Here is a 1,137,360-nt window from a genome sequence, read left to right on the forward strand (position 1 = left end):
CAGGCGTTAATGAAAATAATTACTTATTTTTTTGCTGCACCATTTTCTAACTTTGTTTCTTTGCTCTCTCACTCTTTTCAGCAAGAATAGTTAAGTTGGACAGCATTCAGTTTGTTGCTCGTACCAAGCCATTGCAGCTCATATCAGCCATTCTCTAGCGCAGCGAATGCCTCAATATGTGTAGGCCCAGTGTTGATGTCATTTTCTTTGTAGTCATCCGTATCATTTTCAGAAGCACCAGTTTCTTTTACATTCAAAATTTTGTTTTCATTTAAAACAGGAAATCCAGTAGCATCAAAATCATTTTCCATTCATGCCCTTACATCACCTTCATCGCAATCTTCAAACACAAGGATTAACTGAAACACGTTGATCATCTCATTCGGTATTTGTCCCTCATCTCCTTCACAGTTCAATTCTGCTCATCTCCTATGGTTTCTTCTGTCCACAGAAGAAACCACACAGAATTTAAATTCCCATGCATCTTAGGTGTTAACATGTAGTTAACATGTAGCAGCTGTCCTTGAGACTTTTTTTATTTGTAAAAGCTACAATGCTTTGTTCTAAAAGTTAACGATGCAAGACTTGTTTTTTGTAATTCTCTCCAACTTCTTGATGACTCCCGGTCCATCGGTTGGAAGAGTGTGGTAACATTTGATAGAAGATACATGACTTTGAATCCGCTGTCTAGGACAAGCAAGACCTTACCCATTTTGCCTTCTCATTCATGATACTTCTTGACATTATAAATAAAATGGTTGATAAACCATATCAGATTACAAAGTGTGTTGAATAACAGATTACAAAGTGTTAAGTTAGTACTTATGTATATTAATTAAGCTATGTATGTAAGCGTAAATTTATTTTTATTTTAATGACCTGTGGATAATATTCTTCCAATTTTCATGTATCACTTAATTTTGTTAATTGGCAAGGAATTAAAAGTGTAAGTTTGTTATTTATATCTTCATTTTTATGGCCTGTGGAAACATTCCTCCAATTTTTGCTTATTAGAATTACCGTTTAATAGAATCAAAATTCAATTCGCAAATGTGATCACAATAACCAGCACTTACTGTAATCATTTTATGCCATAACCATAAAAAAAAATAAATAAATAAAATAAATGCTCAGTCGGATTATTGACGTTCAGATTTTCAACGCTCAACTGTACTTAGTGGGGCTGTAGCTCAATTTATATTTTAGAGTAAGTGCGGATGTGAAACATGCTGAAAGTAAGAAAGTAATTGGGTTAGATTTACTCTCAATTTAGTATTCATAGTATAACAATATTAATAATAATAAAAAAAAAAGTAATGGTAAAGTTCTGGGGAAACTATATTAGACCAGTAAGTAAATTAAAAAAAAATAATTTTGAGTCGTTCAAAAACGACTAAATTTTCTCAACATACGCTATAGATATTTTATATTTTTGTATTAACATCTGGCTATTTCTCCTATTTCTGGACTTGGCCCGAAATTTACGAATACGAGTAAAAACATTTAATCGACCTCTTGAAGTTTATCATCCCTGTAGATTCTATTAGTGACCTATGGGGGTCCTGGTTTAGAAAAAGGACAACATTTTAAGACATTCTTGAGATTAAAATCGAGACCACGTATATTTGTGAAATGCATAAGGAAGTTTATGTGAGGTTTAGGTCTTTTTGCAGATATTATTATAGAGTTTAGATCTTATTACAAAGTACTGTTAGCTTTAGATAGTCTATGCATGCATTGTTATGCAAGAAAGTGGTGTTGTAAAGATACATAAATGTAGAAAGAAAAGAAACTTAAAATTTTATGGGAGAAGAGTAATAAACATTAGACAGCTATAATTAAACTGAATGGCTAAGTTCAGAGAATATAAAACTATATGTTTTTTTTTAAAGCATTCTATAGAGTTCTAATTTTGGTAATCATTTGGTAAGGAGATAACTATATTTACTTTTCACTTCTATTAATCACAGAAAAAGAACAAAAATTCAATTTAAGAAAACAAAAATCTTAAGGTTTCAGACTTATTCAGCTTATGCTGAATAAGTCTTGTATTGAATATGCAAATTTGGTGTAAATACCAAATTTGCATATATGAATGACTAATTGCTGAGATATAATCCAGAATTCTGCAGTCATTTCAAAATCAACAAAATCAAAATTCTATAATTTAGCATAGGGAACAAGCAAAGCCAAGAGTACAAAATTATGTCAGGCACACATTTGAATACAACATATGTTAGAATGCAGTAATTCTCTCTCTTTCTCAGCTTGTCTAGACACATTTGGCAAAGCATGGAAGTTATTCAAGCAAAGCATGGAAGTTATTTGAAATTTGGTATCGCACACAGATGGCTAAGCATAAATCTGGGTCTACCTTCATTAATTCTCATCACATGTCACAAGAATTGTGGATGAATCTGACTAGTGAAAATAATCCTACAGTGTACAACTATTTCTGCATAATAAGATACATAAATGTAGAAAAAGGACAACATTTTAAGGACAACATTATACAAATCCCAATAATTTCTTAAGTTACATATAAATATTTCTGAATAACGAGCTGTGGAAAATAATCAGATTTCACTTGCAAGGCAAGACAGCAAGCAATAAAAATATTGCTATAAAATATTAAAGTTAGGAGTCATTTTCAATATAATAAGCACAGTTATATTTAGAATGGGAACAACTTTATCATCCATATTATAAGTGAAATGTTATAGCTGAAAATAAAATTTGGTTAGTTTTTTCCTCAATTTTTTAACATGGATACATAATTACCAAAAGACAACAGCAGGTGTTTTTATATAAATAAATTTCATTTTGCACACTCCCCTCCATACTTTAGTTTTATTATTTTGCCATTACACTTAAATTTTAAGTGCATTTTTAAATTTGAAATATCAAATGAACAATTATTGTATTTTTTAAAAAATAATGCTGTACTTTAAAATAAAATACAGCATGATACACTTATATACTTAAAACATAAAATTTAAAAATTGCCATTTCTTACAATTCCACACTTCCAAATGAGCCACGTTTACAAGGAATCCAATTTACAGCATACTACATAAATAGAAAATACTGAACAAATAAGCCACATAATCTATAATAATGTCTAATAGCATATTCCTGGAAAATCATAGTTAGGTGAAAATCAGCATCTCAAAAATAATTTTCCATCGAAAATAGCGTAATATTTGGGTTACATTCTGGATCAGATTGCGGGACTCCGAAGAATGCGCTATTTTGGGCTATAAATAATACAAGTGAATTTTTTACAGCACTGCAAGTTATAATAATATACAAACTTTCCTCACTTGGCATCATGCCTTTAGCAGTTTTTTCCATTCTAATTGTTATTTTATATCTGAAAAGGATGTCACATGCTATTATTTACAAAAATTCTTAACTGAATTCATTGGAACTGACAAATACTCAATTGGTTCTCCTCTCCCATTATTACACTTGGCTACAGTTGTTTATAAAAATTTTATCACCTAATTGAGGGAATATACAGCAGAAAAGACAACTTGTGGCCAACACTACTCTCAACACAGCAGCTGTTTTCCATCTGTGAGGCAAGTTTTCTTCTGCCAGAGTCTATAGTAAAATTTGTGTTTTGCCATAAACTGCTTTTTTTTTTTTTTTTTTAATGTTCATGTCATGTCCAAAACATGCAGTATAGCCAGGAGCAGTACACTGAGGTTGCACTGTACTTTTTCTTTATTTTCACCCTTTATTCTTAGATCATGCATGGCACTAAATCAACATAAAACCATATACAAACCTTTAACTATGCACAGAAGCAGAACTTTGAAGTATTCCTGAAAAATAAAAAAATAATAGTTTAAGATTGTTCAGCAAAGATATGAAGTATACATAACTATGTACAATTGTCCAAGGCAGTCAAACCTATAATAATAATAATGCTGCTTTAATGGCCAGAACATTAAAAAATATAATTTTTAATTTTTTACATTTAAAATAAAAATATAATTTCTATCATCATCAGCCATTTTCAATCCACTGCAGGATGAAGGCCTCTCCAGTAACTTTCCAGTTTCTTCTGTTTGGTGCAATGGCCATCCATTTACTACCCACAAACTCATGAATTTCATCTGTCCATCTCCGTTGCTGTCTTCCAGGTTTTCTTCTAGCTCCTCCATTCTGTTATTCTCTTAGTCCATCTGTCATCATGTCTTTGAGCTGTGTGTCCTGCCCAAGATCCAAGACAATTTCTATACTTACTATCAACTGAGAATAAGAGGAGATGAATTTTGTATATTATCATCAGTCTAAGAGATGGGTAAGGAAAGGCTATAAGGAAGTGATTCTATTCAGCAAGTTAACAAACAAGAGCTTCAAACATGTGCATCATGGAAGGACTAGCCCATGCATTGGGGATGCTTTGTTCCCTTGATAGTAACAAGAGTTGGGCTTATACTCACTTCATCATTATCCACGAGTTTGTTGACTTAAAATTATTACTTTTGTTTTTTAATTAAATGGCATCACCACCAGACACTGAATGTTACTGGTCTCTCATAGAATGATCTCGTAGATGGCTAGGTGGCCTCAATTAAGTGCTATGAGCCAACACAGCCCAGTAATAAGAATGTAATGTTCCCATAATTTTTGTTACATTTTAATTGGAATGTTTTCCATTCCTCACGCTGCTTGCTTCTAGTTTAGCTAGACACACTATTTACCACTGAACATGAAGTTGCTGAGGACACCCACCATCTGATGAAGATGAGAAAATACTGAAATATTCAATGGTGATGTCACAGAGAATCTTAAAGAATATGATATTTGCCTCTTTTAGTGATGCAATTTGATTAAAAAACAAAATTAGTAATTTTAGGTCATTATCATGGATAACAGCATTGTTTCAAAAGTAAGCACAAGTCTTGCTGCTGCTGCTGCTGTCACTGGAGGAAACAAAGAATTCCCACACAGTAAGCGAGAAAAACAGAATACAAAGAAGTATACTATTATAAATAAATCTTTATTCTGATTCAATTAAATACAGCATAATGGCATATTATGGCAACAAACACCCGAGGCTAACATCTTTCATAAATACAGCAGTGGTTCCCAACCTTTTTGTGCCCATGGGCACATTTGTGTGTGTGTGTGTGTGTGTGTGTGTGTGTGTGTGTGTGTGTGTGTGTGTGTGTGTGTGTGTGTGTGTGTGTGTGTGTGTGTGAGAGAGAGAGAGAGAGAGATATGGGTACCAACCATACAATCTGAGATAATAAACCACAATGTGCAAAATAAAATGGCAATATTAATTACGAAGTGTGCAGACGAAGCATTTTGAGCTCATGGGAATGGATATGTTTTTTTGTAGAAGAATCAGAGAAATTTACCTCGATATGATAAGTAGAACATTTCTGTATGCTACTCTCCAGAAAATAAAACGTTTTAATTTCTGGTGCGTAGCATACAGAAGCATTCTATCATACTGAGGTAAATTTCTCTTATTATTCTACAAATATTGAAATCACGTAGCACATATTGAGTATTATACATAGCTCTGGTTTATACTATCAAATGAGATGTGTTTTTTATAAATTTTTACTGTTTTGTTTGATTAATTAACATATTAAATTGTTTAACAAAGAATCACATTTGTTAGGTTATTTTTAAATTTAACTAGAGGTTTTGTATTAACTTATGACTTATTATTCATAAAGCTTTTGTATCGGTGTTTTGGTACAAATATAGTAGCACGTAAATAGTAGTGTAATGGAACTGTAGTTTTAATTGTGAAAAATTAATAGCTTTCTGGCATATTTTTTTGCTTTTAGCAAAGAAATATTACTTTTGGTAGGGATATAACTAATTTAAAACTCTGCAAACATAACAGTATAGCGTAATACATATCAATGCATTTAAAAATCTGTGAGCTTAGTGTAGTAAAGGTAAACTGCAGCCATTATCAACCCACTGCAGGATGGAAGCCTCCTCAACAATTCATGCTGAGGGAAATGGATATAATCTGCCACACTGGTCCAGTGCAGGTTGGCAGATCGATCATATTTAGCAGTCAGGGGCTTGAACCCCAGTCTACTCAAGGAGCATGTGCTACTGCCTGCTCCTGACCAATCAGCTACGGAGGCCCTATCACTTAGTAGTATTGTCAATAAATCAATTAAATTGTATTTAAATGAAAATCATACCTGACTAGAACACAAAGGAACAGGCAAAGTAGTAGTGAGATTGTTGAGGCTTGGGAGAACCAAAGGAGCGATTCTCCTACAAATCATGGCCTAATGAAATTAGGCCATGATTTGTAGGACAATGTGCAACTTGTGCAATGGTTGAGGACTTCTTGGAATAGGATATGATACAGCCAAGGGGGATGTTTTTGTATATTTGGCACAACAAGTGAGATGAAATTACGTGTAAACTCAATGTTCTGATAGGCATTTATGAGAGCTTGAAGGTGCATGTCCCTCGAAGGAATTTAAATGGGAGCCTCATGAAACTCTCAGCTTCCCAAATTAATGCCAACCAGAACTCACACTTGTGCATCAGGCAACCCACAATGCAGAATGAGCTGGTCCCACAGGAATTAGTTATGGTTGGTGACTGTATTGTCAGGGAGATAGAAAATATATTGTGCAAAAAGAATAGGTGGAATAGGAGCAGAGGTATTTCTGCCAGGGCAAAAAGGTTAATGGCATTGTACAGCAGATATCAACTTATAAGATGATGTCTTGTAATACTGCTGTACATTTTTTATACACATCAAAAATGTACAGCAGTATCACAAAACTTAATGTCATAGTACATGTTGCCATTAATGACATTAAGAGTAAGAGATGTGCAGAATTACTTAACAAGTATAAGCCAATGCTGAAAAAAAGTCGCAAGTCATGGTTAAATTTGAAAGTGTCTGCAATTCTGCCCAGACACGATAGGAGGGAGTATATGACAAGAGCCTTGTACATACCAACTAAGAAATATTGTTCAAGGTTTAGGCCTAAATGGTTGTCAGATGAACTAATGAGACATGTGGCAGAGAAGAAAAATGCATGGGATACATACAAATTAATGGGTGACATGGAAGCCTATGATAGATATAAGTTGGTCTGTAACCAAGTCACAAAGGAGATTAGGCAGGCAAAGGCAGACTATGAAAAATCCTTGGCAAAGGATGCAAAGAAAAACAGAAGAGTTCTTTACATACTTGAACTCGAAAAGGAAAGGGATGAATCAGATTGGTCCACTGGATATTGATGGTTCAACAGTTGAGGATCCTGCTCAGGTGGCTAACAATCTAAACGAGTATTTTGCATCTACATTCACGCATGAGGAGTTATTCAGGAAGGAGAATGATGTAGGTAAAGTAAACATTGGCAGTGAGCTGGATGATTTTGTAATAACTGAGAGGAAAGTGGAGGAGAGATTGTTGAGGATAAACATAAAAAAGGCACCTGGGGTGGATGGGATCTATCCAGTTATATTAAAGGAGGCAGCAAAGGAAGTATGCAAACCCCTAGCCATAATTATGAGAGCTTCTTTGGACTCAGGGGAGGTACCCATAGACTGGAGATGTGCAAATGTAACCCCAATTCACAAAGGAGGATCAAAGGCTGACACAAGTAATTATAGACCTGTTAGTTTAACTTCTGTTCCAGGTAAATTAATGGAGGCACTGGTTAAAGAAGCACTGCAGGATCATCTAGACAAGAATTCAGTTATAGCTCAGACGCAGCATGGTTTTGTTAAGGGCAGGTCTTGCCTGACCAATTTGATTGGATACTATGATGTAGTCACAAAAGAACTGGATGCAGGGAATAACTTTGATATTATATATTTGGATCTTAGAAAGGCTTTTGATACTGTTGCACATGGAAGACTGCTGCACAAATTGGAGCAGTGTGGCATTGGAGGCAAATTGCTGCTATGGATAAGGGGATGGTTGAGTGGCAGAAGACAGAGAGTGGTAATCAGTGGACACTGCTCAACGTGGACTAATGTTATTAGTGGAGTTCCTCAAGGTTCAGTGTTGGGTCCGTTATTGTTTTCGGTGTTTATGAATGATATTGATGATGGGATATCAAGTTTAATGTCCAAGTTTGCAGATGATACAAAGGTTGGCAGGGTCGTTAAGGACAATACTGACGCTATGCTGCTGCAACAGGATCTGGAAAGGTTGAACAGATGGGCTGAGAGGTGGCAAATGAGGTTTAACATCGACAAATGTAAAGTGCTGCATATGGGAAACAGTAACCCCAGAGCAACGTATCAACTCTGCGGTACTACACTGACAGTGGTGGAGAATGAAAAGGACCTGGGGGTAATTGTGCAGGCAGATATGAAGTTCTCTGAGCAGTGCAGATGAGCTGCAAGAGTAGCTCATGGTGTCTTGTCAATGATATACAGGAATTTTTCTAGCAGGGATAAGGAGGTGATTATTCCCTTGTATAAGGCAATGGTAAGGCCACATCTTGAGTACTGTATACAGGTCTGGAGGCCTCATTTCAAGAAGGATGTAGAGCTGCTGGAACGGGTACAGAGAAGGGCAACAAGATTAGTAAATGGAACAAAGGGTTGCTCTTACGAAGAAAGGCTTAAGTTTTGCAAATTACAGAGTTTGGAGACTAGGCACCGGCGAGGTGATCTGATAGAGGTGTATAAGGCTTTGAATGGTTTGAGCATGCTCAATGCCAATGGGATTCTTCATCTTTCTCAGAATAATCACCTCAGAGGGCATAAATTCAAATTGAGGAAGGACGGATGTCGGATAGATGTGCGGAAATTTGCCTTTGGCCAGCGGGTGGTTGGTTGGTGGAACCGACTTCCATCACTTGTTGTTGAAGTTGATAGCCTAAACAAATTTAAAGCTCAACTGGACAGGTATTTCGAACGAACGGAGGGGTGAAATGGGAGTGGGTTTTTTTTTTTTTTTTTTTTTGGCTGATGCTGAATAAGCTTGCTTTCTTGCATCATATGCCTCTGCTAATGCTAATGCTAATGCTAAATGAATTTGGCTATGGAGATTTTGTGCAAGGGTCATGGGACAGAATTTTTCTCAGCATAATTTGTGCTTGTTAACAGGAGAGACTACTTCTTGAGGGATGGGATACACTTAAACATAAAAGATGCAAAACTATTTGCTGACGCTATTGACACAGTGTTAGGTAGGCTGGACAAATGTGAGTGGTTTGGTTGATGCTATGTAAGGTTTTTTGCTTTCTAGCTTCTTTTTGCCATTACTAATACTAAATGTAAGGATGGCATCCATCTGAATAAACCTTGTTTATTCAGATGTACTTGTCCCTTGAATATTTTTGCCAATATTGTGAATTTGGCATTCACTTCACACCATTGGCTTTCTGCCTTGCATTCTTTAATCTTTTAAATCAGTCAACAATACTTACTCTAGATTCTAGTTATTTTTATAAAGAAGGGCAAATAGGAAAATATTAAGGTTATCACAGGGCAGAGAGTGGTATGAGAAAACTTTTCTAGTCTGAAAATTGTTAGTATCCTTGAATTACTGAAACTATCCAAACTCATTAAAAGTAGTATAGGATGTGTCAAATAATTTAAAACATTTAAGGAAATATAAGTATTTATGGTTTTTACCATAAAAAAATTTATTTTGTTTTTTTCCTGAGTAGTTTCTTAACAGATTACTCGAGTGTTATTTTATTGTATGGTATTACATACAGAGGTTATAGAGACATACAGTGCCATAGTTAGCTATAACCAAAATGGTGAATATACATGAGAAAACAGTCTTTTGTGGCTTGTATAAATTCACCAATTTTGGTTTGTTGAAAATTGCAGGATGATTGGGGGGGGGGGGGGGGTATTAAAAGAACCTCGCTATGAAACAAAGACATTAAAGAAGTTGTGATATGAAGTGCCTAGAGGATCACCCATTCACTTGAGTGCATACTTGGAAAGGTTGTTCATAAGACAATCTTAACCACACAGTTCATAAGAAAAAGTTCAAGAGTGTGTGTAGTAGTTGTGGCATGTGATGCAAGAAAGCAAGTGTATGAGCTTATGCAGCATCAGCAAAAAAAAAAAAAAAAATTTTACAAAACAATTCCCTCTAAATGTTTGTCCAGTTCCTCCTTAAATTTATTTAACCTATCAACTTCAACAACGACAGATGGAAGTTTGTTCCAGCAATTAACCACCCGCCGGCTAAAGGAAAATTTCCGCACATCTATTCCACATCTGTCTTTCCTGAATTTGAATTTATGGCCCCTTAGGTTCGTAATCTGAACAAGTGGAAGAATCCCATCAGAATTCAGTGTGCAACCCATTCAAGGCCTTATACACCTCAACCAATCACCTCGCAGGTGGCTAGTCCCTTCACCAATCTTGTTGCCCTTCTCTGTACACTTTCAAGCAAATCTACATCCTTCCTAAAATGAGGCCTGCAGACCTGTATGCAGTACTTAAGGTGTGGCCTGACCATTGCCTTATACGGAGAGACAATCACCTCCTTTTCCCTGCTAGCAAAATTCCTGTATATCACTGACAAAACCCCATGACCTGCCCTGGCAGCTTATCTGCATTACTCAGAAAACTTAAATCTGACTTCACAATTACTCCTAGGTCTTTTTCATTTTCTACCACCTTAGGTGTAGTACCACACAGTTGGTACGTTTCTCTAGGGTTACTTCTACCCATATGCAGTACTTCGCATTTGTCAATGTTAAACTTCATTTGCCACTCCTCAGCCCATCTGTCCAAATTTTCTAGATCCTGTTGCAGTAGCACACTGCCATTACTGTCATTAACAACCCTACCAACCTTTGTATCATCTGCAAACTTCAACACTAAGCCTGATATACCTTAATCAATATCACTGATAAATATACAAAACAACAGTGGACCGAACATCCAAACCTGTGGGAGTCCACTAATAACATTAGCCCATGAAGAGCAGCACCCATTATTTACCACCCTCTGTCTTCTCCCACTTAACCATCCTTTTATCTATTGTAGCAACTTACCCTTAATACCATTCGGCTCCAATTTGTACAGTCTTCCATGCACAACAGTGTCAAAAGCTTTCCTGAATTCCAAGTATATGATATCAAAATTATTTTTTGCATTCAGTTCCTTTGTAACCACATCATAATACCCAATCAAATTTGTCAGACAAGACTTTCCCTTAACAAACCCATGCTGTGTCCGAATTATTGCTGCAGTCTTGTCTAGATGATCATGCAATGCATCTTTAACCAGTGACTCCATAATTTTACCTGGAACAGAAGTTAAACTAACCGGTCTGTAATTACTCGTGTCACCCTTCGATCTCCCTTTGTGAATTGGGGATAGATTTGCACATCGCTAGTCTGTGAGGCGATGTGCAAATCAGGCGACCTCCCCTGAATCCAAGGATGCTCTTTATTATGGCTAAGGGTTTGCTTACTTCCTTTGCCGCCTCGCCTCCTTTAATATAACTGGATAGATCCCGTCCACCCCAGGTGCCTTTCTTATGTTTAACTTCAACAATTTCTCCTCCACTTTGTTCTTAGTTATTGCAAAATCATTAAGCACCCTGCTACAATTTGATAACCTTCTGGCATTTTCAAACTTTAATAACTCCTCATGTGTGAATGTAGATGCAAAATACTCATTCAGTTTGTTTGCTTTTTCTCAGTAGGATCAACAGCTGAACCATCGATATCAAGCGAACCAATCAGATTCATCTCCTTCCTTTTAGAGTTTATATAAGTAAAGAAATACTTGCTGTTTTTCTTAGCATCCTTTGCTAAAGATTTCTCGTAATCTGCCTTTGCCTGACTAACCTCTTTTGTGACTTGATTACAGACTAGCTTATATCTGCCATAGGCTTCTGTGTCGCCTGATAATTTATATGCATCCCATGCATTTTTATTCTCTGCCACGATTCTCATTAGTTCATTTGACAGCCATTTAGGCCTGAACCTTGAACAATATTTCTTAATAGGTATGAAACTTTTAGTAACTTCCATGATTAATTCCTTGAATTAATCGTGTTATCAACAGCAAATTCCCACTTAGAATTTGCTGTTGGTAACATCATCAGTTGATCCCATTGTACAGAATTTAAAAACTGTCTGAGAGCACTGTAGTCACCTTTATGGAAGCAAAAACCCTTTCCTTTACCCCTGATGGTAATTATACCTTTAAGTAAATCCCACATCAGTACACCGTGATCACTACCACCTAGTGGTTCCTTTATCTGTAAATTCTTAATACACAAATGATCACTGCTGATTACCAGACCAAGAGTATTACCCTCTCTGATTGCCTCTTGAACATGCTGCTGCAGAAAACAATCATCCAATAAATCCACAAAAGTCTTATGCGAGTGACCAACCCACAAGTTCCAGTCAGTATCTGGGAAGTTAAAATCGCCCGTTATAAGACATTCTGATTTACTAGCCCACTTTATTTCTCTGTACAATTGTTCATTGTACTCATTTGAGTCATTAGGCCTATAACACACTCCTACTCTTATTTTTGCTTTTGCAGTGCTTATGTCACCAGACTGACTCAACAGTGCACTGTCCATCTATATCAACTGAATGCACTTCTTTTGATTTTATGTTTTTCTTAATTAACAGCATAACATCTCCTCCCTTCTTATCCTGTCTATCCTTTCTGTACACATTGTACTCCCCAAATTCACATTCTGCATTCCTAATATCTGTGTGACACCATGTTTCTGCTATCCCAACAATATCCGCCTTTGATGTCTTGACCAACACTTAAAATTCATCAAATTTATTTACTATACTTCTAGCATTGGTATACATCCACCTATTCTTATTCTTAGTTACCCTAACACATCCCATATAACCACCTGTTTCACGATGACTGCCATCAGTCCCTGAAACCCCCAGCACCCCTCACTCCAGGCTGCTGCTTATTCTAATAGAAGCAGTGCAAGAATCACCTTCACCTCTGCTTGCGGCTACTTTTAACCTTTCAGTCTGTGAATCCCCCCCCCCCAAGCTAGCAGTTTTCCGATTCACCTAACACTGCCTCTATAGCATCAGCAAATATTCTTGCACCCTTTCTATTTAAGTGTATCCCATCCCTGTAGAAGCAGTCTCTCCTGTTAACAAGCACAAACCAGGCTGAAAAAAATTCTACCCCCGAGCCTTGCACATGCCCTCCAGGGCCGAACTGATTGACAAGGCTCTCATCGTGTACTCTCTCCTATCGTGTCTGGGCAGAATTGCAGACACTTTCAAATTCAACCCTAACTCAGGGTGTGTGTGTGTGTGTGTGTGTGTGTGTGTGTGTGTGCGCGCGTGTGTGTGTGTGTGTGTGTGTGTGTCAACACACTTGATCTTTTTCTTATGAACTGTGTGGTTAGGATTGTCTGGTATCCTAGTAGGCAAATGAAAAATCTGAGCAACATTATTAGTAATTGCAAAAGCCTTAGCATCTCAACCAGCTGGACCTATGAACATTAGTCACCAAGGAAAATTATCTCACAGTTAGGAAAGTTGGACTGGAAAAAGTCAAGTTTCAAAGAAAGGAAGTCAGAGAGTTCCAAATGATTAGTGGAGCTGAGAGAATGATAGAAGCAATGGATAAATTTAACAGAATAGGGTACAGAGATTTTAAGCCAGAGGAAATTCCAAATTACTGTCTCTGACAGGGAATATAAGAGTGAACACATGCATAAGTACCACTTTTGAAGTGAAAGAATCATATAGCAAATATTTGAGACAACTGAGATGAGTAGTGGTTGAATCAACCAATAATTGCGATTCTGTCAGAAAAAGTATAGGGTACTTGGCAGTCTAAATGGAAATGGACATCATTTAGATTGGAACTGAGACTACATACATTTGTGAAATGAACAAGGAAGTTTAGATCTTTTTGCAAATAAGTTTTTTTATTAGCCTGACTTCATGATGTATTCAGCAGTGAGAAAAAAGTGGGGAGGATATGCTGTATGATATAATGAAATTTTTGATATGGCATATGCATAGCAAGAATTTATCAGCTCCTTGACATATGACATAACTTTATATAAAATCATCTTATAAAATAGTGTAGAAAATAAACTTCAAATTCAAAGGAATGCAAATTTCTAGGTTAGAAAGCTGTTTATTTTGATTCTTCTGATTTAAGGGATAATAACTTATTCCTTAAACCAGAACTATTCATAGGGAACCATTGTTAAGATTTTGGCAGCTAGTCACTGGTACTTGGACTCTCTCCAATCACTATCTGGCACAGTAGAGGCAGCAAGATTATATACTACCTGATCTGGATGCCTCCTAGAGATTTTTCAATAGGTTCAGTTCAATGAATGAATGAAGAGACTGAATGCCCATCCTCATTTTTTGACAAATATGAGCTATGTAGTGGTAGAAGTCATGGAAAAGAAACAGTCTGGTACTATGAGACATGCTCTGAAAAACCTATAGAGGCTGGCCTCGATTAACGCGATTAATTCATGCCGCGACGCATCGCGCAAAACGGAAACGCGTTAATCAAATATAATAATCAATGGGAAAAATTATAATTGGTCCTTGACCTTCTGGAATGTCCATAAATAATTTTAAAAATACCTTTTAAATAACTTTTTAACTGTATATAATGTAAAAGATAATGAAAATAATTATGGAATTAAATGTTTATTGCATAAAACCTAACGAAACTGTTAGGTGTTTCTTTTGGTGTGGGTGCGCCTTGAAAAAATTACTGAGACATTAAAGGTGCCGTGAACCGAGAAAATTTGGGAACCTCTGACATAAAATACACAATGAAGAAATGACCGTTGCGGAAATATTTGAACACTGTTGACTTTCTCTTTTCATCAATCAATTTCCGATAGCCGACAACAATCTTCTCTGGGCCCTGGCGAAATAAATATCGCAGAGAACATCAAACCTTTTGTTTGAGGTTCTATGCAATACGAAAGATTTCAGGTAATTCTTTTACCGTTATCTCCTTCGCAGTAACATTTTCATCTGGCTCATTTAAAAATTTGAATTTGCATTTAAAAATTTGAATTTTTAAATGCAAGTCTGCATTGACTTTATTAGCAGGAGACAAACACGTCTTCTTCCGATGGTTGATGGAACACACCGAGGCGGGCAGCAGGCAAACGTTTGTTTATTGACCGTATGACTCGTGGTAAGCTTAACGTGCAATTCAAATCTTTTTCAACTATCGCATAAAAAAAAAAAAAAAAAAATCGCGTTAACTGGAAATTTGCATCGTGTAAAGTGAAAAGTGGTATCATTTTTCAAATAGCGTTAACTGAATATCGCGTTAATCGAACTCGCGTTATGCGAGGCCTAGCTGTATTGCAGGATTCTAAAAGTTTCAGAACTAGGATTTTCAGTTTCGAGAATACCTCACATTAAAATCATAAAAATATTTCAATAATTAAAATGTCTAAAGAGTTTTTAAGATGTTTTACCATGAGTACATAATAAGATAAAGGGGGGAAAAATCCCTGATTCGCTTAAGGTAGTTCAAATTTCTGGTTACAAGGTGGATGACATTAAGCGCACCAAAAATTGTGTGGCAAATTAGCAGTGCATCAGGAAAGGAGTTGAGGCACCCTTTCTTCCTCCAGAATGGAGTTTTAAAGAATTTCTTTTATGACTATACATCATCAATTAAAAAATAATTAATGATGGGGGGGGGAGGGAAGGACTAATATCTTTTTGATTAAAATTTCATTTTCTTGATTATTTTCACCAGTGCACCTTCTCAAATGATTTTTAGGCACTTTTGCAAGAAATACCTTTATCCAATAATTTTCTTCATAAGTATAATTTGAACATGCATCACATTTTACAATTTTCCAGCCTTTATTTCTAGGAAATATATCACATATCTATTATGTTTATTAATAGATAATATGGAGTATACCTGTTCCCCCATGCTAGTATTCTGCAGAGTACATTGAAATATACATTCCTCTGTATATAAGAGAAATTAACATCAAGATTCACAAACTCAGCTTTGCCAAGTTTCTTGTATTTATTGCCCCATTTTCATAACATGTGACTACGTTCAAATAAACTGCTAACAGTTTGTTACTAATCTGTGAATATAGTTTATGAAAGTGACAAATAAAAATGAGATACAAAAACATTTCTAAGAAATAAACAAAAATGAGTTTTGAATTTGTCACTGAACTTTTAATTCCGGATGCACAGTCAGCACCAAGCATAGTCAGATCTGACCCCAGCCTCGTTCTAATTTTACAACTGACAAACTGTCATGTATATAACACTAATATAGACACATAGCAACATTTTGAAAATTTAGAAACAACAAACGAAAAAAAAAAAGATAATAATAATAATAAATACATAACAAGCAGTAATCTTCAACTGATGCCAAATTGGCTTATTTTGCATTTATTTATTGCAGATATCAATAGGGCGGGGAAGACCTTTGTTGTCGACATGAATATTCATAATAAAATTCCTTGATATTACCTGACACAGAGGGTGGAGGGTTATCTTCTTTCTCTACTATTTCAGATTCTACAGCCATCTGTTTCCCCTGAAATTAGAAAACAATTATGAATTTAAAACAGCATGATATGGGGAAACAAACTAGAAACAGGAAGCAAATCACTGTTTAATAAGACTATGTTTTAGGGTGTGCAACCTTTTCCTACTCATGACCTATCTATATGCATAGGGAACAATATTAAAAATATTGTCAGTCCTCGTATAGCACGATAGTTGTATTCCTAGAAACCCTCGTGAAATGCAAAATCGTGCAATATAAACAACAAGCCCTATGGGAAAAATGGGGTTAGGTGCCGACCACCCAAGATTGAACACACATTTGTAACCAAAACATTACCAAACACAATAAATAATCGTAATAAAATACGTAAGTATTTTATTATGACTATCACGTAATAAAATATTGCTAATGCTTTTGCTTCTATCGTAAGCAAACTTGTTTTTTGTTTGATTTTCTATCCAAACAGATGACAGCCTTTCCATCTCTTCCAATTCTTTGTGTCTTAATCTAATGGATTTTAATTACACTTTGAGTTGTTCCTGCTATGAAAGTTGTTTTTATTTTCTCTGCATTCTTTGTAATTCTCGGCGTTGCCTCATTTAGGTCTGTAGCACGTGCAATATCACATGGTCTTTCATTTCGCTCAAAACGTTTTGCAATTTCATATTTTTTCTCTATCGATAGAGGTGGACTGACCATAAGCCTTACCAGGGAAACCCCGGTGGGCCGGAGGCCGGTGTGATTTTGGCCATAAACGCTAGTATGAGGCCACTACAAAATTTCCCGGGTAAGAATTTTTGACCCAGTCTGCCTCTGTTTATCGATATTGCTTTTCTTTTCTCTCTGAATCTGCAGTGTCTTCACCAGGACGGTTCCTTTTCACACCTTTTAAGTATTTTACTCATTTTTTAGGGAGTAAAGCACAATTACAAAACAAGGAGGCACGCTTGATACACATAAACAAAGCTGTGCGCGTGTAGCAACTGAATAAGCAACACCGTAAAGGCAGAGATACACTATTAACACCTCACATTTTACTAAAGCACATTTCTAGGGGTTACTACCATAAAACAATAAAAACAATTTCTGCTAGTGGAATCTGTTATAAACTGGTAAACTCAATATAATTGCATTTGCGATTATACCGATAGCTGGAATTGTGTTGGTTTTTACGTTATTATGGTGAAATGTGTTTCCCCTTCACTGACATAAAACACAAATACATTTTCAGAATCTTCTCTTCGTTCCTAGCGTGTTGCGTTCAGTTGGGGTGATTCCGCATTCGACTGCCATTTCTTGTAAACACAAAGGCAAATCGTGCATAAGCAAATTCGGTTCGTGTTATATAAGATATGGTTCTCCTATTTATAAATCGTGTAGTTTTTTTTTTTTTTTTTTGTAGTTATTGGCGCATCGGCTTCTGTGGCCATAGTGCACCTCCCAAGGTTTTTTGCAGTACTTTGATCCAAGCCTGAGGCGGGATTTGAACCCGCAACCTTTGGGTTGCCAGGCAGGCGCTTTACCCACCTGGCTAGCCTGGTCGGCAAATTCGTGTAGTGTAAACATGTGTTATACAAGGACTGACTGTATGTCGTCTATAGGTTTTGAATGGTATTTATTATATTTATACAAGGATGGTACATTATAATGAATAGAAAAACTATCACACTTTACTGTCCACGCATTTAACCAAGAATGTCATGTCCATACAACAGACTAACAAATACAATAACAGACATCAAAAAGTGGAGGATGAGGTCAGAAGGCATGTTTCAACTACAATTTATTTATTGTATCATATTGTGTGTCAGTGTACAAACTACAATGGCATCAAAAGGGTGTGTCACCAATTAAGGAATTTTGGAAATAAGAACCAAATATAATGCCTCATTGAGTAAAAAGACTGCACAGGTATTCAACTGCAGTAATCGGAAACCAGAATGGAGAAAACACATGATTTATCAGGCTTCGATTTATCCGGCTCCTCCTAAACTTGCACTTACCATGGGTGCAAGATAACTGCTTTTCAGAAACAAGTTACATTTCTGAAGAGCAGTTATCTCTCAAGAGAATAAAAGGCTAAACAGAACAGTAGTTGTTCAGGAGTACAGATTTTGAGAACAAGTGGAAAAAATCCACTTGTTCTCAAAAACTGTTCAAACTTGTTCTCATCAGGATCTGGGGCTTTTTTTGCATCAAGATAGTTCAAAATCCTTCTGACATCCTTTTGACCACAGGAAGCATTGAATGGAGTCCACTGGGAATTGCAGAAGGTGGTTTACCAAGATCATCAATACAAGAGTTTGAAGAAAAGTAGGATGCTAGCAGATCAGTTTTATCTTTTGATGAAGTGGTAATAGACCATATTGGTTTGGACAGAGGCGGAAACAGAAATGGGAAAAAGTTGGTTGCAGCCAATAGCTTTGGCAAAAGACCAGAATGCTTGGCTACCATTTGGACAAGAAGCAAGTTTTTCTACTCTTAGCCTGTTACGAATCTAGTTTGGACTGATTAATAACTACTTTACAGTTCTTGGGAGCTTTGGTGTAGGCAGAAAATGAAGGAGATTTAGATACAAGTCAACTGCAATATGCAACATTTTAATCTTGAACAACCTTAGCATATTTATTGGAAAACCAAGGTTTAGATAAAGGACGAGATTTTAAGGCAGAGTGTGGAATAAAGGATGTCTTCCCTATAAGAATAATTTAACAGACACGATCTGTTGACATCACAAGATTTAAAACAGTAATCCTACTAAGGAAAAAAAATGGAGCAGATCATCCCATTTTGCATCTACAATGTAAAACAACATGAGGTTGAGAATGCCCACAAGAGAAAGGCTTGGTTTGGTTTGGTTTGGGTTTTATTGGCGCATCAGCAACTGAGGCTATAATGCGCCAAATACCGGTCATATTATAAAAAGTTAAAACATTCAGTGACCTAAGTAGTTAGGCCACCATGTCCAGATATATAATAACAGGTATATAAAAAATAAACCAATAAAGAGATAACAATAACAATAACATAAATTTTAAATACAATTAAAAACTTTTATTGATTTAAAATAGTTAAAAACAGCAGACACGTTGTCATTGTCGGATAAAATCTGACAGAGTGTATAAGGTTCAGTCAGATGATTAAAAGCGGTAAAACGGGTGCTGCTAAAATCTGGACAGTCAATTAAAAGGTGTCTAATCGTTAAAATTGTGCCACAGGACACACACATAGGAGGGTCATCAGCCCTCAGCAGAAACGAATGAGTTAAATGACTGTGTCCTATGCGGGTCCGGGCAAGAACAACTTCCTCCTTACGATTCCTGCACAGACTAGACTGCCACGGTTCAATTACAGGCTTTATATGATATAATTTATTCGCAGTCTGTCTATTCCACGAATCCTGCCTTTGGGAGTGTATCTTCTCGTGTATTATTTGCCTGTAGTCTGTATAGGGGACTAACAGGCAGCAGTTATTATTGGGAATTGCTGATTTGGCTGCGGGGTCAGCCAAATCATTTCCCGTAATCCCAATGTGGCTGGGAATCCAGCAGAAGCGGATATCATATTCACGTCCACAGAGGAAGTGAATCTTCTGCTGAATACTAGACAGAACTGGATGAGGATTATATCTCACAGATATTAAAGCCTATAACATGCTAAGAGAGTCGGAATATAAAATGAACCGTTGGTATTGGCATTTACTAATGTGATCCAAGGCTAACTCAATTGTGTGCAGCTCTGCAGTAAATATGCTACATTCAGAGGGAATCTGCTCCGATGTAGTGCTGTCTGTAAAGACAGCAGCAGATCCCACATATGATTCTGACTTCGAACCGTCTGTGTAAACTGGCGTGAAGTCAGAATGTTCAGCTCGGTGTGCTGAATAAAGCTGCAGGTACACAGATGATGGAGTGTCCGACTTTCCCCAATTCCGAAGGGACAAATCACATTTCGGGACATGAGCATGCCAGGATGGAAGGGGTTGCTTAGGTGTTTGGGCAACCTTGTCTACCTTGATATTAAGTTCTATGAGTAGATCTTGGAGACGAATACCAAAAGGACGATTGGCAGTCTTACGGGTATTGTACAAATTTTCCCATCGTGGCTCAAAAACGGATAGCCACGTAGGGTGGTCTGGCAGGGATTTCAGTTTTAAAGCGTACTTTAGAGACAACTGCTTACGTCGAAGCGATAATGGTGGTTCGTTTGCTTTGACGTATAAACTCCGGACAGGAGATGTGCGATATGCTCCAGTAGCGATACGGAGGGCCTGATGATGGACAGGGTCCAGCCATCGAAGGACACTGTCTCTGGCTGAGGAATATACATGGGACCCATAATCTAATTTGGATCGCACAAGTGCACGGTAAAGCCGTAGAAGGGTGCATCGGTCTGCTCCCCAAGATGTAGAGGAGAGCGAGCAGAGAATATTAAGCCCTCGTGTGCACTTTGTGCGGAGTTGACGGATGTGATCCAAAAAAGTCAGTTTTTTATCGAATATGAGTCCCAAGAATTTTGTGTCCGCTGCTACTAGAATAGCATCTTGTCCGAGCCTTAATTCAGGTTCAGGATGAAGATTACGCTTACGACAAAAATGTACGCAAACGGTCTTCTCCGGCGAGAACCTGAAGCCATTAGCAAGTGCCCAGGAATTAAGGCGATCAATGGCTTTCTGCAGTTGTCTTTCAAAAACCCTCATGTTGCATGACTGACAAAATATGCTGAAGTCATCAACATAGAGGGCACTGTTTACAGTTGGAGGAAGTTGCTCTGTGATGGAATTTATTTTGATGGCGAAAAGCGTGACACTTAAAACTGATCCTTGTGGAACTCCCTCCTCTTGGCTAAAGGAACGAGAGAGTGAGGATCCCACACGAACTTGGAAAGATCGATTGGCTAAAAAGTTTCTAATAAAAATGGGGAGATGGCCTCTAAGACCAAGGCTATGCAAATCTTTTAAAATGCCAAATTTCCAAGTTGTGTCATAGGCTTTTTCCATGTCAAAGAACACTGACACCAAGTGTTCGCGTTTTAGGAAAGCATCCCGGATGGATGTTTCCAGTCTAATTAAATGATCAAGAGTTGATCTTTTTTTTCGGAAGCCGCACTGGATGTTGGAGAGAAGGTCATTTGATTCTAAATACCATATTAAACGAAAATTAATCATTCTCTCCAGAATTTTGCACATACAGCTAGTCAGAGCAATACGGTAATTAGTAGTGACTTTTGGATCCTTTCCTGGCTTAGCAAAGGCGAGAACGATTGCCTTGCGCCAGGAATCCGGAAACTGCCCTTCAAGAAAGATTCTGTTATATAGAAGGAGCAGATAATCCATAGATTTTGGTGAAAGATGCTTAATCATTTCATAATGGATGCCATCTGGTCCAACAGCACTTGCATTGGAAAGAGTGAGGGCTCTTTCCAGTTCCTCAATAGTGAATGTCCCGTTGTAGGGATAGAGGCCCTTGGACTTAAAACTAAGGGCCTGCTTTTCAATTTTATGTTTCAGGACCAGGAACTCTGGGGAATACGAAGATATTGCAGAGATGTTGGAGAAAGTTTCCCCAAGAGAATTGGCTATTGCAGTTGGATCTGCAATAGCGCATCCATTATAATCTAGGATTGAAAAAGGGTGGGATGTATATTTTCCCTTCATTTTCCAGATTTTATCCCAGACTACCTTAGAATTGGTAGCCTGGTTAATAGTTGTTGTAAAACGGATCCATGATTCCTTTTGACTCTGACGGCGAATGTAGCGTGCTTTGGCTCGAGCACGCTTGAAGGCTATTAGATTAACAATGGTAGGATATCAGCGGAATATCCCCCACGCTTTGTTTTGAGCCTTTTTTGCTGCTGTGCATTGTGAATTCCACCAAGGTTTGAGAAATGGTGGAAACCGGGCAGATGTTTTTGGAACAGCGTTCGCAGCTGCTTGGACAATAATTTCTGTGATATGTACTTTACCGCATCATTGATCGGCTCCTGACTGACGGTGCTGAGATCAAAATTTGCCTGATGTTGGAAGGCAGACCAGTCAGCCTGATCAATCTTCCACCGTGGTAACCTGAAGGGAAGACATGGGCTCCCACTGTGTAACAAGGTTATCACAGGGAAGTGATCACTTCCGTATGGATTCTCCTCCACTTCCCAAGTGAGTGAAGGGAGTAGAGAAGGGGAGCAGATAGAAAGATCAATGGCAGAAAAGGTACGGGTAGGCATGTGGAAGAAGGTGTTTTTTCCAATATTTAGAAGGGAAAGGTCATTGTCATTGAGCATACGCTCTATGACTCGTCCCCTTCCATTAATGTTAACACTACCCCACAGGGTGTTATGTCCATTAAAATCCCCGAGAAGTAAGAAAGGGGGAGGCAACTGCGTTACAAGATCAAGGTCTTCCTGGGAGATATCAGTCCCAGGTGGCAAATAAATAGAGCAGACGGTTAATAAAAATCCCACTGTAAGGCGAATTGCAACAGCCTCTATGCTGGTTGTAATTAGCAAGGGCTGAACTGGGGTCTGATTACCCACAAGGATAGCCACTCCTCCATGAGCAGGACCATCCGCAATTCTATCCTTACGAAAGATTGTGATGTTATGCATGGTGAGATCATCATTTGCCTTAAGATAAGTCTCCTGCAAGCAAAAGCAAACTGGCTTGTGCTTTTGCAGGAGGGCCTTGATGTCATCAGTATTTCGCCGGAATCCACGACAATTCCATTGTAGGAATTTAGCCATTATTTTGCCTTGGTGGGTCCATCAGGTGGCTTCCGAGGTGCTGAGGGCTTACTTTTATCAGTCTTGGCTTTATCTTTTTTGGGGAAGAATGGACGCTGTTCCGTGTCCATTTCTTCCTCCGCAAAGAGTTCCAAGACTGATTCATCCTGTATCTCCTTGTTCTCTACATCCATTGTTTCTGTTTTTACTGGAGGCTCTTTACCACTTGGTTTTGGTAGTGGTGGAGCACTAGGAGGTACGGATATAGGAGTGGCAACTGACTGTGTTTTTTTGGTGGGCTTTTGTGAACTCAATAAATAGCATGCAATCGGGGTGAATGACTCTCTTGGTGGTATAGTCATCTCAGTTTGTGTCCCAATAGTGCACTTTGCAGAAACCTTCTGGGCATATGCCCGCTATTTATTGGTTAGATACGTTTTCTGGCCTCTGGGTAGGAGATATTCAGCTCTGTTTTCAGTTTTTGTATTTCTTTTTCATCCTTCCACCGCTGGCATGCTCTAGAGTAGGCGGGGTGCTCTCCTTGGCAGTTGACACAGGTCGGTTTTGGAGCTGAACATTCCTTGCTCTCGTGGTCTTTAACACCACATCGAGCACAGGCAGGATTTCCACGACAAGATGTTTGTAAGTGGCCGTATTTTTGGCATCTAAAACACCGCAGTGGGTTTGGGATATAAATCCTCACTGGGCAGTTTAGATAGCCTGCCTTGATGGAACTTGGAGGCCGTGGGGTGTTAAACGTGAGGATAAGAACTCGGGTAGGGACGAGATTCCCATCCTTCCGTATCAATATTCTCTTGACAGCTGTCACTCCTTGGTCTTTTAATTCAGAGCAGATCTCTTCTTCAGAAACGTGAAGAAGGTCCCACTCTGAAATGACACCTCTTGAAGAATTCAAAGTTTTGTGTGGGGTTACGATGATGGGTATTCCCCCTATTGATGTAGCTTTCAGGATTTTTTCCGCCTGTTTAATAGATGTAGTGTCGACCAAAAGGTCGCCAGAACGCAGTCTTTTTACAGTTTTAGGTGAACCTGCCAACCCTTCTAATCCTTTCTGGATAAAGAAGGGTGACATCTTCCCAATGGACTGCTCTCCGGTGGAATGGAGAATGAGGAAAAGCGGTGTCACTGATGGTGATGGTGTATCCTCAGTCCTGGCTCTTTTTGCAGGTGTTATCTGCGTCATGATCTCGATTAGGTAGGGGCCTTGTTGGGGCCCCAGAAGAAAGATTTAAATTACTCATATGAGTAAAGAGAAAGTGTCTGATGCCTAAGTACCTCACCCACCACGGAGCCCCACAAGGGGGCGCCCACTCGTGAACTAGCAGGTACTGCGTACACGAATGGGACGCCGAGTTCGCTTAGAACACCATACCCACGTTACCAATAAATCTTTATCCCGTCCCAGGACCATAGGGAGGGAGACTTATTGGAATGCAGTTGACCCTAGCAGTATAAAACCACCCACCGATTGATCCCAGTCGGGCCGGTCCGGGACCACCCGTCTTGTCGAAGCAGGGGCCAAAGTGGTGTATTAAGGGTGGGCCCCTCAACCACCAGGATCCCTCTTTCTGCATTCCACGGATCGCGGCACACGGCTGCACACGCCGGATTCCAAAGATGTAACCCTGGAACCAAGGTATGGGCGTTAGATCCCAGTGATGCTAATCTGGAAAACCAGCAGCATCACTGGGAGGTCCCCTCACCACGTACAGGTGCCCACGTCGAGGGGCAAGAGAAAGGCTTCACTGGAGAAGAAAAGATCACCAAGTTGTGAACCGAGGTGCCTAGAAGACCACTCACCGTCACTGTGTACTCAGAAGGGTTGTCTAGTCATTAGTTTTGCAAAAGCCTCAGCATCTTGACCAGTAGGGTCCATGTGACTAGAAAATGAAAGCCAGCTGGAGTTGCAAACATTAAAATCACCAAGGAAAATTACCTAACTTTTATGAAAGTTGGACTGGAGGAAGTGAAGTTTCAGAGTTCCACATGATTAGTGTAGGGCAAAATGATAGAGGCAACAGCTGAATTTGATGGAATGTGGTAGAGAGATTTTAAGCCAGAGAAGATCAGAATGGACATATGCAAAAATACCACCAATGAAACGAAAGGAATCATACAGCAAATAATCTGGACAACTGAGATGTGCAGCATTGTATCAACCGATAACTGGGATTCTGACAGAACAAGTACATGAGGTTTGGCAGATTGTGAGTGGAAATGGACATCACTGAGACCACATATATTTGTGAAATAATGAGAAAGTGTTTGGGAGATTTAAATCTTTTTGCAGATAAGCTTCTTCTATTAATTTGACGATTCATGATGTATTCAGCAGTAAGAAAAGCTAGGGTGGACATACTGTATGAAGTAATGAAATTTTTGGATATGGTGTACACATGGTAAGAATATACCCAGCTCCTTGACATAATGTTGCCTAGACAATGCCCCCACATACACACTACTTGGACTCCCCAAGTCACTATCTGGCAGTGTAGAGGCAGCGAGGATTATATAGTAGCTGATCAGAAAGCTTCCTAGAGAGTTACCAATAGATTGGGTCTGGTGCGAACACTGTTTTCGAGCTGTGCCCCCGAAGATTGAATCTTGCCATGATATCCATCATAATCTCAAAATACATCAATCATGCTGCATGATGGAAGAGATGGGAGTGTTGCCAGAGCTTAGCTCTGGACACTAAAAATGGGTTCCACCACCCAACTCAATGCCGGAGCTTACACCTGTGCTACAAGCAACACAGTGGTAATCCCAAAGGCAGAATGCACTGGTCCCACAGGAAGTAGTTATTGTTGGTGATCCAATTATGAGGGAAATGGAGAAAGATATTGTGCAAAAAGGACAGGTGAATAGGATCAATGTATGTTTGGGAACTCAGTGTTCTGATGGGTGTTTCTGAGAGCTTGAAGTACAGGGTGGATACCCTCAAAGGAATTAAAATGGTGGACCCATCAAACTCTCAGCTGCTAAACTCACTCCAAGAGCTTACACCTGTACAAAGGCAACACTGGTAATCTCAAAGGTAGAATGCACTAGTCGCACAGGAGGTAGTTGTGGTTGGTGATTCAATTGTCAGGGAAATGGGGAAAGTTATTGTGCAAAAAGGATAGGTGGAATAGGACCAAGGTATGTGTGCCATGGACAAATGTATATGACGTTGTAGAGCAGTTATTATCTATTACAGGCATGAAAGATGATATTGTTGTACATGTTGGCACTAACAATATTAAGAATAGGAGATATGAGGGATTGTTTAACAAGTAGAGAAGCAACCAGATGGAGTAATACTCTTGATCTGATTATCACAGTGAACTGATGTGGTATTTACTTAAAGATGTAACTACTATCAAGGGTTAAGGGAAGGACTTTTACTTTCGTAAAGGTGACTACAGTGGTCTCAGATAGTTTGTAAATTCTATACAGTGGGACAACTGATGATGTTACCAATAGCAAGTTCTAAATGGGAAGCATTCAAAGAATTAATCTTGGAAGCTACTATGCTTTTCATACCAACTAAGAGATACTGTTCAAGGTTTAGGCTTAAATGGATGTCAGATGAATTAATGAGGCTCATAGCACAGAAGAAAAATGCATGAGATGCATATAAATTATCAGGCAACCAGAAGACTACGGCAGATATAAGCTAGTCTGTAATCAAGTCAGAAAGGAGGTTAGGCAGATTACAAGAAAACTGTGGCAAAGGATGCAAAGAGTTCTTTACTTGTGTAAACTCTAGAAGAAAGGGGTGAATCAGATTGGTCCACTTCACATCGATGGTCCTGTTCAGCTAGCTGACAAACTGAATGAGTATTTTACATCTATATTCACACATGCGGAGATATTCAAGGAGGGGAATGCCAGAAGTTTATCAAACTCTGGCAGGGAGCTAAATGATTTTGTAACAACTGAGAGCAAAGCGGAGGAGAAATTGTTGAAATTAAATATAAGAAAAGCACCTGGGGTGGATGGGATCTATCCAGTTATAATAAAGGAGGCAGAAAGGAAGTAAGTAAACCCTTAGCCATAATTATGAGAGCTTCCTTGGACTCAGGGGAGGTACCTGTGGATAGGAGATATCAAATGTGTCCCCAATTCACAAAGGGGGGGATCTAAAGGTGACATGAGTAAACAGACCAGTTAGTTTAACTTCTGTATCGGGCTAAATAATGGAATCACTGGTTAAAGATGCATTGCAGGATTTATAGTTCAGACAGTATGGATGTGTTAAGGGGAAGTCTTTTCTGACCAATTTGATTAGATAATATGATGTAGTCACAAAGGAACTGGATGCAAAAAATAATTTTGATATCACATACTTGGATTTTAGGAAAACGTTTGATACTGTTGCACATGGAAGACTACTGTACAAATTGGAGCAGTATGGCATTAAGGGCAAATTGCTGCGGATAAAGGGATGGTTCAGTGGGAGAAAACAGAGAGTGGTAATCTATGGACACTGCTCTTCGTGGATTAATCTTATTAGTGGAGCTCCCAGGGGTGCTGGGCCCATTGTTTTCTGTATTTATCAATGATATTAATGAAGGTATGTCAGCCTTAATGTCCAAGTTTCCAGATGATATGAAGGTTGGCAAGGTTGTTAATGACACTAATGAGAGTATGGTACTGCAACAAGATCTATAAAAATTGTGGAGATTGGAGGTGGCAACTGAAGTTTAACATTGAAAAATGTATAAAGTACTGCATACGGATAGAGTAATCCCAGATAACATATCAACTGTGTAGTCCTACACTCAGGGTAGTGGAGAATGAAAAAGACCTGGAGGAAATTGTGCAGTCAGATACATGCAGATTGGAACCTTGTTCCAATAATCAACTACCCGCCTTTAGTCAGTGGGTAGCTGATTATCGGAACAAGCTTCCATCTGTCATTGTGGAGGTGGGTAATTTTAATAAATTCAAGGAAGAACTAGACAAATTATTGGAGTGTATGGACAAGTGATGTGGAAATTTTTTTTTTTTTTACATATACAGTGGTTATCCGGAATAATTTGGAAGGCTGATCTTTCTTTTCTCCTTTTTTTTTTTATTAACGGTAGTACAGTAAGCCCCAGTTATAGTGATCACATTTGCAAACTGAATTTTGATTATAATAAGCGAGACATTGAGTTTACTACCTGTTTTTATATAAGAGATTGTACAAACAAAAAGCCCAATAAACCGAAAACTGCAAATTGTTTTTATTGTTTTATGGTTGTAACCTCTAGAATTCTACGTGAACTTCAGAAATGTGCTTTAGAAAAATATCACAGAGACTACTGGGTTTTCTCGGAAACCATGAATGAATTTCAGATTAGTTTAGCTCCAGATTCGGTAAGAATAATATCAGGCCAAAACTGTGTGATTTATTATTTTTCTCAAATTTTTACGGTAAAATGTGAATGAAAAGAAAAAGCGTAGTTTTAACATTGCAACAAAAAACAGAAATTATTTATAGAATTAGAAATGGTGAAAATTTAGGAAATATCTCCAAAGGGTTTAATGTGGGACTTCAACAATTTATGACATCAAGAAAATTCAAATGCTATAACAGAATTTATGTTGATTATGGATAGTGAAGGAGGATCTAGCAGAAAAAAGACGATGTCAAAACCTGAAAATGCCACTTTAGGGAGTGCACTCATTTTATTTTTTTTGTTTTCTTCAGAGCGAAGTTTAGGTGAACCAGTGTCTGGCTCAATGTTGTGTGAAAAAGAATTGGATTTTAATAGAAAATTAATAGATAATTAAGATTTTAAGGCAAGCACAGGTTGGCTGAAAAACTTTAAAGTGAGACACGGTATACGTGAACTAGATATTCAAGGTGAGAAATTTTCTGCTGATGAATTGGCAGTGGTGTCCTTTGAAAAGTAAGTTTGCTTCAGTTACAGCAAATTATGAGAAAGAAAACATTTATAATGTTGATGAGATGGGCTTATTTTGGAAAGCATTACCAAGAAAAACCCTAGCCAATAAAAGAGAAATTCCTGCAGCAAGTTTTAAGATGAGAAAAGGGAAAGTTACAATTGCTATGTGTGCAGAGGGTATTGGGATGCACAGATTGTCCATACTCATTATCGGTAAGTCAAAAAAACTGAGAGAATTTAAAAATCTTTCTAATTTTCCTGTTTTGTATAAAAATGCCTGAATAGATGTTTCTGTTTTCCGAGATTAGTTTATAATTTTTTTATTTAATTAATTCAATTTAATATATCAATTTAATTTAATTTTAAGGTAAGATTAAATTTAATCTTACCTTATTAAATTTATTTAATTTTACCAGAAACTTTTCCTGGAAAATTATCTGGAAAATTTGTCTATCCAGAAGGTCTGACATCAATTATTCCAGATAACTGACACTCTACTGCATATTATTTATTTTTTGGCTGAAGCTTTATAAGTTTGCTGTCTTGCATCATTTGCCACTACTACCACTAATAATAATAATTCTTTAGTGACAGATTCACAGTGGCTAATAAGAATAATCAGGACACGATTCCTCTTTAACAAATCAAATTGTTTTTATTATTTTATGGTTAGGGCTATAAAAATCCATTCCTGTACAGACAATTCTGTTTTACATTTTTAACTAAAGGCCTCTATAAGAGAGGGCACTCTGGTCGCGGAAGAGAACAGTCGGTGGATTTTTGGTTGCTGTAAAGGGATAAGTATTTAGATAGTTTTACCATATTCTTCGTTAATTAACATACCAAATTGTGTTTTACAAAGATATTATATAGGTTTAGTAGCATTTGTTAGCTTCTTATTTTAAATCTAACTAGTGATTTTTGGAAGTTACGACACCCGGTGGTGGCATCAATATTGTTGAACTAGCGGGCATACTGTACTCAATAAGAAATAGCGCAATGTATATATCTCAAGCTGATAGCATAAGGTATAACGTAAAACTAGATAATGAAATAAGAAGCAGTGTATTAGGAATCTGTTAGCTTAGTATAGTATTATCAATAAAACATATTTATTAATCTTATTCAATTCCATTGTTAATTAAACTGTATTTAAATGGAAATCATGACCCAGACTAGAACTGCAAAGCAAAATCACAGACTAGCGAGTGCTGTGACTCAGGGAGAAATTCTACACCGCATCACAGTCGCCAAAATGTGCGAAATGTTTGCTGAACTTTCTAAAACAGGACATGATATAGCCAAGGAGGATGTCTTTGTGTGTGCTAGATGCCGAGTGTGTCAAGAAATTCGGCGCCAACTCAGCGTTCTGATGGGCATCTATGAGAGGCTTGAGGTGTAGGGTAAATACCCTTGAAGAAATTAATGAGGGACCCATCAAGCTCTCAGCTGCCCAGCTCAATGGCAGAGCCGACTCCTGTGCATCAGGCAACACAGAGGCAATCTCCAAGGCAGAATGCGCTGGTCCCAAAGGAACTAGTTATTGTTGGTGACTGTATTGTCAGGGAGACAGGGAATATATTATGCAAGAAAGATAGGTAGAAGAGGACCAGGGTATGTCTGCCATGGGGAAAAAGTTGATGACATTGTAGAGCAGATACCATCTTTTAAAGGCACAAAAGGTGATACTGTTGTACACATTGGAACTAATGACATTAAGAGATCTGCAGATTTACTCAACAATTACAGGTCAATGTTGAAAAAAAGTCATGAGTTAGGGTTGAATGTGAAAGTGTTTGCATTTCTGCCCAGACACGACAGGAGGGAGTATATGATGAGAGCTTTGTCAATCAATTTGGCCCTGGAAAGAGTGTGCAAGGCTCAAGGGGTAGAATTTTTTCCAGCCTGGTCTGTGCTTGTTGACAGGAGAGACTGCTTTTACAGGGATGAGGTACACTTAAATAGAAAGGGTGCAAGAATATTTGCTGATGCTATCAAGGCAGTGTTAGGTGGGTTGGAAAACTGCTAGCTTAGGGGGGGGGAATACACAGACTAAAATGTTAGCAGTGGCCGCAGGCAGAGGCAAAAGTGATTCTTGCATTGCTTCTATTAGAATGAGCAAAAGCATGGAAAGCAAGGCAATGGGGATTTCCAGAACTGTTGGGAGTCATAATGGAACAAATAGTAACTAAAAGTAGAAACAGGTGCATGTACACCAATGCTAGGAGTATAGTTAATAAATTTGATGAGCTTGAAGTGCTAGTCAAAAACATCAAAGGCAGATATTGTTGGGATATTAAAGACGTGGTGTAACACAGATATAAGCAATGCAGAATTGGAATTTGGGGAGTACAATGTGTATAGAAAGAACAGACAGGAAAGAAAGGGAGGAGAGGGGAATGCTGTTAGTTAAGAAACACAAAATCTAAGGAAGTGCATCCAATTGATCCTATGATGTTCATCACATCCTATGATGTGGTGAACAATGCAATGTTGAGCCTGTTTGGTGTGACAAAGTGGGAAAGGAAAATTGGGAATAGGTGTGTGTTATAGGCCTAATAAATCTAATGAGTATAACGAGCAATTGTGCAGAGAAATAGAGTAGGCCAATAAATCAGTATATAGAGTGAGCCAGTAATGTCTTATAATGGGGGATTTTAACTTTCCAGATATTGACTGGAAATTGTGAGTTGGTCACTCTCACACTAGCAAGACGTTTTTTTTGGATTTAATGGATGACTTTTCTACAGTAGCAAGTTCGAGAGACTACCAGAGGGAGTAATACCCTTGATCAGATTATCAGCAGTGATTAATCATGCATTAAGAATTTGCAGATAAAGGAATCATCAGGTGACAGTGATCACAATGTACTGATATGGGAATTACTTAAAGATATAACTACCATCAAGGCTAAAGGTAAAGGCTTTTGCTTTCATAAAGGTGACTACAGGGGTCTCAGACAGTTTTTAAATTCAGTACAATGGGATCAACTGATGATGTTAACAATGTTAAATTCTAAATGAGAAGTCTTCAGATACTTAATCTTGGAGGCTACTAGGCTTTTCATTCCAACTAAGAAATACTGTTCAAGGTTCAGGTCTAAATGGATGTCAGATGAATTAATGAGGCTCATGGCAGAGAAGAAAAATGTATGGGATGCATATAAATTATCAGGTGAAACAGAAGCCTATAACAGATATAAGCTTGTCTGTAATTAAGTAACAAAGGAGGTTAGGCAGGCGAAGGCAGATTACAAGAAATCTTCTTTGGCAAAGAATGCAAAGAAAAACAGCAAAGAGTTCTTTACTTATGTAAACTCTAGGAGGAAAGGGATGAATCAGATTGGACCACTTAAAGTAGATGGGTTGATGATCATGCTCACATAGCTGATAAACTGAATGAGTATTTTACATCTACATTTACATGTGAGGAGTTATTCAATGAGGGGAATGCCATACATTTATCAAACTCTAACAGGGAACAAAGTGATTTTGTAATAACTGAGAGCACAAAGTGGAGGAGAAATTGTTGAAGTTAAACATAAGAAAGGCACCCGGGGTGGATGAGATCTATCCAGTTATATTAACGGAGGAAGCAAAGGAAGTAAGAAAATACTTAGCCATAATTATGAGACTTTCCTTGGACTCAGAGGAGGTCCCCATGGACTGGAGGTGTGCAAATGTTGACACAAGTAACTATAGACCTGTTAGTTTAACTTGTGTTCTGGAGAAAATAATGGAGTCACTGGTTAAAGAAGCACTGCAGAATCATCCAGACAAGACTGCAGTAATAGTTAAGACACAGCATGGGTTTGTTAAAGGGAGGTCTTGTCTGACCAATTTGATTGGATACTATGATGTGGTCACAAAGAAACTGAATGTCAAAAATAATTTTGATATCATATACTTGGATTTCAGGAAAGCTTTTGATACTGTTGCACATGGAAGACTGCTGTAGAGCAGTCTTCCATGTGCAACAGGCAGATGGAAGAGCAATGTGGCATTAAGGGCAAGTTGCTGCTATGGATAAAGGGATAGTTGAGTGGGAGAAAACAGAGTGGTAATCAATGGACACTGCTCTTTGTGGACTAATGTTATCAGTGGAGTCCCACAGGATTCAGTGTTGGGTCCATCGTTGTTTTCTGTATTTTTCAATGATATTGATGAGGTTATATCAGGCTTAAGGTCTAAGTTTCAGACGATACGAAGGTTGGTAGGGTTGTTAATGACAGTCTACTGCATATGGGTACCAGTAACTCCAGAGTAATGTATCAACTGTGTGGTACTACATTCAGTGTGGTAGAGAATGTAAGGGACCTGGGGGTAATTGTGCAGTCAGATATGAAGTTTTCTGAACAGTGCAGACAGTCTGCAAGAGTAACTCATGGTGTCTTGTCAATTTTTCTAGCAGGGATAAGGAGGTGATTATCCCCTTGTAAAGGGTTTTCCAATAGTAACGCTCGATGTTTGGCAACAGCGCATGACGAAGTCGACACAGGTGGTATCTTTGGTAGCCGTATTCAGTTAGTCTCTGCATTTTATTATGGAGCGTTACACGACTGAGCAACGAGTCGAAATTGTAAAAAATTATTATCAAAACCAATGTTCTATTCGTCAAACGTTTCGTGCACTCCGTGCAGTTTATGGTGTCGACGAACGTCCTTCAGAATCCACAATTCGCCGTTTAATAAACAAATTCGAAGCAACCGGGTCTGTGGCAAATCTGAAAGTGCCTGTACGTCAGCGAAACGCAAGATCCGTTGAAAATATTGCTGCAGTCCGGGAAAGTGTGCGTGAGAATCTGCAACAGTCCATTCCGCGTCGGGCTCAAGAACTTGGCCTGTCTTCGACGACAACTTGGCGAATCCTGCATAAGGACTTAGGGCTTCACCCTTATAAAGTGCAATTAACCCAACAACTAAAGCCCAACGATCATGCGCAGCGGCGTGCATTCGCTGATTGGGCGCTAGAGCAGTTGGAGGTCGATCCTGATTTTGGGCGAAAAATAATGTTTAGTGACGAGGCTCATTTCTGGTTAAGTGGCTTTGTTAACAAGCAAAATTGCCGAATTTGGAGCGACGAAAACCCACGGGAGATTCATGAGGTCCCACTACATTCCGAAAAAGTTACGGTATGGTGTACACTTTGGTCCGGCGGAATAATCGGTCCGTATTTTTTCGAAAACGAAGAAGAAGTGGCACTTACGGTCAACGGTGAGCGATACAGGGCTATGATAAGAGATTTTTTTTGGCCTGCAGTGGATGGAATCGATCTAACAAACATTTGGTTTCAGCAAGACGGTGCTACGTGCCATACGGCACGTGATACAGTAACACTATTGCATGAGAAATTTGAAGGTTCCGTTATATCGCGAAATGGTGACGTTAATTGGCCGCCCAGATCCTGCGACCTAACGCCACTGGATTTTTTTCTCTGGGGCTTTCTAAAATCCAAAGTCTCTGCTAACAAACCACGGACGGTTGCCGCCTTAAAGGCCAACATTAGGCGCGTTATTGCTGAAATTGAGCCACTTTTATGCGATAACGTCATCACCAATTGGGTATCCAGGATTAACCAAACCAGACAAAGCCGCGGCGGACATTTATCTGATATAATTTTTAAAACATAATGTTAACACATACACTTCATAATAAAAATAAAAATAGATCACTATCACTCTCACAATTTGTTTTATTGCGTTACAAAAATCGAGCGTTACTATTGGAAAGCCCTGTATAAGGCAATGGTCAGGCCACACCTTGAGTACTGTATACAGGTCTGGAGGGCTCATTTTAGGAAGGATATAGAGTTACTAGAACGAGTACAGAAAAGTGCAACAAGATTGGAGAGTGGAACAATGGGGTGCTCTTACCCAGTCTTGCAGGCTTAAGTCCTGCAAGTTGCAGCATCTGGAGACTGTGAGGTGATTGAGATGTATAAGGCCTTGAATGGTTTTAACAGCTCAATACTGATGGGATACTTCCGCTTACTCAGATTAAGATCCCGAGGTGGCATGGAGGTGGTAGATGACTTTCATCAACCGGTGAAATACCACCACTTTGCTTATTGGAGGCTTGAAGTGGTGAAACCCATGTTTAGTCTCTAGAGCAAAGTTTCCGGCATCCCCCTCCCCCCATACTTCTCCTTCAACCCATGCACGGTACTAAGTACTATAGGTTTTGATACCTTTCGTGTTTGGGGTTTTCATAAAAAAAAAAAAAAAAAAAAAAGATTCAAATTGAGGAAAGACAGTTGTAGAATAGATGTGCAGAAGTTTGCCTTTAGCCAGTTGATTGCTGGAACAGACTTCCATCTGTTGTTGTTGTGGAAGTTAATAGCTTAAACAAATTTAAGCTGAACTAGACCAACATTTGGAATAACCAGATGGGTGAAATGGGAAGGTTTCTTTTTTTTTTTTTTCGTTTTTTGGCTGATGGTATATATTCTTGCTTTGTTGCATCATATGCCTCTACTAAAGTTAATTCAACAGGCAGTTGTTTTACTCCTTTAAAATATCTAGGTGGTTTATTCTTGCCTATAACTAATGGCTTCATCTTGATTGCAGGCATCTCCGTAGCCAGGTGGGAAGGAGCAGCAGTGCATAGCACACGCTTCTTGATTAGACCGGGGTTCGAGCCCGTCACCACCAAATACGGAGAATGCGGAAAGGTCAGGGAATGACTACCGCATATCCCGGAGCAATATGGCCTTAGTTGCTAATGCTCCTAAAAACCAAACAATAACAAACAACAACAACAACATCATCTTGATTGTTCCCATCATGTTGCATGTTAAAAGAACTGTAATCCTGCCTTTGATCTTCTTTCCTGCAGATGAATTTTTAAATATCGTGGACTGGTCAGGGGTAGCCTTGTAGTACAACTCTGTTTCATCTGTATTAAAAATGTCTTCAGGATTATAAGTGCTTAACATAGTTTGCCAAGAGATTTTAAACCAGTTGTCAGCTGCAGAACCATCAGATTACTGTTTTTCTTCATGAAGTTTTTTGTAAACAATATCATGCCTCTCCTTCCACCTTGTCAGTCATCTGTCCATCACCTAAAGTCTTTGTGTAGTTTTTCAGCAAAATCATTAGCTTTTTGAAGAAGAAGAATGCTACGATTGATTGGTGCATTAAATGAACTGGCCTGTTTGAACCAAACGAACACAGCTTCATTTACTGTTTGGCATTTCCCTTCATGCTTCCTTTTTCTGGTTTCACTAATAAGATTAGTGTTTATTGTGTGACCCGATTTTAATAATTTTGATAAAGATGACTGAGGCACCCCTAATTTTACTACTGCTTCCCCTTGAGACATATTGCTTAAGTTTAATTTGTCGTATATTTCCATAAAAAGTAAATTGCAGCCATTATCAACCCACTGCAGGATGGAAGCCTCCTCAACAATTCATGCTGAGGGAAATGGACCATAATCTGCCACGCTGGTCCAGTGCGGGTTGGCAGATCGACTGTATCTAGCAGTCAGGGGCTTGAACCCTGGTCTACTCAAAGAGCATGTGCTACTGCACTCCCGCTCCTGACCACTCGGCTACGGAGGCCTTTCCATAACTTATTTTTTACAATCAAATTCACTCTGTTTCTGTTCACTGCCTTTTTTTTTTTTTTTTTTTTTTTTTTTTTTAGTAGTACAATTTTATTTTACTACCAAATTTTACACAGCAAAAAAAATAAGTATCATTCAATAACAAAGCACACAGCATGCACAAATTGAAACTAACACAACACGTGCAAGTGAGATGCAGAGTAAAAAGTTTGTTTTTTTATATAATTGAAGATTTCAGTGAAAGGAAAACACATTTCACCATAATAACATAAAAACACAGAATTCCAGCTATTGGTATTATTGCAAATGCAATAAGATTGTGTTTATAACAGATTGTACAAACAAAAAAAGCCAAAAAAAACCAAAAACTGTAAATTGTTTTTATTGTTTTATGGTTATGTCCTCTAGAAATGTGACCTACAGAAATGTGCTTTAGAAAAATATTACAGAAGCATTCAAAATTGAGTCTTATAACTGAAAAAGCGATTCTAATAAACAATGGAAGTGTAGTGCATTTTATTGATTTTAATCAGTTCTTTGAAATTTGATTCTATAAAGTGGCTGATTCTAATAACCAGTGATCGCTATAACTGGCACTTACTGTATATATATTTTAGATCAATTAGTGCCAGTGATACATCTAAAACGTGATCTGTACTCTTACCAACTTACTCAAAAATGGAAACAATTTAAAATACGATATATAGTATCATCAAGCAAAAACAAAATTTTTGAATGCCTATATTTTTTGATATACCTGCTGTTTGACATCAAAAATATGAGTGTTTATTATTCAAGCAAAAACATATGATAAATAATATAATAATATTTATCAAACTAGATAAATCCTTTTTACGCAAAATTATGTTCAGTGGTGTACTCTGTCTTGATGGAGTACACCACTGAAATCACAATTTTTCCTATTTCTGCTATACATCACTAGATGGAAAAAAAAAAACTCTGTTTCACAAGTTAATATACCAAACTTACCAATACATTAACAAACTAAATTCTGCTAGTTGATATCAATTTCTATCAATGGTGGACTGAATGGCAATTCTGCATTCACAGAAGTTGTTTCACGAATTTTAAATGATTTCCCCCCCTTCTCTCTCTTTGCAACTACATTATAATTGTTAAATAGGCATATCACTCTGCTATATAGAATCAAAATATAGAAAAGAAATTAAGATCCTTAGCAATTCACAGAACCTCCATATTGTGAATGTAATTGCAGTTATCCAAATAAGGTGTGATGCATGTTTCATTTCAAGTTAACCAAAATGTGCATGTATGTGGTTTTTTTTTTACCAATCTGGCATTCCAAAAATAAATAGAAATTTAGGTGCTAGACATACTGCTTCTCTTACACCTGCATTTAATCCTTCTGTGTACACACATTACCTTAGACTAATAAATTGAATTATTTCTGAAGACAGAGAGAGAGAATGACAACATTAACATGAAAGGCAAACACTTACTTCTTCAAAAGTTTTGTTGAATTCTTCTACTGCACCTACTGAACTGAATGTGGCACGAAACTGACATCGTTTGGGAGGGTCAATACTCATATCTACAGCAGCCCAAAATGCATTTTTCTTTTCAATACGAAGGCAAGTTTGCACTGCAATTATGTGATCACAAATAATATTTCCTCCATCATCATGCATTTGTATACGGGCACCATAAACACAATCATCATAGAGAATGCGAAGTGTACCCATTCCAAGAGACTTGAATGTATGTAAAAAAAAATAATAATAAAATAAATAAACAAATATATCAACACACACAGTGGTCATAATTAAATTGCATTACTCTGGCTAAAACGAATTTCCCAGAAGTTAAATTTGGAACTGACAGTGAAGAACATGTGGAATATGATAGGGACAAAAAAATTGGTTCTGAAAAGCAACACTAAGGTGCATTCGATGCTGTATGCAGCCACACAGCACAGTTTATCTGATCAAGTTAGAGTACAGTATGAGGAAATTACTGGTTATAAAGATGAAATGAAACTTTCAATGTGACAAATATTTGTAATGCATATGTGCTAGAAGTGTAGAATAGAACAGGCAACTGTTTTCCAATGCATATCATTGGATATGCATCGGGGAATGTTAGCAACATGCTTTGTAATTCTTTCTTTCACATTAACCAGAGATATTACCTTGGTAAATCCTGTTTATGAGCTAGGCCCATAACAAAAATAAGGATTCAGGTTTGGAGAGAAAGATGGCCAAACATTGGAAAAGATGTGGTCAATGTCAAATGTGGCCCAAAGCAACTGTTTTCCAGTTAACCAATATGCAGTGGAGCAATCATACTGCATAAAACAATATCCAAAAATCATATCTCTCTCTCTCTCTCTCTCTCTCTCTCTCTCTCTCTCTCTCTCTCTCTCTCTCTCTCTCTCTCTCTCTCTCTCTCTCTCTCTCTCACACACACACACACACACACACAGAGGAATCATATGGTGTTGGAGATGATCACAGTAAAATTTCATTTGTTACAGTACAATACATTTCAGTACCAAGTGCTCCAACTTCCTCAAATAAAAATGGTCCATTTATGAACCCACAATAAAGACTAACACAGTAGCACTGGAGAGGAACTCCCTCAATAACACTTGGAGGAAAAGTTCCCCCATATAAAATAATTACAAGTATTCATGATGTAACTGAAAAATGGGCATTGTGTTAGGTTTACCGTAACCTTTAAGATGTTCGAAGGCTGTGTCCCCCACTTCTATCACCAAAAATTGCAGAACATGGATCTTGTAAGGAGAGTGTTGTAGTTACCCGTGAAATATATAGCTGTCACCATACTGGCAGATGAGTGTGCATTTCATATGCTACAACTGGCAGTGGCATAAGAAATTTTGTCAACAACTAAATTTCTGTAAAAATTTATAATTTTCTACAATGTAATTTGGGAAAAGGTCTTTTTAAGACTACTAAATGGCAGTACTACCAAAGTAAGTAAAGGTATTACTTTTGTTTTTATAAGTTTTACCATAAAGCATGATTTTTCATCTACTTTTATTGCATTAAATAAATGCATGCAACACCAAGCATACCAAGGTGTCAACTTTTATTGAACTAGGGCATTTTTGTGCCTTTTGTTTCTGGACTAATAGCATGCAAACTGTGGTTTATGGATCTCCCAGGGATTCATAGACAAGTCTGTGGTATCCACAAGAACATGAAATCTCTTCTCGTTATATGCATCACATGCTTACTTGTCACATTAATTCTGAAAGGCAAGGAGATATTTTTAAACTCTCTGGTGTTTTTGGAAGCTAAGATATATGAAATTGTGTATCAAATGGACTGACTAAAAGACAAGTGGATAGATTTTTAATTTTATCTTCCAAATTTCACTTCTGGGATATTCATTGTTTGGTGCTTTATATATATAGAAACACCTAACACTGATTGATATATTCCATTAAAATGGATAAGGAGCATTCAAAAATTTTTCAAGTGAGATATGAGAACAGGGTAGTTAAAAACATGCAAGCATATGAATAATGATATGCTATATTTCTGTACATAATACATAAAAAAAAAAACTAAACTCCCAGTATATTATGAAAAATTTTATTTATTTATTTTCTTTAAAACAGAGTAATGGAAATTTCAAAGAAAGACCTCAGATTCGAGGTCTTTCTTTGAAAGACCTTTAAGAACAAAAAAATAGTCTCATTTTGTTTGACTTGGTTTCCATTTTACTGGTGCAAAAGCACCTAAGGATACAATGTGCCAAGATCACACCATAAAAAAGTAAAAGAGAATTAGGTTTACAGTAACCTTTAAGGGAGGTTATTCCCATCAAATAATGCACAAGTATAAAATAGGGAAAAAAAATTTCACATATAAATTAAAAATAAATGCTATAAATTAGATGTATTTGTATAAATTAAAATTTGTAAAAAATAAAAAAAAAAATTTGACATGTGGAAATTGTCTAATAACATCTGCTAAGTGTATAAGGTCCAGCCAGATGGGTAACGATGGTAAAACATATATTCCATGCAATGATAAAATTAGCACAGTCAGATAAAATATGCCAGATAGTTAAAATGGTGTCACAGTTCTGACAAATATGAGGGTCATCAGCCCGCAGCAATAATGAACACATTAGATGGCCATGTTCTATGAAGAACAATGGAACCATAGAGAGAAAGCTGAGGAGATTCAAACTGCCATAATTTGATTATAGGTATAATCTGATATAACTTATTTTCTACCTGTCTGCAACATGAACTTGCCACTGGGAATGCAATATACAGTAGACTTTGGAAATGACAGCACCTTCGGGGATTCAAGGTGCAATTATTTTGATTTTTCCGTTATCTAGAAAGTTTTATTTTTAATATACTAAATAATAATGAAGCCAAATAAGAAACAGAGAGATTAAGAATGCAATTTTATTAATTGCACATAAAAAACATAAACATGTTGATGATCCAATGTTATATTCTGTCATTAACACACTTCTGCTAACACCATGTTATATTTTCTTTATTATATCAAGTTCGGTCTGCAAGGATAGCACAGTGGTATTGTCACTGTCCTCCCCCACACAACAGGGTGGAAAAGGCCCGGGTTCGAATCCTGTCGATGACACGAGGAACTTTTACAGGCTATTTTCACTCCGTGGCTGAGTTAGTGGGTCTCAACTGTAGATAGCAAGGTCGATTTGCCTGTTTTGCCGGATGTGAAAAACCCCAGGAACTGGGGTTTTTCACATCCGGCAAAACAGGCAAATTGACCAGAGAACACATGCAATTTACAGACATGATACATGTGGGTATATGAAGTCTGTCACTAAGCTTTAATGTTGTTGTTCTTTTCTTCACTGTGGTTTTTCATTTAAAATAAATGAAAAACAGCAGTATATTAGTGATATCAGTACAGAATTCATTTTGAAAATGGCAAACGTAAACAAATAGAGTAATCACGTGACTTGCCATTTTCTTTTTCCAGCACTGCAAGACAGCTGTGCTGTATGTATACATCCAATCTCAGTGTGCTGTTATTTTGAATGTGCCATTATTTCGACAATCTATTGTATTATGTATTAGTTGCTATAATCTGTACAGGGGGAACTAACAGGCTCTGGCAGTTTTGTGGTTGTGCTAATCTGGCAGCAGAATCAGCCATATCATTATCCTCTTATTTTAAATGTGGCTTAGAATCCTGCTTTAGTGGATATCAAATAAACATTTTGAAAGAAAACGTAGCATCTGCTGAACTTGAGACAGAACTGGATGAGAACTATATCTCACAGCTGATAAGGCTGCAATGTGCTTACAGAAGTGGTATAAACCATACACCTTGAATAATTCTAAGTTTAATGTGGTCCAAGACAACTCTATAGCATACAGCTCTACATTGTATATGTTGCATTTGGGGAATCTACTCAGATATGTTACTATCTGGGAAAATGACAGCAGATCCCATAGATGATTCTGACCTTGAGCCATCGATAAATACAGGCAAGCAGGGTATTCAACTCAATGGGCTACATAGAGTTGCAGAAAGAAAGAAACCAGTGCTAGTCTTTCTCCAATTTTTTAATGAAGAATATAAACGAATATATATATATAATGAAGAATATAAACGAAGACATTAACATTACAGTTGACAAAGTCAAGAAATATGAGTGGTATTTCGACACGAATACCAAAGGTATGGTTGGCAGTCTGAGGGATATTACAGAGATTGTCCCAACACAGATCAAAAAAGAATGTTCACTTGGGGGTAGTGGAGGGGGGGTTGCAGAGATTTTAGTTTAAAAATACTGTTGCAGTAAGCACTTTCACCAAAGTGAAAGATGTGACTTGTGAACTCTAGACTGGAGATGTTCTATATGTTCCAATAGCAGTATGCAGATGGCTTGACAGCGAATAGGATCTAACCATAAAAATATGTAGTTTCTAGAGGGTAAACAGAGTATGAGATATATAAACTTGCATTTATAATCTAATTTTGACTAGACAACAGCATAATAAATGAAAAGTAAAGTGCAACAATGTGCACTCCAGTTGAGACAATATGGCGCATAGGAGTTTCAGGCCTCATGGCATTTTGCATACAATTGACAGATATGTTCGAGGAATGTCAACTTCTTATTTAATTAAGCCCCAGGAATTTTGTCTCAGGTGCCACAGGAATAGCATTTTATCTAACCAAGTTGTGATTCAAGGCTCCATTTGCAATAAAAGTGTAAGCAAACGGTCTTCTGAGATGGGAACCTGAAACCATTAGCCACTGCACAAGAGTTAAGGCAGTCAGTGGCTTGCTGCAATTGTCACTTGATGATTTTCATGTTAATATTAATAGTGACAAATGATACAAGAAAGAAAGCCTACAGAGCAGCAGCAAAAAAAAAAAAAAAAAAAAAAAAAAAAAACCACATCAACTGTCCATTCAATTAATAATTTTTTGTCGAATTCTTCCTAAAATTTATTCAAACTACCCACTTCCATAAGAAACCTCAACCAGAGAAGAGTGATTGAGTTGGTAAGGAGAACAAAGGGATACTCTTGCCCAGTGCTTTTAAAAAAAAAAAAAAAAAAAAAAAAATAGGTGCCAGTACTGATTCTTTGCTATCAGGAAAAACTGAAAATTAAAAAGATATGAAAAGTACTCTAAAAAATTATTTCCTGATATTGTTACTTTAATAGTAATGTTTTTAGAATAAGAACAACAAATTAAGTGTATTAATGCACAGTTTATTAAGCATAAATTTATTATTCAAGTATATAACAAAAATAATAAGTAAAAAATTATAAGTAAAAAAGAATAAATAAAAAAATAATTTCATAATAAAGTTTTTATAGAATATTCCAAATTTTTATTATTTTCTCATCTGACAACACTGCCGACTTCTTTTCTTACTGTTTGTGTCTGTTGCTGATGAAGTTTCCGAATCAGCCACAAAGCTACGTATGTATTTTGCTCAATCGAAGCGGGTCAGTGGTGGGCCTACAATTTTAAGAAATAGTAGTGAAGAAATTGTTTCTATCATCAACAAAGTTATGGTTGGGCTGATGATCAGATTCATTTATGAAATCCTCATTGACATTTACTTGATAAAATTTGTATCGTACTCAGAGTGTCCATCAAATGATTTAATTCTTCCGAAACCGTTTTTTCAATTAGGTATTCCTGAAATCCATGAATTGTATCTCTTTCATTCAACCTAATTGACAATTTTCTAACTTCATGTTTAGAAGGTTTAATACTGTCATTGTCCTCATTTTCCTTCTCTCGTCATCAATATTGCCATTGGTCTTTGAATTTTTTTTCTTCTTCTTCTCTCTCTTTTTTTTTTTTTTTTTGAAACTGTACAAATTGTTGGTATCATGCGAATTTATTCAGGTATTGAAACCGTGTAAGCAGAGATAGGAAAAAATTACGGAAAAATGTGGATAACACACTTCCACAAAACAACAGAATGATTATTTATCAGGGTAAAAGAAAATCACTCTCTCCTAATTCTCTTACAGTTGATTCACAGTGGTGTCCAACTTATGGCCTGCACAGAAAGTGAACTAAAACAGCATTTCAAATTTTGATAATTATCAAAAAAATTATCTCATTAAATGTTTTGTTCAGTAAATGTAATTGTGTATGTACTTAATAAAATTTTTGAATATTTTCAATTTTACTTTCACATGTAACAAAATATGGAAAATGTAACACACTAATTTTTCTCGAATCACTCAGTGTGGCTCATGAAAGAAATCTAACTTTGAATATAACCCCTGTACAGAAAAGGTTGGACATCACTGCAGTAGAAGGTTGACCAGAGCCCATTGTCAGCATCGGGAATACCCCTTGATCTGCTCACTATTCACCAGCGTGAGTTCTCTGTATGTGGGCCAGGTGGTCGGATAGATTTTAAAAGTAACACTAAGTTGTAAATTGGTAATCCCATTAGCTCTCTTAATTCATGCAGCAGCACTAATTGCCTAAATTGCCTGAAGCCCAGAAATGCGAACAGTGTGTACTGAGTTAAGTCTATCCTAATCCTTTCGTTATATGAAAATTTTCTAAGCTCAATGGAAACTATTTTAAATGCAACTTCCAAAATATCTTAACAAAGAGACAGTGAAAAATGCAAATTTGGTTAAACAACTTGAAGCTTATTTGAATAGTAGGTAAACACGCAAAAAAAAATTTATGGAATATTACAAATTTCAAATTGTACTGCATCCAAATGTCGCACGTCACTGTTAATAAAGATGCCGGTGGACTGTACCATTGCGTACCTTCACTAAAAAAGCACTGCTCTTACCACAAAAGACTTCAGTTCTGTAAGATCTGATTGATATGTTTAAAGCTCTAAGCACTAGTTTCAACGGCTCCATATCCTACTTAAAATGAGACATCCCACCCATATGCAGTAAATCCACATGAAATTACAGAAGTTAAAGAATAGCAAGGGTACTGTTCAGTTGAAGCAAGTAGTTCTGATATAAAATAGAATAGTACCAAGTACAGCATATGGGTAGCAGTAACATAACAACCCCAGAGTAACATACCAACTGTGCGGTACTACACTCAGGGTAGTGGAGAATGAAAAAGGTGATAACTGTGCAGTCAGATATGAAGTTTTCTGAGCTCATGGGGTCTTTTCAATGATATACAGGAAATTTTGCTAGCAGAGATAAGGGTGTGATTATCCCCATGTATAAGGCAATGGTCAGGCCACACCTTGAGTACTACATACAGGTCTGGAAGCCTCCTTTTAGGAAGGATGTAGAGCTACTAGAACAAGTACAGAGAAGGGCAACAAGACTGGTGAAGGGAACAAATGGATACTCTTACCAAGAAAAGCTTCAGTTTTAAAAACTGTAACATCTGGAGACAAGGCACCTGTGAGGTGATCTGATTAAGGTGTTTAAGGCTTGAATGGTTTGAGTAAGCTCAGTGCTGACAGGATTCTTCCTCTTGCTCAGATTACCCACTTGGAGCATAAATTCAAATTGAGGAAAGACAGTAGCAGAACAGTTGTGTGGAAATTTGCCAGTGGGTGGTTGACTGCTGGAACAAACTTGCATCTGTCATTGTGGAAGTTGATAGCCTAAATAAATTCAAGGAAGAACCGGGCAAACGTTTGGAGCAAATGGATGGGTGATAAGGGATTTTTTTTTTTTTTTTTGGCCAAAACTGTATAAGCTTTGTTTCTTGTATCATATGCTGCTACTATTGCTAAAAGCAAAAAAAAGCTCAACATTTAGAATGGAGAATGTTTACAGAGAGAGAAAGAGATACAATGACTCTATCGAGAGCAATCAAAAATTGTACAGAGAAATAGATAGTGCCAGTAAATTTTAACTTTTAATTTTAACTTTCCAGATATTGACTGGAACTTGTGGATTGGTCACACACATTAGGAAGACTTTTGTGGATCTATTGGATGATTGTTTTCTGCAGAAATATGCTCGAGAGGCAACAAGACAGTGTAATACTCTTGATCCGGTTATCAGCAGTGATTATTCATGATCATTCATTAGGAATTTGCAGATAAAGGAACCACTAGGTGGCAGTGATCACAGTGTACTGATGTGGGATTTACTTAAAGATATAATTACCATCAGGAGTAAAGGGAAGGGTTTTTTCCCTTCCATAAAGGTGACTACAGTGGTCTCAAACAGTTTTCAAATTCTATACAATGGGATAAACTGATGATGCTACCAACAGCATATTCTAAATGTGAAGCATTAAAGGAAGTAATCTTAGAAGGTACTAGGCTTTTCACATACTGATTAAGAAATATTGTTCAATGTTTAAGCCTAAATGGATGTCAGATGAACTAATGAGAGGTATGGCAGAGAAGAAAAATGCATGGGATGCCTATGGCAGACTATACCTGCCATAGGTTTCTGTGGGAGAAATCAATTATTACTGCTCTTATATTATTTCTCTCTGATTAGGGGTTCCACCTCTTGATGAGTATTGCTATCAAGTACATAGGGTGGTTGTTGTTATGTCTGGTGTTACTGTTGGTCATGGAACTCTGACTATCCTAGAGGTGTTCAGGATTGCGGCTTTCTGGAGTTCCTTGTACGTGTTCACTAGGAGACCTATTGCTGCTAGGCTGTTATGTAGAGTCTTTGGCACCATACCTGTGGTTGACATGATAATCAGGATGGTCGTTACTTGTTGCATATGCCACATCTCTTTGATCTCCTGTCTTAGATTCGTCTACTTCCTGATTTTTTCGCCATGGATTTTCTGCAGGTTTCCAGTATTGGGTACCACTATGTCAATCAGTCTGTTGTGTGGGATTGTTCTATTCATTATTATGGTGCAGTCCCAGTACAGCTTGTGGGTTGGGGTCTCTAGTACTGCCTGGGGTTCGTACTTCTAGTATGGTACACTTTCTTCGATCAATTGGTATTTGCTTGCTAGCTTCTGATGTATTATCCTGGCTACTTGGCCGTGTCTATGAGTATACTCAGTCTGAGTGATCACCTTGCATCCTGCGGTGATGTGCTGGATCGTTCTGAGGCCAGGTGGCATTGTTGACATGTGTCATCAAACACTTCAGATCCCTTGGTGATGTTCCAGGTGTGGATTACCTGGTCTTGGATGGCGAGCAGGAATCTTTCAGTCTCGGGGAAGAGCATAACGCTCGTGAGCCATGCATTGGAAGCAATTTTATCTCTGTGATCTTGATGGAGATCACTGTGTCTTCTCTGCCCATCTTTCTAGCTTTGTTTGTGCCTACTGGTAGGGGACTCCTCGCTTAGATTGAGTGTGGATACCGCTTGTCTATCTTCATTATGGCCTGATGGAGTGCTGCTGTGTGCTTCTGGAAGTAATCCTTCAGGTTAACTATTGCTGTCTTCTGTTGCTCAATGAGGTCTATCAGGTCCTTCCTCCTCAGGCTCCTTCGTCGTGGAGAGACTGAAAATTACCCCTTCCGGGCAATTGTCAGTCTCTCCACGGCAAATTTTGGGTGGTGTTGGCAGCTCTTGGTCATCATTGTCCTCATCTTTCTCATGATATCCTCCAGTTTGGTGTTAGTCCAATCTATGACCCAAAAGGAGTATGTTAGCACTGGGACTGCATAGGGGTTTATGGCTTTAACTATGTTTCTTCCATTCAGCTTTGCTTTCAGCAGGCTTCCGAGTCTCTGATGGTATTTTTTGGTCAGGCAGGCCTTAATTTCCTTGTGCTGTAATTGCTGAGCCTACATCATCCCCAAGTATTTGTAGGCCTCTGCCATGGCTTTGATCTCTTTACCAGTCTGCAGCTGGTAGTTTCGGTTGACTAATTTTTCCTAGTGCAATCCGTGGGTCTTGCATTTGTCTAGACCAAATTCCATCCTAATATCATTGCTGAATTCTTTGGTGATCTGGAGTAGTTGCTGCTTCTCGGTTCCCACGTAGAGCTTGATGTCATCCATGTACATCAGGTGGGCGAAAGTGTACAGGTTCTTCCTTCCTCCTTTGAGGTTATATCCATACTTGCTACTGTTGAGCATGGTGGATAGCGGGTTAAGTGCTAGACAGAACCACAATGAGCTCAGGGCATCTAACCTGAAAGATTCCTCTCCCGATGGGGATTGGCCTGGTTGTGATGTTTTCAACCTTAATGGTGGTACTCCATTTCGCCATCATTTCTCCTAGGAAGTTTGTCACTATCAGATTGACATTGTAGATGTCTTAGCCAGCTATGAATTACGGAGTCGAAGCCTTGCAGAAATTGATGTAGGCCATGTACATGTTGTGGCGTTTCTTATAGGCTTGCTCAGAAGCTTTCAAGGATTCAGTAGTCCAACTGAACAGGAGAGCTTTACCACATGCATATGACTGCAGAAAGGAATCACCAGAGGGAGAATGAACTAATTCAAAATGTAGCATTTCTTGTATAGAAAATGTTTTCCCATTTTGCATTAATCCTAAGTAATTACTTTGTGTTCTGCAATACCTGATCTGCTATAACACAACACCAAATCTATTGATTAGCCTTTGATGTTTTAAAGAGAACAGACAATATTACATTGCAACTTGCTTCAAAAGAATATTTAACTGGTGGTGTCTTCCAATTTGAATAATAATATAATAACATATTTTATAACTCAACTAGCATAAAGTAATTCATGTTATGCCAGGTGAGTTAGAAAATATAACTTAGCTAGTGTAAAAATTAAACAGAAAAGTTGATTTTAAAAACCATATAACTTACAGAATACTGATAAATCTTATCATCAAATATAGCTAAAGTAGCTCGCTTTTCAAACATTGACTGCTCTTCATCGTCAGGTGTTTCTTGATCATCAGTATTTTCATTATCTTCACTTGGAACAACACCAGCCTGAGTTATTTCTTCTTCTGTTGTTTGTTCTAATTTACAAATACACTCAGCATTAATTAAAAATAATAAGATACATAACATTTGCAATTTGTGTATTAAAAAATCCAAGATAATCTTTTAAATGCTAGGGATTATGTACAATCACACACACAAACATTCTGATCATACTCCAACACAATGACATAAGTCAGTTGAGTTTATAGCTAATCTTTTTCACAACAATGCAATCATTACCTGGTTATGAAACTAACATGATATTATAGAGTTAACAGAAACACTGTGTCAGCAAGAAATAGAGGAGGATGGGTTTCACTATGGTATTTATAATGTACAGCAGACTCTCGATTTACCAGGATCAGTTTACCAGGCCTCAAGACTCCAAATAATAATAAAAAAAAAAAAAAAAAAAAATCCAACCAGAAATCATAAAATTCAAGTAATAAACAGATGTTTTGCGAGTCGTAAATAAGCGACAAGCAGAGTGTTATAAAGTCGTCATTGGGAGATTATTTTGCAACCCCCACTGTCTTCACACCCAACCCCCGACGCTAAAAAAAAACAAGAGAGAGAGAGAGAACAAATGTTTAGTTTGTTTTAGTGCGTCACTTCGATTGTTGTGTTTCGTCGCACTGCAGAGAGAAAATTTTGTCCCATTGTTTATGTTAGGGATAACGAATTTTTTTTTTTTTTTGTTTAGAAATCATGAAAATTATAGGTGAACACAAATGAGTTGTGCTTTAATTAAACAAAAACTTGAAATTATTCAAGTTTGAAAATGGTGCATCTGTTAAATCTCTAAAGAACCATTATAATGTTGGTGACCAAACCATGCGCGAAATTGTAAAAAATAAAGAGAAGCTATTAGATTTAAAATCGACATAGAAAAAAATAAACGGAAGCATCGTATTGGACATGCGAGTAGTGCACAGTAAGTTTTTATCCATCGCCATATTTTTTAAGTAGGTTGCTGAGTATTTTTGGATATAAAGCCAGGCCTCGCATAACGTGAGTTCGATTAACGTGTGTTTCGGTTACAGCCATTTGAAAAAATTATACCACATTACACGATGCAAATTTCCAGTTAACGCGACTTTTTTTTTTTTATGCGATAGTTGAAAAAGATTTGAATTGCGCGGTAATCTTACTGCGTGTCAGACGGGCAATAAACAAACGTTTGCCTGCTGCCCGCCTCAGTGTGTTCCATCCACAATCGGAAAAAGACGTGTTACTTGTTTGTCTTCCACTAATAAAATCAATGCAGACTTGCATTTAAAAATTCAAATTTTTAAATGAGCCAGATGAAAATGTTACCGCGAAGTAGATAACGGTAAAAGAACTAGATGAAATCTTTCGTATCGCAGAGAACCTCAAACAAAAGGTTTGAGGTTCTCTGCGATATTTATTTTGCCAGGGCCCAGAGAAGATTGTTGTCAGCTATCGGAAATTGACTGATGAAGAGAGAAAGTCAACACTGTTCAAATATTTCCGCAAGAGTCATTTCTTCATTGTGTATTTTATGTCAGAGGTTCCCAAACTTTCTCGGTTCATGGCGCCCTTAGTTTTCAGTAATTTTTTCACGGCGCACCCAGACCAAAAGAAATGCCTAACAGTTCCATTTAGTAGTTAGGTCCAAACAACTTCTTTACAGAAAATTTTCATTTTGACCGTTATTATGATGCCGACTAAGAGAATAAGTGACAACGGTACTAATAAATCTATCAAAGAAAAAGAGGAAAGCGATCGAGTTGGATCAGAAAATTAAAATAAGGATGTTTGAAACTGGTCAAACATGAACAAGTATGACGCAGAATTCAGATTTGTCAGTGTCAACAGTAAACACAATAATAAAGGAGAAAGACAGAATACTCTCGATTTACCAGGACACTTCAAGACTCCAAATTAAAAAAAAAAAAAAAAAAATCATAAAATTCAATTAATAACTAGAATCTGCCGCTAAAAAAAAAAAAGAGAGAGAAGAAACGTTTGGTTTGTTTTAGTGCATCGCATGGATTGTTGTGTTCCGCTGCACCGCAAAAAAACAAATTTGTTTTGTTATTTATGTCAGGGATGCAAAATTTTTTTATAGTAAATATATATATTTTTTTGTTTAGAAATCGTTTATGATTTTTTGTTTAAAAAATCGTTTTGTTTATGAAAATGATGGATAAATGGAAAAGAGTTGCGCTTTCAGTTAAACAGACTTCAAATTATTCAAAAGTTTGAAACGGTGCATCTGTTAAATCTCTAATGAACCATTATAATGTTGGTGACCAAACCATATGCAGCATTGTAAAAAATAAAGGGAAGCTATTAGATTTAAAATCAACATCGCAAAGAATAAAGGAAAGCATTGTATTTGACACACAAGTAGTGCATGGCAAGTTATTTTTTCGTTTTTTATCTATTGCCATATTTTTTATGTAGGTTGCTAAACATTTTTCGGTCAAGTAAGTCCTGGCTTTACGCAACTATGGATTTACATTTTTTTTTTAGGATTGTAAAATTTAAAACAAAACAAAAAAAAAAAAAAAAAAAAAAGTAATCAATAACAACGATCATGGCACGCACAAATTGCACAACGTAAAAACCCACACGATTGAAGCTATAGGTATTACAAATACAATAAGATAGAATAAACACAAATACAATAAGATAGAATAAACACAAATACAATAAGATAGAGTTTAATACCCGTTTATAATTAGATGCACGAACAGAAAAGACCAGTAACCCGGGAAGTGCAAATTGTTTTTGTTTTATGGCAGTGACCTCCAGAAATGTGCTTTAGTAAAATGTGAGCTTGTGCAGGGTGATAATAGTGAGCTTTTGCCTTAACCCTGTGAAGTTCTTTACAGAAAATTTCATTTCGATTATCATGGTGCCGACTTTTTTTTTTTTTTTTTGTTGTTAGTGCATCGGCTTCTGTGGCCATTATGGCCACTAAGAGAATAATTACAGCGGCACTAGTAAATCTACCAAGATAAGGAAAGTGATCAATTTGGATCAGAAAGTTAAACAAATAAGAATGTATGAAAATGGTCAAACATTAACAAGTACTGTGCTGAATTCAAATTTGTCAATGATAATATAGTAGCAATATGTTATTAGTCATTCCCAAGTTACGTAAAACGTGATGAAGTAAGAATACACCTTACGTTATTATTATGTATGTCGACTTCTTCTGTATTTTTGGATTAACCGTGAAATTGATTACCCAGGATTTGTTTTTTACCATCTGTCCCGGAAAATCGAGAGTCTACTGTACAGTCAGTCCTCGTATAGCACGATAGTTGCGTTCCTAGAAACCCTCGTGCAATGCAAAATCATGCAATATAAACAACAAGCCCTATGGGAAAAATGGGGTTAGGTGCAGACCACCCAAGATTGAACACACATTTGTAACCAAAACATTACCAAACACAATAAATAATCGTAATAAAATACTTACGCATTTATTACAATTATTACGTAATAAAATATTGCTAATGCTTTTACTTCTATCATAAGCAAACTTGTTTTTTGTTTGATTTTCTATCCAAACAGATGACAGCCGTTCCATCTCTTCCAATTCTTTGTGTCTTAATCTAATGGATTTTAATTACACTTTGATGAAAGTTGTTTTTATTTTCTCTGCATTCTTTCTAATTCTTGGCGTTGCCTCATTTAGGTCTTTCATTTCGCTCAAAGCGTTTCACAATTTCATATTTTTTCTCTATCGACAGAGGCGGACTGGCCATAAGCCTTACCGGGGAAACCCCGGTGGGCCGGAGGCCGGTGTGATTTTGGCCATAAACCACAGTATGAGGCCACTGTAAATTTTCCCGGGTAAGAATATTTGACCCAGTCCACCTCTGTTTATCGATATTGCTTTTCTTTTTCTCTCTGAATCTGTGTCTCCACCAGGACGCTTCCTTTTCACACCTTTTAAGTATTTTACTCATTTTTAGGGAATAAAGCACAATTACAAAACGAGGAGGCACGCTTGATACACATAAACAAAGCTGCGCGTGTGTAGCAACTGAATAAACAACACCGTAAAGGCTGAGATACACTATTAACACCTCACATTTTACTAAAGCACAGTTCTAGGGGTTACTACCATAAAACAATAAAAACAATTTCCAGTTGCGTTTCTGCTAGTGGAATCTGTTATAAACTGTAGTAAACTCGATCTAATTGCATTTGCGATTATACCGATAGATAGAATTGTGTTGGTTTTTATGTTATTATGGTGAAATGTGTTTCCCCTTCACTGATATAAAACACAAATACATTTTCAGAATCTTCTCTTCATTCCTATCGTGTTGCTTTCGGTTGGAGTGATTCTGCGTTTGACTGCCATTTCTTGTAAACACAAAGGCAAATCGTGCATAAGCGAATTCGGTTCGTGTTATATAAGATATCGTTCCCCTATTTATAAATCGTGTATGATCGAATTCGTGTAATGTAAACACGTGTTATACGAGGACTGACTGTACTTGGATTTCAGGAATGCTTTTGACACTGTTGCACATGGAAGATTAAGGGCAAGTTGGTACAATGGATAAAAGATTGGTTGAGTGGGAGAAGCCAAGTAGTAATCAACAGACACTGCTTTTCATGGACTAATGCTATTAGTGGAGTTCCCCAGGGTTGGTGTTGGGCCCACTGTTGTTTTTCTATATTTATCAGTGATACTGATGAAGGCATAACATGATTAATGTCCAAGATTGCAGATAGTACAAATGTTGGCAGGGTAGCTATTGACAGTACACTACTGCAACAAGATCTAGAAATGTTGAGCAGATGGGCTGAGCGGTAGCAACTGAAGTTTAACATCGACAAATTCTAAGTACTGCATATAGGTAGCAGTAGCCCGAGAGTAACGTACCAACTGTGCAGTACTACACTGAGGGAAGTGGAGAATGAAAAGCACCTGGGGTGATTGTGCAGTCAGATATGAAGTTTTCTGAGCAGTGCACACAGGTGCAAGAGTAGCTCATGGGGTCTTTTCAATGATATACAAGAATTTTGCTAGCAGGAATAAGGAGGTGATTATTCCCTTGTATAAAGCCATGGTGATGCCACAACTTGAGTACTGCATACATGTTTTGAGGCCTCCAAACATGTACTGCATACATGTTTGGAGGCCTCATTTTAGCAAGGATGTAGAGATGCTGGAACAAGTACAGAGAAGAGCAACAAGATTGGTGATTGGAACAAAGGCTTAAGTTCTGCAAATTGCAGTGTCTGGAGACTAGGCACCTGCGAGGTGATCTGATTGAGGTGTATAAAGCCTTTAATGGTTTGAGCACGTTCAGTGCTCATGGGTTTCTTTCTGTTTACGCACCTGAGGGGGCATAACAAATTGAAGAAAGATAGTTGTAGAATAGATGTGTGAAAATTTGCCTTTAGCCACCGGGTTGTTGATTGCTGAACAAAGTTCCACCTGCCGTTGTGGAAGTTGACAGCTTAAATAAATTCAAGGATGAACTAGACAAACTTTCAGAGTGAATGGGTGGGTGAAATGGGAAGGTGGTGTGTTTTTTTTTTTTTTTTTTGCTGATGCTGTATAAACTTGCTTTCTTGCATCATATGCCAATGCTAATATATATTACCTAGTCCTGCAGCACTCAATGTACATTTGAAATGGTTGGAATTAATAACTTTTTATAAATAGAAAATTATGAGTGAGGTACAGCAGTTGAGAAGTCATGTTTTAAAGTTTTTAGTTTGTTCTAAAAATCTTTGAACTGGCTGTGGACACTAATAATTTGAAAAAGAATTGGCTAAAATTTCTGAGACCTTTTATTTTTTGAGATTTTCTGCCTATTACAAATCTGAATTCATTTTCACATTAAACTGCGTTTCACATTCCTAGTGAGCATATATGCAAAGGTGATCCAAGCATTTTTTTTTTTTTTTTTTGCCACTCTGAATTCTGGATCAGGGAGATACATTCAATACAGTGAAACTTCTCCTAACGGACATCTCTCTACAACAGACATTTTCAAATTTCCCAACTCTCCTCTATTGATTTTAACGTGTTTTCAGCTTCTTTCTAGCAGACATTCTCTGTAACGGACACGGACAGGCAATCTGCACTGTTTCGTTTAGATTAGCACTTAATTTACTTTCCCGGTAATGGACAGCGGGCGAACGCATGGCCCTTTTTCTAGGAACGTTTCTTCCACGTATTGCCTCAATTGTGTGTTTATTTTCTATTTCCGATTCTCTGAATTTTATCAAGGTTTACGTCGCAGTTCTAAACCCTTTTTCAAGAATTTTCAGGCACGTGTAAAACTTCTGATGAATTCGATGTGTGCATGGGGGGGGGGGATTTGGTCGGCCTTTTGTCTTTTGAGTTTCAGTTTTCAGTTTTCTTCAGTGTTGTGTGAAGTGCACAATGTCTTCTCGTAAACACTTAACTTTAAAAGATAAAATCGAACTCATTAATGCATATGATCGGCAAAAAATAGTGTTCGCAATCTCACTGCAAAATTCAAAATCGGGAAGATGCAGGTAAGCAACATCCTAAAGAAAAAAAATGAACTGCTCAAACAATTTCGGCAACACGGAAATGATCAGGTTCAAAAATCATTCCCGAAAACTGTTGGACTTCAAATCGACAATGTTACGTATGAGTGGTTTTGTCACGCACGTGCTAAAAAAATTCCCATTAATGGGCCTATTATTAGGGAAAAGGCTTTGGAGGTTGCAAAATCTATGGGAGTAAATGAGTTCAAAGCTTCTGTGGGATGGCTAGACAAGTTCAAAACTCGGCATAAAATTTCTTGGAAAACCGTAAGTGGTGAAGGTGGATCTGTTGATACTGGGGTTGGAACAGAGTGGACCGTCAAATTTACAACTGTGATGAAACAGGGTTGTTTTTTAAAGCTCTTCCTGAAAAAACAATGAGTCTAAAAAACGAAAGTGTCAGGGCGGAAAAATTTCTAAGGAACGTTTGACTGTACTATTGTGTACAAATATGCTGGGAGACTTTGAACAACCTCTTGTTATAGGAAAACCACAAAATCCTCGTTGTTTCAAGGGCATAAATTTGAATCTTTTGAATGTTGACTGGAAGTCTAATAAAAAAGCGCGGATGACACGAGATATCATGAGCGAATGGATAAGTCACTTTAACCAAAACATGATTCGTCAAAACAGAAAATTTATTCTTTTCATGGATAATGCTGCATCTCACCCGCACATTGAATTGTCCAACATTCAAATCGTTTTTCTGCTACCAAACACATCTCCAGAGTGTCAGTCCTTGGATCAAGGGATAATAAAAAATTTTAAACTTCACTACAGAAAGTGTTTTAAGACATCTCACTGCAAACATGAACGATGTAACATGTGCAAGTGACCTTGCAAAGAAACTCAGCATCCTAGATGCAATTCAATGGATTTCCTCTTCAGTAAACGCAATTAGAAAACAAACTGTTGTGAACTGTTTTGTAAAGTCTGGCTTCTCAAACGCAAAAATTGAAGTTGTGAACAGCAATGTGGAGCATCAAGAAGAACAAGAACTTCCAACATCTATTGATAATGTACGATACTTCCGCTACAAGTGACCCTGGCTACAAAGATATAGATTCAAACCTCACTACAGAAGATGGTGCTCTAGATATCAACGACATTATCATCAATATTTTTCAAGAAGTTCCTCATGAGGATGAAGAAATGGAAGGAAGTCATTCTGTTGAAGAACATATTAACGACGAACCACCGATGAAAATAGAAGAGCTCACACAAATCAATCGTTTAAAAATGTTTTTCATGCTGAAGAAGATACTGAAGGACTTTCGATGGTTTCTTCACTCCAAACAAATGTTGAAAACAAAATTATCAGCCGGAAGAAGGTGCAGAAGAAAATAAGTGATTACTGTATGTATTTTTCTTAAGATAAAGTCATAATATGCATAGCACAATTGTATGTATATTACTGTATTTACAAAAATATTGTGCAAAATCTGTATATAATTTAATTTAATTTTACATTAAACGTTTAACGATTTTTCTTTATCTCTTGTGTATGTAATTGTATATTATTTACAAAAATATTGTTCAAAATCTGTATAACAATTTTTCTTTCTCTCTTTTTTTTTTTTTCTCCCTCAGACTTCTTGTTAGCGGACACCTCTCTAACGGGCAAATTTTCGTTCCCCATGGCTGTCCGTTAAAGGGAAGTTTCACTTGTATTTGTTTGTTTGCTGTTGCACCTTCTGTATTCTAACAGCTATAATACACCTGCATTGCCTTACTTCAAACAATTGTTGAACCCCCCCCCAACAGTTATTTGTTGACATAACTGACAGCATCACCTAAATGGTGGGATCTGAATTAACCACTTATCCAGCATGATTAATTGCATAGATTCCAATGCAATTAACATTGGAATCTAATGATTAATTGCATTCAGATCCAATGCAATTAGGTTTATTAAAATTCCATATTATGCTAGTGTACTATGTGTGAAGTAAATGTATGTATTATATAGAATACTATTAGAAAAGGGTCATTATTATGAAGAATCACTCGGCATGGACCATTCTATAACAGTCCATGATATCTCGTGTCTATAATTCTGGGATAAATAGACATAGAACACACTGATAACTGTATTGCCTAAGTAACACCTGTTGATAGACTGATAAATGTGGGACCTAGCATTTAATAAATTCAAGTGTTGGCCATCCAAGAAGATTTCAGTCAAGTTAGCTCTACTGTCCATGAGCTTTCAGTGGAACAGGTGTCTTTCCCGCTGCTAAAATTAATTCTTTATAATTGTTCTTACAGTTGAACCTGCAATCCTAAATTATTTCACACATCCACTTTGTCGTGAACGGAATCAATTCACTTCAAAACGTATAATTTAATTTTCAAATTCAGTATTTTTCTTACCTTAGTAGGTTTTGTACCGCATCCAGAGATTGTTCCTTTGTAATTCTTATCTGCCATTATAAACCTTCGAAAATGTAACTGCATTGCATTAATTATGATACAATGTTCGAGTAAACTGTCCGTTACGGACAATGTCTAACACTGTACCGGGTGATGACTAGACTTCAGATAAATGCATATAACGCATATATTACAAGAAATATACTTGATCATTTATTAAAATGTTGATCTCGGAACTACGTAACAAGTCACCATAGTGCAATTAAATTAGCATGGGAGAAAATTTCACCGAGCATGGGAAACTTTGCTATTTATTTTCAAGCTATTGACTACATCAGATGAAACGTTTTCGTTAAAAATGCCAAAAATTCAATCTGTATGCTGGTAAAAGAGTGTTATAGTGAATCAGCGTAGAGTGAACTGCGTTATAACGAGGGCCTACTGTACTCATAAATGTTAGGATTTAGTACTACAGTCACAAGGTTATATTTTATTTATTTTTAAAATACATATGCTTGACAACACTTTACATCTTATCCAGGAGTATGCTGGGTTAGGTGAGAGTGTTTTTATTTACCTTTGTTATTATTAATTTGATCAGATTGCTTATTTGATATTGACACACTTTACTTTTTGCACATGATCTGTCCTTCTTATAGAATACTGGATGAGACAATTTCATGTGATTTAAAAGGTAAGTTGCACATTATCTTGTTGTTCTGTGACATTATCAGTAACTATCCCATCATTTTATACATTTTCATATTTAGACATAGTTGGCAGAATACATTTAATAACACTTAGTGCCAGTATTTCTGTGATTGTGAAAAATCTTTATCAGAGTTTCTCACAGTGAGAAAGAGACAATATTTTGATAGACAATATTTTCGGTGTACACTTTCCTTGAGAGAGGTCTGAGTTTGCCTAATAACATTGCCTGTGCTGGTAAAAGAGATCCCCTCAGTTTGTGACTTTCTGCATTAGTTATTTTTAGAGGAATATTGAATTCACACACACACACACACACACACACACACACACACACACACACACACACACACACACACACACACACACACACACACACACACACACACACACACACAGAGAGAGAGAGAGAGAGAGAGAGAGAGAGAGAGAGAGAGAGAGAGAGAGAGAGAGAGAGAGAGAGAGAGAGAGAGAGAGAGAGAGAAATATGAGGACTGTGCTGCACATATCTGCTTATATTGCATCTGGTTTTCTATTATATTTTGGTATCTTTTCCTCTACAATCCACATGACATGTTTTCAAGGAAAAGCAGAATATCTGCAACACAGACGGATTGTGTGTGTGTGTGTGTGTGTGTGTGTGTGTGTGTGTGTGTGTGTGTGTGTGTGTGTGTGTGTGTGTGTGTGTGTGTGTGTGTGTGCGCGCAATCTTTTGCCTCAACTCTGGATAGACCTTATCTTCTCTTCAGGTATTCTGCAAATGAACAAAATAGTAACATTTAAAATAGTTGATTAGATTAGGTATATATGGCCATACTTTTCAGTGTAAACAACTTGTCTTCACTGTTAGTAGCATGAATGACAGGCATGTAGGAGGTGGGTGTAAATAGAGTAGAAATGAGAGTCCTACTTTTCTTGTCATAATTTGTTTGGTCAAAATTACTGAGTGACCTTTCAATTCTTCTGATGTAGAAGTTAGAAAATCCCATTCTGTAATCATACTCATGAATGCAGTTAGGGAGTTTGGGGTTACTGACACAGAGTCCTGCAAATTTTGTTACTTTAACTTTTTTTTAAATTTTTTTATTGTTGCTTCTGGGTATTTCAAATAAGAAGATATCCAGCTTTACCTATAGCCTGGTCAGACAAAGGGTGCATTATAAGTCTAGTTAGCAGTAATGGGGTGAGCTAAATCTGATTCCCCCATAAGTAATGGGTGTGCTTTCCTTGTGATATGCCAAAACACTCATAGGATATGTAAACTCATCCTATGTGTATCTCAGCAAGTACTAATACTTCTCGTCTGTTCCAACAAAAGTTTAGGCTCCACAACACTGAGTTCTTGTTTAATTTAACAGATACCTGGAAACTTTAACTGCTTTAAAAACTGATTACATTTAACTGCAGATTAGGGCGAAAAAAAAAAAAAAAAAATATATGGAACCAGTGACCTCTGTTAAAAAGCAGGGAAGCTTGTTTGCAAATGCAGCAGATCTGAAATTTGTAGTTATCACTCTGAAATCACACTTAAAAAAAGGGCACAGAACTCCAATGAAAAGTGAGTTGATTGATCAGCAGAACAAACTGGCACCCTCAGTTTCTGCTAAGTGCTCACTGGACCCAGTGGCTTTTGTTTTTGCATCTGCCTATCAAAATCATCACTTTGTGCAATTTTACTAATTGAAGTTTTGTTTTCACTTTCAGTGATATTTATTATAAATTATCAATACATGCCATGCATTTATTTGAAAGTATAAAATCTCTCTCTAATTCCTAAATGAGGGGTATCTTCGATTTCTAGCACATTTAATTGCCTTTTAATTTTTCTGAGGTTCAGAAAATTCAATGTCCATAGTTTTTCATTCAAATAAATACATAGTTTTACTTTATGTATTTATTGATGGATTTATGAATTTATTTCAAAAAGGGCAAAAAACTGTAGTTCACATAATCAGCATGATTCTATAAACTACAGGAGAAAGGGAGGAGGTTAGAAAGGCACAGACACTGAAAGAGGCTACAAGATGGTAGTATATCTGAATTTTTTTTTTATACCAAACCTAATCAAACACAATATTTTTCGAAATAATTATGCTATAAAACAAATTTCATCAAAAAAAAAAAAAAAAGAAAGAAAAAGAAAAAGGAACTAATAAAAACAAAATGCTTAGAACAATTTTTGCAAATAGTTTGCTAAATTTCAGCACAAATATGACAAGGAAAGAAAAAACGGGTGTTACAATAAAAAGAAGAAAAGTATTCTATTAAGACAGATCTTTTAAATTGCATATTTTTGTAATAACATAATGACAAACTTATACTTACCATTAGAAATAAATTCTCCAGATTCTAGTTCTAATTTACACTCTTCAACTGTTCTTTTGAACTCATCAAGTATGTCTTTGGTCTAAAAAAACAATTGGGAACATTAACAAAAGTTGCTGTGGAGGTTTACTAACTAAGCTAAAGAATAAGTAGGCACACTGTTATACAAAGAATGTAATCTGCAATGTATTCCATTCTTTTAGCATTATAAAGGATGAAAACAGGTTATATAAAACCTAAAATTTTCTAATACATATATTAGTAAAATAATAAGAGGAGTTTACCTCAATATAGTGCGTAGAACACTTCCGTATGATACCCTCCAGAAATTAAAACGGAAAAAACGAAAAAATCGACAACTTACCGGTACATTAGAGTAAAATATAAATAGTTAAATAATCAATTTAACACAATTCAAATCAATTTAAAACAATTAAAAATCAAATTAACGCAATTAAAAGAATCTAACGAAAATATTCAAAACGATTTTTCTTTCCTCCCTTACTAGAATTAAAAGAATCTAACGAATATTTTCGTTAGATTCTTTTAATTGCATTAATTTGATTTTTAATTGTTTTAAATTGATTTGAATTGTGTTAAATTGATTATTTAACTATTTATATTTTACTCTAATGTACCGGTAAGTTGTCGATTTTTTCGTTTTTATTTCTGGAGGGTAATATACAGAAGTGTTGTACGCACTATATTGAGGTAAACTCCTCTTATTATTTTACTAATATTATTATCAACGTAGAACATATTGAGTAGTACAGCTCTGATTCATACTATCTAATACATATATATAAACAATATTTAAATGAAGCACTTGCAAAGAATGCCACCATTGACAACCATCTTTGTTGGATTGTTACAGAAGAGCAAGCACATGGTGTAGGCTCAATGAAGTATTTTCAAAAGAACACATATGTGCACATGTGTGTGTTTAAAACCTTTATTGCCAAAAATAATATTACATATTACAAGGTATAATATTTACATATTACAAGATATAAATTACGCGCCTCCGTAGCCAGGTGGGAAGGAGCAGCAGTGCATAGCACACGCTTCTTGATTAGACCGGGGTTCGAGCCCGTCACCACCAAATACGGAGAATGCGGAAAGATCAGGGAATGACCACCGCATATCCCGGAGCAATATGGCCTTAGTTGCTAATGCTCCTAAAAACCAAAAATAACAAAAATATAAATTACATATTACAAGGTATAATCCACATAATACCACAGCAGATTATATTTACTTGACATAAAAGTTTGTTCTGTTTATAACAAACACATATAAAAACATTGTAAAATGAATAACATTGTTGTGGCAATATATTATTTATTTTACAATAGTAGTAGAAATACTCAAACGATGACAACCACAGGTCAGAAGCAAATATTAACTTAATACCAGCATTGATAAAGATGTTTTTAGATTTTACTAGCTTAAAGAATGATGAATCACAGCAAGGGAAGTCGGTTGTTTGTTTGTTATTTGGTTTTTAGGAGCATTAGCAACTAAGGCCATATTGCTCCGGGATATGCGGTGGTCATCCCCTGGCCTTTCCGCATCCTCCGTATTTGGTGGTGACGGGCTCGAACCCCGGTCTAATCAAGAAGCGTGTGCTACGCACTGCTGCTCCTTCCCACCTGGCTACGGAGGCGCCAAGGGAAGTCGGGCCCTCACCATTGGAACTTTGTCGTGTAGACCGTTAGACAAAATTCTAAACACTAATATAATTGTTTCCAGATGACAATTAAGTGAATTTTCTAGCTCAATAAATACTTAATCAGATTATTTTCAAATTTAAGAGATGAGAAAAGAATCAGCTCAGTATAGGAATCATGTGCTCTCTGGCTGAAAGCAAATTTTTGCATATCTGTCATGTAGCCATCCTTCAGGCAGGCTTTGAAATTGCACCCATTTTCCACTGCAACACACAATGCTAAGTAAATAATGAAAGTTAGAAGGGCTGAGTGAAGTTCAAATAGGTGATGTATAAGTAAATGATAGGATAAAGAACTTATTATTCATAACACAAAAATCATCACATTTTTACACCCCACCGCTTTTGTTTTTCAGTTCTGGTGTAGTCCACACTACACCAGAACTGAAATTTCACTGACAACAAACATCTTTTTCAGCTTCAAATCAGGAGTTTAGCATATAAATGCCTGCTGTTTTTCCAGTGTAATAATTTGACACCTCGTAGATTGATTTCTATAAAATTTTATATTTGGCTTTCTTTTTAGAAAAATCTGTTAAGCAAGCAAGCCTAAATTTCATTAAAATCAAATAGAAATTCAGAAAATTATTATTTTTTTGGCCATTTGTCCACATTAACTCAACTCCCAGTGGATGGATTTTCATAAAATTCTAGATTTGGCTCTGTTAGAATGATTTGCTGAGCCCTCACAAATTTCATTACAATCAGACCAACAGAAATCTGGCACTGCTTACTTACATCTTACTATTGCTCCCCACCCCCCATACATATCACATAGGCTATCAATATGCAGGATATCATTTTTGCTGTGTGCAGAAACAAGTTTCACCAATAACAGACCTTGTTTTTTGTTCTCTCTCTTAAATAAATCATGAATTATTATTATTTGCTAATGCACCTAAAATCTAACATATTGTGTATATTTAAAGTAGGGCCAGAAAATACGCAAAGAATGACTTAGGGTAATCTTATATTTTCGAGCTTACACACACACACACTAAATGAGTAATATGGTAGTTAATCATTAATACCTGACTTTAATATTCTAAATTTATAGACTACTGCTATTGTGGTAGCAATGCATACACTATATCCATAATGTGTTGTATATCGTATTAATATATTGTGAGGAAGGTCATAGTATGATAATCATATTATGATATATACCTAGAAGGAGCTATGGAAAATGCATAACATATATATAAAAGGAAAATAAACATAACTTATTGTTGTATACCCACAATTCGGATAGCTTCATTTGGGGTCAACTACCCAAATTGAAAGTAAAACAGCAATAAGTGCTTCTCTGTTTCTATGATGATCAAATCAATTTTAAGGTTGAATAACCAATAATACAACATATAATATAATTTAGAGGTTTTACAATTTTGAATATTAAACTAAATTCTAATTTTGGATTATATATTAGAAGGTGGCGATCCCACCTTCTAATTGTCACTAGAGGGCCATACTTTACACACAATATCATTTCATTTTTGAACACAATAAAGGCTACACGCGGTTCATCTGCTTGGATACAGTAAATATGCCACATTTTTTAATCTAATTACCCTAATTTCTAAATTAACATCCCACTTTCTCTGACGGTTCAATGATGATCAATGGGCACTATGTAGTATTTTAGAATACCTTCCTCAAAATATAATTTAGTTTATATAATTCAATATAATACTTAATAGAATATAATATATGATATGGGGCTTAGAGGGGAACAGGTATCCTGTGCGTTATCAGACACTCAGTCTAAAACACTGATGGATCCAATATCTCTCTATTACAGAAGATTTAGGAGAAGTCCAGTTGGCCTGCCTTCCTAAAATCCACTAATGCACACCTTCTCGATGGTAAGCCCTGTTACATCACTTAGGTGGCAACAAACGTGTAGAGTGGTTCTCTTCAAGACGCCTGGTCATCGTGAAGAAGAAAAGACCAAACCCTCCAGCACATGACAGCACAACAAAACAAATGGCCCTCAGTCCCCAGCAGCGAGAGGATCAGAGTGTGCTAAGAATCTCTGGGCATGACCAGGCTGCCATGCACAGGAACTGAACTTGGCCTGTTACAACGTAAGATCACTCATAGGTGAAGACAGGATATTAGAGCTGGAAAAGAAATTAGAAAATGTGAATTGGAATATCATCGGTTTGGCTGAAACAACAAGAATAAATGAATCACTTATAAGTTTATCAAGTGGAAATCTGCTGTACACCAATGGAAACAGTGAAAGGAGTGAAGGTGGAGTTGGGTTTCTGGTCCATAAAGATTTTAAAAACAACATTTTGGAATTCAAAAGCACATCAGCAAGAGTGTCAAGACTAATACTCAAGATTTCAAAGAGGTACAAGCTAAAGGTTATAATGATTTATGCACCAACATCGAGCCATGATGATGAAGAGGTTGAAGAAATGTACACCGAAATTGAGTCTTCTAGATGAGCAGAAAACCCACTACACTATTATTATGGGGGACTTCAATGTTAAGGTTGGAAAAAGACAAAACAGCGCAGAAAGGGGAACTATAGGAAATTTTGGAATTGGTGAAAGAAATGAAAGACTTGTGGAATTTGCAGAATCTCAAGGACTGTCAGTAATGAACACTTTTTTCAAGAAAAGGGTGGACAGAAAGTGGAATGGAAGAGTCCAAATGGATTAACAACTAATGAAATCGACTTCATCCTCACTAACAGAAGATATATTGTGAATGATGTTAACCGTCCTAAATAAGGTAAATGTTGAAAGTGATCACAGAATGGTAAGATGTACACTTGATATAGATGTAGGAAAGGAAAGGAAAAAACTGACTTGGGTAAATAATACAAAGGTCTTTGAGATAACAGAAGAGGAGAAAAAGCAGTATGTACTGGAACTTAAGAACAAGTTTGAGCTTCTGCAGACTGCTCAGGACCAAGATATTGACAAGGAATATTACAACTTTCTGAAAGTTGTAAAGCCCAAGAAACCTATAGGGAAAAAGAAATCCAAAGAAGAAAATAGTCAAGAAACACTTGTCATGATGAACTGAAGACGACAAATGAAGAGCAAGATAAACACTGACAGGGAGAAAATTGAGTATACTGAGTTATACAAAGCCATTAGAAAGAGACTCAGAGAGGACATAAGAAGATTTAACACAAGAAAAGTAGAACAAGCATTAAGGGAAAACAAAGGATTTAAATCAGCAGCCATGAGCAGTAATACAGAAAGACAAATGATACTGAAACTGAAGAATAGTGATGGTGTACATATAAGCAGCAGAGAAGGCATAATTCAAATAGCAGAAGACTACTATAGTGAATTATACAAGGAGCAAGGGAATGAAGCCGGCAGTGGGGAAGTTGGATTGCAAAGTAGCAACACATACGACATACACAATATTCTTCCTGATGAGGTAGAACATGCATTGAAGAAAATGAAGAATCAGAAAGCCCTGGTGGAAGATGAAGTTACTGTAGAGTTGTTAAAATTGGGAGGAAGAGACATAACACAAAAACTGGCAAGGCTCTTCACAAAGTGCATTAGAAAAGGTGTGACGCCTAAGCAGTGGAATAACGCAAAAATAGTTTTGCTGCATAAGAAAGGAGATAAATCAGAAATTGGAAATTATAGACCAATTAGCTTGTTATCCCACATCTACAAGTTGTTCACAAGGGTCATTACTAACAGATTAGAAAGAATACTTGATGACAATCAACCGAAAGAGCAAGCTGGCTTTAGGACAGAATTCTCAACTATGGATCACTTCACGTAATATCACAGCTAATGGAGAAAGCAAATGAATATAAAACACCATTATGCCTGGCATTTGTGGATTATGAAAAGGCATTTGACTCCATACAGCATAAGGCAATGTTTCGGGCACTGGAAAGACAAGGCACAGATACCCCACATATTATGATTTTGAAGAAAATATATGAGAGTGCTACCTCCTTTATTAGACTAGACAAAGACAGTAGGAAATTTAAAATCGAGAAAGGAGTTCAACAAGGAGACACAATATCTCCGAAGCTGTTTACTGCTGCCTTGAGGAAGCTTTCAGAAGATTAGAATGGTCGCAGAAAAGAGTCAATGTGAACGGAGAGTACCTAAACCATTTACGATTTGCAGATGACATTGTGGTCATAAGCCACGATCCCAAAGAATTAGAGGAAAATCTTAATCAGTTATGCACAGTTAGTAGGCATTTTGGACTAAAGATGAATATGGCTAAAACAAAAGTAATGATGAACAAGTATGCCACAGAAAGGGAAATAATGATTGAAGGAGCAGTAATTGAAAAGGTGGAGTCATATCTGGGACAAGTTATTAGCTGTAATAATAAGGGCACAAAAGGTGATATAGTTGTACACGTTGGCACTAATGATATTAAGAATAGGAGACCGGCAGAATTACTTAACAAGTACAGGTTGAACAAAAGCCGAGAATTAGGGTTGAAATTAAAAGTGTCTGCAATTCTGCCCAGACACGATAGGAGGGAGTATATGATGAGAGCCTTGTCGATCAATTTGGCGCTGGAAAGATAGTGCAAGGCTCAAGGGGTAGAATTTTTTTCAGCCTGGACTGTACTTGTTAACAGGAGAGATTGCTTCTACAGGGATGGGATACACTTAAATAGAAAGGGTGCAAGAATATTTGCTGATGCTATCGAGGCAGTGTTAGGTGGGTCGGAAAACTGCTAGCTTGGGGGGAGACAAAGACCAATAGATTGACAGTAGCCACTGGCAGAGGTGAAAGAGATTCTTGCATTGCTTCTATCAGAATGAGCAGAAGCCTGAAAAACAAGATGCATGATATTTCAGAGACTGCTGGGAGCCATTGCGGTACAAGTAAACACATGGGTTGTGTTAGGGTAGCTAAGAATAGAAACAGGTGCAGGTATACTTGCGTGTACACCAATGCTAGGAGTTTAGTACATAAATTTGATGAATTTGAGGTATTGCTCAAAACATCAAAGGCAGATATTGTTGGGATATCAGAGACGTGGTGTCACACAGATATAAGGGATGCAGAACTGGAATTTGGGGAGTACAACATCTACAGAAAGGATAGACAGGATAGGAAGGGGGGAGGGGTTATGCTATTAGTTAAGAAACACATAAAAACCAAAGAAGTGAAGCCAGTCGACATCGCTGGACAGTGCAGTGTTGAGTCAGTTTGGTATGACATAAGCATTGGGAGATCAAAATTGAGTAGGAGTGTGCTATAGGCCTAATGACGCTGATGAGTATAATAAGAAACTGTACAAAGAAATAGAGTGGGCCAGTAAATCAGAGAGTCTTATAATGGGAGATTTTAATTTCCCAGATATTGACTGGAATTTGGGGGCTGGTCACTCACACACTAGCAGGGCTTTTGTGGATTTATTGGACGTTTGTTTTCTACATCAGCATGTTCGGGAGGCAACTAGAGGGAGTAATACTCTTGATTTGATTATCAGCAGTGAATCTTCATGCATTAAGAATCTGCAGATAAATGAACCACTAGGTGGCAGTGATCACTGTGTGCTGAAGTGGGATTTACTCAAAGAGGTAACTACCATTAGGGGTAAAGGGAAGGGTTATTGCTTCTGTAAAGGCGACTACGATGGACTGAGACAGTATTTAAATTCTATACAGTGGGACCAACTGATGATGTTACCAACAGCAAATTCAAAATGGGAAGCATTCAAAGAACTTATCTTGGAAGCTACTGGGCGTTACATACCAACTAAGAAATATTGTTCAAGGTTTAGGCCAAAATGGATGTCAGATGAACCAATGAGGCATATGGCAGAGAAGAAAAATGCATGGGATACTTACAAATTAACACATGACACAGAAGCCTATGATAGATACAAGTTGATATGCAACCAAGTTACAAAGGAGGTTAGGCGGATGAAGGCAGATTACGAGAAATCCTTGGCAAGGGATGCAAAGAAAAACAGCAAAGAGTTCTTTACTTATGTAAACTCTAGAAGGAAGGGGATGAATCAGATTGGTCCACTTGATATTGATGGGTCAACTGTTGATGATCCTGCTCAGGTAGCTAACAAACTAAATGAATATTTTGCATCAACATTCACACACGAGGAGTTATTCAGCGAGGGGAATGCCAGAGGTGTATTCAACTCTAGCAGTAAGCTACAGAATCTTGAAATAACTGGGAGTAAAGTGGAGGAGAAACTGTTGAAGATAAACACAAGAAAGGCACCTGGGGTGGATGGGATCTATCCAGTTATATTAAAGGAGGCAGCAAAGGAAGTAAGCAAACCCTTAGCCATAATTATGAGAGCTTCCTTGGACTCAGGGGAGGTACCCATAGACTGGAGATGTGCAAATATGACCTCAATTCACAAAGGAGGATCAAAGGCTGACACAAATAATTATAGACCTGTGAGCTTAACTTCTGTTCCAGGAAAATTAATGGAGGCACTGGTTAAAGAAGCACTGCAGGATCATTTAGACATGACTTCAGTTATAGCTCAGACACAGCATGGTTTTGTTAAGGGGAAGTCTTGCCTGACCAATTTGATTGGATACTATGATGCAGTCACAAAAGAACTAGATGCAGGGAATAGCTTTGATATTATATACTTGGATCTTAGAAAGGCTTTTGATACTGTTGCACATGGAAGACTGCTACACAAATTGGAGCAGTGTGACATTGGAGGAAAATTGCTGCTATGGATAAAGGGGTGGTTGAGGGGGAGAAGACAGAGAGTGGTAATCAATGGACACTGCTCATCGTGGACTAATGTTATTAGTGGAGTCCCTCAGGGCTCAGTGTTGGGTCCATTATTGTTTTCTGTATTTATAAATGATATTGATGATGGTATATCAAGCTTAATGTCCAAGTTTGCAGACGATACAAAGGTTGGCAGGGTTGTCAAGGACACTACTGACACTATGCTGCTGCAACAGGATCTGGAAAGGTTGAGCAGATGGGCTGAGAGGTGGCAAATGAAGTTTAACATTGACAAATGTAAAGTACTACACATGGGAAACAGCAACCCCAGAGCAACGTATCAACTCTGTGGTACTACACTGACAGTGGTAGAGAATGAAAGGGACTTGGGGGTGGTTGTGCAGGCAGATATGGAGTTCTCTGAGCAGTGCAGACGGGCTGCAAGAGTAGCTCATGGAGTATTGTCAATGATATACAGGAATTTTTCCAGCAGGGATAAGGAGGTGATTATTCCCTTGTATAAGGCAATGGTCAGGCCACACCTAGAGTACTGTATACAGGTCTGGAGGCCTCATTTCAAGAAGGATGTAGAGCTGCTGGAACGAGCACAGAGAAGGGCAACAAGATTAGTGAATGGAACAAAGGGTTGCTCTTACGAAGAAAGGCTTAAGTTTTGCAAATTACAGTGTCTGGAGACTAGGCACCAGTGAGGTGATCTGATAGAGGTGTATAAAGCCTTGAATGGTTTGAGCATGCTCAATGCTGATGGGATTCTTCCTCTAGCTCAGAATAATCACCTGCGAGGGCATAAATTCAAATTGAGGAAAGACAGATGTAGGATAGACGTGCGGAAATTTGCCTTTAGCCAGCGTGTGGTTGGTTGGTGGAACAGACTTCCATCCCTTGTAGTAGAAGTTGATAGCCTAAATAAGTTTAAGGCTCAGCTGGACAGGTATTTTGAACGAACAGAGGGGTGAAGTGGAAGTGGGTTTTTTTTTTGGCTGATGCTGCATAAGCTTGCTTTCTTGCATCAAATGCCTCTACTAATGCTAATGCTAATGCTAATTATAAATGGCTGGAAGTCAAGAGAAGAATAAATTTTGGATGGATTGCATTCAGGAAATATAGTCACATACTGAAGAGCAATATCCCAGTTTGTCTGAAACGTAAAATAATGAACCAATGTTTACTCCGACCTTGACTTATGGAAGTGAAACTTGGGGACTCACCAAAACAATGGAAGAGAAGCTGAAAACTACACAGCGAAGAATGGAACAAATTATATTGGGAATCAAACTGTTAGATAAGAAGAGAAACACATGGATTAGGCAGCAAACTCAAGTAAAGGACATTCTTATCAAAACTAAAGAACTAAAATGGTCTTGGGCAGGACACATAGCTCGAAGACATGATGACAGATGGACTAAGAAAATAACAGAATGGTACCCAAGAAGAGCTAGAAGAAAACCTGGAAGACAAAGGTGGAAATGGATAGATGAAATTCATGAGTTTGTGGATAGTAAATGGATGTCCAGTGCTCAAAACAGAAGGAACTGGAAAGTTGCTAGAGAGGCCTTCATCCTGCAGTGGATTGAAAATGGCTGATGATGATGAATATATGATACTTAAATGAAATGTCAATATACCAATTAAAATTAAAATGAAATGCCTATAAACTAAAATTAATTAATTACTGCCCTTAGAACAAATATTGATATGGCTGCTCAAACAGTGTAAGCTATATGTAACATGCTCTTAGGGAAATACCTACTATTTACATATCTATGAACCCTCAGAATGACAACAGAGAGAGAGCCAACAGAACTGAAATATTTATTTAGTATATACAGTCAAACTTGGTTTTAACGAGCACGGAAATAATGAGATCATGGCTGTAATGAGAAAAAGTCATAATGATTTTAATTTATGTGTATTCCCATACAATCGCTCACTGTTATAATGTTCTATATAATCTATATAATCGCTCACTACACGGATATACTGAACAAATTTGGTAACTATGCAAATATTCTTAATTGCTCGGGGTGTCAGAAAAACCTAATTCTTAGAATAGATGAAAATGAAAAGGGCAACTTAGCTTTATGACCACCTACATTGGATTAGTGGCGAGTTTATGACCTTGTCCTCCGGGGATTGGGGGGGCTATACAATAGTGCATAGTATTTCCCTGCTTGTCGCATTACCCTATTTAGAAATTGTCTTGTATTCACTGAACTATAAATTTATTTTGGGACTTCTAAGAATTTTAGAAACAGGACTTCTAAGAACGTTGTATGCATTAACATTAGCAAGAAAGCAAGCTTATATATATCATCACACACACACACACACACTTCTCATTTCACCCATCCACGCCCTCCAAATGTTCTGCCTTGAATATGTTTAAGCTATCAACTTCTACAATGATAGATGGAAGTTTGTTCCAGCAATCAACCACCCGCTAGCTAAAGGCATTTCGGGACTACTAGGAACGTTGTATGCAGATCACTTTATCATTTTATAGTAAAAACAGTTAGAAATGAACTCTTCTTTCAGAAACGTCTCCCAACAAAAGAAAGTCTCTCTCGATTTGCGAAAAAGTCACAATTATTCGTGAGTTAGAATGTGGTGCAAAAAATGTTGAAGTGTGTAAAAAGTTTTCTTTGTCCTCTTCAAGTGTATCGACATTTTGGAAGAATAAAGATGTTTACATATCGGCACTGGAAAAGAACATAACCAAAAAAAAAATAATAATAAATAAATAATAATTTAGACAGTGCAAGGTTGCAAAAGTTGAGGAAGCATTGCTTCAATAGTTCACCACACAAAGAAGAGCTGGATTTTCAATAGACGAGGCAGTCCAATCATGAAGGCTCAAGTGAAAAAATTTGCTAAACAATTTGGACGCGAAGATTTTGTGAGTAACAACAATTGGCTAGGATCGATTTAAAAACCGTCTTTATGCAAAAATTAGTGGAGAATCTTGCAAGACTTGCAAGATTATTGGCCATTATTAGATCTGCAGATCTAATAATGGCAAATGAATGAATTAACCATGTTTGGGCAGAATTCAGAAAAGATTTCAATGAGAAGACAGCAGTTGTGCTACTGCAACAGGATCTAGAAAACTTGGGCAGATGGGCTGTAAAGCGGCAATTGAAGTTTAACATTGACAAATGCAAAGTACTGCATATGAGTAGAAGTAATCCCAGAGGAATGTACCAACTATGTGGTACTACACTTAGGGTGATAGAAAATGAAAAAGATCTGGGAGTGATTGTGCAGTCAGATATGAAGTTTTCTGAGCAATGCAGACAGGCTGCCAGAGCAGGTCATGGGGTATTTTCAATGATATACAGGAATTAGGAGGTGATTATCCCTTTGTATAAGGCAATGGTCACACATGTGCATGCATTGAGTACTGTGTACAGGTCTGGAGGTCTCATTTTAGGAAGGATGTAGAGTTGCTTGAGCGTGTACATAGAAGCACAGTGAATTCTGATGGGATTCTTCTGCTTCCTCAGATTACGAACCTGAGGGGGCATAAATTCAAAATGAGGAAAGACAGTTGTAGAATAGATGTGCGGAAATTTTCCTTTAGCCAGCGGGTGGTTAATTGCTGGAGCAAACTTCCATCTATCGTTGTGGAAATTGATAGCTTAAATAAATTCAAGGAGGAGCTGGACAAACTTTTAGAGGTAATGGTTGTGTGAAATTGTTTTTTTTTTTTTTTTATGGCTGATGCTACATAAGCTGATACGCTTGCTTTCTTGCATCACATGCCTCTATTACTACTACTACAACACTGACAAAACAGGACTTTTTTATAATTGACACCTGACAATAAATTTAGATTCCAAAGGGAAAAATGTGTTGGTGGGAAAAAATCAAAGGCTTGCTTGACGGTGCTCATATGTGCAAATATGACTGGAACTGATAAAAAAAAAAAAAAACTGTTTCTTATCAGAAAATCTTTAAAACCTCGATATTTCAAAACGTAAGGAAACATCCTATGGATTACACTGCAAACAAGAAAGCTTGGAAGACTTTGGATATTTCTCGGCAATACGCAAATGATTGGAATAGGGAGCTATTCAAAACAAAGAAAAATATTTTATTGTTTGCTGATAACTGTCCTGCACATCACCAGATTCAAAATTTGTTTCCACCTCCCAATGCGACATCAATTTTACGACAAATGGACATGGTGTAATCAAGAGTTTGAAAGGATTTTACAAAAGATTTCTAGTTCTACATCTGATCAGTCAAAGAGAACAGAAACTTACAGAGTCTATATTGGATGCTATAAATTTATTGAATGATGTGTGGAACAACGTTACTTCGACAATCACATCTAATTGCTTCAAGAAATCGAAATTAAATTCAAATGAAATTTCAACTGTAGATGAAGAAGATGGAAACGAAGAAACAACTTACCCTTATTGGAATGGTTGCTACGTAACAATGTTTTAATACAGATAACATGTAGGTTTTAATACAAATAACATCGATGAATTTGTATGAGTCAATAACAACTTATTAACTTGGCCTTCCTACAGAGTGACATTGTAGATAATGTGCTCAGCAAAGACGATAACAATGATGGTAAAGATGATGTGATTGTGATGATGATATGATGACAACTGAAAGTGAATCAAAATTAGTGCTGACAATCTCACAAGCTCAAGGTGAAATAAGACACATTAGTCAATTTTTTGAAGGAACTGAGGCAAGTAATGAGACTTAACGTGTTAAGTGTTTTAAGGGGAAACTCAAGAAATATCAAAGTGAAATCTTTAAAACAAACATCAATTTTAAGATTCGTAAATAAAGAAAATTGTGTTTATTATTAAATAGTATTGTTTTTAATTACAGACAAATAAGTTGCATTTAATATTAAGTACAATGTAGTTTATACAAGCATATTAATACAAATAATATGTAGGTATATACTTGAAATTTTGTGAGTCCTCTGATGCTTGTTATTATTATTATTATTATTATTAGCTATATGGTGCAAGAAAGCCTAAGGCTTATGCTGCACCAGCCAAAAAAAATTCCCGAGTTACCCTGAGAGAGAGAGAGAGAGAGAGAGAGAGAGAGAGAGAGAGAGAGAGAGAGAGAGACAAAAGTAGAAAAGAAGAAGGAAATCACCAAGAAAGAGAAGAATGATGATATCCAGCTCAGGACACTGGGTGTGCCAAGCCCATACTCCCCAGATGTGAGCCCCTGGGGATAATAACCAAGTTTGACTGTACTTTTGTTATAATATAACTTGTATTTATATTATTGTTCCATTATTAACTGCAATAATAATAGCTTTGTTAAGATGTTTAGAGATTGGTTTGGTATAAGATTTTTCTGGTGAATTAGCAACAGCAGCTATTATGTGCCACGACAAGGTAAAAATAGATTCTGGTAACTTTAAAAAAGTTAAGAATGCATATATATATAGGGTGTCTCAAAAATATTGGTACAAACATTTAGGGGAGGTAGGTAACATCTAAAGGAATGTGAATCGCATAGGAACCCATAACCGGAAACGTTCGAGCAACAGATGCTCGAAGGTTCCAACCATGAGACGCGATGCATGCGTGACACCGACGCAGCATGGACTGGTGGACACACCTGGAGTTTCTTTGACAGTAGCAGCAGCGCAGATGAGTCTCGCCATGAGATCCATTTCCATCTCCACAGGCGGTTCTCATACACAATAGATTTGAGGGGCCCCCACGGAATGAAATCAAGGCTCGATCAATCAGGTGAGCATGGGGGCCAGGCAACGGGTCCACCACAGCCAATTCATCGATGCCCAAAACGCCTGTTCAAATGGTCACGAACACACCTTCCATAATGGGCAGGCGCCCCATCGTGTTGAAACCAAATGTTGCATCTCACATTTGCTGGAACATCGTCAAGTAACCCTGGTAGAACTTGTTCAAGAAAGATCCGATATTTAGCGAAGTTCATGCGGGATGATAACAGGTATGGGCCGACTAAGCAGTCCTAATTTATTGCAAATAAATTACCCCATTTATTGCAAAGCGATGTTGTGCCACATGGGGGCGCACACTGAGTGGGTTGTCGTGAGCCCACACATGAGCATTGTGCTGACTGAATAAGCCTCATCTGTGAACAAAACATAGGCTGGAAAATTCAAATCTTGAACACTTTCTTGGAGAAACCACTGCGCAAAAGCCACACGTGCAGGATGATCTTGGGGGAGCAATAACTGAACCCTTTGGAGATGAAAGAGGTGTAAGGAATCGTTGTGCCAGACATGCTGTACACTGCAACGAGACACTCCTAAGGCAGAGGCAACGGCACGTGTGCCGTTGCCTCTGCCTTATATATATATATATATGTGCATTCTTAACTTTTTTTTTAAAGTTACCAGAACCTATTAGTGCGTGGTAGTACGATTATTCTGGACAGCATTCAACACACTTTCTTCCATGGCGGGAGTTTGCGTCGAACGTGGTCTGGCCGCACTACTCCTGTTACCTCTAAATGACCCATAATCGCACAAATTTTGATGCACACGTGCAAACAAACGATGGTCTGGTACATGTCTGTCTGGGAAGCATTCTCCATAAATTCATTGAGCAGCTCGTCCATTGCCCTCTGCTAATCCATACACTAGGTGTATGTCTGCCAGCTCAAAGTTCGTATATCGATGCATGCTCTTCGTGCGGCGACTACTGCTTGAATGAGTAAACTAGAAATTTTCCCTCTCGCGAACTGAGGAACAGTGCCATGTACCGACTTACGGTGACGTTTCCGGTTATGGGTTCCTATGCGATTCACATTCCTTTAGATGTTACCTACCTCCCCTAAACGTTTGTACCAATATTTTTGAGACACCCTGTATAAATATATATATATATATATTTATGTATATAAATTAATAAGTTGTAGTAAAAAAGTAAAAATAGCTGATACCTTGCCATTGTCGGATAAAATCTGCCCAAGTGTATACAGTGCAGTCAGATGGTTAAAGGCGGTAAAACTAATATTGCTAAAATCTGGACAGTCGGTTAAGATCTGTCTAACAGATAAAACCGTGTTGCAGGACTCACACATAGGAAGATAATCAGCCCTCAGCAAATACAAATGTGTCAGATGACTGTCTCCTATACGGGGTCAGGGCAAGAACAACTTCCTCCTTACAATTCCTGCGCAGACTAGACTGCCACCAGTTCAATTACAAGCTTTACATCATGCAATTTATTGGTAATCTCTCTATTCCATGAATCCTGCCACTGGGAGTGAATCTTCTGGCGCATTATTTGCCTGTAGTCTGTATAGGGGACTGACAGGCAACAATTATTAGGGGGAATTGTTGATTTGGCTGTGGTGTCAGTCAAATCATTTCCCCTAATCCCAATGTGGCTGGGAATCCAGCAGAAGTGGATATCGTATTCACATTCATGGAGAGAGAGTGGATCTTCTGCTGAACTTAAGAGAGAACTGGGTGAGGATTATATCTCACCAATAATAAAGCCTATAAGACACTCAAAGAACCCGAATATAAAAAGAACCGTTGGTGGTGGTGGCATTACTAATGTGATCCAAAGCTAACTCTATAGCATGCAGCTCTGCAATGAATGTGCTGTGATATGGTGGTGTCTGTAAAGACATGGTGTCTGTATTAAAGATGTCTGTAAAGACATCTTTAATATTATTGATGTTATTACATATTTTTAGCAATCTAAGGTTCTGTGAAATAATGATATTGCTTGTGAATTCTTTTTGAAATATTGGAATTCCAGTTAAAGTTAATTGTTTCAAAATTAAAGTCTTTACATTTGTCATATATTTTAGTATATAATTTATTATTTGCTTCATAAATATCTATATCTAGATATAGTTGAAGCTATAGTACTGTATTTATTGGTACATTCTAATTCTAACTCAGTTTGATAATGCGATGCTGTCTTTCAGAAAGTCGGGTTCATTTAGAACTATAAGATCATCAACATAGTGGTAAAGTACTAAGTTTTTATTTGAATTTCTTTCAAAATAATCTAAATAAAGGTTTACAACTATGCGTGAACTATAGTCCCCACATTGCTGTCCCAATACCATTTATATATGTTAGTACCATTAAAGATGTAACCATTAAATAAACAAATTAATGATGTTATCCCAATAATACTGGTTACAAGGTAATATGTTTTGATACTCTTTATAATAACAGCTAAAGAAAGATTTTAAATTATTATGAGAAATGCTGGTAAATAAATTTTTAAAATCAAATGTGCTTATGTGATCTATAATTTTGGTGTTATCATTTAAATAATATAAGATAGGGGTGTTATTCAGAATACTTCTTGATTCTCCTAAATTTCTTAAAATGATGTTGAGTGGTGATTTATAAAGGGGAACTTGCCGTAGCTGTTTCTACATGATGTTACAAATCTAAAGCCTATAGGGGATTTGTGGAATTTGAGTTTTCAATGTGCATAAAGAAATTTAGTATTAGTGTTACTTAATTTTAACTTTCTGTGCATTGCCAGAAAGTTAAAATGCCAGTAATTTCTTAGTGATAGTGTTAGCATTATTAGTTGCCACAGTTTTGTAGGTTGTGCTATTGAGTTCATTTAATAAAGTGGAGGTATAGAATTTTTTTTCATATAATACTGTAATTGTTGGCAGCTTTATCAATAATTGTTACTATAAACTTAGATTGCAAATCTAATAATTGCTGTTTGATTGTGGACAAATCAAATATCTTGGTAGGTTATATTTTTTTGAGCATGATGCCTATTTGCTTTTACTATAGCTACATATGTAATCAAAATCAACATTTGGAAAGCTTCCAATGGTGTTTTGTATTTGTAGGCCAGCTTTAAACAAAATTGTATTAAGTCAATGCATATTTGTTTTTTAATTAGATTTAAGCTACATCTTGTATATGACCTAAATTTAAATCCATATGACAAGAAATTGCTTAATTCTGAGTAAGGAACAGTTCTTAAAATCACCAGTAATAATGTGCTTGCGGTGGTCATCCACAAATTTTTGATACTCAGGCAGATGACAAAAACATTCGGCTTCAAGATCTATTTAGGAAGTTACAAGACACCTGCTTGTAATTACAAACTGTTAAGTTCTATGGGTTGAATGTATCTAAAACATGTACTGATATATGAGTTAGTAATAGGTAGTGTATTTAAATTGGTTGATTATTTGTTCCATATTGGCGTCAGACAGGTTTTAGTGTCAAACAGCATTAACTTACAGAATCATTTTGTAGTCAATATTTTTGTAATTAACCAAGAAAAAGTCATTTTAAATTTTCTTGGTTTACCAGAAATGTACTTACACTTAAGCTAACTTGTAAACTACCAGAGATATACAGTTCTATGACCTGATATGCATTGTTATTTATATATAAAGTTATCTGAAAAAAAAAAAAAAAAAAGCGATTTTGTAGTTAACATTGTTTGACACTAAACACAAAAATTTTGAAATTTAAAATTGAGACATTCGTTGGTGACTATGGACTTTAAATTTAAAAATATCACTCAATAAATGATTTAAGTGCTGGTTTTTAAAGTTGTAGATAATCATCATTCATCATCAGCCATTATCAATCCACTACAGGATGAAGGCCTCTCCAGCAACTTTCCAGTCAACTTCTGTGTTGTGCAATGGCCATCCATTTACTACCCACAAACTCATGAATCTCATCTGACTATCTCTGTCTAATTATAAGTCTGTCGTTGTCTTCCAGGTTTTCTTCTAGCTCCTCTTGGGTACCATTCTGTTATTCTCTTAGTCCATCTGTCATCATGTCTTTGAGCTATGTGTCCTGCCCAAGACCATTTTAGTTCTTTAGTTTTGATAAGAATGTCCTCTACTTGAGTTTGCTGCCTAATCCACGTGTTTCTCTTCTTATCTAACAGTCTGATTCCCAATATAATTTGTTCCATTCTTCGCTGTGTCGTTCTCAGCTTCTCTTCCATTCTTTTGGTGAGTGCCCAAGTTTCACTTCCGTAAGTCATGGTGGGTAGTATACATTGATTCATTATTTTACGTTTCAGACAAATTGGGATATTGCTCCTCAGTATGTGACTATATTTCCTGAATGCTATCCATCCAAAATTTATTCTTCTCTTGACTTCCAGCCATTTATCATTATTACAGCTGATGACTTATCCCAGATAAGTATATGACTCAAACTTTTCAATTACTGCTCCTTCAATCATTATATCCCTTTCTGTGGCATATTTGTTCATCATTACTTGTGTTTAGTGATATTCATCTTTAGTCCAAAATGCTTACTAACTCTGCATAACCGATTAAGATTTTCCTCGAATTCTTTGGGATCGTGGCTTATGACCACAATGTCATCTGCAAATCGTAAATGGTTTAGGTACTCTCCATTCACATTGATTCCTTTCTGCTACCAGTCTAATCTTCTGAAAGCTTTCTCAAGGGCAGCAGTAAACAACTTTCAAGATATTGTCTCCTTGTCGAACTCCTTTCTCAATTTTAAATTTGCTACTGTCTTTGTCTAGTCTAATAAAGGAGGTAGCGTTTTCATATATTTTCTTCAAAATCATAATATATGGGGTATCTATGCCTTGTCTTTCCAGTGCACGAAACATTGCCTTATGCTGTATGGAGTCAAATGCCTTTTCATAATCCACAAATGCCAGGCATAATGGTGTTTTATATTCATTTGCTTTCACCATTAGCTGTGACATTAAGTGAAGGTGATCCATAGTTGAGAATTCTGTCCTAAAGACAGCTTGCTCTTTCGGTTCATTCTCATCAATAGTATTCTTTCTAATTTGTTAGTAATCACCCTTGTGAACAGCTCGATGTGAGATAACAAACTAATTGGTCTATAATTTCCAATTTCTGATTTATCTCCTTTCTTATGCAGCAAAACTATAGTTGCATTATTCCACTCCTTAGGAATCACACCTTTTCTAATGCATTTTGTGAAGACTCTTGACAGTTTTGTGCCATGTCTTTTCCTCCCAATTTTAACAACTCTAGAGTAACTTCATCTTTCCCCGGGGCTTTCTGATTCTTCATTTACTCCAACACATGTTCTACCTCATCAGGAACGATATCGGGTATGTCGTATTTGTTATTAATTTGCAATCCATCTTCCCCATTGCTGGCATCATTCCCTCGCTCCTTGCATAATTCTCTATTTATAAGTATAAGTTATTCTGCTATTTATAAGTACAACATCGCTATTTTTCAGTTTCAGTATCATTTGTCTTTCTGTATTACTGCTCATGGCTGCTGATTTAAATCCTTTGTTTTCCCTTAATGCTTGTTCTACTTTTCTTGTGTTAAATCTTCTTATGTCCTCTCTGAGTCTCTTTGTAATGGCATTGCATAATTCAGTATACCGAATTTCTCCTCGTCAGTGTTTATCTTGCTCTTCATTTGTTGTCTTCGGTTCATCATGACAAGTGTTTCTTGACTAATTTTTTCTTCTTTGGATTTCTTTTTACCTATAGGTTTTTGGGCTTAAGATTTAACACATCACTTTCAGAAAGTTGTAATATTCCTCATCGGTCTGATCCGTCTGCTGAAGCTCAAACTTGTTCTAAAGTTCCAGTACATACTGCTTTTTCTCCTCTTCTGTTACGTCAAAGACCTTCACATTATTTACTCGAGTCAGTTTATTTCCTTTCTTTTCTTACATCTATATCAAGTGTGCATCTTACCATTCTGTGATCACTTCCAAAATTTACCTTGTTGAGGATGGCAACATTATTCACGATATATCTTCTGTTAGTGAGGATGAAGTCAATTTCATTAGTTGTTAATCCATTTGAGCCTTTCCATGTCCACTTTCTGTTCACCCTTTTCTTGAAAAGTGTTCATTATTGACAATTCTTGAGATTCTGCAAATTCCACAAGTCTTTCACCAATTCCAAAATTTCCTATAGTTCCCCTTTCTGTGCTGTTTTGTCTTTTTCCAACCTTAGCATTGAAGTCCGCCACAATGATAGTGTAGTGGGTTTTCTGCTCATCTAGCAGACTCTCAATTTCGGTGTACATTTCTTCAACCTCTTCATCATCATCATGGCTCGATGTTTGTACATAAATCTTATAACCTTTAGCTTGTACCTCTTAGAAATACTGAGTAGTAGTCTTGACACCCTTGGTGATGTACTTTTGAATACCAAAATGTTGTTTTTTATATCTCTATGGACCAGAAAGCCAACTCCACCTTCGCTCCTTTCACTGTTTCCATTGATATACAGCAGATTTCCACTTGATAAACTTATAAGTGATTCATTTCTTCTTGTTTCAGCCAAACCGATGATATTCCAATTCACATTTTCTAATTCCTTTTCCAGCTCTAATATCCTGTCTTCACAGATGAGTGATCTTAGATAATACTTAATTTTAATAAGGCGCTTACTATTTTTCAAACCAAAAAGGTTGAAAATTTAACACGTGTTAAGTGCCATATTGGCAAAAGGTTTGCTGGTAATTTAGAGTTCAGAACTTCCCATGATGTGTTTTGTTGAAACTAATCAACGGCTAAAGCTTCATTTTGAATTAATTTATAATTAGAGTTTAATTTGACTAAAGTTATTGCTGAATCTATTAAAGGAATGTTGTTTGTTTGTTTGTTTCGGGATTTATTGGGCGCATCGGCAACTATAGGCATAGTGAGCCACTAAAGGAATGTGACTGTAAGATTGTGCATGTTGGCTAAGTTCAGTTATGCAATGGTTTGACTGTACACTATTATTAGGATAGTATGCTCTGGTATTAGCCATTTTGGATGATCTGAATTTAACAGTTGACCTATCTATATAGCACGCATTGCAGTTTTTTGGTATTTGATAAGATAAACTATATTATTTATGTCCTGAATACTGTATTTGTACATTTCCTTGTATCCATTAAAGAATGTTCCTAAACTATTGTATGAGGAAAAAACTAACATAATGTCAGTGCCTGAAAACGTGTTACGGAATTTTCGAACGAACCTGAAAAGATGTTACAGAGTTTTTGAGTGAACTGACTGTGATATGAAAGTGTGACTACTATTTCTTACTGTTGTTCATTTTATTAGTAGTAAGAGGATTATTTACTCTATTTCTTGCTTCTGATATAGTATCTCATATTAACCGTATTGGGTATTTTCTTTTAGTGAAGGTTTTATTAGACATTTTAATTCTGCTTCTACATCTTCCTGCATAACTGTATTTTATGACATTGCAAATTTGGTTGTATACCACTGATTTTTTGTACTGTAAGGATGGTGTGAATAAAAAATTTTCTTGAATGTTTTCTTTCTATATATATATATATATGTCTTAAATTTGTGTTCAGATTTATAAATGTGAGTTTAAGAAAATTAATACGATGGTTTTCTTCCAGTTCTAAAGTGTATTTGAGTCAATTATGTACCGAACTGAATTTTTGTAGATTATCGATGGTGGCCAGAGGCGGATTTAATGGCAGGTGCACCGGGCACGCGCCCTGGGCCCGACTTCTGAAGGGCCCACACAAAACCCCAACAAATTAGTTGAACATATTAGTTCAACATGTATTTTTGTTTTTCCAGTCTCTCTTTTTTTTTTAAGGGGCCCAATATTTTCTTCTGCGCCCGGGGCCTCAACCGACCTTAAACCGCTCCTGATGGTGGCTTTATTGACGATTAATAATAAAGCTAATAAGGGCAACACCACAGTAATTATAGCCAGATTCATGTATATGAAAAAAATTCAAGAAATACTTTCAGTCAGAAATACGTGCAACATTGATAATAAAATTTCAATATCTAGTTTGAAAAATTGACTAGATAATCTACTAAGAAAACTTGGGGCTAACAAAGAAATTGACTTACGTACTCTTCGACATATAGGTGTAAAATTTAACATTATGCCGTATATTTTCGGGACAATCAAGTTACGTTTGTTGTTATTTGGTTTTTAGGAGCATTAGCAACTAAGGCCATATTGCTCTGTGAATATGCAGTGGTCATTCCTAACCTTTCCACATCCTCCGTATTTAGTGATGACAGGCTCGATCCCCGGTCTAATCAAGAAGCGTGTGCTACGCACTGCTGCTCCTTCCCACCTGGCTACGTAGGCGCCTACAATCAAGTTACATAAAATAGGACACCCGTTACACGCAATAATTTCATACAGGAAATCTGCATTTGTTAATTTATCATCGTTTCTAGTCAAAATTATCTCGCCTTTAATGAAGTTTTCAAATTTTTGGGTACATAACACTAATCAGGTCTTCAAATTAATCAATGCCATTAATATATCTAACAATGACATTCTAGCATCTTACGATGTTTCATTAAACACAAACTTCGATGTTGATTAACACTAAGGAAACTGCTAGAATTACTAATAGTCGACCTCACTTCGAAAGTTCTCACTTCCCTCAAATATTAACAGTATTTTAGAGTTAGCTACCATCCTCATTAAAGAACAACATTATTGGTTTGAAAACAATATCTAGAAACAAATTTATGGACTTCCCGTGGGACTAGGTGCATCAGCACTACTCTCAGAAATTTATTTAGCAGCTGTTGAGGACCAATTCCCTAACCTGTTTCCTCCCAACATTAAGCTTTTTAAATGGTATGCCGACGATATATTGTTAATCGCTAATAAAACTGTCACTGATAATCTTCTACAAAAATTAAATTCGGTACATAATGGACTCAAATATACTTTAGAACTGGAAGAAAATTATAGTATTAATTTTCTTAACCTCACCATTTATAAATCCGAACACAAACTTAAGACATGTATATATAGAAAGAAAACACATGCAAGAAAATTCGTACCATCCTTACAGTATACAACAAATCAGTTTTATACAACCAAATTTGCAATGCCATAAGGAAAAAACTAACAAATGTCATTGCCTCAGAAGCAAGAAATGAAATAAATAATCCTCCCACTACTAATAAAATGAACAACAGTAATAAACAGTACACCAAAGTCACACTTCCACATCACAGTCAATTCACTTGACAACTCTGTAACATCTTTTCAGGCACTGACATTTGTTCGATTTTTCCTCATACGATAGATTAGGAACATTCTTTAACAGATACAAAGAAGCGTACAAATACAATATTCAGGACATAAATAATATAGTATAGCTTATCAAATGCTAACAAAACTGCAATGCATGTTATATAGGTAGCACAATTGTTAAATTCAGATCATCCAAATAGGCTAATACCAGAGCATACTATCATAATAATAGTTTACAGTCAAATCATTGCATAACTGAACTGAACTATGCACAATCTTACAATCACACCCTTTTAATAGATTCAGCAATAACTCTAGTGAAATTAAACTGTAATTATAAATTAATTCAAAATGAAGCTTTAGCCATTGATTGGTTTCAGCAAAACACATCATGTGAAGTTCTGAATGCTAAATTACCAGCAAACTTTTTGCCAAAGTGGCACTTGACACGTGTTAAATTTCCAACATGCAAATACAGCAATGCATCCTGGGAGTTGAGATCACTATAAAGTCTGTCATCTTCTTCTCTTACCATAAAACCCACTGATGATGTCGAAAGTCTTATGTCAAGGCACTTGGTTTTTAATACACAATTTGGTTTTTTATAGAAGACAACCTGGAAAAAGTTGCTAGTACAGTAAACTCCCGCTATTCGCGGGGGTTATGTTCCTGAGAAATGTCGCGAATACTGAGTTATTTCTCCCATGGTAATAAAGGGGTTCCGTTCCAAAGTATGTAATATATAAGAAAAACTAGTCTAAAATTTTGTCTATGTATGTATTATATGTACCTTCATAATATGATTATGTACATAGACAGTACATAGTGAAATGCAAGCATATGGCATCGAAATGAAAATAAGAAACAATTTAATATTAAATGTAATATTTATTAGAAATTTCAAACAAATCTTTCAAACCAGCGCCTTTGCTAGTAAAAAAAGTTATTCCACCAGTGCTATCACCAGTTTTGCTAAAGTGTTGATAAAGGAGTTTCGCCCTTTCACGAATGATGAGTGAACTTAATGGAATTTTATTTTGAGTACGGTCTTCTATCCACAGATTTAAAGCTTTTTCCATTTTTTTCTAATTTAACATCACGAGTTACAGAGCAAATTTTTGAAGCAATTACGCGTTTTCACGGACACTACGGCGGATTTTTTCTTCCGATTTTTTGATTGATCGTACCATTGACTCATTGATTTTATAATGTTTTGCCACTGAAGAGACACTTTCACCATTAGAAATTTTGTCTAATAACTCAATTTTATTCGCTAATGTCATCATCTTCTTTCATATTTTCACATTTCTCTTGTTATTTGTAGCCATATTTTTGTACAGGTTAGAAAGAACTTGTCCACAATAAAGGCACTTTCTTCCGTTAACACACTCGAAAAAGTCTGTTTTACAATGCAAAACGGTAGATTTATCACTTTTGTAAGCATATTAATTTATAAATTGATAAATTTATTCAATTTATAAGCATATAAATTAAAAGCAAACGACCAAACCTTCCATGACAAGCGCATAACACATACTGAACAAGGATTAGCGAGAAACATCCACGCTCGCGATTTTGTCACCCCCCCACCCACTGAACACTGTTTTGACCGGGAAAGATAATTTTAGCCACGCCCATGTTTTTTTATGGCGGAAAATATTCATGGCGCTTTAAAATTCACATTTTTTTAAGGTTTCATTTTCTATTAAATCAGCGATCGCGAATACAGATACTGTGAATAGTGGGGGTTTACTGTATATGGATTCCATGAGATTCTGAAAGCACTCGAATGCTGGCTCACACACATTCAAGCATATTCCAGTGGACCTCAGATTTACCAGTTAAAATGTATCAGCTACTGCTGGTACATTTCTACCAGCAGTAGCCGATCCTTTCAGCAAATAACATATTCCACCTCTTCCCAGAGTGCACTTCTTTCTTCCTTAGGGCATGTTTAGTGCACTTCTTTCTTTCTTCTTGGGGCATGTTTTAAATAGATAATTTTAATTCTTTCTCGCTTTCACCTTCTGTGAGGTTTTTTTTTTTTTTTTTTTATTACAGATTTAGAGGTGAGTATTCCAGTGATAAGTTATTGCTAAATAATTTAACAATTCTTCAAAAACTGAATGAACTGTTGAAATAACTATTTTCAATATCATTAGTTTTATTTAATCAAATCCCACTGCGTGTGTGCACACATGCACACTCTCAGCGGCCAGTTTATTAAGTACACTGAACTAATAGCAAGTAGCACCTATGGTAGCTCTCAATACAGCCTCAAGTTGCTAGTACAGTGGTACCTCGACATACGAGTTTAATTCGTTCCGTAACCTTGCTCGTATCTCAAAGCAATTTGACCCATTGAAATTAATTGAAATGCCATTAATCCGTTCCAGCTCCCAAAAAATCACCTCAGTTGTTTTTGTTAAGTGTTTTTGAATAAGAAAAATGTACTGTATTTACAAGAAGAAACATTTATTTATAAATTACAAATACATATTCTATAGAAACATAATAAAAGAAAAGGTGAAGTGTTTATGGAAGCGTATAATTTTCTTCATTGGTCTTCGCTTTTTTTGTCACGCTTTGCTCATTTTCACCTGCAGATCGCTTAAAAAAACTGTCCAAGGAGGTTTGTTTCTTCCTCCCTTTCAGGATATTGCGGAAATGTGTTAGGCAAGTTTCGTTGAACAACTCCGATGCACGACCAGTTGCAACTTTTTCGGGGTGATTTTTATCCACGAACTCTACAACTTTCTCCCACATTCCCAAGATCTCCTTTATATTTCTTGTAGAGATAACCTTCTCCATCTCTGGCTCCTCTTCAAAACTAATTTTTCGTTGAACCACCATATGCTGCTGCGAATGTAGATCGTGTAACTCCTCGGTTGTCAACTCCTGAGTCTGTTCCTCGACAAGTTCGTTCACATCTCTCTCATCCACCTCCAGACCCATGGATTTTCCCAGAGAAACAATCTCCTCTACCACTGACACTTCGGGTTCCAATCCTTCAAAAGCCCTTTCAGCTACAGCCTCAGGCCACAGCTTCTTCCATGCAGATATTAAGGTCCTCGTTGTAACACCCAGCCAGGCCTGATCAATAATTCTTAGGCATATCACGATGTTAAAGTGGTCCTTCCAGAACTCTCGAAGGGTAAGGTTTGTGTTCTCCGTCACTTCAAAGCAGCGCCGAAAAATGTGCTTGGTGTACAACTTCTTAAAATTAGAAATCACCTGCTGATCCATGGGCTGCAGGATAGGAGTGGTGTTGGGTGGTAGGTAGAGAACCTTTATAAACTTGAACTCTTCGAGTAAATCATCTTTGAGATTTGTTGGGTGAGCAGGGGCATTGTCGAGGACGAGAAGGACTTGCACGGGTAGGTTGTTTTCCTGTAGATATTTTTTAACAGAAGGGCCAAACACCAGGTTTATCCACTCCACAAAGAATTTCCTGGTGACCCACGCCTTCGGATTTGCCCTCCACATAACTTGTAGTTTTTCTTTTAAAATCTTATGTGACTTAAAGGCTCTGGGATTTTCCGAATGGTATACTAGCAGAGGCTTGATTTTGCAGTCGCCACTCGCATTGGCGCAAAGTGCTAGAGTTAATCTATCCTTCATGGGTTTGTGACCTGGCATCGTCTTCTCCTCTGCTGTTATGTAAGTCCTATTCGGCATCCTTTTCCAGAAAAGCCCCGTCTCGTCACAGTTGAAGACTTGCTGAGGGATGTATCCTTTGGCTTCTATCAGTTCGGAAAACGTTTTGATGTAAACCTCAGCTGCCTTCACATCCAAACTTGCTGCCTCACCATGCCTGACGACGGAGTGAATGCCAGTCCTTTTCCTAAAGTTGTCAAACCAGCCCCGACTGGCTTTAAACGAGTCTTCCGATTCCTCGTTTGTGGAAGTGTGTGGGATTTGCTTCAGCTGTTTAAGCACAGTACATATCACTGATGTGCTACGCCCGTACATCCTCGCCAAGTCAATTACTCGCACACCTTGCTCATGTTTTTCTATGATTTCACGCTTTAATTCAATAGACATCATCTTCTTCTTCGGACCCATGGTTATAAATAAATATGATAATGTTTTGTAAATGTACAAAAAGCAAAAAACGCGAACCCAACTTATCAAAAATGCTACGAAAATGAGAGAAACAAGCACACAGACTGAGGTCTAGTCTGAGGTGGGAGAAACTGTTAGACGCTGCACACAACCCCAACATGCGCCCCGCATGTTGGGGTCGTGTGCAGCGGTGTAGTGTGCGATTCCTCGTATCTCAAATCTTGCTCTCATCTCAACGCAAAATATCGCTCGCTCAGCGGCTCGTATCTCAAAACACTCGTATATTAGGGCACTCGTATATCGAGGTACCACTGTATATGGATTCCATGAGATTCTGAAAGCACTCAAAAGGAATGCTGGCTCACACATATTCAAACATGTTCCAGTAGACCTCGGATTTACCAGCAGTAGCTGATCCTTTCAGGGAATAGCATATTCCTCCTCTTCCCAGATATGTACAATTAGACAGGATCAAGTGACTAAGCAGTATGATGGCATCACCTACATTCTCCTGGAAACAGTCCTGCATCATCCATGTCTTGTGAAATGGTGCACTCCTCGTAAAAGTAATCATTACCAAAATGATAAATTGCGATCACGAAAGGATGTACCTGGCCAGCAACACTATTCAAGCTGTTTAATCTGGATTGTGACTTCTACATCACCTTGTACTTCCATGAAGTCTTTGTTTATGAGATTTCTTCCATGGTATAATTTTTATGCAAATAAAATAAATTACATATTTATTCAGAATAAATGCTAAAGCAGGGGCGTAAAACATAAGAGTATATGTGGGTTGCACTAGTACGCACACACAACATGCATAACTATGGTATTTTGAAAGAAATATACAAAATATTTTTTTTATGTGCTGACCCTTTGAGGTAAATACATGATCACAGAGTGACAGCAATCAGGAAGATTTATATATAAATTATGAATTTTTATTTATATTTTATATTTTGGGTTTAAAAATTATGAACCTGTAAAAGCTAATAAATTATGAAAAGTTTAGACTCAAGCTAACATATGGGCAGCACAAAAAAAAAAATCTTGAGGATATTCTTATGCTAAAGAGTTAAAGTTAAAAAGAAAAAAAACTATATGATTTCACTTACTTTGAATTTCACAGCAAACAGTTGAGCAGCAGGCTGTTCTTCTGCATAATCTACTGATGACCAACAAACAGAAACATCACTTGATGCCATTGGCTGGAGTGTTGTATCAGAACTAATGTAGTGATTGCATGCTATCTTGTGAACCTGCTCACGTCTTAATAGTAAGCGAAATCGACCTATAAACATTTTTGGGTGAAATTAGCTAATATAAGTTTTAATTTATAATAACAACAGAATGACACAAGTTGAGTCTAACTGTCATTTAATAAATAGGACTTTTAAAACAGAGACTGTTTATTGTTACAATAAGTAACGAAAGATGTGATATTATAATGAGGCTACTCAATCTGAAAAGAAAACCAAATAAATATCGATTACAGCAATGGTCATCCTCATCTGATTTGTGTCATCCTCTACAACAAGCAATAAGCATGAGGGTGTGTTCTTGTGTAACTGTTAAAAGTGAATAGTGATAAGGTAGAAATGATGAAATTACAAGACAGAAAATTTGGATAAGCCAGCATCATAGTAAACACTAATGAAAGAAGGAATTAAAAACATATTTAGATGAAAGTGTAACCTTCACTATGATAGGCAAAAAGGTAGACACTGTCTCCCACTAAGTAGGATACTTATCACAGGGATGTGATCACTTAGATGTGGATTTTCTTCTACCTCTCAAGTAAGTGAAGGGATGAGAGAGAGAGAGAGAGAGAGAGAGAGAGAGAGAGAGAGAGAGAGAGAGAGAGAGAGCAGAAAATAGACAGGTAGATATGTGGAAAAAAAGGTTCTGTTTCCCACATTTTGAGGGGAAAAATCATTGTCAGTGATCATATGCTCTCTGATTATTATTATTTATTATTATTATTATTGGCCATATGGTGCAAGGAAGCCTGAGGCTTATGCTGCACCAGCCAAAACAAAAAAAATTCCCGAGTTACCCTGAGAGAGAGAGAGAGAGAGAGAGAGAGAGAGAGAGAGAGAGAGAGAGAGAGAGAGAGAGAGAGAGAGAGAAAGAAAGAAGTAGAAAGGAATCACCAAGAAAGAGAAAAATGATGATTTATCCAGCTCAGGACCCTGGGTGTGGAGTATAATAAGAAATTATTATGATGAGTATAATAAGAAACTGTACAGGGAAATAGAGTGGGCCAGTAAATCAGAGAGTCTTATAATGGGAGATTTTAATTTCCCAGATATTGACTGGAATTTGCGGACTGGTCATTCACACACTAGCAGGGCTTTTGTGGATTTATTGGATGATTGTTTTCTACATCAGCATGTTCGGGAGGCAACTAGAGGGAGTAATACTCTTGATTTGATTATCAGCAGTGATTCTTCATGCATTAAGAATCTGCAGATAAATGAACCACTAGGTGGCAGTGATCACTGTGTGCTGAAGTGGGATTTACTCAAAGAGGTAACTACCATTAGGGGTAAAGGGAAGGGTTATTGCTTCCGTAAAGGCGACTACGATGGACTGAGACAGTATTTAAATTCTATACAGTGGGACCAACTGATGATGTTACCAACAGCAAATTCAAAATGGGAAGCATTCAAAGAACTTATCTTGGAAGCTACTAGGCTTTACATACCAATTAAGAAATATTGTTCAAGGTTTAGGCCAAAATGGATGTCAGATGAACTAATGAGGCATATGGCAGAGAAGAAAAATGCATGGGATACTTACAAATTAACACATGACACAGAAGCCTATGATAGATACAAGTTGATATGCAACCAAGTTACAAAGGAGGTTAGGCAGGCAAAGGCAGATTACGAGAAATCCTTGGCAAGGGATGCAAAGAAAAACAGCAAAGAGTTCTTTACTTATGTAAACTCTAGAAGGAAGGGGATGAATCACATTGGTCCACTTGATATTGATGGGTCAACTGTTGATGATCCTGCTCAGGTAGCTAACAAACTAAATGAATATTTTGTATCGACATTCACACATGAGGAGTTATTCAGCGAGGGGAATGCCAGAGGTGTATTCAACTCTAGCAGTAAGCTACAGAATCTTGAAATAACTGGGAGTAAAGTGGAGGAGAAACTGTTGAAGATAAACACAAGAAAGGTACCCGGGGTGGATGGGATCTATCCAGTTATATTAAAGGAGGCAGCAAAGGAAGTAAGCAAACCCTTAACCATAATTACGAGAGCTTCCTTGGACTCAGGGGAGGTACCCATAGACTGGAAATGTGCAAATGTGACCCCAATTCACAAAGGAGGATCAAAAGCCGACACAAGTAATTATAGACCTGTGAGCTTAACTTCTGTTCCAGGAAAATTAATGGAGGCACTGGTTAAAGAAGCACTGCAGGATCATTTAGACAAGACTTCAGTTATAGCTCGGACACAGCATGGCTTTGTTAAGGGGAAGTCTTGCCTGACCAATTTGATTGGATACTATGATGCAGTCACAAAAGAACTGGATGCAGGGAATGGCTTTGATATTATATACTTGGATCTTAGAAAGGCTTTTTTTTTTTTTTTTTTTTATGAGAACCCCAAACACGAGAGGTATTATAACCTATAGTACTTAGTACCGTGCTTGGGTTGGAGGTTGAGAAGACGAAAGAAGATATTTGTTGATATTGGACTTGAACTTCTGTAGATTGTAATTTTCAGGAAATACGTATGAAGGAAGGTTGTTCCAGAAAACGGCAGTTGAATGAATAAATGAGGAAGATGAAAAGTTGGTTCTGTGGGTTTGAAGTTGGACAGTAAATGGATGTTGGCTGGTGGCGGCACGTGTTCGGACTGTTTTGAAAGAGAGAGCGGGAATTATAGAAGCCAATTCAGAACAACAGTGCCCATGGAAGTATCTGTAGAAGAGGCATGCAGCAGAAACAGTGCATCTATGAGAAAGCGAGTGGAGAGACTCTGTTAGAGATGAATCATTAATTAACCTAACTGCCCTCTTCTGAATGGAATCAAGAAGCCTGAGAGAGGTTTTGGGGGCACCACCCCAGATGTCGGAACAATATTCCATGGCAGGGCGGATTTGCGATTTATACAGAGTGAGCAGCTGTTTGGGAGAAAAGTAACACTGAGAGCGAAAGAGAAAACCAAGTTTTTTAGATGCAGAGGAAGCAATATTTGTAATGTGCTTGTGCCAAGAGAGATTAGAAGTCAGGGTAATCCCCAAAAGAGATATATCATTTTGCCTAGAAATCGGAGTGTCACTAAAGATAAGCATAGGAGCAGAAGAATCCTTTTTGCGAGATATAAGACAAGATTGAGTTTTAAAAGGGTTGAAATCAACTAAGTTGTCTTTGCCCCACTGGAGAATTACCTGAAGATCGGCATTTAAGGAATTGGCAGCAGATTTTCGAGAACTTGAAGCTGATTGAGCTGGACAAGGTTTCTCAAAATGGAAAGTTGAATGCAATGAGCTATCATCGGCAAAACTATGGATAGGATTTCCAGTCAATGGGAGAAGGTCATGGATATACAAGAGGAAAAGAGTGGGGGAAAGACCTGAACCTTGGGGGACACCGGCATTAGTGGAGAAATTAGAAGACAGAGAGCCATCTACCATCACCCTCAGTGAGCGATCAGAGAGAAAACTGGATAACCAATTACTAAAAATAGTTGGCAAACCATAAGATGGAAGCTTGTTTAGAAGACCTTTATGCCAAACACGATCAAAAGCCTTTGAGATGTCAAGAGCAACTACTTGTGATTCACCGAACCTTTCCATTGAATTAGTCCATAAATGGGTAACATAAGCCAGAATATCACCAGTGGATCGACACTGACGGAATCCATACTGGCGATCGTTAATCAGACGGAAGGTTTCTAGGTAGTTTAAGAGTTGGCAGTTAATTGATTTCTCCATTACTTTAGAAAGAGTAGAAGTAATTGCAATGGGACGATAATTGGATGGGAGGGATTTGTCACCCTTTTTAGGAACTGGCTGGATATGAGCAAATTTCCAAGCAGAAGGAAAAACACCTTTGGAATAAGAAAGTGAAAAAAGGCGGCAAAGAATAGGAGTAAGTTCAGGAGCACAGGTTTTGAGAACAAGTGGAGAAATACCATCAGGACCTGGAGCTTTCTTAGCATCAAGATTCATCAAAATCCTTCTGATATACTTTTGACGGAAGACCACAGGAGGCATTGATTGAATGGAGCGTGTTAGGAATGGTGGGAGGTGTTTTACCAAGATCATTAATACATGAGCTGGAAGAAAAATGGAATGCTAGCAGGTCAGCTTTATCCTTGGCTGAAGTGACAACAGAACCATCTGGTTTGGACAGAGGTGGGAGCAGAGATGGGCAAAACTTGCGGCCAATAGCTTTGGCAAGAGACCAGAATGCTCGGCTACCATTAGGGCAAGAAGCAAGTTTTCTACTCTTAGCCTGTTCAAAATCTAGTTTGGACTGATTAATAACTGCTTTACAATTGCTGCGAGCTTTGGTGTAGGCAGAAAATGACACTGAAGAATTAGAAACAAGCCAATTACGATATGCAACGTTCTTCTCTTGGACAGCCTTAGCACATTTATTGGAAAACCAAGGTTTAGATAAAGGACGAGATTTTAAAGTGGAGTGTGGGTTAAAGGATTCCATTCCTGCAAGAATAATTTCACTGACACGATCTGAGCAAACGTTGACATCAGAAGTTTTGAAACAGTAATCAGACCAAGGAAAAGAACAAAAGAAGTCACGCAGGTCATCCCATTTTGCATTCTTGTAATGCCAAACAATACGAGGTTGGGAATAGCCATGAGATAAAGGTTCCATTGGAGAAGAGACAATCACCAAGTTGTGATCTGAAGTGCCTAAAGGACCTCTCACTTCAACCTTGTACTTAGAAGGGTTGTTTGTGAGAAAAAGATCAAGCGTATTGGCTGTATGATTAGGATTATCCGATATTCTTGTAGGTAAATGAACAATCTGTGCTAGGTCATTAGTAATTGCAAAAGCCTCAGCATCTCGACCTGCTGGGTCGGTGTGACTAGAAAACGGAAGCCAGCTGGAGTTGTGAACGTTAAAATCACCAAGGAAAATTACCTCACTGTTAGGAAAGTTGGACTGGAGAAAGTCAAGTTGCAAAGAGAGGAAGTCAAAGAGCTCCAAGTGATTAGTGGAGTTGGGAGAACAGTAGAGACAACAGATGAATTTTACACAATGAGGTAGAGAGATTTTAAGCCAGAGAAGATCAAAGAGAGGAGATTCCAAATTGCCAAGTCTCTGACAGGGAATATCAGAACGGACATATGCACAAGTACCACCTTTGAGGCGAAAGGAATCATACAGCAAATAATTTGGACATCTGAGATGAGCAGTAGTTCAATCAACTGATAACTGAGATTCAGTCAGAAAAAGTACATGGGGTTTGGAAGACTGCAAGCGGAAATGGACATCGTTGAGATTAGAATTGAGACCACGTATATTTGTGAAATTAATTAGGAAGTCCTTGGGAGGTTTAGATCTTTTCGCAGATAAGCTTGCTCTATTATTTTGACAATTCATGGTGTATTCAATAGTAAGAAAAAGTGGGTGGGACATGCTGTATAGAGTAATGAAATTTTTTGGATATGGCGTACATGTGGTAAGAATATACCCAGATCCTTGACATAGCGTGGCCTCGACAATGCTCCCCGCATACACACTACTCGGACTCCCTCCAGTCACTATCTGGCAGAGTAGAGGTAGCAAGATTATACACTAGCTGATCCGGAAGCTTCCTAGAGAGTTACCAATAGGTTCAGTCCGGTGTACTAACTAGCGGCCGGCCTGTGAACACCGTTTTAGAGCTGTACCCTTGAAATGTAAGGAATGTTGGATCTCGCCACGACATTCATCATAACCTCAAAAATCATCAATCATACTGCATGATGGAAGAGATAGGGAAGGGTTGGCCAGAACTTAGCTCTAGAGACTAAACATGGGTTCCACCACTTCAAGCCTCCAATAAGCAAAGTGGTGGTATTTCACCGGTTGATGAGAGTCATCTACCACCTAGTAAAAGGCTTTTGATACTGTTGCACATGGAAGACTGCTACACAAATTGGAGCAGTGTGACATTGGAGGCAAATTGCTGCTATGGATAAAGGGGTGGTTGAGGGGGAGAAGACAGAGAGTGGTAATCAATGGACACTGCTCATCATGGACTAATGTTATTAGTGGAGTCCCTCAGGGTTCAGTGTTGGGTCCATTATTGTTTTCTGTATTTATAAATGATATTGATGATGGTATATCAAGCTTAATGTCCAAGTTTGCAGATGATACAAAGGTTGGCAGGGTTGTCAAGGACACTACTGACACTATGCTGCTGCAACAGGATCTGGAAAGGTTGAGCAGATGGGCTGAGAGGTGGCAAATGAAGTTTAACATTGACAAATGTAAAGTACTACACATGGGAAACAGCAACCCCAGAGCAACGTATCAACTCTGTGGTACTACACTGACAGTGGTAGAGAATGAAAGGGACTTGGGGGTGGTTGTGCAGGCAGATATGAAGTTCTCTGAGCAGTGCAGACGGGCTGCAAGTGTAGCTCACGGAGTATTGTCAATGATATACAGGAATTTTTCCAGCAGGGATAAGGAGGTGAATATTCCCTTGTATAAGGCAATGGTCAGGCCACACCTAGAGTACTGTATACAGGTCTGGAGGCCTCATTTCAAGAAGGATGTAGAGCTGCTGGAATGAGTACAGAGAAGGGCAAGAAGATTAGTGAATGGAACAAAGGGGTGCTCTTACGAAGAAAGGCTTAAGTTTTGCAAATTACAGTGTCTGGAGACTAGGCACCAGCGAGGTGATCTGATAGAGGTGTATAAAGCCTTGAATGGTTTGAGCATGCTCAATGCTGATGGGATTCTTCCTCTAGCTCAGAATAATCACCTGAGAGGGCATAAATTCAAATTGAGGAAAGACAGATGTAGGATAGACGTGCGGAAATTTGCCTTTAGCCAGCAAGTGGTTGGTTGGTGGAACAGACTTCCATCCCTTGTAGTGGAGGTTGATAGCCTAAATAAGTTTAAGGCTCAGCTGGACAGGTATTTTGAACGAACAGAGGGGTGAAGTGGTTTTTTTTTTTTTTTTTTTTGGCTGATGCTGCATAAGCTCGCTTTCTTTCATCAAATGCCTCTACTAATGCTAATGCTAATTAACACTTTCTCCACAAATAACCTTTTCCACAATTCTGTGGCGCTTCTTAAATTTATCTAGCCACCCAGTGCTCGCATTAAATTCTGTATGTTCAAGGGACCGTGCAAATTTCAGAGCTTGTTGCTTAATTATTAGGCCCGATATTGGGATATTCTTTTCACGTATCATTTGCACCCATTTTAGAACAGCTTTATCAACATCTTTGTAAATACACAACTTAATTCGCTTCTTGTCTGCTCCTCCTTCAATTGCATTTAAAATTGATTCTCGATTTTTTAAAAATCATAGATAAACTGCTTGCAGATATGCCATATTTCTCTGCAACATTTTTTTTTTCTTAAAACCCTGGTCAATATCATAACAATCTTTGCTTTATCATTAATACTTAAACACTTTCTCTTCAACATTGTTTTCGCAATTGTAAAAATTATTTGACTGCAGCTCTTGCCGATACATACACCGCAAACTTCGCTGCGTTGGCTATATAGTGAACTGTTAATACAGGTACCGCCTACTCAATAACGTCGCTTGCCAAGTCAACAGTATCACTCACTTTGAAGAAATATACGACTTTGTGAATTTCTTTTATTCTGCTTTCATTCATATATACACGAAAGAAAATTTATGATTAATGTATGCTGTACGTTACTTTTCAGAAAAAAATAAAATAAAATAAAATACAAGAGCATATAGCATATGATGACGAACGAAATTAAAATAAAAAAAAAAAAAAAAAATCATGAAAACCATCCACTGGGAGTCCAGTTAGATGAGAACGGACATATATAATGATTGACATGAAGGTCACGTGGTACAGTTGAGGTGAGAAGCGAATGTCACTCAGTAGGCGTTACTAAAAACCGACTATGGTAGCATAGCGTTCTATGTATTGCCGCAGCAGCATGCTAAAGGTTAACTGCAGCGAATTTCTTTTTCCAGTGAGCCAACATCAATTTACAAATCTACCCTATTTATTGTAAAGTTTAAGACCACTTTTAAGAAAACCCATTTGGTTTAATAACTGTAACAAAAACGAAACAAAGACCCTCCTATGGGCGTCAATGGCCACAAGTGTTCACTAAAAGGATGATTATTTAATTCAAGATGCTAATGCGAAATTTCGGAGGGAAGGAGGAAGTATATTTGAGCAGCTGTTTAGTAGTAAATGCTTGAAAATCTTCAAAAATGCTTTTACTAATTTAATTTTTTTTAAAATTTGTTTTAGAGAGACTAACACTTCGCTATATGGGGTTAATTTTACATGTAATTTCGTTTCAAGGTGATACGTTTTGCGAAAAAATTTGTAATATAGAGAAATTCATTAAATAGAAGTTTGTAATAGAGAAGTTCCACTGTATATATATATATATATAAACAGGCACAGAACTGTTTAGAGCTGCAATAATCAGACTGTATTGGATATACAGGTGGAACACAGAATATGCACTCCTGTAAAAACTGACTGCAGAAGTAAGGTACTAGATGAGTGTTCAAAGCACTTTACTTAGAATTGCCAATATTTTCTCAGCTATTCCAGGATATATTTCAGCCTAGACTGACCAAGGAACTTGCATGATGCACACGAAACTATATCTGGGTATTGGGAGCTCATTGTCTGCCATCAGATAAAAATCAATTCAATGCTAAAAATCTGGGGAGGGGGGGGAGAATTACAATGGTGTTTGCATTTATGCTACTGGACTGCAGGGGAGTGAAACCAGGGTTTGACTGAATAAATTCCAATTTACACTCCCTTCCCCCCACCCACAGCAGAGCTATACTGCTGAGACAACTACACAAAGCAATGAATCCAAAATGTGCCATTACTAGGGTATGGGAAGGTGGAACAAATGTAACAGAAATGTCCTTGTGGCATTGATAGGGTCACTGGTAGGTCAAAAAGTATGATAAACAGCTACCAACTATTTAAGAAATTGATCAGCCCATGCACCATCTAAAATGCTCCTTTTCCCAGAAAGAGATGGCCAGATGGCAAATTATCAAGCAATTAGTCAGTGTGTAAATTTTGCTTGTTACTGATTCTTCTATTTGGTTACACCCCCGGACTGCCAATCTCGAGTAAATAAGCACATTGTATGAGTCACCTCAGATTGTAAAAAATGAAAATAATAATAATCATATTATGCTAAACTTAAATAATTGTGCATCGTGGCCATCATATTTCTGATAAAATAAGATTCTTTTTAATAGAAAATGGACCGAATCAAGGCAGAGAGGTGGATTTTTGTTATTCTTTATCGGAAAACATATATCATTTTCTATAAGTGGTTTGAAAGGAAAAAAAAAAACTTGCTAATGGTGAATTTGTAGACAGAAATTGGCAGATTTACTCCAAAGAAACAATCTTTGAATTGTTTTTCATGCATTTTATTTGGAACTAATAAAAATACAGGCAAGGTGCCTTTACTAATCAATTCAAAGAAAGGTTTTTCCTCTTGGACACTTATATTGATGTATTCCAAATCACAAAAATTCTTTAGAACACCATGAACACTTTCTAAAATGGAAATCAATGGAAAAAGAGTCTAAAAATTATGGATATATTGATGGTGCTCTACAAAAAGCAATTTTAACAAAGAAAGAAAAATGAAGACAAATTTGAAAAATAATTCTGGATGCAATATTATTTTGTGCAAAAAATAATCTTCCATTAAGAGGTTCAAAATGAAATAATTGAGAATCCGAAAGCTGGAATATTCCTAAATATTACTGAACTTATAAATCACTATAATAGAAAACTAGCAGAACAAATTTCAAATCACTGAAAAGGAACTGTGAATTTATCACATAAAATTCAAGAATAATTTACGTTTAAATGGAAATGAAATTCGAGCCAGTATTATTTTAAAAATTAAAAAAGCTAAGTACTTCTCCTTGTTAATTGATTGCACACCCGATTTATTACAACATGAATAAATGTCCAAAAAAAATTAGATTTGTTCAAATTACTGATGGAAAAATATTAACAGAAGAGAGTTTCACTGATTTTATAGAAAGTAAAGAAAAGACTGCCATTGGACTCGTGACAGAAATTCTTACCAAATTAGAAAAGGATGGACTTGACATTAAAAAAATGTAAGGGGGCAGGGATACGATAATGTGTCTTCATTTGCAAATTATTGCCTGTATGTCATATTTTCCTGCCATTTTTATCATATTTTCCTGCCAAAAAAAAAATGGCAGGAAAATATGACATACAGGCAATAATTTAAAAAAAAAAAAAAAAATTGCATTTGCAATGTTTGTACGACAGGCAGCACAAAATCTTAATTTAGCTGGTGTACATTCAGCATCAATAAAGCCTGGGATGATAAGTTTCTTTGGTGTTGTTCAAAGAATATTTCCTATTTTTTTCTGGTTCCACTAGTTGCTGGGAAATTTTAATGAATACTTTGAAGATTTCACTTAAAGAACATACAGACACAGATGGTCATCCAAAGAACGAGCTACAAAAATCTTTGTTCTTACAAATAGCAAAAGTCTTAATGAAGTTTTAATTAATATTGAAAATATGTCTGCAAATGCAGAAACTATCAGTATTGCTCAAAGTCTGCTTTTACAAATAGACTATCCATTTTTATGCAGATTGGCTATATGGAATAAAATTCTTCATAATACTGACTGTGTAAATAAAGCATTACAAGATAAAAAGCGTTGCACACAACTCTTCCCAATTAATAAGCAGACTGATAAAAAAGAAATACGGGAAAAAGAATTTCAAGATATTTTCAGATATGTTGCTACCTCCGCAGGAAAAAATGGATATACCAGCTGTATTTCCAGATGAAAGGAGAAAGAAAAAAGAATGACACTTTATGAATCTCCGGATGATTCCAATCTATTTGCCGAAAAACAATTTTGTATTGAAATTAAATATGTTCTGGATGTTCTTATGCATCAATACTTAAGCACTAGATTTGAAAAACTAAATTTCTTCAGATTTTCGAATCTGAATTTCTTCAGATTTTGATTTTATATTTGGAACTTCACTCACATTAATTAATAAATCTGACTTGCAGAAAGCTGCTTCCAAAGAAACTGAAAGTTTCAAAAATCATGTTTTGCCAATTCTGCAGGATATAAAATCAGAAACCTTTACAACTTCTCCAATTCATTCATGAGTAAACAGAAATACAGTTGGCCAGTAAATCAGAGTGTCTTATAATGTGGGATTTTAATTTCACAGAAATTGACTGGAATTTGTGGGTTGGCCACTCTTACACTAGCAAGCCTTTTGTGTTGTTGTTGTTGTTGTTGTTTTGGTTTTTAGGAGCATTAGCAACTAAGGCCATATTGCTCCGGGATATGCGGTGGTCATTCCCTGACCTTTCCGCATCCTCCATATTTGGTGGCGACGGGCTCGAACCCCGGTCTAATCAAGAAGCGTGTGCTATGCACTGCTGCTCCTTCCCACCTGGCTACGGAGGCGCCAAGCCTTTTGTGGATTTATTGGATGATGGTTTTCTACAGCAGCATGTTCGGTTGGCAACTAGAGGGAGTAATACTCTTGATCTGATTATCAGTAGTGATTCTTCATGCATTCAGAATCTGCAGATAAAGGAACCACTAGATGGCAGTGATCACAGTGTGCTGAAGTGGGATTTACTCAGAGGAAACTAACATCAAGAGTAAAGGGAAGGGTTTTTGCTTTCGAAAAGGTGACTACGGTGGTCTGAGACAGTATTTAAATTCTACACGATGAGACCAACTGATGATGTTACCAACAGCAAATTCAAAATGGGAAGTATTCAAAGAATTAATCTTGGAAGCTACAAGGCTTTTCATACCAACTAAGAAATATAGTTCAAGGTTTAGGCCTAAATGGATGTATATGAACTAATGAGACTTGTGGCAGAGAAGAAAAATGCATGAGATACATATAAATTAACAGGTGACACGGAAGCCTATGACAGATATAAGCTGATCTGTAACCAAGTCACAAAGGAGGTTAGGCAAGCCAAGGCAGATTATGCAAAATCCTTGCCAAAAGACGCAAACAAAAACAGCAAAGAGATCTTTACTTACGTAAACTCTAGAAGGAAGTGGATGAATCAGATTGGTCCACTTGATATCGATGGTTCAACTGTTGATGATCCTGTTCAGGTAACAAACTAAATAAATATTTTGCATTCACACATGAGGAGTTATTCATGGAGGAGAATGCCAGAGGTCAATTAAACTCTGGAAGTGAGTTAGATGATTTTGTAATAACTGAGAGGAAAGCAGAGGAAAAATTGTTGAAAATAAACATAAGAAAGGCACCTGGGGTGGATGAATCCAGTTATATTAAGGAAGCAACAAAGGAAGTAAGCAAACCCTTAGCCATAGTTATGAAAGATTCCTTGGACTCAGTGGGGTTCCCATAGACTGGAGATGTGCAAATGTGACCCCAATTCACAAAGTAGGATCAATGGGTAACAAGTAATTGGGAGACCTGTTAGTTTAACTTCTGTTCCAGGGAAATTAATGGAGGCACAGGTTAAAGAAGCACTGCAGGATCATCTAGACAAGACTTCAGTTATAGCTCGGACACAGCATGGGTTTGTTAAGGGGAAGTCTTGTCTGACGAATTTGATTGGATACTATGATGTGGTCACAGAGGACCTGGATGCAAAGAATAATTTTGATATCATATATTTGGATCTTAGAAAGGCTTTTGATACTGTTGCACATGGAGAATTACTGCACAAATTGGAGTAGTGTACCATTGGAGGCAAATTGCTGCTATGGATAAAGGGATGGTTGAGTGGGAGAAGATGGAGAGTGGTAATCAATGTGCACTGCTCTTCGTGGACTAATGTTCTCTAATTCCCCAGGGTTCAGTGTTGGGTCTATTGTTGTTTTCTGTATTTATTAATGATATTGATGATGGTATATCAGGCTTAATGTCCAGGTTTGCAGATGATATGAAGGTCGGCAGGATTGTTAATTACACTGACAGTACACTGCTGTCAAACAGCATCTAGAAGTTGAGAAGATGGGCTGAGAGGTGGCAACTGAAGTTTAACATTGACAAATTTAAAGTACTGCATATGGGAAGCAGTAACCCCTGAGTAACGTATCAACTGTGTGAGACTACACTGACAGTGGTAGAGAATGAAAGGACCTGGGGATAATTGTGCAGGCAGATATGAAGTTTCCTGAGTAGTGCAGATGGTCTACAAGAGTAGCTCATGGTGTCTTGTCAATGATATACAGGAATTTTTCTAGCAGGGATAAGGAGGTGATTATCCCCTTGTATAAGGCAATGGTCAGGCCACACCTTGAATACTGTATACAGGTCTGAAGGCCTCATTTTAAGAAGGATGTAGGGCTTCTGGAACGAGTACAGAAGGGCAACAAGATTAGTGAATAGAACAAAGAGTTGCTCTTATGAAGAAAGGCTTAAGTTTTGCAAATTACAGTGTCTGGAGACTAGGCACCAGCAAGGTAGTAGATGACTTTCATGAACCGGTGAAATACCACCACTTTGCTTATTGGAGGCTTGAAGTGGTGAAACCCATGTTTAGTGTCCAGAGCAAAGTTTCCGGCATCCTCCTCTCCCATACTTCTCCTTCAACCCATGCACGGTACTAAGTACCATAGGTTTTGATACGTTTCGTGTTTGGGGTTTTCATATAAAAAAAAGGTGATCTGATTGAGGTGTATAAAGCCTTAAATAGTTTAAGTATGCTCAATGCTGATGGGATTCTTCCTCTTGCTCAGAATAATCATCTGAGAGGACATAAATTCAAATTGAGGGAAGACAGTTGTAGGATAGATGTACGGAAGTTTGCCTTTAGGCAGCGAGTGGCTGAGGGCTGGAACAAACATCCATTCGCTGTAAAAGTTGATGGCTTAAATAGATTCAAGGCAGAACTGGACAAACAATTGGAGCAAGTGGATGGGTGAAATGAGAAGGGGTGTTTTTTTTTTTTTTGGCTGATGCCATATAAGCTTGCTTTCTTGCATCATGTGACTTTACTAATGCTAATGTGTTACAAATTTTTCTTACCCTGCCTGTAACAGTAGCTTCTTGTGAAAGATCCTTCAGTAAACTTAAATTGATTAAAAATTACCTAAGAACAACAACTAGACAAGAACACAGATAGCCAACATATTCATTGAAAATCACGTTGCACAAAACAAATTATTATAAAATTATTGATGATTTTGCTTTGGCAAAAGCGAGAAAAATTCAATTAAAATAATCTTCATTGCATATTTTTAGTTCATGTTATAATGTTAAATGTACTATATTTCACAATATTTTGTTTCTATGATTTTAATCACAGACAACTGTAATTTTTTTAAATTTCTTTGTAGTTATATGTATTTTCTTTTTTCTTTAATATTTTTGTTTTGTTATATTAATTGTATTATTTAAATTATTTTATTACTATATGCAAATCACAGATCATTGCGATAGTAATTTTTATAAATTCATAAAGAGTGATTACCTGCATATAATGGAGGTGTACTTATATTACCTTTGCCCCAGGTGTAGGATTGCCTAGTTTCGGCTCTTTTGGTGAATCTATCCTCAGGAAAATGGGAATTATATTGTGGAACAGAACCAAAATATGCTTTCCAGCAGCAAAAGAAAATGATGTTGGTATTTTGGGGAGAGATATCTTTAAAAAGCAGAAAAGGTGATTTTGATGTACACATTAACAACAATCATATTAACAGTAGATGTGAGAACTTACTTAACAAGTACAGGGCAATATTGGGAAAAAGTCATGAGTTAGGACTGAATTTGAAGATGTCTGCAAATCTTCCCAGACACGATGGGGGGGGGGACACATGTTGAGAGCCTTGTCAATCAATTCGGCCCTGGAAAAAACATGCAAGGCTCACGGGTTAGAATTTTTCTCAGCATGATCTGTGCTTTTTATCAGGAGAGGCTGTTTTTACAGGGATGGAATACACTTAAATAGAAAGGATGTAAGAATTGCTGCAGATGATACTGAGGCAGTGACAGGTGGGTAGAAAAACTGCTAGCTTTTGGGGGGGAGATACACAGAAGAATAGTTTAACTTGAGCCCAACAGAGATGAAAGTAACTCTTGCAGTGCTTCTATTTGAACATGCAGCAGGTGCTGGAAAGCAAGGTGTCAGATATTTCAAGCTCTGCTGTGGGTTATCAGGGAACAAACAAGTAAATATATGGGCTGTGTTAGGGTAACTACGAGTAAGAACAGGTGCATGTATACTTGTATGTACACCAATGCTAGGAGTTTAGTAAATAAATTTAATGAATACATCAAAGGCAGATATTGTTGGGATATTAGAGACGTGGTGTAACACAGATATAAAGAATGCAGAATTGGAATTCGGGGAGTACAATGTGTACAGAAAGGCTAGAGGAAAGGAAGGGAGGAGGGGTTATGCTGTTAGCTAAGAAGCATATTAAATCAAATGCAGTGTGTCCAGTCAACATGGGTGACTGGACACACTACATACACTTTTGAGTCAGTTACGTGTGACATAAGCAGTGGAAAAACAAAAATGAGAGTAGGCATGTGCAATAGGCAGAATAACTGTGATGAGTATATACCAAACAACCATGCAGTGGGGCAGTGCAGTAGACTTTCAATTGTACATCAGGGTATGGGACCAAGCCATGATGGATAATCAAATAGACAGATAATAGAATATGTACATTGAAAACATTATACATACAATAGACCAGGTCTTGTTTATTTTATTACATAATACATAACCCAATGAAATTTAATCAAACTTTAATTATTATTTATTTTTTACTGGGTCATCAAAAAATCATAGTGCAGATATCTACATATGTACCTATTTTTAATATTTTGACTTAATTTTTGTCTAGTAATGCCACAAAAAAAATTTAAAAGAAAACAATATTACATACATACAACATTGTTCTAATGTCATTAAAGAAATTTAAAAGAAAACAATATCATATAATTAAATTTCTTTTCTAAAAAAGTCAGTCAATTTCTTTTGTTTCATTATCCCTCGAGCCTTTTGGGAGGGAGGCAATGTTATGAATTTTACGCAAAAGTAACATTTTCGTAGCATCTGCTTCTTCTTGCATCTCGAACCACTCAATGCACTTTGACAACGTAGTTTCAGCTTCACAGTGGCTAATTATGCTTGTTGTTCCATCAGCAGCAGCAGCAGCAGTTTTTTCGTCTACTTCAGTTTCAGAATCTTCTGAAATTGTCATCACTCTTTGCACAATTTCATTATTGTCTAAAATTTTGCATCCGACGGCCATTTTGTCCATATCCAGCCAATCATTTACTTCCTCAAAATATTTTTAAAACCAGGAACATTCAAACATAATTGCAAAATTTCAGTTTCTTTTGGAATGGTATCTGTATCACTTGAATATATTTCTGGCTACAACTTATTCCAGCTTCTGTGTATTGTTTGAACTGGAACATCATTCCAGGCATCATCAACACTGAAAATTGCATCTTTTATAGTGTAGCTTTTCCAAAACTCTATCACATCTAATTTATTTTCTGCCGAAACAAGTTTTTGAATGAACATTTTGCGATAACGACGTTTTATACTCTCAATCATGCCTTGGTCCATCGGTTGAATGAGAGATGTCGTATTTGCTGGCAGAAAGTGCCATGATATCTTGCCATCATCACTTTTTAAATCACATACATGTATGGTATGAGTAGGCATATTGTCCATCAGTAGCACTGCATATTGTGGTAAACCTTTTGATGCCAAATGTGATCTTACACATGGTACAAATATTTTATGAAATCAATCATGAAATATCTTGGCTCATCCATGCGTTGTTTTTAGAGAAATATTTAACTGGCAAAGCATTTAAATTAATATTTTTAAATGATCAAAGCATTTTTGGTTTTCCTAAAACAACCAAAGGCAATTTATGATTACTGCTGGCATTAGCACATACCATTATAGTGATGTGATCTTTTTGCATCTTATATTTCGGTGCAATATGTTCAGTCACTGAGACCAGTGTCTTTTGAGGTAGTGCCTTCCAATTAGGCCAGTCTCATCAAGTTGTATATTTTGTCTTTAACCAAACTTCGATCAGATATTTCTGTCTGTAGTTTTCCACAATAAACAGAAATTGTTGCACTATCTTCACTTAGCTTCTCACCCTGGATCGACAACTGTTCAGTACCAGGGCGAAACTTAAATTTGTCCAACCATCCAATGCTAGCCTTGAATGAAGGATCTCCGCCTAGTTTTTTATTGATTTCAATGGATTTTTCGATTATTATAGGTCCCCCCCAATGGAATTCCTTGACTACGTTTTTGAACAAACCACTGAAACATTGCAGTATCTAATTGTTCATTTTTAGCACGCTTCACTGTTTTATGACTTCTAACATTACCATCAGTGGTTTCCATCTTCGTTCGCATCACGCTTTAGCATTTACTGTTGTTCTTCCTATTCCATAAAACGATGCTATACTTGTAGCACTTTCACCTTTTCTTAGACAATTATTTCAATTTTTTGTGATAATCCTAACACTACTCTCTTATGTTTCTCTGTCATTTCAGTGGGTTTACTAAATAAAAATTATTAAAACATGAAACAAGGAGTTAAAGTACAATCATACACAGTGAATTGTAAACAAAGACTGAGTGACACATGGCGCCAATATCACAATGCATTGCAGCATATTACAACGGATGGGATTAAGTGACTGTTAACAGAGACTGATGATAAATAGGGCGACGGACAATAAAAGTTCTACAGAAAATCAAAATGTCGTATAATGGGAGATTTTAAGTTTCCAGATGATGACTAGAATTTGAGGGTTGGTCACTCACACAATAGCAAGACTTGCAGATTTATCGGAAGACCATTTTCTACAGGAGCATGTTAAAAGCAAGAAGAGGAAGCAATACTCTTTGTTTTTGTTTTATTGTTATTATTTTGTCATATGTAATTTGTGTTTTATGTGTTTGGTTATCAGCAGCAATTCTTTTACCTGCAACAAAAATCTGCAGGTAAAAGACCCACTAGGTTGCAGTGATCGCAGTGCATTAAGTGGAATTTAATTACAGATATAAAAACTGTCAAGGGTAAAGGGGAAGGCTTTTGATTTTGAAAGGGTGACTTAAGCAGTCTCAGACAATTTTTAAAATCTATGCAGTGGAACGAACTGATGATGATGATACCAACAGTAAATTCTAAATGGGAAGCTAATAGGCTTTTCATACAAACTAAAAATAATTGTTCAAAGCTTAGACCTAAATAGGTGTCAGAAATGATGAGACTTCTGACAGAGAAGAAAAATGCATCGGATAAATATAAATTATCAGGGGATACAGAAGCTTATGACATATATATAAATTGATCTGTAATCAAGTCAAAAGGTTAGGCAAGCTAAGACAGATTATGAAAAGTCTGGCAAAGAAAAGCAGCAAAGACTTCTATGCTTACATTAACAGCAGTCAGAAGGGTTTGTTGTTTGTAGACTTACAGCACAAGGTCATGATGTGCCTAACTATGGAGTTGTTAATTACATAGTTTATCTGTATAGATGTTATTCAAATTTATACTGCATTGTACACTATAGATGTTATTCAAATTTATACTGCATTGTACACTATAGATGTTATTTAAATTTATACTGCATTGTACAGTTTTATCGGTTTGAAGAAACCAAAAATTTTGATCACATGTGACATGTATTGTTTTTGGGGCAATCAATAAGTACATGCTGGACAGTGAGCTGAGTGTTGTACCCTGTGCACCGTGGTGGATTAGTGCCTGCAAGAAGATAAAGATGTGTCAGGTATGTATGGCCTATTTGTAGTTGAGCTAATACAACTTCTTCATGTCTGTTCTCGCGTATACTCGACTTCCAAGGCCTGAGATCTTTCTTTATACGGAGCAGCTTGTTATCAACTTGATTTTGCCAGACGTGTTGCCATTGCTCAAAACTTCGCTTCTTTATAATTAACTTAAAATCGAAGAGTGGATTGATCTACAGGATATGTAGCAAGATCAGCACATTCATTTCCAGCAATTCCAACGTGACCGGGGATCCAACAAAAGAGTACTTGTTTATTCTTATTTAACTTCGTTGTGGTATTCCAAATGTGTATAAGTAAGGGGCTATGATGATTTTTATTCTGCTGTATAGCTTGGATATTTATTTTCTAAATATTTATTGAGAAGGTGAAATTTAATGCTTTGTAGAGAGCATAGAGTTCTGCGGTGTAGCTACTGTATTCAATGGGGAGTTTCTTGGCCATGGTAAGGTTGGGAAATACTGCTACACCAACATGGGTGCCAGTTCTAGATCCGTCCATGTAGATTGGCATGTACTCTGCGTGCTGGGTTTTCAATGTGGCATGGTTGGTTGGTTTAGAGATTTATTAGGTGCAGTGGCATAGTGTGCCATACATATGGTAATAATTTATGTTATTTCCTGTTTGTTTGTGTGGGGGCTTTACAGCACAAGAGCAACATGGCCATAATGCACTTAACTACAATGTGGCATGAATTTGCAGTATGTTCTGTTGGGGTAAGAGTGTTTCCCCAACGATGTGAGTGAAAGGTTGCACAGAAGTATGTGATACATCCAAGGTGGCACTGTACGAGAAGTAGTAGGCTGTATCATGCTAAAGTCAATTTGCCAGTCACTGAGCAGGGAATGCAGGCGTATCCTTGTTAAGAAGGGTAGGCTCTGTAAAGATTCTCCCACTTGGGTGAGAAAATACCATTCAGAGTAGGGTTGTCCAGTTGCCCCCTGACTTTGCTGTGTAGTTTAACAGAAGCATTTGTCTGTGTAGGTGTAAAGAGATTTCAGTTTCTTCAGCATATAAGCTCTGGACTGGCGATGTACAGAATGCCCCTAGTGCAAGATGAAGAGAACTGTGGTGTACGGGATCAAGGCAAAGTAAGGCACTTGATCTAGCATAGCTGTAGACTGCAGAGCCATAGTGCAGACATGATCGTATTAATGCATGGTACAAATGCAGTAGCATGTAATGGTCAGCTCCCCATGTTGTGCCAGATAGTACTCTCAAGATGTTTAGCTTCTTAAGGCAAGTAATCCAGAGCTATTTTATATGTTCGAGGAAGGTAGGTTTTCTTGGTGTGGTTCTTGACCACACCAAGAAAACAGAGACTACGTACCACTGGGATGATTTTATTTTCTACGTGAAATTCTGGGTCTGGATGTAGGTTACACTTCCTACAGAAGTGTATCCTGATAGTCTTTTGAGGCAAGAGGCGAAAACCATTGTTATGGGACCATTTTACAATTTTGTCGATTGCACCTTGCATATTAGGAAAATGGTAGAAGATAATGAAGTCATCGGCATACAGGGTAGTGGACACTGTTTGTGGTAGATCCTTTGTTATGAAGTTCATTATTATGTTAAATAGGGTGGCACTTAGTACTGAACCGTGTGTGACCCCTTCTTTCTGGATAAAATTGGAAGATAACTGGTTGTTGACTAACTTGAAATGAGTGATGATGGAAGAAGTTTCTAATAAACTCTGACAGGTGTCTGCGTAGTCCTAGATTACATAGGTTTCACATTATACCATACCTCCAAGCTGTGTCAAACACTTTTCTATGTCAAAGAGAACCATGACATGGTGTTCTTTTCGTACAAAAGCATCACGGATGTTTTTTCTGCCCTGATGAGTAAATCAAGAGTGGATCTGCCTTCACAGAAACTGCATTGTACTGGGTTAAGAAGATTTTGGACTAGAAACCAGGTTAGGCAGGCATTGATCATTTTTCCCAACCCTCAACAGGTCATCGATAGTGTTGTGGATTTATAGGATCTTTTCCCGGTTTTGGAAATGCCAAAACATAAGCATGATGCCATTTGTCCAGGAAGTCGAACTCAGTGCATCTGGTCCTGAAGCACTGAGTTTGATGGCGGCTAAAGCATGGTGCAATTCTGTCATTGTGAAGGGGGATTGTATGTGGCACTAGATGCTGATTCGAACTTGATGAAATATTTCTCAGCCAGTGCCTTGTGTACCTGAAAATGAGGTGTGCAAGATATAGTGGCTGATATTTTCATGAACGATTCACCCAATGCAAGTGGAGATTGCATTTGCAATCTCCACTGGTATTGTAACATCACAACCATTTACAGTTAGCACGGGAAGGTTGATGTGTGGATGTTTGAGTACATACATCATATTTTGGCCCATATCATTTGCATTTTTGTAGTTCTTGTAATTGTGGAGGCGATATGTCTCCACGCTTCCCTTATGCTACTCTGCCTAACATTTTGCTTTGCCCAAGCCTGTTTAAGCAGATAAGATTTGAAGTTGTTGGAAACTTCCTGAAGATGTTCCATGTTTTGTTCTTTTCTTTTTTAGCCATGCTCCATTTATTATTCCACCAAAATTTTGAGCATGCTGATATTTTGTTGGATTGCTTTGGAATAGCTTGATCTGCTGCCTGTAGCACTTTGTTAGATATATATTCTGTGGCCAAGTTTATGGATGTTTGCTGGACCTGCTTTTCTTCCAGTATTGCTAGTTGTTTGTGTATATCCCATTTCACTTTGAAAAAGTTCCATTTGACAGTTATGTTAGAAAAGTGGGGGATGTTTTTTTATTAATCCGGGATATCACTGGGTAATGGTCACTACCCAATGGATTGCTATGAACAGTCCATCCAAACAGAGGATATATGGATGCTGAGCATAGAGAGACATCAATAGCTGAAGTAGATCCTGTAAGTAGATGCATATAAGTGTGTGCACCATTACTGAGAGTAATCAAATTGTGCTGGTCAAGTAACTTTTCTATAATTTGTCCTCGTTTTTCCATGTTTTGATTTCCCCATAACGGATGATGACTATTGAGGTCCCCTAGGATGAAGTAGGGTTGAGGAAGTTGTACCACTAGTTCTAGGTCAGTGTAGCTAATATTTTGATTAGGGGGCAAGAATAGCAAGATAGTCAAGTCAAAATTAATGTTGACTCGCAGTGCAACTACCTCAATGTTTGTTTCAAATGTGAGTGGTTTGGAGGGTATTTGAGCATTGATTATCAATGCCACACCTCCATTCACCCAATTGTTAAGGTTGCGTACAACACGATCTTGCTGATGAATTATATAGTTCTGGAGAGAAACAGTTATATGTGGGGTTAGGTTGGTTTCCTGAAGGCAGAAAGCGATAGGATCATTCATACTGTGTGAGGAGATCTTGGATGTCATTTAAATTACCGTGATATCCTCTGCAGTTCCACTACAGAAATGTAAGAATTATTTGGGTTTAGTAGAACCCTCAATTTGTTTACGAGGGGCTGAAGGTTTGTTTCACTCAGGTTTCCCTTTCCCCTTCTTTGGAAAGTATGATTTTCCAGTGTCCATATCCTCGTCAGTGAACAGTTCCAGTATGTGCTCATCTTGCTGTGAGCTATCTTCTAAGTCATGCAATCTGTTTGGTTTGCATCAGGATCAGTAGTTACTTTAATGTTTTGCTGGAGAAGGCATCTGGTTGTACAGTAACTGGAGTATTAATAACTTTGTTTGCTAGTCATATAGTTTACTGGTATGGTGGCCAATACTGACCTTGCTCACTGAGATAGCGTATGGTTACCACCATTTGGGCTGTAATTGATATATGTCTTTTGGTTGCTTGAGCATACATTGGTTTATTAATATCTAGGGCTGGTAAAGATTTTTTGGCCTCTTGATAGGTGACACTGTGTTCAATTTTGTATCACTGCATGTGTTTTTCATGTTTCCAAAGGGGACACTCCTTAGAAAATGCCAGATGTGCTTCTCTGCAGTTTGGACAACTAGGTGTTGTAGCTCTGCATTCAATGTTTGTGCATGCAGTGGATCCACATGTGGCACAGGTAGCTGCTCCTCTGCAGACTGTCCGTGAATGCCGAAACTTCTGGCACTTGTAGCAGTGTCATGGGTTTGGAATATATGCTTTAACAAGGCAATTAAGATAACCTGCTTTGATTGCTGTTGGTGGTTTAGGGTTATCGAAAGTGAGTATTATGTTCCAAGTAGGAACTAGTATGCAGTCATTTTTTGTCATTATTCTTCTTACATTGATTACTCCATGATCTTGTAGTTCTCGTTTTTCTCTTCATCTGACAAGTTCATGAGGTCCCTTCGGTGATGACACCTCTTGACGCATTCAGGGAAGTGTGTGGTGAAACAGTAACAGAAGTTCCACCAAAAGATTTTAGTTTTAGTAGTTGCTCAGGCTGTTGAGCAGTGGCAACTTCAACCAGTAAGTCTCTTGATCTTAAGTGACAAACTATCTTGGGGGTACCTATTATGCTTATTAGGCATTTTTGCACTAGAAATGGCAAGAGTTTGCCAATAAGTTGTTCTTTGGTTGAGTGAATGATAAGGAAGGTTGTAGTTCTGATTTTGGCTATGTCAGTCTTTTAACATTTAGCTGCAACAAAATCAGGCTCTGACTGTTTTTGCTCCATAAGGGTCTCATCTATGCACCCAGTGGATGTCTGGGTTTTAGGAACTGATTGCTCCATTTTGCCCTGGAAGAGAGAGCTTTTCCCTCCAGGTTACCAGCCTCGCCATGTAGAGGCAGGAGCAGTGCCACCTCTGTGCCAAGCAGTAGTGGGTTAGTAATAAAACAAAAAATTAAGAGAAGAAAGAAAGAAACAGGGTTACTTTTCCTTCTGATCTAGTAAAGTGCTTTCTTTACTGAATGAATTGAATGTTAATGTAATGCTGAAAATAAGGAAATTATTTTATTTCACCAAGAAAGAGTGCTAATTTACTGGTAAGACACTTGATCACAAAATCGCTTGGCACCTGGGGCCCAGACAAAGGATTGAATCACATTACACCATATGACAGCAAACCTCAGTTATGATTGTTCATAACTGAGGTTTGCTATCAATAACTCAGGTTGACAAACTGAATAGGCATTTTCACACATGAGAAATTCTTTAGAGAAGGGAATGCCAGAAATTTATCAAACTAACAGGAAGTATGACTTTGTGAAAACTGTGAAAAGAAAGAGAAACTTTTGAAGCTAAACATTAAAAAGGTGCCTGGAGTGAAAGGGATCTATCCAATTATATTATTATTATTATTATTATTATTGATATCTGTTTATTGCTCTGCACTAGAGTCACATCCCTGGACAGCTATAAGTTAGGGAGGTGATTTTTACATTCACAGGTTAAGGCAGGGACATATGTCCGGGGTTACATGGAGCCATATGTGTGCTTAACCTGAAAGGAACGGTATTTATAGAATTCTTATTTACATATTTGAAAATTGTGGTATACCACAGCATCCCAAACTAAGCAAAATAATATTTAATCAAAAGTTCTGGATAAAACGTGAAGTATATGTACAAGAAGGTATTTCTCTGGTTGAAGCAGCCCATATTTTCCTTCTGGTGTTGTCCCTGTGAGGGTCATAATGGTAGATTTATGTATGTGTCCATTTACATATGTGTAAATTATAGTAGGCAGCAAACCCTTAGCAACAATTATGAGAACATCCTTGGATCACTGGAGTTCCCTGTGGACTGTAGATGTGGAAATGTATCCCCAATTCACAAAGTGGGAATCAAAAGATGACTTGAGTAATTACAGACCTGTTAGCTTAATGCCTGTCCCAGCAAAATAATGGAGTCCGTGGTTAAAGAATTAATATTTGACCATCTAGACAGGAATACAATTACACTGCAGTCACAGCCTGGATTTATTAAGGGGTGGTCTTGTCTGATGAATATGACTGTATACTATGATGCATTGACCAAGGAACTGGATGCAAAAAAAAAAAAAAAAAAAATTATTTAAATATCATATACTTGGATTTCAGGAAGGTTTTTGATACTGTTTTCACATAAAAGACTTCTGTACAAACTGGAACAATGTAGCATTAAGGAAAAATTACTGCTATGGATAAAGAGATGGCTGAGTGGGAGAGGAGAGGGAATGGTTATCAACGAACACTACTCTTTGTGGAATAATGGCCCAAGGTTCATTTCTGGGCCCACTGTTGTTTTCAATATTTATTAACGATACTGATGTAGGTATATATCAGGCTTAATATCACAGTTTGTAGATGACACAAAGTTTGGAAGGGTGGTTAATGAAGTAATGAGGGTGAGCTACTGCAACAAAATCCAAGAAAATTATGTTGAGGGCAGAGAAATGGCAGTTGAAATTTGCCATTGACAAATACAAGGAACTTCATATGGGTAGTAGTAGTAATCCAAATTAACACGCAAACTGTGTGTTACCATACTCTGGGTAGTAGGAAATGAATAAGACCTGGGGACAAATTTGCAGTCAGTTATGAAGTTCTCAGGGCAGTGCGAAAAAGGGGTGAAGGACAGCTCATTGGGATTTGTTAATGATATACATAAACTATGCCAGCAGCGATAAGGAGGTGATTACTCCTTTGTACAAGGCCATGGTTAGGCTGCACCTTGAGTACCGTATAGGGATCTGGAGGCCTCACTTTAAAAAGTGATGTAGAGCTGCCAGAATGGGTGCAGAGAAGGGCAACTAGATTGGTTAAGGGAACAAAAGCATTCTCTTACAAAGAAAGACTTCAGTTCTGCAAACTGCAGGGAGATCTGTGAGGTGTTTATGGCCTTGAATAGATTGGTTAAGCTAAATGTTGGTATTTTTCCCCTCGCTCAGACTATGCACATCAGTGGACATAAATTGAAATTGAAGAAGGATGGTTAAAGGATAGATGTGTGAAAGTCTGCCTTCAGCCAGCTGATGGTTGATTATTGGTACAAACTTCAATCTTTCCTTGTGGAAGTGGTGGGTTTTAATAAATCAAAGGAAGAACAAGACAAATTCTTGGACAGTATGGATGAGTGAAATGTTTTTTCCCCCCTTTTTCTTTTTTGCTGATACTTTATTGCATCATTGCTAATAATAATATGGGAAATGTCAGCTACTGCTCCATTACTGTTGCTACAGAAATGGTTAAAAATTACACTAACCTTTTGGCCATTTTTCATGCTGCTTTGAACTTAGTTACATGGAGGTTAACAGTAATCTCCATATAGTGCAAAGAAGCCACAGGCTTCTGCTGCACTGGAAAAAAAAAATTCAACTTATATGCTTCCTTCCTCATACAGGTAACTGTCCAGTTGACCTTTGAATTTATTCAAAATGTCAGCCTCAACTACCTGTGCAGGAAACTTGTTCCAACAATCAATGCCTCGCTGGCTAAAAGAAAACAATCTAATCTGAATATCAACCCCTGTAATTTGAATTTATGATCCCTAATTCTGGAATTCTTTATAACAGCAAGAATAAACTTTCATTCATTTTGCTAATCCCTTTCTGAGCTTTATAAACCTCAATCAGATCACCTCTGAGGTGCCTAATTGCCAAGCTCTGTAGCTCACATAATCAAAGTCTTTCTTCATACGGCCATCCTTATGTCGCTCACATCATACGAGTTGCCCATCTTTGAACCCTTTCAAGAAGTTCAATGTCCTTTTTCAGATAAGGTCTCCACAATTGAAAAGAGTTCCAAATATGGTCTTACAATTGCTTTATACAGTGGTATTATGACCCTATCCCTACAGGATAACGTTCAATTAATCATCGATAGGATACCATGGGCTTTCCTGGTTGCAGGTTTACACTGGTCAGAAAACGCCACATCTGCCTGTAATTTAACTCCCAGATCCCTTTCCTCCACCACTGTTTTTAATTCGACCCCACAAAGTGTATAATTTGTTTGTGGGTTGCTATTCCCCTAGTGCATTTAGATTTTAGCATATCTTGCTTTAGTCCACGAAGTCCTGCTCTTCATGGACTAATATTATTAGTGGAGTCCCACAGGGTTCGTATTGTTTTGTATATTTATCAATGATATTGATGAAGGTATATCAGGCTTAGTATCGAATTTTGCAGATGATACGAAGGTTGGCAGGGTTGTTAATGACAGTAATGGCAGTATGCTACTTTTAGCATTAGTAGAGGCACATGATGCAAGCTTATACAGCATCAGCCAAAAAAAAAAAAAAACCATTCCCATTTCACTGATCCATTCATTCCAAATGTTTGTCTAGTTCTGCCTTAAACTTATTTAAGCTATCAACTTCCAGAACAACAGAAAGTTTGTTCCAGCAATCAATTACCTGCTGGTAAAGGCAAACTTCCACTCATCTATTCTACAACTGTCTTTCATCAGTTTGAATCAATGCCCGCTCAGGTTTGTAATCTGAGCAAGAGGAAGAATCCCCTCAGCATTAAGCCTGCTCAATCCATTCAAAGTCTTATACACCTCAATCAGATTGTCTCACAGGTGCCTAGTCTTCAGAAGCTGAAATTTGCAGAACCTGAGCCTTTCTTCGTAAGAACACCCCTTTGTTCCCTTCACCAGTCTTGCTACCCTTCTCTGTACTTGGTCTAGCAACTCTACATCCTTCTTAAAATGAGGGTTCCAGACATGTACGCAGTACTCATGGTGTGGCCTGTCCATTTTTTTTTTTTTCTTTTTTTTTGAAAACCCCAAACACGAAAGGTATCAAAACCTATAGTACTTAGTACCGTGCATGGGTTGAAGGAGAAGTATGGGGGGAAGGGGATGCTGGAAACTTTTTTGCCTTATACAAGGGGATAATCACCTCCTTATCCCTGCTCGCAAAATTCCTGTATATCATTGACAAGACCCCATTGACCTACTCTGGCAGCCTGTCTGCACAGCTCAGAAAACTACTTATCTGACTGCACAATTACCCCAAGGTCTCTTTAATTCTCCACTACCCTGAGTAACACCACATAGTTACACTACACCACCCCATATGCAATACTTGGCATTTATCAATGTTAAACTTCAGTTGCCACTTCTCAGCTCATTCACCCAACTTTTCCAGATCCTGCTGCAGCAGCATACTGTCATTACTGTTATTAACAACCCTGCCAACCATTGTATCATCTTTGACATTAAGCTTGATATACGATCATCAATATCATTGATAAATATACAAAACAACAATGGGCCCAACACTGAACCCTGTGGGGACACCGCTAATAACATTAGTCCACCACTCTGTCTTCTCCAACTCAACCATCCTTTTATCTATTGCAGCAACTTGCCTTTAATGCCATAATGCTACAATTTCTACAGTAGTCTTCCATGTGCAGCAGTATCAAAAGCTTTCCTGAAATCCAAGTATATGATATCAAAATTAATTTTTGCATCCAGTTCCTTTTTGACCACATCAAAATATCCAATCAAATTGGTCAGACAAGACTCTTCCCCTTGACAAACCCATACTGTGTCTGAATTATTGCTGCAGGCTTGTCTAAGTCTTGTTAAATGATTATTACAAAATCATTTAACTCCCTGTTAGAGTTTGATAAATATCTGGCCATCTGCTCCTTGAACTGCAACAGGATCTAGAAAATTTGGGCAGATGGGCTGAGAAGTGGCAACTGAAGTATAACATTGACAAATGCAAAGCACTGCATATGGGTAGAAGTAACCCCAGAGGAACGTACCAATTGTGTGGTATTACACTTAGGGTAGTAGAAAATGAAAAAGACCTGGAAGTAATTGTGCAGTCAGATATGAAGTTTTCTGAGCAATGCAGACAGGCTGCAAGAGCAGGTCATGGGGTTTCGTCAATGATATAGAGGAATTTTGCTAGCAGGGAAAAGGTGATTATTCCTTTTTATAAGGCAATGGTCAGTTCACGCCTTGAGTACTGCGTACAGGTCTGGAGGCCTCATTTTAGGAAGGATGTAGATTTACTTGAGCATGTACAGAGAAGGGCAACAAGATTGGTGAGGGGAATGAAGGGATCCTCTTATCAAGAGAGGCTTAAGTTCTGCAAATTGCAGTGGCTGATGCCGAATTCTGATGGGATTCTTCCACTTGCTCAGATTACGAACCTAAGGGGGCATAAATTCAAATTGAGAAAAGACAGTTGTAGAATAGATGTGTGGAAATTTGCCTTTAGCCAGCAGGTGGTTAATTTCTGGAACAAAGTTCCATCTGTCATTGTGGAAGTTGATAGCTTATATAAATTCAAGGAGAAACTGGACAAACTTTTAGAGGGTATGGTTGTGTGAATTTTATTATTTTATTATTTTTTTGGCTGATGCTACATAACACTGGCTTTCTTGCATCATATGCCACTATTACTATTGCTAGCATTAAAACATTATCCCTTCCTCGATGTCATTTATGAAAATGAGAAAAAAAAGTGGTCCAATAACCGATCCTTGAGGTTTGATTTGATTTTGGGTTTATTGGCGCAAAAACACCGATCCTTGAGGCACCCCACTCCTGGCATTACCTCACTCTGAAGGATATCCATTTATTACATCGTTCTGTGTTCTGCTCTGCAGCCACCTTGCAATCCATCTTAGAATCTTACTAGTAAGCCTAATGTATTCAAGAATATATAGTAACCACTCATGAGGGACAGAGTAAAATGTTTTGCTAAAATCTAAATAAACTATATTGAAACTGATCCCTAAATTCAGCTCATGGGTAACTGTGTAAAAAATAGCCTACTAAGTTAGTTAAGCATGATTTACCCTATGTATAAATATAGTGCAAGCCCATCAGAAATACATAGTTATATCTGAATAAATCAGAATATTAGTAAAACGGCATAGTTTTAAGTTATATCTCATATTGTGAATACCTTCACGAGTTGCCATGATATAGCACAACTTCGAATAAGTAACGCTTCACCTAAGGAGAAGACTGTTACTTATTCTCAGATGGATACCATGACCCAGACGGCACCATTTCAGGGCTATTTGGCCCTTCTTCGGTGGGTGGGTAGGTACCCGAGTGATGCAATGATGGCAAAACAGTTATGAAGTATTACTACACAATATGAGAGATGCCTGATGGTGTATCATGTGTTTAGACTCTGAAGCGTTTAGGACATAAGCGCCATATCATGGCAACTCATTGTGAAGGTATTCACAATATGAGATATAACTTAAAACGATGCCCTTTTACTAATATTCTGATTTATTTAGATACAGTCAGTCCTCGTATAACACATGTTTGCACAATACGAATTCGATCATACATGATTTATAAATAGGGGAACGATATCTTATATAACATGAACCGAATTTGCTTATGCACAATTTGCCTTTGTGTTTACAAGAAATGGCAAGCAAACACAGAATCACTCCAACCGAATGCAACACGATAGGAACGAGGAGAAGATTCTGAAAATGTATTTATGTGTTTTATATCAGTGAAGTGGAAACACATTTCACCATAATAACATAAAATTCCAGCTATTGGTATAATCGCAAATGCAATTAGATCGAGTTTACTACCAGTTTATAACAGATTCCACTAGCAGAAATGCAACTGGAAATTGTTTTTATTGTTTTATGGTAGTAACCCCTAGAAATGTGCTTTAGTAAAATGTGAAGTGTTAATAGTGTATCTCTGCCTTTACGGTATTGTTTATTCAGTTGCTACACGCGCGAGCAGCTTTGTTTATGTGTATGAAGCGTGCCTCCTCGTTTTGTAATTGTGCTTTATTCCCTAAAAATGATTAAATACTTAAAAGGTGTAAAAAGGAAGCGTCCCGGTGAAGACACTGCAGATTCAGAGAGAAAAAGAAAAGAAATTTCGATAAACAGAGGCGGACTGGGTCAAAAATTCTTACCCGGGAAAATTTATAGTGGCCTCATACTATGGTTTATGGCCAAAATCACACTGGCCTCCAGCCCACCGTGGTTTTCCCGGTAAGGCTTATGGCCAGTCCACCTCTTTCGATAGAGAAAAAATATGAAATTGTGAAACGCTTTGAGTGAAATGAAAGACCACGTGATATTGCACTTGCTACAGACCTAACTGAGGCAATGCCGAGAATTACAAAGAATGCAGAGAAAATAAAAATAACTTTCATAGCAGGAACAACTCAAAGTGTAATTAAAATCCATTAGATTAAGACACAAAGAATTGGAAGAGATGGAACAGCTGTCATCTGTTTGGATAGAAAATCAAACAAAAAACAAGTTTGCTTACGATAGAAGCAAAAGCATTAGCAATATTTTATTACGTAATAGTCGTAATAAAATACGTAAGTATTATATTACGATTATTTATTGTGTTTGGTAATATTTTGGTTACAAATGTGTGTTCAATCTTGGGTAGTCGGCACCTAACCCTATTTTTCCCAGAGGGCCTGTTGTTTATATTGCACGATTTTGCATTGCACGAGGGTTTCTAGGAACACAACTATCGTGCTATACGAGGACTGACTGTATAGTATTTCTGATGTGCTTGCACTATATTTATACATAGTCTAGACTCTCCCATAGCTTGAGGCTTATGCCCTAAATGCTTTAGACTCTAAATACATGATACACCATCAGGCATCTCTCATATTGTGGAGTTATACTTCATAACTGTTTTGCCATCGCTGCATCACTCTGGTACCTACCCACCCACCGAAGATGAGCCAAATAGCCCTGAAACGGTGCAATCTGGGTTGTGGTATCCATCTGAGAATAAGTAACATTAGTCTTCTCCTTAGGTGAAGCATTACTTATTCGAAGTAGTGCAATATCATGGCAACTCGTTGTGAAGGTATTCACAATATGAGATATAACTTAAAATGATGGTGTTTTACTAATATTCTGATTTATTCATATACAGCTATGTATTTCTGATGCGCTTGCACTATATTTATACATAGTCTAGACTCTCCCATAGCTTGAGGCTTATGCCCTAAACACTTTAGAGCATGATTTACCCTTAACAAAGTAATCTTGGGTGTCCTTTAGAACGTCATATCTATTTAAATGACCCTGGACTGCACTCTTAACCATTGCCTCTAAGGTTTTTTCTACTACTGAAGTGAAAGTAACTGGTCTGTAGTTACCAACTTCACTCTTAGAGCAGCTTTTATATATTGGCAACAAACTGGCACTTCTCCAATCCAAAGGAATCTCCCCCAAGTCCAAAGATGTCATCACAATTAACTGCAATGACTCAATACACTCCTTGGAGCTCTCCCTCAAAACTACAAGGTATAAGCAATCAACTCTGGGAGCCTTACTTGTCTCTATGCTCAAACGTTTTTGTAATAAACAATCATCTTAATTATAACATCACTATTTTCATATGGCTCAGACTCACACACAGCCTCTCATCAGCATAGTACTTAGTCTTTCGTCAGTAAAGGCCGATGCAAAGTACCTATTCAATTTATCCACAACATCGGTTTTGTTATTTTCCCATATGCAGTGCACAAGGGTCCAATCTGATTATCATTCTTCTTTGTTGTATTCATATACATGAAAAATTCCTTGTCTCCATTCTATGTTCTCACAGCCAATGCTTTCTCATACACAGTCTTACCCTCCCTAACCTATTTGTGGTTCTATTACAGATCAACCTTTAACTGTTATAGACTTCAGTACTTTATCACTGTTCTGTAACTGTCTCATGCTATCTTTTTCTGCTCTATTTGACCAGGCAGCTTCACAATCATCCATTTCGGCATCCTCCTCTTGCAATATTTCCTTAAAAGGATTCAACATCCCTTGCCAATTCACAGATGCCATATAACTGCCAAAAATTTCCTCTTCTGAAAGTAAAACCCATGCATTTGCCTTTCACTGCTGCAATACACCTTTCTTCATCTTCCAAATGAGGATTGCTTGATCACTTCCTGAAAATGGTTCCTGTACTTTAAGCCCTATGATGTCATCTGATTCATTAGTAATGATGGGGTCAAGAATATTCTCAACCCTAGTAATTTTTCTAACATGCTGGTACAAATAATAATCATCTACTTTATCTAAAAGTTTTTTCCCCATGGAGTTTCCCTCCCATTTATTACAATCAATCTGGGACAGATTAAAGTCACCCATAGTAGGACATTCATGCTTGCTTGCTTGCCCATTCCACCTGCATGTAAAGACTCTCGTCATATTCTTCACAATCTTCTGGTCTGTAGATTACTCCCACCCTCATTGTTTGTTTGCTTCTAACTAAATCACACCACACAGATTCTATGCTAGCATATGTAAAGTCAGACTCAGCGAAAGCTCTTTTTACGTTCAGGCTGCTTTTGATAACAAGCATGACCCCTCCGCCCCTTCTACCTTCCCTAAATATATTTTACATAATGTAGTGGAACTCATCATCATCAATTTCCAGGTGGTACCATGTTTCTGTTAGCCCTATATCAGCATTAGTTGTCCTAACCAGGAGTACAAATTCCATTTTATTGACAACACTCCTGCCATTACTGTACACAGAGTTGAGACTAAATAATCTTCTAGAGTTTATAACCAGACAGACACCCCTTGAAATTATTTAGGTTTGCATCCCAAGCTTAATCTTTCTCTTCATTTGAAACATTGCTACACTGAAAACATCTTATCAACATTGGCTGTTGTGGCAACAAAGAAGAAGTCATGAGGTGAGTGCAAGAATTACTTTGACCCATATCATCAGATAAATGGAGATCTAAATTAACCTTCTCCCCCCACCCCCCCAACTAGCAGTTTCCCTGAACCCTTAGGGTATCCTCAGTGATACTGACAAAAATCCTTGCACCACCTTTGTTCAAATGAATACCATCTCTACAAAATAGATTCCTTCTATCTACAAATGCAGGTTCAGCTGATAAAAATCCCCCCCCCCCCTAGAGCTTTGCAGATTCCCTCAAGTCTCGAGTTTATCTACAAGGCTTTCAAGCACATAATACCTCCTATCGTATCTGGGCAGAATTGCAGGTTCTATAATATAGTTGATGGAAATCCACAAATGCGCACGCGCATGCACACACACAGGATGTGGAAGAGAGAGATCATAATAACATTATTTATCTTACGTTTCTCTTTATGTTTTAAAATTTTGAATTCTCCAACGCCCCTTTCTTTCCATTGTTGAGAAATGCTGTCAAATCGAAATAATTTTGCTCTTTGACAAAACACTGGAGTTTCATCTTCTTCACCAGTTTTCACTACGATCAGTTCAGGCAGTGGTACAACAGGTTCAAAATAGATATCTGGTACAGAAACTTCATGGCCATCTTTGCCTTCTGTAATGAAATAATATGGAAAGGAATAAGAATATATAACATGTTAAATAGTTTACGGCTTCATGCATTATATAGCATTTTTTTTTTTTTTTTTTTTTTTACTTATGTAGCTTATACAGCTTTATGCATGATATAACAAAATTTATGTATTTTTTTATGTCTCCATAATATAACTGAAAAAACCCTTAAGTATATATATATATATATATATATATATATAAAAGAATCATTATACCTTACGATATCAGCCCCAGCTGTATACAGAGAAACAATTCCACTTCCTTTCACAGTCATTTCCACTAATGGGTCATGTGTCTGTACTACATGCATGTTTATGAGCCAACATACTGTGTGGGGGGCAAAAAAAAAAAAAAAAACCCTCTGGAATTACAAGGAAAGGCTCTGCTCTGAAAACCTGAGATAAGCTAACTGCAGCCCTGAACTGAAGAGGTCTAAAGAATTCATCCAGTCACAGATGGGATTTCATTCCAACCTCTCCAATCAAGTAGTAGGTAGTAATGTATGGTGCTAAACTACCATAGAAGATGATTAAACCTTAAAAGAAATTATACACGTTTCAAAACTAAGATTATAATAGCTCTCAATGTACGTAGTTAAACTTTTATATAGAAATGTTTAACTACAGAGGATGTAACTATTTTAATACTAAGGGTGCATCTGCTGTGTATGTTATATGCAAATTGAATGACAGCAAAATTGAAAGAAAGAACAAAAGTCATGTCAGTGCACTGATCACTCATATCTCTCAGTGCCTATCAACTGATCTGAAGTTATATATACTTGAGGGAGGCATTTGTGGTCACATATGGGTGTGATAGTCCTGATGCCATGGAAATCACCTGAACAGCTCTTGGATGGCTTCACCTGATGGGATGTGTCTTTCCATTGTAGATGACTCTTTAAATGTGTGGTCTTGGTGCATTATAGCCTTAGTTGCTAATGTGCCAATAAAATCCAAACCAAACCAGAAAAACCAAATCTTTAAATGTGGAAAAAGGTAATCACCAGATGCTGCCAATTTGGAACTAAGGGAGGAAGGGGGCATTTCCAAATGCCAAGTACTAAAGGGGAACATTTTGTGGACGAGCATTATACAGCAACAGAAACACTGATGAAATCTCTACTTCAGCTGTGTAAGAGGCTACCAATCTACCTAAGTTTACCATTGCAATGTCTTTAACATGGTGAAGTGATGGGCATCATTCCTGTTGTGTCCACTAGCTTATCTGACTACTGGACCATGCACAGACACATAAACAGCCATAAGCTCCTAGTAGATTTCCACTGGCAGAGTATGTTTTGCCCACAGAAACTAAATTACTGCTCACAGCTTTATCATATCATACACAATCAGTCCAACTTTGGACATAGGTGGCCAGTGCAATGTTGCGTCAGTTTGATGTGACATAAGAACTGGGAAAACAAAAATAAGAGCAGGAGTGTGTTATAGGCCAAATGACTGTGATGAGTATGCCATATGGATAAAGAGAGTGGGCCAGTAAATTAGAATGCCTTATAATGGAGGATTTTAACTGTCCAGATATTGATGGAAACTTGTAGGTTGATCACTCAAACACTAGCAAGACTTTTTGGGATTTATTTGATGACTTTTTTTTTTTCAGCAGTATGTTAGAGGGGCAACAAGACAGAGCTGTTGTTGTTATTTAGTTTTTTTTAGGAGCATTAGCAACCAAAGTCATATTGCTCCGGGATATGCGGTGGTCATTCCCTGACCTTTCCGTATCCTCCGTATTTGGTGGCGACAGGCTCGAACCCCGGTCTAATCAAGAAGCGTGTGTTACGCACTGCTGCTCCTTCCCACCTGGCTACGGAGACGCCTACAAGACAGAGCTACATTCTTGATCTGATAATCAGCAGCAATTCTTCATACATTAAGAATTACAGATAAAAGAACCACTATGTGACAGTGATCACTGTGTATGATGTGGGATTTACTTAAAAAAGTAACTATCATCAAGGGTAAAGGAGAAAGTTTTTGCTTTTGTAAAGGAGAGTTCTCAGATATTCATTGAATTCTGTACAGTGAGAACATCTAATTCCAACCAAAGACTTCTGTACATATGCAATCAGCAAAAGAAAGGGTATTGATAAGGGATAAATCACATTGGTCCACTTGATATTGATGCTCCTGCTCAGGTAGCTGACAAACTAAACAGGTATATTGCATCGCATATGAGGAATTCTTTAGGGAATCAGAAGTTTATCAAACTCTAATAGAAAGCTAAATGTTTCTGTAACTAGGAGGAACATGTAAGAGAAATTATCGAAGTTAAGAATAAAAAAGGGCACCTGGTGTGGATGGGATCGATTCAAGTATATTAAGGGAGGCAGCAAAGGAAGTAATTAAAACCTTGACTGTTTTTTTTCGGCAGTATGTTAAAGGGGCAATAAGACAGAGCAACATTCTTGATCTGATAATAGCAATAGCCATAATCAGGAGAGCATCTTTGGATTCAAGGATGGTCACTGAGGACTGGAGATGTGCAAATTCATCCAGATTTCACAAAGGGATCAAAGGGTGACAATGGGTAAATACAGACCTGTTAGTTTAACTTCTGTTCTGGGGAAAATAATGTGGTCACTGATTAAAGAAACAATGCAGGATCATCTAGACAAGACTATGTCATCTAGATATAGCATGGGTTTGTTATCAGGGATATCTTTTCTGACCAATTTTATTGGAGCAAAAAATAATTCTGATATCATATACTTGGATTTCAGAAAAGCTTTTGTACTCTTGCATATAAAAGGCTGCTGCACAAATTGGAGCAGCATGGAAATAATGGCAAATTACTGCTATGGATAACGGATGTTTGAGTGGGAAAAGACAGAGTGGTTATCAATGGACACTGCTCTTCCTGGATGAACAGCGTGCATAATGAAAAATACTAAGGTATGACTTGAGATATTCCTGTAGATATTAATAAATAAATCAATTGATCGATGTAAGTATTTGCATTATTATTTTATCATGAAATCACGGACACCTTTTTCGATGACCCTATATATACAGGGTTGTTATTATTAAAGTACCACAGGAGTAATTAAAGTATCCCTGTGCAGAGGGCTCTGGAGCGAGTTCTAAGGCTTGTACTGAAGAGAAATTTGGACAACAGGTACAATAAAGAATGAGCTTGCCATTTACTGGAAAAAAAATATTAGTAAAAAAGTTTGTCACTATATGGCGCTGTGGCAATACAAATCACTTTAATAGCACTACAATTGTTCAATGTGTCCTCCATTTTGGTCAGCAACATTTTCTACAGCAGAATGTAACATGTCAACTGGAATAGCCAGCACATGACGTCTAATGCTGTCCTTCAGATCTGCCAGAGTTTGACATCCTTCCCGATATACCTGGTTCTTCAAAAAACCCCATAACCAGAAGTCACATGGGGCGAGGTCCGGTGATCGGGGTGGTCAAGATGTCTGGAAACAACGGCTGACGACCTGTTCATCTGTAAAGTGTTGCCTTAGCAATCTTTGGACACAACAGTGGATGTGGGGTGGTGCACCATCTTGCATGAATATGGCATCCTGAAGGCACCCACGTTGTTGCAGTGCTGGTATTGTGAAGTTTGACAACATTTCATAATATCACTGTCCAGTGACAGAACAGGTGCTGGGTCCAGTCGGTGTTACCTGTTCAAAAAAATATGGCCCAATCATGAATGTAGCTGTAAATCCACACCACACTGTCACTTTTGGAGAATGCAACGAACCTCTTGGATAACTCTAGGGTTTTCTGTTGCCCAAATGCGACAGTTGTGCGTATTCACTTGTCCATTTAAGCAGAAGTGGACTTCATCTCTCCAAAGGATGTTCCACGGCCAAGTGATATTCACTGTCATTCGCGTCAGAAACTGAAGTGTGTATGTGAAACGAATATCGGCATCACCTTGCTTTAGCTACTGTAGGAAGTGCATCTTGTAAGGATAGTACCACAACACCTGACGCATTACTAGCCTTACAGTGGAATATGGCATGTCCACTTCATGAGAAACAGCTGGCACACTTGCGCTACTACATGGAGATTGACTTGATAAATCCACGACAGCCATAGCCACATCTTCAACACGAGGAGTCCACTCATTTTCGACCTCTACCTGGTTGAACACCAAGATGTCCTGTCGCTTCAAATTACGCAATCATTTTGCAGACAGCACAAACAGCCATAGGTCTACGCCTTATGCACTTCTGACAGTAGCTTCACTAATAGTGTCTTTTCCTGCAATATTGTTGGCATTGCTGCTGTAGTGCAGGCAAACATCTACTGTATTATTTTGAAGAGACTGCTTTGCTTTGCTTTTATACAGTACAGTAGAGCTGAGTAGTGGCACTGTGGCAATAACATAAGTTATTTGCATAATTGTAACTAAGATTATTACGTGGCATGCAGTGACAAATTTTGTAACAAATTTTTTTTCCCAATAAATGGCGAGCACATTCTTTATTGTACCTGTTGTCCAAATTTCTTTTCGGTAAGAGCCTAAGAACTCGCTCCCGAGCCCTCTACATACGGATACTTTAATTTTAACAACCCTGTATATATACTGGTATATTCCATATATCCACTGGAATTCGATTAATAAGCAAAGTATACTCTCTGCATGCGTACATTCACAGAGTATACCTTCTGCTGATTTTACAACTACAGCACTGGTTACCATAGAAGAAGTAAATACATGGGCTGTGTTAGGGTAAGTAAGAGTAAGAAGAGGTGCATATATACAGGCAGTTCCCACTTTACAAGTTTTAGCTTTACGAGTTCCGGGGTCTACTTTCAACCCCCCCCCCAAATATCAAGTATTGACAGAATCGAAAACACGAACATTAATACCAATAAATAAATGCTAAACATTCATAAATACGGCCTTTCAAACCACACGTGTAGCTATATACATTACAACTGTGTTTGTATTTATTTGTTCAGGTAGAGATAAGGAGGGAGTTGGTCCAACTCTTAAAGAATTCCATATTTTAGATGCAATCAAAATAATACAATGAGCCTCGGTCAAAATTACAGAGAAAAACATGAAGGATGTTTGGAATAAATTCTGTCATCAGTTTATTGATAATTTTGAAGGATTTCAAGAACCAGCAGAGATGGAACAAAATGAAACAGAAGGCGTCGTTAATATTGCAACCAATTGCAGCTTGAGGTTTCTACAACTGACGTCACTGATCTGCTTCAGTTCACATATGAAGACATTGAAATGGGAAAATATGAAGAGCTGAGGAAGAAGAAGATTAACAGCTGAAACTTCTGTTTGTTCCTTCACTCTCAAGGATTTTTACGAAGCTTTTCAAAAAACAATTGATATTTGCAAGTCACGAGATTCAAATTTTGAGCACACTAGAAAAGTTGCTACAGATTTTAAAAAATGCTTATGCATGCTATTGTGAAATTTATAAAGAAAAGAGAAGACTGTCATGGAAACAAACGACTCGAACCATTTCCAAAGAAGAAGAAGGACTCCTTGTGCTTCCAACAAACCAACGAGTGCCGAGCCAACAATGAGTGAAGAACCATCTACATTTAGTCAATGATGATGAAGAGAAAACATTCTCTAATATATGACATAAATAATTTCATCATTATTACAATTTGCTTCATTTTAAAGGTTATGTTTTCATTTCTTTGGACAAATAAATCATTGTTTAAGCATAAACTACTGTTTTGCTGACCTTTATTTTACAGTACTATGGTCAAATTGCATTGTTGAGAACCTAACCCCTATTTTTTAACATTACGTCTATGGGAAATAAATTCCCGCTTTAGGAGCGCACTCTAGGAACGAATTCACTTGTAAAGTCGGGAACTACCTGTACTTGCATGTACACCAATACTAGGAGTATAGTAAATAAATTTGATGAATTTGAGGTGCTAGAAAAGACTTCAAATGCACATACTGTTGGGATATCAGGGATGTGGTGACACATAAATATAAGGAATGCACAATTGGAATTTGAGGAGTATAATAAGTACAGAAAAGATAGGCAGGATAGAAATGGAGAAGGGATTATGCTGTTAGTTAAGGAACACAAAATCTAAGGAAGTGCATTCAGTTGACATGGGGGACACTGCAATGATCAGTCAGTTTTGTGTGACATAAACACTGTGAAAAAGAAAATGAGATGGGGTGTGTTATAGGCCTAATGACTGATGAGTACAACAAGTAATTGTAGAGAGAAACAGAGTGGGCCAGTAAATTAGAATGTCATATAATGGGGGATTTTAACTTCCCAGATACTGACTGGAACTTGTGGGTTGGTCACTTGCACACTAGAAAGACTTTTGTTGATTTATTGGAGGACTGTTTTCTACAGCAAAATGTTCGATGGGCAACCAGAGGAAGCAAATACTCTTGATCTGATTATCAGCAGCGATTATTCATGCATTAAGAATTTGCAGATAAAGGAACTACTAGGTGACCAATCACAGTGTACTGATGTGGGATTTACTTAAAGATGTAACTACCATCAAGGGTAAAGGGAAGGGTGTTTGTAAAGGTGACTACAGCGGTCTCAGACAGTTTTTAAATTCTATACAGTGGGATCAACTGATGTTAAAAACAGCAAATTCTAAATGGGAAGCCTTCAAGGAATTAATCTTGGAAGCTATTAGGTTTTTCATACCAACTAAGAAATATTGTTCAAGATTTAGGCCTAAATGGATGTCATATGAACTAATGAGACTTGTGGCAGAGAAAAAAACTGTGGGATACATATAAATTATCAGGTGTAATAACTGAGAGCAAAGTGGATGATAAATTGTTGAAGTTAAACATAACAGTCAGCTAGGGTGGATGGGATCTATCCAGGTATAGTAAAGGAGGCACAGCAAAGGAAGTAAGCAAACCCTTAGCCATGATTATGAGAGCATCCTTCGAATCAGGGCAGTTCCTCACGAAATGGAGATGTGCAAATGTATCCCCAATTCAAAAAGGGGATAAAAAGATGGCACGAGTAATTACAGACCTGTCAATTTAATTTCTGTTACGGGGAAAATAATGGAGTCACTAGTCAGAGGCACTGCAGGATCATCTAGACAAGACTGCATTAATAATTCAGACACAGCATGGGTTTGTTAAGGGGAAGTCTTGTCTAACCAATTTGATTGGATACTATGATGTGGTGACAAAGGAACGGGATGCAAAAAATAATTTTGATATCATATACTTGGATTTTAGGAAAGCATTTGATACTGCTGCACATGGACGACAACTAAAAATTGAAGCAGTAAGGCATTCAGGGCAAGTTGCTGCAATGGATAAAGGGATGGCTGAGTGGGAGAGAAGACAGGACAGAGAGTGGCAATCAATTAACACTGCCATTCATGAACTAATGTTATTATTGGATTCCCCCAGGGTTCTGTGTTGGGCCCATTGTTGTTTTCTGTATTTATCAATAATATTGATGAAGGTATGTCAAGGCTTAATGTCCAAGTTTGCAGACAATTTATAGAGCTGGTAGAGATGTTAATGACAATACACTACTGCAACAGGATATAGAAAACTTGAGCAGATGGGCTGAGTGGTGGCAATTGGAGTTTAACATTGACAAATGCAAAGTACTGCATATGGGTAGCAATAATTCCAGAGTAATATACCAACTGTGTGGTACTACATTCAGGGGAAATGAAAAAAGGCTGGAGGTAATTGTGCAGTCAGATATGAATATTTCTGAGCAGTGCAGAAAGCGGCAAGAGTAGTTCATGGGATCTTGTCAGTGATATACAGGAATTTTGATGGCAGGGATAAGGAGGTGATTATCCCATGTATGAGGCAATGGTCAGGCCACACTTTGAGTATTGCATACAGCTTTGCAGACCTCATTTTAGGAAATGATGTAGAGCTGCTGGAAAGAGCAGATGGGAATGGCAACAAGATTGGCGAGTTGAACAAATAGTTGCTCTTACCAAGAAAGGCTTGAGTTATGCAAATTACAGCATGTGGAGACTAGGCACCTGCGAGGGGATCTGATTGAGATGTATAAGGCTTTGAACGGTTTGAACAAGCTCAATACTGATGGGATTCTTCTTCTTGCTCAGATCATGCACCTGAGGAGGCATAAATTCAAATTGAGGAAAGACAGTTGTAAAATAGATTGTGTGGAAATTTGCCTTTAAGCTGCAGGTGGTTAATTGCTAGAACAAACTTCCATCTATTTTTTTTTTTTTTTTGGCTGATTCTGTTTAAGCTTGCTTTCCTGCATCATATGCCTCTACTAATGCTCTGGCTGGAAACCACCTTCTCAGAACAAGGTTCAAACCCAAATTCTGGGGTTGATACTTTGACGATATCCTGTGTATCTGAAATGGCAGCCTAGAAGACCTACGCAGTTTCTTCAACGAGATAAACTTTTTCACCAGTCCATTCAATTCAAAATGGAAATTGAAAAAAAAATGGGCACCCTTACTTTCCTGGATATTCTACTCCAAAGAAGTCCTAATGGAATACAAACACTAGTGTAAGAAAACCAATCAATACTGGGCCCATTGTTCAGTAGAACTCTTCTCACCCCTGCTTCACAAAAATAGGAGTGTTGAAATTGCATGTACCCCATTCTCTCAAAATATGCAGTGATCACCTCTTCCTTCCAAATGAACCCACGGCTATAACCCAATTAGCCCTGTATAATGATTACCCACTTCACATGATAAAAAAATACCATAGACCAAGCTACTAAAGAGATCAAAGTCTCCAGAAGTAAAATAAAGGAATCTCCAACACATCTGCATTCCATAAGTGCCATGCATCAACCAAAGCTGCCAAAAACAAGGTGTGGCCACTTTCTACAGCACTTCATCATCCTTCAAACAATGACTAAAATTACCCGATGACAATCAATACAACTTGTATACCAGACATGGTGCGGTTGTGACATCACCTACATTGGAGAATCCTACTGGTGGCTTCAATCCAAACTGGATGAACACAAGAATAATGTACAGTATGGCAAGTTCTACAAATTGAATACAGCCTACCATGCCTTCCAATGCAGAAACTTATGGAAATTTCGGATAGAACAGTATTCTCCAGTGATCAAAATTACAAATGAAAATTCTTCAAGGCCTTCTTCATCAGGCTTTTTAGTTCCCTTTCTATCAACAGAAAACAAGGATCAAACTGACATGTACTACTTCAACATTTTCAAAATGAACAACAGAAAATAAAGAGAAGAAACAATTATTGACAATAACTCAACATAACCAGAGTCACGAGAATACCACTGGCTATTTTGACTCCTCTTCTTATGGTAATAAGAAGAGGGGTAAAAACAGCCAGACATTATCAGGACCAACAGGATGTAATGCTCTCCACATAAGATTATCCTGGCCGAACCTCCCGTTTCAGGGCTATAGCCTAGAACCAGAATAGTTGTCTTAAGGCATTTTCCCCCAAGGCGTTCCTTATTCATTGGATAGCACCTTGCACTGTAATCTTCTCGTGTTCATCCAGTCTGGACTGAAGCCACCAGTAGGATTCTCCAATGTAGGTGATGTCACAACCTCACCTTGTGTGGTATACAAGTTGTATTGATTGTCATCGGGTAATTTTAGTCATTGTTTAAAGGATGATGAAGTGCTGTAAAAAGTGGCCATCCCTTGTTTTTGGCAGCTTTGGTTGATGCCTGGGACTTATGGAATGCAGATGTGTTGGAGATTCCTTCATTTTACTTCTGGAGACTGATCTCTTTGGCAGCTTGGTCTGTGGTTATTTTTATCATGTGAAGTGGGTATCATTATACAGAGCTAATTGGGTTATAGTCGTGGGTTCTTTGGAAGGAAGAGGTGATCACTGCATATTTTGGGAGTACATACAATTTCAACACTCTTGATTTTATGCAGCAGGGGTGAGAAGAGTTGTACTGAACAATGGGCCTAGTATTGATTGGTTTTCTTACACTAGTGTTTTTATTTAATTGTGACTTCGTTGCTGAAAATGTGAAACAGAAATGATGCAAATTACCTAATGTGGTCATTAACATTGGTTTGGTAGAGTGAGTAACGGACTTGAGCATAAAGCGTTATATCGTTATTTCAGACCGAAGTGAAACCGATAAATGATGCAAGTTGAATAGAATTCATGTCATTTCGGAAGTAGCTGTCATGAGCATAGAATCTTACATCATTCATAACTTCAGGCTGATTTTAAAATGGTTCTGATTTTCATAAAAGATGTTTTCACATAAAACATCTTATGTGCGTACAGGGAACATATGTGGTTTTTGTAAATAGTATATAAATTACCAAATGGATATAAACCACATAACAGACTTTCCCAACTATATTGGTGAGGGGTTTGTTTTTTCTTCTTCTGAAACTTAGATTTATCTTTGTTTCGGGAGTATGGATGCTGTCCTATGTTATTTTTTCCTCAACAAAGAATAACCTGAGTGAAAATCATTTGTCTCCGTAATGCCAACTTCTCCTTCCCACTTTCATAGTGAGAACCTCCATTATTATATAGCACACATGTTGAAATGACATGCCAAAGATGCTCGTTCGTTATTTGGTTTTTAGGAGCATTAGCAAACTAAGGCCATATTGCTCCGGGATATGCAGTGGTCATTCCCTGACCTTTCCGCATCCTCCATATTTGGTGGTGACGGGCTCGAACACTGGTCTAATCAAGAAGCGTGTGCTACGCACTGCTGCTCCTTCCCACCTGGTTATGGAGGCGCCTCCAAAGATGCTTTGCAATGTACCAAACTGCCACTCGTCACCAGATCATGCACTGTCAATTTCTGGATTGATGGATATTGCAGGTCTTCCACAACGGGGTCATCTTCAGGCCCCTCCCTCCCTTGTTTAAATTCTACTGTCCAGTTCTTAACCATGGAATAGGAAGGGGTATGCTCCACCATATCCTCATGAATTTTCTTTGGTATTAGTCCAGATATCGACTGGGTCAAAAATTCTTACCGGGGAAAACAAACCATGTATCGGAGGTCAGAGTGTAATACTGATAATCACACTGGCCTCTGGCCCACCGCGGTTTCCCCAGTATGTCTTATGGTCAGTCCACCTCTGCATTAGTCACTTTTTAAACAAATATTGGATGACTGAACAGCGACTGATTTTGGGTCAAGTACTACTGGCTTGGGGTTCGCCTACTTATCCTTAATATCTTCATAAATACTTGTTGCTTTTGCTTGAATGGCCATTGGACTTAGGGGCACTTGCTTCTGAATCTGATTTTCCATCCATATCATTAATAGCTTTTCCATCTTCGATATAGCAACTGAACGCTGTTTTGTGATCACTGTTGATCTTAAGTGCATTGATCCTTTGACATGTTCTTTTATATGTGCACTGTCCTTTAAAATAGTATTCACTGTTGAAGCAGCGAGACCTAATTCCCTTGCAACAGATTACAAACTTTGTCCTGCTTCGTACTTCTTATCATTTTCATCTTCATTTCTAAACCAATTCTGTTTCGTTTCCTGGCACTACCACCCTTTCCATTGGTTGTGTAACGTAATAATTAATAAAAATAATAACATAAAATCCCACTCAATTGCAGTTATCAGTATTATCGAAATGCAATAAGATCAACAACACGCTTATAATTAGATTACAACACGCTTATAATTAGATGCACTAAAAAAAAAGCCCAATAAACCAGAAAGTGAAAATTGTTTTTATTGTTTTATGGTCGTGACCTCCAGAAAAATGCTTTAGAATAATATCACAAAGGCGTTCAAAAGTGATTCTTATAACAGGAACATATGATAACGATGAAAGGGTAGCGCAATTTCCATTATAAATATAACCTTTTAAAGAGATATATAGCTTAGTGATATAGCAAAAGTTTCACCTTCCAAGGACTTGGAACGAATTACAAAAAAAAAAAAAGGAAAAAAAAAAAAAAATGTGTTACTAAGTTCAGATTACGATATTTTCATATTAATTCCTACAGATGCAAAATATGTTTCCATATTTTTTTTTTTCAGTTTGCACCGGCCAGCAAACACTTACATAAAGTCGAATTTGCATAATTCGAGTATTACGTAAGTCAGGGAGTTCCTGTAAGTACACTTACATAAAGTCGAATTTGCATAATTCGAGTATTACGTAAGTCGGGGAGTTTCTGTAAGTACACTTGGAAGTGGAATATCATATCAGGGCTACTCAAGCACCATATATGCACAACATCCAATTTTTCTGGTAGGAGTCTAAGGATGCTAACAGCCATTTGCACAAGATGTGAATAAATCCAAAATTCCAAAGCAATTACATTAATGACTGTACAAGGTGTGCTTATCACCAAAAAAGTGTTTTCTTACTTGCTGATTTATTGTTCTTTACTAACAAGTAGAATTCTTATAAATAGCAGCCTGTACCCACGCTGTCTTTGAAAATTACAGGATTTACAATGGTTAGGATACAGGAAACTTTGATTGCATATGGGCTAAAAGAAGTTAGATATGTATATTTTATATATATATTTCTTACAGATTCCATTAGATAAGATTGACATGCGTAGGTGATGACGTAATATTACATCAGCTGTTACTTTCAGCTATATAAGCACTCTCTACAAGAGTTGCAGTCATTCCTTGCTTGTGTCAGGATAGTGAGTTAACTGCAGTTGACCCACAAAGAAAGAGTGCTATTGTTGCTTTACATGAGGAAGGACGTTCTTCTCATCATATTGCTCATAGAATGTCTTGTAATCAGTCGACAGTAAGTAGATTTCTTTCCAAACTCAAGAATACTGGTTCTGCTGATAGGAAAAAAGGAACCGGACACAAATGAGTCTCTATGCCAAAACAGGACTACGTTTTGAAGTGCTTATGCCTTAAAAATCATAAAGCTTCTTCGTCTGAGCTGAAAAGAGAATGAGAAGAACATACAGGAGTGGTAGCAAGTGCAGTAACAGTCTAAAGACGTCTCTTCAAAAATGGATTTGTAGCCCATCATCCTAAGAATAAGCCCCTTCTCACACAAAAAAATGAAAAAGGCCTGATTAATTTGGTGCAAGGAGCATGTCAAATGGACCCCTGAGCAGTGGAAGTCAGTTATTTTCTCAGATGAGAAGAAATTCAACCTGCATGGCTCTGATGGGGGACAAACAATTCGGCATAGACATGGTGAAGAATACCATCCAGGCTATGGTGTCTACAGTGAAATTCCCTACCAGTCAAATGACATAGGAATACATTTCGTATCGCGAAGTAGTTCACTTGCAGTTTATAAAAGGTTCTGCAAATGGCAATAGATACCTGGCTATATTGGAAAGCAAATTGCTGCCAAACCATTACAGACCATTTCAACCTGCCATGTAACTGCATCTTTCAGGATGACTCTGCTCCTTGTCATCGGGCAAAAAGTATAAGTAGGCACTTCTATAGTTACTTTAGCTTCATTTCTGCATTAGAGGTTTGACAGTAATGTGTTTTCATTTGTTACAGGTGGAAGGAGCTGTCCATTGCAACTCGTAGCTGGCCAAGAAACAGCCCAGACCTGAATCCTATAGAGAACTTTGGCATCGTGTGGAATCTGTAGTTGCCAGAAAGAAACCAAAGACCCTCCGTGAACTTCATAATTTGTGTTTGGAACCACAAACTATCAGTTGATTATCTTCAGAAATTGATCTTGTCAATGCCTCGACGGTGTGCTGCTGTCATCAGGGCCAGAGGCAGTCCAACTAAATATTAGTTTGCACCTGGTGAACTTTTCATTTTGTTTTCAATTTAAAATGTTAAACTGAAGCAAATTTAGGGGTTCTGATAACATTTCAGCCATAATTGTCGTGTTTACCAAAACTGTTGTATAAAGGTTGCAAATGCTCATTTTGGAATATTTTGAGAGCACCTGTCAAATATTACTTGCTTAATACAGCAGGCCCCCGTTATAACGCGGTTCGGTTTACGCTGATTCGCCATAATGCAGTTCATATATTATAACCATTATCTGACTATAACGCTGTCACAGATCACTATAACGCTCTTTTACAGATTGCATTTTTGGCATATTTAACGAAATCGTTTCATTTGATGGAGTCGATAGCTTGAAAATGAATAGCAAAACAGCATTAAAATGTTTCCCACGCCGACTTGAGAAATTTTCCCACTCAGTGAAATTTTCTCGCACGCTAATTTAATTGCAGTACAGTGACCTGTTACGCAGTTCCGAGATCAACACCTTAAAAAATGATCAAGTATATTGCTTGTAATATTTGCGTTATATGCATTTATCCAAAGACTAATCATCACTCAGTACAGTATTAGACATAATGCGTGATGGACAGTTTACTTGAAAATTGTATCATAATTAATGCAACTAACGCAGTTACATTTTTGAAGAGTTAATAATGGCCGATAAGAATGAAAAAGCAACAACGTCTGGACGCAGTACGAAGACTATAAACGTAAGAAAAAGACTGAATTTGAAAATTAAATTAGACATTTTGAAGTGAATCGATTCCGGTCAAAGACAAGCGGATGTGTGCCATAATTTAGGACTTGCAAGTTTAACTGTAAGAACAATTATAAAAAAAAATGAATTAATTTTAGCAGTGGGAAAGATAGCTGTTCCACTGCAAGCAACTAGGGCTAGGCCGGCTATTAGGATTGAAATGGAAAGACTAACTAATTTTATTGAAGATAATATCCAATTCAGAATTCAGTTAAGTTAAATATTATAAGAGAGAGAGAGAGAGAGATTAGCCAATATAATGATCTGAAGAAAACTCACCTAAAAAAAAAAAATGTGGAACCATTTAAAACTAGTAAGAGCTGGTTGAATAGATTTAAAATCCAGGGAGAAGCCGCAAGTGCAGATCAAGGAGCCGAAACTTTCAAAAAAAGAACTTGTTAAAATTATTGAAGAGGGGTATTGTGTGTTATACTTCTCAATGAGTTTTTAACATAGATGAAGCAGGACTTTTTTGGAAACGAATGCCTAAAAGAAGTTTCACATTGAAAGAAGAAAAAAAACATGCCAGGTTTCAAAGCGGCGAAGAATCGGTAGACTTTACTGTTGGGTTGTAACGCTGCGGAGAATTTAAAATTAATACCCCTTTTAGTTTATTTGGAAGAGGGCCAAAGTTCAACCCAAAATCGACACATTTTTCATGATTAAATTTATCAATTAAATTAAATCAATTTAGATCAATTAAATTCATGATTTTAATTGGAATTTTAGGTTTAATTTTGATACGTAAGTAGTTACCACATAATTATATACGTATGTAATGCAGAATATTTTATATGTACAAATATTTGAATATTAAATATTTTGACCGACATTTGTGCATCTTTTCACTACCATTTATTATTGATTAGGAAATATCCTATGGCACCAACCGCAACTCACAAATACATATGTTACCTTATGGGAATGCGGAGCTCGGTTAGCGCGGATTCACTTAACGCTCTGTTTTTCCGGAACGAATTATCAGCTTTAAGCGGGGGTTACCTGTATTTCTATTTGTGATGCTAGTCATTAATGTAACATATCATCACGAAAAAGGGTTAGAAATGTGAAATTTCTAGGTGATGCACTTTCTTTGAAATCAGTGTATATATGTGCTGGCTTTTTGAGCTGTCCTTTCATTCACTTTCAAAAAACAGTGCTAAAATATCAGAGGATGTACAAATATCAGAGAGAAAAGGAAACTTAATATATAATAATAAAATAATAATAATAATCAAACAATAATAAAAATTACCCTCTAGAGTTTCTTCTGCTTCAATATCCTTTCTGGACTTGCTTGGAAATAAAGGAACACCAGCACCAGAAAACAAGCATTTGTTATTTTTAGTTGTAGTAAAGGAAACGGAAGAACTTTTAGCTGCTAAATCTGCAAATGATGAAGCATTTGATAATACCACTGATCCAAACACTGGAATTTCTTGTTTATGCACAGCAGAAATTGAGACAGCATCCCCAAAGTTGTCATCATTCTGTTTAGTAATGTCATTTTCTTTTGTTCCTTCTGCACCAGAAATCAGTGATTAGTTATGGAATGTATTAAAATTATAGCTTCAAATACAATTTGAATAAAATCAGGTTATAACCACATGTAAGATGTAAGAATGATCATAATCCTGGGATAGCAATAAATAAATAAAAAAATAGGTTTAAAATATACAGGGTGATTCATAAATATATTACCATTCTTATGGTTACTTTCTTATTTTTATTGTTTCAGATTGTTTTGAGTTCGAATAAAATAAAGGGCTAACAGAGTTATGAAGAGCATTCAGTAAGTTACCTACCTACCTAATAAAACGAGATAGAAGCAAAAATCTTTTTATTTTTCAATATCGCTCTCCTGAACTTCAATACACTTGGTCCATGTTGTTGGGAATGAAGAAATGTCAGAAAAATAAAATTCTTTGTCCTGTCTCTCAAAGAATTCAGAAACAGCAGACTTCAGTTCATTATTATCAGCAAAGTGATGTCAACATGTTTTTCTTGAGGTGCCAAAACAGGAAATAGTCACTGGGGGCCAGATCAACACTGTAAGGTGGATGAGTAAGTTCTGTAAAGTCACAGTCTCTCAAAGCAGCAGCAACAGCATGTGAACTATGCACCAGTGCATTGTCCTGAATAAGCAGCACACCTCTGGAAAGTTTCCCATTCCGTTTTTCCTTTATGACATCCCTTAGGTTGTACAGTAGGGATGCATATGACTCCCCAGTGACTGTCTGCTTGTGTTCCAAGTAGTGAATGTACAAAATCCCCTCAGCATCCTAAAAATTGGTGACCATAATCTTGTCAGCTGAAGGTCATGTCCAAAATATTTTGGATAGGGGAGAACCCTTCTGCTTCCATTGCATTGATTCTTGCTTGGTCTCAGGATCTCAGTGATGAACCCATGTTTCATCACCTGTAACAATTCTGGAGATGAAAATTTCAGGATTCCTTCCACAAAGCTCTAAATTCTCCTCACAACACTGTACTCTGAATTGCTTCCGCCCAGGGGTCAGAAATCTAGGAACCCACCTTGCACTGACCTTACTCATTCACAAATGTTCATGGAGGATTGTTATTACTGGCCCCTCAGATATATCACATTTCCTAGAGATTTGAGACACCTTTAAATTTAGCACAAAGGTTTTTCCACAGCTTGTCACATTTCTGGAGTGGTCACTCCAGACAGGCCTTTCTGGATGTGGATCATCTTTGATAGACTGCCCCACTTGAATTGTTTTGACCATGACTTCAACTAGTAATCTGAAAGTGCACTGTTGCCATACGCAGCCACCATCTTTCATGACTGGCCTTTGGTCCATTTCCTTCTTTGGTGAAAAACTTGATAACTGAACGATGCTCCAATTTCAGCAAATCCGTAATTTGATACAGGTGCCTTCCTTCTTTCTGTTAGAGCAGCACAATCTAAAAACATAGTGGGATCAAAATTAGTATGATTCAAGTTGAGATATGCAGGAACATGATAAATCACAAATCACTGAAATATAACTATGGGAAGATAATTTTAGTAGATAATTTATAGATTAATTTGCATTTGTATTTGATAATTTATTGAATGCCCCTCGTACATAAGAAGGAAAACTAAAAAGTGGCCATATAGACTGAAGTGTATGTATCCTCCACACAAGTGCAGAGGATGTTTATAGCTTACTTTAAGAAGCCACCCTCCAAGCTGGCTTACTATTCAGAGAATCAGTGAAAAAGTTGGCGTTCATTAGCACTGTTGTTGATGAATGCAGTGGTCATCCAAAAGAGGCTATCACTGAACAAAACATTCAAAAAGCCCGAAATACATTGTTAACATTGCCTTTTAAAATACTGCAACGCCTCAGGTCTGGAAACAAGCATAATTCCTCGGCTACAATTCTTCATCATTATCAGAAGTCAAAGTGAATGGTGTAAGATGCTATGAAATCTTCCTTGAATTGCAGAACACCAAGGCTAACATTGTCTATAACACTGCCTTCTCAATGAGACAACATACCACATCTGTTGCCAAATGAACACAATAATGTTCTTTTGGTTCAGAAAACCCTCATTTATGTATATAAATATGAGAGAACCTCATCCAAAGTGAACATCTGGAGTGCTGTTACTTGCCAGAAAGTACCTCATACTGTACCTCAACTTGTTGTAATATGACTCTGATGAATACCTCTCAATACCTTAGCACATGATGCTTTCAACAGAGACAGCACCCCCTCCACATTTTGTCCACACTGTGCATGACTACATGTTCACCACTTTTAGACATCACTGGATTGGTCATACTGCATTTTTGAATTGGTTTTCAAGGAACACCTGGTCAAGGATAGAGTATGTGTAATAAAATGTGTAATGTATAATGTGTGCAGCTGAATTAATCTCGATATTTCAATCATTTGAAGAGGCACTGATGCTAATGATTCACACAGCGAGTGGTACCACTGTTCTTTTAATTTTAACGTTTTCTAAGCAATTATGTAAAAATAAGTATAAATAAAAAAAAAAAAGAATTACAGTTCTTAATATTTTGTATTTATCTTTTTTGTAATAAGTATGTTACCATGCTGATATTACAACATGGTAACATACTTATTCGTAACATAATAACGTACCAAGTATTTTATCATGTTGATATTAAATTATAACATACTTATGTTACCATAGCACAGGAATCATTGCTAGATGTACAAGGAGATTCCCTGTACACTGTTAGATGTACAGGGTGATTCCTGTTCTTAAAAATAATAATTAATAGTGATTAAAATAAATATACAATAATATAATACAATTGTTAAAACATAATTACAATAGTTCTGAAAATTAGAAAACAATTATGAAACGCCGTACAAATCACTATCGTGACAATTACAAGTAAATAGTTGACATGATCTCTGAGGAAGTTGATTAATGATGGAGTGGAAATACAGTGGGCCAGTAAATTAGACAGTCTTATAATGGGGGATTTTAATTTGGCAGATATTGACTGGAATTACTTCAAAGAGGTAAATTCCAGTCAATATCACATACTAGCAAGGCTTTTGTGGATTTATTGGATGATTGTTATCTACATCAGTATGTTCAGGAGGAACTAGAGGGAGTAATACTCTTGATCTGATTATCAGTAGTGATTCTTCATGCATTAAGAATCTGCAGATAAAGGAACCACTAGGTGGCAGTGATCACAGTGTGCTGAAATGAGATTTACTCAAAGAGGTAACTACCATCAGGGGTAAAGGGAAGGGTTTTTGCTTTCGTAAAGGCGACTATGATGGTCTGAGACATTATTTAAATTATATACAGTGGGACGAACTGATGATGTTAACAACAGCAAATTCAAAATGGGAAGCATTCAAAGATTTTATCTTAGAAGCTACTAGGCTTTACGTACCAACTAAGAAATATTGTTCAAGGTTTAGGCCTATATGGATGTCAGATGAACTAATGAGACATATGGCAGGGAAGAAAAATGCATGGGATACATATAAATTAATGGGTGGCATGGAAGCCTATGATAGATATAAGCTGGTCTGTAACCAAGTCACACAGGAGATTAGGCAGGCAAAGGCAGATTAAGAGAAATCCTTGGCAAAGGATGCAAAGAAAAACAACAAAGAGTTCTTTACCTATGTAAACTCTAGAAGGAAAGAGATGAATCAGATTGGTCCACTGTATATAGATGGTTCAATTATTGATGATCCTGCTCACGTGGCTAACAAACTAAATGAGTATTTTGCATCTACAATCACACATGAGGAGTTATTCAGGGAGGGGAATGTCAGAGAAGAGTTAAAGTCTGGCAGTGAGCTAGATGATTTTGTAATAACTGAGAGGAAAGCGGAGGAAAAATTGCTGAAGATCAACATAAAAAAGGCACCCAGGGTGGATGGGATCTATCCAGTTATATTAAAAGAGTAAGCAAACCCTTAACCATAATTATCAGAGCTTCTTTGGACTCAGGGGAGGTACCTAGGACTGGAGATGTGCAAATGTGACCTCAATTCACAAAGCAGGATCAAAGGGTGACACAAGTAATTATAGACCCGTTAGTTTAACTTCTGTCCCAGGAAAATTAATGGAGGCATTGGTTAAAGAAGCACTGCAGGATCATCTAGACAAGACTTCAGTTATAGCTCGGACACAGCATGGTTTTGTTAAGGGAAAGTCTTGCCTGGCCAATTTGATTGGATACTATGACATGGTCAAAAAGGAACTGGATGCAGGGAATAACTTTGACATCATATATTTGGATCTTAGAAAGGCTTTTGATACCTTTGCACATGGAAGATGGCTGAACAAATTGAAGCAGTGTGGCACTGGAGGCAAATTGCTGCTATGGATAAAGGGATGGTCGAGTGGGAGAAGACAGAGTGGTAATCAATGGACACTGCTCATCGTGGACTAATGTTATTAGTGGAGTCCCTCAGGGTTCATTGTTGGGTCCATTGTTGTTTTCTGTATTTATAAATGATACTGATGATGGTATATCAAGCTTAACGTCCAAGTTCAGACGATATACGAAGGTTGGCAGGGTTGTTAATGACACTAATGACAGTATGCTGCAACAGGATCTAGAAAAGTTGAGCAGATTGGCTAAGTGGCAAACGAAGTTTAACACTGACAAATATAAAGTACTACATATGGGAAGAAGTAACCCCAGAGTAACGTATCAACACTGTGGTACTACACTGACAGTGGTAGAGAATGAAAAGGACCTGGGGGTAACTGTGCAGGCAGATATGAAGTTTTCTGAGCAGTGCAGACGGTCTGCAAGTGTAGCTCATGGTGTCTTGTCAATGATATACAGGAATTTTTCTAGCAGGGATAAGGTGATTATCCCCTTGTATAAGGCAATGGTCAGTCCACACCTTGAGTACTGTATACAGGTGTGGAGGCCTCATTTTAAGAAGGATATAGAGCTGTTGGAACGAGTAAAGAGAAGGGCAACAAGATTAGTGAATGGAACAAATGGTTGCTCTTATGAAGAAAGGCTTAAGTTTTGCAAATTACAGAGCCTGGAGACTAGGCATCGGCGAGGTGATCTGATAGAGGTGTATAAGGCTTTGAATGGCTTGAGCATGCTCAATGCCGATGGGATTCTTCATCTTTCTCAGAATAATCACCTCAGAGGGCATAAATTCAAATTGAGGAAGGACGGATGTCGGATAGATGTGCGGAAATTTGCCTTTGGACAGCGGGTGGTTGGTTGGTGGAACCGACTTCCATCACTTGTTGTTGTTGAAGTTGATAGCCTAAACAAATTTAAGGCTCTGCTGGACAGGTATTTCGAACGAACGGAGGGGTGAAATGGAAGTAGTGGTTGTGTTTTTTTTTTTTTTTTTTGGCTGATGCTGAATAAGCTTGCTTTCTTGCATCATATGCCTCTACTAATGCTAATGCTAATACAAGGTGTCCTATGTACAGGATGCTAGGAAAATACCTTATAAAAACAAATTATTTTATTTTAGTGTTACTGAATATGGTAAACCTTGAAGCATTTCACATTTAACCCTCTTTTACATTTCTCACATCTTGTTGTTTTCATGAGTGCACACATTGTGTTTGACTTTCTTGGGGAACAATCCAATGTGCATGCATGTCAAATCAACTTTCATTCAAGTTTTTCATACAATATCGCTCTAAATAAAATCTAACTATAGTTCTACAAAAATCTAACAGGTCCATTGCATCTTTCCTTTGCATATTCTATGTAGCTGCCAGGCGTTATTCACAGCTACATCGATCAAATATGTAACAAGGCTAGAATACCATTTTTTCCCTTGAATACAGTTCTGTATTTTGATATATTCTGGTCCATTCGGTCTACTCCTACCTTTTTTTCTTCAGAGGGCATTCAGATTCCTCATCTTCAACTGAAGAATCATCTAAAGCAGCTTGAGTGTTAAGCATGCTTCCAGGCAAATTATTGATCATTCCTGGACCTTCTTCACCAGAATCTTCATCAGTTATATTGTTGGAGTTTTTTATTACTGGTAATACAGTAATAAAAAACTTTTTCTTTATCCTTCATGGATAGAGAGCAATCTTCAGTTGAATCTAAAATGTCATTTAGTTTTGAGGGAATTTTGGATTTGCTGTAGAATTGTTTAGGGTCTGTTCCACTAAAAAAAAAAAAAATTTATCTATTATAGTTAGGGAGGGATGCTATCTGGTTGTTTTCCATAAAGGTTATTATCATATAAAAAGTAAGTTCTGAATTGCCAATAGAAAACAGGAAATCTTAGGTAAATATAAAGAGATTAAATTCTTAACTGATAGACTGATGAGATTTCTTGAAGACTGAAGATTTCTTACTGATGCTCCCAGAAACCTCAGTGATCATACAAGCAAGAGGCACTACCAGCAGTTAATTTATAGTCAATAGAATGGTGTCAAGTTTTTATCCTGGATCTGAGGTTCGTGTGTAGTGGAAGCCTGCGGTAGCCTATGCTCCCATACTCTGCACACCAACCCTGATGTTCAGAGTATGGAGGCTGAGGTCACCTCAGGCTTCCACTACACAAGGACCCTGGATCCAAGACAAAAATCCATGTGTAAACTGAAAGAATCATACGGTTGCCATCAGACATTTTTCTATGCAAATGCCTTGCGTCCTAAATATAGGACACGGATTTGTAAATGCATATAACTCAAGCACATTTCAGCTGGTAAACTTAAAACTTATACTGGTTAAAATTTAATGCTTTTTGATTAAAATAAACATTAAAAAATGATAATTTGAGAACTGACAAATACAAATACTGAAACACTTACCTGTGTGAATAGAGTATGTGTGAAAACTGAAACTCAAAAATTTAGTTTATTTGAAAAGTGGCAACAAAAAACCCATCACTTAAAAGTCACAAACAACACTGAGTATATTTTCTCCAAAGACTCCTGGAACATGTAGGAATAGCAGTTTTCTATTTTCTATGCAAGCACATTTTCTATGAATATTTTTTCAGGCAGACTATATAAAGGACACCAGGCATAAATGGGTTAAATTCTGCAAATTGCAGCATCTGGAGACTAGGCATCTATGAGGCTGCCTGATTGACGTGTATAAGGTTTTGAATGGTTTGAGCAAGCTCAATGCTGATGGGATTCTTCCTCTTGCTGAGATTATGCACATGAGGGGACAATTTCAAATCGAGGAATGAGTGTTGCAGGATGGATGTGTGGAAGCTTGCCTTTAGTCATCAAGTGGTTCACTGCTGGAACAAACTTCCATCTGTTGTTGTGGAAGTTGATAGCTTGAATACATGCAAGGAAGACCTGGACAAACATTTGGAGCAAATAGATAGCTAAAATGGGATTTTTTTTTTTTTTTTTTTTTTTTTTTTTGGCTGATGCTGTATAAGCTTGCTTTCTTGCATCATATTCCACTACTAATGTTAATGCTATTCTAATCCTCCTCAAGTAGGCACATTTCAATTATTACCACTAAGATAAACAGAGTGGTCATAATTGGAAAAAAAAAAAAAAAAAGTGGTCATTATCTTACTATGATAAACAATAAAATAATTATTGCTGAACTGTGTAGACAGAGTCATATCCCACAAAAAAATTGCACATGAAATTGTAACCAAAAGCTCAGATAATTTTTTGCTATATTTATACATACTATATTGTATTTACCTTTGACTACTGGTATTTCATCACTACAACCTCTGCATCCTGGGCAAGGTGCTTTATCTTCATACAGAAAAAATGTCAAAGGCAACAGTAACCTTCTAGCTCTTTCAGTTTGTTCTTCTGTGGGTTTCTTTTCATAAATTATTTCTATTTCTAAAATAAAACTTGAATATATATATATATATATATATATATATTTTTTTTTTTTTTTTTTAAATAAAAATAAACTGAAATTAGCATCTTCTAAAATATTAGAACATATTAATTTTGTTGCAGTGCTAATTCCGCCTTTTCCTCTAAATCTATAATAAGTATATTAATTTTAATTTCTCATAATTCCCCTACTTAATTATTACCCAAAACTTCGTTTATTAACAATTTTAGAGTTATTAAAACTGAGTATTAAAGCAAATTAGATGTCCTTAAATGCTTAAATTGGAACCTGTTTTATTGGCGACTTAAAATATGGCGAAATTAGCCACAGCAACTATGTATTAAAAAGAAAGCCTATGTAAAACTCTACATAAGCCTGCAGTTGCTGGCCGGCGATGGCTATCTCGGAAGCCACCTACGGGTTAGATTTCTATAAACACAGGAAAGATGCACTTAGCTTGACATGCAGATGATGACGACAGAAAGGGGGGGGGGGAATCAGAGAGAGAGATACAGGCACCCGTGTGAACGGATATCGTAGATTCCTCCCAGCCTCGTAAACTCGGTGAATATGTAAACTACAGACTATTCATTTTCCTAATAAGGAGCTGGTGAAGAGTAGCTACACGTGTTACCAGAATGTTTGGTACATGGCGTAATCGAGGATGATGGTTACTCCTTCGATTATTAAGTGTCCCATAACGTGGAGTCCTCCAATAAGAGAAAGGAAAATGTATAAACAAAAGGGAGAACTAGAGCTATAAAAGCGGGTCCTCGAGACCCAGAGAGAAGTAGAGCGAAGAGGAGGTGACGAGAAGAAGAGACGTGAGAGCAAAGAAGATACTGCAGAGGATAGAAGAGAATAGAGAAGTTCCAGTCACGGAGAACGGAGGGAAGAGCCGCCGCCCAGCCGTATCTTAGACTGGTAAGTTGATGATGAAAAGATGGATTCTTTCTAGCCTCTTATAATCTTGTAACTTGTACCTTTGTTTAAGAATAATAATCCTAAATATCATAATCCTATTATTATCATAATGTTTTGTTGAATTTATATCATTGGAAGAACTAAAATATGTAAGATTTACTTTCTCTTGTATTAAACTTTATTATGTTTTGCACTATAGGAGTTTTCTCGTTCTCTGCCAAAACATCACATTCAACCACTAAAGTAGAAGAGCTAAATGTTAAAGCATGATTACAGGTCAATTGCGGTGTCGAGTAATCAACTGCATGATTACCCAATAATAATAAGCACAACGCGAAGCCCAAACCGCGGGGAGGGGTAGAGAGGGGGTAAATATCTCCATCTCTCTTCATCCCTGAGGGTATACGAAGCTTTTGTCCTAAACAAAACCACTAGACGATAAACAGAACTATATTCCAGATAGGCAAGATGAACATGTTAAGGTAAATTAAGATGGCCAACCAAAAGAAAGGTGTCAAAAAAATGACTTAACTACACTTAGAACAAAAAGTATAAGTCATGCCTAGACTAACTAGTTCTGTAACGACCACACCCTAGTACACACAAGACCTAAGTAAGTAAGTAAGCACAGTGAGTGTGTGTGCAGGGTAACAATTTCATCAATTGGCACTAAAATATTTCTAAGATTATAAAGATATCCAATAATGTGTTTCAGTTCATCTTCTCTTTTCTTAAACATCTTTCTTAAAATTCCTGGTTAGTCTATATAATGTGCTACTCCTGCAGATTGATCGTTTCAAGTAACAGTGATTGACATGCCTAAGGTGTTTATCCTCTTCCCAATCACTGTTTTAAATTCGGATACTCATTTTCTGATTTTAAAACAGTAGTGGTGGGGGGGGGGGGGAATAAACACCCTAACCTAGACTAATCATAGCAGGCTAGCCTTGTCAATCACTGCAACTTCAACAATCAAAATTCCCATCAAATTACTTGTGGTCTATTATTAGTGATTTTGGTAGAGCATCAGTTAACTGGAATAATTAATGTGAGACCTCTTCCGCTTAGCCAAATTTTCTGGATAATCGAATGTAGGGTAAGATTAAATAAATTCTGTTATAATGTATTAAGGTAAAAGAAAAAGACATTAAATATCATTAAAAAAAGGAATTTATTTAAAAAATAATAATAATAACCTATACATAAAAAATTTGCACATTTACATATGTATGAGGGGGTATCAATAAGTTCGTACCATGGCCTAGATAAAACATCAGCAGGAAGATGCAGTTTTTACTATAAGTTTTCTATATATTCAATAACTAGCATGTGAAATTTCATTCCCGTAGGTGATCATACACCAGAGGTGGAGCCCGGAATCTGAGGAAGCATGCTATGGTTGACAAAGTGGAGTGGAGTGTTGAGCATTGATCAAGTTCTTGCATTTGCAGGGCAAGAAAACTCAGGAAAGTGACAAAAAAAATGAAAGCTGTGTATGGGCAGAATTGTCCATCCTATGATATTGTAAAAAAGTTGAAACAGAAGTTCCAGTGCGGTCGTACAAGTCTCTTTGATGAGCCAAGAGAAGGAAGGCCATCAACCCACAGACAGTGAGACTTTTTTTTTTTTTTTATGAAACCCCCAAACACGAAAGGCATCAAAACCTATAGTACTTAGTACCGTGCATGGGTTGAAGGAGAAGTATGGGGGGGGGGGGATGCCGGAAACTTTGCTCTAGAGACTAAACATGGGTTTCACTACTTCAAGTCTCCAATAAGCAAAGTGGTGGTATTTCACCGGTTGATGAAGGTCATCTGTTGCAAAGGTTGAGCAGCTGGTGCTGAATGATAGACACGTAACAATTCAATTCATTGCAAATGCAGTGGGAATTAGTTATGAGTCTGCCCACAGTGTTTTATATGACCACCTGCACATGTCTAAGATCCCCACATGATGGGTTCCAAGACTGCTGATGCCTTTGCACAAGCCATTGTCACCACCACCAACAACTTTGTTGCCCAGTGCAGCTTTAAACTACTGCAGCACCAACCCTATTCTCCTGACCTAGCACTGTCAGACTTCTTCTTGTTTCGAGAAATGAAGAAACTATTGTGTATACGCCACTATGATTCACCTCAGGAAGTCATCAATGAAATGGAATCATAGTTTCAGGCAAAAAGGTGAGGACTTCTATGATCAAGGCGTTAAACAATTGATCCATAGATCAGAGAAATGTTTACTATACATGGAGAGTATATAGAAAAGGATTAAAGTTCCTGCAAAGTTTAACCTTTCTAGGGCTATTATGTCTAAGTAAGGGTACGAACTTTTTGATATCCCCTCGTATGTATATTCGGATATGTATTTCACACTGCAAATTCTATGTAGAAAAAAATTTAAAGTAACTTAAAATAATGTTTAATTGTTTTGTGTGACTTTTTTTTTGATTCTAAATCTCAAGTTCCTTAACAATATCACTTTGATTATATTGCATTCTTAAGATAATTTTACTGTGAAAAAATGATATTTTACTGGAAAAAACAAGAAAAAAATTAATTGCACAGTTTTGGGCTGATATTATTCTTACTGCATCTGGACATAACTGAAATGAAAAGAACAAAATATGCAACAGTTCCCTGTAGCAGACACTTTTTAGAGCACGTGTTTTAGAAGTGCCATCTAGTAAAGAACTATAATGTTTTTGGTGCTGCACTGATTTTTGGTGTGATTAATCAATTAGCATGTGATGGTAGAATAGTGTAACCTACTTTTGTTGTTGGGTTTGGGTGCATGTATGATATTGCATCATTGTACATAATAATTATAGGAGTTAGATAAAAAAATTCAGTACTTTTACGGCTCTCTCCACCCACAAGGAGCCCTACGATGGGATGCCCACTTACAATCTAGAAAGAAGTGCATACGCAAGTCATAAGCGACGCCAGAGTTACTTATGTACTATATACGCCCAACAGGTATTAACCCTATCCCAGGACCAAAGGGAAGAGACCAAGTAGAGTACAGTTGACCCTAGCAAATGAACTTGCCAGCCGATTGAATGGGCTGACACAGGACCTCTCATCTTGGTCGAAGCAGGTATCAAAGTAGTATATTAAACCTGGCTGCCCTCAACCATAAGGCTATACCTTTTACAGCACAGGGCAAACACCAGATGCTAGCAATGGTGATCTAGAACCTATAGCCTGAAGAGTGAAATAGAGAGACAGGGCTCATGGTAGAAGTATCTGCTCATGTTATCTGTCAATCATTCTGCCTATGTCATATGCATTGAGGAGCTGGTGTGGTATCGGATCCCAGTGATAATCTGAAAACTCAACAGTATCACTGGAGGGGGGGAAGCAGCAAAAGATTTTTTTTTTCTGGTGTGTTTGCCATGCAAAACAAGGGAGGGAAAAAAAAAAAGATTTTTGCAAAAAAGAAGTGCTTCCCAAAAAAAGGGGACTTTTTTTTTGGAAAAATCATGAGGTTTTGTCCACACTGAACCACGGTTCCCTCTAAGCTGCGCGCACCGATTTCTATGAAGGTTGCACAGGTGCTTTAACGTCCAGTGCACATAGTCGACATACTAGATGGTGATAGGAGTATTAGTGAAAGGATATATATAGGAAGGGGGATAGCTCATGCCATAAGATTCACTATTGCATGACATGTTCCCACATTTTATTTACAAATACATAGTGCATAATGAAAAGTTGTTGATTTTTATTTATATGAAAAAAAATTATTACATTACGAATATATAAAGGACTGTAGTGGTTGTAGTTTATATTGTATGTTTTTAAGGTGAGTTTATTGTTATAAAAATAATATAAATACCATATAATAGGGAAGGTCAACATTTTTACATTCTGTCCACTCAACCACAAACATACACAGTACGTGTGGAGGTAGAGTGTATAAGAAATGTATTGTGATCGTGAAAATTTGCTAGGTTCAACTGTACTCTACTAAGTCTCCTTCCCTTTGGTCCTGGGATAGGGTTAAAACCTGTTGGGTGTATATAGTACATAAGTAACTTTGGCATCGCTTATGACTTGCGTATGCACTTCTTGCTGGATTGTAAGTGGGCATCCCATCACAGGGCTCCTTGTGGGTGGAGAGAGCCATAAAGGTACTGAATTTTTTTTTATCTTACTCCTATAATTATGCACAATGATTCAAAGCTGAGTGTTTTACATATTAATTTTTACTAATTAATATGTAAAAATATGTGGGCGGTATGTCGGCGGATCTACTGATTCGGATTTTTTTTATGTATAACCAAAAATGTTTAGTATTACTTAATATTTTATTAAAGAAGGTAAAATATAAAAAAATTAAACTTTTTTTTTTAAATTTTATAAACTATTTTAATAATGCATTAAAAATTTGTGATTTTTCCTAATATTTTCTAATAATAACTTCATTTACAAAATACAGAGGATTAATAAAATTCTTTAATTTTAAAATTTTTCAGATAAAAAAAAAAAAAGTCCAAAAGAAAAACTGAAGACGTAAATACTGTAAATAAAAAAAACTTGCAGAACATTTAAAAAGGATTGGCTTTTAAAACAAACTGATGCTGAAATTCCATCATCAAACAAAAAAGCAAAGCCTAAAACTAGGAGATATTTTTCAATGAAGAAAATGGTATCATCTTGTATATTTTTCGTGCAGAAGCAAAAGTTGCATGAGAATTTAGTACAGAAAGAAAATGGGAAGAATGGAAACTAGATTATTTAAAATGGCATCTAAGTCAGAAGATACATATAGACTCAGTTACCAAGTTACATAATCTGAAAAAAGGTGATATTTGAAGTATTTTGACAGAAACTGTAGAAGTATGTAACATAAAAAAGGAAAGAAGTGAACGATTAAAATCAAATTTTGATAAGGTTAAAGTTTTAATTAATGATGTGATATTAGCCATAAAAATTAATGCATCAATGAACTCTGTACAAGACATTCATGAACACATGGAAAAATTTATAGATATACAGTAATACCCCGAAGTTACGCGATAGGTGGGTCCGACGAAAATTGCTTAAGTCGAATTCGCGTAAGTCAGGGTACAACTTTGCATATATATACATATAAATTTTGTTTAATTGGGACCAAGGACTAACAACCAAACACTAGTTTAGAAGAAAAATGTTTAATAAAATTGCAGTTCTTTATACATATTAATACAAAATATGTATTAAAAAAATAAATGAGTTACGTAAAAAAGTTATTTTGATGTCGATGGCTTCATAAAATCTAACAAATTCGTCTGACACAGCGCCTTCTTTTTTTCACGCAGAATTTCTTTGTAGCAAGCTAATAATTTTTTTATTCCTTGCTTTGTAGCTATAACGCGTTCTTCGTTGGAGTCTATGTTTTCTAAAATTTTTAAGCCCTTTTCAATTGAGCTGAGACCTTCTGTCAAGCTTGCAATTGTCATGTGCTTTTCTGGTGGAACTGGGTCTGAGTGTCGGATACTTCAGTGACGTTTTGGTCACACATCTCTATGAGCTCATTCATTGTCAGCTCCTGACTATGTGAATCCAACAGCTCGTTGACATCATCACCATTGACTTCCAAATCTAACTGCCTGGCAAGATTAACAACTTCTTCTATCACATGAGCGACATGATCAGTTTCTGGCGTTGTTTTTGTCTCGTTTTTGAAAAAAAATGGACAAGGTTTCTTCCAGACACCATTCAATGTTTTTTTGTGAATTTCATCCCAAGATTCTTCAATGATTCTTACGGCATCTAAAACATTGAATTGTTTCCAAAAGTCTTTAACAGACATCTCAGCATTTTATCAGAATTCAAGTAGGCCTTGAATGTTTTGATGACTCCCTGGTCCATCGGTTGAAGAAAGCTGGTTGTGTTTGGAGGCAAAAACACAACTTTCACACGTGGGTCGAAATTAATTAGGGTGGCAGGAGGGTGACCGGGTGCATTGTCAATAAGAATGCATCACTTTAAATGGAATCTGTTTAGACTTGCATTAACGTTCGACTTTGGGTATGAAGTGGTGACCAAACCATTCCTCAAAAACGGAAGCTGTCATCCAAGCTTTATGATTTGACTTCCAAATCACTCGTAAGCTAATTTTAGATATATTTTTTAAAACTCTTGGGTTTTCAGAGCGATAGATTAAGAGAGGTTTTAACTTGCAGTCACCAGCTGCATTCCCGCCAACCATCACTGTCAATCGGTCTTTGGAAACCTTAAAGCCTGGAAAGCTTTTTTTCTTCGTGAAAACGATGTAATTTCCGACAAAAGTTGAGCAAGAATTCGAACATACACATATAAATATGACAGTTAGAATGCAAATTCTTGTGTGCAGCTCATGCGGCAGCAAAGTTGAATTTTGTTCATCTTTCGCTCTCAGTCTACGCCGTCGCACCGTATATCGATAGCATATGAAAAACGACCTTGAAGATAGTGGGCGGCAGTGTTGCCAAACAAAAAAATCAAGAACCGCGTAAATCCGAGTTCGCGAAATCAGGGTATTACTGTACCTAAAAACTGGAGAAGCAAAAATTATTCATTTGAATTCATTGAATATATAAATTCTGTTGTCATAAAAAATATCCTGAGCGAAATAAGAGAATCTACTTTCCCACGTTAATTGTAGACGAAAGTACTGATATTTCAGTACAAAAAGTATTAATTTTGTATTTTTAAGTTTGAGTGAAAAATGAAACATATTACAAAACAGTATTTCGAGGTATTTTGAAGCTTACAAACTGTGACAGTATGTCCATTTTAGAAATATTAAAATTTTAGTACGACAAATATAATCATGATATTCAAAAGATGGTAATGTTCACATCAGATGGAGCAAGTGTTATGCATGGAAAGAAAGAATGGAATAGCAGCAATTCTCAAAAAGGAAATATTACATCTATCTGAACAACATTGTGTTGCACCCCGAGAAGATTCAAGATTGGACAACGCATGGAAAAATGTATCTATTATGCAAGATATAGAGACGTTGCTTAGAACTGTGTATACACAATAATGCAGGGCTAGCATAAAAAAAAGGAAAATTAGAAGAACTAGCCCAGGTTACAGAACACGATGTTCTATCTTTTAGACCACTAAATTAAGTCAGACGGTTATCCAGACAAATTCACAATATCATGTGGCATTAATTGCACTCAATGATGTATTAGGAGGGCTTGCATCACTTTGCAAATATCTACAAAAAAGTTGTTTAAACATTATTGATGCACATCGATAGGTTAAAGCTAAAATAAACAAATTAAGAAGCCAATATCTTGGAAAAAATATTTCCTGGAGTGAAAATTTGCAAGTAGTATTATCAAAAATTCAAAGTGATGTTGACACTGCAGCTATAATTCGGTTTATCAAACGGGTATGTAATCAATTAGATAACAGATTTCCTGATGATGAATTAAACAATTGGAAAGTATTTGATATTAATGCTGTCACAAATGAAAGCAATAATTTTGACTTTGGGAAACAATGTGATACGCCTTGCAAAAAAATATTAATGATTTATTACAAATAACAAAAGTGATGTTATTTCTAAAATATCAGAAGAATATTTGGAATTAAAATTTATAATAGCGAAAAAAACTAAAACTGGAACATTTAAAACGTTCAGTGACACTTTAAATTTCATAATTACAAATGTAGAGTTTAGTAACGTATCCATTCTCTATGATATTATGGAAATATTTCAAGCATCAAGTGCAGACCGAGTGAGGATTTAGCACTATGAATTCAATTAAAACACAAAATCGAAATAGAATACATGAAGATCATTTAAGAGAATCAAATTGAGATTATGAGAATCAAATTGCATTTAGCTAATGGTGCAACAATAAATGTACAAAGTCCATATAAAGTATGGACTTCTACAAAGAACAAAAGAGAAAAATTGCAAGAAAAATAAATAACTAACTGTAAAGTGTAAATTTATTGTTAACATTTTTTTAATTATTATGTATGTCCCTACTTATAATTAAAACAATTTGTAAAATATTGCACATATTTAATTTTGTCTGGATTTTTTTTTTTTACTCAGGTTCATTCCTGCACAGCGCAGCTATAAGAAAAATTAGAGAGAACATTGCACTGAACTATAAATTAAATTTAAATGTCAAAATACACATTTTATAGTAAAATGCAGCCACACCACTGTTGATATTCTAATATGGGCAACTGCTTATACAATTCCCAATTTGCCCTGTGAGCATTTCCTTTTGATGTTCTGATGGGAAAGTGATGATTTTCAATTTTCTTTGAAAATATATCTTTACTGGTCACTGTGTACTGCCCACTCAAGTAAAGGTTGCTGAAGTGTATGTAGAGTTAACTGTCGTACGGTACTGTGGGTAATCTAACACAATTATGTGTTCCATCATTTAAGTTATATCCATTCAAAAAAGATTCTCAGCCAGGTCTGTGCTTGTTAACAGGAGAGACTGTTTCTACAGGGATGGGATACACTTAAATAGAAGGGTGCAAGAGTATTTGCTGATGCTATTGAGGCAGAGTTAGGTGGGTTGTAAAACTACTAGCTTGGGGAGATATATGGACTAATAAATTAACAGTAGCCACTGGCAGAGGTGAAAGTGGTTCTTGCATTGCGTCTATTGAAATGCAATTGAGCAGCAGCCTGGAAAGCAGGGCAATGGGGATTTCCAGGACTGCTGGAAGTCATGATGGAACTAGTAAATACATGGGCTGCGTTAGGGTAACTAAGAGTAGAAACAGGTGCATATATACTTGTGTGTACACCAATGCTAGGAGTATAGTTAATAAATTTGAAGAGCTTGAAGTGCTAGTCAAAGGCAGATATTGTTGGGATATCAGAGACGTGGTGTCACACAGACATAAGCAGTGCAGAATTGGAATTTGGGGAGTACAATTTGTTAAGAAACACACAAAATCTAAGGAAGTGCATCCAATTAATGTTGGTGGGCAATGCAATGTTGAGTCTGTTTGGTGTGACATAAGCATTGGGAAAGAAAAAATGAGAGTAGGTGTGTGTTATAGGCCTAATGAATCTAATGAGTATAATGAGCAATTGTGCAGAGAAACAGAGTGTGCCAGTAAATCAGAGTGTCTTATAATGGGGGATTTTAATCTCCTAGAGATTGACTTGAATTTGTGGGTTGGTCACTCACACACTAGCAAGGCTTTTATGGATTTATTGGATGATTGTTTTCTACAGCAGCATGTTCGGGAGGCAACTAGAGGGAGTAATAATCTTTATCTGATTATCAGTAGTGATTCTTCATGCATAGTGTGCTGAAGTGGGATTTACTCAAAGAGGTAACTACCATCAGGGGTAAAGGGAAAGGTTTTGCTTTCGTAAAGGTGACGGTAGTCTGAGACAGTATTTAAATTCTATACGGTGGGAGCAACTGATGATGTTACCAACAGCAAATTCAAAATGGGAAGCATTCAAAGAAATAATCTTCGAAGCTACAAGACTTTCCATTCCAAATAAAAAATATTGTTCAGGATTTAGGCCTAAATGAATGTCAGATGAATTAACGAGGCTCGTGGCAGAGAAGAAAAATGTATGGGGTGCATAAAAATTAACAGGTGACACAGAAGCTTATGATAGATATAAGCTTGTCTGTAACCAAGTCACAACAGAGGTTAGGCAGACAAAGGCAGATTGAGAAATCTTTGGCAGAGGATGCAATGAAAAAACTTCCTTCTAGAGTTTACATATGTAAACTCTAGAAGGAAGGGGATGAATCAGATTGGACGAATTGATATTGATGGTTCAACTATTGATTATCCTGCTCAGGTAGCTAACAAACTAAACGAATATTTTGCATCTACATTCACACATGAGGGAGTTATAACACTACATTATAATTGCCTACATTATAATTATAATGTAGGCAGTACACAGTGAATAAATCCTCATGTGTATTATAATCTTATAATACACGAGGAGTTATTATAATGTATTATAATCTTATAATAACTGAGAGTAAAGTGGAGGAGAAATTGTTGAAGAAAAACATAAGAAAGGTACCGGGGTGGATGGGATCTATCCTTTTATATTAAGGAGGCAACAAAGGAAGTAAGCAAACCCTTAGCCATAGTTATGAGAGATTCCTTGGACTGAGAGGGATTTCTCATAGACTGGAGATGTGCAAATGTGACCCAAATTCACAAAGAAGGATCATCAAAGGGTGACACAAGTAATTATGACACCTGTTAGTTTAACTTCTGTTCCAGGGAAATTAATGAAGGCACTGGTTAAAGCTCAGACACAGCATAGGTTTGTTAAGGGGAGGTCTTGTCTGACCAATTTGAATGGATACTATGATGTAGTCACAAAGGAACTGGATGCAAAGAATAATTTTGATATCATATATTTGGATCTTAGAAAGGCTTTTGATACTGTTGCACATGGAAGACTGCTGCACAAATTAGAGCAGTGTGGCATTGGAGGCAAATTGCTGTTATGGATAAAGGGATGGCTGAGTGGGAGAAAACAGAGTGGTAATCAATGAACACTGCTCTTCGCGGACTAATGTTATTAATGGAGTCCCCAAGGTTTCAGTGTTGGGTCCATTGTTGTTTTCTGTATTCATTAATGATATTGATGATGGTATATCAGGCTTAATGTCCAAGTTTGCAGACAATACAAAGGTCGGCAGGGTTGTTATAATGATACTAATGACAGTACGCTGCTGCAATAGGATCTAGAAAAGTTGAGTAGATGGGCTGAAAGGCGGCAAACAAAGTTTAACACTGACAAATATAAAGGACTACATATGGGAAGCAGTAACCCCAGAGTAACGTATCAACTGTGTGGTACTACACTGACAGAAGTAGAGAGTGAAAATGACCTGGGGGTAATCATGCAGGCAGATATGAAGTTTTCTGAGCAGTGCAGACAGTCTGCAAGAGTAGGTCATGGTGTCTTGTCAATGATATACAGAAATTTTTCTAGCAGGGATAACGAGGTGATTATCCCCTTGTATAAGGCAATTGTCAGGCCACACCTTGAGTACTGTATACAGGTCTCGAGGCTTCATTTTAAGAAGGATGTAGAGCTGTCAGAATGAGTACAGAGAAGGGCAACACGATTAGTGAATGGAACAAAGGATTGCTCTTACGAAGAAAGGCTTAAATTTTGCAAATTACAGTGTTTTCAGACTAGGTACCTGCAAGGTATATAAAGCCTTGAATGGTTTGAGCATGCTTAATGCTGATGGGATTCTTTCTCTTATTCAGAATAATCACCTGAGAGGGCATAAATTCAAATTGAGGAAAGACAGTTGTAGAATAGTTGTGCAGAAGTTTGCTTTTAGTCAGTGGGTGGTTTATTGCTGGAACAAACTTCCATCTGTCGTTGTGTTGATAGCTTAAACAGATTCAAGGCAGAATGAGTGAAATGAGGTGTGTGTGTGTGTGTGTGTGTGTGTGTGTGTGTGTGTGTGTGTGTGTGAGTGTGTGTGTGTGTGTGTGTTTGGCTGATGCTATATAAGCTTGCTTTCTTGCATCATGTGCCCTTGCTAATGAATGTTTTCAATATTTTGTCCTGTTTTGTTCAGGATTTTATTTCCCTACACGGGTGGTGGCAGTTTAAGTTTTCCATAATACACAAAGGGGAAGGTAGCTGATTGGTTGTCTTCTAACTCTGCATATGTTATAATTTGGTTTGGTTGTAGGCAGGGTTGTAGTGGAGGGTATATGCAGGTATACGCTGTATACCCTCTGGATTTTTTAAGGTGAATAGTGTATACCCTCTGGATTTTTAAGGTGAATAGTGTATACCCTCTGGATTTTTTAAGGTGAATAGTGTATACCCTCTTGATTTTTTAAGGTGAATAGTGTATACCCTCTGGATTTTTTAAGGTGAATAGTGTATACCTTCTGATTTTTAGAAGACTGAAATACAGCGTATGTGGGTATACACAATACACCCTCTGGAATTTGATTAATATGCACAGTATTGTGCTTTTCGTAACATTCATAGAGTAAATCTTCTGCTAATTTTTGACTACAGCATTCATTGTAGGTAAATGGAGACTATTCTTAAATGGATGTTTAATGCAATGCTTAGTGCTAGTGCTTCCAGACTGGTTCATAATGGGATTGGATGGGCGAGAATAATGAAATTTACTAAAATTGCTACACCTCCATGTGATATGTCATTTCTGTGATAACTTTAATAATTTTAATGAAAACGTATTCTGTGTTTAAGATGGGAAACAGGAGCATACCAGAACATACTGTACTAAAAGGTCTAGGATATCATCAAAGTCATTTTGCAAATTATCTGTGTTCAAATGCAAAAAACTGTATGGGAGTCAAGTTATTACATGAGGATGGGAAAATAATAATTGCCACATTTCTACTGGTCTGATTTGCAATAGATTATGCTTATTGGTATTAATATTAATAGTGGCAAATGTTGCAAAAAAGCAAGCTTATATATCATCAAGTGCGCGCGCGCGCGCACACACACACACACACACACACACACACACACACACACACACAGTCTGAAGGTAAAACGATATATGGTAATTTAGCTGAAAGCAAATTACCACATATTGTCTTGCAACCATCCTTCCTCAATTTGAATTTATGCTCCCTCATGTATCTGTGCAATAAGCAGGAAAACATGAGCATTAACCTTACGCTATCTGTTCAAAGCCTAAAGCACCTCACTCGGATCTCATCATATGTGCCTTGTCTCCAAATGTTGCTATTTACAGCAATTAAGCCTTTTCAACAGACACATATCCTTCCTAAAATTAGGAGCTGGACCGGTATGCAGAACTCAAGATATGCTGTATCAACTGCCTGATACAAAGAGATAATCACCTCCTTATTCCTGCTAGCAAAATTCTGTATATCATTGACAAAAGACCATGAGCTATTCCTAACTGCCCATCTGCACTGCTCAGAAAACTTCGTCTTGACAGCCCAATTATCCCCAAGGATTTTACATTCTCCACTACCCTGAGTATTCTAAAATTGCTGCTAGCCATATGCAGTACCTTGCATTTGTCAATGTTAACCTTCAGTTGCCACATCTCAGCCCATCTGGCTAATTTATCCAGATCCTGGAGCTGTAGTGTATCATCTGTAAATTTAACATTATGGCTTCATCAATATCATTAATAAATGTACAAAACAATGGGCTAAGCTCTGAATTATGGAATGGAATTCAGCAATAACCATTGTCTGTTTCCTCCCACTTAAGGCATCCCTTTATCCATATTGGAAGCTTACCCCTAATGCCCTACACACACTCCTCCAGCAGTCAGTATAGAAGTATATAGAACAGTATCAAAAGATTTTATGAAATGGAAACATGTGATGTCAAAATTATTTTTTTACATCCAGTTTATTTGTTGTTGCATCAGAGTATCCAATCATATTGGTCAAGATAAGATCGCAGCTTAAAAAATCTATTCTTTCTGCAGTATGACTACATTCAGGTCTAGATGATCCTAGCTTACTTCTTTAATCAGTGACTCCATAATTTTCTCTCAAACAGAAGTCAAGCTAAGAGGTCTGTAATTACTCATCTTACCCTCTGATCTTCCCTTTGCGTATTGGGGATACATTGCACAGATGCTACCATAATTATAGCTAAATTTTGCTCACCTCTTTTTCTGCCTGCCTTAATATAACCAGATAGATCCAATCCACCACAGGTGTCTTTTTTACATTTACTTTCAACAATATCTCTTCGACTTTCTCCTCTGTTATCACAAATAATTTGGCTCCATGTTAGAATTTAATATGCTTCTGGTATCTCCATTCCTAAAAAATTCCTAATGCGTGAATGTAGATGCAAAATATCTATTCAGTTTGTCAGCAGTAAAACAATGTAATTCACCCCATCCTTCTACAATAGCCTGCCTTTATGGAACTTGGAGGCCGTGGGGTGTTGAACGTTAGGATGAGAACTCGGGTAGGGACGAGATTCTTCCGCATTGATATTCTTTTGACAGCAGTCACTCCTTGGTCATTCAATTCACAGCAGATCTTTTCTCCAGAAACACGAAGAAGGTCCCACTCTGATATGACACCACGTGATGGATTAAGGTTTTATGGGGGGGTAACGATGATGGGTAATCCCCTTAACAATGTGGCTTTCAAAAGTTGCTGTGGCATGTTTTTGGCTTGCAGCCTCAACTAAAATGTCTCCAGAACGCAGGCTTTTAACAGATTTTGGAGATCCTGTCAACCTTTCTAATCCTTTCTGGATGAAGAAGGGTGAAATTTTCCCAAGTGCCTGCTCTCTGGTGGAATGGAGAATGAGGAAAAACTGTTACAGATGGTGATCTATCCTCAGTTCTGGGTCTTTCTGAATTGGAATTATCAGTATCTTCCGATTGTTTAAGTAGGGGCCTTGTTGGACCCCAGAAGAAATAAGATTTAAATTACTCATATGAGTAAGATAAAAATTTCCAAATCCCTAAGCACGGAACCCTATGAGGAGATGCCCACTCGTGAACTAGCAGGTACTGCGTACACGAATGGGACACCAAATTCGCTTAGGGGCATCATAGCCACGGTTTCTAATAAGCCTTCATCCCATCCCAGGACCAAAGGGAGGGAAACTTATTGGAACACAGTTGACCATAGCAATAAGAACCACCTGCCGATTGATCCCAGTCAGGCTGATCCGAGACCTCCCATCCTGTCAAAGCAGGAGCCAAAGTGGTGTATTAAGGCTGGGCCCCTCAACTACCAGGATCCCCTTTCCGAGTTTCCATGGGTTGCGGTGCACGGCTGCATACATGCCGGATTCCAATGATGTAACCCTGAAACCAAGGTATGGGCATTAGATGCAAGTGATGCTAATCTGAAAGGCCAGCAGCATCACTGGGAGGTCCCCTCACCACGTATAGGTGCCCAAATCAATTTGGGGAGTACAATTGTGTACAGAAAGGACAAAATATCAAAATGTGTTTATTTTCAAAGCAGTCTCAGCAATTTACCTCATTAGCTGCTGTAGCATCTGTATGAGGCATGTGCCAATATCGGCACCTGGCATCTTCACAGGCATGAGGCACAGAACAAGTTTGTTTACTGTCACCTGCCTCTCACCCCTAGCCGCAGGGAGGAACGCCAGGGTCCACATTGCATTGACGGTACACCCAGGAAGAGGTTCCTCCGGAGAGGTAATCAGTGGACACAGGACTAATGTTATTAGAGGAGTCCCCCCCCCCAGGGTTCTGTGTTAGGCCTATTGATCTTATCTCATTGTTCAATATCAATGATACTGATGATGGAATATCGAGCCTGATTGTAGTCCTCACAATTGTTAAAAGACAGCTTCAAGTGATGTTTTTCTGATCTTTGTTTGAGCGCCACGAACTCAGGGAATAGGATGTTTCTGAAGACACTTTAGTGAATGTCTCCGAGAATATATGTTCAGGTTTGCAGATGATACAAAGGTTGGTAATGTTGTTAATGACAGTAATAGTAGTACATTGCCATAACAGGATCTAGAAAAGTTGCGTAGATGGGCTGAAAAATGGCAATTGAAGTTTAATATTGATAGATGCAAAGTACTGCATATGGGTGGCAGTATCCCCATAGTAACGTACCACGTGGTGCTACACAGTAAGACCTGGGGGTAATTGTGCAATCAGATACAGCCAGACCTTGCATAACGTGAGTTCGATTAACGCATTTTTCAGTTACCACTATTTGAAAAAATTTTGGAATTTGAAAAGAGGTTCTCTGCAATATTTATTTCGCCAGGGCCCAGAGAAGATTGTTGTCGGCTATCGGAAATTGATTGATGAAAAGAGAAAGTCAACACTGTTCAAACGACTCTGTTCAAATATTTTCATAACAAATTGTTTCATCATTGTGTATTTTATGTCAGAGGTTCTCAAACTTTCTCAGTTCACTGCACCCTTAGTGTTTCAGTAATTTTTTTGCGGCGAATCTAGACAAAACGAAATACCTAACTTCCATTTATTAAGTAGTTAGGTCCAAACAACTTAATAAGAAATGCTGACACTGTGAACCACAGAGTAGTAACATACAGAGTAGTATCTTACTTCTCTGTGCTGTGAACTACCTCGAGTTAGTAGTTTGCGTGGTGTCTGACAGATGTCAAGTATTGCTGTGTTTCCCTCGAAAATTTAAAATATTCTGCAGTGCACAGTTTGGGAACCGCTGTTTTATGCAATAAACATTTAATTCCATAATTATTTTCATTATCTTTTACATGGTATACAGTTAAAAAGTTATTTAAAAGGTATTTTTTAAATTCTTTGTGGATATTCCTGAAGGTCAAGGACCAATTATAATTTTTCCTATTATTATATTCGATTAATGCGTTTCCGTTTTGTGCGATGCACTCGGGGGATGAATTAATCGTGTTAATTGAGGTCAGCCTATATTAAGTTTTCAGAGTAGTGTGGCTAGCCTCATGAGCTGCTTTTGCAGCTCATGAAGTCTTGTCATTGATATACAGAAACTTTGCTAGCAGGCATAAGGAGATGATTATCCCTTTTTATAAGGCAATGGTCAGGCCTTGAGTGCTGCATAGAGATCTGGAGACCTCATTTTAGGTAGAGCTACTGGAACTAGTACAGAGAAAGGCAAAGAGATTGGTGAGGTGAACAAAGGAATGTTCTTACTAAGAATGGCTTAAGTCATGAAAATTGCAGCATCTGGAGACTAGGCACCTGCGAGGTGATCTAACTGCAGATGGGATTTTCTCTTTCACACACGAGACAGCACATATTCAAACTGAGGAAGGACAGTTGCAGAATAGAAGTGCAGAAATTTGCCTTCAGCCAGAGAGCAGTTGATTGTTTGAACAAACTTCCATCTATCATTGTGGAAGTCGATAGTTTAAATAAATTCAAGGAAGAACTGGACAAACCATATGAGCGAATTGAGAGGTGAAATGGGACGTGTGTGTGGGGTGTTTTTTTTTGACTGATACCATATAAGCTTGCTTTCTTGCATCATTTGCCACTGCTAATGGTGAATTTATAACAAATAGCAGCAAAAAAAACAATGGGAGGAAGAGAAGGAGACTGTACCTGTCAGCCATTATAATCCAATTCTGGTTTAGAAATTCCAAAATTATCTGGAATTCAGATTAAGCAGTTTATGAAGCTGAATTCAATTTTATATAAATAGATGAGAACAGAACTTTCCAAACCTTTTAAAGATGCCATATTAATTTTGGCAGTACACACCGTATATGCAAAAATAATTTGACATTTCCAATCAGAATTATTCGATACTCCATTTTTCTACCTTAATTTGAAATTGATGACAAATACAACGATAAGTAACTTCCTCTGTTTTAGGCCACTCACTTGTAGACAAGAGTAAAAGATAGGACGTATGGTAATAAGCACTATCTTAAGCAAGGGCATATGCTGTTTACCATATCAGCTTTCAGAGAGAGAGAGAGAGAGACAGAGAGAGAGAGAGAGAGAGAGGGAGAGAGAGAAAAATACATGGACAGAACTCACCAGCCAATGAATGAAGCACAAAGAAATACAATGTTGTAGATTTAACTGAATACAGTAGACCCTCAATTTAACGGACTCCAATATAACAGAGACCGGACAAATAATAATAGAGTAATTCACATATTAATCTCGACCATATATTTTTAGGTTATACAAAACTTCAGTGTTGTTATTAATTAAAAATTAATAATAATTACCTATTTCCATTATTGTTTTGATAATTACCTACTTTTATTTTTATAATAAAATTCAGGAAATTGTTTTTTATTCTTTCTGAAAACATGTTCAAATAGCTGTTTTCCCAGATAACAGATAAGAGCAGGTGGTGACTTGTGAGCTGAACATGATTCAGGACAGTAAACTGCAGGTCTACCGACTCGCTTTGTTTTGGTCACAGACTGCCTCAAGCTATCGTGCAATCAGGTTGTATACAGAGTGTTTCTGTGATTTCTGAATTGTGACTTTATTTATTAAATAATTTTGCAATCCTTACAATTTAAAATGGCATCAAGTGATAGAGGAGTTAAAAGAAAGTGTATGAACTTAAATGAGGCACAGAAATTAGAGCTAAGCGAGAAATTAGAACAAGGTGCCTCAGTAGTAATGTGTTTGTGAAATTTATGGAGTCAAAAAACAAACTGTTTCTGATATCCATAAATCAAAGGCCAAATTGCAACATAATTTTATATTGTACAGTACTGTATATTGTATTAAAGCTTTTTTTTTTTTTTTACATTAAGAACAAAAAAAATCCCCCCCACCCCCAAGGTCTTGTACTGCTTGGCACAACACTATTAGGTAGCTAGTCATAATGTTTTGTCTCATGAGTGTATGTTCACAAAATTCACTCCAGAAAAGGTTAATACAAAGAAAATGCAAATTTTAAAGCCACTAGTAGAAAATAAGAAATTTAAAGGTGCATTTCACATACCATCATCCACAGTTTCAAGACCCTTATATTTCATTTCTAATTTCTTCATGCTAATTCCTGAATTGCAACTTGCCAATTCTTCTTGGCATTCTTCTTCTTGCTCTTCTTTCTCCTCACATCCTCTACATCCTGGACAAGGTGACTTGGTTTCATACAAGAAAAAATTTGAAGGAAGCATTAATTTTTCTGCAAGACTCCTCTTTTCAGGTGCACAACATTTTTCTTCTAAGATGAACACATCATCAGAGCCTACATAAAAGAAATCCAAGATGTTCTGCAATTTACAACAAATATAATACTTTTTATAGCAAATAATATTTAAGAGGCACACTAAAATTTGAAAACACGAAATAATTAATAACCCAGAGGTAAACAAACGAATTTACTTTACAATCTGTCCTGATAAGCTGATTAGAAACACAATATTATTATTGGATGCAGTAAATTAAAAAATAACTAATGGTTAGTAGTTATTTTAACTAATGACAATGACTTCTGAACCATTTGGTAAAGGGGAGTCATTTCCTGAATTTGGGAATGCTAACACAATCAAATGAGACCAAGATAGTGGATGTGTTTTCTCTAACCATCAGATTGTAAGAGATCAATAGGCAGGTCACAGCTTTCTCACTGAGATGTTGCAGCATGAGATGGCAGGTATCATCTGGGCCTGCAGCATTGCTAGAAGAGCTACGTAAGGACTGTCTGATTTCTATTAATGTGATTATTTTGCATAAAGCAAGAGACTATGCATAAGATTCACTAGTGAATGAGTTTTACCTGTAATCTCATGCTTTATGCAACGAAGCCGAATGGTCAGGAGCGAGAGTGCATAGCATGTGTTCCTTGAGTGGATGGGGTTCAAGCCTGTGACTACTAAATACGATAAATATTTGTATTGACGATTTATTGTAAACTCAACTGACCTGGTTGTCATGCTGAAATATAAACAGAAAATTTATTTAATGACCTTAATTTATAATACTGCACACCATCAGGCATCTCTCATATTGTGGAGTGAGACTTCATAATTGGATTGTCCAGACTGCAACACCAGGGTACCCACCCACCAAGGAGAAGCCAACAAGCGCCTTGAAATGGTGCCGTCTGGGTGGCGGTATCTTATGAGAATAAGTAACAGTAGTCTTCTCCATTGGTGAAGCATTACATATTTGAGGTAGTGCAATACTGAGGCAACTCGTAAAGGAATTCACATTATGAGATACAATTAAAATTATGCCAATTTATATTTACAAACTGTTCCAGGCTCTAATCTTCCTTATTTTGAAGGGCACAATCCTTATTCTTCCAGTGATTGCAAAATTGTCTACCTGTTTGTAATTTTGATGTAGACACAGTGATAGCAGCTAATATTTGGTTAGCAAAATGTGCAGCTTCAATAGGAGAGGACCAAATCAGCAGATCATCAAGATAGATGTGTTTTGAATAATTATTCCAGTCTGCCTTATGGAACTTTCAGATGGCTGAGTTTAAAACTGAGGGTTCAACTGAATTTGTATTTAAGAGATAGGTATATTTGGGTCTAACGGCTCCTGGGATTAAGAGATAACAGGGATGTGATCACTGTATCTGAATCACTCAGCACTGATCATTCCATACTTGAATAGATACCTACAGTGGTCATCTACAGGCACCATATTTTAGGACTTGCACATCGGGGTTATACCCAGGGTTACTAACAGTCCCACTATCATGAAGGTGCAAGCAGAGGAATTGGCTGTCCCAGACCAGCCAGGATTCGTCGAAATTAGGTCCACTTGACTTGGGTGTCACACGAATATCAGTTCCATTGGCATTTTAGACTCCCAGATAGCAAGCACAGCTTGGCCCATCTGAGAGAATGTCTGTGACAGAATCAAGAACCTGATTACAATGAACAATGATCATATAATATAATCATTATTATCCTTATATTATTTCTCCCTGATTGGGGGTTCTACCTTGTGACAGGTATTGCTACCAAGTACACAGGGTGGTTGTTATGTCTGGTGTTACTGTTGATCGAGGAACTCTGACTATCCTACATGCGTTCATAATTGCAACTTTCTGGAGTTCCTTGTAGGTGTTTGCTAAGCTGTTATATAGGGTCTTTGTCACCATACCAGTGATTCACACAATGATCGGGATAGTCGTTACTTGCATATGCTACATCTCTTTGATCTTCTGTCATAGGTTTGTGTACTTCCTGATTTTTTTCTCCATGGCTTTCTGTAGGTTGCCAGTGTTGGGTACTGCTATGACAACCAGAGGTCTCCGTAGCCGAGTAGTCATGAGCGGGAGTACAATAGCACACGCTCTTTAAGTAGACCGGATTCAAGCCCCTGACTGCTAAATATGGTCGATCTGCCAACCTGCACTGGACCAGCGTGGCAGATTATGATCCATTTCCCTCAGCACGAATTGTTGAGGAGACTTCCATTCTACAGTGGGTTGATAATGGCAGCAGTTTTATGTCAACCAGATAGGTAGCCTTTTCCTTCTTGTCCACAAGGGTTATGACCAGTCTGTTGTGTGGGATTGTCTTATCCATTATTATGGTATGGTCCCAGTACAGCTTGTGGGTTGAGGGTCTCTAGTACTGCCTGGGGTTCATACTTGTAGCATGGTACACTTTCTTCGATCAATTGGTATTTCCTTGCTAGTTTCTGATGTATTATCCTGGTTACCCTGGTCGTGTCTATGAGTACTCAGTCTGGGTGATCATATTGCATCCCATAGTGATGTGTTGGATCATTTCTGAGGCCAGGTGATCATCGACATGCATCATCAGACACTCTGGGCTCCTTGGTGATGTATTTCCTATAGTTTCTGGTGTTCATTACCTGGTCTTGGATGGCGAGCATGAATTCTTCAGTCTCAGTGAAGAGTGTCCCGCTTGTGAGCCATGCATTGGAAGCAATATTATCCACGTGATTTTGATGGAGATCATTGCAGTGTCTGCCATGGAGTGTCTTCTTTGCCCATCTTTCTAGCTTCGTTTGTGCCTCCTGGTTGGGAGGGTGACCAATCATTTAGGTTGAGTGGGGTATACTCTTGTCTATTTTCCTTACAGCCTGGTGGAGTGCTGCTGTGTGTTTCAGGTTAGCAATTGTTTTCTGTTGCTCAATGAGGTCTATCAGCCCCTTCTTTCCGAGCAATTGTCAGTCTCCCCACGGCTGACTTTAGGTGGTGTTGGTGGCTCTTGGTCATCACTGTCCTTGTCTTTCTCATGATATCCTCCAGCTCGGTGTTAGTCCAATCTACGACCCCGAAGGAGTATGTTAGCACTGGGACTGCATAGGTGTTTATGGCTTTATTGTGTTCCCTCCGTTCAGCTTTTCTTGCAGAAAGCTTCTGAGTGTCTGATGGATTTTTGGTCAGGCAGGCCTTAATTTCCTTGTGCTGTAACTGCTGAGCCTGCATCATCCCTAAGTATTTGTAAGCCTCTCCCTCTGCCATGGCTTCGATCTCTTTACCAGTCTGCAGTTGGTAGTTTTGGCTGACTAACTTTTCCTGGTGCAATCCGTGGGTCTTGCATTTGTCTAGACCAAATTTCATCCTAATATAATTGCTGAATTCTTTGGTGATCTGGAGTAGTTGCTTCTCGTTTCCCATGTAGAGCTTGATGTCATCCATGTATGTCAGGTGGGTGAGGGTGTACAGGTTCTTCCTTCCTTCTTTGAGGTTATATCTATACTTACTGCTGTTGAGCATAGCAGATAGCGGGTTAAGTGCTAGACAGAACCACAGTGGGCTCAGGACATCTACCTGAAAGATTCCTCTCCTGATGGGGATTGGCCTGGTTGTGATGTTCTCAACCTTAATGGTGGTACTCCATTTCACCATAGTTTCTTCTAGGAAGTTTGTCACTATCAGATTGACTTTGTAGATGTTCAGCACCTCTATTGTTTGTTTATTGTTTGTTTGTTTTTTTGGTTTTTAGGAGCATTAGCAACTAAGGCCATATTGCTCCGGGATATGCGGTGGTCATTCCCTGACCTTTCCGCATCCTCCGTATTTGGTGGTGACGGGCTCGAACCCCGGTCTAATCAAGAAGCGTGTGCTACGCACTGCTGCTTCTTCCCACCTGGCTATGTATGCGCCAGCAGCACCTCTATTAGCCAGTTATGAGGCACAGAGTCAAAGGCCTTGCGGTAATTGATGTAGACAATGTACAGTGCTTCTTGTAGGCTGGCTCTATAACCACAGCATATATGGTTAATTGCTCCTTGCATCCTTTGCTCAGTGGATTGCATCCTTTCTGCTGTTTGGCCATTATGTTCTGGCTATCCAAGTGATCTGCTTGGTTATGTAGTTGGGAGGCAGGTAATTGGCCTGTATTTCACAGGTATTTCTTGTATCTTCATCTTTAGGCTTCAGATGTGTGATTACTTGAGTGAGAAGCTTTGGGATTATCTCTGGGTGCCTTATAATTCGGGTGAATCATGATTATTATTATTATATAATATAATATTATTATAATTATATATTATTATATAAAAATCTTATTATTACAGAAACCATGTGTTGTACAGGAATACATTAAACATTTTCCATTGTGCTAAAATGCTGTAAATCAGCCTTCAGTGAATTGTCAATCTGTAAAAAATTGTTAAAAATCATCTGTTACAGAATTTAGCAGAATTCTGTAACAGATGCTTACAGAATACAGCATAAAGACCAGAAGTGGACAGTCAAAGCTGTTGAACTACAAATGACCACAGAGTTATCTACTTTGAGGAAAATAATATTGAAAATATAAATGTCAGCTATGAAATTGAACACTTTTCTTTTAAGACTGTCAAAGTTATACTGATCAACAAGAATTTGAGAAAAGGTAGAATTTGTATAAATAGGCATTGCTGCAATATAATGAAAAAATCAAATACTATAAATTTGAATCATGGAAAGCTTTTAAAAAGGCTGTTGAGGATAATGTTCTGTGGGATCTTGTTTATAAGGTGACTATGGAAAAGTTTAAGTTAGAAAAGGGTTAGAGACCTGTTAGTTCAGGCCAGTTTGATATGATAACTTGAAAAGGAGTTCTGATTTTGAAGGGATTGTCAAAGTGTTATTGGAGGATGAAGTGAATGGGAAAGCCAGCAATGGTTTGAATGGAAAATAGTTATACTTCTGATGAAGCTGAATTTGATTTTACTGTTGCTGAGATAAAAGATGTGGTTGTTCTTATTGACAGAGTTGGGATTTAATGGTGCAAGGGCTATAATGGCCAAACTGCACCTGTTATGTTGGAGTGATCAACATAAGTGAGTATAAAAGTTGATAATTTTTAGGTATGTGAAAATATGTGATCAATCAGCCTCATCTCCAATAATATGATCAGTTGGGGTGGCTCATGGAAGTTATCAGTGATCTGAAAGATGTGAGTCTGGCTGAATGATAATGTACACACTCAAACAGTAAGTAGGGAACTGCAGTGTAAGCAATGTGGTGGGGGGGGTTGCCCTAGCAGTAAGAAGAGGTGCATTAAATGCATATGGCCAATTCGTGCTCTCACCAGCATGATCTCTCCACATCTGTTTAAATAAAAACTTGATCTCCACAGCTGTGGATTCCATTTTATCTCAAGAAGCTTGTTATCTGTCTAGGTATTCCACATTTCAGACCACAAGTCAGTACAGTATATATCTGAGGCACCTCTGTAGCCAGGTTGGCAGGAGCAACTGTGCCTAGCACATGCTTCTTGATTAGACCAGGGTTCAAGCCCATGACCACCAAATACGGAGGATGCGGAAAGGTCAAGGAATGACCACCACATATCCCAGGAGCAAATAACAAACAAACAAGATATATCTGTCTGTTGTATGATTGACTTGTAATTGGTATATGGAATTTGGATGGAATAAAAGCCGGATTGCTTGACCTGCTCACTCATTTCCTGGTATTCAGCAAGACTTGACTGTTAGGGCTATACTAGACAAGCGCTTGAAGCACAAGCATCAGCTGGCAAAGTGAACGCCACCAAAACAGCAAACTACATGTAGCACTACTAATGTCAGATCTTTTCAAACTAGACGGAGCACTCCTAACGTTTCATTGGATATCACCAGCGGCCCACTTTTTCTATTCCCAGTTTCAAGATATCGAATGTTGTTCAAGTTGGATGTATTGCGCATTTCTGTAGTGTTGATTGCGAATAGAAAGAGAAAACAACGATGGTGGCTTCACCAGAAAATTCAAATAGGTTCAAATCAGGCCAGATATATATTATGTTTCAAACACAGAGGTAGTCTCCTGGGAAATTTTTTTATTTTATTTTACAGAATGTCGATACAGAGTTTTGATGAACCTCTAATGTTAACTGGTGAAAAAAAATCACAAAATTTGATAGAGTGATGAGGAAATCAATAAATCAATATCAATGTTTACATCTATATTTTGTGCTGTACCGACCGGCCAACTCCCACTAATTGAAATATTTCTGAAATGTTGTTTTCTTTATTTGTAAAATTATTTTATTTCTACCCGCTATTCTTATTCAGATATTTGTAAGACTTGTCTTACAGAATTACTTTCAGTAACATAAAGGTACTTCCTGTTTGATTTTACTGCACGGGACTTCTCAGCATAAAACACTTATGTTACTGTCTTCTCACCACTTGACGTTATTTCTAGATGGAATATTGACAAGTATTTTCCATCAATTTGAAGCAGAAAATATCCTTCACTACCCACACTGTAACAGATTATTTTCTGTACAATACAGGATGTGGTGTTTGATATTATGAATGCTCATGGGAAGACACCAATTTTCGAAGTTTTTAATGTAGCTATCAATAGAAATATTTTCTTGAAATTTCATTAGAAGATAAATAAATAAATAAATAAATTTTCTGTTTATACTACGGGACGACCAAACAGTCAGAGGAGATAACATGATAGCCAGAATACAAGAAACAGCACCATATTCAGCAGTCACAGGATTGAACCCCGGTCACTCAAGGCACGTGTACTTATGCACCCGCGCGCCTGACCACTAGGCTACGGCGGCCCAAATATACAAACAGAAAATGTGCTGTACCAATATTATTTTGTAAAAACAATTACAGTAAACCCTCGCTATTCGCGGGGGTTACGTTCCTGAGAAATGTCGCGAATACCGAAAACGCGAATACTGAGTTATGGCTCCCATAGTAATAAAGGGGTTCCGTTCCAAAGTATGAAATATATAAAAAAAACTAGTCTAAAATTTTGTCTATGTATGTATTCTATGTACCTTCATAATATGACTGTACATGACAGTACATAGTGAAATGCAAGCATAGAAGCAGCCCCCTAGGCAGAATGCGCTGGTCCCACAGGAACTAGTAGTTGTTGGTGACTCTATTGTCAGGGAAACGGGGAACATGCTTTGTAAAAAGGATAGGTGGAATAAGACCAGGGTATGTCTGCCAGGGGCAAAGGTTGATGAGTTGTAGAGCGGATATCATCTTTTAAGGGCACAAAAGGTGATATAGTTGTACACGTTGGCACTAATGATATTAAGAGTAGGAGACCGGCGGAATTACTTAGCAAGTACAGGTCACTGTTGAAAAAAAGCCGTGAATTAGGGTTGAACTTGAAAGTGTCTGCAATTCTGCCCAGACACGATAGGAGGGAGTATATGATGAGAGCCTTGTCGATCAATTCGGCCCTGGAGGGATTGTGCAAGGCTCAAGGGGTAGAATTTTTTTCAGCCTGGACTGTACTTGTTAACAGGAGAGATTGCTTCTACAGGGATGGGATACACTTAAATAGAAAGGGTGCAAGAATTTTTGCTGATGCTGTCGAGGCAGTGTTAGGTGGGTCGGAAAACTGCTAGTTGGGGGAATACAAGGACTAATAGATTAACAGTAGCCACTGGCAGAGGTGGAAGTGATTCTTGCACTGCTTCTATTCAAATGAGCAGAAGTCTGAAAAACAAGATGCAGGATATTTCAGAGACTGCTGGTAGTCATTGCGTTACAAGTAAACACATGGGTTGTGTTAGGGTAGCTAAGAATAGAAACAGGTGCATGTATACCATGCGTGTACACCAATGCTAGGAGTTTGGTAAATAAATTTGATGAATTTGAGGTATTGCTCAAAACATCAAAGGCAGATATTGTTGGGATATCAGAGACGTGGTGTCACACAGATATAAGTAATGCGGAACTGGAATTTGGGGAATACAATGTGTATAGAAAGGATAGACAGGACAGGAGGGGAGGAGGGGTTATGCTATTAATTAAGAAACACAAAGTCCAAGGAAGTGAAGCCAGTCGACATCGATGGACAGGGCAGTGTCGAGTCAGTTTGGTGTGACATAAGCATAGGGAAATCAAAATTGAGAGTAGGAGTGTGCTATAGGCCTAATGACTCTGATGAGTATAATAATATATTGTACAGGGAAATAGAGTGGGCCAGTAAATCAGAGAGTCTTATAATGGGGGATTTTAATTTCCCAGATATTGACTGGAATTTGTGGGTTGCTCGCTCGCACACTAGCAAGGCTTTTGTGGCTTTATTGGATGATTGTTTTCTACATCAGCATGTTCGTGAGGCAACAAGAGGGAGCAATACTCTTGATCTGATTATCAGTAGTGAATCTTCATGCATTAAGAACCTGCAGATAAATGAACCACTAGGTGGCAGTGATCACAGTGTGTTGAAGTGGGATTTACTCAAGGAGGTAACTACCATCAGAGGTAAAGGGAAGGGTTTTTGTTTTCGTAAAGGCGACTACGATGGTCTGAGACAGTATTTAAATTCTATACAGTGGGACCAACTGATGATGTTACCAACAGCAAACTCAAAATGGGAAGGATTCAAGGAACTAATATTGGAGGCTACCAGGCTTTACATACCAACTAAGAAATATTGTTCAAGGTTTAGGCCTAAATGGTTGTCAGTTGAACTAATGAGACATGTGGCAGAGAAGAAAAATGCATGGGATACATACAAATTAATGGGTGACATGGAAGCCTATGATAGATATAAGTTGGTCTGTAACCAAGTCACAAAGGAGATTAGGCAGGCAAAGGCAGACTACGAAAAATCCTTGGCAAAGGATGCAAAGAAAAACAGAAAAGAGTTCTTTACATACTTGAACTCGAGAAGGAAAGGGATGAATCAGATTGGTCCACTGGATATTGATGGTTCAACAGTTGAGGATCCTGCTCAGGTGGCTAACAATCTAAACGAGTATTTTGCATCTACATTCACGCATGAGGAGTTATTCAGGAAGGAGAATGATGTAGGTAAAGTAAACATTGGCAGTGAGCTGGATGATTTTGTAATAACTGAGAGGAAAGTGGAGGAGAGATTGTTGAGGATAAACATAAAAAAGGCACCTGGGGTGGATGGGATCTATCCAGTTATATTAAAGGAGGCAGCAAAGGAAGTATGCAAACCCCTAGCCATAATTATGAGAGCTTCTTTGGACTCAGGGGAGGTACCCATAGACTGGAGACGTGCAAATGTAACCCCAATTCACAAAGGAGGATCAAAGGCTGACACAAGTAATTATAGACCTGTTAGTTTAACTTCTGTTCCAGGTAAATTAATGGAGGCACTGGTTAAAGAAGCACTGCAGGATCATCTAGACAAGAATTCAGTTATAGCTCAGACGCAGCATGGTTTTGTTAAGGGCAGGTCTTGCCTGACCAATTTGATTGGATACTATGATGTAGTCACAAAAGAACTGGATGCAGGGAATAACTTTGATATTATATACTTGGATCTTAGAAAGGCTTTTGATACTGTTGCACATGGAAGACTGCTGCACAAATTGGAGCAGTGTGGCATTGGAGGCAAATTGCTGCTATGGATAAGGGGATGGTTGAGTGGCAGAAGACAGAGAGTGGTAATCAATGGACACTGCTCAACGTGGACTAATGTTATTAGTGGAGTTCCTCAAGGTTCAGTGTTGGGTCCATTGTTGTTTTCGGGGTTTATGAATGATATTGATGATGGGATATCAAGTTTAATGTCTAAGTTTGCAGATGATACAAAGGTTGGCAGTGTCGTTAAGGACACTACTGACGCTATGCTGCTGCAACAGGATCTGGAAAGGTTGAACAGATGGGCTGAGAGGTGGCAAATGAAGTTTAACATTGACAAATGTAAAGTACTACATATGGGAAACAGTAACCCCAGAGCAATGTATCAACTCTGCGGTACTACACTGACAGTGGTGGAGAATGAAAAGGACCTGGGGGTAATTGTGCAGGCAGATATGAAGTTCTCTGAGCAGTGCAGACGAGCTGCAAGAGTAGCTCATGGTGTCTTGTCAATGATATACAGGAATTTTTCTAGCAGGGATAAGGAGGTGATTATTCCCTTGTATAAGGCAATGGTTAGGCCACATCTTGAATACTGTATACAGGTCTGGAGGCCTCATTTCAAGAAGGATGTAGAGCTGCTGGAACGGGTACAGAGAAGGGCAACAAGATTAGTAAATGGAACAAAGGGTTGCTCTTACGAAGAAAGGCTTAAGTTTTGCAAATTACAGAGTCTGGAGACTAGGCACCGGCGAGGTGATCTGATAGAGGTGTATAAGGCTTTGAATGGTTTGAGCATGCTCAATGCCAATGGGATTCTTCATCTTTCTCAGAATAATCACCTCAGAGGGCATAAATTCAAATTGAGGAAGGGCGGATGTCGGATAGATGTGCGGAAATTTGCCTTTGGCCAGCGGGTGGTTGGTTGGTGGAACCGACTTCCATCACTTGTTGTTGAAGTTGATAGCCTAAACAAATTTAAAGCTCAACTGGGCAGGTATTTCGAACGAACGGAGGGGTGAAATGGGAGAGGTTTTTTTTTTTTTTTTTGGCTGATGCTGAATAAGCTTGCTTTCTTGCATCATATGCCTCTACTAATGCTAATGCTAATATGGCATCGAAATGAAAATAAGAAACAATTTAATATTAAATGTAATATTTATTAGAAATTTCAAACAAATCTTTCAAATCAGCGCCTTTGCTAGCAAAAAAAAAAAACATCCCGCCAGTGCTATCACCAGTTTCGCTAAAGTGTTGATAAAGAAGTTTTGCCTTTTCACGAATGATGAGTGAACTTAACGGAATTTTATTTTGAATTCGGTCTTCTATCCACAGATTTAAAGCTTTTCCATTTTTTTAAATTTAACATCACGAGTTACAGAGCAAATTTTTGAAGCAATTAGCGCGGTTTCACGGACACTATGGCAGATTTTTTCTTCCGATTTCTTGATTGATCGTACTGTTGACTCATTGATTTTATAATGTTTTGCCACTGAGGAGACACTTTCACCTTTAGAAATTTCGAAAAATAACTCAATTTTATTCGCTAGTGTCATCACCTTCTTTGATATTTTCACATTTCTCTTTTTATTCGTAGCCATATTTTTGTAGGGGTTAGAAAGAACTTGACCACAATAAAGTCACTTTCTTCCGTTAACGCACTCAAAAAAGTATGTTTTACACTGCAAAGCGGTAGAGTTATCATTTTTGTAAGCATATCAATTTATAAATTGATAAATTTATTCAATTTATAAACATATAAATTAAAATCAAACAACGAAACCTTCCATGACTAACACATACTGAACAAGGATTAGCGAGAAACATCCACGCTCGCGATTTTTTCACCCCTCTCCCCCCACCCACTGGGCGCTGTTTTGACCGGGAAAGATAATTTTAGCCACGCCCATGTTTTTATGGCGGAAATATTCACGGCGTTTTAAAATTCACATTTTTTTAGGTTTCATTTTATATTAAATCGGCGATCGCGAATACGCGAAACCGCGAATAGAGGGGGTTTACTGTACAATAAAGCAATTTTTTTTTTTTTTTTTTTTTTTTAAATCAAATGCGCATTGCAGTGTTACACCTGTTTTTTCCGTTTCCAGTAGATGAATTTCCTCGATTTTGTGTTAGTTTCTTCAATACATATTGAAGAAAGGAAATATGATCTTTTTGTTTTTCAAAAACAATCCACTGCAATTATTTTGGTCTTGTTTTTTATGCCAAGAAACAGTTGCGTGCATTATTATTTTTTTATTATTATTATTTTTTTTTTTTCCCCTGTATCACACTGGCAATGACTCTGTACTTGCGGCTTACTGCCTGCTTTCACGATACTTTTCAAAAAAGAAAGACACTGAAGTTGTTTGAAACAAAAGGTTCAAAATTAGTTTTGGAAGAAGGAAGACGGCACACGATTCTTTTTTGTTAATGCCGACATTAGTTCTGGATATTCTTCAGGAGTTTTCTGATTACTGTTTTGTTCTTATTTAAGAATAAGAAGGTTCTTTATTAACTTAAATTGTATGCATCCATGATTCCAAGACTAAAAACAAATACACAATGTACAGAAACGTCACTGACAGTATTCGGTTGGAGAAAAGAAAAATATTATAGTTCCCAACTTAAAGGCATCATTATAAGCAAAGGAAAAGTGGACAGTCTTAGACAAGCTACTACCTGGAAGGAAAACGAAATCACAGATGTAGTTGAGAAAGAGCTGCTCATTTCAGATGACAAGGAAAAAGCTGCAGCTTTCTGTAATCACTTTATTTCAAGTGTGAATAACCTTTTGCAAGGTGAATTTGGCTCCAGAAACAACGAAAAGACAATTTTCCAAGCACTCAACGAGGAGTGCATTTTTTTTAAATCACTCTGCTCTCAGATCAAAAGTAAAGGGAGCCCCTGACTCAAATAAAAGTAAAGGGAGCACCTGACTTTCATGAAATATCTCCTGCTCTGCTGGAGAAAGTCCTTAACACAATTCTAACACCACTGAAGTATATTTACAATCTTTCCTTTCAATCTGGTAAATTCCCGTCTCATTTCAAAAAAAGCAGTCATTTCCTATTCCTAAGCGGAAACACTGCAACTCTATCAACAATTTTCATCCAATAGCTCTACTCTCAGTTTTTCCAAATTTTTAAAAATATTCTTCACGGCAGACTCATGGACTTCCTGGAAGTCAATCAGCTTATTCATCAACAAACAAACAAACAAATCTCTTACGAAGAAAGGCTTAAGTTTTGCAAATTACAGTGCGTGGAGACTAGGCACCTGTGAGGTGATCTGATAGAGGCGTATAAAGCTTTGAATGGTTTGAGCAGGCTCAATACTGATGGGATTCTTCCTTTTGCTCAGAATAATCACCTGAGAGGGCATAAATTCAAATTGAGAAAAGACAGATGTAGGATAGACGTGAGGAAATTTGCCTTTAGCCAGCGGGTGGTTGGTTGGTGGAATAGACTTCCATCCCTTGTCGTGGAAGTTGATAACCTAAATAAGTTTAAGGCTCAGCTGGACAGGTATTTCAAACGAACAGAGGGGTGAAGTGGAAGTGGTTATTTTTTATTTATTTTATTTTATTTTTTGGCTGATGCTGCATAAGCTTGCTTTCTTGCATTAAACGTCTCTACTAATGCTAATGCTAACAACAGTACGCTTATCATTCAAAAAGATCCACTGACCTGGCAATTGTTGACGTCTGCTCAAGGATCATGGATTGTCATGAAAAGGGTCACTACACAATAGCACTGTTTCCAGAACTATCTAAAGCTTTTGATTGCATATATCATAAAATCCTACTCAACAAGCTCAACAATCTTGGCTTGAGAGGGAAAATTAGCATTGGCATTAGTAGAGGCATTTGATGCAAGAAAGCAAACTTTTGCAGCATCAGCCAAAAAAAAAAAAAAAAAAAACCCACTTCACCTATCTGTTCGTTCGAAATACCTGTCCAGCTGAGCCTTAAACTTATTTACGCTATCAACTTCCACGACAAGGGATGGAAGTCTGTTTCACCAACCAACCACCCGCTGGCTAAAGGCAAATTTCCACACGTCTATCCTACATCTGTCTTTCCTCAATTTGAATTTATGCCCTCTCAGGTGATTATTCTGAGCAAGAGGAAGAATCCCATCAGCATTGAGCATGCTCAAACCATTCAAGGCTTTATACACCTCTATCAGATCACCTCGCTGGTGCCTAGTCTCCAGACACTGTAATTTGCAAAACTTAAGCCTTTCTTCATAAGAGCACCCCCTTTGTTCCATTCACTAATCTTGTTGCCCTTCTCTGTACTCGTTCCAGCAGCTCTACATCCTTCTTGAAATGAGACCTCCAGACCTGTATACAGAACTCTAGGTGTGGCCTGACCATTGCCTTATATAAGGGAATAATCACCTTATCGCTGCTAGAAAAATTCCTGTATATCATTGACAATACACCATGAGCTACTCTTGCAGCCCATCTGCACTGCTCAGACAACTTCATATCTGCCTGCACAACCACCCCCAGGTCCCTTTCATTCTCTACCACTGTCAGTGTAGTACCACAGAGTTGATACGTTGCTCTGGGGTTGCTGTTTCCCATATGTAGTACTTTACATTTGTCAATGTTAAACTTCATTTGCCACCTCTCAGCCCATCTGCTCAACCTTTCCAGATCCTGTTGCAGCAGCATAGTGTCGGTAGTGTCCTTGACAATCCTGCCAACCTTCGTATTGTCTACAAACTTGGATATTAAGCTTGATATACCATCATCAATATCATTTATAAATACAGAAAACAATAATGGACCCAACACTAAACCCTGAGGGACTCCACTAATAACATTAGTCCACGATGAGCAGTGTCCATTGATTACCACTCTCTGTCTTCTCCCCCTCAACCACCCCTTTATCCATAGCAGCAATTTGCCTCCAATGCCACACTGCTCCAATTTGTGCAGCTGTCTTCCATGTGCACCAGTATCAAAAGCCTTTTTAAGATACAAGTATATAATATCAAAGTTATTCCCTGCATCCAGTTCTTTTGTGACTGCATCATAGTATCCAATCAAATTGGTCAGGCAAGACTTCCCCTTAACAAAACCATGCTGTCTCCGAGCTATAACTGAAGTCTTGTCTAGATGATCCTGCAGTGCTTCTTTAACCAGTGCCTCCATTAATTTTCCTGGAACAGAAGTTAAACTCACAGGTCTATAATTACTTGTGTCAGTCTCTGATCCTCCTTTGTGAATTGGGGTCACATTTGCACATCTCCAGTCTGTGGGTACCTCCCCTGAGTCCAAGGAAGCTCTCATAATTATGACTAAGGGTTTGCTTACTTCCTTTGCTGCCTCCTTTAATATAACTGGATAGATCTCATCCACCCCAGGTGCCTTTCTTGTGTTTATCTTCAACAATTTCTCCTCCACTTTACTCTCAGTTATTACAAGATTCTCTAGCTTACTGCCAGAGTTGAATACACCTCTGGCAATCCCCTCGCTGAGGGGAATGCCAGAGGTGTATTCAAATTAACCTTTTTCTTGTAGACTATCTTTCTTCATCGGCCATTTGTCATCAAAACAAACCAGTCTTTTTCAGACATTTGTTATTTCTCCAGGGGAGTACCTCAAGGCTCACTTCTCGGACCTATCCTATTTGTTCTTTGCATTAATGAATTTTTCTCTCTTCTTCCATCTTACTACATAGTAGTGTGCGTGCCGATGACATTTCCATTCTGATCACAGATAAAGACCCAAACTAGCTTCAACTCAAAGTCTCTGTAATGCATAGTTGACTTCAAAAGAATCAGCTTATACTAAATCCAGAAAAATCCAAATATATGGTGTTTAGGATGCAATAAACCATTAAATATTGATTTATTGATTTTGAAATAAAATACAAAGGAAAAACACTTGAAATGGTGAATGATATCCAGTTTCCAGGAATCTGGCTAGATGATACGCTGAGTTGGGATAAACAAATGATCACCTTATGAAAGCAGACTTCGTCACTAGCAGGAATTCTCACCCGAGCCTCTGCCTGGGTGCCTCCTTCCCTTCTTAGATTAGTATTCCTTTCCTTAATACAGCCTCAACTCACATATGGAATCATCTCATGGAGTACTACCCATCAATGAAACAGTATTAAACAGATGCAAAATTACAATAAATATAAAGTTCAGAAATGAGCTTTCTGATCCTTCTCATCATTACATAGTTCATCTCACAGTTCAGAAACATTTATTTTCGAATGTCAATACAAAACTTTGCCTTAATTTCTTTGATGGAATAGTCTTTTAATGACATGGCAGATGTTTACAAGGGAGGCCTCCTTTCCACCTCACAAATAAACTCCTCTGTGTCAAACATAGTCTTCCCCAAAGCATAATAAACAAACCAATTAAGGCCAACTACCCTGCATGGGGAGAATGTCTCATCAGGCTATGCAAATGCCAAGGTGTTTGCACTTGCAATGCCTTCAAAGACATTGGCAGGCATTCTAAGTGCCTGTCTAGTTTGCATTGCCTTTACCCTCTGCTTCCTGGAAAACTGGGCATTGGAAGACGTCGCCGACAGCATGCTTCAAGCACTCATCTAGTATAACCCTTAGTGTCACTGAGATAAGTAACTGAGTTCTGATTTTTGACAGAAGTGGATGGTAATCTTGCAGTTTATTTTGAAGAGCCATCACTGACCTAATCAGTCTGTATATATTATGACCTGAGATTTCAAAAGGTTATGAAGATTGCATTGACTTCAGCTGTAAAAACACTGCATATGGATATTCAGTGTTTTTAGTTCCAGCTGCTCCCACAGACATGTCAGTTTTTGAGTCATCTGTATATATCTTGAGTACTTCTGCATGTAACTGTTTATAACTTTGGCTTCAGGGAGTATTTCCCCGACTGAGAAAAACAGTTATCACAGGAAGGTATGAAAATTGTTCAAGGTGATTGTATTGTGCCTGAGACTTGAGAGAAATATTTGCAAGATGGATGTTTCATTGTTGTGTTAGTTCTTGTAACCAAATACAGTGGAACTTCTCTATTACGAACTTCTATTTGATGAATTTCTCTATATTACGAATTTTTTCACAAAGCATTGCACCTTGAAACGTAATGTAAAATTAACCCCATATAGCGGAGTGTTAGTCTCTCTACAACGAATTTTTAAAAAAATTAGTAAAAGCATTTTTGAAGATTTTCAAGCATTTACTGCTAAACAGCCACTCAAATATACTGCCTCCTTCCTTCCGAAATTGCGCATTAGCATCTGGAATTAAATAATTATCCTTTTAGTGAACACATGTGGCCATCGATGCAGGTAGGAGGGTCTTTGTTTCAATTTTGTTAGAGTTATTAAACCAAATGGGTTTTCTTAAAAGTGGTCGTAAACTTTACAATAAATAGGGTAGATTTATAAATTGATGTTGGCTCAGGGGAAAACGAAATTCGCTGCGGTAAACCTTTAGCATGCTGCGGCAGCAATACATAGAATGCTACCATAGTTGGTTTATAGTAACGCCTACTGAGTGACATTTGCTTCTCACCTCAACTGTACCACGTGACCTTCCTATCAATCATTATATGATATGTCCGTTCTCATCTAACTGGACTCCCAGTAGATGGTTTTCATGATTTTTTTTTTTTTTTTTTTCTGAAAAGTAACATACAGCATACATTAATCATAAATTCTTTCATGTATATATGAATGAAAGCAGAATAAAAGAAATTCACAAAGTTGTATATTTCTTTAAAGTGATTGATAGGAAAGGTCATGTGATACTGTTGAATTGGCAAGTGGACATCATTGAGTAGGCGATACTAACAATTCACTATATGGCCAGCGCAGCGAAGTTAGCAGTTTATGTATCGGCAAGAGCTGCAGTCCAGTAATTTTTACAATTACGGAAACAATGTCGAAGAGAAAGTGTTCAAATATTAATGATAAAACAAAGATTGTTATGATATTGACCAGGTTTTAAGAAAAAAACATGTTGCAGAGAAATATGGCATACCCGCAAGCAGTTTATCTATGATTTTAAAAAATCGAGAATCAATTTGAAATGCAATTGAAGGAGCAGACAAGAAGCAAATTAAGTTGTGTATATATGAAGATGTTGATAAAGCTGTTCTAAAATGGGTGCAAATGATACGTGAAAAGAATATCCCAATATTGGGCCTAATAATTAAACAACAAGCTCTGAAATTTGCACAGTCCCTTGGACATACAGAATTTAATGCAAGCACTGGGTAGCTAGATAAATTTAAGAAGCACCACAGAATTCTGGAAAAGGTTATTTGTGGAGAAAGCGTAAAGAAGATTGCAACAGTTGGAGGAACAATTTATTACAAATTAATACCTTAAAGAAGAATTTTGGAAGAATATGAGCGTAAGGATGTTTTTAATGCTGACGAAATGGGTTTATTCTTTAAATGTTTACAGAATAGAACACTTGCTTTTAAGGATGATAAATGTTTTGGCGGAAAACAAAGCAAAGAAAGAATCACTGTGCTAGTTGGAGCAAATATGACAGGAAGTGAAAAATTAAGACCGGAATATCAAAAAACCCAAGATGTTTTAGAGGCACAAAATCTTTGGAAGTTGACTACACCTTTAATAAAAAAGCATGGATGACAAGTGATATTTTTGAAGAATGGATATTAAAACTAGACAAGTGCATGAAAAAAGGAAAATTGTGTTGGTAACTGACAACTGGCCGGCACATCCTGCCAGTACTTCTGCCAAACTTAAAAGTGCGAAGTTGTTGTTTTTACCACCAAACAACGTCAAAACTCCAGCCAATGGACCAAGGCATTATTAAAAATTTTAAATTTCATTATCGAAAGAGAATAATAATGAAGATTGTCAATGCATTATCAGAAAATAGAAACTTGGAGGTTACAATTAACCTTAGAGATTGCATCTCTGAACTGGCAGCAGAAGTTTGGACAAACGATGTCACCGAATACACTATTCAAAATTGTTTTTCGAAAGCGGGATTTGCATTGAATACAGAAGCCGAACAACAACTGGACGAACAAGATGAACTGGCCCCTTCACAACTGAAAAACATTTGAACATTATTAGAATCGTCCGGAAACATCGAAAATGAAATAACACTGGATAGTTATGTTTATGTAGATCAAGATCTGACTACAGCAGAACATCCAAATGAAGATTAAATACTGCTGAACAGCATTAGACGTGACCATGATCACGAAGAAATTAACGATGACGCTGATGACGCAACAGAACAACTAGTAGAAAAGGCAACTTGCAAAGAAATGATTAATGCTTTTAAAACGGTTCGTATGGGTCTACAGTTTTGTGAAAATGTTCCTGATACTGTTTTTAATGCTCTGAACAAATGTGAGGTTTTCTTTGAGAATCAGACATTTTTTAATTGTACTGTGCAAACGAAAATTAGATTTTTTTTTAATTTGTGATACTTACCGGAGAAAATTGTGTAAACGTAATTTAAATAAGTATGTTTTTGGAATAAAATACATTAAAAATAAATGTAGATTCGTTTTCATTTTCTAATTATATAACAATTTCTAATAAAAAAGATATTCTCTGTATAACGAAATTTCTCTATAACGAATTTTTTCGCTGGATTTATCGAATTCGTTATAGGGAAGTTCGACTGTATTTACAGGTTTATTTTCATTGGGTTTGTTTCTATATATGTTTACCAACTGAGGATCAAACAGGTGTGTCCATATAGGGTGAGAAGGGAGGCTATGTAATTTGGTTGCATAGTTAAGGAGGAATACTCTTCTCCTAAGATGTAATGTAATAAATTCATTGGCATCTATGTACAAAGTTAGCACAGGGGATGTCCTGTAAGCTCCTGGACTGAACCAAGCCAATGTTGTCTTAAGTGCAGATTCATAAACTAGGGCCCAATATTCTAAATGGTATCTGATTAAGGTTCAATATAGGTATACTACTGTGAAGCAATCTGCACACCATGTCAGAAGAGATAACTTTAAATATATTCCTCTTCATATATTATGATGTGGTTACAAAGGAACTGGATGCAAAAAATAATTTTGATATCATATATTTGGATTTCAGGAAAGCTTTTGACACTGTTGCGCATGGAAGACTATTGTACAAATTGGAGCAGAATGGTATTAAGGGTAAGTTGCTACAATGGATAAAAGGATGGTTATGTGCGAGAAGACAGAGGGTGGTAATCAATGGGTGCTGCCCTTCTTGGACTAATGTTATTAGTGGAGTCCCACAGGGTTCGGTGTTGGGTCCACTGTTGTTTTGTATATTTATCAATGATATTGATGAAGGTATATCAGGCTTAGTGTCGAAGTTTGCAGATGATACAAAGGTTGGCAGGGTTGTTAATGACAGTAATGGCAGTGTGCTACTGCAACAGGATCTAGATAATTTGGGCAGATGGGCTAAGAAGTGGCAAATGAACTTTAACCTTGACAAATGCCAAGTACTGCATATGGGTAGAAGTAACCCCAGAGAAACGTACCAACTGTGTGGTACTACACTTAAGGTGGTAGAAAATGAAAAAGACCTGGGAGTAATTGTGCAGTCAGATATGAAGTTTTCTGAGCAATGCAGACAGGCTGCCAGGGCAGGTCATCGGGTTTTGTCAATGATATATAAGAATTTTGCTAGCATGGAAAAGGAGGTGATTATCCCTCTGTATAAGGCAATGGTCAGGTCAGGCCACGCCTTGAGTACTGCGTACAGGTCTGGAGGCCTCATTTTAGGAAGGATGTAGATTTACTTGAGCGTGTACATAGAAGGGCAACAAGATTGGTGAGGGGAATGAAGGGATCCTCTTATCAAGAGAGGCTTAAGTTCTGCAAATTGCAGTGGCTGGAGACTAGGCACCTGCGCGGTGATCTGATTGAGGTGTATAAGGCCTTGAATGGGTTCAGCACGCTGAATTCTGATGGGATCCTTCCACTTGTTCAGATTACGAACCTAAGGGGGCATAAATTCAAATTAAGAAAGGACAGATGTAGAATAGATGTGCAGAAATTTGCCTTTAGCCAGCAGGTGGTTAATTGCTGGAACAAACTTCCATTTGTCGTTGTGGAAGTTGATAGGTTGAATAAATTTAAGGAGGAACTGGACAGGCATTTGGTGGGAATGGTGTGATTTTTTTTTTTTTTTTTTTTTTTGGCTGATACTGCATTTGCTTTCTTGCATCACATGCCACTACTACTACTACTACTACACTGAGTTCATGTTTGCATTATATGCTTCTGGAAGGCAAGCTTACAGTTAAGTATTAAGCCTAAGGACTGGATATTATTGCTAATTTGTATTAATTGTGTTCCCAGCATTAATTCAGGATCTGGATGAAGCTGACACTTTTTATAAAAGTAGATGGCAGCAGTTCTTGATGTTGAGAGGTGACAGCCATTGTGAGATGCACAGGACTATTTTGTTTACTGGGATTTGAAGTTGTTGTTTAATGGATCGCATATTTTTTGAATGTCAGGATAAGGTCATCATCATATAGATAGGTGTCAACGTTAGTTGGGACTCTGTTATACCATTTATCCTAACTATAAAGAGCATGGCACTAAGAGCTGATCCTCCTGGGAACTCTTCTCCTTCGACAGTTGTCGAAGGAGAAGAGTTCAGGAGAAATCTCTGTATGATTAGTGGCAATTGTTCCCATAGTCCCATGGCATACAGGAGAATGCCATAATGTCAGGTAGTATAAAGGGATTTTCAATGTCCAAGCAGACCATGACTAGATGTTCATTTTGCATAAAAGTATTCTAAATGTTGGATTCTGCCTTGATCAGAAAGACTAGCACTGACCAATTTTTTCGGAAGCCCTACTGGTTCTTGTTCATCACGAACGAGATTCTAGATGATACCACACTATATTCAATTGTGAATAATTTTTTCTACTGTTTTAACAAGGCAACTCCTACAAGATATTGGGCGATAGCTTTGTGGGTCTAACTAATCCTTTCCTGGCTTAGGAAAGGCTAAGCCTATTGAGTGGTGCCAAGAACAAGAATAGTAGCCTTCTGAAAAAATCCAGTTAAAATACATCAGTAAAGAGTTCGCAGCTTTCCTGTCAAAGTGCTGAAGCATGAGATATATCCCATTAGGTCCTGGTGCACTGTTTGCTGATCTACTTAGGGAGCTCTCTATTGCAAAAGCTCAGTTGTACAGAAGAAGCACCATTTGTATTGGAGTTCACTATATTTTGTTCTGCGTTGGCTTTTCTTATTTAGAGGCTGGCTACTATTCTACCAGGATATCTGCAATTTCCACTAAAGAGGAAAGTTTCTGCCATTACATCTTAGAATAGGTGTATTGGAAGGAATTTACCATTCAGTGTTGATTTTATTCCAGATATTTTCTGCTTTCAGTGTCTATAATAGTGGAAGCAAATTGGATCCACTACAATTTTTTCACTTTATGCACATAAGATGCCTTAGGTTTAAGCTTCTTGAAATCAATCAGGTTGTCAGTAGGTACTTGTGGAACAGATTCTATGCTTTGTTCTGCTCTTTTTTTAGCATCACAACATGCATCATTCCACTAGCTGCTATACCACTTTTGGGTATAGCAGAGGTTGCAGCTGTTATTATCTGTGTTATAATATGGTCAGTAACATCATCAAGATGTTGGCTATTGATAGCTTGGTCATCAAAGGAAATAGCAGTGGCGAACATGTTCCAATTTGCCTTGGAGAATTTATATTTTATGTGACTATCTGTGTACAAGATTCTATTTGTTTGAAATTTGCAAATAATTGGTTAATGGTCACTGTTCAGTGGGCTATCTAAAACTACTCACTGAATGATTGGGAACAGTTTTGGGGAATATATTGTAAGATCTATAGCAGTAGATGCTGCTAGAGATCTATAGCAGCAGAAGATGCTCCTTTGCAAAGGTGGATATGAGTGTCAGCACCAGTGTTTAATAATGTGAGATCCACCTTGTCAAGGATTGATACAGTGAGTTTTCCGCTTGCATCCACCTGTGTAGATCCCCACATAGGATGGTGTCCAGTGAAATCCCACAGTAAGCAGAAAGGAGATGGAAGCTGCAAGAAACGATTGTCCAGCTCTTTCAAAGTGAATTGTTGGTTTGGGGAAAAGATACATATAGAGACTAAGGTTAACACAAAACTCAAAACATGTACCACTAGAGCCTCTAATGTGGGCTTCAGTGAGATCCGTTTGGTAGGAGCCCTGTTGTCAACAAGAATGGCTACACCTCCTCTAGTTGAGTTGGTAATGTTTCTGTCTTGTTGATAGATAGTATAGTTTTTAATTGCTGGTGCCACCTGTAGGGTTAGATTGGTTTTTTGCAGGCAGATGTTTACTGGACTGTGTTGTTTGAGTAGATCATAGATATCAAGAATGTTTCTGCATAGACCTCTACAGTTCCACTGTATAATGTTCTGCATTATTTAGTTTTAGAGATTATATACGGTTCTGTTTGGTTTTTTTTTCTATCCAGCCTGTCTGCATTGATTTAGTTTCACTCTTTTTTTTTTTTTTTTTTTTTGGAAAGGTAGAGCATCCAATGTCCATATCTTCAGCATGTAGATCTCAGATCGGCTCATCCTGTAGGGTACCAACATCAAAATCCATATTTGCTGAGCATGGTTAGCCAGTCTTGATTGAGGCAGAGATGTTCAGCCGATCGGGCTAGCCAGGTGGGTAAAGTGCCTGCCTGGCAACCCAAAGGTAGCGGGTTTGATTCCCGCCTCGGGCTTGGATCAAAGTACTGCAAAAACCTTGGGAGGTGCACTATGGCCACAGAAGCCGATGCGCCAACAACTACCAAACCAAAAAAAAAAAAAAAAAAAAAAGAGATGTTCAGTTTTACAGTTTCTGGCAGAGTATTAGCAGTTGGTGGGACTGTCAGAAGAGTTTGTTCCAGAAAATGGAACAAACTGTTATGCATAAGACATACAGTCAGTTCTGCTATAATGCAAATTTTCACAATGTGAATTTGCTCCATCACAACTGATATATTAGGGAACAATGCGAGTATAATGCGATTTTCGTATTGGCTCATGCGTGATTTCGTCTGTGAGTAACACCAGGTGAACACAAAACCTGGCAGCAAGCTGAACGTAGCGACCTGCACAGCAATACATACAAGTTTTTACGAAGCTTAAAAAATGTCAAACGTCAAATGTGTGAGAGATATATTTCCCATTTACTGTAGATGTATTCACAGAGTATCTTGCTACTCTGTAGCTGTATTTGTTGCCCACACACTGTTCTCATTTGCTGTATTCACAAGATAACATGTAATATTGTAGGCTGACCTATGTTTTCAGGAGTTCACATTTTTCTGTTCGAACAGAAATTTCTTGAGGCATGATAGCCTGAGCAGAGGAGCACATTTCTGAGGGGCACTACCATAAAACAATAAAAACAATTTGTAGTTCCTGATTTATTGGGCTTTCCAGTTAGTGCAATCTATTATAAATGAGTAGTAAACTCAATCTTATTGCATTTGCAATAATACCGCTAGTTGGAATTGTGGGTTTTTATGTTATTATGGTGAAATGTGTTTCTCCTTCCATGAAATCTTCAATCATATATAAAACATAAATAAATTTTCAGAATCTTCTCTTCATTCCTATTTTTTAAGCTTCGTAAACTTGTCTCACTTGTGCAATTTGTGCATCCTGTGTTCATTGTTATTGATTACTTAACTTTTTTAGTTTTAAATTTTACAATCCAAAAAAAAAAGAAAATGTCAGTGAACAGAAATATTAATCAAGCAGCAAATTCATATTTTGTCAAGGTAAAGTGCTATATTTTACTGTAATATGTATTTAGTTATTAGAAATTTAAGATGTTTATACCTGTTAGCAATTTTATTGGGTTTCTAACTTTTTTTTTAGTTTTACTTACCAGACTGAACACTTACCAGATTAAATGTAAATGTCATTCAAAACTAATGTAACTGCCAACATGACAAGGTAATGTAGTATGAATAACAATATACCAAACATGTTAGCAAAAACACTTTGTGCATCAGGAATAGGCATACTACAAAATAAATCGTTTGCCAACTGATAAAGCAGAAATAATAAAATATACTCGTAAAATAATAACCAAATATTAACTGTAAATAATATACTCATACAAAATAACAGCAAGCAGTGTATTTTAATAAAATTGTTTTCTGTTTTGACCTTTGTTATAGAATAAATTTGGTAGCAAACCAAATATTCTCTCAGTTCAAACTTGAATATTCAGCAGTCAAAGTACTAACAGTTATAATATTATAACTAATAAATAACAATTATGGGTAAGCTTTTTTCTTTTTTTACCTTGAGTTGAATTACTTTTTCTGACATTCTCAATTATCAGTTGCCTGAACCACTGCTCATCTCATCTGCCCAAACTATTCACTCTACGATGCTTTCCACTTCATAGGTGGTATTTGTGCATACGTCCACTCTGGTATTTGTTGTCAAAACCTCCTTGATTTTAAAGCTTCTTTAGCTCAAATTCTCTCTTCTTCTATCTGTCAAATTCATCTGTTACCTGTATTGTTCTAACAACTCTACTAATCACAAAACTTTTTGACTGCCTTTCTTCGACAAAATTTCACTTTCTCCTGTCTAAATTTTTCCTAAAAGTAGAATGTAATTTTCCTTGGCAATTTTAATTTTCCCAAAGATGACTCGCAGATGACTTCAATTTTTTTTTCTCCGAGAACCAAAGGGCTCAAGATGCTGATTTTATACATGCTAATGACTTCACATAGCTTGTTTTCCTACAAGAACAACAGATGCCCCTAACAACACAACCAACACCTTTGATCTCTTCCTCACCAGCATCTCGGAAATGTACATGGTCATCTAGGTATTTCACAGATAACTTGGTAATGGTCTCTTCTCCAAAGGAACCTCTCTCTCCTATAATCATTCTCAGCCACATGTTGTGTAGAATTATGTAAATGTGAAATGGGATGATCTGCATGACTTCTATTCCTCTTTTTATTTGTTCGATTACTGTTTTAAATCTGTTGATCTAAATGGTTACTCAAATCAGGTCACTGAAATTACTTTTGCAAGGGTGAACAAATGTTCTAAGACTGTTTCAAGAATAGAGCAGATCTAACTGGCTTGTATCCAAATCTCCAGCTTCATTTTCTGGATGCACTAAGGTTCACAACAATTGTTAAACAAATACTAATCAGTCCAAATTCGATTTTGACCAGGCTAAAAGAGGAAACTCACTTCTTGTCCAAATAGTTTCTTTTCTTTTTTTTTTTTTTAATGTAAACCCCAAACACAAGAGGTATAGAAAATATAGTACTTAGTACCGTGCTTCGGTTGGAGGTTGAGAAGATGAAAGAAGATATTTGTTGATACTGGACTTGAACTTCTGTAGACTGTAATTATCAGGAAATACGCATGAAGGAAGGTTATTCTGGAAAATGGCAGTTGAATGAATAAACAAGGAAGATGAAAAGTTGGTTCTGTGAGTTTGAAGTTGGACAGTAAATGGATGTTGGCTGGTGGCGGCACGTGTTCAAACTGTTTTGAAAGAGAGAGCAGGAATTATAGAAGCCAATTCAGAAGAACAGTGCCCATGGAAGTATCTGTAGAAGAGGCATGCAGCAGAAACAGTACGTCTATGAGAGAGCGAGTGGAGAGACTCTGTTAGAGATGAATCATTAATTAACCTAACTGCCCTCTTCTGAATGGAATCAAGAAGCCTGAGAGAGGTTTTGGGGACACCATCACAGATGTGGGAACAATATTCCATGGCAGGGCGGATTTGCGATTTTTACAGATTGAGCAGCTGTTTGGAAGAAAAGTAACACAGAGAGCGTAAGAGAAAAACCAAGATTTTTACATGCAGAGGAGACAATATTTGTAATGTGCTTGTGCCAAGAGAGATTAGAAGTCAGGGTAATCCCCAAAAGAGATAAATCATTTTGCCTAGAAATCGGAGTGTCACTAAAGATAAGCATAGGAGCAGAAGAATCCTTTTTTGCAAAATATCAGACAAGACTGAGTTTTAGAGGTTGAAATCAACTAAGTTGTCTTTGCCCCACTGGATAATTACATGAAGATTGGCATTTAAGGAATTGGTAGCAGATTTTCGAGAAGTTGAAGCTGATTGGACAGGGCAAGGTTTCTCAAAATGGAAAGTGGAATGCAATGTGCTATCATCAGCAAAACTATGGATAGGATTTCCAGTCAATGGAAGTCATTAATATACAAGAGGAAAAGATTGGGGAAAAAACTGTACGTTGGGGGACACCGGCATTGGTGGCGAAGTTAGAAGACAGAGAGCCATCTACCATCACCCTCAGTGAGCGATCAGAGAGAAAAACTGGATAACCAATTACTAAAAACAGTTCGCAAACCATAAGATGGAAGCTCGTTTAGAAGACCTTTATGCCAAACATGATAGAAAGCCATAGAGATGTCAAGAGCAACTACTTGTGTTTCACCAAACCGTTCCATTGAATTACTCCATAAATGGGTAACATAAGCCAGAACACCACCAGTGGATCAACACTGACGGAATCCATACTGGCGATCATTGATCAGACGGAAGGATTCTAGGTAGTTTAAGAGTTGGCGGTCAATTTATTTCTCCATTACTTTAGAAAGAGTAGAAGTAATTGCAATGGGACGATAATTGGATGGGAGGGATTTGTCACCCTTTTTAGGAACTGGCTGGATATGGGCAAATTTCCAAGCAGAAGGAAAAACACCTTAGGAATAAGAAAGTGAAAAAAGGCGACAGAGAATAGGAGTAAGTTCAGGAGCACAGGTTTTGAGAACAAGTGGAGAAATACCATCGGGACCTGGAGCTTTCTTAGCATCAAGATTCATCAAAATCCTTCTGACATCCTTTCGACGGATGACCACAGGAGGCATTGAATGGGGCATGTTGGGAATGGTGGGAGGTGTTTTCCCAAGATCATTAATATATGAAATGGAAGAAAAATGGGATGCTAGCAGGTCAGCTTTATCCTTGGCTGAAGTGGCAACAGAACCATCTGGTCTGGACAGAGGTGGGAGCAAAGATGGGCAAAAGTTGAGGCCAATAGCTTTGGCAAGGGACCAGAATGCTCGGCTACCACTGGGGCAAGAAGCAAGTTTCTACTCTTAGCCTGTTCAAACTCTAGTTTGAACTGATTAATAACTGCTTTATAATTGTTGTGAGCTTTGGTGTAGGCAGAAAATGAAACTGAAGAATTAGAAACAAGCCAATTACGATATGCAACATTCTTCTCTTGAACAGCCTTAGAACATTTATTGGAAAACCAAGGTTTAGATAAAGGATGAGATTTTAAAGTGGAGTGTGGGATAAAGGATTCCATTCCTGCAAGAATAATTTCACTGACATGATCTGAGCAAACGTTGACATCAGAAGTTTTGAAACAGTAATCTGACCAAGGAAAAGAACAAAAGAAATCTCGCAAGGTCATCCCATTTTGCATTCTTGTAATGCCAAACAAAACAAGGTTGGGAATAACCATGAGATAACGGCTCCATTGGAGAAAAGAGAATCACCAAGTTGTGATCTAAAGTGCCTAAAGGACCTCTCACTTCAACAGTGTACTTAGAAGGGTTGTTTGTGAGAAAAAGATCAAGCATGTTGGCTGTATGATTAGGGTTGTCCGGTATTCTTGTAGGTATATGAACAATCTGTTCAAGGTCATTAGTAATTGCAAAAGCCTCAGCATCTCGACCAGCTGGGTCAGCGTGACCAGAAAACAGAAGCCAGCTGGAGTTGTGAACATTAAAATCACCAAGGAAAATTACTTCACTGTTAGGAAAGTTGGACTGAAGAAAGTCAAGTTGCAAAGAGAGGAAGTCAAAAAGCTTCAAGTGATTAGTGGAGTTGGGAGAACGGTAGAGACAACAGATGAATTTGACACAATGAGGTAGAGAGATTTTAAGCCAGAGAAGATCAAAGAGAGTAGATTCCAAATTGCCAAGTCTCTGACAGGGAATATCAGAATAGACATATGCACAAGTACCACCTTTGAGATGAAAGGAATCATACAGCGAATAATTTGGGCATCTGAGATAAACAGTAGTTGAATCAACTGATAACTGAGATTCTGTCAGAAAAAGCACATGGGGTTTGGCAGACTGCAAGTGGAAATGGACATCGTTAAGATTAGAATGGAGACCATGTATATTTGTGAAATGAATTAAGAAGTGCTTGAATTCTGCAAGAATTCTGCTGTCTGGTCAAAGCTACTGGCGGAAACCTTTGTCTACTGCTGCTTCCACCTCTGTTACAACTTTAATCTCCAGCTAAAGACAAAGTTCAATTACAGCATCCTAATTTTTTTCTAACTCTTGTATTGAGAACTTTGGTCAACTATCTTGCCATACCCAATATATTCCACACAATACCCCACCCTCTCACATCTGGAGTGTGTTCCAAAAACCTCTGTCTTTTTAAGGCCATTCAACAGAAGGTGGTCATGTTAATTAATAAACCAGTTTCTACAAGGTCTCTGCACTTTTTGTCTCAAGGATGTTTAATTTTTGCTATGTGCCCTCTAGAAATAATTCTGTAGACACTGCTCTTCTGAATTAACATCTAAGTCACAGTATCTTCTGTCTTCTCAGCATTCAAACCCAGTCAAGGTATTAAGTACTTACTACAGATTCTAATATCTCTCTTGTTTAGGGTTTTCGAGAGAGAGAGAGAGAGAGAGAGAGAGAGATGAAAGATGCTCTGCAGAAAGTCTCAACTGCATCAACATTTAAAGATGAACACAAGAACTTTTCTAGAAAGGTATTGTAAAACCCAGCAGGAGCCACAAATCTTATACTACTTCAAAAGATTGGTGAATAAAACTTTGGAGAATGCACATGAAATGCAAATAAATTAAAGATTTTTTTGGAGTAGTATAGTAATCATCCCTAATTCTTCAGTGAAAGTTTTTCTGCACCAAAGGAAGCATTTCTAGTAGTAGTACAATATATACATGTATGCTCCCAAAAGTCTCTGGTCAGCAAAAGTACAAGACCTCTCTTATTATAAGCTGCCATTACAGAATAACCGCACGCTGGAATAATTTTGAACATTTGAACAAAATGAGATTTCAGATGAGTTTTATATCTCATTATGGAACAGTCCTGTCTTTATATCAGAGAAAGAAATTCCTATTCTATAAGGATGGTTCTATACTTTTGCTTCATGACAGATCTTAGAGAGGTAACAAAGTTATTTAACTCAGCAACAGCCTTCTGAACAATGCAAATGATATGCTGATGTGCAGGGTATAATTCTATTAATCCTGACATCATTTATTTAGACTTCATAAAAGCTTTCAATACTGTTCAACACGAATGATTTCTGTATAGAGCGAAGACTTGTGGCATTACGGGCAAATTGCTACTACAGATGGTTCGGTAACAGAAGACAGGGTGCTTATAAATGGGTACCACTCTTAATGAAATACCACAGGTCTCTGAAACAAACATAGAAAACAATATCTTTAAACAAATTCACATACACATGCACACACAATATGGGTGGTGGGAAAATAGGTATATCAAGGGTGGGAAAGTTGGGCAACAATCAATTTTGTTCCAGTGTTGGTGTTTTTTTTTAATAAGACAAATAAGTCAAAGTAACAAATTCATAGGGATATCATATAATTTAAGTGTTAAGACTTTTTTTAAAGACTACAGATCACACATACTATCATATGAAGTTTAAGGAGCAAAAGAGTATCAAAGAAAATAGCAAACAAAAAAAAAAAAAAAACTCACTCTGAATTTCAGAAATGCCCAAATATGCAGAATCCACTTCAGAAACAGTATTATTGCTAAACAAACATGGAGTATTGGGTGAGGCATTTCCAGAGCTTGAGGATGATGGTGACATTTCAGGACTGATTTTAATCAAAGAAACTGCTACTGCAGAAGTCTTTGGTATAACAGCAGGCTGTGATGCTACACTTATATCTGATGTAGAAACAGAACTTTCATGTTTATCTGATGTCAATATTTTTTGAGCATCATCTATAGCCTTTTTAAATTCTGAAGCACTCTCTGCAGTTTTAAATCTTACTGCCAACTGTTCAAGCTGAGGATGATTTTCTGCATAATTCGTACAGGCCCACATCCATGATTTTTCACCTTTAGGCAGAAACTGAATGCCTGGTGTTAAATAATGGTTTAAGCACACTTTCAAAACCTTTAAAATAAAATAAAATAAAATAAATAAATAAATAAATAAACAAAACACACACACACACACACAAACATATATATATATATATAGATTAAACAGAAAATTTTATTAAAGATATGGGGGGAAGTCTCTGAAATGTTTTGTTTACCATATATTTTAAAATATATGAAAAAAAAACCAAACATATGCATTTAACCCAATATTTAGAATAATTTATTAAATATAAGTAAAAATTTAAAATTTTCCACGTCAAATTCAGCTTATTGAAATGTTATGAAAAGATACAAATGACTCACACTGACTCCAGTTTCTAGAGCAAAATGATCTGCCAACATTTCTAAGCTAACATTTATAATTCTGCTGCTGAGTCAGGAAGAAGTAACTACACAACTTTTATAAATGTATTCTAATGAAGCTATTAATCACATTCAAAAATTTAAATTTAAACTATAATATCATGTAAATAAAGTAATGCTAAAAATAAGATTCCATCAGGGTGGGAGAAAAAAAAAACTGGTTAACTCATTAAGTGTTCAAGTATAACGTTCAGTTAATACACAGATAGTATTAACAACAGTAATATGACCAAAGGAAGCAAAGTTTATTGTATCTGCACCACTACCACAAAAAAATAAAATTAAAATACCTGCTTCACTCTAATAACTTGTAACTCACCTTAAATTTTCAAGCAATCCACTTAAACAACAATGGGTGGAAATTTATTTCAATAAAGTCTGGCTGAATGAATATTACTACACCCCTTAAACCACATACCTCTTCTGTTGAATTTAATTGGTGTTCATCTTTTGTGCTCCATGTCATGTGAGGATTTACATTATCATTTTTTTCCATATTTAATGTGACTTCATTACTTCTGTAGCAGGCCTTTCTGTTGATGTAAGTTGATCCTTCTCTATCTAAATGTAAATCTCTTCTAGTTAATTTTCTTCCATTATTCTTCTGTACTGCTGGCAGACTTTCATAATTTATGTGCTCATACAGGTATTTGCTCATCATAAGGTATGGTAATTAAGTTCCTGGACTGGTACTGTTGCAGTCATATTTGAGGAGTTTTAAAATAAATACAAGTACTATTACATATTAAATACAAGTTTAAAATAAATACAAGTACACATGGTGGTACAGAAGCTGTCCAGTAAGCTGGCATGTTGAAAGTAACAACGAGTTTTGTCAAGTGTCAAGGAGCAGTGCATATCTTGCCACGTGTACTCCAAATCCAAAACTTCATTCTTTCATACAGCATGTCCTTGTCACTTTTTCTTACTTCTGAACACTCTATGAATTGTAATCCTAATAGAACAAACTTATCTGCAAAGAGTGAAACCTCTCAAACACTTCCTCATGCATTTCACAAATATAAGTCGTCTCAGTTCTAATCTCAATGATGTCAATTTCCACTTACAGTGCCAAGTCCATGTACTTTTTCTGACAGAATCCCAGTTATCGGTTGATTCAACCACAGCTCACCCGAGTGTTCCAAATTATTTGCTGTATGATTCCTTTCACTTCAAAAGTGGTACTTGTGCATATGTCCATTCTGATATTCCCTATCAGAGACTTAGGAATTTGGAATCTCCTCTTTTTGATCTTCTATTTCTGAATCTCCTCTTTTTGATCTTCTACTCCACCAATCACTTGGAACTCTTTGACTTCCTCTCTTTGAAACTTGACTTTCTCCAGTCCAACTTTGCTAACAGTGAGGAAATTTTCCTTGGTGATTATAATGTTCACAACTCCAGCTGGCTTCCATTTTCTAGCCACACAGATCCACCTGGGCGAGATGCTGAGGCTTTTGCAATGACCTTGCAAAGATTGTTTATTTACCTCCAGAATTCCATATAATCCTTACCAAGAAGCCATCACACTTCCATCTTTTTCTCCGAAACAACCCTTCTGAGTACATGATCAAAGTGAGTGGTGCTCTAGGCACCTCAGATCACAACTTGGTGATGGTGTCATCTCCAATGGACCCGTTCTCTTGTGGCCATTATTAACATTGTGTTGTTTGGCATTACATGAATGCAAAATGGAATGATCTCCGTGATTTCTTTTCTTCTTTTCCTTGGTCGGATTACGGTTTCAAATCTTCTGATGTCAACATTTGCTCAGATCGTGTCAATGAAATTATTCTTGTAGGGATGGAATGATTTATCCCACACTCTACTTTAAAATCTCATCCTCTATATAAACTTTGGTTTTCCAATAAATGTGGTTCACAAGAGAAGAATGCTGCATATTGTAATTTGCAGTTTCCGAATCTCCAAGTTAATTTTTTTTTTTATGAAAACCCCAAACACGGGAGATATTAGAACCTATAGTACTTAGTACCGTTCTTGGGTATTAGTTGACATTAGACTTGAACTTCTGTAGACTGCAATTTTCAGGAAATATGTATGAATGAAGGTACCAGAAAACGGAAGTTGAATGAATAAAATGAGGAAGATGAAAAGTTGGTTCTGTAAGTTTCAAGTTGGGCAGTAAATGGATGTTGGCTGGTGGCAGCACGTGTTCAGAAGAACAGCGCCCACAGAAGTATCTGTAGAAAAAGAATACAGCAGAAACAGTACGTCTATGAGACAGCGAGTGGAGAGACTCTGTTAGAGATGAGTCATTAATTAACGTAACTGCCCTCTTCTGAATGGAATCTAGAAATCTGAGAGAGGTTTTGGGTGTACCTCCTCAGATGGTAGGACGAATTTGCAATCTGTATATAGTGAACAGCTCTTTGGAAGAAAAGTAACGCTGAGAACGAAAGAGAAAACCAAGTTTTTTAGATTCAGAGGAAGCAGTATTTGTAATTTGCTTGTGCCAAGAGATTTTAGAAGTCAGGGTAATCTCTAAAAGAGATATATCATCTTGCCTGAAAATCAGGGTATCACCAAAGATAAGCATAGGAGCAGAAGAATCCTTTTTGCGAGTTGAAAAACAGAATAGAAGTAATGGAAGAAGTTTTCTTAGAATAAAATGTGGTAAATAAAACAAAACTGAATTTATTACAAATCTTAATTTTTCATCTGCATTTCTTCTGAAACTAATGTCTTTTTATAATGTTTCTTCACCCAACTTTTAAAATGCAAAATATCTCCTGCTTTCACTCACTGAACAACATATTCTTCAGGCTTACTGCTTTTCATAACTAGTTCTGAAATTTCATAAAGGTTGTATAATCAGTTGTGTTTCCTTAATATTTTTTTATTGTTCCAAAATCCTTAAAGTATCTATGGTAAAAAGCTGCATCCACTAATGGGGAAAAAAAATGTTGAATCTTCTCAAAACAACTCTATAAGTGCAAGTAGATACAGTGAAAGTGCTTGATTTTTGTTTTGACCCAAACAGTTGTCTGAAAAAAGGTGAAGTTCAGTAAATATTGAGGGCATTCGTGTCATGGAATTCCTGTGTAATTAACATGTGCTTTACTTCGGTTTTAGCCTGCTTCGTTTTATTTCTCTTGTATTCATCAGAATATCTTCTTTTTCTCTTTCGAATGTCTATAACACTACTAGAATCAATTTAAATCATACTAAATTTAAGTAACTATAAATGAAAATAAACAGTTTTTTATTGGATGACTAGAAAACATTCAAACAGCAACAAAATTTAATTTAATGTCTAAAAAATGTACAGGTTAAGGAGAACAAGATGACTACCACGCATGCACTGTCTTGAATGCCAACAAGACATGGCATTCAAGACTTGGCTGAATGGCAACAAGACTTGGTTGTTTAAAAAGGCATCAGTCACTAACTCAACCTTTTAACAAAAACAAAGAATTTTAATACTTGATTTCTCATAGAAAATAGCTTTGATTGATGCTCTTTTAACTCCAATTGATAAAGCTACTTCATATTTAAAAAAACTAAATAAAATCAGAAGTGGCCTGAAAAATGATTGATGCCCTTTTAACAAACAGTGATTCATTTGTCATCTTTCAAGGGCATAAAAGGTGATATCATTGTACGCATTGCACTAATGATAATAAGACTAGGAGATCTGAACATTTAATTAACAAGTACAGAGCAATATTGAGAAAAATTTGCAAGATACGACTGAAATTGAAACTGTCTACAAGATGAGAGCCTTGTCAATCAATTCAGCTTCAGAGAGACTGTGCAAGGTTACTCCAGTAGAATTTTTCTGAGCATGGTCCTGAGCTTGTTAACAGAACTGTTTCTACAGGGATGGGAAATATTTAAATATAAGGTGGGTAAGAATACTTGTCAATGGTATTGGGGCATTGTTAGAGAGACTGGAAAACAGCTAGCTTGCATGGGGAATACACAGACAAATAGATTAACAGAAGCTGCAGGCAGAGGTGAAAGTGATTCTTGCACAGCTTCTACAGAAACAGTGCAAGAATTGCAGCAGTATGGAAAGTGAGGAGTCACGGATTTTAAGACCTGATTGGGGTCCGCATGAAACAAGCATACATGGACTGTGCTAGGGTTATTAAGTTGTATATACTTATATGTATACTAATAATAGAAGCACAGTAACTGACAAATTTGAAGAACTGGTCAAATCATCAATCGCAGGCAAATTGGGGATATAATACGCAAGGTGTCACTCAGATATAAGTAGTGAAGAGACCCAAAGTAGTTTGTACTACAACTTTTCCATGGGGGGGGTGTAGATAAAGTTGACAAGCATTTGGCAAACTATCCCCTGCCCAGGAAATGGATTAAAAAAATACTAAAAAATACTACAGGAAGGTTTTCTTTCACCTAAGTATTAAAACAGCAAGAATTTTCATTGTACACAAAACAGCAGGACCAACAAATTGGCATAAAGGTTATGCACAAGAGACCTTGATAAACAAAAAAAAAAAAAAAAAAAAACCTCCTCAGAGCAGAGTAATGAAGAATACAGTTATCAGCTAACACATTCAGATCTGATTGTGTTAGCTGATAACTGTATATTCAAAATATAATTAACCCAGAAGCAGGAGCACAGGATGTTTTGGCAGATCTTTGACAGAGAGACATTTAACTTGAACAACCCTTTCATGGATTATCCCGAGATATCTCATTTTTAGTTTTAAAAGATATTTGGAACTACACAAGATATCTCGGGATAAAAGCGAACAACAATAATATCTCCAAATTTAGGACTGAAATGTATTTTCTCGAGCATTTATCTGGCTAATTTTGCATTAGCCAGATAAATCCCAAGATTTCTTAGAGTTAACTCCGAGATTTCTCAGGATTTTCTTACACCTGGCAGCAGACGACTGGCTTTCATTTTACTTATATTGTACAGTAATGTCAGAATGTAGTTGGTCCACGATTATTGCTTGTGGTGGGAGGTTACTTCTTGTGTGTTCCACTTGATTTTTTCAATTTATTTATATAATGAGTAGTGAAGAAGAGATTAGTGATGATTCATATTATGAATTGGAAACTTTTGGTGAATCCGATTCTGATGAATCTGTTTCAGGTTTTGATTCAGATGAAGAAAATGGTGATTTCAGTGTTTTAGATGCTAGACAGTAGTTCAAAATTGACTACACTAAAGACCTCCCCCCTCTAAGATTTTCATTTGCTGCACAGCCAGGTTTGTGCACTGAGAGCAATACAGATGAAATGACTCCCACAGACTTTTTTGCTTTATTTTTTGATGAACTAATCAATCTAGTGTGCTCTGAGACTAATATATTTGCAGAACAAAGTGGCACTCGTGATTCTAGTTGGACTCCAGCGATGCATGCTGAATTGAGAGTATTTTTTGATCTGTAAATGCTGCAAGGTATTGTGAAAAGGCCTGAAGAATATATGCACAGGTCAAAAAAGCCATTACTTCAGACACTAGTATACGATAGCTTTTGGGCATTACAAAAAGATAAAACAATACCTTCATTTCTCAGATATTGTGTCACATGATGCAAATACGCACCCAAATCCAAAACTAAACAAGATTTATGATGTCTATTGTTTCTTAGAAAATAAATTTAGAAGTCTCTATGTTCCTAAAAGAAACATAATAGATAAAAGGTTAATGCTGTACAAAGGAAGACTCGGTTGGGTGCAGTACATACCACTGATGCGCTCAAGGTTTGGCATAAAGTATTATATGCTATGTGAATCCGAAAGTGGCTATGTTTGGACTTTCATAATATATGTAGGAAAAGGTACAGAAATGGATCCAGATTTCGTTGGTCTTGCAATGTCTACGCAACTGGTTTTGACTCTCACAAAGCCTCTGTTTGGAAAAGGATATTGCCTCACAGTTGACAATTATTATACCAGTCCCCAATTAGCTGATATTCTCATCACAAAGAAAACTGATGTTTATGGTACAGTGAGACTTAACAGAGAGGAAATGCCCGAAATGCTGAAGGAGGAAAAGCTGAAAAGGCAAGAGGTCGCTGCTTTTCAAGAGGGAAAGTCATGGCTTTATGTTGGAAAGATAAAAAAAGATGTAGTGTTGTTATCTACGATCCATAACCCTTCTCAGGAAGAAATAGAAACTCAAACAGGAATAGTGAAGAGACCCAAAGTAGTTTGTGACTACAACTTTTCCATGGGTGGTGTAGATAAAGTTGACCAGCATTTGGCAAACTATCCCCTGCCCATGAAATGGATTAAAAAATACTACAGGAAGGTTTTCTTTCACCTAATGGACTTAGCTGTGTGAAATTCATTTCTACTGTATAAAGCCATAATTTCAAATGGCCAAAAAGTGGCTATCTGAAATTATTGCTTTACTCTTGAATTTCAGATTGAACCTGATTGATGAACTTATCAAGAAATATCACCCATGAATTCCACCAGTTAGAAAGGGAAGACCATCCTCAACATCCCGCCCAACTCTTAATTCTCCAGGCCATTACCCCCATTGATATTCCACCAACTGAGAAGAACTTTCCAACCAGAACTTATCAGGTATGCTTCAAAAAGCGGAACAGAGATGGCAAGAAAATTTGAAAGGATACACATATATGTATGAAATGTGAAATTGGCCTTTGCATCACTATTACTGTTTGTTTTTCATGAAATGCTTTTTTTTTTTTTTATGGAATGGCTTTTTTTATGGAATTCAATTTGTCTTTCAGGGAATAAAGTAAGTTTGCATTTTTTTGTGTTTTGCGTTTCCGTTCTTTTGGCTCACGCGCTAATTTATTAAAAAAATCTGTATAATTTGCACACTTTTGGCATACACAAGATAACTCGGGATAGCCCAAATGGGTTAATTACTCCCATGTATTTTCTAATAAAATATTTATAAAAAAAATATATATATATATACAATGAGTATTCGTATGATGCATACTTTTAATCTGTAAAATAAAAAAAGTCGATCCGTTATGGCACATTTTCAGGAAAAAAAATGTTCAAGGAAGGTGTTAAAGGATATCCTATAATATCCTAAATTAAAAAATAAAGTAAATAAGTAATTAAATAACAAAAAGATTAAAACAAATAAAGTTAAATAAGAAAATATAAAATCCTGTGAAAATAATAAAGACTATCAAGCAGCAACAAGTGAAGAATGCATGCAGATTGTCAAACATCATGACGCATACTCATGCAACTTTATTGAAATAATGTTACCAATGTCAGAAATTCTAATTAATAAAAGAAAAAAGTATTATTTAAGAATTTATATTTATTTTGGCTGTTTAAGCATGATAAGGAACTGTCTGATAATTATAATGAAATTATCAGACAGGATTCAAGAGTTGTGGTATCTACTAGCCTCTGCTTTCGCTTGCAGTAGTCAGTAGTGGTAGAAAAATATTTCTACTGCAAAAATTAAACACACATACTTTACAAAGTTATCAGAATATATTATTCCTAACACTACTGATGATTATTATGTAATTCCATATCCCCACCTGATCTCTTCTCATAAGCAAACGAACACTGCCTGATTTGCAATGTTTCAAAATTTTAATCTCTCCTATTCCTCTTTCCTTCCATTCCCCATCAGTAAAACGAAACAGTTTAGTACGCTGACAATAGAGCATTTCTTCCTCCTCTTCTCCAGTCAGCACTGTTACCTAATAAAGGAAATATAACAATAAAAAATACCATTAAAACATACACAACTATCTAACTTTATACAATGAAGTTTTTGAAATAATTGCAAAAAAAAAAACCAGTAAGATGAAGAAGACAACTAGATATTCTTTAGCTCTCCTCTGTCATATGCAGATCAATAGCACTTTTTATAAATAGGATCTGATACTAATTACTATAGACTATCTCTGCCCTACATCATCTCAACTAAAAACACAATATGTTTACATATACCTTTATATATATAATATATCATGGATTTCATGTGGAATGCATGAGAAGTAAACAACTTTCTTTGAGAAACAGGAACCAGTAACAGAGTAATTTTTTGTCAAAACAATTATGAAAATTCATAATTAGTATACTGTGAAATTTGCTCATGTTGTTCATGAGCAAACTTGGCAGTACCTTATGAAGTACATCCGTGAAGTATTAGTATTAGCAAACGATGCAAGAAAACAGAATTATCAAAGCATCAGCAAAAAAAAAAAAAAAACTTTACACATCACTTGTCCATCCCCTACAATAACGTGTCTACTTCTTTCTTGAATTTATTCAAACATCCACTTCCATAACAAAGGACCGAAGTTTGTTCCAGCAATTAACCACCTGCTGGCTGAAGGCAAACTTCTACATATCTCTTCTGTAACTATCATTCCTCAATTTGAATTTATGCCCCTTGTGTGTAATCTGAGCAAACAGAAGGATTCCATCAGCACTGAGTTACTCAATCCATTTAAAACCTTAAACACTTTAATAAGATCACCTTGCAGGTGTCTAGTCTGCAGATGCTGCAATTTTCAGAACTGAACCTTTTTGGTAAGACCACCCTTTGGTTCCTTTCACAATCTCATTCTCATTTCCATTCTCTGAACTATTTCCAGCAGATCTACATCCTTCTTAAAATGGGGCTTCCAGACCTGATTGCAGTACTCAAGAGATGGCTTAACCATAGCCATATACAATGGAATAATAACCTTATTAATGCTAGCAAATTACCTCCATGTTATTTGGAAGAAGGATCTGAGAGTGATGCAGAACACAGCTTATTACATTTGTTTTTATTGGAAAATTATTTCTCAGATAAAGGCTTTTCCTTAGGCAATGATTTCCAGGAGCACTCCCAGATAATTGATTTCCTGGATAACCCACAAAATAAGAAAAAAATTAGGATTATGAACAATATGCATGTAATATATATAAAAAAAAAAAAAAAAAAAAAAAAAATTGTATACTGTAAACTATCTGAAACTCTGACAAATACAATTAATTTAACTTTATTTTTTATACAGTTTGTTCTCATATAAGGGAGATAAAGAGAGAATTATTATTCGTGGGGGAGAGGACTAACGATATTAGCGTATACAACCTGCCCATCTGTTGGAGGGGGGTATTAGCATGGCCCACATTTAGGTAGTTGGCATCTATTTTTTAGAGATTGTATTCATTTGAACAAAGGTAGTGCAAGATTTTTACCAGTATCACTGAGGATACCCTAAGGATTCAGGAAAAATAGCTAGCTGGGGGGGATAGAAAGGTAATTTAAATTACCTCTCTACCTTTTTCTAAGAATTCATGAGGTGAGTGCAAGTAATACTTGCACTCACCTCATGAATTCTTGTTTGTTGCCCTAACAGCTGATGTTGATAAGATGTTCTGAGGTTAGCAATGTTTCAAATGAGAGGGTAGATATAGCTTGGGATACAAACCTAAATAACTTCAAGGGGTGTTTCAGGGTACTAAACTATAGATGATTACTTAGTCTCAACTGTGTCTACAGTAATGTCAGGAGTGCTCTCAATAAAATGGCTGAATTTGAACTCCTGGTTAGGAAAACTAATGCTGTACAATAGGGCTAACAGAAATGAAACATGGTGTCGCCAGGAAATTGGAAATGACAACTTCCATTACATATAATGTATTTAGGAAAGATGGGGAGATAGGAGGGAGTCATGCTTCATATCAAAAGCAGCTTGATCAGCAAAAAGAACTTTTCCTGAGTCTGGAGTTATGTCTGCCGGGATAGGATCTAAGTGCCGTGAATTAGTTGGAAGCAAAGGAACAATGAGAAGAATACAACAAAGAACACTTGTGAAGAATACAACGAGAGTCTTTACTTGCAGAGGGAATGGACAAGCAAGTGTGAATGTCTTATTAGGGATGACTTCTACCCCAGAAGTGATCAATCTACCCCAGACTGATTGGAATAAGTGGGAGGTGAAACTCACAATGGGGAAAAATATTTTTAAATAAACTAGATGACTATCATTTGTACCAAAATGTTAGAGAAAGTACTAAGGGTGAGAATATTCTTGACTTTATCGTTAGTAATGATTCAGATGACATTACAGGGCTTAAAAGTACAGGAACCATTGTCAGGAAGTGATCAAGATTGTCAGTGATCATTGTCAGGAAGTGTGAAAAGGGCAGATTGCCAAGGATTGGTGAATACATTTGAATTATGGAATACTTTTAAAGCACAGAAGCCACTTCCATTAATAAAGTTTAAAGACTGCTTGACTAACTTTTCAGAAAAGTTAGTTAATTAAGTTTACTGAACAGTGTAAACAGGTGCCAGGAAAGCCCATAGTGTCCTACATGGATATTGAACAATTAGACTTTACACCAGCCGGTATTCAAATAAACAAATTCCGATCCTGCAACTAAAGCACTTTATTTACAATAAAATAAAATAAAATACAAGTGTATAAAATGAAATTAAATGAAATAAAAAAAAATATATAGTAGTCTAAATCTGATGTGATTTAATTTATAATAAAATATAAAAATATAAAATACATAAAATATGATGATAAAAGCAATAAAAACGATTAATAAAATACCATAACAACTGTAGCTTTCGGAGATAGTGATCTCCTTTCTCAAAAGCATATTTCTGCTGTGTGGCACATCCTTAAATAGCAGATCCAAGGCACTCGTCACATGGTTCCTCGGGAGTAAGGCCGGAATTTCCCATTTATGCACCGGAACCGGAAATAGCTCGGGAGTGCACTAGCTGAAACCGTTCATCTCGCCCAAGCACCCGGGTTTCAAAGAGGGGATGTAAGCGTACACCCTTGTCTTGAATTGCTAGCTGCCCCAATACGTAAACTCTCAAGCCATTTACGGTCCCAGAACCCCTGTGCATGATCCGTGATGACAGCATCCTCCAGGGAGATTTGATATTGCTTCTCCCAAAAATGTTCTGCTATGGCAGACTTCCCATAGTTTGCAGACTTTATTGCATTCATATGCTCCCCCAGATGGTCTTTCAGTCAACAGAGGCCAAACAGAAACAGCATTTAAGATTTGCGTACAGATGTAAAGCACATGGCCTAGTCCCATATGGGTTCCGCATAAAGATGCCTTTTGATGATGATCGTTTAGTTAGGGCTACCAATTGGTTCCAAAAAAAGGATTTTGTGTATCAGGATCCACAAACTACATGATGATCTAAGGATTACCAGAAGACAAATTGGTTTGGCTCTAGAATGTGTTAATAATATATCTCCTATACATCGATCATTGGTAATGAAATTAGTCTTGGAGAAAACAACTAAGGTTTCAGATGTGTATAAACAGAGGCAAATCAGAAAATTTAATAGATTTTTAGAGGAGACAGTGATTATACATGACCATGTTAATACTAATTTTATTTGTAATCTCAGTAGAAAGCGGCTAACTAAGGAACAGGAAGGGGTTTTAAGCTTAGGTACCAAGTTTGCACTGATGCCCAACAAACCTCCCATTGCGGAAATAGCCATGGACATCGAGAGAGCCATTTATAAGTTACCAGCGTTCCAGGCTGATGAGGTACGCATTAGAACTGCGGCTATCCTGAGCCAGGCCAAGTCGGCCCCCTTCAACCTTAGTACTAGTCAAAAAAGGGCTTAAAGGGAACTTAAACAAGATGATGAAATCATAGTCTTACCTGGAAAAGGGTAGAGCCGCAGTTATTTTAGACAAGGAGCAATATTTTAATAAAGCTTTGGAATTATTGCAAGATACCACCACGTACAAAGTTGTCTGTAGAAATCCGTTGGTTAGTTTGGAGCGACAAGTGAATAACCTTATACAGCATTGGCACAAGTCAGGATGGATATCCAAGGAGGTATATTGGTCATTACATGCTGCTGGATGCCGCTTACACAGATTCTATGGGCTCCCCAAGATACATAAAATGGGTTTACCACTCAGGCCAATTGTATCATTTGTAAATAGTCCCACGTATGCTCTATCAAGGCACCCAGTCAAGTTGATCGCACCCATAGTAGGACTTTCCAACTTGGTTATCAAGAATAGCAAACAGTTTGTGGATTTTATAAAAGAACAGACTATACGAGAAGACAAGATTATGATTTCTTTTGATGTTTTTTTTTTTTATTATTTTATGTGAACCCCAAACACGAGAGGTATTAGAACCTATAGTATTTAGTACCATGTTTGGGTTGGAGGTTGAGAAGATGAAAGAAGATATTTGTTGACATTGGACTTGAACTTCTGTAGATTGCAATTTTCAGGAAATACGTATGAAGGAAGGTTGTTCCAGAAAACGGCAGTTGAATGAATAAATGAGGAAGATGAAAAGTTGGTTCTGTGAGTTTTAAGTTGGACAGTAAGTGGATGTTGGCTGGTGGCGGCACGTGTTCGGACTGTTTTGAAAGAGCGAGCGAAGCCAATTCAGAAGAACAGTGCCCATGGAAGTATCTGTAGAAGAGGCATGCAGCAGAAACAGTATGTCTATGAGAAAGCGAGAGGAGAGACTCTGTTAGAGATGAATCATTAATTAACATAATTGCCCTCTTCTGAATGGAATCAAGAAGCCTGAGAGAGGTTTTGGAGGCACCACCCCAGATGTGGGAACAATATTCCATGGCAGGGCGGATTTGCGATTTATACAGAGTGAGCAGCTGTTTGGAAGAAAAGTAACGCCGAGAACGAAAGAGAAAACTAAGTTTTTTAGATGCAGAGGACGCAATATTTGTAATGTACTTGTGCCAAGAGAGATTAGAAGTCAGGGTAATCCCCAAAAGAGATATATCATTTTGCCTAGAAATCGGAGTGTCATTAAAGATAAGCATAGGAGCAGAAGAATCCTTTTTGCGAGATATAAGACAAGACTGAGTTTAGAAGAGTTGAAATCAACTAAGTTGTCTTTGTCCCACTGGAAAATTACCTGAAGATTGGCATTTAAGGAATTGGTAGCAGAATTTCAAGAAGTTGAAGCTGATTGAGCAGGACAAGGTTTCTCAAAATGGAAAGTGGAATGCAATGTGCTATCATCGGCAAAACTATGGATAGGATTTCCAGTCGATGGAAGAAGGTCATTAATATACAAGAGGAAAAGAGTGGGGGAAAGAACTGAACCTTGGGGGACACCGGCATTAGTGGAGAAGTTAGAAGACAGAGAGCCATCTACCATCACCCTCAGTGAACGATCAGAGAGAAAACTGGATAACCAATTACTAAAAACAGTTCGCAAACCATAAGATGGAAGCTTGTTTAGAAGACCTTTATGCCAAACACGATCAAAAGCCTTTGAGATGTCAAGAGCAACTACTTGTGTTTCACCAGACCTTTCCACTGAATTAGTTCATATATGGGTAACATAAGCCAGAATATCACCAGTGGATCGACACTGACGGAATCCATACTGGCGATCGTTGATCAGACGGAAGGTTTCTAGGTAGTTTAAAATTTGGCGGTTAATTGGTTTCTCCATTACTTTAGAAAGAGTAGAAGTAATTGCAATGAGACGATAATTGGATGAGAGGGATTTGTCACCCTTTTTAGGTTTAGGAACTGGCTGGATATGAGCAAATTTCCAAGCAGAAGGAAAAACACCTTCGGAATAAGAAAGTGAAAGAAGGCGGCAAAGCATAGGAGTAAGTTCAGGAGCACAGGTTTTGAGAACAAGTGGAGAAATACCATCAGGACCTGGAGCTTTCTTAGCATTAATATTCATCAAAATCCTTCTGATATCCTTTTGACGGAAGACCACACGAGCCATTGAATGGAGTGTGTTGGGAATGGTGGGAAGTGTTTTACCAAGATCATTAATACATGAGCTGGAAGAAAAATGGGATGCTAGCAGGTCAGCTTTATCCTTGGCTGAAGTGACAACAGAACCGTCTGGTTTGGACAGAGGTGGGAGCAGAGATGGGTAAAAGTTGCAGCCAAATAGCTTTGGCAAGAGATCAGAATGTTACCATTAGGGCAAGAAGCAAGTTTTTTACTCTTAGCCTGTTCAAACTCTAGTTTGGACTGATTAATAACTGCTTTACAATTGTTGCGAGCTTTGGTGTAGGCAGAAAATGACACTGAAGAATTAGAAACAAGCCAATTACGATATGCAACATTCTTCTCTTGAACAGCCTTAGCACATTTATTGGAAAACCAAGGTTTAGATAAAAGACGAGATTTTAAAGTGGAGTGTGGGATAAAGGTTTCCATTCCTGCAAGAATAATTTCACTGACACGATCTGAGCAAACGTTGACATCAGAAGTTTTGAAACAGTAATCAGACCAAGGAAAAGAAGAAAAGAAGTCTCGCAGGTCATCCCATTTTGCATTCTTGTAATGCCAAACAACACGAGGTTGGGAATAGCCATGAGATAAAGGTTCCAGTGGAGAAGAGACAATCACCAAGTTGTGATCTGAAGTGCTTAAAGGAGCTCTCACTTTGACCGTGTACTTAGAAGAGTTGTTTGTGAGGAAAAGATCAAGGGTATTGACTGTATGATTAGGAATGTCCAGTATTCTTGTAGGTAAATGAACTATCTGTGCAAGATCATTAGTAATTGCAAAAGACTCAGCATCTCGACCTGCTGGCTCGGTGTGACTAGAAAATGGAAGCCAGCTGGAGTTGTGAACATTAAAATCACCAAGGAATATTACCTCACTGTTAGGAAAGTTGGACTGGAGAAAGTCAAGTTGTAAAGAGAGGAAGTCAAAGAGGTCCAAGTGATTAGTGGAGTTGGGAGAACGGTAGAGACAACAGATGAATTTGACACAATGAGGTAGAGAGATTTTAAGCCAGAGAAGATAAAAATGAGGAGATTCCAAATTGCCAAGTCTCTGACAGGGAATATCAGAACGGACATATGCACGAGTACCACCTTTGAGGCGAAAGGAATCATACAGCAAATAATTTGGGCATCTGAGATGAGCAGTAGTTGAATCAACCGATAACTGAGATTCTGTCAGAAAAAGTACATGGGGTTTGGCAGACTGCAAGTGGAAATGGACATCGTTGAGATTTGAACTGAGACCATGTATATTTGTGAAATGAATTAGGAAGTGCTTGGGAGGTTTAGATCTTTTCGCAGATAAGCTTGCTCTATTAGTTTGACAATTCATGGTGTATTCAATGGTAAGAAAAAGTGGGTGGGACATGCTGTATGAAGTAATGAAATTTTTGGATATGGCGTACACGTGGTAAGAATATACCCAGATCCTTGATATAACGTGGCCCGAGAATGCTCCCCGCATACACACTACTCGGACTCCTTCCAGTGACTATTTGGCAGAGTAGAGGTAGGAAGATTATACACTAGCTGATCCTGAAGCCTCCTAGAGAATTACCAATAGGTTCGGTCCGGTGTACTAACTAGCGGCCGGCCTGCAAACACCGTTTTAGAGCTGTACCCTCAAAATGTAAGGAATATTGGATCTCGCCACGAGGTTCATCATAACCTCAAAAGTCATCAATCATACTGCATGATGGAAGAGATAGGGAAGGGTTGACCGGACCTTAGCTCTAGAGACTAAACATAGGTTCCACCACTTCAAACCTCCAATAAGCAGAATGGTGGTATTTCACCGGTTGATGAGAGTCATCTACCACCTAGTTACTTCATTGTTCACTTGTATCCCTATTAAATTCGGAGTCCAGTGTGTTAGAATGGCATTAGAAAAGGATGTTTTGTTAAGTACTAGGGCTCCTCTTAGTGTTAATGATATTTGTGAGGGTGTGAAGTTCCGTTTATCCAGTACCACCATGGTTTTCCAAGATGTCATGTATAAGCAGATACATGGCACAGCCATGGGTTCCCCCATTAGTGCCATTGTGGCCAACTTAGCTATGGAAGAGTTGAAAATTAGAATTTTTGAGGGTTTGGAATTTCCCATGCATAAATGGAAAAGATTTTGATGACACATTCACCATCATACAAAAGGGGAGGGAGGATCAGATACTTGATATCCTTAATAGCTTCTCTCCTTTCATTAAATTTACTTCAGAGGTGGAAGCAGAGGGAACCCTACCATTCCTTGACATGTTGGTTATTAGGGATGGCTGTAGGCTCAAGACCAAGGTGATTAGAAAGCCCATGTGCCGAGGTCAATATACTCATTATACCTCGGCACAAGCCAGCCAACACAAGGGTAGTGTTGTCAAGGCTTTAGTAGATAGGGTGTGGTCCCACTATAGCACCTTCGAGGACAGAGATAACGAAATTATTCATGTCAAGGCAGACCTCAAGAAATGCAGCTAATCCTTCTGATATCCTTTTGACGGAAGACCACACGAGCCATTGAATGGAGTGTGTTGGGAATGGTGGGAAGTGTTTTACCAAGATCATTAATACATGAGCTGGAAGAAAAATGGGATGCTAGCAGGTCAGCTTTATCCTTGGCTGAAGTGACAACAGAACCATCTGGTTTGGACAGAGGTGGGAGCAGAGATGGGCAAAAGTTGCAGCCAAATAGCTTTGGCAAGAGACCAGAATGTTACCATTAGGGCAAGAAGCAAGTTTTCTACTCTTAGCCTGTTCAAACTCTAGTTTGGACTGATTAATAACTGCTTTACAATTGTTGCGAGCTTTGGTGTAGGCAGAAAATGACACTGAAGAATTAGAAACAAGCCAATTACGATATGCAACATTCTTCTCTTGAACAGCCTTAGCACATTTATTGGAAAACCAAGGTTTAGATAAAAGACGAGATTTTAAAGTGGAGTGTGGGATAAAGGATTCCATTCCTGCAAGAATAATTTCACTGACACGATCTGAGCAAACGTTGACATCAGAAGTTTTGAAACAGTAATCCGACCAAGGAAAAGAAGAAAAGAAGTCTCGCAGGTCATCCCATTTTGCATTCTTGTAATGCCAAACAACACGAGGTTGGGAATAGCCATGAGATAAAGGTTCCAGTGGAGAAGAGACAATCACCAAGTTGTGATCTGAAGTGCTTAAAGGAGCTCTCACTAATAATTCTGTCCAACACCCTCTGGGGTGTTGGACAGAATTATTAGAGGAGCTGAGTCCACCTGTACTGAGCCGTTCGCCCCTGTGAGCACTGCATACATTCACTACTATCCGGGCCTTTCAGACCACATTGCACGAATAATTCGGGGGAGCCAGATACGCTGTTTGCAACTCCCGGGACGGAGGTTGTACACAGTGATATCCTGTGTCAAAGACCGCATAACGAAAGAAGCCAACAGTGGAGTGGTATACTAAATTAAATGACCGGATTGTGGGGTGTGTTATGTAGGTGAGACGGGGCGACGACTGAAAGACCGTCTGGGGGAGCATATAAATGCAATAAAGTCCGCAAACTATAGGAAGTCTGCCGTGGCAGAACATTTTTGGGAGAAGCAACATCAAATCTCCCCGGAGGATGCTGTCATCACGGATCATGATGAGTTTGAGAGTTTACGTATTGGGGCAGCTAGCAATTCCATTAATAGAGACAAGGGTGTACGCAATGCTAGGAGTTTAGTAAATAGATTTGATGAATTTGAGGTATTGCTCAAAACATCAAAGGCAGATATTGTGGGGATTTCAGAGACGTGGTGTCACACAGATATAAGGAATGCAGAACTGGAATTTGGGGAGTACAATGTCTACAGAAAAGATAGGAAGAGAGGAGGGGTTATGCTATTAGTTAAGAAATACATAAAATCCAAGAAAGTGAAGCCAGTCGACATTGCTGGACAGTGCAGTGTCGAATCAGTTTGGTGTGACATAAGCATTGGGAGATCAAAATTGAGAGTAGGAGTGTGCTATAGGCCTAATGACTCTGATGAGCATAATAAGAAACTGTATGGGGAAATTGAGTGGGCCAGTAAATCAGGGAGTCTTATAATGGGGGATTTTAATTTCACAGATATTGACTGGAATTTGGGGGCCGGTCACTCACACACTAGCAAGGCTTTTTGGATTTATTGGATGATTGTTTTCTACATCAGCATGTTCGGGAGGCAACTAGAGGGAGTAATACTCTTGATTTGATTATCAGTAGTGATTCTTCATGCATTAAGAATCTGCAGATAAATGAACCAGTAGGTGGCAGTGATCACAGTGTGCTGAAGTGGGATTTACTCAAAGAGGTAACTACCATTAGGGGTAAAGGGAAGAGCTATTGCTTTCGTAAAGGCGACTACGATGGACTGAGACAGTATTTAAATTCTATACAGTGGGGCCAACTGAAGATGTTACCAACAGCAAATTCAAAATGGGAAGTATTCAAAGAACTTATCTTGGGAGCTATTAGGCTTTACATACCAACTAAGAAATACCGTTCAAGGTTTAGGCCTAAGTGGATGTAAGATGAACTAATGAGGCATATGGCAGAGAAGAAAAATGCATGGGATACATACAAATTAACACGTGACACAGAAGCCTATGATATACAAGTTGATCTGTAACCAAGTTACAAAGGAGGTTAGGTAGGCGAAGGTATATTACGAGAAATCTTTGGCAAGGGATGCAAAGAAAAACAGCAAAGAGTTCTTTACTTATGTAAACTCTAGAAGGAAGGGGATGAATCAGATTGGTCCACTTGATATCGATTGGTCAACTGTTGATGATCCTGCTCAAGTAGCTAACAAACTGAATGAATATTTTGCATCGACATTCACACATGAGCAGTTATTCAGCAAGGTGAATGCCAGAGGTGTATTCAACTCTGGCAGTAAGCTAGAGAATCTTGTAATAAATGAGAGTAAAGTGGAGGAGAAATTGTTGAATATAAATACAAGAAAGGCACCTGGGGTGGATGGGATCTATCCAGTTATATTAAAGGAGGCAGCAAAGGAAGTAAGCAAACCCTTAGACATAATTATGAGAGCTTCCTTGGACTCAGGGGAAGTACCCATGGACTGGAGATGTGCAAATGTGACCCCAATTCACAAAGGAGGATCAAAGGGCAACAAGAATTATAGACCTGTGAGTTTAACTTCTGTTCCTGGAAAATTAATAGAGGCACTGGTTAAAGAAGCACTGCAGGATCGTCTAGACAAGACTTCAGTTATAGCTCAGACACAGCATGGTTTTGTTAAGGGGAAGTCTTGCCTGACCAATTTGACTGGATACTATGATGCAGTCACAAAAGAACTGGATGCAGGGAATAACTTTGATATTATATACTTGGATTTTAGAAAGGCTTTTGATACTGTTGCACATGGAAGACTGCTGCACAAATTGGAGCAGTGTGGCATTGGAGGCAAATTGCTGCTATGGATAAAGGAGTGGTTGAGGGGGAGAAGACAGTGGTAATCAATGGACACTGCTCATCGTGGACTAATGTTATTAGTGGAGTCCCTCAGGGTTCAGTGTTGGGTCCATTATTGTTTTCTGTATTTATAAATGATATTGATGATGGTATATCAAGCTTAATGTCCAAGTTTGCAGACGATACAAAGGTTGGCAGGGTTGTCAAGGACACTACTGACCCTATGCTACTGCAACAGGATCTGGAAAGGTTGAGCAGATGGGCTGAGAGGTGGCAAATGAAGTTTAACATTGACAAATGTAAAGTGCTGCATATGGGAAACAGCAACCCCAGAGCAACGTATCAACTCTGTGGTACTATACTGACAGTGGTAGAGAATGAAAGGGACCTGGGGGTAGTTGTCCAGGCAGATATGAAGTTTTCTGAGCAGTGCAGACGGGCTGCAAGAGTAGCTCATGGTGTACTGTCGATGATATATAGGAATTTTTCTAGCAGGGATAAGGAGGTGATTATTCCCTTGTATAAGGCAATGGTCAGACCACACCTAGAGTACTGTATACAGGCCTGGAGGCCTCATTTCAAGAAGGATGTAGAGCTTCTGGAACGAGTACAGAGAAGAACAACAAGATTAGTGAATGGAACAAAGGGGTGCTCTTACGAAGAAAGGCTTAAGTTTTGCAAATTACAGTGTCTGGAGGCTAGGCACCAGCGAGGTGATCTGATAGAGGTGTATAAAGCCTTGAATGGCTTGAGCATGCTCAATGCTGATGGGATTATTCCTCTTGCTCAGAATAATCACCTGAGAGGGCATAAATTCAAATTGAGGAAAGACAGATGTAGGATAGACGTGCAGACATGCGTTGGTTGGTGGAACAGACTTCCATCCCTTGTCGTGGAAGTTGATAACCTAATTTAAGGCTCAGCTGGACAGGTATTTCGAACGAACAGAGGAGTGAAGTGGAAGTGGTTATTTTTTATTTATTTTTAATTATTTATTTTTTTTTTTTTGGCTGATGCTGCATAAGCTTGCTTTCTTGCATCAAATGCCTCTACTAATGCTAATCACTCAGTACAGTATTAGACATGGTGCATAACGAACAGTTTACTTGAACATTGTATCATAATTAATGCAACCAACACAGTTACATTTTAGAAGATTTAATAATGGCGGATAAGAATGAAAAAACAACAACGGCTGGGTGCAGTACAAAGACTATAAATGCAAGAAAAAGACTGAATTTGAAAATTAAATTAGACGTTTTGAAGCAAATCGATTCTGGTCAAAGATAAGCAGATGTGTGCCATAATTTAGGTCTTGCAAGTTTAACTGTAAGAACAATTATAAAGAAATTAAGAATTAATTTTAGCAGCGGGAAAGATAGCTGTTCCATTGCATGCAACTAGGGCTAGGCCAGCTATTAGGATTTTATTGAAGATAATATCCAATGCAGAATTCAGTTAAGTTAAATATTATATAAAAAAAAGGGGGGGAGAGAGAGAGAGAGAGAGATCTGAAGAAAACTCACCTATAAAAAAAAAAAATGTGGAACCACTTAAAACTAGTAAGGGCTGGTTGAACAGATTTAAAATCCATGGAGAAGCCGCAAGTGCAGATTAAGGAGCCAAAACTTTCAAAAAAGTACTTGTTAAAATAATTGAAGAGGGATATTATGTGTTATGCTTCTCAACAAGTTTTTAACATAGATGAAGCAGGACTTTTATGGAAATGAATGCCTAAAAGAAGTTTCATATTGAAAGAAGGAAAAAACATGCCAGGTTTCAAAGCGGCAAAGGATCGATTGACTTTATTGTTGGGTGGTAATGTTGCGATGGATTTAAAATTAATACCCCCTTTTTAGTTTATTTGGAAGAGGGCCAAAGTTCAACCCAAAATCGACACATTTTTCTTGATTAAATTCATCAATTAAATTAAATTCATGATTTTAATTGGAATTTTAAGTTTAATTTTGATACATAAGTAGTTGCCACATAATTATATACGTATGTAATGCAGAATATTTTACATGTACAAATATTTGAATATTAAATATTTTGACCGATATTTGTGCATCTTTTCACTACCGTTTATTATTGATTAGGAAATATCCTATGGCACCGACTGCAACTCACAAATACATATTTTTCCTTATGGTAATGTGGCGCTCGCTTAGCGCGGATTCACTTAGCACTCGTTTTCCCGGAACAAATTATCAGCGTTAAGCAGGGGTCACCTGTATAGATCCCATCTGCCCGGGTGCCTTTTTTATGTTTATCTTCAACAATTTCTCCTCCACTTTCCTCTCAGTTATTACAAAATCATCTAGCTCACTGCCAGAGTTTAGTTCACCTCTGGCCTTCCCCTCCCTGAATAACTCCTCACATGTGAGTGTAGATGCAAAATATTCATTTAGTTTGTTAGCCACCTGAGCCGGATCATCAACAGTTCAACCATCAATATCCATTGCACCAATTTGATTCCTTCTAGAGTTTACATAGGTAAAGAACTCTTTGCTGTTTTTTTTGCATCCTTTGCCAAAGATTTCTCATAATCTGCCTTTGCCCGCCTAATCTCCTTTGTGACTTTGTTACACACCAGCTTATATCTGTCATAGGCTTCCATGTCACCCATTAATTTATATGTATCTCGTGCATTTTTCTTCACTGCCATATGTCTCATTAGTTAATCTGATATCCATTTAGGCCTAAACAATAGGCCTAAATGGATATTTCTTAGTTGGTACGTAAAGCCTTGTAGCTTCCAAGATAAATTCTTGTAATTGCAAAAGCCTCAAAATCTCGACCTGCTGGGTCGGTGTGACTAGAAAACTGGAGCCAGCTGAAGTTGTGAACATTAAAATCACTAAGGAATATTACCTCACTGTTAGGAAAGTTGGACTGGAGGAAGTCAAAGAGCTCCAAGTGATTAGTGGAGTTGGGAGAACAGTAGAGACAATAGATGAATTTGACACAATGAGGTAGAGAGATTTTAAGCCAGAGAAGATCAAAGAGAGGAGATTCCAAATTGCCAAGTCTCTGACAGGGAATATCAGAATGGACATATGCACAAGTACCACCTTTGAGGCGAAAGGAATCATACAGCAAATAATTTGGGCAACTGACATGAGGAGTAGTTGGCATATGGACCAGCATGGCCCCCCCCTGCCTAACCAAGAAGGTGATAGGCTGGAACTATTTAGCTTGCATGGTGTAAGATGCAGACACTGGTCAGCAGGACTTATCCCTAACCAGTGTGGGAATGAGCAGCAAACAGGCACTCCAACACAGGGATTCCTTTCTCTATGAAATTTCTCTCCTTCCAACTGGGTTGGTTGTTCTCTCACTTTCCACTTTTTTGCCTGGTGGGTAACTCCACCACCACCTATCAATTTCCAACCCAAGGGCAGGATGGGCATCCAGTCCTGGGGGAACCCCTATTTTCACCTCTTTCAACCAGGAGGGCAGCTACACACTACTGCCCTCCAATTTTTTCTACTACTTTAATCCCATCTTACTTCCTGCCTTCCCACTACTATCTTCCATTTTCACTTTTTTTTTTTTACTGGGCTCTCCTTGTCTGTAGCCTTGGTTACCACAGGGTTCACCCCGCCAGTGCTTTACACTCACTACTCCACAGCCCGCCTCCTCGGGGAGCTGGACTGTAATCTAGGTTTTTGTGTGAAAATGCAGGCCCCTAGGCTAAAAGGCCAGATGAACAACACAATCTTACATAAACACTCACTAAAACTATATAAATCTTTTAGAGTTTTGTATTCATCACATTGCCTGATATGGAAAACCCCAGAGCTGCATTACAAATAGCACTATACATTATATGCTGTAAAAAAAATTATGTTTAGAACAGATTTTTATATTTAGTACAACAAAAAATGTACAGGCAGCCAGGGAAACAACTTAGCTGAATAAAAAAAGAGTAAGCTATTGTAAGGGGATGCAATGTAGAATGAAAGAAGGATGACTGAAAGGAATGAGGCTATGAGTGTGAAAGAACTGCATGAATGTGCTGAGCACTAAATGATAATACGAGAGTCAACCAAAGAGAGTAATACTCTTGTGGGGTCTTGTCAGTGATATACAAGAATTTTGTTAGCAGGGATAAGTAGGTGATTATCCCTTTGTATAAGGCAATGGTCAGGCCACACCTTGAATACTGCATACCGGTCTGGAGGCCTCATTTTTGGAATGATGTAGAGGTGCTGGAACGAGTACAGAGAGTGCAATGAGACTGGTGAGGGGAACAAAGGGTTGCTCTTAACAAGAAAGGTTTAAGTTCTGCAAATTGCAGTGTCTGGAGACTAGACATTTGCAAATTGTTTTTGAGGTATATAAGGCTTTGAATGGTTTGAGCAAGCTCAATCCTCATGGGATTCTTCCTCTTGCATAATATAAGCGTAGAAATTGCTGGTTTTTTTTTTTTTTTTTTTTTTTTTTGCATCCTTTGCCAGAGATCTCTCATAATCTGACTTAGCTTGCTCAACCTCCTTTGTGACTTGATTACAGACTAAATTATATCATCAGCTTCTGTATCACCTGATAATTTGTATGCAACCCATGCACTTTTCTTCACTGCCAAGTGTCTCAGTAGTTCATCTAATGTCCATTTAGGGATAACCTGCGAAATTTCTTTTCTTCTTTTCCTTGGACGGATTACTGTTCTTGCAGGAATGGAATCCTTCATCCCACACTCCACTTTAAAATCTCGTCCTTTATCTAAAATTTGTTTTTCCAATAAATGTGTAAGCTGTTCAAGAGAAGAACGTTGCATATCGTAATTGGCTTGTTTCTAATTCTTTAGTTTCATTTTCTGCCTACACCAAAGCTCGCAACAATTGTAAAGCAGTTATTAATCAGTCTAAACGAGAGTTTGAACAGGCTAAGAGTAGAAAACGTGTTTCTTGCCCTAATGGTAGATTAGCATTCTGGTCTTTTGCCAAAGCTGTTGGTCGCAACTTTTGCCCACCTCTGCTCCCAACTCTGTCCAAACTAGATGGTTCTGTTGTCACTTCAGCCAAGGAAAAAGCTGACCTGCTAGCATCCCATTTTTCTTCCAACTCATGTATTAATGATCTTGGTAAAACAAAAAAGAGGATGCTATTTTGGCGAATCTAGATGCTAAGAAAGCTCCAGGTCCCAATCATATTTCTCCACTTGTTCTCAAAACCTGTGCTCCTGAACTTACTCCTATTCTTTGCCGCTTTTTTCACTTTCTTATTCCAAAGGTGTTTTTCCTTCTGCTTGGAAATTTGCTGATATCCAGCCAGTTCCTAAAAAGGGTGACAAATCCCTCCCATCCAATTATTGTCCCATTGCAATTACTTCTACTCTTTCTAAAGTAATGGAGAAATCAATTAACCGCCAACTCTTAAACTACCTAGAAACCTTCCGTCTGATCAATCATCGCCATTATGGATTCCATCAGTGTCGATCCACTGGTGATATTCTGGCTTATGTTATCCATTTATGGACTAATTCAATGGATAGATTTGGCAAAACACAAGTAGTTGCTCTTGACATCTCAAAGGCTTTCGATCGTGTTTGGCATAAAGGTCTTCTAAACAATCTTCCATCTTATGGTTTGCCAACTGTTTTTTTGTAATTGGTTATCCAGCTTTCTCTCTGATCACTCATTGAGGGTGATGGTAGATGGCTCTCTGTCTTCTAACTTCTCAACCAATGCCGATGTCCCCCAAAGTTCAGTTCTTTCCCCAATCTTTTCCTCTTGTATATTAATGATCTTCTTCCATTGATTGGAAATCCTATCCATAGTTTTGCTGATGATAGCGCATTGCATTTCACTTTCCATTTTGAGAAACCTTGCCCTGTTCAATCAGCTTGAACTTCTCGAAAATCTGCTACCAATTCCTTAAATGCCGATCTTCATGTAATTCTCCAGTGGGGCAAAGACAACTTAGTTGATTTAAACCCTTCTAAAACTCAGTCTTGTCTTATACCTTGCAAAAAGGATTCTTCTGCTTCTATGCTTATCTTTGGTGACACTCCAATTTCTAGGCAAAATGATATATCTCTTTTGGGGATTACCCTGACTTCTAGTCTCTCTTGGCACAATCACATTACAAATTTTGAGTCCTCTGCATCTAAGGTTTTCTCTTTCGTTCTCGGCGTTACTTTTCTTCCAAACAGCTGCTCACTCTGTATAAATCGCAAATCTGCCCTGCCATGGAATATTGTTCCCACATCTGGGATGGTGTCCCCAAAACCTCTCTCAGGCTTCTTGATTCCATTCAGAAGAGGGCAGTTAGGTTAATTAATGATTCATCTCTAACAGAGTCTCTCCACTCGCTGTCTCATAGACATACTGTTTCTGCTGCATGCCTCTTCTACAGATACTTCCACGGGCACCATTCTTCTGAATTGGCTTCTATTATTCCTGCTCTCTCTTTCAAAACAGTCCGAACATGTGTAGCCACCAGCCAACATCCATTTACTGTTCAACTTCAAACTCATAGAACCAACTTTTCATCTTCCTCGTTTATTCATTCTACTGCTGTTTTCTGGAACAACCTTTCTTCATAAGTATTTTCTGAAAATTACAGTCTACAGAAGTTCAAGTTCAATGTCAACAAATATCTTTCATCTTCTCAACCTTCAACCGAAGCAAGGTACTAAGTTTCTAACACCTCTCGTGTTTGGGGTCTACATAAAAAAAAAAAAATAATAATAAAGCCCCCTAATAATTGGGAGTCTACTGTATATATACTGAAACAGCTCAAACATAACACTTCTCTGTATTACCCATTACAGTCAAACATCAGAGGATGCTGTAGTCTCTTACTAGTGACTATAACAACATCTGGGCATGTCTTTAAAAATGACTATAATGTCCAGTGAACCACATAGTCAACCTAAAGTAACTGATATCACTTGTAATTGAATAATATCACCAATTAGCAAATCCATTATCTATTAACAACTTGAAGCATTGCTGTGACTGTTTTCAGAACCAACTAGTTCCATTATCAGCGTTGTTATCAAATGAAACTAGTAGCCCTATTAGCAATTTTGTGTTGAAATGTGAATGGGTATTTCAAATCAAAATAAGCAGCTAAGGGTTAGATCACAAGAAGAGTTACAATTGGAACTGTAACTTATGTTTGCATGGTAAACCCCTATAGAAAAGCTATATGATGCTAATGTTAGAATGCAAATAATAAAAGGCGAAATATTTCAAAGGCTGGTTATTGCAATATTTGAAACAGCTTAAATACAATGCTTTTGTGCATAGACTTTTGCAGTCAGGCATCAGTGTTTCTAACAGTTAACAGGAAAATCTATCTACCAGTTGGCTGCTTATTTAGATTAGATACATAGTTACCATATTGTTTGTTTCGGGATTTATTAAGTGCATCGGCAACTATGGCCATAGTGCGCCAGTTCCCATATTACAAAGAAATTGCTCGAGCCAAGCAGGAATGCTGGCAGAAATTGGTCAAGGAGGTGGGAAATTCGGACCCTTGGGGTCTGATTTACAGAATATCACGGGATAAGTTGGTACGAGGTGAAATTTACAATTCTGTGGTGACCGAAGGGGTGGAAACTGATGATTGGTTTAGTACTGTTCAACGGATAGTTGGGGAACTTTTTCCTGAGGATGTGTTGGAGTCGGATACAGTTGATCAGGCCAGAATACGTCTGAGTAATCTGGTGTATGATGGTTCATCGGAGATAAGTTTGTTTTCGTTGTTTGAGCTGGGGATAGCCACCGCGAGGTTGAACACTAAAAAATGTCCAGGGTTGGATCTGTTAGAAAATAAAATTGTGTTGAAGTTTTTTGAGGTCTGCCTAGATGTATTGCTCAAAATGTATAATAAATGTTTGTTGGAGCAAGTGTTCCCGAGATCGTGGAAAGTGGCTCTTCTCAAGATTCTACACAAGCCCAGTAAGCCTCGTGACAATCCTCGAGCTTATAGGCCAATTTTGCTTTTATCAAACCTCGGTAAGCTGTTCGAGAGGTTATTGCTTCCTAGAATAGTTGACGTCCTGACTGTTGCTAATGCTATATCGAATTTTCAGTTTGGCTTCAAGAAGGGCCATTCGACCGAGGAGGCAATATTGACATTAATTAATCATGTGAAGTCCTCTTCCGAGAAATATGTTTTGGTTGTGTTTGTAGATTTTGAAGGTGCTTTTGACTCCGTGTGGTGGGAGAGTGTTCTGAGTGTTTTGAGGAGGTCTGGCTGTGACCGGTATTTATATGGAGTAATACGTTCATATTTTAGAGATAGATTGGTAAAGGTATGTGCGAAGCACCTAATGTATAGCTATTATGTAGGCCGAGGATGTCCACAGGGATCAGTGCTGGGTCCAATTTTTTGGAATGCCATACTGGATCAGTGGTTGCAGAAGTCTCTAGCTATAAGTTGTTTCCGTGTGGCGTATGCGGATGATTTGATTGTGGGGGTCTCGGGTGGATCTAGAATTGTGTTGGAGCATAGAATACAGGAGGTTTTGGTGGACCTTGCTGATTGGGCTGCCTTGAACAAGTTGAAAATTTCATCCACAAAAACTAAATTCATGGTATTTAAAAATCATTTTAATTATAACCGCCCACCTAGAGTAGTGTTAAACGGAAGGCAAATTCCTTTTGTGTCCAACATTAAGTACTTGGGGGTGATACTGGATGATAGGATGAGGTTCCTTTTACATGTTGCACATTTGAATGACAAAATAAAGAAGTTTATTTACTCAGTTGTACGAATTTCAAGAAGAGAATGGGGTCTTAGTAAAAAAACTATGAGTTTATATTACAAGACGATCTTTTTACCAATTATTGCTTATGCTACCGGTGTATGGATTGTGGATGTGTTCAAGGCCAGAATCCAACGTAAGTTAATGTCGTTGCAACGTTCTATGATACTGACTTATTTGTATGCACCACGGACTGTGTCTACGATGACACTTCAGGTGATTGCTGGATTGTTACCTCTGGATTTATATGTGGTCTATAGAGGAATGATGTATGCGATGCGAAAAGGTATTCCTGCACAATATCTAGGGATGTCATTGAATCTTACAGCTACAGTTAAGGAGGAGAAACTTCGAATTTGGACTGGGTTGGTCGGAATATGGAGAGCACGGTGGAGTTCTTCAGAGGTGGGAGAGATAACCAGGAAGATCATTCCTGTGGCAGATTTTGCCATTACTAAACCGGTGTCGTCGTGGTTCTGTCCGTCTATGTATACCAGTTTTTTGCTAACAGGTCATGGGTCGATCAGAGATAAACTGTATTCTCGAGGGTTGGAGCCGGATCCATGGTGTTCTTGTGGAGCGGCAGAGACTTGGCAGCATATTTTGTTCTCTTGTCCTTATTATAATGCTGAACGGTGTCTTTTGGGAAAACAGATAGCTAATTTTAATGAAGATAATGTACATAGATTGGTGCAAGGAGTTAACAACTTTCAGGCCTTACAAGAGTATGCAAATGCTGTGTTCTCTAAAAGATCTATCATACGAAACCTCACGGACATTGAATTGGCCGTCTACAACCAGAATCTTTATTGATTGCATCAGGGCTTGGGAGCTTCAGACCTGGAAGCTTTTGGTCGGGTCTGGGGCTCCTGGGCATGGACCACTTAAGTGGTTTTTTTTTTTTTTTGTTCGGCTGTTGTTCAGTTCTTGGGTTTGGGCGGCCCAAGGCTGGACAGCTGGCACTCAACAGTCTAGCACTCTCTCTGTTGAGTGTTTAATTGCGCTTTGGCACTTCAGCTTTTAAAGACAGAACCAGGTCCGGCTCCACATGCCAGGGACGGGCATCAGATTACAGTTGAAGAATTCAGCTGCTTTCTGATGGCAAAGTGACCTGACATAAACAACATACTACACTCACAAACATCTCTCTTATATTTACTTTTATTCTTTCCTATTCAAAATTTCTTGTTTATACACTTAACTTAGCTTAGATTATGAACTTAACTTAAAAATTTTTTTTTTTTTTTTACTTTACTTCTCTTTTCAAAAATATGTTTTGTCTTCTTATTTCTTAGCTATCTTTTTATTTATCAGGTCCACTTTACAGATTTTCTGTTTTAAATGATTTAGGTGGAGATGGGCATTTGCCTGGGAACCACCCTGAACCAGTACACACACACACACACACACACACACACACACACACACACACACACACACACACACACACACACACACACACACACACACACACACACACACACACACACACTTCCCATATCACCTACCCATTCTCCTCAACAGTTTATCTAGTTCGGGGGTCAGCAATCTGTGGCTTGTGAGCCGCATGCGGCTCTTTGAACATGTAACTGTGAGTCTAACTTTTAGCCCACATGAAGCACAACTTGAAATGGAGTTAGAGGACTTAAAAATCAAGGACATGTGGAGTGCAAGGCTAAAGTGCCTTAAAACTGAAATTGAGGATTTGGAGAGCTGCCCATGCAATTCTACAAAAATGGATGGCAATAGATGATTTTAAAAAGCAAGACAAAATTGTGTTCGATGTGTGGAGTAGTTTACAGGACACACACAAATTTTAAAATATTTGTGTTTGGACTTTTCTCAGTTTTTTGGTTCGACATATTTCTGCAGGCAAATATTTTCAAAAATGAACTATATTAAAAATAAATCAAGAAACCGTCTTAACAATGCATAGGATTTTATTGCAAGCCCATTCTACTCAAGACAATTCATGTGTTTTATGTGTAATAGTTTATTTTTTTCAAATGAGGCTATGAAACCATCAAGACTTTTAGATCACTTAAAAAGGAAACATCTGGATAAAGTTGGATGATTGCATCTGATAAAATTGCAGAAATCATTTTGCAATAACTAGTAGTGCTCATACAGTTGTTGAGACTGTTATACGACCCACATTAGACTTTGGTTTAAAATTCAGAAATTAACCCAGCTTTTGCAAGTATTATGAAACTCCCTCCCTAAAAGGGACACCTATTATTGTGGACACTGAGGCTTGAAGTCTTAGAAATAACAGTTTAGATGACTAGAATTCCCGTTAAATGTATTAGAAATTACATTTAAATGACTCCTCCAAAACAGGCACTCTCTGATACTGATGCAAACAGGTGTCCTTTTGGGGTTTTCAAGCTCCCTAGACAGGACAATTTTCAAGGGTAATTCTCTCTCTCTCTCTCTCTCACACACACACACACACACACACACACACACACACACACACACACACACACACACACACACACACACACACACACTTTTTCATTGATCAGTGGACGTTTGAAATGAAGGCAAGTAAAGATCGAGGTCATAACAATAACACTTGATGGCCACAGTTTACTCATGAAACAGATGGTACAATATGCCATTAATAACCTCGCTCCTGATGGCAAGGAATGTTTGCAAACTTATTTGAGCTGTATAATGAAGTTCTACCATTGCATATCAGTTAACAAGACACTAAAATTTCCAAACTAAGAAATGCTGTTTCCAGAATTTAAAAAAGTGGAATAGAACTTAACACATTTCTTTCAAAAAAAAAAAAAAAAAAAACACACATTTACAAACAGACTGCATAGATAATTTTTACCAGCAGCCCATGAGGATTTTCTGCATCCACACACTTCCTTTAACAAAAGTAGAATATCATTTTGTATAAAATGTAAAACATTATTGTGCAAATACAAAAATACATAAAAAATATTGTGCAAATACAAAAATACAAGATACAAATATGAAATGACTTCCGGTTGATGAAGGATACCAACCAGAAAAGTGCACTGTACAGTAGATGGCAGCATAATCACTATACTGTAATCAGGAATTAACAGAATACTGTCGCAGGAATTAAAGACCCTGATAAAGTGCAGTGCATACTTTGTTTCAATGAGCTGCATTCTGCTGCTGCTGATATGCATAAATTTCAAACACAGTTTAAAAAGAAACCACCAAGTATACCTACAATTTTGCAGTGGTCAGAAAATTTATAGAGGATGCCTAGTTATGCAATCATCCCAGCAGAAGGGGTAGCCGAAACAAATGTACTAAGGGTGCAGTGGAACTGGTTCGAGGAAATTTTACAAGCACATGAACAGAAAAATCCACAAATCATTCTTGCTGTGAGCTTAACATGTCATGGCCAACAATGTGTAACATGTTATGTCGCCATCTGAGAATGAAATCATAAAAGTTGTAGCTTACACAAAAGTCACTGATCAATGAAAAATAACAAAAGCATGGATATATTTCTCCATGAATACAGTTTTATAATTATGTTGCCATTACTGCAGCATGAACATTTTAAGAAAAATGGAAAGTAATTACATATTTGTTTGTTTGTTATTTGGTTTTTAGGAGCATTAACAACTAAGGCCATATTGCTCCGGGAATATGCGGTGGTCATTCCCTTGACCTTTCCGCATCCTCCATATTTGGTGGTGACGGGCTCGAACCCCGGTCTAATCAAGAAGCGTGTGCTACGCACTGCTGCTCCTTCCCCACCTGGCTACGGAGGCGCTTACATATTTGTATCATGCATCTTATTCAGGCAATAATGTTTTTGTTTTGTAAAGGAGGTATTTGGATGCCTTGTACATTCCATATTCCTATATATTTGATAAAAACACTATGTGATGCTTAACAGCAGGTGTCCAATTTTTGGATTGAGGAATGATGACAATTTTTCTGTGCCTTCACACACCACTTTCATTCAGCAGTGAGAAATGGTGGTCATTTAAGGAGGTATATAAGTTCATTTGTGTAGGCAGATTTTTCTTTAGCACACTAGTGAAAATTTAACTAGGCATTATAATGATTGCATGATAATTTTTTAATAAATTAAATTTCTTGCTGTCTGTGGCAAAGCTGTATGCAGAAATTTAAAAAGGTGCTGACCCATTAAAGGGGTGGGGGAGTGTATCCTATTATATTAAAAAAAAATTCTATGTAAGAAAAAAATTATGAACTAAAATCTCTATCAATGCTATTATGTGTTTACTGAAAGTTGTGTTATTTATTAAAATTTAATTAATTGAAAACACATAATCTGCATAAGCAAACAGTTATACTGGATTTCATTTTTCCAAATTACTGAAACTGGCTATCCGAACCTCTGCAAAGTGGACAACTCCCGAAGGGGACATTTTCTTATGAACCAATGGTGCCCACTTTAGTAAACCAGTGTAGCTTACCATACCCATCAACTAGAAATGACAAGTTGGAAGCACTAAAACCTCTCTTCACAACAAATTACAAAATCCTTAAAAGTACATTAAATATAATAATAAAAATAATCAATAAGAAATCCAATGCCTCAGAGTTCACCATACATTTTCTAGAATGAAGACATTATCAAATTTGACTGACTTTAATAATAATACTTGATAGGCAACGAAATTTAAAATTGAAACAAATGAAACACTGGCTATCAGATTTACAGAAAGGAACGTTTATGGACCTCTTATTCTATCAGAGGAATGGAATTTACAGTCTACCACTTAGTGCCTCATCTAACAAATGTACTACTTATTATATTCTCCTTCCCCCCCCACCCTCGCCTCCCTTCAAATATAATATCTACCACCCAAGACCTCAACTACAAGGACAGACAATTGCTATCCAGATTTTTAAGTGAAATTCTTAAATCTTTTCTTCAAAAAAATTATTTGCTTTTTTCCTATTTCACCTTCAATCCCTCAAACATTCCCTCCTACCTGAAGTATAACAACAGAACACTCCATGATTATAAATTGAACCCGTGGAGCTTCTTGTGACCAGTCTGAAGATGATCTTTTTGAGAAAGTGAACTCTGCCCCTTTTTTTCCCCAAATAATCAAGTTCTCATTCCTATGATTTTAATCTATATATCTGGGAAGGCTGTACACCGATGCGGCAAAACATTATGATCAGCGAGTGGTTATGCAAATATGTCGGGACATGGTATAAAAAACACCTGATACTGAGCTCCGTTAATCGGTGTTACTCTTGTTCTTCAGATGGGTAAGGCAGTGGACTTAAGCAAGTTTGACAAAGGCCAAATTGTAATGGCCAGACGATTGGGTCAGAGCATATCTGAAATGGCATGGCTGGTGGGATGCTCATGGCCAGCCATGGTTAGTAACTACCGAAAGTGGTCCGAGATGGGGGGAACCCAAGTGGCAACAGAAGGACAAATGTGGCGCAACTAGCCGGTAACCGGAATGCTGGTGACGGGAGTAATGTGTCACAACACACAGTACATCGAACCCTGCTGAAAATGGGGCTACGTAACCACAGACTGCTCCGAGTGCCCACGCTAAACAAGGTTCACTGGGCATGCGAGCATTAAAACTGGACCTTGAGTGATTGGAAGAAGGTCGTCTGATCCAATGAATCATGCTTCCTGTTGCACCATGTGGACGGCCGGGTACACGTGCGTCATTTACCTGGGGAAGTGATGTCGCTCGGATGCACCGTGGGACGAAAACAAGCCGGTGGTGGCAGTGTCATGCTTCGATACCCTGGGATCTGGTTCTGCTGTGATATCTTGGGTCCAGTCATCCATGTTCCGGGAACTCTGACGTCTACGGCCTATCTAAACATCATTGCTGACCAGGTACACACTTTTATGGCAACGGTCTTCCCCTCTGGTAATGGTGTCTTTCAGCAGGATAATGCGCCATGCCACATCGCTTGGATTGTTCGAGACTGGTTCGGGGAACATGAGGAAGACTTCAGGTATTGCCCTGGCCTCCAAATTCTTCAGACATCAATCCCATCGAGCATCTGTGGTTCGTGTTGGAACAGCAACTGCGATCTGCAGCATCTCAACCACGGACCTTACAGGAATTAAAGGATCTGCTAGTTACATGTTGGTACCAGATACCACACGGCACATTTAAAAATCTTGTAGTGTCCATACCTCGCTGGGTACAAACTGTTTTGGCTGCACATGGAGGACCAACATCATATTAGATAGGTGATCATGTTTTGGCTCATCAGTGTCCTATATCTCACTGGTGAGATTGATGTTACTTTTAAATTCAAGTATAATCTTAGTGTCTTTCTGTTTAGTTTTATTTAAAGTGGTATCCAGTTAAAACAAGGTGGTATTTTTTTCTCAGACATAGTTGATGTATTTCAATGGTTCCTCCCCCACTAATGTATTAAATTATAGTCATCTTATACACTTCATGGGTTATGAAATATGTTTTATTCAAGATTTTGTGCTTTACAAGTCTTGTTGGTATGGCAGTTAATAAATGAAATTTAAAGGAGACAATATCAATTTATTTATAATTCACATTTCTTTGTTAGGTTTCTACACATATAATTCAGTTTTATAATAATAATAAATATGAGAGTTACCTCAATATCCAAATAGGAAATCTTCTTTTCAACTTCAAAGGAATCTTTATTTAAAAGATCCCACAATATGTCTAATAAAAATTCAAGTAGGTTATCCCATTAGACCAATAGTGTCATATAGAAACTCAGCTTTTGCCCCTTTGGCAACCTTTCTTTATAATATTATAAAACCATTTAGAAGATTATTAAAGCTTAATATAAAAAATTCAGACTCCCTATTTATGATGTTAAAAGATTGTAAGTTGGAGGCAGATAATGTTTTATGTTCTCTAGATGCAGTCTCTCTCTATACCAGTGGTCACCAAAGTGGTCAATATCGACCCCCAGGGGCCGATATAACATTGTTAGGGTTCGATTCGGGCTCAGGCGTTGATAGAAAATATAAGACATCATTGTACGGGTAATATTTAATATTTAATTCGGTTAACTTGGATTACCTCCATCCTGTTTGACAACGAAATTAAAAGTGAATCGTGGGAACAGTAACATGAATAGGACCTGTAAGATGGAACAAGGTCATGAAAATAGTTACGGAGGCCAATCAAGTAGGCCAAAATGACGTATTTACCAATAAACGGATGTCGGTGGTTCCTGCCCGGCCGGCACGGCGAGAGCGAGATTGCAACATGTGCGCAGTTGCTTATTTACAAGATCCATCTCATAAATCTAGCTGAACCCACAACTTGCCGGATTTTCAAACATTCTGGTTTTTTTGAAGATTATGCACATTGATACTGTTGCACATGGAAGACTGCTGCACAAATTTGAGCAGTGTGGCATTGGAGGGCAAATTGCTGCTATGGATAAAGGGATGGTTGAGTGGGAAAAGACAGAGAGTGTTAATCAATGGACACTGCTCAACGTGGACTAATGTTATTAAGTGGAGTTCCTCGGGGTTCAGTGTTGGGCCCATCGTTGTTTTCTGTATTTATAAATGATATTTATGATAGCATATCAGGCTTAATGTCCAAGTTTGCAGATGATACGAAGATTGGCCAGGAACAGTACACTGCTGTAACAGGATCTAGAAACGTTGGGCAGATGGGTTGAAAGGTGGTAAATGAAGTTTAACATTGACAAATGTAAAGTACTACATATGGGAAGCAGTAATCCCAGAGTAATGTATCAACTGTGTGGTACCACACTGACAGTGGTAGAGAATGAAAAGGACCTGGGGGTAATTGTGCAGGCAGATATGAAGTTTTCTGAGCAGAGCAGACAGGCTGCAAGGGTAGCTCATGGTGTCTTGTCAATGATATACAGGAATTTTTCTAGCAGGGATAAGGAGGTGATTATTCCCTTGTATAAGGCAATGGTCAGGCCACACCTTGAGTACTGTATACAGGTCTGGAGGCCTCATTTTAAGGATGTAGAGCTGCTGTAACAAGTACAGAGAAGGGCAACAAGATTAGTGAATGGAACAAAGGGTTGCTCTTACGAAGAAAGGCTTAAGTTTTGTAAATTACAGTGTCTGGAGACTAGGCACCTGCGAGGTGATCTGATTGAGGTGTATAAAGTCTTGAATGGTTTGAGCATGCTCAATGTGGGTGGGAATTCTTCCTCTTGCTCAGAATAATCGCCTGAGAGGGCATAAAGGAAAGAAGTTTGCCTACAGCCAACAGGTGGTTGATTGTTGGAACAAACTGCCATCTCTCATTGTAGAAGTTGATAGCTTAAATAGATTCAAGGCAGAACTTGACAAACATGGGTGAAATTAGGGTTTTTTTTGCTGTTGCTATATAACCTTGCTTTCTTGTATCATGTGCCTTTGCTAATGCTAAGAGTTCTTCACTTACACGTATTCGATCCCAGTCTTATTTTTGCGCATCGACATACAAGTGAGCATTAATGTTCTAACATTCATCAACATACATATTATAATTCAATCGTTATTCATTCACGAACTAAACTTCTCTATGTTGAAAGGTTGAGCAGGGCTGGTAGTTTTGTACATCCTACAGAAATACGTGAGTAAGTATATTATTTAGACTTATTACTTTTGCTTACTGACTTCAATTTTAATTATTTTGTTACAACCCTAGTAACCACAATGGCAGCTTCAGATTCTAAAAAGAAATGCAGACAATATTCATTAGAATATTGGAAACTTGGGTTTACTGCTTCATTAACAAACAAAATGAGGCCTATGTGTCTTCTTTGTGAAAAAACTTTTAGTAATGATGCAATGAAACCAGCAAAAATGAAAGGTCATCTTCAAAGACTCCATCCCGATAAGAAAGATAAAGATATTGACTTTTTTTAAAGAACTGAAAGAGAAATACACACATCGACCAACTATAAAATCATTTATGAAAGCACCTGCCGAAGCTGACAATAAACAAGGATTAACAGCGTCCTACAATATTTCTTTTAATATAGCAAAAAAAGGAAAACCATATACAATTGCAGAGGACATTGTTATATCCGCAATCAAAGAAGTAATTGAAAGCATAATGAAAAAAGATTCTGGCCCTGTTTTAAAATGCTTACCATTGAGTGCGAATAACGTGAAAAGGCATATTGGTGAAATGGCTGAAGATGTAGGAAAAAACTGTAGTATCATAACTCAAAAATAGTAAGTTCTCCATCCAACTTGATGAATCTACATTCGATAGTTCTTCTATTCTTATGGCTTATGTAAGATATTATAGTGAAACCAAACATCAAATTATTGACGAATTTTTATTTGAAAAATATCTTGAAAGTGATGGAACAGGGGTTTACAATTTTTCAGCGATTGGAGAAATATTTAAATAAGTATGATACTCCATTTACTAATATAACAGCAGTAGCCACAGATGGTGCACTGCAATGGTGGGCCTTTTTCTGAAAGAAAAAGTTCAAAGCGTATGTACTATTCACTTGTATGCTGCACCGAAACCATTTAGTGGCAAAAACTCTCAGTGACGAACTGTGTGATACTCTAAGAGAGTGGGTATTAAATCTATTAATCAAATTAGAGCTCTTAAATCTTAACATTTTTTGTGAAAAAAAATGAAGTATCAAACCAGTTACTCTTGCATACTGAAGTAAGATGAAGAAGAGGTGCAAGATTTGTCTAGAGGTGCAAGTCTACAAAGATTTATTGAGTTTCTTACAAATGTTAATTTGTTTTTGAGTGATGAACTGAAGAGAAATAATCATATTTTCTACTTGGCTGACTTGTTTCCAAATTTAAAGGACGTACAGACCCGTCTACAATTATTCTAGCTCGGGCAATTCTTTTAGGCTTCCAAGCTAAATTAGCCTTATTTAAATCATCAAAAGGTTTTCAGTACTTTTCGAATCTATGGCAATTGGAAATAAAAGATGAAGACTTACACAAAACATCTTCAAAATTTGAGGGATGATTTTAAATTGCGCTTTGCAGATTTTGGAAACATGCACATTCCAGATTGGATTATCACTCCATTTTCTGCAGATATTGAAAATATTGAATGCAACTTATAAGATGAACTTATTGAATTGTCAGTTGAACTTGAAGCTAAGACGCATTTTAAAAATAGGACTTTAAGTTGCTTTTGAACAAATATAAATATTGTAGAAAAATATCCAAAACGCTTGAATTTCCACGCTCGTACACGGTCAAAGATGGTTTCAGCCATGTTAATCTCATTTTAACAAAACAAAGAAATAAGCTAGATATAGAATTCTGAGGTGATTTAAGGCTGAAACTTACTACTTTTGAACCCAATATTGCTATTCTTGTCAAGAGTCACACCCTTCACATTGACAACGTTAGTAAATTGTATACTAAGTTAATAAAAGTCTTATTTTCATATATATAAGGAAGATTGTACTATTGTTATTTTGTTATCTAAATTAAATTTTATATATTATTTATCCCTCCTATCAAATATGTAATGTTAAGAAGGACGCCAAAAACAAAAACGTGTCCCTTTGATGTTAAGCCAATATATACTATATTATACATACAATTATCTGATGGGTTATCTGATGTCTGGGGCTGGTTGATGTCGGAGTGTTCCGGTACTTGGAGAGTTCACGTACAGGAAGTATGAGCATATCGAGATATTTTAGGTTATTTATTTATTTAAATTCGGTGATTTTAATTTAAGATAATTTTAATTTATCTGATTTTATCCCAGAAATTGAAAAAAAGATCTCCTATTTGGATATAGAGGTAACTCTCATATTTATTATTATAATTAAGAAAAGGGAGATAGATTGAGATTTTCAACTCAGTATTTTAGATAACTCAGCTTTAAACTCATGAACTGTACCATGCTGAGAAAGAATATTCACTCTATTCACCCTTTAGTGGCTGTTATTCAGTGTCCGAAAATTTCACCACAAACCACAGAATAACTTATCATACTCCAGCCATTTTGAAGTGTGTAAAGTACAATACTTTAGTGATCATTTATTTTATTATCAAATGCTTTTTAGTATTGCACTTTACTTTTGGTGGATGTAAAAAATTTATGAAATATACATTTTTTTATAATATCAAAGGAATGTTTTATTGCTGAATGAACAGCTGGTGGATGTAATAAATTTATGAAATATACATTTTTTTATAATATCGTAGGAATGTTTTATTGCTGAATGAACAGCTACTGTATACACATTAGAGCACTGAATTTAGAAACAACATTGATACAGCTTTCGACCACTGGTATTTGACCAAAGGAGGGAAGAGAGGGAAATGAAAGAAAATACTGTAATAAAAATTCACTAAGTGACCACTTTATTAAGTACACTTACTATTTTCATGACATGAAGTGCCTCTTCAGTAACAGCATGAGGTGTTTGTACCATGCAATACAAATTAAGTGGTAGATACATAGGGATGCAGTGCAAGTACAATTATTGCAAGAGGAAAGATTTATGTGACTTAAAACTTAAGTGACTGAACATGGTTGTTGACACCAGAGGTACATGCATAACCATCTCAGAAACTGCAACCCTAGTAGGGTTTTCAAGTGCAACTTTCTTTTGGGTGTATCAAGATTGATCCAATAACCAAATGACATCAGTCAATGCTGATCTGTGGTTGGCAACAGACGAAAACAAGAACTGTGCAGGGTGACAGAAAGGCTACAATCAGTCAAATAACCCAGTACAACCGTGACAACAAAAAAGGCATTCAGAATGCACAACTCAACATACCTTGTCAGAGGTGAATTTTATAGCTAACAACCAAACTCTGTTCTACTTCTGTTCAACAAAAAACAAGATTTGTGGTTACAGTGGACTCAGGAACACAATGCTGGACAATCGAAAAAGGAATGGCTGGTCTGATGAATCCCAGTTTATGCAATTTAATACTAAAGTGAAAATCACAATGTGGCAAAAACAGTGCAAATCCATGAGCCCATTCTGCCACCCCCTTGCCAACAATTCTGGTGGTTCTGTAATGGTATGAGGAGTATTTTTGTGGTGCATGGGCTCCTTCATACCAATGGGGCATCAATTGGATGCCAAAGGTTATCTGTAAATTGTTTTGACCAGACGCATCCACAACTTCATGGCTGGAATGTATCCATCTGAGAATGTGCTTTCCACAGGATAAGATGACACATCACATGCCAGAATTGTAGAGGACTGGTTCCAAGAACACAAAGGAATTAAGCCTACTGCAGTGTCCTCTCCAGATCTCAATTCAACTAAGCACCTGTAGGAGGAGATGTAAGAAGCACTTCGGAGTAGAGATCTACAACTGTAGAGTCAGAAAACAATTGCATCCAATGAGGTGTCAAAGCATGCCCTATGGCAGTGGTTCTCAAACTTTTTTGATTCGTGGCACACTGTAAGACAAAAATTTTCTGGCACACTTCGGGTACAAAATTAAAAAAATATTAATATATTTTAAACTATGAATAAAACTAGCTGTGTACAATAATAACTGTTACCATAGGGGCTAGCCTAGCTATTAATTGATCATGAATAAATATATTAAAGTAGCACTGCTTAATTTTCAGCACTCACCTCTTGACAAATCTGCTTGGATGTGATCATGGATGTAATAAGTCTCTATACAAATGGGTTTCATCTCATTTTTAAAATACACTTTCATTATATTCACAGCACACTTAGCCACCTGTTACAACACACCAGTGTGCCGCGGCACACCATTTGAAAATCACGGCCCTACGACCTCACTGAACTTATGTTACAATGAATCTAGATTGTTCTGAGGCTAAAAACGACCCTACTAGCTGTTAGGTAGGTATATCTAAATAGCCACTCACTTGTTTGAATGTACCTATGTTGAATATTTGTAACTCTGGAGTTACTATATTTCCAATATACAGGGTGTTTCAGTTAAATGTTTCAGAACTTCTAAGAGGGGTAGGGTACATCCTGACAACTCGAAATCATATAGCAATGTGGGGTCGGAAATGCTTTCCTGAAGCGGTGTTGTACACAGAAGCACCATAAAGAAAAGAGACAGTAAGTGAGAAATCGTTTTAATAATACATGAAAAGAAGCAAAAGGTACATGGATTAAAGTAAGTGTTCGAAGTTTCTTCCACGGGCTACAATGCACGCCTCACATCTCCGACGCATGGACATCCGAACATTCTGGAATACTCCAGGCGAATTTCGAATTTCTTCGGCAGCTACTGCGATTCTTGCAACCAGCTCCTCAGCATTGTCAACAGGGGTTGTCATAAACTAGTGATTTCATATGACCCCAGAAATAAAAATCAAGACATGATAGGTCGGGTGACCGAGCAGGCCAACGCACAGGACCACCACGTCCGATCCACTGTTGACCAAATGTGACATCCAGGTAGTTACAAACATCTCTGCTATAATGGGCAGGGGCTCCATCGTGTTGGAACCACATTGTCTGTTGCGTCGATGCAGAAATCTGTTCATCTCTCAAAAGTTGTGGCAATACTTGCTGCAGAAAGATCAAGTAGATAGGTCCGGTTAGACGACACGGTAACAGGTAAGGTCCGATGAGATGATCTCCCATAATACCGGCCCATTCATTGACCGAAAATCGAATCTGTGCTGCACGACGTCGTATTGCATGCGGGTTCTCGACCGCCCAGATATGGTCGTTATGCGTGTTGAAAATTCCTTCCCTTGTGAAGGATGCCTCATCGGAAAACAACACTTCAGCAGGAAAAAGGGGATTTGTAGCACATTTTCCAAGGTACCACTGTGCGAAAGCAATACGAGGTTGAAGAAACTTCGAACACTTACTTTAATCCATGTACCTTTTGCTTCTTTTCATGTATTATTAAAACGATTTCTCACTTACGGTCTCTTTTCTTTTTATGGTGCTTCTGTGTACAACACCGCTTCAGGAAAGCATTTCCGACCCCACATTGCTATATGATTTCGAGTTGTCAGGATGTACCCTACCCCTCTTAGAAGTTCTGAAACATTTAACTGAAACACCCTGTATAAGAGAGATAAACCTCACTGTATAGGCCCTATATGTAAGTCCAAAGCAGAGTGTGGTTGCACCTGTTGGGGTTCAAGAATGTGAAATTTCTTTCTGTGACATTCCAAAAAACATATTTTAATATGGAAAATTAACTTTATTTTATTTGCTTATTAGAATACTTATCACATAATAATACAGTTTTCACACATTACAATCAATAGGACATAATAAAATAAACAAAATTTTGAAATTTGCATTTCCGCAAAAAAAACAACTCTGCTATATTAAGTATCAAGAAACTAAAAACAATCAATATACTAAGGCAGTATTTCTCAACCTTTTCATTGCTGCGGCATACTTTTAAAGATGCTAAAATTTTGCAGCACACTACATGCTACAATCACTACTATACTCATATATTCACAAATGGGAAGTTATTTCTGTTGGATATACACAGAGTGATCACTGAATTATGACCATCAACCTAATACTTCATAGGTCCTCCTTTTACCCTCAGTACAGCAGCTATCTGAGACGTGGCATTGATTCAACAAGATGTCGGAAACATTTGAGAGGTAGGGCCAACCAAGCTGTGTGTAATGTGGTCAGCAATGCAGGTATGGAGATGACTTGTGTATCCAGATGCCTGATATGCCGTTCTATAGTGAGTCCAAAGCACCATATCGGGGGAGTTCGGAGGTCAATCGATATGCTGGAAGTCAAAACTGTGTTCCTCAAACCATTCCTGCACATTAAGCGCCAGATTGCTTGGCGCATTGTCGTGTTGGAAGACACCATCGCCATTCGGGAAAAAGTGTAACATAACAGGGTGTACACAGTCAGCAAGCAGTTGACTGTATACACCCCGGAGACCAGTGATATGTTCTTCCACATGCACCAGGGATTCAAGTTTCTGCCAGTTAAACATACCCCACACCATACAACTGCCTCCACCGGCCTGCATTTTTGATACCATGCATGATGGATCAAGAGCTGCATGTTGTTGACGCTAAATCCGTACACAACCATCCACGGTGTGGGGTAAATAACGTGGCTCACCTAAACAGCACACTTTCTTCCAGTCTTCAACTTGCATGCTTTTTTACACCAATGAAACTTGGTTAGGAGAGGATGCCATAGGGGTTGTCTGCTGGTATAGCCCATACGTGCAAATGTGTGACGCATGGTCATGCCAGATATTGTTCCGGGTTGGCCCACGTTGTATTGGGTAGTCAATTCTTCAACAGTGCTGTGCCTGTTCGCCTGTATGAGTCATCGGACCCGGTGCTCACCTCTAACATCAACCTTTCGCTGAACTTTGCAGCTTTGCCGTCGGGTTGTTGTTTGACTATTTTGACACCAGTCCTCGTATGCTTTAACAACGGCAGCTCTCGAGAACCCCATCAGTTCAGCTATTTGGGAAATCGAGGCACCAGCTTGTCGAGCTCTCACAATCTGTCCTTTATCAAATTCCAATACATCCTTCCTTTTAACCATCACGCTAGGAATTTTACTACCTACCGAATCACTGACACCTTATCTATGCTACGTAGGTCGACTAACTCCGCACTCTTGTACCTCACGTGTTCAACGGGTCGCATTCAGTTTTCATAGGAGTGGTCATAATTCAGTGATCACTCAGTGTATATAATAATACACTTATTTGTTTTAAATGCTGTTATCTCTTTTTTTTGAAAATACATAAAATTCAAAAGAAAATATGTAAAAAATTAACATAATTATATAAAAACAAAATACAATTATAAAATTTTAATCAGTGAGATGGGTTTGTGGGTGGCACAAATTTTTTTAATACGAGGATTTGTTGTGAATAGGCTCATTCTCAGCTCCTCTTCTACTGACTTTAGTCTCTCTCACTCTCTTTTTTTTTGTTTAATCTCGTTTAAAGCAAAAAACCATGTTTCTTACAAATAGGAAGTGGAATATGGAAATAGAATTCTAATTGCATTTTCAAAAAATCGGCGCAGCATAAATAAATTAATTTTTTGTTTGAAAAAATTTTTACTATAAAACTTGGATTTATTACTTTTTTTTTTTTTTTTTTTTCAATTTGCATTTTCCATGGCACACTCGAAGCATGCTCATGGCACATAGGTTGAGAACCACTGCACAAACGCATATAAATTCCACATGCATTATTTGAGTTTCCAGGATAAAAAAATTCTGTAACCCTAATCCAAGATTATACCATTTTCGGTATACCATTTTCATATGGTATAACCGAGTGGTCAGGAGTGAGAGTGCAATAAAACACTCTTTGAGTGGACTGGGGTTCAACCCATGACTGCTAAATACGATTAATGTTTGTATTGATGATTTATTGTAAACTCCACCGACCTGGTGGTCATGCCAGAATATAAACACGAACACTTTTTTTTTTTCTTTTTTTTTTTTTAAAGGACAGCAATGATAACTAATGTATTAACTGTCAGGGCAACCAACTTCTGGCTGCTCAATTCTCAATCCAGTGAAAGCTCAATTCTCAACAGTAGAAAAATACAATAAAATCTTTCGACAATCTTTCATGTTTTGAATTAACAAAAAAAAAAATTGGTACTAATACTAATATCTTGAAGTAATTGAGATATATCTTGCTGAATGGAAACCTGAGCATTTAAAAACAGAAAAATAAGTGCTCATTATAAGATAGACTTATTGTATTCAATGATTAGTATTTGTAAACCAGAATTACTAATCAGCATGTATTTTTCCCCCTAGTAAAAGGTTACTGGGAGAAAAAATTTAAAATAAAAAAATAGAGCAGAGGGGGTGAAGAACTTTTCACTGTTCATTTTACATTTTAAAATAAATCTAATGACTATTACAATAAATTACAAATTAATAATGAGAGAATACGAAAACAACGCCTACCTTGGGTGGTAATGGTATAACTGGCTGAAAATATATTTCTGCTTCTGATTCTGCTTCATCTTCCTCCTTGGATGCATCAGAAGGGGTTCCAGGTGATTTTGGAGTTTTACTTGGACTTCTTGGCCTTATGCCACTAAATGTGAATTCAAATTTCTGAGGGCTACCAAATCTAAACTGCACCATATCTGATTTAGGAGATAAAGAAATTTCTGAGGAATTTGCATCCGAAGAAAGTACAGATGACTTGGTTCCTACAGATGAAGAGCCAAATGTAAATGAAGCTCCTGAAACATTACAAAATCCACTTACAGGTTTAGCAGGCATCTCTGAAGAACCAAACATAAATATTCCTTTTGTGGATGCTACGGCATTAGTAGTAGTATTAATGACACCAGTAACTTTATCTTCAGCTGAGACATGGGATGAAGTTGTCTGTAGTGTACCAAACAGAAATCCAGAGGTACTATGACTAGTGGTTTCAGGTAAATCAGGTTTAAAGCCAAAAACTACAGATTTTCCTAATGACTTCATTGCAGCATTGCTGGAATGTGCTTTTGAACCAGACAAAAATGCATCTTCTGATGATGTTTCAAAGGAGCTTTCCGTGCTGCTTTGCTTCAAAGGCTTATTCTTTTGAGATTCGTTATCTATCACTGACTGGATAGGAGTCACTGGTGACACACAATACGTAGGTTTTGCAGAAGAACAAGCAATACAAAAATTACACTCTGGTTTATTACGTATCAAACACGTATCACATTCCCAAGACCCATGTTCTGGCTTAAACATTTCGGTAAGTGACGGTGTGGCATTTTCTTTAAGTGATTTTCCCTGAGATTTAAAGTCTTCAACAGACTGGAGAATATGTTCTTTATGAATATATCTTGAAGATGAACATGAAACACAAACACTGTCTTCTGATTTATTGCGAACCAAGCAGGAAGCACACTCCCATGATCCAGGTTCTGGTGCAAATAATTCTGTAAGAGAAGCTTTTGCTTTGTATTGATTCGGAAGTGATCCATTTGAAGGATGGAAATTAGAAACATTCTGAAGACTAAATCCTTTTCCCACAAAACAATGAGGTCTTGGAGAAGAGCAAGCAACACAAATATTGCTAACTTCGGTGTTGTGAACTTCACAAGAACTACAGTTCCACGAGTCAGGCAGTGGGTCAAAATATTCAGTAAGAGATGCTTTGGTATCACTACAAGAATCTGGTTTGAAAAATGTGTTACTTGGCCTATTTCTTTCTTCTTTAATTTCATTATTCCCCTTCTGCCTCTGACACTGTTCAAAGACTTTTTGAAATTCCTTAGCAATGTCAACTGTCTTAAATTTTGCTGCAAATTTTTCTTGCTTCAATTCTCCCTCCGAATAATCCTGTGCCATCCACACCCAAGCTTTATCACTAGATGACAAAGGTGTTAAATTTATATCAGAGCTGATATAATGGTTAGCACAAAGCTTAAACACTTGTTCTCTACGCATCAGTACACGAAATTTACCAGTTTTGCTATGTTTCAATATTTTCAGCTCTCCTATACCCCTTTCTTTCCACTGCTTTCCTTCAGAATCAAACCGAAATAACTTTGCTCTTTCACCAAACATTTTCTCCTCTTCCTCCTCACCAGTTTTTGCTTCTATCAATGCTGGAAGAGGTATAACAGGCTGGAATTCAACTGTTGGCACAAATTCTTCAGGAGCATCTACAACAGAATGGTTTTCTTGATTAGCTCCAGCTCTAATGACTTGTGATTTATTTTTATCAAATACTGCATTACCAGCACCAGAAAAACCCTTAAATGAAGGATCTCTCTGAAACCCGTGACTTTTATTAGTAAGAGAAGAAAAATCAAGATTGACAATTTTGCTCCCCATTCCAAATACCTTCCCATCTTCGTCTAAATTATTTTCAGTTAACTTACTAGAAGAATCCAATGAAGACATATTAAATGAGAAGCCAAAGAAAGGGCTTGTTTTTGGAAGATCTGATTTGTCAAATATTGTTGACTCCTTTCCTTTCAAAGTAACTGTTTTAATATTCCTTTGTTTACCAGGGGCACTATCCTCCTGAATAATGGGGGCATTTTTAAAAGTAAAACCACCAAACACAGTTGTTTTATTTTCAGAAGTTTCAGGTGCACTTACTTTTGACATCTGACATTCTGTAGGCTGCTCGCTAGAAATAAAGGAATCCCCAAATGACTTTTTCTGAGTAAAATACAACTGGCTAGGTTTTGATGAATCTGGTATAACACTTGCATCAATTTCAGTATTCTTTGAGAGTGTGGTAGTAACAGTGAACCCAGGCTTATTTTGTTCTCCCTTTTCACATTCACAAGCCATGCACCTTACTTTTTCAGAAGGATTCTTAACATTGCAAACCAAACAGGACCACATCTGTATTTCAGTAATTGCAGATTTAGAAATTTCAGGAATTTGGGCTGTATTACCACAGGATGGAGAAGTGTCAGAGACTAATGGTTTATTTTGATTAGTTGTATCAGTTAAAACTTGTTTATTTCCATTTAGCTTATTTTTCTCTATTTCTATCATAATTTGTACTGCATTATCAAAAGAAGACTTGAATTTTTTAGAAATATCAGATGTTTTAAACCGAATACAGAGTTTCTCAGTTTGCACCTTTTCATCAGCAAAATCCTGAGCTGCCCATATCCATGCTCTATCACTATCTTTAACAGGTAACAATTCCATATCTGGCAGAATATAATGATTAGCACAAACTTTTAAGACCTGAAATGAAAAATACTGTTGATGTATTATTCAGAAGAGCATTTAATAATATAATATTAAATCAAAAAAATATTAATAAGAGTAAAAAAAAAACATGTAACATTTCTCTCGGATATCACAATATTTAGCAAGCTGTTAGAACTTCATAAACTTCTATCCATCCTCATTCCTAAAAAAATTTCTCCTAAATGATGTAGGAGATGTAATTCAATGTAAATCGATCATTAGTGTTTACATAAGTAAGGTGTTTCATGCTTTTCTTTGCATTCTTAGCCACAGGACTCAAATGACATTCATTTAGGTCTAAGCCCTGAGCAATTTCTCATAGTTGGTATAAAAAGCCTAGTAACTTTTTCTATGATTACTTCCCCGAATGCTTCCTATTTAGAATTTTCTGATGCATCACCACTTTTTCAGTCCTACTGCACAGAATCTAAAAATTGTCAGAGACCACACTGCTTGTTGCACAATATGTCCAGTAATGCCTGCACATTGTCAGGAGGATGATCATAGCATCAAATATCTATTTCCAGAAGGTCCCAAATATGCTCAATTGGGTTGAGATCGGATGAGTTGGCAGGACATGGGATAACAGAGAATTCACTGACATGTTCATGAAACCTGTCAGCAACCTGCTAAGCCTTGTGGCACAATACACTGTCTTGCTGATATATGCTGAAGTTGTCTGGTTACACTGTATGAGCATTCCTATTGACCCATTAATGTTGATCGGAGGACCCAAGGCATTTCATGAAAACAGTCACCAAACAAACCATTACACCACTGCCAACAGCCTGTTGAACACTGACAGTGCATCCAGGTGCCATGGCTTCACGTCGCTTTCTCCAAATGTGGGTAAGCCCATCAACACGATTGAGTTGGAAATTGGATTCATCAGACTAGGCAACAGATTTCTACACATCAGTGGTCCAGTTTAGTGCTAAAATGACCATGCAAGGCACAGATTCTCATGTCTTGCCATAACCTATACAAGGGGTGACCAACTTAATTTGTGTTGCAATCTACTTTTTTTACTTCATTTCTTTATCTCAAGAACTTCATTGCACACGGTTAGAAAAGTTAATAAACACATATTGAAAAACGCTGTTTATAAATTTTAAAATTAAATACAATTCAGAAATCTTACTTTAAATTTTTAATTTATGTGAAGTTTGTGTCTTCACGTCATCTGCCAAACTTTAAAAATAAGGGAGTTACTGTGATAGGACCAACCATAAAAAATCCTGTGTATGCAAGTCTGTAAGAGCGGCGAGATTTTTCGTCTTTGTTTGTTTCAAATACGAAAAAGCCGATTCACATAGATATGTGGAACCAAAACAGGAATTTAAAAGTTCACTGCATTTTTTTACACTTGGGTACTTTTGTAGTCAAACATATTTCCAAAAGGCTTTTTCTGAGCTTTTAAGATATCGTTTTGCAATGTAATAATTTATTTTCAAGTAATATTTTCTCCATGTGAAAAATCTCAGTGATTTTTCCTGCAATTTGTTTCATATCTAAATTGACATTAAATGGATAAGAAATATATTTAACAATGTCTTCAACTGTTTTAAAATCACTGAATCTGGTTTCAAAATCATCCACAACTTACTCAATTTCAGAAACATATTTCTCACTATTAAATTCAAAAACAGGATTTTTTGCAAATAATCTTGCATATTTGCAAAATGATTGAATTTTTTTTTATTTGAGATCCTTAGCCATTGCCAAAAATTGACATTTATGTGCAAAAAATACTAGTGATTAAATGATCTGAATTTGGAAAATTCAGATCACTTAATTTACTGGTAAAATCTTCCAAAAAAGCCAAATTACACAATCACTCCATATCTTGTAGCTGCTGATAATCATCTCCCCTTTGATGAACAAATTTTTTAATTTCATTCAGCAAATTTCGAAATCTCTGTAGAAAACTATTCCGACTCAGCCACCTCACATCTGTGTGTAATATCAGATCTGTTCATTTTCATCGAGTTGCATTTTGAAAAGTCTCCTTCGAAGAGATTGTCCTCTGATGGAATTCACAATTTTGAAAGCTATGTCCGTAACACTTTTAGTATTTAATATTTTGTTGGCTAACACTTGTTGGTGGATAATAGAGTGGTAAATCAAAAATATCTGGAGGGAATTCATCATCCTTTTGGCACAATGCGATGAATCCATTAAGATGCCCTGTCATTGCTTTAGCTCCATCTGTTGTTATTGATACGAGGTTAAATAGTGGTAATTTAATTTTTTCTAAAAAATTTTTGAATGCATTAAATATATCAATACCTATATTCTTTCTTTTAACAAAACCATGCCGAGCAGTTCTTCTCTAGCCGCAGAATCATCGAAAACCATACGAATAAAAACAAGCAATTGAGCTGTATCACTGATGTCTGTAGATTCATCCAGTTGTAAAGAAAAGAACACCATTAACAACATGAGCATGCAATTGTTCGCTCACATTTTTACTCATTTTTTCGATGAGTCGCATCACAGTATTGCGAGATAATTGCAGATCTTGAAGAGCACTTTTAATTAGATTTTTGTTCTTAAAACTTTCAAAAAGAGAATCTGATACAGTAAACCCCCGCTACTCGCAGTATCTGTACAGTAAACCCCCACTATCGCAGTATTCATGGTTTCGTGGTCGCTGATTTAATATAAAATGAAACCTAAAAAAATGTGAATTTTAAATCGCAGTGAACATTTTCCACCACAAAAAAACATGGGCGTGGCTAAAATCATCTTTCCCAGTCAAAACAGCACTCAGTGCGTCAGGGGAGAGGGGTGACAAAATCGCAAGCATGGATGTTTCTTGCTAATCCTTGTTCAGTATGTGCTATGCGCTTGTCATGGAAGGTTTCGTCGTTTGCTTTTAATTTATATGCTTATAAATTGAATAAATTTATCAATTTATAAATCAATATGCTTACTAAAGTGAAAAATCTACCGTTTTGCAGTGTGTTCGTGTAAACAGACTTTTTTGAGCGTGTTAACAGAAGAAAGTGACTTTATATTGTGGACAAATTGTTTTCTAACCCCCTACAAAAATATGGCTACGAATAACAAGGGAATTGTGAAAAGATCAAAGAAGTTGATGACATTAGCGAGTAAAATTCAGTTATTAGACAAAATTTCTAATGGTGAAAGTGTCTCGTCAGTGGCACGATCAATCAAGAAATCAGAAGAAAAAATCCGCCGTAGTGTCCACGAAAACGCGCTAATTGCTTCAAAAATTTGCTCTGTAACTCGTGATGTTAAATTAGAAAAAATGGAAAAGGCTTTAAATCTGTGGATAGAAGACCGAACTCAAAATAAAATTCCATTAAGTTCACTCATCATTCTTGAAAAGACAAAACACCTTTATCAACATTTTAGCGAAACTGGTGATAGAACTGGGAGGATAAGTTTTTTAGCTAGCAAAGGTGCTGGATTGAAAGATTTGTTTGAAATTTCTAATAAATATTACATCTAATATTAAATTGTTTCTTATTTTTATTTCGATGCCTTATGCTTGCATTTCACTATGCACTGTCTATGTACATAGTCATATTATGAAGGTACATATAATACATACATAGACAAAATTTTAGACTTGTTTTTCTTATATATTTCACTTTGGAACGGAACCCCTTTATTACTATGGGAGCCATAACTCAGTATTCGCGTTTTCGTTATTCGCAGCATTTCTCAGGAACGTAACCCCCGCAAATAGCTGGGGTTTACTGTATATCTAAAAATGTGTCTTTGATGAATTGACCATCAGAAAATGGTTTGCATTTTTTTGCAAGATGACTCACTTTAAATAATGCTACAGTTACTGCTTTAGATTGTAAATTAGGTGTCATGAAGATTTTTTGTTATGCGAATAATCTGGATTAAAGTTCTTTTAATTTATTTTTTCTGAGGTCACTATTAGGCGGAAAATCCGATTGGTATTTACCACGGAGTGCGTTGAAGTGCCTCTCTAAATTTCCTTTTTTGGGTATAGCTACGGAAGCATTGCAAATCAAACAACATTTTTCTTTTATCATTACAAAAAAGTATTCTAGTTCCTACTCTTGATGGAAATGATACGTTTTACTATTTTTCATAGTATTCATGTTAAATCAAAAGGTATTAAATTAACGTATAAGTGCTGTCCAATTATTAATATTAAGTAAGCTAAATAAGAATTCGAAACATACACTATGCTCTCCCCAACGTAACTGCATGAATTATCACTAGACCAGCATAACAGCTGTGGCGCCTCCGTAGCCAGGTGGGAAGGAGCAGCAGTGCATAGCACACGCTTCTTGATCAGACCGGGGTTCGAGCCCGTCACCAACAAATATGGAGGATGCGGAAAGGTCAGGGAATGACCACCGCATATCCCGGAGCAATATGGCCTTAGCTGCTAATGCTCCTAAAAACCAAACAACAAACAACAACAAACATAACAGCTGCACAGCAACAAGAGTAATCATGTAGTTCAATAGATTTGTCAAGCGTATTCAGTGGGGGTGCATAATAATAATAACATTTAGATTTTGAGTAATCTATTTTTTATATACATTTAAAATTTGTGATCAACTGAAATTAAAGCCACGATCGACTTGCTGGCCACCCCAGCCTATACAAACTGATGTCAAGCATATAGTCCATATGGATAATGATCTTGCTATTCTTACATTATACTGGGTGGTTAGCTGGACCACTGTGCTGCATTATACTGGACCACTCAGCTAGACCATTATGAGATGAGACACCTCACCACGGACATCAATCACACGTGGCTTTCCAATGAGTGACCTTTGGCTGGTTGTTCAACCACAGTTGTTAGATCTAATCATGATAGACTTATGACAGAATGGGAGCACTTAACCATGCTGGCCATTGTTCAGATAATGGCACCACTACATCTTGCTCTCATAATCATTCTACATTTGAAGTTTGTTTGTTTGTTTGTTATTTGGTTTTTAGGAGCATTAGCAACTAAGGCCGTATTGCTCCGGGATATGCAGTGGTCATTCCCTGACCTTTCTGCATCCTCCGTATTTGGTGGTGACGGGCTCGAACCCCGGTCTAATCAAGAAATGTGTGCTACGCACTGCTGCTCCTTCCCACTTGGCTAAGGAGGTGCCTCTACATTTGAAGTTAGAAAGATCATAATCATTAGAAAGAAACTACAATTATATCAGCCAATCCTGACTGAGTCTTCACCAGCATCAGAGAGCAGTCCATTTGTTGGAGGGGGGTGCCCCCTCCAACAAATGTAATGCGAAACTAATTCAGTGCAAATCCTTAATGATACTAGTTTTGATATAAGATCTTTTATTAATCTTCACTGCTTTCTAAACAGAGAGAGGGTATCAATGCTGTGCTATATTTTGTGTTGTTAGAAATTAAAAACTGCAGAAGTGTGTGTGTGCGTGTGTGTGTGTGTTTTAAATTATCATCATTCTAATGGCCAAGCCCTGTCACCATACAGACCTTTTTTTCTCCACTCAACCCAAATTTGGGCTTTTTTGTTTTGCTTCACTGTAGTCAGAGCACGTCATCAAGTGGGTGGAGTAATTCTTGGTCGTCCGCTGATTCTTTTCCCTTCAAGCTGTCCTTCTAGTATGTTAACTGTCCAATCGTTGTCCCCAGAGATATCCTCGGAACAACATCTTCCGCTGGAGAGACAAAAAGTCTCTCCAGCTGAAAATCAGCTGGAGAGACTTTTTGTCTCTCCAACTGATTTTCATCAATGTTCTCCAGCAAAACATCTCAAATGCTTCAATTTCCTCCAGTCTGATGTTGTTATTGACCATGTTTCACATCCATACAGCAGTGTATATATATAGGTTTCACAAATCTGACTTCTTTGTTTACCTTGCTCACAAATAAATGATTTATTTTTCCTAAGTGCTTCTTTCGCTATTGCAATTCTTTTTATTTCTAAATGGATTTTGCCATCGTCTTGTATTTTGCTTACAAGATATATGAATGAACTTACTTGTTCAATTTCCTTGTTATCTATTTCTATCTTGTCTGTGTTTCTTTAACTTTCTTTTTGGGCAACTATTTTTTTTTTTTTTTTCTTTTTTTGCATTAATTTTGAACTCTTATTCTAGGAAAACTTCTTCCATTATTCTATTCTGTTTTTCAACTTGCAAAAAGGATTCTTCTGCTCCTATGCTTATCTTTGGTGATACCCTGATTTCCAGGCAAGATGATATATCTCTTTTAGAGATTACCCTGACTTCTAATATCTCTTGGCACAAGCAAATTACAAATACTGCTTCCTCTGCATCTAAAAAACTTGGTTTTCTCTTTCGCTCTCAGCATTTCTTCCAAACAGCTGTTCACTATGTACAAATCACAAATTCGTCCTACCATGGAATATTGTTCCTACATCTGGGGAGGTACCCCCAAAACCTCTCTCAGGCTTCTTGATTCCATTCAGAAGAGGGCAGTTAGGTTAATTAATGATTTATCTCTAACAGAGTCTCTCCACTCACTTTCTCATAGACGTACTGTTTCTGCTGCATGCCTTTTCTACAGATACTTCCATGGGCACTGTTCTTCTGAATCGGCTTCTATAATTCCCACTCTCTCTTTCAAAACAGTCCAAACACATGCCGCCACCAGCCAACATCCATTTACTGTCCAACTTCAAACTCACAGAACCAGCTTTTCATCTTCCTTGTTTATTCATTCAACTGCCGTTTTCTGGAACAACCTTCCTTTGTAGATATTTCCTGAAAATTACAGTCTACAAAGTTGAAGTCTAATGTCAACAAACATCTTCTTTCAACTTCTCAGCCTCCAACACAAGCACGGTACTAAGTACTATAGGTTCTAATACCTCTTGTGTTTGGGATTTTAATAAAAAAAAAAAAAAAATTCCACTGGGTTTGCTGCCCCTGTTGCCATCAGTACTCTATCACTAAGATGATAGGTGTTTGTTACTTTTCCCCCCATTATTTTGTCAGCAGAAGTCCAACACTGTTTCTTCCCCTGTCCACTACTGTTGTTTGTTTGTTGTTTGGTTTTTAGGAGCATTAGCAACTAAGGCCATATTGCTCCAGGATATACCGTGGTCATTCCCTGACCTTTCTGCATCCTCCGTATTTGGTGGGCACGGGCTCGAACCCTGGTCTAACTGAGAACCGTGTGCTATGCACTGCTGCTCCTGCCCATATGTCTACGGAGGCACCTCCACTACTGTATATAAATTTGTAGTCACTGCTGAGGTTAACCATTTTTTTAAATGGCTAACCTAAGCATCGACTACAAATTTTGGTTAGCCATTTTTTTTTAAATAGCTAACCAAAATGACAAATAGCAGTATTTGTTAAGAAATATAAGAAATTAACAGGAGTTTTAAAATTCCAATTTTAATGTACTATTAATTTCTTTTTAAAATTACTCTTTAATATTATTTATGAAAAGAAAAAGAAAGAAAAACTATGCCATGAACTATATTCTGACAGAGACAGAAAAAGGATCAAATTAAGTCAAGGTGGATTAAAACAAAAAAAAAAAAAAAAAAAAAACTGAGTTAAAAAGATAGATTCTACATCATAAACCCAGAGATTTAGCAACATCTATTTATGGTACACTATGTAATTTCAACACACATCAACTGGAGAAATGGCATAAAATTAAATAATCGATACAGGAAAAGCATTAAGAAATGCAGTACATGTCTTAGCCAAGTAATATTTTTCTCAGTTGGGAATCACTGCCTATGCAGTGGATCTCGAAATAAAATATTCTGTAGATAAATTATATCTGGCAATATCAGCAGCTTGCTCTCCTTTTTCATGCCACTAAATTAAATCTAATCTTGTTTCTAATAAATACTTTTCCATGTTTTGTTTTTTTAAAAAAAACATTGAAAAAAAAATTATGCTTTTCCTCTTTATAAAAAATCATCTGAATGCATATTTTTCACAGACTCATTGTATAACTTCCTAATGCCAATACTATGTCCTTTCCATACTCAATCCATAAATCAATGCATTGCTTTCATTCATTTTTTTATACACAGATGTCTAGTAATTATATTATTCTTATTAGCAAACTTACATACACATTAACACAGCATGCGTGTGTGTTTGCGCAAGAGAGAGAGAGAGAGAGAGAGAGAGAGAGAGAGAGAGAGAGAGAGAGAGAGAGAGAGAGAGAGAGCGCTTACTTGATCACGTCTCATCAGAATGCGTATTTTTCCTAGAGACTCATTGTATAACAATTTCATAATGCCAACACCACGTTCTTTCCATTCCCGATCCACAAATCTAAAGAGTTTTGCTCTTTCTTCAAACAATTCCTACAAGAGTAGAAAAGTAAACATGTAAGAATGATAAAGGGTAAAGTGAAATTTAATATTTGTCCATACAAAGTATCCGATTAACATGCTCATGATATAACCAAATTACTACAGTTACTGAACATTTCACTAAAAAAGTAAGTCATAAGATAATTTCTAATAAATGATGCGTTACAAAATCAAGTATAAAAATTGGCTAAAATATGCAATCAAATGGCACAGTACTAATAAAGACAACAAACAAAATATTTTATTAAAATTACAAAATGTTTTCTGTTTTCAGTATTATCTTTAGAGGATACTAAAAAGTACATATAGAGGTGAAGCAAATAATTAACAGTAATCAAAATGAATTTTGAAGTAAAGGAAATCCAAAACAAGGCCAGTATTCAATGAACTAATCTTCTCAGTAGTGGATACGCTGCTTTTGAAACAAATTTTAAAACAAAAATTTGATGTGCTTTAATGTGCTTTTGAAACAAAGCACATTAAAGCATTGTAAATATCGTTGTAAATGAGGCCAAAAACATTATGAAGGTGCATTTTTAATTAGCTGAGATTTGCTAAATAATGCCATAACCATTATGAAGGTGCATTTTTAATTAGCTGAAATTTGCTAAATAATGCCATAACCATTTGTATTCAACATGCTTAGATAAAGTCTTTTTTTTTTTAAATGTTTGAAAAATAAATTATTATTGTTTGAGCAGTGCACAAGCATCAAACCGTAATAACCGGCAATTTTACTGAAAACTACAAATGAAAATGTTTAAACAAAAACAGTGCAAAATAACACGCTTCTGTTGTGAGCCATTATTGAGCAGTTGCTGCTGTCCACAAGCTTTAAAAAAGGAAACCTAAAATAAAATGAAATGTAATTATTTTAGAGACAATATGTAGATATCAAGCACATCATTATGAACCAGGAAAATAAGCAAGGTACTTTAAAAAAACTGAAAAAAAAAATAATAATAATAATAAATAATAATAAATATTGGTTTAAATAATCTTTACCCAACTGTTACTTCTAAATGGATATGAATTTCAGAAAACAGCTAGGTTGAGAGGATACACAGATGGAAAGGTTAGCAGTAGATGCTGGCAGAAGAGAAAGTGATTCTTGCACTGCTTCTAGTGGAATGAGCAGTAGCCTGGAAAGCTGGGGATTTCAAGGAATACAGGGAGTCATTGGGTAACAATTAAATAGATGGGCTGTGTTAGGGTAGCTACGAATAGGAACAGGTGCATGTATACTTGCATGTACACCAACTAGGGGTTTAGTAAATAAATTTGAAGAGCTGTTCAAAACATCAAAGGCAGATATTGTTCGGATATCAGAGGCGTTCTGTCAAACATATAAGGAATGCAGAACTGGAATTTCAGGATTTCAATGTGTACAGGAAGGATAGATGTGACAGGAGGGTAGGAGGGGTTATGCTGTTAGTTAGGAAACAGACAAAATCTAGGGAAGTGCATCCAGCTGACATGGGTGAACAGTACAATGCTGAGTCAGTTTGGTGTGACATAAGCACTGGGAAATCAAAAATGAGAGTAGGAGTGTGTTATACGCCTGATGAGTACAACGAGCAATTGCACAGAGAAAAAGGTACAATAGGAAAAAGAGAAGTAGAACGGGCCAGTAAATCAGACTATGTAATGGGGGATTTTAACTTCTCAGATATTGACTGGAACTTGTGGGTTGGTCATTCACACACTAGCAAGACTTCTGTGGATTTTTTGGATGATTCTTTTCTGCAGCAGCATTTTCAAGAGGCAACCACAGGAAGTTGCATTAAGTTCTTCATGCATTAAGAATCTGCAGATAAAAGAACCACTAGGTGGCAGTGATCACAGTACCCTGATGTGAGATTTACTCAAAGATGTGACTATTGACATGGGTAAAGGGAAGGGCTTTTGTTCTTGTAAAGGTGACTATAATGGTCTGATTGGTTTGGTTTTGATTTTACTGGTGCAAAAATGACTGTGGTTATACTGAGAGAAAAAAAAGCTTATAATATCAACAAAGATAAATTCTGGTAACCTTTAAAAAGGTTACTTCGTCAAACTGTTATATATAAAGCAGTATAAGTTGAAAAGTAAGTTATCCAATTTAGATATCTGTGTATATATTAACAGCTTGTAAAAATTTAAAAACTGCTGACACATGGTCATTGTCTGATAAAATCTGACTGAGTGTACAAAGCCCAGTCAGATGAGTAAAAGCAGTAAAATATGTATTGCGAACATGGGTAAAATTAACGTAATCAATTAAAATATGTTTTATTGATAAAATGATGTCACAAGACTCGCACATAGGAGAGTTATCTGCCCTCAACAGAAGCGAATGTGTTAGATAACTACGTCCTATGCGGGGTCGAGCAAGAACAACTTCCTCGCTACGATTACTGTGCGGACTGACTGCAATGTTTCAATTACAGGCTTTATCTGGTATAATTTATTTGTTGTCTGTCTATACCATAGTTCTTCCCACTGGGAACATATCTTGTGTATTATTTTCCTGCAGTCTGTAGCCTGACAGGCAAAGATTATTAGTGGGAGCTACTGATTTGGCTACAGTGTCAGCAAATCATTTCCCCTTATCCCAATGTGGCTAGGAATCCAGCAGAAATGGATATCAACTGTGTTCATAAAAAGAATGAAACTTCTGCTGAATCCAACAGAAAACTGGATGGGAGTTGTCTCACTGATAATAAAGCCTGTAATACACTCAAAGAATCAGAATATATTACTGACCTTTGGTAGTGACAATTTCGAATGTGATTCAAGGCTAACTCTATAGCATGCAGCTCTACAGTGTATTTGCTGGATTCATGAAGAATCTGCTGAGATATTATAGCGCCTGGAAAGACAACAGCAGATCCTACACACGAATCTGACTCTGAGCCAACTGTGTAAACTGGGAGGAAGTCGGAGTGCTCAGCTCGGTATGCTGAACAGAGCTGCAGGTAAACAGATGGAGTCTCAGACTTTAACCATTTCTTAAGGGAAAAGTAGCATGATGGGATATGAGCATGCAAGGGAGGAAGAGTTTCCTGTGATGTTTGTGCAACCTTGTCTACCATGATGTTAAACTCTGTGAGTAGCTCTTGGACACAAATACCAAAAGGTCGGTTGGCAGTCTGACGGGCATTGTACCAATTTTCCCAACGTGGCTCAAAAAAGGATGTCCATGTAGTATGGTCTGGAAGGAATTTCAATTTAAAAGCATACTTTAAAGACAGCTGCTTATGACAAAGCGATAAAGGTGGTTCATTTGCTTGGACATATAAGCTCTGGACAGGAGATGTTCGAAATGCTGCATCAGCAATACGGATATCCTGATGGTGGACAGGGTCCAGCCATCGAAGGATACTGTCTCTGGCTGAGGAGTATACCTGAGACTAGTAATCTAGTCTTGTTTGGATCATACAAGTGCACGATAAATATGCAGTAAGTGCACCTGTCTGCTCCCCAGCGCGTAGAGGAGAGAAAGTGAGGAATATTTAGTCCTCTCATGCACTTTGTATGGAGTTGATGAATATGTTGCAGAAAGATCAATTTTTTATCAAACAAGAATCCCAAAATTTTTGTAGTAGTAGTAGTAGTAGTGGCATGTGATGCAAAAAAGCAAGTGTATGAGCTTATGCAGCATCAGCCAAAAAAAAAAAAAAATCACACCAGTCGCACCAAATGCCTGTCCAGTTCCTCCTTAAATTTATTCAACCTATCAACTTCCACAACGACAGATGGAAGTTTGTTCCAGCAATTAACCACCTGCTGGTTAAAGGCAAATTTCCGCACATCTATTCTACATCTGTCTTTTCTTAATTTGAATTTATGCCCCCTTAAGTTCGTAATCTGAACAAGTGGAAGGATCCCATCAGAATTCAGCAGGCTCAACCCATTCAAGGCCTTATATACCTCAATCAGATCACCGCGCAGGTGCCTAGTCTCCAGCCACTGCAATTTGCAGAACTTAAGCCTCTCTTGGTAAGAGGATCCCTTCATTCCCCTCACAAATCTTGTTGCCCTTCTCTGTACACAAACAAGTAAATCTACATCCTTCCTAAAACGAGGCCTCCAGACCTGTACGCAGTACTCAAGGTGCGGCCTGACCATTGCCTTATACAGAGGGACAATCACCTCCTTTTCCCTGCTAGCAAAATTTCTATATATCATTGACAAAACCCCATGACCTGCCCTGGCAGCCTGTCTGCATTGCTCAGAAAACTTCATATCTGACTGCACAATTACTCCCAGATCTTTTTCATTTTCTACCACCTTAAGTGTAGTACCACACAGTTGGGACATTTCTCTGGGGTTACTTCTACCCATATGCAGTACTTTTCTTTTGTCAAGGTTAAACTTCAGTTGCCAATTCTTAGCCCACTGCCCAAATTATCTCGATCCTGTTGCAGTAGCACACTGCCATTACTGTCATTAACAACCTTGCCAACCTTTTTATCATCTGCAAACTTCGACATTAAGCCTGATATACCTTCATCAATATCATTGATAAATATACAAAACAACAGTGGACCTAACACCGAACCTTGTGGGACTCCACTAATAACATTAGTCCAAGAAGAGCAGCACCCATTGATTACCACCCTCTGTCTTCTCCCACTTAACCATCCTTTTATCCATTCTAGCAACTTACCCTTAATACCATTCTGCTCCAATTTGTACAATAGTCTTCCATGCGCAACAGTGTCAAAAGCTTTCCTGAAATCCAAATATATGATATCAAAATTATTTTTTGTATCCAGTTCCTTTGTAACCACATCACAATATCCTATCAAATTTGTCAGACAAGACTTTCCCTTAACAAACCCATGCTGTGTCTGAATTATTGCTGCAGTCTTGTCTAGATGATCCTGCAATGCATCTTTAACCAGTTACTCCATTATTTTACCCAGAACAGAAGTTAAACTAACTGGTCTGGAATTACTCGTGTCACCCTTCGATCCCCCTTTGTGAATTGAGGATACATTTGCACATCTCCAGTCCGTGGGAACCTCCCCTGAGTCCAAGGATGCTCTCATAATTATGGCTAAGGGTTTGCTTAGTTGCTTTGCTGCCTCCTTTAATATAACTGGATAGATCCCATCCACCCCAGGTGCTTTTCTTATGTTTAACTTCAACGATTTCTCCTCCAGTTTGCTTTCAGTTATTCCAAAATCATTAAGTATCCTGCTACAATTTGATAACCTTCTGCCATTTTCAAACCTTAATAATTCCTCATGTGTGAATGTAGATGCAAAATACTCATTCAGTTTGTTTGCTATCTGAGCAGGATCATCAACAGTCGAACCATCGATGTCAAGTGGACTAATCAGATTCATCCCCTTCCTTTTAGAGTTTATATAAGTAAAGAAATCCTTGTTGTTTTTCTTAGCATCTCTTGCGAATGATTTCTCGTAATCTGCCTTCGCCTGCCTAACCTCCTTTGTCACCTGATTACAGACTAGCTTATATCTGCTATAAGCTTCTGAGTCGCTTGATAATTTATATGCATCCCATGAATTTTTCTTCTCTATTACGATTCTCATTAGATAACCATTTAGGCCTAAACCTTGAACAATATTTTGTAATAGGTATGAAACTTTTAGTAGCTTCCACGATTAATTCCTTGAATGCTTCCCATTTAGAATTTACTGTTTTTAACATCATCAGTTTATCCCATTGTACAGAATTTAAAAACTGTCGGAGACCACTGTACTCACCTTTACGGAAGCAAAAACCCTTTCCTTTACCACTGATGGTAATTAAATCTTTAAGTAAATCCCACATCAGTACACTGTGATCGCTGGCACCTAGTGGTTCCTTTATCTGCAAATTCTTAATACACGAATGATCACTGCTGATAACCAGATCAAGAGTATTACTTTCTCTGGTTGCCTCTCGAACATGCTGCTGCAGAAAACAATCATCCAATAAATCCACAAAAGTCTGACTAGTGTGTGAGTGACCAACCCACAAGTTGCAGTCAATATCTGGGAAGTTAAAATCCCCCATTATAAGACATTCCGATTTACTAGGCCACTATTTCTCTGTTTGTTTGTTATTTGGTTTTTAGGAGCATCAGCAACTAAGGCCATATTGCTCCAGGGATATGGCGGTGGTCATTCCATGACCTTTCCGCATCCTCCGTATTTGGTGGTCACGGGCTCGAACGTGGTCTAATCAAGAAGCATGTGCTACGCACTGCTGCTTCTGCCCACCTGGCTATGGAGGCGCCCTATTTCTCTGTACGATTGTTCATTGTACTCATTCAAGTCATTAGGCCTATAACACACTCCTACTCTTATTTTTGCTTTCGCAGTGCTTATGTCACACCAAATTGACTCAACAGTGCACTGTTCATCTATATCAACTGGATGCACTTCTTTTGATTTTATGTTTTTCTTAATTAACAGCATAACACCTCCTCCCTTCTATCCTTTCTGTACACATTGTACTCCCTAAATTCCAGTTCAGCATTCCTTATATCTGTGTGACACCACGTCTCTGCTATCCCAACAATATCCGCCTTTGATGTCTTGACCAACACTTCGAATTCATCAAATTTATTAACTATACTTCTAGCACTGGTATACATGAAGCATACATGTTCCTACTCCTATTCTTAGTTACCCTAACACATCCCATATACCCACCTATTTCAGGATGACTGCCATCCGTCCCTGAAACCCCCAACACCCCTCGCTCCAGGTCGCAACTTATTCTAATAGAAGTTGTGCAAGAATCACCTTCACCTCTGCCTATGGCTACTGTTAAACTATTAGTCCTTGTATCCCCCCACAAACTATCAGTTTTCCGACCCACCTAACACTGCTTCGATAGCATCAGCAAATATTCTTGCACCCTTTCTATTTAAGTGTATCCCATCCCTATAGAAGCAGTCTCTCCTGTTAACAAGTACAGTCCAGGCTGAAAAAAATTCTACCCCTTGAGCCTTGCACATTCTTTCCAGGGCCGAATTGATCGACAAGGCTCTCATCATATACTCCCTTCTATCGTGTCTGGGCAGAATTGCAGACACTTTCAAATTCAACCCTAATTCTCGGCTTTTGTTCAACAGTGACCTGTACTTGTTAAGTAATTCTGCCGGTCTCCTACTCCTAATATCATTAGTGCCAAGGTGTACAACTATATCACCTTTTGTGCCCTTAAAAGATGATATCCGCTCCACAACATCATCAACCTTTGCCCCTGGCAGACATATCCTGGTCCTGTTCCACCTATCCTTTTTACAAAGCATGTTTCCCGTTTCCCTGACAATAGAGTCACCAACAACTACTAGTTCCTGTGGGACCAACGCATTCTGCCTTGGGGGTTGCCGCTGTGTTGCGAGATGACCAAGTGCAAGCTCTGGCGTTGATGTGGGCAGCTGAGAGCCTGATGGGCCCCTCAATTTAGATCTTTCGAGGGCATCCACACTGTCCTTCAAACTCTCATATAGGCCCATAACAACCCTGAGTTGTCGCCTGATTTCCTTACACCGCGCACACACAAAGACATCCCCCATGGCAATGTCATGTTCTGTTCCAGAGAGTTCGGCAAACATTTCACAAGTCGCACATTTTTTTAGGCTGTGATGCGTTGGAGAATCGCCCCCCCTCGGTTCTCCCCCGAGTCACAGCACTCCTGCCACTTTGGCCCGTTGCTTTGCTGCTCTTGTCTGGGGCATGATACTTTAAATTAATAAAATCAATAAATTAAATTAATTAAATGTCAATACTACGCTATCTAATAGAAACAGTGAAGCGTATTACTGTATAAATTATACGTTAGAGCTACCTAACTACCTCAATTAAAAATTTGAATTCCCTACCACTATATACAAAAACAATGGCTGCAAGATTCGAATGAATTTACCGTTTTATGTATATTAAGTATTACGTATATCTACAAAAACTGTTCATCTAAATTAAAATAAAAATAACCAGCGTAACTATAACTATAAGACTACGTATTAAGTACAATATAAAATAACAATTATGAAAATAAAAAGGCAAACACTTATCGTTTTTTTCGGAGCCTGCAACTGACAGCTGTAATTTTTAAAGAGAATCAGCGCCCTCTGCCATTCCAGTAGTGTCTGACACTACTGGAATAGCATTTTGTCTGAGTCTTAATTCAGGTTCAAAATGAAGATTATGCTTACAACAAAAGTGTATGCAAATGGTCTTCTACGGTGAGAACCTGAATTCATTAGCAAGTGCCCAGGAATTAAGGCAATTAATAGCTTATTGCAGTTGTCTTTCAATAGCCATCATGTTGCATGACTGACAAAATATGCAAAAGTCATCAACATATTGATGTGGTGTTCGGGATTTTTTTTACCTGTTTCATATTTGTAGCTTCAACCAAAAGGTCATCAGAGTGCAGTCGTTTCACAGATTTAGGTGATCCTGCCAACCCTTCTAATCCTTTCTGGATGGCGCCGCCATAGCCAGGTGGGAAGAAGCAGCAGTGTGTAGCACACGCTTCTTGATTAGACCAGGGTTCGAACCCATCACCACCAAATACGGAGGATGCGGAAAGGTCAGGGAATGACCACCGCATATCCCGGACCAATATGGCCTTAGTTGCTAGTGCTCCTAAAAAAAAAAAAAAAAAAAAACCCAAAAAAACCTTTCTGGATAAAGAAGAGTGACATCTTCCCAACTGACTGCTCTCCGGTGGAATGGAGAATGAGGAAGAGTGGTGTCACTAATGATGGTGTATCTTCAGTTCTGGCTCTTTTAAAGAGGTATTTTCTTGTTATCATCTCGATTAGGTAGGGATTAAAATTACTCATATGAGTAAGAAAAAAATTTCCAATACCCTAAGTACCTCACTCACCATGGAGCCCAACGAGAGGAAACTCACTCATGAACTAAGATACTGCATACATGAATGGAACGCCAAGTTTGCTTAGGAGCACCATACCCATGTTTCCAATAAGCCCTGATCCTGTCCCAGGACCAAAAGAAGGGAGACTTATTGGAACGCAGTTGACCCCAGCAGTAAGAACCACCCACCGATTCATCCCAGTCGGGCCCGTCCAGGCTATCCGTCTTGTCGAAGCAGTGGCCAAAGTGGTGTATCAAGGCTGGGTCCCTCAACCACCTGGATCCCCCTTTCCGAGTTACCATGGGTCGTGGCACACGGCTGCACACGCCGCATCCAATGATGTAACCATAGAACCAAGGCATGGGCATCAGATCACGGTTATGCTAATCTGAAAGGAAAGCAGCAATCACTGGGAGGTCCCCTCACCTACAGGTGTCCACGTCAAAGGATTGATGCTCTCAGTTTTTAAAGTCTATACAGTGGGACCAACTGATGATGTTACTAAAAGCAAATTCTAAATGGGAAGCAATCAAGAAAGTACTCTTGAAAGCTACAAGCCTTTTCGTTCCAACTAAGAAATACTGTTCAAGGTTTAGGCCTAAATGGATGTTGGATGAACTATTGAGACTCTGTTTGTTTGTTATTTGGTTTTTACGAGCATTAGCAACTAAGGCCATATTGCTCCGGGATATGCGGTGGTCATTCTCTGACCTTTCCGCATCCTCCGTATTTGGTGGTGATTGCGCTCGAACCCCGGTCTAATCAAGTGTGTGCTACGCACTGCTACTCCTTCCCACCTGGCTATGGAGGCGCCTATTGAGACTCGTGGCAGAGAAGAAAAATGTATGGGATGCATATAAATTATCAGCTAATACTGACGCCTATGGTAGATATAAGCTGGTGTGTAATCAAGTTACAAAGGAGGTTAGGCAGGCGAAGGCAAATTACGAGATATCTTTGGCAAAGGATACAAAAAAACCCAGCAAAGTGTTCTTTACTTATGTAAACTCTAGAAGGAAAGGGATGAATCAGATTGGTCCGATTGATATCAATGGTTTGACTATTAAGGATCCTGTGCTCAGGTATCTAAGCAAGGTCTTCAATGAGTATTTTGCATCTAAAGTCACATATTAGGACTTATTCAGAGAACGGAATGCCAGATGTTTATAAACTATGGCAGGGAGTGAAATGATTTTGTAATAACTGAGAGCAGAGTGGAGGAGAAATTGTTGAAATTGAACATAAGAAAGGCACATTGGGTGGATGGTATATATCCAGTTATATTAAAATAGGAAGCAAAGGAAGTAAGCAAACCCTTAACCATAATTATGAGACATTCCTTGGACTCAGGGAAGGTCCTCGTGGACTGGAGATTTGCAAATGTGACCACAATTCAGAAAGGGGGAGATCCAAAAGTGACACAAGTAATTATAGACCTGGTAGTTTAACTTCTATTCCGAATAAATTAATGGAGTAACTGGTTAAAGAAGCATGGGCTGTGTTAGGATAACTAAGAATAAGTGCATGTATACTTGCATGAACACCAACGCTAGAAGTATAGTTAATAAATTTGATGAATTTGAAGTGCTGGTCAAGACATCACAGGCAGATATTGTTGTGATATCAGAGACAGGGTGTCACAGATATTAGGAATGCAGAATTGGAATTTGGGGAGTACAATGCATACAGAAAGGATAGAAAGGGAGGCAAGGTTATGCTGGTAATTGGAAGTGTATCCAATTGACATAGATAGACAGTGCAATGTTCAGTCAGTTTGGTGTGACATAAGCATTGGGAAAATAAAAATAAGAGTAGGAGTGTGTTATAGGTCAAATGACTCTTAATGAGTACAATGAACAATTGTACAGAGAAATAGAGTGGGCCAGTAAATCAGAATGTCTTATAATGGGGGATTTTAACTTCCCAGATTTTGAATGGAACTTGTGGGTTGGTCACTTACACACTAACAAGACTTTTGTGGATTTTTTGGATGATTCTTTTCTGCAGCACCATGTTCAAAAGGCAACCAGAGAGGGTAATACTCTTGATCTGGTTATCAGCAGTGATTCTCCGGGTATTAAGAATTTCGAGCTAAAGGAACAACTAGGTGGCGATGATCAGTGTACTGATGTGGGATTTACTTACACATTTATGGAAACAAAGGTTTTGGTTCCATAAAAGTGACTACAGTGATTGCAGATAGTTTTTAAATTCTATCCAGTGAGACCAACTGATGATGTTATCAACATCAAATTCTAAGTAGGAAATATTCAAGGAATTAATCATGGAAGCTACTAGGCTTTTCACATCGATTAAGAAATATTGTTCAAGGTTTAAGCTTAAATGGATGTCAGAGGAACTAATGAGACTTGTAGTAGGGAAAAAAAACTGCAAGTTATGCATATAAATTATCAGGTGACAGAAGCCTGTGGCAGATATAAGCTAGTCTGTAATCAAGTCACAAAGGAGATTAGGAAAGCTAAGGCAGATTACAAGAAATCTTTGGCAAAAATATGCTAAGAAAAACACAAGGACTTCTTTACTTATATAATCTCAAAAAGGAAGGGATGAATCAGATTGGTCCAATTGACATCAATGGTTCAACTGTTGATGATCCTGATGAGATAGCTGATAAACTGAATGAGTATTTTGCATTTACATTCACACATGTGGAGTTATTAAGGGAGGAAAATGCCAGAAGTTTATCAAACTGTAACACAGTGTGTGACGATTTTGTAATAACTGAGAGCAAAGTGGAGGAGAAATTGTTGAAGTTAAACATAATAAAGGCACCTAGGTGTGATGGGTGGTTAAGTAAAGGAGAGATCTATCCAATTATATGAAAGGAGGCAGCAAAGGAACTAAACAAACCCTTAGTCATAAATATGAGAGTATCCTTGGACTCAGTGCAAGTCCCCACAGACTGGAGATGTGCATATGTATCCCCAATTCCCAAAGGGGGATGGGTGACATGAGTAAATACAGATCAGTTAGTTTAACTTCTGTTCCGGGTAAAATAATGGAGTCACTGGTTAAAGATGCATTGCAGGATCATCTAGACAAGAATGCAGCAATAATTCCCTTAACAAACCCATGCACAGCATGGGTTTGTTAAGGGAAAGACTTCTTTGACAAATATGATTTGATACTATGGTGTGGTTACAAAGGAAATAGATGCAAAAAATAATTTTGATATCATATACCTGGACTTCTGGAAGCTTTTGACACTGTTGCGCATGGAAGATTACTGTACGAATTTGGGAGTATGGTATTAAGGATAAGTTGCTACAATATGAAAAAGGATGGTTGAGTGGCAGAAGACAGAGTGCTAATTAATGGACGCCGCTCTTCGTGGGCTAATGTTATTAGTGGAGTACCACAGGGCTCGGTGTTGGGCCCGCTGTTGTTTTGTATATTTATCAATGGTATTAATGATATCAGGCTTAGTGTCGAATTTTGCAGATGATAGGCAGGGTTGTTAATGACAGAAATGGCAGGGTGCAACAGGATCTAGAAAATTTGGGAAGATAGGCTGAGAAGTGGCAACTGAAGTTTAACTTTGACTAATGCAAAGTAATGCATATGGGTAGAAGTAACCCCAGAGGAACGTACCAACTGTTTGGTACTACACTTAGGGTGGTAGAAAATGAAAAAGAAGTGGGAGTGATTGTGCAGTCAGATATGAAGTTTTCTGAGCAATACAGACAGGCTGCCAGAGCAGATCATGGGGTATTGTCAATGATATACAAGAATTTTGCTAGCAGGGAAAAGGAGGTGATTATCCCTTTGTTCAAGGCAATGGTCAGGCCTTCAGTACTGCGCACAGGACTGGAGGCCTCATTTTAGGAAGAATGTAGAGTTGATTGAGTGTGTACAGAGCAGGTCAACAAGATTGGTGAGGGGAACATAGGGGTACTCTTACCAAGAAAGGCTAACATTCTGTAAATTGCAGTGGGTGGAGAATAGACACCTGCGAGGTAATATTTGATTTTTTTTTTTTTTATGTGAACCCCAAACACGAGAGGTATTAGAACCTATAGCACTTAGTACCGTGCTTGGGTTAGAGGTGAGAACACGAAAGAAGATATTTGTTGACATTGGATTTGAACTTCTGTAGATTGTAATTTTAAATGAGGAAGATGAAAAGTTGGTTCCGTGTGTTTGAAGTTGGACAGTAAATGGATGTTGACTGGTGGTGGGACGTGTTCAGACTGTTTTGAAAGAGAGAGCAGGAATTATAGAAGCCAATTCAGAAGAACAGTGCCCATGGAAGTATCTGAAGAAGCATGCAGCAGAAACAGTACGTCTATAAGAAAGCGAGGGGAGAAACTCTGTTAGAGATGAATCATTAATTAACCTAACTGCCCTCTTCGGAATGTAATCAAGAAGCCTGAGAGAGGTTTTAGGGGTACCACCCCAGATGTGGAAACAATATTACATGGCATGTCGGATTTGCGATTTATACAGAGTGAGCAGCTGTTTGGAAGAAAAGTAACACCGAGAGCGAAAGAGAAAACCAAGTTTTTTAGATGCAGTAGAAGCAATATTTGTAATGTGCTTGTGCCAAGAGAGATTAGAAGTCAGGGTAATCCCCAAAAGAGATATATCATTTTGCCTAGAAATCAGAGTGTCACTAAAGATAAGCATAGGAGCAGAAGAATCCTTTTTGCGAGATATAAGACAAGACTGAGTTTTAGAAGGGTGGAAATCAACTAAGTTGTCTTTTCCCCACTGGAGAATTACCTGAAGATCGGCATTTAAGGAATTGGTAGCAGATTTTCGAGAAGTTGAAGCTGATTGAGCAGGACAAGGTTTCTCAAAATGGAAAGTGGAATGCAATGTGCTATCATCGCCAAAACTATGGATAGGATTTCCAGTCAATGGAAGAAGGTCATTAATATACAAGAGGAAAAGAGTGGGGGAAAGGACTGAACCTTGGGGGACACCAGCATTAGTGGAGAATTAGAAGACAGAGAGCCATCTACCATCACCCTCACTGAGCGATCAGAGAGAAAACTGGATAACCAATTACTAAAAACAGTTGGCAAACCATAAGATGGAAGCTTGTTTAGAAGACCTTTATGCCAAACACGATCAAAAGCCTTTGAGATGTCAAGAGCAACTACTTATGTTTCACCGAACCTTTCCATTGAATTAGTCCATAAATGGGTAACATAAGCCAGAATATCACCAGTGGGTTGACACCGATGGAATCCATACTGGCGATCGTTGATCAGACGGAAGGTTTCTAGATAGTTCAAGAGTTAGCGGTTAATTGATTTCTCCATTACTTTAGAAAGAGTAGAAGTAATAGCAATGAGACGATAGTTGGATGGGAGGGATTTGTCACCCTTTTTAGGAACTGGCTGGATATGAGCAAATTTCCAAGCAGAAGGAAAAGCACCTTTGGATTAAGAAAGTGAAAAAAGGCGGCAAAGAATAGGAGTAAGTTCAGGAGCACAGGTTTTGAGAACAAGTGGAGAAATACCATCAGGACCTATAGCTTTCTTAGCATCAAAATTCATCAAAATCCTTCTGATATCCTTTTGACGGAAGACCACAGGAGGCATTGAATGGAGCGTGTTGGGAATGGTGGGAGGTGTTTTATCAAGATCATTAATACATGAGCTGGAAGAAAAATGGGATGCTAGCAAGTCAGCTTTATCCTTGGCTGAAGTGACAACAGAACCATCTGGTTTGGACAGAGGTGGTAGCAGAGATGGGCAAAAGTTGCAGCCAATAGCTTTGGCAAGAGACCAGAATGCTCGGCTATCATTAGAGCAAGAAGCAAGTTTTCTACTCTTAGCCTGTTCAAACTCTAGTTTGGACTGGTTAATAACTGCTTTACAATTGTTGCGAGCTTTGTTGTGGGCAGAAAATGACACTGAAGAATTATAAACAAGCCAATTACGATATGCAACATTCTTCTCTTGAACAGCCTTAGCACATTTATTGGAAAACCAAGGTTTAGATAAAGGAAGAGATTTTAAAGTGGAGTGTGGGTTAAAGGATTCCATTCCTGCAAGAATAATTTCACTGACACGATCTGAGCAAACGTTGACATCAGAAGTTTTGAAACAGTAATCCGACCAAGGAAAAGAAGAAAAGAAGTCTCGCAGGTCATCTCATTTTGCATTCTTGTAATGCCAAACAACACGAGGTTGGGAATAGCCATGAGATAAAGGTTCCATTGGAGAAGAGGCTGTTGTTATTTGTTATTTGGTTTTTAGGAGCATTAGCAACTAAGGCCATGTTGCTCCGGGATATGCGGTGGTCATTCCCTGACCTTTCCGCATCCTCCGTATTTGGTGGTGACGGGCTCGAACCACGGTCTAATCAAGAAGCGTGTGCTACGCAGGAGAAGAGGCAATCACCAAGTTGTGATCTGAAGTGCCTAAAGGATCTCTCACTTCGACCGTGTACTTAGAAGGGTTGTTTGTGAGGAAAAGATCAAGGGTATTGACTGTATGATTAGGACTGTCCGGTATTCTTGTAGGTAAATGAACTATCTGTGCAAGATCATTAGTAATTGCAAAAGCCTCAGCATCTCGACCAGCTGGGTCGGTGTGACTAGAAAACGGAAACCAGCTGGAATTGTGAACATTAAAATCACCAAGGAAAATTACCTCACTGTTAGGAAAGTTGGACTGGAGAAAGTCAAGTTTCAAAGAGAGGAAGTCAAAGAGCTCCAAGTGATTAGTGGAGTTGGGAGAACGGTAGAGACAACAGATGAATTTGACACAATGAGGTAGAGAGATTTTAAGCCAGGGAAGATCAAAGAGAGGAGATTCCAAATTGCCAAGTCTCTGACAGGAAATATCAGAACGGACATATGCACAAGTACCACCTTTGAGGCTAAAAGAATCATACAGTGAATAATTTGGGCATCTGAGATGAGCAGTAGTTGAATCAACCGATAACTAAGATTCTGTCAGAAAAAGTACATGGGGTTTAGCAGACTGCAAGTGGAAATGGACATCGTTGAGATTAGAATTGAGACCATGTATATTTGTGAAATGAATTAGGAAGTGCTTGGGAGGTTTAGATCTTTTCGCAGATAAGCTTGCTCCATTAGTTTGACAATTCATGGTGTATTCAATAGTAAGATAAAGTGGGTGGGACATGCTGTATGAAGTAATGAAATTTTTGGATATGGCGTACACATGGTAAAAATATACCCAGATCCTTGACATAACATGGCCTCGACAATGCTCCCCACATACACACTACTCGGACTCCCTCCAGTCACTATCTGGCAGAGTAGAGGTAGCAAGATTATACACTAGCTGATCCGAAAGCCTCCTAGAGAGTTACCAACAGGTTCAGTCCGGTGTACTAACTAGCGGCCGGCCTGCGAACACCGTTTTAGAGCTGTACCCTCGAAATGTAAGGAATATTGGATCTCGCCACAATGTTCATCATAACCTCAAAAGTCATCAATCATACTGCATGATGGAAGAGATAGGGAAGGGTTGACCGGAACTTAGCTCTGGAGACTAAACATGGGTTCCACCACTTCAAGCCTCCAATAAGCAAAGTGGTGGTATTTCACCGGTTGATGAGAGTCATCTACCACCTAGTGCTGCCTGGGAACATAGAGGGGTGGCGTTCCTCCATGTGGTGTGGGCACCACACCTCGACCCCTGCTTACATTGGTTCACACCTGGGTGGTCACCCACCATGTACTTGTGCATGGAGGTTATACCCAGGATTACTAACAGTCCCACCATCGTGAAGATGCAAGCAGAGGATTTGACTGTCACAGACCATCCGGACTTCGCTAAAATTGGGTCCACTTGACTTGGGTGTCACCCGAATATCAGTTCTATCAGCATTTTAGACTCCCAGGTAGCAAGTACAGCTTGTCTGGCATATCTGAGAGAATGTCTGTGACAACCTCAAGGATTGAGGTGTATAAGGCCATGAATGGGTTGAAGCAGTATGATATTAAGGGTAAATTCTGATGGGATTGTTCCGCATGCTCAGATTACGAACCTGATAAATTCAAATTGAGGAGAGACAGTTGTAGTATAAATGTTTGGAAATTTGCCTTTAGCCGGCAGGTGGTTAATTGCTGGAACAACTCCCATCTGTCATTGTGGAAGATGATAGCTTAAATAAATTCAAGGAGGAACTGGACAAACTTTTAGAGGGAATAGTTGTGTGAATTTTTTTTTTTTTTTTTTTTTTTGGCTGTTGCTGTATAAGCTCATATGCTTGCTTTTTTGCATCACATTCCTCTATTACTACTACTTCTAAAATTAGAGACAATTTAGAGAAAAATACTTCTCCCTATCGACAGAGCATATTGCACTGTGAGCCCACCAGTACTACAGGAGCTGGCTAGTGCTCACCCACTTCACTTTGAAATAGCCAAAAGAGGCTTGTACTACAGACTAAAGAATGGCATACCCACAGAAATTCTGGGGATAGCCCATGACAGTTAATAACATGAAGGCTGAAAGGAAAAAAATAGGCACAAAGCTCCACGAGCTATTGCAAACAAATTGGAAGCAGAAACCATAGGTCTGGTTACCAAAAGGTCTCTTCCACAGGTGGCAATGGTTAGCCCAAAGTCACCGGAGTGGTTTGCCCCTGGACTTTTTACAACATTTGTATTCACAGGTCACGGCTCTCTAAAGGCTAAATTAACTTTCTTAGTAGTAGTAGTAGTGGCATGTGATGCAAGAAAGCAAGTGTATAAGCTTATGCAGAATCAGCCAAAAAAAAAAAACACACCATTCCCTCCAAATGCCTGTCCAGTTCCTCCTTAAATTTATTTAACCTGTCAACTTCCACAATGACAGATGGAAGTTTCTTCCAGCAATTAACCACCCGCTGGCTAAAGGCAAATTTCCGCACATCTATTCTACATCTGTCTTTTCTTAATTTGAATTTATGCCCCCTTAGGTTCGTAATCTGAACAAGTGGAAGGATCCCATCAGAATTCAGCGTGCTCAACCCATTCAAAGCCATTAGGGGTGACTGATGACCCAAACTGTACCTGTGGCTAGAGTGAAGACATGCGTTCCTTATGAATGTATAATATGACTGCCCTAGAACTCAGTTAATAGCAGAAATTGGCCACCTTCCCAGGGGTCAACAACAACAATTATTCATAATAGAGGACAAATATAAAGCTTTCATAAATTTCACACAAAACATATTTGAAATGTGAAAAAATATCCAAAGAAGGGCAATTTCGGCCTCCCCAGCAACCAACCAATAACCAATAGCTAAAATGCCCAAGTCCTTCATCATACCCAGATGAAGACATCTAAAAACTGACAGGGTGGCTGTATCCAGCACCCTGACAGTCAGCAGATTTTGACTAAACTGGATTGACCAGGATTACCCCCACCAGACTTACCCTGCGTTGTGTATGGACCTGGGGGATCCCCATACCTATTAAGAAAACATAAGGGGGGGGAGATGTACAGACAGGCAGGGCAGCAACAGCTGAAAGACATTAGTAAGCAAGGGGCTGCAATGCAGAATGAAAGAAGGACGAATGAAATGAATAAATGAAAGAATGTGAGAGAGTGAGTAAATGTGCTGGGCACTGAATGAATGTGAGCGAGTGAGTGAGTGAGTGAATGTGCTGGGCACTGAATGAATGTGATTGAGCAAAATTGAAATTTAGATGAAAGGCTGCAAATATGAAGTTATGGTCAAAGAGAGTGAATGAATGTATAAATGAGATTGAGAACATGAAATACACATTAGTCAGTAATTAGAGAATAACACTAACACAAAGTTTACTACTAACAACATCAACACACCCACTGCATACCTCCCTGGCACGCAAGATATATAGCCGGGACTGCATCCCAACTGAAAAATAATAGTTGGTTGTGAGGCCTGAGGTAACAGTTCAGTGAGAATGAAATAGAATAGGTGAAAATAATGCTAGTAAGAATGAATGGAAGTATGAGTGTGAGCAAGGGTGTTCCTAAGATATGTGGTGTGCAGATGCAAACTGAAATTTGGCACACCCTTTTAAAATTTTCTTCACATGTGTTTCAGGTTTTCAGACACCCCTTGAACGCAAACCACCAATTGGGCTGACTCAATTAATATAATTCTGGACAAACCCCTAAGAAGACCTGCAGAGCATCAAACCATTAGGCAACAGAACGCTGCATACAACCCACCAGACAATGCTGACCCATTCAAGATGAAGAATTAGAGACGGTACTCAAAAAGATAAATAATAAAAAATGTCCTGGAATTGACTGAATTGAATGTCTTCATCCAACAATTCTTTAAATTTCCCAAGCCTTAGGGAACTGAGAGGAGGAGAGGCATTTGTTAAACAATTCTTCAATTGTTTAACAAATGCTTCTCCTCTCTTAGTTTCCTAAGGCTTGGCTTGGAAGGTGGCCCTTCTTCATCTCATTGCCAAGCTCAAGAAACCACTGACTGTACCCAGGTCCTTCAGTCCCATTGCCATGCTGGCCAACCTGGGGAAAATCCTTGGGAGACTGATGTCCTATAGGGCAACATACCTCTTACTGTTAAAAAGACCTGATATTATCAGCACAGTATGGCTTCACTGAGAGTAGATCCAGCAAGGAGGCCCTTTCTGCCCATGTCCTTCATCTGGAGACTTTCCAGTCCAAATATAAGCTGGCCATGTTTGCCGACTTTGAGGGAGCCTTCGACAGAGTTTGGTGGGAATGGGGCCTCCAATGCCTCTGTCAAGCAGATTGTCCCACCAATCTTTACAAGATTTTTAGAAATTACTTTACTGAAAGCACCATTATCGTCAAATCCAAGCATCAACAGATCTCCATGCCTGTTCATAGGGGTGCCCCCAGGGGTTAGTCCTGGGCCCCCTAATTTGGAACATGGTCCTACAAAGTTGGCTCAACGATGCATTTAAAAACAAAAACAATAACCTTTGCAGATGACCTCACCATCACTATTTCCGGTTGTTCTCGCTCAGTAACTGAGACGAATCCTGCAAAATCAAATATGATCATCTTTAAAATGAAGCTTGACATCAGAAGCCCCTCTTGGGTCAGGATAGACAGCACTCAGTTACCACTTGTCCTGCAAACCAAAGTCCTAGGAGTAGTTAAAGACCACAAGTTGTCATTTCTTCCCCACCTGCAGCACTTGAGTGCAAAAGTCAAAAACTTCACCGCATCCATAGTTAGGATTTCTAGATGTGAGTGGGGACCATCTCGCAAGACACTCCTCTTATATTACAAAGCTGTATTCTTGCCGATTGTAACTTACGCTGCCGGGACCTGGTTTCACCGAGTGATTACTGTAAAAATGAGAGAGAAACTCCAATCAATACAAAGAAGTATGATCCATGCCATTGGTTCTGTCACACTGTGTCCACGGCACCCATTCAAGTCATCGCAGGGACAATCCTGCTGGATTTAGCTGTGATCTTCCAAGGACTTTGCTTTCGAATGAAGAAAAGAATCCCGATCTCCATACTTGACATAGAACTGAACCTCGACACTGACATCAAGCGAGAAAAGACTAGATGCTACAAAATTTTGTTCACATAAAATTGCAATAAGGTGGATAGGGAATTGAAGCTAAGGTGGCAGAGTATTATGTAATAAATGCCATCTGGTTTGCCATAACTGTTTTGGGAATTTGGGCTCCTTTTAGCTTACCAAGATCAAATGGTAGGTTATAGGAATATAACTGACTAGTAACAAAGGCAATGTTACATTGTTCCATAATCCTCTTTGTATAGGTATAACAAAATGAATCTTCATAGCAGAGAGATAAGGAAGCAAAAATGGTTTCAGTTAATGCCTCTGTAATATTATTATTATTATTGGCCATATGGTGCAAGGAAGCCCGAGGCTTATGCTGCACCAGCCAAAAAAAAAAAAAAAAAATCTGAATTACCCTGAGAGAGAGAGAGAGAGAGAGAGAGAGAGACAGAAGTAGAAAGGAATCACCAAAAAGAGAAGAATGATATCCTGCTCAGGACCCTGGGTGAGCCAAGCCCATCCAGATGTGAGCCCCTGGGAATGCCAATAATAAGAGGGAAAAGATCTTTTCCTTTCCATTATATCAAGAATTAAATTTGTTGAATCTTTCCACTTAAGGTACAGAACTTTCTTCAGATTATTATGGGGTCAGTTTCTGCAGAAGTTGTTTTGTCTCTACAAATCTATTGATCATCAGATTTGAGTCATTTATAGTCAATAAGATTCCCCATGGTAGCATCTCAAAAAGTTTCCATGCAAGATTTTGTTTCTTTTCTGAAAAGTAAGAATTGCCATGTCCACCGTCCATTCATTACATTGTTGATGGGTATTTTTATTTCATATTAGATTAGCTTGGAAAATTATTACCAGTTGGCTATGCATAAATTACAGGAATTTTTTGATTAGTGATACTCTATGCTAGTATTTTGCAAATTACGGGAAAGTGGTAATTTTGTGCAAGTCAGTTAGCACTGCCCATCCAATGCTAAGTTACATACCCTCTATGTTGGGATCAGGAGACCAAGGATACAGAAAGAAACATACCATACACTATTACGCCTCCTCTAGCAATTACTGTAGCAGTGTAATGGTTTCACAGATATATTTTTGGTACACAACAGAACAGTTCAAATTCCTGATGCAGTTTCCTCCATGTACACAGCTCTTCCACTGTTTTAGGTGTCCCAATTTCCACTTGTGTTGAAAAGTGGAAATTGAGACTCATCAGACCCAACAAATTATCCACAGTGTTCATTCTTCGCACTGTTGACATCAATACAGCCACAGTTTCTGGATAGTCCCAAAGTGCATTCATTATACAGTTCTTCAAATAGTGCTTGCCTTGATACCTTTTGGCATTCCCATATTAAATACAGAGATTAACTGTTCCATAATTTGGCATCAATTTGACTTGATAATCTAATCCACTCCACAGCTGTACCTATTCATGGATGTTTTCAATGTGTTTTTCCCATTTGTTAAAGACCTTCAAAAATACTGGTCTTTGCCACTCAAGAATCATACCTTTTGGAAGTCCAACAGATCCTGTCCACTGCTGGGTAAATGATCTGGGGGCACTAGTTATCAAAAAGCAATACAAAACTTTCCTACACACCATGTAACCATTTCAATTTAAATATATTTTTTCATAGATCATTGCACATGGCCAAAACCTCTATGAGCCAAATAAAGTACCTAACTGTCAAAATCTGACAATTTATTGATGATAGTTTGTATTAGTTTTTAGAAATTTTTGGCTGAAAAGGGGAAGTCAATGGGCAATATTCATAATTAAGAGTAATATGAGCTCCTGATAGGAGTCTGCCATACTCCTACTCCAAACAATAAATATAATTACTCAAATGATAACCATTAGAAAAACTGATATATCCTCTATCTATAATAACTGATATATCAATTTGAAAAAATAAATTAATTTTAAAAAATAAATAAAATTGAATGTTATTTCTGAAGTCTGTACTTGACCATATCAACCAATTTCGAGCAGCAATTTGTTGGCTGCCAGCCATGCAATAATGCATAAATTTGACATTCAAAAATAAAAACCAATTAAGAAATTAAATCATTGTGAATATAATATTTTAGATTTTGTAATCAGAATAAAATTCCTGAAGAAATGGGGTGAGACATGCAAAAATAAAAGCCTGCATGATAAGCTTTAAATTTTGGAAGTCTGCCAGGTATCAAAGCAATTGCTGACATTGTGAATGCTAATGTATCCACTAACATATACATTTAAATCTAAATACATAGTTAATAGACTTTATAAAAAAAAAATTTAATTAATTTTTCTAATTCTTAGCACAAAACAATTAGTCAAATATGTGTAAAAGCCCAACCGGTATTAGTTCTTCCTATTGCAACTTTCAACAGGAAATATAACCTACTAGTGTTATTAGCATCAAATTATGCAAGAAAGCAAGCTTATCACAAAAAAAAAAAAAAAAAAACTTCCCACAACATCTGTCCAACCCCTCTAATAATTTTTCTAATTCCTCCTTAAATTTATTCAGACTACCCATTGGCTGAAAGGAAAGTTCCACACATCTATTTGGCAATCATCCTTCCTCAATTTCAATTTATGCACCATCATGTGAATTGTCTGAGCACAAGAAAAGATTCCATCAGCATTTAATGCTTAATGCATTTAATGCTTAATCCATTCAGAGCTTTAAACACCTCAATTAGACTCATATTACATTTACATTATCTTTGAAAGTAGCAAAGTAACATCACCTCTTCTAGAACATAGCACATACACAATGAAGTTTATTTGAAGGAACCTGACTTACACAAATCCAGAAAAAAATTAGCTTCTTTAAAGCAATGGTTCCTAATTTGTGTTAGGAACTTGTGCTACCTTTCTTCAAGCATGTTGCAAGATTACCCCCCCCCCCAATCCAAGACAATAATTTGAAGCAAAATGATGAAGTTCGCCATAGAAAAATTAGCAAGTGACAACCCTCAAAATTTTCAAAGACACCCAAAACCTGTGGCTGTTCCAGCCTTGTAAAAGTGAACAGCTTAAGAACCCAGAATCAATCATTCATGATTTATAAATGCCACATTGTATGAACAACTTTCCTACTGCAAAGTGTTAAGCGTTAAGCATAAAAAAAATTTAAATAATACAGGATGTCCCAAAACTAGTAAGGCCATTTGTTTTAAAGATTGCAAAAGAACATGATGTGATACAAGACAAATTACTATGTTTATTGAAAGTGCATACTTTGGATATTTATGCATGAAACATTATATTAGACAGATGCCAGCCTCTTTGAACTCTGCACTGTCTTACTCGGGACACTACACTACACTTGCCATCACTTTTTCAAGAAGTTCTACTGACAATCCCGACTTGTGTTCTGAATGTTTTCCTTGAGAGCCATAATTGTTCTCAGTGAAGTACCCTCATTGAGAAAGCCCGAAAGGAAATAACCTGGGACTGTAAGATCATTGAGACCAAACAACATTTCCAAATCATGAGATCAAATAATTTGGAAACATTTCTCAAAGCAATGCCATTGTTCCCTGGATGTGTGACTCATTGCTCCAACCTTGCTGGAACCATATTTTCACCATTTTCACCTTCCAGCAATAGCTGAGGAATGTTATTAACATTTGCTGATATCGTTCACCAGTGACTGTAAGAACATTTCCTTCATCATTTTCAAAAAATGAAGGTCCAAACGCTTGATGTGCAGACCATATAGACTGCACATCATGAAGTAGAATCGTTTGGTTGTTCTTGCACCCAAAAATGGCAGTTTTGCTTGCTTACAAGCTCTGTTAAGTGGAAGTTGTTATGTTATTTGGTTTTTAGGAGCATTAGCAACTAAGGCCATATTGCTCCGGTGCGGTGGTCATTCCCTGACCTTTCCGCATGCTCCGTATTTGGTGGTGACGGGCTCGAACCCCGGTCTAATCAAGAAGCGTGTGCTACGCACTGCTGCTCCTTCCCACCTGGCTACGGAGGCGCTTAAGTGGAAGTCTGCCTCATCAGTCAGCAAAGGTTTTTTGAAAAAAAAATTTGTTATTCTACTAGGGCCAGGAACTCATCTGCAAACTGTAGCCATTTTGTATAGTCGATAGGCATTATTTGCTGGACTAATTAAATCTTGCAAGGATATGAGTATATGTCCTTGATTTAAACTCTGTGCAAAGATTAGGTTTGTTAAAGGCAAAGATTAGGTATGGCAATTTCTTTAGAATGATGTCATACTGATCTCTGCAGACTGTTGAACATTGACCTATCAGCTGCTTCAATTTTTCTTTCATTAGGTGTGGTTTGTCACCTATGTTTCCATAAACATCAAACTGGTCAACACACTGTATCGCATATTTTGAGGGAGCTTTGCAAACATTAAATTTTCGCCAGTACACATGCTGAGATTTCACAATGCTAGGCAAATTAGTGAAGTACAGTTCAACAACAGCAATATGTCCTTCGTTATTCTGCCCATTCATATGAAAACTCCACTTTCCCAACAACAACCTGAAACAAAATAAACAATTTTTCGATATAATTTAAAGAAATATCTCAATCTAAAATGGGTTTACTACTTTTGGGACACCCCGTATTTCAGTAATCACCATTTAATAAGAAAAAATATGAGACCTTACTTTTTCATCTTCTTCTCCGGTATGAACAGCAACTTCAGCTGGAAGAGGAATAGCAGGGGCGAAGTCTACTTCCAAACCCTTCCCAACTTCTGCATTGCATTCTGTCTCAAAGCTACCATCCTCTACTGAATCACTATTACATCTAGTTTTTTCTTCAATGGTTTCACTTTCACCAGAAATATCTGCATGTGGCACAGTAATAGAGGTCTGAACAGAAGCATGTTGTGAATAACCAACAGGTAATACTAAGGAAGTTAACATTGGGGCTGGTGGTGTGCTGAGAAGAATCTTTAAATGGCTTCCTGTTGTAGTTACTTCTGGAACAGTACCCTGTGTGGGAGGAAATATCGGTTGCTGCAAAGAAGTAGAAGGTATAATGTCATTACCAAAAGGTGGAGGAATAGATAAAACAGATGGGGTATACGAATGTGGAGTCACTGTAACAGCTGTTGTTGCAGGCAGAGGAATCTGGAATGCATGAGGTACACCACTTGATTTAGACCATGGAGACTGAGAAGCCGGTGGTGAAGGCTGAGCAAAAGCTACATGTGCAGTATCTGATGGAGCAGATACACCAATCCTAGTAAAAACTGGTGATTTTGATACAGGAGCAGCAACATGAAAATGAAACTGTGGTAGCTGTTGTCCTTCACTAAAAGGTAAAGCTGGACCTAAAGAAGGTGGGAAATAACTTGGTCGGTCAGAAATGTGAGCAGGAGGAGAAGGATGAGTTAAATTTGTAGGAGCTGGATACTGATAATTATAATGGTTCAGGGATTGTGGATTTTGAGGTGCTGGTTGAGGCAAGTAACCAGCAGCTGATCTCCCAGAGGCTTCTGTAACCAACTGTGGTGGATTACTATACTGGAAACTTGTACGAAAATCTGACTCATGATTTCCATCTTCAGCATAACAATCCAAATAGCATCCGGTTCTATCAAAATCATCTGGATAATCTTCTTCTTCACCTTGCCCTTTCATGGGGCAGATCTTTAATGCAGGCTTGTGAGACTTGTTTAATGCATTCTGCAGCTCAGCTAAATATTGCTAGGGAAAGGGAAAGAAAATAAATAAATAATCTTTAATTGCACACAACCAGATATAGTGGGCAATAAATACCCATCACAAGGTATGGGTTTGACAAGTCATGAGTAGACATCAACACATAATTGGAAATATAACAATATAGAATTAATAGATCATGTTAACAATAATGATAATGGAAAGTTAGGTGCAACAGGTTAACAATTTCCTACAAAAAAGTGGAAGGTAAATTATAAAATACAAAGTGTGATATTTACAAAAACATTATATATAATTAGAAAAATATACACAGATATCACTTCCAGTTAAGGTAATTGCCATAATGTGCAATTGTAATGCTTGACAGAAATAGCCATTTCCACATTCCACAACACTGCTGCAATTTTCCATGTGAAATGCAAACCAAATGAGCCAGTCACTATCAATTACCATTATTTTTTTTTTTACATCACATCTTGTACCAGGTCCCAATTAGATAGTTCACCAATTGGACTGGATAAGCATAGGGAAATCAGTCTGGAAGACAGCAGCTTTATTGGCTGTGGATTACCCACAAGTAACATTTTGGTGAGCACTATTTCAACAGAGATCTGTGTCAGCACACAGAGATGAGTATCATCAAATTTATGTACTGAGTATGGTAGGGAATTGCTCTGTGATTTGACAGCTATATGCAGATTTGTAATTTTTCAAATTTGTAAATTTTTCCATATTCACTCCACCTGATTCCAATATTTGAATGGCTGGTAGCTGGTGTGAATCTTTTCTCAGTTTAAGTCTACATGACTTTGGCAGCAGTGCTGGGGCTGATCTCCAGGATTGTACAGAGTGCATTGAGTACAGAGATCCCAGAAATTTGGGGATGAAATGATGCCAGTTAGTAGTTTGGTGGAAGTTGTGAGCCTTCTGCTGTTTATGGTGGTTGCTAGCGTAAGTAGCTCTATACCTCTATCTGTCCCACCAATTGGGTCACCCATACCTGTGGAGGAATATGTTTATAAAGGGCCCACTTGAGCACACAGTACTCTTCAGCACTGATTTTTTCCTTTACTGTTATGGCTGCTGACACCCAAGTTTCTACTGCATAGAGCACTGAAGGGTAAATTACAGTCTTGATATATTTCTTTGTTGTTCTCGACTCATTTATATATAGACGGTTCTGTTTGGTGCACCATATAAGGTTACACATTCTTGTTGCCAGCACCCGAACATGCTAATGTTATCTAAGCTTTGAGTCAACAATAACCACAAGGTTTTTGTTGTGGTTCAATAGCAGCATCTGTGCTTCACAGAAAGAGGGTGGTAGTAGAATCTTAACTAGTGATGGTTTTAAAGAGAATATCATTGCCTCAGATTTACTGGGGTTTAGGTGCATCCCACACTATTCACAATGGAAAGCTAACTCAGCAATTCTATTATTGATAGAACTGGTAATTTTGGTTAGGTCAGCTCCTGGCAGGATGGAGGTCAGTATTTTCATGTCATCAGCATACACTAAAATATCTTCATTGCAATGGTTGAATGGTATGAGTGCAGCTAGAGCAATCTGGACAAAATTCCTCACGGGCAGCACTCTAGCATTATTTTTCTAGTGCACACTGATTTGTTGTTGCTACAGTATGCAGTTTTGCATGTGAGTAAGAATCTCATGAAGGCAAGAATATTTCCTTGGAGATGAAAATATTATTTCAGCAGTGCAAGAAGTACTTTGATGTCAATGTTATCAAAAGCTGCCTAGAGAACAGTTAATTCTGCTTTATCACTGTATTGAGTGCACGATTAGGCACCTGAAACATTTCTAACAGTAGAGCAGTCAGTGCATACATAGTGCATAGCGTTTGGGATCAGCAGGACAGGTGGTTTCCCACAACACTACAATCATTTCTCTTGTGTTCAATACAGTAACCCTGTAAAGGACAGATAGTGTGAGTGATATGTGGTTTATGTAGTGTAATGTAAAGTCACGTTCATCTGGCCTCATGGAACCAGGCCAGATAACAGGGATTAGATGCTCTGGCAGGGTGAACCATGTCAGTGCCTAAGTTTACCATGGAGAGCCAAAATAAATAAATTTTTTACGATGGAAGGAGCATGAGGTTGACAGTTCAAGTTTGAAGGATAAATGACATATAAGGTGCTAGATGATGGGAAGACTTCCAACAGGAATTTAAAGGATGGAGGTCAAAGGAGCACCCCTCCGCTGTGTGTGTGTGGGGGGGGATTGTTAAGAACAGCATAAAATATTTAGGGTAGTAGAGCCCACCAGGCAAATGTATAGCTTGCCGTCATATATGCTGACCAAAGTCAACCAGTGTCAGCATCCCATGCCATGCTGGCTAAAAAGAATAATCAGCATGGCATCAGCACAAGTAGCAGGTAGTGTGTCAAGGTAAGTTGCATCTTCCCACTGCTGCAGTCATGTTTGGGGAGGGGGAGACATCTATCAACAAAACAAGGTATACACATCTATCATACCCAAGCACAAAAGACACTATAAATTATATTTTTTTTCCCAATGTATATTAGCAAATGCATAGTGACACTGTGAAGATTGTGGTAGGAGATGCTTTGTTAACATAGGCAGAATTTCTTTTTCCAGTATTCTGAGTAGGGATGAAGCTGACAATATAGGCCTAATGTGCTTGGGTGCTGCAGGCACAGGAGTATAAAAATCATCTTAGGGTCAAAAATGTTAATACAATTAATTAAGACTATTATATGGGTGTTCTTGAAGTATTTTAAATGAAGAGACACAACCATGTGGTGGTAATTTTATAAATACATACTAGAAAGTATAAAGCCCTTGACCCAGTAGTATTCAGTTCACTAAAATTTTATAGGCTATTTCAATCCCTTTATGGAACTCTTCTGCAGGCAAATGAGATGGGCTAAAATTAAGAAGATATATATTGTTAATATACAAAGTTAACTATTTACAGATTGAAAGTTTATATCCTAATTTTTGACTTCATACAAATAAAGGTTCATGATTTCTACTGAACAAAACTAATTTGAATCAGAAACATTACAGTGCAGAGAAAGAGAGAGAGACTTTCTCATACAATTTACAGTTGTTGCCATACTAAATAATAAGAGATAAAAATCTTATTATTGAGCCAAAAAAACAATGAGCTTTTATGACAGCCTCCAGTCTCCGTGAATAAGGAGGATGCGGAAAGGTCAGGGAATGACAACCGCATATCCCCGGAGCAATATGGCCTTAGTTGTTAATGCTCCTAAAAACCAAAAATAACACATACAAATTAACATACGATGCTTGGCAATAAGTTCCAGGATGTTGAAGTTATGTTCGATGCGTTTGAAATAAAAGGAAGTGGTATGTTATAGTTCAACTTCCTCCAACAGATGGTGGCGCAGAGATTGTCCAGTAGGCTGACAAGTTTCAAGTAACACCAGTGTCATTAGTAGCATTAATCCTCTGTCATAATTTTGCAATGGAGCAATGAATGAATATCAAATTTTGCTTTAAACTGATAAAAAATCTGCAACAGAAATGTATGGAATGTGAAAAACTGTTTATGGTGATGAAACAGTAAGTCATATCACTGTGTTTGAATGGAATAAGTGATACAAAGACAGACCTGAGGATGTTTGGGATGATCCAAGAAATGGAGAAATTGCTGCAAAGGATCATCATTTGACAGAATGATGGTTGATGATTTTGATATGAATAAGGAAATGATTCATAATTCTGCATAAAGATTTACTGGAAAGGAAGATCTGCAAAATTTTGGCCACACAGTCTCACAGATGAGCAGAAGCAACAAAGAATGTCATCATGAGAAGGCTTCGTCCAGACTTGTCAAGAAAATCTTAATTTCCTTGACTGTATTGTCACTGAAGATAAGTATTGGGTGTTTCATGGTGGAGTATTTGTCAAGCAGTTCCTGTTGTTTCCCACAAATCCACATTGACTACTCTATGATGTATGCACAAAACTGAAAAGCCAGTCTGTGTGAGTAGTGTGGATTATGTGTGACTAGTGTGTTGTTCAACTGGCCTCTTAGTTACTGGAAGGCTTGATCACCATATGACATTCAGCATCCATCCATCTATCAGTACAAGGAAGGTAGAAGGGACACGATGCTCTCTCGCTCTCCCCCCCCCACACTTGCAAAGTGAGAGAGGAGAGAGGCCAAGTTAGAGGAACGGAGTGAGTTGGACAGGAAAGGTAAAAGGGAAGGAAGCAGAGGTAGGCAAAGTGGAAGGCTACCCCCAGGCAAGTTGGAGCAGGAAAAGTGCAAGATGCATAGGTGGGAGATCCCTATAGAAGGGATAGGGGTTAGAGAAGAAGAGAAAGTGCTAAAGTGTGGTAGAAGACTGCCTTGAAGGATGCATTGTGAGTTGCTGTGTGTGTATAGTGTCAACAGACGAAGAACGTCATTTTAACTAAGCACTTGTCAGAGATAAGTGAAGGCAGCAGGAGATTGCCAAGACGGAATACTATTGAGAGATGAAGGGTAGAGTTGAAGGTATTATGGAACAGGAGGTAACTTTGTAGACTGGGTGTCCATCTGATAAAGCAGAAAGAATCCTGCCTAGGAAGAGTCCCAGGCCTGCAGAAGGCTGAATGGCCATATAATCCCACACCTCTCAGTTCACCAACATCAGCAGAAACCATTCAATGAGAAGGACTTGTCAAGGGTGGTTAAAATTCCTCCTGGGGAGTGTCCCAGGCCAGTAAAAAGCCCGAAAGCATTTAATCCTACACCGGTGGAGAGCCAGCATCAGCAAAGGAACTTCAAGGAGAAGAGGTGAAGGCAGGAATCCCACCTCAAGAAGACCCATGGATGCACAAGTGGTTTATCCCTTGCAAAGAGGTGTCGACATTTGCAAGAATCTTTGGTTGGAGTTTTGTCAAGAGAAGTTGATTATCACCTGATGAAGTCTTCTTGGAGCAGCATAGAACACATTGGAGCATTGCAGGAGAAGATGGAGCCATGGTGGATGAACAGAGCAAGGCTACAGATGGCTCTCGATTCGCCACATAGTAGAAACTGGTGATGTAATTGCAATGGTGCGTCCTGTGGAGCACAGAATCATTACTGGGGTCAGTATATCTGTATGGTTGACAAGTTACTTAATTCCTGCTGTGACTAGCAGTGGGGAGAGGGGGCTAGACAACAGAATGAACTGCAGTAGTTAGAGGCATGCCAGATGAAGGTTGTGAGTGACAGTGGCATAGATCAAGAATGCTTTGTAGGCTTCTTCCAATTCCAATACCCTAGCCACTGGATGGATTGTTGATGCATTAAGGGCCAGAAGAATTGGTTGTGGTGGTCAAGGTAGATCGGGCAGGAGTGAATCACATGGTTCCAGGTTTCTTTGATGCTTTTTTCTTGATAAATGCTTTCTTTCTAGATGCAGATGGGGGCTCACTCTCCATTCACCTCCTCACAAACGTCATCATTTTCGCCAGGTGAGTTATCAACCATGATGGTATCCTGGCCGTTAGGTGCAAGTGTAGACTGTTTAATCATCTTAGTTCTGTTCCTAGTCATGGAGACAGAAGGGGGGGTTCCCTCTGAGTCTTCATCGCCAATTAACTTTGCGGTTAACAATATCCTCTTCAGCCACTGGTTAAAATAGCAGATGGCACTATAGCGATATTGGGACAAAATAGATCAACTGAAAGTTCTCAATCCAGATAAATATATGTAGGTCCAAAATATCTGCTCTTCAAGACAAGCAAAATCATAAAAATACATCCAGCAGAGCCTGAGAACAGAATGCTGCACTATGGTGGGGGAGCTTGGATGGAAAACAGTTTTTCTGCAGGGTAAAACCCTTTCCGAAGGGTGTGAAAGATGGTGACCTTATTTCTGGCAAAAAATGAGCCGGAAGAAGTGTGTAGGGAAGCAGGATTGAGTGAAATATTTTAGAGCTCTCTCACATTCAGTTTTTTGGTGTTTGCTGTTAATGCCACTATCTGTAATTATTATTATTATTATTAATATCCATATGATGCAAGGAAGCCTGAGGCTTATGCTGCACCAGGAAAAAAAAAAAAAAAAGTTCCCGAGTAACCCACCCAGAGAGAGAGAGAGAGTCAAAAGTAGAAGGGAATCACCAACAAGAAAGAGAAGAATGATGATATCCAGCTCAGGACCCTGGGTGTGCCAAGCCCATACTCACCAGATGTGAGCCCCAGGCCACTTCTTTCAAAAGCATCAGGCAGTCTCTGGGGATATCACATCAGTTATGGTGTAGAGAGAGAGAGAGAGAGAGAGAGAGAGAGAGAGAGAGAGAGAGAGAGAGAGAGAGAGAGAGAGAGAGAGATGACTTGAGAATGGTAACTAAACAAATCTTGCATTGACCTTGGTTGCTGAACATTGTTTGAATTCACAGATTTTAGAGCATACTGCATAGAAAATCATTAAAAAGATATACATATATGTATATCTTGTATATTTACCTGATAGCAGGATAAGCTTGCATTTAGTATCAGTCAATAGTACTCACCTTAAGGAATCTTCTGATATCACATAGTGTAGTATCACATACTCATTATTATTAACTTTGTAATTACTAATTATATGATTATATTTCAGGAGCACAATTACATACAACCACACAGCGTCTCGCTCAATTGGGTGTTTCAGTATGACCCAGAGATGAAGTGTCAGAACCGTGGTGGCAAACCTATGACACGTGGGTCAGATACTGACCCATGAAGGCTTTGTAAGTAACCCACGCGCACGCGTTTATTGTAATATTGGCCTACTTTTTTTTAATTAGAACAGAGAGAAAAGATAATCGAAAATATTAAACAATTATAAAATATAAATATGTAATGACAGATTTATAAAAAAAAAAAATAATTAAAGTTATTAACTTAATAAACGCAAGAGGTCTTAATAAGCGAGAATTTGCACTATTATTAGAGGAAATTAAGGCCAATATTCTGGAATTTTCACATACAACCATGTTCGATGGCTCAGTTGCAGCAAGTTCTTAATCGGTTTGTCATTTTATTAGACGAAATAAAGCTCTTTTTATATGAAAAAAAAGAATAGTTATGACAAATTTTCAAATATAAATTGGCTAAATGATTTAATGTTCTTATGTGATATCACTCAGCATTTCAATGAACTGAATAAAAAACTTCAGGGACATGGACAAATTGCATTAATGATGTTTGAAAATATCAAAATATTTATGAAAAAACTTGACATCTTTACTAAAGATTTGAAAATGAGCACCATGAAATATTTTCCTCAATTACAAAAACATTTTCAAAACACTAAAGATTTTGAAAATATTCTTGACATTCAAGAAAATGCGATTAAAAAATATTTAACCATTTTGCAAGAAATAAAACAAGCTTTCCATGAGAGATATAATCACTTTAAAAGTTTGGAAAATACATTTCGCTTTATTTTATGCCCACATAAAGCAGAGTACGATACAATGCAGCTAAACGATTTTATGTGGCCAGATATCACCAACTTAGAAATGGAATTAATTGAATTCCAAAGCAGCATAGTGTGGAAAAATGAATTTGAAAACTTGATTTTCGAAGTAGAAGGAAAAATTTCAGAAAGTAATGCAGATAGGCCTAATGAAGATCCCACACTAAAAGTTGAAAATATTATATTAAACGCATAGTATTCTTTACCGAACAATTTTACACGTATGAGGAAACTGGCTAACGCTCTTCTCACAATGTTCGGGTCCACATATTCATGTGAAAAATTGTTTTCCTCAATGAATTTTGTTAAATCTTCCAACACGAATAAACTTGGAAATGAATTGACTGCAAAATGTATTAAAGTAATGAACACGAAGTATGTACCTAATATTAAGAAACTGTCTGAAAAGCAACAACAAATTTCGCATTAAATACACTTTTATCAACTTTATTACACATACTGTATCTGTAATTGTGTTAATTATTAATGAAGAATATTTCAAATTATGAGTTAATTATTAATGAAGAATATTTCAAATTATGAGTTAATTATTAATGAAAAATATTTCAAAATAAAGGTGTTTTATTTTATTCCTTGCTCATTCAAATACTTTGTGCAGAGGCAATACCTGGTGCAGTACAAGGTATCAAATCAAGCTTTTTTAGCTCTTCACTTGCAAAAGTTAAAGTTATAAATGAAAAAGGAAACAAACCTTTTTTGGATTATTTCAAAAGTGAGAACCAAAAAGATTCAACTATCAACTTGATCTCTTAACAAATTGTTTGATGTTTCCAAATAATTGGCATCCTTTTTACCACCCCCCCCTTTCTAATTGAGACCACTAACTTATGACTCACGGGCTACTATTTAAAAAAGAAATAAAAATAATTGACCCACTCTTCAGAAAGGTTCGCCATCACTGTGTCAGAACATGCAGTGGGTGGTTGTTTACTGTTGTATAGTGTATTAGCAACTAAGACCATAATGCACCAAGTCAAGATAATCAAAAACACATTAAAAATATATTTGGTAACCCAAATATATTTTTTAATCTGGCTGAGTGTAAAAGGTTCAACCAGATTAATAAAATGAATAAAACAAATGTTGTGCACTGATAAAATATGAGCAATGGTTAAAAGAGTTTCACAGTAGTCACACATAGGTGGATTATCCACCCTCAGCAGAAATGAGCATTTCAGATGACTATGACCTAATCAACGCCAGAGCTCGCACTTGGGCATCGCGTGACACAGAGGCAACCCCCAAGGCAGAATGCGCTGGTCCCGAAGGAACTAGTAGTTGTTGGTGACTCTATTGTCAGGGAAACGGGGAACATGCTTTGTAAAAAAGATAGGTGGAACAGGACCAGGGTATGTCTGCCAGGAGCAAAGGTTGATGACGTTGTAGAGCGAATATCATCTTTTAAGGGCACAAAAGGTGATATAGTTGTACACGTTGGCACTAATAATATTAAGAGTAGGAGACCGGCAGAATTACTTAACAAGTACAGGTCACTGTTGAACAAAAGCCGAGGATTTAAAAAAGAAATAAAAATAATTGACACACTCTTCAGAAAGGTTCGCCATCACTGTGTCAGAACATGCAGTGGGTGATTGTTTACTGTTGTATAGTGTATTAGCAACTAAGACTGTTGATGATCCTGCTCAGGTAGCTAACAAACTAAATGAATATTTTGCATCGACATTCACACATGAGGAGTTATTCAGCAAGGGGAATGCCAGAGGTGTATTCAACTCTAGCAGTAAGCTACAGAATCTTGAAATAACTGGGAGTAAAGTGGAGGAGAAACTGTTGAAGATAAACACAAGAAAGACACCCGGGGTGGATGGGATCTATCCAGTTATATTAAAGGAGGCAGCAAAGGAAGTAAGCAAACCCTTAGCCATAATTATGAGAGCTTCCTTGGACTCAGGGGAGGTACCCATAGACTGGAAATGTGCAAATGTGACCCCAATTCACAAAGGAGGATCAAAGGCTGACACAAGTAATTATAGACCTGCGAGCTTAACTTCTGTTCCAGGAAAATTAATGGAGGCACTGGTTAAAGAAGCACTGCAGGATCATTTAGACAAGACTTCAGTTATAGCTCAGACACAGCATGGTTTTGTTAAGAGGAAGTCTTGCCTGACCAACTTGATTGGATACTATGATGCAGTCACAAAAGAACTGGATGCAGGGAATAACTTTGATATTATATACTTGTATCTTAAAAAGGCTTTTGATCTTAAACTTGTATCTTGTATCTTAAAAAGGCTTGAACTTGTATCTTAAAAAGGCTGGTGCACATGGAAGACTGCTGCACAAATTGGAGCAGTGTGACATTGGAGGCAAATTGCTGCTATGGATAAAGGGGTGGTTGAGGGGGGAGAAGACAGAGAGTGGTAATCAATGGACACTGCTCATCGTGGACTAATGTTATTAGTGGAGTCCCTCAGGGCTCAGTGTTGGGTCCATTATTGTTTTCTGTATTTACAAATGATATTGATGATGGTATATCAAGCTTAATGTCCAAGTTTGCAGACGATACAAAGGTTGGCAGGGTTGTCAAGGACACTACTGACACTATGCTGCTGCAACAGGATCTGGAAAGGTTGAGCAGATGGGCTGAGAGGTGGCAAATGAAGTTTAACATTGACAAATGTAAAGTACTACACATGGGAAACAGCAACCCCAGAGCAATGTATCAACTCTGTGGTACTACACTGACAGTGGTAGAGAATGAAAGGGACTTGGGGGTGGTTGTGCAGGCAGATATGAAGTTCTCTGAGCAGTGCAGACGGGCTGCAAGAGTAGCTCATGGAGTATTGTCAATGATATACAGGAATTTTTCCAGCAGGGATAAGGAGGTGATTATTCCATTGTATAAGGCAATGGTCAGGCCACACCTAGAGTACTGTATACAGGTCTGGAGGCCTCATTTCAAGAAGGATGTAGAGCTGCTGGAACGAGTACAGAGAAGGGCAACAAGATTAGTGAATGGAACAAAGGGGTGCTCTTACGAAGAAAGGCTTAAGTTTTGCAAATTACAGTGTCTGGAGACTAGGCACCAGCGAGGTGATCTGATAGAGGTGTATAAAGCCTTGAATGGTTTAAGCATGCTCAATGCTGATGGGATTCTTCCTCTAGCTCAGAAAAATCACCTGAGAGGGCATAAATTCAAATTGAGGAAAGACAGATGTAGGATAGACGTGCGGAAATTTGCCTTTAGCCAGCGGGTGGTTGGTTGGTGGAACAGACTTCCATCCCTTGTGGTGGAGGTTGATAGCCTAAATAAGTTTAAGGCTCAGCTGGACAGGTATTTTGAACGAACAGAGGGGTGAAGTGGAAGTGGGGTTTTTTTTTTTTTTTTTTTTGGCTGATGCTGCATAAGCTTGCTTTCTTGCATCAAATGCCTCTACTAATGCTAATGCTAAGAACAACTTCTTCTGTTCGGAACCTACATAAACAGGCCTTCATTACAGACAATCTGGCACAGTTTATTTGTAGCCTGTCCAAGTCTTGCCATTGAGAATATAATCTGGTGTATATTATCTGCCTGTATAGGGGCCCAACAGGCAATAATTATTCAGAGGAATGGCTGATTTTGCAGTGGTATCAGCAAATTCATTTCCCCTGATTCCAACATGGTTTGCAATTCAACAGAAGCGAATGTTAAATTCTGATGTAACGAGAGAAAAAACCAACTGGAACTGAACTGGATGAAGGTTATACCTCACTGATAATAGAGACTGTATATATGATGAATCTATATATCCTTTGGTACTCACTATCTTTAACGTGATCAAGGGCTATTTCTATTGTGTGAAACACTGTGGTATAAATACTAGCTTCTTGGGGAATCTTGCTAGACATGTTTTTGTGGGAGGACAACAACTGATCCACATATGATTCTGACTTCAAACCCTGGCAAGAAGGTGGCGTACACTGGCAAGAAGTCACAATACTGAGCTTAATGTGATGCAAGGATTGTTACTACGGGATCTGATCCCATAGTAACCTTCTCTCAGATCTTAAAGAAGTCACATGATGGAAGATGAGCATGCCAGGGTAGAAGGAACTGTCCTAGTGACTGGGCAACATTGTCTACTGTTATGCTTAGTTCACTTAACAATCCTTGGATCCGAATATCAAAAGGTTGGTTGGCAGTCCGACGGGTATTGTAGAGATTTTCTCATCATGGCTCAAAGACTGATGTCCCCATGAGGTAACTGGGCAGTAACATGGATTTTAATTTGAAAGCATACTGCAAGGATAACTGCTTATGCCATAAAGAAAGAGGTAGCTCATTTGCTTTAATGTAAAGACTTTGGACAGGAGAGGCACAAAATGCTTCATAGCAGAGCAGATGGTCTGGTGATGGAGTGGATCTAACCAACAAAGTGCACTATCTCTAGTAAAATCATAAACCCGGGAACCGTAAGTTTAGGATGGATGAGAGCCCCATAAAGCCAAAGTAGGGTACAGCAATCTGCACCCCATGAAGTTGATGAAAAAGCACAAAGGATGTTAAGCCCTCTGACACATCTTATCCTTAGCTGACGAAAATGTTGCAGATGAAGGATGAAGATTACATTTGCAACAAGTGTATACAAATGGTCTTCTGAAACAAAAATCTGATCCCATTAGAAAAAGACTAAGGTGAAGGTGATCAACGGCTTTTTGCAGTTGCCTTTCAATGATCCTCAGATTCCATGAATGGCAAAATATCATAAAATCATCAACACAGAGGGCATTGTTTATTGCTGGCAAAAGTTGTTGTGTGATAGTTTATTTTAATGGCAAAAAAAAGTGTGACACTTAGAACAGATCCTTGTGATACTTCCTCCTCTTGGCACAATACGTGAGAGAGTGTGGATCCTACATGAATTTTAAATCGGCAATTAGAAAGAAGGTTTTTAATAAAAACAGGAAGGTGGTCCTAAAACCAAAGATATGGATGCCTTGCAACAGGCCAAATCATCATGCTGCGTCATACTCTTTTTCAATATCAAAGAAATCTGCTACCAAATGCTCGCATTTCATAAAAGCATCACGGATGTACATTTCAAGTCTGATTAAATGGTCTAAAGTGGATCAGTTTTTCCAGAATTTGCACTGTGTTTTGGAAAGCAAACCATTTGTTTCCAAATACCATGTGAGGCAAGCAATAACCATACTTTTCAAAACTTGCACAAACAGCTTGTCAAAGCAATGGGATGATAGTTACTTGGATTTCAAGGATCCGTTCCTGGTTTTGGGAAGGCAAGAATGATTGCCTTTTTCCAGGAATCTGGAAATTCTTTGTCAAGAACGATCCTATTAAATAAGTTTAGAAGATGATCCTTAGACTGTCTTGAAAGGTAGTTAATAATTTCACACTGGATGTCATCAGGCCCAACAGTGTTTGCTTGTGATAGAATGAGCAGAGCAATGATGTTATTGCAGAGATTTCTGCAAATGTTTCCCATTACAGTATTTGCCACTGCAGTTGAATTTCCAATTGGGCATCCATTATGTTCAAGGATCACTGAAGAGCATGTTGGATGTTTTCCATTCATTTTTTGAATCTTATCACTGGCATTTTTGAACTAGCCAATTCCCTAAATCCAAGATTAAGAGAATTGGCTCTGACATCATATTCATAATAACTGCAATAAAACACACCAACAGTCTATAACTGAAACTATAAAATAATAATGATCTATAAGACAGGATAAAATTTTGTAAACAAATAAAAGATAAAAATAGACATATAAAATGCACTTATTATACAATAAAAAGCGATAAAATGATGGTTAAAAATAAAATTACACTATACAGAATTAAAAGCAATAAAACGTCAGTGCTATCTAATATACAGTGTGCTTTGTCATGTATAAAGGATAATAAAACAGGCCTACGTGCTCTGGATTCATAATGCGAAAATTTATTTTTATTTTGTTACACAGAGCATTAATAAAACTACAATAAATAAATTAGCTTTCGGCTGGGTGGCAGCCTTCATCGGATTAAAATACTTGAATGGCAGTTGGAATAGAGATGCACTGCCAGGATGGTGCGTGAGGCACGTGGTTAATTGTTTGTTGATGTTTGTGGCTGTGATGTATGGTGGTGACGTGGCCAGCGTTTGTCTATGGATAGAATTACTGACTCTGTGATGGGGTTAACTTGACAACCACTGTTCCTGTTCAAAGCGGTGTCCGAGCATTTTATATTTAGCGATTCCAACCAGGTACGCCTCAGGTAATGGTGGGACCAGTCCACAACCACGACATCGCGGTGTGGGTCGATGTCGTGGTGGGTTGTCCAGACATGCTCGGCGATAGCTGAGTGTTCTACATCTGCCAAACGGATTGCCCTTTTATGTTCTGAGAGACGTTTCTCGAGTCGACGTCCAGTCTCTCCAAAGCAGCAGCTCGGTCAGTCACGGCAAGAGATGCGATAGACCAAACCACTCTGTAGAAGGGTGGGGACAGGTGTTTTTTTTATGTTGGAAAGGAGAGAACGCAGTTTCTTGCCTGGGAGTTGGATGCACTTTATCCCATGCGATCTTAGGATTCTACCGATCTCACGTTGTCGGCACGCGACAACGTGACGACCAACAGCAACACCAACAGTGACGAGTCATCCACGAGGGCATTCATCCCATACTACCCCAACCTGTCACAGCAGATCGGTAGAATCCTAAGATCGCATGGGATAAAGTGCATCCAACTCCCAGGCAAGAAACTGCGTTCTCTCCTTTCCAACATAAAAAAAACACCTGTCCCCACCCTTCTACAGAGTGGTTTGGTCTATCGCATCTCTTGCCGTGACTGCACGAGCTGCTACTTTGGAGAGACTGGACGTCGACTCGAGAAACTTCTCTCAGAACATAAAAGGGCGATCCGTTTGGCAGATGTAGAACACTCAGCTATCGCCGAGCGTGTCTGGACAACCCACCACGACATCGACCCACACCGCGATGTTGTGGTTGTGGACAGGTCCCACCATTATCCGAGGCGTACCTGGTTGGAATCGCTAAATATAAAATGCTCGGACACCGCTTTGAACAGGAACAGTGGTTGTCAAGTTAACCCCATCACAGAGTCAGTAATTCTATCCATAGACAAACGCTGGCCACGTCACCACCATACGTCACAGCCACAAACATCAACAAACAATTAACCACATGCCTCACGCACCATCCTGGCAGTGCATCTCTATTCCAACTGCCATTCAAGTATTTTAATCCGATGAAGGCTGCCACCCAGCCGAAAGCTAATTTATTTATTGTAGTTTTATTAATGTTCTGTGTAACAAAATAAAAATAAATTTTCGCATTATGAATCCAGAGCACGTAGGCCTGTTTTATTATGTACGAACTATTCTTGGCCAACCAACATATGATATGGTCGTGAGACTCCAGAAAGATTTTATCTTCATAGCCCGTAGCAGACAACACCTGAGGTTTTCACATACATGCAAAGCTAACTGGATTATACCGAAAGGGTTTCGCTACAAACAACCGTTTCCTAATAAGCGTATGGGACGTGCCTGTCGGAACTTCGGCTTCAGAACTCTGCGCATATGGATCGGCTGCCTCCATCGTGACATACAACGTGCTTCAGCGAGCAAAGCAGCCCTACTTGCCGACCTTAAGGCTCTGATTCCCGAACCTATTTAAACCAAGGTAATCAATACTTTATGTTACCAGGCCGTCAGAGATCAGATCGTTATTGTGCCCGACAGAAACGTAAGTTCAATACTTTAATCAATGAATCCCATCAATTTCGGCGCCAGCGTAATACCCCTCTCACAAATTGCACGGATTTCGTATTGAACCTAAGCAGCAAGCAGTTATCTGCAGAACAAATAAACTTATTGACCCTTGGCATGACATTTGCCGTTCTTCCAAAGCACCTACCGATCACCGACATCGCCTTGGGTGTGGAAGAAAGCTTATCACGCCTCCCAGAAGATGTAGCCAACGCAATCCGCTTAAAGACTGCAGCAGTTCTACACCATGCCCACCCCGTCTCTTCAAACCTCAGCCGTATACAGATTTCTACCCTCAAGGCACTGAAACGGGATTCATCCATCGTCATTCTACTGGCGGACAAAGGCCGTCGTACGGTTGTAATGAACCACACTGATTACATGGCGAAAGCCTTACTGCTCTTACGAGACACTACCGTCTACAAACCCTTAACCATCAACCCCAACAGGGCTTTGGAACGATGGGAGTCAGAGGTGAATATCCTCATCAACACTTGGCTGAAGCAAGAGAAAATCACACAGTCAACCCGTAATCACCTCCGGGTGTCAGATCCCACGGTTTTACGGCCTGCCGAAGGTGCACAAAGAAGGCACACCACTAAGACCTATTGTATCCTGCTGTGGATCACCGACTTACGAGCTGTCTAAATTTGTCTCGAGACTTCTTTCTCCTCTAGTTGGCAAGACCACCTACACCGTCTCCAACAGTGTTGAGTTCATAGAAAGGATCCGCACTATATCCATCTCGCAAGATCAAGTCATGGCATCGTTCGATGTCGTATCACTCTTTACCTCCATCCCAGTGGAACTTGCCATCTCTTGTGCAAAACAACTCTTCGATAATGATGGAACCCTTAGAGGCAGAACTAGACTGACGCCTGATGCCATTTCCGCCGCCCTCAGACTGTGCTTAACAGGGGGTACAATCATGTTTAATGACTCGATCTACCAGCAGATACATGGCACAGCCATGGGTTCCCCTGTCAGCTCAGTCACAGCAAACATCGTGATGGAGGAGTTAGAGGGACGTGCGTTTACACACGCACCAGATCACATCGCCTTTTGGTGTCGCTATGTAGACGATGTGTTCGTAGTCATCCCTAGAGACTCAGGTCAGCGACTCCTAACCCACCTCAACTCACTATCGCCTTTCATAAAATTCACGATTGAGCTGGAGTCGAACAACTCTATACCATACCTAGATACACTTGTCCGGCGCGAAGACACATGCTTGAAGGCGACAGTTTATCATAAGCCTATGTGTGCTGGCCAATTTACCAACTTCCAATCAGCACACGCACGGGGCCACCTCCTCTCAACTGCCCGAACCTTGCTAACTCGCGCCTGGACACACTCCAGCTCCGCAGATGAAAGACGCAAAGAGATCACCAGAGTCAAAGTAGACCTTACAAGGTGTGGCTACCCCATCGACGTCCTTGACAGGTGTGATCTACAAGCACGCGACAACGTGACGACCAACAGCAACGCCAACAGTGATCATCCACGAGGTCATCCTCGAGTCATCCACGAGGGCATTCATCCCATACTACCCCAACCTGTCACAGCAGATCGGTAGAATCCTAAGATCGCATGGGATAAAGTGCATCCAACTCCCAGGCAAGAAACTGCGTTCTCTCCTTTCCAACATAAAAACAGCTGTCCCCACCCTTCTACAGAGTGGTTTGGTCTATCGCATCTCTTGCCGTGACTGCACGAGCTGCTACTTTGGAGAGACTGGACGTCGACTCGAGAAACGTCTCTCAGAACATAAAAGGGCGATCCGTTTGGCAGATGTAGAACACTCAGCTATCGCCGAGCATCTCTGGACAACCCACCATGACATCGACCCACACCGCGATGTCGTGGTTGTGGACAGGTCCCACCATTACCTGAGGCGTACCTGGTTGGAATCGCTAAATATAAAATGCTCGGACACCGCTTTGAACAGGAACAGTGGTTGTCAAGTTAACCCCATCACAGAGTCAGTAATTCTATCCATAGACAAACGTTGGCCACGTCACCACCATACGTCACAGCCACAAACATCAACAAACAATTAACCACGTGCCTCACGCACCATCCTGGCAGTGCATCTCTATTCCAACTGCCATTCAAGTATTTTAATCCGATGAAGGCTGCCACCCAGCCGAAAGCTAATTTATTTATTGTAGTTTTATTAATGCTCTGTGTAACAAAATAAAAATAAATTTTCGCATGTATAAAGGATATTAAATTTTCGGTGGTGGGATATCTGCGGAACATACCCCCACAACTTATTTTGGCTTTTCTTGCTGCTGTACATTCGGAATTCCACCAAGGTTTCAGAAATGTTGGAAATTGTGGACGTTTCAGGAATTCAAGGGTAAAGGAAATGGCTTTTGCTTTCATAAAGGTGACATTTTCAGACATTTTTAAATTCTATACAGTGGAACCAACTGATGATGTTACCAAAGGCAAATTCTAAATAGGAAGCATTCAAGAAAGTAATCTTGGAAGGTACTAGGCTTTTCGTACCAACTAATAAATACTGTACAAGGTCTAGGCCTAAAATTATGTCAGATGAACTAGTGAGACTCGCGGCAGAGAAAAAAAATGCATGGGATGCATATAAATTATCAGGCGACACAGAAGCCTATGGCAGATATAAGCCAGTCTGTAATCAAGTCACTAAGGAGGTTAGGCAAGAGAAGACATTATGAGAAATAATTGGAAAAGGATGCAAACAGAAACAGCAAAGACTTCTTTACTTATGTAAACTCTAGAAGGAAGAGGATGAATCAGATTGGTGCACTTGATATCAATGGTTCGACTGTTGATGATCCTGCTCAGTAGCTGACAAATTGAATGATTATTTTGCATCTACATTCACACATGAGGATTTATTAAGGGAGGGGAATGCTAGAAGTTTATCTACCTCTCACAGATTTTGTAATAACTGACAGCAAGGTGGAGGAGAAATTGTTGAAGATAAACATAACAAAGGCACCTGGGTGGATGGGTGGTTATATTAAAGGAGAGATCTATCCGGTTATATAAAAAAGGAGCAAAGGAAGGGAGCAAAATCTTAGCCTTAATTATAAGAGCATCAAAGGATTCAAGGGAAGTCCCCGTGGACTGGAGATGTGCAAATATAACCCCAATTCACAAAATGGGAATCAAAGGGTGACATGAATAATTACAGACCTATTATTTTAGTTTCTGTTCCAGGTAAAATAATGAAGTCACTGGTTAAAAAAGCACTGCAGAATCATCTATACAAGACTGCAGTTATAGTTCACACATCAAAAATGTGTGAACACAGCATCGATTTGTTAAGAGGAAGCCTTGTCTGACCAATTTGATTGGATACCACGATGTGGTCACAAAGCAACGGGAGGCAAAAATTTATTTTGATATATCATGTACTTGGATTACAGGAAATCCTTTTGACACTGCTGCACATAAAAGACTGCTGTACAAATTTTAGCTCTATGGCTTTAAGGGCAAGTTGCTGCTATGGATAAAGGAATGGTTGAGGGGGAGAAGACAGGGTGGCAGTCAATCGACTCTGCTCTTCGTCAACTAATGTTATTAATGCAGTGCCCCGGGGTTCAGTGTTGGGCCAATTGTTGTTTTCTATATTTATCCATGATATTGATGAAGGTATATCAGGCTTATTGTCCATGTTTGTAGACGATACAAAGGTTGGCAAGGTTGTTAATAACAGTGATGACAGTAAGATACTGCAATAGGATATGGAAAAGTTGGGCAGATGGGCTAAGAAGTGGCAACTGAAGTTTAACATTGACCAATGCAAAATAGCACTGCATATGGGTAGCAGTAACCCCAGAGTAACGTACCAACTGTGCTATATTATACTCAGGGTAGCGGAGAATCATAAAGACTTTGGGGTAAATGTGTAGTCAGATATTAAGTTTTCTTAGCAGTGCAGACAGCTGCCAGAGCAACTCATGGGTTCTGGTCAATGATATACAGGAATTTTGTTAGCAAGGATAAGGGGGTGATCATCCATTCGTATAAGGTGATGGTCAAGCCACACCTTGAGTACTGCATACAGGTCTGGAGGCCTCATTTTAGTAACTTGGAGCTACTTTAATGAGTATAGAGAAGAGCAGCAAGATTGATGTGGGGAACAAATGGTTGCTCTTACCAAGAAAGCCTCAAGTTCAACAAATTGCACCATCTGGGGACTAGACACCTGCTAGGTGATCTGATTGAGGTGTATAAGGCCTTGAATGGTTGAGCAAGCTCAATGCTGATGGGACACTTCCTCTTGCTCGGATTATGCAACTGAGTGGACATAAATTCAATTTGAGGAAAGACAGTTGCAGAATAGATGTGAGAAAATTTGCCTTGAGTCAGCGGGTGGTTGATTGCGGGAACAAACTTCCAATGTTGTTGTGGATGGAAGGTGATAGCATAAATAAATTCGAGGAAGAACTGGACAAACATTTAGAGCAAATTGGATGGGTGAAATGGGAAGGTGATTTTTTTTTTTTTTTTTTGTCTGATGCTGTATAAGCTTGCTTTCTTGCATCATATACATCTACTAATGCTAATGGAAACTGCTGCTGCATGGACATTACCTTCTGTAATGCATGACCTGCATGACTGATGGGCTGTTGGTTGACTCTTGTGGTGATTTTGAAATCTGGCACAATGAAATTGTGCCAGATTTCAAAGGTATTCATTCCAGTCAGCTTTAGCAAACCTGAGATATCCTTGATGATTGACATTTTCTTTTTTCAGCCATAACATACAGGTAGTTGTCGACTTTATGAGTTAATTCATTCCTAGCACGTGCTCGTAAAGCGGGAATTTATTTCACATAGACAGTGTTAAAAATAGGGGTTATGTTTGTTATCAACGATGAAATTAGTTAGCTAATTAGTTTATGTTTAAACAATGACTGATTTATCCAAAGAAATGAAAACATAGCCTGTAAAATCAAGCAATTATAATAATAGAGAAATTATTTATGACTTACAAATGTTAAAGAATGTTTATTCTTTATCATTGACTAAAGGCACACTCGTTGATCACTCATTGGTCCTTGAGGTTGTCTCAGACATTCTCTCAGATATGCCAGACAAGCTGTTCTTGCTACCTGGGAGTCTAAAACGCTGATGGAACTGATATTCAGGTGACACTCAAGTCAAGTGGACCCAACTTCGGCGAAGTCCGGACGGTCTGTGACAGTCAAATCCTCTGCTTGCACCTTCGTGATGGTGGGACTGTTAGTAATCCTGGGTATAACCTCCATGCACAAATACATGGTGGGTGACCATCCAGGTGTGAACCAGCAGGGGTCGAGGTGTGGCGCCCATACCATGGAGGAACGCTGCCCCTCTATGTTACCAGGCAGTACTAGGTGGTAGATGACTCTCATCAACCGGTGAAATACCACCACTTTGCTTATTGGAGGCTTGAAGTGGTGGTACCCATATTTAGTCTCTAGAGCTATGTTCCGGCCAACCATTCCCTATCTCTTCCATCATGCAGTATGATTGATGATTTTTGAGGTTATGATGAATGTCGTGGCGAGATCCAATATTCCTTACATTTCGAGGGTACAGCTCTAAAACGGTGTTCGCAAGCCGGCCGCTAGATAGTACACCGGACCAAACCTATTGGTAACTCTCTAGGAGGCTTCCGGATCAGCTAGTGTATAATCTTGCTACCTCTACTCTGCCAGATAGTGACTGGAGGGAGTCCGAGTAGTGTGTATACGGGGAGCATTGTCGAGGCCACGTTATGTCAAGGATCTGGGTATATTCTTACCACATGTATGCCATATCCAAAAATTTCATTACTTCATACAGCATGTCCCATCCACTTTTTCTTACTATTGAATACACCATGAATTGTCAAAATAATAGAGCAAGCTTATCTGCGAAAAGATCTAAACCTCCCAAGGACTTCCTAATTCATTTCACAAATATACGGGGTCTCAATTCCAATCTCAACAATGTCCATTTCCACTTGCAGTCTTCCAAACCCCACGTACTTTTTCTGACTGAATCTCAGTTATTAGTTGATTCAACTACTGCTCATCTCAGATGTCCAAATTATTTGCTGTATGATTCCTTTCGCCTCAAAGGTGGTACTTGTGCACATGTCCGTTCTGATATTCCCTGTCAGAGACTTGGCAATTTGGAATCTCCTCTCTTTGATCTTCTCTGGCTTAAAATCTCTCTACCTCATTGTGTAAAATTCATCTGTTGTCTCTACCGTTCTCCCAACTCCACTAATCACTTGGAGCTCTTTGACTTCCTCTCTTTGCAACTTGACTTTCTCCAGTCCAACTTTCCTAACAGTGAGGTAATTTTCCTTGGTGATTTTAACATTCACAACTCCAGCTGGCTTCCGTTTTCTAGTCACACCGACCCAGCAGGTCGAGATGCTGAGGCTTTTGCAATTACTAATGACCTAGCAGAGATTGTTCATTTACCTACAAGAATATCGGACAATCCTAATCATACAGCCAATACGCTTGATCTTTTTCTCACAAACAACCCTTCTAAGTACAAGGTTGAAGTGAGAGGTCCTTTAGGCACTTCAGGTCACAACTTGGTGACTGTCTCTTCTCCAATGGAACCTTTATCTCATGGCTATTCCCAATCTTGTATTGTTTGGCATTACAAGAATGCAAAATGGGATGACCTGCGAGACTTCTTTTCTTCTTTTCCTTGGTCTGATTACTGTTTCAAAACTTCTGATGTCAACGTTTGCTCAGAAAGTGTCAGTGAAATTATTCTTGCAGGAATGGAATCCTTTATCCCACACTCCACTTTAAAATCTCGTCCTTTATCTAAACCTTGGTTTTCCAATAAATGTGCTAAGGCTGTCCAAGAGAAGAATGTTGCATATCGTAATTGGCTTCTTGCTAATTCTTCAGTTTTATTTTCTGCCTACACCAAAGCTCGCAACAATTGTAAAGCAGTTATTAATCAGTCCAAACTAGAGTTTGAACAGGCTAAGAGTAGAAAACTTGCTTCTTGCCCTAATGGTAGCCAAGCATTCTGGTCTCTTGCCAAAGCTATTGGCCGCAACTTTTGCCCATCTCTGCTCCCACCTCTGTCCAAACCAGATGGTTCTGTTGTCACTTCAGCCAAGGATAAAGCTGACCTGCTAGCATCCCATTTTTCTTTTCTTCGAGCTCATGTATTAATGATCTTGGTAAAACACCTCCCACCATTCCTAACACGCTCCATTCAATGCCTCCTGTGGTCTTCCGTCAAAAGGCTATCGAAAGGATTTTGATGAATCTTGATGCTAAGAAAGCTCCAGGTCCTGATGGTATTTCTCCACTTGTTCTCAAAACCTGTGCTCCTGAACTTACTCCTATTCTTTGCCGCCTTTTTTCACTTTCTTATTTCAAAAGTGTTTTTCCTTCTGCTTGGAAATTTGCTCATATCCAGCCAGTTCCTAAAAAGGGTGACAAATCCCTCCCATCCAATTATCGTCCCATTGCAATTACTTCTACTCTTTCTAAAGTAATGGAGAAATCAATTAACCGCCAACTCTTAAACTACCTAGAAACCTTCCATCTGATCAACGATCGCCAGTATGGATTCCGTCAGTGTCGATCCACTGGTGATATTCTGGCTTATGTTACCCATTTATGGACTAATTCAATGGAAAGGTTCGGTGAAACACAAGTAGTTGCTCTTGACATCTCAAAGGCTTTTGATCGTGTTTGGCATAAAGGTCTTCTAAACAAGCTTTCCATCTTATGGTTTGCCAACTGTTTTTAGTAATTGGTTATCCAGTTTTCTCTCTGATCGCTCACTGAGGGTGATGGTAGATGGCTCTCTGTCTTCTAACTTCTCCACTAATGCCGGTGTCCCCCAAGGTTCAGTTCTTTCCCCCACTCTTTTCCTCTTGTATATCAATGACCTTCTTCCATTGACTGGATTTTTTTTTTTTTTTTTGGTAGTTGGCGCATCGGCTTCTGTGGCCATAGTGCACCTCCCAAGGTTTTTGCAGTACTTTGATCCAAGCCCGAGGCGGGATTCGAACCCGCGACCTTTGGATTGCCGGGCAGGCACTTTACCCAACTGGCTGGCCCGGTCGGCCCATTGACTGGAAATCCTATCCATAGTTTTGCCAATGATAGCACATTGCATTCAACTTTCCATTTTGAAAAACCTTGTCCAGCTCAATCAGCTTCAAGTTCTCGAAAATCTGCTGCCAATTCCTTAAATGCCAATCTTCAGGTAATTCTCCAGTGGGGCAAAGACAACTTAGTTGATTTCAACCCTTCTAAAACTCAATCTTGTCTTATATCTCGCAAAAAGGATTCTTCTGCTCCTACGCTTATCTTTAGTGACACTCCGATTTCTAGGCAAAATGATATATCTCTTTTGGGGATTACCCTGACTTCTAATCTCTCTTGGCACAAGCACATTACAAATATTGCTTCCTCTGCATCTAAAAAACTTGGTTCTCTCTTTCGCTCTCGGCGTTACTTTTCTTCCAAACAGCTGCTCACTCTGTATAAATCGCAAATCTGCCCTGCCATGGAATATTGTTCCCACATCTGGGGTGGTGCCCCCAAAACCTCTCTCAGGCTTCTTGATTCCATTCAGAAGAGGGCAGTTAGGTTAATTAATGATTCATCTCTAACAGAGTCTCTCCACTCGCTTTCTCATAGATGCACTGTTTCTGCTGCATGCCTCTTCTACAGATACTTCCATGGGCACTGTTCTTCTGAATTGGCTTCTATAATTCCTGCTCTCTCTTTCAAAATATTCCGAACACGTGCCGCCACCAGCCAACATCCATTTACTGTCCAACTTCAAACCCACAGAACCAACTTTTCATCTTCCTCATTTATTCATTCAACTGCCGTTTTCTGGAACAACCTTCCTTCATACATATTTCCTGAAAATTACAATCTACAGAAGTTCAAGTCCAATATCAACAAATATCTTCTTTCGTCTTCTCAACCTCCAACCCAAGCACAGTACTAAGTACTATAGGTTCTAATACCTCTCGTGTTTGGGGTTCTCATAAAAAAAAAAAAAAATTATTGGCTCTGCACTCACTGGTTTGTTGCACAAGGAGTCGTCTTCTTCAGAAATGCTTCAAGAGGCATTTGTTTCCAAGATAATTTTCTCTTTTCTTTATAAATTTCACGACTGCATGCATAAGCAATTTTTAACAGCACACACAAATGTCAACTAACACGATTCGCATGGAGTAACAAGTATATAAAGCTTAAAAAAAAAAGGAATGAAGAGAAGATTCTGAAAATTTATTTATGTTTTTTTATACGATTGAAGATTTCAGTAAAGAGGAAACACATTTCACCATAATAACATAAAAAACCACACAATTCCAGCTATCGGTATTTTCACAAATGCAATAAGATCAAGTTTGCTACCCGTTTATAATTGCTTGCAGTAACAGAAAAGCACAATAAACTGGAAAGTGCAAGTTGTTTTTAATGTTTTATGGTCGTGACCTCCAAAAATGTGATTTAGAAAAATGTCACAAAGGCGTTTAAAATTTATTCTTAAAACAGAACATATGATAACGATGAAAGTGTAGTGCATTTTAACTGGTAACTAATACAATTTACAAATAACACTCACGACCTTTTATATGGCCTTAAGGTCACGCTTGTGACCTTAAAAATGACATTTTAGAGAGATAAATAGCTTAGTTATACAGCGAAAATTTCAACTTCTGAGATCTTGAAACGAATTACCAAAAAAAACACATGTTATTCGGTTCGCATTACGATATTTTAATGATACGATGGCATCTCTGGAACTGATTAATATCGTAAAGTGGGGTACACTGTATTGTATAGCTATGCACGTGGTTTGGAATGCGGTATTTATGGTGCCGTATGGGTGATGGTATCCGCTGAGAATAAGTAACAATAGTCTTCTCCTATGGTGAAGTGTTACTTATTCAAGGTAGTGCAATATCGTGGCAACTCGTTGTGAAGGTATTCACAATATGAGATATACTTAATGAAGCCAATTTATAACTACTTATGTAGTTGGCTATGTACAGAAATGATGCAAATGCACTAACTCATACATTATAAACAATAATATATTTCTCGAAAGGGTCCATTGTAAATTTGTGGTGGTTATCGTCCAAGATCACTTTAATCATCATTGTGGAGAATACCCTTTTGACTTCTACGGAAGTGACTGGGCTATATTTAAAAATGTGAGATTTTAAAGCCTCCACTTGAAATGGAAGTTTGTTTCCTTTCCCTTTTATAAATTCATCTGTTTTCCTTTAAGTGTGAAATCTTGAGTTCTTTTCTAAAACATTATTGTATTTTTTCTTATTTCTTCTCCTCTGCCCTCCAGGGACAGTTGAAATTTGCAATTCAACTTTTTCATTCTTTCTAATTGCACTGCTTAAAGAAGTCCCTACATTACAAGTTTGGTTATACAACTAGGTAACCAACTGAAATGAGTCTGGATGAACAATAAATGTTTACTAGAAAAAGGATCAGAAAGCATTGCCTTAGCACTACCAACAGCCGCTGAATGTGTACTATCCAAGGAATCAACAAATTCTTTTATAGAATCAAAATTTTTAGCATAAAACGATGTTGCTTGTAACTATGTTCCCCATCTTGTGAGAACAGGATCAGGTGAGAGAGGAGGATATTTCTGTAAGCTGCTATTCTCGAAGGCACTGTCGATAAATTTTTTTTTATACTAGAAAAAAAGTTTGTTAATTTCAACAAAATTCTCCCAAATTGCCTCTGCCAGCCTATGTAAGTCATGGGTTAAGCAAGTAACATGGATAAGATAGAAAACTTGTCATGCAGAAGTGGCTTTTACCATATACAAAGCAGAGTCACTAAAAAAAAAAAAAAAAAAAATGCAGACTTCAATGGGATCAACTCTGTCCATAATAACTGGAAAGAATCATTACAAAATCTTGCTATTGTAGAGTAATTCACTTTTTCAAGGACCTTACAAGCAAATAAATGCAGACGCGATGGTTCTGCATCAATTTTCCACACACAAAATGTGCAATACAGGGGCCACAAACATCTGACACTTCATCAATGGACATCCAAATGTAGTTTTCTCTAATATCTTGAAGAATTTTGTGAATAATATCATAGCGTTAAGGTAATTCTTTCTCAAAGTAGATTTGCCTGGAATATTTTGACTTATACAATATGTTTTCAAAAATTGCTTGAAAACTTGACTGTAACTTATTGAAAGGGATATTGCTGCTTACCAGGGCAGGACAAATCCTTTGAAAAATCACTTTTCTGCTCTGGAAATTTTTCCTTGCTTTTCTTTTGCTTTGCCATAATGTACAATACTGTTTTCACATGTTGTTCAATTTGGAATTTTTTCTTGCATGAAATGTTCTTTTTGAATACAATAATTCCATCCATATTAAAATTCATTCTGCAACTGGCAATCCACGATTCCATACAAAGTTTTCTAACAGATTTCATTTTTGGTATGTTTACCAAAAATATTTCAACTGATGTAGTCAATAGAATGAGAACGAATAGCAAAATAGTTAAAACTGTGGGGTATTTATGTGCTGTCACATGATGTACCATATCACAGATGTGTTTTTTTTTTTTTTTCTTTTTTTTTAATTAATTTATTTTTTTCACTTGCTAGCACTATTTTCTCAATTCCCATTTTACTCTCTCCTTCCGGGACCCTTTTTCCATGGAATTACCAGTGGTTTTCTATCTTTGCCACCTGCTTGGCAACACTCACCAGAGGCCTCTTTTATCCATCATTTTTGACACATCACCATTGCCCTCCTGCAACTCCAGAACAAAGTTCCCCCACTGGAGATCTCTACATCTACCAGATTTCCACTCTCTGATAGTATAGTAGGGGGTTTTTGCAACTTTACATTATGATCTGGAATTGCTCGGTCTCTTCCATCTTGTTTTCACTATTTTCATATACAGTCGGTCCTCGTATAACACGTGTTTACATTACACGAATTCGATAATACATGATTTATAAATAGGGGAACGATATCTTATATAACACGAACCGAATTCGCTTATGCACGATTCGCCTTTGTGTTTACAAGAAATGGCAGTCGAACGCAGAATCACCCCAACCGAATGCAACACGATAGGAATGAAGAGAAGATTCTGAAAATGTATTTATGTTTTTTATATCAGTGAAGGGGAAACACATTTCACCATAATAACGTAAAAACCAACACAATTCCAGCTATTGATATAATCGCAAATGCAATTAGATGGAGTTTACTACCAGTTTATAACAGATTCCATTAGCAGAAACGCAACTGGAAATTGTTTTATGGTAGTAACCCCCAGAAATGTGCTTTAGTAAAATGTGAGGTGTTAATAGTGTATCTCGGCCTTTACGGTGTTGTTTATTCAGTTGCTACACGGGCGCAGCTTTGTTTATGTGTATCAAGCGTGCCTCCTCGTTTTGTAATTGTGCTTTATTCCCTAAAACTGAGTAAAATACTTAAAAGGTGTGAAAAGGAAGCGTCCTAGTGAAGACACTGCAGATTCAGAAAGAAAAAAAAAACAGAAGCAATATCGATAAACAGAGGCGGACTGGATCAAAAATTCTTACCCGGGAAAATTTATAGTGGCCTCATACTATGGTTTATGGCCAAACTCACACCGGTCTCCGGTAACAGGAAATTGGCCAGTCCGCCTCTGTCAATAGAGAAAAAATATAAAATTGTGAAACACTTTGAGAAAAATGAAAGACCATGTGATATTGCACGTGCTACAGACCGAAATGAGGCAACGCCGAGAATTAGAAAGAATGCAGAGAAAATAAAAACAACTTTCATAGCAGGAACAACTCAAAGTGTAATTAAAATCCTTTAGATTAAGACACAAAGAATTGGAAGAGATGGGACGGCTGTCATCTGTTTGGATAGAAAATCAAACAAAAAACAAGTTTACTTACGATAGAAGCAAAAGCATTAGCAATATTTTATTACGTAATAGTCGTAATAAAATACGTAAGCATTTTATTACGACTTACGTATTATAATTTATACTTACGTATTATAAAATACGTAAGTATTTTATTACGTAATTTTATTATTTAATTTTATTATTTAATATAATAATTTTTTTACTATTTTATTAATAAATTTTTATTATTTAAATAAATAATAAAAAATAAATATTTTTATTTTTTTTAAACCCCACTTTTCCCATAGGGCCTGTTGTTTATATTGCACGATTTTGCATTGCACGAGGGTTTCTAGGAACACAACTATCGTGCTATACGAGGACAGACTGTACTGCCTACTATTTCCCTTGCTTGAAGGACCTCAGATGGTACCATTTGGCCCAACAGTTATAATTCTTGTGTTTGCTATGTACAGCACTTATTTCCTTTCCGCTTTAATTTCGCTGCTATTACCTAATCTCTAGTGGCAGCGCTCCCTCAACAACCAGAAATAAAAATATTTCTACCATTTTCCAAAATTATAAGGAGTCTGCTGATTGCCTCCCTTTAACATCTCATCTTTCTTTCTAAAATAATAAAAATAAATAAATAAAAAAAATATATATATATATAAACATAACATCAACTTTATATAAGAACTGAGTTTTACAAAACATTTCCCATACCAATTTTAGATATTATCCCACACTCCACATAATATTACCCCACACTAATTTAATTGCAATACAGTGACTTGTTACACAATTACCTGATCAACATTTGAAAAAATTACCAAGTTAAAGAATATTTGTGTTATGTGCATTTAAATGCTCTAACAATTACAATGGCTACAATATACATTTGCAATTGCATATAATCTGAAGTCTAATCATCACCAATGCTACCACTATACAATTGCTAAATTTCAACATACTTGACAACACAGTTATCACACATTTCACCAGGTCAAATACACATTTTTTGCCACATGTTGCCACTTTCCATATTTTGAGAGATATCACTGACTCCAATCTCATTTTGTTTTCAAAGCAGCTACAGTCAAGTGTTTCTTCCTTTGGATGGTAAGATTACCATTCAAGGGAATTACCATCCATACTTGGATGGTAAAAATCTGCAGAAACACTATGTTGAAATTTAGCACCCAGACCTGTAACACAGCAAAGTTATATTTCTACACATACACACAATGTATCATAAACTCTATAATATGTTACCTTTAGCTCTTTAAGTACTTCTTTGTTCTGCCTCAGTACGTCAATAATAACACAGTTAGTTTCAATAAATTTCTGTGACTGTTCCAGCAGAGTCCTCACGATTGTGTCTTGTGTCAAAGCAAGTACTCTAACCTGAGCATCAAGCCGCTCTGGACTAGGCTGGGTGTACTGAAAATATTAATTGAAATCTTTTTCAAGCATATCACAAAAATAACTATTATAATTTATAAATATATTTTATTATTTTACAATTTTTAATGGATTCATTAAAAATGGGAACGCTTGGCACCTCTTTATTTAAATACTGTTTCTATAATATGGCTTATCTATTTATTTTATAGATAGATATATATATCTATTTATTTTATAGAGTAGGCAAATGTGAAAGGCATGATATATTCTTTTGAAGAAGGTGACTCCCACATTTTCAGGCTATTGCCATGAGCTGCCCAAAAGATAAAATGCAGATAAGCAGCTATTCCTTTTTTTGGAGAAGGGCTGTCAGCTTATTTGTAGTAAAAACAGTGCATTATCTGAAAATTTAGTGATAATTAAATTCATTAGTGTGAGTATCTGGTTGCTTTGACCAAATGAAATGCTAAAAGTACCAAACACCTTATCTTTACAATACAAAAAAAGTGACTGATTTAGTCTTATTTGGCATATCAGCAAACAAAGGCTATATAATGTGTAAATAACACATTATATAGCAATAAAAATAACACATTCAGTAATCTGCGGAGGACAGATCAATGGCAACACACACACACACACACACACACACACACACACACACACACACACACACACACACACACACACACACACACACACATATACATAAATGTGAGCCAAAGGAAAAATGAATAAAAGATAAAAGTATAATATTAAACACACTGGAACAGGCATAGATTAAAAAAACCTACTAGCATATGGTCTGCCTGATAAAATAAGGCTTGGACAGATGACTACGGCAAATGCTCATTTTAAATGGGCATTTGCCATAAAGGAAAGTGAAGGTCAAGGTCATTACAGCAATAGTGGCAACATTGAGATTTTTTATGGCTATGATTGAACAATATGTCTCAACAGACTCTACACTGCTGGTACAGATTATTTATACAATTAATTTGAACTGTCCCATGCAATTCTACCAAAACTCATCAAAGGCAATAAAAGTGTCAAACTGTTGCCAGAACTAAGAAGAAAGAGGAAAATGGTACTACAAGTCTGTATACAGGATTCAGTTTGTGTTACATAAAAGGGAGGGGGGGTGAATACAGCTGCATTACATTTTTCCAAAAAAAAAAAAAAAAAAAAATACCAACAGATTGCATATAATTTTGACTGGTAGCCCATGGAGATTTTCTGTATATACAGATGAACTTCAAATGTGAAATTTTCCCATGGAGTTTTTCTGTATATACAGATGAACTTCAATAAAAACACTGATACTTGACATTGCTATCATAACTGCTTTGGCAACTGTGGTGTCCAGCTTTTTGACTAAGCAATAATGGCAATTTTTCCATGATAACACATGCCACTTTCACTCAGCAGTGAGAAATAGCAGTGGCTTAAGTAACTACACGAACGTTTTTATCAAAGTTTGTTCATGTATGCAGGTTTTCTCCTGAAATAACTTAGATTGTATGTAAATTTTTTTTAAGAGAAATTAAATTTCTTGCTTGTGGCAGAGCTGTACAGAGAAAATTTTAAAAGGGACAGATCGAAATATTAAGGAGCATGGGGGTTGTGACTGATTACATTAAAAGTTTCTCTGTCGACATAAATGATGAATATGGATAAACTAATGAGTGATCTAATTATCCATAAAGAAAATAAAATTGTCAAATTTATATTCTCTTAACAAAGCAATTCATATCCATTTTTTTTTTTTTTTAATTAAAAGTCAATTATGTGTACTTACTAAATTTAATTTTTTCTGAATTATTGAAACTGGCTATAACTGATCTATATAAAAAGGACACCTCTATACAGGGGCACTTTCTTCTAGCCCAGTGGTGTCCACTTAAGAGGTTTCACTGTATTAGTATTACTATTTCACTGTATTAGTATTACACAAACTATTATTTGTCTCCGCACTAATACTAATACAAATAATAGTTTGTATTAGTATTAGTGCGGAGATGGGGGAAACACCCCTGGTGCCATCAGACAACTAACACACTTTACACTTCACTTCACTGTCTCAATTTGAGACTCTGACCCACCTGATGTCAAAAGGTGAGCCAGATTCCTCTGGGGACCCACTCCAGAGGAGGAATAAAAAAAAGTTCCCTTGGTGTAAAAAAAAAAAAAAAAAAAATGAAATAAAATAAAATAATAAATAAAAAAAAATGTGCACAACCTCCAACTGAGGAATATTACTCCCTAATAACTAAATTCACCACCCAAAGGAGTAACATTATTCATAGCCACATAACTAATTCTTGTAAAAACATCAGATGCAAACTGCTGAAGAGCAACAAATTCTTGTCTCCCACCAGCAAAGTTTCATGCCCATGAGCTAGTGTAGAAACTGACAAACGAAGAACATCTCTAATGTCATTATATAGCAGACAATCAAATAAAATATTGCTGCAATTTTCATTTCTCCACGTTGAGAAGCTTCTGTTCTAGAAAGACCAAAACTACATAGTTTCTCGTTAAACGATCCAAGTTTCTGCTTTATGCAAAAGGTCATCTCGGGAAAGAAATTCCAAGTAACAGATCCGACAGATGATATATCCCACCGGGTCTGCCACAAATTTATCATTTCATTCCACAAATGATTACATTCTTGTTTAGCATCTGATTGAAAATTCAGAACTGGACCTTGATATATTAGTAATGGCTACTTGGTGCAAGGAAGCCTATGGTTTCCTTGCACCAAGTAGCCATTACTAATACTAATATATCAAAGTCCAGTGGCACTAAAACCTTCAAGAAACTATAGGGCAGAATTTAGCATTAGCAACAAAGGCCATATTGATCCAGGGATATGCAGTGGTAATTCCGCATCCTCCGTATTTGGTGGTGACGGGCTTGAACCCCGGTCTAATCAAGAAGCATGTGCTATGCACTGCTACTCCTGCCCACCTGGCTATGGAGGCGCAATTAGCATTGGTAAAGGCATATGATGCAAGAAAGCAGGCTTATGCAGCATCAGCCAAGAAGAGAGAGAGGGGAAAAAAAAAAAAAACCCTTCCCATTTCACTCATCCATTCATTTCAAATATATTAGCATTATACTGAGGGCACTGCAGCCACAGAGGTGAACAGATCATCAGTACCAAGCTCTGCTTGATGTAAACTGTAAACAGTGGACAGTGACCGACGGCAGCTGTGAGGATTTCTTGGATTTTCCAGCTTCAAAAATCATGGATCTTGGATCCTTCAAGTTGTGTACAGAAGAAAATCAGGAATGTTCCTGGGGTATATGGTGCCTGGGTGCCAAATGAAATTTGGTGCCTCCTTTCAAATTTCCTTCATATTTAAGTTTCAGGTTTCAGGCACTCCTTGAACATTGGTGCCCGGAGAGAAAACAGTGCACCCCTTGCACCCTCAGGACAGCACGCCCCTGATGAAAACAACTGGTATTATTCAGATAAACTTGTTAGTTATAGTTGTTTTTAGCTATTGCTGGTTTTTTGAATGCATTTACATGCAGTACAATTGCTACAGTGTCATTGGTAATGATTCTACTCTTGCAGATTGTGATATTGCAATGCCTCAAAATTACAAAAACTGGGATAAACTTGTTGATAAAAATAGCTGAATACATGTTATTTGTTTATTAGTATTAGCCATATGGTGCAAGAAAGTCCAAGCTTTTGCTGCACTGGTTAAATAAATAATAATAATAATAAATAAAAATAATTATTTAAAAATAAAATAACTTTTTATTTTTAGCTACTGAGTTGTTAATTACTGGAAGAAGTCACCTCCATGGATAAAAATTTATTATTTTTATTTATTTGGCTAACTTAGTAGCTTTAAATAAAAAAAATAAAAAAATTCCTCCTCCAGTCTGGACCATCTCCCCAATAATTTTAATTTATGGTTACTAGGTTCAGGAATCATTAATAACAGTGAAAATTCCACCCTCATACACTCTCTGTCAATCAAGTTCACCTCAATCAGTCTCCACTAAGGTGTTTAGTTTCCAAGTTCTGCAGCCCACATTTTCAAAGTCTTTCCTCATATGGACACCCTTTTGCTGATCTCACCAGGCACAGTCTCCCATCTTTTGACCATCAATGTCCTTTTCTAAGTGCAGTCCCATACCTGAATACAGTATTTTAACCACTCTACCTCTACAAACAATTGTACAATAAATCACTGATTGGACACATGCCTTAGCTGCCTGTCTACTCTGCTCAGAGAACTTCAGGGCTGACTTTTATGAACATGCAGTGATTTTTTTTTTTTTTTTTTGTTTTGTTTTCTTGCAGGTAGTACAATAAAGGAAAGACAATAAAAGCTGATGGTTATTTAGAGGAGATATAAAAAGGTACATGAAATTACTGGTGAAAGTTTAGCAGGGGCATCAGTGACTAAAACTGCTGATTTATTTAAAATGATGTCTGCATTCAGAAAGTGTGGAAAAATAAAATGTGACAGGACACAGTGTGGCAGGAAACTGAAGCTGAGTCCAATGAATGCTGAAATGGAGAGTAGCTCAAAACAAAACAAAAAACTACTGCCTCAAAAATAATGCAAAACTTAATGTCAGTCTCGGCAATCAAGTTTCTAGCAAAAAATTTTGGTGAGAACTTCATAAAGCTGAAATTTCTGGCAGCGTCACTATTACCAAGCAACTCATTACTGATAGCAATGCTAGAAAGATGATGGAAGGAACATAAAAACTGAACATGTGTTAACTGTAAACACATATTTTCAGATGAATCATCATTCACATTTTCCAACATTTAGGGAAATGTTTACATTTGGAAAATGCCAAAGAAGTGCATCATCCTGACTGTCCTGTATCAATCATTAAACATGGAGGAGGAGGAGGACCAATAATGATTTTGCAGCAGTATCTTGGTATATTTTTTAAGTCCATCATCATCCTGAATAGGTGAATTACTGCTTCATTTTACCTGTTACCTGAATATTCTGAGTGACCAGATTCATCCCATGGTGCAAACATTGTTTCCCATAAATACCATGTTTCAAGATAAAATTGTTCCGACGCACACACACACAGTCAAGTGTATCCAATCTTAGTTTTAGAAGCATGAAACTGAGGCTCAGCATCTCCCATTGCCTGCACAATCACCAGACTTAAATGCTACTGAGCCACTGTGGACATATTTGGAGAGGAAGGAGTGTGAGAAGCAGATTTCCTCCACCTTCACTGCTCAAGGAACTTGAAAAGTTTCTCCATGAAGGATGGTCCGACATTTCTCTTAAGACAGACACAAATAAAGCATCAGATGGATCAAGGGTAATGAAATTTTTCAAATGTTCCAAAGGGACTAAGTTCCCTCAAATTGCGCATATGAATGAAGAAGTTTATGTGCCACCAGGTGGATTTTGCAGGCAGCAGAAATCTAAATACCCAGTGAAATTATTATTACAATGCCATATAAAGAATCTCTGCTGCTACCCCTGACACAAATCTTGTTTTCAAATGGAATTATAAAAGCCAAATAAAATAAATAAAATCAAAATCTTACATTCTGAACAACATTCAAGGATTAAAAATAATTTTTAATATTTTTGCACTTCTAAAAAAATGAAAAGGTGCAACAAGAAAAGTCAAGCAGCATAACATGAAGTACTATTAGAACTCAAAACTAAAAAACGATTAGTTAACTTTTTTTTTTTTTAGTAAGTCTTAAATTAAGAGTACAATTTGACAAAAATTTTATTCATAATTCACCTTTGGTTGTGTATCAAGAGTTAAATTTGTTTTCTTGGCATCAGACGATAAAAAAGAAGCAGGACGTGGAGTACTTTGAAAAGAATTTGTAAATTTCGGTAAGAACTGCTCTGAGTTATCCCTTTTGGAAGATGGGGAAGATGAATTTTTTTCAATTACACTCTTCTCATCCACTGTATCAATTTTCTCATCAGTAAGAATTCCTAGTACAAATAAGATAAGACATTAAATACCTAAAACAATATCACAAATTTCAAATATAATTCAAACTTAGAACCACTTTCGTGAATCCTTTTAAAACTAACATTACTCACATATTCTCCCAGTAAAGTAATTGCAGAACATAAAGGTATCAATTTTCTGAATCTGACTGGAAATTAATTAAAACCACTTTTGAAATGCAACGATTAATCAAAATGTATCAAAATGAGATACTCAGAGATTAAGACATATTTACATACATGGGAAGTTAATCCTCTTAAAGGCTCAAAGAAAGCATATAAAACTTATTACACCATTCCTGCCAGATCACAGCTGAAATCATCTCTCAGACTCAGTTTTTAGAATTTCTAAAAGTTTCTCCATTCCATTCTGCTTCCAAAGATTTTCAATTTAGAGAAGAGACTACTGCATATGATAGGTATGAAAGTTTCTCAGTTGTATTACTTGTAGAATACTTGTTATAGCAAAAAACTGTGTAATCAGCCATACTGTGGACACACAATTAAATAATGCAATATTGTACTGTGTACAGTGTTCTGTGAATAAGCCACTGTCCAGTGTGTTTGCTACATTTTTAAAGACATCAATCCACATTCAACTGTAAATGAGGAGCATTTACAGTTGACTGTAAAAGTACCTTCTCAGTTGTGAACATACAAGGATATTAATCCATGATGAATATTGTATGCACGGCATTCTTTGTAAATTCAGCTGGTTACGTTTCTGGCTGAGAGTTGTATACTTCTTAATTTGTGCAAATTTACAGATTTGCATAGCTATGTTTTTCAAAACAATTTTAACTTAACTAGCTCATTTTACAAGAAATGTTTTTCAATTTACTTTTACAACAATTTTATCATGCATTTGGTTAACTGTTCACCACAGCTGTATACCAGAATCTAAACTTTATAGTACTCTTTATCATATATTGTAATATTTAGAAGAATAAATTGATGTCTTTAAAAATGTAGCAAACACACTGGGCAGGGCTTATTCACAGAATACTGTACACAGTACAATATTACATTAGCATTAGTAGAGGCATTTGATGCAAGAAAGCAAGCTTATGCAGCATCAGCCAAAAAAAAAAATAAATAAATAAATAAATAAAAAATAACCACTCACTTCACCCCTCTGTTCGTTCGAAATACCTGTCCAGCTGAGCCTTAAACTTATTTAGGCCATCAACTTCCACGACAAAAGATGGAAGTCTATTCCACCAACCAACCACCCGCTGGCTAGAGGCAAATTACCTCACGTCTATTCTACATCTGTCTTTTCTCAATTTGAATTTATGCCCTCTCAGGTGATTATTCTGAGCAAGAGGAAGAATCCCATCAGCATTGAGCATGCTCAAACCATTCAAGGCTTTATACACCTCTATCAGATCACCTCGCCGGTGCCTAGTCTCCAGACACTGTAATTTGCAAAACTTAAGCCTTTCTTCGTAAGAGCACCCCTTTGTTCCATTCACTAATCTTGTTGCCCTTCTCTGTACTCGTTCCAGCATCTCTACATCCTTCTTGAAATGAGGCTTCCAGACCTGTATACAGTACTCTAGGTGTGATCTGACCATTGCCTTATACAAGGGAATAATCACCTCCTTATCCCTGCTAGAAAAATTCCTATATATCATCGACAATACACAATGAGCTATTCTTGCAGCCCGTCTGCACTGCTCAGAAAACTTCATATCTGCCTGCACAACCACCCCCGCCGACTGGGCTAGCCGAGTGGGTAAAGTACCTGCCCGGCAACCCAAAGGTCGCGGGTTCAATTCCCGCCACGGGCTTGGATCAAAGTACTGCAAAAACCTTGGGAGGTGCAATATGGCCACAGAAGCCGATGCGCCAATAACTACCAAATCAAAAAAAAACACAACCAGCCCCAGGTCCCTTTCATTCTCTACCACTGTCAGTGTAGTACCACAGAGTTGATATTTTGCTCTGGGGTTGCTGTTTCCCATATGTAGTACTTTACATTTTTCAATGTTAAATTTCATTTGCCACCTCTCAGCCCATCTGCTCAACTTTTCCAGATCCTGTTGCAGTAGCATAGTGTCAGTAGTGTCCTTGACAACCCTGCCAACCTTCGTATCGTCTGCAAACTTGGACATTAAGCTTGATATACCATCATCAATATCACTTATAAATACAGAAAACAATAATGGACCCAACACTGAACCCTGAGGGACTCCACTAATAACATTAGTCCATGATGAGCAGTGTCCATTGATTACCACTCTGTCTTCTTCCCCTCAACCACCCCTTTTATCCATAGCAGCAATTTGCCTCCAATGCCACACTGCTCCAATTTGTGCAGCAGTCTTCCATGTGCAACAGTATCAAAAGCCTTTCTAAGATCCAAGTATATAATATCAAAGTTATTCCCTGCATCCAGTTCTTTTGTGACTGCTCATAGTATCCAATCAAATTGGTCAGGCAAGACTTCCCCTTAACAAAACCATGCTGTGTCTGAGCTATAACTGAAGTCTTGTCTAGATGATCCTGCAGTGCTTCTTTAACCAGTGCCTCCATTAATTTTCCAGGAACAGAAGTTAAACTAACAGGTCTATAATTACTTGTGTCGCCCTTTGATCCTCCTTTGTGAATTTGCACATCTCCAGTCCATGGATACTTCCCCTGAGTCCAAGGAAGCTCTCATAATTATGGCTAAGGTTTTGCTTACTTCCTTTGCTGCCTCCTTTAATATAACTGGATAGGTCCCATACACCCCTGGTGCGATTCTTGTATTTATCTTCAACAGTTTCTCCTCCACTTTAATCTCAGTTATTACAAGATTCTCTAGCTTATTGCCAGAGTTGAATACACCTCTGGCATTCCCCTCGTTGAATAACTCCTCATGTGTGAATGTCGATGCAAAATATTCATTCAGTTTGTTAGCTACCTGAGCAGGATCATCAACAGTTGACCCATCGATATCAATTGGACCAATCTGATTCATCCCCTTCCTTCTAGAGTTTACATAAGTAAAGAACTCTTTGCTGTTTTTCTTTGCATCCCTTGACAAAGATTTCTCGTAATCTGCCTTCGCCTGCCTAACCTCCTTTGTAACTTGGTTACAGATCAACTTGTATCTATCATAGGCTTCTGTGTCACGTGTTAATTTGTATGTATCCCATGCATTTTTCTTCTCTGCCATATGTCTCGTTAGTTCATCTGACATCCACTTAGGCCTAAACCTTGAACAATATTTCTTAGTTGGTATGTAAAGCCTAGTAGCTTCCAAGATAAGTTCTTTGAATAATTACCATTTTGAATTTGTTGTTGGTAACATCATCAGTTGGTCCCACTGTATAGAATTTAAATACTGTCTCAGTCCATCGCCTTTACGAAAGCAATAACCCTTCCCTTTACCCCTAATAGTAGTTACCTCTTTGAGTAAATCCCACTTCAGCACACTGTGATCACTGCCACCTAGTGGTTCATTTACCTGCAGATTCTTAATGCATGGCGAATCACTACTGATAATCAAATTAAGAGTATTACTCCCTCTAGTTGAAGAAACATTAAATCGAAACATTAACTCGAAACATTAAATCACAGTACAATATTACATTAAATTTTATTTACATAAATCAATTATTAATTCTGGAAGGGCATTAAACAATAATACTAACCTTAGTTTTAAATAAAATACACTTTTCTATGTGATAAGCTCTAAATTAGGTTTATGGTTAAATAGGGATACATTTTTATTTATATTTTTAAATATGGCTTTTACTACTTTTCTGTGATGCTGTTACTGAAGTTAGAGGAAGCTCCCAAAACAGGCTGACTTCATAGTCACCAAATTTCAATAGAATTAATATTAAGCAGGTAGATAAGTATAGATACAGTAGAGATGCTGTGTACAATTTAGTGCAAGAATGAGTAAGACAAAAGACTTAAGTGACTCTGAAAGTGGTATAGTAGTTGCCATCAGTATGCACATAGCACAGAAACTGCAAACCTGCCCAGGTATTCATATACAAATGAGGAAATGTTTGAAAACATTTCCGCCATTTCTGATACCTTAATAATGACTAGCCAACCCAGCAGTTATTAACAACAGTAGAGGCATTTCAGAACACAGAACTCTCCCATACCTTGTAACAGATAGAGAATTACAGCTTGCAATTGAAATGGGTTCTACTCCTGTTGGGAAAAAACAAGTTGTTTCATTATTTCGTTAGTAAAGGCACATGATGCAAGAAAGCAAGCTTATATAGCATCAGCAAAAACAAAAAAAAAAAAAAAAAAAAACATAATTTTGCCCATCCACTCACTCCAAATGTTTATCTAGTTCAGCCTTGAATCTATTTAAGCTATCAACTTCTACAACGACAGATGGAAGTTTGTTCCAGCAATCAACCACATGCTGGCTAAAGGCAAACTTCTGCACATCTGTCCTACAACTGTCTTTCCTCAATTTGAATTTATGCCCTCTCAGGCAATTATTCCGAGCAAGAGGAAATTATTCTGTGCTTAAGAACACTAACACCAGACAGTGTAGGATTTGAAAATTACACGGTCTGACAAATCCTGGTTCCTGCTGTTTTGTGCAGCAATTTTTATGGCAGCACGAGTCCATGAAGTCCACGAGTCCTGCACGGGTGTCAACAATACATGATCACAGGGGATTTTTTTTTCATAGTGCACAATGGGCCCTTTAAAACCAGTGGACTAACATTTGGATGGCACAGATTACTGGGAAATTGTTTCTGACCAGGCACATCTCATCACAGCTGCAATGTATACATCTGTGAATGGGTTCCTGCAACAGGATAATGCACCATTTGATATCTCAGTCACATGTTAAAATTTACTGTTCATATTGACAGATTTGTTTGTGCACTGTAATCTGTGTTGTCCATCTCCAAGCTGAAATCCCCCTAAACCCACTTGAGGAATGAAAATGTATAGAACAGCAGGACAGATTTTTTAAAATTTGAAAATCTCTAACGATTTTTAGGTATGTGCAGTTTGCAAGGTGATTATTGCAAACTCCACATACCTTGCAAACTCCACATACCTAAAAATTTAGAAATACTAGGGGAAGGAAATTTTGTTTTAGAAATAATGAACTTACCAACACACGAGTGGTACAAAAGCATGACTCATAATAAACCTTTAGTGAAACCATGAGTGAAAATTGCATAAAGAACATGATAATTGACATGATAACAACTGCCAGTGGGAGTCTTCTCTGATGAGTCCAAATTAACCTCAATGCATTGATGGGAACTACTTTTGGCATAGTTTCATTGTAGCTTATAACCTACCTCCACTGTCCATGTGCATAATACAGTTGACATAATCACCATCCTCCTCAACACTGAGTAAAAAAAACCTGAGTTCAGGTCCCGTCAATAATGTGAGGAATTCTTATGGACCTTTTTCACTCCATGGCTGAGTTAGTTGGTCCAAGTATGCATGGTTCCCCCCTGAGTTTTTCATCCAACAAAGAGGCAAAACAACCACAGAACACACAATTTAGAGACATAAGATACACCCAGGTGTCTCCAATTAGCCGAATGCAGTCCACATCCGGAAAGTAAAAAAAATTATATATATATATAAATTACGCAAGGTGTAATGTAAATTATAATTTGAACATGGAAATCTTTATATTACTCCTTTGTTGGGTCAAAGATACTGTGGTTTTAAGGATAGATACCTAGCACACCATGATACAGTATCATCATACACACACTATGTTACGATTTCCCATGCAAGTGTGAAGTTAGCTCCAGTGCACTCTGTCATCTGTTACTGAGTATGATGAATAGTGAAATGCTCTGAAATTCACAGTTTAGTGGAATACTTTTTATAGCAAGTAGATAGCAAAAATATTTTACAATATATATATATATATATTTACTTTCTATTAATTACACATATTTACAGCCCAAAATCAACCAATATGTATAAAAAGAAAACTGGACAAGGAAAACAGACAGTTTTTACCAGATTTTTAAAATCTGATAAAAACAAGTTATGTTTTAGACTTCCAAATGAAGAATGAGTGATTCCAGCTGCATAATTTGTCTTCAAACAGTTGCTATTATTAAATGTAGTAATCTGAAATGTCATTATGATACAAAGCGTACAAGTTTTCAAAATAAATATCTAGTAAGAAGAATCCTTCATAAAAATAAAGCGGCAAATTTATTATAAAGCTTCTCTGCTTCAACACAAATTATGAAATGATGTCAGTTCCAGCAAGAAAAAGTGACTGTAGCTGACATGTATTTCTTGCACTCTGGCTAAAATTATGAAACTATTTACTAATGTCTGTATTGTGAAAGAACGTATCATTCAAGCTGCCCCATCAATGTTTGAGAGCGATGCTGTTGATAGCATTCGTAGAATCCTACTACCAGCCACTCGCAACATGAGAAATTCAGAAATACTACAGGAGGAAAATTTTAAGCAAATACAACATTATGTTCAACTTGCTGAATGTTATTCTTTGGCTCTGGATGAATCATGTGATATTGCTCAAGTACATTTATAAGATTTGATTTGTAAGTTTTTTAATTAAAAAAAAAAAAAAAAAAAAAGAGCAATATCATGAAGATCTCTTAACTGTGTTATCCCTTGAGGATAGAATTCATTGAGATGACTTGTACAATTCATTTACTGAATTGTTGAATACCAATGATCTTGATATATCCAAGTTAATATCGACATGCACAGATGGTGCTTCAGCAATGATAGCTTCAAACAAAAGACTGGTTCAACCTCTGAAGCAAGATAACGTAAATTTTCTAAGTTATCATTGCATATTTCACCAACTATCTTATGTTACAAACCTATTAAAAATTTTGAAGACAATGCAAAACGTCATAAATATCATTAATTTTAATCGATCTACATCTTCACTTTATCACCAATTCAAATCATTTCTTCAGGAAGTTGAAGCCAATCGCAATGTTATGCTTCTTCACGATAATGTATGCTGGCTTAGCAAGGGCAACATTTTACGAAGGCTGTGGTCAATTAGGAAAGAAATAAAATCATTTCTTGCTATTTCCAGAATTCCAGCAGACAGAAATCAGCTAATTTTTCAAGAAGATACAAATTTATTTACTATTGCCTTCTTAACTGATACATTAACATATTTGAACAATCTAAACCAGAAATTACAAGGAAAGGACAATTAATTCTGAATTGTTGTCAGTTGTACAATAATTTCAAAGGAGACTTCAGATGTTTCCCTCTGATTTTAACAAGATGCTGCACTTTATGCATATGAAAGAAGTATTGATGGAAAAACTTAATATACAATCATATAAAAATGATAATTTTAGGTTTTGGTTTTTCTAGAAAATATTTTGGTATTTCTAGAAAAAAACCAAAACACGAATTCGACAAAAGGTTTGCAGGTTTTAAAAAAATATGTCCATTTTCACTTCACTTGAACTAATGAGGCAGCAAAATGGTTTAAAAGTAATAAAGTGTACTGCAGTTAGAAATGACTGATTTTCAAGAAAAATTTGCTTTGAAAGAAAAAAAATTTATGAATTGAGCAAATTTATGAGTGATTTGCAACAGTTTTAGGGAAAATATATGCAATGTGAAAAGTATCCTGAAATAAGGAAACCGTATACTCAATTATATACAGTGTTTGGATCAACATATATATGTGAATCAACATTTTAAAAAATGAACCATATTAAGAACAAGTTTCGATTTCAGCTAACAAATAATCATCTACAAAGTTTGCTTCACATTAAGTATAAGATTTAATTGCAGATTTTAGAAAAATTGTTTTAGGAAAAAATGTTACAAATATTACATAATATTTATTAGACAATTTATTAATTTTATTTTAATTTCAAACATGCAGACCACAATAAAATATTTTTTTCTAATACAGACCCCAATGAAAACTAACTGGTGACCCCTGATATATACAGTGCAATATGATCTTAGTTGCTGATGCTCCTAAAACACAACAACAACCTGCCTGTAAACATCATTGTCTCGACAGTGATGTTTACATCAAGCCAGGTGCCATCCTCCATGACAGTAAAACAATTTCACCACCTGTCATGCATTTGGGGAGCTCCAAGTCTCGTTGATAACTGGATGAATTTCTTAGCCCCATCCATGGTTCTAATGCATAAAGGAAGTGCCTCTCAGTGGTGTAAAGCGCAAACACTGCACATTGACCATAACAGATAAAGTTGAACTTCTAAAAAAACTCGACAGCAGTGTGTCTGTGAGAAGTTTTCCTCTGCTTAATTGTAAATTCCAGCAATTCCTCTTATCTTAATAATTTTCTTTTAGCCTTTTTTTTTTTTTTTTTTAAAAACACACTTATACAAACTTGCGGAAAAACACAACACAATATGATGGATAATGGATACAGCGTGCTAACGAACTTGATTTCACAAAATCTCTAACAATACTGACAAACTTATAAAGTTTGTCAGTATTGTTAAAGATTGAGAGTTTATTTTATCGTAATTAGTTTTATTGCAGCGCTCGCCGCGCATGCAATAAACTAATCACAAACGACCTTCATATGTATGCTGTAATAGGGTCACACATGTGGCCGACAGAACTTCTCAAGAAATAAAGTAACCTACTGGGCCTCGTTGGCCATATATATGCAACATAAAAAAAAAAAAAAAAAAGTATTTTTTTTTTTTTATATTTTAAGCGAAAATAAACGATAACACTGACATTACAATATTTATTTTAGAATTACTAATCAAATTATTTGCTAAATATTTTTTGGCCTCTGGGGAATTTTTTTCTTAAACTAGTTTGGCAGTCAACGTGTTAAAGGTAGAAGGAGGTGGTTAGCTGCTGGGTAAAATGTATGTGCTAAAATACCAGTGATCCGGCAAACTCACTAATCCGGCACCCCACAGGTTCCAACGCTGCCAGATTAGTGATGGTTGACCTGTATACTTAAATGATGCCAATTTTGTAACCACTTAGTAGTTGGCTATGTATAAACATGGTGCTACAGCACAAACCTATACGCTGGTTAACTTCTTCATAACCTCAGGCCTATTGCCCTAAACAAATTACAAAATTTTCAATTACTGTACACCATCAGGCATCTCTCATATCGTGGAATTATACTTTGCAACTGGGTTGTCATCATTGTAACACCAGGGTACCTGCCCACCCACCGATGAAGAGTGATATCTGTAGAGAATAAGTAACAGTAGTCTTCTCCATTAGAGAAGCGTTACTTATTCGAGGTAGTGCAATACCATGGAAACTCGTTGCGAAGGCATTCACAATATGAGATATACTTAAATGATGCCAGTTTTGTAACAACTTAGTAGTTGGCTACGTGTAAACCTAATGCAAACCTATATGTTGGTTAATCATTCAATTATGAATTCAAAATTATTGCCTTCAATTAAATCAATGTTTATTAGCAAGATATCCTGAAATCATAAATCGCTCCTTTCTCACTCATACTGGAGATGATTCAAGTGCAGTCTGACAGTCCTAGTTTTAAATTTAACTAATAAAGTTCTTTCAAAAAAAAAAGAAAAAAAAAAAGTTACATGGAAGAGGAGACTAAATCAGTTCATTAGCTCATCAATTCACTGGTCCTTGAGGTTGTCACAGACATTCTCTCAGATATGCCACACAAGCTGTACTTGCTACCTGGGAGTCTAAAATGCTGATGGAACTGATATTCACGTGACACTCAAGTCAAGTGGACCCAATTTCAGTGAATTCTGGACAGTCTATGACAGCCAAATCCTCTACTTCCATCTTCACGATGGTGGCGCTGTTAGTAATCCTGGGTATAACCCCCATGCACAAACACACTGTGGGTGATCACCCTGGTGTGAACAAACAGGGGTCAAGGTGTGGCGATCACACAACATGGAGGAATGCTGCCCCTCTGTGTTACCAGGCAATACTAGCTGGTAGATAACTCTCCTCAACTAGTGCAATATCACCACTTTGCTTATTGGAGGCTTGAAGTGGTGGAATTCAAGTGCAGTCTGACAGTCCTAGTTTTAACCTTAACTAATAACTTAACCTTAACTTAACTAATAAAGTTCTTTCGGAACTTTATTAGTTAAGTTATTAGTTTATTAGTTAATTAGCTTCAGTCTCCTGAGCTAAGTTCCAGTCAACCCTTCCCCATCTCTTCCATTATGCAGTATGACTGATGACTTTTGAGGTTATGATGGACATCATGGCGAGATCCAATCTTCCTTACATTTTGAGAGTACAGCTCTAAAACAGTGTTTGCAGGCCGGCCGCTAGTTAGTACACTGGACAGAACCTATTGGTAGCTCTTTGGGAGGCTTCCAGATCAGCTAGTGTATAATTTTGCTATCTCTATTCTGCCAGATAGTGATTGGAGGGAGTCTGAGTAGTGTGTATACGAGGGTGGGGGGCTTTGTTGAGGCCACGTTTTTTCAAAGATCTGGGTATATTCTTACCATGTGTACACCATATCCAAAAATTTCTTCATTACTTTATACAGTATGTCCTCCCCACTTTTTCTTACTATTGAATACACCATGAATTGTCAAACTAATACAGTAAGCTTATCTGCGAAAAGATCTAAAACCTCCCAAACACTTCCTAGTTCATTTCACAAACATAAGTGGTCTCAATTCTAATCTCAACGATGTCCATTTCCACAGGCAGTCTGCCAAACCCCATCTACTTTTTCTGACAGAATCTCAGTTATCGATTGATTCAACTACTGCTCATCTCAGTTGCCAAAATTATTTGCTGTACGATTCCTTTCGCCTCAAAGGTGACACTTATGCATATCTCCATTCCGATATCCCCTGTCAGAGACTTGGTAATTTGGAATCTCCTCTTTTCGATCTTCTCAGGCTTAAAATCTCTCTACCTCATTCTGTCAAATTCATCTGTTGTCTCTGCCTTTCTCCCAAATCCTAATCACTTAGGCGCACTACAGCCATAGCAGCTAATGCGGCAATAAACAACCATACCCAAAATTATTTGCTGTACGATTCCTTTCGCCTCAAAGGTGACACTTATGCATATCTCCATTCCGATATCCCCTGTCAGAGACTTGGTAATTTGGAATCTCCTCTTTTCGATCTTCTCAGGCTTAAAATCTCTCTACCTCATTCTGTCAAATTCATCTGTTGTCTCTGCCTTTCTCCCAAATCCTAATCACTTAGGCGCACTACAGCCATAGCAGCTAATGCGGCAATAAACAACCATACACCCCCCCCCCCCCCGACACACACTTGGAGCTAGGGCTTACAATACTGGGATCCAGGGATCTTGAATACTGGGAGCTTTTTTTTTTTTTTTTTTTTTCGGTATTGAAATACCAGTATTGATACATAAAATATCAGTTTTTCAGTACTAATTAAAAAAAAAAAAAAATTATTATAATTTAAACACAAAGGTTATAAAATCAACTTTACGAGATTATGATGTCATTATCCCTACTAGCAAATGTTCGATAAATCATCGATAGGACACCATGCAACATTGCAACCTGTCCACAATTCTTGGACAACTTCATGTCTGACCGTAACTCACAAGTCCTGTTCCTCCACTACTGACTCTAGTTCAACTCCACCAAGTGTATAAGTTATTTTGAGGTTGCTGTTCCCCAGGTATAAGATTGTCAGAAAAGTGGCAGCTATGCTGCCACTTTTCTGACAATCCCAGAAGTCTATCTAGGTCACACTGAAGAAGCTCTGCTTGGCGGCGATCATTAACTACTCTGATCTTTACATCATCTGCAAGTTCAGACCTCACGCACTCCATTTCTTCATAGATGTCATATAAGATAATCAAAAACAACAGTGGACCCAATACTGATCCTTGGGGAACCCCACTTCTTACATTAACCCAATCTGAGGAATAACCATTTATCACGACCCTCTGCCAGGTGCCCTCAAGCCATCATGCTACCCATATAAGGATTTTCCCTATGATTTCAGCCTGCTCCAGCTTATAAAGTAACCACTCATGTGGAACTGAGTCAAATGCTTTGCTGAAATCCAAGTAAACAATGTTGAAATTATTCTCAAAGTCCAGCTCTTGAGTGACCCTGTCAAAATAGCTAACCAGAATAATTAAACATGATTACATGATTTTCCCTTTACAAAACGATGCTGTGTATCCTACAGAATTCCATTTCCATCTAAATGATCCTGAATTCCACTCTTGATTATTGCCTCCAAGGTTTTCCCTACTACTGAAATTAGGCTGGCCAGTCAGTAATTTCCAGTTACACTCCTAGACCACCTTTTTGTCCAATTTACACCAATCCAACGGAATTTCTCTCTCTCTCTCTCTCTCTCTCTCTCTCTCTCTCAGGAGAGATTCCAATTTACACCAATCCAACGGAATCTCTCCTGAGTCCAGTGATGCGCTTATAACTAGCCTTAATGGTTCAATGCACTCACTTGCCACCTCCTTTAAGATTACAGGGTATATGCCATCAACCACAGGAGTCTTACTCGCTTGTAAGTGCGAAAGTTCTCATTAAATAATCATTTGAAATTTCAACATCATTAATTACATTTTTTTCAACTTTACTTGCATAATATCTCATTGACACAAACTTTTTATGTAAATATCGATGCAAAGTAACTGTTGAGTTCATCTACAACTTCAGCTGTGGTATCTAATACTGTCCCACATCCATTACATAAGGGTCCAATCTGATTTGCCCTTCTGTTCTTTGCATTTATATATTTGAAGAATTCCTTAACTGCACTCTTTACTCTCTTCTTTATTCATTATTAACACTCCTTGCTCTCTCCCAGACTCAGTAAAGATACTATAGTGATAATTATACTTTGCTTAATAAAACATCTTTCTCCTTCAGAAAATGATGAACATAATTCAACCATGGAAGACCAACATGGAACAGAACATCACTGTTCTGCAAATTCTTTCCAAAATAAGAAATTGCATGACTCAAAATGAGATTTTAAAAGATGAACTCGAGTCGGAAATTAATGAAATACTTTTAACTATTTATGCTAAAAAAGTTCGAAGCTTACAAAATATGGACTGAGATCATCTCAGTACAATAGTACCAGAATAGAATCCGAAATGGCGTTTTCTGCCGCTAATCAAATACTGTATGTACCAAAATTAGATCCACTTTAAACGATCATACTATTGATTGCTTATGTTTCTTAAGAGCTCACTTTATTCGGACAGGTAGTGTGGATGCTTAAACATAAGTAAACTTTGCAGTAACAATGTAGTTTTTTTGTTTTTAGAATAACTGTATTTTAATGATTTTTTTCGGAATATTTATTATTGCAATAAAAGTTTATTTAAAATATGAACTCAAGTAATTACAGTACTTGTTTTTTTCCTTACGTTATTGCACCTAATTTCATCAAAATTTATTGAGAAAAACATTTCTTTTTGGATAACCTGTATTAATACAGGTATCCCAGTTTCATAAATTAAAAATACAGAAATACCGGTATTAAGATTTTGACTGGTATTGTAAGCCCTACATGAAGCTCTTCTACTTCCTCTCTTTGCAACTTGACTATCTCCATTCCAACTTTTCTACCAGTGAGGTAATTTTCTTTGGTGATTTTAATGTTCACAACTCCAGCTGGCTTCCATTTTCTAGTCACACCAACCCAGATGGTTGAGATGCTGAGGCTTTTGCAATTACTAATGACCTTGCAGAGATTGTTCATTTAACTTCAAGAATACTGGACAATCCTAACAATACAGCCAACACAATTGATCTTTTTCTCACAAACAACCCTTCTAAATACACGGTTGAGGCCAGTGGTCCTTTGGGCACCTCAGATCACAACTTAGTGATTATCTCATGGCTATTCCCAACATCATGTTATTTGGAATTACAAGAATACAAAATGGGATGACCCGTGAGATTTCATTTCTGCTTTTCCTTGGTCGGACTACTGTTTCAAAACTTCTGATGTCAACGTTTGCTCAGATCGTGTCAGTGAAATTATTCTTGTCGGAAAGGAATCCTTTATCCCACACTGCACTTTAAAATCTCATCCTTTATCTAAACCTTTGTTTTCCAATAAATGGGCTAAGACATACAGGAGAAGAATGTTGCATATCGTAATTGGCTTGTTTCCAATTCTTCAGTTTCATTTTCTGCATACACCAAATCTCGCAACAATTGTAAAACAGTTATTAATCAGTCCAAACCAGATTTTAAACAGGCTAAGAGTAGAAAACTTGCTTCTTGCCCTAATGGTAGCCGAGCATTCTGGTCTCTTGCCAAAACTATTGGCCGCAACTTTTGCCCATCTCTGCTACCACATGTCAAAACTAGATGGTTCTGTTGTCATTTCGGCAAAGGATAAAGCTAGCATCCAATTTTTCTTCCAACACGTGTATTAATAATCTTGGTGAAACACCTCCCACCATTCCCAATACGCTCCATTCAATGCCTCCTGTGGTCTTCCGGCAAAAGGATGTCAGAATGATTTTGACAAATCTTGACGCTAAGAAAGCTCCAGGTCCCGATGGTATTTCTCCACTTGTTCTCAAAACCTGTGCTCCTGAACTTACTCCTATTCTTTGCCGTCTTTTTTCACTTTCTTATTCCGAAGGTGTTTTTCCTTCTGCTTGGAAATTTGCTCATAACCAGCCAGTTCCTAAAAAGGGTGACAAATCCCTCTCATTCAATTATCGCCTCATTGCAATTACTTCTACTCTTTCTAAAGTAATGGAGAAATAAATTAACCACCAACCCTTAAACTACCTAGGAAACCTTCCGTCTGATCAACGATCACCAGTATGGATTCCGTCAGTGTCGATCCACTGGTGATATTCCGGCTTATGCTACCCATTTATGGATTAACTCAATGGAAAAGTTTGGTGAAACACAAGCATTTGCTCTTCACATCTCAAAGCCTTTCGATCATTTTTGGCATAAAGGTCTTCTACTGTTTTTTGTAACTGGTTATCCAGTTTTCTCTCTGATCGCTCACTGACGGTGATGGTAGATGGCTCTCTGTCTTTTAACTTCTCCATTAATGCCGGTGTCCTCAAAGGTTCAGTTCATTCCCCCACACTTTTCCTCTTGTATATTAATGACCTTCTTCCAATGACTGGAAATCCTATCCATAATTTTGCAGAATATAGCACATTGCATTCAACTTTCCATTTTGAGAAACCTTGCCCTGCTCAATCAGCTTCAACTTCTCTAATGTGTTACCAATTCCTTAAATGCTGATCTCCAGGTAATTCTCCAGTGGGGCAAAGACAACTTAGTTGATTTCAATCCTTCTAAAACTCAGTCTTGTCTTATATTTCACAAAAAGGATTCTTCTGCTCCTATGCTTATCTTTGGTGACAGTCCGATTTCTAGGCAAGATGATATATCTCTTTTGGAGATTACCCTGACTTCTAATCTCTCTTGGCTCATGCAAATTACAAATCCACCCTATCATGGAATATTGTTCCCACATCTGGGGCGGTGCCCCCAAAACCTCTCTCAGGCTTCTAGATTCCATTCAGAAGAGGGAAATTAGGTTAATTAATGACTCATCTCTAACAGAGTCTCTCCACTCGCTGTCTCGTAGACATACTGCTTCTGCTGTGTGCCTTTTCTACAGATACTTCCATGGGCACTGTTCTTATAAATTGGCTTCTATAATTCCCGCTCTCTCTTTCAAAACAGTCCGAACACATGCTGCCACCAGCCAACATCCATTTACTGTCCAACTTCAAACTCACAAAACCAACTTTTCATCTTCCTCGTTTATTTTCTGAAAATTAGACTACAGAAGTTCAAGTCTAATGTCAACAAATATCATCTTTCATCTTCTCAACCTCCAACCCAAGCACAGTACTAAGTACTATAGGTCGCACCTCTCGTATTTGGGGCGCCTCCGTAGCCAGGTGAGAAGGAGCAGCAGTGCGTAGCACACGCTTCTTGATTAGATCGGGGTTCGAGCACGTCACCACCAAATACGGAGGGCAGAAAGGTCAGGCAATGACCACTGCATATCCCGTAGCAATACGGCCTTAGTTGCTAATGCTCCTAAAAACGAAAATAACATCCCTCTCGTATTTAAGGTTTTCATAAAAAAATTTAAAAAAAAAAAATTATACTCAATTAAATGAGTTAATGTGCTGAACTGTACTGAAATCCAAGCACTAGGAAAAATCTATCTGTATATAGAGTGGATGGCATCATTCTCAAACTAGACATTATCTAATCTGAAACTCTGGCAAGTTTGCATAATTAACTGTGTTTTTTTGGTGAAATTCTATACTACTATTAACTAACGACACAAGCTTGTTGTCTTATAATCTCTGTAGTTTGTAACAAAGAGAAGCTGTGAACAAAACTGTTTAATTTATAATGACAATAAAGGAAAGTACTGGACAAGTTTGTTTAGGTGTAAAAATGTTAAAATGATGATTTAACTTCAGATGCTTACTTCATATGTGTGGTGCATCTACTCTGATTTTAATTTCAGTGTTGGTTAATAGATTTGGTGTAATATATCAGACACAGAAAAAATATATTTAATATTTTTATTAAGTGGTAACTTTTTTTAATTCACCTATAGTATGAATACATTACATTTATGGAATATTTTTAAAGCAATATTCACAGAAACAGGATTGAATATCTGCTAAATACGGTTCATGACTGTGTCTTCAAAATGATTAGTTAAACTCCTGGCCACGCAAGAATAAAAAAGAATATATTTTGAGGCCCGACGAAGCTAAATGATGTGGGCTGTAGTTCAAGCCCATGTTGAACAGGTTAATAGTAGTAGCAGTAGTGGTGGTCGTGGCATGTGATGCAAGAAAGCAAGTGTATGAGCTTATGCAGCATCAGCCAAAAAAAAACAATTCCCTCTAAATGTTTGTCAAGTTCCTCCTTAAATTTATTTAACTTGTCAACTTCCGCAACGACAGATGGAAGTTTGTTCCAGCAATTAACCACCCGCTGGTTAAAGGAAAATTTCCGCACACCTATTCTATATGTCTTTCCTCAATTTGAATTTATGCCCCCTTAGGTTCGTAATCTGAACAAGTGAAAGAATCCCATCATAATTCAGCGTGCTCAACCCATTCAAGGACTTATACACCTCAATCAGATTACCTCACAGATGCCTAGTCTCAAATCACTGCAATTTGCAGAACTTAAGCCTCCCTTGGTAAGAGGATCCCTTCATTCCCCTCACCAATCTTTTTGCCCTTCTCTGTACATGCTCAAGCAAATCTACATCCTTCCTAAAATGAGGCCTCCAGACCTGTACGCAGTACTCAAGGCATTGCCTGACCATTGCCTTATATTGGTGGGATAATCGCCTCCTTTTCCCTGCTAGCAAAATTCCTGTATATCATTGACAAAACCCCATGACCTGACCTGGCAGCCTGTCTGCATTGCTCAGAAAACTTCATATCTGACTGCACAATCACTCCCAGGTCTTTTTCATTTTCTACCACCTTAAGTGTAGTAGTACACAGTTGGTACGTTTCTCTGGGGTTACTTCTACCCATATGCGGTACTTTGCATTTGTCAATGTTACACTTGAGTTGCCACTTCTCAGCCCATCTGCTCAAATTTTCTAGATCCTGTTGCAGTAGCACATTGCCATTATTGTTATTAACAACCCTGCCAACCTTTGTATCATCTGCAAACTACGACACTAAGCCTGATATACCTTCATCAATATCATTGATAAATATACAAAACAACAGTGGACCTAACACCGAACCCTGTGAGACTCCACTAATAACATTAGTCCACGAAAGAGCAGCACCCACTGATTACCACACTCTGTCTTCTCAAACTCAACCATCCTTTTATCTATTGTAGCAACTTACCCTTAATACCATTCTGCTCCAATTTGTACAGTAGTCTTCCATGTGCAACAGTGTCAAAAGCTTTCCTGATATCCAAGTATATGATATCAAAATTATTTTTTGCATCCAGTTTCTTTGTAACCACATCACAATATCCAATCAAATTTGTCAGACAAGGCTTTCTTTTAACAAACCCATGAATTATTTCTGCAGTCTTGTCTAGATGATCCTAGAATGCATCTTTAACCAGTGACTCCATTATTTTACCTGGAACCGAAGTTAAACTAACAAGTCTGTAATTACTCGTGTCACCCTTCGTTCCCCCTTTGTGAATTGTGGATACATTTACACATCTCCAGTCGGTGTGGACCTCGGTAAGGATTTGCTTACTTTCTTTGCCACCTCCTTTAATATAACAGATTAAATCTCATCCAATCCCAGGTGCCTTTCTTATGTTTAACTTCGACATTTCTCCGCCACTTTGCTCTCAGTTATTACAAAATCATTAAGCACCCTTAATGCTACATTTTGATAACCTTCTGGCATTTTCAAACCTTAATAACTCCTCATGTCTGAATGTAGATGAAAAATACTCGTTCAGTCTGTTTGCTATCTGAGTAGGACCATCAACAGTCAAACCATTGATATCAAGTGGACCAATCAGATTCATCCCCTTCCTTTTAGAGTTTATATAAGTAAAGAAATCTTTGCTGTTTTTCTTAGCACCCTTTGCCAAAGATTTCTCGTAATCTGCCTTCGCCTGCCTAACTTCCTTTGTGACTTGATTACAGACCAGCTTATATCTGCCATAGGTTCTGTGTCACCTGATAACTTATATGCAACCCATGCAATTTTCTTCTCTGCCAAGAGTCTCATTAGTTCATTTGACAACCATTTAGGCCTAAACCTTGAACAATATTTCTTAATAGGTATAAAACTTTTAGTAGCATCCACGATTAATTCCTTGAATTCTTCCCACTTAGAATTTACTGTTGGTAACATCATCAGTTGATCCCACTGTACAGAATTTAAAAACTGTCTGAGACCACTGTAGTCACCTTTATGGAAGCAAAAACCCTTTCCTTTACCTCTGATGGTAATTATATCTTTAAGTAAATCCCACATCAGTACACTGTGATCACTGCCACCTAGTGGTTCCTTTATTTGCAAATTTTTAATACAAGAATGATCACTGCTTATAACCAGAACAAGAGTATTCCCTCTCTGGTTGCCTCTCAAACATGCTGCTGCAGAAAACAATCATCCAATAAATCCACAAAAAATCTTACCAGCGTTGGAGTGACCAAAGCACAAGTTCCAGTCGATATCTGGGAAGTTTAAATCACCCATTATAAGACATTCTGATTTTCTAGCCCACTATTTCTCTGTACAATTGTTCATTGTACTCATTCGAGTCATTAAGCCTACAGCACACTACTACTCTTATTTTTGCTTTCGCAGTGCTTGTGTCACACCAAACTGACTCAACAGTGCACTGTCCATCTATGTCAACTGGATGCACTTCTTTTGATTTTATGTTTTTCTTCATTAACAGCATAACACCTCCTCCCTTCCTCTCCTGTCTATCCTTTCTGTACACATTTTACTCAACAAATTCCAATTCTGCATTCCTAATATCTGTGTGACACCACTTTCAAATTTAATCTTAACTCACGACTGTTTTTGCAACATTGACCTGTACTTGCTGAGTAAATCTGCAGATCTCTACTCTTAATGTCATTGGTGCCAATGTGTACAACAATATCACCCTTTGTGCCTTAAAAGATGATATATGCTTCATAACGTCACAACTTCATAACTTTTGCCCCTGGCATACATACCCTGGTCCTATTCCATTTATCCTTTTTACACAATATATTCCCCGTCTCCCTGACAATAGAGTCATGAACAATAACTAACTCTTATGGGACCAGTGCATTCTGCCTTGGAGGTTGCCGCTGTGTTGCCTTATGCCCAGGAGTGAGCTCTGGAGTTGATTTGGGCAGCTGAGAGCTTGACTGCATTCACTGTCAAAATGATTAACCTGTGACCTAGTGGTTATGCTAAAGTGTAAACAGAGCATTATAATTTTTTAATACAACACAAACACACACTGTAAACTTGCCTATGTTGCCCATAAAGTGTATAGACAATGTTACATAGTATGAACCAGAGCTGTAATGCTCAATACATTCTATGCTGATATCAATATTTGTAAAATAATAAAAGTTTACCTCAACATAGCACATAGAACACTTCCATATGGAAGTGTCTATGTACTATATTGAGGCAAACTTCTCTTATTATTTTACACAATGTTAAATAAATCCTACTGGTTTATTCAGAATTTTCCCAGATTATTTTAGTCTGAAACCAATTCCCCCATTTACGATTAAGCCTTGATATATATCACACATACTACTAAGATTATCTACTAAGATAATCTGAATAAGATTATACTATATTACATTAGTAGAATTACTTAAATGTTCAGCCTTTTCTCTGTTCGTCTTTTCTTCTAATTATTTATAGCGACCCCCCCTGTGGGGGGTCGCTATAAATAATTTCAATCTTCATATCAGCAACTGTTTCAAGCTGCCTACACAAACAGGATTGCATAGCAAGAACAGTTTCAGTTCCTGGAATTTGTTGTAAACAAAATGACATATATAAAAAAAATTCATTTAAACAATTCTAAGGAAAGATGAGCTTTTATTATGCATTACATTCAACAGCAAGGACTGCCAAATATAAATGTTTTCCAACTGTCATATAGCAAGAACAAAAATTCCTCTTTAGAATGTCTTCAGAAGGTCTTTTCATAAACAAACAACCTTATTTCCTTCAAAAAAAAAAAAAAATCTTCTGTATACTTTAACAAATGTTATAATCATGAAATTCACACACATTTTATCTTCATTTCACATTAATTTTGTACTAATTTGTATGTATAACAGTATGTGTAAATTCTTTATTTGGATTGCATTTTAACCTGTACTATGTGCTCAGAATATATTATTTCAACAATTCCAAATTGTATGAAAAATGCATTACTTCTTATATAATACAATAATCTTATTTATATACAATAATATTGTTATATAATACAATTACTCATATCCTGAACTTTAATAATCTTCATTAGATAATGGCACAAATTACACAATTTGCAATAACATTTATCTTTAATCATCTCACACTACAACCAAAACATCAAACTTCAATATTAAAATAAATGCAGCAAATATATAGTGCGAGGAGCATGCCTAAATAGACGAATACAGAGCTGGCTAATTAAGAGCAGAAAAAGATGGCATAGGAAAGTTACAGAGAAATGAAAAATAATAAAAACAATAACAGCTATAAGCTGATGTAACTATAACAGCAACACAGTGAAACTAGTGATTTCTCATACTAGCAAAAGCTCAGTGTAAGAAAGCACCAGCTAAAAGAAACAAATGTGGGACAAGGAGTTTTTAATGTATGTGAATACAAAGATGAATAAATGAATCAGATATGATGTTGTTTATGAATGAACAAATAATATTTGCATCAATTTTTACAGAAAAAAAAACTCTTTATGGTGAGGAGAGGCTGTGTGAATGAGGCAGGAAATTAGCAAGATACTTAAATCACAACATTTTAGTGAGAAACTAGCATAAATCAATTGTTTAAAAAAAACAATTTTAACCCTTAAGGCAAATAAGGTTCCCTGAGTTGACATATACCCACTGATTTTCAGGAAGACAACTTGTGAGTCCAATACTGCTCTTGTAATGAGCTTTGAAGCAAACATGATTTTCTGTACGCTATTTATATTTCTTAAACTTAGCATCATCAAACTTCCATTTCAACAGTCATACTGGTCAACATAAAACATTTTTTTTTTAGATCATAAAATATTATTGTTATTGACACATGAGTATAAGTTCATGCACAGTTTGGGCAAAGACAGAGTACACTGCAGCAGGGCAAGTGTTCTGGTGGATCCTGTTAGTGGAGTACTGCATAAAGATTATACTCTATTTATTTAAAGGGGTTAGATTGTGTCTATAAACATGTAGTTTTCAATAGGCTACCCATCCTATTTAAGTTTGGATTTTTTCCTTATGAGGTGATGACTACTGAAAATACAATAATACTATAAAAAAAAAAAAAAAAGTGAAGGTAGTTGCAACTAATCTACATAGCCCTTTATTACTAATGTCTTGTTTTGGTGGCAAGTTTGGATTTTATTGGTGCATTAGCAACTAAGGCTATAATGCGATTGGTGGCAAGTACCGAGCAGTATTAATACATAATAAGAACTGCCACTATTGAGATGTGCCATATTGTAGGTGTTTCAACCTTTTCCTTACAATATAGTTTAAGTGATACAATGTTCTCAGATTTCAGAGAGATTTGCTGCAGGCTAAAGAAAATTGAATTAAACTGTGCCAATAAGTCTCTGATGAGATCATAATTGGTGCACAAATCATTTATAGTTTGGCTATAAGAACATGGGCATTACTTGAACTAAATGCACTCTTTCAATCTCCCTAAAAATTTCTGGATATATGCCATCTACCCCCAGGAACCACTTGTCTTTAGACTCAAAAATTTTTCTAATAAACAATCTTCTGTAATTTCAATGTTGCCAATTCCACACTGCACAGCTTCTTACCTGCAAAGTTTCTTCTCATTGCAATAAATCTTCTGTATAGGAAGATCAATATGAAATACCCAATCAATTCATCAGCATTATTAGGGTCCAATCTGATTCACAGTTCTCTTTTTTGTTTTCAAATAGATGAAAATCTCCTTGTCCCCATTTGGATTTTATTGGTGGCCCATATATTTACCCATATATATGGGTAAATAAATATAGGGGGCCCATATTTACCCATATATATAGGTAAATATATGGGTCCCCTCCTTTCGTTTATACTATTCTGTATATTTGCAAAGTATTGAAAAGGATGGTACATATGATAAACAAATTATTCTTTAACTTACCAGAACCAACATTCGATGCTCCTAGCAGTTTTTCAACATCTTCAATTTCTCGGTGAATTTCAAGATTAAGTGGATGATTTTTATCTCCTCTAATGCGATCCATAGTCAAATATAAAGCATCTTGAGATTTCTTCAACAATGCTTTATGATGATTCCACACATCTAATGAAAGTTCCTGCTGAATTTTATTATCTATCTGATTACTTGCCAGTTTTTTCAGAGTCTGCAATAAGTTGTAAAAATATTGAGAACTAATTAAATACTCAGTGTATACCATATTGTAATCATATGGTCTTTGAACCATTTGATAAAAATTTAGCAATATTATTAAAGAGTGGTGGTACAACTATCATTACTAATATGATAACATCATAATAATATACAGCAGACTCTCGATTTACCGGGACACTTCAAGGATCCAAAGTATTAAAAACAAAAAAAAAAAATCCACCAGAAATCATAAAATTCAAGTAATAAATAGAATAGGTATAGACAGACATTTTGCAAGTCGTAAATAAGCAACAAGAAGCGGCATTATAAGTCTGATTGGGAGATGAACCTATTACCCCGCTGTCTTCACATCCTCTGCTCAAATAAACAACAGAAAGAGAACAAATGCTTAGTTTGTTTTAGTTCATCACATGGGTTGCTGTGTTCCGTAGTTCAGAAAAAAAAAAAAAAAAAATTTTTGCTCATTATCAGGAGTGATTCGATCAAATTTTTTTATTATAGTAAATTTTTTGTTTAGAAATTGCAGAAATGATGGGTAAACGCAAAAGATTTGTGCTTTCAATTGAGCAAAACCTTCAAATTATTTAAAGGTTTGAAAACAGTGCATCCATTAAATCTTTAACGAACCATTATAATATTGGCGACCAAACCATATGCGACATCATAAAAAATAAAGGGAAGCTATTAGATTTTGCAGGCACATCTGATAGCATTCAATGACTAACAGAAAAATGATGAAACTGTCTACATACGAGGAATTTGACAAGGCAATGGTGTTGTGGTTTAGCCAACAAAGAGCAGAAGGCATTCCAGTCTCTGGTGCAGTTTGTGCAGCAAAAGCAAAAATTTTTTTTCAACGAATTAAAATTGCAGGGTGATTTTAACGCATCTTCTAGGTGGTTGACGTGGTTTAAACAGAAGCACGGCATTTGTCAGATTTCCATTCAAGGTGAAAAACTAAGTAGTGATGCACCGGCCACCCAAAAATTTATTGAAACCAATGAACTTGTGCCTGATCAAATTTACAATGTCGATGAAACAGGATTGAACTGTAAATGCCTTCCGTCAAAAACTTTGGCTTACGAAACCAAGGTAAAAGCTCTAGGACATAAAATGAGAAAGCAAAGATAGACAGTTCTTTAACATTTGCACAGACAGTTCTGTGCAAATGCTGCCGGGTCTCATTCTTTGAAACTCTGAGTAACTGGAAGAGCAAAAAAACCACAGGCTTTCTCAAGTATTTTAATATCAAATTTACCTGTCAATTACTACAACAATAAGTCAGCCTGAATGGACATTCATTCAGAGCACCTTCAGCACATCCACCTCCTAAGCCAAAGCTTATATGCAGATAATGTTACTTTGGTAATTTATTCTTTGTTTTATATTTTAAAACATATTTTATATTTTATTTTTGTGTCTATATTTTAAACAAACTATTTAAAATTCAAAACTCAACATAACTCAAAAGGAGAGCACTATACCTCTTAGCCATAGCCAAGAAGAATATAGTATTAGCAAACATTGTCCCACTTATTGTAATGGACCTACTGTAATTTCCCGTCCCCAGCCACGGGGAAGCGGGTGCTATTATCTGGCCTTAGTATTGCTTTCGTTTAAAAACTGAACTCACAAACTTATTAAAATATCCAAACAAGCCTCTATCCATGAACATGATCCATAGATTTCGTTTTCAAGTCCACACAAACAGATCTCCAATTCATTCCTCAAATCGAGGTAACAATGACAGTGCAACGTAATGTGTACTTGTTTCCTGTTGGCTACAAGGACATAAATCACTTTCTGCAAGTTCCAACTCATACAATTTTTCTTGCCAGTCTGTGTCCTGTCATTAGAAATGCAGCACATAGTTTCTGCCAAATTTCTGCCAAGGATATTTGTTTACATTCAATATATCTACCCTTGGTAGGTAGGTACATATGGGTAATTCAGCCTTTCTCACTTAAGTCCCACCTTTTTTTGCCATACAGCATTAATTCACCTTTTATTCTCACTTTCTCTTCTTTGAGATCTAATCTTGTATATACCTTTTCAGGATCTGGACAGGAAACTATATTCAACACCATCTTCCTGATATTGTTCATGGTACAATACAGAATTGCTGACAAAACAGTCTGTAAGTCAGCCAGTTTTTTTTTTTTTTTTTTTTGGTAGTTGTTGGCGCATAGGCTTCTGTGGCCATAATACACCTCCCAAGGTTTTTGCAGTACTTTGATCCAAGCCCGAGGCGGGAATCGAACCCGCAACCTTTGGGTTGCCAGGCAGGCACTTTACCCACCCGGCTAGCCCAGTCGGCAGTCAGCCAGTAGATGCCCCCGCCAATTGTATTACAGCTGTAATACAATTCTTTAAATAAATAAATAAAAACTCTACCAATGGTTTGTTTGGTTTTTGTGGCACAAGGGCGACTAAGGCCATGATATGCTAAGTCCATTTAACAATTACTACATACGTAATTTTGACCAGAAGTCCATGGGGATTTTCCATGTCCATGAATATACATTACTTCAATAAAAATACTATGTCATGCTTAACAGTACTTCCATAACTGCTTTAGTATGAAAGTCAGCAGTGCACACCTTTACTGAATGAGGGACAGTGACAATTTTTCCATACCCATACATACCACGGCAGTGAGAAGTGGTGATTGTGTAACCTACATATAAAGGCTTTATTGAAGTTTGTTCATATATGGAGGTTTCTTCTTTGGGATACCATCCAATTTAGGGGGGGGGGGGTTGCAATGCATCCCCTCCCCCATAAAATTTCCAAGTGTCAGTATACAGAAATGGAAGTATTAATGGATATTTGTTTACATTCAATATATCTACCCTTGGTAGGTAGGTACATATGGGTAATTCAGCCTTTCTCACTTAAGTCCCACCTTTTTTTACCATACAGCATTAATTCACCTTTTATTCTCACTTTCTCTTCTTTGAGATCTAATCTTGTATATACCTTTTCAGGATCTGGACAGGAAACTATATTCAACACCATCTTCCTGATATTGTTCATGGTACAATACAGAATTGCTGACAAAACAGTCTGTAAGTCAGCCAGTTTTTTTTTTTTTTTTTTGGTAGTTGTTGGCGCATAGGCTTCTGTGGCCATAATACACCTCCCAAGGTTTTTGCAGTACTTTGATCCAAGCCCGAGGCGGGAATCGAACCCGCAACCTTTGGGTTGCCAGGCAGGCACTTTACCCACCCGGCTAGCCCAGTCGGCAGTCAGCCAGTAGATGCCCCCGCCAATTGTATTACAGCTGTAATACAATTCTTTAAATAAATAAATAAAAACTCTACCAATGGTTTGTTTGGTTTTTGTGGCACAAGGGCGACTAAGGCCATGATATGCTAAGTCCATTTAACAATTACTACATACGTAATTTTGACCAGAAGTCCATGGGGATTTTCCATGTCCATGAATATACATTACTTCAATAAAAATACTATGTCATGCTTAACAGTACTTCCATAACTGCTTTAGTATGAAAGTCAGCAGTGCACACCTTTACTGAATGAGGGACAGTGACAATTTTTCCATACCCATACATACCACGGCAGTGAGAAGTGGTGATTGTGTAACCTACATATAAAGGCTTTATTGAAGTTTGTTCATATATGGAGGTTTCTTCTTTGGGATACCATCCAATTTAGGGGGGGGGGGTTGCAATGCATCCCCTCCACCATAAAATTTCCAAGTGTCAGTATACAGAAATGGAAGTATGTTTCAGATATTAATAATATCTGAAACATACTTCCATATAGTTTATATAGTTTAAATATATATAGTTTATTTGGGTTTTATCATGTCATTACTTGACAGGGAAATTTTGAACTGACATCGACTTTTCATCAATATGTTCTGAAATTCCTGCAAGCATTGAGAAAGTTGGATTGACATCAAACTTTCAGCCTATATTTTACTGATCTCTGCAAAGCATTCAAGATGAATTGCAATTCTATAACCAACCAGAGAAGCCAGAGTGGTAATTAGCATTAGCATTAGTAGAGGCATTTGATGCAAGAAAGCAAGCTTATGCAGCATCAGCCAAAAAAAAAAAAAAAAAAAAACCCCACTACCACTTCACCCCTCTGTTCATTCAAAATACCTGTCCAACTGAGCCTTAAACTTATTTAGGCTATCAACTTCCACGACAAGGGATGGAAGTCTGTTCCACCAACCAACCTAAAGGCAACCGCTGGCTAAAGGCAAATTTCCACACGTCTATCCTACATCTGTCTTTCCTCAATTTGAATTTATGCCCTCTCAGATGATTATTCTGAGCAAGAGGAAGAATCCCATCAGCATCGAGCATGCTCAAACCATTCAAGGCCTTATACATCTCTATCAGATCACCTCACAGGTGCCTAGTCTCCAGACACTGTAATTTGCAAAACTTAAGCTTTTCTTCATAAGAGCACCCCTTTGTTCCATTCACTAATCTTGTTGCCCTTCTCTGTACTCGTTCCAGCAGCTCTACATCCTTCTTGAAATGAGGCCTCCAGACCTGTATACAGTACTCTAGGTGTGGCCTGACCATTGCCTTATACAAGGGAATAATCACCTCCTTATCCCTGCTAGAAAAATTCCTATATATCATTGACAATACACCATGAGGTACTCTTGCAGCCCATCTGCACTGCTCAGAGAACTTCATATCTGCCTGCACAACCACCCCCAAGTCCCTTTCATTCTCTACCACTGTCAGTGTAGTACCACAGAGTTGATACGTTGCTCTGGGGTTGCTGTTTCCCATGTGTAGTACTTTACATTTGTCAATGTTAAACTTCATTTGCCACCTCTCAGCCCATCTGCTCAACCTTTCCAGATCCTGTTGCAGCAGCATAGTGTCGGTAGTGTCCTTGACAACCCTGCCAACCTTTGTATCGTCTGCAAACTTCGACATTAAGCTTGATATACCCTCATCAATATCATTTATGAATACAGAAAACAATAATGGACCCAACACTGAACCCTGAGGGATTCCACTAATAACATTAGTCCACGACGAGCAGTGTCCATTGATTACCACTCTCTGTCTTCTCCCCCTCAACCACCCCTTTATCCACAGCAGCAATTTGCCTCCAATGCCACACTGCTCCAATTTGTGCAGCAGACTTCCATGTGCAACAGTATCAAAAGCCTTTCTAAGATCCAAGTATATAATATCAAAGTTATTCTCTGCATCCAGTTCCTTTGTGACTGCATCATAGTATCCAATCAAATTGGTCACGCATGACTTCCCCTTAACAAAACCATGCTGTGTCTGAGCTATAGCTGAAGTCTTGTCTAAATGATCCTGCAGTGCTTCTCTAACTAGTGCCTCCATTAATTTTCCTGGAACATAAGTTAAACTCACTGGTCTATAATTACTTGTGTCAGCCTTTGATCCTCCTTTGTGAATTGGGGTGACATTTGCACATCTCCAGTCTGTGGGTACCTCCCCTGAGTCCAAGGAAGCTCTCATAATTATGGCTAAGGGTTTGCTTACTTCCTTTGCTGCCTCCTTTAATATAACTGGATAGATCCCATCCACCCCGGGTGCCTTTCTTGTGTTTATCTTCAACAATTTCTCCTCCACGTTACTCTCAGTTATTACAAGATTCTCTAGCTTACTGCTAGAGTTGAATACACCTCTGGCTTTCCCCTCGCTAAATAACACCTCATGTGTGAATGTCGATGCAAAATATTCATTTAGTATGTTAGTTACCTGAGCAAGATCATCAACAGTTGACCCATCGAGATCAAGTGGACCAATCTGATTCATCCCCTTCCTTCTAGAGTTTACATAAGTAAAGAACTCTTTGCTGTTTTTCTTTGCATCCCTTGCCAAAGATTTCTCGTAATCTGCCTTCGCCTGCCTAACCTCCTTTGTAACTTGGTTACAGATCAACTTGTATCTATCATAGGCTTCTGTGTCATGTGTTAATTTGTATGTATCCCATGCATGTTTCTTCTCTGCCATATTCAAAATACCTGTCCAACTGAGCCTTAAACTTATTTAGGCTATCAACTTCCACGACAAGGGATGGAAGTCTGTTCCACCAACCAACCTAAAGGCAACCGCTGGCTAAAGGCAAATTTCCACACGTCTATCCTACATCTGTCTTTCCTGCCTTTCTCATCAGTTCATCTGACATCCATTTAGGCCTAAACCTTGAACAATATTTCTTAGTTGGTATGTAAAGCCTAGTAGCTTCCAAGATAAGTTCTTTGAATGCTTTCCATTTTGCATTTGCTGTTGGTAACATCATCAGTTGGTCCCACTGTACAGAATTTAAATACTGTCTCAGTCCATCATAGTCGCCTTTACGAAAGCAATAACCCTTCCCTTTACCCCTAATGGTAGTTACCTCTTTGAGTAAATCCCACTTCAGCACACTGTGATCACTGCCACCTAGTGGTTCATTTATCTGCAGATTCCTAATGCATGAAGAATCACTGCTGATAATCAAATCAAGAGTATTCCTCCCTCTAGTTGCCTCCTGAACATGCTGATGTAGAAAACAATCATCCAATAAATCCACAAAAGCCTTGCTAGTGTGTGAGTGACCAGCCCCCAAATTCCAGTCAATATCTGGGAAATTATAATCTCCCATTATAAGACTCTGATTTACTGGCCCACTCTATTTCCCTGTATAGTTTCTTATTATACTCATCAGAGTTATTAGGCCTATAGCACACTCCTACTCTCAATTTTGATCTCCCAATGCTTATGTCACACCAAACTGACTCGACACTGCACTATCCAGCGATGTCCACTGGCTTCACTTCCTTGGATTTTATGTATTTCTTAACTAATAGCATAACCCCTCCTCCCTTCCTATCCAGTCTATCCTTTCTGTAGACGTTGTACTCCCCAAATTCCAATTGTTGATATCCCAACAATATCAGCCTTTGATGTTTTGAGCAATACCTCAAATTCATCAAATTTATTTACTAAACTCCTAGCATTGGTGTACACGCAAGTATACATGCACCTATTTCTACTCTTAGCTACCCTAACACAACCCATGTGTTTACTTGTACCGCAATGACTCCCGGCAGTCTCTGAAATATCCTGCATCTTGTTTTTCAGGCTTCTGCTCATTCCAATAGAAGCAGTGCAAGAATCTCTTTCACCTCTGCCAGTGGCTACTGTTAATCTATTCGTCTTTGTCTCCCCCCAAGCTAGCAGTTTTCCAACCCACCTAACACTGCCTCGATAGCATCAGCAAATATTCTTGCACCCTTTCTATTTAAGTGTATCCCATCCCTGTAGAAGCAATCTCTCCTGTTAACAAGTACAGTCCAGGCTGAAAAAAATTCTACCCCTTGAGCCTTGCTGTTGTTGTTTGTTAGATTTATTGGTGCATCAGCAACTTAGGCTATAATGCACTAATTACTGTCTGATATTTCCTTCGTTTTTCTTACAGGAGATAGCAGTTCAGATAAGGTGATATTTATTAATAAATTTTAGAAAAAGAAAAATGTCATCTATGTTCTCTCGATCTTCTAGGACACACTGCAGTGTTAAATGATTGTAATTATGAAAATTAGAGGAAAAAGCTGTTTTTCGTTCTTTTTGATATTGCGGGCATTCTATGATGATATGCTTTACTGTTAGTGGGCATAAGCAATTTCTGCATTGTGGAGGGTCACTGTTTGTTAGTAGATAGCTATGAGTGAGGAAAGTATGACCAATGCGTAATCTGGCTAAAATAGTTTCTTCCTTTCTGTTTCGTCTCAGGCTGGATTGCCACAGTTTATGTTCTCTCTTGATTTCAAAAAGTTTATTATTTTTCTGATCTTTCCACAAGCGTGTCCACACTTCTTTATATGTCTGTTTGATAAAGGACTTTTGATCAATATAAGGAGTCCTGAAATTTGATGGTATCACATTTGTAACAATTTTAGCAGCTAAATCTGCCTGCTCGTTTCCTACGATTCCAACGTGTCCAGGGATCCAGCAAAATATTACGAGCTGTCCACATCCATGAAGTGCTAATAACTGTGCTAAAATTTTCTGTATCAGAGGATGACTAGGGAAGGATTTACACTGTAGAGCATTAACAGCACTCAACGAATCAGTATAAATGATGGATTTAGCGTACGAGGCTTTTATATTCTCTAGGGCTAGTAGAATACCATATAACTTTGAGGTATAAGTACTGCATTCTGGTGGGAGCTGTCTGGAGATGGTGGCATTCGGTAGTACTACAGCTGTGCCAACTTTATTACCAGTTTTGGATCCATCTGTGTATAGCTGAATGAAGCTGCTAAACTCTGTAGAGTGAGCCATATGTATTTGTCTAATGTTGATATCGGAGACGTTATTCTTTCCCCATTGCTGAAAATGGCTATCAATATTTACTGGAGCCATGGAAAGCCATGGCTGCGTTTCCATGCTAGTATCCTGGAGGGTGTTAGAAAACTTCAGGCCCCAGCTTGTGATCAAAGCTTCAAGCCTAATGCCAGATGGTTTGTTGTAACGCCATTTAGTTTGATAGATTTCTCTCCATTTTGGCATGAAGAGGCATTGCCACATGGGATGATGTGGGAGACTGCTGATTTTGGCTGCATAATTTAGTAGTAGAGTTTCCCACCTAAGGTGTAACGGTGGTTCATAGGCTTCGGTATACAGGCTTAAGATTGGTGATGTGCGAAAAGCCCCCAGTGCAACTCTTAATGCACTGTGATGTACAGGGTCAAGCCATTTCAATACACTTGGCCTGGCTGAGTCATATGCAGGAGACCCATAGTCTAACCGAGATCTGATCAGTGAGCGGTATAGATGTAACAGCACGTAACGATCTGCACCCCATGACATAGAAGAAATTACTCTGAGAGGATTTAGTTTTCTAAGACAACTTGTATGAATATGTTTTATATGTTCCAGGAAGTTTAATTTTTTATCAAATATTACACCAAGAAATCTAATACTAGGTTGGAAAGTAATACAATGAGAATCCAACTGAAGGTCTGCATCCGGATGTAAAGAACGTTTGTGACAGAAGTGTACAGCAGTCGTTTTTGGTTTAGAAAGCCGATATCCATTATTTTTGGCCCAAGAGACTATTTTGTTAATGGTGCCTTGTAGTTGTCTTTCAATAAGTCTCATATTTTGAGAATGACATGACATGATCGTCAGCGTACAAGTATGCGTCAACTGTGTTAGGTATGCACTTGGTAATAGAATCAATCCTAATGGCAAAGAGTGTGGCGCTCAACACTGATCCTTGGGGAACTCCCTCTTCTTGCACATATGTTCGAGATAATGAAGAGTGGAATCGGACTTGAAAGGATCTATTGCCTAGAAAGTTCTTAATAAATTTTGGGAGATGATCCCGAAGTCCAAATTTATGCAAGTCCTGAAGAATCCCATATCGCCAAGTTTTATCAAAGGCCTTTTCGATGTCAACACATACCATAACTAGGTGTTCATTTCTCAAGAACGCATTCCGGATATTTGTTTCGGCCTTGATAATGAGATCAAGCGTACATCTTTTTCTCCGGAAACCATACTGACTTGGGCTTAAAATTTATTTTATTTTTGTTACACAGAGCATAAAACTATGATAAATGAATTAGCTTTCGGCTGGGTGGCAGCCTTCATCAGATTAAAATACTTCGAATGGCAGTTGGGATAGAGATGCACTGCCAGGATGGTGCGTGAGGCACGTGGTTAATTGTTTGTTGATGTTTGTGGCTGTGACGTATGGTGGTGACGTGGCCAGCGTTTGTCTATGGACAGAATTACTGCTTCTGTGATGGAGTTAAGTTGACAACCACTGTTCCCGTTCAACGAGGTATCCGAGCATTTTATACTTAACGATTCCAACCAGGTGCGCCTTAGGTAATGGTGGGACTTGTCTACAACTACGACATCGCGGTGTGGGTTGATGTCGTGTGCACACCGCGATGTCGTAGTTGTAGACAAGTCCCACCATTACCTAAGGCGCACCTGGTTGGAATCGTTAAGTATAAAATGCTCGGATACCTCATTGAACAGGAACAGTGGTTGTCAACTTAACTCCATCACAGAAGCAGTAATTCTGTCCATAGACAAACGCTGGCCACGTCACCACCATACGTCACAGCCACAAACATCAACAAACAATTAACCACGTGCCTCACGCACCATCCTGGCAGTGCATCTCTATCCCAACTGCCATTCGAAGTATTTTAATCTGATGAAGGCTGCCACCCAGCCGAAAGATAATTCATTTATCATAGTTTTATGCTCTGTGTAACAAAAATAAAATAAATTATGAATCCAGAGCACGCAGGCGTGTTTTATTATGGGCTTAAAATGTTTTGAGTCTCTAATAACCATGTCAGTCTGGCGTTAATTATTTTTTCCAATGTTTTTCCCAGACAACTGGTTAGAGAAATAGGACGGTAATTTTTGGGATCTGTGTGGTCTTTCCCTGGTTTCGGGAAGGCTAGCACATAAGAATGGCACCAGCTAGCGGGGTAATACTCCTCTAAGAAAATTCTGTTATACAGTTGTAAGAGTACAGTTAATGATTCCTCACTTAGATGACAGATCATGGTGTAATAAATCCCGTCAGGACCTGGAGCACTGTTTTTCACTTGTGCAAGTGCATTACATAATTCATTCATGGTCAGAGGCAGATTATAAGAATGAAGGATGACAGTATTAAAATTTAGTTTGTATTTTTCTGTCTGGGATTTTAGCAATTGAAATGCAGGTTCATATGTGGCAACAGCTGAAAGCGTTTCAAACGTAGTACCTAAGGCATTGGCAATTTCTGTAGGTTCAGAGATTTCTTTCCCTTTTACAAGTAGAATAGGAGAAGTTGTCTGCGAGTATTTACCATTAATTCTTTTGATTTTTTTCCATATTGTAGAAGTTTCCGTGGATCTGTTTATGGTGGAGGCATAATGCACCCATGCTTCTTTTTTACTCTCCCGTCTTATATGACGAGCTTTAGCTCTGACTCTCTTAAACTGTAGGAGGTTAGATGTGGTTGGATGTTTTCGAAAAATATTCCAATATTTGTTCCTTTCTTTTTTAGCACTGTTGCATGCTTCGTTCCACCACATTTTTGGATGAAGCCGGATTTTGGATGATGATTTTGGTATAGCAGTCTCGGATGCTTTCATTATTGTATCTGTAATGTAGCTTACTGCAGAGTCAATTGTGTGGGTTGCTATGAACACAGTATCTAAGTGAGCTATTTCTTGGTATTTAATCCAGTTAGCCTTAGCAAATTTTCAGGTTGTCCTAATGTTACTCTGAGGGGTAGAACTTATACAGAAAGTACAGATGACAGGAAAGTGATCGCTCCCGCGAGGGTTATTAGTAACGGTCCAATCTATGAGAGGAAATATCACTGGAGAGCATATTGAAAGATCAATAGCAGAAGTTGAGCCAGATGATAAATGCACGTATGTGTGAGCACCTGTGTTTAAAATTGTCAGGTTATGTTTATCTAAAATTTTTTCAATTATCTGTCCTCTGGAGTCAAGATGTTGAGAACCCCATAGCGGGTGATGGCCATTCCAGTCACCCATAATACAAAAGGGAGCAGGTATTTGCATTACTAAATTATTTAAATCAGCAAAGGTGTATGTATGATTTGGTGATAGATACAAAGAAACTAATGTTATTGTGATTCCGAAGGTGACACGGACAGCAATAGCCTCTAAAGATGTTTGCAGGGGGATAGGTCTAGAGGGCACCGAAGAGTTCACTATGAGTGCTACTCCTCCATGAGCTAAATTAGATGAGTTTCTATCTTTTCTATACATATTGTAATGCTTAATTTTCATAGATATTGCATTTGTGAGATTTGTTTCTTGAATGCATACTGCAACAGGCTTGTATTCAGATAGGAGATCGTAAAAATCGTCAAACTTAGCACAGAGCCCACGACAATTCCATTGAATAATTGTATCCATTGTTTGGTTTTAGCTAGTGTCTGTTAACTTCCGTGAGGTAGTTTGCTTACGCCTGTCAATTTTTCCTTTATCCTTCTTTGAGAAGACTGGTCTGCTTGTGTCAATGTCACCTTCTGGATGAATTTCAAGAAATGTGTCATCTTCATCCGCTTTTTCATCAGTGTCCATGGTATCAGATCTGAATGTGTATGTATCAGTTCTTTCAGAGCTCTTAGTTTGTACTTTCGGTTTCTGATTGGGATTCTTATCTGGAGGTATTGTTACCGGAGTATTTACTTCTTGGGTTGCATATTTGGAGGGAGATTGTTCTTTTAATGAAGAAAGTAATGATTTCGCCCAACCAGATATAGAGATATTTGGAGGGACGGAGCAGTCAGTCTGAGTTGATATTGTGCGTAGCTGTTGAGTAACTGAGGCGTATGTAGATGATTTAGTAGGGATTGCAAAGTGTTTCTTTGCCTCTTGATATGACACTTTATTCTCTATTTTATATCTCTGAATGTTCTCTCTTTTCCATTGGATACAGTCCTTAGAGAAGGCAGAATGATTTCCCTGGCAGTTAGGACAGTTTTGGGTTTCATTATTACAGTCCGCATGTGTGTGTTCTTTTGAACCACAAGAAGCACAAGTGACTATACCTCTGCACACAGTTTGCGAATGACCGAATTTTTGGCACTTAAAGCACCGAACTGGGTTGGGAATGTACGGTCGAACATGGCATCTGAGATATCCAGCTTTTATAGTTGTGGGGAGATTTGGTTACTTAAATGTCAATATGACTGTTCATGTAGGGACAGGCTCTCCATCTTTTTTGATGATAATTCTTTTTGCCTGGACTACATTTTGATTGCTTAATTCAGAGACAAGTTCATCCTCTGATACATTTAGAAGATCCCATTCCGATATTACCCCTTTAGAGGAGTTCAAGGTAGCATGTGGGGTAACCTTTGTGGGAATTCCACCAAAGGTAGATATTTTCAAGAGTCTTTCAGCATGTCTGTATTCACTCATCTCCACTAATAGGTCTCCAGATCTTAGTCGCCGAACCATTTTTGGAGGCCCAGCCACATTTTCGAGACATTTCTGAATCAAAAATGGGGAGAGTTGACTCAATGGTTGGTCTGTGGAGGAATGTAATATTAAGAAGAGAGGAGCAGAAAAATCTGTCCCTTTTTTTTTTTGTCTCTTAGCATGGGATTTATTCAAATTATCATGGTCGTCATGTCTAATTGAATCTGGATCAAGAGATCCATAGTAGGACTGTTTTGTGTTGTCCATAGTTGCTCCTTTTAGTCCCGGGAGATTGGATTTCTCCTCCCAGGCTTCCAGCCCCGCCACGTGGAGGCAGGAGCGGTGCCACCAGTGACCAAGCGATGAGGTTGTTAGTGTTAGTGCGTTAGTAGATTAGTTTTATATACAAGAAGAAAGGTGGCTTTCCTTTCTGTTGAGTAAGCTGACTTCTTTACTTTAGAAGAGCAAAATTATATAACTATGGAAATTAGAAACTAACGTTCAACTACAATCAATCACTCTTTTAAGAAAATCGCTTTCAAATCGCTATAGAATCGCTTTAGTCACTCGCTTGGCACTCGGGGCCTTGAGCCTTGCACAATCTTTCCAGGGCTGAATTGATCGACAAAGGCTCTCATCATATACTCCCTCCTATCGTGTCTGGACAGAATTGCAAACACTTTCAAAATCAACCCTATTTCACGGCTTTTTTTCAACAGTGACCTGTACTTGTTAAGCAATTCTGCAGGTCTCCTACTCTTGATATCATTAGTGCCAACATGTACAACTATATCACCGTTTGTGCCCTTAAAAGATGATATCTGTTCTACAACGTCATCAACCTTTGCCCCTGGCAGACATACCCTGGTCCTGTTCCACCTATCCTTTTTACAGAGCATGTTCCCCGTTTCCCTGACAATAGAGTCACCAACAACTACCAGTTTCTTTGGGACCAGAGCATTCTGCCTTGGGGGGTTGCCGCTGTGTTGCGCAACGATCAAGTGCAAACTCTGGCGTCGATGTGGGCAGCTGAGAGCTTGATGGGCCCCTCAATTTAGTTCCTTCGAGGGCATCCACCCTGTCCTTCAAGCTCTCATATAGGCCCATAAGAACGCTGAGTTGTTGCCTGATTTCGATACACTCCTTGCATCGCGCACACACACAAAGACATCCCCCATGGCAATATCATGTCCCGTACCTGAATGCTCCACAAACATCATGCAAGCTGTGCATTTTAGAAGGCTGTGATTCAGAAGGCAACTGCCCCCCTCAGTTCTCCTCGGAGCCACAGCACTTCCATTAGCTTGAGCCTTTTCTTTTGCTGCTCTGGTCTGAGCCATGATTTCTTTTAATTTAAATAAAAATTTCAATTTCAGTTTATAACCCTAACTTATCTCCCAACACAGTTATAACGGGATATATATTTTTTAGTGTCAAGTATTAATTATCTCCGAGTTCCCTTTATATAACTTCCGTATCAGTTATGTATTAATTAATTATGTTACGTTTGTAATCTAAGTCGGTATATGTATTTAGTTAAAAGTAGAATTTAAATGCCAACGAAGTTCAACAAGTTTAATAGATTTTACCGATCGCTGAAAATATTATAACCTATACTATACTAACGCTATCTAGGTTCGATACATAACAATCGTATGACAAAGACAAAGGCGGGAAGTTACGAAAGGTAATCTATGGACACTTAAGTATTAATTAACTTTCAAATCTCGCTGTCTTAATTCAGAATAAACTAACGATCCTTACTAGGTCTATAAGCTACTTACAAAAAATAATTTGATGTAAAAAATATTCAATAAGCGGCTAAATAGGGCTAAAAAAAAAAACTTCTCGTTCAGCGGAGTTGCGACTTGTAACACGTGGATACCCGATACTTTTATGCAATTGCAAGGCCGAGTAAAGAATAAATACACCAAATTAATCAGAAAATCACAAAATAATGCTATACTACTAAATTTAAATCAAAAGTTCTAGAAAAACAATAATTTCAAATCAATAAATAATAAAAATCCACTTAGCGGCTTTGAACATGTCTGGCCCCTACTAGCCTCGTCAGCAGACTCTGTAATCAATGGACACTGCCCTTCATGAACTAATATTAATAGTGGAGTCCCTCAGGGTTCAGTGTTGGGTCCACCATTGTTTTCTGTATTTATAAATGATACTGATGATGGTATATCAAGCTTAATGTCCAAGTTTGCAGACGATACAAAGGTTGGCAGGGTTGTTAAGGACACTAATGACAGTAAGGTGCTGCAACAGGATCTAGAAAAGTTGAGCAGATGGGCTGAGTGGTGGCAAATGAAGTTTAACATTGACAAATGTAAAGTATTACATATGGGAAGCAGTAACCCCAGAGAAGTATCAACTCTGTGGTACTACTTTGACAGCGGTAGAGAACGAAAAGAACCTGGGGGTAATTGTGCAGGCAGATATGAAGTTTTCTGAGCAGTGCAGACGGTCTGCAAGAGTAGCTCATAGTGTCTTGTCAAGGATATACAGGAATTTTTCTAGCAGGGATAAGGAGGTGATTATCCCCTTGTATAAGGCAATGGTCAGGCCACACCTTGGGTACTGTATACAGGTCTGGAGGCCTCATTTTAAGGATGTAGAGCTGTTGGAATGAATACAGAGAAGGGCAACAAGATTAGTGAATGGAACAAAGGGTTGCTCTTGTGAAGAAAGGCCTAAATTTTGCAAATTACAGTGTCTGGAGACTAGGCACCTGTGAGGTGATCTGATTGAGGTGTATAAAGCCTTGAATGGTTTGAGCATGCTCAATGCTAATTGGATTCTTCCTCTGGATCAGAATAATCACCTGAGAGGGCATAAATTCAAATTGTGGAAAGTCAGATGTAGGATAGATGCGCTGATGGTTGTCTTTAGCCAGTGGGTAGTTGGTTGGTGGAACAGACTTCCATCATCTGTTGTGGAAGTTGATAGCCTAAATAAGTTTAAGGCTCAGCTGGACAGGTGAGCCTTAAAGCAAGCTTATGCTGATGCTGCATAAGCTTGCTTTCTTGCATCATATGCCTCTACTAATGCTAAAGCAACAATAGCACTCTTTCTTCGTGGCGTAAACTGCACGTAACTTGCTATCCTGGCACAAACAAGGAATGACTGCAACTCTTGCAGGTTGAGCTTATATAGCTGAAAGTAACAGCTGATTCAATATTACATCATCATCTATGTGTGTCAATCTTATCTGATGCAATCTGTAAGAAATATTGCCATATGCTTACGTTATTCGGACGACATTTACAATTTTAAGGGGTGATGAACTTTCTTTGAACACCAGTGTAGTTTAAGAGTTGGTAGTTAATTGATTTCTCCATTACTTTAGAAAGAGCAGAAGGGCAATAGAATGATAATTAGATAGGAGGAATTTGTCAACCTTTTTAGGAACTGGCTGGATATGAGCAAAGTTCCAAGCAGATGCCTTTGGAATAAAAAGTGAAAAAAAAAAACACAGAACAGGAGTAAGTTCAGGAGCACAGGTTTAGAGAATGAGAGGATAAATACCATCAGGACCTGGGGCTTTCTTAGCATTAATATTCGTAAAAATTCTTCTGAAATCCTTTTGACGGAAGACCACAGGAGACAACATGGAGCATATTGGGAATGGTGGGAGGTGGTTTACCAATATCACTAATAAACAATTTGGAAGAAAAAAGGATACTAGCAGGTCAGCTTTATTTTTGGCTGAAGGAGCAATAGAACCAGCTGGTTTTGACAGGGGTGGGAAACGAGATGGGCAAAAGTTCTTGCCAACAGCTTTGGCAGCAGACCACAATTCTTGGCTATCATTTGAACAAGATGAAAGTTTTCTACTCTTAGCCTATAGTTTAGATGGATTAATAACTGCTTTACAACTGTTGCAGGCTTTGGTGTGGGCAGAAAATAAACCTGCAGATTTTAAAACAAGCCAATATGTAACATTCTTCTCTTGAACGGCCATAGCACATTTATTGGAAAACCAAGGTACAGATAAAGAATGAGATTTTAAGGTGTAGTGGGAAATAAAGGATTCCATTGATACAAGAATAATTTCACTGATAAAATCTGGGCAAATGGTGACATCAATAGCTTTGAAACAGTAATCCTACAAAGGAAGAAAAGAAATCTGGCAGATCATGCCATTTTGCATTCTTGTAATGGCAAACAACACAAGGTTGGGAATGGCCATGACAGGAAAGCTCAATTGGAGAAGAGACCATCACCAGGTTGTGATCTGAGGGCCTAGAGGACAACTCACCTTGACCATGTGCTTAGAAGGGTTGTTTGTGAGAAAAAGATACATATGTAAATGAAAAATCTGTGTGATTTTTGTCAAATCAAAATCTGTGTCATTAGTAATTGAAAAAGCCTCAGCATCTCTGCCAGCTGAGCCCGTGACTAGAAAATGGAAGCCGGCAGGAGTTGTGATCATTAAAATCACTGTTAGGAAAGGTGGACTCGAGAATGTCAAGTTTCAGAGAGAGTAAATCAAAGAGTAACAAGTGATTAGTGGAGTTGTTTGTTTCTTTGTTTGTTATTTGGTTTTTAGGAGCATTAGCAACTAAGGCCATATTGCTCCGAGATATGCGGTGGTCATTCCCCGACCTTTCCGCATCCTCCGTATTTGGTGGTGACGGGTTCGAACTCCGGTTTAATCAAGAAGCGTGTGTTATGCACTGCTGCTCCTTCCCACCTGGCTACGGAGGCGCCTAGTGGAGTTGTGAGAACGACAGACGCAACAGAAAAATTGGACAGAATGTGGTAGAGAAATTTTTAGCCAGAGAAGATCGAAAAGAGGAGATTCCAAATTACTGTCTCTGACGGAACATTAGAATGAACATACACACAAGTACCACCTTTAAAGCAAAAGGAATCATACAGCGAATAATTCGGACAACCGAGATGCGCAGTGGTTGAATCAACCGATAACTGAGATTTGGTCAGAAAACAGTACATGGGGTTTGGCACACTGTACATGGAAATGGACATCATTGAGATTAGAACTGAGACCACACACATTTTTGAAATAAATGAGGAAGTTCAGATCTTTTTTGTAGATAAGTTTGTTCTATTATTTTGACAATTCATGGTGCATTCAGAAGTAAGAAAAGGTAAGACCGGGGGACATGCTGTATGAAGTAATGAGAAAAATTACTCCGAGGATATGGTGCACACATGGTAAGAATATATCCAGCTCCTTCACACAACACAGCCTCGACAATACCCCCCCCCCCCCATACACTACTCACACACCCTCCGGTCATTATCTGGCAGATTAGAGACAGTAAGATCCGGATTGAAATGGAGCTGATCGGGAAGCCTCCTAGAGTTACCAATAGGTTGGGGTGCGGTATACAGACTATAAACTAGCGGCCGGGCTACAAACACCGTTTTATAGCTGTATCCTCAAAAAGTACAGAAGACTGGATATCACCATGATGGCCATCATAACCTCAAAAGACATCAATCATACTTCATAATGGAAGAGATGGGAGAGGATTCATGCCTTCATGAATATCATTGATAAATAGAGAAAATAACAATGGACCCAACACGAACCCTGCGACCTCCACTAATAACATTAGTCCATTAAGTGCAATGTCCATTGATTACCACTCTGTCTTCTCCCACTCAAGTGTTCCTTTATCCATAGCAGGAACTGGCCCTTAATGCCACACTGCTCCAATTTGTACAGCAGTCTTTTATATGTAGCAGTATAAAAAGCTTTCCTGAAATCCAAGTACATGATATCAAAATTATTTTTTTGCAACCAGTTCCTTTGCTACTACATTGTAATATCCAATCAAATTGGTCAAACAAGATTTCCCCTTAACAAACCATCTAAAGTATAATTGTGACCTTGTCTAGATGATCCTGCATTACTTCTTTTACCAGTGATCCCATTATTTTCCCTGGAACAGAATTTAAACTAATTGGGGCTCCATCTGCAGGGAACCTCACTGAATCCAAGTATGCTCTCATAATTATGGCGAAGGGTTTGTTTACTTCCTTTACTGCCTCCTTAAATATAACTGGATAGATCTCATCCACCCATATGCATTTCTAATGTTGAACATCAACAATTTCTCTTCCTCTTTCCTCTCTGTTATTACAAAATCATTTAGCTTCCTGTTAGCTTTTGATTCATGGTGCATTCAGAAGTACTTTCCTATTGAATTCCTCATGTGTGCATGTAGATGCAAAATACTCATTCATTTTGTCAGCTATCTGAGTAGAATCATCAACAATCGAACCATCAATAACAGGTGGACCAATCTGATTCATCCCGTTCCTTCTAGAATTTACATAAGTAAAGAACTCTTTACTGTTTCTCTTTGCATCCTTTGCCAAAGAATCTTGTAATCTGCGATCGCTTGCCTAACCTCCTTTCTCACTTGATTAGACTAACTTATATCTTCCATAGGCTTCTGTGTTGCCTGATAATTTATATGCATCCCATGCATTTTGTCTTCTCTGCCACAAGTCTCATTAGTTCACCTGACATCCGTTTAGGCCTAAACCTTGAACAGCATTTATTAGTTGGCAAGAAACGCCTAGTAGCTTCCAAGATTACTTCCATGAATGCTCCCCATTTATAAATTACTGACGGTAACATCACCAGTTGGTCTCACTGTATAGAATTTAAAAACTGTCTGAGACCACTGTAGTCACCTTTAAGAAAGCAAAACCCTTCCTTTCAACCTTAATAGTAGTTATATCTTTATATAAATCCCAAATCAATACACTGTGATCACTGCACCTAGTAGTTCTTTTAACTCCAGATTCTTAATACATGAAGAATCACTGCTGATAACAAGATCAAGAGTATTATTAAGAAGCATGTTATAAAGAGGCAGTACTTTCTGCCTCTTTATAACATGCTGCTTTTCATCTTTTAAGGGCACAAAAGGTGATATTGTTGTACACGTTGGCACTAATGACATTAAGGGTAACAGATCTGCAGATTTACTTAACAAGTACAGGACAAGGTTGGGAAAAAAAAGGCCCCAAGTTAGGGTTAAATTTGAAAGTATCTGCATTTCTGCCCAGACACAATGGGAGGGAGTATATGGTAAGAGCCTTGTCAATCAACTCAGCCCTGGAGAGATTCTGCAAAGCTCATGGGGTGGATATTTTTTCAGAATGGTCTGTGCTTGCTAACAGGAAAGAGTGCTTCTACAGGGAGAGCATACACTTAAATAGAAAGGGTGCAAGAATATTTGCTGATACTATCGAGACAGTGTTAGGTGGGTCAGGAAACTGCTAAGCTTGGGGGGGGAGATCTACAGACTAAAAGATTAACAGTAGCAGCAGGCAGAGCGAAAGTGATTCTTGCACTGCTTCTATTGTAATGAGCAGCAGCCTAGAGATCAGGTTGATGGGGATTTCAAGAGCTGCTGGGAGTAATAATGGAAGTAGTAAATACAAGGGCGACATTAGGGTAACTAAGAGTAAGAACAGGTGCATGTATATTTGCATGTACACCAATTCTAGAAGTACAGTACAGTACATAAATTTGACCGATTTGAAGCGCTCATCAAGACATGGTGTCACACAGATATAAGCAGGGCAAAATTGGAATTTCGGGAGTACAATGTGTACAGAAAGGACAGGGTAGGAAGGGAGAAGGGGTTATGCTTTTAGTAGTTAAGAAAGACAAAATCTAAGGAAGTGCATCCAGTTTATATGGGTGGATAGTGGAATGCTGAGTCAGTTTGGTGTGACATAAGCACTGGGAAAGGGAAAGTGAGAGTAGGAGTGTGTTATAGGCCTAATGACTCTGATGAGTACAAAAAACAATTGTAGAGAGAAAGAGAGTGGGCCAGTAAATCAGAATGTCTTATAATGGGGAAATTTTTTTAACTTTCCAGACAATGACTGGAACTTGTGGATTGGTTACTCGCACGCTAGCAAGACTTTTGTAGATTTATTGGAGGATTGTTTTCTATGGCAACATGTTGGAGGGGCAACCAGAAGGAGTAATAATATTGATCCAATTATCAGTAATGACTAATCATGTATTAGGAATTTTCAGATAAAGAAACCACTAGATGACAGTGATCACAGTGTATTGATGTGGGATTTACTTAAAGATGTAACTACCATCAAGGGTAAACGGAAGAGTTTTTGTTTTCGTACAAGTGTCTACAGTGGTCTCAATCAGTTTTTAATTTCTATACAGTGTGATCAACTGATGATGTTTAAAACAGTAAGTTCTAAATGGGAAGCCTTCAATGAATTAATCTTGGAAGCTAATAGGCTTTTCATACCATCTAAGAAATACTGTTCAAGATTTAGACCTAAATGGATGTCAGATGAACTAATGAGGTTCGTGGCAGAGAAGAAAAATGTGTGTGATGTATATAAATTGTCAGGTGACACAGAAGCCTATGGCAGATATAAGCTAGTCTATAATCAAGTCACAAAGGAGGTTAGGAAAATGAAGGCTGATTGTGAGAATTCCTTGGCAAAGGATGAAAAGAAAAACAACAAAGACTTCTTTACTTATGTAAACCTCTAAAAGGAAGGGGAAGAATAAGATTAGTCCACTTGGTGTTGGTGGTTTGACTGTTGATGATCCTGCTTAGATAGCTGACAAACTGAATGAGTATTTTGCATTCACACATGAAGAATTCTGTAAAGAAGGGGAGGACAGAAGTTTATTAAACTCTAACAAGGAGCTAAATGATTTTTGTAATAACAGAGAAAAAAGTGGAAGAGAAATTGTTGAAGTTAAACATAAAAAAGGTGCCTGGGGCAGATGGAATCAATCCAGTTATATTGAAGGAGGAAGCAAGAGAAGTTCGAAAATCCTTAGCCACAATTATGAGAGCATCCTCAGATTCAGGGGAGGTTCCCATGGACTGAAGATGCGCAAATGTATCCCCAATTCACAAGGGGGAGGTTCAAAGGGCAACACAAATAATTATATATCTGTTAGTTTAACTTCTGTTGCGGGGAAAATAATGGAGTCACTGGTTGAAAAAATAAAGCAGGATCACCTAGCCAAGACTGCAGTAATATTAAGTTCAGACACAGCATAGGTTTGTTAAGGGGAAGTCTTGTCTGACCAATCTGATTGGATACTACGATGTGGTTACAAAGGAACTGGATGCAAAAAATTATTTTGATATCTTATACAGTCGAACTTGGTTATAACGAGCATGGAAATAACGAGAACACGGGATAATTGCTTGGGTAGTCGAAAAAACCCAATTCTTGGAATAGATGAATATGAAAAGGGCGACTTAGCTTTATGACAACCTGAATTGATTAGCGACCAGTTTATGACCTTGTCCTTCGGGGACATGGCTATACAAGAGTGCACTGGTATTCCACTTGTCGTATTACCATATTTACAGATTATCTTGTATTCACTGAACCATAAATTTCTTTCGGGACTTCTAACAATTCTGGAAACAGGACTTCTAAGAATATGCATTTCAGGACTTCTAAGAACGTTGTATGCATTTTAGGATTACCAAGAACTTTACTTTGTATGCATTTCGGGCTTCTAAGAACTTCGTATGCAGATCACTTTATTATTTTAAAGTAAAATCAGTTAGAAACTAACCCTTCCATCGGAAACATGTCTAGTAAAAAAAGAAGTCTCTCAATTCGTGAAAAAAAAAAAAAAGTTCAAATTATTCATAAGTTAGAACATGGTGGAAAAATAAGTTTTCTTTGTCCTCTTCAAGTGTATCGACATTATGAAAGAATAAAGATGTTTACATGTTGGCACTGGAAAAGAACATAACCGGGGGGGGGGGGGTATAAAAGTTCGAGGTTACAAACATTGAGGAAGCATTGCTTCATTGGTTCATCACACAAAGAAGTGGCTGGATTTTCAATAGACTGTCCTTTCTTGAAGGCTCAAGCGGAAAAATTTCCTAAACAATTTGGATGCGATGATTTTGTGTGTAACAATGGTTGGCTGGATCGATTTAAAAACCAACATAACATCGTTTATGCAAAAATTAGTGGAGAATCTCAATCTGCAGATCCAACAATGGTAAATGAATGGATTGACCATGTTTGGGCAGAAATCAGAAAAGATTTCAATGACTAAGACATCTACAATGCTGACAAAACAAGACTATAATTTCACACCACACAACACATTTAAATTCAAAGGCGGAAAATGTGTTGGTGGAAAAAATCAAAGGCTCGCTTGACAATGCTCATATGTGCAAATATGACAGGAACTGATAAAAAAAAAACTGTTTGTTATTGGAAGATCGTTAAAACTTCTGTGTTTCAAACACACGCACGCGCTCACATCCCTGCTGTTGTGTCTGGGCAGAATTGCAGACACTTTCAAATTTAATTTGAAAGTGTCTTAATTTGGGTGGATGGGATCTATCCAGTAATATCAAAGGAGGCAGCAAAGGAAGTAAGCAAACCCTTAGCCATAATTTTGAGAGCTTCCTTGGACTCAGGGGAGGTACCATGGACTGGAGATGTGCAGATGCGACCCCAATTCACAAAGGAGGATCAAAGGGCGACACAAGTAATTATAGACCTGTTAGTTTAACTTCTATTCCAGGGAATTGATGGAAGCACTGCAGGATCATCTAGACAAGACTTCAGTTATATCTCGGACACAATGGTTTTGTTAAGGAGAAGTCTTGTCTAACCAATTTGATTGGATACTATAATGTGGTCACAAAGGAACTGGATGCAGGGAATAACTTTGATATCATATGTTTGGATCTTAGAAAGGCTTTTGATACTGTTGCACATGGAAGACTGCTGCACAAATTGGAGTGGTATGGTATTAAGGGCAAGTGGCTGCAATGAAAAAAGGGATGGTTGAGTGGGAGATGGCAGAGAGTGGTAATAAATGGACACTTCTCTATGTGGACTAATGTTATTACCGGAGTTCCCCAGGATTTGGTGTTGGGCCCATTGTTGTTTGGGTATTTATCAATGATATCGATGAAGGTATGTCAGGCTTAATGTCCAAGTTTCCAGATGATACAAAGGTTGGCAGGGTTGTTAATGACAGTAAAGACAATATGCTGCTACAACAGGATCTAAAAAAGTTGGGCAGATGGGCTGGGAAGTGGCAACTAAAGTTTAACATTGACAAATGCAAAGTACTGCATATGGGTAGAAGTAACCCCAGAGAAATGTACCAACTATGTGGTGTTATACACAGGGTAGTGGAGAATGAAAGAGACCTTGGGGTAATTGTGCAGTCATATATGAAGTTTTCTGAGCAGTGCAGATGAGCTGCCAGACTAGGTCATGGGGTCTAGTCAATGATATACAGGAATTTTGCAAGCAGGGATAAGGAGATGATTATCCCCTTGTATAAGGCAATGGTCAGCCCACAACTTGAGTACTGCATACAGGTCTGGAGACCTCAATTTAGGAAGGATGTAGGGCTGCTGAAATGAATACAGAGAAAGGCAACAAGGTTGGTGAGAGGAACAAATCGTTGCTCTTGTGGAGACTAGGCACCCATGAGGTGATCTGATTGAGGTGTTAAGGCATTGAATGGTTTGAGCAGGCTCAATGCTGATGGGATACTTCCTTGATCAGATTAAGAACCTGAGGCGGCATAGATTCAAATTGAGGAAAGATAGTTGTAGAATAGATGTGAAGAAGTTTCCTTTAGCCAGCGCGTAGCTGATTGCTGAAACAGACTTCCATCTGTTGTTGTGGAAGTGACAGCTTAAATAAATTTAAGGGTAGACAAACATTTGGAGTGACCAGCTGGGTGAAAAGGGGAGGGTTTTTTTTTTTTTTTTTTGATGCTATAGAAAGCTTGCTTTCTTGCATCATATGCCCTCAACTAATGATAACGCTAACAGTACACACATTAATTCCCTACCTACTCATGACAAGGAGCAACGATACTTTTTTTTTTTTTTTTTTTGGTTTTTAGGAGCATTAGCAACTAAGGCCATATTGCTCCGGGAATATGTGGTGGTCATTCCCTGACCTTTCCCCATCTTCCGTATTTGGTGGTGACGGGCGAGCAACAATGCATTCTTGGTGACCTGAAACAACTAAACAACAACGCACATAAACATTTCTGGCCATTTTTACAGATTTATGTACTATCGCAGTGTGAGCCACCCTGCATAAGACACAAATACCTACTACATGTACCCTAAATGATTATTCTCAGCTATCAATGTGTTGGTGGGCTCCTAGCTATCACATGTAGGTGGCCTCGAATTCTGTTTTAACAAATGGAAACCTCGTAATTCTCTTGGTGCCTGAAACAACTAAATAACAACACACATGCATGCGTTACGCACTGACCACAAACATTTCTGGCCAGTTTTATAGATTTATGTACCATCACAGTGTGAGCCACCCTACATAAGACAAAAAAAATACCTAATACATGTACTCTAAATCATTATTCCCAGCTGTCAATATGTCAGTGGCCTCAAATTCCGTTTTAACAAATGGAAACATTAATGGTTAATTACTGTTAATTCCATACTTATTTAAAGTGCCCTAATGACTGTGTTTTAGATTACAACCATGTGGAACAGACTTGTGTTTTACATTACAACTATGTTGTATTACAGATTTAATTGTGTCATAAACTGCAGACTCTAAGTTAACCAGTTTTAACAGTCTCTCCCAATAACCCATAACATTATTCAGTATTCATACTGGCAATCCAAAGATAAGAATTCAGATTGTAAATTAATAATGCTTGTAATTTTACCATTTGTTACTGACAGTTATTAAAAAAAAATAAATACCATACCAAAGCTAAATAAAAAGATGCATGTGGTGAACTTAGTGAACTCAATATTGCAGCTGCATCTTCAAGCTTTCCTGTATCCATTGCTTCACATGCAAGAAACAATTGTCCTTCTTCTTGTAGAGTGACAATTTCTTGTTGAGACATTTCTTCACTGCAACTAGGGAAAAGCCTTTCTTTTGGAACTCTCAGCATAATATTGCTTTTCAACTTCTCCAACATGTTACAAGCAAGTGTCCAGTAATGTACAGCTCGAGACTTTTGTTTCAGAATTTTTTCCCTGAAAGCATCAGTACTGGTTTGCCCAAGTGTAGCAGCCTGAAAAAATTGATCAGAAGAAATATGATAATAATAATTTTACAAACTGCTAAAAATAAACTTTTTATAATGGAAATTTAAGCTTCAAAATAATTTCTGAGAAAAAATTTGTAACAAAAACCTGCTAAAAATTAAAACTCACTTTAAGAAAATATGGACTATAATATTTTGCATTTAATATTTCTAAGAAAACAACAGAAATTAGTTAAAACAAAAAAGTATGAAATATCTAGCACACTAACCTTGTCAGTTGGAAGTTGCATGAGCTTGTGGGAAAAGGGAGATAGACAGTCAGGTATATAGGCAAAAACCAAAATTAGTAAATTAAAGTATATAAAGAATTATAGCAAGGGGTAAAGAGAGAAATAAACTTTACATGAGCTGAGATTGTGAATGGTACTCAATTGAACCAAACAAACAACAAGCTCTTATAAGAGCAAAAAATTAGGCTAGTCAATTACACAAATCCAAATAATAATTAGCTGAAGCTATCTGTTTCTGATTGTTATCCACCAATAACAGCTAGTTCTCAAAAATGTAAATAGGTAATATATTAGAAAAACTTTAATAGCATACTTGAATAACAGCTAACAGCCAGATATAAAGGCAAATTCTATAGAGACAGCAGTGGATGGGTAGAAATAGGGATGTTATAAGCATAATGCTAAAATTAGGCAAAGTGAAAGGTAGAATTAGGACAGAAATAGCCTCAATCCCCTCAAATTGTGAAGAGTGCATGGCATATAAACAGTTTGAAATAAAAAGTAAAAGGCATAAAGGGAAGAGTTAAGTGTAACTCTTCCCTTTATGCATTTTACAGGAACATACATTAAGGTGAGACCCTGGCATAAGAGCAAGGTAGAACTAGAATAAAGCAATAAAAATAAACAGAAAAGAATACCATAGAGTAGAAGCAGGTACAAGTATAAGATAAATCCCCAGGAACATGAGAGCAGACTTAAGTAAACTCTTCGGTAAAAGAATGCCAAATCACATAATAGAAAAAATTAAAAGAATACCTAAAACAAAGGAATAGTACTAATATTAGTAGTGGCATATGATGCAAGAAAGAATTAAAGGTAAAAAAATGCCAAATAGTAAAAAAAAAAAAAACACAGCAATAGTATTAGCATATGAGGAAAGGAAACAAAAAGTAAAAGGCATGAAGGGAAGAGTTTGCAAAAAAAAAAAAAAAAAAAAATATATATATATATATATATATATATATATATATATATAGAAGCAAAAATAAATAGAAGATTGGCAAAAAAAAAAAAATTTCATCCTTCCAATAATTTTTTTTAGTTCTTCCTTAAATTCATTCAAACTACTAGCTTCCAAAACAGATGGAAATTAATCACCGAACATTATCCTGCAAACAACCTTCGTCAATTTGAATTATTTCTACTCTATGTCTAGTGTGCAATATGAGTAATAGGAAGAATGCTACCGGCAATGAACTTGCTCAATCCATTTAAGTAAACTCTTTGCCTCCATTCAATAAGATCACATTGTGTCTAGTCACTAGAAACTGCAATTTCAAAGCCTTTCTTGGAAAGATCACTTTCGTTCCCTTCACCAATCTTGTTCCAGCAGATTCACATCCATCCTAATATGGGGCATCCAGACCTGTATGAACTAGTCACTAGAAACTGCAATTTCAAAGCCTTTCTTGGAAAGATCACTTTCGTTCCCTTCACCAATCTTGTTCCAGCAGATTCACATCCATCCTAATATGGGGCATCCAGACCTGTATGAACTAGTCACTAGAAACTGCAATTTCAAAGCCTTTCTTGGAAATATCACTTTCGTTCCCTTCACCAATCTTGTTCCAGCAAATCCACATCCATCCTAATATGGGGCATCCAGACCTGTATGAAGTACTCAAGATTCAGTCTAACACCACTGTGTTGTACAATGGGATAATCACCTCCTTATCCCTTCTAGCAGAGTTCCTGTATATCACTGGCAAAACACACATGAACAGTACTGGCAGCTTATCTGCGTTGCTCAGAGAACTTCTTATCTGACCACACAATTAAGTAAGAATCCCCACAAAATGTAACCACATGATTTTAAATGCAGGGAGAAGAGTGGCTATTCCCTGTTACTCTGCCCAATCCATCAACCTAAGACCTTTCATCTAAGAATTTGCACAAACTTTTGCATAGTGGACTGGTGCTCCATCCTGCAAAAAAAAAAACGAAAATTGATTTTGGACTACTTTTATTGAACAATTTTGTCTTTTGTCAGATTCAGCTAGCTTTCTTCTGTCATAGCTCCCTCAAAAAAAAACATTCCAAGAACACCTTTTGTCCGAATTCCTGTCACACCAGAAGCATTATATCCTTGTTAAAGAATGGGGGGTTGTTAAGAGAATAAATAAACACAGTTAAGGCAATTAACAGTTCTATTTAGTTTAAATGTAGCTTCATCAGTCCACAAAACATTGTTAGTGATATCTCAGTTTGCAACACTCATGTGACCAAAAACCACAAAGTCTAATGTTCTATCTTAGCTATCCTCATTCAAACTCTAGCAATTTGGGATAATAAATCTTGTATTTAAGTTTCTTTATGATTCTGTTTAAGCTTGTTTAAGGTATTATAAGTTGCAAACTCAGCTTTCGTCAAGATTTTTTCAGATGTTTTTCAATATCTTCTACTGCAAGTTCAAAATTTATCAATTTGGAACTTGCCATAGAGGATACTGAAATCAAGGATTTAAACATGGCAGAATTGTCATTAAATCATTATTAAAGAATGGGGTTTGTTAAGAGAAGAATAAACACAGTTATGGAAATTAACAATTCCGTTTAGTTTAAACGTGGCTGCATCAGCCCACAATACAATTTCAGACTGCTTTAATATCCTCTATTGAAAGTTCCAAATTGACAGATTCTTAGAGATACAAGGTCTACCAGGTTTTGGAAGATTGTGTAGTGTTTCTACTTAATTAAACTTCCTCACAATTCGCTTTATGGTCTTTATTGTGAGTGATTTTCATTCAAAAAATCTCTAGAATTAGCAAAATTGCAAACAACTTCTGCAGCATTTTCATATTTTGCATGCCATTTTACAATTTCAATCCTTTCCTTCATTGTAAGGCTCCTGTCCTTTTCCTATATTCAAAACAATAATAATAATAAAAAAAAAAAAATTATACACTAGTTTTCATACAACATATACATATTTACATCAGCAGTTATTTAAAATAGTTTCCTTACTTGTGGACCACCCTGTACACACCCCCCCTATGAAACAAAACTAGAGAGAATATTAAATAAAAATATGAAAGCTATACGGTATACTGTAATGAAAAAATATGGAATGTAAGGCCGACAACACATGATAAACTGATGAGATAATGTCACCAAGTTATATAATCTGCAGCGAGAAAAGAATATTACCTATAACTGCAAGGCAGAATAAACCAAGGGCAGAAATACCACTAATATTAAAATTTGTAACAAAAACTTGCTAAAAATTAAGTTACTTTAAGAAAATACGGACTATAATATTTTGCATTTAATATTTCTAAGAAAACAACAATCAAAATTTAAAAATATAGTAAGGCAAAAGCCAATAAAATCAAATTTAATAGAATGAAATCAGTAGCCACTGAAGAGACTGGCTATCATTCCAAAATTAAGAAACATCACATTTCATATGGTAAAACTACAGGGTGATTCACTACCAGTGCGACAAACTTGCAGGAGGTGTAAGGGGCACAAAGACGAATCGGAATCACAAAGCATTGCAGGGTCCGAAATGCCTTCGTCATGCGGTAGAGGACGTTGACCGGGAAGTCGCGTGAACAGCGATCCTGCTGGAAGTCAGCATTTGCGAACCGGTTCCAGAGGCAGTAGGATGGGTATTCAAACGTTGAACTGGCTGACATGCACCTCGCATATGGAGCTGCGGACTGTAATGGGCACGCCGCTCTGCGCTTGTACCAGGAACGTTTCCCGCACAGGCATGCTCCTCATCATACAATTTTCGCACGTGTGCACAGAAGGTTACGTGAGACTGGTTGTTTCACGAGAGGTACCATGAATCGAGAGCGAACAACGAGGACGCCAGACAATGAGGAGAATGTCCTACATCTTGCAGAAGGCAATCCGAGTACAAGTACTCGAGCGATAGGCCAACGATTGGGTATTTCCAAATCTACTGTATGGAGGATACTGTCAACAAACCAAATGAGTTCATACCATCTGTAACACGTCCAATCATTGGAGCCTGCGGATTATCCACTCCGGAGGCCTTTTGCTACTTGGTTTCTTCAACAGAAACAGTTCGCAAATGCTGACTTCCAGCGGGATCGCTGTTCACGCAACCTCCTGTTCAACGTCCTCTACCGCATGACGAAGGCATTTCGGACCCTGCAATGCTACGTGTAATGAAAAAATACGGTAATAAATTATTAATAATAATAATTTATTACCATCCAAACAATACAAGGCAATTCCCCAACAATGGCAAGCTAGGGGGATTTACATGGTATAGGAATCAATAATAGCATTAAATAGGCAACACTTGAGGTTATAATAAAACTAAAATAAAATGTTAAAACAAAGAAACAATCGCTGGTGAAGGACAATTGCTGACCAGTAATCAGGACACAAAATACAGAATAGCTTTGTATTTTCAGAAATACTGTAATAGGAGTGGTTTCAATTTGTTCGTAAAGTTGATGTTGAGATCACACACTAGAAAATCCAAGCCTAGTTTAACCACATGATGAAAAAAGAGTCAGCTAACATGACAAGCTGAAGGGTGGATTTTGACAAGATCACATAGAATCATACAAGAATTGAGGTGAAATATAGATTGCCAAGTATAGCAGCAGGCTCTCAATATACCAAGATCGGATTAACTGGGACACTTCAAGACTCCAAATTAAAAAAAGTAGACAAAATGTTTAGTTTGTTTTCGTGTGTCGCGTCGATTGTTGCGTTCCATTGCACCACAAAAAGACAAGTTTTGTTTCATTATTTATGTCAGGGAAGTCGAAATTTTTTTTGTAGTATATATATATATATATATATATTTTTTTTTTTTTTTGTTTAGAAATCGTGAAAATGATGAGTAAACGCAAAAGAATTGCACTTTCAGTTAAAACAAAGACTTGAAATTATTCAAAAGTTTGAAAATGGTGCAGCCGTTAAATCTCTAATGAATTATTATAATGTTGGTGACCAAACCATATGAAACATTGTAAAAAAATAAAGGGAAGCTATTAGATTTAAAATCGACATCACAAAAAATAAAGGGAAACATTGTATTGGACACACAAGTATTGCATGTAAGTTTTTTTCATTTTTTATCTATCACCATATTTTTTACGTAGGTTGTTGAACATTAAGTCAGGGACTTACTGTATCGAAAAATTTTTTAAATTTGTAACAAAAACTTGCTAAAAATTAAGTTACTTTAAGAAAATACGGACTATAATATTTTGCATTTAATATTTCTAAGAAAACAACAATCAAAATTTAAAAATACAGTAAGGCAAAAGCCAATAAAATCAAATAAATTAAAAAAAATAAATTAAAATAAAAATCAAATAAGCCACTGAAGAGACTGGCTATCATTCCAAAATTAAGAAACATCACATTTCATATGGTAAAAATAAGCAATTAATAATGACGACCAAGGTGCACACAATTTGTACAAGTGAGATACAAAGTAACAAACAAAAAAAATAGGAAAGAAGAGAAGATTCTTACAATTTTTTTATAGTTTTTTTTTATATGACTAAAGATTTCTGTGAAGGGGACACACACTTCAACATAATAACCTAAAAACACACACAATTGAAGCAATAGATATTAACGCAAATACAATAAGATAGAGTTTAATACCCGTTTATAATGAATTGCAGTGTAACAGAAAAGCCTAGTAACCTGGAAAGAGAAAATAGTTTTTACTGTTTTATGGAGTGACCTCAAGAAATGTGCTTTATTAAAATGTGAGCTTGCGCGGTGTGATTATAGTGAGTTTTCGTCTTAACCCTGTGAAGTTCTTTACAGAAAATTTCATTTTGACAGTCATCATGGTGCCGACTAAGAGAATAATTACAGCGGTACTACTAAATCTACCAAGAAAAAGGAAAGCGATCAATTTGGATAAGAAAATTAAACTAATAAGAATGTATGAAAATGGTCAAATATTTAAGTATCACGCTGAATTCAGATTTGTCAATAATATACTGTAGTAGTGATAGGTTATTAGTCATTCCCGAGTTACATAAAACTCGACGAAGTAAGAAGTTACATCGTATGTTACTATTATGTATGTCAAAGACTTCTGTATTTTTGTTGTTGTTATTTGGTTTTTAGGAACATTAGCAACTAAGGCCATATTGCTCCGGGGATATGCGGTGGTCATTCCCTGACCTTTCCGCATCCTCCGTATTTGGTGGTCACGGGGTCGAACCCCGGTGTAATCAAGAAGCATGTGCTACGCACTGCTGCTCCTGCCCACCTGGCTACGAAGGAGCCTCTGTATTTTTGGATTAACCGGGAGATCAATTATCCGGAATTTGTTTTTAACCATCTATCCCGGAAAATCAAGAGTCTACTGTATTTTCAAATGTTGTCTAGATTAAAAAAGAGGGCAATATCACATTTAAACAGATGGAGAAGAAATATTTAGAATCCAAGAGGGGGGGAATCCAATGCAGCATATCACTTTATAAAGTTTTACATCTCTGGCAAGTTACGCACTGCCATTAGTGTTTAATTACACTTTCCAACATTTTATATGTTCTCCTGCAAGTGATCATGTGACATACTCTGCCTTCTTTATGCACTGTGTCCACAGTCTGCTTTCCACAAATAGGCTATAATTTTATTTGCAATTGATATTCCATCAAGAATTAATTGCTGTTCTTCTCCCCCCCCCACCCCAAATTGAAAAATCAGAAACGTAGAGATTCAAGTTTGAATAAAAAGAACAAAATTGTAAGTGCTTATTGGACCTTACCTAAGTGTAGTCAGAGAACCGCTGCATATAAACTCAGTGCCTCTTTTGTGTACACTTATAAAGAACAGAAAATCACATGAATAAGGAGTCACAAAAAATGAAAATCTGGAAAATAAAAAGATATAAAAAGAGTGAACTTGTGGAAAACACACTTCTCAGAGGTTCACAGATATCAGATTAAAAAATGTATCTATTATTATAAATATTCTATGTAAAAAAGCAAAGAAATCTGCAAATGAACAGACACAACTTCATGGAAAAAAATAAGAAGCCTACCAAATTTATTGGCAGGGTTATTTCATCAGTGTTATTTCATTATTTTCATCAGTGTATTTTCAACACTGATGAAAATGGTATTTATTTTAGAGCAATGCCTGAGCATAATTCATTATTCAAAAACAAACATCCAACAGAAAGAGAGAGAGAGAGAGAAAGAGAAAGAAAAGTTGAAGTACCACAAGCACAGTAAAATAAAAAGGTTTTTTTTTTTTTTTTTATAATTGGGAAAAGTAAGTATCCATGCAGGTTCAGGGTACAAAATAACTACCAGATGAATATAAAAAGCAACACAAATTTTCATTGACTTTTTGAAGAAATACAGAGTTGTAAAACAGTTTTTTTTTTAGTGAATACAACCCATAATAAAACCTTTGGATTATGGAATCAAAGGTTTTTTTAAAAACATTATACAGGAAAATTCTGTACAGGAGTGTAACGTAATACAAAATTACTGAAGGATTAAAGAAAATAATTATGCCTAAGCTACAGCAAACAAATATTTTCATAAGCCTGATTTATTCAGCCAATTGCTGTAGAAAAAATGAAAGCGTGCAGTGCCATTAGCACAGTATACAATAAACATCCATTACACAATTTTGTCAAGTAGATAAAAATTGACAAAAACCTTTAGATAGGTGATCTCTATAAATGATGGTTTATCTGCCATAAATGCAGTTGGAGTTATGGCAGATAAACCTGACACTGAAGAAAATGAATTCTGATAACAAAGATACTGAGATCAGAGCAATTAGGAAATCTCTTGTTTATTATGTTCTTTGGTTTTTAGGAGCATTAGCAACTAAGGCCATATTGCTCCGGGAATATGCGATGGTCATTCCCTGACCTTTCCTCTCCATAACAAATATACAGTTAAATTTGGTTATAACAAACATCAAGGGACAGACAAAATTTCCTTGGTGAATTAAATCTACCTGCTATTTTTTTTTAATTCTCAATAACTTGATAAAAAGACAGAATCAAAAAACAAAAGAAATACAGGCACTCCCCAACTTACGTAAGGGTTGCGTTCCACAGAACTCTGCATAAGTCAAATTTTACGTAAGTTGGAATTTCCCTAAAGGCTTATATGCAGCACTCGCAACTATGCTTGCTGAATTTGATTGGAACAAAAAAGAAATGTTCGACGAACATGTAAATAGAATTATTTATTCGATTTTTTTTTTGTCTCAGCGTAGGAAAAATTACAAAAGTGTGCAATTACAAAATTATAAAAAAGGGAGGGGAGAGGCATAACGTCAGCAGGTTTTTCAAGCATCACTGCCAAAATCAATGTATCCAGCTGATAAGTACATTGCTGCAGAGGTTGAGGGCTGTGGAATTTTAGAAGGGGTTTTTGCCAACACATCACAAAATTTCTCTGCTGCCGCAGAACCGGCACTGGTGACTTCACTGCATACTTTTAACGTTGTGGAAACCAGTGCAATGCTTGAACCTATAAAACCGCTCGTTGCTTAACTTGGGGTTTGCCACACTTATCCTTGATATCTTCATAAATACTTGTTGCTTTTGCTTGAATAGCCATTAGACTCAAAGGCACTCGCTTCTCAATCTGATTTTCCTTTCATATTAATAGCTTTTCCATCTTCTATATACCTATAGCACCTGAATTCTGTTTTGTGATCAATGTTGATCTTAAATGCATTGATCCCTTAACATGTTCTTTTATACTTAACATGTCCTTTGAAATAGCATTCAGTGTTGAAGCAGTGAGACTTAATTCTCGTGCAATAGATGGCACACTTTGGCCTGCTTCTTACTTCTTAATCATTTTCATCTTCATTTCTAAATCAATTTTGTCTAGTTTCCTAGCACTGCCACCACTTTCACTTTCTACTGGTCGCTTTCCATTCATCATTAAGTAAATAGGAATGAAGAAAAGATACTGAAAATTTGTTTCTTATATGACTGAAGATTTCAGTGAAGGGGAAACACGTTTCACCATAATAATGTAAAAATCCACACAATTCCAGTTATTGGGATTATCGCAAATGCCATAAGATCAACTTGACTACCCGTTTATAATTAGATACACTAACAGAAAAGCCCAATAAACCGGAAAGTGCAAATTGTTTTTATTGTTTTATGGTTGTGACCTCCAGAAATGTTCTTTTGAAAAATATCCACAAAGCCATTCAAAATTGATTCTTATAACAGAACATATGACAACGATGAAAAGGTAGTGCTCCATTTGAAAAATGATCTTTAGAGGGATAAATAGCTTATTTATATAGCGAAAATTTCAATTTTCATGGTCTTGGAATGAATTACCAAAAACAAACAATGCGTTATTGGATTCACATTGCGATGTTTTCACAATACCTCCATTTATTCCTACAAAATATGTTTCCACGATTTTTTTAAGTTTACAGTGGCTGGCAAAAAATTACGTGAAGTCGAATTTATGGAAGTCGAGTATTATGTAAGTCAGGGAGTGTCTGTATTAGAGAGAGAGAAAATTAACATTAGTATTTACCTACATATTAGTTGTATCAATATGCTTGTATAAACTAGAGTACACTTAATATTAAACAATTTATTTGTCTGTAATTTTAAAACCATACACTTAATACTAAATGCAATTTATTTATCCATAATTAAAAACAATACTAATTAATAATAAACACAATTTCAATTAGTCTTCTTATTTATGAATCTTAAAATTGATGTTTGTTTTAAAGATTTCAGATTGATATTTCTCAAGTTTCCACTTAACACACTCAAGTTAAAAATCTCTGATTATTTGCCTTAATTCTTTCAAAAAATTGACTAATGTGTCCATTGCACCCTGAGCTTGGGAGACTGTCAGCACTGAATTTGATTCACTTTCACTTATGATCACAATCATTGTCTTTATCATCATTTTTATCGTCTTTGTTGAGCACAGCATCTCCAATGTCTCTCTCTGTAGGAAGACCACGAGTTAACAAGTTGTCATAGACTCATACAAATTCACCAATGTTATTATTAAAACCTACAACGCTGTTAAGTAGCAACCATTCAGATAATGGCAAGTTGTTTTCTTTTTTTCCATCATCTTCAATTAAAATTTAATTTGAAATTAATTATAATTTCTTGAAGCAATTCAATGTGGTTGTCGAAGTAACACTGTTCCACACATCAGTCAATAAATTTATAGCATCCAATATTGATAGACTCGGTAAGTAAGTTTCTGTTCACTTTGAATGATTATATGTAGAACTATAAATCTTTATAAAATCATTTCAAATTCTTGATTACACCCATATTCACTGGTTGTAAAATTGACGTTGCATTGGAAGGCAGAAATGCTTAATGATGGATAAATTTTGAATCTGGGGATGTGCAAGACAGTTATCAACTAACAATAAAATATTTTTCTTATTTTTGAATAGCTTTTCAAAAAATATCCAAAGTCATCCAAGCTTTCTTGTTCGCAGTGTAATCCACAGGAAGTTGCCTTACATTTTTGAAACAGAGGTTTTAATGATTTTCCGCTAACAAACAGTTTTTTTTATCATTTCCTACCATATTTGCACAGACGAGCACCGTCAAGTGAGTCTTGATTTTTTTCCACCAACACATTTTTCCCCTTTGAATTTAAATGTATTATTATTATTGCTCTTACATTATTTCTCCCTGATTGATGGTTCCACTTCATGACGGGTATTGTTACCAAGTACACAGGGTGGTTGTTATGTCTGGTGTTACTGTTGGTCGAGGAACTCTCTGACTATCCTTCAGGTGTTCAGAATTGTGACTTTATGGAGTTCCTTGTAGGTGTTCACTTTGGCGCCATACCTGTGGTTGACACGATGATCGGGATAGTTGCTCCTTGTTCTATATGCCACATCTCTTTGATCTCCTGTCTTAGGTTTGTGTACTTCCTGATTTTTTCACCATGGGTTTTCTGCAGGTTGCCAGTGTTAGAGGGTTAGGTACTGCTATGACAATCAGATAGGAAGTCTTTCCCTTCATTTACACATGGGTTATGTCCGGTCTGTTGTGTGGGATTGTCCTATCTGTTATTATGGCGCGGTCCCAGTACAGGTTGTGGGTTGAGGTCTCTAGTACTGCCTGTGGTTCGTACTTGTAGTAGTATGGTACACTTTCTTTGGTCAACTGGTATTTCCTCACTAGCTTCTGATGCCAGTGTTGGGTACTGCTATGACAATCAGATAGGGAGTCTTTTCCTTCATTTACACAAGGGTTATGTCTGGTCTGTTGTGTGGGATTGTCCTATCTGTTATTATGGCGCGGTCCCAGTACAGGTTGTGGGTTGAGGTCTCTAGTACTGCCTGTGGTTCGTACTTGTAGTAGTATGGTACACGTTCTTTGGTCAACTGATATTTCCTCGCTAGCTTCTGATGTATAATCCTTACTACCTGGTCGTGACTATGAGTGTACTCAGTCTGCACTTGCATCCCCCTCTGATGTGCTGAATCATTTCTGAGGCCAGGTGGCATGGTCGACATATATCATCGGAAACTCCAGGTTCCTTGGCGATGTATTTTCTATAATTTCTGGTGTTGATTGCCTCGTCTTGGATGGTGAGCATGACTCCTTCAGTCTCGGGGAAGAGCGTCCTGCTCGTGAGCCATGCATTGGAAGCAGTTTTATCTATGTGATCTTGATGGAGATCATTGTAGTGTCTGCCATGGAGTGTCTTCTCTGCCCATCTTTCTAGCTTTGTTTGTACCTCCTGGTTGGGAGGGGGCTCCTCGCTTAGGTTGAGTGGGGTATACCACTTATCTATCTTCCTTATGGCCTGGTGGAGTGGTGCTGTGTTGTTCTCGAAGTAAACCTTCAGGTTAACTATCACAGTTTTCTGTTGCTCTATCAGGTCCCTTCCTCCCTCTTTTCGAGCTATTATTAGTCTCTCCACTGATGACTTCGGGTGGTCTTGGCAGCACTTGGTCATCACTGTCCTTGTCTTTCGCATGATATCACATGATATCCCCAAAGGAATATGTTAGTACTTGAGCTGCATAGGTGTTTATGGCTTTAACTGTGTTCCCTCCATTCAATTTTGCTTTCAGCAGGCTTCTGAGTCTCTGATGATATTTTTCAGTCAGGCACTTCTTGATTTCCTTGTGCTCTAACTGCTGAGCCTGCATCATCCCTAGATATTTATAAGTCTTACCTATAAATATCTAGGGATGATGCAGGCTCAGCAGTTAGAGCACTGGCATACCTTCAATCTCTTTACCAGTCAGCAGCTGATAGTTTCGGCTGACTAATTTTCCCTGGTGCAATGTGTGGGTGTTGCATTTGTCTTGACCAAATTCCATCCTCATGGCCTTGATGAATTCTTCGGTGATCCGGAGTAGTTGCTGGAGTTGCTTCTCAATTGCCGCATAGGGCTTGATGTCATCCATATACATAAGATGGGTGAGGGTGTACAGATTCTTTCTTCCTTCTTTGAGGTTATATCCATACTTGCTGCCATTAAGCATGGTGGATAGTGGGTTGAGTGCTAGACAGAACCACAGTGGGCTCAGAGCATCTCCCTGAAAGATTCCTCTTCTGATGGGGATTGGTCTGGTTGTGATGTTCTCGACTTAATGGTGGTACTCCATTTTGCCATTGTTGCTCCTAGGAAGTTTGTCACTAACAAACCAAATGAGTTCATACCATCTGTAATGCGTCCAATCATTGGAGCCTGCGGATTATCCACTCCGGAGGCCTTTTGCTACTTGGTTTCTTCAACAGAAACAGTTCGCAAATGCTGACTTCCAGCAGAATCGCTGTTCACGCGATGTCCCGTTCAATGTCCTCTACCACATGACGAAGGCATTTCGGACCCTGCAATGCTATGTGATTCCGATTCGTCCCCCTACACCTCCTGCAAGTTTGTCGCACTGGTAGTGAATCACCCTGTGTGTGTGTGTGTGTGTGTGTGTGTGTGTGTGTGTGTGTGTGTGTGTGTGTGTGTGTGTGTGTGTGTGTGTAATTATACATATATTTGAATAATGTTTAAAATAGTTGAAACGGAATCTTTCATAATAAAAATAAAAAAGGTACAGCATATTTTTGATTTATTTTTGTTTTGTTTTATTGTAGTGGTTTACATCTCTGTTGGTGATATTTCACATAAATTTGGATCTGGTGCCCGTCAGAGGGGGTACCGTTAAATTTCTCTTTAATTGGCTTTTAAAATTCAATGAATTATTATTCTTACATTTAGCTTTTCTAAATTATTTTAGAGAGTTTCTGCTGCAATATTTTTATTCTTGTTACCCCTCTCTTCTCTCCCTGCTTGGTTTGATTTAATTTAGGTTTAATTTCGACTATTTTCACTCTTGTCTTGCCATACTGCTGGCATTATTTTATTTTTTATTTTATTTTATTTTAATCTCATTTATTTAAATCTCATTTATTTTAACTGTCATTCTAATTTATTTGTATGGTTATATTTAAAGCATCATGTAGAGGAATATGCTTTTTGCTGCCTCTGATGTATGCTGTACCTTTTTATTTTTATTACTATTATTATGAAAGATTCCATTTCCAACTATTTTAAACGTTATTCAAATATATGTATAACATCACATGTAGTAGTGAGCGAATTACTAACGCTGCGCCTGTGCTGCCATCCATAGTTCATTATTCGTCTATATAAACTGGTTAAGATTACTTTTGTCCGTAGTGTGGCTTTGCACTGGAGTGCTCGTATCTGTTCTATTTTTAATTTTCGCTGCATCAGGACCACCGCTGTTCAAGTCTCCTGCATTGGCAGTTCGATCTGGGGATCGGGTGGCGGACTGATCTTTCGATCAATTCTCCTTTGCAGCGATTTATCTAGCGTTCGAAATGCAGCGATTCCCTGACCATTATTGGCCTTGTGGTCCTCTGTCGAGATGGGGCGTAATGGTCAGTCTATTTTTGGTTTATTTTTGTTTTGTTTTATTGTAGTGGTTTACATCTCTGTTGGTGATATTTCACATAAATTTGGACCTGGTGCCCGTCAGAGGGGGCGCCGTTAAATTTCTATTTAATTGGCTTTTAAAATTCAATGAATTGTTATTCTTACATTTAGATTTTCAAAATTATTTTATAGAGGTTTCTGCTGCAATATTTTTACTCTTGTTAACCCTCTCTTCCTTCCCTGCTTGGTTTGATTTAATTTAGGTTTAATTTTGACTATTTTTGCTCTTGTCTTGCATTCTGCTGGCATTATTTTATTTTAACTCTCATTATAATTTATTTGTATGGTTTATATATATATATATATATATATATATATATATATATATATATATTATGTGACGTAAAAGTTAGGCAAAAGTGATAAAAATAAATAAATATAGCTATGTAGCTATCATTAGAGGCAGCAAATGCACATCCTCCACATGATGCCTAATTATATCTGATAATTAAAATAAATATGATATTTAAAATAAAAACATCAGCCAGTAGTACGGCAATAATGCAGAGCGAAACGAAACGTAAAATAATATAAAATAAACAAACAGGGAAGGGAAAGTAGCGGTAGTAGAACAAAAGGTAGTCGATAATCCCCTGTATAATTTAGTCAATTAAGTCATTAAACCCAATTAATAAAACATGATGTAAATTTAAAATAATGCCAATTATACATAATTTAGCGGAACCCCCTCGAAGGTACCATTTCCAAAAGACGTGATATTATTTTAAATATCATATTTATTTTAATTATCAGATATATATTGCCCATACATATAAATACAAATACTACATATGTTTTTATATTTATATTGTGAATAATAATTCCTTGATAAAAATGTAAAATAAGAGGTCAAAAATGTTTTGTTTTTTGATTTGAAAAATAAAGTAGTAATAAAAACAATTTTAATAGAAACTTTTAACTTATTTATCGTACAATAAAAAGGTGTAAGAATAAAATTTAAACACTTAATTAAGTTTAAGTATGCTTTTATATTACACATTTTCTTTGTTTATTATTATTAGAAATTTAATCACTACTTTAGAAAATGTTTATACTGAAAATGAGGCTCCTCTTCGGGTGAGGCCCCGTCCATCCAGTTTGGCTGTACCATTAACACGGCCCTGAATAGGGTAATGCAACCATAGAAATTAGAAATGGAACTGCAATGCACAAACAACCCTTCTAAGCACATGATCGAAGTAAGTGGTCCTTTAGGCACCTCGGATCACAACTTGGTGATTGTCTCTTCTCCAATGAAGCCTTTATCTCATGGCTATTCCCAACCTTGTGTTGTTTGGCATTACAAGAATGCAAAATGGGATGACTTGCGAGATTTATTTTCTTCTTTTACTTGGTTGGATTACTGTTTCAAAACTTCTGATGTCAACGTTTGCTCAGATCGCATCAGTGAAATTATCCTTGTAGGAATGGAATCCTTTATTCCACACTCCAATTTAAAATCTCGTCCTTTATCTAAACCTTGGTTTTCCAATAAATATGCTCAAGGTGGTTGAAAACCGGGGTTGTGTTGAGTGCTCAATATTGAGAATGTGGAGTTTGATTCACTGTTGTTCTGACAGTGGGGGAAGATGTTTAATATTTTTTATAAGTTTTATGTCATCATTACAATTACATTTTAAAGTGTTAGACTAGGAGAGTTGGTTGAAATAGAAGCAATCCTATGTCAAAAATAAAGGTAATCCCTCTTGATTTCACAATACAGGTGACCCCCGCTTAACGCTGATAGTTCGTTCCGGGAAAACAGAGCGCTAAGTGAATCCGCGCTAAGCGAGCGCCATATTCCCATAAGGTAACATATGTATTTGTGAGTTGCGGTCTATTCCATAAGATATTTTCTAATCAATAATAAATGGTAGTGAAAATATGCACCAATGTCGATTAAAAATATTTAATATTCAAAATTTTATACATTAACTTTATACAATATAAATTTTATACTTTATAAATTTTATACAAAATTAACTAACGAAAATCATGAATTTATTAATTCGATGGCCCTGTGCTCTCGAGTTTTCGTATCTTTGGACTGAAAAATGTGTCGATTTTGGGTTGTGCTTTGGCCCTCTTCCTCTCATTGTACAAGTAGGGATTCATTTCTTTCTTCAAATTTCTTATTACCTTGGCACTTCGTTCCATGTCAGGGTCGTTCTCCCGGAAATAATCACACATTTTTTCGAAGTGTTCAAAAGCTTCACTAAGTCCTTTTGCAGTCAGCGACTTCATCGGTTCTTCATCTATAGTATCTTGATCATCATCTCTCTCAATAGCAAGCTCTTGTTCTTTTATAATTTCCATTAGTTCTTCATTAGAGAGGCCATCCCGGTCGTTGTCGATCATCTCTTGTACGATGTCTTCGTTAATTTCGTGTAATCCTGCTTCTTTTCCGAGCTCAACAATTTGTGTTTTAACATTTTCAACGGAATCATCAGGTTCCTGGGAATGCTTTATGCAATTTTTCCAAACTTTCCTCCACACTCCATTCATGGTTTTCTGAGTCACTTCATCCCAGGCACTTGAAATGTTGTAGATGGCGGTTTTAATGTTATAGGATTTCCAAAACTCCTTTAAACTCGGTACATTTTCAGTGTTGATGGCTTTAATAGCTTGGGAAAAGGTGTTCCTTATGTAGTACGCTTTAAATGTGGCAATTACTCCTTAGTCCATTGGTTGGATCAGAGACGTAGTGTTTGGATGCATGTAAAAAACTTTATGTGATTGTTCAAGTCTTCTAAGCTCTCTTTGCTTGGGTGTCCTGGCGCATTGTCCATGATTAGAATAGCTTTATAACCAATGTTATTTTTTGCAAAATATTTTTCCACTGCAGGACAGAAGAACTCAGCATACCAATCAATGAAAAGTGGTCTGGTTACCCAAGCTTTTTTATTAGCCTTCCAGATGACAGGTAGGTTTGATTTAGCTAAACCTTTAAGAGCCCTTGGATTTTCGGAATGGTGAACTAAAAGGGGTTTTAATTTAAAATTCCCCGCAGCGTTATCACCCAACAACAAAGTTAACCGATCCTTCGCCGCTTTGAAGCCTGGCATGTTTTTTTCTTTTTTCGATATGAAACTTCTTTTAGGCATTCGTTTCCAAAAAAGACCTGTTTCATCTATGTTAAAAACTTGTTGAGCAGTATAACATCCCTCTTCAATAATTTTAACAAATTCTTTTTTGAAAGTTTCGGCTCCTTGTTGATCTGCACTTGCAGCTTCTCCCTGTATTGCTACGTTGTGCAGGTTATAGCGCTTTCTAAATCTATCAAACCAGCCCTTACTAGCGTTAAATGGTTCCACATTTTTTTCGGGCTGAGCTTCTTTTAAACCTTCATATAGGCTCTTCGCTTTTTCTTTAATAATAATTGAACTTAACGGAATTCTACGTTGAATGTTGTCTTCAATAAAATTATGTAGTTTCTCCATTTCAATCATAATAGCCGGCCTAGCCCTGGTCAATTTAGTTGCCTGCAGGGGAACAGCTGTTTTTCCAGCTGCTAAAATTGATTCTTTATGATTGTTCTTACAGTTGAACCTGCCAGTCCTAAATTATTGCACACATCCACTTGTCTTTGACCGGAATCAATTCTCTTCAAAACGTCTAATTTAATTTTCAAACTCAATGTTTTTCTTACCTTTCCAATCTTTGCACCGCGTCCAGACATTGTTGCTTTTTCATTCTTATCCGCCATAACTCTCTGCAAATGTAACTGCGTTGCACTGATTTTGATATTAAATTAAATCTAGAATTCCTCTGGCAAGTGAGCTGAAGACGGTGACAAATGTTTTATTTATCTGAAAAGTTCGATTTTACCGTGCAGTAAAATCAAATGGTTGTTTATTGCACGAAAATACTGTATTAAATTATGGTGTGAGTCATGGAGAATGTTTATGGAATTTCCAAAACAGTAAAACAAACAAATTTTATGTACTTCGGGTTACCACAAGGTCAGAGGAGTTCAGAAGACAAGAGAATACTGTACTGTACAAGAAACAGCACCGCATTTAGCACTCATGGGATTGATTGTGTGAAAAACATTTCGCAAGTTATAGTTCCCACAGTAAAACAAAAGAAGAGATAGGGAGTAAATCTATTTTTAGTATCTTTCTATTACAGGTCAGAACAGAAAATGCAGACTTCATAACAGCATATGACACTGGATATGGTAAATTTTTTCAGCTTGTGTACTAAAAAAGAATTTCTTCCTTGAAACTATCTACACCAAGAAAATAGAGCATATTGAAAGTTTCAATTTTGTACATAGAGTAGAAATTATAAAAATAATTACTGTAGTTAATTTCATGGCGGCTATTTTCTCCTTTTGCCAAAAAAAAAAAAAAAAAAAAGGCTCAAAACAGACTGGACTGAAGACGGATTTGCCAAAAATTCAATCTGTATGCTAGTAAAATAGCGTTATAGTGGGTTTTGACAGCGTTATAGTCAGATACGGGTTATAATATAAGAACAGCGTTATAGCGAATCAGCGTATAGTGAACCGCGTTATAACGGGGGCCTGCTGTGTATATTTATAAATGAATTGTTTTAAAATGTTAGAAAATTTTTATTCATTTCCACTTATTACTTATTTATTTCCCAGCTTTGATTATATATATGAATGCTGAATTACAGTATTTTTCATTGTTGAAAAGGTCATATTTCTTTATAACAAAATTTCTGTTTAATGAATTTTTTTTTTTTCAAGTGATCAATTTTGTTATATAGAGGTCTGACTGAAAACGGACTGAAAACTGGGGACAAGGGTCTTGAGGACAGAGTTTCATCTCACCATAACTTTTAGTTCTAGTCCTCACCTGTTCCAGAGGTAAAGATGCGTCATACTAGCCTCTCTTACTAAGATCGTCCGTGCATGACTGAAGAGCCACATCCTTCCCGAGATGACTCTGTTAACACAAACCACAGTGAATCTAGAGGGGGTAAACCTTGGGGGGAATCCCCAATCCTACAGTGGATGCCGTGCCTAAAGGATGAATGGCTGCGGGTGACACAGTTCCAAACAACAACCTCTGATAACCAGGCGAAACCCAGTTGTAACCAATCTTTCTGCAGTAAGCAGAGCTCTGTCGCAGTCAACTTTCTCTCTTCCCTAGCATCTCATGTGATCCATAATATTCAAACCTAAAACTCTCCATACCACTTTTCCTATGATTAAAGCTAGTGCCTTTCAAAATTGGCTGCGTGGAAGGCAACAGCATACCACCACATTATCTGATGCTGCAGAAACCACAACAATAACAATTCCAAATCTAAAAACTGCTGTAAACCAGATCCCGGGTGTCACTGTATACCCTGCAAGATTAAATTTAAGAAGAAAAAAAAGGTAAAGTGCAGCCATTATCAACCCACTGCAGGATGGAAGCCTCCTCAACAATTCATGCTGAAGGAAATGGACCATAATCTGCCACGCTGGTCCAGTACGGGTTGGCAGATCGACCATATTCAGCAGTCAGGGGCTTGAACCCCGGTCTACTCAAAGAACGTGCGCTACTGCACTCCCGACCACTCAGCTACGGAGGCAGTTTTTTAGAAAGAAGATTGCAAATGCGGCCACATGGAATGTAAAAAGTTTAAAAGAAGTTAAGATGGAAATGGTCATTAATGAAATGAATAGGTACAAAATTGATATTTCAGGAGCAACCAAAGCCAGGACTGGACAAGGTAATTTCAACACTACAAATGGGTCTTAAGTTGTATTTTCTGGAAGTGACCAAGTAAAAGAACATGATGTTGCTGTTATATTGAATAAGAAATGTTCAAGGTTGCTTCTTGGATATACTTCTATTAATAGTAGAACAATGACAGTTAAACATCAGTGCCAACCAGCAAATTAGTTGCATATGCACCAACATCAACAGCCACAGATGGATGTTTATTATGAAGTCCTCCAAACAACTTTTGATCTTGTCCCAAAAAAAAAAAAAAAAGTTTTGTTACTCATAGGTGATTTCAATGCAAAAGTAGGAAACAGTTTCTTCTACTCTGGAATTTGGAAGGTTTGGCCTTGGCAATAAAAATGAACAGAGAGAATGTTTAATTGAATTTTGTTATCTGAACAGTCATGTCGTATTTAACACCTGCTTTCAGCACCACCAGAGAAGACTACACATGGAAATCTCCTAGTCAAAAAAACAAGGAATCAAACTGGCAACATTGTTATACAGAAAAGGTGGTGCTGCAGTATTGTCACAGCAAAGACAGTTCCTGGTGCAGATTGTGACAGTGATCATCAGCTAATTCACATCAATCTCCAGCTGAAGCTAAAAAAGATCATGAATATAGCATTCCCTTAGAAGACTGGATGTAGAAAATATTCCCAGTGATAATATAATTGAAACAAGCAATATATTCAAGCTCTATTAGAAGTGGAAGAAGAAATGTTGCCTGAAGAAATGTAAGAACATACAAAAAGCATTATTAAGGATTCACCTAATAGATGCATTAGAGAAAGGAAAAAAGATTAGGAAGCCATGGATTACAGAAACCATTTTTAAACTTATTAAACAGAGAACTGCAAAAGCCAGGGGGGTACAGGGAAACAAAATGTATCAGAAAAAGAGCAAAGTTATGAAGCATTGTTTAAAGGATGATAAACAGGATATCAATCAAAAGTGCAAAGAAATTGAATTCCACAACAAATGAAGTCCTTAAGACAAAAGTTTGATCCAATGAGAGATCACCGATGAGAGAATTTTTGGCTCCAGTAACCAGATAAGTTTTTGAAAAAATGTTGCTGTTTTATTGACATTGTCATATTAAATTGTACTATAAAAGTAGCTTTACAGTTGGAGTAACACCCGTTATTTTATTTTTAATTTAGCTAGAGATTTTGGACATTACTACTTAATACATGTTGAACCTTTGTATAGTTTGAATCTTGCCTCCATTGTGATAGTTGTTACAGTGAGTTGTACATAGGGCCAGTTTAGTTAAGTTACGGCTCAATACTCATACCACTATTGTATCGGTGTTTTGGCATGAATACTAGGATTTTAATTGTGATAAATAAGAAGCTCATTGGGCACATCTTTTTTGGGTTTAATTAAGAACATAACTAATTTAACATTGTGATTGTTACAGTATTGGGTAATGTATATCTCAAACTGGATAACGTAAGGTATGATGTAAATACATATCACTGCATTTAGGAAGATATTAGCTTAGTGTAGTATTGTCAATTAACCAATTAAATTTATTCATTTTCTTGTAAACAAACTATAGTTAAAAGAAATTCATCCCCATACTAGAGCAGCAAAGCAACAAGCACAAAGTACCAAGAGTGCTGTGGCTCAGGGGAGAACCGAAGGGGGCAATTCTACAATGCACAACAGCCTAAAACAAGGTGAAGCTTGTGGACAAATGTCCAGTTTGCAGACCTATCTAGATAAGGATAGCCGAGAAGGGAGGTCTTTGTGTGCTAGGTGCAGGGAGTCTGAAGAAAGCAGGTACCAACTCAGCGATCTGGTGGGAGTCTACGAGAGACTGAGAAATAGGCTAAATGCACTTGAAGCAATTAAAATGGGGGGGGGGGGGAGCCTATCAAGCTTTCAGATGCCCAACTCAATGCCAGAGCTCACTCCTGTGCATCAGGTAACACAGCAGCAATCTTCAAGGCAAAATGCAACGGTACCACACAAACCAGTTATTGTCGGTGACTCTATTGTCAGAGAAACAGAAAATATATGGTATAGGAAGGATAGATGGAATAGTACCAGGGTAAGTCTGCCAGGGGGGAAAAGTTGATGATCATGTTGTACAGCAGATATCATCTTTTAAGGGGTACGAAAGGTGATGTTGTTGTACATGTCAGCGCTAATAACATTAAGATTAGGAGATCAGCAAATTTAATTAACAAACACAAGGAAATGTTGAAAAAAATTGCAAATTAGGATTCAATTTGAAAGTGTTTGCAAATCAGACCAAGACATGACAGGAGCGAGTATATGATGAGAGCCTTATCAATCAATTTGGCACGGGAGCGATTTTGCAAGGCTCATGGTGCAGAATTTTTCACAGCATGAACTGTGCTTGTTAAGAGGAGAAACTGCTTCTACCGGGATCGGATACATTTAAATAGAAAGGTTGCAAGAATATTTGCTGATGCTACTGAAGCAGTGTTAGGTGGTTCGGAAAAATGCTAGCTTGGACTTTTCACAGATTAATAGTAGCGCAGGCAGAAGTGAAGGTGATTCTTGTACGGCTTCTATTGGAATGAGCAGCAGCTTGGAAAGCAAGGTGCTGGGGTTTTCTAGAACTGTTGCGAGTCATCACAGAACAAGTAAATACATGAGCTGTGTTAGGGTAACTAAAAGTAAGAACAAGTGTATTTTTTACTTGTATGTACAACAATGCTATGTGTACAGAAAACAAATTTGATGAATTTGAAGTGCTGGTCAAGACACCAAAGGCAGATACTGTTGGGATATCAGAGACGTGCTGTTACACATATAAGGAATGCAGAACTGGAATTTCGAGATTACAACATATACAAGAAGGCTAGATGGGATAGAAAGGGAGGAAGGGTTATGCTGTTATTTAAGAAAGATAATATCTAAAGAAGTCCATCCAGCTGGCATGGGTGAACAGTGCAATGTTGAGTCAGTTTGTTGTGACACAAGCACTGCACTGGGAAAACAAAATTGAGAGTAGGAGTGTATTATAGGCCTAATGACTCTGATGAGTACAACAAACAATGTATATAGAAATAGTGGGCCGGTAAATCAGAATGTCTTACAATTGGGGATTTTAACTTCCCAGATATTCACTGGAACTTGTGGATTGGTCACTTGCACACGAACAAGACTTTTGTGAATTTACTGGAAGACTGTTTTCTACGGCAGCATTTTCAAGGGGCAATCGGAGGGAGTAATACTCTTGATCTGATTATCAGCAGTGATTATTCATGCATTAAGAATCTGAGGATAAAGGAAATGCTAGGTGGCATGGATGTGAGATTTACTTAAAGATGTAACTACCACCAGGGATACAGGGAAGGGTTTTGCTTTCTTAAAGGTGACTATAGTCTGGTCTCAGACAGTTTTTAATTTCTATACAGCGAGACCAACTAATGACATTATCAACAGTAAATCAAATTCTAAATGGGAACCATTCAAGGAGGTAATCTTGGAAACTAATAGACTTTTTGTTCCAACTAATAAATACTCTTCAAGGTTTAGTCCTAAATGGATGTCACATGAACTAATGAGACTCGTGACAGAGAAGAAAAGTGCATGGGATACATATAAATTATCAGGCAACACAGAAGACTATGATTGATATAAGCTAATCTGTAATCAAGTCACAAAGGAGGTTAAGGCAAGCAAAGGCAGATTACGAGAAATCTTTGGCAAAGCATGTAAAGCAAAACAGCAAAGACTTCTTTACTTACGTAAACTCTAAAAGGAAGAGGATGGATCAGATTGCTCCAATTAATACTGATGGTTTTACTGTTGATGATACGGCTCAGAAAGCTGACAAACTTAATGAGTATTTTGCAATTACAATCACATGAAGGATTCTATAACCAAATGGGAGGCCAGAAGTTTATAAAACTCTAACAGGGATCTAAATAATTTTGTAATAACTGAGAGGAAAGTGGTGGAGAAAATGATGAAGATAAACTTAAAAAAGGCACCTGAGGTGGATGGGATCTATCCAGTTATATTAAGGGAGCCAGAAAAAGAAGTAAGCAAACTCTTAACCATAATTATGGGAGCACCCTTGAATTTGGGGGGGGGGGGGTCCTGATGGACTGGAGATGTGCAAATGTATTCCCAATTCACAAAGAGGGATCAAAGGATGACACCAGTAATTAGAGACCTGTTAGTTTTACTTCTGTTCCAGGTTACTGGAACAGAAGTCACTGGTTAAAAAAGCATTGCAGGATTACATAGACAAGACTGCAGTTATAATTCACACACAGCATGGGTATGTTAAGGGGTTGTCTTGTCTGACCAATATGGTTGGATACTATGATGTGTTCACAAAGGAACTGGATTCAAAAAATTATTTTGATATCATATACTTGGATTCGTAGCCCAGTGGTCAGGAGCGGGAGTGCAGTAGTACATGCTCTCTGAGTAGACCGGGGTTCAAGCCCCTGACTACTAAATACGGTCGATCTGCCAACCCGCACTGGACCAGCGTGGCAGATTATGGTCCATTTCCTTCAACATGAATTGTTGAGGGGACTTCCATCCTGCAGTGGGTTGATAATGGCTGCAGTTTACTTTTTTTTTTTTTTATATATATATACTTGTATTTCAGGAAAACTTTTGATACTCTTGCACATAAACGACTGCTGTGCAAATTGGAGCAGTATGGCATTAAAGACAAGTTGCTGCTACAGATAAAGGCATGACTGAGTGGGAAAAAACAGCGAGTTGTAATCAATCGACAATTCTCTTCATGGACTAATGTTATCAGTAGAGTCCCAGCAGGGTTCAGTGTTGGCCCATTGTTGTTTTCTGTATTTATCAATGATAATGATGAAGGCTTAATGGCCAAGTTTGCTGATGATACAAAAGTTGGCAGGGTTGCTAATAACGGTGATGACAGTACACTACCGCAACATGATCTAGAAAAGTTGAGCAGATGGGCCGAGAGGTGGCAAATGCAAAGTAACGGATATGGGTAGCAGTAACCCCAGAGTAACATACCAACTATGTGGTATTACACTTAGGATAGTGGAAAGTGAAAAAGACCTTGAGGGTTATTGTGAAGTGAGATAAAGTTTTTTGAGCAGTGCAGGCAGGCTGCCAGAACAGGTCATGAAATATTGTCAACGATATATAGGATTTTTCTAGCAGGGTTAAGGAGGCGATTATCCTTTTGTATAAGGCAATACAGTGGAGTCAGGCCACACCTTGAGTACTGTATACAGGTCTGGAGACCTCATTTTAGGGAGGATGTAGAACTGCTGGGACGAATACAGAGAAGGGGTAATGAGATTGGTGAAGGGAACAACAAAGGGTTGCTCTTACCAAAAAAGAGCTTGAATTCTGCAAATTGCAGCATCTGGAGATTAGGCACCTGCAAGGTGATCTGTTTGAGGTGTATAAGGCCTTGAATGGTTTGAGAAAGCTCAATGCCAATGTAATTCTTCCTCTTGCTCAGATTATGCACCTGAGGGGATATAAATTAAAACTGAGGAAAGATAGTAGCAGAATAACTGTGCTGATACTTGCATTTAGCCAGCAGGTGGTTGATTGCTAAAACAAACTTCCATCTCTCACTGTGGAAGTTGATGGCTTAAATAAATTCTTCAAGGAAGAACTAGACAAACTTTTGAAGCAAATAGATGGATGAAATGGGAGGGTTCCCCCCTTCATCTCTCACTGTGGAAGCTGATGGCTTAAATAAATTCTTCAAGGAAGAATTTATTTAAGCTTACTTGCTTCACAAACTCCGAGAGTTTGTGAAGCAAGTAAGAAAAAAAGGTTTGTTTCGGAATGTGAGTAAAACAAATTATGGTTATTTGTGATAATCCGACTTCCGGTAAAGTGAAGGTTAATGGGCAAGATATCGAAGAAGTTAATGAATTTGATTACTTAGGATCAAGTAATAAATAAAAATGGTGACTGACGTACAAGTTAGTGCAAACGCATCATATTAGTACGCAGCTAAATTCTGAATTAGCAAAAATATGCAAAGGCGGCATTGTTTAAGTTATATCTCATATTGTATTCACAATATGAGACATATTTTTGCTAATTCAGAGTTTAGCTGTGTACTAATATGATGCGTTTGCACTAACTTGTACGTTGTCTAAATCTCTCGCAGCCTGAGGCTAAAGCCCTTAATGTATTTCAAATGGTGACTGATCAAATGATATAAAGAGAAGACAGGCAATTACTAAAACTTTGGTCACTGATCTGACGAAATTATGGAGAAATCAAGACCTGACCCTAAAGACAAAACTGAGAATCATTGATTCGATAATTTTTCCAGTTGCAACTTATGGATGCGAAGCATTGAATCTGAAAAGAGTTGACAGGAAGAAAATTAAAGAAAATTAAGAAATGTGGTGCCAAGGGAGAATACTGTGTATTTCTTACCTTGATCGAAGCACAAATCAGTGAGTATTGAATAAAATTCTTCTTCGTAGCATCAACAAAAGAAAACTCAAATATTTTGGACACATAGCGAGAAGAGAACTTTCTGATGAAGAACATAATGAAAGGAAAGACTGAGGGGGTAGAAGAGCAGAGAAAGACCTACAACCAGATCGAAGGATGAAATCAGTGACATTCTTGGCATGAGTTTACGATGCTGCTCATAGAGCACAAGATCGATGTAGTTGGAGGAAATTGATAGGGGCCCACAACAGTAGCTACATGAATGGAAGAAGAAGAAGATATACATACTATGCTGAATAAATAAATAAATAAATAAAGATATGCAAAATAAACATCTTTCTATATTTCGTTAAAAAATAAAATTTCCACTATTTTAATTTTTATCAGCAGCGTAATGCTATCAATTTTTGCAAATCCTATGTGACCACAATAAGCAGTACCTACTGTACTAATTAATCACACTAACTACACTATTTCCTCAAATTGATTCCATCAGAATGATCTGACTAAAGAAAATAATCATACATGTTATAAACTGAAAACTCACCCTGTCAACAAAGGTTCGGGCCAAATAAATAACAAGAGAGACATCAAGGCCATGATTGCCAATTCCCCGTATCACCTCTAGTCCATATTGAAGCATACGCCTTTGCTCCCCAAGTTTTTCCCTAATTTGAAATGTTATCACATTTAAGCATTTTAAAGTAGCATAATATTAAACTTATATAAATTTAAAATTCCATATATGAACTGAACCAAACACAAATTAATTATAAAAACTAATAAACAAATTCCAACTTTTGATGTGGAAGAAAATTATAGTTATTTTCCTGCATGCACAATATATATTACGCATAATGATTTGTATCAAACATTAAAATTTATTACTAATTAGGTCAAAGTTATGATATAATATATAAAGGTGTTTAGTATAAGAGACAAGATGCAAGGAAGACAAGCTTTTATTGTATGTCTAAAAACAGTAATATAAAATAAAAAATACAAACAAAATCATTTACTTCCATCTAATAAAGGAAGGGCAATACCTCATTAAAGCAAGTGGGGTTTACATACTTTGAGTGTTAATGATAAAATATAAAATAGGTGAAGGTGGCTTTAACAAAGGAATAAAATAAAAATGTGACAATCTTAACGAAAGTGGAAATATGTCTAAAAAATTAAAAGTTTTTAGGAATCAAAGTCAAGATCAAAGAAGTGACTAGCTTGACACAGTTGTTTAAATAAAGGGAAAAATAAAAATAACAGTAAATCACTGTCCACACAACCTGCATTCCTCTTCACACTGCCAGAAAGTACCAATCCAGTTGCTCCCTAAACCTCACAAGACTGTCAACCTACCCTGCAAGGCAGTTTATTCTGGTGGTCAACAACACACTGACTGAACATAAAGGTCCTGAGGTCTAGCCTATTAGTTATCCCCTAATAACATATTTAGGACCACTAGTTTTGTATCCCATTTCAATGTAAAATTTCCAGTCATCCCCCACTGATAGGAAAATTACTGGAGAAAGTAAAGTTGCAAAGAGAGGAAGTCAAAGAGCTCCAAGTGATTAGTAGAGTTGGGAGAACGGTAGAATCAACAGATGAATTTGACGAATGAGATTTTTAAGCCAGAGAAAATCGAAAAGGTGAGATTCCAAATTACCAAGTCTCCTTCGGGGAATATCGGAACGGATATATGCACAAGTACCACCTTTGAGGCGAAAGAAATCATACAGCATGTAATTTGGGCAACTGAGATGAGCAGAGTTGAATCAACCGATAAGTGAGATTCTGTCAGAAAAAGTACATGGGGTTTGGCAGACTGCAAGTGGAAATGCACATCGTAGAGATTAGAAATGAGACCACGTATATTTGTGAAATGAACAACAAAGTGTTTAGGAGGTTTAGATCTTTTTGCAGATAAGCTTGCTCTATCAGTTTGACAATTCATGGTGTATTCAATAGTAAGAAAAAGTGTGTGTGGGGGAGAGGGAAATGCAGTATTAAGTAATGAAATTTTTGGATACGGCATACATGTGGTAAGAATATACCCAGATCCTTGACACATGGCCGCAACAATGCCCCCTACATACACACTACTTGGACTTCCTCCAGTCACTACCTCAAGATTATACACTAACTGATCCGGAAGCCTCCTAGAGAGTTACCAACAGGTTCGGTCTAGTGTACTGTACCCTCGAAATGTAAGGAAGATTGGATCTCACCGTGATGTCCATCATAACCTCAAAAGTCGTCAGTCATACTGCATGATGGAAGAGATGAGGAACGGTTGACTAGAACAGCTCTGGAGACTAAAGATGGGTTCCACCACTTCAAGTCTCCAATAAGCAAAGTGGCGGTATTGCACCGGTTGATGAGAGTCATCTACCTGGTAACACAGAGGGATGTCATGCCTCCATGTGATGTGGGCACCACACCTCAACCCCTGCTTACATTGTTTTTGCAGTTGTTTAGGCAGTTTTTGCACATCTATCCTGTGACCATCCTCACATAGTCCGAGAATGAGGTGGATATGTGCAAGTAGAGGATTTGGCTGTCACAGACCCTCCAGACCTCACCGAAATTGGGTCCACTTGACTTGAGTGTCACCCGAATATCCATTCCATCGGCATTTTAGACTCCCTGGTAGCAAGTACATCTTATCTGGCATAACTCAGATAATGTTTGTGACAATCTCAAGGACCAAGTTTGTTGAAGTATTAGTAGCAGTAGCAAATGATTCAAAAAAGCAAGCTGATATGGCATCAGCCAAAATAAAAAACTCCAACAGTTTCCATATCACCTGCCTCCCTCTCTAATAGTTTGTCTAGTTTTTCCGTGAATTTAGTAAAACTAGTCACTTCCACAATACTAGATGGAAGTCTGTAAACTGCTTTCCCCAACTGGCGAAGGCAGTTTTTGCACATCTATCCTGTGACCATCCTCACATAGTCCGAGAAAGAGGTGGGATGCCATTAGCACTGAGCTTACCCAATTCATTCAAAGCCTTAAACATATCAATCGTAGGTGCCTAGTTAGAGGTGGACGACTGGCCAAAAATTCTTACCAGGGAAAACTTATAGTGGCCTCATGCTAGTATTTATGGCCAAAACCATTGGCCTACCAACCCACCAGGGTTTCCCAATTAAGTATTATGGCCAGTCCGCTTCTGTGCCTACACTCTCGAAATACTGCAATATGCAGATGCCTTTTCTAGCAAGAACAGCCTCTTATTCCTCTCACTAATCTCATTTCTCTTCTCTGTGTGTACACTCTCCAATAGATCCACATTCTTTCTGAATTACAGCCCTGTATGCAGCACTTAAAATGCAGCCTACCACAGCCTCATATAATGGAATAATCATCTCCTTATCCCTGCATCAAAATTCCTGTGCATAGCACTGACAAAACCCAATGAGCTGTCCTAGCAGCCCATCTGCACTGCACAGGAAATTTCATGAATGATTGCACAATTACTACCAGGTATTTTTTATTCTCCACTACCCTGATGGGACCACACAGATGGTATTATGTAAGGTACTGTCCAAATGCAGTACCTTACATTTGTCAATGTAAAACTTCAACTGCTATTCTCAGTGTATCTGCCTATTTTTTCTAGATCTTACTGAAGTAGAATACCCCAATTACTGCCATTAACTGCCTAACCAACTTTCATGTAATCTGCAAACTTACACATCCAGCCTGATGTGCCTTCATTAATAAATATAAAACAACAATGAGCCCAGCAAGGAAACCTCAGGAACACCACTAATAACAGAAGTCTATTTTGCAGTACAAGTAAACACATCGGTTGTGTTAGGGTAGCTAAGAACAGAAACAGGTGCATGTATACTTGCATGTACACCAATGCTAGGAGTTTAGTAAATAAATTTGATGAATTTGAGGTACTGCTCAAAACATCAAAGGCAGATATTGTTGGGATATCAGAGACGTGGTGTCACACAGATATAAGGAATGCAGAACTGGAATTTGAGGAGTAGAATATCTACAGAAAGGATAGACAGGACAGGAAGGGAGGAGGGGTTATGCTATTAGTTAAGAAACACACAAAATCCAAGGAAGTGAAGCCAGTCGCTGGACAGTGCAGTGTAGAGTCAGTTTGATGTGACATAAGCATTGGGAGATCAAAATTGAGAGTAGAGTGTGCTATAGGCCTAATGACTCTGATGAGTATAATAAGAAACTGTACAGGGAAATAGAGTGGACCAGTAAATCAGAGAGTCTTATAATGGGGGATATTAATTTCCCAGATATTGACTGGAATTTGGGGGCTGGTCACTCACACACTAGCAAGGCTTTTGTGGATTTATTGGATGATTGTTTTCTACATCACCATGTTCGGGGAAGCAACTAGATGGAGTAATACTCTTGATCTGATTATCAGTAGTGATTCTTCATGCATTAAGAATCTGCAGACAAAGGAACCACTAGGTGGCAGTGATCACAGTGTGCTGAAGTGGGATTTACTCAAAGAGGTAACTACCATTAGGGGTAAAGGGAAGGGTTATTGCTTTCGTAAAGGCGACTACGATGGACTGAGACAGTTTTTAAATTCTATACAGTGGGACCAACTGATGATGTTACCAACAGCAAATTCAAAATGGCAAGCATTCAAAGAACTTATCTTGGAAGCTACTAGGCTTTATATACCAACTAAAAATATTGTATAAGGTTTAGGCCTAAATGGATGTCAGATTAACTAATGAGACATATGGCAGAGAAGAAAAATGCATGGGATACATATAAATTAACATGTGACACAGAAGCCTATGATAGATACAAGTTGATCTGTAACCAAGTTACAAAGGAGGTTAGGCAGGCGAAGGCAGATTACGAGAAATCTTTGGCAAGGGATGCAAAGAAAAACAGCAAAGAGTTCTTTACTTATGTAAACTCTAGAAGGAAGGGGATGAATCAGATTGGTCCACTTGATATCGATGGGTCAACTGTTGATGATCCTGCTCAGGTAGCTAACAAACTAAATGAACATTTTGCATCGACATTCACAAATGAGGAGTTATTCAGCGAGGAGAATGCCAGAGGTGTATTCAACGCTGGCAGTAAGGTAGAGAATCTTGTAATAACTGAGAGTAAAGTGGAGGAGAAATTGTTGAAGATAAACACAAGAAAGGCACCTGGGGTGGATGAGATATATCCAGTTATATTAAAGGAGGCAGCAAAGGAAGTAAGCAAACCCTTAGCCATAATTATGAGAGCTTCCTTAGACACAGGGGAGGTACCCACGGACTGGAGATGTGGAAATGTGACCCCAATTCACAAAGGAGAATCAAAGGCTGACACAAGTAATTATAGACCTGTGAGTTTAACTTCTGTTCCAAGAAAATTAATGGAGGCACTGATTAAAGAAGCACTGCAGGATCAGCTAGACAAGACTTCAGTTATAGCTCGGACACAGCATGGTTTTGTTAAAGGGGAAGTCTTGTCTGACCAATTTGATTGGATACTATGATGCAGCCCCAAAAGAACTGGATGCAGGGAATAACTTTGATATTATATACTTGGATTGTAGAAAGGCTTTTGATACTGTTGCACATGGAAGACTGCTACACAAATTGGAGCAATGTGGCATTAGAGGCAAATTGCTGCTATGGATAAAGGGGTGGTTGAGGGGGAGAAGACAGAGAGTGGTAATCAATGGACACTGCTCATCGTGGACTAATGTTATTAGTGGAGTCCCTCAGGGTTCAGTGTTGGGTCCATTATTGTTTTCTGTATTTATAAATGATATTGATGATGGTATATCAAGCTTAATGTCCAAGTTTGCAGACGATACGAAGGTTGGCAGGGTTGTCAAGGACACTACTGACACTATGCTGCTGCAACAGGATCTGGAAAGGTTGAGAGCAACGTATCAACTTTGTGGTACTACACTGACAGTGGTAGAGAATGAAAGGGACCTGGGGGTGGTTGTGCAGGCAGATATGAAGTTCTCTGAGCAGTGCAGACGGGCTGCAAGAATAGCTCATGGTGTATTGTCAATGATATACAGTAAACAACCGCTATTCGCGGAGGTTACATTCCTGAGAAATGCCGCAAATACTGAGTAATGGCTCCCATAGTAATAAAGGGGTTCCGTTCCAAAGTATGAAATATATAAGTAAAACTAGTCTAAAATTTTGTCTAGGTATGTATTATATGTACCTTCATAATATGACTATGTACATAGACAGTACATAGTGAAATGCAAGCATAAGGCATAAAAATGGAAATAAGAAACAGTTTGATATTAAATGTAATATTTATTAGAAATTTCAAACAAATCTTTCAATCCAGCGCCTTTGCTATAGCTTAAAAATTATCCCACCAGTTCTATCAACAGTTTCGCTAAAGTGTTGATAAAGGAGTTTTGCCTTTTCACTAATGATGAGTGAACTTAAAGGAATTTTATTTTGAGTTCGGTCTTCTATCCACAGAATAAAGCTTTTTCCATTTTTTCTAATTTAACATCACGAGTTACAGAGCAATTTTTGAAGCAATTAGCGCGTTTTCAAGGACACTACGGCGGATTTTTTCTTCAGATTTCTTGATTGATCGTACCGTTGACTCATTGATTTTATAATGTTTTGACACTGAGGAGACACTTTCACCATTAGAAATTTTGTCTAATAACTCAATTTTATTCGCTAATGTCATCACCTTCTTTGATCTTTTCACATTTCCCTTGTTATTCGTAGCCATATTTTTGTACGGGTTAGAAAGAACTAATCCACATTAAAGTCACTTTCTTTCATTAACACACTCGAAAAAGTCTGTTTTACACTGCAAAATGGTAGATTTATTACTTTTGTAAGCATATCAATTTATAAATTGATAAATTTATTCAATTTATAAGCATATAAATTAAAAGCAAACGACGAAACCAATGACAAGCGCATAGCACATACTGAACAAGGATTAGCGAGAAACATCCACGCTCACAATTTTGTCACTCCTCTCCCCCCCCCACCCACTGAGCGCTGTTTTAACCGGGAAAGATAATTTTAGCCATGCCCATGTTTTTTTTATGGCGGAAAATGTTCACGGCGATTTAAAATTCACATTTTTTTTTATATTAAATCAGCGACCGCAAATAGTGGGGGTTTACTGTATAGGAATTTTTCTAGCAGAGATAAGGAGGTGATTATTCCCTTATATAAGGCAATGGTCAGGCCACACCTAGAGTACTGTATACAGGTCTGTAGGCCTCATTTCAAGAAGGATGTAGAGCTGCTGGAACGAGTACAGAGAAGGGCAACAAGATTAGTGAATAGAACAAAGTTGTGCTCTTACGAAGAAAGGCTTAAGTTTTGCAAATTAGTGTCTGAAGACCAGGCATCACCGAGGTGATCTGATAGACGTGTATAAAGCCTTGAATGGTTTGAGCATGCTCAATGCTGATGCGATTCTTCCTCTTGCTCAGAATAATCACCTGAGAGGGCATAAATTCAAATTGAGAAAAGACAGATGTAGAATAGACGTGAGGTAATTTGCCTCTAGCCAGCGGGTGGTTGGTTGGTGGAATAGACTTCCATCTTTTGTCGTGGAAGTTGATGGCCTAAATAAGTTTAAGGCTCAGCTGGACAGGTATTTCGAACGAACAGGGTGTGAAGTGGAAGTAGGTTTTTTTTTTTTTTTTTTTTTGGCTCAACACTGCACTGTACATCTATATCAACTGGATGCACTTCTTTTGATTTTATGTTTTTCTTAATTAACAGCATAACACCTGATGAACAGTGCACTGTTGAGTCAGTTTGGTGTGACATAAGCACTTCAAAAGCAAAAATAAGAGTAGGGGTGTTGAGAGAACAAATATAGATACGTATAATTATAACCCAGTTTAATGTAAAACATACTAATAAGTAACAGGCAGTAGCTTTCGAGACTAACGAGTCTTTATCAACTGAAATTCAAATACAAATACAACGGATAAGTGCAATGAGCTGAGTGAGGTACGTTATTCATGTGCTATTGTAGTTGCAAGGACATGCGCTGTTTTTACTCCACTGATCATCTAGCATTAAAACAGTTGTCTCTAGGATGGGGTGTAGTCGTATGCCTTTGTGGCAGTTTATTGCCTTTGGATTGTTTAATATGTTAAGTGACTCTAGCCATAGGCGGTGGCGAAAATGTCATGAGTGGTCTACTATTTCAAAGTCACGTTTGGGATCAAGATCATGGTTGGTGGCCCAAAAATGTTCCGCAACTGCGGACTGGTCAGTTTCGGCAAGCTGGATTGCTCTGTCATGTTCCGTAAGGCGATCTTGGAGACGCCTTGATGTTTCTCCTATGTAGCAGCTGTCACAGTCTCTACAGGTGATGCTATATACTATATTGCTGCGTAAGAGAGGTGTGACACGGGTCTTCACACTGGAGACAAGTGAACGTAGGTTCCTGAAGGGTAACTGCACGCATTTGATGTTGTAATTTCTAAGAATCTTCGAGATCTGTCCTGGCATGCCTGGATAATAGGGAATGTAGGTGGACGGTATACCGTCTTGGTTCGGTGGCCTTGGGTGGGATATGAGTTCTTGTGCCTGTAATAGGCACCTGCTTAGCACATGGGATGGATAACCACATTTGGTTAGGTCCACCTTCACACGGGAGATCTCGTTACGCCTAATTGCATCAGTGCTGGAATGGCTCCAAGCCCTGGAAAATAGGGTGCGGGCAGTGCCTTTGAGATGACTTGGTGCGTGGCCGGATCTGTAGTTAGTGAATTGTCCGCACCACATTGGTTTGCGGTATACTGAAGTCTCTAGATGTGGGCCTACGCGTAGGAGTGTGTTATAGGCCTAATGACTCGAATGAGTACAAGAACAGTTGAACAGAGAAATAGAGTGGGCTAGTAAATCAGAATGTCTTATAATAGGGGATTTTAACTTCCCAGATATTGACTGGAACTTGTGGGTTGGTCACTCACACACTAGTAAGACTTTTTTGGATTTATTGGATGATTGTTTTCTGCAGCACCAGCATGTTGGAGAGGCAACCACAGAGGGTAATACTCTTGATCTGGTTATCAGCAGTGATCATTCGTGTATTAAGAATTTGCAGATAAAGGAACCACTAGGTGGCAGTGATCACAGTGTACTGATGTGGGATTTACCTAAAGATATAATTACCATCAGGGGTAAAGGAAAGGGTTTTTGCTTCCGTAAAGGTGTTAATTAAGAAAAACATTTCGTGTGACATAAGCACTGCTTTCGCAGTACTTATGTCACTGCTTTCGCAGTACTTATGTCACACCAAACTGACTCAACAGTGCACTGTTCATCTATATTAACTGGATGCGCTTCTTTTGATTTTATGTTTTTCTTAATTAACAGCATAACACCTCCTCCCTTCCTATCCTGTCTATCCTTTCTGTATACATTGTACTCCCAAAATTCCAGTTCTGCATTTGTTATATCTGTGTGACACCACGTCTCTGCTATCCCAACAATATCCGCCTTTGATGTCTTGACCAGCACTTCAAATTCATTACATTTATTTACTATACTTCTAGTATTGGTATACATGCAAGTACAGTCGGTCCTCGTATAACACGTGTTTATACATGAATTCGATCATACACGATTTATAAATAGGGGAACATTATCTTATATAACACGAACCAAATTCGCTTATGCACGATTCGCCTTTGTGTTTACAAGAAATGGCAGTCGAACGCGGAATCACTCCAACCGAACGCAACACGATAGGAATGAAGAAGATTCTGAAAATGTATTTATGTGTTTTATATCAGTGAAGGGGAAACACATTTCACCATAATAACGTAAAAATCAACACAATTCCAGCTATCGATATAATCGCAAATGCAATTAGATGGAGTTTACTACCAGTTTATAACAGATTCCACTAGCAGAAACGAAACTGGAAATTGTTTTTATTGTTTTATGGTAGTAACCCCCAGAAATGTGCTTTAGTAAAATGTGGGGTGTTAATAGTGTATCTCGGCCTTTACAGTGTTGTTTATTCAGTTGCTATACGTGCGCAGCTTTGTTTATGTGTATTAAGCGTGCCTCCTCGTTTTGTAATTGCGCTTTATTCCCTAAAAATTAATAAAATACTTAAAAGGTGTGAAAAGGAAACGTCCTGGCGAAGACACTGCAGATTCAGAGAGAGAGAAAAAAAAAAAAGCAATATCGATAAACAGAGGCGGACTGGATCAAAAATTCTTACCCAGGAAAATTTATAATGGCCTCATACTACGGTTTATGGCCAAAATCACACCGGCCCTCGGCCCACCGGGTAAGGCTTATGGCCAGACCACCTCTGTCGATAGAGAAAAAAATATGAAATTGTGAAACGCTTTGAACGAAATGAAAGACCATGTGATATTGCACGTGCTACAGACCTAAATGAGGCAACGCCAAAAATTACAAAGAATGCGGAGAAAATAAAAACAACTTTCATAGCGAGAACAACTCAAAGTGTAATTAAAATCCATTAGATTAAGAAACAAAGAATTGGAAGAGATGGAACGGCTGTCATCTGTTTGGATAGAAAATCAAACAAAAGTTTGCTTACGATAGAAGCAAAAGCATTAGCAATATTTTATTACGTAATAGTTGTAATAAAATACGTAAGCATTTTATTACGACTTACGTATAATTTATACTTACGTATTATAAAATACGAAAGTATTTTATTACGACTATTTTATTTAATATAATAAATTTTTTACGAATAAAATACGTATTTGTTTCGTAAAAAATACTTTTATTATAATATAATAAATAATAAAAAAATTTATTTTTGTTATTTATTATATTATAATTAAAAAATATTGTATTTTTCATTACGTATTTTATAACGATTAAAATTACCCGATTATTTATTGTGTTTGGTAATGTTTTGGTTCCAAATGTGTGTTCAATCTTGGGTGGTCGGCACCTAACCCCACTTTTCCCATATGGCCTGTTGTTTATATTGCATTGTTATTTATATTGCCTGTTGTTTATATTATATTACCCGATTTTGCATTGCACGAGGGTTTCTAGGAACACAACTATCGTGCTATATGAGGACAGACTGTATACATGCACTTATTCTTATTCTTAGTTACCCTAACACATCCCATATACCCACCTGTTTCACAATGACTGCCATTAGTCCCTGGAAACTCCAGCACCCCTCACTCCAGGTCGCTACTTATTTTAATAGAAATTGTGCAAGAATTACCTTCACCTCTGCCTGTGGCTACTTTTAATCTTTTAGTCGGTGAATCGCCCCCCCTCAAGCTAGCAGTTTTACGACCCACGTAACACTGCCTCGACAGCATCAACAAATATTGTTGCACCCTTTCTATTTAAGTGTATCCCATCCCTGTAGAAGCAGTCTCTCCTGTTAACATGCACAGACCACGCTGAAAAAAAATTCTACCCCTTGAGCCTTGCACAATCTTTCCAGGGCCGAATTGATTGACAAGGCTCTCATCATGTATTTCCTCCTATCATGTCTGGGCAGAATTACAGCCATGATTGTTTATGGCCAAAACCACACCGGCCACTCGACCCACAGGGGAAACCCAGTTGAGTCAGGAGGGAGGTGGGTCTTATGGCCAGTCTGCCTCTGTGCCTACTCTCCAGACACTGCAATTTGCAGAAGCCTTTTCTAGCAAGAACAGCCTCTTATTCCTCTCACTAATCTCATTTCTCTTCTCTGCATGAACTCTCCAATAGCTCCACATTCTTTAGCTGCTTTACCACCCTAGATGGGTTTTTTTTTTTTTTTTTTTTAACTTTTAGCTTTGATGATTTCTCTTCCACTTTCATCTTGAAAGTGGAAGCTTCGTCTTAAAAAAATAAATAAAGACGAAAAATAGCAATAGAAGTAGGAGCGTTGATTTCACCCTTGTATTACACTAATAGTTTAACAAAAAGAAACATTTGTACAAATGTCAGAGCCCTTACTACAACCCCAGCAGTTCTTCACATTTGTTAAACTATTAGTGTAATACGAGGGTGAAGCGAATGCTCCTACTTCTATTGCTATTTTTCATCTTTATTTATTTAAATAATCCTTTTTCCCTTCCCCATCCTCAATTTAATACCTCACCCTTATACCGTTCGCTCGTTCCAAATCTATTTTGTAAAATACATTGATCTCTTATCTTTACAAAATTAAATCCTACACTAAATTTCACATATTTATATTAAGCATATTGATATTAACCATTTTTATCGCAACTCGATACTTATTTTTACCTAAATTAATTTTTACCTAAATAATTACACTGCATTGGGACTACCTTGTCCATACTGTATTAGAAAATGCTAATTTCTTTTCATTCCTTTTTGGCCTTTCACTTTTCTTCTACTGCTATGGACAAGTATAGAAACGCAGTTCCTGATACATGGTCAGGTAAATCCCCTGATGAAATACCTGATCATGTATCAATATTTATTTCAGCTGACATCAGATCAAGCATTTTTTGCATTACCTATATTAGACCATTTACTAAATATTCCCCCCCCCATATCTGATGACAGCTATACCATTTTATTTTATTTGCAATTTATTAGTATTTTGTTGTACTAATATTACTTTACAGTTCCCTCACTTTATATTGGCTTGGCAATTCAGCCCATAATTTACTTAATTCATCATAACCTAGGATATTAACATTTTTTCACCTTTCACTAATCTACTACTCTTCTTTTTCTACTTTCCTTACCCTTATAGTTACTGGCAACTTATGTAACTTTCACATCCATTTAAGCATACTTAATTAAATTATTATTACAACTAATAGTTTAATTGCAGTGCACGTGTGTTCCAAGGCTAACTCTATAGCATGAGACTACAATCAATATGCGGCATTCAGTGGAAATCAGTTCAAATATCATAGTGTCTCAGAAGACAACAGCGGCAACAAATCCCATCAATCACTGGGAGAAGACAGAGGGTGGTAATCAATGGGTGCTGCTCTTCATGGACTAATGTTATTAGTGGAGTCCCACAGGGTTCGGTGTTGGGTCCACTGTTGTTTTGAATATTTATCAATGATATTGAGGAAGGTATACCAGGCTTAATGACAAAGTTTGCAGATGATACAAAGGTTGGCAGGGTTGTTAATGACAAATGGCAGTGTGCTACTGCAACAGGATCTAGAAAATTTGGGCACATGGACTGAGAAGTGGCAACTGAATTTTAACATTGACAAATGCAAAGTACTGCATATGGGTAGAAGTAACCCCAGAGAAATGTACCAACTGTACTACACTTAAGGTGATAGAAAATGTAAGACCTGGGAGTAATTGTGCAGACAAATATGAAGTTTTCTGAGCAATGCAGACAGGCTGCCAGGGCAGGTCATGAGGTTTTGTCAAGGATATACAGGAATTTTGCTAGCAGGAAAAAGGAGGTGATTGTCCCTCCATATAAGGCAATGGTCAGGCCACGCTTTGAGTACTGCATACAGGTCTGGAGGCCTCATTTTAGGAAGGATGTAGATTTGCTGGAGCGTGTACAGAGAAGGGCAACAAGACTGGTGAGGGGATTGAAGGGATCCTCTTACCAAGAGAGACTTAAGTTCTGAAAATTGCAGTGGCTGGAGACTAGGCACCTGCGAGGTGATCTGATTGAGGTGTATAAGGCCTTGAATGGGTTCAGCACACTGAATTCTGATGGGATTCTTCCACTTGTTCAGATTACGAACCTAAGGGGGCATAAATTCAAACTGAGGAAAGCTAGATGTAGAACAGATGCGCGGAAATTTGCCTTTAGCCAGCGGGCGGTTAATTGCTGGAACAAACTTCCATCTGTCCTTGTGGAAGTTGATAGGTTAAATAAATTTAAGGAGGAACTGGAGGGAATTGTTTCATAAATTTTTTTTTTTGTATGATGCTGCATAAGCTCATACACTTGCTTTCTTGCATCACATGCTACTACTACTACAACTACTTCAAGCCATCTGTGCAGACCAGCAAGAAGTGAGAATATTCATTTTGGTGTGATGAGTCGAGTTGTGGGTAGACAGTGATATTCTTCCCACAAGAGAACAAACACATGCCATGGTGGAGGGGATTGGCATGGTGTTGGGGAAACCTTGTTCACCATGATATGTAAATTGGTGGGTAGCTCTCAACTACAAATACTGAAAGACAGCTGGCAATCTGATGGTTGCACAAATTCTGTCAAAATGGATAAAAAAAAAAAATGTCTGCAAGGGCTGGTCTAACAGGGATTTTAGTTTAAAAGCATACTGCAGAGGCAACTGCTTTTGCAGAACGAAGAAATAAGGTCAGTTCATTCACCTTCACATACAAACAATCGACAAAAGATGTTCTGAATGCTCTAGTAGCAATACAAATAGCCTGGTAGTGGATGGGAACAAGCCACCAAAGAACTACTATTTCTTGCAGATACAACAACAACATATATAAGCTTGATGTAACTTAGTGTTCAAGGCAGAAGTACAGTGGTATACACGTTTCAGTTGGTGGTGTTTGAATCCATATGACAACAAAACGCAGCTAATGATAACATTCTTTTAAAATGATTATTTGCACACTCATTATGATCTCTCTCTCTCTCTCTCCATATGAGCAAAGGCTCTAAATTTATAAAATAATAATTTCACATATGTTGGAAATTAAATAAAAAACAAATGAGAACGAAAGTTTTGAAAAGCACTTACAAAAGTTCACAAAGCTTCCTAGAACCCTCATCTCCTCTGCAGATTGTGCTCACAGAGGGTTGGTGGAAAATTTGCAAAATGAAATCCACCAAAATCTAAAAAAAAAATACATTATGTGAAGCAATAGCCCACTGGGAATAGCAACTCAAAAGGACCATAAGATCAGATCTTGGCTTACTTTGTGCATTTTTATAGGTACTTTCCAAACTATTAGTTCTAATTCAACACAATGTCATGTATAATGCATAACAACTCTAATTCCTGTGTATACCACCCTTCAAAAAAATATTTTATGAGTTGACAAAACATTGCTTCTGCAATAGGTGAAAGAACAGTCAAAGCAAATCAACATGGCCCTTCTACACTGACCCACAAGTTGCTTTAATCCTGCAATAAAATGAAGCAACTTGAATTGATCTGCTTCACAATATGAAATTGAGATTCCACAGCAACTTTCTCGTCACTAGGTACACAGGCAAGGCTTTGCTACCTCACATATACATTAAGATTCTTCACTAAACTAAAATTATATTTCTACTAAATGTACAAATGCTGAAAGAAATATAAAAGGAAAACAAGCAGAAAAGAAATTAATGCCTCACCTGCATGAATTTGTACATAAACTATAGATTGCATTCCAGCAAGTTGACTGCTGTTGGGAACATATCTGGTCAGATATATCTGGAGGCACACACATAAAATAATCAATAACTTTAGGACTCACTACCACCTTCTGGTGGGCAAGGGTTGCACTGGTGACAAAAGCTGTAGCAATAAGAAAAGCATCAACATCTAATTGACAAAGTGTTTCAGGACACCCTCTGGTTAAATCACTACTGCCATACTGTAAACCTTCGAATAACTGCAAATAAGAAAGTATTTTAAATACAAAACAACTTTTCAATGGAAATTTTTAAATATTTCAATATATTTTAATATATAATCCTTATAATAATGACCATACATAGAGAGAGTAATCTTTCAACTTCAAATAACCCTTAAGATCAGAGGGGTGAAAAGTTATCTTCAAGAAGTTTTGAATTATGAGACAAGGGGCCTTTGTAAGGACATTTCTGTAGTCTGAAACTGTCAATATTTCTGAATGATTGACACATATACCAATACATTTTATAAACTTCATAAATGTACAATACTAGACCTCTTCATAATAACATAAAAAAACTGAATATCAAAAATTCTGCCATTCAAACCAAATGATTGAAATAAATTTCAAATGTTATAATCTTCAAAGGTCAACAAAGTGGGCTTTTGTGAATTACAATTACAGATTGCATTTCAACTATTATGCCATATTTTGGAAAGCCTGACTTGACAGGGCTTGTCTTGACTCAACTCAAGGGTGATGCTAACCATTACTCTGCTAGTTAACTGTTTTCAGTCAAAAATCAATGAAATGGTTGAGCAGATTGTTTTTTTTGACTTTGAGAAGTCTCAATTGTGAACAATTTCATCTTGACAAAGGCAGCAGATCCTCCAAAGAGCCTTCATCATAAGCAGCAGTTTTTCAGATAGTAGAAATCCAAAATAAGAATTCTTTTATCTCCATAGCTTTGGGACTTAAATAGGCCCTCTGTCATTTATCTCCAGATACAACGGACAGAATCAGGGACTGGCTGTCACTCTTTATAATGTTAACCTTGCAATATTCAATCTTTCTAAATAAGACAGCCTTACCTTACAACAGCTTAAAGCAAACAGAGACCTTGGTAATTTTCCCTGCTGACAAGGGTAGAATAACTGTAGTTTTAGCTCATTCTTCTTACCACGAGAAAGCATTAATTTTTCTTACAGAATATAATTTGTCTATAAGCCAGTACTTTGGAATCCACTAAAGGCCTCAGCAGTTTACCTAAAATCCACGAACCAGGTGTGCAATTAAGATTTGCTGTTCATTAATCAACTCTCCAACTTACAGTCTTGCAAAGTATCTCAAAACTCCATTAAAGCCTTTGATCTCTTTAATCTTCCGAACAGTCAGTGAAGTCTAGTAATAATTTTATTAACTTTGTATGTAACTTGTATATTCCTGAGGATTATGAGGAATGAGGCCATGACATATTCTTAAGGATTATGTCATGGTCTCATTCAATATTGTATTCCTTTTTACCTCCATGCCAATAGAACTGGCCATTTCTTGTGCCAGAATTGTTTTTCAGAATGACTATATAGTTAACAGCAGAACCAAACTAACACTTACTGATATACATGTGGGTCTTCAGCTTTGTCTCACCAGTACCCCAGCAGTATTTGAGGATCATGTTTCATCAAATTAAGAGCACTGCCGTGGGATTACCCATTAGTTGCATAGTGACAGATCTAGTGATGCAAGATCCTGAAACTAAGATTTTGTCTTTCCACTCTGAGCCCCTATCCTCTTGGTGCTACTATGCGAATGACACATTTACCTTAGGACCAGCTACAAGAGCCGGCATTAGCTTATATTTACAAGGGTCCTTTCTGTGTGCCTTGTAGAATCAGATGAAATCCCTTCACAGATGAAGAAGTATCACTCCAAGAAGACTGATATCTGTTGTTTGTAGAATTCTAACATCAAGAGATGCATGTGAATGAGATTCAGAATCCATATCACTTAAATAGAATTCTATTTCAGTATCAGATGACATATTATAAAACATCTGATTCAATGTCATCAGATTCAACATACTGTCCATCCTATAACAACTACAAAATTATCTATAACAGTACAACAGAAAAGGTTATGGTGGACAAGGCTAAGTATGAGAAAGCAATGGCTAATTATAGTGGACAGTGGTTTTCAACCGGGGTGACACAACAACATTCGAGGGGGTGCCACGTAATTTGGGTTTAAGTTAGTTACTTAAACTTATTTTTTTTATTTATTTATTTATATATTTGTTTCATTATAAAAAGGTGTACGATATCTATTTAATTTTATGGTGATCTATAATTGATGTTTATTTAGTACAATAAAGAATAAAATTATTATAAAAGTATATATAATTTGTATGAGTTGTAATTTTGTTTATAGTTATATTATCGTAAAACTATCACATAACATATTTTTTAAATATTAGATTGAGTAGGGGTACCACAAAGTAACATAAATTGCTTAGGGGTGTCGTTATTAAAAAAAAGGTTGAAAACCACTGGGCTAAAGAGAACACAGAATGGGGAGTGGAGTTTTTCATTACATGAATACAAAGAAGAAAATGCACCAGACTGGACCCATGCATACTGGATGTGGGGAAAGTCTTAGATAACCCAGCTAATGTTGCTGATGAACTGAATAGGTACTTAGTACCAGTTTTTACTGATGAAAAGACCCTTCATATTGAGGAGAGGCTATGCAAGTCAAGTTCAGATATATGAAATTAGTGATTTTGAAAGATGACTGTTTATTAAAAGTAGTTTTGAGCACAAAGGCAAGTTAGGCTGCTACAGTTGACAACATATACCCAGTAATTTGAGGGAGCCAACCAGTGAGTCTATTTAAACCACTGAGGTTAATTATGAGGTCATCATTAGACTTAGGTAAGATTCCTCGGTTGGAGAAATTGCCCACATACTGCCAATATATAAAGGCAGTTCTAAGAGTGAAGTCAGTAATCCAAAGACATTTAGATAAGAATAGCATTATGAAGGATACACAAAATTGTTTTATTAAGGAAAATTTGCAATTAACTAACCTGGCAAGCTATTTTGACACAGCTACTCATGAGCTGAATATAGGGAACAATTTTGACATAGTTTATTTGGATTTTAGCAAGACATATGATTCAATCCCTCATGAGAGGTTACTATATTAAGCTGGAACATGTTGGAATTACTGGAAAGCTTCTAAGATGGATCGCAAAGTGGGTGCAGGGCAGAAGGCAGTTTCAGATGATGTAATGACTGGGAGAGTTAATAATCAGTGCCAAGCAGTGCTCCTTTACAATGACTTGAACAGAATTCCAGAAAAGTGGTAGCTATGTTTTAATGCTGCAAAATCGAGGTTTCAACACACGAGGAACAGTAAGAACAAAATAACTTATATACTTGGTGGGTTGAATTAAAAACAGTAGAGGAAGAAAGGGATCAGGGAGTTATGATATAGGCAAATATGAAGTTCTCTGAGCAGAGTAAACAGGTGGTCAGAAAAACCCATGATGTCCTATCGATAATTTATTGAACATCATCCCGTAGACATAGAGAGATCATAATCCTACTGCATAAAGCAATTGCAAGACTGCATTTGAAATACTGTATCCAAGTTTGGAGACCTCATCTGATAAAAGATACTGAGCTTCTAAAAAGGGACCAAAGTTGGGCAACTCAGGTGGTAAGATCAGAAAAAGGGCAACCACAATAGGAAAAACTGCAATTATGTGGGCTAGGCAACCAGGTATATTAGAGGAAACCTGATTGAGGTTTAAGCTCTGGGAACTAGGACCATAAATTCAGATTACAGAAAAGAGGTTTAGATTAGAATATAGGAAGTTTTCTCTTATCTAGCAGGCTGTTGATTACAGGAACAAGTTGCCTGTGCAGGTAATTGAGGTTGAAAGTTTGAAGAAATTCAGGTCAACTGGATGTGAGGAGGAAAGCACACAATTTGTATTTTCTTACCTACTTTTTATTTATTTATTATTATTTATTTATTTTTTTTTTTTTTGGCCGGTTCGGCAAAAGCCTGTAGCTTCCTTGTAATATATGCATTAAATACTTAGTGGGTTGAATTAAAAACAGTAGAGGAAGAAAGGGATCAGGGAGTTATGATACAGGCAATATGGCTATAGACCGCAGCAGTCAGCCATACTGACTGCTGCGGTCTATAGCCATATCGTTGGATGGAGTCTCTATACATTTCCACCACTACCACTTGCTTTAACCAAAACCTAGCCTACACATTAACCCTGTTTTCAAACATGTAATAATTCAGAGGGATAGCATATGGTGTCACTGTACACTGTGCACACACTTGCCAATCACATGATCCTCCCATCCTGCAAGATTTAACAACCCTGACATACCTTCATATCATCTGCAAACTTGGACATTAATCCTGATATACCTTCATCACTATCACTGATAAATACAGAAAAGTGCAATGGACCCAACAGGAAACCTGGGGTCTCCACTAATAACATTAGTCCACGAAGAGCAGTGTCCACTGTCTCCCCCTCAACCATCCCTTTACCTGCTGTAGTAATCTGCCCTTAATGCCATACTGCTCCAATTTGTACAGTAGTCTTCCATTTGCAACAGATCAAAATCTTTCCTAAAATCTAAGTATATGACATCAAAATTATTTTTTGCATCCAGTTCTTTGTGACTACATCATAATATACAATCAAATTTGTCAGAGAAGACTTCCCTTAACAAACCCATGATGTATCTGAACTATAACTACAGCCATGTCTAGATGATCCTGCATTGCTTCTTTAACTAGTAACTCCATTATTTTCTCTGGAGCAGAAGTTAAACTAACAGTATCACCCTTTGGTTCCCCTTTGTGAATTAGTGATGCATTTGCACATCTCCAGTCCATAGGGACCTACCATGAGTCCAAGGATGCTCTCACAATCATGGCTAAGTGTTTGTTTACTTATTGTGCAGCCTCCTTTAATATACCTGGACAGATTCCATCCACCCTGGGTGCCTTTCTTAGGTTTAACTTCAACAATTTCTCCTCCACTTTGCTCTGAGTTATTACAAATTCATTTAGCTCCCTTTTAGAGTTTGATAAACTTCTGGCATCCCTTTCACTAAAGAATTCCTCATATGTGAATGTAAATGCAAAATACGCAATCAGTTTGTCAGCTACATGAGCACAATCATCGACTGTAGAACCACTGATATAACTGGACGAATCTGATTCATCCCCTTCCTTCTATAGTTTAGGTAAATAAATAAATAAGGCTTTGCTGTTTTTCTTTGCATCCCTTGCCAAAGGCTTCATGGAAGACTTATAAGATACATAGCTTATGTCTACCATAGGCTTCAGTCTCACCTGATATTTTATATGCATCTCATGCATTTTTATTCTCTGTCACAAGTCTCATCTAACATCCATTTAGGCCTAAACTTTGAACAGTATTTTTTGGTTGGTATGAAAATCCTAGTAGCTTCCTAAGATAAATTCCTTGGATGCTTCCCATTTAGAATTTGCTGTTGGTAACATCATCAGTTGGTCCCACTGTATAGAAATTAAAAACTGTCTGAGACCACTGCAGCCACCTTTATGAAAGCAAAAACCCTTCCCTTTTCCCCTGATGGCAGTTACTTCTTTCAGTAAACCCTATGTCAGCACACTGGGTTCACTGCCACCTAGTGGTTCCTTTATCTGATGATTCTTAATTCATGAAGAATCACTACTGATAATCAGATCAAGAATATTACTCCCTCTGGCTGCCTCTTGAACATGCTGCTGTAGAAAACAATCCAATAAATCCACAAAAGCCTTGCTAGTGTGCGAGTGACTAACCCACAAGTTCCAGTAAATATCTGTGAAGTTAAAATCCCCACAATCTGATTTACTGGCCCCCTATTTCTCTGTACAGTTGTTCATTGTACTCATCAGAGTCATTAGGTCTATAACACACTCCTACTTTCAATTTTACTTTCCCAGTGCTTATGTTACACCAAACTGACTCAACACTGCACTCTCCACCTATGTCAACTAGATGCACTGCCTTAGATTTCTTTATAAACAGCATTACCCCTCCTACCTTTATTATCCTGTCTATCCTTTCTGTACACATTGTACTCCCCAAATTGCAATTCTGCATTCCTTTTACCTGTGTGAAATGATGTCTCTGATATGCCTTTGATGTTTTGACCAGCAACTCATATTCATCAAATTTATTCACTAAACTCCTTGTACAAATTCATTGTACATGTACATGTAAGTAAGTATACATGCACATGTTCTTATGCTTAGTTACCCTAACACAGCCCATGTATTTACTTGTTCCATGATGACTCCCAGCAGTCCTTGAAATCCCCAGCACCTTGCTTTCCAGGCTGCTGCTCACTCCAATAGAAGTCCAAGACTCACTTTCACCTCTGCCTGTGGCTACTCTTAACCTATTAGTCCTTGCATTCCCCCCCCCAAACTAGCAGTTTTCCAACCCACTTAACACTGCCTCGATAGCATCATCAAATATTCTTGCACCCTTTCTATTTAAGTGTATCCCATCCCTGTAGAAGCAATCTCTCCTGTTAACAAGTACAGACCAGGCTGAAAAAATTCTACCCTTGAGCCTTGCGCAATCTTTCCAGGACCAAATTGATCGACAAGGCTCTCATCATATACTCCCTCCTACTGTGTCTGAGCAAAATTGCAGTCACTAACCGTAACTTTTGCAGAAATAAATCCTTGAAAACTTTTCAAATGCCCCTTGTATTTACCCATATTCCTATTTTGCAACATAGAATAGTACATCTGAGGGCTAATTCATTAAGGAAAATAATTACAATTCACAGAAGTTTTTAGAAATTTTTGATTTTAATATGGTTTAACTTTTTTTTTTTTTTTTTTGTGTGTGTGCATGTGAAAAGAAAGAGATGGAGAAAAACTATGTTATGCAGTGAGAAAGAGAAGGGGTAAAGTAGAGTTAAAAAGATGTAACCTTGATTATAAACCCAGAGAGCTGGCAGCTTGATATAGTCTTGAACTGGCACCAAGTGTATTCCACCTGTTTGTACTTTCAAAAAAAACTGCCTTCCTGGCCACTGATTCCAATAAGATTTTGAAAGAAGCAGGAAGGAAATAACTCCAGATATAAGACAAAACAGTTCCTCCTACGCACCATGAATAATTCACTGGGAGTTAACTAACTGCTTCAATGTACACAGCAATTACGTGGAAAAGTGATAATTCAATGCAGAATAAATTTCTGAATTCTAATATATTGTTTTTATATTTAATCTGGGAAAAATAAATTTATTAAGGTTCCTTTCTAATCTGCAATTCTAACAGGTATAAATATATTTAAATCCACTTCTCAGTTCATTTATATATTATCTTTAAGATAAAATAAAACTAATTTACCTGAAAATTATAATCGGGTTGCATTCTGCTTCCTTTTTCATCATAGAGATGAAGTTTTAACCAGTTCAAATGATGTAGTGAATCACTGCATAATTTATGAACAACTGTGAAAGGGAGAAAAAGGTATTTAATAATAGATCAAATATTAAAATTGTACAATAATGGTAAACATAACTAGAGGGTGGTGCACAAAATGTTGGCAATTTGTGTCAACAACTAAATTGTCCTATTAGTCAAATACTGTTTAAAGCTGGAAACAGTTTGCAGTAGGTCACCTAGAAAAGACAGAAAACAAGGAGAATATGTGGTTTTGGGCAAGAAAAACTCCTCACCAACTTGGTGAGAAAACAGTCACGGAGGAAAAGTAACCATGCAGTTTTTTGAAAAACTGAGAAACAACTTCTAGACTCAAAAGCCAAAAATGTTATATCATTAAATTAATAAAGATTTATTAATTTCATGATATAACAAAATAAAGATTTTGGTCCTTGAGGTTGTCACAAACATTCTTTCAGATATGCCAGACAAGCTGTACTTGCTACCTGGGAGTCTAAAACGCTGATGGAACTGATATTCAGGTGACACTCAAGTCAAGTGGACCCAACTTCGGCGAAGTCCGGACGGTCTGTGACAGTCAAATCCTCTGCTTGCACCTTCATGATGGTGGGACTGTTAGTAATCCTGGGTATAACCTCCATGCATAAATACATGGTGGGTGACCATCCAGGTGTGAACCAACGTAAGCAGGGGTCGAGGTGTGGCGCCCATACCATGGAGGAACGCTGCCCCTCTATGTTACCAGGCAGTACTAGGTGGTAGATGACTCTCATCAAATGGTGAAATACCACCACTTTGCTTATGGAGGCTTGAAGTGGTGGAACCCATGTTTAGTCTCTACAGCTAAGTTCCGGTCAACCCTTCCCTATCTCTTCCATCATGCAGTATGATTGATGACTTTTGAGGTTACGCTGAACATCGTGGCAAGATCCAATATTCCTTACATTTCGAGGGTGCAGCTCTAAAACGGTGTTCGCAGGCCGGCCGCTAGTTAGTAAAACCGGACCGAACCTATTGGTAACTCTCTAGGAGGCTTCCGGATCAGCTATTGTATAATCTTGCTGCTGTTGTTGTTGTTGTTATGTGGTTTTTATGAGCATTAGCAACTAAGGCCATATTGTTCCGGGATATGCGGTGGTCATTCCCTGACCTTTCCGCATCCTCCGTATTTGATGGTGATGGGCTCGAACCCCGGTCTAATCAAGAAGCGTATGCTTTACACTGCTGCTCCTTCCCACCTGGCTACGGAGGCGCCGTATAATCTTGCTACCTCTACTCTGCCAGATAGTGACTGGAGGGAGTCCGAGTCGTGTGTATGCGGGGAGCATTTTCGAGACCACGTTATGTCAAGGATCTGGGTATATTCTTACCACATGTATGCCATATCCAAAAATTTCATTACTTCATACAGCATGTCCCACCCACTTTTTCTTACTATTGAATACAAAATGAATTGTCAAACTAATAGAGCAAGCTTATCTGCGAAAAGATCTAAAGCTCCCAAGGACTTCCTAATTCATTTCACAAATATACGTGGTCTCAATTCTAATTTCAACAATGACCATTTCCACTTGCAGTCTGCCAAACCCCATGTACTTTTTCTGACAGAATCTCAATTATCGGTTGATTCAACTACTGCTCATCTCAGATGTCCAAATTATTCGCTGGATGATTCCTTTCGCCTCAAAGGCGGTACTTGTGCATATGTCCGTTCTCATATTCCCTGTCAGAGACTTGGCAATTTGGAATCTCCTGCCTTTGATCTTCTCTGGCTTAAAATCTCTCTACCTCATTGTGTCAAATTCATCTGTTGTCTCTACCGTTCTCCCAACTCCACTAATCACTTGGAGCTCTTTGACTTCCTCTCTTTGCAACTTGACTTTTTCCAGTCCAACTTTCCTAACAGTGAGGAAATTTTCCTTGGTGATTTTAATGTTCATAACACCAGCTTCCGTTTTCTAGTCACACCGACCCAGCAGGTCGAGATGCCGAGGCTTTTGCAATTACTAATGACCTAGCACAGATTGTTCATTTACCTACAAGAATACCGGACAATCCTAATCATACAGCCAATACGCTTGATCTTATTCTCACAAACAACCCTTCTAAGTACACGGTCGAAGTGAGAGGTCCTTTAGGCACTTCAGATCACAACTTGGTGATTGTCTCTTCTCCAATGGAACCTTTATCTCATGGCTATTCCCAACCTCGTGTTGTTTGGCATTACAAGAATGCAAAATGGGATGACCTGCAAGACTTCTTTTCTTCTTTTCCTTGGTCTGATTACTGTTTCAAAACTTCTGATGTCAACGTTTGCTCAGATCGTATCAGTGAAATTATTCTTGCAGGAATGGAATCCTTTATCCCACATTCCACTTCAAAATCTCGTCCTTTATCTAAACCTAGGTTTTCCAATAAATGTGCTAAGGCTATCCAAGAGAAGAATGTTGCATATTGTAATTGGCTTGTTTCTAAATCTTCAGTTTCATTTTCTGCCTACACTAAAACTCGCAACAATTGTTGTTATTTTGGTTTTTAGGAGCATTAGCAACTAAGGCCATATTGCTCCGGGAATATGCGGTGGTCATTCCTTGACCTTTCCGCATCCTCCGTATTTGATGGTGACGGGCTCGAACCCCGGTCTAATCAAGAAGCGTATGCTACGCACTGCTGCTCCTTCCCACCTGGCTACGGAGGCGCCGCAACAATTGTAAAGCAGTTATTAATCAGTCCAAACTAGAGTTTGAAAGGCTAAGGGTAGAAAACTTGCTTCTTGCCCTAATGGTAGCCGAGCATACTGGTCTCTTGCCAAAGCTATTGGCCGCAACTTTTGCCCATCTCTGCTCCCAACTCTGTCCAAACCAGATGGTTCTGTTGTCACTTCAGCCAAGGATAAAGCTAACCTGCTAGCATCCCATTTTTCTTCCAGCTCATGTAATGATCTTGGTAAAACACATCCCACCATTCCCAACACGCTCCATTCAATGCCTCCTGTAGTCTTCCGTCAAAAGGATATTAGAAGGATTTTGATGAATCTTGATGCTAAGAAAGCTCCAGGTCTCGATGGTATTTCTCCACTTGTTCTCAAAACCTGTGCTCCTGAACTTACTCCTATTCTTTGCCGCCTTTTTTCACTTTCTTATTTCAAAGGTGTTTTTCCTTCTGCTTGGAAATTTGTTCATATCCAGCCAGTTCCTAAAAAGGGTGACAAATCCCTCCCATCCAATTATCGTCCCATTGCAATTACTTCTACTCTTTCTAAAGTAATGGAGAAATCAATTAACCGCCAAATTTTAAACTATCTAGAAACCTTCCGTCTGATCAACCATTGCCATTATGGATTCCATCAGTGTCGATCCACTGGTGATATTCTGGCTTATGTTACCCATTTATGGACTAATTCAATGGAAAGATTCGGTGAAACACAAGTATTTGCTCGACATCTCAAAGGCTTTTGATCGTGTTTGGCATAAAGGTCTTCTAAACAAGCTTCCATCTTATGGTTTGCCAACTGTTTTTAGTAATTGGTTATCCAGTTTTCTCTCTGATCGCTCACTGAGGGTGATGGTAGATGTCTCTCTGTCTTCTAACTTCTCCACTAATGCCAGTGTCCCCCAAGGTTCAGTTCTTTCCACCACTCTTTTCCTCTTGTATATCAATGACTTTCTTCCATTGACTGGAAATCCTATCCATAGTTTTGCCGATGACAGCACATTGCATTCAACTTTCCATTTTGAGAAACCTTGTCCTGCTCAATCAGCTTCAACTTCTCGAAAATCTGCTACCAATTCCTTAAATGCCAATCTTCAGGTAATTCTCCAGTGGGGCAAAGACAACTTAGTTGATTTCAACCTTCTAAAACTCAGTCTTGTCTTATATCTCGCAAAAAGGATTCTTCTGCTCCTATGCTTATGTTTAGTGACACTTCGATTTCTAGGCAAAATGATATCTCTCTTTTGGAGATTACCCTGACTTCTAATCTCTCTTGGCACAAGCACATTACAAATATTGCTTCCTCTGCATCTAAAAAACTTGGTTTTCTCTTTCGCTCTCGGCATTACTTTTATTCCAAACAGCTGCTCACTCTGTATAAATCGCAAATCCACCCTGCAATGGAATATTGTTCCCACATCTGGGGTGGTGCCCCCAAAACCTCCCTCAGGCTTCTTGATTCCATTCAGAAGAGGGAGTTAGGTTAATTAATGATTCATCTCTAACAGAGTTTCTTCACTCGCTTTCTCATAGATGCACTGTTTCTACTGCATGCCTCTTCTACAGATACTTCCATGGGCACTGTTCTTCTGAATTGGCTTCTATAATTCCCGCTCTCTCTTTCAAAACAGTCCGAACACGTGCCGCCACCAGCCAACATCCATTTACTGTCCAACTTCAAACCCACGGAACCAACTTTTCATCTTCCCCATTTATTCATTCAATTGTCGTTTTCTGGAACAACCTTCCTTCATACGTATTTCCTGAAAATTACAATCTACAGAAGTTCAAGTCCAATGTCAACAAATATCTTCTTTTGTCTTCTCAACCTCCAACCCAAGCACAGTACTAAGTACTATAGGTTCTAATACCTCTCATGTTTGGGGTTCACATAAAAAAAAAAAAAAAAAAAGATGTATCACTGTGTCACCACAAACACTGGTATAAGCCTTCAGGAACTTGTTCATCCAAATGGAGAATATATACTAAACATGTGAGAAAATAACAATGGTTTCCAAGAACTGGAGCATAAAAACTCAATGTTTGTAACAATAATTGAATAAATGAGATGCTTAGAAAGCATTACAATATGCTGCTGCTCCTGACCACCTGGCTACGGAGGCGCCTACACACGGAGTGACTGCAACCCAAATGGCACAGATAGCAAAGCCATGAGTGAAAAAATTTATAAGATTGTTAGAGTGCGATGTACTCTTCCCCAGAATCTTTTAATTTTGTTTTCCTGCTGGGTACATGACATCGGAAATTTGTAGAAAAATCTCGACGAAAATATAGCCGGTTAAAGCAAAATAGGATAAGAGGGAGTTGTGTGTGTGTAGACTCCCTCTTATCTGGTTTTGCTTTAACCGGCCATGTTTTCGTCAAGATTTTTCTACAAATTTCCGATGTCATGGACCCAGCAGGAAAACAAAATTAAAGGATTCTGGGAAAGAGTACAGCGCACTCTAACGAACTTATAACTTGTTTCACTCATGGCTTGCTATCTATGCCGTTTGGGTCGCAGTCACTCTGTGTATACATATTTTCATTGTTATTTTTGTTTTTTTTTAAATTATGTTAACTTGAAATGACAGGCTCGAACAAGTGTAAACGGAATGTGTTGGCTATTGAAACAAAACTAAAAGTGTTGGAATGTATTGATAAGAGAACTTGTAAAATGGATATGCTGCACTGAACTGGGTGTAGGAAAAAGTATGGTGCATGATTAGAGGAGAAACTGGAAATCACTTCAAGACTTCAGAATGCAAACAGAATCAGAAAAAAAGTCCTCTCAGACAGAAGCACTATGAAGAAGCCAAAAAATGAAGTCGCTGACAATGCATTATGGATATGGTTCATGCAAAAATAACAAAGAGAAACACCTTCTTAGTGTGCCAGTTTTGAAGGAAAAGGCAGTACACTTGCACAAGAAGGTCAAGAGTGGAGAAGAATTTTTAGCCAGCGAGGGTATCCTCTCATGATGGAAAAAGTACCACAAAATTTATTACCTAGGTGTTTGAGGCGAGAAATTGTCAGTTGATCAAAATGCCACAAGTGAAAAAGGCTAAAAGTGAACGTATAACGTCCAAAAATTTTTAGACGTTATACAGAAGGAAAATCTTACTCCTGAACAAATCTACAATTTGGATGAATTTGCACAGAAGGTTACATGAGACTGGTTGTTTCACGAGAGGTACCATGAATCGAGAGCAAACACGAGGATGCCAGACAATGAGGAGAATGTCCTACGTCTTGCAGAAGGCAATCCGAGTACAAGTACTCGAGCGACAGGCCAACGATTGGGTATTTCCAAATCCACTGTATGGAGGATACTGTCAACAAACCAAATGAGTTCATACCATCTGTAACGCGTCCAATCATTGGAGCCTGCAGATTATCCACTCCGGAGGACTTTTGCTACTTCGTTTCTTCAACAGAAACAGTTCACAAATGCTGACTTCCAGCAGGATCGCTGTTCACGCGACCTCCCGTTCAACGTCCTCTACCGCATGACGAAGGCATTTCGGACCCTGCAATGCTCTGTAATTCCGATTCGTCTTTGTGCCCCCTACACCTTCTGCAAGTTTGTCGCACTGGTAGTGAATCACCCTGCATACATAGTATATACAAAATACTATGTATACAGTAAAAAATATATACTGTATACATAATATGTATACAGTATATATTTTTTATTTAATTTACAAAACCCATAAATGGTATTTTCCGTGTGTTTTCGGTTTAACTGCCCATTTGTTTCTCCGGCCTGAGATCTGGTCCATTAGGGGCTGTTTAATAGGGAGTCTACTGTATATACAGGCAACCACCGTATAACACGGTAAGTCTACGAAACAGTTTCATTCTAACACGATTTTTTTTTTTTTTTTTTTAATGAAAACCCAAAACACGAGAGGCATTACAAACTATAATACTTAGTACCATGCTTGTGTTGGAGGTTGAGACGACGAAAGAAGATATTTGTTGACATTAGACTTGAACTTATGTAGACTGTAATTTTTCAGGAGACTTGAACTTCTGTAGACTGTAATTTTTCAAGAAATACGTATGAAGGAAGGTTGTTCCAGAAAATGGCACTTGAATGAATAAGGGAGGAAGATGAAAAGTTGGTTCTGTAAGTTTGAAGCTGGACAGTAAATGGATGTTGCCTGGTGGCAGCACGTGTTTGGACTGTTTTGAAAGAGAGAGCAGGAATTAGAGAAGCCAATTCAGAATAACAGTACACATGGAAGTATCTGTAGTAAAGGCATGCAGCAGAAACAGTGCGTCTATGAGAAAGCGAGTGGAGAGAGACACTGTTAGAGATGAATCATTAATTAACCTAACTGCCCTCTTCGGAATGGAATTTAGGAGCCTGAGAGGGGATTGAGGGCACCGCCCGAGATGTGGGAACAATATTCCATGGTAGGGCAAATTTCTGATTTCTACAGAGTGAAAGCTGTTTGGAAGAAAAGTAATGCCAAGAGCGAAAGAGAAAACCAAGTATTTTAGATGCAGTGGAAGAAATATTTGTAATGTGGTTGTGCCAAGAGATTAGAAGTCAGGGTAATCCCCAAAGGAGATATATCATCTTACCTAGAAATCGGACTGTCACCAAAGATAAGCATAGCAGCAGAAGACTCCTTTTTGCACGACATGACTGACTTTTAGAAGGATTAATAATCAACTAATTTGCCTTTGCCCCATTGGAGAATTACCCGGAGATTGGCATTTAAGGAATTGTTAGTGTATATTCGAGAAGTTGATGGAGCAGGGCAAGGTTTCTCAAAAAGGAAAGAGGAATGAGATGTGCTATCATCGGCAAAACCATGGATAGAATTTCCAGTCAACAGAGAAAGGTCATTAATATACAAGAGGAAAAGAACTGAACCTTGGGGGTGACACCAGCATTAGTTCAGAAGTTAGAAGAAAGACAGCCATCTACCATCACCCTCAGTCAGCGATCAGAGAGAAAAGACAACCAAATACAAAAAACAGCTACCTTTATGCCAACTGTATGAATTACGATCAAAAGGCTTTGAGATGTCAAGAGCAACTGCTTGTATTTCACCAAACTTTTCCATTCAATTTGTCCATAAATGAGTAACGTATGTCAGAATATCACCAGTGGATCTGACACTAACGGAATCCATTCTGGCACTCCTTGATCAGACAGAAGGTGTCTAGGTAGTTTGAGATTTGGCGGTTAATTGATTTTTGGATGGAACGAATTTATCACCCTTTTTAAGAACTGGCGGGATATGAGCAAATTTCCAAGCAGAAGAAAAACACGTATGGAATAAGAAAGTGAAAAAAGGCAGCAAAGAAAAGGAGTAAGTACAGAAGCACACGTTTTGAGAAGTCGAGAAACACAATCAGGACCTGGAGCTTTCTTACCATCAAGATTCGTAAAAACCCTTCTGACATCCTTTTGATGGAAGGCCACAGCAGTCATTGAATGGAGCATGTTGGGAATGGTGGGAGGGTTTTTATGATGATCATTAATACATGAGTTGGAAGAAAAATAGGATGCTAGCAGGTCAGCTTTATCATTGGCTGAAGTGAAAACAGAATCATCTGGTTTTAACAGAGTTGGGAGCAGAGATGGGCAAAATTTGCGAATAATAGCTTTGATAATAGAACAGAATGTTTGGTTACAATTAGGGCAAGAGGCAAGTTTTCTACTCTTAGCCTGTTCAAAATCTAGTTTGGACTGATTAATAACTGATTTACAACTGTTGTGAGCTTTTCTGTAGGCAGACTATGAAATGGAAGAATAGCAACCAAGCCAATTACGAATGCAACATTCTTCTCTTGAACAGCATTAGCACATTTATTGGAAAACCAAGGTTTATATAAAGGACGAGATTTTAGAGTGAAGTGTGGGATAAAGGATTCCATTCATACAAGAATAATTTCACTGACACGATCTGAGCAAAAGTTGACATGAGAGACAAGAGAAGAAAATAAATCTCATAGGTCATCCCATTTTGCATTCTTATAATGCCAAACAACATGAGGTTGGGAATAGCCATGAGATAAAGGCTCCATTGAAGAACAGACAATCAGCAAGCTGTGATCTGAGGTACCTAAGGAACCATTCACTTCGACCTTGTACTTAGAAGGGTTGTTTGTGAAAAAAAGATCAAGCATTTTGGCTGTATGGTTGGGATTGTCCAGTATTCTTGTATGTAAATGAACAGCCTGTGCAAGGTCGATGGTAATTGCAAAAGCCTCAGCATCTCGACCAGCTGGGTCAGTGTGAATACAAAACGGAAGCCAGCTGGAGTTGTGAACATTAAAATCAAAAAGGAAAATTAAATCACTGTTAGAAAAGTTGGACTGGAGAAAGTCGAGTTGCAAAGAGAGGAAGTCAAAGAGCTCTTCATGTGATTAGTCGAGGTGGGAGAACGGTAGAGACAACAGATGAATTTGACAGAATAAGGTAGAGAGATTTTAAGAAAGAAAAGATCGAAAAGAGGAGATTCCAAATTACCAAGTCTCTGACAAGGAATATTGGACATATGCACAAGTACTACCTTTGAGGCAAAAGGAATCATACAGTGAATAATTTGGGCAGTGTGATGAGCAGCAGTTGAATCACCCAATAACTGAGATTCTGTCAGAAAAAGTACATGGGGTTTCGCAGAATGCAGTGGAAATGGAGATCGTTGAGATTAGAACTGAGACAACGTATATTTGTGAAATGAACTAGGAAGTGTTTGGGAGGTTTAGATCTTTTCGCAGATAAGCTTCGTCTATTAGTTTGACAATTCATGGTATATTCAAGAGTAAAAAAAAAGGGGGGGGGGAAAGACATGCAGTATGAAGTAATAAAATTTTTGGATAGGGCATACACATGGTAAGACAAGATCCTTGACATAACGAGGCCTCGACAATGCTCCCCACATACACACTATTCGGACTCCCTCCAGTCACTATCTGGCACAGTAAAGGTAGCAAGATAATACACTAGCTGATCCGGAAGCCTCCTAAAGAGTTGGGTGCCTCAGTAGCCAGGTGGGTAGGAGCAGCAGTGCATAGCACACACTTCTTCATTAGGCCGGGGTTCGAGCCCATGCCCACCAAATACGGAGGATGCGGAAAGGTCAGGGAATGATCTCCACATATCCCCGGAGCAATATGGCCTTAGTTGCTAATGCTCCTAAAAACCAAATAACATCCTAACATCCTAAAGAGTTGCCAATAGGTTTGGTCCAGTGTACTAACTAGTGGTCGGACTGCGAACACCGTTTTAGAGCTGTACCCTCAAAATGTAAGGAAGATTGGATCTTGCCATGATGTCCATCATAACCTCAAAAGTCATCAGTTGTACTGTATGATGGAAGAGATGAGGAAGGGTTGACTTGAACTTGGCTCTGGAGACTAAACATGGATTCCACCACTGCAAGCCTCCAATAAGCAAAGTGGTGGTATTGCACCGGTTGATGAGAGTCATTTACCACCTAGGATCTACCCCCTACGATTCATAAATTACGGCAATCCTCGCACAATATGATACTTGTATACCACAGTTTTGCACTAACATGGTTAGAGAAATGCAGGAAACCTCGAATAATATGGTATTTTTGAGTTTTTGTGCTGGGAAATCCCTACTAGGATTGGATGTAATTTTTCAACATTTCCATTCCTTTTTGTGATTCCCCACTTTTTTTTTTTCTCTAGTCGATATTGCCTTCGTGACATTTTTCTAAACCACATTTCTCCAGGTCACTACCATAAAACAATTAGAAGTTTTCGGTTCATTGGGCTTTTTTGTTAGTGCAATCAATTATAACCGGATAGTAAACTCGATCTCATTGTATTTGCGATAGTTCCGAAAGCTGGAATTGTGGGTTTTCACAATTCCAGCTAGCGGAGTTTTCACGTTATTATGGTGAAATGTAAGATTTAGCATTAGTAGAGGCATGTGATGCAAGAAAGCAAGCTTATACAGCATTTCCCTAAAAATAAAAAAATAAAAAAGCCCATCCCATTTGCTCCAAATGTTTGTCTACTTCTGCCTTGAATTTATTTAAGCTGTCAACTTCTACAATGCCAGATCTAAGTTCATTCCAACAATCATCCACACGCTGGCTAAATGCAAATTTCCACACACCTGTTCGACAACTGTCTTTCCTCAATTTGAATTTAGAATTAATCTGGACAACACGAAGAATCCCAACAGCATTGAGATTGTTCAAACCATTCATCCAAGGCCTTATACATCTCAATCAGATCACCTGCAGGTGCCTAGCCTGCTTTGGTGTAGTCTGCCTCTGCAGGTGCCTAGCCTGCTTTGGTGTAGTCTGCCTCTGCAGGTGCCTTTGGTCCTTGAGGTTGTCAGAAACATTCTCTCAGATATGCCAGACAAGATGTAATTGCTAACTGGTAGTCTAAAACGCTGATGGAACTAATATTCGGGTAACACTCAAGTCAAGTGGACCCAATTTCGGCGAAGTCCGGACAGTCTGTGACAGCCAAATCGTCTACTTCCACCTTCACGATGTTGGGATTGTGAGTAATCCTGGGTATAACCTCTATGCGCAAGTACATGGTGGGTGACCACCCAGGTGTGAACCAATGTAAGCAGGGGTCGAGGTGTGGTGCCACACCACATGGAGGAATGCCGCCCCTCTATGTTACCAGGCAGTACTAGGTGGTAGATGACTCTCATCAACCGGTGAAATACCACCACTTTGCTTATTGGAGGCTTGAAGTGGTGGAACCCATGTTTAGTCTCTAGAGCTAAGTTCTGGTTAACCCTTCCCTATCTCTTCCATCATGCAGTATGATTGATGACTTTTGAGGTTATGATGAACATTGTGGCGAGATCCAATATTCCTTACATTTCGAGGGTACAGCTCTAAAACGTTGGTCGCAGGCCGGTCGCTAGTTAGTACACCGGACCGAACCTATCGGTAACTCTCTAGGAGGCTTCCGGATCAGCTAGTTTATAATCTTGCTACCTTTACTCTGCCAGATAGTGACTGGAGGGAGGCTGAGTAGTATATGCTGAGTGTGTATGCGGGGAGTATTGTCGAGGCCACGTTATGTCAAGGATCTGGGTATATTCTTACCATGTGTATACCATATCCAAAAATTTCAATACTTCATACAGCATGTCCCACCCATTTTTCTAACCATTCAATACACCATGAATTGTCAAACTAACAGAGCAAGCTTATCTGCGAAAAGATCTAAACCTCCCAAGCACTTCCTAATTCATTTCACAAATATACGTGGTCTCAATTCTAATCTTAATGATGTCCATTTCCACTTGCAGTCTGCCAAACCCCATGTACTTTTTCTAACAGAATCTCAGTTATCGGTTGATCAACTACTGCTTATCTTAGATGCCCAAATTATTTGCTGTATGATTCTTTTCGCCTCAAAGGTGGTACTTGTGCATATGTCCGTTCTGATATTCCCTCTCAGAGACTTGTCAATCTGGAATCTCCACTCTCTTTGATCTTCTCTGGCTTAAAATCCCACTACCTCATTCTGTTAAATTCATCTGTTGTCTCTACCATTCTCCCAACTCTACTAATCACTTGGAGCTCTTTGACTTCCTCTCTTTGCAACATGACTTTCTCCAGTCCAACTTTCCTAACAGTGAGGTAATTTTCCTTGGTGATTTTAATGTTCACAACTCCAGCTGGCTTCCGTTTTCTAGTCACACCGACCCAGTTGGTCGAGATGCTGAGGCTTTTACAATTACTAATGACCTTGCACAGATTGTTCATTTACCTACAAGAATACCAGACAATCCTAATCATACAGCCAATACACTTGATCTTATTCTCGCAAACAACCCTTCTAAGTACACGGTCGAAGTGAGAGGTCCTTTAGGCACTTCAGATCACAACTTGGTGATTGTCTCTTCTCCAATGGAACCTTTATCTCATGGCTATTCCCAACCTCGTGTTGTTTGGCATTACAAGAATACAAAATGGGATGACCTGCGAGACTTCTTTTCTTCTTTTCCTTGGTCGGATTACTGTTTTAAAACTTCTGATGTCAATGTTTGCTCAGATCGTGTCAGTGAAATTATTCTTGCAGGAATGGTATCCTTTATCCCACACTCCACTTTAAAATCTCGTCCTTTATCTAAACCTTGGTTTTCCAATAAATGTGCAATGTTGCATATCCTAATTGGCTTGTTTCTAATTCTCCATTTCACTTTACTGCCTACACCAAAGCGCGCAACACTTGTAAAGCAGTTATTAATCAGTTCAAACTACAGTTTGAACAGGCTAAGAGTAGAAAACTTGCTTCTTGCCCTAATGGTAGCCGAACATTCTGGTCTCTTGCCAAAGCTACTGGGCGCAACTTTTGCCCAGCTCTGCTCCCACCTCTGTCCAAACCAAATGGTTCTGTTGTCACGTCAGCCAAGGATAAAGCTGACCTGCTAGCATCCCATTTTTCTTCCAACTCATGTATTAATGCTCTTGGTAAAACATCTTCCACCATTCCCAACACGCTCAATTCAATGCCTCCTGTGGTCTTACTTCAAAAGGATGTCAGAAGGATTTTGACGATACCTGATGCTAAAAAAGTTCCAGGTCCCAAAGGTATTTCTCCACTTGTTCCCTAAACCTGTGTTCCCGAAATTACTCCTATTCTTTGCCGCCTTTTTTCACTTTCTTATTCCAAAGGTGTTTTTCCTTCTGCTTGGAAATTTGCTCATATCCAACCAGTTCCAAAAAAGGGTGACAAATCCCTCCCATCCAATTACTTCTACTCTTTCTAAAGTATTGGAGAAATCAATTAACTGTCAACTCTTAAACTACCTAGAAACTTTCCATCTGATCAACGATCGTCAGTGTTAATCCACTAATGATATTCTGGCTTATATTACCCATTTATGGACTAATTCAATGGAAAGGTTCGGTGAAACACAAGTAGTTGCTCTTGACATCTCAAAGGCTTCCGATCGTGTTTGGTATAAAGGTGCTTCTTAACAAGCTTCCATCTTATGGTTTGCCAACTATTTTTAGTAATTAGTTATTCAGTTTTTCTCTCTGATCGCTCACTGAGCGTGATGGTAGACGGCTCTCTGTTTTCTAACTTCTCCACTAATGCCAGTGTCCCCCAAGGTTCAGTTCTTTCCCCCACTCTTTTCCTCTGGTATATTAATGACTTTCTTCCATTGACTGGAAATCCTATCCATAATTTTGCCGATGATAGCACATTGCATTCCACTTTCCATTTTGAGAAACCTTATCCTGCTCCATCAGCTTCAGCTTCTCGAAAATCTGCTACCAATTCCTTAAATACCGATCTTCAGGTAATTCTCCAGTGGGGCAAAGAGACAACTTAGTTGATTTCAACCCTTCTAAAACTCAGTCTTGTCTTATATCTCAAAAAGGATTCTTCTGCTCCTATGCTTATCTTTAGCGACATTCCGATTTCTGGGCAAAATGATATATCTTTTTTTTGATTACCCTGACTTCTAATCTCTCTTGGCACAAGCACATTACAAATATTGCTTCTACTGCATCTAAAAAACTTGGTTTTCTCTTTTGCTCTCAGCATTACTTTTCTTCCAAACAGCTGCTCACTCTGTATAAATCGCAAACCCGCCCTGCCATAGAATATTGTTATCACATCTGGTGTGGTGCCCCCAAAACCTCCCTCAGGCTACTTGATTCCATTCAGAACAGGGCAATTAGGGATTGCCCTGTTCTGAACTCTATTAGAGATTAATGATTCATCTCTAATAGAGTCTCTCCATTTGATGTCTCATAGACGTACTGTTTCTGCTGCATGCCTCTTCTACAGATACTTCCATGGGGACTGTTCTTCTGAATTGGCTTCCCTAATTCCTGCTCTCTCTTTCAAATCAGTCTGAACACGTGCCGCCACCAGCAAACATCAATTTACTGTCCAACTTCAAACTCACAGAACCAACTTTTCATCTTCCTCGTTTATTCATTCAACTGCCGTTTTCTGGAACAACCTTCCTTCATACGTATTTCCTGAAAATTCCAGTCTACAGAAGTTCAAGTCCAATGTCAATGCCAGACATAGTTAAACTAACAGGTCTGTAGTTACTTGTGTCACCTTTTGTACCTCCTTTGTGAATTGGTGATACATTTGCACACCTCCAATCCATGGGGACCTCCCCTGAGTCCAAGGAAGCTCTCATAATTATGGCTAAGGGTTTGCTTACTTCCTCTGCTGCCTTCTTTAATATAACTGGATAGATCCTGTCCACCTCAGGTGTCTTCCTTATGTTTAACTTCAACCATTTCTCCTCCAGTTTGCTCTCAGTTATTACAAAATCACTTAGCTTCCTGTTAGGATTTGATAAATGTCTGGCACTCCCCTCATTGAAAAACTTCTCATGTGTGAATGTAGATGCAAAATACTCATTCAGTTTATCAGCTACCTGAGCTGTTATTGTTATTTGGTTTTTAGGAGCATTAGCAACTAAGGCCATATTGCTCCGGGATATGCGGTGGTCATTCCCTGAATGACCTTTCCGCATCCTCCGTATTTGGTGGTGACGGGCTCGAACCCCGGTCTAATCAAGAAGCATGTGCTACGCACTGCTCCTTCCCACCTGGCTACGGAGGCGCCCAGAGCTACCTGAGCATGATCATCAATAGTCAACCCATCTATATTAAGTGGCCCAATCTGATTCATCCCTTTCCTTCTAGAGTTTACATAAGTAAAGCAATCCTTGCTGTTTTTCTTTGCATTCTTTGCCAAAGATTTCTCATAATGTGCCTTCGCCTGCCTAACCTCCTTTAACTAAAAGAAGTTTAGGGGATAGCCAAAAGTGGAAGTGAAGTAGTGAATAAACAGGTGAAAGAATTTGAAAAACCTAGTACAAAAATGAACTGGGACTGAAGAAGCAAGCAATATACAAAAGAATTCATGTACAAAAAATAAAAATAAAAAATAATAAATAACAAAGAAATAAATAAGTAAATAACACTGTATTTATATATGGGAAGGCAATTTTAGCAAGAGATCAAGGAATGGCAAATCTGTAAAATCTGAATATAGTGAATGAACATATGATACATAGCCAGGTTTGTTTGTTTGTTTGTTATTTGGTTTTTAGGAGCATTAGCAACTAAGGCCATATTGCTCCAGGATATGCGGTGGTCATTGCCTGACCTTTCCGCATTCGGTGGTGACGGGCTCGAACCCCGGTCTAATCAAGAAGTGTGTGCTACGCACTGCTGCTCCATCCCACCTGGCTACGGAGGTGCACATAGCCAGGAAATTCATCAGGGGACTACTCCTGACCATGCATCAGGCAGTGCATTTCCAAACTTGTCTGTAGTATTAGAAAAAGGGGGAAGCAAATATGCTGGCCTTTATCGTAATACTAATAGACAAGGTAGTCCCTACACAGTGTAAAAATTAAGTTAATAATGTACTTCAAAATAAATAGAAATTTACAAAAGTGTAGTGTCAAAAATAATACAAATGTATATGAAGTACGGAAAGGTAATTAAATTAATGTGGTTGAAAATTAAAATTCAAATATAAAGCAGAGAAATTTGATCAAAAAAGTGTGGACAAGCAAATGGTATAGGGAATGGTAAAATTCTTGGGGAGTGGAAGGGGAGAAAAAATATGGTCGAAAGAAGGCGAAAATAGCAATAGGATTGAGGATAGATGAAGTGTTCATATTACACTAATAGTTTTACGAACGGAAAAAAAAATAGAAAAAGTCAGTATAAAGATAAAAAGTATAGAAAAAATCATTAAAAATACTGAACTTACTGGGTATGTAAGGCCCAACCTTAAAGAAAGGGTTCTGGTATAAGCAACCATTAGTAAAAATGGGTGTTAATACCACAGGCTTGTAGAGAAGAAGGGAAATCAAAACCAAAACTAAAAGTGGGAGTTACTGGAGTCATTAAGTTGAGCGGAAGAGAGACGTACACAGCCATATACAAAAGGGGGAAACAATGACAAGTCACCGAGTTATAGAGAAACAGATGGTGATGACCTCTATTGTTGAGAAAAAAAAGTGGGAAAGATGGCCTAAAAACATGAAACGCCAGACAAAAGGCCGTGGGCATACCAATATGTGAAGGAACATGTGAAATAGAAAGTAGAACAAGAATAATTCCAAATCATGTTATATTAGAGGAACGTGAATTTCAACTGATTTTCAACTGATCTCAGTGGAGAACCTCCAGCCAGAGGTTCTCCCATTGGACTGTTATATACTGTAGTCTTTAATCAGTACTTTGAATTTGTTTTTCAGGTGATGTATATTTGGTCTGCTCAGTGTGCTGCTTCGTTTTAAAAATGTCTTGAAATTTAGATTGGTTTAATATTTCAGTTTTCATATATTGTCTGATGTTAGCTGTTTAGATAGTAATTGTTTGTTTGTTTGTTTTTAAATACTTCCAGAATATATTTTAGAATCTGTACAACTCTTACCATCCACATACAGTGCATGTCACTTATTGTGATCAGTTTAGGATACATCTCAACTGATAACATTAACCAATTGATTAACAACAGCCAATGAAACAAGAATGCAGCTCTTCAGCATTGTCTATTGATGCAGAATAGAAAAAATAAACTTTAAAATCAAGCAATATACGATACTTTGACTGTCCACTATTTCTTCGAGAAAGTCATCAATAAAAATGAAACTGTCAATGTTTCTGGAAATCAACATGACCAATAAAAACAAATAAAAAATATTAAAATCAAGAATTACAACAAAATTAAGGTTCTACTGTAAAACAGTCACACTACTAAAAGTACATACACAGCACTTTCTATCACCATCAGCCATTTTCAATCCACTGCAGGATAAAGGCATCTCCAGCAACTTTCCAGTTCCTTCTGTTTTGTGCAATGGCCATGCATTTACTGCCCACAAACTCATGAATTTCATCTGTCCATCTCTGTCATTGTCTTCCAGGTTTTCTTCTAGCTCCTCTTGGGTACCACTCTGTTATTTTCTTAGTCCATCTGTCATCATGTCTTCGAGCTTTGTGTCCTGCCCAAGACCAATTTAATTCTTTAGTTTTGATAAGAATGTCCTTTACTTGAGTTTGCTGCCTAATCCACGTGTTTCTATTCTTATCTAACAGTCTGATTCCCAATATAATTTGTTCCATTCTTTGCTGTGTAGTTCTCAGCTTCTCTTCCATTCTTTTGGTAAGTGCCCAAGTTTCACTTTCATCAGTCATGATGGGGAGTATACATTGGTTCACTATTTTGTTTCAGACAAATTGGGATATTGCTCCTCAGTATGTGACTATATTTCCTGAATGCTATCCATCCAAAATTTATTCTTCTCTTGACTTCCAGCCATTTATCATTATTACAGCTAATGACTTGTCCCAAATAAGTATATGACTCCACCTTTTCAATTACTGCTCCTTCAATCATTATATATATATTAACCCCGGGGGCTCACATCTGGTGAGTATGGGCTTGGCACACCCAGGGTCCTGAGCTGGATATCATCATTCTTCTCTTTCTTGGTGATTCCCTTCTACTTTTCTCTCTCTCTCTCTCTCTCTCTCTCTCTCTCTCTCTCTCTCTCTCTCTCGGGAACTTTTTTTTTTTTTTTTTCCTGGTGCAGCATAAGCCTCAGGCTTCCTTGCATCATATGGATATTAATAATAATAATAATAATAATAATAAATATACCATTCTGTGGCATACTTATTCATCATTACTTTTGTTTTAGCCATATTCATCTTTAGTCCAAAATCCTTACTAACTCTGCATAACTGATTAAGATATTCCTCTAATTCTTTGGGATCGTGGCTTATGACCACAATGTCATCAGCAAATCATAAATGGTTTAGGTACTCTCCATTCACATTGACTCTTTTCTGCGACCAGTCTAATCTTCTAAAAGCTTCCTCAAGGGGGGCGCCAAAAGTAAACAACTTCGGAGATATTGTGTCTCCTTGTCGAACTGCTTTCTCAATTTTAAAATTGCTACTGTATTTGTCTAGACTAATACTTCAAAATTATGCACTTTCTATCAGGGAGTAATAACACTGAAAACCATAGGAAGCCAACAGCAGTAAGTAGAAACATAACGTCAATTTCAAGGACAAATTGAGAGGTGAGTGCATAACACCGCAAACACTTAAACAGCTATAATGCAAAAAATCAATAACAAAAAACAAAGCAACGAGTACAATAACCACTGTTTTGTTTGCTTTTTTTTTCTATGCATTAGTATACATCTGATCAGAACTTTGTAAAAATGCTAGCATTACATGGTTAATATGCTTTATGCATATTATCCAAGATCACAATAAGCAGCATATGCTGTATAAAAAAAAATGGTTATTTTAGCTATATTCATCTTTAGTCCAAAATCCTTACTAACTCTGCATAACTGATTAAGATTTTCCTCTAATTTTTTTGGGATTTTCTTCTAATTCTGATTATAATTAAAGGAAAATTAAGATTTTCCTCTAATTATAATCAGAAATCTCTATTGGAATCTGTAGTAAATGCAACCAAATCTTGGATGTGACAATCCACTGCTGCAATGATGTAAATAAGAATGGAAAAAATAAATATATATTTTATATGATAATATAAAATAAATTGTATTATAATTTATTTTATATTAATCGTGTATATATTTTATTTTATATGATAATATAAAATATAATATTTTTTATTTTAAAAATAAAATAATATAAAATAAAATATATACATGCAAACCTCTAAATATGTAGTTAATTTGTGCAACGAGTGTACCGTTTATCTTGAAACCGCATATATTGAAGTTAAAAATCAATGGAAAAAATTCTAATTCATCCATGATGTTTTGGAACATTCATCAGAAGACTTAATTTGGGCCTTTAAAATAGGTTTTAACTGTGTACATAGATAGAGATATAAAGAATAATGAAAAGCAAGTAGGCTAAAAATCGTTTATTAAAGAAATGAGCTACAAAATATACTACTTTCTATAAAAATATTTTTCAAGCGTTGTTTGAATAGTTGTTGCCTTCTTTTTTTTCTTTATAAAGCTTACGATAGCAGCTAATTCAGTTTTCTAGGGTTCGGCGAACTTGCATGCTTCTTTCCACATTTGGATCTAAATCCATAATTTGTTGTTTAACAGTTTCTAAATTTCAAAACATCTGCTCGAGTTCCTTTAACTAAATTTCTTTAAAGACACACTCTCCTCCTTCAGTTGTAATTTCTTCTTTCTCACTGTAGGCATGCTGTTGTTCCAATTCTATATGATCCATGTTAGTGAGTGGCTGTGAATGTGAATCCAAGCCTTCTCTGACATTAGAGGAATCAACATCTTCAAAGCTAAGAGATCCCACCCAATGATGCTAATTTCTTCAATAACAATGTCAACTCAATTTTTGAAGCCACAAAAGTCATTTGTGCAGTAAGGCAGAAGATATTTCTATTGAAAATATTTGCAATGACTCAAATATTTTCAATAGCTTGCCAAATGTTAAAATTCTTCCAAAATTCAGTCAATGAAATTGCACCTTTCCCCATTGTAGCTTGCACTGCTTGCACAAAAGTTCTTCTTAGATAATAGGCCTTGAAAGTTGAAATTAAGCCCTGATCCATTGGCTGTAACAAAGAAGTAACATTCAGAGGTAAAAATACTACCTTTACATTTTCACACTGGTCATTGAGCGACGTAGGGTGGCCAGGGGCATTGTCAAGAACTAAGAGGGCTTTAAATGTAAGATTATTTTGCTTGCAATAGTGTTTGACTGCTGAACAAAAACAACTCTTAAACCAGTCCTCAAACAAAGCTTGAATGACCCATGACTTTTTTTATTTGCCCACCAAATTTGGCTGCACTATTCGAAATTTTAGTGGACATATATAAAGGAATGGTATATATGTTTGTGACTGTATTAACCAAAAGTCACATTGATCTAAAATGCATATTGAGGTTTACCTGTAATATAAAATAATATATGAGGAGCTGTGCAAAAGTAATGCCCCCTATTTTTTTCCTCAGAAAATTTAATTCCTACAACTGTGTCTTTTACATCAATTAATAATCAATCATTAATAAACACACAGTTATTTTTCCACAAAGTCACCACATTTACTATGCACTTCCGCCATCTCTGAGTCAGATGCTGTATCCCAATCCTGTAAAAGTCCTTACACTTTCTCCAGAGGACTTCACAAACACTGTGTTTGAGCTGGTTGTGATTCACAAAATGGGTTTCAAAGGGTGCATCCTCCAGCAGGCCGAAGAGCTGATAGTCGGAAGGTGCAAGATATGGGCTATGAGAGAGGTGAGGAAGAACCTCATTAAGGTTTTTGTCCAGTTGAACTCTACAGATGTGGGCCTTCAACTTTTTCAATGTTTCCACATATCAATCTGAGTTGATTGTGGTGCCACACTTCAAGAAGTCCACAACCAAGACGACCCCACTTTGTCTCAAAACACTGTGGCCATGACTTTACCGACAGAAGACTGTTTTTTGAACTTCTTCTTGAGCAGTGAATTTTGATGGTGCCACTCCATCGACTTTCTCTTTGTTTCAGGATCATGATGGTGGACCCATGTACCATCACCTGTGACTATATAGGAAAGAAAAACTTCTCCTTCACTCTCGTAATGCTGGAGAAGTTCCATACAGATGACTTTCCAGGCTTCTTTGTGCTCATGTATCATCAGTCATCATTTTCAGGACCCACCAGTGCAAACCTTATTGTAGCCTAGTTCCTTTATGATGGTTATCACAACAGGTTTCCATATACCTACTGCATCTCACAATTCACATGTTGCGATGTGGTGGTCCTCTTTGATCAGCGCATCGATCCAGCTCTTGTCTGTTTTCACTGGCAGGCCACTTCAGGGCTTGTCAACAATGTCATTTTTCCAGCTCAAGTATCTTACCCAACATCTAACTGTACTCACATCTATAGTATTGTCACCATAAACATTTTTGAGGTGTGTATGGATTTTGATAGGCATCACTTCTTCCTTGGTAAGAAATTTAACCACCACTCTGCTCAATACATATATCTGTAACAACCACCATTTTAAACTGCTGCACTCACGAGACTGATCACAGCACTCAGTATGGTGGAACTAGAGCCCTCTAATGACTACTCAGTGACATGAGAAATGATCTACAGTGCTCCATTTAGAAGCAAAAAATTTAGGAGGCATTATTTTCATACTGCTCTTTATACTATGGTAAGCAGAGGATTTACTATCTCAAAAAATTTGCATTAATGTAATGAAAGGAGATCAGCAATCTGTATATGAATACATACAGATACATTTATGTTGGAGGTTAACACTGAAGACTCTCTCTCTCTCTCTCTCTCTCTCTCTCTCTCTCTCTCTCTCTCGTTGTGTGCGTGTGCGTGTGTACGCGTGTCACACTACACTGCTATAAATAGTTAAAGTGAAATCCCTGTATTCACTTACATATGAAACAACTATGTACTTAATTATTAATTTTTTTTAATTTAATATACTACTAAAAAGTATGTTCTTCAGTTTTCGTTTTATGATATAAATACTCCTGCTTTGTCACTGGCACTGAAAAACAACCAAGTAAATCTTATTAAACAAGAGAGATTAGTTTGTAAACAGCAAGTAACATTTTTGAATTAATCTGTTTTAATTAACAGATAACAAATGAACTACCTTCATCGTATTCTCTTAGGGCACCCAAAGTTGGAAATTCCAAACTACTTTCTAAATAGGCTGGATCTTGAAGGAAATGAGAAGTACCCTTTGAGTGCTTTTCATTAATGCTACTGAAGATCCTCTGATATGTTCTTTCCTGCACCTGTTTTAAATTCAAAAACTGCTTTTATAGACATCATAATGAGAGAAAGAAATATTACCTTAGTTTTGTGTGTGTGTGTGTGTGTGTGTGTGTGTGTGTGTGTGTGTGTGTGTGTGTGTGTGTGTGTGTGTGTGTGTGTTGTACATATAGCCCATATGCAACCAGTGATCACTGAATTATGACCATCCCATTGGTAATGGACTATGCCACAGCTCAGTATAAAAAGCTGAAACAGCTTCATATGCCTAGAAGTGGTAATTTGCTTCTATTCACGCAATTCTAAGTGGTAATGGGATGTAGAAAAGATGCAATGGAATTTCAAAAGGGCATGATTCTAGGAGCTTGTGTTTCAGATGTTTCCATAACAGAAACAGCATGTCTTATCCATTAGACCCAGCCCAATGAGGTTAAGGTGTACCACCTCCCACCAACAGAACTGTAAACAATTACACAAGGTACATGCTCATGGTGAGTAAAGGGTGCAATGTGTTGTATGGGCTCAATTACAGGTCACTGTGCAACAGTTGACACTGCAATACAATATGGGGAAAGCAAGAACAATATCCTAAATGATGATGTACCACACAATCAGACATAGAGCTTCACAGCAGACGACTCAAGGGACACCCATTCCTCACCACTGATCATCATCAACAACACACTGATTGACCACTGGAGGACTGGAAACAAGTGCTGAACACCTGTTGCAACATGCCTACAGATGCCTTCGTGTATGGCACAAGCAAAAGGAGTCCAGACCCATCGTGCATGGGTACTCACTATCCAGGTAGGTGGCAGTTGATTAATATGGGGATGTCTTGCTGGAAAGAACTAGTACCCCGAGTGAATACAGACCAATGTTTCACTTCTGAGGTCTACTGGCAACTCTTAGGTGCAACCATGTGCACCCTGCCATGTTGCATTTTTTCCAGACAGAAACAGGATCTTCCAAGATGATAATATGCCATATCAGTGGGCCTGCACTGTGCACTGGTGGTTCAAGGAACACAATGAAGTTATCACCCATCTTGATTCGCCTCCAAATTCGCATGACCTCAATCCAACTGAACACCGGTGGGATATTTTGGAATAGGAAGTGAGACATGGACATTCACCCTTCATCCATTCCGACACTGTGGAAAGCCTTGCAGGCAGCATAGTTACAGATCCTTATGGACATCCTCAGACATCTAGTGAAGTCAATACCTAGGCAAATATCAGCTGTTATCTGTGCAAAAGGTGGCCCAACACAGTATTAGGTAGGTGGTCATAATTCAGTGATGTGTGCATGTGTACACACACACACTAGGGATATATACATAATATTATATATTATTACGAACCAATATATCAGCCACCAGAGACAAATATCATAACATTTGATAGCATATACAGTCCATTCCAGTTATTTGGGAAACATCGGGACTAGTCCATTTTGGCTCGATTAAGCGGCTGCCCCAATTATCTGAAATTTCACATAAATAGTTAAAAATACAATGAATCCCCCTTTACAATTAGTTCACTGTACAATCAAATCAAGTTACGACGAACTCACCATAGTAAAGTACTGTTCACTATACGATGTGTAGTAAGCGCCGGTCATTGTGATCACGTTTGTGAATTGAATTTTAATTCTATTAAACAGCAATTCTAATTAGAGAAAATAGGAGGAATATTATCCACAGGCTATAAAAAAGATATATTAAACACAAATTTATCCTTTATTACCTTACCAATTAAAAAATTAAATGATACGTGAAAATCGGAATAATTAATACGTACTGTAATATGTACATACGAACTAGCTGACATTTCTGTTCACTGACATTTGTGGGTGGGGATTAAAATTTAAAACAGTAAAAAGATAAGCAATCAATAACAAAGAATACGGCACACACAAATTGCAAGTAACACAATACACGCAAGGAAAATAGGAATGAAAAGAAGATCTGAAAATTAATTTTTTATATGATTGAAGATTCCATAGAAGTGTAAAGTGTAAACACATTTCACCATAATAACCCACAGAATTCCAGCTGTCAGTATTATCGCAAATTCAGTAAGATCGAGTTTACTGTCCGTTTATGATAGATTTCACTAACAGAAAAGCCCAATAAACAGGTGACTGCTAATTGTTTATATTTTTTTATGGTTGTGACCTCCAGAATTTCAACTGAACCACCTGGTACTGCCGGAAACAATCATAGGGTAATTTCCAGTGCTGTGGTCTCCTGCCCCGATTAAACAACATGCTGTCCCAATTAAGCGAAGTAAACCCTGGCTATTTTCTCGATTGGTTTCTGTTTTTTAAGATTTGCCCCAAATAAATGGCTGGCCCTATTAACTGGTGACCCAAATAACCAGAATCCACTATACTTATAAAATCCAAACAGAAAAAATACTAAAATAAAAGCAAAATTATGAAATATGGAAGAATTAAAAATATTAAGTATACCAGGTGCAATAATAATACCAATTACTGCCTGGGACCCATGGCACCTCTGTAGCCAGGTGCGGCAGTGCGTAGCACACGCTTCTTGATTAGACCAGGGTTCGAGCCCGTGACCTCCAAACACGGAGGATGCGGAAAGGTCAGGAAATGACCAGCGCATATCCCAGGAGCAATATGGCCTTAGTTGCTAATGCTCCTAAAAACCAAATAACAAACAAAACAACTGGGACCCATTGATGCACCAGTAAAAGTAATTAGCACTGTCCATTTCTGTGACTATACCAGTAGAACAATATATAAAAATACAGTGGATATTATATAAAACATAAGTTAATAATATTTATATAAAAATATATAATATCTTAATTTAATTAAAATTTAACTAGAGTTGGGTGCAAATTTAGCTGTTCACCTGGTATAAAGGGACCATTGGTCCAAGAGATAGTGACAAAGTTACAACACAAATTAGTAGTAGTGGCAAATGATGCAAGAAATCAAGCTTATATAGCATTAGCAAAAAAAATAAATAAATAATAAAGCACTATACATTTCACTCATCCATGCCCATCAAGAATTTGTCTAGTTCTACACAGAATTAATTCAAGCCACCCACTTCCCCAACAACAGACGAAAGCCTGTTCCAAAAATCAACCACCCACTGGCTGAAGGAAAACTTTTGCATATGTATCTAGCAACCGTCCTTCCTCATCTAAATTCATGCCCCCTCGTGTGTGTAGTCTCAGCAAGAGGAAGAATGCCATTTACATTCAGCTTACTCAATCCATTCAAAGCCTTAAACACCTCAAATCAGATCACCCCGCAGGTGCCTAACCTCCAATTCACAGCATCCTATTTTTCCCTTCACCAATCTGGTTGCCCTTCTCCTACACCCATTCTTGCAGATCTACATCCATCATAAAGTGAGGCCACTAAACCTGTACAATACTCAAGAAGCAGCCTAACCATGCCCTTGTAAAAGGGGATAATCACTCCTTATCCTTGCTAGCAAAGTTTGTACAGCAGGCCCTCGTTTTAACCCGGTTTGCTTTACGCTGATTCGCTATAATGCTGTTCTTATATTATAACCTGTATCTGACTATAATGCTGTCACAAATCATTATAATGCTCTTTTACAGATGCATTTTTGGCATATTTAACGAATTTGTTTCATTTGATGGAGTCGATAGTTTGAAAATAAATAGCAAAACAGCATTAAAACATTTCCCACTCTCAGTGAAATTTTCTCACGCACTAATTTAATTGCAGTACGGTGACTTGTTACGTAGTTCCGAGATCAACATTTTAAAAAATGATCAAGTATATTGCTTGCAATATTTGCGTTATATGCATTTATCCGAAGTCTAGTCATCACTCGGTACAGTATTACACATTGTGTGTAACGGACAGTTTACTTGAACATTGTATCATAATTAATTCAACCAACGCAGTTATATTTTCAAAGAATTATAATGGCAGATAAAAATGAAAAAGCAACAATATCTGGACGCAGTACAAAGACTATAAATGTATGAAAAAGACTGAATTTGAAAATCAAATTAGACGTTTTGAAGCAAATCGATTCTGGTCAAAGACAAGCAGATGTGTGCCATAATTTAGGACTGGCAAGTTTAACTGTAAGAACAATTATAAAAAATAAAGAATTAATTTTAGCAGCGGGAAAGACAGCTGTTCCACTGCAAGAACTAGGACTAGGCCGGCTATTAGGATTGAAACGGAGAGACTAATTTTATTGAAGATAATATAATATTGCAAAAAAAAAAGAGAGAGAGAGAGAGAGATTAGCCTATATGATGACCTGAAGAAAACTCACCTAAAAAAAAAAAATGTGGAACCATTTAAAACTAGTAAGGGCTGGTTGAATAGATTTAAAATCCAGGGAGAGCCACAAGTGCAGATCAAGAAGCCGAAGCTTTCAAAAAAGAACTTGTTAAAATTATTGAAGAGGGGTATTATGTGTTATACTTTCCAACAAGTTTTTAACATAGATGAAGCAGGACTTTTTTGGAAATGAATTCCTAAAAGAAGTTTCATATTGAAAGAAGAAAAAAACATGCCAGGTTTCAAAGCGGCGAAGGATCGGTTGACTTTATTGTTGGGTGGTAATTCTGCGGGGGGGGGGGGATTTAAAATTAAAACACCTTTTAGTTTACCAGGAAGAGGACCAAAGTACAACCAAAATCGACACATTTTTCATGATTAAATTCATCAATTAAATTAAATCAGTTAAAATCAATTTAGATCAGTTAAATTCATGATTTTAATTGGAATTAAGTTTAATTTTGATACGTAAGTAGTTACCACATAATTATAAATGTATGTAATGCAGAATATTTTATATGTACAAATATTTGAATATTAAATATTTTGACCGACATTTGTGCATCTTTTCACTACCGTTTATTATTGATTAGGAAATATCCTATGGCACCAACCGCAACTCACAAATACATATATAACCTTATGGGAATGCGGCGCTCGCTTAGCACGGATTCACTTAGCGCTTTGTTTTTCCGGAACAAATTATGAGTGTTAAACGGGGGTCACCTGTGTATATCACTGACAAAACCCCACGAGCTGCCCTGCAGCATATCCGCACTGGTCAGAGAATTTTATATCTGGCTGCACAATTCCCCCCAGGTCTTGTTCGTTCTCCACTACAACTGAGTACAGTACCACACAGTTGATAAGTTACTCTGGGATTATTGCTACCCATATGCAGTACCTTACATTTGGCAATGTTAAACTTCAATTGACATTTCTCAGCCCATCAACCTAATTTTCCTACATCTTGTTGCAGCTGATTACCCTGATTACTGTCATTAACAACATTGCCAACCTTTGTATTGTCTGCAAACATTGACATTAAGCCTGATATACCTTCATCAATATCATTAATAAATACTGAAAACAATAATGGGCCCAGCAGTGAATCCTAGAGGACTCCACTGATAACATTTGTCCATGACGAGCAGTGCCCATTGATAAACACTCTGTCTTCTTCCATTTAACCATACCATTTATCCATAGCAGTAACTTGCCCTTAATGAGACATTGCTCCCACTTATATAGCGATCTTTTATATGCAACAGTACCAAAACCCATCCTGAAATCCAAGTATACGATGTCCAAGGTATTTGTTGCATCCAGTTCCTTGTTCATTGCACCATAGTAGCATGTCAGATTGGTTAGACAAGACCACCCCTTAACAAATCCATGCTGTGACTGCAGTATAATTGCATTCCTGTCCAGATGGTCCTGCATTACTTCTTTAACCAGTGAATCCATTATTTTCCCTAGAACAAAAGTTAAGCTAACAGGTAAAAAAATATAATTAGACAACATAAGTGATGCATCCTTACTGCACAATGGCGAGAACAAAATAGCCAGACTTAATTTTCACAGTTGCTGCTAAGCAATGTTAAAGCACTCCACTTGAGGTGAAAACATGTACACGCTGGAGTTAGTAGTACATTAATTAAAAATAAAAAAATATAAGATAAAAAGAAGAAGAAACCACGTATACAGCATAGAAAACATCACTTACAATCAAAACATCACTACAGAATGTATGGGTTTATTAAAAAGGGGGATATGCCATTAGTAATATGGGTACAGATTCTCATTAACTGTAAGACATATGTAGAGGCTAATGATGTATATACATATATACATATACTTCCCAATCGAACAGACAGATATAAACTCTGAAAAAAAGCCAATGGAGTGTAGATATATACAAAATATGAGCATATAGTATATACAGAATATGCTTACAGAGTAACAAGGGATATCAAAAAGTTATCTGACTTGGTAATAAAGAAATAACATAGTTATTTTTTTTTCATCCCCTGAGTTAGTATTCCCCTTACAGTGCAAGGAAGCCAGAGACTTTTATTGCACTGCAAAAAAAAAAAATAAATAAATAAGTAATTACAAATTATGCACTTCCCTCCTCATAGCTAACTATCCAGTTGACCTTCAACTTTCTTCAAACTGTCAGCCTTAACTATCTGCAAAGGCAACTTATTCCAGTAAAGCACAACTCGCTGGCTAAAAGAAAACTTCCTACAATTTAGTCGAAACCGCTTCCTTAATTTAAATTTATGGCCTCTAGTTTTGAAATTCTTTATAACATTGAAAATTCTTATTCAATCGTTTTACTAATCCCTCTTAGAGACTCATAAACCTCGGTCAGGTTTCCTGTACAGTGTCTGATTGCCAAACTGTAGTCCACATAATCGAAGTCTTTCCTCATACAGTTGCCTTACTGCCAATCTCGTCAGTGAGTTGCCCTTCCTTGGACCCTTTCAAGAAGCTCAATGTCTTTTTTCAGATGAGGTCTCTATACATGCAGACACAGTACTCCATATATGATCTAGCATTTGCCCTGTACAGTGAGATTATGACCTCCCTATCTGTACAAGATACAGTTCGATAAATCATTGATGGGACACCATGGGCATTCCTGGCCACCCGTTTACACTGCTCAGATAACTTCATATCATAACTTGTAGGTCCCTATCTTTTTTCACTGTTTTTAATTCAGCCCCACCCAAGCGACGTTATGTTATTTGGTTTTAAGGGGCATTAGGAGCAACTAAGGCCATATTGCTCTGGGGATATGCGGTGGTCATCCCCTGACCTTTCCGCATCCTCCATATTCGGTGGTCAAGGGCTCTAACCCCGGTCTAATCAAGAAGCATGTGCTATGCACTGCTGCTCCTGCCCACCTGGCTATGGAGGTGCCGTGACAAGTTATTTTGGAGCTGTTATTTCCCAAACGTAAGAATTGCACTGCATTAAAACAAAGCGGCACTTTTTTTTTTTTTTTTTGCCATTCTTTAAGCCTGTTCAAAGTCATCCTGAAGGAGTGCTGCTTGGCACTGATTATTAACAACTCTCCCAACCTTTATGTAGTCTGCAAATTCCTCACTCCCTTTATTCATTTGCTGATGTTATGAAAATTAGAAACAATAGTGATTCAATAACCCATTCCTGGGAGACCTCCACTACTGACATTACATTAATCTGAAAACTATTCATTAATTACAATCTTTTGCCCTGCTGCCACCAAGGAATATCAAAACTAAAAGATATCTAAAAGATGTCATTCATTTCATTGTGAGGGCAGAAAGGATATACTTGAGAAAACAAGTTTATTTGGTCTCCAAAACAGCCATTTACAGCTTACATGATGTTATCATCACTTGAAAATCAACACCCACACCTTTCTTTAGATTTCTGAAGAGAAAATAATTGCTGTGAGCAAAGTCTGGGCTGTAAGGAAGGAATAAGAAATCCCTCACAGAAGCAATTTCTTTATGAAACTTGTGAAAGCTGTACACAACATACATTATTTTTAATGTGTAATGCACAGCTACATTAAGCATTAAACATAACCTCACAAGTTAATACCATGGATATTAAGCCTCAGGTTCAAGACCAACCTCCCCCAATAACAGAGGAAAACCAAAAGCAACCTGACTGCTGAAGGATGAATATTATAAAACTTAGGGGAAATTTTCGCAACTCCTAGAAAGCTGTTTCAGTGCTGACTGGACCTTGGTCAGTGGAAATTAAGCATATGAAGAAACTAATACTTCAATCGAACTGTCAATTTCATGTACAGAATGCAGGGGAAGGAGAGAAGCAGAACTAATAATCAGAAAAATAACAGCCATGAAAGAAGAAAATGAATTGCTCAAGGTTTCTGAGATCATATAACTTTCCATCTCTACTAGTCAGCAGCCTTAAAGAAAAAAAGCCATGTTTAAAATCTAATTAATACCTAAAGAAGTAAATAAATAAAACAAAATAAACAGAATTAGGTTATTAAATAATTAAATAGTAATTGTTTAGGAATAATAAATTGTTTCATTGCTCCAAGTGTAAAAGGAAATTAGACTATGTTTATTATTAAGAACACTGTCTACAACAGGCCCTCAGGCACCCAAACTGCTCAACTTGCTATATACAGAGGGGCTTCGACTTACAATGACATCGATATCCGATATTCTCAGGAACCGATATACCTTCCATATGATCATTTATTTTAAGGACTGATGATATTTGCAGGTACTTATAACTTTCCGATATAGCTGGAATGATACATGGGTGGAAATTTTCAGATGTGTGTTGCACGGAATATCACTTGTACGATTGTTCTCAACCAATTAGCATCTTTTTTATTGTTCAATGTTATTCTTCAACGCGTGGCAGAACATCACTCGTACGATTATTTCAGATCTATGATGATCTGAAACTTAAAGCTCCATCAACCAGTGGCAATGCTGTGTGCTTTGAAGATTTTAAAGCCAGCAGAAGCTGGTCTGAGCACTTTAAAAAACGGGCAAATATCAAGTGTTGAAAAGGCATGGGGAGGTATCCAGTACTGATAAAAAAAGCAGGTGAGTCCTTTAAAATTGAATTCCAATAGTTTTTTTTTTATCAGGAGGATTATCTTAGCCACCAGGTTTTTGACACTGATGAAACCAGCCTCTTCTGGAAGTGAATGCCCAGGAGAATGTACATCACTGAAGATGAGGCTAGTTTACTTGGGAATAAAGCTATGAAAGATAGGCTCACTCTCCTGTTGGGTGCCAATGCCTCTTGGATTTTATGCTGAAACCTTTGCTTGTGTATCACTCTAATACCCCCAGAGTATTTAAACAACAAAAGGTTGACAAAGGCATGTTGGGAGCATTTTGGTGCAGTAACAAGAGGGCCTGGGTTATGGGATATGTCTTCAATGAATGGGAGCTTGAAGTTTTCTGTCCTTCAATGAATGGGAGATTGAAGTTTTCTGTCCTTCAGTGAAAAGTAATCTTGAGAAAAAGAGCTTCCTGTGAAGGAACTGCTCCTGCTCCTGCTGGATAATGCGGTAGGCTATTGTTCAATCTCTTGAAGCACAATTTGACTGTGTTCAAGTCAAATTTTTGCTACCCAACACCATTCTTCTTCTTCAACGAATGGACCAGGAAGTGATTGCAAACTTCAAGAAAACCTACACTGCAAAAATGTTCGCAAGTTGCTTTGCACCGACCTCTGGTGAAAATTCTGTCACCCTCAAAGATTTTTGGAGGTCAAAGTTCAACATGCTGGACTGTGTGAGGCTGATTGAAAGTTCTTGCAATGATATTTCCACCAGGTGCTTAAATTCGGCCGTGAAAAACATCTGGCCTTTAATTGTCCATAACGTTGACGGAGATGAAGATGGTGCTTTGACAAATGATATTGTCACTCTTGAAAAATGAATGGGTCTGAAAGTTGGCAAAGAGGATATTATTGATGCTCATGGGGTGAGCTAACACGAGAGGAGCTACAAGGGTTGGAGAAAATTACAGAGAGTGACACTGGAGAGGAAGAAAGAGACACCCAAAAAGTGTTGTCAGCTGAAGAGTTGAAGACTGTCATTTCTTGTTGTGAGCATTTAAGAGAAGTGATAAAAACACCCCTGACATTGAAAACACTGAACTCATGGTGTGCGAAACGGAGGACGAAGTCATTTCTTACTTCATAAAGCTACAAAAAAGTAATAAAAAACAGTCCACTTTGGACAGTTTCTTTACTAGTAGCAACAAAAAAACTGAAAAGACACCTGACACTTGATATAGAGTACCACCACCACCACCACCACACTATGCTACCATTGATTTCATCAGCTCTGCATTTCAAGTCAAAGGTAAATGCTAATTTGGGTTTTTTTTTTTTTTTTTTGTTTTTTTTTTTAAATGTTTTATGACTGTTTTTATCACTAATTTTTAACATGTAAGAAATAACTATTTTATGTGTTGTTGGGGAAGGAATTACAGGAAATCATTGTATTATTGGTTTCAACTTACAATATTTTCAACATACAATGGGTTTTATGGAACGAATTACCCCCCACTGTATTTCTCTTCAAATTCATGCCACTTTATGAAAAATTAAATCATAAATATCTGAAATTGAGTGGTTCTTTTCTGAACTTCGGGCATCATAAGATGCTCCAAAGTGAGTTATAAACATTGCCTAATATAGAATGAATTAGGTTATTTGCCCATAAGTGTCACAGTTTGCCTTAAAAATACACTTAATTTCCTACTCAATTAAATTAGATAACACCGATTCCTACTCAAGCAAATTAGATAACACTGATAACACAAATTAGATAAAAGTGATAACACAAATTAGATAACACTGATTAATAAAACAAAACTCTACCATGCATATGTGTGCACACATGTACAAATATTAGAAAGATGATAAATATAAAAATATTTACCTGTTAACAAAATGTATTTCACTTTCATTCATTATCCTTTCAAATTTTAACATACTTGTAGCTGAAGTTCTTATATTCAGCTATGAGTTCATCAATAAAATTTATGCAATTGTAGATTTTATATGCCTTCAGATCACTGAAGGCATATAGTGTCAATCAGCTAAACCAGTCACCCAGCCGAATTACCCAAGCCCCCTGGTATACATCAGAAATATATTACTAGCCAACACTCCTATACCAAATGAAGGTAAATTTTTTCCTCTTGACATAACCACCATTTCCACTTGACATGACCTGGTTGGCTGAGTGGAGCCGCTGATTGATATGACAGAGAGACTTGTGTGTTCATACTGAGGTGGACTTATTTCCAGTGTTTTTTTTTTTTTTTTTGTTTTGATGGTTTTTAGGAGCATTAGCAACTAAGGCCATATTGCTCCGGGATATGCGGTGGTCATTCCTTGACCTTTCCGCATCCCCCGTATTTGGTGGTGACGGGCTCGAACCCCGGTCTAATCAAGAAGCGTGTGCTGCGCACTGCTGCTCCTTCCCACCTGGCTACGGAGGCGCCTTATTTTCAGTGTTTGGAGTTAAAATTTGTTGAAGTTGAATCAACTTGTGATTTATATTTAGGTTGAGGCTGAATACCTTAACGTGTCTCACTCGTTGAGGCAACCCGTTTTGACTGTGCTTTGAAGAAAGTGTTTTAACTTTTTATATTTTTAAATTTTGAATAGTTCTACAGATCCTGAAAAGGACTTATTGTGAGAAGTTCCATGCCCTTTATTTCTTGGTGTGTGGCTTCATCCCTATCATCATGTTGGATAGAGGGACTGAGGAAGAGGCCTTGCCTGAGTCAGAAGGTCCATTGACAGAGGCGATTTTTTTTTTTTTTTTTTTTTATGAAAACCCCAAACACGAGAGGTATTAGAACCTATAGTACTCAGTACCATGTTTGGGTTGGAGGTTGTGAAGACGAAGGAAGATATTTGTTGACATTAGACTTGAACTTCTGTAGACTAAGTTTCAGGAAATACGTATGAAGGTAGGCTGTTCCAGAAAAAGGCAGTTCAATGAACAAACGAGGAAGACGAAAAGTTGGTTCTGTGAGTTTCAAGTTGGACAGTAAATGGATGTTGGCTGATGGCAGCATGTGTTCGGACTGTTTTGAAAGAGAGAGCGGGAATTATAAAAGAAGCCAATTCAGAAGAATAGTGCCCATGGAAGAATCTGCAGAAAAGACATGCAGCAAAGCAGAAACAGTACATCTATGAGACAGAGATGTGGAGAGACTCGGTTAAAGAGGAGTCATAAATTAACCTAACTGCCCTCTGGTGAATGGAATCTAGAAGCCTGAGACAGGTTTTGGGGGCACTGCCCCAAATGTGGGAACAATATTCCATGGTATGGTGGATTTGCGATTTGTACAGAGTGAACAGCTGATTGAAAGAAAAGTAACACCGAGAGCAAAAGAGAAAACCAAGTTTTTTAGATGCAGAGGAAGCAATATTTGTAATGTGCTTGTGCCAAGAGAGATTAGAAGTCAGGGAAATCCCCAAAACAGATATATCATTTTGCCTAGAAATCGGAGTGTCACCAAAGATAAACATAGCAGCAGAATACTTATTTTGCGAGAGATAAGACAAGACTGAGTTTTAGAAGGACTGAAATCAACTAAGTTGTCTTTGCCCCACTGGAGAATTACCTGGAGATTGGGTGCCTCCCTAGCCAGGTGGGCAGAAGCAGCAGTGGGTAGCACACGCTTCTTGATTAGACTAGGGATCGAGCCTGTGACCACCAAATACAGAGGATGCAGAAAGGTCAGGGAATGACCACCGCATATCCCCAGAGCAATAAGGACATAGGTGCTAATGCTCCTAAAAACCAAAAAACAACAACAACAACCTGGATATCGGCAGGAATTGGTAGCGGATATTCGAGAAGTTATAGCTGATTGAGCAGGGCAAGGTTTCCCAAAATGGAAAGTGGAATGCAATGTTCTATCATCGGCAAAACTATGAATAGGATTTCCAGTCAATGGAAGCAGGTCATTAATATACAAGAGGAAAAGAGTGGGGGAAAGAACTGAACCTTGGGGGACACCAGCATTATGGGAAAAGTTAGAAGACAGAGAGCCATCTACCATCACCCTCAGTGAGCGATCAGAGAGAAAACTGGATAACCAATTACTAAAAATAGTTGGCAAACCATAGGATGGACGCTTGTTTAGAAGACCCTTATGCTAAACACGATCGAAAGCCTTTGAGATGTCAAGGGCGGCTGCTTGTGTTTCACCAAACTTTTCCATTGAATTTGCCCATAAATGGGTAACATAAACCAGAATATCACCAGTGGATCGACACGGAATCCATACTGGCGATCATTGATCAGACAAAAGGTTTCTAGGTAGTTTAAGAGTTGGCAGTTAATTGATTTCTCCATTAGTTTAGAAAGAGTAGAAGTAATTGCAATGGGACGATAATCAGATAGGAGGGATTTGTCACCCTTTTTAGGAACTGGCTGGATATGAGCAAATTTCCAAGCAGAAGGAAAAACACCTTTGGAATAAGAAAGTGAAAAAAGGTTGCAAAGAACAGGAGTAAGTTCGGGAGCACAGGTTTTGAGAACAAGTGGACAAATACCATCGGGACCTGGAGCTTTCTTAGCATCAAGATTCATCAAAATCCTTCTGACATCCTTTTGGCGGAAGACCACAAGAGGTATTGAATGGAGCATGTTGGGAATGGTGGGAGGTGTTTTACCAAGATCATTAATACATGAGCTGGAAGAAAAATTAGATGCTAGCAGGTCAGCTTTATCCTTGGCTGAAGTGACAACAGAACCATCTGGTTTGGACAGAGGTTCGAGAAGAGATGGGCAAAAGGTGCGGCCAATAGCTTTGGCAAGAGACCAGAATGTTCGGCTACCATTAGAGCAAGAAACAAATTTTATACCCTTAACCTGTTCAAAATGTAGTTTGGACTGATTAATAACTGCTTTACAATTGTTGCGAGCTTTGGTGTTGGCAGAACATGAAAGTGAAGAATTGGAAACAAGCCAATTACGATATGCAACGTTCTTCCCTGGAACAGCTTTAGCACATTTATTAGAAAACCAAGGTTTAGATAAATGACGAGATTTTAAAATGCAGTGTGGAATAAAGGATTCCATTCCAACAAGAATAATTTCACTGACATGATCTGAGCATACGTTGACATCAGAAATTTTGAAACAGTAGTCCGACCAAGGAAATAAAGAAAAGAAATCTTGACGGTCATCCAATTTTGCACTCTTGTAATCGCAAACAATATGAGGTTGGGAACAGCCATGAGATAAAGGTTCCATTGGAGAAGAGACAATCACCAAGTTGTGATCTTAGGTGCCTAAAGGACCACTCACTTTGACCGTGTACTTAAAAGGGTTGTTTGTGAGAAAATGACCAATTGTGTTGGCTTTGTGGTTAGGATTGTCTAGTATTCTTGTAGGTAAATAAACAATCTGTGCAAGGTCATTAGTAATTGCAAAAGCCTCAACATCTCGACCAACCAGGTCGGTGTGACTAGAAAATGGAAAACAGCTGGAGTTGTGAACATTAAAATCACCAAGGAAAATTACCTCACTGTTAGGAAAGTTGGACTGGAGAAAGTCGAGTTGCAAAGAGAGGAAGTAAAAGAGCTCCAAGTGATTAGTGGAGTTGGGAGAATGGTAGAGACAACAGATGAATTTGACACAATTGAGGTAAAGAGATTTTAAGCTAGAGAAGATCGAAAAGATTTCAGATTACCAAGTCTCTGATAGGTAATATCGGAACGGACATATGCACAAGTACCACCTTTGAGGCAAAAGGAATCATACAGTGAATAATTTGGGCAACTGAAATGAGCAGTAGTTGAATCAACCGGTAACTGAGATTCTGTCAGAAAAAGTACATGGGGTTTGGCCGACTGCAAGTGGAAATGGACATCATTGAGATTAGAATTGAGACCACATATATTTGTGAAATGAACTAGGATGGAAGTGCAAGAAGTAGAAGTAGAGAACAATGGAAAAGTTAAGGAGGATATCCAGTTAAAAGAAGAAGTGGTAAGACTGGAAAGAGTGGATGAGCAAGTAACCAATCAAAAAGGGAAGGGGAAGCAAGCAATGAAGAGGGCTAGGAAAGGAGTTGAATCCCTGTTGAAGCTGAGCCTCCAGTATTAACACAGGAGATGAGCATTAGTAGAGGCATATGATGCAACAAAGCAAGCTTATATAAGAAATATATAAGAAAGCAGCATCAGCCAAAAAAAAAAAACCATCCCATTTCACTCATCCATTCACTCCAAAGGTTTGTCTAGTTCTGCCTTGAACTTATTTAAGTTGTTGACCTCCACTACAACACATGGAACTTTGTTCCAACTAACAACCACCAGCTGGCTAAAGGCAAATTTTTCCACCTCTATTCTACAATTGTCTTTCTCAATTTATGTCCCCCAGGAGAGTAATCTGAGAAAGGAGGAAGAATCCCAAAAGCATTGAGCTTGCTCAAACCATTCAAGACCTTATACATCTCAATTAGATCACCTCGCAGGTGCCTACTCTCCAGATCCCAAATTTTGCAGAACTTAAGCCTTTCTTGGTAACAGCAACCCTTTGTTCCAATCATCAATCTTGTTGCCCTTCTCTGTACTTGTTCCAGCAGCTCTATGTCCTTCCAAATATGAGGCCTCCAGATATGTATGTAGTACTCAAGGTATGTAGTACAAGGGAACAATCACCTCCTTATCGCTGCTAGCAAAATTCCTGTATATCATTGACAAGACACCATGAGCTCCTCTTGTAGCCTGTCTGCACTGCTCAGAAAACCTCGTATCTGACTGCTCAATTAACCCCAGTACCTTGTCATTCTCTACTACCCTGAGTGCAGTACCACCATTTTGATACAATAATCTGGGCTTACTGCTACGCATATGCAGTACTTTACATTTGTCAATGTTAAACTTCAGTTGCCAGCTCTTTCAGCCCATCTGCTCAACTTTTCCAGATCCTATTGCAGTAGTATACTATCATTATTGTCTTTCACAACCCTGCCAACCTTCATATCATCTGCAAACTTAGGCATTAACCCTGACATACCTTCATCAATATCACTGATAAATACAGAAAACAACAATGGGCCCAACACCGAACCCTGGGGTCTACACTAATAACATTAGTCCACGAAGAGCAGTGTCCATTGATTAACACTCTGTCTTCTTCCCATTTATCCATTGTAGCAAATTGTAGCCCTTAATGCCATACTGCTCCAATTTGTACAGTAGTCTTCCATTTGCAAGAGTATCAAAAGCTTTCCTAAAATCCAAGTATATGACATCAAAATTATTTTTTGCATCCAGTTCTTTTGTGACCACATCGTAGTATCCAATCAAATATACCTGCAGTCTTGTGCAGATGATCTTGCATTGCTTCTTTAACCAGACTCCATTATTTTCCCTGGAACAGCAGCTAAACTAACAGGTCTGTAATTACTCGTGTCACCTTTTGATCCCCTTTGCGGTTGGGAATACATTTGCATATCTCCAGTCAATGGGGACCTCCCCTGAGTTCAAGGAAGCTTTCATAATTATGGCTAAGGGTTTACTTACTTCCTTTATTGCTTCCTTTTGTATAACTGGATATATCCCATCCACCTCAAGTGCCTTTCCTATGTTCAATTTTAACAATTTCTTCTCCACTTTGCTTTCAGTTATAAAAAAATCATTTAGCTCCCTGCCAGTTTGATAAGCTTCTGGCCTCCACTTACCTACATGTGTGACTTCCTTATGTGTGAATGCAGATGCAAAATACTCATTCAGTTTGTCAGCTACCTCTGCAGGTTCATCTACAATTGAACCATCAATGTCAAGTGGACCAATCTGATTCATACCCTTCCTTGTAGAGTTTACATAATTAAGTCTTGACTGTTTTTCTTTGCACTCCTTGACAAAGATTTCTCATAATCTGCCTTTACTTGCCTAACATCCTTTGTGACTTGATTACAGACTAGCTTATATCTACCATAGGCACCTGTGTCTCCTGATAATTTATATGCGTTCCATGCATTTTTCTTTTCTGCCACAAGTCTCATTAGTTCAACTGACACATCTGACATTAATGATGAAAGGACTGATATAATGTGTGGGTTGAATTTAAAGATATAAGAAAAGTGAGGATTGATTTTCAAGTGTTTCTCTTCTGTGACACAAATAAAGTAACACATGCTGCAATGAATTCTATTCTTGTTATGTGGGATGTGTTAGGGGATAAAGCAATAAAACTTTATGTTGAGGAATAAAGTTTTGATATCTAAAATTGGAGACTGTCATGCATTAGCAAGGGAGCAGGATCAGTAATTTGCTTCATATGCATCTACCTTAAGTACAGGAGCAATTGTAGAGAAAGCAAAGAAGCTGGAAAAGGACACTAGTGTTGTGTTAGTGAAAGCAAATATAGAGAGATAAAGCCTAGTGAGGATGTTGAAAAGAAGTTACAGAGAGAAGTGAAACCAGAATTAGAGAGGATGAAGGTGAAAAGAATGCGAAAGATTAGGGATAGACGCGTCTTGCTGGAAGTTGATTCAGAAATAGATATTAAGCATTTATAGGAGAATGAGAAACTGAAAGAACTAGGCTTGAGAGTTGAATTACCTAAGAAAATTGGTCCAAATTTATGAAGTTCAACAAGAAATACAAAAAGAGTAATTGTTGAAAGAATTGTGGGAGAAAAATCTTCAGGAGGAAGGTTATACTTTACAGGAGGTTAAGTTTTGATAAGAAGTGTGACTAATGTAAATGGGAGGATCGTTAGAAACTAGATATGTGAGGTTGATAAAAGAATGCAAGACATTTTAGTTACAAAAGGGAGAATATACTGTCAGTGGTCATCCTATAGGGATATAATCCTAGTCCCAAATGTTACATTGTTATTGCTGTTATTTGGTTTTTTTTTAGGAGCATTAGCAACTAAGGCCATATTGCTCCGGGAATATGCGGTGATCATTCCCTGACCTTTCCGCATCCTCCATATTTGGTGGTGATGGGCTCGAACCCCGGTCTAATCAAGAAGCACTGCTGCTCCTTCCCACCTAGCTACGGAAGCATCCCAAATGTTACAAATTCTTAATCATATAGACATATTGCACATCGGTGCAAAGGTAGAACATGTGGCCACTAGGGAGGTGAGGGTCACCTCTACAAATATTGCTTGAAAAAGCATGAGAAACCTGTATGTATAAATTGCAAATGAAGAGGTTATTGTTATTTGTTTTGTTTTAGGAGCATTAGCAACTAAGGCATATTGCTCCGGGATATGCGGTGGTCATTCTCTGATCTTTCCGCATCCTCCGTATTTGGTCGTGACGGGCTCGAACGCCGGTTTAATCAAGAAGTGTGTGCTATGCACTGCTGCTCCTTCCCACCTGGCTACGGAGGTGCCTCAAATGAAAAGGTCTTGACCATAATCACTCAATAAGGAGTAAAGAATGTACCGCATATAAAAGGCACAGGATCAATACAGGAATAGAATAATGGATAAGAAGGATATTAATACTGGGACACTCAAGGTACTTCAGATTAATGATCAGAGGGCCTATAATGTAACAATTCAGGTCAGAAAATGTCAATTAGTCAGAAAATGGATCAGGTGGATGGTGATGTTTTGCTTCTGCAGGAGCCATAAGTGGTAAACAGTAAAGCCCAAGGTAAACAGATAACAGATAAAATCAGTCAATATGGTGATTGCTGTCAGGTGGCTATCGTTGTTCGTAATAGAAATATGATTGTTACCAAGGTAGGTGAGATTTGTTATTCACAAATATTGTGTGGAGATTAATTGTTCACTAGGGCGACTTTATCTCATCAGTCTCTATTGTCTGCTCAGAGATGATTTGACCTCTTATATTGAGTATCTTCAACGAGTAAGTGAAGTGTTAGCAGGTCAATGGACAGTCGTAGGAATGGATTCTAATTCGAATTCCATGACACAAGGAAGTTATGAGACAAATACAAGAGGGAAGTTATTAGAATAATTCTTTATGACTAAGTGGTGGAATGTGGTCAATAGGTTGGATCAGCCCTCAACATTCTCCACGATTCAGGGAGAATCAAATATCGATCTTACAATAGTAATGGAGTCGATATGGAATAAGATTAAAAATTGGAAGAAATAGGAGGGCTGGTTAATCGGTTCAACAGTTAACCACCGTTGTGCCATTGAGACAGGGGGAAATGTGGAAGTTAATGAAAGGTGGTCAATTGGGTTAATGAACTAGAATAGATTTGACGATGAAGTTGATAGGTTAATAAGATTGAACAGACAAAAGTTGGATGGCAGCTTGGCAGTGCAAAGGTCTAGAGTCATTGCCGAGATTTTGTATCTGACTTCTGCCGGCTCCATGAAGAGGTGCCGACCCTATAAAAACATGTGTTCCATGGTAGAATGTTAGATTAACAGAGGCAAGGAGGGGAGTGATGTGCTTGCAGAGGGCTTGCCAGAATGCAAGAAGATTGAGATTGGAGAATAAGATAGAAATTTTGAGAGAAAGATAGGTTAACAAGAGGAAACAGTACACTGTGTTGATACAAAAAGAGAAAAGGGAGACTTCGCAAAAATTTGTTCAAGAAAAGATGAAAAATGATATTTGGGGTATAGCCTACAAAATGGCTTTTGATAAGATGAAGGTTGATGGTGTATATCACATAGCAGAAAGAGATGGAGTGAAGACTTGTGGTGGGAGTCCTCAGCGAGTAACCTAACCTGCTCTCTTCCTTGTTTCTTGTTGACCGGGTACAAAATGAGGGCGAATTACGGCGAAGAATAAGGAAATTGAATGAAGATTATGGTGAAGAGGGAACTGAGGAGGACTTCTCGATGGATGAGTTGAAGGTAGCATTAGAAAAGACTGAGTCAGAAGGCCCTGGCAATGATGGTTTATTGCCAGAAGTTGTAAACAGAGTTGGTTTACGATATGGGCAAGAAATGTAAAACCACTGTCTTAGAGAGAAAGTAGTTTCCTCTTTATGGAAGGAGGCTTATATAAAAGTGCTAATTAAAGGGCCTGATAAAGATGTGAAGAGTCTCTCTTCATATAGACCTATTGCTCTGTTGCCAGGTTGGGCAAAATTTTGAGAGGATGATCATGAATCAGATAAATAAAAGTTATGAGAATAAGAAGGTGAATAGTCCTAATCAGCATGGCTTCCGAGGGGGAAGGTCAACCGAAGATGCTATTTATAAAGTAGTGCAAAATGGATATGAGATCCCTGAGAATTATGCCCTGGGTATTTTTATTGACTTTATGGGGGGCATTTGATACTCTGGTGGCAAAGTGTCTTTGAAAGGGTTAGAAAGATGGGGTGCTCTGTATGGGGTCTTTAGGAGTTACTTTTCAGATGGAAGGGTAACAATAGTAACTAAATAAACAAAGATAAGTAAAAATCTGCATAGAATAGAGAAGCTCCCCAGGGATCCACTGTGGGAGTGTATTGCTGGAATGTGGTAATGGGCAGCTCCTTAAAGAGCAGTGGTCTGGCTACGACCCAGTCGCTTATGTCGATGGCAATGCTGTTGGTGTTTGGGCGATCAAGGAAGCAGCTGGAAGACAGAGCTTGGGCAGCAATGACACAAGTGGAGAGCTGGGTTGGGAAGCACAAGCTGGAGGTTTCTACTAATAAGACTGCATGATTATCCTTAAAGGGCAGTTAAGTGAAGGAAGACATCCATCAGTAAAGCAACTATCAAGTTCAATTTAATATGCACTCGTGGTCAAGTACCTGGGAATAATTATTGATGAACGCTTGACTTTTCTTCCCCATGCTCGGCATATTAAGGAAAAAATGAGATTAATTTATATGAAATTGAAGAAAATAGTGAGGGTGAAATGGGGGGAGGGTCAAGGGAAGGTCCCTTAATCTCCTTTACAAATGTGTGTGCTTACCCACTATTGTACATGGGAGTGGAGTATGGGGATACAGAATTGAGAATAGTCGTGAGCGCAGAAGTCTCGTGGCAGCACAGCGATTTGCACCTTGGGAATGACACATGCCTGCAGAACTGTTTCCAGTGAAGCTCTACATGTGATCTCAGGTAGAGAACCTCTAGATGTTGTTGAAGTTGATAGCCTAAACAAATTTAAGGCTCAACTGGACAGGTATTTCGAACGAACGGAGGGGTGAAATGGGAGTGGTGTGTTTTTTTTTTTTTTTTTTGGCTGATGCTGAATAAGCTTGCTTTCTTGCATCATATGCCTCTACTAATGCTAATGCTAATAGCTCAAAAGGTGTTAGAGTATGCCACTAAATTGAACACTAGACAAGAGATAATGGGAGTTAGATCTTTTATTGATGATACAAGGATATATGGAAAGGGTGATGTGATATAAGAGTCAAAAGAAAGAGATTTTGACAGGAATTGAAGCAGAAGTGGCAAATGAGATGGGACAGTTCTGTTTTGGGGCATTGTCTGAAGAGAAGATTAGTGGAGTTAGGTGCCGAAGTGGGCATATTCACGACGGAATACATCATGAATGATTGCACTGTATATGAAGATTTGAGGGTGCAAATGAATAGTAGAATCGGCACTGATTTCTACAGCTGGCAGGAGCTCTTTGTAAATAGAGATGTATGGTGCCTTCCTGGACTTCGCAAGTTCATTCATTTTAGAATTTAGAGTTGAATTGTAAAGTTGCTTGAATGCACAGATTTTAAAGCTATTAAGGTGATGTTAACGTTTGAGTTTAAAGTTCTGGAGTTCTTTTATCACTCTTAGAAAGAAGAGATTCACCTCCTCGGGATAAGAGCAGAAAAGTGGCTTCCTAGGCATGAATTGTTCATGTGGAAAGTTGCTGCTAAAGATCAGAGTTCCAAATTCGTGTTATTAAGTGAGGATGAGCTTTGGCTTAGGTAGCACAGGTTTTGGGAGTTTTATTAATGATGGTGATGATGCCATGACCAAATGATATAAATGATATTAAAATATACAGCTTCCCAGGGAATGGCCAATGCTAGTGACCTTCAGGGCATCAGGAACTTAAGCCATATTACACCATTGTGTATTACATCTATACCAGGGGTGGGCAACTTTTTTCATCAGCGGGCCAAATGAAATTTTCGTATCATGACGCGGGCTGGAATAGATTGAACGATTTAACAAAAAAATCAGAACCTAAAAAATGTTATATTACTTGAATTACCAAATTATTAATGTATTTTAAAAAAATGTAAATACAATATTTAAATAGGAGTCGATTATAGATAGGTACAGATAAGAACTACAATTTGGAATAAACATTTTTATTATTATGATAACAAAGTAAATGCAGAAAACAAAAACTTTAATGTGAGGGATTACATTTGGAACGTTCCTGATTTATGATTTCATAAAAATTGGGATTCAGTTCACTACTAGCTATTCGTAGAACTGCTCCTAAATTTTCATCCATTATTCTTGATCTAATTTTGCTCTTTGTATTTTTCATTAAAGAAAATGCATGTTCACATAGGTATGTCAATCCAAAGAATGCCAAATATTTCTGTGCATTATCCAGAATATTTTTAAACATTTCTGGATTTAACGAGGCATAAAAGTCCGTTATTGTATTTTCAGCAAATTGATTCTTTAATATTAAATTTGATTGTAAATTTATCAGTTCCAACTGGATACAAGGTGGTGCATCATTGACATTAAAATTAAATGGTAGGCTTACTAAAGATAGATCTTTAGAAATTTTCTGAAAATCATCAAATCTTCTTGTAAATTCATTAAATAAGTCACTTATAATAGCCTCGTATTTCTTAAAATCAGCACATTTCAAGTTTTTTTTTTCTTTTTTGTAATATTGGAAAGTGAGTTAACTGTTTATTTTGGAATTGTTGCGAAAATAACTTGAGTTTTCTCGTAAACGATGTGACATTTGTATACATATCAAAAATAAATAGTCCTTTCCCTTGTAATAATAAATTTAAATCATTTTGATGCGAAAACAAATCAATGGAGAAGAAAAAGTCGTTTAGCCATTGTTCATCTTTTAATTCACAAAATTCATTCAGCTTGTCCTTAGCATTTAAGAAGTTTACAATTTCATCCAATAAATCATGAAATCGTTTTAACACTTTTGCAAGACTAAGCCATCTTATGTCTGTACTGTAAAGAATATCAGTAAAATCACATTCAATTTCTTTCAAAAATGTTATGAATTGCCGGTGGTTTAAAGCTCTTCCACGAATAAAATTAACTACTTTTGTTATGACCGATATAACATGCTTCAGTTTTAGAACTCTTTTGCAAAGGGTTTCTTGATGAATTATACAATGTAAGAAAATTATTTATTTTCTTGGAATACGCTTTATTTCGTCGCTTATTCTTTTTAATAATTCAATGTTTTTTCCTGTCAAACTAGGACACCCATCGGTTGTGATGTTGACATTTTTGTCCCACTTTATATTATGTTTTTGCAAAGCTTCTTGAAGAGCTATAAAAAAAATCTTCACCAGTCGCTGTGTCTTTCATAGGATATGCAGAAAGTAATTCCTCCGTGATTTCAAATCTATGATTTATACCTCGAATAAATATTAAAAGCTGACTCGTATCGGTAATGTCACATGACTCATCTAAAGCCAGTGCATGGTAAGTACAATCTTCCAATTTTAATTTTAATTGATCACATAAATTACTTGAAATATTATCAATTCGTCTCACAAGAGTTCTTCGTGACAGAGAAATTTTTTCAAACGTCAGTTTTTTTATCAGGGCATAATAATTCAGCAATATCTATCAAGCATTCCTTCACAAATTCCCCATCAGAAAATGATTTACATTGTTTTGCAACCTTATGTGCAACAATGTAACTAGCTTTTGTCAGAGCTCTATCTGTATTTGACAAAATTTTCAAAGTATTTTGTTGCTTGCGCAAACCACATTTTAAATTTTCTGCTTCAATTTTCATTTGTTCCGGTGAAAATAGCTTATATTTTACGAAATGTTTTGTTGAAAAATGCCTTTTTAGATTATATTCTTTAAAAACGGAAATAGTTTCGTTACAAACTAAACAAACAGCTTTATCGTCTATATTTGCAATTAAATATTTGAATGTCCAATTATCATTGAAAATGTGGCATTTGGCACCAATTTTTCTTTTTTTTTAATTGGCTCATTTTATGGGCTATAAATTATATTAAATTAAAAATTGTAATAATTAGAAAAGGCATAAACTGACTTATAAAATACCTTGCACCAATATTATTTTTTTCAATAAGAAGTCAAACCCAAAGGAACTTCGTTCGATCGATGCTACAATAATAATTAGGAAATAATACTCTTTGACGCTGCGTAGAATCACCTGGTTAACTGCACACTGCTTACTGCTGTACTGGCCATGATTTCCGATTGAACCGATTAAGCCGAACGTTTACGGCGAGTGTAGCAAGTGTAGTTAGGTATGGATTTTCAATATTTATGCATTTACGGAGGGGACCGGATTCAACATCGTCGCGGGCCGGCTGTTGCCCACCCCTGATCTATACAGTGTGTGTATTCATAGGCTTTTCTTTCATTTGCATGTTATGCAGCCTGAAAAAAATCTGGAATAACTCAAAATAGGAAGTGGGAGTAAAATGCCCCTACTCCCTCCAACTGAGATTGGTTAAATACAGCCTAATTAGAAAGAGTTCAGGGATTCTTATAGTCTATGATGGACTAAAATCCACTCGTCACTAAATGAGTGACAAATGCCAAACCAAGAAATAAGCTTCTCCATACCAATATAAATGACAATAAGGCTCTAGATACGTGAATATTTTCTATGGAAAATTGTTGATACCAGTGTCACTGTTCCTGTTGACTTGACATTACAGAATAGATGTTACTTTTGATGCAGATTATATCTGCATCAAAAGTAACTTTACCACAAGGAAATGTGATTATTTCTGAGATACTGTATTAAAAGAACACTTATTATACCACCACAAACTAATTCATCAAATCGATACACCCTAAAATTTCAATTAAAATAAAAAATAAATAAAATAAACCAAGATGGCACTCATCTCTAGCAGTGCAAATGCATGACTCCCTACCCAAGGATAAGAGCCACATCCACAATAAATGAAATGAATTGAAAGTAGGGACTCCACAGGCATAACTTTATCAGGAAGCATCAGTGCTCTTGAATTTCATGAGTATTGTATTTCAGTTGCCAACTGCTGTCAAGCAAAATGTCAACAGATGTTGATATACAAAAGGGTCAAGAATGAAAAACAGCCAAGGTTTAGGCTGGACTGGAACATACCAACACAGTTCTGGCTCGCCATATGCAACAGTAATGTTTTGTACATACTTGATTATTAAAAATAAAATATTTTATTGACAAGCATTGCAGTTCCCTCAAAGTAACAAATAACTAAACTCAAAATAACATATGCCACTTCACAGAACGTCAGCATGCATTCCCTGAAGAAATGATGATTATTTACCCCACTAATTAAATTCGTTTCATTTATTTAGGATGTGGCACTTATTTCATTTATTTAGGATTTGGTGGGTGTCAGAGTGTTTCTCCTTGGGCAAGAAGCCATGCATTTGCATTACTTAAGGTGAGCAACACTTTGATTTTATTTTAATTTCACAATAAATGGCATTTCGGTGCTCAGATAAAAGAATCACATCTTCCTAGGTACAACCCTAACTGTTAATTACAATAACATTAATTTGGTAGTATAATAAGCGTTCTTTTTTCTTCAGCATCCTCTGAGATATAACCACATTTGTTTTTGTAGCAAAGTTACTAAAAAGAAATCACTTTTGCTCCCCCATCACAATCTGTGATGGAGAGCAAAATATGCTTGTGACCACCCATCACTCTCTTTATTATGTTTTAATGTATTCCATCATTTGGTTTACTTAATGAACTTTATCATAATTGAGTTATTTATTTTATGTTAATTCTGTTTATTACAATTGGGTTTTTAAAGTTTATTTGCAACTTTGGTTTAGACCTGTTTAATGAAACAGTCAACATAAATTTGCATTTCATTTCTTACATTTGGTTATTTAAATTATAAATAGTATAGCCATAGCGATTGCTATTTTTGAGTTAAATTATTTATTACTTATCATTCCGTATCCACATCACATAAGAAATACAATGCTCTTGGAATAATTCACTATCTTCATTTTATTTCTTTTATTGAAAATGTGACACTCTTCTAGTGGGTGTGAAGTTGCATGGGAGGGAGTTTTCAATTTTCAAAAGCCTAGTAGCTTCCAAGATAAGTTCTTTGAATGCTTCCCATTTTGAATTTGCTGTTGGTAACATCTTCAGTTGGTCCCACTGTATAGAATTTAAATACTGTCTCAGACCACCGTAGTCACCTTCACGAAAGCAAAAACCATTCCCTTTAACCTTGATGGCAGTTACCTCTTTGAGTAAATCCCACTTCAGCACACTGTTATCACTGCCACCTAGTGGTTCCTTTATCTGCAGATTCTTGATGCATGAATAATCACTACTGATAATCAGATCAAGTGTATTACTCCCTCTAGTTGTCTCTCTTACATGCTGCTGTAGAAAACAATCATCCAATAAATCCACAAAAGCCTTGCTAGTGTGTGTGTGTGTGTGTGTGTGTGTGTGTGTGTGTGTGTGTGTGTGTGTGTGTGTGTGTGTGTGTGTGTGTGTGTGTGACCAACCCACAAATTCCAGTCAATCTCTGGGAAATTAAAATCCCCCATTATAAGACACTGATTTACTGGCCCTCTATTTCTCTGCACAATTGCTCATTATACACATCAGATTCATTTGGCCTATAACACACACCTACTCTCGTTTTTCCTTTCCCAGTGCTTATGTCACACCAAACAGACTCGACATTGCACTGTCCACCAACATCAATTGGATGCACTTCCTTAGATTTTATGTGTTTCTTAACTAACAGCATAACCCGTCCTCCCTTTCTGTCCTGTCTATCCTTTCTGTACACATTGTATTCCCCAAATTCCAGTTCTGCACTGCTTATGTCTGTGTGACACCAAGTCTTTGATATCCCAACAATACCTGCCTTTGATGTCTTGACTAGCACTTCAAGCTCATTGAATTTATTAACTATACTCCTAGCATTGGTGTACATGCACCTGTTTCTACTCTTAGTTACCCTAACACAGCCGAAGTATTTACTTGTTCCACTATGACTCCCCAGCAGTCCAGGAAATCCCCATTGCCTTGCTTTCCAGGCTGCTGCTCAATTTCATTTCAATAGAAGTAGTGCAAGAATCACTTTTACCTCTGCCAGTGGCTACTGTTAATCTATTAGTCTAATTACCCCTGCCCCCAACTTGCAGTTTTCCGACCCATATAACTCTGCTTCTATAGCATCAGCAAATATGCAAATATTCTTGCACCCTTTCTATTTAAGTGTATCCCATCCCTGTAGAAGTAGCCTCTCCTGTTAACAAGCACAGACCAGGCTGAGAAAAATTCTACCCCTTGAGCCTTGCACAAACTCTCCAGGGCTGAATTGATCGACAAGGTTCTCATCATATACTCCCTCCTATCGTGTCTGGGCAGAATTGCAGACACTTTCAAAATCAACCCTAACTCGTGGCTTTTTTTCAGCATTGACTTGTACTTTTTTGTATCGCGTAGCAATGGCGGCTATTTACGAACAGTAAACACGTGGATTTGATACCCTTTCCGATACTAAGTAATACCTACAAAATCTCTATCTAAGTTACTTTAATCTAAGTATCGTAAATAAGAATATAAAACTACTCTAGAAAATAAGTTAATATGCCAATTTAAGCTAATAAAACAGAAAATAAATCAGAAAAAACTTCACTGTTCCAGGAGCGGTAAAAATGTACATCCGCACAGGCTATTCTCGTTCTCAAAAACTACTTGTTAAGTAATTCCGCCAGTGTCCTACTCTTAATATCATCAGTGCCAACATGTACAACAATATCACCCTTTGTGCCCTTAAAAGATGATATCTGCTCTACAACGTCATCAAGCTCTACAACCTTTGCCCATGGTAGACATACCCTGGTCCTGTTCCATTTATCCTTTTTGCACAATATGTTCCCCATTTCTCTGACAATAGAGTCACCTACAACAACTAGTTCCTTTGGGACCACCGCATTCTGCCTTGGGGTTTGCCGCTGTGTTGCTTGATGTTCAAGTGAGGGTCCCATCAAGCTGAGAGCTTGATGGGACCCTCAATTTAAATCCTTTGAGTGCATCCACCCTGTCCTTCAAGCTCTCATATAAACATATACATGTTTAAAAAAAAAAAACTACAAATTGCAAAGCAGCAACAATTCTCCCAATGCAATGGTTTAGTTTTGCTTTGAGTAGATGCAAATAAGTAAGAAGGAAGAGTGCAAAGAGGACTGGATGAATCTATATTGCTTTGCAGCAGATAAGTACATGATGAAGGAAGAAAAACTAAGAGCATTCAAGGCAAAGAGGGCTTTGTGGAAACTTCAGCATTTTAATTCCAATATGCTAATATGCTGTCTCTTGTATTTCTGGAAAGAAGGGAAGGGGAGGCCGACATATTAGAAAGCCTTCTCTCTCCAGAATACCAAATAATACAACTCACCTGAGTAACTGCAGAAAGTTATTGCCTTGACCAATTTACAACAGCACAGTGCTACTATAAGGAAATGAAGATGGTCAGTAAAGGTGGCATTTTACTCAATTAACAGTGTCACATATTTCTGCTGAAATTAAGTCTGGACACAGTTACTTTCTATAACTGGTCAAGTAAACTTTAATGCTGTGTTTAAATCCTTGATTGAAGACTTGAGAAATTCTTCAAGCCTTAAACACAAGCCTCGAAAAAAGGAAATTAAACACAGACCTCTACAAATTAATGGCAGATGATGTATCATGATAACTAAGCTGTCATATAGATGGAAGAGATTCTAGTCTAATGTTTTTCTTTTATCCAGCAGTTCTAAAAGCTTTTAAATTTTCTGAAAGGTTTCTTTCATTAAAAATAATAATTTGCTCCCCCCCACATTAAAGAATTCAAGTTAGTCACTAAAAAATGACTGTCTAATTATTTTGCTTTAATTAGGTCTGCATATTAGCTATTGTAATTAGTCTGAACACAGTTACTTTTTACAATTAGTCCAATGAACTTTATTAGTTCATTGGACTAATTGTAACAAGCTGTAACTGCAGTTTTCAGCTTTTCTCCATTCTCCAACAAGCTCAAAACTGTAACTGCAGTTTTCACTTTTCTCCTTTCTCTAACAAGCTGAAAATTGTAACTGCAGGTTTACAGTGTGACTGCCAACCAAGGCAAATCATACCAACAATTAAAAATTAAAGAAACTGGATTCCCTCTCACCTCCTTTCACAGTTTAATTTTTTTAGAAAAGTGAAGAAATGGGAAAATTTTCTAAGAGCTTTTTTTAAGTGCCACTCATAAATACTACAATGCCAAATCTCATGAAAATGACTTCTTCCTAGCTATTTTGTCTAAACCTGAATCTCATAAATCAGGTTTTATTCTTTACAGTTTATTATATGCCTGCTGCTTCCATAAATTTCTCCATATTTGTCTACTCCTTTCTCTACAGGAGTTTGAAATACATGAAAGAAAGAAAACTGAAAATTTTATACTTCTCCATTAGGGATTTATATGTATATCGACAAGTTTACTCACTAACACAAGTATCCATATGAGTGAGGATCATATCATTATATCTTGACTTAGTCCATATAGTTCTTTACTTGCTTACTCTGCTTCTGATATGATAAATCATATCAGAAGCAGAGTAATGTCATTTCTGTAAATAAATGACACAGCACTGTCATTTCTTTGCACGATACTATCATTTCTATAAAGAGCAGTTATAGAATCAAAGAATTCACTACATATTAAGGTAGGGAAAAGTTGATGTTGATTGCATATACTACATTGCATATATTAGAAATAATCTGTAGTGTTGAGCTTATATGCAATCAACATTATTGGAAATAAATACACTACAGATTACTGGAACAGTTTTGAAATCAGATAGCCTGGGAACCCTCCCGACATACTGAATGCTCAGTTATACTTATCCAACCATGTATTCCTGGAATCTAACATCATTTCCAGTGCTATGAAAGGAAGATGTGCTATAAGGTGAGCAATGAAAACTGCTTACACCATAAAGGTAAATGACATTGAAGAAGGCTCAGAGGTTATACTTTTTCAGAGATACAATTGATATTCATTCTCCATTCAGAAAGGAGATTTTGCAGTCTGATTTCATTGGCCAATTCTCACTTAGAATATGATCATATCTAAAGCACCATTTCAGATGAAGTATTTTCCAGTTTGGGTATGAGGAAAAGTTCCAAATTTTTAAAGCTGAAAAGAGTTTCTGTTTTTGAATTTGTGATGGTTGTTGTTATTTGTTTTTTTTAGGAGCATTAGCAACTAAGGCCATATTGCTCCGGGGATATGCCGTGGTCATTCCCTGACCTTTCCTCATTCTCTGTATTTGGTGGCCACAGGCTTGAACCCTGGTCTAATCAAGAAGCATGTGCTACGCACTGCTGCTCCTGCCCACCTGGCTACAGAGGCGCCTGCTGTGAAGAACTAAACAATGGCATTGTAGATTTTTTTTTTTTTTTTCCCCTAGTTAGTTGTTGGCGCATCGGCTTCTGTGCTCATAATGCACCTCCCAAGGTTTTTGCAGTACTCTGATCCAAGCCCGAGGCAGGATTCGAACCCACGACCTTTGGGTTGCCAGGCAGGTACTTTACCCACCTGGCTAGCCCAGTCGGCTGATTGATTGTAGAGAACAGACTTTTTTGTACTGAGTGGGTGATGCAATTGAAAATGCAAATATTTTCCTGTGTGTGTATCTTTTCTATACATTTTGGTTCCTAGTCTGGTGGCCATTTTATATATTGTGAGGTTAAGGAAGTGATTTTATTGTCAGTTTCTATTTCAAGGGTATATTTTAATCTTTTGTGTATTGTATTGAATTTAATAAATAATAATAAAAACTCAGTACAAAAAAGTCCGTTCTCTACAATCAAATCTACAAAGCCATTAAGTTCACTTCTTCACAGGACGATTTATCCACCGAACTACAATATCTTACAAAGAAATTCATAGCCATGAAATACCCTTCACATCTAATCCAACACACAATTTCTGTTGCAAGAAATAATGTCAATAACCACATAATCATAGCACCAAACAGAACACATGCATTGTCCTCCCCTACCACTGCAGACTTGCCAGACAGCTTAGCCAAGTGTTTGCTAATACAGACATAACATTAATATTTTCTTTGTACAATAAATTAGGGATCATGTTTAATACATATAAAGAGACACACGAATATCCAATGAGTGACATCAACAATGTTATATATTTAATTAAATGTCAATCCGGTTGTAACACATGCTGCATCGGGAGCACTACCGCAAAATACGACACCACAAAAACTTCCAATACACGTGCTTATTACCATCATAACAGCTTCAGAACTAATCCAGCCAGCACCTAATTTACACAACATGTACACTCTCACAACCACAATTCCCTAATCGATTCAGCCATTGAAATTATTAAATTAGGATCTAGTTACAAGATCTTCCAACACGAGGCACTTGTCACAGAATGGTGTCACCATAACACTAAATTTAACTTTCTAAACACGAAACTGCCAGCCAACCTTTCACCGGTCTGGAACCTTACGCACGTAAGGTTCCCACATGTCTCGAAATGCATTATGGGAACATAGGAATTCTTTAAATACACAATTCCTTTTCTCCTATGATTGCCAACCAAAGATGTTTTACATGAAAGTCACTCATTGTGACTACTGGCTTCAACCTTGTTCTCGTATTAATATTTTATAAATGACGAGGTAGTGCACTACTTCTTCCTTGACCATTACAGGTTTTAACAATTCCGTATTTATTTATTTTAACTTATTTTAAACTTCATTTCCACTTCAATGCCATGTAACTAAGCAGATCAATTAAGCTCTTATTGCTATTTTCATTATTAATTCACTCAGCATTCATATGTTTTCCAAATGTGCTTATCTTTCATGTGGAAGCTATAATATTAAATATCTGATAGCAATTTTATCAACCTTAAGTAACAGCAATTAAATAATCAATATTACTAATCATTTTTAAGTTTCTCTACTCATATCTATTAATGCAAAATAATGATTAGTCCTAATAATCATATGATAATTCTCATTAAAATGAATATTTAAACTTTTTTCACCTTTCCACTTCTTCCTACTAAAAGTAAATCTGTATTAAAAATTTTCTGCTTTTGAAAGTTGACAAGTGTTAATAGCTATCTTAAAAGGAAAAAAATGAATGAAATGAAATAAAAATAACTATCAAAATATCCAATGGATCATTTACCTGAGAAAGACAAACATCTTGTCGAATTCTTTGAAGCCATTTTCCTCTGTCTTCTCTACACAGGGATATAATCACATGACCTATAAATATAAAGATATATATCACAGTTTATAATGCAAATTGGCATACTGCCTAAGGAACTGCCAATATTGTGTGCATGAAAATGACACTGCTCAATTTCAAAATGAAAAAAATAGAAAACCCAAAAAGCTGCTATAACTTGTCCCCCTCTCCACCCTCTCTTTTTAACATGCATGCACATACATAGTATTTCTGAATTTCTCAAATTTATTTTAGATTTGTAAAATACCTTACCAGCATAACTGCTACGAAGGTTTCCTTGATAGAAAAACTCTGTGAATATCTTTTCCTTGTCATCCATTTTGATGAACCATGCTTCTTGCAGAAGGCTGCTTGGTTTAAAAGAATAAGACAGAAGAAACAAAGCAGAGCCTATACGACAAGCTTCCTTCCAGTTACCTTGATCCTATATATAAGGCAAAATGCAATATTCTTAAAAATTAAAAAAAATACTTTATTACTAAATAATGCCAGCTTAGTATATCTAGAATACTTTCAGTTCAGTGTTTGATCATCTTCCAAGTGTTACAATGCAAGCAGAAATTCTAACTTAAAAGATAAAGATTCAAATTTTCTTTCCAGTATTTGAAATGCTAACCTACATCACTACTGTCAAAGACTCCAATTGGGACTACTACTACTGCTAACAGCACCATGAAATGATTTTTGTTTATCCCAGAGGTCAGTGTGCCCACAATCATAAACAAGTTAGGTGAGGTATGTAGTGCAGTGCATTACATATCAGGCATTTTAGCAAACAGTAATAATAATAGGCTGTGGGGACAAAAATTCCAATTTTCTTTCTTTCTTTTTATTTCCAAAATGAGTTGTTTTTTCTTTTTTAATAACGCTTGCAGCATACCATTGCTTGACCTTTTTTACTAATAGACTGCAATAATTATTAAATGTAATTCTAATTTTTTTCATGTAAAATTGAAAATTTAAAAATGCTAAAGATTTTAATATAGTTAGAAATAACAATATGTTGCAAATACTCATTAAGATAAAAATGTATGAATACATATCAAAAATATATAGACACTTATGCCCCACGTGGACTGGAAACCATAAGTTTACTGATACTTTTATATCATTATTTTATATTTACAACCATAACAGCACTAAATTTCTTTTACAAATCCAATCATCAAATCTAAGTGGGACTACTGTTGTTGTTGCTGTTTTTTTTTTGGAGCATTAGCAACTAAGGCCATATTGCCGGGGATATGCGGTGGTCATTCCCTGACCTTTCCGCATCTTCCGTATTTGGTGGTGACGGGCTCAAACCCCGGTCTAATCAAGAAGCATGTGATACGCACTACTGCTCCTTCCCACCTGGCTATGGAGGCGCCCCTAAGTGGGACGGACTGAGCAAGAAATCACCACTCAGAGGACGCCACTGATAAACTATCAAGCTATCCAGTTTTGGACTAGAATTTTGTTTCTGGTTCGCAGACAAACATTTGTCTTTTATCTCCCATAAAAGTACAATTGGTGAAATTAGGATCCATTTCCATCCTTCTTTTCAGTTCCTTGCACAGTTCTTGACAATGATCCATTTGGTCATCACTAAATGATCCAGGAAAAAATTTGCTAAGATCTGTCAGATGCCAAGGTCAAAATGCTTGGATAATCAGAGGAAGATTTATAGTTCATCTACAATTTCTCATATAGTAAATCAATAATTCTTAGCCAACCTGGGAACATTTCATCCCCTGGTAGGCAACTTATCAAACACTTTTCTCTTTACAGTTCCTGCACATACTGACTGGCAATGTTCAATTACAGGCATAATCTTGTATACCTTGTTTTCAGCAGCCGGTAGGGTTGCCATTAGGAAACAAATTTCTTTCATATTACTTGCCTGTTGTCTGTATAGGAGACTGTAGTTCTTAACTTGTTTCCAATGGATCTTCATATGAAACTTTATGCACAAATATTGTTTTTCCTTTGTATGCAATACTTGTGTGGAAGGGAGAGAAGTTCAGATGTTCTGAAACATCTGAATTTCAGAATACTGCTTATTACTCGTTTAGTGGAGAAGGAAGCAGCCCCCAGCAATACAGTGACCTGCATTTACCCTACATCTTGGCCTCTACCTCACTACTTCTTTTATAATACATAAAGTCTTAGAATGAGAAGTTCCTCATTATGAGAAGAGAAAGAATTTCCCAAGGTGCTATCCATTAATCATCCAAAAAAGAAGAAAGGAGATGGTAACTGTAGAGGTCCCAGATGCCAAGCATTTCTCACTGCCAAGCAAATCACCCCATACTAAATTGCTTTATATAAACCAATTTAGTTAAATGACTGTTTTTGTTTAGCTTTAGACATTTTTCTTAAGTTTATACTGAATACTTGCCAAGGTGTAATAACTCAGTGGGATCTCCTGAACTTATCAGATAAACAACTCCAAACAAAGCTACTAATACATATGAAACAGATATTTATCAAGCAAGACAACAAAGTGGTTCCTATTTGGAACATAATTCTCATTAGTTATAAGAGAAGAATTACATGGTTATTCATCTTGTGTGAATAAAAGTAATGACAGTATGCTGCTGCAACAGGATTTGGGAAAGTCGGGTAGATCGGCTGAGAAGTGGCAACTGAAGTTTAACATTGACAAATGCAAAGTACTGCATTTGGGGAGCAGTAACCCCAGAGAAATGTACCAACTGGGTGGTGTTAGTCAGATAGTGGAGAATGAAAGAGACCTGGGCGTAATTGTGCAGTCAGATATGAAGCTTTCTGAGTAGTACAGACAGGCTTGTCAATGATATACAGGAATTTTGTGAGCAAAGAAAATGAGGTAATTATTCCCTTGTATAAGGCAATGGTCAGGTCATACCTTGAATACTGCATACAGGTCTGGAAGCTTCATTTTAGGAAGGATGTAGAGTTGCTAGAACAAGTACAGAGAAGGACAACAAGACTGGTGAAGGGAACAAAGGGGTGCTGCTATAAAGAAAGGTTTAAGTTCTGCAAATTGCAGCTTCTGGAGAATAGACACCTGCAGGCAATCTGATTAAGGTGTATCAGGCGAATGGATTGAGCGGGCTCGATACTGATGGGATTCTTCCTCTTGCTCAGATTACAAACCTGAGGGGGCATAGATTCAAAATGAGGAAAGACAGTTGTAGAATAGATGTGCAGAAGTTTGCCTTTAGCCAGCAGGCAGTTGATTGCTGGAACACTCTTCCATCTGTTGTTGTGGAAGTTAGTAGCTTAAATAAATTCAAGACAGAAATAGACAAACATATGGAACGAAAGGATCAGTGAAATGGGAAGGTTTTTTTTTTTTTTTTTTTTTTGGCTGATGCTTTGCTTTGCTTGGCTGATAAGCTTGCTTTCTTGCATCATGTGCCCATACTAATGCTAAAATGCTAACAAAAATAAACAACACTAATCTACTTTAGGTATAAGATTAAGCTGTTTTAATGAAAATTAAATGTAATTTTTACTCAGGTGTATTCAATAAGTTAAACAGATCTCAATTAGAAGCATTTAAACAGTGTGATGCTGTAAGAAATCAGTTTTTCGTCATCAGGCCTACATAGTGAGTTATAATAATACCATCCAAAATAATCAATTAATTATAATGAATATAATAACAGTGATTATTTATATATACATAAAATTACAAAAAATAAGGTTAATATGTGATTGGGTTTCTCTTCTGAGGGACATGGAGGATTATGGATAAATAGAAAATAACCAACTTAGAACACTACATATATTAAATGAAATATGGTATGAGACCAATATTTGGAATCCCTGAATCAACGAGGCTTGACTTTACAAAGATATTTTAGTATTTGTGGTAAATTATGCAAGAAAACAAGCTATACAGTCACAGCCACATAAATTTCATCACCCTCTTAAGGTTTAATATCTCCTTAACTCCCTCTATAGGTAAAATGCATCTCAAGCCACTATCGCATCATCTCATAAAACCAGAATGCTACTGCATCACCATTCTGCAATATTAGAGTGGCAATGCATCATCTTTTCTATAAAAGCAATCGCCTGTTTCATCTGTCTTCACTTCTTATTCAGCAGTATGGCTTACACTCAGTTAACTAAAGAAGCATAGTGCAAAATGTAAAATTATGGCTCTTGATAGAGGACTTTTCTAGTTAACAAACAGCTGCAAAAGTTGTCTATAACCAGTCTATTGTTCCAAGGTTACTTAAAAAGAAATGTAAGATCGAAGACTTCAAAACAAAATCTAGAACCAGACAAACGGAAAAGCACTGCAGCACAGGACAGAGTTTGAAGTGTCTGTGCCTCCATCATTGCCATACAAGTTCCACAGACATAAAATCCACATGGAGGGATTTCAATATACTGGTTTAAATGCAAGTGACAGAAGAACTGTCCAACAAAGACTTGGGATGAGTAGCCTGCAAGCATATTGACCTCATAAGAAGCGCTTATTGACAAAATCCATGAGGAGGGGGGGAAAATGACTAAACTGGTCTAGAGCACATGCTAATTGGACAACTGGGCAGTGGTAATCTGTAATATTTTGTGATGAATTCAAATTTAACCCCCACAGATTGGATGGTAAATGCTACATTTAGCATAGATCTAATGAAGCTTATCATCCTGACTGTATTCAATCAACAGGAAAATTTCACCATTTATTGTGGGCAGTCAAAGAAAAAGACGTGTTTAGGTTGCTTCAGCAGATTAAATGAAGGAAATTAAGATCAGATGTCCATAGTAGACAAATTTTAATCTTCTGTAATTCTATTTCAGTAATTCTGTGAACTTAATTTCTACAGCATTTGTAAATATAATTCTTAACTTTTCAAAATTATTTCTGTTAAGTTACATTCTTTCCAGTAAAATTATTCAGAAAGGAATTATACCTCTGTTGTACCTGGAACAGGACTGGAAGGATTAAACCTAATTGATGACAAGCCCTGCAATGAACTGAGAGAATCAGTATATATATATATATATAACACATTTTTGGTGGTGGTGAGTTTATGCAAGCCAAGACTAGTTCAATTGCATTCAGATTGGCAATGAACATGCTGCTTTTGGAGAAGGATATGCTTGGATATCAAGGTGTCTGGGAAAACAACTGCAAATCCCACAGATCTGACTTTGAACCATCTGTGACTTTGAACTGCAAATCCCACAGATCTGACTTTGAATTGCAAATCCCACAGATCTGAAATCTGACTTTGAACCATCCGTGTAGACCAGAAAGAAGTCAGAGTATTCAGCTCAGTGCACTGGGTAGAACTGCAGGTAGACAGCAGATGGAGTACAGTTATTCCCCTGGTTAAGAGAGAGAGAGAGATTGCAGACAGGAAGATGAGCATGCCAGGGTGGAAGAAAGGATTGCCTTTCACCGTGGGGATAAGGCAACATTGTCTAGCATGATAGTGTAAGCAATACTGTCTGCCTTGGTAAGAATTAGAGCTGTTTTTAATTCTATGGTGAAAGAACCATTATAAGCACGAGAATCCTTACATCTGAAGTCTGCTTGTTGTTTTTGTATTTCAGGACTAGGAACTTTGAGTAGTAAGAAGATGTTGATGAAATTGCAGAAAATGAATTGTAGATGGGTCCGCAATAATTGATCCATTAGTGGACAGATGAAGAGCGCAATGTCTGTTTTTCTTTCATTTTCCAGATTTTGTCCCGGACAGCCTTAGTGCTAGCTGATGTAAAGCTGATCCACCATTCCTTTTGGCTTTGATGGTGAATATATCATGCTTTTGGCATGTGTACATTTAAAGATTAAGAGATTAAATTAGGTAGGATATCTTCAAAATACTCCTCAAGCTTCATTTGAGTCTTTTTTTGCTGCTGTGTATTCTGCATACACCAAGGTTTGGGAAATGGCAGAAACTGGATAGATGTTTTCAGACTTGTAATTGCAGCTGCATGTTAAATGTTTTCTGTGATGTAAGCCACTGCATCATTCACAGACTTCTGACTTACTGCAACAATGCTAAAATCTGCCAGATGATGGAAGACATTCCAGTCAGTCTAATCAATATCCCAACGGAGTAACCAAAAAAGAAGACAGGGTCTCCCATTAAATAGGCTGGTTATTAAGAGGCAGTGATTGCTTCTGTAAAGGTTCTCCTCCACCTCCCAAATAAGTGAAGGAAGAAGAGAAGAGGAGCATATAGAAAGATCAATAGCAGAGTAGGTATTCATATCTTCACATTTAGAAGGGAGAGATCATTGTCAGTGAGCAAGTCTGCTTAAGAATGTCAGTCCCAGGGTGGCAAATAAATCAAACAGACTGTTAACAAAAACCCTAACATATGGTGAACTGCTTACCACTTATGTGTTGGTGGAAAGTGACACGGGTTGAAATGGTGTCTGGTTGCCCACAAGGACAGTAACTCCTCCATGGGAATGTCCCAGTTGTCCTTACACATGACAGTTGTATTAGGAAAGAAAGGGGTTTCATTTACCTTCATGTCTCCTGCAAAAGCACAACTGGCTAATGTGTTTGCAGGAGGACCTTGTGTCATCAATATTTAGCCTGGAATCCATGATAATTCCATGATCTATCAAGCCAAAATAATGGCTTGGAATTTAGCCATTATTTTGGCTTGATACATCTGTCAGTCAACTTTCAAAGTGCTAAGGGCTTAGCACTTTGAAAGCACTACTTTTCTTGGATTTATCTTTTTTGGTGAAGTATAAGACACTGTCCTGTGCCCAATTCTTCCACAGCAAAGAGTTCCAAGGCTATATCATCTGATACACTCTTTATCTCTACATCCACTTTTTCTTGTAAACTAGAAGGCTTCAGTTTTTCTATTCTTTTCCCTAACAGTTTTTGTTACCAGTGGAGCATAAGGAGGTACTCAGAACCACTCCCATACTACCTCCATCAGAAGGTAGTATAGGAGTGGCAATATTTTCTGTGTCAGTTGTATAATTTGCTGGTAGAGACTCTTTGAAAGAGTTGTAGAATCAGGATTCATGGGTTTTTTTTTTTTTTTTTCCTTAAATCTTTGTTCAGTGCCCAGGCTCCCCACCAACCATGGAGCTCAAATGAGACAAACACACTACTTAGCAGCAATAAATGCATTTGGAAATGAGATGCCAGGGCAACCCAAACACTCTACCCACATCATCGCCAACCTGAATCCAATCACTTGGACCATGAGGCAAAGGCATAGCACTGACACAGCTGAGACCTGCAGGCAAATCCACTAGCCATTAATTCTGGGTGAGCCATCCCAGGTTCATTTGTCTTGTCAAGGCAGGGTCCAAAGTGGTGTTGAAACTGTGCACTTCCTCATCCATCAAGATTGCCCTTCCCAAATTTCCACGGGTGACAGCATATGGCAGACATGCTGGATTCCTATGGTGTTATCCATGGCTGAGGGCACTGGATCCCAGTGCTAATCTGGAGGTCCTTACCACATACAGGTTCCCAAGGATGAAATTTCTGAAACAGTTTAATTTTATCATTTTGTTCAAATTTCTCCTATGGTTGCTACAAGATCCAAGTTTATGATGTCTCAGAGCACGGCCCGTGAGCACTTCCACTGTGAGTCAAGAGTTCATTGCTTGTATAGCCTGTGGCAAGTATCCCATGGTCGGTCTAGTACACAAAAAAGCTTGACTGATAATTCTTTTCTTTGTATCTGATGTAAGGAGCGTACCAATCTCAAATTAGAACTTGGTGCATAATTGTACAAATTTGAGTTCCTGAAGAAATAGGTGCTTGCCCTAGAAATAAATGTAACTGGGAGCTCTTCTGGGCCTCAAATATCTCATGACCTGTGAAGTGATGTGCCACCAGTTTGAGAACCAGAATAGAGTAGAAAGTGCACACTGCTCTGTTTAAGAAGATTTGGTTTTATTTGGAGATTTTGAACTGGTGGTGGGGGGGGAGGCAACATTTGATGATGTTACCAACAGTTTGTCAGATTTTAAGGAGGATAAAAAAAGCATTATTATTTATGTGGGGACTAAATGATAATAAACAAACACAAACTGACGATTTGTTGGATAAATAAATACATGTTGGAAAAAAATGCTGCGAGCTAAATTAGAATGTATATATGTCTGCAATTCTGCTGAAATACAGCAGGAGGGATTATATGCTGAATGTACTGTGGATGAACTCAAGACTTAAGGGACTCTACAAAGCTTTAGGGGTGAAATTTTTCCTCAGATTTTCTATTTTTTTAGAAATGGTATTCATTTGAATAGAGGTAGTGCGAAGATTTTTGCCAATATCTCTGAAAATTTAACCACAGGGGCTGAGTATGGGCTTGGGACACCCAGGGTCCTGAGCTGGATATCATTATTCTTCTCTTCCTTGGTGATTCCTTTCTACTTCTCTTTCTCTCGGTAACTTGGAAGTTTTTTTTAGCTAGTGCAGCATAAGCCTCAGGCTTCCTTGCACTATATGACTAGTAATAATAATAATAAGATACCTTAAAGGTTCAGGGAAGAAAGATAATATAGACATGCTCTTATCTAATGATATGGGTCAAAGCAATGCTTGCTTTGGGAGGCAACATTTCAAATGAGTGGGAATATAAAGCTAGGGAAACAATTTTTATACTTCAAGGATTGTGTCAGGGTGCCAAACTATATAAGGATATTGATTCTTCAATTGTGTTTACAGTAATGTCAGGAGTGTTGTCAATAAAATGAGTGAATTCAAACTCATGGTTAAGACAAATAATGTTGGCATAACAGGGCTAACAGAAGCACAGAAGCAGTGTCAACCGGCAGCCAAGGAGTGCACTGAATCACTAAGGTTAATTATGAAGGCATCACTGGACTTGGAAGAGATTCCTTTGGACTGGAGAAGTGCCAATGTATCGCCAGCATAAAGGCGGCTCTATGAGTGAAGTCAGTAAATACAGACTGATTAGTGTGACTTTAGCATTAGCATTAGTAGAGGCATATGATGCAAGAAAGCAAGCTTATGCAGCATCAGCCAAAAAAAAAAAAAAAAAACCACTTCCATTCCATTTCACCCCTCCATTCGTTCGAAATACCTATCCAGCTGAGCCTTAAATTTATTTAGGTTATCAACCTCCACAACAAGGGATGGAAGTCTGTTCCGCCAACCACCTACCCGCTGGCTAAAGGCAAATTTCCGCACATCTATCCTACATCTGTCTTTCCTCAATTTGAATTTATGCCCTCTCAGGTGATTATTCAGAGCAAGAATCCCATCAGCATTGAGCATGCTCAAACCATTCAAGGCTTTATACACCTCTATCAGATAACCTCGCCAGTATCTGTAATTTGCAAAACTTAAGCCTTTCTTCGTAAGAGCAACCCTTTGTTCCATTCACTAATCTTGTTGCCCTTCTCTGTACACATTTCAGCAGCTCTACATCCTTCTTGAAATGAGGCCTCCAGACCTGTATACAGTACTCAAGGTCTGGCCTGACCACTGCCTTATATAAGGGAATAATCACCTCCTTATCCCTGCTAGAAAAATTCCTGTATTTCATTGACAATACACCATGAGCTACTCTTGCAGCCCGTCTGCACTGCTCAGAGAACTTCATATCTGCCTGCACAACCACCCCCAGGTCCCTTTCATTCTCTACCACTGTCAGTGTAGTAGCACAGAGTTGATACGTTGCTCTGGGGTTGCTGTTTCCCATGTGTAGTACTTTACATTTGTCAATGTTAAACTTCATTTGCCACCTCTCAGCCCATCTGCTCAACCTTTCCAGATCCTGTTGCAGCAGCATAGTGTCAGTAGTATCCTTAACAACCCTGCCAACCTTTGTATCATCTGCAAACTTGGATATTAAGCTTGATATATCATCATCAATATTATTTATAAATACAGAAAATAATGGACCCAACACTGAACCCTGAGGGACTCCACTAACATTAGTCCACGATGAGCAGTGTCCATTGATTACCACTCTCTGTCTTCTCCCCCTCAACCACCTCCCTTTATCCATAGCAGCCATTAGCCTCCAATGCCACACTGCTCTAATTTATGCAGCAGTCTTCAATAGCAGGAAAAATCTTGGAGGCAATGATTAAGCGTGCAATCCAGAAACATTTAAATAGAAATGGCATTCTGAAGGACAGACAATGTGGTTTTAGTAAGGAAAAATTGTTTAACTAACCTAGTATTTATAACTATTTTGACACATGTTACTCATGAGCTGGATGTAAGAACAATTTCAATATAGTTTATCTGGATGTTAGCAAGGCATTTGACTAACTCTCACGACATAATTCCATGTTCCTGTATAAGCAGGAACATGGAATTATTGGCAAGATTTTAAGATAGACTAGAATGGCTGAGGGGCAGAAGGGAAGGGATTGTGATTAATGGATATTCTTCAAATTGGTGTAACATTATAAGTGTTATTCCCCAAGGATCAGTTCTTGGACTAGTGTTGTTTCTGGTTTCCACAAAAAACATTGATGAAGAGATTTTTTTTTTATTCATTTTTATTCATATGGTTTTCGATGATTATGCCACTAGAGAAGAACTGCTGGGTATGGTTTCGTTAAAAGAAAGAACTAGGTGTTGATATATTAAATGCATTCAAAAATTTTATTGAAAAAATTAAATTACCACTATTTAAGCTCGTATCAATAACAACAGATGGAGCTAAAGCAATGACCAGGCATCTTAACGGATTCATCGCATTGTGCCAAAAGAATGACGAATTCCCAGATTTTTTAATTTACCACTGTATCATTGAATTACCACCGAATGTTAGCCAGCAAAAGATTAAATACTAAAAGTGTTATGGACATAGCTTTCGAAATCATGAATTCCATCAGAGGACAATCTCTTCAAAGGAGACTTTTCAAAATGCAACTCAATGAAAATGAACAGATCTGATATTACACACAGAAATGAGGTGGCTGAGTCAGAGTAAGTTTCTACAGAGATTTCGAAATTTGCTGAATGAAATTAAAAAATCTGTTGATCAAAGGGGAGATGATTATCAGCAGCTATAAGATATGGAGTGATTGTGTGATCTGGCCTTTTTGTCAGATTTTACCAGTAAATTAAAGTGATCTGAATTTGAAATCACAAGTAAAAAATAAAATGTGGGTGACACGATTAGTAGTATTTCTGCATATAAATATCAATTTTTGGCAATGGCTAAGGATCTCAAATAAAAAAAATTCTATCACTTTGCAAATATGCAAAATCGTTTGAAAAAATATTTACTATTATTATTATCTATATGGTGCAAGGAAGCCTGAGGCTTATGCTGCACCAGCCAAAAAAAAATTTTCTGAGAGTTACCCTGAGAGAGAGAGAGAGAGAGAGAGAGAGAGAGAGAGAGAGAGAGAGAGAGAGAGAGAGAGAGAGAGAGAGAGAAATCACCAAGAAAGAAATCCTGTTTTTGAATTTAATAGTGATATGTCCGAAATAAGTTTTTGAAAAATATGTTTCTGAAATTGAGAAAGTTGGGATGATTTTGAAACCAGATTCAGTGATTTTAAAACAATTGAAGACATTGTTCAATATATTTCTTATCCATTTAATGTCAACTTAGATATGAAACAAATCGCAAAAAAAAATCACTGATATTTTTCACATGGAGAAAATATTACTTGAAATTGAAATTATTACAATGCGAAACGACATCTTCCTAAAACAAAGATCATCAGAAAAAGACGTTTGGAAATATGTTTGCCACGTACCCAAATGTAAAAATATGCAGTGAACTTTTAAATTCCTGTTTTGGGTCCACATATCTATGTGAACAGTACTGTATTTGTATTTGAAACAAACAAAGACGAAGAATCGCTGTACTCTTAAGGCCTTACAGAAGATTCTTCACTGTTGGCCTTATCACAGTATATCCCCGATTTTGAAAGCTTGGCAGATGGACATGAGGACACAAACTTCGCATAAATTAAAAATTTAAATATATGTTGATTTAAAATGAGACGTCTGAATTGTATTTAATTTTAAAATTTATAAACAACAATTTTCAATATGTGCTGATTAGCTTTTTAACCATGTGCAATGAAATTCTTTTTTAACCATGTACACATTTAGAAGAAAAAAAAGTAGATCGCATCACAAATTAAATTGGCCACCCCTAGATTTCCATTTAAATCAATATAGTTGAGAATATGCAACAATAATACATACTATGCTATAAAATTATATAATTAATGCCAACCTACATGATTCGAACTTTCGAAGAACCTATCTACCACAATTAAAGCACTAAAATTCTTCTACCACACATTACAATATAAGTTACGAGATACAATATTTGTGCCAAATCAATGATACAAAGGTTCTATGTATAGTAAGTCAGAACACAGAAAATCTCTAGCTAAATTTAAAAGTAAGCTAATGAATGTGACTAGGACTATAAAGCTATATATCGAATGTGATTTAATATGCTAACTATGTCAATAAAAAAGCTAAATTTTTCAAAAAACTTATCCATTCCCAAAAGCACAAAATTCTTTGACTTCATAAAAATTATCAGAGGACACAGAAATGTACAATAAGTGCCAAGGGTGGACCCATGGGAGTTTAGGAAACCTAAGGCATATGATGAAAAGTCTTCCTTTGCTAATAATGCAAAGGAAGTTACCTATGTTAACTCTAGAACACTGGTTCCCAAAGTGGGCGATACCGCTCCCTAGGGGGCAGTGAAACAATCAAGGGGGGTGATAGTAGCCTCGGGTGCATTTGGGGGGCATTTAATAAAAATAAGGGGGGGTCAAAGCATAAAGAAGGAAGAGAAGATAAGAAAATTTAGAAAAACTATTCGTACGTGTTTCACCTGTTGTGTAACATAGTGTAACATTATTTTCCAGGTAAACACACAAAAGGCAAGTTATAACCAATTGGCGGTCAAGTCTGCTAACAAGTCTTAACAAGCAAGTACAGGTAGGCGAGCATGTCGGGCACTGTCGGTGAGTCCAGCTTACATCAGCAAGAATATGTACATGTAATGACTTGTTGAGAATACGATACTATAAATAGGCATAATGTATGAAATCTAATTTAGATTGTTTTTGAATTGTGTGACAAGTAGTTAACAATAGTGCAAGTGTAATAGTATTCAAATCAAAAATTTTAATTCATATTCCATAACTTCGATATTTAAGGATTACATACAAAGCAAATTGTATTATTGCTGTTTCAATAAAACAGCAATTTACATGTGAGTATTTTTATACATTTTCATACATATCTACTACACGTTTCTATGGCTTCTAGTGTTTACTAATAATAAAATATTTTTATTGCATTATTAATGAAATCACAGGAGTGAAATCATAAAAAAAAACTGTTAAACACTAATATTTATTTCTATCTACTGAATCATCCGTGTTAATTGGTAAATAAGGCGTGTGTTAATAAGGAACGATTATATAAATAACAAAAAATTGAATAAAAACTATTAACCAATTATTAATTGCATATTAATGTATTTTTTTAAAATAATTATCTCTTGATAAATTTAGTTTGATATTTGTCAATTTAATATCAAATAAATATATCTAATGCTGAGCAAAGAACAAAACCTGGTTTATTAGTTTCATTAGTATTTTAGTCTGTCTTTTGCCGTCTTACGCAAAAACCACTGATGTCGTGGACACTATTCTAATAAGTATAACACAACTATTGCAAAGAATTTTGGTTCCAACTAGAGAAATATTAATTATATAATTTTTTTCTACAGATAATATTGTGGCCAAATCTAAGAAAAAATGCAGACAATATAGTATTGAATATTTTAACTATGGCTTTATTCAGTCGCTTACAAACAATATACAGTAAACCCCCGCTATTCGCGGGGGTATGTTCCTGAGAAATGTCACGAATACCGAAAACGCAAATACTGAGTTATGGTTCCCATGGTAATAAAGGGGTTCCATTCCAAAGTATGAAATATATAAGAAAAACTAGTCTAAAATTTTGTCTATGTATGTATTATATGTACCTTCATTCATAATATGACTATGTACATAGTGAAATGCAAGCATATGGCATCAAAATGAAAATAAGAAACAATTTAATATTAAATGTAATATTTATTAGAAATTTCAAACCAGTGCCTTTGCTAGCTAAAAAACTTATCCCGCCAGTGCTATCACCAGTTTCGCTAAAGTGTTGATAAAGGAGTTTAGCCTTTTCATGAATGATGAGTGAACTTAAAGGAATTTTATTTTGAGTTCGGTCTTCTATCCACAGAAGCTTTTTTTTCCATTTTTTCTAATTTAACATCACGAGTTACAGAGCAAATTTTTGAAGCAATTAGCGTGTTTTCACAGACACTGCGGCGGATTTTTTCTTCCGATTTTTTGATTGACTGTACCGTTGACTCATTGATTTTATAATGTTTTGCCACTGAAGATACGCTTTCACCATTAGAAATTTTGTCTAATAACTCAATTTTATTCGCTAATGTCATCACCTTTGATATTTTCATATTTCCCTTGTTATTCGTAGCCATATTTTTGTACAGGATGGTTAGAAAGAACTTGTCCACAATAAAGTCACTTTATTCCGTTAACACACTTGATAAAGTGTCTGTTTTACATTACAAAACGGTAGATTTATCGCTTTTGTAAGTATATCAATTAATGAATTTATTCAATTTATAAGCATATAAATTAAAAGCAAACGACAAAACCTTCCATGACAAACGCATAACATATACTGAACAAGGATTAGCGAGAAACATCCACGCTCACGATTTTGTCACCCCCCCCCACGCACTGAGCACTGTTTTGACTGGGAAAGATCATTTTAGCCACGACCATGTTTTTTTATGACGGAAATGTTCACGGCACTTTACAATTCACATTTTTTTAGGTTTCATTTTATATTAAATCAGCGACCGCAAATATGCGAAACTGCGAATACAGATACCGCAAATAGCGGGGGTTTACTATATTACCAATGTGTTTGCTTTGCGAAAGAGTTATCAAATGAAGCTATGAAACCTTCAAGACTACGAGAACATTTGACAAAATTTCATGCTGATAAAAAAGATAAGGATTTATTTAATTTTTAAGCACTTAAAAAAAACGTTTGAAACACTGACATTGGTAAAATGTCGATTGTTTGGATGCTCTTTTCAACAGCATCCAAACAAGATGACAATGGTTGCGTGCTTCTTACAACATTTTGTTACTGATTGCTAAAATGGGAAAACCGCATACTATTGGTGAAGAACTAATTGTACCAGCTGTAAGTGAGGCAATACGCACTATGCTGCACATGCCAGCGTCTGATATTATCAATAAAATTTCTTTGAGCAATAATACAGTGCAAAGAAGAATTGATGAAATGGCTCAAGATGTTGAAGACTCATTATTAAATTTGTGAAGAATTATTATTTGCTAAAAATTTGAAAACTGATACTAAAGGAGAATCGATATTTCATGCATTGGAAGAGTTTTTTAAAGAAAAAGAAATACCCCTGAGTAATATCTTGTCAGTTGCTACTGATCGTGCTCCAGCGATGATAGGGCACTATAGGGGTTTTCTTGCATATTTAAAAAAGGCGGTGCCAAATGCATTCGCTGTACACTGTGTCATCCACCGTCAACATTTAGTTGCCAAAAATCTGAGTGAACACCTACATAGGTCATTAGATTATATCATTAAAGCAATCAACAAAATCAGAATCAATTCATTGAATGACAGGTTGTTTAGACAACTTTGTATTGAAAACAATGAAGAATTCAATCGCTTGCTGCTTCATACAGAAATTCGTTGGCTATCAAAAGGTACCTGTTTGAATCGGTTTTATAATCTCTAACTCCATGCTAGAGTTTCTAGAAAACAAAGATGATGCTTTACGAGCCAACTTTATTGATTCCAAAAATGACATAGCTTATTTGACAGACTTGTTTAACAAATTTAATGAAACAAATCTACAACTTCAAGGTGATGAGCTGAATTTAATAAAAGCAAAAGCTGTTATTTCTGCGTTTGTGGCAAAACTTCTTCTGTACAAACAAAATTTAGGATGAGGGGAATTCAGCCAGTTTCCAAATTTATCAACAGTAGAAAAATATGATGACGACTTACTTACCTATTGTCAGCACTTGGATGCTCTCCATTCTGACTTCAATCAACGATTTGAAGATATTTTAAAAATGAACATACCCGATTGGGTTCTGAATCCTTTTTCAAGTACAAACACAGAAGAATCTCCAAAATTACAAGAAGAACTGATAGATGTAACAACAAATGAAGAATTGAAATTTAAATTCAAAGACGGCTACCAACAATTCTGGCTGCAAAAACAGATACCTACAGTTTATCCTGGATTATGGGCTATAATACAAAAGTTTTTAATTGCATTTCCTTCATCATATTTAGTGGAACATGGGTTTAGTGCAGTCACAAATTTGTTAACAAAAAAAAGAAACCGACTGCAAATAGCGAATCGCGGTGATTTAAGAATACTGCTGACAAAAACAGAGCCAAGGATTAATACATTGATAGCAGCGCACCAGGTTCATCCTTCTCATTAGGATTATTTTTAATGTTATTCGTAATTTTTATTTTCATATCCTTCGTTATCTTAATTTTCTGTGTGTAATGCAAATGTTACTATGGTTGATTTTAATAAATAATTTTATAATTTCAAGCTTCAAGGTGTCTTATTTACAACATCTTTATTTACTATGTTTTAAGCCGTAGGTAGATATATAGATACATAAAAAATGCAAATTTTTTACTATAACTTTCTGTTTGTTTGCTTAAAGAAGGTAGATTTCCGGGGGGGGGGGGCACTGAGTAATTTTTTTTCTGAAAAGGGGGCGATAGGACAAATAAGTTTGGGAACCTATGCTCTAGAAGGAAAGTGATGAACCAAATTGACCGACTGGATATGAATGGCATAACTACTGATGACCCTGTTCAGAATGTTAAACAATAAATATTTTGCATCACGCTGGAAGCTTTTAGGGACAGAACTACTGTCTGCTGGAGGAAAAACTGGCAGAAAACAGGAGCTTTTTTCACAGAAAATGAGAATTAAAATTCTTTTGAATTAAAAGAATTTTTTTGCAAAAAGCAAAATAATTAAACTCCATACTACCCTAGAAATGACATTTCAGTGACAATACATGCATTTTATATAAGAACACCACAAAAGAATACAGTACTACAGACATTTTACCGAAATCCAAAGTCATTTTTCTGACTTTGGATTTCGGTTTGAACTCTCATCAACTGATTCTGAATGTCTTGAGAAAGATACTGTTACAAACTTTGCCTTCTTCAGTAAGAGAAGATCTGAACTTAGTTTTTGTTTATCACACCTTGCTGAATATCCTCTCACACTCTGCACTGCTATGAGGAATTGTCAAAATGCCAAGCATGATTTGGGATAATCTGTTATATTCCAACCAAGGATCACACTACATCATAATAGCATCTGGTATGTTTCTACACTGAAACTGACAGAACTGATGCTGCAAAACAACTATTTCTTTTATCTTCAATTATATTATGAAGTACTAGAAACTTGTACACAAACAATCTCATGTTTGAAAATGATACTCTACCAATCGATGACATTTGCAGAAAGAGACATTCTCCTTCATAAATCAAGACAGATGGCAACAATTGTACCACCTACTAAAGCTACAATAGCTACCATAGTGGTCAAGTACAGGAGTACTCATACTTGAGTGACCAGGGTTCAAAGACCACATGATTACTAAACATCATAATGTATTTATCAGAGATGTTCACAAGATATTCTAACTTGAGAACTCCTCTGACCTTATGCAGCAGTATCCCAGAGCATAAACAAAAAATTTATTTTTTAATTATTTAATATTCCGATTCAAAGGTAAACCAACAGTAAAACCCTGTTGTCAAAACAAAAGACCCTCACATGATTCATCAGTTTTAATTCAGCCAGGCCAAATTATATGCCACATAGAGATATATGCCTTTGCAGATATCAATACAAGCCATTCTGCATGAAGAACTTTCAGTTACCACTAGAGGTTACTACTTCCATCCCGAATTCTCATATATACCACTACATTTATGAAGCACTCTTAAAATTATGTGCTGTGTCAATAACATAAAAATTACTTTTCACCCAAATGTCATTTAGAAATGGGAGTAATTCAGCTTTCACCTTCTAACACACTTTTCTAATAAGTTTGATGTCTGTATATGTATATAAAATAAAAATATATTAAAAAGGAAGGAAGAGAAAAGGAAAATGAAAGAAAACTCAGACTAGGCCAGTGATAACCAGAGGAAACCCAAGAACATTATGGATATTAGTTTAGATATCAGTTTAAAGAAAAACAGAAGATTGAAGAAAATTAGAAAAGTAATAAAGGAGAAAAATTAGTTTAAAAAATCAAAATAATTGAAAGAAGAGAGAAAATAAATAAAGGAGAAAAAAAATAATAACACAATGATTAGGAGTGCTAATCATCAAGATTGCATGTAAAATCCAAAGAAAAGCCAAAACAAATGCAAAAAGGGTGGAAAAATGATGTAGTAGGAATGTAGCTTATAATTCACTCTATGTGCTGTTGTATATACGTTCAACCAAGAACACGTATAAAACTACATAAGAGCTTACTACAAAAATCAATGAAACAGATGCCAAAGAGAAATTAAAAAACTAAATGTGCCTAAATATATACTACACGGCCTAAGTGTTACATCAGTTCAAGGTCTTTTTTTATAAGAACGGGATTTGCAACCCTGGACTGCCTGGGCCTCACTATATTTCTACACCTCCTTTGCTCTTACAATTCTGTACTCTTCATCTTGTTTCTTGTGAGTCATTAGTTTTATGAATGCATATTCAGAAACTATTTTTTGCTTATATCAACTTTTTTTGCCTTCACAAAGTTTTCAGCACTTTTTCTTGCTGCTTTGTTGATTACTTTCCTTCTTCTCCATGCTGAGTTGCATTTATCACAAATTTAACTAACCATTTTTTTTCCACTAGCAGTCGCCAAGCCACACAGTTTTGTTTCCTCGTTGGTACCTGTTCATTGATTCTTCCTGTAAGTTCTTATGCTGTTGTATATATTTTCTCAGTAATATGTTCATTCTCTGTAGAGTCAATTACAAACTACACTGAAAGAACAGAATTCGTGGCATACCCGGTTCCTCAGCAATGGGCCGCTGTCACCCCTCTTGCTAGTGAACGAACCCACCGCTTGGCAGGTATATGTGTACACTGCATTCACATAGACGGTAATTCAATGTCAGTATGGCTAAACATTGTGAATTAACCGACTTTGAGAGAGGGATGATAGTGGGTGCCTGATGCATGAGTCACTCTATTGTGGAGCTGGCACAGAAATTGTACCATCGACAGTATCGGGAATACCCATTTTCCAGAATAACATCTCATCATGGAGAGCGCTGTGGGCGGAGAAAGGTGGTGGATAAACATGAGCATCGACATCTGTCGCGCATTGTTTCAGCCAACCAGAGAGCGCAACAGTGGCACAAATCGCTGCCAACTTCAACGAGGGAGGCGCCAGAAACTACACCAAGACCATCAGGCAATCCTTAGCCACAATAGGGTATGGGAGCTGCCGACTCACCAGAGTCCCAATGCTAACACCACAACAAAGGGCTCTATGCCTGAACTGGGCAAAAGAACATCAGTGATGGACCTTGGATGATTGGAGACAGGTCTCCTGGTCCAATGAGTCCAGTTTCTAGTTATTTTGAGCAGACAGGAGGGTGCATCTGGCAGAAACCACTCGAAGCTATGCACCCATCATGTCAACCGGGAACTGTTCAGGCAGGTGGACAGTCGGTAATGGTCTGGGGCGTGTTCAACTGGCAAACGTTGGGACTCCTGGTACATCTAGATGCATCTCTGAATGGTCCAGGTTAAGTGTCCATCCTTGCAGACCATCTGCATCCCTTCATGGTCATTGTGCACCCACAGGGCAATGGAATCTTCCAGCAGGACACTGTGCCTCCCAACAAAACTGTGGTAACTAGAACATGGTTTGAAGAGCATCGCGCAGATTTTACTACCATGGAATGACCTCCCCATTCACAGGACCTGAACCATGTGGAGCATCTCTGGGATGCTACGGCAAGGTCCATTCGAGCTTAGGATCCCCCACCCAGGAATGCAATGGAATTATGGACAGCAGTGCAGCACGCATGGATGGAAATACCTATGGAACGCTTTTGTAAACTAGTGGACTCAATGCCTCGCCATGTGACTATCCTTATCCGGGCAAAAGGTGGGCCTACCAGCCACTAGGTAGGTATCCCATAATTTATGTCCACTCAGTGTACATTCCTACTACATAATTTTTTTTCCATTTTTACAATTTATTTTGGCATTAATTTGTTCCAAATTACTTATCTCACATGGTTTTTACCTGAACCTTCATTGGCATGAATTTTATGTCTGAAACAGAGATACGACTCAATACAGTAATACCCCGAAGTTACGCGATAGGTGGGTCCGACGAAAATCGCGTAAGTCGAATTTGCGTAAGTCGGGGTACAACTTTGCATATAAATACATATAAATTTTGCTTAATTGGGACCAAGGACTAACATAAACACTAGTTTAGAAGAAAAATATTAATAAAATTGCAGTTCTTTATACATATTAATACAAAATATGTATTAAAAAAACAAATTACTTACGTTAAAAAGTTATTTCGATGTCGATGGCTTCATAAAATCTAACAAATTCGTCTGACGACACAGCGCGTTCTTTTTTTCACGCAGAATTTTTTCGTAGCAAGCTAATAATTTTTTTTATTCCTTGCTTTGTAGCTATAACGCGTTCTACGTTGGAGTCTATGTTTTCTAAAATTTTTAAGCCCTTTACAATTGAGCCCTTTTCAATTTTCAACCTGTCAAGTTTGCAATTGTCATGTGCTTTTCGCCGTTGCTTCATTTAGGCCTGTAGCACGTGCAATATCACATGGTCTTTCATTTTTCTCAAAGCGTTTCACAATTTCATATTTTTTCTCTCGACAGAGGCGGACTGGCCATAAGCCTTACCAGGGAAACCCCGGTGGGCCAGTGTGATTTTGGCCATAAACCATAGTATGAGGCCACTATACATTTTCCCGGGTAAGAATTTTTGATCCAGTCCGCCTGTTTATCGATAATTGCTTTTCTTTTTCTCTCTGAATCTGCAGTGTCTTCACCAGGACGCTTCCTTTTCACACCTTTTAATTAAGTATTTTACTCATTTTTAGGGAATAAAGCACAATTACAAAACGAGGAGGCACGCTTGATACGCATAAACAAAGCTGCGCGCATGTAGCAACTGAATAAACAACACCATAAAGGCAGAGATACACTATTAACACCTCACATTTCTAGGGGTTACTACCATAAAACAATAAAAATCCAGTTGCGTTTCTGCTAGTGAAATCTGTTATAAACTGGTAGTAAACTCGATCTAATTGCATTTGCGATTATACCGATAGCTGGAATTGTGTTGTTTTTTAGGTTATTATGGTGAAATGTGTTTCCCCTTCACTGATATAAAAAACATAAAAGCAGCAAAGTTGAATTTTGTTCATCTTTCGCTCTCATTCTCCGCCGTCGCACCGTATATCGATAACATATGAAAAACGACCTTGAAGATAGTGGGCGGCAGGCCAAACGAAAAAATCAAGAACCGCGTAACTCCGAGTTCGCGTAAGTCGGGGTAGCGTAAGTCGGGGTATTACTGCAGTCCACTTTACAAGCTCTTGAAAAGTGACACCTGGGTTGTGTGTTATATGGCAATATCCTTTTCATTAGTATAATATCATTTTGTATTATTATTATTTCTTATTATATTAAAACAATTATAGTATTGTTTTTGTGTACATCCTTTTATTTTTCTCTTATATGTCTTTGTTCTTTCTATTACTGTAATCTTTAATTTTTCTCCTTCTTTATTACTTTTCTAATTTTCTTCAACCGTCTATTTTCCTCTAAGCTAATATATATATATATATATATACACAGGGTTATTCAAAATGAAGTCTGGGGTTTCAGAATTTTTTTTTGGGAAAGCGCATGTGTCATAATCATTTGTAGCCATCTCGAAAGAACGCATAATATTTCAAGTTTCGTTCCCACGCTCGCGATGTTCAGTATGCTGCACGGCTAACCACCAAATGGCGTTGGATGCATACCACCGTGCAGTCGTTCGTTTGCCTGTGACGCCAGTTCTGCTCTGTTGTGACATGGCTTCGGAATGCAATGAGAAAGCTTTTACTGTGTTGGAGTTTCATGTAAGTAAATCTGTTACCATTGTGCAACACCACTTTCGGACAAAATTTAAGAAAGATCCACCGACAGAAAAGATAATTAAACAAGGGTATACACAGATTAAGGAGACAGGATGTCTGTGCAAGGGAAAAAGTCCCAGTCGCTCGCCTGTATCAGATGTTAATGTGGAACGCATTAGGGAAACTTTTCTAAGGAGCCCAAGGAAATCCACTATGAGGGCAAGCAAAGAACTTCACATCCCACAAACTACAGTTTGGCATGTTTTGCGGAAGCGATTACTAATGAAATCATATCGTCTAACCCTGTTGCAGTCTTTGAAACCAGATGATCTGTGCGCGAGGAGTAACTTCTGCACTGCACTGCAGAGCCGCATGGAACAAGATGACACGTTTGCTGACAGAGTGATTTTTTCTGATGAATCGACCTTCCATTTGTCGGGGAAAGTGAATAAGCAGAATGTGTGATTTTGGGGGACATCAAATCCGCATACACATGTGGAAGACGAGCGGGACCCTCCAAAAGTAAATGTCTTTTGTACCATATCTCAAAAGAAAGTTTATGGTCCATTTTTCTTTTGTGAAAAGATTGTAACTGGGGAGATTTATCTGGATTTATTACACTTATGGCTTCTACCCCAACTACAGGATGATAGTGCAAACTTCATCCTACAGCAAGATGGTGCCTCATGTCACTTCCATCACACAGTCCGGAATTTTTTAAACCACCATTTACCGCAGCGATGGATCAGACGTGGGAGTGCTGCAGATCAGCAGATCGAATCCTGGCCGCCTCGGTCTCCCAACCTAACGCCATGCAATTTCTTAAAGGATAATGTTTTTGTGCCTCCCTTACCTGCGACTATACCAGAACTGAAAGATCGGATCACCAAAACCATTGACAGCATCACTCCTGACTTACTAAGCCATGTGTGGGAAGAATTCCTTTTCCGAGTTGATGTCTGCCGGATCACTAAAGGCTCTCATATTGAACATTTATGAGGTATGTAAAAAAAAACTTCATTACTATACTTGCATTCTGGAAATATTTCCTTCTTCCTCTGTCTGCTCATGTGTGTACAGGAATTGTTTGAAACCCTGGACTTCATTTTGAATAACCCTGTGTATGTATATAAGTTAGTAGTCATGAAGGGCAATGTGCTAACGTTACGTTACTAGTAACGCTAATTACGGAGAACAAAGGACAAACGGAACGGTGATCGCTATCACGGTGAACAAATAAGGGAGATGAGATAAAGGTGAGGTAATAAGGAATAGTAAGAATTAATAAAATAAAAATACACAAGAATAAAAAATAAAAATATTAATAATAATAAGAAGAACTTGGTGCCATTCGTCCTGTGATTTTGCGCCTTTTTCGAGGGCCAGCCGCCGAAATCAAAGGAGGAAACGGCAATAAGTGGGTATAGCCTCTGTTTCTGACATGAAATATACACCACACGTGGTACAGGTGAAATTATTTTAAGTAGGTTTATATAAGTTTAGGTAGGTTTAAATAAGTTAAGGTCGGGTTAAATAAAGTCAGATTAAATAGGATAAAATAAAATAAAGTCAGAATAAGTAAGTTAAAATAAAATAAAATAAAATCAATTTAAGTAAGTTAAAGTCAGATTAAATAAATAAATATTTTAAGTTAATTTTGATGGTGTTAGTGCTGAACGTATATTACAATGGCTGACCCGACAGAGGCTGGAAGTAAAGATTAAAATAATAACCAGAATATAAAATTAAAATAATATAAAATAAAGTAAAATAATAACCAGAGTAAAAAGAAGAAAAAAAGGATACGCAGAGTAAAAAGGAAAAAAAAGGATACTCAGAATAAAAAGAATGAAAAGCAAGAAATGGGATAACTTACGTGGGGTCGTAGCGATCTGTACAGTTGTGGAGAAATAAGTATTTAGTCTGAAAGTGTGGCAACGGTGTATGGTATGGGCCAGTGACCCCTGGTGTACGGAATCGGGAAAGTCTAACTTTAAAAATAAATAAATTAATTAATTTCATTGGGCTGGTTAACCCGTGTATTACAGGTTTGGAGTGTATACCAATAAATAAATAAAAGTTTGATAAGCAGTATAAATCAAATAGACTGGTAAATCGGTAATGTTTAAATTAATTTAACCAAATATGTTACAAATTTAAAGATAGGATTAATGGTAAATATGTAAGGTTAATACTGAAGGGATGCATCCCAGGATAGAAAGGAATTTTATTTTATCTTACTTATTCTGACTTTATTTTATTTTATCCTATTTAATCTGACTTTATTTAGCCCGATCTTAACTTATTTAAACCTACCTAAACTTATATAAACCTACTTAAAATAATTTCACCTGTACCACGTGTGGTGTATATTTCATGTCAGAAACAGAGGCTATACCCACTTATTGCCGTTTCCTCCTTTGATTTCGGCGGCTGGCCCTCGAAAAAGGCGCAAAATCACAGGACGAATGGCACCAAGTTCTTCTTATTATTATTAATATTTTTAATTCTTATATATTTTTATTTTATTAATTCTTACTATTCCTTATTACCTCACCTTTATCTCATCTCCCTTATTTGTTCACCGTGACAGCGATCACCATTCTGTTTGTAGTTTGTTCTCCATAATTAGTGTTACTAGTAACGTCAGTACATTATGACTACTAATGTAGTCATAACCTTCATGACTACTAACTTATGTAGCCATTGTGGTCGTTGGGTACTTTCTGCATATAGCAGTGTCCCAGGTCCATAATCCATAATAATTAATATTCTTTTTATTAATAACATCTTAAACTGTTACTTCCTGTAATTAATATATATATATATATATATATATAGAGTAGAATCTCATTAACACAAAGTTCAAGAAACAAATTTTCATGTTTTGTGACAACGATGTTTGTAGTAACAAGGTTGGCCAGAAGTGTCAAAATTAAATTATCATTTTTTTGATACATATATCTAAGAGTGATAAGAAATAATAAAATAAATTAAATTTATAAAATAAAAATAAAAGCATTGTCTAACAATAAGAATAACAGACATTTGCTCAGATTTTCTTTCATTGTAAGAAAAATGGTGAAAAGAAACAACATAATTGATGAAAGTATCGTATACATGTAATTAGTATCACAAATAGTAAAAGAAGAATTATAATCTCAATATAAAAGGAGACATGCAAATCAACTTTTTAATAAATTAACCTGGAATACCCATTTTCCAGAATAACATCTCATCGTGGACAGCGCTGTGGGCGAAGAAAGGTGGTGGGTAAACTTGAGCATCGACATCTGTCTCGCATTGTTTCAGCCAACCAGAGAGCGTGACAGTGGCACAAATCACTGACTTAAAGGAATCCAATTTCGTTCGCAGTTTCTGTCTGATATATGTTTTTTTTGTAGAGCAAATGCAATAGTTGCTTCGTTATTACAGCAAGGCGGGGTTTATTGGCACAAAAACAACTAAGGCTATACTGTATTACAGCAAGGCAACACACTATTAGGCTCGATGCATTTTGAATCTTTTTTTTTTTTTTTTTAGAAGGCACTGTGTGTGTTCTTCACTTTCATCACTGGTAACAAAAACTTCATTGTTTTGCTTGGTTCTCAGCAGCTCTTCTGGTGTTGGAATTGTCAGGTAGCAATTTTCATTATCCACTTTAACAGACTTCTTAAATTTGCCAACAAAATCCATATACCCCTTCAAATTCCTCTATTCTTCAATGCTGCTATCACATTCATCTGATGGGCCATGTCTTTCAATAATATTCTCTCCAAAGTCATTGTTTCTGAAGCAGTCGATCAGTACACTTGATGCAATATTCAAGCAATAACAAGAATATGGATAGCATCCAAGGTATTCCAATTTTGTTCTCTCCTTCTATGTTGCAGATTAAGTACCTTATCAATTGGGCTCTATATGCTCTCTTGAAGTTATAAATAATGCCTTGATACAGTGACTACATAAAATTGGTGGTACTGGGACGCAAAAAAAAAAAAACAAACCAGCCATATATTTGTAAACTTAGCAGAATATGGTGTGCAATGAACCAGAATCATCAAAACATTTTTTTTTTCTGAAGCCATTCTCCTGTCCACTTTCGACAGCCAAGGACGAAAAATTTTGACCATAAGCCAAGCACTTCTGTTGGCCTCAGAATTGTACAAAAGTTGGTTTAATTCTTTAAAACATCTCAGCTTGAAAAATTCGCCAATCACAATGGGGCATAGTTTTGTACTGCCATCTGCAATTACAGCAGAACAGAACAGAACAGTGATTCTTTGTTTGTTTAATTTTGCACCATTACAAGATTCTCCTCAAACAGCAAACATTTTGTTTGGCAGAAAATTACAAAAGAAACCAGTCACACCAAGATTAAAAATATCCTTTGCCTCATATTTTTTCCAAGAATGGACCTCACAGAGCACAACTAGTCCGTAGCCTTGCCTTAGTCAACTGATACAGCCTTCCCACAAACATTTCATGAAACCAAGTTATTTCTGTCCTTAAATCTTTGGTGCCAGCCAATGCTGCATTTAAATCACTAACCTTTTCTTAATTAGACTTTTCTTGCAAAATTGGACTTGATATTGCCTAATTTGATGCTGTTGTTGTTTGGTTTTTAGGAGCATTAGCAACTAAGGCCACATTGCTCCTGGGATGTGCGGTGGTCATTCTCTAACCTTTCCGCATCCTCCGTATTTGGTGGTCACGGGCCTAATTTGATGCATGCATTTATAGGTACCACTCAAGGTTTTGTTTAAAGCTCCTCATGTTTTGCACGACAAATTCATTTCCTGTTTTTTATCGCTGCTCTATTGTCGTGCACTGCTTCGATCTTCGTTTGGTTTTTCAGTATTGTAGATAAAGTAGGCAAAGAAATGTTGTATTCCTTTGCAATTTTCTTCATTCCAAATGATCAGCCTCTTGTATAATTTTCAGTTTTATTTCCAGGCTTAATTTTCTGCATTTACATTTTGTTGCCATAAATTAACATTCACAGGGAAATGATATATGCTTTGTATAAACAAGTATTTTGTCAACATATAAGTTAGTGCAGACACATCATATTATTACGCAGCTAAACTCTGAATTAGCACAATATGCAAAGGCAGCATCATTTAAGTTATATCTTATACAAGTATTTTGTATAAACTGAGTTTATATTAACGAGATTCTACTGTATGAAAAAGAAATTTTGATTTATCAGTCTTCATGTTGTTGAATGCTATGTGTAATAAAATGTCAGAAACCACCTTTTATAGAACTTTAAAGGTGGTTGCAAAACAGATCTGTTCAATCATAACACTGAAAAACAGATCTGTTCAATCATAACACTGAAAAACAGATCTGTTCAATCATAACACTGAAAAACAGCTGTTCAATCATAACACTGATTGTCACACTTAGGCAGTGATGACAATCCTTTATTATAATTTTAATAGGAAAATGCCAATATGAGAGCAGAGATGTTGAAGTGTGATCAAAATTTTATTTGATAAATACTGTAATTTTTAATTAAGACCTAAACAGACACCTGCACGCACGCACGCACGCACGCGTGCGCGCGCGCACACACACACACACACACACACACACACACACAGAGAGAGAGAGAGAGAGAGAGAGAGAGATCAAAATTACATTCATCACATATAAAATTGAACCAATTACCTTTCTTGCTCTTTTCATAAGAAGAGTGGCCATTCTAAAATATAACTGCCCTCTCATATGATGCAAAAAATAACCCCATAAGCCATCTCGTTGAGGTAATCTATTCCATGCTTCACCTAGTGTTTGATCAAACCTGAAAAATGTTATCTGTGAAGCATTAATCAAACAGAGGTAATAGGAAAAAATAAGAGAAATAAAGGAATCACTGTTTATTGTTATCAGCCATTTACTATAATTAAAAATGAAAATCCAAAACTAGTAAATTGTCACTTTATATGATAAATACTGCCATTTATTGTTAGTTTTTTGTTTCAATTAGGAGAAATATGTCCTCCTCCTCCTGTGTATTCTATTTCTTTTGTTACACAGCTGAATGTGTGATAGTGTAACACATTCAGTTCTGTCATCATGGATAAAGCTGGTTATTGGTACATTATCAAATTCCTGTTTTTGCAAGAGAAACAGCCAAGGAATAGCCATGAAGAGATATCTCATGTGTATTGTTTTGCAATGTTCTATGTCCATCATACAACATTGCAAAACATTGATGGAGACAGTTCAAGTGTGGCTGGATCAGGAAAGAAGATGTGGTGGCCATCCACATTTCACACTGTTGGATTCTCAGAGAAAACTGAACAGCTGATCCTCAATGACCGCTGGATAACAATTAAACAGATAACTGCTAAGACTGGGGTAAATATCAGATATTTACCCCAGTCTTAGCAATTCACAATGATTTGAATACAAATAAGAGCTCTGCACAATGGATTCCTAGCTTGCTCACGTTTTTTGAAAGAAAACAGGCGGGCCTGCTTTGCTGAATTAATTGCCATGTCTGGCAGTGATCCTGGTCTGTTTTTTTTCCCAACTGATGACTATGAATGAATTGTGGATTTATCATTCTGACCCAGAAAAAAAAAACATGTTTCAAAACAATGGAAACATTCATTATCAACTCCCAAAAAAGGCAAGAATGTAACCATCTGTAGGAAAGGTGTTGGTGTCTATTTTCTGGGATGACATGGACATTATTCTAACAGATTACCTGGTTAAGGATATCACCATCAATGCACATTACTAGAGCAACATACTGAAGCAATTACATGCAGCAATTAAGGAAAAATAATGCAGAATGCTCAGTATAGGCATGCTGTTGCTTCACAACAAAGCACCAGCACACACTGAAGTCACAACCACTGATCTTGCGATACCAATATAATTTCTCTTTCTGCAAGCTGAAACCATTTTTTCATGGAAAGTATTTCTTTGGCAATGTCGAGGTAATTTCTATGAGAGCACAGTTTCAAGAGCAAACTGAGAACATCTACAAAAATGGCATAATCAAGTGCTGCAAAAGAAGGGAGAAATGTGTAAATTTGGGTGGTTACTACATAGAGGGGTAATACACATTCCAAATCTCAACCTCCTGAGATACATAATAGAACATGGTCAGGGCAGGAACGGGGGACTTTGACACAATCATATTTCAAATCATTTTGTACAATCATTTTTGCTCTATTATACCAACAGTCTGTTTATTCAGCCATTTCATCATTCTCCATGTGCTATATTTTTTAATGATATATACAGTGAACTGGTTAATGTTATCACTGGTTATCAGCCATTTATTATAATTAAAAATAAAAATCCAAAACCATTTATATTATAATGTATGTAAATTCTGTCACTTTATATGATAAAGTGAAAATTTTACCATTTACTGTTAAGATGCCATTTACAGTTAGCATTTTAATGTTTCAATTAGGAGAAATGTGCCTTCCAGAACACCTAAAATTATGTATTAGTCAGAAATTTGCCAATTATTCACAATCTTAATCATGCCAAATAATGTTTACAACCACCTCATTCCCTTGCCACATGAAAGCAGTAAAATCTAAGGAAGTGCATCCGATTGATGTTGATGGACAATGCAATGTTGAGTCTGTTTAGTGTGACATAAGCACTGGAAAAGGAAAACTGAGAGTAGGTGTATGTTATAGGCCTAATGAATCTGATGAGTACAATGATCATAAATGAGTATAATGTGCAGAGAAATAGAGTGGGCCAGTAAATCAGAGTGTCTTATAATGGGGAATTTTAATTTCACCAAAAGCAAATTCAAAACGGGAAGCATTCAAGGAATTAATCTTGGAAGCTACTAGGCTTTTCATACCAACTAAAAAATATTGTTCAAGATTTAGGCCTAAATGGGGTCAGATGAACTAATTAGACATATGGCAGAGTTGTTGTTGTTATTTGGTTTTTAGGTGCATTAGCAACTAAGGCCATATTGCTCCGGGGGTATGCGGTGGTCATTCCCTGACCTTTCCACATCCCCCATATTTGGTGGTCACGGGCTCGAACTCCAGTCTAATCAAGAAGCGTGTGCTATGCACTGCTGCTCTGCCCACCTGGCTACGGAGGCACCCATATGGCAGAGAAGAAAAATGCATGGGATATATATAAATTAACAGGTGACACAGAAGCCTATGATAGATGTAAGCTGGTCTGTAACCTAGTCAAAAAGGAGGTTAGGCAGGCAAAGGCAGATTACGAGAAATCTTTGGCAAAGGATGCAAAGAAAAACAGCAAAGAGTTCTTTGCTTATGTAAACTCTAGGAGGAAGGGGATAAATCAGATTGGTGCACTTGATATCAATGGTTCAATTGTTGATGATCCTGCTCAGGTTGTTAACAAACTAAATGAATATTTTGCATCTACATTCACAGTTATTCAGGGAAGGGAATGCCAGAGGTGTATTGAACTCTGGCAGTAAGCTAGATAATCTTGTAATAACTGAGAGTAAAGTGGAGGAGAAATTGTTGAAGATAAACACAAGAAAGGCACCTGGGGTGGATGAGATATATCCAGTTATACAATTTGTATTAAAGGAGGCAGCAAAGGAAGTAAGCAAACCTTTAGCCATAATTATGAGAGATTCCTTGGACTAAGGGGAGGTACCCATGGACTGGAAATGTACAAATGTGACCCCAAGCCACAAAGGAGGATCAAAGGGGGACACAGGTAATTACAGACCTGTTAGTTTAACTTCTATACCAAGGAAATTGGTGGAGGCACTGGTTAAAGAAGAATTGCAGGATCATCTAGACAAGACTTCAGTTATAGCTTGGACACAGCATGGGATTGTTAAGGGGAAGTCTTGTCTGATCAATTTGACTGGATACTATGATGTAGTCACAAAGATGCAAAGAATAATTTTCATATCATATATTTGGATCTTAAAAAGGCTTCTGTTACTGTTGCACATGGATGACTGCTCCAATTTCCTCTTGGAGGCAAACTTGGAGTTTGCCTCCAAGTTTGGAAGCAAATTGCTGCTATGGATAAAAGGATGGTTGAGTGGAAGAAGACAGAGTGATAATCAATGGACACTGCTCTTTGTGGACTTATGTTAGTGGAGTCCCCCAGGGTTCAGTGTTGAGTCCACTGTTGTTTTCTGTATTCATTAATGATGGTATATCAGGCTTAATGTCCAAGTTTGCAGACGACATGAAGGTTAGCAGGTTGTTAATGACACTAGTGTCAACAACAGGATCTAGAAAAGTTGAGCAGATGGGCTGAGAGGTGGCCACTGAAGTTTAACAGTGACAAATGTAAAGTACTGCATATGAGAAGCAGAGTAACATATCAACTGTGTGGTACTACACTGACAGTGGTAGAGAGTGAAAAGGACCTGGGGGTAATTGTGCAGGCAGATATGAAGTTTTCTGAGCAGTGCAGACAGTCTGCAAGAGTAGTTCATGTTGTCTTGTTAATGATATACAGGAATTTTTCTAGCAGGGATAAGGAGGTGATTATCCCCTTGCATTAGGCAATGGTCAGGCCATACCTTGACTACTGTATACAGGTCTGGAGGCCTCATTTTAAGAAGAATGTAAAGCTGTTGGAACGAGTACAGAGAAGGGAAACAAGATTAGTGAATGAAACAAATTGCTGCTCTTATGAAGAAAGGCTTAAATTTTGCAAATTATAGTGTCTGGAGTCCAGGCACCTGCGAGGTGATCTGAATGAGGTGTATAAAACCTTGAATGGTTTGAGCATGCTTAATGCCAATGGGATTCTTCCTCTTGCTCAGAATAATCACCTGAGAGGACAAAAATTCAAAAAATTCAAATTGAGGAAAGACAGATGTAGGATAGATGTGTGGAAATTTTCCTTTAGCCAGTGGGTAGTTGGTTGGTGGAACAGACTTCCATCCCTTGTTGTGGAAGTTGATAGCCTAAATAAATTTAAGGCTCAGCTGAACAGGTATTTCGAATGAATGGAGGGGTGAAATGGAACAGAAGTGGTTTTTTTTTTTTTTTTTGGCTGATGCTGCATAAGCTTGCTTTCTTGCATCATATGCCTCTACTAATGCCAATATATATATATATATGTTGAACAACAACAACTTTGTTCAACGTATATGTACATGTTGAACAAATTTTGTGCAAGAATTTTTGCCAGTACCATTGAGAATATTCTATGGGTTCACAGAAACTGCTAGTTAAGGGAAAGGGTAATTTAGATCTGCATTTATCTGCTGATATGGGTCAAAGTAATGCTTGCACTCAACTCAAGAATTCTTGTTTGTTGCCACAACTGCCAATGTTGATAGGATGTTCTGATGATAACAATGTTTCAAATGAGAGGGAAGATATAGCTTGGGATACAAACCGAAATAACCTCAAGGGATGAGTCAGGGTAGTAAACTATAGAATATTATTTAGTCCCAAATGTGTCTATAGCAGGGCTTCTTAAACTTTTTTCATTCACGACCCCATTTATGATTGCGAGTTTCTTGGCGACCCCATATAAATATAAAAGAAAGATAAATTAATATTTTTTGATGATTTATTTATTAGGTAACAATATACATATACATATGAAAATATATAGTTTTAGAATTCGTTTTGAAACATACAAAAATCTAAAATTAAAAATTGCACAAAAAATTGTATAATTGTATTTATTATAGTTACAAAAATTATATGCCCTATTTTTCATCAAAACTGCATTTTTTGCAATAACATAAATAAAAGGGGATTCTGACTGTCTTAGTTCGCTCGAATATATTCGAATGCAGTCGTTGAGTGGTAAGTTTTAAATTAAAATTAAAGTAAAAAATTTAATGAGATGGATGTGCCTGTTTTTTATTGCATAACAAATTAAATCTTGGTGGAATGTTTGACACTGCTGGACGTAAGACCTCTTCAACATTTTTTAGTGCTGAACGATACTGGGATTTAATGTGTTAAAGCTGAGAAAGTAACTTCACATAAATATGTGGTGTTGAATGGCAGAAGTACATTTAACACCATATCAGCGATTGTGGGAAATTCAGTTCTAGTTCCGATCCAGAATTCAGTCAAGGACTTTTTTTGAAATTGTAGTTTTAAGTTTGGGTCACTCGAAAGCTCAGCAAATTCCTCTTGAGCTTTAAGTGGCAGGTGATCAATCTCACTTAAGCCAATCCAAAATGGCTTTTGAATCCAAACTATTTTTTGGAAATCAATATTTAATATAAAATATGTACGGAACTGTGTTTCTAGTGCTTTTAAGTGATCTACAATAATTTTTGCAATAAAAGTTTTACAATGAATTTTCTCGATTATAAAATTGTCGACACTGGAAAACATTTAGAACGAATTTTTTTCTACCCTACTTTTCCAAATGTTGATCTTTTTGATAAAACTTTCAATTTTATCATTCGAAGTAAATATATCGCAATTTTTTCCTTGGAGAGACAAGTTGAGATCGTTTAATTTCGCAAAAATATCTGACAAATAACACAGCTTGGATAGCCATAAGTCATTTTGAAAAAAAGCAGCAAGTTCACATTTTCGTTCAGTTAAAAATATTTCGATCTCGTCCTTTAATAGCAATAATCTTCTTAAACTTTGACCTCTTGACAACCATCTTACTTCTGCATGTAATAATAAAGTTGTGTAGTTGGAATCCGTATTCTTACAGAGATTTCAAAATAAGCGGCTGTTAAGGGCAGGGCTCTTAATAAAATTTATAATCTTAACAGCATCCTGAAGCACATCGTTCAATTCTGGTGGTAATTTTTTTGCTGCAAGGGCCTCTCGGTGAATAAGGCAGTGAGTAAAAGTTATATGATCATAATGAGCAGATTGAAAAAATGATTTAAAACCAAAATTTTTGCCGGTCATCGCTCTTGCACCATCTGTGCACATTCCACAGCAATTTTTCCATTCTAAACCTTCAGTTTTTAAAAATTCGTCAACTTTACAATATATGTCTTTCCCTGTAGTATGGTCTTCCATAGGACGACAAAATAACAATTCTTCCTCCACGCTTTCTTTATAAACGTACCTGACATATACTAACAACTGAGCCAATTTAGTAATATCAGTTGTTTCGTCCAACTGAATTGAAAATTTTGGGCTTTCTTTAATTCTTGTAATAAGTTGCACTAATTGGTCCTTGTTAATATCAGAAATTCTATTCGAGACAGTGTCGTTCGACAAAGGAATTTTTCGAATATCATCGCCATATTTACTTCCATGTAGTATTTCTACCATTTTAATAGCAGCAGGTAATACAAGATCTTCTCCAATGGTGAACGGCTTTTTATTTTTAGCAATACAGTATGAAACTTCATATGACGCTAGTAAACATTTTTCACTAACGGTTATAAATTTTTCAAAGGATTTTTTTTTCTTTATTTAAAGATTTATACAGTCTTTCAAAATATTCTTTTGGTTTATTGACATACGAAACATGCTTTGATTCAAGATGTCTTTTTAATTTTGATGGTTTCATACTCTCCGGAGCCAATAATTCATTGCAGATCAAACAAAGAGGTTGTTCATTACCCTTACAATTTTGAAATGTAAAGCCAAATTGAAGAAAAGACTCATCATATTTTCTTTTTCGCACATAAGATGCCTGTTTTTCAATATTTTGTCCTGCCTGAGAAGAGTTTGTAGCATTATTATCCGCGTCATTGCTATTCTTATTTAAGTTCAGCCATTTATCCATGGCCAAAAATTATTTTGATCCTAAAATACAATAAATATATAAAAATAACATATTGCATATAATAATTGATTTATTAATTACCGAATAAATAAAAAAAACTAAAATCTCGTTACGGCGGAACACTGACAATTGACTACACTAGAAGAGTGTCAATACTACACTAGTTCACATTACAGTCAGTGTTATTGAATCATAGTCTCGCTGCACGTGTGCGCGCGCATTCCTCCCTTTGTTTGTGTGCAGGTGTGTGAGTGTGACTCTGCACAAATACACATCTAGATGTTATAAAATCGTGTATTTAAATATTTGACATTAAAATCTCTCGCGACCCCAGAATTTTGCTACGCGACCCCAAATGGGGTCGTGACCCATAGTTTAAGAAGGCCTGGTCTATAGTAATGTCAGAAGTGTTATCAATAAAATAACCGAATATGAACTGGTTAGAACAAGTAATGCTGATATAATACGCCTAACAGAAACATGGTGCCACCCAGAAATTGGTGATGACAAATTCCACTATGGTATGTATAATGTATTTAGGAAATCTAGGGAAGATAGGAGTGGAGGGGTCATGCTTCTTATCAAAGGAAGCCTGAGCATGAAAAGAGCTTTTGCTGAGTCTGAAGTTACTTCTGCCAGCATAGAATCTCTGTAGTGTGAGTCAGAAACAAAAGATCGATGAAAGTGGGAGTAATCTGCAGACCAGAAGATTGTGAAGAATATGAATATGGGTGTCCAAATCTTTACCACATCCAGCACACAACAGTCTGATCTGATTCACTTTTTTCTTCATTGTATTCATGCACATGAAAATTCAGGAACATGAAGTCTTATTATGGATGACTTTAATCTCCAACAGACTGACTGGAATAAGTTGGAGGGAAACTCACCATGAGGAAAAATTTTTTTTATTTAAATAGACAATTATTATTTGTACCAGCATGTTAGAGAAAGTACTAGGGGTTAGAATTATCTTGACCTCATCATTATTACGCAGTCAGATGACACCAGAGGGCTTAAAGTACAGGCATCTTTGTCAGGAAGTGTTCATGTAATCATCAGCTGGAAGATGAAGAAAGATGCTGCAACAGTTAAAGGTATGTGTTTTAACTTCAGAAGAGGGGACTCTGACAGTTTAAGGCGCTATATTGCATCTGCGAACTGGGCAGATTGCCGAGAGAGAGAGAGAGAGAGATGGCGAATACATTTGAATTATGGAATACTTTCAAAGGAAAAATCACAGAAGCCATGAACACATACATACCTTTAAGAAAATATTGCAGGAGGAAGATGCCGAAATGGATGACTGCAGAGCTGGCTGGTCAAACAGAGCAGAAAAAGATAGCATGGGGCAGTTACAAAGTGATGAAAAGTACTGAAGCTTACAATGTGTAATAGTACCACAAATAAGGTCAGGGAGGACAAGGCTGCATATGAGAAAGCATCAGCTAAGAGAGCAAAGAATGGGGACAAGGAATTTTTCATGTATGTGAATACAAGGAAGAAAACAAACACACCTGGACTTTTGTGCTCTGGGTGTGGGAAAGTCTTGGCCAACCCAGCTGATTTTGCAGATGAATTGAACAAGTACTTTTCAACTGTCTTTACGGAAGAAAGACCTGTCATGCTAAGAGGGAGTGGGAGCGAAGCTGAGCCATATAACATTAGTGATGTCATAATTACAGATGACTGTTCATTAGAAAAACTTCAGGGCATAAAGGTAAATAAGGCTCCCAGAGTAGCATTAGTAATGCTGATATGGGGAAAGGCACCTAAGGCTTATGCTCCACCAGACAAAAATAAAAGGAGTAAAATAATAATAAAATTATATAAAATAAATAAATAATAATAAAAGAAAAGGAAATACACAACCAATGCATTTCCCTCCTCCCGTAGGCAACCATCCAGCTGACCTCTCAATTTCCTCAAACTGTCAGCCTCTACCAATCCATGTAGGTAACTTATTCCAGTAATTTATTGCTGGCTTAAATAAAACTTCCTGCAATCCAGTGTAAACAACCCCCCCCCCCCCCATAATTTGAATTTATGGCCATGATAATTTCATTCTCATTCATTTTATTTTAGCCTCTCAGAGCCTTAAACACCTTAATCAAGTCTCCTCTAAGGTGCCTAGTTTCCAAGCTGTGCAACCCACATATTCGAATTCTTTCTTCATAGGGTAGCCCTTTTTCCAATCTCATGAAGCTAGTTACCCATCTCTGAAACTTTTCAAGGAGCTCAATGTCTTTTTTTAGGTGCAGTCTCCATAGTTGAACACAGTATTCCAAGTGTGGTCTAATAATGGGATTACGACGTCCTTATCTCTACTAGCAAATATTTGATAGCCACTGATAGGATACCATGGGCCTTCATTGCAACCTGTCTACAATGGTCGGAGAACTTCATGTCTGACCCTATCGTAACTCCCAAGTCCCTTTCTTCACTACTGATTTTAGTTCAACTCCACCAAGTTTATAAGTTATTTTGGGGATACTGTTGCCCAGTTGTAAGACCATGCACTTTGCTGGATTAGAACAAAGCTGCCACTTTTCTGACCATCCCTAAAGTCTATCTAGGTCATTCTGAAGAAGCTCTGCTTGGTGGTGATCATTAACTACTCTACCAATTCTTACATCATCTGCACATTTAGACATCACACCCTCTATCCATTCATCGATGTCATTTAAGAAAATCAAAAACAACAGTGGTCCAATACTGATCCCCCACTTCCATTATTCATCCAACTTGGAATCCACTTCGTGGAGTATTTTTTTTTTAATGGTATTTTTGATAAATTGATGGCATATACCCTGTAGTTTTGAGGGAGAGTGTGCGAGGGAGTGTATCGATCCATTGAGGTTAATTATGAAGGCAACTTGACTCAGGAGAGAGTCCTCTGGATTAGAAAACCCCCAATGTATCACCAATACATAAAATCGATTCTATGACTGAAGTTTGTAAGTACAAACTGGTTAGTCTGACTTCAGTGGAAGGAAAAATCTTATAGGCAGAGATTAAGAATGCAATCCAAGGACATTTAAATTGATATGGCATTCTGAAGGATACACAACATGGCTTGGTTAATGCTAACAAAACAGCCCACTAACTAACTTAGTAGGTTATTCTGACACAGTTACTTATGAGCGGGATGTAGGGAATGATTTTGATATAGTTTATTTGGATTTTAGCAAAGCATTGGGCTGTCCCTCGTGAGAGATTACTTATAAGCTTGAACAGGTAAGATTCTAAGATGGATTGCTGGGTGCCTGCAGGGCAGAAGGCAGAGTTTTGTGATTATTTGTAGGCTTTACGGCACAAGGGCAGCAAGATCATAATGCACGTAACTATGGTGAGTTTTGTGATTAATGGATATATTTTAGATTAGTGTAACATCAGCAGTGGAGTCGCTCAAAGATCGATTCTTGAATCACTGCTGTTTCTCATTCTCATAAATGATATTGACAAAGGGATAGAAGGGATGACTTGAACAGACTATTTCTTTGAGAAAGTCATCAATAAAAATTAAACTGTCATAATGCTTCTGTACAACCATACAAATAAAGAAAATATTAAAATAAAGAATCGGAAAAGGATTAATACTCTACTGAAAAAGTCAGGTTGGTAGGAGTACAAATACAGTACTTTCTTTAACTGAGTAATGACATCAGCAATGAAAGAACTGCTCCTAGCAACAGCAATAACTAGACACACAATGTATGGGAGTTCAAGAAGAAATCAGGATGTTGCATAATCACTTTCACCGCACATGTATAAACTATTCTTTCGATAAGGCAAAAAAGCGAAAACATAAACCAAAGTGATGATTATGATACACATCTTTTCTACGTATTCATATGTCTGATCAAGACATCATTAAAGAGATATCAGTATCCATAATCACAATAAGCAGCGTGCACTGTATATATACATGTTACTAAGCAAGGCACTTTCTAAGTATTCACAATACTAATATATGCTAAAATATATTAACATACTAAAAACTTACGTGAACAAAATAGATGCTGCATCAGAAATGCTACATGTGTGTCTTCCAAGTCTAGGCGATTTATTTACACCCAATGCATGAGGTTCTATAAGTGTTAAAGCTACTAAATGATCCAGGGCTGCAAGGTAGTAAATATAGAAGTCTGGATCCAATTCTTTGTTGACTTCTTCTTGGAAGGCCTATATAAAAATTAACTTTGAATTTAGTTAAATCCATTAGCATCATATTAATATAATTGAGAAAATTTTAAATTATTTTATGCTACATGAAATAGGTAGCTGTTCAGGCAACTACTAATTTTATCCATTCTCCATGTCTTCCATCCGTGATCCAACATCCTTATTGAGCCTTTCATTAGGCATTCATCTTTTTTTACAATGAAGGGGTCGACTCTTGATTTTTAAAGAGTCCTTATGTGCTGTATTGTAATAACTAGATCTTATGTATAGCTTAGCTTAATTTTCAGCACTCACCTCATAGTAATCCACTTAGCTGGTGGAAAGTTTTACCACATACATAGTGGTTATAGGATTCTAATAACTTACGGGGATTATGGGTTTAAAACTAAGTTATGGGCTATAAAAATTTTACTAAGAAAGGAAAGTGCACCTTCCATTCTATGGTTGCTTATTTAAAATAAATTAAATGAAGAAAGATGAAAGCATTTAATTTATTTTAAATAAGCAACCATAGAATGGAAGGTGCACTTTCCTTTCTTAGTAAAATTTTTATAGCCCATAACTTAGTTTATAAACCCATAATCCCCGTAAGTTATTAGAATCCTATAACCACTATGTATGTGGTAAAACTTTCCACCAGCTAAGTGGATTACTATGAGGTGAGTGCTGAAAATTAAGCTAAGCTATACATAAGATCTAATGAAGGGGTTGTTGTTGTTGTGGGATTTCTGGTGCAAGGGCTACATAGGCCATATTGCACCTATCGATGTAAGTAAATATACACGTGATAACTGCTCTGGGAGCAATTAGAATTGATCATACATTTTAATTTTTTTCAAGTAGATGAAAAATTTGAAAAGTTTTGTGTCATTACCTAAGATGCTGTTGAGTGACAAGGGGTTTAAGATGGAGCTGAAAGTAGACTGTCGGGCACTATTGAACAAGGTACATTCAATCAGAATGTGCTTCACTGATAGCAGTTGCAAACAGTGCATGCACTGAGGAGGTTCACTTCCTGTGAGAAGAAACAGATGAGTGAGGTGAGTATGGCCAATTCGGGTTCTGGCTAGAAGTACTGCTTCCTTTCTAATTTTACGGAGGCTAGACGTCCATAGTTGTGGTTCAGGTTTCAGTTGTAACAGCTTATTATGTTTTTGCTTTTTCCACAGAAGTGTCCATTGTTCCATACATATTTTCTGTATTTTATGTTTATAATCAGGATAGGGGACCAGATCATTTGTTAAGGCTACGTATGTTGGAGGGATGCTTTGCTGCATCATTAGCACGCTCATTTCCAGGAATACCACTGTGACCTGGGATCCAGGAGAAGACAACACTGTGATGTTGCTCATGGAAATGTATCAGCTCATGTCTTATTAACTGTACCAAAGGATTGCAAGTTGAGGCGTTTGTGAGAGCTAAGAGAGAGAGAGTACTCTTGGAATCTGTGTATACTGTACTTTTATTGATTGACAGGAAAGAAATATTTTTCAGGGCAAGTTTAATTGCATAGAGCTCAGCAGTATAGCTGCAACATTTAGCTGGAAGTGAAATAGAAGCAGTTGTATTAGGGAAGACAGCAGCTGCACCCACTTTATTGCCCGACTTAGAAAAGACGAGATCTAAGATGAGATCTTAGCCCGAAGTAGATCTTAGAAAAGTGGGAATAATTTTCTTCATGAACAAGATACAGTTGTCTGATGTTAATGTCTGCTACAGCACATTTTCCCCAATTTTCAAAGTAATCATCATATGAAGGAGTTAAGGTAATCCATGGGGGATCCAGATCTTTTAAATCTCTGATGATATTATGAAAGTAAATATTCCAGCATTCTAATAGGTTCTGTAACCTGATACCAGTAGGTCAGATTGTTCTGGGTTTGTTTCCATAGTGTGTTCTCCACTGAAAGTCATATAGTAGTGGCTAAATAGGATGAGTGGGGAAGCTTTTAATTTTAGCCGAGTAGTTCAACAACCGTATACATCAGTGATTCCTTACACAGATAACCAGAGGAATCTTACAATACATTGTCTATACAAGTGAATAAACACAGAGATAGTTAAACTACATTGAGAAGTTACATAATATAACAAATAAAGATTTAAAAAAGAAAAAAAAAGTAATAGTAATTAAATTGAAAAAGGACTAATTTGAGCAGAACATAAAATGACATTGGCTAACTTAGAACCGGCACTTACACAACTGTCCTTTACAAAAAGAAAGATAGGCCAAGATGCCATCGCAATATGCTTGTCAATAGACCACAGGTCAATTTTGATGCTCAGCAAGTTGTTTATTGTGAGTTTTGCATTTGGAAAATGTCTCTTGAAATTCGGTAACCGCTGGAGCCTTAAGCACAAGGAGGGGTTACTGTGGAGATGTCTTCCTGGCAAACACCAACCAACCATGTTCCAATGTTCATGTGATCATGCTTAGATGAGCACAGATGAAGGAAAGCCTTTATTTTTAGCACATGGGCTCTGTTGACTGTGGGCGTGTATTGCAGGTTCGAGCAGAGCGCAGATTTAGATGTCGTATAGATCTAGTGAGACCACAAGTTGGCCCACTTCAGCTCCTAAAATTCAAGGCCCCATAGTTTCCTCAGGCTGGTGGGAGGTGCAGTAGACCAAACTTTCACGGCAAGGGAGAGCACACTACCGAAGTAAGTTGCGAAGTATTTTCTGATTTGTTTATAGTGAGTTTTTCACGGATCTATTTTCATTCCCCAGAAGGATCTCAAAGCTTTGGAATACTGAGCTTGGATTTCTGTTCGTAAGTAAGGTTGGCATCAAGGACTGCTCCAATTTGACACTGTCTGTGGGAGTCAGATCATTTCCTGCCAATTCCAGAAGTAGAGAAAGTGATGCAGTATCAGTAAAAGTCATCCAACCTGGAGTAAAAATAAGATAGCTTGACTTCTCTGAATTAACTAACAGGCCAAAAAATTTGGCATACTTACAGAATGTATTTAGTAGCTGTTTAGTTTCAGAGGAGGTTTGTCTTTCCTGTGAATCACCAACACGGCATTTGCACAGCAAGTAGCATAAAATAGGAATGCTGGAACTTGATCCATAAGTGGAACAACTATTGCACAAATAGCAGGGCTGAGAGAGAACCAACTTGTGGGATACCTACTTCAACACTTGTACAGACTAATGTCATTAGTGAAGTGAAGCATTATTATTATTATTATTAGCTATATGGTGCAAGAAAGCCTGAGGCTTATGCTGCACCAGCCAAAAAAAAAAAAAAAAAAAAAATCTGAATTACCCCAGGAGAGAGAGAAAACAAGAGTCAGAAGTAAGAGGGAATCACCAAGGAAGAGAAGAGTGATGATATCCAGCTCAGGACCCCGGGTGTGCCAAGCCCATACTCACCCGTTGTGAGCCCCGGGGTTATATATTACTCTCCCGTTTGAATTGAAATCATCTAGATGCATAGGATATCCAGGAGCATTATCTAATAGAAGCAAAATCTTGAAAGGAACGTAATAGTAGTAGTAGTGGCATGCGATGCAAGAAATCAAGTGTATGAGCTTATGCAGCATCAGCCAAAAAAAAAAAAAAAAAAACCACACCATTCCCTCCAAATGCCTGTCCAATTCCTCCTTAAATTTATTTAACCTATGAACTTCCACAACGACAGATGGAAGTTTGTTCCAGCAATTAACCACCCGCTGGCTAAAGGCAAATTTCCGCACATCTATTCTACATTGGCTTTTCTTAATTCGAATTTATGCCCCTTAGGTTCGTAATCTGCACAAGTGGAAGGATCCCATCAGAATTCAGCGTGCTCAACCCATTCAAGGCCTTATACACCTCAATCAGACCACCATGCAGGTGCCTAGTTGCCCTTCTCTGTACACGCTCAAGCAAATCTACATCCTTCCTAAAATGAGGCCTCCAAACCTGTACGCAGTACTCAAGGCATGGCCTGACCATTGCCTTATACAGAGGGATAATCACCTTTTCCCTGCTAGCGAAATTCCTATATATCATTGACAAAACCCCATGACCTGCCCTGGCAGCCTCTCTGCATTGCTCAGAAAACTTCATATCTGACTGCACAATTACTCCCAGGTATTTTTCATTTTCTACCACCTTAAGTGTAGTACCACACAGTTGGTACGTTTCTCTGGGGTTACTTCTACCCATATGCAGTACTTTGCTTTTGTCAAGATTAAAGTTCAGTTGCCACTTCTTAGCTCATCTGCCCAAATTTTCTAGATCCTGTTGCAGTAGCACCCTGCCATTACTGTCATTAAAAACCCTACCAACCTTTGTATCATCTGCAAACTTCGACATTAAGCCTGATATACCTTCATCAATATCATTGATAAATATACAAAACAACAGTGGACCGAACATCCAAACCTGTGGGACTCCACTAATACCATTAGTCCATGAAGAGCAGCACCCATTGATTACCACCCTCTGTCTTCTCCCACTCAACCATCCTTTTATCCATTGTAGCAACTTACCCTTAATACCATTCTGCTCCAATTTGTACAATAGTATTCCATGCGCAACAGTGTCAAAAGCTTTCCTGAAATCCAAATATATGATATCAAAATTATTTTTTGCATCCAGTTCCTTTGTAACCACATCATAATATCCTATCAAATTTCCCAGACAAGACTTTCCCTTAACAAACCCATGCTGTGTCTGAATTATTGCTGCCATCTTGTCTAGATGATCCTTACATTGTCTTTACAATATTTTTTAACCTCGGGAATGAAGCAGCATTTAAACCAATCCTCAAAGAGAGATATTGTTATCCATGCTTTCTGGTTCGATCAGAAATGCACGGGTAGGGTGGCTTTATTGATGCCCTTAAATGCATGAGGATTTCCAGATTGGTACAAGCAGTGATTTTAATCTGTAATCTCCCATTGCATTAGCCCCGAGCAAGAACGTGGCCCTATCTTTTGACACCTTAAAACCTAGCATTGTATTTTCCTCTTTGGTAATGTATGTTTGATCTGCATTTTTTTTTTCCCAATGCAGAGCAGTCTTGTCGAAGTTAAAAATTTGCTGCATTCAATAGCTGCCTTCATCAATAATTTTTTCCAACACATCACAAAATTTCTCTGCAGCTGCAGAATCTGCACTGGTGACTTCATCGCATAATTTAACATGGTGGAAACCAGCGCAATGCTTGAACCTATTAAACCAGCCGTTGCTTGTCACGAACTTGGGTTGGAGTTCGCTGTACTTATCCTTAATATCTTTATAAATACTTGTTGCTTTTGCTTGAATGGTCATTAGACTCAGGGGCACTCTCTTCTGAATCTGATTTTCCATTCATATTATTAACAGCTGTTCCATCTTCAATATAGCACCTGAACGCTGTTTCGTGATCAGTGTTGATCTTAGGTGCATTGATCCTATGGCATGTTCTTTTATACGTGCACTGTCCTTTAAAATAGTATTCGCTGTCGAAGCAGCAAGACCTAATTCCCTTGCAATAGATGACAAACTTTGTCCTGTTTCGTACTTAATCATTTACATCTTCATTTCTAAATCAAGTGTTTCGTTTCCTGGCACTGCCAGCACTTGCACTTTTTGTTGGTCGCTTTCCCTTCATCATTGTAATATGTAAATAGGAATGAAGAGAAGTTTCTGAAAATTTGTTTTTTATATGACTGAAGATTTTAGTGAACGAGAATTCATTTCACCATAATACCGTAACGTGAAAACCCACAGAATTCCAGTTATCGGGATTATTGCAAATGCAATAAGATCAAGTTTACTATCCCCGTTTATAATTAGATGCACTAACAGAAAAGCCCAAAAAACCAGAAAGTGCAAATTGTTTTTATTGTTTTTTGGTCATCACCTCCGGAAATGTGCTTTAGAAAAATATCACTAAGGCGTTCAAAATTGATTCTTATAACTGAACATATGACAATGATGGAAGTGTAGTGCAATTTCCATTATAAATATGACCTTTTAGTAATAGCGAAATTTTCAACCTCCAAGGAGTTGGAACGAATTGCAAAAAAAAAAAAAAAAAAAAACCAATGTGTTATTGGGTTCACATTACGTTATTTTAACGATATCTCCATTTATTCCTATGGGATGCAAAATATGTTTCCACAATTTTTTAAGTTTGCACCAGCTGGAAAAAACTTACATAAAGTCAAATTTCTGTAAGTCGAGTGTTACGTAAGTTGGGAGTTCCTATATATTGATTATACACAGTAGCGTACCTGAGGGGGTCAGTGGGAGCATTTGCTCTCCCTGCAACATTTTTGCCTTAAATGGTGGGGTAGATGCACTATGGAAGAGTGTACAATTTCTTGACAGGGAAATAGGCCATATTACAAACAGACAATAAGACATTTGCATTACAAGTAGCTGTCTTTCAATGCTAAATTTACATTTTTTTAGACAAGTTAGCATTAAAAAAAAAAGGTACAATGCTAAATTAAATTTAGCAGCTTAAAGGTTAAAAAGAAAAGATGCTAAATGCTAAAATTCAAAGAAGATAATGCTAATTGCTAGAACTTTTAATTTTCATGAAACACAATTTAGAAAAACTAAACTGTGTTTAGATAGCAGATACATTCTCCTAGATAGTAGATTAGTGAGGATCTCGAGCATATTTCCAGATATCCCATAGAATCTTTCAGCTAAGGCAAGAAAGGGTGTGATTTGGACTGAGTCAAAAGCAGATTTCATGTCCAGAAAAATGGTGTGAAGATCTTCATTGTCATTCCAGGTGTAAAGTATTACAGTAGATCAGGTTTAAGACTGGTTACAGTAAATCTATTAGGCACGGCATAATGGGTATGTTTGGGTCTATGCGCAAAGATTGCAAGTGCTACATCATTATAGATGCACTTCTCGAGGCATTTCAGGAAGGGAAAGGCAATTGATATTGGCATGAAGTCAGCTGGTGTTTTCACATGAGTCTTCTTCGGAACTGCCACAACTCTGTACGACAACCAGCTTGAAGGCACCTGTGCACGTTTGAGTACTTTGTTGTAGAGGTGGGTGAGCTCTCTGCTGATGAAATAAGAATCAATTTTTAAGACTAAAAAGAGGTATTACGTCCATTACTGTGATGGACTTGTCAGGTAGTGAATTTATTGTTTTTACTGTTCTTCAGAAATTTCAATATTACTAGTGGGCGAAGAAATGTTAAGCACTTCATTCCAAGGATATGCTTTGGACACACTTCGGACTATGTATAATTAGAATAGATGTAAATAATATTCAAAGACCTGCCTAAAGATAGATGAACCTTGTAACAAGTCAAAGGAATGAAAGCAAGCTTTGACCCTAAATCCATGCATTGTACATAATTGGAAGTATAAAGGGAGATAAATACCCGATATATCTTGTATACTGTATAACAACTGTCTTGTGCTGCCACATATATATATATATATACACACACACACACACAAAATTGCATTTTAACCTTTAAGGAATTGCAAAAACTATGTTTGTTTGTTGTTTAAAATCTATTGTTTTATTATTGTTTGTTGAATTTTTAAGGTATGCCAATAGTTTCTTCGAGCTGCCGAAGGCCAAGTTTACTCCGGAATCTTTAAAAAATTTTTTGTTAGCATGTTTCAACATATGGGAGGACTATCCATTGTTTTTTTTATCACTTCTTGTTTGTTTTTCTTTATTATTTCTTTCAGCAGTATTTAAGGCACTGTGTATGAGCCATTTCGGGTAATCATGGTTAGAGAATCTGTCCTTAAGTGATTAGATTCCCTGTTTACAATCATCATCGTCTATAGATGAAATACTTGAAAGCATTGCTGAACTGGGCTATTAAAATTGATTTTTTGTGAGAAAGGGGTCCATTGCTTTCATAATGCAAATAATTACCCTTATTTGTAGATTTGGTTTGTGATATATTTTAGTTTTGATTTTTGGTGACATTTCTTGTTAATGTTAGATTTAAAAAGTTTATGCTGTTGTTTTCTTAATTTTCTATTGTGAATTGCAGCCTTTCTACATTATTCAACTCATGAAAGATTGTATTTATGGTATCTGGTTTGCCTATAAGCAGACAATCATCTAAGTACATTCCATAAAATTTAAGGGATGGGGAAGAATACTTGGAAATTATGTGATTCTCTATTTCCAGAAGGTAAAATTCCGAGAGATATCCACTTATGGAACTGCCCATTGGTACCCCAAATATTTGTTGGTAAAAAAACTCCCACACAGGTGAAATAATTGGCAGATAACAGTATGTTTAGTAAGTTTATTATCTCAGTGATTTCTAATTTTGTTCTGTTTTTTAGTGTGGGATCGTTGTGTAACAAATCCTGAGTAGCCTTCACTGCTTTTTGAGGAGGTACATTTGTATATAGTGATTTTACATCAAAGGAATATAATTTGCCATCGTTGATACCTTGAAATATAATTTGCCACCTTCAAATGCACACTGTCATTATGGTTATTTGTATGCAAATATCTGATTATACTGCACTTTAAACTGAAAAATCACATCTACATACCTTTTTCAGATTTTACAATTACCTCCTTTTAAATTTTTCAAAGAAATATGACAAGGTTTTGTTGTATTTCTTTGGCATCTTACTAAAAAATATTGTTAAATAGCTTTGCACTATACAAGTTACATAAACAGAGCAATACAGAGAACAATGCTATTATTGCTCAATTCTATTTTGCAACATCGACTACAACAGCACACCTGATGGGCAATTCATTAATTTTTAGAAAAGAAAAAAAAAAAAAGGAGAAAAACACAAGTTGATGCAAAAAAAAAGGAAAAACTCTTTATCACCAATTATACTATGACACACTCTATGCTGTTTTATTAAGAACCATCAGCCCATTTGGCTCAAAGAAGGTTCCTCAGGGGAAGCTGAAAAGTAGGTTGACAAATTTTCAGTAAACTGAGCACATCTCTACTCTATAGGATAAAGGACTTTTGTACCTGCGACTATGTTTCAATAAAATTAAAAGAAACACTCACATGTAATATGCTTTAGTAATTACATTAACATTTATTAACCTTTCAGTTTGCATGTGGGCTCTGGGCAGTATATACAAGGTGTGGCAATTAACCTCAGGGGCTCACATCTGGTGAGTATGGGCTTGGCAAACCCAGGGTCCTGAGCTGGATATCATCATTCTTCTCTTTCTTGGTGATTCCTTTCTGCTTCTCTCTCTCTCTCTCTCTCTCTCTCTCTCTCTCTCTCAGGGTAACTCTGGATTTTTCTTCTTTTTTTTTGGCTGGTGCGGCATAAGCCTCAGGCTTCCTTGCACCATATGACTAATAATAATAAAATATGCCTTCCATTTCCCTATACAATGTGATAATCGCCTCCTTGTCCGTCCTGGTAAAAATTGTTAGAACACTGAGTTGTCCTAGTAGTATTCTGCATTGATCAAAACTTCATGTTGGACTGTATGTTTTCCCCTAGGTATCTTTCATTTTCCACAACCATGAATGTGGTACCATATTCGAGATGGTGGAAATTGATGTTATTCTGGAATTACTGCTGGCCATATGCTGCATGTTGCATTTTTCAATGTTAAACCTCAGTTGCCATGTCTCTGTCCAGTTTTGCCAGATCATGTTGCACTAGCATACCCTGATTACTATCATTAAACACCCTGCCAAACTTTGATAATGTGTGAACATATGATAATATATGAACTTAGAAAATAAATTTGATTTTCCTTCATTAGTATCATAGATAAATATTGAAAGCAGTAAGGAGCCCAGAACTAAACCCTGAGGGACTCCACTAATAATATTAATCCAAGAAGAGCAGTACCTATTTATAACCACTTGTCTTTTGCTGCTCAATCATTGCCAAACTCCTCCAATTTGTGTAGCAGTTTTTGATGTGGAACAGTGTTAAAAACATTACTGAAGGCTAAATATAAATCAGAGTTATTTTTTACATTCAGTTCCTTTGTTACTGCATTATAGTAGCTTATCAGACTGATCAGACAAAATCTCCCCCTAAACAAATCCATGCTGTGATTTTTGTCTAGGTTCATTCCTGTAAGGACAATCCTACACTACTTCTTTAGCCATTAACTCCATTATTTTCCTTGGAACTGAAGTCAAGCTGTCAGGTCTGTAATTGCTCACTTTGCCATTTGATTGCACTTAATGAATAGGAGAGGCATTTGCACATCTCTACTCTATAGGAACCTCCACTGAATCCAAGGATGCTTTAATAATTATAGTGAAAGGTTTGCTTGCTTGGTACTGCTTTTATTATAATTGGACAGGGTTCATATCAGCTACAGGTCCAGTTTTTCAACAGACTGAACAGGATTGTCAAGAATTAAGACCATTCATATCTAGTGGGCCAGTATGGTTCATCAACCCCAGGGGGCTCACATCTGGTGAGTATGGGCTTGGCACACCCAGGGTCCTGAGGATGGATATCATAATTCTTCTCTTTATTGGTAATTCCCTTCTACTTCTCTCTCTCTCTCTCTCTCAGGGTAACTTGAGAATTTTTGTTTTGGCTGGTGCAGCATAAGCCTCAGGCTTCCTTGCACCATATAGCTAATAATAATAATAATAATAAAATAATAATAACAAGCCTGTTGCAACAAAATAACTATAATGAAATATTTCGTACCTTAAAAGAACACATTGTTCCATACCAGGCACAGAAACATTTTTGGTAGTCTTCATCTATAAGCCTTTTTAACACTTGGTTGTTTTTTTTCTGAATGTCCTCAAGGGAGTGAAAATGGGTTCCCTTAAGTACACTTTTCAGTTTAGGAAGGAAGAAAAGTCACAAGGGGATAGGTGTGACAAGTATGGGTGGATGTTCACACACAGGTATTTGTTTTTTGGCCAGAAACCAGTGAACAGAGAGCATGTTGTGTACTCCAGCATACAATTGTCTCGTGCCTAAATTTTCAGTTAAAATTTGTCTAACTGTTTTTGTCCATATTCTGATGCAACCATTCTAATGCTTAAACAACAATCACTTCTAATCAATGCCCAGTTCTGGCCAGGTCCACATTTTCATCAATTTTCATGAATACCAGATGGTCTGGTTGTTCATAGTCTTCCACACACTCTCTCTCTCTCTTCCTTCTAAAAATCTTTTAAGCCATTCAAAAACATGAGCTCTTGGTATCTTCCTCTTAAACTTCATATAACAACTCAACCATTAGTTAGTGTTTTCTTTAGTTTTGTTAAACATTTGGGGTTGATTCATTTTTGATTCCTTTGTCTGTCATTTTTCCAGAAAACTGGAAAAACATAAAGTAATGAAAACCTATCTCACTGCAAAGCGAATGAACAAGATGGAATGTGACTTGGCAGACAACTAGGGAAAGTTTCAATGTTAACTGCTGTGCCTTTGTTTCAAAGGTGATGCTTGGTATGTAGTGGCTGCGTGTGCAGTCTCGTTATTTAATAGCCACACCTTATACCTAAATTTACATGTTCCAAGGTCATTTCATACACAATTCAGATAAAGCATCCATTATACATAAAAACAGTTTGTAAATGTTCCAATACATGCTGCTGACGAGGGAGGCTGCTGACGAGGCTACTGACGAGGCTACTAGTGACGGTCGTGTTCAAAGCCGCTAAGTGGATTTTTCTTATTTATTGATTTGAAATTATTGTTTTTCTAAAACTTTTGATTTAAATTTAGTAGTATAACATTATTTTGTGATTTTTTGATTAATTTGGTGTATTTATTCTTTACTCGGCCTTGTAAAAGTATCGGTAAGGGTTTCCACGTGTTCGTAACTACCGCTACCGTTAGTAACTTTCCCGCCATTGTGATACCGTACTAGATATACCGTAGGTTATATACCGTACTAGATAGCGTTAGTTGAACTTCGTTAGCAGTTAAATTGTAAGTTTAAATAAATACATATAACGACTTAGATTACAAACATAATATAATTAATAACATAACATAATTAATTCATAAATTAATAGAATCATGACTCAGACCAGAGCAGCAAAGCAAAAGGCTCAAGCTAATGGAAGTGCTGTGGCTCAGGGCAGAACTGAGGGGGGCAGTTGTCCTCTGACTCACAGCCTTATAAAATGCACTGTTTGCTTGATGTTTGCAGAGCAATCGGGTACGGGACATGATACTGCCAAGGAGGATGTCTTTGTGTGTGCGCGATGCAAGGAGTGTATCGATATCAGGCAACAACTCGGCGTTCTTGTGGGCCTATATGAGAGCTTGAAGGACAGGGTGGATGCCCTCGAAGAAATTAAATTGAGGGGCAAATCAAGCTCTCAGCTGCCCACATCAACGCCAGAGCTTGCACTTGGGCATCGCGTGACACAGAGACAACCCCTACGGCAGAATGCGCTGGTCCCGAAGGAACTAGTAGTTGTTGGTGACTCTATTGTCAGGGAAACGGGGAACATGCTTTGTAAAAAAGATAGGTGGAACAGGACCAGGGTATGTCTGCAGGGGCAAAGGTTGATGACGTTGTAGAGCGAATATCATCTTTTAAGGGCACAAAAGGTGATATAGTTGTACACGTTGGCACTAATAATATTAAGAGTGGGAGACCGGCAGAATTACTTAACAAGTACAGGTCACTGTTGAACAAAAGCCGAGAATTAGGGTTGAATTTGAAAGTGTCTGCAATTCTGCCCAGACACGATAGGAGGGAGTATATGATGAGAGCCTTGTCGATCAATTCGGCCCTGGAAAGATTGTGCAAGGCTCAAGGGGTAGAATTTTTTTCAGCCTAGACTGTACTTGTTAACAGGAGAGATTGCTTCTACAGGGATGGGATACACTTAAATAGAAAGGGTGCAAGAATATTTGCTGATGCTATCGAGGCAGTGTTAGGTGGGTCGGAAAACTGCTAGCTTGGGGGGAGACAAAGACCAATAGATTGAGAGTAGCCACTGGCAGAGGTGAAAGAGATTCTTGCACTGCTTCTATTAGAATGAGCAGAAGCCTGAAAAACAAGATGCATGGTATTTCAGAGACTGCTGGGAGCCATTGCGGTACAAGTAAACACATGGGTTGTGTTAGGGTAGCTAAGAATAGAAACAGGTGCAGCTATACTTGCGTGTACACCAATGCTAGGAGTTTAGTAAATAAATTTGATGAATTTGAGGTATAGCTCAAAACATCGAAGGCAGATATTGTTGGGATATCAGAGACGTGGTGTCACACAGATATAAGGGATGCAGAACTGCAATTTGGGGAGTACAACGTCTACAGAAAGGATAGACAGGATAGGAAGGGGGGAGGGGTTATGCTATTAGTTAAGAAACACATAAAAACCAAGGAAGTGAAGCCAGTCGACATCGCTGGACAGTGCAGTGTGGAGTCAGTTTGGTGTGACATAAACATTGGGAGATCAAAATTGAGAGTAGGAGTGTGCTATAGGCCTAATGACTCTGATGAGTATAATAAGGAACTGTACAGGGAAATAGAGTGGGCCAGTAAATCAGAGTGTCTTATAATGGGAGATTTTAATTTCCCAGATATTGACTGGAATTTGGGGGCTGGTTACTCACACACTAGCAGGGCTTTTGTGGATTTATTGGATGATTGTTTTCTACATCAGCATGTTCGGGAGGCAACTAGAGGGAGTAATACTCTTGATTTGATTATCAGCAGTGATTCTTCATGCATTAAGAATCTGCAGATAAATGAACCACTAGGTGGCAGTGATCACAGTGTGCTGAAGTGGGATTTACTCAAAGAGGTAACTACCATTAGGGGTAAAGGGAAGGGTTATTGCTTCCGTAAAGGCGACTACGATGGACTGAGACAGTATTTAAATTCTATACAGTGGGACCAACTGATGATGTTACCAACAGCAAATTCAAAATGGGAAGCATTCAAAGAACTTATCTTGGAAGATACTAGGCTTTACATACCAACTAAGAAATATTGTTCAAGGTTTAGGCCAAAATGGATGTCAGATGAACTAATGAGGCATATGGCAGAGAAGTAAAATGCATGGGATACATACAAATTAACACATGACACAGAAGCCTATGATAGATACAAGTTGATATGCAACCAAGTTACAAAGGAGGTTAGGCAGGCGAAGGTAGATTACGAGAAATCCTTGGCAAGGGATGCAAAGAAAAACAGCAAAGAGTTCTTTACTTATGTAAACTCTAGAAGGAAGGGGATGAATCAGATTGGTCCACTTGATATTGATGGGTCAAGTGTTGATGATCCTGCTCAGGTAGCTAACAAACTAAATGAATATTTTGCATCGACATTCACACATGAGGAGTTATTCAGCGAGGGGAATGCCAGAGGTGTATTCAACTCTAGCAGTAAGCTACAGAATCTTGAAATAATTGGGAGTAAAGTGGAGGAGAAACTGTTGAAGATAAACACAAGAAAGGCACCCGGGGTGGATGGGATCTATCCAGTTATATTAAAGGAGGCAGCAAAGGAAGTAAGCAAACCCTTAGCCATAATTATGAGAGCTTCCTTGGACTCAGGGGAGGTACCCATAGACTGGAAATGTGCAAATGTGACCCCAATTCACAAAGGAGGATCAAAGGCTGACACAAGTAATTATAGACCTGTGAGCTTAACTTCTGTTCCAGGAAAATTAATGGAGGCACTGGTTAAAGAAGCACTGCAGGATCATTTAGACAAGACTTCAGTTATAGCTCAGACACAGCATGGTTTTGTTAAGGGGAAGTCTTGCCTGACCAACTTGATTGGATACTATGATGCAGTCACAAAAGAACTGGATGCAGGGAATAACTTTGATATTATATACTTGGATCTTAGAAAGGCTTTTGATACTGTTGCACATGGAAGACTGCTACACAAATTGGAGGCAAATTGCTGCTATGGATAAAGGGGTGGTTGAGGGGGAGAAGACAGAGAGTGGTAATCAATGGACACTGCTCATCATGGACTGATGTTATTAGTGGAGTCCCTCAGGGCTCAGTGTTGGGTCCATTATTGTTTTCTGTATTTATAAATGATATTGATGATGGTATATCGGGCTTAATGTCCAAGTTTGCAGACGATACAAAGGTTGGCAGGGTTGTCAAGGACACTACTGACACTATGCTGCTGCAACAGGATCTGGAAAGGTTGAGCAGATGGGCTGAGAGGTGGCAAATGAAGTTTAACATTGACAAATGTAAAGTACTACACATGGGAAACAGCAACCCCAGAGCAATGTATCAACTCTGTGGTACTACACTGACAGTGGTAGAGAATGAAAGGGACTTGGGGGTGGGTGTGCAGGCAGATATGAAATTCTCTGATCAGTGCAGATGGGCTGCAAGAGTAGCTCATGGAGTATTGTCAATGATATACAGGAATTTTTCCAGCAGGGATAAGGAGGTGATTATTCCATTGTATAAGGCAATGGTCAGGCCACACCTAGAGTACTGTATACAGGTCTGGAGGCCTCATTTCAAGAAGGATGTAGAGCTGCTGGAACGAGTACAGAGAAGGGCAACAAGATTAGTGAATGGAACAAAGGGGTGCTCTTACGAAGAAAGGCTTAAGTTTTGCAAATTACAGTGTCTGGAGACTAGGCACCAGCGAGGTGATCTGATAGAGGTGTATAAAGCCTTGAATGGTTTAAGCATGCTCAATGCTGATGGGATTCTTCCTCTAGCTCAGAAAAATCACCTGAGAGGGCATAAATTCAAATTGAGGAAAGACAGATGTAGGATAGACGTGCGGAAATTTGCCTTTAGCCAGCGGGTGGTTGGTTGGTGGAACAGACTTCCATCCCTTGTGGTGGAGGTTGATAGCCTAAATAAGTTTGAGGCTCAGCTGGACAGGTATTTTGAACGAACAGAGGGGTGAAGTGGAAGTGGGTTTTTTTTTTTTTTTTTTGGCTGATGCTGCATAAGCTTGCTTTCTTGCATCAAATGCCTCTACTAATGCTACCATCTCTTATTTGTGTTTCCAACTAAGGGCACGCACAGTGTAGTTGGCAGCAAAAAACAGCTCTGAAAATCAGACAATGAGAAGATCACATTTGTTGGAGAACTACTGTTGTACAATATACATATAAAATTCACAAAATTCTCTTGAAATCTTAGAAATTAAACTCTAAAATTTAGAAATTAATGAAATTCAAAGATTCATAAAATGATGAAATGAATTAAACAATAAATAAATGGACATAGAGGATATTCTGGCAATAAAAAGTAATAAGCACAAAGTTTTTTTTTCAAAATTTACTTGGTTTAATATTTTTTCTAATCTAACTTTTTTTTTTTTTTTTTTTTTATTTCTTATTATATTTTTGCCAGTAATTTTGCTCCAATGTTTGGCAATCAAATCAAAATTTAGGTAGGAAGTTTTAATTATTATAAAACTTTAATATATCCTTAATAGACTCAGAGCTCAAAGCTGATGAAAATTAAGTACAAGAGGACCCATACTCAAGCAGCAAACTCACTAACGAAAAAAAACCAAATACGTTCATTAAGAAATAAACCTACATCAAAATTTCCCCAAAACTAACAAATATCTGTTAACATACGTAAAATATTATTTCTCCCCTTCTGACTTGAACAAAATTTATTCTTTTTTTTTTTTTTCGGGCAATGTACCCTAAATTATAGCAAAGAATTTTTTTTTTTTTTTAAACAACACTAAAAGCACACTCACATTCTACATTTTGATGAAGAACAATGAGAATGAACATAATGATTTAAAATATTCTATGCACATATTGGTTAACCTAGCCCTTTTGATTATGACTGAGACCTAATTCATGAGAAGAATTAAATATTGTTTCTGAACTTTATCTATAGCCATAGCCCTTATTTCATTATCCTTAACAGATAGAATGAAGAGAAATAATCGAAGTAAGCAGTGAATGGAACAAAAACTTGCATTGTCAATGTAACGTATCCAGCCTTTTGCATTTTTAGTAAATAGCTGAAATATCAACCATCAGAACAATTATAGATTTCTTCCAATTCATTTATTAACATAGCACAAAAATCTAAAACAAATTGAACAGAGAATCATAATATCTCATCCCACATAACTTCTTTTTATTTGGTTCATTTCAACGAACTATGTTTCTACAAAGACATCATTTCACAGGTTTTCAATAGCATTAAATTACCATTTTCACATTTCAAATTTCCTTGAAAACAACATATTAATTGCTGTTAATACATGCAGGCAACCTGTGCCTGCATGTATTAACATGTTTTTCTGAACCTGTGGATTTATTTATTCCATTTATATAGCTGTTGGCACCTCAGTAGCCAGGTGGGCAGGAGCAGCAGTGCGTAGCACATGCTTCTTGATTAGACTGGGGTTCGAGCCGGTGACCACCAAATACGAAGGATACGGAAAGGTCAGGGAATGACCACCGCATATCCCCGGAGCAATATTGGGCTTAGTTGCTAATCCTCCTAAAAATCAAATAACAAACAAACAATATAAAGCTGAAATATCAACCATCAGAACAATTATGAATCCCTTCTAATTCATTTACTAACTTATGTGAATTTATGTTTGTATTTATGAAATATTTGTATATTTGGAATATACTGTATTTGGAAAACAAAAATTCACATTTTAAAAGCACAGAATAAATTTGACTGAAATCATACTAAAAATAAAGGCCTTACAAACTTTAAGACATGGTTTTGCGAAGAAAAAGAAAAAAAAAAAAAAACCATAAAACCTTGTAGGAATGTTTTGTTTTTGCTGTTATATCCACAGGATAAATTATCAGTTTCAGGGAAGTTTCATTAAATCACACAGATAGAAAACCAAAAATTTTTTTAAAAAAAATGGCATTTTCTCTGTCAAAGAGTCCATCTCAAAAGTTTATTTGCATAATTTACTTAAAATAAACAATCAACCATTTCCATCAATCTTAGTAAAAAGTAATTTGTACAAACAACCACTTAAGCAATTTTACCTCAAAAATATCTATAAGACAGTAATACCAGTCCACATCATTAGGATATGGTCTCTTGGTCTCAACTAATACAGCATGATTATATGCCTCTTGAATACGCTCTGCATTTAAATAAAACTTCAGTAACTTTATCCTTAACCTGACATCCTTTGGTCTGTAAGCCTTAAAAAGAGAAATAGGATAAAAATATAAAATTTAACATCATGTGAGATATATTTAAAAAAAAAAGTGTTAAGTTTTTGTTAATTAAGTTTTAAAAAAGTTTTCTTTCTGTCCTTAAAAACAGTCTATATATGGTCTGGGGATGGATTCCAGCAAGATTCCCAAAACGTTACCTTAACGTATGGGAATTTCGTTATAACTAAAACTCCTGACACAGATATTTCAACCAATAATCACAAAGTGATTGAGACTATTGTAGACATTGCCTATGCCTTTGCATCTACTCTAAAACAAGAAAAATCAATCAGAATATCAAAAGAAACAATTGCCATGACAAAAAAGGGATGAGAAATGAAGCAAAGTGGTAACATAAGAAACAAGATTGTTGTTATTTGGTTTTTAGGAGCATTAACAACTAAGGCCTATTGCTCCGGGGATATGCGGTGGTCATTTCCTGACCTTTCCGCAACCTCCGTATTTGGTGGTCACAGGCTCGAACCCCGGTCTGATCAAGAAGCGTGTGATACGCACTGCTGCTCCTGCCCACCTGGCTACAGAGGCACCTAGAGGAAGTGGAAAGATATGCTTACCATGGACAAGAAATTTCAACAGATGGAAATTGAATGGCACATAAAATTGGTATATCAAGCATTTAGAAAGCTTAATATAGTCTTCAAGATAAACTTGCCACTGTCTAAAATGAGAAATAGAAAAGTTTTTGGGGTCACAGAGAAGTATGAACTGCCAAATATTAACATTAGTTGAGACATATGATGCAAGAAAGCAAGCTTATAGAGCAATTTTGAACATAATCAAAGGAGACCGAAAAGGCCTATGACATCATTGAAAGAATAAGGCACTTAAAATGGAAATGGGCAGGCTATATATCAATAAGAACCAAGAGCAGATGGGCCAAATGAATTGTGGAATGGATACCACTTCATTCTAAATGCCCAAGAAAAGATCAAAGATGAGGTGGATCGAAGAAATTGTGAAATCTGTTGGTGGTGTACAATGGCAACCAAAAGTACAAGACCGCTGTTTCTGGAAGCATGTTGAGGCGGCTTTCATCCTGCAGCAAATCGACAATGGTCGAAGATGATAGTGATGAAATAAACTATCTTAATATTCAAGTGGTATAAGAGTGGTCATTATAGAAAAACTAGATTTCATGGAAAACCACCAAGTGATATCCTTCTCCAACTAAGAAAGTGTTAATAAAATGGCAACCTATGTAAATATATCACATGTGATATTCTTAAATCTTTTCATATTATGAAAAATTAAATATGGTTTTCAGATGATCTTCCATAATAGGTGGTAGATGACTTTCATCAACCGGTGAAATACCACCAGTTTGCTTATTGGAGGCTTGAAATGGTGAAACCCATGTTTAGTCTCTAGAGCAAAGTTTCCGGCATCCCCCTCCCCCCATACTTCTCCTTCAACTCATGCACGGTACTAAGTACTATAGGTTTTGACACCTTTCGTGTTTGGGGTTTTCATAAAAAGATAAAAAATAAAAAAATAAGCTGTTGATAACTTTAAAACAGATGTTCTTCGTGACCAAGACAAGAATATTTATAGAAAATGTTCCAAGAAATAAACAAAAGTAATAATTAACAGTTGATGAGCAAGTGGCCAACCATTACTATTGATCATGGATGCATTAAAACTTATTTTCCAAAACATTTTTATATCAGCATCAGTCTAAATACACAAGAAAACAAAAACTAAGATAGAGACAATACTTTTGAAATTACAAACAGAAATATGACTTGAATATCATACAATGCTGTTCCCTGAAAAGGACCTCTAAATTCTTAAATTTTTCCGAATTACTTTTCAAAGGAGCCATTAAGTCATGTTGGTAAGCCACTCAGAATTAACACCAAATCCTACATTAAATGTTAATTCAAGCAAAGTAGTAACAGTAGTGAAAAAGATTTATACATCAACAGCAAAAAAAAAAAAAAACCCTCTGTCCATCATAAGTATTAAGTAGTGCAAGGGGGCCATAACCAAATGACCTTTGAATTTCTTCAAACTACGGGCTTCAACTACACACAGTGGCTTGTTCAAGTAATCAACAACTCACTGGCTGAAAGAAAACTTCCTATAATATAATCTAAACCCTTTCTCTTGTAATTTGAATTTATGGCCCCTAGTTCTGGAATTCCTTATAACAGTGAAAATTCTGCCTTCGTTCACTTTATTAACCCCTCTTGGAACCTTATAAACCTCAATCAGGTCCCCAATAAGATGTCTGGTTGCCAAGTCACATAATGCCACTCTGCATGGTTTTCAAAGTTTTTAACTAATAACTGTTTTTAACTCAGTTTTTTTATGCTGATTTCAGAAATGTTATTTGTTTTTTTTCTATTACATACCGTTTTTTTCTCAAATCACTTAAGCAATGTCATGAGTTGTATTATGTATTAAGTTAGGAGTAAATGTTGGGAATTTATAAACTAAATCTTCACATGTTGGCAACACTGCCATCAGTCATTCATTTCTTAACCTTGAGAGCTCCATGCAGCACTTTTGTTTGTTTGTTTGTTATTTGGTTTTCAGGAGCATTAGCAACTAAGGCCATATTGCTCCAGGGATATGCAGCGGTCATTCCCTGACCTTTCCGCATCCTCCGTATTTGGTGGTCACAGGCTCAAACCCCGGTCTAATCAAGAAGTGTGCGCTATGCACTCCATGCAACAGTGTTTATCAGAGTGAGCTCAGTATATTTTTCAGGTTATCATATCAAACTTGTGCTGAAAAGAGAGTAAAATGTCTTCATGCAAGTGTTTGAACAATCTGAATTTATTTTATTATATTGCAGAATATAACATAGACCTCAAGCAAAAACAAGATATTACAGAATTTGTAAAAAATGTGTATTGTGCTTATTTGGGATTAAAACTTCATGACCAAGACACAATGGACAGCACAAAGTTGTCTGGACCTGTGATGAAGCACTGAGATTGTGGAAAAATGGTGAAAAGAAGGCTATGCCATTTAAATTTCAATGATTTGGCACAAGCCTAAAAAAAACTATGTGATGACTGTTATCATATTAACTTTTGCTTAGTTAATTTAGAGGGGTACAATGCAAGCAGTAAAAAAGACATTGTATATCCTTATATTCCATATGTCATTAGACCAATCCCACATGGAGATAACCTGCCGATTCCATGCCCTCCACTTATGTCTCTCTCTCTCTCTCTCTCTCTCTCTCTCTCTCTCTCTCTCTCTCTCCCTCCCTCCCTCCCTCCCTCCCTCCTGCTCCGTGGTTCCAGCAGCAAAGAGTGCTGAAAGTAACGCTTCTGAAGATGAAACTGAAGTCTACAACACCTGGAGACACTGAGTCCAGCCCACAACTGTTTTCACAGAATAAACTCAGTGATCTGATAAGAGATTTAAATTTACCAAAGGAATCTGCACAACTCCTTGGTTCCAGACTTAAGTCAAAAAATCTTCTAGCACATGGGACATTTTTCTAATAGTAGACACAGACAATGAGAACTAGTCTCCTACTATTCTGAGATGATTCCATAGTTTTTTGCAGTAATATGAATGACTTAATGAACTATTTCTCTTTTCATTGCCTCAACAAAGAGGAGTCTCAAAGGTGTGTTACTTTGCCTTTGAAAATACTGGAATTGACCCATATTTATAGAAATGAATGGTAAAAATGGTAAAAAGAATGCTATGCCATTCCAGTAGCAGTGCATTTGAAAGAAATACATGAGAACTTGTTAATAAATATTAAGTATGAAGAACATGGTAGTTGGTCTGTGCTGACTTTAAAGTGACATGCATGTTACTTAGATAGCAATCTGGCTACACAAAAATGCCTTGTTTTTTTTGTGTGAGTGGGACAGTTGGGCACAGAGAAAGCACTGGGATGTCAAGGTCTGGCCGGAGAGGGCCAGTTTGTGGCCTGGATCAAAGAAAGTTAGTAAACCACTGGTAGACCCCAAACTGTCCTCTTTTCACCCATGCACAACAAACTGGGTTTAACAAAAGTCTGTGACAGCTTTACACAAGAAGGTCCTTGCTAAAACTACCTTTATACTAAATTACCTTCAATCACCAAGCTAAAACAAGGTATTTTTGCTGAACTTCAAATTCGCAAACTGGTGAGGCATAGAGATTTTGAGAGAACTATGAATAAAAGAGAAAAAAAAGCATGGATTAACTTCAGATCTATTGTTGAGAACTTCTTAAGGAACAACAAGGATCCAGACTACAAGAATATAGTTAAAAATATGTTAGCAAACTTCAAGAAGCTAGGCTGCAACACACGTGTCAAGGTACATTTTTTACACTCCCAAGTCGACTACTTCCCAGAAAATCTTGAAAGTGTTGGTGAAGAACAGGGTGAGAGGTTGCACCAGGACATTAAAAACATGGAGATGCCATAGGAAGTGGAATGTCAACATGATGGCTGACTATCGTTGGATGTTGAAGAAGGAGAATGTACAGTAAAAGGAATTGCAAGAAAATCAAAGAAACAAAAATTTGACCCATCATAGATCAGTTTTTAAAGTGAGTGTTAAGTGGAATTTTTCTTACCGCACTGTTCTTTTTAATAGTGTTTTCAACATATATTTAAATATAAAAGACTGGTAAAAGTCGCATTTTATTACCATTTTAGCAAGTTATTATTACCACTTTGAAGGTACTGCATGCAAGCCTGGAAGCCTCATTTTAGGAAGGATGTGGATCTGCCAAAACAGAAATGGGGTTGTTGTAGTTGTTGTTTGAGAGCTATTGGTGCAAGAGCAGCTTAGGCAATAATGAGCCTAGTCTAGGTTAGAGAATTTCATATTTCAAAATTTTTCATTATGTTGTTCAGAAGGAAGCCAAGATTTTATTTTATAATTACGTAGCTTTTTCGTAAATGTTATACTATTAATTTTTATGTTTTGGTAGTATCCGATTAACTTAAGGAAAAAGAAAACGTCGGTAATATTTGGCCGGTTATCTAAAATTGTTTTGAGCATTAGGTTGTTTTGTGCATTAATGGTTGTTTGAAAGGCTCTTATACGTTCTGAATTAAATCTTGGACAGTTCACCATGAAGTGATGTACAATGAGTGGAAACTTGACAGTTTTGGCATTGAGGAGGGTCTTCACCTCTGAGTAGGTAAGAATGAGTCATATGGGTTATGCCCGATTCGCAATCGAGTAAGGATCACTTCTTCGTGTCTGTTGGATCGACAACTAGTAGTCCATGGTCGGAGTGTTTAATTACATGAAGTTTGTTGTTATTTTGGTCCTTCCAGTGTTGTTGCCATTGTTTTAAACTGCTTTGGTGGATTAAGGACTTGTAATCGGTATATGGTATTGAGCGGAAGGCATAGTAAGAGGTTGCAGCTTCTCTTGCCGCTTTATCTGCTCTTTCATTTTCAGTTATTCCTGTGTGGCCTGGAATCCAGCAAAATCTGATCTTGTGATTATTTTGTAATAGCTTTGATACTGAATATTGGACCTGTTGTAAAACTGGGTGTGCTTTAGTATTGGCATTCTGCAAGGCAATGACAGAGTAAAGCGAGTCAGTGAAAATTATGCTGTCTGCTATCTGTTCATGTTTAATTTTGTTTATGGCCATCAAAATGGCTTGTAATTCCGCTGTAAAGATGCTGCATTCTTTTGGGAGTTGTTGGATGAGAGTACAGTATTCAGAGTGAATCGCAGCTCCTACACAAGTGTGTGTGTGTGTGTGTGTGTGTGTGTGTGTGTGTGTGTGTGTGTGTGTGTGTGTGTGTGTGGTATGGGTGTTTATTGGCGCATTAGCTGCTATGGCTATAGTGCGCCTATTCTTAGGAATATTAAAAAATAATCCAGTTTAAATTAGTTTCAGTTCTGTAGCTTATTTATAAAAGATGATACACTCCGATTTGTTTTAAAAAGCAGAAAAGTTTGTTAACATTTGCATCCTCTCCAATGATATGATGTAATGTCAATGTTTCTGAATGATTATCCATATTTTGAAGTATTGCATCTCGATGTTGTTGATACTGCGGACAGTCAATCAGAATGTGTTTGACTGTTAGATGTTCTAAGCAGTGTGGACATTGAGGAGGATCATCGCCCATTAGTAGGTGGAGGTGAGTCAGATGGTTGTGTCCTATTCTCATTCGTGTGAGTACCACTTCTTCCCGCCGCACTGTCTGATTGCTGGAATGCCAGAACTTTGGGTTTTGTTTCAGCTGGAAAAGTTTGTTATTCGTTTGGTTATGCCATAATTCTGTCCACTGTGCATGGCATGCTGCTTGAATTAAGGTATTATAATCGGGCGCTGGAATAGGGACAGAAGTTAGGTCTGAATTTGGACTTTTGGCAGATATATCAGCCACTTCATTCCCTTTTATGCCTGAATGTGCTGGAATCCAGCAAAACTTCACTAGTTGTTGACGATCATAAATCTGCAATAACAAACTCCTGATTTTCATTACAATATGGTGATTCTTTTGAGATGTATTCTGCATTGCTTTGATTGAGCTGAGAGAGTCAGTATAAACTATATATTTTGCAGATGGATGTAAATTCAAATTTTCTAGAGATAACTGTATTGCATACAGTTCTACTGAAAAGTTGCTATATTCAGGTGGAAGAGAAGCTGATATGATAGCAGAGGGAAACACTGCTGCTGCTCCAACAGTTGACAGAGATTTGGAACCATCCGTATATATCGGTAAGAAGTCGGCATAGGTTTGAATATGGCTAGCATGGAGTTGTTGCACAGTCACTGCCGGTAGGCAATTCTTTCCCCATTGAAGGAAATAGGTATCAGAGGTCAGTTGAGGAAAGGTGGTCCATGGTGGATGAGAGTAATTCTTTATCTGTTGCCTATTGTGGAGAGGAACATTCCAGTTCTGCGATATTTCAAGGAGCCGTAGGCCAGCCGGTTGGATTTTACTTGGTTTATTTCTATGGAGATTAACTAGTGGTTGATTAAAAAGGTATGGCTGAATAGGATGCAAAGGGCAAGTCTGTATTTTGGCTGCATATTTAAGTAGTAACATTTTTCTACAAAGATGCAAAGGGGGCTCATTAGCTTCAATGTATAGACTCTGAGTTGGAGATGTCCTGTATGCATCAATTGCAATCCGCAATGCATTATGTTGAATAGGATCCAGCCAGCGTAGCACACTCCTTCGGGCAGAATCATAAACTGGAGCACCATAGTCTAAACGGGATCTAATCAGTGCTCTATATAAGAGCAGCAAAGTTGTACGATCTGCTCCCCAAGAGAGGGCAGATAAAGCTCTTAGCATGTTGATCTTTTTAAGACAGGCAGTACGTATTAATTTAACATGATCTAAGAAGTTGAGCTTACTGTCCAGGATTAGTCCCAAGAATTTCATATTGCTGGCAATCGGAATGGTGGAATTTGAAATCCGAAGTTCAGGATCTGCATGCAATTAGCGTTGACAGCAAAAGTGAATCGCAACTGTTTTCTGTGGGGAAAGACGATATCCATTGAGCTCAGCCTACTTTTGAACTTTATTGAGGGACATCTGCAATTGCCTTTCGATAGATCTCATGTTCTGAGAATGGCAAGAAATTAGCATTAGCATTAGTAGAGGCATTTGATGCAAGAAAGCAAGCTTATGCAGCATCAGCCAAAAAAAAAAAAAAAAAAAAAAAACCACTTCCACTTCACCCCTCTGTTCATTCAAAATACCTGTCCAGCTGAGCCTTAAACTTATTTAGGCTATCAACCTCCACCACAAGGGATGGAAGTCTGTTCCACCAACCAACCACCCGCTGGCTAAAGGCAAATTTCCGCACGTCTATCCTACATCTGTCTTTCCTCAATTTGAATTTATGCCCTCTCAGGTGATTTTTCTGAGCTAGAGGAAGAATCCCATCAGCATTGAGCATGCTTAAACCATTCAAGGCTTTATACACCTCTATCAGATCACCTCGCTGGTGCCTAGTCTCCAGACACTGTAATTTGCAAAACTCAAGCCTTTCTTCGTAAGAGCACCCCTTTGTTCCATTCACTAATCTTGTTGCCCTTCTCTGTACTTGTTCCAGCAGCTCTACATCCTTCTTGAAATGAGGCCTCCAGACCTGTATACAGTACTCTAGGTGTGGCCTGACCATTGCCTTATAGAATGGAATAATCACCTCCTTATCTCTGCTGGAAAAATTCCTGTATATCATTGACAACACTCCATGAGCTACTCTTGCAGCCCGTCTGCACTGCTCAGAGAACTTCATATCTGCCTGCACAACCACCCCCAAGTCCCTTTCATTCTCTACCACTGTCAGTGTTGTACCACAGAGTTGATACGTTGCTCTGGGGTTGCTGTTTCCCATGTGTAGTACTTTACATTTGTCAATGTTAAACTTCATTTGCCACCTCTCAGCCCATCTGCTCAACCTTTCCAGATCCTGTTGCAGCAGCATAGTGTCAGTAGTGTCCTTGACAACCCTGCCAACCTTTGTATCGTCTGCAAACTTGGACATTAAGACCGATATACCATCATCAATATCATTTATAAATACAGAAAACAATAATGGACCCAACACTGAGCCCTGAGGGACTCCACTAATAACATCAGTCCACGATGAGCAGTGTCCATTGATTACCACTCTCTGTCTTCTCCCCCTCAACCACCCCTTTATCCATAGCAGCAATTTGCCTCCAATGTCACCCTGCTCCAATTTGTGTAGCAGTCTTCCATGTGCAACAGTATCAAAAGCCTTTCTAAGATCCAAGTATATAATATCAAAGTTATTCCCTGCATCCAGTTCTTTTGTGACTGCATCATAGTATCCAATCAAGTTGGTCAGGCCAGACTTCCCCTTAACAAAACCATGCTGTGTCTGAGCTATAACTGAAGTCTTGTCTAAATGATCCTGCAGTGCTTCTTTAACCAGTGCCTCCATTAATTTTCCTGGAACAGAAGTTAAGCTCACAGGTCTATAATTACTTGTGTCAGCCTTTGATCCTCCTTTGTGAAGTGGGGTCACATTTGCACATTTCCAGTCTATGGGTACCTCCCCTGAGTCCAAGGAAGCTCTCATAATTATGGCTAAGGGTTTGCTTACTTCCTTTGCTGCCTCCTTTAATATAACTGGATAGATCCCATCCACCCCGGGTGCCTTTCTTGTGTTTATCTTCAACAGTTTCTCCTCCACTTTACTCCCAGTTATTTCAAGATTCTGTAGCTTACTGCTAGAGTTGAATACACCTCTGGCATTCCCCTCGCTGAATAACTCCTCATGTGTGAATGTCGATGCAAAATATTCATTTAGTTTGTTAGCTACCTGAGCAGGATCATCAACACTTGACCCATCAATATCAAGTGGACCAATCTGATTCATCCCTTTCCTTCTAGAGTTTACATAAGTAAAGAACTCTTTGCTGTTTTTCTTTGCATCCCTTGCCAAGGATTTCTCGTAATCTGCCTTCGCCTGCCTAACCTCCTTTGTAACTTGGTTACAGATCAACTTGTATCTATCATAGGCTTCTGTGTCACGTGTTAATTTGTATGTATCCCATGCATTTTTCTTCTCTGCCATATGCCTCATTAGTTCATCTGACATCCATTTTGGCCTAAACCTTGAACAATATTTCTTAGTTGGTATGTTTCTCGCTAATCCTTGTTCAGTATGTATTATGCGCTTGCCATGGAAGGATTCATCGTTTGCTTTTAATTTATATGCTTATAAATTGAATAAATTTATCAATTTATAAATTGATATGCTTACAAAAGTGATAAATCTACCATTTTGCAATGTAAAACAGATTTTTTTCGAGTGTGTTAACGGAAGAAAGTGACTTTATTGTGGACAAGTTCTTTCTAACCTGTACAAAAATATGGCTACGAATAACACGGGAAATATGAAAAGTTAAAAAGAAGGTGATGATATTAGCGAATAAAACTGAGTTATTAGATAAAATTTCTAATGGTGAAAGTGTCTCCTCAGTGGCAAAACATTATAAAATCAGTCAACGGTACGATCAATCAAAAAATCGGAAGAAAAAATCTGCCGTAGTGTCCGTGAAAACGCGCTAATTGCTTCAAAAATTTGCTCTGTAACTCGTGATGTTAAATTAGAAAAAATGGGAAAGGCTTTAAATCTGTAGATAGAAGACTGAACTCACGATAAAATTCCGTTAAGTTCACTCATCATTCATGAAAAGGCAAAACTCCTTTATCAACACTTTAGCGAAGCTGGTGATAGCACTGGCGGGATAAGTTTTTTAGCTAGCAAAGGCGCTGGTTTGAAATTTCTAATAAATATTACATTTAATATTAAATTGTTTCTTATTTTCATTTCGATGCCATATGCTTGCATTTCACTATGTACTCTTTATGTACATAGTCATATTATGAAGGTACATATAATACATGCATAGACAAAATTTCAGACTAGTTTTTCTTATATATTTCATACTTTGGAATGGAACCCCTTTATTACCATGGGAGCCATAACTCAGTATTCGCGTTTTCGGTATTCGCGGGGTTTACTGTATTTAGGAAGTTGTCCACGTAATCCAAGGTGGTATAGGTTTTGAATTATTCCATAATGCCATGCAGTATCGTAAGCTTTTTCTATATCGAAACAAATCATTACGTGATGATCTTTTCGGATAAAGGCATTCCGTACACTGTTTTCTAATTTGATAAGTAAATCTAGTGTTGATCGATTTTTCCTGAAACCATGCTGTGCTGGATTGAGAAGGTTATTTCTGTTCAAAAACCATGTTAAACGAGCATTGATAATTTTCTGTATAACTTTTCACAGGCAACTGGTTAGAGCAATTGGACGGTAGTTGCGTGGGTCAGAGAGGTCTTTCCCTGGTTTTGGGAAAGCAAGAATTATTGCATGATACCAACTGTCTGGAAATTGGTTTTCTAGGAAGATTCTGTTATATAGTTCTAGTAATGCTATTTGGGATTGATCATCGAGTTGCTTTAACATCATATAGTGGATTTGGTCTGGTCCTACAGCACTTTGCTTTGTCTGTGATAGAGCGTGTTTCAATTCACAGAATGTTAAAAGGTAGGTTGTACTCTTCATTATTTCTTGTGGAAAAATTCAGTTTATGTCTTTCTATTCTTGCCTTGTATATTTGAAAAATGGGAGTATATGAAGTGGTCGCTGATATTCTGGCAAAGGTTTCGCCCAGTGCATTAGATATTTCTGACGACTCTGCAGTGACTTGTCCATTCCAGTTTAGGATCAGAGTTGGAGTAATCTGGTATCTGCCACTCATTTTGTTAATTTTATTCCAGACAGTTTTAGATGGTGTGGAACTTGTTAATGTAGATGCAAATTTTATCCAGGATGCTTTCCTACTAGCCCGCCTAATATATCTGGCTCTTGCCCGTGCCTTCTTGAACAATATGAGGTTCTCTAAAGTTGGATATCTTCGAAAAGTATTCCAGGTTTTGTTTCGCTTTTTCTTAACCTGCGCACATTCTGCATTCCACCATGATTTTGGATGTGTTGGAAAGTGAGACGATGTTTTTGGGATAGAGTGTTCAGCAGCTTGAATTATTTTATTTGTTATATATTGTACTGCTGCATCTAACGGTTTTTGCTTGATAGTATCAACATTTAGTTTTGCTAATGATTTATAAGTTTCCCAATCTGCTTCATTTATTTTCCATCTGGGAGTTTTGCGTGACTTGCATGTGGTTCCTAATGCCATGGTGATGATTATTGGATAGTGATCACTGCTGAGAGGATCACTGTGCACTGACCAATCAAGTATTGGAGAACATACAGACAGGTCTATAGCGGTAGTATTTCCTGATGGAAGGTGTGTATAAGTATGTGTGCCGTTGTTCAACAAAGTTAAATCATTCTCGTCTATCCATTTTTCAATTTGTTTTCCTCTCCGATCTGTGGTTGTGTTACCTCACACAGGGCTATGGCCGTTGAAGTCGCCTAGTATACAGAAGGGGGTAGGTAACTGCCTTACTATGTCTTCTAAGTCCTGTTGTAATAAATTTTGGTTTGTTGGAACATAAATTGTTATTATTGTTATGAGGGATCTAATGGCTATGCGTACTGCAATCGCTTCAAGGGTTGTGTTTAGCAGGACAATCTGGGAAGGAATGCGAGAATTTATTAGTATTGCCACACCACCACGGGTTGTGCCGCCTGTTGATATGCTGTATAGTTCTTTATTAAGGTAGAGTCTGGTCTGAGGTAGGTTTCTTGTAAGCAAAGACATAACGGTGCATACTGTGCAATCAGATCATATATATCACCTATGTTAGTGCGGAGTCCTCTACAATTCCACTGGATTATGGTTTTCATAATCCAGAGGTTTTTGGACTGTTTCCTAGATGCTGTTTTAATCTAGTTTGGTTTTGGTTTTTCCTTTGGTTTTGGTTTTTCCTTTTTGGGGAAATATGGTTTTCCGGTGTCCATCTCTTCTTCCGCGAAAAACTCTAATACTGATTCATCTGCTTGGTTGGTCGCTTCTGTCTCCATTTGTTCAGTTGACTTATGACATTACGTTTTCCTTGAGGGGCTTTCGTTTCTGAGTATTTTACATCAGGAGGTACAGAAAGTGGTGTGTTGGTGAGTTTCTCTTGATGTTTTGGCTGGGATATTGTAAGTAGTGCTCGTGCCCAGTCTGAGATGGATTTCTTTGGAGGAATTGTAAAATCTGTTTGGGTTTCTATTGTATGCCGATTCGTTATGACCTGTGCATAGGAAGGTCTGTTTAAGATATTCGGGTGTATAGTTCTCTTAACTTCTTGGTATGTGACAGAATGTTCCACTTTATACCGCTGAATCTGCTTTTCTCTTTTCCAATATTCACAATTCTTGGAATAGGCGAAATGGTTTCCCTTGCAGTTTGGACATTTCGGTTTCTCAGATGAACAGTTCTGATTGCTGTGCTCTTGGGACCCACAGTTGGAACAGATAGCTACACCACGGCATGCCATTTGTGAATGACCATATTTTTGGCATTTAAAGCAGCGGAGAGGATTCGGAATGTATGGTCTGATGTTACAATTTAGATATCCAGCCTTCACAGATGTAGGTGGTTTAGGAGTGTTAAACGTCAGTATGATATTTCTGGTTGGGATAAGTGTCCCATCTCTTGTAATTTTAATCCTTCTCACAGCTATAACACCTTGATTTTCAAGTTCATTTTTAATTTCTTCTTCAGAGATGCTGATAAGGTCCCGCTCAGAAATTACTCTTTTCGATGTATTTAGTGTATTATGGGGAGAGACCATTACTGGGATACCACCAAATGTTTTCATTTGAAGCAGTCTTTCTGCATGTTTGGTATTTGCTGTCTCGACTAGAATGTCGCCTGATTTTAGTTGCTTAAAATTTTTTGGTGTTCCAGCCACACTTTCTAAACATTTCTGGATGACGAATGGCAACAGTTTTCCTAATGGCTGTTCTGTCGTAGAATTAAAGACAATAAAGGTAGGTGCATTAAGCGATGTTATTTCCTTTTTTTGCGTTTTGGTTGCAATAGTCTCGTTGTTCTCATTTTTCCGACTCAAAGGAGTCGGATCTTTGGGATTCGTGGTAATGTTTGAGGTCATTCATGTTTGCTCCTTTTGGCCCTGGGAGTGAGAGCTTTTCCTCCCAGGTTTCCGGCCCCACCACAGGGAGGCAGGAGCGGTGCCACCCAGTGACCAAGCGGAAGTAGATTAATGGTTAGTAGGACTAGAATATAAATAAAAGAAAGGTGACTTTCCTTTCTTAGGAACCTTTGCACTGATACTTTTCAGCAACTATATATATTTACAGCAGAGAATTAACTTTAAACTCTTGATATATCTAGACCAATTACTAGACAGAATGAACACACAACGTGATTATGTTTTGTGGGGTTTTTTTTTGTTTTGGTTTTTTTTGCTGATGCTGTATAAGCCTCCTTCCTTGCAACATTTACCCCATACTAATAGAGATATATAACAAACAAAAATTCTTAACACACAACTAACTGTTTTCTTTAATAGAAAAATTAATTTTTGTTTTTGTTCACTTTTTCCATATAGTTGCACTTCCACCATACCATTGCATTCTTATTAGTTAAAAAAAAAAAAAAAAAACAGCAAAAAAAAAAATGCTACTGAAAAAACAATTTTAAACATCTTACCAGTTCAGTTTCTATAAGTTCTTCCAATTCCTGCATACTGGGCTCACCTTCTGCGTTTACTAAACACTCCTAAAAGCATAATTATATTTGCTAGATTACAATACAAATACATATAATTTTTGTCTTTCAACTCATAACAATTTAAATCTTGAATTAGGCATAAAACGGGCCCTAATTCTGTAATATATATATTCTTATTTTTTTAATAAAATTAAAAGATATGATAAAAATGATATGACTCTTTCCTATCTGTTACAAACTACAAACACACACAGAGCAAAGCAAAAACATACACTGAGTTAGCTTTGCTTTACAGTAACACTTACCTAAACCCTCATGGGGCCACTTTTATCCAGTTGACCTCTGAATTTATTCAAACTGTCAGCCTCAACTACTTGCGACAGCAATTTGTTCTAGCAATCAACAACTTGCTGGCTAAAAGAAAACTTCCTACAATCTACTCTAAACCTCAACCCAGGTAATTTGAATTTATGGCCCAAAGTTCTGGAATTCTTTATAACTGTGAAAATTCCACCTTCATTCATTTTACTAATCCTCACAAAGCCTTATAAACCTCAATCAGGTTTCCCCTCTCAGGTGCCTGGTTGCCAAGCTCTGTAGCCCACATAAGTAAAGTCTTTCCCCATATGATCGACCTTTTGCCCATCTCCATGCAAGTTTCCCATCTTTGGACCCTTACAAGAAGCTCAATGTCTTTTTTCAGATAAGTTTTCAGATTTCTGCATACTTGAATACAGTATTCCAAGTGTAGTTTTACAATTGCCTTGTACAGTGGGATTATGATCACCCTATCTCTGCAGGATAACATTAGATAAATCATCGATAGGCCATGGGCTTTCCTGGCTGGCTGTTTACACTGTTCAGAAAATTTCGTATCTGATCGTATTGTAACTCCCAGATCCCTTTCTTTCCCCTACTGTTTTTAATTCAACCCCACAAAGTGTATAATTTATTTTGGGGTTTCTATTCACTAAGTGTAAGACATTGCATTTGGCTGCATTAAAACATAGCTGCCACTTACTGACCATTCTTGCAGCCTGTTCAAGTCATCCTGAAGTAGTGCTGCTTGGCAATGATCATTAACAACTCTACCAATCTTTTCATCATCTGCAAATTTTAACATTAGGCCTTCTATCCCTTCATCAATGTCATTTAACAGCAAAGAGTTCTTTACTAACAGCAAAGAGTTCTTTACTTATGTAAACTCTAGAAGGAAGGGGATGAATCAGATTGGTCCACTTGATATTGATGGGTCAAGTGTTGATGATCCTGCTCAGGTAGCTAACAAACTAAATGAATATTTTGCATCGACATTCACACATGAGGAGTTATTCAGCGAGGGGAATGCCAGAGGTGTATTCAACTCTAGCAGTAAGCTACAGAATCTTAAAATAACTGGGAGTAAAGTGGAAGAGAAACTGTTGAAGATAAACACAAGAAAGGCACCCGGGGTGGATGGGATCTATCCAGTTATATTAAAGGAGGCAGCAAAGGAAGTAAGCACACCCTTAGCCATAATTATGAGAGCTTCCTTGGACTCAGGGGAGGTACCCATAGACTGGAAATGTGCAAATGTGACCCCAATTCACAAAGGAGGATCAAAGGCTGACACAAGTAATTATAGACCTGTGAGCTTAACTTCTGTTCCAGGAAAATTAATGGAGGCACTGGTTAAAGAAGCACTGCAGGATCATTTAGACAAGACTTCAGTTATAGCTCGGACACAGCATGGCTTTGTTAAGGGGAAGTCTTGCCTGACCAATTTGATTGGATACTATGATGCAGTCACAAAAGAACTGGATGCAGGGAATAACTTTGATATTATATACTTGGATCTTAGAAAAGCTTTTGATACTGTTGCACATGGAAGACTGCTACACAAATTGGAGCAGTGTGGCATTGGAGGCAAATTGCTGCTATGGATAAAGGGGTGGTTGAGGGGGAGAAGACAGAGAGTGGTAATCAATGGACACTGCTCATCGTGGACTGATGTTATTAGTGGAGTCCCTCAGGGCTCAGTGTTGGGTCCATTATTGTTTTCTGTATTTATAAATGATATTGATGATGGTATATCGGGCTTAATGTCCAAGTTTGCAGACGATACAAAGGTTGGCAGGGTTGTCAAGGACACTACTGACACTATGCTGCTGCAACAGGATCTGGAAAGGTTGAGCAGATGGGCTGAGAGGTGGCAAATGAAGTTTAACATTGACAAATGTAAAGTACTACACATGGGAAACAGCAACCCCAGAGCAACGTATCAACTCTGTGGTACTACACTGACAGTGGTAGAGAATGAAAGGGACTTGGGGGTGGTTGTGCAGGCAGATATGAAGTTCTCTGAGCAGTGCAGACGGGCTGCAAGAGTAGCTCATGGAGTATTGTCAATGATATACAGGACTTTTTCCAGCAGGGATAAGGAAGTGATTATTCCCTTGTATAAGGCAATGGTCAGGCCACACCTAGAGTACTGTATACAGGTCTGGAGGCCTCATTTCAAGAAGGATGTAGAGCTGCTGGAACGAGTACAGAAGGGCAACAAGATTAGTGAATGGAACAAAGGGGTGCTCTTACGAAGAAAGGCTTAAGTTTTGCAAATTACAGTGTCTGGAGACTAGGCACCAGCGAGGTGATCTGATAGAGGTGTATAAAGCCATGAATGGTTTAAGCATGCTCGATGCTGATGGGATTCTTCCTCTAGCTCAGAAAAATCACCTGAGAGGGCATAAATTCAAATTGAGGAAAGACAGATGTAGGATAGACGTGCGGAAATTTGCCTTTAGCCAGCGGGTGGTTGGTTGCTGGAACAGACTTCCATCCCTTGTGGTGAAGGTTGATAGCCTAAATAAGTTTAAGGCTCAGCTGGACAGGTATTTTGAACGAACAGAGGGGTGAAGTGGAAGTGGGTTTTTTTTTTTTTTTTTTTTTTTGGCTGATGCTGCATAAGCTTGCTTTCTTGCATCAAATGCCTCTACTAATGCTAATGCTAATTTATGAAACAACAGTGGACCAAGAACCAATCATCTCTCATCTCCCAGAATGGCATCTCTCATCCTTGAGAGATGCCACTCCTGATGTAAGAACAATCTGAAGAATATCGATTAATCACAACCTGATGCCTACTGCTTTGCAGCCACCCAGCAATCTATCTTAGAATCTTGGCAATAATACCAACATGTTCCAGCTTATACAGTAACTTCTCAAGAGGGACCGAGTCAAATGCTTTGCTAAAATGCAAACAAATCCAAATAGTAAATTTTAACAATGGTTATGACAAAAACCACCTTGAACACTTCGTCAGAGGGTATCGTGACTCATACAGAAATAGTCTATGGCAATTTCTGGGTGAATCATGATTTCATCACTTGCTAAACCTGTGGCTTGTTTGTTTCGGGATTTATTAGGTGCATCGGCAACTATGGCCATAGTGTGCCGCTAAACCTGTGGCATGTACTCAAAGTATGACATAGTGGATAATCATAGCTCACCTGGAGATCCTTTTGTTTGTCACCAATGTATAGCATGTACCAATCTAAAGTTAAAATTTGGTGCATTGCTAGAAGAATCTGAGTCAGTGAAAAAATGAGTGTTTGCCCTCGGGGAAAAATGTAACTGGGAGCTCATCAGGGACTCGAGACTAGTAACCTGCCAAGTGATGCACTCGCGATTCGGGCCACAGAACAGAATAACCAAGTGCAAACTGCTCTGTTTCAAAAAGGCTTAGTTCTATTACGAGACTCCGTTGTCAGGGAAACGGGAAATATTTTTTTGTAATAAGGATACGGGGACCAGAACCAGGGTACGTCTGCCTTGAGCAACAATTAATCATGTCACCAACAGACTGTCAGATTTTAAAGGGAGTAAAGAGAATATTACTATTTGTGTGGGGACTAATGATATTATGCACACACGATCTGACAATTTTTTAGACAAATATAGGACCATGCTGAAGAAATGTCGCGAGTTAGATCAGAATGCATATGTGCCTGCAATTCAGCCCAGGCACATTGGGAGAGATTATATGCTGAAAGCCTTGTGAATTAACTCAAGACTTGAAGAAATCTGCAAGGCTTTTGGGGGAAATTTTTATCAGCTTGGCCTGCACTTGCAGGTAGAAGGAACCTGTTTTGTAGAAACGGGATACATTTAAACAAAGTGTTTTTGCCAGTATTACTAAGGATACCTTAAGAGTTCAGAGAAATTACTAGTTTGGGGGAACAAGGGTAATATAGATACATGTTTATCTGATGATATTGGTTAAATTAACGATTGCATAAACTTCAAGAGCTCTTGTTTGTTACTGCAACATATCATATTAGCTGTTCCTAAGGGCAAAAACATTTCAAATGAGCAGATAGCTAATGCCAGGGAAGCAAGCTTAAATAATTTTAAAGAGTGTGTCAGGGTAGTTAACTACATAAGAACACTGTCTTAACTGTTTCTACAGTAACACGATCTGACAATTAATATACTCATTTTACTGACACCAGAAATGTCTTCAATAAAATGAGTGAATTTGAACTGCTGGTTAGGGGCGGAAAAGTGATGCCACCCAGAAATACGGGATGATGAATTCAGTAATACAATGTATTTAGGAGGGATAGAGCAGATAGAAGGGGTAGCAGGGGTCAAAAGCAGCCCGAGTACGACAGAATGTTCCAGGATTCAGACGTTTTAAATGCTAGTATAGAATGTGTATAGTGTCAGATAATTAAAAGCAAAGGCATAATGAGAGTGGGAGTAATCTACAGGCCAGACAATTGTGAAGATTATGATGAGAGCCTCTACATGCAAATGGAATGGGCAAGTAAGTGTGAATGTCTTATTATCGGTAATTTTAATTTGCCTCCAATTGATTAAAGCAAATGGGAAGGAAGCCTGACATGGGAAAAACATTTTAAATCAACTAGACAACTATTATTTGTATCAAAGTGTCTGGAAAAGTACTAGGGGAAAAGAATATTCTAGACCTGATCATTACCCTTTAACTAGTAATGATAGTATACTATTGCAACAGGATCTAGAAAAGTTGAGCAGATGAGGTGAAAGGTGGCAATTGAAGTTTTACATTGACAAATGTAAAGTACAGTAAACCCCCGCTATTCGCGGGGGTTACATTCCTGAGAAATGCCATGAATACCGAAAATGTGAATACTGAGTTATGGCTCCCATAGTAATAAAGGGGTTCCGTTCCAAAGTATGAAATATATAAGAAAAACTAGTCTAAAATTTTGTCTATGTATTATATGTACCTTCATAATATGACTATGTACATAGACAGTACATCATCATCATCAGCCATTTTAATCCAATGCAGGATGAAGGCCTCTCCAGCAACTTTCCAGTTCCTTCTGTTTTGAGCACTGGCCATCCATTTACTACTCAAAAACTCATGAATTTCATCTATCCATCTCCGCCTTTGTCTTCCAGGTTTTCTTCTAGCTCCTCTTGGGTACCATTCTGTTATTTTCTTAGTCCATCTGTCATCATGTCTTCGAGCTATGTGTCCTGCCCAAGACCATTTCAGTTCTTTAGTTTTGATAAGAATGTCCTTTACTTGAGTTTGCTGCCTAATCCATGTGTTTCTCTTCTTATCTAACATTCTAATTCCCAATATAATTTGTTCCATTCTTCGCTGTGTAGTTCTTAGCTTCTCTTCCATTCTTTTGGTGAGTGCCCAAGTTTCACTTCCATAAGTCATGGTGGGGAGTATACATTGATTCATTATTTTACGTTTCAGACAAACTGGGATATTGCTCTTCAGTATGTGACTATATTTCCTGAATGCTATCCATCCAAAATTTATTCTTCTCTTGACTTCCAGCCATTTATCATTATTACAGCTAATAACTTGTCCCAGATAAGTATATGACTCCACCTTTTCGATTACTGCTCCTTCAATCATTATTTCCCTTTCCGTGGCATACTTGTTCATCATTACTTTTGTTTTAGCCATATTCATCTTTAGTCCAAAATCCTTACTAACTGTGCATAGCTGATTAAGATTTTCCTCTAATTCTTTGGGATCGTGGCTTATGACCACAATGTCATCTGCAAATCGTAAATGGTTTAGGTACTCTCCGTTCACATTGACTCCTTTCTGCGACCAGTCTAATCTTCTGAAAGCTTCCTCAAGGGCAGCAGTAAACAGCTTCGGAGATATTGTGTCTTCTTGTCGAACTCCTTTCTCGATTTTAAATTTGCTACTGTCTTTGTCTAGTCTAATAAAGGATGTAGCACACTCATATATTTTCTTCAAAATCATAATATAGTGAGTATCTATGCCTTGTCTTTCCAGTGCCCGAAACATTGCCTTATGCTGTATGGAGTCAAATGCCTTTTCATAATCCACAAATGCCAGGCATAATGGTGTTTTATATTCATTTGCTTTCTCCATTAGCTGTGATATTACGTGAAGGTGATCCATAGTTGAGAATCCTGTCCTAAAGCCAGCTTGCTCTTTCGGTTGATTCTCATCAAGTATTCTTTCTAATCTGTTAGTAATGACCCTTGTGAACAACTTGTAGATGTGGGATAACAAGCTAATTGGTCTATAATTTCCAATTTCTGATTTATCTCCTTTCTTATGCAGCAAAACTATGATTGCATTATTCCACTGCTTAGGCATCACACCTTTTCTAATGCACTTTGTGAACAGCCTTGCCAGTTTTTGTGTTATGTCTCTTCCTCCCAATTTTAACAACTCTACAGTAACTTCATCTTCCCCCAGGGCTTTCCGATTCTTCATTTTCTTCAATGCATGTTCTACCTCATCAGGAAGAATATCGGGTATGTCGTATGTGTTGCTACTTTGCAATTCATCTTCCCCACTGCTGGTATCATTCCCTCGCTCCTTGTATAATTCTCTATAGTAGTCTTCTGCTATTTGAATTATGCCTTCTCTGCTGTTTATAAGTACACCATTGCTATTCTTCAGTTTCAGTATCATTTGTCTTTCTGTATTACTGCTCATGGCTGCTGATTTAAATCCTTTGTTTTCCCTTAATGCTTGTTCTACTTTTCTTGTGTTAAATCTTCTTATGTCCTCTCTGAGTCTCTTTCTAATGGCTTTGCATAACTCAGTATACTCAATTTTCTCCCTGGCAGTGTTTTTCTTGCTCTTCATTTGTCGTCTTCGGTTCATCATGACAAGTGTTTCTTGACTAATTTTTTCTTCTTTGGATTTCTGTTTCCCTATAGGTTTCTTGGGCTTTATCACTTTCAGAAAGTTGTAATATTCCTCGTCGATATCTTGGTCCTGAGTAGTCTGCAGAAGCTCAAACTTGTTCTTAAGTTCCAATACATACTGCTTTTTCTCCTCCTCTGTTATTTCAAAGACCTTTGTATTATTTACTCGAGTCAATTTTTTCCTTTCCTTTCCTATGTCTATATCAAGTGTACATCTTACCATTCTGTGATCACTTCCAACATTTACCTTATTCAGGACGGTAACATCATTCACAATATATCTTCTGTTAGTGAGGATGAAGTCGATTTCATTAGTTGTTAATCCATTTGGACTCTTCCATGTCCACTTTCTGTTCACCCTTTTCTTGAAAAAAGTGTTCATTACTGACATTCCTTGAGATTCTGCAAATTCAACAAGTCTTTCACCTCTTTTATTTCTTTCACCAATTCCAAAATTTCCTATAGTTCCTCTTTCTGTGCTGTTTTGCCTTTTTCCAACCTTAGCATTGAAGTCCCCCATAATAATAGTGTAGTGGGTTTTCTGCTCATCTAGAAGACTCTCAATTTCAGTGTACATGTCTTCAACCTCTTCATCATCATGGCTCGATGTTGGTGCATAAATCATTACAATCTTTAGCTTGTACCTCTTAGAAATCTTGAGTATTAGTCTTGACACCCTTGGTGATGTACTTTTGAATTCCAAAATGTTGTTTTTAAAATCTTTATGGACCAGAAACCCAACTCCACCTTCACTCTTTTCACTGTTTCCATTGGTGTACAGCAGATTTCCACTTGATAAACTTATAAGTGATTCATTTCTTCTTCTTCTTGTTTCAGCCAAACCGATGATATTCCAATTCACATTTTCTAATTCCTTTTCCAGCTCTAATATCCTGTCTTCACCGATGAGTGATCGTACGTTATAACAGGCCAAGTTCAATTTCCGTGCATGGCAGCCTGGTCGTACCCAGAGATTCTTAGCACCCTCTGCTTCCACTCTGATCCTCTCGCTGCCGTAAGAGGGAGAGTGAAAGCTGCTGGGGACTGAGGGCCATTTGTATTGTTGTGCTCTCATTGCTGGAGGGTTTGGTCTTTTCCTCTTCATGCTGACCAGGCGTCTTGAAGAGAACCACTCTGCACGTTCGTTGCCACCTAAGTGACGTAACAGGGCTCACCATCGAGAAGGTGTGCATGAGTGGATTTTAGGGAGGCAGGCCAACCGGACTTCTCCTAAATCTTCTGTAATAGAGAGATATTGGATCCATCAGTGTTTTAGGCTGAGTGTCTGATAACACACAGGATACCTGTTCCCCTCTACATAGTGAAATGCAAACATAAGGCCTCGAAATGAAAATAAGAAACAATTTAATATTAAATGTAATATTTATTAGAAATTTCAAACAAATCTTTCAATCCAGTGCCTTTGCTATAGCTAAAAAACTTATCCCATCAGTTCTATCACCAGTTTCACTAAAGTGTTAATAAAGGTGTTTTGCCTTTCATGAATGATGAGTGAACTTAACGGAATTTTATTTTGAGTTCGGTCTTCTATCCACAGATTTAAAGCTTTTTCCATTTTTTCTATTTTAACATCATGAGTTGGAGCAAATTTTTGAAGCAATTTGCACATTTTCGTGGACACTACAGCAGATTTTTTCTTCGATCGTACCGTTGACTTATTGATTTTATGTTTTGCCACTGACGAGACACTTTCACCATTAGAAATTTTGTCTAATAACTGAATTTTACTCGCTAATGTCATCACCTTCTTTGATCTTTTCACAATTCCCTTGTTATTCGTAACCATGTTTTTGTAGGGGCTAGAAAAGAATTTGTCCATAATAAAGTCACTTTCTTCAGTTAATACACTCGAAAAAGTCTGTTTACACTAACACACTGCAAAACGGTAGATTTTTCACTTATATAAGCAAATCAATTAAAAGCAAACGACGAAACCTTCCATGACAAGCGCATAGCACATACTGAAGAGGGATTAGCGAGAAACATCCACGCTCGTGATTTTGTCATCCCCCTCCCCCCACCCACCCACCCACTGAGCGCTGTTTTGACCGGGAAAGATGATCTTAGCCACACCCATGTTTTTTTATGGCGGAAAATGTTCACGGCGATTTAAAATTCGCATTTTTTTTTTTAGGTTTCATTTTATATTAAATCAGCGACTGCGAATACAGATACCGCAAATAGTGGGGGTTTACTGTACTGCATATGGGTAGCAGTAACCCCCAGAGTAATGTACCAACTGTGTGGTACTACACTCTGGGTAGCAGAGAACGAAAAGGAGCTGGGGTAATTGTGCAATCAGATATGAAGTTTTTTGAACAGTGCAGACAGGCTGCAAGAGCTCATGGTGTCTTGTAAATGATATACAGAAATTTTGGTAGCAGGGAAGGTGCTGATTGTCCCATTGTATAAGGCAATGGTCAGGACACACATTGAGTACTACATACAGGTCTGGAGGTCTCATTTTAGGAAGGATGTAGAGCTGCTGGAATGCGTACAGAGACGGGCAACGAGATTAGTGAGTGGAACAAAGGGTTGCTATTACCAAGAAAGACTTAAGTTCTGCAAATTGCAGTGTCTGGAAACTAGGAACCTGTGAGGTGATTTAATCGAGGTGTATAAGGCCTTGAATGGTTTGATCAAGCTCAATGCTAATGGGATTCTTCCTTTTACTCATCTGAGGGGACATGAGTTCAAACTGAGGAAAGACAATTGTAAAATAGATGTGCACAAATTTGACTTTAGCCAGTGACTTTAGATATTGGAACAAACTTTCATCTGTCATAGTGGAGGTCGAAAACTTAAATAATTTCAAGGCAGAACGAGACATGAATTTGGAGTGAATGGATAGGTGAAATGAGAACGTTATTTTTTGGATAATGCTATATAAGCTTGCTTTCTTGCATCATATGCCTCTACTAATGCTAATGAGGCTGACAGTACAGGAACCAATAGCAGGAAGTGATCGTGGAGTTCTACGATGGACAATGAAGAGGGAGGTAGCAGTAGTTAAAGTCAAAGGAATGGGTTATAATTTCAGGAAAGGAAATTATGACGGCTTAAGGTGCTACGTGGCCTCTATTAACAGCATGGAAAAGTTAGAGCAATAAAAGGTACAGAAGCTTATAACAGCTAAAAATTTATCTATAATAGTTTCACAGAAACGGTTAGGCTGGCAAAGGCAGATTATGAGAAATCACTGGCAAAGAGAGCAAAGAGTGAGGATAAGAAATTCTTGCATATATAAATGCAAAGAAGAGAAGGACAAACCAGATCAGATCCTTATGTAATGGATCTGAGATAGTATTAGATACCCCAGCTGATGCATGTGAACTCAACAGTTACTTTGCATCGATATTTACAGAGAAAAACCCTTTATGTCAATGAGAAATTATGGGAGTGAAGTTGAAAATTATGTGATTAATGATATTGAAATTTCACATTATTTTTAATGAAAAAACTTTTGCGTCTACAGGCTAGTAAGGCTCCTGAGGTTGATGGCATATACCGTACAATTTCAAGGGAGGTGGCAAGTGAGTGCATTAAACCATTGAAGCTAATTATGAGAGCATCACTGGACTCGGGAGTGATTCCATTGGATTGGAAAAGTGTCAATGTATCGCCAATACAAATGCATTTCAAAGAGTGTAGTAGGAAATTACCAACCAGTCAGTCTAACTTCAGTAGTAGGGAAAATCATGGAGGCAATGATCAAAGATTCAGGATCATTTAGATAAAAGTGGAATGCTGAAGGATACACAGAGCATGGTTTTGTAAAGGGAAAATCATGTTTAACAAATCTGCTTAGCTATTTTGACAGGGTCACTCATCAGCTGGATTTAGGGAATAATTTTGACATTGTTTATTTAGATTTCAGCAAAGTATTTAACTCAGTCCGACATGAGCAGTTACTTTATAAGCTGGAACAGGTTGGAATCACAGGGAAAATCCTTAGATGGATAGCAGGATGGCTTCAGCACTGGAGGCATAGGGTTGTGATAAATTGTTCTCAGACCGGGTTAATGTAAAAAGTGGGATTCCCCAAGAATCGGTATTGGGACCACTGTTGTTTTTGATTTTCTTAAATGACATCAATGAAAGAACAGAGGGCATGATGTGTCAATTTGCAGATGATATGCAGATGAGATTAGTAGAGTGGATAACGATCACCGGCAAGCAGAAGGTCAGAAAAGTGGCAGCTATGCTTTAATTCAGCAAAATGCAAGGTCTTACACCTGGGGAATAGCAACCCCAAAATAACTTATACACTTGGTGGAGTTGAACTAAAGTCAGTAGTGGAAGAAAGGGACTTGGGGGTTATGATACAGTTACACATGAAGTTCTCCAAGCATTGTAGACAGGTTGCAAGGAAGGCCCATCGAGTCCTATAGACGATTTACGAAACATTTCCTAGTAGAGATAAGGACATCATAATCCCATTATATAAGGCTATTTGTTCGACCACTCTTCGAATACTGTGTTCAAGTGTGGAGACTAAACAAAAAAAAAAAAAAAATCAAGCTTTTTGAAAGGGTCCACACAGGCAACTAGCCGGGTGAGATCTGCAAAAGGTATCCATGAGGAAAGACGTTGAATATGTGGGTTGCATAGCTTGGAAACTAGGCATCTTAGAAGAGACTTGATTAAGGCTCTTAAAGGCAAAAGTAAAATGAAGGAGGACGAAATTTTCACGAACTAGTGGAAATTTCTACTAATTTTCACGAAATTATTCCAGAACTAGTGGTCATAAATTCAAGTTATGGGGAGGTGGCTGTTTAGACTGGATTGCACGAAGTTTCATTTTAGCCAACTCTTGGCAATCCACCCAATTCATAGATGTCATATAGCACCTTAAACTGTCAAAGTCCCCTCTTCTGAAATAGTAGTAGCAGTGGCATGTGATCCAAGAAAGCAAATGTATGAGCTTATGCAGCATCAGCGAAAAAAAAAAAAAAAAAAATCACACCATTCCCTCCAAATGCCTGTCCAGTTCCTCCTTAAATTTATTCAACATATCAACTTCCACAACGACAGATGGAAGTTTGTTCCAGCAATTAACCAACCACTGGCTAAAGGCAAATTTCCGCACATCTATTCTACATCTGTCCTTTCTTAATTTCAATTTATGCCCCCTTAGGTTCGTAATCTGAACAAGTGGAAGAATCCCATCAGAATTCAGCATGCTCAACCCATTCAAGGCCTTATACACCTCAATCAGATCACCGCGCAGGTGCCTAGTCTCCAGCCACTGCAATTTGCAGAACTTAAGCCTCTCTTGATAAGAGGATCCCTTCATTCCCCTTACCAATCTTGTTGCCCTTCTCTGTACACGCTCAAGTAAATCTACATCCTTCCTAAAATGAGGCCTCCAGACCTGTACGCAGTACTCAAGCCGTGGTCTGACCATTGCCTTATACAGAGGGATAATCACCTCCTTTTCCCTGCTAGCAAAATTCCTATATATCATTGACAAAACTCCATGACCTGCCCTGGCAGCCTGTCTGCATTAGCATTAGTAGAGGCATTTGTTGCAAGACAGCAAGCTTATGCAGCATCAGCCAAAAAAAAAAAAAAAAAAAACCCACTTCCACTTCACCCCTCTGTTCGTTCAAAATACCTGTCCAGCTGAGCCTTAAACTTATTTAGGCTATCAACCTCCACTACAAGGGATTGAAGTCTGTTCCACCAACCAACCACCCGCTGGCTAAAGGCAAATTTCCGCACGTCTATCCTACATCTGTCTTTCCTCAATTTGAATTTATGCCCTCTCAGGTGATTATTCTGAGCTAGAGGAAGAACCCATCAGTTAAGCATGCTCAAACCATTCAAGGCTTTATAGACCTCTATCAGATCACCTCGCTGGTGCCTAGTCTCCAGACACTGTAATTTGCAAAACTTAAGCCTTTCTTCATAAGAGCAATCCTTTGTTCCATTCACTAATCTTGTTGCCCTTCTCTGTACTTGTTCCAGCAGCTCTACATCCTTCTTGAAATGAGGCCTCCAGACCTGTATACAGTACTCTAGGTGTGGCCTGACCATTGCCTTATACAAGGGAATAATCACTTCCTTATCCCTGCTCGAAAAATTCCTGTATATCATTGACAATACTCCATGAGCTACTCTTGCAGCCCGTCTGCACTGCTCAGAGAACTTCATATCTGCCTGCACAACCACCCCCAAGTCCCTTTCATTCTCTACCACTGTCAGTGTAGTACCACAGAGTTGATACATTGCTCTGGGGTTGCTGTTTCCCATGTGTAGTACTTTACATTTGTCAATGTTAAACTTCATTTGCCACCTCTCAGCCCATCTGCTCAACCTTTCCAGATCCTGTTGCAGCAGCATAGTGTCAGTAGTGTCCTTGACAACCCTGCCAACCTTTGTATCGTCTGCAAACTTGGACATTAAGCTTGATATACCATCATCAATATCATTTATAAATACAGAAAACAATAATGGACCCAACACTGAGCCCTGAGGGACTCCACTAATAACATTAGTCCACGATGAGCAGTGTCCATTGATTACCACTCTCTGTCTTCTCCCCCTCAACCACCCCTTTATCCATAGCAGCAATTTGCCTCCAATGCCACACTGCTCCAATTTGTGTAGCAGTCTTCCATGTGCAACAGTATCAAAAGCTTTTCTAAGATCCAAGTATATAATATCAAAGTTATTCCCTGCATCCAGTTCTTTTGTGACTGCATCATAGTATCCAATCAAATTGGTCAGGCAAGACTTCCCCTTAACAAAGCCATGCTGTGTCCGAGCTATAACTGAAGTCTTGTCTAAATGATCCTGCAGTGCTTCTTTAACCAGTGCCTCCATTAATTTTCCTGGAACAGAAGTTAAGCTCACAGGTCTATAATTACTTGTGTCAGCCTTTGATCCTCCTTTGTGAAGTGGGGTCACATTTGCACATTTCCAGTCTATGGGTACCTCCCCTGAGTCCAAGGAAGCTCTCATAATTATGGCTAAGGGTTTGCTTATTTCCTTTGCTGCCTCCTTTAATATAACTGGACAGATCCCATCCACCCCGGGTGCCTTTCTTGTGTTGTATCTTCAACAGTTTCTCCTCCACTTTACTCCCAGTTATTTCAAGATTCTGTAGCTTACTGCTAGAGTTGAATACACCTCTGGCATTCCCCTCGCTGAATAACTCCTCGTGTGTGAATGTCGATGCAAAATATTCATTTAGTTTGTTAGCTACCTGAGCAGGATCATCAACAGTTGACCCATCAATATCAAGTGGACCAATCTGATTCATCCCCTTCCTTCTAGAGTTTACATAAGTAAAGAACTCTTTGCTGTTTTTCTTTGCGTCCCTTGCCAAGGATTTCTCGTAATCTGCCTTCGCCTGCCTAACCTCCTTTGTAACTTGGTTGCATATCAACTTGTATCTATCATAGGCTTCTGTGTCATGTGTTAATTTGTAAGTATACCATGCATTTTTCTTCTCTGCCATATGCCTCATTAGTTCATCTGACATCCATTTTGGCCTAAACCTTGAACAATATTTCTTAGTTGGTATGTAAAGCCTAGTATCTTCCAAGATAAGTTCTTTGAATGCTTCCCATTTTGAATTTGCTGTTGGTAACATCATCAGTTGGTCCCACTGTATAGAATTTAAATACTGTCTCAGTCCATCGTAGTCGCCTTTACGGAAGCAATAACCCTTCCCTTTACCCCTAATGGTAGTTACCTCTTTGAGTAAATCCCACTTCAGCACACTGTGATCACTGCCACCTAGTGGTTCATTTATCTGCAGATTCTTAATGCATGAAGAATCACTGCTGATAATCATATCAAGAGTATTACTCCCTCTAGTTGCCTCCCGAACATGCTGATGTAGAAAACAATCATCCAATAAATCCACAAAAGCCCTGCTAGTGTGTGAGTAACCAGCCCCCAAATTCCAGTCAATATCTGGGAAATTAAAATCTCCCATTATAAGACTCTCTGATTTACTGGCCCACTCTATTTCCCTGTACAGTTTCTTATTATATTCATCAGTCATTAGGCCTATAGCACACTCCTACTCTCAAATTTGATCTCCCAATGCTTATGTCACACCAAACTGACTCAACACTGCACTGTCCAGTGATGTCGACTGGCTTCACTTCCTTGGTTTTTATGTGTTTCTTAACTAATAGCATAACCCCTCCCCCCTTCCTATTATAGGAAGGGGGAGGATATAAACTTCATATAAACTTCATATCTGACTGCACAATTACTCCCAGGTCTTTTTCATTTTCTACCACCTTAAGTGTAGTACCACACAGTTGGTACGTTTCTCTGGGGTTACTTCTATCCATATGCAGTACTTTGCATTTGTCAAGGTTAAACTTCAGTTGCCACTTCTTAGCCCATCTGCCCAAATTATCTAGATCCTGTTGCAGTAGCACACTGCCATTACTGTCATTAACAACCGTGCCAACCTTTGTATCATCTGCAAACTTCGACACTAAGCCTGATGTACCTTCATCAATATCATTGATAAATAAACAAAACAACAGTGGACCCAACACCGAACCCTGTGGGACTCCACTAATAACATTAGTCCAAGAAGAGCAGCACCCATTGATTACCACCCTCTGTCTTCTCGCACTTAACCATCCTTTTATCCATTGTAGCAACTTACCCTTAATACCATTCTGCTCCAATTTGTATAAAAGTCTTCCATGCGCAAGTGTCAAAAGCTTTCCTGAAATCCAAATACAGTGAAACTTCCCTTTAACGGACAGCCATGGGGAACGAAAATTTGTCTGTTAGAGAGAAGTGTCCTCTAACAAGAAGTCTGAGGGAGGAAAAAAAAAAAAGAAAGAAAAAAAAAAATCGTTAAACGCTTAATGTAAAATTAAATTAAAATGTATACAGATTTTTGAACAATATTTTTGTAAATAATATACAATTACATACACAAGAGATAAAGAAAAATCGTTAAACGTTCAATGCAAAATAAAATTAAATTATATACAGATTTTGCACAATATTTTTGTAAATAATATACATACAATTGTGCTATGCATATTATGACTTTATCTTAAGAAAAATACATACAGTAATCACTTATTTTCTTCTGCACCTTCTTCCGGCTGATAATTGTTTTCAACATTTGTTTGGAGTGAAGAAACCATCAAAAGTCCTTCAGTATCTTCTTCAGAGGCGAAAAACATTTTTAAACGATTGATTTGTATGAGTGCTTCTTCTATTTTCATCGGTGGTTCGTCGTTAATATGTTCTTCGACAGAATGACCTCCTTCCATTTCTTCATCCTCATGAGGAACTTCTTGAAAAATATCAATGATAATGTCGTTGATATCTGTAGCACCATCTTCTGTAGTGAGGTTCGAGTCTATATCTTTGTAGCCAGGGTCACTTGTAGCGGAAGTATCGTACATTATCAATAGATGTTGAAGTTCTTGTTCTTCTTGGTGCTCCACATTGCTGTTCACAACTTCAATTTTTGCGTTTGAGAAGCCAGACTTTACAAAACAGTTCACTACAGTTTGTTTTCTAATTGCATTTACTGAAGAGGAAACCCATTGAATTGCATCTAGGATGCTGATTTTCTTTGCAAGGTCACTCGCACATGTTACATCGCTCATGTTTGCAATGAGATGTCTTAAAACACGTTTTCTGTAGTGAAGTTTAAAATTTTTTATTATCCCTTGATCCAAGGGCTGACACTCTGGAGATGTGTTTGGTGTCAGAAAAACGATTTGAATGTTGGACAATTCAATGTGCGGGTGAGATGCAGCATTATCCATGAAAAGAATAATTTTTCTGTTTTGACGAATAATGTTTTGGTTAAAGTGACTTATCCATTCGCTCATGATATCTCGTGTCATCCACGCTTTTTTATTAGACTTCCAGTCAACCATTCAAAAGATTCAACTTTATGCCCTTGAAACAACGAGGATTTTGTGGTTTTCCTATAACAAGAGTTTGTTCAAAGTCACCCAGCATATTTGTACACAATAGTACAGTCAAGCGTTCCTTAGAAATTTTTCCGCCCTGGCACTTTTCGTTTTTTAGACTCATTGTTTCGTCACAGTTGTATATCTTTAGCTTCAAAATCACGACATAAATCTTCCAATTTGACGGTCCACTCGGTTACAACCCCAGTATCAACAGATCCACCTTCACCACTTACGATTTTCCAAGAAATGTTATGCCGAGTTTTGAATTTGTCTAGCCATCCCACAGAAGCTTTGAACTCATTTACTCCCATAGATTTCGCAACCTCCAAAGCCTTTTCCCCAATAATAGGCCCATTAATGGAAATTTTTTTAGCACGTGCGCGACAAAACCACTCATACGTAACATTGTCAATTTGAAGTCCAACAGTTTTCGGAAATGATTTTTGAACCTGATCATTTCCGTGTTGCCAAAATTGCTTGAGCAGTTCATTTTTTTTCTTTAGGATGTCGCTTACCTGCGTCTTCCCGATTTTGAATTTTTCAGCGAGATTGCGAAAACTATTTTTTTGCCGATCATACGCACTAATGAGTTCGACTTTATCTTTTAAAGTTAAATGTTTACGAGAAGACATTGTGCACTTCACACGACACTGAACAAAACTGAAAACTGAAAAGACAAAAGGCCGACCATATTCCCCCACTCCTGCACACACCGAATTCATCAGAAGTTTTACACGTGTCTTAAAATTCTTGAAAAGGGGTTTAGAACCGCGACGTAAACCTTGATAAAATTCAGAGAATCGGAAATAGAAAATAAACACACGATTGAGGCAGTACGTGGAAGAAACGTTCCTAGAAAAAGGGCAGTGAGCTCGCCCGCTGTCCGTTATGGGGAGATTAAAATTAAGTGCTAATCTAAATGAAACAGTGCAGATTGCCTGTTTGCATCCGTTACAGAGAATGTCCGCTAGACAGAAGCTGCAAACACGTTAAAACCAATAGAGGTGAGTTTGGGAATTTTAAAATGTCCGTTGTAGAGAGATGTCCGTTAACGAGAGGTATCCGTTAGGAGAAGTTTCACTGTATATGATATCAAAATTATTTTTTGCATCCAGTTCCTTTGTAACCACATCATAATATCCTATCAAATTTGTCAGACAAGACTTTCCCTTAACAAACCCATGCTGTGTCTGAATTATTGCTGCAGTCTTGTCTAGATGATCCTGCAATGCATCTTTAACCAGCGACTCCATTATTTTACCCGGAACAGAAGTTAAACTAACTGGTCTGTAATTACTCATGTCACCCTGTCACCCTTCGATCCCCCTTTGTGAATTGGGGATACATTTGCACATCTCCAGTCCGTGGGAACCTCACCTGAGTCCAAGGATGCTCTCATAATTATGGCTAAGGGTTTGCTTAGTTGCTCTGCCGCCTCCTTTAATATAACTGGATAGATCCCATCCACTCCAGGTGCTTTTCTTACATTTAACTTCAACAGTTTCTCTTCCACTTTGCTCTCAGTTATTACAAAATCATTAAGTATCCTGCTACAATTTGATAACCTTCTGCCATTTTCAAACCTTAATAATTTCTCACGTGTGAATGTAGATGCAAAATACTCATTCAGTTTGTTTGCTATCTGAGCAGGATCATGAACAGTCGAACCATCGATGTCAAGTGGACCAATCAGATTCATCCCCTTCCTTTTAGAGTTTATATAAGTAAAGAAATCCTTGCTGTTTTTCTTAGCATCTTTTGCCAAGGATTTCTCGTAATCTGCCTTCACCTGCCAAACCTCCTTTGTGACCTTATTACAGATTAACTTATATCTGCCATAGGCTTCTGAGTCGCTTGATAATTTATATGCATCCCATGCATTTTTCTTCTCTGTTACGAGATAATTACAATGTAACTTTAACATCTTTCTTCATCTTCCAGCTAACAACTGCATGATCACTTCCTGACAATGATTCCTGTACTTTAAGTCCTCTGATGTCATCTGATTGCATAATAGCAATGAAGTCAAGAAAATATTAACACCTAGAACTTTCTCTAACATGCTGGTACAAATAATAATCATCTAGTTTAATTTAAAAAATTTTCTTCGTGGTGAGTTTCCCTCCCACTTATTCCAACCTTTAGTCTCGGGCAGACTAAAGCCATTTATAATAAGACATTCATGCTTGCTTGCTCATTCCATCTCCATATAGAGACTCTCATCACACTTTTCTGTCTTTCAGTCTGTAGATTGCTCTCACTCTCATTACACCTTTGCTTCCACTAACTCACACCATACAGATTCTATGCTAACAGACATAACTTCAGACTCAGCAAAAAGCTCTTTTCGCATTCAAGCTGCTTTTGATAAGAAGCATGATCCCTTCACCCCTTCTATCTTCCCTAACTACATTATACCCACTATAGTGGAACTCTTCATCCCCAAGTTCCAGGTGGCACCAAGTTTCTGGTGCCACGTGGAAATTGGGGATGGAAACACCACTGCCTCCGGGTACTAAGGCCTCGTGTTGCTTTCTCCAAATGTAGATATGCCCATCAGCAAGATGGGGTTATAAACAAGATCCATTAGACAGATTTCCACATCAGTGGTCCATGGTGGTGCTGACATCAAATGGAAGGCACAGTTTCTTGTCTCGCAGTGAGTATGGGTATCTGTGACAGCCATCGACTGCCACAGCTAATGGCTAGTATGGGCTGTGGTAGTATGGCTAAACAGTCCGTGCAGATATTGGTCTTGTTATTCCTATGTTGTACTGGGTGGTTAGCTGGGCCACTGTGCTGCAGCACTGTTGTGTTATGAATAGAGACATACAACGCTCACCTTGTCGACCACACATGGCTCTTCTACTGTTGCACCAGTCATCGTAGACTTATGGCACAAAAGAACTGGAACACTTAACCATGTTGGCGGTTGTCAAGGTACTGACACCTGCATATCTTGCCCTCAACAATCATTCCACATTCTAAGTTGGAAAGATCTTAATATTGACACATTCTTCCTCACAGAAACAAAAACTGATCACCATATGAAGTGAACAACAATCTCAGGGTCAAGAAGCCATTTTCGACCCTGAGCATTCCTACAAAATGGGGTGTTGCTAATACAAAGCCAACTTAGTGTATATATTGAGTTGTGGGCACTCAATGAGAATTTAGATAGCGCTTCAGCATTAGGAGAAATGCTAGTGTTTTAAGTCAAAAGACCATAACTCATTGAATTTACAAATTTAAAATAACAGGATCTGTAGAAGAGGTGAAAACTCCAGGTCAGATGCATATGGAGCATACTCCAGAATACAGGTAACCCTCGTAAAGCATGGTTATTGGGTTCCTGTAAAATGCCATTTTGTGCCAAACCGTGTTATACAGGACTAAGAAAAAGTACAAAAAGGGGGTTACGTTCCAAAAGCTAACAAAAATACACTATTCCATTAACAAAATGTTAACAAAACTAACAAAATTACACTATTTCGTTAACAAAATGTTAACAAAACTAACAAAAATATACCAATCTAGATTTCGTGAATCTGCGTTTGTTTGCTTTTGCTTGATAAATCTTTATGAATTTCACTGTATGGAACTAAGCATTTTTGAAGCTCCCTTTTAAACTTTGGGCTCCTTTTATTCAAGAATCTGAATTCAAAAAATAAGATTCTAATTGTTCGGCTAACTTTATGCCTTCCCTATGCTTTTTAGTGTAAAATTTGCAAGTTTAGAATTTCCATCTGCGATATCATCCTCTGAATTGATTTAGTTTTACCTCCCATGTCATTTTCACCCAATCCGTTTGCCAGCCTCTTTTTCTACCAGTAATTCTTGGAACGTCTTCAGTAATCATATTTTTTTTATTTTTTTAGAAGCATTGACGACTAAGGCCATGTTACTCTGCATATATTGTCTATAAATTGCATGTGTTCTGTAGTCAATTTTCTGTTTTGCTGGACAAAAACCATGTTACCCTTGCCCCGACTAACTCAGCCACGTTGTGAAAAAGACCCATAAAAATTCCTCCCATCATCGACTGGATTCTAACTCAAGTCTTTTCCACCCGGTATGGGGAGGAGGGCGAATCAACAACTGTGCTACCCACGAGGGCTTCAATAGTCATATCACATCAAAACCTTAACCTCCTAATGATGCAGCAAGTTCTACTATCACACTGATTCCATTTTCTGCCAGTTTGATCATATTTCCTAAATGAACATGTGCAGACTCTGGCCATACATTTTTCCACATGCATTTAACGTTGACAGTTTTATTTCTTTCGGCGATAAAACTATGATTCTGATACAGTCCACAACTGAGAAATGTTTCCATGCCTCCATTACTTCAATAGATTCGGAATCAATTTTTTCCAAAACCCATTGTAATGATTTTCTGATGGAATGAGTTTTAAAGGTAATGCCTCGATCTAACGGCTGAATGAAGAAGTTTTTTTAACCCAGTACAACTGTGTCAGTAGGAACATAACTTCAACATATGGATGACTTAAATCTTTTGGATAGCTTGGTGTGCTATCCAATAGTAATAAAACTTTTAAATCTAGATTTTTCCACAAGTTCAACAGCACAGAACGTAACAAGGGAATTTCCCAACAAAATAAAATACAGGGATTTCTCAATATTTTTTTTTGACTAGCGAGTCAACAGCAGGGATTCAAAAAAAAAAAAAAAAAAAAATTTTGAAAAATTACATTCAACATAAAAGCAGAGTCCCCCCCCCCCATGCACAAAAGCTCAAAAATACCCCGTTATACCACAGTTAGAGAATTTCGAGGTTTATCAAAATTCTCTAACCATGTTATATAAGTACCATGTTGTTCAAGGATTGCCACAATTTATCAATTGTGTTAGAGCGAAACCATGTTGTAGAAGTACTGTGTCATACGCGGGTTGCCTGTACTTGAAAGTATCAGAGCAATGTTACAAAACAGTCCTCAAAGATCTGTTCGTCTATCAAGAGAATTGAACATATTGGGGAAAGTGTACACCATATACGACCGTATACCAAAAGTTCCTATAAAATGCAATGGTTCAAGAATTACTTGTTTGTAATTTGGATACACATTTGAATTTCTGTAATCTATTCCTACAGAGGAACAGATTACAGAAATTCATCTATGTAAATCAATCATTTAATCAAAAATGACAAGGTCCACTTTCATTTGAATAGGCAGGTAAGTAAACTAAATTTTAGATATTGGGCAATTTAAAATCTACATCAACTTCATGAACAACCATTTCACAGCCAAAACGTTACTGTTTGTTGGGGTGCCTGCTTTCAGCATCATCGGTCGATACTTATATGAAAATACTACTGTTGTTGTTATTATTATTATTATTATTTTTGGTACAAGGACTACTTAGGCCATATTGCACCTATCAATAGTATGAATGGTACACATGCATCACGACTGCCATGGCAGTCATGATGCATGTGTACCATTCATCTGATGTGATGTGGTGCATCAGTCAAAAACAATCATGTAATTTTTATCTGTTTAATAAACTGGAAAAACTGCAGCAGATTAGCATTGTGACCTATGACAAGGTAGTGTCAGGGGTTCTTTAAGGTTTGGCAGAAAGCTGAATGAGACTTGCCACGCAGTGGTGTTACATTCAACAAGGATATGCTTCATTGTATGCAGAGTTGCACTGTGTACAGTGTAGAGAATCATTACCTGTGAGGAGATAAAGGTGAGTAAGTTGACCGTGGCCAGTTCGTGCTCTGGCTAAGATTACTTGCACCCTTCTGCTTAAACGAAAGCTGGAGGTCCATAACTGTAGTTCAGGTTTAATTTGAAGGAGTTTAATTAGGCATTTGAGCTTGCCATTGTTCTTTGAGTATTCTTCATATATTATCACATATTACATTTGTAGTCAAGATAAGGAACATAATAATGTGATAATTCTGTGTTGGATGGATGTTTAGCAGCATAGTCCACACATTCATTTCCTGGTTTCCTGGTCATCTTCTGCTGGATCTCAGGCCATGCTGGGATCCAGCAGAAGATGACCACTCACTGGAGTTCCTGGATATGCATCAGTCTGAATTTTATGAACTTTATTAAATGATGTTGTTGTTATTATTATTTGGTTTTTAGGAGCATTAGCAACTAAGGCCATATTGCTCCGGGATATGCGGTGGTCATTCCCTGACCTTTCCGCATCCTCCGTATTTGGTGGTGACGGGCTCGAACCCCGGTCTAATCAAGAAGCGTGTACTACGCACTGCTGCTCCTTCCCACCTGGCTACGGAGACGCTTAAATGATGTTATGAGAAAAGATATTCTGTAAAGCTATAAGCACACTCTGGGAGTCAGTATGCATCATGCTTTTTTGGATGGACAGATGAAGAATCCTGAATGTCCACAACAAGGTACCCCTTTCAGAAAGGCTTCCATTAAGGGAAGTTGCACTGTATTACCTTATCACACATAATTAGTGCACAGACAAAGTATTCCATCAAAGAACAGACATAGCTTTGTTCTTTTCCACCCACCACACAGGTTGAATGTAAATAAAAATAATAATTACACTTCCTTATACAATATAAACAATACTGTTTACACAATCTCATGTCAGGAGGGTTGCAATGCCAGGTACATGGCCACAAACAGATAGAAACCATCAAACATGCACGTACCACCAAACTCAGCTTATCTTCAGAATACAGTTACACAGAACTATTAAAACATTCTGTTAACGAATGTCACCAGCCAAAATATTGATCAAGCAAAATTAAATCAAACTTTCTTCAAGTAAACTTCTAACATATGAAGCTTTAGCCATAAAGTACTTTGAAACTAAATTACTACTAGTACTTAATGTGCAAACACACACATACCAAATAAGCTCTCTGCTGTATGAACATTATCTAATATATCTTTTCCCCATGTCAACACGCACACACACACACACACACACAGGGTTGTGCGTGTGTTTTTTTTTTTATTATTATTTTTTTTAATCCAGTGTGTTTCTTCAGTACTTGAGTACATTCTCTTGCCAAATGAAGAAGTCCCTCAAAACCCAAGGTCCCAGTGCATAGCAATTTTAACCCATGTTCATTATTTTTTATTTTTCCATATTGCAATTGCTACTGTTTTGGTTTTTATGGCAAGTTGCACCTTGATTTTACCCATTAATGCATTGTATTACAGTTTCATAATTCTATGCATTTGTTTTTCTTTCTTATAATGCTCTTAACATAATTAGCACATAGAGAATAATAGAGAAAGGGGGCCCCAGATGCTTTCTGCAGCATCTGGACCCCACCCAGGTGGGTGGCCCAGGTGCACTATGCCCTCATTGTTTTAAAAAAAAAACAATTTTGCAAAAAAAAAAATTTTACATTGGATTTTGTTGCACAAGACTTCTTGGTCCATGGGGACATTTTTGTGTGCCATTTGGATGATTCTACCCTAGTCTTGGGTTGCAGGCAAACACCCAACTGTCATCCTCAGTGACCACTTTTTTAGGAAGCTCAGATCCTGCATAGATTTTTCAAACAGATCACCTGCAATGGCTTTGGTCATCCAACAACAAGTGTGAAAAAAACTTTGCACACATGCAATGCATCCCTAAATCTTACATCAGGATTGTGCGTACTGAACCTACAGACAGTGACAGTCCAGCTTCATGAGCAATCACAACAACAGTCATTCGCCTATTATTTCACTGAAGTTCCATAACTTTTGTGGCATTTTTGTCAATTTGTGACATTGAAGGAAGGGCATCCACCATGAGGTTCTCTACCAGTGTTTCTTGTCCATGTTTAAATGGATTAAACCACTCAAAGTCCTTGAGTCAGTTCCACCTAGGCATACATGCACACTCAGGTCATCGGCAATACCACAAAATCTTGCAGCCACACCACACCACAAAAACCATCTAAATACCAGTGTGAAATTCCAGGAATATTTTGAATGTACTAGGTATAAACAAATGGCTGAAATCACTTTGTTTCTGAGTTACAATCAATTTTGTGCTCCAACAATTATTCACCTTACCTTTACAAGAAGTGTTCAAAGTGGTCTTGAATTTGGACACATGCCTAAACACACCTAATCAATGGGCTGCTGATGTATTCAAAATTTCCAAGTACTGTTTGGATTTGTTATCATCCTAGTTCTACACATTCATGAAGCATTTATGTTGTCAATGGGTGTTGTGTAAGCAATGAATTTCAGATAATCCTAGAGGTAAAATTCTAGTACAGGATTTCCCAAACTGAGGTCCGCAGACCCCTGAGGGTCCATAGACCAGTTCCAGGGGTCTGCAAAACATACAAAAGGTAAGGCAAAGTAATGTTTTTATTTTCTTAAAAAAATATACTGATAGATCACAATGAATTTCGTTATAGAACATTACTTCTTTTCAACACGATTTATATATATAATTGTATACATATTTCAAATTATTCATTCTATGTACAGCAAATTGATGATAAAAAGTTATTATCATATATCTGTATAAAAATAAGAATAAAATTTAAATTTTCTTTTCAGAAAACCCAATTTGCGCGTGCGCGCACGCACACGCACACACATGCACGCACGTCCTGAAAAAGTAACAATTCGGAAATAAACATAATACCAAGGTAGGTTTTGAGTGCTTTGCTATCTTCAAACAACATAGTTTGCCTATGCATTATGCCACTCAAAGAATACATTAGATCATCTCTATCTTTGCCTGATATACATCTTCATAGACAGCCCATATAATTACTACAGACTGAAGTTAGTCTATTCAAATGTGCAGTTTATCATCTTAATTTCCTTTAAACTAACTTTTTTTTTAATTTGTTAAATGAAATGTTTTAATCAAATGAATTAACATTTTTGTGCTTTTTTTTTTTCCTCTTAACATGAATGTATCAAAAGCAGTATAATAATACTGGTAGCAAAGGTAGCAAACCTTGAAAGTTTGCATAACAACTATTTCATCTTTTGCATTTTCATTCAGCAATTTACACAAACATATTTCAAGTATACACGTATACACAGTATTTCAAGGCTTTTATAAGTTCTTCAACATGGTTAAAGCTGACTATAGCATGCCATAATCTGTGACAGTTAATTTATGCCAACTTATAGAAGTTGACAATCACAGATTAATCACATCGTTCAAATTCAAAGTAACACTCTTTTTCTTCTTTCGCAAATAAATTACTTTAAAAAATGAAATGCTACAGCAAAAATATTTATGTATTTAAACTATTCTGGCCTTTTTTAACTACAACTACAATAATGCATTTGATGATTAATGATGATGACTGATAATGGTTATGTGTAGGGCACCATGATACATTAATCACCATTATCCATCATCATTAACGCTATTTAAAAAAAAAAAAAAAGCACTGAAATTTAAATATTAAAAGTAAAACCTTTATTTCAAAAATAAAATATTTTTTCATCTAACATCATACATACTTATACTGAAATATGGTTTCTATAATTAGCCTAAATGTGAGGAAAATGGCTTATCATTGGCTTTTAAGTGCACACTGTTAAATTCATTAAATTCATTAGGGCTATAATTGAAAAAATTGCATCTGCACATATGAAAAATAATATAAACTTTACTGAAAACCATTATTAAAACTGAAAGATGTCTGATTATCAGAAAACATCTAACTAAATCAAAAGAATTTGGCAGATGTGTGTGTGTGTATGACCTTGCAGATGACTGCTTTAATACAAGTGGTATATATTTTCTGTAGTAGCAATGATAAATATTCCTTTCATTCTAGGACAGCACAATACTAAAAATATATAGATAGATAGGAAAAAAAAGACATTTTGTATAGTATTAAAATATTAATTCTTATAAATTGCTACTTACCCTAAGACGAAACACAATTTCATGATGTGGAAACAACTGATCACCTCGGTCAGCCCAGTACTATACAGCAAAATCAAAGTAGGTCTTATTATGTTAAAAAAACGAAAAAAAAAATTTTAATAAAAAGATTACAATATTTATTCCTATTTTTTTAAGTGACTGATTTGACAAAAAAAAATTCAAAAAATTTCCAGCAAGACTCTGCTTAAATGGAAAAATGTTGGAGTTAGGTTTAAATAAAAAAAAAAAAAAAAAAATTATTTTGTATATGTTTGGTTGACAGTTGATAGTTGCCTATGCTGCTGATTGTATAAAGTGGAAATCTTATTTTAATTTTTGTCTTCTTGCCATTATTTATTGCTAGTATTCAGCTAGCTCAGATTTGCTAGCCAAATACAGCAGTCACTAATGGGCCACTGATATGACAAAATTTCTAAACACAACAGCACTTTTCTGCACACTATAATGATGGTAATTCCACATTACCATCATTATTGTGTGCAATATTAAAAAATAAAAGTGAACTTTTGTAATTATATCAGCATACAATATTTTTATTTCATTGCAGATTTATTGTCAACTTACTTGCAATCTGATTCATATATATTATGCACTTGATTGCAGAAATTCAATCAAGCATGAGAAATTGACAAAAGCAAATGATGATGTTACCAACAGCAAATTCAAAATGGGAAGCATTCAAAGAACTTATCTTGGAAGCTACTAGGCTTTACATACCAACTAAGAAATATTGTTCACGGTTCAGGCCTAAATGGATGTCAGATGAACTAATGAGCCATATGGCAGAGAAGAAAAATGCATGGGATACATACAAATTAACATGTGACACAGAAGCCTATGATAGATACAAGTTGATCTGTAACCAAGTTACAAAGGAGGTTAGGCAGGCGAAGGCAGATTACGAGAAATCCTTGGCAAAGGATGCGAAGAAAAGCAAAGAGTTCTTTACTTATGTAAACTCTAGAAGGAAGGGGATGAATCAGATTGGTCCACTTGATATCGATAGGTCAACTGTTGATGATCCTGCTCAGGTAGCTAACAAACTAAATGAATATTTTGCATCGACATTCACACATGAGGAGTTATTCAGCGAGGGGAATGCCAGAGGTGTATTCAACTCTGGCAGGCAGTAAGCTAGAGAATCTTGTAATGACTGAGAGTAAAGTGGAGGAAAAATTGTTGAATATAAACACAAGAAAGGCACCTGGGGTGGATGGAACTATCCAGTTATATTAAAGGAGGCAGCAATGGAAGTAAGCAAACCCTTAGCCATAATTATGAGAGCTTCCTTGGACTCAGGGAAGGTACCCATGGACTGGAGATGTGCAAATGTGACCCCAATTCACAAAGGAGGATCAAAGGCTGACACAAGTAATTATAGACCTGTGAGTTTAACTTCTGTTCCCGGAAAATTAATGGAGGCACTGGTTAAAGAAGCACTGCAGGATCATCTAGACAAGACTTCAGTTATAGCTCAGACACAGCATGGTTTTGTTAAGGGGAAGTCTTGCCTGACCAATTTGATTGGATACTATGATGCAGTCACAAAAGAAATGGATGCAGGGAATAACTTTGATATTATATACTTGGATCTTAGAAAGGCTTTTGATACTGTTGCACATGGAAGACTGCTGCACAAATTGGAGCAGTGTGGCATTGGAGGCAAACTGCTGCTATGGATAAAGGGGTGGTTGAGGGGGAGAAGACAGAGAGTGGTGATCAATGTTATTCATTGTGGACTAATGTTATTAGTGGAGTCCCTCAGGGTTCAGTATTGGGTCCTTTATTGTTTTCTGTATTTATAAATGATATTGATGATGGTATATCAAGCTTAATGTCCAAGTTTGCAGAAGAAACGAAGGTTGGCAGGGTTGTCAAGGACACTACTGACACTATGCTGCTGCAACTGGATCTGGAAAGGTTGAGCAGATGGGCTGAGAGGTGGCAAATGAAGTTTAACATTGACAAATGTAAAGTACTACATATGGGAAACAGCAACCCCAGAGCAACGTATCAACTCTGTGGTACTACACTGACAGTGGTAGAGAATCAAAGGGATCTGGGGGTGGTTGTGCAGGCAGATATGAAGTTCTCTGAGCAGTGCAGACGGGCTGCAAGAGTAGCTCATGGTGTATTGTCAATGATATATAGGAATATTTCTAGCAGGGATAAGGAGGTGATTATTCCCTTGTATAAGGCAATGGTCAGGCCACACCTGGAGTACTGTATACAGGCCTGGAGACCTCATTTCAAGAAGGATGTAGAGCTGCTGGAACGAGTACAGAGAAGGGCAACAAGATTAGTGAATGGAACAAAGGGATGCTCTTACGAAGAAAAGCTAAGTTTTGCGAATTACAGTGTCTGGAGACTAGGCAGCAGCGAGGTGATCTGATAGAGGTGTACAAAGCCTTGAATGGTTTGAGCATGCTCAATGCTGATGGGATTCTTCCTCTTGCTCAGAATAATCACCTGAGAGGGCATAAATTCAAATTGAGGAAAGACAGATGTAGGATAGATGTGCGGAAATTTGCCTTTAGCCAGCGGGTGGTTGGTAGGTGGAACAGACTTCCATCCCTTGTCGTGGAAGTTGATAGCCTAAATAAGTTTAAGGCTCGGCTGGACAGGTATTTCGAACGAACAGAGGGGAGAAGTGGAAGTGGTTATTTTTTATTTATTTATTTTACTTTAATTTTTTTGGCTGATGCTGCATAAGCTTGCTTTCTTGCATCAAATGCCTCTACTAATGCTAAAAATGCTAATGCTAATGTTATTAGTGGAGTCCCTCAGGGTTCAGTGTTGGGTCCATTATTGTTTTCTGTATTTATAAATGATATTGATGATGGTATATCAAGCTTAATGTCCAAGTTTGCAGACGATACAAAGGTTGGCAGGGTTGTTAAGGACGCTACTGACGCTATGCTGTTGCAACAGGATCTGGAAAGGTTGAGCAGATGGGCTGAGAGGTGGCAAATGAAGTTTAACATTGACAAATGTAAAGTACTACATATGGGAAACAGCAACCCCAGAGCAACGTATCAACTCTGTGGTACTACACTGACAGTGGTAGAGAATGAAAAGGACGGGGGTAATTGTGCAGGCAGATATGAAGTTCTCTGAGCAGTGCAGACTGGCTGCAAGAGTAGCTCATGGTGTCTTGTCAATGATATACAGGAATTTTTCTAGCAGGGATAAGGAGGTGATTGTTCCCTTGTATAAGGCAATGGTCAGGCCACAAAACTTGAGTTCTGTATACAGGTCTGGAGGCCTCATTTCAAGAAGGATGTAGAGATGCTGGAACGAGTACAGAGAAGGGCAACAACAATAGTGAATGGAACAAAGGGTTGCTCTTACGAAGAAAGGCTTAAGTTTTGCAAATTACAGTGTCTAGAGACTAGGCACCGGCAAGGTGATCTGATAGAGGTGTATAAAGCCTTGAATGGTTTGAGCATGCTCAATGCTGATGGGATTCTTCCTCTTGCTCAGAATAATCACCTGAGAGGGCATAAATTCAGATTGAGGAAAGACAGATGTAGGATAGATGTGTGGAAATTTGCCTTTAGCCAGCTGGTAGTTGGCTGGTGGAACAGACTTCCATCCCTTGTTGTGGAAGTTGATAGCCTAAATAAATTTAAGGCTCAGCTGGACAGGTATTTCGAACGAACGGAGGGGTGAAATGGAAGTGGGGTTTTTTTTTTGGCTGATGCTGCATAAGCTTGCTTTCTTGCATCATATGCCTCTACTAATGCTAATGCTAAATCTGGCTCTGAAATTCAAATTTTTAAAAAATTCTTTAAATTTTTAAAGAAATTAAAACAAAGCATATATATTGAAACGCATAAGACATTTTAAAACTTTTACAAATATATTTTTGCCATATATGCTTAAAAGATATCTAAATGTGCATTTAAATGCTTATAAAATATCAACTAGCTGTTGTAATAATTTTTAATCTTGGCTCAATGTTAATTTATAAAAAATAAATTAATTCAAATAATATTAAAAATTATATATTTTTTCCCTTATATATACTATACTATCAAGATAATGAATACATTAAGAAGTACCAATTTTGAATCATTGCCTTCATGGTAACTCCATAGTACATGAAGGGTTCACATGTGCCAGATAGTGTGCTTTTAGGCACACCATCTGGAACGTGGTAGTGAATATTCAGCAGTAGAACATTAAGCAAAAATTTAAGGCTCAATATTTTTCAGAAATAAAATATAACTTATAAAACTTCAGCATAAATTATCACATGCAGTGTATACACATTTTTCAAGAAACATGATTACTCACTTCATGCTCTTATGACCATCACAATAAACAGCGTAATATAATGGAAGTTCCTTATAAAAATATTTAGTTATTTTCCATGTGATCAAGAAATTGGTATCAGTCCTGAAATATTATGCTTTTATAATAAATTCATTTTAACATGTTTATATATCACTGCCACTTATTGTTATGGCAGTTTGATGGCGCATAAGCTACTTTGGCTATAATGCACTGCCACTTATATCTGCGAGAGTCCTTTATGTGGTTCTGTGGGGAACTTCTCTGGGACACTAAAACAAATAGGCACTGCTTTTTAATAAATGGAGTTCATCTATGAAGAATTACTCCAAGTAATGCCAGAATTTATTGTTTGTAGCATTCTAACATCAACAGATGTATCTGAATGAGATTCAGAATCCATATCACTTGAATTTCAGTATTAGATGACATATTATAAAGAGCTGATTCAATGTCAACAGCTTCAATATACTGTCCATCCCTGTTCCTTTTCAGCCCTGATCCCATGCTGTAGGCGCCTCCGTAGCCAGGTGGGAAGGAGCAGCAGTGCGTAGCACACGCTTCTTGATTAGACCGGGGTTCGAGCCCGTCACCACCAAATACGGAGGATGCGGAAAGGTCAGGGAATGACCACCGTATATCCCGGAGCAATATGGCTTTAGTTGCTAATGCTCCAAACAAACCATATTTATCATTGCATTTATCATCCCATGCTGTGGATCCATTATAACAACCTTTTAGGATAAAACTTTATAGGAAAACACTTTTAACACAAAATTTTATCAGTAGACACAAACTAAGGACAATGCTTTGTTTTTCACAAACTAAAGAATTAAAATTCAACAAAAAAATAATCTCCAAAAATTTTTACCATTTCTCCTTGTTCAAAACACTACACTAAATAAAACAACTTCAACATAAGAAAAAAAAACAAATGAAACTGTGAATCAAGTATAAAGCTTTTCTAGCACTCTAGACAGTGTAATTGATGCTAAGTGAAATCCCAGCTGTAATACAACAGCCCACGAATCAGAGTGCCAATACTGTTCAATTGTTCATTTCATGCGCCTTTCCCTTGACGGCGCCCATATATTTATTGCAATTGAATGAATGCATATTTGAATTAAGGCACAAAAACTGCAGTCTGTTTGGATGCAAGTTTGCATTCCAGAGGTACATGTTAATGTGGAGTACTTCTTTCTTTCTGATATATTTCCTGGGTTAAAAATTCAAAAATGTCACTCTGATGTACTGACACAGGCATTTGATTTATATTACATGTTTGGCAGACCTCAAAATGGAAGCTTTGCTCAGTCCTAAAGTTGAGCTAACTTCTTGTTTTAACAGATCACAGGAAACCTGTAATCTATGAAAACCAGAGACAAATGAAAAACAACTCTTTCCAACTACTGTTAAGATAAGCAAAGATTTTCATGCTACTTTTCCTCACACTATTAGCCAAAGAATTCTCATAATCTGCCTTAGAATGCTGAAAGAAACAAAGGGCATTCAGGAAATGAAGGTAAACTACCTCCTTACCTGATCACATCTATTTTAAAAATGAGAAAGCACTCTTCCTTAAACTTAAAAGACAAATGGGTGCATATAATCCACACCCATCTCTTATAATCCAAAAGTATCTACTCCTCCAAGCATTCCAAGGAACCAAACTTGAACCCACCTCCTATGAGGTGGGCAGATAATGCTTTTGGGCATCTTACTGACAGGCACCTACGACAAACACTGTCATATGTTCAAACATCCAATAGACCAAACCTTTCAACTGTTCCCAAGAGCACCTGATTGAAGTCGCTGATAGATTGCACAAGGCTACAGCCAGACCAAATGGCTTCCCACTGTTTATTAGCAAAGCATTCCACACATTCATAAATTGATGTCCCCCTGCATATTTAAAATAAAATAAAATATAAAATAGAATCACCATAAAAAAATAAAGCTTAAGGTGATGGAACAACTACTTTTTTAAACCTATTGCAAAAACCAAGAATCCTAAATCCATAAAAGATTTTCGACCAATCTGTTGGCTGCATATTGCCCAAGACTTTTGGGAAAGACATAACTATGAACACAGCAATCAGAGAGAGTAATGAATCCTGGTTTTGACACCATGCACACAAAGTCAAACTTCCTATATAAATCATTCTGAAAACCATCCAATAATTGTTTAAGAGTTTTAGCTATATGCTAATTTTTTAGCATTTTATTTTTTTTAGTTTTGTTTTGTTTTAAAAAATTGAATTAATTTTTTTGCCATGCTATCATTTAAGGAGATATGTAATGATTGGATGATAAACTCTAACTCATAGCCAGCCCTAAGTGCATACATACACAAGAAAGTACTGTTAGCAGTCAGTATTAGACAACCAAATGATGCAAATAAGCACACATTTCTTCAATTGCAAAGAAAAAAAATAATAATTATATATACACAGATGAGCCAAAACATTATGACCGCCTACCGAATATGATGCTGGTCCTCCATGTGCACCCAAAACAGCTTGTACCCAGCGAGGCATGAATGCTACAAGATTTCTAAATGTGTCTTGTGGTATCTGATACCAACACGTACCCAGCAGATCCTTTAACTCCTGTAAGGTCTGTAATTGAGCCACCGCAGATCAGAGCTACTGTTCCAACACAAACCACAGATGCTCAATGGGATTGATGTCTCGGGAATTTGGAGGCCAGGCCAATACCTGGAAGTCTTATTCATGTTCTGCGAACCAGTCTCGAACAATCAGGGCAGGGTGGCATGGTGCATTATCCTGCTAAAAGACAGCACCCACCAGAGGGGAAGACCATTACCATGAAAGGGTGTACCTGGTCAGCAACTCTTCCATCATGCAGTTTGACTGATGACTTTTGCGGTTATGATGAACATCACGGAGAGATCCAATCTTCCTTACATTTCGAGGGTACAGCTCTAAACGGTGTTCGCAGACCGGCCGCTAGTTAGTACACCAGACCGAACCTATTGGTAACTCTTTAAAAGGCTTCAGGATCAGCTAGTGTATAATCTTGCTACCTCTACTCTGCCAGATAATGTGTATGCCATATCCAAAAATTTCATTACCTCATAACAGCATGTCCCCACCCCCACTTTTTCTTACTATTGAATACACCATGAATTGTCACACTAATAGAGTAAGCTAATCTGAAAAAAGATCTCAACCTCCAAAACACTCCCTAGTTCATTTCACAAATATACGTGGTCTCAATACTAATCTCAACGATGTCCATTTCCACTCGAAATCTGCCAAACCCCATGTACTTTTTCTATTTGGTTTTTTTTTTTTTTTTTAGGAGCATAAGCAACTAAGGCCATATTGCTCCGGTGCGGTGGTCATTCCCTGACCTTTCCGCATCCTCCGCATTTGGTGGTGACAGACTTGAACCCCGGTCTAATCAAGAAGCGTGTGCTACGCACTGTTGCTCCTTCCCACCTGGCTACAGAGGTGCCTGTACTTTTTCTGACAGAATCTCAGTTATCAGTTGATTCAACTACTGCTCATCTCAGTTGTCCAAATTATTTGCTGTACGATTCCTTTCGCCTCAAAGGCAGTTCTTGTGCATATGTCCGTTCTGATATTCCATCAGAGAATTGGTTATTTAGAATCACCTCTCTTCGATCTTCTCTGGCTTAAAATCTCTCTACCTCATTGTGTCAAATTTATCTACTGTCTCTACCGTTCTCCCAACTCCACTAATCACTTGGAGCTCTTTGACTTCCTCTTTGTGACTTGACTTTCTCCAGTCCAACTTTCCTAACAGTGAGGTAATTTTCCTTGGTGATTTTAATGTTCAACTCCAACTGGCTTCCCTTTTCTAGTCACAACGACCCAGCTGGCTTCCCTTTTCTAGTCACAACGACCCAGCTGGTCGATATGCTGAGGCTTTTGCAATCTCTAATGACCTTGCATATATTGTACATTTACCTACAAGAATACCAGACAATCCTAACCATACAGCCAACACGCCTGATCTTTTTGGGACAAACAACCCTTCCAAGTACATGGTCGAAGTGAGTGGTCCTTCAGGTACCTCAGATCACAACTTGATGATTGTCTCTTCTCCAATGGGGACTTTATCTCATGGCTATTCCCAACCTAATATTGTTTGGCATTACAAGAATGCAAAATGGGATGACCTGCGAGATTTCTTTTCTTCTTTTCCTTGGTCGGACTACTGTTTCAAAACTTCTGTTGTCAATGTTTGTTCTGATCGTGTCAGTGAAATTATTCTTGTAAGAATGGAATTCTTTATTCCACACTCCACTTTAAAATCTTGTCCTTTATGTAAACCTTGATTTTCAATAAACGTGCTAAGGCTGTTCAAGAGAAGAATGTTGCATATCGTAATTGGCTTGTTTCTAATTCTTCAGTTTCATTTTCTGCCTGCACCAAAGCTCGCAACAATTGTAAAGAAGTTATTAATCAGTCCAAACTAGATTTTGAATATGCTAAGAGTAGAAAACTTGCTTCTTGACCTAATGGTAGCCGAACATTCTGGTCTCTTGCCGAAGTTACTGGCCGCAACTTTTGCCCATCTGTGCTCCCACCTCTGTCAAAACCAAATGGTTCTATTGTCACTTCAGCCAAGGATAAAGCTGTCCTGGTAGCATCCCATTTTTCTTCCAACTCAGGTATTAATGATCTTGGTAAAACACCTACAACCATTCCCAACATGCTCCATTCAATGCCTCCTGTGGTCTTCCGTCAAAAGGATGTTAGAAGGATTTTGACGAATCTTCTGATGGTATTTCTCCACTTGTTCTCAAAACATGTGCTCCTGAACTTACTCCTGTTCTTTGCTACCTTTTTTTCACTTTCTTATTCCAAAGGTGTTTTTTCCTCTACTTGGAAATTTGATAATATCCAGCCAGTTCCTAAAAAGGGTGACAAGTCCCTCCCATTCAATTATCGTCCCATTGTAATTACTTCTACTCTTTCTAAAGAAAGGGAGAAATCAATTAACCGCCAACTCTTAAACTACCTAGAAACCTTCTGTCTGATCAATGATCACCAGTATGGATTCCGTCAGTGTCGATCCATTGGTGATATTCTGGCTTATGTTACCCATTTATGGACAAATTCAATGGAAAAGTTTGGTGAAACACAAGCAGCTGCCCTTGACATCTCAAAGGCTTTCGATCGTGTTCGGCATAAAGGACTTCTAAACAAGCTTCCATCTTATGGTTTGTCAACTGTTTTTTGTAATTGGTTATCCAGTGTTCTCTTATCGCTCACCGAGGGTGATGGTAGATAGCTCTGTCTTCTAACTTCTCCACTCATGCTGGTGTCCTCCCAAGGTTCAGTTCTTTCCCCCACTCTTTTCCTACTGTATATTAATGACCTTCTTCCATTGACTGGAAATCCTATCCATAGTTTTGCTGATGATGGCACATTGAATTCCACTTTCCATTTTGAAAAAGCCTTGCCCTGCTCAATCAGCTTCAACTTCTTGAATATCCGCTACCAATTCCTTAAATGCCAATCTGCAGGTAATTCTCCGGTGGGGCAAAGACAACTCAGTTGATTTCAACCCTTCTAAAACTCAGTCTTGTCTTATATCTCGCAAAAAGGATCCTTCTGCTCCTATGCTTATCTTTAGTGACACTCCAATTTCTAGGCAAGATGATATATCTCTTTTGGGGATTACCCTGACTTCTAATCTCTCTTGGCACAAGCACATTACAAATATTGCTTCCTCTGCATCTAAAAAACTTAGTTTTCTCTTTCGCTCTTGGCGTTACTTTTCTTCCAAACAGCTGTTCACTCCGTACAAATCGAAAATCCGCCCTACCATGGAATATTGTTCCCACATCTGAGGCGGTGCACCCAAAACCTCTCTCAGGCTTCTAGATTCCATTCAGAAGAGGGCACTTAGATTAATTAATGATTCCTGTCTAACAGAGTCTCTCCACTCTCTGTCTCATAGATGTACTGTTTCTGCTGCATGCCTTTTCTACAGATACTTCCATGGGCACTGTTCTTCTGAATTGGCTTCTATAATTCCCACTCTCTCTTTCAAAACAGTCCGACACATGCCACTACCAGCCAACATCCATTTTCTGTCTAACTTCCAACTCACAGAACCAACTTTTAATCTTCCTCATTTATTCATTCAACTGCCATTCAAGTCTAATGTCAACAAATATCTTCCTTCATCTTCTCAACCTTCCACCCAACCACGGTGCTAAGTATTATAGGTTCTAATACCTCTCGTGTTTGGGGTTTTCATTAAAAAAAAAAAAAAAAAAATGGTAGGTGGTAGACATCTGAGTGCCCAGCACACGGATGACTAGACCCAGGGTATCCCAGCAAAACATCGCCCAAAGCATGACACCGCCACACCAGCTTGTTTTTGTCCCATGGTGCATCCAGGTGCCATCATTTCCCCAGGTAAATGATGCACACGTACCTGGCCATCCACATGGTGCAGTAGGAAACATGATTCATCGGACCAGATGACCTTCTTCCAATCACTCCAGGTCCAGTTTTGATGCTCGTTGTGTCCATTGTAGGTGCTGTCGCCGGTGCACCATGGTTAGCATGGGCACTCATAGCAGACTGTGGCTATGCAGTCCCATTTTCAGCAGGGTTCGATGTACTGTGTTGTGACACATTACTCCCATCACCAGCATTCCAATTACCGGCGAGTTGCGCCACAGTCGCCCTTCTGTTGCCATGTTCCATCTGGGAGAGCCTTCGCTCACCTCGAGCATCGATGAGCCATGGTCGTCCAACACCTCGCCGGCGGTTCGTGGGTCCACCTCCTCGGACCACTTTTGGTGGGTATTAACACAGCTGACCATGAGCACCCTACCAGCCATGCCGTTTTAGATATGCTCTGACTCAGTCGTCTGGCCATTACAATTTGGCCTTTGTCAAACTCACTTAAGTCCGCTACCTTTCCCATCTGAAGAACAAGAGTAACACTTATTAACAGAGCTCAGTATCAGGTGGTTTTTTATACCATGTCCTGACCTGCACATGTGCCGTAGTTGCTTCGATTTGCATAATGACTTACTGGTCATAATGTTTTGGCTCATTGGTGTATAAATATATATACATATTATTTAAGAATAATTATAAGAGCATTAATAATAAAAACTACCGATCATACATATTAATTAGAAAATTAATAATAATAATAATTACTAGGGGGCTTTGCCCCCTGCACACTTCTTTTGATAAAATAAAATAAATTACTTACAGAAGCTGTCGACACTGTGTGTGTGTGTGTGTCTGTTTCTCAACTATGAATATATAAATACGTTACATATGGAAATCTAGAATGGTACAGCGTGGTCATGTAAGATAAACAAAGTGCGTGCACAAGGTTTATCTAGCATGATCACACTATAACAGAAGTTTGTTTACCACAGTAAAAGATTCTGTTACGCATTTTAGTATTTGTTACGTATTACCCCATAAACCGCATCCCTCTTCTCCCATTGGCTGAATAAATATCACTAGGAGGAAAATTATTTTAATGTATAGAAAGATAAGAACTACATGAACTATAAGAACATTATTATTAATTTCTTATAATTATAATTAGCATATGAAATATTTTATTTCAAAAGACTTTTATTAAATTTAAACTCAATGTGGCTTTAAAATGGAATGAAATAAAAGAGATAGAATAGTACCAATTTTAAACTACGTTCTGTATCAAATGGAATAATGTCCGAAAAATTGCATTAAAAACTGTATATACGCAGAATATTATGTTTTCAATTTCAGGTGTAAGATGCAATTTATTATTTTTCACCCAGAAGATAGGACTGAATAAAGCACACTTCTTAGGAATTATATTAATCTAATTTTGCTTTAACTGTTCACTTGCTGAAAATCTAATCACCTGAACCTTTGGTCATTATTATAATTTCCTGTATACCAGACACCTTTTGGCATATTGACTTATTAAAAATCCAAACCATTTTAACAGCAAAAAAAACAAAGATGCCTGCCACATGTGCATAACTGCAATTTGATAGTCTTCATCTATATGTAATAATGGGAGTGTTAGGGCCTTGCATTCTAAATTTGCATTACTGCATTACTTGCATTCTGCATTACTGCTGCAAAAATGTAACAATCAAAAATAGTTTAATTCAATAATAACACACACAAACATAAATACACTTACTCTAGCTGTTTCGTGATCAACTGGTAACTGGCAGTAAAGTTCACAAACTATAAATGAGATTAGAAAAAGAATTTTCATAGATGAAAGAACTCAGGCAATTTCTTGGAAACAAATATTCTATATTAAATATATGCTAAAATTTATACTTTTTTTTATAATGTACAAAATAATACTTTTATTGTATTATTAATCATTATTTAACTTTTACCCACTATTAAGCCAAACAGTCTGCATTAATAAACAGAATCTGTTTGGCTAAGCTAGTGGGTAAAACAGTTAACATATACAGTAAACATGTACAGGTGGCCCATAATTCACAAACCATAGGAGAAAAAAAAAAAAAAAAAAAACTTTATCAAACAATGATTTATATCACAATTATAATTTATTATTATATCTCCCAATGATTTATCTCACTATATTATAACAACCCCAAATTTGTGACCATCATCAAATAAACATTTATTAATTCTCAATATTAAGAGTGAAGGCCTTATTAATGAAAATTAAACATTCATTAACTCTCATTAATAAGGACTGCACTCTTATAAGCATCTCTGTAGTAAGTTTGTTGTTGCCTCATCATCGGCCATATTAGCATCCACAGTGTGTTAGTTGTCTTTTTTTTTTAATGAAAACCCCAAACACAAAAGGTATCAAAACCTATAGTAATTAGTACCGTGCATGGATTGAAGGAGAAGTATGGGGAGAGGGGGATGCCGGAAACTTTGCTCTAGAGACTAAACATGGGTTTCACCACTTCAAGCCTCCAATAAGCAAAGTGGTGGTATTTCACCGGTTGATGAAAGTCATCTCTGACGGTACCAGGGGTTTCCCCCATCTCTGCATATTAGCATCCACATTATTATTATTATGTCTAAGATGGCACCTAGACTTCTGTCTATCTCCACCTGATAAACTGAATTTGTGCAGAACCTGTGCGAAACAGGCCTGTATGGCAGGCATCTTCACCACCAGGGAGCAGCTGGCACCTGGACAGCTGCTTCCTAATAGCCGCTCTTAGTCACGTAGTATTGAGCCTGGTCTACTATTTTAACAGTGCCTCATGCACCAAAATTCCACACCCACCGGAAGTAGTGCTATACCAGTGGGTGCCAGCAATCCCACTCCCAGGCTTCCCACACCTGAGAGCCAGCAAAAAAATAAAATATATACTAAAATAAAAATTAAAAAAAAAAAAAAAAAAAAAAAATTTACAAAAATAAAATAAGAAAAAAATAAAAATATAATAAAGAAAAACATAGATAATCAAAGTGTATATTAACAAAATCTTAATTTGTAAGCATTAAATTATTCCAATGTCTTCTCCACTGAAAAACAGTTACACAAAACTCTTGCAGTGCTTGAAATTTAGCCTGATTAGCAATAAGATCATTTTCACAGCCTCTAACTAAATTACCAATCTGCACTTTCAGACTTTCTCTATGTTCAACATACAAACTATAATCATATAATAAATGACTCCAAGTCTCAGGTTGACCGTAAGTACATAAAGGAGAGCGGACCAGACCAAAGTAATGTAGTTTAAAATTCAGTTAAAATAAACAACGTTACCATAGAAGGAAAAAACCATTTGTTGTTAACTATCATAAGTAAATGTAACCGTTGGAATGAACAATCTAGTCACTTCTCCAGTTACACTAATCTCTGTTGCTATATACCAATCAACTGTGTTAGAACATTTTCTTATCTTTAGATATCTCTATAGTGACATCAGATGTAATATTCATGAAAGAAACAATATGCTTTTTTTTATGTAACAACAAAAGGCCTGATACACAATATGCAAGTCTAGAGGCAAATGCCTGGCCAAAACCTGCACAGCATTCGTTGAGACTGTTCTGCACAAACTAGAAATAACATAAAGCATTGAGCGTTGAACCTATAACAATCTGTTTAAATTTAACGTTAGTAACTCTGAAGTACCATGCTCATGCTCCATATGCAACTATGGGTAAGAAGAGTGCCTTGTAGTATAAATTTAAACCCTCCTTTTCAACCCCCAATCTGACCTAGTTTATCAAATTATTGCTGCACTAAATTTTTTTAACTTTTTTGTATGAGTAATTTAAATGTGGATAAAATGATAATCTATCATCAATTCTTATACCTAGATATTTCACCTCAGATACTAGGGGAATCCGCCTCCCCTTAATTAAAGCTTTTGCGGTTGCACATAATTTAGTTTCCCCTAAAGCAGCATCATAACAGTTTTAGTTGTAGATATCAACAGCTTACGCAGATCAGCAAATAACACTAGACTTTCTAACACCTGGGCCACTCCTATTTCAAGCACAGACCTGGATTTACCAGGACTGTGCTTGAAATAGACCTGGTAAATAAAACCAAAAACACATAAAACCAAATCATCTGCATAAGCAATCTTATGCAGATTTTTAGCTGATTGTTCTAGCCATAAATTAAGTACTACGTTCCAAAAAAGTGGGCCCAATACAGACCCTTGAGGACACCCCTCTCGAAAGATTTCTATTAAACTGTAGATGCTTAGCTTTAAGTATAATTTTCCTACCATACAAATAACTCTGTATCGTTCTGGACATTGCATTCCCCTTAATGCAGACAGAATACTCTCATGCCACACCATGCCAAAAGCTCCAGTAAAATCTATAAAGATGGGTAACACATACTTATCATCTGCCTGGTTGGTGAAATTCATGAGATCATTAATGGCATCCTCCGTAGAAACCATGCTGATAAGGCAGGGTCAAACCATTTTTATCCAGACTTGATTCAGTCTTAAAAATAACAATCTTTCAAAAACTTTGCCCAAGATTGGCCAATAACGAAATTGGTCTATACCGTCTTGGGTCATCCGATTTTTTACCTGGCTTAACTAACAGCTTAATCAAACCAACTTTCCAGATCCCAAGACCTTGAAGTAAGCATTTATTATATAAGTTTAACAAAATGTTAGGATAAAGTTCAATCACTTTAAGAATAGCGATATTCTCTACTAAATCAATTTCCAGAGCATTGGAAATGTTAATTTGCTTAGAAACAGCTCTCAATTCCTCTAAAGCAAATAAGCCAATATTGACTGACACAAGGTATGTTATATTAGAGTCCCTGATATCTTCTTGCTCTGTTCCCCTTCTTCTCCTTCCTCATGAGGAAACAACTCAAAGCAGATTGTGTGGTACCAAATCAAAGGCTTTTTGTAGGTCAAGATATAAAATGTCTATCTGGTTATTATTGTCAAGGCTGTTTGATATCTTGTTCTAAGGAAAGTAGGCTGGTTACTGTTGAACTGCCCAAAAGGAAGCCATGATGAATGTAACTGAATTTGTTTTTCATAAAGCAACAAAGCTGTGAATATAAGATATTCTCAATGATCTTAGTAAGCTATGTTTGATATCTTGTTCTAAGGAAAGTAGGTTGGTCACTGTTGAACTGCCCATAAGGAAGCCATGATGAATGTGGCTGAATTTGTTTTTCATAAAGCAACAAAGCTGTGAATATAAGATATTCTCAATGATCTTACTAAGAGGGTTGGCTTTGTGTATGGTTTTTTAAATAGTGGGGTAATGGTGGTTTCCTTTAATCTTGTGGGGAGTGATCCTTTTTGAAAATGGCCTTTATGAGATGTAAAAGTTGTTGCAGGACAACAAGGCAGTGTTTCCAAAGGGCCAATGGGAAGACTATCAGTGTTTGTATCATATCAAATGGAATTTGTTAAGGATATTCAACAGAATACTTGGATTGACTTCAAATTGTGTCAGGATATCACTGAGATATGAGGAAGAGGTGTTATCCAGCATCCTATTGTGATCAGATTTTTCAGTATATAGTTCACTGTAATATTCTGCAAATTCTTCAAATTTAATGGTCTCCATTTTGTTCACATGTTTATGGTTTTTTTATAACCCATTTTCCAATGCCTCCAGAATGGACCCATATCATGCCTGTTCAGCATTGCATTTTGAAGATTGGCTAAGTAATTTTGGTAGGACAAACTGATAGTTTTTTACCTGACTTCTTAGGTTAGAGAACTGGATATAGTTGTCTTGTCTCTGTGTGTTTTTTGCATTTGATGAACATTTGTGGATTTTTTTTTTTTAAGCAACTGAATTATTTGTTTTGTGAACCACACGGGAAAGTTTTTGGTGTTTGACTTGGTAAGGCTCATGGGTGTATAATTTTTGATAATTGAGTCTATGTTGTCATACAGCACATCCAAAATTGGGATCTTGACTACTAAATAAGGATTGCCAGTTAGCATTTGAGATTTCTTTTCTGATTTAGTCCCAGGGGGATCTCCTAAAGTTATAGGCGCATTGCCTGACTTCATTTATGATATGGCTGGTTTTGAGAGCAAAGTCAAGCAAGGCTAGATGATCCGAGTAGAAATAACTGGTAATATAATTAATATTTATGTCAAAGTTTGTAAATACTAGGTCAAGGAGTTTCCATTTTTGTTCAGGTTCAGTCAGAGAAACATATACTTCAAAAACTGTAATATGTAGTTATTTTTATTGTTAAGCTCTTTCTTACCCAATCCATACTCATAGTGAATGTTGAAGTCACCTAGCACTATTGTTCTGGCATCACTCCTGGAGGAAATGAGTATGGGTTCTAGTCCCTGCTCAAGTTTTTTTAAGGTGGTCTTTTTGACTGGGGGTGGTAGGTAGATTCCTACCAGCTGCACTGTTATGTCAACTTTAGCTTTGATATAAATGCCCTCTATCTTCTAAGGATATGATATCAGAGATGACTATCTTTTGGTGGAGTAAAATCATTACTCCTCCCCCTTTCTTGTTTACCCTATCTTTTCTGATAATTTGAAAGTTTGGGGGACAAATTTCTGAATCTAAGATGTGAGGGGTTAGCCAAGGCTCAGTAAGGATCCAAATATCAAAGTCAGAGTGGCTTACTTCTGTTTTAAGTTTGAGCTTTTCAATGATGCTTCTACAGTTTGAGGTATATATATTTATGAAGATCCTTTTCTCTCTGTATCTGCCTTGAGTATTATTATTATTATTATTAGTTGATTAGCTATTTATTGTGGTAAGTTTCAACCTTTCCAAGGCCATTTTTATTGTAGAGAGTATTGTGTGTAATTAGTTTGTTGTCCTTATAGTGTTTTCTGAACCTAAAGACCTGAACTGTAACCCCATTAGGGAAGTTGTTTAGATTTCATTAGATCTACATCCTTGTGATCAAAGCTGATTTTAAAGGAGGAGTATATTTCGGGATAAAGTGATTTAATTTTCTCAGCTGATATATTAACATTAATTGTTTTCTTGAAGTAGCATTCAAGGTCAGCCTCCTCCATGGAGGTGCCAACCTGGAGACATGCCAGCAAATCTTTTTATGAACAACTAAAAGATTTCCTACTTCTTATAATGTCTTTATACCTGTCTCTTACTGATTTATTTCTTTTATCTTTAATGGTAATTCCAAGCATTATTCTTGCCATTTTTCTCTGAGTTATTAAAAGCTTGTTCATCTCTATTTTTTTTTTGTTCTAAGTCCATGTTTCAGAATCATAGCTCACTATAGGCAGAATGCACTCATTAAATATTGTTAACCAGTGCATTCTACTGTGTTTTCTATATACTCCCCATAGTGATATTATTCTTTCATTCTTGACAATCAAATCTCAGCATCTTGCCCTTCATCTATTATATACTGACCCAGGTATTTACATTTCTTGATTATTATATATATTGCCAATATTTATTATCCTTTTACAATGTGTAATTCATTGTATATTATTTTGTTTTGTTTTGTTTTTTCTTCCCTATCATCAGTAGTCCTACTTTTAGGAGTTCTCTTAATTCATATATCATTTTCTTTGGTTCTCAGGAGTACACTTACTAACAGAATATCATTAGTACTTTTGCAAACCAAAGCTTATTTAAATACACGTAGCCCTCGTTTTGTGCTGGTCAGATTTGCGCCAATTCACAATAATGCCGATCACTAACCACAACGCCATTTTTATTTTTATTTAATTATTTTTGCAATTTTTTTATAAATTGAAAGTTTAAAGTTGTCAGACAAAATTTATCGGCATCATACTGTGCTATGTATCGTGCACTGTTCACATGATTTAGGACAATCTGAGTCAATCAGCAATTAGCACATTAGTATCAGAGACGAGAAAAATTCCTGCCCCCAAAGTAACCACTTGTGGATCCGGGTAGTAAAGGTCCATGCAGTGAAGCATTCAGTTGGTTGTTGTTTACACAATTTACACATGTTGAAAATTGATTATGCTAACATTTTTTTTATTGATTGTGCTATTAATAAATTAAATAATAATAATAGTAATAGCCATGTGCAGTTTTTTCCAATCGTGTTATAAAGTTTTTAATTTAATAGAATAAAAACACGCCATGTCTGGTAAAAGTAGTTAATTGAATCCTAGTGCAATATTCGGAGGATAGAATCTGATGAAAGCCGTCCTAATGCGTGTAGGGGTTATGAATATGCCTCCATCAACTATTACTACAACTATTAGGTAAAATGTTTGGTGCCTGGAACCTAACCCTGTGATTTCCAATTGATTCCATTATATAAAGGGCTCCATTTGCATCGATTTCATTTGTGCATGTCCCCCCCCAGGAACCTAACCCCAACATAAATCAAGGGCTACCTGTACTCACAATCTGTTTGGATTCCTTCTTCCTTCCATTTTAATTTCTAAAGAACATTTTCTCATAATGCTGCTGTGAATAGTATTGTGGGAACACTGAGCTTCCTTGTCAGCCCAGTCTACTTTTATTACACCCATGTCTCTGCCTTTCTTTTTTTTTTTTTTTTTTTATTTCAGACATATCACCAAAGGTTGGCAGGGTTGTTAATTACAGTACACTACTGAAACAAGATCTAGAAAAGTTGAGCAGATGGGCTGAGAGGAAGCAACTGAAGTTTAACATTGACAAATGTAAAGTACTGCATATTGTTGGTAACAGTAAACCCAGAGTAACATACCAACTGTATGAAGTTTTCTGAACAGTGCAGACAAGCTGCAAGAGTAGCTCATGGTGTCTTGTCAATGATATACAAGAATTTTGCTAGCAAGGATAAGGAGGTGATTATCCCCTTCAATAAGGCAATGGTCAGGCCACACATTGAGTACTACATACAGGTCTGGAGGTCTCATTTTAGGAAGAATGTAGGGCTGCTTGAACGAATACAGAGAAGGGCAATGAGATTGGTGAATGGAACAAATGGTTGCTGTTACCAAGAAAGGCTTACGTTCTGCAAATTGCAGTGTCTGAAGGCTAGGCACCTTCGAGGTGATCTGATTGAGGTGTATAAGACCTTGAATAGTTTGAGCAAGGTCAATGCTGATGGGATTCTTCCTCTTGCTCAGATTACTCACCTGAGGGGACATAAATTGAAATTGAGGAAAGCAGTTGTAGAATAGATGTGCGTAAATTTGCCTTTAGCCATCGGGTGGTTGATTGATGGAACAAACTTCCAAATGTCGTAGTGGAGACAAACATTTGGAGTAAATGGATGGGTGAAATGGGAAGGGTTTTTATTTTTATTTTTTTTGGCTGATGCTATATAAGCTTGCTTTCTTGCATCATTGCCTCTATAATGCTAATGGTACATTACTCTTGGGTTACTGCTATCCATATACAGTACTTTAAATTTATCGAGGTTAAACTTCAATTGCCATCTCTCAGCCCATCTGCCTACCTTTTCTAGATCCTGTTGCAGTAGCATACTGTAATTAATTTTAATTAATAACAGTATGCTACCATTAATTTTCTTTCAGTTTTATACCATTAGCAATATCTTGTTTATAATTTTATTTGGCTATCAGCAGGTTGAAAGAGAACTACATTATATAAAGTTGGATTACATTATTATAAGCAGGATAAAAAAAAATGCCATTTGAAACACATTAGATAACAGTATATTATAGATAATATAAGGCAGAAACTATAATCTGAACTTTATTATTATTTTCTCAAAAAAAGAAGCAATGACTACCTAAAAATACATTTCAATCAAAATTAAAAAAAGGGAGAATACTCACTCTTAAGCACAATATCTTTTTGATTCTTGTCAATTTCAAGAGATCTGAAAATGCAAAATCAAAAAATACAGAATTTACAATTTACATAGGTTTAGAGCCTGCTAATCCCAACTAACCAAGAATAGTCTCTTGATGCACAGCCTCAAAACAATTTGAATTTTATTTTTATTTAAAAATAAAAAATAATAAAAGCAAAAATTTCTACTTGGATTATGTACAAGTCTTGTTTACTCAAAACTAAGATGGCCCAAAACACATGATGGGGGAGGGAAACTCCCAGCTAGTCATATTTCATATAAAAACTGTTGGTTGTGAGCATATTTTCACAGAAAAACATCATTTCTGATGTTTTTCACAGAAAATAAGACAATAGAGGCTTTCTCTAGCTACATCCAGAGAAAGCCTCTTTCCCTTAATGTTTACTTGCTAGACAGTGTCAGTGACCTTCCTCTTTGTCTGTCTCTCAGCTTATCACCATTCATATTTGCTTTGAAGATCTGTTTACCTAATCTCCCTTCTCCCATCCTTCCTACATGCCTATATCATCTACATTTATTTCACTTACCACTGACTGGTAATTTTTTAGCCAAAACTTTATTATTTCCTCATTTTTAATATGGTCTTGCCATTGCTTCCACTCTCATCTCTCACTTCTGAAGATTCTAATTTTTGACCAGTCCTTTAGTTCTATCACAGCTTCCTCCCCTCTCCCCAGGTCAAACAAATGGAGTAAAAAAAAACACTTCATGGTGTGTAGTGAAAAATACAAATTTGGATTTTAACAGATCCTAACAGTTTAATAACCATAGTAATGTATGATGAGCACATTTTACGCATCCCAAAGATTGAGCTCTCAAGTGTTTTTTTTTTTTTATTATTATAAATGTAAAATTAGAAAGACAACACTTAAAAAAATGCAGAAATTTATTGTGTGAGTGTATTAAAACAATATTTGATAAATTCAATATTTGCACATTAAAGTAATTAAATACTATTTTAAAATGGAATTATCAATAATCTTGTTAATGATAATAATCTATTAATAATCTTGTTATTAAATAGCCTTTAACAATTAAATTATTAATAGTTCCATTATTAAAGCTAATTAAAATATCAATAATTCACTACTGAATATTTAATTACAGCAATATGCTGTTACAATGAACTTCGTGGGAGTGCATGAATAATTTCAATGTACTGAAATTTCATTCTAATCAATATCATTTTAAATTATTTCAAAAGAATCATTTGTTCAAATAAATTCTGCTGCACTTTTTAATGCAATTTCTTAATAAATAGTAACTTCTACTTTATTTACTTAAATATTAAATATAACTTAGCTGGAACACTTAATCTTGTTTTTTCACTTCGGATTTTTGGGAAACAAAAGGCTGCGATTGTTCATCCTCACTCTGAAGTGTGACAGTTTTATTTTCATTTTCATTAACCACAGTTGCACTACTAGAAGTACTTTGCTTCTCATTTTAAAGTTCCTTTTTTCAACCACAAATCTATGGCCACATATTTTAATAATAATATTTCAAAATACAAATAATTATCAAAAAAAATTTAAACAAGGCAGTGATTTTAGTTATGATATCAGTTTGCTTCCTCCTCTCCTTCAACCAGTGTATACCAGGCTAAATGGCATACGAATGGCATACTAGATCACCACATTGCTAATTTTTCGTAGGTGTCATTACCTCTATGCATACATCTCTATGCAAAGCCCACCAATATAACAGTATATAATAATAACTGAAAAAAAATTATGTTAAATATCATAATGATACAAAAGTGGTGTATGCTACAAATATGCTAAATTTATTTATTTTATTATTTTAATTACAATTTTTCGCGCAACACAGATTTAGAAACGCTGATCTAAATCTTGGTTTTCCAATAAATGCACTAAGGTTGTTCAAGAGAAGAATGCTGCATATCATAATTGGCTTGTTTCCAATTCTTCAGTTTCATTTTCTGCTATACCAAAGCTCGCAACAATTGTAAAGCAATTTTTAATCAGTCCAAACTAGATTTTGAACGAGCTAAGAGTAGAAAACTTGCTTCTTGCCCTAATGGTAGCTGAGCATTCTAGTCTCTTGCCAAAGCTATTGGCTGCAACTTTTGCCCACCTCTGCTCCCACCTCTGTCAAAACCAGATGGTTTGGTTGTCACTTCAGCCAAGGATAAAGCTGACCTGCTGGCATCCTACTTTATTTCCAACTCATGTATTAATGATCTTGGTAAAACACCTCCCACCATTCCCAACATGTTCCATTCAATGCCTCCTGCGGTCTTCTGTCGAAAGGATGCCAGAAGAATTTTAACGAAACGTGAGGCTCAGAAAGCTGCAGGTCCTGATGGCATTTCTCCACTTGTTCTCAAAGCCTGTGCTCCTGAACTTACTCCAGTTCTTTACTACCTTTTTTCACTTTCTTATTCCAAAAGTGTTTTTCCCTCTGCTTGGAAATTTGATAATATCCAGCCAGTTCCTAAAAAGGGTGACAAATCCCTCCCAACCAATTATCATCCCATTGCAATTACTTCTTCTCTTTCTAAAGTAATGGAGAAATCAATTAACCGCCAACTCTTAAACTACCTAGAAACCTTTTGTCTGATCAACAATCACCAGTATGGATTCCGTCAGTGTCGATAACAGGTTCCTTTTGGCTTATTCTGTCCATAAATGGGTAATATAAGCCGGAATATTCTTTTGGATATTCCGGCTTATATTACCTATTTATGGACAAATTCAATGGAGAAGTTCAGTTTAACATAAGCAGTGGCTCTTGACATCTCAAAGGCTTTTGCTCATGTTTGGCATAAAGGTCTTCTAAACAAGCTTCCATCTTATGGTTTGCCAACAGTTTTTTGTAATTGGTTATCTAGTTTTGTCTCTGATCGCTCACTGAGGGTGAGGGTAAATGGCTCTCTGTCTTCTAACTTCTCCACTAATGCTGGCGTCCCCCAAGGTTCAGTTCATTCCCCCACTCTTTTCCTCTTGTATATTAATGACCTTCTTCCATTGACTGGAAATCCTATCCATAGTTTTGCAGATGATAGCACATTGCATTCCACTTTCCAGTTTGAGAAACGTTTCCCTGCTCAATCAACTTCAGCTTCTAGAATATCCACTACCAATTCCTTAAATGCCGATCTCCAGTTAATTCTCCAGTGGGGCAAAGACAACCTGTTCATTTCAATCCTTCTAAAACTCAGTTTTGTCTTATATCTCGCAAAAATTATTCTTCTGCTCCTATGCTTATCTTTGGTGACACTCTGATTTCTAGGCAAGATGATATATCTCTTTTAGGAATTACCCTGATTTCTAATCTCTCTTGGCTCAAGCACATTACAAATATTGCTTCCTTTGCATCTAAAAAACTTGGTTTTCTCTTTCGCTCTTGGCGTTACTTTTCTTCCAAACAGCTGTTCACTCTGTACAAATTGCAAATCCGTCCTATCAATGGAATATTGTTCCCACATCAGGGGTGGTGCCCCCATAACCTCTTTCAGGCTTCTAGATTCCATTCAGAAGAGGGCAGTTAGGTTAATTAAATTAAAGACATCTCTAACAGAGTCTCTCCACTCGCTGTCTCATAGATGTACTGTTTCTGCTGCATGCCTTTTCTACAGATATTTCCATGGGCACTGTTATTCCAAATTGGCTTCTATAATTCCCCTTCTTGCTTAAAAAACAATCCAAACACGTGCCGCCACCAGCCAAACCATTTACTGTCCAACTTCCAACTCGCAGAACAACTTTTCATCTTCCTCGTTTATTCATTCCACTGCCATTTTCCGGAACAACCTTCCATCAGACATCTTGAAAATTAGTCTATAGATGTTCAAGTCTAATGTCAACAAATATCTTCTTTCATCTTCTCAACCTCCAACCCAAGCATGGTACTAATTACTATAGGTTCTAATACCTTTCATGTTTGGGGTTCTCGTAAAAAAAAAAAATTAATTAAAACCAAAGGAACTAGCATATAGCATGATATGATATGAATTAGCACATTATAACCAAAGTAGCTGACACAACAAAAACCTCCAAAAAAACAACTGTCCACAAAAGAGTGTTTTAAACAGTCTTTCTTGTGACATCTGTTCCAAGCACATTTTTCTGTAAAATGTTTTAATTACATGTAACTCTCCTTCCTTCACTAAAGGTAGTCAAAATAAAGTTGGGAAATGTTTGCTGTACCTTTAATTCTGTTACTATTTTTTTTTTTTTTTTTTTAATATGTGAACTCCAAACACAAAAGGTATTAGAACCTATAGTACTTAGTACCGTGCTTAGGTTGGAGGTTGAGAAGACGAAAGAAGACATTTGTTGACATTGGACTTGAACTTCTGTAGATTGTAATTTTCAGAAAATACGTATGAAGGAAGGTAGTTCCAGAAAACGGCAGTTGAATGAATAAATGAGGAAGATGAAAAGTTAGTTCTGTGGGTTTGAAGTTGGACAGTAAATGGATGTTGGCTGGTGGCGGCATGTGTATAGACTGTTTTGAAAGAGAGCGGGAATTATAGAAGCCAATTCAGAAGAACAGTGCCCAAGTATCTGTAGAAGAGGCATGCAGGAGAAACAGTACGTCTATGTGAAAGCGAGTGGAGAAACTCTGTTAGAGATGAATCATTAATTAACCTAACTGCCCTCTTCTGAATGGAATCAAGAAGCCTGAGAGAGGTTTTGGGGGCACCACCCCAGATGTGGGAATAATATTCCATGGCAGGGCGAATTTGCGATTTATACAGAGTGAGCAGCTGTTTAGAAAAAAAGTAACGCCGAGAGCGAAAGAGAAAACCAAGTTTTATAGACGCAAAGGAAGCAATATTTGTAATGTGCTTGTGCCAAGAGAGATTAGAAGTCAGGGTAATCCCCAAAAGAAATATATCATTTTTCCTAGAAATCGGAGTGGCACTAAAGATAAGCATAGGAGCAGAAGAATCCTTTTTTGCGAGATACAAGACAAGATTGAGTTTTAGAAGAGTTTAAATCAACTAAGTTCTCTTTGCCCCACTGGAGAATTACCTGAAGATCGGCATTTAAGGAATTGGTAGCAGATTTTCGAGAAGTTCAAGATGACTGAGCAGGACAAGGTTTCTCAAAATGGAATGCAATGTGCTATCATCGGCAAAACTATGGATAGGATTTCCATTCAATGGAAGAAGATCATTAATATACAAGAGGAAAAGAGTGGTGGAAAGAACTGAACCTTGGGGGACACCAGTATTAGTGGAGAAGTTAGAAGACAGTGAGCTATCTACCATCACCTTCAGTGAGCGATCAGAGAGAAAACAAGATAACCAATTACTAAAAACAGTTGGCAAACTATACGATGGGAAGCTTGTTTAGAAGACCTTTATGCCAAACACGATCAAAACCCTTTGAGGTCTCAAGAGCAACTACTTGTGTTTCATCGAACCTTTCCATTGAATTAGTCCATAAATGGTTAACATAAGCTAGAATATCACCAGTGGATCGATACTGATGGAATCCATACTGGCGATCGTTGATCAGATGGAAGGTTTCTAGGTAGTTTAAAAGTTGGCGGTTAATTTATTTCTCCATTACTTTAGAAAGAGTAGAAGTAATTGCAATGGGACGATAATTGGATGGGAGGGATTTGTCACCCTTTTTAGGAACTGGCTGGATATGAAAAAATTTCCAAGCAGAAGGAAAAACACCTTTGGAATAAGAAAGTGAAAAGAGGCGGCAAAGAATAGCAGTAAGTTCAGGAGCACAGCTTTTTAGAACAAGTGGAGAAATACCATCAGGACCTGGAGCTTTCTTAGCATCAAGATTCATCAAAATCCTTCTGATATCCTTTTGACGGAAGACCACAGGAGGCATTGAACGGAGCGTGTTGGGAATGGTGGGAGGTGTTTTATCAAGATCATTAATACATCAGCTGGAAGAAAAATGGGATGCTAGCAGGTCAGCTTTATCCTTGGCTGAAGTGACAACAGAACCATCTGGTTTGGACAGAGGTGGGAGCAGAGATGGGCAAAAGTTGCGGCCAATAGCTTTGGCAAGAGACCAGAATGCTCAACTACCATCAGGGCAAGAAGCAAGTTTTCTACTCTTAGCCTGCTCAAACTCTAGTTTGGACTGATTAATAACTGCTTTACAATTGTTGCGAGCTTTGGTGTAGGCAGAAAATGAAACTGAAGAATTAGAAACAAGCCAATTATGATATGCAACTTTCTTCTCTTGAACAGCCTTAGCACATTTATTGTTTAAATAAAGGACGAGATTTTAAAGTGGAGTGTGGGATAAAGGATTCCATTCCTGCAAGAATAATTTCACTGCCACGATCTGAGCAAACTTTGACATCAGAAGTTTTGAAACAGTAATCGAACCAGGGAAAAGAAGAAAAGAAGTCTCGCAGGTCATCCCATTTTGCATTCTTGTAATGCCAAAAAAAGCGAGGTTGGGAACAGCCATGAGATAAAGGTTCCATTGGAGAAGAGACAATCACCAAGTTGTGATTTGAAGTGCCTAAAGGACCTCTCACTTCGACCATGTACTTAGAAGGGTTGTGGGTAGCCAGGTAGAAAGGAGCAGCAGTGCGTAGCACACGCTTCTTGATTAGACCGGGGTTCGAGCCCGTCACCACCAAATATGGAAGATGCGGAAAGGTCAGGAATGACTACCACATTCACGGAGCAATATGGCCGTAGTTGCTAATGCTCCTAAAAACCAAATAACAAGAAGGGTTGTTTGTGAGAAAAAGATCAAGCGTATTGGCTGTATGATTATGATTGTCTGGTATTCTTATAGGTAAATGAACAATCTGTGCTAGGTCATTAGTAATTGCAAAAGCCCCAGCATCTCGACCTGCTGGGTCGGTGTGACTAGAAAACGGAAGCCAGCTGGAGTTGTAAACATTAAAATCACCAAGGAAAATTACCTCACTATTAGGAAAGTTGGACTGGAGAAAGTCAAGTTGCAAAGAGAGGAAGTCAAAGAGCTCCAAGTGATTAGTGGAGTTGGTTTGTTTGTTATTTGGTTTTTAGGAGCATTAGCAACTAAAGCCATATTGCTCCGGGAATATGCGGTGGTTATTCCGACCTTTCTGCATCCTCCGTATTTAGTGGTGATGGGCTCGAATCCCGGTCTAATCAAGAAGCGTGTGTTACGCACTGCTACTCCTTCCCGCCTGGCTACAGAGGCGCCGATAGTGGATTTGGGAGAACGGTAGAGACAACAGATGAATTTGACACAATGAGGTAGAGAGATTTTAAGCCAGAGAAGATCAAAGAGAGAAGATTCCAAATTGCTAAGTCTCTGACAGGGAATATCAGAACGGACATAAGCACACCTTTGAGGCGAAAGGAATCATACAGAGAATAATTTGGGTATCTGAGATGAGCAGTAGTTGAATCAACCAATAACTGAAATTCTGTCAGAAAAAGTACATGGGGTTTGGAAGACTGCAAGTGGAAATGGACATCGTTGAGATTAGAATTGAGACCACGTATATTTGTGAAATGAATTAGGAAGTCCTTGGGAGGTTTAGATCTTTTTGCAGATAAGCTTGCTCTATTAGTTTGACAATTCATGGTGTATTCAATAGTAAGAAAAAGTGGGTGGGACATGCTGTATGAAGTAATGAAATTTTTGGATATGGCGTACATGTGGTAAGAATATACCCAGATCCTTGACATAACGTGGCCTCGACAATGCTCCCCGCATACACACTACTCGGATTCCATCCAGTCCCTATATGGCAGAGTAGAGGTAGCAAGATTATACACTAGCTGATACGGAAGCCTCCTAGAGAGTTACCAATAGGTTTGGTCCGGTGTACTATTTAGCGGCCGGCCTGCGAACACCGTTTTAGAGCTGTACCCTCGAAATGTAAGGAATATTGGATCTCGCGACGACATTCATCATAACCTCAAAAGTTATCAATCACTGCATGATGGAAGAGATGGGTATGGTTGGCCGGACCTTAGCTCTAGAGACTAAACATGGGTCCCACCCCTTCAAGCCTCCAATAAGCAAAGTGTTGGTATTTCACCGGTTGATGAGAGTCATCTACCACCTAGTACTGCCTGGTAACATAGAGGGGCGGCGTTCCTCCATGTGGTGTGGGCGCCACACCTCGACCCCTGCTTACGTTGGTTCACACATGGGTGGTCACCCACCATGTACTTGTGCATGGAGGTTATATCCTGGATTACTAACAGTCCCACCATTGTGAAGGTGCAAGGAGAGGATCTGTCTGTCACAGACCGTCCGGACTTCACCGAAATTGGGTCCACTTGACTTGAGTGTCACCCGAATATCAGTTCCATCAGCGTTTTAGACTCCCAGGTAGCAAGTACAGCTTGTTTGGCATATCTGAGAGAATATCTGTGACAACCTCAAGGACTATGCTGACTTAGTACCATCTCAACAGCTACCCAATTCCAGCTGAGGTTTTCTAGACTGTTATCTGCCTCCAGTTCAAATAAAAATCCTTTTTCTGTCTCTTAGAGTAGATTGCCTGTGATGGTGCTGAAGCACAATTTGTAACAGATGCCATATATATTTGAATTACCTCAAAACACATTGCATATCTGAAAATAATGTTCCTCTGAATACAAGTCAAATATATACCAAAATGCATACCTCTAAAATACAACTCTAGGAATAGCTGCAATATAGAAAATGTAACCTGCTTAAGATTAACAAATTTGATCTTTGGTAATCTTAAGACATATACACACACTTAAATGCTTTCAGTCATTAGAAATGTGTCCGTTTTTGATGTGAAAACATCTTTGGTGGCACCCACTAAATTTTTCGGACTGAGGTAAAACTGATTGATAACGAAAACGCAAGATGGAAATTATGCATATGACGTCACATCTTAAACGCAGTCACTAACATTGATTCAATAGTAAGTAGCGAGCATGAGCATAAAACGTTACATCGCTCAAACCAAATATTTCAGACTGAAATAAAACCAATTGTTAACGAAAATGCAAGACGGAAATGAGTACGTCACTTCCTAAATGACGTTAACTCAGTCACTAACGTTGATTCGATAGAGTAAGTAGCAGGCATAAGCATAAAATATTACACCATTCATAACTTCGATTTTAGCTGTTTGATTTTAAAAATTTAAACAGTTCTGATTTTCATCAAAGATGTTTTCACATAAACTAAAACACCTTTCATGCGTACAGGGTACACATGCCGATTTTTTGAAATCATTGCTAAACTGAACCTCTATTTGAATATAATTGCAATTAACTATTTTCTATGTAATACATCTAGATATACACATGAACACTTGAAAACATACCTTTTGTAAGACTGGAGAGCTCTTTCTAAATTCCCACTAACCTCAAATATTTGAGCCAATAACTTATGGGCTGGTGCATGATGTTCTCTGACAGTGAGAAAACCAGCCAAATACCTAAAAATGAGAAATGTGAAAAGTAAAGGAAGTGCATCTTTAATATTTCTGTTCTTCCTATACCATTATAATTAATTCTTTTGGTTCCTTATAACTGAATTTGTTCCTTTGACCTTATAGCTGAATATTCAATTTGATCAATTTTTAAAATAGCATGGGATTTTATAGGAGAACTGTTTTATTACTATAATATTTTTTTGCAATTTTTCGATTTGTCAAGGTATTCACCCTAAAGTTCGATACACTTATCATATTTAATCTGCAAAGAGTTTAATCCTTCCAAAAAAAATAAAAAATTCTTCGGGTTGGGCAGTAAACCAGTCTTACATGGATGCTCTTAGCTGTCCACCTCTAAACTGAGTTCCATGAAGATGAGACTTGAGGTTTCTGAAAAAATAAGTCACTTGGCCAGATCCAAGATATATAGGGGTAGTTTAATTGCTCAAATTCACATTCATGAATCTTTGTCTGTGTAACCCAAGCTTTGTACACAGGTGCACTGTCATGGAGAAGCAAAATCATAGGATTTTGCTTCTCTAAGCAAAATCCAAAATCCTGTGCTCATCTTTTTCCTTCAACTTTTAACATTAATAAGGCTGGCATAATATTCCCTGATTATTACAGTTTTAGGCGAAAGATACTTTACAACAATCCTTTTGCATCCCAACAAATTTTCAAAATGATGGTTATTGAAACTTTTTTGGGGATTTGAGATCCCTTGTGCTTCCACTAAATGTTTTCTAATTTGAACTCAGGATCATAAAAATGTAGCCAAGTTTCATCACCAACCAGGATAAAAATATATCTGCATTAGAAAGAATTAATTTTCAATTCTCTTTTGATGACTCCACCCTCTGATGTTTGTTATGAATGGAAAGGTTCTGGAACCCATCTTACACAAACTTTGGACATTTTCCAATGCTGGTGTATTATTGTTAATACTGCTGCTATGGAAAATGCTAAATACTGTTTTTCAAGATCAGACTTTAATTATTTTCTTTTCTAAAATTTTTTCTTCAACAATGGCAAATGTTTCAGAATTGATTGTTTCAGGTGACCAACCAGACTTCAGATCATCCTCAATTCACTCCCACTCTGCAAAATGCCAGCAAACAGTAGCATAACTGGATGATATTTCTCCAAAAACTAGTCATTCTTTAATGAATTTCTTTAGCATTTGTGATCTCTTTGGTCAAAAATTTGATTGCTGAAAGATGCTCATTTTGCTGGATATTCATTCTTCTTCTTCCACCTACTATCGTAAAAAATAAATTTTAGAAACTGCAAAAGAAACTGGCATGCAGTATTTTTCATGTTATTTAATAAGTCATTCAGCTATCAAAATAAAAATAATTTATTCGAAAAAATTCGTTATAGAGAAATTTTGTTATACAGAGAATATCTTTTTTATTAGAAATTATCTAATTAGAAAAATGAAAATGAATCTACACTTATTTTTAATGTATTTTATTTCAAAAACATACTTATGTAAATTACGTTTACGCAATTTTCGCCGGTAAGTATCACAAATTAAAAAAAAAAAAAAATCTGTAATTTTCATTTGCACAGTACAATTAAAAAATTGTCTGATTCTCAAAGAAAACCTCACATTTGTTCAGAGCATTAAAAACATTATCAGGAACATTTTCACAAAACTGTAGACCCATACGAACCGGCGCCTCCGTAGCCAGGTGGGAAAGAGCAGCAGTGCGTAGCACACGCTTCTTGATTAGACCGGGGTTCGAGACCGTCACCACCAAATACGGAAGATGAGGAAAGGTCTGGGAATGACCACCGCATATCCCGGAGCAATATGACCTTAGTTGCTAATGCTCCTAAAAAAAAACAACCAACAACCAACCAACCCATACGAACTGTTAATCAAGTGTTAATCATTTCTTCGCGAGTTGGTTTTTCTATGGGTTGTTCTGATGCATCATCGTTAATTTCTTTGTGATCATGGTCGCGTTTAACGCTGTTCAGCAGTATTTCATCTTCATTTGGATGTTCTGCTGTTATCTACATAAACATAACTATCCAGTGTTATTTCATTTTCTATGTTTCCGGACGATTCTAATAATGTCCAAAAGTTTTTCCATTGTGAAAGGGGCAGTTCATCTAGTTCGTCTAGTCGTTGTTCGACTTCTGTATTCAATGCAAATCCCGCTTTCGAAAAACAATTTTGAATAGTGTATTCAGTGACATCGTTTGTCCAAACTTTTGCCAGTTCAGAGATGCAATCTCTAAGGTTAATTGTAACCTCCAAGTTTCTATTTTCTGATAACGCATTGATAACCTTCATTATTTATTCTCTTTCGATAATGAAATTTAAAATTTTTAATAACGCCTTGGTCCATTACGTTTGGTGGTAAAAATAACTTCGCACTTTTAAGTTTGGCAGAAATACTGGCAGGATGTGCCAGACAGTTGTCAGTTACCAACACGATTTTCCTTTTTTCTTTTGTTATATGCTTGTCTAGTTTTAATATCCATTCTTCAAAAATATCACTTGTCATCCATGCTTTTTTATTAAAGGTGTAGTCAACTTCCAAAGATTTTGTGCCTCTAAATCATCTTGGGTTTTTTGATATTCCGACGACTAAAAGTCTTATTTTTTCTCTTCTTGTCATATTTGCTCCAACTAACACAGTGATTCTTTCTTTGCTTTGTTTTCTGCCAAAACATTTATCATCCTTAAAAGCAAGTGTTCTATTCAGTAAACATTTAAAGAATAAATCCATTTCGCCAGCATTAAAAACATCCTTACGCTCATATTCTTCCAAAATCTTGTTTAAGGTATTGTTCCTCCAAATGTTGCAATCTTCTTCGCTTACATTAACACTTTCTCCACAAATAACCTTTTCCACAATTCTGTGGTGCTTCTTTAATTTATCTAGCCACCCAGTGCTCGCATTAAATTCTGTATGTCCAAAGGATTGTGCAAATTTCAGAGCTTGTTGCTTAATTATTAGGCCCGATATTGGGATATTCTTTTCACGTATCATTTGCACACATTTTAGAACAGCTTTATGAACATCTTCGTATATACACAACTTAATTCGCTTCTTGTCTGCTCCTCCTTTAATTGCATTTAAAATTGATTCTCAATTTTTTTTAAATCGTAGATAAACCGCTCGCAGTTTATCTACGATTAAAATCGTAGATAGGCGAGCGGAATCCAAAGAAATGGATTTTTGGAGACGCTCAGCAGGAACTTCTAGAAGAGACAGAAAATGGAATGAAGACATAAGGGAAAAAATGGAAGTGAAAAAGACTATTATTGACACCATCAAAGAAAAGTGTCTAACGTGGTACGGACATGTAAAACAGATGCAAGAAAACAGATATCCAAAGGCTATTCTGGAATGGATACCTCCTGGAAGAAGGAGAAGAGAAAGACCTAGGAGGACATGGATGGATGGAGTACGGGAGTGCATGACAGCCCGAGGCTTAACCGATCAAGACACCTTGAACCGCACTTTATGGCGGGAAAAAATTCCTAACAAGAAATAACTTGTAGGCTGAGGAAACCCATTGTAAATGGAAACACTCCTCTTGAAGCTGATGATAAACTGCTTGCAGATATGCCATATTTCTTTGCAACATCTTTTTTCTTAAAACCTTGGTCAATATCATAACAATCTTTGCTTTATCATTAATACTTAAACACTTTCTCTTCGACATTGTTTTCGCAATTGTAAAAATTATTGGACTTTAAAATTGTAAAATTAATTGTAAATTGTAATGTTAATTGTAAAATTTAAAATTAAAATTGTAAAAATTACTGCAGCTTTTGCCAATACATACACCGCAAACTTTGCTGCGCTGGCCATATAGTGAATTGTTTGTACAGGTACCGCCTACTCAATGACCGCTTGCCAATTCAACAGTATCACTCCCTTTGAAGAAATATGGCCTGTAGGAGTATATAGTGGTCATCATTGGGTGTTGTTTTTCGTGGACGACCATCACGCAGCGCCTCCATAGCCAGGTGGGAAGGAGCAGCAGTGCATAGCACACGCTTCTTGATTAGACCGGGGTTCGAGCCCATTACCACCAAATACGGAGGATGCAGAAAGGTCAGGTAATGACCGGAGCAATATGGCCTTAGTTGCTAATGCTCCTAAAAAACCAAATAACAACGACCACCACTGGTCCTTCAAACAGCTGTATCTGTCATTCTGAGGGCTAACCACGCATGTTAGACGATGCTATAGGTGATACTGAACTCTACAGCCACACTCCTCGCACTTCGAGCTTTCCAATTATTCGACCCCGGGTAAAGTCATCCTGGTGTTGTCTACTGGCTATTTTGTTGTCTGTAGCACTGTATGAAACCAATCGAACGTCTGTAACAATCGTGTTCACCATTCAGTAATTTGCACATAACTGCTGAATTGCTGCTTTTATCTGTTTATGTGAGCCCTCTCATCATGATTCAAATTTTTGCATGGCACCAGCTTTCTACTGAACAGCCACAGTTATGCGAATCGCCACAGGCTGTTTCGTTTGATTTTGTGGTTGTAACCTTTATAAATAGTGATGGTCCTTAAGTTTTGCACACCAGTGTATAAACATAAATTAGCATACCTCACCAATTGGTTGTCCTTCTTTGAACGACTTCCAGAAACTGAAAAGGATTCAGAGAGCATTAGTATTAGTGCAGCCATATACTGCTAGGAAACCAGAAGCTTCTGCTGCGGTGGCAAAAACAAATAAATAATAAAAATTTTAAAAAAAAACGAAAAATGTATATAACAACCTGTTTCTCTCCCCACGTAGGCAACCATCCAACTGATCTCTGAATTTTCCTGGCTGCCAGCCTCAACCACCCACAGAGGTTAACTCAATCCAGCAATTAACAACTTACTGGCTAAAAAAAAAAAAACTTCCTAAAGTCGTGTCCAAATCTGTTCTCAGCCTTTTAGTTACGATCAAAGTGTCCAAATCTCTTTCCCTGTAGGTTGAATTTATGTCCTCTAGTTTTGGAATCTTTTATAACAGTGAAAAATTTTGCCTTCATTCATTTTACTATCCCTCTCAGAACCTTCTAGACCAAAATCAGCAATACCCCTGCCCCCACAAACAAGGTGCCTGATTGCCAAGCCTTTTTGCAAAATGCCTTACACTTTGAATTTGGTACCTGTGCACAAATCTACCACTTCGACTCCTTTACAGAGATTTTCAAAATCTGGAACTCCTCTCTAACCTCCTCTGACTTAAAATTTCTCTAACTCATTCTGCCAAATTCTAACTTGGCCTCCCAACAGTGCTATCAATCAGATATATTTATTTACTTTCCTAATGGCAAGATAATTTTCTTTGGTAATTTTAATGTTCACAACTCCAGCTGGCTTCATTTTTCTAGTTAAGTTGATCCAGTTGGTCAAAATGCCTCAGCATTTTGACCAACTGGGTCAGCTAACAGCTTTATGCAGTTTTATCATTTAAACCTAACAATCCTAACCACACACACATTTGATTTCCATCTATTCTAATTATATCTTTCCTGGATGCAGTTATTCCTGAAAAAATCTCAGATAAGAGAATCCCTGACTTAAAATTTCTAAAATACCTATAATATTTCTTAATATCCTATATATTCTATTTAATATTCTATTTTTATTTGATTTAAATTCAAACCACTGATTTAAATTCAAAATGAGGAGACAGATCCTCTACAAGAGAAAATCACAATGTTAGCATTTGTTCAATTTTACAAATATTAGTTTGTCTCCATTACACAAGTTGTCTGTCCAACAATCCTATTGTCTCAAGTTTCAAGACAATAGGATTCCCTTAATGTTTTTTATATGATGTAAATACTCACAAATTAGATGATATCACAGGGCTTAAAATGCAAGAGCAATTGGAAGGTAGTGACATCTTTCTTCATCAGTTCCAAGATGAAGAAAGATGTTGCAGTAGTTAAAGGTACAGGTTTTAATTTCAGAAGATGGGACTTTGACAGTTTAAGGCATTTACAGATAGCAACATATATATGCCTTACATATATATATATATATAGCATCTATTAATTGGGCAGATTGCAAAGTAAAGGTGAATAGACTTGAATTATGGAATACTTTTAAAGCAAAAATCACAGAAGCCATGAATGCATACATACCATTAAGAAAATATTGCAGGAGAAGGATCCTGAAATAGATTAATGCAGAGCTGGCCAGTCAAACTGAGCAGAAAAAGAAAGCGTGAGACAGATACAAAGCAATGAATAGTACTAGAGTCTACAACAGCTACAAGTTGATTTGTAATAGTAACACAGATAAAAGTAGAGAAGCCAAGTCTGCATGAGGAAGCACCAGCCAAGGCAGCAAAGAACAGGGACAAGAAATTTTCATGTATGTGAATACAAGGAAGAAAAAAGTGAATCAGATTGGACCCTTGTGCACTGGCTGTGGGAAAGTCTTAGAAAAGCCAGCTGATGTTGCAGATAAATTGAACATGTGTCTTTACTGAAGAAAGACCCTTCCTGCTGAGAAGAGGCCATGAAAGTGAGGCTGAGTCATATGAAATTAGTGATTTTGAAAATACAGGTGACTGTTTATTAGAAAAACTTTCAAGCATAGAGGCAAGTAAGGCTCCTAGAGCTGATGACATATACCCAGTAATTTTGAGGAAGGTCACCAGGGAGTGCACTGAAAGGTTGAAGTTAATTGTGGGGCATCTTTGGATTGGAGAAGTGCCAATGTATCACCAATACATAAAGGTGTTTCTAAGAGCGAAGTGGGTAACTACAGACCAGTTAGTCAGACTTCAATTGTAGAGAAAATTATAGAAACAATGATTAAGAGTGCAATCAGGGAACATTTAGATAGATATGGAATTCTAAATAACACAGTTTTCTTAAAGGAAAATCATCTTTAACTAATTAGTAAGCTGGATGTAGAGAACAATTTTGACATAGTTTATTTGGATTTTAGCAAGGTGTTTGACTTGGTCCCTCAAAAGAGGCTGAAACATGTTGGTATTACTAGAAAAATTCTATGATGAATTGCTGGGTGGCTGCAGGGCAGAAAGCAGAAGGTTGTGATAGCATCATATATATATGCCTTACATATATATATATATAGCATCTATTAATTGTGATTAATGGGTGGCTGCAGAGCAGAAAGCAGAAGGTTGTGATAGCATCATATATGTATGCCTTACATATATATATATAGCATCTATTAATTGGGCAGATTGCAAAGTAAAAGTGAATAGACTTGAATTATGGAATACTTTTAAAGCAAAAATCACAGAAGCCATGAATGCATACATACCATTAAGAAAATATTGCAAGAGAAGGATCCTGAAATAGATGAATGCAGAGCTGGCCAGAAGTGGGGTCACCCAATATAATATAAATAGAAGTAGGGTCACCCAAGAAGGATCTGTTCTTGGACTACTGCTGTTTCTGATTTTCATAAACAACATCGACAATGGGATAAAAGGCTTGATGTCAAAATTTGCACATGACATAAAGCTTGGTAGAGTAGTTAATGATCAGTACCAAGCCATGTCCCTTCGGGATAACTTGAATGGGCTGCAAGAATGGTCAGGAAACTGGCAGCTATTTTAATGCAGCAAAATGCAAGGCCTTACACTTTATTATTATTATAAGCCAAATGGTGCAAGGTAGCCTGAGGCTTATGCTGCATCAGCCAAAAAAAAATTCTGAGTTACCCTGTGTGTGTGTGAGAGAGAGAGAGAGAGAGAGAGAGAGAGAGAGAGAGAGAGAGAGAGAGAGAGGAATCACCAAGAAAGAGAAGAATGATGATATCCGGCTTAAGGACCCTGAGTGTGCCAAGCCCATACTCACCACATGTGAGCCCCTGGGGTTACTTGGGGAATAACAATCCCAAAATAAATTATATACTTGAGATTGAATTAAAAACAGTAGAGGAAGAAAGGGATCTGGGAGTTATAATATGGACAGATATGAAGTTTTCTCAGCAGTGTAAACAGGTAGCCAGGAAAGTCCATGATGTTCTATCAATGATTTATCAAACATTATGCTTTGAAGATATGGAGGTCATAGTCCCACTGTATAAGGCAACTGTAAGGCCATATTTGGAATACTGTGCAGTATGGAGACCTTATCTGAAGGAAGATAACGAGCTTCTTGAAAGGCTCCAAATACATGTAACTCATGTTGAGATCAGCAAATGGGTGACCATATGAAGAAAGACTGAATATGTGGGCTACAGACGTTGGCAACAAGGCACCTCAGAGGTGACCAGATTGAAATTTACAAAGCTCCAAGAGGGATTAGTAAAATGAACAAAGGCAGAATTTTCACTGTTATAGAGAATTCCAGAACTGGTGGGCATAAATTCAAATTACAGGGGAAGAGATTTAGACTAGATTGTAGGAAGTTTTCTTTTAACCAACAAGTCTTTGATCGCTGGAACAGGTTGCCTTCACAGGTAGTCAAGGCTGATAGTTTGAATAAATTCAAAGGACAAATGGATAGTTACCAATGTGAGGAGATAAGCAAATAATTTGTATTTTCTTATCTACTTTTTTCTTTTTCAGCCAGTGCAGCAAAAGCCTTTTGCTTCCTTGCACTGTATGGCTATTACTACTCCATTTTTAAATGAGGAAGATAGGGAAAATAAAGGAAACAGAACATAAGTTCCAAGAGTAACTATATAGTTATTCTCAGCTAAATCCTGCTGTTTATAAAAAATTTAATGTTCTGAATTGAGAGAATATACTGCAGAAAGAGAACACAGTGGCTCAATGATCCATACTATGGAAATGAGTGGACTAAGTTTTCTTGATATATCTGTATATTTCTTGACATATATAATGCATGCTCATTATATATGTCACATTTTTTAATTAAATGCTTGTAAACTTAACATCTGCCCATTATAACAGTGGCTTTGTTATATCTGTTCTCGTTATAGCTGAGTTCAATGGTATACAAATGTAGCACTTTTCCATCTTGATATTCTCAACAGTTGTGCCTTCAGTAAGTTGTTACTCATTGAAAGCACTACACTGGGATAACTTCTGGATCTTATTCAAAATACAAATTAGTATCTTAACCAAAGTTTATGGCTTTGCTAAAATGAGAATGACCATCTGTTGGTCACTCTCATTAGAGAAAAGCATATGATAAAACAAGTGTTAAAGTAAATTTCAGGTTTCTTTTATATTATATTATGTAATTCAAACTCAATTTTTTCTAAAAAACATTAACAGAAGTTCCACTATACGGATTTCAAATAATTTATCATATGGAGGAATAAAAAAAAATTCTGTTGATTAATTTATATCAAGTGAGTAAAAGAATATAATACACTGACTTACTTTTTAGCTGCCTCATACTCCCTAACTTGAAAATACAATCTTGCAAAATTATATCCTTTAAGGTGCCTCTAAACAAAAGAAATTTATTTAATACAGCTGGATGGAAATTTAATAAATATGAGTTAGTAAAATGAAAAACAATTTCAATTGTTAAATTTAAAAGTATACACTACATGGGTGTAAATTTAGGGATTGGTACTAATGCCTCTACTGAACAGAGGCATGCTGGCACTGTTTTGTATGTGCAGGGAGCGATACAGAGCAGCAGAAACATGGCATTCATAGTGATGGACAAATTAAAGCTAGCACAATGTAGTGTTATTCATTTTATTCAAGTTGAGGGAATTTGTGCAATAAATATTCCTGGCTTGTGGAAATGGTGTATGAGCATGTCAAAAGAGGAGACTATTTTTAATGGGATGGGATACATTTAAATAGAAGGGATGAGTATATTTGCTGATGCTATTGAGACAGCATTAGGTTCAATATGTTTCTACTAGGATATATAGAAGCCTGAGAGCAAGGTGTCAAAGATTACAAGGCCTGCTGTGAATCACCATGCAACAAGCAAATACATGAGTTGTGATAGGATTACTAAAAGAGCTTGGGTGCTTGCTTTTAGTAATTCTAGAAGCATAGGCAAATCCAGAAATTTTTTTCTGGGGGAGGAAGTAACAAGTTCTAATGTCAGTTATGATAGTCTAGCCCAGTGGTTTCAACTTTTTTTTTTAATAATGGCACCCCCTAAGTAATTTATTTTATTTTGTGGCACCTCTACTCAATTTTCTGCCTGTTATGTCCAATTCTGTGTGGGGGCGGAAGGGGGGTTGCATGTGTGCATCTAATATTAAAAAAATGTTATATGATAGTTATTACAATAATATAGCTATAAACAAAATTACAATTTATAATACAAATTATATATATATATAATTTTATTCTTTATATAGAGGTACTAAATAAACAATTAGATCACCACAAAATTAAAAAAGATACCGTACACCGTTTTATAATGAGATAAATGTATAAATTTTAAAAAAATAATAATAAGTTTAAGTAACTTAAACCCAAATTACGTGGCACCACTGGAACGTTGTTGCGGCATCCTGGTTGAAACCACTGGTCTAGCCTGTTGTTTTTATGATGTTTCTAATTCTAATTTGGGGGAAAGACATGTCCTCCCCTCCCCTAAATCTGCTTATGAGCTAGAAGTAGTGTAAACAAAAAAAAACTAATGCCAGGAGTACAATAGGCAAATCTGAAGTACTAGATAACTCAACAAATACAGGCATAGTTGGGATAACAGAAACATGGTGCCACTCAAATATAAGCAAAGAGGAATTTTAATAGCGAGTGTGTACAGGATGGACAAGGATGAAAGATGAGGGAAAAGGGATGATGCTCTTGGGTTAAGAAACACCTAGATAACGTTGGTGGCCTGTGTAATGTTGAATCACCTTGGTGAGACATTAAGCACAGGGAAAACTGAAATGAGAATTGGGGTCTACTACAAGCCAAATGACTGTGATGAGTACAACAAACTAGATAGGCAGGTGAAGTGAAGCAATAGATCAGAATGCCTTATAATTGGGGACTTTTAACTTTACAGATACTTATTGGAACGTCTGCACTATCAAAGTGAACTGTTCATACCAGATATGTTTTAGTATTTTATGAATTATTATGCATGTTTTCTATACCACCATGTAAAATGAGGCAACAAGAGAAACCAATATTCTTTATCTGATTATCAGCAGTGACTCATCATGCATAAGAATATACACAAGGAACCATTAAGTGGCAGTGATCATGATATACACTGCTCAACAAAATCAACAGAACACGTATAAAATGTGGTGTAACTTGTGCAGCTTGCAATGAAGTGAGCCAAACTTTGGTATGGTAGAGTACCTTACAATAATGATGAAATGAAAAGACAGTGAGAAACTTCGGACAGGTATAAGAGACATTTATTGGAATTGTATAACTACCACCAAAAAGGTGACATTACAGAAGTCGATCCAAGATGCTCGAAAATATGGTCACATAACATCAGTATGGAGTATGATCCCCTACAACGGCTAAACAAGCCTTACAGTGGCGAACCATGCTCAATATAAGGGTATCTATAAGATTCTGTGGCAACAAATCCAAAATCCCATTCTTCCATCAGCTCACCAAGTAAACAAGGAATTGGCTGTCAGCATCACAATGTCAAAGGTGATCACACACATGTTCTATTGGATTTGAGTCTGGTGATCATGCTGGCCATGGCAGTCATTGGATATCTTCAGTTTCATGATATGCCTCCATCACTTGAACTCTATATGCAATGGTGTTTAAATGCATGAAAAGAAAATCTGGCCAAATGTACCCCTAAAAAGTCATACATAGGGTTTTAGGTTCTGTTCTTGGTGTCCCTGCACAGTTGCGGTACTCCTATCAAAATCAAGAAGAGGGGGTGCAGCCAATGATCATTACCCCACCCCACACAAGCACACCTCCACCATAAGTGTCCCTTTCTCTGAAGGATGGTACAGCATTCCTCATTGTCTCCAGATGATATAAGGCAGTGTTAGGTGGGTCAGAAAACTGTTAGCTTGGGGGGGGGGGGATACACAGACTAAAAGGTTAACAGTGGCTGCACACAAAGGCAAAAGTGATTCTTGCAATGCTTCTATTAGAATTACCCTAACACAGACCAAGTAAATACATGGTCTGTGTTAGGGTAACTAAGAGTAGGAACAGGTGCATGTATACTTACACGTACACCAATACTAGGAATATGGTTAATAAATTTTATGAGCTTGAAATGCTGGTCAAGACATCAAAGGCAGATATTGTTGGGATATCAGAGACATGGTATCACACAGATATAAGCAGTGAAGAATTGGAATTTGGGGAATACAATGTGTACAAAAAGGATAGACAGGACAGGAAGGGAGGAGGGGTTATGCTGTTAGTTAAGAAATGCATAAAATCTAAGGAAGTGCATCCAGTTGATGTTGCTGGACAATGCAGTGTTGAGTCTGTTTGATGCGAAATAAGCACTGGCAAAGGGAAAATGAGAGTAGGTGTGTGTTATAGGCCTAATGAATCTGATAAGTATAATGAGCAATTGTGCAGAGAAACAGAGTGGGCCAGTAAATCAGAATGTCTTATAATGTTCCAGATATTGACTGGAACTTTTGGGTTGTAAATCGCACACTAGCAAGACTTTTGTGGATTTATGGGATGACTGTTTTCTTCATCAACATGTTCGAGAGGCAACCAGAGGGAGTAATACTCCTGATCTGATTATCAGCAGTGATTATTCATGCATTAAGAATTTGCAGATAAAGGAACCACTGGGTGACAGTGATCACAATGTACTAATGTGGGAATTACTTAAAGATGTAACTACCACTGAGACTAAAGGAAGGGCTTTTGTTTCGTAAAGGTGACTACAGAGGTCTAAGACAGTTTTTAAATTCTGTACAGTGGGATCAACTGATGACGTTACCAATGTTGAATTCTAAATAGGAATCCTTCAGGGACTTAATTTTGGAGGCTACTAGGCTTTTCATTCCAACTAAGAAATACTGTTCGAAGTTTGGGCCTAAATGGATGTCAGATGAATTAATGAGGTGCACGGCAGAGAAGAAGAATGTATGGGATACATATAAAGTATCAAGTGACACAGAAGCCTATGGCTATATAAACTAGTCTGTAATCATGTCACAAAGGAGGTTAGGCAAGCGAAGGCAGATTACAAGAAATCTTTGGCAATGGATGCAAAGAAAAACAGCAAAGAGTTCTTTACTTATGTAAACTCTAGAAGGAAAGGGATGAAAAGGGAAGATTGGACCACTTAACATAGATGGGGTGACTACTGATGACCATGCTCAGGTAGCTGATAAAATGAATGAGTATTTTTCATCTACATTCACACATGAGGAGTCATTCAATGAGGGGAGTGCCAGAAGTTTATCAAATGCTAACAGGGAGCTAAGTGATTTTGTAATAACTGAGAGCAAAGTGGAGGAGAAATTGTTGAAGTTAAACATAAGGAAGGCACCTGGGGTGGACAGGATCTATCCAGTTATATTAATGGAGGCAACAAAGGAAGTAAGCAAATCCTAACTGGGGACCTTCCCTGGACTCAGGGAAGGTCCCCATGAACTGGAGGTGTGCAAATTTATCACCAATTCAAAAAGGAGGTTAAAAAGGTAACAAGTAACTACAGACCTGTTAGTTTAACTTGTATTCCGGGGGAAAATAATAGAATCACTGGTTAAACAAGCATTGTGGATCATCTAGACAAGACTACAGTAATAGTTAAAACACAGCATGGGTTTGTTAAAGGGAGGTCTTGTCTGACCAAGTTGATTGGTTACTATGATGTGATCACAAAGGAACTGAATGCCAAAAATAATTTTGATATCATATACTTGGATTTCAGGAAAGCTTTTGATACTGCTGCACATGGAAGACTGCTGGACAAATTGGAGAGGTATGGCATTAAGGGTAAGTCGCTACAATAAAGGGATGGTTGAGTGGGAGACGACAGAGAGTGGTAATCAATGGACAATGCTCTTCGTGGACAAATGTTATTAGTGGAGTTCCCCAGGGTTTCGGTGTTGAGCCCATTGTGTTTTGTGTATATTTATCAATGATATTGATGAAAGTAAATCAGGTTTAATGCCCAATTTGCAGATGATACAAAGGTTGCCAGGGTTGTTAATGACAGTAAAGACAGTATGCTACTCCAACTGGATCTAGATAAGTTGGGAAAATGGGCTGAGAAGTGGCAATTCAAGTTTAACATTGACAAATGCAAAGTGCTGCATATGGGTAGCAATAACCAGAGAGAAACATACCAACTGTGTGGTACTACACTCGAGGAGGTGGAAAGTGAAAAAGACCTGGGTGTAATTGTGCAGTCAAATATGAAGTTTGCTGAGCAGTGCAGACAGGCGGCCAGGGTAGATCATGGAGTCTTGTCAATGATATATAGGAATTTTGCTAGCAGGAACAGGGAGGTGATTATCCCATTATACAAGACAATGGTCCGGCCACCCCTAGAGTACTGTGTACAGGTCTGGAGGCCACATTTTAGGAAGGATGTAGATTTGCTAGGAAGAGTACAAAGAAGGGCAACAAGATTGGTGAGGGGAACAAAGGGTTGCCTTACCAAAAAAGGCTTCAGTTCTGCAAACTGCGGCACCTGGAGAGTAGGTACCTGCGAGGTGATCTGATTGAGGTGTATAAGGGCTTGAATGGGTTGAGCAAGCTGAATGCTGATGGGATTCTTCCTCTTGCTCAGACTAAGAATCTGAGGGGGCACAGTTTCAAATTAAGGAAAGCTAGTTGTAGTATAGATGTGTGGAAATTTGCTTTAGCCAGTGGGTAGTTGATTGGTGGAATAGGCTTCCATCTTTTGTTGTGGAAGCTAATAGCCTAAATAAATTTAAGGTTGAGCTGGACAGGCATTTGGAACGAATGGAGGGATGAAATGGGAGGGTTGTTTTTTTTTTTTTTTTTTGACTGATGCTACATAAGCTTGCTTTCTTGCATCGCTTGCCTCTACTAATGCTAATGAAATAACTTTTAGAATCTGCTTGTAGTCTAAACGGGACTCGTCAGAGAACAGAACTGTACCTACCCCATTTATCAGGGCTCCAAGTCACACGTTCATGGTACCAGTTTCCACAAACTCTGCAGTGGTTTGGAGTTTAAAGTGTCTAACCACACCCATCTCCATGTTGCTTTCATTGTTGTGTGAAACAGAACACTGTTGAGGCCAGAGATTTAAAAGTGTGTCAGTAATGTACATGTATAGTGTACCATTGTTCATCTGGCCTTTTAGCCGTTTTGCCTCACCGCTGTCCACTATAGGAGAGGTTGATGTGGTTGCACAGTTGCTGCAACCCTATGTGTCACCAATAAGCGAAATCCAATTTTCCACCCCAAAATATTTTGATTAAAAAATAAAATAAAGTGTAACTAATTATTATTAATTTATTGAAAAAGAAAAGAATTAACAACATATCTCACATATAATATAATGAACCAACAAACAAAATTAAAAAAATCATTCTGAAATTCTGGAAACAAACTCTAAATTCTAAATCACAATAATCGTACCCACAATAACAAAATAAAAGGAAAATTATTAATGTTAAAAAAATTATGCAGATTTATGTTTCCTTGCCTTAAGCTGTACAAATTTATTAATTATTTGATTTATGTTTATTTGTTCCAAAAGATCATTTTCTATTGAAATTATTGCCAAATTAGAGTCGTTGTTGAGACATCATCGCTTGTAAATAATTTTTGATTAAATTTTAAACTCCATTCACTTGAGGCAAGGAAACTGGCAAAGTTAGAAAAATTCTTAATACAACCGCTACATTTGGAAAACTATCTGGAAAATTGATTTTAAAAATATATTGTAAAATCAATTTTAAAAATATATTGTAAAAATTCAAATGGAATAATATTGTCTTTAATATATTTTGACGTACTCTAAGTTCTTCAGATAATGCTAAACCAATATCGTATTAATTATGATCAATGTCACTTAACTTAATATGTAAATGATTTAATAAATCGTCATCTGACCATTTTTTTTTAATTCAGAAATGCAGGTCAACCATCACTAATCCGGTTCCACCGCCAATTCAGATATAATTTCAAATTTCCCTGGTCAGTGCACTGACCTGCCGCTACTGTTTTGGTGGCACTGGTTGCAGCATCAGCTGTTGGTGCGGACTCGTAAACATTAGCAAGCCATTCCTACTTGTTTTTCTGCATTTATTATTATAATCTGCTCACATTTACCCCCAGCCATGGTTCCAATGCATAAAGGAAGAGCCTCTCGTGGTGTAAAATGCAAACACCATACATTGTCCACAATTGATAAAGTTGAACTTCTGAAAAAACTCGACAGCGTATGTCTGTGAGCAGTTAAACTCTGCTTAGTTGAAATTCCAGCAATTTCTCTCAGTTCCTCTTATTTTAGTAATTTTCTTTTTAGATTTTTTTTTTTACAACACACTTGTACAAACTTGAGGAAAAACAACATAATATGATGAATAATATTGCGCTAACATTGCACTAACGAACTTGTTTTCAAATTCGTTAGTGCACTGTACTATAAATTTTTCAAAATCACTAACAATACTGACAAACTTATTGTGACATTTGAGTTTATTTTATCGCAATTAGCTTTATTGCATGTGCACAACCTAAATTTATTTAGGTTGTGCGCATGCAATAAACTAATCACAAACAACCTTCGTATGTATGCCGTAATAGCAACACAGATGTGTCCGACACAGCTTCTCGAGAAATTAAATAACCTACTAGGCCACATATGTGAGACAAAAAAAAACAGCTCTTTTTTTGATATATTAAGCAAAAAAACGACAACACTGACATTACAATATTTATTTTAGAATTATTAATCAAATTATTTGCTAAATATTTTTTGGCCCCTGGGGAATTTTTTTCTTAAACTAGCTTGGCAGTCAAGGATGAGGTGGTTGGCTGTTGGGTAAACTGCATGTGCTAATCTAACCACTGGTGATCCGGCAAACTCAATAATCTGGCACCCACAGGTCCCAACACTGCCTGATTAGTGACGGTCAACCTGTATTATAAAACATTTTAAATATTTCTACATGTTCTTTCATATTTGTAAACCTTTCAGTTAACGAGAAAATTGTTGTGCCCATAATTTGAAAGAGAAAAAATTATTTTGAAATTTTGTTGCGGATCCTGAAATTCGAAGTTTGCAGATGATGCAAAGGTTGGTAGGGTTGTTAATGATAGCAATGACAGTATGCCACTGCAACAGGATCTAGAGAAGTTGGGCAATGGGCTGAGAAGTGGCAACTGAAACACTGGCAAATGCAAAGTACAGTATTGCATACGGGTAGAAGTAACCCCAGAGAAACGTACCAACTGCATGGTACGGTGTTCTGTCACTCAGGGTGGTAAGAGAATGAAAAACAGCTGGGGGATAATTGTGCAGTCAGACGAAGTTTTCTCAGCAGTGCAGACAGGCTGCCAGAGCAGCTCATAGGGTTTTGTCAATGATATAGAGGAATTTTGCTAGTAGGGAGAAGGAGCTGATTATTACTTTGTATAAGGCAGGGGTGGCCAACAAGTCGATCGCGATCTACCAGTCGATTGCGGCTTTAATTTTGGTCAATCACGACGAATTTTAAATATATATAAAAAATAGATTAGTCAAAATCTAAATGTTGTTATTATTATTATGAGCCCCACTGCATACACTTATTACAAATCCGTTGAACTGCATGACTACTCTTGTCGCTGCACAGCCGTTAGGCTTGTCTAGTGAAAATTCACGCAGTTACATTGCAGAGAGCATAGCGTATGTGTCGAATTATTATTCAGCTTACTTAATATTAATAACTGGACAGTGCTTATCTTTAATTTAATACCCTTTGATTTAAAATGAATACTATGAAAAGGAGTAAAACATATCATTTTCATCAAGAGTGAGAACTAGAATTCTTTTTTGTAATGATAAAAGAAACATGTTTTTTGATTTGCAATCTTCCATGGCTATACCCAAAAAAGGAAATTTAGAAAGGCACCGCAACGCACTCCATGGTAAATACCAATCGGATTTTCTGAACTTCGGATTTTCTCGGATTTTCTAATAGTGACCTTAGAAAAAATAAATTAAAAGAACTTAAATCCAGATTATTCGCACAACAAAATTTCTTCATGACACCTAACTTACAATCTACAGCAGTAACTGTAGCATAATTTAAAGTGATTCATCTTCTTGCAAAAAAATGCAAACCATTTTCTGATGGTCAATTCATCAAAGATACATTTTTAGTAATAACAGATTCTCTTTTTGAAAATTTTAAGAACAAAAATGAAAAGTGCTCTTCAAGATCTGCAATTATCTCGAAATACTGTGACGCGACGCATCAAAAAAATGAGTAAAGGTGTGAGTGAACAATTGCGTGCTCATATTGCTAATTGTGTGTCCTTTTCTTCACAACTGGATGAATCTACAGACATCAGTGATACAACTCAATTGCTCGTTTTTGTTCATATGGTTTTTGATGATGTTGCCACTAGAGAAGAACTGCTGGGTACGGTTTTTAAAAGAACTAGAGGTCTTGATATATTTAACGCATTCAAAAATTTTATCGAAAAAATTAAATTACCACTATTTAAGCTCGTATCAATAACAACAGATGGAGCTAAAGCAATGATGGGGTATCTTAACGGATTCATCGCATTGTGCCAAAAGGATGATGAATTCCCAGATTTTTTGAGTTACCACAGTGCCATCCACCAACAAGTGTTAGCCAGAAAAAGATTAAATACTAAAAGTGTTATGGACATAGCTTTCTAAATCATGAATTCCAATCAGAGGACAATCTCTTCAAAGGAGACTTTTCAAAATGCATCTCGATGAAAATGAATAAGATATGTTATTACACACACATGTGAGGTGGCTAAGTCGGAGTAAGTTTCTACAGAGATTTCGAAATTTGCTGAATGAAATTAAAAAATTTTGTTGATCAAAGGGGAGACGATTATCAGTAGCTACAAGATATGGAGTGGTTGTGTGAACTGACTTTTTTGGCAGATTTTACCAGTAAATTAGGTGATCTGAATTTGGAATTACAAGGAAAAAATAAAAATGTGGGTGACATGATTAGTAGTATTTCTGCATATAAATATCAATTTTTGGCAATGGCTAAGGATCTCAAAGAAAAAAAATTTGATCATTTTGCAAATATGCAAGATCATTTGATGAATATAAAACACCATTATGCCTGGCATTTGTGGATTATGAAAAGGCATTTAGCATTAGCATTAGTAGAGGCATATGATGCAAGAAAGCAAGCTTATTCAGCATTTGACTCCATACAGCATGAGGCAATGTTTCGGGCACTGGAAAGACAAGGCATAGATACCCCATATATTATGATTTTGAAGAAAATATATGAGAATGCTACCTCCTTTATTAGACTAGACAAAGACAGTAGTAAATTTAAAATTGAGAAAGGAGTTCGACAAGGGGAAGACTATCTCCAAAGTTGTTTACTGCTGCTCTTGAGGAAGCTTTCAGAAGATTAGACTGGTCGCAGAAAGGAGTCAATGTGAATGGAGAGTACCTAAACCATTTACGGTTTGCAGATGACACTGTGGTCATAAGCCACGATCCCAAAGAATTAGAGGAAAATCTTAATCAGTTATGCACAGTTCGTAAGGATTTTGGACTAAAGATGAATATGGCTAAAACAAAAGTAATGATGAACATGTATGCCACAGAAAGGGATATAATGATTGAAGGAGCAGTAACTGAAAAGGTGGAGTCATACTTATCTGGGACAAGTCATTAGTGGCTAGAAGTCAAGAGAAGGATAAATTGTGGATGGATAGCATTCAGGAAATATAGTCACATACTGAGGAGCAATATCCCAATTTGTGTGAAACGTAAAATAATGAACCAATGTATACTACCCACCATGACTTATGGAAGTGAAACTTGGGCACTCACCAAAAGAATGGAAGAGAAGCTGAGAACTGCACAGTGAAGAATGGAACGAATTATGAATTATATTGGGAATCAGACTGTTAGATAAGAAGAGAAATGCATGGATTAGACAGCAAACTCAAGTAAAGGACATTCTTATCAAAACTAAAGAACTAAAATGGTCTTGGGCAGGACACATCTCGAAGACATGATGACAGATGGACTAAGAGAATAACAGAATGGTACCCCAAGAGGAGCTAGAAGAAAACCTGGAAGACAACAACGGAGATGGACAGATGAAATTCATGAGTTTGTGGGTAGTAAATGGATGGCCATTGCACAAAACAGAAGGAACTGGAAGGTTGCTGGAGAGGCCTTCACCCTGCATTGGATTGAAAATGGGTGATGATGAAGATCAATTGCAAAAAATCCTGTGTTTGAATTTAATAGTGAGAAATGTTTCTGAAATTGAGAAAGTTGTGAATGATTTTGAAACTAGATTCAGTGATTTTAAAACAATTGAAGACATTTTTCAATATATTTCTTATCCATTTAATGTCGACTTAGATACGAAACAAATTGCAGAAAAAAAATCTCTGAGATTTTTCAATGGAGAAAATATTACTTGAAAATGAAATTATTACATTGCGAAACTTTATCTTCTTAAAAGCCAGATCACAGAAAAAGACTTTTGGAAATATGTTTTCCAAGAAAAGTACCCAAATGTAAAAAATTGGAGTGAACTTCTAAATTCCTGTTTCAATTCCACATATCTATGTGAATCGACCTTTTCATATTTGAAACAAACAAAGACGATGAACCGCTCTACTCTTACGGAATTGCATACATAAGATTCTTTACGGTTCGCCTTATTACAGTATATCCTCAATTTTGAAAGCTTGGCAGATGTCATGAAGACACGAACTTCACACAAATTTAAAATTTATATACGTATGAATTTAAAATAAGCTTTCTGAATTGTATTAAATTTTAAAATTTATAAGCAACGTTTTTCAATATGTGTTGATTAAATTTTTAACCATGTGCAATGAAATTCTTGAGAGGTAGATTGCAGCACATTTAAGAAAAAAAGTAGATCGCATCACAAATTAAGTTGGCCACCCCTGGTATAAGGCAATGGTCAGGCCATGCCTTGAGTACTGCATACAGGTCTGGAGAATGAGTACAGAGAAGGGCAACAAACTGGTGAGGAGAACAAAGGGGTGCTCTTACTAAGAAAGGCTACAAATTGCAGTGTCCGGAGATTAGGCACCTGCGAGGTGATCTGATTGAGGTGTATAAGGCCTTGAGTGGGTTGGCCAGGCTCAATTCTGATGGGAGTCTTCCTCTTGCTCAGATTACAAACCTGAGAGGGCATTAATTCTTATTGAGAAAGGACAATTGTAGAATGGATGCTCGGAAATTTGCCTTTAGTACTGTAGCAAACCTGAGAGGGCATTAATTCTTATTGAGAAAGGACAATTGTAGAATGGATGCTCGGAAATTTGCCTTTAGTAGTACTGCTGGAACAAACTTCCATCTGTCGTTGTGGAAGTTGATGGCTCAAATCAATAATATAGCAATGCCTTAATTTATTAGTACTAATCTCATCTCATGAGATGAGTACTGATAAATTAAGCCATTGCTATATTATGATTTGAGTAATTAATACGGTACTTTAAGGTTTACTATAAATTTTTCATTGGAAGTTGATATCTTAAATAAATTCGAGGAAGAACCAGACAAACGTTTAGAGTGAATGGTTGTGTGAAATGGAAATTTTTTTTGGCTCGTGCTATACACACTTGCTTTCTTGCATCATATACCTCTACTAATGCAAATGCTTCATCTCTACTTTCACAATTGAAATGGCTTTTTCACTTTTTCCTTAAGCGCTTACTTCTGGAAACAAAGCTTCTTCAATGCCAATGATAGCAGCCATATTATTAGCTGAATCAAGAAATTTTTGGACTGCTTTCTTTAAAATATTCCCTGATATTTTGTAGGCATTTAAAAGCTTCGTGTATATCAGAATCCTTTTTTTTTTTTTTTTTTGGGAGCATTTTACTTACTGGATTAATTTTATTTTTGTCTTCAGTGATTATACCAAAATATTTAGCTTCTCTAGTCATTTCTAGTATTTTATCTATAATATTTTGCGAAATTATTTCAATAATTTCATTTTGTACTTGATCACACAAATAATGCACAATATTTTTCAATTCAGATTTCTGAATGCTGCGAATATGTTCTGCCGGCTGAATCAAATTTAGCAACTGTTTCAGTAAGTTTTAAAAAGTTGTCATTTTCATATAAATCTTTTGAAGATCCCCTGAACACTATACATTGCCTTGCTAAAAATAGTACCATATACTGTATATCACGGGTTCCTAACTTGTGTTCCACAGAACCCTAGGGTTCTGCCGATAACATTTGTGGTTCCACAAAATTAGTTTTTGAGCTCTAATTAATAGTTTAAAATATGTATGAAAAATTTATTTAAATAAAGTTTCAAAAATTATTAATATTTCATAGGGAGAAGGGACCTGCACACAGACTCTGCATGGCTCGCATTTGAGGAAAATAAAATTCAGTCAGTCTAATGGCAGATGAATGAATCGAATACTTGCATTCAATTCTCCCACCACTAGTTGAGTCATATCCCCTGACGAAATCGTGGGGCACAACGGTACAGTTAACGAGTGGGCATATCAGTGGTGTTTTTCACTGCAATCATTTTGTGATGTCTTATGCACTTTTCATATAAAAATAAAATGGGCATCGTATTAATTTATAATATTACAATTGTGTATACCCCAAATTAAAATATCATGGATCGTTGTTTGACAGAAGCAGTTTTAAAAAAAAGTGTAGTAAGCAGTTTACATGTTTCTAGTGACAAGGAGACTGGTAAAGCGGATACTGATGAAAATACAATCAAGGCAAAAGCATTACTTGTGTAGCAGATGAATCGAGGAAAAGGGAAGTGTTGTTTGTCAATACTAAAATATTGCTAAGTCATAAAAAATGTAAATACGACTCGAGTTATTTATTACTTGGATTCACAACCAGAGGAAATCTCGAGTCCCCTGATGCGTTATGTATATTATACAATAAGATCTTAACAAATAGTTTGTTAGCACCAGCTAAATTGTGCAGACATTTTGAAACAAACCATTCAGAATATAAAAATAAAGATGTCAAATTTTTTGAAAGAAAACTTGTCTCTTGACAAAACTAAACATTTTATGGTGAAAATGTTGTCGGATAACGAATGGCTTCGTACAAAGTAAGCTACCATATAGCGCTCGCAGGTGAAGCGCATATACAATTTCTGACTCTCATAAAACCATGAATCAAAGATGTTATTCAGTGTATGTTCGATGAGAAATCCTGTCAACAAATTGATAAAATTTATTTCTCAAATAATACAGTTTCACGCAGAATTCATGATACAGCTGAGGATATTGAGGAGGAACTTATTTTAAGACTTCAGTCATGTGATGAGTACTCTTTACAAATTAGATGAGACAACGGACATTGCAAACCTATCAATTTTATTAGTTTTCGTTCATTATTACTACAATAATTCTATTGAAGAAGACATGTTACTCTGTGAAAATTTACAAACCAATACAACAGGGGAAATTATATTTAAATGTATCGACAATTTTATGAAGACAAGTGGAATAAGTTGGGAGAAATGTGGCGATGTATGTAGCGATGGTGCGAAGTCAATGATAGGACCTGTGAAAGGGACAGTAACATGAATTAAAAATGTTGCTAAAATACGTATGAGTAGTCACTGTGTTCTTTACAGACATGCACTGGTTGCTCAAAATATCCCTTCATCTTTAAAATGTATTTTAGATGAAGCAGTGAAAATTATTAACTTTGTGAAAACACGACTATTAAAAACAAGATTATTCCAAATTATATGTGAAGATATGGGCAGCCAACATACATCTTTGCTGGTACATACTGAAATTAGATGGCTGTCACGTGGCAGAGTTCTTGAGAGATTGTTTGAATTACAAGAAAAGCTCACCATATTCTTATACAATGACAAATTTCTATTAGCAGATCGCTTTACAAATGTTTCGTGTAAAATTTTCTTATCTGGAAGACATATTCACAAAATTGAATGATGTTTCTCTCTCCCTTCAAGGAAAAAATGTAATTATTTTCAACACAAAAGATAAATTACGATCATTATTACGAAAGTTACAATACTGGATCATGGCTGTTGAAAAAAATAATATGAATCCATTTCCAACTTTAAATGACTTTGCAGGAATCGAACTGTGAAATTGGTGAGGAAATTTGAAAAGAAATTCTTTCTCATCTAAAATCAATAGCTGTGGCATTAAATGAATACTTTCCTCTACTAAAAGATGACATTTGACTATTGGGTTTTCAATCCTTTCAATATTAAAGAAAAACCAGAGGAACTATCTACTTCAGAATATGAAAATCTCATCAACCTGACATCAAACAGCCAAATAAAAGTTAATTTAATGAAGTTTCATTAAAAGAGTTTTGGTGTGTCTTAAAAGAAGAATAGGGGGCTTACATCTGGTGAGTATGGGCTTGGCATACCCAGGATCCTTAGCTGGATATCATGATTCTTCTCTTTCTTGGTGATTCCCTTTTATTACTCTCTCTCTCTCTCTCTCTCTCTCTCTCTCTCTCTCTCTCTCTCTCTCTCTCTCTCTCAGGGTAACATTTTTTTTTTTTTTTTTGGCTGGTGCAGCATAAGCCTTAGGCTTCCTTGTACTATACGGCTAATAATAATAATAATATCCAAATTAATTCAAAAATGCAATTCATTGTTTGTTGCCGTTTAGCACCACATATTTGTGTCAAAGCGGATTTTCACTCTACACTGTGGCAAAAACAAAATACAGAAGTAAGTTGGATGCCACTCCTGATATTAGAATTCAGCTGTCCACAATTAAACCGCATTTTGAAAGAATATCAAAAGAAAAGACATTTAATCCTTCATATTAATCCATAATCCTGGACTCAACAGAAGAAAGAGAAGAGACAGAAATCTTACTAACTGAGAACAGAGCAATACGGACTGCTGACCAGACTGAAGATATGGATGACCTTAAACTATCTCCCATGACAAAGCAAAATAATAATAAACTAGTGGTCCCAAAAAGTGATAGGAAAACCAGGAATAACTCCTCAGAGCAGAAGGAACAGGAAAAAGTAAAATACTCAGGCTGATGTTGCGGTTCCCAAACAGCAGGACTCTGACCCCTTTTTGTTATCTCAGTACATAAGAGACACCGTTATACAAACCACTAGGTGACAGTGATCACAGTGTACTGATGTGGGATTTACTTCAGGATTTAATTACCATCGGGGGTAAAGGAAAGGGTTTTTCCTTCCGTAAAGGTGAGAACAGTGGTCTCAGAAAGTTTTTAAATTCTGTACAGTGGGATCAACTGACACGTTACCAACAGTAAATTCTAAGTAGGAAGCATTCAAGGAATTAATCATGGATGCTACTTAAAGTTTCATACCTATTAAGAAATATTGTTCGAGGTTTAGGCCTAAATGGTTATCAAATGAACTAATGAGACTCGTAACAGAGAAGAAAAATGCATTGGATGCATATAAATTATCAAGCGACTCAGAAGCCCATGGCAGATAACAGCTAGTCTGTAATCAGGTCACAAAGGAGGTTAGGCAGGCAAAGGCAGATTACGAGAAATCCTTGGCAAAAGATGTTAAGAAAAACAGCAAGGATTTCTTTACTAATATAAACTCTAAAATGAAGGGGATGAATCTGATTGGTCCACTTGACATCGATGGTTCGACTGTCGATGATATTACTCAGATAGCAAACAAACAATAAGTATTTTGCATCTACATTCACATGTGAGGAATTATTAAGGTTTGAAAATGGCAAAAGGTTATCAAATTGTAGCAGGATACTTAATGATTTTGTAATAAATGAGAGCAAAGTGGAGGAGAAATTGTTGAAGTTAAACATAAGAAAAGCACCTGGGGTGGATGGGATCTATCCAGTTATATTAAAAGAGGCGGCAAAGCAACTAAGCAAACCCTTAGCCATAATTATGAGAGCATCCTTGGACTCAGGGGAGGTTCCCACGGACTGGAGATGTGCAAATGTATCCCTAATTCACAAAGGGGGATCGAAGGGTGACACGAGTAATTACAGACCAGGTAGTTTAACTTCTGTTCCGGGTAAAATAATGGAGTCACTGGTTAAAGATGCATTGCAGGATCATCTAGTCAAGACTGCAGCAATAATTCAGACACAGCACGGGTTTGTTAAGGGAAAGTTTTGGCTGACAAATTTGATAGGATATTATGATGTGGTTACAAAGGAACTGGATGGAAAAAATAATTTTGATATCATATATGTGGATTTCAGGAAAGCTTTTGACACTGTTGCACATGGAAGACTATTGTACAAATTGGAGCAGAATGGTATTAAGGGTAAGTTGTTACAATGGATAAAAGGATGGTTAAGCGGGAGAAGACAGAGGGTGGTAATTAATGGGTGCTGCTCTTCGTGGACTAATGTTATTAGTGGAGTCCCACAGGGTTCGGTGTTGGGTCCACTGCTGTTTTGTATATTTATCAATGATATTGATGAAGGTATATCAGGCTTAATGTCGAAGTTTGCAGATGATACAAAGGTTGGCAGGGTTGTTAATGACAGTAATGGCAGTGTGCTACTGCAAAAGGATCTAGATAATTTGGGCAGATGGACTAAGAAGTGGCAACTGAAGTTGACAAATTTGACAAATTTGTCAACCTTGACAAATGCAAAGTACTGCATATGAATAGAAGTAACCCCAGAGAAACGTACCAACTGTGTGGTACTACACTTAAGGTAGTAGAAAATGAAAAAAACCTGGGAGTAATTGTGCAGTCAGATATGAAGTTTTCTGAGCAATGCAGACAGGCTGCCAGGGCAAGTGACGGGGTTTTGTCAATGATATATAGGAATTTTGCTAGCAGGGAAAAGGATGTGATTGTCCCTCTGTATAAGGCAATGGTCAGGCCATGCCTTGAGTACTGCGTACAGGTCTGGAGGCCTCATTTTAGGAAGGATGTACATTTGCTTGAGCATGTACAGAGAAGGGCAACAAAGATTGGTGAGGGGAATGAAGGGATCCTCTTACCAAAAGAGGCTTAAGTTGTGCAAATTGCGGTGGCTAGAGACTAGGCACCTGTGCAGTGATCTGATTGAGGTGTATAGGGCCTTGAATGGGTTGAGCACGCTGAATTCTGATGGGATCCTTCCACTTGTTCAGATTACGAACCTAAGGGGGCGTAAATTCAAATTAAGAAAGGACAGATGTAGAATAGATGTGCAGAAATTTGCCTTTAGCCAGGGGGTGGTTAATTGCTGGAACAAACTTCCATCTGTCGTTGTGGAAGTTGATAGGTTGAATAAATTTAGGAAGGAACTGGACAGGCATTTGGAGGGAATGGTGCGATTTGTTTTTTGACTAATGCTGCATAAGCTCATACATTTGCTTTCTTGCATCACATGCCACTACTACTACTACTACTATTGCATCAGCTCGAATTGTTTCCTTTTATTTCTGTAAAATTAAATCTGTAAACAATTTAAACGAAACAGCGGGAAGTTTACTCTGTACCTCACTGACATTACAAACAAACAAAAAGCCCCTGTAGTTAAAATACCGGTAAAACTTTAGAATACGATCCCCCTTCCAAAATAGCGGCGAATAGAAGAGGGGGAAGGCAGTGATTGACATGCATAACGCACGGTTAATGTTAGTTAGGGGTTTAACCCCCCCCCCCTTGCCGATGTTTTAAAATCGGGAACTCGTTTTCCTATTTTAAAACATCAAGGAGGGAGAAACACCCTAAGACTGCGGCAGTGTGGAGGGGGGGGGGACCCTATTCTGAAGATCAGCCCGAAGAGCCCATAATGGAATCGAGCGCTTCTTAGTTGATAACACTGAACACGTGCAAAAGAGGTTTATAATCTCTGATTCGGTTCATCCTCCAATATTAATGAAATAGCCAAGTAAAGAAATGACAGTTTGTTGCTTTCTCAAAATTAAAAGTATTCAATTTCACCAATTTTCATTATTGTGCTCAATACAGATAAAAGTGTGAGAACCACTGATTTTGGTACGCCAGAAAGCTGAGTAAATACGCAAAATAAAAAAATTAAAAAAGGAGATTGAAATCAGTTTTAGTTTACGGGCCATCCCCATGAAAGCTGTAAGGAGCAGAATATACAAAGTATTGTCTTATAGAAATAACACAAATTACCGATGACAATATATCACTGCTAACCTCATTTTCACCATTTATCTTGCCAAGTATATCTGATATGTGCTTATCGACATCTTTCTTCGTCCGAAACATTTTCTGAATAATATGAAATAACTTACAAAACACAGAAAATAAAGTTAACACACAAGTGCCAAAATCACGTTTCAATCCATCTTAGATTAACCTAACATTATGCGCCATCCTGCGAAACAAAATGTCATAAAACAAATAATATATATATATAATAAAACATAAAATTAGTAATAAAACATAAAATTAATACGGTAATCACAACAATAACACAGAAAGTTTAATAGCAGTAAGTAAAGATCAGATACTAGAGTAAGTCAAGTTTAGTCACATATTAGTGGGAAAATCATGATCACCCTTTCCCGCCAATATCCCAGGTGCTCACATCTAGTGACACATCCAGGCACATCCAGGGTCCTGAGCTGGATATCATCATTCTTCTCTTTCTTGGTGATTCCCATCTACTTCTCTCTCTCTCTCTCTCTCTCTCTCTCTCTCTCGGGGTAATTCAGAAATTATTTTTGGCTGGTGCGGCATAAGCTTCAGGCTTCCTTGCACCATAGGGCTAATATTATGTACAACTTTAAAAATAAACATGGTTTATTGTTAAAATAAATGAAATACCAGTTCACAATCGAACTGGTACTGTTTTTATACATTTAACTAAAAATAATAATAAAGGAAAATGTTCAGAAAACGAATTTATTATTAAAATCGTTCAAAACATGGTGCTCTATGTAGAGTTCAACAGTTGATTGACAACAATCTAGAAATCTCCAAAGTTATTTTCTCAGATGGTTGATTATATTATTCAAATTATTATTATTGTTGTTGTTGTTGCTCTCTTATATTATTTCTCCCTGATTGGGAGATTACACACCGTGAAATAGAAAGGGTGCAAGAATATTTGCTGATGCTATCGAGGCAGTGTTAGGTGGGTCGGAAAACTGCTAGCTTGGGGCGGAGACAAAGACCAATAGATTGACAGTAGCCACTGGCAGAGGTGAAAGAGATTCTTGCACTGCTTCTATTAGAATGAGCAGAAGCCTGAAAAACAAGATGCATGATATTTCAGAGACTGCTGGGAGCCAATGCGGTGCAAGTAAACACATGAGTCGAGTTAGGGTAGCTAAGAATAGAAACAGGTGCAGGTATACTTGCGTGTACACCAATGCTAGGAGTTTAGTAAATAAATTTGATGAATTTGAGGTATTGCTAAAAACATCAAAGGCAGATATTGTTGGGATATCAGAGACGTGGTGTCACACAGATATAAGGGATGCAGAACTGGAATTTGAGGAGTAGAATATCTAGAGAAAGGATAGACAGGACAGGAAGGGAGGAGTGGTTATGCTATTAGTTAAGAAACACATAAAAACCAAGGAAGTGAAGCCAGTTGACATCGCTGGACAGTGCAGTGTCGAGTCAGCTTGGTGTGACATAAGCATTGGGAGATCAAAATTGAGAGTAGGAGTGTGCTATAGGCCTAATGACTCTGATGAGTATAATAAGGAACTGTACAGGGAAATAGAGTGGGCCAGTAAATCAGAGAGTCTTATAATGGGAGATTTTAATTTCCCAGATATTGACTGGAATTTGGGGGCTGGTTATTCACACACTAGCAGGGCTTTTATGGATTTATTGGATGATTGTTTTCTACATCAGCATGTTCGGGAGGCAACCACAGGGAGTAATACACTTGATTTGATTATCAGCAGTGATTCTTCATGCATTAAGAATCTGCAGATAAATGAACCACTAGGTGGCAGTGATCACAGTGTGCTGAAGTGGGATTTACTCAAAGAGGTAACTACCATTAGGGGTAAAGGGAAGGGTTATTGCTTCCGTAAAGGCGACTACGATGGACTGAGACAGTATTTAAATTCTATACAGTGGGACCAACTGATGATGTTACTAACAGCAAATTCAAAATGGAAAGCATTCAAAGAACTTATCTTGGAAGCTACTAGGCTTTACATACGAACTAAGAAATATTGTTCAAGGTTTAGGCCAAAATGGATGTCAGATGAACTAATGAGGCATATGGCAGAGAAGAAAAATGCATGAGATACTTACAAATTAACACATGACACAGAAGCCTATGATAGATACAAGTTGATATGCAACCAAGTTACAAAGGAGGTTAGGCAGGCGAAGGCAGATTACGAGAAATCCTTGGCAAAGGATGCAAAGAAAAACAGCAAAGAGTTCTTTACTTATGAAAACTCTAGAAGGAAGGGGATGAATCAGAGTGGTCCACTTGATATTGATGGGTCAACTGTTGATGATCCTGCTCAGGTAGCTAACAAACTAAATGAATATTTTGCGTCGACATTCACACATGAGGAGTTATTCAGCAAGGGGAATGCCAGAGGTGTATTCAACTCTAGCAGTAAGCTACAGAATCTTGAAATAACTGGGAGTAAAGTCGAGAAGAAACTGTTGAAGACAAACACAAGAAAGTCACATGGGGTGGATGGGATCTATCCAGTTATATTAAAGGAGGCAGCAAAGGAAGTAAGCAAACCCTTAGCCATAATTATGAGAGCTTCCTTGGACTCAGGGGAGGTACCCATAGACTGGAAATGTGCAAATGTGACCCCAATTCACAAAGGAGGATCAAAGGCTGACACAAGTAATTATAGACCAGTGAGCTTAACTTCTGTTCCAGGAAAATTAATGGAGGCACTGGTTAAAGAAGCACTGCAGGATCATTTAGACAAGACTTCAGTTATAGCTCAGACACAGCATGGTTTTGTTAAGGGGAAGTCTTGCCTGACCAACTTGATTGGATACTATGATGCAGTCACAAAAGAACTGGATGCAGGGAATAACTTTGATATTATATACTTGGATCTTAGAAAGGCTTTTGATACTGTTGCACATGGAAGACTGCTACACAAATTGGAGCAGTGTGACATTGGAGGCAAATTGCTGCTATGGATAAAGGGGTGGTTGAGGGGGCGAAGACAGAGGGTGGTATTCAATGGACACTGCTCATCGTGGACTAATATTATTAGTGGAGTCCCTCAGGGCTCAGTGTTGGGTCCATTATTGTTTTCTGTATTTATAAATGATATTGATGATGGTATATCAAGCTTAATGTCTAAGTTTGCAGATGATACAAAGGTTGGCAGGGTTGTCAAGGACACTACTGACACTATGCTGCTGCTGCAACAGGATCTGGAAAGGTTCAGCAGATGGGCTGAGAGGTGGCAAATGAAGTTTAACATTGACAAATGTAAAGTACTACATATGGGAAACAGCAACCCGAGAGCAACGTCTCAACTCTGTGGTACTACACTGAGAGTGGTAGAGAATGAAAGGGACTTGGGGGTGGTTGTGCAGGCAGATATGAAGTTCTCTGAGCAGTGCAGACGGGCTGCAAATGTAGCTCATGGAGTATTGTCAATGATATACAGGAATTTTTCCAGCAAGGATAAGGAGGTGATTATTCCATTGTATAAGGCAATGGTCAGGCCACACCTAGAGTACTGTATACAGGTCTGGAGGCCTCATGTCAAGAAGGATGTAGAGCTGCTGGAACGAGTACAGAGAAGGGCAACAAGATTAGTGAATGGAACAAAGGGGTACTCTTACGAAGAAAGGCTTAAGTTGTGCAAATTACAGTGTCTGGGGACTAGGCACCAGCGAGGTGATCTGATTGAGGTCTATAAAGCCTTGAATGGTTTGAGCATGCTCAATGCTGATGGGATTCTTCCTCTTGCTCAGAATAATCACCTGAGAGGGCATAAATTCAAATTGAGGAAAGACAGATGTAGGATAGACGTGCGGAAATTTGCCTTTAGTCAGCGGGTGGTTGGTTGGTGGAACAGACTTCCATCCCTTGTGGTGGAGGTTGATAGCCTAAATAAGTTTAAGGCTCAGCTGGACAGGTATTTTGAACGAACAGAGGGGTGAAGTGGAAGTGGGTTTTTTTTTTTTTTTTTTGGCTGATGCTGCATAAGCTTGCTTTCTTGCATCAAATGCCTCTACTAATGCTAATGCTAATGCTAATAAACCTTTCTCGGTAAGAACAGCCTTTTGTTTCACTCACCAGTTTAAGAAGAGCAGCGTCCATTGTTTACCACTCTCTGTGGTCTCCCACTCAACTATTCTTCTATCCATTACAGCAACTTACCCTTAATGACTAGCTGCTCCAATCTGAATAGTAGTCTTCCATTTGCAAATAATATGAGAAGCTTTCTTGTAATCGATGTACAGTATATGATATCAAACTTATTTTTGCATCCAGTTACATTTTTACCACTTCATAGTATCAAATCGAATTGGTCAGACAAGTCTTCCATTAACAAACCCATGCTGTGTTTGAATTATGTCAGCAGTCTTCTCTAGATGATCGTACAATACTTCTTTAACCAGTGTTTCCCTTATTTCCTCAGAAGAGAAGTTACACTACCAGGTCAAAAATTATTCGTGTCACTCTTTGTTCCCCTCTCTTTGTGAATTGGAGTTGCATTTACACATCTCCAGTCCGTGGGGACCTCCACTGAATCGAACAATGCTCTCATAATTATAGATAAAGGTTTGCGTACCTCCTTTTCCGCCTACCTTTACATAACTGGAAAGATTCCATTCAACCCAGGTGCCTTCCTTTTGATTAATTTCAACAATTTCTATTCCTCTCTACTGTCAGTTATTACAATATCATTTAGCTCCCAATATCATCATTCTTCTCTTTCTTGGTGATTCCCTTCTCTCTCTCTCTCTCTCTCTCTCTCTCAGGGTAACTCGGGATTTTTTTTTTTTTTTTTTTTTGGCTGGTGCAGCATAAGCCTCAGGTTTCCTTGCACCATATAGCTAATAATAATAATAATAATAATAATAATAATAATAATAATAATAATAGAGTTTAATAAGCTTCTGCTCTGCACTTCCCTACCGAAGTCCCTATGTGGAGATACACCTACTAATTCAGTTGGTCAGCTTTCTGAGCAGAATCACCAACAGTCAAACCATCGATATCAAGTGGACCAATCTGATTTATCCCCTTCTTTTCTTCAAAAGTATCAGCCAAACTTGAAAACCATTAGTCAAACACCTACCCACCTCACGATTGTTGCCGTTCTCTGCACCCGTAGCAGCAGTTCTACATTCTTTCTTAAATTGAGGCTTCCACACTTGTATACAACACTGAAAATGAAAGCTAACCATACATTTCTACAAAGAAATATAATCTGCTTATTCCATCTAGCAAAGTTCTTGTATATAAGTCACAAAACGCCATGAACTACCAGAGCAGAGCAGCTGTTCTGGTAGCCTGCTTGCCTGCATTGTTCACAACACTTCATAACTGACGGCAAAATTACCCCAAGGTGTTTTTTGCATTTTCCACTATGCTGAGAAGTTCCAGATTAGCATTAGAATTAGCATTAACATTAATAGAGGCATATGATGCAAGAAAGCAAGCTTATACAGCATCAGCCAAAAAGAAAAAACCACTTCCACTTCACCCCTCCTTTCTTTCGAAATACCTGTACAGCTGGGCCTTAAATTTATTTAGGCTATCAACTTCCACAACAAGTGATGGAAGTCAGTTCCGCCAACCAACTATCCGCTGGTTAAGGCAAATTTCCGCACATCTAACCTACATCTGGCTTTCCTCAATTTGAATTTACGCCGTCTCAGGTGATTATTCTGAGCAAGAGGCAGAATCCCATCAGCATTTAGCATGCTCAAACCAATCAAAGCTTTCTACACCTCTATCAGATCACCTCGCCGGTGCCTAGTCTACAGACACTGTAATTTGGAAAATTTAAGCCTTTCTTCGTGAGAGCAACCCTTTGTTCCCTTCACTAATCTTGTTGCCCTTCCCTGTACACGTTCCAACAGCTCTACATCCGTCTTAAAATGAGGCCTTCACACCTGTATACAGTACTCAAGGTGTGGCCTGACCATTGCCTTTAAAAGGGAATAATCACCTCCTTATCACTGCTTGAAAAATTCCTGTATATCATTGACAAGACACCATGAGCTACTCTTGCCTCCTGTTTGCGCTGATCAGAGAACTTCATATCTGCCTCCACAATTACCCCCAGGTCCTTTTCATTCTCTACCACTGTCAGTATAGTACCAGAGAGTTGATATGTTGCTCTGTGGTTGCAGTTTCCCATATGTAATATTCCACTTTTGTCAAGGTTCATTTGCCACCTCTCAGCCCATCTGCTCAACCTTTCCAGATCCTCGTGCAGCAGCAGCATAGCTTTAATAGTGTCCTTAACAACCCTGCCAACCTTTGTATCGTCTGAAAACTTGGAGATTAAGCTTGATATACTCTTGTATTTGATTATCAAGTAATACTCTTGATTTGATTATCAGCAGTGATTCTTCATGCATTAACAATATGCAGATAAATGAACCACTAGGTGGCAGTGATCACAGTGTGCTGAAGTGGGATTTACTCAAAGAGCTAACTACCATTAGGGGTAAAGGGAAGGGTTATTGGTTCCGTAACGGCGACTACGATGGACTGAGACAGTATTTAAATTCTATACAGTGGGACCAACTGATGATGTTACCAACAGCAAATTCAAAATGGGAAGCATTCAAAGAACTTATCTTGGAAGCTACTAGGCTTTACATACCAACTAAGAAATATTGTTCAAGGTTTAGGCCAAAATGGATGTCAGATGAACTAATGAGGCATATGGCAGAGAAGAAAAATGCATGGGATACAAACAAATTAACACATGACACAGAAGCCTATGATAGATACAAGTCGATATGCAACCAAGTTACAAAGGAGGTTAGGCAGGCGAAGGCAGATTACGAGAAATCCTTGGCAAGGGATGCAAAGAAAAACAGCAAAGAGTTCTTTACTTATGTAAACTCTAGAAGGAAGGGGATGAATCAGATTGGTCCACTTGATATTGATGGGTCAAGTGTTGATGATCCTGCTCAGGTAGCTAACAAACTAAATGAATATTTTGCATCGACATTCACACATGAGGAGTTATTCAGCGAGGGGAATGCCAGAGGTGTATTCAACTCTAGAAGTAAGCTACAGAATCTTGAAATAACTGGGAGTAAAGTGGAGGAGAAACTGTTGAAGATAAACACAAGAAAGGCACCCGGGGTGGATGGGATCTATCCAGTTATATTAAAGGAGGCAGCAAAGGAAGTAAGCAAACCCTTAGCCATAATTATGAGAGCTTCCTTGGACTCAGGGGAGGTACCCATAGACTGGAAATGTGCAAATGTGACCCCAATTCACAAAGGAGGATCAAAGGCTGACACAAGTAATTATAGACCTGTGAGCTTAACTTCTGTTCCAGGAAAATTAATGGAGGCACTGGTTAAAGAAGCACTGCAGGATCATTTAGACAAGACTTCAGTTATAGCTCAGACACAGCATGGTTTTGTTAAGGGGAAGTCTTGCCTGACCAACTTGATTGGATACTATGATGCAGTCACAAAAGAACTGGATGCAGGGAATAACTTTGATATTATATACTTGGATCTTAGAAAGGCTTTTGATACTGTTGCACATGGAAGACTGCTACACAAATTGGAGCAGTGTGACATTGGAGGCAAATTGCTGCTATGGATAAAGGGGTGGTTGAGGGGGAGAAGACAGAGAGTGGTAATCAATGGACACTGCTCATCGTGGACTGATGTTATTAGTGGAGTCCCTCAGGGCTCAGTGTTGGGTCCATTATTGTTTTCTGTTTTTATAAATGATATTGATGATGGTATATCGGGCTTAATGTCCAAGTTTGCAGACGATACAAAGGTTGGCAGGGTTGTCAAGGACACTACTGACACTATGCTGCTGCAACAGGATCTGGAAAGGTTGAGCAGATGGGCTGAGAGGTGGCAAATGAAGTTTAACATTGACAAATGTAAAGTACTACACATGGGAAACAGCAACCCCAGAGCAACGTATCAACTCTGTGGTACAACACTGACAGTGGTAGAGAATGAAAGGGACTTGGGGGTGGTTGTGCAGGCAGATATGAAGTTCTCTGAACAGTGCAGACGGGCTGCAAGAGTAGCTCATGGAGTATTGTCAATGATACACAGGAATTTTTCCAGCAGGGATAAGGAGGTGATTATTCCATTGTATAAGGCGATGGTCAGGCCACACCTAGAGTACTGTATACAGGTCGGGAGGCCTCATTTCAAGAAGGATGTAGAGCTGCTGGTACGAGTACAGAGAAGGGCAACAAGATTAGTGAATGGAACAAAGGGGTGCTCTTACGAAGAAAGGCTTAAGTTTTGCAAATTACAGTGTCTGGAGACTAGGCACCAGCGAGGTGATGTGATAGAGGTGTATAAAGCCTTGAATGGTTTAAGCATGCTCAATGCTGATGGGATTCTTCCTCTAGCTCAGAAAAATCACCTGAGAGGGCATAAATTCAAATTGAGGAAAGACAGATGTAGGATAGACGTGCGGAAATTTGCCTTTAGCCAGCGCGTGGTTGGTTGGTGGAACAGACTTCCATCCCTTGTCGTGGAGGTTGATAGCCTAAATAAGTTTAAGGCTCAGCTGGACAGGTATTTTGAACGAACAGAGGGGTGAAGTGGAAGTGGTTTTTTTTTTTTTTTTTTTTGGCTGATGCTGCATAAGCTTGCTTTCTTGCATCAAATGCCTCTACTAATGCTAATGCTAATGCTAATACCATCCTCAATGTTATTTTTAACCACAGAAAACTGTAATGGACCCAACACTGAACCCTGAGGTACTCCACTAATAACATTAGCCCACGATGAGCAGTGTCCAGTGATTTCTGCGCTCTGTCTTCTCCCCCTCAACCCCACCAGCAATTTGCCCTCAAGGCCACACTGCTCCAATTTGTGCAGCAGTCTTCCATGTGGAACGGTATCAAAAGCCTTTCTAAGATCCAAGTATATAATATCCAAGTTATTCCGTGCATCCAGTTCTTTTGTGACTGCATAATAGTGTCCAATCAAATTGGTCAGGCAAAGGCTTCCCCTTAACACAACCATGCTGTGTCCGAGCTATAACTGAATTCTTATCTAGAAGATCCTGCAATGCTTCTTTAACCAGTGCCTCAATTAATTTTCCTGAAAGAGAAGTTAAACTTACAAGTCTATAATTACTTTTTTTCAGCCTTTCATCCTCCTTTGTGAATTGAAGTCACATTTGCACATCTCTAGTCTATGTGTACGTCTCCTGAGTCGAAGGAAGCTCTCATAATTATGGCTAAAGGTTTGCTTACTTCCTTTGTTGCCTCCTTTAATATAACTGGATAGATCCCATCCACTGCAGATGCCTTTCTTGTGTTTTTCTTCAACAATTTCTCCTCCATTTTACTCTCAGTTATTACAAGATTCTCAAGCTTACTGCCAGAGTTGAATACACCTCTGGTATTCCCCTCGCTGAATAACTCGTCATTTGTGAATGTCGATGCAAAATATTCATTTAGTTTGTTAGCTACCTGGGAAGGATCATCAACAGTTGACCCATCAATATCAAGTGGACCAATATAATTCATCATCTTCCTTCTAGAGTTTACTTAAGTAAAGAACTCTTTGCTGTTTTTCTTTGCATCCCTTGCCAAACATTTCTCATAATCTGCCTTTGCCTGCCTAACCTCCTTTGTAACTTGGTTACAGATCAACTTATATCTATCATAGGCTTCAGTGTCAAGTGTTAATTTTTATGTATCCCATGCATTTTTCTTTTCTGCCATATGTCTCATTAGTTGATCTGATGTCCATTTAGGCCTAAACCTTGAACCACATTTTTTAGTTGGTATGTAAAACCTAGTAGCTTCCAAGATAAGTTCTTTGAATGCTTCCCAATTTGAATTTGCTGTTGTTCTCATCATTAGTTGGTCCCACTGTATAGAATTGAAATACTGTCTCAGACCTCCGTAGTCGCCTTTACGAAAGCAATAACTCCTCCATTTACCCCTCGTGGTAGTTACATCTTTGAGTATATCCCACTTCAGCACACTGCCACCAAGTGGTTCCTTTATCTGCAGATTCTTTATGCATGAAGAATCACTACTGATAATCAAATCAAATATATTACTCCTTCTAGTTGCCTTCCGAGCATGTTGATGTAGAAAACAATCATCCAATAAATCCCCAAAAGCCTTGCTATTGTGTGAGTAACCAACCCACAAATTACAATCAATATCCAGGAAATTAAATTCCCCCGTTATAAGAAACCTCCGATTTACTGGCTCACTCTGTTTCCCTGTACAGTTTCTTATTATACTTCTCAGAGTCATTAGACCTATAGTACACTCCTACTCTCAATTTTGATCACGCGATGCTTATGTCACAACAAACTGACGCGACACTGCACTGTCCAGCGATGTCGACTGGCTTCACTTCCTTGGATTTTATGTGTTTCTTATTTAATAGCATAACCCCTCCTCCCTTCCTATCCTGTCTATTCTTTCTGTAGATGTAGTACTCCCCAAATTCCAGTTCTGTATTCCGTATATCTGTGTGACACCACGTCTCTGATATCCCCACAATATTTGCCTGTGATGCTTTGAGAAATACCTGAAATTCATCAAATTTATTTACCAAACTCTGACATTGGTGTACACGCCAGTATACATGCACCTGTTCCTAATCTTAGCTACCCTAACACAACCCATGTGTTTACTTGAAACACAATGACTTCCAGAAGTCTCTGAAATATCCTGCATCTTGTTTTCCAGGCTTCTACTCATTCCAATAGAAGCAGTCCAAGAAACACTTTCACCTCTACCAGTGTCTATTGTTAATCTATTAGGCCTTCTCTCCTCCCAATCTAGCAGTTTTCCGACCCATCTAACACTGCTTCGATATCATCATCAAATATTCTTGCACCCTTTCTATTTAAGTGTTTCCCATCCCTGTGGAAGCAGTCTCTCCTGTTAACAAGTCCAGCATAGGCTGAAAAAAATTCTATCCCTTGAGCGTTGCCCAATCTTTCCAGGGCCGCATTGATCGATAAAGCCCTCATCATATACTTCCTTCTATCATGTCTGGACAGAATTGCAGACACTTTCAAATTCAACCGTAATTCACGGTTTTTTTCAACAGTGACTTACCAACTGCGTGCAACAGTGACTTATTAACTTACCAACTGCGTGCGCTCGCAATTGTTACGTTAATTTGGGACTACTGCTGCCACATTCAAAAGTCGCAGACTACCCACATACAAATGCTGTACCTTGCATTTGTATGTTAAACTTCAAATCCCATTTCTCAGCCCATTGACCTAATTTTTCTTACCTTAAGACCCTAACGAGGTTCCTGTCGTTGGCCACTCTGCCAACCTTTCTACACTGTGCAAAACATTTTAAGTCTGACATACCTTCATCAAATGAATATTGAAAACAACAACGATCCTGCAATGAACTACTGGGACTCCATTAATAACAGTATTCTGCAAAAAGCAGTGCCCATTGATAACCACTCTCTGCCTTCTCCTACTCAACCATTCCTTTCCGTATTAGTAACTTGCCGTTAATGCCACATTGCTCCAGTTTGTACAGCGGCATCAAAAGTCTTCTTGAAATCCAAGTATATAATATCAAAATTATTTTTTGCATCCAATTCATTGGTTACTGCACAGTGAATCTATTTTGATTCGTTAGGCAAGACCGCACGTAAACAAGTTTATGCTGTGACTGCAGTATAATTGAATTCCTCTCCAGATTGTCCTACATTACTTCTTTAACCAGTGACTCCATTATTTTCCCAGCAACAGGCGTTAAGCTAATAGGTCTCTAATTATTCATGTCCCCTTTGTGAATTAGGGACACATTAGAACATCTCTAGTCCATAGGGACCTTTTCCAGAATGCAAGGATGCTCTCACAATTATGACTAACCGTTTGGTTACCTCCTTTGCTTCCTCCTTTAATATAATTGGACAGCTCCCCTCCTCTTTTTATGTTTAGTGTCAACAATTTCTAATATTCAAAGCAATGTGCATATCTGAACGCTGCTTTTAGACTTATTATAATACAAATAACAATAATTATAAATTATTTATTAAGTATATTATTATTATTATCATTTCATATATCAATTTTGTTCATTAATCTGCTAAAAATGAAATATATTTTAATTGAGATTTCAAACAAATTCAAGGTTCAAAGTGGGTTCCACAAGGTATAGCGGATGAACGCTTTCTGCCACTCTATCCGTCGTCAACAATTCTTGCAAAAACATAATAACATTTCAAGAAACGCAGAGCACCCACAGAGTATTATTATTATTATACATATGGTGCAAGGAAGCCTGAGGCTTATGGTGCACAAGCCAAAAAAAAAAAAAAAAAAAAAATCTGAATTACCCTGGAGAGAGAGAGAGAGAGAGAGAGAGAAGTAGAAGGGAATCACCAAGAAAGAGAAGAATGATGATATCCAGCTCAGGACCCTGGGTGTGCCAAGCCCATACTCACCAGATGTGAGGTATTAGCTTTCTCCGATTTTTACCGTCTGCATACATAACAGCAATTGAACTAATGAAAACTTTTATTTATTTCGTCGAAAGTGTGCAACAATTTAATTTAATAATAATTTTAAATTTATAAATTTATTAATTAGAATGACCTTATATAAAAAGTACTAGTCTTAGTCTTAGGCAAATGATGCAAGAAAACTAGCCTATGCAGCATCAGCAAAAAAAAAAAAAAAAAAAAAAAAAAAACACTTCTCACGCAAATTCTACAATACTTTTAAACATTTATTAAAATTTCTGTTAATTTCTTAAAATTAACGATTTAGAAAACACCACAGAAAGTTTGTTCGAACAATCAACAAACAGATGCATGAAAGCAAATATTCTGTTCAGACATAGTGCAACATAAATGGAGAGGGCATGAGTCACTTTGGCGTGACATAACCATTGGGAAAGCAAAAATAAGAGTAGAATGTGTGTTCTAGGCCTAACGACTCTAATGAGAACGACAAATAATTGAGAGGGAAAAAGAATGGGCCAGTAAATCCGATTGCAATGTAATGGGGGATTTTAATTTCCCAGATATTGACTGGAACATGTGGGTCAGTAATTCTGACGCTAGCAAGCCTTTAGTGGATGATTGTTTTCTGCAATAACATGTTAGAGAGGCAACCAGAGGGGATAATACTCTTGATCTGATTATCAAAAGTGATTATCGTGCATTAAGAATTTGCAGATAATGGAACCACTAGGTGGCAGTGATCATGGTGTACTGATGTCGGATTTACATAATTAACCCCTAATAAGTAATTACATAATACTGTAATTACTATTAGGGGTAAAGGGAAGGGTTTTTGCTTTCGTAAAGGTGACTACAGTGGTCTCAGACAGTTTTTAAATTCGGTACAGTGGAGCCAACTGACGATGTTACCAACATAAAATTCTAAATTGGAAGCATTCAACGAATTAATCGTGGAAACTACCAGGCTTTTCATAAAAATTAAGAAATACTTTTATGGTTTAAGTCTAAATGGATATCACATGAATTCATAAGAGTCATGGCATTGAACCAAAATGCATGGAATGCATATAAATTATCAGGCGATACAGAAGCCTATGGTAGATATAAGATAGTCAGTAATCAAGTCACAAAGGAGGTTAAACAAGCGAAAGCAGATTAGAGAAATCCTTGTCAAAGGATGCAAAGAGAAACAGCAAATTTATCTTTACTTATAAAAATGATAGTAGGAATGAGATGATTGGCCCCTTGATATCGATGGTTCAACTGTTGCAGAATACTGCTCAGAGAGCTGACACACTGAATGGGTATTTCGCATCTACATATGTGGAAAGCGCTTCTGATGTTTTTGTGTTTGGGGAAGCAGCTGCAGCAAATACGTGAATAAAATCTTATAACTAAAAAAACAAGAACAACAACAAAAAAAAAAAGGTGTCGGGAACAGTAAAAAAGATACAGATACAAGTATGGCGCCCGAAGTTCACAATTGAGAATCTTTTCCAGGAGATGAATAAAATCCATGTCATGTCAGGTCATCACGAACAAAATACACAAAATTTCGGTTCATCAATGATTCCTCGCTGAAGAAGGTTAACAAACATAAAAAAGTATAAGGGTGTCACGATAATTAAGTCCGAAGTTTTCATAAAAGTCCGTTACAAATATAATGCGAGTTAGGTAAAAGTTGAACAATCCGTATATTCAATAAACACGTGCCTACTGATTAAAACTGTATCAAAATACTGACATGCAATATTAATTAGCCTTGAGGAGAAAAAAAATCTATAGGATGATTGTCCTACACGGAGTTGATAACGAACAACTTCCTTTTTGGAGATACTGTCGAGCGAGGCAAACTATCAAACTCTAGTCAGACTGAATGGAATGGTCTGTTAGAAGCCCACATTTATATATGTTGGTAGGGCCAACATAATGTATATATGTAATAATACCTCATTTCGTATTATTTGCATGTAGTCCGTAAGGAGACTAGCAGGCTACGATTATTCGTGAGGACTGTTGAGTATCAGTTATCAGTATCAGTTCCCCTAATTGGAAAATGCGGTATCAGTTCCCCTAATTGGAAAATGTCTTTAGGATTGTTTATTGGATCGTAGATACTTTAAAGAATAGGTCACAGACCAGTCATAAACAGACGTTTCACAAGATGGTCCAGCGTAGCAAGTTCAATCCCTGAACGTTCAGTTCTGAAGAAAGGGAGAAGCAGGTTTGTCTCTTAGCTTTTTTTTGCTTTTGATTTACAGGCAGGAACGGCGTATAACGACTGTAAGCAAACCATAGTGCTTCTAAATTACTTTGGCTGGTGCCACAAACGATATAAAAAAGGCAGTTATGGTTTAATGCCTCTTAATGCAAGGTTTCGTACTTTTGTAAATTCAGAATTAACTTATAAGTTGGGGGGGACAGTTAATAAAGGTAAACTGTAGCCATTATCAATTTACTGCAAGATGGTAGCCTCTTCTTGAGGGAAATGGCTTATAATATACCATGCTGGTTCTGTGCGGTTTAGCAAATCGACTGTATTTAGCAGTCACGGGCTTGAACCCTGATCTACTCATAGAGCATGTGCTACTGCCCCTGCCCCTGACCACTTGACTATTGAGGCCGTTCCAGGCAGTGCCGGATTAGGGTACGGGCTAGCACGGCCCTTGCCCATTCTTGAAGGGGAGCCAAAAACAGAAGAACAATGAGTCAAAAATATCTATATCCTTAGTAAAGGGTGCCGAAAAATCATTCTTCCCAGGTCACTGAAATACCTTGGTCCGGCACTGCCGGAAACTTCCAGGAATGAACTTTACGGTGTAATGTAAATAATAAACATATTAAATTTAGAGTGTAGTGTAAACAGTGCTTTATTATTTATTTATTATATAATTTGTATAGGTGTATGATACGATGTTTTAATTATGAACTGATGTGCAAACGAAAAAAATTCGTTTGCACATCAGTTCCGCTACACAGATATTAATTAAAGATTATAACTCATGTAGATTATTTATTAACTATTAACTTATATAGATTACTTAAGTAGTCTGTAGATTTCGCGGTCTAAAAATGGTCGAAAAGCCGTACCGCAGAGCTTCGGTTTGTTTTTAATCTTTTGCGCTCTGTTATTGTTTTTTTTTAGTGTCCACAGTGTGTGTGTGTGTTTGGGGTGGTCATTTCACAGTTGTAGAGCAGACGTGCAGCTGATGAACACTTTTTTTTTTTGTGCGTGCGTTAGTATAGCGTAACGCAGTTAAAGGTAATATTTTTTAAATATATATTGTAAGCACCTATAAAATCATTGAAACTAACATTCGGTATGAAACTTTGCGCAATATAATACACGCAGTACTTTACCGCACTTTTCGTTCATTCGACAATACTTATAAATAAAAGTATTGTCGGATGTTCTAGAACAACATTCATATCAAAAGTTTATTTATTTATTTATTATTATTAATATATATTATATATATATATTTTTTTTTTTGTAAAGCCGCAAGCTCAAAAGTTTAATAGCTATTCATTCATTGTTGGAGGACGATTTTAGAGCATGTGCTTGTAGGGACGTAGCTTTGCCTACTTTCTTACCTTATCTTCCACCGTACCTCATTCATGCTTGACCGGCCTTCTGGGCTGTAGTGCGACCCTAAGTGTTATTGTGTTTCTCCAAGTTGTTTCCAGCGAGGGAGGGCCCAGGTAAAGGCTAATAGGTCCTTATTTGGATCACATAATGTGATACAAATAATGTGTTTTTTTGCTGCTGCACGTGATTAAAGCACAGTGATTACCTGGAACAACGCTTTAGTACCCCTCCTCATTAAAAAAATCTTTGCCGCTCACAAATTATAGTTTCACGTTGATTTTCAAAACATCCATTATTAGTAATGTTCGATATGTCTGTATTACTTTGTTTTTTTTTTATGTGTCTTCAGTGTTTAACAATGTTTTTATTACAATATTATTAAACTGTAAATATAAGTGAATATTTTAGTATTTCTTTAAAAATTAAAGGTAAGTTATTTATATATGTATATAAGTTGGTAGAAAGTGAGGAATAGAATGGGTAATGTGCTAACAAAACGGGAATCGAAACTATGGAAACATCTGGAAGGTACACGAATAAAAATAAAAAGAAGTACTTAATGCTGAAGACCCCATGATTTTAACGTCTTCATGAAGGATAAACTGTCGAAACCACACCAAAGACAGCAAGAAGTAAGGCCTCTGTTTCTGACATGAAATATACGAACAAGTGGTGGAAACGGTGAAGCCATATTGATTTTTAAATTTAGCGATACCGGAAGTAAAGTCAAAAAGTAGCAGTAGGTAAGAGAAAAGTGTATGTATATTTCGTGGCTGATCTGACAGAAAATGGAAATAACTTTCTGGAATACCGAACAGGATTTGAGCTGGTATACGGACTGTGTAGAGACTTTTTGCACAGGAGAGTCTTCGCCGTAAACAGTTGCTAAATGCAAAGTGACTATTTACTGCTACTTTGAAAGTTTATCATTTCTTTTCTATCCTGGGGTGTACTACTTCATTTGTTTAATGCCGATTTCCCAACATACCCTTGTAATTTTAATCTTAATTTTGTCTGACTTACTGTCTCTGTTTTCTAACACACTGGGTCATCATGACAAGCTATAAATACTTTTAACTGGCTACGAGTAATCTTTTTGGCTTCAGACCTCTGCAGTGCAGAGACTCCACAGTCTGTATACTGGCTCGACTCCTGTTTGATATTCCAGTAAGTGTTTTCCTTTTTTTCCTTTTTCTTTTTCTATCCTTTTCCCACCTCTGTCAGCTAAGCCATGAAATATATGTACACTTTTCTCTTACCTACTTTAATATTAATTTAATATATGTACACTTTTCTCTTACCTACTGTTACTTTTTGGCCTTATTTCTGCTACTGCTAAATTCAAAAATCAATATGGCTTCACTGTTTCCACCACATGCTATGTATATTTCATGTCAAAAAACTGAGGCCTTACTTCTTGCTGCCTTTCCTGTGGTTTGGACGGTTGGCCCTTGATGAAGATGTTGAAATCATGAGATCTTTAGCATTAAGTACTTTTTATTATTTTTTATTTTTATTCTTCATGTACCTTCTGAGTTTTTTCATAGTTTCGATTCCTGTTTTGTTAGCTCATTACCCATTCTCTTCCTCACTTTCTACCAACTTATATTCCATTATGGTTGTTGGGTTCTTTTTGCTATAAATTGCAGTGTCTGTGGTCTATAAACCATATAAATAAATTCATTGTAACTTTCCTCTACAACCTCTTATTAATACATTCTGTGTGTGTGTGTGTGTGTGTGTGTATATATAGAAATGCAGTTCCTGATACATGGTCAGGTGTAGTCCCCTGAGAAAATACCTGATCATGTATCAATATTTATTTCTGCTGACATCAGATCAAGCATTTTTGCATTACCTATATTAGACATTTTACTAAAATTGTTTCCCCCCCCCCATATCTGATGACAGCTATATCATTTTTATTTGCATTTTATTAATATTTTGTTGTACTAATTTTACTTTACAGTTCCCACACTTTATATTGACTTGGCAATTCAGCCCATAATTTATTTAATTCATCATAACCTCTTGGATATTAACATTCTTTCACTAATCTACTACTCTTCTTTTGCTACTTTCCTCACCCTTATAGTTACTGGCACCTTGTGTAACTTTCACATCCATTTATACTTACTTAATTTAATATTAATACAAATTACGTATACTCTTGCATCCTTTAATGCTGCTTTTTGATTTTAGGTGCATCTGTAATAATTTATTAATTTTTCTTTCACCGAAACCATTTTATCTACTGTTTACCTCTTTTCTATGTGATTCTCTAAACTTTTCTTTTAAAGAGTTGCATTGAAAACCCATTTTTTATATATATATATATATATATATATATATACCTACATACATACATATATATATATATACACACACACACACACACCACAGTGCTGCCACTTTATTAGGTAAACCTACATAGTAGCGTGTTGAACCTCCTTTAGCCTTCAAAACAGCCTGAATTTGTCTAGGCATGGATTGAACAAGATGCTGAAAACGTTGTGCTGGAATAGAGTACCATGCAGAATGTGTCACACAGTTCCTTGAGATTTGACGGAGGTGTAGGCCTGCAGCAAACAGCCCTTTCCAGCTCATCCCAAAAATGTTCTATAGGATTGAGATCCGGCCGGGGACTGAGCGGGCCACTGCAGCAAAGAAAAGTCATTGTCATGTGCCTGGAACCATTCCATAGTGATTCGGGCTTTGTGCACTGGCGCATTATCCTGCTGGAAGTAACCATCTGACTGAGGATAAACTGGCAACATGAATGGATGCACTTGGTCAGCAACGATATTTAGGTACGATGTGGCATTCAGATATGAATCTATGGGTATCAATGGACTCAACTTGTGCCAGGAAAACATTCCCCACACCATAACACAGATCACCACCATCAGAAGCTGCTTGTACTGTGTCAATCCCAGTGGCTCACATCTGGTGAGTATGGGCTTGGCACGCCCAGGATCCTGAGCTGGATAACATCATTCTTCTCTTTCTTGGTAATTCCCTTCTACTTCTCTCTTTCTTAGGGTAATTCAGAATTTTTTTTTTTTGCCTGGTGCATCATAAGCCTCAGGCTTTCTTGCACCATAAGGCTAATAATATTGATGACGGTATATCAGGGTTAATGTCTAAGTTGGCAGACAATGTGAAGGTTGGCAAGGCAATGACAGTAATGATAGTATGCTACTGAAACAGAATTACCTTGAGTAACATATCACTTGGTGGTATGTTACTCTGGGGTCACAGTGGTAGAGAATGAAAAGGACCTGGGGGTAATTGTGCAGGCAGATATGAAGTTTTCTGAGCAGTGCAGACGGTCTGCAAGAGTAGGTCATGGTGTCTTGTGAATGATATACAGGAATTTTTCTAGCAGGGATAAGGAGGTGATTATCCCCTTGTATAAGGCAATGGTTAGACACCACACCTTGAGTACTGTATACAGGTCTGGAGGCCTCATTTTAAGAAGGATTAGAACTGTTGGAACGAGTGCAGAGAAGGGGCAACAAGATTAGTGAATGGAACAAAGGGTTGCTCTTATGAAGAAAGGCTTAAGTTTTGCAATTTACAGTGTCTGGAGACTAGGCACCTGCGAGGTGATCTGATTGAGGTGTATAAAGCCTTGAATGGTTTGAGCATGCTCAATGCTGATGGGATTCTTGCTCAGAATAATCGCCTGAGAGGGTATAAATTCAAATTGAGGAAAGACTGTTGTAGGATAGATGTGTGGAAGTTTGCCTTTAGTCAGCAGGTGATTGATTGCTGGAACAAACTTCCATCTGTCTATGTAGAAGTTGATAGCTTAAATAGATTCAAGGCAGAAGAACTTGACAAACATTTGGAGCGAGTGGATGGGTGAAATAAAGGTGTTTTTTTTTTTTTTGGCTGATGCTATATAAGCTTGCTTTCTTGTATCATGTGTCATGTGCCTTTGCTAAAAATGCTACATTCCTTACCTAGAAATAGAATTATTTGATGACATCAGTTTTCATCATGTACTCTGAATTATTATGTTTACTTTGACTATGTAAATTGATAATTTTACTTTTATTTATTTATTTTATTTCATTACTTCAGAATGAAAGTTGTGCAGTTCAAGTTTCTGTACCTATATTTCTAATTATTGGGATAATACAAAGAAATAAAGATGGATGACATAACTGAAATTATTAAAAGAAAATGTTTGGGAGAATATCATTTTGAGCAGTATAGAATCCTTACAGATACCCTATTGTCCACTGAAATCAAGGTATGAGGATCACTACTTTTTAAAATTAGTAATTCCGAACTTTGAATATATGTATAAATACACTCAAATTTTTTTTTGGAAAATTTACTTTATATATATATATAAGAGAGAGAGTATTACTAATCATATATTAAGAATTCCTTATGTGCTGTGATTTAAGATATATAGATTATATAATAAAATTTTATTACTTTACAGTAATCTCCCAGTATGTAATAAACATTTATTGTTCCTGACCAAAGTTCTGTTTGGATGCTTGATGACAATGTCAGTTTAACAAAATGTTGTACACATTCTCTCTCTCTCTCTCTCCTTCCTTGCACTATATGGATAGTAATAATAATGTTTCTTTTATTTTTCAATATACTTATTGTATTTAATCTGTAATATGAAGAATTTTTTTTAATCCTTCAAAAAAAAAAATAAGAGATTCTTCAAGTTGAGCATCAAACTAGGTATACACAGCTGCTTTTTTCTGAATCTTTGAAATGAATTCCACAAGGATTAGACATGAGGTTTTTGAACCAATAATAAGTCACTTGTGAGCAGATCTGAAAGTCAAGTGAGTATTAGCAAGAATTAATTTTAAATTGTCCTTTTGACAAGGTTTCTGGAAACTCATCTTGCACAAACTTGGGACATCCTGAATGCTCATATGTTATTGTTAAATGCTTCCTTGGGAAATGTTAAGTATTTTTATAAGTTCAGACACTTTTATTCTTCTGTTTTCTGAAATTTTTTTTCAGAAAACAGAAGAATAAAAGTGTCTAAACAGAAGAATAAAAGTGTCTTCAACAACTGCCACTATTGAAAAATTTTTTCAATAGTGGCAGTTGTTGAAAAACAATTGCCATTGTTGTCCTCTTTTGGACTCTGTTGACCCTCTTGCCAATGGTAGCATAACTGGATAATACTTCTCCAACACTCTAGTAATTCTTTCATGGATTTTTATAGCATTTCTGCCCTCTTTGGTCAAAAAGTTAATTACTGAATGATTCTTGAATTGCTGTATGTTCATTCTTCTTCCACCTACCAACATAAAAAAATTACTTTTAGCGACTGCTGCCTAAGATATTGACATACGTCTTAGGCAGTTTCTAAAATATCTTATAAAATAACCTATTCTATAATTTATTCTTACGGGGGGGGGGGGGGAATTCAAAAAATTAGTTACACTTACCGCCATCTCTTGGTATAATTGTGCAACAAATGTGGCACCTGCGCAGACTGGAGTTCATATCGTGCATCCCCCTGGTAGGTGAGTTTCGTTGACATAGCAGTAACAGTTGTATAGGAGCAAGTGTTCATAAGAGCACGTCAGCTAGAATGTTACTCCAAGTTCGAGGTAGCCTTCTAAAGTGTAACTAATTCAAAAAATTAGTTACACTTACCGCCATCTCTTGGTATAATTGTGCAACAAATGTGGCACCTGCGCAGACTGGAGTTCATATCGTGCATCCCCTGGTAGGTGAGTTTCGTTGACATAGCAGTAACAGTTGTATAGGAGCAAGTGTTCATAAGAGCACGTCAGCTAGAATGTTACTCCAAGTTCGAGGTAGCCTTCTAGCCTTCCTTCAACACTATTTTGTAGAAGGCCATGACTTCTTACTACGCATCATCACTGGTGATGAAACGTGGGTGCACCATTTCATCCCAGAAACGAAGAGAGCATCTGTGGAATGGAGACACACAACATCGCCTATGCAGAAAGAATTCAAAGTTGCACCATCAGCAGGAAAGGTCATGGCCACTGTGTTTTTCAACTGTGAAGGAGTTGTTTACACGGAATTTATTGCAAAAGGCACAACAATTAATGCTGCCTCATACTGCCAAACATTATGGTCTTTGTGAACACCCATGAAAAACCAGTGGCCTGGAAAGTTAAGCAAAGGTGTTGTTCTCATTCAGGACAACGCCACACAACATGACACTTGCTCCAAAGTTTTGGATGGGAGGTATGGCAACATCCGCTGTACAGTCCCGATTTTTCATCTTGTGACTATCACATCTTTGGCAAGCTGAAAGAACATATGGGGGGGGGGGGACAACGATTTGCAAACGATGAGCAAGCAGCAGTTCGACGGTGGCTGAATGACCAAGGAATGGATTTCTATCATCAGGGAATCAAATGTTTAGTCACATGTTCTGAGAAGTGTTTACACCAACTCGGTGACTATGTGGAAAAGTAGTGCAAGGTATGTGCTTTCTATTTCATAATGTTACATACCTCAATAAATGTCTCTTGGGCTACAATGGTCAAGTGTAACTTATTTTTTGAATTTCCCTCATACATTCCATATACCCTTTCTCAGAACCTTTTTGACCGACCTTCATGTGTCAACTTTGAAAGACATAATATGGAATAAATTGAGTAAATACAAAATTAATAAAGTGATACTGTATTCTACATTGAAAAATACAAATTAGATGGTAAAAATCCCCTCTTTTAGGTTTGGATCTAGTTTGTGTATCTGTCTTGGTGGTGTGGATTAGTATCTGGTTGTCTCTAATTGTGCTCTGTAGCTTTTACTTTTGAATTATAAATACATAGTTTAAGGGTGCTTCTTGTATACAGTGAGATTAAGATTGCCTTCTGGAAACTGAATGCAGTTAGTGAATAATGGAATGAAAAGATAGGTATTATCAATATTTCATGTTCTTTGGTAGCAAGTGTGTTCATGTAATTGCAACCATTGTCACCCACTTAATCAGTGGCCCTGTGTGTTCATCTGAAAATATTGAGTTTTCAGTTTTGTTCAGTGTCGTGTGAAGTGCAAATTGTCTTCTCGTAAACATTTAACTTTAAAAGATAAAGTCGAACTCATTAATGCGTATGATCGGCAAAAAAATAGTGTTCGCAATCTCGCTGCAAAATTAAAAATTGGGAAGTTGCAGGTAAGCGACATCCCAAAGAAAAAAAATGAATTGCTCAAACAATTTTGGCAACACGTAAATGATCAGGTTCAAAAATCATTCCCGAAAACTGTTGGACTTCAAATTGACGATGTTACATATGAGTGGTTTTGTCGCACACGTGCTAAAAAAATTCCCATTAATGGGCCTATTATTAGGGAAAAGGCTTTGGAGGTTGCGAAATCTATGGGAATAAATGAGTTCAAAGCTTCTGTGGGATGGCTAGACAAGTTCAAAACTTGGCATAAACTTTCTTGGAAAACCGTAAGTGGTGAAGGTGGATCTGTTGATACTGGGGTTGTAACAGAGTGGACAATCAAATTGGAAGATTTATGTCATGAATTTGAAGCTAAGGATATTTACAACTGTGACAAAACAGGGTTGTTTTTTAAAGCTCTTCCTGAAAAAACAATGAGTCTAAAAAATGAAAAGTGCCAGGGTGGAAAAATTTCTAAGGAACGCTTGACTCTACTATTGTGTACAAATATGCTGGGAGACTTTGAACAACCTCTTATTATAGGAAAACCACAAAATACACGTTGTTTCAAGGGCATAAAGTTGAATCTTTTGAATGTTGACTGGAAGTCTAATAAAAAAGCGTGGATGACACGAGATATCATGAGCGAATGGATAAGTCACTTTAACCAAAACATGATTCATCAAAACAGAAAAATTATTCTTTTCATGGATGCAATCTCACCCGCACATTGAACTGTCCAACATTCAAATAGTTTTTCTGCCACCAAATACATCTGCAGAGTGTCAGCCCTTGGATCAAAGGATAATAAAAAATTTTAAACTTCACTACAGAAAACGTGTTTTAAGACATTTCATTGCAAACATGAACGATGTAACATGTGCGAGTGACCTTGCAAAGAAACTCAGCATCCTAAATGTAATTCAATGGATTTCCTCTTCAGTAAATGCAATTAGAAAACAAACTGGCGTGAACTGTTTTTTAAAGTCTGGCTTCTCAAACGCAAAAATTGAAGTTGTGAACATCAATGTGGAGCATCAAGAAGAACAAGAACTTCGACATCTATTGATAATGTACGATACTGCCACTACAAGTGACCCTGGCTACAAAGATATAGACTCGAACCTCACTACAGAAGATGGTGCTCTAGATATCAACGACATTATCATTGATGTTTTTCAAGAAGTTCCTCATGAGGATGAAGAAATGGAAGGAGGTCATTCTGTCGAAGAACATATTAACGACGAACCACCGATGAAAATAGAAGAAGCGCTCATACAAATCAATCGTTTAAAAATGTTTTTTGCCGCTGAAAAAGATACTGAAGGACTTTCGATGGTTTCTTCACTCCAAACAAATGTTGAAAACAAAATTATCAGCCGGAAGAAGGTGCAGAAGAAAATAAGTGTTTACTGTATGTATTTTTCTTAAGATAAAGTCATAATATGCATAGCACAATTGTATGTATATTATTTACAAAAATATTGTGCAAAATGTGTATATATTTTAATTTAATTTTACATTAAATGTTTAGCGATGTTTCTTTTGTTTTTTTCTCCCTCAGACTTCTTGTTAGCGGACACTTCTCTCTAATGGACAAATTCTCGTTCCCCATGGCTGTCTGTTAAAGGGAAGTTTCACTGTATTTATTAAATAATCTTTATAAAACACTCAATTTTAATGTAAAATTCAAGAATAACATGTAAGAATAACATGTGTTGTGTTTTGGAGTGGCCTGCCAAGAGTTTAGAACGAATTACAGGAAATCAGTTTATTAATGGTTTCAACTTACAATATTTTCAACATATACAGTGGGTTTTGTGGAACAAATTACCATCGGATGTTGAGCCCCCCACTGTATAAGCTGACTCACCATAACTCCATATATACAAAAGTAGAAAAGACAAATATACTTTAGTTAAAAGATAATACACATTTAATATAAATATATGTAAATATTTATATTTAAATATATATAAAAAAATATACAATATTGGTGTAGATACACCATAGTTAACCCATAAAATTAAATTGTGTATGTTGTGTAAAGGCATCGTTTTAATTATATTTCATATTAAGGCTACTTTCACAATGAGATATCAGGTATTGCACAACTCGAATAATTAACGCCAGGGATGGTGTGTGTGCGTGCGTGCATTAATTATTCAAAGTGTGTGTGCTGGGTGCCTAGAGTGCAATTAGAATAATTAACGCTTCTCTCTAGTAGAGAAGCATTAATTATTCGAAGTAGTGCAATACCTGGTATACCTGGTTTGGAGGGCACTAGGATCACGGAAGTGAACAGTCAATGGATTTTTGGCTGCTGAAAACGATAAGTCGTTTTGTTATTTTTACTGTATTCTTTGTTAATTAACATACTACATTGTGTTCTACAAAGATGTTAAATAGGCATAGTAACATTCATTAGCTTATTTTTTAAACTTGAACTAGTGATTTTTGTAATGTACGACTCACCGCTCTTACTGGTGTTGGCGCCATTATTGTTGAACTTGGCGCAATTGTATAGATCGTTACGAAATAGATAACGTATGTCTCTGATAGCATAAGGCATAACGTAAAACTAGATAGCATAATATGTAGACTGTATTAGGAATCTGTTAGCTTAGTATAGTATTATCAATTAATCAATAAAATTTATTAATCTTATTAAACTTAACTGTATTTAAATGGAAATCGTTATCCAGACTAGAGCTGTGAAGCAAAATTCTGAGAGAGTGCTTGGGCTTGGGGTAGAAACGAAGGGGGAGATTCTCCAATGCATCAGTCTCAAAATATGTGTGAAATGTTTGTGGAAATTTCGGGAACAGGTTACGATCTAGCCAAGGACGGTGTGTGCACGCGCGCACGCATGCGTGCCTAGAGTGCTAAGAAATTAGGCGCCAACTCAGCATTCTGATGGGCATCTATGAGAGTTTGAGGTGTATGGTAGATGCCCTCGAAGAAATTAATGAGTGGCCAATCATGCTCTCAGTTGCCCAACTCACTGCAGTGCAGCAGACAACACAGAGGCAATCTCCAAGGCAGAATGTGCTGGTCCCACAGGAACTAGTTATTGTTGGTGACTATTGTCAGGGAGACGGGGAATACATTATGCAAAAAGGATAGGTGGAACAGGACCAAGGTATGTCTGCCAGGGGCAAAAGTTGATAACATTGTAGAGCACATATCATCTTTTAAGGGTAGAAAAGGTGATATTGTTATACATGTTGGCACTAATGACCTTAAGAGTAAGAGATCTTCAGATTTAATTAGCAAGTACAGGTCAATGTTGAAAAAAAGTCATGAGCTAGGATTGAATTTGAAAGTATCTGCAATTCTGCCAGACACGACAGGAGGGAGTATGAGAGCCTCGTCAGTCAATTCAGCGAGGAGAGATTGTGCAATGCTCATGAGGTTGAATTTTTTTTCAGCGTTGTCTGTGCTTGTTAACTGGAGAAACTTCTTCTGCAAGAATTGGGTACACTTAAGTACAAAGGGTGCAAATATATTTGCTGATGCGATCGAGGCAGTGTTAGGTGTGTCGGAAAATTGCTAGCTTGGGGAGGGATACACAGACTAAAAGATTAACAGTGGCTGCAGGCAGAGACGAAAGCGATTCTTCCACTGCTTCTATTGGAATGAGCAGCAGCCTGGAAAACAAGATGCAGGGGATTTCAGAGACTGCTGGGACTCATTGCGGATACAAGTAAACACATGGGTTGTGTTAGGGTAGCTAAGAATAGGAACAGGAGCATGTTTACTTGCGTGTACACCAACGCGAGGAGTTTGTTAATAAATATGATGAATTTGAGGTGTTGGTCAAAACATCAAAGGCAGATATTGTTGGGATATCAGAGACGTGTGGTGTCACACAGATATAAGGAATGCAGAACTGGAATTTGGGGAATACAATGTGGATAGGAAGGGAGGAGGGGTTATGCTGTTAGTGAGAAACACAAAATCAAAGGAAGTGCATCCAATTGACATTGGTAGAAAATGCAATGTTGATTCAGTGTGGTGCAACATAAGCACTGGCAAAGAGAAAATGAGAGTAGGTTTGTGTTTTAGGTCCAATGAATCTGATGAGCACAATGAGCAATTGTGCTGAGAAATAGTGGGCCAGTAAATCAGAATGTCTTATAATGGGGGATTTTAACTTTCCAGATATTGACTGGAACTTGTGGGTTGGTCACTCGAACACTAGCAAGATTTTGGGGATTTATTGGATGACTGTTTTTCTGCAGCAACATGTTCGAGAGGCAAGCAGAGGGAGTAATACTCTTGATCTGATTATCAGCAGTGATGATTCATGCATTAAGAATTTGCAGATAAAGGAACCACTGGGTGATTGTGATCACAGTGTACTGATGTTGGATTAACTTAAAGATGTAAATACTCTCAAGGGTAAAGGGAAGGGCTTATGCTTTTGTGAAGCGGTCTCGGAGAGTTTTTAAATTCTATTCAGTGGGATCAACTGATGGTGTTACCAACGGTGAATTCTAAATGGGAAGCCTTCAGGGACTTTATTTGGAGGCTACTAGGCTTTTCATACTGTTCAAGGTTAGGCCTAAATGGATGTCAGATGAATTAATGAAGCACGTGGCAGAGAAGAAAAATGTATGGGACACATATAAATTAGCAGGCGAAATGGAAGTTTATGGTAGGTATAAGCTAGTTTTTAATCAACTAACAAAGGTGGTTAGGCAGGTGAAAGCAAATTACGAGAAATCTTTGGCAAAGGATGCAAAGAAAAACAGCAAAAAGTTCTTTACTTATGTAAACTCCAGAAGGAAGGGGATGGATCAGATTGTTCCACGGGATATCGATGGTTCAACTATTGGTGAACCTGCTTAGATAGCTAAAAAACTAAATGAGTATTTTGCATCTACATTTCACAGATGAGGAGTTATTCAAGGAGGGGAATGCCAGAGGTGAATTAAACACTGGCAGTAAGCTAGATGATTTTTTAATAACTGAGAGTAAAGTGGAGGAGAAATTGTTGAAGATAAACATAAGAAAGGCACTTCATCAATGATATTGATGAAGAAATATCAGGCTTAATGTCCAAGTTTGCAGATGATACAAAGGTTGGCAGGGTTGTTGATGACAGTAAAGACAGTATGCTACTGCAAATGGATTTAGATAAGTTGGGAAAACGGGCTGAGAAGTGGCAACTGATGTTTAACATTGACAAATGCAAAGTACTGCATATGGATAGCAGTAACTCAAGAGAAACATACCGAATGTCTGTACTACACTCAGGGAAGTGGAGAGTGATAAAGACTTAGGGGTAATTGTGCCATCAGATATGAAGTTCACTGAGCAGTGCAGATGGGCTGCCAGAGCAGGTCATGGAGTTTTGTCAATGATATATAGGAATTTTGCTAGCAGGTACAAGGAAGTGATTATCCAGGTCTGGAGGCCTCATTTTAGGAAGGATGTAGTGTTGCTAGAATGAGTACAAAGAAGGGCAACAAGATTGATGAGGGGAACAAATGGGTATTCTTACCAAGATAGGCTTAAGTTCTGTAAATTGCAGTGCTTGGAGACTAGGCACATGAGAGTTTATCTGATTGAGGTGTATAAAGCCTTGAACAGGTTGAGCAAGCTCAATGCTGATGGGATTCTTCCTGTTGCTCAGATTCAAAACCTGAGGGGGCATTAATTCAAATTGAAGTTGATAGCTTAAATAAATTTAAGGGCAAGTTGGATGAGTGAAATGGGAGGGGTTTTTTTTTTTTTTTTTTTTGGCTGTTGCTGCATAAGCTTGCTTTCTTGTATTGTATGCCTCTGCTCATGTTGATACTAATCTCATTGTGAAGGTAACCACAATATGAGATTTAATTAAAACGATGCCGTTACACTACGTACGTAGTTTAATTTTATTGGTTAATTTTGGTATATTTACACTGACATTATATAGTTAATTTAAATCCATATGGAATTATACCACTTGCATTTAGTCTTTAAATTAAAAAAATATAGTAAAATAAACTTGCAATGGAAACCATAGTTATATCTATTTTTAAGACCATAGTTATATTTATAAAAAACATATTGCTATTTGATTAACCATTCATTCCACTTTGGATTATTAAAAAATTTAGATATGAGTACCTGAGTCACCCATAATTAATATACAGTATTTGCAAGATTGAGAATAGTTTTTTTGTGTGTTTGCATATTGAATAAAATATTGGATGGTATATTTTGTTTTTAACTGTATACTTTGAATTGCAGGATGATGTTCTTATTAAATGGCTTTATCAGCTGAAAGAAAATATATATCTCCTTGATAAAGAAAATGAACAGTTAGTTGGAATTCTTTTGGTAAGTTTTAAGTTATGCTCAAATTGTATGGCTATTGTTGAAATTGTATGGGCTAATTTGAATGATAGCATTCTTCTTTGTTGAATATGATGGATGCCTTTTTTTTTTTTTGGCTACATATAAGATAGGAAAGAAAACAAATTCTTTTCATACTGAAATTAAAAAAAAACAAAAGAACCTGAACACACTCTTTGGAATGATGTGTTGATATTTTATTTTGTTTTATTACTGTGACATATTACCCAAGGGAAAATGTATAAGATTGTCAATGTCAAGGTTAAATTTAAAAGTTGTGTGTGTGTTTGTTAGCTTAAAATCTTTTAATATAACAGTAAGGTTACTATTGGAGGAGAAGGAGAGTTTAATAAAGTTATATTTAGCAGAATAAGAAAAAAGTAATAAGTAAAGGGGATAGAGCAAACACTTGTCTGTTTTTCCAAGCTGTTTTGAATACTCAAACAACTTGGAAGCTGTTTTGAATATTCAGACAGCTTGGAAAGTAAGAAGTAAGAATTAGACAGCTACCAATGTATAGGGAAATAAGTCTCTACAGGCAGAATGTACCCAAGGTACATTTTGTCATGTACAGACTTTAAGTCTCCTTGTTTCTCTATACATTAGTTGTCTATTTAAAATTAAGTTACATAGTATAATTTGTTTATGCTTCATCCTAGCAGCCTTTGCGCAGGAAGAGGGCAGTCATTAATTTGCTGCTTTTTATGTTTGCCTACATGTATATATGAATTATTCATTAAAAGTTTACTTGTTTCTTTATGTTAATAATGTTCTACATAGCATTAGCATTAGCATTAGTAGAGGCATATGATGCAAGAAAGCAAGCTTATTCAGCATCAGCCAAAAAAAAAAAAAAAAAACCCTCTCCCATTTCACCCCTCCGTTCGTTCGAAATACCTGTCCAGTTGAGCTTTAAATTTGTTTAGGCTATCAACTTCAACAACAAGTGATGGAAGTCGGTTCCACCAACCAACCAACCACCCGCTGGCCAAAGGCAAATTTCCGCACATCTATCCGACATGCGTCCTTCCTCAATTTGAATTTATGCCCTCTGAGGTGATTACATACATTGAAAGGATATTGAAATAGGACAACCTACCCCAGTGGGAACAAGCAGGCTATTTACTCCCATTAGGGTGAATGCAGTCAGTTCATGTGGGAGCACATGTACATGCACTTAACACATGTGCTTACATGTACATGCATTTAGTGTTAAGTATGAGAAGAGGCTGCTGTATGACAGATGTTTAATGAGGTATAATCATTGGTGAAAGATGGGGAAGATGAGTTCATTTCCAAGACATTACCTCTACTCGATGTTTACCACTGTTTCAGCATTGAAGAATTATAAAAAGTAATAATTATATCTTCGGAAACTGATAGTTTTCAAATTTAATAATGAGGAGATACCTGATTATAAGCATATAATGTTCACTGGGACTACAATATGCTAATTTGGTTTGTTCATACTCCATTACTTAGGCTGTTCTATATATGTCAAAGATGGCTTATATGTGATATAAGAAGGGGTTATACTATTAGTTAAGAAACACATAAAATCCAAGGAAGTGAAGCCAGTCACATTGCTGGACAGTGCAGTATCGAGACAGTTTGGTGTTGACATAAGCACTGGGAAATCAAAATTGAGAGTAGGAGTGTATTATAGGCCTAATGACTCTGATGAGTATAATAAGAAACTGTACAGGGAAATAGTGGGCCTGTAAATCAGAGAGTCTTATAATGGGGGATTTTAATTTCCCAGATATGGACTGGAATTTGTGGGTTGGTCACTAACACACTAGCAAGACTTTTGTGGATTTATTGGATGTTGTTTTCTACATCAGCATGTTCGGGAGGCAACTAGAGGGAGTAATACTCTTGATTTGATTATCAGTAGTGATTCTTCATGCATTAAGAATCTGCAGATAAAGGAACCACTAGGAGGCAGTGATCACAGTGTGCTGAAGTGGGATTTACTCAAAGAGTTAACTACCATCAGGGGTAAAGGGAAGGGTTTTTGTTTTCGTAAAGGCGACTACGATAGTCTGAGACAGTATTTAAATTCTATACAGTGTGACCAACTGATGATGTTATCAACAGCAAATTCAAAAAATGGGAAGCATTCAAAGAACTTATCTTGGAAGCTACTAGGCTTTACATACCAACTAAGAAATATTGTTCAAGGTTTAGGCCTAAATGGATATCAGATGAACTAATGAGACATATGGCAGAGAAGAAAAATGCATGGGATACTTACAAATTAACATGTGACACAGAAGCCTATGATAGATATAAGTTGATCTGTAACCAAGTTACAAAGGAGGTTAGGCAGGCGGAGGCAGATTACGAGAAATATTTGGCAAAGGATGCAAAGAAAAACAGCAAAAAGTTCTTTACTTATGTAAACTCTAGAAGAAAGGGGTTGAATCAGATTGGTCCACTTGATATCGATAGTTCAACTGTTGATGATCCTGCTCAGGTAGCTAACAAACTAAATGAATATTTTGCATCGACATTCACACATGAGGAGTTATTCAGTGAGGCGATTGCCAGAGGTATATTCAACTCTGGCAGTAAGCTAGATAATCTTGTAATAACTGAGAGTAAAGTGGAGGAGAAATTGTTGAAGATAAATACAAGAAAGGCACCTAGGGTGGATGGGATCTATCCAATTATATTAAAGGAGGCAGCAAAGGAAGTAAGCAAACCCTTAGCCGTAATTATGAGAGCTTCCTTGGACTCAGGAGAAGTACCCATAGACTGGAGATATGCAAACGTGACCCCAATTCACAAAGGAGGATCAAAGGCTGACACAAGTAATTATAGACCTGTGAGTTTAACTTCTGTTCCAGGAAAATGAATGGAGGCACTGGTTAAAGAAGCACTGCAGGATCATATAGACAAGACTTCAGTTATAGCTCGGACACAGCATGGTTTTGTTAAGGGAAAGTCTTGCCTGACCAATTTGATTGGATGCTATGATGGTGTCACAAAGAACTGGATGCAGGGAATAACTTTGATATTATATATTTGTATCTTAGAAAGACTTTTGATACTGTTGCACATGGAAGACTGCTGCACAAATTGGAGCAGTGTGGCATTGGAGGCAAATTGCTGCTATGGATAAAGGGGTGGTTGAGGGGGAGAAGACAGAGAGTGGTAATCAATGGACACTGCTCATCGTGGACTAATGTTATTAGTGGAGTCCCTCAGGGTTCAGTATTGGGTCCTTTATTGTTTGCTGTATTTATAAATGATATTGATGATGGTATATCAAGCTTAATGTCCAAGTTTCCAGAAGAAACAAAGGTTGGCAGGGTTGTCAAGGACACTACTGATGCTATGCTGCTGCAACAGGATCTGGAAAGGTTGAGTAGATGGGCTGAGAGGTGGAAAATGAAGTTTAACATTGACAAATGTAAAGTAGTACACATGGGAAACAGCAACCCCAGAGCAACGTATCAACTCTGTGGTACTACACTGACAGTGGTAGAGAATGAAAAGGACCTGGGGGTAATTGTGCAAGCAGATATGAAGTTCTCTGAGCAGTGCAGATGGGCTGCAAGAGTAGCTCATGGTGTCTTGTCAATGATATACAGGAATTTTTCTAGCAGGGATACGGAGGTGATTATTCCCTTGTATAAACCAATGGTCAGGCCACACCTTGAGTACTGTATACAGGTCTGGATGGCTCATTTCAAGAAAGATGTAGAGCTGCTGGAACGAGTACAGAGAAGGGCAACAAGATTAGTGACTGGAACAAAGGGGTGCTCTTACGAAGAAAGGCTTAAGTTTTGCAAATTACAGTGTCTGGAGACTAGGCACCAGCGAGGTGATCTGATAGAGGTGTTTAAAGCCTTAAATGGTTTGAGCATGCTGAATGCTGATGGGATTCTGCCTCTTGCTCAGAATAATCACCTGAGAGGGCATAAATTCAAATTGAGGAAAGACAAATGTAGGATAGATGTGCGGAAATTTGCCTTTAGCCAGCGGGTAGTTGGTTGGTGGAACAGACTTCCATCCCTTGTCGCGGAAGTTGATAGCCTAAATAAATTTAAGGATCAGCTGGACAGGTATTTCGAACGAATGGAGGGGTGAAGTGAAAGTGGTTTTTTTTGGCTGATACTGCATTAGCTTGCTTTCTTCCATCATATGCCTGTGCTAATAACATTAGCATTAGTAGAGGCATATGATGCAAGAAAGCAAGCTTATGCAGCATCAACCAAAAGAAACATGCTCCGGTTTCACCCCTTTGTTCATTCCAAATACCTTCCAGCTCAGCCTTATATTTATATTTAAGCTATCAACTTCCACAAAAAAAGATGAAATTCTGTTTCACTAATCAACTACCCACTGGCTAAAGGCAACTTCTGCACATCTATCCTACAACTGTCTTTCCTCAGTTTGAATTTATGCCCTCTCATGTGATTATTTTGAGCAAGAGGAAAAATTCCATCAGCATTGAGCATGCTCAAACCATTCAAGGCTTTATACACCTCAATCAGATCACCTCGCATATGCCTAGTCTCTAAACACTGTAACCTGCAAAACTTAAAAGCCTTTCTTCTTAAGAGCAACCCTTTTTTCCATTCACTAATCTTGCTGCCCTTCTCTGTACTTGTTCCAACAGCTCTACGTCCTTCTTAAAATGAGCCCTCCAGACCTGTATAAAGTACTCAAGCTGTGGTCTGACTATTGCCTTATACAGGGGGATAATCACCTCCTTATCCCTGCTAGAAAAATTGCTGTATATCATTGACAAGACACTATGAGCTACTCTTGCAGACCATCTGCAATGCTCAGAAAACTTCATCTGTCTGCACAATTACCCCCAGGTCATTTTCATTCTCTATCACTGTCAGTGTAGTACCACAGAGTTGATATGCTACTCTGGGATTACTGCTTCCCATATGTAGTACTTTGCATTTGTCAATGTTAAACTTTATTTGCCACCTCTCAACCCATATGCTCAACTTTTCTAGATACTGTTGCAGCAACGTACTGTAATTAACAACCCTGCGAACCTTTGAATCATCTGCAAACTTGGACATTAAGCCCGATATATCATCATCAATATCATTTATAAATACAGAAAACAGCAATGGACCCAACACTGAACCCTGAGGGACCGCACTAATAACATTAGTCCACAAAGAGCAGTGTCCATTGATTACTATTCTCTGTCTTCTTCCACTCAGCCATCCCTTTATCCATAGCAGCAATTTGCTTCCAATGCTGCACTTCTCCAATCTGTGCAGCAGTCTTCCATGTGCAACAGTATCAAAAACCTTTCTAAGATCCAAATATATGATATCAAAGTTATTCCCTGCATCCAGTTTCTTTGTGACCACATCATACTATCCAATCAAATTGGTCAGACAAGACTTCTTAACAAAACCATGATGTGTCCGGTCCATAACTGAAGTCTTGTCCAGATGATCCTGCAGTGCCTTCATTAATTTCTCTGGAACAGAAGTTAAACTAACAGGTCTATAATTACTTGTTGCCCTTTGATCCTCCTTTGTGAATTGGGGTTACATTTGCACATCTCCATGGGTACCTTGAGGTTGTCATAGACATTCTCTCAGATATGGCAGACAAGCTGTTCTTGCTACCTGGGAGTCTAAAACGCTGATGGAACTGATATTCGGGTGACACTCAAGTCAAAGTGGACCCAATTTCGGCGAAGTCCGGACGTTCTATGACAGCCAAATCCTCTGCTTGCACCTTCACGATGGTGGGACTGTTAGTAATCCTGGGTATAACCTTCATGCACAAGTACATGGTGAGTGACCACCCAGGTGTGAACCAACGTAAGCAGGGGTCGAGGTGTGACGCCCACACCACATGGAGGAACGCCGCCCCTCTATGTTACCAGGCAGTACTAGGTGGTAGATGACTCTCATCAACCGGTGAAATACCACCACTTTGCTTATTGGAGGCTTGAAGTGGTGGAACCCATGTTTAGTCTCTAGAGCTAAGTTCCGGCCAACCCTTCCCTATCTCTTCCATCATGCAGCATGATTGATGATTTTTGAGGTTATGATGAATGTCGTGGCGAGATCCAATATTCCTTACATTTCGAGGGTACAGCTCTAAAACGGTGTTCGCAGGCCGGCCGCTAGTTAGTACACCGGACTGAACCTATTGGTAACTCTCTAGGAAGCTTCCGGATCAGCTAGTGTATAATCTTGCTACCTCTACTCTGCCAGATAGTGACTGGAGGGAGTCCGAGTAGTGTGTATGCGGGGAGCATTGTCGAGGCCACGTTATGTCAAGGATCTGGGTATATTCTTACCACATGTACACCATATCCAAAAATTTCATTACTTCATACAGCATGTCCCACCCACTTTTTCTTACTATTCAATACACCATGAATTGTCAAAATAATAGAGCAAGCTTATCTGCGAAAAGATCTAAACCTCCCAAGGAATTCCTAATTCATTTCACAAATATACGTGGTCTCAGTTCTAATCTCAACGATGTCCATTTCCACTTGCAGTCTTCCAAACCCCATGTACTTTTTCTGACTGAATCTCAGTTATCAGTTGATTCAACTACTGCTCATCTCAGATGTCCAAATTATTTGCTGTATGATTCCTTTCGCCTCAAAGGTGGTACTTGTGCATATGTCCGTTCTGATATTCCCTGTCAGAGACTTGGCAATTTGGAATCTCCTCTCTTTGATCTTCTCTGGCTTAAAATCTCTCTACCCCATTGTGTAAAATTTATCTGTTGTCTCTACCGTTCTCCCAACTCCACTAACCACTTGGAGCTCTTTGACTTCCTCTCTTTGCAACTTGACTTTCTCCAGTCCAACTTTCCTAACAGTGAGGTAATTTTCCTTGGTGATTTTAACGTTCACAACTCCAGCTGGCTTCCCTTTGCTAGTCACACCGACCCAGCAGGTCGAGATGCTGAGGCTTTTGCAATTACTAATGACCTAGCACAGATTGTTCATTTACCTACAAGAATACCGGACAATCCTAATCATACAGCCAATACGCTTGATCTTTTTCTCACAAACAACCCTTCTAAGTACAAGGTTGAAGTGAGAGGTCCTTTAGGCACTTCAGATCACAACTTGGTGATTGCCTCTTCTCCAATGGAACCTTTATCTCATGGCTATTCCCAACCTCGTATTGTTTGGCATTACAAGAATGCAAAATGGGATGACCTGCGAGACTTCTTTTCTTCTTTTCCTTGGTCTGATTACTGTTTCAAAACTTCTGATGTCAATGTTTGTTCAGATCGTGTCAATGAAATTATTCTTGCAGGAATGGAATCCTTTATCCCACACTCCACTTTAAAATCTCGTCCTTTATCTAAACCTTGGTTTTCCAATAAATGTGCTAAGGCTGTCCAAGAGAAGAACGTTGCATATCGTAATTGGCTTGTTTCTAATTCTTCAGTTTCATTTTCTGCCTACACCAAAGCTCGCAACAATTGTAAAGCAGTTATTAATCAGTCCAAACTAGAGTTTGAACAGGCTAAGAGTAGAAAACTTGCTTCTTGCCCTAATGGTAGCCGAGCATTCTGGTCTCTTGCCAAAGCTATTGGCCGCAACTTTTGCCCATCTCTGCTCCCACCTCTGTCCAAACCAGATGGTTCTGTTGTCACTTCAGCCAAGGATAAAGCTGACCTGCTAGCATCCCATTTTTCTTCCAGCTCATGTATTAATGACCTTGGTAAAACACCTCCCACCATTCCTAACACGCTCCATTCAGTGCCTCCTGTGGTCTTCCGTCAAAAGGATATCAGAAGGATTTTGATGAATCTTGATGCTAAGAAAGCTCCAGGCCCTGATGGTATTTCTCCACTTGTTCTCAAATCCTGTGCTCCTGAACTTACTCCTATTCTTTGCCGCCTTTTTTCACTTTCTTATTCCAAAGGTGTTTTTCCTTCTGCTTGGAAATTTGCTCATATCCAGCCAGTTCCTAAAAAGGGTGACAAATCCCTCCCATCCAATTATCGTCCCATTGCAATTACTTCTACTCTTTCTAAAGTAATGGAGAAATCAATTAACCGCCAACTCTTAAACTACTTAGAAACCTTCCGTCTGATCAATGATCGCCAGTATGGATTCCGTCAGTGTCGATCCACTGGTGATATTCTAGCTTATGTTACCCATTTATGGACTAATTCAATGGAAAGGTTCGGTGAAACACAAGTAGTTGCTCTTGACATCTCAAAGGCTTTTGATCGTGTTTGGCATAAAGGTCTTCTAAACAAGCTTCCATCTTATGGTTTGCCAACTGTTTTTAGTAATTGGTTATCCAGTTTTCTCTCTGATCACTCACTGAGGGTGATGGTAGATGGCTCTCTGTCTTCTAACTTCTCCACTAATGCCGGTGTCCCCCAAGGTTCAGTTCTTTCCCCCACTCTTTTCCTCTTGTATATCAATGACCTTCTTCCATTGACTGGAAATCCTATCCATAGTTTTGCCGATGATAGCACATTGCATTCAACTTTCCATTTTGAGAAACCTTGTCCAGCTCAATCAGCTTCAAGTTCTCGAAAATCTGTGCCAATTCCTTAAATGCCGATCTTCAGGTAATTCTCCAGTGGGGCAAAGACAACTTAGTTGATTTCAACCCTTCTAAAACTCAATCTTGTCTTATATCTCGCAAAAAGGATTCTTCTGCTGCTATGCTTATCTTTAGTGACACTCCGATTTCTAGTCAAAATGATATATCTCTTTTGGGGATTACCCTGACTTCTAATCTCTCTTGGCACAAGCACATTACAAATATTGCTTCCTCTGCATCTAAGAAACTTGGTTTTCTCTTTCGCTCTCGGCGTTACTTTTCTCCCAAACAGCTGCTCACTCTGTATAAATCGCAAATCCGCCCTGCCATGGAATATTGTTCCCACATCTGGGGTGGTGCCCCCAAAACCTTTCTCAGGCTTCTTGATTCCATTCAGAAGAGGGCAGTTAGGTTAATTAATGATTCATCTCTAACAGAGTCTCTCCGCTCGCTTTCTCATAGACGCACTGTTTCTGCTGCATTCCTCTTCTACAGATACTTCCATGGGCACTGTTCTTCTGAATTGGCTTCTATAATTCCCTCTCTCTCTTTCAAAACAGTCCGAACACGTGCCGCCACCAGCCAACATCCATTTACTGTCCAACTTCAAACCCACAGAACCAACTTTTCATCTTCCTCATTTATTCATTCAACTGCCGTTTTCTGGAACAACCGTCCTTCATATGTATTTCCTGAAAATTACAATCTACAGAAGTTCAAGTCCAATATCAACAAATATTTTCTTTCGTGTTCTCAACCTCCAACCCAAGCACGGTACTAAGTACTATAGGTTCTAATACCTCTCGTGTTTGGGGTTCTCATAAAAAAAAAAAAAAAAAAAAAACCTTCCCTAAGTCAAAGGAAGCTGTCATAATTATGGCTAAAGGTTTGCTTACTTCCTTTGCTGCCTCCTTTAATATAACTGGATAGATCCCACCACCCAGGTGCCTTTCTTATGTTTATCTTCAACAGTTTCTCCTCCACTTCCCTCTCAGTTATTATGAAATCATCCAGCTCACTGCCAGAGTTTAGTTTACCTCTTGCATCCCTCCCCCAAATAACTCCTCATGTGTGAATGTAGATGCAAAATACTCATTTAGTTTGTTAGCCACCTGAGCAGTATCATCAGCAGTTGAACCATCGATATGCAGTGGACCAATCTGTTTATTCTGAGCAAGAGGAAAAATTCCATCAGCATTGAGCATGCTCAAACCATTCAAGACTTTATACACCTCAATCAGATCACCTCACACTGCCCTTCCTTCTAGAGTTTACATAGGTAAAGAACTAGTTTTTCTTTGCATCCTTTGCCAAAGTTTTCTAATAATCTGCTATTGCCTGCCTAACCTCCTTTGTGACTTAGTTACAGACCAGCTTATATCTATCATAGGCTTCCATGTCACCCATTAATTTACATATATCCACTGCTGCCAGTCTTCAGCAAACTTCTCGAACGGATGATCTCCCGTAGAATAGAAGCCCACTACAATGATGCTTGTCTCTCCTCACCTAAGCAGTACGGTTTCCGGAAAGGACGCTCCACGATTGATGCACTGGAAACAATCATTGAAGCTGCTACCAACTGCAACTCCAAATACTTTCTACTAATCTCCTTTGACTTTGCTGGTGTCTTCGATTCCCTCTGGTGGCCCAGCGTCCTGGGCAGGCTCCGAAGAGCACATGTCCCAGAAAACTTATATAGATGCAACAAGACCTATCTCCAGGACCGGCGAGTTGTCGTGTCTGCTCCCCACTGCAGTGTCTCCAGACCAGTCTTCAGGGGATGCCCTCAGGGATCTGTCCTGGGGCCTCTCCTCTGGAATCTGGTGCTGGATGATTTCCTGAACACCAAACTCAACAATGTACAAACCCAGGCCTATGGAGATGACCTGGTCATGCTCTTTTCTGCCAATAACAGAACCCAACTAGAAGCAACTGCCAACCAGGCCATCTCCACCCTTCAAGCTTGGGCAGAGCATAACAACCTAAAGATCTCCCCAGAGAAAACCAATTCGATCCTACTAAAAGGCACCCTTGATTTGAGAAAACCGCCCTAAATCAAGGTCAATGGTGTTACAGTAAAACTAAAAACAGAGCTTAAATATCTAGGTTTGATCTTAGACAAAAGCCTTTCCTTCACTCCTCATCTAGACCAACTCAGGATTAAGATCAGGAAGTATGCTGCCCAAGTCTCAAGAGTTGCCCGGAAGGACTGGGGCTTAAAGAAGAGAACACTGTCACTCTTCTATAAGGCAGTTTTCATCCCGGTTATCACCTATGCTTCTGGAGTCTGGTACAAGAAGGCCAATACCGTAGTAAACAGATCGCGCCTAGGAACTATCCAGCGCTATCTTCTCCTTCTGTCCTCGCGTGCCTGTCGCACTGTCAGCACCCATGCGCTTCAGGTCCTCACTGGATCTCTTCCACTGGACCTGGAGATTGTTCGTCATGGGTTGCTCTACCAAATAGCCAAAGGAAGAGCAGTTACTTGTGCAGGTTTCACCACTGACCCAGCAAATAATAGAAATGCTGAAAAGAAGAGACTTAATGAACAAATAACAGACACCTGGCAAGAAAGATGGCAGACATCAACTAAAGGTGCTGTCACCAAAAGATTCCTCCCTGATGTCAGGGCCTCCTACCCCCTCACACCTGTCTGGTTTTCACCAGGACTCTATGCTACCTACCTCCTCACTGGACATGGCTCCTTCCAGAAAAAACTACATGACTTCAGAATTTCAGACTCACCCCGCTGCCACTGTGGAGAGGATCAGACGTGAGAGCACCTTGCCCACAGCTGTGAAATCTATGAGGCCTTCAGGAGGATCCTAATAACAAAACTACGCTTCAACTACCAAAATCAAGAAACCTCACCCTACAGAATGAAGAAACTTACCGAGCTCTGACTCAATTTGCAATGGACTTATTTACCAGGCAGAAAGCGCTACCACCACCTCAGTATCCGAATCAATAGGTCATAACAACCATGACTGCCAATTGTTGCTACGCATCATTGAGCCATGGATGCTAACGCCTTGGACCAACTTGCACAAGACTTGACCAGCAGTGCAATAAAAGACAGGGTCCGCACATACCTTGACAAATTCCTCATCATTGATTTCTGGACAAACTTCTCTCTACCAGATGTGACACATCTCATCAAGAAGAGGCCTAGCATCGATCCCTGGACTTGACCATCAATCTTGGACTCCCGGTTTTGACCACCCCCACTGTTCGTTCTGATGGACTACTGGACCAGCCTTCAGTCTGGATGCGACACAGACTCACCAAATGGAGTCCCAATTGACGGCACCTGAACTAGACCTTACTGAACGACCCATCCACCATAGCAGCACTCACACTGCTGGATTTCCAGCAAGTTGTCGGCTCCAACTGACTAGCCGTGCTAGCTGTACCTACCCTGAACTTGCGGGGTATATCTCTCTCATTTTTTTTTTTTTTTTTTCCCCGCTTCTTTCTTCTGTTTCCTGCCATCCATTCTTTTACTCCCCCCCCCCCCTATTTTTCTCTTACAGAATGTTTTTTTTTTTTTTTTGGGGTGGTGGTTTTCGTCCACCCGCCACCCCACTCCTCTCTCTGGTGAGCCACTGGGCATGCCACACTGTCATCAGGGGCCATCTTCCCTATTGGCCCCTTTCTTCTGTTTCCTACCCTCCAGTCTTCTGCCTTCCTCCCTTACTTTTCTCTTGTACAACGTTTTTTTTTTTTTATTTAGTTTATATATATATATATATATATATTTATATATGTGTGTGCGTGTGTGTGTATATATATATATTTATATATACACACACACACGCATGCCCCACAGGTCTAAATCTAAAAACATCAAAATTACTGCCCAACCTATTTGGCCCTAGAACAAGTTATCAGCGAACAACCCTACGCTCTGTTAAAATTACAACCGTTGCTCAAGAAAGAGCAATCATCTCATTCTCAAATCTGGTCCTAGCCACTGAAATCCCAGGAAAGTAGGTGGCAGGACCCGCCAGAGTACTCTAGCTACAGTGGTACACCCGGTCAGCCTCCCCGTGGCATGGTGTGGTAACGTCCGGTCCCACTAGGGGCTCGGCGGCTAATAGACCGGAGGAACAAAGCGCACAGCACAATATACAGCACATGACCCCCACACACTTCAAATCTCTGTCCCCAATACAATGTACACCCGCGGAGATGGGAGAAATCCCAGGAGCCGTTAGACACTAACATACCTTATACCTTATATCCCATGCATTTTTCTTCTCTGTGACATGTCTCATTAGTTTATCTGACATCCATTTAAGCATAAACCTTGAACAATACTTCTTAGTTGGTATGTAAAGCCTAGTAGCTTCCCAGATTAATTCTTTGAATGCTTCCCATTTTGAATTTGCAGTTGGTCCCACCGTATAGAATTTAAATACTGTCTCAGACCTCCGTAGTTGCCTTTACGAAAGCAAAAATCCTTCCCTTTACCCTTGATGGTAGTTACCTCTTTGAGTAAATGCCACTTCAGCACACTGTGATCTCTGCCACCTAGTTGTTCCTTTATCGGCAGGTTCTTAATGCATGAAAAATCACTACTGATAATCAGATCAATAGTATTACTCCCTCTAGTTGCCTCCCGAATATGTCGATGTAGAAAACAATCATCCAATAAATCCACAAAAGCTTTGCTAGTGTGTGAGGACCAGCCCACAAATTCCAGTCAATATCCAGGAAATTAAAATCCCCATTATAAGACTCTGATTTACTGGCCAACTCTATTTCCCTGGGCACTTCCGTAGCCAGGTGGGAAGGAGCAGCAGCAGCAGTGCGTAGCACACACACGCTTCTTGATTAGACCGGGGTTCGAGCCCGTCACCACCAAATATGGAGGATGCGGAAAGGTCAGGGAATGACCACCGCATATCCCCGGAGCAATATGGCCTTAGTTGCTAATGCTCCTAAAAACAAAATAACAAACAACAACAACAACAAACAAACTATTTCCCTGTACATTGTTTTATTATACTCATCAGAGTCATTAGGCCTATAACAAACTCGTACTCTCAATTTTGATTTCCAACTGCTTATGTCACACCAAACTGACTCAACACTGCACTGTTCAGTGATGTCGACTGGCTGTACCTCCTTGGACTTTGTGTTTCTTAACTAATCGCATAACCCCCTCCTCCCTTCCTATCCTGTCTATCTTTTCTGTACACATTGTATTCCCCAAATTCCAGTTCTGCATTCCTTATATCTGTGTGACACCACGTCTCTGATATCCCAACAATATCTGCCTTTGATGTTTTGACCAACACCTCAAATTCATCAAATTTATTAACAAACTCCTAGCATTGGTGTACACGCAAGTAAACATGCACCTGTTCCTATTCTTAGCTAACCTAACACAACCCATCTGTTTACTTGTACTGCAATGACTCCCAGCAGGCTCTGAAATCCCCTGCATCTTGTTTTCCGGTTGCTGCTCATTCCAATAGAAGCAGTGGAAGAATAACTTTCACCTCTGCCAGCTGCTACTATTAATCTATTAGTCCATGTACCCTCCCCAATCTAGCAGTTTTCCGACCCATCTAACACTGCCTCGATAGCATCAGCAAATATTCTTGCACCCCTTTCTATTTAAGTGTATCCCATCCCCTTAGAAGCAGTCTCTCCTGTTAACAATCTAAGAAAAATTGTACCCCTTGAGCCTTGCGCAATCTCTATGGCCGAATTGATCAAAAAGGCTTTCATCAGATACTCCCTCCTATTGCGTCTGGGCAGAATTGCAGACACTTTAAAATTTAGCCCTGATTCACGTCTTTTTGTCGACAGTGACCTGTACTTGTTAAGTAATTTCGCCAGTTTCCTACTCTTAATATCATTAACATCTGAAAGTTATGTTTTGATATTTTAAAGAGAAGAATTGTTGGTTGCTTAGTAGTTTTAAAATGCAGGCTAGGTGGCAATAGATAGCCCACCAGATCAAATATAACCAATAGTTTGTTCATTTGGCTTATATGTGTTATATTTAAATAGATATTTTGCTAGATCAACAAAGTATCTATCGATCACCAAACAGACATATATCACAAAAAATGAAATGCAAAGAAGCTTGTCAACTTGCCCTGACCGAAACTGGTTATGGAGTAACCAGTTTCGGTCAGGGCAAGTTGCAACCATTGGCAACCATTCATAACTCTATTCCTTAAATAATGACAAGTTTTTTTTGTCATTAGGTTAATTACTGTTTATCCTTCTAAATCTGTAAAGGGTTGCATAGACTGGAGTCATAAGGAGGAAGGTTTTTCAGCATGAAAAATAAATTACCCTTCCAAGCAATTTGTAAAAGTTATTAGCCATTAGCATTAGCATTAGTAGAGGCATCTGATGCAAGAAAGCAAGCTTATGCAGCAGCAGCATCAGCCTAAAAAAAAAAAAACAAAAACCCACTTCCACTTCACCCCTCTGTTCGTTCAAAATACCTGTCCAGCTGAGCCTTAAACTTATTTAGGCTATCGACCTCCACCACAAGGGATGGAAGTCTGTTCCACCAACCAACCACCCGCTGGCTAAAGGCAAATTTCCGCACGTCTATCCTACATCTGTCTTTCCTCAATTTGAATTTATGCCCTCTCAGGTGATTTTTCTGAGCTAGAGGAAGAATCCCATCAGCATTGAGCATGCTTAAACCATTCAAGGCTTTATACACCTCTATCAGATCATCTCGCTGGTGCCTAGTCTCCAGACACTGTAATTTGCAAAATTAAGCCTTTCTTCGTAAGAGCACCCCTTTGTTCCATTCACTAATCTTGTTGCCCTTCTCTGTACTCGTTCCAGCAGCTCTACATCCTTCTTGAAATGAGGCCTCCAGACCTGTATACAGTACTCTAGGTGTGGCCTGACCATTGCCTTATACAATGGAATAATCACCTCCTTATCCCTGCTGGAAAAATTCCTGTATATCATTGACAATACTCCATGAGCTACTCTTGCAGCCCGTCTGCACTGCTCAGAGAACTTCATATCTGCCTGCACAACCACCCCCAAGTCCCTTTCATTCTCTACCACTGTCAGTGTAGTACCACAGAATTGATACGTTGCTCTGGGGTTGCTGTTTCCTATGTGTAGTACTTTACATTTGTCAATGTTAAACTTCATTTGCCACCTCTCAGCCCATCTGCTGAACCTTTCCAGATCCTGTTGCAGCAGCATAGTGTCAGTAGTGTCCTTGACAACCCTGCCCACCTTTGTGTCGTCTGCAAACTTGGACATTAAGCTTGATATACCATCATCAATATCATTTATAAATACAGAAAACAATAATGGACCCAACACTGAGCCCTGAGGGACTCCACTAATAACATTAGTCCACGATGAGCAGTGTCCATTGATTACCACTCTCTGTCTTCTCCCCCTCAACCACCCCTTTATCCATAGCAGCAATTTGCCTCCAATGTCACACTGCTCCAATTTGTGTAGCAGTCTTCCATGTGCAACAGTATCAAAAGCCTTTCTAAGATCCAAGTATATAATATCAAAGTTATTCCCTGCATCCAGTTCTTTTGTGACTGCATCATAGTATCCAATCAAGTTGGTCAGGCAAGACTTCCCCTTAACAAAACCATGCTGTGTCTGAGCTATAACTGAAGTCTTGTCTAAATGATCCTGCAGTGCTTCTTTAACCAGTGCCTCCATTAATTTTCCTGGAACAGAAGTTAAGCTCACAGGTCTATAATTACTTGTGTCAGCCTTTGATCCTCCTTTGTGAATTGGGGTCACATTTGCACATCTCCAGTCTATGGGTACTTCTCCTGAGTCCAAGGAAGCTCTCATAATTATGGCTAAGGGTTTGCTTACTTCCTTTGCTGCCTCCTTTAATATAATTGGATAGATCCCATCCACCCTAGGTGCCTTTCTTGTATTTATCTTCAACAATTTCTCCTCCACTTTACTCTCAGTTATTACAAGATTATCTAGCTTACTGCCAGAGTTGAATATACCTCTGGCATTCGCCTCACTGAATAACTCCTCATGTGTGAATGTCGATGCAAAATATTCATTTAGTTTGTTAGCTACCTGAGCAGGATCATCAACAGTTGACCCATCAATATCAAGTGGACCAATCTGATTCATCCCCTTCCTTCTAGAGTTTTCATAAGTAAAGAACTCTTTGCTGTTTTTCTTTGCATCCCTTGCCAAGGATTTCTCGTAATCTGCCTTCGCCTGCCTAACCTCCTTTGTAACTTGGTTGCATATCAACTTGTATCTATCATAGACTTCTGTTTCATGTGTTAATTTGTAAGTATCCCATGCATTTTTCTTCTCTGCCATATGTCTCATTAGTTCATCTGACATCCATTTTGGCCTAAACCTTGAACAATATTTCTTAGTTGGTATGTAAAGCCTAGTAGCTTCCAAGATAAGTTCTTTGAATGCTTCCCATTTTGAAGTTGCTGTTGGTAACATCATCAGTTGGTCCCACTGTATAGAATTTAAATACTGTCTCAGTCCATCGTAGTCGCCTTTACGGAAGCAATAACCCTTCCCTTTACCCCTAATGGTAGTTACCTCTTTGAGTAAATCCCACTTCAGCACACTGTGATCACTGCCACCTACTGGTTCATTTATCTGCAGATTCTTAATGCATGAAGAATCACTGCTGATAATCAAATCAAGAGTATTACTCCCTCTATTTGCCTCCCGAACATGCTGATGTAGAAAACAATCATCCAATAAATCCACAAAAGCCCTGCTAGTGCATGAGTAACCAGCCCCCAAATTCCAGTCAATATCTGGGAAATTAAAATCTCCCATTATAAGACTCTCTGATTTACTGGCCCACTCTATTTCCCTGTACGGTTCCTTATTATACTCATCAGAGTCATTAGGCCTATAGCACACTCCTACTCTCAATTTTGATCTCCCAATGCTTATGTCACACCAACTGACTCAACACTGCACTGTCCAGCGATGTCGACTGGCTTCCCTTCCTTGGTTTTTATGTGTTTCTTAACTAATAGCATAACCCCCCCCCTTCCTATCCTGTCTATCCTTTCTGTAGACGTTGTACTCCCCACATTGCAGTTCTGCATCCCTTATATCTGTGTGACACCACGTTTCTGATATCCCAACGATATCTGCCTTTGATGTTTTGAGCAATACCTCAAATTCATCAAATTTATTTACTAAACTCCTAGCATTGGTGTACACGCAAGTATACCTGCACCTGTTTCTATTCTTAGCTACCCTAACACAACCCATGTGTTTACTTGTACCACAATGGCTCCCAGCAGTCTCTGAAATACCATGCATCTTGTTTTTCAGGCTTCTGCTCATTCTAATAGAAGCAGTGCAAGAATCTCTTTCACCTCTGCCAGTGGCTACTGTCAATCTATTGGTCTTTGTCTCCCCCCAAGCTAGCAGTTTTCCGACCCACCTAACACTGCCTCGATAGCATCAGCAAATATTCTTGCACCCTTTCTATTTAAGTGTATCCCATCCCTGTAGAAGCAATCTCTCCTGTTAACAAGTACAGTCCAGGCTGAAAAAAATTCTACCCCTTGAGCCTTGCACAATCTTTCCAGGGCCTTATTATTACAATGCACAAAAAATTGTCTATGAACTAGGACTAATTTCAATACCATATACCTTTTTGCCTTTTGTATTTAAAGTAAATAAAATGGATTAACTTCTGCTTCATTAATTAATAAACTAAACAGCAGACTTCAACTTCATAATGTGTTTCTTGACATTTTACTTCTATTTATAAAATGGGCACGTGTAAAAGTTTGATTGCCTCTCTTCTTTAAATATCTGAGGTCAAGTCCAGGAATATTAGCAGATGATTCTTTGCATCAAATATTCACTGATGATGAAAAATGAACAGATATTTGCACACTGGTGTAAATGCATTTTTTTTTTATGTTGTTGTAACTCACAAATACGGATATATCTAGAATGAGCTATGTGATCCTCAAAGATAATTTGTTAATCAACAGATGCCCTTGTGATGTAATACCATTTTTGGTTCTAAACACTTCCAATTTATTAGAAATAATCAAACTTAATTGTCTTAACTTGCTTGCTGTGTGCCTATAGATTTAAACATTTCAAAGTATATGTAACTATGAAAATTTGTAAAAGAATAAGAGAAGTTTACCTTAATATGATACGTAGAACACTTCCATATGATAGTCTCCAGAAATTAAAACAAAAACAATAAAAAAAAAAAAAAATCGAAAATCTTACTTTACAGTAAGAAATAATTAACAATAATAATAAACACAATTAATTTAATGAAAAAAATACAAAACAATTTTCCTTCCTGAAGCTGACAATGCTTTTCAGCCATATGTCGTGATCACAGGAATGAAAATTACCGAATAGGGGTGAGCATGGAACTTAAATAGGGATTATTTGTCTTTGCGCATGCATGTAAAGGACCGTTAGTCGGAGATTAGATATGACCAGCGAACATTAACACAATTCTCATGTAATTTAATTTCGACAGTTTCTGCAATTAATAGTCTTGTATAATTACGTTGGACACTAAGTATTTTGGCCTTGTTAAATAAAAGAAATGTTGTATACTAGGTCATTTATTTGTGTTGCGAATGAGGAAAGGACTGAGCGATTGTTCAGTATAGTGTGTAATTTCCGTATTGGCCTGGATACAATTTTAAATTCGGTATCTTTAAAGAATCTGTTAAGTTGTTTGTGCCACTGTTCAACATATGGGTCAGAAATAAAGTATTTTTTGTTGGTGTATTTTTTTGGATTCTATCTTAGCTTGTACCCTAATTCTGTCTATTGTAGCAAGTGGGTAACCCCTGTGTAAGAATCATCTGTTGGTTAATATTTGTATTTCTGAGCCCAAAGCAGATTCTTTCATTGAATATTTATAAGCATTGAGAAATTGATTAAAAATAATTGATCTTTTGTAGGTGAACGGGTGATAGCTGTTATAACGTAGAAGCATGCCGTTGTTTGTAGGTTTATGATAGATGTTAAATTGGATTTTATTTGTGTCCCGAGTAAGTGTGAAATTTAGAAAATTTAATGACTTAGTATCCGTATTCTCCCTCTCCAATGTAAATTTAAGTCTAGAATGAATGTTATTAAACAAATGTAAAATGTCTTGGATAGCGCTACTATCAGTAATGACTAGAACATCGTCTAAATACCTTCCATATTATGTGATACCGGGTAGAAAAGGCATCAAATATATACATTCAATCGTTGAGAGATAAATCTCTGATATTAGGCCGCTCCCATTGGCAAACCAAAAATTTGTTTGTATACTTTGTCTCGAAAGGTAATATAATTGGCTTCAATTAAGAGTTTAAGTGAAAAATTTCCTTAATAGGAAGCTTCGTATAATTAATCCATATCGAGTTATTATTTAACATATCCCAAAGAATATCTAATGTGTATTCAATCTAACATATCCCAAAGAATATCTAATGTCATCTCGTCATATATAACGAGATGACATCTAGTGAGAATAAATTATCATTACTGCCAAGTCTACAGTTCTTAATGTTATTTAATAGTGTATCGTAGTTCTTAATCCCAAATTGTATCACATGTCTAAAGGATTTTATAATGCTATATACATGTGTGGCCAAGGATGAAAATGCAGAGTTTCTGTAGCAAATAATAGGCCGAATAGGAAAGCCGGTCTTATGTAATTTTACCTGACTGAAAAGTGCAGGAATATTTTGTTCTGGCCTTCAATTCCTTTAACTGAGCCATAATAATGTAGTCGTTTTTTCGATACGTGGTTAACATTTTATTGTATTGATTGACCAAATTGGTAAATAGTGCCGGGTCTGCTTCAAGATAAGTGGAGGTATCTGATACAACTGACTCTAACTTATTAATATAATCAGGTTTATTGAGTATTACCACTGTATCTCCTTTGTCAGCTCTCTGAATAATAATGTCTTTATTTTCCCGAAGTTCATGTAAAGCTGAACTGTCATGTATTCAATTTAGGAAGTCGCATTTCTTTTATGTTATTCACGACCAGTTAACTTGTTGAATAAATAAATCTTTTTGTGGAACATAACGAAGTCCAAATTCAATATCAATTATGCACTGTTTTTTAGGTAGTTTTCAAGGTGGTAAATTGTAATTTAAACCTTTTGATAAAAGTGAAATCTAGTCCTGCGATAGCGTATACGAGGAAAGATTTGTAACCTGTTGATATGTTGAATGTCGGGTGAGGGGGTGTTTGCGAACTAGCTGAAGTATTCTGCAGTAGACCGTTGTGCATGCGGGGTGGGGTGTCGTCACACAACTCGTGATAATTTGTTAGAACTTATATGAACATGTCTTGACCCTCCTGATAATGTATTCAATTTGTTAACATGTCTGTTTTTTTATTTCTGAGGCCTGTGCTTCACATCACAAATCTATGGAGGTCTTCAATACAGACCAATCATTAGGATGCAGATAATTTTTTAATTTGTTGCAAAGTTTCCTAACTTAGGAAAGGTATTTTTGTTTATCAGAATACCGAGATCTTAAGGCAAGCTTAACTATATTACGCGATGTGGCAAGTACTAGTTGCTTAATGCCTGAAATTTTATGATTTAAATTAACCCTGGCAAACTTCAGAACGATGTTGTTTTGAAGACAATACTTTAGAAAAGAAATATGGTAACCTTGGGCCGAGTATCTTAATGTTAATCTAATGTAATTTTGCACCAAGGTATTCAAAAAATCCCCCATAATTGTGTGTATCGATAGGTTATACCTGGAGAGAAAGGAAGTAAAGGAAATAGTCAATAAGAGATTAAAAATGAATTGGATAGTATGAACCAGAGCTATAATGCTCAATATGTTCTATGTTGTTATCAATATTTGTAAAAGAATAAGAGAAGTTTACCTCAATATGATATGTAGAACACTTCCGCATGATATGCTCCAGAAATTAAAATGAAAACAATTAAAAAAACATTACAGTAAGAAATAACTAACAATAATAAATACGGTCGAAAAGCATTGTCAGCTTCAGGAAGGAAAATCATTTTGATTTTTTTCGTTAAATTAATTTTTTACTTAATTTTTAATTGGGTTCATTATAATTGTTAATTATTTCTTATTGTAATGTAAGATTTTCGTTTTTTTGTTTTTTTTTTATTGTTTTCATTTTAATTTCTGGAGGGTATCATACAGAAGTGTTCTACGTATCATATTGAGGCAAACTTCTCTTATTCTTTTACAAATATTGATATCAACGTAGAACGTATTGAGCATTATAGCTCTGGTTCATACTATCAAAGTAACTATGAAAATGTAATAACTTAACATTGTCACTGTACGTTCACAATTGTATTGATTTTAAATGTATAATTTGTAACTCTTCATTATTTTATATTTTTTCCACTTTATTATTATTAATAATCTGTTATTAGCATTAGCATTAGCATTAGTAGATGGGTATGATGCAAGAAAGCAAGCTTATTCACCATCAGCCAAAAAAAAAAAAAAAAAAAAAACAACCACTACTCCCATTTCACCCCTCCGTTCGTTCGAAATACCTGTCCAGCTGAGCCTTAAATTTGTTTAGGCTATCAACTTCAACAACAAGCGATGGGAGTCTATTCCACAAACCAACTGCCCGCTGGCTAAAGGCAAATTTCCGCACATTATACTTTACCATGTGAAATATCTAATTCATTTATTGGCATGAAAAGGACAAACTGAAAAAAGGAAGTGGGGAAAAATTAAAGATCATCAAAATAGTAGTCATTCTTCATAATATGAAAGCATTTTTTCTCTAGTTTCAGTCACAAAGTATCTTTTAAGCATTTATCTAGTTGAAAATTCTCAAATGTCTACATCCTTCGTTTTGCACTGAAAGTAAATTCCTTTCCTATATTAGTGGCATATGATATAGACCTAACTATCACTACTGCTGCCTTGTCATCTGGAATTTTACCTTGGTCTGTACATGATGATTTTACCAATAGTGATCAGAGAGCAATCACTTTTAACATGTCTGTACAACCTACATCCATATTGCATGCTTCTCTCCCAGAGGATATCAGAAGGTATTCCATTAAGCACATTAAATGGAAAAAATTTTATGATTCTATAAAAAAAGACTTCACTGGTGAGAAACTGAATTCTATTAATTATTTGACTACACATGAGTATGCCTTTTGTGTGCAAGTGGCTCTCCTTTGTGCTACCGCTTGCACTGGAAGGAAAATACTGTTCCTTGATGGAATAATGAACTTTCAGTATTTTGTAGGCATGTTCACAAGGCACAAATCTCTTTCAGCACAGACGACCTTGGCCTGAGACAGAAGTAAGAAGACTTAAAGATATTTACAGAATTCTAAAGAGAGAACGTGTGAAGGCTAATAGCTAAGCAGAAATTAACCATTTGGCAATCCTTAATTCAAACAGTTGGAAACTCTGACTCTTGGTTTGGTATACAAAATTAGCAAAAATAAACTCAATTCGCGTGACATCTGCAATACTGTTATTGGCAACAACATGGAAACAACCAATTGGCACAATACAGTAAATACTATACACGATTGGCTTATGCTTCAAGATGATCCTACCACAGACTCTAAGGAACAGCTTAAAATCAGAACGGATAACTCACTATATCACTCTCCTGAAGACACACATTTATTACTATTTCTGAACTGAAAAATGGTTTAGGAAAAATCAATGTCACAAGTGCCCCGGTACTGATCTTGTTGAAAGTGCTGTTATAATAAAACTTGCCGATCTTTTTCCCTGTGTCATCCTTAATATGTACAACAAATGTCTCTTGGCTGGACCCTTTTCCCTGAAATTTGGAAGACTGCATTAATTAAAAATCATCTGTAAACCCAAAAAGGAAACTCTAGATCCAATAGTGTACAAACCCATATTTCTATTGGCTAATTTGGGTAAACTATATGAATGGCTCATTGCAGCTAGACTGATTGATCTGTTTGGCAGACAAAATTTTAAATTCACCTTCTCAATATAGATTTAAAAAAAGCAAATCCTCTTAGGTTGCCTTGGTTTAATTTGTGAACTACATTTCTAGCTCAAGTGCTATGTATGAACATATGTATTGACTTTGATTTATCTGTTATTGCTGCCACCTAGTGGCAGCGATCGCAATGTACTAATGTGGAATTTAATTAAAGACATAACTGTTGTCAAGGGTAAAGGGAAATGCTTTTGCTTTCATAAGGGTGACTACAGTGGTCTCAGGCTGTTTTAAAATTCTGTGCAGTGTGACCAACTGATGATATTACCAACAGCAGATTCTAAATGGGAAGCATTCAGGGAGTAATCATAGAAGCTATTAGGCTTTTCATACCAACGAAGAAATACGCTCAAGCTATAGAACTAAATGGATGTCAGATGAACCATTGAGACACATGGCAGAGAAGAAAAGTGCATGGGATGCATATCAATTATCAGGTAATCTAGAACTCTATAGTAGATATAAAAAAGTAAAAAAAGTAAAGTGCAGCCATTATCAACCCACTGCAGGATGGAAGCCTCCTCAACAATTCATGCTGAGGGAAATGGACCATAATCTGCCACGCTGGTCCAGTGCGGGTTGGCAGATCGACCGTATTCAGCAGTCAGGGGCTTGAACCCCAGTCTATTCAAAGAGCGTGTGCTACTGCACTCCCACTCCTGCCCACTCGGCTACGGAGGCCACAGTAGATATAAATTAGTCTGTAATAAAGTCATGGAGGAGAAGGTTAGGCAAGCTGAGGCAGATTATGAGAAGTCTCTGGCAAAAAATGCAAAGAAAAGCAGTAAAGACTTCTATATTTCTATTAACAATAGAAAGAAGGGATTGAATCACTTTGGGTCACTTGATGTAATGGGTTAATGATCCTGCTTAGGTTGCTGACACATTGAATAAGTATTTTGCACCTACATTCACACATGAGTAATTCTTTAGGAAGGGGTGCCAGGCATTTATCAAACTCCAATGAGCTAAATGAATTTGTGACAATTGAAAAGAAAGTGGAAGAGGAATTTTTGAAGCTAAACATTATAAAAAGCACCTGGAGTGGATGGGATCTGTCCAATCTTATTAAAAGAGGCAGTAAAGTAGGTAAGCAAGCCTTTAGCCATAATAATGAGCATCCTTGGATTCTGGGGTGGTCCCTATGGACTGGAGATGTGCAAATATATCTCCAATTCATAAAAGGGGGGAATGAAAAACTGACATCAGCAGTTACAGTTCTGTTAGTTTAAAATCTGTGCCGGGTAAAATAATGGAGTTACTGGTTAAAGAAGTAATGCAGGACTATTTGGACAGGAATTCAGTTATACTGCAGTCATTGCATGGATTGTTAAGGGTTGGTCTTGTCTAACTAATCTGATAGGTTACTATGATGCAGTGACCAAGGAACTGGATGCAAAAAATAATTTTGATATCATATACTTGGATTTCAGGAAGGCTTTTGATGCTGCTGCACATAAAAGACTGCTGTATAAACTGTATCACTGTGGCATTAAGGGCAAGTTACTGCTATGGATAAAGCGATGGTTAAGTGGAAGAAGATAGCGGTTATCAATGGCCGCTGCTCTTTGTGGACCAATGTTACTAGTGGAGTCCCCCAGGGTTCAGTACTAGGCTGATTGTTGTTTTTAATATTTATTAATGATTTTGATGAAGGTATATTAGGCTTAATGTCTAAGTTTGCAAATGATAAGAAGATTGGCAGAGTGAGCTACTGCAACAAGATCTAGGAAAATTGGGTTGATGGGCTGAAAAATGGCAGTTGAAGATTATCAGATGCAACCTACTGCATAGGGGTAGCAGTAATTCCAGAGTAACTTATCAACTGTGTGGTACTACAATCAGGGTAGTGGAGAATAAAAAAGACCTTGGGAGTAATTGTGCAGTCAGTTATGAAATTCTCTGAGCAGTGTAGACAAGCTGCCAGAACAGCTGATGGACTTTTGTCAATGATATACAGAAACTTCGCTATCAGGGATAAGGAGGTGATTATCCCATTGTATGACCATGGTTAGGATGTATCTTGAGTATTGTATGCTGGCCCGGAGACCTCATTCTAGGATGGATATAGATCTGTTGCAACAGGTATAAGAAAGGCAACCAGATTGGTGAAGTGAACAAAAGGGTGCTCTTACCTAGAAAGGCTTCAGTTCTGCAAATTGCAGTTTCTGGAGACTAGGCATCTGTGAGGTAATCTGATTGAGGTTTTGAGGCTTTGAATGGATTAAGTAGGCTGAATGTGAATGGCATTCTTCCCCTTGCTCAGACTACACACAAGGGGGCATAAATTTAAGTTTTTTTTTTTTTTTTTTTTTTAAGGTAAACCCCAAACACAAGAGGTATTAGAACCTATAGTACTTAGTACCGTGCTTGGATTGGAGGTTGAGAAGATGAAAGAGGATATTTGTTGACATTAGACTTGAACTTCTGTAGACTGTAATTTTCAGAAAATACGTATGAAGGAAGGTTGTTCGAGAAAACGGCAGTTGAATGAATAAACGAGGAAGATGAAAAGTTGATTCTGTGGGTTTGAAGTTGGACAGTAAATGGATGTTGGCTGGTGGCGGCACGTGTTCAGACTGTTTTAAAAGAGAGAGCGGGAATTATAGAAGCCAATTCAGACGAACAGTGCCCATGGAAGTATCTGTAGAAGAGGCATGCAGCAGAAACAGTGCGTCTATGAGAAAGCGAGTGGAGAGAGACTCTGTTAGAGATGAATCATTAATTAACCTAACTGCCCTCTTCTGAATGGAATCAAGAAGCCTGAGAGAGGTTTTGGGGACACCACCCCAGATGTGGGAACAATATTCCATGGCAGGACAGATTTGCGATTTATACAGAGTGAGCAGCTGTTTGGAAGAAAAGTAACGCCGAGAGCGAAAGAGAAAACCAAGTTTTTTAGATGCAGAGGAAGCAATATTTGTAATGTGCTTGTGCCAAGAGAGATTAGAAGTCAGGGTAATCCCCAAAAGAGATATATTTTTGCCTAGAAATCGGAGTGTAACTAAAGATAAGCATAGGAGCAGAAGAATACTTTTTGCGAGATATAAGACAAGACTGAATTTTAGAAGGGTTGAAATCAACTAAGTTGTCTTTGCCCCCAAAAAGATCGGCATTTAAGGAATTGGTAGCAGATTTTCGAGAAGTTGAAGCTGATTGAGCAGGATAAGGTTTCTCAAAATGGAAAGTGGAATGCAATGTGCTATCATCGGCAAAATTATGGATAGGATTTCCAGTCAATGGAAGAAGGTCATTAATATACAAGAGGAAAAGAGTGGGGGAAAGAACTGAACCTTGGGGGACACCGGCATTAGTGGAGAAGTTAGAAGACAGAGAGCCATCTTCCATCACCCTCAGTGAGCGATCAGAGAGAAAACTGGATAACCAATTACTAAAAACAGTTGCCAAACCATAATTATTTTTTAGATCGAAAGCCTTTGAGATGTCAAGAACAACTACCTGTGTTTCACCGAACCTTACCATTGAATTAGTCCATAAATGGGTAACATAAGCCAGAATATCACCAATGGATCGACACTGGTGGAATCCATACTGGCGATCGTTGATCAGACGGAAGGTTTCTAGGTAGTTTTAAGAGTTGGCGATTAATTGATTTCTCCATTACTTTAGAAAGTGTAGAAGTAATTGCAATGTGACGATAATTGGATAGGAGGGATTTGTTATCCTTTTTAGGAACTGGCTGGATATGAGCAAATTTCCAAGCAGAAGGAAAAACACCTTTGGAATAAGAAAGTGAAAAAAGGCGGCAAAGAATAGGAGTAAGTTCAGGCGCACAGGTTTTGTGAACAAGTGGAGAAATACCATCGGGACCTGGAGCTTTCTTAGCATTAAGATTCATCAAAATCTTTCTAACGTCCTTTTGACGGAAGACCACAGGAGGCATTGAATGGAGCGTGTTGGGAATGGTGGGAGGTGTTTTACCAAGATCATTAATACATGAGTTGGAAGAAAAATGGGATGCTAGCAAGTCAGCTTTATCCTTGGCTGAAGTGACAACAGAACCATCTGGTTTGGACAGAGGTGGGAGCAGAGATGGGCAAAAGTTGCAGCCAAATAGCTTTGGAAAGAGACCAGAATGTTACCATTAGGGCAAGAAGCAAGTTTTCTACTCTTAGCCTGTTCAAACTCTAGTTTGGACTGATTGATAACTGCTTTACAATTGTTGCGAGCTTTGGTGTAGGCAGAAAATGAAACTGCTGAATTAGAAACAAGCCAATTACGATATGCAACATTCTTTTCTTGAACAGCCTTAACACATTTATTGGAAAACCAAGGTTTAGATAAAGGACGAAATTTTAAAGTGGAGTGTGGGATAAAGGATTCCATTCCTGCAAGAATAATTTCACTGACACAATCTGAGCAAACATTGACATCAGAAGTTTTGAAACAGTAATCTGACCAAGGAAAAGAAGAAAAGAAGTCTCGCAGGTCATCCCATTTTTCATTCTTGTAATGCCAAAACACGAGGTTGGGAATAGCCATGAGATAAAGGTTCCATTGGAGAAGAGACAATCACCAAGTTGTGATCTGAAGTGCCTAAAGGACCTCTCACTTCGACCGTGTACTTAGAAGGGTTGTTTGTGAGAAAAAGATCAAGTGTTTTGGCTGTATGTTTAGGATTGTCCGGTATTCTTCTAGGGAAATGAACAATCTGTGCAAGGTCATTAGTAATTGCAAAAGCCTCAACATCTCGATCTGCTGGGTAGGTGTGACTAGAAAATGGAAGCCAGCTGGAGTTGTGAACATTAAAATCACCAAGGAAAATTACCTCACTGTTAGGAAAGTTGGACTGGAGAAAGTCAAGTTGCAAGGAGAGGAAGTAAAAGAGCTCCATGTGATTAGTGGAGTTGGGAGAACGGTAGAGACAACAGATGAATTTGACACAATGAGGTAGAGAGATTTTAAGCCAGAGAAGATCAAAGAGAGGAGATTCCAAATTGCCAAGTCTCTGACAGGGAATATCAGAACGGACATATGCACAAGTACCACCTTTGAGGCGAAAGGAATCATACAGAGAATAATTTGGGCATCTGAGATGAGCAGATGAATCAACCGATAACTTAAATTCTGTCAGAAAAAGTACATGGGGTTTGGCAGACTATTTCCGCAGATAAGCTTGCTCTATTAGTTTGACAATTCATGGTGTATTGAATAGTAAGAAAAAGTGGGTGGGACATGCTGTATGAAGTAATGAAATTTCTGGATATGGCGTACACATAGTAAGAATATATATCCAGATCCTTGACATAACGTGGCATCGACAATGCTCCCCGCATACACACTACTCGGATTCCCTCCAGTCACTATCTGGCAGAGTAGAGGTAGCAAGATTATATACACTAGCTGATCCGGTAGCCTCCTAGAGAGTTACTAATAGGTTCGGTCCAGTGTACTAACTAGCGGCCGGCCTGCGAACACCTTTTTAGAGCTGTACCCTCGAAATGTAAGGAATATTGGATCTCGCCACGATGTTCATCATAACTTAAAGTCATCAATCATACTGCATGATGGAAGAGATAGGGAAAGGTTGACCGGAACTTAGCTCTAGAGACTAAACATGGGTTCCACCACTTCAGGCCTCCAATAAGCAAAGTGGTGGTATTTCACCAGTTGATGAGAGTCATCTACCACCTAGTACTGCCTGGTAACATAAAGGGGCGGAATTCCTCCATGTATTGTGAGCACCACACCTCGACCCCTGCTTCAGTTGGTTTACACCTGGATGGTCACCCACCATGTACTTATGCATGGAGGTTATACCCAGGAATACTAACAGTCCCGCCATCATGAAGGTGCAAGCAGAGGATTTGGCTGTCACAGACCATCCGAACTTCGCCGAAATTGGGTCAACTTGACTTGAGTGTTAACTGAATATCAGTTCAATCAGTGTTTTAGACTCCCCAGGTAGCAAGTACAGATTGTCTGGCATATCTGAGAGAATGTCTGTTACAACCTCAAGGAGCTTCCTCAAGTTGAGGAAGGATGGTTGCAGAATAGTTATGCAGAAGTTTACCTTTAGCTAGTGGGTAGTTGATTGTTGAAACGGGTTTCCATCTGTTGTGGAATTGGATGGTTTGAATAAATTCAAGGAAAAACTGGACAGATTCTTGGATGATATGGATGGGAGAATTGTGTAGTATTTTTTATTTTTTTGGCTAATGGTATATAAGCTTGCTTTCCTGCATCATTTGCCCCTACTAGTATTACCACTACTCCTAATTCTCTACTGAAGTTTTCAACAAAAGAAAATTATTGCTCCTTGGTACTTATATGACACAAATTCATAGTAAGACTACAAGATTCTCCTGTGGACTTTAAAATCTGAACTACTTCACCACATTGTGATGCTCATATTTACTTAACCTGTGATTCTTACTTAGTGCCACAGTTTATCGGATGATTTGTGGCTAACCATGACCATTTATTAAAATTCATCTGCTGATACAACATTCATCTGTTGGCTTCTTTGCTTACTGATAAATATCTACCAATGAATGTGAATGTTGAATACTTGATTTGGTTCCATCTATCTATGACTGTTCACTTCTTAGTTTGGTTACCAACTTACATTGACAATTTCCAAAATTCTGCGAGTTTTTATATATATATATATATATATAATTTTTTTTTTTTAATATCTTGCCCTTTTTTATGTATATATATATTTTTTCTTTCTATTTTATATATATACATTTTTTCCTTTCTTTTTTATATATATATTTTTTTATTTTATATAATTTTTTTTCTTTTCCTTTTTATTATATACATTTTTTCTTTCTTTTTATTATATATACTTTTTTTTTTGTCTTATCCTTGGTCTGGGTGGCTACTGGTGTGGGATTTTTGCTGGCACCAAGTGTAATAGCACCATCTTCAGTGGGTGTGGGATATTACCCATTAGGGCAGACAATGATTGTAGTGTCTGAGGCCCACCACTTTTCACACTTAGTGAAAAGTGGCCTACCTCCCCATGATATAGAGAGTCACTGGGCAGGCTTTCCAGGTGATCTTCCTGGTGACTAAATGCCCAGAAATTACTAAACAACACACACACTGCATAAACATAACATTACACACATTTCTGGCCTTTTACAGGGTCCTGTATTCACCACAGTGTACCAAGGCAGAGTTCAGCTGGCACTCTGGAGACACTGAACATAAATGTCTTATACATGTACATGTCTTACCCTGATTACTATCATTAATCACCCTACCAACCTTTGTATCATTTGCAAACTTAGCCATTAATCCTGACATATCTTCATCAGTATCATTAATAAATATAGAAAACAACAATAGGCCCCTGCACACAACCCTGTGGGACTCCATGTTCAGTAGATGGTGGAACAGATCGAAGAGATCATATCTACAACTGTATTGAAGATAAGAAAAGAGGATAAGGCAGAATAGGATACTAAATTGAAAACAAAATCAGAAGAAGAATAGAGCTTGCTTAAATGCCCGGAGTGAATTGGAAATGGTGTCCAGCATGCCCAGAAGTTAGAAACAGGAAATACTCATTTATTGTATATGCTTCTTGAAACCTGAAGGAAATGTTAGCTGCACAATCACTTTTGATATGAACTTTTTTTTTTTTCATTAACACCTTAAATGAATTTGAATTTGTTAATGGACATTTGCAAATACTTTGAAAATGAACTTTCATACAATAAGCTATTTTTATCCAGTAAACTAAATCTAATTGATGTGTATTATTCTAAGGAAACTGTTTCGCAGTGTGTTAGTATAATTTATGAATGAAGGAAATATAAATTTCACAAGCAATTTTTGTAATTCAGTATTTAAATGGAGGAATATTGTGATTTCCAGATGGAATGTACATTGTGCAGTTCATTGGAAAGAAAGTAAAATTTTTTTTTTTTTTATGAAAACCCCAAACATGAGAGGTATTAGAACCTATAGTACTTAGTAACGTGCTTAGGTTGGAGGTTGAGAAGACAAAACAAGATATTTGTTGACAGTAGACTTGAACTTCTGTAGACTAATTTTCAGGAAATACGTACGAAGGAAGGTTGTTCCAGAAAATAGCAGTTGAATGAATAAACGACGAAAATGAAAAGTTGGTTCTGTGAGTTTGAAGTTGGACAGTAAATGGAAGTTGGCTAGTGGTGGCACGTGTTCAGACTGTTTTGAAAGAGAGAGGTGGGAATTATAGAAGCCAATTCAGAAGAACAGTGCTCATGGAAGTATCTGTAGAAAAGGCATGCAGCAGAAACAGTACATCTATGAGACAGCGAGTGGAGAGACTCTGTTAGACAGGAATCATTAATTAATCTAAGTGCCCTCTTCTGAATGGAATCTAGAAGCCTGAGAGAGGTTTTGGGGGCACTGCCCCAGATGTGGGAACAATATTCCATGGGAGGATGGATTTGCGATTTGTACAGAGTGAACAGCTGTTTGGAAGAAAGGTAAGAAAGAAAGGTTTTCACTTTCACCGAGAGCGAAAGAGAAAACCAAGTTTTTTAGATGCAGAGGAAGCAATATTTGTAATGTGCTTGTGCCAAGAGAGATTAGAAGTCAGAGTAATCCCCAAAAGAGATATATCATTTTGCCTAGAAATTGGAGTGTCACCAAAGATAAGCATAGGAGCAGAAGAATCCTTTTTGTGAGATATAAGACAAGACTGAGTTTTAAAAGGATTGAAATCAACAGGTTGTCTTTGTCCCACTGGAGAATTACCTGGAGATCGGCATTTAATGAATTGGTAGCGGATAGTCGAGAAGTTGAAGATGATTGGAAAGGGCAAGTTTTCTCAAAATGGAAAGTGGAATGCAATGTACTATCATCTGCAAAACTATGGATAGGATTTCCAGTCAATGGAAGAAAGTCATTAATATACAAGAGGAAAAGAGTGGAGGAAAGAACTGAACCTTGGTGGACACCAGCATTAGTGGAAAAGTTGGAAGACAGAGAGCAATCTACCATCACCCTCAGTGAGCAATCAGAGAGAAAACTGGATAACCAATTACAAAAAGCAGTTGGCAAAGCATAAGATGGAAGCTTGTTTAGGAGACCTTTATGCCAAACAAGATTGAAAGCCTTTGAGATGTCAAAAGGAACCGCTTGTGTTTCCCCGATCTTTTCCATTGAATTTGTCCATAAGTGGGTAACATAAGAATATCACCAGTGGATCGACACTGACGGAATCCATACTGGTGATCATTGATCAGACAGAAGGTTTCTAGATAGTTTAAGAGTTGGAAGTTAATTAATTTCTCTATTACTTTAGAAAGAATAGAAATAATTGCAATGGGACGATAATTGGATGGGAGGGAATTGTCATCCTTTTTAGGAACTGGCTGGATATGAGCAAATTTCCAAGCAGAAGGAAAAACACCTTTGGAATAAGAAAGTGAAAAAAGGCGGCAAAGAACAGGAATAAGTTCAGGAGCACAGATTTCGAGAACAAGTGGAGAAATACCGACAGCACCTGGAGCTTTCTTAGCATCAAGATTCGTCAAAATCCTTCTGACCTCCTTTTGACAGAAGATCACAGGAGACATTGAATGGAGTGTGTTGGGGATGGTGGGAGGTGTTTTACCAAGATCATTAATACAGGAGTTGGAAGAAAAATGGGATGCTAGCATGTCAGGTTTATCCTTGGCCGAAGTGACAACAGAACCAACTGGTTCTGACAGAGGTGGGAGCAGAGATGGGCAAAAGTTGCAGCAAATAGCTTTGGCAAGAGACCAGAATGTTTGCTTACCATTAGGACAAGAAGCACATTTTCTACTCTTAGCCTGTTCAAAATCTAGTGTGGACTGATTAATAACTGCTTTACAATTGTTGCGAGCTTTGTTGTAGGCAGAAAATGAAACTGAAGATTTGGAAACAAGGCAATTACGATATGCAACGTTCTTCTCTTGAACAGCCTTACCTTAGCAGATTTATTGGAAAACCATGGTTTAGATAAAGGACGAGATTTTAAAGTAGAGTGTGGAACAAAGGATTCTATTTCTACAAGAATAATTTCACTGATACGATCTGAGCAAATGTTGACATCAGAAGTTTTTAAACAATAATCCAAGAAAAGAAAAGAAATCTCGCAGGTCATCCCAATTTGCATTCTTGTAATGCCAAACAATTCGAGGTTTGGAATAGCCATGAGATAAAGGCTCCATTGGAGAAGAGACAATCACCAAGTTGTTTTCTGAAGTGCCTAAAGGACCACTCACTTCAACCGTGTACTTAGAAGGGTTGTTTGTGAGAAAAAGATCAAGCGTGTTGGCTGCATGGTTAGGATTGTCCAGTATTCTTGTAGGTAAATGAACAATCTAAAATCTCATTAGTAATTACAAAATGCACGTTATGTGAAACCAGAAACTCTCGATTCTGTCGTGTGTGCTACCACAGTTTGCATAGACAGTGGTTCCTCCCCCTTTACGATACCACATTTTCAAAACCTGGTTGCATATTCATACTTGCATCCCAGTTTGCATGGGTGCCATGCTTCCATACTGAGGACAGATTTCTGTCTTTTGAAAATTTTTTTGTCCTGAAAATTTGAAATGGTTTTTAAAATAAATACAAAGAAATTCCTGTTTTTCTATTAATGAAAATTGGCAATTGGGCACTTGCTTTTCAGCAGTTATAATGCAAGATACTCTTGCCAGTTCTGAAATGTGTAACATTCATTAAATGTCAAAATAAAAAGAAATTGGCAGTGTATTTCAGTTGCAGCAGGCCTAAACGTGTTGCCGAGCTCAGTTTTGACACATGATGATGTCATGTAACATTGAATAGCTGCACCTGCACCAAATTGAATTCTGTAGTTTGGTGCATAATTCTTCTGGCAGGCTGCAAAATACGACTCCTGCAGAAAATTCAGAGAAGTGAGTGGCATCAGCTGGAGCCTTTTGTGTTTCTTTGAAAGCGGAGTTCTTATCTGTTATGAAAAGTTTGCATTTCTGTTAAGGATGTATTAGACGTGATGTGGAATTTACAAAATTCACCCTCGTTTAGCATTCATTCCTTTTCTTAATTCTTTTGCATGTATCAGTAGATATAAATGCTTTATGAAGTGAAAAATGGCAGCATTGAAATTTTTAAAGAATAACAGCCCAGTTGATGATGCATCTGTGAAAAATAAATTGCACTGGGAATGGTTACTTGAGAGCAATGTAAACAACCATCAGCATCATGGATGGTGTCAGTGTCAAGCAGCATGAATTCTGTTATTGTATTTTCACACACACACGTTCACATAAAAACACTTACGTTATGTTTTACGTTCACATATTAGGCGCCTCCGTAGCCAGGTGGGAAGGAGCAACAGTGCGTAGCACACGCTTCTTGATTAGACCGGGGTTCGAGCCAATCACAACCAAATAAGGAGGATGTGGAAAGGTCAGGGAATGACCACCGCATATTCCCAGAGCAATATGGCCTTAGTTGCTAATGCTCCTAAAAACCAAACATAAAATCTATTATGAAAGTAATGCCGAAAAGGCCCTATCAAAACATAGCAAGGATTATATCCATCAAAAAAATCTACTTGCCCAGAGTGTCATGAAAATGTTATCTGGAGTGAATCCAGTAATCATAAAGCCATCTTTATTTGATAAAATAGTAGATCAAAAAGCAATTGTTGCTTGCTTTTTAGAAGAAAACAGTGTGCCATTTATGTTAACCCCAAGGCTGATTGGCCTTGGCTGCTGAGTAGCTAAAGACAGATTAGCTCTGTCTAAACTTGAAATGGAGAGAACAAACGCTACTTACATCGCAACTTGTGGCATGGCTAAATGTATGAAAGAAAATTTAGTTAACAAATTAAAGTGTAATTTTTTTTCTATGAACTTTGATGAAGCTAATCAAGTGAGAGATAAGATGGTGAATGTTATGGTAAGAGTCTTTGATGAACAGCAGAATATGGTACTGGAATTTAGGTATCAGAAAAGAGAATCTTTCAACAGGAAAAAATATTTGTGCAAAAATAATTGATCTCTCAAAAGAAAATGGACTTGAATTCACTCAAGTTATCAGTTGCCTTTTTTATGTTAAAAACGTTTTTACTGGCATTATTCCAAAAATTTTTTAACGAAAAGCTGTCATGCAAAAAGCGTTACAAAAATTTATTCCAGTTTAATTTATCTTCTACTGGAGCAAATTAAATGAAATTTTGCACGGAGCTTAGCTCTACTAGAGGAAAAACTTTCAGACCTCTGAAAATTGCAGTAATTTTTCTAGGATAGCGGAAAATATGAACATGTGATCAAAGAAATTTTCTCACATAATAAACAGGATAATGTGGACATATAGCATGTTGGAAAGCTAAGGAATTTCGAAACAGAAATATTAAGGTTTTAAGATACAAAAAAACTTTGGGAAAGTGGAAAATGTGTTAATTTGAAAATGCATCTGGTTTCAAGTCACCTAATGTTTTCAGATAGAATGTAATTTTTTATTTACAATTAAACTCTGAGGTTGGAAAGCAGTTCTGCACATTTATGAAAACATTCTTCAACTTGGACATGTCATCAGATCTTTTGATAAATACTACACATAATGGAATAACTATAGATTGTGTATTTAGTCATGAACTAAAATCTCTTCAATGTAAAAATTATATATCCTACTTTAGTCATCACAGACTAATACTTTCAGTAACTGATATGTAATTATTATTAATAAAATAAAAACATTGTTATATTATAATCCATGAATTTTATTAATATCTGAAAATTAAAATGTTTTTAATGCCTGCTGATGACTCTTAAATGTAAAGCACATTAAATATGCTAGCGGCAGGACATATTATGTACCTGGTACAGAATTTTTTATATTTTTATTGATATATAAAATAGGTATGAAAGTTTGCAAAAATGGAGTTGTAACTCTCATTATAAATAAAAATGTAAATCTTTTAAACATAGATGGAGATGGTTCACAAATTACATAATTCAGCCAGACTTTTCTTTAATTACTTCAACACAGTTATTGAAAACTTTGCAACCGACATATTCTGTGACATAAATGAGTTACCCAAAGCTAAGTAGTTGTTTTCTGAATTATAAAATATGTTAATTCAAAGTTAAATGGCATGTGTTCAGACCAATAGAAAATAGGTTTGTGCAAATGCTTGTGATATTATATTAGTTTTTTGACTGAAGAGGAGCAATATAAATACAAAGAACTAGTTAATTCTTTGTATGATAAATGTGATGCATCAAAAGAGCAAATAGTCTACTTCAGAGCCACCTACAAAAGCAGAAAAGTTCAGCTTCAAATAAAAAGTGAAAGGATGCAATTTTTGTATTGTCATTTAACCCTTATAAGAAATATGTTTACTTCAATGCTTATAAAGATATCTTGCCTCATTTTAATAAATTAGCAAAAATCCTTCAAAGAGCACATAATGTAATGTCCTTGGTGCACTCTGAAATTTTACAGGGTGATTTTACTAAAACATTTTTGTCATACTTCTTAAAATCTGAATTTTTACCAAAAGAAGTTGGTATCAGTGGCTTAAAAAATTTCAGATTGTGAAAAGCAGTATTGTGATTAATATCTGAATGTTGGTAGTTTTGCATATAAAGATTTATCTGAGGCCAAGAAAGAAAAGAAAAAATGGGTGATCCAATTGTATAAGTCACTTTGAAAAGCACATGAAGAAACAAGTGAATATCTTTTCAAAACTTTACCTTTAAATAACATGCATTTAATATATTTATCTGCACTGGACCCAAAAGCCACGAATGAGAGTAGTTGTAACAGCATTTGTCAGGCTATCTGAACTTTTGACAAATGTATTTCCTGTAGAAATTTCAGGAAATATCTTGGAAGAAGTACAAATATATGTAACAGATCTAGCAGAAAATGAAATCAAAAGCTAAATATAATGTGGGTAAAACCTCTAGAATTGATTTTAACTGGTGGTCTCATTTATTTAAATAAAGGAAAACGATACTGCCAAATATGAACTGATATCTACTTTATCAAAAGCTTTGTTGATTACATTTTCCAACCCTCATGTTGAAGGCTCATTTAGCATCATGGATGATATTATTACAGTTGATAGAACATCTTTAAATGTCAAATTATGAGGGTACAAGCATATTAAGTATTATCTACACAATCAAAAAATTAAAAGCACAGAAATAAAGCTGAATTATAAGATGAGGAAATCAATTCATGAAGCATGCAGAAGATATCAAGCACTTTTAGAAAAAAGGTATGATTCTAAGTTCAGATTCTGTTAAAATAAATAATTGTACCATTTCTCTTTCAGAGAAATGGGAGGATACTTTTAGTTCATTCAAACCAATGATGTTGTTTTATAGAAACATAGTTTAGAAACAGTGGAAAGTAAGACAAGTAAAAATATAAAAATCTGTGCCAGATCAGGAAATTCCAATGAAGCGAAATCTGTAAAAGAAGACTTAAGCAAAAGAAACTGTAAAATTAGATCATGGGAAAATAAGATTTTTCCAGAATAAAAAAAGCCATTTAATGTTATTTTTAAAAGCAGACTTAGCTATTGTTGTATTGATTTGTTTTCCACAACATTCAACTGATTTCAAGAGAATTTTTGTGATACTTTTCTGTTTTATCTTCTGATGGTAGTCTTATCCAAAGTTAGATTTTTCAAGCACTAATATATTGTATTGTAATATTTTGTTTAAATCAGTGCAATTACTGTGATATATTTTATTTAAAAATCATCATTGGAGCCACAGGTTTTGTTTTTCTGTGATATTTTCTTTTATCTCATAAAAAGAAATATGTTATTGCGAAACAAATTGTAAAATAAATTCTATGTAAAGAAAGTTAAATTTACTTTTCTGCTTTACATATTCTGATTTTTTTCAAACAATTCTATTGAAATAAATACATTGCTGATTATATTTTTAACTGAAATGAAATTCTAATGGCTAAACTTACTCCATATTGCTTTTGAGAAGGAGTGAATTTTTTCATTCAATCAAGTGCTGTTGATGATGATGATGGCAAAAATTGGTTGGATATTTTTCAGTCTTGGTGACCTGTACAGTTTGTAGTATATTTAGTGGTTGTAATTTAGACTCTGGAATCATCAGCAACACTGCTGTTGGTATTCCTACCCACAATTTGAATTTTGGGCAGGGGCTGACATGATGATTGACAGATCTTCCCAGTAATGAGCACTTACTGCTAATTGGCTGCAGAATGTCTCTTTAGTGGCATTGTGATCATCAGATCTGTCCCCTGGATGTTGGCCAGTGAAACAATATTGACATTCTGGGTACTATATGTAATATATTGCTTCCCTCTGCTTAAGACTGGTAAGCTTAGGCAGAGGAGGCAATATATTGTATTATCTTTGGTGGTCTTAAATTTACCCAGGATATTTTTAAGTTTTTTGCTAAGGACCTACCCAGGATATTTTAAGTTTTTTGCTAAGGACCTATACATGTTCTATGTGATGTGCACAAAGAACTCACAGTAGAATTACTTATTTAGCAATGATTCTGGATTCCATATTGAATATTATCAGACACAGTCAGGAAAGATTTGGCAGCTGTTATTAACTGTACAGCTAGTACTGTAGTTATAACCCCTGTCTGGCATCTTCCCTTTACTGTAAGTCATCTCACACCACACTGACTGAACACCCATCTGAACTAGATATGACCTCTTGGAAATTCTAGGTGCTTTCATGCATTCTTATAAAAACATCCCTCCTCCAACCATCTCTCTCTCTCTCTCTCTCTCTCTCTACCACATTGTATTCACTGTAGTGAAATTCTTCATCTCCTGTCTTCTCTAAATGGTACCATATCTATGTTAATCCTATTATATGAGCATTGGTTGACGTAATCAGAAGTTCAAATTCATTTAATTTATTCACAATACTCATGGCATTGCTATATAGACAAAGTAATTTTATATATTTTTTTTTTTTACAATAAATCCCTTAAACTTGTACATTTTCCCCTCGTTGCTTGTGATTGCTGATTTTTGCACATATTTTAGTGTTTCCTCTGCATAAAGAAATTAGAGATTGCACACAAGTATTCTCAAGGAGGCTGCAAATATATTTTTTGTCCGTGCCATTAACCTGAATAACTCCTACAATACCCCTAACCACTCAAATTAGTACGCTTTCTATTTGATCAATTAGCCTCATCAGTGGCTTTAGCAAAAACTTGCATTACCCCTATTCAAATAGTAAAAGGTAACTTTGAACTATAACAAATTATCTCTAGTCATGCTTGCCATTTTAATAATTCCTTATAGTTATATAAGTTAGTGCATTAGCATCATTTCTGTACACAGTAAACCAACCGAAGTCATGCAGTAGTATCATTACATAACATCTCATGTTGTGAATTCCTTCACGAGTTGCCTATCCTATTATACTTTGAATAAGTAACACTTCCCCAGTAGAGAAGAAGAGAATAGTCTTCTCTACTGGGAAAGAGAATACTATTGTCTACCACCCGAGTAGAGAAGACAATAGTCTTCTCTACTAGGGTGGTATGCTGTGCTGCTGCTGCTACATTATCGACCTGCTATGGGCATCAACCATGCATGGCTGTTGGCTGATTGTTTGACTGCTGGCTTTAGCAAAAACTTGCATTACCCCTATTCAAATAGTAAAAGGTAACTTTGAACTATAACAAATTATCTCTAGTCATGCTTGCCATTTTAATAATTCCTTATAGTTATATAAGTTAGTGCATTAGCATCATTTCTGTACACAGTAAACCAACCGAAGTCGTGCAGTAGTATCATTACATAACATCTCATGTTGTGAATTCCTTCACGAGTTGCCTATCCTATTATACTTTGAATAAGTAACACTTCCCCAGTAGAGAAGAAGAGAATAGTCTTCTCTACTGGGAAAGAGAATACTATTGTCTACCACCCGAGTAGAGAAGACAATAGTCTTCTCTACTAGGGTGGTATGCTGTGCTGCTGCTGCTACATTATCGACCTGCTATGGGCATCAACCATGCATGGCTGTTGGCTGATTGTTTGACTGCTGTTGAGCCAGTCGCGGTAGACTTGTGACACCACAGAATGGGAGCACTTAACCATGTTGGCTATTTTCAAGACTTCACATCTTGCCCCCAAAATTATTTCACATTCAATGTCAGAAAGATCTTGATGCCAACCCATTCTTTCTCTCAGACACTCAGCTGATGCCCTGTGTAGGAACTACAATCTTATATTGGGCATTCCTGACTTTAAGCCTTCACCAGCATCATAGACCATTCCATTCCATTTGCATTAGCGATACCTCATTACACAATGAGGTATCGCTAATGCAAAGCCATTAGCGATAATGGGGTATAAAATACAGATAACTGTCACAAAAACATCAACCATTCAACTACTGCCAAAATATTGAATATAGAGAGAAAAATCAGTATTTTTCCCCTCTATGTAGAATTTAAACAATGAAATATGTAAAAAGATGCAGTTAAATGTCCTTGAGGTTGTCACAGATATTCTCTCAGATATGCCAGATAAGCTGTACTTGTTACCTGGGAGTCTAAAATGCTGATGGAACTGATATTCGGGTGACACTCAAGTCAAGTGGACCCAATTTCGGCAAAGTCCGGACGGTCTGTGACAGCCAAATCCTCTGCTTGCACCTTCACGATGGTGGGACTGTTAGTAATCCAGGGTATAACCTCCATGCACAAGTACATGGTGGGTGACCACCCAAGTGTGAACCAAAGTAAGCAGGGGTTGAGGTGTGGCGCCCACACCACATGGAGGAATGCCGCCCCTCTATGTTACCAGGCAGTACTAGGTGGTAGATGACTCTCATCAACCAGTGAAATACCAACACTTTGCTTATTGGAGGCTTGAAGGGGTGGAACTCATGTTTAGTCTCTAGAGCTAAGGTCCGGCCAACCATTTCCCATCTCTTCCATCATGCAGTGATTGATGACTTTTAAGGTTAAGATGAATGTCGTCGCGAGATCCAATATTCCTTACATTTCGAGGGTACAGCTCTAAAACGGTGTTCGCAGGCCGGCCGCTAAATAGTACACCGGACCAAACCTATTGGTAACTCTCTAGGAGGCTTCCGGATCAGCTAGTGAATAATCTTGCTACCTCTACTCTGCCAGATAGTGACTGGAGGGAATCCGAGTAGTGTGTATGCGGGGAGCATTGTCGAGGCCACGTTATATCAAGGATCTGGGTATATTCTTACCACATGTACGCCATATCCAAAAATTTCATTACTTCATACAGCATGTCTCACCCACTTTTTCTTACTATTGAATACACCATGAATTGTCAGACTAATAGAGCAAGCTTATCTGCGAAAAGATCTAAACCTCCCAAGGACTTCCTAATTCATTTCACAAATATACGTGGTCTCAATTCTAATCTCAACGATGTCCATTTCCACTTGCAGTCTTCCAAACCCCATGTACTTTTTCTGACAGAATCTCATTTATCGGTTGATTTCAACTACTGCTCATCTCAGATGTCCAAATTATTCGCTGTATGATTCCTTTCGCCTCAAAGGTGGTACTTGTGCATATGTCCGTTCTGATATTCCCTGTCAGAGACTTGGCAATTTGGAATCTCCTCTATTTGATCTTCTCTGGCTTAAAATTTCTCTACCTCATTGTGTCAAATTCATCTGTTGTCTCTACCGTTCTCCCAACTCCACTAATCACTTGGAGCTCTTTGACTTCCTCTCTTTGAAACTTGACTTTCTCCAGTCCAACTTTCCTAACAGTGAGGTAATTTTCCTTGGTGATTTTAATGTTCACAACTCCAGCTGGCTTCCGTTTTCTAGTCACACCGACCCAGCAGGTCGAGATGCTGAGGCTTTTGCAATTACTAATGACCTAGCACAAATTGTTCATTTACCTACAAGAATACCGGACAATCCTAATTATACAGCCAATACGCTTGATCTTTTTCTCACAAACAACCCTTCTATGTACAAGGTCGAAGTGAGAGGTCCTTTAGGCACTTCAGATCACAAATTGGTGATTGTCTCTTCTCCAATGGAACCTTTATCTCATGGCTATTCCCAACCTCGTGTTGTTTGGCATTACAAGAATGCAAAATGGGATGACCTGCGAGATTTCTTTTCTTCTTTTCCTTGGTCGGATTACTGTTTCAAAACTTCTGATGTCAACGTTTGCTCAGATCGTGTCAGTGAAATTATTCTTGCAGGAATGGAATCCTGCAAGAATAATTTCAAGAATAGTTTTCCCACACTCCACTTTAAAATCTCGTCCTTTATCTAAACCTTGGTTTTCCAATAAATATGCTAAGGCTGTCCAAGAGAAGAATGTTGCAAATCGTAATTGGCTTGTTTCTAATTCTTCAGTTTCATTTTCTGCCTACACCAAAGCTCGCAACAATTGTAAAGCAGTTATTAATCAGTCCAAACTAGAGTTTGAACAGGCTAAGAGTAGAAAACTTGCTTCTTGCCCTAATGGTAGCCGAGCATTCTGGTCTCTTGCCAAAGCTATTGGCCGCAACTTTTTTCCCATCTCTGCTTCCACCTCTGTCCAAACCAGATGGTTCTGTTGTCACTTCAGCCAAGGATAAAGCAGACCTGCTAGCATCCCATTTTTCTTCTAGCTCATGTATTAATGATCTTGGTAAAACACCTCCCACCATTCCTAACACGCTCCATTCAATGCCTCCTGTGGTCTTCCGTCAAAAGGATATCAGAAGGATTTTGATGAATCTTGATTCTAAGAAAGCTCCAGGTCCTGATGGTATTTCTCCACTAGTTCTCAAAACCTGTGCTCCTGAACTTACTCCTATTCTTTGCCGCCCTTTTTCACTTTCTTATTCCAAAGGTGTTTTTCCTTCTGCTTGGAAATTTGCTCATATCCAGCCAGTTCCTAAAAAGGGTGAAAAATCCCTCCCATCCAATTATCATCCCATTGCAATTACTTCTACTCTTTCTAAAGTAATGGAGAAATCAATTAACCGCCAACTCTTAAACTACCTAGAGACCTTCCGTCTGATCAACGATCGCCAGTATGGATTCCGTCAGTGTCGATCCACTGGTGATAATCTGGCTTATGTTACCCATTTATGGACTAATTCAATGGAAAGGTTTGGTGAAACACAAGTAGTTGCTCTTGACATCTCAAAGGCTTTTGATCGTGTTTGGCATAAAGGTCTTCTAAACAAGCTTCCATCTTATGGTTTGCGAACTGTTTTTAGTAATTGGTTATCCAGTTTTCTCTCTGATCGCTCACCGAGGGTGATGGTAGATGGCTCTCTGTCTTCTAACTTCTCCACTAATGCTGGTGTCCCCCAAGGTTCAGTCCTTTCCCCCACTCTTTTCCTCTTGTATATCAATGACTTTCTTCCATTGACTGGAAATCCTATCCATAGTTTTGCCGATGATAGCACATTGCATTCAACTTTCCATTTTGAGAAACCTTGTCCTGCTCAATCAGCTTCAACTTCTCGAAAATCTGCTGCCAATTCCTTAAATGCCAATCTTCAGGTAATTCTCCAGTGGGGGCAAAGACAACTTAGTTGATTTCAACTCTTCTAAAACTCAGTCTTGTCTTATATCTCGCAAAAAGGATTCTTCTGCTCCTATGCTTATCTTTAGTGACACTCCGATTTCTAGGTAAAATGATATATCTCTTTTGGGGATTACCTTTACTTCTAATCTCTCTTGGCACAAGCACATTACAAATATTGCTTCCTCTGCATCTAAAAAACTTGGTTGTCTCTTTCACTCTCGGCGTTATTTTTCTTCCAAACAGCTGCTCACTCTGTATAAATCGCAAATCCGTCCTGCCATGGAATATTGTTCCCACATCTGGGGTGGTGCCCCCAAAACCTCTCTCAGGCTTCTTGATTCCATTCAGAAGAGGGCAGTTAGGTTAATTAATGATTCATCTGTAACAGAGTCTCTCCACTCACTTTCTCATAGACGCACTGTTTCTGCTGCATGCCTCTTCTACAGATACTTCCATGGGCACTGTTCTTCTGAATTGGCTTCTGTAATTCCCGCTGTCTCTTTCAAAACAGTCCGAACACGTGCCGCCACCAGCCAACATCCATTTACTGTCCAACTTCAAACCCACAGAACCAACTTTTCATCTTCCTCATTTATTCATTCAACTGTCATTTTCTGGAACAATCTTCCTTCATACGTATTTCCGGAAAATTACAATCTACAGAAATTCAAGTCCAATGTCAATAAATATCTTCTTTCGTCTTTTCAACCTCCAACCCAAGCATGGTACTAAGTACTATAGGTTCTAATATCTCTCGTGTTTGGGGTTCACATAAAAAAAAAAAAAAAAAAAAAAAAAAGAATTCCTCCTTTAAAAAAATAAATTTCTTCTGCTAACTAGGGCAGGCCATGCTCATGTTAATGATTTCATTTAAAACAAAATCCATCAAACTCTAAAAATAAGGGATGCATCTTGTTATTTAGAAATAACAATTAAAATTAAGGATGCATAACTAAAAATAAGGGATGCATCTTGTTATTTAGAAAAGGCATTATTAACTTTTAAAGAAAGCTTACATCTCACAATTTGCATGCTTATTAAAAAAAAGCTACGGTGTTGTATTCCTGCAGTACTAATTATTAACTATCAAGATATTAAAAGAAAAAATTTTTTTTTTTTAAATTAAAATATATGTAAAATTATTAACTTGGATTTTTAACTAATAATTAACCAAGCATAAAAGATCTTTTTTACTGTTATTAATTTTAATTTAAAAGTTATTTTTTAACTTTTAAGTTAAAAGTTAAAAAATAACTTTTTTTTTTACCCCTCCACAGAGAGTTAATTGGATTAAAAGGAATATTTCTGTCACAGATCTATATCAAGAGTTGATGCTGAATTTAGTTTCTGCACATACATATTATTTACGACCTGTATTGTCACAACTGCTGAATCTTTTTCTTACAGGTAACATAATTTTGTTTTTACAATGTTTATATCTAATAAAAAAAAATTGAGAAAATTTTTATTTTTATAGGTAATATTAGAGAATGTTTTTTGTTAGTGTTATCACTGGTTTTTACAGCACTAAAACTAAATATTGCATTAGTTGAGGCATATGATTCAAGAAAGCAAGCTTATACAGCATCAGCCAAAAAAAAAAAAAAAAAAAACCTTCCCATTTCACCCATCTGGTCACTCCAAATGTTTGTCTAGTTCAGCCTTAAATTTATTTAAGCTATCAACTTCCACAACAGATGGAAGTCTGTTCCAGCAATCAACTACCTACTGGCTAAAGGCAAACTTCCGCACATCCATTCTACAACTGTTTCTGCTTAATTTGAATCTATGCCCCCTCAGGTTCTTAATCTGAGCAAGCGGAAGTATCCCATCAGCATTGAGCCTGCTCAAACCATTCAAGGCCTTATATACCTCGATCAGATCACCTCGCAGGTACCTAGTCTCCAGATGCTGCAACTTGCAGAACTTAAGCCTTCATAAGTGCACCCCCTTGTTCCTCTCACCAATCTTGTTGCCCTTCTCTACTTGTTCTAGCAACTCTATGTCCTTCCTAAAATGAGGCCTCTAGACTGGTATACAGTACTCAAGGTATGGCCAACCATTGCCTTATACAAAGCGATAATCACCTCCTTGTCTCTGCTAGCAAAATTCCTATATATCTTTAACAAAACTCCACGACCTGCTCTGGCAGCCCACCCGCACTGCTCGGAGAACTTCATATCTGACTGCACATATACTGCAGAGGAGATAAGATTGTATCAGCAAGCACGTAGTGACCTTTCATTAGTATCTTTTTAAAATTCTTTTAAATATTTGTAAAACATAGCATATTGTTAAAACTAACCAATTTTTATTTCCTGTGTTAATTTTGAATCTTTTCATATTTCAATATACAGAATGTTTTATTTTTAAAACTATCTTGGAACTATTTTGAAATTGTTAATTCTGACCATTGCAGTTACATTGCAGTACACTTAAAATTGTACCCATAACAGGGTACAATTTTAAGAATTTAGTTTGAAAATTTTATTTTGAATGAATCAGAGTAGAAAAGCAATTGCACAGAGAGTAATCCTAGTATTTTTATATAATCTGAAAATGCCCAAGGTACAATTAGCAGATTTGCCAACTTTTGGAAATCAGAAAATGGAACTCGGTTCAATTTTGGACAGAAGGAAATTGAAAATCACAAAAAAGTTTCTTAGAATGCATGTAAAAAGAATATAGTGTAAGTGAGGCCTCATTGCCAGATTTCATTAATTACATGAGTGAGAAATTTAAAAACAATAGGAAAGAAAATTTAATTGCTGCTACTTGCCTGTAATATCTAAAGTTGATAAAATTAAACATTTCAAGAAATTGGTTAATGTCAGTAAAAATTACTGATGACTCATTCAACTTGCTGACAAACGAAATAAATATTTTGCATCTGCATTCATGCACGAAGAAGTTTTTAGGGATGAGAACACCAGAGGCACACCAAGTTATAACTGGGAGTGAAATGATTTTGTTATAGTTGAGAATAAAGTGGAAGAGAAATTGCCGAAGCTAAAAATAAATAAGGCATCTTTGGCTGACAGGATCTGTTGAGTTATATTAAAAGAACAGCAAAGCAGGTAAGCAAACCCTTGGCTGTAATTATGAGAGCATTCTTCAATTCACAGGAGTGAATTGAAGTGAATTTCCTATAGTTTGGAGGTGTGCAATTGTGTCTCCTATTAACAAAGTGGAGGGTTGGGCAATGTGAGTAATAATAGACCTATTAGCTTTACTTCTGTACCAGGGAATATAATAGAGTCAGTGGTTACAGATATATTACAGTATCATTTGAACAGGAATTGAATTACAGAAATCACAGCATGAGTTTGTTAACAAGAGGGGGGGGGTTATCCTGTCTAACCAATCTGTTTAGCTATTTTACTATGTTACTATGACACAGTAACAAAGGGAACTGGATGCAAATAATAATTTTGACATCATATATTTTTTCAGTTTGTTGTTTAATACTTAGGGAACTAATTCTAACTGCAGTAATCCACTTGAAGGGAAAAAAAGAAAAGTGTAGTAGTATTCTTTTTCTGTTATTTCTTTTCTCTTATTCGCTTATAAGAGATTCTTCATATGATGTCACATGAGAAATCTAGGCGCCTCCGTAGCCAGGTAGGCAGGAGCAGCAGTGCGTAGCACACGCTTCTTGATTAGACCGGGGTTTGAGCCGGTGATCACCAAATACAGAGGATGCAGAAAGGTCAGGGAATGACCACTGCATTATCTCCAGATCAATATGGCCTTAGTTGATAATGCTCCTAAAAACCAAATGACACACATGAGAAATCTCCTACATCCGTCAGGAGGATGGGCCAGTATTCAACATGCCAACTGCAAATAGCAAGTTTAAATTTCCAGTACATAGACGGGCTAATAGAAATTAAAAGTAAAAATGAGATTGGCTAATAGAGACATGCATGCTCCATCAGAATAAGGTTGGAATCACAGGTTTGTTCCCATGTCAGAACTGAAGCACTGATGCTGTGACACCAATAAAATTGTCCATAAGGTTTGTAGCTCTTTTTTTTTTTTTTTTTTTTTTGTCTGTTCCTAATGGGACTGAAAATTCATTTTCAGTTTGTTGTGTTAATTGAGCAATTTTCAGTCAAATGGAAAAATTCATATGTGAAGAAAATGAATTTATTTAAAATACAAGTGTGTTCAAGCGGGGGAAAAAAAAATAAACTTGATTATACAAATTCTATTTTTTTTATTTATTTACTTTTTAGTGATGCCTTAAATATTCTAAAAAAAATGTGATTCTAATCATTTGTTTTTGCAAAATGATCAACATGTATTTTAAAAAAAAACATGGTTACCCTATAAATTTTGTTAATTTTCTTTCTTTGTTTGCTTTTTACTTTCTCTTTAATTTTGATTATTCTATTTGTTGCTATTCTCTTTTAGTTCTGGATTTATCCTCTTGTACCATTGGTCAAATGTTGTTCCTGAAGCTAAAAGTAAAAAAGACATCTTTCTTTGGCTGACAGGATCTGCGCTCATATTAGTTCAAAAACACGAAACCAACTTTTTAGATAAACTGCCTCTGATTAGAAATTGGGTTTGTATTACTACTTAAAAATTTTTATCAGAGGCTCAAAGGAACACTCCACACAAAGTAATAAAAGTTAAAAGCTAGGTTTCCTCTTTTATCAATGAAACCCTCTGACACCTAATTTGTAATCACTTTACCAGTGCTTACAAGTGCACGAAGCTTTTCAAAATTTGGAGTGAAATATGGCCATAACACATGCAGAAACGATAGCTCAAATGGCAGGATTGAAGTGCACCTGACTTTCATTCATAAAACAACTCCAATCAAAGTTAAAATTACTGCTTGGATATATTTTAATGACAGCTTGGAAATATTTTAATGACATACAGGAACAAATGTTAAAACATAGATAGCCTCTTAATGCAGTTGATAAAAATTAGACAGATACATCAGTATGCTGCCACCAATGTGGGTTATAGAAAAGGCCATAACAGTGTGGAAGGGAACTAGTTCTAACTGCAGGAATTTGCACAATAAGTTTTAGCAACATACTACCAGGAGTTTTTGAGGGCAACATGCCCATAGCAGATGCAGAAGGACAGACAGAGCTCCAGTGGTAGATAAAATCCATGTTTTGCAAACTTATTTTGCTTTTTTTGAGTTTACTGTTTGTTAAAATGATATCTTAGTGTGCCACAATATGCATTAGTAAATTCTTAGTCTAGTGTATATAATAGTGTGATTCACATCCTTAAAGGCTGAGAATTGCACTATGTCTATTATTATATTAATAATTTGTTTGACAAAGTAGTATTGAACATGAGCGAGAAACTGAATCGGCTTTGTGGTTTAATCTCTTATTTAAATAGCAACTAATTTACATGCACAAAAAAAAAAAAAAAAAAAAATCTGGTTCATTCCACACAATCAAGGTAAAATTTCACAACTGTCACTGAATGTCATTTTTACAACTATCCACACACTGGTCTCTTCCTTCTATATATGCTGTAAAGTATTAAACTAGTTCATCAGTCCACACAAGTGCTCTTATGGCCATCTTATGCAGCTGTAATTGCATTGTTACAAAGTTTATAGAATGAGCAATAGGGCTAGAAAAGAGTAGCTACCTTGATTTTCATCGATTATAAGCATTAAACAGCAATAAAATCCCAAAATATGGATGCTCTCCTTTTAGAGAGTATGTACAATTATATGTAATGTACAACACAGCAGTTGTTTTACATTCAGCTCTTATACACTAAGTTGCATGACTATTATATTGGAAGAAACAAAACTCAGCAGTCTTTGTTATTACAGTGTACACCTTAAGAAGTGCACTGTAATAACAAAGATTACTGAGTTTTGTTCCTGCCAATATAATAGTCATGAAACTCAGTGCTATACATAAAAAAAAAAAACAAAAAAACCCCACTTTTTCTTTTTTTTAATCTTTCTCATATTCATTATCATACTCTCTCAAATTGAGCATGTACATTCAATGACTAACAATACAACACATGGTTTCCCTGCACAGGTGGTACTGCATTGGGAAACCATGTATATTAGAATTAGCAAGGACACATGATGCAAGAAAGCAAGCTTATATAGCATCAGCCAAAAAAAAAAAAAAAAACACACACACCCTTCACATTTCACCCATATACTCGCTCCAAATGTTTGTCTAGTTCTGAATCTGTTTAAGTTATCAACTTCTACAATGACAGATGGAAGTTTGTTCCAGAAGTCAACCACCCACTAGCCCAAGGCAAACTTACGCACATCTATCCTACAACTGTCTTTCCTCAATTTGAATTTATGCTCTCTCAGGTGATTATTCTGAGCAAGAGGAAGAATTCCATCAACATTGAGCATATTCAAACCATTCAGGGCTTTATACACCTCAATCAGATCACCTCGCAGGTGCCTATTCTCCAGACACTGTAATTTTTAAAACTTAAACCTTTCTTCGTAAGAGCAACCCTTTGTTCCATTCACTAATCTTGTTGCCCTTCTCTGTACTCGTTCCAACAGCTCTACATCCTTAAAATGAGGCCTCCAGACCTGTATATAGTACTCAAGGTGTGGCGTGACCGCTGCCTTATACAAGGGGATAATCACCTTCTTATCCCTGCTAGAAAAATTCCTGTATATCATTGACAAGACGCCATGAGCTACTCTTGCAGACCGTTCTGCACTGCTCAGAAAACTTCATATCTGCTTGCACAGTTACCCCCAGATCATTCTCTACAACTGTCAGTGTAGTACCACACAGTTGATATGTTGCTCTGGGGTTGCTATTTCCCATATGTAGTACTTTACATTTGTCAATGTAAAACTTCAGTCGCCACCTCTCAGCCCATCTACTCTACTTTTCTAGATCCTGTTGCAGCACCATACTGTCATTAGTGTCATTAACAACTTTGCCGACCTTCATATCGCCAGTAAACTTGGACATTAAGCCTGATATACCATCATCAGTATCATTAATGAATACAGAAAACAACAATGGACCCAACATTGAACCCTGGGGGACTCCACTAATAACATTAGTCCACAAAGGCAGTGTTAATTGATTATCACACTCTCTCTGTCTTCTCCCGCTCAACCATCCCTTTATCCATAGCAGCAATTTGCCTCCAATGCCACACTGCTCCAATTCTGCATCATGGGGGGGGGGAGATCAGTGCTTCCCCTCAGCAATATCAACTAAATGGATTATATGGGCACCTGTTACATGAATGCTCCTTAACTCCATACAAAATTCTTGGGAAAAAATATAAATGCAAAATTGAAAGGTGCTATTTACTGTATAATAATATTTCATGCAGTACAGCAGCAGCAAATTTTTATTTGAATTTCATTCAGTTCAATTATAACTTCATTCAGTGTCATTAATAGTGATATTTGTGAGTCGTCAGCAGTCTTTTTGAATTTGACAAGCTATTGACAAGTCATGGAATCCAGTTCAAATTTCGAAATTCATCATAGTTATTTCAAATAATCCATACCAAAATGCATTTAAAACCCTATATACAAAGGGTACTAGGAAAGTTTTGCAATACAGCTTTATTTATTTAATTTTTTCAAAGTAATTTCCTCTACATTCAATACACCTCTCAATCCTCCGAAACCAATCTTTAAACCAGTTCTGCCAAGTTTCGCTAGGGAGTAAAGCACACTCGTTGTCCCAAGCCCGTAGAAGGTCCTCATCACTGGAAAACCGCCTCCCTTTTAGCTTCATTTTCACATGCGGGAACAGTGCAAAGTCACAGGGAGCAAGGTCTGGACTGTAGGGAGGGTGCTCGAGAAGTTTCAGTCCTGTCGTGGTCAAATATTCGGTGCAGGCTTTGGCGCGGTGAGCTGCAGCATTATCGTGATGGAGGTACCAGGTGTCCATTCTTGACTTTGGCCGCAGGTTCTTCATAGATCCAATGACTTTAGGCAGGCATTGTTCAGTATACCACTTAGCTGTGACTGTCTTCTGCGTGTCCAAAACGACACGTTCCACAATTCCACTCGATTTGAAAAATACAGCTATCATTTTCTTCTTTACAGATCGGGATTTTCTGACAATTACGGCTGTGTCGTCATCATCAAAGACCCAAACTTTGTTTTGAGCCTTGGTCGGCAGATCGTAATAGTACAGCCAAGTCTCGTCACCTGTCACGATGTTGTTCACATACCGAGATTGTCCCTTATCAAAATTTTTTAACATCTCCCGTCACCAGGTCACACGTCGTGTCATCTGCTCTTCAGTCAGTTGATGCGGCACCCAGAGAGAACAAAGTTTCTTCACGTGCAAATGATCTTGCAGAATCGAACGAATTGCTGGTGCATTTAGGCCCAAAGTATCCTCTATCTGTTGGTAGGTCACTCGCCTGTTTTCGTCAAGCATTTTCCTCACAGCAGTAACGTTTTCCTCCGTAACTGACGTTCGTGGCCTTCCCGGCCTCTCAGAATCCTCCAGAGTGAAATTTCCCCTTTGGAATTCTCTATACCACCTGAATATCGTTGTATGATGTGGACAATCATCATCTAGTGCAAGAGTCATTTCTTCTAAGCACTGGTCTATGGTTAAACCACGGACGAAATTATACCGCAAAACTGTCCTTATGTCATTTCGTGACCACGATGCCATCGCAAGCACTTTACACTCTCACTACTAATGAATAACTGAGCCCATCGACTTGCCGCGGCGGCTACTATGCACGTATGAACATGTCTCAACATGCAGCAACAAGCAGCTTCCTGTGATTCATTGTTGCGTCATATTGCAAAACTTTCCTAGTACCCTTTGTACAGTAAAATCTCATTAATATAAACTAGGTTTATACAAAGTACTCGTTTATATGAAGCACATACCATTCTCCTGCAAAAGGATAGGCTTTTCTATGTAAATATATTCATTTGTTACAAATTTCGGTTAATATGTATTACAAAATTCTCTTTCACCCCGTGAGAAATAAATATTGTCATTTTGTATGTTTAATACAAATCTTGCAGAGCGATCTGATTATTGTCCCCAGCCACCTGGCTCCCTACTTCCCAAAGGATGGCACTGACTTGTTAGAAACTAGTTTTGTGTAAACAAAAGCAGTTTATGGTAGCTACGTCAAGTGCACTCTGAAAAACATCTTTCTGAAGGATGAGTTGTTAAATTAACAAAAGAATAAAAAGTTTTTCTAAGTTGTTTACATGCACTCCCTCGCTCTCCTTGGGAATAAGGTCAGTTGCCATTGTTACCCCAGTTCAAAGAGTCTTTTGCTATCGTATACAGCAGGGGTCGGCAAACTACAGCCCGCGGGCCAAATCTAACCCGCCCCCTCTTTTAAATCCGGCCCACGGGTTAATATTGTTTTTTACATGAAAAAAATTAAAAATAAATCAAATTACGCGCTGCAATAGCTGATAGTCGAATTGAGAATAATGATTGCACGTGGCACTACTGGCGTCGCATATTCGCATTCTGTCATCTACCGTAGAACAAGTGTTGCCAGCATTTCTCTCAGTTTTGCTTTAGCGGCGCATTTGGTATTGTCTGTCACGGCGCTCTGCGATCTTTTTTTTCCCTTTTATTTATTACCCACCGTTTCCATGTCACTCTCAAGACCAAATACGAAGAGAAAAGTGTACTTCGAATGTTGTGCTTTTAAAGCTGAATGGAGTGTGAATTATTTTGTCATAGAAATAAATGACAAAGTATTGTGTTTATTATGTAATGACACAATAGCTGTGCAAAAAGAGTACAATATACGTCGTCATTACCAAAGTAAGCACACGGCACAATATTCAAAACTCACAGAAAATCAATGGAAGCTAAAATTGGAAAGTTTAAAACGTAATGCATCATAACGCAATTTATTTGTTAAAATAAAAAATGATAATGAAGCAATAACTAAAGTAAGCTTACAAATAGCTCATTTATTAGCTAAGAAAGGGAAACCATTTACCGATGGTGAATTAATTAAATCATGTTTGCTTGTGGCAGCCGATGAAATGTGTCCAGATTGTTTGTTTGTTTGTTATTTGGTTTTTAGGAGCATTAGCAACTAAGGCCATATTGCTCCGTGAATATGCGGTGGTCATTCCCAGACCTTTCCGCATCCTCCGTATTTGGTGGTGACGGGCTCGAACCCCGGTCTAATCAAGAAGCGTGTGCTACGCACTGCTGCTCCTTCCCACCTGGCTACGGAGGCGCCTCTAAATGTGTCCAGAGAAAATGGATTTGTTTCGATCTGTCAGTCTTATGGCGAGAACAAGTTGTTAGAAGAGTTGAGGACATTGGGAGCCACATCAAGAGTCAATTAAAAGACAAGGCAAAAAATTTCAAGTGGTTTTCGTTGGCTCTTGATGAGTCTACAGACATTACTGATACTGCCCAATTGTTGCTGTTTATTCGAGGAGTCAATACTGAGTTTGAGGTTACTGAAGAATTAGCTTCTATGAATAGTCTGTATGGAACAACTACAGGCGAAGATATCTTCAAGGAAGTCGAGAAAATGCTAACACAGTAGAATTGGCAATGGAATCAGTTAAAATGTGTCACAACTAATGGTGGTAAAAATATGTTTGGAACAGGGAAAGGATTAGTTGGACAAATTTTTAAGGCTTGTGAAGAAGCTAAATGTACAAAACCTCTGGTAATTCATTGTATTATTCACCAGCAGGCTCTTTGTGGGAAACACCTCAATCTGTCATGTGTTATTGAACCAGTTGTGTCAGCGGTTAACTTTATTCGCTCTCGTGGACTTAACCATCTTCAGTTTCGTGATTTTTTATTAGAGATTGAAGCCGAATATCCTGATTTGCCCTACCATACAGCAGTTCGATGGCTCAGCAGTGGAAAAGTTTTATTGAGATTTTTTGAACTCAGAGAAGCAATAGAAATTTTTCTAAATGAGAAAAACTGCCCACAACCACTATTATCTAACAATGAATGGCTATGTTTTTTTTTGTAGTTGTTGGCGCATAGGCTTCTGTGGCTATAATGCACCTCCCAAAGTTTTTGCAGTACTTTGATCCAAGCCCGAGGCGGGAATCGAACCCGCGACCTTTGGGTTTCCAGGTAGGCACTTTACCCACCTGGCTAGCCCGGTCGGCATGAATGACTGGCTATGGAAATTAGCATTTGCCACAGACATTGTGGGATATCTTAACGAATTCAACTTAAAATTACAAGGGAAAACAGTGCTCATATGTGAAACGTATTCTATCGTAAAGTCATATTGTCAAAAATTTGCATTGTTTGAAACACAAATCACATTAACCAAGTTTGACCATTTTCCATGCTGTAAAAAATTTCAAATATTTGCAAAATCCCCATTCCCAAAAAAATTAGCGGCAGATATATTTTCTGAACTTAAACTACAGTTACAACAGCGTTTTTCGGATCTTGATGCAAGTGCAAAAGACATTCCATATTTCAAAATCCATTTGGCTGTACAAATGAGGAGATTTCATCAGACCTTCAATTGGAAATGATTGATCTGCAAAATGATGATATGCTAAAGGTTAGGTTTAAAGAAATGGATCTAACCCAATTCTATAAATATCTTTCGGAAGATAAATACGGTCAATTAAAATCATATGCACGGGGATTTATATCTGTATTTGGGAGTACTTACCAATGTGAAAAGACATTTTCGAAAACGAAATATGTAGAATCGCAATACAGATCATTATTAATGGATGACCATTTGCAAAGAACTTTAATGATAGGAAGTACTAACTTTGAACTCCAGTATGTTGAAATATTATCTCAGAAAAAACAATTACATTCATCACATTAGTACAAAATTTAACCAGTTCTATAATACGTTTATTAATAAATGGAAATATTTTATTCATTTTTTTGTAAGTGTCCACATGTGTATAAATATTATGTAAAATATCACTTCCTAATAAAAAGATTTTGAACCTTTTTTTTTTTTTTTGTTGCTCTATGGTAGAATTACCCATGTAAATATCTTCGAGTTTGCTACCTGGCCCGCCGAGCCTAAAAATTTTACGATCTGGCCCTTTCCAAAAAACGTTTGCCGACCCCTGGTATACAGCAGTCTATTTTTTGTGCCATTTTATCTGAGCTGATGTCTTTTTTGGAACTTATGTTTTTAAAGTTTGTTTATATTAAATCTTATCTAGCAGTGTTATGGCGACAAAACGTAGACAGACAGACAGAATTAAGCCTGGAAATTAAACTAAAATTATACAAGAGGCTGATAGGATGGAAAGAAGCAAAATGGACATTGCAAAGGAATACAACATTCCTTTACCTACATTATCTACAATGCCGAAAAACCAAAAAAGACTTGAAGAAGTGCATGACACTGGAGCAGCGATGAAACACAGGAAACAAATTCGTGATGCAAAACACAAGGAGCTTGAAAAAAAAACTTTTCGAGTGGTACCAACAAATGTGTGCATCTAATTTGCCAATATCAGGTCCGATTTTGCAAGAAAAGGCAAATTATCTAGCTCTGCAACATGGGATTAGTGAATTCAAATGCAGCAGTGGCTGGCTCCAAAGATTTAAAGACAGGAATAACTTGGTTTCGCAAAATGCTTGGGGTGAGTCTGGGTTAGTCGAGAAAGAAAAGGCTACAGACTGGTTGTGTTCTGTACGGTCCATCATTGAAATATATGAGGCAAAGGATATTTTTAATATTTATGAGACAGGTTTTTTTTTATAATTTGCTGCTAAACAAAACATTTGCTGTTCGAGGAGTCTTGTCATGGTGGAAAATTAAGTAAACAAGGACTCGCTGTTCTGTTATGCTGCAATTCAGATGGCAGTACAAAACTACCCACTTGTGATTGGTAAGTTATCCAAGCCAAGATGTTTTAAAGCAGTTAACCAACTTCCCAGTGATTATGAGGCCAATGGAAGTGCTTGGCTTATGGTCAAAAGTTTCCAGTCTTGTCTATCAAAATTGGACAGAAGAATGGCTTCAGAAAAAAGGACCATTTTGATGATTCTAGACCATTGTACAGCACATTCTGCCGAGACACTTAAGTTTACAAATATATGGCTGTTGTTTTTTTTTTTTTTTTTTTCCCCCCCAATACCACCAGTTTAATGTAACCACTGGATCAAGGCATTATTTATAACCTCAATAGAACATATAGAGCCTGCCTGATAAGGTACTTGATCCGCAACATAGAAGGAGGGAACAATTTGCAGCCAAATTGGAATGTCTTGGATGCTATCTGTAATCTTGTTATTGCTTGGGAAAGTATTACATCAATTATGTATTACAAGTGTAATAATTACAAGTGAAAGTATTACAAGTGTAATAATCAACTGCTTCAAAAAAGTGGCTTTGGAGAGAACGTCATCGGAAAATATGGTCCAGCAGATGAATGTGATAGCAACAGTGAGGAATTTGAAGAAGCATATGGATTTTGTTGGCGAATTTGAAGTTTGTGAAGGTGAATGATAAAGTTGCTACCACTGCAATGCCAACACCAGAAGAGTTGCTGGGTACCAAACAAAATGATGAAGTTTTTGTCACCAGCGAAAGTGAAGAAGCACACACTGCCATCTAAATCAGATGTCCAAAATGCATTAAACGTAGAGAATGTGTTGGCCTGCAGTAACATTGATAAAGAAACAACTATTGCATTTGATAACGTCTGTGCTGTAGTTAAAAATGCATATAGGACAAAAACTGTGCAAACAATATTGGATTCTTTCGTTAAATTAGATTAATTTATTAAAAAGTTAATGGTTTGTATGTCTTTTATATTAAAATATTAATATAAAGTGTACTAAAATATTGCATATATCAAAATATATACTGTATAATATTTTCATTTCTGTTAATATTGCTTTTCTCTTAGTTTATCTTACAAATAAAATAAAATCTTTAAAAAATATATTATTCCTATTACTGTATTGTTTAGACAAGACTTTTGTTTTTATTTTATTTTATTAATTTAGTTTTGATATTATTTATTAATTATTATTCTTAGATATACACCAAAAAAAAAGATGTAAAATTTTGACACTTTTGGGGGACCTCGTTATTACAAAACGTGAAAATTTAGGTCCCTTGAAATTTGTATTAAAGAGATTCCACTGAATATGGTCGGAGAATGATCATGACTTTGAAATACATCACATTTCAAATAATACGATATCTAGCTAACAGAGATATACTGTATTATAGCACACCTGCTTCAGTTTAGTACAGGAATATTTCAAATGCATGACTCATAAAAGGAAATCTTTCAATTTAACCATTTTAGAATTGTAATTTTAAAGAAACAGAGCTTTTTGTTTTGAGCACATATACATATAGTTAGTTACATAATACAACAGATTATATATGTAAGGTATTCTGATAATAATGGGCCAAAATTTACAGATGAATTCCACACACTGGAATGATTAAAATTCAATGCTTTTTTTTTATGGGCTAGGAAGGCAGAAGATACTTATTGACATTAGACTTGAATTTCTGCAGATTGTTTCAGGAAATACCTGTGAGAGAAGGTTGCTCCAGAAAGCTAAAATCGAAGGGATAAAGGAAGAAGCGAAGTTGGACAGTAAATGGACGTTGACTGAATACAGTATGTGTTCAGACTAGTTTGATAGAGAGAGAGGGGTGTAGGGGAGGAATTACAGAATGGCATGCAGCAGATACAGAACATCTACGAGACAGAGACTTTGTAAGAGACAGGCCATTGATTAGTCCAGTTGTTGGTGCCTCCGTAGCCAGGTGGGCAGGAGCAGCAGTGCATAGCACACGCTTCTTGATTAGACCGGGGTTCAAGCCCATAACCACCAAATACAGAGGATGCGGAAAGGTCAGGGAATGACCACCGCATATCCCCGGAGCAATATGGCCTTAGTTGCTAATGCTCCTAAAAACCAAATAACAAACAGTCTGGTTGTCCTCTTTTCAATGGAGTCTAGAAGTCACATAGGTTTTCATACCAGCCCAGATATGGGAATAATATTCCATGGTAAATTCAAGAGTTGTACAGAGTGAGTAGTTGTTTAGAAGAAAAGTATTGTCAAGGGCAAAGGAGAAAAAACAGTGTTTTAGATTTTAGATGCAGAGGAAGCAATATTTGTAATATGCCTATGCCAAGAGAGATTAGAAGTCAGGGTGATCTGCAACAGAGATATGTGATATCATCGAAGATAAGCATAGGAGCAGTAGATTCCTTTTTGTGAGATATAAAATGAGGCTTAAAAAGATTGAAATTAACTAAAATATCTTTGCCTCGTTGGAGAATTACCTGGATATCAGAATTTAAGGAAATGGATTTTCGAGAAGTTGAAGCTGTTTCTGAAAGTGGAAGATGGAATGCAATGTGCTATCATCGGTGAAACTATGAATAAGATTTACAGTCAATTGAAAGTCTTAATATACAAGAATAAAAGACTGGGAGGAAGAACTGAACTTTGGAAACACCATTATTAGTGAAGTAGTTAGAAAACAGAGGGCCATCTACCATCACTTGCAGAGATCAGTCAGAGAGAGAACTGGATACTCAATTACTAAAAACAGTTGCAATCACTAAGATGGAAGTTTGTTAAGACCTTTATTCCAGACACGAACAAAAGCTTAAGAAGTGTCAAAGACAACCTGCTTGAGTTTCACCAAACTTCTCCCTTGAATTTGTCTATATATATATATATGGGTAACTAATAGAACATTCAGTGAAAATACACTATTCTTTGTTCATAATAGTAGTGGCATGTGATGCAAGAAAGCAAGTGAATGAGCTTATGCAGCATCAGCCAAAAAAAAAAAAAAAAAAAAAAAAAATCACACCATTCCCTCCAAATGCCTGTCCAGTTCCTCCTTAAATTTATTTAACCTATCAACTTCCACAATGACAGATGGAAGTTTGTTCCAGCAATTAACCACCCGCTGGCTAAAGGCAAATTTCCGCACATCTATTCTACATCTGTCTTTTCTTAATTTGAATTTATGCCCCCTTAGGTTCGTAATCTGAACAAGTGGAAGGATCCCATCAGAATTCAGGGTGCTCAACCTATTCAAGGCCTTTTACGCTTCAGTCAGATCACCGTGCAGGTGCCTAGTCTTCAGCCACTGCAATTTTCAGAACTTAAGCCTCTCTTGGTAAGAGGATCCCTTCATTCCCCTCACCAATCTTGTTGCCCTTCTCTGTACACGCTCAAGCAAATCTACATCCTTCCTAAAATGAGGCCTCCAGACCTGTACGCAGTACTCAAGGCGTGACCTGACCATTGCCTTATACAGAGGGACAATCACCTCCTTTTCCCTGCTAGCAAAATTCCTATATATCATTGACAAAACCCCATGACCTGCCCTGGCAGCCTCTCTGCATTGCTCAGAAAACTTCATATCTGACTGCACAATTACTCCCAGGTCTTTCATTTTCTGCCACCTTAAGTGTAGTGCCACATAGTTGGTACGTTTCTCTAGGGTTATTTCTACCAATATGCAGTACTTTGCACTTCAGTTGCCACTTCTTAGCCCATCTGCCCAAATTATCTAGATTCTGTTGCAGTAGCACACTGCCATTACTGTCATTAACAACCCTGCCAACCTTTGTATCATCTGCAAACTTCGACTTTAAGCCTGATATACCTTCATCAATATCATTGATAAATATACAAAACAACAGTGGACTTAACACCGAACCCTGCGGGACCCCACTAATAACATTAGTTCTAGAAGAGCTGCACCCATTGATTACCACCCTCTTTCTTCTCCCACTTAACCATCCTTTTATCCATTGTAGCAACTTACCCTTAATACCATTCTGCTCCAATTTGTACAATAGTCTTTCATGCGCAACAGTGTCAAAAGCTTTCCTGAAATCCAAATATATGATATCAAAATTATTTTTTGCATCCAGTTCCTTTGTAACCACATCATAATATCCTATCAAATTTGTCAGACAAGACTTTCCCTTAACAAACCCATGCTGTGTCTGAATTATTGTTGCAGTCTTGTCTAGATGATTCTGCAATGCATCTTTAACCAGTGACTCCATTATTTTACAGGCGCCTCCGTAGCCAGGTGGGAAGGAGCAGCAGTGCGTAGCACACGCTTCTTGATTAGACCGGAGTTCGAGCCCGTCACCACCAAATATGGAGAATGCGGAAAGGTCATGGAATGACCACCGTATATCCCGGAGCAAAAAGGCCTTAGTTGTTAATGCTCCTAAAAACCAAATAACAAACAAACCATTATTTTACCAGGAACAGAAGTTAAACTAACTGGTCTGTAATAACTCGTGTCACCCTTCGATCTCCCTTTGTGAATTGGGGATACATTTGCACATCTCCAGTCCATGGGGACCTCCCCTGAGTCCAATGATGCTCTCATAATTATGGCTAAGGGTTTGCTTAGTTGCTTTGCCTCCTCCTTTAATATAACTGGATAGATCCCATCCACCCAGGTTCCTTCCTTACGTTTAACTTCAATAATTTCTCCTCCAATTTGCCCTCAGTTATAGTGAATTGCAATAAACGGCATCAACACACATATTGACTACCTTCACAACGAGTTACCGTATATTGCACTACCTCGAATAAGTAATGCTTCACCAATGGAGAAGACTATTATTACTTATTCTCAGTGGATACCGCCACCACCAAGACAGCACCGCTTCAAGGCATGTTGGCCTATTGTCGGTTGGTGGGCAGATACCCGGTGTTGCAATCGTGACGATCCACAGTTGTGAAGTATATTTTCAAAATATGAGAGATGCCTAACGGTATGCATAAGTAGCTAAAGACAACTAAAGGCTTGTTGGCCTATCGTCGATGATAGGGTAACAAGCCTTAAAACAGTGCTATCTGGGTGGTGGTATCTGCTGAGAATAAGTAACAATAGTCTTCTCTATTTGTGAAGCGTTACTTATTTGAGGTAGTGCAATACATGGTAATTCATTGTAAAGGTAGTCACAATATGAGATGCAATTAAATCAGTGCTGTTTATTGCAATTCACTATTACGAATGAACAAAAAATATACTAATAGAACATTTTCACTGAATGTTCTATTAGTATATTTTGCATCTCATATTGTGGAGTTATACTGCATAATTGGGTTGGCATGATTGCAACACCAGGGTACCTGCCCACTCATTGAGGATAGGCCAACAAACCTTGAAACAGTGCCTTCTGTGTAGTGGTAGTATTGGCATGTGATGTAAGAAAGCAAGCTTATGAGCTTATGCAGCATCAGCCAAAAAAAAAAAAAATTACAAAACAATCACCTCTAAATATTTGTCCAGTTCCTCCTTAAATTTATTTAACCTATCAACTTCCACAATGACAGATGGAAGTTTGTTCCAGCAATTAACCACCCGCTGACTAAAGGCAAATTTCTGCACATCTATTCTACATCTGTCCTTCCTCAATTTCAGTTTATGTTCCCTTAGGTTCATAATCTGAACAAGTGGAAGAAGAATCCCATCAGAATTCAGCGTGCTCAACCCATTCAAAGCCTTATACACCTCAATCAGATCACCTTTCAGGTGCCGAGTCTCCAGCTGCTGCAATTAGTGTGGTAGTATCCTCTGACAATAAGTAACAGTAGTCTTCTCTATTGGTGAAGCATTACTTATTTGAGGAAGTACAATATGTGGTAACTCATTGTGAAGGTAGTCACAATATGAGATACAATTAAATTGATGCCGTTTATTGCAATTTACTATTACGAACAAAGAATAGTGCATTTTCACTGAATGTTCTGTTAGTGTATTTTAAATTTGTAAAGTATTATGCTTTGTGCATTTATTATTTTTACTAATAGATGGGTAACATAAGCCAAAATATCACCAATGAATCAACACTGATGGAATCCATATTGGCGATCATTGATCGAGTGGAAGGTTTTGAGATAGTTTAGGAGTAGAGTAGAGTAGGGGTAAGTGCAATGGGAGGGATTTATTGCCCTGTTTTTTTAGTAAGTGGCTGGATATGAGCAAATTTCCAAGCAGAAGGCAAATCCCAGTGGAATAAGAAAGTGTAAAAGGCAACACACAAAATGAACAAGCTCGGGAGCACACGTTTTGCGAACAAGTGGAGAAATACCATCAGGAACTGGAGCTTTCTTGGCATGAAGATTGTTCAAAATTCTTCTGACATCATTTTGTTGGAAAATCACATTAGGCAATTGACTATAAAGGTAATGGTACTAAGAAGGCAGTAGAACCATCAGGTTTTAGTGAAGGTGTGAGTATTGATGGGCAGAAGTTACAGCCAATAGCTTTGGCAAGAGACCAGAATGCTTGATTACCATTTGGACAAGAAGCAAGTTTTCTACTCTGAGCCTGTTCAAAATCTAGTTTGGACCAATAAACAGAGTTATGAGCTTTAGTTTAAGTAGAAAATGATCCTGTGATTTGGATAAGAGCCAATTACAACATGCAACATTCTTTTCCTGAACAGCCTTAGCACATTTATGGGAAAACCAAGGTTTAGATAAAGGATGAGATATTAAAGTGGAGTGTGGCATGAATGACACTGACACAATCTGAGAAAAGTAACATCAGAAGATTAAAACAGTAATTGAAACAAGTAAAACAATAGATATCTCACAGATCATCTCATTTCATATTCTTGTGGTTCCAAAAAACATGAAGCTGAGCCACAAGAGAAAAGCTCCATCGGAGAAGAGACCATCACCAAGTTGTGACCTGAGGTGCCTACAGGCACCTGCTCACCTCATCATATACTTTGAAGGGTTATTCATGAGAAAAAAGATAGTGTGTTGGGTGTGTTAGGATTGTCTTGTTAACTTTTGGGTGAATGAACTATCTGTGTGAGGTCATTGGTAATTGCAAGAGCTTTATCATCTTGACCAGCTGGATCCATACAACTAGAAATTGTTAAAATTGCTAAGGAAAATTACCTCTGTTAGGATAATTGGACTGGACAAGGTAGAGTTTCAGTCAAAGAAAGGTGAAACATTAAAGGGAAAGCCACTCATAACTAATGCTAAAAAAATCCATTGTTTAGAAATAAAGTATATATAGACACTTGCACACAATGAAATTTTTTTTTCAATTGTATATAAATCCCATCTGCAAATTTTGGCTCATCATTATCAGAACATCCCGTATATTGAGTTTCCTTATAAAAGAATAAATCAGGCTATAACATTATATTTTCTGATCAACATGTTAAATATTGTTATTGTGTACTGTTCAAATTAAAAACAAAGTCTGTGTGACAAAGTATGAAAAATGCTTTGAAGGAAAAATGACACTTTCTCCCTATATGTAAAAGGAAATTACTTTTTTTCATGTAGGTAGTGTCTAACCATACAGAAAAAAGACCAAACAACAGACAAGTTGCACATTTCCAAAAATATTTTGAAAAGCAAATAATTAGTAGTAAATCATTTAAAAAAAATCAACTCGTGCTGCCATTTCAAAACTAGAAATCGAAAGCATATATAAATATGTCATTAGCAAATGATTTATGTTATCTGCTGTAAAGCATCCCTTCAGCATAGCCTCAACAAATGATCTAGTCCCGTATTGATTACAGACACAATGTATGTAGATGTATGGAACAATGGACACTTCTGTGGAAAATGCAAACAAATAACAATCTATTTAAACTAAAACCTGAACCACAAGTATGGACATCTAGCCTTCATAAAAATAGAAAAGAAATAATCTTAGCCAGAACCCGAATAGGTCATACTAACCTCACACATCTCTATCTGCTTACAGGAAATGATCCTCCATAATGTGCGCACTGCTTGCAACTACTTACAATAAAACATATACTCCTTGAATGTAGCTTGTTCAACAATACCCGATGAACGTCTTTTAGTTTCATTTCAGATTTACAACAACCTCTGTTTCTCAACAGCATCATATGTAGAGAAGCAAATCTCTCTGAATTCTTTCTCTCTTTAAAACAAATTCAAATGTATGACCGTTTCTAACTGTCCCTGTTCATTTCTCATAAGTGAACTCAATTAATTTGGGAGGTGCAATATGGCCTAAGTAGCCCTTGCACCAAAAAACACTACAACAGCAACAACAATCTGCTTTAAATACCTACAGTACTAGCCCAGTGGTTATAGATTTTAACAATTGCTGTCCTTCCGCCTCAATTGTTAAAGATTTGGATACAGTATCAGGCTTGGCGTGAATGGGAAGAACTTTATAGGAATTTTTTCATGCTATGGTTGAGTCAGTCTTAGGGGAGGGCTGCAAGGCTTTTTTTATTCCAGATACTGGATTTCCATCTGCAAAATCGAATAAAATTTAATTTTTGTGTCCACTTCTGCTACCTCATAGTTCCTTGCCAGATTGGTCAAACAAGATCTTCCCTTCATGGAACCTGTTGTTGACAGTTGTACATCATTATTGTTGAGTTGACTCTTCACTTCATCTTTAATTTCATTTTTTTTTTTTTTTTTTGTATGCATTGCATTGTTATATCTATATTGTTTGGAATATTTTCATATTTCATATTTTAATACATCATTTCAAAATACCTTAGAATTTTAAGTCGTCAAAATTATCACAAAAAAATGTACTGAAATTTTATTAGTTGACAGTGCATCATTTTCAAATTTAATTTTTGTGGACATGTTTCCATCTCTGATACCAAGTACCTTTTAGTATTACAGAAGATGAAAAAATGAAGAAGCAACAAATGGTTTGCAATATCAGCTTCTGGTTTGTCAGTTTCACTGTGAGAACCCACCATACGCTTTTATAAAGAAAAAAAAAAAAAGAAATTGATCTACAGCATTTTTTGGTTACTGAAGAAGTGCATAAGATGACTTAAAATATAAAAAATTATACTAAGTCATACTTGGCATTTTAACAATTCCTCATATCAGTGCTGAGTGTGAGAAGATATCATTATTGTAGTTCTGTAATTATTTATTTACTAACGAAAAGAACACAAACTGAGTTATGCTTCTTTTTCTGTTTAAACTTCAGAAATGTCCTTGAGAGCCAAGTCTAGACAGCAGAGCCATTATTATAAACAAAGCACTAACTCACCTTTTCTGAAGTGGACAAAATGTGTTTACTATCTTTCTTGAAGCAATCATGACAACTTGTTTAACAGACAGTCTAAACAAACCTGCAGACAGGAAAGTCCTAAGTAAGCTAATGTTTGAAAGCATACTGATCTGGTAAACCATACCATGGTAATATTTTATTATTAGTCCATGTTACATATCAGTGGAATTTAATTTCAAGTCCAAACTTTGGATTTTAAAAATCTCCAATTTTTTGAAAGTCAAAATTTATCAAGTATGGAAATCCCAGGATTTTGGAATTTACAAATAATCAGTATTACCAAATGAACTTTAGCTGTTGAATGTAGTTAAGTGAAAACACTGTCAAATAACTTTCTTCGTAGTGGAGCAGGATCTTTCTGATCCAACTCCACCTTGAAATGATATGAATCAATTGTTTGATACAAGTGGCCATAAAGGCAATGTATTTCTTCTGTAATTATTTATTTGCACTATTATCATAAGTGTGTATCAGACCCTGTCTGATATTTTCATGCTCCATTTTGATATTTCCTGATATTTTCTTGCTTCTGTTTTTCACACTTGCAGTGAAAGAACCTCACCTTAGTAATTGGAGACCTCATGGGTGGGATTTAACATGGGGTAAATCCTACTCCTGATCTAATCTTGAAGGTGTCAACTGATGTTGATTAAAAGCACAGATGGCAAAAAATTTATAAAAATACAATTGATATGTCAATCATATGATAATCAAAAACCATATATTGATACTAGCAATATATCGCAACCAATATGTCAATATACTTAACATTTATTAATATGCTGTTTTAAGTTCTTGACTGACTGACAGTTACTTAACTGCTTCAGGGTATGTACACCCTAACTGGGACAGAAGTATTAATTGCAAGTTTGAACTCTTGGTTTGATCATCTAGGGTGGCCGTAACAGTTAATTTCATTTAGTATTGTTGTGCTAGTTTTGACTAATGAATAAATTTAATTTTGATTTTAATTTTTTTTTTTTTTTTTTTTATGTGAACCCCAAACACGAGAGGTATTAGAACCTATAGTACTTAGTACCGTGCTTGGGTTGGAGGTTGAGAAGACGAAAGAAGATATTTGTTGACATTAGACTTGAACTTCTGTAGATTGTAATTTTCAGGACATACGTATGAAGGAAGGTTGTTCCAGAAAACGGCAGTTGAATGAATAAATGAGGAAGATGAAAAGTTGGTTCTGTGGGATTGAAGTTGGACAGTAAATGGATGTTGGCTGGTGGTGGCACGTATTCGGACTGTTTTGAAAGAGAGAGCGGGAATTATAGAAGCCAATTCAGAAGAACAGTGCCCATGGAAGTATCTGTAGAAGAGGCATGCAGCAGAAACAGTGCGTCTATGAGAAAGCGAGTGGAGAGACTCTGTTAGAGATGAATCATTAATTAACCTAACTGCCCTCTTCTGAATGGAATCAAGAAGCCTGAGAGAGGTTTTGGGGGCACCACCCCAGATGTGGGAACAATATTCCATGGCAGGGCGGATTTGCGATTTATACAGAGGGAGCAGCTGTTTGGGAGAAAAGTAACGCCGAGAGCGAAAGAGAAAACCAAGTTTTTTTGATGCAGAGGAAGCAATATTTGTAATGTGCTTGTGCCAAGAGAGATTAGAAGTCAGGGTAATCCCCAAAAGAGATATATCATTTTGCCTAGAAATCGGAGTATCACTAAAGATAAGCATAGGAGCAGAAGAATCCTTTTTGCGAGATATAAGACAAGACTGAGTTTTAGAAGGGTTGAAATCAACTAAGTTGTCTTTGCCCCACTGGAGAATTACCTGAAGATCGGCATTTAAGGAATTGGCAGCAGATTTTCGAGAAGTTGAAGCTGATTGAGCAGGACAAGGTTTCTCAAAATGGAAAGTTGAATGCAATGTGCTATCATCGGCAAAACTATGGATAGGATTTCCAGTCAATGAAAGAAGGTCATTGATATACAAGAGGAAAAGAGTGGGGGAAAGAACTGAACCTTGGGGGACACCGGCATTAGTGGAGAAGTTAGAAGACAGAGAGCCATCGACCATCACCCTCAGTGAGCGATCAGAGAGAAAACTGGATAACCAATTACTAAAAACAGTTGGCAAACCATAAGATGGAAGCTTGTTTAGAAGACCTTTATGCCAAACACGATCAAAAGCCTTTGAGATGTCAAGAGCAACTACTTGTGTTTCACCGAACCTTTCCATTGAATTAGTCCATAAATGGGTAACATAAGCCAGAATATCACCAGTGGATCGACACTGACGGAATCCATACTGGCGATCGTTGATCAGACGGAAGGTTTCTAGGTAGTTTAAGAGTTGGCGGTTAATTGATTTCTCCATTACTTTAGAAAGAGTAGAAGTAATTGCAATGGGACGATAATTGGATGGGAGGGATTTGTCACCCTTTTTAGGAACTGCCTGGATATGAGCAAATTTCCAAGCAGAAGGAAAAACACCTTTGGAATAAGAAAGTGAAAAAAGGCGGCAAAGAATAGGAGTAAGTTCAGGAGCACAGGTTTTGAGAACAAGTGGAGAAATACCATCAGGACCTGGAGCTTTCTTAGCATCAAGATTCATCAAAATCCTTCTGATATCCTTTTCACGGAAGACCACAGGAGGCATTGAATGGAGCATGTTAGGAATGGTCGGAGGTGTTTTACCAAGATCATTAATACATGAGCTCGAAGAAAAGAAAAATGGGATGCTAGCAGGTCAGCTTTATCCTTGGCTGAAGTGACAACAGAACCATCTGGTTTGGACAGAGGTGGGAGCAGAGATGGGCAAAAGTTGCGGCCAATAGCTTTGGCAAGAGACCAGAATGCTCGGCTACCATTAGGGCAAGAAGCAAGTTTTCTACTCTTAGCCTGTTCAAACTCTAGTTTGGACTGATTAATAACTGCTTTACAATTGTTGCGAGCTTTGGTGTAGGCAGAAAATGAAACTGAAGAATTAGAAACAAGCCAATTACGATATGCAACGTTCTTCTCTTGGACAGCCTTAGCACATTTATTGGAAAACCAAGGTTTAGATAAAGGACTAGGTTTTAAAGTGGAGTGTGGGATAAAGGATTCCATTCCTGCAAGAATAATTTCACTGACACGATCTGAGCAAACGTTGACATCAGAAGTTTTGAAACAGTAATCAGACCAAGGAAAAGAAGAAAAGAAGTCTCGCAGGTCATCCCATTTTGCATTCTTGTAATGCCAAACAATACGAGGTTGGGAATAGGCATGAGATAAAGGTTCCATTGGAGAAGAGACAATCACCAAGTTGTGATCTGAAGTGCCTAAAGGACCTCTCACTTCAACCTTGTACTTAGAAGGGTTGTTTGTGAGAAAAAGATCAAGCGTATTGGCTGTATGATTAGGATTGTCCGGTATTCTTGTAGGTAAATGAACAATCTGTGCTAGGTCATTAGTAATTGCAAAAGCCTCAGCATCTCGACCTACTGGGTCGGTGTGACTAGAAAACGGAAGCCAGCTGGAGTTGTGAAGTTAAAATCACCAAGGAAAATTACCTCACTGTTAGGAAAGTTGGACTGGAGAAAGTCAAGTTGCAAAGAGAGGAAGTCAAAGAGCTCCAAGTGATTAGTGGAGTTGGGAGAACGGTAGAGACAACAGATGAATTTTACACAATGAGGTAGAGAGATTTTAAGCCAGAGAAGATCAAATAGAGGAGATTCCAAATTGCTAAGTCTCTGACAGGGAATATCAGAACGGACATATGCACAAGTACCACCTTTGAGGCGAAAGGAATCATACAGCAAATAATTTGGACATCTGAGATGAGCAGTAGTTGAATCAACTGATAACTGAGATTCAGTCAGAAAAAGTACATGGGGTTTGGAAGACTGCAAGTGGAAATGGACATCGTTCTTAGCCAGGAAGGCCTTGATTTCCTTGTATTCTAACTGCTAGCATCATCCCCAGGTATTTGTGGGTCTCTCCCTCTGTCATGGCTTCAGTTTATTCACTGGCCTGAAGCTGGTAGTTTTAGCCAACTGGATATCCTTGATGGAATCCATAGCTATTACATTTGTCTAGGCCAAATTGCATCCTGACATTAGTGAACTCTTTGGATCTAGAGTAGCTGTTGGAGTTTATTCTCGGGTGCCGCATAGTTTGATGTCATTCATGTACATTAGGTGAGAGAGGGTGTAGAGGTTCTTCCTCCCTTCTCTTAGGGTATATCCGTACTTGCAGTTGTTGAGCGTGGTGGACAGTGGGTTGAGTGCTAGGCAGAAGTATAGTGGGCTCAGTGTATTTATCTCCCTTGAATCGATCTGGTCACAGTGTTCTTGACCTTTGATGTTTTTCCTCCATTTCTCCATGGTTGCTTTTAGCAAGTGTGTTGTGTTGACTTTGTAGATCTTCAGTGTCTATCAACCATCTGAGGCACATGGAGCCAAAGGCCTTGCAGTAGTCAATGTAGGCTGTGCTTCTCATAGGCTTGCTCCATAAGCATTAATTTAATTTATTAGTTTAAGCATTAATTTATTAATTTGAATTTATTGTCCATGCATTAGAGAAAATTATTGTCAAAAATAATTTTAAATATAAAAAATGATTAAAAAATGAACTCCTCATTACTTTATTTTTTTAAACAATAATATCATCAAGAAACTAAATTTTTGATCAGAATTCTAGACGTTTAATTCAATCTTGTTTTTTGTAACTTAAAATCTGGCAGCACGGGCTGTTAGGTGTAATATCCTCATCCAAGTTTTAGAGATAATCTTCATCTCTGCCATCTGTTAAAAGTAAAAAAAAAGTTATGTGATATAACTTTTTTACTTTTTTTTACAAGATTATTAAATTTGAAGATAACTTTTATTAATGTATGTCATTTTTACATTATATAAAATAAATATTTATTTCAAATTGATTCAGATTCAGTGTGCTTCTCTAGCCTTGCTTCCAGTTCAGAGATAGTAAGCTGTCCTGCACAGAAGGTTCATCAGTTGCTGATGGGAATCCTGTCTTTAGTACCTTTGTAAGTATATTTAAAGATTTTTTTTTTAACATGTTTCTCTTACAGGATATAAAAATTTACATACTGCTTCAGCAGGTGTATTGAATCATGAGTCAGAAGTTTCTCAAAAAAAAAAAAATAAATAAATAAAATAATAAAATGTAAATTATAAATTATACTGGTATTTTTATGGTTTCTATTCTTGTCTAGTTGAGGATGAATAATGCAAGAAAGTGATATTAAGAGATATTAATATGTTATTTCTTTGTTTTCATGTATCAAGTATACTATAAATACAGTGAAACTTCCCTTTAACGGACAGCCATGGGGAACGAAAATTTGTCCGTTAGAGAGAAGTGTCCGCTAACAAGAAGTCTGAGGGAGAAAAAAAAAAGAAAGAAAGAAAAATCGTTAAACGTTTAATGTAAAATTAAATTAAAATATATACAGATTTTGAACAATATTTTTGTAAATAATATACAATTACATACACAAGAGATAAAGAAAAATCGTTAAATGTTTAATGTAAAATTAAATTAAATTAAATTATATACAGATTTTGCACAATATTTTTGTAAATAATATAAATACAATTGTGTTATGCATATTATGACTTTATCTTAAGAAAAATACATACAGTAATCACTTATTTTCTTCTGCACCTTCTTCCGGCTGATAATTTTGTTTTCAACATTTGTTTGGAGTGAAGAAATCACCGAAAGTCCTTCAGTATCTTATTCAGCGGCGAAAAACATTTTTAAACGATTGATTTGTATGAGCGCTTCTTCTATTTTCATCGGTGGTTCGTCGTTAATATGTTCTTCGACAGAATGACCTCCTTCCATTTCTTCATCCTCATGAGGAACTTCTTGAAAAATATCGATGATAGTGTCTTTGATATCTAGAGCACCATCTTCTGTAGTGAGGTTCGAGTCTATATCTTTGTAGCCAGGGTCACTTGTAGCGGAAGTATCATACATTATCAATAGATGTTGAAGTTCTTGTTCTTCTTGGTGCTCCACATTGCTCTTCACAACTTCAATTTTTGCGTTTGAGAAGCCAGACTTTACAAAACAGTTCACGACAGTTTGTTTTCTAATTGCATTTACTGAGGAGGAAATCCATTGAATCGCATCTAGGATGCTGAGTTTCTTTGCAAGGTCACTCGCACATGTTACATCGTTCATGTTTGCAATGAGATGTCTTAAAACGTTTTCTGTAATGAAGTTTAAATTTTTTCATTATCCCTTGATCCAAGGGCTGACACTCTGCAGATGTGTTTGGTGGCAGAAAAACTATTTGAATGTTGGACAGTTCAATGTGTGGGTGAGATTGCATCCATGAAAAGAATAATTTTTCTGTTTTGATGAATCATGTTTTGGTTAAAGTGACTTATCCATTCGCTCATGATATCTCGTGTCATCCACGCTTTTTTATTAGACTTCCAGTCAACATTCAAAAGATTCAACTTTATGCCCTTGAAACAACGAGGATTTTGTGGTTTTCCTATAACAAGAGGTTGTTCAAAGTCTCCCAGCATATTTGTACACAATAGTACAGTCAAGAGTTCCTTAGAAATTTCTCCGCCTTGGCACTTTTCGTTTTTTAGACTCATTGTTTTTTCAGGAAGAGCTTTAAAAAACAACCCTGTTTTGTCACAGTTGTAAATATCCTTAGCTTCAAAATCAGGACATAAATCTTCCAATTTGATGGTCCACTCTGTTACAACCCCAGTATCAACAGATCCACCTTCAGCACTTACGGTTTTCCAAGAAATTTTATACCGAGTTTTGAACTTGTCTAGCCATCCCACAGAAGCTTTGAACTCATTTACTCCCATAGATTTTGCAACCTCCAAAGCCTTTTCCCTAATAATAGGCCCATTAATGGGAATTTTTTTAGCACGTTCGCGACAAAACCACTCATATGTAACATTGTCAATTAGAAGTACAACAGTTTTCGGGAATGATTTTTGAACCTGATCATTTTCGTGTTGCCAAAATTGTTTGAGCAGTTCATTTTTTTTCTTTAGGATGTCGCTTACCTGTGTCTTCCCGATTTTAAATTTTGCAGCGAGATTGCGAACACTATTTTTTTGCCGATCATACACATTAATGAGTTCGATTTTATCTTTTAAAGTTAAATGTTTACGAGAAGACATTGTGCACTTCACACGACACTGAACAAAACTGAAAACTGAAACTCAAAAGACGAAAGGCCGACCATATTCCCCCACTCCTGCACACACCGAATTCATCAGAAGTTTTACACGTGCTTTAAAATTCTTGAAAAAGGGTTTAGAACCGCGACGTAAACCTTGATAAAATTCAGAGAATCGGAAATAGAAAATAAACACACGATTGAGACAATACGTGGAAGAAACGTTCCTAGAAAAAGGGCCGTGAGCTCACCCACTGTCCGTTATGGGGAGATCAAATTAAGTGGTAATCTAAATGAAAGTGCAGATTGCCTGTCTGCGTCCGTTACAGAGAATGTCCGCTAGACAGAAGCTGAAAACACGTTAAAACCAATAGAGGAGATTTGGGGAATTTGAAAATGTCCGTTGTAGAGAGATGTCCGTTAAAGAGAGGTGTCCGTTAGAAGTTTCACTGTATAATTAGTATCTACAAAGGCCAAAATGATTACTGAGTACTACAAAAGCCAAACAAAACATTTTAACTCTTTAAAGCAGGGGTTCTTAACCTTTTGCTTTAAGCGAGCAAGATTTTGCAGCTTACAATATGTGTGAGCACCATATATTAAAACATAAATTTTTTTTGCTTAAAGATTAAAAATGCATTGTTTAATTAATTTTTTAGCTGTATTACGCATACAAGAATTATATTTCTCAATTAAAATTTTTGGCGCTAATATTTATTGCATTATCAGTGTGAACCTTGACTTTCAAGAGATGATGCCAGACCTCTGAAATTAATTTCTCCATTTCTCTGAAGAGGTCCTCTTACCAAGGAATGCTTAAGTTCTGCAAATTGCAGCGGTTGGAGACTAGGCACCTGCAAGGTGATCTTATTGAGCCGTATACGGCTCAATCAGATCACCTTGAATGGGTTGAACACACTGAATTGTGATGGGTTTCTTTTACTTGCATCACATGCTTCTACTACAACCATTAAGAAAATAGAGCAAGAGGTGGATGAATATAGAGCTATCCAGTGTAATAGAGCAGGAAAAGATGGTTTGGAAGAGTTAGTGATGAACTGTACTTGAAGCCTGTGAAAACTATAAGTTGATGTGTAATAATAGCACCTGAAAAGTGATGTTGGCAAAGGCAGAGTTTGAGAAATCACTCTAAGAGAGCAAAGAATATGGACAAGGAGTTTTTCACATATGTGAATACAAAAAAAGGAGGCAAAGCAGATCAGGCCATTGTATTGTGGGTATGGAAAAGCCTTAGATAACGCTACTGATGAAAGACCCTTCATGAGGAGGAAAGGCTGTGTGAATGACATGAAAATATTAAGCAGTACGAAATTAGCAATATTGAAATTGCAAATGGTTTCTTATTAGAAAAACTTAAGAGCCTAGAGGAAGTAAATTTCCTGGAGTTGATGGCATATACCCAAACATTTTTAAGAAAACAGCAGTAGATTGCATTGAATTGTTAGAGTTAATTATCATGGCATCATTGGATTCTTGAGAGATTCCTCTGGTTTTGAAAAGTGCCATTGTATCATCACAACATAAAGGCAGTTCTAAGGATGAAGTGGGTAATGGGTAACTAAAGACCAGTTGCTCTGACTTCGGTAGTAGGGAAAATCATAGAGGCAGTGATAACTTGTGCAAATATAAGGACATTTAACACAACTTCTTCTTCTTCTTCAGGTTCCATGTTCAGTTTGAACGTTTGAGACCAACATTTTCCAGCCAATTCTTTCTCGTGCTTTGTGAAAACGTTCTGGTGTTGTGTAAGACCATACCCCCATCCTTTGTTCTTATCAAGCCACTTTTTTCTTTGTCTTCCTTTTGCTCTTCAATTATCGATTAGCCCCTTACATGATTAGTCTCTTTGGGTCATATTGAGGGCCTCTTATAATATGCCTGAGGTAGGCATATAACAGTTTAACATAACAGATGTTGTTGTTATTTGGTTTTTTAACATAACCCATAACAGTTTTGTTAAGGGAAAATCATGCTTAGTTTTTTTTTTTTTTTTTTTTTTTTATATAAACCCCAAACACGAGAGGTGTTAGAACCTATAGTACTTAGTACCGTGCTGGGTTGGAGGTTGAGAAGACGAAAGAAGATATTTGTTGACTTTGGACTTTAACTTCTGTAGACTGTAATTTTCAGGAAATACGTATGAAGGAAGGTTGTTCCAGAAAACGGCAGTTGAATGAATAAATCAGGAAGATGAAAAGTTGGTTCTGTGAGTTTGAAGTTGGACAGTAAATGGATGTTGGCTGGTGGCAGCACGTGTTCGGACTGTTTTGAAAGAGAGAGCAGGAATTATAGAAGCTAATTCAGAAGAACAGTGCCCATGTAAGTATCTGTAGAAGAGGCGTGCAGCAGAAACAGTACGTCTATGAGACAGTGAGTGCACAGACTGAGACAGCGAGTGTACGACTATGAGACAGCGAGTGCAGATGAGTCATTAATTAATCTAACTGCCCTCGTCTGAATGGAATCAATAAGCCTGAGAGAGATTTTGGGGGCACCACCCCAGATGTGGGAATAATATTCCATGGCAGGGCGGATTTGCGATTTATACAGAGTGAGCAGCTGTTTGGAAGAAAAGTAACGCCGAGAGCGAAAGAGAAAACCAAGTTTTTTAGATGCAGCGGAAGCAATATTTGTAATGTGCTTGTGCCAAGAGAGATTAGAAGTCAGGGTAATCCCCAAAAGAGAGATATCATTTTGCCTAGAAATCGGAGTGTCACTAAAGATAAGCATAGGAGCAGAAGAATCCTTTTTGTGAGATATAAGACAAGACTGAGTTTTAGAAGGGTTGAAATCAACTAAGTTGTCTTTGCCCCACTAGAGAATTACCTGAAGATCGGCATTTAAGGAATTGGTAGCAGATTTTCGAGAAGTTGAAGCTGATTGAGCAGGACAGGGTTTCTCAAAATGGAAAGTGGAATGCAATGTGCTATCATCGGCAAACCTATGGATAGGATTTACAGTCAATGGAAGAAGGTCATTAATATACAAGAGGAAAAGAGTGGGAGAAAGAACTGAACCGTGGGGGACACCAGCATTAGTGGAGAAGTTAGAAGACAGAGAGACATCTACCATCACCCTCAGTGAGCGACCAGAGAGAAAACTGGATAACCAATTACTAAAAACAGTTGGCAAACCATAAGATGGAAGCTTGTTTAGAAGACCTTTATGCCAAACACGATCGAAAGCCTTTGAGATGTCGAGCAACTACTTGTGTTTCACTGAACCTTTCCATTGAATTAGTCCATAAATGGGTAACATAAGCCAGAATATCACCGGTGGATCGACACTGACGGAATCCATACTGGCGATCATTGATCAGACGGAAGATTTCTAGGTAGTTTAAAATTTGGCAGTTAATTGATTTCTCCATTACTTTAGAAAGAGTAGAAGTAATTGCAATGGGACGATAATTGGATAGGAGGGATTTGTTACCCTTTTTAGGAACTGGCTGGATATGAGCAAATTTCCAAGCAGTACCACCTTTGGAATAAGAAAGTGAAAAAAGGGGGCAAAGAATAGGAGTAAGTTCAGGAGCACAGGTTTTGAGAACAAGTGGAGAAATACCATCGGGACCTGGAGCTTTCTTAGCATCAAGTTTCATCAAAATCCTTCTAACATCCTTTTGACGGAAGACCACAGGAGGCATTGAATGGAGCATGTTGGGAATAGTGGGAGGTGTTTTACCAAGATCGTTAATGCATGAGTTGAAAGAAAAATGGGATGCTAGCAGGTCAGCTTTATCCTTTGCTGAAGTGACAACAGAAACATCTGGTTTGGACAGAGGTGGGAGCAGAGATGGGCAAAAGTTGCGGCCAATAGCTTTGGCAAGAGACCAGAATGCTCGGCTACCATTAGGGCAAGAAGCAAGTTTTCTGCTCTTAGCCTATTTAAACTCTAGTTTGGACTGGTTAATAACTGCTTTACAATTGTTGCAAGCTTTAGTGTAGGCAGAAAATGAAACTGAAGAATTAGAAACAAGCCAATTATGATATGCAACATTCTTCTCTTGAACAGCCTTAGCACATTTATTGGAAAACCAAGGTTTAGATAAAGGACGAGATTTTAAAGTGGAGTGTGGGATAATGGATTCCATTCCTGCAAGAATAATTTCACTGACACGATCTGAGCAAACGTTGACATCAGAACTTTTGAAACAGTAATCCGACAAAGGAAAAGAAGAAAAGACGTCTCGCAGGTCATCCCATTTTGCATTCTTGTAATGCCAAATAACACGAGGTTGGGAATAGCCATGAGATAAAGGTTCCATTGGAGAAGAGACAATCACCAAGTTGTGATCCGGAAGCCTCCTAGAGAGTTACCAATAGGTTCAGTCCAGTCCGGTGTACTAACTAGCGGCCGGCCTGCAAACACCATTTTAGAGCTGTACCCTCGAAATGTAAGGAATATTGGATCTCACCACGATGTTCATCATAACCTCAAAAGTCATCAATCATACTGCATGATGGAAGAGATGGGGAAGGGTTGACCGGAACTTAGCTCTAGAGACTAAACATGGGTTCCACCACTTCAAGCCTCCAATAAGCAAAGTGGTGGTATTGAACCAGTTGATGAGAGTCATCTACCACATAGTACTGCCTGGTAACATAGAGGGGCGGCGTTCCTCCATTTTGGGGTGGGCGCCACACCTCGACCCCTGCTTATGTTGGTTCACACCTGGATGGTCACCCACCATGTGCATGGAGATTACCCAGGATTACTAACAGTCCCACCATTGTGAAGGTGGAAGCAGAGGATTTGGCTGTCACAGACCGTCCGGACTTCGCTGAAATTGGGTCCGGCTTGAGTGTTACCCGAATATCAGTTCCATCAGCGTTTTAGACTCCCAGGTAGCAAGTACAGCTTGTTTGGCATATCTGTGAGAATGTCTGTGACAACCTCTAACCTGGTTATCTGTTTTGACACTGTCACTTGTGAGCTGGATGTAGGAAATAAGTTTTTGTTTATTTGCATTTTGGATTTTCGCAAAACATTTGACTCAGTCCCTCATAAAACATTGCTGTATAAGATGGACCATGTTGGAATCACAGGTAAGATTTTAATATGGATCACAGGGTGACTGCAGGGCAAGGAAACAGAGGGTTGTGATTAATGCAGATTAATGGTTACTCTTCAGAGTGGTATAACATTAAAAGTGTGTCTGATTTTCATAAATGATGTTGACAGTGGGATTGATGATGGAATGTGAAAATTTACAGATGATGTGCAAATCAATTAATGAACAGCTCCAAGAAGCACTCTTTCAGGATGACTTGGATAGGCTTCAAGGATAGTCAGAAAAGTGACAGCCATATTTTAATGTAGGTGCCTTCATAGCCAGGTGGGCAGGAGCAGCAGTGCGTAGCACACACTTCTTAATTAGACCTGGGTTCGAGCCAGTGACCACCAAATACAAAGGATGCGAAAAGGTCAGGGAATGACCACCGCATATCCCTGAAGCAATGTGGCCTTAGTTGCTAATGCTCCTAAAAAACCAAATAACAACACATCTTTTAATGCAGGAAAATGCTTGAGTAATACAAACCCAAAATTACTTATACACTTCATGGGGTGAATTAAAAATAAAAAGAGTAGCTGAAGAAAAGAATTTGGGAGTTATGATACTGTTCAGACATGAAGTTCTCTAAACAGTTTTAGATAGGCAGGAAGGAAGGCCTGTGGTGTTCAACTGATGATTTATCAAACATTTGCTTGTGGAGATAGGAGGCATGCAGATGGCACCTGAAAAAAGACATCAAGCTTCTTGAAAGAGGCCAAAGATGGGCATCCCAATTGGTGAGAGCTGCAAAATGGCCCATACGAGGAGACTTGTAATATGTGGGTTGTACAGCTTGATAACCAGACATTTTAGAGGGGACTTGATTAAGGTCTACGTGACTCTGAGGGGATAGTAAAATGAATGAAAGTAGTATTTTCATTGTTATAAATGATTCTAGAACTAGAGGCCATAAATGCAAATTGTAGAGAAAGTGATTTAAACTGGATTGTAGGAAGGTTTTTTTTTTTTTTTTTTTTATCTTTTGTTTAGCTGGCAAGTTATTAATTGCTAGAATAAGTTACCTGTTAACTGTATGGTTTATTGTGGCTGACTGCTTGGAGAAATTCAAGGGTCAACTGAATAGTTACCTGCATAAGGAGGGACATTAATTTTCATTATTTATTTCTATTATATTTTATTATAATATAAAGTACTAAAATATAATATATTATATATTTTATTATAAAGTAAACTAGGGGGCTTTGCCCCCTGCTCCACTTTGTTCACCAATGCCTGTGCATGTTTTTCTATGTAAAATGTAGAGATATGGTGGAGTAAGTCAAATCTTTTCTACGTAAAAAACGCGCCTGTTGAAACGCACCAATCAATATCTAATCAGGAAATGATCTATGTAATTATTGTGCATTTGTAGTGATGTAATTGCCCCACCCACTTGTACCATGTGACCGCATTCCCTCTTCTCCCACCTTGGCCTCCCAGGTTTCTAGACTTCACCCCACGTGACTTCTTTCTCTGGGGTATGTGAAGGACAGGAATTTGATTATCGACTTAATGTGTTCTGTGTGATACGGGGTGTCCATGTTGAAAGTTTATAACTTTAAGGTACGAAAAGTTGAGAGTTTTCCTAACAGTTGGTGCATATTATGTGATTATAGGCTAAATGGTCACTTCACAATAAGAATATCAAAAAAAGAATTTCGTATGAAATTCTTTTTTGCCGTTATTTTTAAATTTCCCAGTATATATTTTTATTTATGTATTTTTTCCTGTGCTGCATAAACCTGTGGCTTTACATTATATGGCTATTACTGTAATACTAAAGAGGAGAATTATAGACCAAATTTTAGGAAGTTTTCCTTCAGCCAATTGGGTTGTTAATTGCAGAAATAATTTTTCTTCTAACAATTTTGGAAACTCAAATACCACCTGGATTAGCACCTAAAATAAATTTAATGTTTTTTTAAAAATAAAAATGGCTATATTTACAAAAAACAATTATTCATAATTTTTTTCAAAACTCTCTTTCAAAATGGATTTTTGCAAAAATCGTTCATTCTTAACAAAATGCAATTGTTCCTTATACCGATTAATTTAACAAGATAAATCTGCATATGACATAAAGTACAATTTTAGGAACATACAAATGAGAGAGTTGGGAAGAGAATGTTATAAATGTACATATTTACACAGTCACCTTTCATTTCTAATCTGACATGGTTGACTGAATACATCTGATTAGGTGCATGTGTTTAGAGCATGGCATGAACTAAGAGTAGCTAACTTTTTTTCCTGCAGCATGCCACATTATGAAATGCAATTGTGTGCCATCTATGCTCAGATCCAGAAGTTACCATAATCATTATCTCCTCTCGCCACTGATCCATGGTGGGTACACTAAATGTTTTTGATCTTTATAAAAAGGAATTTTACACCAAGTGTTTTATTAAAAAAAAAAAAAAGAAAAAAACTTTACTTCATAAAAAAAACCCTTGAACAGATTTGCCAATTTCTTCTAATTGATAAGTATACCCTGTGATAAAGTATACCATTTCATAACTTTAAAATTGGCAAGTAATAGTATTTGCCATATAGTGCAAGGAAGCCACATGCTTTTACTGCACTGGATAAAGAAAAACCCAATCGAGTAGATAAGAAAACACAAATTATACGTTTCCCCTTCTCACACAGTTAAGTAGCCAGTAGACCTTTGAATTTATTCCAACTGTCAGTCTCAACTACCTGCAAGGACAACTGAGGCTGACAGTTTGAATAAATTCAAAGGTCTACTGGATACTTATGTGAGAAGGGAAGCATATAATCTGTGTTTTCTTATTTATTTGGCTGGGTTTTTTTTTTTTTTTTTCCCAGTGCAGCAAAAGCATGGCTTCTGAAATAATTCAGAACTGTTGATTTTTTTTTTTATGCTATTCTTTGTTATAACACTATAGGGGATACAGCTATGAATAAGACATTTTTAAAATGTGTTATTCATAGCTATGAATATGAAAACATATAGTTTGAAATATTTTTTTTAATCTATGCTACCATTGGCATATTTCATACATAGACTCACCACTGTTCATGTGGGTGAAGGGGTGTAATGGAAACGTAGTGAGTGATAATTCATATTTTCCTAAGCTTTTACATGGAAAATTGGCTTTACATCTGCAAGTTCACCTTTGAACATTTATTTAATTTTTTGTGATAAAACTAGTTCAGTTCCACCACAGTTAATGATGCAGATTGGATGGAAATATAAAATTTAAGAATAATAAAATTGACATTGTTGTCAATATGAGAGATTTTTTTGTTTTTTAGATTTTAACAGCTCTGGCATACTTTATACAAGGGATGCACCTATTGTTGCATTAATGTAGGTTAACAAATGAATAGTTATAAATGAATAATATTTAACCAAACAGAATCATGTCACAAGGAACTCACTAATGCTCCTATTTACCTGTGCTAAATTGATGCTAAAAGGCAGTAAATATGAACCATAGGTTCCCATTATGTTGAAACCTAGTTTATAATTTCTGTAAAGCTGTACCAGTGAGATATTTATGTGGGACCAGCAGCCGTCTTTTCAGCGATATCATTCTGTCATACCAACCTCCTAGAAAAGAGTATTGACACTGCAGGAATAATGGCACTTCAAATAGTAAGTGAACATTTCCAAATAATGACAAACAGAAACTACATGAAACCATCATGGTAGTATACACCATGTCGTATACTGCAATAGTGCTAGGCCCTATTCAAGGTTTGCAAAATATTGACAGTACCACCCACTCAGTACTTCACCTTATCAGTCAACTAATAACAGGTGTAGTAATTGAAAAATCCAGTTTTTAAATTTGCTGTATGTCAGGACATATAGGTATGCAGAAAATAAAGCAGCAGAGAAATCAGGCAAACCAAATCATCATTCACAAGAACAGCTCAAAACACCATTGAGAGACTACAGAGTTGTGATGTGTAGCTAACCAAAGCAGACTGCCACAACACTAAAAAAAAAAAAAAAAAAAAAAAAGGTAACTAGCACACTTCAGCTGGTAAAGAAAAACTATACCCAATGGTATGAGTTTCTGCGAGATCAGAAACATGTTATATATGACTTCCTATTTTGAGCAGGTCAACCCCCCCTTCCCCTAGATGGAACTAAACTTAGAGGAATTCTGAAATTCAGAGAAGGCAGACTTTGACATCCTGTATAATACAGGATAGTACCTCACATTATAAGTACAGGTGACCCCCGCTTAACGCTGATAATTCGTTCCGGAAAAACAGAGCGTTAAGTGAATCCGCGCTAAGCGAGCGCCGCATTCCCATAAAGTAACATATGTATTTGTGAGTTGCGGTCGGTGCCATAGGATATTTCCTCATCAATAATAAACGGTAGTGAAAAGATGCACAAATGTCGGTCAAAATATTTAATATTCAAATATTTGGTACATATAAAATATTCTGCATTACATACGTATATAATTATGTGGTAACTACTTATGTATCAAAATTAAACTTAAAATTCCGATTAAAATCATGAATTTAATTGATCTAAATTGATTTAATTTAATTGATGAATTTAATCAAGAAAAATGTGTTGATTTTGGGTTGAACTTTGGCCTTCTTCCAAATAAACTAAAAGGGATATTAATTTTAAATCCCCTGCAGCGTTACCACCCAACAATAAAGTCAACCAATCCTTCGCCGCTTTGAAACCTGGCATGTTTTTTTTCTTCTTTCAGTATGAAACTTCTTTTAGGCATTTGTTTCCACAAAGGTCCTGCTTCATCTATGTTAAAAACTTGTTGAGAAGTATAACACATATCCCTCTTCAATAATTTTAACAAGTTCTTTTTTGAAAGTTTTGGTTCCTTAATCTGCACTTGCGGCTTCTCCCTGGATTTTAAATCTATTCAACCAGCCCTTACTAGTTTTAAATGGTTCCACATTTTTTTTTTTAGATCAGTTTTCTTCAGATCATCTTATTGGCTAATCTCTCTCTCTCTCTCTTTTTTTTTTATAATATTTAACTTAATTGAATTCTGCATTGGATATTATCTTCAATAAAATTAGTTAAAGTCTTTCCATTTCAATCCTAATAGCCGACCTAGACCTAGATGCTTGCAATGGAACAGCTATCTTTCCCGCTGCTAAAATTAATTCTTTATTTATTTATTTTTTTTATAATTGTTCTTACAGTTAAACTTGCAAGTCCTAAATTATGGCACACATCCGCTTGTCTTTGACCAGAATCGATTTGCTTCAAAACGTCTAATTTGATTTTCAAATTCAGTCTTTTTCTTACATTTATAGTCTTCATACTGCGTCCAGACATAGTTGCTTTTTCATTCTTATCCACCATTATTAACCCTTCAAAAATGTAACTGCGTTGGTTGCATTAATTATGATACAATGTTCAAGTAAACTGTCTGTTACGCACGATTTCTAATACTGTACTGAGTAATGACTAGACTTCGGATAAATGCATATAATGCAAATATTACAAGCAATATACTAGATCATTTTTTAAAATGTTGATCTCAGAACTACGTAACAAGTCACTGTACTGCAATTAAATTAGCGTGCGCGAAAATTTCACTGAGCGTGCGAGAAAATTTCTCAAGTCGGTGTGGGAAACGTTTTAATGCTGTTTTGATATTCATTTTCAAGCTATCGATTCCATCAAATGAAACGATTTCGTTAAATATGCCAAAAATGCAATCTGTAAAAGAGCATTATAGTGATCTGTGACAGCGTTATAGTCAGATACGGGTTATAATATAAGAACAGCGTCGTAGCGAATCAGTGTAAAGCGAACTGCGTTATAACAGAGGGGGCCCTGCCGTGTTCTGAAAAATCACAACCACATAACACATCTTTAACTTTGTAAAAGCAGTGGTGGATCATTGTTATACCCAATAGAAAAGAGCTTCAATCTCTTTTACGAGAAATAAAACAATGGCTGAGGAGACTATTGTCATTGTTTTGTCAAACTCTTAATGTACTAACCATATGGGGGGTTGAAAATTTTTTATTCCATTAGAGATCACAAAGGTTTTCGATAAAGAAAATATTGCCAATCTGTATTGTGACTCTTCTTGTGTGTTCACAACAGAAAGTTTCAGGTTTGTTCTTCTATATTCTTCTCCTTTACAGAGGTGTTGTGGAAGGTGAATGAAGGTGGCAACTGTTCAGAGAATTAAGCACCGTGCAGTCATTGAGTACTTTCATTTAAAGGGAATGTCGTTGAAAGAAATTCATGAAGACATGCAGTAAAATGCAGGGGAATCTTGTTCTTCATACGCTGTTACCATCTCGACACCTGCAAATTTGGATGCCCTTCAATGACTTTTTTTTTTTATGAAAACTCCAAACACGAGAGGTATTAGAACTTATAGCACTTAGTACTATGCTTGGGTTGGAGGTTGACAAGATGAAAGAAGATATTTGTTGCCTTAGACTTGAACTTCTGTAGACTGTAATTTTCAGGAAATACGTATGAAGGAAGGTTGTTCCAGAAATCGGCAGTTGAATGAATAAATGCAGAAGATGAAAAGTTGGTTCTATGAGTTTGAAGTTGGACTGTAAATGGATGTTGGCTGGTGGCGGCAAGTGTTCAGACTGTTTTGAAAGGGAGAGCAGGAATTGTAGAAGACAATTCAGAAGAACAGTGCCCATGGAAGTATCTGTAGAAAAGGCATGCAGCAGAAATAGTACGTCTATGAGACAGCGAGTGGAGAGACTCTGTTAGAGAGGAATCATTAATAAATCTAAGTGCCTTCTTCTGAATGGAATCTAAAAGCCTGAGAGAGGTTTTGGGGGCACCGCCCCAGATGTGGGAACAGTATTCCATGGTAGGGCGGATTTGCAATTTGTACAGAGTGAACAGCTGTTTGGAAGAAAAGTAGCGCCAAGAGCGAAAGAGAAAACCAAATTTCTTAAATGCAGAGGAAGCAACATTTGTAATATGCTTGTGCCAAGAGAGATTAGAAGTCAGGGTAATCCCCAAAAGAAATATATCATTTTACCTCGAAATCGGAGTGTCACCAAAGATAAGCATAGGAGCAGAAGAATCCTTTTTGCAGATAAAACTGAGTTTTAGAAGGATTGAAATCAACTAAGTTGTCTTTGTCCCACTGCAGAATTACCTGGAGATCGGTATTTAATGAATTGGTAGCGGATATTCGAGAAGTTGAAGCTGATTGAGCAGGACAAGGTTCCCCAAAATGGAAAGTGGAATGCAATGTGCTGTCATTGGCAAAACTATGGATAGGATTTAAAGTCAATGGAAGAAGGTCATTAATATATAAGAAGAAACGAGTGGGGGAAAGAACTGAACCTTGGGGGACACCAGCATTAGTGGAGAAGTTAGAAGACAGAGAGCCTTCTACCATCACCCTCAGTGAGCAATCAGAGAGAAAACTGGATAACCAATTACAAAAAACAGTTGACAAACCAAAAGATGCCAGCTTGTTTAGAAGACCTTTATGCCACACACTATCAAGCCTTTGAGATGTCAAGAGCAACTGCTTATGTTTCACCAAACCTTTCCATTGAATTTGTCCATAAATGGGTAACATAAGCCAGAATATCAACAGTGGATCAACATTGACGGAATCCATACTCGTAATCGTTGATCAGACGGAAGGTTTCTAGGTAGTTTAAAATTTGGCGGTTAATTGATTTCTCCATTACTTTAGAAAGAGTAGAAGTAATTGCAATGGGATGATAATTGGATAGGAGGGATTTGTTACCCTTTTTAGGAACTGGCTGGATATGAGCAAATTTCCAAGCAGTCCCACCTTTGGAATAAGAAAGTGAAAAAAGGGGGCAAAGAATAGGAGTAAGTTCAGGAGCACAGGTTTTGAGAACAACTTATACATTCTACTTTTGATGGAATCCATACTGGTGATTGTTGATCAGACGGAAGGTTTCTAGGTAGTTTAAGAGTTGGCAGTTAATTGATTTCTCCATTACTTTAGAAAGAGTAAAAGTAATTGCAATGGGACAATAATTTTTAGCATTAGCATTAGTAGAGGCATTTGATGCAAGAAAGCAAGCTTATGCAGCATCAGCCAAAAAAAAAAAAAAAAAAAAGCCAAAAAAAAAAAAAAAAATTGGATGGGAGGGATTTGTCACCCTTTTTAGGAACTGGCTGGATATGAGCAAATTTCCAAGCAGAAGGAAAAACAACTTTGGAATAAGAAAGTGAAAAAAGCAGCAAAGAATAGGAGTAAGTTCAGGAGCACAGGTTTTGAGAACAAATGGAGAAATACCATCAGGACCTGGAGCTTTCTGAGAGCATCAAGATTTGTCAAAATCCTTCTGACATCTTTTTCACAGAAGACCATAGGAGGCATCGAATGGAGTGTGTTGGGCATGTTGGGAGGTCTTTTACCAAGAACATTTATACATGAGTTGGAATTAAAATGGGATGCTAGCAGGTCAGCTTTATCCTTGGCTGAAGTGACAACAGAACCATCTGGTTTTGATTGAAGTGGGAGCAGAGATGGGAAAAAGTTGTGGCCAATAGCTTTGGCAAGAGACCAAAATGCTTGGCTACCATTAGGGCAAATAAGCAAGTTTTCAACTCTTAGCCTGTTCAAAATCTAGTGTGGACTGATTAATAACTGCTTGACAGTCGTCGTGAGCTTTGATGTAGGCAGAAAATGAAACTGAAGAATTGGAAACAAGCCAATCACGATATGCAACGTTCTTATCTTGAACAGCCTTAGCACATTTATTGGAAAACCAAGGTTTAGATAAAGGACGAGATTTTAAAATGGAGTGTGGAATAAAGGATTCCATTCCAACAAGAATAATTTCACTGACACGACCTGAGCAAACGTTGACATCAGAAGTTTTGAAATAGTAATTCGACCAAGGAAAAGAAGAAAATAAATCTCACAGGTCATCCCATTTTGCATTCTTGTAATGCCAAACAATACGAGGTTGGGAATAGCCATGAGATAAAGGCCCCATTGGAGAAGAGACAGTATCACCAAGTTGTGATCTGAGGTGCCTAAAGGACCACTCACTTTGACCGTGTACCTGGAAGTGTTGTTTGTGAGAAAAAGATCAAGCGTGTTGGCTGTATGGTTAGGATTATTTGGTATTCTTGTAGGTACATGAAAAATCTGTGCAAGGTCAATAGTAATTGCAAAAGCCTCTGCATCTCGACCAGCTGGGTTGGTGTGACAAGAAAACGGAATCCTGTTGGAGTTGTGAACATTAAAATCACCAGGAAAATTACCTCACTGTTAGGAAAATTGGACTGGAGAAAGCCAACTTGCAAAGAGAGGAAGTCAAAGAGCTCTAAGTGATTAGTGGAGTTGGGAGAACAGTAGAGACAACAGATGAATTTGACACAATGAGGTAGAGAGATTTTAAGCCAGAGAAGATTGAAAAGAGGAGATTCCAAATTACTGTCTCTGACAGGGAATATCGGAACGGACATATAAGTACCACCTTTGAGGCGAAAGGAATCATACAGAAAATAATTTGGGCAACTGTGATGAGCAGTAGTTGAATCAACTGATAACTAAGATTCTGTCAGAAAAAGTACATGTGGTTTGGTAGACTGCAAGTGGAAATGGACATCGTGAGATTAGAATTGAGACCACATATATTTGTGAAATGAACTTGGAATGTTTGAGAACTTTAGATCTTTTTGCAGATAAGCTTACTCTATTAGTTTGACAATTCATGGTGTATTCAATAGTAAGAAAAAGTGGGGGGACATGCAGTATGAAGTAATGAAATTTTTGATATGGCGTAAATGTGGTAAGAATATCCAAGATCCTTGACATAACGTGGCCTCGACAATGCCCCCCCCCCCCCTGCATACACACTACTCAGATTCCCTCCAGTCACCATCTGGCAGAGTAGAGGTAGCAAGATTATACACTAGCTGAACTGGAAGCCTTCTATAGAGTTACCAGTAGGTTTGGTCTGGTGTACTAACTAGTAGCTGGTCTGCGAATACTGTTTTAGAGCTGTACCCTTGAAATGTAAGGAAGATTGGATCTCGCCATGATGTTCATCATAACCTCAAAAGTCATCCGTAATACTGCATGATGGAAGAGATGGGGAAGGGTTGACTGGAACTTGGCTCTGGAGACTAAATGTGGGTTCCGCCACTTCAAGCCTCCAATAAGCAAAGTGGTGGTGGTATTGAACTGAGTGGTGGTATATGATGTGATCGTGCAAGACCACAGAATAACATTGAAGCACATTGAAGCAACATTAATTATCTCTAATGAGTGAGCTCATGGTATTGTAGTTAATGTTTTAGGAATGAAGGTTTCTTTGAGATGAGTCCCTAAAGCACTGAATGCAGATCAGAAGTGGGAAAGAGTGAGGTGTGTTGAGCGATATACCACCTCAAACCCCACAGTTTTGGGGGTGGGATGTCACTAGGGACACAACTTAGGTGCATTTCTTCAAACCTGAAACAAAAGAACAATGAAAACAGTAGAAGCATCCCTATTTTCCCTCTCCTAAAAAGTTTTGTGTGTAGAAGTTGGTTGGGAAGATCATGGCATCCACTAGAATGAGAAGCAGTGATCATTTTTGATTTCCTGGAACAAGTTGCCATAGTCGGTGTAGAGTATTATTCTACTATTGTATGAGTATTATTACTCGTACAATAGTAGAATATACTATTATTCTGCTGAGACGTTTCCACGAGAAATTAAAGCTCAAGAAGTACAGGAAATTGTCCAGAGGAGTCATCTTGCATCAAGACAATGCACTGGCATGCACACAGAATTTGTGACTCGGGCATCACTGTGGATTCGAGCTATTACAGCATCTTCCCTACTCATGGATTTCGCTCCATCAGACTATTTTCTGTTTCTGAATCTCAAAAGGACTTGAAAGGACAAAATTTTGACAATGCTGTGATGATGGATGCGCTCAACACGGTATGAGTCAATCTTCTGAATTTTATTTGAAAGCTAGTGGATCGCTCAAGAAAGTATGTTGAAAAATAAATGGGTTTCACAGCTTTTCAGCATTCCTTTTATGAGAAGCTAAAAACTTTTCAATCTCTCCTCTTAAGCAGCATTGTAAAATGTTGCGTAAAACATTAGCTAAGCTTATTAATTTACTTTTAAGATTATGAAACACTCAAACCTATGTAGGTATATTATGTTTATTTCCAAATTGGAAAAGTGTACATAATGGAGTCACACAGTGCTTTATTACCTTCATATAACACAGTGTACTTATGCATCACGACACTCAAGGAATACCTTATTAATTTAGAAAAAATATATAAAAGAGCAGTCTTCTGTATAGTGTAATTCGTATTTGAAAATTGAATGTTATTGTTTTTTGTTGCGAAATTGACTAATAAATTGTTTTTCTTATACTTTTTGGGATATAATTAATTACTTTAAATAGAGCTATTTAAATATAACTGCTAATGTTATTTTTGCAGAACTTCATCCATATTATTTCCATTACTTGGTGATCATTTTCCTTATATAAGAAAGGATGCTGAGACTCATGTAAATTATATTGGAAACCTTTTATACATCTGTTCCTATATGCCCCAGCACAGACAAAGCATTTTAGATCTTCTCCTTGATAAAATTGTTCAGATAGATGTAAGTATTCATTAAAAATGATTGACAAAAAACCATAACTTAAGAATTTTAACATCATGCATACCTTTGTTTTCATAAAAATAATTAAATTACAACAGATCGTGGATATAGCTTAGCTTAATTTTTCAGTACTCACCTCATAGTAATCCGCTTAGTTGGTTGAAAGTTTTGCCATGTGCATAGTGATTAAGAGATTCTAATAACTTACGGGGATTATAAATTTAAAAACTAAGTTATGGGCTTTAAAGATTTTTCTAAGAAAGGAAAGTGCACCTTCCATTCTATAGTTGTTTAATTAAAATAAATTAAATTAAGTGAGATAAAAGCTAATAGCCATGCACGAGCGACTTTCGAAATCATATCCAGTTAGCTATAGTGGGGAGGGGAGAGCGCGCGAGTGTGTTATATACAGGTTGGGTTCCTGAAATGCATTTCAGTGCACGCCGAAACTTAATACGCCCTAATTTCCAAATAGGGGAGAGGTTGGCAGGAATCTTTTTGTTTAATATGTTAAGTGATGTGTGGCGCTTAAACCTCAATGTTGAGGGCTTCGTTTTGAAGGATTTTATAACTGGAATTTAGTTTAACTATTAGCATTAGCATTAGTAGAGGCATTTGATGCAAGAAAGCAAGCTTATGCAGCATCAGCCAAAAAATTAAAAAATAAATAAATAAAAAAAAATAACCACTTCCATTTCACCCCTCTGTTCGATCGTTGAATCGATGAGTGGGTTATGATTATAAGATTGAACTTGTTGTGTTAGTTCTGTACTTGCTAAATTAGATTCAAAGCTATTAAAGTGATAGTATGCACGCGTGTTAGAAATTTTTGATGTCCCGAATTTTGTTGTTGTATTGCCTATGTAACATGCTTGACCATCTGATTGGCATCTAATTAAATATATAATGTTATTATGATCTTGTGCCCCATACTCATATGTTGTCTTGTATGAATTGAATTTAGAACTTAATTTGTTATGAGATGTAAATATTAATTTGATATCTGTATTTTTAAAAATCTGTTGAAGTCGTCTAGCATATTGTTGATGGTATGAGAGTGTGATAAGGGGTTTGTGTATCGTATTCTTATTCACGTGGTTATTAATTTTGCTTGGGTTATCAGTATTATTATGGAATTTGGTGATGGTTTCTTATATTAGTTGTAATGGGTATTTCCTGCCGCTGAATTTTTTGGTGAGGTATTGCAATTCTACGGATAGGTCTGTTTGTGTGTGACTATATTTGATAGCGTTGTATATCTGATTATATAGAACTGCTTTTTTGATGTATAGAGGATGGTGTGAGTGGTAATGTAAGAATTTACCTGTATGTGTGTTCTTTCTGTATATTTTCTGCCTAAAGCTGTACCTATTTTGTATATAGTGAGGTTTAGAAAATTAATTTTATTATCGGTTTCTATTTCGAGGGTAAATTTGAGTCTCGTGTTGTATTAAACGTGTTCAGTATCGATAGTGGTTTTGTTGCCTATTAAGAGGACATCGTCCGCGTATCTCATATATAGTTTAATCCCTGGGGGAAAGGGTTGGAATATTTTTTCTTCAGTAGAAGCGAGGTAGATTTCAGATAAAGGGGCAGAGATACCGAGGCCCATGGGGAGGCCAAAAATTTGTTCGTAGATGTTGTTTTGAAATTTAAATTGTTTGGCATCAAGTAACAGTGACGCAAGTTCTAAAATGTCATTAATGTTTAAGTCAGTATGTTTTGTCAAAGTGTCGTCTTTAATTAATAGTTCTTTAAGAGCCAGTAGCATGGTTTCGATGTGTACATTTGTATATAGGGAGACGATGTCGAAGGACGCAAGAATATCGTTTTCAGATATGGTCATGGAAGTTATACGTTTGTTTGCCTGTTTAATATTGTAGACTCTGAACTGAGAGAATTTCATTAAAGGTGAAATAATTTTGATGAGGAATACGGATAGATTGGCATAGGTGGACTGTTTATAGGAAACAATGGGTCTTAAAGGATAATCTTGTTTATGGAGTTTGACTATTCCAAAAATGTTTGAAATGTGTTTCATGTATCATACATGAAACCAATTCTGTTTTTAACTCCCAATTAACTAGTAAACCTAATATTCACCAACAACAATTAACCCACATACGAGACTTCATGAAAATTCCGAACATTGTAATACAAAAGGCAGACAAAGGCGACACCATCGCAATCGTGGACAAAAATACATATATAAAGAAAATGTTACACATCAAGTCAGATTCAACAACATACAGAGTTAGCAACACGTTTAACATTAACAAACTTAAAAATAAGTTTGATGGGATCCTAAGAAGACTCAGAGCGAACAAACAAATTAATTTACACAACCTCCAGCAAATAGGCATACGCAACAATATTCTCCCAAACATTTTTGGAATAGTCAAAACTCCATAAACAAATCTAATTTAGCAAGTACAGAACTAACATAACATGTTCAATCTTATAATCATAACCCACTCATCGATTCAGCATTCACAATAGTTAAACTAAATTCCAGTTATAAAATCCTTCAAAACGAAGCCCTCGTCATTGAGTGGTTTAAGCGCCACACATCACTTAACATATTAAACAAAAAGATTCCCACCAACCTCTCCCCTATTTGGAATTTAGCACGTATTAAGTTTCTGCATGCACTGAAATGCATTTCGGTAACCCGAAATGAACCCCAAAGAATATTTGCTGATGCTATCGAGGCAGTGTTAGGTGGGTCAGAAAACTGCTAGCTTGGGGGGAGACAAAGCCTAATAGATTAACAGTAGCCACTGGCAGAGGTGAAAGATATTCTTGCACTGCTTCTATTGGAATGAGCAGAAGCCTGAAAAACAAGATGCAGGATATTTCAGAGACTGCTGGGAGTCATTGCGGTACAAGTAAACACATATGTTGTGTTAGGGTAGCTAAGAATAGAAATAGGTGCATGTATACTTGCGTGTACACCAATGCTAGGAGTTTAGTAAATAAATTTGATGAATTTGAGGTATTGCTCAAAACATCAAAGGCAGATATTGTTGGGATTTCAGAGACGTGGTGTCACACAGATATAAGGAATGCAGAACTGGAATTTGGGGAGTACAACGTCTACAGAAAGGATAGACAGGATAGGAAGGGAGGAGGGGTTATGCTATTAGTTAAGAAACACATAAAATCCAAGGAAGTGAAGCCAGTCAACATTGCTGGACAGTGCAGTGTCGAGTCAGTTTGGTGTGACATAAGCATTGCGAGATCAAAATTGAGAGTAGAGTGTGCTATAGGCCTAATGACTCTGATGAGTATAATAAGAAACTGTACATGGAAATAGAGTGGGCCAGTAAATCAGAGTGTCTTATAATGGGGGATTTTAATTTCCTAGATATTGACTGGAATTTGGGGGTTGGTCACTCACACACTAGCAAGGCTTTTGTGGATTTATTGGATGATTGTTTTCTACATCAGCATGTTCGGGAGGCAAGTAGAGGGAGCAATACTCTTGATTTGATTATTAGTAGTGATTTTTCATGCATTAAAAATCTGAAGATAAAGGAATCACTAGGTGGCAGTGATCACAGTGTGCTGAAGTGGGATTTACTCAAAGAGGTAACTACCATTAGGGGTAAAGGGAAGGGTTATTGCTTCCGTAAAGGCGACTACGATGGACTGAGACAGTATTTAAATTCTATACAGTGGGACCAACTGATGTTACCAACAGCAAATTCAAAATGGGAAACATTCAAAGAACTTATCTTGGAAGCTACTAGGCTTTACATACCAACTAAGAAATATTTTTCAAGGTTTAGGCCTAAATGGAAGTCAGATGAACCAATGAGACTTATGGCAGAGAAGAAAAATGAATGGGATACATACAAATTAACACGTGACACAGAAGCCTATGATAGATACAAGTTGATCTGTAACCTAGTTACAAAGGAGGTTAGGCAGGCGAAGGCAGATTACGAGAAATCTTTCGCAAGGGATGCAAAGAAAAACAGCAAAGAGTTCTTTACTTATGTAAACTCTAGAAGGAAGGGGATGAATCAGATTGGTCCACTTGATATCGATGGGTCAACTGTTGATGATCCTGCTCAGGTAGCTAACAAACTAAATGAATATTTTGAATCGACATTCACACATGAAGAGTTATTCAGCGAGGGGAATTCCACAGGTATATTCAACTCTGGCAGTAAGCTAGAGAATCTTGTAATAACTGAGAGTAAAGTGGAGGAGAAATTGTTGAAGATAAACACAAGAAAGGCGCCTGGGGTGGATGGGATCTATCCAGTTATATAAAAGGAGGCAGCAAAGGAAGTAAGCAAACCCTTAGCCATAATTATGAGATCTTCCTTGGGCTCAGGGGAGGTACCCACAGACTGGAGATGTGCAAATGTGACCCCAATTCACAAAGGAGGATTAAAGGCTGACACAAGTAATTATAGACCTGTGAGTTTAACTTCTGTTCCAGGAAAATTAATGGAGGCACTGGTTAAAGAAGCATTGCAGGATCATCTAGACAAGACTTCAGTTATAGCTTGGACGCAGCATGGTTTTGTTAAGGGGAAGTCTGGCCTGACCAATTTGATTGGATACTATGATGCAGTCACAAAAGAACTGGATGCAGGGAATAACTTTGATATTATATACTTGGATCTTAGAAAGGCTTTTGATACTGTTGCGCATGGAAGACTGCTGCACAAATTGGAGCGTGTGGCATTGGAGGCAAGTTGCTGCTATGGATAAAGGGGTGGTTGAGGGGGAGAAGACAGAGTGGTAATCAATGGACACTGCTCATCATGGACTAATGTTATTAGTGGAGTCCCTCAGGGTTCAGTGTTGGGTCCATTATTGTTTTCTGTATTTATAAATGATATTGATGATGGTATATCACGTTTAATGTCCAAGTTTGCAGACGATACAATGGTTGGCAGGGTTGTCAAGGACACTACTGACACTATGCTGCTGCAACAGGATCTGGAAAGGTTGAGCAGATGGGCTGAGAGGTGGCAATTGAAGTTTAACATTGACAAATGTAAAGTACTACATATGAGAAACAGCAATCCCAGAGCAACATATCAACTCTGTGGTACTACACTGACAGTGGTAGAGAATGAAAGGGACCTGGGGGTGGTTCTGCAGGCAGATATGAAGTTCTCTGAGCAGTGCAGACGGGCTGCACGAGTAGCTCATGGTGAATTGTCAATGATATATAGGAATTTTTCTAGCAGGGATAAGGAGGTGATTATTCCCTTGCATAAGGCTTGGGTTTTATTGGTGCATTAGCGACTAAGGCTATAATGCTGTATAAGGCAATGGTCAGGCCACACCTAGAGTACTGTATACAGGTCTGGAGGCCTCATTTCCAGAAGGATGTAGAGCTGCTGGAACGAGTACAGAGAAGGGCAACAAGATTAGTGAATGGAACAAAGGGGTGCTCTTACGAAGAAAGGCTTAAGTTTTGCAAATTAGTGTCTTGGAGACTAGGCACTAGTGAGGTGATCTGATAGAGGTGTATAAAGCCTTGAATGGTTTGAACATGCTCAATGCTGATGGGATTCTTCCTCTTGCTCAGAATAATCACCTGAGAGGGCATAAATTCAAATTGAGGAAAGACAGATGCAGGATAGACGTGCGGAAATTTGCCTTTAGCCAGCGGGTGGTTGGTTGGTGGAACAGATTTCCATCCCTTGTCCTGGAAGTTGATAGCCTAAATAAGTTTAAGGCTCAGCTGGACAGGTATTTTGAACGAACAGAGGGGTGAAGTGGAAGTGGTTTTTTTTTTTTTTTTTTTTTGGCTGATGCTGCATAAGCTTGCTTTCTTGCATCAAATGCCTCTAGCTAATGCTAACCCAACCTGTATATAACACACTCGCGCGCTCTCTCCTCCCCACTATAGCTAACTAAAGACGATTTTGAAAGTCTCTCGTGCACTGCTATTAGCTTTTATCTCACTTCATGTAATTTATTTTAATTAAACAACCATAGAATTGGAAGGTGCACTTTCCTTTATTAGAAAAATTTTTAAAGCCCATAACTTAGTTTTTAAATTTATAATCCCCATAATTTATTGTGCATAGTGGTTAAGAATCTCTTAACCACTATGCACGTGGCAAAACTTTCAACCAACTAAGCAGATTACTATGAGGTGAGTGCTGAAAAATTAAGCTAAGCTATATCCACGATCTAGTCATTACATCACAGCACATAAGGACTCCTTAAAATAACATCAGTTAAATTATAATATGAATTAATAATTTTGAATTATGTCAGTTAGATTCTTATTAAATTATTATCCCTAAGATTGGATTTAAAAAAAAAAAAAATCAAAGGCTTTTATAATAGTTGTTTTTGATAATAGCAATTGGATATATTTTTAAATAAATTATAAATTCAATTATTTTAACTTATTTACTTTTTGCAAGAAGACATGTTTACTTGATTTTCTTTAACATAGAAACCCATAAAAATATGTCTATGACCATATGAGAATTCATATTCCTGAGTGGTTGCAGCAGCAGTGTGGGTGGTTACAGAGCTCACACATTGAGCTCTGTAACAAAAGAAACATAACAGTTAGAGCAAGGAAACTTCTGGTATTTATTACTGATAAAAAATAAAATATAACATTCATAGAATACACAGAAGAAAGTCAAAGGGAAAACTTTTTGATACTCCTTTTACATGCTAATAAACTAATTGATTGTAACACTTCATTTTAGAATTGATTTTGTAACTCCAAGCTAAAATAAAATTAAACTTCCCAACATTGAAGTGCTCTTGGTCACAGTTAATGCCACTGTCCCAAAAAAAAAAGTGAGAAACCATGGGTGAAATTTATTAGCTCGACAGATGTTGTATATGTGTCAATTCAGTTCATCAAAAATATTTCTGTTAATCAAACAGTTATACTAAGTTCTGTTCAATTCAGATTAAATTTGAGATTTATCAAATCTATTTCACTAATTTTGCACCCTCTGATGGTGGGATTGATGAAAGCATCTCTAGAAACATTGGACATTAAAGCACATAGCCTGATTTTTAAATATAATGTAATTTACTTTAAACAGTACTTAATTCTTATGGGTATATGATGCTTGTGCCCTCAATAACATTTTCAGCAATCTTTGCATATTCAGATATGAATTTCTGCCCTAGTTCTGTGGCCATTTATGGACCGTATTAATGCACAACAAATTTCAAGTAGCCATTTGATCCTCCCTTGTCTTCCAGGTCCATTTATTTTATGGAATTTGTCACTAAACTTCCAGATGCTAAATATGAAGTGTTACAAGGCATCATCCTGAAGAAAACATTGCCACATGTTTTGATAATACAATAATCAAAAAATTAGGCAAAAGATAAAAAAGTAGATTATTGTATTGTCAAAAAATTAGGGCACCACTAACTGCCTGCACATATCCCTGCTCACACCATTACATGTGGATCATGTTGAACAGTGCTTTATTTGTTCACATTGGTTGTTCATCAACACAAAATCTCAAATTCTGTCTGCTGTTGTGAACATTCATGAAAGTCGGTGCTTATCACCATGAAGCTCTTGTACAAAGTAAATTATATACAAGTGTAATTGTAACAGGTTAGTGCATTGGCATCATGTTTGTATATAATGAATTACAAAAATAGTAAAATGGCATCGTTTTTGTCATATCCCACATTCTTCCATCTGATGGTGGGATTGATGAAAGTGTCTCTAGAAGCAATGGACATTAAAGTACATCGCGATTTGCCTGATATTGCACTACCTCAAATAAGTAATGCTTCACTAGTGGTGAAGACTGTTGTTACTTATTCTCAGTGGATACCACCACCCAGACGGCTGTTTAGCCTCCCACCAATGAGAGGCTGTTTGATCTCTCATTAGTGGGTGGATAGGTACCCTGGTGTTACAGTAAGTGACAACCCAGTTATGAAGTATAACTTCACAATATGAGAGACACCAAATGGTGTACAACAGTATAGACTGAAAAGATTTAGGACCAAAGCTTCAACTTGCGTGAAATTCACTAAACGTAACAGGTTAGTGCATTAACATCATGTTTATACGCGGTGAATTACTGAAAATGGTAAAATGGCATCGTTTTTATCATATCTCGTATTTTGAATACTTTCACAACAATTTGTCTAATATTGCTAAGGTATTCACAATATGAGATATGATAAAAATGATGCCATTTTACCATTTTTGTTAATTCACTACATACAAACATGACTCTAATGCACTATATTATAGTATAACCTGTAATGTTTAGTGAAATTCCCATAAGTTGAGGTTTTAGCCCTAAATCTTTTCAGTCTATACAAGTGTAATTTGTTACATTTCAGAAGCGATGAATGCTACAGTAACTAGTTTTACGCTGTTGCAATGGCTTTCTTGTGAATCTTTTTGGGCTCTACAATTTTTCCAAGCATTGCTTTTGCATGTTCTTCATTAGTAGTACTTCTTGGTCTTCTGCTATATGGGCAGTCTTGAATGCTTCCATTTCTCTTAAGCTCATTACAGTTGTGTGAATGATATGCCTAGCAATGTAGCTGATTAATTTTCTGTATTACAGATCGACACCGATGAGCCAAAACATTATGACCAGCAAGTCATTATGCAAATCGAAGCAACTGCAGGTGAAATACGGTGCAGGTCGGGACATGGTATAAAAAACACCTGATACTGAGCTCTGTTAATCAGTGTTACTCTAGTTCTTCAGGTGGGAAAGGCAGTGGACTTGAGTGAGTTTGACAAAGGCCAAATTGTAATGGCATATGACTGGGTCAGAGCATATCCGAAACGACACAGCTGGTGGGGTGCTCACGGTCAGCCGTGGTTAGTACCTTTTTTTTTTTTAATGAAAACTCCAAACACGAGAGGTATTAGAACCTATAGTGCTCAGTACCTTGCTTGGGTTGGAGGTTGAGAAGACGAAAGAAGTTATTTGTTGACATTAGACTTGAACTTCTGTAGACTGTAATTTTCAGGAAATACAAAGGAAGCCTACTGAAAGTGGTCCAAGGAGGAAAAACCCACGAACCGCCGGTGAGGTTGGATGACCACAGCTCATCTGATGCTTGAGGTGAGCGAAGGCTCTCCCGATGGAATGTGGTAACAGAAGGGTGACAGTGGCACAACTCGCCGGTAATTGGAATGCTGGTGACGGGAGTAATGTGTCACAACACACAGTAAATCAAACCTTGCTGAAAATGGGGCTTCGTAGCCGCGGGCCATCCAAGTTGCCCGTGCTAACCATGGTGACAACGCTTATGAAGGACATGCGAGCATCGAAACTGGTCCTTGATTGATTGGAAGAAGGTCGTCTGGTCTAATGAATCACGTTTCCTATTGCATCATGTGGATAGCCGGGTGTGTGTGTGCATTGCTTACCTGGGGAAGTGATGGTGCCTGGATGCACCATCACTTTGGTTTGTTTTCATCACTGGGATGAAAACAAGCCGGTGACAGCTGTGTCATGCTTTGGGTGATGTTCTGCTAGGATACCCTGGGTCCAGTCATCCATGTGCTGGGCACTCTGACATCTACCACCTACCTAAACATCATTGCTGACCAGGTACACCCTTTCATGGCAACGGTCTTCCCCTCTGCTGGTGCAGTCTTTCGGCAGGATAATGCGGCATGTCACACTGCCCGGATTGTTCGAGACTGGTTCACGGAACATGAGGAAGACTTCCAGGTATTGCCCTGGCCTCCAAATTCCCCAGACATCAATCCCATCGAGAATCTGTGGTTTGTGTTGGAACAGCAACTCCAATCTGCAGTGTCTCAACCATGGACCTTACTGGAGTTAAAGGATCTGCTGGTTACGTGTTGGTACCACAAGACACATTTAGAAATCTTGTAGCGTCTATGCCTCGCCGAGTACGAGCTGTTTTGGCTGCACGTGGAGGACCAACATCATATTAGGTATGTGGTCATAATGTTTTGGTTCATTGGTGTATGTATAAGATGGGATCAAATACACAGGACTTGCAGTCTACTTACATAGTATGCTGCAATGACTTTGTCTCCTTTATGGCACATGCTTTCAAGTTTTTCAGATTTGTGAAATAAAATGCCAAAATAAAAATGATTGAATATAAAAAATATATTAAAATATAACGGAGGAAAAGAGAGTTATCTGCTGGAGCCCTGTTTTGTCAGGAACCACAGGGCATTGCGTACAGTCAAGGGACATAGTATTTCAATAACCACTAAACCTGCCAAAGGGCTGAATGAAAGGCTGTGGACACAGAGCCAGAACTAGGCAATCCTACCTGGGGGAAAAGTGTTATAAATATGCCCCCATTATATGCAGGTAGTCAATCTTTCAGTAGAGTAGTTAGGGTTGTCGACACCCGGGGGCAACATGTCTTCCTAGCAGCCCTGATTGTGATAGATAATTCCTTTAGTTTGCACTCCTGAAGCTCGGCACCTGGGGGAAATTCCCCTCTCTGCACCTCCCTTGTTATGCCTCTGCAATCTTTATGAATTTATAAAAATTACTATTGCAACAGTTCAAGATTTGCATATATTTATTAATAAAACAATTTAAATAATACAATGAATATAACAAAACAAAAATATCAAAGAAAAAGAAACTTACAAATATTCGTTTATATCTACAGAGAATTTATTTCTATATAAACTACAAAAAAAGTACATGTAACTACAAAAATATTAGAAAACCAGATTGTTTATATATCTAGATAAAATCATAGAAACAAAATATTGCGATATATAACAATTTTAACATGATAACATAAACTAAAAATATGCAACAAAGGTGTTATTTTTATTGAATTTTTCTTGCTTTGAAAGACTTCTCACAAGATGCTACTGTTACAGGCAGGGTAAGAAAAATTCATATCGCTATTTCTATATTTGATAAGATTCTATTAGGCAATACTCATGAACAAATTAGAGAAGTTGTAAAGGGGTTACAGATTTTATATCCTGCAGAATTGATAAAACATGATTTTTCAAATATCTGTTGAAATATCAACAGATACTTGAAAAATTTTGTTTGTCCTCCAGTGGTTAGCACTGGAGGACAAACCAAAAAGCTCAGAGGTGTGATGTCACAAAGCAGGTCATGCTTTATAGAAGTTTGTAATTGGAGTTTCTCTGTTATTTTCGAAATTTGTATAACAATGTTCCTCCCTGATATTTTTTTCCGTACGTGATTATAAATGCCGAATTTATAATTTTTTTTCATTCTCACAAAAATTTCTGGAATCATAAGTAGCACATACAAAGATAATGCAGTGTTTCTTTTAATAAAATTTTTATTTTAAAGAATACGAGTTGACCAGAAGCTATTATCCATGTCAGGAATATGCCTTAATCTTTTTACTGGCTTTAGAAAGCAGTTGACTAGCATGACTTCTCAGTATGTGAGATAGGTGGCTGCAGACATCTTACATTCCACTTACATTATGGAATGGTAATCCCTTTAACCTTTAATTAGCACTTTCTAATTGCTTAAATTGCCTAAAGGCCAGAGGTGGAAACAAAGCATACAAAGTTGTCTCTTGTAATCCGATCATTATATGGAAATTTTCTTTGTTCTATAGAAACTTTTAAATGTAATTACCAAAAGAAATTCAAAAATTTTGCAATAAAGAAGTTCATTAAACACAGGTCCAACTGTAATTAAATCAAAAATGAAACAATTTTAAAATGCAAACCACTAATGCAGTACTTTCTTATCCAGTGCACACTTAGACACCCACACACCTTTATAATAAAAAATTAATCAGAACAACAGAATGAACAATTATGGAGAAATATAACCTTAAATTAAATGGGAAAAATATACAAAATCAAAACTAGTACAGAAAGGGCCTGGATATTCAAAAATAACCAACAGCAGGGAAGATACTACTGAATATCAGATTTCCTATAGAAAAATCATGGTTTTTTTTTTTTTTTTGCATTGCTTGGGGGTGGACACCTGTAGTTTATGAAACAGTTAAAGTTTATTGTTTTCTGAGTGTACTTCATTTATTTTATAAGTTCCAAATAGCCAGATAATCTTACCTTAAATCTGATGATGTTTTGTAACCAATTTGGGCTCCATTATAAAGTCTAAAGAGAGAGGAAAGGAAGGATGATATAAGTTTTATATCATCCTTTAAATTCATTCCTCAAATTAGTATAACACCTTAATGGAATATTGATATTTTATATGTTTTTAACCTAACTAAATTATTGAAAATAAAATTATAAAAAAGGTAGTTGGTTATTTTAAATGAAATGGTTGCAAATGGTTGACAATGTACAGAAATTATCCATTACTCCAATTACTAAATAGGCACCTGAAAATTCAGTATTAATTTTGTCACTGTGCAGAGTAGAACAGATTTTAATCTTGTGTTTTGTAAGTTTTTATTAGCATTTAATAAAATAAGCAGATAATTTCTGTATATTGACTATTTGCAACTATTAAAATACCAACTATCATTTATAATTTTAGTTTTTGTAATTTATTTATGTTAGAAATTTCTAAAATATCAGTTTTGATTAAGATTTTCATTTTATGCTAATTTCTGTTTTAAAACTTATATTATCCTTCCTTTCTCTTTAGACTTGATAATAGAGCCCAGAGTTTTCCAAAATGTTGGATTTAGGGCAAGATTATCTGGCTATTTAAAACTTATTTCATGGGAATTGTACTGCATTTAAGAATGGCCTTAGGAACAAGTAAAATGAAATTTTGTCAGTTTATCACATTTTTTTAGATGTCTACCCATTCCATGCCTTTCACAGGAGGATCTATAAATTAAACTAATTTTGGAAAAAGAAGAAAACAGCTGGAGTTACCCTCAAATCTACCAAAGCTAACAGTAACACAATAAATGATTCAAATCAAGGTACCCAAAAAAAAAAAAAAATCTTTTTCATTATGAAGGTTTACTGAAACAACTGCAGACACTGAGCGAGACTTCCAAGAGTATTATTTTATCCTGTATTTTAAATTAATGATATTTTTTGCCTGAATTGTCAATTCTGCCAGTTCTAATTCATTTTTTATAATGCATATTCATTCCAGCATAGTTTGCTGGGACTGGTTTTGTTATAACAAAATGAGAGGATATGATTTTAATAGGTTAAAACCGGCCCATTACCTTAAAAGATATTATAGGCCTATTATATTTACATTTCTTGAACAAGTAGTAGTAAGAATAAACCATTAATGATATCTTAATAATAGGCTAGTTTGTAATAATAGATTCTGCAATCTTGTTGGATGTAAGCTGAAAAATTTAATAAATATTTTGTATAACATTAAGTCATTCCTTTGTTGAATGCTACTTAAATGATTTAATTTGATAAAGAAAATTGAGTCATTGATTCACTAACTGCAATGTTCCGATTGCAAAGTGGTTGCCCCCCCCCTTTCAGAAATTTATTGCTTTTGTTGAGGTGTTTGGTTAAAAATAACAGTAGCAAGTAAGAATTATGATTTGCTAGCCATTTTGAAAGATGGCTTATCCTACGCTTCAATCCTTGTTAATGTTATTGTTAATGTTGCAAAGATATCCTTGTGTAATGAATTTCAGAAAAATTGCTGTTTCTGAATTTCATTAAACAACAATATTTTTGCTAATGGTGGATTTGCTTCCTCTTTTGTTACAGTTATCTAGTCCCATTAGAAGTTACTTATTTGGTAACTGCACAGACATCAAAAAAATGAGCATATTTAAAAAAATAAGTGATGCAAATGGCAATTTAAAAAGTATCATTAATGCACCAGCTATCTTTATGAGTGGTGTCAAAGTAAAGGTACATGGAATGAACTGCTGAATCCTGTTGCCACACTGATTGAACTCTGGACTATGAGCATCAACGATTTGTTTTTGTTAATAGCTTGGTAACAATTTTATTTGTTTTTTGCTTGTGTTGAAGTTAATTTATGTACATAGAATAAACTTTCGATAAAATGTTGCTTTGTTCTGATTTATGGCTCAGCCCAAAAATAAGTGTTTGCTTTTAGCTTTGAATTCCAGACTTTTACTTTTTTATGAAGTTTCAGAATGTTGAGGATTTCGAAATATTATTTTTCAACATTTTGAAATTTGCAGCATATTGAATGGGGTCTCTCGGGTATAGGCGGTAGTGATACTGCTGAATGGTAACAGATGCTTTAGGTAATAGTCTGTTGATGTGCTCTTTAAATTTTTTCATAACATGTTCTGCCATCTCTTATCTGTGTTTATAACTAACTACAGATTTAGTGGGGCGCCTCCGTAGCCAGGTGGGCAGGAGTAGCAGTGCATAGCACACGCTTCTTGATTAGACCGGGGTTTGAGCCCGTGCCCACCAAATACGGAGGATGTGGAAAGGTCGGAGAATGACCACCGCATATCCCCAGAGCAATATGGCCTTAGTTGCTAATGCTCCTAAAAAAAAAAAAAAAAAAACAGATTTAGTTTATGATAATGGATAGTAGCACAAAAATAGCTTTGAAGATTGATGGAGACAGCTGTACTAAGTTGTACTGTTAGTTGTAACAGCTGTACTGTTAGTTGGGCTTAAAAAAGAGAAAAATGAGGAATTTATGTTGAATTTAGATCCATAATTTGATAAAACTGAATCATTTAATGTAAGATATAGAGGATATTATTGCATCAAAAAAGTGCTATTTATTTTTTAAATTCTGATTTGAATTTTGACGATTTTGCACTAGCGTCAAACAAAGTGAAAAATTGAGACCTATTAATATTTCATAGCACTTATGTACAAAGTTTTAATTTTTACAAAATTTCAAAATCCCACAAAAAAAAAAAAAAGCAGCTAATATAGAGCTTAGAGCCCACTGCTATCAAATCAGTAATCTGATATGATGAGTTTGCTGTACAGAGAAGAACCCACCTATGTACGGCAAATTTAAACTCGCCTCTGAAATGGTTAGTATGATTCTCAAACTGTAGTATAATCCCTTTTGAATATTTTCTGTAATTGGCAGTAATTCCAGATATCCGGGGGGTGTTTCAAAAGTGATGGTCAATAATTTAATGGTACAGACTACAATATGCAAAAAAAGCCTAGTAAACATGGGTCCTTAAGTGAATCGTTTTCGAGATATTGCACATTTCTAGTTGGGATCCACCACTGACTTGTTTGTTTAGGTTAGGTTATGCTCATTCTCTCCCTTTCCCCTCTCTCAATGCTTTGAGATATAACAGGCATACTAGTACTTGTCAAAGGATAGTCAACATGGAAAGAGGTTACGGCAACGAAGAGTATGCGGACATGCACTTCATCTATGATAAAGCCAATGGCAGTGCACTCGAGGCTGCACGTTTGTACCAAGAAGCATTTCCCTACCAAAGGCAGCCCAACAGGCGCACATTCATCGACACCTTAGAGAACATGGGTGCTTTGCACATGGCGTACGAGCAGGTAGGCCCAGAAGCATAACACCTGATGTCGAGGAAAGGGTGTTAGAAAGAATAGAACAAAATCCAGGAATTTCGACAAGGAGGATTGCTCTGCAAGAGTGTTTACTGAGTCATAGCAGTGGGTGGCAAATTTTACATCGCCAATTACTGTGTACCCCTACCATATCCAGTGTGTACGTCTCAGCAATACAGACTACTCGTCCAGAGTGAACTTCTGCCAATGGATGCAACAACAGTGTGTCCTGGACCCCCAATTTTTAAACAACATTTTGTTCACTGACAAAGCTAGATTTACTGTGATGGTATTTTTAATTTTCATGACTGGCACGTTTGGTTCGACGAAAATCCTAATGCAATTCACGAGTCACTACATCAGCAACGTTTCTCGTTGAATGTCTGGGCAGGACTACTAGGAGATCGTCTAAATGGACCACACTTTCTGCCAAACAGGCTAACAGGAGAGTTGTACCTTCAGTTCCTGCAGAATGTTCTTCCAGACCTCCTCAATGATGATAATGTTCCACTTCAGCAACGCCAGAACATGTGGTTTATACATGATGGTGTACCGGCACATTTTACGCGAGTTGTGACTCAGTATCTAACTAGAAGGTATGGTCAGTGGTGAACCTGTAATGTGGCCTCCCAGATCATCAGACTTAAATCCTATGGATTTTTTTGTATCTGAGGTCATGTAAAGAGCTTGGTGTACACTTCTGACATTAACACAGTTTTGGAATTGCAGTGTCGGATTGAAGAAGCCTTTCAGCAAATCAGAAATGACCCAGAAATGCCTGAGAGGATTCGCAACTCAATGCAGAGAAGACTAAAAAGCTGCATACGGATGCAAGGAGAGCATTTTTGAACACCTTTTGTAACATCCTGTAACACGTAACATCTGTAAAATCCTGTGGTGTTGAAACCAAAAATTAAAAGTGTATTATCTTAAGTTTAATAAAACCATCCTTAGCAAAGGATTCACAGCTTTTTGATAAACTAGTGCTCCCATAGTCAGTCGTGGATCTTAACAGAAAATGTGCATTATCTCGAAAATGGATCATTTGCAGCCCAATGTTCACTGGGTCTTTTTTTGCTTATTTTAGCTTGTACTTTTCACCTTTAAATTATTGACCTTTAAGTAAAATAAAAGTCATGTGGTATTTTCAGAAATGAACATCCTAATACAGGAGTTGGTTGTAACATCTTCCAAAAAATAATTTTATAGTAATCGGTATGTGAAACATTGGAAAAGGATAGCACTTTAAATCAACAGATACTGAAATTTTTTAAGAAAGATACATGAATCTTTCTTAAAAAATTGCAGCTTTTAAAAATAAAACTAAAAATAAAGAAAACATTTGTACCTGGTCTCCAGTGGCGTAGCTAGGGTGGAGCGAACTGCTCTGGGCGGCACCTTTCACGTGAGACACAATTTTATTTTTCGACAATTCTTTTATTTATGTAATTGTTGCTAGTTGTGAGAGGAGTTTTTCTAAATTAAAATTGATTAAGAATTACTTAAGATCTACCTTGCGTTTAAGAAATCTTGCCATACCAGCAACTGAGTGATGAAATAGACTTTGACAATGTCATCGACGATTTTGCTAACAGAAAAGCAAGAAAAATAACATTTTAGAATGTTGGAATTAAAGTTTTACTTCAAAAATAAACAGTTTTAATTTATTTCCCTTTACATCGTTTTGACTTTTTATAGTATTTTTGGTGTGTATTAAGAGAGGTGACAAAAGTTCTAGCTACAGTACTGCTGGTCTCTCTAAGTACTGCAAAAAAACCTTGGGAGGTGCAATATGGCCACAGAAGCCGATGCGCCAACAACTATAAAATCAAATCAAATCAAAGCTGGTCTCTCTTACTAATGGCATGGAATTCTGTGGAGCCCAGTACAACTGAAAAGTGCTTTGTTAATGCTGGATTTATTAACAAAATAAAAATAATAATAATAATTGCCATCAAAGAGGACTACACGAGACTCCTTTAGTATCCAACAACTGGGCGGAGTTAACAATTATAATGGATTGTTCATCAAATTTTGTCAGTGTGATCTCCAAAGCTGCAACTCTGGCAGTGCCATAGATGTCTCTGACACCTAGAGAACTGCTGCCAAATCATGTAGAAGAAAAAGAAGAGGTGAGTGAAAGGGAAGACAGAAGTGGAGGACTCACTTAGCATTAGTAGAGGCACATGATGCAAGAAAGCAAGCTTATATAGCATCAGCCAAAAAAAAAAAAAAATCCCTTCCCACTTCGCTGATCCATTCATTCCAAATGTTTGTCTAGTTCTTATTTGAATTTATTTAAGCTCTCAACTTCCACAACATGGAAGTTTGTTCTAGCAATCAACTACCTACTGGCTAAAGGAAAATTTCTGCACATCTATTCTACAACTGTCTTTCCTCAGTTTGAATCTATGCCCCCCTCAGGTTTGTAATCTGAGCAAGAGGAAGAATCCCATCAGCATTCATCCTGCTCAATCCATTCAAGGCCTTATACACTTCAATCAGATCGATTCACAATCGGTACCTAGTCTCCAGATGCTGCAATTTGCAGAACTTAAGCCTTTCTTCATAAGACCAACTGTTTGTCCCCCTCACCAGCTTTGTTGCCTTTCTCTGTACTCGATCTAGCAACCCTGCATCCTTCCTAAAATGAGGCTATGACCGGATTGAACATTCAAAATAATTAATGCTACCACTCTCCAACTCTCACTCCACCCCCTCCCACCCCAAAAAGGAAAATTTAATGATTTTTTTAGTTAATAATTAAACATTTGTTTATATTTTTTAGATTTTGATTTAAAAATAGTTTTCATATTGACTATAAATATTAACAAATTTTAGTTTAATTTAGAATTTAAAATATTTAATGGATTATATGGATATATATATAAGGATAATGAACAATATAGATGATATAAAAAGCATGAATTGATCCAAATATTTTAATGCAAGTTTAGTGCATTAATTGATATCGAGCTAAAATAATTTTAGGTAGGTGAAAAAATAAAAAAAAAGTACTGGTTTAATAGCTAGAAATCATTCACACTGAACATATTTTGCACTAAAAAAAGCTGAGAGTTAGGGTGGAATTTGAAAGTGTCTGCAATTTAGCCCAAACACAAGATAGGAGGGAGTATATGATGAGAGCCTTGTCGATCAATTTGCCCATGTAGAGATTGTGCAAGGCTCAAGGGGTAGAATTTTTCTCAGCCTGGTCTGTGCTTGTTAACAGGAGAGGCTGCTTCTACAGGGATGGGATACACTTAAATAGAAAGGGTGCAAGAATATTTACTGATGCTATTGAGGTAGTGTTAGGTGGGTTGGAAAACTTCTAGCCTGGGGGAGATACATGGACTAATAGATTAATAGTAGCCGTCGGCAGAGGTGAAAGTGATCCTTGCACTGCTTTTATTGGAATGAGCAGCAGCCTGGAAAACAAGGTGCAGGGGATTTCAGGGACTGCTTTGAGTCATTGTGAAACAAGTAAATATATTGGCTGTGTTAGGGTAGCTAAGAATATGAACAGGTGCATGTATACTTGAGTGTACAACAATGCTAGGAGTTTGGTAAATAAATTTAATGAATTTGAGGTGTTGGCTACAACATTAAAGGCAGATATTGTTTGGATATCAAAGATGTGGAGTCACACAGATATAAGGAATGCAGAACTGGAATTAGGGGAGTACAATGTGTACAAGAAGGATAGACAGGATAGGAAGGGAGGAGGGATTATGCTATTAGTTAAGAAATATAAAATCTAAGGAAGTTCATCCAGTTGACATGGGGGGGACAGTGCAATGTTGTCAGTTTGGTGTGATATAAGCATTGGGAAAGGAATTTTAATTTCCCAGATATTGACTGGAATTTGTGGGTTGGTCATTCACACACTAGCAAGACTTTTGTAGATTTATTGAAAGATTGTTTTCTACATCAGCATGTTCGGGAGGCAACTAGAGGGAGTAATACTCTTGATCTGATTATCAGTAGTGATTCTTCATGCATTAAGAATCTGCAGATAAAAGAACCACTAGGTGGCAGTGATTACATTGTGCTGAAGTGAGATTTACTCAAAGAATTAACTAATGTCAGGGGTAAAGAGAAGGGTTTTTGCTTTCATAAAGGTGACTATGGTGGTGTAAGACAGTATTTAAATTCTATACGGTGGGACCAACTGATGATATTACCAACAGCAAATTCAAAATGGGAAGCATTCAAAGAATTAGTCTTGGAAGCTACTAGGCTTTTCATACCATCTAAGAAATATTGTTCAAGGTTTAGACCTAAATGGATGTCAGAAGAACTGATAAGACAATGTGGAAGAGAAGAAAAATGCATGAGATACATATAAATTAACAGGTGACACTGAAGCCTATGATAGATATAAGCTGTTCTGTAACCAAGTCATAAAGGAGGTTAGGCATGCAAAGATTGCAAGAAATCTTTGGTAAAGGATGTAAACAAAAACAGCAAAGAGTTCTTTCCTTATGTAAACTCTAGAAGGAAGGGGATGAATCAGATGGACCACTTAACATAGATGGGTTGACTATTGATGATCATGCTCAGGTTTGTTTGTTTTTAGGAGCATTAAGAACTAAGGCCATATTGCTCTGGGGATATGCAGTGGTCATTCCCTGACCTTTCTGTATCCTGTGTATTTGGTGCTCATGGGCTCGAACCCCAGTCTAATCAAGAAGCATGTGCTACGCATTGCTGCTCCTGCCCTCCTGGCTATGGAGGCGGCATGGTCAGGTAGTTGACAAACTAAATGAGTATTTTGCATCTACATTCACATATGAGGAGTCATTCAATGTGGGGAGTGCCAGAAGTTAATCAAACGCTAACAGGGAGCTAAGTGATTTTGTAATAACTGAAGCAAAGTGGAGGAGAAATTGTTGAAGTTAAACATAAGGAAGGCACCTGGGGTGGATGGGATCTATCCAGTTATATTAAAGGAGGCAGCAAAGGAAGTAAGCAAACCCTTAGCCATAATTATGAGAGCTTCCTTGGACTCGTGGGAGGTCCCCATAGACTGGAGGTGGGCAAATGTATCACCAATTCAAAAAGGGGGTTCAAAAGGTGACACAAGTAACTATATACCTGTTAGTTTAACTTGTGTTCTAGGCAGTGGTGAGCTGTGAATATTTTAACAATGGGCTCACAGTTTTTCCCACTTTCTACCAAGTAAATCTGATCAGTCACAGAAGTGACGCTGTCCGCGGCTTCCGCTAAAGGTGCTTCCCGCGCTCGCACTACTAGTAGTGTGATTAGAGCACGTGACACATTTTTCGTGACTGGTATGTTATCTCCAGTCAGGAGTAGATTTAGGGGGTAGGCAGATGCGGCTTATTACCCCCTTAACCATGTGTATAAGTGAATGTATAAAACGTTCCTAGATCTATCTAAAAAAAAACAACATTAAAACCAGTCATCATCCCTCGCCTTACGATGATAACTGGATACGAGTCGACAGCATCTGGAGTTCTAACTTTTTAGAATTTTTGAATGGTATGATGTCACAATTATGCTTCCTGAAGTTACTACTGCAGCAAGTATGATTGCAACAATACAGATATTTGTCAACAATTTCTTTTTTCGTCTTGCATTTTCATTACATTCCATTGTTAGGTTCCCCTAACAGCTGCGTATGTCGCTTCAACTACAAGGTCGGTACATCATTTGGTGCTATTTTACAGAGAGATTTTGATACCTTGCACTCGCGAGTATACATCTCTTACTTTAGTTATCATAAATCCACTGTATCTTGTCTTCCATAAATTAAGAAAATCTGTGAATGATCAATAAAATATTTACATTAAGGAAAGCTCTTTTATTTCGTATATATACAAATCAAAATACCCAAAAGAAACTCTAAGGATGTTTTGCATAAACCATCTACCACGTGTGCTTGGCACACGCGCAACTTTTTTATTCTTCTTTTTTTTTTTTTAACAACTAGGGAAATATAATGAATACATTTTATTTTTTTTTTCATGATAAAATTTTAATATTGTAAATAAAAAATAACCCTAAATATTTCCCATATCACAAATAACATAAAAACTATCACAAAACATTCCACAATATAAAAACAAATATTACATAAAAAACAAACTTTCTAGAAAAAGTACACAAAAAAATCACAGATTACATGAAAAAAAATTATTTTGCAAAATATTCAAGAAAAATTTATTCAAAAAATTGCCATATACAATTTATTTCTTTATTAATATTTGTTGTCGATCATCTGCTTTGCTCAATAGCGATGATTACAGAGGAATGATTTCATGTGCCGATCCATATCAAATTCCATTTAGCTGTGTGGTCATCATAATCTGCAGTGTGTTTAATTGTCAACGTTATTCATGCATACAATATTATTCATTACGCTGAAAGCTCACTCAGCTTCAGCACTACTAATCGGAATGGTTTCAAATATATTTCTGGCTTTCTTAATTGAAAGGGAATTTCACTCGATTTTAAAGATAAACTGTCTTCGACAAAATCTCTAAAATCATTAATTTTTATTTCATATCTTATCAGAAAACTTAAATTTCTTATTCGGTTTTCACCGTCTTGCCACCCCAGACGAAAGTTCTTTGATATTCCGCAATTTCGGGTAGCATATGTTTAAAATTTCTTTCAATGGTATCGTTATTTTCTTAATTTAATTTAAAATCACCCTGTTGCTTTAATAACTAATCCTTTAAGGATAAAGCAAAGCATTTAATAACTTGTCACAAGGTCATTTTTTTACTTTTGATTTTGATTCCTTCAAATTCTTTCCACTTCAACATGCTCTCAATTTTAACTTCATAATTTCCTTCAGAATTTTTCAAATTAGCAATAGCATTGATAGTTTGAATAATTAATTTATATGCTTTTGCCATTGTGATTCTGTAAAGCTTCTGAAAGGTAAGAGTTCCTGCAGGATGTCGATCATTAGTGCTAAATGGTTAAGAAATTCCAAATTTAAAAGTCGATTTAATAATCTAGAATATTTAACTTCTGATTCAAAATTTTTGCACAAAGTTAGATAATTCTTCCAACCCGCAATTGCCATCCGCAAGCTACAAGCTGCTCTCGTGGCCTGAACACACGACCAATCTTTATAGTTTCTACATCAAGTTCTTTAGCAATCCTTAATTCACGCTAGTTTTTTTGAAATTGGTGGTACAGTTATTTTTTTTTTAATTATTGCCTGTATGCCATTATATTTTAGAACATTTTCTACACAGTGAAAGGCTCGACAAAGTTTCAAAATCTGCCAATATTTCGTCTTCGTAAAGTTTATATAATATTTTAGTTGCCTCAATCCCCTCTCCCCTCTACTTTGCTACTGTCACTAGTTCTTTGAATATAGTGCAAAATGTCGGAATCACACGGATATTCAGCTACTGTGACCAAGTAAACATAGACAGGAGAAATTTAATGGAAGGCGTGGATCACTCACTTCTCCGAAAAACATGCCCATTTGTCGGAGTTGTTGTTATTGAATTTAAAGACACAAGGGCTACTGAGGCCAAATTGTGTCTATTCATTGTTTAATTGCATGCCCCCTATCCTTATAGTTGTTAAATTATATACTTTTGTATAGGCCAATACCTTTTAAGTATATTAAAAGTTCTCTAATATTTGCATCGTTTCCTAGAATATGAGATAAATCATGTGATACGTTAAGCCTGGAAACTGATTGAAAAGCGTTTGACCAGACGGTTGAAAGTAAGGGACAATCAAGCAGAAAATGGCGGACCGTAAGCTGACTGTTACAGGATGAGCACTGAGGTGGGCTTTCTTCAATAACAATTAGAGATGGGTATGATGTGTATGTCCAATTTTGTCGGAGTATAGGGGAGCCACAACTCAGGTTGACCAGAGGCTATTATCTATGTCGGGAATCTTCTTAATCCTCTGACTGGCTATGGAAAGCATATTGACTAGCACGACTTCTCAGTATGTGACTGCTTAGATTTTATGGTCATCACTAACGTTGTGAAATGGTAATCTCCTTTTCACCCTTAATTCATGCTTTCTAATTACCTAAATTGCCTAAAGCCAGAAGTGAGAACAATGCGTACAAAGTTCTCTAATCCGTTTGTTATATGTGGATTTTCTTCCTTCAATGGAAACTATTTTAAATGTAATTACCAAGGAAAATCAAAAAAATTCACTATAAAGAAGTTTGTTAAACAAAGGTCAGACTGTAATTAAATCAAAAATGATGCAATTTTAAAATACATAATTGATTGATTGCCCCATTAAAATGCTGGGAATGTGATCCCCCCCTCGCCCCACCATAGTTTCGGTTCTGGATACTCAGTAATTGAATTCAGGATTTAATTTATAAAATAAATGATCATCTCAACTATGGGCATGCAAATTTTCAAAAAAATAACAATGGGCTCTCGCGAACCCACTATAACTCACTACTGGTTCCAGGGAAAATAATGGAATCACTGGTTAAAGAAGTATTGCAGGATCATTTAGACAAGATTGAAGTAATAGTTAAGACAGCATGGGTTTGTTAAAGGGAGGTCTTGTCTGACCAATTTGATTGGATACTATGATGTCGTCACAAAGGAACTGAATGCCAAAAATAATTTTGATATCATATAATTGGATTTCAGAAAAGCTTTTGATACTGTTACACATGGAAGACTGCTGTACAAATTGGAGAGTTATGGCATTAAGGGTAAGTTGCTACAATGGATAAAGGGATGGTTGAGTGGGAGACAACAGAGAGTGGTAATCAATGGACACTGCTCTTCGGGGACAAATGTTGTTCATGGAGTTCCCCAGGGTTCGGTGTTGGGCCCATCATTGTTTTGTATATTTATCAGTGATATGGATGAAGGTATATCAAGTTTAATGTCCAAGTTTGCAGATGATACAAAGGTTGGCAGGGTTGTTAATGACAGTAAAGACAGTATGCTACTCCAACTGGATCTAGATAAGTTGGGCAAATGGGCTGAGAAGTGACAACTGAAGTTTAACATTGACAAATGCAAAGTATTGCATATGGGTAGCAATAACCGAAGAGAAACGTACCAATTCTGTACTACACTCAGGGAAGTGGAAAAAAAAAAAAAAAAAAAAAGTGAAAAGGCTGAGAGTGCAGATGGGCTGCCAGGGCAGGTCATGGAGTCTTGTCAATGATATATAGGAATTTTGCTAGCAGGGACAGGGAGGTGATTATCCCGTTATACAAGCAGTGGTCAGGCCTCACCTACAAAAAAGGACAAATCGGTGAGGGGAACATAGAGGTGCTCTTACCAAGAAAGGCTTAAGGTCTGAAAATTGCAGTGCCTGGAGAGTAGGCACCTGCGAGGTGATCTGTTTGAAGTGTATAAGGCCTTGAATGGGTTGAGCAAGCTGAATGCTATGGGATTCTTCCTCTTGCTCAGACTATGAACCTGAGGGGACACAGTTTCAAATTGAGAAAAGATAGTTGTAGAATAGATGTGCAGAAATTTCCACAACAAAAGATGGAAGCCTTGAACAGGCTTCTATCTTTTGTTGTGGAAGCTAAAGCCTAAATAAATTTAAGGCTGAGTTGGACAGGCATTTGGAATGAATGGAAGGGTGAAATGGAAGCTTTTTTTGGCTGATGCTGCATAAGCTTGCTTTCTTTCATTGTATGCCTCTGCTAATGCTATTCACTGCTGATAATCAGATCAAGAGTGTTACGCCCTCTTGTTGCCTCTCTAGCGTGCTGCTATAGAAAGCAATCTTCCAATAAATCTACAAAAGGCTTGCTAGTGTTGCGAGTGACCAACCACAAGTTCCAGTCAATATCTGGGTAGTTAAAATCATCCATTATAAGACACTGATTTACTGGCCTACTCTTTCTCTCTGTATAATTGTTCATTGTACTTATCAGAGTCATTAGGCCTATAACATACTTCTACCCTAATTTTTGCTTTCCGAGTGCTTATGTCACACTAAACTGACTCAACATTGCACTGTCCATCTGTGTCAACTGGATGCACTTTTTTAGATTTTGTGTGTCTTAATTAACAGCATAACCCCTCCTCCCTTCCTATCCTGTCTATCCTTTCTGTACACTCCCCCAAATTCCAATTCTGCATTCATTATATGTGTGTGTGACACCACATCTCTGTTATCCCAACAATATCCACCTTTAATATCTTGACTAGCACTTTAAATTCATGAAATTTATTTACCATACTCCTAGGATTGGTGTACATGCAAGTATACAGAAGCTGAACTTCCTGAAACTCAGCAGAGTAGCATGGAAGATGTAATTTGCTGTACTCAAGTCACTACTGAAATATGAGGGTGCTAAAAACAGAATAGTGTACATGCCAAACAAAGTCAGTGGTGTAAAATTCAAAAAAAAAAAAAAAAAACAGAAAAAGATAGCCAGTTTTTTCAGAAAAATGTGACGTGTTTGCCTTCTGCTGTTTGCTCATGTGATTGTGTATTGAAAGAACTGTTTTAAGTTTTATATCAAGTAAATATTACTGTAAAAATTGCACTCTGTTGTTGATGGGGCTAATAAAAATCAACAGTGGATTGTTAATGAGTTTGTTGATGCAATAGAAGTGCAAGTATTGAATAAACAAACCTTGGAAGTTTTTCATATTGTAAGGGGAGGGGATGGTCTGTGGCTCTATGAGCAGTATCTGTGTTAACTGTTGTTTTTAGCTGAAATTTAAGAATTGCACTATTCTTTTATACATGGTCTGACAAATTCCTAACATGAATGACAGCCTGATTGGCATTGAATTATGCAACAACATAGGAATTAAAATAATCATGGACCAATGATTATTTTAAATTATGTTACCTACTTTTATTCCTTATAATGCAGGTACATTGTCCAAAAGAAGAACTAGAAGCAGCAGAACTAAACACTGAAGAGGATATTTTTGAAATGGTAATTGTTTGTTACTTCTGGTAAATTTTAAAATTGTAAAACTTGCTTTGTAAACATATTTTTGATTCTTATATGAAACGTATAAAGTATGCAATTGTTATGAGAAGAAAAGAAACATCTTTATCCCTCAACTAGGTGGGTTTAAAATTTTATGTGCACCTTTCTTTACTTTTCTATGAAATTCAAGAAATTTCTTGAATTTACTTAGGAAATAAATTTTCCCTATTAATTGAAATCCCAGATAACATACAAAATTAAAGAAAAACTAGTAAATGTGATAGAAATAACTTCATGTACGTACATATTTATAAAAATATACTATTATAACATATGTTATTAGAAACTTTGGCTGGTGTGATTAAGTTACCCACTTCCTTTTTTTTTTTAAACATAAGTGTGTGTTTTTCAACATTGTACTCCCTCGCTAAAATTAATACTTCAGCACCTGTTTCGTGTTTAGGATAAACAGAGCTCAAGTTTTTGTTCAATGGAAATAAAAATCCCATTTCATTTTTAACATAATGGATGCAAATAAAAAAAAAAAAAAAAACATTGGAGAGGAATGTTAAAATTAATATACAATTGTAAATCTGAAGGATTACTGAAGAAAATATGACTAAAGGTGCTAATGGGTGAATGTGGTTTTGAAAAATTCAAGAATTTTGTCTGCCAAAACTTACAAAATGTAAGCAAACAATACATGTAATAATTTCTGTGTATTTCTTCTTGTTATTCAAATTAGTCTCCAAGGGTTGTAGAGGTCCATGATTATCTGCAAACCAGATTTTTTTTTTTTATGAAAACCCCAAACACGAAAGGTATCAAAACCTATAGTACTTAGTACCATGCATGGGTTGAAGGAGAAGTATGGGGGGAAGGGGATGCCGGAAACTTTGCTCTAGAGACTAAACATGGGTTTCACCACTTCAAGCCTCCAATAAGCAAAGTGGTGGTATTTCACCAGTTGATGAAAGTCATCTACCGCCTATAATAATCATGACTCTATTCTAATGTGAAAATAAAGAATGGTGTTACAATATAGACAGCAAGTATGAATAATATTTTGTTCACTACAATTATAGTGAAAAAAAAATAATGAAAAATATCCTATCATTCATTTGGTCATAATAAAAGTTACTTGATTAAGAATATAGCACGGCATATAGAATGAGTCAACATTAAGAATATTCTTGTTATCTATATCATGTGAAATTATAACTTTGATTTCTCCAAATCAAACGTAATAAATGAAGTAGATCAAAGCATAAAATCATACTGAGGAATACTAAATTTTACCTTAATATTTAGTTTTGGCTCAGAAAATCTCAACAGTAAGAACACACAATAATTCTCCTTTAATCATCATCATACTTAAAAAAATTTTTTTTTTTTGTTGTTTCCTTGTTTCCATCTAGAGGCAACCACGGAATCAGCAGAAGTTTTCAAATGATAACAAAGGTGATTATTGCAGTGTAATAATATGTAGTTAGCTGAATGTCACCACCATTAGTTTTTCTTTTGGCACATTTCATCTGGCACTGTACCTGCCCAAGGTATATTTGCATAATTAGATCCTTGCCTTGCTAACCACAAATGAGCTTCTCCAACAGCTTCTTGGTACTTGGCTAAAGAAATTAATAATAATAAAACATGTACATTCTTGCTAACTCCACGATATTCTTATTCCCAATCCTAATAAAGGGCATTTATGGAATAAAATAGGTGCCTACTGAAATGGATTCTCCATAAATTGTGATAAGTTAGATGTAGCGTCATTATTAAAACTTTGTGTAACCTTAATGATTACAGTCAATTTTAGGTGATAAAGATACCAAGTTCCTCTGTAAATAATTGTGATGAATTCCTCTTATTTAACGTGGTCGTTTTTGTCCCCTAAGCCTTAATTTTTAACCCAAACTTGGAAATTGCTCCCTCTGAAAAAAACTAAATTTCCATAATTTCTACTCAATTAACAAAATTGAAACTCTCAATATACATGAAGAGAAGTGTTTTCTTTGATTTTCTACCTTTTAAATTGCAGCAAAAACTATTAATTCACTCAAAAACAGCAAAAATATACAATCACGTATCATTTAATGTAGTTATGACTGCAAAAAACAGCAGCCAGTCACTTTGATTATATAACGTGTCACTGTATTTGTTTGAATTTCGCACATCATCGCAGGTCTGCTGACAAAAATGAATCAGCACACAAGGAGCCATAATTGACTGGTCAAACTTACATCATTAGTGTTACCTAGATGATCCAAGGAGAAAATAAAAATGTAAGCAATTTTAGTATTTAGTATTAGTATTAGTAATGGCTGCATGGTGCAAGAAAGCCTATAGCTTATGCTGCACCAGCCAAAAAAAAAAAAATACCCGAATAAAACAATGATAAAAAAAAAAAATAAATAATAATAATTAATAAAGGAAAAGGAATTAAAAATATCATCCTGTGCATTTCCCTCACCCAAAGGTACTATCCAGATGACCTTAGAATTTCCCCAAACTGTCAGCCTCTACCACCCATGTAGGCAACTTATTCTGGTAATTTATAACTCGCTGGCTAAAATAAAACTTTCTGCAGTCCAATCTAAACATTTCCCCCGTAACTTGAATTTATGTCCCCTAGTTTTAGCATCATTTATAATCTTGAAAATTTTGTCCTCATTCATTTTACTGATGCCTCTCAGAGCCTTAAACACCTCAATCAAATCTCCTCTAAGGTATCTAGTTTCCAAACTCTGCAACCCACATATTCAAAGTCTTTCTTCATAAGGACACCTTTTTGCTGCTATCACCAGGCGAGTTACCCATCTTTGCACCCTTTCAAGAAGCTCGATGTTTTTCTTTAGGAGTGGTCTCCATACTTGAACACAGTATTCCAAGTGAGGTCTAACAAAAGCCTTATATAATGGGATTATCACATCCCTATCTCTACTTGCAAAAGTTCGATAGATCATCGATAGGACACCATGGGCCTTCCTTGCAACCTGTTTACAATGATCAGAGAATTTCATGTCTGACCATATCGTAACATCCAAGTCCCTTTCCTCCAGTACTGGGTTTAGTTGAACTCCAAGTGAATAAGTTATTTTGGGATTACTATTTCTCAGGTGTAAAACCTTACACTTTGTTGGATTAAAGCATAGCTGCCATTTTTCTGACCATTCCTGAAGTCTATCTAGGTCTCTCCAAAGAATATCCTGAAAGAGGCCTCTAAGGTCGGATAAACTCATATCTAGGAAATAAACTCATACACCGACCATTGTACAAAATTTACTGTAACTAAAATTTTTACAAATAGTATAAAAACAAATTATTTACAATAAACTAATAATTGTATATTGCGGATTACTAAAAACTGTAATAAAAGATCGTTTACCATAAAATAAGCTAAAATATAAAATTAAAAGCGCTAAAAAACCTGGAGCTTTCGAGAGCGTCCACTCTCTTCTTCAACAGTAATATGACTTTCTGCAACATCTCCTTAAATAGAAGGTTCACGGTACCTCCACACGTGGTTCAATCGGCACATGGTCAAAACCGGAAGCGGAAATGTCTCGGGTACGTGGCAAATAAAATCGTTCATCCGAACTTAATACAATTGTTTCAAAAATAGGATGAATACGCATGCCTCTATCTCTATTCATGGTATTCTTACTGGATGAACCAATCCGTAAACCCTCGAGCCATTTACGCTCCCAGTATCCGTGTGCACGATCCAAAATAATAGCATCCTCCGGGGAGATTTGATGCTGCTTCTCCCAAAAATGTTCGGCCACGGCAGACTTACTGTAATCAGTGGTTCTTATGGCATTTAAATGTTCCCCCAGACGATCCCTAAGCCGTCGTTTTGTTTCCTCCACATAACACTCTCCACAATCCGGGCATTCTATTCTATAAATAACTCCGCTACTGAGATCTTTTGGTATACGGTCTTTGACCTGAGACACAGCTGTGCACAGCCTCCGCCCAGGAAGCTGTACACAGCGTGTCTTATAACCCCGTAAAATTCTTGCCAGATGCTCAGTACATCCAAAAACGACAGAGTACCACCCGTTTCCACCTCTGAGGTAAATCGTATAAATTGGGAGAAGCTATTAAGCCAGCAAACGGCATCATCCTCCCTCCCCGTCTGGACCAGGGCAAAGGTATCATCAATGTATCTTCTCCAATTCCTGATAGGAAATGAACACCCACTAAAAACCCTACTTTCCAACTCCTCCATGGCCAAGTTGGCCACGGTGGCACTAATGGGTGAACCCATAGCCGTACTGCAAACCTGCTTATACATAGTTCCTTGAAATAACATGGTAGTGCTAGCTAGACATAATTCTACCCCGGTACAAATATCTTCCACACCGAGCAGTGATCTATTACCAAGTGAGGCATCCCTGGTCAATGCCATTTTTACACAATATACTGCATGATTAATAGGAATACATGTAAATAAAGATACAACATCAAAAGAGATCATGCTCTCATCATCATTTATAGTCAAATTCCCCACAAAATTCACAAACTCTCTACTGTCCTTAACAACATACTCAGACTGCCCCACTATGGGTGCAATTAATTTGGCCAAGTACCCTGATAGCGCATAGGAAGGACTCCCTATAAATGAAACTATAGGTCTCAAGGGTACTTCTGCCTTATGAATTTTTGGCAGTCCATAGAATCGCGGGAGTTGACTACCTGTAGTGTGTAATGATCAGTAACTCTCCTTGGAAATCTTCTCCATGTTCAACCAGGATTGTACCAATTTATTGACTCGCCGTTCCAGACCCACCAATGGGTTCCTCTGGATCACCTTATAAGTGTTATTATCTTGAAGAAGTTCCAATGCCTTCTTATTATAATCTTCTGTATTTAGGACCACCGTTGATCTCCCTTTGTCCGCTGGTAAAACAAATATTCCTTTGTCTCTTCTCAATTCTTCTAGTGCTCTCTTTTGACTAAGGCTGAGATTCGGGGATGCCTTCCTCACCTGACTCAACGCTGCAGCAGACTTCACACGGATTTCATTAGCTAAAGGCTCAGGAAACTTATTAATGGCCCGTTCAATTTAAATGCCATTTAAATTTAAAACATTTAAATGCCATAAGAACCGCTGATTACAGTAAGTCTGCCGTGGCCGAACATTTTTGGGAGAAGCAGCAACAAATCTCCCCGGAGGATGCTATTATTTTGGATCGTGCACACGGATACTGGGAGCGTAAATGGCTCGAGGGTTTACGGATTGGTTCATCCAGTAAGAATACCATGAATAGAGATAGGGGCATGCGTATTCATCCTATTTTTGAAACAATTGTATTAAGTTCGGATGAACGATTTTATTTGCCACGTACCCGAGACATTTCCGCTTCCGGTTTTGACCATGTGCCGATTGAACCACGTGTGGAGGTACCGTGAACCTTCTATTTAAGGAGATGTTGCAGAAAGTCATATTACTGTTGAAGAAGAGAGTGGACGCTCTCGAAAGCTCCAGATTTTTTAGCGCTTTTAATTTTATATTTTAGCTTATTTTATGGTAAACGATCTTTTATTACAGATTTTAGTATTCCGCAATATACAATTATTAGTTTATTGTAAATAATTTGTTTTTATACTATTTGTAAAAATTTTAGTTACAGTAAATTTTGTTCAGTGGTCGGTGTATGAGACTCTCCAAAGAAGCTTGGCTTGACAGTGATCATTAACTACTCTACCAATTTTAACATCTGCAAATTTAGACATCACGCCCTCTATCCCTTCATCAATGTTGTTTATGAAAATTAAAAATCAGTATTAGTGGTCCTAATACGGATCCTTGGGGAACCCCACTTCTTACATCAACCCAATCTGAGGAATAGCTGTTTATCACAACCCTCTGCCTCCTGCCCTGAAGCCATCCTGCTATCCATTTAAGGATTTTCCCAGTGATTCCAACCTGTTCCAGCTTATAAAGCAATGCTCATGTGGGACTGAGTCAAAAGCTTTGCTGAAATCTAAATAAACAATGTTGAAATTATTCCCTAAATCCAGCTTGTGAGTGACTCTTTCAAAATAGCGAACCAGGTTTGTTAAACATGATTTTCTCTCTACAAAACCATGCTGAGGATCCATGAGAATTGCAATTCTATCCATATGATCCTGAATTCCACCCTTGATCATTGCCTCCATGATTTTCCCTACCACTGAAGTCAGACTGAGAGGTCGATAATTTCCCACTTCACTCTTAGAGCCACCCTTATGTATGGGAGATACATTGGCACTTTTCCAATTCACCGGAATCTCCTCAGAATCTAGTGATGCTCGCATAACTAGCCTCAATGGTTCAGTGCACTCACTTGCTGCCTCTCTTAAGATTATAGGGTATATTCCATCAACTCCAGGAGCCTTACTGGCCTGTAGGCTCGAAAGTTATTTTTCATTAAATAATCTTGCAAAATTTCAATATCATTAATTGCATATTTTTCAATTTCGCTCCCACAATTTCCCATTGACACAAAAGGTGATGCAAAATAACTGTTGAGTTCATCTGCAACAGCAGCTGGTGTATTTAATACTATCCCCTTTCCCTTACGTAAAGGTCCGATCTGGTTTGTCCTGGCATTCATATATGTGAAGAATTCCTTATCCCCCCCTCTTTGCTCTGTTTGCTAGTGATTTCTCATAAACTGCCTTATCCTGTCCAACCTTTTCTGTGGCTCTATTACAGATCATCTTGTAGCTGTTATAGGCTTCAGTACTTTTTATTGCTGTGTAACCTTTCCATGCCACCTTTTTCTGCTAAAGTAATGTGGCAACTTCACTATTCATCCAACTTGGAACCCTCCTCGTGGAGTATTTTTTTTAAATGGTAAATACGCATTCAAGGCATCTGTGATTAATGTTTTAAAAGCATACCACAGTTCAATTGTATTCATTCTCTGTGCAATATCTACCCAGTTAATAGAGGCCATATAGTACCTTAAGGCATCGTAATTTCCTTTTCTGAAATTAAAACCCATTCCTTTGCCTTTTACTACTGCTACCTCTTTCATCATCATCATCATCCACCGTAGAACTCCGTGATCACTTCCTGCTCAAATGGGTGATGATGAGGTCTAGGATATTCTTTTCTCTAGTACTTTCCCTGACATGTTCATACAAATAACAATCATCTAGTTGATTTAAAAATTTTGTTCTCCATGTCGAGTTTCCTTCCTGTCTTTTACTCCAATCAATTAGAGGCAAATTGAAATCGCCCATAATAAGATACTGACGCTTACTTGCCCATTCCATTTGCATGTAGAGGCTTTGATCATAATCTCCACAATCACCTGGTCTGTAGATTACTCCCACTCACATTATACCTTTGTTTCCAACTATCTCACACCATACAGATTCTATACCAGCATGTGAACGTCTGAATCCGGGAAAGCTATCATTGCACTCAGGCTGCTTCTGATAAGAAGCATTACCTCACCACCCCTTCTATCTACTGTATCCTTCCTAAATACATTATACAAGCCGTACTGAAACTCATCATCCCCAATTTCCGGGTGGCACCATGTCTCCGTAAGTCCTATTATGTGTGTGTTACTTGTTTTAACCAGCAGTTTGAATTCACTCATTTTATTGACGACACTTCTAACATTACTATATAAACAATTAAGACTTACTGATCTTGTATATTTAACAACCCTAACACAACCCTTGAAGTTTTTTAGGCTCGCTTTCCTGGAATTAGCTACCCGCTCACTTGAAACGTTTCTGCCCCCCAGAACATCTAGATATGTCCAGTTGGGGTAACAGATAAGAACTCTTGAGGCATGTGCAAGAGTTACTTAGACCATTATTACCAGATAAACGCATGTCAGTATTACCCACATCCCCCCCCCCTCTAACTAGCAGTTTCCCTGAACCTTTAAGGTATCCTCAATAATACTGGCAAAAACTTTTGCACCACCTTTGTTTAAGTGTATCCCATCTCTACAAAACAAATTCCTTCTACCTACAAGTGTGAGCCATGCTGATAGAAATTTCCCCCCTAAATTTTCTTGGAAAACAAACAGTTGCGCATCGTTACTTTCAAACATGTATTATAGCTCTGTTACAATATTTTACTTTATGTAATTGCTGTACAAAAGAATTGCAGTGAATTGTTTTTGAAAAACAAAAATATCGTAATTCCTTTCTTCAATATGTATTATTATTATTATTATTATTAATATCTGTTTATTGCTCTGCTTTAGAGCCACCCCCTGGACAACAGTAGCTAGGAGGGTGATTATTACATTCACAGGTTAAGGCAGGGACGTGTGTCTGAGTTTACATGGAGCCATATAAGTGCTTAACCTGAAAGGAACAGTATTTACAGAATTCTTTTATTACATACTTGAAAATTGTGGAATACCGTAGTATCTCAAACTAAGCAAGATAATATTTTATCAAAAAATGCTGGATAAAACGTGAAGTATGTACAAGCAGGTATTTCCTTAGTTGAGGCAGTCCATATTTTCCTTCTGGTGGTGTCTCTGAGGGTCATAATAGTAGATTTGTGTAGTATGTACAAGCAGGTATTTCCTTAGTTGAGGCAGTCCATATTTTCCTTCTGGTGGTGTCTCTGAGGGTCATAATAGTAGATTTGTGTTTGTGTCCATTAGTTTCTGGCATCTGTAAGTATGATGCTGGCAGAATTTATCGAGGTCAATAGTTAGACTGTTTATCAAATCAACTGATTTTCCTGGGAACATGCATCTCGGTCCTTTGAGGTTGCTGAAACTTATACTCAGTGGGAGTGTTGTGTCCACTTGACTTCCTCTGGCAATTCGGGAAGTTTTTATTAGGTCACCGATATCAGAGGCGTCGAGTCATCCTGTAATTAGTTTGCCCAGTGCAAGAAGGTTAGCTGCCACAATTCGTTGTTTCCATGGTGTGACTTCGAGATTGATGTAGAGTTGGGCCCTAGACATAGTGCACTGGTTGCCAGTTGAGCCATTTCAGGGGCCAGTTCCAGGCTGAGTAACTTGTTGAGGTGTGTTGTAGGGGCTGATGACCAAATAGTTGCTGCATAGAGGAATGGAGTAGAGACACCGAAGGACGTATTTCTTGACCAATTCAGCATTATGTATCCCCATTAGTTCATTGCAGATTACCCACATAACAGAATACATTTTTTTTTTCATGTTCAGGAGGTGCCTGGAATGTCAGACCCTCATCCCATGCTAACCCCCAGATCCTTGTGTGTTTTAACTTTTTTAATGGGTGATCCGTTGATGGTAACATTGATATTATTGTGTAACTTCTTCTTCCAGGTGAATGACATTTGGGCTGTCTTTGCTTGGTTAATCTGTAAACCAATCAAGGCCAGAAATTGTTCAAGTTGATGAATTTTTTTTATTTACCTGCAGGCAAATAAAATTACATTATTTTACATTTGTTAAAGGATGTAATGTAAAATTTCAAGTCATCAGCATTCAAGGTGGTAGATGACTTTCATCAACCGGTGAAATACCACCACTTTGCTTATTGGAGGCTTGAAGTGGTGAAACCCATGTTTAGTCTCTAGAGCAAAGTTTCCGGCATCCCCCTCCCAACATACTTCTCCTTCAACCCATGCACGGTACTAAGTACTATAGGTTTTGATATCTTTCGTGTTTGGGGTTTTCATAAAAAAAAAAAAATATATGATTGGGAATACCAGGAAGGCTCTAGCACTGCAGCAAATAGGGTTGATGATAGGACTCTCCCTTGCGGGTTACCCCTATTAGTAGTGCACGTTGTCCGGAAGCTACGATGTGAGATGATGAGATGTCTATGCTCCAGGATTGATTTAATTATGCTGAGAGTATTTCCTGCAATGTTGAAGTAATGCTGGAGAATGGTGATTAGAGATTATTTTGTCATAGGCCTCTTTAGTATAAAAAAAAAATTAATGTCTAGCTGTGTCCTGTCATTGAGGGCTTTCTGGATTCTGATAAGGGTGTCCATGAGGTTACTATTTACAGATCTCCCCTTAATCACGGTATGGAGGTACAGGGGCTGGTGATTGAAACAGTGGTCTGCAATGAAGGGCCGAATTGCTTTTTCAAATATCTTAAGGAACCCACAGCTGATGGCATTAGGCCTGAAATCTTGTGGCTGCTTGGGGTCTCTGCATTTAGGGACTGGATGGACAAAATACGTGTTCCAGATCTTTGGGATCTTTCCACTTTCAATGATTTTATTGAAGATATCTACTGGGGGGGGGGTCTATAATATATGTACTACACATTTTTATTAGAAACAAGAAATCGGTTAGAGCTGACTACTGCTTTCAGTGGTAGTTTTTTGACAGATAGCTTCGGGTTATGGTTAGGAGTCATATTGGCGGTTTGCATGGAAGGCCAGAAAATGTTACAGTCTGTTGAAAAGTGAGCTTAGTCACTTTAAATATTTCTTCTTTCATAGTGATTTTCTTGTAGCTCTACTTTTGTAGTCTTTTAGATTTTTCAGCTTGTCCAGGGCAACTTGGTTGCAGGCTAGTCTTTTCTGTCTTATGGCGAGCGCCCTTGCCTATTGTATCTATTAACACAAAATCAAGGAAATTTATCTATTGGAAGCCACAATGGAAACGGAAAAAAAACGGGCATAAAACTGGTAACACAATGCGCATTTGATTTAAAAAAAAAAAAAAAAAAGGAAAAAAAAAGCACACTTTGCTGTACTCTATAATTGTTTTAGGGAACAATATTTTGCATTATTACTTTATAACAATATTTTGCATTTTTGCTTTCTAACAATATTTTGCATTTTTGCTTTCTAACAATATTTTGCATTATAGCTCTGTTACAATATTTCGCGTTATTGCATTACGTAATTGCTGTAGCCAACAATATTGGTGTGCAGGACATTTCATCACAGATGCTGAAGTTCAAATAAGTCCGATTTTGGTCCAGGGTGCATTTTATAAAAAAAAAAAAAACACAAAAAACTTTGCTTTACTGCAATTGTTTTAGGGAACGATATTTTGCATTATTGCCTTATTACAATATTTTGCATTTTTACTTTCTAACAATATTTTGCATTATACCTCTGTTACAATATTTTGCTTTGTTGCTTTACATAATTGCTGTAGCCAACAATATCGGTGTGCAGGACGTTTTCTGAATGTATGTTTTATCTTTAACGAAATTTCTAGAAAATATTTTTGTTGATAAGTTATAAAATAATTCATTATTGTGTGGGTAGTGGAGAGCATTTTCTGCTCCTAACATGTACTTGTCAATAATCCCTCTGGAAATATTAATAAGTGAACTGCATTATAAATTTCAAACATTACTGTATAGCTTGTCCTTGAATGCAAATGACTACGATTACTTTCTTTCGAGTGACCGCATGTTTTCGCCTTGTACAGATGTTTTATTATGGAAACTTCCATTAAAATCATCAGTAGTAGTCCTTTATTGTACCTAAAGTAATTCGTTATGGTGGGGGAAATGGTTTTTGCTCCTAATTGATATAGCGCTTGCGAATTTTCCTGAAGTGGATTATCTGAACACTGTAAATTAGAAGGACAGTAAAAGAGTTGAGAATTGGTGCCATTGGCGGGCAGCATTCTGACAAACAAATTTTCTGTTTATACTTCAGGACAACCACGTGGCCAGAGGAGATCCCAAGATAGAGAGAGAGAGAGAGAGAGAGAGAATACAAGAAAGAGCATTGCATTTAGCAGTCACCACCTTGATTGTGTGAAATAACCTTCCCACAGTACAACAAAAGAAGAGATAGGGAGTAAATCTATTTTTCAGTGAGGTATATCTTTTTATTGCAGCTCAGAGCAACATATGGCCGTGGATGGTGAATTTATTCAGCTTGTATACTAAAACAGAATTTCTCCCTTTGTGATAACATCAAATGCATACCAAGGAGATATTTTCTAACAATACTTTTTGAACAGCCCATTAGCCATAATCCGTTTGCTTTGAATTGTTCAATAATATTGCAGTTTTGTGAACAATACACATTTCAAAAAACAATCCGTTATTCATAACTGATGATTTTTTTTTTTCTTTTTCGCACCAGTTTTCGAAGTTTGTAATGCAGCTATCAATAGAAATATTTCCTTGAAATTTTGTTAGAAGATCAAATATACATCCAGGAAACTGCTGTTCCAATATTGTTCCCTAAAAACAATAGAGCAAACTCTTTTTTTTTTTATCAGATGTGCATTGTGCATTGCAGTGTTATCAGTTTTACACTAGTTTTCCCACACATTTCCAGTGTGGCTTCCAATAGATGAATTTCCTTGATTTTCTGTTAGTAAGTGCAATACATATTGAAGAAAGGAAATACGATCTTTTTGCTTTTCAGAAACAATTGTTACTACTGTTTTGCTTTATTGTTTCTTATGGCAACAAACAGTAACTTGCATTTGCCTTCTTTTGTTTTTTGCCTCCTCGATAAAGTTGTATGGAGAACTGACGTAATGCCGGAGCGAAGCTTCTCACGCTTCGCTCCATAAACGAAACCAGGCGTGCACTCTCTCTCTCTGAAACAACAAACAAATCATGTATTATGTTTCATAAAAACCCTAGGCTAGTTAGGATGGGGGGGGTGAAAAAAATAACTGTAAAAGGTTTTAAAAAAATGCACACTTGATGTCACATTTTTGTCATTTGCATGAAATTGAATAGAAATTTCTGAAAATTGAAGTCTGAAAATCAAAGAAAACAGTTCTGGCTCCAGCTATAGCAAGTTTCAGCTTTCTAGTTAGAGTAAATAGAGTAAAAATTATAGAATATATGTATTGAATCCAGTTGGGGTAGGTACGTACCCCAACAGACACTAATCGGGTCTTGTCTTTCCTTGAAATTTCCTAGAAATTGCATATGTTGGACAATTCCTTCAGAGTTCTCAAAGCCTTTGAACACAATGCTGAGAAGACAGTTGTTTACCTAGATCTGAAATCAACGTTTGACATCGGCCTCTGTCATCTCTGACAGAAATACTACCACATTAAGGGAGATTTACTTGCCTTTTTCCTGTCATTACTTGCCTCCAGTTTGCCTACATTTAGGCACCAATAATCTCACCCGAGCTGGTCATGCAGGCATTCCTCGAGGAGGAGTGGTCTTGCATCCTTGTCACCACTGTTCCTCATTGTCTGCTATGCCAACAACATAAAGCTCTTCATGTTTATTAAAGCTAGAGATGATCCACAGTGCCTCAACTATCACTTGAATGCTACCCATGATGAATTGTCTTGCTTTTATCTTAGCTTAAATCCTAATAAAATAAAAAGCCCCACCTGCCTTCAACCAGCCAGAGTAGGAGCACCCATTCCACAAGTTTTTTCCCTCACACTGACTCTTTGATCCCGAGTTGACCTTTCAGGATTATGTGACTAATCTGCATATAAAGATATCCACAAAGAGATGGTGAAAAAAACACTTGCTTCATGTCTCTGATCCAAAGACCACTATTAAATATGTCAGCAGAATTTCCTAGTTCTGCTGAATCCAATGTTTATGAGCAATCCACTTCAATCTGAAGTGGCAGCTATATATTTGGGACATGCACAAAAAACATTGGATCCATTCAGAACTTTGCACATCACAGCTAGCAACAGCTCTTGATGAGATTAAATGCCAAAACTGATAATGCCACAGCTGGTAGCAACCATCAAATTGTTCACTGGTGATCTTAATCCTTCTAATATTTGGGATACCGCAACCAGCTTTTTGATCAAACATGAGCCAGCAAGCAGTACCTGGTTCAACCCATGGAAATTTCTCCCGATACAATTGCTGCCTATAGCACAAGCTTTGCAACAGCGACTGTCATAAAGGTCTTTAGGCAATAAATGCTCATAGTCTGAAACCTCTTCAAATGACACGTCATGAGTCATTTGAAGGAGAATTCAAATGACTCATGACACTTGCCCGTGTCCTGTGAATCAGTCCTTGATTTGTTCACATTATACCCAGTGAGTTTGCAAACCTGTCTACCATATGGTGTATATCGATGAGACCACTGTATTCCACCAAGGCCAGATATCTTGATGTTGGCTTTGGCCTTTAATTTTTTTGGTGTGATATTAATTTTACTTTCTTATTTAGTTTACTTTTATTTATTTTATTATTCCCTTCTGTTTGCATTATTATTTCAACAATTTACTGTAAAACCCCTAGCCTACAGATATGATGGGATATTGCAATAAATTTCACGAAATTCGATGCGCATCGTTGTACTTGTTGCTGCAGTGACACAACAAGTACAATTGAGCAGTGATGTGCTATGTTATATCAGCATAATGATTAATACACAAGTGACTGTTTATTATGTTTGTTTGTTATTTGGTTTTTAGGAGCATTAGCATCTAAGGCCGTATTGCTCCGGAGATATGCGGTGGTCATTCCCTGACCTTTCCGCATCCTCCGTATTTGGTGGTCACGGGCTCAAACCCCGGTCTAATCAAGCAGCGTGTGCTACGCACTGCTGCTCCTGCCCACCTGACTACAGAGGCACCTCGCGTGAGTGACTGTGCCAAAATCTATAGCCCGGCATTCGAAGGAATATCGTGAAAGAAAGAAAGGGAATTTGGACAGAAATGTGAATCCAGATGAAATTCAACAAGAGTGTTTCATTATGCCTGGGAGTTCTCAAACTGCACCCAAAAAAACTCGAGCTGAAATAATGAAAGAATATCGTGAACAGAAGAAAAGGAAATTAGAAATTCAAACTATTCCAAATCATAATGAAATTCAACTACAGAGTTCTACTATGCCATACTTGTCAACCAGAGAGTTGTACTATGCCATACTTGTCAACCAGAGAGTTGTACTATGCCATACTTGTCAACCAGAGAGTTGTACTATGCCATACTTGTCAACCAGAGAGTTGTACTATGCCATACTTGTCAACCAGAGAGTTGTACTATGCCTGATACTTATCAGGAATCTAAAACTCCAGCAGAATGAATGAAGGAATATTGTGCACGTACATGAGCTGACAATGAGTTTGAAAAACTTGTGTACAAAAACCCATTTGGGTTTAGTTGTAATGTTTGTGATTATTTATGATTTCCATTAGATTTGAAACCATTTCCAACAACTTCATATGAATTACTTCAAAATGAATTTCATTTACAACAAGTGAAGTACTTTCATGACGTGTAATACATGTCATACTTCATTAAAAGAGAGATGGATACCATATATGGCCACATCAAATGGATTTATATATCCAACACATCCTACTCATTTGCCTCCACTGGATGTTGTAACTGAGCATTTGATATCACCACGATTACCCTTTATGCAAATTTGTGATTTACGTTATGAATATGGGATCATTGGACAAGTAATAAATGTATCAGTTAAGGTAAATATGATGGTTCATCAGTTAACTAGAAAATTAGATGACGATTATGTCATTAATGTACATATAAAACGAAGACTCATATATAAATCATCATATCTACAAGGATGTGTGCAGAAGAAAATAGTGAAAATATGGTTACGGTATTTGATAAATTCACCTTTGTATAAATTCTATGGCATAAAAAGTACATGATGATTTTTTGGGGACAAATGATGATAGTGAACATGAACATTTGGCTGAAATTGTGGACCTTTCAACAGTGATGATGAATTACTATTAATTCAACAACAAACATTATTATGGTCTGAAGATAAATATTTATATATAGCACCGGATCAGAAATCATCTCCAAGTTTCATATTTGATATACATGCAGAAGAAATTTCTTTTCCAGCTATATATTTGGGACATGCACGAAAATTTAAAATTGAATTGATGATTACTCCCTTTATGATGGCATCGAGTGAAATTCGTAGATCTGATCATCGGAGTAACTCCCCAACATTTGCTATATATGGCAATGAAAATTATGCGAATGCGTGCTGCAGAAAATTTGCAAAATGCATTTAAATCAGTAGGAATAACAGCTAACATTACTCGTTCTATATTGGAATCGAAAGAATTTATTAACAAATCATTAGATTCTAACTTGGCATTTCTAAAATCAATTCCCAATTCAGCATATTATTGGAGTCAACATAAACGAGATGTGTTTGCCATAATTTGTCAATTAGGAAAACCTACATTGTCCTTGACGTTGAGTGCATGTGAACCAACATGGCGCATATTACTATGTATGTTATACAAATTCAGATATAAACGAGAAATTACAACTAATGAAGTTATGGATCTTCCTTACGTGGAAAGAGCTACATTAATAAATGAAAACCCTGTAATGTGTGCCATATACTTTATATTTGGGAAGATGGGGCTGAGAAGTGGCAAATGAAGTTTAACATTGACAAATGCAAAGTACTGCATATGGGTAGAAGTAACTCTAGAGGAATGTACCAACTGTGTGGTACTAGACTTAGGGTGGTAGAAAATGAAAAAGACCTGGGAGTAATTGTGCAATCAGATATGAAGTTTTCTGAACAATGCAGACAGGCTGCAAGAGCAGGTCATGGGGTTTTGTCAATGATATACAGGAATTTTGCTAGCAGGGAAAAGGAGGTGATTGTCCCTCTGTATAAGGCAATGATCAGGCCATGCCTTGAGTACTGCATACAGGTCTGGAGGCCTCATTTTAGGAAGGATGTAGATTTGCTTGAGCGTGTACAGAGAAAGGCAACAAGATTGGTGAGGGGAATGAAGGGATCCTCTTACCAAGAGAGGCTTAAGTTCTGCAAAATTGCAGTGGCTGGAGACTAGGCACCTGTGAGGTGATCTGATTGAGGTGTATAAGGCCTTGAATGGGTTGAGCACGCTGAATTCTGATGGGATTCTTCCACTTGTTCAGATTACGAACCTAAGGGAGCATAAATTCAAATTGAGGAAAGACAGCTGTAGAATTGATGTATGGAAATTTGCCTTTAGCCAGCGGGTGGTTAATTGCTGGAACAAACTTCCATCTGTTGTTGTGGAAGTTGATAGGTTAAATAAATTTAAGGAGGAACTGGACAAACATTTAGAGGGGAATGGCTGTGTGAATTTTTTTTTTTTTTTTTGGCTGATGCTACATAAGCTCATACGCTTGCTTTCTTGCATCACATGTCACTATTACTATAAAATTGTTGAGAGTATACTCAAAATTTTAAAATCGAAAGCCTATAGTCCTTTTGGGAAATATTATGTTCTGAATTTCTTTAAATGCATTGAATTTCAACATCAAGGAACTCCACATGCACATATGTTATTATGGATGAACAATGCACCATTAGAAAAAAAAAGGTGGGATGGAAGAAGCAATCCAAATGATAGATGCATTATGTTCTATAAAGAAAACTTCACATTATTTAAATTTACAGCAACATAAACATACTTTTACCTGTTATAAAAATAATAACTGAAACCGGCGCGAATGTCGATTTTAAGCACCTTTTTGGCCAATGTCACAAAATCGTATATTTGATACTGATGGCCACAGATGACAATCGAAGATTAGCTTATTGCAAAAAATATCATAAAATTCACGACTCGTTAGAATCGGATAATCATGTTAATTTTGAAGAATTCCTTAAATCAAATCAATGCCAATCAGAAGAAGAATATCTAAATATTTTGAGGGCTGGTATCAAATAACCACATGTATTTCTTAAATGCAAGATAGAAGAGAAATATATGAATAATTACAATCCTTGGATTTTAGGAGTGCTCAAATCTAATTTGGATTTACAATTTATCATAGAAGAATATTCATATGCAGCATATCTAGTTGAATATGTGAATTAAACTAACATAGGAATAAGCAACCTGCAAAGGATAATTATAGAGCTGCAAGAAGAATATCTTGATCTGACACAAGCATTGTGTAGATATATTGAATACAATAGGAGGCAGCTTTGTATTTATTACAATACCTAATGTCCGTATCGTCAAGAGCGATTGAATACGTGCCAATGGTATGGCCACATGAGCGTCAGAAATTACGTAAATGAAAAGCTGAATTGGATGAACAAGTTGATAGTGAGTCTTTGGATATATGGAAAGATTTTTGATAAATATTAAAAACAGAGCTAAACATTAAAAGATATAACTCTTGCACAATTTACTGCTCATTATTGGAAAGGAAATGGGGAATGTGTGAAAAGACAATTTCCTAAAATAATTCGGTATCGGAATTATAATACAACATGTCTTCATGAACATATACGTGAAATGGTAACTTTATACATACCATTTATCAATGAGGAGAATGAAATTTTGAATGAAAATAAATATTTTCACAGATGACAGCAGTATCCGATGAAATTGGAGACATTTGTGGATCTTTGTGCAAATTCAATAGTGAATCTATTTTCATCATTGCCATATACATCAATCCAGGGATGCCATTAGATATAATTCAAAAATTCATAAACAAGAATTTGATGCTGTATTCCATTGAAGGTGCAAAATTATTGGAAGAGCCACTGGATCATATACCTGTAGTTCTTGCTGGTGATTTCAGTCTAGAATTAAATTCGAGGCTGGAAAGAAGTTTTGTAAATTTATTAAAGATGTCTTCAATTTACATATATTAAGTCAAATACTTTAGTAAATACTACACGTAATGGAACGACAATCGATGGAATATTCACTCGGGAATTGAAATCATTTGAGTGTCAAAATTATATATCTTATTTCAGTTATCATAGCCCAATAATTTGTGTTATTATAATATATTTTATACAAATTTTTTCATTGTACTAGTACAATAAAAAAAATTCCATTCATTGTATTTCGTTGTACTGAAATTATTTTTTCAATAAAAGTAATGCAGCAATACTTTTTTTTTTTTTTTATTTATTTTACTGTACCAGTTTCGTAATGTTTTATTTTACTGTACCAGTTTAATGAGTTTTGCATTAAAAACATTTTTAACGGCTGCCGCTCTGACATTATCAGTGGCACTATCAGTCTCAGAGTAAAGCAGCAGCAGCTCATTACATATAGTACATATTTTTTATTATTATTTATATATATATTTTGTTTTTATCAAAGGTCTTAAATGAGGTCTGCAAAAAAGGTCAGATTTAAATAAATAGAATTAATTAAGTTATTTTCAGAGCAACATTTGTTGCTCTGAAAATAATCAAATAAGTAAGTAAATAATAAATGGTTTTACCTGCTTTCTGCACAGGTAAATCAATAAATAAATAAATGCCTGTATGCACTTAAATTATAGAAAACTTATGATTTCCATACGACCTTGAATGTCCAAAATTCTTTCCATTTCCCTGTATGTCTGTTTATACTGTATACACAGTTTGATATCAGGACCTCCAAAACAAACAAAATGCATTGATTGGTTGTTGTGAGCCTGTAGTTTCTCAACGATAACAGTAACAAAGTTGGCTACAGACACCTGCTGCATGATGGCAGCAGCTGTCCATAGCCAACTGCAGGAGATTAAATATGTGGAACATGTCAGAATGATGCATATGGTTTGCAAGTAGATATTGTGTGCACAACAACAACTAACAATAATATGGCGCGGTGGAGGGGCCCTGGTGCAAAAAAGATTGACAAGTTATTGTGTACATGATTGCTGCTAATGTAAGCATCTCTATTGGGAATCACCATACATGTTATCCATGATCTTCTGGGGCAGTGGTGGCCAACATTTTCCTGCAACTACCATGTGTTTTAAATGTGTTATGTATCACCTGAGGGAAACTGAACTTCAAAAAGAGAGGGTGGGCAGGAGGAGAAACTTTACAGACCAAATTTAAGAATTTTCTTATAACTTTTCTATAAAAAAAAGCAAAAAAATCCAAATAAATTTAAGTTCAGATTTTTAAAAGTAGTCAACCCTCCACTCCACCCCATTAATCGGCACCTGGTGCCATATAATATTTTTGTTTACTACCTAAAGGAATTTATGACTAAGTGCTTGAAAAATTAGTGGTATAGCAAACTTTGGGGGTCCCAATCAAAATTCAGTTTTCAGGTCCCTGCTAATTTTATCATTTGGTTCCAGGTAAAGTAAAAATGTTGAGGTAATTTCAGGGTTCCCATTTGTTTAGGTGGGGGGTGCATTGCATTGCTCTGGTTTGGTACATGTATGCTTTGCCACTTTTTGTTATAAAAATGTATAAACAACTTTACATTTATAAAATAAATATTAATGCAAAATTTAATATCGTAATTTCTACATCATGCAATGTCATTTCTGCTCTAGCTGTCCACGGATATTTCAGTCTAATTCTCTCTCTAACTTAGTAATTTTGTTTTTATACAAAATTAATAATCTTTAATTTTTGAATGAAAAGCTTCTTTTATTAATGTGATTTCTTAATCATTCCTTGGGGTTTAGAATTTTTCTGAATAATAATGTTATATAACATGTAAATAATTTTTACTTCTAGGAACATGATTCATTGTGCACAGATCAGAGTAATGGTTTGAAGGGATCAAAAAATTCTATGAAACATCCTCTTGGCAATGTTTTAGATATTGTGATGGAAAGATTATTTCAATATGTTGAGTCTGTATACAAAATTGGTAAGACAATCTAAAATATAATATTCTCTAATTACAGTAAACCCCCGCTATTCGCGGGAGTTACATTCCTGAGAAATGCCGCAAATACCGAAAACGCGAATACTGAGTTATGGCTCCCATAGTAATAAAGGGGTTCCGTTCCAAAGTATGAAATATATAACAAAAATTTGTCTAAAATTTTGTCTATGTATGTATTGTATGTACCTTCATAATATGACTATGTACATAAGCAGTACATAGTGAAATGCAAGCATATGGCATTGAAATGAAAATAAGAAACAGTTTAATATTAAATGTAATATTTATTAGAAATTTCAAACAAATCTTTCAAACCAGCGCCTTTGCTAACTAAAATAACTTATCCGCCAGTGCTATTACCCGTTTCGCTTAAGTGTTGATAAAAGAGTTTTGCCTTTTCACGAATGATGAGTGAACTTAACAGAATTTTATTTTGAGTTCAGTCTTCTATCCACAGATTTAAAGCTTTTCCATTTTTTCTAATTTAACATCACGAGTTACAGAGCAAATTTTTGAAGCAATTAGCGCATTTTCACGGACACTACGGCGGATTTTTTCTTCCGATTTCTTGATTGATCATACCGTTGACTCATTGATTTTATGTTTTGCCACTGAGAAGACACTTTCACCGTTAGAAATTTTGTCTAATAACTCAATTTTATTCGCTAATGTCATCACCTTCTTTGATAATTTCACATTCACATTTCCCTTGTTATTCGTAGCCATATTTTTGTACGGGTTAGAAAAAATTTGTCCAAATAAAGCCACTTTCTTCCGTTAACACACTCGAAAAAGTCTGTTTTACACTGCAAAATGGTAGATTTATCAATTTTGTAAGCATATCAATTTATAAATTGATATGCTTACAAATCAATTTATCAATTTATAAATTGATAAATTTATTCAATTTTAAAAGCATATAAATTAAAAACAAACGACGAAACCTTCCATGGCAAGCGCATAACACATACTGTACAAGGATTAGCGAGAAACATCCACGCTCGCGATTTTGTCACCCCTCTCCCTCCATCCACTGAGCGCTGTTTTGACCGGGAAAGATAATTTTAGCCACGCCCATGTTTTTTTATGGCGGAAAATGTTCACAGCGCTTTAAAATTCACATTTTTTTAGGTTTCATTTTATGTTAAATCAGCGACTGCGAATATAGATACCGCGAATAGCGGGGGTTTACTGTATTTTCATATTTTCTTTCATTAAGAGTTCATTAAATATAATGATATTAATAAGTGATTGAGATTTCTTGTTATTTCTCCTATCGTATATATATACAGGGATTGTTGAAATAAAAAAAAAAAAAAGTGAGCATTAATTTTTTTAAAATAGAGTAAATTACAAAACTCATTTATATTTTGAAACACGTGCTGCATTTATAAAGAAAGGACAAACCTGAAAATATGAATATAATTTTAAATACCAATAAAGGAAAACAAAATATTTTTTATCTAATAAAACAAAAGTCTCTGTCTAGCCCTGTAAACAAACTTGTGCATAACCAGTTACAATATGCATATGCGCATAAACAGTTACAAATCATATAAAAAACCACCATAGTAAAGTGCATTATGGCCTTGCTGCCTTTGCACCGTAAACCTACAAACAAACATATAAAACAGCCTGTTTTCAGAAACTTAGTTATTTTGTGTTGCTTGCTGGCACTATTAGCATTAGTTGAGGCGTATGAGGCTTATGATGCAAGAAAGCAAGCTTATACAGCATCAGCCAAAAAAAAAAAAAAAACCCTTTCCATTTCACCCATCCAATCACTCCAAATGTTTCTCTAGTTCACTTAAATCAACCATTCAGCCTTTAATCAACTTCCGCACATCTATTCTACAACTGTCTTTTCAGTTTGAATCTATTCCCCTTCAGGTTCTAAATCTGACCAAGCAGAAATATCCCATCAGCATTGAGCTTGCTGAAACCATTCAAGGCTTTATACACCTCAGTCAGATCACCTCGCAAATGCCTAGTCCCCAGATGCTGCAACTTACAGAACTTAGCATTAGCAGGGAATATGATGCAATTTCTTAAAGTGATAAAGCCCAAGAAACCTATAGGTAAAAAGAAATCCAAAGAAGAAAAAAATCAGTCAAGAAACACTTGTCATGATGAACTGAAGATGACAAATGAAGAGCAAGAAAAACACTGATAGGTAGAAAATTGAGTATACTGAGTTTTGCAGAGCCATTAGAAAGAGACTCAGAGAGGACATAAGAAGATTTAACACAAGAAAAGTAGAACAAGCACTAAGGAAAAACAAAGGATTTAAATCAGAAGCCATGAGCAGTAATACAGAAAGACAAATGATACTGAAACTGAAGAATAGCGATGGTGTACTTATAAACAGCAGAGAAGGCATAATTCAAATAGCAGAAGACTATTTGAATAGTCTTCAAATAAAGAGTTATACGAGGAGCAAGGGAATGATGCCAGCAGTGGGGAAGATGGATTGCAAAATAGTAACACATACGACATACCCGATATCCTTCCTGATGAGGTAGAACATGCGTTGAAGAAAATGAAGAATCAGAAAGCCCCAGGGGAAGATGACGTTACTGTAGAGTTGTTAAAATTGAGAGAAAGAAAATTGGGAGGAAGAGACATAACACAAAAACTGGCAAGACTCTTCACAAAATGCATTAGAGAAGGTGTGATGCCTAAGGAGTGGAATAATGCAAACAAACAAAGTTTTGTTTGCATAAGAAAGGAGATAAATCAGAAATTGGAAATTATAGACCAATTAGTTTGTTATCCCACATCAAGTTGTTTACAAGGGTCATTACTAACAGATTAGAAAGAATACTTGATGAGAATCAACCGAAAGAGCAAGCTGGCTTTGGGACAGGATTCTCAACTATGATTAACCTTCACGTAATAGCACAGCTAATGGAGAAAGCAAATAAATATAAAACACCATTATGCCTGGCATTTGTGGATTATGAAAAGGCATTTGACTCCATACAGCATAAGGCAATGTTTAGGGCACTGGAAAGACAAGGCATAGATACCCCATATATTATGATTTTGAAGAAAATATATGAGAGTGCAACCTCCTTTATTAGACTAGACAAAGACAGTAGCAAATTTAAAATCGAGAAAGGAGTTCGACAAGGAGACACAATATCCCCGAAGCTGTTTACTGCTGCCCTTGAGGAAGCTTTCAGAAGATTAGACTGGTTGCAGAAAGGAGTCAATGTGAACGGAGAGTACCTAAACCATTTACGATTTGCAGATGACACTGTGGTCATAAGTCACGATCCCAAAGAATTGGAGGAAAATCTTAATCAGTTATGCAGAGTAGGTAAGGATTTTGGACTAAAGATGAATATGGCTAAAACAAAAGTAATGATGAAAAAATATGCCATAGAAAGGGATATAATGATTGAAGGAGCAGTAATTGAAAAAGTGGAGTCATATACCTATCTGGGACAAGTCATTAGCTGTAATAATGATAAATGACTGGATGTCAAGAGAAGAATAAATTTTGGATGGATAGCATTCAGGAAATATAGTCACATACTGAGGAGCAATATCCCAAATTGTCTGAAACGTAAAATAATGAACCAGTGTATACTCCCCACTACGACTTATGGAAATGAAACTTGGACATTCATGAAAAGAATGGAAGAGAAGCTGAGAATTATACAGTGAAGAATGGAATGAATTATATTGGGAATCAGACTGTTAAATAAGAATAGAAACACATGGATTAGGCAGCAAACTCAAGTAAAGGACATTCTTATCAAACCTAAAGAACTAAAATGGGCTTGGCGGTACACATATCTCGAAGACATGATGACAGATGGACTAAGAGAATAAAAGAATGGTACTCAATAGGAGCTAGAAGAAAACAAACCTGGAAGACAACGACAGAGATGGTCAGATGTAATTCATCAGATTGTGGGTAGTAAATGGATGGCTGTTGCACAAAACAGAAGAAACTGGAAAGTTGCTGGAGAGGCTTGAGGCTTTCATCTTGCATTGGATTGAAAATAAAATGGATGATGATGCAAGAATGCAAGCTTATATAACATCAGCAAAAAAAAAAAAAAAAACCTTCCCATTTCGCCTATCCATTCACTCCAAATATTTGTCTAATTCTGCCTTGTTGAACTTCTTTAAGTTGCTGACCTCCACTACGACAGATGGAAGTTTGTTCCAACTATCTATTTGACAACTGTCTTTCCTCAGTTTGAATTTATACCCCCTCAAGTGAGTAATCTGAGCAAGAGGAAGAATCCCATAAGAATCCCAGTCTTCCATGTGCAACAGTATCAGAAGCCTTTATAAGATCCAAATTATTCTTTGCATCCAGTTCCTTTGTGACTACATCATTGTATCCAATAAAATTGGTCACACAAGACTTCCCATTAACAAACCCATGCTGTGTCTGAGCTATAACTGAAGTCTTGTCTAGATGATCCTGCAGTGCTTCTTTAACCAGTGCCTCCTTTAATTTCCCTGGAACAGAAGTTAAACTAACATGTCTGTAATTACTTGTGTCACCCTTTGATCCTCGTTTGTGTATTGGGGTCACATTTGCACATCTCCAGTCCATGGGTACCTCCCATGGTTCCAAGGAAGCTCTCATAATTATGGCTAAGGGTTTGCTTACGTCCTTTGCTGCCTCCTTTAATATAACTGGATAGATTCCATCCACCCCAGGTGCCTTTCTTATATTTATCTGCAACAATTTCTCCTCCACTTTGCTCTGTTATTACAAAATCATCTAGCTCACTTCCAGAGTTTAATTCACGTTTGAAAAATCTCATTATGTTTGTTAGCTACCTGAGCAGGATCATAAACAGTTGAACCACTGATATCAAGTGGCCCAAATTCATCCCCTTCCTTCTAGAGTTTACATAAATAAAGATCTCTTTGCTGTTTTTCTTTGCTTCCTTTGCAAAAGATTTCTCGTAATCTGCCTTTGCCTGCCTAACCTCCTTTGTGACTTGGTTACAGACCAGCTTGTATTTATCATAGGCTTCCGTTTCACCTGTTAAGTTATATGTATCCCATGCATTTTTCTTCTTTGCCACGTCTCATTAGTTCATCTGGCGTCCATTTAGGCTTAAACTTTGAGCAATATATCTTAGTTGGAATGAAAAGCCTAGTAGCTTCCAAGATTAATTCTTTAAGTGCTTCCCATTTTGAATTTGCTGTTGGTAATGTCATCAGTTGGTCCCACCATATAGAATTTAAATACTGTCTCCCAACTGTAGTCACCTTTGAAAAAGCAAAAACTCTTCCCTTTATCCCTGATGTTAGTTACTTCTTTGAGTAAATCCAACTTCAGCACACTGTGATCACTGCCACCTAGTGGTTCCTTTATCTGCAGATTCTTAATGCACGAAGAATCACTACTGATAATCAGATCAAGAGTATTACTCCCTCTGAATGACCACCGCATATCCTCTGGAGCAATATGGCCGTAGTTGCTAATGCTCCTAAAAACCAAATAACAACAACAACATTACTCCCTCTAGTTGCCTCCCAAACATGCTGCTGTAGAAAACAATCATCCCATGAATCCACAAAAGCCTTGCTGATATGTGAGTGACCAAACCACTAATTCCAGTCAATATCTGGGAAATTAAAATCTTCCATTATAAGATACTCTGATTTAATGGCCTACTCTGTTTCCTCTGTACAGTTGTTTATTATAGTTATCAGAGTGATTAGGCCTATGACACACTCCTACTCTCAATTTTGATCTCCCAATGCTTATGTCACACTAAACTTACTCGACACTGCACTGTCCAGCGATATCGACTGGCTGTATTTCCTTGGATTTTATGTTTCTTAACTAATAGCATAACCCCTCCTCCCTTCCTATCCTGTCTATCCTTCTTGTACACATTGTACTCCCCTAATTCCAGTTCTGCATTCTTTTATATCTATGTGATGCCACGTCTCTGATATTCCAACAATATCTGCCTTTGATGTTTTGAACAACACCTCAAATTCATCAAATTTATTTACCAAACACCTAGTATTGGTGTACATGCAAGTATACATGCACCTGTTCCTATTCTTAGCTACCCTAACACAGTCCATGTATTTACTTGTTCTGCAATGACTCCCAGCGCTCTAGAATACCCTGCACCTTGTTTTCCAGGCTGCTGCTCCTTCCAATGGAAGCAGTGCAAAATCACTTTCTGCTCTGACAGCAGCTACTGTTAATCTATTAGTCTGCATATCCTCCCCCAAGCCAGCAGTTTTCCAACCCACTGTCTCAATAGCATCACCAAATAACCTTGCACCCTTTCTATTTAAGTGTATCCCATCCCTGTAGAAGCAGTCTCTTCTGTTAACAAGCACAGACCAGGCTGAGAAAAATTCTAACCCTTGAGCCTTGCACAATCTCTCCAGGGGCGAATTGATTGACAAGGCTCTCATTATATACTCCCCCTTATCGTGGCTGGTCATAATTGCAGACTCTTTCAAATTCAACCCTAACTTGTGGCTTTTTTTTTTTTTTTTTCAACATTGACCTGTACTCGTTGTTCAGCCTGTACACATTGAACAACATGTTCTATATGTTGAACTCGTTGGCACATTCCTCCAGTGCCAACGTGTACAATATCACATTTTGTGCCTTAACACAATGTTAAGGGCACAAATATCACAATGTTCTCCATTTCCCTGACAATAGTCACCGACAACAACTAGTTCCTTAGGGACCAGCGCATTCTGCCTTGGGGGTTGGTGCTGTGTTGCGTGATGTTCAAGTGCAAGCTCTGGCATTGATGTGGGCCGCTGAGAGGCTGATGGGCTCCTCAATTTAAATCCTTCGAGGGCATCCACCCTGTCCTTCAAGCCCTCATATAGGCCCATGACAACTCTGAGTTGGCGCCTGATTTCCTCACACTCCTTACATTACACACACACACACACACACACACACACACACACACACACACACACACAAAGACATTCCCCTTTGCAATATCATGTCCTATTCCTGATTGCTCCACAAACATCAAACATGCAGTACATTTCAAAAGACTGTGATTCAGAGGACAACTGCCCTCCCTCAGTTCTTCTCTGAACCATATCATTCCCATTAGCTTGAGCCTTTTGCTTTGCTGCTCCGTTCTGAATCATAATTTCGATTCAATTTTAATACAAAAATATAACCCTAAACTTATATTAGTTAAACTTATAATCCTAAACTTTATTAAACCCTTCTCTTCCCTCCCTGTTGGTTTGATCGTTATGTTTAATTTTGACTATTTTTGCTCTTCTGTCTTGCCATGCTGCTGGCATTATTTTTACATTTGTAATCATCATTCTAATATATATATATATATATATATAGACACACACACACACATATATATGTATATATATCTTTATTTCCTTTTAGATAATCAAGAAATAAATTTTGTACAAACAAAAAACTTATACAAAGAACTACTGTTAGTGTTTGATAAACAGATTTTACCTACACATGCCTGTTCTCATGTACAGTTCATCATGTTTTTTATCTGTAGTTTCAGACCTGTAAGTATTGTTTTTTTTTCTTATCTTTATACTCTTACTATAAATAAATTGCAAACTTTCTATGTGCCTTCACCTCTGTAAAAAGCTAATCTACATTTATATTTGCCTAAATCCATTTGAATTATGTTAGGTAATAGACCCGTATAATTTTATTCTGCCCAGTATCTTATCCATATTCTTATTCATTGACTAACTTCTAATGCAGGAACAAACTATAATAACTGAAACCTATAGAAGAGATTTCTACAAATGAATATATATCTCTTCCTTTTTTTTTTTTTTTTTTTTTTTATTTTATATCTATAGTTATTTGATAAATAATTTTTACCTAATAAGACAAATTAAATATTTTATGTCCTGGTCATTTTAGCATTAGCAGAGGGATTTGATACAAAAGAAAGCAAGCAAGCTTATACAGCATCAGCCAAAAAAAAAAACACTTCCCATTTTGCCCATCCTTTAGGACCACTCAGGTTCATAATCTGCGCAAGAGGAAGAATCCCATCAGCATAGAGCCTGCTCAAACCATTCAAGGCCATCATCATCATCAGCCATTTTCACTCCACTGCAGGATGAAGGCCTCTCCAGCAACTTTCCAGTTCTTTCTGTTTTGAGCACTGGCCATCCATTTACTACCCAAAAACTCATGAATTTCATCTATCCATCTCCGCCTTTGTCTTCCAGGTTTTCTTCTAGCTCCTCTTGAGTACCATTTTGTTATTTTCTTAGTCCATCTGTCATCATGTCTTCGAGCTATGTGTCCTGCCCAAGACCATTTTAGTTCTTTAGTTTTGATAAGAATGTCCTTTACTTGAGTTTGCTGCCTAATCCATGTGTTTCTCTTCTTATCTAACAGTCTGATTCCCAATATAATTCGTTCCATTCTTCGCTGTGTAGTTCTTAGCTTCTCTTCCATTCTTTTGGTGAGTGCCCAAGTTTCACTTCCATAAGTCATGGTGGAGAGTATAAATTGATTCATTATTTTACGTTTCAGACAAACTGGGATATTGCTCTTCAGTATGTGACTATATTTCCTGAATGCTATCCATCCAAAATTTATTCTTCTCTTGACTTCCAGCCATTTATCATTATTACAGCTAATAACTTGTCCCAGATAAGTGTATGACTCCACCTTTTCAATTACTGTTCCTTCAATCATTATTTCCCTTTCCGTGGCATACTTGTTCATCATTACTTTTGTTTTAGCCATATTCATCTTTAGTCCAAAATCCTTACTAACTGTGCATAACTGATTAAGATTTTCCTCTAATTCTTTGGGATTGTGGCTTATGACCACAATGTCATCTGCAAATCGTAAATGGTTTAGGTACTCTCCGTTCACATTGACTCCTTTCTGCGACCAGTCTAATCTTCTGAAAGCTTCCTCAAGGGCAGCAGTAAACAGCTTTGGAGATATTGTGTCTCCTTGTCGAACTCCTTTCTCCATTTTAAATTTGCCACTGTCTTTGTCTAGTCTAATAAAGGATGTAGCACTCTCATATATTTTCTTCAAAATCATAATATATGGAGTATCTATGCCTTGTCTTTCCAGTGCCCGAAACATTGCCTTATGCTGTATGGAGTCAAATGCCTTTTCATAATCCACAAATGCCAGGCATAATGGTGTTTTATATTCATTTGCTTTCTCCATTAGCTGTGATATTACATGAAGGTGATCCATAGTTGAGAATCCTGTCCTAAAGCCAGCTTGCTCTTTCGGTTGATTCTCATCAAGTATTCTTTCTAATCTGTTAGTAATGACCGTTGTGAACAACTTGTAGATATGGGATAACAAGCTAATTGGTCTATAATTTCCAATTTATGATTTATCTCCTTTCTTATGCAGCAAAACTATGATTGCTTTATTCCACTGCTTAGGCATCACACCTTTTCTAATGCACTTTGTGAAGAGCCTTGCCAGTTTTTGTGTTATGTCTCTTCCTCCCAATTTTAACAACTCTACAGTAACTTCATCTTCCCCCCTGGGGCTTTCCGATTCTTTATTTTCTTCAATGCATGTTCTACCTCATCAGGAAGAATATCGGGTATGTCGTATGTGTTGCTACTTTGCAATCCATGTTCCCCACTGCTGGTATCATTCCCTCGTTCCTTGTATAATTCTCTATAGTAGTCTTCTGCTATTTGAATTATGCCTTCTCTGCTGTTTATAAGTACACCATCGCTATTCTTCAGTTTCAGTATCATTTGTCTTTCTGTATTACTGCTCATGGCTGCTGATTTAAATCCTTTGTTTTCCCTTAATGCTTGTTCTACTTTTCTCGTGTTAAATCTTCTTATGTCCTCTCTGAGTCTCTTTCTAATGGCTTTGCATAACTCAGTATACTCAATTTTCTCCCTGTCAGTGTTTTTCTTGCTCTTCATTTGTCGTCTTTGGTTCATCATGACAAGTGTTTCTTGACTAATTTTTTCTTCTTTGGATTTCTGTTTCCCTATAGGTTTCTTGGGCTTTATCACTTTCAGAAAGTTGTAATATTCCTCGTCGTAGTTATTTAATACCCAAACATAAATCAACAGCTTCTTATAAAAAAAAAAAAAATTATAATAATAATCTGCATATCCCATTGTTTCCTCTCTCCCTCCACCCTAGTTAACTATTCTGTGCTCACCTTAAATCTATTTATCATATTCGTGGTCTTAACAGTGAAAATTATTTTAAAAAAATCCCTAAATCAAGTCTAATAAAAATGATCACATTGCCTCTTTTATATCTGCAAATATTGTATTTTATAATGTGGATGCATACAATTCTTTCTTTTTATCTCCTTGATCAAATAGTGCTGTACCATAGCTGCCAAATGGGCTCATAATAAAAAATCCATTGATTTGATTTGATTTGACCACTTCACCATCTCACTGTCATAATGTAGTTATTAACATTTTCTCTCTCTCTCTCTCTCTCTCTCTCTCTCACTGAAGTAGCATATATTTCAAAAAAAATTTTAAACATTGATTGTAAGAGTACTCTCTTGTGTCATTGACTGATCTTGTTCTTCTCTGCATCCATTTCAATAGATCCACATCCTTATTAAAATTAGGCTTCCAGATGTATGCAGTGGTCAAGATGCAGCCTAACCATTGTCTTATACAACAGGAAATTCACATCCTTTTTCCTGGTGAATTATGAATATCACTGACAGAGCCCATCAGCTGTCCCAGCAGCTCATGGGCTCTGTCAATGATATTCAGAATTTTGCACTGCTTAGACTACATGTTGGACTGTACAGTTTTCTCCAGTTCAGTTTCATTCTCCACCATCTTACGTGTGATATCACACAACTGATATTTTATTCTGAGATTATGCTGCTGCTGATATGCAGCAACTTGCATTTATTAATGACATTCCTCAGTGCCACTTCTAGTCCATGTGCTTAATTTTCTTGGTCTTGTTGCAGTCATACACTTTATTCCTCTCATAAACCATCCAGCCAACTGTTTGTATCATCTTCATGAGACAATAAGCTTGATATAACTTGTTTAGTATTGTTAATAAATATTGAAAACAGTGAAGGGGCCCAGCACTGAACCATGAGGGACCCTACTAATGACATTAGTCTGAAAGGAGTAGTGGACCCTTATAACCATCCTCTGCCACTCAACCATTCCTTTATTAATAGCTGTAACTTGCACCTAATGCCACTCTGCTCCAAGTTATACAGCAGTCTTTTTGTGGAACAGTGTCAAAAGCTTTACTGAAATCTAAGTATATGATGTCAAAATTATTATGATTTGCATCCATTTCCTCTGTTACAGTATCATAGTATCCAATTAGATCATAGGTTCCCAAACGTTTTCGGGCCACCACCCACTTTCCAAGACATAAATTTTGTAACGGCTCCCATTATAGCAGTTTTACACGTTCAAGCCGTTTGATATTTTCGACGTAAATAGCAACTAATGATACATTACTGCTTATGCCATTGAATTATTGAAAAAGTAGTGGCCAATATGTGCTTCATCTTGAACACAGTTATTGCTATTCCGATTTTGATGAAACAGCCCATATGTAAAGATTGTAAAGTGTATGCTCGAATAACATTATGCACAGTTTCATACAATGGTTTGAATATGAAAATTCGGAATACATATTAAGAGATTGCAAATGCATTAGTAAGAATCTTATTGTAATAATTAAAACACCATCAGATGTATTAGAAAATTGTTTATTTCGAATTTACAAAGTAAAAATACAAAGAAAAAATAACAAATTAATGTAAAGGATAAGCCTGATGCATTTTTAAAAGTTTGTTAATATCAGGTTCAACTTTCGTTAAAAACAGTCGTAAATCACCACGCTCAGTTATATGCAATCGGTTCCTTTTCTTAGATAGTAAATTCACTACAGCACTAAACCCATGCTCAGCCAAATAAGAAGATGGAAATGCAATTAAAATTTCTGCACTATTTCCCATAATCCAGGGTACAGTGTTGGTATTGATTTCTGAAGCCAGAACTCTTGGTATCCACTTTTGAATTTTATTTTTAGTTCTTCATTTGTTGTGAGTTCTATGAGTTCCTCTTCTAAATTTGATGATCATGCTGTGTTTACATGTGAGAAAGGATCTAGAACCCAATTTGGTAATTCATGTTTAGAATATCCTTGAATCGCTCATTAAAATCAGCATGGAGAACCTCGAAGTGTTGGTAGTATGTAAGTAAATCTTCCTTTTTGAGAGACACTGCTGATAAATTTGAAAAGTGGCTATATTCCCCTCAGCCTAGATTCCGCTTGAACAGAAGAAGTTTCCCCACAAAAGTGGCAATAACGTTTTTTGTTTTAATTAAATTCCATTCATCACCTTGTAATTGTAGATTGACTTCATTAAATATTTTATAGAGATCTGTCAAATAAGCGATGTCATTTTTGGATGTAATCAGGCTGGCTCGCAATCCATCGTCTCTGTTTTCTTGGAACTCTAGTACTGAATCAAACAAATTGTAAAATTGATTCAGACAAATACCTTTTGAAAGCCAACGAACTTCTGTGTGAAGCAGCAAACGATTGAAATCTTCATCGTTTTCACTACAAAGTTGGCTAAACGATCTGTCACTCAATGAATTGCTTCTAATCTTGTTGACTGCTCTAATAACATAATGGAGCGACGTATGCAGGCATTCACTTAAATTCTTCGCAACCAAATGTTGACAATGAACAACACAATGTATAGCAAATACATTTGGTACTGCTTGTTTCAAATGCGCTATGAAACCCTTGTGGCACCCTGTCATTGCTGGAGCACCATCAGTAGCAGCAGACAAAATATTACGAATAGGAATGTCTTTCTCTTGAAAAATCTTATTCATGGTATTAATTATAGATTCCCTTTTGTATCCGCTTCCAAATTTTTAGCAAATAATAATTCTTGACAAACTTTTTCTTCTTTTATGAATCGTATGTATGATAACAGTAGTGCTTCATTATTTGGGAGAGTTGATTCATCGAGTTGAATGGAAAATTGGCATGTCTTCGAATAATCACACAATGATTTTTCAAAATCTTCAGCCATTTCATCGATTCTTCTTTGCACTGAATTATTGCTCAAAGGAATTTTCCTGATGATATCTGATGCTGGCTTATGAAGCACAATGTTTATTACTTCTTTTACTGCCGGCAAGATTAATTCCTCACCAATTGTGTGTGGTTTTCCCACTTTTGCGATTAATAATGAAATATTATAAGAAGCCTGTAATCTGTCATTATCTTGTTTAATGGACGACGCAAAAAGTTTTGATATAGTTGGACGTTTAAAATATTTTTCTTCTAGTACTTGAAAATAGGACAAATCTTTATCCTTTTCGTCAGCATGCATTTTAGTCAAATGCTCTTGTAGCCTAGAAGGGCTTCATTGCTTCATTTGAAAATACTTTTTGGCAAATCAAGCACATAGGTAATAATTGGTTCATAGGAGACTGAATAAAGCCGTATTTCAAATACTCAGTACTGTACTGTCGACATTTCTTCTTAGATTCAGACATAATGAAGTAATAAAATTTGCAACAATATTCACAAAATAAAAGATTTAATTTACACTTTTTATGACGCCACTTATCTATCACACTTTCGACTGATGATTGTAATGAAACTTATTCCTAAACAGCAAAATGTACGCCTTTCAAAAACATTTGTTGCTACTGTTTCGCTTTATTGCTTCTAATGTCAACTCACAGTAGCTCGTGTTGTCGTGTTTCAAAGGCCCTAGGCTAATTAGGGTGGGTTTAGAAAAATAACAGAAAAAGGCCTAAAAAAAATACACACTTGAAGTCACATTTTTGTCATTTGTGTGAAATTCAATAGAAGGTTTTGAAAATTGAAGTGGGAAAATCGAAGAAAACAGTTCTGGCTTCACCTATAGCGAATTTCAGCTGTGTCCATAGAAAAATTATAGAATTTATTAGTTGACTTTTGAACTGGGTCCACTGGACCCCGGGGAGATAAAAATACGGAGCCACCGACCCCTAGACCGCCCAAACAACCCCCAATTGCTTCTGAACCCACTATCGCCTCCCCCCCAGAAGGCTTCAGTGCCCACTTGGGGTGGTACCGCCCACTTTGGGAACCTATGAATTAGATGGTCAGAAAAGATCTCCCCCTTACGAATCCATGTGTGATTTCAGTATAAATCAATTTCTGTAAAGATGATTCTGCATTACTTTCTTTAATCACTGACTCCGTTACTTTCCCTGGAGCAGAAGTCAAGCTTACCAGTCTAATTATTCACTGTCTTTTGATTCCTCTTTATGAATAGGAGAGACATTGGCACTTCAACAATCTATAGGGACATCCATGGATGCTCTCATAATTATGGCTAGGAAATTTGCTTGCTTGCTTCTTTTAATATAATTGAATGTATCCTGTTAGTCCCCAGTTGCCTTATTCATTTTGTTTTAACAGTTTCTCTTCATTTTCTTCTCAGTTATCATAAAATCATTTAACTTCCAATTATAGCTTGGTGTATTCCCATCCAGTGGGAATACACACTTTATTTAGCTTGACAGCAACCCAAACAGGATCAATAGTAATTACACCATTCATATCCAGTGGGCCAGTGTGGTTTATCCCTTTTCTCTTACTGTTAACATAATCAAAGAATTCTTTGCTGCTCTTCTGTATATTCTTAGCCAAAGACCTCGTATTTTGTCTTAACTTGCCTAACTCCCTTAGTGACTAGTTTGTATTTATTGCAGGTTTTTGTGTCCCTTAATAATTTATAATCATGCCTTACATTTTTCTTTTCTGTAGCTAGTCTCGTCAATTTATCTGACATCTATTTAGTTCCAAAACCTTGAACAATATCCATTAGTTGGTATAAAAGCTTAGTGGCTTCAATGATTACTTCCCTGAATGCTTCCCATTTATAATTTGTATTTGATAACAACATCATTTAGAATTTGCCTTTGATAACATCATCAACCCTTACAAAAGCAACCCCCCCCCCTTTACCTTTGAGAGTAGTTATATCTTTAAGTAAATTCCACATCAGTGTATTATGATCACTGTCAACCTAGTGGTTCCTTTATTTGGGTTTTCTGAATGCATGAAGGGTCACTGCTATTAATTAAATCTCTCTTGTAGCTTTCTTTTGTTGTCTGTCTAACATGCTGCTGCTTCTGTAGAAAATTTCTCTGCTGCTGTGTGAGTAACAATTCACAACTTCCATTCAATAAATGTGCAGTTAAAATGACCCCATTGTTAGACATTCTGGCTTATTGGTTAATTCTTTTTGTATAGTTATTATTTAACTTGTATAAATCATATTTGGAAAACTATATTTGCCATCTCATTTAGTAGCACTATTTAATGAACAATTTTTGAAACAAATTGAAATTAATCAATTTTGGGAAGGGAACAAGTGTCCAGATTCTCAGTATCATTAAAAATAAAGAAATAAATATTTTGCAGTATTATTTCTCTCTCTCAGTTTGAGTATGAGAACTTACCAGATACTAGTATGAAAGAAGAAAGATTTGATGTAGTGGCCCTTGGTTGTGGGATTGACAAGTGCACAAGGAAGCTTTACATATAATAAATTATCCCAAGTTCATTTTAAAAATTCTTCATAGTACGGTTATCTCTCAACTTATGATGGGGTTCTGCTCCACCACTTTGGTCATAAGTCAAATTTCGTACAAAAATATTGAGCATACAAATTCGTAACAAAAAATAATAAACATAAATTACTAAAATGGTAATGGACTTTATTTATTTTAAAGTTTCATATACAAATGTATGCACACATAATAAATTAATATAACAATAATATAACCAAGTACAGTCAGTCCTTGTATAACACGTGCTTACACTACACGAATTCGATCATACACAATTTATAAATACAGGAACGATATCTTATATAACACGAACCGAATTCGCTTATGCACGATTCGCCTTTGTATTTACAAGAAATGGCAGTCGAACACAGAATCACCCCAACCGAACACAATCTCTATTGTTGTTTGAAAAAGACAGTGGGTCATCTTGAAGTTTATCAGCAAGGGAGGTAGAAATGCTATGTTTTTTTTAAGAACATGTCTAATTTTATCTAAACAGTTTGATTTTTCTTGTCATTATAAATTTCTCTATAAACTGCAAAAGCTTCTTGAGTTGAATGGTTTACCTTTGAGAATCTTTCAGTATTTGAGTCCATACTTTCAGTATGGACTCAAATACTGAAAGCAAATTCGCTTTGATATACGAGTGCTTTGGATTATGAGCTTCCTAAATTTTATTTTTATTTATTTATTTTTTTTTTTTTTCAATCATTTATTTGGCTAAAGGCTGGAGCCATTTCTTTGAGCACAAACTTTTTAGGAGGTTCTTCTTTCTATCATCCATGTTTCTTGCGACGACGGACTAACTGGTTAAAATAAATTTATTAAAATAAAAATGATATATACATAAGATAAAACAGAAATAAAATAAGATAAAAGCATTAAAATACAATAAGATAAGTGTTAAAATATAATATAATAAAAGCGTTAAAATACATAGTAGCTTTTGAAGCAAAGTGCCTCTTCATCAGCTAGTCTGTGAATGGCGTACTTCAGTATACAGTGGTACCTTGGATTACGAGTAACTTGGTATGCAAGTGTTTTGCAAGACAAGCAAAAATTTTAATAAATTTTAACTTGATAAACGAGCGAGATCTTGCAATAAGAGTACAGTCAGTCCTCGTATAACACGTGTTTACACTACACGAATTCGATCATACACGATTTATAAATACAGGAACGATATCTTATATAACACGAACCGAATTCGCTTATGCACGATTCACCTTTGTGTTTACAAGAAATGGCAGTCGAACGCAGAATCACCCCAACCAAACGCAACCCGATAGGAATGAAGAGAACATTTTGAAAATGTATTTATGGTTTTTTATATCAGTGTAGGGGAAACACAATTCACCATAATAACGGAAAAACCAACAATTCCAGCTAGTATAATCGCAAATGCAATTAGATCGAGTTTACTACCAGTTTATAACAGATTCCACTAGCAGGAACGCAACTGGAAATTGTTTTTATTGTTTTATGGTAGTAACCCCTAGAAATGTGCTTTAGTAAAATGTGAGGTGTTAATAGTGTATCTCTGCCTTTACGGTGTTGTTTATTCAGTTGCTACACGCGCGCAGCTTTGTTTATGTGTATCAAGCGTGCCTCCTCATTTTGTAATAGTGCGAGCGATGAATCTGATTTCCATGAAATCCTCAAAAGGAGGCAAAAGCAAGTGTCATTGGAAAGATTCCTTGTTAAAGTCGCGCAAAAAGAAAAAGTCAACAGATAGCAGTGATTCCGTTAGAGACAGTGAAAGTCGTCCTACCCAATAATTAATAAATTTGATTGCTTTATGTATATTAAATTTAAATATTAAAAATATAAAAAGGTATGTATTTTGTATTAATCATTTTTACTGTATACGAATATTTTTGAGTTTTGGAACAAATCATCCTGGTTTCCATTATTTCTTATGGGGAAATTCGCTTTGATATACGAGTGCTTTGGATTACGAGCACGTTTCCGGAACGAATTATGCTCGCAAACCAAGGTACCACTGTATATTGATGGTTACAATAGCACAAGTCAGCGGAGCATGATCATGAGTCTGGTGTCGATAGAGCAGAATTACATACACGTTATGATCGGCAGTGCTTATCGCACTGCAATAAAGTACATTTTATAATAGGGTGTAAATACTCCCTTCGTGCGATTCATAGTACTTGTGGTACTATGAATAATGTGGTACTATGCTACCACTAGTACTATGGTGGCTATGTGCAGTGCTTCGAGCCATGAGTGCTGGCGGTAATCACGTGAATAGTCGACGAATTCAATATCCCTTTGGGGATCAAGATTGTGCTGCTCGACCCAATAATACTCACCAACTGCAGAGCGTTCAAAATTAGTGGTTCGCAGAGCCACCTCATGCTCAGAAACCCGATCTTTCAATGTTCTACCAGACTCACTACATAACACCCCCCACAATCCGAACACATAATACGGTATACGGAATCACTCCATAAGAAAGGAGGAACAGGTGTTTTCACCTTAGAAATAATAATTGTAATTTCCTCCCCGGAAGTTGCACACATCATATATGATGGAGACGCAAAATCCTAAAAGACGTTTTCACCCGTATAATAGGGGATGTAGGCGGTAAAGATAAATTGATTGACGCAAGGCAGGTTAGATTTCGTAACAAATTCTTGAACCTGAAGCTCACATCTATCTAGAACATGAGGTGGATAGCCACAACTTGAAAGCTCTGCCCTAATTTTAAAAATCTCCAATTGCCTGTCACTAGTCGAAGTAGAGTGTGTCCAAGCGCGGGAGAATAAAATACGAGCAGTGCTACATAAATGACAAGGGGCATGAACAGAGCCATAATTGGCCTACACACATTGGACTAACACATCCGAAAAAGGAAGAGTATTATCAACCTATAGTTCAATCATAAACTGAATGATGGGCGAGAGGGCATTGAGATATTGCAGCAGCCCAGATTCTGATCCCAGGGGTACAGTTGTAAAAATATCATCAACATAACGACACCAGAGAGTGATAGGAATAATAAGTCCAAGAAAATCTGATTCAAGTTCCTCCATGGCGATATTGGCAACGATAGGACTAACAGGGGCACCCATAGCTGTGCCCTGTATTTGGTGAAACAGAGAGTCGTTGAACATGATCATGCCTCCCCCCCCCCTTTAAACACAGATTGAGACCAGTACAATTAGCATTAGTAGAGGCATATGATGCAAGAAAGCAAGCTTATGCAGCTTCAGCTAAAAAAAAAAAAAAAAAAAAACCCTTCCACTTCACCCCTCCGTTCGTTTGAAATACCTGTCCAACTGAGCCTTAAATTTATTTAGGCTATCAACTTCCACAACAAGGGATGGAAGTCTGTTCCACCAACCAACTACCCACTGCCTAAAGGCAAATTTCCGCACTTCTATCCTACATCTGTCTTTCCTCAATTTGAATTTATGCCCTCTCAGGTGATTATTCTGAGCAAGAGGCAGTATCCCATCAGCATTGAGCATGCTCAAACGATTCAAGGCTTTGTACACCTCTTATCAGATCACCTCACCGGTGCCTAGTCTCCAGACACTGTAATTTGCAAAACTTAAGCCTTTCTTCGTAAGAGCAACCCTTCGTTCCGTTCACTAACCTTGTTGCCCTTCTCTGTACTCGTTCCAGCAGCTCTACATCCTTCTTGAAATGAGGCCTACAGACCTGTATACAGTACTCAAGGGAATAATCACCTTCCTATCCCTGCTAGAAAAATTCCTGTATATCATTGATAAGACACCATGAGCTACTCTTGCAGCCCGTCTGCACTGCTCAGAGAACTTCATATCTGCCTGCACAATTACCCCCAGATCCTTTTCATTCTCTACAACTGTCAGTGTAGTACCACAGAGTTTATACGTTGTTCTGGGGTTGCTGTTTACCATATGTAGTACTTTACATTTGTCAATGTTAAACTTCCTTTGCCACCTCTCAGCCCATCTGCCCAACTTTTCCAGATCCTGTTGCAGCAGTATAGTGTCAGTAGCGTCCTTAACAACCCTGCTAACCTTTGTATCGTCTGCAAACTTGGACATTAAGCTTGATATACCATCATCAATATTATTTATAAATACAGAAAACAACAATGGACCCAACACTGAAGCCTGAGGGACTCCACTAATAACATTAGTCCTCAATGAGCAGTGTCCATTAATTACCACTCTTTGTCTTCTGCCACTGAACCATCCCTTTAACCATAGCAACAATTTGCCACCAATGCCACACTGCTCCAATTTGTGCAGCAGTCTTCCATGTGCAACAATATCAAAAGCCTTTCTAAGATCCAAATATATAATATCAAAGTTATTCCCTGCATCCAATTCTTTTGTAACTACATCATAGTATCCAATCAAATTGGTCAGGCAAGACCTTCCCTTAACAAGACTATGCTGTGTCTGAGCTATAACTGAATTCTTGTCAAGATGATCCTGCAGTGCTTCTTTAACCAGTGCTTCCATTAATTTTCTTGGAACAGAAGTTAAACTCACAGGTCTATAATTACTTGTGTCAGCCTTTGATCCTCCTTTGTGAATTGGGGTCACATTTGCACATCTCCAGTCTATGGGTACCTCTCCTGAGTCCAAGGAAGCTCTCATAATTATGGCTAACGGATTGCTTACTTCCTTTGCTGCCTCCTTTAATATAACTGGATTGATCCCATTCACCCCAGGTGCCTTTCTTTTATTTATCTTCAATTTCTCCTCACTTTACTCTCAATTATTACAAGATCATCTAGCTCACTACCAGTGTTTACTTCATCTATGGCATTCTCCTTCCTGAATAACTCCTCATGTGTGAATGTAGACGCAAAATATTGATTTACTTTGTTAGCTACCTGAGCAGGATCACAAACAGTTGAACCATCGATATCAAGTTGACCAATCTGATTCATCCCCTTCCTTCTAGAGTTTACATAAGTAAAGAACTCCTTGCTGTTTTTCTTTGCATCCCTTGCCAAAGATTTCTTGTAATCTGCCTTTGCCTGCCCAACCTCCTTTGTAACTTGGTTACAGATCAACTTATATCGATCATAGGCTTCTGTGTCACATGTTGATTTATATGTATCCCATGCATTTTCTTCTCTGCCATATGCCATATGTCTCATTAGACATCTGACATCCATTTAGGCCTGAACCTTGAACAATATTTCTTAGTTGGTATGTAAAGCCTAGTAGCTTCCAAGATAAGTTCTTTGAATTCTTCCCATTTTGAGTTTGCTGTTGGTAACATCATCAGTTGGTCCCTCTGTATAGAATTTAAATACTGTCTCAGACCATCGTAGTCGCCTTTACGAAAGCAATAACCCTGTAGAGAGCGGGGTTCTATCTCCCAATGTGGTATCCCTGCACAAAAGACGTCTTGCCTCTGGATCTCCCTTAACCTTCCAGTTGACACTTGTAAATGGCTCATCAGGAAGCTTGGTTTTGAGTATTCTCCCTCTTCTTTCTCCTTTCACTTTTTCTTCCTCAACCTTTCTAGTTGGCTCACATGATTGACTTATGGCTCGTCTGACTCTCGCTTTTCCTTTTCAGAGTGTACAGTTTCTAATTAGAATCAGTTGTGCGCACTTGTGTTATAATTTATACTGAACAAATTTTGAATCAGAAAGTGTAGAGATTTTTGATAATTTTTTATATTTTATTTTTATAAAATTTCGGACCCTTACCAAATTCTACATAAAGATTTGGCACTAGCTGAAAAAATTGCCTTACTGGACCAAATAAAAGGCCATCCATCCAATATCAGTCATCGTCGTTTGGCGGAGATAACTGGAGTACCAAAATCTACAATTGCACGCTTGATATGCCAGCAAGGTAAATTGCAAGAATGGACATGCGATGGAAAACAGGGAGCGTCCCAGAAACATAAACATCAAGGTAAGCATCCTGATTCTGGTTCTCCATTGTAACTGGACAAGGAGTGTGCATCTGTGATCTAATGTTGAAGAAAAAGAAGTCAGAGGAGCTAGCTAAGAAGCTGAATCATGATGATTTTAAAGCAACAGATGGTTGGTTGTCTCGATGGAAATGTAGGCATGAGATTAAATTCAAGAAAGCATATGGCAAAATAAATAGTGCTGATGCTGTAAGTGCAGAAGAATGGAAATTCAAGAAACTACCTTCACTTTCTTTCTTCAGAAATTTTTTACAGAATGATATCTACAGTGCTGATGAAACAGGCCTGTTTTATCGTGCCACACCAGATGATTCTTTGTACTACAGTCATGTAACACTGTCGAGTTCAAAGAAAGCAATGGATCACATAGCTGTGTTATGTTGTTCAAACATGTCAGGAACTGATAAAAAGAAGCTGTTGGTTATTGGGAAAAGTGCTAAGCCTCGATGCTTTAAGGGGCTAAGAATGTACAGTTTACCGGTCGAGTACTATGCTAATAAGAATGCATGGATGACTTCGAAAATTTTTAAAGAATGGTTAACCGAGGTAAGATGTGAATTACAGTGGAAATCAAGAAAAGTTCTTGTAATTCTTGACAATTGTGCCACACACCCTAAGTATTCAGAGCATTTGAAAAATATCCAGCTGGAATTTCTGCCTGCTAACACAACATCTTTGGTGCAGGCAATGGATGTGGGAATCATAAAAAATTTGAAGATGTTGTACCACGGAATGTTAGTAAATGATTGAAAAAAATCTGTTTTGTGAGTGCAAAGTTTAATCTTCTTCAGGCAGTACAGTTGGTTGCCAATAGTTGGTGAGAAATAAGCAGTAAGGCAATTCAGAACTGTTTTTCCTCACTGCAGTTTTAAGCTTTCAAGCTTGCAGATGCCAGAAACAGCCAAAAGTGAATAAGAAGCCATTTCAGAACTGCAAAAGTTAAGAACTATGAAGAATTTGAAGGCATCGACAATAATATTGAATTTTACAACAGTAACGAAAATTATGTGACGATGTAATCATTGAAAGCATTCTATCAAAAAACTAAGATGAGGAACAGAAGGCGAGGAAAGTGATGACAGTGACACATCTGAACTTGAACAATAGGAAATTCATTGAAGGTTATGATGATGCTTCATGCAGGAAGGCAACAAAGGTAGTCCATTATCTGCACTAGATATTGCTGATTTTGTTCACTCACAGTCAATCAAAAAGAATCTAGGTAAACTGGATAATTCCTCCGTCAATGACAATTAGGAACTAAAAGTTTAAGGGAAAGTACGTGCACATTCGTTATATAAATTAAATGTTTAAATGTCAAATATTATTCTCAAATTTGATGTGTATTTTGCTTTGATAGGAATAGATAGAAGGACAACATACGCATCCTCAGACAGGTCATTAATGACGTTGATACTGATAATGAGCGAAAATGGAAAGTTCTGCATGAAGAATATTTAAATGTTAAATATTTGGCTCTAATTTCTTCTGAAATTTATTTGAATGAATAATTTGTTGCTCAGTGATATGGTAATTTGTCTTTTTTATATCATTAGTAGAGGCATTTGATGCAAGAAAGCAAGCTTATGCAGCATCAGCCAAAAAAAAAAAAAAAAAAAAACCCACTTCCACTTCACCCCTCTGTTCGTTCAAAATACCTGTCCAGCTGAGCCTTAAACTTATTTAGGCTATCAACCTCCACCACAAAGGATGGAAGTCTGTTCCACCAACCAACCACCCGCTGGCTAAAGGCAAATTTCCGCACGTCTATCCTACATCTGTCTTTCCTCAATTTGAATTTATGCCCTCTCAGGTGATTTTTCTGAGCTAGAGGAAGAATCCCATCAGCATTGAGCATGCTTAAACCATTCAAGGCTTTATACACCTCTATCAGATCACCTCACTAGTGCCTAGTCTCCAAGACACTAATTTGCAAAACTTAAGCCTTTCTTCGTAAGAGCACCCCTTTGTTCCATTCACTAATCTTGTTGCCCTTCTCTGTACTCGTTCCAGCAGCTCTACATCCTTTTTGAAATGAGGCCTCCAGACCTGTATACAGTACTCTAGGTGTGGCCTGACCATCGCCTTATACAATGGAATAATCACCTCCTTATCCCTGCTGGAAAAATTCCTGTATATCATTGACAATACTCCATGAGCTACTCTTGCAGCCCGTCTGCACTGCTCAGAGAACTTCATATCTGCCTGCACAACCACCCCCAAGTCCCTTTCATTCTCTACCACTGTCAGTGTAGTACCACAGAGTTGATACGTTGCTCTGGGGTTGCTGTTTCCCATGTGTAGTACTTTACATTTGTCAATGTTAAACTTCATTTGCCACCTCTCAGCCCATCTGCTCAACCTTTCCAGATCCTGTTGCAGCAGCATAGTGTCAGTAGTGTCCTTGACAACCCTGCCAACCTTTGTATCGTCTGCAAACTTGGACATTAAGCCCGATATACCATCATCAATATCATTTATAAATACAGAAAACAATAATGGACCCAACACTGAGCCCTGAGGGACTCCACTAATAACATCAGTCCACGATGAGCAGTGTCCATTGATTACCACTCTCTGTCTTCTCCCCCTCAACCACCCCTTTATCCATAGCAGCAATTTGCCTCCAATGTCACACTGCTCCAATTTGTGTAGCAGTCTTCCATGTGCAACAGTATCAAAAGCCTTTCTAAGATCCAAGTATATAATATCAAAGTTATTCCCTGCATCCAGTTCTTTTGTGACTGCATCATAGTATCCAATCAAGTTGGTCAGGCAAGACTTCCCCTTAACAAAACCATGCTGTGTCTGAGCTATAACTGAAGTCTTGTCTAAATGATCCTGCAGTGCTTCTTTAACCAGTGCCTCTATTAATTTTCCTGGAACAGAAGTTAAGCTCACAGGTCTATAATTACTTGTGTCAGCCTTTGATCCTCCTTTGTGAATTGGGGTCACATTTGCACATTTCCAGTCTATGGGTACCTCCCCTGAGTCCAAGGAAGCTCTCATAATTATGGCTAAGGGTTTGCTTACTTCCTTTGCTGCCTCCTTTAATATAACTGGATAGATCCCAACCACCCCGGGTGCCTTTCTTGTGTTTATCTTCAACAGTTTCTCCTCCACTTTACTCCCAGTTATTTCAAGATTCTGTAGCTTACTGCTAGAGTTGAATACACCTCTGGCATTCCCCTCGCTGAATAACTCCTCATGTGTGAATGTCGATGCAAAATATTCATTTAGTTTGTTAGCTACCTGAGCAGGATCATCAACACTTGACCCATCAATATCAAGTGGACCAATCTGATTCATCCCCTTCCTTCTAGAGTTTACATAAGTAAAGAACTTTTTGCTGTTTTTCTTTGCATCCCTTGCCAAGGATTTCTCGTAATCTGCCTTCGCCTGCCTAACCTCCTTTGTAACTTGGTTGCATATCAACTTGTATCTATCATAGGCTTCTGTGTCATGTGTTAATTTGTATGTATCCCATGCATTTTTCTTCTCTGCCATATGCCTCATTAGTTCATCTGACATCCATTTTGGCCTAAACCTTGAACAATATTTCTTAGTTGGTATGTAAAGCCTAGTAGCTTCCAAGATAAGTTCTTTGAATGCTTCTCATTTTGAATTTGCTGTTGGTAACATCATCAGTTGGTCCCACTGTATAGAATTTAAATACTGTCTCAGTCCATCGTAGTCGCCTTTACGAAAGCAATAACCCTTCCCTTTACCCCTAATGGTAGTTACCTCTTTGAGTAAATCCCACTTCAGCACACTGTGATCACTGCCACCTAGTGGTTCATTTATCTGCAGATTCTTAATGCATGAAGAATCACTGCTGATAATCAAATCAAGAGTATTACTCCCTCTAGTTGCCTCCCGAACATGCTGATGTAGAAAACAATCATCCAATAAATCCACAAAAGCCCTGCTAGTGTGTGAGTAACCAGCCCCCAAATTCCAGTCAATATCTGGGAAATTAAAATCTCCCATTATAAGACACTGTGATTTACTGGCCCACTCTATTTCCCTGTACAGTTCCTTATTATACTCATCAGAGTCATTAGGCCTATAGCACACTCCTACTCTCAATTTTGATCTCCCAATGTTTATGTCACACCAAACTGGCTCCACACTGCACTGTCCAGCGATGTCGACTGGCTTCACTTCCTTGGTTTTTATGTGTTTCTTAACTAATAGCATGACCCCTCCCCCCTTCCTATCCTGTCTATCCTTTCTGTAGACGTTGTACTCCCCAAATTGCAGTTCTGCATTCCTTATATCTGTGTGACAACACGTCTCTGATATCCCAACAATATCTGCTTTCGATGTTTTGAGCAATACCTCAAATTCATCAAATTTATTTACTAAACTCCTAGCATTGGTGTACACGCAAGTATACCTGCACCTGTTTCTATTCTTAGCTACCCTAACACAACCCATGTGTTTACTTGTACCGCGATGGCTCCCAGCAGTCTCTGAAATACCATGCATCTTGTTTTTCAGGCTTCTGCTCATTCTAATAGAAGCAGTGCAAGAATCTCTTTCACCTCTGCCAGTGGTTACTGTCAATCTATTGGTCTTTGTCTCCCCCCAAGCTAGCAGTTTTCTGACCCACCTAACACTGCCTCGATAGCATCAGCAAATATTCTTACACCCTTTCTATTTAAGTGTATCCCATCCCTGTAGAAGCAATCTCTCCTGTTAACAAGTACAGTACAGTCCATAGCTTTTTAACTATTTACGTGAATCGGGCCAAATTTACATTTACATGAAATTTGGCCCGATTATGCAGGCAGCCGCATAATCGGGCCAGAGTGCACTAGTCCCAACGTGTCCCAAATAACCGGAATCCACTGTAATTGCTTTTATTTATTATAAAACAGTTTAGAAAATTGTAATTCATCCACAAATAGATACTTCTGATTCAGTTGTTCAGCTGTACTGATCAAAACAATTAGTGATCACAGGCACGTGCAAGTGATGTTTAGTAAATATGATAACATAAGTATGCCATCATATACTTGAAGCTAAGTTCTGATCGGAGGTATTCAGAATAACTCCAGAATAAACAGTAATTGTGACTTTATTGGAGCATGAGTTATCAGAAGCAAAGTACAAAAAAGTCTTCCTACAAAATAAGCTTCTAGAAAGTTTTTTGTCACTGTTTTGAATGGCTCATGCATGGACAGTGGCTCCACAGCAGGGGTGGGCAACAGCCGGCCCACGACAATGTTGAATCCGGCCCCTCCGTAAATGCATAAATATAGAAAATCTGTACCTGACTACACTCGCTAAACTCGCCGTAAACGTTCGGCTTAATTCGGTTCAATCAGGAATCTCAGCCAGTACAGCAGTAAGCAGAGTGCAGTCAGGTGATTCTACGCAGCATCAGAGACTATTATTTCCTAATTATTATTGTAGCATCGATCGAACGAAGTTCCTTTGGGTTTGACTTCTTATTGAAAAAAATAATATTGGTGCAAGGTATTTTATAAGTCAGTTTATGCCTTTTCTAATTATTACAATTTTAATTTAATATAATTTATAGCCCATAAAATGAGCCAATTAAATAAAAAAGAAAAATTTATGCTGAATGCCGCATTTTCAATGATAATTGGACATTCAAATATTTAATTGCAAATATAGATGATAAAGCCGTTTGTTTGGTTTGTAACGAAACTATTTCCGTTTTTAAAGAATATAATCTAAAAAGGCATTTTTCAACAAAACATTTCATAAAATATAAGCTATTTTCACCGGAACAAATGAAAATTGAAGCAGAAAATTTAAAATGTGGTTTGTGTAAGCAACAAAATACTTTGAAAATTTTGTCAAATACAGATAGAGCTCTGACAAAAGCTAGTTACATTGTTGCACATAAGGTTGCAAAACAATGTTCTGACGGGGAATTTGTGAAGAAATGTTTGATAGATATTGCTGAATTATTATGCCCGGATAAAAAAACTAACTTTTGAAAAAATTTCTCTGTCACGAAGAACTCTTGTGAGACGAATTGATAATATTTCGAGTAATTTATGCGATCAATTAAAATTAAAATTGGAAGATTGTACTTACCATGCACTGGCTTTAGATGAGTCATGTGACATTACCAATACGAGTCAACTTTTAATCTTTATTCGAGATATAAATCATAGATTTGAAATTACGGAGGAATTACTTTCTGCATATCCTATGAAAGACACGACCACTGGCGAAGATTTTTTTTTGGCTCTTCAAGAAGCTTTGCAAAAACATAATATAAAGTGGGACAAAATTGTCAACATCACAACCGATGGGTGTCCTAGTTTGACAGGAAAAAACATTGAATTATTAAAAAGAATAAGCGACGAAATAAAGCGTATTCCAGGAAAATAATTAATTTTCTTACATTGTATAATTCATCAAGAAACCCTTTGCAAAAGAGTTCTAAAACTGAAGCATGTTATATCGGTCGTAACGAAAGTAGTTAATTTTATTCGTGGAAGAGCTTTAAACCACCGGCAATTCATAACATTTTTGAAAGAAATTGAATGTGATTTTACTGATATTCTTTACCGTACAGACATAAGATGGCTTAGTCTTGCAAAAGTGTTAAAACGATTTCATGATTTGTTGGATGAAATTGTAAACTTCTTAAATGCTAAGGACAAGCTGAATGAATTTTGTGAATTAAGATGAACAATGGCTGAACGACTTTTTCTTCTCCGTTGATTTGTTTTCGCATCAAAATGAATTAAATTTATTATTACAAGGGAAAGGACTATTTATTTTTGATATGTATACAAATGTCACATCGTTTACGAGAAAACTCAAGTTATTTTCGCAACAATTCCAAAATAAACAGTTAACTCGCTTTCCAATATTACAAAAAAGAGAAAAAAACTTGAAATGTGCTGATTTTAAGAAATACGAGGCTATAATAAGTGACTTATTTAATGAATTTACAAGAAGATTTGATGATTTTCAGAAAATTTCTAAAGATCTATCTTTAGTAAGCCTACCATTTAATTTTAATGTCAATGATGCACCACCTTGTATCCAGTTGGAACTGATAAATTTACAATCAAATTTAATATTAAAGAATCAATTTGCTGAAAAAACAATAATGGACTTTTATGCCTCGTTAAATCCAGAAATGTTTAAAAATATTCTGGATAATGCACAGAAATATTTGGCATTCTTTGGATCGACATACCTATGCGAAACTACATTTTCTTTAATGAAAAATACAAAGAGCAAAATTAGATCAAGAATAATGGATGAAAATTTAGGAGCAGTTCTACGAATAGCCAGTAGTGAATTGAATCCCAATTTTGATGAAATCATAAATCAGGAACATTCCAAATGTAATCCCTCACATTAAGGTTTTTGTTTTCTGCATTTACTTTGTTATCATAACAATAAAAATGTTTATTCCAAATTGTAGTTCTTATTTGTACCTATCTATAATCGACTCCTATTTAAATATTGTATTTACATTTTTTTAAAATACATTAATAATTTGGTAATTCAAGTAATATAACATTTTTTAGGTTCTGATTTTTTTGTTAAATCGTTCAATCTATTCCGGCCTGTGTCATGATACAAAAATTTCATTCGGCTCACTGACGAAAAAAGTTGCCCACCCCTGCTCTACAGTGTCCAGCAACTGCCAGACATGTTTCACACCTCTGATGCATCAATAAAATCAAGATGTTGAGTTGTTGCTGAATCAGTTGCCACTGTTGTGCAAGTGCAGTTCCCGAAGAGAGCTGAAAACAGTGAATAGTAGTGGAATAATTGGCAAACCAGCAGAAGCTGCAGCAGAGTTAAAAATATTTTGTAATCACCACTCCTATTGAAACCACATTAGTGCAAGGGGGAATAATGAAGTCAAGTCACTTATTTTACAAACCCATTGTGAAATAAGTGATGGCAGTGATAACAGTAGTGCCTTTGAGAAAAGCTATTGAAGCTAAGAGATTGTAAAGCCACAGGGGCAAATGGGGAATATCCAGTTACACTGAGAAGGGCAGCAAGTTGAGTGTATCCAACCATTAGTAATGTTAATGGGAACATTATTATATTGAGGGATTATTTCCTTGACAAGGATCCTGTATTGTCCTGTCCAATATTTAGGATATCATTCTTGACAAGGTTGATATGCTGAATGTGTCCTAGCATGTCTTTGTGAAGGGAAGATCTTGCTTTATCAATCTGACAAATTGTTTGTTGATGTTGTAAAGCAGCTGGATGCAGGAAACAATGTGACATTATATATCTGAATTTCAGTAAGGCTTTTGATACAGTTCCTAATGAGAAATTATTGTATTGGTTAGAGGTCAGGATTACTGGGAAGATCCATCAGTAGTTTAGAGGATGGTTGAAGGACAGGAGACAAAAGAGGGTAATTGTATCTCATATTGTGACTATCTTCATAAGTTACCAAGTGTTGCACTAACTCGAATAAGTACGAATGCTTCACCAATGGAGAAGACTATTTTTACTCATTCTCAGTGGTGGTGTCTGCTGAAAAGCACCATTGAGCACCAAAGACACTAAAAAGCATCATTGACCACCAGATTAAAAAGCTATTTAATCTGGTGGTCAATGATGCTTTTTAGTGTCACTATTCATGTTGAATAAACAGCTTCAAGTGATTGTGGAATTTGTTATGGTTTTATTATGGTATAAACAGTGCTTTTTTTTGTGACAGTACGCAGTGGTATGGTGTACCGGCACCTTTATTAACAGTGACGTGTGACATTTGGATGCAGTGCACTTTGAAATTTGTAATATTCCATAAATTTTTTTCACATGTTTATCTACTATTCAATTAAGCTTAAAATTATTTAACTAAATTTACATTTTTCACTGTCTATTGTTAATATATTTTCTACATAAAACTGTATGACCATTTTCATAATTCTAAATTACTCAGCCGGACCTCTGTTTAATTATTTTGACTTCCTCTTGGAAGTTACATTTAAAGTAGTTTCCATTGAGCAAGAAAATTTTCATATAGCGAATGGATTAGGCGGGAATTAACTCGGTACACACGGTTCGCATTTCTGGCCTTCAGGCAATTAGTGCTGCTGCGCAAATTAAGAGAGCTGAAGGGATTACCATTCTACAACTTAGTGGAACCTGGTAAAAACTATCCGACCACCCGTCCCACATATGGAGAAGTCGCGCTGGTCTGCAGTGAGCTGATCAAGGTGTATTCCCAATGGGCCCTGGCCCACCTTCTACTGCAGTGGTGTTGAATCTTTTCCTGTACAGGGGCCATATTCAAAAAAATTCAAAGTTAGATTTCTTTAATGTGTTACATTTTTTATATCTTGTTGCATGTAAAAGTAAAATTGAAAATATTCGAAAATTTTATTAAGTACATTTACACAATTACACAATTACATTTACTGAACAAAACATTTAATGAGATTTTTTTTGATAATTAACAAATTTTAAAATGCTGTTTTAGTTCACTTTCCAGGTGGGCCGTAGGTTGGACACCTTCGTGAATCAACCGTGAGCACCACGTTTGAGAATTAGAAAAGTGATTTTCTTTTATCCCGACAAATAATCATCTATTTCGCAGAAGTGCGTTATCCACATTTTTCCGTAAATTTTCCCTATCTGCTTACATGATCACAGTACCTGAATATCCGAATGACACTGACATTTTCAAAAAAAAAAAAAAATTAAATTTAAGAACTAGTGACAATACCGATGACGAGAGAAGGAAAACGAGGACAACGAAGGTATTAAACCTTCTAAGCACAAATTGTTGGCATTTGGTGAAAGTGAAGTTAGAAAATTGTCAATTAGGTTACAGTTAAATGCAATTCGTGGATTTCAGGGGTACCTAGTTGAAAAGATGGTTTCGGAAGAATTAAAGCATTTGATGGACGCTGTGAGTACGATACCAATTTCATTGATTAAATGTGAACAAGGATTTTCACAAATGAAAGTGATCACCAGTCCAACCAGAGCTTCGTTGATGACAAAAAGAGTTTCTTCACTACTGTTTCTTAAAATTGTATGCCCACCGCTGACCCGCTTCAATCCAGCAAAATATGTCGATTCGTGGCTGCTTCGGAAATGTCATTCAGCAACCGACACATGCAAAGAGGAAGAAAAGAAGTCAGCATAGGGTGTTGGATGAAAACTTAATAAAAATTTGGAATATTCTACAAAAACTTTATTATAAAATTATTTTTACTTATTATTTTTAGGGGCCGTAGTCTAACGAAGGACCCTTAAAATGTCACTCGGTTGTCTGTCTGTCCATCTGTCACAGCATTGTATCTCTGGAACCACTCAACCTATTGACTAGAAATTTTGCATGGGTTTGCACATCAAGTGGGCCAACATAACACCATATTGATCATTTTTGATAAAAATTTGTCTGAGAAATGGAGGGGGGTTAAAATGTTGGGGGGTAAAATTTTGTCGACAACCTACAGCTACACCGTTGGAAAGAGCTCAACAAGTATGTTTAAAATATAATTTTAAAATTAAAAATGGCGGCACCAGGCAGGAAAATGTAATTTTCGTGTCCCCTCTATTTCCATCACTAATGGAGCTAAAAATTTAAAAATCACAATAGTTATGTGTTATTCGATGCTTATCAAGGGAAAACTACTCCGATTGAAATCTATCATTTATAATTAAATGATAAATTATATGTGTGTTAAAATTAAAAAAAACAATTTTTTATTGCACTTCAATAGTGCGCTTCTTTGTGCTAAAAAACTCTCCTTTTTGTAACAAAAAGGTTGCTAAATAGTTAATAATTCTGTAAAGGTCATTTAGAAATTTTGTGTGGGGTTGCACATCAAGCGGGCCAACATAACACCATATTGATCATTGTTGATAAAAATTTGTCTGAGAAATGGAGGGGGGGGTAAAAATGTTGTCGAAAACCTATAGCTACACTTGGAAAGAGCTCAACGAGTACGTTTAAAATATAATTTTAAAATTAAAAATGGCGACGCCAGGCAGGAAAATTTTCGTGTCCCCCTCTCTATTTCCGTCGCTAATGTAGCTAAAAATTTAAAAATCACATTAACTATGCGTTATTCGATGCTTATCAAGTGAAAACTACTCCGATTGAAATCTATCATTTATAACTAAATGATAAATTATAAAATATATATGTGTTAAAATTAAAAAACCAATTTTTTTATTGCACTTCGATAGCACGCTTCTTTGTACTAAGTAACTCTCCTTTTGGTGACAAAAAGGTTGCTAAATAGTTAGTTAATAATTCTGTAAAGGTCATTTATAAATTTTGCAACGAGAAGTATTTTTTTAACAATTTTCAAAGCTGGAGTTGTCCCGGAAAGGAGGTACTCAGAGAGCCAGTGTTGAGGCGGTGGTGGTGGTGGAGAGGCGCCTGCGCGGAGTCTTGCACGGCCCTCACCTGCCAGTTGCTTCTCCTCCAAGACTTTAATCGCTTCTCCCACCCTTGGCATTCACAACAACTGGAAAGACTCAAATAGACAAAGTTTTCGTTATTTCCTAAGTTTTACGCCAAGCCGGGGTACTAGAAACTTTTTTCAGTTACCATAAAGCTCTCTATTTGAGAAACTACACTAACAACCATTCGTGTCATCCTTAGTGACCGGCACTCAGTGACCGTTTTACTTATTTTTCTATATATACTTGAATAATTAATTTATACTTAATAAACTGTGTTAATATACTAAATTTGTTGTTCTTATTCCAAAAGCATTACTAGAAAGAAACAATTCCATTACTAGAAAGGCAGCATCATGGTGAAGATACTGCAGATTCAGAGAGAAAAAGAAAAAGCAATATCGATAAACAGAGGCGGACTGGGTCAAAAATTCTTACCCGGGAAAATTTATAGTGGCCTCATACTACGGTTTATGGCCAAAATCACACCGGCCTCCGGCCCACCGGGGTTTCCCCGGTAAAGCTTATGGCCAGTCTGCCTCTGTCGAAAGAGAAAAAATATGAAATTGTGAAACGCTTTGAGCGAAATGAAAGACCATGTGATATTGCACGTGCTACAGACCTAAATGAGGCAACGCCGAGAATTAGAAAGAATGCAGAGAAAATAAAAACAACTTTCATAGCAGGAACAACTCAAAGTGTAATTAAAATCCATTAGATTAAGACAAAGAATTGGAAGAGATGGAACGCCTGTCATCTGTTTGGATAGAAAATCAAACAAAAAACAAGTTTGCTTACGATAGAAATAAAAGCATTAGCAATATTTTATTACGTAATAGTCGTAATAAGATACATAAATATTTAAATAATCATAAAAAAATACATAAGTATTTTATTACGATTATTTATTGTATTTGGTAATGTTTTGGTTACAAATGTGTGTTCAATCTTGGGTGGTCAGCACCTAAACCCATTTTTCCCATAGGGCCTGTTGTTTATATTGCACGATTTTGCATTGCACGAGGATTTCTAGGAACACAACTATCGTGCTATACAAGGACTGACTGTATTTGGTTGGCATATGATACATCCAAATTTCAAAATCTCAGTAGAAGATTTCAAGCAAAATAATAATAAAACATTTTATTCAGTTTTTTTACTGAGGTATAAATATGTTTTAAATAATAGCGATGTGACCTATTACATCTGGTCACTCCAGATGTTTGTCTAGTTCAGCCTTAAATTTATTGAAGCTATCAACTTCCACAACAGCAGATGGAAGTCTGTTCCAGCAATCAACTACCTGCTGGCTAAAGGCAAACTTCTGCACATCTGTTCTACAACTGTCTTTCCTCAACTTGAATCTCAGCAAGTGGAAGTATCCCATCAGCATTGAGCCTGCTCAAACCATTCAAGGCCTTTTACACCTCAATCAGATCACCTCGCAGGTGCCTAGTCTCCAATGCTGCAACACAGAATTTAAGCCCCTCCTGGTAAGAGAACCCCTTTGTTTCTCTCACCAGTCTTGTTGCCTCTCTCTGTACTCGTTCTAGCAACTCTGCATCCTTCCTAAAATGAGGCTTCCAGACCTGTATGCAGTATTCAAGGTGTGGCCTGGCCATTGCCTTATATGAACATATAATCACCTCCTTGTCTCTGCTAGCAAAATTCCTATATATCATTGACAAAACTCCATGACCTGCTCTGGCAACCCATCTGCACTACTTAGAAAACTTCATATCCGACTGCACAATTACCCCCAAGTCTTTTTCATTCTCCATCTGCCAGAGTGTAATACCATACAGTTGGTACGTTTCTCTTGGGTTACTGCTACCCATATTCAGTACATTGCATTTGTCAATATTAAACTTCAGTTGCCACTTCTCAGCTTGTCTACCTAACTTTTCTAGATCTTGTTGCAGTAGCATACTTTCTTTACTATCATTAACAACCCTGCCAACCTTTATGTCATCTGCAAACTTGGACATTAAGCCTGAAACATTCACTTTTGAACTGTCTGCATTTTGATTTGCCCATGTTTTGTATCTATCAACAATTTGATTTGCTCCCATTAAAGTCCTGTTAATATGCTAATGGCTTATCTTCTAGATACTTTGTGAAGACTTCATAGATCATTTGTGGAGAAAAGTTCAGAGTCCTAGTACTGCATATATAATTAGGCAGACTGCTGTTTGTTATATTGGAAGCTTGATTGCCAGAGCTAAATATGTTCCTGTCAGGTAAGTTATATACCAGAACTATACTGACTAACTTGATAACCTTTTTGTTTGTTTTAAATTAAGATGTTCATTATTTCTTTTCTATTGAACCCACATTTCAAGAACACTTCAACTAAACTCTTGCTCAATGTTTCAAAATCATGGTGTGTGGGGGGGGGAGAGGAACTACTTGATTTTAAACTTCTTAGTCCATAGTGAATTAAGTGAAATAAATAAAATAACTGGCCAGCATTTTACCTCCACCAATATATCAGCTGTTTGTAGAGTTTTTATGTGCATATTTTCGAAAATTCTTAAAATTTCATGTCACACCACACTTCTACATATACAAAGTTTTGTATTTACCCATAATACATATCTTACTACATTTTGGAGAAGCAGGTATAAATAATATAATAACATTAATATAAAATAATATAATATATGGCACTGTTGTGCAAATAATGCTTACATGTGCTCATAAATGACAGTAATGTTGGGGAGGGGTTAACAAATTCATCCTTATCTGTCTGCCTCACATCTCTCTCACTTCAGTGACAGAAAAACAGTTGTAGTGTGAGTACCTGTATAGTTTGTCTACATGGAACTGCATATTGTTTATTTCTTCTGTCTTTTGTTAGCATTATCTTGCTAAATTGTTTATGTAGAAGCTGCATGTGCAGTTGGTTTACAACAAAAACTCAGAGGAAGAAAATCTGCAGTATTACTAAACATGCATATTCTTTATACTTTGGTTGTAAAATTGGTGATTAGGACAAAACTTGGACTCCACATATGCTTTTAATCTGAAGCTGTGGCTAACTGGGAAAATTAAGTTATTCCTTTTACTGTTCCTATGGTGTGATAAGGACCACACAATCACATTAATAGTTGCTGCTTATGAATGACAAAAAAATCCAGAATGTCCATGAAAAGCTAGCACGGCATCAAATATCCTAACACATGATCTACAATGAGGCCTGTTCCACATAATGAAGACCTGCAGATACCAGATCTCCCAAAATCATGGGAAAAGGATGCAGCAATGAATAGTAAATAGCAATAATATGTAATAATAGTAAATAGCAATAATATGTAATAATAGTAAATAGCAATAATAAAATTGTCTTGTTGGTTACTCACAGCCCACTGTGGTTAAGGTGTACGAAGAATGGTGTCAAGCAAGTCAAACCACCTCCCTCTGTCATAACTGTAAAGAAGTATGCAAACTAGATGTTCATGGTAAGTGCAGTCTCAATAGCATATCACTGTATGACAGTTGACATCGCAATACAATATGGGGAATGCAAGAACAATATTCCAGATGATGATGTGCCACACGCTCACACATATGGGGTTCCACAGCAGACAACCCAAAAGACACTCTCTCCTATCATCAGTAAATGCCGTTGTGGCAGCAACATGTTGGTTGGACACTGGAGGACTGGAAATGAGTATGCTGGTCAGATGAGTCCAAATACCCAGTGCAGCATGCCGACAGATGCTGGTGTGTGTGTGTGTGTGTGTGGTACAAGCAACATGAGTCCATGGACCCATTATGCATTGTATCCACTATCCAGGTGGTGGTTGCTTAATATGGTGTACGTTTTGCTGGCAAGAACTAAGACCCCTGGTGCCAATGGACCAATTTCACTCATGAAGTCTAGCAGCAGCTCTTAGGAGACCACGTTGCACCCTGCCATTTTTTTCCCCAGACAAAAACAGGACCTTCCAAGATGATAATGCACCATGTCATCAGGCCCACACATGATCACAAATGATTTGAGGAACACAGTGATGATATCATCCATCTTGATTAGCCTCCAAATTCTCCTAATCTCAGTCCAATTGAACCTGGGGATGTTTTGGAACATGAAGTGAGGCGCACCCATCAACTATTCTGACACTGTGAAAAGCCTTGAAGGCAGCATGACTGCAGATCCCTATGAACAACTTTAGGCATCTAGTGGAGTCAATGCCTAGGCAAATAGTGGCTGGTATTAGGTAGATAGTTAGTTATAATTCAGCGACAGTGGCAGACAAAAAAACTGCATCACTTGTGTTGCAAATAATGTGTTTTATGCTGCATTGTGGGTTGCAGAATTGTTTGAAATGCATTTGTTAGATGGGATATATATCTCTGTGAATGAAATCCAATAAAAAGACTCCAACTGGTATAATAATTGCCACAAATATCTTCCCAAAGGGTAAAATGTGTAATTAATGGAAATATGAGAAACCATGCAAATGGCAGTCGTGACAACCAAACATACATTTTATTGCATTTACATACAAACTGAAATGATAAGTTAACATAATAGTATTATGTACTGTAAATCAGCAAAATAAGTCCTCAATATTTTGTTGTTCCTCATTGAGCTGCAATTACAGCCTTGCAACAATCTGGCATAGAGTTAATCAACTTCTGGATATACGGTTGCCCAATTTCGTGGTACCACACCCTTACAATGCTCTCCTGCAGCTGAATCGTACTTGTTGGCTTCTTCTGAGCAATTTTAGATGACATTATGTACAGCAATTTTCAATAGGGTTCAAATCTGCACTGTTGCCAGGCCAGTCCAACACTGTAATGCCAGCATTTCTGAGGTATGATTGCACCTTAAGGAAGAAAATGAGGGAAAACATTGGTGTAGGTATATTTTAAGCCTTGTGAGACAAGAAGGCAAACTCATCATTAAATCTAAATAGCATAAAACTTAACAATTTTGCTGCGTGGCAAGGTGCTGAGTCTTGTTAAGAAATGCAGTTTTGGACGTCTGTGTGGTGATCCCTAATAACGGGTTTCAGGCACTCCTCCAAGATATCAGTGTAGGTTTTTGCATTCACCGTTCTGTTAATAAACTTAATTTGCCCCATCCCTTTGATTGTTATGCATCCCTAGACCATCTGACCGGCAGGGAACTTTACAGAACGTTATGCAATCAGGATGGTATGCCTCCAATTTTCGTCTTCTGACATATTTCTTCCCATCCAAGCAATGCAGGTTGAATTTCGATTCATCGGAAAAGATGACGGTGTCCCATTGCTCTTTTGTCCATGAAACATGCGTTTTAGTCCAAGCAAGTCGCTTCTTCCTCATTAACAAAGTTGGGTCAACAAAGGCCAATAGGCATGCAGACCACATTCCAAAAGCCGTCTTTGGTTAGTTCGTGTACTTGTTTCCCCACCAGAGGCCATCTCAAAGTTCAGTTTTAGATCAGGAGCACTAGCATGGTGATTACGAAGGCATAGAAGTTTCAAATATCGATCTTGGGAAGGCGTAGTCACTCTCTTATGGCCTGATCCAGGTCTTCGCTTCACATCACCGGTTTCACGCTTTAATTTCAGCACCCGGGATTATGTTGACTGGTGACAGCCTATTTTATCAGCGATAGCACGCATAGTGTCAAATGAACATATGGATCCATGCTTACACCTCCACAAAACAGGATACTAATGACCATATACCTTTCCAACACTATTTATAGAAACTGCTGATGCAACACCTTGCAGTTACTGTCTAATGCAATAAAGTGTAATGTGATGCAATACCTTTGCTTTGCAAGAAACAAAATTACTGTAATCAAACAATACATTATACGTTTCACTACAAATGTTGCTTTTTTTTAAGGTGATGCAGTTTTTTTGTCTGCCACTATATATATATATACACCTAAACCTCTTTTTATGTGAATTTTTTTTACGTGATTTTTATTCACTTTTACGCGACCAACCTAAAGTCTAAGTTAGGAAAAAATCCGTAATTCAAGAAAGTTCTCAGAATTTTGTAGAATTGCATTCTCGTTTCAATTAAGAAAATTCTAAATTCCCCGAATTACATAACTGACTGCGCATAAACAAAAAAAACACAGTAGTCGTTTGCAGTTTGAATTTGGTTTCTCGTATCAACTTAGAAAATTGTTACGAATTTCATTTATTGGGAATTCCCCGAATTACATAACTGACTGCGCATAAAAAAGCAGTTCTTAGCAGTTTGAATTTGGTGTTTGAGTAGACAACATAGTTACCACATTTTTTGAATTTGCATTTTTTAAGTGAAATCAAAATAAAAATCGCGTTATAAAATTAATAATTTTGCCAAGAAATAATAAATGGTAAGCTACATTGTATGTAATTTTAAACTTTCATTTCATTATCTTAAGATTTTAATCCAGCCCTCACATGATGTTGCTGATAACCAAAAAAATAAGGAAAGCCATTTCCTTGGATATAAAAATTCAAATTTTAGATAGTCTTCAAACTGGGGAAGGTGCGTCAGCTGTGAGTAAGCATTTTGAAGTCCATGAATCAACTATCAGATCTATAAAGAAAAATGAAGAGGCTATTAGAAAAGCGGTATGTTCTGGTACAAAATCGAGTGCGAACTTATCATCATACACAAGAGATGTTGTTCTAGAAAAGGCCGAAAAAGCTTTAGTGATGTGGATAGAAGATAATGTACAAAGAAGAATGCCAGTTGACGGAAATTCCATCAAGCAATCAGCATTGAGATTTTATGAACAGATTAAAAAACTGCAGCCAGATACTTCATCTCAGTTGAGGAAAAAGTATGAATTTCATGCAAACAATGGTTGGCTGGCTAAGTTTATTAAAAGACATGCTCTTCATAATATAAAAATTAAAGGTGAAACGGCTTCTGCTGATGAAGCAGCTGCTAAAGCATTTCCACAAAAGCTTGCCAAAATAATTGAAGATGGAGGTTACACTTGTGATCAAGTTTGGAATATGGATGAAACTGGCCTTTTCTGGAAAAAAATGCCAAACAGAACTTGCGTATCAAAAATGCAAAAAAACTGTTGGTGGGTTCAAAGCAGCAAAGGATCACATAACACTCCTATTTTGTTTGAACGCTTTAGGAGATCGGATGTTAAAACCACTGCTCATAAATCGATCATTAAGACCATGGTCAATGAAAGGTGTAGATTTTCAAAAATTGCCAGTTCATTGGATGGTGATGAGTATATGATGAGAGCCTTGTCAATCAATTCGGCCCTGGAAAGATTGTGCAAGGCTCAAGGGGTAGAATTTTTTTCAGCCTGGACTGTACTTGTTAACAGGAGAGATTGCTTCTACAGGGATGGGATACACTTAAATAGAAAGGGTGCAAGAATATTTGCTGATGCTATCGAGGCAGTGTTAGGTGGGTCGGAAAACTGCTAGCTTGGGGGGAGACAAAGACCAATAGATTGACAGTAGCCACTGGCAGAGGTGAAAGAGATTCTTGCACTGCTTCTATTAGAATGAGCAGAAGCCTGAAAAACAAGATGCATGGTATTTCAGAGACTGCTGGGAGCCATCATGGTACAAGTAAACACATGGCTTGTGTTAGGGTAGCTAAGAATAGAAACAGGTGCAGGTATACTTGCGTGTACACCAGTGCTAGGAGTTTAGTAAATAAATTTGATGAATTTGAGGTATTGCTCAAAACATCAAAGGCAGATATTGTTGGGATATCAGAGACGTGGTGTCACACAGATATAAGGGATGCAGAACTGCAATTTGGGGAGTACAACGTCTACAGAAAGGATAGACAGGATAGGAAGGGGGGGAGGGGTTATGCTATTAGTTAAGAAACATAAAAACCAAGGAAGTGAAGCCAGTCGACATCGCTGGACAGTGCAGTGTTGAGTCAGTTTGGTGTGACATAAGCATTGGGAGATCAAAATTGAGAGTAGGAGTGTGCTATAGGCCTAATGACTCTGATGAGTATAATAAGGAACTGTACAGGGAAATAGAGTGGGCCAGTAAATCAGAGAGTGTTATAATGGGAGATTTTAATTTCCCAGATATTGACTGGAATTTGGGGGCTGGTTACTCACACACTAGCAGGGCTTTTGTGGATTTATTGGATGATTGTTTTCTACATCAGCATGTTCGGGAGGCAACTAGAGGGAGTAATACTCTTGATTTGATTATCAGCAGTGATTCTTCATGCATTAAGAATCTGCAGATAAATGAACCACTAGGTGGCAGTGATCACAGTGTGCTGAAGTGGGATTTACTCAAAGAGGTAACTACCATTAGGGGTAAAGGGAAGGGTTATTGCTTCCGTAAAGGCGACTACGATGGACTGAGACAGTATTTAAATTCTATACAGTGGGACCAACTGATGATGTTACCAACAGAAATTCAAAATGGGAAGCATTCAAAGAACTTATCTTGGAAGCTACTAGGCTTTACATACCAACTAAGAAATATTGTTCAAGGTTTAGGCCAAAATGGATGTCAGATGAACTAATGAGGCATATGGCAGAGAAAAAAAATGCATGGGATACTTACAAATTAACACATGACACAGAAGCCTATGATAGATACAAGTTGATATGCAACCAAGTTACAAAGGAGGTTAGGCAGGCGAAGGCAGATTGCGAGAAATCCTTGGCAAGGGATGCAAAGAAAAACAGCAAAGAGTTCTTTACTCATGTAAACTCTAGAAGGAAGGGGATGAATCAGATTGGTCCACTTGATATTGATGGGTCAACTGTTGATGATCCTGCTCAGGTAGCTAATAAACTAAATGAATATTTTGCATCGACATTCACACATGAGGAGTTATTCAGCAAGGGGAATGCCAGAGGTGTATTCAACTCTAGCAGTAAGCTACAGAATCTTGAAATAACTGGGAGTAAAGTGGAGGAGAAACTGTTGAAGATAAACACAAGAAAGGCACCCGGGGTGGATGGGATCTATCCAGTTATATTAAAGGAGGCAGCAAAGGAAGTAAGCAAACCCTTAGCCATAGTTATGAGAGCTTCCTTGGACTCAGGGGAGGTACCCATGAACTGGAAATGTGCAAATGTGACCCCAATTCACAAAGGAGGATCAAAGGCTGTAACAAGTAATTATAGACCTGTGAGCTTAACTTCTGTTCCAGGAAAATTAATGGAGGCACTGGTTAAAGAAGCACTGCAGGATCATTCAGACAAGACTTCAGTTATAGCTCAGACACAGCATGGTTTTGTTAAGGGGAAGTCTTGCCTGACCAACTTGATTGGATACTATGATGCAGTCACAAAAGAGCTGGATGCAGGGAATAACTTTGATATTATATACTTGGATCTTAGAAAGGCTTTTGATACTGTTGCACATGGAAGACTGCTACACAAATTGGAGCAGTGTGACATTGGAGGCAAATTGCTGCTATGGATAAAGAGGTGGTTGAAGGGAAGAAGACAGAGAGTGGTAATCAATGGACACTGCTCATCGTGGACTGATGTTATTAGTGGAGTCCCTCAGGGCTCAGTGTTGGGTCCATTGTTGTTTTCTGTATTTATAAATGATATTGATGATGGTATATCAAGCTTAATGTCCAAGTTTGCAGATGATACAAAGGTTGGCAGGGCTGTCAAGGACACTACTGACACTATGCTGCTGCAACAGGATCTGGAAAGGTTGAGCAGATGGGCTGAGAGGTGGCAAATGAAGTTTAACATTGACAAATGTAAAGTACTACACATGGGAAACAGCAACCCCAGAGCAACGTATCAACTCTGTGGTACTACACTGACAGTGGTAGAGAATGAAAGGGACTTGGGGGTGATTGTGCAGGCAGATATGAAGTTCTCTGAGCAGTGCAGACGGGCTGCAAGAGTAGCTCATGGAGTATTGTCAATGATATACAGGAATTTTTCCAGCAGGGATAAGGAGGTGATTATTCCATTGTATAAGGCAATGGTCAGGCCACACCTAGAGTACTGTATACAGGTCTGGAGGCCTCATTTCAAGAAGGATGTAGAGCTGCTGGAACGAGTACAGAGAAGGGCAACAAGATTAATGAATGGAACAAAGGGGTGCTCTTACGAAGAAAGGCTTAAGTTTTGCAAATTACAGTGTCTGGAGACTAGGCACCAGCGAGGTGATCTGATAGAGGTGTATAAAGCCTTGAATGGTTTAAGCATGCTCAATGCTGATGGGATTTTTCCTCTAGCTCAGAAAAATCACCTGAGAGGGCATAAATTCAAATTGAGGAAAGACAGATGTAGGATAGACGTGCGGAAATTTGCCTTCAGCCAGTGGGTGGTTGGTTGGTGGAACAGACTGCCAACCCTTGTGGTGGAGGTTGATAGCCTAAATAAGTTTAAGGCTCAGCTGGACAGGTATTTTGAACGAACAGAGGGGTGAAGTGGAAGTGGGTTTTTTTTTTTTTTTTGGCTGATGCTGCATAAGCTTGCTTTCTTGCATCAAATGCCTCTGCTAATGCTAATGCTAAATGCTAATGGCCAACAAAAAAGCTTGGGTGACCATTGATATTTTCACTGAGTGGTTCCACAAACATTTTGTGCCAGAAGTTAGACCCTATTTGAATGACAAGTGTCTCGAATTTAAAGTGCTTTTGATTCTTGATAATGCACCCGGTCATCCTAGCATAGAACACCCAAATGTGCAATTTTGTTTTCTGCCTCCCAATACCACATCATTGCTACGACCTCTAGATCAGGGTATAATTTCGACTTTTAAAACATATTATTTCAGACGAACATTTCAGTTCGTTTTGAACAAGCTAAATGATGATGAAAAATTGTCAGTTATGGATGTGTGGAAAAAATTTTCAATTATGGATTGTATTGATCAGGTTCGATTTTCATTATCTGAATTGAGACCAGAAACTATGAATGCATGCTGGAATGCTATTTGGCCTGCATGTGTTAAAGAGAATGCTCTTGTTCCCTTCAATCATACTTCAAAATTCCCCAATATAATAAGTTTGGCATGTGAAATTGGCGGAGAAGGATTCGATGATCTTACATCGGCAGATATCGAAGAATTGTTAATTGAAATAGTGGAGATTGTTTCTGAGACTCCTTAAAGCGAAGAAGTTAATGATAATGATCAAGATAATCCTACTTTTACTGCTAATGTAATTAAAGAAGGTCTTAAACTGGCCTTCAGTAATTTAGGCAATTATTTTGCCCGACATGATCCAAATGAAGAACGTGCTGGGAAGTTTTCACGTGAGCTTAAGTTGTTAATGTCTTCATACAGAGAATTATATTACGACTTAACTAAAGCACCAACACAGCGATTAATAACTGAGTTCATGCCTAAAACTACTGAAACAAACAGTGGTACTTTTGTTCAAGACATGACAAGAAGAATTCCACAAGTTGAGGCGGAAGTCGATGACGATAATACCATATCTAGTAGTTCTAGTGATATTACAGTCTCGCAAAAATGAAAGCTTTCGCATTTATTGTCAGAAACTGATAGCGAATAACATAATTTTTTTATAGAATCCTTAGCAAACAACTGAAATGAATGTTTTTTTTTTTTTTTTAAGTTATTAAAATTCATTATATGTATGTGTGTTCTCCATGAAATGTAAATAAAAATCTTATGATCCTAGCCAATTTAATGTTTGTGTTTTTCATTATTTTTCTTATTTTCAGGTTTGAAACCAATCTTCACTTTTTCTGTGGAGTCAGTTCTTTTTATGCGAATTCTTTTTACGTGTAATTTTTAGAAACGTATTTATCGCGTAAAAAGAGGTTAAGGTGTATATATATACAGGATGTCTCAAAAATATTAGCATTAGCATTAATAGAGGCATATGATGCAAGAAAGCAAGCTTATTCAGCATCAGCCAAAAAAAAAAAAAAAAAAAAAAAAAAGACACACACCACTCCCATTTCACCCCTCCGTTCGTTCGAAATACCTGTCCAGTTGAGCTTTAAATTTGTTTAGGCTATCAACTTCAACAACGAGTGATGGAAGTCGGTTCCACCAACCAACCACCCGCTGGCCAAAGGCAAATTTCCGCACATCTATCCGACATCCGTCCTTCCTCAATTTGAATTTATGCCCTCTGAGGTGATTATTCTGAGCAAGATGAAGAATCCCATTGGCATTGAGCATGCTCAAACCATTCAAAGCCTTATACACCTCTATCAGATCACCTCGCCGGTGCCTAGTCTCCAAACTCTGTAATTTGCAAAACTTAAGCCTTTCTTCATAAGAGCAACCCTTTGTTCCATTCACTAATCTTGTTGCCCTTCTCTGTACCCGTTCCAGCAGCTCTACATCCTTCTTGAAATGAGGCCTCCAGACCTGTATACAGTACTCAAGATGTGGCCTAACCATTGCCTTATATACAGTACTCAAGATGTGGCCTAACCATTGCCTTATACAAGGGAATAATCACCTCCTTATCCCTGCTAGAAAAATTCCTGTATATCATTGACAAGACACCATGAGCTACTCTTGCAGCTCGTCTGCACTGCTCAGAGAACTTCATATCTGCCCGCACAATTACCCCCAGGTCCTTTTCATTCTCCACCACTGTCAGTGTAGTACCGCAGAGTTGATACGTTGCTCTGGGGTTACTTTTTCCCATATGTAGTACTTTACATTTGTCAATGTTAAACTTCATTTGCCACCTCTCAGCCCATCTGTTCAACCTTTCCAGATCCTGTTGCAGCAGCATAGCGTCAGTAGTGTCTTTAACAACCCTGCCAACCTTTGTATCATCTGCAAACTTGGACATTAAACTTGATATCCCATCATCAATATCATTCATAAACACCGAAAACAACAACAGACCCAACACTGAACCCTGAGGAACTCCACTAATTACATTAGTCCACGTTGAGCAGTGTCCATTGATTACCACTCTCTGTCTTCTGCCACTCAACCATCCCCTTATCCATAGCAGCAATTTGCCTCCAATGCCACACTGCTCCAGTTTGTGCAGCAGTCTTCCATGTGCAACAGTATCAAAAGCCTTTCTAAGATCCAGATATATAATATCAAAGTTATTCCCTGCATCCAGTTCTTTTGTGACTACATCATAGTATCCAATCAAATTGGTCAGGCAAGACCTGCCCTTAACAAAACCATGCTGCGTCTGAGCTATAACTGAATTCTTGTCTAGATGATCCTGCAGTGCTTCTTTAACCAGTGCCTCCATTAATTTACCTGGAACAGAAGTTAAACTAACAGGTCTATAATTACTTGTGTCAGCCTTTGATCATCCTTTGTGAATTGGGGTTACATTTGCACATCTCCAGTCTATGGGTACCTCCCCTGAGTCCAAAGAAGCTCTCATAATTATGGCTAAGGATTTGCTTACTTCCTTTGCTGCCTCCTTTAATATAACTGGATAGATCCCATCCACCCCAGGTGCCTTTTTTATGTTTATCCTCAACAATCTCTCCTCCACTTTCCTCTCAGTTATTACAAAATCATCCAGCTCACTGCCAATGTTTACTTTACCTACGTCATTCTCCTTCCTGAATAACTCCTCATGCGTGAATGTAGATGCAAAATACTCGTTTAGATTGTTAGCCACCTGAGCAGGATCCTCAACTGTTGAACCATCAATATCCAGTGGACCAATTTGATTCATCCCTTTCCTTCTTGAGTTTAAATATGTAAAGAACTCTTTTCTGTTTTTCTTTGCATCCTTTGCCAAGGATTTTTCATAGTCTGCCTTTGCCTGCCTAATCTCCTTTGTGACTTGGTTACAGACCAACTTATATCTATCATAGGCTTCCATGTCACCTATTAATTTGTATATCCCATGCATTTTTCTTCTCTGCCACATGTCTCATTAGTTCATCTGACACCCATTTAGGCCTAAACCTTGAACAATATTTCTTAGTTGGTATGTATTGGTACAAACATTTAGGGGAAGTAGGTAACATCTAAAGGAATATGAATCGCATAGGAACCCGTAACCCGAAATATCACGGGAAAGTAGTAGCAGAGGCACAAGAAGCAGAAATGACACAAGACACTAATTAGTGGCAAACATTTATTTGACAAATATTAACAATGGAGTACGAGATGGAAGCATTTCATGGAGTTACAACAGATGTTCGAAGGTTCCACCATGAGATGCGATGCATGCATGACACCGAGCATGAATTGGCAGACACGGTCGAACACATCTGGAGTTTCTTTGACAGTAGCAGCAGCGCAGATGAGTCTTGCCATGAGATCCATATCCGTCTCCACAGGCAAAAAATAAAAAAAAAATAATAATAATAAAAATAAAAAATAGAGAAATAAATAAATAAATAGCACTGTATTCAGATATGGGAGGGCAATTTTAGCAAGAGGTTGAATCAGGCGATGGCAAAAATGCAAAATCTGAATATAGTAGATAAAAAAATTATACCTAGTCAGGAAATATCTGAACTTTAATTTACCACATTAATTTAATAACTTAATAACCTTTCACCCCGTCTGCACTTCATATTTGTATTATATTTCACATTGCATGTTTGTAAATTTGTATTTATTTTAATTTACATTATTAACTTTAGGGACTACCTCATCTACTAGTATTACAATAAGGGCCACATATTTGCTTCCCCCTTTTTCTAATACTACAGACAAGTTTGGAAACGCAGTACCTGATACATGGTCAGTAGTCCCCTGATGTATTTCCTGTCTATGTATCATTTTTTCATCTATTATATTCAGATTTTGCATATTTGCCTTCTCCTGATTTGACCTCTTGCTAAAATTGCTCTCCTATATCTGAATATAGTTCTATTTATTTATTTATTTCCCTGTTTTTTATTATTATTATTTTTATTTATTTATTTTTTTTTTTTTTTTTTGCTTCCTCAGTCGCAGTTCATTTCTGTACTAGGTTTTTCAAAATTTTTCACCCGTTTAACCATTATATATATATATATATATATATATATAGAATAAATTACTATTACTTAACTAGCCTTCTCTCTGTTCTCCTTTTGTTAGCTAATTTAGCTTATTATGTTTAGCAGATTATTTGGTTCTCGGCGTTGCTTATTTACTATTTTGTTACAGCTATCGGTCAGGCTAAATGTCATCCAACCTGTCTTCTGCAAAATTACTATTAATAAGCTAATAGTAATCAAAATAGTAATTTCTATTTTATTATATTATTTTATTTTAATACCTAACTTATGTGTCCATTTTGACATCTTTCGGTCCTAGTTATACAGGCAGATGACAACAGAAACTGATGGCTCTGCCAGCCATGGGTTATGTATTTTGTAGGGGTTTAGCCCTCGACAAAGTCCCTTGCAAAGTATCTTTTCCCATGGTTGGCTAATTATGTATATTTTTTATTGAATTTAATATTTATGTTTAACCATTGTTGCCTAGGGTCCGGTTTGTTCTTGGATTCTTCGGGTATTTTAAACTACAGGACGGCTTCTACATTTTTACAATTTAACATTATTTCATTCCTGCATATATATACATATATATATATATATACAGGGTGTCTCAAAAATATTGGTACAAATGTTTAGGGGAGGTAGTTAACATCTAAAGGAATGTGAATCGCATAGGAACCCATAACCGGAAATGTCACCGTAAGTTGGTACACGGCGCTGTTCATCAGTTCGCGAGGGGGAAAATTTCTGGTTTACTCATTCAAGCAGTAGTTGCCACACGAAGAGCATGCATCGATATACGAACTGTGAGCTGGCAGACATACACCTAGTGTATGGATTAGCAGAGGGCCCACACGGTGTGCGCCCCCATGTGGCACAACATCGCTTCGCAATAAATGTGTGGGCAGGTATGGTCGGTGACTGCTTAGTCGGCCCATACCTGTTACCATCCCGCATGAACTCCGCTAAACATCGGATCTTTCTTGAACAAGTTCTACCAGGGTTACTTGACGGGGCACCTGCCCATTATGGAAGGTGTGTTCATGACCATTTGAACAGGTGTTTTGGGCGTCAATGGATTGGCCGTGGTAGACCCGTTGCCTGGCCCCCATGCTCACCTGATTTATCGAGCCTTGATTTCATTCTGTGGGGACCCACAAATCTATCATGTATGAATCGCCTGTGGAGACGGAAATGGATCTCTTGGCAAGACTCGTCTGCGCTGCTGCTACTGTCAAAGAAACTCCAGGTGTGTTCGGCCATGTCCGCCAATCCATGCTGCGTCGGTGTCGCATGCATCGCATCTCATGGTGGAACCTTCGAACATCTGTTGTAACATCATGAAATGCATCCATCTCATACTCCATTGTTAATATTATGTCAAATAAATGTTTGCCACTAATTACTGTCTTGTGTCATTTCTGCTTCTTGTGCCTCTGCTACTACTTTCCCGTGACGTTTCCGGTTATGGGTTCCTATGCGATTCACATTCCTTTAGATGTTACCTACCTCCCCTAAACGTTTGTACCAATATTTTTGAGACACCCTGTATATATAATATGAAGTTTGTAAAATAGATAAAGTGTCTGTGAAGATGGAAATAAAAAGTGTACACACTGTGCCTGAACTAAGAGAAGTTTAAGTGAGGGACAGTCGAAAGTGGAAATGAAGTAGTGGTTAAACAGGTGAAAAAATTTGAAAAACCTAGTACAGAAATGAACTGCGACTGAGGAAGCAAAAAAAAAATAATAATAAATAAATAAATAATAATAATAAAAATAAAAAACAGAGAAATAAATAGCACTATATTCAGATATAAGAGGGCAATTTTAACAAGTGGTTGAATCAGGGGATGGTAAATATGCAAAATCTGAATGTAGTAGATGAAAAAATGATACATAGTCAGGAAATACATCAGGGGACTACTCCTGACCGTGTATCAGGTACTGCATTTCCAAACTTGTCTGTAGTATTAGAAAAAGGGGGAAGCAAATATGTGGCCCTTATTGTAATACTAGTAGACGAGGTAGTCCCTATGCAGTGTAAAAATAAAGTTAATGTAAATTAAAATAAATACAAATTTACAAACATGCAATGTGAAATATAATACAAATGTGAAGTGCAGATGGGGTGAAAGGTTATTAAGTTATTAAATTAATGTGGTAGAAAATTAAAGTTCAGATATTTCCTGACTATATATCATTTTTTCATCTACTATATTCAGATTTTGCATATTTGCCATCGCTGATTCGACCTCTTGCTAAAATTGCCCTCCCATATCTGAATATAATGCTATTTATTTATTTATTTATTTCTCTGTTTTTTATTTTTATTATTATTATTATTTTTATTTTATTTTTTTTTTTTGCTTCCTCAGTCCCAGTTCATTTCTGTACTAGGTTTTTCAAATCCTTTTACCTGTTTAACCACTACTTCTCTTCCACTTTTGACTATCCCTTAAACTTCTCTTAGTTCAGGCACTGTGTGTACTTTTCATTTCCATCTTCACAGACACTTTATCTATTTTACAAACCTCACATTTTATATATATATATATATATATACATACAGTAAACCCCCGCTATTCGCGGTTGCTGATTTAATAAAAAATGAAACCTAAAAAAATGTTAAAGGGCCGTGAACATTTTCGCCATAAAAAACCATGGGCGTGGCTAAAATTATCTTTGCCGGTCAAAACAGTGCTCAGTTGAGAGGGGTGACAAAATCGCAAGCGTGGATGTTTCTCGCTAATCCTTGTTCAGTATGTGTTATGCGCTTGTCATGGAAGGTTTTGTCGATTGCTTTTAATTTATATGCTTATAAATTGAATAAATTTATCAATTTATAAATTTGATAGGCTTACAAAAGTGATAAATCTACTGTTTTGCAGTGTAAAACAGACTTTTTCGAGTGTGTTAACAGAAGAAAGTGACTTTATTGTGGACAAGTTCTTTCTAACCCGTACAAAAATATGACTACGAATAACAAGAGAAATGTGAAAAGATCAAAGGTGATGACATTAGCGAATAAAATTGAGCTATTAGACAAAATTTCTAATGGTGAAAGTGTCTCCTCAGTGGCAAAACATTATAAAATCAGTGAGTCAACGGTATGATCAATCAAAAAATTGGAAGAAAAAATCTGCCATAGTGTCTGTGAAAACGCGCTAATTGCTTCAAAAATTTGCTCTGTAACTCCTGCTGTTAAATTAGAAAAAATGGAAAAAGCTTTAAATCTGTGGATAGAAGACCGAAATCAAAATAAAATTCCATTAAATTCACAAGTTCACTCATCATTCGTGAAAAGGCAAAACTCCTTTGTCAACAGTTTAGCGAAACTGGTGATAGGACTGACAGGATAAGTTTTTTAGCTAGCAAAGACGCTGGTTTGAAAGATTTGTTTGAAATTTCTAATAAATATTACATTTAATATTAAATTGTTTCTTATTTTCATTTCGATGCCATATGCTTGCATTTCACGATGTACTGTCTATGTACATAGTCATATTATGAAGGTACATATAATACATACATAGACAAAATTTTAGACTAGTTTTTCTTATATACTGTATTTCATACTTTGGAACGGAACCCCTTTATTACTGTGGGAGCCATAACTCAGTATTCGCGTTTTCGGTATTCGCGGCATTTCTCAGGAACGTAACCCCCGTGAATAGCGGGGGTTTACTGTATATATACACACACACACACACACACACACACACACACACACACACAGGTAATCTTGCATAACACAGTAGTTAGGTTCCTATGAAATCTCATGTAGTGTGAAACTGTGTTATATGGGACTAAGAATCAGCACAAAAGGGAGGGGTTACATTCCAAAAGCAAAAAAAAAATACAACTTTTTTTTATAACTATCGGAAACTTTTATTAAAAATAGTAATATCCAAATACTAAGTGGCAAATACTAGATGTTTTTGCACAATAGAAATATTTTCAGTTACAGAAAATAACTTTTGTAGAAAACTTATTATTTTGTGTTTTCCAAAAATATGTTACATAAAACTGAAACATTTAAACATTTTGAAAATTTACCAGTTTTATCAAAACTTAAGATTAAACATTATTATTTTGTTTGTTAGAAATGAAAGAAATGGAAATACATGTAATGAAAAAAATTTTAAATTAAAAAAGTACATGAAATAGTACGGTACAGTCTGTCAGACCATAAGCAGAATTTAAAAATTTATCAGACAAAAACCAAATGTCAAGGTTAAAAGACATTTTAATTAAGAGATCAAAGATAAGTTCCACCAAAAATTTTAATTATATTAATACTAGAATGAAAGGGTTGAACCATATTGATTCACTGGATATGAATGATATAACTACTGATGACCCTGTACAGGTTGCTGACAAACTAAATAAATATTTTACATCAGTATTCATACACATGGGGTTTTTAAGATTGAGAATACCAAAACTAAATGATGTTATATGATTAACAGTTAATCACCAGTTAAATGATGTCATGAAAACTGAAAGGAAACTAGAGAAATTGTTGAAGCTGAAAGTAAATAAGGCATCTGGAGCTGATGCAATCTAATTACATTAAAGGAAACAGCAAAGTGGTTAGTAAACCTTACACCGTAATTATTATGGCATCCTTGGATTCAGGAAACATGCAATTTTCTCTCCTATTTCCAAAGGGGGCTTAAAGGGCAAAGTGATTAATTACAGACACAGACTTCTACACCATGGAGCAATTATGGCCTTAGTTGCTAATGCTCCTAAAAACCAGACAACAGACAGACAGACTTCTACACCAAAAAAAAAAAAAAAAAAACAATTGAGTTAGTGGTAAAAGAAGTAGTGCAGGATCTTCCTCATATGCAATTATCCAACAATTACAACATGGATTCATTAAAGAAGATCTTGTCTGACCAATCTGATTATACATTTTTGTGATAATCACAAGGAACTGGGTGGAAAAAATAATTTTGCCATTGTTGCTCCAATTTTAGTAAAGCTTTTGTTACTGTTCTGGATGAACAATGTCAAGGGTTGTTCATGCAGGTCCTTGGGGGTGCCACAGACATTTTCTCAGATATGCCAAGCTATGCCTGCTACCTGGGAGTCTTAAAACGCAAATGTGATTGATATTCAAGTGACACTCAAGTCAAGTGGACATAATTTCTGTAAAGTCTAGTTGGCCTGTGACAGCCATATCCTCTGCTTGCACATTCACGATGGGACTCTTGGTAACCCTGGGTTATGTGCAATTAATGAAATATGTCACCTAGAACTGTGGGTGACCACCCAGGTGCAAAGCAAAGTAAACAGGGGTAGAGGTGTGGCACCCACACCTCACACCCTCACAGAGGAATGCTGCCCCTTTGTGTTACCAGGCAATACTAGCTGGTAGATGACTGGCACCAATCTGTGCAATACCAAGACTGCTTATTGGAGGGCTTGAAGTGGTGGAATCCATGTTTAGTTTCCCGAGCAAAGCTCTAGTAAACCCTCCCCATCTCTTCCATCATGCAATATGATTGATGTCTTTTGGGATTTTGATGGACATCATGGCAAGATCCAATCTTCCTTACAAGGAAGATTGGATCTAATATTGCTTCCTCTGTATCTAAAAATCTGGGTTTTCTCTTTCACTCTCAGTGTTACTTTTCTTCTAAATAGTTGTTCACTCTGTAAAAATCGCACATCCGCCCTCCCATGGAATATTGTTCACTTGTTTGGGGCGATGCCAAATGAGGGAATAATAGGCTTCCAGATTCCATTCAAAAGAGGGTATTTAGGTTAATTAGTGATTCATCTCTAACAGAGTCTCTGCACTCAGTCTCATAGTTGTTCTGTTTCTGCTGCATGCCTTTCCTATAGATTCTTCCATGGGCACTGTTCTTCAGAATTGGCTTGTATAATTCCACTCTTTCTTGCTTTCAAAGCAGTTTGAACACGTGCCACGATCAGTCAATATCCTTTTACTCTCCAGCTTCAAACTCACAGAGCCAACTTTTCTTCTTCCTCATTTATTCATTCAATTTCCATTTTCCCAGAACAACCTTCCATCATACATATTTCCTGAAAATTGCAATCTTTAGAAGTTCAAGTCTAATGTCATCAAATGCCTTCTTTTGTCCTCTCACGTTTTCGGTATTCGCGGCATTTCTCAGGAACGTAACCCCCGTGAATAGCGGGGGTTTACTGTGTGTGTGTGTGTGTATATATATATATATATATATATATATATATATATTTATATACCTCCAACGGTACTAAGTACTATAGGTTTTAATACATCTCTTGTGTTTGGAGTTTTCATTAAAAAAGAAAAACCTTTATAAATTGAAGCAATGTTTCAATGGGGCAAATTGGATAAAAGGATGATTGAGCACCTGGAGAAGTGATTATTAATATCCACTTCTCTTTCATCAACTGATGTCTTGAACAGAGTCCCTCAGAGTTCAGTGGTGAGTCTCTTACTGTTTTAAATAATTTATTAACAGCAAGTATACTGTTAATAAATTACAAATGGAGCCCATTATAAGAATACTGTTGAACAGATGTTACAAAATACTGAAATGTTCATGACCATTGAGTAAAGTAAAACTAGCACATAAATGTCTTAGTCTGAGAAACTGCATGGTTTCTAGTTAAGAGCTAATATATTTACTTTTTAATATATAAAATTAGTGATTAAATTATTCATTAGTAAATTAAGGATCAGTTTTTCACTTTTAGCTGGGAATAATAATTAGCCAACTGCTACATTCCTAGCATTATAGTGCATGTAATGCTAGGAATGTGGCCGTTGACTGTATTGCTAAAAGTAACCAGACATCTGTATGTTTCAAGTACCATTTTATTTATGAAATATTTAATAATGTGTCACTTTTGACCTTAATTATACACTGCATCTCTATCTGTCGACTGTTAACCACTTTTTGATTATAGAAAAGCAGTGATTTGGTTCGGCATGGTCAATTCAGCTATTATTTTTAAGCATGTCGGCCTGGCCTGGCCTGAAGTCAACGTTCCTATTCATCCTTTAATAGTTTCAAAGTATTAAAGATTTTTGAAAAGCCCATAGGAAGAAAATCTGTCAGAAAGAGAGTATTAGCTTTACATCTGAACTGTCATAGCAATCATTTCCCCAACAAACCAGACAACGTGTCATTCCTTCCAGCTAATGACTTAGATACTTCCTGTTCCAGTTAGACTTACATCTCAGCATAGCTATCCGAAAAACGGTTTCAGAGTAATTTTTTGCAAAAATAAAATATTATCATTAACTCTGATTTTGTGTAATCATAGTTATATCTGATTACACGTAATCTGAGTTCAGGAAAAGCAATCCATTCCCTGAAATTACTCTTCCAGCAGCTGAAAAGATTCTTTTTCCTTGCTAAGCAAGGAAAATGCAAAGACAGTTACAGAATAGATGTGCAGAAATTTGCCTTTAGCCAAGCAAGTGGTTGATTGCTGAAACAACAAACTTCCATCTGTCATTGTGGAAGTAGATAACTTAAATAAATTCAAGGAAGAATTGGACAGACTTTTGGAGGGAATGGAGAGATGAATGGGGAAGTGTTTTTTTTTTGTCTGATGCTGTATAAGCTTGCTTTCTTGCATCATCTGCTAATGCTAATAAGCATCGATGCCATAATAACTAGTAACTTTAATGATATAACGGAAATACTGATCCTGCCAGGGATCAGTATTTCCATTAAATCATTAAAATTACTAGTTATTATGGCGCCGACCAGACTAGCTGGATGGGTAAAGTGCCTGCCTGGCAACTCAAAGGTCGCGGGTTCGAATCCCGCCTCGGGCTTGGATCAAAGCACTGCAAAAACCTTGGGAGGTGCATTATGGCCACAGAAGCCAATGCGCCAACAACTACCAAAAAGAAAAAAAAAAGTTATTATGGCATTGATGATCTTTATAGTTTCAATTGGAAGAATAGTTGTAAGTCTAGATTACTCATTGTCCTTATTGACTTGAATACAGTGATTCCTTGCCTGAAACAACAAGATGTCAGTCTGTCAGATTTTCAAACAGTTTCTCTTAAATTTGGCTTAACTTATCAGCTGAAATCAACAATACTGTTGGTAAAAATTATGTGAAAAGAAGCCCAATATCAAGAAGCATGGACAATATTTTTCTTTTTTTTTTAATGGTAACCATTGAGCATTTTTGTTGTGCCTAAATATTTCACACCTTTCATTTCCAAATTTTAACCAATAGCTAAAAGGAATAAAAGAATAAATAAGAACAAAATAATCGAGTTAATAAAGTGAATAAATAATAAGTTAATCATGTGGCTAAACTATGAAATGTAGACACCCAACTGCCAACTGAGCAGGCTAGTAATATGTTGTTTACCTGTATATATTCAGATTTTGATTTAGTTGTAAATATATGCTTGTTTAGTTGTATTGTCTGAAAACTAGCAACCTACAGATCTCAACGTTGCTGGTTTTCCAATGGTCTGCACTATATAGTGTGCAGTGCTGTAACAGTTTTTTAGATGTCATGGTCAAATGAATTTGTGGGTATAGTTAGAAGCACTCTTATGTAACATGTTCATGAGGGTCCCATAGTTGGTCAGTTAATCAGAAAAGTTGGTTAAAGAGGGAAATTATTAAAAAAAAAAAAAAAAAAAAAAAAAAGTATACATTACTTTAAGAATTTGATTGTTGAATCAGGCTGTTGTTTAATATAATATAATGCAATGAGGCTAGAGAATGCTTAGTAACTACATTAGAAAATTTCAGCCCTGGATTTGATTCATCTTCATCATATTTAGATTTGTTTCCATCATGGTGTGTATGATGGAAACATATGGGTGATTTTACAACAAATCAGCTTTGTTGGAAACCATTGTAAAATTAAGTGTTATATCTTCTTGCTGTAAATTTTGGAACCTTAATTTTGCCTGAAATCAGTTAATAAACTGTCCTTTATCTTATTGTAGTTCAAGACTGTCAGTGTTTTCAACCTGAGGCCAAAATTTCCTACAAGATTTAGTAAAAATTTAACTTGGAATTCTGTTCCATGTTGTTATTATTATATTGAAAACACAGCTTTAATGTTGGTGATTTTTGAAAATTCCTTAAGATTAATTCATTATTAATTTTTTTCCAAATTTGAACTCCGAACTTTCACCTATATCAGCTCTTTAGACATTCTCTAGAAACTCTGATTCCATATGGTAGATCAAGACTGTTGCATTTAGTATTAAAAATGGCCCTTATATCCTTTTCTTTAAGTTTCTCACAATTGGGGTGTGAAGAAATTTTACCTTGAAAGAGAATAGCTTTTCCCAGATAAGTTTACTTTCTTCAAATACTTCTTTACAGAAGGTAAAAATTCCTGAAAAAACCATTCTTTGAATTATGCAGAGTTCATCCATGCTGATTTTTTTGAGTAGGCATTAATTTGCCAACAAAAAAGCAGCAATTAGTTTGTGAGTTCACTTTGCATTACTGCAGGCAGCTACCTAGGCTTATCTTTGACATATCTACACATCTTTTATGACTGACATATCTTTGGAAATTTTTTTGTATTGTGGTGCTGCAAACTTTGACAGTTCATCCATATGAATTGTTTTCTAATCAGTTTTTCTTTGATAAATGACCTTATGTAAATTTTTGAGTAGCCGATCTTTAGATGATCTCTTCACCTCACTAATAACACTCACTATGAATACCATGACGATTTTTTCTATCATGAAGGCATCCCTCACTTATTGTAAAAGTTTCTGCACCATCAGTTTTTTGATGTAAGAGCAAGGCCTTTTCTTTGCTGCTGCTTTTATGGGCCTGCTGATTGGAGTTTCATGTTTTCTTTCTTGCATGAACCACAATTACAGTACATTCCGTACTGTCTCTAGTTTTAGTTTTTTTAAAGTGGAGTGAAAACATCATGATCCCTGTGGTACAGCAAAATTCTTCAAGATTTTTAATAATTTATTTTTTTTCTGAATCTTTTAAAATTGCCTTTGCCCACACCTGATTCAACACCTTTTTTTTTTTTTTTTTTAGATTCACCTTTATCGAGTCTTTCCAGAGCATCGAACTTAGTTTTCACAGAATAAACAACTCTCTTTTCTCACCCATATTTCATTAATTTATGCAATATTTCATTAATTTATGCAATATTTAATTAAATTACAATAACTGATAATTTTACTGGTCCAAATTTTGTTTGGAACAAACACACAAGTTTCCTTTTTGGAAGCATACAACTGAACAGGTGGAAATGGTATTACTATACCAGCATACTGGATCAATGAACACTTCAGTGTACCATGGGCATCCTGACTGGGCCTTATACACTCAGTCAGATTTTGTCAGACAATGACCATGTGTCAGCAGTTTTAAAGTTTTTACAAGCTATATTAATATATACACACACATATCTAAATTGAATAATTTACTTTTAAACTTATACTGCTTTTTAGATATATATATATGTATATATAAAACAATTTGACGGGGTAACCTTTTTAAAGGTTACCGGAATCTTTGTTGATATTTTAATCTTTTCTTGGTGCAGTATAACCACAGTCGTTTTTGCAACAGTAAAATCAAAACCAACAGCTATGGGCATCCATAAATTTTAAAGAGAGGGGGGAAAGCATCAGTTAATCTAGTCAGTCAGTTAAGAGGGCATCTACTATACATAGAAAAATGACTGAAATCAAATCTTTTTTTGTCCATTTATTTTGATTATTTATTTTTATTATTTTTTTATTTTCAGCACAGTAACAGCATGTTTAGATGTAATGTGTAAATGGATTCATTGGTATATAGAAAATCATTCTGAAACCTGCCAAAGCTGGAATAACAACTTTGCACACGGAACGTTCTATTCTGTATGTCAGACTGTATTTTATGTGTTTGCATTTCGTCACAAAGAATTATTGAAATTAAAAAATGGTAAGTGCTATCACCTGAGTATTTAAGAATTAAATTTTTCCTTTTATTTTCTCCATATACAAAATTACTTTGTATTATTAGCATTGCTGCCAACTCTGTATTTGTGATGGATCATAATCCCTGATGTATTATGACAAATACTTCATAATTCTCCATGTATCATAGAATCTGGAAAAGGTAACATGTTTGCTTTATGTACTAGAAGTAGCTCATTTTCCAGTTTTCATGGCAGGAAGTAAACTAGGGATATTTGCAAACAAATAAATATAAAAATAATTGCAGTACATAAGAAAAAATTCAAAAAATAGACGAAGCATTTGAAAGTGAAGATGATGGTATGGTGCTCTGTGTTGTTTTTGTTAAAAAAAAAAAAAATGATAATAATAATAATAAAAGATTCCAGAAGAAGTATCAGAGTGATACCTCTTCATTTATCCTATAATTTGAACTGGTGCCTGTTATACAAAGTGTTTCAGAATTGTAACAGACCAGTTATAGGAGCATATTCTTCAACTAATCCATTATAGAAATATATAAACATTAACATTAGCAAAGGCACATGATGCAAGAAAGCAAGCTGTTAAATGGATGTTGGCTGGTGGCAGCACATGTTTGGACTGTTTTTTAAGAGAGAGCGGGAATTATAGAATCCAATTTCAGAAGAACAGTGCCCATGGAAGTATCTGTAGAAAAGGCATGCAGCAGAAACAGTACATCTATGAGACAGAGTGGAGATACTCAGTTAGAGATGAGTCATTAATTAACTGCCCTCTTCTGAATGGAATCTAGAAGCCTGAGAGAAGTTTTGGGGGCACCGCCCCAGATGTGGGAACAATATTCCATGGTAGGGCGTATTTGCGATTTGTGCAGAGTGAATAGCTGTTTGGAAGAAAAGTAATGTCGAGAGTGAAAGAGAAAACCAAGTTTATTAGATGCAGAGGAAGCAATATTTGTAATGCGCTTGTGCAAAGTCAGGATATCCCCAAAAGAGAGATATCATCTTGCCTAGAAATTGGAATGTCACGGATATTAAGCATAGGAGAAGAAGAATCCTTTTTGTGAGATATAAGACAGGACTAAGTTTTAGAAAGATTGAAATCAACTAAGTTGACTTTCCCCCACTGGAGAATTACCCTGAGATCGGCATTTAAGGAATTAGTAGCAGATATTCAAGAAGTTGAAGCTGATTGAGCAGTGCAAGATTTCTCAAACTGGAAAGTGGAATGCAATGTACAATCATCAGCAAAACTATGGATAGGATTTCCAGTCAATGGAAGGTCATTAATATTCAAGAGGAAAAGAGTGGGGGAAAGAACTGAACCTTGGAGGACACCAGCATTAATGTAGAAGTTAGAAGACAGAGAGCCATCTACCATCACCCTCAGTGAGCGGTTAGAGACAAAACTGGATAACCAATTACAAAAAATAGTTGGCAAACCATAAGATGGAAAGTGGTTTAAAAGACCTTTATGCCAAACACGATCAAATACCTTTGAGATGTCAAGAACAACTGCTTGTGTTTCACCAAACTTTTCCATTGAATTAGTCCATAAATGGGTAACATAAGCCAGAATATCAACATTGACGGAATCCATACTGGTGATCGTTGATCAGACGGAAGGTTTCTAGGTAGTTTAAGAGTTGGCGGTTAATTGATTTCTCCATTACTTTAGAAAGAGCAGAAGTAATTGCAATGGGACGATAATTGGATGGGAGGGAATTGTCGTCCTTTTTAGGAACTGGCTGGATATGAGCAAATTTCCAAGCAGAAGGAAAAACATTTGGAATAAGAAAGTGAAAAAAGGTAGCAAAGAATGGGAGTAAGTTTAGAAACACGGGTTTTGAGAACAAATGGAGAAATACCATCAGGACCTGGAGCTTTCTGAGCATCAAGATTTGTCAAAATCCTTCTGGCATCTTTTTGATGAAAGACCACAGGAGACATTGAATGATGGAGCGTGTTGGGAATGGTGGGAGATGTTTTACCAACATCATTAATACATCAGTTAGAAGAAAAATGGGATGCTAGCAGTTCAGCTTTATCCTTGGCTGAAGTGACAACAGAACCATCTGGTTTTGACAGAGGTGGGAGCAGAACTGGGCAAAAGTTGCAGGCAATAGCTTTGGCAAGAGACCAGAATGCTCAGCTACCATTAGGGTAGCTGAGCATTCTGGTCAGAAGCAAGAAGCAAGTTGTCTACTCATAGCCTGTTCAAAAGTTCTTTACTTATGTAAACTCTAGAAGGAAGGGGGATGAATGAGATTGGTCCACTTGATATTAATGGGTCAACTGCTGATGATCCTGAGCTTCCTTGGACTCAGGGGGAGGTACCCATAGACTGGAAATGTGCAAATGTGACCCCAATTCACGAAGGAGGATCAAAGGCTGACACAAGTAATTATAGACCTGTGAGCTTAACTTCTGTTCCAGGAAAATTAATGGAGGCACTGGTTAAAGAAGCACTGCAGGATCATTTAGACAAGACTTCAGTTATAGCTCAGACACAGCATGGTTTTGTTAAGGGGAAGTCTTGCCTGACCAACTTGATTGGATACTATGATGCAGTCACAAAAGAACTGGATGCAGGGAATAACTTTGATATTATATACTTGGATCTTAGAAAGGCTTTTGATACTGTTGCACATGGAAGACTGCTACACAAATTGGAGCAGTGTGACATTGGAGGCAAATTGCTGCTATGGATAAAGGGGTGGTTGAGGGGGAGAAGACAGAGAGTGGTAATCAATGGACACTGCTCATCGTGGACTAATGTTATTAGTGGAGTCCCTCAGGGCTCAGTGTTGGGTCCATTATTGTTTTCTATATTTATAAATGATATTGATGATGGTATATCAAGCTTAATGTCCAAGTTTGCAGACGATACATAGGTTGGCAGGGTTGTCAAGGACACTACTGACACTATGCTGCTGCAACAGTATCTGGAAAGGTTGAGCAGATGGGCTGAGAGGTGGCAAATGAAGTTTAACATTGACAAACGTAAAGTACTACCCATGGGAAACAGCAACCCCAGAGCAACGTATCAACTCTGTGGTACTACACTGACAGTGGTAGAGAATGAAAGGGACTTGGGGGTGGTTGTGCAAGCAGATATGAAGTTCTCTGAGCAGTGCAGACGGGCTGCAAGAGTAGCTCATGTAGTATTGTCAATGATATACAGGAATTTTTCCAGCAGGGATAAGGAGGTGATTATTCCATTGTATAAGGCAATGGTCAGGCCACACCTAGAGTACTGTATACAGGTCTGGAGGCCTCATTTCAAGAAGGATGTAGAGCTGCTGGAACGAGTACAGAGAAGGGCAACAAGATTAGTGAATGGAACAAAGGGGTGCTCTTACGAAGAAAGGCTTAAGTTTTGCAAATTACAGTGTCTGGAGACTAGGCACCAGCGAGGTGATCTGATAGAGGTGTATAAAGCCTTGAATGGTTTAAACATGCTCAATGCTGATGGGATTCTTCCTCTAGCTCAGAAAAATCACCTGAGAGGGCATAAATTCAAATTGAGGAAAGACAGATGTAGGATAGACGTGCGGAAATTTGCCTTTAGCCAGCAAGTGGTTGGTTGGTGGAACAGACTTCCATCCCTTGTCGTGGAAGTTGATAGCCTAAATAAGTTTAAGGCTCAGCTGGACAGGTATTTTGAACGAACCGAGGGGTGAAGTGGAAGTGGGTTTTTTTTTTTTTTTTTTTTTTGGCTGATGCTGCATAAGCTTGCTTTCTTGCATCAAATGCGTCTACTAATGCTAATGCTAAAATCTAGTTTGGACTGATTAATAACTGCTTTACAATTGTTGCGAGCACTGGTGTAGGCTAGGCAGAAAATATTCTTCTCTTCAACAGCCTTAGCATATTTATTGGGAAACCAAGGTTTAGATAAAGTGCAAGATTTTAAGGTGTTATGTGGAATAAATGAATTTCACTGACACAATCTGAGCAAACGTTGACATCAGAAGTTTTGAAACTGTAACCGACGAAGGAAAAGAAGAAAAGAAATCTCACATATCATCCCATTTTGCATTCTTTTAATGCCAAACAACACGAGGTTCGGAATAGCTATGAGATAAAGGCTCCATTGGAGAAGAGAAATCACCAAGTTGTGATCTGGAGTGCCTAAAAGACCACTCACTTCAATTCTGTACTTAGAAGGGTTGTTTATGAGAAAAAGATCAAGCGTGTTGGCTATTGGTCAATAAACAATCTTAGCGGTCATTAGTAATTGCAAAAGCCTCAGCATCTCAACCAGCTGTGTCTGTGTGACTAGATAACGGAAGCCAGCTGGAGTTGTGAACATTAAAATCACCAAGGAAAATTACCTCACTGTTAGGAAAGTTGGACTGGAGAAAGTCAAGTTGCAAAAAGAGGAAGTCAGAGTTACAATTGATTAGTGGAACTGGGAGAACAGTAGAGACAACAAATGAATTTGACAGAATGAGGTAGAGACATTTTAAGCCAGAAAAGATTGAAAAAGTAGATTTAAAATTACCAAGTCTCTGACAGGGAATATCAGAAGAGACATATGCACAAGTAGCACCTTTGAGGCGAAAGGAATCGTACAGCGAATAATTAGGCAACTGAGATGAGCAATGGTTGAATCAACTGATAACTGAGATTCTATAAGAAAAAGTACATGTGGTTTGGCAGACTGTAATTGGAAATGGACATCACTGAGATCCAAACTGAAACCACATATATTTGTGAAATGAACTAGGAAGTGTTTGGGAGGCTTAGATATTTTTTCAGATAAGCTTGCCCTGCTTAGTTAGATAATTTGTGGTGTATTCAATAGTAAGAAAAATGGGGTTGGGGGGACATGCTGTATGAAGTAATGAAATTTTTGGATATGGCGTACACACGATAAGAATATACCCAGATACGTGATATAATGTGGCCTCCACAATGCCCACCCCCTCCCCCGACATGCATACTCAGACTCCCTCCAGTCACTATATGGCAGAGGAGAAGCAGCAAGATTATAATATGTTCGGTCTGGTGTACTAAGTAGCGGCCACCCTGCGAACACTGTTTTAGAGCTGTACCCTTGAAATGTAAGGAAGTTTGGATCTCGTCATGGTTGTTCATCATAACCTCAAAAGTCATCAGTCATACTGCATGATGGAAGAGATGGGGTTGACTAGAACTTAGCTCTGATGATTAAACATGGGTTCAACCACTTCAACCCTCCAATAAGCAAAGTTGTGGATTGCACCGGTTGATGAGAGTCATCTACCTCTTAGTATTGTCTGATAGAGCTTTCCTCCATGTGGTGTGGGCACCACACCTCAACCCCTGCTTATATTGGTTCACACCTGGGTGGTCACCCACAGTGTACTTGCACATGGGGGTTATACCCAGGATTATTATCAGTCCCACCGTTCCTAAGGTTCAAGCAGAGGATTTGGACGTAGATTTCGGTGAAGACCATCTGGACTTCACCGAAATTGGGTCCACTTGACTTTAGTGTCACCCCAAATATCAGTTCCATCAGCATTTTAGACTCCCAATTTGGAAGCACAGCTTGTCTGGCATTTATGAGAGAATGTCTGCGACAGCCTCAAGGACCATTGTGTAAATGTAAGTATGACAGGTTGGGCTGGATGCATGTAGCGTGTGCATTGTTCTAATAAGGCCCCCAAATTAGCATATAGTGGGTTGGGGGCAACCTAACAGGAAACCCACCCCCACCCTGCCCTGCTGACACCATTTTTCTTATGACTTATGACGGATTCTGACACCAGCTTAAATTGGCCTGTTGTGAGATTACTAACAGAGAAGCACGGTATGTCCAGTGTGACATCCTTCCCCTACATAAGGTGCGTTGGCTCTATGACTTTACTCCCCTACAATCCCTCTGACTTCCCCACCTCACATGCAGAGCCGTCGTGAGATATTTTTGCACCTTAGGGAAATCAAGCATTCGCCTAGGGCATATGCTTGATTTTCCCATAAAATTTTATAATCCATAAAATTAAATAATCCACAAAAATTACCTGTAAAATTAAATAATCCACAAAAATTACCTGTAAAATTAAATTATCTGCACGACTGCGAAGCACCCTTATCCAAATGGTACTCTAGGCATTTGACTGGATGCCTACCACACCACAACAGCACTGCTCACATGCCAACCTTTTCACAGGCTGCTATATGGAAAGCAAGGTGTATCAGAGAGCCTTTCCTAACCACACAGTATCATAGTGCCTTTCCTAGCTCTGTAGACTTAAAAATTTTGAATGTCTTATAATGGAAGCAAAATCCTCCCATTATAAGACATTCTGAATTGCTGGCCCCCCTCTATTTCTCTGTATAGCTGTTATCCTCATCACAGTCATTTGGCCTATAACATATTCTACTCTCATTTTTGTTTCCCCAACTGCTTATTTAACCAAAAGAATGACCACACCTCCCCTCCTGTTTTGTCTGTCCTTTTTGTACACTTTGAACTCACCACATTCAAATCATCATCATCCCTTATGTCTGAGTGGCACCTTGTATCCTATATCATTGTAATGTACCTTATATCAAATGTCTATATTTCATGACTTAACCAGTGCACCAAATTAAAATTAAAAACAAATTACACTTTGTTTACTATATGCCTATCATTAGTGTATAAACAAGTATATGTTTGCCATTTTTGATCTTAGTATTGTTATTATTATAATTAGCCATATGTGCAAGGAAGCCCCAGGCTTTTGCTGCACCAGCCAAAAAACATTTCTGAGTTACCCTAAGAGAGAGAGAGAGAGTGAGAAAGTAGAAGAGAACCACCAAGAAAGAGAAGAATGATGATATCCAACTCAGGACCCTGGGTATACCAAGCCCATACTCACCAGATGTGAGCCCCTGGGGTTGTAATACTGACATGCAACAATGCAAATGCACCCATGTAATTTTTTGTCCCATGAGCATCCCCCAGCATTTTGCATTCCACACTGTTGGATACTCCAATAGCTGTGGTCTTCTGTTGAGACATTCAGTAGATGCAATGCATTGCTGGGGCAAGAATCATTTTCACTTCTGCATGCTGCTTCTGGTAATCTGTTGATCTCTGTATCCACCTCTCCCCGTGCTAGTATTTTTTTGGTCCACCTAACACTGCCTTGATAGCATCAGCAGATATTCTTGATCCCCTTCTGTTTAAGTGTATCCCGTTCTTTTTAAAACAGTGTCTGCAGGGCAGAATTTATTGACAAGGCTCTCATCGTGTACTCCTCTCTATTGTGTGTGTGGGGGGGGGGGGAATTTCTGAAACTTTCAAATATAATCCTAGCTCATGACTTTTTCTCGTCATTGATCTGTACCTCTTAAGTAAATCCTCAGATTTATTCTTGAATCATTAGTACCATCATTAACTTTTGCCCCTGGCAGATATACCCTTGTCCTATTCCACCTATCCTTTTTACACAATGTTTCCAATTTGTCTGATAATTAATCACCAATAATTTCTACTTCCTCTTGCATCAGACATCTCTGTTAATGAAGTATTGTTGATTCCTGAGTGTGGAATCTAGCATTTGAGTTGGGCAGCTGAGTGTTTGATGGGTCCTTCAAGGGCATTAACCCTGTTCCCCAAGTGGTGGGGCTATAGTGGGCTTGCCCATGTTATTTTTTATTTATTTATTTATTTTTTTGTGCTACCTGCACAGGCTCTGTCTCAGTACAAACATAATAAAGAACATTATATTGTTCTCAAGGGACACAAAAATGTTTTGCTAAGGATCAGTTTCAATCAGTCTTTTCCTTCTGTTTTGAAAATTTGCGAGCCCATTGTGTTGAGACGATAATTTATTTTACAAATGCAATTATTGAGTATCCAGAGCCGAAACTATGGTGGGGCAAGCAGGGCCCCATCCCCCAGCATTTTAATGGTGCAATCGACCAGTTATGTATTTTAAAATTTCTCTATTTTTGATTTAATTACAGTCAGTCCTCTGTTGAACTTCTTTATAGCGAATTTTTTTGAACTCCCCCTTACATTTAAAATAGTTTCTGTTGAATAAAGAAAATTGCCATATAACGGGTAGATCACGAGAGACAACTTTGTACACATTGTTCTCACCTCTGGCCTTTAGGTAATTAGAAAGCGTGATTTAAGGGTGAAAGGAATTACCGTTTCACAATGTTAGTGGTGTCTGTAAAATCTGTAAAAACCATATCCAGTCAGAGGATTAAGAAGATTCCTGACACGGATAATAGCCTCTGGTCAACCTGGTTGTGGTTCCCCTTTACTCCGACAAACGGGCATACGTTTTTCAGAGAAGTGAGTGATCCATGCCTTCCAGTAAATTTCTCTGTCTGTGTTTACCTGGTCACAGCAGCTGATTTTCTGTGTGATTCTGACATTTTGCACATTATTCAAAGAAGTAGTGACAGTAGCAACGTAGTGGGGTTGAGGCAACTAAGATATTACATAAACTTTACAAAGATGAAATGTTGGTAGATTTTGAAACTTTGTCGAGGCTTTCACTGTGCAGAAAATGTTCTAAAATATAATGGCATACAGGCCATTATATTTTAGAACAGGGGCTTAGAGGGGAACAGGTATCCTGTGTGTTATCAGACACTCAGCCTAAAACACTGATGGATCCAATATCTCTCTATTACAGGAAGATTTAGGAGAAGTCCGGTTGGCCTGCCTCCCTAAAATCCACTCATGCACACCTTCTCGATGGTAAGCCCTGTTACGTCACTTAGGTGGCAACGAACGTGTAGAGTGGTTCTCTTCAAGACGCCTGGTCAGCGTGAAGAGGAAAAGACCAAACCCTCCAGCAATGAGAGCACAACAATACAAATGGCCCTCAGTCCCCAGCAGCTTTCACTCTCCCTCTTACGGCAGCGAGAGGATCGGAGTGGAAGAAGAGGGTGCTAAGAATCTCTGGGTACGACCAGGCTGCCATACACGGAAATTGAACTTGGCCTGTTATAACGTACGATCACTCATCGGTGAAGACAGGATATTAGAGCTGGAAAAGGAATTAGAAAATGTGAATTGGAATATCATTGGTTTGGCTGAAACAAGAAGAAGAAATGAATTACTTATAAGTTTATCAAGTGGAAATCTGCCGTACACCAATGGAAACAGTGAAAGGAGTGAAGGTGGAGTTGGGATTCTGGTCCACAAAGATTTTAAAAACAACATTTTGGAATTCAAAAGTACATCACCAAGGGTGTCAAGACTAATACTCAAGATTTCTAAGAGGTACAAGCTAAAGATTATAATGATTTATGCACCAACATCGAGCCATGATGATGAAGATGTTGAAGAAATGTACACTGAAATTGAGAGTCTTCTAGATGAGCAGAAAACCCACTACACTATTATTATGGGGGACTTCAATGCTAAGGTTGGAAAAAGGCAAAACAGCGCAGAAAGAGGAACTATAGGAAATTTTGGAATTGGTGAAAGAAATAAAAGAGGTGAAAGACTTGTGGAATTTGCAGAATCTCAAGGAATGTCAGTAATGAACACTTTTTTCAAGAAAAGGGTGAACAGAAAGTGGACATGGAAGAGTCCAAATGGATTAACAACTAATGAAATTGACTTCATCCTCACTAACAGAAGATATATTGTGAATGATGTTACCGTCCTGAATAAGGTAAATGTTGGAAGTGATCACAGAATGGTAAGATGTACACTTGATATAGATGTGGGAAAGGAAAGGAAAAAACTGACTCGAGTAAATAATACAAAGGTCTTTGAAATAACAGAGGAGGAGAAAAAGCAGTATGTACTGGAACTTAAGAACAAGTTTGAGCTTCTGCAGACTGCTCAGGACCAAGATATCGACGAGGAATATTACAACTTTCTGAAAGTGATAAAGCCCAAGAAACCTTTAGGGAAACAGAAATCCAAAGAAGAAAAAATTAGTCAAGAAACACTTGTCATGATGAACCAAAGACGACAAATGAAGAGCAAGAAAAACACTGACAGGGAGAAAATTGAGTATACTGAGTTATGCAAAGCCATTAGAAAGAGACTCAGAGAGGACATAAGAAGATTTAACACAAGAAAAGTAGAACAAGCATTAAGGGAAAACAAAGGATTTAAATCAGCAGCCATGAGCAGTAATACAGAAAGACAAATGATACTGAAACTGAAGAATAGTAATGGTGTACTTATAAACAGCAGAGAAGGCATAATTCAAATAGCAGAAGACTACTGTAGAGAATTATACAAGGAGCGAGGGAATGATACCAGCAGTGGGGAAGATGAATTGCAAAGTAGCAACACATAGGACATACCCGATATTCTTCCCGATGAGGTAGAACATGCATTGAAGAAAATGATGAATCGGAAAGCCCCAGGGGAAGATGAAGTTACTGTAGAGTTGTTAAGATTGGGAGGAAGAGACATAACACAAAAACTGGCAAGGCTCTTCACAAAGTGCATTAGAAAAGGTGTGATGCCTAAGCAGTGGAATAATGCAATCATAGTTTTGCTGCATAAGAAAGGAGATAAATCAGAAATTGGAAATTATAGACCAATTAGCTTGTTATCCCATATCTACAAGTTGTTCACAAGGGTCATTACTAACAGATTAGAAAGAATACTTGATGAGAATCAACCGAAAGAGCAAGCTGGCTTTAGGACAGGATTCTCAACTATGGATCACCTTCACGTAATATCACAGCTAATGGAGAAAGCAAATGAATATAAAACACCATTATGCCTGGCATTTGTGGATTATGAAAAGGCATTTGACTCCATACAGCACAAGGCAATGTTTCGGGCACTGGAAAGACAAGGCATAGATACTCCATATATTATGATTTTGAAGAAAATATATGAGAGTGCTACATCCTTTATTAGACTAGACAAAGACAGTAGCAAATTTAAAATCGAGAAAGGAGTTCGACAAGGAGACACAATATCTCCCAAGCTGTTTACTGCTGCCCTTGAGGAAGCTTTCAGAAGATTAGACTGGTCGCAGAAAGGAGTCAATGTGAACGGAGAGTACCTAAACCATTTACGATTTGCAGATGACATTGTAGTCATAAGCCACGATCCCAAAGAATTAGAGGAAAATCTTAATCAGTTATGCACAGTTAGTAAGGATTTTGGACTAAAGATGAATATGGCTAAAACAAAAGTAATGATGAACAAGTATTCCACAGAAAGGGACATAATGATTGAAGGAGCAGTAATTGAGAAGGTGGAGTCATATACTTATCTGGGGCAAGTTATTAGCTGTAATAATGATAAATGGCTAGAAGTGAAGAGAAGAATAAATTTTGGATGGATAGCATTCAGGAAATATAGTCACATACTGAAGAGCAATATCCCAGTTTGTCTGAAACGTAAAATAATGAACCAATGTATACTCCCCACCATGACTTATGGAAGTGAAACTTGGGCACTCACCAAAAGAATGGAAGAGAAGCTAAGAACTACACAGCGAAGAATGGAACGAATTATATTGGGAATCAGACTGTTAGATAAGAAGAGAAACACATGGATTAGGCAGCAAACTCAAGTAAAGGACATTCTTATCAAAACTAAAGAACTAAAATGGTCTTGGGCAGGATACATAGCTCGAAGACATGATGGCAGATGGACTAAGAAAATAACAGAATGGTACCCAAGAGGAGCTAGAAGAAAACCTGGAAGACAAAGGCGGAGATGGATAGATGAAATTCATGAGTTTTTGAGTAGTAAATGGATGGCCAGTGCTCAAAACAGAAGGAACTGGAAAGTTGCTGGAGAGGCCTTCATCCTGCAGTGGATTGAAAATGGCTGATGATGATGATGATGATGAGGCCATTATATTTTAGAATATTTTAGAATAATTAAAAAAAAAAAAAAAAAAAACTGTATGCATTATTTCACCAATCTCCAAAAAACTAGTGCGAAATTAGGATGATTGCTAAAGAACTGATGTGGAAACTATAAAGATCGGTCATTCCTCCAACCCGCTATTTCCGTCTGCCAATAGCGGGTTAGAGGAGTTACCTGCTTTGTGCAAACATTTTGAATCATAAGTTAAATATTCGGGATTATTAAACTGACTTTTAATCTAGAATTTCTTAACAATTTAGCACTAATGATCAACATCCTGCAGGAGCTCTCTTTTACCTTTACAGAATCACTATGGTAAAAGCAGATAAATTAATTATTCGAACTATCAATGCTATTTCTAATTTGAAAAATTCTGAAGGAAATTATGAAACTAAAATTGAGAGCATATTTAAGTGGAAAGAATTTGAAGGAGTCAAAATCGAAAGTAAGAACACATTTAAAAAATTACTTCATGACAAGTTATTAAATGCATTGTTTTATCCTTACAGTTATTAATGCAACAGAGAGTGATTTTAAATTAAATAAAGAAAATAATAATATCATTGAAAGAAATTTTAAATATATGCTACTGGAAATCGTGGAATATGAAAGAACTTTCATCTCGGTGGCAAGACGGTGAAAACCAAATAAGAAATTAAAGTTTTCTGAAAATATATGAAATAAATATTAATGATTTTAGAGATTTGTCAAAGACAGTTTATCTTTAAAATCGAGTGAAATTCCCTTTTTAATTAAGAATGCCAGAAATATCATTGAAACCATTGTGATTAGCAGTGCTGAAGCTGAAGAGGTTATCAATCACTTTAATGAATAATATTGTATAAATGAATGAATAATGTTGATGGAAAACCATTGCTTCAATTTGATCCAGATCTTTACATCAAATCCTTCCTCTGTAATCATCGCTCAGCTATTGAGTAAAGCAGAAGATCGACAACAAATATTAATAAAGTAAATTGCATATGGCAATTTTTAGAATAAATTTTTCTTGAATATTTGTGTAATGATTTTTTTTTTTCATGTAATCTGTGATTTTTGTACCTTTTCTAGAATATTTTGTGATATGGGAAATATTTCATCTTATTTTTTATCCACAATATTAAAATTTTATCATAAAAAAATGTATCCATTATATTTCCCTAGTTGTAAAATAAAGTATAAAAAAGTAGTTTGTCTGCCGAACATGCACAGTAGATGGTTTTCTGTGAAACATTCTTCGCGTTTCTTTTAGATATTTTGATTTGTATATATTGATTACGAAATAAAAAAGTATTGTAAATATTTTATTGATCATTCACAAATTTCCACAATTTATGGAAGACAAGATACAATGGATTTATGATAACTATAGTAAGAGATGTATACTTGCGATTGCAACGTATCTAAATGTCTCTGAAAACAGCGTCAATTGAGGTACCCAATCTTTTAGTTGAAACGACATACACAGCTGTTATGCAAACAGCTGCATATGCGAAAATGTGAGACGAAAAAAGAAATTGTTGACAAATCTTTGTATTGTTGCAGTCATATAAAAATATGACTGCAACAATAAATTATGATGTGATTACAAAGGAACTGGATGCAAAAAATAATTTTGATATCATATATTTGGATTTCAGGAAAGCTTTTGACACTGTTGCGCAAGGAAGACTATTGTATAAATTAGAGCAGAATGGTATTAAGGGTAAGTTGCTACAATGGATAAAAGGATGGTTGAGTGGGAGAAGACAGAGGGTGGTAATTAATGGGTGCTGCTCTTTGTGGACTAATGTTATTAGTGAAGTCCCACAGGGTTCGGTGTTGGGTCCTCTGTTGTTTTGTATATTTATCAGTGATATTGATGAAGGTATATCAGGCTTAGTGTTGAAGTTTGCAGATGATACAAAGATTGGCAGGGTTGTTAAAGACAGTAATTGCAGTATGCTACTGCAACAGGATCTAGATAATTTGGGCAGATGGGCTAAGAAGTGGCAACTGAAGTTTAACCTTGACAAATGCAAAGTACTGCATATGGGTAGAAGTAACCCCAGAGAAACATACCAACTGTGTACTACTACACTTAAGGTGGTAGAAAATGAAAAAGACCTGGGAGTAATTGTGCAGTCAGATATGAAGTTTTCTGAGCAATGCAGACAGGCTGCCAGGGCAGGTCATGAGGTTTTGTCAATGATATATAGGAATTTTGCTAGCAGGGAAAAGGAGGTGATTGTTCCTCTGTATAAGGCAACGGTCAGGCCACGCCTTGAGTATTGCATACAGGTCTGGAGGCCTCATTTTAGGAAGGATGTAGATTTGCTTGAGCGTGTACAGAGAAGGGCAACAAGATTGGTGAGGGGAATGAAGAGATCCTCTTACCAAGAGAGGCTTAAGTTTTGCAAATTGCAGTGGCTGGAGACTAGGCCCCTGTGCGGTGATCTGATTGAGGTGTATAAGGCCTTGAATGGGTTGAGCATGCTGAATTCTGATGGGATCCTTCCACTTGTTCAGATTACGAACCTAAGGGGGCATTAATTCAAATTAAGAAAAGACATGTAGAATAGATGTGCAGAAACTTGCCTTTAGCCAGCGGGTGGTTAATTGCTGGAACAAACTTCCATCTGTCGTTGTGGAAGTTGATAGGTTAAATAAATTTAAGGAGGAACTGGACAGGCATTTGGAGGGAATGGTGTGATTTTTTTTTTTTTTTTTTTGGCTGATGCTGCATAAGCTCATTCACTTGCTTTCTTGCATCACATGCCACTACTACTACTACTAATACTTGCAATCATACTTACTGCAGTAGTAACTGCAGGAAGTATGATTGTGATGTCATACTGTTAAAAAAATTCTAAAATGTTAGAACTCGAGATATCGTAGTGGTCACGAAAAATGCTTCACTCATTCTAATCATACTACTAGTGAGTGCTCCGCACAGACTAGTGGTGTGAGCATGGGAAGTGCCTCTGTCAGACTCCACTGATGATGTCACTTCATGACCGATCAGATTTACTCGGTAGGTCTCCCCCCCCAAAAAGGATGTTTCACATCAAAAAGTTGGCAAAAGTGCGAGCCCATTGTTAAAATATTCACAGCTCACCACTGTATAAGCCTATCAGAATTCGTACTTAATCCCCTCACTCTCTTTACAAGGAACATGCACTATTTTTTGTAAATGGGCAACAAGTAATACACAATATGAATGTTCTTGCATCATTCTGCCAATTTTAGTACCATTAATTATTTACAAGTTTTGCAGAAATAAAAACAATCTAAAAATTGTTTTGGATTTTTATTAAGGGAGAAAAAAATAAAATGTTTTGTTCCTTGATAAATATTGTAAAATTAATAAAATTATTACTTATTATATATATATATATATATATATTTTTTTTTTTTTTTTTCTTATTTTTCTTTTCCATAAAGGTTGGCATTACCTTCAAAGCTTAAATTTGGAGAGGATGATTACTTGTCGTTTAAATCCTCTTAAAGCCTGTCTCTCAACTGTGGTGAATATTTTTGCAAGTATAGCTAGAAATTATCAGCTTGCCTACTGCTATACTATAATTGAAAAAAATAACAGAAGTTTACAAAATGCTGTCATCCATTCATCAAGCGGAATGAAACCTTCGGTTAGAAGTGCTGCTCTGGAAACGTTTTTTCCTTTTGATCCTTATATTTTACTAAAGTAGGTATAGCTTTCATTTTTAAAATATTTTTAACGTTGGAGAATTTTCAAAAGCATTTTATTAGAAAAGTTTCACTGCTTAGAGAAAAGAGTTAATGTCCTAGAATGAATAAAATTTGGGGGGGTTACTTATTAGGCACTCATTCTAATTCAGTGCTGAAGCCTTCTCTGTGCATCTGGCAGGCAGAGGACACCAGGGGCAAAAAGTGGGCATCCCACAAGTTGTAATTCTGATTGATTCATTTATTATTAGAACCTGGAATATAGCCTCCCCCAGCAGACCAGGATCTGTTTGCTGAGGTGGCGCTAAGGTCAATAATAATAATAATATTATTATTATTATTATTAGCAATATGGTACAAGGAAGCCTGAGGCTTATGCTGCACCAGCAAAAAAAAAAAAAAAAAAAAAAATTCCCGAGTTTCCCCGTGTGTGTGTGTGTGTGTGTGTGTGTGTGTGTGTGTGTGTGTGTGTGTGTGTGTGTGTGTGTGTGTGTGTGTGTGTGTGTGAGAGAGAGAGAGAGAGAGAGAGAGAGGGCATCACCAAAAAAGAGAAGAATGATGATATCCAGCTCAGGACCCTGGGTTTGCCAAGCCCATAGTCACCAGATGTGAGCCCCCGGGGTTCATAGAACAAGCTAGGGTTTTAATTGTGATAAATAAGTAGCTCGAATAGCGAAGGTTTTAATCACTTGTTGGGCATAAATCATTTTTGTGTTTAACTAAGGAATTTTTACTTTTAACAAGGATATAACTAATTTAACATTGCGATTGTTGCACTATAGCATAATGTATATCTCAAATTTGATGGTATGGGGCGTAATGTAAAACTAGATAGCGTAATATGTAGCACTGCATTTAGCAATCTATTAGCTTAGTGTAGTATTGTTAATCGATTAAATTACATTTAAATGGAAATCATGCCCTAGACTAGAGCAGCAAAGCAATGGGCACAAAATGGCTGGAGTGCTATGGCTGTGGGAAGAACTGAAGGGGGTGAATCTCCAATGAATCATAGCCTTAAAAAAATGACCATCTTGTGAAATAGTAGTAGTAGTAGTAGTAGTAGTGGCATGTGATGCAAGAAAGCAAGTGTATGAGCTTATGCAGCATCAGCAAAAAAAAATCACACCATTCCCTCCAAATGCCTGTCCAGTTCCTCCTTAAATTTATTCAACCTATCAACTTCCACAACAACAGATGGAAGTTTGTTCCAGCAATTAACCACCCGCTGGCTAAAGGCAAATTTCCACACATCTATTCTACGTCTGTCTTTTCTTAATTTGAATTTATGCCTCCTTAGGTTCATAATCGGAACAAGTGGAAGGATCCCATCATAATTCAGCGTGCTCAACCCATTCAAGACCTTATATACCTCAATCAGAACTTTAGCCTCTCTTGGTAAGAGGATCCCTTCATTCCCCTCACCAATCTTATTGCCCTTCTCTGTACACGCTCAAGCAAATCGACATCCTTCCTAAAATGAGGCCTCCAGACCTGTACGCAGTACTCATGGCATGGCCTGACCATTGCCTTATACAGAGGGACAATCACAATGTTTGCAGACCTTTCTGGAACAGAACATGATCCAACCCAGGGGATGGAGGATGGAGCATCTACCCATCAACTCAGCATTCTGTTAGATATTTATGAGAGTTTCAAGAGCGGGTTAAATGCCCTTGAAGTAATTAAGATGGGGTGGGCCCATAAAGCTCTCAGCTTCCCAACTTAGCGCTAGAGCTCACTCTTGTGCATCAGACAACATAGTAGCAATCTTCAAAGCAGAATGCATTGGTCCCACAGCAGCTAGTTATTGTCAGGGAAATGGGAAATATGTTGTGCAAGAAGGATAGGTGGAATAGGACCAGGTTATGTCTGCCAGGGGCAAAAGTAGATATCGTCTTTTAAGGGCACAAAAGGTGATATTGTTGTTGGCATCAATGATATTAAGAGTAAGAGATCTGAGGACTTACTTAACAAATACAGGGCAATGTTGGGAAAAAGTCACGAGATAGGATTGAATTTGAAACTGTCTGCAATTCTGCCTAGACACGATAGGAAGAAATGTGGTTTTTTTTGTGGATTTTTTTAATGAAAACCCCAAACACAACAGGTATTAGAACCTATAGCACATTTTTTTTTTTTTTTTTTTTTTTTTTTAAATGAAAACCCCAAACACGACAGGTATTAGAACCTATAGCACTTTTTTTTTTTTTTTCATGAAAACTCCAAACACGAAAGGTATCAAAACCTATAGTACTTAGTACCGTGCATGGGTTGAAGGAGAAGTATGGGGGGAGGGGGATGCCGGAAACTTTGCTCTAGAGACTAAACATGGGTTTCACCACTTCAAGCCTCCAGTAAGCAAAGTGGTGGTATTTCACTGGTTGATGAGAAAGTCATCTACAACCTACAAATAATACCATGCATGGAATGAAGGTTGAGAAGATGACAGAAGATATTTGTTGACATTAGACTTGAACTTCTGTAGATTGTAATTTTCAGGAAATACATAAGAAGGAACATTGTTCCAGAAAATGAAAGTTTAATGAATAAGTGAGAAAGAAGAAAAGTTGGTTCTGTTTGAAATTGGACAGTAAAAGGATGTTGACTGGTTGTGACACATGTTCGGACCGGATTGAAAGAGAGAGAGCAGGAATTATACAAGCCAATTCAGAATAACAGTGCCCATGGAAGAATCTATAGAAAAGGCATGCAGCAGAAACAGAACATCTATGAGAAACAGAGCAGAGAGAGATGCTGTTAGAGATGAGTCATTAATTAACCTAACTGCCCTCTTTTGAACGGAATCTAGAAGCCTGAGAGAGGTTTTGGGGGAACTGCCACAGATGTGGGAACAAATATTCCATGGTAGGGCAGATTTGCAATTTGTACAGAATGAACAGCTGCTTGGAAGAAAAGTAACACCGAGAGCAAAAGAAAAAACCCAGTTTTTTCAGATACAGAGGAAGCAATATTTTAATGTGCTTATTCCAAGAGACATTAGAAGTCAGGGTAATACCCAATAGAGATATATGATCTTGCCTACAGATTGGAGTGTCATCAAAGATAAGCATAGGAGCCAAAGAATCCTTTTTGTTAGTTATGTTTGCTGGGGCAAAGATAACTAAATTATCTTTGCTCCACTATAGAACTACCTGGAGATTAGCATTTAAGGAATTAGTAGTGAATATTCAAGAATTTCAAGCTGTTTGAGCAGGACAAGGTTTCTTCAACGGTAAGGTGGAATGCAATGCGCTATCATCAGCAAAACTATGGATAGGCTTTCTGGTCGATGGAAGAAGGTCATTAATATACAAGAGGAAAATAAAGAGTGGGAAAAAGAACTGAACCTTGGAGAACAACAGCATTAATGGAGAAGTTAGAAGACAGAGAGCTATCTACCATCACCTGCAGTGAGCAGTCAGAGAGAAAATTGGATACTCAATTACAAAAAACAGTTGGCAAACCATAAGATAGAAACTTATTTAGAAGACCTTTATGTGAAACAAGAGCAACTGCTTGAATTTCACCTGGCTTTTCCATTGAAGTTGTCCACAGACTAACATAAGCCAGAATATCACTAGTGGATCAATACTGATGGAATCCATACTGGTGAATTGATCGGATGGAAGGTTTCTAGATAGTTGAAGATTTGTCGGTTAATTGATTTCTCCATTACTTTAGAAAGAGTAGAATATCACTAGTGGAAGAAGGATTTGTGACTTTTGAGTAGAAGGATTTGTGACTCTTTTTAGGAACTGGCTGGATATGAGCAAATTTCTAAGCAGAAGGAAAAACACCTTTGGAATAAGAAAGGAGTAAGTTCAGGAGCACTGGTTCTGAGAACAAGTGGAAAAATACCATCAGGATCTGCAGCTTTTTTAGTATCAAGATTCGTCAAAATCCTTCTGACATCCTTTTGATGGAAGATCACAGGAGGCTTTGAATGGCATGTACTAAGAATGGTGGGATGTGGTTTACCAAGGTCATTAATACACAAGTTGGAAATAAAATAGGATGCTAGCAGGTTAGCTTTATCCTCAGCTGAAGTGGCAATAGAACTATCTGGTTTTGACAGGTGGGAACAGAGATGGGCAAAAATTGTGACCAGCTTTGCCAAGACATCAGAATGCTCGGCTACCATTCGGACAACAAGCAAGTTTTCTATTCTTAACCTGTTTGAAATCTAGTTTAGACTGATTAATAACTGGTTTACAATTATTACGAGCTTTGGTGTAAGCAAAAAATGAACCTGGATATTGGATATGAGCCAATTCTGATTTGCGAAATTCTTTGTTTGAATAGCCTTAGCACATTTATTGGAAAACAAAGGTTTTACAATAAATGTGCTAAGGTTTAGATAAGTGATGAGATTTTAAGGTGGAGTGTGGAATAAAGGATTCCATCCCTTCAAGGATAATTTTACTGACACGATCTGAGTTAACGTTGACATCAGAATTTTTGAAACAGTAATCCAACCAAGAAAAAGAAAAGAAATCTCGAAGATCATCCCATTTTGCATTCTTGTAATGCCAAACAACATGAGGTTGGGAATGGCCATGAGAGATTGGCTCCATTGGAGAAGATACCATCACCAAGTACTGGTCTGAGGTGCCTATAGTCCCACTCACCTCGACTGTGTACTTAGAAGAGTTGTTTGTGAGAAAAAGATCAAGCGTGTTCAGGACTGTACTTACACTTCTGGGGTCCAAAGCACTAAGCTCCAGGCGCCTCCGTAGCCAGGTGGGAAGGAGCAGCAGTGCGTAGCACACGCTTCTTGATTAGACCGAGGTTCAAGCCCGTCACCACCAAATACGGAGGATGCGGATAGGTCAGGAAATGACCATCGCATATCCCGGAGCAATATGGCCTTAATTGCTAATGCTCCTAAAAATCAAATAACAACATAACAGCACTAAGCTCCTGCAGGGCCCCCTTTAAAGATACCAGAGGCCAAAAAGAAACTTGCATATATAAATATAATCAGAAACAAAACAATTATTTTTACCGATCTGTTTAAACAAACATTGGAATACTGCAAAATATAAAGAGCCATACTGAACTTGTTTTTGAATTTGATCTTCTTTTTCCCATTGCCTCTTTCGTTTAGATGCTCCAGAATCATATTTTCGCTGCATTATTAACTACTAAATTAAACAAAATTTCACAATTTTCGGATCTCAGCTTATATGGATTCTAAAATCCATAGATTTTATGGGTGGTTCAATTAAAATGGTTTCTGTAGAATGAATAAAATTTCCATATAATGAATTGGATATGCATTGTTCACATCTGTGGTCCTTTAGGCAATAGAGCTGCTGCTGTAGAATGCACTTATTAAGAACTAAAGGGACATTCCACAATTTAGTGGAGTCTTGATTGATTGATTTGGTAGTTGTTGGCGCATCGGCTTCTGTGGCCATATTGCACCTCCCAAGGTTTTTGCACTACTTTGATCCAAGCCCGAGGCGGGAATCGAACCCGCGACCTTTAGGTTGCCGGGCAGGTACTTTACCCACTCGGCTAGCCCGGTCGGCATTAGTGGAGTCTCTAACACACTTAGAACCAACTCCCACATACTGTACTGAGATGTCGTGCTACTCATCTGCTTTCCTGTGTTCATAGCCAGTGAAAAAAGCATATTCCCAACGTTGATAATATGTAATGGTCAACCTGTGTTCTTCTGTTACACCCTATTAGAGAATTAGGAGAGAGTGGTTTTCCTTTATTCTCGAAATTAATCTGTTCTTTCACAGAATGAGTCATCCACACTTTCAGTAATTTTCACCTGTCTCTGTTTACATGGTAGGTACAAGTGAGCCCTAGTTTACATCACGACATCAAAGAAAGAAATTGCTTTAAAAATTTGAGATTACAAAGTCCATGTGAGGCCCCCCCTCTATGGTGACGCCCAAGGCTAGCTCCTCGTACACCTGTTCATAAGTACCGCACAACCCTAACCACACAGCCAACATGCTCTGAGCATGTTGGCTGTGTGGTTAGGGTCAGCATCATCTAGACAAGACTTCAGTTATAGCTCAGACACAGCATGGTTTTGTTAAGGGGACGTCTTGCCTGACCAATTTGATTGGATACTATGATGCAGACACAAAAGAACTGGATGCAGGGAATAACTTTGATATTATATACTTGGATCTTAGAAAGGCTTTTGATATTGTTGCACATGGAAGACTGCTGCACAAATTGGAGCAGTGTGGCATTGGAGCAAATTGCTGGTATGAATAAAGGGGTGGTTGAGGGGGAAAAGACAGAGAATGGTAATCAATGGACACTGCTCATCGTGGACTAATGTTATTAGTGGAGTCCCTCAGGGTTCAGTGTTGGGTCCATTATTGTTTTCTGTATTTATAAATAATATTGATGATAGTATATCAAGCTTAATGTCCAAGTTTGCAGACGATACAAAGGTTGGCAGGGTTGTTAACGACACTACTGACGCTATGCTGCTGCAACAGGATCTGGAAAGATTGAGCAGATGGGCTAAGAGGTGGCAAATGAAGTTTAACATTGACAAATGTAAAGTACTACATATGGGAAACAGCAACCCCAGAGCAACGTATCAACTCTGTGGTACTATACTGACAGTGGTAGAGAATGAGAAGGACCTGGGCGTAATTGTGCAGGCAGATATGAAGTTCTCTGAGCAGTGCAGACAGGCTGCAAGAGTAGCTCATGGTGTCTTATCAATGATATACAGGAATTTTTCTAGCGGGGATAAGGAGGTGATTATTCCCTTGTATAAGGCAATGGTCAGGCCACACCTTGAGTACTGTATACAGGTCTGGGGGCCTCATTTCAAGAAGGATGTAGAGCTGCTGGAACAAGTACAGAGAAGGGCAACGAGATTAGTGAATGGAACAAAGGGTTGCTCTTACGAAGAAAGGCTTAAGTTTTGCAAATTACAGTGTCTGGAGACTAGGCACCGGCGAGGTGATCTGATAGAGGTGTATAAAGCCTTGAATGGTTTGAGCATGCTCAATGCTGATGGGATTTTGCCTCTTGCTCAGAATAATCACCTTGAGAGGGCTTAAATTCAAATTGAGGAAAGACAGATGTAGGATAGATGTGGTGATGGTTGCCTTTAACCAGTGGGCAGTTGGTTGGTGGAACAGACTTCCATCATTTGTTGTGGAAGTTGATAGCCTAAATAAATTTAAGGCTGAGCTGGACAGGTATTTGGAACGAACGGAGGGGTGGGGTTTTTTTTTTTTTTTTTTTTTCTTTGGGTGATGCTGCATAAGCTTGCTTTCTTGCATCATATGCCTCTACTAATGCTAATGTTGGCTGTGTGGTTAGGGTTGTCTGGTATTCTGGTAAGTAAATGAATAATCTGTGCGGGGTCATTAGTAATTGCAAAAGCCTCAGCCTCTTGACCAGCTGAGTCCGTGTGACTAGAAAACAGAAGCCAGCTGGAATTGTGTACATTCAAATCACGAAAGAAAATCATGTCACTTTTAGGAAAGTTGGACTGGAGAAAGTAGAGTTTCAAAAAGAGGAAATCAGAGTTCCAAGTGATTAGTGTAATTGGGAGAACAATAGAGGCAACAGATGAATTTGACAGAGTGTGGTAGAGAGAATTTAAGCCAGAGAAGATCGAAAAGAGGAGATTCCAAATTACTAACTCCCAGAGCCAGAATCAACAGGGTGCCAACCCCAGGCAGCATTTTAAGGGTGCATCCGATCAGTTATGTATTTTAAAATTGCTTCATTTTTGATTTAATTACAGTCGAACCTGTGTTTAACAAATTTCTTTATAGCGAATTTTTTAAATTCCTTTTGGTAATTAGATTTAGAAGTTTCTGTAGAATGAAGAAAATTTCCATATGACGAACAGCTTACAGGAGACTTAAATATGCGTGCTTTGTTTCCACCTCTTGCCTTTAGGCAATTTAAGCAATTAGAAAGTGCAATTTAAGGGTTAAAGGGATTACCGTTCCACAATGTAAGTGGAATGTAAGACGTATACAGCCAACTGTCCCACATACCAAGAAGTCAACTGCTTTCTATAGCCAGTCAAAATATTAAGACCTATTCCCAATACGGATAATAGCTTCTGGTCAACTTGTGTTCTTTGTTTAAAATAAAAATAAAAATTTTCTTAAAAGAAATACTGTATTATCTTTGTACTTATGATTCCAGAAATTTTGTGATAGTGAAAAAATTATAAATTCAGGATTTATAATCACTTAAGGAAAAAAAATATCAGGGAGGAACAGTGTTTTACAAATTTCTAAAATAACAAACTCTGAAGACTATTGAGATTATGCAGTCTCTATAGTCTTTCATTCTTGCACACTCATCACTGCCTTCCTCTTTATTTTCTTAGGTTGGCATGCTCGATACGCTCGACAATGCTGTGCACTTGACTTCTGCAGTGTTGAACACTCAGCTACTGCAGTGTGGCATTCAGTCCCTTTCACTAATCAGAAAATTGATGTGAAAACATCTAAAGCAGCACCTAATGTAATGAAAATGCGGATTGCAGCAATACAAATACTTGTATTGTTGCAATCATGATTGTGTCATTGTACTCTTCAACAAATGGGTAATTAGGCTATCGACTTGGATTTTGCTAGCCTCTTCCAAACATTGATTCGGTAAAGTAATTAGCGGGCGTGAGCAAAACATTTTACATTGTGCATACTAAATATTTCAGACTGAAGTGTGATGCTAATGTCACTAACGTTGATTCAGTAGAATAAGTAACGGCGTGAGCATAAACGTTACATCGTTCATAACTTCGGTTCTAGCTGTTCAATTTTAAAATGATTCTGATTTTTGTCAAAGTTGTTTTCACCAAAAACATCTTACGTGCATACAAGGGTACACACAGGATTTTTTTTTTTTTTACTTTTATGCTCCTCAATCTGTTTTGCAATTGACCATTTGCTGGCCCCTGAATCAAACAGTCATAATTTATTTTGCACATTATTATATCCCATAATTTCATTGTCTTTGTCCTGTACACAGGTTTCTTTTGAAAGAATATTTTTTGGCTGCAAAAGCCTTAATCATGTAAGGTCTTCCTTAGATTAAGATTTGGTAGCAGTTTTTTTTTTTTTTTTTTTTTTTTATGTAGAGAGAGAGAGAGAGAGAGAGCAAGAGAATTTTTGATTATAACAGTTATTGACAATATTACATAGTTCCAAGGAATTATCAAAATATTTGAAATGGTAACATTTTTAATTCTTATATTGTATAAGGTGTTATGCTAATATTTGTAGCATAAAATCTTATACAAATATGAGAATTAAAAAATTTTAAATGTTAACATTTCAAATTATTTTTAAATATTCATTTTATTTTGATGATTTTTTTTTCTCTCCCTCCTTATACTGTACGCTGCCTGCAACACAGATGATTTGGGTGGTGGCCTTATTTTTTATATATAATAGAATGCAAAAAAAAGCTTAAGAATTTAAACTTAACAAGATACCAAAGAGAAAATAACTGAACATACAAAAATTTGTCTTATGGCAGATAAAAATTAAATTTACAATATATTACAGAAATTAAATTTAAGTTTAAACTTAATAAAAATTAAACAAATTCCAAAAAATTATATTACTGCTTTACATCCAATCATGATAATCCATAAGAATAAAGATGATATTATATTATCATCTTTATTCTTATGGATTATCATTCTTATGGATTATCTTATGGATTTCTTATATTATCCATAAGAAAATTTATGATATTAATCCCTTCCAGAGCCACCATCGTATCGTGAAAATATCGTAATGCGAACCCAATAACCCATTGTTTTTTGGTAATTCATTCCAAGACCTCGGAAGTTGAAATTTTCACTATATAACTAAGCTATTTATCTCTCTAAAAGGTGATTTTTATAATGGAAATTGTACATATTGATTAAAGCACAACACAAAAAAACAGTGTGTACCCTGTATACCTGAAAGATGTTTTATTTTATGTGAAAACATCCTTGGTTTCGGCAAGGTTAAAGGGGTTTAGTATGAAAAGAATCTGAACACGTTTAACATTTTAAAGTATTTATTATTATTATTATTTTTTTTTATTTATTTATTATTTTTTTTTTTTGAGTTTCATGAATATGAGGTTGCAATACATGTTCAATAGGTAATTTACTTGCCTATTGAACATGTATTGCAAACATAAACATAAATATCATAAACATTCCTGGTTTGCAATAGCTAAAATATGATACATAGGCTTCAGACTGTAAAGAGTGTAAATGTCTTTGAAACACAGCATCAATTATAGTTCCATGATTAGTAGTCGATACAGATCTAGAAATATTTAACATTAGTCCAAATTTATTTTCTAAGAAATCAATCAAAGGTTTGGATTGAGTATCTGAAAAATTAACGTTGAAATCTCCACTAAGTATCATTGTTATTCAGCCGCATTTCTTGTGAGAAAATTGTTGTAGCAATGCAGCACCTTCAATCAGGTAAAGAAGTAAAACGAAATGGATGAATGCAATGGTGTGTTCAATCTTTTGGTTAGGTGAAATGTAAATGACTACTGACAATATCGCTTGACGCCGAAGAAGGCATTCAGCTGCACAAATGTCTCCAACAGGTCTAACACTCACGGATTTGCCAACAGTTTGTCGATAAATCACTTCCATGTGAGAAGTAACATGAGTACGATTTTTCTCTTATGATAAACTGCTACACCACCAGATTGTTGATCTTCTCGTTTGAATTGAATGACACAATCACCTGCTTGTGCTGTTACTCATATAAAGTATCTTGCATGGTAAATAGAGAATTACTCAACAACCTGGTCATTTCAGCTTTAAGTGCAAGAGTGGATGTAATATTTCTCAGTCCATGATAAAATTTCTTTCTCCATTTACAGCAATAATGTAAAGATCATTGATATTAGTAACTCAAGATAATGCAACAACATAAACTAGTTGTTTATGACATTTCACGTATTCATAAACTGTGGAATCAAAGTACCTCCCTGAGATTTTTTTTTTTTTTTTTTTTAATGGATGATAACAGTACAAGCAGGTATTAGTGGAAAATGATTTCATTTAGCCAAGATCATTCTGTTGTTATTCAACAAAACACTCATACTTCTTCTTGTGATCGTTATGGCTTCTAAATCGATTTCTCTAGCCATAGCAAACCAACAAGCCTTCGTTCTAGCAGGTCCCTCAAAGTCGATGCTGGTTGTTACAGTATACTCTGTCTAGCCAGTTGAAGAATCAATTGAAAATCCTCAGGTAATTCATTCGGACTCAAATCTTCTGGATCGAAATCTTCAGGAAGTTCTTGAATATAATTTCGTGATGTCGACGGTCCAGCTTCCTGATGGGAAGTCGATGTTAGAAGGTTGATGTTCATCAAAATCTTGAGAAGCAGATTTTATTAAACTGCATTTTTTTTTTTTTTTTTTTTTTTCATTCTCTCTGTTTTTGAACTCAGTTGACATGGGAAGCTTCTTCGGTGGCTTCATACCAAGATGTGCACAGGCTGTATTTATTATGAGCAAAAAGTGGCCCACAAGACATTAGGTGAGTGTTACTAATTTAAAGCCAATGCATTGTATATTCATACACTTGAGGCTTTAGCTGCTTAGCCACTGGTTGGTAAATATTTATTAATTATTCCTAAATTATTGCTGGAAACAGCTGATATAAGATTAATAGAATTGTATTTCATTTATACGAGTGTACACACACACCCTCGTGCACAAACATAAAAGCAGTCTACAATTTACAATAATTTTAGAGATGTCAGACTGCTTACTGTTTGTTATCAGTTAACTTTGATTTTTGTCATTATTATGATTCAAATAAATGGTGTGCTGAGCTGTATGCCTGCATTCTGTAAGTCCTGTTTTTTCAAGCATCTCTGTCTCTCTCTCTCTCTCCCCAGGGCGCAGTATAACCTTAGTTGTTTTTGCGCCAATAAAACCAAAATCAAATCAAATCAACTCTCTCTCCAGTTCCAAGTTCAAAACATATGAATTAAAATGATCTGAGTTTAAATCCTTTTTATGAAAGGAAAAAAAAAAATGGTAAGTTTTTCAGTTACAGTTAAAAGTATTCTGTAACAGATATTCCATTGTAAGTATAGGTCTTCTTAACTTTTCTCTTTTACATTACGGTTACATATCTAAATGTTTTGTTTGTATATTTTAATTTCATTATGTGCTTTAAACAATTTCATTAGTTGATCATAATTATGTTGTTAAATAGAAGTATCCAGTAACTTTTGTGTTATATGCTCATGAAATAGTGCACTGCTTTAGCTTTTAACTGTAAAAAGTGCTTTATGCTAATAAAAAAGCTTTCTGAATATATTCATTCATTTGATTAGCTCAGTTCCTTTTCAGCTCAGGCAAAAAAATAAAGCCACTTTATAGGGCTTATGATGACAGCTCAAAAGCAGAAGTAAGAAGTGATAATGAAGTGAGTATTAAAATTATAAATATAATAAAAGAGTGACAAAGTATGTTGAGAAACCATTTTATTATATGGAGTTCTTTAACTATATATATCCCTATGTTAATTAATAAACTAATACATAAGACAACCTTTGACCTGCATGTTAGCCTCAACCCTTTTTTTTTATTTTTTTTTTAATCACCAATAAGTATTAGCTGGATTTTATAGTGGCTAGAATTTCTGTAGACATCTGTTTACCAAAATTCCTTGGGATTATTCCATTCATTTTCTTAATTTCCATTTTGTTCTAATGTGAAATGATAACTCCCAGATATTTTAATTCTGTAAACTCTTCTATTATTTTTTTATCTATTTCATTCTTTACCCCCTTGTTTCCTTATTTCCATATTTCTTCGATTCTAAGATGCCATCGATTGTAAGACACACCTTAATTTCAGTACCACCAACAGAAAAAAAGCTTTTATTCGAAAAAAAAAATTAAATAAATAAAATAAAATGCTAAAATAAATCTAAAAAATATTTTTATTATAATAGAATTCAATATACTAACAACAGTAGTATTTATCAGTAGGTATGTTATTCATCACTTCCTTCTGAATCTTCTGAGCCGTCGTTATCTTCATTATCCCATAATATATAGTCTTCTGAACCATTGAGAGCATTGGTGATGCAACATTTTTTAAATGAGTGCTTGACTATTCTTTCTGTAATTAGCTTCCAAGCTGTTGATGCCCATTCTGCCAATTTTGATGCCGGCGCTTTCTTAATTTTTCCAGAAGGTGTCAGTGGAAGGTTGTCGGTTAACAGCCAGGATTTGTATTCCTTTCTCAAGTAATCCTTAAATGGTTTGTTGACTGAAACGTCGAGTAACTGCAGTTGGCTAGTCATGCCACCAGGAATCACAACCAAGTCACCACGTTTTTGCATGATTTTATTTTTGACCCATTCAGACAAATGTCCACGAAATGCATCAAGTACTAGCATGCTAGGTGGGTTACGAAGACTTCCAGGACATCTATTCCACACAACATTTAGCCAGTCTTCTGTAAGCTCTGCCGACATCTATACATTTTTTTGTGCATGCAATAACATCTTTGGGGGAAATTTCATTCTTCGGTATGGTTTTTCGATTTAAAATTAAATATGGTGGCAACTTTCGACCATTAACAGTGATGCATAGCATCACAGTGATACGCTGCTTTTCGTAGCCCGTGCTTTTAATCTTGATTTCTTTTGCACCTTTAGCATTGACAGTGTAATTTCGAGGCATATCGAAGAAGACTGGTGTTTCATCAGCATTTCCAATTTGACTAAACTCATAGTTTTTTTTTTTTTTCCTTAATTTCATCACCTGTCACTGAAAGTTAATCAGCTTCTGTTGAAAGTCTGCAGGAATTTTTTGACAGATAGATGTCCAGCTTCTTAATGATAATCTGCTACGACGCACGAGTCTGTCGTACCAGCCGCAACTGCCTTTAAAAATTTTCTCCATTCCGAGGGACTTAGCAATTTCTCCAGCTTTCAATTGCATGGCTTGTCGAGTGATCGGTAATCCTTTTGCGCGTGTCTCTGTTACAAAATGTATCACAGCTTCATCGACTTGTGGAAATCTTCCTTTCACAAAAATATGGAATTGCGATCATTTCTCCAACAACAAACATTTACTTCACTAATGTCAAAATGTCGACCGGCAGCTCTTATTTCCATGTTCTTTTTCATACACAATAATTTTTCGTTTCAATGCTGCTTCGTAGTGTAATCTTTTTGACATTTTAATGTGCAATACAGGATCAAAATGAACAAAATACAGTAACTCCACTTCTTACGTACTTTCAAAGGTACAAACAAAACTTCCTAGTGTTCGCTGAGTGAGCTCCACTATAATGAAATTATAATGGCTTCACATTTTGAAAGCACGTGAAAATCACCCATGCCACTTTATTCTCCAATGGAATTGGAGAATGCGATAATGGTCAAACTTGGAGGTGGGGGTTCCACGTAAAAACAAAACATGTGGTATTGTGTGCAGAGTGCAGGAAAATTCGAAAAAAACTGCGATTGTAAGATGTCATGGGTTCTAAGACTCACCCCATTTTTAGAGACATTTATAGGGGAAAAAAGTGTCTTAGAATCGAAAAAATACGGTATTTTGTATATCCTTTATTTATATTTTTCTGTTTGTATTATCATTGTGCTCTTTGAAGTTCATCTTCTGATTTATCAATTAATATTAGGTCATCTGCATATTAGCATTAGTAGAGGCATATAATGCAAGAAAGCAATCTTATACAACATCAGCCAATCAATCAGATCACCTTGAGGTGTCTAGTCTCAGATGCTGCAATTTGCAGAACTTAAATCAGAGCAACCCTTTGTTCTGCTCACCAATTTGCACCTTTTCTGTACTCATTCCAGCAGTTCTACATCCTTCCTAAAATGAGACCTCCAGATCTGTATGCAACATCTGTCAGCAAAATCCATGGACCAACTGCTCTTTCTATATAACAGAATATTTCAAGAAGAGCAGTTTCTGGATTCCTGGCATGAGGCAATCGTGCTTGCCTTTCCTGAGCCAGGAAAGAATCCTAAAACCCCAAAGAACTACTGTCCTATTGCTTTGACTAGCTGTTTGTGCAAAATCATGGAGAGAATGGTCAATGACAACCTTATATGGTATCCGGAGGCAAATGAGCTCCTCTCCAGATTGCAATGCAGCTTCCTTAGGAATAGGTCAACTTTAGACCATTTAATCAGGCTCGAAACTTCCATTCGAGATGCCTTTTAAAAACAAGAACACCTGCTGTCCATGTTCTTTGATATGCAAAAAACGTATGACAACTTGGAGATTCGGAATTTTAAAAGACCTTTATAGCATTGGCCTTAGAGGTCATCTCCCAAATTTTATTAAATACTTTTTATCTCATCATTCTTTCAAGTCCATGTAGGATCTACTCTCTCTCGCTCTTTTAGCCAAGAGGAGGAGTACTTCAAGGATCTGTTTTAAGTGTTACGCTTTTTGTCATCAAAGTGAATTCCATCACAGAATGACTTCCTCCAACTGTAAACTGTGCCCTCTCTGTTGACAATTTCAGCATATTCTGTCACTCCTGCAACATAAGGGTAATTGAGAGGCAGCTGGAACATGTCGTTGACCATCTGAACTCATGGGCAATGAATAACAAATTCAGATTCTCTCCACAAAAGACTGTTTGCATGCATTTTTGCAGAAAGCACAATCTTCACCCCGAACCTTAACTGATGCGTGGACAAAATGCTATTCCAGTAGTACCTGAGACTAGATTTTTTGGGGTTCATATTTGATAAAAAGTTGACCTTTCTACAACATATCCGTCACTACATGCGAAGTGTACAAGAGGCTTGAATATCCTACATGCATTCTCTTCAGATTCTTGGGGTGCTGATTGATGCAATCTATTGTGCCTCTATCATGCATTCTAAATTAGATTATGGGTCCCAGGTATATGCATCTATTAGACTCAGTGTACTCTGATGGCTGGAGCATTTCGAACATCTCCTGTCCAGAGCCTATATGTTGAAGCGAATAAGCCCTCATTATCGCTTTGTAGGAAACAGTTATCTCTACAGTATACATACTTTGAAACAAATCCCTGCCAGACCATCCCATTTTTGAGCTATGTTGGGAAAAGCTGTATAACACTCGCCAGACTGCCAATCAACCATTCGGTATTCATATCCAAAGGCTACTGAGTGATTTGGATTTGGACATGACATTAGACAATGTTGCCCCATCACCAGGGAAACTTTCTTCACCCTGGCATGCTTGTGTCCCAAACTGCGACTTATCCCTTAACAACTGGAGAAAGGTCAGTACTCCATCAGCTGTCTACCTGCAGCTCTTTTTAGCACAGCACTCTGAACATTCTGACTTCTTTCCTGTCTACACAAATGGCTCGAGGTCAGAAGTGTCTGTTGGATCTGCAGCTGTTTTCCCAGACACCACGGTATCTGAGCAGATCTCCCATGAATGCAGTATGTTCACTGCAGAGCTGCACACATTGAGCTAGCCTTGGATCACATACAAACCACCCACCACAAAAAATATACAGCAATACCTCACTTAGCACGGCTTCAAACAGCATGGGTTTCACTATAACATGGTTTTCTATTAAGTTTAAGTCTGTGAAAAAGCCTTTGTTATCGGGTTCCATAATAGTCATAAAGTTTATTGCTTTATGACTATAATGTTCCATCACCCTGAAAGCTCCTGCTTGTTTATATTTTTGTATCTTAACTTATAATAAATTTAATAGTTTTCAGAGGAAGCAATAAACTTTATGACTAAATTTACAGTAATAGCCTAGAAATGTACTCTACATGTATGCTGCATTGTCGTAGCCTAGGTATGCATACATATATACTGGGATGCCAACTCTATTGTCTCACATGCGCCAATAGCTATCCTCAGGCAGTCGTCAGCAGCAGTGTGCAACAATGTTCAGTGTTCCATCCTGACGAGACAATCACCTTGTCTCGTCAGGATGGAACACTTTACAAACTTTTCATTTCACAATTTATTTTTTACCCTTTTAAATATGAAATGATGAGTCAAAAGAGGAAAGGTAATGAAAGTGGTGGAGCTACTAAACTTAAATGGCTTACATTAGAAAAAAAACTTGATATTATCAAGTGCCATGAAGATGATGCATCGTATGCTAAAATCGCGCAGGAAAATGGAATGAATGAAGCATCAGTGCGAACGATTATTCGAAAGGAGGATCAGGATAAAGAGCAGGAAATTTTTACTGCATCTTACATGACGAAAGTGATAACTAAGCAAAAAAGTTTGCTATTGATTAATATGGAATGCATTTTATTAATATGGATAGAAGGTTAAAGTGCAAGTGCAAACAAAGACACTGCTGCAAGATTTCCCAGTGAATTGAAATCATTGAAGAAGGTGGCTACAAGGACGAACAAATTTTCAACATAAACAAAACTGGACTGTTCTGGAAAAAAATACCGTCGTGAACTTTTTTAGCTGAAAATGAAAAGGCCCAACCTGGATATAAAGCATCAAAAGATCGTTTAACACTTATATTGGGTGGATACTCATCTGGGGATTTTAAATTGAAGCCTCTACTCATGTTCAAAGCAGAAAACCCAAGAGCTCTAACAGGGTCTTACACAAAAGGTTGTATAAGAAGCGCATTGCCTGTAATTTGGCAATCCAATAAGAAAGCATGGATCACAAGAGAATTGTTTACAGAATGGTTTACAAATTATTTTTGTCTGACTGTTGAATGTTACTGCAAAGATGAAGGGATGGAGTTCAAATTTTGTTGCTTTTAGACAATTCACCTGAAATTTCTGATTTCAATGAAAATATAAAAATATGCTTTCTTCCACCTAACACAACATCTCTCTCTTACACCCCATGGATCAAGGCATATTATCTGCAGTGAACTTTTTCCCAAGCAATTGAAGCTTCAACAGGAGTGGGATCATCATCGTTACAAAGTTATTTTAGAAAAGTTATAACATCAGGAATGCAATCGAAAATATATCTGCATCTTGGCTAGAAATCACTGCCAACAACATGCATTCTGTTTGGCAGCATGTTTTGCCCCATTTGGCAAATGATATCACTGGTTTTGAATCACAAGTTCAGACAATTGCCGAAGACATTGTGAAGATTGGAAAAGACTTGTGGTTCGAAACTTTGGACACTGCCAACGTACATGACTGCATTGACTCGCATGCAAATGACTTAGATGATGGAACTCTCGTTGAAATTGATGGGCACACTGTATATGAAGAAGAGGAAAACAATTCTGAAGTGGATAACACTGAAGTGGCATCAAAATAATTTTCAACAGAAGAATTGGAGAAAGTTTTTCGGGGAGTTGACATGGCCTGCGAGATGATTATAAATGAAGATCTGAATGTTGAACATAGCATCAAGATATGGCAAATTTTGGAAGATGGAATTCGATGCTACAAAGACTTGTACGCTGAGAAAAAAAAGAGACGACTTCACTAGACTTCATTATTGAAATACCTAAATAAATAGTAAAGCTTTTTTCTCATCTCTCATGATATTACCTTTTCATTAATAAAATTTTTGCAATATTTTGTATTTCAAATCCTTTTAATTGGCTATCATGTGCAAATTGTTTATAGATTTATTGTAATTTGTTTATAGACTGTTTCTCCATTTTAATTCAATTAAAACCCATTATAATTATATCTCAATCAGCATTGTTTCACATAACATGGAACAGTTTCGGTACCAATTATCAGTGCTATGCGGGGTATTGCTGTATTATATATACCAATTCTTTGAGTTCATTGCAGGCGATATCATCGATGAGGTTCAACCCTGTCCTGACCCGGATACAGCAGAAGCTGCACTTCCTTTCACAATTTGAATTTGATGTTAGTTTCTGCTGATGCCAGGCAACATTGGGATCTTAGGAAATGATTTGGCAGACACTCCAGCCAAATCAGCAAACCTCTCTAACTCTTGCCTGCTAGTCCCCTGTACAGACTACAGGCAAGTAATTCGAAAGAAACTTGTATCCCAATGGCAACACTTCTGGCATGGATAGGCTGCAAACAAGTTATATGAGATTGAGCCTGTAATTGAACATTGGCAGTGTAGTCTGTGCAGGAACCGAAAAGAAGTTGTTCTATCTGGGCTCCACATAGTGACAATTGTCACTTGACACATTGCTATCTGCTGAGGGCAGACTATCGTCCTATGTGTAGAAATTGTGACACCATTTTAACAGTCCATGATATTTTATTTGAATGTCTATGTATTTATACTGATCATCGTTTATGTTTTACACAGCTGTCTCAACCTTACACACTCAGACAGATTTTATTGGACAATGACAATGTGTCAGCTACATTTAAGTTTTTGCAACTTATTAGTCTAAATAACTTTATCTAGACTGTTTTATCATTTTATGCTATATAAACTTTTTATATTGTATGCTCCTTCACAATAATATATAAACAGTTGTAACATTATACTTTGACATTTTACGCCTGTTTGATTTGGCAAATTATAGCCTTAGATGCTAATGTGCCATAAAATCCTAAAACAAACAAACAAACAAACAACCAACCAGACCTGTATGCACTCATCAAGGTATGCAGCAACGACATCCATTGCCCTTGAACAGTATTTCTTAGTTAGTATGAAAAGCCTAATGGCTTCCAAGGTTAATTCCTTGAATGCTACCCATTTAGAATTTGCTGTTGGTAACATCATCAGTTCATCCCATTGTATAGAATTTAAAAACTGTCTGAGACCACTGTAGTTCCCTTTTACGAAAGCAAAAATCCTTCCCTTTACTCCTAATGGTAGTTACATCTTTGAGTAAATCCCACATCAGTACACTGTGATCACTGCCACCTAGTGGTTCCTTTATCTGCAGATTCTTAATGCATGATTAATCCTTGAGGTTGTCATAGACATTCTCTCAGATAGGCCAGGCAAGCTGTACTTTGCTACCTGAGGGTCTAAAACACTGATGGAACTGATATTTGGGTGACAAATATCGACGAAATTGGGTCCACTCATGTCAAGTGGACCCAATTTCTTCGAAGTCCAGATGGTCTATGACAGCCAGATCCTCTGCTTGCTACTTCACGATGGTGGGACTGTTAATAATCCTGAGTATAACCCTCATTCGCAAGCACACTGTGGGTGATCACCCAGGTGTGAACCAACAGGGGTCGAGGTGTTAGCACCCACACAACATGGAGGAATGCCGCCCCTCTGTGTTACTAGGCAATACTAAGTGGTAGATGACTTATCAACCGGAGCAATACCACCACTTTGCTTATTGTAGGCTTGAAGTGGTGAAACCAATGTTTAGACTCCAGAACTAAGTTCCGGTCAATCCTTCCCCATCTCTTCCATCATGCAGAATGAGTTTTGCAGTTATGATGGATATCATGGCGAGATCCAATCTTCCTTACATTTCGAGGGTACAGCTCTAAAACGGTGTTCACAGGATGGCCGCTACTTAGTACACCGGACTGAACTATTGGTAACTCTAAGTGGCTTCCGGATCAGCTAGTGTATAATCTTGCTACCTCTACTCAGCCAGATAGTGACTGGAAGGAGTCCTAGTAGTGTGTATGCGGGGGTGGGGTGGGGTCATTGTCGAGGCCACATTATGTCAAGGATCTGGGTATATTCTTACCATGTATATGCCATATCCAAAAATTTTCATACAATATTTTCCCTCCCCTTCCCACTTTTTCTTATTATTGAATACACCATGTATTGTCTAACTAAGCAGGGCACACTTATTTGTGAAAAGATATAAACCTTCCAAACACTTCCTAGTTCATTTCACAAATATATGTGGTTTCAGTTTGGATCTCAGTGATGTCCATTTCCAATTACAGTCTGCCAAACCCCATGTACTTTTTCCAACAGAATCTCAGTTATCAGTTGATTCAACTACTGCTCATCTTAGTTGCGCAAATTATTCGCTGTACGATTCCTTTTGCCTCAAAGGTGGTACTTGTGCATATGTCTCTTCTGATATTCCCTGTCAGAGACTTGGTAATTTTAAATCTCCTCTTTTCAATCTTTTCTGGGTTAAAATGTCTCTACCTCATTCTGTCAAATTCATCTGTTGTCTCTACTGTTCTCCCAGTTCCACTAATCAGTTGTAACTCTGACTTCCTCTCTTTGCAACTTGACTTTCTCCAGTCCAACTTTCCTAACAGTGAGGTAATTTTCCTTGGTGATTTTAATGTTCACAACTCCAGCTGGCTTACGTTTTCTGGTCACATGGACCTAGCAGGTCGAGATGCTAAGGCTTTTGCAGTTACTAATGACCTTGCACAGATTGTTCATTTACCTACCAGAATACCGAACAATCCATACCATACAGCCAACATGCTTGATCTTTTTCTCACAAACAACCCTTCTAAGTTCACGGTCGAAGTGAGTGTTCCTTTATTCACCTCAGATGACAACTTGGTGATTGTCTCTTCTCCAATGGAGCCTTTATCTCATGGCTATTCCCAACCTCGTGTTGTTTGGCATTACAAGAATACAAAATGGAATGACCTGTGAGATTTTTTTTCTTCATTCCCTTAGTTGGATTACTGTTTCAAAACTTCTGATGTCAATGTTTGCTCAGATGATGTCAGGGAAATTATTCTTGTAGAAATGGAATCCTTTATTCCACACTTCATTTTAAAATCTCGTCCTTTATCTAAACCTTAGTTTTCGATTAAATGTGCTAAGGGTGTTCATGAGAAGATTGTAGCATATCGTAATTGGCTTATTTCTAATTCTTCAGTTTCATTTTCTGCTTACACCAAAGAGCATAACAATTGTAAAGCAGTTATTAATCAGTCCAATTTAGATTTCAGACAGGTTATGAGTAGAAAACTTGCTTCTGGTCCTAATTGTAGCCGAGCATTCTGGCCTCTTGCCAAAGCTATTGGCCGCAACTTTTGCCCATCTCTGCTGCCGCCTCTGTCAAAACCAGATGGTTTTATTGTCACTTCAGCCAAGGATAAAGCTGAACTGCTAGCATCCCATTTTTCTTCCAACTCATGTATTAATGATGTTGGTAAAACACCTCCCACAATTCCAAACACACTCCATTAAATTCCTCCTGTGGTCTTCTATCAAAAGGATGTCAGAAGGATTTTGACGAATCTCGATGCTAAGAAAGATCCAGGTCCTGATGGTATTTCTCCACTTGTTCTCAAAACCTATTCTCCTGAACATACTCCTGTTCTTTGCTGCCTTTTTTCACTTTGTTTATTCCAAAGGTGTTTTTTCTTCTGCTTTTAAATTTGCTCATATCCAGCCAGTTAGTAAAAAGGGTGACAAATCTAATGGAGAAATCAATTAACTTCCAAATACCTAGTAACTTCCGTCTGATGAATGATCACCAATACGGATTCTGTCAGTGTCAATCCATTGATGATATTCTGGCTTATGTTACCCATTTATGGACTAATTCAATGGAAAAGTTCGAGGAAACACAAGCAGTTGCTCTTGACATCTCAAATTCTTGCATTGATCATGTCTGGCCTAAAGTTCTTCTAAACAAACTTCCGTCTTATGGTTTATCAATTGTTTTTTGTAATTAGTTATCAAGTTTTCTCTCTATTACCACTCACTGAGGGTGATGGTAGATGGCTCTCTGTCTTCTAACTTCTCCACTAATCCTGGTGTCTCTCCCCCCCCCACAAGGTTCATTTCTTTCCTCACTCTTTTCCTCTTATATATTAATGACCTTCCATTGACCGGAAATCGGATCGATAGTTTTGCTGATGATAGCACATTGCATTCAACTTTCCAGTTAGAGAAATCTTGCCCTGCTTAATCAGCTTCAACTTCTCAAATATCCACTACCAATTTTTTAATTGCCAGTCTCCAGGTAAGTGTCCATTGGGGCAGACAACTTAGTTGATATCAATCCTTCTAAAACTCAGTCCTGTCTTATATCTCACAAAAAGGATTCTTCTGCTCCTATGCTTATCTTTGATGACACTCCAATTTCTAGCCAACATGATATGTCTTTTTTGGGGATTTCCCTGACTTCTAAACTCTCTTTGTACAAACACATTACAATTATTCCTTCCTCTGCATCTAAAAAACTTGGCATTACTTTTCTTCCAAACAGCTGTTCCTCTGTACAAATCGCAAATCTGCCCTACCATGAAATATTGTTCCCACATCTGGGACGGTGCCCCCAAAACCTCTCTCGGTCTTCTAGATTCCATTCAGAAGAGGGCAGTTAGATTAATTAAAGACTCATCTCTGACAGAATCTCTCCACTCTGTCTCATAGATGTACTGTTTCTGCTGCATGCCTTTTCTACAAATACTTCAATGGGCACTATTCTTCTGAATTGGCTTCTATAATTCCTGCTCTCTCTTTCAAAATGGACCAAACACTTGTTGCCACCAGTCATCATCCATTTACTGTCCAACTTCAAACTCACAGAACCAACTTTTTATGTACCTCATTTATTCATTCAACTGCCGTTTTCTGCAACAACCTGTCTTCATGCGTATTTCTTGAAAATTACAGTCTATAGAAGTTCACGTCTAATGTCTACAAATATCTTCTTTCGTCTTCTCAACCTCCAACCCAAGGATGGTACTAAGTAAAATAAGTTCTATTACATCTCGCGTTGAGGTTTTCATAAAAAAATAAATAAAATCACTATTGATAATCAGAAGTAGATTAATAATTCTGGTTGCCTCTTAAACATGCTGCTGTAGAAAACAGTTGTCCAATAAATCCACAAAGGTCTTGCTAGCGTGTGAGTATCCAACCACAATTTCTAATCAATATCTGGGAAGTTAAAATACTCCAACTCTATTTCTCTATACAGCTGTTCGTTGTGCTCATCAAAATCATTAGGCTTGTAACACACACCTACTCTCAATTTTGCTTCTCCAGTGTTTATGTCACGTCAGACTGACTCAACATTGTCCACCCATGTCAACTGAATGCACTGCCTTAGATTTTTATGTCTTTCTTCTCTAACTGCATAACCTCTCCCCCCTTCCTATCCTGTCTATCCTTTTAGCATTAGCATTAGAAGAGGCATATGATACAAGAAAGCAAGGTTATGCAGCATCAGTCAAAAAAAAAAAAAAAAAAAGCTCCCTTTTCACCCCTCTCCGTTTGTTCCAAATACTTGTCCAGCTCAGCCTTAAATTTATTTAGGCTATAAACTTCCACAAAAAAGGATGGAAGTCTGTTCCACCAACCAACTACCCGCTGGCTAAAGGCAAACTTTCGTACATCTGTCTTTCCTCAATTTGAATTTATGCCCTCTCAGGTGATTATTCTGAGTAAGGGGAAGAATCCCATCAGCAATGAACATGCTCAAACCATTCAAGGCTTTATACACCTCAATCAGATCACCTCGCAAATACCTAATCTCCAGACACTGTAATTTGCAAAATTTAAGCCTTTCTTCATAAGAGCAACACTTTGTTCAATTCACTAATCTTGTTGCCCTTCTCTGTACTCGTTCCAACAGCTCTACATCCTTCTTAAAATGAGGCCTCCAGACCTGTATACTGTACTCAAGGTGTGGACTGACCATTGCTTTATACAAGGGGATAATCACCTCCCTGATAAAAAAAATTCCTGTATATCATTGACAAGGCACCATGAGCTACTCTTGTAGACCGTCTACACTTCTCAGAAAACTTCATATCTGCCTGCACAATTACCCCCAGGTCCTTTTCGTTCTCTACCACTGTCAGTGTAGTAACACAGAGTTGATACGCCACTCTGGGGTTACTGTTTCCCATATGTAGTACTTTTCATTTGTCAATGTTAAACTTCATTTGCCACATCTCAGCCCATCTGCTCAACCTTTCCAGATCCTGTTGCAGCAGCATAGCATCAGCAGTGTCCTTAACAACCCTGCCAACCTTTGTATCGTCTGCAAACTTGAACATTAAGCTTGATATACCATCATCAGTATCATTTATAAATACAGAAAACAACAATGGACCCAACACTGAACCCGAGGGACTCCACTAATAACATTAGTCCATGATGAGCAATGTCCATTGATTACCACTCTCTGTCATCTCCCACTCAACCATCCCTTTATCCATAGCAGCAATTTGCCTCCAATGCCACACTACTCCAATTTGTTCAGCAGTCTTCTATGTGCAACAGTATCAAAAACCTTTCTAAGATTCAAATATATTATATCAAAGTTATTCCCTGCATCCAGTTGCTTTTTGACCATATCATAGTATCCAGTCAAATTGGTCAGGCAAGACTTTCCCTTAACAAAACCATGCTGTGTCCGAGCTATAACTGAAGTCTTCTCTAGATGATCCTGCAGTGATTCTTTAACCAGTGCCTCCATTAATTTTCCTGGAATAAAAGTTAAACTAACAGGTCTATAATTACTTGTGTCACCCTTTGATCCTCCTTTGTGAATTGGGGTCACATTTGCACATCTCCAGTCCATGGTTACCCCCTCCCGAGTCCAAGGAAGCTCTCATAATTATAGCTAGAAGTTTCCTTACTTCCTTTGCTGCCTCCTTTAATATAACTGGATAGATCCCGTCCACCCCAGGTGCCTTTTTTATGTTTATCTTCAACAATTTCTCCTCCACTTCCTTTTCATTTATTACAAAATCATCTAGCTCACTGCCAGAGTTTAACTCACCTCTGGCATTCCCCCTCCCTAAATAACTCCTCATGGGTGAATGTAGATGCAAAATACTCATTTAGTTTGTTAGCCACCTGAGCAGTATCATGAACAGTTAGCATTAACATTAGTAGAGGCATTTGATGCAAGAAAGCAAGCTTATGCAGCATCAGCCAAAAAATAAAAAATAAATAAATAAATAAAAAATAACCACTTCCACTTCACCCCTCTGTTCGTTCGAAATACCTGTCCAGCTGAGCCTTAAACTTATTTAGGCTATCAACTTCCACGACAAGGGATGGAAGTCTATTCCACCAACCAACCACCCGCTGGCCTAAAGGCAAATTTCCTCACGCCTATCCTACATCTGTCCTTTCTCAATTTGTATTTATGCCCTCTCAGATGATTATTCTGAGCAAGCGGAAGAATCCCATCAGCATTGAGCATGCTCAAACCATTCAAGGCTTTATACACCTCTATCAGATCACCTCGCCGATGCCTAGTCTCCAGACACTGTAATTTGCAAAACTTAAGCCTTTCTTCGTAAGAGCACCCCTTTGTTCCATTCACTAATCTTGTTGCCCTTCTCTGTACTCGTTCCAGCATCTCTACATCCTTCTTGAAATGAGGCCTCCAGACCTGTATATCTAGGTGTGGTCTGACGATTGCCTTATACAAGGGAATAATCACCTCCTTATCCCTGCTAGAAAAATTCCTATATATCATTGACAAGGCACCATGAGCTACTCTTGTAGACCGTCTACACTTCTCAGAAAACTTCATATCTGCCTGCACAATTACCCCCAGGTCCTTTTCGTTCTCTACCACTGTCAGTGTAGTAACACAGAGTTGATACGCCACTCTGGGGTTACTGTTTCCCATATGTAGTACTTTACATTTGTCAATGTTAAACTTCATTTGCCACCTTTCAGCCCATCTGCTCAAACTTTCCAGATCTTGTTGCAGTAGCATAGTGTCAGTAGTGTCCTTGACAACCCTGCCAACCTTTGTATCGTCTGCAAACTTGGACATTAAGCTTGATATACCATCATCAGTATCATTTATGAATACCGAAAACAATAATGGACCCAATATTGAACCCTGAGGGACTCCACTAATAACATTAGTCCATGATGAGCAGTGTCCATTGATTACCACTCTCTGTCTTCTCCCCCTCAACCACCCCTTTATCCATAGCAGCAATTTGCCTCCAATGCCACACTGCTCCAATTTGTGCAGCAGTCTTCCATGTGCAACAGTATCAAAAGCCTTTCTAAGATCCAAGTATATAATATCAAAGTTATTGCCTGCATCCAGTTCTTTTGTGACTGCATCATAGTATCCAATCAAATTGGTCAGGCAAGACTTCCCCTTAACAAAACCATGCTGTGTCTGAGCTATAACTGAAGTCTTGTCTAGATGATCCCGCAGTGCTTCTTTAACCAGTGCCTCCATTAATTTTCCAGGAACAGAAGTTAAACTAACAAGTCTATAATTACTTGTGTCGCCCTTTGATCCTCCTTTGTGAATTAGGGTCACATTTGCACATCTCCAGTCCATGGGTACTTCCCCTGAGTCCAAGGAAGCTCTCATAATTATGGCTAAGGATTTGCTTACTTCCTTTGCTGCCTCCTTTAATATAACTGGATAGATCCCATCCACCCCAGGTGCCTTTCTTGTATTTATCTTCAACAATTTCTACTCCACTTTACTCTCAGTTATTACAAGATTCTCTGGCTTACTGCCAGAGTTGAATACACCTCTGGCATTCCCCTCACTGAATAACTCCTCATGTGTGAATGTCGATGCAAAATATTCACTCAGTTTGTTAGCTACCTGAGCAAAATCATCAACAGCTGACCCATCGATATCAAGTGGACCAATCTGATTTATCCCCTTCCTTCTAGAGTTTACATAAGTAAAGAACTCTTTGCTGTTTTTCTTTGCATCCCTTGCCAAAGATTTCTCGTAATCTGCCTTCGCCTGCCTAACCTCCTTTGTAACTTGGTTAGAGGTCAACTTGTATCTATCATAGGCTTCTGTGTCATGTGTTAATTTGTATGTATCCCATGCATTTTTCTTATCTGCCATATGTCTCATTAGTTCATCTGACATCCATTTAGGTCTAAACCTTGAACAATATTTCTTTGTTGGTATGCAAAGCCTAGTAGCTTCCAAGATAAGTTCTTTGAATGCTTCCCATTTTGAATTTGCTGTTGGTAACATCATCAGTTGGTCCCACTGTATAGAATTTAAATACTGTCTCAGTCCATCATAGTCGCCTTTACGAAAGCAATAACCCTTCCCTTTGCCCCTAATGGTAGTTACCTCTTTGAGTAAATCCCACTTCAGCACACTGTGATCACTGCCACCTAGTGGTTCATTTACCTGCAGATTCTTAATGCATGAAGAATCACTACTGATAATCAAATCAAGAGTATTACCCCCTCTAGTTCCCTCCCGAACATGCTCATGTAGAAAACAATCATCCAATAAATCCACAAAAGCCTTGCTAGTGTGTGAGTGATCAGCCCCCAATTTCCAGTCAATATCTGGGAAATTAATATCCCCCATTATAAGACTCTCTGATTTACTGGCCCACTCTATTTCCCCGTACAGTTTCTTATTATACTCATCAGAGTCATTAGGCCTATAGCACACTCCTACTCTCAATTTTGATCTCCCAATGCTTATGTCACACCAAACTCACTCGACACTGCACTGTCCAGCAATGTCGACTGGCTTCACTTCCTTGGATTTTATGTATTTCTTAACTAATAGCATAACCCCTCCTCCCTTCCTACCCTGTCTATCCTTTCTGTAGATATTGTACTCCCCAAATTCCAGTTCTGCATTCCTTATATCTGTGTGACACCACATCTCTGAAATCCCCACAATATCTGCCTTTGATGTTTTGAGCAATACCTCAAATTCATCAAATTTATTTACTAAACTCCTAGCATTGGTGTACACGCAAGTATACATGCACCTGTTCTTTTTCTTAGCTACCCTAACACAACCTATGTGTTTATTTGTACCCCAATGATTCCCAGCAGTCTCTGAAATATCCTGCATCTTATTTTCCAGGCTGCGTCTCATTCCAATAGAAGCAGTGCAAGAATCACTTTCACCTCTGCCAGTGGCTACTGTTAATCTATTAGTCCTTGTATCCCCCGAATCTAGCAGTTTTCCGACCCACCTAACACTGCCTCGATAGCATCAGCAAACATTCCTGCACCCTTTCTATTTAAGTGTATCCCATCCTGTAGAAGCAGTCTCTCCTGTTAACAAGTACAGACTAGGCTGAAAAAAATTCTACCCCTTGAGCCTTGCACAATCCTTCCAGGGCCGAATTGATCGACAGGGTTCTCATCATATACTCCCTCCTATCGTGTCTGGGCAGAATTGCAGACACTTTCAAATTCAACCCTAATTCACGGCTTTTTTTAAACAGTGACCTGTACTTGTTAAGTAATTCCGCCGGTCTCCTACTCTTAATATCATTAGTGCCAACGTGTACAACTGTATCACCTTTTGTGCCCTTAAAAGATGATATCCGCTCTACAACGTCATCAAACTTTGCCCCTGGCAGACATACCCTGGTCCTGTTCCACCTATCCTTTTTACAAAGCATGTTTCCCGTTTCCCTGACAATAGAGTCACCAACAACTACTAGTTCCTTTGGGACCAGCGCATTCTGCCTTGGGGGCTGCCGCTGTGTTGCGTGATGACCAAGTGCAAGCTCTGGCATTGGTGTGGGCAGCTGAGAGCTTGATGGGCCCCTCACTTTTAATCCTTCGAGGGCATCCACGCTGTCCTTCAAGCTCTCATATAGGCCCATAACAATGCTGAGGTTGTTGCCTGATTTCCTTACACTCCTTGCATCGCGCACACACAAAGACATCCCCCGTGGCAGTATCATGTCCCGTACCTGACTGCTCCACAGACATCAAGCAAGTAGTGCATTTTAATAGGCTGTGATTCAGAGGGCAACTGCCCCCCTCAGTTCTCCCCTGAGCCACAGCACTCCCATTTGCTTGAGCCTTTTGCTTTGCTGCTCTGGTCAGAGTCATGATTTCGATTTAATTTCAATAAAATTTCAATTTCAGTACAAAATTAGACTCTAAATTTTTATCTCAACACAGTTATAACGCTATATTTATGTTTCAGTATCGAGTGTTATCTACGAAATCCCTTTATATAACTTCCGTATCAAGTTAAGTATTAATTATTTATTTTTTACTAATTATTTGTTACGTAACCCAAGTCGTTATATGTATAGGGAAGAGTACAATTTAATTGACAATGAAGTTCAACAAGATTAATTATCTGATTAATTTACAATATTATGTACTATACTATACTATATTAAGCTTATGCTATCTAGTTCGAGATATTTTGTATCGCGTTACAATGGCGTCTATTTTTGAACGGTAAACACGTGGATTTGATACCCTTTCCGATACTAAGTAATACCTACAAAATCTCTATCTAAGTTACTTTAATCTAAGTATCGTAAATAAGAATATAAAACTACTCCAGAAAATAAGTTAATATGCCAATTTAAGTTAATAAAACAAAATAAATCAGAAAAAACTTCTCAGTTCCAGGAGCGGCAAAAATGTACATTCGCACAGGTTATGCTCGTTCTCGTTGAACCATCAATATCCAGTGGACCAATCTGATTCATCCCTTTCCTTCTAGAGTTTTCAGAGGGACAGAACTCTTTGTTGTTTTTCTTTGCATCCTTTGCCTGCCTAATCTCCTTTGTGACTTGGTTACAGACCAGCTTATATCTATCATAGGCTTCCATGTCACCCATATGTATCCCTTGCATTTTCTTCTCTGCCAAAGGTCTCATTAGTTCATCTGACATCCATTTAGGCCTAAACCTTGAACAATATTTCTTAGTTGGTATGTAAAGCCTAGTAGCTTCCAAGATAAATTCTTTGAATGCTTCCCATTTTGAATTTGCTGTTGGTAACATCATCAGTTGGTCCCACCATATAGAATTTAAATATTGTCTCAGACCACTGTAGTCGCCTTTACGAAAGCAAAAACTCTTCCCTTTATATAGTAGTTTAACTCTTTGAGTAAATCCCACTTCAGCACACTGTGATCACTACCACCTGGTGGTTTCTTTATCATGCAGATTCTTAATGCATGAAGAATCACTACGGATAATCAGATCAAGCATACTCCCACTAGTTGCCTCCCGAACATGCTGATGTAGAAAACAATCATCCAGTAAATCCACAAAAGCCTTGCTAGTGTGTGAGTGAGCAACCCACAAATTCCAGTCAATATCTGGGAAATTAAAATCCCCCAATATAAAACTCTCTGATTTACTAGCCCATTCTGTTTCTCTGTACAGTTTCTTATTATACTCATCAGAATCATTAGGCCTTATAACACACTCCTACTCTCAATTTTGATCTCCCAATGCTTATGTCACACTAAACTGACTTGACACTGCACTGTCCAGTGATGTCGACTGGCTTCACTTCCTTAGATTTTATGTGTTTCTTAACTAATAGCATAATCCCTCCTTCCTTCCTATGCTGTGTATCCTTCCTGTACACATTGTACTCCCCAAATTCCAGTTCTGCATTCCTTATATCTGTGTGACACCACGTCTCTGATATCCCAACAATATCTGCCTTTGATGTTTTGAGCAATACCTCAAATTCATCAAATTTATTTATCAAACTCCTAGCATTGTTGTACATGCAAGTTTACATGCACCTGTTCCTGTTCTTAGCTATCCTAACACAACCCATGTGTTTACTTTACCGCAGTGACTCCCAGCAGTCTCTGAAATACCCTGCAACTTGTTTTTCAGGTTGCTGCTCATTCCAATAGAAGCAGTGCAAGAATCACTTTCACCTCTGCCAGTGGCTACTGTTAATCTATTAGTCCTTGTATCCTCCCAAGCTAGCACATGCAGTAGCACTACTGCAAGGTTGTCTCACTTACAGAGATTCTAATTTTTTTGTTCACTTCCTTTTTTGCTTGCTTTCTGTTTTCCGACTACTACCTAACACTGCCTCGATTGCATCAGCAAATATTCTTGCACCCTTTCTATTTAAGTGTTCCCATCCCTGTAGAAGCAGTCTCTCCTGTTAACAAGTACAGAGCAGGCTGAAAAATATTCTATCCCTTGAGCCTTGCACAATCTTTCCAGGGCCGAATTGATCAACAAGGCTCTCATCATATACTCCCTCCTGTCGTTTCTGGGCAGAATTGCAAACACTTTCAAATTCAGCCCTAATTAACGGCTTTTTGTCAACAGTGACCTGTACTTGTTAAGTAATTCTGCCAGTTTCCTACTCTTAATATCATTAGTGCCGACATGTACAACGATATCATCTTTTGTGCCCTTAAAAGATGATATTCGCTCTACAACGTCATCAACCTTTGCCCCTGGCAGACATACCCTGGTTCTGTTCCACCTATCCTTTTAATAAATAAATAAATTTTCTGTTTATACTCCGGAACGACCACAAGTCAGAGGAGTTCATAACATATGGAGAATACAAGAAACAGCACCGTATTCAGCAGTCACGGGCTTGGACCCCAGTCACTCAAAGCACGTATACTTATGCACTCGTGCGCCTGACCACTAGGCTATGGTGGCCTTTTTTTTTTTACATAGCATGTTCCCTGTTTCCCTGTCAATAGAGTCATCAACAACTACTAATTCCTGTAGACCCTGCACATTCTGCCTTTGGGGTTGCTTTTGTACACATTGTTCTCCTCAAATTCCAATTCTGCATTCCTTCGAGCTGTGTGACACTGCATCTCTGATATCCCAACAGTATCCACCTTTGATGTCTTGACCAGCACTTCAAATTCATCAAATTTACTTACTATGCTCCTAACATTGTGTATATGCAAGGATACATGTTCTTACTCTTAGTTACCCTAACAAAGCCCATGTATTTAAATGTTCCATTATGACTTACAACAGTTCTTGAAAACCCCAACACTTTATCCAGGTTGCTCCTCATTCCAGTAAAAGCAATGCAAGAGTCACTTTCACCCCTGCCTGCAGCTACTGTTAATCTATGGCTGTGAAACACCCAGGGTCCCGAGCTGGATATCATCATTCTTCTCTTTCTTGGTGATTCTATTCTACTTTTGACTCTCTCTTCTCTCTCATGCGCTCACTCTCTCAGGGTAACTCAGGAATATATTTTTTTTTTGTCTAGTGCAGCATAAGCCTCAGGCTCCCTTGCACCATATAGCTAATGATAATAATAATTCCACCACCAAACTAGCGGTTTTCCAACCCACCTATCACTCCCTCGATAACATTAGTAAACGTTCTTGCACCCTCTCACCTGGACTAAAGGACATCCAAGGTTGTCATATGACTCAACATACACTGTTTCTCTCTTTAATGGTGCTTTCTTTCCCCTTCCGTGGAGAGAGGGGGCTTTGCCCCCACTCCTCCCCTTCCCCAAATCTATTCCCTCTGGTGGAGCACAGGTCTGGTCCCTCTGGTCGGCCCCTTACTTCCTTTTCTTCCCTCCAGTCTTCACAACTCCCTTTGCTGTTGACTTTCAGTGTTTTCAGCCCTACACATCCAAATTTAACTACATCAAAATTTCTTGCCTGATCCATTTAGGCATATAGAAAATATTATTTCAGTGTGTAGCACCTTGCAAGCTTCTAAATTATTCTAACAAACGCTAATAACTAACCGCAAGCAGCACCTTTTTTTTTTTAGGTTCTAGCCACTGAAATCCCAGGAAAGTAGATGGCAGGACCTGCCAGAGTACTATATAGGTAACACCCAGCCAGCCTCCCTGTGGAGAGGTATGATAACGTCAGGTCCCATTAGTGGTCCGGCGGCTAACAGGCCAGATGAACAAGGGCACAACATGCTACACACCACATGACCCATATACTTTTAAATCCCTGGCTTGTCCGATACAGTGTACATATATGGAGATGGAAGAAATCCCAGGAGCCGTTAGACCCAAATATACCTATACCTCTATACCCTCTCTATTTAACTGTGTACCATCCCTGTAGAAATAGTCTGTCCTGTTAACAAGCACAGACCATGCTGAGAAAAATTCTATCCCTTGCACAAACCCTCCATGACTAAATTTATTAACATAGCTCTCATCATATATTCCTTCCTTTCGGATCTGGGCAGAATTACAGGCACTTTCAAATTTAACCCTAACTCGCAACTTTTTTTCAACATTGACCTGTAGTTGTTAATTAAGTCTGCAGATCTTCTTCTCGTTATGTAGGCATTAGTGCCAACATGTACAACAATATGAACTTTTATCCCCTTAAATGGTGATATCTGCTCTACATCAACTTTTGCCCCTGGAAGACACACTGGTCTTATTCCATCTATCCTGTTTGCACAATATATTTCCCATTTTTCTGACAATTGAGTCACCAACAATAACTAGCTCCTCTGGGACCAGTGCTTTGAGGATTTTTGTTTCCTGATGCACAAGAGTGAGCTCTACTGTATGAGTTGGGCAGCTGAGAGCTTGATGGGCCCCCATTTTAATTTCTTTCGGAGCATCTACCCTACTCCTCAAACTCTCATAGACATCCATTAGAATGCTGAGTTGGTGCCTATTTCTTCACACTCTCTGCACCTTAGCACACACAAAGACACCATCCTTAGCTAGATCGTGTCCTGTTCCAAAATATGCAAACATTTCACAAGTTGCACATTTTTTCAGACTGTGATGCATTGGAGAATCTCTCCCTTCAGTTCTCCCTGAGCCACAGCACTCCCTCTACTTTGTGCCCGTTGCTTTGCTGCTCTAGCCTGTGGCATGATTTCCATTTAAATACAATTTAATTGATTAACAATGATAAAGTATGTAGTTTTCTGTTCCTTTGTTAGCTGGATTCCACTCTTCACTGTTAATTTCCATTCCTAATATAGGATTTTATTGATTTTAGCCCTATTCTTAGGTCTATTTTTTTCTAACTAACTTTTCTTTTATTTATAGTCTATTAAGAAAAGAAAAGTTGTCAGATTGAATTTGTTTGTTTTATCACTAAATTTACTGGAATTTCAAAGCTGCATCTGTGCAACCTCTACCCTTTTGAAAAAACCTGTGCTTCTAAATCAAGGGTGCCCAGGCCACATGTGAACCACTCCATTACATCATGTATCCCACTTCTTTGTAGATAGCCTTCAAGTGTTATGCGTTCCCTGAGTTTAAAACTAGCATGTCATAAAATATAGTTTACATTGACTCTTTAAAATATCCATTTTTAATAATATTTCAATTTTTTTATATTGCTTTCTCTTTCTCAGAATTTTACAATATTATTTAAAATGTGTAATAGGAATGTTATGAGTATTGTGTAGTAGTTGGTGAATTTTCATATTTAATTATTAAAATGTAAAAAAAAAAAATAATACAGATAACAAAAATTAAACTGTTTTCAAAAATGCATAATTAGCATCAAGGAACTGGGTTTTTTTGAGGATTATAATTTTTGAAACTGGATAGTTTCAACAATTATCCTCTATTCCTTTTTTATGAATTTTTATTACTAAAACTGTTTTTCTTTTTGAAATCCAATTTTATCCCTAAATGTATAATGATTGTTCTTTTAGATTGACTACTATATTTCAGTTCCATGCACATATTGTCCATTTTATTTATTTATTTTTTTTTTTATGTAAACCCCAAACATGAGAGGTGTTGGAACCTATAGGACTTAGTACCGTGCTTGGGTTGGAGGTTGAGAAGACGAAAGAAGATATTTGTTGACATTGGACTTGAACTTCTTTAGACTGTAATTTTCAGGAAATACGTATGAAGGAAGTTTGTTCAAGAAAACGGTAGTTGAATGAATAAAGGAGGAAGATGAAAAGTTGGTTCTGTGAGTTTGAAGTTGGACAGTAAATGGATGATGGCTGGTGGCGGCATGTGTTCGGACTGTTTTGAAAGAGAGAGCAGGAATTATAGAAGCTAATTCAGAAGAACAGTGCCCATGGAAGTATCTGTAGAAGAGGCATGCTGTAGAAACAGTACATCTATGGGACAACGAGTGCAGAGACTCTGTTAGAGATGAGTCATTAATTAACCTAACTGCCCTCTTCTGAATGGAATCAAGAAGCCTGAGAGAGGTTTTGGGGGCACCACCCCAAATGTGGGAACAATATTCCATGGTAGGGCGAATTTGCAATTTATACAGAGTGAGCAGCTGTTTGGAAGAAAAGTAACGCTGAGCAAAAGAGAAAACCAAGTTTTTTAGATGCAGAAGAAGTAATATTTGTAATGGCTTATGCCAAGAGAGATTAGAAGGCAGGGTAATCCCCAAAAGAGATATATCATTTTGCCTAGAAATCGGAGTGTCACAAAAGATAAGCATAGGAGCAGAAGAATCCTTTTTGCGAGATATAAGACAAGACTGAGTTTCAGAAAGGTTGAAATCAACTAAGTTGTCTTTGCCCCACTGGAGAATTACCTGAACATCGTCATTTAAGGAATTAGTAGCAGATTTTCGAGAAGTTGAAGCTGATTGAGCTGGACAAGGTTTCTCAAAATAGAAAGTGGAATGCAATGTGCTATCATCAGCAGAACTATGGATAGGATTTCCAGTCAATGGAAGAAGGTCATTAATATACAAGAGGAAAAGAGTGAGGGAAAGAACTGAACCTTGGAGAACACCAGCATTAGTGGAGAAGTAAGAAGACAGAGAGCCATCTACCATCACCCTCAGTGAGCGATCAGAGAGAAAACTGGATAACCAATTACTAAAACCAGTTGGCAAACCATAAGATGGAAGCTTGTTTAGAAGACCTTTATGCCAAACACGATCGAAAGCCTTTGAGATGTCAAGAGCAACTACTTGTGTTTCACCGAACCTTTCCATTGAATTAGTCCATAAATGGGTAACATAAGCCAGAATATCACCAGTGGATCGACACTGACGGAATCCATACTTGCGATCGTTGATCAGACGGAAGGTTTCTAGGTAGTTTAAAATTTAGCAGTTAATTGATTTCTCCATTACTTTAGAAAGAATAGAAATAATTGCAATGGGACGATAATTGGATGGGAGGGATTTGTCACCCTTTTTAGGAACTGGCTGGATATGAGCAAATTTCCAAGCAGAAGGAAAAACACCTTTGGAATAAGAAAGTGAAAAAAGGCGGCAAAGAATAGGAGTAAGTTCAGGAGCACAGGTTTTGAGAACAAGTGGAGAAATACCATCGGGACCTGGAGCTTTCTTAGCATCAAGATTCGTCAAAATCATTCTGACATCCTTTTGACGGAAGACCACAGGAGGCATTGAATGGAGAGTGTTGGGAATAGTGGGAGGTGTTTTACCAAGATCGTTAATGCATGAGTTGAGAGAAAAATGGGATGCTAGCAGGTCAGCTTTATCCTTGGCTGAAGTGAGAACAGAACCATCTGGTTTGGACAGAGGTGGGAGCAGAGATGGGCAAAAGTTGCGGCCAATAGCTTTGGCAAGAGACCAGAATGCTCGGCTACCATTAGGGCAAGAAGCAAGTTTTCTACTCTTAGCCTGTTCAAACTCTAGTTTGGACTGGTTAATAACTGCTTTACAATTGTTGCGAGCTTTGGTGTAGGCAGAAAATGAAACTGAAGAATTAGAAACAAGCCAATTACAATATGCAACATTCTTCTCTTGAACAGCCTTAGCACATTTATTGGAAAACCAAGGTTTAGATAAAGGACGAGATTTTAAAGTGGAGTTTGGGATAAAGGATTCCATTCCTGCAAGAATAATTTCACTGACACGATCTGAGCAAACGTTGACATCAGAACTTTTACTTTTACAACAGTAATCCGACCAAAGAAAAGAAGTCTTGCAGGTCATCCCATTTTGCATTCTTGTAATGTCAAACAACACGAGGTTGGGAAGAGACAATCACCAAGTTGTGATCTGAAGTGCCTAAAGGACCTCTCACTTCGACCGTGTACTTAGAAGGGTTGTTTGTGAGAAAAAGATCAAGCGTATTGGCTGTATGATTAGGATTGTCTGGTATTCTTGTAAGTAAATGAACAATCTGTGCAAGATCATTAGTTATTGCAAAAGCCTCAGCATCTCGACCAGCTGGGTCGGTGTGACTTGAAAACGGAAGCCAGCTGGAGTTGTGAACATTAAAATCACCAAGGAAAATTACCTAACTGTTAGGAAAGTTGGACTGGAGAAAGTCAAGTGGCAAAGAGAGGAAGTCAAAGAGCTCCAAGTGATTAGTGGAGTTGGGAGAACGGTAGAGACAACAGATGAATTTGACACAATGAGGTAGAGAGATTTTAAGCTAGAGAAGATCAAAGAGAGAAGATTCCAAATTGCCAAGTCTCTGACAGGGAATATCAGAACGGACATATGCACAAGTACCACCTTTGAGGCGAAAAGAATCATACAGCGAATAATTTGGGCATCTGAGATGAGGAGTATTTGAATCAACTGATAACTGAGATTCTGTCAGAAAAAGTACATGGAGTTTGGCTGACTGCAAGTGGAAATGGACATCGTTAGAATTGAGATTAGAATTGAGACCACGTATATTTGTGAAATGAATTTGGAAGTGCTTTGGAAGTTTTGATCTTTTCGCAGATAAGCTTGTTCTATTAGTTTGACAATTCATGGTGTATTCAATAGTAAGAAAAGTGGGTGGGACATGCTGTGTGAAGTAATGAAATTTTTGGATATGGCGTTACAGATGGTAAGAATATACCCAGATCCTTGACATAACGTGGCCTCGACAATGCTCCCCGCATACACACTACTCGGACTCCCTCCAGTCACTATCTGGCAGAGTAGAGGTAGCAAGATTATACACTAGCTGATCCGGAAGCCTCCTAGAGAGTTACCAATAGGTTCGGTTCAGTGTACTAACTAGCGGCCGGCCTGCGAACACCGTTTTAGAGCTGTACCCTCGAAATGTAAGGAATATTGGATCTCACTGATGTTTATCATAACCTCAAAAGTCATCAGTCATACTGCATTATGGAAGAGATGGGGAAGGGTTGACCGGAACTTAGCTCTAGAGACTAAACATGGGTTCCACCACTTCAAGCCTCCAATAAGCAAAGTGGTGGTATTGCACCGGTTGATGAAAGTCATCTACCTCCTAGTACTACCTGGTAACATAGAGGGGCGGTGTTCCTCCATGTGGTGTGGGCACCACACCTCGACCCCTGCTTACTTTGGTTCACACCTACCATGTATTTGTGCATGGACGTTATACCTAGGATTACTAACAGTCCCACTATCATGAAGGTGCAAGCCGAGGATTTGGCTGTCACAGACCGTCCGGACTTCGCTGAAATTGGGTCCACTTGACTTGAGTGTTACCCGAATATCAGTTCCATCAGTGTTTTAGCCTCATAGGTAGCAAGTACATCTTGTCTGGCATATCTGAGAGAATGTCTGTGACAACCTCAAGGACCAATTTCTGACCAATGAGGAATGTTTTTGATTTGTTTCAAATCTCTTCTAGTTCTAAGCTTATCCATTACTTTTCAGTATATTTATGCACTCGTTTTCCTGTAGATTATTATTATTTTTTGTTTGGTATTCTTCATTCCATACAGTTTCATAGTGTATTTTCCAGCCCTCCTTGGAAATTTAGCTGATCATTTGCAAATACTTATGATATTTTTGAATATGCACTTGAAGCTGTTTATAGTAACCCGGTTTTTAATGTCCTAGCAACTCTTGACGTTGGGTGGTCCCTCACCTGTACATGGTGAGGTATATGAAATATATGTGAAATATATGATATCAAAGTTATTCCCTGCATCCAGTTCCTTTGTGACCACATCATAGTATGCAATCAAATTGGCCAGACAAGACTTCCCCTTAACCATGCTGTGTCCAAGCTATAACTGAAGTTTTGTTTGGATGATCCTGCAGTGCTTCTTTAACCAGTGCCTCCATTAATTTCTCTGGAATAGAAGTTAAACTAACAGGTCTGTAATTACTTGTGTCGCCCTTTGATCCTCCTTTGTGAATTGGGGTCACATTTGCACAACTCCAATCCATGGATACTTCCCCCGATTCCAAGGAAGCTCTCATAATTATAGCTAAGGGTTTGCATACTTCCTTTGCTGCCTCCTTTAATATAACTGGATAGATCCCATCCATTTCAGATGCCTTTCTTATGTTTATCTTCAACAATTTCTCCTCCACTTAGCTCTCAGTTATTACAAAATCATCTAGCTCACTGCCAGAGTTTAATTCACCTCTGGCATTCCCCTCCCTGAATAATTCCTCATGTGTGAATGTAGATGCAAAATACTCATTTAGTTTGTTAGCTACCTGAGCAGGATCATCAACAGTTGAACCATAGATATCCAGTGTACCAATCTGATTTATCCCCTTTCTTCTAGAGTTCACATAAATAAAGAACACTTTGCTGTTTTTCTTTTCATCCTTTGTCTGCCTAATCTTCATTGTGACTTGGTTACAGACCGGTTATATGTATCCCATGCATTTTTCTTCTCTGCTACATGTCTCATTAGTTCATCTGACATCCATTTAGGCCTAAACCTTGAATAATATTTCTTAGTTGGTATGAAAAGTCTAATAGCTTCCAAGATTAATTCTTTGAATGCCTCCCATTTTGAACTTGCTGTTGGTAACATTATCAACAGCAAATTCAAAATGCATTAGCATTAGCAGAGGCATATGATGCAAGAAAGCAAGCTTATTTAGCATCAGCCAAAAAAAAAAAAAAAAAACCCACTCCCATTTCACCCCTCCATTCGTTCGAAATACCTGTCCAGTTGAGCTTTAAATTTGTTTAGGCTATCAACTTCAACAACCAGTGATGGAAGTCGGTTCCACCAACCAACCACCCGCTGGCCAAAGGCAAATTTCCGCACATCTATCCGACATCCGTCCTTCCTCAATTTGAATTTATGCCCTCTGAGGTGATTATTCTGAGAAAGATGAAGAATCCCATTGGCATTGAGCATGCTCAAACCATTCAAAGCCTTATACACCTCTATCAGATCACCTCGCCGGTGCCTAGTCTCCAGACTCTGTAATTTGCAAAACTTAAGCCTTTCTTCGTAAGAGCAACCCTTTGTTCCATTTACTAATCTTGTTGCCCTTCTCTGTACCCGTTCCAGCAGCTCTACATCCTTCTTGAAATGAGGCCTCCAGACCTGTATACAGTACTCAAGATGTGGCCTTACCATTGCCTTATACAAGGGAATAATCACCTCCTTATCCCTGCTAGAAAAATTCCTGTATATCATTGACAAGACACCATGAGCTACTCTTGCAGCTCGTCTGCACTGCTCAGAGAACTTCATATCTGCCTGCACAATTACCCCCAGGTCCTTTTCATTCTCCACCACTGTCAGTGTAGTACCGCAGAGTTGATACGTTGCTCTGGGGTTACTGTTTCCCATATGCAGCACTTTACATTTGTCGATGTTAAACCTCATTTGCCACCTCTCAGCCCATCTGTTCAACCTGTCCAGATCCTGTTGCAGCAGCATAGCGTCAGTATTGTCCTTAACGACCCTGCCAACCTTTGTATCATCTGCAAACTTGGACATTAAACTTGATATCCCATCATCAATATCATTCATAAACACCGAAAACAACAACGGACCCAACACTGAACCTTGAGGAACTCCACTAATAACATTAGTCCACGTTGAGCAGTGTCCATTGATTACCACTCTCTGTCTTCTGCCACTCAACCATCCCCTTATCCATAGCAGCAATTTGCCTCCAATGCCACACTGCTCCAATTTGTGCAGCAGTCTTCCATGTGCAACAGTATCAAAAGCCTTTCTAAGATCCAAATATATAATATCAAAGTTATTCCCTGCATCCAGTTCTTTTGTGACTACATCATAGTATCCATTTAAATTGGTCAGGCAAGACCTGCCCTTAACAAAACCATGCTGCGTCTGAGCTATAACTGAATTCTTGTCTAGATGATCCTGCAGTGCTTCTTTAACCAGTGCCTCCATTAATTTACCTGGAACAGAAGTTAAACTAACAGGTCTATAATTACTTGTGTCAGCCTTTGAACCTCCTTTGTGAATTGGGGTCACATTTGCACATCTCCAGTCCATAGGTACCTCCCCTGAGTCCAAGGAAGCTCTCATAATTATGGCTAAGGGTTTGCTTACTTCCTTTGCTGCCTCCTTTAATATAACTGGATAGATCCCATCCACCCCAGGTGCCTTTTTTATGTTTATCCTCAACAATCTCTCCTCCACTTCCCTCTCAGTTATTACAAAATCATCCAGCTCACTGCCAATGTTTACTTTACCTACATCATTCTCCTTCCTGAATAACTCCTCATGCGTGAATGTAGATGCAAAATACTCGTTTTTGAATGGGAAGCATTCAAAGAATTAATCTTGGAAGCTAGAAGGGAATCACCAAGAAAGAGAAGAGTGATGATATCGTGCTTAAGACTCTGGGTATGCCAAGCCCATACTCATCAGATATGAGCCCCTGGCGTATTTCACTGATTGCTCAGTCAGAATCATCTGTGGAATCTGCTGCCAAGATAGCAAGGTTATCTGGGAAGATTCCCAATGAGCGTAGTATACACACAAAAGAGTTGTATGCTATAGAGCTAGCCTTGGACCACATTAGAATGTGTTCCAAGGCTAGCTCTATAGCACTTAAAGCCAAGGCTAGCTTTAATGCACTTAAAGTGGCTTGGACCGCTTTAAGTGCATTAGAATCAAACTTCTAATGCACTTAAAGCATGACAAGCTTACAGGCTGACCATGAGAAATCATTGAGGAAATGATCATTGGAGTAATGAAATTAACTTTGAATAGAAGTTTAATTAACAAAATGAAAGACAAAAAGAAATATGCGGACATTTTTGATAGCCAAAAAACTCTTAAACATTGTGAGCCTTATGGCTTAGTGCATTGTTGTGAAAGAGAAACCAGTTGTCATCTCCTCCATGCTGAGGCTGCACACAATGGATTCTCTGTAACAAATGTTTCAAAACATCTAGTTGGTAGATAGCAATAACAATTTGGCCGTTGGACAGGAACTGTTTGTGCACAATTTCCTTGCTATCGTAGAAAGTGATGAGAATGGTTTTGAATTTGACCCTTTTTAATGAGCATTTTTTGGCATTCCTCACTGCAATGAAGTGTCAAAGTGTGGACTTCCACTCCACACTTTGACACTTCATTGTGAAGTTGTACTCAAAACACCATATCTTTTCACCCATATTGATTGAATTCAGGAAGTTGAGTTTCCTATCACCAGCCTCAATGAGTTCTCTGCTGTGTTCAACTCATATCTGTTATTGGCAGTCTATTAATGAATGTGAACAAACTGCACACAGACCTTCATTTTCTTCAAATCGTGGGTTATTATTTGTCGATTATTTTCAGAAGATTGTGTATTATTAACACACACACAATCTTCTGAAATTGTTCAAACATTGCATATTAATCATTGGTAATGATTTCCCACATCTTTTCAATCAACTCTGTCATTAAAACTGTTTTTGCTGGGCCCCGATGTTTATTGTCTTCCAGTGATTCTCTTCTGTGGGCAAAACGTTTATGCCGCTCGAACATATGTGTATGATACAGACAATTCTCTCCATACGCTTTCTTCATCATTTGAGACTTTTCCATGGCACTTTTGCCCAATTTTTTATGAAAACCCCAAACACAAGAGGTATTAGAACTTATAGTACTTAGTACCGTGCTTGGGTTGGAGGTTGGAGAAGACGAAAGAAAGAAGATATTTGTTGACATTAAGACTTGAACTTCTGTAGACTGTAATATTCAGGAAATACATGTGAAGGAATGTTGTTCCAGAAAACAGCAGTTGAATGAATAAATGAAGATGATGAAAAGTTGGTTCTGTGAGTTTGAAGTTGGACAGTAAATGGATGTTGGCTGGTGGCAGCACGTGTTTGGACTGTTTTGAAAGAGAGAGAGAGAGCGAGCGTGAATTATAGAAGCCAATTCAGAAGAACACTGCCCATGGAAGTATCTGTAGAAAAGGCATGCAGCAGAAAGAGTACATCTATGAGACAGCGTGTGGAGAGACTCTGTTAGAGAGAAGTCATTAATTAGAACTTATAGTACTTAGTACCGTGCCCTCTTCTGAATGGAACCTAGAAGCTGCCCTCTTCTGAATGGAACCTAGAAGACTGAGAGAGGTTTATCGTTCCCACATCTGGGGAGGTCTGGCACCTCTCCAAATGTGGGAACGATATTCCATGGTTGGACGGATTTGCGATTTGTACAGAATTTGGAAGGAAAATAAAGCCGAGAGAGCCAAAGAGAAAACCAAGTTTTTTATATGCAGAGGAAGCTGTTGTTGTTATTTGGTTTTTAGGAGCATTAGCAACTAAGGCCATATTGCTCCAGGGATATGCGGTGGTCATTCCCTGACCTTTCCGCATCCTCCGTATTTGGTGGTCACAAGCTCGAACCCCTTTCTAATCAAGAAGTGCATGCTACGCACTGCTGCTTCTGCCCACCTGGCTACAGAGGTGCCTGCAGAGGAAGCAATATTTGTAATGTGCTTGTGCCAAGAGAGATTAGAAATATGGGTAATCCCCAAAAGAGATACATCATTTTGCCTAGAAATCAGAGTGCCACCAAAGATAAGCATAGGAGCAGAAGAATCCTTTTTGCGAGATATAAGACAAGACTCAGTTTTAGAAGGATTGAAATCAACTAAGTTGACTTTTCCCCACTGGAGAATTACCTAGAGATTGGCATTTAAGGAATTGGTAGCGGATATTCGAGAAGTTGAAACTGATTGAGCAGGGCAAGGTTTTTCAAAATGGAAAGTGGAATGCAATGTGCTATCATCAGCAAAACTATGGATAGGATTTCAAGTCAATGGAAGAAGATCATTAATATACAAGAGGAAAAGAGTAGGGGAAAGAAGTGAACCTTGGGGGACTCCAGCATTAGTGGAGAAGTTAGAAGACAGAGCCATCTACCATCAGTGAGTGTTCAACGAGAAAACTAGATAACCAATTACAAAAAACAGTTGGCAAACCATAAGATGGAAGCTTGTTTAGAAGACCTTTATGCCAAAAATGATTGAAAGGCTTTGAGATGTCAAGAGCAACTGCTTTTGTTTCACCAAACTTTTCCATTGAATTTGTCCATAAATGGGTAACATAAGCCAGAATATGACCAGTGAATCGACACTGACAGAATCCATACTGGGGATCGTTGATCAGTCAGAAGGTGTCTAGGTTGTTTAAGAGTTGGCAGTTAATCGTTGTCTCCATTACTTTAGAAAGAGTAGAAGTAATTGCAATGGGATGATAATTGGATGGGAGGGATTTGTCACCCTTTTTAGGAACTGACTGGCTGAGCAAATTTCCAAGTAGTAGGAAAAACACCTTTGGAATAAGAAAGTGAAAAAAGGCAGCAAAGAATAATAGTAAATCCAGGAGCACAGGTTTTGAGAACAAGTGGAGAAATACTATCAGGACCTGGAGCTTTCTTAGCATTAAGATTCGTCAAAATCCTTCTGACATACTTTTGACAGAAAACCACAGGAGGCATTGAATGGAGTGTGTTGGGAATGGTGGAAGGTGTTTTACCAAGATCATTAATACTCGAGTTGGAAGAAAAATGGAATGCTAGCAGGTCAGCTTTAGAGGTTCGGTCCAGTGTACTAACTAGCGGCTGGCCTGCAAACACCATTATAAAGCTTTACCCTTGAAATGTAAGGAAGGTTCGTTCTCGCCATGATGTTCATCATAACCTCAAAAGTTATCAGTCATACTGCATGATGGAAGAGATGGGGAAGGGTTGACCGGAACTTAGTTCTGGAGACTAAACATGGGTTCCACCACTTCAAGCCTCCAATAAGCAAACTGGTGGTATTGCACCAGTTGATGAGAGTCATCTCCCACGTAGTATTGCCTGGTAACAGAGAGGGGCAGCATTCCTCCATGTGGTGTTGGCACCACACCTTGACCCCTGCTTACGTTGGTTCACACCTGGGTAGTCACCCACAGTGTGCTTGTGCATGGAGGTTATACCGAAGATTATTAACAGTCCCACCATTGTGAAGGTGCAAGCAGAGGATTTGGCTGTCACAAACTGTCCAGACCTCACCGAAATTGGGTCCAATTGACTTTAGTGTCACCCAAATATCAGTTCCATCAGTGTTTTTTAGACACTCAGGTAGCAAGTACAGCTTGTCTCTGATATATCTGAGAGAATGTCTGTGAAAACCTCAAGGACTATTGACAAATTGAAATACTAATTGTACTTGCCTTCCCGAAACCAAGGAAAGGATCCAAAAATCCTAAAGAATTAATGCCTTATTGCTCTCAATAGCTGTGTTCCAAGACACAGTGTAACTGCTGAAGGAACAGGTTGACACTTATCTATTTAATATGGCATAAACATGAACACCAGGTGCTCTTGTTCTTTGATATGGAAAAAGCATGTGACATGGCTTGGAAAATTGGAGGTGTAAAAGACAATCTTGGTCTTAGGAGTTACCTTGCAGTTTTTATTTAAAAAAAATTTCTCAGACTACTCATTCCACGTTTGTATGTGTGTCCATTCCCCTTTCTTGATAGTTTTGAAACCCCCCTTCTCTTAATACATTTAAAGATCACTTTTAAATATTGTATTCTTTTTTGCTATCAAAGTTAATTTCATTACCAAAGAACTTCAAATTATGAACAGTTCCCTCATTAACATTAGTTGAGACTTACGATGCAAGAAAGCAAACTTATTAAGCATCAACCAAAAAAAACAAACAAAAAAACCCTTCCCATATCATACATCCAGTCACTTCAAATGTTTGTCTACTTCAGCCTTAAATTTATTTAAGCTTTCACTTCACTTTAGCGTTAGCAGTAGTAGAGGCATACGATGCAAGAAAGCAAGCTTATGAAGCATCAGTCAAAAAAAAAAAAAAAAAAACCTCTCATTTCACCCTTCCATTCATTCCAAATGCCTGTCCAGCTCAACCTTAAATTTATTTATTCTATCAACTTGCACAACAAAAGATGAAAGCTTGTTCCATCAATCAACTACCCGCTGGCTAAAGGCAAATTTCCACACATCTATTCTACAACTGTCTTTCCTCAATTTCAATCTGTGCCCCTGGGGTTCTTAATCTTAGCAAGAGAAATAATCCCATCAGCATTCAGCTTGCTCAACCCATTCAAGGCCTTATACACTTCAATCAGATCACCTCGAAGGTGCCTAGTATTGCAGTGAAGACACTGCAATTTGCAGAACATAAGCCTTTCTTGGTAACAGCAACCGTTTGTTCCATTCACCACTCTCATTGCCCCTCTCTGTATTCGTTCAAGCAGCCCTACATTCTTCCTAAAATGTTCCAGAAATCAATTATCTGCTGGCTAAAGGCAAATTTCTGCACATCTGTTCTACAACTGTCTTTCCTCAGTGAGAAACTGTGCCCCCTCAGGTTCTTAATCTGAGCAAGCGGAAGTATCCTATCAGCATTGAGCCTGCTCAAACCAATCAAGGCCTTATACACCTCGATCAAGTCACCTCGCAGGTGCCTAGTCTTCAGATTAGCATTAGCAAGGGCACATGATGCAAGAAAGCATGATGCAAAAAAGACAAAAAAAACACACACACCTTTTCATTTCACCCATTCATTCGTTCCAAATGTTTGTCCAGTTCTGCCTTGAATCTATTTAAGCTATCAACTTCTACAATATTCCAGTCAATATCTGGAAAATTAAAATCCCCCATTACAAGACATTCTGTTTCTCTGCACAACTGTTCATTGTACTCATCAGAGTTATTAGGCCTATAACATACTCCTACTCTTATTTTCCCTTTCCCAGTGTTTATGTCACACCAAACAGACTCAACATAGCACTGTCCACCCATGTCATCTGGATGCGCTTCCTTATATTTTGGGTTGCTTAACTAACAGCATAACCCTTCCATCCCTTCCTACCCTGTCTGTCCTTTCTGTACACATTCTACTCTCCCAAATTCCAATTCTGCACTGCATATATTGTGTGACACCATGTCTCTGATATCCCAACAATATCTGCCTTTGATATCTTCAGCACTTCAAATTCGTCAATTTTATTTATGGGAATTTGAGGTGTAGGGTAAATACCCTCGAAGAAATTAATATGAGGGGCCCATCAAGCTCTCCGCTGCCCAACTTAACTCCAGAGCTCACTCCTGTGCATCAGGAAACACAGTGGAAATCTCCAAGGCAGAATGCACTGGTCCCACAGGAACTAGTTATTGTCGGGGAGATGGGGAATATATTATGCAAAAAGGATAGGTGGAACAGGAACAGGGAATATCTGCCAGGGGCAAAATTTGATGACGTAGGGCAGATATCTTTTACGGGTACAAAAGGTGATATTGTTGTACAGGTCAGTGCTGGAAAAAAATAGCGAGTTAGGGTTAAATTTGAAAGTGTCAGCAATTCTGCCCAGACACGATAGGAGGGAGTATATGATGAGAACCTTGTCGACCCTTGTCAATGTCTTGTGGTCCTAGAGGTTGTTACAGACAAGCTGTTCTTGCTACCTGGGAGTCTAAAACACTGATGGAATTGATATTCGGGTGACACTCAAGTCAAGTGGACTCAATTTCGGTGAAATCCGGACGATCTTTGACAGCCAGATCCTCTGCTTGCACCTTCACAATGGTGGGACTGTTAGTAATCCTGGGTATAACCTCCATGCACAAGTACATGGACGTGACCACCCAGATGTGAACCAACGTAAGCAGGGGTCGAGGTGGCACCCACACCACATGGAGGAATGCCGCCCCCTCTATGTTACCAGGCAGTACTAGGTGGTAGATGACTCATCAACCGGTGCAATACCACCACTTCTCTTATTGGAGGCTTGAAGTGGTGGAACTCATGTTTAGTCTCTAGAGCTAAGTTCCGGTCAACCCTTCCCTAAAAGATTACTGGTAGCTGCAGGCAGAGGCAAAAGTGATTCTTGCACTGCTGCTATTGTAAAACAGCAGCCTAGAGAGGAAGTTGCTGGGGCCTTCAAGAGCTGCTGGGAGTCATCATGGAACAAGTAAATACATTAGCTGTGTTAGGGTAGCAAAGAGTAAGAACAAGTGCATGTATACTTGCATGTACACTAATACTAGAAATATAATAAATAAAATTGACGAATTTACCCTACACCTCAAACTCCCATAGACGCCCATCAGAACGCTGAGTTGGCACCTAATTTCTTCAGTCTCTGCACCTAGCACACACAAAGTCATCCTCCATGGCTTGATAATGTCCTGTTCTAGACAGGTCTCTAAACATTTCACATTTTGTTCATAGTTTTAGACTGTGATGCATTGGAGAATCGCTCCCTTCGGTCTCCCGTGAGTCACAGCACTATGGGTATTCTGTGAACCCTGCTTTGCTGCTCTAGACTGGTCATGATTCTGTTAAGTATAATTCAGTTAACAATGAACTTTAATAAGATTAATAAATTTTACTGATTAATTGATAATACTATAGTAATCTAACAGATTTCTAATACAGTGGTACGTTTTTCACTATCTAGTATTTTGTTAACCTTACGCTATTCCGTATCGTATAACAATGGCGGAAATTTACGAATGAAAATCTGCGGACACTAAGTATTTACTTTCAAAATTGCTATCTAAATTCAAAAATAAAACACTGAGCTTGGCTAGAATTATAAAGCAACATATAGAAAATAATTTATTATAACAATTAAGTCAATAAAATGACTAAGTATAAATGAAAACTTAGCATTTGCTGGAGCTGCCAAATTCTTGGTTAATGTGATAATAGCCTCATGCCCACTACTCAGTCTTAGTAGTTTCACCACTGGTCACTCGTTTGGAGAGATCTGGATTGGAATATTTGATTCTTCTGAAACATGATGACTTTTTGCATAGTCATGTGACATGAGGGTCATCGAACAACTGTTGCAGAAAACTGTTGTCAGTCTTGAGTCTTGTGCATTGGCTAACAGTTTCAGGTTTTCACCTTGGAAAATTGCATACATTTTTGTCACAAATAGAAACTTCACCCTGAACCAGAACTAAAGCTCAGATAATTTGCCATTGCAGTAGCACCTGACACAAAATTCCTGGAGCTTATATTTGATAAGTGACATTTCTCTGACATAGCTGCCAGCTGTCGACAAATTGCAGGAAAAGCCTGAATCTCTTCCATCCCATCTTGTCAACAGCTTGGATGCAGATCATTTCACTTTATTTTGAATCTATCATGCACTTATTTGTTCATAGTTTTAGACTGTGATGCATAGATTATGGTTGCCAGGTTTATGCATCTACCACAGACCATGTTGCTACTTGCACATTTAGAATATCTTTACAGAGTAATTATGTCAAAGCTACCAAACTGCCTCTTTTGCAGCAATTGCCACTACAGTATACTTTTAAACTAAAATCCCTAGCAGACCACCCCATGTGGCACATCCATTTTTGAGCAAAGACGGGAAAATAGCTGTAACACTTCCTAATCATTCCTTCGTTTTAGAAAAAATTGCCCAGTTACCAAGGCACTGCCTTTCACTTTGGCGTGCTTAAATTTGCCATTATGCAACTTCATCAATAAAAATTGGAGGACAGCCAGCACTCCACTTCTGTCCACCTGGCATTCTGTGCATGTCTTTACTACTAGGCACCTTCGTAGCCAGGTGGGCAGGAGCAGCAGTGCATAGCACACGCTTCTTGATTAGACTGGGGTTTGAGCCCGTGACCACCAAGTACAGAGGATGCGGAAGGTCAAGAAATGACCACCGGATGTCCCCGTAGCAATATAGCCTTAGTTGCTAATGCTCCTAAAAAACAAATAACAACATGTCTTTACTGATGGTTTGAAGTCTGAATAATCTGTAGGATACACTGTCATTTTCCCAGATAGTACACTGACAGGACAGAATTCATGGTATACCTGGCTCCTGGGCAATGCAGTGTCACCCCTGTCACTATTGGACAAACCCACTGCTTGGCAGGTATATAGGTACACTGCATTCACGTAGACAGTACTGGATGCCCAATGCATAGGTCACTCTATCGTGGAAGTGGCACAGAAATTACACTATCCCCATTCGACAGTGTCAAGAGTGTATTGGGAATATGCCATTTCCAGAATAACATCTCATTGTGGACAGCTCTGTTGTTGGAAAAAGGTGGTGGATGAACGTGCATCCATGTCTGCCTCCCATTGCTTCAGCCAACTGGAGAGTCACAGTGGTACAAATCACCACCGACTTCAACAAGGGAGGTACAAGAAATGTCTCCACTAAGACCATCGGACAATCATTAGCCACAATAGGTTATAGGAGCCACCGACCCACCAGAATTCCATTGCTAACACCACGACACAAGACTCTACACCTCAGCTAGACAAAAGAACACCAGCACTGGAACTTGGGTGTTGGAGACTGGTCTCCTGGTCCAATGAGTCCCTTTTCCAGTTATTTAGAGAGGATGGGAGGAAACTGCACAAAGCTGTGGATGGTCGGTAATGGTCTGGGGCGTGTCCAAATGGTACACGTTGGGACCTCTGGTACGTCTAGAATCTAGGACTGTTCAGAGATGCATCTAGAGTCTAGATGCATCTCTGAACAGTCCAGGTTATGCATCTATCCTTGCAGACCACTGCATCCCGTCGTGGTCATTGTGCACCCACAGGGCAATGGACTCTTCCAGCAGGACAATGCTCCTCCCCACAGAGCAGTGGTGAATAGAATATGGTTCGAAGAACATTCTGCAGATTTTACCAGATTAAATTACTATCCCAGTAGCAAAAATCGTGGCATGGACACACACACAAATCAGTTGTATCAAATTAAGCCTTTAATAAAACTTTGGCAGTCTAATCTGCACTGGAACAATAGAAGGGAAGTTGCTTGCTTGCCTCTGCTAGAACAGTCATCTTATGCATTTGTTTATGCTGAGGGCTGATGACTCCTCTATGAGGATTGCAGCATTATTTTATCTATTTGTCATTTTATCCAGTGTCCCTTTGTTTACAAACAAACTGCATCTATATATATCATTTTTACCTATTTTAACATTATGCATATTGATGTAGTGACTTAATTCCAATGGTCACTGAAATTCCTGTTCTATGATGAGGTTTTGGCACATTATACCCTAGTTGCTAATGTGCCAGTAAGACTAAAATTAAATCCTGTATATATGAGTGGCACCATGTGTCCACAATATCCACATTTAATGACTTAATCAATACTTCAAAATCTTCAGATTTATTTGTACCTAAAATTAATGTACAGACAAGATATGTTGACCTGTTTTTTTCTTCTAGTAACCCTTATACAGCCCATATAATTGCTTGTCCCATGAGGGCCATCAGCATTGTTTGTAATCCCCCACACCTTGCTTTCTAGGTTGCTGCATATCCCAGTAGAGTTTCAGCTCTACTTAAGGCTACAATTAAACTGTTAGTCTGTGTCTCTTCCCAAGCTATTAGTTTTCTGACCCACCTAATATTCCCTCAATAAATAAACTTACACTGCTTCTATTTAAGTCTGTCCCATCCCCATAAAAAAGTCTCACTGTTAACAAGCAAAGACCATGATGAGAAAAAAATGAATTTCTTCCTATCACGTTTGACAAAACTCCAGACACTTTCAAATTTAATCCTAACGCAGTTTTTTTCTGAACAATCCCCTCTATCTGTTAAGTAAATCCATGGATCCCCCAATTTAATTCTTTATAGAAACCTGTTCTTTCACTTTCATAAATGTCCATCAGAATGGCTGAGTTTGTGCTTAATCTCCTCACGCTCTTTGCACCAAAAATTCTCCCTTTGGCTGTATTGTATCCCACTCCATTTAGCTTTGCAAATGTGTAACAAGTAGCACTTCATAAGGCTGTTATTGTAGAACTACCCTCGGCAGTTCTCTCCTGAGTCAAAGGATTCCCTCTACTTTCAGCTCTTTACATTGCTTGCTCTGCTCTGAGGCCATGGGTGCGGGCAGGATATTTTTCAAGATGGTGAATGTGAGAATCAATTTTTTGTTCACCAAATTTTCCTCAAAATAGATTAATGAAAATATTAAAAATTGTGTATTACTTCAAAATCCAAAGGATGTGTACCACCATGCTGCTGACTCCCATGTCTGAGGCTGTAAAGTTAAATTATGTATTGTGTAGTTTGTCAAAAATTACATATTATTGTTATTAGATAGTATGAATCAGAGTTGTAATACTCAATACGTTCTACGTTGATAATATTTGTAAAATAATAAGAGGAGTTTACCTCAATATAGTACGTAGAACACTTCTGTATGATACCCTCCAGAAATTAAAACGGAAAAAACGAAAAAATCGACAACTTCCCGGTACATTAGACTAAAAATATAAATAATTAAATAATTAAAAATCCAATTTAACACAATTCAAATCAATTTAAAACAATTAAAAATCAAATTAGCGCAATTAAAAAAAAATCTAACAAAAATATTCAAAACGATTTTCCTTCCTGAAGCTGACGTTTTTCGACCATGTGTCGTGATCACAGGAATGAAAATTACCGAATTGGGTTAAACCTGAAATTTAAATAGTGATTATTTCTCTTCACGCATGCGCTTAAAGGTCCACACATCGGAGATCAAATATGGCCGCCGAACATTAACAGAATTCTCGTGTCATTTAATTTCTACGGTTTCTGCAATTAATAGTCACATATAATTACGTTGAACATTACGTATTTTGGCCTCGTTAAATAAAAATGTTTTTCGTTAATGGCATGAAAGGCTAATTCTGACGCTGCTGAATGAGAAGCACGAACTGAGGCTTTAGCATTAGCATTAGTAGAGGCATTTGATGCAAGAAAGCAAGCTTATGCAGCATCAGCCAAAAAAAAAAAAAGAAACCACTTCCACTTCACCCCGCTGTTCGTTCAAAATACCTGTCCAGCTGAGCCTTAAACTTATTTAGGCTATCAACTTCCACGACAAGGGATGGAAGTCTGTTCCACCAACCAACCACTCGCTGGCTAAAGGCAAATTTCCGCACGTCTATCCTACATCTGTCTTTCCTCAATTTGAATTTATGCACTCTCGGGTGTTTATTCTGAGCGAGAGGAAGAATCCCATCAGCATTTAGCATGCTCAAACCATTCAATGCTTTATACACCTCTATCAGATCACCTCGCTGGTGCCTAGTCTCCAGACACTGTAATTTGCAAAACTTAAGCCTTTCTTCGTAAGAGCACCCCTTTGTTCCATTCACTAATCTTGTTGCCCTTCTCTGTACTCGTTCCAGCAGCTCTACATCCTTCTTGAAATGAGGCCTCCAGACCTGTATACAGTACTCTAGGTGTGGCCTGACCATTGCCTTATACAAGGGAATAATCACCTCCTTATCCCTGCTAGAAAAATTCCTATATATCATTGACAATACACCATGAGCTACTCTTGCCGCCTGTCTGCACTGCTCAGAGAACTTCATATCTGCCTGCACAACCACCCCCAGGTCCCTTTCATTCTCTACCACTGTCAGTGTAGTACCACAGAGTTGATACGTTGCTCTGGGGTTGCTGTTTCCTATGTGTAGTACTTTAATTTGTCAATGTTAAACTTCATTTGCCACCTCTCAGCCCATCTGCTCAACCTTTCCAGACCTGTTGCAGCAGCATAGTGTCAGTAGTCAGCAGCAGCAGCAGCATAGTGTCAGTAGTGTCCTTGACAACTCTGCCTACCTTTGTATCGTCTGCAAACTTCGACATTAAGCTTGATATACCACCATCAATATCATTTATGAATACAGAAAACAATAATGGACCCAACACTGAGCCCTGAGGGACTCCACTAATAACATTAGTCCGCGATGAGCAGTGTCCATTGATTACCACTCTGTCTTCTCCCCCTCAGCCACCCCTTTACCCACAGCAGCAATTTGCCTCCAGTGTCACACTGCTCCAATTTGTGCAGCAGTCTTCCATGTGCAACAGTATCAAAAGCCTTTCTAAGATCCAAGTATATAATATCAAAGTTATTCCCTGCATCCAGTTCCTTTGTGACTGCATCATTGTATCCAATCAAATTGGTCAGGCAAGACTTCCCCTTAACAAAACCATGCTGTGTCCGAGCTATAACTGAAGTCTTGTCTAAATGATCCTGCAGTGCTTCTTTAACTAGTGCCTCCATTAATTTTCCTGGAACAGAAGTTAAACTCACACGTCTATAATTACTTGTGTCAGCCTTTGATCCTCCTTTGTGAATTGGGGTCACATTTCCACATCTGCAGTCTGTGGGTACCTCCCCTGAGTCCAAGGAAGCTCTCATAATTATGGCTAAGGGTTTGCTTACTTCCTCTGCTACCTCCTTTAATATAACTGGATAGATCCCATCCACCCCAGGTGCCTTTCTTGTGTTTATCTTCAACAATTTCTCCTCCACTTTACTCTCAGTTATTACAAGATTCTCTGGCTTACTGCTAGAGTTGAATACACCTCTGGCATTCCCCTCGCTAAATAACTCCTCATGTGTGAATGTCGAGGCAAAATATTCATTTAGTTTGTTAGCTACCTGAGCAGGATCATCAACAGTTGACCCATCGATAACAAGTGGACCAATCTGATTCATCCGCTTCCTTCTAGAGTTTACATAAGTAAAGAACTCTTTGCATCCCTTGCCAAAGATTTCTTGTAATCTGTCTTCGCCTGCCTAACCTTCTTTGTAACTTGGTTACAGATCAACTTGTATCTATCATAGGCTTCTGTGTCATGTGTTAATTTGTATGTATCCCATGCATGTTTCTTCTCTGCCATATGCCTCATCAGTTCATCTGACATCCATTTAGGCCTAAACCTTCAACAATATTTCTTAGTTGGTATGTAAAGCCTAGTAGCTTCCAAGATAAGTTCTTTGAATGCTTCCCATTTTGCATTTGCTGTTGGTAACATCATCAGTTGGTCCCACTGTATAGAATTTAAATACTGTCTCAGTCCATCGTAGTCGCCTTTACGAAAGCAATAACCCTTCCCTTTACCCCTAATGGTAGTTAGCTCTTTGAGTAAATCCCACTTCAGCACACTGTGATCACTGCCACCTAGTGGTTCATTTATCTGTAGATTGTTAATGCATGAAGAATCACTGCTGATAATCAAATCAAGAGTATTCCTCCCTCTAGTTGCCTCCCGAACATGCTGATGTAGAAAACAATCATCCAGTAAATCCACAAAAGCCTTGCTAGTGTGTGAGTGACCAGACCCCAAATTCCAGTCAATATCTGGGAAATTAAAATCTCCCATTATAAGACTCTCTGATTTACTGGCCCACTCTATTTCCCTGTACAGTTTCTTATTATACTCATCAGAGTCATTAGGCCTATAGCACACTCCTACTCAATTTTGATCTTCCAATGCTTATGTCACACCAAACTGACTCGACACTGCACTGTCCAGCGATGTCGACTGGCTTCACTTCCTTGGATTTTATGTATTTCTTAACTAATAGCATAACCCCTTCTCCCTTCCTATCCAGTCTATCCTTTCTGTAGACGTTGTACTCCCCAAATTCCAGTTCTGCATTCTTTATATCTGTGTGACACCCCACGTCTCTGATATCCCAACAATATCTGCCTTTGATGTTTTGAGCAATACCTCAAATTCATCAAATTTTTTTACTAAACTCTTAGCGTTGGTGTACACGCAAGTATACATGCACCTATATCTATTCTTAGCTACCTAACACAACCCATGTGTTGTGTTAGGTATCTTCCCCACTGCTGGCGTCATTCCCTTGTTCCTTGTATAATTCTCTATAGTAGTCTTCTGCTATTTGAATTATGCCTTCTCTGCTATTTATAAGTACATCATTTCTATTCTTCAGTTCCGGTATCATTTGTCTTTCTGGATTACTGCTCATGGCTGCTGATTTAAGTGCTTTGTTTTCCCTTAATGCTTGTTCTACTTTTCTTGTGTTAAATCTTCTTATGTCCTCTCTGAGCCTCTTTCTAATGGCTTTGCATAACAGTATACTCAATTTTCTCCTTATCGGTGTTTATCTTGCTCTTCATTTGTTGCCTTTGGTTCATAATAACAAGTGTTTCTTGACTAATTTTTTCTTCTTTGGATTTCTTTTTTCCCTGTAGGGCTTTATCACCTTCAGAAAGTTGTAATATTCCTCGTTGATATCTTGGTCCTGAGCAGTCTGCAGAAGCTCAAACTTGTTCTTAAGTTCCTGTACATACTGCTCTTTCTCCTCTTCTGTTATCTCAAAGACTTTCGTATTATTTACTCGAGTCAATTTTTTCCTCTCCTTTCCTGCATCTATATCAAGTGTGCATCTTACCATTCTGTGATCACTTCCAACATTTACCTTATTCAGGATGGTAACATCATTCACAATATATCTTCTGTTAGTGAGGATGAAATCGATTTCATTAGTTTGTAATCCATTTGGACTCTTCCATGTCCACTTTCTGTTCACCCTTTTCTCGAAAAAAGTGTTGATTACTGACAATCCTTGAGATTCTGCAAATTCCACAAGTATTTCACCTCTTTCATTTCTTTCACCAATTCCAAAATTTCCTATAGTTCCTCTTTCTGCACTGATTTGTCTTTTTCCAACCTAGCATTGAAGTCCCCCGTAATAATAGTGTAGTGGGTTTTATGCTCATCTAGAAGACTCAATTTCGGTGTACATTTCTTCAACCTCTTCATCATCATGGCTCGATGTTGGTGCATAAATCATTATAACCTTTAGCTTGTACCTCTTAGAAATCTTGAGTATTAGTCTCGACATCCTTGGTGATGTACTTTTGAATTCCAAAATGTTTTTTATATCTTTATGGACCAGAAACCCAACTCCACCTTTATTATTGTATTATAAAGCTAAAAATAATATAGGCTAATCACAGAATATAATGAACCAATTGCAGTTATCTGTATGTACATTTTAATTATCAAATTATTATACACATGCAGAATGTGTAATATCTATATGCATCATAAAAAGTCTGTAATCTGGAATTAATCATTTATTTTTTCTCTTTAGAATGAAGAGGACTCTCTTGTAGATATGAATAAATCACCACAAAAGAATTTTGTTGACATCCCTGATGTTATGCCATATGCCACTTCTCCTGGCTTCAGAGAGAAAACTGCATCGTGGAAATATATAGGATTAGATGCATATAAAAATCCAAAGAAAAATTAGTTTCTACTCGTTAAATCATTAGAGCTGTGAATACAATAGACTTACATAATTCTCAGTTATGCTTAAAAATAAAATCAATTATTTATACTGAATTTTGTGCTATTCTTTGAAAGCGTGAGTACAACACACATTTATTTCAAAATTCTTTGATGTTGAACAGGATAAAATTATTTTGAATAATTTTTTTTTTTTTTTGTGTTGTTTGGTGGTAAGGGCTTAAAAATAAATTCCCTCCTAGTTTTCTTGAAATGCCTATACTTCCAACAACAATAGTTACTCAGAGGCGCAATCATCAAGGAAGGCACCTCCCATCATCCACAGCATGAGAAGCCAGACCAGGAGCGGATAGGAATGTCTGATGGGACTGGCCCCTAACAGAGCCATGGGGGGGGGGAAAGGTTGTATGTAATTATGAGAAAGGTCATCAACAGCAACTTGTATACGCGGTGTTATCTCAAGTGATCTCATTGTAAGGTTTATATATTACAAATCATCCCCATGATGATTTCATATTTCACCACGGTAAAGCTTACTAGTAATATAGAACTTCGTGCTGAACTAGATGGCTTGAAAAATAATAAGCTACAAGATGAAATGCTAGATTTCATACAAAGTGGTATATCTATATTGTCAATGATCGTACAAACATTATGGGGCCTGTATTCGAGATATCGAAATGGCACAATCTTACTGCAATCAAAAATATTGAAAATAAGTGAAAGGTGGTTGGATAATGAAGAATATACACTGTGCTGCCACTTTATTAGGTACACCCCTGCTGTGTACACAAATGGTGTGTCCCACAACGTTGCAAGTCACATGACCACAGTTGTGAATATGAATGCAGCAGAACAACCTTTCTAGTATCAGTTAAGCATACAAATCATAGCAAGAATGGGGAAAAGGAGTGATCTAACGGACTTTGAACGTGGCATGGTTGTAGGTGCAAGATATGCTGGACAAAACATCTCTGAAACGACAGTTCTGAACTTTTCACGCACCACAGTTCAAGGGGGTATCGAGAATGGCGCAACGAACAGAAAACATCCTCTCAACAGTGCTCCTGTGGAAGAAAATCGCTTGTTGATGAGAGAGGTCAGAAGAGGATGGCTAGAATTGTGCAAGCAAACAGACGCCACAATGTTGCACATCACGTCAGAATGCAACCGTGCGCAGAACAAAATATTGCAACGGACCACTAGTCGCACTTTGTCGCGAATGGGCTACATCGTGTACCTTTGTTAACAATGAAGTACAAGAAAGCACGCCTCCTGTGGGCACAGCAACACAAGCATTGGACTATCGAGGATTGGAAAGCAGTTGCTTTGTCTGACCCGTCATGTTTGACTACTACTGTGCAAGGTGGTGGGGGAAGTGTTATGGTGTGTGGAATGTTTTCTTGGCACACATTTGGTCCATTGATGCCCATAGATTCGCATCTGAATGAAACATCGCACCTAAACATCGTTGCTGACCAAGTGCATCCGTTCATGTTGACAGTTTATCCTCAGTCAGATGGTTACTTCCAGCAGGATAATGCGCCAGTGCACAAATCCCGAATCACTATGGAATGGTTCCAGGAACATGACAATGTCTTTTTTTTGCTGCAGTGGCCCGCTCAGTCCTCTGGTGGATCTCAATTGTTTTGAACATCTTTGGGATGTGCTGGAAAGGGCTGTTCGCTGCAGGCCTGCACCTCCATTGAATCTCAAGGAACTGCGTGACACTCATGTCTGCATGGTACTCCATTCCTGCACAACGTTTTCAGCATCTTGTTCAATCCATGCCTAGACGAATTCTGGATGTTTTGAAGTGTAAAAGAGGCTCAACATGGTAGTAGGTAGGAGTACCTAATAAAGTGGCAGCACAATGTCTATTACTTAAACCATTCCAATGTGTGACTCAATTTAAAAGTTTGGATGTTCGTAATGGCGGTGTTGCGATATATCAATGGGATGGCTCAACTATCATGAGTATACCGCATATCTTTCCACAACATAATAGCACCATTATCCAATGAAATTGGAGACATTTGTGGATCTTTGTGCAAATTCAATAGTGAAACAATTTTCCTCATTGCCATATACATCACTCCAGGGATACGTTAGATATAATTCAAAAATTCATAATCAAGAATATGCCGTATTCCATTGAAAAATTATTGGAAGAGCCACTGGATCGTATACCTAAATTCGGAGTCTGGAAAGAAGTTTAATTTATGAAAGATTTCTTCAATTTACATATATTACATCAAATACTTTAGTAAATACTACACATAATGGAACGAATCGATGGAATATTCACTCGGGTATTAAAATCATTTGAGTGTGTCACAACCACCTCACAATGGGTGGAAAAGACCTGAGTTCCAGTCCTGTCGAAGGAAGGAATTTTGGTTTCTCATTCAGGAAACAGAAAATCGAACCTAGAATCTTATTTCAGTTACCATAGATCAATAATTTTAGTGTTATTATAATTTATAATATATTTTATACGAATTGTTTCATTGTACACTAGTACAATAAAAAATTCCACTCGTATTTCATTTTACTGAAATTATTTTTTCAATAAAAATAGTGCAGCAATACTTTTATTTATTTTACTGTACCAGTTTCATAATGAGTTCTTGCAGTAAAGACGTTTTTAACGTCTGCTGCTGCTGTGACATTATCAGTAATACTATCAGTCTCAGAGTAGAGCGGCAGCAACTCATTATGTACCTGGTACATAATTTTTTTATGGCTGATGCTAGATAAGCTCATGATCGCTTTCTTGCATCACGTGCACTCATTACTACTACTATATTAAGATGAATTTAGTGAAAACCTAATGGATCTAAATGATGTAATAATCTTTTCATACTTTGAGCCTTTATGACAAGCGCCATTGTGGGTAGCATAGTTGGTAGGACTGCCAACCACCCCACAATGGGTGGAAAAGATGAGTTCAAGTCCCATCAATGAAGGAAGGAATTTTTGATTTTTCATTCAGGAAACAGAAAATCGACCATAGAACACGCAATTTACAGACAGTATACACGGAGCTACATGGCCACAGTTCTGATGCTCCTAAAAACCAACAACAACATCTGTGACAAGATGATGTAGGTCGATAAAGCTATTCTATCCAGCAAGCAAGTGAGGTCACTTGGCTTGGAGGATAGCAAATGTTCATTTCATACAACGATAGGAGAGAATTTGGCGGCTGTTGCATATTTTATTTACCATATAGAATTTGCACCTTAATACAAAAATTTGAGCACCTCTTTTGAAAAAGTGAATAAAGAGTAACAGGGTTCACTGAAGAATAGAAAAAACATTTATTAAGGTCACCCAGAAAGTCATTTCACCTATCCGTGTTTTCTATGACTGTAAATTGCGTGTGTTCTCTGGTCGATTTGCGTGCTTTGCTATACGAAAAACCCCAGGGGTCTGGGGAAACAACCCTTGCTATACACACCTGAGACTGACTAACTCAGCCAAGGAGCAAAAAAAAAAAGCCCATAAATGTTCCTCGCGTTATAGACGGGATTCAAACCCGGGCCTCTTCCACCCAATGTGGGGAGAACGGTGACAATACCACTGTACTACCACACAGACTCAAGAGTAGAAGGTGTTCATTTTTTTTTTTTTTTTTTATGAAACCCCTAATCCCGAGGGGTATTAGAACCTATAGTACTTAGTACCGTGCTTGGGTTTGAGGTTGAGAAGACAAAAGAAGATATTTGTAGGCATTAGACTTGAACTTTTGTAGACTGTAATTTTCAGAAAATAATATGAAGGAAGGTTGTTCCAGGAAAAACGGCAGTTAAATGAATAAATGAGGTACATGAAAAGTTGGTTCTGTGAGTTTGAAGTAATTATAAGGGTTGTTTGTGAGAAAAAGATCAAGTGTGTTGACTGTATAGTTAAGATTGTCCAGAGAGTCCGGGTTTATTATGATTGTCTACTAGTTTAGATTAGGACATATATCTCACGTGTTCTTCAGCTTTACTCTGAGATGCATACTTTACTCTTTAATTTACCCATTTATTTACCCATTAATAAGGCAATTATTTAAGAAAGTGCATATTTGTTTCAGACAGGTGCTACACTGCTGCTGGTCATTCAAACAACTAAAACAATGACATAGATATTTATACCTGATTAAAAAGGTAATTTATGCATACACTTATTTTTTTTTTCTACATTATATGACCATTCAGTATATAGTTGGTCACAATTAAATCTAAATAATATTGACAACTAAGTATTGTTGCAAGTTTCCAAGTCTACTGCAACTTACAAAATAGCAATAATACAGATTACCTCTGCAGAATAATATGGTTATTTTAATTTGTCTAAGAAAGAGAATTTCTCCTTTTTTCTCTTCTGTTGATCCTCTTTAGATAACTAACTTTCCATTCTGAGAGAGAATTACTCCCACCGTTCGGTAGGGCATGTGGCACTTCTCAGCTGAATCGAGCCCTCCAACTCTAACCATTGTGTCCACACGTTAGCCGAGTACATGGCACAGTATTTCGTTGGATGCCCCACGGGCATTGGAAATGGTGATCCCTGACTGCAGGGAGAGCCTCTTGTTTCGGCCAGGAAAAGTCGCGTAGGTCAATTACTGTTTTGAATCGAAAGACCTCCTGAAGGGACCGAACCTTCTCCTTCCCATCCGTGACGATCATTTTATATGTTTTTTTAGGATTGCGTTGGTCCATGACCCAAAGCACGGGGAAGTGAGAGGTTTTGGTTTTAGGAGGGAAGCTATATTCTGGTTATCACAGGTAATGATGGCGACCTCCTGTGGTGCTAATATTCCTTCATGCCCTCTTGTAAAACGGACTTCCAGGAATGCCCAATTGTTGAGGGGGGTAGGTAAAGTTTTGTAAGGGCGTCTTGTTGCCATAATTTGAAATGGGAGGATTTGATGAAGGAAGGAAGGCTGGAAGGGGCGTTCCACGGTGTCTGAGTGATTCACTGATGGCTGCTCCCCGCCTCTCCAGCTCAGAAGGTTTCTCCCTTCGTGGCCTGATGTGTTGTGGGGAAAGCGAAATTCCTGGGAGTCTACCAACTCCAATTTCCTCTTCATGGGCCGACAAGGCGCTGGAGTCTGAACTCCTGGGTGCACAGTGCCCCGCAACCAATGCACTGGTGCCAAAAGGAAGGTCCACATTTTACTTAATAGGAATTTGAGATTTTCCTTAGAGATGATTGATACGTCTGTGGGTAGGAAGAAACAAAGAGAAATAGGTGATAAAATAATTCCACTTGTTCCCACTTTCACTTCTCATTCTTTCTGGCTACCATTTTTTCTAAATAAGATTCACTTTTTTGACATCGGACTTTCTCTTCATAGTATTGACATTATAACATTCTATCATCAAACCCCTCGACGTGGGCACCTGTACGTGGTGAGGGGACCTCCCAGTGACGCTGCTGGACTTCCAGACTAGCGTCACTGGGATCCAACGCCCACAGCCCAGGTTCCAGGCTTACATCAATGGAATCCAGCGTGTTTGCCATGCGCTGCGACCCGTGGAAATTCAGAAAGGGGGATCCTGGTGGTTGAGGGGCCCAGCTTCAATACACCACTTTGGCCCCTGCTTCGACAAGACGGGTGGTCCTGGAAGGCCCAGCTAGGATCAATCGGCCAGTAGGCTCGCCTGCGAGGGTCAACCGTGTCAATGCCACGCCCCTACCCTCATGGTCTGAGGGACAGGATTCAGGCTGGCGGCGGTGCGGGTGTGGTGTCTGGGTAGCCCTGGCGTTCCACTCCCGAGCACATTTATTGCATGCCGGGTAGTGGGCGTCCCTTTGGGCTCCGTGGTGGGTAGGGAGCCCGGCCACTGAACCATATAAAAAACTTCATGAATCCTGATAAACTTACTTTTTCAGGGGCCCCAACCCGGTCCCTATCTGAAAATACAGACTTAGAGGCAGATAGCATTATTGCTACAAAGAGGCAGCGAACTGAAACATCATCAGGGCCTGTCCCAAGATTTTTAATTATACACTCTACCACCGAAAAACCGATTGGCAAAATGTCACCCTTTTTTTATACAAAAAGGGTTAGATGGGTTAGCAGGTTCACCCAAATCAGTTAAGAGGCTCCGTTCTGGAGACCTCTTAATTGAAACCAAAACTGACAGGCAGTCTGAGCAGCTACTCCGTGCAACATCAATCGGAGGAGTACCCATAACAGTGACACCACATAGAACACTCAATTCATCCAGAGGTGTCATTTCAGAATGGGACCTTCTCGACGTAACCGAGGAGGAAATCTGCTTAGAATTGAAACCACAGGGAGTTATTGCAATGAAAAGAATTAGTGCGCGTAGGGATGGGAAACTTGTTAAAACCAGGAGCATTATCCTGACTTTTAACTCGCCCAAACCTCCTGATGAGATTAAAGCTGGCTACATCAACTGTCCAGTACGTCCATATGTTCCAAATCCTTTACGGTGTTTTAAATGCCAGAAATATGGACATTCTCAAATGGCCTGCCGTGGAGTCCTTGCATGCGCTCAATGTGGTGCAAAGGACCACGAAACAACAGCATGTTCAGCCGTAAAACCCACCTGCATTAATTGTGAGGGAGAACATCCAGCCTACTCACGAGCATGCCAGAGGTGGAAAGAAGAAAAAGAAATTCAACGGCTGAAGGCAGAGCTAAACATATCGTACCAGGAGGCAAGGAAAGCGGTTAAACCTCTCAACATCAATAAACCTACCTATGCCCAGAAGGTAGCAGGGAGATGCTCCATTGGAACTCAGGCGGACATGTCCATCCCTCCAAAAGAATCATTTACTCCCATCGCACGTTATCTTTTAAGCTCCCAAAAACCTGCACAGAAAGACCAATCAGCTGCCACTCCTATATCGGTACCTCCTAATGCTCCACAAGTAACAAAAGCAACTGCGAAAGAAAAGAACAAGAAAGGTGAAGTACCCCGTAGTACCCAAGAAAACATGGATGTTGAGCAGAAGGAGGTACCCGAAGATTCAGTTTTGGAGCTCTTTTCTGAGGAGGAAATGGACACTGGTCAGCGTCCATACTTCCCAGGAAGGATAAAGCCAAGACTGAAAAAGGTAAGAACTCAGCACCTCGGAAGCCGCCTGATGGACCCACCAAGCCAAAATAATGGCTAAATTCCTACAGTGGAACTGTCGTGGATTCCGGCGAAACAATGATGACATCAAGGCCCTTCTGCAAAAGCATGAGCCAGTCTGCTTTTGCTTACAAGAGACATACCTGAAGGCAAATGAAAACCCCTCGCTTCGTAACACCACTATCATTCGAAACGACAGAACTGAGGATGGACCTGCTCATGGGGGTGTTGCTATAATTCTGGGCAACCATACCCCATATCAAACTATTGCGCTCACCACCAACATCGATGCGGTAGCGGTTCGCCTTACGGTAGGTTTTTTAATAACAGTCTGCTCAGTTTATTTATCACCTGGGGCTGATATCTCCCAGAAAGACCTTGATGATCTCATTGTGCAGCTGCCTACTCCTGTCTTACTCCTGGGCGATTTTAATGGACATAACACCCTGTGGGGTAGTGCAAACGTTAATGGAAGGGGACGTGTCATAGAGCACATGCTCAATGACAATGACCTATCCCTTCTAAATGTGGGAACTAACACCTTTTTTCACATGCCTACCCGTACGTTCTCTGCTATTGACCTCTCTATATGCTCCCCATCTCTCCTTCCTTCAATCACTTGGGAGGTAGAGGAGAATCTTTATGGAAGTGATCACTTCCCTGTGATAACCAGCCTACTTAATGTGACGCCATGTTCACCTTTTAGGTTACCACGATGGAAGACTGATCAGGCTGACTGGAACACCTTTCAACACTTGGTAGACTTTAACATTAGTACAGTCAGTCGGGAGCCTATCAATGACGCAATGGCGTACCTCACAGAAAGCATTGTCCATGCAGCTGCAGCTACAATTCCGAAAACATCTACCCGGTTTCCGCCATTTCCAAAACCTTGGTGGAATACTGAATGCACAGCAGCAAAAAAAGGCACAAAATAAAGCTTGGGGGATATTACGACGATATCCTACCACAGCCAATCTCTTGGCCTTCAAACGTGCACGCGCAAAAGCGCGATATATTCGTCGTCAGAGCCAAAAGGAATCGTGGGTCTGTTTTTACATCTACCATTACCCAGTCGACCAGCAGTAAAGCTATATGGGACAAAATCCGGAAAATGAAGGGTAAATATACATCGCACCCTTCATCGGTCCTGGAGTATAATGGATGTGTTATTGCAGACCCAACTGCAATAGCCAATGTACTTGGGGAGACCTTCTCTTCCATCTCATCAACATCTGCTTACTCCCCAGAATTTCTGGTCTGGAAAGAGAAATTTGAAAAGCAGCCAATTAACTTTAAATCTAAAAGGTCACATCCCTATAACGGGCCTTTTACCACAGAAGAGTTAGAAACAGCTCTAACTCTTACCAAGGCAAGACCTTGGTAAGAGTTAGATCTGCTGGACCAGATCTTATCCATTATGATATGATCAAACATCTGTCTGCAAAATCCATGGACCAACTGCTTTTTCTATATAACAGAATATTTCAAGAAGAGCAGTTTCCAGATTCCTGGCATAAGGCAATCGTGCTTGCCTTTCCTAAGCCAGGAAAAGATCCTAAAATCCCAACGAACTACCGTCCTATTGCTCTGACTAGCTGTCTGTGCAAAATTCTGGAGAGAATGGTCAATGCCCATCTTATATGGTATTTGGAGTCTAATAGGTTCCTCCCCAGATTTCAGTGCGGCTTCCGTAGAAAGAGGTCAACTTTGGACCATTTAATCAGGCTCGAAACTTTCGAGATGCCTTTTTAAAACGAGAACACCTGGTGTCAGTGTTCTTCGATATGGAAAAAGCGTATGACACAACTTGGAGATTTGGAATTTTAAAAGACTTCTACTGTATCGGCCTTAGAGGTAATCTCCCCAATTTTATTAAAAACTTTTTATGTCACCGTTCTTTCCAAGTCCGTGTAGGATCTACTCTCTCTCGCTCTTTTAGACAAGAGGAGGGAGTACCTCAAGGATCCGTTTTAAGTGTTACGCTTTTTGCCATTAAAGTGAATTCCATCACAGAACAACCTCCTCCAACTGTAAACTGTGCCCTCTCTGTTGACGATTTCAGCATATTCTGTCATTCCTGCAACATGAGGGTAATTGAGAGGCAACTGCAATGTGCCATTGACCATTTGAACTCGTGGGCAACGAATAACGGGTTCAGGTTTTCTAGATCACTAGCATGGACCTTACTGATGCATGCCACAAAATTGACTATATGACTAAAATGATCGGAAATGGACAAACTGATCTGCATAAATGACCAACAAGATAAATACTTCTAATGAAAGGCAACTGAAACAGGACAACACCCAACTTGACAACCCTGAACTTGAAAGTGCACCTTGAAAATAACACCTACTGGACCTATTGGGAACCGACATGTACTAACTTTCAAATTACTGACTTGAAACAATGACAGTGAAATCAAACTGTTAGATCACGGACACTGACATGGACCTTTTACATGCATGCCATGGAACTGACTATATGGCTATATTCCAAACTGCCCAGAAATTAACAAACCATTTGGACGAACTGACAAAATAATGATGCTTCCAATGAGAGACACAGGGAATTGAAACCATTGGACTTGAAAACCCTAGACTTAAAATTGCATCCTGAGAATAGCAACACCTACCAGATGGATCAATACCCTCAGAACTCACTGAGAATTGACATATACTACTACCAATTACTGACTTGAAGCAATGAGAGTGAAATCAAACTGTTCGCTGACGATCTACCTTTGTTGACCAGGAGCGATCTTACATGACTGGATGTGTCATACTTCGACCGGGAGCAAGCACAGACACTGGAGATGCACCATGGTTGTCCTTGAGAAATGACTTAGACTATCAACTGTGACTTAGTCCTATTAGAGGCAATTAAACTGGACCTGACCGCTCCAGACAATGACCATTGATAAGGCAAAGAACACCCAAGAAACACCCATAGGAGGCAACCTAACACTAAATGCTAGCCTCCTGAACGTACTTCATGTCTGGAATAATCGATCCATTACCTGACAGTGACTGTTGACATTGGCTACCTGAACGAGGCGCTCTAGCCCAGTTCACTTTTAATCCCCATCCCTTGGGCATGGGGGAGGGTACAGTTTTCTGTCTCCTCCCATCTTTTCTTTTGGTAGGGCTTGTTCCCACTGACCAGCTTGGTGTTGTCTCCCCTTTCATCCTCATGTTTCTACCCCTCTCTTTCAGACTCTACCCCTACTCTAACTTGCCACTTTTTTTACTTTATTTATTTATTTTATTATTTTTTTATTATTTTTTATTATTTTTTATTATTATTTTATTTATTTATTTATTTTATTTTTTTTTTTTAGGCCCTGCCACTGAAATCTTCAAATTAGGTGGCAGGGCCTGCCAGAGTACTTAAACGATCCCTCTATTGCCTGACCTACCTCCTCGGGGCTAAGTGTGGCAACGAGGGGGGGGGGGTTCCACTAGGGGCCCCAATGGCTAAATGGTCAATAACACGACACTACACAATGCTAACACACACTTTACACTTTTTAAACTTCTGGCCATCACAGAGTTCTGTAATACACAAACAGAGTACACAATGCGGAGATGGGAAGGGGGGAACCTCTGTACCCATTAGACATTGAATACTTTACTTTACATTTATCCCAACTTTTGTACACAAATACAGCTTCACCGAAACAAACTGTGGGAAGATAACCTTGTAAATGATGGTTACAGCTCTGCATTTCAGGCCACACTTGACCCTGTTAATCACAGAATTATTGCTGTATATTTGATGATCTTTTGTGACAAGACGTGGACGTGAGGATCAAACGTGAGCACCATATTAATGATTACCACTCTGATTTCTCCCACAAAACCATACCTTTACCCTTAGCAGCCATTGACCCTTAATGTCACACTGCTCTAATTTGAACAGTATGATTTTATATGAAACAGTATCAAAACATTTCCTGAATTCCAAGCATATAATATCAAAATTGTTTTTTTGCATCCAGTTCCTTTGTGACCACGTTGTAGTATCAAACCAAATTTTATCATTAGCATTAGCAGACGCATTTGATGCAAGAAAGCAAGCTTATGCAGCATCAGCCAAAAAAAAAAAAAAAAAAACTCTTCCACTTCACCCCTCTGTTTGTTTGAAATACCTGTCCAGCTGAGCCTTAAACTTATTTAGGCTATCAATTTCCACGACAAAGGATGGAAGTCTGTTCCACCAACCAACCACCAGCTGGCTAAAAGCAAATTTCCGCATGTCTATCCTACATCTGTCTTTCCTCAATTTGAATTTATCCCCTCTCAGGTGATTATTCTGAGCAAGAGGAAGAATCCCATCAGCATTGAGCATGCTCAAACCATTCAAGGCTTTATACACCTTTATCAGATCACCTCGCTGGTGCCTAGTCTCCAAACACTGTAATTTGCAAAACTTAAGCCTTTCTTCGTAAGACCACGCCTTTCTTCCATTCATTAATCTTGTTGCCTTTCTCTGTACTCGTTCCCGCAGTTCTACATCCTTCTTGAAATGAGGCCTCCAGACCTGTATACAGTACTCGAGGTGTGGCCTAACCATTGCCTTATAGAATTTAATAATCACCTACTGATCCCTGCTAACAAAATTCCTATATATCACTGACAAAACACCATGAGCTACTCTTGCAGCCCGTCTGCACTGCTCAGAGAACTTCATATCTGCCTGCACAACCACCCCCCAGGTCCCTTTCATTCTCTACCACTGTCAGTGTAGTACCGCAGAGTTGATACGTTGCTCTGGGGTTGCTGTTTCCAATATATGTAGTACTTTACATTTGTCAATTTAAACTTCATTTGCCACCTCTCAGCCCATCTGCTCAACCTTTCCAGATCCTGTTGCAGCAGCATAGTGTCAGTAGTGTCCTTGACAACCCTGCCAACCTTCGTATCGTCTGAAAACTTGGGCATTAAGCTTGATATACCATCATCAATATCATTTAAAAATACAGAAAACAATAATGGACCCAATAGTGAACCCTGAGGGACTCCACTAATAACATTAGTCCACGATGAGCAGTGTCCATTGATTACCACTCTTTGTCTTCTCCCCCTCAGCCACCCCTTTATCCATAGCAGCAATATGCCTCCAATGCCACACTACTCCAATTTCTGAAGCAGTCTTCCAGGTGCAACAGTATCAAAAGCCTTTCTGAGATCCAAGTATATAATATCAAAGTTATTCCGTGCATCCAGTTCTTTTGTGACTGCATCATAGTATCCAATTAAATTGGTCAGGCAAGAGTTCCCCTTAACAAAACCATGCTGTGTACGAGCTATAACTGAAGTCTTGTCTAGATGATCCTGCAGTGCTTCTTTAACCATTGCCTCCATTAATTTTCCTGGAACAGAAGTTAAACTCACAGGTCTAGAATTACTTGTGTCAGCCTTTGATCCTCCTTTGTGAATTGGGGTCATATTTGCATATCTCCAGTCTGTGGGTACCTCCCCTGAGTCCAAGGAAGCTCTCATAATTATGGCTAATGGTGTGCTTACTTCCTTTTCTGCCTCCTTTAATATAACTGGATAGATCCCATCCACCTCAGGTACCTTTCTTGTGTGTATCTTCAACAATTTCTCCTCCACTTTACTCTCAGTTATTACAAGATTCTCTAGATTACTGTCAGAGTTGAATACACCTCTGGCATTCTCCTCGCTGAATAACTCCTCATGTGGAAATATCGATGCAAAATATTGATTTAGTTTGTTAGCTACCTGAGCAGGATCATCAACAGTTGACCCATCGATATCAAGTGGACCAATCTGATTCATCCCCTTCCTTCTAGAGTTTACATAAGTAAAGAACTCTTTGCTGTTTTTCTTTGCATCCCTTGCCAAAGATTTCTCGCAATCTGGTTTCGCCTGCCTAACCTCCTTTGTAACTTGGTTACAGATCAACTTGTATCTATCATAGGCTTCTGTGTCACGTGTAAATTTATATGTATTCCATGCATTTTTCTTCTCTGCCATATGTCTCATTAGTTCATCTGACATCCATTTAGACCTAAACCTTGAACAATATTTCTTAGTTGGTATGTAAAGCCTAGTAGCTTCCAAGATAAGTTCTTTGAATGCTTCCCATTTTGAATTTGCTGTTGGAAACATCATCAGTTGGTCCCACTGTATAGAATTTAAATACTGTCTCAGACCATCGTAGTTGCCTTTACGAAAGCAATACCTCTTACCTTTACTCCTAATGGTAGTTACCTCTTTGAGTAAATCCCACTTCAGCACACTGTGATCACTGCCACCTAGTGGTTCCTATATCTGCAGATTCTTAATGCATGAAGAATCACTACTGATAATCAAATAAAGAATATCAGTATCAAATTGCTCAGAGTATCAAATTTCAAGATTATCAAATTGCTCAGAGTATCAAATTGCAAGAGTATCAAATTGCTCAGATAAGATTCCCCCTTAACAAACCCATGCTGTGTCTGAAGTATAATTGCAGCCTTGTCTAAATGGGCCTAGAATACTTCTTTTACCAGTAACTGCATTATTATTGCTGGAATGAAAGTTAAACTAATGGGTCTCTAATTACTCCTGTCACTCTTTGATCCCCTTTTGTGAATTGGGGATATATTCGAACATATGCAATCTGCGGGGACCTCCCCTGAATCGAAGGATACTCTCATAATTGTGACTTAGAGTAATGTGCCAATTGTGTTGTACTGCACTCAGACTAGTGCAAAATGAAAAAGACGTGGGGGCAATTGTCCAGTCGGATATGAAGTTTTCTGGGCAATGCACACAGAGTGCCAGGACAGCTCATGGGGTTTAGTCAATAATATACAGCAATTTTATGAGCAGCGATACCATTGTATAAGGCAATGATCAGGCCACATCTTGGGTACTGCATACAGGTCTCGAGGCCTAATTTTAGAAAGGATGTATAGCTGCTGGAACGAGTTCAGAGAAAGGCAAAGAAATGATGAAGGAAACAACACCGACATTACAACCGAAACAAAACGGTACAGAGGGACATTATTCAAAAATGGCAACATAGCACTGGCTGCCATGATACAGCTGCATCGCTGCCAAAGATGGAACGAAGGGAAAAGGTGATCCTCAGTAGGAGATATAGCCACCCCTAATGTCGATGCAGGCTTTGCACCACCTGTCCATAATTAGAACAATGTTGTTGATAAGTTCTTTGCGGTAACATCGTCCATTCCTCTTTCAGCGACATCTTCAGCTGGTGAACATTTTCTGGTGGGTGTGGACGTGCTGCTAGGTGTCTCCCCTGAGCGTCGCATATGTGTTCGATGGAATTTAGATCGGTGGACCGGCAGGCCAATCCATACAAACAATCTCCTCACTTTCCAAAAGCTGCAGTGCGACGGGGTGTGGCGTTATCATCCATAAACGCGAACTCGGGGCCAATGGCACTTTGGAACAGACGTACATGGGGAAGGAATACCTCAGTACAGTAGCTTGCACCGGTTACAGTATCGCCTTCAAGTATCTGGAGTTGTGTACGTCCATCCAAGATAACGCCTCCCCAGACGAGAACACCTCGACCGCCATATTGATCCCTTTCAGTGATGTTCCCGGGGTCATAATATGTGCCAACCTCTCGTCAGATTAGCTGACGTCCAGAATCACTGCTGAGACTTAATCTACTCTCATCAGTAAAGAGTACCTTAAGTAAAGATTTTGTGGTTGTAACCTTTAGAAATAGTGTTGGCCCTTAAATTTTGCACACCAGAGTACTTAAGTATTCGTCGGAAATCTTATCGAAGGCCTTAATAGATCAAGAATAGCCACCAGCATACTGTATCGTTTTTTGGATCTTGCAGGAATTGCGTACGTTTGATTAGTTCCTATAATGTGCTCTAAATATCTTTTGAGTCGAATGGTTAGCACTTTAGCATACAACGTATAATCAGTGTCAAATAGAGACACTGGCCTCCAATCACTCACTTTTTTCCCGTTTAACCTTGTTTTTTCAGAAATAGCGGCTCACATCTGGTGAGTATGGGCTTGGCACCCAGGGTCCTGAGCTGGATATCATCATTCTTCTTCTTGGTGATTCCCCCCCCCCCCCCGCTCTCTCTCTCTCTCTCTCTCTCTCTCTCCGGGTAATTCAGGAATTTTTTTTTTTTTTTTTTTTGGCCTGTTGCAGCATGAGCCTCAGGCTTTCGTGCACCATATGGCTAATAATCATAATAATCATAATAATAATAATAATACAGTTTGGGCTTCTAAAAACCCTTCGGGGACTACCCCATCCGAAAAAAACTCCGAAAAAATGACAGCCAAAAACTAGTCCAATATCCTTTCAGTATTTTATGTAGAACTCTACTGTTAGTCCATCTGGACCTGGCACTTTGCCTCCTTTCATTTCTCTTAGTGCTGACGATAGATCATTCAACAAGGTAGGTTGGTCCTGCTCTTCTCAATGTGCTGCTAGAAACCATGGTATTTCCCAACTTGCTGGTAGCGCTGGTCCTCTAACTGCTGAGTGCATTTGCTTGTAGACGTGCATGAAATGCTTAATAATGTTGCCAGTCGTCTGATCTTGATATGCGCCTTCCCATATTTGGTTAATAAGACTGCTGTCTTTATTTGTTCTATTAAACTGTTGAAAAAGAAAGCTGATGACCTGAATGCTTTTTTATAACATATGCGCTTTTGGACCGCTACCTCTTCTGCCTACCTCTCCAACAGCAATAGTATTTCCTTTTGCACTTCTCTTTTTGCCAATTCATCCTTACAATATTTTAAAAGTCTTCGCACTTCGTAAAGATTTGTTAATTCTCTCCTGCTTCATGTTTTTCCCCGCTGTAATTCTCGAAAAGCTATCCTGATTGCCTGCTTAAAAATTACGCAACTTTCCCCTGCCCAATACTTAGCATTTTTCAAGTCATGTGTTAGTTTCTTAATGTCGTGCGGGTCATCTTGTGAGTGCCGATTTTAATCTCCAAGTACTCTTTTCTTGTTCTACTGTGATGCCTAGCGGCAAATCTATCATAACAAATTTATGGTCCATTATAGAACGGATTCCGGAGATGTTGATGTGTCTTACCCATGTCGCCTTTTCTGACAGTTCCCTCGGGATATACATCCTGTCAATACGGGTTCCTACGGTTCCCCTAGACCATGTAGCTCCGTGACTTATAGGGTATTTCAATCTCTATACATCTACCATATTTAACAAAAATTGTTAAGCTCAGAAGCTCTGTAGGGTCGCTAGTGCCTGTCTTGTCTAAGACTGGATCTGAAACAGAATTCCAGTCTCCTGCCAAAATAATCCTTCTAACCCCTGACATAAAACTTGTAAACTGTTGAAAGTACGAACCCGCTCAGGAGCGGCGTTTGGTGCATACACATCGATCAGTCTTATTGTTTGTGCTCCCACCCTCCAGTCAATGCAGGTTATTCTACCATCAGTATCTCTGGAGATTACAGAACTTTCCTGTAATCGGTGGTAAAACTATAATGCCTGCCCCCCCCCCCCTGGTATTCCTTGCTCCAAAGCTCCAGAAACCTAAACATTTGAATCTATTCTGGAAAATTACGTCCTTGGACAGTACTGAAAAAAATGACTTTCTTGAATAAATAAAATTTTCACTTCTAGTAGTAATATGCTCTTCCAAACATGATGTTGAGCCTGCCCTTGGGCAAATCCCGTGTGTTGTTCCAAGTGCCAATAGTTACCATATTTGCGTAATTTGCGTTGCCTTGGAAGTTTCACTTATTGTGGTAGAGATATGCTTTAGAGCGTATAGAGTCTTGCCAAGTTCTTGTTCATGCCCCGAAATCCATGAAATTCGTGAATTACATAACTGCAGGACTATTTCCAATAATGTTAGCCCCCACCAAATTTCCGAAAAATATGTCCTTCCACATAAATTGAATTTTGCCTACTTTACCTTCCCGTATGTAATCTAACATTATTCTGGGTTTCCTCAGCCGCTGCTCCCACTCTGTTATCTTTTCATTTAAAGCTTCCAGTCCTACTGATGTATACTTCTTTAGATGCTCAACTCCTAATAACTTCTATCTTCTTCCCCTAAAACCCCTTCTAATTCAGAGTCATCCGAGGTTAACTCATTCATATCTTGTATGATACTTTTTTCCTCTTCCACAATTAAAAATTACGCAAAAAATTACGCAAAAAAATTACGCTTTTTTTTCCCTCTCCCCTAAACTTCCATCAACTATATTTTCCCACCTTTTCTGACCTCTCGCTGACTGTTTTTATTAGATCGGAAGTAACCCGTGCTGGGATTGGAAGCCCCCTTGCCTCCCCTATTTCAGTTATTGAAATCCCTTGCTCTTCTGGAATTGCCTTTTTATTCATGCCCTGTGGTTTCAAGACGACCATACTGTTTGGTTCCCCCAAACTTCCCTCATTCTCCCTTACCTTCCCTCCTTTCATGACATCTGCATAAGAACGTGTAGAACAGCTACCCTACTTGTGGTCAGCCTCCCCGCATTTGCTGCATGTTCTCGGACATTCGTTGCTAATGTGTCCAACCTCTCTACAATTAAAACTCCGCCCGTTTGGTCAGTGTATGCCTAAATGGTTCAGGCTACCGCATTTTAGGCACGTTTTCACTACATCTCTACAATTCAAGAGTAATCTGTTCCCTATGACATAGATAATGTTGGGGACTTGCTTCCTCATCTCCAATTGTACTGTAACTTTACCTGTATAAAGCTCCGGAAAACCTTCCCACGTATGCATATCAACTTTCGTTATTTTGTCGTATTCTTCTAATAATTTTTTTTTTCATGTGTATATTCGGCATTTCAATAGGGTAACGCTAAATAGTAATGTATTTTCTGATGCATCCTATCAGATGGGGATGCACCATCTGATAGGATGGTGGATCCCCATCTGATAGGAATTTCCTCATCGGCAGGAGAGTAAAACCCCTGAAATCTTGATAGATTCACGCACTTGCCCAAACCTTCAGTAACCTGTCTAGGTTCTTAATCAGCATCTAAACTGAACCCCAAAGTTCTCTCACAAATGAACAGACTCATTATGAAAAATAAAAAAAAGAAAAGCAGAAAAAAATGTGCCGTAAGGCACTTAATCCCACTCCGGTAACTATCCCGAGTCAGCAAAACTAAAAATACCAACAAAGAACTTAAAATTGTAAGTGACTCTCCCCAGAAATCTCTTCGGACTACAGTAGCCAATTACACCTCAGCACTGTTTTGGAAATTATTGGCTCCTCATCAGTGGGTGGGCTAGTACCCTGGTGTTGCAGTGATGACAATCCAGTTGCAAAGTTTAACTCCACAATATGAGAGATGCCTGATGGTATGGAGTAATTTAGATTACAGCATAGTTTAGGGCTAGAGCCTCAGGTTATGTAGGGAGTTTACTACCATACAAGTTAGTACAATTGCATCATTTCTGTTCATAGCCAACTACCCAAGTAGTTATATATTGGCATCATTAACTATATCTCATATTGTGAATATACCTTCACAACGAGCCAATAAAACTCCGAAACGGTGCCGTATGGGTGATGGTACCTGCAGAGAATAAGTAACAATAGTTTTCTCCTATGGTAAAGCCTTACTTATTCGAGATAGTGCAATATCATGACAACTCATTGTGAAGGTATTCACAATATGAGATATACTTAAGGATGTCAATACATAACTATTTGGGTTGTTGGCTATGAACAGAAATGATGCAATTGCACTAACTTGTACGCAAGTCAACTCCCTACATAACCAGAGGCTCTAGCCCTAAACTGTGCTGTAATCTAAATTACTCCACACCATCAGACATCGCTCATATTGTGGAGTTAAACTTCGCAACTGGATTGACATCACCGCAACACCAGGGTACCTGCCCATCCACTAATGAGGAGCCAATAAGCCCCGAAACGGTGCCGTATGGGTGATGGTATCCGCTGAGAATAAGTAACAATAGTCTTCTCCTATGGTGAAGCGTTACTTATTCGAGGTAGTGCAATATCATGGCAATTCATTGTGAAGGTATTCAACAATATGAGATGCCAATATATATCTACTTGGGTAAGTTGGCTATGCCCAGAAATGATGCAATTGCACTAACTTGTACACTAATCATAATAATAAATAAAATAAAAATTAAAAATAAACATCGCGAAAGTTGCTCCAGTGTACATACCTTCCCCACAGTCTGAGTGATGGCTAAGGGATAGGGAGGGTGACTGCAAGATTTGGTGGGGCATGCCCCACCAAATCTTGCAGTCACCCTCCCTAATTTTCGGCCTCACAATTCTAACACAACCACCACGCGATAACCTCTCAATTTTTTTTTTACTTAGTTATTTTTATTTTATTTATTTATTTATTTTTATTTTTATTTTTATTTTTTATTTTTATTATTTTTTTTTAGGTCCTAGCCACTGAAATCTCAGGAAACTAGGTGGCAGGACCTGCCAGAGTACTTATTTAAAATATCGGTGTACCTGCTCTGCCTCCATGGGACGAAGTGTGGGCAACGTCTGGCCTCAGCAGAGGCCTGGCGGCTAAATGGCCAGAAGAACAATAGTACACAACACTACTCATGTACAATATCCATACACTTTTAAATCTCTGGCCTTTACAGCGTACTGTATCACACGACAATGTAAACTACGCGGAGATGGGGGAACCCCCTGGTGCCGTTTGACCCCAAACACACTTTACACTTTACACTAACTAATACTACCGTTTTCGTCCAGCAAAACAGACAAATCGACCATAGAACCCATACAATTTACAGACATAAGACACACAGCCCGGTAGATGAATTTAATTTTTCGGGTGACCTAAAAATAATAGTTTAGTTTATAGTTTAACTAATACTACCACTGGATGTAAGCTGAAGCTAAACAGATTCACCATCATAGATGGATGATGTTGCAGAGAATTAATAATTATACTGCATCGAGTGTGGCGTAGGATTAAGCCGTTCTCGTTCACGTTTTATGCAGAGGAGTCGGTTCGAAGATTCGGAGACATTTTCCTGAGGAAGACATTTTTCCCACGATTCGTTTTGATGCTCCATTTCATGCATTCTCCAATGTATGAAGTAGAGCATCAAAATGAATATGTACATCATGAGAGCATACTACGAAATAACCAAGCTAGATACCGATATGACAAAGAGCAGGTCAAGGCTATATACCAAATGTTTGGAGCGATTCCCGGATATTCAGGTCACAGCAAATCGAATAGCCGACCAGAGAAGGTCCATCTTCACGAAAAACTGATAGCGCCTGCAGTATGGGGAAAAATCAAGCAGGACGTGAGTGATCAACAACAAAGAACAAAGAATATGGACATGGAACCAGAGGAGGCAGAGCAAGAAGAAATATAACCCAGACTAGCTGAAACGGAAAGTGACGAATTCATGATAACCAGAATAGAAGACAAGTGGAAGAAGGTCCCGTCAATATTCGAAGGAATGGACCCCTCAAAGACCCATGTGATACCAAAGCAGACACCCAATAGAATCTTGTTGAGAGTTACAGACCACCTCAATCGGTAAATAATGCCACATTACCTTGACAACAATGGTACAACATAGGTGGCCATCCACACAGCTGTATACTGTGCTTCCATAGCAGCCACTAGGTTTAATGGAAGAGAAACGGGTGACCAGCAGCAGAAGAACCGAAAAAAGAGGGAATCGCCAGCATGGGAAACAAGACTTCAGCAGAAGATCGAAGAATTAAGAGTCAAGATAGGCCACAGAACCGGCCCCAGATCAATCAGCGCCATGTGCGAGAATTTTTGGTGTGCCTTCTCTAATTTCCTATTACGTTTATGCATTATAATTTTACTATTAACTGAAAAATATTTACTTTTTAATTTTAAAAAAGAAACAATGTATGAGAGCCCCTGCAGGATAGAATCAAATATATTATTTAGGAAATAAATAAATTAACCACATTTTGCAATATAATAATGTTATCTATTATAATATAAATCGTATATTTGCGGGGAATTTTGCGCCCCCCTAAATTTTGGCACCCTATGCTGCCGCTTCGCTCGATCGCCCCTGAAGACGACCCTGATAGGCCAATTGATCCAGTAACAACGGAGTAAAAGGAGTAATAAATTAATTGGAAGAGTGTTCGCAAGAGAATTGGAAGAGCATTCACAAGAGAGCGAGCAAACACAGGACAAAAAAATCAGAGAACAGGAGAATACTTGGTCATACTGAAGCAGAGTTCCTCGCACTCAGAAAGAGACTACTCTGATACAAAGAGAGCTACCAGTGGGAAATAAATAACCGAAATTTCGATGAGGACCAAAGCGCCTTGTACATGAGTTTCGGAGAAGACGTGAAAGACGAAAACGAACCACGCGAGCAGAAGACGATCGAGTTCTGGGGCAACATATGGAGCAGTGAAGTAAGACATAATAGCCGAACCCCCCTGGATAGAACTAGATCGGAAGAAAATCAAGAACGTACAAGAGTGAGATATTCGGGAGGAAGAAGTGAAATATTCGACCAGGACTCCCACCAGTGTCGAACCCCAGGGATAGATAACCAAGTTGGAGAGCCGAACAGCAGAAAGGGTGCAAATGGAAGAGCAAAGGATGCAAGGAGCAATTAATCATAGACGCCGCAGTTATAGAGAGAGAAAAAAAAAACATGTTATATTATTGTCACCTGGAATGTTAATTCAACTACCCATGTGTAATTGTGTCTGTAAATTGTGTGTGTTCTCTGGGCGATTTGCCTGCTTTGCTGGAAGAAAAACCCCGTTTTTTTTGGCGGAAAACGTTGCTACCTACGTCTGAGACTGACTTAACCAGGCTACGGAGTGACAAAGGCTCATAAAAGTTCCTCGCGTCCTAGACGGGATTTGAACCCCGGCCTTTTCCATCCAGTGTGGGGGAGGATCGTGATGATACCACAGTTAGCATTAGCATTAGCATTAGTAGAGGCATTTGATGCAAGAAAGCAAGCTTATGCAGCATCAGCCAAAAAAAAAACCACCTCCACTTCACCCCTCTGTTCGTTCGAAATACCTGTCCAGCTGAGCCTTAAACTTATTTAGGCTATCAACTTCCACGACAAGGGATGGAAGTCTATTCGACCAACCAACCACCCGCTGGCTAAAGGCAAATTTCCGCACGTCTATCCTACATCTGTCTTCCGTCAATTTGAATTTATGCCCTCTCAGGTGATTATTCTGAGCGAGAGGAAGAATCCCATCAGCATTGAGCATGCTCAAACCATTCAAGGCTTTATACACCTCTATCAGATCACCTCGCTGGTGCCTAGTCTCCAGACACTGTAATTTGCAAAACTTAAGCCTTTCTTCGTAAGAGCACCCCTTTGTTCCGTTCACTAATCTTGTTGCCCTTCTCTGTACTCGTTCCCTGTACTGTGCCTTCCAGCAGCTCTACATCCTTCTTGAAATGAGGCCTCCAGACCTGTATACAGTACTCTAGGTGTGGCCTGACCATTGCCTTTACAAGGGAATAATCACCTCCTTATCCCTGCTAGAAAAATTCCTATATATCATTGACAATACACCATGAGCTACTCTTGCAGCCGGTCTGCACTGCTCAGAGAACTTCATATCTGCCAGCACAACCACCCCCCAGGTCCCTTTCATTCTCTACCACTGTCAGTGTAGTACCACAGAGTTGATATATTGCTCTGGGGTTTCCCATGTGCAGTACTTTACATTTGTCAATGTTAAACTTCATTTGCCACCTCTCAGCCCATCTGCTCAACCTTTCCAGATCCTGTTGCAGCAGCATAGTGTCAGTAATGTCCTTGACAACCCTGCCAACCTTCGTATCGTCTGCAAACTTGGACATTAAGCTTGATATACCATCATCAATATCATTTATAAATACAGAAAACAATAATGGACCCAACACTGAGCCCTGAGGGACTTCACTAATAACATTGGTCCACGACGAGCAGTGTCCATTGATTACCACTCTCTCTGTCTGCTTCCCCTCAGCTACCCTTTATCCACAGCAGCAATTTGCCTCCAATGTCACACTGCTCCAATTTGTGCAGCAGTCTTCCATGTTCAACAGTATCAAAAGCCTTTCTAAGATCCAAGTATATAATATCAAAGTTATTCCCTGCATCCAGTTCCTTTGTGACTGCATCAAAAAAAATCAAATTTTTTTTTTGGCTGATGCTGCATAAGCTTGCTTTCTTGCATCAAATGCCTCTACTAATGCTAAATGCTAATGCTAATGCTAATGGTCAGGCAAGACTTCCCCTTAACAAAACCATGCTGTGTCCGAGCTATAACTGAAGTCTTGTCTAAATGATCCTGCAGTGCTTCTTTAACTAGTGCCTCCATTAATTTTCCTGGAACAGAAGTTAAACTCACAGGTCTATAATTACTTGTGTCAGCCTTTGATCCTCCTTTGTGAATTGGGGTCACATTTGCACATCTCTAGTCTGTGGGTACCTCCCCTGAGTCCAAGGAAGCTCTCATAATTATGGCTAACGGATTGCTTACTTCCTTTGCTGCCTCCTTTAATATAACTGGATAGATCCCATCCACCCCAGGTGCCTTTCTTGTGTTTATCTTCAGCAATTTCTCCTCCACTTTACTCTCAGTTATTACAAGATTCTGTAGCTTACTGCTAGAGTTGAATACACCTCTGGCATTTCCCTCGCTAAATAACTCCTGATGTGTGAATGTCGATGCAAAATATTCATTTAGTTTGTTAGCTACCTGAGCAGGATCATCAACAGTTGACCCATCGATATCAAGTGGACCAATCTGATTCATCCCCTTCCTTCTAGAGTTTACATAAGTAAAGAACTCTTTGCTGTTTTTCTTTGCATCCCTTGCCAAAGATTTCTCGTAATCTGCCTTCGCCTGCCTAACCTTCTTTGTAACTTGGTTACAGATTAACTTGTATCTATCATAGGCTTCTGTGTCATGTGTTAATTTGTATGTATCCCATGCATGTTTCTTCTCTGCCATATGCCTCATCAGTTCATCTGACATTCGTTTAGGCCTAAACCTTCAACAATATTTCTTAGTTGGTATGTAAAGCCTAGTAGCTTCCAAGATAAGTTCTTTGAAAAGTTCTACTCGCGCAGACCAGTGATGGAGCAAGCCTCAAGAATCGCCGCAGCCTGTGCACGGATTACATCGGTTATTATTATTATATTAGCCATGTGGTGCAAGGAAGCCTGAGGCTTTTGCTGCACCAGCCAAAAATAAAAAATTGTGAGTTACCCTGGAGAGAAAGAGAGAGAGAGAGAGAAGTAGAAGGGAATCACCAAGAAAGAGAGAAGAATGGTGATGTCCAGCTCTTATCGCAAGACTTTCGACTCCGTGCCTCAACTAGCTAATAGAGACGCTGAAGATCAACAAAGTCAACCCGACAGTGACAACCTTCCTTCCTGTCTGCGCGGGTAGCACAGTAGTATCGTCACCGTCCTCCCTTCACCGGGTAGAGAAGCCCGTGCTCGAATCCATTCGATGTCGCGAGAACTTTAGTTGTCTTTTTTCACTCCTTTGATAGCAAGGTTTTTCCCCTCAGAAACTGAGGTTTTTTTTCGTCCAGCAAAGCACGCAAATTGACCAGAGAAAACACACGCACACAATTTACAGGCATAATACATATATGGGTATATTTAAGAAATAACGAAAGAAATTACCCTAAGATAATATTTTCAGTTTTTTTTTTTTTTTTTTTTTGAGTGACAAACTTCCTAGAAGCAACGATGGCGAAATGGAGTACCACCATTAAGGTCCAGAACATCATAACCGGACCAATCCCCATCAGGAGAGCAATCTTTCACTTGGTTCTCTCTAGCACTGAACCCGCTATTCACCATGCTCAACAGCAGCAAGTATGGTTATAAGCTCAAAGAAAGAAGGTAAAACTTCTACACCCTCACTCACCTGATGTAGATGGATGACATCAAGCAGTACGCGGCAACCGAGAAACAACTCCAGCAACTACCCCGGTCCACCGAGGTAGTTGCTGGAGTTGGTCTATACAAATGCAAGATCCGCAGATTTCATCGGGGAAAATTTATCGGCCGAAACTATCAGCTGCAGTGTGGTAAGACATCGAAGCCATGATAGAGGGAGAGTCCTACAAATACGCGGGGATGATGCAGGCTCAGCACAGGAATTAAGGCCTGCCTGACCGAAAAATACTACCAGAGACTCAGAAACCCCGAAAGCAAAGCTGAATGGGGGGGGGGGCACAGTTAAGGCCATAACGCCAATGCAATCCCAGTGCTGACATACTCCTTCAGGATCACAGATTGGACTAACACCAAGCTGGAGGATATCATGAGAAAGACAAGGATAATGATGACCAAGAGCCGCTAACACCACCTGAAGTCAGCCGTGGAGCGACTGACAATAGCTCTGAAAGTGGGAGGAAGGGGTCTTGTAGATCTCATCTAGCAACAGAAAACAACGACAGCTAACCTGAAGGATAAGTTTGAGGAACATACAACAGCACTCTACCTGGCCATAAGGAAGATAGATATGCGGCATACCCCCACTCAACTGTATTACCTATGCGAGGAGTCCTCTCCTGCTCTAATGATAATGATAATGAAATTTTCTTTAAAAAATAATTGCAGATTTTTATTCGTGATATTAATTTTCTTAAATTTTTTTTTTTTTTTTTTTTCTATTTCAGCTTCTTTCCTTGCACAATAAATATGTTTATAGTGAAAGAAGCGTTACAGAAGTACCCCGGTTTTGATAAATCATATGATATAATTTTTTTAGTTGATTTTTTCACAAAGCTAGGTTAGGCTGTTCTGTTCTTTTTTGATAATAAAATAAATAAACGAAAAAAACAATACAGTCGTTCTGCAACTCGGAGTCGCAATTTCAATATATGTGACGAGTGAGCCGACTTCTACACACAAACAAAATTAATTGAAAATATCGGAACCTCTGTGTAGCATCATACTGCTTTGAGATAATCATTTCTAAAGCAACTGTATATAACGGGTACACTACTGTAAATATATCATCACGTGTCGTGTATTTTATTGGTTGTCTTGCTTCAATGAAAAAGCGGATAAGTTCATTCGATTGTTGAAAACAATCGAAGGGACTTTTAGTTTTCATTCGATTGGGTCTATCCTTTGGTTCGGAGCCTTGTTGTGAGTGTGGTTTTGTGTAGAAGATTTTTGTGATCGAGGTACTTTATTATTTACTTTCATGCTTGTGAATAATAGTCAGTGATTATCTATCCAACAATGTAAATGTATAAAGGAAGTCATTTAGAGTTATTGCATAATTAGTGTGGCGCCTCAAAGCACATATTATTTAGACATATTTAGACGTTTTAAAAATAAGGTGGGGGACCTTGGAGTACTCTATTATGATGCTAGGAAGCAGGTTTATACGACTTTAACAACAAAATAAATAAATAAACCATTTGCCCATTGCTTCTAATTACTTGCCCAATCCTGCTTTTAATTTGCTTAGACTACCTACTCCCAAAATAATGCCAGTTTATTCCAACAATCAATTACTCCCTGCTATTTTTACATATGTCTTCCGCATCCATTTTTTTTTTTTTTTTAAATTCATCGCCGCTTTTGTGTTACTTTTTGTGCTCTCTTTCTATCAAAACTAATCCCTTCCTAAAATGCACTTTCGAAAACTAAATGCAGTATTAATGACACGACTTAACCTCTTTAAATAGTTAGATAAACCTCTTTTCCATCTGGTATTGTTTTCTCCCATTTTTATTATAAATGCTCTCCCACGTAGTATCCAGGAACTTAATTTGTGAGAATGTTTTTATAGATGTTGCTGGTACTATTCAGATTTTTATATGGTTCTCACCATATGCTCGATATTTTAAATTAATTAGCTATACAGATATTTTTAAATAACAAATGCATAATATTTACTACCCAGAAGTTTTGTTGATAAATAAGCGATGGTGCCAAATTAACCCCAGTGGCTCATATCAGGTGAGTATGGGCTTGCCAAAGCTGGATATTATTATTATTATTAGCCCTGTGGTGCAAGGAACCCTGAGGCTTATGCTGAACCAGCCAAAAAAAAAAAAAAAAAATTCCTTGTTACCTTGAGAGAGAGAGAAGTAGAAGGGAATCACCAAGAAAGAGAAGAATCTTGATATCTAGCTCAGGACCCTGGGTTTGCCAAGCCCATACTCACCAGATGTGAGCCCCTCATCATTCTTCTCTTTCTTAGTGATTCCCTTTTACTTCTGACTCTTTGTTTTCTCTCTCTCTCACTCACTCACTCACTCAGGGTAATTCAGAATTTTTTTTTTTTTTGGCTGGTGCAGCATAAGCCTCGGGCTTCCTTGCACCATATAGCTAATAATAATAATGATAAAATAATATCAATATAGGCATCCCATGATTTATTTGTTTAATTAATTGCTTCCATTAGAGGCTGTGTGTTAAACAAAAAGACATATGTTGAGGATTTATCCATGAATACAACGATATAAATGGGTGGTTATATCTGAGCATACACAACATAGATCATAATTTGATATTACTGTAATTTATGCAGTTATTCGCACAATTACAGTAATATCCACACTGGTCTCAATTCCTTTAAAATACAGTATTTAGAAGAATATTAACTTACAGGAAATAATATTCACTACAGGAATAAAACTTCTGGAAGATATATTCCTATTCCCTTTAATAATATTAAAAATATTCATTGAAACAATTAAAATGCATGGTTCACATTTACCAAGGGTTTTTGCTTATTTTTGTGTTGCCTTGATGTTCCATAGTTTCGGCAACTTTCTTGCAGTGGGTAAAGAAAATTTTGCTTGATGAACGTTGAATGGAAAGCTTTGTTTTTTTTTCAGCATAGAAGTATAGCACCTTGCAAAATCTTCAGACTTTTGTTAACTTTGCAGATATTCATGGACTGGATCATTTGTTTGAATAATTTCTTTTATTACTTCTAAGTAATTACTTTTTGTTGATTAGTATCAATAGTAGCAAATGATGCAAGAAAGTAAGTTTATACAATATCAGCCAAAACAAACAAAAAAATTCCCATATCACCTGTCCATCCTCTCTTTTTTTAGTTCTTCCAGAATTTATTCCACCTATCGACTTGTACAACCAGGGCTGTACCAAAGGTGAGGCAAATGAGGCTCTTGCCTCAAGTTAAAAGCTGAAAGAGGCACCAAAAGAAAGATTAAATAATTTTTGAAGTAGATGACGCATAAATAAATCTGTTATATATTTATAATAAACACTGCTTATGAGAATAAAATCTCTTTAAAAATTTTTTTTATTTTATTTTTGTCATCCTTTTATTTTTATTAAAATGTGTACCAGAAATGTATTTTAAATAAGTGATATATTTTTTTAATTTAATTTTTTTTTTTTAATATTTTAGGGGAGGGCACAATTTTTCATTCTTCCCTCAGGTACTAAAATGGCTTGGCACAGTCCTGTGTACTTAGGGTGACCATATTTTTTTTTAGAGAAACTAGGACATTCCCATTTTTAAAAATAGGACAGAACTAGGACATTTTAAACTTTTTTATTAATAAAAAATTATGAACATTATATGATTTATTGATAAAATAGCAATTTCTTCAGATAAAATAAAACAGACATTCTTTTAAAAATACACTTAATACTTTTAAAAGATTAATATTTTCCAAGATTTTCGGCTGTTTAGTTATTTGATCTTAAAATTCTTGGCATTTCTTTTTCATATTATGTGTGGTAAGCAATAAGACTCTATTTACTTCAAACTGTAACAGGTTTCTTCCCTTTTGGTCATTGAATGTTCATCAATGAAGACCGAATATAGAATAAATAAATACTATAATTTTTAATAATTCAGAACTTAATTCTAAAGTTTGACAAAAAAACATTCCTTATGCAGTAGTTCATCAATTTATTATTTTTTCCATGAATTTTATACTATGAAATTAATGAACAGCCTTGAAGAACGGATAGGGTGACTATATTTTTTATGAAAACTAGGATAGCAGAGGAAGAAATTAATTTTAGGAAGAATTTTTTTTTTTTTTTTTTTTTTTTTATGTGAACCCCAAACACGAGAGGTATTAGAACCTATAGTACTTAGTACTGTGCTTGGGTTGGAGGTTAAGAAAACGAAAGAAGATATTTGTTGACATTGGACTTGAACTTCTGTAGATTGTAATTTTCAGGAAATACGTATGAAGGAAGGTTGTTCCAGAAAACGGCAGTTAATGAATAAATGAGGAAGATGAAAAGTTGGTTCTGTGGGTTTGAAGTTGGACAGTAAATGGATGTTGGCTGGTGGCGGCACGTGTTCAGACTGTTTTGAAAGAGAGAGCAGGAATTAAAGAAGCCAATTCAGAAGAACAGTGCCCATGGAAGTATCTGTAGAAGAGGCATGCAGCAGAAATAGTGCGTCTATGAGAAAGCGAGTGGAGAGACTCTGTTAGAGATGAATCATTAATACAAAAATAGGAATAGGACTATACATTTTTTTATTGCAAAAGATAAAAAACAGAAAATAGTGGCAAAATAAAATACATCTTGTTGACATAAAAATTAAATAGGTATTCTTTTAAAAAAACATTTAATAATTCACTGAAATTAATATTTACTTGAAGATAAAATTTCTGCTAAAACTTTTGGTTCATTAATTATGTGGTTGTAAAATTCTTCACATGTCATTTGCATATTATATATAGTAAATAATATTCCTTTAACAACTTCAATTTTTAATTGGTTTCTTTCCTTTGTCCATTGACTATTTATCAATGAAAATACATGTTCAACATTTGCATTGTGGCCAAATACACAAAAGATGAATTGTACAATTTTTAGTAACTCTGAAGTTAATTCAGAAGTTTTACATTGTTTAAAAAACATCACCCATTTCTCATTTGCAGTTAATGTATTCCATTTCTCATTTTCTTGTGTTTCCAAGAATAACTTTAAATTATGCCATTGATCAAACAGTTTTACATCATCGACTGTGACTCCCTTCTCACAAAGATATTCTAAGCAGGGATGAACATTATCCCAAGAAGGAATTTCTGCCAAATCGATCCATTCTAAGATTTGAAACTCATCTAATGGTTTTAACCATGGTTCAATATATTTTAAAGTACGGCCATATAAATTCTCAATTTGAACTCTAAACTATGTGACTTCATTTTCTTTACCCTTTTCTGTTGCAATATTTAGTATTGAGCACACTTTTAATGGAAGAAATTTATTGGTTTTCCGCACTTCAATTATTGAAATACAGTCTCTTTCAATACGTTTTATATTTTCTTGAAAGACTGACATGAGTGAATGAAAGGTATGCCTCATTCAGATCATCTTCAGAAAATGTTTTCAGTATTGCTGGTGAATCTTCCAGCGACAGAAAATAGGATTTAAACCCTTCATAAAGTTCTAAAATGCGATTTATGGCTGGAAAGAGAGATAACCATCGCGTTTTGGTATAGTATAAAGGTTGCTTATACTCTGTCTCTACAAAATTGCAAAAGTCCTTTAGTGATTCAACTCTCACAGTATAAATAGAGAAATGATTGTAGATTACCCTAACTAGCATTTCTATATTGACTGGTAGTCCATCAAAACTATAATGCACAGTATTATTTAAAACGTGTGCTGGACAACCAATTCCAATTAATTTATCATTAAGTTTTTCTTTTAGTTTAAAATACACATTATTTCTTCCAGCTCTTTTGACACCACCAAAGTTAGTATTACAGTTATCACCAGAAAAAGAGATACATTTAGTTATAATGTTCTTTTTGGTTAAAACATCACATATCATATTTGCAATTGTGTGCAATTGCCCATTGGGTTGATTAATTATATCTAATAAATTACATTTAGTTCCACCGTTTTAATAGTCAAAGTACTGAATTAAAATTGGGAATATTTTCAGTGAACCATGATTGCTAGCATCTGTTGAAATGCTTATATATGGTATGTTCTTTAAATCATTCATTACAAGATCAATTGTATGTGGTCCAAAAATATTATTTATGATTGCCTCAGCCTTAGTCCTGCAACACAACATTTTTTGACAAATATGTGAATCAGGAAACATTCTTTTCATTAGAAGAATCCAACAATCCAGCGAGCGGTATGATTAGCGATGCATTACTGTATGATATGCTGCCATGCCTTCAGAAGCTGTAATGAGTTTAACATCCTTGTTAGGTACAATAAATTTTTTCCAAAACATTTGATGAAGCCGATGCACATCTGGTGTTACGCTTATGTTTTTCAGTGTTCAGATGTTCTTTCAAATCAAGTGTTCCTTTATTTGCAACAGAAATAACACTATTGCAAATGATCATGTTTAGTTTTACCTTTCTTGAATGAAAGATGTTCTTGAAGCATTTCATTAGTTACTATGCACTTCCTTTTTCCCATGTTTTTGCAGCAATACTGCATACCATACATTGCTTTCTTTTGAAAAACAGTAACAACTACTTGCTAGGGACAAAAACATAAAATGATACTTTGATATTATTGATGTTTTTGCTGCGATAGTGCGTACTGTGGCACTTTTTTGTTATAGCCACCGTAACTTCTGCGCTATCTATTGGCGGCCGCATAAGCTATAACGCTCTCCATTGATGTAGATATGACAGCATGTGTGGTCTGTGATATTTAATGAAAACCCGACGATAGCGCAGCAGTCACGGTGGATATAACAGAAAAGTACCCGTACTGTATGTACCATAATTTGTTTGGGTATCACTCACATTCTTATAAGTGATGCTTAAATGAATGCAGAGGGTGTAAAAATTTAAAGTGAATGTAAATCTCGAGTTGTAAATAGAAAAACTAGGACAAATGAGGACAAATTTTAAAAACCCGCGAGGACACCTTAAAAAGGAGGACATGTCCTCGGAAACCCAGACGTATGGTCACCCTATGTGTACTACACCAGGTGGAAATTTCTTCCAATTATCAACTACTCGCTAGTAGATTTCAGCACATCTATCCTGCAGCCATCTTTCCTCAATTTGAATTAATGCCTTTCATATGTGTAGTCCAATCTGCATTGAGCATTCAAAGCCTTAAACACCTCATTCAGATGCCCTCCGTCTAGCCTCTAGATGCCCCAATTTGCAGCAGTTTTTCTTGGTAAGAGAAACCTTTAGTTCCCCCTTCACTAATCTCATTGCTCTTCTCTGCACCTATTTAAACAGGTCCACATCCTTCCTAAAATGAAGTATGTGGACCTGTATGCCATTCTCAAGATGTAGCATAATCATTGCTTCGCAACAGACGATCAGTCATCTTATCTCTGCTGTCAAAACTGTTGTATGTCATTGACAAAATACCATGAGCTACCTGGCAGCACGTATGCATTGCACAGAAAACTTCATATCTGACTGCACAATTATCCCCTCTGTCCTTTTTAATTTCCACCCTATTGAGTGTGGTACCATACAGTTGATACATTAATCTGCTATGATTGCTATCCATATGCAGTACCTTGTATTTTTCAATATTAAACTTCAATTGCCACTTTTCAGTCCAACTGCCTAATTTTTCTACATCTTGTTACAGTAGCATACCCCAATTACCTCATTAATCACCCTTCAAAGGTGCCTCCGTAGCCAGATGGGCAGGAGCAGTAGTGCGTAGCACACGCTTCTTGATCAGATCGGGGTTCGAGCCCGTGCTCACCAAATACGGAGGGTGCGGAAAGGTCAGGGAATGACCACCGCATATCCCCAGAGCAATATGGCCTTAGTTGCTAATGCTCCTAAAAACCAAATAACAAACAAACAAACAAACACCCTTCAAATTTGGACATTAAGCCTGATATGCCTTCATCAGTATCATTAATAAATATAGAAAACAACAATGGATCCAGCACTGAACCCTTTGGGGGACTCCACTAATTAACTAAAGAAGAGCAGTGACCATTGATAACCACTATGTCTCCTCCCACCCAACTATCCTCTTATCCATAACAGTAACTTGACCTTAATACCAAACTTCTCAAATTTGTACAACAGTGTTATGTGCCAACAGTACCAAAAGTTTTTCTGTAATCTAAGTACAGAGGATGCTGTTTGATGAGATCATTTCGGGACAGCGTAATTGATAATAATAACCAGTTCATAATAACGAAAGGAACAGGACTGCTTCCTTTCAGCATTGTTATTGGTGCAGAGTGTAAATGTGTACATAAAAGGATGGAACTGGACAGGAAGAAAACAATATTAAAATCAAGCAATATAAAATACTTTAATTTGATTGCAAGTGTTTCTTCAAGAAGTAAAAATGAAACTGCCATAATGTTTCTAGAACTTTGTATATAAGCCATTACAAACAAATAAATAAAATATAAAAATTGAGCTTTAGAAAACTGATAGAAAGTTCTACTGTAAAACACTGAATTGGTACAAGTATAGTACAGGGCTTTCCTTCACAGACTAGTAATAGTATTCACCATATAGTGCAAGGAAGCCACAGGCTTTTGCTGCATTGGCAAAAAAAAAAAAAAAAACCCAACCAATTAAATATGAATTTACAAATTATATGCTTCCCTCCTTACACAAGTATTCAGTTGACCTTTGAATTTATTCAATTTGTCAGCCTCATTACCTGCGAGGGCAACTTGTTCCAGCTTCAATGACTCACTGACTAAAAGAAAATTTCCTATAATCTAATCTAAACTTCAAGCCCCGTAATTTGAATTTATGACCCCTGGTTCAGGAATTCTTTAGACATAGTGTATGGTATTATTTGTAATGTGGCTCCAGGGGTTCCAGAGCAATGTGATGAACACAAACCATGAATACATGTGATGAACAATGTGATGAATAAAGGCCAGGGCGCCTCCGTAGCCAGGTGGGCAGGAGCAGCAGTGCATAGCACACGCTTCTTGATTAGACCGGGGTTCAAGCCCGTGACCACCAAATATGGAGGATGCGGAAAGGTCAGGAAATGACCACTGCATATCTCCGGAGCAATATGGCCTAAGTTACTAATGCTCCTAAAAACCAAATAACAACAATAAAGACCAGATTTGTATAGCGTTAGTTTGTGTCAGACGGCACCTGGGATTTTTTTCATCTCTGCGTGTATACCGTTAGTGTGGGTTATGTTGGTTGTGTAGTTCATCTGGCCTCTTAGCCCAGGGGCCTGTGTTTTCACATAAAAACTGCTAGTTTACCATTCAGCACTACAAGGCTACAGGCAGGGAGAGCCCAGTAAAAAAAAAAAAGTGAAATTGGGAAGAGACAGTGGGGGTATAGGAAGTGGGGGAAAAAAACAGGTAGAAGGATAGATGGGTGCAGTAGTAGAGGCACCCACCTGATTGAAAGGGGTAACAGCAAAGGAAACCCCCAGTTCAGTATGCTTGTCCTGTCCCGGGGTGGGAGCCGATAGTTGGCAGTGGGGGTGAATTCTTTAGAACAGTGAGAATTCCATCTTCATTCATTTTACTAATTCCTTTCAGAACCATATAAATCTCAATCAGGTCACCTCTAAGGTGCCTGATTGCCAAGCTCTTATAGCCCACATAATCAGTCTTTGCTCATACAGTTGCTGCTAATCTCAGCATCCCAATTGCCCATCTTTGGACCCTTTCAAGAAGCTCTGTCTTTTTTTCAGATGAAGTTTCTATACTTGAACACAGTATTTCAAATGTCTATATAATTTCTATATAATTGCCTTATATAGTAGGATTATGACCTCCCTAAGTCTACAGGACAGTGTTTGATAAATCATCGATAGGACACCATGGACTTTCCTAGTGGCCTGTTTACACTGCTCAGAAAACTTCATATCTGCCCATATTGTAACTCCCAGATCCCTTTCCTCCTCCACTATTTTTAATTAAATCAGGTCTAACAATTTTCAAACACTTTCAAGTCTTGTAGGGTCTCCACACTGCAAATTTTGCAGAACTTTTTCTTTCTTAGACATAAAATGTGTCTACATTTAACTGACATTGACATGCTGCTGATAATCTGATACTTTCATGTGAAAGTATCAGATTATCTTTGTGATGTGATGAATACAAACCATGAATACATGTGATGAACAATGTGATGCCTTAGCTGCCCTTATATCATTAAGCTGTAATCTCAACAAAATAACTAACATGAAATTCTGTGAGCAGTACAAACAAGCTATAAGAACAGCTCATAGAGTTCTCTCAATGATAAACAGATACTTCTGCAGGACAAAGAGGTTAGGCCATATCTGGAATGCTGCATGAAACATTATTTTAGAAAGGACATAGATTTGCAGAAAAGGATCCAGAAAAGAGCATCAGGGTTAGCTGAAGACAAAAAGAATATTTTAAACATAATTTCTGGAGACTAAATTGCAGGCCCTAGAAACTAGGTAAGGAATGGACAGATGAAGGTTTTTTTTTTGTTTTTGCTGGTATCTGTATAAGCTTTGTTTTCTTGAATCATGTTGCTAATACTCTCATAAGATATATTTATCTAATATTTTATTGATTTTATTTTAAATGTAATAAAATTTTATTGAAATTGGATATAGAATACTTCCTTTTGTGGCGCCTCTGTAGCCAGGTGGGCAGGAGCGCAGTGCGTAACACACGCTTCTTGATTAGACCGGGGTTCGAGCCTGTGACCACCAAATACGGAGGATGCGGAAAGGTCAGGGAATGACCACTGCATATCCTCGGAGCAATATGGCCTTAGTTGCTAATGCTCCTAAAAACCAAACAACAACAACTTCCTTTTGTGTTTTGAAATACATCTGTATTCCACTTAACTATTTATTTGTTAAATGCAATTTACAGAACTGAACTCTTGGTAAGAGTATCCTTTTGTTCCTTCACTAATCTCATTTCCCTTCTCTGCAGCTGTTCCAAGAGATCTATATCTTTCTTAAAATGAGGCTTCGTAAGGAAGCCTCACTGTTTTCAGTACTCAAGATGTGGGCTAACCATTGCCGTAGACAACAAGATAATCACGTTCATATCTCTGCTGGCAAAATTCTTGTATATCATTGACAAAATCCCATGAGCTGTCCTGGCAGCCTCTCTACACTGCTCAGAAAATTTTGTGTCTAACTGCACATTACCACTGGGTCTTTTTTGGTCTCCACTCAGTGTGGTGCCACACAGTTGATATGTTATTCTTGCATTATTCTGCCTATATGCAGACCTTGCATTTGTCAAACATCAGTTTCCACTTCTCAGCCCATCTGTCTAATTTTTCTAGATCTTGTTGTTGCAGTAGCAACAACAAGATCTAGATTACAGTCATTAACCAGCTAGCAAACCTTTGTATCATCTGCAGACTTAAGACATTAAGCATGGTATTCCTTCATTATATGCCTGATTCATAGGCCATTCCCATCCGGAATAGACTGCTGTATAGCTCACAGTATAAAAGCTGAACAGCTTCGTATGCCAGAGTAATGGTAATTTACATCTCGTCATGCAAATCAAAGTGATAAAGTAGTAGTTGTGGGATGTAGTAAAGATATTACGGTGTTTCAAATGAGCATGATTGTGGGAGTTCGTGTGTTGAGAGCTCCCTTATCAGAAATGGCATGTTGTCAGATGCTTATGGCTCACTGTGGTTAAGGTGCACAAAGAATGGTGTCGAATGGGTCAAACTACCTCCTGCTGACAGAACTGTAAAGGATTATGCAAGGTGTTTGCAGTGAGCAAAGGATGCAGCATGTTATAGGGACTAATTGGCTGGTCACTGTGCAAGAGTTGACAAGAGTTGAAGTGCCACACATTCAGACATGCGGGATTCCACAGCAGACAACCAAAGAGACACCCTCTCCTCACCGCTGATTATTGTTTGATGGCAAATATTGTAGCATCAACAGCATGCTGGTTGAATCAGTCCAAATATCTGGTGGAACATGATGACCACGGACAACATGATACCATCATGTGTGATGCAAGCAGCATAAGTCCATGGTGACCACTGTTCAGTCAGGTGGCAGTGGTTGCTTAATATGGAGCATGTTTTGCTGGCAAGAATTAAGGCCATTGGTGCATACAGATCAGTGTTTCACTTGTGAGGTCTACCAGCAGTTCTTAGGAGACCATGTGCACCCTGCCATGTTGCATTTTTTCTCGGACAAAAACGGCATCTTCCAAGATGATAATGCGCCATGTCATTGGGCCCACACTGAGCACAAGTTGTTCAAGGAACACAGTGAAGATATCATTCATCTCAATCTAATTGAACACCTGTGGGATGTTTTGGAATGGAAAGTGAGCCATATGGATACACAACCATAATCTTTTCCTACACTGTGGAAAGCCTTGCAAGCAATATGGCTGCAGATTCCTACAGTCTTCAGACATCTGCTGGAGTCAATGCCTGGGCAAATAGTGGCTATTATTTGTGCGAAGGGTGGCCTAATACGGTATTAGAGTAGGCGATCACAATTCACTGAGTGTAAGTATATGATGTCAGTATTAATTTTTGCATCCGGTTTCTTTGTTACTACGTCATCGTATCCAGTCAAATTGGGTAGACGGATTGCCACATAACTGCATGTCTGTTTACAGTCATTCATTACTTTTTTAATCCATTATTTTCCTTGGAACTGAAGTCTAGCTTACAGATCTGTAATTACTTACTTCACTGTTGGTCCCACCCTTTGTGAATTGGGAATGCATTTGCACATCTCCAGTCAATAGGAACCTCCCCTGAATCCAAGGATGCTCTCATTATTATATCTAAATGTGTGCTGACCTCTTTTGTTGCCTCTCTCAGTATAATTAGATAAATCCCATCTGCCCTTGATGCCTTATTTATGTTTAGCTTCAATAATTTTTCTTCCACTTTCCTCTCAGTTATCACAAAATCATTTAGCTACCTGTAATTTGATATACTTCCAGTGTTCCCATCCCTAAAAGATTCCTCGTGCATGAACAGGATGCAAAATATCAATTTAATTTGTCAGCAGCCTGAGCAGAACCATCAGCTGTTATATCATTCATATCTAATGGACAAATGCAATTCATCCCTTTTAGTATCGGCATAAGTAAAAAAAGCCTTTGCCAGAGGCTTATTATAATCTGCCTTAGCTTGCTTACCCTATTTTGTAATTTGATTACAGATTAGTTTATACCTATAGGTTTCTGTATCTCCTAGTAATTTATAAATATATTTTCTTTCATATTTCTTTTCTGCCACTATTGTCATCAGGTCATTTGACATTCAAATGACCTGATGAGATTGACAATTAAACATGTTGCATATATGATGACCATAAATCTAAATGGTAAACCATTGCTTCAATTTTATCTGGATCATTACGTCAAATCTTTCCTCCGTAATCATCACTCACCTATTAAGAAAAGGAGAAGAGTGATAACGAATATTAATAGAGAATTAAATTCTGCATGGCAATTTTTAGAATAAATTTTTCTTGAATATTTATGTAATCATTTTTTTTCATGTAATCTGTGATTTGTGTACCTTTTCTAGAATAGTTTGTTTTTTATGTAATATTTGTTTTTGTATTCTAGAATGTTTTGTGATAGTTTTTTATGTTATTTGTAATAAGGGAAATATTTCATGTTATTTTGTATTTACAATATTAAAATTTTATTGTGAAAAAATTTTATGATTATATTTCCCTAGTTTAAAAAAAAACAAGAGTAATAAGTCAGCAAAACTGCGAGCCCATTGTTAAAATATTCACAGCTCAACTTGAGGGTTTAGTGTCAGACAATATTAAGTAGAAAATCGTTTTGTAGTAAACGTTTTTGTAATTAACCAAGAAAAAGTCATTTGACATTTTCTTGATTTACTGGAAATGTGCTTATAACCCAAGCTAACTTGTAAACTACTAGAGAAATATGATATGATATGCATTGTTATTTGTATAAAGTTAAACTAAAGTTGTATCAAAACAAAAATGCAATTTTGTAGTTAACATTGTTTGATGCTAAGCCTTCGAACTATACTGTTTAGTGTCATGGTTTGTCATTTTGAAAGGGGCAAAATGTTTGAAAGGGCATTGTTTCTACATACTGTAATTGAATTTTAAGGCAAACTGAAGTTTGTATGTTAGGCATTGTTATTTTAATATCTCGTTCTGATGGGTGTCTATGAGAGCTTGAGGTGTAGGGTAAATGCCCTTGAAGAAATTAATATGAGGGGCCCCATCAAGCTCTCAGCTGCCCAGCTCAACAGCAGAGGTCACTCCTGTGCATCAGGCAGCACAGAGGCAATCTCCAAGGAAGAATGCTCTGTTCCAAAGGAACTAGTTGTTGGTGACTCTATTGTCAGGGTGATGGAGAATATACTATACAAGAAAGATAGGTGGAACGGGACCAGAGCATGTCTGCCAGGTGCAAAAGTTGATGATGTAGAGCAGATATCATCTTTTAAAGGCACAAAAGGTGATATTGTTGTACACGTTGGAACTAATGACATTAAGAGTAAGAGATTTGCATTTTTTACTCAACCAGTACAGGTTAATGTTAAAAAAAACAATGGGATACAAGGACTAATAGATTAACAGTAGCCACAGGCAGAGGTGAAAGCGATTCTTGCACTGCTTCTTTTGGAATGAGCAGCAGCCAGGAAAACAAGATGCAGGGTATTTCAGAGACTGCTAGAAGTCACTGCGGTACAAGTAAACACATGGGTTGTGTTAGAGTAGCTCAGAATAGGAACAGGTGCATGTATACTGTACTTGCGTATACACAAATGCTGGGAGTTTGGTAAATAAATTTGATGAATTTGAGGTATTGCTCAAAACATCAAAGGCAGATATTGTTGGGATATCAGAAATGCGGTTTCACACAGATATAAGGAATGCAGAACTGCAATTTGGGGAGTACAGTGTGTACACAAAGGATAGACAGGACAGGAAGGGAGGATGGGTTATGCTATTAGTTAAGAAAAACACAAAATCAAAGGAAGTGAAGCCAGTCGACATCGCTGGACAGTGCAGTGTCGAGTCAGTTTGGTGTGGTATAAGCATTGGGAGATCAAAATTTAGAGTAGGAGTGTGTTATAGGCCTCATGACCTGATGAGTATAATAAGAAACTGTACAAGGATATAGTGGGCCAGTAAATCAGAGTCTTATAATGGGGGATTATAATTTCCCAGATATTGACTGGAATTTGTGGGTTGGTCACTCACACATTAGCAAGGCTTTTGTGGATTTATTGGATGATTGTTTTCTACATCAGCATGTTCAGGAGGCAACTAGAGGGAGTAATAACTAAATCTTGATCTGATTATCAGTAGTGATTCTTCATGCATTAAGAATCTGCAGATAAAGGAACCACTAGGTAGCAGTGATCAGTGTGCTGAAGTGGGATTTACTCAAAGAGGTAACTATCATCAGGGGTAAAGGGAAGGGTTTTTGCTTTCGCAAAGGCGTCTACGGTGGTCTGAGACAGTATTTAAATTCTATACGGTGGGACCAACTGATGATGTTACCAACAGCAAATTCAAAATGGGAAGCATTCAAAGAATTTATCTTGGAAGTTACTAGGCTTTACATACCAACTATGAAATATTGTTCAAGGTTTAGGCCTAAATGATGTCAGATGAACTAATGAGACATATGGCAGAGAAGAAAAATGAATTGGATACATAAATTAATGGGTGACATGGAAGCCTATGATAGATATAAGCTGGTCTGTAACCAAGTCACAAAGGAGATTAGGCAGGCAAAGGCAGATTATGAGAAATCTTTGGCAAAGGATACAAAGAAAAACAACAGTGAGTTCTTTACCTATGTAAACTCTAGAAGAAAAGCGATGAATCAGATTGGTATACCGGATATTGATGGTTCAACTGTTGATGATCGTACTCAGGTGGCTAACAAACTAAATGAGTATTTTGTATCTACATTCACACATGAGGAGTTATTCAGAGAGGGGAATGCCAGAGGTGAGTAAAACTCTGGCAGTGAGCTAGATGATTTTGTAATAACTGAGAGGAAAGTTGAGAGGAGAAACTGTTGAAGATAAACATAAAAGAGGCACTCGAGGTGGATGGGATCTATCCAGTTATATTAAAGGAGGCAGCAAAGGAAGTAAGCAAACCCTTAGCCATAATTATGAGAGCTTCTTTGGACTCAGGGGAGGTACCCATGGACTGGAGGTGTACAAATGTGACCCCAATTAACAAAGGAGGATCAAAAGGTGACACAAGTAATTATAGACCTGTTAGTTTACCTTCTGTTCCAGGAAAATTAATGGAGGCACTGGTTAAAGAAGCACTGCAGGATCATCTAGACAAGACTTCAGTTATAGCTCGGACACAGCATAGTTTTGTTAAGGGAAAGTCTTGCCCGACCAATTTGAATGGATACTATTATGTGGTCACAAAGGAATTGAATGCAGGGAATAACTTTCATATCATATATTTGGATCTTAGAAAGGCATTTGATACTGTTGCATATGGAAGACTGCTGAACAAATTGGAGCAGTGTGGATTGGAGGCAAATTGCTACTATGGATAAAGGGATGGTTGAGTGGGAGAAGACAAAGTGGTAATCAATGGACACTGCTCATGGTGGACTAATGTTATTAGTGGAGTCCCTCAGAGTTCAGTGTTGGGTCCATTGTTTTTTCTGTATTTATAAATGATATTGATGATGGTATATCAAGCGTCATGTCCAAGTTTGCAGATGATACGAAGGTTGGCAGGGTTGTTAAGGACACTAATGACAGTACGCTGCTGCAACAGGATCTAGAAAAGTTGAGCAGATGGGCTGTGTGGTGGCAAATGAAGTTTAACATTGACAAATGTGAAATACTACATATGGGAAGCAGTAACCCCAGAGTAATGTATCAACTCTGTGGTACTACACTGACAGTGGTAGAGAACAAAAAGGACCTGCAGGTAATTGTGCAGGCAGATATGAAGTTTTCTGAGCAGTGCAGACGGTCTACAAGAGTAGCTCATGGTGTCTTGTCAGTGATATACAGGAATTTTTCTATCAGGGAGGTGATTATCCCCTTGATTTCCGTACATCTAACGTACATCTGTCTTTCCTCAATTTGAATGGTCAGGCACACCTTGAGTACAGTATACAGGTCTGGAGGCCTGATTTTAAGAAGAATGCAGAGCTGTTGGAATGAGTACAGAGAAGGGCAACAAGATTAGTGAATGGAACAAAGGGTTGCTCTTACGAAGAAAGGCTTAAGTTTTGCGAATTACAGTGTCTGAACATTGGCACCTGCGAGGTGATCTGATTGAGGTGTATAAAGCCTTGAATGGTTTGAGCATACTCAATGCTGATGGGATTCTTCCTTTTGCTCAGAATAATCACCTGAAAGGGCATAAATTCAAATTGAGGAAAGGCAAATGTAGGATAGATGTGCGGAAGTTTGCCTTTAGCCAGCAGTAGTTGGTTGATGGAATGGAACAGACTTCCATCCTTTGTTGTGGAAGTTGATAGCCTAAATAAATTTAAGGCTGAGCTGGACAGGTATTTGGAACGAATGAAGGGGTGAAATGGGAGCATTTTTTTTTTTTTTTTTTTTTTTTTTTGGATGCTGCTGCATAAGCTTGCTTTCTTGCATCATATGCTAATACTAAAAGTCGCGAGTTAGGGTTGAATTTGCAAGTGTCTGTAATTCTGTCCAGATACGATAGGAGGGAATATGTGATTGAGAGCCTTGTCGATCAATTCGACCCTGGAGATTTTTTTCAGCCTGGTCTGTGCTTGTTGACAGGAGAGACTGCTTCTACAGGGATGAGGTACACTTAAATAGAAAGGGTGCAAGAATATTTGCTGATGTTATCGAGGCAGTGTTAAGTGGTCGGAAAACTGCTAGCTTGGGGAGAGGGATACACAGACTAAAAGGTTAACAGTGGCCACAGGCAGAGGGAAGAGTGATTCCTGCACTGCTTCTGTTAGAATGAGCAGCATCCTGGAAAGCAAGGCAATGGAGATTTCCAGGACTGCTGGGAGTCATAGTGGGACAAATAAATACATGGGATGTGTTAGGGTAACTAAGTGTAGAAACATGCGAAAATTTATTTTTATTTTGTTACACAGTGCATTAAAACTACGATAAATGAATTAGCTTTCGGCTGGGTGGCAGCCTTCATCAGATTAAAATACTTTGAATGGCAGTTGGAATAGAGATGCACTGCCAGGATGGTGCGTGAGGCACGTGGTTAATTGTTTGTTGATGTTTGTGGCTGTGACGTATGGTGGTGACGTGGCCAGCGTTTGTCTATGGACAGAATTACTGCTTCTGTTATGGGGTTAAGTTGACAACCACTGTTCCTGTTCAACGAGGTATCCGAGCATTTTATACTTAACGATTCCAACCAGGTGCGCCTTAGGTAATGGTGGGACTTGTCCACAACCACGACATCGTGGTGTGGGTCGATGTCGTGGTGGGTTGTCCAGACATGCTCGGCAATAGCTGAGTGTTCTACATCCGCCAAACGGATCGCCCTTTTATGTTCTGAGAGGCGTTTCTCGAGTCGACGTCCAGTCTCTCCAAAGTAGCAGCTCGTGCAGTCACGGCAAGAGATGCAATAGACCAAACCACTCCGTAGAAGGGTGGGGACAGGTGTTTTTATGTTGGAAAGGAGAGAACGCAGTTTCTTGCCTGGGAGTTGGATGCACTTTATCCCATGCGATCTTAGGATTCTACCGATCTGCTGTGACAGGTTGGGGTAGTATGGGATGAATGCCCTCGTGGATGACTCGTCACTGTTGGCGTTGCTGTTGGTCCTCACGTTGTCGCGTGCTTGTAGATCACACCTGTTAAGGGCGTCGATGGGGTAGCTACACCTCGTAAGGTCTACTTTGACTCTGGTGATCTCTTTGCGCCTTTCATCTGCAGAGCTGGAGTGTGTCCAGGCGCGAGTTAGCAAGGTTCGGGCGGTTGAGAGGAGGTGGCCCCGTGCGTGTGCTGACTGGAAGTTGGTAAATTGGCCAGCACACATAGGCTTACGATAAACCGTCGTCTTCAAGCATGTGTCTTCGCGCCGGACAAGTGTATCTAGGTATGGTATAGAGTTGTTCGACTCCAGCTCAATCGTGAATTTTATGAAGGGCGACAGTGAGTTGAGGTGGGTTAGGAGTCGCTGACCTGAGTCTCTAGGGATCACTACAAACACATTGTCTACATAGCGACACCAAAAGGCGATGTGATCCGGTGCGTGTGTAAACGTACGTCCCTCTAACTCCTCCATCACGATGTTTGCTGTGACCGAGCTGACAGGGGAACCCATGGCTGTGCCATGTATCTGCTGGTACATTGAGCCATTAAACATGATTGCACCCCTTGTTAAGCACAGTCTGAGGGCGGCGGAAATGTCATCAGGCGTCAGCTTAGTTCTGTCGCTAAGGGTTCCATCATTATCCAAGAGTTGTTTTGCGCAAGAGATGGCAAGTTCCACTGGGATGGAGGTAAAGAGTGATACGACATCGAACGATGCCATGACTTGATCTTGCTTGATGGATATAGTGCGGATCCTTTCTATGAACTCAACACTGTTGGAGACGGTGTAGGTGGTCTTGCCAACTAGAGGAGAAAGAAGTCTCGAGACAAATTTAGACAGCTCATAAGTCGGTGATCCACAGCAGGATACAATAGGTCTTAGTGGTGTGCCTTCTTTGTGCACTTTCGGCAGGCCGTAAAACCGTGGGATCTGACACCTGGAGGCACGGAGGTGATTACGGGTTGACTGTGTGATTTTCCCTTGCTTCAGCCAAGTGTTGATGAGGATATTCACCTCTGACTCCCATCGTTCCAAAGCCTTGTTGGGGTTGATGGTTAGGGGTTTGTAGACGGTAGTGTCTCGTAAGAGCAGTAAGGCTTTCGCCATGTAATCAGTGTGGTTCATTACAACTGTACGACGGCCTTTGTCCGCCGGTAGAATGACGAAGGACGAATCCCGTTTCAGTGCCTTGAGGGTAGAAATCTGTATACGGCTGAGGTTTGAAGAGACGGGGCGAGCATGGTGTAGAACTGCTGCAGTCTTTAAGCGGATTGCGTTGGCTACATCTTCTGGGAGGCTTGATAAGCTTGCTTCCACACCCAAGGCGATGTCGGTGATCGGTGGGTGCTTTGGAAGAACGGCAAATGTCATGCCAAGGGTCAATAAGTTTATTTGTTGGAATCATTAAGTATAAAATGCTCGGATACCTCGTTGAACAGGAACAGTGGTTGTCAACTTAACCCCATCACAGAAGCAGTAATTCTGTCCATAGACAAACGCTGGCCACGTCACCACCATACGTCACAGCCACAAACATCAACAAACAATTAACCACGTGCCTCACGCACCATCCTGGCAGTGCATCTCTATTCCAACTGCCATTCAAAGTATTTTAATCTGATGAAGGCTGCCACCCAGCCGAAAGCTAATTCATTTATCGTAGTTTTAATGCACTGTGTAACAAAATAAAAATAAATTTTCGCATTATGAATCCAGAGCTCGTAGGCCTGTTTTATTAAGTGTAGAAACAGGTGCATGTATACTTTCATGTACACCAATACTATTAGTATAGTTAATAAATAAATAAACACCAAAGGCAGATAATGTTGGGATATCAGAGACGTGGTGTCACGCAGACATAAGCAGTGCAGAATTGGAATTTGGGGAGCAGAATATGTACAGAAAGGATAGACAGGACCGAAGGGTTATGCTGTTAGTTAAGAAACACATAAAATCTAGGGAAGTGCATCCAATTGATGTTAGCGGACAATGCAATGTTGAGTCTGTTTGGTGTGACATGAGCACTAGGAAAGGAAAAAACGAGAGTAGATGTGTGTGTGTGTTAACACACACACACATCTACTCTCGTTGGCCTAATGAATAGACCTAATGAATCTGAGTATAATGATCGATTGTGCAGAGAAATAGAGTGGGCCAGTAAATAATGTCTTATAACGGGGAATTTTAACTTTCCTGATATTAACTGGAACTTGTGGATTAGTCACTCGTGCACTAGCAACACTTTTGTGGATTTATTGGGTGACTGTTTTCTACAGCAACATGTTTGAGAGGCAACCAGAGGGAGTAATACTCTTGATCTGATTATCAGCAGTGATTATTCATGCATTAAGATTTTGCAGATAAAGGAACTACTGGGTGATAGTGACACAATGTACTGATGTGGGAATTCCTTAAAGATATAACTACCATCAAGGCTAAAGGGAAGGGTTTTCATTAGCATTAGTACAGACATATGATGCAAGAAAGCAAGCTTATGCAGCATCAGCCAAAAAAAAAAAAAAAAAACCCACTTCCATTTCACCTCTCTGTTCGTTCAAAATACCTGTCCAGCTGAGCCTTAAATTTATTTAGGCTATCAACTTTCACAACAAGGGATGGAAGTCTGTTCCACCAACCAACCGACCAACCAACCAACTACCTGCTGGCTAAAGGCAAATTTCTGTTCATCTATCCTACATCTGTCTTTCCTCAATTTGAATTTATGCCCTCTCAAGTGATTATTCTGAGCAAGAGGAAGAATCCCATCGGCATTGAGCATGCTCAAACCATTCAAGGCTTTTATACACCTCTATCAGATCACCTCGCCGGTGCCTAGTCTCCAGACACTGTAATTTGCAAAACTTAAGCCTTTCTTCATAAGAGCAATCCTTTGTTCCATTCACTAATCACAATTCATAAAGGTGACTACAGGGGTCTCAGACAGTTTTTAAATTCTGTACAGTGGGATCAACTGATGATGTTACCAATGTTGAATTCTAAATGGGAAGCCTTCAGGGACTTAATTTTGGAGGCTACTAGGCTTTTTATTTCAACTAAGAAATACTGTTCAAGTTTTAGGCCTAAATGGATGTCTTATGAACTAATGAGGATCATAGCAGAGGAAAAAATGTATGGGATGCATATAAATTATCAGGCAACACAGAAGCCTATGGCAGATATAAACTAGTCTGTAATCAAGTCACAAAGGAGGTTAGGCAGGTGAAGGCAGATTAAGAGAAATCTTAGGCAAATAATGCAAAGAAAAACAGCGAAGAGTTCTTTACTTATGTAAACTCTAGAAGGAAAGGGATGAATGAGATTGGACCACTTAACATAGAGGGGTTGACTACTGATGATTGTGCTCAGGTTGCTGATAAACTGAATGAGTATTTTGCATCAACATTCACACATGAGGATTTATTCAATGAGGGGAGTGCCAGATGTTTATCAAACTCTAACAGAGAGCTAAGTGATTTTGTAATATCTGAGAGCATAGTGGAGGATAAATTGTTGAAGTTAAATGTAAAAAAGGCACCTGGGGTGGATAGGATCTATCCAGTTATATTAAAGGAGGCAGCAAAGGAAGTAAGGAAACCCTTAATCATAAATATGAGAGCTTCCTTGGACTCGGGGGAGGTCCCCATGGACTGGAGGTGTGCAAATGTATCACCAATTCACAAAGGGGGTTCAAAAGGTGACACAGGTTAACTATAGACTTGTTAGTTTAACTTGTGTTCCAGGGAAAATAATCGGATCACTGGTTAAAGAAGCATTGCAGGATCATCTAGACAAGACTGCAGTAATAGTTAAGACACATCATGGGTTTGTTAAAGGTAGGTCTTGTCTGACCAATTTGATTGGATACTATGTTGTGGTCACAAAAGAACTGAATGTTAAAAATAATTTTGATATCATATACTTGGATTTCAAGAAAGCTTTTGATACTATACTGTTGCACATGGAATAACTGCTGTACAAATCTGAGAGTTATGGCATTAACGGTATGTTGCTACAATGGATAAAAGGATGGTTGAGTAGGAGACGACAGAGTGGTAATCAATGGCCACTACTCTTCGTGGACTAATGTTATTAGTGGAGTTCCACAGGGTTCGGTGTTGGGCCCATTTACATGATATATCTTCATCAATGATATTGATGAAAGTATATCAGGTTTAATGTCCAAGTTTGCGGATGATACAAAGGTTGGCAGGGTTCTTAACGACAGTGAAGACAGTATGCTGCTACTCCAACTGGATCAAGATAAGTTGGGCAAATGGGCTGAAAAGTGGTAACTAAGGTTTAACATTGACAAAGGCAAAGTACTGCATATGGGTAGCAATAACTAAAGAGAAACGTACCAACTGTGTGGTACTACACTCAGGGAAGTGGAAAGTGAAAAAGACCTGGGGTAATTGTGCAATCAAATACGAAGTTCGCTGAGCAATGCAGAGGGGCACTGCCAGGGCAGGTCAATGGAGTCTTGTCAATGATATATAGGAATTTTGCTAGCAGGGACAGGCAGGTGATTATCCCGTTATACAAGGCAATGGTCAGGCCACAACTAGAGTACTGTGTACAGGTCTGGAGGCCTCATTTTAGGAAGGATGTAGTTGCTAGAATGAATACAAAGAAGGGCAACAAGATTGGTGAATGGAACAAAGGGATGCTCTTACCAAGAAAGGCTTAAGTTCTGCAAATTGCAGCACTCGGAGAGTAGGTACCTACAGAGGATTCTTCCTCTTACTCAGTTTAAGAGCCTGAGGGGGGCACAGATTCAAATTGAGGAAAGACAGTTGTAGAACAGATGTGCTGAAATTTGCCTTTAGCCAGCGGGTAGTTGATGGGTGGAACAGACACTTCCATCTTTTGTTGTGGAAGTTGGTGGCCTAAATAAATTTAAGGCTGAGCTGGACAGGCATTTGGAATGAATGGAGGGGTGAAATGGGAGGGTTTTTTTTTTTGGTCGATGCTACATAAGCCTTCTTTCTTGCATCATATGCCTCTACTAATGCTAATCTCGTATTATGAAATCCTTCATAATGCATTGGATTACTCGTACTACATCTAATAAATACTTTCCCATTAGAGAAGTCAGTGTTGCTTTTTTACAGTTGAGTACTACCACGTAGATTTTGAAGTTATTTGGCTTTTCATCTGTGTGGGTAGGTTGCCAGCTCTTATATCCAGGTATAAGAGCTGGCAAGCCAAGTGTGACTTCTTTACACAATATGAGAGAGAGAGGTGTAATGAAGGCTTATTAGACTAATAAAATGTTTTGTGCAAATACACCAAACTGACATTATTTAGTGCAAATCATTACTACATATTTGCATTTTGATATAAACTGATGATTAGGCATTGTTATTATAACATCTCATGTTTTACAGTACTCTTAGATTTGTTTTCATTTTGAAGATTATATATCTATTAATACTCACTTCTTAATAATAGGTCTTATGGCAGAATTAGCAGCACCAGTTAGAGTTTCACCTTTCATAAGGGTAAGTTATATTTCAGAAATAATATGAATTATGTAAAATATGCTACATAATTGTCAGATATGTTTTGTTAGTCCTTAGGTTTTGGGTGCAATTCTGATTCCACTGCCACTCTCATTTTCCTTCTCAGAGACATTTCTGTGTATTGGAGAGGCCATTCCAGTTGACTGGAAAATTTCAGGACACCATATTTTATTGAATACCCTACACTGTTGAATGAGCTACAGAGCCCTTTTTTAAGCCACGCAGGAAAAGAAAAAAAACTATCTGAATTTATGGAAAGTCTTAAAGTATGCATAATAGGGGGAAGTACAGATAGCGGTAATATGTAGCATATTGCCCTGTTTTCAAATCAAACAAAACTATCCACTATCAAGATAGAACTATGACATTATTATAGTTATTCATCTCTACAGCTTTCTTCTGCATCAGCAGCAAGCATGTTGTTATAATTGCTGTCTGATAAGCAGACATCCTTGGTGACATTGAGTTTATTAGATATTCCACTTAACTACTTAACTAAGCTCTTTTTCACCACTGTAGGCAAAATGCATGCCCATGCATTTTTTTTCATCCATGAGCAAAGCTGTTCAGTCTCCAGCCACTTGACGTTCCCCATTGCACAGTGATCCTAAAAATAAAATTAAATTAATGCACTTTTGTGTAATAATTGCTTTAACAATAGAACTGCTCACTACCAAAAATACCCAAAACTGCCATGCTGGTCATTTTGACTGCTGTGCATAAAAGACTTTCAACATTTTATTATAAGCATTGATAACAATACATAGTGTTGTGCTTATAGTAATACACATAAAAGTAATATGTCTGATAGCAAAAATTTGAACACAAACTATTTATGTCTAGAAAATAAACTGAAGTTAAAAATTAATTTGCACAATTTAAACAAATGAGTTTTTGCAACAGTTCCTGTACACTTTCTGCATGCATAATTTTTACACTCTGTGCGCATTTTTGTAGTTTTGTTTGCTGTGAATTGCCTAAGTGGCATTGGTACCTTTTGAGAGGTTTTACACATGGCTGCTATTGTTACTGTGATTTGAGCTGCTGCTTTCTGTGAATCTGTATATTCTATTCTGAGTTCTTCAGCTAGATTCAATATAAAATCTCTTCTCTTCCCTGTCACTTCATAAATAATCCAAGCATTGATTATTGCAAGATCTAATATACAGGCTGGCCTCGATTAACGCGATTAATTCGTCCCGCAAGCGCATCGCACAAAACAGAAATGCGTTAATCGAATATAATAATCAATAAGAAAAATTATAATTGGTCCTTGACCTTCTGGAATGTCCATAAAGAATTTTAAAAATATCTTTTAAATAACTTTTTAACTGTATACAATGTAAAAGATAATGAAAATAATTATGGAATTAAATGTTTATTGCATAAAACAGCGGTTCCCAAACTGTGCGCTGTGGAATATTTAAAATTTTCGAGGGAAACACAGTGATACTCAACATCTGTCGGACACCGCGCGAACTACTAGCTCGAGGTAGTTCACAGTTTCAACATTTCTTATTAAGTTGTTTGGACCTAACTACTAAACGGAACTGTTAGGTATTTCTTTTGGTCTGGGTGTGCCTTGAAAAAATTACTGAGACACTAAGGGCGCCGTGAACTGAGAAAGTTTGGGAACCTCTGACATAAAATACACAATGAAGAAATGACAGTTGTGGAAATATTTGAACAGTGTTGACTTTCTTTTCATCAATCAGTTTCCAATAGCCGACAACATCGACGGCGAAATAAATATTGCAGAGAACCTCAAACCTTTTGTTTGAGGTTCTATGCAATATGAAAGATTTCATCTAATTCTTTTACCGTTATCTCCTTTGTGGTAACATTTTCATCTGGCTCATTTAAAATTTGAATTTTTGTGCAAGTGTGCATTGACTTTATTAGCAGGAGACAAGTAACATGTCGTCTTCCGATGGTTGATGGAACACGCCGAGGCTGGCAGCAGGCAAACGTTTGTTAATTGACCGTACGACTCGTGGTAAGCTTAATGCACGATTCAAATCTTTTTCAACTATCGCATAAAAAAAAGATCGTGTTAACTGGAAATTTGCATTGTGTAAAGTGAAAAGTGGTATAATTTTTCAAATAGCGTTAACTGAAAATCGCGTTAATCGAACTCGCGTTATGCGAGGCCTGGCTGTATTATAAAAGATGTGAACCTGCTTTTGAATATTTTTTAGCTATTTGGTCTAAAACATCAACCCTTTATTCCGTTTCTTTGTAATATAATACTGTATCAGGCTTCTTCTTTGTACCATTATTTATTGCAACACTTGTATGAAGTTTACTTGAAATTATGACCTTTTTATTTGTTTTTGGCCTGATAATTCATCACGGTACAAAAGTTTGAAAACTGAAATGGAATATATAATTCTGCCTTCTTTTTTATGGATGGTGGAACTTCATGATCACAATTCACAGTTCCCAGTATAGTAGAATTTTTTTGGATTAATTTATTTGCCAATTCAAAACTGGTCAAGAAGTTATCAGTGGTTACATTTCTACCTCAATTCAAAAATAGTTCCATTAGTTTTAGGACAACATATTCAGAAAGTGGTTAATTCGCTGGGCACATATTGTCTTTCCCCAAATAAGGAAAGCCATTCAATAAATATTTTGAAGTGTCAGTTGCCAACCAGAACTTTACACCAAATTTGTTTGTTTTTTTGGCCATGGTGGATCGTCATCTAGCTTTAGTTGGAAATAGCTGCTCATCTATTGTAATGGTATGTATATAGCAAGTTTTATAGTTGGAAATAAATTTGCACCATATTTCTGAAGCAAAAGCAAAATTTCTTAAATTTCCCATATGCTCCTTCCTTGAAGATAGTATGTCAAATCTTAGAAATCACTTAATTTCACAAAAGTTTTTACACCAAATATTTTTGTCAATTTTTATAAAATTTGACCCCCCCCATATAGTTGGCCACAAACTATCCAGTTCTAAATTTCTAGTACCATATGCTCTGTGAGCTAAAAGTACAGCAATAAAAGCATCAAATTCTTGAATGGATGTAGACCAATTGTGATCCTTCAATTGTCTTTGTGCTTCGATTTCAGTGCAGTTCTGTATGTGTTTTATCATCGAGGTGTCTACAAATAAACAAAATGCACTTACCAAAGAATCTGTACACACATTTTATCTTGCATAAAGAGTTGGTGCAGGGTTATCATGAATCATGTTCCTCTGTAGTGCACATCCAGCTGAAGGACCACCAGATTTTACAACTTCCTTATGTGCCCAGATTTTGAAATAGCGTTGTAAAAATTGTTGAAATACCTTTCCATGTATAAAGTTTCACCCAGACTAAGCTAAAATTTGCATGGTGCAGGAATGTATACTAGTGACTTCTACACATTAGTATTAGTAATGGCAACATGGTGCAAGGAAAGGAAGCCTATGGCTTATAGTTGCACCAGCCAAAAAAATAAATAAATAAAATAAAATAACAAAAAATATATAAAATAATAAGAATAAAAACAAATTAATAATAAAAATTAATAAAAGAAAAGGAAATGGAGGATCTATGCATTTCCCTCCTCCCTTAGGTAATTATCCAGCTCCTTTGAATTTCCCCAGACTGTCAGCCTCTACCACTCATGTAGATAACTTATTCCAGTCTAAACAACTCCCCCCCCCATAACTTGAAATGATGGCCCCTAGTTCTAGAATAATTTATAACCGTGAAAATTTCATCCTTATTCATTTTGCTTATGCCTCTCAGAGCATTAAACACCTCAGTCAAGTCTCCTCTAAGGTGCCTAGTTTCCAATCTCCGCAACCCACATATTCGAAGTCTTTCCTCATATGGATGCCCTTTTGCTGATCTTACCAGGTGAATTACCCGTCTTTGGACTATTTCAAGAAGAACAATGGCTTTCTTTAGGTGCGGTCTCCATACTTGAACACAGCATTCCAAGTGTGGTATAACAATAGCCTTATACAATGGAATTACGACGTACTTATTAGGGTTTGGGAAGACTCGGTATTTTGGGGCTAGGCGAGTCTGTGTCTGAGTAGAGTCCAAAATACCAAGTTTGGGTCAGAGTCCAAGTCCTAGCTTAAAAAATTCTGAGCAACCTATTTTTTTGATTACACCACAAATATTAACATCATAAATTGATTTGGTAACAAATAGGTATTATGTACATTAGTAAACATTTTATTTAGATTTATATTTCACATCCAGAAATACATTCTAAGTAATAACCAACAATAAGTAAAATAAATTACGCTTTAACTTTATTTAAAAACCAGTATTTTAAAAAAACTAAGGCATTTAGTGATATGTCAGATAATCTACAACGTACTTTAGTGCAAAAGTTTGCCACAAAGGAAAATGTTTGCTTGGCAGTTGTCGATATAGATAGAATTGTTAATAAAGCATAATATAATTTGTCCAGATTTTCAGTTCTTTGTTTAGTACTTAAAAATAACAAATTCTTGCTTTAATTTATTAAAATTTGTTTCTGAAAGTGGAGGACAAGGAATTTTTGCGCTTTCTAAAATTGTCTTTAATTCTTCCATTGTTATGTGGTGTATAATATATGCACCATTCTCATTATAATCAGTTTGATTCTCATTAAATTGAACAATTTCACTTGGAAACAGCCTAATCATTAAGTTTGTTGCAAAATCTATAAGCCGTTTTTTGGTAATCTATTAGCACTTACAAGAAAATCCAAAATGTCTTAAATTTTCATTTCGACGTTCATTTATACGAGTTTTCATTTTATTTAATAGTTCTTGACCTAAATTCCATGGAATTTCTTCCAATTTTTTTAGCAATTAAAGTTAACTGCCAAATGTGCTGAATAAAGATTTGCATCTTTATTCAGCACATTTGGCAGTTAACTGTATAGTTAAGTGCTTCTGTAGTTAATTTAATCGGCTTTAAGGAGTTATTAAAATCGTGAAGCAATTGAATGTTGATTTTTTTATTAAATCTATATTACCAAAATCTTCAAGAGCTGCTTTGATGAATTGAAACAGTCTTAAAGTTAAAATCGTATCAAGTAATGAATTCCAACACGTCTTGACATCTGTGATTAATTCCATTTCATATCCTTATTCACATTTTATTTTCTGTTGTAGAAAATCGTTGCACACAGTAGACTTCTTAATATATTATACTGTTTGACGAACAATTTGAATATTTTTCTTTAAGTCATAAAACTTTGATAATTCTAATTGGTCAGCATCAACACAGAGTTCTCCTTTCTCTTCAGCAAAGTCATCATCAACTGTTTCAACTTCATTTTCCTCGTAACTCATGCTTTTCTTGTACAAACCATCGCATACAGCTAAATGTATTGTATGGTTAAGACACAAATGATATAATACAGGAGACTCACAACCATATTTTAACATAATACTAGCACTGTCAAAAACATATTGTTGATCCAACAATATGTTTTTCAAAATTGATATTGAAATTTTTCAAATGATTTCTTACAAGTTCTACTAATTGCAGAGCTGAACATGAATTTTGAATTTGAACTAAACCAAGATTATATGTTACACCATCATTTCCATGAAGATTAATATTTAAAAATTGTCTCATTTTTGTACTTGTCCACTCACCAAGAGAGAGACTAAATCTTTTACTCTTACTCAATTTTTCCTGTATTAAATTTGTCATTTCTGATTTTTTTAATTTGATAAATATTGTGAATCAATTTCATCACATCTTTTTCTGCTTTAGGAAGCTTATAACCTGAATTACAAAGACTTTCTCGAATAAAACTAGATTTTGTAATTGCTCTTACAGATATATTATAAACAGCAGCTAATTCTGAAACAATCTCATCGAAAGATTTTTTTAACAAAATAATTATCTAAAATGTTTACTTTTTTGGAAGAACTACATTCTTGTTTTTCATCTTCTGTTTGCAAAATTATTTGGTGTTTAGTTTTTAAATGTTTTATCATAGTTGAAGTCTTTCCATCTTTGTTTGATGATTTCATTGAACAATTTCTTGCATTGGACTTTGGAGTTCGGTCCTGATGCAAAGTGTTCCCAAACCTTTGAGCTCTTTTTCCTTTGGCATATTAAAGTTTTTTTTTTTTTTTTTTTCAAATTATCTGAAATTGTACAAAAATGATTAATATATTTAAATAAAGAACAGAATAATTCATATTAACAGGTAAAAATGTGTTTAAAATTTTATATAAGACCAGATAATCACGAGAGTAGAGTAATAAATTTAATCTGTTAAAAGTAAAGGTTATTCCAAGTTATAAATTCCAGGCTATAAATTCAAACTTCTGTATTATATCAAGTTTCTGTGAAACTTGACATAATACAGAAAATGTGCACATCCATGAAAAATAACTACAAAATAAATCACTTACTATCTAACTTCAGCTTGCAAAAATACATAAAAATGTGCAAAAACAGTAAAGAAACTCTTGTATAATCTTAAAATATTTGCATCACAATCATATTTTTTTGATATGACGCGTTATATGAATGAACAAGGCGAGTTATTGCAATGAAGTGCCATCTCACATATGAGATGAAAAAAATAGCAATATGATGGCTATTTTATATCGCAAGATTCAGACTCGTTGAGTCTCAAACAGAGTCCGAGTAATTAATAAAAGACTTGTCGAGTCTGAGTACTCAGACTCGAAAAACCCTAGTCCTTATCTCTACTAGTGATTGTTCAATAAATCATTGATAGGACACCTTGAGCCCTCCTTGCAACCAGTCTACAATGCTCGGAGAACTTCATATCTGACCATATCGTAAACCCAAGTCCCTTTCCTCTACTGGCTTTAGTTCAACTCCACCAAGTGCATAAGTTATTTTGGGCCCCAGGTGCAATACCTTACACTTTGCTGGATTAAAGCATAGCTGCCATTTTTCTGATCATCCCTGAAGTCTATCTAGGTCATTCTGAAGAAGCTCTGCTTGGCAGCAATCATTAGCTACTCTACGAATCTTTACATCATCTGCAAATTTAGACATCACGCCCTTATCCCTTCATCGTTGTCATTTATGAAAATCAAGAACAATGGTCCTAATACTGTTCCTTCAGGAACCCCACTTATTATATCAACCCAATCTGAGGAATAGCCATTTATCACAACCCTCTGCCTCCTTCCCAGAAGCTTGCTATCCATCTTAGGATTTTCCCTGTGATTCCAACCTGTTCCGGCTTATAAAGTAACCACTCATGTGGGAAAGTCAAATGCTTTGCTGAAATCCAAGTAAACAACGTCGAAATTATTCCCTACGTCCAGCTCTTGAGTAACCCTGTCAAAATAGCTAACCAGATTAGTTAAACATGATTTTCCCTTACAAAACCATGCTGAGTATCCTTCAGGAATTCCATTTCTATCTAAGTGATCCTGAATTCCACCCTTGATTGTAGTCGCCATGATTTTTCCTGCTACTGAAGTTAGACTAACTGGCCGGTAATTTCCCACTTCATTCTTAGAACGGCCCTTATGTATTTGAGATACATTGGCAGTGTTCCAATCCAACGGAATCACTCCCGAGTCCAGTGATGTTCTCATAATTAGCCTCAATGGTTCAATGCACTCACTTGCCACCTCCCTTAAGATTATAGGGTAAATGCTATCAACCACAGGAGCCTTACTGGCCTCTAGGCTCAAGTTTTTTCATTAAATAAACTTGTGAAATTTCAACATCATTATTTAAATTTTTTTTAAACTTCACTCCCAGGGTTTTTCTTTTGTAAATATCAATGCAAAATAACTGTTGAGTTCATCTGCAGCAGCAGCTGGTGTATTTAATACTATCTCCTTTCCCTTATGTAAAGGTCCGATCTGGTTTGTTAGCAAACCAGCATTTATAAATGCTCTTCTTAGCATTTATATATGTGAAGAATTCCTTCCCCCCCCACTTTGCTAGCAATTTCTCACAATCTGGCTTTGCTAGCCTAACCTTTTCAGTGGCATTATTACAGATCGGTTTGTAGCTGTTATAGGCTTCAGTACTTTTTATTGCTGTAACTTTTCAATGCCGTCTTTTCTGCTCAAGTAATTTGGCAACTTCATTATTCATCCGACTTGGAATCCTCCTCGTGGAGTATTTTTTTAATGGTATATAAGCATTCAAGGCTTCTGTGACTAATGTTTTAAAGGTATACCATAATTCAATTGTATTTGCTCTCTATGAGATATCTACCCAGTTAATAGAGGCCATGTAACACCTTAAGGCATTGTAATTTCCTTTCCTGAAATTATAACCCATTTCTTTGCCTTTAACTACTGCTACCTCTCTCTCTTCATTGCCCACCGTAGAACTCTGTGAGCACTTCCTGCTACTGGTCCCTGTACTATCAGCCCTATTATGTCATCTGGTTCATGGGTGATATGAGGTCTAGAGTATTCTTTTCCCTAGTACTTTCCCTGACATGTTGATACAAATAACAATCATCTAGTTGATTTAAAAATTTTGTTCCCCATGTGGAGTTACCTTCCCATTTGCTCCAATCAATCAGAGGCAAATTTAAATCACCCATAATAAGACATTCGCACTTACTTGCCCATTCCATTTGCATGTAGAGGCTCTCATCATAACCTTCACAATCACCTGGCCTGTAGATTACTCCCACTCTCGTTATACCTTTACTTCCAACTATTTCACACCATACAGATTCTATACTAGTATGCGAAACATCTGAATCTGGGAAAGCTTTCTTCGCACTCAGGCTCCTTTTGATAAGAAGCATGACTCCACTGCCCCTTCTATCTTCCCTGTTCTTCCTAAATACATTATACATACCGCACTGAAGCTCATCATCCCTTATCTGCGGGTGGCACCACGTTTCTGTTAACGGTGGCACCATGCACCATTACTTGTCCTAACCAGCAGTTCGAATTTACTCATTTTATTGATGACAATTCTGACATTACTGTATAAACAATTAAGACTTAGCGTTCTTAACTACCCTGACACACCCCTTAAAAAAAGTTATTTAAGCTCGCTTCCCTGGCATTTGCTACCCGCTTATTTGTAACGTTTTTTTCCCTCAGAACATCTTGCTACTATGTTCTGTTGCGGTAACAAACCAATACTCTTGAGGTATGTGCAAGAGGTAATTTGACCAACACTATCAGATAAACGCATATCTATATTACCCTTATTCCCCCTAAACTAGCAGTTTCCCTGAACCTTTAAAGTATCCTCAATAATACTGGCAAAAACTTTTGCACCACTTTTGTTTAAATGTATCCGTCTCTACAAAACAGATTCCTTCTATCTAAAAATGCAGGCCTATACCATTATCTATACCTAAAACTGCTTTGGCAGTTTTAGGTATAGATAATGTACAAAATTATTTGCAATTGTACATGCTGAAAGAGTTAATGGAAGGTTAGGAAATGCCATGACCTCACTTTCTTCTGTAGTTAAAAAGGGTTTCTTCTGCAAATTGGCAACAGTTTAAAGTAGAAAAGGTCAAATTGACTGTCATGGCAGTACTAGTGTTAAGTGAAGTGATTGTAACATACAGCAATACCCCACTTAGCATGGCTTCAAACAGCACGGGTTTCACTAAAGCACGGTTTTCAATTAAGTTTAAGTCAAAAATTTACTGTACATATTAAAACTCATTCAATAGCCTAGACAGGTACTATACATATATGCTGCGGTGCCAACTATTGTCTACCATGCACATGTGACAATAGCTCCTTTCAGGCAGTCAGCTGCATCGCGCAACAGTTCAGTATTCTTAATTCCATCCTGACTAGATGGCATGATAGTTTTTCAAACTTTTCATTTCAAAATTTATTTTTTACCCCTTTAAATATGATCGATAATATATCTGCATCTTGGCTAGAAATCACTGCCCTATTTGGTAAATGATTTCACTGGTTTTGAATTGCAAATTCAGATAATTGCCGAAGACATTGTGAAGGTCGGAAAAGACTTGGGATTTGAAACTTTGGATACTGCCAATTTACGTGACTGCACTGACTCACATGCAACTTATATGATGCAACTCTCCTTGAAATTGACGAGCAAACTGCATATGCAGAAGAGGAAAACAATTCTGAAGTGGATAACACTGAAGTGCCACCAAAACAATTTTCAACAGAAGAACTGGAGAAAGTTTTTTGGGGGATTGACATGGCCTGCGAGGCGATTACGAATGGAGATCCAAATGTTGAACGTAAAGACTTGTACGCTGAGAAAAAGAAGAGATAGCTTCACCAGACTTCATTATTGAAATACCTAAATAAAAAACTGCTTTTTTTAAAGCTTTTTTCTCATCTCTCATGATGTTACCTTTTCATTAATAAAATTTTTGAAATTTTTTTTTTTAATTTCAAATCCTTTTAATTGACTATCAAGTGCCAATTGTTTATAGATTTATTATAATTTGTTTATAGACTGTTTCTCTGGTACGCATTCAATTAAAACCCATTATAATTATATATTTCACATAACACGGAATAGTTTCGGTACAAATTATCAGTGCTATGCGGGGTTTGTTGTATGTCATGCCATTAACACGGTGCCTCCATAGCTAGGTAGGCAGGAGCAGCAGTGCGTAGTACACGCTTCTTGATTAGACCGAGGTTCGAGCCCATGACCACCAAATACGGAGGATGCGGAAAGGTCAGGGAATGACCACCGCATATCCCTGGAGCAATTTGGCCTTAGTTGCTAATGCTACTAAAAACTAAATAACAACAACAGCCAATAAGAACAGATAATTCAGCTGAGTTTTGAGCTATGCATTTAAATTTCTGATCCCAGACTTGTTGAATGGTCACATTGCTCATACATTTATTTTTTTTAAAACATCAAGTAATATATATGTGTGTGTGTGTGTGTATATATATATATTTTTTTTTATTCCCCCCCCCCCCCATTTTAGCAATTCTTTTACAAACTAATAATATAGATATTAATGCACGTCTAAATGACAAAATCCAAAATACTCTTCATAACTTTTATATCTACTTGGATTTTGTCCCAGTTGTTGGATCAAATCCAGAGATAATATTTGATACTGGCAAATGATGCAAGAAAGCAAGCTTATACATTATCAGCCAAGAGAAAAAATAAAACTTCCCATTTTGTGTGTACATCTCCTCTAACAGTTTTTCTAGTTCATCCTTCAATTAATTCAAACTACCACTTGCACAACTCCAAATGGGAGTTTGTTCCAACAAACAACACCACTTTCTGGCTGAAGGCAAATTTCTGAATATCTGACCTGCAACCATTCTTCCTCAAGTTGAAGTTAAGCCCACTTGTGTGTAATCTGAGTCCTTACCAAACTCGTTATTCTTCTCTGCAACCATTCAAACAGATCCATGTCCTTCCTAAAATGAGGCTTCCAGACCTGTATGCAGTATTCAAGGCCTAACCATTGCTTTATACATAGAGATAACCAACTCCTTATCCCTGCTGAAAAAATTCCTGCATATCATTGACAAAATCCCCATGAGCCATCCTGGCAACATGTCTGCACTGCTCAGAGAATTCACAATATGGCCCAAGAGGCCCTTGTGCCAAAAACCCAAATACAACAACAGCTCAGAGAACTTTACATCTGATTGCACAATTACTCCCAGGTCATTTTTGTTATCCACTCCCAGACTGTGTTACCACACAGTTGGTACATTAATCTGAGATTGCTAATCCCCATATTTAAGTATCGACCAGTGCAATACCGCCACTTTGCTTATTGGAGGCTTAAAGTGGTGAAACCCATGTTTATTCTCTAGAGCAGGGCTTCTTAAACTTTTTTCATTCACGACCCCATTTATGATTGCGACCCCATATAAATATAAAAGAAAGATAAATTAATATTTTTTGATGATTTATTTATTAGGTAACAATATACATATACATATGAAAATATATAGTTTTAGAACTCGTTTTGAAACATACAAAAATCTAAAATTAAAAATTGCACAAAAAATTGTAAAATTGTATTTATTATAGTTTACAAAAATTATATGCCCTATTTTTCATCAAAATTGCATTTTTTGCAATAACATAAATAAAAGGGGATTCTGACCGTCTTAGTTCGCTCGATTATATTCGAACGCAGTCGTTGAGTGGTAAGTGTTAAATTAAAATTAAAGTAAAAAATTTAATGAGATGGATGTGCCTGTTTTTTATTGCATAACAAATTAAATCTTGGTGGAATGTTTGACACTGCTGGACGTAAGACCTCTTCAACATTTTTTAGCGCTGAACGATACTGGGATTTAATATGTGTTAAAGCTGAGAAAGTAACTTCACATAAATATGTGGTGTTGAATGGCAGAAGTACATTTAACGGCATATCAGCGATTGTGGGAAATTCAGTTCTAGTTCCGATCCAGAATTCAGTCAAGGACTTTTTTTGAAATTGTAGTTTTAAGTTTGAGTCACTCGAAAGCTCAGCAAATTCCTCTTGAGCTTTAAGTGGCAGGTGATCAATCTCACTTAAGCCAATCCAAAATGGCTTTTGAATCCAAACTATTTTTTGGAAATCAATATTTAATATAAAATATGTACGGAACTGTGTTTCTAGCGCTTTTAAGTGATCTAATATTTAAAATAATTAATTTTTGCAAAAATTATTTTATTGCAAAAATACAATAATTTTTGCAATAAAAGTTTTACAATGAATTTTCTCGATTATAAAATTGTCGACACTGGAAAACATTTCGAACGAATTTTTTTCTACCCTACTTTTCCAAATGTTGATCTTTTTGATAAAACTTTCAATTTTATCATTCGAAGTAAATATATTGCAATTTTTTCCTTGGAGAGACAAGTTGAGATCGTTTAATTTCGCAAAAATATCTGACAAATAACACAGCTTGGATAGCCATAAGTCATTTTGAAAAAAAGCAGCAAGTTCACATTTGAGGATTGAGGACGAGGGTTTCCTGTGCGGACGTGCCTTTCTGCCGCTCTTGGAACAGAGAAGTTTTTTCTGATTTATTTTCTGCTTTATAGTTTAAATTGACATATTAACTTATTTCTAGAGTAGCTTTATATTCCTATTTACGGTACTTAAAGTTGAAGTAACTTAGATAGAGATTTGTAGGTATTACTTAGTATCGGAAAGGGTATCAAATCCACGTGTTTACCGTTCATAAACAGCCGCCATTGTTACGTGAAAATTAATCAATAAAATCTATTAATCTTGTCGAACTTCATTGGCAATTAAATTGTACTTTTAACTATACATATAACCACTTAGGTTACGGAACATAAATAATTAGTAAAAATAAATAATTAATACATAACTTGATACTATATAATATCGGTGTTTAGATACACCATAGACACTCTTAAAAAAACTATAAAGTAGTTGTTGTGGGCATCATTTGCTCTCTCTCATATTGTGCTCCGCCTTCACGACGAGTTGCCATGATACTGCACTAACTCAAATAAGTAACGCTTCACTAATAGAGAAGACTATTGTTACTTATTCTCAGTGAGTACCACCACCCAGACATGTTTCAAGGCTATTTATGTATGTATGTGAATATCTACTCGAATATCCACTTGTCCCTATTAGACTTAGAAAAGCAAAAAGGTAGAGGGAAAGTTATATAGTAGGAGTGGAAGAGGAAAAGAAACGGTGTAGAAGAATGAAAGGGACAATAACTCCTTCAACTCACACCACTCAAAAACTCAAACTCCTCGAATAGGCAACGCTTCCCCAGTGGAGAAGGCTGTTGTTACCTATTCTTGGAAACTCTGGACATCATCAGGCGCCCCCTGGTGCCGTTTCAGGGCTATTTGGCCCTTCTTCGTGGGTGGGTAGGTACCCGAGTGATTTCAAGGCTATTGGCCTATCATCAGTGGGTGGACAGGCCCTAGTATTGCAGACATGACGACCCAGTTGTGAAGTTAATCGCACAATATGAGAGATACCAAAAGGTGTATAAGATAATATTTAAAATAATTAAATGCACATGGCATAATACTTTAATAAGAGTTTAGTATCTATATAATATCGGGGTTTAGATACACCATAGACACTCTTAAAAAAACTACAAAGTAGTTGTTGTGGGCATCATTTGCTCTTTCTCATATTGTGCTCCGCCTTCACGACGAGTTGCCATGATACTGCACTACCTCAAATAAGTAACGCTTCACTAATAGAGAAGACTATTGTTACTTATTCTCAGTGAGTACCACCACCCAGACAGGCGGAGCCCAATATAAGAAAGAGCAAATGATGCCCACAACAACTACTTTGTAGTTTTTTTAAGAGTGTCTATGGTGAATCTAAACACCGATATTATATAGATACTAAACTCTTAAAGTATTATGCCATGTGCATTTAATTATTTTAAATAACTTGATACGGAAGTTATATAAAGGGATTTTGTAGATAACACTCGTTACTGAAACGCGATACAGCATATCCAGAATTCGATAGCATTAGCTTTGTATAGTATAGTGCATAATATAATATTGTCAATTAATCAGTAGATCTATTAATCTTGTTAAACTTCATTGTCAATTAAATTGTACTTTTAACTATATATATATATAACGACTTAGAGTACAAACGTAACAAATAATTAATACATACTTGATACGGAAGTTATATAAAGGGAACTCGTAGATAACACTCGATACTGAAAAATAAATATAGCGTTATAACTGTGTTAAGATACAAGTTTAAGGTTTTAAATTTTGTTCTGAAATTGTAATTTTATTGACATTTAAATCGAAATCATGACTCTGACCAGAGCAGCAAAGAAAAAGGCTCAAGCTAATGGGAGTGCTGTGACTCAGGGGAGAACTGAGGGGGGCAGTTGCCCTCTGAATCACAGCCTTTTAAGATGCACTGTTTGCTTGATGTTTGCGGAGCAATCGGGTACGGGACATGATACTGCCATGGGGGATGTCTTTGTGTGTGCACGGTGCAAGGAAATTAGGCGACAACTCGGCGTTGTTATGGGCCTATATGAGACCTTGAAAGACAGGGTGGATGCCCTCGAAGGAAATAAATTGAGGGGCCCATCAAGCTCTCAGCTGCCCACATCAACGCCAGAGCTTGCACTTGGTCATCTTGCAACACAGAGGCAGCCCCCAAGGCAGAATGCGCTGGTCCCACAGGAACTAGTAGTTGTTGGTGACTCTATTGTCAGGGAAACGGGGAACATGCTTTGTAAAAAAGGATAGGTGGAACAGGACCAGGGTATGTCTGCCAGGGACAAAGGTTGATGACGTTGTAGAGCAGATATCATCTTTTAAGGGCACAAAAGGTGATATAGTTGTACACATTGGCACTAATGATATTAAGAGTAGGAGACCAGCGGAATTACTTAACAAGTACAGGTCACTTTTGAAAAAAAGCCGTGAAGTAGGGTTGAATTTGAAAGTGTCTGCAATTCTGCCCAGACACGATAGGAGGGAGTATATGATGAGAGCCTTGTCGATCAATTCGGCCCTGGAAAGATTGTGCAAGGCTCAAGGGGTAGAATTTTTTTCAGCCTGGATTGTACTTGTTAACAGGAGAGATTGCTTCTACAGGGATGGGATACACTTAAATAGAAAGGGTGCAAGAATATTTGCTGATGCTATCGAGGCAGTGTTAGGTGGGTCGGAAAACTGCTAGCTTGGGGAGAGACAAAGACTAATGGATTAACAGTAGCCACTGGCAGAGGTGAAAGAGATTCTTGCACTGCTTCTATTGGAATGAGCAGAAGCCTGAAAAACAAGATGCAGGATATTTCAGAGACTGCTGGAAGTCATTGCGGTACAAGTAAACACATGGGTTGTGTTAGGGTAGCTAAGAATAGAAACAGGTGCAGGTATACTTGCGTGTACACCAATGCTAGGAGTTTAGTAAATAAATTTGATGAATTTGAGGTATTGCTCAAAACATCAAAGGCAGATATTGTTGGGATATCAGAGACGTGGTGTCACACAGATATAAGGAATGCAGAACTGGAATTTGGGGAGTACAATGTGTATAGAAAGGATAGACAGGACAGGAGGGGTTATGTTATTAGTTAAAAAATACACAAAATCCAAGGAAGTGAAGCCAGTCGACATTGATGGACAGGGCAGTGTCGAGTCAGTTTGGTGTGACATAAGCATAGGTAAATCAAAATTGAGAGTAGGAGTGTGCTATAGTCGTAATGACTCTGATGAGTATAATAAGATACTGTACAGGGAAATAGAATGGGCCAGTAAATCAGAGAGTCTTATAATGGGGGATTTTAATTTCCCAGATATTGACTGGAATTTGTGGGTTGGTCACTCACACACTCGCAAGGGTTTTGTGGATTTATTGGATGATTGTTTTCTACACCATCATGTTCAGGAGGCAACTAGAGGGAGTAATACTCTTGATCTGATTATCAGTAGTGATTCTTCATGCATTAGGAATCTGCAGATAAAGGAACCACTGGGTGGCAGTGATCACAGTGTGCTGAAGTGGAATTTACTCAAGGAGGTAACTACCATCAGAGGTAAAGGGAAGGGTTTTTGCTTTCGTAAAGGCGACTATGATGGTCTGAGACAGTATTTAAAAAAACTAAAATCTCGTTACGGCGGAACACTGACAATTGACTACACTAGAAGAGCGTCAATACTACACTAGTTCACATTACAGTCAGTGTTATTGAATCATAGTCTCGCTGCACGTGTGCGCGCGCATTCCTCCCTTTGTTTGTGTGCAGGTGTGTGAGTGTGACCCTGCACAAATACACATCTAGATGTTATAAAATCGTGTATTTAAATATTTGACATTAAAATCTCTCGCGACCTCAGAATTTTGCTACGCGACCCCATTTGGGGTCGCGACCCATAGTTTAAGAAGGCCTGCTCTAGAGCAAAGTTTCCGGCTTTCCCCCCCCCCCATACTTCTCTTTCAGCCCATGCGCAGTACCAAGTACTATAGGTTTTGATACCTTTCGTGTTCGGGGTTTCCATTAAAAAAAAAAAAAAACCTTGCATTTTTCAATATTGAACTTCAATTGCCACTTCTCAGCCCATCTGCCAAATTTACACAGATCTTGTTGCAGTAGCATACCCTGTAATTAACTACCCTGCCAACCATTATATCATCTGCAAATTTAGACATTAAGCCTGACATACCTCTCATCAGTATTATTAATAAATATAGAAAACAACAATGGACCCAGCACCGAACTCTGGTAGACTTCACCAATAACATTAATCCAAGAAGACCAGTGGCCATTGATAACAACTCTGTCTTCTTCCACCCAACCATCCCTTTAACCATAGCAACAACTTTCCCTTAATGGCTTACTGCTCCAATTTTTATAGCAGACATTTATATGCAACTGTTTCAAAAGCTTTTTTGAAGTCTAAATATATAATGTCAAAATTATTTTTTGCATCAGTTCCTTTGTTACACCATCATAATATCCAACCAGATTGGTTAGGCATGATTGCCCTTTAACAAATCCATGCTCTGACTGCAGTATAACTACATTCCTGTCAAGATGGTCCTCCTGCATTACTTGTTTAACCAGTGACTCCATTATTTTCCCTGGAACAAAAGCTAATCTTGCAGTTCTTTAATTACTCATGTCTCCATCTGATCCCTCTTTGTTAATTTAGGATACATTTGTGCCCCTTCAGTCCATAGGGGCCACCCCTGAATCCATGGATTCTCTCATAACCATGACTAAAGGTTTGCTTACTTTGCTGCATCCTTTAATATAACTGGATAACTCCCATCCACCTCATAATATTTTACCAGCAATGAGGTAAAATATTATGAGGTAGTCTCAAAGAAACTGGATGTTAGGAATATGTTGGTTTTAGATACTTAGGTTTTAGAGTGGCTTTTGGCACGATTCTAATGAGAATGCCCTCTGCACAACATTATGTCCAAAGTTGCTGTGGTATTAAGGTGCATGGGATTATTAATAATAATAACTAGTGTATGTCGCTCAACAAATAAAGCTAGTATTTAAATGCAAGTTCTGTATATAGGTCTAAACTACATTTATTGTTCCTTGTGCTTCCACTCAATTAAAATTGTTAACAGGGTGTGGGGTGTAACACACTCAGTACTATTAAAATTTAAAAGACTTGGAAGGTGGCAATATACAGTGATGCAAGGTTCTTTCAGGCATAGTAAGACTGCACACGGGGGTTAATATTAGTGATATATAGAAATTTTGATAGTAAAAAGAGATGCAATTATTGCCCTCGACAAATTAGTGGCAATCCCATATCATCAGTACTGTATACAGGTGTATCATCTTTTTTCTGGAAAGATATCAACTATCAACAATGATTATAATGGAGGAGTGAGTAGTTGTGGATGCAAAGCAGTTCTAATAGAAAAGACCCCAGGTTTGTAAGCTGCAAAGTTTATGATTAATGAAGGAGGCATATTGTCTCTTTGTATGATGATAACAACAAGAGAATAGATTCATGTTAAGCAAAAAATAATTTTTTTTTTTTTTTTTTTTTTTTTAATAATGAAAACTTCAAACATGGAAAGCGGTATTAGAACCTATAGTACTTAGTATTGTGCATGATTTGAAGGTTGGATAATAAGGAAGAGGAAATGTTGGTTCTGTGAGTTTTGAGTTGGACAGTGACTGGATGGCATGCATTAGCATTATTAGAGGCATATTAAACAAGAAAGCAAGCTTATACAGCATCAGCCAGAAAAAAAAAAAAAACCTTCCCATTTCACTGATCCATTCATTCCAAATGTTTGTCTAGTTCTGCCTTGGATTTATTTAAGCTATCAACTTCCACAACAACAGATGGAAGTTTGTTCCAGCAACCCGCTGGCTAAAGGCAAATTTCCGCATGTCTATTCTACAACTGTCTTTCCTCAGTTTGAGTCTATGCCCCCTCAGGTTTGTAATCTGAGCAAGAGGAAGAATCCCATCAGCATTTAGGCTGCTCAATCCATTTAAGGCCTTATACACCTCAATCAGATCACCTTGCAGGTGCCTAGTCTCTAGAAGCTGCAATTTGCAGAACTTAAGCCTTTCTTCTTAAGAGAGCATCCCTTATCAGTCTTGTTGCCCTTCTCTGTACTCGTTCTAGCAACTCTACATCCTTCCTAAAATTAGGCTTCCAGACCTGTACACAGTACTCAAGGTGTGGCCTGACCATTGCCTTATACAAGGGGATAATCGCCTCCTTATCCCTGCTCGCAAAATTCTTGTGTATCATTGACACAAGAATGACTTAATTTGGCAGCCTGTCACCACTGCTCAGAAACTTCATATCTGACTGCACAATTACCCCCAGGTCTCTTTCATTCTCCACTACCTTGAGTGTAACACCACCCAGTTGGTACATTTCTCTGGGGTTACTGCTATCCATATACAGTACTTTGCATTTTTCAATATTCAACTTCAGTTGCCACTTCTCAGCCCATCTGCCCAACGTTTCCAGATTCTGTTGCAGCAGCAGCATACTGTCACTACTGTTATTAACAACCCTGCCAACCTTTGTATCACTGCAAACTGACATTAAGCTTGATATAACTTCATCAATATCATTGATAAATATACAAAAGAACAATGAGCCCAACACCGAACCCTGAGGGACACCACTAATAACATTAGTCCACGTAGAGCAGTATCCATTGATTACCACTCTGTCTTCTCCCACTCAACCATTCTTTTATCCATTGTGCAACTTACTCTTAATGCCATACTGCTCCAATTTGTACAGCAGTCTTCCATGTGTAACAGTATCAAAAGCTTTCCTGAAGTCCAAGTACTGTATATGATATCAAAATTATTTTTTTCATCCAGTTTCTTTGTGACCATGTCATAGTATCCAAACAAATTGGTCAGGCAAGACTTCTCCTTAACAAACCTATGCTGTGTCTGAATTATTACTCCAGTCTTATCTAGATGACCTGCAATGCTTCTTTAACCAGTGACTTCATTATTTTCCCTGGAACAGAATTCAAAATAACAGGTCTGTAATTACTGGTGTCACCCTTTTATTCCCCCACTTTGTGAATTGGAGATACTTTGCACATCTCAAATCCATGGGGAACTCCCCTGAGTCCAAGGATGCCCTCATAATTATGGCTAAGGGTTAGCTTACTTCCTTTGCTACCGCCTTTAATATAGCTGGATAGATCCTGTCCACCCCAGGTGCCTTTTTAATGTTTAACTTCAACAATTTCTCCTGCACTTTGCTGTCAGGTATTACAAAGTCATTTAACTCCCTGTTAGAATTTGATAAACATCTGGCCCTCTCCTCCTTGAATAGCTCCTATGTGTGAATGTAGATGCAAAATACTCATTTAGTTAGGCAGCTATCTGAGAATGATCATCTACAGTCAAACCATTGATATCAAGTGGACCTTTAGTGTTTATATAAGTAAAGAAGTCTTTGCTGTTTTTCTTTGCATCCTTTGCCAAAGATTTCTCATAACTGCCTTCACTTGCCTAACTTCCTTTGTGACTTGATTACAGACTAGCTTGTATCTATCATAGGCTTCTGTGTCTCCTGACAATTTATGTGAATCCCATGTATTTTCCTTCTCTGCCATGAGTCTCATTAGATCATATTACATCCATTTGGGCCTGAACCTAGAAGAGTATTTTTTTTTTTTTGTTGGAACAAAAAGCCTAGTAGATTCCAAAATTACTTTATTGAATGCTTCCCATTTAGGCGCCTCCGTAGCCAGGTGGGAAGGAGTAGCAGTGCATAGCACACGCTTCTTGATTAGACCGGGGTTCGAGCCCGTCGCCACCAAATACGGAGAATGCGGAAAGGTCAGGGAATGACCACCGCATATCCCGGAGCAATATGGCCTTAGTTGCTAATGCTCCTAAAAACCAAATAACATAACATAGCTTCCCATTTAGAATTTGCCATTGGTAACATCATCAGTTGGTCCCACTGTATAGAACTTAAAAATATCTCTGAGACCACTGTAGTCACCATTATGAAAGGGAAAACCCTTCCCTTTACCCCTGATGGTACTTGCATCTTTTAAGTAAATCACACATCCGTACACTGTGATCACTGACACACAGTGGTTCCTTTATCTGTAAATTCTTAATGCATGAATAATCACTGCTGATAATCAGATCAAGAGTGTTACTACCTCTTGTTGCCTCTCTAACATGCTGCTGTAGAAAACAATCATCCAATAAATTCACAAAAGCCTAGCTAGTGTGCAAGTAACCAATCCACAAGTTGCAGTCTATATCTGGGAAGTTAAAATCCCCCATTATAAGACATTCTGATTCACTGGCCAACTCTAATTCTCTATATAATTGTTCATTGTACTCATCAGAGTCATTAGGCCTATAACAAACTCCTACCCTCATTTTTGTTTTCCCAGTGCTTATGTCACACCAAACTGACTCAACATTGCACTGTCCATCTATGTCAACTGGATGCACTTCCTTCGATTTTGTGTTTCTTAACTAACAACATAACCCCTCCTCCCTCCCTTCCTATCCTATCTATCCTTTCTGTATACATTGTACTCCCTAAATTCCAATTCTGTATTCCTTATATCTGAGTGACACCACATCTCTGATATTCCAACAATATTTGCCTTGGATGTCTTTACCCAAACTTCAAATTCATCAAATTTTGCTATACTCCTAGCATTGGTGTACATGCAAGAATACATGCACCTGTTGTTACTCTAACACAGCCCACGTATTTACTTGTTTCATAACTCCCAGCAGTTCCTGAAATCCCCAACAACTTCCTTACTTGCTTTCTGGGCTGCTGCTCATTCCAATAGAAGCAGTGCAAGAATCATTTCCATCTCTGCCTGTGGCTACTTTTAATCTATTAGTCTGTGAATCCCCCCAAGCTAGCAGTTTTCTGACCCATCTATCATTGCCTCGATAGCATCAGCAAATATTCTTGCACCCTTTCTATTTAAGTGTATCCCATCCGTGTAGAAGCAATCTTTCTTGTTAACAAGCACAGACCACGCTGAGAAAAATTCTACCCCATGAGTCCTACACAACCTCTCCCAGGCTGAATTGATTGACAAGGCTCTCATCATATACTCCCTCCTATCTTGTCATTGAGTCACCGAGAATAACTAGCTCCTGTGGGACCAGCTCTTTCTGCCCTGAAGATTGCCACTCTGTTGCACAAGAGTGAGTTCTGGTGTTGAGTTTGGCAGCTGAGAGCTTGATGGGCCCCATTTTATTTCCTTCGAGGGCATCTACCTGATTCTTCAATCTCTCAATAACGCTCATCAGAACACTGAGTTGACCTAATTTCTTCACATTCTCTGCACCTAGCACACAAAGCCATCCTCCATGGCTAGATCATGTCCTGTTCGAGAGAGAAAGATCCGCAACCATGTTGCATTTTGCACATTTTTTTAGACTGATGCGTTGGAGAATTGTTTCCTTTGGTTCTCCCCCAAACCACAGCACTTTTGCTAATTTGCCCACGTTGCTTTGCTGCTCTAGTCTGGGGGCATGATTTTTGTTTAAATACAATTTAATTAACAATAAAAATTAAAAGGATTTATAAATTAAATTGATTAATTGCCAATACTATACTAAGCTAACAGATTCCTACTACAGTGCTACATATTACACTACACATGATTTGGAAAAGAGTGGGAGACCAACAGATAGCAATCTAGAAAAACAGTTCCCAATGAAGTATCTATAGAAAAAAAGCATTCAGCAGAAACATTTCACTCTTGGGGTTAATTAGAAGAAAAGTAGTGGAAATTAGAAGTAGGATAATCTCTAATAGAGATGAGACTTTATCTGGAAAGCTGAGTGTCATTGAAAATGAACGTAGGGGCAATAGATGTTTTTTTGCAAGAAATGAACTAATAGGAGTGAATTTAGAATGATTGAAGTTGAGTAAGTTTTTTTGTCTGTGCAGTTACCTGGCAACAGCATTTAAGAATTAGTGGTGTGTATTTGAGAAGTTTGTTTGTGCTAGACATGGTTTCTCAAACTGGAAGGTGCAATGTAGTGTACTACCAGGGGCATATTTGGGGGGGGGGGGCATATGCCCTCCCTTAACCAAAAATTCAAAATTAAAGGAAAAGAATGCAGGAGGCAATTTGCTTCTTCTTTATTCTCTCAAGGGGTTATCAGTGTACAAAGACCTAACTGAAAGACAGCTGTCTTTCAAAATTCTCCAGAAAAACCAATGATTTTGTTCAATGGCATAACTATGCGAATGCAGCTGCATTTGGGCCCGAGCTTGAAAGGGGCCTGTGAAATTTGGAAGATAGATTCATTTTCAAGACAATTAATGAATTTCATTAATAAATTAAAATTTTTAATATTTTAAAATTAAATGTAAGACATTCTTATCAGCACAGCAACTGGCTATCAGAGTATTGTTTTCACTGTGCCACACTTATAGAAATAGTAGCAAATAAAAGATAGTCGTGAAATATTCAGCAAAACCAGTGCCAAATATAGGTATCTGATTTTATTCACATCACATCTGATTTTATTCTAGTGTTGAATTTATTTTACATTTTTTGTGTGTGTGGGTACACTGATTGTTGTCAGAGGGCAGTATGTTTTATTTTACAATACACAAATTTGTCACAACAGTCTCACTATGGCCAGTGTTGTCATTTTAGTGCCTTAGATTTGGCTTTTTTTTTTTTTTTGTTTATCTGAAATGAAAAACTGCAAGGACTACGAATGAGTTATTACTATGCTAACTAGAGACACATCTAAATTGCATATGATCGTTGCGTACATCGATGACGTTCTGTAAGTTATTGGTGCATTGGAAGGAACTCTTCGTGTAATTAGCATTTATCCCGTGGTGTTCAGACAACAGATTTAACAATGACAAAGAAGAGTAAAATGTCTACAGTACTTCAGTCACCCCACAATTAGCTAGTCTCGATCACACAAGTTGTCTGTCCAACATGTCACTTCAAAGTACTGTATACAGTTTCATTAAATTTATGGTTTTGAGGTCATTTGCCATTTTCACAATGACAACATTCTACCCTTGTCTATTGCTTTCTTTCTATACAGCCAACAAGATGACTTTGTCGCTTTTAATACAGTTTATAACCATTTTATATGTATCTGTTCTGTTTTCGCTTGTGGTGGGAAAATTTGTTGCAAAGTTACTTGAAGGAGAAACGAAACAAAAAAATTCAGCCAATCAGAAATTTTAATTCTGCTTTATTGTCAAAGAAAGTTCTGCAGCTCTTATCAAGTATCATGTACTATTCTGTGATTCTAAATTTAAGTAAAGTGATTTGCACAAAAAAAATTCATCCATTACCATACAAACATTCTTTTCTAACCTGTGATAGAAAGGCTGAAAATGTAAGTAAATTTATTATTCCAGTTTTCATAAGTTTACATGATGGACCATCCACAAATTATGAATGGTCCATGACTTCGGCGATTGTCAAGCATTGAACATTTGTGATATTAATGTATGTTACCCATTGATATATTATTGATTTATTATTGATATATTGATTTATTATTATTTTTTACTATGCTTTGCATTTTTTTACAATTTGACAGAAAGATTTGTAATTTTATTACTCTGATGTCAGTAATTTTTTTTTTTTTTAATTGAAAATTCGTTGTTGGATCATTTACAGATCAGAGAAAAATATTATAATATGAATTTCTACCAGTCACTCAGACCTCAACTTCCTTTCTTTGAAATTCGACTTTCTGCAGTCTAACTTTCCTAATATAGAGGGTCGCTTTATGCTGGTTCACTTTTCAAATTACTGGAGTAGACTGCCAAAAATCACACAGATATAAGGAATGCAGAACTGGAATTTGGGGAGTACAATGTGTATAGAAAGGATAGACAGGACAGGAGGGGAGGAGGGGTTATGCTATTAGTTAAAAAACACATAAAATCCAAGGAAGTGAAGCCAGTCGACATTGATGGACAGGGCAGTGTCGAGTCAGTTTGGTGTGACATAAGCATAGGTAAATCAAAATTGAGAGTAGGAGTGTGCTATAGGCCTAATGACTCTGATGAGTATAATAAGATACTGTACAGGGAAATAGAATGGGCCAGTAAATCAGAGAGTCTTATAATGGGGGATTTTAATTTCCCAGATATTGACTGGAATTTGTGGGTTGGTCACTCACACACTAGCAAGGCTTTTGTGGATTTATTGGATGGTTGTTTTCTACACCAGCACGTTCGGGAGGCAACTAGAGGGAGTAATACTCTTGATCTGATTATCAGTAGTGATTCTTCATGCATTAGGAATCTGCAGATAAACGCTTTTCCTATGTGACTCTATGTTACACTACAGGTAGTCAGCCACGTTAGTCTTAGTTATACCATGTGCTTTCAGAATTACCATTGAACGTCTATGGAGAGACCCCATTAAAAAAAAAAAAAAATTACGAGTCTGTAAATTTTTATCTGCTTATTTCTTAACAGCCCCTTTACCAATCTTTACCAAACTTATATCACTAAACTCACCGTCAGTCTGCTGATGAGGCTACTAGAGACGATCGTGTTCAAAGCCGCTAAGTGGATTTTTCTTATTTATTGATTTGAAATTATTGTTTTTCTAAAACTTTTGATTTAAATTTAGTAGTATAACATTATTTTGTGATTTTCTGATTAATTTGGTGTATTTATTCTTTTCTCGGCCTTGTAATTGCATAAAAGTATCGGTAAGGGTTTCCACGTGTTTCAACTCCGCTACCGTTCGTAAATTTCCCGCCATTGTGATACGATAGTTATATACCGTACTAGATAGCGTTAGTTGAACTTCGTTAGCAGTTAAATTGTACGTTTAAATAAATACATATAACGACTTAGGTTACAAACGTAATATAATTAATTATATTTAACATAATTAATAGCATAACATAATTAATTAATAAATTAATAGAATCATGACTCAGACCAGAGCAGCAAAGCAAAAGGCTCAAGCTAATGGAAGTGCTGTGGCTCAGAGCAGAACTGAGGGGGGGCAGTTGTCCTCTGACTCACAGCCTTATAAAATGCACTGTTTGCTTGATGTTTGCAGAGCAATCGGGTACGGGACATGATACTGCCAAGGGGGATGTCTTTGTGTGTGCGCGATGCAAGGAGTGTATCGATATCAAGCAACAACTCGGCGTTCTTGTGGGCCTATATGAGAGCTTGAAGGACAGGGTGGATGCCCTCGAAGAAACTAAATTGAGGGGCCCATCAAGCTCTCAGCTGCCCACATCAACGCCAGAGCTTGCATTTGGGCATCGCGTGACACAGAGGCAACCCCCAAGGCAGAATGCGCTGGTCCCGAAGGAACTAGTAGTTGTTGGTGACTCTATTGTCAGGGAAACGGGGAACATGCTTTGTAAAAAAGATAGGTGGAACAGGACCAGGGTATGTCTGCCAGGGGCAAAGGTTGATGACGTTGTAGAGCGAATATCATCTTTTAAGGGCACAAAAGGTGATATAGTTGTACACGTTGGCACTAATAATATTAAGAGTAGGAGACCGGCAGAATTACTTAACAAGTACAGGTCACTACTGAACAAAAGCCGTGAATTAGGGTTGAATTTGAAAGTGTCTGCAATTCTGTCCAGACACGATAGGAGGGAGTATATGATGAGAGCCTTGTCGATCAATTCGGCCCTGGAAAGATTGTGCAAGGCTCAAGGGGTAGAATTTTTTTCAGCCTAGACTGTACTTGTTAACAGGAGAGATTGCTTCTACAGGGATGGGATACACTTAAATAGAAAGGGTGCAAGAATATTTGCTGATGCTATCGAGGCAGTGTTAGGTGGGTCGGAAAACTGCTAGCTTTGGGGGGGGAGACAAAGACCAATAGATTGACAGTAGCCACTGGCAGAGGTGAAAGAGATTCTTGCACTGCTTCTATTAGAATGAGCAGAAGCCTGAAAAACAAGATGCATGGCATTTCAGAGACTGCTGGGAGCCATTGCGGTACAGGTAAACACATGGGTTGTGTTAGGGTAGCTAAGAATAGAAACAAGTGCAGATATACATGTGTGTACACCATTGCTAGGAGTTTAGTAAATAAATTTGATGAATTTGAGGTATTGCTCAAAACATCAAAGGCAGATATTGTTGGGATATCAGAGACGTGGTGTCACACAGATATAAGGGATGCAGAACTGCAATTTGGGGAGTACGTCTACAGAAAGGATAGACAGGATAGGAAGGGGGGAGGGGTTATGCTATTAGTTAAGAAACACATAAAAACCAAGGAAGTGAAGCCAGTCGACATCGCTGGACAGTGCAGTGTTGAGTCAGTTTGGTGTGACATAAGCATTGAGAGATCAAAATTGAGAGTAGGAGTGTGCTATAGGCCTAATGTCTCTGATGAGTATAATAAGGAACTGTACAGGGAAATAGAGTGGGCCAGTAAATCAGAGAGTCTTATAATGGGAGATTTTAATTTCCCAGATATTGACTGGAATTTGGGGGCTGGTTACTCACGCACTAGCAGGGCTTTTGTGGATTTATTGGATGATTGTTTTCTACATCAGCATGTTCGGGAGGCAACTAGAGGGAGTAATACTCTTGATTTGATTATCAGCAGTGATTCTTCATGCATTAAGAATCTGCAGATAAATGAACCACTAGGTGGCAGTGATCACAGTGTGCTGAAGTGGGATTTACTCAAAGAGGTAACTACCATTAGGGGTAAAGGGAAGGGTTATTGCTTCCGTAAAGGCGACTACGATGGACTGAGACAGTATTTAAATTCTATACAGTGGGACCAACTGATGATGTTACCAACAGCAAATTCAAAATGGGAAGCATTCAAAGAACTTATCTTGGAAGCTACTAGGCTTTACATACCAACTAAGAAATATTGTTCAAGGTTTAGGCCAAAATGGATGTCAGATGAACTAATGAGGCATATGGCAGAGAAGAAAAATGTATGGGATACTTACAAATTAACACATGACACAGAAGCCTATGATAGATACAAGTTGATATGCAACCAAGTTACAAAGGAGGTTAGGCAGGCGAAGGCAGATTACGAGAAATCCTTGGCAAGAGATGCAAAGAAAAACAGCAAAGAGTTCTTTACTTATGTAAACTCTAGAAGGAAGGGGATGAATAAGATTGGTCCACTTGATATTGATGGGTCAACTGTCGATGATCCTGCTCAGGTAGCTAACAAACTAAATGAATATTTTGCATCGACATTCACACATGAGGAGTTATTCAGCAAGGGGAATGCCAGAGGTGTATTCAACTCTAGCAGTAAGCTACAGAATCTTGAAATAACTGGGAGTAAAGTGGAGGAGAAACTGTTGAAGATGAACACAAGAAAGGCACCCAGGGTGGATGGGATCTATCCAGTTATATTAAAGGAGGCAGCAAAGGAAGTAAGCAAACCCTTAGCCATAATTATGAGAGCTTCCTTGGACTCAGGGGAGGTACCCATAGACTGGAAATGTGCAAATGTGACCCCAATTCACAAAGGAGGATCAAAGGCTGACACAAGTAATTATAGACCTGCGAGTTTAACTTCTGTTCCAGGAAAATTAATGGAAGCACTGGTTAAAGAAGCACTGCAGGATCATCTTGACAAGAATTCAGTTATAGCTCAGACACAGCATGGTTTTTTTAAGGGAAGGTCTTGCGTGACCAATTTGATTGGATACTATGATGTAGTCACAAAAGAATTGGATACAGGGAATAACTTTGATATTATATATTTGGATCTTAGAAAGGCTTTTGATACTGTTGCACATGGAAGACTGCTGCACAAATTGGAGCAGTGTGGCATTGGCGGCAAATTGTTGCTATGGATAAAGGGATGGTTGAGTGGCAGAAGACAGAGAGTGGTGATTAATGGACACTGCTCATCGTGGACTAATGTTATTAGTGGAGTCCCTCAGGGTTCAGTGTTGGGTCCATTATTGTTTTCTGTATTTATAAATGAAATTGATGATGGTATATCAAGTTTAATGTTCAAGTTTGCAGACGATACAAAGGTTGGCAGGGTTGTCAAGGACACTACTGACACTATGCTGCTGTAACAGGATCTGGAAAGGTTGAGCAGATGGGCTGAGAGGTGGCAAATGAAGTTTAACATTGACAAATGTAAAGTACTACACATGGGAAACAGAAACCCCAGAGCAACGTATCAACTCTGTGGTACTACACTGACAGTGGTAGAGAATGAAAGGGACTTGGGGGTGGTTGTGCAGGCAGATATGAAGTTCTCTGAGCAGTGCAGACGGGCTGCAAGAGTAGCTCATGGAGTATTGTCAATGATATACAGGAATTTTTCCAGCAGGGATAAGGAGGTGATTATTCCATTGTATAAGGCAATGGTCAGGCCACACCTAGAGTACTGTATACAGGTCTGGAGGCCCCATTTCAAGAAGGATGCAGAGCTGCTGGAACAAATACAGAGAAGGGCAACAAGATTAGTGAATGGAACAAAGGGGTGTTACGAAGAAAGGCTTAAGTTTTGCAAATTACAGTGTCTGGAGACTAGGCACCAGCGAGGTGATCTGATAGAGGTGTATAAAGCCTTGAATGGTTTAAGCATGCTCAATGCTGATGGGATTCTTCCTCTAGCTCAGAAAAATCACCTGAGAGGGCATAAATTCAAATCGAGGAAAGACAGATGTAGGATAGACGTGCGGAAATTTGCCTTTAGCGAGCGGGTGGTTGGTTGGTGGAACAGACTTCCATCCCTTGTGGTGGAGGTTGATAGCCTAAATAAGTTTAAGGCTCAGCTGGACAGGTATTTTGAACGAACAGAGGGGTGAAGTGGAAGTGGGTTTTTTTTTTTTTTTGGCTGATGCTGCATAAGCTTGCTTTCTTGCATCAAATGCCTCTACTAATGCTAATGCTAATATACCACAATTTTTTTTTTCCTTTGGTATCGATATTACTATCATGTCCATGAAATGCCAAATTATCTTCAGCACAGAAAAATATAAATTTTAATGCTATTTTAATATACTAGATGTACTTGGCATGTAACATACACCATCTTTCTGATTATGGCATAAATGGTGTAATCTAGATCCTTCAGGCTTCACTATTCTTGTTTAGCGGTGATATAATTCTACAGCAGTCACCTGTGGGATATATGCATATGTGTCTATTTGCAGATTTGTTGGAGAAGACAACAATATTTGTTGTCTTCTCCAACAAATATTGCAGCAACCTCCGTTTCGGATGTAGGTGCATTATATTGTCTCTTATCTAGATCTGGGTCTTCTATAAATGCCATGCGCACATTCATTGTTGGATTGGCGTGGGTTATTTAATGCATTTGTTTATATAACTCAGCAAATGGGTTAACTTGTCGCAGAATCTCGTCCAATTGTTGCATTACTTTGGCCATACACCCTTGGTTTGATTGTTTTTCAAGCCGTTTTGTTGTTGCTTCGGCAGAATCAAAAATATAAACTTGTCCATATCCTGGCTTATTTGCCTTGTTTGGATGTAGCTGTGAGACCAAATGGTAAATCTGGCCGTATATTCGAAAACAGCATGGACCATTTCCAGCGGTGATTTTAATCTCTGTGCTCATTAATGCGAATGCCATTGCTGAGTTGTACTCTTGTATATGTTCTCTGTAGTTAGTTGCTTCACATGTATCCCTGTAAGCAGCTCTCGTAATAGAGTAGGTGTCTCAGACAGTGGGTCAAGTGAAAAATTTGAATAATGGGAGTACCATCTGTACAGAAAGGATAGAGAGGACAGGAGAGGAGTGAAAAAAAGCAATTATGCTCTTTTAATTAAGAAGCATATTAAATCTAAGGCAGTGCATTTAGTTGACATGGGTGGCCAGTGCAATGTTGAGTCAGTTTGGTGTGATATAAGCACTAGGAAAACTAAAATGAGAGTAGGAGTCTACTATGGCCAAATGACTGTGAGGAGTATAATGAACAGTTTTACAAACAGAGTGGGTCAGTTAATCGAAATTTCTTATAATGGGGAACTTAACTTTTCCAGATATTCAGTGAGGCGCCTCCGTAGCCAGGTGGGAAGGAGCAGTAGTGCGTAGCACACGCTTCTTGATTAGACCGGGGTTCGAGCCCGTCACCACGGGCTCGAACCCCGGTCTAATCAAGAAGGTCTAATATGGCCTTAGTTGCTAATGCTCCTAAAACCAAACAACAACCAGATATTCAGTGAATCTTAGGGGCTCACATCTTGTGAGTATGGGCTTGGCACACCCAGGGTCTTGAGCTGGATATCATCATTCTCTTTCTTGGTGATTCCCTTCTCTCTCTCTCTCTCTCTCTCTCTCTCTCTCTCTCTCTCTCTCTCTCTCTCTCTCTCTCTCTCTCAGGGTAACTTGGGAATTTTTTTTTTTTTTTTTGGCTGGTGCAGCATAAGCCTCAGACTTCCTCGCACCATATAGCTAATAATAATAATTTTGTGTGTTGGTCGCTCACAGAGTAGTAAGAGTTTTGTTGATTTATTGGATGATTGTTTTCTACACCAGCGTGTTAGAGAGAGAGAGTGATGAGAGAAAGCAAGCCTTTTGATCTGATTATTAACAGCGACTTTTCATGCATTAAAGATCTACAGATAGAAGAACAGTGATCAGTTTATTGACATAGATGTAGGATTTACTTAAACATTTAAGTACTGTCAAAGGAAATGGGGTTTGCTTTCATAAAGGTGATTACAGTGGTTGATAGTTTTTGAAATCTGTTCATTGGACTAACTCCTGATGTTACCGTGAATTCCAAATGAAAAACATTAGCATTAGTTGAGGCATACGATGCAAGAAAGCAAGGTTATGCAACATCAGCCAAAAGAAAAACCTCCCATTTCACCCATCTATTCATTGCTAAATGCTTGTTCATCTCAGCCTTAAATTTATTTCAGCTATCAACTTCCATAACAAGAGATAGAAGACTGTTCCAACAATTTACTACTCGCTGGCTAAAGCCAAATTTCCGCACATCTATTCTACAGCTGTCTTTCCTCAATATGAATCTATGCCCCCTCAGATTCTTAATCTGAGCAAGAGGAAGAATCCCATCAGCACTGAGCTGGTTCAACCTGTTCAAGGCCTTATACACCTCAGTCAGATCACCTTACATGTGCCTAGTCTCCAGGTGCTGCAATTTGCAGAACTTAAGCCTATCTTGGTAAGAGCATCCCTTTGTTCACCTCACAAATCTTGTTGCCCTTCTTTGTACTTGTTCCTACAACCCTACATTTTTCCTAAAATGAGGCATCCAGACCTGTACACAGTACTCTAGGTGTGTCCTGACCATTGCCTTGTATAACTGGATAATCACCTACCTGACCCTGCTAGCAAAATTCCTATATATCATTGACAAGACTCTATTGACCGGCCCTGGCAGCCCCTCTGCATTGCTCAGTGAACTTCATATTTGATTGCACAATTACCCCCAGGTCTTTTTCACTTTACATTTCTCTGAGTGTAATACCACACAGTTGGTACGTTTCTCTTTGGTTATTGCTACCCATATGCAGTACTTTGCTTTTGTCAATGTTAAACTTCAGTTACCACTTTTCAGCCCATTTGCCCAACTTATCTAGATCCAGTTGGAGTAGCATACTGTCTTTACTGTCGTTAACAACCCTGCCAACCTTTGTATCATTTGCAAACTTGTACATTAAGCCTGATATACCTTCATCAATATCATTGATGAATACTATAAAATATTTAAGGGCAAAGGCGTCATACTACGAGGTAGAATGACTAACATGTAGGTTAGTGCAAAAGCATCATTTTAATGTAGCCAACTACCAGAGTAGTTTAATTAATTAATTAAATTGGCATTGTTTTGGTTATCTCATATTGTGAATTCTTTCACAATGAGTTGCCATGGTATTGTACTACCTCAAATAAATAACACTTCACCAGTGGAGAAGACTACTGTTATTTATTCTCAGCGGATACCACTACCCAAACGGCACTGTTCAAAGCTTGTTGGCTTCTCTTCGGTGGGTGGACAGGTACCCTGGTGTTGCAATAGTGACAACCCAGTTATGAAGTATAACTTCACAATATGAGAGATGCCTGATGGTGTGCAGTGATATAGATAATATTTAAGGGCAAAGGCCTCATGCTATGAAGTAGAATGACTAATGTGTAGGTTAGTGCAAAAGCATCATTTTAATGCAGCCATCTATCAAAGTAGTTAAATTAATTAATTAAATTGGCATTGTTTTGGTTATATTGGAAGAGAAGCCAACACGCTTTGAAACGGTGCTGTCTGGGTGGTGGTATCCACTGAGAATAAATAACAGTAGTCTTCTCCACTGGTGAAGTGTTATTTATTCGAGGTAGTACAATACCATGGTAACTCGTTGTGAAGGCATTCACAATATGAGATATAACCAAAATGATGCCAATTTAATTAATTAATTTAACTATTCTGTAGTCATCAATGACTAACCTACATGTTAGTCATTGATGACTACAGACAACAATGGGCCCAGCACCAAACCCTGGGGAACTCCACTAGTAACATTAGTCCATGAAGAGCAGTGTCCATTGATTACCATTCTTTGTCATCTACCACTCAACCATCCCTTTATCCATTGTAGCAACTTGCCCTTAATGCCATACCACTCCAATTTGTACAGCAGTCTTCCATGTGCAACAGTATTAAAACCTTTCCTGAAATCTAAGTACAGTATATGATATTAAAATTATTTTTTGCATCCAGTTCTTTTGTGACCACATCATAGTACCCAAACAAATTGGTCAGACAGAACCTCCCTTTAACATTCAGGATAGTAATCGCAGAAGATAGTATTAGTTAGAAGATAGGTCGGCTTTTATACCTGCTAAAAGATACTGTTCTAGGATTAGACCTCAATCAGTGTCATGAACTGATTAATCTCATGGCAGAGAAAACAAAAGCTGGGATGCATGTAAATTATCAGGTGATACAGAAGGCTACAGTAGATATAAACTAGTCTGAAATAAGTTCAAAAGATCAGTCCTTCTCCTTGGTTGAATCTCTCAAGCACTTAATGATCTCTTGAGTTCATAGTTTTATTAAGGTATGACTTCCTGGTATAAATTAAAAACAAATTATTCTTTTGCCTTCATTAGTCAAAAAACTAATTCTAGCATAACTTTACCTTCTGTTGGTCAAATTTTTTTCTTCCAGGAGACTTTCATTCAGAGTTCAGAGGATCAATGTTTTGGCTGAGAGTCATACCACATTTCATTTCTTGGCTTCTGGTTGTAGAATTCCTGGTTCTTTTGAATAGCTCTTCTTTTCATCAGAGTTGCTGTTAAGAACATGGAACAAAGAAGTTGTATAATCTTTTCATGTTTAAAATATTTGAGATGATGACTTAGCAACTACCATATGATATTCCAACTTGGCTGTGTCTTCAATTATTATTTGCCAGTCAAACCGAATAATGCTTCTAACACAGGAGAGAAGTTTGTCATTTGTTAATGTGCAACGTTTCACACACCTTGATGATGTTACATCTTTAAAGTACTTGCACCACTGAAATATTGCACCTCTTAGTATAGGCCTAATGACTCTGATGAGTACAACAAACAGCTGTACAGAGAAATAGTGAGCCAGTAAATTGGAATGTCTTATAATGGGGGATTTTAACCTTCCAGATATTAACTGGAACTTGTGGGTTGGTCACTCACAGGCCAGCAAGACTTTTGTGGATTCATTGGATGACTGTTTTTTACAACAGCACGTTAGAAAGGCAGCAAGATATCAGCAGTGATTACTCATGTATTAAACATCTGCAGATAAAAGAACCACTAGGAGGAAGTGATCACAGTATATTGATTTGGGATTTACTTAAAGATGTAACTATCATCAAGTGCAAAGGGAAGTGGGTTTTGCTTTTGTGAAGGTAATTACAGTGGTCTCAAATAGTTTTTAAATTCTATAGAGTGAGACATCAGCAAATTCTAAATGAGAAGTGTTCAAGGAATTAATCATAGCTACTAGGCTTTTATACCAAGAAATACTCTTCAAAGTATAGGCTTCAATGGATGCCAAATGAATTGATGAAACCTGTGACAGAGAAGAAAAGTGCATGGAATGTATATAAAGGGAGGCAACACAGAAGCCCATGGTAGATATAAACTAGTCTGTAATCAAGTCACAAAGGAGGTCAGGAAAGCGAAGGCAGATTATGAGAAATCTTTAGTAGAGCATTAGTAGAGGCATATGATGAAAGAAAGCAAGCTTATGCAGCATCAGCCAAAAAAAAAAAAAAAAAAACTTTCACTTCACCCCTCCGTTCGTTCGAAATACCTGTCCAGCTGAGCCTTAAATTTATTTAGGCTATCAACTTCCACAACAACGGATGGAAGTCTGTTCCACCAACCAACCAACTACCTGCTGGCTAAAGGCAAATTTCCGCACATCTATCCTACATCTGTCTTTCCTCAATTTGAATTTATGCCCTCTCAGGTGATTATTCTGAGCAAGAGGCAGTATCCCATCAGCATTGAGCATGCTCAAATCATTCAAGGCTTTGTACACCTCTATCAGATCACCTCGCCGGTGCCTAGTCTCCAGACACTGTAATTTGCAAAACTTAAGCCTTCCTTCGTAAGAGCAACCCTTCGTTCCGTTCACTAACCTTGTTGCCCTTCTCTGTACTCGTTCCAGCAGCTCTACATCCTTCTTGAAATGAGCCCTCCAGACCTGTATACAGTATTCAAGGTGCGGCCTGGCCATTGCCTTATACAAGGGAATAATCACCTCCCTATCCCTGCTAGAGAAATTCCTGTATATCATTGATAAGACACCATGAGCTACTCTTGCAGCCCATCTGCACTGTCAGAGAACTTCATATCTGCCTGCACAATTATCCCCAGGTCCTTTTCATTCTCTACCACTGTCAGTGTAGTACTATAGAGTTGATACGTTGCTCTGGGGTTGCTGTTTCCCATATATAGTACTTTACATTTGTCAATGTTAAACTTCATTTGCCACCTCTCAGCCCATCTGCTCAACCCTTCCAGATCCTGTTGCAGCAGCATAGCGTCACTAGCGTCCTTAACAACTCTGCCAACCTTTGTATCGTCTGCAAACTTGGACATTAAGCTTGATCATCATCAATATTATTTATAAATACAGAAAACAACAATGGACCCAACACTGAACCCTGAGGGACTCCACTAATAACATTAGTCCACGATGAGCAGTGTCCATTAATCACCACTCTCTGTCTTCTGCCACTCAACCATCCCTTTATCCATAGCAACAATTTGCCGCCAATGCCACACTGCTCCAATTTGTGCAGCAGTCTTCCATGTGCAACAGTATCAAAAGCCTTTCTAAGATCCAAATATATAATATCAAAGTTATTCCCTGTATCCAATTCTTTTGTGACTACATCATAGTATCCAATCAAATTGGTCACGCAAGACCTTCCCTTAAAAAAACCATGCTGTGTCTGAGCTATAACTGAATTCTTGTCAAGATGATCCTGCAGTGCTTCTTTAACCAGTGCTTCCATTAATTTTCCTGGAACAGAAGTTAAACTCGCAGGTCTATAATTACTTGTGTCAGCCTTTGATCCTCCTTTGTGAATTGGGGTTACATTTGCACATCTCCAGTCTGTGGGTACCTCCCATGAGTCCAAGGAAGCTCTCATAATTATGGCTAACGGATTGCTTACTTCCTTTGCTGCCTCCTTTAATATAACTGGATAGATCCCATCCAACCCAGGTGCCTTTCTTGTATTTATCTTCAACAATTTCTCCTCCACTTTACTCTCAATTATTACAAGATCATCTAGCTCACTGCCAGTGTTTACTTCATCTATGGCATTCCCCTTCCTGAATGACTCCTCATGTGTGAATGTAGATGCAAAATATTGATTTAGTTTGTTAGCTACCTGAGCAGGATCGTCTACAGTTGACCCATCGATATCAAGTGGACCAATCTGATTCATCCCCTTCTCTTCTAGAGTTTACATAAGTAAAGAACTCCTTGCTGTTTTTCTTTGCATCCCTTGCCAAAGATTTCTCGTAATCTGCCTTCGCCTGCCTAACCTCCTTTGTAACTTGGTTACAGATCAACTTATATATATCATAGGATTCTGTATCACATGTTAATTTATATGTATCCAATTCATTTTTCTTCCCTGCCATATGTCTCATTAGTTCATCTGACATCCATTTAGGCCTGAACCTTGAACAATATTTCTTAGTTGGTATGTAAAGCCTAGTAGCTTCCAAGATAAGTTCTTTGAATGCTTCCCATTTTGAGTTTGCTGTTGGTAACATCATCAGTTGGTCCCACTGTATAGAATTTAAATACTGTCTCAGACCATCGTAGTCGCCTTTACAAAAGCAATAACCCTTCCCTTTACCCCTGATGGTAGTTACCTCTAAGTAAATCCCACTTCAGCACACTGTGATCACTGCCACCTAGTGGTTCCTGTATCTGCAGATTCTTAATGCATGAAGAATCACTACTGATAATCAAATAATCAAAAGTATTGCTACCTCTAGTTGCCCCCAAACATGCTGATTTAGAAAACAATCATCCAATAAATCCACAAAAGCCTTGCTAGTGTGTGAGTGACCAACCCACAAATTCCAGTCAATATCTGGGAAATTAAAATCCCCCATTATAAGACTACTCTCAATTTTGATCTCCCAATGCTTATGTCACACCAAACTGACTCGATACTGCACTGTCCAGCGATGTCGACTGGCTTCACTTCCTTGGATTTTATGTGTTTCTTAACTAATAGCATAACCCTTCCTATCCTGTCTATTCTTTCTGTAGACGTACTCCCCAAATTCCAGTTCTGCATTGCTTATCTATGTGACACCACGTCTCTGATATCCCAACAATGCCCGCCTTTGATGTTTTGAGCAATACCTCAAATTCATCAAATTTATTTACCAAACTCCTAGCATTGGTGTACACGCAAGTATACATGCACCTGTTCTTTTTCTTAGCTACCCTAACACAACCCATGTGTTTACTTGTACCCCAATGACTCCCAGCAGTCTCTGAAATATCCTGCATCTTATTTTCCAAGCTGCTGCTCATTCCAATAGAAGCAGTGCAAGAATCACTTTCACCTCTGCCAGTGGCTACTGTTAATCTATTATTCCTTGTATCCCCCGAATCTAGCAGTTTTCCGACCCACCTAACACTGCCTCGATAGCATCAGCAAACATTCTGGCACCCTTTCTATTTAAGTGTATCCCATCCCTGTAGAAGCAGTCTCTCCTGTTAACAAGTACAGACCAGGCTGAAAAAAATTCTACCCATTGAGCTCTGCAAAGTCTTTCCAGGGCCGAATTGATCGACAGGGCTCTCATCATATACTCCCTCTCATCGTGTCTGGGCAGAATTGCAGATACCTTCAAATTCAACCCTAACTCACGGCTTTATCTCAACAGTGACCTGTACTTGTTAAGCAATCCCGCTGGTCTCCTACTCTTAATATCATTAGTGCCAACGTGTACAACTGTATCACCTTTTGTGCCCTTTAAAGATGATATCTGCTCTACAACGTCATCAACCTTTGCCCCTGGCAGACTTACCCTGGTTCTGTTCCACCTATCCTTTTTACAAAGCATGTTTCCCGTTTCCATGACAATAGAGAAGGATGCTCAGAAAAACAGCTAATGGCTTTTTTACTTATGTAAAGACTAGAAGAAAGGAGATGAATCAGATTGGTCGACTTGATAACAGTGGTTTAACTGTTCGTGATCCTACTCAGATCATTGACAAATTGAATGAGTATTTTGAAACTGCATTTACGTATGAGCAATTCTTTAGGGAAGAGGATTCCAGAAGTTTATCAAGCTCTGACAGGGAGCTAAATGATTCTATAATAACTGAGAGGATAAGAAAAGAAAGATAAGAAAGGCACCTGATGAAGGGGAAATCTTGTCTAACCAAGTTTGGATAGTACGATGTCACCAGAAAGGAACAGAATGCAAAAAATAATTTTGAAATCTTATACTTGGGTTTTTATGGGCTCGAGCAAATAGAGAAGTTTTGCTTCTTTATTGACTTAAATTGGAATATTAATTTATTTTTTAGAGTTGCTTTATATTCCTAGTAACAATACTTTAGTTTAATTTGAATTTAGATAGAGATTTTGCAGGTTATTACTTAGTATCGGTAAGGGTATCAAATCCACGTGTTGAACAGGTTTTGCAGCTCCCACAAATGCAAAATTTTTAATTATACTTAGCCACTTTATTGACTTAATTGTTAGATTAAATTATTTTCTATAAGTAGCTTTATAGACCTAGTCAAGGTCCGTGGTTTATTTTGAATTTAGATAGCGCGATTTGGAAAGTAAATAATACCTCATGTCCGTAGATTAACAGTTCGTAACTTGACGCCATTGTTATACGATACAACGTGCGCACCGAACTAGATAGCGTAAGGTCTATCGGAAAACTAGATAGCGTAAGGTTTAACGGAAAACTAAATAGCGAGTATAGTAGTAACAGTTGTCCTCTGAATCATGTCTATTAAAATGTTTCTTATTTGATGATGTTAAGGTATTTGTAGCCAGGTGGGCAGGAGCAGCAGTTCGTAGCACACGCTTCTTGATTACACCGGGGTTCGAGCCCGTGACCACCAAATATGGATGCGGAAAGGTCAGGGAATGATCACTGCATATCCCCGGAGCAATATGGCCTTGGTTGCTAATGCTCCTAAAAACCAAATAACAACAACCACTGAAACACACACACACACACATATATATATATATATAGAATATTAAGGATAATAGAAAATTATTAGAAAAAATAAATCAATCCAATAATAATACCATCAGGGACCTAAGAAAACGCAAAAAAAAAAAAAAAAAAATTATTATCGCTTTTTACTGACAATCTAGATGACTTCAACTGGGGCCAACCACCCAGAATGAAGGCAAAAAACGACAAGAGGTTCTCTGTTTCTATGATGATCAATATATACTAAGTAATTTAAATCAAAACCAAATATAAACCAGTATAGGCCAAATATAAATCGAATGATGATAAAAGTTAAGAAAATTTAGAAATATTAGAATCAAAGGTAAGAAATATAAGTAAAATATAAATGTAAGCATATATTAATCATCGTTGACCTGACAGTGAACGTAATTTAATGATTAAAATAAGATTAAATATATAATACATACTACATATTGACCATATCTAGGACATAATGTAATAGTTGTCAAAATAATATGTGGTGCCCCCTATGTGATGGATACGGTAAAAATAAATAAATAATTAAATTAACGCAAAGAGAAACATGCATAGTGTTATAACTGCATTGGGATATAAGTTTAGGGTTATATTTTGTATTGGAATTTTATTGAACTTGAATAGAAATCATGACTCAGACCAGAGCAGCAAGCAAAAGGCTCAAACTAATGGAAGTGCTGTGGCTCAGGAGGGCAGTTGTCCTCTGAATCAGTCGATTAAAATGTTTCTTATTTGATGATGTTAAGGTATTTTTAATGCACACAAAGTACTTGAACCTGCCTTGTGTATTTGTATATTTATTATATTATTATTTGTGTTATTATAATACTGTATTTATATTTTACTGTTGTTATTTATTAATTTATGTATACATATATGGCTTTTAAGTATTCTGAATTATTCTGCCACATAGAAAATCAGCATAACATTTCTTTTCTAAACCTAACTTTTAGGGATGTAGATGGATAGCCTTGGCTACAGGAGTTATGTGGGGTGCATATCGATTTAGTGAGTAGAGTATTTTGTTTTGCTTTCTTCGTAATAATATATTTATCTGAAATATATTTTAAGTGGCTAATAGTGTAGATGATAAACCTCAAAAAAATATTAGAAAATATTATAAATTTTCAATCTTAAAAAATAGTACTCTGCATAATGCTAACTGACTGATGTAATACATAAAAAAAACTTGCAAAAAAAAAGTCTACAAATTGACTATTACATAATTTTTTATTAGCAGTAATGACGAATTTAACTTTTTTGCTACAGTGTGTTTAACTTTTTGTATATCGGTGTGTGGTTGGCATTATAGAGAAGTGATATAGATTAAAGTGATTAAACATGGGCTCTTCTATCCTTCATGTGGGATCATGATTTTATTATATTCATGTGATAACTTATTTGACAGGGGTGATGTTTTTTTAAGGTCAAAAATTTTCATTTTTAGGAAAAAACATTGAACAGATGTATTAATGTGTGATGTTCATTTAAATATTAAAAACATTTTATGGATCTGTAGTTAAAGCTTAGTGATCAGCTGGGCCAAATTGCTTATCACTGACATTATAAAAGATTTTGCTAGAATAAATATAAATAAATAAATAGGAAATTAAATATTTAATATGATGTGATAATTAGTTTTTTTTTTTTTTCTGATTATATATTGCAAGACAAATATTACACCCAGGGGAATGCACACCAGATGTTTTTCCTGCTGAAAAATTTTGTCTTGAACCAGCTGTGCTTTTCAAATTACCGTAGAATCCTATCTTAAGCAAGTGAGACTGATGGTTCAGATCTGAAAGGGTTAAAGCGTCTTTTGTTTCTTATTTAGTTCTTTCAGTTTGGCTCATCTAATAGCAATCTGAATGGCATTGAACACTTCACTGGCTTTGGTCTCCATGAATTTGTCTCTATACTCATCATAATATCCCTCATCATTTTCAGTTTCTGTCTGATTCAGATTACTATCTGAGCCACTCAAAAGCCAAACTGATCAACTCCATGAAAATAAAAAAGTAAAGAAAATTGATGAAGATATAAATATTGTTTTTTAAAATTTAGCTTGAAATATATGCACCAACAAATATTATATAGCGTATTATTTAAAATCTAGGTTTTATATTACAAGATATAAAATACATAAAAATAAATATATCAAAAAGATTTGTTCGTGTTTTTACAAATTTTCTATAAACTTATGGAGTTAATCAATTTGGCAACTGAAAATATGGAAATGGTAGAAAAAATAAATACGACAAAATTCATTATAACATTATTTATTATGGAACTTTCAACAGAAAATCGATATAGAACTGTTTTATTATTATTGTTGTTTTTATTATATTATTATTATCAACATAAATATCTTCAATGTCAGATGCATCCAATGTACCGTCACCTCGATTTGTCTTTAAATTTTTGTAATAGTCATGTTTAATGGGGAAGGAAAGTATCTCAATAGGTACATGTCTTTTCTTTTGTTACAGACCTACCATAAGGATATAACAAGGGCTGGTGTATGTTTTTCAGTATAGATGGTCCACCTGCTTGGGATTTTATAATATTTATTGAATCAAACTCTATATTTATAGATACAAAACTTAAACTTGCACTTGAATTGTATAATTTGTGGTTTTGACCTCTCTAATTTAATCCATTGCATGTTTGAGCCATTTGACTGATAATCCCATAATTGTTTTCTTTCTGTTAGTGATGGAATCTTCTAATGGTTTTGTGGAAAGAAAGTCCTGACGAGTCATCTCAACCACATCAAATGGTTTTGTCTTCTTATATGTTTTGATAATTTTGTACCACTCAGGCAGAGAAAAAACGTTTTGATTCTTTGCAAGTGGTTCGATAATGGCAAAATCTTAATTAGGCAAGTAACTATGTCCACTTACCAAAAATTTCATTTCAGTTGATTTGGCTTTTATCTGTACTTTGAACCAGTTTTAATATTTCTGTTTTGGCAAGTGCACAAATCTGAGTACATTATTATTTTTTTATGATTTTTAGCACGAGTTTTTATATACTTAATTAAGCATGATGAAATTTCTCGGGAACCATGTGATCCTTCAGTTCCTTAGCTTCCTGGTATTATCTTTAGGATCTTTTTATCTCCTAATAGAACCCCATATAAAAATATTTTGTTTAACTTGACTCTCCCAGTTGTAAAATTCCCTCATGGCTTGTTCTCTTTGATCAGAAGTGATATTTTGATTACATTTCTGAGAACAGTGACATGGTTTATCTTGAAATTCTTTTTCAGGCATTAAACATCCATTCCTATTTTTGTACTGCATGCCTTGTAGTCTTTTACTGTTCTGAATATTTCGAGCCCATTTGTCAGGATTCCGGCTCGGTTTCAGTCCAGTATTTGAACGATTTGTTTCGGTAGCTGAGTTATGGGCAATATTTTCCTTGTTTGAATCTGATGATGAATTCGAATTAAATACGAAAACATTTCCTTGAATTGGAGTAGTGTAAAGGGCATAATTGATGCCCTTTGTACTATTATTGTAGTTTTTCCTTTAAGAGTTGTCTATGGTGTTTTTACACTGTATTATATAGATAATTATAACTCTTAAAAATATTATGCCCAGTTGCATTTAGTCTTAAACATTATCATGTACACCTTTTTGGCATCTCTGATATTGTGGGATTATCTTCACAACTGGGTTATCATGTTTGCAATACCAGGATGCCCGCCCACCCACCCACCACTGAAAGGCCAGCAAGTCTTGAAACGGTGTTGTCTGAGTGGTGGTGCCCACCGAGAATAAGTAACAGTAGCCTTCTTTATTAGTGAAGCATTACTTATTTGAGGTAGTGCAATACATGGTAACTTGTTGTGAAGGATGAGCTCAATATGAGATTCAGTTGAAATGATGCCCTAATGTAACAGTGTAAAACTACCACATGTAGTAGTGTAATGATGCCTTACTACACTACTATCATAGTTTTTCCTTTAAGAGTTGTCTATGGTGTTTTTACACCGATATTATATAGATAATTATAACTCTTAAAAATATTAGCCCAATTGCATTTAGTCTTACTTAACTGTTATTCAGAAGCCATACATGGTTTGGCTAATAGAATTATTGAGGTTAATCATTTGGTTTCTGAAACGTTAAGCACTAATCATGTGCTGCAGTACTAAAATTGAGAAAATTACAGAAAGTGGAGTTGATGAGTTTGGCTTCTAAGTGGCTCATTTAATGATTAAACTCTTTCCTTATTTTTTCAAAAGTGACAACCTGGACTGTTATGAAAACAATTTCTAGCATAATGCATAAACTTTGCATTGTCTAGTATTGTGTTTTGCTGTTTTATTAACAGCAACAGTTACATCAAATATGGCACATTAGCATCTAAGGTTATATGCATTGTATATATTATTTCTGCACTTGTGTGTCTCCATGGGTCTATTTGCATGTTATATGGCCTGAAAAACTTGAATAACTCACTGGGGGGGGGGGGCTACTCCCACAACCTTAGATTTGCTAATTACAGCCCTGACTGAAGAGTTCTCTAAAAGCTCCTCCAGTCTCTAGTGGAACAACAAGACAAAACTACTATACCTCTAGGAGGATGTTGCTTTTAAAACATTCAAAGAATTTATGACAGAATTCATCAAACTATAGTTTATGAAAAGTTAAATTAAGAGACTGTACAAATAAAAATTTAAGAACAGGGTATATCTTAAAAAAAAAAGCTAAGATGCTAAATGTGTCTGGGAAGTGGGTGAATTATCTCTGCCACCTCTGCATAATGCTAACTGATTGATGTAATGCATAAAAAACTTGCAGAAAAAAAATGTCTACAAATTGACTATTACATAATTTTTTATTAGCAGTAATGATGAATTTAACTTTTTGCTACAGTGTGTTTAACTTTTTGTATATCAGTGTGTGATTGGCATTATAGAGAAGTGATATAGATTAAACATGGGCTCTTCTATCCTTCATATGTAATTCTTTAAGTGGGATCATGATTTTATTATATTCATGTGATAACTTATCTCACAGGTAAATATCAAATGTGTCTATTTCTTGAATGAAATTAAGGGGAGAAAATCAAAATTTCAGATAAATGGAGTTCTTCTGTACTGTATCATTGTTAAAGAGAGAGATTTTAAACAAATTTAGTAATCAGTAATATAGTTTACTTTGACTTCTTGAATAATATCTAGAAATAGTAAAGTGCAACTCATTCTGGTTCTGTCATATTTGGTCCTTGAGGTTGTCATAGACATTCTCTCATATATGCCAGACAAGCTGTTCTTGCTACCTGGGAGTCTAAAACGCTGATGGAACTGATATTCGGGTGACACTCAAGTCAAAGTGGACCCAATTTCGGCGAAGTCCGGACGGTCTATGACAGCCAAATCCTCTGCTTGCACCTTCACGATGGTGGGACTGTTAGTAATCCTGGGTATAACCTTCATGCACAAGTACATGGTGGGTGACCACCCAGGTGTGAACCAACGTAAGCAGGGGTCGAGGTGTGGCGCCCACACCACACGGAGGAATGCCGCCCCTCTATGTTACCAGGCAGTACTAGGTGGTAGATGACTCTCATCAACGGGTGAAATACCACCACTTTGCTTATTGGAGGCTTGAAGTGGTGGAACCCATGTTTAGTCTCTAGAGCTAAGTTCCGGCCAACCCTTCCCTATCTCTTCCATCATGCAGTATGATTGATGATTTTTGAGGTTATGATGAATGTCGTGGCGAAATCCAATATTCCTTACATTTCGAGGGTACAGCTCTAAAACGGTGTTCGCAGGCCGGCCGCTAGTTAGTACACCGGACTGAACCTATTGGTAACTCTCTAGGAAGCTTCCGAATCAGCTAGTGTATAATCTTGCTACCTCTACTCTGCCAGATAGTGACTGGAGGGAGTCCGAGTAGTGTGTATGCGGGGAGCATTGTCGAGGCCACGTTATGTCAAGGATCTGGGTATATTCTTACCACATGTACGCCATATCCAAAAATTTCATTACTTCATACAGCATGTCTCACCCACTTTTTCTTACTATTCAATACACCATGAATTGTCAAAATAATAGAGCAAGCTTATCTGCAAAAAGATCTAAACCTCCCAAGGACTTCCTAATTCATTTCACAAATATACGTGGTCTCAATTCTAATCTCAACGATGTCCATTTCCACTTGCAGTCTTCCAAACCCCATGTACTTTTTCTGACTGAATCTCAGTTATCAGTTGATTCAACTACTGCTCATCTCAGATGTCCAAATTATTTGCTGTATGATTCCTTTCGCCTCAAAGGTGGTACTTGTGCATATGTCCGTTCTGATATTCCCTGTCAGAGACTTGGCAATTTGGAATCTCCTCTCTTTGATCTTCTCTGGCTTAAAATCTCTCTACCTCATTGTGTAAAATTCATCTATTGTCTCTACCGTTCTCCCAACTCCACTAATCACTTGGAGCTCTTTGACTTCCTCTCTTTGCAACTCGACTTTCTCCAGTCCAACTTTCCTAACAGTGAGGTAATTTTCCTTGGTGATTTTAACGTTCACAACTCCAGCTGGCTTCCGTTTTCTAGTCACACCGACCCAGCAGGTCGAGATGCTGAGGCTTTTGCAATTACTAATGACCTAGCACAGATTGTTCATTTACCTACAAGAATAAAGGACAATCCTAATCATACAGCCAATACGCTTGATCTTTTTCTCACAAACAACCCTTCTAAGTACAAGGTTGAAGTGAGAGGTCCTTTAGGCACTTCAGATCACAACTTGGTGATTGCCTCTTCTCCAATGGAACCTTTATCTCATGGCTATTCCCAACCTCGTATTGTTTGGCATTACAAGAATGCAAAATGGATGACCTGCGAGACTTCTTTTCTTCTTTTCCTTGGTCTGATTACTGTTTCAAAACTTCTGATGTCAACGTTTGCTCAGATCGTGTCAGTGAAATTATTCTTGCAGGAATGGAATCCTTTATCCCACACTCCACTTTAAAATCTCGTCCTTGATCTAAACCTTGGTTTTCCAATAAATGTGCTAAGGCTGTCCAAGAGAAGAACGTTGCATATCGTAATTGGCTTGTTTCTAATTCTTCAGTTTCATTTTCTGCCTACACCAAAGCTCGCAACAATTGTAAAGCAGTTATTAATCAGTCCAAACTAGAGTTTGAACAGGCTAAGACTAGAAAACTTGCTTCTTGCCCTAATGGTAGCCGAGCATTCTGGTCTCTTGCCAAAGCTATTGGCCGCAACTTTTGCCCATCTCTGCTCCCACCTCTGTCCAAACCAGATGGTTCTGTTGTCACTTCAGCCAAGGATAAAGCTGACCTGCTAGCATCCCATTTTTCCTTGAGCTCATGTATTAATGATCTTGGTAAAACACCTCCCACCATTTCTAACACGCTCCATTCAATGCCTCCTGTGGCCTTCCGTCAAAAGGATATCAGAAGGATTTTGATGAATCTTGATGCTAAGAAAGCTCCAGGTCCTGATGGTATTTCTCCACTTGTTCTCAAAACCTGTGCTTCTGAACTTACTCCTATTCTTTGCCGCCTTTTTTCACTTTCTTATTCCAAAGGTGTTTTTCCTTCTGCTTGGAAATTTGCTCATATCCAGCCAGTTCCTAAAAAGGGTGACAAATCCCTCCCATCCAATTATCGTCCCATTGCAATTACTTCTACTCTTTCTAAAGTAATGGAGAAATCAATTAACCGCCAACTCTTAAACTACTTAGAAACCTTCCGTCTGATCAACGATCGCCAGTATGGATTCCGTCAGAGTCGATCCACTGGTGATATTCTGGCTTATGTTACCCATTTATGGACTAATTCAATGGAAAGGTTCGGTGAAACACAAGTAGTTGCTCTTGACATCTCAAAGGCTTTTGATCGTGTTTGGCATAAAGGTCTTCTAAACAAGCTTCCATCTTATGGTTTGCCAACTGTTTTTAGTAATTGGTTATCCAGTTTTCTCTCTGATCGCTCACTGAGGGTGATGGTAGATGGTTCTCTGTCTTCTAACTTCTCCACTAATGCCGGTGTCCCCCAAGGTTCAGTTCTTTCCCCCACTCTTTTCCTCTTGTATATCAATGACCTTCTTCCATTGACTGGAAATCCTATCCATAGTTTTGCCGATGATAGCACATTGCATTCAACTTTCCATTTTGAGAAACCTTGTCCAGCTCAATCAGCTTCAAGTTCTCGAAAATCTGCTGCCAATTCCTTAAATGCCGATCTTCAGGTAATTCTCCAGTGGGGCAAAGACAACTTAGTTGATTTCAACCCTTGTAAAACTCAATCTTGTCTTATATCTCGCAAAAAGGATTCTTCTGCTCCTATGCTTATCTTTAGTGACACTCCGATTTCTAGGCAAAATGATATCTCTTTTGGGGATTACCCTGACTTCTAATCTCTCTTGGCACAAGCACATTACAAATATTGCTTCCTCTGCATCTAAAAAACTTGGTTTTCTCTTTCGCTCACGGCGTTACTTTTCTCCCAAACAGCTGCTCACTCTGTATAAATCGCAAATCCGCCCTGCCATGGAATATTGTTCCCACATCTGGGGTGGTGCCCCCAAAACCTCTCTCAGGCTTCTTGATTCCATTCAGAAGAGGGCAGTTAGGTTAATTAATGATTCATCTCTAACAGAGTCTCTCCACTCGCTTTCTCATAGACGCACCGTTTCTGCTGCATGCCTCTTCTACAGATACTTCCATGGGCACTGTTCTTCTGAATTGGCTTCTATAATTCCCTCTCTCTCTTTCAAAACAGTCCGAACACGTGCCGCCACCAGCCAACATCCATTTATTGTCCAACTTCAAACCCACAGAACCAACTTTTCATCTTCCTCATTTATTCATTCAACTGCCGTTTTCTGGAACAACCTTCCTTCATACGTATTTCCTGAAAATTACAATCTACAGAAGTTCAAGTCCAGTATCAACAAATATCTTCTTTCGTGTTCTCAACCTCCAACCCAAGCACGGTACTAAGTACTATAGGTTATAATACCTCTCGTGTTTGGGGTTCTCATAAAAAAAAAAAAAAATATGTATATGTTACTTTAAATGATGCTAAGGGAATGTATTATTTTTCTAGCAAATGCACACATTTATTTTCACCATTACAGCATGCAAAAATAAAAATGAAACACTTGAACTAGGTGGTATGTACAATAACTAAGTATTTCCAATTAAAGCTTGTTTTGCAGTCTTTGCTAACTAACTGCAACTGTTATTTTGCTACATGTTTTATGCAAAACTAATGTTCTGTTGTTCCTCCTTTTTAATTAGTATTAGTAGCGTCAAATGATGTAAGGAAACAAGGACACCATCGGCCAAAAAAAGAACAATGTTGAACATCTTCAAATCCAAGTGACTAAATTTTTTAATGGCTGCAGTGAGGTTGCACATTGATGTGTTGAAGAAACAGTGCTGTATCAAGGTCTTACTTGTTTGATTATCTTTTAGAGCTTGTTCATTGTCTCAGTATATCAGACTGAATTAATTGTTCTTTTTTCAAAAAATTCAGTGTAGACAACACCCATAGCTTCAAAAAATAGTCGGCTGAAGAACTGCATATTGTTTGAACTGCCTGTTCAAAGATGCTTTCATTTAGTGTAGTATAACCAACTGGTTTAACTAATGTGAAACAGTAACTGTAAACTAAAACCTAGTGGGAATTTGCTACACCACCTAGCATTGTGAACTAAGAGGCATTAAATTTAGCCCACCCTTGTAGTTATTTTCCAGCTTCTAAAAATTTAGAAAACACTCAGCTTAGGCATGGTGTTGTTTAACATGTCTAACAACCTCAAAATTTATCAAATAGCTAATGCCGTTTGGCATCTTCAAATTTCTTGGATGTAGTTCAATATTTTTGATAAGGCCAAACAGCATAACTGTTTGATCGATTTTCTTGTTTCTAGTATTTATAGTCAGCAAAGTTAGCATTAGTAGAGGCATGCGATGCAAGAAAGCAAGTTTATGCAGCATCAGTCAAAAAAAAAAAAAAAAACCTCCCATTTTACCCCTCCATTCGTTCCAAATGCCTGTCCAGCTCAGCCTTAAATTTATTTAGGCTATCAACTTCCACAACAAAAGATGGACGTCTGTTCCACCAATCAACCACCCACTAGCTAAAGGCAAATTTCTGCACATCTATTATACAACTGTCTTTCCTCAGTTTGAATCTATGCTCCCTCAGGTTCTTAATCTTAGCAAGAGGAAAAATCCCATCAGCATTCAGTTTGCTCAACCCATTCAAGGCCTTATACACCTCAATCAGATCACCTCGCAGGTGCCTACTCTCTCCAAGCACTGCAATTTGCAGAACTTAAGCCTTTCTTGGTAAGAGCACCCCTTTGTTCCCCTCGCCTTTCTTGGTAAGAGCACCCCTTTGTTCCCCTCACCAATCTTGTTGCCCTTCCTTATACTTGTTCTAGCAATTCTACATCCTTCCTAAAATGAGGCCTGCAGACCTGTACACAGTATTCTAGGTGTGGCCTGACCATTGCCTTGTACAATGGGATAATCACCTCCCTGGTCTCTGCTAGCAAAATCCCTATATATCATTAACAAGACTCCATGACCTGCCCTGGCAGCCTGTCTGCACTGTTCAGCAAACTTCATGTTTGACTGCACAATTACCCCCAGGTCTTTTTCATTTGGGTTATTGCTACCCATATGCAGTACTTTGCATTTGTCAATGTTAAACTTCAGTTGCCACTTCTCAGCCCATTTGCCCAACTTATCTAGATTTAGTTGGAGTAGCATACTGTCTTTACTGTCATTCACAACCCTGTCAACCTTTGTATCATCTGCAAACTTGGACATTAATCCTGATATACCTTCATCAATATCATTGATGAATACACAAAACAAAAATGGGCCCAGCACTGAACCTTCGGTAACTCCACTAATAACATTTGTCCATGAAGAGCATTGTGAACTAATAGGCATTAAATTTAGCCCACCCTTGTAGTTATTTTCCAGCTTCTAAAAATTTAGAAAACACTCAGCTTAGTCACTGTATTGTTTAACACGTCTAACAACCTCAAAATTTATCAAATAGCTAATGCTGTTTGGCCTCTTAAACCTTATTGAATGTAGTTCAATATTTTTGATGAGGCAAAACAGCATTAACTGTTTGATAGACTTCCTTGTTTCTAGTGTTTATAGTCAGCAGAGTTTACACTACACAGTACAATAAAACATCACTAATTCAGATCCCACCATTCAGACTGCCTTCTTTTTATGTGTGCATTTTATTAATACAAAATGGAGTTTTTTTTTTTTTAAACAAGAATTTAAGGATATGCAATGAATGTGACGTGCAATCACTTCAGGACACAACTTAGTTGATAACAGTAACTGATGAGACAAGAATGCAGCTGTTCAGCACTGTTCTTTGATGCAGAGCAGAAATGTATACTTAAAGGTGGTAGTGGATAGGAAGAAAATATGAACTTTTTTTTATATGTACTTATTTTATATGTCAATATAAAATACTTTAATATGAACTTTAATATTAACTTTAATATGTCAATATAAAATACTTTAATATGAAAATATGAACTTTTTTTATGAACTTATTTTATATGTCAATATAAAATACTTTAATTTGACTGTTTACCATTTCTTTGAGAAAGTCAAAAAAAAAAAAAGGAAACTGACAATGTTTCTGAAAATCCATAAAACAAATAAAGTTTTTCACAAAATACATAACTTGGGAGTGACTATATACATGATTAATAGGAGTACAGAATTATCTAATTCTGTACTCCTATTAAACATGGGAATTATCTAATTTTTATTTATTTATTTATTCTATTTTATTTAGTTAATGGTGAGAGCTATTAAATATTAGACTATATTTTTATTGATTTAGATGGAATCAGAGATGCGTGTCAAAATTTATTGCCTAATGGTGGTGAAGATGATGTTAATTTGAGGCTGGATATCATATAGTGACAAAAAAATAGCAGCAATACTTTGAGGGAGATCTATAGGTGAAGAAGGAAAGATTGAATTGTGCAAAGATAGAAATTGTCTCAATACTATTTCTGACAAGGAATTAGAAAAATATTTTGCACTTAAGAATTAAGGACTGCATTATCAATCAGCAATACACCTTTATTCAACAGAAAAAAAATCAAAGTTTTTCACAAAATACATGACTTGGGAGTGACTATATACATGATTAAATTTGTAGTTAATTAACTTCTAACACACTAAAATTTGACCCATTATATAGTTTATGTCAATGTTTCATTGCCATTCTGAAGATAGTTGAGCCTGTAATTCATTCAGGTTTTGTGGATGGGGTTGTGTTTTCACTTTCCATTTGAGAGTCCCACATGTTCTCTATAAGATATAAATCTGTTGACTTGGATGTCCAATTTGAATGTCCTGGTATTCCCTCTTGTTCCTTGTGCCAGTTTGAAATAGTAGAGCCCTATAAACTGGACAGTTTCCATCCTGGAATACAGGTATATCAAAATCATTAATGTCCTTTAAATGTTCTGCAAAAGGCACAACATGGTCATCTATAAATATTTTTGTAGCCAGCCTGATTTATTCAGGTTGGTATTTCAACTAGGTAATCCAGTTCATAATAGTTAAAACATCCCCAAAGCGTTACTGACTCACCACTACTTTGTATGACACTTTGCAGTCTATGAAATGTTTCATTGCTTATCCTGTGAAATTGGGTGCCTAGTATCATTAGAGTATAGACAAAATTTAGATTCCTCAGACCACATCATTAGTGAGTTTATGCCATTTTGCTCATATTAGCTGGGCTTTTTATATGTTCACATTAACATAGGTCTTTTACAGGATACTCAGTACTCCAGCTATCCATGGTATGCAATTTGTTTTGTAGTGTTCTCTCAGAATTCAGCTGATGAGATCCTTGATTAACTGTTTGAAGTTTTTGTTTGAAATTGTCTGTTTACAACAGTGGTGTCCAACCTTTTCCTGTACAGGGGCTGTATTCAAAGTTAGATTTGTTTCACAGGCCACACTAAGTGATTCGAGAAAAAATTAGTGTGTTACATTTTCAATGAAGTTTATTGCGCATACACTTTTGTGCAGACACCGAGGTCAAGCAGAAGGTGCCATAATTGGAGTCCCAGAACATTTTGATAGCACCTCGTACACACACACGTATGTGCGCGCACGCACTTCTAGTCAGGCATGCACACATTTGATACAAAACGTAGATAAAAGAAACAGATTTACAGCATCAACACGTGGCTTCATAACTTCAACATTCGTATATTTGCCATGGCAAGAGCCACAGTCTTTTAAATTCGTTCATTTCCACTTATTTTAGTGTCGAATGTATACGGTTCTTGAAATAATTAACAAAATTTAAAATACTGTTTTAGTTCACTTTCTCCGTACAAAAATTCTTTGTGGGACGTAGGTTGGACACCACTGGTTTACTAGATAAGACATAGCAATCATTTAGTACAGACTTTCGACCACAGTTCTGCCACTGATATTTGGTTGATCTGACACCATTTCTTAACCTGCTGGAAGGTGCAGTTTGAAAAGTTGAATTGAGCCAATACCCAAGGGTATTCAGAGATTTTGAAAACAAAGTTTAGTCTAGTCCTATCTTGATGAGAGCTTAAGTATCTTCAAGTAAAATTACAATGAAGTTTTTGGTAATAATACCACATATAAATGCAAGACACTGCATACTGGGTAGTATGCAGTGTCTTGCATTACTACCCATATGCCAGAATAATGTATCAGCTGTGTAGTACTATGCTCAGTATAGTAGAGAACTGAAAAAGACCAGGAGGTAATTGTGCAGTCAGGCTGCTAGGAAAGCTAATGGGGTTTTGTGAATGATATATGGGAGTTTTGCCAGCGGGAATTAGGTAATTATTTTATTGTATAAGGAAATGGTAAGGTCACATATTGAGTACTGCATACAAGTATAGAAGCCCCCATTTCAGGAAGGCTGTGGATCTGCTGTTGTAACATAGCAGAGAAAAGGAGCAAAAAGGTACTCTTGCCAAGAATGACTTCAGATCTGAAAATTGCAGTGTCTTGAAACTAGACCTACAAAGAGACATTGATCAGTTTGAATAGCGAGTAGTTTAAATAAATTTAAAGAGGAATTAGACAAATTATTAGAGGGTGTGGGCAGGTGATATGGGAAGTTTTTTTTTTGTTTATATATTATTTTTAATGAAGTATTTATTTATATATTTTTTGCTAATGTTCATGATAGTTAAGCTTGCTTCCTTTCATTATTTGCATTTAATAATATCAATTTCTTTATCTGCTGTCACTGTGCAGCAAATTGCATTAAAAATAATCAGCACTGTTTGGCTTTCCTAGCAACTTTGAAAGAAGCCATCATTTTGTAATCCCACAGTTTTTCAGGAGCCAATAACACAACAACTGTGACTAGCCTTGTATAAAATGTGGCCTGGCTATTTAACTACCATCTTTTGTTGGAGACAGCTGTCTACACAGTTTACCACTTCACATGACAATATCTGACCATTTTTTACTCTTCTTGAAGCAGCTTTTTGCAATCTTGTGAGCAAGGGAACAGATGTAAACAGCTTATCCTTCACAGGATATTCCACTGAAAGTGTGCAAGATTAATTTTATTCAAAAATAATTTGGATGATTTTTCAAAAAATTATTAAAAAAATAACTATGCGCTGTGAATAAAATTTTAGATTTTAAATGGGAATAGTATCCTTTTTGTTGATTGCCAAATGTCATAATTATTTTAAGAGTTGTATATTTAAAAATTTTATTAAAAATAACTACTGCAGTTATGAATAGTTATGAATGTAGTATTAGCTGTTCTGAACGACTTATTCTTTACTAACAGAAAAAAATTCAATGAGAAATGTTTCTTTATTTTCACACTATTTGCTTTTAAAGTTGTAAAAATAGCAAGAAAAATTCACCTTAGAAACTGTATTTAAAAAAAAAAAAAAAAGCTGCTAGTAATATAAAAATGATATTTCATACTTCGAGTCCATATAGTTTTGGTAATCACTGAGAAAAGATTGAATAAGAATATTGAAAAATGGCTGCTAATAAGATTTTAGGATTCGGGATTGGTTCAGTTCCCACATGCATGAGTTGGTTATTTAAAAATAGTTTTATTTAATGTTTAAATAAACTAAGTTTAAATACAGTTAGTTTATTTAATAATTATTTACCTCTTAATGGAAATAACCTTCAAATGAAACATCTCTTTTGCAGTTATTTTTTTTTTTTTTTTTTTATGTGAACCCCAAACACGAGAGGTATTAGAACCTATAGTACTTAGTACCGTGCTTGGGTTTGAGGTTAAGAAGACGAAAGAAGATATTTGTTGACATTGGACTTGAACTTCTGTAGATTGTAATTTTCAGGAAATGTACGTATGAAGGAAGGTTGTTCCAGAAAACGGCAGTTGAATGAATAAACGAGGAAGATGAAAAGTTGGTTCTGTGGGCTTGAAGTTGGACAGTAAATGGATGTTGGCTAGTGGCGGCACGTGTTCGGACTGTTTTGAAAGAGAGAGCAGGAATTATAGAAGCAAATTCAGAAGAACAGTGCCCATGGATGTATCTGTAGAAGAGGCATGCAGCAGAAACAGTGCGTCTATGAGAAAGCGAGTGGAGAGACTCTGTTAGAGATGAATCATTAATTAACCTAACTGCCCTCTTCTGAATGGAATCAAGAAGCCTGAGAGAGGTTTTGGGGGCACCACCCCAGATGTGGGAACAATATTCCATGGCAGGGCGGATTTGCGATTAATACAGAGTGAGCAGCTGTTTGGAAGAAAAGTAACACCGAGAGCGAAAGAGAAAACCAAGTTTTTTAGATGCAGAGGAAGCAATATTTGTAATGTGCTTGTGCCAAGAGAGATTAGAAGTCAGGGTAATCCCCGAAAGAGAGATATCATTTTGTCTAGAAATCGGAGTGTCACTAAAGATAAGCATAGGAGCAGAAGAATCCTTTTTGCGAGATATAAGACAAGACTGAGTTTTAGAAGGGTTGAAATCAACTAAGTTGTCTTTGCCCCACTGGAGAATTACCTGAAGATCGGCATTTAAGGAATTGGTAGCAGATTTTCGAGAAGTTGAAGCTGATTGAGCAGGACAAGGTTTCTCAAAATGGAAAGTTGAATGCAATGTGCTATCATCGGCAAAACTATGGATAGGATTTCCAGTCAATGGAAGAAGGTCATTGATATACAAGAGGAAAAGAGTGGGGGAAAGAACTGAACCTTGGGGGACACCGGCATTAGTGGAGAAGTTAGAAGACAGAGAGCCATCTACCATCACCCTCAGTGAGCGATCAGAGAGAAAACTGGATAACCAATTACTAAAAACAGTTGGCAAACCATAAGATGGAAGCTTGTTTAGAAGACCTTTATGCCAAACACGATCAAAAGCCTTTGAGATGTCAAGAGCAACTACTTGTGATTAGATCTTTCATTCAGTTTTGTTTTGAATATAAACATTTTCAAAAAAAAAATTCCTTTTCTTTTCATATTTTTTCTAGCACCATTAAACTTGCATATGTTGCTGTAGTGTGAATAAATTTTTCGCTTATGAACTATGATTTGAAAAATATTTACATATAATTATTTCTAATGTTTTTAAATTATATGTTATGTACTCTTATCTTGAGGACTTCCCCAGTAGCAACCAAAAAAATTAGAATATTTACATTTTAATTTTTGAAGTTACATAATTATAAATTTTTCTAACATTTGGGATAATTACAACATTCACAAAATTATGGAATACATTAACATCCATAAAGAGGGAACGGCAGTGAATGATAAGGAATTTTGTGAGAACTTATTTTGTGCGCACACACTCCAACAGGGATATTCATTTGTTGTTGTTGTTGTGGCAGACCCCAGGGTGCTCCCCATTAACTGCTATTGTACTTCTTGTGTTGAAGCTTGTGCCAAAAACTGGACATTTGTATGTAGTGTGTAAATGTTGTGTTCTATTATTATGTTGTCGGCCGGTACCTGGCTCTTAGCAGGTGGGAAGTGGCAACACCTGGCCACCCCTATCCCTGCCACATGGAGGCAGCTAGCATCTACTATCTCTTGCTGCTCTTTCCCAGGACAAGTCTTAAGAAAGAGCAATTTAAAGAGAAAATTAAGTTAGGAGTAAAAAAAGGAAGAGTATAGGAACTTGGAGTGGAATGGAAAGAGATAGGAAAGGGATCAAATGAAGGGATCTACCCTATAAAAAGAAGAGAGGAGAAGCTAATAAGAATATAAAATAAAGAATAAATAGGAGAGTGCTTCTTGCTCTTCAAGCACAAATTTTTGATAAAACCCTAAATCTTCAGGATCAGGGAAGAGTTCCTCAATGTAGATTATGTCGAGCAAAACATTTCATTTTCCATGATAAGTGAAGCAACACAATCATTATATACATTAGCAGATATTTACATACGTGATAATCTAATAGCACTTAGCTCATATTTACACAGTATATGCATAGCATGCAGTCTGAGTATTTCTTCAGTATTCTATCTCATCACCAGACCTGATAGAGAACACAAATAATAACGTTTTTCAGAATGTGAAAGTTCGTTTAGAAAAGGGTTCACTCAAGTGACGTCCATGGTGAGAACAGGTACATATAAGGCATATACAGAGTAATTCAGGAGGAATAATAAATGTTTTGGGAGGTTAAAGTATCGATTGTTCTGAGTAAAAAAGTTCATATAAACGTGTCCAATTCTTGATGGATATAGAGATACAGATGTTTGAAACTGGCTTGCACAAATGTGTGATATCATCGACAATCAGTTGATTGGGCCTGTTGTGATACAAAGTAATCTTTCAGGGCCCATTTACCTAGAATTTCTGCATTTATTATAAATTAAATCATTTATTGTTCTTTAATACCTCTCATAATGGCTTTGTGCATGCCAGTTTCAAACAGCTGTATCTCCTTATCCATTTAGAATCGGACACATGTTTATGTGAACCTTTTTTACTCAGAATAATCGATACTATAACCTCCCAAAATATTTACTATTCCTCCTGAATCGCCCTATATACGTGAAAGTAGTATTTTTTTCCGTCTTCCAGGATGAAAGTTCTTGAAAGATAAAAATGTCCAGCAGCTCACAACAACAATTACACATTTTTCTTCTAGAACTTCAAGAAAAAAGTCTTCACTTTTCCTCAAATATATACGATCAAGTCTTCCTTAAAATAGAATCCACAGTCTATTGTAGCACTGGTTTCCAGAAATTATCTCCAACGTCTTCCAAAGCAAATAAAAGTTCATTGAGGATAAAAAAAATACAGCTGTGATGCTGTAAAAGCTCTTTGGTCGCTCTATGGATAAATGACATAGTGTAAAAAAATATGGAGGTCCTAAAGTCTCTAAACTTTATTAGACAGTTGGACAGACGACTTGTGTAGTTGAGACCAGCCAATTTGCATAAAATCTGACATGCCCGGGCTATAAAGACTGCCTACGACACGTATTCAGCCTCCTTTGAAGATGGTATTAACGAAAAGCCCCCATCAGGCTTCAGGACATCATCTCCCTTTATATCTATAATTACTCCCTAAGCAAGGATTTAAGACAAAACCTTGCTTTTTCCTTCGTCCCCCTTCCATACATATGCAATTTCAACACCTTCAGAATTACACTTCACCCGGATGCAGCCGTTCCTGAAGAAAATCCCAGGGAAGAGAATTCTTCTGCCTTAAAATATATAATATTCCAAAAATGGCCTACACTATCCTTCTTTAAAAAAAAATCCACAAAGTTTATTTTAAATCCATAATGAGATCACAGATCAATTACAATAAATCATTAACATTTGTCCGATTTTACGAAAATTAACAAGTCTCGACTACTCAGGTTTTTATACATGGACTCGACAACTGTCCATGGATAAAAATTTAGACTTAAAGAAGGGGATTATCTTGAGAGAACACTACAAACAACTGAGAGTTAATTCAGTTGTTTATAGTGTTCTCTCAAGTAGCTCTTTGACTCATTCACCTTTGACTCACTGCACTGAGTACCCCCCCCCCCCCGGTGGTTACTCACAGTGCAGTAGATAGTGTTTTTCAGGCTTTGCACATTGGATATATGTCCAGTGTTAGTAACAGACCCAAGCATAAGGGTGCAGGCAGAGGAATTAATTGTTGCAGAACGACCAGAAATCACCAAAAGTTTTGAAACTGTCCAGCTTGCGAGTAAAATGTTTTGACTCGTGAGCAGGACCTGAATATTAGTTAAATCAGCATTTGAGACTGAAGTAGCAAACTCTAGCCTGTTACAAGCCTCAATGAATGAACTTAGTTTAGATTTCCTTTAATTAGGAAATCTAAACTAAATTTCTGACACTAGTTTTTTTGCTAGTTTATTTCTATCCCTGTAGATAACCTGCTTACCATATGTATGATGCACTATGGCCATAGATGCCGCTGCACAAAAAATTTTCAAACAAACAAAAAAGACTGGTGAAATATACAGTGTCTACACATCCTGGCATGTAGGAACAGGTACTGATATACAATGATTGGTTAGGATGTACATGCTGAGATATAGATGTCAGATGCTCTTTATCAGTTAGTATTTTTCATATCTCAATTTGAAGGGTTAGCACAGTTTTGTGTGTCCCTCTGGGAAAATCTTTCTCATATGCAAAACACTGCAGATGTCAGACTGTCACTGGTTTTCTCAAAATCTTTGACTGAAATGCATAGTGTAGTGGAAAATGTCAATTATTTATTTTTATTTTATTTATTTTTATTTTTTGATATTTCATTCTATTTCTATTATTTTTGTGCACCCAGGATCTTTGAGTAAAAAAGAAAATGCCAGAAGAGAATATGAAGCCACACAGAAAGTTGTTCTTGATGCTAAGTTAGCAGCAGAGAAAAAACGACTTACCAAAGGTGAGCTACTGTTGTTGTTGTTGTGTACGCATGTAACACCCAGACATTACATGTGCAAAATTTGTAAGTTAGTTTATTTTTTGATTGACTTGGTTCTCTGCAAGGTGTATAACAGGGGAGGGGCAGAGGTGTTGAAACATTTTAGCTTGTGAGCTACATGAACAGAACACAAGTGATATAAACTCCATGCAAGAAAACCAACAAAATTATAATTTTCAAATCACAAAATTACTACGAAATAATTTACAAATAACATGATAATCTTGCCCTAAATGTTTATATAATGCTTGCATCAGTTGCCACTACTAATACTAATATAAATTTAACAACGTTTTGGAACCTTTTGGGCTCCATTATAGAGTCCAAAAAAGAGAAGCAAGGAGGGATAATATAAATTTTATAAGCCATTTGGTATAATACCTAATAAAAACAAGTTGTATTTCAAGCATTTCTAATCAATGAAAATTACACAAACTACAGGTTGGTATTTTAAATAAAATGGTTGCCAACAGGAAAACATAGAGATCATCAGCTCTTTTACCAAATATATAAAAAAAAATAAAATAAATAAAATTAAACCCTTTAAGGGTTTTTTTTAAACATTTAGTAAGAAATATAATAACAAGAAGAAAAACTTACAGAACACAATTAAAATCTGTTCTACTCAGTGTGATGACCAAACTAATAGATTTATTAAATTCAGCTTTGCATTGAATAAATCTGTACTTCTGTATCTTAATCTTGTGGCTGAAGACCTGGAAATGGTATAAAGATGAAAAATTGAGAGGTGGGGACAGGATTAAGACCAAGTTTGAGGGCCTAGGAGCATTTTCTTATAGTAATGAATATATTCTGGTGTCTATGTAGCCGAGTGGTCGGGAGTGCAGTAGCACACGCTCTTTGAGTAGACCGGGGTTCAAGCCCCTGACTGCTGAATATGGTCGATCTGCCAACCCGCACTGGACCAGCGTGGCAGATTATGGTCCATTTCCCTCAGCACGGATTGTTGAGGAGGCTTCCATCCTGCAGTGGGTTGATAATGGCTGCACTTTACCTTTTTATAACACATAATACCTAAGAGGATATTTTCAGGCTGGACCTGAAGTATAAAGATAAATGATGAAAAGATTGATTATATGGGTATTTTTTTACATAGGATAGGAAATAATAAATTAAAGCATGTAAAAAATAAGGTTAAAATAATAAATAAAATAAAATAAGATCAGACTGGTTTGTCGGTTCCTGCTTCTGAGATTGTATTCTTGTGCTGGAAGAAATTTATTATTATTATTAGTTCACATCTGGTGAGTTTGGGCTTGGCATACCAAGGATCCTGAGCTGGATATCATCATCTTTCTCTTTCTTGGTGATTCCTTTCTTCTTCTCCTCTCTCTCTCTCTCTCTCTCTCTCTCTCAGGACAATCGCCTCAAAGAGGTGTAATCGCACACCCCTATCCTTGTTAACAGGATGAGCCACTTGCGTTCCCAGAACCCATGCACACAGTCAGTAATGACTGCATCCTCAGAGGAGATCCGATGCTGCTTCTCCCAAAAATGTTTCACCACAGCAGACCTAACATAGTTCGCAGTCTTAATGGCGGTCAAATGTTCCCCCAGACGGTCATGTGGGGAAGACAGGGCGACGTCTAAAAGACCGTCTGGGGGAACATTTGACCACCATTAAGACTGCAAACTATGCTAGGTCTGCTGTGGCGGAACATTTTTGGGAGAAGCAGCATCGGATCTCCCCTGAGGATGTGGTCATTACTGACCGTGTGCATGGGTTCTGGGAACTGTACTAGTTAACAGGAGAGATTGCTTCTACAGGGATGGGATACACTTAAACAGAAAGGGTGCAAGAATATTTGCTGATGCTATCAAGGCAGTGTTGGGTGGGTCGGAAAACTGCTAGCTTGGGGGGAGACAAAGACGAATAGATTAACAGTAGCCACTGGCAGAGGTTGAAAGAGATTCTTGCACTGCTTCTATTGGAATGAGCAGAAGCCTGAAAAACAAGATGCAGGATATTTCAGAGACTGCTGGAAGTCATTGCGGTACAAGTAAACACATGGGTTGTGTTAGGGTAGCTAAGAATAGAAATAGCTGCATGTATAATTGCGTGTACACCAATGCTAGGAGTTCAGTAAATAAATTTGATGAATTTGAGGTATTGCTCAAAACATCAAAGGCAGATATTGTTGGGATGTCAGAGACGTGGTGTCACACAGATATAAGGAATGCAGAACTGGAATTTGGGGAGTACAACGTCTACAGAAAGGATAGACTGGATAGGAAGGGAGGAGGGGTTATGCTATTAGTTAAGAAATACATAAAATCCAAGGAAGCGAAGCCAGTGGACATTGCTGGACAGTGCAGTGTCTTGTCAGTTTGTTGTGACATAAGCATTGGGAGATCAAAATTGAGAGTAGGAGTGTGCTATAGGCCTAATAACTCTGATGAGTATAATAAGAAACTGTACAGGGAAATAGAGTGGCCAGTAAATCAGAGAGTCTTATAATGGGAGATTTTAATTTCCGAGATATTGACTGGAATTTGGGGGCTGGTCACTCACACACTAGCAAGGCTTTTGTGGATTTATTGGATGATTGTTTTCTACATCAGCATGTTCGGGAGGAAACTAGAGGGAGGAATACTCTTGATTTGATTATCAGCAGTGATTCTTCATGCATTAAGAATCTGCAGATAAATGAACCACTAGGTGGCAGTGATCAGTGTGCTGAAGTGGGATTTACTCAAAGAGCTAACTACCATTAGGGGTAAAGGGAAGGGTTATTGCTTTCGTAAAGGCGACTATGATGGACTGAGACAGTATTTAAATTCTATACAGTGGGACCAACTGATGATGTTACCAACAGCAAATGCAAAATGGGAAGCATTCAAAGAACTTATCTTGGAAGCTACTAGGCTTTACATACCAACTAAGAAATATTGTTGAAGGTTTAGGCCTAAATGGATGTCAGATGAACTGATGAGGCATATGGCAGAGAAGAAACATGGGATACACACAAATTAACACATGACACAGAAGCCTATGATAGATACAAGTTGATCTGTAACCAAGTTACAAAGGAGGTTAGGCAGGCGAAGGCAGATTACGAGAAATCTTTGGCAAGGGATGCAAAGAAAAACAGCAAAGAGTTCTTTACTTATGTAAACTCTAGAAGGAAGGGGATGAATCAGATTGGACGTCTTGATATCGATGGGTCAACTGTTGATGATCCTGCTCAGGTAGCTAACAAACTAAATGAATATTTTGCATTGACATTCACACATGAGGAGTTATTTAGCGAGGGGAAAGCCAGAGGTGTATTCAACTCTAGCAGTAAGCTAGAGAATCTTGTAATAACTGAGAGTAAAGTGGAGGAGAAATTGTTGAAGATAAATACAAGAAAGGCACCCAGGGTGGATGGGATCTATCCAGTTATATTAAAGGAGACAAGCAGAGGAAGTAAGCAAACCCTTAGCCATAATTATGAGAGCTTCCTTGGACTCAGGGTAGAGGTACCCACAGACTGGAGATGTGCAAATGTGACCCCAATTCACAGAGGAGGATCAAAGGCTGACACAAGTAATTATAGACCTGTGAGTTTAACTTCTGTTCCAGGAAAATTAATGGAGGCACTAGTTAAAGAAGCACTGCAGGATCATTTAGACAAGACTTCAGTTATAGCTCGGACACAGCATGGTTTTGTTAAGGGGAAGTCTTGCCTGACCAATTTGATTGGATACTATGATGCAGTCACAAAGGAACTGGATGCAGGGAATAACTTTGATATTATATACTTGGATCTTAAAGGCTTTTGATACTGTTGCACATGGAAGACTGCTGCACAAATTAGAGCAGTGTGACATTGGAGGCAAATTGCTGCTGTGGGTAAAGGGGTGGCTGAGGGGGAGAAGACAGAGAGTGGTAATCAATGGACACTGCTCTTCGTGGGCTAATGTTATTAGTGGAGTCCCTCAGGGCTCAGTGTTGGGTCCATTATTGTTTTCTGTATTCATAAATGATATTGATGATGGTATATCAAGCTTAATGTTGAAGTTTGCAGACGATACAAAGGTATGCAGGGTTGTCAAGGACACTACTGACACTATGCTGCTGCAACAGGATCTGGAAAGGTTGAGTAGATGGGCTAAGAGGTGGCAAATGAAGTTTAACATTGACAAATGTAAAGTACTACACATGGGAAACAGCAACCCCAGAGCAGCGTATCAACTCTGTGGTACTACACTGACAGTGGTAGAGAATGAAAGGGACTTGGGGGTGGTTGTGCAGGCAGATATGAAGTTCTCTGAGCAGTGCAGACGGGCTGCAAGAGTAGCTCATGGTGTATTGTCAATGATATACAGGAATTTTTCTAGCAGGGATAAGGAGGTGATTATTCCATTGTATAAGGCAATGGTCAGGCTACACCTTGAGTACTGTATACAGGTCTGGAGGCCTCATTTCAAGAAGGATGTAGAGCTGCTGGAATGAGTACAGAGAAGGCAACAAGATTAGTGAATGGAACAAAGGGGTGCTCTTAAGAAGAAAGGCTTAAGTTTTGCAAATTACAGTGTCTGGAGACTAGGCACCAGCGAGGTGATCTGATAGAGGTGTATAAAGCCTTGAATGGTTTGAGCATGCTCAGTGCTGATGGGATTCTTCCTCTCGCTCAGAATAATCACCTGACAGGGCATAAATTCAAATTGAGGAAAGACAGATGTAGGATAGACGTGCAGAAATTTGCCTTTAGCCAGCGGGTGGTTGATTGGTGGAACAGACTTCCATCCGTTGTCGTGGACGTTGATAGCTTAAATAAGTTTAAGGCTCAGCTGGACAGGTATTTTGAACGAACAGAGGGGTGAAGTGGAAGTGGTTTCTTTTTTTTTTGGCTGATGCTGCATAAGCTTGCTTTCTTGCATCAAATGCCTCTACTAATGGTAATGCTAATGCAAGTGGCCTGAGAGTTTGTGAATCGGTTCATCCTGTCATACTATTAACAGGGATAGGGGTGTGTGATTACACCCCCTCATTGAGGCGATTGTCCTCGGACGTGATGATCGGTTCCACATGGCACGCTCCCGGGTCATTTCTGTTTCCGGTGCGCAAACAGAGAATGCTGACGATGTTCCTGGTGAGTCACACGAATACCATGGGCCTGTTACTTAAGGATGTGTCATGGTAACAACAGTACACTGTTGAGAAAGGAGACAGCTGTCTCCGAAAGCTTTGGATTTCTGGTATTTTAACTTATTTTAACGATTTTAGTATTGTTAGTTTTTAACTGTTTTAACCGATTTTATTTCTTTTAGTACTTATTGTAATAGTCCAGTTTACTGTATCATCTTACTTTATTTTAATTTATTAAATATTTAATTACTTGGCTGGTGTTTGAGTATTTTCTTGAATAAATTAACATTCTTCCTGACAATTAACATTGTCAGGGTACCCATTCTTTTGGCTAGCAGTTTTAATGTATTGCTTCTCCTTTATTAAGTTGTCACCATGACACTTAATGCCTTAAGGACAACGGACCTAATGATGCCTACCTTTATTGAATATGGATGTGAAGACCTGCAATTTAGGTGAATTAGTATTTGTGTGTTTCTTGCTGATCAAGAGCAAGTCTAGAAAGGGAAGTTTGTGATCAGTTTCTACTTCCATTTTAATGATTATGCTGGGGAGACATCTTTTGAAGTTATTGAAGAATTTTTTGGGTTTTCTTATGCCTTGATCTGGTATGGCTAGGACATCATTTATAGGTGGTAGATGATTTTCATCAACCGGTGAAATACCACCACTTTGCTTATTTCCTGAATGCTATCCATCCAAAATTTATTTTTCTCTTGACTTCTAGCCATTTATCATTATTACAGCTAATAACTTGTCCCAGATAAGTATATGACTCCACCTTCTCAATTACTGCTCCTTCAATCATTATGTCCCTTTCTGTGCAATACTTGTTCATCATTACTTTTGTTTTAGCCATATTCATCTTTAGTCCAAAATCCTTACTAACTGTGCATAACTGATTAAGATTTTCCTCCAATTCTTTGGGATCGTGACTTATGACCACAATGTCATCTGCAAATCGTAAATGGTTTAGGTACTCTCCGTTCACATTGACTCCTTTCTGCGACCAGTCTAATCTTCTGAAAGCTTCCTCAAGGGCAGCAGTAAACAGCTTCGGAGATATTGTGTCTCCTTGTCAAACTCCTTTCTCGATTTTAAATTTCCTACTGTCTTTGTCTAGTCTAATAAAGGAAGTTGCACTCTCATATATTTTCTTCAAAATCATAATATATGGGGTATCTATGCCTTGTCTTTCCAGTGCCCTAAACATTGCCTTATGCTGTATGGAGTCAAATGCCTTTTCATAATCCACAAATGCCAGGCATAATGGTGTTTTATATTCATTTACTTTCTCCATTAGCTGTGCTATTACGTGAAGGTGATCCATAGTTGAGAATCCTGTCCCAAAGCCAGCTTGCTCTTTCGGTTGATTCTCATGAAGTATTTTTTCTAATCTGTTAGTAATGACCCTTGTGAACAACTTGTAGATGTGGGATAACAAGCTAATTGGTCTATTATTTCCAATTTCTGATTTATCTCCTTTCTTATGCAGCAAAACTATGATTGTATTATTCCACTGCTTAGGCGTCACACCTTTTCGAATGCACTTTGTGAAGAGCCTTGCCATTTTTGTGTCATGTCTCTTCCTCCCAATTTAACAACTCTACAGTAACTTCATCTTCCCCCGGGGCTTTCTGATTCTTCATTTTCTTCATTGCATGTTCTACCTCATCAGGAAGAATATCAGGTATGTCGTATGTGTTGCTACTTTGCAATCCATCTTCCCCACTGCTGGCATCATTCCCTTGTTCCTTGTATAATTCTCTATAGTAGTCTTCTGCTATTTGAATTATGCCTTCTCTGCTGTTTATAAGTACACCATCGCTATTCTTCAGTTTCAGTATCATTTGTCTTTCTGTATTACTACTCATGGCTGTTGATTTAAATCCTTTGTTTTCCATTAATGCTTGTTCTACTTTTCTTGTGTTAAATCTTCTTATGTCCTCTGAGTCTCTTTCTAATGGCTTTGCATAACTCAGTATACTCAATTTTCTCCCTGTCAGTGTTTTTCTTCCTCTTCATTTGTCGTCTTTGGTTCATCATGCATGACAAGTGTTTCTTGACTAATTTTTTCTTCTTTGGTTTTCTTTTTCCCTATAGGTGTCTTGGGCTTTATCACTTTCAGAAAGTTGTAATATTCCTCGTCGATATCTCGGTCCTGAGCAGTCTGCAGAAGCTCAAACTTGTTCTTAAGTTCCAGTACATACTGCCTTTTCTCCCCTTCTGTTATCTCAAAGACCTTTGTATTATTTACTCGAGTTAGTTTTTTCCTTTCCTTTCCTACATCTATATCAAGTATACATCTTACCATTCTGTGATCACTTCCAACATTTACCTTATTCAGGACGGTAACATCATTCACAATATATCTTCTGTTAGTGAGGACGAAGTCGATTTCATTAGTTGTTAATCCATTTGGACTCTTCCATGGCCACTTTCTGTTCACCCTTTTCTTGAAAAAAGTGTTCATTACTGACAATCCTTGAGATTCTGCAAATTCCACAAGTCTTTCACCTCTTTCATTTCTTTCACCAATTCCAAAATTTACTATAGTTCCCCTTTCTGCGCTGTTTTGTCTTTTTCCAACCTTAGCATTGAAGTCCCCCATAATAATAGTGTAGTGGGTTTTCTGCTCATCTAGAAGACTCAATTTCGGTGTACATTTCTTCAACCTCTTCATCATCATGGCTCGATGTTGGTGCATAAATCATTATTATCTTTAGCTTCTACCGCTTAGAAATCTTGAGTATTAGTCTTGACACCCTTGGTGATGTACTTTTGAATTCCAAAATGTTGTTTTTAAAATCTTTATGGACCAGAAACCCAACTCGACCTTCACTCCTTTCACTGTTTCCATTGGTGTACAGCAGATTTCCACTTGATAAACTCATAAGTGATTCATTTCTTCTTCTTGTTTCAGCCAAACCGATGATATTCCAATTCACATTTTCTAATTCCTTTTCCAGCTCTAATATCCTGTCTTCACCGATAAGTGATCTTACGTTATAACAGGCCAAGTTCAGTTTCCGTGCATGGCAGCCTGGTCATACCCAGAGATTCTTAGCACCCTCTGCTTCCACTCTGATCCTCTCGCTGCCATAAGAGGGAGAGTGAAAGCTGCTGGGGACTGGGAGCCATTTGTTTTGTTGTGCTGTCATATGCTGGAGGGTTTGGTCTTTTTCTCTTCACGCTGACCAGGCGCTTAAGAGAACCACTCTACACGTTCGTTGCCACCTAAGTGATGTAACAGGGCTTACCATCGAGAAGGTGTGCATGAGTGGATTTTAGGGAGGCAGGCCAACCGGACTTCTCCTAAATCTTCTGTAATAGAGAGATATTGGGTAAACTCCTACTACCTTCCAGCAAAAATGTTTTCTTTGATTTCCCCATTTAAAATTCCACATATGTCCACCAGTTATTGAGAAAACAGGAAAAATATTGGATCAAATATAAAAATGCTTAACCCCAGCAATAGAAGACCCATTGGCTCTGATCTAATTCCAAAATTATTCTTAATTCCATGTTCTAAATTCCTATTTCAAACCAACCCTGAAACAAGTTCCATCTCTAGATTTCCTATGCAACCATGCTAGCCTACACAAAATCCAAGATTATGAAATGTATCAACATAGAATCTATGCATGTTTTGAAAAATTAACAAGTAACCATTCAAGAAAAAAGATAAAGACATCCATATCTTTAAAGTGGATAAAGTAAACATAACAGTTGTACTATTTCCTTGAAATAAGATTTTATCCTATTTCAAGGAAATTGAAGGGAACAAAAGGGTGCTCTTACCTGGAAAGGCTTCAGTTTTGCAAATTGTAGCATCTTGAGACTAGGCACCTGCGGGTAGATCTATCCGAGGTGTTTAAAGCCTTGAATGGATCGAGTAAGCTGGATGTTAATGGTATTCATCCATTTGCTGAGACTACACAAACAAGGGGGCATAAATTCAAGTTGAGGAAGGTTGGTTGCAGGATAGAAGTGTGGAAGTTTGCCTTCAGCCTACAGATGGTTGATTGTTGGAACAGGCTTCCATCTGTTGTGGAAGCGAATGAGTCGAATAAATTTAAGGGGAAACTAGACAAATTCTTGGAGGGTACGGATGGGTGAACTGTTTTTTTTTTTTTTTTTTGCTGATTCTATATAAGCTTGCTTTCTTGCATCATTTGCCATTATCACCGCTACTACCATATCAGACATAGTGGTTCCCATCTGATTCACAGAGGTTAAATTTGGATGCAGAGAGGGTTACAGATTCTCACTGCTCTTTTATACAGTTAGCATGTTCTTTAGCCCAGGTTAGGTAAGGCCATTTGTCTATAACGAAATTAATCAATAAGGGCTTCTTATGAAGGCAGTAGTATACTTTCAAACTTCACATAAGTACTGTATTCACCAGACCATTCCTTCACTTGCATTTACACTAATACATTCTTCCCACATGGCTTTTTAGGTCCATGGATGTTTCAGAACTTAGACTTTTTAAAAGTGTATATGTGTGGTCTCAGATTTTCTTTTGACATTTCTGGTCTCACATTTGCTTTTCAGAATTCTTGACAGAAACCAACTTTCTGGAAGTATCTCAACAAGAAAAACCTTTCCTATCAAGAGCAGCGATTATATTTCTATTCCTTATAGCTAAATGCTTGTAGGCCATACTACTGCTAAATAGAAACTGACAGCATATGCTGTCATTTGTACATTCTATGCACAGGTTATGCAAAAATATGAATCTGTTACACATTCAGCATGATGCAGATTATGTTAATATAACAGAATGAATAAATCTGCCTTCAGATGTCATAATTTCATGTGTACAGAAAAATATTCTGCCTTGCCACTTTATTAGCACAATGAGCTAGTAGCATGTTGGATTGCAGTTTGGCAAATGGCAGTTACTATTGTTGCTGATTCTCACAGCAACAATAGTAAATGCAGCAGTAATATAACTACAATTAAAAAACATTGTTGTTCTGTGATGTGAGGAATATTGGACCATTCTTGTGACAGAACTGTCTTCATGAAATGAGTAACCTGAGCATAATATTATGCTGATGAATATCTTTAAATTTTCCTTCGTGACTTTAAATGAGTCATTACCTTCATAGGTTAATTCCATTAATATATGGAATTAAAAAAGCAATTCAAAAATTAAATTAAAAAACACTTTTACTCTGCAATATTTATATCATAGAGCAACACTGTTTTTTAATTGTATTTATATTTTAACTTTATTGATCCCACAGTGATCAGTAGGTTTCAGATCCAGAGATTGGACTGGCCAGAGTAGATGATGGAAGTCCTCATCTTATTCACATGGTTGGAAGCTGCATTATCATTGTGAATGTATCCTTGTCCATTGGGCTAAGCATGCTATGATCTCATTGCCAGGTGTACTAGTAATCTGCAATGTTCTGAAGGTATTCATTCATGGTGCCCTCCAGTGGGATCAGGAGACAAATGATATGTGGCAAAAACATGCCCTATACCATTAAACCTCCAGTAACCTTCATTGGTGATACAAAGGATGGTTTCAGTGCCTCATGGTTTTTCCTCCATATCTGTGCATCTAGAATGTGTGTCGAATTGTAAAGTCATGTGTGTGGACTTAATGGAAGAATCTCTGTGGAGGCACTCCTACAACTGTAGTGCATGCCTTGTAATATTCCCATTAAATGCAGATTGACTGTTCTGTTGTTTTGATGCTTACATTTTATAATCCGCTCCATGAATCAGCCACCTCACTACATCAACTTACACCGATGAGCCAAAACGTTATGACCAGAAAGTCGTTATGCAAATCGAAGCAGCTGCAAATGAACTATGCCGCGTGTGTGGGTCGGGACATGGTATAAAAAACACCTGATACTGAGTTCTGTTAATCAGTGTTACTTCAGATGGGAAAGGCAGTGGATTTAAGCGAGTTTGACAAAGGCCAAATGGTAATGGCTAGACGACTGGGCCAGAGCATATCCGAAATGGCACGGCTGGTGGGATGCTCACAGTCAGCCATGGTTAGTACCTACCAAAAGTGGTTCAAGGAGGGGGAACCCATGAACCGCCAGCGAGGTGTTGGATGACCACAGCTTATTGATGCTCGAGGTGAGTGAAGGCTCTCCCGGATGGTACGTGACAACTGTGGTGCAACTCACTGGTAATTGGAATGCTGGTGATTGGAATGAATTGGAACCTTGCTGAAAATGGGGCTGTGTAGCTGCAGACCGCTCCAAGTGCCCATGCTAATCACGGTTCACCAGCTACAATGGGCAAGTGAGCATTGAAACTGGACCTTGGGTGATTGGAAGAGGGTTGTCAGGTCGGATGAATCATGTTTCCTGTTGCACCAGGTACGTGTCCATCGTTACCTGGGAAAGTGATGGCACCTGTATGCACCATGGGATGAAAACAAGCCGGTGTTGTGCTTTGGGCAATGTTCTGTTGGGATACCCTAGGTCCAGTCATCCATGTGCCGGGCACTCTGATGTCTACCGCTTACCACATCATTGCTGACCAGGTACACCCTTTCATGGCAATGGTCTTCCCCTCTGGCGGTGCTTGTTATTTGGTTTTTAGGAGCATTAGCAACTAAGGCCATATTGCTCCGGGGATATGTGGTGGTTATTCCCTGACCTTTCCGCATCCTCCATATTTGGTGGACACGGGCTCGAACCCCGGTCTAATCAAGAAGCGTGTGCTACGCACTGCTGCTCCTGCCCACCTGGCTACGGAGGTGCCCTCTGGGGGTGCAGTTTTTCAGCAGGGTAATGCACCATGCCACACCATCCAGATTATTCGAGACTGGTTCGAGGAACATGAGGAAGACTTCTAAGCTTACAGGAGTTAAAGGATCTGCCGGTTATGTGTTGGTACCAGATACCACAAGACACACTTAGAAACCTTGTAGTGTCCGTGCCTTGTTGGGTACGAGCTGTTTTGGCTGCACGTGGAGGACCAACATCATATTAGGTAGGTGGGCATAATGTTTGGCTCATCAGTATACATTTTCACCTGAAGTTGCATCTGTTTGTGTTTTTCCATTTGTTAAAGACTTGAATGACACTGGTCTTTAAATTCAACAACTGTAGTTGTCTTCTCTGCTGCATCTGCTAAGCATGCTTACAATCATACCTCTTTGGAGGTCATTGATACACTATTTGTTTCCAATTGCTACGGGACTGATTTGTGCGTAAGTTGTCATACAGCTTTATAACAATTTTCTGCACACATCACACCATGTGACTTTTTTTCAAGAAATAAGAGGACTGAAGTTTGGAATGATTGAAGTTCACTAAAGTTTCTTTGCCCCCAGGAGAATTACCTGTATGTCAGCATTTAAGAAGTCCTAGCTGCATGAGTAGCAGCTAGCACTTCTCGGTTTTTGTCAAACTGTTAAATCATACATAGTGTACCGCAGCAAAACTATATATATGATGTCAAGTTAATGGAAGAAGGTCACTGATATACAGTAGGAAAAGAATTTGCATAGAACAGCACCTTGAGAAACCCAAATCAAGAAGTTAGAAAATAGAGCCATCTACCGTCATATGTAATGAGTAGTCAGAAAGAAAACTCTGGTTTACTCATTTGCAAAAATTAGATTATGATAGAATTTTGCTTGGAACACCATTATGCCCCAGATTTCAAGAGCAATTGCTAGAGTTCCCTAACCATGAAAGGAAGTAATGAGAATATTTACATTAAACAGTAAAATGTGCTTATTACTGTATAATAATCACTGTGATTATTTAAATATTTCAAGCCAATTTATTTTAGTTTGTAATTTTATACCTTCTATATTGCATTACATATCTTTCTTGCTAGATCCAAAGTTATTTCTAAAATTGGATTTTTTTTTTCCCTTTTTAATAGAGGAAATGCTATACTTAGCTAAAGAAGTTGGAGTTGAAGTTCCTGCTGACTTTGAGGAGCAGTTTAAATAAACACAGAATGAGTAGCTACAGTGAAGCATTCAATTATTTGGTATTATAGTTAGGTTGAAATGCCTGTAGAAATCTAAAAATGGAATATGGAATTAACTATATCATCATAAACATTGTTAATAAATGTGCTTATATGTGATATATTCTTCCTTTGGCAGCCGATGTGCCAAGGAAGTCCCAGATAACCAACTAGCCATATGTGCTCTTAATACATTACATAATTATGTCATTGGAAATGGATGGATTTAATATATTATTCTGTTGTGATAACTTGTATTAATTTTAGCAAAGACTTATAGTACCATTATTTCATCAATAGATTTTTTAGCTATGGTTTATTTTCTACAGTACTCACCTCAGAAATCCGTATGGTTCAAGTATAGTGAAGTGAATTAAGAATTGTAATTAAGGCGCCTCCGTAGCTAGGTGGGCAGGAGCAGCAGTGCATAGCACATGCTTCTTGATTAGACCGGGGCTCGAGCCCGTTACCACCAAATGCGGAGGATGTGGAAAGGTCAGGGAATGACCACCGCATATTCCCGGAGCAATATGGCCTTAGTTGCTAATGCTCCTAAAAACCAAACAACAATTGTAATTAAAGTTAAAAAATGCCCCAAGGAAAGAAGTGCACCACTCTCTTCTCAGGTTGTCATACATGAATAAACAGTAATATGGGTTAAAACCAAGAGCATATGTTGACCATGGTTTCAGTTCGGGTTTTAACCTATATAGGTTAAAACCCAAACCCTAAGATAACTTATACTGAATTAAAAACATTAGAGAAAGAAAAGGTTGTTGAAGTGACGATAGTCAGACACTAAGCTCTCCAAGTAGTGTATACTGTTTATTCATGTGTGATACCCTGAGAAAAGAGTGGTGCACTTCTTTCCTTAGGGCATTTTTTAACTTTGATTACAATTCTTAATTCAATTCACTATACTGGAACCATATGGATTTCGAAGGTGAGTACCTCCATAGCTAAAAAAATACCTATTGATCCATTATAATAATTGTATAGACCTGGTAAACATATACTCTCCAATATTTTCCCATGTAGTATTATCTCTCAGATGGAACAAGGGAAAAAAACATTGCAAAAATATTATTGAGGATTTTTAATTGCCTATCTCCTTGTGCAAAATTCATAGCTTTTACAAAATCGTTAAAGCTGTGAATTGTTACTGCATATTCCAGCATATAAATTGGCTTCTACTTTTTGCCTTAAAAATTCATGCTTAAATATTCTCCATAGAAGTCTGCCAACCTTTTTAGTAATTTTTCACATCTCACAGTAGTGAGATGTGAAAAATTACAAAACGCAAGGCTGAGGTTATACTTGGGGAATAGCAACCCTAAGATAAAGGGTAAGCTGCAGCCATTATCAATCCACTGCAGGATGGAAGCCTCCTCAACAATTCATGTTGAGGGAAACCCTAAGATAACATATACTTAATGAGGTTGAATTAAAAATATTAGAGGAAGAAAAGTATGATAGAGTCAGACACTAAGCTCTCCAAGTAGTGTATACAAGCAGCACGGAAGACCCATGGTGTTGTATTGGTGATTTATCAAAAATTTGCCTGTACTGAGGTCATAATCCCACTGTACAAAGCACTTGGAATACTGTGTCCAAGTATGAAGACTGCACCTTAAAAAAAAAATCAAGCCTCTAATAAAAGAGCCTAAAGACATACAATGCACCTGGTGATAATGGCAAAAGAGCATCCACACAAGAAGATTCTGAATATGTGGGCTACTTGGTAACTAGACACTTTAGAAGAGAGTTGAGGTGTATAAAGCTCTGAGAGGAAAAAGTAAAATGAATAAGGAGGAAATTTTTACTTTTATAAATGATTTCAGAACTAGGGACCATAAATTCAAAGTACAGGAGAAGAGGTTAAGATTGGATTGCAGAAAGTTTTCTTTTAGTCAGTGAGTTAACTACTGAACCAAGTTATCTCTATGGCTGGTTGAGGCTGATAGCTTGAGGAAATTCAAAGGCCAGCTGAATGGACAGGGAGTCAAATAGGGAGTCACATTACATAACTACTGCTGTTATCATTAAAAAAATAATAAATCAACCAAATTAACATGTTGAATGCCGACTACGAGTTAATTCATATTTGGCGATCTGGCCCAGGACACAGACTACAAGTTAACTTGAACTGGTATTGTTTGCCTTTCAGGTGCAGCTACGAGTATATTCGTAGCAAATATATGCAACTGATGGATAGTTGGCTTCTGGGATAAGAATGAAAAATCAAACACTGCATTTGAAGACAGAATTTCTTCACACAAAGAGCTAGCTTCTCTTAGTGCATGGGACAATAATAGCGTATTCTGCGGGTTTTTTTATTTTTCTTACATACTCGACATGGCTTAGTCGGGCTTGGTTTTTTTTTTTTTTTTTCAGTTGGTGGTATAGCCAACTGAAATTCTAAATAATGAATTTTATGTTCAGACCTAATCTTCTTGAAACGTTTAGAATTTTTTTCTCCAATCAAAGATACAATGTAACTTTTCCGTCAAGTTACAGGTTCCACCATAAAATGTCTGAAATTCAGAGAAATCTGTAACTTTACGGAAAAGGATGTATGCATTATGCATACATCCTTTTCCTGCATTACATATTATATTTCTATAATGTGTAATGCAGTTTTTTTTGGATATCTGATGGTTTTTCTTAGCGCTAAATAATTCGAGAGCATTTGATCCAATTGATCTATAAACCAGAACCGTTCAACTTGTCAAAAAGCTCTTCAAATTCCAAGCCACTCATATTATCATACAGCTCCAGCTCTTCTTCGGTCAGTGGTCTCTGCTTATCCGTGTCTCCATAACAAAGTACTAAATACAACGTACATGAGAAAGTCTGTGTCACTGCAGTGGATTTATGCACAGCACAGATTCATATTCAGAGAATTCTACAAGTTACAACACGTCTGATTTAATCGAGTTAACTCGTAGTTGGCTGCCGTGAAGAATTTTCTATTACATACGCCAACTACAAGATAATTCACGAGGCTTTTTTTTTTTTTTTACGCTGTTTTTATGAGTTTTTAGTGATGAATATATATTATAATTTGGGTTTTGAATAATTTAACATGCCTAACTCAAATTGGCGTTGGAGACCAGTTTACCCAAATAAGCCTTGGCAGTCATCGTATTAAACAACAAAAACCTACTTCCAGTATGGGAAGAGAGCCCCTTAGCCCTTCGCAAGGTTGATGCAGTGCTGCAGCTTATGTTACACAAAAAGATCAAAGAAATCCATTCTTCAGGGGAGCAACCACACCTTGTGTTGCTCCCCTGCCACTACACAACCTATGAAAGACCAAACTGAGAGAACTAACTATTCTACATGAAACATGAACTCAAATATGACAAGCCCTCTTCAGGCTTACTCAAAAAAAAAAAAAACATACAAAATATAAATTTTGGGTCTATGGCAAATCAATGGAACCAAAACTAATGCAAATATGTCAAAATAAAATTACCAAATCAAACTACAGAAAAAAAAAAAAACATTAAACATATTGGTCAAATAAATGAGAGTTAACTTATAAGATAATAAACAAATGACTGAAAATATAAAGGAGGAGGGCTAAATGCACTAAAGATTGTGTAAAAATCAAAATGAAGGAGATAAAAGAAAAAAAGGAATAGACTGTGACTGTCCGTACCAAATAATACCTTCCAGATAAGAAGACAAAAAAGAAAACTTACATGGTTTAACCAAATAAACAAAAGTTTAATTACTTTTCTAATTAAAACTCTCCTAAATCATGTAAAAATTTACATAATTGTAAAAGTGAGTGCTAAAACTCTAGCACATTATATGCTTAAGTAAACATTTAATGTGAATTAAATTAGGTAACTACAGCTAATGCCATCAAAAATATATTTATTATTTTTGTTTTTTATTTATTTATTTTTTTGGCTAGTTCAGCAAATGCCTCTAGCCCCCTTGCACCATATGGTTAATAATGATACATTAAAATCTACATTGAAGTCCATTGTCTACTTTTTAACTTAATTATTTCTGCTTTTTTCTTTTTAAGAGGTTTTGCTGTGTCATTTTATTATTGCACGGCAAACCAAAGTAGTACAAGCATAGCTGACAATATAGCATCACTCTTTATTGATGGGAGTTTTTATTTAAGTGAGCCATTCTTTCTTACTGTTTAGTACTTTACTGCAAATTAGTTTCTCTCTAAACAATGCTTCATTCAGTATGGAAGAATGTTGCTGTAAGAAACTGACATTCTCCAAATTTGTTGGGTGTTTGCAGGTTTACTTTTCGAAAGTTTGAGAAATAAACTCAAAAACATAACTCCTCATGAATTCCATGAATGATTATTACACTAGCCAACACGATTTTTACCTCCAAGAACTTAAATGCTGTTTTTAACCAATTTTTATGTATAGATTTCGAAATTCACCATGATGGTTTCCTATCACATCACAGTTATCTATATATAGGGTCATCGAAAAAGGTGTCCATGATTTCCCTTTTAATTATCTTTGGAAATATTTGATTGATTGCTGTGATCGTAGTAGCAAACAGTGGTAACTCACACTAAGTTTTATTTGACACCTCAACAATGACCTTGGCTGCGCCGTGAGGGTGTGCAGAATGACTCATACGTGCACCCCCTCAGTGTCAGTAAGATGGTGACAGTGCAGTGTGTGCTGTGGTATGCTGAATTGAAATTGTCATAGCAGTGCAACATTAGTACCAACATACAGACAAGATGTGCCAACAAATAAGACTATAATATGTTGGTTTAATCATTTAAGGAAACTGGCAGTGACAATCTTACTGACACTGAATGAGGTGGAGCTTGTAGGAGTCATCCTGTGCACACTCACAGCGCAGCCAAGGTCATTGTTGAGGTGTCAAATAAAACTTAGTTTTAGTTAACACCTCAAATAAAATACGCAAGGAACTGCGTATGGCATTGGCATGCCTTTTGAAAAAGGATTGGTTTTTTTCATTAGCTCTGAATGTTTCATATGTAAGTATCTTTTTTTTAATTAAGTTTCATGCTTTTGTCAGCCAATTTTTTTTAACATATTACACACACAGGAGTTGCTCATCAGCAGCAACTCTGTAAGTGAAGCTGTACTTCATAAATTCCTCTTGATATTTTCTATTCTTTTTTATTCCTTTTGATTTGGAATATGATAGCTCTCTACCAGAAATTGATGGTTGCACTAGACTTGAAATAACATTAATGTCCAAATTTTTACGTGATATATTTCTTGCCTTATTAGCTTCTGAAGTACCTGTGGCAACAATATTGTCATTACTCCTTGGCCGTTTTGTTCTGATTACCCAATTGCCCTCGGTAAAATATTTTTTTTCTTCTTAAAAACAGCGATAATAACAATGAAACATGCAACATGAAAAGTAGCAGAAGAATGAAAAACACATCCAAGTTGATACCAAAGCACAACACACTTGCTATATATGTTTACTGCTACTGCATATTGGCATCTCTGGTCTTTAGGCAATTTGAGAATTTGTGCTGTAGGAAGAGCTAAAGGGATTAATTAATTAGTACTCAGAAGTATTAATACATACTGAGAAGTCACACTAGTCAACTGTTTTTTGTGTGTGTCCATAGCCAGTGAGCATTAAGGCATACTCCCAACATAGGCAGTTGGGTTCATTCATATCTCAGACTTAAGAGCAGTAAGGTCTCTATGCCTACACTATTAAAAAAAGTAATTTTAACAACAGGTTTTTAGCTTTTATGTACACAAAAAATAAATTTATTTAAAAGTTAGCCACAACCCCTTTTATCATGTGAGTCACACACCATCTAGACCATGAAGTCTGCCAATCCTCACTAAATTTATGGAAAACCTTGCACATTGCTTGAAATAAATTAGTTGAGACATTATAAAAGTAAAGATATAAAATTAATCAGCAGAATGCCACGTCTGTGTAAGGCAATGTCCTCCCCATCCTGCTGTTTTAACCCAATATGAAAACCACTTCTATGGACAGTGCGTATTATTGGTAGTGGCAGCAGAAGTCTTTTTGCTATTGGGTTAAAACAGTGGGAAGGGGGGATAAATACCCTAAGACTGAGGCAGTCTGGAGGGTGTACATGTAAGTAAATTTCAGGTGCGAAGGCATTGCACTCAAGAACTCCGATAAGCTGCTTTTAATGATGAGAAAAAAAACTAATCAATACAACATTATCAACTTCTACTCCCACTACCGATAACACGCACCATCTGTTTACTGAGAATGCTGGGAGAAACTGTGACAGTGGGAAACTATTTTGCCCGTTAACTTTTCCCGTGGTTCTCGTGTTGGCTTTCTTTACCTCTTTATCCTTAAAATTATTAAATAAATTATCAAGAATACATTCAAACAAATATATACGAAAGTACAATGCTGCAATTATCAACTATATGGGAGAAAAATTAAGGATATTTCAATTCTTTCCAAAGTTCCTGCAAGGATTTCTTAATGGCAGTTTTGTGTTTTGTAAAGTTTTGTGTGGGAAGAAAGTTAATTGCTTATATAATCTTCAAGTTTTCATTTCAAGATAGTTCTTTAATTTTTAAAAGTAATTGAGGGAATAACAGTAATTGTAAGAGCTTTATGAGATATGCATTATTAACCAAATACCTGCAGAGGGTGAACATAAGGTTCAATAACCTCACCTCAGTACCATGCAGTCACGAGAATTTTGACTAGAAACGTGGAGACGTAATAATTCCAGCCCACACTTTAAACTATCCCCTCCAAACATGCCCCTTTTCAAAAAGGTTAGTGGAATCTGGTTCCTTGTTCTCTACAGATCAAAGATCTGATTAAAACTGTACTCAACATATCAGTAAAGAGAATTTGCACCTGGATCCAGTTGACATGCTGTTATACCAATTCAAAGGTGTGAAGATTTTTTTTTTGTGTATGGGAGTCAAAGGAATGGATTCTAACAGTTAATTGTTGCACATAAAATAAGTATTGTAGGAGTGAATATTTAAATTTGATGAATTTGAAGGGACTGGTTAAGAAGACATCAAAAAGCAGATATTGTGATATCAGATGTGGTGTTAGACATAAAAGGAATGCAAAATTTGAATTTGGAGAGTAGAATGTGTACAGGCAGGAAGGGAGGAGTTATGCTGTTACAAAACAAAATCTAAGGCAGTGCATCCAGTTGACATGGGTGGCCAATGCAATGTTGAGTCACTGGTGTGACATAAGCAGTGAGAAATCAAAAATGACAGTATCAGTGCATTATAGGCCTGATGAGTACAAAGAGCAACTGTACAGAGAAATAGATTGTGCCAGTAAATCAGAATTTCATAGTGGGAGATTTTAACCTTCCAGATAACTGGGTTGGTCACTTGCACACTAGCAAGACTTGTGGATTTATTGGATGACTGTTTTCTACAACAGCATGTTTGAGAAGCAAGCAGGAGTAATACTCTTCATCTGGTTAGCAGTGATCATTCATGCATTAAGAAGGAAGCTAAAGAAACCACTAGATGGCAGTGATCACAGTGAACAGCAAATTTTAATCAGAAGCATTCAAGGAATTAATCTTGGAAGCTACTAGGCTTTTCATACCAACTAAGAAATACTGCTCAGGGTTTAGGCCTAAATGGTTGCCAGATGAACTAATGAGCCTCATGGTAGAGAAGAAAAATGCATGGATGCATATAAATTATCAGGCAATACAGAAGCCTATGGTAGATATAAGCTAGTCTGTAATCAAGTCACAAAGGAGATTAGGCAAGTGAGGGCACTAGGAAGCTACTGAGAAATGAGAAGCTATGAGAAATCTTTGGCAAAAGATGCAAAGAAAAACAGCAGAGATCTCTTTTATGGTAATGTTTGTAGGACAGGGATGAATCAAGTTGGTCCATTTATTATCACTGGTTCAACTGCTGATGATTGAGTATTTTGCATCTACGTGAATTCTGTCAGGGTTCAATGCTATCTTCTACAGAAAATATTAGTAAACCACATAGGACGCTTGCACCTTCAGGATGGTGGGACTGTTGGTAATCCTGGTTATAACCTCCATGCACAAGTACATGGTGGGTGACCACCCAGGTGTGAACCAACAGAAGCAGGGGTCAAGGTGTGGCGCCCGCACCACATGGAGGATTGCCGACCCTCTATGTTACCAGGCAGTATTAGGTGGTAGATGACTCATGAACCGGTGTAATACCACCACTTTGCTTATTGGAGGTTTGAAGTGGTGGAACCCATGTTTAGTCTCTAGAACTAAGTTCCGGTCAACCCTTCCCTATCTCTTCCATCATACAGTAGGATTGATGACTTTTGAGGTTATGATGTACATTGTGGCGAGATCCAATGTTCCTTACATTTCGAGGGTACAGCTCTAAAACAGTGTTCTCAGGCCGGCTGCTGTTTAGTACACCAGACCAAACTATTGGTAACCCTCTAGGAGACTTCCGGATCAGCTAGGGTATAATCTTGCTACCTCTACTCTGCTAGATAGTGACTGGAGGGAGTCCGAGTAGTGTGTATGCGGGGAACATTGACGAGGCCACATTATGTCAAGGATCTGGGTATATTCTTACCATGTGTACGCAATATCCAAAAATTTAATTACTTCATACAGCATGTCCCGCCCACTTTTTCTTACTATTGAATACACCATGAATTGTCAAACTAATAGAGCAAGCTTATCTGTGAAAAGATCTAAATCTCCCAAGCAGTTCTTAATTCATTTCACAAATATACGTGGTCTCAATTCTAATCTTAATGATGTCCATTTCCACTTACAGTCTGCCAAACCCCATGTACTTTTTCTGACAGAATCTCAGCTACTGGTTGATTCAACTACTCATCTCAGATGCTCAAATTATTCGCTGTATGATTCCTTTGGCCTCAGGTGGAACTTGGGCATATGTCCATTCTGATATTCCTTGTCAGAGACGTGGCAATTTGGAATCTACTCTCTTTGAACTTCTCTGGCTTAAAATCTCTCTACCTCATTGCGTAAAATTTATCTGTCTCTACTGTTCTCCCAACTCCACTAATCACTTGGAGCTCTTTGACTTCCTCTCTTTGCAACTTGACTTTCTCCAGTCCAACTTTCCTAACAGTGAGGTAATTTTCCTTGGTGATTTTAATGTTCACAACTCCAGCTGGCTTCCGTTTTCTAGTCATACCGACCCAGCCGGTCAAGGTGCTGAGGCTTTTGCAATTACTAATAACCTTGCACAGATTGTTCAATTACCTACAAGAATACTGGACAATCCTAATCATACAGGCAACACACTTGACCTTTTTCTCACAAACAACCCTTCTAAGTACACCGTCGAAGTGAGAGGTCCCTTAGGCACTTCAGATCACAACTTGGTGATTGTCTCTTCTCCAATGGAGCCTTTATCTCGTGGCTATTACCAACCTCGTGTTGTTTGGCATTACAAGAACGCAAAATGGGATGACCTGCGAGATTTCTTTTCCTTGGTCGGATTACTGTTTAAAAACTTCTGATGTCAATGTTTGCTCAGATCGTGTCACTGAAATTATTCTTGCAGGAATGGAATCCTTTATCCCACACTCCACTTTAAAATCTCGTCCTTCATCTAAACCTTGGTTTTCCAATAAATGTGCTAAGGCTGTTCAAGAGAAGAATGTTGCATATCGTAATTGGCTTGTTTATAATTCTTCAGTTTCATTTTCTGCCTACACCAAAGCTCGCAACAATCGTAAAGCAGTTATTAATCAGTCCAAACTAGAGTTTGAACAGGCCAAGAGTAGAAAACTTGCTTCTTGCCCTAATGGTAGCCGAGCATTCTGGTCCCTTGCCAAAGCTATTGGCCGCAACTTTTGCCTGCCTCTGTCCAAACCAGATGGTTCTGTTGTCACTTTAGCCAAGGATAAAGCTGACCTGCTAGCATCCCAACTCATATATTAATGATCTTGGTAAAACAGCTCCCACCATTCCCAACACGCTCCATTCAATACCTCCTGTGGTCTTCCGTCAAAAGGATGTCAGAAAGATTTTGACGAATCTTGATGCTAAGAAAGCTCCAGGTCCCGATGGTATTTCTCCACTTGTTCTCAAAACCTGTGCTCCTGAACTTACTCCTATTCTTTGCCGCCCTTTTTCACTTTCTTATCCCAAAGGTGTTTTTCCTTCTGTTTGGAAATTTGCTCATATCCAGCCAGTCCCTAAAAAGGGTGACAAATCCCTGACATCCAATTATCACCCCATTACAATTACTTCTACTCTTTCTAAAGTAATGGAGAAATCAATTAACTGCCAACTCTTAAACTACCTATTAACTTTCCGTCTGATCAACAATCGCCAGTATGGATTCCGTCAGTGTCGATCCACTGGTGATGGCTTATGTTACTCAATGGAAAGGTTCGGTGAAACACGAGTAGTTGCTCTTGACATCTCAAAGGCTTTCGATCGTGTTTTGCATAAAGGTTTCTAAACAAGCTTCCATCTTATCGTTTGCCAACTGTTTTTAGTAATTGTTTATCCAGTTTTCTCTCTGATCGCTCACTGAGGGTGATGGTAGATGGTTCTCTGTCTTCTAACTTCTCCACTAATGCCGGTGTCCCTCAAGGTTCAGTTCTTTCCCCACTCTTTTCCTCTTGTATATTAATGACCTTCCATTGACTGGAAATCCTATCCATAGTTTTGCCGATCATAGCCCATTGCATTCCACTTTACATTTTGAGAAACCTTGCCCTGTTTAATCAGCTTCAACTTCTCGAAAAATCTTCTACCAATTCCTTATATGCCAATCTTCAGGTAATTCTCCAGTGGGGCAAAGACAACTTAGTTGATTTCAACCCTTCTAAAACTCAGTCTTGTCTTATATCTCGCAAAAAGGATTCTTCTGCTCCTATGCTTATCTTTAGTGACACTCCGATTTCTAGGCAAAATGATATATCTCTTTTGGGGATTACCCTCACTTCTCATCTCTCTTGGCACAAGCACATTACAAATATTGCTTCCTCTGCATCTAAAATATTTCGTTCTCTTTCGCTCTGGGCGTTACTTTTCTTCCAAACAGCTGCTCACTCTGTATAAATCGCAAATCCGTCCTGCCATGGAATATTCCCACAACTGGGGTGGTGCCCCCAAAACCTCTCTCAGACTTCTTGTTTCCATTTAGAAGAGGACAGTTAGGTTAATGATTCATCTCTAACAGAGTCTCTCCACTCGCTGTCTCATAGATGTACTGTTTCTACTGCATGCCTCTTCTACAGATACTTCCATGGGCACTGTTCTTCTGAATTAGCTTCTATAATCCCTGCTCTCTCTTTCAAAACAGTCCAACACGTGCCGCCACCAGCCAACATCCATTTACTGTCCAACTGCAAACTCACAGAACCAACTTTTCATCTTCCTCGTTTATTCATTCAACGGCCGTTTTCTGGAACAACCTTCCTTCATATGTATTTCCTGAAAATTACAGTCTACAGAAGTTCAAGTCCAATGTCAACAAATATCTTCTTTCGTCTTCTCAACCTCCAAACCAAGCATGGTACTAAGTAGTATAGGTTCTAATACCTCTCGTGTTTGGTGTTTACATAAAAAAATAAAAGAAAAAAAAAAAGAGGAGGTTATACTATGATATTGAAATGGGTATCAGATGAATATTTCCCGATTATTTGCATTGCCCAGTATCAGAGTCACCAGATTGCGAGTTCTCGGAGAAAATTTTCTTTGGTAGATGTCATGGACTGGCTGTTGGAAGGAGATTCTGAAATTGGCATTTGTGTGTTCGAAAATACCACCTGCTTGCTGTACAATGGAAGCAGCTTCAACATGGACTTTCTGTTCTCAAAGACATATTCCTTCACATAATTCAAGTGCAAATGTTAAGGAGTAAGGAAAAAGTAAGGAGTGCAAAATTCTCAAAATGGAATTAGTTGGTCAATAGGTAAAATTTATGGACAGTTTATAATTTCATGTCATCTACGTTAAGGAGCTCCCCACCACCTTTGCATTTGGCAAAATTAAAAAAAAAAAACTTGCTTCCCGTATTGGTTGGCGCCTCCATGGGCAGGAGCAGCAACATGTAGCACATTCTTCTTGATTAGACCGGGGTTCGAGCCCGTGACCACCAAATACGGAAGATGCGGAAAGGTCAGGGAATGACCACCACATATCCCCGGAGTATATGGCCTTAGTTGCTAATGCTCCTAAAAACCAAATAACAACAGCCGTATTGGTTTTGTGATAGAAAACATCTTAGATTACATGGGAGCACTACCTGAGAAAATATTTTCGGCCAAATATAAAAGCAGAGGAACCTGCAGCATTTCTTCAGTGGTACAAATATAACAGATGGCAAGTCTGATTTACGTCAGAAAATTACCGAATATTGTCAGTCAGACAACCATTATTCGCAAAAGTTATCTTTTAAATCTGCTCCAGATGGTAAATTCCGACCTATTTGAAAAGTACTTCATAGAAGTTTTGCATTAGAAGTGTTTAAATCCAATTTTTTAAAACCTCACCTCTCTATTGTGCTTTCTGGAGGCTACAGGTTTGGTGAAAGACAGCCGTTTAGCTAGAGTTATTTTCAAATGGTATAAAAAATGCCGTTCTGCAAATGGGTGATAGTTTGGGAGGTAGTTACAGGATTGATGCTGTCGAACATGAGCAAAAACTCAGAAGTATATAGGTGTATGTTTCAGTATCACCCAACTTCTTTTCCTGGCACCGCTCTTTACCCACTATACAAGCATTTAATAGTCAAGTATATAAAAAAAACATTGGTGAAATCAGTGGCGGATTAAGGATAGTTGGGGCCCCTAGGCAAATTATATTTGGGGGTCCCCCCACCCAAAAAGAATAAAAAATAAATAAAAGTAAGGTGGCAAATAAATGAAATTTTGTACTTTTGAATTTTTTGCTTAAATTTTCGCTTAAATTAATCAAATTTTTCGCTTAAATTAATGAAGATTTTTATGATGTTTATTGAAAACATTAATCAATTTTAGAACAGTATAGGAAAATGTCTTGGCTTGGGGGGGCCCTCCCAAAAACCTGGGGTCCCTAGGCATGTGCCTCATTGCCTTAATGGGTAATCTGCCAGTGGGTGAAATTATATTGAGCAGTTATTATCAGATTTCCTTGAATTTTGGGAATGGGAACTGCATGCTCTAGCTAGAGAAGACCATTTAAAAATCTTTTGGAAGAGGAAAAATATGTCTCCCCTATCACAAGTAGGGAATATATTTATATGGCAGACATATAGATTGCTGTCTTTACTGCCATGCTGACAATGAAACTAAGATAGAATATGTTGATTTTTGCTCACTCTGTCCCTTTGTTAACAAGAGGAGAGTATCCCAAATGCCACCCCACTCATCACAAATAACTTCAGTTATGAGAGATCACTATTTCGGGATAATCAAAGCATATTTCATCCCTTTTTCCTTCTCAAAACTTATTTCATCCCATTCTTCCTGACAAGTTTGATGGAAGACTCGTGTTCCCTTTATGCCATAGATGTATGGAAATTCATCATCAAGACAGTTGCACTCACGAGACTGAAACAAGAGAACCATAGATAGAACCTGGGTGAATTGTGAACTTCATGCAGTTTGTCCAAATTATCTTTTGGTCAAAATTTTTAATTTTGTCATCATCCATCCAGGTTTAACTTTTAAACCAAGATAACTTTTTTGGAGATTATATTGGTAAGTTGTTAAGTCTTAAACATGCAAATTCTGGCTTTTCTGATGATGCAAAAACCAATTTCCAAAAACAGGAATATCTCAACGAATTTTATCACGAGGGGATACAATTAAAAATATCAGACATACATAAAAAACATGGACGGAACAATTGTAAAGTTACTCTTGAGTCGGTTATGGGGGAGATTTTGTCAGGACCTTGAGTGTACCAAAAGTGAATATGTAAATTCCTACGAAAAGATGCTTGAGATCTTGACAAACACACATTTTGTTTCCAGCATGATTTGCCAGCACAGACACTGTTAATCGGCAAAGAGCCGATAGAACCGACTGTGCCTATGAATAAAATTGTAAATACTGTAATTGCTGCCTACAGACTACTGGCACTGCTGGAAGAACTAACAAAGCTGGGGAAACGTATTGTGTTTTGATACCGACTGAATACTGTCATGAAAAATGACAGCCATGTAATTGGAAATCACCTTGGACAACTCGTCAGAGGATTACTGTCTGGGAGAATCACACATTTCTTTCCCACTTGCCCAAAGAATTAATATCTCGGGTTATCTCATGGCTCGACTATTATTAAATGTAAAGCAATATAAGTTGATGTCATCAATGATATTGATGAAGGTATATCAGGATTAATGTCCAAATTTGCAGATGATACAAAAGTTGGCAGGATTGCCAGCTCTTGTATCATCTGCAAAAATACGGTTAAGAACCTGAGGGGGCATAGATCCAAATTAAGGAAGGGCAGTTGTAGAATAGATGTGCAGAAATTTGCCTTTAGCAAGGGGGTGGGTAGTTGATTGGTGGAACAGATTGCCATCTTTTCTTGTGGAAGTTGATAGCCTAAATAAATTTAAGGCTGAGTTGGACAGGCATTTGGAACGAATGGAGGGGTGAAATGGCAGGGTTTTTTTTTTTTTGGATGATGCTGCATAAGCTTGCTTTCTTGCATCGTATACCAGGTGCTCACATGGACCTGCATGTGAGCACCTAACTTGACGTCATGAAACAAGTCCCGGACAAACACAACAGTGCAGGTACCGCTTAAAGGTCAGATTTCGAGAATTATAGTTGCAAAATCTTAAATAGACACCGAAAATTTTTTTCGTTATTCTTACAACAAAGGAGTTGTTCCTACCCGAAGTGCGCATTCAGATGGAAGGAAAATTGATGCTTTCCTTCACCGCAATCATTAGTGGAAAAACAAAACTAGTATCGTAAATTCTTCGTAAAAGATGAACTCATCACCCCAAATGTTACTAGAATAGTATACCTGTTTGCCAAACCTCAACAGTCTAGGGTCAAACAAGGATTTGCAAAGAGATACTAGAGGAGGTTGAATTTAATGCCGATGCTAAAAATTTACTAGTGATTGACGATCTTTCCAACGAAGAAACCTCACGACAAATTTCGGATTTGTTCATACATGGATCTCACCATCACAATTTATCTGTTTCTGTTATCACAAAATTTATTTACAAAAAGGAAAAGCTTGAACGATCAGTCTAAATTGTCACTACTTGATTTTGCTGAAAAATCCACGAGAAGCCCCAAATCTGGTTCTTAGCAATCCCCAGAAACTAAGCATTTTGTTTGAATCATACATGTGCAGTGAGGATGCCAAGGATACCTTTTTGACTTGAAACCCCAGACCAGCAATGAGAGACGCAAACGAACTGTTTGTGTGAAACTGGTCCGATCGTGGTTTATGAACATAAGCACCCATGAAAGTGCATTCATTTCAGCGTAAGAACAGATCGGAAAAGCTTTATCAAAAAACTCCGATTGCCTGAAGTACTACAAGATAGTGACAAACTCTGCTTACAAGTGCTAACAAAAAAGATTACTTTGTTCTGTAAATTGTGCCTGAATCTGGCACACACGCATTCCCATAACACCATCGCAGCACAAAAAAAATCACTTCCGTTCAGAAGTCAGATAAGAAGGCTATCTGATAATAAAAAAGTTAAGCTTTAACTAGAGACTGCAGAAATATCTGGTGTTCAATAAACAAAATATCCCTGCCCCACTTGCTGTTATACCAATTCCATCAGTTACAGATCATGCTATTCTATTAACATCCCCACAAAGTCTCCATTCTAGTGCAAAGCTGCTGGCTCACCTTAAGAAAAATGGTGTTTCTTGGATGGCAGAAGGTGCAACTTTGGTGCGCTTGGCACACCTGAGCTGGATATCATCATTCTTCTCTTTCTTGGTGATTCCCTTCTACCTTTCTCTCTCTCTGGGTAATTCAGAAATTTTATTTTATTTTTTTTTGCCTGGTGCAGCATAAGCCTCAGACTTCCTTGCACCCTATAATAATAATAATAATAATAATAATAATAATAATGCCAGATGGTCTTAGAAAAAAAAAGAGAACTTTTACCATAAGATTACAACGACATCAAGCCATTGGTTGCCTCAGCACCAAAAGGAATAATTAATAATGCATGGTTGGCCTATTGAATTAAATGAATATATTTTTTTAAAAAATAAAACAAATTTCACCAGTTACATGTGTGTTTTATTTATATAGATTGCTACCACATACTACTGGCATTTAATATACACTGGTGTACAAAGAAAGTGCATCACCCATTAAAATTGTAATTGTCGTCCGAATAACGTAAGTATATGGCAATATTTCTTACAGATTGCATCAGATAAGATTGACACATGTAGGTAATATTGCATCAGCTGTTACTTTCAGCTATATAAGCACGTTCTGCAAGAGTTGCGGTCATTCCTTGCGTCAGGATTACGAGTTATGTGCAATTGATACCACGAAGAAAGAGTGCTATTGTTGCTTTACATGAGTAAGGATGTTCTTCCCGTCATATTGCTTATAGAGTGTCTTGTAATCAGTGGACAGTGAGTAGAATTCTTTCCAAACTCAACAATACTGGTTCTGCTGATAGGAAAAAATGAAGCGGATGCAAACAAGTCTTTATACCAATTCATTTCAGCGTAAGAACAGATCGGAAAAGCTTTATCAAAACTCCGATTGCCTGAAGTACTACAAGATAGTGACAAACGCGTTTTGAAGCGATTATGTCTTAAAACCGCAAAGCTTCTTCGTCTGAGTTGAAAAGAGAATGGGAAGAACATACAGCAGTGGTAGCAAGTGCAGTAACAGTCAGAAGACGCCTCTTCGAAAATGGACTTGCAGCCCGTTGTCCTAAGAAGAAGCCCCTCCTCACATAAAAAATTAAAAAGGCAGAATGTGGTGTAAGGAGAATGTCAAATGGACCCCCGAGCAGGGGAAATAACTTATTTTCTCGGATGAGAGGAAATTCAACTTGCATGGCTCTGATGGGAGACAAACGATTCGCTGTAAACGTGGCAAAGAATACATCCAGACTGTATGGTGTCTACAGTGAAATAGACACCAGCCGTATGGGGGTGCATTTCATATTGCTGAGTAGGTCACCTGCAGTTTATAAAAGGTTCCGTAAATGCCAATGGATACCTGGCTATATTGGAAGACAAATTGCTGCCAACCATTAGAGACCATTTCAACATGCCAAGTGACTGCTCCTTGTCATCGGGCGAAAAGTGTAAGTAGGCACTTCTGTAGTTATTTTAGCTTCATTTCTGCATTAGAGATTCGACAGTAATGTGTTTACATTTATTACAGGTGAAAAAATGGTTGGAAGAACGGTCCATTACAACTCTTAGCTGGCCAGAAAACAGCCCGGGCCTGCATCATAGAACTGTTGGCATCGTGTAGAATCTGCAGTTGCCAGAAAGAAACCAAAGACCTTTCGTGAACTGCCTGAAGCCATAATTCGTGTTTGGAAACACGAACTATCAGTTGATTACTTTCAGAAATTGATCTTGTCAATGGTTCGAAGGTGTGCTGCTGTCATCAGGGCCAGAGGAAGTTCAACTAAATATTAGTTTGCACCACCTAGTGATCTTTTCATTTTGTTTTCCATTTAAAATTATAAACGGAAGCAAACTGAGGGATTCTAATAACATTTCAGCCATAAACACCGGGGGCTCACATCTGGTGAGTATGGGCTTGGCACACCCAGGGTCCTGAGCTGGATATCATCATTCTTCCCTTTCTTGGTGATTCCCTTCTACTTTTGACTCTCTCTCTCAGGGTAACTCGGCAACTTTTTTTTTCCTGGTGCAGCATAAGCCTCAGGCTTCCTTGTACCATATGGCTATTAATAATAATAAAAATAACAATAATTGTCGTGTTTACCAAAACTGCTGTATAAAGGTGGCAAATGCTAATTTTGGAATATTTTGAGAGCACCTGTCAAATATTACTTTGCTTTTTTGCCTTAACTATTAATAAATATATCTTTGTTTATATTTATATTTGTGATGCTAGTCATTAATGTAACATACCATCGGGAAAAAGGGTTAGAAATGTGAAATTCCTAGGTGATGCACTTTCTTTGAACACTGGTGTGGTTATATACTGGGTGGTTATAAAGTAAATTTCCCTATTCAGGAGACCCTACATCAAAACGGTTAGAGTTAGTGCTGTGAAAATCTGTGGGTGTCATTTGGGGTATGTGGAAGCGATTTGTAGAAGAAAAAAAATTAGTTCAAATTTCAGCCACATATGTACATATATGTTATGTACATATATATATATTTGTACATAACTCATTGGGTGACCCTAATATAATAGTTTAGGTCCAAATAAATCCTCCCCACAAACTTATGCCAACTGAAAGGCTATTTGTAAACCCAGCAATCATTCCGTTCGGGATGGAGCATGCCTTGTATATTAAAGCGCAGCTGAAATAATTCATAACGATACAAATTATGGATAATAGGCCATCTAACCTGACCAAATCCAGACCGCATCGCCCAAATAAATGGACAAAAATCAATCTCCGTGGCTTCTCAGCTCCATCCCATCATGAAAGAACCTTGACCTCCTCCTCCTCCAGGAACCTTACTGCGTTTGTGGTAGTCTCTGAATATTAATAAATATCTTTATTGTAGGCAGTGATTGGTTACATGATTGCCCGATACAATAATGCCCACAGCAGCGACAATGCAAGGGGTTTAACATTAAATAACTTATACAAGAAAAATTACTTAAAACATATATTAGGACATAAAACGTATAATTACATATTTTACATATAATATTAACATGTGAAATGAAGACACACGAAAAGCGATGAAAGGACGATGACAGTCACTCGGTTGAAGACGAAAGCTGGTCCCTGATGATGCGTCTTCTGTACGATTTGTCCTCTATGAACGTTTTGTAGTCCATATCTATCTCCTGGACGTTGTGGAGCATCTCCATGGGCAGGAATCTATCCCCTATTCTGAGCCTCCACGCCACAGACTGCAGAGAGGGGATGGCTCTTAAGGGTTTTGGGCGAATCCTCCAATTGCACATCTGCCAAAAATTTGGCGTATTGACTTCTCCCACTATCATTTTAATTGACACAAGCAAGCGGAAGGCAAATATCCGTTTGGAGACGTTGCTGTAATTTAGAAGTTAGCATTAGCATTGCTAGAAGCATTTGATGCAAGAAAGCAAGCTTATGCAGGATCAGCCAAAAAAAAAAAAAAAAAAACACTTCCACTTCATCCCTCTGTTCGTTCGAAATACCTGCCCAGCTGAGCCTTAAACTTATTTAGGCTATCAACTTCCACGACAAGGGATGGAAGTCTGTTCCACCAACCAACCACCCGCCGGCTAAAGGCAAATTTCCGCACGTCTATCCTACATCTGTCTTTCCTCAATTTGAATTTATGCCCTCTCAGGTGATTATTCTGAGCAAGAGGAAGAATCCCATCAGCACTGAGCATGCTCAAACCATTCAAGGCTTTATACACCTCTATCAGATCACCTCGCTGGTGCCTAGTCTCCAGACACTGTAATTTGCAAAACTTAAGCCTTTCTTCGTAAGAGCACCCCTTTGTTCCATTCACTAATCTTGTTGCCCTTCCCTGTACTCGTTCCAGCAGCTCTACATCCTTCTTTAAATGAGGCCTCCAGACCTGTATACAGTACTCAAGGTGTAGCCTGACCATTGCCTTATACAATGGAATAATCACCTCCTTATCCCTGCTAGAAAAATCCTGTATATCATTGACAATACACCATGAGCTACTCTTGCAGCCCGTCTGCACTGCTCAGAGAACTTCATATCTACCTGCATAACCACCCCCAGGTCCCTTTCATTCTCCACCACTGTCAGTGTAGTACCACAGAGTTGATACGTTGCTCTGGGGTTGCTGTTTCTCTTATGTAGTATTTTACATTTGTCAATGTTAAACTTCATTTGCCACCTCTCAGCCCATCTGCTCAACCTTTCCAGATCCTGTTGCAATCTTTGTATCATCTGCAAACTTGGACATTCAGCTTGATATACCATCATAAATATCATTTATAAATACAGAAAACAACAATGGACCCACACTGAACTCTGAGGGACTGCACTAATAACATTAGTCCATGATGAGCAGTGTCCACTGATTACCACTCTCTGTCTTCTCCCCCTCAACAATCCCTTTATCCCTAGCAGTAATTTGCCTCCAATGTCATCAACCTTTCTAAAATCCAATTATATAATATCAAAGTTATTCCCTGCATCCACTTCTTTTGTAACTGCATCATATACATGACATGTATATGATGCAGTCACATCATATCATGTACACATTTGACTCCCCAAATTCCAGTTCTGCATTCCTTATATCTGTGAGACACCACGTCTCTGATATCCGAACAATATCTGCCTTTGATGTTTTGAGCAATACCTCAAATTCATCAAATTTATTTACCATTGGTGTACACGCAAGTATACATGCACCGGTTCCAATTCTTAGCTACCCTAACACGACCCATGGGTTTAATTGTACCGCAATGACTCCCAGCAGTCTCTGAAATATCCTGCATCTTGTTTTCCAGGCTGCTGCTTATTCCAATAGAAGCAGTGCAAGAATCACTTTAACCTTTGCCAGTGGCTACTGTTAATCTATTAGTCCGTGTATCCCCCCCCCCCAAGTTAGCAGTTTTCTGACCCACCTAACACTGCCTCGATGGCATCACCAAATATTCTTGCACCCTTTCTATTTAAGTGTATTCCTTATATCTGTGTGCTGCTGCTGCTTATTCCAATAGAAGCAGTGCAAGAATCACTTTCGCTTCTGCCAGTGGCTACTGTTAATCTATTAGTCCTTGTATCCCCCCCCCAAGCTAGCCGTTTTCTGACCCACCTAACACTGTCTTGATAAGCATCACCAAATATTCTTGCACCCCTTTCTGTTTAAGTGTATCCCATCCCTGTAGAAGCAGTCTCTCCTGTTAACAAGTACAGACCAGGCTGAAAAAAATTGTAGCCCTTGAGCCTTGCACAATCTTTCCAGGGCCGAATTGATCGACAAGGCTCTCATCATATACTCCCTCTATCGTGTCTGGGCAGAATTGCAGACACTTTCAAATTCAACCCTAATTCACGGCTTTTTTTCAACAGTGACCTGTACTTGTTAAGTAATTCCGCCGGTCTCCTACTCTTAATATCATTAGTGCCAACGTGTATAACAATATCACCTTTTGTGCCCTTAAAAGATGATATCCGCACTACAACGTCATCAACCTTTGCCCCTGATAGACATACCCTGGTCCTGTTCCACCTATCCTTTTGACATACTATGTTTCCCGTTTCCCTAACAATAGAGTCACCAACAACTACTAGTTCCTGTGGGACCAGCGCATTCTGCCTTGGGAGTTGCCGCTGTGTTGCGTGATGATCAAGTGCAAGCTCTGGCGAGCCGCCTCCGTAGCCAGGTGGGAAGGAGCAGCAGTGCGTAGCACACGCTTCTTGATTAGACCGGGGTTCGACCCCGTCACCACCAAATACGGAGGATGCGGAAAGGACAGGGAATGACCACCGCACATCCCGGAGCAATATGGTCTTAGTTGCTAATGTTCCTAAAAAAAAAGCAAGCTCTGGCGTTGATGTGGTCAGATGACAGCTTGATGGGCCTCCTCAATTTAGATCCTTTTAGGGCATCCACCCTGTCCTTCAAGCTCTCATATAGGCCCATAACAACGCTGAGTTGTCGCCTGATTTCCTTACACTCCTTACAACGCGCACACACAAAGACATTGTCCATGGCGCTATAATGTCCCGTACCCAATTGATGCACAAACATCAAGGAAGCAGTGCATTTTAAAAGGCTGTGATTCAGAGGGCAACTGTCCCCCCTCAGTTCTCCCCTGAGCCACAGCACTCCCATTAGCTTGAACCTTTTGCTTGGAAGCTCTGGTCTGAGTCATGATTTCGATTTAATTTAAATTTCAGTACAAAATTATAACCCTAAACTTGTATCCCAACACAGTTATAACACTGTATATATTTTTTCTCTCTGTTGCACAAACGGAATAATAACTGCAGTGAATAATGCTCTGGAGAGGACTCCGCCTTGAGGAACTCCCGCAGTGATATTTCTCCAGATTGTGTGTTGATCCGCTTTGAGAAGAATGGTTCTGTCAGAGAGCAGGGTTGTGAAAAAGTACAACATGTCACCTTTTATGTAGAAGTAATTTTCTAGGAGGTGAACAAGCGAGGGGATACTGATGAAATCGAAGGCAGCTTCCAGGTTAATGTACGTGACGGCAAACTCTGCATTAGCTTCTAGTGCACTGAGAATGGTGTTGTTCCATGCACTGAGAATGGTGATGTTAAATTGGTGACTTTGGATCTTCCTGGAATGGCATTGTGAATCTGTAGGGTTTGTGAGAAATGATTTGATTGGTGATGGTTGAAAGTAATGTCTTCTCCACGAGCTTAAAGAGGCTGGAAGAATGAGAGATCGGCCTGATCTGTTTAATGATTGTTGCAGATTGGCATTTAGGGTGTGGCCTCACAGCATATCTGTTACAGAGAGGGGGAAAGTAGTGCCGTGTTAAGACACGGTTAAAAACTGATAGTAAAGGATCGATGATAAACGAGCTAAGAAATTTGATCATGAATTGTGGCACAAGATCAGGGCCTGTAGTTGCAATGGGCGGCAATTCATTTATAACAGTTATAAGCTGCTTCCTGGTAATGCGAACGGTGGCGAGCATATCAGTAGGAGCGTTGTTAATGGGTAAGTTGCCTAGGTATATCGGGGCCACAGGTTTGAGAACCGTGCAGTGTGGTCTATCCACAGTTCAAGGTCTAGTGTTTTAGGAATTCCTGTGTGCTGAGAGTCATAAAACGATTTGCCTTTTCGTAGGGTTGCATTTAAATGCTTTTTAATTGCAAATGATTTCTGGCGGTTGAACACTGCCCGGGCTCTCGAGAGGGCAATACGATCTTGTACAGCGCCTGACTCTTTCCATCTCTTATGCAGCTTTTGTTTTTCTTGAAAGCTGTTGTTCAATGCTTATCATTGCTTTATCAATTAGTTTAGGAAGTTAAGAATCAGTTAGGAAGCAATTATCATGGCTTCCTAACTGATTATCTCTGTGTCGATTTTTAAACAACGGCACACGAAGGGATATTCACTCTAGTCGTAATGTAGTAAATACGTTACCCACAAAACCTTACAAGATAGCAGGCTGTATCCCACTATCCACTTGTTTAAAAATCGGAAAAGAGATGATCACACAGCGGAATGATTTCATGCTTATTTTCTAATAACATGGAACTCAGCTTATTTATGACGATACTATAATACTGGTATGTCTATATACATTCTTAATATTAATTGCTTATCTATGACTGAGGGATACAGCCACTCCCCGACTTACGTAGGGGTTGCGTTCCACAGAACTCTACGTAAGTCGGAATTTCCTTAAATGCTTATGCAGCACTCACAACAATGCGCGCTGAATTTGATTGAAGCAAAAAAGAAATGTTCGACATGTAAACAGAATTATTCATTTTTTATCTCATGCGCAGGATAAATTACAAAAGTGTACAAAATTACAAAAGTGTACAAAATTACAAAAAGAGAGAGGAGACAGGGGCTAAATCGGAAGAGTAGGGTGGACGGCTGCCCTGTACAACGCCATGTTTAGTCAGAAATATCTTCACAACAAACAGGGAGTGGTTGGGGACACTATCACGCAACAAGAACCGTTTTACCTTTCGAGCATCGTTGCCAAAATATCTCTCCACCTGATAAGTATGCTGCTGCGGAAGTTGAGGGCCATGAAGATTTAGAAGGAGATTTTTTCAACACATCACAAAATTTTTCTGCAGCTTGAACTTGGCTTGCGGTTCGCCATAATTATCCGTAAGTATGGCCGTAAGTATTTATCTTCATAAATACTTCTTGTTTTGCTTGAATGGCCATTGGACTCAGGGGCTCTTGCTTGTGAATCTGATTTTCCATCCACATTATTAATAGCTTTACTATGTTCGATATAGCACCTGAACGCTGCGTTGTGATCACTGTCGATCTTAAATGCGTTGATCCTTCAATAAAACTGTCCTTTAAAATAGTATTCACTGTTGAAGCAGGAAGACCTAATTCCGTGCAATAGATGACAAACTTTGTTCTGCTTCGTACTTCTTAATCATTTTCATCTTCATTTCTATAATAATTTTCTTTCCGTTGGTCCCTGTCCCTTCACCATTGTAATAAGTTAATCGGAATGAAGAGAAGATTCTGATAATTTACGTTTTTTTATATGATTGAAGATTTCATTGAAGGGGGAACACATTTCACCATAATTCTAAGGAATAAATATCATTCGGTGAAATTTTGCTGGATCCCAGAACACACTGGTATAGCAGGTAATGAAAGAGCAGATCAGGCAGCCAAACAACAAAACAGTAGAGCACCAGAAATTTACCAAGTACCATACGTGGATTATTTGAAACTTATAAAAGACGTACATTGCAGCGGTCAGAAATATGGAAGTCGCAAAGGAATAACAAACTGCTCCAAATCAAAGAGGAACCAGCATTATGGGATTCCAGCTACAGACAAAACAGACAGGAAGAAGTTGTACTGTCAAGACTCAGGATAGGACATATGGACCTAACCCATATGTTTCTTCTCGTCGGGGACGACCCACCTCGATGTATGCATTGTACATCACCACTTACAGTGAAACATATATTTTTAGAATGTACGCACTTTTCCCTTCTTAGAAAAAATATTTTCCGTTCTCAGTCACGATTGCAAGAATCTCTATCGCTTACCCACATCATTGGAAATAATGCCAACCTAATTGAACTGTATACTTTCTTTAAACAAATTCACTTATATGAATCGATCTGATTCTAAACTGAACCAAATTATTATATAATTGTACAATGACAATATAGATACAGGCATATTTTGGCCTATGCTGCCTTTGTGCCCTTAAACACCCATACCAATAACAATTCACCATAATAATGTAAAAACCCACACAATTCCAGTTATCGGGATTATCGCAAATGCAATAAGATCGCATTTTTTTTTTTTTATGTAAACCCCAAACACGAGAGGTATTAGAACCTATAGTACTTAGTACCGTGCTTGGATTGGAGGTTAAGAGGACAAACGAAGATATTTGTTGACACTGGACTTGAACTTCTGTAGATTGTAATTTTCAGGAAATACGTATGAAGAAAGATTGCTCCAGAAATCAGAAGTTGAATGAATAAACGAGGAAGATGAAAAGTTTGTTCTGTGAGTTTGGAGTTGGACAGTAAATGGATGTTGGCTAGTGGCGGACTGTTTTGAAAGAGAGAGCGGGAATTATAGAAACCAATTCAGAAGAACAGTTGCCATGGATTTTTTTTTTTTTTTTTTTTTTGGTAGTTGTTGGCGCATCGGCTTCTGTGGCCATAATGCACCTCCCAAGGTTTTCGCAGTACTTTGATCCAAGCCCGAGGCGGGATTCAAACCCGCGACCTTTGGGTTGCCAGGCAGGCACTTTACCCACCCGGCTAGCCCGGTCGGCATGGAAGTATCTGTAAAAGAGGCATGCAGCAGAAACAGTACGTCTATGACACAGCGAGTGGAGAGACTCTGTTAGAGATGAATCATTAATTAACCTAACTGCCCTCTTCTGAATGGAATCAAGAAGCCTGAGAGAGGTTTTGGGGGCACCACCCCAGATGTGGGAACAATATTCCATGGCAGGGCAGATTTGCGATTTATACAGAGTGAGCAGCTGTTTGGACGAAAAGTAACTTCCTCTGCATCTAGAAAACCAAGTTTTTTAGATGCAGAGGAAGAAATATTTGTAATGTGCTTGTGCCAAGAGAGATTAGAAGAGAAGTTCAAGTCCAATGTCAACAAATATCTTCGTTTGTCCTTTTAACCTCCAATCCAAGCACGGTACTAAGTACTATAGGTTCTAATACCTCTCGTGTTTGGGGTTTACATAAAAAAAAAAAAAAAAAAAAAGAGATATATCATTTTGCCTAGAAATCGGAGTGTCACTAAAGATAAGCATAGGAGCAGAAGAATCCTTTTTGCGAGATATAAGACAAGACTGAGTTTCAGAAGGGTTGAAATCAACTAAGTTGTCTTTGCCCCACTGGAGAATTACCTGAAGATCGGCATTTAAGGAATTGGAAGCAGATTTTCGAGAAGTTGAAGCTGATTGAGCAGGACAAGGTTTCTCAAAATAGAAAGTGGCATGCAATGTGCTATCATCGGCAAAACTATGGATAGGATTTCCAGTCAATGGAAGACGGTCATTAATATAAAAGAGGAAAAGAGTGGGGGAAAGAACTGAACCTTGGGGGACACCGGCATTAGTGGAGAAGTTAGAAGACAGAGAGCCATCTACCATCACCCTCAGTGAGCGATCAGAGAGAAAACTGGATAACCAATTACAAAAACAGTTGGCAAACCATAAGATGGAAGCTTGTTTAGAAGACCTTTCCAAACACGATCGAAAGCCTTTGAGATGTCAAGAGCAACTACTTGTGTTTCACCGAACCTTTCCAATTGAATTAGTCCATAAATGGGTAACATAAGTCAGAATATCACCAGTGGATCGACACTTACGGAATCCATACTGGCGATCGTTGATCAGACGGAAAGTTTCTAGGTAGTTTAAGAGTTGGCGGTCAATTGATTTCTCCATTATTCAGAAAGAGTAAAGGAATTGCAATGGGTCGATAATTGGATGGGAGGGATTTGTCACCCTTCTTTAGGAAATGGTTGGATATGACCAAATTTCCCAGCAGAAGGAAAAACACCTTTGGAATAAAAAATTGAAAAAAGGCAGAAAAGAATAGGAGTAAGTTCCGGAGCACAGGTTTAGAGAACAAGTCGAGAAATACCATCGGGACCTGGAGCTTTCTTAGCATCAAGATTCGTCAAAATCCTTCTAACATCCTTTTGACGGAAGACCACAGGAGGAATTGAATGGAGCGTGTTGGGAATGGTGGGAGTTGTTTTACCAAGATCATTAATACATGAGTTGGAAGAAAAATGGGATGCTAGCAGGTCAGCTTTATCCTTGGCTGAAGTGACAACAGAACCATCTGGTTTGGACAGAGCTGGGATCAGAGATGGGCAAAAGGTGCGGCCATTAGCTTTGGCAAGAGACCAGAATATTCGGCTACCATTAGGGCAAGAAGTAAGTTTTCTACTCTTAGCCTGTTCTAACTAGGTGGTAGATGACTCTCATCAACCGGTGAAATAACACCACTTTGCTTATTGGAGGCTTGAAGTGGTGGAACCCATGTTTAGTCTCTAGAGCTAAGTTTCGGCCAACCCTTCCCTATCTCTTACATCATGCAGTATGATTGATGATTTTTGACGTTATGATGAATGTCGTGGCGAGATCCAATATTCCTTACATTTCGAGGGTACAGCTCTAAAACGGTGTTCGCAGGCCGGCCGCTAGTTAGTACACCGGACTGAACCTATTGGTAACTCTCTAGGAAGCTTCCGGATCAGCTAGTGTATAATCTTGCTACCTCTACTCTGCCAGATAGTGACTGGAGGGAGTCCGAGTAGTGTGTATGCTGGGAGCATTGTCGAGGCCACGTTATGTCAAGGATCTGGGTATATTCTTACCACATGTACGCCATATCCAAAAATTTCATTACTTCATACAGCATGTCCCACCCACTTTTTCTTACTATTGAATACACTATGAATTGTCAAAATAATAGAGCAAGCTTATCTGCGAAAGGATCTAAACCTCCCAAGGACTTCCTAATTCATTTCACAAATATACGTGGTCTCAATTCTAATCTCAACGATGTCCATTTCCACTTGCAATCTTCCAAACCCCATGTACGTTTCCTGACTGAATCTCAGTTATCAGTTGATTCAGCTACTGCTCATCTCAGATGTCCAAATTATTTGCTGTATGATTCCTTTCGCCTCAAAGGTGGTACTTGTGCATATGTCCGTTCTGATATTCCCTGTCAGAGACTTGGCAATTTGGAATCTCCTCTCTTTGATCTTCTCTGGCTTCAAATCTCTCTACCTCATTGTGTAAAATTCATCTGTTGTCTCTACCGTTCTCCCAACTCCACTAATCACTTGGAGCTCTTTGACTTCCTCTCTTTGCAACTTGACTTTCTCCAGTCCAACTTTCCTAACAGTGAGGTAATTTTCCTTGGTGATTTTAACGTTCACAACTCCAGCTGGCTTCCGTTTTCTAGTCACACCGACCCAGTAGGTCGAGATGCTGAGGCTTTTGCAATTACTAATGACCTAACACAGATTGTTCATTTACCTACAAGAATACCGGACAATCCTAATCATACAGCCAATACGCTTGATCTTTTTCTCACAAACAACCCTTCTAAGTACAAGGTTGAAGTGAGAGGTCCTTTAGGCACTTCAGATCACAACTTTGTGATTGTCTCTTCTCCAATGGAACCTTTATCTCATGCCTATTCCCAACCTCGTATTGTTTGGCATTACAAGAATGCAAAATGGGATGACCTGCGAGATTTCTTTTCTTCTTTTCCTTGGTCTGATTACTGTTTGAAAACTTCTGATGACAACGTTTGCTCAGATCGTGTCAGTGAAATTATTCTTGCAGGAATGGAATCCTTTATCCCACACTCCACTTTAAAATCTCGTCCTTTATCTAAACCTTGGTTTTCCAATAAATGTGCTAAGGCTGTCCAAGAGAAGAACGTTGCATATCGTAATTGGCTTGTTTCTAATTCTTCAGTTTCATTTTCTGCCTACACCAAAGCTCGCAACAATTGTAAAGCAGTTATTAATCAGTCCAAACTAGAGTTTGAACAGGCTAAGAGTAGAAAACTTGCTTCTTGCCCTAATGGTAGCCGAGCATTCTGGTCTCTTGCCAAAGCTATTGGCCGCAACTTTTGCCCATCTCTGCTCCCACCTCTGTCCAAACCAGATGGTTCTGTTGTCACTTCAGCCAAGGATAAAGCTGACCTGCTAGCATCCCATTTTTCTTCGAGCTCATGTATTAATGATCTTGGTAAAACACCTCCCACCATTCCTAACACGCTCCATTCAATGCCTCCTGTGGTCTTCCGTCAAAAGGATATCAGAAGGATTTTGATGAATCTTGATGCTAAGAAAGCTCCAGGTCCTGATGGTATTTCTCCACTTGTTCTCAAAACCTATGCTCCTGAACTTACTCCTATTCTTTGCCGCCTTTTTTCACTTTCTTATTCCAAAGGTGTTTTTCCTTCTGCTTGGAAATTTGCTCATATCCAGCCAGTTCCTAAAAAGGGTGACAAATCCCTCCCATCCAATTATCGTCCCATTGCTATTACTTCTACTCTTTGTAAAGTAATGGAGAAACCAATTAACCGCCAACTCTTAAACTACCTAGAAACCTTCCGTCTGATCAACGATCGCCAGTATGGATTCCGTCAGTGTCGATCCACTGGTGATATTCTGGCTTATGTTACCCATTTATGGACTAATTCAATGGAAAGGTTCGGTGAAACACAAGTAGTTGCTCTTGACATCTCAAAGGCTTTTGATTGTGTTTGGCATAAAGGTCTTCTAAACAAGCTTCCATTTTATGGTTTGCCAACTGTTTTTAGTAATTGGTTATCCAGTTTTCTCTCTGATCGCTCACTGAGGGTGATGGTAGATGGCTCTCTGTCTTCTAACTTCTCCACTAATGCCGGTGTCCCCCAAGGTTCAGTTCTTTCCCCCACTCTTTTCCTCTTGTATATCAATGACCTTCTTCCATTGACTGGAAATCCTATCCATAGTTTTGCCGATGATAGCATATTGCATTCAACTTTCCATTTTGAGAAACCTTGTCCAGCTCAATCAGCTTCAAGTTCTCGAAAATCTGCTGCCAATTCCTTAAATGCCGATCTTCAGGTAATTCTCCAGTGGGGCAAAGACAACTTAGTTGATTTCAACCCTTCTAAAACTTAGTTGATTTCAACCCTTCTAAAACTCAATCTTGTCTTATATCTCGCAAAAGGGATTCTTCTGCTCCTATGCTTATCTTTAGTGACACTCCGATTTCTAGGCAAAATGATATATCTCTTTTGGGGATTACCCTGATTTCTAATCTCTCTTGGCACAAGCACATTACAAATATTGCTTCCTCTGCATTTAAAAAACTTGGTTTTCTCTTTCGCTCTCGGCGTTACTTTTCTCCCAAACAGCTGTTCACTCTGTATAAATCGCAAATCCGCCCTGCCATGGAATATTGTTCCCACATCTGGGGTGGTGCCCCCAAAACCTCTCTCAGGCTTCTTGATTCCATTCAGAAGAGGGCAGTTAGGTTAATTAATGATTCATCTCTAACAGAGTCTCTCCACTCGCTTTCTCATAGACGCACTGTTTCTGCTGCATGCCTCTTCTACAGATACTTCCATGGGCACTGTTCTTCTGAATTGGCTTCTATAATTCCTGCTCTCTCTTTCAAAACAGTCCGAACACGTGCCGCCACCAGCCAACATCCATTTACTGTCCAACTTCAAACCCACAGAACCAACTTTTCATCTTCCTCATTTATTCATTCAACTGCCGTTTTCTGGAACAACCTTCCTTCATACGTATTTCCTGAAAATTACAATCTACAGAAGTTCAAGTCCAATATCAACAAATATCTTCTTTCGTCTTCTCAACCTCGAACCCAAGCACGGTACTAAGTACTATAGGTTATAATACCTCTCGTGTTTGGGGTTCTCATAAAAAAAAAAAAAAAAAAAAAAAAACTCTAGTTTGGACTGATTAATAACTGCTTTACAATTGTTGCGAGCTTTGGTGTAGGCAGAAAATGAAACTGGGTATTTAGAAACAAGCCAATTACGATATGCAACATTATTCTCTTGAACAGCCTTAGCACATTTATTGGAAAACCAAGGTTTAGATAAAGGTCGAGATTTTAAAGTGGAGTGTGGGGTAAAGGATTCCATTCCTGCAAGAATAATTTCACTGACACGATCTGAGCAAACGTTGACATCAGAAGTTTTGAAACAGTAATCCTACCAAGGAAAAGAAGAAAAGAAGTCTCGCAGGTCATCCCATTTTGCATTCTTGTAATGCCAGACAACACGAGGTTGGCAATAGCCATGAGATAAAGGTTCCATTGGTGAAGGCACAATCACCAAGTTGTGATCTGAAGTGCGTAAAGGACCTCTCACTTCGACCGTGTATTTAGAAGGGTTGTTTGTGAGAAAAAGATCAAGCGTATTGGCTGTATGATTAGGATTGTCCGGTATTCTTGTAAGTAAATGGACAATCTGTGCAAGGTCATTAGTAATTGCAACAGCCTCAGCATCTCGACCAGCTGGGTCGGTGTGACTAGAAAACGGAAGCCAGCTGGAGTTGTGAACATTAAAATCACCAAGAAAATTACCTCACTGTTTGGAAAGTTGGACTGGAGAAAGTCAAGTTGCAAAGAGAGGAAGTCAAAGAGCTTCAAGTGATTAGTGGAGTTGGGAGAACGGTAGAGACAGCAGATGAATTTGACACAATGAGGTAGAGGGATTTTAAGCCAGAGAAGATCTAAGAGAGGAGATTCCAAATTGCCAAGTCTCTGACAGGGAATATCAGAACGGACATATGCACAAGTACGACCTTTGAGGCGAAAGGAATCATACAGCGAATAATTTGGGCATCTGAGATGAGCAGTAGTTGAATCAACCGATAGTCGAGATTCCGTCAGAAAAAGTACATGGGGTTTGGTAGACTGCAAGTGCAAATGGACATCATTGAGATTAGAATTGAGACCACGTATATTTGTGAAATGAATTAGGAAGTGCTTGGGAGGTTTACATCTTTTCGCAGATAAGCTTGCTATATTAGTTTGACAATTCATGTTGTATTCCATAGTAAGAAAAAGTGGGTGGGATATGCTGTATGAAGTAATGAAATTTTTGGATATGGCGTAGACATGGTAAGAATATACCCAGATCCTTGACATAACGTGGCCTCGACAATTCTTCCCGCATACACACAACTCGGACTCCCTCCAGTCACAATCTGGCAGAGTAGAGGTAGCAAAATTATACACTAGCTGATTCGGAAGCCTCCTAGAGAGTTACCAATAGGTTCGGTCCGGTGTACTAACTGGCGGCCGACCTGCAAACACCGTTTTAGAGCTGTACCCTCGAAATGTAAGGAATATTGGATCTCGCCACGATGTTCATCAATCATACTGCATGATGGAAGAGATGGAGAAGGGTTGACGGGAACTTAGCTCTAGAGACTAAACATGGGTTCCACCACTTCAAGCCTCCAATAAGCAAAGTGGTGGTATTTCACCGGTTGATGAGAGTCATCTACCACCTCGTACTGCCTGGTAACATAGATGGGCGGCGTTCTTCCATGTGGTGTGGGCGCCACACCTCGACCCCTTCTTACGTTGGTTCACACCTGGGTGGTCACCCACTATGTACTTGTGCATGGAGGTTATACCCAGGATTACTAAAAGTCCAACCGTCGTGAATGTGCAAGCAGACGATTTGGCTGTCACAGACCGTCCGGACTTCGCCGAAATTGGGTCCACTTGACTTGAGTGTCACCCGAATATCAGTTCCATCACCGTTTTAGACTCCCAGGTAGCAAGTACAGCTTGTCTGGCATATCTGAGAGAATGTCTGTGACTACCCGTTTTAACAGATTGCTCTAACAGAAAAGTCAAAGTGAAAAGTGAAAAGTCAAAGTGGAAAGTGAAAATTGTTTTTATTGTTTTATGGTAGTGACCTCCAGAAATGTGCTTAAGAAAAATATCACAAAGGCATTCAAAATTGAATCTTTTAACCGAATTGAATCTATGATACCGATGAATGCATAGCGCAATTTCCATTATAAAAATGAACTTTTAGAGCGATAAATAGCTTAGTTATATAGCGAAAATTTCAATTCGAGGTCTTGGAATGTATTACCAAAAAAATGTGTTGTTGGGTTCACATTGCGATGTTTTCGTTTATTTTTAATGATGCAAAATACGTTTCCACGATTTTTTTAAGTTTACACCGGCCGGCAAAAACTTACGTAATGTTGAATTTCCATAAGTCGAGTATTACATAAGTCGTGGAGTGCCTGTATTTCATTCGTTACCGGAATAAGCTTCCTAAATAATAAACAATGCCTCCAATTTTCTTGAGATGTTTTATTCTAAAAGAGCCAGTGATGATAAATGACAGATTTTTTTTTAAACAGGGGCATGGTGGGGAGAGGGGGATATATGTGATATCCCGCAGAATTGCCCGAGTAACATATTCAATGAAGTGAACCAAGTATTCCATCATATCAGTTTATGTTTCTATAATTTGTTTCTAATTATGTTTCTACACTAAAGTTAGTGAAAAAATTTTCCTTAAAAAATAACAATAAATAACTTTACTTATTTTTACAAATTACCATCATCCTTTTGCCAAACTATGCTCTCTTGTAACTTGAAAATTCTATGATATTACTATAATATTGGTATACCCATGTACATTCCTAAAAAAAAAAATGTCAGTTACCGTCAACTAGTTTAGAATCAAACACCTGAAGAATATCAGAGCATATCATTCAGGAGGCTTATTCTAGTACGAATGAATCCTTCAGTTGTTGGAAGCAGTTCAAAGATGTAACATTAAGGGGTGAAAAAACAAAAAAACTTTGAACTGCTTCCAACAACTGAAGGATATTTCGTTCGTACTAGAATATGCCTCTTGAATTATAAATATGCGATGCCTCCGATATTCTTGAGATGTTTGATTCTAAACTAGTTTACGCAAACTGACAGATTTTTTCCCTTTAGATACAACTATTACACATACCAGGATGTACCGCGATTGTTCTTTTTTTAATCAGGCCAAAGTGAGACGAAAACATAGGTGTGGTCAACTTTCTCACTTAACATGAAACCGGATGTAAAATTCCAGCGCATCTTTGGAGAACATAACATTATTCTTCATTTTGGTATGCTAATTCTTCAATGTGATAACGAACACAAAACTCAGAATCAAACACGATGCCGAGCGATATCTCAATATTTCACGTGATTTATTCATCAGTAGTAATACATCATCAATTAGAAGGACATGCTTTTATGCAATAGTTTGTATCATATGAAACCATTTTAAACGAATAATTTGAGTGAACCGTATGAAACAGGTAAATATGTGCAAAAAATAAGATAATAATAATGATAACAACGACATTGGGGGGTGGGAATGCTTATAAGGCTAGATCATAACCGATTGTTGACCAGTCATTGATATTTTCATTAATACGGTTTTAGGAGAGGAAAAAAAAAAAAAAAAAAATATATATATATATATATATATATGTTACTGTAAAAGCCAAAAATCTGGTAATCCCATGTGGTTAGGATACCTGGCTTTCGCCTAGGAGGCCCGGGTTCGATTCCATTTCCGGCATGGGAACTCCATTTTTTACCCCAGGGGCTCACATCCAGTGAGTATGGGCTTGACGCACCTAGGGTCCTGAGCTGGATATCATCGTTCTTGCTTTCTTGTTGATTCCCTTCTCTCTCTCTCTCTCTCTCTCTCTCTCTCTCTCTCTCAGGGTAACGCAGGAAATTGTTGTACAGGAAATTTGGCTGGTGCAGCATAAGCTTCAGGCTTCCTTATATGGTTAATAATAAATAAATAATAATAATAATTTACCAGTTAACTTTGGCAAAAGCCCAAAATTCGGACTTTAAAAGTTCTGTAAAAACGGTAAATCATAGGATTTACCGTTTTAGAAAAGGTTCCACAATGTTCATCCCTCCTTCCTATTTTCAAAGAAGAGCATAAATTGTATGCTCCTGCCTCCACAAGTTTGTCTGTGTTACATATCCATTATATTCGGAATGACTTGTAACACAGCGTTGTCGTAGTAATATGAAATATATCACCCTATGCCCTTGGTTAAAAATCGGAAAAGTAAATTAAGCCGGGAATTCATTCCTTCCCTTGTCGCACCGTCATCAACGACATTTCAGGGATAGGGAATATATTTTCCTTATACCCTTGTTCAAAAATTGGTAAGGTGATAATCGGACAGTGCATAAAGGACAGTGCATAAAAAATTGAAAAAGTGAAGGAGGCAAGAAATGATAATTTCTTGCCTCCTTCACTTTTTCAATTTTTAAACAAGGGGTATTGGGGTGGTATATCTGCTATCCCCGAAAAATTGCCTAGGTAAAATTACCATATTCGGAGCTCCTAACATGCAGTACTTATTATTATTATTGCTCTTATATTATTTCTCCTTGAATGGGGGTTCCATCTCGTGACAGGTATTGCTACCAAGTACACAAGGTAGTTGTTGTTGTTATGTCCGATGTTATTGTTGGTCGAGGAAATCTCTTGACTATCTTAAAGGTGTTCAGGATTGCGATTTTCTGGAGTTCCTTGTAGGTGTTCTCTGGGAGACCTATTGCTGCTATGCTGCTATGTAAAGTCTTTTGCACCATACGTTAACACGATGATCGGAAGGTCGTTACTTCTTGCATATGCCACATCTTTGATCTCCTGTCTTAGGTTCGTTATTATTATTATTATTTCTCCATGACTGGGGGATTCCACTCCGTGATGAGTACTGCTACCAAGTACAAGGGGTGGTTGTTGTTATGTCTGATGTTACTGTTGGTCGAGTATCTCTGACTATCCTACGGGTGTTCAGGATTGCGACTTTCTGGAGGTTCCTTGCAGGTATTCTCTGGGGGACCTATTGCTGCTAGGATGTTATGCAGGGTCTTTGGCACCGGCACCGTACCGGTGGTTGACACGATGGTCGTTACTTGTTGCACATGCCACATCTCTTTGGTTTCCTGTCTTAGGGGTTCGTGTACTTCGTAATTTTTTTCCTCATGGGTTTTCTGGACATTGCTACTGTTGGGCACTACTAAATCAATCGGGTAGGTAGCCTTTTCCATTTTGTCCACAAGGGTTATGTCCGGTCTGTTGTGCGGGATGGTCTTATCCGTTATTATGGGGCGGTCCCAGTACAGCTTGTGGGTTTAGGGATGTCTAGTACTGCCTGGGGTTCGTACTTGTAGTATGGTACACTTTCTTTGGTCAACTGGTATTTCCTCGCTAGTTTCTGATATATTATCCTGGATACCTGGTCGTGTCCATGAGTGTACCCAGTCTGGGTGATCACCTTGCACCCCGCGGTGATGTGTTGGATCGTTTCTGAGACCATGTGGCGTCGTCCACATGTGTCATCTGACATTCTGGGCTTCTTTGTGATGTATTTTCTATAGTTTCTGGTGTTGATTACTTGGTCTTGGATGGCGAGCATGAATCCTTCAGTCTCGGCGAAGAGCGTCCCGCTTGTGAGCCATGCATTGGAAGCAATGTTATCGATGTGATCTTGATGGAGGTCATTGTAGTGTCTGCCATGGAGTGCCTTATTTGCTCATCTTCTTAGCTTCGTTTCTTGTGCCGTCTGGGCTGGACGGGACTCCTCGCTTAGGTTGAGTGGGAGTATACACTTATCTATCTTCCTTATGGCCTGGTAGAGTGGTGCTCTGTTCTCGAAGTAATCCTTCAGGTTAACTATCGCTTTTCTCTGTTGCTCTATCAGGCCCCTTCCTCCCCTTTTTCCGAGCTATTGTTTGTCTCTCCGTTTCTGACTTCGGGTGGTGTTAGCGGCTCTTGGTCATCATTGTCCTTGTCTTTCGCATGATATCATCTAGCTCGGTGTTAGTCCAATCTATGACCTCAAAGGAGTATATTAGTACTAGAGCTGCACAGGTGTTTATGGCTTTAACTGTGTTCCCTTCGTTCAATTTTGCTTTCAGCAGGTTTCTGAGTCTCTGATGGTATTTTTCGGTCAGGCACTTCTTGATTTCCTTGTGCTCTAACTGCTGAGCTTGCATCATCGCTAGGTATTTGTGGGCCTCTCCTTCTGTCATAGCTTCGATCTCTTTACCAGTCAGCAGCTGGTAGTTTCGGCGGACTAATTTTCCCTGGTGCAGTGCGTGAGTCTTGAATTTGTCTAGAGTCTACACCAATGCAAGACCTATCTTGACTCTTAATTATTATTATCATCATCATCATCATCAGCCATATGATGCAAGGAAGCCTGAGGCTTTTGTGTCACCAGAAAACGTTACATCAATGTTCTTTTTTCCCATCAAAGATGTAAAAAAAAAAAAATTGAGTTACCCTGAGAGAGAGAGAGAGAGAGAGATGAGAGAGAGAGAGAGAGAGAGAGAGAGAGAGAGAGAGAGAGAGAGAGAGAGAGTCAGGAAGTAGAAGGGAATCACCAAGGAAGAGACGAATGATGATATCCAGCTATGAAACTTCACATTAATTTGTTAATTTGTGAGACTGGGCTTGGCACACCCAGGACCCTGGGTGTGCCAAGCCCAGACTCACCAGAAGTGAGCCCCTGGGGTTCAATTTAAGTTAGATAATGGGAAAGAATTCAAAAATGTGATTATCAAACGAGCTTTTAACAATTCGAACTGTTAATTACTGAGGATTTACTATATGAGAGTGGTAAAAGTCTTAAATAAGCGAAATGAGTTGATATTTCGTGCTTTTACAATACGGACTGAAATCTAAGGTAAAATAAAACCTAAGATTTTACGAATTCGGACTGAAACCATAATCAGAGCAGTGCAAGTCCGAAATAAAATGAAATTTTGGACTTTTACCAAAGTGAACCGATAATCCTAGTGTTTGCCGGATATTCGAGCTTTTACAGTCACATACAATATACACTGTGCTGCCACTTTATTAGGTACACCTACCTAGCAGCATGTTGAGCCTCCTTAGCCTTCAAAACAGCCTGAATTCGTCTAGGCATGGATTGAACAAGATCCTGAAAACGCTGTGCAGGAATGGAGTATCATGCAGACATGAGTGTGTCACGCAGTTCCTTGAGATTCGACGGAGGTGTACGCCTGCAGCGAACAGCCCTTTTCCAGCTCATCCCAAAGATGTTCAATAGGATTGAGATTTGAGGACTGAGCGGACCATTCCATAGTGATTCGGGCTTTGTGCACCGGCGCATTATCCTGATGGAAGCAACCATCTGACTGTGGATAAAATGTCAACATGAACGGGTGCATTTGGTCAGCAACGATGTGGCATTCAGACGTGAATCTATGGGTATCAGTGGACCCAACGTGTGCCCAGAAAACATTCCCCACACCATAACACTGCCCCCACCACCTTGCACAGTAGTCGTCAGACATGACGGGTCCATGGATTCATGTTGTTTTCGCCAAATTCTGAGCCTTCCATCAACATGATGCACCAGGAACTTCGATTCGTCAGACCAAGGAACTGTTTTCTAATCCTCGATAGTCCAGTGCTGGTGTTGCTGTGCCCACAGGAGCGTGCTCTCTTGTTCTTCATTGATAACAAAGGTACGCGATGTGGCCGTCGGACTGTTGTAGCCCATTCGCGACAAAGTGCGACTAGTGGTCCGTTGCGATATTTTGTTCTGCGCACCAAGGTTGTATTCTGACGTGATGTGCGACATTGTGGCCCGTCTGTTTGCTTGCACAAGTCTAGCCATCCTCCTCTGTCCTCTCTCTCTCTCATCAACAAGCGATTTTCTTCCACAGGAGCGCTGTTGAGAGGATGTTTTCTGTTCATTGCACCATTCTCGATACACCCTTAAAACTGTGGTGCGTGAAAAATTCAAGAGAATTGCAGTTTCAGAGATGCTTTGTCCAACACGTCTTGCACTTAGTACCATGCTACATTCGAAGTCCGTTAGATCACTCCTTTTCCCCATACTTGCTACGGTTTGTACGCTTAACTGATACTAGAAAGGTTGTTCTGCTGCATTTATATCCACAACTGTGGTCATGTGACTTGCAACGCTGTGGGACAAACCATTTGTGTGCACAACAGGGGTGTGCCTAATAAAGTGGTAGCACAGTGTAGGTGGTGACAATATGTTTCTGTTGCCTCGTCATCAAACAGCGCAACTTCACTTTAAAATGTAATCACTAGTAATTGAAACAGTTTAAATTTGTAAACATTACTTTGAAGTAACTGACATTGATTATACGCGAAATCGGAAGTTGTGGATAAACGAAATCGATATTTGTCCAGTTTTTCCAAAAAGTAAAATCGGCAACAAGTATTACAGAAGTTTAGCACTCATAAATAATGCAACATAAAAAACTACACAAGAAAAAAAAGTAGATAAATAAAATAACACTGGTCAACAAAATTAAACTTTTTTTTTTCCGGTCAAAGATGTAATAAACACACCAGTGCTAGACTAGTTTTGCTTGCTGATTTCAAATATGTTCGATTTTTTAGCACTTTTTGTTTTTGTAGACGATTTCTTAATAAAACACATTAAACTGGTTAACTCGTGCACTTTAAACCCAATACGCTGTATACATACAGTTAAAATAATACACTATACAAAGAACATTTGAAAAGTTTGTGGCCTGAGTATTAACATTAAGATTAATAGATGCATATGATGCAAAAAAGCAGCATCAGCATAAAAAAAAAAAAGAACCTTTCCATTTCATCCCCCATTCACTCAAAATGTTTGTCTAATTCTGCCTTGAATTTATTTACGATGTCAACTTCCACAACGACAATGGAAGTTTGTTCCAGCAATCAACCATCCACTGGCTAAAGGTAAATTTCCGCACATCTATTCTACAACTGTCTTTCCTCAATTTGAATTTATGTCCCCTCATCCGATTAATCTGGGCAAGTGGAAGAATCCCATCAGCACTAAGCTTGCTCAAACCATTCAAGGCCTTATACACTTCAATCAGATCACCTCGCACGAGCTTTTCCTCATAAGAGCAACCCTTTGTTCTCCTCACTGTACTCGTTCCAGCAGCTCTACATCTTTCCTAAAATGAGTCCTCCAGACCTGTATACTGTACTCAAGGTGTGATCTGACCAGTGCCTTATACAAGGGGACAATCACCTCCTTATCCCTGCTAGAAAAATTTCTGTATATCATTGACAAGATACCATAAGCTACTCTTGCATACTGTCTGCACTGCTCAGAAAACTTCATATCTGGCTGCACATTACCCCCAGACTTTTTCATTCTCCACTGCTCTGTGTAGTTCCACACAGTTCATACGTTACTCTGGACTGACTGCAACCCACATGCAGTACTTTAACATTTGTCAATGTTAAACTTCAGTTTCCCCCTCTCAGCCCATCTGCTCAATTTCTCTAGATCCTGTTGCAGTAGCGTACTGTTTGCTTCGACTGTTTGCATATGATACGAAGTTTGCTTTGTATCATATGCAAACTTGGACATTAAGCCTGATATACCTTCATCAATATTAATAAATACAGAAAAAAAAAAAAACAATGGACCCAACACTGAACCGTGGGGGACCCCACTAATAACATTAGTCCACGAAGAGCAGTGTCCATTGATTACCACTCTCTGTCTTCTACGAAGTATGAAAAGTTTATATGAGGAGTCTGGTACCCTTGGTACTATGTTGAAATACTCTTCTGCCACTAATGCTACAATGGTTTGATACCAGCTGCGATGAAACAGTTTTCTCTTGGGCCTCCAGGAATGTTGTCGTTGTTGGGTGTATCAGCAAATTAGGCCATATACAAAGGGTACTAGGAAAGTTTTGCAATACAGCTTTGTTTATTTAATTTTTTCAAAGTAATTTCCTCTACATTCAATGCACCTCTCCATCCTCCGAAACCAATCTTTAAACCAGTTCTGCCAAGTTTCACTAGGGAGTAAAGCACACTCGTTGTCCCAAGCCCGTAGAAGGTCCTCATCACTGGAAAACCGCCTCCCTTTTAGCTTCATTTTCACATGCGGGAACAGTGCAAAGTCGCAGGGAGCAAGGTCTGAACTGTAGGGAGGGTGCTCGAGAAGTTTCAGTCCTGTCGTGGTCAAATATTCGGTGCAGGCTTTGGCGCTGTGAGCTGCAGCATTATCGTGATGGAGGTACCAGGTGTCCATTCTTGACTTTGGCCGCAGGTTCTTCATAGATCCAATGACTTTAGGCAGGCATTGTTCAGTATACCACTTAGCTGTGACTGTCTTCTGCGTGTCCAAAACGACACGTTCCACAATTCCACTCGATTTGAAAAATACAGCTATCATTTTCTTCTTTACAGATCGGGATTTTCTGACAATTACGGGTGTGTCGTCATCATCAAAGACCCAAACTTTGTTTTGAGCCTTGGTCGGCAGATCGTAATAGTACAGCCAAGTCTCGTCACCTGTCACGATGTTGTTCACATACCGAGATTGTCCCTTATGAAACTTTTTTAACATCTCCCGGCACCAAGTCACACGTCGTGTCATCTGCTCTTCAGTCAGTTGATGCGGCACCCAGAGAGAACAAAGTTTCTTCACGTGCAAATGATCTTGCAGAATCGAACGAATTGCTGGTGCATTTAGGCCCAAAGTATCCTCTATCTGTTGGTAGGTCACTCGCCTGTTTTCGTCAAGCATTTTCCTCATAGCAGTAACGTTTTCCTCCGTAACTGACGTTCGTGGCCTTCCCGGCCTCTCAGAATCCTCCAGAGTGAAATTTCCCCTTTGGAATTCTCTATACCACCTGAATATCGTTGTACGATGTGGACAATCATCATCTAGTGCAAGAGTCATTTCTTCTAAGCACTGGTCTATGGTTAAACCACGCACGAAATTATACCGCAAACTGTCCTTATCTCATTTCGTGACTACGATGCCATCGCAAGCACTTTACATTCTCACTACTAATGAATAACTGAGCCCATCGACTTGGCGCGGCGGCTACTATGCACGTATGAACATGTCTCAATATGCAGCAACAAGCAGCTTCCTGTGATTCATTGTTGCGTCATATTGCAAAACTTTCCTAGTACCCTTTGTATATCTGTAAGCTGCATGTGTTCTTTGGTCAATTTGCTGTTCTGTTTTCAGGACGAAACCCCGAGTTTCCAGGAGAAAGAAAAAACGCCATGCTGTCCTTGGCTGACACCAACTCAGCCACGTTGTAAAAAATACCCATAAATATTCTTCGCGTCATTGACGGGATTCGAACTCAGGTCTTTCTCTGTTAGGAGGACGGTGATTACACCAACAGTGCTAACCACGAGGCCTCCAGGAATACATTCATTGCAGTAATCACGTCACTGCGATGGAAAAAATGGATGCCAGTCAGATTAGATTTTTTTTTTTTTAATTAGGAAATATGTACGATGATACTTGATCCAGAAAATGTGGAGGATAGTGCAAGATTTCAAAGCCATGGCAATGACAGACTTGTGAGCAGACACAGTGCCCTAGTGGAACAAAACTCCTTTGCTGAATATTCCGCAACGTTTGTCTTTGATGTTTTCAAGCAAACATCTTTCAAGGTCTCAGTAATATGTCGTGGCGCCTCCGTAGCCAGGCGGGCAGGAGCAGCAGTGCGTAGCACACGCTTCTTGATTAGACAGGGGTTCGAGCCCATGACCACCAAATACGGAGGATGCGGAGAGGTCAGAGAATGACCACCGCATATCTCCCTGGAGCAATATGGCCTTAGTTGCTAATGCTCCTAATAAAAACCAAATAATAATAATAACAGTAATATGTCATGCGACTTCTTGACCTTTCTGAATGTAATCCACTAGCAACACTCCATCAGCATCCCAAAAAAACCGATGCTTTCACCTTTTGAACAGAAGGAATTGACTTGGCTTTCTTTAGGGGAAGGGGGGGGGAAAATGGCTATATTTCCACTGTTTGGACTGTTCCTTTCACTCTGGCTAAAAGTGATGGACCCATGTCTTATCAATGGTCACAAACTTTTCACGGAAATTTGCTGGATCTGCTTGAAAAACTATGCAAATGTTCAATTGACTTGACAACTCTTCTCAGTTTTTGATCTGAGCTGACACTTTTTTCATAGCGAGAACTTCTGTTATTATGTTACACACACGTTCGGATGAGGTGCCCAAGACATTGGCAATGTAGCAAACTGTCACTTGTCGATCATTGTTACCAGATCATGCAAACTCTCAACAAATTCTACAGAAATGGATATGACAGGTCTTCTTCCACAGTGGGGTCATCTACGAAGCTCTCCCTCTCTCGTTTAAAGTCTGCTGCTCGGTTCTTAACCATGAAATAGGAAGGGACATTCTTCTCCCCCAAAGTTGTAATCCTATCCTCATGAACTGCCTTTGGCATTAGTCCCTTTTTTTTTTTTCCCTCAAATATTGGATGACTGCACGGCGACTGATTTTTTTGTCTACATTCACACAACTGCCTTGATTTCGGTTCCAGTAATTTAAAAAGTACGTTATTGAAACTGACTGAATGAAACTTGGTGGATTACTATTTGAAGCGTTATACGTTATACATAATCTCGCAATCCGGGGCTAAAGCTTCGGATTGCGAGAAAATTAACAATTTTCCAGTAGTCTCGGGCTTTAGTCCTGAACTTTTATTAAGTATTTATTATTATAATACTTGCATGTTTGATTATAATTTGTATGATATTTTTATGAATTTTAATCGGTAATTTTCATATCATTAAGCTGTGATTACTGTCAGTAATGTCATTTTTGAGAACTGCCTATTAGTATTTAGATGTTTAATGATGCACATTTCCTTTTGTTTTCTCATATTCTTTTATTATAATATTCATAAATATACAGATTTGTTTGTAACCTATACATACGTTGTAAATATTAAATAATAATAAAAAATATACACATATACTACATGTACCCCCGACGTTTAAATTCTTTCTCCCCGCGGGGCAAACAGTCTAGATCCAACAGACTGGTGTGGTACACAGACTAATAGATTAAAATAGCCGCAGGTAGAGGTGACCATGATTCTTACACTGCTTCTATTGGAATGAGCCTGGAAGGCAAGATGTTGTGGATTTAAAAAACTTCTGGGAGTCAGTTACTGGAACAAGTAAACACATGGGCTGTGTTAGGGTAACTAAGAGGGCATGCATACTTGTATGTACACCAATGCTAGGAGTAGAGTAAATAAATTCCATGAATTTGAAGGGTCAAGACATCAAAGGCAGATATTGTTGAGGCATCAGACACGCGGTGTCACACAGATATAAGGAATGCAGAATTGGAATTTGTGGAGTACAATGTGTACAGAAAGGACAAGCCAAATAATTACATTTTAGGGTCACCCAGAATTTCTCCCATATCTGTAAATTGAGTGGGTTCTCTGGTTGATTTGCCTGTTTTGCTGGACGAAAAAAAAACTTGCGACCTACGCCTGAGACCGACTGACTCAGCCACGGAGTGAAAAAAGCCCATTAAAATTCTTTTTGTTATCAACGGGATTCGAACCCGGGCCTTTACCACCCGGTGTGGGGGAGGACAGAGAGTACAGAGTACAGAGTATTTTTTGGGTCTAACGGCACCAGGGATTTACCCCATCTCCGCGTATGTTCTTTGTATCGAGGACAGTACGCTGTCAAGGCCAGAGGTTTAAAAGTGTGTGGATCATGTATTGTGTAATACGTTGTGCCCCTTGTTCCTCTGGCTTGTTAGCCGCCAGGCCCCAGATGGGACCTGTTGTTTACGTACTCCGCCACGTGGAGGCCAGCCAGGTGTTCCCTTATAGTTTGCTCTGGCAGGTCCTACCACCTATTTTCCTGAGATTTCAGTGGCTAGGACCTAAAAAAAAAAAAAAAATAAAAATAAAGTAAAAAATAAAATAAAATAATAATAATAATAAAATAAAAAAAATAAAAATAAAAAAATAGAAAATATAATAATAATTTTAAAAAAGTCATTAAAATAATAATTCTTCTTTTCTTTTGGGCACAGATGGTACATTATATGCAACTTAGAGGGGCTATACGGGATAAGCGCTGGAGGTAATAATATTTCCTAATGGGTCGGGCATGAATTTTGGTGTTTTAAATTTGTACGTGTGGGGCAAGCGCTGCTGTAAAGAGAAAGAGATGGGAGGGGAGGTGGAAGACTGGGGGTTGGAAATTGGAAGTAAGGGGTCTATAGGGAAGATGACCCCCTGTTGAACTAGTGGGGCATGCCCATGCCCCACCAGAGGAGAAAGAAGGGTGGCAGGAGGGGGAGGAGACAGCAGGCCGTCCCCTCCCCCCTTGCTAGGGAAAGAGGAGTAAAAAGCAGGCTAGACAGAGCCAGGGCACTATATGGCTGTATGGCATCATAAGATGTAATCTTCAAGGTCCGAGTCCAAGTTGCAATCTTCGTCTTTGCATTGGTTCAGTAGTGGTCCAAGTCTAGAAGTCAGGTCCAGTTCGTCACGCTCATGTGTTGTATCTGCCTCAGGTGGTCACTAGTTCAGAGTTTCGCAGTCTTTCATAAGTTAGTGATATGTGGCAGGGATCTTTATCTTTCAAAGAGTTCGCGGGCAAAGACGGTGAAAGCCCGGTAATTATCTTCTTCTTGCAATATTATTTCTTCTCGGTTTTTTAGCAAGGAGTTGATGCGTGTATATAGCTGACATCTGAGGTCCTCGTAGTTGTCACAGTCATGGATAAGATGTTCCCATGTTTTCTCCTGACCGCAGTTACAGCTCAGGTTGTCAGAGATTCCCAGCTCGTGGAGTTTTCCTCTGAAGGAGCCATGTCCCGTAAGAAGGAAGGTGGTGTGCAAGCCAGGGGAAAACCAGGACGGGGAAATAGGATATACCCTGCTGACATCGGGTATAAATTTTTTGGTGACTTGCCCTTTTGTGGTAAGATTCCATCTATTTTGCCAGATAGATTGCAGGTGTTCCGTTAACCTCTTATTTTCTGAGGATTTGCTTTTTTGTGGATCTGTTTTGTAACCTAGATAAGTTGTGGTTCTTCCTTTCGAATGTTGGTGTAGCAGCCCACAGCGCACAATCTCCAGGTCCAAGGGAAGGAAGCCCGCCAGGACCTGGAGCGCATGGGTGCTCACCGTGCAGCAGGCTCTAGTTGTTGTCAAAAGTATGGATCGGTGGATCGACTCCAGCTTTTTCTTGTTGACTGCTGTGTTTGCTTTCTGATACCAGGCACCTGCACCATAGGAAAGGATAGGGATGAAGAGGGCTTTGTATAGAAGAGAGAGAGGGCCCTCTTCTTTAGTCCCCAGTCCCTCCTGGTGATTTTGGTTATCAGGGCCGAGAGCCTTCTTGTTTTCGTTCTGAGATAGCAGAGATGAGATGTGAAGTTCAAGTTTCGGTCTAGTGTTATTCCTAAGTATTTTAGTTCCTGTTTGAGTTTGATGGTCGCTCCATTTATTTTGATTAGTGGAGGTCTACCAGGGTCAAGGGCACCCCTGAGGAGTATTGAGTTTGTTTTTTCGGTTGAGATTGTTAGAAGATTCCTCTTGGCCCAATCCTGTAGCATCTGTGTGGCATGATTGCCTATGGCCTCCAGTTGAGCCCTGCTGTCTGCTTGAAGCAGCATCATCAGCGTATGCCTGTGTAATGACATTTGAAACATCCAGGTTTAAAAACTCATCAAGCACCAAGTTCCAGAGGAGCGGCCCCAGGACGGATCCCTGGGGGCAACCCCTGTAAACCGGTCTGGATACAGAGGTAAAGGGAGTGCTGACAGTGATTCTTCGGTTTTCCAGGTAAGATTTCATGCAGCGAAATAGATTTGATGGGATTTAAGCCCGTCGGAGCCTGGCCAGAACGCTGGGCCACCAGAGGGAGTCAAAGGCTCCAACGAAGTCAATTGAGATGAGGAGGAAATATTTCCTATTACAGTTTCTGACTGCAACAATGATCCTCTCGAAGGCATCAGTGGTGGAGCATCCCCTCCTGAAACCAAATTGGTTTCTTGACATCAATTGAGCATTCTGGTAACGGTTTTCAATTCTGTGGTAGATGAGTCGCTCAACGAGCTTGCTCAGCATCGACAGCAGAGCGATAGGCCTGTATGAGCCTGGCATGTCCTGGGGTTTAGTGGGGTTTTTCAGGATAAGTCTGACTCGGGCTATCTTCCACGAAGTTGGAAAGAAACCCTCTGTGAGGCATTGATTTGCTAGGTTGAATATAGTATCCGGTATAATTTCCACCGCCTTTTTTAGTATTTCCGGCTCTATTTGATCTTCCCCGGGAGTTTTCCTGTTTTGCATTTTGGCTGCAGCTATGTTGAGTTCCGTTATCGTGAAAGGGGTGTCTGTCTAGGTGGAGTATTTATCATTCCCCTTGCAGAGAGTTCTCTGTTCATGCGTGTGTGGAATTGTTGAAGGTAGGAGGATATGGTCCAATATATTATTAATGGAAGAGTGCCAGGATCTAGTGTATGTCCCTTGAGGTGTTAAGGTGGCAGCAACGACTTCTCCCCTGGGCAATTTACTGGTGGTGATTTTATATACCAATCCCCAGGGGTCTGCATTTCCCACTGTGGAGACAAAGTCTTCCCAAGAAAAACAAGAAAGTGTCTCTTTCTTGTTTTAATTTGAGCCGTATATTGGTTCCTGACCTCCCGGTACTGCTGTCTGAGTATGTCAACCTCTGCTTGGGGCTAAGATCTGCGTGCCCTTTGGAACCTTTTTCGGGCATTATTCACTCGCTGTCTTATTGCCTGGAGTTCTGGTGACTACCAGTGTACCACTTTGGGAACGGGCTTCTTCCTGATGGCTATGTTTGCTGCTTCAGTTATAAGCTGCGTTACTTTTTGTTGGTGTTGGTCAGGATTGAGATATTTCGGGTCGAAATTTCTGGCTTTTTCCATCAATGTTTGTTGGAATAAGTTCCAGTCTGCTTTTTGGATGGCGTATCTTGGCGAGAGGAATCTAGGTGGATACTGTGCTACGAGGGAGTGGTGGAGGTCAAAGGTTAGGACTCTGTGGTCTGAGGTAGTCCAGTGTTCTTGTACCACCCAGGGGGAGAGATGCCCAACAATCGACCGAGTGGCCAGAGTTACATCTATATTTGACTCCCATAGTGTGCTGGAGAAAGTTGATGGTTGATTAGGTCTGTTCAGAACTGCTAGATTACTGTTGGAGATGTAATCCTCCAGGCGCTGACCATTTCTGGCACCCCCACGGTCTGGTCTCTCACTGTGCTAAGCAGGGGATCTGCAGTTGGCGTCCATTCCTACTATGAGTTTGGCATTCTGCATTTGTAGTTGGATATTTTGCAAATATCTTGTTACGGGCAATATATCTTCTCCCGGACGGGCATATATAGAGGTGACATAAAATTCCCCTAACGGTGAGGCTATATGGGCACATACGGCCCAGTTTGTACATAGGTCTGAGATCTTGATTACCGTGAGGTCAGGATTCCGGACAGCGATGGCAGCCCACGGGTTGTCTCCATCAACTTGTACGATCTTGTAATGTGGGGGTAGCCTTTTACTTCTTTGTTGTATGTGTAAGGCTCCTGTAGCATTAGTATGTCATAATTTTCTTCCGTGGCTTTTTTAGCCATTTGTACGGCAACAGCCTTAGATCTCTGAGCATTGTGCTGTGCGAATTTAATCTTTGTTTGATTATAGTGATTCCTGTTATTCCCCATAGTCGGTTCTGTTTTGTTGTGCACTCTTAGCCTTTATGTAGATTGGACACTTATTATCCCGTAGTGAGTGATCAAATGGCAGCTTCGTTTCTTTACAATTCACACAAATTGCAGGTTCTGCTTTCCTGGGGCAAAATGCGAATTCATGTCCGATGTCTGCACAATGCCCACAAGTAGGCTGTGTTTGCTTACAGGTGTGGGTTGTGTGACCAAAGCGGCAGCACCTGTAGCATTTGGGAACAGCCACATGCTCACAAAAACGATGGCTGCCCCAGTTTATATAGATTCTTGTTTGTTGGCTCAATGATTTCCAGGCCGCTGCTGAGAGCTCTATGATCCAATTTATGGCATTTCCGTTTCTGGATTTAGTTTTATATTTCGGCATAATGTGTTGCCCTGATTCTTCCTCCATGAGTGTCTGCTTCAAGTTTTCGCAGTATATTTCCTCTAACAATCTTGTTCCATGCTATAGTGTTCCTGATAAAAATTACCCACACTGGTTCTCTAAGGAACTAAAATCCCTACTGGCAAAAAAACGAAAAATGCATAGTAGGTTTAAGACAAATAAAGAAATATGCCTTTACAATAAATATTCCTCCTTAAGAAGACAGGTTAAAACGACATTAAAACAGGACTACAACAAATACCTGTGTTCTGTCGAAAGAAGAGTCTTCGAGGCAAAAGATATGAAGCCTATATTCAGCTATTTCAAAGCAAAAAATCAAAATGCGGCTGTAAACACGCTAGATATTCCCAGTGAATTGTCATCTTTGTCTGAGGCAGACTACCTTGCTAGCAGCTTTGAAGAAATTTACAAAACAGATACAGCAGATGACGGGATGGAAGGTAACGAAAATTTCCCTCTCAACTACATTGATACCCTAACAGTATTTGAAATAAACTAAGCAGAATTATTGAGTACAATCCACAGTATGAAAAAGGATCTCACACGAGGCCCGGACGGTATCCCTACTGTCTTATGGAAAAAATGTGGAACTACACTTATAAAGCCATTGCTTCACTTAATAAAATTGGTATTTGAGAGTGGAATCTATCCAGTTCAACTGAAAAAGGCCATTGTTACCCCTCTTTACAAAAAAGGAGACCCATCCTCACCCAACAATTACAGACCAGTTTGTCAATTGAATACACTCTCAAAGATAATTGAATCCATTGTAATGAAGCAGCTATTTAACTTTATGAAACTTAATTTGTCAGATTACTCTCACGGATTTATCAAGGGTCGTTCCACCTGCACAGATATGATCTCGTTTGTTTCGAACATATCCGAGGCGCTTGACGAAGGAAAACAAGTCGACTCCATCTTCCTTGACTTAAGCAAAGCCTTCGACAAGGTAGTCCATCAGAGACTAATCAACAAACTGCATCACTATGGTCTCAGAGGACAAGCACTAAACTGGATTGAAAACTACTTGGAAGGTAGAGAAATGTCCGTGACATTTAAAGGTAAAACCTCATATCCTTTCAGTCCTGAAATTGGTGTCCCACAGGGTTCATCCTTAGGCCCGCTATTATTTCTTATCTACATCAACGACCTGCCAAGCACCCTTGGAGCCTACCAAATCAAAATCAACGTATTTGCAGACGACATAAAAATCTATAAAGCAATTCGCAGTACCAATGACTGCATCATCCTAAACGAAGCTCTTCAACGAGTTATTCAGTGGCTGAAGGAGAACAAAATGGCAGTCAATGAAAACAAGTGTGAGCTGATGAGCTTTGCTAATGCACACAAGAAAAACAAACTTAATTTTTCTTATTGTATCAACAACAAGGCAATCAAAAAAGTTAGTACAGCCAAAAATTTAGGTATCTTTATTAAAGAATCATTTTCCTTTGATATCCATGTCTCTAACATTGTAAAGGCAGCTAGCAAAAAACTAGGTTTCCTGAAAAGAATTAACCGAGACTTCAATCAGTTGGCACTTTTCATCTTTCTTTACAAAATCTATGTTAGGCCAGCCCTAGAATTTGCCTCACAGGTCTGGTCCCCACATGTTGCGTACCAAAAATTAGAAATTGAAAATATTCAAAAGAGAGCAATCCAGTACGTTTGCTTTAAAAGTGGCCTTGAATACTATGAGAAATCCTACCAAGAGTGGTGTGTATTCTTTGGACTCGAAACGCTGGAAAAAAGAAGAGATAAAGCCGATTTACTCCTTCTTAACCAACTATTAAATGGTACCCTGAATTGCCCTCATCTCGTCTCACAAATAAATTTCAATGCTCCGACAAGAGCGCTAAGAAACCATCCACTGCTGAAACCATCCTATGCGAGAACAAATTATGGATACTACAACTTCTACAACAGGACTGCAAGATCAATGAACAAAGCAAATATTGAGATATTTGGTACCCCCCGGACACCTCAAGAGGCAACTGAAATTGCTAACCTCATCCGGTACCTGACTTAAAATAGACTCTTCTTTTAAGTTCTAAGACTCTGATTGTGTGTGAAGAAATACCAGTGCTCTGCCTGTTCACTTAAATAGGACGGATGAGTCCTTTTATTTATTTAGTTTATTTTATCTGTACATATACTTTTTTCTTTACTTTGGGAAATGTATACTCCAAGCTTTTTGAAGCTATGTAATAATTCTTTGTAGCTGCACCCTCAGGCACGTTGTTTGCTGTTTTGTAGCTGTTAATAATAATAATAATAAATACAATGATGCTTGGCCCTTTCCGTCTAGGAGGCTCTGCTAGGAGTCCCAGCGTTGGAATTTTGGGGTTGCTGAATATACCTTTTATGTCCTCCGCAGTTTCAGTTTCAATTAACGCCCCTACGTTTCTTGTTTTCCGAATAGATCTAATCTTAGTATGCTTGAAGTCACCCTTCAGTTTTTCTACTATTGTTTGTTTTACTTCTTCACTGGTCTTGTGTGTTTCTGTAGAGGCTGGCTTCAGTACAACTAGGTGCTGTTTTGGTATGAGGGTTTTTCTCTGTGCTGTTGTGGTTCGGTTTGTAATGGTGCTTTCATTTGGCTTGTTTAGGTTGGTCCTCAGCGCATCCCTACCTTGGGAGTAGGTAGGGACGCGCTGTAGTATTTCCTTTGCCCTACTGTTTTGATAGACTTGAAGTTTGGCTAAGGCAACCTCTTTTTCCAAGTTGGTCTGGACTAGGATTGTCTCCATTTTCATCCATAATCCCACTATTCCCCCCCCCCCGGAGTGCAGTCGTAATCCTATTATGTTGATCTTTAAATAGGCTTTCTAGGGTAGTCCTTAGAATAAGAGACTGCTCCAGTGCAGTGCCTTCAGGTAGTCTGGGGTCCAGTGGGGTTTCTTGTTTTTCCTGCCCTTTTTCTGTCACATTTTCTTGTTGGGAGATAGTCTGCTCCGTTTGGTCTTTGTTCTCACTTTTGGAGCGGGTTTTCATCTCCGATCTGGGAGCTGTGGATTGCTTGCCCTTTCTTTGCTGTGGATGCTGTTAGAGTACTGTCCAAATCTTCGTTATTCTCTATAAGTGTTGGGTCATTGTTATTTATAGCCTTTTTCAGAGGCATACTTGGATTTTTCGATTTTACGGCCAGGTCCGGATTATCGGGATTGTTTCGGTTTATCGGTTCCATATTTTCCCCGGATGAAGAGTTCTGAACGGCAACTACTGAATTGCTAAGCTGCAGGAGTGCAATGCTTAGTGCAGATTCTGTTTAAGCTTGTTGACCTAAGCTTGTCAGGTGGGGGGGGGGAGAGATCTCAACCCTAATCACCAAAATACCTGGATGTTGTGCTTAGTTTATTATTCGTTCTGGGAGGTCAGCACTGTGCACATTATTATATATATTCTCAATATCATGATGTAGTGACATTACCTGATTTTTATTAATCCTGTGTTAAATATATTTAGTACCCCTAAAATGTTTTGGATATAGATGTCTTGAAGTAGCAAGTAACTCGCACTAACGGTCACTCAGACAAGGTCCGACCAATCAGGGCTCGACCGCGTGGGTCACTGAGAACGTATTGTTATATATATTCCAAATATCATAAATGTAGTGACATTAAATAACTTTTATTAACCTTGTATCAGATCAAATATATTGATCTAATACAAGGTTAATATACCCCTAAATGTTTATGGTATAGATGTCTTAAAGTACGTGGCAAATAACTCACACTAATAACGGTCACTCAGACAATGTCCGACCAATCAGGGCTCGACCGCGTGGTGTACACTGAGAACAACTGTCTTTGTTTATCAGGCACCATATTAAAATTAGACAGAAAACCAGTAAAATATCTGATATTCATCATGCAAAAACATATGTAGCTATAAAGCTGTTCATTTGCAATTCCCGATAGTTGATATTATCATCATTTAAGCGATATTTGCGGTACCGATAGCTTTAACAAAGTTCAACTTAATATACAATGGGAAGGTGTCACGTTGTAGCCCAGCGAGATCAATGCTAAAGAAAAGTGACCATAATTTTTGTTTACCTTGGCCGATCTTCACGAAGTTGATGTCTGTGGACACATCTTGAGAAGAGGAACTTGACGGACACAAAGTAGAGCAAAATGTGACACTTTAAACTATTAAAATCACGACAAATAGTGGAGCACCAAAACTGTGCGTCTGACCAGTAATTGGACAGCGCCCCTGAGCAGACCATACAAAAAAGGAAAAAGTATTTTTGTTTTTCAGGCGGTCTCCAGGGTTTACGCCGCGGTTTCGTCTGTAATATGCCAACTGCATATTACAGACGAATATGCCAACGACACACCCACACTCTCGCACGGTATGCGAGAGTGTGGGTGTGTCGTGTGTGTGGGTGGTTCTGTTGAATGTTGAGTGCCGGCACTTGGCAACATTGCGGCCAGGGGGCTGGGGACACCTGGTTCCCCAGCCTCCTGACCCCCACAACCTTGCCACGAGGAGGTGCGCCAGAGACGCTACACAAGACTCTTATTGGAGCTTTCAGGGATTACCTGAAAACTCCCGAGGGTACTTTTGAAAACTAAAACAGGAATAACTGGGCGAAGTAAGGGAGAAGGGAAAAGTGGATAGTAAGATGAGAAGTAAAAGACTTCCCCCGAAATTGAAAATTAGGTGTTTAGGAGAGATGACAGAAAAGAGGGCGACCAGCAAACTAACCCGTTGTTGTTGTTGTTATTAGGAGCATTAACAACTAAGGCCATATTGCTTCGGGGATATGCGATGGTCATTCCCTGACCTTTCCGCATCCTCCGTATTTGGTGGGCACGGGCTCGAACCCCGGTCTAATTAAGAAGCGTGTGCTACGCATTGCTGTCCACCTGGCTACGGAGGCGCCCAAACTAACACGGTTAAACAAACCTTATGTTAAACTAGTATTCATAACAAAACTTATGTTATGGATTAAAAAAAAAAGTATGTTAAACCATGAATAACATACAATAGAAAATTCTTTTCTATGTCAAAGCATTTAAAATATTAGCTAAACAGTTTTTTTTTTTTTTTTTTTTTTTAATGAAAACTTCAAACACGAGAGGTGTAAGAACCGATAGTACTTAGTGCCGTGCATGTGTTGCAGGTTGAGAAGACGAAGGCAGATATTTGTTAACATTAGACTTAAACTTGTGTAGATTGTAATTTTCAGGGAATACATATGAAAGAAGGTTGTTCCAGAAAACGGCAGTTGAATGAATATACCAGGAAGATGAAAAATTGGTTATGTGTGTTTGAAGTTAGACAGACAGTAAATGGATGTTGGCTGGTGGCGGCACGTGTTCGGGCAAAGACGGACGGGGGAAATTATACACTGTTTGGAAAAAGAGTGGAAATTATACACTGCTGTGCAAAATGTAAGGACCAACACTATTTCTAAAGGTTACAAGCACAAAATCTTTACTTAAGGTACTCTTTACTGATAAGAGTAGATTCAGTCTCAGCAGCGATTCTGGACGTCAGCTACTCTGGCGAGAGGGTGGCACACGGTCTCACCCCGCAAACATCACTGAAAGGGATCGATATGGCGATCGAGGTGATTTCGTCTGGGGAGGCGTTATCTTGGATGGACGTAGACAACTCCGGATATATGAAGGCGGCACTGTAACCGGTGCACGCTACTGTACTGAGGTAATCCTTCCCCATGTGCGTCTGTTCCGACGTGTCATTGGCCCCGAGTTCGCGTTTATGGATGATAACGCCACACCCCATCGCACTGCAGCTGTTGATATGCTTTTGGAAAGTGAGGAGATTGTGCGTATGAATTGGACTGCCCGTTCCAACGATCTAAATCCCATCGAACACATATGGGACGCTCCGAGGAGACGCCTAGCGGCACGTCCACACCCACCAGAAAATGTTCACCAGCTGAAAATGGTGCTGACAGAGGAATGGACGATGTTACCGCAAGAATTTATCAAAAAACATTATTCTAAGTATGGACAGGGGTGGCCATATCATATCGACATTAGGGGTGGCCATATCTCCTACTGAGGACCATTTCTTCCCTTTTTTCCATCTTTGGCAGTGATGCATCTGTATCATGGCAGCCAGTGCTACGTTGCCATTTTTGAATAAAGTCTCTCTGTACCGTTTTGTTTCCGTTGTTGTGTCGGTGTTGTTTCCTTCATTTCTGTACCTCATGAGGTTCCTTTGGTATGTTTTTCGCATATTCATGCCACTCCTATGAGAAGCTACAGGTGAAAACCTGACTGGTCCTTAGGTTTTGCACACCAGTGTAGTATCGAATAAAATTGGCCAGATCAGACTTCCCCTTAAGAAACCCATGCTATGTCCAAGCTATAACTGAAGTCTTGTCTAGATTTGATCCTGCAGTGCTTCTTTAACCAGGCCTCCATTAATTTCCTTGAAACGGAAGTTAAACTAACAGGTCTGTAATTACTTGTGTCAGCCTTTGATCCTGCTTTGTGAATTGGGGGTCACATTTGCACATCTCCAGTCCATGGGTACCTCACCTGAGTCCAAGGAAGCTCTCATAATTATGGCTAAGGGTTTGCTTACTTCCTTTGCTGCCTCCTTTAATATAACTGGATAGATCCCATCCACCCCATGTTCCTTTCTTATGTTTATCTTCAACAATTTCTCCTCCACTTTGCTCTCAGTTATTACAAAATCATCTAACTCACTGCCAGAGTTTAATTCACCTCTGGCATCCCCCTCCTTGAATAACTCCTCATGTGTGAACGTAGATGCAAAATACTCATTTAGTTTGTTAGCTACCTGAGCAGGACCATCAACAGTTGAACCATCGATATCAAGTGGACCAATCTGATTCATCCCATCCCATTCCTTCTAGAGTTTATATAAGTAAAGAACTCTTTGCTGTTTTTCTTTGCATTCTTTGCCAAAGATTTCTCGTAATCTGCCTTTGCCTGCCTAACCTCTTTTGTGACTTGGCTTATACCGACCAGCTTATATCTATCATAGGCTTCTGTGTGACCTGTTAATTTATATGTATCCCCTGCACCTTGTTTTCCAGGTTGCTGCTCATTCCAATAGAAGCAGTGCAAGAATCACTTTCACCTCTGCCAGCGGCTACTGTTAATCTATTAGCCCGTGTATCCCCCCCAAAGATAGCAGTTTTCCGACCCACCTAACACTGCCTCGATAGCATCAGCATATATACTTTCACCCTTTCTATTTAAGTGTATCCCATACCTGTAGAAGCTGTCCCTCCTGTTAACAAGCACAGACCACGCTGAGAACTAAAGGGATCTTCGGCTTTCTTGTGCTTCGTTTGTATTACGATGCGTTTCAGTATCACAGTGGTCAGGAGCGAGAGTGCATAGCACGCGTTCCTTGAGTGGACTGGGGTTCAAGCCCGTGACTACTAAATACGATAAATATTTGTATTGACGATTTATTGTAAACTCTACTGACTTGGTTGTCGTGCCGGAGTATAAACAGAAAATTTATTTAATTTAGCTGTCAGCGTGCATTTACAATATTTACAAACACATTTTAAGTAATTATCGTCTAAATACAAGAACCAGTTGTTATATTTAGCGTCTTTGAGCCATTGATCATGAAAGTGTTGACTATATTTTTTGCTCATTTTCAAAAAGGGGAAAAATCACACATATTGTTTAATATGAAAATTGATAAGCGAAAAAAAAAAAAAAAAGAATTTAGTTACCTACTCAAAGTAATTGAATCATCACAAACGAAAATGGACAAGTTTTCGTCGACACACTGTTAAACCTACCCAGAACAGTCGTTTGCATGCGGAAACGATTTAAGTTACTGCATATATCTTTTGGGCAGTCTACTTCAGTAATTCAAAAAGTGAACAGGCATAATACGACCCTCAGTATTAGGAAAGTTAGACTGCAGAAAGTCGAATTTCGAAGAAAGGAAGTTGAAGAGTTCTGAGTGATTGGTGGAAATTCATATTATAATATCTTTCTCTGATCTGTAAACGATCCAGCAACAAATATTCAATAAAAAATAATACTGACATCACAGTAATAAAATTACAAATCGTTTTGTCAAATTGTAACAAAATGCAAAGAACAGTAAAAAATAAATAAATAAAAATATATCTATAGCAAAGGGTAACATATATTAGTATCGCAAACTATACAAAGTTTGATGATCGCCAACGTCATGGACTATTCATAATTTGTGAATGGTCCATCATGTAAACTTATGAAAACTGGAATAATAAAGTCACTTACATGAAGGCTGCCATATCCGAGTGATCAGGCGTGAGGGTGCATAAGCACACGTACCTTGAGTGACCGAGGTTCAAGGCTATGACCATAGGCAAGGTGGTGCAAGTGCACCACCTTCGGATTTCAAAGTAATACACAATTTTTAATATTTTCAAACATTAAAACTATACAAATTCTTTCTTTCAAAATACAAGTACTTTCTCCCATCGATCACGAAACGTTGGCTCGGCTGTACACGTAAATCAGTCAAACTTGATTTAATTAAAATATTGCAGGTATTCGAAAATTTGGTGAACAAAAAATTTATTCCCACATGCCCGTGACTGCTAAATACGGTGCCCTTTCTTGTATTCTCCCTATCTTGTGAACTCCTCCGACCGTGTGGTCGCTCCGGAGTATAAACAGAAAATTCATTCATTAAACCACTTATTACAGAATCACTACAAAGTTGGCATTTCAGTGATGCTGGCTTTCCAGATTAGCATCGGGACCAGAGTTGCATCATTGGACCCCGGCGTGTGCAGCCGTGCGCGCGACCCGTGGAAACTCGGAAAGGGGAATCCTGGTGGTTGAGGGGGGCCAGCCTTGATAGACCACTTCGGCACCCTGCTTCGACAAGACGGAAGGTCCCGGACTGACTGGGATCCAGGACCAACGAGAGGTCCTGGCCCGACTGGAATCAATCAGCGGGTGGTTCTTACTGCTAGGGTCAACTGCGTTCCAATAAGTCTCTCCCACCCTCTGGTACTGGGACGGGATCAAGGTTTATTGGAAACGTGAGTATGGTGCTCCTAAGCGAACTTGCCGTCCCATTCGTGCACGCAGTACCTGCTAATTCCTCGTAGGGCTCCGTAGTGGGTGAGGTACTTAGGGCATCAGAAATTTTTATCTTACTCATATGGGTAATTTAAATCCTACTTCTTCTGGGGCCCCTACCTAATCGATAAGATGAGAATGACGCCAATTCTGTTAAAAGTCAGAACTGAAGATAAAACACCATCTGCGACACTGCTTTTCCTCATTCTCCATTCCACCGGAGAGCAGTCGATCGGGAAGATGTCACCCTTCTTCATCCAGAAAGGATTAGAAGGGTTGGCAGAATCACCAAAATCCTTAAAACGGCTGCGTTCTGGCGACCTTTTAGTCGAAGCTTCAGGCACAAAGCAGACGGAAAAAATCCTGAAAGCTACATCCATAGGGGAAATACTGATCAGCGTAACACCCCACAAAACTCCGAACTCTTCACAAGGTGTCATATCAATTCAGAGCAGATCTCTCAAGAAGAGATCTGCTCTGAATTGAAAGACCAAGGAGTAACGGCTGTCAAGAGAATATAGATGCGAAAGGATGGGAATCTCGTCCCTACCCGAGTTCTCATCCTAACATTCAACACCCCACGGCCTCCAAGTTCTATCAAGGCAGGGTACTTAAACTGCCCAGTGAGGATTTATATTCATAGCCCACTGAGGTGTTTTAAATGTCAAACGGCCACTCACAAACAGTTTGTCGTGGTAACTGTATATGCTCGATGCGGTGCGAAAGACCACGAGGGCAAGGAATGTTCCAAACTGATCTGTGTATATTGCCAAGGAGAGCACCCTGCATACTCTAGAGCATGCCAACGGTGGAAGGATGAAAAAAGAAATCCAAAAACTAAAAACAGAGCTGAATATATCCTGCCCAGAAGCTAGAAAAGGTATCCAACCAATAAATAGCGAGAACCCTTCATACGCTCAGAAGGTTTCAGCGAAGTGCACTATCAATACACAACCTGAGATGACTATACCACCAAGAGAGTCATTCACTCCGATTGCACGCTATTTATTGCGTTCACAAAAGCCCACCCAAAAAATACAGTCAGCTGCCACTCCTATATCCGTACCTTCTAGTGCTCCACCACTACCAAAACCAAGTGGTAAAGAAAAGCCAAAAAGATGGGAAGAGCTATCCGTAATACTAGAATCAATGGATGCAGATGATAAAGAAGTACCAGACGAATCAGTCTTGGAACTCTTTGCAGAGGAGGAAATGGACAAGGGGCAGCGTCAAAAAAAAAAAAGAAAGATAAATCCAAGACTGACAAAAGTAAGCCTTCAACACATCGGAAGTCGCCTGATGGACCCACCAAGCAAAAATAATGGCTAAATTCCTACAACAGAATTGTCATGGATTCCGGCGAAATACTGACGACGTCAAGGCCCTCCTGCAAAAGCACGAGCCAGTTTTCTTTTGCCTGCAGGAGACTTACCTAAAGGCAAATGAAGACTCCACCATCCGTAACATAACAATTTTTCGTAAGGGTGGAATTGCGGATGGTCCTGCTCATGGAGGAGTGGCTATCCTTGTGGGTAATCAGACCCCAGTTCAGCCCTTGCTAATTACAACCAGCATAGAGGCTGTTGCAATTCGCCTTACAGTGGGTTTTTTGCTAACCATCTGCTCTATCTACGTATTTGCCACCTAGGATTGACATCTCCCAGAAAGACCTTGATGATCTTGTAATACCCTGTGGGGCGGTGCTAACATCAATGGAAGGGGACGAGTCATAGAGCACATGCTCAATGACAATAATGACAAATGATAATGACAAATTAAAAATAGCATTATCAGAGACCATGAAAGAGGAAAACAGAGACAAAAGCTCTAGTGCTGGACGTGGAAAACATTTGGAGCTAAATGGGGAAACTAGCAATGGATATAATTTTGGAAAATGAGAGGCTAAAAAGAAAATTATAAGAGAGAAATGAAATGCCTCAACAAACCATGCACAGGCAACAGCCAAATATGTGCCTCCTCCACACACAACTGGAAAGAGAGACCGTTTCATAGTCAAACCCGCGGATGATAACAAAGAAAGAACATGGTAAGAACTAAAGATAGAGGTGACTGCTAAGTTGAAACAAGAACAGAAGTCTGTCAATATTAGGAAGACCAGAACAGCAGGTCTAATAATCGAAACAGCCACAAAGGATGATCTTGACAAAATAAACGACTGTCATGTATTCAATGATATTGGGTTGAAAATATACTCCAAAAGAGCTAGGACCCAACCTAGCAATATAAGATCTACCAAATTATCTAACCAAGGATTAGATACTAGATGGTATTTTCCTGAAGAAATTGCAATACTTTTGGTACACCAATGAAGAAACTTTAAGAAAGAGCACACTACAAGCAACTTGGAAACTGCAAGACAACACTCGTGGCCAATGTGTTGAGACAGACCATCTACATAATAATTGTCTAAACAAGGAGAAACCCCCTTCGTGCCCTAGCTGCAGGACCAGAAAAAGGCAACAAGATCATTTCCACAGAGATCCAAAGTGTGCAGAGTATCTAAAGGCAGTCGAAACATTAAAACTGAAGACTGACTATGAATAGTACACCCATGATTAACAGCAAACCCAAGAGCCACAATAAAAATTATCCAGTTAAATTCCTAAACATCCCTAAATACAATGAATCAACTTGAACAACAACATGCTTCACTGCTTGGTGACGTCATCTAGAAGTAATGTTTTGGCTCATGAGTGTATATGTAATGCAAACATTTTCTCATCTGGAAAATATATATACTGTATATATATATATATATATATATATATATATATATATATATATATATATATATATATATATATATATATATATACAGAATTAGTTATCTGCTGCTTTGCGCGATACTGTTCTTTAAATTACACCCATCTCTGTTATTCAGTCTTTATATGGTCTTGTTTTTAACTCCGGTTTGCCATTTGCTGGCTTCAATCTTTATTCTATAGTTAATCTATTTTTTCCTTGTGGCCTTTAGTGTTGCTTGCATTGGCATTTATATTATTTCATATACATCTGCATCCTTTGCTGCTGCTTTGCGCGCTTTGGTGCATTTGTTTGTCCAAACAATTTTTATCATTCTGTTATCTCTATTGGTTTTAATGCACTATTTATATATATATATATATATATATATATTTTTTTTTTTTTTTTTTTTTTTTATCATTTATCAGATGACATTTCTTGAATAAGGTCTACTAATTGCGATATCCAGAGGATATCGGATAGAGAGGATACAATAAACAGCACCGTATTTAGCAGTCACGGCTTGAACCCCAGTCACTCAAGGCACTTAATTTCCCAATACAGTTTTCATTTTCATTATTTAGTGCTTAATAGATACTGTTATGTATCTCTTCCAATAGTAATATTAATTTGATAGTACGACAGCTGGCTAGGATAAACCAGAGCTATGATGTTCAATACGTTCTACGTTGCTTTCAATATTTGTAGAAGAATAAGAGAATTTACCTCAATATGATACGTAGAACATATGGCTCCTCAAATATATAGTTTTTTCCTTTCCGGGATTTCCCGGGAAATTTTACTGATTCCGGGGAATGGTTATATAAATTTAGAAAATCGACTGTTTATGTTTATACAATTAAAAATTAAACAAAGAAAAATTAAATAGGAAACAAAGAAAGACTAGAACATTATATTTCTTTATTTACAAAATCATCAACCGGTGAAATACCACCACTTTGCTTATTGGAGGCTTGAAGTGGTGAAACCCATGTTTAGTCTCTAGAGCAAAGTTTCCGGCATCCCCCTCCCCCCATACTTCTCCTTCAACCCATGCATGGTACTAAGTACTATAGGTTTTGATACCTTTCGTGTTTGGGGTTTTCATAAAAAAAAAATAAATAAATAAAATAAATTTCTTTGTGAAAAAAATAACAAAAAATTAACTTTTTCTTAAAAAATGAAGCCTTTTTATTTAAAATTTCGACATTTACAATAAAAAATTATTGAATCAACTAAATGCATAATGTTGGAAGCTCTGTCTCCAGTTGCCTGGAATAATTGCAATTCTTGCTTCAAAACCAGGCCTAAACACTGTTTGAGATTCTGAGAAAAAGTTGAAGACTGCACAAGTTTTGTCTTAAATTGAATCGCTGCTTCTAACTTGTCTCTCAATGCCACGAGACTCATGGGTTGCGCAATTTCTTGATTTTCTTCATCTTTGATTGTGAAGAGTTGGGGCTAGGTGGAGATTCGTCTTCGTTGAAAAGTCTAATCAATGTCATCTTAGCAAATTCAAATAATGATTCTTTGTTTGTTAACAATGGGAGGCCAGGAGTCACTGCACAATTCACACAATTTTTCCCCGTATTTAAATACTGAAGCAGGCCGACCAAAGTTGTATTCCTTCTCTCATTAATCCGTTTTATAAGCGAGTTTTTCATCTTTTTGGAAAATTATGACTTTTGTTGTTCTCTGCACCAATTTTTACTGGCTTCAGGGTTGAAACAAAATCTTACAGGACATCAAATTCTTCATTAGTTAAAATTTGCTTTTCTTTTCTTTAATGTCAATTAATGCTTTAAACTACTGCTCTTGTTTCTAAAAATCTCTCAATCATACCCAATAAACTGTCCCAGCGAGTTTTCGAATCTAAAATTAGCATCTTTTCGCAACCATGTTCTGCCTTCATATAGTTTGAAGAATTTCATTCTTGAGAGAGGATTTCCTGAATATTTTTACAATTTTTCTTACCTTTTTCATTGTTTAATTAATGGCTGTAAAATTTTTGGTGCTGCTTTCTTCATCAACATTGGCAATTAGATCTATTTTATCAGCAAAAACTAACTCGTCAATTTCAATTGCTGTATTCAGATCATCAAACTCATTTTCATGATCGTCATCTGACTCGTTTTCTGCCTGAATCGATTATTTTCTTATAAAATACACCACATACAGCCAAGTGTATGCCATGTGATAACATAAGTGATGATAGCAGCTCATTAATTTTCCAAATTTAATCATCACACTCGCACCATCTGTGACGCATGCAACGATGTACCTCTGAATAGCACTCAGCCCGAATTCTTCTATATTAGCTTCTACTGCTTTAAAAGCGTTTTCTGCAGAAAAAGAGCCAACAATTCTTACCTTCCTAAATTCCAAAATTTACCTTCATCCGTATGAACATTCATATTTAGGTATCGTCTATTTTTCAGTGAAAAATACTCGTCAAGAGATATGCTAAACCTAGAACCACCATTTAATTTTGCCGAAATTCTATCATATTGTTTATGATAATACTCATTGCAGCACTAGAATTTACAGGAAGAGAATAACCTTTGTCTCGTATTGCCTGTCTTATGAAGTTACTCTTTGTAATTGCATTTACAGTGAATTCATCTTCAGCAACAAGATTGCTTATAATTTCTTCTACAGTTTCTTTCTCCCTCTTGACAAAATGCATTAGTAATGTTCCCATTCGTTTACCCGCAGAAGAGCATGCTTCACTGTCCTCAGCTGTTTTGCGCTTACGTGAGCTGACATCATCTTCAATGCTTGCAAGTGCAGACGCAGTAATCTTATCTATAGAGTGCCTCAATTTTAAGTGACGAATTAAACCACCAGTTGATTAGCCACGGCACAATAAAGTGGAATGACATTTTATGCATTTTGCACTTTTAGAGTTCTTTACGAAATATTGCCAGACAAAAGATTTTGAATCAGGGTTTGAATTTGAAATCTACTGCTATGAATGATACAAAAAATTGAAATTAAGGGAAAAGGAATGCACACTGCACAGTTAAAAGTTGAAACTGCACAGGATTGATATTAATGGCTAACTAGTAGCTTCCAGGTTGAGACATGTCACATGATTCAAATTCAATGAGCTGCTTGAAGCACAGGCCACGGGCAGTAACTAAGCAAAGCAGCAGGTTCATTGCGCGGCGCTGTGTCAGTCAGGGTTGCCAAATGGCTTTTTTCATTACCAAATTGGCAGGAATTTGGTAATTAAAAATTTATTTAGTAATAAAGATAAATCATTTGGTATTCTGGTAATGAAAATGGTGATATTTGGTAATAATAAATAAATATAACAAGTATGAGAATTCAAATCATACGAAAAGTCAAATTAATTCAAACATTCTTATTCTATTCATAAGACTGACACTACAGTTGACAACAGTTGTAGTTTTGCGTGCGGTGCGGACTGCGGCTAGCAAAGTGAATTAAAATCAGTATATATATATTTTTTTTTTCCTTTATTTTATTATTATTTTTTTTTTTTTTGAGTGATTGGTAATAAAATCGAGAATTTGATAATAATTCTTGGTAGATTTGGTAACATACCAAGCACGAGACTTGGCAACCATGGTGTCAGTTGCCACGTGTTACTTGAGGATAGATGAGATGCCTGGAATTGCAATAACTCTTTCATAATCCATAATCAATATCTCATAACTCATTATTACATATCATTATATTAAAATATAAATTTACGACAATTTAATGTTCCCCGGAATTAAAAAACCAATAAAAACATGCGAGATCCCGGGAAAGATGCCCTAGTAGAACACTTCCGTATGATACTCTCCAGAAATTAAAACGAAAATAACAATAACGCAAATGATTAAAGCGTTAATCATTTTGCGTTAATGTTATATTCGTTTTAATTTCTGGAGAGTGTTCTACGTATCATATTGAGGTAAATTTCTCTTATTCTTATACTTAATGGTAAGAGTATTCGCCATATTGTGCAAGAAAGTCACAGGCTTTTGCTGCACTGGCAAAAAAAGATGTATTAATTATCAGTAATATAGCATAAAACTGTTCATTAATATTTTACAGGAATATCATAATTATTCGTCGATTTTAATATGTTGTTTTCTGTTTCTGAAATCAGATTTCGGGCCGCGTTTTGCTCATCACTGGTGTAGAGTGTTAAAAAAAAAAAAAGCTACGATTTCAAATGGCATTCGCTATCAAGTTTAAGTTGTGGATGGCGCGGGGAAGAACAAAAAATATGGCATAAAAATTTTATTTTTCCTACAAACCATTTTGTCCTCTCAAATTCGAAGTATTTTTGCGCAAATTTAAAATAAATATCTTTATTATTACAGATCCGCAGCACCAAAACGTTTTTAGCTTCTATTTAAAAAAAAAAAAAAAAACCCAAATAGGTTTTTGCTATTAAGTGCTTAATTGATACTATTTTAATGATTGTTAGAAATTTTCGTGACATTAAAATGTCGCGACACAGCCGATGGAAACCGCTGATCAAAGTGAATGTTCGGTGTCTGGTAAAAAAATAAAGCAGCATCTGTATTGCATGGCTATGGAGGAATAAAGTAAGCTGACGTTTCCATTTCGATCAGTGAATTATCGCTTTTTCAAAAGTAGACAACCAGCTTCGGAGATTCTCATCCATTAAATAACGATGCCATGAATTTACTTGATTCCTACCAAGAATTAAATAACGAAGAACTCATCTAGTTAGACGAGCTACAAGAAGATGATACAATTTTTATTGAAAAACCCGAACGTATTCGACTCCCCCGTATGTTAGCTTTCGAAAAGGATGTCGAAAGCATATTCTCTTATGGAGGAAATTTTTCTTTTATATACTTTAGGTTGCTATCGGCAAATTTAAATGAAATTAATCAAAGCAATAATCTCTTGATATATATATCTAAAACCTGGCACTTTACAATCCATAATTTAAAAAAAAAAAAGCCATATTTGGCGGGTGGGGGAATCAACATTTTACAATCTGGAAATACTGTACAGTATTAAGAAAGCAATCCGAGATTCGCATTTGTCTTTAAGAATACACGGGATTCTTGGAAAGACAATATGGGATGCTTAGAGAGAAACAGACATTTCTTTATAAGATAGTTGCAGGATTATCTAGTCCTCATCTTTTTTTGCGATCAACAGGATTTAAACTGTTTCGATAATACAATGGTATTTGCAAAAAAATTCTCTTTGGAACAGATTGGCCTGGTATTGCACTACTTTCAAACAGATGGTCTCTATAAAACGTTAACTGGCCCTTTGTTAAAAAAAAAAAAAAAAAAAGATGAGATAGCTATGGCAGAGCCTGTTTCAAAAATAACTAGTCCACTATATAACAGGTTGTCTCTGCTAACAACACGCGGACAACCTGGAGTTGTAAAGATGTGTAGCTTCCATCAGGGCAACTCATTGCAAAGGCAAGTTGCTGCGAAAATTAAGATTATTGCACTATCCATGCAGTTTAAACGGCTGCAAAAACAGATGAAAATACAAGAAAATTATAATAAACGTTTAGAGATTTAAACAGTTCGGCTGTTTGTGCTTAAATATTTTGAAACGTGTTCCTTTAAAACCGCTATATTGTATACCTTTCTAAAAATCCAGAAAAGTCTAGCACTTCTCAATTCTCGGAGCTGACTGAAACTGTCGGTGGTTTCACTTTCTCATGTTACCTTCAAACATATTTTGCTTGCAAAGTTCGCTGTATAGATAGTACAGGCAAACATATACAGTATCGGTACAATACTGTAATTGCATGGCGTAATAAAATTATATCAAGTACAACACAATAAAATGTAGTGCGTACAAATTCACTACTAAAAGTGTGTAGTATACGCAATAAACTGGAGATCCTCTTCTTGTTTCAATGGTTTTTTGTGGAATTCTGAATTAGCCTAACACAACATTTTTTTAGTATTAATTGGGAAAATAAATACATAAAATAAATATATACATAATATAAAAATAAATAAATACATAATATTTAAAATAATTGAGGCTTCCCGTTGTGGGGAAGGGGGGAGGCGCTGTAATAAGCAAGCAATATCTTGAAGAAAGCACCGCAAAATTATTTTTCGCTTCCTCCGCGTACTGCCCTGTCCACGAATAAAACTATCTGTCTCATGAACATAAATTCATTTGACAAGCAATAAAGCAGCTAAATTTACAGTATTTTTTTTTTTTTTTTTTTTTTGTATCTTGCGCTATCGATGACTTATAACGCTGGCTAAAGCAGAATTATTAGTCGGTAATGCACCCATTTTACTCTCCCACGATAGCAGCGCAATAAGGCGTATTCTAAGTAACAACTGAAAATAAATGATGCGTAACAAGGTCACGAAACGTCTAGAAAAAAACCAGTATATTGTAACTGTGGGTGAATAAAAGGAGACTACGAAACAGCCAGGTAAGGGAAGGAAGAGGCCACTTTCAGGCATGTTGTAGCAAATAGCTACCTAGTTATAGGTTTATCTTCTAATGGCGCCAAAGGGCCCTACGTGGGATGTGTAAGCCGGATCAGAAATGTCAATATCCTTGATTTACCTTGCGAGTTAGCTCAGTGAAGGTTACAGAAGGTCAAATGCTGATTAGTATCCACTGTTTTCAACAAAATCAACGTTGGCGGCATGAAAGTAATATTTCTCAAAGATGAATTAAATTCAAAAATACATCTCTATGGGCTCTGAAATATATTAAAAACCGCTATTTCATTGTTTAAAATATTTTACACTATTAACCCTTTCGGAAAGAAGGCAGCTTTTGGACTCAAGTCTATTAAACAAAATTATATACAAAATTTCTAGTAACGACCGACAAACTGGTATAGTTAAACTTTATTAAAAAAAAAATATATATATACATAAATAAAATACTAAAAACAGATATAAATTAAGAGTGTTAAAAATGTTAAAATACAAGCATAAAAAAAAAATAAAAAAAAAAAAAAATATATATATATATATATATAGGATCCTCTCCCTTTAAAAACTAGGTCCTGGGAGACCCAAGAGAAGTGGAGGGGAAGGAGGGAGAGAGTCGAGAGGTGTTGGAGCAGTTTTTGACCATAGTGCGCGAAACATGTCGTGACAGTATTTCTTTGTGGTATAGTGCCTGTATCGTTGCCAAGAAGAAGGCCACCACCCAATTCCTCCGGATGAAGTTGCCCATGAAAGGATAGCAAAGGAGTGAAGAGTAGAATGGGGTAAGTGAGAATCCCTTTTCATAGGAGTGAAAGGATTGTGAGGAAATGATAACTGAACAGAAAATATTCATGTTAATTCTTACCCATAAGGAACGATGATTTCTTCCTAAGAATATATATTTCCTCCTAATGTTTTATGCCTAGTATATCTTGTGTTTCTTAGTATTCTTGCAACTTAATAGATATGGCTAATGAATTAATATTTCCAATAACGCGTTTTCTATGTACTAAGGTGAAGCAATAACAATGGCTACTTATGTGAAATTACTATGATATGGGCTCAAGCGAGTGACCACTATAACTAATTACTGTTACCTTATTCTCATAAATGTCGCATATGTTATATTAGAATGCTCATATATTTAATCTGCTTAATTTTATTGGGTGGAAAGAGTGATGTATGTTTGTTTCTTAATCTGTTATAATAAATATTTTGTTTGAAATGATTGTCTCTCTCTGCTAATTCTTCATTTACAGCAGACAAAAACCAGTTGTAGAATCAAGAAAGGTTTTTGCGGCGTTAGAGATTAAGCTAATTTGCAGAACCGAAGTCTCTAATGTAAACACAACGCTAATCCAACTCGCGACATTTTATTGGTGGGGCGATTCCCCCCTTTTAAAAATATTCAGAATATACAAGATTATTGTCCTATTTTACCACTAGACGGATACATTAAGCTAGACCAGCGGTTCCCAACCGGTGGTTCGCGAAAGTGTTCCGGGAATTCGCACTAAAAATTCTATAATGGCGTCTGTTTAGATTTACATAGATAAATTGTTGTAAACTACAAAATATAACTAATAATAAACAATAAAGTAAAATCAAATTAAATAAAAAGTAAAGAATTGCCAAAGAAAGAAACCACATCTCCCACAATTCCTTATAATTAGTTTGCTATCTTACAGTATATCATGTTAAATTAATGTTTTACATACTAAATTTTATTTGATTCTCAAGGACCATTATTATATACAGGTACTTTTTTTTTTTTTTTTTAATAACCTATAGTACTTAGTCCCGTGCATGGGTTGAAGGTTGAAAGAAGATACTTGTTGACATTAGACTTGAACTTCTGTAGACTGTAATTTTCAGGAAATACATAAGAAAGAAGGTTGTTCCAGAAAACGGAAATTGAATGAATAAATGAGGAAGAAGAAAAGTTGGTTCTGTGAGTTTGAACTTGGACAGTAAAAGGATGTTGAATGGTTGCGGCACGTGTTCGGATTGCTTTGAAAGAGAGCGGGAATTATAGAAGCCAATTAAGAAGAACAGTGCCCATGGAAGTATCTGTAGAAAGGTCTATGAAAAGGCAGCAGTAAATAGAAAGCCAGCAGTAAATAGAAATAGAAAGCCTATGAAAGGGCAGCAGTAAATAGAAGAATCATGGTATGGTCTGCCAGAACAGTAATCAATCCTTTGGTTTTCCAAGAAACGGCCTTGCGTTAAAGCATTAAATCTCCAAAGTGTCTCATTCAAGCATATACAATCTGTTTCCAAAACTGTCTGATAAATGTGAAAAATGGCATACTTATTCGTCCACAAGTTAAGATGTGTCATAAGAAAGGGAAGACAAAATGATTAATACTAAGCGAAATGCCTGGCATCCCTATCACCCTGTACTAAATAGCTTTCTTGGTATCATTATGAGTGAAATTTAAAAAAAAAAAAAAACTAGTCGATAAGTTCCTAGTGGAATTTCTCCCCATGTTCACTGAAGAAGAGGTATCAAGAAAGACGGAATAAAGCTATTTATGGCGACTATATCTGGTTCTTGCTCCGGGATGATCACAATGAACACAAAAGACGTTCAAATGTACATTAAGGATTTTTTTTATTAACTCAAATGAAGGGTTTCTATTTATTAATTAAATTTTTTAAAACTTGTTTACTTTTTACTTGTCGCAAAGGATAATACTCTATTCTGTACGGAAGTTATTATTATTATTATTATTATTATTATTATTATTATTATTATTATTATTATTAACAGCTACAAAACAGCAAACAACGTGCCTGAGGGTGCAGCTACAAAGAATTATTACATAGCTTCAAAAAGCTTGGAGTATACATTTCCCAAAGTAAAGAAAAAAGTATATGTACAGATAAAATAAACTAAATAAATAAAAGGACTCATCCGTCCTATTTAAGTGAACAGGCAGAGCACTGGTATTTCTTCACACACAATCAGAGTCTTAGAACTTAAAAGAAGAGTCTATTTTAAGTCAGGTACCGGATGAGGTTAGCAATTTCAGTTGCCTCTTGAAGTGTCCGGGGGTACCAAATATCTCAATATTTGCTTTGTTCATTGATCTTGCAGTCCTGTTGTAGAAGTTGTAGTATCCATAATTTGTTCTCGCATAGGATGGTTTCAGCAGTGGATGGTTTCTTAGCGCTCTTGTCGGAGCGTTGAAATTTATTTGTGAGACGAGATGAGGGCAATTCAGGGTACCATTTAATAGTTGGTTAAGAAGGAGTAAGGAGTAAATCGGCTTTATAAGTTAAACATTAAACTAAGTTAAACATTATTAACAAATCTAATACCGGGTGTTTCAAAAGTGATGGTCAATAATTTAAAGGTGAACTGTACAGACTACAATATGCAAAAAAAGCCTAGTAAACATGGGTCCTTAAGTGAATCGTTTTCGAGATATTGCACATTTCTAGTAAGGATCCACCACTGACTTGTTTGTTTACGTTAGGTAATGCTCATTATCTCAGTTTTCCCTCTCTCAACGCTCTGAGACGTAGCAGCCATACTAGTACTTGTCAAAGGATAGTCAACATGGAAAGAGGTTACAGCAACGAATAGTATGCGGACATGCACTTTAAGTATGGTAAAGCCAACGGCAGTGCACTCGAGACTGCACGTTTGTACCAAGAAGCATTTCTCCGCCGAAGGCAGTCCAACAGGTGCACATTCATCAGGGTACATCAACGCCTTAAAAGAACATGGGCGCTTCGCACATGGAATACGAGCAGGTAGGCCCAGAAGCATAACACCTGACGTTGAGGAAAGGGTGTTAGAAAGAACATCCTGTAAAATTCTGTGGTGTTGAAACCAAAAATTAAAAATGTATTATCTTATGTTTAATAAAACCACCCTTAGCAAAGGTTCAAAGTTTTTTGCTAAACTAGTGCTCCCATAGTCAGTGGCGGATCTTAACAGAAAATGTGCATTATCTCGAAAACGGTTCATTTGCGGCCCGATGTTCACTGGGACATTTTTGCTTATTTTAGTTTGTACTTTCACCTTTAAATTATTGACCATCATTTTTGAAACACCCTGTATATTATTATATTACATTTAGTTTTATTTTATCTTTGGACAATTCATTAATGATGTACAAAAACTAAAATAATAATCGGAATCTGCATATTCAAATTCATAAATGTGAATTTAATAAATTTATAAAACAATATTAGTAAAATAACACACATTTAATAAATTGTGTTTTATTAATAAAATTTAATAAAACACATTTAGTGAATTTAATAAAACACATTATGAATCTGAATAGGAAACAAGAAATTCAGATAAATAGAACCTTTTAAAATTTTTTTCATAGTGTAATAATGGGTCCTGCAAGAACAACCATACTGAAGGATACCATTCCTTGCTTGTTTGTTTGTTTTGTTATTTGGTTTTTAGGAGCATTAGCAACTAAGGCCATATTGCTCCGGGATATGCGGTGGTCATTCCCTGACCTTTCCGCATCCTCTGTGTTTGGTGGTGACGGACTCGAACCCCGGTTTAATCAAGAAGCGTGTGCTACGCACTGCTGCTCCTTCCCACCTGGCTACGGAGGCGCCTCCTTGCTTGTATTAATGGCAAGATCCCTCTGCGGATCAAGGTTAAAATATATAGGCGACAAAGGGATAAACGGATATACTGTATCTCATGGCGTCCCAGTGCAGCAAGTGTAGTCTCTCAGGAATCGGTGCTGGGGGGGGGGGGGGAAGGACACTTCGGCGTAAGGATTTTCGCACACTCCCTTGATGAGGGGTGTAAGCGAAAATGTCAAACTTTACTGATGATTTAAAAGCTATAAAGAATGGTTAAAGACCAGAACTTGAATATTCCGTTCAGAATGACTTATACTGGTTACAAAAATGGTCTGAAATTGTCTACTGAAGTTTAATGCTTTTAAATGTAAGGTTTCACCTATTGGGAACAGAAATCCAAGGGTTACAAGTGAATGGGAGGACGGGGGGGGAGTGTAGAGGTAAACGTTATTTCGGAAGGAAAAAGACAAGACATACGAATTAGACCTGAAATTTTCCACGCAGTGTAAACAGGAGGCTAGAAAGGCATGATATATATATACAGAGAACAAATAGGGAAAGAAAAGGATGTTATTACTCCAAGACGACAGTGAGACTGCATTTAGAATAGTGTTCAGATCTGCAGCCAATACTTGCAGAAAAACATAAAATTCCCAGAAAAGGTTCAGAGAAGGAAATCATATTGGTAAAAAGGTGCTGATCGATGTCCAAATGAAGAACGGCATAGAAAGTGCGGACTGCAAAGCTTGGCAACTAGAGATCTAGGGAAGGGGGGTGAGGACATCTGAGAGTGGTACATAAGACCCTGAATGGATTAAGCAAAATGAAAGAGGAACTTTTATTATAATTTATTATTAATGTTAGTAGCACTAGGCACATGATGCAAGGAAACAACCTTATAAAGCATCAGCAAAAAAAAAAAAAAAAAAAAAAACCCTCCCACATCACTTATCCAATCCCTTCTAATAATTGGTTTAGTTCTTGAATTTATGCAAGCCACCCACTTCCACAACAACAGATTTGTTCCAATAATGTATGAAGGCGAACCTCCGGACATATATCCAGAAGCCATCCTTCCTCAATTTGAATTTATGCACCCCTCATGTGCGTAGTCTGAGCAAAGGAGCTCATTTATACCTGAGTATAACTGCACTCTTGTCAAGATGGTCCTGCATTACTTCTTTAAACAGTGATTCCATTATTTTCCCTGGAACAGAAGTTAAGTCCACAGGTCAGTAATTACTCATGTCACCATTTGATCCCTTTGCGAATTGAGGTTACATTCGCACATCTCCACAGTGACCTCCCCTAAATCCAAAGATGCTCTCATAATTATGATTAAGGGTTTGCTTGCCTCCTTTCCTGCCTCTATGAATATAACTGGATAGATCCCATTCACCCCAGGCGCCTTTTTTGTGTTTAGCTTGAACAATCTCTCTTTCACTGTCCTCTCAGTTCTCACAAAAACACTTAGTTCCCTGTTAGAGTTTAATTAGTTAAGAAATAGTTATTAGTTATAGTTATTCAACAACGGAGAGTATCAGCACTGACGTGTTCCACAAGACATCAAAGGGGTAATTCCTCCATTTATTAACTAATTGATATATAACGTAGAACATATTGAGCCTTTGCAGCTCTGTTATCTTTTAATTAGAGTTTAATAAATTTCTGTCATCCCCTTCCCTAAAAAAATTTTTCATGAATGATTGTAGTTGGAAAATACTTATTCAGTTTGTCAGCAACCTGAGCAGGACCATCAGGAAATAGACTATCGACATCAAATGGACCAATGTTATTATTATTATTATTATTATTATTATTATTATTATTATTATTATCTGTTTATTTCCATAAGGAACCACCCCGGGACGGCAAAGTGCCAGGAGGGCACTTTGCCGTCCCGGGGTGGTTCCTTATGGAAATAAACAAAAGTGCCAGGAGGGCACTTTGCCGTCCCGTTCTGATATAAGGAAAGAAGTGGTTGCTGATATCCTTTTCCAGAGACTTCTCATATTCAGCCTTAGCGTGCCTAATCTCCATTGTTACCTGATTGCACCATAGGCTTCCATCACCTGATACTTTATATGCATTCAATGCATTTTTCTTCTCTACCACAAGTCTCATCAGTTCATCTGATATCCATTTAAGTCTAGGCCTTGAACAGTATTTCTTAATTGACATGCAAATCTTAACTGCTTCTACCATTAGTTCCCCGAATGCTTCAATTTTAGAATTTTGGTGTTCATAATATCATCAGTTGGATCCACAGCATAGAATTTAAAAACTGCCTGAGATCACTGCTGATTGAGGCAGTTTATTACAGTAATAACTATCATATAAACAAAATTACAATTCATAATATAAATTTTATATATATATATAAAATAATTTTATATAGGGGTACTAAATAAACATCAATTATAGATCACCACAAAATTAAAAAGATACTGTACACATTTTTATAATGAATCACCAATATATAAATTAAAAAAAAAAAAAAGTTTAAGTAACTCGAGCCCAAATTACGCGGCACCCCTGGAATGTTGCTGGGGTTGAAAAACACTGCATTAGGGTCACCCCTAATAAGTTAATATATATACCCATATATGTATTGTGTCTATTAATTGTGTGTTCTCTGGTCGATTTGCCTGCTTTGCTGGGCGAAAATTCCCTAATTTCTGGGGAAATCAAAACCTTGCTATCTATGCCTGAGACCGACTAACTCAGCCACGGAGTGAAAAAAGTCCATTAAAGTTCCTCGCGTTGAGCCCGGGCCTTTTCCATTCGGTGTGGGGAGGACGGTGACGACACGACTGTGCCACCCGCCCAGACCTGACAGCACGAAATATGCCAGGCAAACAACACCTACTCCAACAATGCTGTAGAAGACCAATTTACTACTGATGAGCTGCGCAAGAGAGGAAATGCCCTGGACCAGACGTCACTGTACTTGAAGTCCTTAAAAATGCCGCCCAAATCAATATCCAGTTCCTACTCGACCTCTTTAACAAGTGCTTGTCCCATGGATCTTTCCTGGAAGAATGGAAAAACACTAATGTAAAGCTTATCCTAAAAAAATCCGTCTAAACCGCTCCAATAACCAAAGTCACATTAACCAGTATTCTGTCTATATTCAGTAAACTGTTTGAACATCTACTCCTAGTACTTCTCCAAGACCACTACACCAAAGCGGGGCTTCAGTCTGACCTCCAGTTTGGATTTCGACCGAGTTGTTCCACAGAAGATTCACTATAAAGGATTATCTCTGCAGTCTCAGCTTCTACTTCCAAATATTACTTACTAATAGCAATACATTTCACTGGAACCTTCGACAGGCTCTGGTGGGAAAGTATTCTTCAAAGACTTAGGCAAGCAAACATTCCACTAAATTTATACAAATGCACCCAAAACTACTTATCAAATAGGAAAATTACCATCTCAACGAAGAATCACCAGGTCTATCTACAGAGGTTGCCCCCAGGGTTTGATCTTTGGTCCTTTTCTGTGGAATATTGCCCTGGATGAGCTCCTTGGACTAGACCTAGGTCTGGTAGCTACACAAGCCTTTGCCAATGATGTCACCATCTCCATTGAGGCTAATATCAGAGCTCCTCTCGAGTCAGATGAAACCAAGCACTTCAAATCTTTCAGGACTTGGCAGCCCTACACAAGCTAAGATTTTCTTCCGAGAAGATACAATCCATTCTCTAAAGGGATCACTGCATCCTACAAGACCTCCGCCATCAAAATCCAAGGTCAAACCATCAAGCTAGTTTCCGCGTTAAACCTACTGGGAACAGTACTTGACCCCAAGCGCACTTTCTCCACATCTTGCACAACTCCACACGAAAGTGAGAAACTACACTGCCCTAATTGCACGAGTGAGTCGTTGTGATTGGGGGCTGAACCGACGCGCCCTTAAAGTTCTGTATAAATACATCTTCCTTCCCTTCATAACATATGGATCTAGGGTCTGGTTTCGCAGGACAACTCTCTACAACAACGTAAACTGGGAACACTCCAACGCACCATCCTTCCTATTACTAGGACATGCTGCTACCCGGGCCCTTCAGGCTCTTGCGGGCGTCTATTTAGGTTCTTGAGGTTATTCAACGGGGCCTCCTACTGTCTATCAAGAGGCATATCAGCAACTATCCTCCGACACTCCATCAATAACCTGAATTAAATCAGACAGGAAACGAAACAAATTGCGACCCTACTACTTCAGCCCTGGAAGGACAGATGGACTGTTACGGACAAGGACCCAATCACTGAGAAATTTATACCTGATGTGAATGCTGTATTTCTCAAGTCTCCAAATTGGTTCTTTCCTGGTCTTTATCCCACCAATCTCATTACCGGACACGGATCGATTAACCACAAACTAACATCCATGGGAATTACTGACAACCCCTACTATGCATATGGTGAAATAGAAGACTGGAACCATCCAGTATATACCTGTCAACCTCCGCAGCATTCTGTTTACTCGTATACAAGACAACCCTTAAGGAAATGAACACTTACACATCACAGAAGAAAATTACTACTACGAGTTTACCAAGTTTGCACAAGCCTTCTTCACAAGATGGAACACCCTATTTCCAACGCAGAATAGGAACACTCCAAACATCTGATTCCAACTTAACTAGCCAACCGAAGTTAACCTGGATACGACTAAGTAGCCTTCAGGCCACCTGACACGCCAATGACGATTTACACACAGCTCTCTTGCTGTGTGTCTTATCTATTCTCCTCTATGGGGGTCCCTCTTTCACCTAACGGAGCCTATTGCTTCATTGATAACCTGGAGGATACCTCTGTTTATATCCTCCATATTTCTTTAGCCAAACCCTCCCCCTTGCGAACATTTTGTACTCCTCAGACTACTTTTTTTCTTTTCTCTTTGTCTCCGTCCAGGAAGCTCAAGCCAGAGAATAATGGGTAGCCTGGCTACCTCCTAGTGGTGTATGCGGGCAACATGGAGTCCCATAGGAGCCCTCCGACCAAATTCCAGGACATAGCAACAAAACCCAGAATACTACATATTCAACACACAACACTTTTCTGGCATTTATAGTAATACTGTATTTTTTTAACAGAGTACATATGGCACAGATACACCACAGGTGGCGCCTGACCCCCTAACACTATGCTTCTCTATCTTGCCGCTGTAGAGAACAGTCATCCAATAAATCCACAAACGTCATGCTCGTGTGTGAGTGAAAAACCAACAAGTTCCGGTCTTGGAGGGATACACAGACTAAAAGGCTAACAGTGGCCACAGGCAAAAACAAAAGTGATTCTTGCACTGCTTCTATTAAAATGAGCAGCAGCCTGGAAAGCAAGATAATGGAGATTTCCAGGACTGCTGGGAGTCATATTGGAACAAGTAAATACATGGGCTGTGTTAGGGTAGCTAAGAGTAGGAACAGGTGCATGTATACTTGCATGTACCCCAATGCTAGAAGTATAGTTAATAAATTTGTGATGAGCTTGAAGTGCTAGTTAAGACATCAAAGGCAGATATTGTTGATATATCAGAGACGTGGTGTAACACAGATATAAGCAGTGCAGAATTGGAATTTGGGAAGTGCAATGTGTACAGAAAGGATAGATAGAACAGGAAGGGAGGAGGGATTATGCTGTTAGTTAAAAAACACAAATTCTAAGGAAGTGCATCCAATTGATGTTGGTGGACACAATGCAATGTTGAGTCTGTTTTGTGTGACATAAGCACTGGGAAAGGGGAAATGAAAGTAGGTGTGTGTTATAGGCCTAATGAATCTGATTAGTATAATGAGTAACTGTGCAGAGAAATAGAGTAGGCCAGTAAATCAGAATATCTTATAATGGGGGATTTTAACTTTCCAAATATTGACTGGAACTTGTGGTTGGTCACTCGAACACTAGCAAGACTTTTGTGGATTTATTGGATGACTGTTTTTTAAAGCAACATGTTCGAGAGGCAACCAGACGGAGTAATACTCTTGATCTAATTATCAGCAGTGATTATTCATGCATTAAGAATTTGCAGATAAAGGAACCACGGGGTGAGAGTGATCACAATGTACTGATGTGGGAATTACTTAAAGATGTAACTACCATCAAGGCTAAAGGGAAGGGCTTTTGCATTCGTAAAGGTGACTACAGGGGTCTCAGACAGTTTTTAAATTCTGTACAGTGGGATCAACTGATGATGTTACCAACATTGAATTCTAAATGGGAAGCCTTCAGTGACTTAATTTTGGAAGCTACTTGACTTTTCATTCCAACTAAGAAAAACAGTTCAAGGTTTAAGCTTAAATGGATGTCAGATGAATTAATGTGGCCCGTGGCAGAGGAGAAAAATGTATGGGATGCATATAAAGTATCAGGCAATACAGAAGCCTATGGCAGTTATAAACTAGTCTGTAATCAAGGCACAAAGGAGGTTAGGCAGGCGAAGGCAGATTATGAGAAATCTTTGGCAAAGGATGCAAAGAAAAACAGCAAAGAGTTCTTTACTTATGAAAAGTCTAGAAGGAAAGGGATGAATCAGATTGGACCACTTAACATAGATGGGCTGACTATTGATGATCATGCTCAGGTAGCTGATAAACTGAATGAGTATTTTGCAACTACATTCACACGAGGAGTTACTCAATGAGAGAGGAGTGCCAGAAGTTTATCAAACTCTAACAGAGAACTAAGTGATTTTGTAATAACTGAGAGCAAAGTGGAGTAGAAATTGTTGAAGTTAAACATAATAAAAGCATCTTGGGTGGACGGAATCTATCCAGTTATATTAAAGGAGGCTGCAAAGTAAGTAAGCAAACCCTTAGACATAATTATGAGAGCTTCCTTGGACTCAAGGGAGGTCGCCATGGACTGGAGGTGTGTAAATGTATCATCAATTCACAAAGGGGGTTCAAAAGGTGACAGAAGTAACTATACACCTGTTAGTTTAACTTGTTAGATTTCATTATTTCCGGGAAAATAATGGAATCGCTGGTTAAAGAAGCATTAAAGGATCATCTAGACAAGATTGCAGTAGTAGCTAAGACACATCATGGGTTTGTTAAAGGGAAGTCTTGTCTGACCAATTTGATTGGATACTATGATGTGGTCACAAAAGAACTGAATTCCAAAAATTATTTTTATATCATATACGTACTTGGATTTCAGGAAAGCTTTTACATGGAAGACTGCTGGACAAATTGGAGAGGTATGGCATTAAGGGTAAGTTGCTACAATGGATAAAGGGATGGTTGAGTGGGAGACGACAGAGAGTGGCAATCAATGGACACTGCTCTTCGTGGACAAATGTTATTAGTGGAGTTTCCCAGGGTTCGGTGTTGGGCCCATTGTATATTTATCAATGATATTGATGAAGGTATATCAGGTTTAATGTCCAAGTTTGCAGAAGATACAAAGATTGGTAGGGTTGTTAACGACAGTAAAGACAGTATGCTACTCCAACTGGATCTAGAAAAGTTGGGCAAATGGGCTGAGAAGCGGCAACTGAAGTTTAACATTGACAAATGCAAAGTACTGCACATGGGCAGCAATAACCGAAGAGAAACGTATCAACTGTGTGGTACTACACTCAGGGTAGTGGAAAGTGAAAAAGACCTGGGGATAATTGTGCAGTCGAATATGGAGTTCGCTGAGCAGTGCAGACGGGTTGCCAGGGCAGGTCATGGAGTCTTGTCAATGATATATATGAATTTTGCTAGCAGGGACAGGGAGGTGGTTATCCCGTTATACAAGGCAATGGTCAGGCTACAACTACAGTAATGTGTACAGGTCTGGAGGCCTCATTTTAGGAAAGATGTAGAGTTGCTAGAACGAGTACAAAGAAGGACAACAAGACTGGTGAGGGGAACAAAAGGATGCTCTTACCAAGAAAAGCTTAAGTTCTGCAAATTTCAGCACCTGGAGAGTAGTCGTCTGCGAGGTGATTTGATTGAGGTGTTAAAGGCCTTGAATGGGTTGAGCAAGCTGAATGCTGATGAGATGCTTCCTCTTGCTCAGATTAAGAACCTGAGGGGGGTAGTTTCAAATTGAGGAAAGACAGTTGTAGAATAAATGTGCGGAAATTTGCCTTTAGCCAGCGGGTAGTTGATTGGTGGAAAAGACTTCCATCCTTTGTTGTGGAAGTTGATAGCCTATATAAATTTATGGCTGAGCTGGACAAGCATTTGGAACCAATGGAGGGGTAAAATGGGAGGGAAGTTTTTTTTTTTTTTTTTTTTTTTGGATGATGCTAGATAAGCTTACTTTCTTGCATCGTATTTCTCTACTAATGCCTGGAAAGTTAAAATCCTCCATTATAAGACATTCTGACTGGCCCACTCTATTTCTCTGTACAGTTGTTCTATATAGTCACAACAGTCATTCGGCCTATAACACACTCCTGTTCTCATTTTGCGTTTTCCCCCCTGCTTGTGTCACCCGAAAGTGACTGAACATTGCACTGGCTACCCATGTCGACTGGTGCACTGCCATAGATTTAATATGCTTTGTTACTAGTAACTAAGACTATAGTTCCTTTCTCCTGTTCCTTTCTGTAAGGTCTACGAGGGTATCACACTGGTATCGTCACCGTCCTCCCCACACCGTATATTTCCCATGCCTTTTCCACCAGGTGTGGAAAAGGCCCGAGAAAAGTCCCGTCGATGACGCAAGGAACTTTAAAGGGGTTTTTTTTCACTCCGTGGTTGAATTAGTCGGTCTCAAAAGATAAATATATGGGTAGATGTAATCATTTCCTGCGGACCTTATATCATAATTTGGTACTTTCTGTAAACATTTTACTACCCAGATTCGAACTTTGCATCCCTTACGACTGAGTGGCACCGTGTCTCTGATATCCCCACAATCTCTGCATTTGATTACTTAATCAGTGCTTCAAATTTTTTATAATGCTCCTAGCTTTAGTGTACATCCAAGTATACACGCACCTGTCCCCTCACTCTTTAGTTATCCTAAAACAGCCGACGTACCCTGCTCGACAAAATTAACAAAACAACTTTTAAAATTTTTTTTTCAGGAATATTTTCTTGTGAAAAGTGTAGCCGAAGGCGAATATTTGATATAATAGACATCCTGTCAGCAAATTCCTGGCATCCAATAGAAATAGAGCTACCACCTTACAGAGCACACATTATGCAAATCATTAATGCGTATAAAACAGGGGTTGCAACCATATCACTTAATTCCCCTTTATTTAGCTTGCTCAGTGTGACAGTCAGATCTCCTGTACTGAGATGTAGTTGGCAAGTCATCGTCGTTTAGATGATCCTTTGAGATGGCTGCTTTTGGACGACTTGAGGCCGGGCAGTCGCAGGTGGACGTAGCATGTTCGCTTAATGAATCTGATTAGTATAAACCTACGATGACCTGCCATCAACTGTCTCTTGAGGTTGCTGCGGCCACACGTGAAAACATTTCCAACCGGACTGTGTTAAGAAAGCCCAATTCAAGTGGACTGTACGCAGTGAAGCCAACGGTTTGTATTCCATTAACCCCCTGCGCGAGAGCACAGTGGTATTGTCGCCGCCTCCGTAGCCGAGTGGCCAGGAGCGGGAGTGCAGTAGCATACGCTCTTTGAGTAGACCGGGGTTCAAGCCCCTGACTGCTAAATACGGTCGCTCTGCCAACCCGCACTGGACCAGCGTGGCAGATTATGGTCCATTTCCCTCAGCATGAATTGTTGAGGAGGCTTCCATCCTGCAGTGGGTTGATAATGGCTGCAGTTTTTTTTTTTTTTTTTTTTACCTCTCCATTTCGGGTGGGAAAAGGCCCGGGTTCCAATCCCGTCGATGACGCGAGAAACTTTAATGGGATTTTTTCATTCCGTGGCTGAGTTAGTCGGTCTCAGGCGTAGATAAAAAGGTTTTTTCCCCCAGAAACAGGGGTTTTTTCAGCAAAACTACCAGAGAACACACACAATTTACACACACAATACATAAACGGGTATATGTAAGAAATTACGGGTGGCCTTGATATGTTAATTCCAAATGTTAATAATTTTAATTCCATTAACCCAAAACCACCTCTGAGCTCATCGAAACTGGTGCTATGAACATGCGACTTGGAGCCCTGACAAATGAGGTACAGTTCTGTTCTCTGATGAGTTCTGCATTAGCCTACAAACAGATTCTAGACGTCATTTCATCTAGAGACAACGAGGAATGCGGTACCATCCTTCCAACATCAGAGAGAGAGAGAGAGAGATGGACACTTATGGTGGAAACTACCACTCGTGTAGGGCGGAATAATGATCACCGGCAGCACCCCGTTTCATGTTTTTGATAGGGGAACCGTAACTGTGTAGAGGTACCGAGAACAGCTCCTCGAACCCTATGAGCAACTTTTTAGGGGTGTGGTTGGCCCAGACTTTCTTTTCATGCAGGACAACGCCACTACACATAGAGCCCAAGTGGTGGAGAAATATCTTGAAACTGAAGATGTCCAACTATGGCCAGCACGATCACCAAACTCAAATTGATCAAACATGTGTGAGAGTCGCATTGCATGCCGACAGACAACTCCTCGGTCACTTGGTGAGTTACGGTCTGCGCTGGTGGAAGAATGGGATTTTTTGCCACACAATCTTATAGACACCCTTATGTCGAACGTGGTTCACCGCTGTCGGCCTGTTTAACCGCTGGAGGGGAACATGTGCCCGTATTATGTCATTGGACCATATTTTCAAGCGTCTTGTATCGACTTCTCTAATGTGGCATTTTTTGGAAATTCTTCTACAACCCTTATGCCTGTCCGAAGTTTGTCTCCTCATTTCATCGTTATTCTGTGGTACACCACCATAGCAAATTTTGTTCTGCTTCATAGCAAGATGCAAAAGTTACACCACATTTTCTACGTGTTCTGTTAATTTTGTCTTGAAATTGCTGCTGCGCGTTCCAATGGAAACGTTTTCATTCTGCTGCACGTTCTAATAAAAACACTGAAACTATCACTTTCACCTCTGTCTGCAGCTCTGGGTAATTTATTAGTCTGTGTATCCCTTTCAAGCTAGCATTTTATCGACCTATTAACACTGGCTCGATAGCATCAGCAAATATCCTTGCATTCTTTCTATTTAAGTTATCCCATCTGTGAAAACAGTCACTCCTGTTAACAAGCACGGTTGTTGTTGTTGTTGTCGTTGTTTGGTTTCTAGGAGCATTAGCAACTAAGGCCATATTGCTCCGGGATATGCGGTGGTCATTTCCTGACCTTTCCGCATCCTCCGTATTTGGTGGTCACGGGGTCGAACCTCGGTCTAATCAAGAAGCGTGCGCTACGCACTGCTGCTCCTGCCCACCTGGCTACGGAGGCGCCTAACGAGCACAGAACACGCTGAAAAAAATATTAATATCTTTATTGCAGGCAGTGATTGTCTGATGCGATGTAATAATACCCACAACAGCGACAATGCCAGGGGTTTAACATGAAATAACTAATACAAGAAAAATTACATAAAACATATATTACGACATAAAACGTATAATTACATATTTTACATATAATATTAACATGTGAAGTGAAAACACATGAAAAGCGATGAAGAGACGATGGCAGTCACTCGGTTGAAGACGAGAGCTGGTCCCTGATGATGCGTCTTCTGTACGATTTGTTCTCTATGAACTTTTTGTACTCCACATCTATCTCCTGGATGTTGTGGAGCATCTCCATGGGCAGGAATCTATCCCCTATCCTGAGCCTCCACGCCACAGACTGCAGAGAGGGGAGGGCTCTTAAGGGTTTCGGGGGGATCCTCCAATTGCACATCTGCCAAAAATTTGGCGTATTGACTTCACCCGCTATCATTTTAATTGACACCAGAAAGCGGAGGGCGAATATCCGTTTGGAGACTTTTCTGTAATTTAGAAGTTGGGTGATATCTGAAGTATGTGTGAGTGGTGGCAGATTATGCTTGAAAAGGACCCACTGAAGAAGCCAGTACTCATCAGATGCAATGGTTTTTAGCGTGGTTTTCGTTGCCGACGCCCAGATTTCTGAACCGTAGGTGACGACTGGCTGCAGAAACCGGTATATGTATTGGTTGGTTGTTGGGTTTTATTGGAGCATTAGCAACTAAGGCTATAATGCGTGTATATGTACTGGAGCGTGTACTCAGGCTCTGTGACATGAAGGAGGTGTTGTTTGGCAAGCCATCTTGATCTGCAGACCTTGTTGTGAATGTCTGCAACATGGTGTTTGAAACTGAGTTTAGGGTCGAATATAACGCCGAGATCTTTGTGCTTGATGACTGGGGTGATGGGGGTTCCGTGGATTTCCAGGTTTAGTTGCGTTGGGTTTGATTTGAGGGAAAATACCATTTGTGCAGATTTTTTCGGATTTTATCTTAAGAGAAAACTGTGCCAAGTATGTAATCAGATTCTTAAGGCTATTGATAATGGTTTCAGAAACAGAATCAGGTCGGGCGGTCCCGTTGATCCGATAGAGGAGGTTCAAGTCGTCTGCATAACTGATAAATTCTGTTTGCTGGCACAGGAATGGGTGGATGGCAGTCGTAAAGAGGAGCCCTGAAAGAACTCCACCCTGGGGTACACCTACACAAACTTTCCTTGTGTAAGATTTTTTATTCAGTCACGTGAAGGACCCTGGTCGTAAGTAGCGACCCCAATGAGCCTTGCACATTCTCTGCAGCGCCGGATTGATTGACAAAGCTCTCAACTTATACTCCCTCCTATTGTGCATGGCCAGAATTGCAGACACTTTCAAATTTAATCTTAACTCGCAATTTTTTTCCAATATGGCTCTGTACTTGTTAAGCAAGCAGACAATAAGGACTGACTTGGCTATATAATCAAAGCCTCCACATAAACATATAGCATCGATAAGAGCGATGCCACATCCTGTTCTGCCTGCGGATTCGGTTTCAGGACCTGTTACAAGAGGGTTAGCGTAGAATATCTTATTGCTTTCTTTACAGTTTACTGTGCAACGTAATAAAATGCAATAACAAAAATTTAAGAAAGAAAGAGTCGAGGTAATTGGATTAAAACGTAGACAGCGTTTCTTAATGCTGATTTTACTGTATCTTTTGTATATATATCTCCACTTCTTTTGCATCATTATAGTATTAATGCTAATACAAGAGTGCAAAATGGGTCGATGTAATTTCTGTTCCTCTCAGCCTTAGTTGGGAAACTGCTTTTAAATTGTTTAATTGTAATATATACCTCAGACTGTGTTAGTGAAATTATTCTTCTAAGGAAGAAATTCTTTATTCCAACTTATATTCCTGCCCTTTCTCTAAACCACAGTTTTCCAAAAAAAAAAAAAAAAAAGTTATTGCTGTTCAAGATAAATATAAAATATCACAATTGGCTTGTATCCATATCACCAACTTCATATTCTGCCAATACTAAAAAGCTCGTATTGTTAAACAAGTTATGAAATCCACGTTGTCTAAATGTAAATGGAATCTTCTCTCAAAGCTGTTAGTCGCACTTTCTATCCTTTCTTATTTCCACCCTTGATATATACTGATGGTTGTATTGCATCCTCATCTAAAAATAAAGTTAAATTATTAGCATCTTAGCTTTATACTAACTCTTGTATCGATAATCGTGTTAAATTTCCCACCGTACCAAAGGCACTCCATTCAATTCCCTCCTTGGTTTACCGACAGAAGTATATTAAAGAATCATGAACAACCTTTATATCAAGGAGTCTCCAGGTTCTGAGCCATATATCCACTTATTCGTAGCCTACGCTTCGGAGCTTCTTTCTGTTGTGGCGGTCAAGCATTTACATTGTTATTCGACTGGTGTTTTTATCTTTTGCATGCACATTTGCTCATATTGAGCCAATTTCTAAAAAAGGATGACAAATCCCCTTCTTCTGATTTATCCTGCCACTGCACTTAAATCAACTCTTTCCAAAGTAATGGAGAAATCCATCAACTGTCATATGACTCTTACATTGTGTTGAAACCTTCCATATGATTCTTTCGTTCATGATTATTCTCTGGACAAATTCGATGCAGTTCATGGAAACTAAAGCAGTAGCTTTTGACATGTCCAAAGCTTTCGATCGTATTTAGTATAAAGAACTTCATAGGAAACGTCCTCATGATTTCCCTTCTGTCTTTTGTAATTGGGTGGCTAGTTTTCTCTTCAACCGCTCGTACTATGGGTGGGGGTAAGTGATTCTCTGTCTTGTCACTAATGCTGGTGTTTTCAAAATGTCTGGAACAGACTTCCTTTACCCACTATTTTCCTTTTGAGCAGACTTTCAACTAGTGGAAGGTACCTTCCACTAGATGAAAGTTCCACTAGTTCCACCAGTACCTTCCACTATTTATTTTTACGATTGTACACTACTTCCATCTTCCAGATTGAGAAACCCTACCATGTTCAAAAGCTACAAAAATTATTCGAATATCCATTACCAGTTCCTTAACTATTTGTCTCCTCCAAGTGATTGAAAGAGAACTTAGTTAACCTCAATCATTCTAGAAGTGAGTCCTGTCTTATTTCTCGCAGAAAAAAAAGTCTGCTGCTCCATACTCATCTTCAGCCGCTCAAATATGTAGACAAGATCACCTAACTTTTCACTTAAGATAACCGTGACCTTTAATCTTTTGGTACAAGCATATCACCACTATTGCTTCTCCTCTGCATCGAAAAAACTAGTTTGTCCTTTCGCTCTCGAAAGAACAAACCGTTTTGAAGTAAAACAGCTGCGGACTTTGTACAAATCCGTCTCATCACTGAATACTGTTTCCTTACCCGCGATGCACCCCTCCCAAAAAAAAACAAAAACTCTACGGAGCGGAGAGAATCTCTTAAGATGCGATTGTCCTCTTCACTCCCTATCAAACAGATATTCAGGTTCCGTTCTGTGCATGCCTTTTGTATAGAGAAATGAAAAAAATAAATATTTATTTATAAACTGGCATCTGTAATTTCACTTTTCTTCTAAACCGTCTGAACACATGCAACCTCCATTTACTGTTCAACTTGACACTCGCCGAACTAACTTTTCTTCTTAATCATTCATCTTTTCTACTGTTTTTTTTTTGGAACAATTTGCTTCGCTCGCACGCACGCTCTAAAATTATAATACAGGAATTCAAGTTTAATGTTAACCAGTTTTGTCAACCGTTAACCCATGAATGTTATTAAATACTGTAGGTTCTAATACTTTTCGTGTTTAGGATTACCTTAAAAAATATAAGAAGAAAACAAATCAAACTTACAGAAAAGTGCAAAAAGCTGTCCAATGATGCAGCTCTGTATGGGAAAATAAAAAATAAATAAAATAAACCTTCATATTTCACTTTAACAGGAATATTTTTCAGAAATATTCAAAACAGCTTAATTTAATGTCAAACAATTCACATAGTACGAGTATTTTTTTAAAAGGCTTATTTAGCTACTGTATTTCATAATTATCATTTAGATAGTATAAGTCATTATCAAATCTAAAAGTTCTTTAGAACGACAAAAACTCTTTACTCTGTAATCACAACAATCTCAATACGTAACAGCTTTTATGTGATGTTTTGTTTGTGTTTGGCTTAGACGCGGAACGGTAACCTGATGAACACGTAATGCTGAAGTTTCTTATATGTCGACAGCCAGCCATGCAGGTTAAGACATTAACAGGTCAACAAAACTGAGGATTACTGAAAAGTTTCAGGTCAGGGTCTTCAGACGTCCCATCTCCAATGCCGACACCTCAGGGTGGAGCCAATCACTAGCCGGAACAAAGAGCGGGCCAAGGATAGATCTTGAAACTGAGCGTGCTGGAATTCCCCCCCCATCTTCTTCCCCAACTAAGCTCACTAGGTGATGAAATTATGAGGAGGCCAAGAGTAGACGCGTGTAAATCATAGGAAATTCCCTTTTTGAGTTTACCGGACGTGGATTATTTTCCAGAACTTTTGCTATGCTCGCTTCTTTTCTTAATTTACTTTTTTTTTTACCTTGAACACCTTTGTTATGAATGGCAGTAAGTGCCTATTATCAAGGATGAGGAAATCGCGCGACAGATAGCAAGGTTGAAACTGAGGGAGTATACTAAACGTGCTATAAGAGGTACAACCTAACCTTATTATTCTTTATTTTCTCGAAGTTATGAAGAATTAGAGGTTATTAAAAACACGATTAAAAAAAACGACATGAAACAACCAAAATTTTATATATGTGAAGATTAATAAAATCTTCATCTGGTGATGTCAGAAAGGAGTGATTGAAACTGGTTTTTTGATTTTTTTTAAATTTTCTAGTTTCAAAATTCATTATCTACAATTGTTATCAGGGCATTTACTGGGGAGAGTTGGTGCAAATGGACGCGGCGCAGCCGGAAACCCGATTTGTGGGGGTAAAGAGCTAAAACATCAATGGGAAAAAATAACCGTGTTGAAAACTAAAATATTGGAAAATTAAGTACAGGGGCCCCTTTGGGTAGAAGGGGTATCTGGGATTTTGACACCGTCTACATGCAGTCTACACCGCATGTAGACCTGCATCGAATTGAAAGAAATGCACATTGAAATATTAAGTTAAGCACCTAAATTATGTACTTTCCACTATTCTATACCAGTATGTACGTTTAATTAAATATATATGCGTAATATATTCGGTTCAATTAAAAAAAAAAAAAAGAAGAAAACTGAAATATTTCTCTACTGCATGCACTCATTATAAAAAAAAGTAAAGTGCAGCCATTATCAAACCACTGAAGGATGGAAGCCTCCTCAACAATTCATGCTGAGGGAAATGAACCATAATCTGCCACGCTGGTCACCATTATAACTAGCATACAAATAGTGTTTCTTACTATATATATATATGACGATACTAAAAATAGATAAATAAATCACATTCACACAATTTGTAAATGATCCGGAAATCTCAGACCGCTTTTTTTTTTTTTTTTTTTTAATATGTGCTACATTTTCAAAATAAAAAATTAAAATGAGGGACAATTGCATACACTCATATATGTTTTTTTATCATGGTTTCTAAGGCCAGAAGATCGCAGTTAACCAGTCCCCCCCACCTAATTAAACCAGGCATTTAAGAATGGTTTTCTACATAGACAATGGCACAACCTTCATTTTTTCTATCAATAAAAAAATGTAAAAGGATCACTCTTCACCTTCTTCTTCAGTGTGCCGTCTCTTTGCAGAGGTTGGCTGTCTGTCATCTTCGCAATAGACGAACGTGAGGTAGAAGCCATAAACAAACCCTCTTTACTCTGATCGTACAACGCTCTGAGGTTTGCTAACCAAGATTTCCTTCTTTTCCCTCGACTTCCTTTTCCATTTATCTTGCCCTGCATTATCAATTTCAGCATCTTATATTTGTCATTTCTCATCAAATGTCCTAAATATTTTAGTTTCCTATCCTTAATGGCATGAGTTATTTCTGTTTTTTTCTTCATTCATCTCACGATCTCATCATTAAAGAATGATGGATCAGTCCATGACACTCTTAACATTCGTCTGTAACACCACATCTCAAAAAAACATTTAACTTATTCTGGGTCTTTTTTGTCAGTGCCCAGGCTTCAGCTCAATAAAGAAGGCCAGAAAAGACAAAACAACTCAATATTTTGTTGTTCTTAAATAAGTGTAAGATCACTGTAGCATAGAAGACTCATCATTTTAAGGAAGGCTGCACGTGCTTGTTCAATTCTTGAGCGTACTTCAATAGGATGGTTCCAGTCCTCGTTCAACATACATCCAAGATAGCGATAACTTTTAACCATTTCAGTTTCTTCATACCCCGGGGGCTCACATCTGGTGAGTATGGGCTTGCTTGGCAAACCCAGGGTCCTGAGCTGGATATCATCATTCTTCTTTTTCTTGGTGATGCCTTCTACTTTTCTCTCTCTCTCTCTCTCTCACACACACAGGGGGTAACTCGGGAATTTTTTTTTTTTTTTTTTTTTTGGCTGGTGCAGCATAAGCCTCAGGCTTCCTTGTACCATATGGCTAATAATAATAATAATAATAATAATAATTATTATTATTATTATTGATTGTACTTCTTTCTTACTGATTACCATAAGTTTTGTTATCTTGATGGTAAACTTCAGCCCAAAATTTTCACTTATTCTATTAATTCTATCCATTAATGCTTATAAATCCTTCTCAGAGCTGGCCAGCAATATAGTATCGTCTGCATATATGATCATATTTATTGTATTACCATTGATCTTTATCCCTTCTGTACATCACTCTAAAAGCTTCTTTAAAAATTTATTCAGCATACACGTTGAACAATATAAGTGATAGAATATAACCTTAACGAACTCTTTTAATTTTATTTGTATCCCTTCTGATTCTTCTCCTATACATCTTATTTTGACGTCGTCTCCTTTTGGAGGTTGGCGATCACCACGCTGTGCCTCTCTCTCTCTCTCTCTCTCTCTCTCTCTCTCTCTCTCTTGGGCAAGAGAAAAAGGTCCTCAGCCGATCTGCCAGTCCAATTGCAGATGTTTTTCAGCCAAGAAAGTTTCCTCCTCCTCCTCTCTTTCCTTCTATTTTCCCCTCTATGCATACCCTTGCTGATTGTCCCCAATACAATCTCCATAAGAATTTTAAAATTTAAATCACTCTCCATAAGAATTTTATATATATATATATATATGGAGCGGGAGCTCCATATATGGTGATTATGTGCAGGAGCGCAATAGCACATACTCTTTGATTAGACAGGGGGTTCAGGCCCCTGACTACTAAATACGATCGATCTGTCAACCCGCACTGGACCACTGACAGATTATGGTCCATTCCCTTGACGTGACTTGAGGCCTCCATCCTGCAGTGGATTCAGAATTATTTGTTTTAATCATGCTTATTATAAGCAGCAGGTAGTGGAATGTGAATTAATGCGGCCACTGGTGTTTGCAATACTAATTTGCTTTATATTTCTCTTTTCCGCTCCTTTTTATTATAATTATAATGCATTTTCCTTGTATATACAGGGCGATTCAGGAGGAATAGTACATATTTTGGGAGTTTATAGTATCGACTATTCTGAGTAAAAAAATTCATATAAACAGTGTCCAATTCTCAATGGATACGGAGATAACTGTTTAAAACTGGTGCGCGCAAAGCCATCATGAGAGGTGTTAAAGAACGATAAATGACTTATTGTTTGTATTTATTGACTTTTTGAATGATACAAAACACAAATAATTGACAAATTTTTTACAGTCACAATAAATGTTCGAAAATCCCGCCGCCCACCTTAATGCTCTTTGCAACTCTTGTGGTAATATGATGTGTTGTTTTTCTGAGGTCGTCTTGGCGTTCAGTATCCAAAGTCCGAGGCAGCAGTATCCAAAATCCGAGCGAGCAATTCGTCTCTTGTATTCACCTTTTATTTGTATACTGCACTTTTCATCCATCTCCACAAACAAAAATCTAATGGAGTGACACCTTGGTGACCAATGAACGGGACCACCGCAGCCGATCCATCGTTCAGGGAAAGCTCAATTTAGATATTGTATTACAAGATGGGTATAATGTGCAGGAGCTCCGCCATGCTGAAAGTACATACCAATCCTTGTAGCCAACGAACATCCTCCAATAGTAGTGGAAGTTCGTTTTGCAGAAATTCTAAGTAAATGGGCCCTGTAAGACGTAACAGGCCCAATCAACTGATTGTCGATAATACCGCACCACACATTTACAGAGAAACGATGTTGAAAATTTGTTTCTACAGTGGATGTGAATTTTCGTCGACCACCTATAGGAGTTACAGGTGTTGTTGATACCGTCATGGGTGAAAGCAGCTTTTTTGCTGAACAGTATTAATGGAATTAATCGGCGATTAGCATATACCCACCGACAAAATTCAGATCGCTGGGCATCGTCTACTGGTTGAAGGTGTTGCACTCGCTGTATGTGAAATGGATATAAGCCGTGCGCACAAAATGTTCGCCATACTCTTCTCTTCACCTATACGCGTGGAAATTCTTCGTGTGCTAATAGTAGGACTACGTGCTATCGACTGAAAAATGTTTTCAAATTTATCCACATTTTGTTCATTTGCATGTTCAGAAGAAATATGAGCGCTGGGAACTGTACCAGTCTCACGCAGTTTGGCGTAAACATTAGTAAACTCTCTTGAATCCGGTATTCTGCGGTTAGGAAACTGTCGTCGGTATTCTCTACAAGCAGCAGTAGCACTTCCACCACAAAAACCGTAGACAAACTCCATATCGGCATATTGAGCATGTGTGAGAAGAATGTGCGGCATTCTTAACAACACTTCTAACACCAAACGGCGTCGGGTTATAACTGCTTTTTGGTCACATCTGATTCAGAGAGCTCAGCGCGCCATTTTCAAAAAGCTTTATCTCCTTATCCATTGAGAATTGGACACATGTGTATATGAATTTTTTTTTTACTCAGAATAATTGATACTATAACCTCCAAAAATATTTACTATTCCTCCTGAATCAACCTGTATATATTTCCCCCCAGCTTATTTTAGATATGCATTCCGGAAAAGGTCCTCCAAGCTGTCCTATGTGAAGACAACACTGTTTACTACCCAAAAACTGCAGTCCACGGAGTTATTCGTACTCGTATAGTGGAAATTTGAGTATCAGCCCCAAACCTCACTAATACTAATCAGTGCCACGGAGTATCGCCTTGAAATAGGATAACAATAAACGTCTCCTCCCTACCCAGCTACGCACTACACAGTAAACCAGACAAAGACTACATTTTGATTAGCTGGAAGTGTTTAGCGACATTAGTTAAGACTTTAACAGGAGCAGTATCCTCACGCTGCTTCTGGAAAACGTGAGAATAACATATCCGACCACTAGCCATAAGGCCCAATCAGTCTCTCAGCATATCTTCTAACCGCGTTAAAACGGTTAATAGATTTTTGCCAGCAATGGCACTCCTCTCAATCAAAGCTTTATAAATATTATAAATAATTCGTGTTACCGAGAATAAATCTCTTAATTCAAATATAAACCTCCTTGCACTATCTGCCATGTGACGGTTTGTTCTCTGCCAAACAATAATATTTGTGATAAAAAAATAAACATTTATATATAAAATGGCATTGTGCCCCCCCCCTTCCCCGATATCAAATAGAAACATTTTGGCTGATCTCACTCTTCCTCAAGTTATACATTTTGTGAATATTCTTCAGAGCTAGAGGTCGAGATGTCGAAATGATCCATCTATCTGTCAGTGTGTAATTACAAAACCCCTTGTCACTTGGTTGTGATGAGCGCAAGCATTTGGACCTTCATGCGTTTGGATTACAACTTGCAGTTCAAGATCATGCTGTAAAGATTATTTATATAATAACTGTAATATTGCTTATTAATTTGCCAAGATCCTTTCATCAAACCAGAGGATCTTCTCTCCACTTGTCAGAGTAGTTTAACTGCTAAAAGTCACTGAAAATTCAGTTCTATAACTG

General features: G+C 37.8%; 3 protein-coding genes across 7 annotated transcripts; 2 read left to right on the plus strand and 1 right to left on the minus strand.

Annotated features, from left to right (window-relative positions):
• Positions 1–3,021: 3,021 nt before the first annotated feature.
• On the minus strand, positions 3,022–624,522 carry LOC150083174 (E3 SUMO-protein ligase RanBP2-like). Of its 2 annotated transcripts, XM_090377888.1 has the most exons (35): positions 624,389–624,522; positions 605,548–605,615; positions 596,113–596,226; positions 586,805–586,848; positions 578,767–578,813; positions 566,275–566,334; positions 539,253–539,321; positions 524,982–525,143; positions 506,941–507,119; positions 495,927–496,059; positions 468,276–468,447; positions 467,961–468,040; positions 435,677–435,821; positions 413,290–413,393; positions 405,854–406,113; positions 391,131–391,251; positions 363,969–364,283; positions 338,045–338,267; positions 315,042–315,244; positions 309,150–309,317; positions 278,763–279,809; positions 253,681–253,812; positions 242,748–245,504; positions 205,523–205,687; positions 197,247–197,673; positions 166,743–166,991; positions 147,261–147,410; positions 139,372–139,638; positions 123,437–123,646; positions 89,530–89,705; positions 60,939–61,020; positions 48,888–49,045; positions 38,157–38,408; positions 16,458–16,524; positions 3,023–3,830 (listed from the first exon to the last, which is right to left on the minus strand). In XM_090377888.1, the coding sequence occupies exons 1-35, from the start codon at positions 624,458–624,460 to the stop codon at positions 3,796–3,798; spliced, it is 8,913 nt and encodes a 2,970-aa protein (XP_090234014.1). In that variant the 5' UTR covers positions 624,461–624,522; the 3' UTR covers positions 3,023–3,795. The 2 variants fall into 2 exon arrangements, with proteins under 2 accessions (XP_090234015.1, XP_090234014.1); XM_090377889.1 differs by lacking the exon at positions 278,763–279,809 and having other exon boundaries at positions 3,022–3,830.
• Positions 624,523–639,543: 15,021 nt separating this feature from the next.
• Tif-IA (RNA polymerase I-specific transcription initiation factor RRN3 homolog Tif-IA) lies at positions 639,544–922,515 on the plus strand. 4 transcript variants are annotated; one of them, XM_090377082.1, is made up of 14 exons: positions 639,544–639,641; positions 644,496–644,667; positions 653,798–653,887; positions 699,207–699,336; positions 724,827–724,929; positions 743,556–743,724; positions 769,962–770,027; positions 790,373–790,508; positions 797,917–798,053; positions 825,546–825,676; positions 849,027–849,205; positions 864,424–864,685; positions 877,045–877,120; positions 922,262–922,515. In XM_090377082.1, the coding sequence occupies exons 2-14, from the start codon at positions 644,566–644,568 to the stop codon at positions 922,421–922,423; spliced, it is 1,743 nt and encodes a 580-aa protein (XP_090233208.1). In that variant the 5' UTR covers positions 639,544–639,641; positions 644,496–644,565; the 3' UTR covers positions 922,424–922,515. The 4 variants fall into 4 exon arrangements, with proteins under 4 accessions (XP_090233208.1, XP_090233207.1, XP_090233209.1 ...); XM_090377081.1 differs by lacking the exon at positions 639,544–639,641 and adding an exon at positions 640,427–640,519; XM_090377083.1 differs by lacking the exons at positions 639,544–639,641; positions 769,962–770,027 and adding an exon at positions 640,427–640,519.
• Positions 922,516–948,538: 26,023 nt separating this feature from the next.
• Positions 948,539–1,044,553, plus strand: ATPsynE (ATP synthase, subunit E). The gene is made up of 5 exons (XM_090377085.1): positions 948,539–948,682; positions 971,619–971,668; positions 1,012,228–1,012,282; positions 1,031,099–1,031,200; positions 1,044,213–1,044,553. Exons 2-5 carry the CDS (start codon positions 971,624–971,626, stop codon positions 1,044,281–1,044,283), a joined length of 273 nt encoding a protein of 90 aa, XP_090233211.1. The 5' UTR covers positions 948,539–948,682; positions 971,619–971,623; the 3' UTR covers positions 1,044,284–1,044,553.
• Positions 1,044,554–1,137,360: the final 92,807 nt, after the last annotated feature.

Source organism: Mastigoproctus giganteus, chromosome 7 (assembly GCF_048544385.1).
Source record: "Mastigoproctus giganteus isolate SK-2022 chromosome 7, ASM4854438v1, whole genome shotgun sequence".
Taxonomy (NCBI): domain Eukaryota; kingdom Metazoa; phylum Arthropoda; class Arachnida; order Uropygi; family Thelyphonidae; genus Mastigoproctus; species Mastigoproctus giganteus.

Excerpts from the sequence above, each read along its gene's own strand:
- LOC150083174 (XM_090377888.1), bottom strand. The coding sequence starts at position 624,460 with ATGTTTCGGACGAAGAAAGATGTCGATAAGCACATATCAGATATACTT. Across the intron at positions 596,227-605,547 it reads GAGTATGAGGCAGCTAAAAA|GTATTTGGCTGGTTTTCTCA; the intron begins GTAAGTCAGTGT and ends TCTCATTTTTAG. Across the intron at positions 496,060-506,940 it reads GCAGCATCTATTTTGTTCAC|GTTTGATCAAACACTAGGTG; the intron begins GTAAGTTTTTAG and ends AACATTTTTCAG.
- Tif-IA (XM_090377082.1), top strand. The coding sequence starts at position 644,566 with ATGGATGACATAACTGAAATTATTAAAAGAAAATGTTTGGGAGAATAT. Across the intron at positions 699,337-724,826 it reads GCTGAATCTTTTTCTTACAG|ATTCAGTGTGCTTCTCTAGC; the intron begins GTAACATAATTT and ends AAATTGATTCAG. Across the intron at positions 825,677-849,026 it reads GCTAAATATGTTCCTGTCAG|CACAGTAACAGCATGTTTAG; the intron begins GTAAGTTATATA and ends TTTTATTTTCAG.
- ATPsynE (XM_090377085.1), top strand. The coding sequence starts at position 971,624 with ATGGCAGAATTAGCAGCACCAGTTAGAGTTTCACCTTTCATAAGG. Across the intron at positions 971,669-1,012,227 it reads GAGTTTCACCTTTCATAAGG|GGATGTAGATGGATAGCCTT; the intron begins GTAAGTTATATT and ends CCTAACTTTTAG. Across the intron at positions 1,031,201-1,044,212 it reads GAAAAAACGACTTACCAAAG|AGGAAATGCTATACTTAGCT; the intron begins GTGAGCTACTGT and ends CCTTTTTAATAG.